At 41.7% G+C, this 1050645-nt stretch overlaps 7 protein-coding genes and 1 long non-coding RNA gene across 27 annotated transcripts; 4 read left to right on the plus strand and 4 right to left on the minus strand.

The window, feature by feature from the left end:
- The first annotated feature begins 2902 nt into the window (after positions 1–2902).
- On the plus strand, positions 2903–176203 carry TRPM1 (transient receptor potential cation channel subfamily M member 1). Of its 3 annotated transcripts, none has more exons than XM_050967894.1 (26): positions 2903–2952; positions 94394–94473; positions 96830–97025; positions 98511–98724; positions 103014–103138; positions 104246–104417; positions 109168–109342; positions 110566–110689; positions 117188–117260; positions 119388–119488; positions 123326–123499; positions 126301–126435; positions 128631–128681; positions 131460–131600; positions 132464–132493; positions 135871–136166; positions 137067–137295; positions 139181–139303; positions 140016–140144; positions 141653–141781; positions 142640–142891; positions 144787–144979; positions 159589–159733; positions 165926–166128; positions 167311–167443; positions 173732–176203. In XM_050967894.1, exons 1-26 carry the CDS (start codon positions 2941–2943, stop codon positions 175020–175022), a joined length of 4926 nt encoding a protein of 1641 aa, XP_050823851.1. In that variant the 5' UTR covers positions 2903–2940; the 3' UTR covers positions 175023–176203. The 3 variants fall into 3 exon arrangements, with proteins under 3 accessions (XP_050823851.1, XP_050823853.1, XP_050823852.1); XM_050967896.1 differs by having other exon boundaries at positions 144787–144961; XM_050967895.1 differs by lacking the exon at positions 2903–2952 and adding an exon at positions 25530–25609.
- A 9297-nt stretch (positions 176204–185500) lies between these two features.
- On the minus strand, positions 185501–187570 carry LOC127058285 (uncharacterized). The gene is made up of 2 exons (XR_007776333.1): positions 187412–187570; positions 185501–185728 (listed from the first exon to the last, which is right to left on the minus strand). It is a non-coding gene; the product is annotated as an uncharacterized LOC127058285 (long non-coding RNA).
- On the plus strand, positions 185996–249827 carry MTMR10 (myotubularin related protein 10). The gene is made up of 16 exons (XM_050967938.1): positions 185996–187423; positions 191473–191533; positions 213790–213926; positions 215564–215636; positions 217677–217819; positions 233080–233170; positions 236875–237034; positions 238059–238146; positions 238286–238374; positions 239865–239995; positions 240408–240477; positions 240988–241058; positions 241783–241952; positions 244144–244314; positions 245498–245680; positions 246230–249827. Exons 1-16 carry the CDS (start codon positions 187370–187372, stop codon positions 246827–246829), a joined length of 2292 nt encoding a protein of 763 aa, XP_050823895.1. The 5' UTR covers positions 185996–187369; the 3' UTR covers positions 246830–249827.
- A 1350-nt stretch (positions 249828–251177) lies between these two features.
- FAN1 (FANCD2 and FANCI associated nuclease 1) lies at positions 251178–293876 on the minus strand. 10 transcript variants are annotated; one of them, XM_050967919.1, is made up of 15 exons: positions 293781–293814; positions 291273–291453; positions 289335–290786; positions 280875–281015; positions 280184–280379; positions 270275–270508; positions 269524–269655; positions 268218–268326; positions 266626–266745; positions 259929–260093; positions 258626–258794; positions 257088–257191; positions 255305–255499; positions 253691–253819; positions 251178–251393 (listed from the first exon to the last, which is right to left on the minus strand). In XM_050967919.1, exons 3-15 carry the CDS (start codon positions 290659–290661, stop codon positions 251256–251258), a joined length of 3159 nt encoding a protein of 1052 aa, XP_050823876.1. In that variant the 5' UTR covers positions 290662–290786; positions 291273–291453; positions 293781–293814; the 3' UTR covers positions 251178–251255. The 10 variants fall into 10 exon arrangements, with proteins under 10 accessions (XP_050823876.1, XP_050823875.1, XP_050823877.1 ...); XM_050967918.1 differs by lacking the exon at positions 293781–293814 and adding an exon at positions 293353–293741; XM_050967920.1 differs by lacking the exon at positions 293781–293814 and adding an exon at positions 293324–293741 and having other exon boundaries at positions 289335–290722.
- Positions 293877–300541: 6665 nt separating this feature from the next.
- On the minus strand, positions 300542–313262 carry MPHOSPH10 (M-phase phosphoprotein 10). Its single transcript, XM_050967971.1, has 11 exons — positions 313164–313262; positions 310559–311222; positions 309268–309410; positions 308411–308591; positions 307937–308078; positions 307291–307358; positions 305754–305891; positions 304519–304629; positions 304196–304303; positions 303259–303489; positions 300542–301760 (listed from the first exon to the last, which is right to left on the minus strand). Exons 1-11 carry the CDS (start codon positions 313241–313243, stop codon positions 301620–301622), a joined length of 2007 nt encoding a protein of 668 aa, XP_050823928.1. The 5' UTR covers positions 313244–313262; the 3' UTR covers positions 300542–301619.
- A 5-nt stretch (positions 313263–313267) lies between these two features.
- MCEE (methylmalonyl-CoA epimerase) lies at positions 313268–332442 on the plus strand. 2 transcript variants are annotated; one of them, XM_050968003.1, is made up of 3 exons: positions 313268–313595; positions 324644–324984; positions 330970–332442. In XM_050968003.1, the coding sequence occupies exons 1-3, from the start codon at positions 313268–313270 to the stop codon at positions 331120–331122; spliced, it is 822 nt and encodes a 273-aa protein (XP_050823960.1). In that variant the 3' UTR covers positions 331123–332442. The 2 variants fall into 2 exon arrangements, with proteins under 2 accessions (XP_050823960.1, XP_050823961.1); XM_050968004.1 differs by lacking the exon at positions 313268–313595 and adding an exon at positions 317554–317636.
- An 8778-nt stretch (positions 332443–341220) lies between these two features.
- APBA2 (amyloid beta precursor protein binding family A member 2) lies at positions 341221–567152 on the plus strand. 6 transcript variants are annotated; one of them, XM_050967960.1, is made up of 14 exons: positions 341221–341359; positions 358586–358675; positions 466162–467147; positions 498547–498627; positions 499768–499804; positions 512238–512383; positions 517601–517636; positions 521065–521151; positions 529204–529389; positions 536127–536306; positions 540638–540850; positions 550246–550365; positions 563984–564124; positions 565987–567151. In XM_050967960.1, exons 3-14 carry the CDS (start codon positions 466200–466202, stop codon positions 566056–566058), a joined length of 2247 nt encoding a protein of 748 aa, XP_050823917.1. In that variant the 5' UTR covers positions 341221–341359; positions 358586–358675; positions 466162–466199; the 3' UTR covers positions 566059–567151. The 6 variants fall into 6 exon arrangements, with proteins under 6 accessions (XP_050823917.1, XP_050823924.1, XP_050823919.1 ...); XM_050967961.1 differs by lacking the exon at positions 341221–341359 and adding an exon at positions 342116–342228; XM_050967966.1 differs by lacking the exon at positions 341221–341359 and adding an exon at positions 342297–342315.
- A 149-nt stretch (positions 567153–567301) lies between these two features.
- ENTREP2 (endosomal transmembrane epsin interactor 2) lies at positions 567302–966828 on the minus strand. 3 transcript variants are annotated; one of them, XM_050967968.1, is made up of 11 exons: positions 966142–966828; positions 821547–821603; positions 716280–716390; positions 672167–672298; positions 629156–629263; positions 599596–599756; positions 596752–596887; positions 584490–584565; positions 579457–580053; positions 572596–572924; positions 567302–569316 (listed from the first exon to the last, which is right to left on the minus strand). In XM_050967968.1, the coding sequence occupies exons 1-11, from the start codon at positions 966382–966384 to the stop codon at positions 569131–569133; spliced, it is 2136 nt and encodes a 711-aa protein (XP_050823925.1). In that variant the 5' UTR covers positions 966385–966828; the 3' UTR covers positions 567302–569130. The 3 variants fall into 3 exon arrangements, with proteins under 3 accessions (XP_050823925.1, XP_050823926.1, XP_050823927.1); XM_050967969.1 differs by lacking the exon at positions 716280–716390; XM_050967970.1 differs by lacking the exons at positions 672167–672298; positions 716280–716390.
- Between the last annotated feature and the right edge of the window lie 83817 nt (positions 966829–1050645).

A 1050645-nucleotide genomic window follows, 5' to 3' on the forward strand; every position in this document is an offset into this window, starting at 1 on the left:
GACTTCAGTGCAGCTGTGCCCTCTTACACAAACTGAGGATCTGGTTCAATATGTTCAAATTAATAACATATGATGTGTGCTTTTAAACATTTGACTTTATGATGAATTATGATAGGCAGGTATATTGTTGTCATTTGGCAACCTTATTCACTTCTTGAGAAATCTTTATTTTTTTGTTTTGTCCAGCTAAATGAAGACATGTCACTGCATTATTTTAAAGGTGTAAATGATGCTGTCCAATCTAATAATGGCTAATGCAGAGTCATGCCTCATTTAAAGCATGGCTGACCAGATACACATATTAGCGACACATTCACATACTTCAACTCCAAATATCCTCCATGTGACGGGTTGGACCCCCCTTTTGGGTGTCACCTGATATGCTGGGGTCCCACTGACCCGCCCGTTCTACCAGCCTGGGCTTCCTCACCCTGTCCTTGCTGTGCCAGGCCCTCAAGCCTTCTCTAGCACACACACAGGTAAGGCCCCACCCAGCTGCAGACACAGACTGAAATCAGCAATGTGTGGAAGGATTCTGCTCGGCAATTTACCCAGCACTCATATGCACACCTCCTTTGGGGTATAAACCCAAAATTATATTGTCTTGAGCTGTATAGAGAGATCTGTGCAGCACAAGCTCATAAAAATCGATCCCTCCCTCAATGCGGAGGGAGATATGCACCACTCTTTGCACGTGCCCTCCATATGAATTGCACAAACTAGTTTATAGAAAACAAAGACAAGTTTATTAACGACAAAGGATGGATTTTAAGTGATTGTAAGGGATAACAAACAGATCAAAGCAGATTACTGAGCAAATAAAACAAAACATGCAAACTAGGTGTAAAACATTAAAGAAAGTGGCTACAAATAATAATTTCTCACCCTGAATTTTTTTTGTGCAGGTTGCAGAGTTTCTTGAAGGTAAACTGCACTGCTTGCAGCTTAAATCTCCAGGTATACTCTTCAAAGGCTGACCTTTCTCGGCCTGGGTCCCAGTCCTTCTCCCTCAATCAATTTTAGGTGTTTACAGCAGTCATCATGGGCGGGGATTCAGTGAAGAACCAGATTAACTCATTCTCCAGCCTTAAATAGAATTTACATATGGCGGGAATCTTTTGTTTCCCAGTCTGGCCCCTCACCCCTCTTAGGGCTTGTCTAAACTGGCACTTTACAGTACTGCAACTTTCTCACTCAGAGGTGTGAAAAAACACACCCCTGAGCACTGCAAGTTTCAGCGCTGTAAAGTGCCAGTGTAGATAGTGCACCAGTGCTGGTAGCTACTCCCTGGAGGTGTTTTTTTTATAGCACTGGGTGAGCTCTTTCCCAGTGCTTTGCCACGAACACACAAGACATGTTAAAGTGCTGCTGCGGCAGCACTTTAACGTTGCCAGTGAAAACGTGCCCTTAATGGAAAACACTGAAAATCCAAGATAGGGGCTAGTACCAGGTGACACAATCGTCTGACCCTGTAGTGTCAAAACAGCAACCCAGGAAGCTTCTCAGGAAGGCGGGAGACTAGTATCTTCGGAGTCTTATTGTTCTTCCTAATGGCCCATTCAGGCTGATTGCCTACTATCTGGTGGGTGTTTCCCAGATGCAAACACTTCTGCAATTGATACAGAGCTTATATTCCTAACGTCAGATACAACAGTGATACATGCATACAAGCTGGATAATCACATTCAGTAAATCATAACCTTTCCAATGATATCTCATATGACCCATCTTGCATGCAATATATCTGTTATGCCATATTCATATCATAATATTTGTATGAAGAATATTAGGGGCAACGTCACACTCCACATATGTCTAGCCATAGCTTCACCCCAGTTGTGCCTAGAAAATGCTTAAAAGGCTGAGCAAGTTGAGGTCTTGCTTAATAATAAAACTTGTACCACTTTAACTAGGTCTAGAAATATAACCTTCCCAGTCTGGATTAAGTTATATCAGTATAAGGCACCTTTATACCAGTATATTTTTTTCCTGTATAGGAAGGGGAATTAATTATCTGGAAAGACCTTGACAAGCTCTACATTTTATCCTTTCATTTGCCTTTGAAAACTGCCTATTCAATGACAAGGTTTTCAGCTCTGCTGTTAAAGAATTTTATTGTGCTTTACTAGGTTGCTAGGTTCTCACTTCTTTTCACTGGTTAAAAAACAGTGAACCAGATCCCTGATGTGTTCTGGGCGCCCGCAACTCTCATTATTCTTGCTCCCACTGTCAGCAGAACCTGTCAGGATTTGTCCGTCCCCTTGTTGTCTTGTAATTTAACTTGATTCTAAATGACACAGCTAACAAGATGGATTGACGTGCATTGATCTTCAGGTTAATACAAATATACATTGGCTCATTCCTGTATCACGCTACCATTGTTTAATATTCTCCTCTTTAGATGACTGCTGCCAACTGGGGAGTGTTATCAGCCTGACCCACTGTGCTGTCACTAACTCTTCATACAAAAGGCTAGCTGGTGAATGGAAAGTGAGTAACATTTTGTATGACTCTACTGTACATCGGCTAATACAGAAAACTTCAGCACAACTGCATGCTCATTATTTTAGACTTAAAAGGCTGAAGACTAAACCATTTGATCTTTTTAATCAAAGCTAAGGTTTTAGAGGCCCTTTGCCATATCGCTTTCATGATTACCCATGACACAGCACTGTCACCTTGGGCAACCAGCAAGTCTCTTTAATAGGAATAAAACCTGTAGTAGCCATTAGCAGCAGGGAGGCTTAGTCAAGGGAATTAGGAATTAGCCTTATTCTAATACCAAGAGCAGACATTTGTACCTACCCTTGCAGTGTAGCAGAGCTAAAAAAAAACCCTCCAGGAGTTGAGAGATGGGAATAGTTTGATTTTTTTTTTTACACCAAACACTATCTGCATACATGTAGAACTAACATATCCAAAGGCTATGTTGCTTTCCCTATGTCTGAAAAGGTAGGTTTTCTTTTTCTTTTTCTTTTTCTTTTTTTAAACTAGGCAAGAGTTTAAAGCTAAATGAACTGGGGGCTTTTGGAATGGGGAATATGTAACATTATCTGTCCAAAAAAACCCAAAAAACATATGACTATGGGGCTTTGGCAAACTGGCATGCTGTAAGGGTTCACCTTGCCCGTTGCTCTGCCAGTTTGAGGAAAGCGGTATCTCTCATTATCCCTTCCCTGGTTGCTAATGTGCAAAGTGTGCAGTGTTATGTGCAAAGTGTGCAACCCTCTCAGTGTTAGATTTCTGGCATGTTGTCACCATTCTGAATGTTGGAATTCAGGTTTAACTTGTTCAAGAAGGACTTTAGCTGTTCTCTGAATGCATAACTTCAAATTGATATTTGGAGTACATTTTACCTAAATCAGGAGACATCAGATCCTGGTGTATCTTCAATTGAGTATATTTACTATTAATCATCCATCCAATGTTCATGAATTATTAGATCTAAGCTATTAGTTGAATGAAGAATGTTTTAAGAGAAGCATCGGCTCAAACAAATTACTTTTGCTATGTATCTGACCCATCAAAGTTCAGGTTCCTTTAGTATCTCCCATGCTTTCTACACCTGATTGTTTCACCAGGCACTTTCATTTCCTGCAGAGAGATGCTGTATTAAATTTTGGTTTTAATCAAAATGTACTGAATGTTGTCAGTAGGATTTTTAAAAATATTAATGATAAAGATGGTTTTCGTTTTTGAAAGTTCTGTCTGCAGTTCTGTTACTGGAGGTGGAGGTTCTAAAATTAATCATATCTGCAACATTTAAAACCAAAGGGAGGCTTTCATAGTGTGAAATAAAGCCATTTCCCCATGAATTACAGAATAGACGAAGCAAATAAAGAACTCTGCAGTTTTATGTCCGCATTGGGACTGATCTTGCTCTTAATCCAGCCCCAGAACTGCAGTGAGAATGCAGAGGTGTAGAGAAAAATCTAAGACCCATTACAATGGTATTGTGCACACAATAGACTAATACTGCTCAGATCAAATGAAGACTTGAGTCAATATTTCTTCCACATTTCTGCCTAATTTACAGGGAGATGTATCATACTATAGATCTTTTTGAAAAGCAGAACTCCCCTTTGACACAAGTGGTGAAATATGGCCCATAGTATTTATCTGACAGTCAGTGGTTCCCAACCTTTATTGGTTTATGTACCACTTCTTACAAATTTGTTATGAAGTGAATAGATGGAACAGCAAGGTCACGTAACACCAGTGATGCATGTACCACAGTTTGGGAACCCTTGCAGAGTACACAAGATCTGCACGTTTCCTTATGATCCATTGTGATACCACAAACCTGAGTCCGATTCAAAACACACACACACACACACACACACACACACACACACACACACACACACACAGAAAATGTTGTAGTGAGGAGTATAACTATCCGCAAGCTATCTATCGGCATGTACCTCTGCCAATGTAGTAAAACACACACACGCTCTGTTGATGTACTTGAAAAGACACTTTGACCTGGGGATGTCCACACTGCAGCTAGGAGCAGTGGTTCCCAGAACAGATAGATAGATCTGCACTAGCTCAGCTCGAGCTAGTATGCTAAAATAGCACTGTGGATATTGCAGTACTAGCAGTGGCTCAGGCTCAGGACCGGCTCCAGGCACCAGCATTCCAAGCTGGTGCTTGGGGCGGCAATCTGCGAGGGGCGGCAGTCCCTGTTGTTTTGCCCCCAAGCAGTGCGCCGAATTGCCGCCACGGACGGCAGGGGCAGTCTGTGTGCCCTTAAGGCGGCCCATGAGTTTCCGCGGTGGTGGCAATTCGGCAGCAGCTTCTATATTTAGCTGTCCGCAGCGGCTTCAGCTAAACATAGAAGCTGCCGCCAAATTGCCACCGCCGCGGAAACACGCCAGCCACCTTAAGGGCACACGGACTGCCCCCGCCCTCTGCAGTGGCAATTCGGTGCGCTGCTTGGGGCGGCGAAAACTATAGAGCCGGCCCTGCTCAGGCTAGCTGCCCAATCTCAGACCAGTGTCCTTAGCTTGGACCCAGGGCATTGAGAGGGCTTGGACTTAGCAGCTAGCCTAAGCTGAGCTGAGGCTGCTTATGAAGAAAGAAGAGGAGAGAATTAAAATGGGAGAGAAAAAAATATATTGAAATTAGGACAAAGAAAGAAATAGGTGGCTGATGGAGACAGATGGAGTGAATGAGTGGGTGTAGGAGAGAGAAAGAAATGGATGAAAGGAATAAGCAAGAGAAGACTCATAACTTTTAAATGAGTGGATTTTTCTAATTTGTGCCCCTGTATTTTGTAGTACTTCCTTAAAGTCCTCCTCGATCTCATTTAGTCTGAAGCAAAGGAATGGAGTTCTGAACACTTACTTTACATCAGTTATGCTGGCTACTCTGGATTCTGGAGTCAAATAATTGGAGCAAAAGACAGAAAATCTCAAATTTGCCAGAATGCAGACACGCTCTTCTAGCAGGCCCCAACCCCCTGTTCTTACATAGATTTTTTTCTTAGAAAATCTCTGTTCAGGCCCCAGCGGTAGCAGCTGGGCTCCACTTCTCCCATAGCAGAGGCGTTGGTGGCAGTACAAAGATTAGGTAGGGAGGCAAAGAATCATCTCCATGTTCCCCCCATAAATCCAGTCTTATGCTTAGTGGTTTGATACCAGGAAGTGCGGTGACATTGTTTCCCAAGTTTCAGAGTGGTAGCCATGTTAGTCTGTCTCAGCAAAAACAACGAGAGGTCGTTGTGGCACCTTAGAGACTAACAGATTTGTCTGGGCATAAGCTGATGAAGTGGGTTCCAGCCCATGAAAGCTTATGCCCAAATAAATTTGTTAGTCTCTAAGGTGCAACTAGGACTCCTTGTCGTTATTTTTTCACTGGTCTCTCAAAATCTATTGGAAAAGACTATAGCAGCAATCCTAATAAAACTCCACTTTGCAAACTAAAGAACATATTTTTAAGGATAAGTATCTTGAATGTCATTTCACCTTGACTTCACTTGTCAAGGGAGACAAAAGCATTCGCATTTATTTGGACCAAAATATCTATAATTGTTTTTATTCCAGATCAAATTGTATCCACAAATTTGAAATTTTCATTTTCTGCATGTGGTCACTGACTATGCGAACAGTGAAATCGGGTTGAATTATGGGCCAGATGCATAGTATGTTCTGGCTGCTTTGCACTGTTCGGGTGATACGAAGCAGCTATACACCTGGTGTAACAAACCAGTCAAGCTGAGTCTGCAGAACAGCCCAAAGCAGCCAGAAGGTACCAGTGAATCTAGCTCATAATATCTATCTCCCTATTAAAGCAAGATTACTTCCAAAAATGCTAGTAAGAAAATAGAAAAGCCTAATGCTGTCAAACTGGCAGTCCTATGTTTTTAATTCTGTGCAGTGCTGTCTGGCTGCATCATCATCAGCCACGTGAAAAATATACATGACTATAAACACTGCATCCAGCTCTTTCTCTCCCTGTCTGCTTCTTAAGTTCTCTATGGCTGTAGTTATCTACTTCCTCTGCAGCTTCTAAAGACGAAGCTCCTCAAAGCTCTTTCCTACCCTGCTACTTTTGGTTATTTTTGCTATAAAAATATTTCTCTATATCTGAGGCACACTTTTCTGAGAGCAACAGCAGTTTGAAAGACTGACATCCTTCCCCCTACCCTGTTCCCCTGACTTAAACACAGTCACCTGTGTGAGAAAAGGTTCCATCTCCCTGGGACATGTGAATGTCTAAGGGCTTGTCCACACATGGAATTATTCCTGCTCAACTCCATATACAGATGCTCTTATGCTAGAATAAGAGCATCTCATTCCTATGGGGTTAAATTAAACAGGAACAGGGCACACTTATTCTGGAATAAGAGTGTCCACACACTACTCCTAGGGGAATTCTGCGCCACTACACATGCAGAGAATTTATGTCCCCTGCAGAAAAATGACTTTCTGATGAGGAAGCAAAGGGAAGCCACAAGAGCAGTCATGTGACCCTCCCCAGCAGTATGTTTCAGGTGCCCAGGGCAGCAAGCAGAGAGGTAAATCACTGTGAAGCAGGGGATGGGAGTGGGGAAGAGCTGGCTGGTGGCTCCTACCGTGCACTGGGCTCAACTGCTAGTCCCAGCTGGTCGGGGGAGGACAGGACTTCCTCTTTCCCTACACCACTTCTGGGACCTGGTTAGACCCACCCCCAGATTCCTCCCTCAGCTGCAGGAAGCTCCACAAACTCTCCCTGCTACTTCCTGCGCCCATCACTCCTCAGCTGAGGGATCCCTGTACAGGGACCTGCTCCCCCATCTGCCCAACCCCCTCGTACCCAGACCCTCCTGCTTACCCCCCTTAAATTCCAAATATTCTACTGAAGTTGTAATATATCTAGAAGTGTTCATTGTGAATAGTGAGATCACAACTCACAACATTTACATTGCAAGCTAGGTTGATGCAATGGGTCCATAAGGCTATTATTATGTATTTGCACTATAGTAACACCTATGAGCCCAAGTCATAAACCCTATTGCACTAGGTGCTGCACAAACCTCTGCTGCACAGAATAAAGAGTTCCTACCTCCAAGGGAGCGTTCAATCGAAGTAAAGTTAAATTATGTAGAAATGAGGTTACACTGTAAATTAAATCTAGGTTCATTTTGTCACCTTTATAAAATAGTCGTATTTTGTACTTCCTTTAGGCTCCTATACTGTATGAGGAGTACATCTGCTCCCTTTAAGGTCAACAGCAAAACTCCCATTAGGATATATTTACCAGGAATTTTCTTTCTTTTGTGAAACAGTGCAGCAACAGCATCGCACTTCACAGGAAGTCTGATCCTGCAGAGTCTAGGCAAGCAAAACCCACATTGACTTCGTTGAGGGTGAAAGTCAACCCAGTCCAGAGGGCCAGCACCAACGTCTAGTGCACACATCAGTCCTCTCAGATGTGCCTTGTGCTGGATTTCTGAAGAGGGACACATTTCACTCAGGGAGTTTTACCTACATAAGGCCTGCAGGACCATGCCCAGTAAGCAGTATTAGAAATTTCCCCCAACCATCTGGTAGCAAAAAGCAAATTGGAGGAACTGCATTTGTGTGCATTAAAATCTCTTCTGCTGTTCAAGATATTTTCCTCTTATGTTGAGTGAATGAGAGACACTAGCAGAAGAAATCTTAGAAATCATTCATTATGCACAAATTTACTTCAAAAGCCATGTTTTCTCTAATCAAATATTTACCAAAGACATTTTTCCCCATTGCATTTGTTTCTTTTAGAGAGGTTTCTTGAGAGGAAAATATTCCTCTGTCGATTGATTAGAAAGTATTTATTGGGAAGAATTCCCTATCAATATACACCAGCTGGGTACATGCCTTTTTACTGGTCCAGCTTCTATGTATGCCATTACTGAGCCAGTGAGCTAGAAACATGAAGTTATTTCTCTTTAAAAATGTAAGCTCTGATGCAGAATAGTTTTGAAACTTGCACAGAGAGTCTGATGGTAACATAAAGAGACAGTGTCTCCCCTATGCAAAGACCCTGCTAGTCTAGCACTGCCCCCATCCCCCTTTACAGTAGGGGCTCTTCAAACATTTGCGGCATTGGCAGTTATCATTTATATGCACTTCAGAAATAGTTTGGGGTTTAAAAAAATTGAAATTATGCCCAGCTCAATCTCTGAAGGGTAATGGGGGTTTAAAAGCGTAACTGAGGGCATTGTTATTTGCAGACAAAGGGCTTGCACGAGTGGAGCTGAGGTGATGTGACCTGCTGCATCTTAGTCACTCGTGGAAAAACAGGGGGAAACAAAATTACTTTCCTTTTCCTCCTTCTATCAAAATTTGCTCTGCATCTTTCTGTCAGGAGGGAAGATTCCTTCATCTTCCCACTAGAGGAAAACGCATTACACTGCCCAATACTTAGCCTTTGTGCTGAAGTATAGAATTTGTCTCTAAATCAGAAGTGGGCAAACTACAGCTCACAGGCCACATCTGGCCCGCAGGACCGTTCTGCCTGGCCCCTGAGCTCCTGGCCAGGGAGGCTAACCCCCAGCCCCAGCCCCACTGTCCCCACTTCTCCACAGCCTCAGTGCGCTGTGCCACCAGCGCTCTGACCTGCCGCTTCTGCCGGGCAGCGTGGGCAGCGGGGCTGGCTCCAGCCAGGTGGTGGAGCTGTGAGCTCTTGCTGCTCTGTGCATCATAGTAAGGAAGCAGGGAGGTTGCATAAGGGGCAGGAGGTCCCAGGGGTCAGTCAGGGAGCAGGGGGCGGTTGGATGGGGCGGAGGTTCTGAGGGAGGGTTAGGGGACAGGGAACAGGGGTGTGGATAGGTGTGGGAATCCCGGGGGGTGGAGTTAAGGGGCAGGGGTGTGGATAGGGGTTGGAACAGTCAGGGGACAGGGAGCAAGGGGAGGTTGGATGGGGCGGAGGTTCCAGGGGAGGGTCAGGGATGGGGAACGAGGGGTTGGATAGGTGTGGAAATCTCAGAGGGGGGCTGTCAGGGGAAGGGGTATGGATAGGGGATGGGGCAGTCGGGACAGGAAGCAGAGGGGGTTGGATAGGGGGTGGTTAGGAGTGAAGGAGGGTGGTTAGGAGGGCAGTCAGGGGACAGGGAGAAGGGGGGTTAGATAGAAGATGGGGTCCTGGGGAGTGGTCAGGGGCAGGAATCCCAGGAGGGGGTGGTCAGGGTCAAGGAGCAGTCAGGGGGCGGGAAGTGGGAGGGGGCAGATAGGGGGCGGGAGACAGGCTGTTTGGGGAGGCCCCAGGACCGGCGCTAGGGGTTTTAGCGCCCTAGGTGTACGGCAATTTCGGTGCCCCCCGCCCTGGTCCCGCGGCTCCAGTGGAGCTGCTGCAGTGGTGCCTGCGGGAGGTCCACCGGAGCCGCAGGAGCAGCCGACCGTCCGCAGGCACCACTGCGGCAGCTCCACTGGAGCCGTCTGCCGCCCCGTCTGGCAAAATGCTGCCCACCAATAATCCTGGCGCCCTAGGCGATTGCCTAGGCCGCCTAAATGGAAGCACCGGCCCTAGGAGGCCCCTACCTTCCCTACCCGGCCCTCCATACAGTTTTGCAATGCCGATGTGGCCCTCAGGCCAAAAAGTTTGCCAATCCCTGCTCTAAATGGAAAGTCAGTGAAAGTCATTGAGGCAGTGTGCTTCACTCATGCCCTTAGGCAAATTTTTGACAGCCGAAATGCTAATTCCTAGACATCATAAGAGGCTGTGAGCTGTAATATCACTACACTGATTTACTGGGTTTCATGGACATATTCAGTACAATTTAAGGATTTATTTAAAGACCAGTTTCTTTCTGACCCCACTTGAATTTCCATTCAGTGGAGCAGGAGTACACCAACACATCCGCAATGTGGGGAGGGGTGGGCCATTTCAACAGAGCTGAATTTTACGTTTTCAGTTCTTCCACAAGCAAGTAGGTAACTGTAGTCCTAGCTGAAGGGCTGGGGGAAGATTAGTTTACTTCAGTGGACTTACTAGGACCAATTTATGTCATGGACTAATCCGAATGTGATCCTATTACAGCAAGGTCAGGTGGGATTGTACTAGTTTTTGATTGCCTCAGTTTGTTCGTTTAACTTTTTCCATTTTGTGTATTTTTAAGCATTTCTTGTCATTACCAGTGCCCCTCTGAGACTTCCCAGTTAGCAAAGAGATTGGGAGCCTGAGTCAGTCAAACAAAATGTTTGTAGATGGTAATTGGGAGAGTGGCTCTGATTAGAAGGGGGTCATATCTCTCATTGAATATCACTCATTGAAATCCAGAGAGTAGCAAACAAAAGTCATTACAATTTTTCAGCAATTTGGAGATTAATGTGAAGTGGATTGGCCAACTGGAGTATATTATTACCTAAGTGTTCTTAGCACAGATAGCTGGAAAAGCTGTAACTGATGTAGAAACTGGTGACTGTGAATTCCCAATCCAGTATCTGGTGAACAAGTGTCCATGTCATAAAAATAGCCATCACAACCAGTATTAACCTGTACCATATCAGGAGAGAAAGCAAGGCTTAATTGGCAGGGACACATGTGGTATCCCTTCCAGGATTGAATAACAATGACAAGGCAGTGTGGGAAAGACTACATTTTCACAAGCCATGTTTTTCCTGTTCTGTAGCTGAACAGAGGATTTGGGTTTCCACTGATTGATCCAGCACCTTTCACCATTGATCACAAATAGGATCTGATTTCTTATTCATCAGATAAAAGAGAGCATGTGTTTCAAACTGTCCATTAGCAAGAATGCATGGCATTGTCTTTCTCAGGCATAAGTATTTAAGTAACCCTCACTGGACATCACCTATGAAATCAGGCAAAAAAAAACCACCTTCATTTTTTCTCTTATTCTTTCATCTGGCTATTGAACATAAATGGTGATAAAAAGTACTGTATCTTTTCGTGGCTTATGTAAAGCAATCGACAATCATACATTTGGTAAGGAGAGGGGCGCAATGGATTCCTCTCCTAATTAACGTCTTAAAATCTCCCTTCATTTGGTTATGTTCCATTCCTGTCAGGGACATTTTCGCTTTCTTATGTACATGACCCAATTTTCTTCGGCAAAAGCTGAAACACTGAGTAACAATGAAAATTCTCTCATTACAGGGGCAGCTCTAGGTATTTTGCCGCCCCAAGCACAGCAGGCAGGCTGCCTTCGGTGGCTTGCCTGCGGGAGGTCCCCGGTCCTGCGGATTCGGCAGCACGCCTGCGGGAGGTCCGCTGAAGCTGTGGGGCCAGGGGACCCTCCGCAGGCATGCCACCGAAGGCAGCCTGCCTGCCGCCCTCACGGTGACCAGCAGAGTGTCCCCCGTGGCTTGCTGCCCCAGGCACGCGTTTGGCGTGCTGGTTCCTGGAGCCGCCTCTGTCTCATTATACAAGTATAAATCAGTACGAGACTCCATGGAGCTTGAGTAACAATTGATGGTGACGAGCAAAACAAAAGATGATGCTCAAATACGACAGACAATGCTGTGTGCCAGTGATTCATTGCTCACTGGCCTACAGAGTACTCTAAAGAGTTGCACTACATGGTTCTGAATGTTGGAGGTTAGGTGCCTGTAGTTCTGATGAATTCTAGCACTATAATAACACTACAGAAGATGTGATCAGTGTTATTGACACCACATCAGGGCCACTCGGTGGGGGGGGGGGAAGTGGAGCAATTTGCCTCGGGCCCCGCAGGGGCCCCCATGAGAGCTTTTCGGGGGCCCTGGAGCAGGGTCCTTCACTCGCTCCGGGGGCCCTGGAAAACTCTCGCAGGGCCTGGGCCCCCGGAGCTTCTTCCGCTCCGGGTCTTCAGCAGCAATTCGGCGGCAGAAGGGTCCTTCCGCCCTGGGGACCCGCCGCCGAAGACCTCAGGCCCCCTGAATCCTCTGGGCAGCCATGCACCACATGTATGTGCATTGCACTTCCTTCTAGTGACAAATAAACCCCTAAAATTGGGAGGTTTAGTTCAAATAACCTTTCTTTCTGCTGACCACATGCTTAGCCATTCCTCTGATTTTCTCCTTCCCTCAACTCTAAATAAAGCTTGCAAAGCACTTTGAAAATATAAAATGCTTGATAAATTTTGTGAAATTACTTACGTTGACAGTTTTTTACCTCCCTCTGTGTTGATTGTTGTGCTGGGATTGTAAATTGTCAATATCACTGAGACCACTGAGGGGGGACGGTGAGAAACTGTCAGCATATTCTGATACTGAAAATAATAATGATAACTAATAATGATAGTATTATTTCCATCCAAGGATCTCAGAGCACTTTTCAAACATTAATGAACTTAAAGTCCCAGGGTAGGTAAATATTATCCCTGTTGTACAAATGAGGAAACAGAGGCACAGATTGGTGAAAGGACTTGCTCAAGATTACATAGAGAGGTCTTGACAAAGCCAGGAGTAGAACCCAGATCGCTCAATTCAAGTCTTATGCTTTATCCACTCAGCTACGCTCCACTCTAAATTTACTTTTATCATTTTTTCAGCCAGTCCAAGGGTTTCAATAACCGACACACAAAACATCCTAATTTGATCTTATCTAGCTCTCATGTGACACATTTTCAACTGAAATGCCATCACTTCTCTAAAATATGCCATGACTTGTTCAGTCAGTGACATGCAAATAATTTTTAGCAGGTTCTTAGACAGATACAAAGGATCATCTATATGTGGCTATTTTTGAAACATCGTTATGCATGTCTGCTTCCAAGTTAATCGTTAGTTTATTTATGTTCGAATAAACATAAAAATAAATTTGACAGAAGTAAAAATACCCAAAACTGTACAGTTTATTCTTCTTCCCTTTCCTGCTATTACCATTTACTTAGGCTTTACTGTGGCCTGTTTCAGAATATCTGTGATGCGAGCCATCCATTGTAGAGAATTATGTTTGCTGAGTGACCATTTATAATATCCTGAACAGAAATTATGCTTCATGGTAGACTTTTAAAGTAGTTTGAAATTATTCTACCAACTCTTAGGCTAGTAATTAGTCAGTTTCTCTCTTGGGGTACACCTACACAGAGATAAAAGACCCACAGTGTGGCTGCCGTTAGCCTGGGTCAGCAGATTCAAGCTCAGGCTGTAGGGCTAAAAATCGCTGTGTAGATGTTTGGGGTTGGGCTGGAGTCTGAGCTCTGGGACACTCCACCCTTACAGGGTCCCAGAGCTCAGGCAATTGTTAGCCCTGCAGCCAAATCCCTCAAGCCCAGTGGCTGGCCAAGGTCCAGGGGCGGCTTCTGGCCCCAGCACGCCAAGCGCGCACTTGGGGTGGCAAGCCGTGGGGGATGCTCTGCCAGTTGCCGCGGGGGCGGCAGGCAGGCTGCCTTCGGCGGCTTGCCTGCGTAAGGTCCGCCGAAGCCACGGGACCAGCAGACCCTCTGCAGGCAAGCCACCGAACACAGCCTGCCTGCCGTGCTTGGGGCGGCGAAATGCCTAGAGCCGCCCCTGCCAAAGTCATCTGACTTGATTTTTTGTATTCCTGTGTAGTCATACCCTCAGTGACATATGAGTTTATATGAGAATACATGCTTTCATCCTGAAAGATTCCCAGGGAAATCTGTTTTCTTCATGTAGACTAAATTAAAGTGACTCCAGACTGAATCTTGTGAAATCCATTAGTCTTTCAAAAAGAAAAATGTGTTTCTATTAACTGAACAGCAGTCTTGTCTCTGGATATTTCATCCCGAAGAGTGGAAAATCTGTGTGAATAATTCATGATGAATCATTCTATTAACTTCACCCCTTTTTGTTTATGAATTGTCTATGAACAGATCAAAATTGTCAACTGAATAATTTCTCCAAATCATTTTGGAATGTTTATGAAACAGTTTGTTGTACAGGATTTATATTCTAAGTTCAATTTATATTGCTTGGTACTGATTTGAAGTCGTATGTCAAATTGCATATTTCTGTTTCCTGACTAGATCACCATAGCTCTTAAAATTGAATTTCTGGTATAAATACTCATGCTTCTGTATTCAAATCACAGATTCCCACAAAAAATCTCAAGTATTTGTTTATGTGTTGTTTCCATTAATATTCATGTCAATAAACTCATTCCTTATGTCTTACTTATCAGCACAGATAGTTATCCTGAATAAATTATTCTGGACTAACTATTGCTGATTTATCTGTACGTATGGAAGTTCCTATTCCAGAATAAGATTAGTTTACTTTATTCCAAATTAATTTTTATTCTGGATTAACTTTCATGTGTAGACAAGTTTAGAATATTCATGGAAACACATTGGAAATAAACATAGTTCAAGCAAATTTTATTTTAAAATTTCGAAAAGAAATTCTTTGCAGTGTTGCACAGCTCTCTGAGGAAAAGGTGTTGTCTAGCATTCTAATCATTGGCTTTGGGAGCTAAAAACCTCTTGGGCAGCTGGTTGGGAATTTTCTGTCTGAATGATTTTTCGAACAGAAAATGCAGTTTCTGTAAAATGCAGAATTCAATACAGTTCCCCCTCTGACCCAGCTGCATGGTGCACTATGGGAGATGTAGTCCAACCAGGGATCTCAGCCTGTACGAGAGAATGGGGCCCTGAACTAGACCTCCAAAAAATAACATAGGGGAGAGTGGGGATTGGGGGCAGAAGTTCCCTGTGAATGAGAGGACAGATGGATAGGAGGGGGAGCAAGGAAAGGTACTGAGATTTTGAGGAAGAGAGGAGAGCAGCCATCTTCAGCCTGGGAAGGATGGTCCTGACGTTGCTACCTCCTCCTACGCCTATTTCAGCCCCTCTGGGTCCCACTCCCTACTCTCTAGCTCAGTCTCAAGTTCTGCAGCAACCTCTCCAGCCCCTTTAGGTCCCTCTCTCACCTCTGCCTCATCCCCGTGTGCAAATTTACATGGGAGCAGACAGACCCTCAACAATATTTCCATTGCAGAAGCACTAACCTCTCCCCTGCCCGCTAGTTCTGCTACCCTGGAGGGAGAACAAGAGCATCAGGCTCCCAATGAGACTGCCATGTGTCACTGTGGCACAATGGGAAAATACAATTTCAAGTTGAACTGAAACTGACTCAAAATGCTTCATTTTGAGTCAGTTCAACAAACCGAACAGAACATTTTGATTTGGGGAATATGGAAACATTTTGGTTTCGATCAAAAATGTCAGCACAAAACATTTGAACATTTTCTAATAACATTTTTCAGAATTTCTGTTCTGTGTAAAATTGTAAAATTTCAACTTTGTCGTGATTTGAGATGAAAACAGATGTTGGAATTTCCTGAAGTACAGAAATCCTGAGTTTTTGGCAGCTCTACTGCTGGGTTTTAGTTCCAGACTTTTACTCTGTTTCCCTTGGCAGTCTTAGGACAGTTACTAATGGCTAGATTTTTAGAAGACCTCAGCTCTCATTTAGTCACCCAAGTAGATCTGGCCACTTTATTAAGGTGTCTATATGGGAACTGAGGTCTCTTGAAAATTGGGTCTTAACAAATCTGCCTCAGTTTCCCCATGTTTATGATGAAAACAGTAATGGTTAGCTACCTCTCTGATGTGTTGTGAGATTAATTAGCAAATATGTGTAAAGTGCTATGTGAATGCTAAGCAGTGTTACTGAAGGTGCAAAATATCCCTTGTGTTCCTTAATTAATTATAGTTCTTTTTAAGCCTAGGGTTTCGTTTTAATGGGAAGTGAACAATGAATGCATCTGTGACAATATACATTTGCTGTAATTATCAACATCATATCCAATGGTTAAATGTCTTCTCCTGATTTTCCTCTTTTACCTATTGGACTGAACATATGCTTAAACCTTGTATGCATAAAGCCTAGTACAGTTTGTTGCATACATATGCTAGTAGTGGCCTGGAAGGGGACGCTGCCTGGCACAGCACAGTGGGACTGAGCCCCCTAATCCACCCACCCCCAATGCCAGGTAATGTGCTAGGATGGGGCGGCAGCAGTCTCCCGAGTCCAGGTAGCTTCTGGCCACGCTGCCTGGGAGGGGACACTGCCTGGCGTGGTGCAGCAGAGTGTGACAGAGGCCCCCCCCCCACCATGGAGAAGGGATGGGATGGGGAGAGTGTGGGTGCCCTGGAGTGGGGTGGAGTCACGTGAAGGTGTCATGTGGGAGTGTCAAGTGGTGAGGCCATGTGCCCCCCTTTGGCTGGTGCCCCCTTTGTGTCCCTTCCCACTAGTTGCCATTAGCTAGTACCATTTAACAGGATGCAGCAATCCTAATTTAGTTTATATAAACATGGAAATGCCCTAATGACCTTCACTGGGATTTGTTCAGCTGTACTATGATAAAGCAATAGTCTGTCTAAAAAAGGATCCTTACTGAGAGTTTCATATGTGGTCTGATTTAATGCTCTAAAGCACTGAGTTCAATATAGCAAAGTCCAAGAAAGATTCTCAGTATAAGTCTAATTCCTTAGAAAGAAATGCTGGATTAATGAAAAGCCTAACTCGGAAAAACCCATTCAAAAGCTAAACTATGGTTTTTCCAGTATGAATAAATAGGGTACAGGGAGCGACCCATTCTAGCTGGCTCTCCAAGGCAGAGGACAGGTTTGTTGCAGCAGTACCCTGTGCAGCCTGAGTATACAAGGCAACAAAGACCCAATAGCCAAGCCTCTAGCACTTCCACCCTTCCTTTCCCTCCTTGAGATGGACTGGCAGACAACAGGAGATGGAGGGCGAGGGTCAGCGGATCCTGTAAGTGTCACAAAGGGAAACTCCTACAGAATGTTATAGGGTTCGATAGCACTTGTTCTGAAGACTTATAACATTGAACAGAAAATGATCCCCCCCCCGTGATGTCGATTTTTTTTACACCAACCCATGCAACTCTGTAGCACAGATATAATTCTCTATTAAATTTTAGAGGAGGCTTCAAAAAGTTACTATTTTCTATTAACTTTTATAGAATTTTTTCATTAGGCAGGATCGTGTGAAGGACAGTGAACACCCAGTGAAGGAAAAAGGAGTAGGGGAAAGTGAACAGCAGCTCATCTCGCAGCAGATTCCATTAAATGTGAAGGGCCTTCCTGCATAAAATGTTTTCAACTTGTTGCATAGTATATGGGATGGCCATTTGTTAGCTAATTCTGTTAAGGCCTGATCCTGCAAGCCATATTCAAACAAGTAGTCTCACTGGCTTTACTAAATGGCAAGATAAGACTCTCAGCAATGTTCCAGCATTGCCAAAGAGGAAAAGAGGTAAGAGCCAGATGTTTGACTTCTCCAGGACTTAGCATGTGAGTTAGAGTTGCAACTTGGGCCTTAATACCCTAAAATGCATTTAGCCTGAACCTGCTGATTTGTATGTGTGCATGTTTTCCAGAGTCCCTGGGTTATCTGTGCATTAGTTTTCCATTATTGTGTAATTGTGTGAATTGTTTTCCTCCTCTGCTCCCCGCATTAAAGACAGATGTTCAAAGTCACAGGCCTTGGGGTTCTGTTGAATACCTATGAACTGTAGTTCAGGAAAAGTTATTGGCCAATTAAGTTCCATCTTTTATCCAGCCATTTTAAAATCTAACCTAGACAATTTTCACAGATAACCTGAAAATACAAAAACAAAGTTAATCAGACTTGTGATTATTTCAGACTATTATAGTGTAACATAAATAAGTGTAACACATTCAAATAAGCTGTAATAGAGCTATATTTCAGAACTAAGGCAGCACTATAGTGGTGGTAGCAACACATACACAAACTACACTCTAAAATGCTCCGTTTTTTTCCTTCAAGAAGATATAATTCTACAAAATACCCAGCAGATGGTGCTGCTGATAGTAAAAAGTGCTGTTTGTGAGTGAGAGAAGCAAGCTGGCAAATGTTAAGGATAGAAAGTGTTCACCTTTAAAAGTAACAGAGCAAAGTGACAGTGTGAAATATTTATTTGGCCTCCCAAAGCTAAACCTTATTTATCTGCATCATACTGCTTTGGGTGATATACAATTTGGTGGTCAGCAAAGTGGTTAATGGAAAGTCCACCTATAGCACTATGTTAGAGCTTGATGTAGTAGCAATTCAATTTTCCTCTACTAAGAAAAGGTTACTTTCTGCCCTCTTGACGATGCTGGTGCACTGTTGGGTGCCTCATTTCATTATTTAGTGAGTTGACCAGCACACCACAACTTTAGACTCACTTGTTACCCAGAGTTTCCAGCCAAGCTAGCCAGGTTTGGGAGGAGGCTTTTATCACAGGTTGTACATTTTGTCTTGGGACATGAGTAAACTGCTCTTCTGGAGGGCTATGGTCCCATTCCTTCATGACTTGGGTCAATAGGGGTATATCTACACTGCAGCTGAGGCGTGTGAGTAGGCAGATTTCACACTAGCTCATATTGAGCTAGCACAGTAAAAATAGCAGTGTGGACGCTGCAGCATGGGCAACGGCTCAGGCCACTGAACTCAGACACAGGGGGTCAGACAAGCTTGGACTCGGGTTGCTAGCCTGAGCCACCCCAGAGCCTCAACATCCACATTGCTATTTTTAGCGCACTAGCTCAACCTGAGCTAGCATGAGTCTGTCTGCCCATGCCGGGAATCACATTGCCCAGCTGAAGGGTAGATGTACCCTAGAAGTTTTGCTTTTGGCTTCAGTGACGCAGGACTAAGACCTTAATGCTAATGTTTAGATTCATCACGTTGATTTTGGTTTTCACCTGCCCCAACTCCCACTCTACCTTAAGTATCAGAGGGATAGCCGTGTTAGTCTGGATCTGTAAAAGCAGCAAAGAGTCCTGTGGCACCTTATAGACTAACAGACGTTTTGGAGCATGAGCTTTCGTGGGTGAATACCCACTTTGTCAGATGCATGTAGTGGAAATTTCCAGGGGCAGCTATATATATGCAGGCAAGCTAGAGATAATGAGGTAGTTCAATCAGGGAGGATGAGGCCCTGTTCTAGCAGTTGAGGTGTGAAAACCAAGGGAGGAGAAACTGGTTCTGTAATTGGCAAGCCATTCACAGTCTTTGTTTAATCCTAAGATAATGGTGTCAGATTTGCAGATGAACTGAAGCTCAGCAGTTTCTCTTTGAAGTCTGGTTCTACCTTAATGCCTAAGACCAGTAGGCAGGCCAGGCTGACTTCTCCCTCCTCACTCCTTATTCTAATTGTTAGTAAATATAGAAACAATATAAATGTTTTTCACAGTTATTGACTGAGACAGCAGAACATTTCAAAACAAGGAATATTGTGGAGTAATGACAGCTCTTTACTCAGTGCAAGTGGGGACTGGACTCATGTGTGGACTGAAGCTTTATGTCTCAGAGCTGGTGGACACAGTGACCACAGAGTTATAGAGGGTGAAATCCTGGCCCCATGTAAACCAATAGAAAAACTCCCTTTGACTCCAAGATTGTAAGCTCTTTGGGGCAGGGACTGTCTTTTCTGTGCTGTGTTTGTACAGCACCTAGCACAATAGAGTTTTGATCATTATCTGGGGCTCCTATGTGTTGTTGCAATGCAAATAATAATACGTAATAATGGGGCAGGATTTCATCCAGGGCACTTAATTTTCATTAAGGAAAAGTATTGAGTGTACTTCTACACTAACTTCACCAATCATGCCCAATGATATAGAAGGAGAAAATAATTTCAAGCACTATTTAGTGTGAAATACTTAAGGGCATTCTGTTTACCACAACCAAATGTTTATTAGGATAAGTAGGATGCTTAAAAGATAACATTGAAATACGGAAATTCAAGAGGAATTATTGAGCTTGGTTTCATTACTCAGGTAAATTCACCATGGTGTTCATTCAGAAGTTGAAATTGTCAGTAGTTATTGCCATCTGGTGGACTTGGATAATAGACATTTTAATTAACTTCAGGAAGATGCTTCGTTGTAAATGTATACATCTAGGAACAAAGAACATAGGCTGTATTTACAGGTTAGGGGACTTTGTCCTGGAAAGGAGTGATTTGGGTGTCGTGCATAATCCACTAAACATGAGCTTCCAGTGTGATGCTGTTGTCAAAAGATCCTGGGATGCATTAGTAGGTGGTGTTTGGCATTGATGAGACAGCTGCTGGTTCTGGTGCCCACGATTCAAGAAGGGTGCTGATAAACTGAGAGAGTTCAGAGAAGAGCCACAAGAATAATTAAAGGATTAGAAAACATGCCTTATAGTGATAGACCCAAGGAGCTCTGTCTATTTACCTTAACAAAGAGAAGGTCAAGAGGAGATTTCATTACAACATATACGTATCTACATGAAGAACAAATATTTAATAATGGGCTCTTCAATCTAGCAGAGAAATGTAACAATCCAATGGCTGGAAGTTGAAGCTAGATTCAGACTGGAAATATAGCTTAAATTTTTAACATGAAGAGTAATTAACCATTGTAACAAATTGCCAAGGATGGATGTTTTTCTAAGAGAGATGATCTAGGAATTATTTTGGGAAGGTTACACAGGAGGTAAAACTAGATGATCATAATGGTCCCTCTTGAGGACACCAACCTGCCAGGTTCTTGGACGCTCACTCTCAGCCTGCGGTGACATCAATTGGAGTTCAGGGGAACTCTGTTGCTTGCAGGACTGAGCCCTGAACAAAATAAGAGAAATGCCAAATTGCTTCATTTTCTATAATGATCAGGAACTTGTGAGCTAGTTTGAGTTTTAACATAACAAATGGGCATACAGAAGAGCTCACCAAGGAATGAATTTTTTTAACATGAAAATTGTCATAGAATTTTTGTGTGTGTGTTTTCATAAAATAAATAAATAAAGACCAAAGTTTTGGTTGAAATGCTCAGTGGCAATTTTTGGTTTTCAAGACATCTGGGTTTTTGTTTCTTTTTGATGAAAACTCAGATATGTTTGATGAAAACTGAATTTTTGACAAAGATTTTCATAAAGTCAAAAAGCCATTTTCTCACGAAAAAATGGTATTGATGGAAAAATTTTGACCAGCTCTAGCATATAGCACTTCCTTCTCAGAATTATGTCATTCCTCTCTCCTTAAAGAAACTAGTTGATACCTGGGTTTATTTCTAACATCTAGTTACACAGAATAGAATGTAAATACCTCAAGACTCCTTTACCCTCCATAAATTGGGTGGGATGCCAGAGAAACATGCAAATAAAAACTGCAGGGTGGTCTCTTTCTGACCCATCATTCCTGAACACTTAATCTGTGTAGAAATATAAGACTATTTGCCCTCTAAAGAAAGGTAAATTTTTCTTGCCTTTGGTGATCTGTACAACACAGAAATTATTCCCTACAGAAATAAACTCCGTTTCAACATAGTGAATGTGAGTGGTACAGAATTATACTTGTATTGGGTTTAACATAAACCAGGCAGGCTGCCTATGAAAAGGACATGAAAATATTTAGTAAATAAAAATGTACCACTAGCAAGTTCTTTATGGATTTTTTGTTAGCGGCTTATCCTGTCTAAATCTTTTTTACATTAGTTCCTTAGTCATAAGTTTTACAAAAGAAGGGAGACAGAGCTACCTGTATAATTGTAATGGCACAGCTGCCTCTCTGAGATAAGAATTTACTAGAATTGCCTTAGCAACTTCCTGTTCTGAGGTTGCAATGGTCAATTTAACAAGAGCTGCAGACACTGTTCCTCCTGCCAACTATTTGTTGCCTTGGTATCAGTTTTGTAGCTGAGTGCAGAAGCAAATGAAAGCAACAGTTGTGGGGGGGGGGGGGGGTGTTGGGGGAGGGTTTGTTCTCTTTCCATTCTGTTGGCTACTCCTGTACTTGTTCCCTAAGAAACTGCAGCAGTAAAAAAAACAGGAAGAAAAATTTAGCTGACCCTTCCCCCTACTCTTCTGACTATTAACTCTACATAGAACAATTTAGATCATTTGTCAGACAGGAAGCAGAAAGCAACACTAGCGCAACAAGTTAACTTTCAACATAAAGACCCTATTTTCTACACCATCAAGACTAATGCATCCCCAGAGTAATTGAAAATTAATTTAGATCTGAGGTTAAAATATTTTTAAAATATTTTTCCTCTTCATGTGTTTGCCTTGCCCCTCATTTGACATTTTGACTCTGAAGACACAACTTAAGTTTGTTTGGAGCGGGTGTTTCTGGAAAACTCAGAAAATGGTAATGGGATACAGTGGCCTTCACATCTAGGTTCTCTGGTATAAATCTAGCTGGCTGTGACTGACTACCATATAATGACTATGCAGTAGGCTATGTGACGTGATCTTAACTCTTATTCAAGTTCCCGGTTAATAAGTGTCCCTCTATAGCTATCTTCTTCACAGATAGCTCTGATTGGCACACTTGTTGGGAGTGTCTGCAGAGAGGCCACGGACAGAATGGACACGGAGCTCATCCCTGCAGGTCAAAGTTGAAGCCTATTAGTGGGACAGGGGATGATAATACTGTCCCTGCCCTGGTTGTTCCTGTTCCATAGATAAATAAGACCTAACAACTATCAGTTACAAATCACACATAGCATTTTATCATATTTTTTAAATTTCCTAATAATAGTTTCCATTTACACAGAACCTTTCAGTGGATGATGTGGGCACTTCAGGCTCTCAGGATCTCAGAGCACATTAGAATGATTGATATTCATGAAACCTTATTCAGGAATGTACAGTCAACATTAGTATTGTCATTTCAGCCATGGGCAAAATGAGGCACAGAGGTTAACTGAATTGCAAAAGCAGTCGATGTCTGTACTGAGAGTCAAGGACAGAGCTGATAAGAGAGTTCAGAACTTCTGTGTCCAGGCCTGCTCTCTAACAACAAAACCATGCTTCTGTATCAGTTACTTTCCTCCCCTTACCAGTTAGGCCAAATTCCCAACAGGAATTTCTGTGCCCAGGGGAGGAGGGGATTTTCAGAAGCATTTTGTATTCAGTGGGAGCAGAGTTAAGAGTACTTTGTGCACTTTTTCAAATCTCACCCTAAATTCTATCCTTTGTTCAATGAGGTAACAACAGCTGAAGTTTTCATTCATTTTTTTGGTTCATAAAAACACAGAACAAAGAAACATTAGAGCCTACATAAGCAAAACCACAAGATTTCAGCATGGAAATCAATGCAGGTTTTTCCTGCTACAAAAATATAGTGTTTTATGCTAGGTGAAAGCCTGAAGTGCCCACATCACTACTGACCAGCTGCATTATTTTCAGATTCTCTGATTACTCCCCATAAAGACAGTGATATTATCAAAGTGTCTATAAAGCCTTTTTAATTTACATGCAATATTTTTTTTCAATTATCTTTACAACCACTTTATCACAATTCACGTTCCAGCCCACCTGCCTGTTATTTGAGCACATAAAAGCCAACAAATCTCTCCTCTTTTCCTTTTATTAATAGGAGAAACTGAGCTGTTTTCAGATTCCTGGGGGGAGACATGGGACTGATTTATCGGAGCAGTTCCAGGTCATTTGTGGAAGCTCTGCATGTGCTCACTCAATACTCAGCTTAATTACAAATCAAACGTTTATATCAAATGAACCAGTGGGCTAACGGGTCCTGTATTCCTTTCATTTCGAGGCAGAAGGGTAAAGCTGAAACCAATTCTGTGGTTCCTAGGTGCTACTATATTAAAAATAAGATGTTACTAGCTGTTGTTGGTATTAATAGCCCATTAGGAAAAGTGTCAAGAGAGGGAGGATGCTCTGAATATAAAGCAAAAAGTCTGAGATTATTTTTGGCCCTGATCCTGCACATACATGCTTAACATTATGTAGTCCTATTTGATTTGTATGCAGAAGTGTTTGCTGCATCAAGGCCTTTTTGTGCCTCAGATTTTGAGAGCCAAACCTGAGGTGCCTACGGTCTGATCTGAAGAGGTGCTGCGTCCCCACAGCCTGCATTTATGTTAGCTCGAGTTGTAGCACCTCTAAAAATCAGGCATTTGGTGTCTCATGTCAGGCACTCAAAAATAGTAAGCCATTTAAAACTGTGTCCATTAACTTCTCTGTACTTCTTTCCTCATCTGTGCAATGAAAAAAATAATGGCTTCCTTACTGGAGTATTGTGAGTATTATTAATCAAATGTTTGTAAGCGTCTTGAGATACATGGATCGTGGACACCATGATAGTGCAAAGAACTGCTTATGTATTATTAATCTTTAGATCAGCCTCCAATAATAGTAGTGAAAAAGCACAGGACTTGGAGTTAGGAAATGTAAATCTCTTTCCGTCTGCTATATTGCACATATACAGCTGGATTGCAATGTGGTGTCACAATGTACTGTTAAACAGTGGTTGCATTCCAACTCCAGAAGTGATTGCACTTCAGTTGTGAAGCCTGTTTGTAAAGTTTCTATTGTGCTTTGGGATCCTTTGGGAAGAAAGGTGCCATATAAATACAAGATAATTATACTATCTATGAAGACACTGTACCAGGACAGTGACAGCTTCTAGGACCCTGCATGAGTATGTAGGGTTTCTTCTACTAAGTTATCCTGATGTGAGGTGCTTGAACCCAGCACAGAAATGCAAAACTGCTTTGAGATTAGATCAGATGTGTCTACTTTATCTGCAAGCTAGCAATATAAAAGATTTGAGCCTCTCTCTGAGGCTAAGGGAATGAAGAGAACATCTAGATATCTACCTCCTATGGGGGGAAAGGCCTTAGGAAAAATCCAACTTTGAGACAGAGGTTAGCTGAAACTTGGGGTTTTTTTGTTCAAATTGCCAGTATCTTGAGCGTTTCTAATTTGTTGGCAATAGTGTGAATGTCACTAGTTTACAGGCACTTTGGAAGAAGCAGAGCTTATTTCCCATGGTCTGCTTAACCTCACCTTAAAGCTATTTCCGCGTTTTAACAGAGTGAGAAAAAATAAATCTGGAATAGCTGAGCAAAAAATAGCTGAATTTAAAATTGCATGTTTTAATAATCAATAACTGGAGTGAATGAAGTACTTGAAGCAGAACTGAGCCTCCCACCAAGCCTCTTACTCATCAAATCCAAATCTTAAATCAGATAAAGGGAGCTTTCTTTAAGAAAATATATTGCAAAAGTTTTCTCTGTTTTGTTATTTTCCACATTTTAAATAAAAACTGCACTTTCTTGGCATTCTTAGGTTAACACATCGCCACTTTGAGGGTATGTAGGGATTTATCTGTATCCTGTCTTCAAGCTTCAGTGGGCCAAATAACCACACAGCAGTTTGCTTACCAGTGATTCCAATCCCAACGGACTGTGTGTACACCTTCTATGGTATGTAATAAACAATGTTTTGGCTATGCTTGATCCAAGAAGAGAAACAGAAGTAGCAACAACTACTAATCTGCAAAATCACTGATTAGTAACAAGGAATGTAATCTGTAAAACCTCAGCCTGAGCTAAGAGAATACTGTAATTTAACTTCCTATATCAGAAGAAATACGAACTTCAGAAGCCCTAGTCATCCTGCTATTATCACACAACTGATCTCCTGGCCTGTTTTCATGGCATTTTAATCAAAACTAATCAGAGCTCTGCAAAAATATCTGTATCTAAAATATCAGATATCTGTAATTATTCAAATGTTAAAACTTCATCTACAGGTCAATGTCCATAAACCTCTCCTTCTGAAGTCAGAGGGAGGGAATGGGGAGTGTGTGTTTAGACTGTTCTTTGAAAGTATCTTATTTGGCAAGAATAGCAAATTAGTCAGGAGTCAGCACAGCAGGATTCCTTCACCTTAACTAGCACCTAAAATGTTACAACTCCCTGATCTCATTCTACTCCTACTGACTTCAGTGGGAACAGAATTGGGCCCTCCCATTTTTTCCTTCTGGGCTCACTTGTGCAAAGTCATAAACGTTTATTCTTATTGTTTGCAGTTTCTGAATGTATGGATTGCAACAGTAACGGAAAAATTGGATGATCTGAGGAGTTTGAGGGGTTTTTTAAGAAGGTTACAAATATTTTGAACTAGTGAACTGGCATTGCAAAGCCAGCCAACCTGAAAGGAGCATATAAATGGATTAACAGGATGAAGTCATCTTGCAGAACAATTTCGATGTTTCTCTTTGTTCTCATTTTGGGAGAGGAGCAGATTTATCCTGGAGGGTTGCAAAACAATAGATGAGCTTCTAAAGAGTTGAAGGGATTTGAAATAGCAATAGGTAGCTCACATTACTATATTATTTCAAATATTCCTTGGTTAGAGACCAGTCTTTATGCAGAAACATTCGCATTAAAGTTTAAAAGGCATTTTTGTCTGCAGAGGGACACCAGAGCTGGGCTATTAGACTGGATGTATTGGTATCAAAAGAGCAATAAGTAATGATTATATTTTTCAGTTCACCCTAAAGCTTAAGGCTCGGGCTATTGGGGGAGAATGTGTATAAAATAGAGGAACTCATTTTTATTACCCTAATTCATTAGATATACATCTTTAATGAAATGCAGACTTTTTATAAAGCTACTAACTGTCATGGGCGTCTAAACTGATGGTGATAGAAGTGTCAGTAATTTCAGATGGATACAAACATATTTGTAGCAAACATTTCAGTTAAGTTTTCAGATACAATACACTGATGTTTATATTTATTCTCATGGAGTTTTTGGTTAACATTAGACCTTACCAATATGTACGTACTCAGGTTTTAGTCAATGTTTATTTAGAATAAGGCCAGAACTGTGCAGTCAAGGTGAGCCTCCAAAATGAATGGGACCCTTGAAATGAGAACAAAGTGATCCTGAAACACTTTTTCATGTGAGCCGTCCTTACGTACACAGCCCCATCGGAACTCGGGACTCCTTGTGTGAATAAAGGTTGTGAAGCAGTGCACTGCAACATTTCTCACTGAAGCTTGATCATTGAAGTTAATGGAAATGTTTCAGTTGACTTCAGTGGGCTTTAGATCAGGCCGCTAACAATTTAGACCACTTTCTCAAATGTTATACCATAATTTTGAACGTGTTCCCATAATACAGCTTTATTGAGGAACAATAAGAACAGATCTAGCCCATTGTATATTTTGTAGGTTAAGACCAATGCAACTATCTCTATTGTGGACCTCTCAGACTAAAAATAGATATGGTAATATAAGATGATTATGTTTCTCAAATGTTTTTGATACGCCACGTTACATGAGTTTCGCTAGCACGCCACTTGTACTCCAGTGCACTATGCCTGCAGCAAGGCTAATATTGATTTGCTAAATATTTCTAGTTTCCTTTCTTAATATATCTTCTCATTCTTTATTTATTGCTGCCTCTTCTATTACAGTACTATGAATATAAAGGCGAACATGTTAAATTTTATGATACTGTGGTATATAATAGGTAGCTATAATTCTGTCACCTGTTCTGTACATTTAAATGTTATTAATTTATCCTACTTTCTTCTAGGGGGCAGGTCTGTGTGGTAGATTTAGGGTGGAGAATCTTACTGATTGAGAGACAGTGTGGTCTGCTTTCTCTTTGATGGAGGTTTTTTATATCTAGGGATTTTGTAGTGCTTTATGTGGGAGTTTTCTTAATCTAAATGAACCTATCTTAACTAATGGCAGAATTTTGAAATAGTCTAAATAACAGAAACACAAGTTCCAAAATCCGATGGCACTTGTGCTTCTAAGTAACTTGGATGCTTTTGAAAAATCCCACCCTTGTACACACTTTATTCTTCACACAGAGAAAAGTGTGGGACTAGATTTTTCCAAAGAGTGCGGGATCTGATCTTCAAGTTCTCAACAACTGCAGTTGAGGCCAAATTTTCCTAAGAGCTCAGTTCCCATTTAGGCACCTAAATAAGTGGCCAGATTTTCACAAGCACTCAGCACTGAGCAGCTCCCATTGTGACTTTCACAGCTGTTGGGTGCTGAGATCTTCTGGAATCTTATCCATATTATCTCTTGTATGTAACAAAATATTCCCAGAGGGAAGAATTAAAACTCTCAGGATCACCAGAGCAACATGCCTAGAATAAAAATTAATTCTCATTGAAGTTCTGAATTATGCCTTAGAAAATACTCTGCATTTTTATCTTCTGAGGGTACCATCAAGCAACAAAACACAAAGATTAAGAAAAGTATAAAAGTACCAATGTTGTCTTGCAGCAAAATAATCATGATGTGAACTTACTCACAATTCAGAAAACTTCCAACAGTTTTGGAGAATTACTAAACTGGAGAGAGATTACGCAAAAGTGTATGAAAATAAAGGCAGAATGAGAGGAGGCGGAGGAATGAAAATGAAGTAGATTAGAGAAATTAATCCTAATTTTTTTCATGTATTTAGTCCATTTGGCTTCAGTTTGGGCATCTGCAGCTAGTGATCTTATCTTATGCCTAGAGCCCAGCTGTAGTGTTTGTTTTCTGACTCTGAGGGCTCCAGAGGGACTAACAACAAGCATGAAGTTTAGCACATGGTTAAGTGCTTTACTAAATCAGGCAGAATGCCCTGCACCTTGCAGGATTAAGGCTAAAGTGAATTGCTTCTGTTGCTTCACATCCAGTTTTCCAAATTAAGTAAGGATGAAAAAATGTCTCCATTATATACAGCATTGTGGTCACCCTCAAGTGTGATGGGAACATAAATGCTGCCCTTTTCATGGTGACCATGAGAAATCTTCATCTCATGATAAATTTCCCGTGGGCAATCACATTTGGTCCTATATTTTTAATATCTTTTTCTGTCCCTCATTTTCACAGTTCTTCCTAACGCTTGCAGACTGACCGTTGTCTTTAATTTTCCTGAGAATCCAGTCAGCATAATAGGGTTTAAAGAGAATAGAACACCCTTACCATCAATGTTTCCTGTGCTCAGTAAGCCACACTCACACTTTAACAAGCTTATTGTTCCTCTTTTCCAGAAGTACCACATGTTACCTCTTCTGGCTAATGCAACTTGACGTTGCCTCATGAAATTGCATTGTTATGGCAAGACACATTTCAATACCATGTTACATGCAGTTCTGAGGAGATACCTCAGAGGCTTGTTTCATGCTCTTAGACGGTAGTTACAGAAAAGTAACTGCAAAACGATCCCTTAGATCTATATTTATTCTTCATCAACAGCATACATGTTGAATTTGTTTACTTTAAGATTCAAAATGAGAATGTTCTCGCTACCAGCACTTCAAGCTTGAACTGTTATCTGAATATCTTTCAGCTTCTTACATAATTATCGATAACAAAAGCGTGAGACTCAAGGGACAGATTCTCAGCTAGTAAAAATGGCCACAACTCAACCAAAGTTAATGGAGCTGTGATAATTTACACCAGCAGAAGATCTGACTGAGAATGTAGCTTGCAATTTTGTGGATAAAACAAGCAGGATAGGCCAAATTCAGCTCTAACATAAGCAGAAGTAACTCATGGCTTTAGTGGTGTTATGCTGGCTTATACCAGGGCAGAACTTGGCCTGAGAAGTTTCTCTCTTTTGCAGGTGTTTTAGCTACGTGCCTGTGGAGGGTAGTGCAAATAAATGCAGTGTATTTTTCTGCTAACCGAGCAGATATAACAGGAAAGATGGAGCATTTTGGAGGGCAGCTGTACGTGGAATTTACAAGGTGCTATACTTTAAAGGGCTTGTCTGATCACTACCACTCTTTAAATCGTCCTCTCCTTTCAGCCACCAGCTGAGGTCTCTTCTGCCAGATTCACTGTTTCATTTCCAACTGCCAGCTTCTACCTCATCCTTTTTCTCTAAGCCTCAATAAATATTTTTTAAAACACCAAATAACCTGTAACATCTCCCGCCAAAGATTATGCCTAGACTAGTTTTAACCATATTCCTCCCAGTTGCCTATTAGAACTATTAAAAATGAAGGCTCTTTTTGTTATTCCATCAAAGCCCCACATTCCCTCCTATCCACCCCATTGATTTTAACTTGATCCACATTTAATTTTACATAGTTCCAAGACAGTGGAAATGACTCCTTTGTAAAGTATACCCGTTTCCCTCTCCCAGTTTCCCAATCCAGTTAAGAATCCCTATTTTCAAATCTCTTAATTAAAACAAAAAACCATCTACCTATCCTTGCCAGCCTACGCCGCCTCCCAGAGGCAACATTCCAGCCTCATTTTTGTTTATTATTGAGCTAAAAAGTAGAGACGTATTATTTGTTCTATATGAGCCAGCCATTCCGCCATCCCATCTGTCTGCTCCATAGCATTCAACCTTTCCTTATCTAAGGAAAATGGTTTGACTTTTCCTATATGTTTAGTAATCATCTGCCCTGTGTGTGTGTGTATATATATCTATATACACACACACACACATATCCCATCCTTCCAGCTTCCTTGTGAAAGTTAACTGTTTCCTGCACTGGAATGGAGTGTGGAAGCCAAACCAAAACATAAAATATTCATCACTCATCACTGTTGGATCGATCTGTAAAACTCATCCCTATGCAGATGGCCAGCATAAGATGGCAATGAAGTGCTGCACAGAGGGTGATCTCAACAATGCAAAAAGAAAGCAATAAGATATAAACAACACTTTTATTACTTGGTGCACGTGTGCATGCGCTCTCTCTCTTGTGTGTGCATGCGTGCTCTCTCTCTCATGTGAGAAACTAGCCTACTGGGGATCAGGCCCTCTCAGAGGTCCAGAGAGGCTCGGGACACTTGCAGCTTTTGGGGCCCCTACCCATAATAAAAATAAAAAATAGCGACAACACATGAAAACAAAATAAGGCACCAAAAAAACCTGTGAGACATAACTTGAATAATTTTTTATTTAACACATGCTTTTCTGGTCCGATAGGGACGCACATAAAAATAAGTTGAGAAACTTATCAAATGCCAAAAAATTAACAAGGGTCTAAATTTGAGGCCCCCTTTGAGCTTGAGGCCCAGGCCAAATGGCCCTCCTGGCCCTCCCCTCTGACTGGCCCTGCTGGGAATGGGTAGAAGCCCATAGACTTCTGTGTGAGACTCATGTACATTTGTTCAATTTTATACATGCTATCAGCCCCTGCATTTGTCACACAGAAAGTGCAAGTGCAGCCTACTAGCACTAATAACTCTCCTCCAGCTCAATGTTTGAGCCATGAACTCTGACTTGCAATCAGACCTCTATCTTCCCTCAGCTGAGAAGGTTGCTTTAGCTAGAATGAAACAGGTATAGGTGGTACTGTGGTGCTCTTTGTTTCCATATACAACTTTTATTCTTGCTATGTTAATAGCAGCACATGGTCTTTCAACAGTCCGCTCAGTAGAGGAGGAGAATAGGACATACAGATTTTTGTTGGTAGTTATTAGTGTGACCTTGGCAAGCTGTCAGTCAGCATTATTATTATGTCATTCCTCAAGAAGTGGTGACAGAGAGGAAAAGGAGAAGCCAGAGCTAGGCTGATACTATGTTATTTTACCTCAGCTGTGACTAGTGAATCAGTTTTTGGAGACTGTGAGAGTGACCCCCAGTGGTGACTGTCTCAACAGGCAATTGAACAGACAAATGAGATCGAGGAAGCAGATGGGCTTGCTTAGGCACTCTAGCCTAGTCTGCAGCTTACTCAAATGAGCAATCTCTCTGAAGGACTGCAGGAAAGTGCTGAACTGACCTGTCTAGGTCAGTGGTTCCCAAACTGGGGTTCGCAAAATGTTGCAGGGGGTTCTAGGGAAAAAATTCTCTAATGGCTGACAGAGCTGTCCCTAGGGACCCCAAGCAGCACAGGGCCAGCAGCCCAGAGCCCCTGGACTTCCAAGAGCTAAGAAGTTCTAAGCAAGCATATCTACCACACTGATGTGATTTAAACTTCAAGACTCCTTATAAGAAATGGAAAGGGAGGTGAATATTTTTTGCTGTTTTTAAAATTAAATAGGCAACTAGTATAATTTTTAAAATTATTATGAAGAACAAGTTTAAGCTTTGTTGTAACATGCACTGTTTGCCTGGACTGCTGAAGACCTGAATGCTTGTGTAAGAGGAGCTCTTTGAGTTGGCTTCTTAAATACCTTCATGCTGTTTCACATCTGATGCTCCTTGATGGAACATAGGAGTCTTGTCTTATAACAGGCTTAATCAAAGTGATACAAGCTACAAAAATGAGATCTTGGAAGAGTGTTGCCATTTTCATAATGTAATAAAAATACTGTAATGATAAATAATAATTAATAATAAATAGTGTGTAATAAGCATGTCATAAAAACAAATTTTATATTTTCAAGATCACTGCTTTTATAATTTATACTCAGGTAAAGGAGATAGCTCAGTGGTTTGAGCATTTGCCTGCTAAAGCCATGGTTGTGAGTTCAATCCTTGAGGGGGCCACTTAGGGATCTGGGGCAAAAATCAGTACTTGGTCCTGCTAGTGAAGGGAGGGGGCTGGACTTAATGACCTTTCAAGGTCCCTTCCAGTTCTAGGAGATTGGTATATCTCCTATTATTATTATTATTATTAAAAGCTGCCATTAATTGGGAAAGTTCTGAAACTTTTTAAGCATTATGAAACAGTGGGGGAGGTTTAGGTTGGATATTAGGAAAAACTTTTTCACTAGGAGAGTGGTGAAGCACTGGAATGGGTTACCTAGGGAGGTGGTGGAATCTCCTTCCTTAGAGGTTTTTAAGGTCAGGCTTGACAAAGCCCTGGCTGGGATGATTTAGTTGGGAATTGGTCCTGCTTTGAGCAGGGGGTTGGACTAGATGACCTCCTGAGGTCCCTTCCAACCCTAATATTCTATGATTCAGGTTTTCACTTCTGTACTGTCAAATTGATCCATCTTTTAGCGCCTGGGAGAAATACAGGCACTCCAGCTTAACGGTCAAACTCCCAGACAAACACTTTCTTGTTTTATGTTTTAAACATGCCACATTGTCTACTTTCAGTCCAGTTTGTGATGTAAAAGGGCAGTAAAAATGAAGCCAGTGAATGAAAAAAAATACCCTACAAGTTTGCATCATCTCAGTTGTTTTGATTTAAATAATTAAGGCAAGAAAATTTCACTACAGCAATGATTTTTTAATTATAATTCAGTATTGTCCGCTGGCTTATGTAGCACTAACAGTAATCTCCTAGGCACTTCCCGGGCAGATATGAAGACAATGTCCCTGCCCCATTGCTCTTACAATCTAGCCAGACAAGAAACAAGTGCAGGGGAAAGGGAAGCATCAAAAAGCTGTGTGATCAAAGGGTGAAGTTAAGCTCGCTTCTCATTTTCATGATTTTTGCATTCCAGTCGTCTTTACAAGGGGCACATCACCTAAAGGGGGATTTAGGGAGGGAATTCTGAATAGTCCCTTTGTCACTAGGAAGAAAGTATTAATGGGTGCTGCACATGCTCTGTGAGAGAAGACTATACCTTTTAAGAATTAGAAGTGGACTGTGTAAACTTTGCCCCTTTCATCAGATCAGAAAATAATTTTCAGTGGGGAGATAGGTTCTAATCTCAATGCATCTCAAGACCTCCATACAGTGACACACAAAATGCTCTAAAGATCAATTAACAAAAATATGAAGAGAGACTGGCGTATGTTATAAGATTTCACTTTACAAGGATAAAGTCTAGAAGACTGATCTAATTTTGTAGTCTTCTATCACATTCTCTCATTCGCCTGTGTCACAGTTGCAGGATGAGCTGCCCTTTAGACCCCTTAGTCTTTCTCAAGTGCACCTTGCTGATGATAGGTTTCACTCCTCTCTGGCCAGAACCTTGTAGTTCAACCACTTTTAGACCATGTCTCTGGGCTGAAGCCAGGGAGATGAGCATTCCCCAATCAATAGTTCCTCTCAAGAAAGAGATCTTGGAGTCACACCGTTGAATGCACAGCAGCACTCATAAAGGCTGAGTGTGGTAGGCACTATGAGGAAGGGGTAGAAAATAAGACAGAAATTATTGTAAAGACTTTATTATAAATCCATGGTTTACCTACCTTGAATACTGTGTCCAGTTCTGGTTGCCCATCTCAAAGAGGATGTAATAGAACTGGAACAAGGAACACAAAAGTGATCAAAGGTATGGAAAAACTTCCGTGTGAGGAGAGACTAAAAAGATTAGGGCTTTTCAGCATAGAAAAGAGATGACTAAGAGGGCCTATGGTGGAGTTCTATAAAGTTATGAATGATGTGAAGAAAGTGAATAAGGAAGTGTTATTCACCTTTTCACATAACACACAAACCAGGAATCACTCAATGAAATCAGTAGGCAGCAGGATTAAAACAAACATAAGAAAGTATTTCTTCACATAATGCACAGTCAACCTGTGGAAGTTGTTGTCACATCAGTGGTGGTTGTGGAGGCCAAAGGCATAACGAGGTTCAAAAAAGAATTAGAAAGTTCATGGAGGATAGGTCCATCAATGACTATTAGCCAAGATGTCATGACCCTAAATCTCTGACTTCCAGAAGCTGAGTGGGAAAGATGACTAGTTCACTCCAATTGCCCTGGTCTGTACATTCACCCTGAAGCTCTCATATGGCCACTGTCAGAGACCAGATACTGGGCTTGATGGACCATTAATCTGACCCAGCATGGCAGTTCTTAAGGTCCCTTAGGGGAACGAGAGAACATATTTCGGTCATTGTTTGATCCCCTCCCCTTCCCCACCCACCCCCCTTTTTGTCATCCATTCCCCTCCCCTGCCATGCCCCCCTCCCAAACACCCTCCTTTGATTTAGATCTGTGCAGTCAGATAGAATAATATCAAAGAGGTAAACTGAGTTACATATACTAATCCCTCATTCTCCACAACCTGCTGCTTGACTAACATTACACTTGCTTGTCACCTTGACGGTTTTGAAAGCTTGTTTGTCTCATGGCTTTCCACCCCTAGATCTGCTGTGGGCAATTTTCGCATCAGCAGCCATCCTGAACATTCCACCAAGCTTCTAAACCAGGGACTGCTGAGGACCATCTGCTCTTTTCATGTGCCTTTCTGCTGATACCAAAATCATTTCCATCTGACCACTCCATGATTTGCATGAATCAAAAAACCTTTTGGGCTGCTGCTTCTAAAGTAGATTTACCTTCAATCGCCATTTATTAAATCTCCATCCATTAAAAATCATAGCTTGCAGGAGCTGTGTGCATTAAGCCTGATTATAGAGTCTGTAGAGAAGGAGGGAGGGGGACAGCAGTTTGTACCAGTGCATTTCCTTGTTTTTCTGCTCTTCTAGCCTGGCTTGTAACACTTGTAACAGGGTGCACATCAGAGCAGGACTCTCATGTTCTTCGGCTTTGATTTTGGTTGCACATAGCTGTCTCTTTTTTCTATTTTAGCTGTAATTTGCTGATCTTTGGCTCCAGTGAACGACAGTTCAGACTATATGAATACATTTAGCGTTTCCCTTGGTGGCAGGGTGCTAGGTCACACATGGAGAGTAAGGGGCAGGGAACCAGAAAAGGAAGAGGAGGGAAGCTCACAGGTTCCTTAAGGAGGATGAGTGGCTCCTTCAAACGCACTTCGCTAAAGGGCTCAGCATCTGGATCTCAAAAGGTAAGTCAGCAGTTATCTGAGGGATGGAATAGGAGGCAAATGGCTGGAGAAATGTTCTGCTCCCTGCTCAGATTTATTCCAGAGCCTACACTGGATAAAGGAGAACAGTTCTCTCCGTCCCACTGTATTCTTATCTCTTACGAAGGCAGCAATCCTGTTAATTGCATTGATTGTGGCAATGACTATTTTTCTCCCCGTGGAAGTTATTTTTCTCTTCTACCTTCCCCTCCTACCCACCCCATCTCTCTCACACACACACTGTGTTTTAGGCAACTAAGATGAGGAAAGTTTTTCATGTAAAAGGGTTCGACTCTGATGCTATCAAAAATGTGAAATAATTTCTTAATGAATATTGATTATTTTGTGCTGATGCTAAATCAATATGCAATTGATGGGGAGATTGATATATTAAAGGGAGTTTTATGATTCATGGGGTCAGAAGCATGCAGATACTTTAAGAAATACTATAAGAAATAGATTATGTACTGTGTACAGTGTAGCATGTGAACTGAAGAAAAAACAAGAGCTGGATGAAATGTCCTGGTGATATCTCTAAGTTCAGCTTCTCAGTGTGATTAACTTGCAACTACAGAATGAGCTTTTAGAGTCAATGGTGAGGGATGATGCATTTATTTTTTTATGCGTGTAGTATTTTTTAATACACTTTTTGATTGGATTGGTGAGATAGTTTGGAGCAAATCTGAACTGCCTCAAACCATGATATCCTAGGGTTTCTGAACTCAAATTGAACTTTTCTCAATGGTTGAATCAGTTTAAGTTGTGAAAAATATCTTCCTCCCTCTAATCCTTTCCTCTAATCAGCAGCTTTTCCCTTTAAACAAACTGCTGCTGCTGCTGCCTGCTGAATTTCAGATGCATGGAATTTGGTAAAGGAGTGAAAGTAAGTCCATTAGTGGACAGAAGTAGGAGAAATTGTGTTTGGAGACTTCTTGGAGGAAGGAGATCATCAGTACAAATAGAGACAAGGTGGGTGAGGTAATATCATTTATTGGACCAAGCTCTGTGTAAGCATGAAAGTTTGTCTCTTTCACCAAAAGAAGTTGGTCCAATAAAAGATACTGATTCACCCACCTTGTTGCTCTAGTATCTAATATCAACGTGGCTGCAACTACACTGCAAGCAATACAAATAGAGGCAGCTAAGTAGGTATGAAAAGTGTCCTTATTTAGAGCCATCTTTCTGTGTGTTGGGTAGAGTATCTTGTAGTCAGCTGTGGATGCTAGACAGGATGCTTGGCCTAGGAGAGCCCCACAACAGCAGACAGACTTCTTGCAGTTGAAATCAAGGGCCTTGGTTTATGGAATGTTGAGAACCATTAAGGACCATTTAATGGGGGGAGGGATAGCTCAGTGGTTTGAGCATTGGCCTGCTAAGCCCAGGGTTGTGAGTTCAATGCTTGAGGGGAGCCATTAGAGATTTGGGGCAAAAATCTGTTTGGGGATTGGTCCTGCTTTGAGCAGAGGGTTGGACTAGATGACCTCCTAAGGTCCCTTCCCATCCTGATATTCTATGATTTTATCTATATTGTGGTAGGACCTAGAGGCTCCATCCTCATTATAGTAGGCACCATAGAAACATGCAACACAGAGATGGTCCTTCCCTGAAAGAGCTCACAGTCTTAATGTAAGATGAGATAACAAATTGGTACAAGAACCAGACAATCCTGATCAGTGTGATAAGCTGTGGCCACAGTATACCAGCTACCTAGTTATTGTGAAGATTTTTTTGGAGGCATCTGAGCAGAGGGGAGTCTTTGCAGCAGCATTTTGAATGGATGTTTAGTAGGATAGATCTGAGAGATCTTGTACAGGAGAAAACAGCAAATTTTAGACATGAGCTGTGGGGATCTAGAAAGAGAGGGCTGAGGTGAAAAATGATGTCCAGGTTACAGTCCTGATTATTATTTGTGGATAATAGTGCATCACTGTCATAAACAGATAGCTAAGGGTTAATGTCTCTTTCACCTGAAAAAAAAAAAGTAACCTGAAGCACCTGACCAGAGGACCAATCAGGAAACAGGATTTTTTCAACTCTGGGTGGAGGGAAGTTTGTGTCTGAGTTCTTTGTCTTCTGTCTGCCTGAATCTCTCTCAGCTATGAGGAGGATTTTTCTATTTCCTGCTTTCTAATCTTCTGTTTCCCAGTTGTAAGTACCAAAGATCAGATAGAGGATTTTTATGTTCTTTTGTATTTACATGTCTATAGTTGCTGGAGTGCTTTAAATTGTATTCTTTTTGAATAAGGCTGTTTATTCATATTTCTTTTAAGCAATTGACCCTGTATTTGTCACCTTAATACAGAGAGACCATTTGTATGTATTTTTCTTTCTTTTTTATATAAAGCTTTCTTTGAAGACCTGTTGGAGTTTTTTCTTTAGTGGGGAAACTCCAGGGAATTGAGTCTGTACTCACCAGGGAATTGGTGGGAGGAAGAAGTCAGGGGGGAAATCTGTGTGTGTTAGATTTACTAGCCTGACTTTGCATTCCCTCTGGGTGAAGAGGGAAGTGCTTTTTGTTTCCAGGACTGGAATTAGAGAGGGTGGACTCCCTCTGCTTAGATTCACGGAGGTTGCTTCTGTGTATCTCTCCAGGAACACCTGGAGGGGGGAAGGGAAAAGAGTTATTTCCCTTTGTTGTGAGACTCAAGGGATTTGGGTCTTGGGGTCCCCAGGGAAGGTTTTTGTGGGGACCAGAGTGCCCCAAAACACTCTAATTTTTTGGGTGGTGGCAGCAGTACCAGGTCCAAGCTGGTAACTAAGCTTGGAGGTTTTTCATGCTAACCCCCATATTTTGGACGCTAAGGTCCAAATCTGGGACTAGGTTATTGACAATCACTTGGGATCAAAGCCTCATTATGCTGTGCACTGTGCATACACAGAGTTAGTGGTGAGCAGAATTTTTGATAGACTGATAAAGTTGAGGGCATTTGCTGACTAATATAGTATCAATGGGAAATGAAAAAAGTGAATAAAAAGAAAGTAAATTTTTCCCCTTTGCATCATTTTCTATGCTGATGCTCTTTAAACTTGCAAAATTGGTAAGGGACATCCACATCCACTGTTTAGCAAATGTCTTTTGCCACAGGTGCATTCAACATTTTTTTTTTAAAGTCATTGAGCTCATCTCACAATTACAAAACATATAATTTCATTTCCCATTACTAAAAGCTCAAGCTGAAATACCCAGATGAAAATAGCTTCTTCTGACCATGTTTATCATAGGTGTTAGATTAAGCCAATCAAGGATAGAGGGAAAATACAATGTGATTTGACTTTTCCTAACAAAGTTGATTTAGCAGTGGGCAGTGCTACAGTTATAATACTCTAAGAAGCACTGTGAATTTTAGGATTTCTGAATTTTCATTTTTTTAGGATTTCTGAATTTTGTACTCTCCTTTTAATGTTTATTGTAGGCAAGTTATGACCTATCTTTCAAGAGAAAGAAGCACTTATCAGCATTTGCTAAAATTTTCCTTGATTTATATGAAAGCATGACTTATGCTGATGTGCTGATGGTGTTGAACCTACCAAGAGAGGCTCAAGTGGGTTCAGGTGACTCATTAAGGCAGATGGAACATTATTCCACCAGCATACAAGGGAGCTGGAAGTGGCTAAGAGACCCAGAGATCTGGGATATGGGATCAAATGTCCTGAGGTAGGAACTCTGGGTGCGGCTACAGCTAGGGGAAAAGCTGAAACCAGGAAGGGGTTAAATTTAACTCTGGTGTGGGTTTAAAATGAATCTCAGATTTTGGTCCTAGGCAGGTGTTTTGTTTTTTAATTGGGATTTAGTTGTTTCAGCCTGAGGTTGGAAATCACAGCTATGAAATGACATAGCTTTGGTGAGGGGGTTGAAGGATATGTAGATTTATAAGGAATATTTCACTTGCCACTGCAAGCTCTTTGAGGCTGGGCCTGTCTTTTTTTTCAGTGTTTTTGCAGTGGCTAGCATAATGGGGTCCTGGTCCGTGGCTGGGATCTTCCGCGTTACCACAATAAATAAATAAAAATAGTAATAAGAAAATGCCCAGCAGCTCTACTCAACAATTTAGGACAGAAAGTGAAGAGGACTTCTGTGGAATAATATCCATGCAATAACTCTTTACTTATATCACTGCAGCAAGACTTCTTCCAACTTTTTATATCCAACCAAAGGGTCAGATTTTGATACCCTTATTGATGAAAAGCACTGTCTTACTCCACAAGTGGTTCCACTGGAGATACTATGCAATGTGAATAAGGGCATCGTAATCTACCCTAAAAGTAAATATCCTTCCTGTGGTTTAAGAATGGCAGTGCCTAGGCAAAGGAATTCTTGTTTCGTTGTGTTGGATGATTTTGCTGTACTTAAATGTACTTAAAATTTCCAAGATTATCATATGAGGAAACATCTTATCTTGATGTGCAGCAGTTTGCATGTAACTCTCATTAACGCAATTAGGCTAGTAAATTCCAATGCCATATGTTGACACTCTACAGTGCATTTATCTATATATCCCATTCCCACTGACTTGTTCTAAAAATATTTCAAATGTACTGAACATGATCCATTTCCCCTGGCTCTTGGGATTTAATTATATTACTGAAACTCTGCTTCTCTCCTTCTCGCCGCATATTCTTTTCTATTCACCTCTAATTTTGAAACCTCATTATCTCTATGTCTGTGAACATGGGAAATTCTTCTAAATAGGGAGGTATCCAACACAAGCTTTTGGAATGTTGGATTTCCACTTAGTAGGGTTACTAGCAATGCTTTAGTGGCTCATACCTCACATCTCTGCCCTGTTACTAGGTATCAAATTGTGAAGGCCATCAGATCATTTATAAAAAATGTGTAGAATAAAATCGTGGTTGAGATATATTCTTAAGATATGTGTCTAAATCCCCTAGACTGCTTTGAAAATCAAAACTCAAACTTCTATTGGTGGCAGCACATCTAATTTTTATTTTAACAGCATAAGCTGAAACAGTGATTTATTTAGATAATTTCCAGAGAGTAAAAAGATACAAAGATTTCTTGAAGCTGCAGACCAAGTTGAATATTTTATCATATATTTTGCAAATAATTATACAAGTCAAAATAAAATAGGAGGGGATTGGTACTTTCCCTGGCTGGGAACATATTATAGATTTAAAACCAGGGAAATGAGTCTTTGGGTCTCCTTGCAAATAAATCACTGGTTTGGCCTAGCTCTCTGGTACATTTATTAATGTTTTTAAATTGCTTACTGAAAGATCACTTAAAGGAGCTTAATTGCACTTGGTAATTTTCAGTTACGTAAGTTTTCAGTGCTTGCTTTTAGTTCTATTAAAAATGGCACAGAAAGAAATTGGCAAAGAATAATATATCCAGTGAATTCAGACTCTATTTTTGCCTTTGAACTATCTGTTAGTGGATTGTGATTTCCTTAAATTTATCATTATTTCATTATTTTAAAAGATTAACTCTGAAGGTTTATTGGGAGCAGTTCTCGCTGACTGACTGGTATTAGTTGTGTTACTTGGTTATGATGGATTAAATAAGTCATTAGGTCACTGTATAAGCATTTTGTCACAGGTACTCACACTTGCATACTTAAAATTCAGTTTCTGTAAATACTCCTGGTTCTGACTTCAAAATTCTCCTCACAAATATTTGGGTCAATTACCTCAGTAACTGAAGGCTCATCCACTGTCTTCTGCTGCACAGGTTTTCAGTGGTGAGAATGGGAAGATGACATGGGGATAATCTTCCTTTATCCCCCGCACACAAGTACAGCAAGGTAGGATCTATATATTACGTAGTGTTCAAGAAATATTAGGACGGTAGTCAAGCTTCCACACCAGCTGGCTTTCCATGGTCCCAAAGGGGTGTGGTCGGAAGGGAACCTCAGTCGACAACTAGTTTGTGAGATCTTGTCTGGAGAATAAACTACCCAGGGTAACAGGCTGCTCCTTTTCAAAGGAACAATAAACTCTGCCTACCAGCATGTGGCCCCAGCTCTAAGCCACCAGGAAGTAAAAAACATGGTTAGCACCCCTTTGCTCCCATTCTCCTGCATCTCTAGGAAGATTTGCCTATGTGGGAAGTTGACCAATTAATCTCACTGGCAATTTCACATACTTTAGCTGGATTTTAAAAGGGACTAATTGATGTTTTGGCTAAGAATATCATTTGAAGTTGTAATACTATGCAGAAAGGATTATACTGAATCATTTAATTGGGTGCTTGGTTGTCTAGGCCCACGTCCAGACTAACCCGCTGTATCGGCAGGTTAAAATCGATTGCTCGGGGATCGATATATCGCATCTAGTCTGGAGGCTATGTATCGATCCCCGAGCGCGCTTACATCGATTCCGGAACTCCATCAACCCGAACGGAGTTCCGGAATCGACACGGAGAGCCGCGGATATCGATCCCGCGCCGTCTGGACGGGTGAGTAACTCGATCTTAGAAATTCGACTTCAGCTACGTTATTCACGTAGCTGAAGTTGCATATCTAAGATCAATTTTCCTCCCCTAGTCTGGACGTGGCCTAGGCCATTGTTTCCCAAACTTGGGATGCCATTTGTGTAGGGAAAGCCCCTGGCAGGCCGGACCAGTTAGTTTACCTGCCGTGTCCGCAGGTTCAGCCAGTCGCGGCTCCCACTGGCCACAGTTCGCTGCTTCAGGCCAATATCAACATCCCTCAGCCCACACCGCTTCCAGCAGTTCCAATTGGCTTGGAGCAGCGAACCGCAGTCAGTGGGAGCTGCGATCAGCTGGACCTGTGGATGCAGCAGGCAAATGAACTAGCCCAGCCCACCAGGGGCTTTCCGTTCACAAGCGGTGTCCCAAGTTTGGGAAACACTGATCTAGGCATTGGATCAATTTAACAGTTAAATTTAGTATTTAACATCCTTCAATTTCATGTGTTCAAAGAAGTTAGATAAGTGTTTTAGAAGTCCAGTAAATATCAGTGCATGCTGCAAGGTACCAGCTTATCTCAGTAGGAAATGAAAAAGAATGTTTTAAGGTAGCATTGCACAGTTGGCCAGGTGAATTATGCTGTGAGGCTGAGTTTCTCTGAAGCACAGGCTGCTGCCAGAGACTGAATGCCAAATTTGATGGACTATTAATCCAGTCTGGAGTGTCAAGTCTAATGTCCTTAATATGACACTCCTTGATGCATTGGCTGTACAATAAATGCCCTCTGAAATGGAAATAATTTAAGATACCACTTTGAGCATTACCCTGTGTGTTTAAGGACTGTTTGAGAGAGAGATTGGAATAGTGTTTTTTTCTGGGTTGTCACCAGGTTCCCCTGTGCCTACCAGATTGCTTCAGTCCCATTATCTAAAGTCAACAGATTGTGGATATTCTATAGTACATTGTATGGACATACTGCAAGTCATATATACCCAGCATGAAGATGACAGGTTACCAGAAAGTCACAAACAGCTTATGGCTGAAGATATGGTGTGTCAGAATGGGATCTGAGTCAATATTTTGAAAATTTTATAGCTGTAATCCCTTCACTTTTCTCTAACCTAAAGCTTCCCCAAAGATTATTGTTCACATATAACATGTGGTACCAGGACTTTCTATGAATGAGACGTTTGGGGTGTTGCTGAAAGCTGTAAAAATTAACATTCTTCAGTATGTTTGAGCCCCAGGTTTGGCAAATGTAGAGTTGCCATTGGCTTGGAATAGGGAATATTTGGGGAATCTAAACATCTGGGCACAACACTATAGGAGGGCAGCAATTTACAGTAAATTCAGGTTGTTCAGCAGTAGAAATAGCAGTACTAAGAGCTGCAAGTTTTCCTGTACATTTAGCCATCTGTATAGAACTTCATTCATACATTTATCTAATACCTTGCATCCCAAGGGGTTCTATTTCTCTTTTAAAAATTAAACTGATATACAAATGATGCATACAGAAAAGATTACTGCATTTCAGTGCTGGATGACGTAATCTAATACTTCGCAGCATTCAAAGGCAGGAGTTTAGGACAGGAAGTAGAGAATATTTTTTCCAGCTGAAATTTCTGGGCCATTTCAGGTGGGCAGAATTTTGGTAAGTAGAATTAAGGAGTTGACACTCTTCCTTATTTTATCAATATCATTGAAAGGTGAACTGTTTTTTGAAACAGGAAAATTTGTGGTTTGGGGGCAGAAACATTGTAGCCATGGGTAAGGGTGTGCAGTGGTGCAAGCAAGCAATGGTCATGATACTGGTGGTTCAGAAAATCATCCTCTTTAATGACCAAAAGTGATTGGGATCTTCATCATTCAGCAATATTATCCCTTAACCTGAACCTAAAAACCGTTTAGCCAACCAGCATGGTGGCTCATGATGATGAAAGCACTAGAGGCTTTGCAGACGATGAGATTACCAAAGTGCCTATGCACAAGCAGTTACCACTCAGACATTTAAGAGAAAAAAATACTTCCTTAGAACTCATAACAGACCTATTGCTTTCATTAGAAATGTATCTGAATAGATAACTAAAGCCCGTATGCCATTCTCAGTGGTGAAAAATATTAGTTTCTAAACCATCCTTCAGTATGCTTACATTCCTACCTACTGTCAAGTTGGCAGTAGCTCCTCCAGGATTTCGCAGTGAAGATACCACAGGTTTGAATTATCCTTGAGAGCGAGTCTTCCTGTGTGTTCGTGCAGCACTTAAAACAGTAACTTCCCAAACCTGGCTGGGGAGCTGCTGGATGTTACGTTAATATAAATATTAAATATTATTCTCTTCAAATAATACAAAAGCTGGCTGTACCCTTGAGTAGAATATATACATAAGAAGCTTCCATCTTTAGATGACAGAATCTGTTTGTAAAGTGTGGAATAATGTTGCTTGTTTTCAGCTATTTGGCCAAATTCTGACCTGCTGCACACATGCACTCAGAGCCAGTGTAGCATTAATGTGCATGTATTGTCTTGCTAGCTGTGGCCCCTTCCACAGCCCCCAGGAATTCCTGCTCTGATTTGGAATACCCTTGCCATTGATGCATGGTTCATAAACCATGCTTCTGACTCTGGTGTGTCTGGCCTACAAATGCCTCTCCATGGCTCCTGTCATTCATGGTGTGCAAACCAATTTGACCCTCATGATTCTGGGTGGAGATAAAATCAGGGCAGAATGCTTTGAGTGCACTCTCCCTTTGAGGCATGTGGTTTTATAGAAGGGTCATCCCAGAATTTGACATATGGAGTAGCTAGATGAAAAAGAATGGCCATGAATGCAGCAAAAAAACAAATATTTTTCAATGTAAATGTTAACAAATTTTCATTTGTTGTTGACTTAGAAAATGCTTATGGAACTGGAGAAAGACTTATAGCACAAGTCCGTGACACCTTTTCACAAGAGACCCTTCCATATCTCTCCAATAAACACTCTCTCTATATAAGACAAGTTTTAAAAAAATAGTTCAAATGTTTGCTTGATAGCAATATTTTGCTCACAAATGGTTAATGTCTCATATCCTAATACAAGCTTAGCTGATGATCTTGCAATTAAGTATAGACTGGGGGACTTACTGCTCTCCATTGTTCAAACTACTAATTAGCAATTAACCATCATTGTAATTAGGAATAGATTGCTTCAAATGCTTTCTAATTTCAAGTTCTGCACCAGCATGATTTGCCACAGGCAATGAGGATTCCTGTCATTTAGGCAGGTTTAGAGACTAGGTGAGAATTTCAGATGCTTAGGGTGTGATGGAATGGTAAGAATAAACTGACAGAAAGCTGTGCACTTAAAAGAGACTGTGTGGGCTAATAGGGCACTAAACTGGAAGACAGGAGTTGATGGTTTTATACCCAGCTCTGTCGTTGACCTGCTATGTGACCTTACGCAAGTTACGTCCCTCCCTGTGCCTCTGTTTCCCCTCATGCCCTTTGTCCATCTTGTCTATTTGGATTAGAAGTTCTTTGAAGCAAGGATTGTCTCTTACTATGTTTGTGCAGCGCCTAACACAATAAGGCCCCAGTCTTGGTTGGGGCCTATAGGTGCTACTGTAATACTAATGATCCAGAAAGGTCAATACAGCAGCTTGAGAATTGTTCTGTACAGTCACACACATATTTATGTAATGTCCTGGCTCAGTAGTCTAATCTCACCCACCCCCCCATCCTCCAGTCTAGAAAAAGCATGTTTACATTAGGCTAGTCATACTTGTATCACAGATCCTTGCAAGTGCCCCCTTGTGCCAATCTCTAGGACTGCTGTGAGGGGAGTCCCAAACTCTGTGTCCCTGGACCTCCCAGTGAGTTTTGGGCCCCTTGAGACAGCCTGAATGGAGTCCAGCCACTGTCCCAAGCTCCGAGTCTCTTGGCATACACTCAGGGAGCAGGAGCCCACTGTCCAGCTGCCTAGCCCTGGGTGCAATGGTGACCTTTCAGACTCCCTTGTACTTAAACATACCCAAAAGATATGATGCTTCTAGTTATAGTTTAACTCTCTCAGGGGCACACAGCAGTTGTGAAGCAGTTAACACACACAGAGAGACACTTTGCTCAGAGTCTCTAACAAATTTATGCTTTTTATTTTATACTTAATCATGCAAAGCACAGGCAAGTACAGCTCATACAAAACAAACACCACACACGTCACAGTCCTCGGGGATCACTGGTGTTCAGAAAGACAAGCAAGGTGTCCCATGCCTCATGCAAGCGGTTACCTGCTGAGTAATGGTCTCTCTCCCTCATGGAGTTTTTACGCGGGTTCTGTGACCTTGCTCTCCTGTCCCACACTTTATCTTCGAGTCTGCCCTGCACCATCACCTGCCTTCCTATGCGTTCCCTCATTTAAACTCCTGGTCACTTTTATTCTGTCTTTTGGACAACTTTCCACTGGTCCTGCCTTCCCTGTTCCCTTCAGAGGAGTCAGCTACATGGTATTCCAAGGATATAGCTCATCCATTTTTCTCACATATCTGCAGCTGAATCAAGTCATTGAATCCTAAGCACACCCATTTATCTGTCTGCTGGTGTGTAGGTGTGACAGGACCTATCAGCGATGGTGAAGCCACATACAGTACCTGTAGGAATTCATGAGAGCAGTTTTTCATAATACAGCTTCAAAATATCAACCAGACTTTGAGCTGTATATACATAGCCCCAATTCCTCGCAGCTGGAGGAATGAGCTGGCTACTTATCCTACTAACACTCTTCTGATTAAAGGTGGCAGCTCTCCTTTTCTCCAGAAGATTGTTTTAATATTCTTCTGATCAGACTTCATTCCTCCAGGTCTCTATGTATCCATACTGTGATTCAGGAATGCTCTTACACACACACACACTAGCTGGGTTTCCCAAATGTTGGTATGCTCTAGGATTGGAGGGGGGCATAGTGAAATGCAAGAATGGGGGAGACTCTGTTGTCCCTTTATAGAAGAAATGGAAGCTAAGCCAATCATCTTGCTCTTCAGAGGATTTGAGGTGGGAGGCCTACATACCAGTCTGCTAGCAAACAAGCAGTAGAAGGAATCAGACATTCAGCTATTTCCTAACAATGCCGGAGAAGAAGGGGAATAGTAGTTTACTGGGTCTCCTCTAGTAGACAACTTAAGTAAAGGGGGAATCTAGAGAGCCCAGTCTGAAGTTTGTTGTTGCAATCTGGGGACTAATTGCTGCTCTTAGTTACATCAATTGCAATCCTATTAAAGTCAGCTATATTACATGGTTCCGGGCACATTTGATCCTACCTCAAGGTGTTTGCCAATTTGTCAGGAAAATAGAACTAATTTCTTTAATTGTCCAAGACTTTGTTGGTGAGAAATCAATTACCCAAGAATATATGAATTCTTCCACAGTTAAAGCCACTTGCTAAAGTATATTGAATAAAGAGACAATTGAGTGCAAATGAAAATGGCTAAAGTAAATACATTCATATTATTCTAGAATAAAGATTCGGTTCAGTTGCCCAGAGCTCTGCAGCAGTCTTCACAGCTGGATTTTAGAGGATTATAGAGGCTATGCAAAACATTGAATGGAAGTACTCTACAAAAATAGATCCATATCCATTGTGAAAATGGATAAATGGCTAACTCTTCTAGGTGACAGTAAAAATGGCTGCTACTTCTGGTGTGTTGTCCTTTATGGCTTCTGAGCTAGTTGTGGAAAAATGATTGCCCAGTAAATAAATTAATATTAACTTGAGAATCAATTAACCAGAAGATTGCAACAGAGACAGGCTCAGTCCCAAGTTATAGTTCATGTTGTAGATAACATTTCTTCCCTTGTCTGTGAGACTATAACTGGCAGATGGTCCTAAAAATGTATAAGGGTATATTGTTGGTACTGCCACATATATCACAAAGCTAGATCATTCCTATTTCAGAGTGATACAATTGTTGTTGACCATAAAGTACTTGTATAACAGCTATACCACTAACAACATCTTTTGGATGCCTGATGTAGCTGTCAGTCAGGGTTTCCCCTGAAATCCTAAATAGGAATCCTTGGGGGGTTTTTGCACCGTGCTTGGAAATTTTACAGTTTCAGATTAACAGAACATTAATGAGGTTCTGCATTGGAATTGTTATATTAAAATAGCTCAAATATTGGCAACCAGAGGCTCGGGAGAAGTGGGGAATGACAGCAAGGTGACAAGAAGAGGTGAGGTAATGGGCTAGAAGAACAGGTGGTAAAGGGAGAGTAGTAGAGAAAGAAATGGGAAAGAAGAAGGGAGGCCCAGGACAGGGAGTGTGGGTAGATGCTTTCTCTCAAAAGTAAGTCCGAGCCAGAACAAACATTACAATAGGAAAGGTCATGCTTGCTGGATTTCAGATTTTTTTTTTTTTAGCTTTTCATTTTAAAACAGTTCTGATCTGAGCTGAGGATAAGTGCTACTGAAACAAGCACCCTGACTGAATCTTCTCTGAGAAAAATAGTCAGCTCTTCATTTTCTTTTTTGTCCTATTCCATGAGAGTGACACTGCAGTAGGGGAATGTGATCCTGTGCCATCACGCAGCTGTGGAGTATGTCGTGGGCTAATTTCTGAACCAGCCAGACAGTCTCAGAGGCATAAGAAGGCAGAATGTTCAGGGGACCTTGGAGACAATGCATTCAGCTTCACGCCTTACTGCTGGTCCAAAATGCATCTTGGATCTGGCTTCACCACAGACACACGCAGCATCAGCAGGAATTAACCAGGTGTCCCACCTAGCACTACATCAGTGCTGGACTTTGGGAGTGTGGGGGGAAGAAAGCTTGCTGTATCCCAGCACTGCCAATGCACACCACACAATATCAGACAGAACGTATGTCTCTGCTTGTGTGTAAGTATATGGCATGAGGGGAGCTGATATGCTCAGACATGAGGCATTTAGGATAAGCAGTGCGGTGGCCATAGAATTCTCTTAACTTTACCATGCAAAGTCATCATGAATACTATAATGCAGAACTCCACGGACTTTGGCTGGAATGATATTATTTGTAATCTGTTAATACCATTATTAATTACCGACAAACAAAATTGCATCTAATTCTCAGAAAAGTACACAGGGCCATATTCTGCTCTCAGTTACACCCAAGGCAAAAACCCCTGGAGTCAATGGGACTGGTACGTGTACCTCCAAGGGCAGGATTTTACCTATATCAAATAAATGAAAGAGCAGTTCACAATGTTACATTTTAATGTAAAGATATAAAATCAGTCATTCCTTTTCTCCAATAAATTAAACTGACACAGCAGAGAGTTGCCAGGTTTTCATGATTTCTCAGGATCATTCATTATCTATGAAAGTGGCTCAGAATAGTATCCAGAAAACTGGAGGAGTGATTTACATGCTATCCAGAGAGACAAGCAGGGAAGATGAGCCCAGTTTTAGTATACAAAGCAATGAGCTAGAAGACTGCAAACATTTAACACACACAAGGAGAGAAGCAGGGAAGAAAGTAGCAGATTTTCTGTAACTATAACTGTTTTTCCTAGTGTAGTTTGTATTCCTCATAGCACTGTATGTATCTCATCCAGAAGTGAAGAAACTCACTAGAAGCTTATTTTTAATGGTAATCTGATCATCTTTAACAGAGAAAGATGGCCTCTTCTGACAGAAATTTAACATTCGCTGAATACTGTATGATAGCTTTGTGATTTTGAATTGTATTCCATCAACCACTGAGTCAACACCAGTTTCCATAGGGTCTGCAGATCTGACCACATAAAATCCTAAAGTTTAAAAGAGCAACATCTGCAGCCCACTTAAGAGTGTCCAATTCTCCAAAGCAGTAAAGAGTTCTGGTAAAAACTGGGTCCACCTGCAAGAGGTTTTACACTTCACTAGAAAGTACTACCTGAAAATGATCAGTTCTCCTTATTAAACTTCTATTGCAATCCTAAATATCCTACATTGTCGTCCTGTCATAAAATAGCACATATTATTAGACGTTTCTCTTTTTACTTAATGCATTCCCTCCTGCTGTTGATTGTAAATGACTACATTCCCCACAGAATGTAAAGAATGTCACTAAAAGAGTATCCTTTTTTTCTTTTGAAATAAATGTTCTAAGATTTGTGCAATAAAAAAACAATTGTAATTTCTGGCTGGACTGTCAGTATCCCTAGTAAATATAAATGTCTCAGATTCTAAGGATGCTGACAGACATTACAATTTACCCATATAACCGTTATCCTCCTGCCTTTTTGTGCTTCTTAATGCAGCTATGTTGTAAAACAATATCAGCTTGTGTGATGTTCACATGGAAATGGCATGAAAAGGCAGCCTTGCTGTATAAAGATTAATCTCTGATAATAGCATAGTAAAAGATGTAACAGCTGGTGTGGATTAATATTCCTTTAATATCTGCTTTCATGTGATTAATAGCTGTATGGATAAAACCTTTACCAGAGAAAGCATGCAGAGGTTACCAAGCTCTCATAAATGTACCATTTGTAATGTTTTACAGAGTGGACATTTAAAAGTCAAATGACTTTCTACCAAACGATATCCGAGTTTTTAGCTACTTTTTTGTTTTCAGAGTATTCATCATTCCAGGTCACGTTACAAATGTTCACCCTCAGAAGGGTAGACATAAGTTAAAACCAAAGTATATAGATACCAATAACTTAAAAGGCAGCTCAGGGCATTGCTCGCAGATCTGCATGCATGGGCCCTTTCTCCTGTACTCGGATCAGTTTATAAGCTTGTGGAATGTCTGAAACTATTCCTAATATAAGCCAATGATTCTCTGCTGAATTATTTGTTAGAGCTATGCACAAAGAGTCACAGGTGAAGGGAGAAATGATGGATTTTGTCTTTGTTGATCATGTGACAATGTAACTATTTTTCACCAGCATAACACTTTTCCTTTATGTCTCAGCAGAGGGTGGAGTTGAAGGTCAAAGGGTACATTCCAAAGCATTTTCAAAGGTTTAATCAGCATGTGATTAGCTGTGCCTGGACTCATAGTGGGGAGAAGTGGAAGGGGAGCACTGTCTTGTAATCGCATCTTAATCTCTTAATAATTTAGCTGGGTTCTTACTGAAGTTCCCTCATAATGTTTGGTTATTAAATTGTGAATTTGGTGCTCATAAAAGCAAGAGACTAAAAACCATGAATAGAGTCAGGCATAACATAGTTAATAATTGGAGAAACTTTGCACATTTACATATGCTAATGTACCTCTGTTCTGCTCTGAAGCGAGATAAGTGATCCTCCAAAGGCTTGGAAACTAGCTTTAGATGAGCTTTATAAAAAGAAGCTTTTATTGTTTTAGTGAGTTTTTCTCTATCATGGTTCTGGTGAGCTCAGAAAAACTATTACAAGAACAATCTTTCTCATGTATTCCAGTGCTTTCTTTCCAGAAACCTGTAGTGCAGACATATAAAACAAAAAGGAAACCAAACTTTGAACCTTACAGTTGAACTTTGTCTCAGTTTATGTTTAAGATTTGGTTCTTGTCTTACTTGAACTATTTTGCTCAGTCTTTCTTATATCATCCTAGCTTTTCTAATCCTGGGCATCTTTTCAGATAAAATCCACCAGTTTTTGGTGTTCACTTGTGATTTAAACCAGGATTTGAGTTCAGGACTCAAAAGGTAGAAGCCAGTGCACTTGGTCAATATGCAAGCCCCTATAGTGCAACATGCTCTTCACAGCTTGACTGTTTTACATTGTGAAAACATTGACAGAATTACAGAATCTGTAGTAAAGATCATACTCATCACAAGGCTGGCAGGATATAGCCTGTTTGTATCCTATATTTTTGTAGTGTCCTTCATCCCAAAGAATCCCAAAGTGCTTACAAACCCTATGGATCAATTCATCACTGAAATGCAGCCATCTCTGGGAAGGAAGGTGGCACCAGGATCCTGCACTTCACTCTATTTGAACTCTTTGTCTCACTCACCGACAAAAGTTGGTCCAATAAAAGTTATTACCTCTCCCACCTTGTCTCTCTATTTAAACGTTGTCACTTTCATAGGGATGTATCAGCTACAATTCATATGGCATTTTCTAAGTGTCATTCTGGTAATGCTGGAAAAGTTTTCGCAAGGAGGGAGGTCTTGCAGCCTGACCTAAAGGTGGTCACAGTCTGGATTAATCTAATCTCCTCTGGATGGTTTTTCCACTGTTGAGTCCCGATAACCCAGAGTGCCTTAGCTCTGGCTCTCACTGCTTCGTCCTATCAACGGTGTTCTGCTTTGTCCCAGAGGAACACGGATATTTGGTGATTCACCGAAGGAGATGGAGTCTTGAATGTAGACAGTGACCTGATCCATGAATTGCTTTGAAGATCAGAACCCTTGCCTTAAATTGGGAGGGGAAGAAGGCTGGGAGCCAGCATAGGGACAGAAGCACAGGGATTCTATGCTTGTTTTCCATGAGTTTTGGGTTAGTTTTCCAATTGTCCTTAACTTATTCCAATACACAAGGTTTTTCTCTCTTGCACAAGTGACTAGTCCATTAGATTAGTCATTATGAGCTTTCCCAAGGTTGAGACCTAGACAGATGTTAGTCAAATAATAATCCAAACAGGAGCTCGCTCTCCCATATAGAATCCCATGGCCTCATCCAGAGTTAAACAGCAACTGGCCAAACATTTCACATAATTTTTTTTTAAAAGTCCTAATAGAGATGGGTGAATATCAGAAGGCTCAGAGATTCTATCATTCAATAGCAATCTTCTACCCTTACCAAGAAACCAGCTGTTCAGTTAAAGCTTATTTATCATTTGACTTTTCCCAAAGTCAGATCTTCAGCTGAGTCCTTATTTCTTTAAGAAAGGGTCAATAACAAATTAATGGAACAAACAGTAACTTTCGTTTAAGTACCATCTGAAAAAATCCAGATCAGGTAGAGCAATGGAAAAAAATTACATTCACTACATGGGAGATGCCACATTAAACAGGCCTGAACAATCATCTGCAAGCCTTGCATGTTTATGTAGACATTGTTCTTTAACCAGACACTTATTCATTGAAAACAGTCACTGTTAAATGGACCTGATCAGAAACCTGAATTTCTGTTCCGTGGGATAGTTGGAAGGGGAGGAGGTCTGAATTGGAATAAAAAGCTGAGATTTCTGCTGAATTAATATTTAAAAAAAATATTTGGAACTTTTTGAAACATTTCATTTCAAATGTTGAAACTTTTTTTTCAATATAGTAAAAATATTTCATTCACTGTTATTAAATATGTTCAAATTCACATTTTTAAAATAGTATAAAAGTCCAAATGAATCAATGTGACAAAGTCAAAATGAAACATTTCTATCTCATTGAAATTAAATGTTTCAAATTTTTCCCAGAAAAACTTTAACCAAATTAACATTCCCACAAAAATCTAGATTTTGACACAACTGCATGTTCCAAATGGAGAACTGTCCCACTGAAAAAATTTTTTGACCTGCTCTACTGTTAAAGATACAACATGCAGTTAGGGAGTGGGACAAAGCAAATCACTCTGAGTATGCAGTTTAAATATAGAGTTTGAGTGTTACCATAATATAAATATTTAATAATATCATGTTGATTGACAAGTACATAGAAACTGAGCTATTAATCTCCTGTAGCCTATTTACCTGTATGTGAACTTGTAAAGCTCACATTCATGTTGCTGTCTGGAACAATGTGTAGAGAAACAGATGCAATCATGCAGCTCAACAAGATATTCTGTTTATCGCTAGAGCTTTCACTGACCACAGTAACCTAACACTAGTGTCAAGAATAGAGATGGGCATCTGTCCTAACAGCACTAAAGGAGATGGGACTACCTTGCTTTCTAGAAAAACATCAGTGCTATTTCGTTGATCCACTTTGTGGACTTAACCCTGAGCAATGTTCAAAGTCACTATGTTGTATTTTGGTGTTAGCCGTCTACAGATTACATGATCTGCTTCAGATTTGCAGCGCTACTTTTCCCCTGTAACTATGTTTTATTACCTTGAGATGTTTAACAGAATTCTGAAATCATTTGCTTTTTGGCATCCTACTTATATAAACCATTATTATAATGATTAACCAAAGCTAAATTTAAGATGATTAAAGCAATGATGATGTACTGATTCCTTGAACAGCTATCCTTGTGATTGTCTCTGTTCCCAAAAGCCTACACGTACTTTTTAAGTGGTGTGAAGGTGTGCACTGTTTCCTTAAACCTCTAGCTGGCAGGCAGCCAGCCAGCCAAAATGGGGTTGGAAAAGATTCTAGGCACAAAAGCACATATCTTATAATACTGCTTTCTTTATTAGAAAAAAAAATTCTTGTTCAGTGTTAGGTGTAAATGACAAGGCTTTGGCCACACCTCAAACTGGCTTGTCATGTCCTCTTGGAACTTTAGAGTGCTTAAGGCCCACCTCCTGGCCTGCCAGTGCTCTAGGAGGCAGTTTTCTGCCTATATTCTGCACTGGTGTCACACAGACTCCCAGCACCCCATCTCCCCAAACACACTCATTGTGGGCAAAGCAGAATTTAAGCCCCAATTTAGAAAAAAAGTGTTCACATAGTTTTAGGCAGGTGTTGCTCCATTGAGTTTAGTGCGACTACTCAAGCATGCTTGAAGTTCAAGTACTTTGCTGAATTAGAACCTTAGCCCCGAGAGCCTGCTCCTGCAAACTCTTGTGTTGAGAGGAGTGTTTCTGCTGGGAGTAGCCCACGGAAGTTGTGTAAGTAGTTTATTTCCCAGACTCAGGACTTTAGTTAGCAACATTATCTTTAATTAAAGAAACTAAAACGAACTCCTCATTCTTTACTAATGCAACATGCTGGTCATGCCAGGCGAATGAACCATGACCAGAAGACAATAGAGACAGCTGAAAGAGAACTTATTTGTCCTGTGTATCATTCACATATAGAACATAATATTGCTTCTGCTCCCATCATAATATTGCTACTGCCTTTCATTTACCTCATCTAACCACACAGTGCAATTAGAATAGTCAGCCACTAGATAGCACTATGGTAAATATAAATGCACTGCATTCCATGTTTAAATCACAGTAAAGTTTAAATCACAGTAAAATTTATTTTTCCTTGTTACAATATCTCTGGTAATGTGATCAGTACCACACAACGCTGAGATAGAGAGGAGGAAGAATCCTACCTTCTAGGTACTATTAGCTTTAATTGTTTGTTTTTAAATAATAAATATAAGAATAATTGCTTTAGTACAAGAGAACATAATGTAAACACTCAATATATAGAAAGCTAACTTTAATGCCCTTTCATGCAGTTATTAAACAAGCCATGTCTTTAAATCACAGCAGCAATTACTGTACAGTCATTTTAGAATTATTATAGATCTGGCTCTCTAAAGCAAAACTTACTAGCTTTTTTTATGTGATATTGGGAAATGTTCATGTGTTGATCAAAAGATTATAAACATTAGAGAAGTAAAATATAATGATGCTATTTAATCAAGCCCTCTATTGGTGCAAGATTGTTCCCTGCAGGACTGTATGCAGTGCTTTGTCCTACTCATGTAGTTTATATTAGCGAACTTACTTTTAACTGAGCATTGGTAGAGAAGTGTCCATTATAATAGCTCACCAATAAAAGAACTAATGAAATGATTAGTCTTTTGATTGTGTCTAGGAATTTTTTTGTTCTAAAGCCACATAAAATCCACAGAGCTGCAGAATATGATGTAATTATGATGTAATTCAGACTCTGAAAATATATAGGGAGTAACCAATTGAGCTGGTTGGAACCACCCTGCAAACCGCAAGGAAGGAGACCTGCTTGCTCGGGGGTTCGGGGAACGCGAGAGCAAACCGGGGAAGGAGACCAGCTTCGCCGCGGTTTGCTCTCACGTTCCCCGAACCACCCTGCAAACGGCAGGGAAGGAGACCTGCTTGCTCGGGGTTCGGGGAACGCGAGAGCAAACCGGGGAAGGAGACCAGCTTGATTACCAGAGGCTTCCTCAGGTATGCTGGGATACCTGCTTATTCCACGGAGGTCAAGAAAAGCGCTGGTAAGTGTCTACACTTGATTACCAGCGCTGGATCACCAGCGCTGGATCCTCTACACCCGAGACAAAACGAGAGTACGGCCAGCGCTGCAAACAGGGAGTTGCAGCGCTGGTGATGCCCTGCAGATGTGTACACCTCCTAAGTTGCAGCGCTGTAACCCCCTCACCAGCGCTGCAACTTTGTGATGTAGACAAGCCCTAAGTATGCTGTTTCAGTGAAGCCAACTTGTTTCATGGACATATCAGTTTTGACAAACTTTCATCAGAGGGGGAGAAAGGGGTAAGAACCTCACAGTCCTTAGTATGGTATTTTGGGCAATAGCCTGGCATGTGGGAAACCCAGGTTCAAACCCCTGCTCTGTCTGAGTGATCTGGGATGAAAAACTCTGCTCTGAATCTGGCAGAGCAGCATCCTGAACCCATATCCCAGGCCAGTACCCTAACTTCTCACACATGTACACTTTGAGCTGAAACGGTAATTTAATTGTTCCAAATGTTTTGGGTTCATTACAATGCAGAATAGAACTAAATTTTAAAACCTCAAAAGTTGCCACAAAATGGAATTGTCACCCTCTCGTCAATTCTAGTAACAAATAATTTTGTTTCTTTCTGCTTGAGATAAATATTAGTGCTGAGGGAAGTGACTGTGCTACAGCAAAAGGAAAATGACAATGTCCTGTAGTTTTCCACAGAAACAGGAATAAAATGGAGAGTGATATGCAAGATAGGCCCACGCTATCCTGCCAATATGCCTTAACCCTGAACTGGAGGGACCACATCTTGGAGTTCTTAACCTCCCCTGACATTGTCAACAGAGATTCAATTTAAATTTGAGACTTAACTACAGACACAGGCGCCTCTTAGGGGAACTGTGCAATTGTACTTGAACGTCTCCATTTTGAAATGTATGTCATTTGGATCTACAAATCTTTGTCATTTTTCAGACAAGAACAAACATTTCTGTTTACACATGAAATGTATTTATCACTCCATTTTTAAAGTTCAGCTCTGTTCTCACTTCCTGCCAATATCATGGCAGCCAACCTGCTGGCTGAGTGGTTTTGTAATTCTCTCCAAGGATCAGCCATGGATTAGTGAGTTGCAGCTGGTATGTTCCACATGCCAAGAGGTTTTGGCACATTTTCTTTAATTTTAATGCCCTTTTCTGAATAAATCCTTTATTCCCCCCCCCTCTTTTTTCTGGGGATTTGTTGGGGGGTTTTCTGTAGTATATTTTATCTTTCACTAATTGTATGTTATGAGACCGTATGCGTGTGGCCATCAGTCAAGTGAGTCTCTTGTATCAAAAGGAAAATTCAAGAACTAAAATAGTTCTGATTTAACAATAAGTTTAAACCTCTTCAGAATAGAGGTGTAAAATAATTCATTTAAAATTTTTTGTTTTTTAAAGGTATCCATCGTAAATGTAACTGTTCCTTACATGGAGCTCATATACACCACTGGTCTCTTTTAATGTATTTTCATTTCAAGAAACCAAGAGCTTACATATTTAGCACTCCTCTATTCTCCTCTGGAAGTAAGATAAAAATTGTGTACGAGAGAGAATACATTTTGTCTCTGTTTTTTAATAAAATGTTAAGTACTTTTAGTCCGATTCAAGTCATATTGTTCTCTGTCCATCCACCATTACATAAATTTGCAGATTAGAAAGCCCAGTGTCACTCTCATGCTTTCTGCAGGTGTCACTGTTACCAGGCAAGGTGCGCTTTACTCCCCTTTTTGGCCCTCTCCGAGGTGGAGCCATGTGGTCCTATAACTCTAGGCTGAAGTGACCCCCCTTTCCCATTTCTCAACCGTGTAACCATGCAAGCCCTTTTCCTCTGGGGACCTGAGAGCAGTGAGCTGATTATAGTGACTCAAAAACAGCTTCTTCAAAGCCATATTTATTCTTTTCCCCAATGGTACAAAGCACACAGAGCTGAGATAGAAAACAAAAAGGGCCTGTATGCATATTTCCCCTTACTTATACTTTAATCTTTCCTTGCAAGCTTTTGTAAGCTCTGTTCGGCCCACATACCTGCAACTCTGGGATAGGCAAAGCAGACACTGCTGTTGCAGCATGTGTGTGCATGCACCTCGCTCTCTCTGACAGAGACCTCTCCAGCTGCTGTTGTCATCCCACTTATACCCCCTCCCTCTTCCTACTGCTCCCTACACTGGGCTCTTGACCGTATATCTGTTGATGCTAGTTTTGACCTTGGAAGAGGATAGCACCTTATTTTTGCCATTGTTACATTTCCTGGTAGTTTTCCTCCCCTTACCGCTGCCTTTGATTTAACAGGACATATTCAGACAGGATAATCTCACACAGGTAAACTGAGGTGCACATGATGTGTATAAAAATAATACACATACTTTCTTTATTTTTCACACCAGCTAATTGTAACACTGAGCATATACATAATATTCTATCATCTTTGTTCCTACTTCTGCTTTTGCTTAGTAGTAGTGGGCATCCTTCAATCTTGAGAGACCTGGGGTATTAGACCCCAGGTATGTGAATTCGTTCACCATTCAAGTTCATAGTTGTTGATCGTGATGGAAGGTGCTTCCTCAACTCCTCAAATCTGACTTATGTTTTGACTTATCATAACTTAAAATCTATCTTTGTAGTTAATAAATCTGTTTGTTTATTCTACCTGAAGCAGTGTGTTTGGTTTAAAGCATGTCAGAAACATTCCTTGGGATAACAAGCTTGGTGCATATCAATTTATTTGTTAAACTGACGAACTCATATAAGCTTGCAGTGTCCAGTGGGGATAACTGGACACTGCAGGACGAAGGTTTCTAGGGTTGTGTCTGGGACCAGAGATATTGGCTAGTGTCAAGCCAAGGAGCAGCTTAAATGTCAGAGGCTGTGCGTGAACAGCCCAGAAGTGAGGGGGTCTCACAGCAAAGCAGGGTAAGGCTGGCTCCCAGAGTCAAGGATTGGAGTGACCTAGCAGATCACTGGTCTAGAAAACACCAGGGGAACATCACAATAGGTCCTTCATCTCTAAATACTTACATTCTGCGCTGACAGCAGCTCCACTGCAGGAGTCCTACAAAAAAATAAAGTGCCCAAACGCAGGGCAGTGGGAAGCCCTAGGAGGGAACAGAGGGAATTGCAGGGAGTGTGGAGAGTAGAGGAAGCTGGGAGGAAGATTGGGGCAGTGGAGGAGCTGGGAGAGGCCATGGGGAACAGAAGGTGACTCCCCTTAGCACTCATCCCATCCTCTCCTCCCTCCTTACTTGTGTTCAACTCCTGGTCCTTGCAGCAGGCTTTCAGTTCCCAACACTGTCTGGCTCTGGCTCAGCCCTGGGATCCAGGTGGCTCCTGCCCAGTCCTGGCTGCAGCATCCCTGGCTCCCTCCACACTGACCCACCACCTGCCTGGAACCAGCATATTTAGAGAAAGCTTTGATTTCTCAGTACGTTTTACCCGCAGTGTCTCACTCTCACTTCAATCTTCTCTGCCACCTTATATCCAGACCATCACAACTACAGACATGATGCAACCTTCTTCTTAAATGAAGATTATTCAGTTTATTATGCGGAGAATACGGTTCTGCTTTTAAAGCTACATCCATGCCCAAAGGCAAGGGGCAGAGGGCACTCAGTTGAGGGAGGTGCATAATGAAGCCGGTAATATACTTGCTGGCTTACAAAGTATAGCACAAATAATCCATGTTTGTCTCCTTCCCATTTATTTTTAGGCATTAGAACCACAATAATCTTATTATGGAAAACATCAGAAACTGAAAGGAATAATTTACATCTCTAAGTAAACAAATAATTTTAAATTTCCTTGGCCAAAGGCTCCATTCAACCAGTGTTGGGGAGATCAGAGTGCTAGGCCCAGTTACTAGGCTCCTTCACCACTTCTGTTGTCTGTTATTGACACTAGTGGACCCTGACATCATTTTTAATATAGCATCCTTTTGATTGAAAATGGGACATCTTCTTTTTCATTTATCAAGATAACCGATGTCTTGATTTAAGCCTTGTCAAACCAACCACTGCCACAGCAGTGAGCATGTTAGCAATGCTTGTAGTAATAATCATTGCCAGCATTGTTCACTGTTACCATAGTAAGAAGAACAGGAGTACTTGTGGCACCTTAGAAACTAACAAATTTATTTCAGCATGAGCTTTCGTGAACTACAGCTCACTTCTTCGGATGGATAGAATGGAACACACAGACAGATATTTATACATACAGAGAACATGAAAAGGTGGAAGTATGCATACCAACAGGAAGAGTCTAATCAATTGAGATGAGCTATCATCAGCAGGAGAAAAAAAACTTTTGAAGTGATAATTAAGATGACCCATAGAAGGTGTGAGGAGAACTTAACATAGGGAAATAGATTCAATTAGTGTAATGACCCAACTATTCCCAGTCTCTGTTTAGGCCTGAGTTAATTGTATCTAATTTGCATATTAATAGACTCCAAGGAGACTGAACTCCTGTTAGTATGCATACTTCCACCTTTTCATGTTCTCTGTATGTATAAATATCTCCTGTCTGTGTGTTCCATTCTATGCATCTGAAGAAGTGAGCTGTAGCTCACAAAAGCTCATGCTGAAATAAATTTATTAGTCTCTAAGGTGCCACAAGTACTCCTGTTCTTTTTGTGGATAAAGACTAACACGGCTGCTACTCTGAAACCTGTTACCATAGTGTGTTCAGTGTGTATTTTTCCACTCTTGGGGGGCCTAGCGAATGGTTCTTGAGGAACATGGAAATCTGGCAACCCACTTCTTTACCGTATATATTTAGATTATGCTAGACTTTACCCAATCCAAGAGATTATTTCACCAGTGATATGTGTTTATCTTTTATTATTGTGGAGCTAGGCACTTGACAATAAATACACTTATACATTGGACCAATAAGATCTTCACTTGAAATTCTAATCTGTTTATGACATCATTTTCTTTTCCAACTATGTCACAAATGGAGGGTTATAATTGAAGTCTCAGCCAGTGGATTTATGATTGATATCGAATGCTCCTTGTGCTAAAAAATGAGCCATAATAAATAAATAAAATATCAGGTTTTTCTGTTTAAATTCTAATGAGTCATACATTGTATTTCACAAGCAGTACTGTAGATTGATTGGCTTCCTGATTTGCATACTATTCATTGTATTTGCTTTTATTTCTATCTGTATTTATATTTATTCCGTCACCAGAGTATAGGTTGCATTTTATATGGTTTAGATTACAAATGACGTGTTTTTAGTCTGAGGGGCAAAACTCCTATGTTGCGTCCTCCCCATTATACCACATCTTTACAGGACAACAGCAGGAAAACCATGCTTGTAGGCTAGGTGCTAGTTAGTGATGTCAGGTGTTAATGAAAAGCCAGGACAAAGAAAGGTTTCTTACAGCACTTCCCGAATGTGATCAGGTTCACATTTCTGATGATAGAAAGTTGTAGATAGAGGTGAGCTCGTTCTCCTAAGCTGCTTGTGCTCGGCTCCCTCAGATCTCATATTTGGGGCAGTAAGTTGAGCCTTCTGCAAGAACGCAGTTAAGATTGTGGGTCAGAAAGGGCTAGGTGATCTCTGATGTAGCTAGGCCATATGCCATTCAGGGCTTTGTGGATATTAAACCACTTTCATTTTCACCTAGAAGGTGGCTGGCAGCTGTTGTAAAGCTTGAGGAGAGTGTAATATACTCACACCCACCAGTCCACCTTTCTCAGAAGTTGAGCCGCTGTTCAGCACTCACTGAAGTTTCCTGGCAGCCTCCACTGTTAACCCCAGGTAGAGCACCCACCTTTCTCAGAAGTTGAGCTGCTGTTCAGCACTCACTGAAGTTTCCTGGCAGCCTCCACTGTTAACCCCAGGTAGAGCACATTGCAGTAGTCTAGAGGTAACAAAGCCATGGATACTATTTCCTGGTTTGGAGCCCAACTGGTTAATGTCCAAAGAATTGAACATCAGCTGCTGCTGGAGGCAACCTGTAGCTAACTCACTGATTTTTCCCAGGCAAAGCCATTTGCAGATAGGTGAGGATATTAATGTAAAGAGATGGTTGTTTTGAGGAAGAGGTGGATCATTATGTGTTTAAAGGCTGTTGGCAACTTAAGCTACTGACAGTCCCCATCAATAATAGATTCAAGTATTCCCCATTGGTTTTTTCCAGACATGAACAGTCTGGATCCAGAAATCAAGCAATTGAAGAGATCTCCTGCAGTACATCTAGAACTTATGATAAGGATAGTAGATGAAACTCAGCCAGAGGCTATAGCACATTAATTCTCACCTACATATTTAATTTGTCGTCATCTACTGCATAGCGACTCAATCTTGTAACAGCAGATGGCTTTACTTACTGCTTGTGCTACTCAGTGATATCATGAAAGCCAGTACAAACGTCAGTCTGTTTTTCTAAATTCTAAAGTGGGATATCAGTGCTCTAAAGGGGAGAAATGCAGTCTATTTCTTTTTTCAGACTCTAGTAGTCCAGCAGCTTGCCCATTCATATTTAAAAAAAATCACTAAGGCATGGACTGCTTTTCTTCATTTAAAAATTAAAAGCCGTTGTATAGAGTTTTGCCATCAACTAGCAGGAATCTAGATAAATTCCACAATCTTTTCTGTTAACTAACTTTTACAGAGCAGTATTTACCAACCTTTTTGAATGGATTCTTTTTTTTTTTAAAGAAACGTAAACAAAATGAGTTTGAATTATTAGTCTTTTTTTAAACTCTCTGGTCTAACCCACAGTTTTATACCTGCGTACCTGATTATTTTTCTTTTGTAAAAGGGTGTCTGTTCCCATTTTGAAAAGCCAAGCCATGTAGACCTTGATATTTGGAGCCAGACATGTGTATTTATCACCAGAGATCTTGGAGAACACATTTGTCCCTTTGTAAACTACTATAATTTCAATTGCATAGGGGGCATTGAACATGTTGGACATCTGATAACACAGTTCCAAAACGGCAGCACAGCCATCTCCACCAGTAACACCAGGAAATAATCAAGTGCAGACTGAGAGATGGGTAATTTTTAATATTTTGGTCTTCCTGTTTGTACATGAAAAATAAATAGTGCTTCCAGTGGCACAGGTATTCGGTTTTGTAGAAGGAAGTTTTAAATGAAGTATGGAAAAATAAGACCTCTGAACTACAATGCAAATCCTCATCCTTCTATTCACTCAAAGGCCGTGTTGTGCAACTGGTGTATGCAAAGCATGCATTGCATGCCCCAGGACCTACTGTGCCCATCAGATGATTCCATTTGGCCTCTGACAAAACAACATCCTCTGTACAGTGTGACCTTGCATGTTCCGTATGTGCAAGGTCATGCTGCCTGGAGGCTGTCATTTTGTAGAACAAAATGGTGTCCTCTGCACAGTGTGACCTCAAAGACACTGTTCATGCAAGGTCACGCTACCTGGAGGATCCATTTTGCATGCAAATATACAGTTGCCTGCCTGACTAAAAATGTCACGGCACACCACTGCTTAAAGGTCAAAACCTGCTTTTCTGTTCCTATTAGATATTTTGGAAGAGCTGTCTTATAAATGTCCCACCTTCCTAGTAAATTGTGATTTAGAGGTAAGTTTGGCATAATTTGAAATGACCTGGTCAAGTCCCTTGTTTTTAACACTGGTTTGCAATCGGCTAATCAGGTTTTGAACTTCACAAGGAAGTGTGACTGAGTCTAAGCCATAGTTGTAGGTCTCATGGGCCTTGCAGGGTTGGCTTAGTAAGACTTGAATATACAATCAGTATTTCAACCAAGGGGCAGATCGTTTAATTGCTACCTATCTGTTACTCCTTTCAGTGCTGTGGTTTTGTTCTGTCCTTTTCCCCTTAAAAAATGTACAATCTGCTGTGATTCTTTCACAGCATTGAGTTAATTCTCATTGGAGCAAAACTACTGCTCTGATTGCCTTTTTTAAAACAAACAATTGAGTTGAAGGAAAATCTCACAGAAGCACATTCAAAGGCATCAGAAATAAAATGATCTGCATAGAAATGTTACAACTCTCGCTTTTCCTTGTCAGAGTAGATAGACTATATAAGTGTTATGTAATTTAGCCGTGCAGCAAAGCATGTTGAATTCAAGTATTCTTTCATCTGCCCCTTATTGTCATTCCGCATTCCATAGCTGTTGTCTCAGTTCAACACTCCAGCTCTCGAAGACTTTGATTTTTTCTGAAGGGCTCACTCCCTCTGCAGCCTGTGACATGGAAATCAAATGTATTCTTTTTTCTTCTTCTTCAGAAAGAATGCACAGCCCTGAATACTTTCCTTATTTTTCCTTCTTAAAGCAAACATAATGTTGTGTTCAAAACTGTTCACACAGAGGGAGGAGGTAGCGCTTTGCTAAAATAAAATGTAGGCAATCAATAGCACTAAGGTTTTAAATATAATATGTATAATTTCCCACATCCATCTTGTTTTAAGGTACCTGCTTTCCCCTCACGCTTTTCATAGTTAATTGCCAAAAAAAATCTCTTGTTAGTGTTGCGTGCCAATGAGTTGTAATACTGTAGTAATCACAGGTTCATAGAACTTTATGTTCAGCAAAATCAAACATTGGCAAGAACATGTCCCGAGCATGTCTAGCTTAGCTTGGGTTTTTCAACTAAAAGGCAAATCAGGCTTATCTAATCTTTCTTGGGAAATTCAAAAGCAAAAACCCCACTTGCCAGTAAATTAAGCACACTGTTTCTTTCTAGCAGTCTCTTAACAGGCATTTTTTTGTCTTCCAGAAAGATTTGAATATTCTTCAGATGTTGCTGCAATAAATACGAATACAATGCTACATTTGAATAATACACCTGCATTAGCAATCAGGGGAGCATATACAGTGTAAGTGGGAGAAGATATATTCACCTGTATGACAAAAGGTGCTAGAATAGCCATGTTGCCAGCACCTGCAGGACTGAAAGCACTGTGCAAAGGCTGAGTCTGTACAATTCAGGTGAGAAGTGATGGGGGAGGGAAAGTAAGTCCATAGTGGGGCGTATGCATTGTACTGTATTCTTTAAAATAGCAGCATCCGTTATGTGGGTGCAGGTGCCAGTTCAGGGAGTGGGAGGATGTCATTACCCATGTCCTCACATGGCACACCCCTCTCAAAATGTGCACAGCCACTTCTAGAGGAGAAAGGGGCACTTCCCCTCACATGCAAGCAGTTTCTTTCAGTGCTAGAAAAAGCAGTAAAGTTTGGTAGGGGGATGTTCGAAGAAATGGTAAGGAAAATGAACAGTAGGGGGGCATGATAATAGCACTGAGCTACTGTCCTAGTCCTATCATCAAAAGGGGTCTTCATTCTAGTCTATTAGAAAACATGGAGAACAGTAAAAAGTTGATGTACAGTAGTTTAATTTGGCTATTGAGCAAATGAGCGAGGAAAAAAGAACCTATGCTGCATCAGGGAAGAACGTGAGAGAACTATAGCACTAAGAACTGATAAGCACCAGGGCCGCTCTAAAAGAAAGCCGAGAGTAAACAGGAAAGCCTTTAACTGAGGTTTTCACCAGTTCCTGAAAAAGAGCTGAGGTATCAGAAGAGAGAAGGCAGGTAGTCCAAATGCTTTATTTAGGGAAGGCTCCAAAGTGTAATCAGTATTATAGGTCTATGAATATAATTGTGCGCTAGGGAGTGATTTCAGCATTCTGTGTATAGTGTACAGATTTGGTAAAATATGAGAAGTAATCCATTCGTAAACAGCAGCCTGGGATGCCTGATATACCTACTGGAATATGCAGTATGTATTGCAGAGCAGGCCTTCTAAAGAAAGGAGGTAATTTGACAGAACTCAATAAACCTCATGAAAGCAGCATAGAGCTGGTTGTTGCAGGGGGATAATTGGAAGGATTGTTTTCTCTGTGTGTGTGCGCACATGCTTTAATTTGTGTGTGTGTGTCTGGGTCTGTGTGTACACACACACACACACACACACACACACACACACACACACACACACACACACACACACACAATCTAAAGCGTCCTCAGAGCTTTACAAACAAACAAAAAGACAAGGTCTCTGCCTCAAGGAGCTTACAGTCTCATTGGTAGCCAGCAGGCAGATGAATAATGGAGTATGAGAAGCTGGGATCAACAGCATGCGATGGTGTTCAGTGCATATCTTGGTGTTCCAGGTATTTTTTTGTTTTCCAGTTTCTTACAGTGATTTCAGGTAGCTAATAGGCCTTGGGGCTGAGGAATTTGAAGGAAGAGAGGGCAGAGGACCAACCATATCAGGGAGGTTTTAAGGGGCTACATGGAAAAAGACACAGATGATGGTTAAATTTTATTGTGCACATGTGATGTATGCTATGGAGCCATCAGTAGCAACTCCATGCTTAAGGTAAAGCCAAGACTTGCATTCTAAGCCTTATTTTCAATTCCTTCTACTTTTTTTTATTCCTCTGCTGTGCTCAGATTCCGCTTATGGTTTTCTGATCTCAGCCGCAGCCTTGGCCTAGTACAGATTGAGTCAGCCCGGAGACTGCAGTAACTGGCAATGGTCCCTAAGGGAACACCTTCAGCTGAGTATCACCAGTGTGCCATTACGCTCTGCACACCCCTGCTCTGGTCTTTGGGTTGCCAAATTCCTAATCGCACAAAACCGAACACGCTTATCCCGCCCCCTGCTCCATCCTTTCTGCAAGGCCCCAACCCCACTCACTCCATCTCCCCTCCCTCTGTCACTTGCTCATTTTCACTGGGCTGAGGCAGGGGTACAGGAGGGGATGTGGGCTCCAGGAGGGAGTTTGTGTGTGGGAGAGGGTTCTGAGCTGGATCAAGGGGTTGGGGTGTGAGAGGGGGTGCAGCTCCAGGAGGGAGTTTGGGTGCGGGAGCGGACTCAGGGCTGTGGCAGGGGGTTAGGGTGTGGGAGGGGATTGGAGGAGCAGGTTCCAGGCAGCACTTACTTCAGGGGACTCCCCAGAAGCAGCAACGTGTCCCTTGGCTCCTAGGCATAGGGATGGCCAGGAAGCTCTGCGCGGTGCACGCTGCCTCCACCCACGGGTGCCACCCCCGCCGCTCTGATTGGCTGTGGTTCCTGGCCAATGAGAACTGCAGAGCCGTCATACATGACAGGGATGTGTCTTTGCTTTTGGGAGCCACACAGAGCCAGGTAAGGAGCCTGCCAGCCCTGCCAACTGAACTTTTAATGGCCCGGTCAGCGGTGCTGACAAAACCACCAGGGTCCCTTTTCGCCTGGACACATTCTAGTGGAAAACCGGACACCTGGCAACCCTATCTCTGCTCTGTTCCTGATACATCCTTTGCACAAATGCCTGCAGGAAGGGAGGCATAGGAAACAGCTATACTGGTTCTGTGCACGCTGAGGACTCCTTCCCAGCAAAAGAGTTCGGGCCAGGTTCTGTTCCCTTTGAATCACAGAACTGTCACACAGGAAGATGGCGTATGCCAGAGAATACTTCAGTATATTCATTTATCTTATTTGTGGGCCATGTTTTCAAAGAGCCCTTTAACCAAGCCTCTAATTCTGTATCTGCAGTGATTTCTGGGCAAGGTTTTGTTCATTCAGTATTCATTGCATTCCTAAAAATCATCGTTTGCATATGCAGATGCCAGGTTTGTATGTGCAAATGTAGTTGGTTTGAGGAAATCCCACTATTGGTACAAAACTTGGCCATGAAAAATTACAAGAACAATTTTGATAGGCTGTCTTTGAAAAGATAGCTCTTTATTTGCAAGCCTTTTTGACCTCTACAGTTTAGATGCAAATCTGTCTGTACATTTGGATTAGGAAGTTCTGTTTCCAGATTGCCTGATCAGTATTTACCTCCTTGTGACTTGAGATTCCATGTACACTCCAGTACTGAGATAGTCTTGTGAATACAGACTGAGCCCAAAAAACTGCCACACAGCCACATCAATGGGTGGGGGAAATTTGATGGGGCCAGCAGTAAAAGGGGAACACTCCAAACAGCAAGGGAGGGAGACGCTCACCAAAGAAGAATAGGTAGCGCCTCCCCTGGGAGTCTCTGGCACCCATTGGCTATCTGGGGGGAAAGGGTACTAGTGGCCAGCATTACCCAGTTCCCAGGATTTAGCCCAGCATAGATACCCTGTGCAGCTGCTTTCAGCTCCATTCCAGCAGTTAACTTAAGGCTCAGAATACAGAGGGAAGTTAGCTTAATCAGGCAATCATGGGTGGAGGTGAGGCTAGTATGGTTGGAAATGCTCACAAGGAAGGTCTGGTGGAGAGCTGCAGACCCAGCACATGTTGACAAGGCTAGAAAGAAAGTGAATGGAGAGGTCACCCAGATATTCCTGGACACGAGGAGATACAGTATAGGGACATCCATTACAATCAGCTGGAAGTTTTTGGAGGCGATGACATATGTTCCTCAGATGGAGGAGCTGCCACATGGCTGCAGGATGTGATGGAATGGATTGGGCAGGAATTGTGATACCAGGCAGTGTGGTTGGGAGGGGTAGCAACCAAGGTAGTCACTGGCACCTCCTGTGGCCAGTTTCCAGTGCAGTTAAGAGAATAAAAAGTAATGGTTCCCAAAGACCTGGGGTTTGGTGATGGGCCTTGGGCCAAGGTCAGACCTTGTGGCCTTCATAGGCCAAGGTCCCTATTCTGCTGCACTCTGTCCCCCCTGTAATGGGAAGAATGCTAGGACTCCAAGACAGCTGCGTTCTGGGGAGGGAGTTGGTAGGCTGAGGAGACCCTACCCGATGCTATGGGTTATATGGTAACGAGCCCTGTATCCCTGGTGCTAGTTGCAGGTTATATGGTAAGGAGCCCTATAACCCCCTCACTGGAACCAATTAATTGCATGGTATAGGAGAGTATGGGTGATGGGTGGGTAGTGCCCCTACTTTGTGTTAAAGTTTAATAAAAGTTGAGGCCTGCTGCTTAATTTCATGCATGTGTCTGTTCTAATTTTGCCACTGTGTCCACATCAATAACTACACTAAATGCAAAACACACTGCAGTTCCAAGCCCACAATCTCTTTTATAGTTAGTAGATAGGAGCGTGGTTATTTCTAATTAAAATATTGGTATTGCTAATGTTTCCCTTTGATCTGCAATTAGCTGTTATTAGATTTGACTGGCAAACAATCCTGATTGCTCAGCCTGTGTTACTCTAAATTAATTTGCCATTAAATTGTTTTTAAAGTTCTAATCCCAAATGATCCAGATAAAGTTCAAATCAATTTATTTTCTTTAAAATTAATATTAAACTTAAATTCTAAAATTCTGTAGGTGCTGTTTGAGGTTTTGGCTTAATTTGCTTATATTAGATATTTCTTTATGGTATTCCTCCTAAAAGACATGATCAACATCATCCATTGTCAGAATATACCAGCAAGTTTGTTCTTGGAAATCTTTTTAAATAGAAACATCTAAAATAATCATTTAGAGAGAGGTCTCTGCTGAAAATAATTGAATTTATTGCAAGCTACTCATTTGCCAATATGCACTGCAAGCAGAAGTCTGACCCATACAAAATAAGAATTATATTAGTACACTAATCTGTTTAATGCTGAATATCTGTTGTCTCTGAATATCTGTGGCCCCTAAGTACTTAAAATAGAAATGAGAATATCTCTTTCTAGCTATTTAGCAGCCTTTAGGAAAAACAGCTTGATTGGTTTCTAGTGAGGGTTTTTTTTGTGTATATTTATGTGTGAGAATGAACAGGTATGCTTTGTCTGTGAAAAACTTACTGAAGGGAAGCTGAGGCCTGGTTTACACAAAAGTCATACTGATTCAGTATAGACATTGGTGTAATGAATGTGCAACCCTTTATGTGAATGCTCTTAAATTGATTTGAGTCATGTATATCAATTTAGCTTAATCCAGTAAGGAATCGGTTTAAGTTAAATCTGTAAAAGGCACTCTTCATTTGATTGAGTGTCTGTGTAAATTGCATCAATTTAACTAAATCTGTTTCTACAGCTTCTGTATGTAGACAAGACCTAGGTCAAAGAAATCAATATTGCATTTGGTTCTACAAGTAGTGAAATCCATGATTATTCTTATCTCATCAGGGGTGAACTCCATAGCCTAGATTCATGTCCTGTGGAAGTTATGTATTCTACACTGACAAGTCTTCTCCCATTGGTCAATAGTTTTACTGGTCCAGCGGTCAGAAAGAGAGGCTAGGGCCAATTCTATGGATGGCTGTGAAAATTGGGATAGAGTCTTTGAGCTAGAGTCTGTATTCAATGGGGAGAATGGAGTAATGATGAGATATGGCCACCAGCTAAGCAAATGGGCTGGTGCATTTTGTAGCACTTGGTGTTTATTCAAGACGTGTGGTTTTCTACCTAGCTATAACAATTTGCAGTAATCAAAAGCCCAGAAATGACACATGCTTGGATTAAGTGTGTTCTGGCTAGTGGTGGAAGGAATTGGGCATTGTTTACCACAGTCACTGTTTGGGAAGCCAGTAGAACTGAGGAGTCAAAAAGGGACCCGAAGACAGAGGATCAACTTATACTATGTCAGATGCTTCTTCTACAACATCCCACACAATTTAGGGCAATTTCTCCTCAGTGCTTCCTCTTACTGTCAGAATCACCTCCATTTCACCTGGGTTCTACATTAGCCAGCTGCTCCTCATCCAGGCGTTAATTTTGATTAGGCATGGAGAGAAGTAGGGGTGGGTGGTCTTGACACAAAGGAGATATAGAGCTTCTGGCTCTTTAGCCCACATTGTTTCGCCAGCCCTCCCAATGCCTTTACAAAGTTGTCTCATAATATGAGGGGAAAGGATTGAGCTGTGGGGGGGAGAATGATGGCTTTGAGGTATGTGACAGGGTTGAGACTCACCACCACAGCACCTCCCACTGGTTACCTCCAAGAATTAGCTCAGTTCATGGTGAGCGCCTTCTGCTGGTGGTGTCCCATCAGTCATCTGTTCCTTGCTGGTGTCTGGACCCGCATTGCTTCCCACTCGGCAGCATCCTCTTCAGGCCACTGCCCTCCAGCAGTGCCCCTTAGTCCATCCTCACCTCCTGCTGCGGGGGGAGCAGTTAGCAATAGTCCTTGCACTGGCCAACCACAACCTCCAAAGCCTAGCCCATTGTCTAAAGGGTCAGTTGCAGTTTGTTTCCACCAGCCTACTGCATGGCCAGGTGCAGTACAATGGGGAAGGGGGGACCCAGGCCCACCCCACCCACTACTCTGAGTCCCAACCCAGGGACCCTTTGGTGGCAGCCTTCCTGCCCTCCTCCTCTCTCCTTGTGCACCTCTCTCCCTGGGCCGCTTCCCATTCGGCCCCTTTGCACCAGCTAGACCCTTCACTCAGGGCCTGCAGCCTGGCAGGTAGCGGGCTGGAATTCCCTTTTACTCCCTCAAGCCTGCCTAGCGCTGCGCTATCCCGTCCCATCCCGGGTGCTGGTTTTCTCACTCAGGAGACAGACCTTCCCCTGTGAAAGTCTGGGAGAGACTACCTGGTGGCTTCTGGGCAGCCTTTATTATAGTGCCAAGCTAAGCCCTGATTGGCTGGCTCCAATCTCGGCTCTCATTGGCTCTCAGTAAGCCCTTTCCTGATTGGCTGTCGGCCTGTGCAGCCTCTCTGGCCTACTCTAGCCCCCTCTCACGTGGGGGTGGGGCAGTTGCCCCACCACAAGGTATAGGAAGGATTGAGTCATTTAAGTTTTTCTCTTCATACCATGGCTCCTTGGAGGCAGGACAGGAGTAATTGATGATCAAATGTACCAAATACAGCAGAGACATCCAAAAAGATAAGTACAGATGAATGTGAGGTATCGTCCATAATATTACTTTACAGTGAGGTGCTGCAAGAAAATAACTGCATTTAGTGTGCTGCCAAAGACACACAGAGTTGTGCAAATAACCAATTTTTCGGTTCAGTGGACACTTTCTAAGCAGAGAATAGTGGTTTTCTCTTTTTTTGTGAGTGAATAAAGGCTTTTTTCCCTGTCTTTCCAGGGCAATCCTTCCTTTCATATGCTTGTTGTTTTTTATATGAAATGCCACTTCTGAGGGATAAAATATTCTATAGTTTTTGCCATTTGAAGACACTATGTGGCTCCTTGCCACTATTTCTCCTAGCTTCAAAACTGTGCCTTGTGAGTCAGCCTGTGAAAATGTGTCAGAAATCTACAAATTGCTGTCTTTGCAACCAAGAGGTTTTATTTTACTTTTTATCCTAGCTATTTCAACTCTGGTATTAAAAGATCATCTCTGACAAACATAGAGATGCTTTACAAGATAATGTCTGTTCCCTGGGTGGAAAGTAGCTCAGTTTCTATATTATTCTCAGCAATAGCTAAGCGCCAGTCTCAATTTTCAGATTTGTGACAGGTAAGGGAATTACCACTGTGCTGTGCCTTGCCAGCCTGTAAATCTAGTTGTGAGTGTTCCAATGTCACGCAGCTATCAAATCAGAAATGTGAAAGTAATTGTCCTGTTTCTACTTTAGAACACTAGTGAGGCTTAGGATGTGTCTTCAAATAAACCTTTCAGTCAGCAGGACTTGATGCTCCATAATTATACTGGATTTAGAGCTTTGTACTGTATTTCCTAAAGACCGAGAGGCGTCACATACAAGACCTTGCAATTGTTCTCAAATGCTATTTAAAGAACAATAAGGTAAAACTCAGCAGGTACTAGGAATCTTCACCAAAAAGAAGTGTTCAGAATCACAACCCTCTTGTCCTATACGTGAGCTGGGAGAGGTGAGATGGTCAGTGTATTGCTGTTTGCTATCTGCCTGTTTCAGTTCTGCTGCAGTAACTGCTTTGTGTCAACTGTCTGTGTGGATCCCCTGTATTTTGTTGTGTGTTATGCCATAATAGACAGATTATGATAGTGTTTTAATACAAAACTTTTTAGAGATGTTTTCTTGCTGTGCTGCTGTCATAATATTAGATAAACAGAAAGTGCCCAAAAAGGCTTGTGCCTATCCGGTGGCTCAGTTAGCAGGACATTCCATATCCTCTTGTGCGATGGGACTCCGGAAAGGGAAGGTTTTTATTGTGTATATATTTATACTTTATTTTTATATATTTATATTTAAAACAACCTCTGTGCAAACTGACTCATTCCTCTTTCCCGTGGTCTGGGTAGGGGTCTCAAAGTGTGGGCTCCTCTTCTGTGCCTGCCTGTTCCTCTTCAGGGTGCTCTGGTTTGGGATCTTGGAGCATGGGGTTCCTGCTCTGTATCTGCTGGCAAGCCAACCTGCTCCTCTTCACAGAACTTTACGTTGTGACCTTAGAGGAGATCTTTTCTCACATGACCACTTAGTAGGCTGCCATCATCTTATTCGTCAGAATCACGGTTGGTGAAACAGAGCCCTAGTTCTTGTTCTGTGCCCACATACGGGCAGTACACTCCTGGGTGCTGTCTGCTATGCACATAGATCACTGACTTCACTTCAGCGCCAGCTGGCAAGCATAGTCACAGACTTTCCCACCTTCAAACTCGCCATGACTGAAATGTAGACAACTTTTTTTTCGTGTTGTGCTTTCATTATAAAGGTTTTTTTTTAATGTAAAACCTGTTAAGGATATTTTCTCACTGTGTACATTAAATAAACTTATATTTAAAAAAAACACTGGAAAAACAAATTCCCTTATGTATAACTACAAGTGCTCTCCTTCTCGGTTGTCAGCAGCATTTGAATTCTAGACCTTCAGATCCCCAGCCCAGACCTCTGCTACTCAAGCTAAAGGAATAACTGTTACACTATATGTGGATCAGGAAGGTGTGAAAAACATTTTGCAAGAGGGTTACACAACCGTTTGCTAGACAGCAACAAAATTTTGGTGATCAGGTACCCTAGGGTCTGTTTCTGGATTTAGGAAGGAAGTATGGTGTAGTAGTTAGATCAGTTGTTAGGTACTGGATAGTCAAACCCCTGAATTTAACACATTCATTCTGAGAGGAAGTATGATTGAGTGGGTAAGAGATGGGTTTGCCATATTTGAGATATTGATGGATTCTATTCACAGGTCTTCCAGGGGAAACTTTATAATAATACCAGAAAGAGACAATCAGGAGAAAGAACCCTTATGCATATGTATAAATTACTGTTAGTTAATTACATTCAGAGAGCTGTAGAGATTAGAGGATTTTTTTCAATATGAAATGTTAGTTGGAGTCATAACCCGTATTCCTTCTATTAAATGTTAAGCTAAGCTGAACATAGGAAATTTAAAATATCTTATAAGATCAGTGTATAGCGTTTTGCCATACAACAAAACTGAATTTGGTATGTTGTTCGCAAACACTACTACATTGATTTGTGAGGGAAAAACATATGTGTATAAAAAGTTAAAAACTTAAGTACAAAGGGAAGAAAATTCCTAAATTCCTTGCTTGCAACTATGCAGACAAAGCTTACTGAAATCAAATACGATTTAGAGATTTTCCATTAATAATGATAAAATCTCTCTAACAAGAGTATTTACTGCTTGCTTGCATTTCTGTATTAATTGGGGGGAAATAATGAGTTTAACAAAGCTGAAAACAGCAGTACCTCATACTGTTTTATCAATTTGGGCTGGTTCTAATGATTTCTTCTAAGAACTCACAAGTGTGTTATCCCATCTGCAGACCTGCATTTATGGTAGCAAGTTTCTATTCAAGTGTTTTCCACCAGCTAGTAGCTGATGTTGAGAGCTCTTTGGTTCTTGTCCTGACTCTGCTGTTTGGCCCTGGAATGAGGTTAACCTTGCATAGTTTATTTGTTCATTTGTAAAATGGGTATAAGAATTATTTACTTTATAGAGGCACTATGAAACTTAATTCATGTTTGGAAAATACATTGAGACACTCTGATAAAAGACTCAACAGAAGTATGAAGTATTTTTGTTACTTAGGTTTACGTGTAGATGAAGTGTTTATTAAGGTCCTGACCTGCAAACACTTATGCCAGAGGTAGGCAACCTATGGCATTCATGCCGAAGGCGGCACACAAACTGATTTTCAGCAGCACTCACACTGCCCGTGTTCTGGCTACCAGTCTGGGGGGCTCTGCATTTTAATTTAATTTTAAGTGAGGCTTCTTAAACATTTTAAAAACCTTATATTTACTTTACAGACAACAATAGTTTAGTTATATATTGTAGACTTATAGAAAGAGACCTTTTAGAAACTTTAAAATGTACTACCAGCACGCAAAACCTTAACTTAGGGTGAATAAATGAAGACTCAGCACACCACTTCTGGCTTATGCACATGTTTAGTTTTACTCTCATTCATTGTCCCATTGACTCTGTTGGAACAACTTCATGTCCATGCATAAGCTCACGGAAGTCAATAGCATCTGAATAGGTGTTTACAGGATCAGGGACTAGATAAATATTCATTTGTATTAAAGAGAGGGTGAACCAACTGCTTGCAGTCCAGGTTTGATTAGGATTCATATACTTGCATTCTAATGGGAGGTACAATATTCTAATTTGCTGCCTGTGATGGCTAGTGGTTTTTTCCGATGATTACATCTCATCTTGAATTTCTGTTGTACTTAACCACCACATGCATTTTGTTACCATTAGTCTAAAGGCTTGGTTTCATGCAAATGCCTTCAGTAAAAAACAGAAAAAACTAGGGAATAGAGAGAAAAGGTGGGAGAGAGAGAGATACAGAACACATGATACATAATCATCATTGTTGCTCTTCAAGGTTTCAAAAAAAAATTCCATGAGGGACCAGTAACTCTTTAAGGCATCTGACTGAATTGCAAAATCATTTACCTGTGGGAGAAATCTCGTTGAAAACAAATTACTTCATTCTCCTTGCAGCTCTCTTTGGACGGGACAGTCTTTCTTATGGTAGAGCCCGGTAGACCAAGGAGCAGTGTCACATTCTTAGTTCTGCATTAGAAATATTCATCAAAAGTTTAAACAGCTGATGATTTCATGTGTCATCCCAAAGAAGACTGTAAATGAATTCAGGGTAATAATCCTACCCAGAGATAGATGGGGACTATAAACAGAGCCATTACTCTAGTTTCAGACAAGCATTGCAGTGACAAAGTTCTAATGGTGAAAGTAACCATCAAATCCATTTTACAGAGCTGTCCACCCAAAAGCTCTCTTTCCTTGCAGGAAGGAGGAGTGTTATTTTTTTACAGGAACTCAATGTTGTTCAATAGAACACACTCTGCAGGGCAGAAAATCCTATGCAGCAAATAATGTTAAATAGACAGGACATGGTTTATTGCTAGTGCATTGTACAGTTTTCATCAGGTGCTGCTGAAGATCACAATAAATATGCTGTGGATAAGAGCCTTGTCCTTAGAGCTAGGTGGATTCCATTGAGGATACAAACCCAGTTTTATAAGGAGATTGTTTATTTTTATTCAGAAACTGCAGTCTGCTTTATATGAATCAAAATGGGAATTAAACCATTCTCCAACCCCCATGTTCATGGGTTATACTGTTACTTGATCATTCTTTAAGGACTGAGTTTGTTCTAATGTTAGCTAGCCGTTCAGAAAGGAGGAGCCTTCAATAGCTTTTATTTAGTATTAATGGAATTTCTGTTAACTTTTTTTCAAACATTTTTCTGTTTTCTTTCTAAAATGAGTTCAAGATTTGTCAAGTATGCTAGCTTGACAGCCATGGAGACTGCAAGTCTGCAGTCCTGTACCTTTCCACACAACGTACTGGGCTACATAGTGGTTCGCCCTTTCCTACACCCAAAATCTCAGTCCTGAAGTACGAGGAGCTTCTCTAGGGATGAATCCATCTCCATGGCTAGTCCTTGGCCTTTCTGCTTGGGACTCCACAATTAGTGCCACATTGCATAGTATGTTTTTGTGAGGTTTGCTAGGGATCAAAGCCTAGACCCATTGAAGTCAATGGGAGTTTTGCCATTGACTTCAATGGGGCCAAGATGTCACCCCAGTTTCTGAACTGAGACTACCAACTCATTACACATAGATAACTCAGTAGCTCTCAGATAATAACAAGCTACTTGGTACAAGAACAAACCATTGACTCTGTAGAGAAATGGAATTTACCCATCCTTTGAGAGTGTTTGGATTTAAATCACCCATTCACGGGCATTCATACTGGTTAGTAGTCTATAGTTCCAAAGTACTGTGAAATGGATCCTCTCTCAGCTTCTGCCATCCATCGCTATATTTTTAACAATCTTTCCTGTCTTTCTAGCCAGTCCATTTTGTGGATTTCTGGGTCATGTCATGGTGATTTCCATGCTACACCTGAATTTGCTGGGATGTGCACATTTTTAGAATTCCATTTTATAAAACTGTAGCCCAGGGCTTGGTTTTATCTTTTCAGATATACTATTGCCTCCTATGATGGATTCTGTGTGGCCAATCAAAGCATTGTTGTGGGTGTTCAGGAATTCTACTGTTTCAAAATATTACTGAATAATAGGATAGCCTGAATAAATACTCCATTCCTATTTCATGTGAACAAGTCTGCCATAAGCAATTTAGCTTTCATCTCCATCCACATCTGAGCTAGTTTGTTTTCCCTCACAGGCAGATTGCTATCTATCATGTGTCATTTGTCATCTGTTCTGATGTCCCTCTACGTGATATCTGCATGAATGCTCATCACAAGTCTCACTAGCTTAATATTATCACATTCTCTGACATTCTAGTCCTTGGTTCAGAATTTAGTTTGGTTATCAAAAACTACAGAACTCCCTTGGTTTATGGTTTGTCCAAAATAACATGTTCTCGCTTTTAACTAATACCTGGTTCCATCTGTACACAGAAGCTCAGGCTACTGGCTTGTGGGGTTTTTATCTGTACTATTTTAACATTTTTCTTCTTAATTATCTAGGTCACAATCCCTAAGAAGATCTTAATTTCTGCTCACTCTTTCTTTAATATTAATATCACACTTCTGCAAAGCTCTGGGTTTTTTTTAGAAGAACAGGTATTTGATCTGCTAATGAATGGTCTTTTTTTAAAAGAGGTTACTGTCTATTCCCTAGCAAGTTCACATTTGTGTCTTGTTCAGTTCCTTCTGCTGTACAGTTGTATATATGCTTTTTTAGAGTAAATTTGTTCTCACATAGTATTAATTGTGGTTCCTTATAATTTTTTTTCTGTTGTCTAATACTACCTCTAATAATAACTATATGTTCTGCTATGAAGTTGCATCCTATAATGTCCATCCCCTCTGCCTCAGTGCAGGAGACTGGACTAGATACCTCTTGAGGTCCAGCCCTACATTTCTATGATTCTGTTATACCATCTTCATTAACGTGTGTATACTTGTGTAATTTTTGATTCTGGCTCCATATTTCAAATGCTGCAAAGTTCTGGGGTTTTCTGTTCAGCCCACTGAAGAGAAGAGAGGCACCAGGGGCTCTGACATGCTGATGGATACCATATAGAACTTACAGAGAAAAATAGTTGCAAAATTCAGATCCACATCTAGATCTGAGCCTTCTCTCACCTCCTACTTTGGATAGGAAGGGGTTCAGATCTATATATAATTGAGAATTTTTACTCTGTGCATTTTACTCAGCACATTTACTCAGTGCATTTTGCTTTTGAGGTATGTCTTAGCAAGCCGCCATTAAGATGTGAAGTAGCCCCATAATGTCTGGGTGCATTATATAATACTCAAAGGACCTGATGTTCCACTTTCTAGGTCAAGGGATTGCCAGAAGAGTAAGCAGAGAAGAGTTTGTTCTCTTCATAGATACATCAAACTGCTTCTGCTGGAAAAGTACTTCCCTGAGTCTCTGGAAGGAATGTAATTGATTGTGCATAGTCTACTGAATATTCATATCTGTGTATTTCTTTCAATTATATGGGCACATTGGGTACTGTAACACTATATATGTCAGATCCTTAGAAGTATCTAATATATTTATTCTTAATGGCAACTTCTTAATCAAGCTCTGTGCAGGATTCAGACCTCCCCAAGCATGCCAGTCAAAAAATGGAAACTATTCTGCCATTGGCCTTAGGTAAAATTGTTTGGTTGATTGAGTTATTGGGTTTTATATTGTTCTAATATAAATACACAATAACCGATTCAATGTCCTATTTGAATACATTTGTAAGTCTTTTTTTTTAAAAGTTTCAGATTCTGTCATTCAAAATTGACATCAAATTTTCAAAACCATTTAAACCAGAGCATGAATTAGTTGTAATACAAATGGCAGATCAGGTATTTCCTTATCTTCTAAGATAACAGATTCTAAAGGGAGATGTTATGTTATCAGTGAAGTCAGGAATAAATAGCATGTTGGCAGTGAGGGCGTAAGTAATAAAACAGTCTTTGTTGAGTGCTGTTGCTTCCCTCTTTGCAGGTGACCATTTTGTTTAAATGGGAAAACAAATTAATTGATTTCCTGCTGTCTGCAAGCACCTCCATCCCTGGTACACAGGAAGTATCACAGACTAAGGGAGAGAATTTTGGGAGCCTCTCTGCAATAGTGGAAAGATGCATATCTTTATCCTTTTAGTACACAATGCATGTATAGCAAGCTATTTCACAAAACAAAGTCCAAGATCCACAAGTCTTCTCGTAGTATGTGTGCAGGCATCTCTGAACACTGTCTTTTATATAGCTGCATTTTCTCTGAGAATGACATTTTTTCATGCATTTTGTTATCCATTCAACGTCCAAATGTGAACGTTGACTGAAGTTGACAGAATTATATATTAGAAAGTCAACACCAGTGGCTTCTTCCTATTTCCATGTAGTACCTCATGGGACAGGTAAATCAAACAATAAGGTGTTTAGGCTTTCCCATGGAAGCACATTTTTTTTTCAATTTGTTCTAATTATTATAGTAACATGCATAGTACATTTCACGGTTTATTTTACTTTTTCATACATACATAATTGTTTTTTCCCTTACCTAGAGTTGCCAAAGTGTTTCAGAGCAGAGGGACCACCATTTTATCCACCAAAATCTTCCCAGGGCATCTCCTATAATTTTACATAGGGAACTGTGAAGTCCCAAAATTAGAGGGACCATGTATGTGAGGTAATATCTTTTATTGGACCAACTTCTGTGAGGGAAACAAACTTGTTTTTCTAATATTGTGAGACTAAAATGGCTATAACAACACTGCGTGTGCCAACAGTGGCATTTAGAACCGCTCGTATATCAAGCATTACAGTACAACTTAGAATATAACCCACAGATGTCTGTGTCAGGATGGGTAAAGCTAGACAGGTATATGCTCTCTTCCAGATCTTTAACTAAATCAAATGAATCCAATTTTAAAATTCCGTTACAACCAGTGAAATTAACCTCCTGCTTGTAGTTATTAAACACTAGTAAAATAAATGCTTTGACAATTGCAGTGCCCATGACTACACAGATGCACCTGTGAATTCACCTACTGTAGCAAACCTGTGAATTCATGGTAAAAATCTGGGCCCATTCCTGGTTTGGAATACCCAGCTATTTACTACCTTTCCACTGATGACCTAGTTTCATTTTGAAGTGCTACTCTGGGACAGAAAATATTGCTGTTTTACCTATACTTTATGTATGAAACCATCATGTATCTGCCACTGAGTTACAATACTGTGCATTGCTTTTTTATCCACAGACCATGAGTAATTGGAGGTTGGATTTTTGTTTGTTTGTTTTAAGTTGAATGGCTAGTCATGTACGACTTAAGGAAAATCAATTAACTTCTAACAGTTGTTATGACAAGGATGTAGAAAATTATTTTCACCCGTTTGGTAAAATAGTCTTCATTGATAAATCAGTCTAGACTATTTCATATTTGATTTCTGATGTCACTTATGCCATTTTTATTTGCATAATCTAGACTAATGGGCTTCTGTTATCGCCCTAGATTGGATCAATAGAGTAATAGCTAGACTGACTGTTTCCATCAAGAAGAGGCCCAGCAGATGTTTATTTCTAGTCTCTGTTATGTCTACAGTGATTCTAGATATCCTAAATCAAATATGTCTTCCCTTTACTCTGCTTGTGTTTGTGTACATGTAGTATATCTCATGCTTCAGAGTGTAAACAGATCACATGCAGGGGTGAGGAAGGAAATTTTGCCACCAAATACAATTCTACATATGCACAATCTGTTTAATGCAGTATGGGCGTTTTTCATTCCTGTGAAGTATCAAGTACACAAGACCCTAGAGTAGATGGACCAGTGGCTTGGTCCAATATGGCACATCCTATGAATTAACCTCTCCCTCCCCCATTTTAATAAAATTCTATCTGAGAGATATTATCCAATACTGTATTTTCTGAACCTGCAATAGGAAGTTGCTCCTGAGGGGCGGGGGGGTGTTTGTCTGAAACCTTGAAGACTTTCACATAGTTCAAAATACCCAAATTCTGATTATTTTAGGAATTGAGCACAGTGATGTTTCTTTTTTTGTTGTTGTTCATAAGGTTAGCTTTTTTCTAGATACTGTGAGACAACAAATGGTAGAGATGTTCTCATTACTGGGTACAGAAGCTGTCTGTGATCAGCATTGCATTTAACTAAATATGATTAAACAGGGACAATTTTCCTTGTGCTTGTTCTTTCATTGCAAATTGAAACTGCTTGTTTGCCTTTCATCAGCCTAGTTACTTAAAATGGAGTGTAAGTGCTCTTATGCTTTCTAGTGCAAGGCCCCTGGCAGGGCTGTCAACTCTGTTGATTAAAAAAATCACTGTAAAATTCACATTAAAAAAAGTATCAGTAAAAATCACAACTTAATTTAGGAAAATATGTTCTTTACTCTGAGCCTGGTTTTGCTTCTGCACTGTGCACAGAACTTCCAGTGGCTTCACATGGAGCAGCTGTAAGGCCAGGCCTCTCTTCTGTTTGTTGTCTTATGAAATGTATCCCTGCGATATTCTGTACCTCAGGGGAGCACCCTACACCACCATGTTCATCCTTATAATATGATTGTGTGATATCCAATGCAAAGTTTGTCATGTCAGGTGTCTTCGGAGGGCTCATGATGCACTGAGCATTGTTGTTATAGTAATGTTATGTTATAGGTTGTAATTTTATGTATATAGTTATGAGGTTGAAAACGTGTCCTTATGGCTTAAAACAAGCCCAGAAAAAACTCTCCAAGAGTTCACAACTCTCCAAGTTCACACCCCACCAGGGTATGTATGGGACAAACCCAAACATACTCACAGGAACAAAAGACACTGGTTTAGCAGCAACAAAGGATCTGTTGGACTCTCAAGTGAGTCAACCCCCTTCCTTTGGTCAGTCTGGAACTACGATGAGGTAATGCTCACTTGATTCTGAAGGAGAAGGCAAAGCCAAGAGGGAAGAAAAAACATGATAAAAGCGAGAGATGTTTGCCATGCTCTTTCTCTCTCTTCCACCTCCATCTACAGACATCACCATCAAGTGACTGAAGTGCTGATCAAAGGGGAGATCCTGGCTGAAGGGCAACCAGCCAGCCTGTGGTGAGAGGCATCTAAGTTTGTAAGGGCACTGGAAGTTTTAAGATCAGCTTAGAATGTGTTTTGCTTTTATTTCATTTGACCAAATCCAATTTATTATGCTTTGACTTATAATCACTTAAAATCTATCTTAGTAGTTAATAAATCTGTTTGTTTCTTCTACTTGAAGCAGTGTGTTTGATTTGAAGCATGTCAGAGACTTCTCTTGGGATAACAAGCCTGGTACATTTCAATTTCTTTGTTAAATTGATGAACTCATATAAGATTGCAGCGTCCAGCGGCATAACTGGACACTGCAAGACGGAGATTCCTAGGGTTGTGTCTGGGACCGGAGATATTGGCGAGGGTCATTTGGTTGCACAATCCAAGCAGCTTACATGCCAGAGACTGTGCGTGAACAACCTAGGAGTGGGGGTTCTCACAGCAGAGCAGGGTAAGGTAGGCTCCCAGAGTCAAGGATTGGAGTGACCTAGCAGATCACCGGTCCAGATAACACCAGGCACGTGTACTTAACTGGCAAAACCACCAATAAAATGGATAGTGTCAGCTAAATAGAATTCAACAAACCCCCCAGCAAAAGGGAACATAATCCCACTTACCCTACTCTTTGTCAGTCAAAATCTTGGCTAAATAACTAGTCACTTTTAAAATTTTACCCATAGTCGGCCCAAAAGGGCAACTTCTCCAAAATCAATGAGAAAAAATGAGTTCCAGAGCTAAGCTATCTCCATCAAGGGGACCATAAGTGAAATTGTGTCCTCACTGAAGTCAATGACAAAACTCCCATTAATTTCAATGGGACCAGGATTTCACCGCACAGCTCCAGCTTCCAGACACATAACTTTTGAAGAGCCATCATCAAGAGCTCTTCAGCAATTCCTTTTGCTTGTTTTGGATACAAGGAGCAAGGTGGTTTCTAAGACAACCAGGACCTAATCAATACGTGACTTCAAAACTCAGAACCTGACTTGAACTGCACCCAGAAACAAAGTAGAAACTGATATTGCTTTTGAGTACAGTTGTACTATAAGCTCTAAGAATATGATCCAATGGTCTACTGAATTTCTGAATTTACTGAATTTCAATCTATGGAAAGTCTTCCATTAACTTTAATCAACTTGGGATCAGGCCCTAAGTGACAAATGCCCCCGAGTAAGTGGGCAGAGAGAGGGTTCTTTCTGAACCTACATGGCTATTTATAATATGTGCTCTCAATTTGTAACTGTTTTGAAATGGGGTTAGATTTGTAAAAAGTGTCAGACAAAAATTGAGTCCAAAATTGCTTTGGCATCATCATTTCCCAGATGATGGTCTGATCCTTCCTTCTCATTCGGTTAAAACTGACACTGAAGTCCAACACTGTAAAATCAGTGGAAGTTTTGCCTGAGTAAGAAGTGCATGGTCTAGCCCTAAATGGATTTACTGGCCTTCGGGGAAGAGAATGCATTAAAAGTTTGTCTGTGAAAACATTTCTTTGCCAATCAAAAACTGATGTGGTGTTAGTATGTTGGGAATGGGATTGAGTGCCTGGATAAAGGAACCTTGAAATAAGGCTAGAGTCTAACAGGCTACCTGTTTTTATGATACAGTGCAAGAAAGGGGATGAATTAGATCACATTTAAGTGTGTCAGAGATATGGCCTGAATTTGTCGTCATTGACTGTACTGGTAGCCTAAACAACAAGATCTATCATTTCACAGGAAGTTAGACCAGCAAAAAGAAATGCTAACCACAGATTGTGTCATCTGCCGTTAATAATGTACAAGGAAGATACAGAAGAAACTTTCATAGTAAATGAGTTAATTCAAGTGGCAGCAGCAACATGAGATGAAAATGTGCATGATATATAAAGTATAAAGTTCCATAATGGATGGCTTATTTACTACTTTGGCTGTTTTAATGCAGACATCTTGCCTAACTTCAAATTGTTCTAAAAAGGATTAGATATAATTAATGCTGTATGACCTCTTTTTCCCCCCATTTTCAAAGAATGTAGAGCTGTACATCTAATGAGGACCCCTGAAAGGGCTATTATGTCCAATTGTCTCAATTATGCAAATAACGTTGAAATTTTAGGAGAAAGGAGGGGACACTTCAAATTAAAAGTTTCAGCTCTGCATTTAGCTTTTCTGCAGTGCCGGCATTCTTGCAGTGAGTAGAGCCACTGTTTGAGAGAGAAAAGAAGGTTTAACAAATTGGAGATTTGGGCACTATCAAAGTAGATTTGTTGTGCCTTGTTCCACCAAGAGATGAAAATACCCTGTGGGCAGAGAGATGGGTCATGAGACTTCTAAAGGATTACCTTCAAAGGAGTCATGAGATTGGTTTAAACAAAGAAGCTGCTCACATGGTTATCATATGAGATTCTCTTCTTAAAGTGGTGGAAACCCATCTCATTGGGGATTCTCAGGGACTTCAGAGAGGCTGGAAGTCCTAGCAGGAAAATGAGAGAAATCTGAACAATAAAAGGAAAGGTAGAACAGAAACTGAGTTAAATTTAACTTATTTCTATTACATGTAAATCATATTTCTAAAATCGGAAACAAAACTTTCCGGAAGCAAGCAGGTAGGACTTTTGACTTGTTTAAAACTACTTTTCTGTGTATTTTTGACCATCTTCTATTGTGCGTTCTTTTTTAATATGATCAAATATAATTTGAGATTTAGGTTAAAAAGATGCATAAATAATTATGCTAAGTTGGGTGCAATTACAATACTACAATTAGGCTACTGCCTAAACTTTTCATTGTTTGTTGTGAAGGAGGTGTAACTTGAAATAGGAATTGCAAAAAGGAAAAGGGAGAACAGGGCAACTTTCAAAATTAATTTTGTAAATAGTTGGAAATCTGTCTTTAAGCTATGTTTCAGAATAAGCAAATTATATCTGTAGGACAATAACAAGGAGAAATGCTGTCACTGTTAGACAAATATATAAAATATATTTTTCCCCACCTGAGTGTGTGAATGCTAAGTTGGCACTATATTTGCGACAAATACAAAAAGAATACTAGTTTGGCTGGTGGTTTTCTTTTTTCCCAAACTGAGTGAAAGTCAATCAATAGTCTTTCTGTTTTGGAACTCCGTGCTGGGTTCAATACTCACCCTCTGATAACCAAACTTTCTTCTCTTTAACTGGGTTTTATCAGATTCTGATGATACTTGAGTATTATGGAAGTCTGATAAGTGGAAAAAGCATGATTCTGATTCAGGCCTGCAGTGCTATCTGTTCTCTCTTACAAAGAGATGAAAAACATTTACCTCACCGGTATCCTTTCTAGTTACGGTGTTTCTGTATCTCATGGACCAGGTGGTGCCTTCTCATGATAAAACACATAAGAGGAGGCTCTGAGGGTCAGAAGTCTCAATGAGGATCAACTCACTGAGATCCTCCCTCACAACATCCCAGAAATGGCTATGGAGCTTAACTGCAAAACTTGCAAATATGGTGGATCCATGGTTCAGGCCAGGTTCAGCTTTTGTTATCCGTCAGCTCTCTGGCAGCGTGACTCCAATGCAGCCATGCTACCAAAACCTACCATGGTGGGTCCCAGATACCCAAGGAGGAGCTCCACAGAAAAGGTAATATCAATCACCAGGGCAATTATCTTTTTCTTGTATAATCCCATGGGGCCAGAAGGAGAGCCATGCATATCAGCCCACCGCTGCCTCTGACCCAATGGTCTTTGGAGTATGTTTTTAGAGCTTTGTACATCTGACTCTGCAGACTTTATCAAAGGGGCTTTCCTGAGAGGACAGTGAAGATTAATGTACCCAACTGTGTATCAAGTTTGCCATTTATACATGTCTTCAACTAATTTTTTAGTGCAGAATATGTTGGTAAGTTGTCATTTTTAGACAGATGCAGTAGTAAATGCTTACAGCATATCAGCATCATTAGTAGTAATGTATTTCATTTATTTATAACCAGTTTGTATTATCTTTTGTTGAAGTTATGGGCTATATTTTTTTCTGTGTTCAGAAAATATCCATCTCATTGGACGCTATACCAAAGTGTGCCTTACATACCAGAGCGTGCTATATTCTAGTCACAATAGGCCCAGCCTGCTGTGCTTAGTTATTCCTTACTCAAGCAAAACTCCTATTGACATCAACCTCCATTGACCGCTATGGAATTTTTACTTCAGTAAGGACTGATAAAGGGTTGACCCCATCTGTTGAAAGTTGCCTTTATTTAAACATTTTTAAAAAAACATTTCTGAAATTGTCTGTTGCTTTCATGTTCTGGGATGATTTCGAACTTGGAATATTCAAATTTTTAGAAAGTTCTCAACTAGTGTTGGCATTTTCCAGAAAATCCTTTTTTATATAATAGTGGTTTTAATTTGTTTGTTTTGTTTGGTTTTAGCTGCTGCACAAAGGAGTTTTAACCATTGAGTTCCAGTGTTTCCATTATGGCCGCTAAAACAATGTGGGGAGTGTTTCTCTGCTATCACAGCAGCCTAAGGGTTAAACGAATTGGAAATTCTTTGTTTTCAAAATAACAAAAGGCAGCAGGGCACAAAATTCAGCCAACTCTGCTATGACATATTCGATTATAGCTTACGTACCAACCAGTGTCTGTAAAGTAATTGCTTTACTGAGTGTAAAATTAGCCACAGCAAGTAGAAATTCTCTACCGACAGAACTATTTAGCAGACTTTTGCCTGCAGATTCTTGCTCCCAGGAAAAAGTACAGCGTGGGCTGCAAATTAATGTTAATTTCCTAAGGGACCAAATTGGTTAAACAGTATATAGCCTGATTGTAAATATACAGGGATGTGGGGGTTGAAATGTATGTTTGTGCAACTTGTTTCCAGAAGAAACGTCAATTTGTGTGTCGTACAGACACTTGAGATTAAAGTTTATTGTATTTTAGGAGTCATCCTTCTCAGAAAGTGTTTTTTTAAAATGTTTTATACATTTTGATTATAAATAGGAATTTTACTATGCAGTAATTAAATGGTGTTCATATTTTACAGCATGCCTAGCATTAATTTACATACCAGTATTCTTTCCCCTTCCAGACCACCCCATTTTAAAATATAATTCTAAATCCTTTGAAAGACTGAATAATTCAAATATGGAATTTCCCCACTCATTATCATCCTTGTAATGTTGGTGCTTGTGCATTATGAGATCATAGCAAAGTGAGGATAGCTTATGAGGAGTGCTTGTTCAATGCACAGTGCAGGTCCCACTAGTACTAATCAGATCTGTGCATTTAGGGCCCAGTCTTGCAAACGCTTACATGAGTAATCCTTACTCTCACAAATAGTCTAATGAAGTTAATGAGGCTACTTCTATGTGCATAAGGGTGTGTAGGATTGGGCCTGTTGTTTCCTGTTGAATAAAGCATCCTATTCTAATCACAGAGCTACAGCAACATGTATCATGAAATCTTGCACCAGTGTCTTAGTGTTAAAGTCTGAAAATTAAAAGGTAATTAAAATAGAATGATTATCTTTTAGTTCTGAAGTACATGCACAGGTATCTCCTGCATTTACCTCTTGCCATCTTTTTAATTGTTACAAACTAAGATAATACTCCAAATTTAGCATATAGCAGCACCTTTTCCGATTTATCAAATCCTTGCTGTAGTTGATTTACTTTCTAACACACCATGTTCATAGTGTCCTCTTTTAAATTATCTTTTCGTGTAAATGAAAGACTGTGATTAATCCATTCACATCAACAAGGCTATTTGTAGGAGCATATATTATTCCTATCAAAATAATTTCAGCTTGGTGATACCAGCAGTGTATCTTTTGTATGAATTCTTGACCAAATGTAAAAAAGTATATATAAAAGAAAAGATATAGGGCCAAATCCTCACTGGTATAAACTGGCATAGCTCCACAAGCATCAGTGGAAAATTGATGTAACTTCATTGTCGTCAGTGGAGCTATGCCAGTTTACATGAGCTGAAGACCTGACTTATAAAGTTGCATTTTTTAAGTAATTTATAATAAAGAGAGTCAGCATAAAATAATAAACTGCCAGAAAGGCCATCCTTTCAGGAAATGTAGCCACTTCTTTGTAGAACACAAAGACATTAAAATGCCCTTTAAAACAGGAAATCTGAAATAATAAAATCGACGTTTAAAACACCATTTTAATAAAACCTAAAATCTGACTCGAATGCACAAAATTAAGGATGTTGTCGTTTAAGGTTATCCCTTTGTTTTATTTTCATTTATCTTGCTGGATTTAAGAATGATTTCTTATAGGTCTGTATTCTGGGCCCTTGAACAGTAGGAAATCGCCTATGACATAATGTAACCTTTTAAGAAAAATATCCTGGTTCATGACTGGCTGAAAACAATTATATGATGAGTCAGCATTATTGTACTACTCTCTCGAGATGAATAATAATACGGACTCGAAGAATATTAACTATCAGGCTGAAAACAATTATATGATGAGTCAGCATTATTGTACTACTCTCTCGAGATGAATAATAATACGGACTCGAAGAATATTAACTATCAGATCCCGAATGCAAATCTGTATTTCCAGGCTGGCTCGTCAGAAGTCAAGTAACTATTCTTTCTAGGATCTGTAACTTCATCTCCTTTTTAGAGTGTGACTTTAAAGGAGATTATTCCAAATATTTCTGATTTTTGCAGGGCCCAATTCTGCCTTGATCCTGGAGGTAAAACTCCAGTACAAATCAGTTTTGCGTCTGTGTAGCTGAGAGATCACGTTGGTCTTTATGACTGTATGTGTAAATAACTGCCATGGATTTAGTTTTCAGGCCCCAATTCAGCAAGAGACATAAGCATATGCACAACGTTAATTATATGAAAGTCCTATTAAAGTTACACACATGCTTACATCTCTTGCTGAGTTGAGATCTTATAAATATCAAGAATTTGTCATTTAAAGCACAATATTTTAGGGTGTTGCATAGGATAGATTTTTCCATTTAATACCTGCTATCCAGCTAATCAAACCTCTAAAAATTCCATTCAATATGAGCTTGTATTAAACACACATTTTTTGAAAACAATCATATATGCATTTGGGACAGTTTTACCTCCTGTTACAGAGTGTGCAGAAAAGACACTGGTTGTTACTAGTGGAAGGACTGCTAATTAATATGATGTAGAACCCTTTGCTAAGCCTCTCTAGCTTCAGCTAATGTCATCATCTATCCCTAACTGAGACTTAATGCTTTTACAGCAGAATATAAATTACTGCTGTACCCTATAGAGTCGCATCCTGCAAAGGCCACACTCCTTCCATTCTCATTGATTCCACCTTGCAGCACTGGGCACTTTGTGACAACACTGTTATAGGTGGGGCTGGTCACTCTACCTGTTATGAAGGTTGCTCAACATTTCCCATTATAAGACCCTGTTTTCAGATTATTTAATTGTGCCAAACTTGAACCAGTTAGGCTGAACTTTTCCATGCTGAGTGTCTGCCTCGGGCTGATATTTTTTTTTATTTATTTATTTTTTATTTCAGCCAAAATAGTTCATTCTTTCTGAGAACAAGGCTAAGGGAAAATATTGTTTACCCCATTTTAAAAAAATTCTGGCAACCTTGTTTTTGAAAAGCCCTAATGCCCCCATGCTTTGGAATGAGGATTTAAATTTGATAGAGGATGTTCTGTGTGTCAGGGATGTAACTTTTGCTGTCCCCTTGAAAATCTGTCACACCGCAATTTCCGCATACTTAGTCGAGATTTAGATTGTGGCAGGTAAAATCTCTGAAGATTCCATTGTCACTCGTCATAGCCCCTTTATGGAGCTGTACAGTTTACATCAGTTGAGGATCTGCACTGAAACCAAGAGAGTCATGGCCCAAGGAAACTCACACTATCTATAATGACTATTCAACTATGATTAATACAGTTGGTCACTAAATGTCACCATTGCTCCATGCAGATATACAGTAACTGAAAATTCACAGCACCTGACGATGAAATAGAGAGTGGAGGGGGGAAAGTGCAGTATGAAATTTCCAGATAGGTAGCTTGATTCTTACATCTCCTTCTCTCCAGGTTCAGCTAATGCATGCAGAACTCTGGTGCCAGTGCTGCTTGCTGTCTTAATACAAAACTTCAATGAGAGCTTTGCCCAAGTAAGGACAGAGGATCAAGCTCTGTAATTGTTTAATCAGACTTTCCAAAACAGTCCAAATAACTTTCATTTCATTTTACCAGCCAGCTGGAGTGAAATGGGATTTCCTCCTCAGACCATGTATCAAACATGAAAAATATTTGTTTGCTAATTCAATAGTGCTGCACATCTCTGGTCCTCTACCTGCCTTTCTCTGAGTATGAGTAGCAGGCTGTTTTGTGGGCTCTCAGCGCACAGCAAAAAGGACAGGTGGCTTCTCTAACATTAATTATTGCTCAAATTTATTTTTAACTATGGTTAACTACTGAGCATATTTTGAAGGCCTAGGTCTTATTACCTGCATGGTCTACATACTAAGCAACAGTGGTCTCCATTCTCACTGCAGGATACAAGGCCCTCTCATTGATGGCAATGGGAACTACTCAAAACCCTGTGGTGGGAGAATAAAGCCCAATATTAATTAATGTTCTTTCCAGACATAGCAGTAGATTCAAGGCTGGAAGCCAAGAATTAGCAAAGGTTTTATTTTGTTTTGTTTTGTTTTACCTTAATTGAAGAGACCTTTGTCAGTTTTCACAAAGGAGAATAAATATGCCACTGAGCATTTGAAATGCGTCTTTCCGAGATTCGATTTTGATTAGAGCATTTTGTGTTTGTAATAATAAGCAGTTTTGAACTTCAGTACACTCAATGAGTTTAGATGTTGCACTTTTGTGTTTCCTACAGATCAATAGAAAACCTGCAGAGAGCTTTAGTGGCATGATCTTGCTGGCAATACCTATTTTTGTCTCAGCATAAATACACCCACTGGCTCTTGGCCTGAAAACTATAGTTAATCTGTCATAATCCTTTCAAAATTCTTCTGTTCAGAGGCTGTTAAAAAGTATTTAGTTTTTCCAAATCACTAGGGACAGTATGTTTGCTTATATTTTTCTCAAGAAACCGAATAAATTCCCATCCAGAATGATCGTAGCAGCTTTTCAGAATTGTGCAGAATCCATATCAAATAAGTGGGTAAGGTACCTATTTTCTGACAGTGGATGTGTCTGCTTAAGTATTTGCACTGGATTATAATCAAGCTCTGAGTAAGAAGATTAAACAGACAAGGGCAGTGAAACTTCAAAGGCTGACCGAACGTGCTTTGTGAGTTTTTATTCCACTGATCTGTAATGCCTGCTTTTCCCTTCCTCTCATTAGCACTAAAAAATAAGCCAGCAGTACATCATGTATTATTTGTATGTGGTGCATTCGAGGTGTGGGTGTGCAGTGCTTTTTTAAGTGCAGTGGCAGATAACAGACTTTATTAAAAATAACTATAATACAATGAATGCACAGCTGGAATTCAGATATACTTCAGATAAAGCTCACTTTAGAAACTTAACTGCAAAAGTTTTCCTTCCAAACATAAATGAGGAACAGAGAGCCTTAGACTTCAGGTTCTTGCTCCAGATCATAGCCAACTTTAATACTTCTCCGTGAAGAAGATCAAGTAGCAACGAAAAGTTGGCTCTCTTTGCAGAGTAAAAAGAACAGGGTGAAATAACAACCTGCATTGATGGTGTACAATCCAGTTGTTCTGATGATTGTCAGGTTGTCTTTTCAGTATTCTGTGTGGAGGAGTCACATGCATAGCATCGCTTATCAACACATCCTGAACTTATCTCCCCTGAAATGCTTACAGTAGGGTTTCCAAAACTGGGGGTTACAGATCTCTCGAGGGGTTCATGGAGAGGATGTATCTATCTATCCAGGCACTTACATGGCCCTCATTTCTTCCGTAGCTGAGCACCCGGGGAGGGGAGTTATGAAAGGTCTCACACACAAAATTCAGTATATTTAAAACGACAAAAAAATGGATAAACACAAGCCTGGAATGCCGTACCCCTTTAAAACCTCTACATTGATATAAGTACCCCAACTAGGGGTTTGGTGTAGACTGGCACAGCACATGTGTGCTTGTGAAACAGGCTGCTAGAGATTCAGCTAGTGAAACATGATTAATCTCTTATGGGAGGATGGTTATGTGGGTGTGCCTGGATTTACCTAACACAAAATGGTACAAGTCCAATTAAAAATGTTCTTTAATGTGTACCACAAAGCACAACTACCCATGCACATGAACAACGGCAAAATGTGCTACCGAACTGGAAAATTGGATGACAGCACTGCTGAGCATCACGTAACCACATTGCATCTATCATTCAGTCTGTGGAGCTCACTTCTGGCCAAGGGTTGATTCAGAAAGATTGATGGTTTCAAAATGAAGGTAGCAGCAACAGATTCCAACGACAGCTCAGAAAAGTAAAAGTAAATGCAGCATAGAATGACACATGGGTTTTATATCAGTTGATTTGAAACCACTGGTTGTAATGTGCTCTAAAATGCTGGCTGCTGCCAAGACCATGATGTTTTCAAAGTTATTGCAATATTTAAAATGGGAATATTGAATTGGATTGTGGACTTTTGGGGAAAGAAAGCCTGAAGCCTGGAAAGACATGATTACTCAGACTGGCATTGTCAGTAGGAGTGCCCTTCAAACATCTTATTTGATATCTGTACAATCATGTAACTGCAAAAGTCATTTAACATTACAGAAAATCTAAGGCTTTCCTTCACAATATACATGATTTCAGAAGTTGCAGAGGCTGAAGCAGCTATACACATACAAGGAGAATGTTCATTTAAAATGTTTGGAAAACAAATATTTCCATTTTCATTGTGAGCACCGTATTGCAATTTACACGGATGGTGCCATAACAATGTGTGGAAGGAAATAAGTCCAGGCTATACTGGTCCACAGCACTGTATCTAATCCCTGAGGGCTGCATTGTTTCAGATACCATGAAATTCCCGATGCTAAGAAAATGCCTGATAACCTGTTTCATGTGGTTCATAAAGCTGTAGTGAATTTCATTAAGTGCTGTTTAATGAATTATTGACTTTTGCAATGCTCTATGATGGCACGGGTTCCATTCACCAGCAACTCCTATCAAAATGAAGGGAGGTAACTTTTACCTGGTACATTGATAGCTTGACTGTTTGAAATAAGAGCAAGAGTACAGGCTTTTCTAAATGACCAACTCTCTCTCCTTGCTGGTTATTTAAGTAATTATTCTTTGGTGACATGCTTTTGCTTCTTTGGGGACTTTAGTGAAGTAAACTCTTCTCTCCAGGGACAGAATATGAATTTCATCCAGAAGACAGGTTTATCCATATCCTTGAATTGTGACTGTGGTTAACATTTTGTACCTCTTTAAAATCAAAGTATCATTTTCAAATCTTCTTACTTAGTTCGTTTTGGTGTTAGAATGGTGACAAAGTTTGGCAAACCTTGGTATACAGCTATTTCTGAGCTATACTTTCCCTTCATTGTTTTCAAATCTAATTGAACAATGTTGCTGCAATAGACTTTCTAATTGCATTGCACAGAACTGTGGCATTGTTTTAGCTCATCTACAATTCCTGTTTGAAAAACATTGTGAGCTTGATATGATGAGTTCTGGTTTGCATTTGCAGGGAAAATGGTCCCACACAATTCCACTTTGTCTTTATAATTAGTGTCCTCCTTCCCTGCTCCCACTATGCCTTGGTGAAGGAGTTCATGCTTTCCTCAGTAGATGAGAGTACCCTATTAGAATTTAAGGAGTCTATCCTCCTGAAACGTGCATTGTAAATATCTTATTTGACAATCAAAGCTATATTTCAGGAAGGAAACTAAGAGGCAGACATTTTACGGTACCGACCACTCAGCAAATATATCCATATTTTATTTCCCTTTTCCTATTTCAGGGTCAAAAGGCTTGGATAGAGAAGACCTTTTCAAAAAGAGAATGCATCTACATAATTGCCAACAACAAAGATGTTAACAGGTGACAATTTTTAAGCGTTTACATTGGTAGATAAAACAATATTTATCACTGAAGTCAATGGAATTGTTCTGAATGTACATGATGTAGCTGAAGCTGATTTCTATTCACTGTGCTTGAGGGAAAGAAGGCAAGGGAGCAAAAGTGAAAGTGAGGCAGAGGGCTTGTCTACACAGAGCAGCAGTGTACGCTGGGCTGGGGGAGAAGGAATTTCTAAAACAAACTAATGTGTTGCTCCATGTGGAAACTGGAGTTAGTCCGTGCGGAAACTGCTGGAGTGCACTAAAAGTACCATAGTGTGCTTTAATATAGTACTGTTAGAGACCAGCAGAGTCTATGCCAGGCCTGCACAACTCATAAAAAGCAGCGAGGGACATATTACTCCCAAGAAAACAGCTGAGGGCCGAAACCCACCGCACCCCTCAAAAAACACCCCTCCCAGCACTGCCCAGCCCCCCGAAACACCCCCTCACCCAGTGCCACCCAACCCCGCAGAAACAACACACCCCCCAGCACCGCCCCACCAAAACAGCAGTATTGAACTTGGTAATATGTTATAGCGGGCCCCTAAAGTAATATAATTAAGGTAAAAGAAAACTGTCTTTTCACAAGAAGTAGAATAAGATCTTCCTCCCACTTTGTAATCAATTGCCCTGTTGAATGAATGAGATGCGAATGAGGAAGGCGTGGAAGGCAGCACCTCCAGACAGCTACAATCCTTGATGAGGGGATGGGAGCCAGACCAAGGACAATCAAACTTGTCAAATGGGCTGACCAGAGAAGAGCAGACATAGTGATGGCCTTGGGGGTTAGAAGCAAGCACCTTCCTTTGGGAACCCCTCTTTGCATCATTTGGACAACCCCCAGTCCAGAGAAAAGCAGCAAAAAGGACCAATTTTTATGAGAGACAAGATCAGTAGAACAGGTCAGCCACCAGCTTGCTGCTTGCCTCCTCAACCCCCCAAGTATAAAGCCCCCTGCCACTGCCCGCCCGCTTGGCTCGTCATCCTCCCACCCCTCCCAGCTCGCCTACTCACACCCCACCACCCGCTCACCTCCTCAGCCCTCTTCTCCCCCACTGCCAGCTCACCTGCCCCCCTCCACTGCCTGCCTGCTCAGCTCGTCATCCCCCCAACCTCCCGGCTCGCCTACTCACCCTCCGCTGCCCACTTGCCTCCTCATCCCCCCCCCCCGCCACTGCCAGCTCACCTGCCTGTCCGCTGCTGGCTTGCCTGCTCCCCCCACCACCAGCTTACCTGCCTGCCCGCTGCTGGCCTCTTACCTTCTGCCGCTGCCCCTGCCTCTTGCTGCTGACTCCTCCTCACTCCCCAGCCTGACACTGGCCTCTTTCACCACCCTGTCCACCCGCTGGCCGGCCGGCCAGCCAGCCAGGCGGCTGGCCAACCAGCCAGCCGTTGGCTTGCCCCACCCTGCCGTTGGCTTGCCCCACCCCGCCGCTTGCCTACTTATTCCCCATGGGCCGCACAGTGAGCCACATGTTGTGCAGGCCTGGTCTACGCAGTGCAACACATTAATGCGCTTTGGAAATCATACACCCTAAGGTGCATTACTGCACTGTGTTGACAAGCTCATACACTTGCACACTCTGCATAGAACGGAAGAAAAGGAGCAGAGAGGAGGCCCATACCGGAGGAGTGGAATGAGTGTTAAGAGAAGAAGATGGAGATAAGGCCAGAGAAGCAGAATGTAGCAACTTCTTGGAGATTTCATAAAACCAGAACACAACTTTACATTGGATTCTGAGATCGATGAGAAGCCAAGAGAATGGTACAATCCTGATTCATGAAGCAAGGTAGCAAGGCCTTATTGTTCTGGATGTAGTTGTACCGTAATACTTAGTATTACTGCTACTGTATTATCAATTTGCTAAATTGTGCCTTGCTTGAGTGGCCTCTCAGAAGTGGAAGGGGGTTCAAGGTGCCCCCTTATGCTGTTGCACAGGTTAGCCACATTGTGTATAGCAGCAGAAAAAGGGAGACAGGCTCCACAGAGCTGCTATTTTCTCCAGCACAGGAACCAGACCCTCAGGGTCCAGTCCTCTTACAGGGGTGATGTGAAACATTTAGTCCTTGAGCACTAAGCAACACCTGTGAGCTGGTACCTCTGAAAAGTGGGTTTGGTATGTGTGCTTAAGTATGGCTCAGAGGAGGTGTTTCAGTGACTTCTAGAAAGTTCTATATGCCAGATACAAAATAGGTAGGTAAGCCAGAATCATGTGTGTCTGAAACCTAATTTTTTTTGTTTCGGGGGGAGTTTGGTTTCTTTTTTTAAAGAGGACACTATCAGATATTGGAGACAATATGTTCATCGTCGGTGCAAAATCTAACTTTGGTTTCAGGTGCTGCTGTGGCCAGCTTATTAGTCAACATATTCCAATTCTTCCAAGTACAGCAGCTAACAAAAATGGAGAGGAAACAAAGCAATTGGAACCTCAGCCAGAAAAATGGTCCATCAGTAAACACACCCAAACATGTCCAACAGATGCCTATGGAAATCTTGAGTTCCAGGGAGGTGGACATTCAAATAAGGCCATGGTAAGGAACGGAACACATGCTATACAAACATCTGTCATCTAGATCCCCAGCTCACTGAGGGCCTGATCCAAGCTTGACAGTGTTGGAAACTAGAGTCCTGTGTCTTTCGGCAGAGCAGGTATAGTATACGTAGCCGCAATCCAAGCTTCTCCACTCAAGCATTCCTCTGTGCCTGATCGCTGTTCTAGAAAGAGCCACTCCTGGAATTGCTCCCTGTGCACATTTGTCCCATGGCCTCTCTGTAAGACTGCCAAATGAGATAGACTGGGGTGCAAAGGAGAACAACATATTGCAAAACCAATAAAAGTTACAGAAAACAAACACATATGTTCTCCCATCCCCGTTTAATAGAATGCCAGTAGTTTAAAAAGAAATTGCCATAAGGTCATAATTTTAGAAGTAAATATAATATAAAAAGCCAATGCTTAAGAGGTAGAAAAACTAACAAAACAATGAGATGTTGCATAAGCCAACTTTGGCAATGTAGGTAAGGACTCTAGTTTGGTAGTCAAAACAGGATTTGATTAGTCAAAGAAAACATCTTGATCTTTTTCCAGGGAGGTAATTTCCCCTAGTTCAAAATCCTAATGAAAATTTACTACTTCTCCTTTCCAACCCAAGGGTTTTTAAAATGTCATCCTCTTTTACTTATAGATTTCATAGATTCCTATACTCCAAGGCCAGAAGGGACCACTGTGATCATCAAGTGTGACCTCCAATATAACAGTGGCCACAGAACCTCCTCACACACACACACACACACAAACTCCTAGAGCATATCTTTTAGCACAGTGTTTCCCAAACTTGGGACACCACTTGTGAAGGGAAAGCCCCTGGCCAGCCGGGCTGGTTCGTTCCAGGCCAATGGGAGCTGCTGGAAGCGGCATGGGCAGAGGGACAGAGCAGCTCCCATTGGCCTGGAGCAGCAAACCACGGCCAGTGGGAGCAACAATCGGCAGAACTTGCAGACACGGCAGGTAAACAAACTGGCCTGGTCCGCCAGGGGCTTTCCCTACACAAGCAGCATCCCAAGTTTGGGAAACACTGTTTTAGCAAAACACCCAATCTTGATTTAAAAGTTGCCAGTGATGGATAAACCACCACAATCCATAGTATTTTGTTCCAGTGGTTAATTACTCTCACTGTTAAAATGTATGCCTTGTTCTGAATTTGTCTAGCTTCAATTTCCAGTCATTGGATCATACATTATATCTTTCTCTGCTAGATTGACTACTATCAAATATTTGTTCCCTGTGTAATGAATGGCACATTCTCAGCTCCTCAACAGTGGAGCAGTGCGACTCAAGTTTACTAATTCTTCTCATTACAAGCAATATAGAAACTTTGTGATACAATGTTTAAAAAGCATTAAAATCCTTCCTTGCTCATTTTAGACTTGTTGATTCCTCAATTCTCAGTCAATGGTAGGTATCACAAAGCAAGCAGCACTGTAATATTGAGGCACTGTTACAAACTATTTTGCAGTATATACGTGTATCGTATGACACCCAACCAGATTCTCTGCTTCATCTCATGGTGAAAGACTGGCAACTGGAGCTTCCCAAGCTTTTAATCTCTGTCCATGGGGGCCTTCAGAATTTTGAATTGCAACCTAAATTGAAACAAGTATTTGGGAAAGGCCTGATCAAGGCTGCCATGACAACAGGAGCCTGGATTTTCACTGGAGGAGTTAGTACTGGTAAGAAATTACCATCTTCTGAATTTTACTATGGAGTAAATGTTTCTACATATGGTCTTTCTCATTGGTAGAAGACATGAAAGTGCATAAGTGATTCATAGGTCAGAAGGGACCACTGCAACCATCTCATCCGACCTCTTGCATAACACAAGTCATAGGTCTTCCCTGAACTAATTCCTGTTTAAATTAGAGCATATATTTTAGAAAAAACATCTAATCTTGATTTAAAATTGCCCAGTGATGGTGAATCCACAACGTTTAGTAATTTTGTCCCAAAGGTTTATTACCCTCTCTGTTAAAAATGTGCACCTTATTTCTAGTCTGAATTTGTTCAGTTCTAGCTTCAACTCCTAGCCATTGGATCTAGTTATATCTTATCTGGTAGATTGTAGAGCCCACTATTATCAAATTTCTGTTCTCCATGTTGGTACTAATAGACTGTGATCAAATCACCCTTTAACATTCTCTTTGTCATAGTAAACGGATTGAGGTCTTTGAGTGTTTCACTATAAGGCATGATTTTCAATCCTTGAATCATTCTCCTGGCTCTTCCCTGAACCCTCTCCAACATCCTTCTTGAATTGTGAACACTAAAACTAGATAAAGTATTCTAGTAATAGTCATACCAGTGCCAAAAACAGAGATCATCTAACCTGACCTACTTCTACTCAAGATTCTCCTATTTATATATCTAAAGATCACATAAACTCTTTTTGGCTATAGCACTGGACTGGGAGCTCATGTTCAGTTGATTATCCACCATGATCCCCAGGTTTTTTTCAAAGTCATTGCTTCCAATGATACAGTCCCCTATCCTATAAACATGGCCTGTCCTCTTTGTTCCTGGATGTTATGAGCTTATTGAAACACAAATGACTTGCATCCAGTTTACCAAGTGATCCAGTTTGCTCTGTATCGGTCACCTGTCCTCTTAAGGACATAAGAATGGCCATAGTGGGTCAGGCCCATGGTCCATCTAGCCCAGTATTCTGTCTTCTGACAGTAACTGGTACCAGATGCTTCAGAGGAAGTGAACAGAACAGGGAAATTTATTGAATGACCTAAAATCTCATAATGCCTGTGTATAAATCCCTGGTATGCCCACCCCCTATCCTGAATCTGCGTACATCTGCATACAGATCTGGTCGGCCACTCTCAAAAAAGATATATTGGAATTGGAAAAGGTACAGAGAAGGGCAACAAAAATGATTAAGGGTATGGAACAGCTTCTGTATGAGGAGAGATTTAAAAGATTGGGAGTTTTCAGCTTAGAAAAGCAATGACTAAGGGGGATATGATAGAGGTCTATGAAATCTTGACTGGTGTGGAGAAAATGAATAAGGAACTAAGATAACACACGAACTAGGGTCACCCAATGAAATTAATAGGCAACAGGTTTAAAATAAACAAAAGGAAGTACCGTATATACTCGATCATAAGCCGGTTCGTTTATAAGCTGATCCCCCCCCAGATGGATAAATAAAAATGGAAAAAATTTATAACCCGTTCATAAGCCAACCCTATAATTCAGGGGTCAGCAAACTTTGGCTCTCAGGCCATCAGGATAAGCTGCTGGTGGGCAGAGATGGTTTGTTTACCTTGAGCATCTGCAGGCACGGAGGTAAACCTAAGTAAACAAAGTGTCCCAGTGTGCCAGCTGCTTACCCTGACAGGCTGGGACAGCAACTGGTGGGGAAATTTTTTGTGGGGGAGAAGCTGGGAGTCAGGAGTAACCCCTGTGACCACCCCCCACATGACCCCACTTCTAGCCCGGGACCTCCACACTCTCCCCATCCCATCCCTTCCCACCTTATCTGGGGAGGATGTCTCCGGCCTGGCTGGAGCTGCTCCAGCAGGCTGGGCAGTGCAGCCACAGCCAGCTCCGGTGGGCCAGACCGGGCAGCGCAGCCGCAGCATGTTCCAGCGGGCTGGGCTGGGCGGCGTGGGCACAGCATGCTCGGGCTGGGCCAGGCGACACGGCCACAGGATGTTCCGGCAGGCCAGGCAGTGTGGCCACAGCCTGGTCTGGGGGACGGGGCCAAGTGGCACAGCTGCAGCCTGCCAACTCCGGAGCTGCAGTTGCTTTGGAGACTCGGGGGAGAGCAGGGTGGCCAGAAGTGGAGAGACACTGGCCCCACCTCTTCCCTTCTGGCTCTGCTGGCTGTGCTGCCTCTCCTTGCTCCCTCTGTTGGGGGGGAGCGGCTGTGTCCCACTTCTCCCTCTCTATGCCTGTTTATAAGCCACACCCCTTCTCTGGTACGTCCCTTTTTTACTAAAAAAATTCGGCTTATGAACGAGTATATATGGTACTACTTCACACAACACACACTCAGTCTGTGGAACTCTCTGCCAGGGGATGTTGTGAAGGCCAAAAATATAACAGGGTATATAACTAGATAAGTTCATTGAGGATAGTTCCATCAATGGCTATTAGCCAGGATGGGCAGAGATGCACCACCATGCTCTGAGTGTCCCTAGCCTCTGTTTGCCAGAAACTGGGAGTGGGCGATAGGGAATGGATCACCTGATAATTTCCTTGTTCTGTTCATGCTCTCTAAAGCACCTGGCCCTGGCCACTGTCAGAAGACTGGATACTGGGCTAGATGGACCACTGGTCTGACCCAGTATGGTTGTTCTTATGTTCGTCCAGTGGACCCACTGATTTTTTGCCCCACTCTTCATTATTTACCACTTCCCCAATTTTTGTGTCATCTGCAAGATTTTGGTTTTTTCTGAGTCACTGATAAAAATGTTAGATAGCAGAGGGCCAAGAACCAGTCACATATTCTCAGATTGTAAAATGTAATTGTAAATGGGGAATCATCACTGTCCATCAGTTTTTAATCCATTTGATTTGGGCTATGTTGATACTGACTGAGCTTCAACATACTCAAGTGTAATTTCTTTTAACCATATTTCTAGTATATGGTGGGCAGAGTTAATTACACTATATCTTTATAATTGGTTATTTCATAGAAAATGTATGCAAACTAAGGGCCTGATCCTGCATTATGATGCACACAGGCAGATCTCTGTGCCTGCGTGGGGGCCTCTTTGACAGATGTTTCATAGGTATATATTACATGCCCTCCTAAGACTCTTACAAATGTAAGATGGTAATTGCTCTCAATGAGAACAATTTTTAAATAAATAAATGTTTGATTTATTAGATCTATCATTTAGCTTGCTGCCGTATCGCACACACAAGAAGACCCCAGTTTTGCCAAGACTTACGCATGTGCTTAAACTAACACACTGTGAATAGTCACACTGAAGCCAATGGTACTATTCACAGTATGTCAGTTTAAGCTCCAAATGAGAGTCTTTGCAGGACTGGGGTTGAAGTGACTTCAGTGGGGCTTCGTGAGGATGCAGGGTTCACCCACACACATTACAATATAAGATCAGTGCCTAAGAAAGCAACTGGAATAAGGATGGTTTCTCTCTTTGGGATCTACTACTTCAAAGTGTAATCTAAGTGCAGCTACTCCTAGGAGGCAGTTACCTGCCATAGCTTCAGTTTTGACTGTTTCACTCCATTTCTAGTTTCCTGGACTTCCGAGCAATATCTGAATTATTGCATTTCCTCAAGCTAAAGTAAAGTTGACTAATTTTTCTTGGTGTATCATAAGTCATAGCTATTAGAAGTGGTAAAGTCTTATTTAGTCATTTAGACCCGTCTCCTTTTCCATGCAGGACTATTTTCCATTGTATATTATCCAGTGCTTTGTCCACTTCACTTACAAATTATTCAAGGAATGGTTCTTTCATCAATACCTTTGGAAGTGTGCCAACAAAATGAAGAGACAACATAGGACGAGGGGCTGTGTTATAACGTTTTTCACTCGTATTTTATGGTTTTTATATTTAAATGGATCCTATCAACGTGAAACTCACATTTCCCTGCAACAAAACTTCTCTCTCTTTTACTTACAAATAGCACCTAAGATTGCTAGAACTGAAAAAGTACTTTTTGCTATTTTTGTTTGTTTTCTTTGTGTATTTTATAGTGCTTTCTCCCCCTTGATATGAAGACCCTTGTATACAGAGCAAGGGAGCAGAAAACTGTTTCATATAAAAAAAATTAAAGATTTTTTTAAAATTTCAAAGCATATTATTTAAAGCATGATTTTTCAGAAACTAGAGTTTTCTGAAAACAGTTTCAAAAATTGTGTGCCTTTCAAGTATATTACACTGTAAAGTTAGAAAATAGTAGCTAACTACGTATCAGCACTTCAGCATAAGCCTCTGAAGTGTCAATAATGAATTTGAATGAATTGTACCTGTAGGAGTAATTCGCCATGTGGGAGATGCCTTGAAAGATCATTCTTCCAAGTCCAGAGGACGAATCTGTGCCATAGGAATTGCACCGTGGGGCATTGTGGAAAATAAGGAGGATCTGATTGGGAAAGATGTAAGTCTCTACTGTAAGAAAACTCTCATAGTGGGATATCAACTGTGTAACAAAATGCATGCTTCGTCTGTTTGCAGTTCTTGTGTATTTGTGTTTTTCTCTCTTTCCAGAGTATTTCTAGAGCTGAAATTAATGTACATTATTCTAACATTCTCCATCTGATTATGCTCAAAACGTTTTGCTGAGGAAAGGGGGAAGAAGGTAACAGTAGTTGGGCAGGCATGTGGCATCTTCTTCATGTACAACGAGGAAAGGAAGGAGCTGAAGATGATAATTTACCTTTAGTCTCTCAATGGAGACATGAGAGAGGGTATATTTGTCATAAATGTTCTAAGGGTTAATAAATGTTGATTGATTTTAATCTTGAATTCTAGCATATTGCATGTGTCTCTGTGATCTCCAACAGCTACTACTGATGACACAAAGGACAATTCATGCAAGCTATGAAGCATGTTCTGTTTTCAGCACAGTTACAGATATAATTGATGTGTCACAGATAGACAATGCCTGTGTTCGTCTAGGAAACTGGTTACTCTTGAGAACACTTTTTCAGTAAAGATATACTTAAGATGTATTCATTTCACTTGTTGCCATATCAATACAAAATAAGTATAGTATGTGTAGCTAAAAAGGTACTGCTTTAGTGCAAGTAGCAGGGGCCTGTTTTTTTGTGTACTCGAAACTGCTGGGTTCTAACCCCAATGCCATATCCTGAGAGTTTTGTAGACATCCAGGGTGCCCATACGTGGGCAACACAAAGGATTCATTATAGATTGGCACGCAGCTGTTGAATATGAATTACTCGGGGCTCCAGGTTATGCAGAAGAAAATTTTGGCTAATTGGCTGAGGGAATTACACAATACAATGGCTATGGAGAAGGTTTTTAGCACTTGTAAAGGAGCAAGTGAGAGATCCTTTAGTTACTGGCTGGACAGCTAAAGACAGGTTCTTCTTTATTTCAGATTATAAAGGCCTCTATTACTAGATTCTCTTCTTGGTGCGGTATGTCGTTATTTTGAAAATTGTGGCTGTGGGTTTATTACATGGGTATATATAGTAGCAAGTAAAGCCTTTTTTTCATCTTTATGCACATATCCCTCTGACAGGTGTCAAGAGTTTACCAAACAATGTCAAACCCTCTAAGTAAGCTCTGTGTGCTCAACAGTTCTCATACACACTTCATCTTAGCGGACAACGGCACACTTGGTAAATATGGAGCTGAAGTTAAGTTGCGACGTCAACTGGAAAAACACATCTCCCTTCAGAAAATTAACACACGTAAGTTCAATGGGAGATTTTAGACAAACTGTGAACATTAATATCTTGAACGAAGTGGATTTTCAAAAAAAATTATTCTTGTTGAACTGAAATTTAGATTTTATTGTGCTGGTTGTTGACCAGAGACTGAAACTTGATCAGATCAGTGTAACTGGAACAAAAACATGTGCTGCTTGATTACTAACACAGAAGGCTTGAATCTAACAGGATGGGAAATATAGAAGAGTAAGGATCAGAAAAGGAGGAAGGGAAGGTGAGGAATAATAGAGAGAAGGAAATTCAATGACACTAGACTTTCAGTGAGAGAGATTCATGAAGGAAAAGAAAGATAAAGATATTTTGTGTACTTCAAGCCAATGTTCAGAGGCCTCACTGAATACACTCTAGGGAATAATGCTTCATCTAATTTCTTTTAACCAGTATTCTGTGAATCTCTGTGGTTCCTGTTTCCAAGAGTGTGCGCTAACATTTTTTATTTCTCTCTATTTGGGTTTGTATCCCCTGAGTTTCGCTTTGAATTTCACAGTCAAAATTCTGCAACTCTTCTGATGAATCTAACCAGAGATTTGGATTTTTAATGAATCTCTAACCTAGACAAATCTCATCTAATTTAAGGGTTTCACATGTAAAGTTTCATGCAGATCTACTGTTTACTTCTTCCCCATTATCCATTTCTAAATCATTTATCAGATGCATTTTGTGTGATTTCTCTCAAAACTTGATCAGTGATTTCTTTCTCCATTGAACCTTCTGTAATATCCTGATCTGGAAAAAAATTATAAAAAAGTAAATAGATAAATGAGAGAGATGGCTGGGCTGGTTTTCCTGTGGTTGCCCAGCTGTAATTATTTTTATTCTAAATAATGCATAGTTATTGAATAATGTCTCAAAACAGGAGGCCAATTTGAGAATCTGCAACTGAGACAAGGGCAAAACGAAAACTATATTCATTAACATGTCAGCTTTAAAAATTTTCTGCTGCCTCTTCAGACATATCATTGAAGTTTGAGTCTCTTGAGCTTATTATCAGAGGACTGGAAGTGGGCACACTTTAAAAATAACAATTAAAAACGTTAATTAGATCTCCTGAGTTTCAGAATTTGGCATTCACCAGGTATGCATTCCTAAACTTTGGCAGGAATAACTAGGCTTGAAAATACTCCATGTTATCTAATAAATATTAATAGTCATTGATTTTTCCCCCTCACTCAAAAATCAATGGGAGGAGAAACAGCATCATTAATAATTTACTGTACTTTTTAAATAGTCTATGATCTTGCTTGGTGGGGGGGTGGGGATATGAGGTAGGTGAGAGAGAGAAGTTAATATGAAATAATGTTTTTTAGAACCCTGCCTGGATACAAAATTTGTATCTGCATCCGATCCATGGATATAAAGTGGATATCCACAGATTTGCAGGGCTCTAATTATTTTCTCTTTTTGACACCCCCTGATTTCATGAAGGTCTTATGAAATATTTGAAACCTTTGTAAAACCAGGGTTTTGTAAAAATAAACTTTGGTTTTCATGTGAATTTCAGAGAACATGGAGATTTGGGGTCAGAAAATCTGGTTTTACGTAAGTAATATGATTTTTATTTTTGAAACTGTTAGGAATCAACTTCAGCCAGTGGGCCAATTTGTTCTCTCAGTTGCAACCACATACCTAGTGCTTTTACAGTGCTGTAACTGAGAAAAGAATTTGGCCCATTACTTTTCAAATCAACAATAATTAGTATATGTAAAGGGGGCTTTTTAATTTCAAGATTGAAAAAATAAAGTGATTATTTAAAAAAAATCATTAAAAATAAAATCTTTCCTATAGCTGAAATAAATCTTAACATTTTAGTGCCTCAGGTAATGATTATCCTAGGGAGCTTTCAGTGGCTGTTATTTCTTAAATAAGAGGAAATCAATTCAAAATAGCAGTGGCATAGGGACTGATAGCAGCTACTAATTGGGGTTTTTAAATGGTCTTAAAAAAGCAGAAGAACATAACAGAGTGTCAGGTAAAGGCTAAAGCACCTTTGTTTTATACACTTCTGGAGTTTGGTTTTCTTCCTTTCTTGTTTAATTGGTGTTTGGTCATTTCACCATCAATAAAACTAAAGATGGGAATCTGAGAAAGTACAGGAGTTAACAACATGAGGGAAGCCTCAATCCAGTTACTAGTGGCCACATCATTTAAAAAATAAAAGTCACTCCAAGTGGCACTATTTGGCACCCTTGTTGGACGTCTAAGCAGGGATGTGAAAGGCTCAAAGGTAGTCATCAATGGCTCCATGTCCAGTGGGCAGCCGGTATCAAGCGGCATGCCCCAAGGCTCAGTCCTGGGGCCAGTTTTGTTCAATATCTTCATTAATGATCTGGAGGATGGCGTGGACAGCACCCTCAGCAAGTTCGCAGATGACACTAAACTGGGAGGAGTGTAGATAACGCTGGAGGGTAGAAATAGGATACAGAGAGACCTAGACAAATTAGAGGATTGAGCCAAAAGAAATCTGATGAGATTCAACAAGGACAAGTGTAGAGTCCTGCACTTAGGACAAAGAATCCCATGTACTGCTACAGATAGGGACCGAATGGCTAGGCAGCAGTTCTTCAGAAAAGACCTAGGGGTTACAGTGGATGAGAAGCTGCACATGAGTCAACAGTGTGCCCTTGTTGCCAAGAAGGCTAACAGCATTTTGAGCTGTATAAGTAGGAGCATTGCCAGAAGATCGAGGGACGTGATCATTCCCCTCTATTCTGCATTGGTGAGGCCTCATCTGGAGTACTGTGTCCAGTTTTGGGCCCCACACTACAAGAAGGAAGTGGAAAAATTGGAAAGAGTCCAGCGGAGGGCAACAAAAATGATTAGGGGGCTGGATCACATGACTTACGAGGAGAGGCTGAGGGAACTGGGATTGTTTAGTCTGCAGAAGAGAAGAATGAGGAGGGATTTGATAGCTGCTTTCAACTACCTGAAAGAGGGTTCCAAAGAGGATGGATCTAGACTGTTCTCAGTGGTAGCAGATGACAGAACAAGGAGTAATGGTCTCAAGTTGCAGTAGGGGAGGTTTAGGTTTGATATTAGGAAAAAAATTTCACTAGGAGGGTGGTGAAGCATTGGATTGGGTTACTTAGGGAGGTGGTGGAATCTCCTTGGTTTGAGGTTTTTAAGGTCAGGCTTGACAAAGCCCTGGCTGGGATGATTTAGTTGGGGATTGGTCCTGCTTTCAGGGCTACTGGGGGGTGGGGGGAAGTGGGGCAATTTGCCCCAGGTCCCGCAGGGGCCCCTGTGAGAATATAGTATTCTATAGTATTGCAACTTTTTTTATGGGAGGGGCCTCCAAAATTGCTTTACCCCAGGCCCCCTGAATCCTCTGGGCAGCCCTGCCTGCTTTGAGCAGGGGGTTGGACTAGATGATCTCTTGAGGTCTCTTCCAACCCTGATATTCTATGATTCTATGATTCAATGGGCACAAAGGCTGAACCAATCTCTGGGATCCCTCCAGATCAGATATAGGACGCATTGGCTGGACAGTGTGGGGAGACTTGACCTACCGCTGCCCATGCTGTGCCTGTTCTGCAGAGAGATGAATTAAATATGCAGGGTTGCTGTTGTGGTACCTTCCACAGTTTCTCAGTGAACTTTTTAAAAAAACAGACAACCTCTTTATGAAAAGTTGATCATTTTACAGAATTAAGAACTTGATCCAAATGCTTATGGGTAGTGAAATCAGACAGTTTGCACCTAATACTTTTTGCCTTGCATTTTCCTGAGTTGTAAGTGATCAAGTGACCAAGACTCCAGAGACCATGTGACCTGTGGGCTTCCCTTTGTCATCCTATGCCTGGAGTTCATAGTGGGGCAGGGACAGCAAAGGGATGCTCAGTTGTCGTCTCTTACATCGGCCAGCCATTTCAACCTAATGATAAAGAGAGCAAATTAATGCTTCTATCTGAAGAGAGAGCATAGATGGATGTCATGTTGAGGATGACATGGTGTATAAGTACCAAACTAGGCAAAAGTAGCAAGGAGACAATAGCCTGGAGCCATCAGAATATTAATTGGGGTAATAAGGTATTAGAGTTAGTATACTTCAAGGGTCGGCAACCTTTCAGAAGTGATGTGCCGAGTCTTCATTTGTTCACTCTAATTTAAGGTTTTGTGTGCCAGTAATACATTTTAACGTTTTTAGAAGGTCTCTTTCTATAAGTCTATAATATGTAACTAAACTATTGTTGTATGTAAAGTAAATAAGGTTTTTAACATGTTTTAAAAGCTTCATTTAAAATTAAATTAAAATGCAGAGTCCCCTGGACTGGTGGCCAGGACCTGGGCAATGCGAGTGCCACTGAAAACCAGCTCGTGTGCCACCTTTGGCACCCGTACCATAGGTTGCCTACCCCAGTATAGTTGATCTAGCTACAGATGGACTCTAACAAAATTCCCATGCAATTGAGATTGCAAAATGGATCACTTAATGCATGTCTGAATAAATAGACAGTAAGTACAGTACCGAAGAAAGTTGGCTGGGAGACATTTTGCTTGCTTGCTTTTGGGGCTGTGGAGAAACATAGGCGATATCTTTCACGCCATCACCCAATCATGCGCACCCTCCATTTCTTTTCCTGAAGCTTCCTCGCTGCTCTGGTTCACTGGGAAGCCATAACACAGAATTCACACACGTTCACACCATTCCACCTCTTTGAAACAAACCCAGTACCGTTACTGGTGTTTAATGACACACCTGTTTCTTTTACAGGTCTGGGACAAGGTGTGCCCGTGGTTGGGCTCATAGTTGAAGGGGGTCCCAATGTGATCTCTATTGTCCTGGAATGCCTGCGAGAAGAGCCCCCTCTGCCCGTTGTGATCTGTGATGGCAGTGGACGAGCATCTGACATTCTGTCTTTTGCACATAAATATTCTGAAGAAGGGGGGTAAGATTTTTAGGATCATTACAAAGGTTGTGGATAGATCAGGGCATTGGTGGTATGATACTACCCAGTTTGCCTCTATGTTGCCAGTAGAGGTGGATGAAAATTTTGAAATTTTGACACAAGCTTTCGTTCAAGTTACAAAATTGAATTTTAAAAACAAAAAGTATAAAATGTTCACGAGAATGTCCTGTTTTAATTCACCAACACATTTCTCTGTTTTCCCGTCTTCATCATCTTTCTAGTCTTCTCTAGTGTATTCAAATTTAATTGAAATAACTTATCAGAAATCAGTCTGTTTGATAGCTCACTGCTGCATGGCTGTCTATTGCAGTATGCATGACGCTATATCCAATTTCCCTATCAGATGATGATGAGATAATTGCATTGTTTGATGATGAGGAATCTTTGGAGTCTCTGCTTTCAGATTAGAGAGAGCAATTTTCTGATGAGCTCTTAATTTATCTATATTTTGTAGCTTCAGCAGTTTCGCTGCTCTGAATGTCTGTTGGTAATATTTGCCATCTTCTTGAAGTAAATGTTTTATGAAGAATCCAGTGAAGGTTGGAGGGCTCACGTCTCGTGTTACTTTCACAGACCCAAATCAAATCATTTAAACATTGCTGAAACTTTTTCAACTTCTTTAAGTATACTTTTCTTTAGACGTCATATTTTTAAATATTCTGTATGAGCTTCCAGGCTCCCCTTGACAAGAACTCAATTCATAGTCCACTTACAAATACAGTACTACCCAGTAGCATAACCCAATACGCCCATCCCACTATCCCCAAAATCCCATTCCTTCAGCTTTAGAGAAAAGCATTTGCAGTATTTTAAGGTGAAATTAGTGGTCTTGTAAAATGTCCTCTGGAGACAGAATTCCTTGGTTGATCCTCACATAGAGGTACAAAACATGTAGCTGCAGTGGCTATCTCTGTGAATGAAAAGATGGTTCAGTCACCTAGCCGTTCAGTTTTTGGCTCCTGTGTTAAGATTTTCAGACATGCATATGGGAACCAATTTTGGTATTGATCTCATGAGAGTACTGCTAACTCTTTTCATTAGTCCCATAATCTTATATCATAAAATAGGAAGATCCTGGATAAATTATATATTCTCAAAACAAAGAAACTGGACTGATGTAAAAATTCTTGTTGTTTTTTGTTTTAATGACGGAGTGTAATTTATATTATTTTTAGGTATTTTCTCTTTTTTTTTTCTGTTAGGATAATAAGTGAATCCCTCAGGGACCAGCTTCTAGTTACCATTCAAAAAACCTTCAACTATAACCGGAACCAAGCCCATCAGCTGTTTGTCATTCTCATGGAATGTATGAAAAAGAAGGAACTTGTAAGTGCCATAACATTCATTCACAAATGCCTTAACCTTAGTACAACCCTACCCTTCCTTTCAAATGCCATTTACATATTGTTATTATTTGTCTTTCATTCGCAGAGTGCCAGAAATGTACACAATGATTCACAAATATAGACTAAGGCAAGATCACTCCCATCCCAAACAAGTTCCAACTTAATGGCCAGTTTCCCATTTAGAGGAATGGAAACATTCCAATGGACTTCAGTGGGACAGATTTGGGCCCTAAAATAGACATGATGGGAGGATCAAGTGCAGAAGGTAGTGAAAAGATAATTGGAGGAAGGATTCCCGGAAGAAGTGATTTTAGTCTTTTGTCTTGCATCCTTTTACAATTGACTTGTCTTTTTTAAGTCCTGGGGAAAAAATTGTTTTTAATGTTCTTAAGCATCAATGTCATTCCTGATCCATGCTTGCCATGACAGTATTATCCACATCATTGAGTCACGCGCCTTCAAGTCCCACCAGGGGAGAAACTCACTTGTAAGGAAAAGAAAATTGTCTAGGATTCATAAATGTATTCATCCATCATCAATCAATAGTACTTGTACTTATGGGGTTATAGTCTGTTGTTTTTAGCATGCAAAGGGTACCAATGAATGTTTCCACTTGGTTAATTGCAGCTGTGGAATTTTTTTCATATTTTCATTGTATGAGTATATCCTCCCTTGTGTCAAGGGGTAGATTTCCAGTTAATTCTTTTGGGCTGCAAATCTGAAGCAGCCATTTTCAAATAGCAATGACATTTTAACAGCTTTGTTTTTAACAGCAGTTTCAACTGGCTAAGTCTAGCTTTTTCCATTTTCAGTGTTGTTTTTTCTTTTCTAAATGCTGGTTATTTTTAGAGGTGGGAGTGGGATTGAAATACCAAACCCCTCTTTCCTAACTGCAGTAACTAGGTGTGCCACAATTTTTAGTACGAACTTGAGGACAATTGCCTTATCTCTGCTATACCTGATTCTGTCCCTAGTGAAGCGATGCCACATCTCCATGAAATAGACTGAGGGGAGGTAACTAGGCTGAGCACTAGATAGAAAGAGGTGCAGCTCTTTTCTTGCAGGAAGAGAACATCTCCTATCCCTTTATTTCCCTCCTCTATTTCTTCTTCCAAATGCTTCCTGCTTCTTAGGACTAGATGTCCCAATCCCTGCCTGCCAAGGGAATGTGGGACCTTATTCCCTATTTCAGGATCCTCTGAGCCTGGAATAAGGAATAAGGCTCAGGGCATGGTCTGAAGAGAGGCCCCAAAGGGCAGAAGCTCCTTTTTTATTTGTTGGGACTTTTTAGTTAGGATTTCTTGGCTGTGATTTGGCCGGAGGGGTAAGAAACCCCTCTGGAACTGGCTAGCGTGTGAGCTGATACCCACCTTGGGAAGGGAAAATGAGGCAAGGAGCAGGAGTGGAATACTACGCCAGCAGGAGGCACTATAGGACAGCCACACACCATGACAGTCTGATCTCTGTGAACAAGTTGACCCAGCTCCTCAAAGATATTAAGGTGCCTAATTCCCATTGAAATAATTTAAATCCATGGGATTTAGGCACTTAAATACCTTTGAGAGGTGGGACTATAGTTCCCCCTCATAACATGGCACTGTACACTGAGAAGTGTCAGGGAAAAGAAAGTATATTCATGTTTTGTTTTTTTCCCACATAGTTATGTGATATCTGCAGCAGTTTGCATTTCCAGAATGGGATCTGATTCTTGCAGATTAAATGAACAAAGATGTTTTAACCCAAGTCTAAATACTCAAGTTTATGCTTAAGGCCCAGTTCATCCACAATAAAGGGAGTACGCATGGAGGGAGGTGCTACTTCTTGTGTGTAAGAGCAGCAGATTCCAGCTCCTGCTTCTTACTCATGCATACTCCACTGACTCTCAATGGCAGTTTTAACTGAATAAGATCCAAGTTAAGGACTTCAGAATTTGGTCCAATGAATGTGTGATGCTAGTGAAAGATTCCATTGGGTCAGTTCTTCCCTCAGTTCTGTTAATGCTGGCCTCATTATGATCTATAAGAGCTGCATCAGTTTAAATGAGCCATTTATGTCTGTCCATCTCTAACTGATGTCTGGACAGTGTTATATGGTTAGCATGATAAAGCCATGATTTCAGGCCTGATTGCAGGTAAAATGTACAGAACTCCACCCAACACCATTAATATGAACCTGCATCCAAAGATTCCATCAGGAAATATTCTCAAAATCCTCAAGTTACATATGCTAGTCTGGAAGGCATTGTCTTTTATTGTAGAATCTGACTCCGGCAGTCAAAGCATCAATCAAAGAATGATTTTTCATAGCCTTTTGCTGCCAAAACAAAATTTAGTAAGTTACAGAATGAGCATTCAGCAATTAGGGTAAATAATGGGAGTTATGAGACCAATTTTATCAGCTTAAATATTAATCCTGATGTCCCACTTTGGGGATAAAGAGCAGCAAACAGAACATCCAGAAATCCAGTTAATCAAATCTTTTCCATCAAATCAACTCTGAGTCTCAGCAGCCTCCAACTCTTTCCCCTTCTTCTGTCGTATTCTTCTCTGTAAAAGTATTAAAAAGAAGCTGGTAAAGAGCTAGAAATCATAAAATAGAGAATGAATTTTAGAGACTTTCACTATTTTTCTAGTCCTGTGATGAGCTGGATATTAGTATTTAAATATCTGATATTTTTCTCCAGATCCAAACGTTAGGTAAAAATCTTGGCTAATGTATGATGTTCACAACACCACTGAATATCTTATACACTCAGTAACAGCAGTGTTAACGTGAACCCATCTTCTGGCAGCCCAGAGCACAAACAATCTCTTCAGTGGGCTGGGTTGATGGGGTCCTGGCTGGGTCAAAAAGCCACAGTGTGCACAAAAAACAACCAGTCCACACCCCAATCTCCAAAGCCACTCTCTGCTCCAGTTGAGAAGCTCAGCAGAGCAGGCTGGCTGTGGGTTTTGTGGGGAGACAGTATTAGGATAGATACCTCTGACCAATACTTATAATGTTGGGGGGGGAGCTTTCGGAGAGGTGCTTATTTGCTGACCTCTTGTAGAATCTGGCCATTTGTCATTGAGCATCCACAGTCTTGGCACAAGTCGCAGACTCTTCATTCTAATAGTTACCTCAGTTGGCCAGGAGGTACTAACATCAATTCCCACAAATTTCAAGATAAGAATTAAGCCCTTCAATGCCAGTCTGTAATTCCCTGCCTGTTTAGTGTCATAGTGGCCTCCTGTTTTTGCCAAATGTTCTTTTCCTTCCTTGACTTCCAATAATTTTTTTTTTGGAGGTACATCAGAAGGTGACATCATTCCTAGTGTAGAACTCCCATTGGTACTCTGGGGAGTTCAGCATTTGCATCAAGGAAAAACGATGCAATTTCAAATTTAGCTCCATTCCTTAGATTTTTATGCTTTTTAGTTCTCAAACCCTAGTTTCCTAAATAAAGGCCCAGTCCTGTGATTCTTATGCAATTTTTACTCAATCCTTACTCTAAGGACCGAACAGAAACTGAAGTAAGGTTCCAAGGATTGTGACATAATGGCCAACATTGGTATGGTGGGTCCCATGCTTTTCTTGGTAGGGAGGCTAGGATGCCACCCTTTACCCGTGCTCTTGGGGTGTCAAGGGCCCCGCTAGTGGCCCAGGAAGGTGGTAGAGGAGGGAAGCGGAGAGAAGGGGTCTGGGTTTGCTCCTCACTCTGAGCCCAAGCCCCTCTCAAACCCTGTGGATTTCTTACCCTCTTCCCCCTTGGGTAGAGTTACCCTTCGTCCTTGACATGAGGAGAAGGGGTCTCTCTGCTCTGCTGGGGCAGGGTCTCTCTTCCTCTGGTTCTCTGGTCTTTCAATTTTCAGCAACATGCCTCCAAACTCCAGTCCTGTATCCTTCCTCACTCTGCCCTGTCTTCCTGAAGCACAGATTTTTTATTAGGTTCCTGGCATGGCCTTAATTGGCCACAGGTGCTCCAATTAACCTGTAATAACTTTCCCTAGTCTACAAGACCAGGACCTTACTGTGCTTTGTACATTGTACATACATATAATAAGAAAGATGCCCCCTGCCCCAGGGAGCTTACAGTCTAGTAGATGCCCTGTTTGAGTTGGGCGAATTGTTTACTTTCTCTGTGTTCAATCCCCATCTGTAAAATAGGAACTGTAGTATTTCCTGTCCTCCCGCCCTACTGTCTGCCTTGTCTATTTAGATTGCAATCTCCTTGGGACAGAGACTGTTCCTTATTACATTTGTGTACAGCACCTAGAACAATGGGACCCCAATCTTGTCTGAGTTCTCTAGGTGCTATTCTAAAACTTATTTTAATAATTATTCTAATACTAATTCTAATAATGCATAACAATCACTAATGCACAAAGTTATTTACCAGACTATTCTTCTAATCTAGTTATTTATATTGGGCAATCATAAAGAAACATAAATCAGCGCATCTGCCTTACAGCATATAGATGTACTTTTCAAAAGGCCAATATGAATATATTAAAACTCACTCAAGTATGCAAAAGCGAAGCATCTTTAGATATTCTAGGGTAACATAAAAATGATACAAAGTAAAGGACATTTACAGGTATAAGGCACTCTAGTCTCAGAATCAGTGACACACTATAGGATACCTTCATTGAAAGCTAGATATTTATATCCATTTTACTCTCTAGTTCTCTGCCACAGAAGTAGTATTTTCTAACTGAGCAAAACATTTATTAATACTTGCAGCACTGGCTATACAGAAAGTCAGTGTTCCTAAGTTCCTTCATCACATTTTTTTTTCAAATCCAGATCAAGTTTGCATAGAATGTGAGTGTCAGATCATTCTTTTTACAGTAACTGTGCTTAATAAAATACATTGTGAAGCCCATTGTGCTTTCTAGGTTCAGCCCTGCAAGATGCTGTGCACTCTGGCCCTGATCCAGCAAAGCACTTCAGCACATGTTTAACTTCAAGCATCTAAATAGTCCCTTTGACTTTAGTGGACTACTCCTGGACTAAAGTGCTTGGCTGGATCAAGGCCAAAATTCTCAGTATCTGGCAGGTTTGAGCCCTCTGTTTCTAATGACACTAAGCTGATGGAGTCAGAAGAAATCTTACCTTTCTTATAGTGATTTGGCACTTCTTTTCTAATGCCAACCAGAACCCAGGACAGTCGCAAATATGAAAAATAATGGGGCAAAAACTTAAATAGGCTTTTTTTTCCCAAACATTTTTTTGATGAGGTTCTGATTTAAGGTTCAGATTGGTTCCCGTTTTAGCCACTTGTCCCTTTGAAAAGGGGCTGTGAACAACTGCCTTGGCAGTGCTTGTGGGAACACAGGGAGTGTTCTTTTTGTGAGCATGCAAGGGCATAATGCACACCAAGGAAGTGGGAGGAGGACAGCAGAGTTTGTTTGGTGTAAAGTGGGGTAGCACATGGTACCATCCAAAGGGTGTACTCTCCAGTCATATGCTTTGGGCAGGAATTGTGCTGCCAGAGGCAAATGCCTCCTGCAGCTTACCACCCCCCCCAACATAGGTCACTGACTGTATGTGCAAGTCACACCCACACCTACCTGCTTGATGAAAGAGGGGTGTTTTGAGAGGTGAAGCACAGGAAAGCAGGTTTGCAGAAAAATGTCTCAATGAACTTGCTTTGTTAAAGCACTATTGTGCATTTTTAACTCAGTAGATTTGAATCACTAATAAGCAACTGAACCAAACATCAATATAAATATTCAGTTTTGTGTACAAGAGAGTTGCCTCCAAGGTTCATCTAGGATTGTACTTTTTGTCAATGTATTACTTAACTTGTCTCTCAAACTTGTGTGAATGTTAAATTTAGTCAAAGAAATGCCATAATGGTTATTTCAGATATAAGCGGGCAATTCGTAATACTGTAAAATACTAGAGATGGATGGAAAACTAAATAAAATTGGCACAGTAATTTTGTCCTGTGTTTTTTGTCAAAATCTATCAGTGGAAAAATTTCATCAAAATTTAAAAGCTTGATTTTTTATTTTTACTAGTTGTGTAGCCAGTCAAAGAACAGGACAAAGATATGAAAGTTTTCATCCCTTTTTATTTGTCAAAATTAGAAATTTTAATGAAAAATGTAATTGAAATTGCAAATTTTGAAAATTTTCAAACAATATAGAAAAATACACAATTTATCTCTTTTCTTTTCTCTCTCTTGTTCTTTCCCTTAAGCTATGTCAACACTGGAAATTCAATGACAAAACTTTTGTCTTTCAGAGGTGTTAAATACCCCCCAGAAAGACAAAAGTTTTGCTACGACAAGTGCCAGTGTGAACAGCGCATTGTCTGCAGGAGAACCAACGAACAGCAGCTACACTGCATGACATTTAGCGGCACAGCTGTACCAACACAGCCCTTTTGCTAAAAGCTGTGGAGTATAGACATAGCCTTATCCTCTTTCTTTCTTTTGTTCTAAGTTATGTTCCTGAGTTAATTGTGTGTTTGGTTTTACTCTGTCCTATAGATAACCGTGTTCCGTATGGGTTCTGAAGGACAACAGGACATTGAGATGTCTATTTTAACTGCTCTACTTAAAGGTGAGTTTTTATGCAGGCAAAAAATAAGGATGAACAAACCAACTTGGAAAAAAAAAAACACCAAAATAAACACTTGCTCTGTGTGGTTCATTCTAAATACCAAAACTGTTGTCTGTTCTGTTCTTATCAGTTCAGATTAGTAACCTCAAAGCGTTTGGTGTTTTGGGTTCAGGTCTGATAAGATATGAGCCCAATATGTAAGGTCTAGATCTGAACTTTTCCATAGCATTACCCTGAAGTTTCCACAGCTTCCTTCTTCCACTTGGGCAGGAAATATCAGAAGAACCTTTCTCATTTGTGTTTGCAGTGTTGTTGTAGCCATGTTGGTCCCAGTACATTAGAAAGACAAGGTGAGTGAGGTAATATCTTTTATTGGACCAACTTTTGCTGGTGAAAAAGACAAGCTTTCAAGCTACGCAGAGCTCGTCCTCAGGTCTGGCAAAGGTACTCTGAGGGCTTGGCTATACTCAAAACTCCAAAGCGCTGCTTTGGTCGCGGCGCCAGCTGCAGATACTCCACCTCCTCAAGGGGATTAGTTTACAGTGCTGGGAGCCATGCTCCCAGCGCTGGGGCACTGTTTACACTGGCACTTTACAGTGCTGTAACTTGCTGCGCTCAGGGGGGTGTTTTTTCATTGCTTACCTTACCATTGTAAGGTGTGCAGTGTAGACATAGCCTTAGAAGCTTGTCTCTTTCACCAACAGACGTTGGTCCATTAAAAGATTTTACCTCTCCAACCTGTCTCTCTGACCTGTCTCATGGTGTTTCAATACATCCAATTCCCATCCTGGCCAGTGTATGCAAAATGATAAATAACATGGGGAGAGGGAAGCAGTTAACTAGATTTTTTAAACCTCAAAAAAGATGTAGTTCAAGGATTGGCGTGAGGCTTTACAGTCACTTCTAAATGTAATTGGTTTGTCTGTCCAATGAGCTTGTTCTCTCTCTCCCCCCAGTCTAAACCCCCTAACCTTTGTGGCTGAGTCTGTCTTTGTTGGAACAACTGCTGTCATCGAATGTTATGCACTTCGGAAGTTGATATCAGTTGATTACAAAAGAGATTTTAGGTGAAAGATGTAGGGAGAAGAGAAGTATGAGATTAAGGAATCACCAGACCTGTGTTAGAGCATCTGCCAAACTGCTGATTATACTCTGTGAAAGGGAGGGGAGCAGCATTAGGGATAAAGTCAGCAGGGTTTTAGAGAAGGAATAAGCCTTTCAGAGGAGCTGCTTAAGCTCTGATAAACGTCTAGACTCTTAGCAAGGAGGGAAGATTTGTTATGGAGTGGCACTAGCCCCTGAAACCACTCATCCACACTTAGCTTAGCCCCGCAAAATTTGCAAAAATATACCCAAAGTTCAACATAGCAAATGAATAAAATCCCATTTCCTATTCAATCAATCAATTTCCCTTCCTCTCCTAGTAAATTATCTGTACCTTTACATAGGTCCTAATAAAAGTGTTTGGTTTAAAAAATTGTTGTGTGTGAGGTGTAAAGCAGATGGGGGATCATGAGGATGGAGGATGATATGACAATGCAGAATGAGCTGGATCACTCAACTGGCTGGATTAAGGGATCCAGCCAATTCCCCTTGGCCATGTCATTTCCAAACATTCGAACAGTTGAGTTTGGTTTTTGTTGTTGTTTTTAAAGTAAATCTTTGTAAAGAAAATAATGTTGGTTTGGACTGTTAGCTTGATTCCAAAGCGCACACTCAGCCATAATGCTCTTATCACAAAGATTTTTGTTTGTGAGCTAATCTGAACCATTTGAGATTATTTTATCGCTTCTGACAATTATTCTTGAACATTTAAACTACATAATGTGATTTAAACAACATTTACAGAGAATAATATTGTATCACTGTTGCTAAAATAAGTAAGGGACTAAAGTCCATTTCTGTGAACTGCAAGGAACAAGGGAGAATGTTACTGTTCCCAATTTTGAAAGGATTATTGGGCTGAATCCTCAACTGGTGTAAAAAAATCATCGCTCCTTTCATTTCAACATCACTACTCACTGTTAGACCAGCTGAAGATCTAATCTAATCCCCAGAGAATTAAATTACAGTCATGTCTACTCATTTACATGAAGTGTGAAATGCCAAATACTTTTGTTTGCTTAGGTACCAATGCATCTGCACCAGATCAGCTGAGCTTGGCATTGGCCTGGAACCGTGTGGACATTGCACGTAGCCAAATCTTTGTCTTTGGACATCACTGGCCGGTAAAGCTGATTTTCCTACACCAATTAGTTAGCAATAATTTTAAATTAAGTGGCAAATATCCCTTCCTTTGATTTTCTTGGCAATGACAGTAATGTTAAATTCTTTTGGTCTGCATGATGGCCTGATCTGGAATATTCCATATGGACTGTTCATTATAAAGTATCACTAGTCTTACCTTTTCCAAAAAGTTAATAACGATAAAACTCGTGTGCTTTTGAAACGAAAAGTAGCAGCACAAAATTAGCAAATAAATTTATTCAAGATTCTTCTTGAGGCAAGAAATTCAAATAATGGAAATCCTGTGGGGCCTGATTTATGTTGAGTGCATATCTACACCAGAAATTTAAATAGACCTATGTTAGGGCATTGCTCTAACTACACTGACATAAGTCCTATGCTTCTCATGGTTCATGTACACACTGCCATCCTTCTGTTGGTGTGGTGCGTCCACACCAGGAGTGCTTCCATTGACTTAAGAGGGGCAGTGTGGGGGGCTGAGAACCTGGGCTCTCGGCTCCGCTCGCAGCTCCCTGCAGGAAGCCCTGCTGCCCTCCACTCCCTGCACCAGCTCTCGGCTCCCTGCTCCCTGCCACCAGGAGCCCAGCTGCCCCTGCTCCCAGCAGGGAGCTTTGCGCCTGAGGCCAGGCAGCTCCTGGCCTCCCAGAAGGGAGCCAGGAGCGTTGGTGCAACCAGGCTCTGCACAGGCAGCTAGGAGACTCCAGATGGCACCTGGGCTCCCCATTGAGAGCTGGGAGTCTCCAGGCGGCAGCCAGGTTCCAAGCAGAGTGGGCACTGCCCAGCTGGGAGCAAAGCACCCAGAGGGGCAGCCAGGCTCTAGCTGGAGCTCCTCACCCACCCAGCGGTGACAGCTCGGCTTTCAGCTTGGAGGCAGGAAATTGACAAGACTGACAGCCAGCAGCCAATGTAAGTAACTCAGGGTCTACACGAACACTACATCGTTACACCAACATAAGCTCTATGCCTCTCATGGAGGTGGAGTTATTATATTAGTATAATAGGGCACATACATCAGCGGGAGCAAGGCTGTAGTGTGAACACAGACATAATTACATCAACGTAAACTGCCTTCCATCGACCTAATGCTGTAGTGTAGACCAAGCCTCAGGCCTCAGCAGAACCAATCATCACACCCATAGTGAACCGCATGTTCTAGTAATACTACTTAGACTTCAGGCTGCCTGACTGGTGAGTGCAAGCAGGTGGTTAGATGTCTAGCTCTAATAAATTACACAGTAGGGCTGGAAATTAGAAAGGCACCTAGGAGACTCCTTTGAAAATTCCAGTTGGAATTAATAAGACAAAATCATGACCACAAAGAGACAAATGTTGAATATGAGGCCTTAGGATGTGAGATGGTGCAAAATGAATGTAGGAGTGAAATTTTCAGAAGTGCCTAAGGTATTGGAATGGGTCTTGTGCTCCTAAATCATTTTTAAAGTGTGATACTGCGCCTATTGAAGTTAATGGTAAAGCTCCCATTGATTTCAATGGGGTAAGATCAGATACTTGAGTGCTTTTGAAACTTCTACCCTAGAGTCGTTCATGTAATGAAAAAAACCCTAGTTTTAAGTAAGTTTGATGACTGAATATGCTTGTGCATTTTGCTTTACTACATGAACCATCTAGTATCAAATTATTACGAAGTGTTCTGAAGAACCAGGATGAAATAGGCCATAAGAATTAAGTAAGGTTCTTTTTTTTTTTTAATTAGATGTCTTTCTTGAAATGACGTACAATAAAATGGTCAGTAAAATACATCCACACTGTATGCTTCACTGAGATTAATTTAATTTAGAAACTTCAGTCATTAAAAATTTAACCAACAATCCTTCCTGTATACACTATTTTATTCTTTCCCTGTTAGGAATGTGATGTTTCCAATATTCACAGTCCATTAAAAACATTTTCATAAAGAGGATTTAGGGATCCTAAACAATATAAGTATTATTATAAATCAATTTATTTAGAGGAAATGTTGCAATCTCCACATTATTGTGTTTAGATTCAAAAACATCCACAGGCAAACAAAACCTACCACTATTTTGTCCAGTTTCATCTTTGCACTCTTCAACTCTTTGTGGAAATTACATGAGCCAATTACAATTCATTGTCATTTCAAATTAATGAAGATTGCCCTTGATATAGTGTTTGCTGTGAGTTTACAGATCCATTTCTGTCCTGACTTGTAAATGCTTTCATGGTAGGATAGTGTGAGAGGACTTTGTGCAAAAAAGAAAGCTTTGTTAAGCAAATGTGTATAGCCTTGATCCTGCAGTTCTCTGCAGGGCTGCCCAGAGGATTATGGAGGCCTGGGGCAAAGCAAATTAGGAGGCCCCTTCCATAAAAAAAAGTTGCAATACTATAGAATACTATATTCTCATGGGGGCCCCTGCAGGGCCCGGGGCCTGGGGCAAATTGCCCCCCTTTCGCCCCCCCCCCCCGGCAGCCCTGGTTCTCTGCACAATGAACCAATTTGTTGTGGTCTAGCATAAATGTTTGTGTAAGTTTTGTGTGAGGACAAGTTAAGTGCTAGGTGCAGCAGTCCAAACTCTGAGGGGAAGTAGTCTCAACAAATTTCAGCCAAATCTTTTTTTAATTGAAAAATGCACATTTGGTGACATTGAAGCATTTTGTGAATTCAGGTTGGTTTTACCAAATGGTTGGTTTAAGAAAAAAAAAGCAAACACAATTTGAAAAAATTGATTTTTTTCAGTTTGAAATTATTTTTGTTTCAAAATTTTCTTTAATGTTTTTAAAAATTCAAAAACGTTAAATGGTCCAAGCCTAAATGACATGTTTTGTTCCATCTGGAATGAATTTTTTTTCAAATTTTTTAAATTGCTGATTCACTGAAAATTCGGTGTTTGCCCAATTCTAGCCTCAAGGGTGCCTTCCTCCCTTCTCCCAAGAGCACAAGTTAAAATGGAGAAGGGTGTAGTGAAGAATAGGCACATCTCAGGATACGTGAACATTAAGCATGGTCTTAGCACGTAAATGAGCCACTTAACTGCAATCTTCCCTCTTTGGCCTTAGCCCATACGACTGTATAGTCAGCTGATGGCCATATGACATTCTTATTAACACTGTTCCCTTCTGTTCCTTATCTGCTTGTTGCTTTTACTTGGACATTCCACTGTTGCTCTATATATGTTTAAAAAGTGGAAAGAAGGTAAAGTGCCAGGTGCATATTCAGCATCTTACCATACCTCTCCGTTGTACCTTACTTTGAGACATCCACTTGCGTCCCAGACTTAACTACTTACTACAAAAATATGGTGCTGTCCCACTTTGAAATGTTGTTGTTCATATCAGGGATAAAGAATCATGCAAATGATTATGGAATAGGTGCACTCAGGGAATGAATCCCTGCATGAATTTGTTGAGTGTGTGTTCCTCATTTTGGATCTTTCTCCCACATTATGTCCCAATTTGGGTCTTGGTGTTTTGAGAGATTTGCCACTACAGATAAAGATTGTGTACTAGGCGTTGCCTTTTCAACTGTGAATTCTCTACCTATTCCAGCAGCTGGGATCAAATGTGGGATGTCTAGATCATAAAGCATTAGCCTCTATGCTGCCTAAGCTGAAAGTCCCAGCTCTGTTAGCTAAGGCTGTATGAGGCCCATCAATCTCTATATGTGGCCCAGCCACCACTAGAGGGGGACAGCATGCCACACTGAGTGAGGGTAGGTTAATACCACTGTAAAAGAGAGTGGTGGTATTAAGATTCAATAGAACATTCTATTGATGTACAATCCTCCAATTGCCAAAACAATTGACTGTATTATCTTAATATTTGTGCATTATTAAATGTAGCCTTTAGGAAGCCTTACAGTGACTGATGGCACAGCACCTGAGAAGGAAAAGAAATCTCCAGCAGCTCAAACTAAAGCAGGCAGAGGGAAAGGAAAAGGGAAAAAAAAGGGAGGGAAAATGAAAGAAGAGCCAGAAGAAGAAACAGATCCACGGAAGCTTGAACTACTAAACTGGGTAAGGTGAAAGTGGCGTCTTTCTTCCAGTTGCTGCTCTGTTTTTCATCTCATTTGACTCCTCCCTCTAATCTGTTCTTCTCATTTTACATGTGCACACACCCAGCCTACCCCAAAGATAAATCAAAGAATGAGTTACCTTCTACAAGGTCCTAGAAGTGGTGCAAACAGACACATTAATCCCACATGGAATGAAAGGAATTAACTTCTGGTGAGGGACATATTGATGCCTGGAATATTTTGAGGCACAGGAAACCTTTTATGTAGGGCTGTCAAGTGATTACAAAAATTAATGGTGATTAATTGCGTGATTAAAAAAAATTAATTGTGATTAATCGCACTGTTAAACAAGAATAGAATACCATTTATTTAAATACTTTTTGATGTTTTCCACATTTTCAAATATATTGATTACAATTACAAAGTGTTCAGTGCTCACTTTATATTTATTTTTATGACAAATATTTGCACTGTAAAAAACAAAAGAAATAGTATTTTTCAATTCATCTAATACAAGTACTGTAGTGCAATCTCTTTATCATGAAAGATGAATTTACAAATGTAGAATTATGTACAAAAAAATGCATTCAGAAATAAAACTATGTCAAACTTTAGAGCCTACAAGTCCACTCAATCCTACTTCAGCCAATCGCCCAGACAAACAAGTTTATTTACAATTTGCAGGAGATAATGCTGCCCACATCTTGTTTATATGTCACCTGAAAGTGAGAACAGGCATTCGCATGACACTGTTGTAGTCGGCGTCACAAGGTATTTACGTGCCAGATGCGCTAAAGATTCATATGTCCCTTCATGCTTCAACCACCATTCCAGAGGACATGCATCCATGCTGATGACAGGTTCTGCTCAATAACAGTCCAAAGCAGAGTGGCCTGACGCATGTTAATTTTCATCATCTGAGTCAGATGCCAGCAGCAGAAGGTTGATTTTCTTTTTTGGTGGTTCAGGTTCTGTAGTTTCCACATCTGAGTGTTTGGTTTTTTAAGACTTCTGAAAGCATGCTGCACACCTCGTCCCTTTCAGATTTTGGAATGGCACTTCAGATTCTTAAACCTTGGGTCCAGTGCTGTAACTATTTTTAGAAATCTCACATTGGTACCTTCTTTGTATTTTGTCAAATCTGCTATGAAAGTGTTCTTCAAACGAACATGTGCTGGGTCATCACCCGAGACTGCTGTAACATGAAATATATGGCAGAATGTGGGTAAAACAGAAAAGGAGACATCCAATTCTCCCCCAGGGAGTTCAGTCAGAAATTTAATTAACACATTTTTTTAACAAGCATCATCAGCATGGAAGCATGTCTTCTGGAATGGTGACTGAAGCATGAAGGAGCATACAAATGTTTAGCATATCTGATACGTAAATACCTTGCAACGCTGGCTATAAAAGTGCCATGCAAACACCTGTTCTCACTTTCAGGAGACATTGTAAATAAGAAGCAGGCAGCAGTATTTCCCATAAATGTAAACAAACTTTTGTGTCTTAGCGATTGGCTGAACAAGAAATAGGACTGAATGGACTTGTAGGCTCTAAAGTTTTTATCATTTTTACAGTGCAAACATTTGTCATCAAAAATAATATAAAGTGAGCACTGTACACTTCATATTCTGTGTTATAATTGAAATCAATATATTTGAAAAACATAGGAAAACATCCAAAAATATTTAATAAACTTCAATAAGTATTCTATTGTTTAACAGTGCAATTAATCGTGATTAATTTTTTTATTGCAATTAATTTTTTTGAGTTAATTGTGTGAGATAACTGTGATTAATCGACAGCCCTACTTTTATGTATTTTATAGGTGGCTTCATAATTATAGGTAGATTACATATTTCTGTGCAATCTACCTATAGCTAAGGTCACACAAGCATTTCCATTTTAGGTGATAATTTTCTGTTGCTATTAACACTTCAACATTTTCCAGTCCTTTTCCTTCCTGGCTGGAATTTGGCAGGTTTGTTTTCAGTTCAGGAGTGAATTGTTTTGGAAGGTTTGAACCAAAGTGATTAAACCATATTTGGGAACAGAAAGCGTGTGCAAAAATATATATTTTTTCCATTACAAAAAAATGATCAGTGAGGGAGACTTAACATTTTACAGGAAGACAGTTCTTTTATTTTGAATTTCCTATGAGTTTATTTTAATTTTTTTTAAAGTTAAACATTCTGTTGAGTTGTTCCCATGTTTGGCCACATTAAGGGAAGCTCTTGTATATTTTTTGACAAATATTTCCAGCAAATATTCCAGCAAACTTGGGGATTTCTTTTCAGAAGATTGAAGCCAGTGCATATTGCCACTTCTCTCTATTTGAGGCAACAGCTTGTCAATTAAATGGATGCTGCTTATGTGGGTTGTTATGGTACAAAACACTCTTTATGTTTGCGCAGTTCATTCTTTTTAAATTTAACCTGCCCCCATCACACACAGCAAGCAAACCCACCTCTTTATATAATGTGTCATTTCACTTGGTTTAGCTATAAGATACCAAATAAAAAGTACTGAACATTAATCATGTTCCTAAAGGTTTCATTTACTGCTCTCATTACTTCAACATTAAGGACACATCCAAAACAAAAAAAAAACAAAAACCACAACATCTAAACTATACATGGAACAATGACATTTGATGTGTAGATGACTGAACATAGCTTGAAATTCGCATGTGAATTTTTTTTTAATGAACAACCAAAAAACTTCTATTTAGCAGTTGCTGGCACAGCATCTCTGACTTACTTACCCAGGGTTTGCATTGTGTTCTCTGTTCTCAACTTTCAGGTGAATTCCCTGGAGCAGGCTATGCTGGATGCCCTGGTACTGGATCGAGTTGATTTTGTGAAACTCTTGATTGAAAATGGAGTGAACATGCAACGCTTCCTCACAATTCCTCGACTAGAAGAGCTTTATAATACTGTGAGTGAGTTGTGATTCTGATATAAACTGCTGCATCTCTCACTGTTGAGTTTAGCATGACACTTTTTCCTTTCTCCCTCCCCCCCCAATAATTGGCACAGAAACTATCCAACTGGTGGTTTCACTTTATACTTCAACTGAAGGGGAAAAAAACTGGGCACACTGACAGTCCATGAAAGGTGCATATCACTAGAGGGAGTCACTGTAATAACTCGTGGCTTCATAATACTTTAAGATACACAGAGTATCTTGACTAAGCCTGGAACAGCTTTTAGACAATCTTATAGTTTCTCATGTAAATATAGTGAAGTATTTTTAAAATGCATATTAAGAACTCTTTAATAATTAGTATTGCCATTAAAACCATAATATCAGCCAATAGCTGTGGCTTTTTACCTACATATTCTTAACTCACTCACTGATGTGTACACAATCTTGTTGACCCTCAGTTAGTTTTCATTTCTTTATCCTTTATTGTTGTTGTAATAATAAAATGCTATATAGAAACTCTCATCCATAAATCCCAAAGCACTTTACACCTGGAGCTGAGTATCATTATTCCCACTTATAGATGGGGAAACCAAGGCACAGAGGCAAAGTGACTTGCCCAAGGTCACTCAGCAGGTCAGTGGCAGAACCAGGAATAAAACTCAGTTCTCCTGAATTCCAGTCTGGTGCACTATCCACTAGGTCATGCTGCCTCTTTTATAACACATAGGCTGCTTGGGACTAGAGTCTCCTTTGCACAATCCCACAGACAGAACACCCCAGTAGATCCTTACTCCTGGGGGAATTCTGCGCCATTGTGCATGTGCAGAATTCATGTGCTGTGCAGAATTTTTTTCCACAAAAATACATTCTTCTGGAAAGGTGCTGCAGTTACTTCTTTCATCCACAAGGGGCTGCTGTGGCCCCAGAATACAGAGCAGCGGTGGCTCCTGGGCAGGAGCAGCTCCAGCTCCGGATAGGAAAGAGAAAGAAGTTGCCTTGCTCACAGCACCCTGCCCATGGGGGCAGATCAGGAGGCATGGGATATGGAGGCACAGACACCATGGGGCACCTGGGGCTGCTGGGGGGTCACAGACTGGGATTCAGAAGGGCTAGTGGGAGTGACAGACTGGGGCAGGGGCTGAATGGGAGTGGGGGTGCAGAGACACGTGGGGACAGGAGGTGGCTAAGTAGGGGTGCACGGATACATGGGGACAGGGTCAGATGTGCCTGACTAAATGAGAGAGACTATGAGTCATCCAGGGTCTGCATGGTGGTGGCTCCCTAACAAACTCTGCCCTCTCCCAAAAACCTTTTACATTGTTCTCCCACCCACACCCAACAACCCTCCAGATTCACACCCAGCCTCCTTCCCAGCAGTTTTTCCCTCTCCCTCAGCTCCTCCACTATCCCTGGCTTCCCCAAGCCTTTTCACTGCTCCTTAGGGGTGCAGGAAATACATTTCCACATTGTAGTTCAAATGAATGATTGCTCAGAGTTCTGTATTAATATACCTGGTAAGGAATCTACTTGTCAAAAAACATTTCTTGAAAATATTTTTTGTTGTCTGTATTGTTGTAGACAGCTGCTGACAGGTCTTTGAAATAAATTACAAAATAATTGAAACTAGCATGATTATTTTGTGTTATTTTCCCAAATAAAATATGCAGAATTTTAAAATATTGGGCACAGAATGTTTAATTTTTGGCTCAGAATTCCCCCAGGAGTAGATCCTGCAGAGGCACAGAGCTGCCATAAACTATTCCTCCATCACCTCTCCCTGCTGTTAGTGTGGGAGGTGTGGCCAAAGGTAAAGGGTCACTGCCATGGCATCCCAGCACCTTGCAATTCCCAGGCGGGAATTACAGCCCCTTGTAGCTGTTGGCAGCCAGTGCAAGTTAAGGCAACCTGAAGGCTCCTGTGATGTATATCTGAGGACTGGACCATTGCACAGGGTTCCTAGGTTGATAGCAGCACAAAGGTGGCCGTAAACTCTATAAGTGACTTGTTACTTTTGGCCAGTTATGCTGCCCATCTTTGTATCCGTGAAGAAAATAGTATATAATCCTGTGCTGTTCGGGTAATGAACAAATGATCGTTCTGGGAATTCACATCCAAATTTCTAATGCTTTGCAGAAACTACACTTTGATTTAAAAAAAAAGGAAGAATTAAAAGCCTAACAAAATATGAATGGTCTCTCTTTCAGAGATTGGGTCCACCAAATACACTGCATTTGCTAGTCAGGGATGTGAAAAAGGTAAGCTTTTATATTATTTCCAGATATTGGGATTTATTTTCATGATTAATTTAATTGTACAAATCACTGGGGGAAGTGAACATAATGTAGATGGAAAATAAAACTATGAAATGAAATTATTGTTTTTAAGGAAAGGGAAGTTAAATCACTAGTAGTGTAAGATACTCAGACCAGATTTAAATATACTTAATTTCTTTACATATCAAAAGAAGCTTACATACAACCTTACAGTGGAAAAATATTTCCTGGCAAAACTGCAGAATCAGAAGTTAGAGAAAATATCTACTCCATTATCCAGTCCATCTACCTGCCAATGCAGGATTGTTTTTTTCTGTGTACTTACTAGTGTGTTTTTCAGACTCCCAAGCAATGTTATTTCTACCACTTCCACTGGAGGAAAGTCACTTTCACTCTTCAGAGTTAGAAGTCATAAATCTGTTATTCATTATCATCCACTGCATATAAATGTATTGTAAGGCTTAGTATTAAATTTACTATATTTGATCAGTTTTGCATCTGTTGTTTTGCTACACAGAGTATATCCTGCATTCCTATTGCAAGGAAAACCTCAACTGATTTCAGTGAGTTCCTCATGAAAGTTTTGCAGGATTGGTTCAATGTATAATCCATAATGATCCACCTCAGGGATTAATTCTTATCTAATTTTTCATTAATCACATTTTCCAATGGTACTAACTCTCTTCTGTGTATTTTTCCTATCTGTCTGTCCATCTTTCTCCTCCTGGTCATCGCATTTCCATGGTTCACTCTCATTCAGCGACAAGTTCGGGGATTTGGTTGGGTTAACATGGAGGTGATTTGTTTCCCTAGAATGTAGCTCTTTCATCATAGTTTATAGCTAAGTGGTGTTCTAGACTAAACCTTGCTGTGGTGTGCAAAAAAGGGTACAGTTAGAACAGTGAAACACAGTGTTCAGTCACAGCTCTGGGAGATTTAATGTAACTGTCCAACCAATCTTTAACAATATAACAATATAGGTTATACAACCTGCTTGTTTACCAACTTTAGACTGCAGATTAACCCAACTTTCCCTGTACATGGTGGCCTGGGAACTGTAGATAGTAATGAGGTGGGGGAAAAAGTTATCCATACAGTAAAAGCCACAGTGTATTCTGACCCCTTTCACAAGCAGGAGGAAACTCTTGTATCAGCATACTACACGTAATTGTTCTCTTTTTAAAAAGCAAGGAGTGTAAGCAAATCTGACTGATCATGAAATAAATAGAATAATTAAAACAAATCGTAATTTAGTAGTTTGATTTCTCATCATAGACTTGGTCCAAAGTCTACTGAAGTCAATAGTAGTCTTTCCATTGACTTGGTTTGGGGACTTATCTAAAGTCCATTGAACGATTATATTAAGGACACATTATACTGTTCAATTCAGATAATTTTCTCTTTGATTTCTCCGAGAAATCACATAATTTGCAATCTCCTTTTAATTTGTAATTGTCACTTTTTATTTTAAAATACAGAGACTCACATTTTGAGGTTGAGCAAATTAAATATAGGAGTTATCTGTTTATATTCAGGTTCTTATATCATGCTCATTACCATGGAATCTGAGCACCTAGTATACTATAGAGTTCGCAAGTACTATAATGTTCTCCATAACTGAATATACTTAGTAGCATAGTACATTTATAGTTTATGAAATTTATTAAAATTGCTTATAATCTTGTACTGTATAAAATTATTAGTGATAGTATGTATACATTTGGAGTATGAGTATTATAATGATATCTCGCTAAATTATTGCACAGATCATAAATATTCATGTATTCAAATATTCCACTATGTATTAGTGGAAATGTTATAGTAATAAAATTCTTGTTTTAATTTTTATTAAGGGGTACAGGGAAAAAAAACCACCCACTCCATTATACAAAAAGCCAGCTTTAAACCATCTCAAAAGCAAAATTAATTCTTGCATGAATAAAACCTTAAAATAGACAAAGCTGTTCAGATTAGTTTGCAGATCAAAATCCCATTCAAACATGGAATGTAATGTTATTGATTCAGTTCAAAGAACTCAAAGTCACTGAGGGTCATCCTGCAAGCCCTGTCTCGAGCAGTCCCATTGACTTCAGAGGAACGACTTGTGCATGTGAAGAGTACTTTCATCAGTCAGGTTCTGCAGAACCAAGCCTCATGGCTATTATAAACACTTGATTTTTATTTTTGAATTAAAAACAGTTTCAATTTAATTTCTTAGCACCGTGTACCTCTAGTAAGGTTGGTCATCACTTAAATCTTTCAGCCATGAGATAGCCACACTAAAATTAAGCAAGTCATCTATAAAATGAAAACCTGTGAAATTACATCAAATATCCATGGAGCACATAACCAACAGAATGTGTATAAATTTTCAGCTGCATTGATTTATTAAAAATAATGTGATTGTATCCATTTTAGCAGAAATATATTAAAAACTATAAAGCTCTTGTCTTCTTCCCTTCCCTGATACATTCATAGTTCCATTACATATTATTTAACTGCTGCAAATAACTCTGTACTGATATATATGTTACCAACAACCACTGCTGAAATTCTGCCCTTGGATACACAGACAGCTCCCCAAAGGAGAATTTGGCCTCAAGTAAACATTTTCCCTGGATGAATATATTAATAATGAATAAAATATTAATGTCTACAAAGTATGAGTATAAATGTGTCATATTGTATATAGCCAGGGCAAGTCTCTGTATTTGCTTTACTGTTGTTTTATATCCTAAAAATACACTTTGTATTTTGTAGGGAAATCTTCCACCCGATTATCATATCAGCCTGATAGATATTGGTCTTGTACTTGAATACCTCATGGGTGGAGCTTATCGTTGCAACTATACTCGAAAAAGTTTTCGGACCCTTTACAATAATTTATTTGGACCAAAGAGGGTAAGAACGAGTTTATGTTGTATTTCCCCACAGTGCTAATAATCAGAATAACTAATTCTCCACTTATTGAATCTTGTGTGAACTACTGTGTGTCCACTTGATCTTCATTTAACAGCCTGTGGAGTTAATATGAGGATAATGCAAAATGACTGAGCTAAAGAATAAAGACTCAGGGTCCCAATATGTGCTAAATATGTTGTGCAAGTGTGCGCTTTCCACACTTCTTGGTAATTAACAATCCAAGTATTTCTAACTATGGTGTCATGTATGTTTAGCCATTCCTAGCTTTAATTTGTGAGTATGACCTTCTAAAGTTATTGTAACTGCATAGAATAGTTATATATACAAAAAACACAGGGATAAACTACAGCTCAGTGAGCAAGTAATTGTAATAATCCATAGGCCAGATCCAGGTAAGACAAAGGAGCTGCCTCAGAAGAGGAACAACTTTGCAAATATCCTGTAAAAGATTGCTTCCAAGAGTAAGGGCTTATTACCCAAAATAAACTGTTCTCTTGCCAGAATATAGTATTGATTATGAAGCTAATGGAATATAAAGAGGAGTCATTTTAAGAAAATGTAATAGAATAAAGATTCTAATTTCTATGGGGAAAAAATTAAATGGGTTTGGTTTCATTTTTTAATTCAAAAGTGGCCTTTTTATCAGAGTCAAAGGATGATTTGGGTGGAAGGGGCAGAATAAGGAATTTTTTTTTTCCCTTCCAAAATAGAGTTACAGCTATTTGCCAAATAATGTTCCTATCTATGCAAATGAAAAAAAATTACTTTCTTTGGCATTCTTACATCTTTGTTCTTCCCTTCCATCTAACTAGATTTTTTTTCTTTTTCTTTTAAATATGCAGCCAAAAGCTCTTAAACTTTTAGGAATGGAGGTAAGTCAGATTATTTTTTTTCGTATAACTAGGAAAAACACCTTTCTGCATCATTCTGAGCTTTCTCAGTTTTACACTGATTTAATATCAATTGTATCTGACTGAGATCTTCTATTTTACAGATTACTTTTGAAACACCAGCAACCTGCTTTATATTTACGGTCTTAAGTTCTGCATAGAGCTTTGCTCACATAATCCTCAAGCAGTTTTTTAGCAGTATTATGTAATAACACACTGCAGTGTTGGAAAATACTGTAGATAAAACAATTTTAGATATGAACACAGAAAACATAGTGATGAGAGAGAATACAGCATCTGAGTAATTCATACAGTAATTCCCTGTATGAAGGAAGTGTAAAGGAAACTTAATTTTCCTCTCAGATCTACTTCATATTTTCTAACAGCTTTAGGGTAAAGTGCTCAGGTTACAGATGGGAGGAAACAAGAGCTGAAGAGATGTGGTCTCATATATATACTGATTTAGATTTGGTCAAATCCTCTTTATATTTAAAGTGCAGTTTATGCATGGAAGATTTAGGCTATGTCTACTCCTATAGCAGCATGTAAAATACAGGCACTACATGTGTAGCTACATGCCACAGTGAAAGGCAGGCTGCATCCACACTTGTCACTGTGGTGTGTAGCTCTGCACTGCATTGAAAGGCTCCGGCAGTGGGAAGGAAAGGCTCTCGCAGGGGAGAGGCAGTGAGATGCTACTGAGCTGAAAACAGCAGCATAGATGTGGAAGGCACTGTTTGGGCACGTAGAGAGCCATGCACGGTATGTACCCTGGGGGTTAAAGTATGTAGGGCACTTTGCTCTTCTCACCTAAGCCAGGTCTCACACCTACACTGCTGTTTATAACTGCGCTAGCTGGACCCGCTGCATCTGTACTTACATCCTTACATGTGGATTTAGTGTAGACATAGCCTTAGAGAGCTCAGAGAGGGAAATTGCTTTTTCAGTCAACTTAACTAAGTGTTATGTTAGTTATTTTCTTCCATTGTAAAACGTAGCTGATTATTTCAGAGCATAGCAGCAATGTTCTGTAGTAAACAGCCCAGAAATAAGATGGACCCGAACCAGAACCCCAGGTCTGAGCCCTGCCCCAACCACCCCAGAACTTCAGGGAAGTTTAGATTTGGATCCAAATGTTGTATCTGGGACCTGTCTCTCCCATGGGCCCAAACCAGAACCCTGGTTCAGATGCCAACAAACTTTGGGAAAGCTCAGTATCTGATCTGAAGGCAGAGCTAAACATTTCTAACAGATACCTTGGAACATACCAGTTAGATACTTGGTACATGAAAAGATTAGGGACTTTTGTATATGAAGCATATAAGCAAGCTTGTATTATCACTGTGTGAATAGTAGGGTTGCCAACCCTCCAGGATTTCCCTGGAGTCTCCAGGAATTAAAGATTTATCTTTTATTAAAGATTATGTCATGTGATGAAATCTCCAGGAATATATTATAATACAAAATTGGCAACCCTAGTGAACAGAGTTCTATGTGGAAGCTAAAGTCAATTGTAAAATATATACGCACAAAGGCCTATGTTTTCCAAAGCAGATAAGCAGCTTTTCCCTGTATGAAGGAAGTGTAAAGGAAACTTAATTTTCCTCTCAGATCTACTTCATATTTTCTAACAGCTTTAGGGCAAAGTGCTCAGGTTACAGATGGGAGGAAACAAGAGCTGAAGAGAAGTGGTCTCATATATATACTGATGAGCTGAGCTCTGAGATATGTGGCCTTATTCATATGCAAGTTATGCAGTATTTTCTAAGAACACTTTTTGATGTTTTTATGCTTTCCTTCAGTGGCAAATGCTTTACACAGAAGAAATTGAAGTATTTTGAAGTTTAACTCTGTTTTCTCCATCTAGCACTGGGTGCAGTTCCGTCTATCTAAAAGAAAAGAAATGGTGAAAAATAAAATTAACTTCTAAAAAAAATTCCAAAGAAGTAAGAAAGCTTTTGTGCTCATGTGGAAAGAAGAGCGGATATTAAATTTCTTCATTTCCAGTTTTTATTTTCTTTACTATTGACTATAAATTATTTGGCATTTTGCAATCATTACTTGTTCTTTTCTAGAAAAAAATGCAGTTCTCGTCTTCTGATTTGAAATGACACTTGCATGTGTATGCACAGCCTTTTTCTTGAAAGACAGATAACATTTTTTCTAAATGTATGTGAATAATGACCACTGCAATTTCTATAAGGACCACTTCTCCCTTCCTGAAATTGTTGGAAATTAGGAAGAAGTGAGATGTATTTAAGGAATAAGTGAAGACTTCTGCTTGGAATCTTAGGTTCTAAAACTTAATTCTGAACTGTCATATAGAGCTCATGCTGCTGCATACTTCCTTAAAAGAATCCAGTGTGCTTTGCATGCACAAGGATTGATGTTATAAAGTGTTTATCACCACTACTCGCACTCCATCTCTGATAGTGGAATCAAGCCCTACAAATTATCAGTAGCTCTATCTATATCTATATATGCAGTATTCTTCGTACATTATTTAAACCCTAATTTTCCCAGTCGTGGTTTTTCTCCCTTTAGGATCCTGCTCCGTTGTCTGTACCTCCCTTCAGTTACTTCCATGTTTGTTCCTATAGTAATGGCCTATCCTCCTTATCCTTTTAGGAAATGGGATAGTTATACCTTCAGTTTGTACTGCATACATACGAGGAGATTCCTTATTCAAAGGTGAACATTCCCTTTAGTATCTTAACTCTGTTCCTAAGGATTCTGTCTACCTCCCTTTGCCTGTTTTCCCTTCTCTTCATCTGCATGTTGGTTTAAAAATTGCTTTGATGCCTGATATGAAGCATTATTCTGCAGGAATAGAGATAGACCATATCAAATCAGAGAGTACAGTATAACCTACTTATAGTGAAGCTCCACTGACAATTCAATAGAAGAAAAGTCCTAAGTTGTTTCAGTTTACTGCAAAGCAACCAGCGCAATTACACATGCAGTACAACTCCACTTATACTATAGCTGGTCTGTGTAAAGTGATGGCTTTAATATAATAGGGTTCTACTGTATTTATAGAACACTAGTGACTCATAATGAAGCATGCAAGTAATGGTTCTGTGGCCAAAATGTTAACCCAGGAGTGCTAACCCAATGCATGATCTGTTGGTAAGGTATTATTTCATTATTTTGTTGTTGGCATTCTTTATAGAAACAAATCAGAAATTAAACTACAAAACATGATGTAATTCAAGGAATGTAGGCTGCTTGTTAATGGGAAGTTCACATTTTCTTTTGGAAATGCCAGTAGTCATCTCCATGTGTTCTTTGTGCATGGAGTAGGTCTCATAATAGCTTTCAGAATTCAGTGGCAAGGCTTTTGTTTTGCTTTCCTTTAGGATGATGAGCCTCCAACCAAAGGGAAGAAGAAGAAGAAGAAAAAGAAAAAGGAGGAAGAGATAGATATTGATGTGGATGACCCAGAAGTCAGCTGTTTTCAGTACCCATTTCATGAACTCATGGTATGGGCAGTGCTGATGAAACGGCAGAAGATGGCACTCTTTCTTTGGCAGCGAGGGGAGGAGACCATGGCCAAAGCACTTGTGGCATGTAAACTGTACAAATCGATGGCCCATGAGTCTTCAGAGAGTGAACTGGTGGACGACATCTCTCAGGATTTGGACAACAACTCAAAGTTAGTTACTTGGAGCATAGTGCATGGCTAATTTGTATATATGGGGCCATATGGACTGCTCAATGTTATTTTTGAGCAATTGCAATTAATTTTTAAGATGGTGGGTCACAGGGATGATTGTTTGGCCCATTTTTCTGACAAACTTTTTTCATCTATGAAGTCTGAGGATGTACGTACAAGACTGGGAGGCAGGAATTTTTAAGTTATCACATCTTGAAGTCCCTTTGTGGTCTTAGGAAAATGGCTTAATGTCTCTGCCTCAGTTTCCTCCTGATAAAATAAAATTAGCTTACCTCACTAGGTCAGGATTAACTGATGTATATGAATTTTCTGAAGAGGTAAATTTCAGTCTACTAAGTAAATTTTATCCCAAACAGTCTCACAAGAGCTGTGAAAGGAGTTGACATGTTTGAAGGAAGGTGATTAAAAATAAAAATAAGTTTAAAGGGAATGAAAATTACATGTTACTCTATGCACTCTACTTCAGTTTGTTAATCTCTGTGCCTTATTGCTTTTGTAGTTTTAAGTAAATTTCTTCAAAACTTCAAATGTAATTGGCTTTATTATAATTGTCTTACAATGTTAGAAATTTACAAAATGACAATTACAACTTCTATAGTGCCTGTAATCAAAGGACGAAAAATATTTTACAAGCAATAATGACATTTCCAATCAATAGCTCCTTAAGCACCAGAGTGAATTATCATTTATATTTATTTGTGGGTGGAGCTTTTGCATGCTAGCACAAATCGTGATTGAGGCCCAATTGTGCTTGATTCTGTACAAAGACACGGGAAAACACTGTCCCAACCCAAATGGGTTTACTATCAGATTTAAGGGAACACTACAATTTTTAAGCAAAGTTCTTCCGATTCTTTTTGCATGTCTCCTTTTCTTCAGAGATTTTGGCCAACTGGCTGTTGAGTTGTTAGATCAATCCTATAAACATGATGAACAGGTTGCCATGAAATTACTGACCTATGAACTGAAAAATTGGAGTAATTCCACCTGCCTAAAACTTGCTGTGGCAGCTAAACACAGGGACTTCATAGCTCACACCTGCAGCCAGATGTTATTAACAGACATGTGGATGGGGCGGCTACGCATGCGGAAAAACCCAGGCCTTAAGGTATTTCTTCTATACAATTGCAGTAATTTCCTTGGCACTGATGTTGAAGATACAGCTAAGGCATATAGTATTGTATCAGATTTAGTATATTTATTCATATAACCATTCAGCCCCCTAATTATAGAGGTGCTTTAAAAGTATTTCTTTTGTGAAGCTAGTATTTCTGGCTCCTAACCTCAGAATATTTAAGTGACAACATCCCCATGGCAGAGGGGGTATAGAAGGCAATAAAAGGCTTAGTATGCTTTAAATCTGGAAGCAAAACCAGATAAATGACAAAAGTGTTCATTTAAGTTTATACCCCGGCCATGAAAACTAGTTATATGACATGAGAAGCTAAAAGACATTCATCGTGTTCAGATACTACTGTGGTGAAGGGCACATAATGAAGGATGAGAGAGAGAACAAACCACATGTGACAGATGCTAGTCACATCTCTTAATGCAGTACTGGAAGGAGCTCAGATAGTACAATGAAAAGGGTGGTATAAGAACCTATGTAGAATAGGGTAGGATGATGGGGGAAAAACACTTTTTTTAGAAAGAATCTTTTCTTGTTTTGAGGACTTGAACACTTGTTCTGCTGATTTCTCTGTCTTTCCATTGATGAGACTCAGGTGATTGTTCAAGGGTAGGTTCAAAGAATGAATAACTGCTAAACATGAATAATGTTAAGTGGGGCAAAGGGGAGACACATGATATACACAGTGTGAGGAGTGTTTTGATGTTGCTTGTGAGGAGGGTAATATATGATTTTCTGGGCTATTATCAAGTGAAGTCCTTCTCTCATCCTATATTGTTAAAACTGCCTTCCACATGTAGGCCTGTCACCTTGGTGTCATCTTCAACCCATCTCTCATTTTCTCACTTCCAGGTTCAGATGCCAACAAACTTTGGGAAAGCTCAGTATCTGATTTTTCACACCATAACATCTACAAAATCCATCTATATTTTTCTTCTTCTCCTGCCAACATCCTGATCCATTCTCTGTTTTTCACTCTCCTTGACCTGTCTCATCTTCAACTCTCTCACTTTCCACTTTCCCACTTCTCTCCAACTTAAATTACTCAAAATCTTGAATCATAGCTCATGATCCTCTCCCTTCTTTCAGATCACATCTCTCTCCCTTGTTAAATCTATTCACTGACTCCCTTCCTCTTCCATGCAAAGTTCAGCCTTCCCTAACCTTCCAGTTCTATGCTCCTCACCTGTATGTCCCCCAAACTTTCTATTCTCATTCCCTACCCTCACTACTCCTTTTATCTCCTTCTCCAACTCTTCTTATGTGCCTTCCTGCATGCTATCTCTCATGCTTAGAAAGCTTTCCCAGTTGTTGTTTGCTAAGCTTTCCCCTTTTATTCTTTCAAAACTCTTCTGAGAACCCACCTGTTTCATATCAGAATGTAATTTATAAGCTTTGGTATGAACCCTGCTCCCCTCACCATCCTGCTGTGTGTTGTTCCACTGAATTGAGCTGTTGAACTCTGTCCTGCAACACTTTTACCTTCTGGTGTGTTTTATTGCAATGTATCTACCAAGATGAGTCTTCCAGAGCAATTTCCATGTTATATCTTAATATATATTATAGTTAGGGGGACCAGATGTCCCGATTTTATAGGGACAGTCCCGATTTTTGGGTCTTTTTCTTAATAGGCTCCTATTACCCCACACCCCTGTCCCGATTTTTCACATTTGCTGTCTGGTCACCCTAATTATACTGCCATGTGTAATACTGGTGCTTTATAAATATTAATTATTTCAGTAGCTTCCTGTATGTTGGATGTTGTTCAGAGAAATGATGGCAACAAAAGAAATAATATTGTTTTAAACAAAATCTAATGATGTTATCAATGATGCATTGAATTGATACCTCTTTTCTTGCACAGGTTATAATGGGGATTCTCTTCCCACCCACCATCCTATTCCTAGAGTTTCGCAGTTCTGATGATTTTTCCTATCAGACATCAAGAGAAAATGAAGATGGCAAAGAAAAAGAGGAGGAAAATGTGGTTGGTACTATACCTTATCACAAGGGTTGGCAACCTTTCAGAAGCCGTGTGCCGAGTCTTCATTTATTCACTCTAATTTAAGGTTTTGCCTGCCAGTAATACATTTTAACTTTTTAGAAGGTCTCTTTCTATAAGGCTATAATATATAACTAAACTATTGTTGTATGTAAAGTAAATAAGGTTTTAAAAATGTTTAAGAAGCTTCATTTAAAATTAAATTAAAATGCAGAGCCCCCCAGACCGGTGGCCAGGACCAGTCAGTTTGCGTGCTGCCTTCGGCATGCATGCCATAGGTTGCCTACCCCTGCCTTGTCAGAATGCTCTTAACTTCTCCAGCAGACTCAATATCCAGATTTGCCTACAATTATGCCATTGGACACTTCAGATTGAAATCTGCAGCTTTCCCATGCCACCTGCCTGTTAGAAACAAAAATCCCTGTGTGTTCTAGTACTGGGAATATATGGGCCACATTACCAGCCAGTGTAAATTGATGTAGCTGTACTGAGGTCAGTGGAGGCATGCCAATTTACAACAGCTAAGAACCTCGCCTTGTATTTTTCAAAGTGCAATGGAACTGGATAATTAGAGAATAGAGTCCTGTTGTTCAGAAGGAAACTTTCTGTAGCTGACAGATGATTGAGCATCATGACTGAAAGAATCTCTCATAGGTGCCATTGTACTGGTGACAAGCTGCCAGTTTCTGTCTTCCAGGATGCAAACGCTGATACAGGCTCCCGAAAAGATGAAGAGAATGGAAACAAAAAGCAGCGGAGCCTTCCTATTGGAAAAAAGATCTATGAATTTTATAATGCACCTATTGTAAAGTTCTGGTTTTACACGGTGAGTAAGTCATCTTGACTTTTGATTATTAACAATTTGTTACCTGTGGAAGTAGAGAAAGAACTGACAGGGATTTGTAGAGGATCTTAATGCATGACAGTTTCTGTTAGCAAGAGTTAGCTAACTGTAACCCTAATAACACGAGATTTGTAGAAGTGAGGATTGTGTGAGGCGAGTGGAAAAGAACTGTGTGAGAAGTTGTTTCGACCTTGTGTAGATAATGTGTAGATAATACGAAATGTAGACTGGAGTCTCTTAAGTGAGAAAACCTAGATATCAGGATGACCTATGTATAAACAACATGCAGCTGTTGCTTATTATTGTCTGTAACAAAAGTATAAGTGCTTGCTGTAATTGTTTACCTATTGAGAGACCTGTCTGGGACTGGGGCGACCCTGTGTCCTAGGGCACTCCCTCCCTCAATTGCAATTGCTTGAGAAATAATAAAGTATCTGACTCTGCTGCACCGAAACAAAAAGTGAGAACTGAGTTTTTCTCCGACATACCTTATATTAATTTAAAACAAAATAATAGGAAAACATCTTGATATATAGTTTAAAGAACAGATATCAACAAAATACACTTTGGCCTTGGCATCTGTTTCTCTTACAAATTTATACTGCTTCTAGCATCGTCGTACGTGAGCACATAACAAAATTCACATCGCACATGGTCTAACGCCCATTAAAACTTAAAGAGACATAGTTAAAATCTTTTAAATTGTTTTTCCATCTTCTATGCTGCTTTATTACATCTAATTTTTGTAATTACCAAAAAGTTCAAAGGTCTCCACTCATTCTGGACTTCCAGCTTGTGACACCTGTGGCCATTATTTCCCCATTTGACTTTTATTAAGGTTGTAAGCACTCAGTATGTTTTGAAAATCAGCCCCTAGCTTCAAGGAAAGACCAAGAGATGATTTGATTGCAGTCTATAAGTACCTACATAGGGAACAAATATTTAATAATGGTCTCTTCAATCTAGCAAACAAAGGTTTAATGTGATCCAATGACTGGAAGTTGAAACTAGGCTAATTTAGACTGGAAATAAGGTAATTTTTTAACAGTGAGTAATTAACCATTGGAACAATTTACCAAGGATTGTGGTGGACTGTCCATCACTGGCAATTTTTAAATCAAGATTGCATGCTTTTCTAAAAGATCTGTTCTAGGAATTATTTTGGGAAGTTCTATGGCCTGTGCTATACAGGAGGTCAGTCTAGATGCTCACAAGGTCCCTTCTGGCCTTGGTATCTATAAAACTTGAAATCCAAAATTAGTGGACAAATATAAATATTTTCCTGAATATTAGGTTTGTTTCTGCTGATTTACACTTATGTTCTGTACTTTATACATTTAAACTTGCTGCAAATGACTTTGTGTACAAATTTTGGAATGATCTCAAGTAACTAAATGCTGTCTATGCAGCCATGGACAAAGCAGTTACTGTGTAACAGCCCTGCACACTAATGCCTAGAGTCCATGGACATAAAGGATTCTTTTTTCCAGATATCATACCTGGGTTACCTAATGCTGTTCAATTATATAATCTTGGTTCGGATGGACCGCTGGCCCTCGCTCCAGGAATGGATTGTCATCTCCTATATTGTGACTCTGGCTTTAGAGAAAGTAAGAGAGGTAATGTGAATCACACCAATAACTGCTATTTTACATTATCCTGGGGAAGAACTTGCCATTTATAAATAAATGGTGAATGGGGGCTGGAGGAGTAGTGTAGACAGGCAAGCCTTGCATGAGGCAGGAGGTTCCCTTCCCTGCACCTTTTCCAAATCCATCCATTGCAGGGGGACTTCAACTACTACCCACTCCAGGGCTCTCAGAACCCTCCTGCCTGAGCAAAAGAGCAGTCAAAAATTCCACTAGGTCATTTTGGCAGTTTCCTGAATTCACTGCTCCTTTGTTATGTGTATTTCCCTGGGAGGGCATGAGGATATAATCCCCAAATAGCCTCCTGTTATGCACAATTAATGTATGTTGCATTGATCAGTTATAGTATATGATGAAGAGGTTGGGAGGGAGGAACATGTTTTATATGTAAATTCGCAGTAGTATTTAATTTATTATCATCTCAGCTCTTACGGATTGGTAGCACAGCACAAAAACCCCACTGCCAAATCAATTCACCCCACTGTAGTTCCCTCCCAGTCTGTTTCCCCTCCAACCCACCATGTTCCTAAAATAAACACCTCATATAATTTTGATTTGGACATAAATGTGAACAAAAAGTTAATGGGCCACAGCCGGTGAATTAAGTGACAATCCTATTAAGTGATGAAATCCTATGGTTAAACGAAAGTTGGGTCAAAATAGAAAAATTAAATGGAGTCTGTAAGCAGCGATGTGCTCTACTGCAGGGGCAAATCCTGGTCCTGATGAAACCCATTACACCCAATCAGACTACCCTTTGTCTCACCACCATTATTTAAAAAATGCACTTCATAGATTTTCTTCAGGATTTTTTCCCTTTGCTTTTAGATTCTGATGTCGGAGCCAGGCAAGCTGAGCCAGAAAATAAAAGTCTGGCTGCAGGAATACTGGAATATCACTGATATGGTGGCTATTTCAGTATTTATAATTGGAGCAATTCTTCGCCTACAGAACCAGCCTTACATGGGTTATGGAAGAGTAATCTACTGTGTGGATATCATTTTCTGGTACATTCGAGTACTGGATATCTTTGGTGTGAACAAGTATTTGGGACCCTATGTCATGATGATTGGAAAAATGGTTAGTACCTCTGTAGCTAGAGGCTTGCTTTAAGGATGCATCTTAAACTATGTAAGAAAGCAGATTTGGGAAAGTAAAATCATTTCTTCTTCTAGATACCAATTCCACAACTGTTGCTCACCTGATTTGGTCTGTGAATAAGGGCTGCAGAATGAGGCTCTCAGTCTTGACTCATGAATTACATTCTCCCACAGAGATTTTGGATATACTGATGATAAACTTTATTCAAGAGAGAATTTTTCTTAAACTGTTTCAATACCCTGTATCCTTAACACCCTGTTTTTCTGTCCTATTGCAGTCTCTTCAGAATAGTCTACTTAATCTCAGTATGAGTCTCAGTGAACCATTTTACGGTATTTCCCTTCAGAAAAGTGGGTTTTAAAATTTATAACCTTAGAGTCTGATTCTCAGAGGCCCTTTTAGGATCTTCAACTCCCATTGATTTCAGTTAGAATTGTGTTTGCCCAGAGCTTGTGGTTCTTAACATCAAAGCCAGACTGGCTTTCCTCCATCAAAGCATAGTATTAAACCCACTTCCAGTTAATGGAACTAATATATTTGAAGCTTTGTGCTGCCAATAATGTAACAATAGGCTCCCATAAAATTATCCTCCTTAGCATATAAAAAACCCAGTATACCAAGGATTCACATACTCATGAGGAGGTGGGGAGCGGCTCTAGGGAGTCCATTTGTTTTTCCATTTAATTGAATATAACTGTAACTAAGAAAGGAGGTGAGACTACAACACAGAGTTCTGTTAAGGTGAACTTTGCTGGAACATATGCATTTTGAGTTTCAGGCTCCTAGATCACTTAGGTGACTGAAAATGTTGCTGTCTGTTCCTAAAAAATATATTGAGTGTATATCAATGATATGAGGGAGTATTCAACTGGAGAGAGATGAGGCCCTTCTTTTAGCACTTAGAGATGAAAATACCTTTCACTTGGTGCATTCCAAAGTTAAAATGTTGCTCTTCAGAAGTGTTTGTATGTGAGCCTTTTGGGCAGAGGTAGCTTAGCAGTGAACAGAGAGGGAAAGCACCACCAGCAACAGAGAAGTCATCGTATTTGTTCCTTTCAAGTCAGTGGCAGAATTTTTATGAGAGCCACTGTCCAACATGTCATTGCCTGTGTGTTCAGGGAAAGTATGGCTAGAAAGAGTTCAAATATATACTCTTATCACTGGCCCAAGCACTTATATGAAGATGCTCACTCTGCTTTCGCTTTCCGAACATAAGTACGTTATTTGTTTGCTGCTATTGTCATTGCTGTTGTTATACATTTTCATGGCACCATAAATGTACACCATACCATGCAAGGCATAGAAAAGTTCATAGGCCCAGAACCTCCACCTGAGGAGCACACAATCTTACTCAGGAGAGGTGCTGCAAACGTGGCTTTAAGCCACCTTTGTGCAACCCAGATCCTGGGACCCTGAAGGCTGCTCTGATTTGAACTGACTCATTTCTGCCCAAGGGCCATTACAGAAGCAAGAGATTGCCAGGGCACAAGTATGCTTTCTAATCTAGCAGTTAACACTGTGACCAGTTGTACTGGTTTGAGAGGTCTCTTGGCTTGGCAGGGCAGGGTAAAATGTCCCTAATGCAGGCGGAATCTGGTCTGTAAAGCCATATAGTCTGATACTCCTTTTAGTCGAAAAACCTATTACCTGTTTAACTGGATCTTGGGTGTTGTTTTTTTACACTTAGTATGTTTTCAGCTCATGAGCGATATTTGTACCAGCATAATAATATCTGGGAAACAAGTAGTTTGGGGGATTTTTTTTTCTCATGAATCTTTCTTGGTGGTTTTCCTGCACACATTGTCCTACACACATTCTTTCATGTATGTAACCTCTGATTATGACAAAAATATTTGTATGGTCCCTCTGTCCAGATGATTGACATGCTGTACTTTGTGGTCATCATGCTTGTGGTTCTGATGAGTTTTGGAGTAGCCCGCCAAGCTATCCTGCACCCAGATGAGGAGCCCTCTTGGAGACTAGCCCGCAACATCTTCTATATGCCCTACTGGATGATCTATGGAGAGGTGTTTGCAGACCAGATAGACCGTAAGAGTAGAATTCATAGTAAGATTCTGTTTCCTGTTTCTGAGGCAGATGATCAGATCCAAATTAATGAAAATGACTGTTTTTAATTTGGAATTAGTATGTTTGTCTTTGGTTGCTTTTGTGGCAGATTCCAGACTTCCAAACGTCACTTTCTCCTCCCCACAAGAGTACCAATGGGAATCCTCTATCTGTCAGCATATGTTCTATTTCAATTACTGTTGAGAGTGGTGCAATCTGAAACGCTCACCAATCTTGGATGTTAAGAATATTACCTCTGAGATGCTCCCCTTCCTTAGATGGGTCAAGAAGAGATAATCCTTGAGTTACTGTTGAACCTGGTTCATCACCACACTCTGATTCAGGAAAGCACTTAAGCACAAGCTTAACTTCTAAATTCATGCTTAAACCCTGTTGACTTCAATGGGACTTAAACACGTGCTTTCTTGAAATGGGGCCTATAAGAATTAATTGTGGAGTCATAGGTCTGCACATGCTCTAGAACAAGGGTTCTCAGCCTGTTCAGTACAGAGCCCCTTCCCTTAGCAATATGTGAAGCTCAGGGTGGTCACAATTCCATGACTTCTGGTTATGACCCCGCAAGTTTAGAACATATGTTCCTAGAGTATTTTAGGTAATCAATAACTTTTGATACCATCCTTTTGCCAGACAGTCTGGGTAAATCACAAATGTCCTGGCTCCCTTCATTTCTGGGGGCAGGACAGTATCTATCAAAACATGAGCCCTGCCAGCTGGAGGATGAGCTGTGATATCATCAGCTGGGAATGCAGATGCTTGTTGTTAACAAAGGAATGAAATGGAGGGGCAAGAAACAGGGCTAATAAGAAAAATTGGTAATACTTTAAAATGTGAAAATACTATTTGTACTGTTTACAAAATTTAATATTACAAAAGTGGCCCTTTGCTCTGATTTTGTGGCTCAGCAACACACTAAAGTTAAGAAGGCTGCAATCTAGAGCAGTAATTCCAGTTAGTTTTGATCAGGATGAAGTGTATTAAGTAGCAATGAGGAGTAAAATCAAGGAGAAAAGAGAGAAAACTGTTCCCAAATATATCATAGCTCCATCCTCAACCTTTATAGGGCCATAGCCTTCCTTTGGCCACCTTGAACTCACTGAGAGCCCCTGGCACCTCTGTCTGAGGACAAAATGTGGTCTTTAGTAAGATCAGCCACTCTTTAGAGGCATTAGCTAACCCTCAACATAACAGCAGAGTTAACTTAATTTGGAATAGAGTTTCTGCCTTAGCTCTAGATTCCTTTGATGATGTGTTTTTATCACATCCTTACATTTTACAGTATTTTGTAATTGTTTACCTTGTTTTCCCCTCTTATACTAAGGTTTATATGGTCTAATCCAGAGGTGGGCAAACTACAGTCCATGGGACCGTCCTGCCTGGCCCTCAAGCTCCTGGCCCCAGGGGCTTGCCCCCGGCTCCTCCCCTCCTATTCCCCCTCCCCCATGGCCTCAGCTTGACCCACCACCGGCGCAATGCTCTGAGCGGCGGGGCAGCAGGTTCCTGGGGCAGCACAGCTGCAGAGCCCGGCCTGACCCGGTCTCTGTGCTGCATGGTGGCAGCAGCAGCGGTGTGAGCCAGGTCCAGCTGGGTGGTGAGGCTGTAGCGCCGCCAGCCACCAGTGCTCCAGGCAGCACAGTAAAGGGGCAGGGAGCTGGCGGGGGTTAGATAGCGGGCAGGGGAGTTCAGGAGGTGGTCGGGGGCAGGGGTGTGGATCGAGGTCAGGGTGGCTGGGGGGGGAACAGGGGGTTGAATGGGGGCAGGGGTCCCGGGGGGCCAGTCAGCAAGGAAGGGGGGTTGGATGGGGTGCAGTGGGCAGTCAGGGGCAGGGATTCTGTGGGCAGTCAGGGGACAGGGAGAAGGGGTGGTTGAACTGAGCAGGAGTCCCGGGGGGCCATCAGGAATGAGAGGAGGGGTTGAATGGGGTGGAGGGGTCCGGGAGCGGTCAGGGCATAGGTAGCGGGGGGGTAGGTCAGGGGTCCTGGGGGGGCTGTCAGGGAACAAGGGAAGTTGGATGAGGTAGGAGCCCTGGGGAGGGGGGGCAGATAGGAGGTGGGGGCCGGGCCACTACCCCTTCCCCTACCTGGCCCTACATACAATTTATGAAACCCAGTGCAGCCCTCAGGCCAAAAAATTTGCCCACCCCTGGTCTAATCATTAGTGGTTAGAACTTCCTGCCACATAGGAGGGAGGAAATGGCCATATGGGCTGTGCCATTAATCTGGTCCTGCAGTTACATTGTCGTAGTGATGTTTTGTTTAGATAGGACACCGAAACACTCTTTTCTTCTTCCTTTCCTTCATAAATTATCATCATATTACTGTAACTTACAATATGTAAAATTGTTCTTGGAAATATTTGGGTCAATCCAGTTACGTATTACAGGCTGCCCCAGCTTCTGAGTGGTCTGGCTAAGTCTCAGATGGGTTGAGTCTCATGTTGAGAGGAAATGGCTAAGGCAGAGATTGAGGATATTGCTGCAGTACATGTGGTTCACAATATGTACACAAATTCCTATTCATCTTGAACACAGATGGTAAAAGCAACAGCAAAGTCTCATGTATACGGGTCTGTTTTTCTCAAAAGTCAGCCAAAACATACACTGGTCTCAGCACCTATAGCCAAGTTTTCCCTGTCTCTGTTTCTTGCTTTACATGCACTGTCCCAGCCAGGGCTGTAGCAACAAAGAACGTGGCCCACTCCGAACATATGTTCGGGGCCCCTTACAATGCAGAAACTGGAATGCGGTATTTATTTTATACAATATACAGGGTTCATATTATGTATACCTAGGCCTACAGTGTACATGTATTCCGTATTTATGCAAAGCGCTTCTTTTGAGCCTTGTTCTCCGCAAATTGGTTAATCAATGCATCATAGTCCAGAGATCTGGCAATCTTGTTTTCGATTGAGATAACTGCAAGCGCAGAAAGCCTGTCATCTGTCATGGTTGAGCGCAGGATATTCTTGATCAGTTTCATTCTGCTGAAGCTCCTTTCAGCACCAGCAACAGTAACTGGTGTGGTCAGAAGAATTCTGATGCAAATGCAAAGATTCGGATATATCTCCTGAAGGCTGTTCTTGTATATGTACGTTAAAAAATTGTTTGCCGTGACAAGTCCTCTCTCTTTCTCGATGACATAAATAAAACGATTCCATTCCATTATGAGTTCGTTGGCATCAATGTCTCCCATTTTTCTTTCAAAATTGTTGCTGTGATTCTCCAGTTCATTTTCTCTGTGACACTGCTTCAGGCCGTTAGCATTGTACAGAAATCCAAACAACTTATACCACTCCACGAGTTGGTCAAATCGCGACGAAACAGAAGATATGGCCTGATCAGTGAGAACAAGAAAGAACTGCGATTTGAATTTTTCTTCGGCAGAAAGACGACTCGAATCATCAGCACATTCGTAATCAAACATTCTCTTCTTACGTCGCACCCTGGTTTCTGGAAACACCTGCTCAATACCCATATGCTCTGCTATTTCACGTGCATTTGTGACCACAGAGTTATATCCTGTATTTCGATAGTCTTCCAAAAACTTCATTGTAGCACCGACTTCTGCCTGCAGTATGTCAATTGACACATCTGGTGACTGAATTAATTTGCTGGTTTTATTGACGTGAAATAGTATATCGTACCACGTGTACACAGTCAGAACAAAAGGCCACGTAATAACATGGTCTAAAAGCGCACCAGCTTCTGTTGCTGTATTGCCATCTTTCTTTTCGAGCACATATTCTCACAAAGATGACAAAGCATTGCACAATTCTTCAAGGTGATAACGCAATGGCTTCACATCATCAATTCTCGACTCCCAACAAGTGTCCGATAACCCTTTAACAGATATTGGCATATGTTCTTGAAGTATATCCCAACGTGAAGGTGAAGAAGAAAAGATAACATATATTCTGTTAATCAGACCGAAAAAGTCAACGGCATATTTCGATGACTTTGCCGCGTCTGAGATCACAAGATTCCAAGTGTGAGCTCCACATGGTACATACAAGGCACGGTCATTTATTTCTAGCATGCGGGCTTGAACTCCTTTATTCTTTCCTCTCATATTTGCGCCGTTATCATAAGCTTGGCCTCTCATGTCAGCATTCTCTATTCCTAAGTTGTTTGCCTTTTCAAGAAATGCTTCCAATAAGCCCTCGCCAGTTGTATCATGAACATTAAGAAAACCAACAAATGCTTCACAAATATTGACACCATCTTCACCGTTGCATTCAACAAAGCATAACACCACAGACATCTGTTGTTCATATGACACGTCGGGAATACAGTCCAAAATAACTGAATAATATTTTGCTTTTTTAAGCTGTGCTATGTTGGCCTCTTGAATGTTACTGGCAACAAGTTGAATCAGCTCGTTTTGGATCTGTGGACTGAGGTACTGAACATGTGTCTCTGCCTTCTTAATCCTCTGTAAAAGTTCACTGAGGACAGTATCATACTTTGCAAGCAATTCAAACAGTCCCAAAAAGTTGCCATTCGAAGGATCGCCAAGCTTTTCATTACTTCCTCAAAATGCCAAGTTTCTTTCGGACAAGAAAATAACGACATCAACCATGCGTTTGACAACATTTCTCCAGAAATCTCTTTCTTTCAGAAAAGCCTGCAATTCGAGCTGGTCAATAGATGTACAGTTTACTATGCCTGACCGAAGGTCAAACCATTTCACCATACAGTCTTGATGACCTTTGCCTGTTTCATGCTGCTGAAGTCTTTTTGACAGTGCTTTCCAAGCAGATGTTCCACAACGTAGCAGTATGTCGCCAGTGCCAAATAATTTACAACAAAAACAAAAAATAGCATCTTTCTGAACTGAGTACCTTAACCATGAACGTCTTATTTTCTCGCCATTTGCCATGGTTCGATAGAAATGAGTACTTGTGAACCTCTGTCTTTCCTCGTTAAATGGAAATTCGTAACTTTCATTCTGCTGCGGTGGGCCACGTGCAACAATGTCACACACTTGCCTGTCCGATATTATAGACGACCAATCTCCTGGATCATCAGTCAGTGGTTCAGATTCAGATACTTCTTTCCCGGCAGCAGCTGGAATATCTGTCACAGTTTGTTTGGTAGAACAACTGGCTTCACCTTCGACCTCACCTGAAGCACTTCTGGATACGATTCGTCACTGCTAGCGCTGTCCATTTCATGTGCCTGTACCTGTACGTTGGATTGCAGTGCAAAATACGTTGACAACTTTGGAATTTTCTCAAGTTCCTTCTTGGCATTTTTTGCTGCCTTTCGTTTACTAGCTCCGCTCTTATACATTCTCTTAGACATCACAAAGCACGCTTCTGCGTTGGAAACGATAAAAAACTAAACAACTAAATTAATAACATTTATCCGCCGACCGCCATTATGAATGCAAATACACATTCTTTGAATGGGTCCAACTAAAATTCGAAACTGACCGACAGACATCTGATGTAGCCAATAGCATTATGATGTATCATAATGACTTCACGGTTTTGTTAGTAAAACCAACATGGATTGTGCAATAGCGTCAATAAATGTCACTTACCTAGTTATATCTTACATTTTTTTTGCCACTTTTAGGGGCCCCCTTCCTTGCAGGGCCCCCTCCAGTCGGAAGGTACGGAGGGCGCTCGCTACACCTCTGGTCCCAGCTCTGATCTCTGTTTCAATCATACCTCTTCTATACAACATAAAGTCCTATTGTGGGAAAATGTGATTAGCCAAGGACTCAAAAAATCCTACCTCAGCAAAGTGAAAGACCACTTGGAGTCTAACAAAAGGTAGGTTACACAGGGCTTATCTATAAAAGAGATTTTTCCAGTTATACTAGTATAGTGTTATTGGTGTATTTAAATTGATGTAGTTATTCTTATATAACTCTCTATTTGAACACTCTTATTTCAGAATAAGAATGGTTTTATTCAGCTTAGCTTTAACTGCTTCCAAAGCAACACAATCAAAACTGGAAAAAGGCACTCTTACACTGAAATAAAAATGTCCACGTGAGAAGTTATATCAGTTAAAAGTTCACAATTACCTTAAATAGGTATAACTTTCCTGTGTAGACAAGCCCATAGGTACCTAGGACTGGTCTACACTATGGGTTTACACTGAATTTAGCAGCATTAAACTGAATTAACCCTGCACCCATCCACACAACAAAGCCCTTTATATCGCTATAAAGAGCTCTTAATATCGATATCTGTACTCCTCCCCGACGAGGGGAGTAGCGCTCAAATCAATATTGCCATTTCGGAATAGGGTTAGTGTGGCCGCAATTCGATGGTATTGGCCTCTGGGAGCTATCCCACAGTGCACCAGTTTGACCGCTCTGGACAGCAGTCTGGAGTCAGATGCACTGGCCAGGTAAACAGGAAAAGCCCCACAAACTTTTGAATTTCATTTCCTGTTTGTCCAGCTTGGAGAGCTGATCAGCACAGGTAACCATGCAGAGTTCATCAGCACAGGTAACTATGCAGTCTGAGAATCGAAAAAGAGCTCCAGCATGGACCGCAGGGGAGGTACTGGATCTGATTGCTATCTGGGGAGAGGATTCCATGCTAACAGAACTCCGTTCCAAAAGAAGAAATGAAAAAACATCTGAAAAAATTTCCAAGGCCATAATGGAGAGAGGCCATAGCAGGGACTCAGTACAGTGCCGTGTGAAAGTGAAGGAGCACAGACAAGCCTACCAGAAAACCAAAGAAGCAAACGGAAGGTCCGGGGTAGGGCCGCAAACATGCCGCTTCTACGCTGAGCTGCATGCAATCCTAAGGGGGTCCACCACCACTACCCCACCCCTGTTTGTGGATTCCGAGGTGGGGGTAATCTTAGCCTTGCCTGAGGATTCTGCGGACAGGGAAGATGAGGAGGAGGAAGAGGAGGACGAGCTTGCAGAAAGCACACAGCACTCCGTTCTTCCCAACAGCCAGGAGCTTTTTCTCAGCCTGACAGAAGTACCCTCCCAGCCTTCCCAAGCCACTATCCCAGACAAAGAAGCCATGGAAGGGACTTCTGGTGAGTGTACCTTTGTAAATATAAAACATGGTTTAAAAGCAAGCGTTTTTTAATGATTAATTTGCCCTGAGGACTTGGGATGCATTCGCGGCCAGTACAGTTACTGGAAAAGTCTGTTAACATGTCTGGGGATGGAGCGGAAATCCTCCAGGGACATCTCCATGAAGCTCTCCTGGAGGTACTCCAAAAGCCTTTGCAGACGGTTTCTGGGCAGGGCAGCCTTATTCCGTCTTCCATGGTAGGACACTTGACCATGCCATGCATGGAGCAAGTAATCTGGTATCATTGCATGACAAAGCCTAGCTGCATATGGTCCCGGTGTTTGCTGGCATTCAAGCAACATCCGTTCTTTATCTCGCTGTGTTATCCCCAGGAGAGTGATATTGTTCATGGTAACCTGGTTGAAATATGGGATTTAATTAAGGGGACAGAGATGGTTGGGCTGTTTGCCTGTGGCTTAAAAGAAATCCTTCCCTGCATTTAGCCAAGCGGAGCGGGGGGGTGATTGGTGCTGAGCTGTTTCGCTAGCTGGGATCTAGCTGAGATCTTCCCTGCTAGCTGGGATCTTCCCTGCTACCAGCCACGTGGTGAGGGGGAGGGTGGCTGGCAGTGATCTTCCATGATACCAGCCATGCGGTGCTGGGAGGGGTAAAGCGATCATCCCAGAGAATTGGATGGGGGTGGTTCTGGTGCTGTACGTTAACAGGAAGGAAGCAGCACTCAATGGGCCTTGCTTGCTATTTGGGAAAGGAGGGCTCTGGATATACGAAGGCTGCAGAAGCCGAAAGACAATGGCTTACCATGGCCGCATGCAAGTCGAATTCTGATGCCCGGACCTGCGTCTGTGATCTCTAACACCAAAGCTGCAGGCACTCAATATTAAGATGCAAAATGCGACCTTGTAGTGCGATCACATGTGCAATGTAAGGTGAATAGTGTTGTTCACCGTGAAAGAGTATAACCATTGTCCTGTAAAATGTATCTTTTTAAATACTTCTCTCCCTTTTTTCCCTCCCTCCTGCAGCTGCAAATTTTTCAAGCCTCCCTACTCCATCCCGAAGGCTATCTCAGATAAGGCAGCGGAAAAAAAAGACGTGAGACGAATTGTTCTCAGAAATCATGGAAGTAACCCGCAATGAAAGAGCACATCTGAATGAGTGGAAGGATGTGGTATCAAAGTACAGGAAAGATGCCAGTGACCGTGAGGACAGGAGGGACCAACATGAGGATAGGAGAGACGCTCGAGATGAGAGGTGGCGGCAGGAAGATCTGAGGTGTCGGGATGCAACTCTGGGGCTGCTGCATGATCAAACGGACATGCTCCGGCGTCTGGTGGAGCTTCAGGAACAGCAGCAGGGTCACAGAGGGCCGCTGCAGCCCCTGTATAACTGCCCTCCCGCCTCACCATGTTCCTTAGCCTCCTCACCCAGACGTGTAAGAACACATGGGGGGAGGCTCCATGCACCTGCCCATTCCACCCCAGTGGACAGCCCAACCAAAAGGCTGTCATTATTTTGAAATTTTTTTAGTGGCCTTTTCCTTCCCTCTATCCTCCTCCCAAACCCCACCCGGGCTACCTGGTCAGTTCTCTCCCTCTTTTTATAATTAATTAATAAAGAATACATGATTTTTAAATGAGAGTGACTTTATTTCCTTAGGAAGCAAGCGGTAATCGAAGGGGGTGGGTGGGTGGCTTACAGGGAATGAGTCAATCAAGGGGGGGGTGTTCATCAAGAAGAAACAAACACAACAGTCACACCGTACCCTGGCCCGTGATGAAACTGGTTTTCAAAGCTTCTCTGATGTGCACCACTTCCTGGTGTGCTCTTCTACTCACCCTGGTGTCTGGCTGCACGTAATCAGTGGCCTGGTGATTTGCCTCAGCCTCCCACCCCGCCATAAAGGTCTCCCCCTTACTCTCACAGAGATTGCGGAGCACACAGCAAGCAGCAATAACAAAGGGGACATTGGTTTGGCTGAGGTCTGAGCGAGTCAGTAATGTGCGCCAGGGCACCTTTAAATGGCCAAATGCACATTCTACCACCATTCTGCACTTGCTCAGCCTGTAGTTGAACAGCTCCTGACCACTGTCCAGGCTGCCTGTGTATGGCTTCATAAGCCATGGCATCAAGGGGTAGGCTGGGTCCCCCAGGATAATTACAGGCATTTCAACATCCCCAACTGTTATTTTCTGGTCTGGGAAGTAATTCCCTTGCTGCAGCCGTTTAAACAGAGTAGTGTTCCTGAAGACGCGAGCGTCACGAACCTTTCCCGGCCATCTCATGTGGATGTTGGTGAAATGTCCCTTGTGATCCACCAGTGCTTGCAGCACCATGGAAAAGTACCCCTTGCGGTTTATCTACTGGGTGCCCTGGTGCTCCAGTGCCAAGATAGGGATATGTGTTCCATCTATCACCCCACTACAGTTAGGGAATCCCATTGCAGCAAAGCCATCCACTATGACCTGCACATTTCCCAGAGTCACAACCTTTCGTAGCAGCAGCTTAATGATTGCTTTGGCTACTTGCATCACAGCAGCCCCCACAGTAGATTTGCCCACTCCAAATTGATTCCCGACTGACCGGTAGCTGTCTGGCGTTGCAAGCTTCCAGAGGGCTATCGCCACTCGCTTCTCAACTGTGAGGGCTGCTCTCATCTTGGTATTCTGGCTTTTCAGGGCAGGGGAAAACAAGTCACAAAGTTCCATGAAAGTGCCCTTACACATGCAAAAGTTTTGCAGCCACTGGGAATCGTCCCACACCTGCAACACTCTGCGGTCCCACCAGTCTGTGCTTGTTTCCTGGGCCCAAAATCGGCGTTCAATGGCTAGAACCTGCCCCACTACCAGCATGATTTCCAAAGCGCAGGGGCCCGCGGTTTGAGAGAATTCTGTGTCCATGTCCTCATCACTCTTGTCACTATGCTGCCGTAGCCGCCGCCTCCTCGCCTGGTTTTGCAGGTCCTGGTTCAGCAATGACTGCACGAGAATGCGCAAGGTGTTTACAACGTCCATGATTGCTGTCTTGAGCTGAGTAGGGTCCATGCTTGCCGTGCTATGGCGTCTGCACAGTTCACCAAGGGAAAAAGGCGCGAAACGGTTGTCTGCTACTTGCACGGAGGGAGGGGTGAGGCTGTACCCAGAACCACCCGCGACAATGTTTTTGCCCCATCAGGCACTGAGCTCTCATCCCAGAATTCCAGTGGGCGGGGGAGACTGCAGGAACTATGGGATAGCTATGGGATAGCTACCCACAGTGCAACGCTCCGGAAATCGACACTATCCTCAGTACATGGACGCACACCGCCGAATTAATGTGCTTAGTGTGGCCACGTGCACTCGACTTTATACAATCTGTTTTAAAAAAAACGGTTTCTGTAAAATCGGAATAATCCCGTAGTGTAGACATACCCCTACTTTCTAAAGACCATTCTGCTTTCAAAGACAATAGGTTTCAATCTAAACTTCCTATGACAGTAAGTAAGCTCCTCTTAACAATTTACCTGGATGTGACTACAGTAGGCAATCCAACCAATATGTCAGATAAGGTGAGGTCCTTTTGCCACGCTTAAATGATTTATGGGCAAGGTGACCAGATGTCCCAATTTTATAGGGACAGTCCTGATATTTGGGGCTTTGTCTTTTATAGGCATCTATTACCCCTCATTCCCTATCCCGACTTTTCACACTTGCTCTCTGGTGACCCTATTTATGGGAAAGTACCATATCATGTTCCCCTTTCAGTAGTTCAGTAAAATGCATTGCTTTGTTACTTTCCTTTGTCACAACTGTACATCAAAGATAAAACCCTGGCACCACTGTAGTCAAAGGGGATTTTGCAGTTGACTTCAATGAAGCCAGGATTTTGCCCTAAAGATGAAATTCACTCCAATGCTACAATGTAAAAGAGCCACATGAGCATGAAATCAGAAGCATTTAGTACTTAGCGGGATCAAATTCATAAGCAGAAGTAGGGTGATCCTGCTTAGGACTTTCTAAGGACAGGCACACCAGTACCCATAATGCTAATCAAATTAGATTTTAATATTAGATACTATAAGAATATATTTGTATCATAGCTATTGATCATTTTAATATAGAATGATAATAGAAAAGGAAGCAGGCAGCAAAGGACTCTGCTTTCAGGAAACAGGAGGAACTTTGTTTCTATAACAGCTGAGAGATTAAGTTTGTGTGGTAACTTTGTGTTGTTTTGTTTGTGGTGACTATCAATTGTGTTTTACTGATAAATCTTGTATATTTAAATGATCATCTGCCAGTATCATTTTGTGATTTATTTTTACTGTCATGAATTTGCTGCCATATGTAGCATTTGGGGAAGACAAAGTGAAAAGGAAATTGCAGAATGTACTGTAACTCTAACAAAGCCTTTGTTTCTAAGCATATGTCTCTACTGTTCTGATATTTAAGTTGCTTATCTTTTCTTGGCAGCAAAACAGCTACTGTATTGTCAGTCATTTGTTTTCTTTTCCCCCCTATTATTCTGTTGTTTTCTTTCCTTTTTTTTGCTTTCAAATTGCTGTGCAGTCTATGCCATGGAAATCAATCGTAAGTCTACGTGGGGAGCTGATTAACTCATTTAGTTAAATGCGTTCATTAGTCTTTTTCTTCCCTGGATACTGGTATTTTAATTATAGCGTTCTGACAAAATTCAGATGTCAGATTTTTGTTCTTCTACTGAATTGATTTCAAGTATCAAAGAAGCAGGGAATTTTTTTAATTATAAAAGGAACCGACTGGGTACTACTTTATTGATTTGCACTTATGTGCCAACATTTTTGTACATTCTATTGAGTTACCACCACAATGATCCTTTTTAAATTATATTATATGAGTGCACACAGAGAATTTAATTTCCTTTGATTATCCAAGTTCTACATTAACATTTTAAAAAGCTAGTTGGGTACTCGTGTTTTTGAGATGTACTTGACTTTCCATGTCCAGTTTCCACATGATCACCAGAAATACAGGATTAGTGTATAATTTGGTACCATGTTTGGAAACCAAGTTTGAACTTTCTTTAAATATGGTTCTGGCTAAACAAGACATAAATATGTGTTTTCAAGCGAGTGTAGATAAGATCAAGCTGATTTCAAATCACCTAAAAACCTTATCTTCAAAAGAGGTTGAGAATGTTAGTTTTTACAAACACTTTTAAAATAAATTGGTTCAGTTTATGCTGACAAACCAGATCTTGCAAAAAATTATTGCTGGGCACAGTGTCTTTTGTAAGACTTCAGTGGGAGAGTACTTGCCACTGTAAAGTGTTCCACCTAATGGTAAGTATTTGTAGGATCCAGCCCAGGGTTTGAAACCAAATTAATTGGAACTATATTTAAAGTAAGAACAAACTTAAGGCTTGTCTAAATCAGGGGTCTCAAACACGCGGCCCGCAGAGCTCTTCCCTGCAGCCTACCAAGCTCCCTGCGCTCCCCAGTTACTGCCTCTTGCCGCCAAACTACCTTCACCCCCCCCTCGAGTTATTTTATATGGCAGCTAAGCTCCCCGCACACTCATCCCCAGCCCCACAGCCCCACCCCTGCACTGCACCCCATCCTATCCCCAAACTCCATCCCAGAGCCTGCACCCCCACCCCCTGCCCCAGGCCAGAATCTGCACCCAGCACCCATACTCCATCCGAGAGTCTGCACCCCAGACCCCCTCCCTCACCCAAACTCCCTCCCAGAGCCTTAGGAAATGCAGATGGAGTTAGTGGAGCTTCAATGTGATACCATTTTGAAGCAGAAGTGTACAGATGCTGGAATTCCAGAATTCTACAGGTTTCTTTCACCAGAAAGATTTCCCATGTTATTCTCTGCTTCCGCAAGGATAATGGCAATATTTAGAAGTACATATATATGTGAACAGTTTTTCTCTTCCAAGAAGATTAACAAATCTGTGTTAAGGTCAAGGCTCATTGCTGAACATTTGAAAGCAACACTGAGATTGGTTTTGTCTCAGGATATCAAATCTAATACTGATGCTCTGGTTGATGCAAAACGCTGCCAGCTAAGTGGCCAAAAATGAAATGACTGTCAAAATTAGCACTGACTTTTCACATTACAGTTAAATAAGTTAATAAAAAAGTTAATGAACTGACTTTTAATAGCATACTATATTTTAATATTATACTACTATATTACTCTTCTACCTCCAGGCGCTTCCCGCCGCCAAACAGCTGTTGGTGGCACTTAGCACTTTCCAGGGGGGAGGAGCGGGGAGCTGCGCACTCAGGGCAGGAGATGGAGAAGAGACAGGGTGGGGCAGAGCCTCATGGAAAGGGTGGAGTAGGGCGGGGCCAGGGGCAGTGAGGGTGGGGGTGTCAGTGATGCGGCCCTTGGGCCAATGCACTAGACCTCATGTGGCCCTCATGATCATTTGAGTTTGAGACCCCTGGTCTAAATGGTGGGGGAATGCACTCTACAGGGGTGTGATTTCTAAAGCACACTAACTTATTGCACTTAATTGGTTCATGTAGACCCTGTTGGCATGTGCTAGTGCACTTTAATGTAGTACTGTTTTAAGCACTTAAAAGTGCACGGGGGGATCTTTAATGCACACTAGCAGGGTCTATACAGACCAATTAATGCACAACATGTTACTGTGCTTTAGAAATCACACCCCTGTGTAGCATATTACCTACCATATACACAAGCCCTTACTTTTCAAACGTGATTCATAGGCCAATATCTTCAAAAGTAACTAGTGACTTTGGGTGCCTGACTGGAGACATCTTAAACGGCCCTGATTTTCAGAACTACTGGCCCCTTTTAGGTATCTTGCCACTTGTTTGCCTCTCATATTAGGTTTTTAGTCCCTGTATAGTTTTAAATCTCACTGATGAATACTTCTGATCCTGCACCATTGAACGCAATAGGAGTTTTTCCATTGACAAAGAACTTACAGTCTAACTGGGAGTTTTGAGAGGGAGGAAGCTTAACTGTCTAGGCTATGGCTACACTATAGAGTTTGCAGCACTGCAGCTGCACCGATGCAGCTGCACCACAGTAGCGCTGCTAGTGCAGATGCTCTAAGCTGACAGACAAGAGCTCTCCCCATCGACTTAATTACTTCAGCCCCTGAGTGGCGTAACTTATACCGACTTAAATTGTAGTGTGTACATAGCCCTAGTTTCCGCACTCTGCAGCAACTTCAGATTTCCCCATATGGGCTTCATTCTCCACTTTTAAGTGGTTCTTTTTTTATTCTGGTATTAAAAGGTTTACATGTGCTTAGAGTTATGAGATCTCTTCCTAGATCCAGTTTTGCTATTGGGGGGAAAAATCTAAAAGTCCTAAGGGCTAAATTGTAATCTCGGTTACATCACCACAAATCTGGAATAACTATTCACTATGAGGGGAGGTTATTTTGCTTTTACATGGTGTAACTGGCAGCTGAATTTGGCCCAAAAACTCCATTTGGTTCTATTGGAAATAAACTTTTAACATGGATATTTGTCCTAGCAAATTTTAAGCAGATCTAATCTTTACATAAATATGATCAGTGTTTTCAGTGTCAGACAAGCACTGAAAAGTAAACCTTCAATTGTCTCTTCAGCTCCTTGTGGGGATAATCTTTATGATGAGGATGGTAAACGTCTCCCTCCATGCATACCTGGGGCCTGGCTCACTCCTGCTATCATGGCTTGTTACCTTCTGGTAGCAAACATTCTACTGGTAAATCTGCTGATTGCTGTCTTCAAGTAAGTGCTTAACTGTATGATTGTTAACTTATCTTTCTCAGTTTCTTAATACTAAGATGAAATGCCTGTGAGATCCTATCAGCAGGACCAAATTATACTGTGGTTTTGCAAATAGACAGCAATTTGTGAATTTGCACTACACCCAAAGCCCAATTGTTCTGTTAATGGCATTGACAAATATTTGAATTTTAATTGAAAATCAGTTAAAGAATCAGGGATATTGTGATAATTGGGCCTACAAATTTACCTAATTGTGAGCTCAACTGTAAAAGGTGAGTGAAAGTTCATAAAATGTCACAATAGCCTACAACAAATGGTAATAGGAAAAGGTATTAAAAAAAGAGAGGCAGACTGAATTAGTCCAAACAAAAAGTTCTTGCTATAACTCAAGGACTGTGTTAAGATTGTGCCTGGTAAACAAGAACAGTGCAGAATGGGAAATCAATTGATCAAAATTGGTGTGCCAGAAATTAGGCCTAATTGGTGGACAAAATGAGAGAATGGGCTATTCCACCACTTGCTCCTTTTTGGGGCTTGGATTTTTTTTTTAAAGGTGGGAGAAGAGAAGCTGAGGGGGGAGGAATTTGGCTACTGGAGCGAACTTTGCCATCATGGCTGCCATCCCTACTATCTCCTGGGACCCCATGCCTTTGTCTTGCTGATCCTGAGAGTTGTCCTAATCAGACTGGGCCCGAGAGATCCAGATGACATCGCTACTTCTGCTGGCTCTGGATAAATCTTAGCCATCACCCCGGATAAGAGACTTTCTATTCCTCCAGCCCCCACACCACCACTTTTCCTTCCCTATCTTATTTCTTCTCTTTCCTGTCTCTCTCCTTTTTCTTTTTGTCTGATAAGACCTGACTTTAGTGAGCCACTACTGTATATTTTGCAACATTGCTGCGAGCCTGTGGGGCAGCTAAAAGCAATGTCCTAAAGAGCCCAATGCTGGTATAAGTTTGCCAGTGGCTGATAGACTGTGTCTTGGGTCTGTTTTTTCCAGCAGAGGAGTTGCACATGAGCATCAATATCAGAGACTGAAGCTGCATTTTCTCTCTTAGCTGTTCTTTTCTATTTCCTCTAGTGTTTCTCTTGTTTTGTCTTCTTAAGAAACTGGGTCAAACTTTAACAGCTCCAGCCCATCTCAATTAACGCCTTCTCTTTTCCTCAAAAAGGGTGGTTATTACCATTTCAATTATTACCATTTTAATACCATCTAAAAGACTGTCAAACAAGGGACTATTACACTCTAAAACCTCTCTGCGGCTAGGGTGACCAGACAGCAAATGTGAAAAATCAGGATGGGAGTAGGGGGTAATAGGAGCCTATATAAGAGAGAGACCCAAAAATCGGGACTGTCTCTATAAAATCAGGACATCTGGTCACCCTAGAAGCAACTGAAGTGACTGCTAGGAATCACAGTGCCATGATGCCTAATACTGAGTGACACTAGTTCCTAGCAGCCACTTCAGCCTCTATCAACTATGTTTAAACAAGTGAATTTCACTGCGGTTGCAGTGGTTATTGTCATTCAGATGTAAAACAGAGGTTATTCAGATGTAAGAAAGCTCCATCCCAGGTACATCAATTGCTATACTGACTTTGCAAAATATACTAGTAGTCCAGCAGGATGGAATTCAGGGATCACTAGAAGAGAAGGTAAGACCTGATATGAGTAGAATGTCTCCCAGAAAAGGACTCCCCCCTCCCCCTGCCCCTACAGTTGAAACCAGATAAAAGATGTTTATAAACTGCCTAAGCCTTGTGTAGTTTTACGGCTAGCCTGAGAGGCAGTGTCATCCCTACCCATACACAAAGTACACAGCTGCGCAAGGCACCAGGAAATGTGGGGCACCAAATTTTCTGATGCCCCGAGCAACTGCATGCTGCTTCAGCACCAGCCCCACCTCTTCCCACCCCTGCTCTGCCCCCACTCCACCCCTTCTTCAAAGCCTCTGCCCTGTTCTGCACCCACCCCGCCCCTGTTCTGCCCCAGTCCCACCCCCCACTTCCCTGAGGACTGCAGCAGGGCCAGGCCTGCGCTCACCGATGGCGGGAAGTGCAGCGACCCAGCCCCAGCCACGCTGCTGGTGAGTGCTGGGGGGGTGGTTCCCTCCCCACCCCCTCAGCGGCCTAGGGCCCCACACACACATCCCATGCGAGGGGTTGCATATGGCCCCAGAAGAGCTAGGGATGGCCCTGCTGAGAGGTGTCCGGAATGCAAAACCGATAATCACAAAGATCAAAGTGATCGTTTATATTCCTGTCATTGATAGTCACAAAGCAAAACCAAGGAATTTTTATCCACTTTTACCACTTCCTCTTTATGTTGGGTACTGTAACAGAGTGGTTCACCCTTGAAAGGTGTGGGTAACCAACCTTGATTACAGCCCCACCTGAAGAGATCAGCAGCAAAGAGGCTGTAAGGAAGGGGATTAGAGGCTGCTGGGAGGGATTAGAGGCTGCCTGGGGATTAGAGGCTGCTGGGAGGGAGCAGGCTCTAGCCGTGAGCCCTGGGAGTAAGGACTGAGACTCCAGCCAGGTAGTGTCTGGGAGTGAGCTGCCAAAGCAGGGAGGAGAAGAGAAGCCTTTGTTTTGTGTAGACTGGATGGACTTGAAAACTTTTATTCTGAATGTTTGTTAATTTAATAGGACACAATCGGAGAAGGGATGAGAATGGGCAAAAGTGTTTTATTAGTTTCTTGAACAGTCCAAGAAGAGAAACTGAGGCAAGTTGCTTGTAGTGTGATCCTAGGTCATGGGCGGGGGGCACGTGGGAGATGGCTGGCCCAGTCACAGGTACCCTGGATGTTTTTCCCATCATGACATGGGGGTGGGATGGGAGGGAACGCTAAAAATGACTGCTACTACTAAGTCACACTCAAAAGCATCACCTAGTGGAGATACAAGTGAAGTGGTGTTCCCCATGTATAGACCATTTTGCAGTGCTTGCAGGCATAGGTAGATCATTTTGCTGGGCATGATACCTAGTTTACATGTCATGCTAGGGTGACCAGATATTTAGGTATTTGTCCCGCGTCCCGACCAATCTTTCATCGGGATGCAATTTGTCCTGATATTTCCCTCCACCGGCAGCACGCGGTTTTTTGTTTGTTTGTTTTCGCTTCCGGCAGCACTCGTTTTTTTTTTGCTCTGTCGGCGGACCTCCCCCAGTGTGTTCTGATATTTTCTTCCTCTCATCTGGTCACCCTATGTCATGCCCAGGAATGTATACTTCACAAAGTGTATGTAGTTAGGAGGTTTGGTAGCTTGAATTTTAAAGAACTAAAAGACCAGTCACGTAGCTGGAAAAAAACCCTTACATACGTCAGTTACTATTAACTGAAAAGACCAGAGAATCAGCAGTTTAGGAAGTAGGTCATGCTGTTAACGCCTGTCAGCAGCATAATGGCAGATGATAATACTCAGCCAGAGAACTCTTGCAATGGAGAAGATAGTAGAATAAAGCCAAATTGGCCAGTATCAATGGTATATAAATGCACATATTCCTAGCCATAAGAAACTATGACATTCATGTTTTATTGTAGTCATGTTTTAATTACTTTCACAAAACAGTATGTAAGAATTTTAAAACACAGCAAGTCAAAAAAGAAATGGTTAGAATTTTTTTTTAAAGAAAGTGCTTATATAACCTTTGATGGTTTAGGAAAAATAGAGTATTTGGGGACACTAAAATAGCTTGAAAAGTTTCACATCACATTCAGAACTGCATGACTTGCTTTCAGTTGATATAAGAAAGTCTATTATTAGTCTCTGGGTCTAGCAGTGTCCCTTTTCTACCCCTCCAAATCCACTGAACTCCTAAATATATTCTTTTAACAACACACCTGGTTTGATGGCAAAAATGAAAATCTTTGGCTTCTAAGAACAGCTCTTTGCAAGTACCTGTGTTCTGTTCTGAAGTGGAGAAGTTTGTATGAATTGAAGTTTGAACTGAGGACATTATGTGATTGCTTTAGAAAAAAGTCTGCTATTTAGGTCAAGCTGATCAGGATACGCCTTGTGAAGCTTCTGAGTTTTATTATACAAAATACCTTTCATGCCTTTAATACTCTGTGTAACAGCAAACACTGGGATGTGTTATTAGCAGAACTTTGTTTATAACCATGCTTCAAAATAGGAGTGTGATGTATATATTTTTGCAGAGCTTATTTTTCTCCATGACTGCTGAGAGGTTTTATATACTGGGGCAAATATTCTAAAATGGCAGACCTCCCAATGGAAGTGCAGGAATGTGTCCTGGAAGATGCAAGCGCTGTGCTTTTTTTTAAGAGCTCTGGCTGTCAGCCCCAGGTAGCTGGGTCTTGTGTGGGAGGACCATGCATATTCAAGAGACAGGGACAAAGGGTCCCCCTCCCCCATCCTCCCAGGCAGCCCAGGCTCAGGCCCTCCTTCCCTTCCTCTCTGCCCCAATCCCTCACCGGGAGGTGGTGGGTCTCCAGCCATCAGCTGCAGCACAGAAGTACAGAACAGAAGTAAGAGTGGCAATGGGGCGCTAAGTCTGCTGTAAAAAGTGATATTGATGAATATCAACTTTCACATTGCCACTCTTACTTGTGAGCTGCTGCTGGCATGGTACTGCATTCAGAGCCAGGGCTGGTGCAACAATTTAGGCGGACTAGGCGGTTGCCTAGGGGGCCGAGATTTGGAATGATTGAACAGCCGCTGCTGCTGGGACAGAGAGGGAGTCTGAGCTGCCGGCGGCAGCCGGCAGCCCAGGGTGTCCCCCGGGTCAGGGCGCCACCGCGGCAGCCGGCAGCCCAGGGGGTCCCCCGGGTCACTGCACCGCCGTGGCAGCTGGCAGCCGGCAGCCCAGGGGGTCTGGTGAGGGCGCCGCCGCGGCAGCCGGCAGCCCAGGGGGTCCTCCAGGTCAGCGCGCCACCGCGGCAGCTGGCAGCTGGCAGCCGGCAGCCCAGGGGGTCCCCTGGGTCAGCGCGCCGTTACCAGCAGCCCAGGGCTTCATCTGGGTCAGCACGCCAGCAGGGCCGCCCAGAGAGGGGGGCAAGAGGGGCAATTTGCCCCAGGCCCCACAGGGGCCCCCACGAGAGTTTTTTGAGGCCCCTGGAGTGCGGTCCTTCACTTGCTCCGGGAGCCCCGGAAAAGTCTGGCGGGGCCCGGGCCCCTGGAGCTTCTTCTGCTTCCTGTCCTCGCTGGCGGGGGGTCCTTCCGCTCCGGGGCGGAAGGACCCCCCGCCTGTGAACTACCGCCGAAGCGGGACCCGCTGCCGACATTCAGCCCGGTCTTCGGCGGTAATTCCGCGGCGGGGGGCCCTTCCACTCTGGGACCAGTCGCTGAAGTGCTCTGGAGACCCGCGGTGGGGGCCCTCCGCCATAGAATTACCACTGAAGACCCGGCTGCACTTCGGCAGCTGGTCCCGCTTTGGCGGCAATTCGGCGGTGCGGGGGCCCCGCGGCGGGTCTCCGGGGCACTTTGGCGGTGAGTCCCGGAGCGGAAGGGCCCCCCGCCACTGAATTACCGCCAAAGCGGGGGCCCCCCACCGCCGAAGACCCCAGGCCCCCGGAATCCTCTGGCCTGCCCTGGCGCGCCACTGGTAACCCAGGGAGGTCCCCTGGGTCAGCACGCCGCTGCCGGCAGCCGCCAGCCCAGGGGTTCCACTGCACAGTCCTGCTTGGAGAGGATGCAGAGCAGAGGTGAGGAGGGCACAAGGTGGAAGTTTCGCCTAGGGTGCGAAACTTCCTTGCACCGGCCCTGTTCAGAGCTGAGCATCCACCTAGCAGCCGCTGCTTTCTGCTCTGCCTTCAGAGCTGGGTGGTGGAATATGTATTTGTGCAGGGGGGAGGAGGGCACATAAACGACTACAGACACAAAGAAGGGGGGCCTGGTCAAATAAGTTTTTGAGAACCACTGTTCTAAAAGGATAGCCTTCTGGGGAGGAGTGTGGTGCTGTTCTACCACAGTCAAAAGGATAGCTAAATTATCAGTTCAACTTAATTAGCAGTCTTAACAGTCTCTTCCAACTAGAGCCTCCAGGCTTTATAATAACTGCTGAAATGATTGGCTACACAACTCAGCAATTCATGTCAAATTATTGTATCTTAACTGAGACTGCTATTTAATATCCTTTGTATTTTTAATTGCATGCTTGTTTATGGCAGAGGATCATCAGAACCTAATGGAAAACAATACATCTAACAATAACCTCTCTTGCAGCAATACCTTCTTTGAAGTGAAGTCCATATCCAACCAAGTTTGGAAATTCCAGCGATATCAGCTGATCATGACATTCCATGACAGACCTGTCCTACCTCCACCTATGATCATCTTCAGCCACCTCTACATAATCATCATCCGCCTTTGCTGTCGCTGTAGGAAGAAACAAGAAGGGGACCAGGATGAGCGCGACCGGGGACTGAGTATGTGAAGGATTCTGTGTTTTAAATAGAGCTCTTTATACCATTTCAAACACAAAGCAGCCATTTATCCAGTGCTAATTGCCATTCATTTTCTTCACCTTGGCCATTGGCGGTATTAGTAAAAATCAGTATGTGACAACACTTGCATCAAACTAATAAATTCATAGTGGTCTCCAGGGTCCTGAGCCCACAGAATATGATGCTGCATTGCTGCTACCAATCTTTCTTAGCATTTTTTTAAAGTTGCTGACCCTATAATCTTGGCATCTGTTTAATCCAGATTAACCAAATTATAATGAAGGCCACCCAGTGGGAGGTAATGGAGGTCATTCACAAAGAAATTGAGGGGATACAGGGATTATGGTTTCTAATCTTATCTGTCACATTGACTTCTCTCTTGCCTTTAACAGTTCATGTATGACAATATTGTGCCTCAGTTTCCCCACATATAATAATACCTACCTATTTCACAGGAGCACTGTGAGGATTAATTATCATCTGTAAAATACTTCGAAGATGGAAGTGCCCTGAAATTGTTACTTTTAACATAATAATAATAATTAAGAAGAAAAAATGGATTTAATCAAACAGATGTTAGCATTCATGTAGTATTTTTACCTTTTCTGGTTTCTGTTTTTCATGGGAAACATATTTTGTGGTTAATTATATTTTTGTTACATATGCCCCTGATGCAAAAGGGTTACATATCTGACACTCCTGAAAATAATATGAAGCATTCCCAAGGGGGGGTTTTCTCTCATTTATTTTTCCTTTTTTAAAAAAAAATAATTGCAATTTTTTGAAAAGTCTTTACCCAAAGTCTGTCAGTGGTACAGACTGACCCATTGGATTTAATCTACTGAATGTGATGACATCCCTTTTTAGAGAGAGGGTAAAAAAGAAGACTCATCTAAACGAGCAATCAGGTTGACTGAGTAAGGTAACATTGCGCTCAGGACTTTGGCTAAGTGCTGGTTGCCTGTTTACAAAATAGCCTGTTTATTAAGTGCCCAAGCAAGGATTGCAGAAACAAAACCTTCAGTTCCTTCCCCTGTCTCCCCCCACCTCCCACCTCCCCAGTATCCAAAAAGCCCTACAAAATCAAAACCCACTTGTTATATTGGATTTAAAATTATATGAACCTTGGGCAATTCAACTAATACATTTTATAATTTTATGCAGAATTGTTTCTGAATGATGAAGAGCTGAAGAAATTGTATGAATTTGAAGAGCAATGTGTTGAGGAATATTTTCAGGAAAAAGAGGATGAACAACAATCATCTAATGACGAACGTATCAGAGTCACATCTGAAAGGTAACTAGTGAAAACAAAAACCGCCCTAACTTTACTAGGGATTAGAAAACTTCTTTTTCTGTTCATTAACACCTAGTGTTGGTCAAGCTATGCGATGTTTGTAGCCTCAGAAAAATGCACCAAAAGTTTCTATGCTTATCTTAACCATGCCTAACAATCTGGCTCCAAAATTGAGGCCTGGTCTACACTATGCGTTTAAACCAATTTTAGCAGCGTTAAACCAATTTAACGCTGTACCCATCCACACTACGAGGCCCCTTATATTGATATAAAGGGCTCTTTAAATCGGTTTCTGTACTCCTCCCCGACGAGAGGAGTAGCGCTAAAATCGGTATTACCATATCGGATTAGGGTTAGTGTGGCCGCAAATCAACGATATTGGCCTCCGGGCAGTATCCCACAGTGCACCATTGTGACCACTCTGGACAGCAATCTCAACTTGGATGCACTGGCCAGGTAAACAGGAAAAGCCCCGCAAAATTTTGATTTTCATTTCCTGTTTGCCTAGCGTGGAGCTCTGATCAGCACGGGTGGCATGCAGTCCCAAATCCAAAAAGAGCTCAAGCATGGACCGTACGGGAGATACTGGATCTGATCACTGTATGCGGAAACAAATCTGTTCTATCAGAGCTCCATTACAGAAGACGAAATGCCAAAGTGTTTGAAAAAAAAATCTACAGGCTACAGTGCTGTGTGGCAAGCATAACGGGAAGCCAGAGACTCAAATGGACGCTCATGGAGGGAGGGAGGGGGTACTGAGTACTCCAGCTATCCCACAGTCCACAGCAGTCTCCGAAAAGTATTTGCATTTTTGGCTGAGCTCCCAATGCCTGTAGGTTCAAACACATTGTCCAGCGTGGTTCAGGGTATAGCTCGTCAATTTACTCCCTCCCCCCACCACGTGAAAGAAAAGGGAAAGAAATCGTTTCTTGACTTTTTTCAATGTCACCCAGTGTCTACTGAATGCTGGTGGTAGACGCGATGCTGCAGCAGTGAAGAGCAATATCCGCTCTTCTCCCCTCCCCGGTGACAGACGGTACAATATGACTGATATCCGTCGTCACCATCAGCCCATGCTTGATAATTGCTGAATACCCATGGCTGGCCTCAGGGGTGCCTGGGTAAAAATAGGAATGATTCCTGGTCATTCCCAGTAGATGGTACAGAACGGCTGGTAACCGTCCTCATCATAGCAACTGGGGGCTGAGCTCCATCAGCCCCCTCCCTTTCCTGTGTAAAGAAAAGATTCTGTACTGCCTGGACTATCATAGCAGCGGCATGCTGGGCTCCTCTCTTCCGCACTGCTTAATGTCCTGCCTGGACTGTCATAGCACCGGGAGGCTGCCTCCCCCTCATTTTATCTCACTAAGAAGTCACTGTTTGTTATTCCTGCATTCTTTATAACTTCATGACACAAATGTTGGGGGGACACTGCCACGGTAGCCCAGGAAGGTTGGGGGAGGAGGGAAGCAACGGGTGGGGTTGTTGCAGGGGCACCCCCCATCATTTCTGCGGGATCTGACACGGAGCAGCTGTGCTCTCTGATACACTGGTTCTCTAGTACACTTGCCCCATATTCTAGGCAGGACTGACTCTATTTTTAGAAACCATAAAGGAGGGATTGACTAGGGGAGTCATTCCCAGTTTTGCTTTTGTGCCCCCAGCTAATCTCAGCCAGGGGCACCCATGATAGCAGCAGACAGCACAGAAGGACAGATCTGTGGAATATCTCCTCTGTTCGCGGCATCCAGTACACATACGGTGACTGTAAAAAAAAAAAACGCTGAACGGGCTCCATGGTTGCCGTGCTATGGCGTCTGCCAGGGCAATCCAGGGAAAAACGGCGCGAAATGATTGTCTGCCGTTGCTTTCCCAGAGGAAGGAATGACTGACGACATTTACCCAGAACCACCCGCGACAATGATTTTTGCCCCATCAGCCACTAGGCTCTCAACCCAGAATTCTAAGGGGCGGGGGAGACTGCGGGAACTATGGGATAGCTACAGAATAGCTACCCGCAGCACAACGCTCCGGAAATAGACACTAGCCTTCGACCATGGACGCGCACCGCTGAATTAATGTGGAGGAAATAGAAAAGAACAGCTAAGAGAGAAAATGCAGCTTCAGTCTCTGATATTAATGTGCTTAGTGTGGCCGCGTGCACTCGACTTTATACAATCTGTTTTATAAAATCGGTTTATGTAAAATCGGAATTATCCCGTAGTATAGATGTACCCTGAATCTCTGACAAGAGCAGTTTTTCTCATGAGAACTCTAGCACTGTTTGCTTCTGTGTGGTGTGGGTGTACTGCAAGAGCCTTGCCCACATTTTACCTCTACACTTCCTCTCCCTCCCCACCACAACTGTGTGAAGTTCAGAGATGTTTTCTCTACTTGTTTAACAAATAACGACTTGCTCGATTTCCATCAGATTGCCCTATTGTATTAGAGTGGAATCAAATGACAAGAGCAGTGAGATAGGATGGGAGAAGTATGTTCTAGTGGTCTGCATGTCGGGGCTGGACACCCAGAACTCTTGAATTCTAATCTCAGAGCTGGTAAAGATTCCCTCTGAGGTCTTGGGCAAATCATTTAAACTCTCTCTCAGCTTCCCCATCTGTAAATAGCAATCATACGTGTACCTCACTGAGGTGTTGGGAGGCTTAGGTAATATTTGTACATATGAAGACCTAACCAGTAGTAGTATATGTCCCTATTATTAGGTCGTCTAATCAACAACCCTGCTGTTGCACGGTTTTTCCCTACAGAATGTTTTCACATGCTCTACCTACTCCAGTGGCAGTTTTAAAATAACTCAAATGATGGGCCTTCTATTATTCCCTTGGATGACTATTCCACAAAATAAGAAATCTCGCTATTAAGAAAGTGATACCTGATATTCAGTTTACATATTCCTTTACCCTGTTGCATACTCACTAATCCCTAGTTATAGCCCCACCCTAAGGACCATCCTAAATTATTCTGCTGTTTTTAACACCTTTAGAATAACAATAGCCAAATATAATAATCCTCTCAGTCATCATTTAGCCAAGTCATCACATTTACCATGTGCAAATAGTCAGTGTGACTGTGATAGCAAAGGGAATACCTGCAATGCCACAGTAATGCTAATTAACTCAGAGCAGTAGATGTCAACACTTTAATGGTGACCACTCTATCCATATGTTTCTTTTAAGAAATCCTCACAAATCAGTGCCACTGTTATCTGAGGTTTTCAGAACCCAAAATGGTGGTGACTTAATCCATTTTCTGCAGGTGGTGTCAGGAATAAGTCAATGGGGACACAGCTCCTCTGTCTGATGAATGATTAGGACAAACAAGATGCTTTCACTCAAAGCTCCTTCTTTACTGAGTCTCAAGCACATGCCATGGCAATAGTTTTAGAGCACCCAAACATAGTTACCCAAAGTCTGAGATGGTTTCAAGTGATCAACAGCCAGGCACCTGGGGTCCTTCTTCCGTCCAGCTGCTGAGGAAAAGATGTCAGTCTCTCCTCGAAGAAAAGCTCCTTGAACTGCTCCAAAGTGTATTCTTTTACAGCTAACTTAAATAAAGCACATAACTCTTAGTGACTCCTAGTGGGTCACCAGTTCTCCTAGCTTCAGCAAATTGCTCATTATCCCTTATCAGTAAAGCATTTCTAGTCATAACAACAATAAAACATCTATGTAAGGGACACTCAAAACCAAGGTCGGCTATCCAAACACCCTCTTCCATTCTTATGGTTCATTAACTCTCTGTTCCATCCTCTTATTCTGATTAGCAAAACCACAATCATGCATCTATTTGTCTTGGCCTTTCAGATTCCTAACAATTATTCTTAACTGTGTGGTATTTGGTTTTTCAGCTAATTAGTTTTCAGCTAATGGTTTTTCAGCTGGACGCACACAATGGCTGCCGTTATGTCAAGTTTAATCCTTCCACAACGCCACTACCACTTAAATTCTTTCTCTGAATTCTTTAACATCTTTCTGACTGGGAGGTGTCCTGAACATCAAGTAGTGTCTATGTGCAGTCTGGGAGTCAGAGAGTAAATGAAATGTGCGTGTGTGTGTAATTTCTACAGCACTGTTTATGTCATGGCAATTTGTCAAAATCAGGGCTATTGTGACAGCGAATAGAGTAGAACCAATATGCTTCTCTGATTCATTATGGTACATGGTCACAAAGTAGATCTGCATATTTCTCATGGCTTCTTGCTCCAGATGCTCCACCAGTTTTAGTGTGTGAGAGCAAAAGAATGTCAATTTACTTCCACAGTTGATTTGCTAGTGTGTGATCTCTAATCACATCCCAGTGTGTAGTTTTTATATCCAGTCTTCCTGCACTGTAACTTCCATTATGCGATAAATGATACAAGAAAATGGAAAGAATTTTTAATAGATTTTTTAATGATTCTACTGTTTGCAAATCTCGTACATAATTGGAAAGTAGAAATAAAAGGCTAAAGTAGTGCACAATTCCATAAACTCCTGAGTACATTCTCTTTCATGCAGCAACCAAATGTGTTTTTCACCATTATCTTGATCTTATATCAAGTCAAAATTTGAATCTGTCATTAGAAAATACTTCCCATATAATTAATAGAGTTCCTTACAGAGAAGAATGACTATTATACATGGCATGTGTGGAAAGAAATATAAAAACATGTTTACCTCAAGACTGACATGACTTGTACTTGCCTGGACACTAAATAACTAAGGGGAGAGAGAGATTAAATTTCCATTTTGTATAGTGTAATTAGCATAGCTCAACAGAAAGTGCAAAATCTTTCAATAACATGAATCAGATTAATTAACTGCTTTATTGTACAAATGGAGCTGATAATATTATTTTAGAAAGTTCTTCAGATTGTTTTGGAAACTAGATCTGATTTCTGCAAATTTATTCACAATCATTCACTGAATTACATGCAAATATACTTCAACTTATAGATAGTTTTGTATACTATTCACTTTCACTGTTAATTGTGGTGTGTGATTGGTCAACTAGGTCACAGTGGGTACTGTTTCTGCTTCATGAATGGATGTCTGACAGTTTTTAAACAGAAGACTAAAGAATGGCAATAGTATATAATATGTTTCCATTATGAATTTTTGGATGAATAACAATTGGTGTTAGAATTTGTGAAACTGTAAGAGTTCTCAGATATTTTCATGAATATCCCATGGCCATCCAAATACCCATAAACAGTAAATTATTGGAGTGGGATAGATCTGAGGTAAGGCAATAAGAAATGAAACAGGTTCACAGCAAGGGAATCTGATGTTAAAACTCCTTGCTCAAAGTAAGAGACTATCCAAAACTCTCTTCGGGATTTTGACATTCATTTATAGCAGGATTCTGCATTCTTTGCACCCCAGAAAACCCTACTGGCTTTGGTGCGAATTAAGATGTCAAAAAGTAAATGATTGATTCATTTTATCAAGAGTTTCCGCATCTTGCATCATTGATTTTTTTTTCCAAGTTTTGGGGAACAAATAATTTGGTACAATGTAATTTTAAAAGAAAGCTGTTAATGTTCCACATTTGCAATATTAAGTGCTGTGTAATTTCATATAATTTCCCTTTTTTTAAATAAAAGGTATCGACCTCCAGCTGTAAACTGAGAAGTTTTCAGCTTTCTCCTCAAGAGGTTCTGAAAGTCTTTCCATAATAATTAAATGGCAGAATAGGTTTAACAAGATAATGATTAATACTAAAAATCAAATATGACAGATCTTTTCTTAAACAAAAAGAGGTACAGGGGTAGAAAACAGAAATGACTAGACAGTAAGATACCAAATATTGTGACACTGTAGTGTAGCTATAAGCGAGGTTTTCAACAGTTTACATATATATATTCAATACTTCCACTGTTGGAAAATCACAATATAGTAGAGTGTATTACACAAACTTTTGTACAAAATGGAGAGAAGTTTGTGCATTAGAAGAGTGAACTGTTCCTTAAAATAGATAGCGCATATATTGTAAAATTCTCTGCTATTCAGAGGGCCACCACAAGACTTATGCATGACTTAAGTTCTGTTTTGAAAGCTTAAGTGGGACTTAGGAGCTGCAGAAATCTTGTTCTGGCTTTCTGCTCAGGAGCAAATTTCACCCCATATGTGAAAATTGCACATTCAGCATGTCTGACCTTTGACATAGTTATTAATAAGGAAAGTGTATGGTGCAAAATTCAACTCTAACATTACTCAGCAGAAATTAGTGTGTTACTTGAAAACATTCTATGGGATATTTAATTAATCTTATTCTTATATTCCATAGAGTGGAAAACATGTCTATGAGGTTAGAAGAAGTGAATGAAAGAGAACATTTTATGAAAGCTTCTCTTCAGACAGTTGACCTTCGACTTTCTCAACTAGAGGAGCTATCTGGTCGGATGGTGAATGCCCTCGAAAAGCTGGTAGGTATTGACAAATCCGAGCTGACGCATACACGCTCAGGGGCTTCTTCTGAATGTGATGCCGCTTACCTCCTGAGGCAAAGCAGTGTCAACAGCTCTGATGGCTACAGCATGTACAGATACCATGTCAGCGGTGATGAGTTAACATTTGATGATAGCACCACCCCAATGTCACCAGCCATGGCATTGCACAAAAAAGCCTATTATTTTGGTACGAAAGAAGAGAGAGATTGTGCAGACTCAAAGATGCAGCTGGTTCCAGAATGTCAGGGTAGTCTTCGCTATATCTCCAGTGCTAATACAGTTGCCACTACAGATTACAATAAATCTACATTAGAAATTGCACAGAATGTCACTAGACCCCGATCTGATTCAGACATTTGTGTTTCATCTGATGACAAGCAAGGGATTTCCAAGAGTGATGAAACAATTCCCCAAAGCATAAAGCAAACAGATATTGTTATGAATGGACAGTCAGTCACAAGACCAGATTTTCAGAACACTCATTTAACAGTAGAAAGGACCAAGTTAGAAGCTACTATCTCTTATCCCTTAGACAAGTCTAAGGCAATGCGCTATTACCCTGCTGAAGCTTTCAATGCTTGTCAAACAACCATGCTAAAGTCAAGGAGCTTTATATTTGCACATGGAGGGAAACTGGCTGGAGGGGTCAACAACTGGACCGCAGAATACAACACCATAATGGATCAAGTGTGCCCTTCCACAGTTGAACGGTGGACTAGTGAGTGGAAATACCAGGTTGAACAGAAACTTTCTAATGAACCTAGTCCAGAATATCCTGGTGAGTCTGAAGCAGAAAGGCAAGCAGAGCAGAAACAGTTACTGACAGATACAGAAGATGACAGCGATGTTGGCGAAGCAGGTGTCAGTGCCTCTCATACTTATACACCCGTCACCGACAGGACTGAGACAGAAAACTTACTGTCAGTGAAGCCAGACAGGACTGATAGATTCCCATCTGTACGATCAAAGAGTTTACACAGCCATTCTCGGAAAGCCAAGTCCATTAAGGACAAATTAAATAGACCAGGACACGCCAGCAGTGTAACTAATCTAGTGGTGGCCTGTGGCAGTGCAACAGAAGAAAAAAAAGCTAAGCAGGAAAACACTTCCACAGAAACTGAGTGCTAAAATGGTTCACGTGGCAGTGATGGTCAAGAATTTGTTTGGATTAGTTTAACAAATATACCACACTGAACAGAAATGTTTGAAAATGTAATTCCTAAAAAATCTTGCCTATACTGATTTTCTGTAGTTTTAATTCTGTAGAAATGTTAATGCCCTGTTCTCAAACAAATGCTTTGTGATTTGGGTGAAAGGAAGACATGGCTTTAGGGGTGGATGTAAGTCTAGGCATGATAAGAAAAAGCTAAGTGGTCCAGACCTTTCTGGGGTCCGTCGGCCTTCCACATTTATTTATTGATTGAGTCTTTATTAGAGCTGGTTGAAAACTGGAAAATATTTGCATAAATAATTGAGAAAATTCTCTCCCTTTTTTCATTGGAAAGCTGCTAAATTCAAACTTTTTGGACTAGCTTTATCTTCACATGTGCACCTGATTTCCTTATGGATGTAGTCTTTTTTTCCTTTAAAGTACTGAATGCAAAGGAAAGTTTTGCAATCTCCTTGATTTCACGGATACCTCTTAGTTAAATTACCAAGGAATGCACATCAGAAGTGACTTTCAGTCAATAAAATAGACATAAACTGAGTTAAAACAATACAAAAAAATGCAGGTTGCTCCAAGAACAGCAGGACTTGGAAGCCATCAGTTTGGTCTATTACCAGAATATTTCACTTGTCTTTGAACATGGATAATGGCATCTTGTTTTCTGTTACTTTGAGAAGGAGTATCCTCTTTAGCAAGCATGCATGCATACACACACACATACACACACTCTAAACTAATTGCCTTAAGCTGGGCATCATACTGGAAATAACTGCTTTCTGGAGGCTCTGTTTTGGGAACTACATATATTTTTAACTGGCAGTGTTCATTATTTCAAAACACTTAGTGGGGGTTGAAGTGGGAAAATGAGAGTCCAAGACCTGCATCAGTGGCTTGCATCACCAGAGGTTACAGTGGAGCCTCATAGTAAATGGAATTTGCTTAATTTAAATAAATAAGTACAACTGTAAAATGAGTGACAAGTACTGATGAAGTACATACACACCTTTATTCCAGACAAATCTAATGCAACAAACCTTTCTTCCTTCAGGAATTTCATTTTAATGACAACTGGGGAGCACAAGTGGCAGGCACTAAAACACCTGAAACTTGTTTTTAGGTGCTTCAAAACCATGATAAATTTTTTGTTGGTCATATTTTCTATATTTTCCTTCTCTTGTGAAAATAGAACCTGAACAGCCACTTCGGTTTTATTAGTTTGAATCCCACCTGTCTCTTTTGAACATTTCTTGTACAGGAAGATCAAGTGATTTTCCCTCGAAATCTATAAAAATTTAAATCCCCCCAAATGAGGGGGGATTTACAAAATTTGAATTTACATAACAATTTACATAGGGAAAACAAACTCCACAAAATAGGCTCTGCTGCTCCCTTTTATCTTCCATTAAGGGGGCCTAAATTTCACAATTTATAGTCAGTGTTTTCCCAACTCACATCTTTCAAACGAAGAGTCGTCATTCAAAGATATTGCAAAGTGCAGTACTAAAATGTACTTGTTTCTGGCAATTTTGTTGGTGATGTTATATTTTGATTAAGTGGTTCTTATTTGTTACTTTCCAGGACTACTTTTCAAAAATATTCAAGGCAGCCCCCTTACTGTAGGGCAAATGCACTATTTAACAGATAAGAAAGAAAACAGGCTAGCTGACTTTCAAAGTTATTTTCCTTACAGACTGCTGTTCAAAGGTTTACATTCAAGTCCTGCTGTTTGTAACCAGGATTTTTACATGCACTATTTTGAAATTGTAGAGTTTAATATGTATTTTCTTCCATCATCAGATCCACTGTAGCATGGGGCTCAGTCTTTAAAATTAAAACTCTACTACAATATTTGAAAAAGAAAGGAGGGGTGGTGTGTGGGTATGGGTGTATGTGTGTGTACGTGTGTGTGTCAAGATTCTAGTAAGGTGTTGGCTGCCTCATGTTTTTGTCATTAGTATCAAATATCTCCATCTAAAACATGTTCCTATACTATACAGTGCTGCTAAACTTAAATTAAATGGACAGTTATAGAAGTTCATTCTTCACGAACTACGGCACTTCTCCCTGATGTTGTTATTCAAAGACTTGTCAATGTTATCGGGACCTGAAGACAGGATTTTTTTTTTCATGAGGGCTTTTTTATTCAGTTTCTTAGAATTTGAGATTTGCTGTTGTAAAATGGAATTACATTTGATATTGTTGCACTTCTACACTGCTGTATGACAGTTTGATGCAATTTCATGGTGATTTTATATGTGTAGTGAAAATATTTGTTCTAATTTGCAGATGCCTTTTATTATTTGCCTGTACACTCTTGCCGGAAACTGATTCATCAGCAAACTCAAAAGAGAGAAAGGTTTTCAGCATTTTTCCTAAATGAGCAGTATCCATTTCAGTATGCAGTACAGTATGTTGCATGCATCTTGTTGTAACATCTTTATAAATTGTGTTAAACCATGTTTTATTTGCCCAGTCACTTTCTAATTTTAAATTATTAATTTATCTCAAATTAACCATTGAATTAGACTAACATGGAACTCTCTTAAATGACTTTTTAACTTATTTTATTTGTGTACAAATAATCAGTTATATTAGCTCTAGGAACAATACCAAAAAGGTATGAAATAATAAATATAATGTAACAAATTTGTCACTGTAAGGATACTGAAAACACTGCAGCCTGTCTGTTCTTTTTTACAGAATACATGAAGTAAATGTTTTCCAAAGCAAAATTTCAGTTAATGGTTTCCAGTAATTTTAAGTTAGATGGGATTCTATGGAGTGATACCTTTATAAGGCCTTGATCCTGCAATCCTAGTGAATATATAAATAAATGTTGACTTCTTTTTATTTGCCTTCTTGTTCATGTTTTCAGGCTTTTTTTCTCCACAAACATGAAGGCTAGAAACTTTTTTTAAAACAATGTGACTGAGCATTTCAGGTTTTGTGACTCCAGGAGCTTTAGGAAAAACACCAAATATCATCAGATTCATAATTAAATCAAGAGAGGTGGCAATGCTTGTTCAATCGGCCATATCTTGAGATGGTGCACAGGCACTCAGGAATCTAGCTTGACTGGCACTTAAGATCTAAGGGGATCAAATCTGATCATGAATCAGTGAAACTCAATAGCTGGAGCTGGTTTGAAAATGGGAATTTCTTTTCACAAAATGTGGACATTCTGGTTTTCATTTGAATTCAAAACAATGTTTCCACCACAAGGACTTATAAAAAAACCTCTCCTGTTTCAGAACAATCAAAATGGACTATTTTTGAATAATGCAGAGGGGCTGGCAAGGCCAACAGACAGCATGAAAGTTGGGGGGCTAGGGAGCTTGCCAACCAACCTGCTGGGAAGCAGAGGATGCAGGAGCAAATGGAGAGACAGGCGGGCTCTCTGGAAACTGGCCTAGTTTTGTCAAAAATTGACAGAATTAACACAATGAACATTTTGATTCCATCAAATCAGCATTTTCCAATGGAGAACTTCTCCAGTGCAAACATTTTCAATAGCCTTTAAACCTCATGATCCTCTGCTAACAGGTCATTTTTTTCAGAGTAGAACTGCAGTATAAAATTGGTTTCAATCTATTCCATAATGGATGTTTGTCCAGATCATAAAACCATTATACATAAGGAATGAAATTGCATTTGTAATTTAATCTGAAGAGCACTAATGCTGAAACAAAATGCTGTTGCAGATCTGATACGATATAAATTAGTTGTAATTTTTAATGATATGGAGGCACTGGCAAAGTTGATCAATGCAATTTCAGGCTCTCTTGTGTGTGTGTTTTGGTGCTGTTGTGTTTTTTTGGCAATGCTGTTGGAAGAAAGGGCTGCATGCTAAAGTTTCATTTTTTACCTTTATATATTTTTTAAATTCTAATAGCCTCGCTCACATAATGGACTCATGTAATAACACAACATTGTGTACAGTTTACATGCAATGGAGAAAAAAATATTTTTAAAGAAACCAGATTTAAATGCAAGCTTCCATAGGCTAGAACATGATACACTTCCTTAGAGTCAGACCTTAACTTCTCAAATAATCCAATTGATTTCAGTGAGTCTGCTCAGAGTAGATAAGAGTATAGGGAGAATATTTATTTGATTAAGGAAAAATACTGTGACAGTTTCTGTTAGAAAGAGAAGGCTATGACAATGTATCATCCCTTAACAGACAGCTTCAAATTAACAAGATAAACAATAATCATTGCAGACACACCATGACATAGATAGATAGTGACAGGACACAAACAGGACTTGCATATATAAGGGCAAAACTGTAATGTTAGATTACAAAATCATAATCTATCACCTGTAAAAGACAGAAACATTTGTAATTAAGTAGTCTGTCAAGTTGTGTTCATGTTATGTGACTCCACTGTAACTGGTAACCTAATCGAACTGGGAATCAAGCCAAGAGTTTGTGTTGGGAATCTCTCTCTCTCACTCTCTTTTTTGTTTGTTTTTGTTTTTGTTTTTTAAAGCAAAATTGTGACCATCTTGAAGGATGAAGAAAAGATGGTGGCAACAAGTTGTTGAAGTATTTTGTCCCTTTAGGTCAATCTCATTCATGAGAACAACCCTCTGAAAAATCTGTCTCATCTTTGAATTTACCTTCACTGACCTTTTTGAATGTTAATAGAGTGCTTTCAGCGCAGAATACAGAAGAGACAAGCTGCACCATTTCTCACGTAACAAACCCACCAGGGATTTTAGCTTATAAAACAGGATCTGTCTCCAGTAGAAAAGCAGAAAAAGATTTGTAGAGGTGCTCTCTGGAACTGCCGTGAAAAGAGTATCACAACAGCAAGAGCTTTTGCAGAGAAATGTGCTCTCTTAGAGTAAAGCAACAGAGTCCTGTGGCACCTTTACGACTAACAGATGTATTGGAGCATAAGATTTCCTGGGTGAAGTGAGTATTCACCCACAAAAGCTTATGCTCCAATACATCTGTTAGTCTTAAAGGTGCCCCAGGACTCTCTTGTTGCTTTTTACAGATCCAGACTAACATGGCTACCGCTCTGTCTCTAGAATAGAAAGTTGTTGATTCCAGAAAGGATGCAGGGTAGAAATACTGCAAGAGATAATGACTTAACAGTGTCTTTAAAATGTCAAATAAAAACGTAAATGAGCAAGTACAGAATGAAATGTGGGGAATTTACTCTACAGTGCCCCTTGTAAGCTGCTCCATGAGATTTTAAAAATACAGGATTTTTTCCTTTTCAAACTCCACCACCAGAGCATGATGATCAAAGTTCTCCATTTATGTCAATTGGATGTTTTGTTTGGATCAGGCAAGGATCAGGCCCTGAATTCTTAGACCTTTATTTTAATACTCCCAAAACCTAGGACAATGTTTTATGCCCAGATACTCCCATGCAATCCCATTAAGCTAAATGAGAACATAATTTGATCATGGTACTGATGCTGGCTGCTATGTGTATCATGTGTCTTAATCTGGGCTTTTCCTAACAAGCTAACAAAATACAAGACAATCATGATTTTTTAACAGCGTTTGCTGCTATTGACTTAAACGTGAGCTCTGATACAAAACAATGGCAATATACAGGCCAAAATTGTTAACCTACTTTACATAAGGTAAGTAAACAGTTGCCAGATATTAGTGATTAGCTTGACAGCTAATTGCCTGTGGATCTGAATACTTTTAGGCACCCAATTTAGGTTTTCTTAAAAGTAAAACTAAAATTAGAAATATGATCATAAATTAAAAATGAATTTTTTATAATTTAATGTGTAGTTTGCAACCCAAACATACACTATAATGTTATCTCTGTTCCAGCTTGATTGGGGGAGTAAACAAACGGCACAAACAATTAAAAATAAATGTAATTGTGTGGTGAAATTAGTTTTATTTTAAATACAGTTACTAAACAGTGGCCCTTTAATCATACATCCACATCCATAACTAATAAAACCAGTCAATCAGAATGACTGAATACACACTATTTATCATTGTCTGAGTTATGCAGATAAGTCATAGGTCTGCACCCTGATACCTGGCAGTGTCATTTCTATCTGCTGTCTCTTTTCCCTCAGCCTTTTCTGATGATTGACTGGCTCTTACTTTCTCAGTTTGGGGTTCCTGATGATACAGCCTTTCCACTGCAGATGCCAAGTTCCTGTACTGGATGATCACATGATAATTCCCATAGCATCTATATGTTTGCCAGCTAAGCAATTAATATTCAGCTTCTGGCTTTCCTGATAACCACCAAAGGCAGAATCAGAAGTATTTTTTTTAACTTTCAAAACCTTTAAATACTTTGCATTGTCACATAAGGATGAAACACAAAACATGAGTAAAACCTGTTTCTCGTTATTTTTTCCCATTGCTCCTTATTTGTCCATTAAATTGTGTCAGCCAGATGCTAGAGCAGACGTAACCAAATCAGTGGAGTTCTTCATCCTGTCATTGGACTCAAGCTATTTGCATTCTGTAGGTTACTGCAGCCAAACCTAGAACAAGGATCTTCATGACCAAACTCACTGACGTCGTGCTGCCTTGGAAGTTGTTCTTGGCATATCTTACATTTTGCACCATTCCCTGATACGAATCTCAGCCAAAGGTTCAAAGCAAAAAAGGAGAAGATAGACTTCACCAAAAGGGGAGTCTGCCAGTGCTTGCTACAAAGAAGCAAAAGAGGAACATTTTCCCAAAAGGCTCATGAATAATAGGAGCTGTATGAGATCAAACTCCAAACCAGAAACAGATACAAAACCACGATCTGCAGTTTGTAGCTTTTTACAATGTACAGAAAAAATACAATTGTTCATTAAACAGAAATATTTTCCAGAGCTGTAATTAGGTTTCTTCTCTGTAACATTTTATTAATACATTCAGCACCCAAGTTCTGAAGGCACATATATTTGTATGCTGAGATACTGGTGAGTGCATGGATCACCAAGCCTCTTTACCATCGAGTGTGAATATGCCCTTCACTTAACATGACTATCAGGACAAGTTAATCACAAACCCACCACCTAAGACAAAAGGAGTTGTGAACCCATCCAGGAATTTTGCATTGAGAGGGCAGTGGGGTTTTCCTGAATATTGTACTGTCTGGGTAGAGGGTCTTTGGGGGAAAACGGGAGGCAGAGCAGACAAAAATGAAACTCAAAGGAAGGAAGAGAGCCAAGCACAGTGTGACCGTGGTGAAGCCTTGAGGAAGGTTCTGGGTCTGGAGCTACCTAAGAGGCTTGGGACTGTAAGCAAATAAGCTAGCACTCTGCTCATTTTTCTTTGCCTGTGTTCCTTGTAAATAAACAAGATTGCATCAAAGAAAATAACAGATGCTATCATAAATTTCTGCTTCCAACTGAAACATCGTCAGGGCCCAATACTTTGACTGGCCAGATGGGTCAAAAAAGGGTAATAATATATTCTTATTGTATAGGCATAGAGAGAATTACAGGACAATTTAAAAATGAAAAGCTAACCTCCCTTTTCCATGTCACTTGAACTTTTGGGTTTGTGGGTACACAAAGTACAAAGATGGCTCAGTAACGTGAATTGTGCCCACAAATAACTTAAGAAAAAAGAGAAGCCAGGTTGAGGCTAGGGTCAAAGAGCCTGATTCTAACCTTATTAAGCTCAATTTTGTTGACTTCAACGGACTTTGGATCAGGGCCAAGGCCAGTCAAGAGCAGGAACCCTGACTCTTAGTCCTTAGCTTTAAGCACTAGACAAGGTAAATTCCTCCATGAAAGCATAAAGAGTGCAGGTTAACTGTACAGTAAAGAAGGCGGGCTCTCACTCCCCCCCCCCCCCATGTGGGCTTTGTGTTTCCCTTTTGTGACTATGGGACAACTGCCAAATGACAACCAGTTGCATTTTACTATGTAACACCCAGTTGCCATTCCAACTCAGTCCACGATCATTTTTATGGTTTGTCTACATGGAAAGTTACTGGCATAATTGTACGAGTGTATTTATATTGTAGCGGTATAACTTCCCATGTAGAGACACTTATTCTTGAATAAGAATATCTTTTTCTGCTTTAGCCTGTTGCTTTGGTAGCAGAATAAGCTAAACTGGAAAAAGCGTGTCCATATGGGAAGTTATACCGATAGAATTGTATCAGTAAATTTCCCCATGTAGACAAGTCCTTAATGGACTTGAGCCTGTAAGTTTCTCAGTGCTCTAACCCTGAGCCTATAAAGCATGTGCTTAGCTTTAAGCCTGTGACCAGGCCCATAATTTCAATGTTTAAGCATGTGCTTGCTGAATCAGGACCAGCATGTGCAGTACAGAGCTGTTTGAGCAAGATAAATTTTGTGCTCCCATATGTTAATACATGAGTTCTATATTTCTCTCTATGTGCCCAAATGCTATATATATACAGTACTACTGTAAAACTATTTAAATACCACCCTACAGCATTATGGATGAAGTACTGTATATTAGAAATATAGCTCAACTGTTGCATAAAATCTACATCAGAAAATCATAGACCATTTTTTTTCTTTTGGCCTATGATTTTAGCTAAAGATAGAATTCTGCTTGTGGATTTAGTTATCTCAATCCCCATCGGATTACAATGAACTAGGAAATTACCCATGACAACTAAATCCTATCACACTTTGCAGGCTGACTTCAATGATATTTCTCACAGGAGTAAATTTTTTTTTTTAATGTGCATAAGTGTTTGCTTAATTTTCCATCATCAAACCTCTTCTGGAAAGTATAAGCTGTCAGGGCTCACTGAGGGATAACATTCCCATTCATTGGTTCTGATTCAGGAAAGCACTTAAGTGTATGCATATCTTTTTTAAATTAAGTACGAGCCTAAAACACATGTAGTTCTCTAGGCTTAAAGCACTCTTTTAAGCACCCTTCCTGACTAAGTATATTTCTTGAATCAGGGCTATTGACTAGAGCTACTGTGACATGAGCAGGTATTTCTAAAACTGTGTTGATTTTATTAGTTTGAAACTGTATATTGATTTCTTTATTAATAAAGGGATACCATACAGCAAGCTATACTGAGATATATTTAGCTGTTTAAGGTAAAAGTACACCAGTTTTCCTTTTAACCTTTTGCTTCAATAGTAAATAGTAATGATTTTGTTATGATTGTTAACTCATTGTTAAAGCAGGATAGGAAGCTCATTTATGAACTTGAATATTCAGCCCTACTAATGGAGCATTAAAAATAAAAGGCCTGGATTGTCCTCCCCAGGTCTGTGTGCAAAAATGACTCTTCATGAACAGAACTCCCACGGATTCTGTACCAAAAAGCATCAGCCATCTCCCTGGCACCACCTCTCCTTTGTGCACTGCAAAGGGCACTCTTTAAGTGTGGGGTTACACAGAGAAAAGGATTGGAGACAGGCTAACTGGGGGGTATGGATGAATTAAGGGCCAGGACAGCAGGCCACACTGTTTCCCATCTAGCCTTGTGGAATTTGAGCAGAAAAGATAGTATGGCTAGCCTGGGGCAGCATTATATTTTCTACATAGCTCCGACCACTCTAAGTGGACAGACGTAGGAGAAGAATTCCTGGAGCTGTTCCGTAGGCCAATGTTATAGGGTGGCTCTGGCCTCTTGTAGGTTTGGGGGGCAGGCCTTTGTGAACAAACTCCATACACACACCCTCATTTTTCTGTTGGGGTATCTACCAAGGTAATGCTTAAGATTTTCTCTCCCAGTGCTCCTTCCAGACTACAGGGTCCAAAGTAACTAGCCACATGAGCACCACCAGAATTGAGTAAAATTATCTTCCACATAGGTGTGCATCACACGCGGGTTATGTTACAGATTATTGAGGTATGTTATATTCTATGTGAGTGTTCATGTTTACTTTTTCATCTGGCCACAGCTATAAACCATTAATGATCTCTTTCTATTTCACTTAGGATTTTGTACAACTTTTTTTTTTATTAAATACAGAATATGTGAAAGACCACAATACATTCTCCAGTTGATATTGGTTGAGGAGGTGGCAAGGGAAGCAGTTAATCCAGAAGTTATTTCAATCAATTCATAGTGTGCAAAGCCTGGCAGCGTAACAAATAATCATCCCAGACCATCATTTAACTTTCATCAGCCACAACTGGTGTTGAGCTTTCATTGACGTGTCACTTTCCAAGCGCCGCAGCAACTATGCTGAATGCTCTAGTCAGGATTATTCTATTAGACCTTAAAATCCTTGTATTTATCATATTTGCTCACAGCCAAGTGCAAAGAGACAATAATTTGACTGCAAACCAAAAACTCCTGAATTTTTTTCCTGGCTCTGCTGTTTCCATGCTGTGTGGAGCTCTCTCATTTTCACTGTTGGAAATGGACAGAATACTCACTTGATAAAAGATGTCGATTAAATAGCTAATGTTTTCTCAGCCCCTTGAAAATGTTGCACTGTGCAACTAAGTATTACTGTGTGCTATGTTTACAGACAAAGCAGGTACTTGATTTTTGTAATTTTAATAAAAACACAATTAATACATACAGCTACAGCTATAAAGTACTAAAATGTCTAATGTTGAGAAATATTTTTTAAGAAATTATTTAGCTGACAAGGGAATAGGGTATTGGTTAGGCTCACAGTGCTACATAAAGTATTCTCTGTAGGTATTTTAATTCTTTTCCTAAGTTCTTCATCTGTTTCACAGTTGTGCTGGAACTGATCCCAGCATCTGAAAAAGAAACTAGAGGAAGTGACCTTGAAATACCCTCACAATAGAGTCAAAATACAGTAGGAGTAAACAAAACATCAATAGAGACAGATTTTGCCACTTTTACTCACTGTGGCTAGTTCCTTACTCCTTGAGTAGTCCTACGGATTTAATTCAACATGCCTAATGGTAATAGAATTAGAATATGGCCAGGGAGTCTGATTTGTCTCCCTCTCAGGGACAGACTAGATAGCTATTAATTCTTGTTTCAGATTTCTCTTTGATCCTGGTAAATAAGATTGCATGAGGAGAGGGCAGGGGGAAGGAGCATTACAGCTTGTCCAAAAACGGTGTAAACATACCCATGGCTGCCTATGACCGGGAATGGAAAAGCCTGAGGTTTTCCTCTGGAATGAATGAACAGCATGTACCACACACGCACTCTTACACAGAGAAACAAATTAAAAAGTTTATTAGAAAATGTTGAAAAATAGATGATACAGAGAGTTTGAAACATCAGTTATTGGTCATCGGGGGTAACATACGGTGTTACATATATATTTTATTGTTTTAAATCTTGAAAATAAATTATCCCTGACAAAGTAACTTTTGACAACAGTGGGATTCCAGGTGTGAAAAGCTGCCTTTGCTGTAGCCTATGTTGGCAGGCGCCATCCTTCTAATCTATTTGATGCTACTGTCACAGCTGTGGTGCAGAAGCCATGAGGTCCATAGCCACACCCAATGGCATAAGATTTTGAAAGCAGGCCTGAAACCCTCCAGAAGCCCGTCGTCTCAGGCCAGAAGCCAGCTCTGGGGACTCATGGGTCGGAGATCTCAAAAGCAGCTTGTCTAGTTAACCTCAATGTGCGTGTAACACTCCCCCTCCCCCCTTCCACTGTATGTGGTTGTTAAAGCAGAAAGGACCTTTTCCAAGGAGGTGGGGCAACATCAGGCTTGGAAATTGCAAGTGGAAAGCTACAGCAGCAGCGGGGCCAGCCGAGGGAGGGGGGCAGCTTCCCCTTCCCTGGGGCGGGCAAGGCTGAGGCAGCGCAGAGCAAAGCCCAGGGGAAAGCGGGGAGATCATCGAGACCCCCCTCGCGGCTGCTGCTTGGCCGATGCCCCCGTCACCGGGCTGCGAGGCGCGCAGCCGGGGGAGGGGGCACACACGTAGCAGGGGAAGCGGCGGAGGGGGGAACGCCTCTGGGGGCGGCCGCTTGGCCCCTCCGCGCTGCCGTACAGACTCAGCCTCGCCTCCAACATGGCCGCCCAGGCCCCAGCCTCCGGGGCCCAGCCAGGCCGCCGCTGCTTCCGGCTGCTGGAGGCAGGGAGCTGCTAGGGCGGGGAGGCTCCCCTCACACGCCCCCGCCTCCACGCCGGCCCGCAGGGGAGGGAGCAGCGGGGCTGACGGGGGCTCCATGAGGGGCCGGGGCAGCCCCAGGCCGGACCTGCCCAGCCGGCTGACTCCTCCCTTGGGAACGGGGGGGCAGTGGTGCTGCCTTCCGCCGCCTCGTAGCTCCAGAGCGCCGGGAGCCTGCAGCCCTGGGCCGGCGGGGCTCGAGGGCTCGGACCCCGCCTGGCTCGGGCAGGACTGGGGGTTCACCCCGCTGTTTGCCTCACGCGGGGAGCAGCCTCCAGCGGGGACTGCCGGGGGCAGCCGCAATGTTTTCGCTCAAGCCAGCCAAGCCCACCTTCAAGTCCTACCTTCTGCCGCAGGTAACAGCCCTTTCTGTCCATTCCCCCCCGCGCCGGCGTAGCGCGCTAGGGCCGGGGGCAGAGGATGGGGCTCCTTGGGGCGGCTTCCCTCTTTCCCCTCAGCAACACTGATCAGCCTGGTAATGGCTCTCGGCGGTGTTTAAATAGCACCTGCGCGTGAGCTAGACCCCTTTGCGGCTGTGCTAGGAAAACTTTCCTTGGGTGGTGTCCCCCGAGCGAAGGCAGTAGCATCCCGGGAATTGGCCGGTGTCTGGACATTGGTGCCCCCTTTTTCTCTAGGTTTCTCCTCCCAATTAGGCACAAACTCTATGTAGATCATTTCTATTGCAACTAGAGGGAAGCAACAACTTTTTAACCAAAACACAATCAGGAACGAATTAAAGTTTGTCAATCTAAGAAAAGTTCGGATGCTTTGTACTAATTTTAGCTATATGTGAATGACTTTCCTTTCCTTTTTACAGTGATTAAGTGCTAGAACCTTGTTTTAGCACTAGCCAAATATTGGGTTACTTTAAAAAGAAAACATAAGTGCTTGTTCCTTATATGCAAATATTTAAGCTGCTGCAGTACTCATTAAACTTATTGTCACTAACTAGAAATCAAAAGCTGACAATAAAACAAGAAAATGGTGTGTTTCAGTAAAACTATTATGAAAAGGTTCTAAACTTCAGTGTGAGTTTCTGCAGTGCCCTAAAGAAGGAGGGATTTTTATATCTAGATTTATGGGGTGTGGCTTACTAGTTGAAAAGTTGGATGCTGTGTCATACTAACATGTATGGCCATAAATAGAAAACGGGATTTTTTTTTCACATTTTTCCAGTGAAATAGAAATGACTATTTGTTTTTTTGTTTCGTTTTGTTTTTCTGGGAAGGGCATCCTTGTCTCTATGGAAAATGTAAATAGTTACATTGTGCCAGATGACATTTTCTGTATCTTTTTAAATGAATGATAATGGGGTTTTTGTTTTGTTTTTTTAAGGACTAGAATTTAAACATAAAATGGTTTATAAGGTGCATTTAAAAAAATCATCAAATTTAGGCCTTGATCTTATACGTTTCTTCATGCAGATAGATGCTTACACTTGAGTAGAACCTTGTTTAAATCACTGGGGGTCTGTGCAGGCACATGCATAGATCTTATTGTAGGACCAGCAATTTAGGGCCTGTCTAGGCTTAGTCATGTGCTTAAGCTTACACACTATGGGCTTGTCTACATTACCGGCTGGATCGACAGGCAGTGATTGATCCAGCGGGGTTTGATTTATCGCATCTAGTCTAGACATGATAAATTGACTGCCGAGTGCTCTCCCATCGACTCTGGTACTCCACCGGAGTGAGAGGCGCAAGCGGAGTCAACAGGGGAGCATTAGCAGTCAATTCACCGCAGTGCAGACACTGCGGTGAGTAGATTTAATTATGTTGACGTAGCTGAATTTGTCTAACTTAGATTGACACTCCCCCTCCCCCCAGTATATACCAGACCTATTAGTAGTTCAGTTAAAGTCTGTGGAATGTGTAGCATTAAACATGTGTAAATTCCTGCATAATTGGGACCTGAAATTTAGGACTCAAAATCTTTTAAACTAAAAAAGTGGCCCCAAGAAGATCAGGAAATCTATAAAAAGAACAGGAGTACTTGTGGCACCTTAGGGTACGTTTACACTACGGGATTATTCCCATTTTACATAAACTGGTTTTATAAAACATTGTATAAAGTCGAGTGCATGCGGCCACACTAAGCACATTAATTCAGTGGTGTGCGTCCATGGTTCGAGGCGAGCGTCGATTTCTGGAGCGTTGCACTGTGAGTAGCTATTCCATAGCTATCCCATAGTTCCCGTAGTCTCCCCCGCCCCTTTGAATTCTGGGTTGAGATCCCAGTGCCTGATGGGGCAAAAATCATTGTCATGGGTGGTTCTGGGTAAATGTCGTCAGTCATTCCTTCCTCCGGGAAAGCAACGGCAGACAATCATTTTGCGCCCTTTTTCCCTGGATTGCCCTGGCAGATGCCATAGCATGGCAACCATGGAGCCCGTTCAGCTTTTTTTTATTGTCACCGTATGTGTACTGGATGCCGCTGACAGAGGCAATACTGCAGCGCTACACAGCAGCATTCATTTGCCTTTGCATAACAGCGGAGATGGCTATCAGGTCATTCTCTACTGCCTGCTGCTGTCATGAGTGCCTCTGGTTGAGGTCGGCCGGGGGCGCAAAGACAAAAATGGGAAAGACTCCCCGAGTCAATTCCTCCTTTATGGTATCTAAAAATAGAGTCAGTACTGCCTAGAATATGGGGCAAGTGTACTAGAGAACCAGAGAACACAGCTGTTCCGTGTCAGATCCCGCAGAAATGATGAGCTGCATGCCATTTTAGGGGGTGTCCCTGCAACAACCCCACCCGTTGCTTCCCTCCTCCCCCAACCTTCCTGGGCTACCGTGGCAGTGTCCCCCCTTTTGTGTGATGAAGTAATAAAGAATGCAGGAATAAGAAACACTGACTTGTTAGTGAGATAAAATGAGGGGGAGGCAGCCTCCATCTGCTATGATAGTCCAGGCAGGACATTAAGCAGTGTGGGGGAGAGGAGCCTAGCATCCTGCTGCTATGATAGTCCAGGCAGTACAGAATCTTTTCTTTACCCAGCAAAGGGAGGGGGCTTTTGGAGCTCAGCCCCCAGTTGCTATGATGAGGACGGTTACCAGCCGTTCTGTACCATCTACTGGGAATGACTGGGAATCATTCCTATTTTTATCCAGGCGACCCCAGCCAGCCTCACCTGAGGCCGGGCAGGAGCACTCACGGGCTCATGACGAGGATGGCTATCAGTCCTTTTGCACTGTACCGTCTGCCACCGGGGACGGGTGGAGAGAGTATTCTACTGTTTACTGCTGCAGCACCATGTCTACCAGCAGCATACAGTATACATAGGGTGACATATAAAAAAGTCAAGAAATGATTTTTTCCCCTTTTCTATCATGGAGGGGGCGAGGGGGTAAGTTGACGAGATAGACCCTGAACCATCCCCGACAATGTGTTTGACTCTACATTGGGAGCTCAGCCAAGAATGCAAATGATTTTCGGAGACTGCGGGGACTGTGGGATAGCTGGAGTCCTCGGTACCCCCTCCCTCCCTCCATGAGCGTCCATTTGATTCTTTGGCTTTCTGTTACGCATGTCACACAGCACTGTGCTGTGGACTCTGTATCATAGCCTGGAGATTTTTTTCAAATGCTTTAGCATTTTGTTTTCTGTAACGGAGCTCTGATAGAACAAATTTGTCTCCCCATACAGCGATCAGATCCAGTATCTCCTGTACGGTCCATGCTGGAGCTCTTTTTGGATTTGGGACTGCATGCCACCCGTGCTGATCAGAGCTCCATGCTGGGCAAACAGGAAATGAAATTCAAAAGTTTGCGGGGCTTTTCCTGTCTACCTGGCCAGTGCATCCGAGTTCAGATTGCTGTCCAGAGCGGTCACAGTGGAGCACTGTGGGATACCGGCTGGAGGCCAATACTGTTGATTTGCGGTCACACTAACCCTAATCCGATATGGTAATACCGATTTTAGCGCTACTCCTCTCGTTGAGGAGGAGTACAGAAACCGATTTAAAGAGCCCTTTATATCATATAAAGGGCCTCGTTGTGTGGATGGGTACAGCGTTAAATCGGTTTAATGCTGCTAAAATCGGTTTAAACGCGTAGCGTAGACCAGGCCTTAGAGACTGACAAATTTATTTGAGCATAAGCTTTCGTGGGCTACAGCCCACTTCTTCAGATGCATAGATTGGCGATATGTTTAGGAGATATATATACACATACAGAGAGCATGAAAAGGTGGGAGTTGTCTTACCAACTCTGAAAGGCCAATTAAGTGAGAGAAAAAATTTTTGAAGTGATAATCAAGATAGCCCAGTACAGACAGTTTGATAAGTATGAGAATACTTACATGGGGAGATAGATTCAATGTTTGTAATGGCTCAGCCATTCCCAGTCTATATATATCTTTAATTTTATAAGTATTTTACTTTTTTGTGATGTTGCTGTTGTTTCAGGTTGAAGACAAAATAACCCCAGAGCCCAGGATTAAAAAGCTGGAACCAGTACTTTTGCCAGGTAAATATTAATCAAGGATTTGACAGAGGTCTACACAGGGTTATTTTTTTTAGTGCCTTCTATTCACTCTGGTAGTATTTGTAGGATTAATAGCATGCATGTAACTCTATTTTTCTCTGCTGTTTGACCAATAAATAATAACTTTTATTCTACCCTTAATGTAGTAATTAAGGGAATGCAGCTTGTAACTCAGTAAGAAAATCTTCTGGCTCTTGTCTGTGAGAGATTTTCTAATGTTGTTTAGTTGTTAACTCTTGAAACTAAACATAGGTGGGTATTTGTTTTGTTATAGGATTGTAAAATTTCATGCCTTGATATTTACTTGCTTATCTGAAACAGGTAAGCACTGTAATTTTATAGTCTTTGTGACCCAGTGTTTAGGGGGTTCTCTCTTTGGATCACCAGATTTAGGCTCCGATTTTGCAGTCGGTTCCACATGGGCAGACCTTTGCGCCTCTGGTTAGCCCTGCCTGTGTGACGTGGGTGGCAGCTCTGTGCTAAAGTCTTCATTCCTTTTCTCTTACTGAATATCCAGTATCTGATTCTAAGCTTTTTGAACTTGTGAAATAGTTTGAAATACTAATACCTAATACTATTTCAAGAGCTTGTGATGGAAAGGAGGAGTAGCTTTTTATCATGCGTTATAATCAGTAGTTTATATCAGAATCCAAGATGTCCAACTGCGTGTACTACCTCTTTATTAAGAAAATAAAACTTTATTCAGAAGGTAGAACTATAGTATCTCAGAGAAACATGGAATTATAAAATCTTGTTCTGACATTAAAAATTCCATCAGCCTACTATACTATAGCTGTTACTTGAATCACAAACTATTCCTTACTAATTAGAGCAATAAATATGGTGGTTGATTGCAAACATTGCTTGTATTTTGTGGGAGTATTTTTGCTAGAACAGATCTAAGCATATATATTTAAATACAGATAAGAAAAATAGATGACCTAAATTATCACTTACTTTAGTGGGATATTGTTATCATGGCTAAAGTATAATTAGATAAATTAGATATATTCAAGTCAGCAGGGCTTGATGAAATTCATCCTAGAGTACTTAAGGAACTAGCTGAATCAGTCTTGGAGCCATTAGTAATTATCTTTGAACTCCTGGAGGACAGTTGAGGTCCCTGAAGGTGGCAGAAGGGCAAACATAGTACCTATCTTTAAAAAGGGGAGGGAGAAGGACCTGAAAGATACTGGAACAAATTATTAAACAGTCAGTTTGTAAGGACCTGGAGGATAATGGGATTATAAGGAATAGTTAGCATGGATTTGTAAAGAAAAAATTGTGTCACACCAACTTAATTTCTTTCTTTGATAGGGTTACGAACCTAGTGTATAGTGCAGAAGCAGTAGTCATATGTATCTTGATTTTAGTAAGGCTTTTGACACATTTCTGCATGACATTCTCATAAGCAAACTAGGGAAATGTGGTCTAGGTGAAATTATTATAAGGTGGAAAAATTCAATGCACAACTACAAAATGAGGAATAATTGTCTAGGTGATAGTACTTCTGAAAAGGATTACTGAATATGATGCAGCTGCAAAGACAGCTGGGAGTGTATTAACAGGAGTGTTGTATATAAGACACAGGCGGTAGTTGTCCCACCCTAATCGGGACTGGTCAGGCCTCAGCTGGAGAACTGTGTCCAATTCTGGGCACCACAATTTAGGAAAGATATAGACAAATTGAAGGAATACAGAGGAGGGCAACAAAAATGATAAAAGGTTTAGAAAACCTGATCTATGAGGAAAGGTTACAAAAACTTCCCATATTTAGTCTTGAGAAAAGAAGAATGAGGGTTGACATGATAAGTCTTCCAATATGTTAAGGGCTGTTATAAAGAGGACAGTGATCAGTTGTTCTCCATGTCCAGTGAAGGTAGGACAAGAAATGATGGGTTTAAGCTGCAGTGAGGGAGATTTAGATTAGATTATTAAGAAAAACTTTATAACTATAAGATTAGTTAAGATCTGGAATAGGCTTCTGTCACGGAGTTCCTAGGTGATGCTCTGGAACTACTCTTTACAAAGCCAGTCTGGACTCTGGTGAAGTCTTGTCTCTGTGAGCAGACTGTCTTCAGGGCAAGAAGCTCACACAGCTTCCACCTTCCTGGGTCTGACCTTTGGAGCATTCAGCATCCTCTGCCCCTCCATGTGCTTCCCACAGCGAGGCCGCCCTGGTGAGGTCTTGGGGAAGCCACAGGGTCCTGCACCCCCACTTTGTGGTCAGACGTGACTCTTAGCCAGCCAGTAAAACAGAGGTTTATTAGATGACAGGAACATGGTCTAAAACAGAACTTGTAGGTACAGAGAACATGACCCCTCAGCCGGGTCCATCCTGGGGGCAGCGAGCCAGACACCACATCTGCACTCACTCCTCATTCTCAGCTAGCTCCAAAACTGACTCACCCTCCAGCCCCTCCTCCTCCTCTGGGCTTTGTTCCTTTCCTGGGCAACAAGGTCACCTGATCTTTGTTCTCCAACATCTTTAGCTATCTCCTTGCTGCAGGAAAGGGCCCCAGCCATTAGTTGTCTGGAGATAAGAGTGTCAGCCATTTATGTGCACTGGCCCTTTGCTCTGCAACAGTCTCACCCCCTAGAGACTTAAGAAATGCATAGGGGAAACTGAGGCACCCACACAGTATTCAGAGGAAACATTAAGAAGAGTCCCACTTCGTCACATCTTCCAAGGGAAGTCGTGGAGTCTTCATCATTGGAAACTTTTAAAAACATTTGGAGAAACACTTCTCAGGGATGGTTTAGATTTACTTGGTCTTGCCACAGCACCGAGGGTTGGATTAGATGACTTTTCAAGGTCTCTTCCAGCCCTTCATTTCTGTGGTTCTGTGTAATCAGCTAAGTCTAAAATTGACTTAGACATTGCAACCCTCAAAGTGAACAAGAAAAGTAATAAGTAACTGTTTCAAGTGTGCACGTTAATTATTTCACCTACTTACTACATGGTATTTGACTATCGTTAATCATCAAGCAGTGCTAACTACTGCAATGCGGTTGTGTATTGAGATCAAGTTTAGTGTGCTGAATTTGTGGGGGGACGGGGAGAGGAATCTTTTTGGTTAGTTTTCAGTATTTTATTTTTACCTGAATGAGTAATTATTGATTGACTGCATCTTCTTATGAAAGTACGTATGGGATCTTGTTCTGGGGCTTATAAAATGTAGATACTTTCCAAACAGCAAAGATTGTTGTTTATCTGTAGAAAACAGTTAAACAGTCTTTATGCTGTTCAGCGTCTTACATGCTACATTACAGTAGCAAACAACCAAAGTGTAGGGTTGGTTTGTTTTTTAAGGATAAATTCAGTTTTTGTTTTTCCCCAAGAGGGAATAGGCCTTTGTGTACTCTGAATTTGTTGAGTATTTTGCCCGCTTACTCCCATTACCGCCATTCCTTCTTGAGGTCACCATCCTTCTGAATAAATGCTGCTAATGCAGGAAATCACTAGAGCTGTTCTGTAATTGGTCTGAGAGGTGAGTTAATTTCAAATTAGTGCTCCAGCATGGTGAGGGCAGAAGTGTAGTGTTGTGATTAAGATCTTGGGAGATCTGAGTTCCATTCTTCCACGATTTTCCCGTGTAATCTTGGGCAAACTGCTTCATTTTGTGTGCCAATCTATAAAGTGGGGTGGATAGTAGTTCAGAATTTCACAGGATAAATTAAATGACTTCTATGAGACTACCTCTGCTTAAAGCTAAGCATGTGCTTATGTGCATGTCTGAAATACAGTTAGTGCCATAGAAAAGCCTATAAACACACACACAATGTGGTGCTATAGGTGTTGACTTCTCAATGAGACATAAAGCCAAGTTTCTGTCCAAATTCCAATTTGTTTAATTACCTTCTGCTTTACTTGCCTTCCCCTTGCAATTAACTGAATATTGCATTCTTGATTTCCTGACAATAATTGTTGTATAATGTTTCCTATGCTGTTAAAAAACCCACCGTATGTTAACCTAGTAGAGCTAAACTTCAGGGGTTGAAGAGTGGTATATAGTTAGTAAGTTGTTTTATAATTCTTTGAGATGAAACTCTCTGTAAATTAGGGTAATAATCTTAGTAATTCTGATAACTGCAAATATCTGGTGTCCCAAACTGTTAATTCCTAAAATATAGTAGTTTTTAGAAAACAATAGAGTTAGTGGAAACTAGAATCCAAAGCTAGAAGTTTGGTGAAATACTCATTATGCTGTCTTCTAAGTTTTGTATTGTGTTTGAAAGGGAGTAGGGACGGCTGGTGGAGTGCTGTGGCTGGACTACAGTATTGCCACCCCCAAGCATTCAAAAATCCAAGGATGTTATTAAAAATAAATTGAGTCTTTAGGGTTCATGTTTTCAGTCTTTTTCTCTGCCACCAGGAGGCTTACCTTTTTTACTTTTTTAAATGAAAACTCAGAATCTAGTGTAATCGCATGACTCCAGGGAGGTGAGGTGCTAAGAAAAGAAGAGCAAATATCATGAGTCTTGGATTTAAAACCAGAATTGCTGTCAGTACTGGGACTGTAATAGTAGACAGTGAAAACTTAATCATTTTATGGCGCAGGACATTTTCATTCTCAAATTAAGTTTGAAAGTTTCTTTATATGTAATTATATTCAGAATTAAAATCTGTTTTCTTTTACCTTCCTCTATGTTCTTCCATTCCTTTTTCCTGATCAAGAATGCTTGCCACAATTGTTTGGAACACTGGCCTCAGCAATATTTTCTCCTCTTTTGTTTTATTAGTTTATTGATCTGAACAGGTAACATATTTCTAATGAGCAGAGTAGAGAAACAACAAGTAGTCTGGCAGACAGTCCCCCGCAGTGTGACATACCTAGTTAATAGAATACTAGCTGGCTTATTTTTGAAGAGTTGTAGTTATGACTAATGATTTTACAAATTGTGTACTAGGGTAAATCTTGTATGTAAGTTTTCTGCTTACAAGCAGTCTTCAGGGAATTGGTTACACTAGTTGCTGTTTCACTAAAAAGTTCTATAGCATTTGAGACATTGTCATAAGCATTTTCAAAATTGTATAGTATACAAAATGTGTCCTAAATTATATTCTAGCTGTTTTATGTTTAGATGAATTGCCAACCATGCTGTGCAACAGAACATGCAACTTGGCAATAGACCTCAGTGGAGTTTTTAAAAACAGTTTTGTTTCATGTTGTTCATACCCAGGACCATTTGTTCTGCTCACACGTAGTCTATGTTCTAAAATTTGTATAAAGTCTAAATCACGGTATAGTGTTTAGCCAGGATGCAGGCAGACTGATACATATCCCTGTGCTATTTGTTCACCTTCCATTTGTGACTCCACTTCCTAATGGTAAAATTAAACATATAGATGAAGATTTAAAATCAAGCTTTTTGTAGACAGTATCATTCCTAGTAACTTTTGAAATTATAATAGTCAATTTGTGCTTACTGGAGGAGTACTTAGTGAAAACCAAGGTCCTTTTTTGTTTTTACAAGAGGTAAAGTAGCATCTTGAGTACTATGGTCTATCCAAATGGTGAACATATGTACTTACTGCTTACATAGCTCTGTTCATCTGCACATCTCATAATGCTTTATAAAAAGCGGGTAAGATTAGTTATCCCAACTTTTCAGATGAGAAAATTGAAGTCCAGATAGTAAGTAGTGACTTACCTGAAGACACACAGCAGGTTAGTGGGAGAAGCAGGAATCTGAGAATTCACAAAACATGTGTGGCTTTTCTCATTTCTCTGTCCAGTGGAAGTCTTAAATCTCCAATTTCAAGGGAATAACTTATCTTTATAGTTTCAGTAAAATAAGGAAAATTTCTGAAGCCCATTCCTACTTCTTGGCATGGAACCCTGAATATCTTCCTGATTCAGCCAAGCTCTCTTGCTGTGGAAAGGAGAGCAGATTACAAGCATTCTGCTCAGCAGTTGCTATTTGTGTCTATACAGCTGCTGATCTTTACTCCTCCACTGGATGCTGAATCAAGGATCGTGGCAGTGTAGGAATCCAAGTGCTTAAGTGACTTCCACCAGTTCACCGATGTGACTTTCTTTTAAACATCATCAGCAAACATATATTTCTTGAATGGTTCACCCTTAGCTCTGAAGTTTATTATAGTTGGCATTATGTAGGGATGATTGCTGCATGTCCATGTCATAGCCAACTCCTCTTCTTCAGCAGTTAAGGTTTGACCCTGTTACAAAGTATTGAGAATATCTGCAAGAAAATGAGCTGGAGGTTGTCCTTGTCCTATTCTTTTTTTGTAATTTTTGTAATGCCTGTAATATAACTCTGACATTACATATTTCTCTTTTTAAGATCTCACTCAGTTCCTTCCACATTTCAACAGTGTCAGCAGTAAAACAGTTATTTCCCTGTGTTTTGTTCAAGGCTACAGAAATAGGCTTCAGGGTAATCGGCATATGTTCAACATTTCTCTTAAGCCCAATGTTGAGAACTTTGGCTGTGACATTGCCATCTATTTTTTCACAATTTTGTTCACAAACTGTCATCAGATTAGTCCAGTTCTTGATAGAGTGCTCAAAACAGTCCACTACTGATTGCATTGCATGTCTTGTCGGAGGGTTAGCTTGGTTCCTCCCACTTTTTTCACAGCAGCTGCTGCAAAGTGGTTGTTAGGGAAGTATTTTGCAGTTTCAACAACATTAGCTTTTATTTCTGGAACACTGAAGTCTTTGGCTAGGAATTGCATCAAATGAGCATTCCAACCATTTATTAGCTTGGGACTCTCTTCTAAATAATTTCTTCTCATATTGGATACATTTGTAGCATTGTCTGTGACCAAGCTGCCTACTATTTTATTTCACAGTTTGTTATAGCTTTTACTGCTACTTCTTGTAAGTATTCTGTTGTGTGTGCATTTCCTGATGTATCAGTTGTTTCTGTAAGGAAGACATTCCCTTCTTCTGTTGTCACATAAGCACCTACAACAGGATCATTGTGGACATTGCTTCACCCATCAAGACTCGGATTAACAATTTTACCCTCAAGACCTTTTGCATACTGCTCAGTTTCTCTTTCATACTCTGTATCCAACAGTTTGCCTGCAATATCTGTTCTGTTGCATCGACTATATGCTGGTCTTAATGACTGAACCACGTTAAGGAAGTGTGGGTTCTCAGTCATGCAGCAAGTAATCCTAACACAGAGATAATTTAACCTCTCTCTTCCCCTTCCCTCCTTTCTCCTCACCAGTTCCCTGGTGAATCCAGACCAGTCCCTTGGGGTCTCACCAGAATAAAAAAATGATCAGGTTCTTAAACAAGAAAAGCTTTTAATTAAAGAAAGAAAAACAGTAAAAATTATCTTTGTAAATTAAAAAAAAAATGGAATAGGTACAGGGTCTTTCAGCTATAGACACTGGGAACACCCTCCCAGCCTAAATATACAAGTACAAATTAAAATCTTTTCAGCAAAATACCAATTTGAACTCCTTTCAGCCAAATGCACATTTGAACTCCTTTCAGCCAAATACACATTTGCAAATAAAGAAAACAAACATAAGCCTACTCGCTTTATCTACCTAGTACTCATATACTTATAGATTCAAATCTATATTTTGAATCTATAAGAACCTGTATCAGGGAGATTGGAGAGAAACTTGGTTGCACATCTGATCCCTCTGAGCCCCCAGAGTGAACAACAACCAAAACTAACAGCACAGCACAAAAACTTCCCTCCCTCAAGATTTGAAAGTATCCTGTCCTCTGATTGGTCCTCTGGTCAGGTGACAGCCAGGCTTACTGAACTTGTTAACCCTTTACAGTCAAAGAGATATAAAGTACTTCTGTGCTATTAACTTTTCTTATCTGTTTATGACAAGCTCTGTTATCTCTCACCCATGCCTCATCTTCAGCCCTCTCTGGTCCTACAGCTTCAGCTCAGAGAGCCAGCAGACATCTCCTCTGCAGCTCTCAGCCTCCAGCCTTCTTTAGCCAGGGCTCTGAGGCTCAGGAAGGTCAGCAGGCTAGCCTTTCAACTAGCTTCCTGAAAATTCTTCCCTCTTTCCAGGGAGGTCCTGTGGAGATCTTTCTGCTCTCTGCAGCTTTCCCCAAAGAACTCCAGTCTCCTAATCTCTGGTAGCAGTCATCTTCCAACCTTCTCTGACTGACTGACTCAATCTATAACCACCACCTACTATAGTCCTCTTACATTCATGCCACTGCACTCTTACTCTGCTCTTTATCCTTAAAAAAGGTAATAACACTTTAATATCACCTCAGTTTCCTGATACTCTCACTAAATCCCACATTTCTGTCACCTTAAAGCATTTAAATTCTTCATAAGGAACCTTTTTTTTTTTTTTTTTTTCCTGGGAACGCTCATTGCTTTCCCATATCAGGTGATCATATATATATTTAACCTTACATGAGTTACGTATCCTTGTATCTATTCAATAAATATAAATGATTCTTCAAATCACAATGACCAGTTAACAGTCTAAATGAGAGTCCTTCACTGATTCTTTTGATAACTTTGAAGTAGTGCATCATCCTCTATTTTGGGTCATACTTTATAGAATCTTCCTCTTTTGTACTCCTTGGTCCACAATTCTTGACTTTTCTTTTTAAACTAAACGTTTAAACTACTGCTTACTCAGGATTTTTTTTGTATCCATTTCTCCATTTTTAAAAGCATTTTTCACTTCCTTATCAGCTATTTCACTGCCATGTGTCCCAGCATGTGCTGCAATCCAGGCTGGTACTATGTTCATGCCTGAGCTTATTAACTCAGTCAAACACAATATTTCATTTTAGATCATTCCTCTTTCCTGAGGTACCCTTTTTAATTCACAGAATACCTGATAATGAATCTGAAAATATAACAGATCTGCAGTGAGCCTTATACAGTTTAATGCTAACATTATTCCCACCAATTCAGCTGTCATAATGGCTACAAAATAAAGTTTATATATACTGATGGATGTAAAGATGAAAAAACAGGAAGAGTAGGAGCAGCCTTTTGCATCTCTGGGACTTGGAGCTGAGAAATCAAAATACTTAATCTGTCATATGGGACAACTCTTTCTCTTTTCTAGTCCTCTTTCACTAAACTCTTACTTGCGTTTAAACCCTATGAGCATGAGGGAGTGTATTGAGTCAGGCTGCATTTTGTCTTTTTAATTCCCAACATTCCTTGTATATTTTTCCAGTATTCTTATCTTTGCTATTTCCCTTAACTTCAGACCAGACTGTCAGATCTATTGCTTTCATTCTTAAATAGATGGACATTTTCTCCAGTAACTACCTGGATTATTACACACAGTAGTGTCATTAGAAATGCACCACATGCAATTCATAGTTCTTACTCAGTCTGTCCGGCTCTCCCATTTTATATGGATAGGGTGCCCTCTCTTAAAACTCAATTAGGAGGCAGCTGAGGAGTCACAGGTACACTGGATCCTGTTCCTCTTAAAAGGGCCAGTTACAATTTTTCCCCTAATTTTATTTTAACTGTTAGCAGCTTGAAGTCAAACAGTTAAGAGGTAGTTTTGATCTTGAACTTTGGTTGTGGATACTGTGGTAGAGGCTGAATTTTGCCATGATACAGCCTTAAAAATAGCCATCGCAAAACTAAAACTCGTTTCTCTTGGTTAAATGTCTGTCCTCCCTCCAATTCTCCTTTAAAACCCATGACTCTTGATTAATAAAATAGTATGATCTCCTTAGTTCTCTTCTGCCACATCGCAACCACTTCCATATTTTGTATTGTATTTTTCTCTGTTAGATTTAAGCAGGTCCGATTTGATCTTAAAAGTAACACTGAATATATATGTCATGTTATAAGTAACATCTAATGTTACTATAACTGAAAGAAAAATGGCTTTAGATTTACTTTGTATATAGTCAATTTCACTCATTCACAGGCATAGTCAATTAAATAGGTTTATGTTCCACAATGCAATTCACTAGCACAGGGCCAAGTGGTATCCCATTAACTTTTTAGTTAGATATATTAGATCACATTGCAGGATTAGAATCTTAGTCCTTCCACCCACCCCCTTCAAAAAAAAAAAAATGAAAATAACTTGTGATTGTAAAACTACCAAAGCTAGCAGAAGCTGTTAGGCATTGGTGTAGCACCTGCAACTGTTTTAACTTCATTTAAGTCAGTGCCATGCATGTGTATGGAGCTCTGTTCAACACTGCAGAAATTACTGGAATTTTATTTGGAAAATATGTGTTTGAAATAATTCTCTGAAGTTTTTCCTTTTGCACCATATTTTCAGTTTATGCAAATATTACCAATCTTTAGTTCCATAAATTGTAGAGATTTTTTAGATTAATTTCCAGTTTTTTTTGGCATATTACTTCTGCAAACTGATCTTTCATACCACAAAAAAAATTAAAAATGAACCAAACACTTGACTTATTAGTTCCTAACATAAGCAGAGCAGCAGTTTATTAACACTATATGCTATTATAGATCTCCATATACATCCTGTTTTAAGATCCAGTGTAAACTTTGTGGTATGTTTCTGTGCATCGGCTTACTTATTTTTTGAGGTGTATTATAAAGGACTGATTTATGAGTTCTGTCCACTTCTAAGAATTATCTGGAATTTTAGATTCTGGATACAAACTTACATTTATGGACCATTTCATATCGATGATCTTAATTTACAGTCAAGAATGCTGAGATCTGTTTTTTCTAAAGTTTCTGACTTGTATAGATATGTTAGGTATTTTGTGAACATCTGTCTGAATTATTTTTCCAACTATGAATGGTTTCATCTAGTTTAGATTTGATTGTATAGAAACCAGACCTAAAAATGGTTTTGCTTGAGTCTACTTTAAAATTAAATCTGTTTGTTTTTCCTTGTGTATTCTGCAAAAAAAGTGGGCACTATGCTGCCAGTTAATTTTTCTCTCCCAGTGACTTCTGACCAGTGGCAAATGTTCATACCATAAGTCACTAGAGAGCCTAGAAAGAGAACAGAATGTCATATAATGAGTTTTAACAGCCTACTAAAAAAACTACTATACCACTTCTTATTTTCCCTCCTGTCAACTAAACAGACTTACAGAGAAGTAGTCCTTAAAATATGCTTAGTTCTTGAGAACATCTAGTTTTGTGTTCGATGTAAAAGTTGACAAACCTTGCACTACTCTAACTCTATGTCCATTGCTGCTGTTGCCAAACATGTCTGTTTTGTATCCATGACTTAGTTACAGAAGGTGAAATTATTTTATAACTTAAAATAACTGATTGAAAAACATAACCATCTCCTCCAATAGCTACTGATGATTATTCGGTTTATGCAGAATCATTGTGTAATATAAGTAAGCAGGTTGATATACTGTGCAATACCTCAAAAAAATAATAAATCTCTATTACATTTGACGGATTATCTTGGAAGTTAAGGTTGAGTCAGGCCATCCACACCAGTACCTTGTTTGTTTGTTCTCACTCAGCATATTTCTAAAATTTACCTTTAAACTCTTTCATCTCTTCTGTTAAAAACTCTGAGCACTCTTCAGGCACTGTGCTTTATATAAAATTATTAAAACTGATATGCAGACTACCATATGAAAATGAGAGTGTTGTTTTTATCTTTTTAAATGGCATCCCGTTTTCTCCATTCAATACTAACACATAATCAGACTAATTTTCCATTCTCTAGTAGTCACAGTATCAGGCTATCCTATTGGAAAATGTGGGTACAGGTCTAATTTTCACATTTTAGAATCAACTCTTAAATGTAAATATGCATAAAATAGTATATTAGTATTTTCACAATTGTTCACTGTAATATGCTGAATATAGAATACATATAAACTTAAATTCATGGGGAAACGATACTATATAAAATCTTAACAGGTGGTATCATCTAACAAGCATGCCATTATTTCTTGATCTTTTGTAGTACTTCTAATACATTGAAAGAGCTCAGGAAAATTCCCTAAAAAGAGCTTTAAAAAGTACTTCATGAGCTTAAGTAGAATCTTATCAGAGTTTTTTTCCGTTTGAACTTCAAAGTCTCTACTGAGCATACTGAACAAAAGATTCATTTAGAAGTGAATGAAAGAAAATTTACATTTAAATGCTTAGCTCATGCTAATAAACCCACACTATTTTAGTATTCTGCTCTCCAGCAAGGACAACTAGCAAAAGCCAGTTCAATGACTAAAGATGCCTGAAGACTTCAGTTTAACTTCATAATTAAATTATTGAATATGTCACTTTTTTAGTTAAGAAATTGTTCAAGTTAATTATTTTGCCCATCATGTTTGGAACAAATATAAAATGTTATGCTAGTTAAAAATCTTGTTAAAAATGCCTATCTAAATATGCACTACCAGGATACAGATGTGTATATACTTTAATTGCTAAATAGTAACAACAATTAGTCTTTGATTTATTTTACAGTAGAAATTTAGGGCTTGAGAGATCATCTAGTCCAGCCTCTTGCATTTTGGCAGGACCAAGTATACCTAGACCAGTGGTGGGTGATCTGCGGCCTGTTAGGGTAATCTACTGGCCTGCCGCCAGTTTGTTTACTGCCTGCAGTTCCCAGAGGCCGCAGAATGGTGAACTGCAGCCACTGGGAGCTGCGGGTAGCCGTGCAAATGTAAACAAACTGTCTGGCGGCCTGCCAGCAGATTACTCTGATTGGCTGCAGGTTGCCCCCCACTGACCTAGACTATGCTTGGCAGGTTTTTGTCTTACCTGTTCTTAAAAATCTCTAGTAACAGGGATTCCACAGCCTCCATTGGAAGCCTGTTTCAGTGTTTAAGTATCCTTAGTGTCAGGCCTAGATTAATCCAGAGGCTTTAGGGGCTGCAGCCCAGGGCCTTGGGCTAAAGGGGGCCCTGCAGGCCTGTGGGCAAGACGCAGCCTATGGCTTCTTTTCATCCAGCCCACAGCAAGTCTCTGTGTTGCGAGCTGGTCAGCGGTCCCCAAGCCTTGTCGCATGTCTCATTCCCTCTCTCCCCGCCTGTCATAACATTTTTCCCAGATCTGGACCTTAGCGTCCAAAATATGGGTGTTAGCATGAAAACCTCCAAGCTTAGTTACCAGCTTGGACCTGATAACACTGCCACCAGCCAGGGATTTATACAGTGCCTAGCTCACTGTGGTCTCTCCAAAACCTTCCCTGGGGGACCCCAAGACTCAGATTCCTTGAGTCTCACAACAAAGGGGAATAAACCATTTCCCTCCCCCTCCTCCCCTCCAGGTGTTCCCTCCCTGGGTCCCTGGAGAGATATACAGAAGCAAGCTCTGTGAATCTAAACAGAGGGACTCCACCCTCCCTGTTTCCAGTCCTGGAAAACACAAGTACCGAGAGAGCTAATCTCTCCCCCACCCCCGTTCACCCAGAGGGTATGCAAAGTCAGGCTTAGTAAATCTAACACGAAGAGATTTTCCCCCTGACTTCTTCCTCCCACCAATTCCCTGGTGAGCTGCAGACTCAATTCCCTGGAGTCCCCACTAAAGAAAAACTCCAACAGGTCTTAAAAAGAAAGCTTTATATAAAAAGAAAGAAAAGGACATAAAAATGGTCTCTCTGTATTAAGGTGACAAATACAGGGTCATTTGCTTAAAAGAAAAAAATGAATAAACAGCCTTATCCAAAATGAATACAATTTAACACATTCCAGCAACTACACACATGTAAATACAAAAGAAAACAATATAAACCTTATTGTCTTACTATCTTTGTACTTACAACTTGGAAACAGAAGATTAGAAAGCCAGGAGATAGAACAATCACTCGCATAGCTGAGAGGGCACAGACACAAGACAAAGGACAAAGAACTCACACCCAAACTTCCCTCCACCCAGATTTGAAAAAGTCTTGTTTCCTGATTGGTCCTCTGGTCAGGTGTTTCAGGTTACTCCTTTCCAGGTGAAAGAGACATTAACCCTTAGCTATCTGTTTATGACACCGCCCCCCAATGGGCAGGAGCTGCGAGTGCTGGCTCGCTGATGTGCCCCTGCAGCCCCAATGTGCATTGCCCCCAGCGCCAGCTCCACAGCTCCCATTTTCCGTGTACCACGGCCAATCGGAGCTGCAGGGGCAGCACCTGCAGGCATGCACAGTGGGCAGTGCGGCCTGGCCCTTCTGCCTAGGGGCCAAGACATGCTGGCCACCTCAGGGAGCAGAGCAGCGTGGAGCCAGGGCAAGCAGGGATCCTTCCTTAGCCTTGCTGTGCTGCCGCCCAGGAGCCGCACGAAGTAGATTGAGCCCGCACCCCCTCCTGCACTCCAGTCCCCAGACCTGAGCCCACTCCCTTCTCCAAACCGCCAGGGCCCTCACAAAATCTAATAGTCCTGGCTCACAGTAGAGTTAATCCGGCCCTGCTTAGCATTTCAAAGATTTTCGTAACATCTAACCTAAACCTCCCTCACTGCAGATTAAGCTGATTACATCTTGTCCTATCTTCAGTGGACATGGAGAGCAATTGATCATCCTTTCTTTATAACAGCACTTAACATATTGGAAAACTGTTATCAAGTCCTCCCATAGGCTTCTTTTTTCAAGTTTAGACATGCCCCATTTTATTAACTGTTCCTCATAGGTCAGGTTTTCTAGGCATTTTATCATTTTTGTTGCTCTCCTCTGGACTTTCTTTAATTTAACTACATCTTTCTCAAAGTGTGACACCAAAACTGGGCACAGTATTCATGCTGAGGCCTCACCAGTACTGAGTAAAGTTGTACAGTTACCTCCTTTGTCTTACCGCTGACATTTCTGTTAATAAACTCTGGAGTTATAGTAGCCATTTTCACAACCGTATCACGTTATTGGCTCATATTCAGTTTGTGATTTTCTGCAGTACTACTACCTAGCCAGTAATTCCCTGTTTTGTGCATTTGATTTTTCCAAATACTTTGCACTTTTCTCAATTGAATTTCATCTTGTTAACTTCAGATCCATTCTCTTATTTATCAAGAGTTACAAGATTACTCTCCCCTCCATTATCCAAGTGATTAATGAGAATATTGAGAAGTAACAGATCCAGCACAGACCTCTGTGTGATCCCACTGGATATGGTCTCCCTCACTTTGACAGCAAACCACTGATAACTATTCTTTGAATATATTCTTTCAAAGAATTGTGTGTACCTGCCTTATAGTAATTTCATTTAAACCAGCTGATGGTTTGTGGCCTCCTGGGGGGCCATGAGCAGGTTTCAGGGGGTCCGCGAGCCCAGGAGGCCCACAGAGCTGAGGTCCTGAGCCCATGGGCAGAGTTGGAAGGGGCACAGGGGATGTGGCCCCCCACAAACTGTGGTGCCTTAACCAGAGTGGGACAATCTCAGGGGCAGTTCCATCCCTCCACTTCTGTGTCTCCCCCGCCAAGGCCTTGCCCCCTGAACAAGTCCCAGCCCCAGGCCAGAAGCCAGTATGGGGCAGCGGCTGCCATGAAGTGGTCTTCTCTACTGCTGGTGCTTGGGGCTGCAGCTGCTCCTCAGCTCCCAGCCCCCCTTCACTCTTTGCACTGCCGGTAAGAGCTGCCTGGGTGGGGGACCTGGATCCAGCTAGCAGAACCCTTGGGAAGCAGCGACTCCCTACACCATGAGCTACTCCCCTCCCCGTTCACACACAGCCCCTAGCTCACCCTTCCTGCACTACCCTCTGCCTGTACACAGCCCCCACTACCCCTCTCCCTGCAGCCTGAGCTATACCCCTGCTCGCACACAGTCCCTAGCTACTTCCTGCTTGCACACTGAGTGATTTTCAAACCTTTTGAGCTGAGGCACCCCTCCTCCCCGTCCCGCAACACGGTGAGTGGCCTACTGAGGCGAGTCAGGGAGTGGAGGTGGCACTCCCTCCTCACCCTACCGTGCATATCTGGCCCCCTGAAATAGAAGTCAAACTATGCCTATGGAGGCCTCCCCCACCCAGTGCCCCACAGGGCAGAAGCCCGGAGCCCTGGCACACTGCAGGTCTAAAGCCCTGTGGGGATCCCACACCCACACCTGGTGTCTGAAGGCCAGAACCCTGAGGCTGCCCTCCCTGGAGTCTTTCTAGCATGTTTGGGGGTGGGGGCTCAGAAAGAAAAAGGTTGAGAACCGCGATCTAGACCACATTTGACTAGTTCGCTTAAGAGATTGTCATGAGGAATTGTGTCAAAAGCCTTACTAAAATGAAGATATATCCTGTCTACTACTTGCCCCCCAACCCGCTCTCCCCATCCACTAGGCCAGTAACACTTTCAAGGAAGGAAATTAGTTTGGTTTGACATGACTTGAATTTTTTCAGGCCCTGCCAACTTGAATGCGTCTAACTTATTTAAATAGTCTTTAAACCTGTCCTTTCCCTGTTCTGGCTTGTGTGTCTTTCCCCCTTGTTAAGCCTCTGGTCACCTTTTTATTGAAGACTGAAGCAAAACAGGCTTTAAACACTTCAGTTTTCTTGATGTCCTCCATTATTAGCTCTCCTTCTCAGCTGGGTAGTGGACCTACACTTCACTTTGTTTTTCTTTTGATCCTAATGTGTTTATAAAACCTCTTCTGATTGCCTTTTGTGTCCATTGTTGTGTGTAACTTGTTTTATTCTTTAACCTTTCTGATTTTGTCACTACATGCTTGCATTTTTCTTTTGTATTCATCGTTAGCAATTTGTCCATGTTTTCACTTTTTGATCAGGTAATTAAAGACCTCTGGGTGGAATCATATTGCCGCCTTGTTGTTGAGATTCCTTTGTATCTGGATAGTTTCCTATTGTGCTATTAATATTGTCTTTGAGAAACTGCGAGCACCCTGAACTACTTTTTCTCTTAGATTTTCTTCACAGCACACCTTAGGCACTAGGTTTTTGAGTTTGTTGAAATGTATTGTCCTCAGTTTGCTGTCCTCACTCCTTTCTTTCCTTAGAATCATGAAATCTGTCATTTCATGATCACTTCCACCCAAATTGCCTTCGGCCGTCAGATTTGCTACCAGTTCCTCTCTGTTAGTCAGCATCAAGTCTAAAATGGCAGTCCCCATGATCACTTCCTCCACCTTCTGAAATAAGTTTGTCCCTAATACATGCGAAGAACTTACTGGAGATTTTGTATTTGTCTGTATTATTTTTCCAACAGCTGTCTGTGTAGTTAAAGTCCACATTCCTACCAAGTCTTGTGTTTTGCATGTTTGGTTGTTTAAAAAATGCCTCATCCATCACCTCCTGCTGATTTGGTGGTCTATAGTACACCCCTATCCTGATGTTGCCCCTCCCTTTTTTAAATCTTCAGTTGGTCTGCCTTACTTCCTTCTGGAACTCAGATCAGTTTTTGATCCATAACTTCAATTTTTATTGAAAAGGTTTATTCTACGTGTTGTCTTCTCTTCCAATTTCAGTGTAAAATGAAGAAACCCTTCCTAATATGTTTTGCTATCTTTCAAACTTGAATAATATATGTAAGACTTAATGTGAATCGCTCAAAGATTCTAATTTCACAGACCTACTTACGCCCAGCTAATATCAAATTCTTCACACATTAAAGTTGCCATATGTTGGCAATTTAAGTAGAGTCTCTGTTCAGCAATAAAATGGCTCTGTAGCTACCAGCAATCTGGTAAGTCAGCTGTACTTCATATCTCAATTCTCCAGGTGTTTTACAATGTCAGTGCTCAGTCCCCAGCTGGCAGATATTACTGCTGACTGAAGGTGAAAGGATTGCCCCTTAAAAAACGTGTTTTACTATAGAGAGGAGAGAATTTGGGGGCATGGCGTTTTAGTGGAACTGGGTTTTTTTTTGTTAAACTCAATAGTTCTAATTTGTGTATAGCTTAGGTCCGAGAGTCAGATAATCCAAGATCTCTTACTGGCTTTGCCACAAACTTTCTGTGCATATGAGAAAAGTAGATAAATCTTGCTGTGCCATCAGGAAAATAGAGAATATGCCTTCCACTCCGGGGGTTGTTGTGAGGCTTTGTTTGTAAGCCTCCAGTGAAAGGCACAATGTACATACAGAATGGTGGTGCTAAGCAAATAGTCAGTATAGCAGATGTGGCACACAGTTTTATTAGCCACACTGAGATCTGGCAAACTTGTACCAACATTGGGCTTTTCAGAGCATTGCTATAATCTGCCTCTTAGATCACAGGCTCATAGCGGTGTTGCAAAATATTCACTTTTGGCCAACCTGACCAGACTCTCCTTAGGTAAAAGGCAAAAGGAGAGAGATAGGAAAGAGAAGAAGTAATGTGAGGAAGGAAAACACATGATGGGGGTGGGACAGGATGACTGACAGTCTAATATCGCAGGTGGTATTTGAGATTTAGCTAGAGCCTGTGGCAATGTTATCTGAGTCACATCTCTCTGGCCCGGTCTGGTCAAGATATTTCTCATGATCAGGACAGTGAAGCCCAGTAATGTCATGGTGGATTCTAGGTTCCCAGGAGATGGCTGGGATGGTAGCCATGATGAATAATTACAGTCTTCCTCTGTTTTCCATGTCTGAGATCATCTCCCCGCCTATCCACTGCATTTAGGAGGCTCATCCATTTTCCCCTTGAGAGGCAAAGCTGGTTTCAGCATTACCGATAAATGAGGATGTGATTAGGTCACAGATTCTGTGACTTTAACGGATCTCCATGACTTCTTCGGCTTCAGCCACACAGCAGGGCTGCACCTGTCAGTTCGTGCGGCAGCAGTCAGCCCCTCTCACGCTCCCCGCTTCCTCCCCAGACTGGTCGCAAGCTTCCATGAATTTTTGTTTATTGCTCGCGACATGTCTATAACTTGTACTAAAAATAACTCTGACAAAATCTTAACCTTACCTATAATCTACTATGGTCTCTCCAATTAGGGATCACCTTACAAGAAAAAATATGAAGGCAAGGTGCATGCCATAAATCCTATCTATGCACTGCGTAATATTTTTTTTGTATGAGGAGGAAAAAATGGAATAAAATATTTCAGACTTGTTCCATTGAGTACAATATTGCTTTTTCATTTATCTAACAAATTACATTTTGTTTATATAGCTCTAACCAATATATCTAACATGTTTTATGATAGGAAGACGTAGCGTGTTCATGTCTGCAAACTATACAGTTAACAGAACAATATTTTCATTTACCTAGAAAATGAAATATTGAAGGCATGGAAAATAAGTTCCCATGGGTGCCCCCTTAAACAGTAGCTGTATGCTGCATCCAAGATGCTATGAAGTCAAGTAAAAAAAATTGTGAATGTTTACCAGAATCTCAGAAATCTGTAATTCTCTAAAATTGTATGTTTTCAAATGGGGAGATTAATGACTAATAAGCTCTGGGCTCTTATGTTATCTTTGTGAATCATGAATTTAATTTGGGTAGATTTTTTTATTACTTGAATACGCTTCATATATAATGGGAGGTAACCCTGTAATTTGTTCTAGTTTCCTGTCGGAGTTCATACAGACTACTCTCTTGTTTCCTGGGATAACTCTTTAACTGTTCAAGTCACATGAAAGTGTTGACTGCTGTTCCGTGTCTGGAACAGCTTGTGACTGTTTACTGGAAAAATAAGCAGCTACATTGTAAAAATGTGCAGCATAATATCTCTGAATAGCTTAATCATAGAAACTGCCATAGAAAAACCATCTTTTAAGCTGTGTACTTGGCTAAAGCAAAACGTTTCTTGGTATTAGACTGATACTTTTTTCCACTTTATTTAGCTAGTTTCCTTTATTTAGGGAGGTTTAGATGCTTTGCACCCTTCTTCATATTAATCAGTATAGCCACTGAATAACAAGTGTTAAAGGTTAAGTGTCTTAATATGAAACTCCAGGGTAAAAGTTTGGGATCCCACTATTAAAAAATATTGACTTGCACTAAGGCCCTTGAAAACTCTGTCTGTTAAAAGTTAACTGCATTGCAGGCTTTCACATTTGATTAAAAAAAACCCAAAACACAACTTAAAAATACTTTTTAAAAAAATGGTTGACAGGATACTGAGTCCTAACCCCTTTGCATGCTGAGTATTTTGAATAGCTAGATAACCAAACTCCTAGGTTAAAACTGATTTGACTATAAGTGGGGTTTAAATTGGGAGGGGGGTGTTTATGAAGGGGAGGGGAGCTTTCACTGCTGTCAAAAGGTCTGACGTATTTCCATCATAAAAAATGAGGCAGAAGAAAGAATTTGCTGAAATAGATGAATGAATATCAATACATTAAAATGTCTCTGCACTAACATGAGGAATGGAGGGAGGAAGCAAGGAGGACTATATATAATGAAGATTAGTAAAATGAGAGGTGGTTTTACAAATGCATGGGGGGGCAGTAATGATGACAAAAAGGTCCATTAATAAAAGAGTGAAACAATAAGCTGACTCTCAGCTTATTGAACTGCTTCATAAAAAGACAGGCTTACAAAGTCATATAACAAGAAAATTATAAAACAGACGCCTGAACAACTGTAAGGAATGAACACGGTGTTTAAAAAATTAAAATCCAGTTGACAGAACAGTAAAGGAATACCATACATGCAAATTTTTAGCATGTGTTAGTCAGCCATTCTGAATTATGTTTCTTTGAGTATTAAGGGAAATAATGTATTTGGTTCTGGGCACCACATTGTTAGAGAAATATTGGTACATTGGATGAGTTCAGAGAAGAGCAACTAAATTATAAAGTCCCTGGAAGGTTTCACTTATGAGGAAAGACCAAAAATGTTTGGTTGAGACGCTAATACAGACAGGGAACTTCGTGTAAAGTATATGAAGGTTGCCTCAATGACAGAAAGGAATTTTAATGTGGTATTTGGTGTTACTTTACAAGAAAATATAAAGTATACAATTTGGGGATTATGTAGATGGGATATCAGGAAAAACATCTTGACAGTAAGGTGTATTAGGTTGTGGAATAGTCTATTGGAAGCACTGAAACGTTCTAATGTTCCCAAGTGATAACTACACTGGGAAGAATGTTGGAAAATGTGCTGACCAGGGAGCTGTACTGTGAGTGACCCAATAAGGTCTCTTTCCATGTCTGATTCTATAAATGCTTTCTCCTGCCATTTAACTAATCTGTGAAGTACATTATGGTGAAATCTTTTGGGCAGCCAGAGCCCAAGGTACTAAGCACCATCAGGTCCCCTTTCTGGCAATTGGAGATAACCTTGCAGAATTAATTCCTAGATGAGCAAGTTAGTCTTCATCACTATTAAATCAGCTGCATGCATTATTTAATACTTTAATAATTAAAAATATTTAAACTGTTATAAACTTAAATTTCCATATGCATGCTCTTTTTACCTGTGGCAGTCGACAACAGAAGTGTTATAACAATACAAGTGGCTCCTCTGATATGGAAGAGAACTTTGTTTATATGTGGGGATTCAGCAAATAACAGATTGCACATCCTGAAGTAAAATGGAGGAAGCTGTATACAGATTGTAATTTAGTTTCCAGGAACTTCATTTCCAGATGCTAATGGGCAAAATTTTCTGAGGGGAGCTATAAAGGCTTTTTGAATATAGCTTTCAATATGTTCGCCTCTGTGTGTTCATTTTGTTTAAAGCATAGTTTCTCCTAGACTGTTCTTTGTACTTGAGAGACTTCTGTCTGGGAAGAATCCTGGATGAATTTAAATATATGCATTTTAAGTAACCTCTTTTACCAGAGGAACATTTTAGTCTCATGAATCAGCTGGTCACAGTGGAAGCTCTGAAAAGGAGAGTGATATTTTCGAGTGTGTTTGTACAAATCATGTGTCGTTTTTCATGGATTAACTCAGAATATTAGTCTGAATGTCCAAGTAGTAATCGGAGATAATTAGATGTGCAAATGAGGATTTGGTTGATAACTCGGTTGATTTTCTGATGATTGATTCTGAAATTTGGGATCCTGCAGGTTCACAAAAGAACAGTAATATAATTTAAACAGTAAAGGTTTTAGAAACATACTGATGTATTATACATACCATACGTTTTAGCTGAGGCTTTTTAAATAAATCATTCTTAATCATTTTAAACTATCATTGATTCAAAACAAAAACACTTCAGTGGTGGCATGTCACAATTTTCATGGACCCGTAGACTCATGACTCGGGTATTTTTTTTAATTACTACCTAATTCTCTCTCTCTCAGTACTATTATAAGTGGTGGTTCAATGAAAAGGTTGCAGTTCTGGTTTCCACTGACCAGCTTTCATATTAAAATCGAAGTTAGTATGCTTTCTGACCTACCATTTGAAAATAAAGGTTAAGGGGAATACCTTATCTGAAATCACCAACTTTGTAATGTTTCTATCTTTAAAAAGATTTAAATAGCTTACTCTTTTTTTTTTCTGGTTTTGTTTTTAGGTGAAATTGTAGTAAATGAAGTCAATTTTGTGAGAAAATGTATTGCAACAGATACAAGTCAGTATGATCTCTGGGGGAAGTTGATTTGCAGTAACTTCAAGATTTCATTTATTACGGATGATCCCATGCCACTTCAGGTTTGTTTATCTCAAAATTGATACATCATGATTTATGATAAATAGGATCAACAAAATGGATTTGGTTAAACCACAATAAATTCGTCAAATAATTGAGAGGTCTAACCTCATTCTGTAAAACAAAGGAAGTTCAGATATATCCATCCTGAATTAGGGTGTGACAATCCTTAATTTGCCCTATTTTATCTACAGATTGTAAGTTTTTGACATCAGAGTATTATTTTCCATGTCATTTGAACTATGGAATCAAAGCAGTACAGCGAGCTACTGTTTGGAGGAGGGGTTTTTGGGAAATGCTGTTAAAGATCCAAAGACTTTACTATTTGTTGGAAAATATAATGGGACAACCTACTGAATTCTGAGAATTCCAGGTTTCCTTTACGTAGATATAAGCACCAATTCAGCAAAATCTTTAATATGTGCCCAACTCCTATTGAAGTCAGTGAGGGAGGGGACAAGATACCAGTGAAATTATCATATTTAGTATAGAGGCAGCAGTATATAACAATTAAGGCTGGTTGTTCATAATAACAGAAAAGGGAAAAGGCCTGGCAAAACATGCAAAAGTCATAAACTTGGTTTAATTTGTAAACATCTTGGCAAATAATATTTTTAATACAATAAAGGTTGTTGAAACTGAGTTGTCATTTATACTTATTTTTCAATAAAAATGTTGTAATCATATACAACTTTTTTAAAAGTACTCAATTGCCTGCCTATTTAACTACATTAATTAAAATACATGAAGGAGTCTTGCTCAGTAGTGGCTAGTTGGGTGACAAAGGCCATGGCTTTTATGAAAAAGCAAATTTATTGTATTCATATTTTGTGACATGTTAATCATAGCTGTAACAACCTTAAAGTTTAATATAATTCTATTCAACAATATTCAGTGTCTTAGTTTTGGAAACCAATAATATATAAGGCTTCAGAGGCATAATACTTTTAAATTAATGTTAAAATAGCATTATATTTCCCTATCAAATGCATTTTTTGTCTGTCTCTTCTGCTGTCATTTTTCTCATTCTTTCTTTCCTACAAAAACCCACAATACAGTATGTTAGATTTGAAGTGATCCAATAATATTTCTCTGCTCTCTTCAAGTGGTCTGAGTTTAAACTAAATTTGTAAACTATAAAAATTACTCCTTTGCACGCTTATATTCTTTGTAGCTCCTACGCTTGTAAAATAGTATGTGACAATAGTAGCAGATGGCTAATTGCAGCATGTATAATTATGTTTTGGGCTCGGAGTACTGTTTTTGAAGTTTCCAACCTGGGGTCTGTAACTGCTCTGAGGAGCAATCCTCCACACTTAATCTATTTTGTTACATCTGGTGTTATAAAAAGGAACCTTTGACTCTGCTCGTGGAATGTGACATGCATTTTTCTTTTCATAGTTGCAGTAATGGTTTTTCGTCTTAAATTGCAGACAGTTTGAAGCTGAAATGATTCATAATTAGGCTAGAAAACGCCAAGGAAATATTGTCTGTTTAACTTTTTTCTACAGAATCCACATTGTTTTTATCTGAGAAATATCTGTCAGTGTTTTCTCTAAATTGTGTTGTAAAATACCATGCTAAAAACAATATTGCTGTAAAGCTCCTGTTATTTATCATGAGTTTGTCTCTGTTCCAGAAATTCCATTATAAAAACCACCTCCTTGGTGAACATGATGTGCCGCTAACATGTATTGAACAAGTTGTCACAGGTATGGAAAAGTCATTTAAGTATGGTGAAAAGCTTAAAACATGAGTTTGTATGTTAAAGTTAAAATTATTAACTGCTTTCTATATTAAGGCACAATCATGCACAGTTAAGGTTGAATTTCATTAGTCTTTCTATGAAGTAACTTCGTTTAAATTAATTTGTAACAAGTCAGAAAAGCAATCTAAAGACTGGGTAAAATTCAAATCAGAAATTTTGCAAGACGTGCATGAAACTTGGTTTTCATATGCCTTTTAAAGTATGTGAGATTATAATTTTGAATCCATAATTGTTCAACAAACAGTGCCTTTTTAACAACTGTTTGGTTTCCATTTAATTTATAACTGTTTTACATATAATTGAACATCTCCACCGTAAGATTTTAAATTGAAAAAAGATCGCTAATGATTATAAGAATTACAATTATTTGTAGGTGGTATTCCCACCACCAAGCCAATTGGGTCATAAACAACAAAATACATTATATTGCGTTTCTGATTTTAAGGTGATCTTGTTTCTCTAACTTTATAGTGGCATTTAAACATGTCATTAATCAGCAACCTCTGCAGGTGAGTTTCTGTCTTCTGTCAGAAAGTATAGCCAGAATGTGTGTAATTCCTGATTTTGAAGCCGTAAATTTGAAGCAAATTAAGTGGAATCTATTAGTTAAATTTAAAATTAGAGAGAAACTTTTATCCCGTTTTGGAGGACCAGCTTTTGGACCTTAGTGATCCAGCCTAAGCTCCCACAGTATTTATTAAAATTGTCAAAATTACAGGATGAGCAGCATTATACCAATACTCCCATCTATCAGCCTTTTGATACAGTCTATCTCACTGAACGTTTCCTGTTGTCTCTTTCTGGAATGGTCCCCTCTCTCCACTGGATCAGATAGAATTTTGATAAGTCAACACCACCATAACAAGGCTGTTTTCTCTGCAGACGATTATAAAAACTGTATTGTTTGGTGGGCCTTGGTATTAGCAGTTATTAATATAAATAATATTATATTTATAATAATTTGTATTAATATAAATAATAGAGGCTATTTTCCTGCAGGTTGGTTCACTGGTGTTATTTTTCCACTATATAGAAAAGGTGACAGAAATTATCCTGGGAATTACTGAGCAATTAATCTCTCAGATGGTTTTAAAAATCTATCCTAGATATTGCAGATTAGTGGATTGCATGGAGAGATGTAATCTATTTGCATGGGAGCAAGCCACTTTCAGGAATGGCTGCACCGCGATTGATTGATTACTCATTTGTCCCAAGGAAATAAAATAACAGGTGGTCTCTGTCAATTTGAAATTGGCTTTTGATTCCATTAACAGAGGTCATCTCTGGGAGAAATTTGCAAGGGTTGGCATAGATTCCTAATCCTCCATAGCCAAACAGTGGATAGTATTAGGATGGAGTGAAGAGGTGAGCTACTTGAATTTATTTCTATCACAAGGAGCATCCGCAGGGCTGTGTTGTCCTCTTTCCTTTTTAACTGAATTAGGTTGGGATGGGTTTATAAGGGGTGCAGTATTTTCCTTCCAAAATTTTGAACAGATTAATGTCAGTCTGTTTACACAGGAGTCAGGGTTTTATTTTTGTTGTTAGTGAAATGCTTAAAAAGTAACAGAGGCTGAGCAAGCAAGTTTTAAGAGGCAGAAATCAAATTGTATGTAATCCCAGCAATGAAGCATCATTAGTCAATCATATAGAAATGACCTTGCTAGGAGAGAACTCATGCTAAACAACATGGGAGGCAAGATGAGTTGCTGAGAGGTGCTGTATATGAAATCCTTTGTTTGTGGAATGTAATTATTCATCATCAATGGTCATTTGGACATAGGGAAAATGAGGACAACAGCTATAAGTCAATTTTGTTTGGAGAGCTAGACATTTGATCATAATGTGACTCACAAGGAGCATCATCTGTTCTACTCAAACAATAATAATTTTTACAGTATTGGTATCTGAATGTAACTAACAGTATTTTTCTTTGTGTATATTCTATACTTGATCTTTAACAATTTTTTGGTTTTTGTTTTAGTAAATGACACAAAGAGGAAACAGAAGGTCCTTGGTCCCAACCAGAAACTTAAATTTAATCCAACAGAATTAATTATTTATTGCAAAGATTTCCGTATTGTCCGATTTCGCTTTGATGAAGCAGGCCCTGAGAGTGCAAAAAAGGTATTAAAAACATGCAATTTTTCCTTAAACTTCCTTATTGTGTTGGGGTTTCTGCAGTGCCAGCTCTGGTATTATGGACTTTCTCATTTTTTGTTTTTTTTAAAGCTCTTGATAGAGATTAAAGAAGACTAATTCAGTCTCACCAATTAAAAACTACCTTTTAGTCTTTCTAAAATGGAGATATGTATCTATAATAGTGTTTTAAGATAATTTTGGTTACAGAAAATCATCTCAGGATGAAATGAGAATCTTTTCTAGTACAGATGAGGTAAATGCCTAAACAGGGATGTAACAAAAGATGTTTTATATGGAGTATTTTCACTAATACATCAGGAAAATACGTGTGTAGATATTTGAATGCTTCTAGATTAAAGGCGCTAGTGTCTGAAGTATGTTCACTTAAGAGGTGCTGTGCAGGAAGTGTTTATTTTCCCAGTATACACCAACTTTGTTCTGGAAAGCTCTCGGTGGAGGGTAAGTAGTTTAGTCTCCATTCCTATTCATTCTTTCTATTGAGGCCGTCATCAAGTGTGCTGATTATAATAGTGATGTGCTTTGATGTGGAGACCTCCTCACTAGAAAATGGAATTCATTTAAATATGCCACCAGACACCTTTTTGGATATTAATTGTTTTCGCCATTGTGAGAGGTCAAATTCAGACCTGTGACCCAAAGGTGAAAGGCCAGTTACCGGTTTCCTGCATCATCAAAACTTAAAGCCTTGTGTTTAGACCTCATGTAGATACATATTTATACATCTGCTTTATATGGTCCTTTCCAGATGTGCACTCAAAAATCTCCTATTGTGTGTACACATAGCTAAATGTGTAGTTAGTTAGTCATGTGCATGTGCAAACTGGAAATTTGAGCAAATGTTTTTTAATGTGCACTTGCATTGTGTGCCTACAGTTGTAATTTCCACCTCAGGTACGTGCACTCTTTCAGTGCATTAGTGAAATCAAATCTCTTCTACTTTAAAAACTGACTGCAGACTTGGGGAACCAGTATTTTAAAGGTTGGTTTATAACTTCCAAGGCTGCAGTCAAATGATATATTTGAACTACATATCCCACTGCAGAGATTGTATTACAGCTGAAAATGGAAAATGTTAGGTACTTCCAAATGTGTAGTGGAAATTTTTAACCTGAAGTTACCCAAAGGCTAGAATGCTGAAATTTAAATATGCCTCCTGGAATCTGGACAAGTATTTTCTGGCAAATGCTTGGAGTTCCAAATTTGTCAAAAATTCCAAGTGAATGTTTGGAGTTTACTAAAGGCTGAACAACAGGACCATTCATTGGCACTTCCTGATACGTTGGCGCTGGACTTTTTAAATTCTGGGAAGACTGGTGTAGAAAACGAGTCTGATTCCTTCGGGGGGAATGTAAAAACTATAAAATCCTAGATCCAAAACAGATTAGATAGTTTATTAGCTATGTTCCTATTTTCAGTGTTTAAATAAAAGGGAATTTCCTGACCTGCAAACTGGTTTGTACTCCTCAAACAGGCAACCTAGACTGTTGACATGTCCGATGATGTAGACTTTCCTGCTTCTCCCATTGAATACTTCTCTGGCTCGCTGCACCTTTCTTTTTTTAAACAGGAAGATAAAAGCAACTTGTACAAGCAGCATATTCTGTCTGGCATCACCACTTTTATATGCCTAGTTAGTTGACACTAACAAAACAAACCAACCAACAGGTTCTTTTAACCAATAAAGAATTGGGAAGGTTCAGTAGCTGTATTTGATGAGCAGAAACTCAGTTTACATAACCATTTCTGCTCATTGACCCATTGGTCTGGACAGGAGGTATATGGTATTTTGAATATATAAATGCTATGTAAATATACATCATTATAAAGGATGGTGCCTGTGATCTCTAAGTGAGTAAACTTTCAAATTTCAAATATTAGAATGTGTTTGCTAGAGGGAGTGGGGAAAAAACAGTTACTGCAAATCTTAACTTTTTAATTATGTGAAAGCTGTGCACCTACATAATTTTGAAGACCAAAGTACATTCAGGTGGTGGTAGCACCTTTCCTTCACTGGAGGGCAAAATGACAAAAAATCAACTTTCTGGCAAATGCAGAATAAGAACACTTTATATATGTAACTGAAGTTTTGGTCCAGTCGGGATTTTGTGTAATTAGATTATTTTAGGATGTAGCTTAATCAGAGAAGAAGTAACCTATGATATCTTGCATCAGATGCTTCTGTCTCCAGCCGTTTAGCTTACATCTTTCAGATCTCTGCTGTGACATGTTTGTTTTTTTTTTTAATCTGGCTTCTATTTCTTCCCTGCCCTTTTTTTCAGCACTGAGTAAGAGACTGTTTTGTCTATTGGTGAATCTTTGTGAGGGGAGCCTAGCCAGCCTTTTTACACCTACAGTTTTGTGGACTCCTTTAATATTACTTGTGCACTGTCCATGCAACATTAATTGTGGATACAAAATTATGTCTACAATTCTGCCTACAATAAACACTGGAATAGATTGCCTAGGGAAGTTGTGGAATCTCCATCTCTGGAGATATTTAAGAGTAGGTTAGATAAATGTCTATTAGGGATGGTCTAGACAGTATTTGGTCCTGCCATGAGGTCAGGGGACTGGACTCGATAACCTCTCGAGGTCCCTTTCAGTCCTAGAGTCTATGAGTCTGAGTCAATTTGTGGGTTCAAAAAAGGAGGGCCACATCTTTAAAAATCAGGGCCTTCCGAATTCTATTGGGAGAAAATCTTATCGAGTTTTCTTTGGCTCAAAGGTGGCACAGTGTGTGTTAAGCTACATAAAGTTCTAGAGAAATCCCAACTTTTCCCCTGGAAAAATCAAAATATATATGTGTCTGCTATACCATTTTTTGCCTGATTAATTTGTGTGCCACTTCTTGTGCTAGGTTATGAACTATTCATGAAAAGTATGAGCTGCATGGAATTGTATATTTATAAATTCCTCCAAGGGCTTGTGGATTGGACAATTTAATTTAAAGGATGCCTATTTCAAATATTGGGTAATGAAACTGTAAAGCTCAGCAGTTGTGTCATGAACTGTGAATTGGTTGGACTAATTCAACTGAAGACAAATGTGAGAGATTTATAACAGAAAAGGGTGGCCCCAGATAGCATTTTTTTCCTCTCTTGACATTTAAAATAATTGGGAAGATAAGTCAGATAGTAGAACTGTAACAGTAGGTCAGGGTCAGATTCTGTTTCATTGTCTGAGGCAGCCTCCATTTAAAATCAGAAGCCTACCAATGAAGCAGTTGTAGTGACTGAACTTCACTGATTTATAAATCAGATCCCAAACATGTCATTTAATTTGGAAAATTAGCATAACTGAACTTGGCTGTGCAAGTCAGAGCAGAGGAATTCCCCTCGGGCTCCAAGAGTGAGCATGATCTCCTTAGGACAGTGTTCCTCTGTGTCATGAATGAAGTCACTGTTGAAGCAAAACAAAGACACTTAGAATCACCTTTTTTCACTGTGTCTGTAGAAGACCTTGAGATATCTAAACATAGTAAACATCAAAAAATGTATTCACTGCTGGAAACTGGGACAACTTAAGTGTTGCACTCTGCAAACTGAGACTGTGTCTTACTTTTAAAAGCAGGTATTTAGAAAAACTTAAATAGAATCATTTAAAAAACCAGCTTTGAATTCCTCTTAACCTTTTCACATATTTGGTGTTTGGAGACCTGATACTGTATACACCTGTAAAGAAGAATAATTTGAGTCATGTGAATAGTCCCTTGAAATGAATGGGACTATTTTCTCTGAGTCAGGTTGTGTGCGTCAGTGGTTGCAGGCTTGGGCCCAAAGAATGTGGTCTATCCCTAAGGAGAGTGAGCTTAGGGGATATTTTGTGGGGAGGGGAGAAGAGAGGAGGAGGAAGAATAGGCTCTAGTAGCAAAGCCATTTGTTAGTATTCCAGCAGATATGAGACATTCAGGAACTGATAGTACTAATCTGTGTCTAAAATGGAAAACAAATAATTTTGAAGCTATTGTAGCCGATATAGGGGACATATAGTTGATTATTTGACTGTGTCCATAAACAAATATGCTGTGTTAATGATACTGTTACAACTTTAAAAGCTCATTTTTTCTGATTTTCCCCACGTACACATCATACCCAAACTGCCCAGAAAAACTTTAAGTGAGGATGCCAGAATGTTTGAAATTTCAGGAGGATTAATTTATTTTGGGGAAAATTATTATGAAGGAGTTTGAAAATCAGGATTATAATAAGAAGCTAACTTCAGTCTTAACTATGGAACAGCAGCCAGTGTGCTTCTTAAATGCTCGCTTGCACTCTTAAGTTACATGTCTGTTTGAAGGGGCATGATATAGATACAAGGTTGGGCCACTGAATCATGGGGGAAATCTCCAGACCCATCATTATTTTACAATTTGATTCAGCTGTTTTGCCCTTAAATTAAAGCTGAGAAGCCTCCAAAAGAGTGAAAACCAGTTGAGTGTGGGAGGAAGGGGAATTAGGAGTAAGAGGGTTGGGGAAAGGCTTAAGCCAGGAAACTTGAAAAGAGAAGTAATGGCTATTTTTACAGCTTAAATTAAAATTCTTGCTTTTCATTAAATTCAGTTATGATTAAATGTGGTAATAATCAAAAAGGACTGCTGTCTTATGGCCATTATAGCAGCTGGCTAAATAAAGTGCAATTTAAAATGTTTGAAATCTTGGGGACTGATATTGTACTGACTGCACAGATTTTTCTATAATATATCACTTAATTTTAATTCCTAAGTATTTGGTGCAACAATATTGAACTGTTGTTTAAATATCAGTCTGTTTTGCTAATGATACTATGGACCAATTTCAGAACTGTCAATAAGACTGACCAGGGATGCATCATTCTGGGATATTATCACTTCTTTGGTGGCTGCAAGATTTTGCCTTTGGCATGTTGCCTGACAATGCATGTGGGACTTGGCAGTACAAAAGAGTGGCGCACGCCCTGTAGTGTCCTACTGTCTAAATATATCTGCAATTTCTCAGTCTTTCCAGTCTCCAATGCCCACATCTCCTCCTCCATTTCTCTGAGAAGCCTTTTTAAAATGTGTAGGGTGTATGAGATCTATGTTATATACACATTCACATAATTAAACAGGGAAAAGGAGAAAAAGTAATCCAGGCCAAGTCCTTATTTCTGTCCAATCAAAACCAACTCTTCCCCCACAAGTCATAAATATTTTTAGGGGTGGCAGGGGAGGGGAGACGCTTTTTTTGTATTCAGTTGTCACCTTCTGTACACAGTGATAGTATTGCAGAGACCCAACTTTTCTTAACCTCGCAGGCCCCAGCATTATCTTCTTTCAGTTCTTTATTTTTCATTTGAAATGTATTTAAATAAGCTCTTTAAACAACTTCTTTTTTTTTCTGCCTTAGTTTTATTCTCTGCTGCTTGTTTTCGCTTCTCCTGATTACTCCTAGGGGCATTCTGTGCCAAAAAATTAAAAATTCTGTGCCAAAATAAAAATTCTACACACAGTATTCTAAAATTCTGCAATTTTTATTTGTCAAAATAACACTGCATAATCACACCAGTTTCAATTATTTTGGTAATTTATTTCGTAATACCTGTCAGCAAGTATGTCTGTAACAATACATACACTCTCAAAAATTCCCCAAGGAGTAGAGTTAAAGAAACCCCTATGACAACCCAGTTCCTATTTCTCTCCCCCTTCCCCTGCCAGAGCACAGCTGGGGGCCAGACACTTGCAACACCTCCCACCCAGAGCACAGCTGTAGGCCTCCCTGGCCCAGATACCCACACCCCCTCCTCTGCCAGAGCCCAGCCATGGGGCCCCCCCCTTGCCCAGACACTTGCCCCCTACAGCCCCAGAGCCCAGGGATCCAGAAGGAGAAACAGCCTGATGCTTGGTCCCAGGCTTGCACAGTTTCTTGTGTGCCATCCTCTGTTTCCCTCAAGGGCATGCTGGGAACTGCAGCTGCTGGGAACCCTCTAACTCCCTCCCACTCCCCCCCAGCAGTGTCATCTGTGGCCACGTCCACACTACAGAGTAAAATCGACATTAATAAAATCGATTTTATAAAACATTTTATAAAATCGATTTTACGCGTCCACACTAGGGCACATTACTTTGGAGGTGTGCGTCCATGGTCCCAGGCTACCGTCGATTTCCGGAGCGGTGCACTCTGGGTAGCTCAGTAAAAGAATGGGACCAATAACTTCGATTTCTGTCCACACTAATCCTAAATCGATTTAGTAATATCGATTTTAGGGTTACTCCTTTCGTTTAGCTGGAGTACAGAAATCGATTTTAAGACCCCTTAAAATCGATTTTAAGTGCCTTGTAGTGTGGACGGGTACAGCGTTAAATCGATTTAACGCTGTAGTGTGGACCTGACCTGTGTGTGATCTGGGTTCTTCCAGGTCCAGCAGCCACTAGTGGCGGCTAGCAGCACTGCATACCATTTCTGTGAAGGAACGAAAATTCTGCACGCACAACATTGATTTCTGCAAAATTCTGCATTGCTTAGTGACTTGGAATTCCCCCAGGAGTACCTGATGTACATCAGACAGTTCATAGTCAGTGGGCTTGTATGACCGGCTCACACAAAAGGTGGCTGAGCACACTCCAATTGTTTGCTGCACAAATCATGAAATTAGTTATCTGTCAGATTCAGTGATACAAAAGGTATGATCTTTGTTGGGACCTCCAAGGCATGTATGTCTTTAGAGTCTTTGGAGACATGGGCCCCTGGAGTGATTTCTCAAAATGAAACAGTTAAGTAAATTTTAAAAAAAAAAATCTGTATTTCAGCATTTCTCTTAGGATCTAGTAGAAAATACTGTGCAATTCAATAATTTAACGTGCATGCATAAACAAAGATTCTGAAATGAGAAAAAAATGCAACTTAATCTTCAGTGTGTAGAAATAGTTAGATCTTACCTGTTATCTCTGTTACCTGGGGTTCTTTCAACCCAAAGCTCTTGGTAACTTTACTCTGCAAGGAGGTGTCAGGAAATAAATCAGGGACACACGGCTGTCCGACCGATAGATGGCTGGCACAAACAGGACAACACGAGTGCTTTCACTTACAGCTAAACTTTACTAGTCTCAAGTACTTATACACTTCCACAACAAATTAGTAAAACACCCCCAACCCTTGATAATTACCTTGAGTGTGGCTCTCGAGTGACACAGCGGCAGGCTTCCAGTGGCCAAATCTTCCATCTGCCGGTGGGGACTGCAAGATGTATCCAGAGGGAGAGTCCAAAAGAGTCCCCAAATGAGTCCCTCTGACTCAAGCTTTTTCCCCTTATTTATACACTAGTAATAGAATGACATGTCCCTTAAAGAAACCCTGTTAAGTAAGCAGTTTCAAGCAAGAGGTTCCTTCTGATTATTGATTAACAAGGAGTGGGTTTTTTCAGAGTCTGCAGCTCTGAGACCCCAATAGACATTCTTGCTCTTTTAAAATGCATGTATCAGCAACTTCAACACAGTTCTTATCAGGAAGGATGCGGGGTCAAACTGCCCTTTCTGTGACACCCCAAAACCCCCTCCCCTCCTGCCTTGGTCAAACTGAGTTTGCTGAATGGCCAATTTTCAGCTTGCTGACTAGGTTGCTTTTTAACAATAAACCATAGCGGTTTTAGGCACTTTACTGGTTTGCCAAAGTCTGCCCGTACAATCGACACTATCTGTATTGTTACACACAAATCAAATAGATGCTGCATATAATTAGCCTTTATGGGTTTGTCTATGCTGCAATAAAACAGATGTGACTGGCGGGTGTCAGCTGACTTTGACTCAGGCTGCAGGACTATAAAATTGCAGTGTAGACGTCTACTCATAGGGTCTAAGAGGCCAGGTTCCAGCCCAAGCCCAGCATTTGCACCACAATTTTATATCCCTACAGTCTGAGCCCCAGGAACCCATATGGGGGTCTTATTGCAGTGTAGACATATCCTATGAATACCTACAAAGTGGTAGAAAACTGTCTTAGCATTTAAAATTGGACTGCGCATGGCATAAGATCTCTGGACAGTTGTCTGAGGCTACAACACTAAGAGCTAGGGGTCTGATTCCCAGTCACATAGACGCACTTGAGCTAGCTCTCATCTGAACTAGCACCCTAAAAATAGTAGCATCGCTGCAGTAGCATGGGCATTGACAACAACTGTGCTAGCCATCCTGAGTTCAGATCTGCCTGAACCTCTTGGTGAGCTCATTGCTTCTACCACTTGCTGCCATTGTAGGTGTTACCGCTGCTGCCGTTTTATTTTTACTATGCTAGCTCAGATGAGAGCTAACATGAGTACCTCTACATGAGCTGGAATCGCACCCCTAACTTGGAGTGTAGATGTAGCCCGTGTGTTGGGATCAAGAGGGTTATTTTTTCATTGTGCCAGAAGAGTATTTGCAAGTATGGAACATTAATAAACTGTATTCATGGAACTTGATTCAGTCCTTGTTACATGCCTTTCCATCGGCAAACCTCTACCTGGAGTGGACAGTTGCAGTGCCATGGGGGGCCTGCATCCTGCTAGTGAAACCATAAAAGCAGATGGTGTGGGCTGAGGAGTTGAATGGCCTGCACGACCAGGGGATGTGCTTGTCTGGTGCATGCTTCCTGGTGCATGCTTCCTGCAGCTTCCTCTAATGGAATGGCTAAGGAGCTTGGATCCTAAATTAGAGCTGCTATTCTCTGTTAGAAGTGTGGTGGGGAAGGTTGCAGTGCAAACATCACCTGCGTTTCCAAGATGTGGCATTGCTTTTGGGGCACCACTGGTACAAGGAGATGCAGTTTGCACAGTGAGCATTGATAGGGGTAATTAAGTCCACTGTTTTTACTTTTTATTTAACAATCTCTCTTTTTGTAAGTGAAAACTGTTCTCCTGTTTTTTAAATGTTTCTGAATATCTTTGGTTTGCACAATTGCAATTGGCAAAAATACTGAACGTTTATCAGTTTGATACAAGAACACTCCCTGTAAAACATATTTGTCTTCCAGTTTGAGCTTTCAGCATCTGACTGCATTCTGCTGAGGTCTATGGAATTTGCTTGTCTTTAAAGTCCCAGACAGTAAAGCTACTGTATGGAGTTTTAGAGTCAGGAATAAATAGAACACAAATACAGCTTTAGTGCTTGTTAGCAAATAAATTGTGGGCTGTGTTAATTTCACTGGTCTAAAATTCCAACTGAAGATTTTAGCAGAACAAAATGTCAGTATTTATATTGAAGAAAGAAAGGCCATGACTCTACACTATGATCAGCACAGGTGGACTGCTGCATCTGCGAGACACTTTATTCGCTTCATTGGGGGTTTCTGTTGATGCAACAGTTCGCCTGTCAGAATTGAGACCTGAATTGGCAGTTGCTGTTCTATGTGTTTCAGTTGTTTGCTTCATGGTATATGAAAACTGACTTAAATCTTATCTAATTTTAATAAAAATTTCAGCTTTTAGGTTTTGCATGTGTTCCAGAGGGAAATTAAAGGTGATTTTAAAAGATTGTTTATATATGTATTCATGGTGATTTGGGATCTTAAATAATTGGTTTTGTTTTCAACTCAGAAATTACAAGAACATTTGTTTATATGTTAAAACAGAATTAGACAGGCGGGCAGGCATGACCTGGCGGTGGGGGGAGCAGGCAGGTGAGGAGCAGGGGGGCTTGAGGAGGTGAGCGGGCAGGCAGTGTGGGGGGGGGGGTAGGTGAGCCAGTGCCAGGAGAAGGAGATTGAGGAGGGGAGCGGGTGGCGGGGGGTGAGGAGGTGAGCCAGGGGGTCGGAGGCTGAGGAGGCGGGCAGGCAGTGGTGGGGGAGGGTGGGGCTGAGGCGGCGGGGGGTGCTGAGGAGGCAAGCGGAGGGCTTTATACTTGCAGGGGGGAGGGTCAAGAGGCAAGCGGCAAGTTGATGGCTGACCTGTTCTACTGATCTTGTCTCTCATAAAAATTGGTTCTTTTTGCTGCTTTTCTCTGAGCTGAGGGTTGTGCTAATGATGCTTAGAAGGGTTCTCAAAGGAAGGTGCTTTCTTCTAACCCTCAAAGCCATCAGTATGTCTGCTCTTCTCTCCCCGTTTAGCCCACTTGACAAGTTTAATTGTCCTTTGTCTGGCTCCCACCCCTCTCCAAGGGTTGTAGCTCTCCAAGGTGCCTGCCTTCCACGCCTTCCTCAGTCATACCTCATTCATTCAACAGGGCAATCGATTACAAAGTGGGGGGAAGATCTTATTCTACTTCTAGCAAAAAGGCTTTTTTCTTTTACCTTAATTATACTACCTTAAGGGCCCGCTATAACATATTACCAAGGTTCAATACCGCTGTTTCGGCGGGGTGATGCTGGGGAAGGAGGGTTTGTTTCCCCAGGGCGGGTGGCACGCGGGGTGGGGGTGGGGTTGTTTCTGCAGGGCCAGGTGGTACTGGGTGGTGTTGTGTTTCGGGGGGGCTGGGCGGTGCTGGGGGTGGTGTGTTGGGGGGGGGGAGGGATGGTGAGTTTCGGCCCTCGGCTGTTTTCTTTGGAGTAATATGGCCCTTGCTGCTTTATGTGTTGTGCAGGCCTGACATAAAGTATATCAAAATTTCACATGTATGACTTCTAGCAATTCAAATGGAGGTATCCTTTTTTTGTGATGGCTAATGGCCTTTCCTACTCTTGGAACTCCGTGAAATAGCTGAAATAGTTTTCTAAATGGAGTATACTAATCAGTATTGTAATGAGCCCCATGTTTCACTTTGAGTTTAAGCACTTTTAAAGAAATGGACCAACCCTCCTCCTCCACCTGTGTAAAAAAAAAAAAAAAAAAAAAAAAAAAAAAAAAAAAAAGCCCAAACAAGAATCTGCTTAATTAAGTAAGCAGTTTCAAAGCCCCATGCTAAGTAACTTTCCAATGACTCCTTGAGACTGTAATGACATCACACCGGACCTGTTTTGTACTATAGTTTCATTGTTGAACTGAAAACAGTAATATAGGAGAAGAGGTATAGGGAACTGTTCCTTTAAAAGGATTTGAATGACATTTATAGTGTGCAAAAAATAGTTTGTAATTAGTCAGTATGCAGCCATTGAAAGTTGGTTCTACAAATAGTGAATGTTCTCATCAAAAGTCAAATCAAAATGAAAATATAGCCACTCAAGTTCCTTTTATGCATAAGGACTAGAAATACTGTAGTATTCCCCACACAGAGTTAAGTCTGAATGTGCTCTCTGACTTTTCTGAGGCATCGTGCCATAAGTTGTATTAATCCCTTAATGGCCTGTTCCCAGCAATCTTGTTTTCCTGTGTGTGACTACAAAAAAATTTCCCCCATAACAAATGAAACAAAACACAAGAGAACTTTCTCAACCTCTTGGAAGCAAAGAATGTTTGTTTGTTTTTAAATAGTGTCCTAAATGTACCTATCTCTGCTGTACAGGGGTTAAAATGTAGCAAAATAAAGAGGTAGTAGGCAAAATTTAATGAAGTACAAAAGAGTACCTAATAGAGTGGGGTGTGATTTTTCTAGTGGTGATGCCTGCAGTTGTAATTCTGTGTATTTGGGTCACCATCCTGTAACGTAACCCAAACTGGGCCACATGAGCTAATAATCATACTTATGATCTTCACCCTTAAAATTACATTAGCTTGATGATGTCTCTTTGCTATTGAATAGGACTGCTTAGTATAAGTCTTAATATAGGTTTAAAACTTTACTCATTACAAAACCTTTAATAGAATAATTTTTTACAAGTCCAAGTGGTGATACTGTATTTATTGTATATTTGGGATGTGAAGAGGCACAGCATATATGGCTAGGTTCCATTTCCTCATCCATGAGGCTGAAAATCAGAAATGGTGAGCACCTACAACTTCAGTGTAGTAATATCAGTACAATATTCAGTAATATTAGTGCACTCAGTACCTGTGAAAATCTGGCCCACTGTATTACTTTTCATATGTAATTTGATACAACTTTGAATACACAAATAATTAAAAGCGTATCGCTTTATAAAAAGTACTTTTGCCTTTCAAAATCTAGCTCCCTATCTTAATGTTTCAATCAGGGATGGGGAACCATTAACCCACAGAAAAAGCCACTCAGGCCACACACAGCCCTGTGGGGGAGGGGAGGTTCAGAGAGTCAGGGTTTCCCCTAGGCTCTGGGGTAGGGCCAGAAGTGAGGGGTTCAGGGTGTGGGAGAGAGCTTTAGGCTAGGGCAGGGGTTGGGGTGTGAGAGTGAGTAAGAGCTCCAGCTGGTGGTGTGGGCTCTGGGGTGGGACAGGGAATGAGGGGTTTGGGGTAAAGGAAGGGGCTCTGGGCTGGGGCCAAGGGGTTTGGATTGCGGGAGGGGGATCAGGGCTGGGGCGTGGGATTGGGGTTGGGATGAGGGTGTAGGGTCTGGGAGGAAGTTAGGGTGTGAGAGGGGGTTCCAACCTGGGGCAGAGAGTTCAGGGTGTGGGCTCTGGCCGGGTGGTGCTTACCTCAGGTGGCTTCCGGTTAGTGGCACAGTAGGGCTAAGGCAGGCTCCCTGCCTGTCTTAGCTCTGTGCTGCCCCCAGAAGTGGCCGGCATGTCCTACCCCTAGGCAAAGGGGCCAGGCAGCTCTGTGCAGTGCGGATGCGGCCCATGAGCCATAGGTTCCTCATCCCTGGTTTAGATAGTCTCATTGTATTTGAATGCAATGCTATTTACTTACTAGTAAGTGTGTTTAAAAAAGATAAATAAGATAAAATTCCTCAGTGTACATTCAGTACAAGTGCTAGACATCCTGCATACACGTGCAAAATCAAAAGCATCTTTAAGATGTTCAGTCCATTATCCTGTGGCCAGCAGTAGCAGAGATCCCATGCAGGAGGACACTTCAGTGCTTTGAATGTCAAGAAACTCTCTGTAGTAGGTCTCAACAGCTCCTTGCAGAGCAAAGTAGTTTTTAATAAATAAATCTTTAGTGAGATTTTTAATGACTTTGACAGGTGGAATTTCCTGAAGCTAGACTTTTGGAGTAGATTTAATGTAGTAAAATGACTTCACGGTCCTCAGATACTTCCTTTGGAGGTGAAGGAGGCATATTTTAGTAAAACAGCAAAGTTTGAGCATTTACTTGGAGAGGAGGAAGAAGGCAAACACAAAGCCTTTAAAGTGAGCCCCACTTGGCACATGAGGGTATGAAAAGAACGTTGCTCGGAAGTTATGGGGGCTTTGCTCCGTTCCTGAGATTTGGCCCTTATTGTTTCCTTCTGTCCATTCTGGTCAGAATTAAAACAATTTGTTTTTCTATGATGATTACCCAGTTTTGCAGGTAAAGAATGATGGAGCTAAATTATAATTGAAATTTAGGGCCTGCTCCTGGAACGCTTAGGACACTGTTAAGTTTACTTATGTGAGAATTCCTCTTGGGTTCATTGGCGCTATTCAAGTGCAAACACAAATACTTGTGTTTGCAGGATCAGGCCCTAATTCTGACCCTGTGTTTTGCATAGTGTGTAACCTTACTGAGTGAGCCTCTGTCTTCTGTCACATTAATTTCTGATGCTGTAGTGGAAACAACTGTTTATGCTGTGTGGTGAGGACATAAGTGTTCTACAGTTTTGGTGCTCTGCAGCAGTGCCCGTCTTAAAGGTAGGGAAAGTGACTTAGCCTGGTATACTCTGATTACTGTATCATTCTTAGAAGAGATGTTGGGACTTGCCGAGTTCACAGGCATTCTTATATGGTAAGCAGGTGTTTCCTTGTCTGACTAAATACCAGTCAGCTAGAGGCAGAATTTCTAAGGGCAAGACACCAAGTTATCATCAGGCTGCTGTCTGGCTCACATTGCATTTTCAAGACTATTCAGGGAATGGAGAAGACACAACTTACTGATATATCTAACTCAGGCCTTGGCTACACTGGCGTTTTACAGCGCTGCAACTTTCTTGCTCAGGGTTGTGAAAAAAACATCCCCCTGAGCGCTGCAAGATACAGCGCTGTAAAGTGCCAGTGTAAACAGTGCCGCAAGCTAATCCCCATGAGGAGGTGGAGTACGTGCAGCGCTGGGAGAGCTCTCTCCCAGCGCTGGCGCCACGACCACACTCGCACTTCAAAGCGCTCCCGCGGCAGCACTTTGAAGTTTCGAGTGTAGCCAAGCCCTAATTGTAAATCCTCATGCCTGGTCAAAACAACGCAATAGCTTGATTTTTTCAGAGGGGTTGAAATTGTAAGTTGATGGGAAGCTAGAGGTGCTGCGTCCCTTTGAAAAACAAGGCAGAAGTGACTATTGAGGGAGGTGGAGGGATAGCTTGATGGTTTGAGCATTGGCCTGCTAAACCCAGCGTTGAGAGTTCAATCCTTGAGGGGCCATTTAGGGATCTGGGGCAAAAATCTGTTCAGGATGGTACTTGGTCCTGCTGCCAGTGCAGGGGACTGGACTCAATGAGCTTTCAAGATCCCTTCCGGTTCTGTGAGATTAGGTATATCGCCATATAATATAATAATAATTAATAAGGGAGACAAACACTCATATCATAATGGAGATTTGGCCATTCCTTATTCCTAGATAATCCCTTTACTTCTATGCCAAAAGTCTTGGAGCCATCTGTCTCCTGCATCAGTAAATGGGATTTATTTTGCTGCAGGATTGACATAACTCCTGCAGGCCTTGGAGGTTAAAAATGGGAGGCTGCTGTTTCAAGAAATAATGTGAGGGTTGGTCTCTAAAATGCAAGACTAGTGATTGTTATGATAGTGCTTAAGAACCAACCAAGAATGAAGCCCCGTTGCGCTCTTTTTCTCTATCTACTCCCCTCTTGTTTGTACATAGACACGTACACACCAGCTTGGTAACTCACATCCCCTGCCTGTATGTTGTTGTCTATATGCTGAGAATTTTGGGGGGGACTCCTGTAGCTGGCTGACCTTTCTGCTAAAAATTATTAAAGCACAAATAAATTATATTAGTTAAATCAGTCTATCAGTCTAAATTATATTAGTTAAATCATTAAATCATCTATCAATTGTAAGTGCAAGTCACTCTATATATAAGGTCAAAAATTCATCTATCTTTACTGCTATGACACTTTTTTCCAGCAAATATTAGCCACTTTAACCAAATATCAAAATATATCATAAGTCCTTCTCTCTAGTCAAATCTGGCAATATTACATCAGACCATTTTTTAATTTCAGTCTTTTGTTATATTCTTACAGTGCCATAATTCCTGGTAATCACTCCTTTTTTTATATATACAGTTTTGATTCTTACACTAAAGTACTTTTATATTCAATAATGCTGAACAGTAGCAACAACTTTATTTTTTCCTAGGTGTGCCTTGCAGTAGCCCATTATTCCCAGCCAACAGATCTCCAGCTCCTCTTTGCATTTGAATATGTTGGGAAAAAATATCATCATCCAGGTAACCATGTAAATGTTTTTTTCTGTTATGTAATATGTACATGTGTTCTAATATTAGTAAGGCTGGCTACTTTTAGCCAAAAGCAATGGCAAGAGTGTTTTGAAGTTTGCTCTGGAAGGTCACTTCAATTGGTTTACGCTGCATCTGAGCCCCCTAATTTGTGTCTAAATTAATCAGTGTGATGGTAATTCATTATCAGAAACAAAACAATCTTATCTTTATCCAAAAGAAAACTATCCATACCAGCATGAGTACCATTATCTCTCATTCCATCCTTAAATCCTTCTGGTGTGTGTCTATATTGATACTCTTGACACCTAGGTAATCCCCCTTCAGGCAGGTTTGTTTACCTGCCCTTCTTTTGGGAATAAGTGTCTCTTCTGGTGGTATTGCAGGAGGATTTGTGCAACTTGGGACTCCATACCTCCTTTCCTAGAGGCTTACTAGGTATAACCTCCCACTCAAATCTTCCACCACCCCTGCTGAGTTGGAGCACACCCTCTCTGCTCAAGGCCAGTCTCCAACTGAACCTTGTCAGTTAGGTAAGCTTGGAAAAGATGCCTTTGGAACTTGATTTCTAGTGTAACACTGCAGGGTCACTGCTAGTGCTCCCCAGCCAAGACACAGCTAAAAGCTACAAATTCCATCACAGTAAGCCTGCAAATATGGAAAGTGCTATAGATGTGGTTCAGTAGCATTGACAATTTTATTTACTCTGCCATTTGCATTAGAAACAAATGCTCTACCTACTCCAGAAACTGAGTGGATGTCATTAAATTACGGATCCAGATTTTCAAAAATGCTTAAAAGAAGTGTTTGCTCATTTCTGTATATGCCGCATAAGCCCAGTGTGTGTGCACAAAGAGAGTTTCATATGTTACAGGTAAAAGTTGCAGAAACTTGGAAATGGGCAGTTATATAAAAAGGGGCTTAATTAAGATCCACATCCTTCCTCCAGCTGTATAGTGCCATAGTTAGCAAACTTGCAGAGAAGACCACAGCTGGGAACTGGAGAGGGGGAGGCAGATAAACAAAATGCTGGGTCCACCACAACCTCCTTAGAGCCACCTTTACCCCCTCCAGGAAATATCCATGTGCCACATGGGAAAGGAAAAGGACCAGTGGCAGAGCTGCACAAAGTGGGTAAAATAAGCAGTGTGCTAATGTTGTCCCTGTAGAGTTGCAGTGAACCAATGACAGTGAAGCTAGTGGTCTTGCTCCATGGCAGTGGCTTGGAGTAGGGGGGTTGAAGAGCATTTCAGAGGGGGAAGTCCCACTGTACAGTGAGCTGTGCTCTGTGGTGGTCATGGCTGGGATTCCCTAGTCCTCTGGTCACTTTTCCAGCACTGTATTCTACCCACTCTGCACCCCTGCCTGTCCCATGGAAAATGGAAGCTGCAGTGTCTGTCCATTATTTCATCCCCTTCTCTGTGCTTTTGCACAGAAGAACATCATATAGGTTATATTGCGTTGTGTTTTCTTCTCAGTGCATTTTCACCACATGGATTAATAATATTAGTATTTTCCACTGTGAAAAGACAACACAAAAATCACACAATTGAGCTTTTTTTCTCACCTGCCCTGAAACTACTGGAGTTTTAATCCTGAAGCGAGATGGGGGGAATTATTGCATGCATATATATTCCACTGTTCTGATTTCAAGTAAAAGTTGAAGTTCTCCCAATCCCTTCCTGATCCCTTTACTCCGTCCTCCCCTCCTCCCCCCAAAAGAGAAAAAATATTGTGAGCAAAGGGCCAGATTCTTAAATGTATTGGGAGTTGGGCCCCTAACCTGCTCAGACACTTTTGAAAATCCCACTAACTGCCTAGCTGCATCTCTAGGCACCTCATTATCTTTGAAATCCGGTTCCAGATCTTTTGCAGGATTCTTCATGTTTTATGTTTTGTCTTTAATGTGTGGGTGAATATAAAGCTTTTTAAAATATGGGACTGATAGAACTGGCTTGACATTTTGGTAAGCTTCCTTGCAGGGTTTTGTCAGTGTGCATCAGTGCCCAGCCTGCAGCATCTCCTGCTGTTCCACTTCTGGGCCTGCTGGACAGAGACTATCACTACTGGTATCAAGCTATGTGATGATTTTTGTGATACACACAGATGATGATAGGACGAGGTTATCAAATTAATTTTAATGTATGACCTAGTCTCAGACTTTGACCAAATCTGCAAGAACTTGTCCATGTCCTATTTATTTCATAAACATTTAGGAAATAAAAAGAGGAAGCATAAACAAATGATCTGGCCCTCAGCATTATTTTTATGGCAATGAGAGAAATTAAAAAGGACTGCTTTAGTATAAATTCTTGAACATAACTTTTTTCATGTTAAATTCTAATTTAAATTTCTTTAAGCCATCTGGAAACCAGTAAATTAGCTTTTGAGGTGCCATTTGTTCAGGGGTGTAATCTCAAGTCCCCCCTCCCGTAACCTATTTATTTTACATAAAAGATACCATGGTGATTGCCATACTGGAAATTTGTGTATACATAGATAATCAGAGAATTGGTAGAGGATTAAAGCTTTGGCCTATTTAAATAACTGTATACTGAGTGTTAATTGAATAGCCTTTAGGAGCATTACTGCTACTTCTATCTTGATTTTTGGCATAGGCTTCTTTTGAAAAGCATAAAAAGAGAGAGTGCTTCAGTACCACTGAAAAGATTAAATTGTTGATGTATAAACAGCAGGCAAAGATTTACAGGGGCAATGATATGGCCATAATCCTGTAGTCTGATCTGCTTGGACAGATCCTTATGCCCTTGCAGACTCCCATTACAGGCAAAAGAGGCTGCACATATGGATCAGATTATAAAACTAGGGCTAAATTTGTGTCATTCGTTTACAACTAAAATCAAATTAACTCAAAGTTTCAAGAAACAAAATGTAATTCCACTGAGCATGGTTGATCACCTTCTTGTCATATAAGGAAAGAACAGCGGAGTTTAACTGAGTATCATGCTATAACATTCTAGCCTGTAGAACCAAGGCTGTTCTACATAATACCCATCAGGATGAGTAATTTATTGTGATAAGTTAGTAAGACCTAAACAATTTTTACCCTAGTCTTTGTGTTAACAACAAAAAAAATTATCAACAGCCTCTTGCACATCTTTCCTGCCTAGAATGCAACCCCCGAAGGCAAAACTGTTGAAATAGTGGAAAGGAAGACAAGGCAGCCCTGATTTGGAAGGGTTAGGACTCAATAATAGCAAATCTGTGCTCAGAATCTTTACTTTTAGTGGCAGATGGTAACTGAGCTACAAGAATAACTAACTTCTAACTTTTAACATAGAATTCCCTCTTTTAAAAAAAGAGTAGCGCATTATAGCCGTTAAATATTGTTGTATGGGTGTGGTTTTGACATGTTTTAGAAGGAGACCCCATGAGTTAATGTGACACTTTTGTTTCCAATTTCCATTATCCCTTAGCCTCTGTTTTGCAGAAACTGGCACAGCACAGTTTTTCACTGCTTGGTCTGTTGAAACAGAAGGAAAGATACACTGGTCACTCTTGCATATTGTCCAACAGCACCACTATTTGTTAATCTTGCAAGTGGCAACATCCCTTTTAATAGAGAGACTCACCTATCTTTGTGTGGGAAGAGATAGCGCTATAGCAATTTGCATGACGAAGAACTGAAAGGGATGATTTTAAAAATCTTCAGTTGATTATTTTCCCTTTCCTAGCAACTGTAAATGGAATAGACCCAGGAGGTGGGGGCAGCGGCTGTGGTCAACAGACTCCTTTATTTGAAACTTACTCTGATTGGGATAGAGAAATCAAAAGAACAGGCGCATCAGGATGGCGAGTTTGTTCAGTCAATGAAGGTTACATGATCTCTACTTGGTAAGTTGAAACAAAGAATGAAAAAAAACAAGCTAATTCGACTCTGGCATCACTCTAGTGCTCTAATAGCTGTGGGAGAGATCAGATACTTTTAGAAAAAAACCAGCTGTATTCTGATGAGAGATGAGTGTTTGTAAAGGTTCAGAATTTTTTTATAAAGGTATCTGAGGCAATCTCCTTGAAGAGATGCCACCAGAGTTAAAGCAACTTGACTATCTTGTGGATCCCATAGCTAACTAATATATTCATATCAAATTAAGTGACAGGAAAAAAAATCAAGGTTTGTTTTCACTGTATTCTTCATAGTTTTTATCCTTCTGGTACAAACGATTATTATTGGTTAAATTTAACACAAATGCACATGCCTGTAAAAGAAATATTAGCAAGATTTGAAGTTTTGTAACAGGAAATGAGTAAAATAATGAGATCAGTTTGACCAGCTCTGACTGTTGCTGCTAAAGTGCTTCTGTACACACTCATTTATCTCAGTGGCCCGCTTTTGGTCTCCATCCAGGGCTGGTGCACTACAGCACTAAGACTAGTAAACTACCAGTGCAGCAAGTGGTACTGTGGATTTCACTTCCTGTTTGGGCCAGATTTTTTTGGCATGCTTTTATTTGTTTTGGTTGGAGGCAGGGAGAAGTATGTCCCTCTTTGCCCTTTCCCCCAACACGTACACTGCTACAGCTAAGGATGGAGTGCAAAGGTGGTATGTTTTATTTTTCCTCCTAATAGCCAAACAGTTGCAGTCGTGGGACCTAAGAGTGAGTGGCCCATCCACGATAATACCAGAAGTGCTAGTATCGTGGGTGACTCACTAGGCACATGCAGTCAGCATTGCTATCTCCTTACAGTGATAAAATGTAGCCCGTATAACTCGGATTGTCATTCTGTGGCACGTGTTATTGTGCACTGTCACTCCTTGTTATGTCTTCTAGATTGGATCCTTTTTTTTTTTTCCAGAAAAGTAGATAAAACACGTGAAAGAAAAATGACTTATCTGTGTTGTATTTTTTCCCCCCAGCCTTCCGGAATACTTTGTAGTCCCATCTTCCTTAGCAGATCAAGATCTAAAGCTCTATTCCTACTCTTTTATTGGAAGACGAATGCCCGTAAGTGTGAACTTTATTCAGTTGCTAATCACTGTTAATGTTCATGACGGTGATATGTGTATGAGTGAACATGGTTTGTGTACTGTATGTAGATACTCATGCTGTCAGGCAATACTAACAAATTATCTTTTTCTGTTAGCTTTGGTGCTGGAATCACTCTAATGGGAGTGCTCTTGTGAGAATGGCCAACATTAAAGATGTATTGCAACAAAGAAAAATAGATCAAAGGTAAACAATAACCTAGCATAATTTCTTAACCAGATATGTATAATATGAGGCAAATAGTGCCTGTATGGGATACTTAGCTATACTTCATACTTGCAATGAGAATTGCAAATCAGAATATCCTATAGTTGAGGGAGCTCCTCCTCCTCTTCCCTCCCATTTTGAGTAAGCTCATCTATAGGCCCCCAGTGTGGTAGGTGAGCTGTGAGCACCCTTGCCAGAACAGGCCACACAAAATGGGTAGGTGGAGGCACGCTTGTATTTCCCTAGTTTTTGCGTTGTGCTTGGCCTTAGATGTCCAGATAACAGGCGTGGGGCTACCATGCCGCAGTCAGAAACAGAAACATAAGTGCTAAGATAGCTTTGACTGCAAAAATTAAGTGGCCGAGCGAGTGTAGTCAGCCAAGCAGGGTTTTTTGAATTCTAGTGGGACTTGATTCTGGGATTTAGGTGCCTAAAGTGACAGTTAGGCACTTAAGTCTTTCTGTGAATCTAGCCCTTAATACCTTGCAGGAATTCACACGACTTGCAAGATCATTTGTTTGGGTATCTTTATAAAATCATTCTCAATATACATGGAAAAACAAAGCCATACATTTAAATAAAACGCAGAGTTGGGCCTCTAGTCAACATCTCTATTGGCATACACTTTTATATGCTGCTTTTGCATCATAGCTATTTTTAGAGCTATTGAACACTGAAAATTGACTATAGATCATCAGTTACTTAGCTTTCATAATTGATACAATGTCCCTCAAACGTTTACTTCAACTGTTTGGGGTTTTGGTGGTCTAGTGATAGTCATAATACTTGAATCATAGCTTTTCATCTTCAACATTACCTAATGCTTGTTATTTGCTTCAGTTTCCCTGACTGTAAAATTAGGATTATAGGTTATGTAACTTTTTCTCAAGGCTATAGAGAAAGCTGGTGTCAGAACCAGGATTGAACTGAGCGTTTAGGTTTCCAGTCCTGTTCACAGATCACTGGCCAGGTCTCGCCTCATATACACTGGAATATATTACAAGAAATATCACGTAGTTGAATACCACCTAAAGGCTTTGTTGCTTACCACGTCTGTACTGCTGTCTATGATAGCTGTTTCTTATAGATCTTTAACAATGTACTGTTTTCAAATTTTCAAATTAATTTAGCTCATGTCTCAACAATAATGAGAACTGAATGTTTCTGAAATATGTGTTAACAATTCTGCCTCCACGTAGCATTCCATATGACCAAAAATGCATGACGTGTATTATAGCTGAATGCGAATCAGATGCTTGTACTCTTCCATTTTGCTGTTTGAGCAAATAGCTTTGCTATGTAAGATAGCTGCTTTTGTAACTATAAGGAAAACCTTTTTTAAAAAAAGAGGAAACTAGGCATCTATTTTTAAGTGCTTTTAGTTGCTTGCACTTCCCTGTATTCTAAAGAACTTATTTTGAAAAGCTTTCCTCCGTGTCCAGTAATGCAGTTTTGGGTTTTTTTGTTAGGATTTGTAATGCAATAACTCGAAGTCATCCACAGAGAAGTGACGTTCACAAATCAGATTTGGACAAGTGTCTGCCTAATATCCAGGAAATCCAGGTTGCATTTATCAAACTTAAACAGTTATGTGTTAATGGTAGGTCACAATATCTTTATTCTTCTTGTGTTGGGGTTTTGTTTTTGTTTGTTTGTTTGAGGCATTGAGGGATATGGTTTCAAGAAAGCAAAGTGTCAGACTTCGTTAGGAAGCAACTAACTTACCTGGAATTGAAATTCTATATAAAGTGTGTTCATATGTGTATATTATAATATAGCTTCTGTAGATCTACATTCTCTTGCTCCTCTTTGAGACCTGGGGTATAATCGAGCATGAGGTAAGCACATAAAATAGTCTGTGTGTTTTTCTGAGGGATGGTGTACCAAGTGACTTCAACTGCAGATTTAAAGGCTTGTGGAAAATTATGGGCAGCATAACTAGGGGTAACAAAACTAGCTACAGTAAATGGCTATTTTAAAATGCACCCAGACATTTACTCTTCTTGCTGCAGAACCTTTTGAAGAAACGGAAGAAAAATGGTTATCCTCACTGGAAAATACTCGTTGGCTAGAGTATGTCAGGTATGTACAAATATTATTACTAGAAAGTAATAATTAATAATGTGTCCTTAATTTTTCACCAATGTTGATATGCAATAAAACAAACACAGATGGGATTTGTATATGGTAAAATGAATGCGATAAATATACAGAGATTCTAAAGATTTACACACTTAAACATTCTGCCTCTGTGTGTTCACCTGAATCCTGAAAAGACACACACAAATCTTTGTAGGATCAGGACAATAATGGGCACCAGGGCAAATGTACAATTAAGAGGCATTTCTGTGGTACTACAATCCTATTGGAAACAGTTGAGGTTTTTATATTACTTGAGTAATATATTAGATTTGGGATGACATTTTAAGAAGTGCACAAGTGACTTAGGAGCATAGATTCCAGTGAAAGTCACTAGCATGTGTGTTCCTAAATCCCTTAAGTATTTTTGAAAATCCTGTCCTCATTTCTTAGAAAATGTGCAGTATCGGTAGTCTTAATTGTTAAATTAAACCACCTTTTTTTTTTTCCTAGATCATTCCTTAAGCATTCTGCTGAACTTGTATATATGCTGGACAGTAAGCATGTCTCAGTAGTTCTGCAAGGTAATATAATTGTATAGCATGTTGTAATTGTCATGATTGGTAGGTTGCAATGTTAAAGCGTGGTTGGTAAACTACAGCTGTGATCTGTATACGTTACTGAAGTGTTGAAAGGCAATGATTTAAAATATTTTCATTTCATAAAATTCCCTCCCTGTAGTTGACTGTACCTGGATTGTAACATAGCCAATAGTACCTGGTAATATTTCCAGATCAGAATGTTTGTCAACTCTAGCTACATTATCTTGGCATGTGATGTTGTCTTGGTCATTCCCCAAATCATGTGCTACTTCTAAGAATTACTTCTGTGTCAGGCAGTGTTGATTCATTGACTCTGAAATTCCTTCTGGAGGTAGTAATGCCAGAAATGGTATTTAAAATAGTACTCCATACCAATTCAGAGTGCCTCTAGGTCAAAAAGAGAGTTTAGAAGCTCTCCATTAATTTCAGCCCATCTCAAATTGTAGGCATCTGGTTTTTTGGACAAACACTTAGCAGGTTGAGTAAGGGTTATTCACATATCAGTACTGTATATAGTTAAGAAACTTAACTATAGTGTGAGGTTCACTGAGATAAAGTTTCTGAGTATATTGAAACACAACAGTCTCAAGATAGTGTATTTTGAAATTCACTAGAAGGAGAACACTAATCTGAATTACCAATTTCTGCCCTCTGACCTCTTTAATTATATACACATATATTCAAATGCTCTTAATGTTTTCCACAGAGGATGAAGGACGGGACCTGAGCTGTTTCATAGCCTCCCTCATTCAAGTAATGCTGGATCCCTATTTTCGGACAATTGTTGGATTTCAGAGCCTGATACAGAAGGAATGGGTCATGGCAGGATATCAGTTTCTAGATAGGTGTAACCACTTAAAAAGAGCTGACAAAGAGGTAACTATGTTGTACTGATAGCTAGATCACATGCATGCAGTGAAATGACTTGACCCCATAAGCTAATGTCTAAAATTTTAATGTGAATTTTTTCAGTACTTTCTAAAGATAGGAAGTTAATGTATAAAAAAAGAAGAAGAATTAATCAGATGAATTTCCTTTTTATCCTCAACTGTTGTATAAGAATCATTAATACACTTGGTGAAATCAAGTGTCACTGTTGATATTGATGTTATAATCATGCTAGACTTGAAAAGGCTTATTCTGTCTTATCCCATGTTTTACAATAATTAAACCATTGGGTCCCAAGACTTTGACCCAGCAAGGATCTCAGGAGCCTCTTTTCAACAGCACCTGTTCATTTCTTCACCCCCTTTTTACATACAAAGCCAGAACACTATGCGGTTATTGCTGCAGTTATCACAATACCCATCTGATAAAGAAGCATGTGAAGCAAAGTATATAGACTGTTTTGCAATTTTCAGATTGCAATCTGTGGCTCACTTGGTGGTGATTCACAAATTGGTGGATGGCAACATGGTACCTGGCTTTGGTGGTCTTCAGACGCTTCTACGGTATTCTAGGCTCTACACTGCAAGGCCTGTAAAATCAGCTGGAAACAAGGATGAGCCAGCCTAACAGTGTCTCTTGGGGTGGCACTTAAGGAGAATAAAAAGAAACCCCCCTCAGGGATTGGAGCCACTAGCAGGAATAGAGCTGCCATGCACCAGCAGCAAAGGACATGTCTAAGAGAAAAGGAAATAATGCAGCAAAGCAAAAGAATAGGAAAAAAGACAACTGAGGCTCAGGAAAACACGTGGAAAATGGGGGAGAAGAGCAGATGAGATTGTTTTTTCAACCTCTTGCAAAGAGCAGAAAGAGACAGCAGAGTTAACTTCTTTTCAGACACTCATTGCACTATAGACAGAAAACATTCATTACTTTCCCAATACTTTGTCAGGCATAGGATTACTGTATTTGAAGCAAGGGTGTTTTGTAATTAATTATGATCCACTGAGATGTTCTTTTGAGATGAATCTTAGTTCACTCTGCAAAAAAAAAAAGTGAAGAAATACCTGAAAGGGAAAAGTTAAATAAAATATTGCTAGAGCGGAAAAAATATATATGAACGCCTCTTGGAATTTCCTCTCCGCCTTAGCAGCTGAATCCAGTGGGTTTTTTCTTTCTGTAGTATATTTTGACCTCATTAAAGTTTTTTTAATGGAAATTAACATTTTTTACGACTCAGACTCAATGGTTTTAATGCCAGAAGGGGCCATTTATGATCATCTAGTTCACTTCCTGCATAGCACAGGCCATACAGTTTTACCAGGTGGTTCCTGCGTTGAGCCCATAACCAAGGAAAAATAACAAAAAATAGGTATCCAGTTAGATAGTTTAAGCTACTCCAGATGTCCTTAAGCTCATCTTAATTTATCTGCAGCCCCACATCCCATACAGTTATTACCAAGATTTGGAGTGGCTGCATAAATTCTAGTATTACTTTGACTACAGAGCACATCCTAAATTTAAAAAGAAACCAACCATCTTTTCTTCCTTCATAGTTCAGTGAAGATGGGTCATTTTGTTTTGTAAGCTAAATTTAAACTGAAATGTTATGAAAATAGACGCAATGATTCTAAATGTGGCTGGAAAGATGCCTCTCCTTTCCAAGTACTATAATTTACAGGTCACAGCCTTCCTGTGGTTTTGTTACAGGGAGAGTTTCTGACTGTACAAGTAGCAATTTAAATCAGTGTTTGAATGAGAACACAGACTGAGAAAATGTAGTCTTCAAAATATTTCCTCCCCTTCCTCCCCCCTGCCACTCACAAAATTCGGTATTTGTTTAAGCCTGGAGGTGATGTTGACACTGTAATTCCTTTGTACCACTTACACTTGTTGGGCAGCACATGAAATCAGCCCATCCTGTCACTTTACATTACTATGGTTTCCTTAGTTATCTGATTCATATAATCACATATTCATCATCATGAGGGTGGAAATGCTAAACTTGGGTATTCGTATTATAGATTCTATGTGATTTCTGTTTAGCTACAAACTTCCCTTTCCTATGAGGAGCATACTGAATTTGTTGTTAGGTACCCTAATGAGGATGTTGGGGGTAACAAGTTGGTAAGATTTTGGCAAAGGTTACATTACTTCTAATTACTATCCATTTATTCTCAAGTCTCCCTTGTTCTTGATGTTTCTGGACTCGATTTGGCAACTGCTAGAGCAATATCCATCAGCCTTTGAGTTTTCTGAAACATATTTGACCATATTGTATGATAGTACACGGATCTCATTGTTTGGCACCTTCCTTTTCAACTGTCCTCACCAGCGAGTAAAGCAGAGCACTGTGAGTATGAAGAAGTGTTACCTTTATCTTTAAAATAATTGTTCTTAGGCCTGAATCTGTCTTGGCAGGGGAATCATAATCTAAATTAAATTGCATTTATTCACTTTTGCAAAATGATGTCACAATTGCAATATGAGCTTTTAAGAGAAATATTGAGCAAAAATATTCAGTGCACGATGAGTGTTCATCGGATTGTGCCTGCAATGCTCTTTGCATACACTGAAAATAGAAACAGTCTGTGGGGGGAGGAAAACTCTACTGACCTTATTTCTAAAATAGCATTGTTATTAACAAGTGTTTCTTCGTTTCCTTCATCTGTACTCCCATAAGAGTGCTGCATACTTGCAATGGGATTAGTATGCAGCTTCCTTTCATCTGCATGATAGTGACTTGGATGGTATCTAAAGCTACAAACTTTGAAATCTCTTGTGACGTGCCACATAATTATTTAAAAACACCCAATGACAGCTTTATAAAAAGAATGTTAAAAGTCTGAATAGTAGTGATCAAGTACTATTTAGACAGAAAGAGAGAATGGTGGTGCTTACACCTAAAAAGGACCTCTGATAGATATCTAAAAAAATCCCAACCTTCAAAGGAAGCACACACGAATAGGTGACTTGTATACGCTGCATGCAGGGTAAAGAGCAGTTTGTCACATGCATCTCCCAGGGTAGGACAAAAACCAGGAGACCTAACTGTTTCTCAGACAACTCTTCTACCATTATTACTCTGCTTAAAAGAATCAGCGACTTAGAACAGTGCAAGTAAATTCTGTTATACACCAACACAAAATTATTTAACCTAGAATTAGGGTTGTAAATATTTACCAGTGTTCATTCAGTGTTCCCCCCCTTGTTTTCTCAAACACATAAGTTAGCATAGAAATGAAAGCTTAGAAGTTTCATTTTTTAAAAAGAAATGTTACAAATTATGGAAATGTAGTTATCAACTGAACATTAGCTCTGCCTGAGCATTGCCACCCACTTAACAAAGAAAAACCAGGATTCATTTCTGTCTTCCTGCAGTGGTCACCTTGGTTGCCCTATATGCTTTGACATTTGGTCTCTAGCCACTCACGCTGTAAGCCATGCCCCCTGCTTTCTGAGCTGCATGCAATAATTAGATTTGTAAGTAATTAAATTAGTTTGTTTTTAATATGTCTGAATATTCCTTCTTGCAGGAATTCGCTATAAGCAAAAACATCCAGTTAGGTGATGAAAAAGGCCTAAAATTTCCTTCTGTTTGGGACTGGTCTCTTCAGTTTGCAACAAGAGATCGCATGCTTTTTCACAACCCCTGGTATATTGGAAAGAGTGCACCATGTGTACAAAATGGGTCTGTGAAAAGTTTTAAACGAACAAAGGTAATAACAGAATTACATTGAAATCAAGCTTCTGCCAATGGACTTCTCCTTTTAGCAGCTTAATTACAATGCCATTATTGCTTGATGTCCTAGCCTATAGATAAGGCATTAAAAATGAATTTCTCTAGAGGTACGGCTCTCGAGTGTTGACCATACGGCTTCCAGTGCATTCTCTGGTATGCTTGGGCTTACTGCCGACACAAGAGAGACTCACTGCAGCTATTGTGTGATACAACGGTGCTTTGGATTAACAGTTTTCCATAATTGTTTCATAGATCCTTCGAGTTTTTCATAGATTACTGATTTGAAACAGTTTAATATAGAATTCAGTTAAAATTTATTTACAATTATTTTATTAGGTCATGAACAGTCAAATTATTTGCCATGAAAGCCACTCCAGTGATTAGACTCACAACTTTACTGTGGCTGTGAAAGGATGCCTCACTTCTAGTCCCCCAGTGGAGAACTGTAGGCACACATGAATAGCACCAGCTGTAGCAGATTAAATCTAAAGAAAATTAACCATGGATTTCATATCTTTTTCTGCAGAAAAACTACAGCTCAACGCTGAGAGGAATCCCCCCATCGTTAAAGAATGGGATCATCAACGAGCAAGAGTTTCTTCCAAGAAGAAATTCACTGATCCTAAAACTGAAACCAGACTTTCTTCAGCAGATGGATAGCCAGGCCAATAGCATGGAGCAGTATTTCAGAGAATGGTTCTCAAAGCCTGTCGACTTGCATGGTGTAATTCTACCCCGTCTGTCTGGAACACACATAAAACTGTGGAAACTTTGCTACTTCCGCTGGGTTCCTGAGGCCCAAATTAATAACGGTGGCTTCATCACCGCCTTCCATAAAATCTCTGTGCTGACAGACCAAGTTGACATGCTAAACCAGAGTCTTCGGCAGTACAAAAGCAGCTCCTCTTTGCAAGCGAACTGTTCAGAACTGGATCAAAGCAGGATGTACTTCAGAGCAAATGGTTTAAATGACAATCCTGGGACCCCAGATTTTCTCTCTTCCTCATTCCCATTTTCTCCAATAGGGAATTTATGCAGACGGAGCATTCTGGGAACACCCTTAAGTAAATTTTTAAGTGGTGCCAAAATCTGGCTGTCCACTGAGACACTTGCAAATGAGGACTAAGATATTGTGATGCTTAAACATATGGGGGGAAATCACAGACCATTGTGTCTTCTCTTAAGTTAACACTGCTAACTGCGGCATCTGAAGCTGTAATAATTTTATTTACAAATATTACATAAGTTTTGCACAAATATTTAAAAGCAAAGCAAATCATGCTTCAAATCGCACAATTTTGTTTTCAGTAGTTGTCGTGTAAACTTCTTGTCTGTGTTTCCTAGGTCTGGTTCATTATGTAAGATCAGCGATTTCACTCACTAATGCAAAGGTTGAGTGTGGTCACTAATCAGGTTTTCTTTTTGTTTGCAATGTCTGTTTTCCCAACTGTTGACTGAAGCTAATCTTATGTCAGCACAGATTAGCAAATCAACTTGGTGAAAACAAACATCAAGGACATTTAGCATTAATGTAGCCATATTGACTGGCAGTTGTAGAAATCTGGGAACAAACTACTTTGTCACAGTACAGGTTTAGTAAGGACACATTTATGTGCATCCATACTATCTTTCTGTGACTTGGTTTACTTAGTTAGCGTATGTTGCATTGGTGCAGTGTGTACTGGTTTTTGTTTTCAGTTACCCTTTAGAGAGACTTCAGATTTTTGTTCAATGTCATGAGCTTGCATTTAGTTCACAGGAACTGACTTCAGGACAATATGCACTGTTAACCTTAAAATGTTCACTGTAGAGAATATTATTGTAGCCTTAGAAGTGCCTTTAATTGGAATAAAATATTAGTAAGATGTGTCTAACACACCATGAAACTTGTTTTTCAATAGGTTAATGAACTGCCCACTAATGTAAACATAATATAATTCATAAAACAAACTCTGGAAAAATCACCAAAAAGCCATTTATCCTTCTGAACAGAAACCTTAAATGACAAATATGCAAATTAGCAGGGAAACTTTCTCTAGCCTAAATGGAGACTGATTTCCTGTCAGTCCCAGAAAATAAAGAACCTTATTCTACCACTCCTAAAACTACTTTGTTTCTTATGTGTCCATTTACAGGAGTGGAGGTTGTGCGGGGAAAGTCCTCCCCCTCCCCCCCCTTGACACAACTGAACTAACTACAGATTAGTTAGGGATGTATTCTTCTGACTTCCTCACACAATCCATTTTTTAAAAAAGTATTTCTGTGAATTATTTTTCCTCCAAATTTAAAGATAAAGCAGATTGAAAATCATTTTTTGCCAAACAGATTTAAAAAAAAAAACACACTTGTTTTGCAGCAGGCAAGAGCTGGTTAGGAATTTTCCCATTTTTTTGGTTGAAGAAACATTACTTGAAGCTGAGCAGAACGCTTCAATCAATGTGCCACAATATTATAGTAGCCAATTATTTTTTTCCAAGAAGGTCTGGTTCCTGCAAAGTCTTCCTCAAAATAGCTGAGATATACTAGAATAAGTAAAAATTACTCAGACGTCTGTTGGAACAACAGGTTGGCTTTTCTGTTATCTTGGGCAAAGCTTTCCTGGGCCTGATACTTGATATATACAAGACCTCAACCTGTGTGCTAATTTTTGGTACCATATATTAAAATTAATAAACCACTTTGAGTTTTTATGGTATGAGCAGTAAAATAGATTTTCTAAAACGGTTAATGCTCATAAGAGTCCATTTTGGAATTACCAAAGTTTGGTGAGTAAATTACTTTAATAAGTATGTGGGGGAAACTGTGTTAATATTAATCTTTAACAAAAGAATACAAGAACTACTTGTGTAAGGATTTCTAGCTTGTATTTTCAGTTCATAAAATCTGTATTTTATATGATACAGATGTTCTTGTTGGTAAATAGTGTGCCTTTAAAAAAACTGCCTAAATCTCTATTTACCAACCAGAACAGGGTAGTTTTCGGAATCGGGGGGCTAAGCAAGCACAAGTGGTGTGTTATGCTAGTTAGTGGTATCTAGGTTATTCTAAAAATCTGTTGTTTCATCCTTAGGGCCTGATTCAGAGAACTAATCGCTCCTATGGATTTGTTTTAATGCATGGTTGAACGGCAGTGCCTACTAATGTATAGTTCAGGACCTGCCCAACTGTGTAAACTAATACATTCATTTCCCACTGTAAAAAGCTGCCTTACTGACAACACCGACTGCTCTGAACTTGCCTAATGGCCCTTATGTCTTGCAAGTAGCTCTGCGGACTGAGTACATATCTACAGCTATCTTCCCTACACACAAACTCACATCTCTTTAAAGTCATTGGCAATTTTAAAATTAGGTACTAGTGTTTTGTAAGAGTAGACAAACTATAAACAAGCTTATTTTTATATCATTTGTTTTCTAACCACATGCACTGCTTTGGTTGAAGTAGGCTGCTGTATTGTGATTATTTTGCTAGAGTGTAATGATGTTAAGAACATACCTAGTGAGCGATGAAATGCTGGTTGATGTGGTCAAAGAACAACTCTAATGCCTTTAGCTACTGCTGATGTCAGAAGTCATGGTAGTGCAATGTCTTTCAGTGAATTGCTGCCATGTACCAAAGAAATGCCTACAAACCTACTGAAGCGACTGTGTGTATTTTTTTAAACATGCAGGTAAAATACCACTCTAATATTAAACCACCTTTGTGCTTTTAATGATGTGCATTGTAGGATCAAAGGTTTTGGCTGTTAATCTCAGATAGAAGTATATTAAAACCAAAAAATTTCTAATCTTATTTAAGGAAAGAATAAAACATCAATCTGCATCCAACAAGAGACTGAACAACTGGTTTCCTAAATCCCTTTGGGCAATAGATTGCTAATGGTGTTGCTGCAGCAGGTTACAAAGTTGACCATTGTAATTGAAACTAAAACCGTTGTGCCTAATACTGATGACTTAGTGAATAAAGTGGAATTGCCAGGAGGAATACAAAACCCTGGCACAGAGGTTGTGAATGTGAAGTAAATTAGGCTGTTAATAAAAGATCATACCTTTCCACTGTAATGCTGTTTGTTTTACTGATGTAATAAAAATGGTGCAGTAGAAGAGGCTGCAGAAAGATTACAAGGCAGTATTTGTTCTGTGTAGCCCATTTGATATTTTTTTCAGTACCTCCGTCTTACTACTTGATTTGAGAACGCTGTGTCATTATTTGTGTGACCTTTTCAAACTCCAATAACCTACTTTGGTTAGATGTAGAGACAGAGTGTGAAGTAACTTGGTTTTGTTGCCATCCATATTGAGGAGTTAGAAAGATCTTTCTTGTTTTGCCCTAGATGAAATCTCTGCTTACTACAGAAAACACCCACCGTATGTAATTAATATGTAGCCTTGCCAATGGTCCATGCATGGATGTAGGAGGGCTAGTGTTGGTCTCATGGGCAAGTATACTTAATGGCATTTAACTCTAAAAGGGCTCAGCCAATTAAACCATTTTAAGCACCAAAGTGAGACCAGACAATTTGATGGCACAGCTGTCTGTAACCTAGTGAACAGTGCAGTTAATTGCTTCCAAAATATCAGGGATTGTGAAGAAACAGGAGCATATAGTGAGCCCGCAGCACCTGGTGACCAGACTCATCAGCTTTAAGCAAGTCTGTAATTGTCTATAAATCAAAACTGGTTAATGGGAGCCATTACTACAGTCAAGCATCACCACCCTAACTCAAGTATCAGAGGCGTAGCTGTGTTAGTCTGGATCTGTAAAAGCAGCAGAGTCCTATGACACCTTATAGATTAACAGATGAATTGGAGCATGAGCTTTTGTGGGTGAATATGAAAGCTCATGCTCCAGTATGTCTGTTAGTCTAAGGTACCACAGGACTCTCTGTTGCACCCTAACTTAGCTCTTCTCATTATCCCACTAGCCTTAAAATTTTAATATGCTGAAAGATTTGTCTCACATGGTACATCATCCAGTGGTGTGTAATTACTAGCTATTTTTAGTTTACTAACTCAAAGCTATCAGTATAGCCATGGGGGGGGGGGGGGGGGGAGTAAGGTGGCTGCCTGAGTAATACAGGCATGATCTTCAGCTAGTCTGCTCATGCACATCTGCCCATGATTGAAGATGTGCCTTGAACCAGAAAGAAAAGGGGAGGGCACAGATTAGATTGCAGGGAGGTTTTTCCTACAAAACATGCTTTGAGTTATGGCAGTTTGGGGCATATTTGATTACGTTCAGACAACTGCAATGTAGGCACAGCTGCCAGATTATCTTCGTTAATTAAGATCCCCTATGTCACCTCTGTTCTACTTATAAGAAAACCTTGAGCTATTTTTCCATTTTGGAGACCTGATTTACAGTAAATAAAACCTGTTCATTTTTTACCAAAACAAGCACCTGTCTTATGTCCTCACCAATGAAATTTTTATCTAATGTCCTTGGTGACAGGTTCTTAAAATAAGAGGCAACCATTAGCACATTCATAATTTATTTTTTAAAATAAACATGTTTGATGGGGAGGGGGGAAGGATTGACTGAGACAATTTTATTCAGCTGAGGCGTTTACTTTTAGCTCCAACTGCAGCCACATGACAAACTTCTACAGCAGCTCCCAGCTTCTTCAGTTCATCCAGCCAAATCATCTGTTTGTGGGAGAGGCGATCATTGGGACCCTTAACTTCCACCACCTGAAATGTTAAAGTTAAAAAGATCCTATGCTTTGGTTTAGGAACTGAAAGCATCAACCAGGCACATTGTACCACCTGTTTGGATAAGAGCATTCATACCTTTCACTGTAAGAATCGTTGTTAAAAGGTAAGGGGAAGCTGTTGCAGTTTTTAAACAAAATGTGAATACTTACGTTAAAGAAAGGCCATTAATTACAAAAATTAACTTCCAGTGTTTAATAATCAACCTGTGTACTTAAGTTGTCTGTTAAAGGACAGTTAGTAATTGGCTAGCTATAAGTAAAAGTTACAGTAGAAAATCCTATTAGGTCCCAGAATCTGTTTCTTTAAGTTGGTTGTTCAGGACACACGGTCAAAGTATTTTATATAATCCACAATTCCTGGGGAACCCCCACATCTGAGCCACATCTAGCTGAAGACCAACTTTAAGTAGATGTATGTTCATGCAAATATCCCAGACAGCTAGTTTTTGGACTGCTACCACATTTAAAGACTCCTGCAGCTAGGTTCTGGCCTATGGCTACTTTTAGTGCCTCTTCCCCTGCCTTTTACAAGAAAATAAATCTTAATGGCAAATCTGTGTGTTTAAAGTTACCACAACTTATCCCTTAGCAGCCCAACGCATCATTTTCTAACCTCTGCTTGCCCTCCGCCAGGGTCCCGTAGTTGCTATAAACCTAAAAATGCAATGCTCTACTACTGGTGGGTAAGTGCTATCCACAGTAAATTGGACAGACCCTAAAACTATACCATGTAACGTCTCGTTCAAGTAAAGCTTGCCTTACCACTTCTGGGAAGACCACAGTATGGTTCAAAAGGAAAGTTTACAGTCCACTCTCAGTTTGTTTACTTTTCACAACTGTTTGTTAGCCAGCCACCAGGTTCCTTACCAGACAAAATTACCTTTGCCTTGCCTCTCTTGCTATTCAAAATGGCTCTAACATTATATCTGGACAAAACTAAGGCTTTTCAGCATACAGTTCTGGTGGAGGATCCCAGCAGGAAGATTCAAGACTTCTGCCACTCTAGCTTATGGTCAGAAGTTCTTGCCAGGCAGAGGAGCCCTATATCTTTATGCACATGAAGGCTCATTGGAAGTATTTCAAGGCAGCTACCACCAGGCTTATGCGCTTCAGAGGACATGACTTTTGGGTCTAGGGTACTGAGAAGTGTTCAATTCCCTGGTAGTCCAGGTGGGGTAGCAGAGCTACAGCACTACATATAAATTACTGTTCATATGCCACCAGTCTGGAACAGTCTTTCTTTGCTGATGGAGTGGTTTTCCCTTAGTATTCACCTGCAGTGTAGGTAATTACCCACCATACCTTTTCAGCTATGGTTAAAATTAATCCATACTAATGCACCTGTCTATCACTTTTTTTTTTCTTTCAGTTCAGGGCTACAGAAATTCTGTTTAGGGCAAAGGTGACCCACTAATTCCAAACTGGTGTATACAGGTATCTTTCTTTAACAAGTAAAAATTCTAGATTAGTAGTGTTGGCAGAAAACAATTAGGTCCCCACAGCATGGAGCAGGAGGCTTGATAATGAGGTAGTGTGAATTTCCACACAACAGGACTACTCATGCCAGCTTCCCTTGCATGTGCACAAACCAGAGCAACAACAACACAGTCCTGCACTGTAAATTACATTCCTTTAATACATGCCCTGCCAAACAGTACATGTTCAGCTACCCAGAGTCCCTTGGAAGAACTCTACAGTGAACATTCTACCCAGTGTCACGTTTTTATTCCTCTGAGTGTTCACTTTACTCCCCTCCCACACGCAGATCTTCAGTTTTAAAAGTAGTGTTTGATTACACAACACAGTCTGAGTAAAAGCTGCAGAACACGCACAGAATTGTAACAGTGCCTTACGAATTGGCAGAGCTATAGTCAGCAGTATGTGTAGCACTACTTGACCTGTCAACATTACTGTACTGACATTACTGTAAAGCAATCATCTGTGGCCCCTGAACCATTTGGCATTCAGCCGCAGAGACCTACTTGGTCCCTTAGTGCTGGCTCTCTTCCAACTAATAAACCACTAAAAGGCAAGCTAATATGACATCAATAGTTTCCATATAAGCAACTGCTGCAGTGCTATGCATGCCAAGCTAGTCCACAGGTCTATTAATAGCCTGTGGGCCACAGTACAAAAAACGTTTGAAGACCCCTGCTATCACAGATGGAAGCTTTTCTTTTACTTCCGTGCCATTTAGGATCAACTGAGTATTTCAATTTAAGTTTAAGGGAATATCCCTAGTATGCTGCTTTCACGTCAAAGCTAGGAACATACCTTGAAGCGCTGTTCTTGCGTACTCCACACGACTAGATCAGGAAGCCCCCCTCTGCAATGGCGCAGATCTTTGGAGAGCCTCCTACATACACCACTCAGAAAAGGTCCCCCAAAGCAAGCCACTAGACTCTGCAAGTACATTAATAAAAGAAGTGCCTTTATCTTGCCATTTCCAGTCTTGCAAAAGTAAGCTAACTTAATGCTATTTCTCTGTTTTCTTCTTTGATTAACAGATCTCACATATTCCCTGCAACTAGGCTCCTCCAACATTCCCAGCTTTGGTACAGGAAAACTGGCAACAGGGTACTTCTATGGGCTACACTACCGCCGTAAATCGATCTATGTTATGCAACTTCAGTTACATGAACAACATAACTGAAGGCAACGTAGTTAGATCCACTTACCGCGGTGGCTATACTGCGCTGTGTCGATGGGAGAGCATCTCCCATTGACTTCTCTTATGATTCTGGGGGAGGTGGAGTACACAAATCAATGGGAGAGTGCTCACCCATTGATTTAGTGTGTCTTCACCAGACCCACTAAATTGACACTCACTGCATCCATTTCAGCAGTGCCAATCTACCGGTAAGCGTGGACATAACCTATGGACCAAAAGAGAACATTGGTTCAAGCACCAGCTTAAGACTTGGGAGACCTAGATTGCCACAGAATTCCAGGGTGACTTTGGGCAAGTTGCTTAGTGCCTCGGTTCCCCATTTATCAAATGGAAATAACAGCACTTCCCTAACTCACTGGGCTGCACATTGAGGTAGACAGATATTATGGCAACGGGGGCCAGACAAGACCTTAAATTGCTAAACAAACACATATGTGATTTAATACTAAGGGCTGGATTCACAAATGGAATCTCCCTCAGACCCAGCGTTGAAGCTGTTTCACTGTGGCTAAATAAGGAAAGAATCATTGGACCAGACTGAGAGGGAGCAAGCATGAGGACACTACAGGCTGATGGTTAGCAGCTAAGAGATCCAGGAGCCAGTGCCTCTGTTCCAATGACTTTTATTGCAAAGGAGAACAGCTTTAACAGGAGAGACTGAGAGGGCCCCACATGAGAATATCCCAGAATTCAGTAGTTAGAGCACTCACTTGGAGGGGTGACAGATACTTATTCAAATCCCTTCTTGCCCTCAGGTGGGAGGGGGACTTGCACCAGGTGACTACCCTAACCAAAGCTATGAGGGAGGTGGTCCTCCCCACTGCCCAGCTTCTTGCCAAAACAGCACAGGGTCTAATGCCCTGAGAAGGTTCCCCCCTGAGAATCCCAAGCAGAGGGAGGTGCCTCCCTCCAGCTCAAATTTAGGCACCTGTCTCCAAGAGGAGCAGGGCTTAGCACACATCTCTCCCCTTGACATTCCCCATTAGATGGCTTAGGTGAGAAGCCACCTAGCATGCTGGCTTTTGCTAATCTCATTCTGAGACGCCTTTCTCCCCACCTTTCTTATTGTACAGGAGCCTAGGCACTGAACTCAGGCTTTGTGCATCCGAGTGATGGTCTAGGCACCTATGAGTTAGGCACGGCCATACTCAGGGTCACCAGGCCTGAGTTCCTTCTTGAAACTAGGCCTAAGTGTGATGCGATGTTTGCTATTTTACCTGAGCCTGCTGGAGAGAAGTAAACCGGTCCCAGCTAACTAGTGTGGCTGCTTTTCCCTCTTGAGCATTCCAGACATTGGCAATCATCTCATTCAGGGTCTCTGAGGAAGCTGCGTGCAGTAGCTGGAGTCTAGATTCAATGGCATCCTTCCTGTTCTCATAGAAGCTGTCAGTATACAAATCCAGGGGGAATGCCTGTATGAAAATGGAAACACATGCCTCAGCAGCTGGAGCCTGACAATTCAAGGGCACTTGAAGAAATGGAGATTCTGAAACTGTAAATACTCTGCTTTGAATGTTGAGCTACAATTTAACTTGAATCCTCTAGGTTTAAAGAAAAGTAATGTAAAAACACAGCAGCCATCGAAATCTTGATCTAATGGAATAGATTACACTTACACACTAAAGATTACTGCACCAAACACTAACCACATTCAAGAGCCTAACATATTGGTCTAATGAACCAAAGCATCTAATTAATGAAGAAGAGTCATTTCTAGGATCTTGTTAATTTAGCAATGTTTAACCTGAGGTTCCCCTTTTACCCAGACATATCTCAAGGTCCACAAGAGACGCTAAGAACTTAGGGCCCCTGGAGGTACTACTTAACCCTTCAGGGTAATAGTCTGCATCAAGAATGTAGACACAGAAGAAAATATTCCCCCTTGAAATGAGTGACAAAGAAAATGACAGTCTGGGGAACACACATTTCCAGAAAGTGTATAGAATTTCAAACATCACTACACACTGCATGGCATTGTGCCATTCCATAAGATGGGGAGAGAGCGATGGTTCTATTTTTCTGTCTGCAGAGGGAACAAAGGCTCTACAGAACAGACCGGTTTTCAAGCAGAAAAATCCCAGCTCCCATGTTCTCCTCCTATCAGTTGCCCATCTAGTCTCTCATGCCTGTGCTCGCTGCATAGTGACAATGACTGAAGTTTGGATTTCTGATTCGGAGTTCAGAGATCTGGATTTCAATCTTCCTCACTTTGCTGCTGCATGTGAGCTCAGAGCAGAGCACAGTGTAAGAACCAAAAGCAGGGAAGGAAGAATAAGAGACAGGTGGCAGAGGTGAGCTTTCAACCTCTTCTCTGCTGAGGCATGAGTCTCCTGCCACCTTTAAGCTGTGTTAATAAATGAAACTCGCCACACAAAGGGCCAGCTGTGAAAGAGCTTTACGGACAGTATTGTGTATGTTTAAATCCTGACTCATCCTGGTTATAAGCAGGTTCTGAGTTTCTTTTTTAAATAGGCATGATGTGTGTATAACAAGATTAAAAGGAAATGGATTTATGAAAGGATGGGCTTCAGTAGAGTTTAAGTATAGAGGAAAGCTGCACTAGCAGAAATCATCAAAACTCATGCAGACCACTCACTCATTGTACATATGTTTGCACTAAGCTAGAATCGTCAAATTTGGTATATTCATGTATGTGCCTCTGAACTCAAAGAAAAGCTGACCTCCCATCAGCGATCACCAAAAGATTAATTTCTAACGATTCAAGCATTCTGTGGATGGACGGACACACACACACACGGAAACATGATGGACTTCAGAGATCTTTGGTACTAGTCAAAGGTAAGTGAATGCTGCACATCCTAACTGTGCCTGTCAGGGCAAACTACTAGCAACTAGCAATGAAAAGCATTTCAGTAACAGGATACAACCTGCCATCAAATAAAACACTGTGAATTCAGAACAGACTGTAATAGATGTTTATCATAATTATCTATTTTTTAAACAAATCTTTGGATAGAGAAAAATACCCTTCACAAATACCTGATAAGAATTTCTGAAAACATCTGGTATGCCATCCATGAAAATAATGTCCCACATTAGAAGGCTATAGAGTGTACTAAATGTGGAACCTTCTCCATGAATCCCTGAAGGACAAAAAAATCACATTCAGATTTCCAGCCATGGAAACAAAGATAGGCACATTTCAGTCTCTGAGTAGTTAAAGCAACCTCACCTGAAATACAGATTAAAATGTTCTGCAAGAGCAAAGTATCATGTTCAGGATTACACATACATCCCGTCAACAGATATTAACACTAAACAAAATGTAGTAAAATGCATTTTAATGGTATTGATATCACTTTCACAATTTGCTAAGGCTCTTTGTTTAATGCCAATATACTTGACTAAAAGAGTTTAATCAAGGCAAGACCCTTCTGAAGGTTACCAAATAACTACATTTTGGACATGTCAAAGCCTTAAGAATCTCGTCTATTACCCAAAACAAGCTACAGCGAAGGTTGGCTGCTCCATTCCATTTTAAAGGGGATTCTAAGGAATTTCAGTTTCATGGCTGGGGGCACACACTATCTTTGTGTAAGGCAGGAGTAGGGAATCTGGCAACACCCACTAATATACCATGTAGCATGCATAATGTCACTTGCTGCTCCGTCTCTATAACTTCCTCACTGATTCACTGGTCCAACAGATGCTTCACTTGGTTCCCCACTCCATTGTTTGGATCTCTGGCTATGAGGAGAGTTGCTGCAAAGCCTAGCTTCTTGGTTCTCCCTTGAGACATGATTTTTTTAATGGCTGCCTACTCTGTTCTACTACTGAAGGGTTAAAATCCATGTGCATTTTATAAACTACACTCAGACTTTTACTGCCTGACAGACAAAACAAGAAAAAGATTACTAGTCCCCTAATCCCTCTGAAACTGGGGGGATTATGGTAAATTTCACAAAATTATGAGCAACTGAAAATAAAATAAAGGAATCTGTTATGTGACCTTAACTAAACCAGTTGCTGATGCTCTTGCTATAACAGAAGTATGTATGTCTACTTTTAATTGCAGTGACTCTGAAATGCCCGAAGACTGGAGGAGATAATCATCTAGTCTAGATAATCACAATGGGATGTCTATAAAATCCTTTTCTACACAATTTCCGCAGTGGAACTCTTGCTCCTGCTGGCACTCAGCCACTTACAGTAACTTACAAGTTACAGCTTTTGGAATCCCAACTCCTACACGTGTGAATTAAACTACTTTAAGTAAAAGCCTATTGATGACTAGATGAGAAACTTCTGCTGCACTTGGAGATCCAGAAAGATAAAGGAATATATTTTTTTCCATTTCAAATCTGCAACTGGGGATGTGGAGGAGAAAAGGAATCAAGTACAGGAGAAAGGCTCTTAAGTACAATTTCCAGCTACTTTTAGGAAGGAAAAAAAAATCAGCACCTTTTCACTGACTTTCAAACAATGGGAGCACTAACTGCTAAAACTGGGTTAAAAGACTCTCTTTGTAGCTGATAGTCCATCCCTTAACATTATTGCATTGGTATAAGAGAATTTACCCTGATCAAAGCCATTCTGTCTGTAATGTGTTAATGCCAGCTCCTCAACTGAACACATGATTGTGGACAGAGTGAAGTCTTCTCCTTTCTCTTGATCATCAACGTCCTCCACTAGAAATACAGATTTTCCCACCCCTGTTTGGGGACACATCTTTCCTTTGATTGTAACCTGAATACATCAAAACAGCTAGTTAATGTCCAACATTAAAGATGAACAGCCTTATTTAAGTATCTCTACCTCTCCTAAGGGATACACAGCTCCCTAGCACTGCTTTTAGAAAGAGAAACCAACTTTCAAAAAACAAGTGAATTATTGGTCAGCTAAAAATAAAGAATTCAGAGTTTAAGCTGCCATTTTCTTGACAGCCATTTGCTAATGGAGTCAATTTTTGGATGACAAATGAGACTGGAATTGCAAAGGTTCATAAATAAACCACACTAGCACAGCTTCTGGGTTGAAGGGAATGTTAGGGCGTCAGGATACCTGGTAGACTCCTAACTAAGGTGAAGTCAATGACAAACCTTCCACTAATTTCAACAGGGCAAGGATATCATCCATAACATCTAGCAGGCTGCACACATACAAAGCATTTAACTATGAAGTTAATCAAGAAGTAAATTCCTGCTTATCTTTTGGGCAAAATTTCCCAAAAATCAAATATTAACACACCATGGGACTGATCCTTGCCAATTGGATATTGATTTACACCTGTGTACAATAGGTGTGATGTCCTACCACTATGGTTTGGTGTGCTTTACACCCACTGTGCACGTGTAAATGACTACACATGGCAGGGGAGAATGAAGCACAATAATATCCATTCTAATGTGGAAGTTCCTGTCTCCAAAGGATCAAAAACCTGATTCTACCAGTTCTGCATTCTCACAAGCCCTTCAAAGAGGGCTAACAAACCCCCAGTGAGGTTGGTAATATCTACCCACATGTTACACATGGAAAACTGAGACCCAGTGAGATTAAAAGTCATTCAGTAAGTCAGAAGCACAGCCTGAAAGGAACCCAGGAAACTTCTGACTTCTGGGCACAGACAGCAATGTTTTATAGCTTTAGTGGTGAACTGGGTCAGATCTACAGCTAGTATAAATCAACATAGCTTCATTGAAATCAGTGGAGCTCTGCTGATTTACACCAGTTGAGAGTTGGGCCCACTGTGTTACAGAGTATGTAATACAAATGCAGGGAAGTATACACACATACACCCAGTTTTCAGGATTACTATCCCAGTCAGAAGGAAAAGACAGCTGGAATTGGTAGGTTCTCAGGAACCAGTAACACTTTACTCACATGTGTAACATCTTCCAGAGTTATGACAGGCAGCCCCTGAAAGAGACTCCTGAACTTCTTGCAGCTTGGCGAGTCTTTCAATCGCAGTGCACGCTGGTAGAGAGAGAGTCGATGGCCTGTGCGCACAAATGGATCTGACAGCCCTTTTCTAATGCACTCAATAGCCTAGGAACCAAGAAGATCTCAGGTAATGACCTGGGAAGTCTATTTCTACTGAGCCTTAACCTGATTTAAAAGAGCACAAAAAAGGAAAGCAACAGAGAATAACGAATGGTGTTAAAGGGGAATCTATTTCTTTTCTTACTCTTACTCTGAAGAAACTCCTTTTAAGTGATATTTTGCACCAGTAAAATAGCAGAAGACAGAGTTTCAGATTCTGATCCCAGTAGCACTAGAGTTACTCCCCATTTACACCAGCAAAACCCAAAACTAAAATCTTCCCCAAAGAGTACTTGGAAATGATAACTTCTATTCCATAAATGGATGTGATTCAAATGAAATATTTAAAGTGTCTGATACTTGATTAAAAAAACAAAACTAAAAATATTCATGCCACATACTTTTGACAAAGAAAAAATGTGGCCAGGCTTTCCCCCACCACCCTAAACCACGGCAATACACTTATATGTACTGGTTAAGCAAACAAAGACCTGGAGAGGATCAAAGTAATCCATTCAGAGTAAGTGGCATGCAGGAACGAAGAAGAGGATGCCACTGAACACACAGGATTTAATGCATCTAAGTCTTGATTCCCAGCATTGCTCTCTAGTAGTAGCAGCCAGTTAATTGGGGCCAATTTTTCAACAAGGGTACCCAGCTACTTTAACAGCAGTTTAATTCAAGAACAGGTATGCTAGCTCTTGGTGCAAATATATGGAGGGTAAAACTGAGCCCAGCATAGTCCCTCTGCAGTACCGGGTTTACCATGGCGCTAGGCCCAGAGTCACAAGAGGCCCCGGCCAGCCCAATCCCCCGGCCGGCTGAGCCGGACAGGAAAGCTGTCCCTGCCCCTGCTCTGCCCCCACCTCTTCCCATCCCTGCTCTGCCCCAGCCCCACCCCTTCCCCATGGGGGACTGCAGCAGGGGTCAGGCATGTGCTGCACTCACCAAGCAGTGGGAAGTGGAGTAACCCAGCCCCAGCCCGCTCCCAGCTGTGTCGCTGGTGAGTGCTGGGGGGGCAGTTCCCCCCGCCCCAAAATCCGGGAGCCAGGGGAGTGGAGCAGGCTGGGGCCGAGTCACTCTACTTCCCGCCACCCCGTAAGTGCAGGGTCAGGCCCGCACTGCAATCACCGGGCAGCAGGAAGTGGAGCAACCTGGCTCCAACCCGCTCTGCTCCGCCAGCTCATGGTAGGGGGGAGGTTTCCCCTTGCCCGCAAGCCTAGAGAGGAGATGGAACCATGGGGAAGGGGCATGGGATGGGGAAGAGAAGGGGATAGGGGAAGCGGGGGCAGGGGAAAAGAGGCAGTGGAGAAGGAAGGGGGTTGGATGAGGAGGAGATGGAGCAGTGGTGAAGGGGAAGAGAAAGGAATGGGGGAAGCAAGGGCAGGGGATGAGGAGGAGATGGAGCAGTGGGGAAGGGGCATGGGATGGGGAAGAGAAGCAGATGGGGGAAGCAGGGGCAGGGGGAAGCTGGAGCCCAGCATGCAGCATCCCGTTGGCAGAAGCTGGGGCTCCACTGTTAAGCAGGCCCATCAAACCCTCACTCTGACAAGCCCCACTTCCCCTGCATCTGTACCATCACGATGAGCCCCCCAGACACCCTCCCCATGGAGCCCCAACCACCTGCACCTGGACCCCCACCCAATTAACCCCATCTCCCCTGCACCTAGACCCCCCTGCTGAGCCCCAAACACCTTCATATGGATCCCCTGCACAGTCCCATTGCCCCTGAACCTGGAACCCCTCAAAGAGCTTCTGTGCATCCAGATCCCTCACTGAGCCAACCGCACCCAGATTGCCCCACAGAGAACTCTCTTACCCCCACCTGGATCCCCCCACATTAAATCCTTCTGCACTTGGATCCTGCTGCCCGGCTGAGCCTGCTCACCCACACCTGGTACACCTGGCACAGGGGGACAGGGCCCCAGGGAGTTTCTGGAGCAGGCCTGGCCCTTGCACTGTGTCAGGGTCAGGTGCAGCCTTACTGCCGAGTCCCTGCCCTGGGGTGGGGTTGGGGGAGGCTGCAAGGTAATCTTCCACCTTCATGCAATCAGTGGCCTTTGCTTCCCACTGTCATGTTGGAGCCTCCATATTTATTTATTGACAAACAAAATTTGCAGAATTTTAAAATACTGTGCACAGAATTTTTATTTTTTTGGTGCCAGTCCCCTCTGGAATATGGGATGCTGTGCAGCTGTGATGGTGGGACTGTGAGGAAGGTGGTGGGTAGTGGGGAGGTCTGTGGGCTCTGGGTGAGTGGTGTGGTGTGCAGGGTGCTGTGCAGTCGTGGTGGGAGGCCAGTGGGGGAGGTCTCTGGGTGAGGGGGAGCTGGGCATAAGGGTGGGCACTGGGCAGGGGGGCGGTGTGGTGCAGGCCCGCCCTCAAGGGGAAGGGGCATGCTGGCAGCACAGGGCTGGGGAGGCCAGTGTGTGTCTGGCAGCTGCAGGTTTGTAAACAGTGCCCTTCTGCTGGGCTGCACAGAGTGGGGCTGCTCCTGCCGCGCTGTGCTTCATTGGCCCCAGCCCACCCTTCACTCTGGAGACTGCCCATCCCGCCCCCCTGCACCTTGCCCCATGGAGGCCCACAAATATGTTTGGCACCAGGCCCATAAAAAGTTAATCCGGCCTTGGCCCTCTGCATTACTTCAGTCTTACGAATGGAAAGATGGTCTGAGGGTTAAGGCACTAAACTGAGACTTGGGAGAACTTGGTTCTGCCACAGACTTTTTGTGTGACCATGGGCAAGGTACTTCATACTTCTAAGCCTCATTCAGTTCTCGTCTGTAAATGGGAACAATAATGCTTCCTTTTTCCCACTTTCTATTGTCTTATATTATTTAAACTGTAAACTATTCAGGGCAGAGACTCTTTCTTACTATATGTATATACAGTGCCTAGCACAATTGGGCACTGATGAAAGTTAGGACTTGTAGGAGCAACTATAACACAAACAACAACAGATCAGTTGCCAGGCAGCTGCAGCCAGCGTCTCAGCTCCCTCTGGAAACCCAGGGAGAGAGATTCTGCACCACCTCTGAGTGGGCTGGTGCAGATGGGGTAGGAGAAGGGCAACTGGGTCACACTCAGACTTTGTCTACACTGGTGGCGGCATGTAGGGTATGTGTAGCTACATGCTGCAGTGAACAGCAGGCTGCATCCATGCTGCAGTGTGTAGCTATACACACCAGCCAGAATCTCTGGCAGGGGGAGGAGGGCAGCAGGGAAAGGTTCTCACAGCAGGGAGCTGCAAATCCTTTCTCCACTGTCTCCCCTTGTCAGAGCCTTTCCCACTCCTATCAGTGGGGAGGCAGCAGGACACTACAGTGCTAAAAACAGTCTAGGCGAGGGGGTGCTGCTTGGGAATACAGAGAGCCATGTAGGGTACATACCTTAAGGTTATGGGGTGTCTTTACTCGCCACAGCAGTGCCTCACCATCTACACTCTATGTATATTGTTGCTGGGGGAGTGGGAGAGTGCAGTGTATGTATTCTACACCCCACCATAAATGTAGACATAGCCTTAGGGTGCTGAGCCACAAAATTTGGAGCACACAGATTTCTGCTGCTGGCTGCTTTAATCACAGTGATGTCTCATGCACCAATGGCAGCACCTGCTTGCTGAAAGTGAGTGGAGGTGAAAGGCAGACCCAGACATGCAAATTGGTGCCACTGGTTCCACCAGAGTCTGCCGCAAATGTCTGCCTAAAAGTGCCTCTATAAGGCCTTATATAATCATTACATTCAAACATACTATGCCATTCCCAAGCTGTTACATCTCTCCCCCTTGGCCACCTGCCAACTAATCACTTAGAAACCCAAGGACTGGTCTCCATGGACACGGTGTCTCTGAAAGCCTGAATTGTATCAGGCAGCTAGAGACTGGCAAGTTTACCCACTGCACAATTAATTTGCTTTTATAAACTCATCCCATGAAGAGGCAAGGTTGTCAGGCAAAAGAGAAGCAAATCCCTCCCCGATGTACTTCCAGTACAGGCTCCAGAGTTCCACACAGCAGGGATAACCATGGCCCACCACATGACCTTTACAATGCCTTACTCTGGATCCTAACTTCTCACTTAATCTGAGACTGATGGACTGTGCTTTCTCTACATGGATTTTGGGTGCAGTTTGGAGCTGTGGCATGGGAACTCTAGGGCTAAGGCATGGGCAATGTTGCCCCAGAAGAGCTGTTTGTGGGGAGTGAATCTGGGACCCCTATATCTAAAAGCAGGAGTCTCTACTTATGTGAGCTAACGAACCAGGTCAATTAGCTCAAAAGTGGTAGCAAAGTCAAACCTCTGTACATAGTCTAGCCACTAGGAGGGCACAGAGGGTATGCCTACATTGCAGCTGGGAGTGTTGTGTAGAGGTTGTGGCATCAGCGGAGACTCATAGGCCAACCGTTCTCAGGCCCAGGAGGTCAGGTGGGTGCAAGCTCAGGGAGCTAGTCTGAACCTCAGCCAGTGCCACAATAGCTACACTGCTGTTTTGAGTGCTCTAGCTCAAGCCAAACTAGCAGAAGTCTGTCTCCCTGGGTTGGGAGGCACATTCCCAACTGCTGTGTAGTGTAGACATAGCTAAAGAGCAATACTGGGTTACATCTGGCTTCCACTTGCCAGAAGGTCTGCCTCTCACGGAGCAGCAAGTAACAAGGCCAGTTCTCTCTGGGCTTTGCTGAATTTAATCCTTTGGTGTGCCATTTTTCAGGTAAGTTTACTATCTATTGATCACACTCTTCTCATACCATTTCTACTATGCGTTCAGAGCACTGAGCCCACTGTTCTCTGGGTTGTCCAATGCAGGCCCGACTCTGGGGCAGCACACTAGGCAACATACCAGGCCAAACAGTTTTCATTCAGTTTGTGAGATTGCTTCTTCTGGCACCTCAGGACTCTCCCATGCTTCTTCACAGCCCATGGTCCATCTACAAGGCAGATTGGCATGATGGCACTCATCTCCCACCACCTCTCCAAAAAGCCACAATTCCTCCAGCAAGTGAAAGCACATGGATAAGTGGCCTGGCAGATTTACAGGGAAAGGAAATAAGGTATCCAAGCCTGCCCTGAGGGTAAAAGCTACCCTTGCTTCCCAACAGGAACAGTCTATCTAACAGCTCCCACCATAGTTCCCTGCCTGAGGAGGAGCTAAGGAGGCCTCGTTTCCAGCTGCCTCTCCTCAGCACAAGGGCAGGGATTTTAACAGGAATACTCCCAAACACTGATGAGGATCCAGCAGGAGAGCTCTCCTCTAAAAATGCTCTTCCTGCCTCCCTGTGGACAATGAAGCAGACTGGCTGAGCAGGCACTTAACTGGCAACTACATACAATCTCTGAGCCAGGAGAAATTCTCCAAAGTGATAAAAAAACAATGCTGACCAAATATGAGTCTGTTCATCCCTCACCAAGCCTCAGATGGTATGTCTGCACTGCAATGTAAGCCCAGAGTTAGTGACTTGAGTCAGCTGACCCATGTATTTTAAACCCTACGTTAAGACACTTCTAATCTGTGCTTGAACCTAGAGCTCTGGAGTCAACACTGGAGAGTGCAGATGTGAATCAAAACAACCATATCCCAGTCCCCCACCCCCAAGCCAAATGTCGCTGTTCTAGCCCTAGGACCATGGTGTACTGTGGGAAAACTTTATTACCCACCTTACACAACGCTAGGAAGCAGCGGGCTTTGCAAAAAGCTTGATCGATTCACTCTCCACTGCAAACCCAGAAGGCTCTCTGATAATGTGCTTGCAGATTGGTGATCAGAAGAGAATGGGTTAACACTGACCTGAGCTGCTACCATTTGCTAAGGGGAGGGAGGGGGGCTTCCTTTTTCAATTGAGTGGATTGCTGATTGTTAGGATAGCGAGGATTAAGGAAGCAGTCCCATGAAATTGTGCGATACTTCTGGCTGAATTCTAAGACCCGAGTCAAGCGGAGCTGCATCTACACTGCAAAGCAACAGGACTCAGATCCTGGGTACCAGCTTAATTTGAGCTCAGACCCACCAATCCTGCAAGGTCCTGGAACCTTGAGTTAGCACAATGGCAGTGCAGATGCCAGGGTCGTTTGGCTTGAGCCTGTTCTTATGCTGTAGTGCAGACATACCCAAAGACAAGTCCTACTTCACAAGAGAAGCCTACCAACTACCCTTGGGAACAGATCCGTACAAAGCGCTGATGGCAGCTCTAGACTACAAATTTACATCAGCTCATCTGCACCAATGCAGCTGTGCCACTGCAGCGCATCTGGTGAGGACATCTAAGCTGACGGGAGAGAGCTCTCCCAACGCCTTAATAACTCCACCTCTACTCTCCTGCCGACAGTGCCATCTACATGGGAGGTTAAGGTTGGTATAACTACGCTGCTCAGGGATTTGGATTTTCCACACTGAAGAACGTAGTTATACAGAAGAATGTAGTGTAGACCAAGCCTTAGCCTCTTACAGTGCCTTCCCAGCACTCCTGCTCATATAAAATACAAGCAGTGTTTTTAACACCTAGCTAGTACTGTTCTCCAGCAGTAGAGCATGCAGATAGGGGATACCTGCTCATTGCGTTTCAAGTGTTGGTGTAAATTCAAAGCCAGTCGATCCCACCATCGTCCTCTGCTGTCTGTACAATACACTTCCTGAGACAAAAGATACTGCAGTTCTTCCACAGCCTCCTACAGCAATGCAAAACTCTTCTATTAGATGACACAGGAAAGCAAGCTGAAGTATCATTATACAATTAAGCCAGCTACATTGCCCATAGTGCTGTAGTAACACAGTAGTATTACCCTTCCAAGTGTCTTCCCTCCTCCCCTACACTGGCTACTTTAACTCTCAGCAATTCCCAGCTCAAATCCTTTTTACCCTTTAACATCCCTTTCTATACTAGCTCCTATGAACATATAGAGAGTCATTTAGACATACAGGTCAATTGCACAGAGGAAAATGCTTTTTCCCCTTTTTGTTTCATTATGATATACAAAGGCAGCCTGAAAATTGCCAGCTTGTTTTTTAGTTAAAGACGTTTTCTTAGTGTTTTTCTTTCTTATATTATAAAGTCATGTTCCCTGGCAGGGACCTCTTAAGGTGGAGATTCTTAGTCCTCAACTGAAGAGACAGAGCATTTCAGAGCCAACATCTCCTCTGTCACCCCACCCAAGAGTTTGGCTTTACAAGGTGTTAACAAAATCCAGTGAAAAGATAATATCTTTAAACAGTATAAATAACAATCCCTCAGCGTTAGACTCTTGCCATATAATAATCTGCAAGTGGATCTTGCACAGCCTTCCAGAATCTTCCAGCTACAACAGGGAAGTCAAAACCTAATGTTATACAAAAGGCTGGAGGGATAGCTCAATGGTTTGAGCACTGGCTTGCTAAACCCAGGGTTGTGAGTTCAATCATTGAGGGGGCCACTTATTTTGACGGTCTGGTTGAAAGATGTGCTCTACTTCCAGTGATTCTAGAAATTCACTAGTGTGCTTCCAGCATGTTTGATCCTTCATCACCACTGACCAATGGGCCATGGACATAACACCACTTGGCTACTCCATCCAGTTTTCTGTACATCAGTGGGAGGGATAGCTCAGTGGTTTGAGCATCGGCCTGCTAAGCCTAAGGTTGTGAGCTCAATCCTTGAGGGTGCCACTTAGGGATCTGGGGCAAAAATCAGTATTTGGTCCTGCTAGTGAAGGCAGGGGGCTGGACTCGATGACCTTTTGAGGTCCCTTCCAGTTCTATGAGATAGATATATTTATTTATTTTTAAGAAAAAAAGGTGGGGAAAAATGTTGAAAAAAAAAAAACAAAAAACACTATTCCAGGCCTTCCTGGATCCTAGTGCAGGAAGAAAAATGGCACACTGTTTTTTTCTTCACAGGTTCCCTTTAAGCAAAGCTGCACCAGATCCTATCATCTCTAAAGCTACACCAACAGATAAAAACTTCATTGACTATTGCAATGTCAAACCTTTTTACAATATTCCTGTGAACTGTATCATTAATGAGGTCTGACACTATACTATAATGTACTAAGACTGCCATCCAAGGAAAATGTAAGGATTTGCTATCTGAGAGACAGCTATAATAATTTCATTACAGAAATATTAGCAATTAAAAATGAACCACTGTCTTGCACCACTGCTTTACCTCATACATATGAAGTCTCTGCAGTATTTCAACCCCTCGAGAGAGGATCCTTGTATACATCCACCCAACTGTAAAATGTCGCAGATACTCAGGTAAGTCTCTATGGTATCTTTAAAAAAAAAGAACGCATCAGAGATCATTTAAATAGGAATGACTATCAAATCATTCAGACTCTTTCTTACAAAGCACACAAATAGTTGAGTACTTATACAAACAAAATAACATTAAGTATATATAAAAATGCAGTAAAAAGAACATCAAGGTTGCAAAGTCTGCCACTCCAAAGTTCGCAAGTGACAGAATTAAGGTGGCTGGCGCAATGGTTTAATCTTGATATTTTGGCAGCCATGTCCTTTGGTTCAACAACCAGTGAAACTAAAGATTCACATATCATAGGTCAGTTAAAAAAAAATTGAGTTCCACCATCTTTATTTATTTATTTATTGATTGATTTTGGCTTTTTACTTACAGGTGTTCTCTACCAAGACAGAAGATCAGCTAGCAGACAAACAGCTGGACAAAAGGCCACAGGCTGAAATAACCTTTCCTGCCCTAACAAATTTAATTAACTTACAGATATTAGCCATCTTTTTTTGATGGCATATACTATTCAGGGGCATAATATTAGTCTCACTGATGGGAAGTTTTGCCACTGTCTTCAACAGGAGAAAGATCAAGCCCCCAAACGACCCTCCATGAATATGAGGTTAAGTCAGTTGCCATGAGAATGAACATGATGGCAAACACAAGGCTATGGTTTTCAAGGTATCATCAAGCTAGCAGACAAATAATTAAAATGAAACCTGATGAAGGCTACTTGAACAACAAAACACGTATGTTCAGTTCTCAGATCTTTAGTAATTCTTCCTGAATAACACCAACTCGGAAATTTCAGCATATGAATAACCAATATGTTTTCCCATAACCTTTACAACATTACTTTGTGAATTTTAAATTCTGCTGATTGCTGTTTGTCTAGCAGCCATAAACACAAACTAAGACAAGAGAAAAATAGTTCTTGTTCTCCTTCATTTTGGCATGTAGAATATGGAGCTGTTTCAGTGCTTTATCTTTGTCTACCAATTCACTCTACACTTTTACACAAAAAGTCTCTCCAGTTTAAACCATTTAAAAGCTAAACAAAGCAGGAAGTTCAAAGCTTTTACGAACAGTGAAACTACTGAATTCAACAGGCTCCAGTTAGAACACAAGAATACAACCCTCCTTCAATAGGAGCTGCATCAAAAATGAGATCATGTATCTGCTAGTTGCATGTGAATTTCGACATGCATTTCTGCTTTAGTACCTCAAAGAAGGATGATTTTTCAGTTCATGCCAGGTTTCTTTTGCACACATATAGAGATATTTAGCTTCTGTCCAGTTCCCATTAGCCATTGCAGTGGCTACATCATTTGACAAATGAGCAGCTGTTGCATATCTAACCAAAAAAAAAATCCAAACGACAAATACAAAAATAAATACCAGGTGCAAAGAGAGTTTACAGTTAAAAATAACTCATTCCCTTTATACAATGTTATCTGATTTGCCTCCCAACCGCATCTCCCAAGGCATTTACAAAAATAAAAAATCCACAAGGCCAACTTTATTCCTGGAGCAATCTTCTGAAGTGCATGGAGTATACATCAGGTGCATTAAGTTTAAAATGTTTTCTCGAGTATAAAACATTGATATCATCTTCTCATTGCTCTAGGAATTCATTCTAACAGCAGGCACTGCAATTTAATGTGCAGCGTTCACCAGCAGATGACCATGAAGCAATGAGGTAAGCTACTCTGGTTCAGAACGTAAGGCCACTAAGCATTACAAAATTTGGGAGGGTTCTTAGTAGATGCTATATTAACCAACCACAAATATACTGTTGTGTGTTTTCTTCTGGTCTTCTATTTGCCCTATAATTTATGGCAATAGCACAGGTAAAATGACATGGTATATAGGTAATAATAGCGCTTATCTAGAAATAAACACATGGGTGTCATTGCGGCATTTCACATGCTGTCTCCACAAATCAGTTTCCAAATAGCCAAAGTTCCTCCTACCTGATGAGATCTTCTCTGTCCTGGAAGATTGCTGTTTTCCTATTTATCGAGTAACTGGGAAACACCGTACGACCCATGTTTACCATAAGCAAGGTGGAAAGCTGGCCTTGGCCACCACTAGCTGCTTCCTCATCCTCCATTGAATCAGTCAGTGAGAACAGCAGTAAAACTCGAGAAAATACTGCTCGAGGGCCTTTACAGACCCTGACAGACTTCCCAGAAAGGTCCTTAGCCCTAGAAGCCAAGCAAAATGTTTATCCAGATGTAATTTACTTCCAAACCAATTATTATACAGCTTGATTTTCCCTACAGTATGAAGGAGCTTGAGAAACTACATAGTACATGTGGTCTCTAATGAAAAGCCAGATATAGGGACTTAATACATAGCAAATATAACATTTCAATAAGTGAAGTGGAATAACCTGATTATATATATATATGCTCTACAAAAAGTAAGAGTCTCTCTCTGACAACGACTTGCTGTGTAACTTTGGACAAGTCAAGTCAACAAAAATCAGGTCCTAAAGTGGAACACTCAAAACTGAAGGCACTGAAAATCAGAGGCCATTTTTGAAAATACATCCTTTCACTTCTCTGAGGATTTGCAGGACTTAATTCATTAACATTTACCAAATATTTTGAGATTTTCATATGGAAGATTTAGAAGAAGTGCAAAGCATTAATTATTATCATCATCATCGAACCTACATTCATATCATTAAACCCTTATTACAGGTTTTCATTGAAGATTACAAAAATCTGGAAATTCAGCATCAAATTTAAAATGCAGTCCCCCCCAATAATGTGTGATTTTTGCTGAGATACTATAGTGCAGGGGCAGACCAAATCCAGCCCGCTGCTGCTTCATTTCATCCAGCTCGCAGCAAGTCTCTGTGCTGCGGGCTGGAACCCCCGAGCCTCGGCGCCCCCCTGCAGGGCTGAAGTCAGGGTTGCCAGGCCATTAAAAATCCGGTTAGCGCCACGGAGCTCCCAGAGGCAACCAGCATGTCCCTGCGGCCCCTAGGAGCAGGGGAGATCAGGGAACCTCCAGCGCTGTCCCCACCCCCAGCACGAGCTCTTCAGCTCCCATTGGCCGAGAACTGTGAACAATGGGAGCTGCAGGGGCAGCACCTATGGGCAGCGCACAGAGCCCACTGGCCCCTCCACCTAGGGGCCAGACATGCCTGCCTCTTAGGGGAGCAATGTGGAGCCAGGGCAGGCAGGGAGCCTCCCTTAGCCCCGCTGCGCCATGGACCGGGAGCCACCTGAGGTAAGCGCCGCCCAACCAGAGCCCACACCCGGAACCCCTACCCCCAGGTCAGAATCCCCTCCGACACCCAAACTCCCTCCTGGAGCCTGCATCCCGAACCTCCTCCTGTACTCCAAGCCGCAGCCCCATCCCTGTGGGTCAATGGCCGTGATAGAAAAAGGGTTCCCCATCCCTGCTGTAGTAGATAATTCTCCTATCACAGGATCTTGAACAGTATATGATCATGTATATGCCACATATACAAAAGGGTAATCAAGGATGGAAGTCTGGCCATTACTGTGAATTTCACTGATTTTTCTTTTCAATACAATGGTACTTAAAGGAAATGTAGCTGCATACACTCTTGAATACAGTTTACACACGAAAAATCCAAATAAAAAGAATTTAAACAATTGTCTAAATACACATCTATCTGCTAGACCATCATAGATGTTCCTGAGTGTGAGTATTTAAACAATTATGGAAATGGTAGTTACTCCATAATCCTAAAAGTGTTATTATTTTAAATCCGCACTCTGCTCCTGTGTAAAAAAGATCTCATACTGAATCAAAGGGGAAGTATAAATGTATGGTGACACCCAAAAGATGGTGAACTATGCCTAGGCAGGGCAAAGCCAGAGGAAACTCTGGTGGAGGTCCGTAGCAGTCCTGACGTGCAGGTTTGATTAGTCTTTCACCCTTATACCCAGGTCAGTCCAATCTTGAGTGAGTAAACTTGTACAGAAATGTACATGCAAGAAAAAGTGCTTTAAGACAGATCAGTGGAACTTAAAGGTAGCAGTTACATGTACAACTAAAGTAATGTTAGGAGTCTTTTGTAGTAAGCAACATTCTAGTATAGGTCTGTGCCACAGGCAAAATCCTGACGTGAATTCAATAGGACTACTCACATGCAGGATCAAACTTATGTCATAAACCGCCACTTATTTCAATAGTTTAATACTTAGCACCCAAAAAATATTTAGACAAGAAAAGCATACAAAGGACTAAGACACATTATATCACTTAATATGTTAAAAGGGGCATGGGGGAGAGGGGGAGAGAGAGAGAGAAGGGAAGAGAAGGAGGGAATTACAAGGGCTATTTTAGAAGGAAACGCAAAGGGGGAAAACCATCCCCCAACAATATAGAAGCTTTAGCCTACTCTCTTAATAATATGAAAATCAAGAAAAAGGAAGGTTCAGACACATGTAAATAATACTGGAAACTATAATGGAAACAGCAAGATGACAACAAAAAAATCTAGGGCATTTCCTGTCTTTATTTAAACGTGTCTGTCTCTCAGGATTCAAGGCTTCCGGAAAAAGATTCTACAGATTTTCCCAGTAATGACAGCAAGTCTAGAAGGCACAAATAAACTTGCTGAAAATAAATTTATACACCGATTCTTTTAAAATAGATGCTAACAGATCCTACCCAGCTCACAAGTGTTACTGGAACACAATTTCTTTAGCTATCAGCCACAATTACACAGTAACAATGCTGTTTCCACAATCCCTTACTCCTGAAGGTTTCCAAAAATGTAAGACAGTACAACTCTCAAAGATGCTTTCAAGTTCTTACTTTAGTCATTTTATTGTTATATTTTTACACTCCCGTGCCCTGTTCGTGATTACCTCTTTCAAGCTTCAAAATACCATTTCTGAACACAGGCTCAGTCCTGCCAATCACATAAGCAGTTCTATTGAGTTCAGTGGCACTGCTCACATGCATAAATGTTTGCACTATCAAGGTCTATCTTTGCCCTTTATTGTTTGGCCAGTGTAGATTCCTCCCATCCCACCCCATGTTTCTTGAGACCAAGCTAACACTGGATCTTGTGATACAGTGGTAATATCCACTACACAGAAGTAACCCCTTCCCATGGTGACTTCCTCGTCACTAAAGTAATTCTTCCTTAGGCAGGGTTGCCTTATCGGATTTTTTTTCTTCGCCAGGAGGCCTTTCGGAGGTTGGCCCATTAAATTTGGCAAAGTCAAGTTACTACAGCCCTAACATGGCCATTTTGCAACTTGGCATCGATAGCTTCATCTTTTCGACTTCCAACTACATTGCTGAGGATTCACATTCTCACAGCTCTGCTTCACTGATTTTCTTAGGTACCAGCACCATGTCTTGTCAGATGAGAAATCAGGACTCCGAAGTAAAGCAATTTTCCTCAGCTCCCATATTAAGTCAATGGCAGAGCTGAGAACAGATTCAAGGTCTCCCAATCACTAGTCCCTTGCTCTTAATCTCTAGGCATTGTTAGAGTCAGTTAATACATTTGTTAATAACTGTTGGTTAATTTGTGCTTCTCAATTCATTCTGTTCAGTTTCTGATATCATCACTATACTAACCAAACCACCTGCAGTAACGCATTAAGCAACATGACTAGCATTTATTACATGATATTCTGTCCTTCCTTCTCTCTTCCTCCGCTTTTGGGGGAAGACTGCATGTTCTAAATATACTTTATTAAAGCTTTGCTGTGTGTTTATAGTAGTGAAGGTAGTCCAAAAAAGTGGAAAGTGATGATATTTGAGCTGGTTCTCTGATCCTGCAGGTGTTCATCCACAGTTTTGGACCAGCCCCCAAGACAACTAGGCCTCCTCCACAGACAAACTTTATGCCCTTGAGGCGGATAATTTCATTGTGCCAGAATAGCGGGGTCGTTGACCCACGTCCTTATACCAGAGCTTGAGGCAATCTTAGTGGTATCCTGAGCCCACATCATTAAGCACCTTGAAGAGAAGAACTCAGATCTTGAACTCAATGCAACATTACTTGGCCAGTCAACCAGTGTTCAGTGTACAGAGCAGAGGACAGTTGATGCGCTCTGTTTGTTAGCTCTGGGGAATCACAGTAAAATTACTAGGGTTGGACAAAGTACTGTCTGTCTATTTTGTGTGGTTTTGGGTGGCGTTATTTTAAGTTCTTATTAACAGTGGTGAATTTAAAAAAAATTAAAATGACAGGTAATAAGGATCTAGTGAAATTTTCAGATACTATTTGGCAAATTTTAAGACAAAGCATTGATCTTAAATTACTTGAAAGCTTTAAAAAAATATCATACAACAACTGATATCCACATTAGGTAGGGTAGAAACATTGCAACATATGGCCTAACCAGACACTGCAGTAGAACAGCAAACTGTGTATTGAGAGCAATAAATTATTCCTCAGTTTTATTACATTCCATTATATTGGGATTTAATGTAAGGTGTTAAGACAGTTCTTTAAAGTAAAATAGGACCAGCATATCCAAACCACTGAGAAAACTTTATTTGATAAAACAAGTAATTTTTTTAGCTTCTCTTTGTATTTATTGGATTCCATATTCCTAAATCAAGTAAGTATGCAAATGTCAACCAAGAAAGTTCTTCTCCTCAAAATTATAATGTAGTTCCAGTATCTAATATCAAAGAGTGAAACTGAAATCTCATGGGAGGGAAATATTTTCAAATGGCAGACAGCACTATTTTAAAACTGGGTTACACTTAAACAACTGCATCTCCTGAAGACAAAGCTATTTTATTAACAAAATCAGTCGCAGTAGCCAATGTTTTAACTGACATGAAGTGCCATACCTCAGTTTGTGGCACTTTCATTTATTCTCCAGGCTAAATGAAATGAAATCTTGCCAGAGCCAAAAGCTATCTATTCTTTGCTACCATTAAAATTTATTTAATAGGAGGAGGAACAGCAAATGTCATATTTTAAAGTGCTAACAATGATTGAATCTGCTTCTAAATAGCTAAGGGTATGGCTACATTTGGAATTTCAAAGCGCTGCCCTGGCAGCGCTGCGGGAGCGCTGCCGCGGCAGCGCTTTGAAGTGTGAGTGTAGTCAGAGCGGCAGCGCTGGGAGAGAGCTCTCCCAGCGCTGCTGCCCTGATTACACTGATGCTTTACAGCGCTGTATCTTGCAGCACTCAGGGGGTTGTTTTTTCACACCCCAGTTGCAGCGCTGTAAAGTGTGAGTGTAGCCAAGGCCTAACATGCACACACACACACACACCCCAAAGTACCATAACACACCACAAAACCTTCCTGGTCATGAAACTTTGTATATTAGCTAATTTAAGTCAGCTTTGTGTTTCTTCTCCTCCCCTCTCCAGAGAGGGGTCAAGAAAACATTTTGCTTCAGATAATAATTCTCCTTCCATAACCAGGCAATTCCAGAACTCCTTTTCAGCACTGTGACCCCCAGTGGCAACTGGCAAGGGAGTTACAAGAATATTCTGATCCCGCCATATACGTTCTGGTTCACCAAAGATTATAATGTGAAGTCTTAAATGAAAGTAAGGGTCACACTGGTCATTAATATTGATGTGAAATATTTGTACAGATACTACGCAAGGAGTTATATACATATACACTGAAAACATGTTCTAAAAGTCTGTATCAAGGCAGAGTTGACAAACAGCTTTCTGTCCGACAAGATGTTGATTCACCTATCTCTCAGTTGCCATGTAAATTAAGGATTGTAAACCAACACAATGGAAGCTCTATTTACATAAAAGTCCTAGGAGATGTGAAATTCGCAGGGAAGAAGCGAGACTCAGGAAAAAAAAACAGTGATAGGTGGTGGGGTGGGGGTTACTGCTCCTGAAGACAGACAGTGAATTTGGGGGATAGAAGTGGAAAGCAATGAGACACCTCTTAATCCTGTACTTAGGATAGGAAGCAAATGAACAGCATGTCTACATTCATGAAAATGGGATCTCAGCTAGGCTTGGTTAAACACTGCAAAAGATAAGTAAGATAACTTCTTTAGACAAAAGGTTATCCTGTTTAGTGTCTAGAAATTGTGTTATGATTTTCTTTTATATGTAACCCTTTTGTTTCCATTATCTGTACTCACTTCTTTAAAATCTCAAATCTTTGATAAGCTTATTATTTTCCCTATAACTATATTCCAGCGCTCTGGTATTATACAAGGATCTGATCCTGAGCTGAATCATTCAGCCTGGTGTGGATATTGTTTCTCTGGGGACATCAGACTTTGCATTTCTGTGAATGTTCTGTGGTTAAGGGCAGGACACGACAGGAGAATACTTCAAAGAGGTTTGGGGACTAGGGTGCACCTATTGTTAACCTGCTAGGCAAAGTAAGGCCTGGCATAGCCCAGAGGAGATTAACAGGCTGATGGCATCAGGGAGCTGAAACCTACTTAAGCAGCTCTCTCACTCAAGGCAGGGTGTACCAAGGTGACTCACAGTCCTGGCCACAGGGCCGTCCTCAGCCATAGGCAGAATAGGCAGCCACCTAGGGCCCCACTAGGTCTGGGGGCACTGCTCTGCTGGGAGCCTGGACAGACGGGAAGCAGTGGAGCATGTAAGAGCAGGGCTGCTGGTCCTAGAGAGAGCCGAATGCAGCACAGTCTGAGGGAGGGGATTGGCTGCTGTGGTCTCTGGGAAGGGGTGGGGAAAGGAATTCATCTGTAGGGTGACCAGATGTCCCGATTTTATAGGGACAGTCCTGATTTTTGAGTTTTTTTCTTATATAGGCTCCTATTCCCCCCACTCCCATCCTGATTTTTCACACTTGCTGTCTGGTCATCCTAGGTGGGGGTAATTGGTACCTATATGAGACAAAGCCCCAAATATCAGGGCTGGCCCTATAAAATCAGGATATCTGGATCTGGTCACCCTAGCTAGGGAGCGCGTCTCTCCCCCGGGCTGGCAGCAATCCATCTTATCCGGGGGGGGGGGGGAGCTGCACAGGGCAGGATGAGCTGCTGTGGCTTCCTGGGTGCCCCGTCTCTGAGATCAGATTCTGTGCTAACTTCACCATGGTCTGTTGGGCTGGCGGTGGTGCCCATTGGCATGTGATCAGACCTGAGGGTTTGCTGCTGCTGTTGCCACTCTGCACCCAAAGAGGTGGATTTTGAGATCCTGCAGTTTTCCAGCTATCTCCTCCTCTACTGCAGCTGTTGGACCAGCAGGCTGGGGGGTGAGCCAAGCATGAAAGCAGTACTGTGTTGCCATTTAGGTTGTCATTTAACAAATTTGTTCACCAAAAATGCTTGCTAACAATCCTGAATTCAATTTCAATATTTTTTTTAAATCAACATCTTAGCCAAAAACAGAAAATTAAGTTGTTGACAATTATGTGTGACAACTTATTTGTGTTTGGTTTGGGGAAGGGAGTGGGCTAGTTTTCATCAGAGAAACAAAAAATGTTGACTGACTTTCCTATAGCCCTGCTACTGCTAAATAGAGCCCTCCAACAACTGTAATATGCTCATCTCCGTACTAATGTATAGAGCAGGGATCAGCAACCTATGGCATATGTGCCAAAGGTGGCACGTGAGCTGATTTTTGGTGGCATGCAGCGGTGGGCTGAGCGGCTCAGCCCGCCACTGCTCTGGCGTTCCAGCTGCTGCCCCCTCGCCACCCGGGGTCCCGGCCACCGGCCCCACTCAGCAGCCACTGCTGTCCTGTGGACCCCCAAGGAACCCCAGGCTGGCAACGGGCTGAGCAGGCCGGCAGCTGATACCCTGGCTGAGCCACTCAACCCGCTGTCGGCCTGGGGTTCCATTCACTCAGCTGGTAGGTGGGCTGAGCAGGACTAAATTCAATGAAATAGGAAAACAAGAGCAACTAATGACAAAGTGCAAGAACCTAGAGCAGTGGTCCCCAACCTTTTTCTTCTGGCGGGCGCCAGATGAAGGACCGTGGGGGTGGATGAGCATCTGCCGAAATGCCACCAAAATTCAGTGGCATTTCAGCGGCGACGCCTCTGGATGACACTGCTCATTGGCAGCAAGCGGCGTCATCCAGTGGCATTGCTGCCGAAATGCCGCCGAATATTGGTGGCATTTCGGCAGATGCTCATCCGCAGGCCAGTACGTGGGTGCACTGAGAGGCCCCAGCAGGCACCATGGCACCCTCAGGCACCACGTTGGGGACCCCTGACCTAGAGAACCTCCTGAAGCACGGCGATCATTTTGATTTAAATGGACTTGAACTGTATGAAGAATTGAGTACACTGTCATCAATAGTACCACATGTAAAATCGATGATGGACATTGTACAGTTTACTCATACCAGCAAACTTGTTGACATATATCCTAATGTGTACAATGCCACTCGTATTCTACTGACAATTCCTGTAACAACAGCATCAGGAGAACGGAGTTTCTCAAAACTAAAGCTCATTAAAAACTATCTCCGCTCTACAAGGAGTCAGGAACACTTGACTGGTCTTGCTATTCTTGCAATCAAACAAGACATCACTTTGACTTTGTCATATGATGACATTATTACTGATATTGCAGCCAAACAAGCCAGAAAGATTACTTTTAATTAAAAACAAATCCTTGTTTCAATACCTCTTCATATCAATTTCCAATAAAATGCTGACAAATTAAAAAAATTATATTATTTGCATCATTCTGTCAAATCAGAATTTTTTCTATAGTGCTACCTCTTTAGTGCTAGTCCATCAGCATTACAGTGTGCTTAATTAAGTTAAACTGGTTTTAATAACATGCATGTGGCAAGTTTTCCAATACTGTAAGCTTATGTTTGTGTTGCCAAGAGCAAGACAGGCACAAGGGCACCAGCTTAATAATCCCGCCTAGGGCACCATAAATCCTAAGGACAGCCCTGCCTGGCCACCCCAAGAACCATCACAAATACCAAGGGCTGTTTAGGTAAGTGAAAGGAACTTTACTGGTGGGATGGACCTTGCACTATTTTTTGCTGCTTGCTCCAATACATATTTGGGGCAATGCTAGTGGATGGCTAACAACATACTCTTATAACCAACCAAACTGTATTTGCCTTACGCAAGGAATCCATAGATGCAGTTCCAGCAGTAAGAGAAGAAGGATTAGGCCCAGTAAACATATTCAGATTTGTGCTGCTGAGCCATAGTTTGCAGAAGCCTTCTTTTATTACTTTCATGTAGTCCCACAAACACAGCAAGAATTATTTACAAAGGGAAAACAAATTAAGCTAAAATAAAGTCACAAGCGACCTGGGGAAACTTGGAAATACTCCATACTACTATAGACTGGTTTTGTCCTTTGAAATGCAAAACTCAAGAGATTGAGGTTTGGCCAAAACTAAGGCTTTGGCTATACTGGCGCTTTACAGCGCTGCTTTCTTGCTCAGGAGTGTGAAAAAACACCCCCCCTGAGCGCAGCAAGTTACAGCGCTGTAAAGTGCCAGTGTGAGCATGGCTCCCAGCACTGTAAGCTAATCCCCACGGGGAGGTGGAGTACCTGCAGCGCTGGAAGAGCTCTCCCCCAACGCTAGTGCCGCGACCACACTTGCACTTCAAAGCGCTGCCGCGGGAGAGCTCCCGCAGCAGCGCTCTACAGCTGCAAGTGTAGCCATACTCTTTAGCACAGCCATCTAAGCTCAAGTCTAAAAAGAAGAAAAAGGTTAAAGCACTAAAGACTTTTATCTGGTTGCCCTTCTAATTTTGTATTTGACCCATGTTCTAGCACTGTTAATAAAATTATGACTAAAACCTTAATGCTTTTCAGTTGTTAGCTACTACATTTCTTTATGCTTTAACTCACAATGCATATAATATGTTTTTCATTTCCAAAACGCATCTAAAACTCATGGTCTTCTCAAGAATAATTTATATTCATCTGCAGAATTAACTACTGGATTTTACATAAAAAGCCCAAATGGTACCTTTTCAAAATCACTGCCCCAATACCAGCTTGATTACTGCTGAAGATCAAACGTTGTTTTGCCAGTCTGAGAAAGTCCTCCACCAGCTGCTGTTTCTGACCATTTGGGTTTTTCAGGTGAAAGGTCTTTGCTAAAGTTTTTAGCTCAGGAGCAGAAAGCAAGTCCAGCCCCTCAGAAAGGTCTTGTAATTCAGATTCTGCAGGTACAAAGAAAAATACTTATGTAGTTACAATATTACATATTGTCCTATCTACATATGAAATAGCTGTGGACTAGTAACATAAACTAACTTTCCAAATATAGTTTGAAATTTACTTAATTTATTATGAAGATTAATAATTAACAGAAATTTAGGAAAATTCCATGGCAATTTCGAAACAAAACACGAGTGTACAGAAATCTGGTTCAGTTAAATCTGAATCAAACTGACAGTCCAAGCAAATTAATTAATTTTTATCTTCTCGTCCTAATGACTGAAATCTAGCCTGCTCCATCCAAAAAAACCTTGCCCAGCTCTCCCTCTTAACTGATTTGCACTACTAACTTAATGGAGCAAGCTGCCTATCTGCCTGAATTGCTCAACTAATAGTCCCCAACTTGACTCTCTTACCTAGCCACCCCAAGACACAGACTGGCGGCAGCAGCAAGAAAAGGGAATTTAACTCTAACAACATGAAGTCGTTTCCCATACCTGTTTGCAGAAAGCCTGCTTCAACCAATTCTCCAATTACTGGCAACAAATCTGCACTGATCTCTGCATATTCTATTTTGTTAATTTTTATCCAATTCAGCTTGCGTTGAAAAAGTCTTACGTATAACTTCTGACCACCAGCTGTAATTTAAATGGGGAAAGAGAAAAAAAAATCATTAAAGCATTAAAAAAAATTACATTATATACATATATCTACAAAAATATCACTCTGATGTATCTTGTCTATTAAAAGAAGACAGGCAGCTTTAAGATATTTATACAAGTTGATTCAGTAAAGTATCATATTTTATCCTTTAAATAACATGCCAAGCACAGGGCTTTGTATATGGGCTTGCAAAACCGATGAAATGGCTGTTAAAAATATATTGTGCACATGCAGTGCTAACCTCACTATTTTCGCAAAAAAAAAAAAACTAAACAGCAACTTCACTATTCCAAACTTAAATAGCTCAGGTGTTTACATTCTCTCTCTTCAAACGAGCAAAACTGATTAAGCAATGTTAGACTGAATGACAGTCTCTTGTTCTGAAGAAAAGGAGTACACAGAGGATTTTCAATGTACCTTTGTGCTTTGGCAATATAATGTGTATTTTTGATTTTTTGCTGATCAGTAGTTGCATTATTGGATATGCCTCTGAATGGGGTCTTCAGATCCTTACTATTGCCAAACACAGATACTGATTAAAACATACATATTTAATAGGTCTCAATTTAAATTGCAATTTTGCTCTGAAAAGAGGCCATTTTAAGGTCATATGTTAGCAACTCAATTACTCTAGGTCCAAGCTAATCTGATCAGATCAGTAAAAAGATATTTTCAACTGCTAACTCTGTTAAATTCTACCTGGAATCAGAAAGTCAAACTTGTTTCTTTCCTTCTCATGTATCAACACCAGCATTTTAGAGGCTAAATTATGTCAATTACATCTGTGCAGCTCTTCTGCCAGCGAATTATGCCCTCAACTGGACTCATGAAATCCCAATGGTTTAAACGGGATTATACGGATCAAACTATCTTTGATCGTGTGGCACAAGGGTAAACAGAATTTAATTGATGCTAGAGATTAACCAAACCTTGGACATACTCAGACCCTGGGGCAACAAGAAGAGAACATTGTTTTAGAGACAAGTTTTTCCCTCAGAGTCAACTCAGGGCACCACCACCAACTTAAACGGAGATGACACCAAATATACCCAGGTCTCTTGAGTAAGAATGAGCCATTTTTACAGACACTTCAGAATAGAACCATACTTCTGGCTATACTGTGCTTCGTTCTGACTGTCCAAGCCTGATCTAGTTTTCTAATCACTTTTTTAACCAAGATGACGATAGTGTAAACCATTAGCACTATAGCCTTAGCCAAAACCCACTGAAGTCAAAGGAAATATTTCTATTGACTTCAATAGGTTTTTTGGATCAAACTTTACAGAAAGAATATCCTGTTTTTGGCTTAATGTGCAAGTTCCACACACACTTGAAAAATTTTGTAATGTATCTTCAAGTAGGTTTTACAATTTATTCCAACTGAGAAACAATTCAAATTTTCAGATGACCGATCAAAGCAAATAGGGTTTGCTTTTCTCTCAGCATGAAAAATATCAGAGCCAGATCTGTCACCAATAAAAATAAGATGTATTTCAATCCGTTTACTCTTGCACAGAACAAAAGGTCTTTGAAGAAGTGTCATAAATCCATCTGACATCTTTAACTATAACATTTTGCATTTGGATCTTTGCTTTAGCTGCAAAATAGGACAAATCACATACTTATCCAAATAGCTCCTTATTGTCTACAGATATTGAAGAATGCAAGTTAAACCACATAATGCTGGCATTAACCTGCCCTTTAAAGATATAGTGACTCTGAAATCTAATCATTTAAAAAAACGGAAGTAGCTTCAGTTATAGCACCTGCTTGCACTGTGACATTTTCTCTCGTTTTATGATAAAATTTTCCTATTTAACAAAAGTTCTCTCCTCTGTTGCTGTATGAAAGACTCAAAAAACCAAAAGGAAACATGATTAATGACTATCCATTTATATACCATAGGTGTACAAGGTGTTTTGCAAACATAAGACCAGGTCCCTGCTCCAACGATCTTACAGTTTTAGAACCTGATGCTAACAAACAGTTACTAAAAGGGTAAGTAACTCTACATACAAGCAGTCCCACATTAGAACTACTTGCACATGTAAAGTTACTCATATGTATTGGCAGAATCTAACAGTGCAGCAGTGATTATATAGGAACATCAGAACAGGAAATGAATTTATTTCTCATTAAGATGAAAGATATGCAAAAATTAAACAAAAACACTGCCCATAATTTAATTTGGATATTTAAAAAAAGCATTAATAGAAGGTTGTCTGGTTGGAGGATTTAAAATGTGTTTACTTTCAGCATCCTTCTGCATGCACGTAGTGCTCTGACTCCAGATGAGCTTCTAGCTTGTTTACCACTGTCTCTTCCTGCTCAACTGTAACTGATCAATAATAAAAGCAGACATATTAATTTAAACATTATTAGTTCTGATATAATTAGAAAATGGCAGCTGTCTTATACATACTTATTAAACTTTTATTTTGGCTGTAAAGTTACTTCTCTCCTCCAGATATTTTTTTGTCTGATGTCTCTTTCAATAAATTAGATGGATCATTCCAGCAGGAGAAATATATTCAAACGCCCAAGTTGTCACTTCCCTAGTGATATTACAGTTTATTTGAAGCGTCTTTGATTCTTCTCAAATCAGAGACAGAGAGAGTGAGAATGCTGACTTGCACAACAGCATCCTAACCATTCTTAAATGACAAAACTAAGCCTGAAATTCAGTAACTACAGTGGAAAGACGGTTTTATCTCAAAGGGATTTGAAAGGCAGATATAAGAATAAAAGGTCCTGTGTTAATACTTCAACTCAAGCCTCATATTCTGCAGCACATAACCTTGGGGGTAGGTTTTTTGTTGTTGCTATTGTTAATAAGATGGTTTCACTAACATGAAAAGCAGTTTCAGATGTTCAGCTGAAACTAACAATCTTGCTTTAAGTGAAAATATGATTGGGAAAAGATGCAAAAAGCCTGAGAAAAGTGATTACATGGTGATTATTTCCACTGCATTTTTAATGAAGCGTAAATGGCAATCATAACTGCTTTGTTAGTTTTCTGACTATGCATCAGTACCCAGTGAGGTCTATAGGAACACGTGTTACTCCAGGACTGGCACATGTCATTTGGCTGCAGACTAGAATGAGGAGCTCAAATAGTGCATTAAGGAGTGTTACCAAAATGGTATTTTATTTTTTCCAATAGAGATATAGATTTAAAAAAAAAATGTTATGTAAAATAGAGAAAAAACATTCCTTGCTGAGATTAGCCAAAGTAGGACATGTTTTAAGCCTACGGAGTTTGGCAATGCACCTTTACATTAACTGCTGCTATATTATTTCAGAACTCAAGAACAACTCACAGGTTTTCAGCTGCTCAACATTTAGCAAAGCTAACAATGCTACAGAAAACTGCTTAATTATGAGATTTAGACCAGGAAGTACCTAACCAATATATGAGCTTTTCTTTGGAATATTGGAGTTTTTGCATCCTTTGCTGAAACAAAGGGATAGTTAACCTATTTCCAACATAAAACATTTTCTTGCAGGAGAGGGGGGAAAATGAAAAGTTGCTTTAAAAGGAATTTTACCTTTAAAAATACATTAATTCTCCAGCATAATAATCACTGCAGCTAAAAAAAGCTCACTGCAGAACAGATAGCAACCATACCCTGTAAAAATAAATTATTACTTGAGTGGAGCAATAGTGTCCTAACTCGTTCTATCGAGTTGTGCTAATAAACTTCCATATATCAAAAACCACCAACTGCAGAAATCAGATATGCATTTTAGCAGAAACTAATTAATTAGTGAAGTATACATACTATGCAAGTAGCTTAACTAATGCATTACATGTGTATATAGCACCAAGAAAACTGCCTTTTCCAATGTACAGTTTTATGAAATAGCATGATTTTGCACCAGAGTGGACTGATTTAAATAAAAGCCATGCAAATTAACAATTTTAATCATCATTTAAATCAGCAAGCAGGAAACTTTCATCTAAATAATCAATTTCAATCCTGTTTTCCATTTGTACTTTTAAGTTATTTTCCTAAAAACCATGGTGATTTGCAACAAAATATAGTCTTTACACTAAATTTGGTACTACTTTTTGCTAATCAAGACGATATGTAGACCTATACACATGTATTTAAGCAATTATATAATATTAACATACATTTATTCAGATTCCTAATTTTTACTACATTGAAAATGACGAATAAGCCATTTCTTATCTACTAGATTATTAATTTTTTTAAATTGTGATTTCTGTCAAAATGCAATTAAAAAGGCACAAAACCAGCTTTTAAAAAAATATTTAAATAAAAGTACCTTAAATGTGATAGATATACCAATTTGTTTTTATAAAAACATGTTTTGAATTTAAAACTAACAATTAATACACAAAAATAATATTATCACTAGTTAATTAACTGAATGTATTGTTTCTGGTTACCATGTCCTTCAAGGTTTAGAATTAGTAGGTCTTATCCTCTCTAACCTAGTTTTCATTCCTGGATTGGAAGAGAAAAGCAAGCTTTCCTGGATTTTTAACGGACAAACAGGTTCTCAACTTTGAATTAACACTGAACAGAACTAGTTGGATAAACTGAAATGAAGAAAATATTCTCTCTGCACCTACAAAAAGAGACTACTGCTGGTTTAGCACTTCAACAAACTCTGTTTCTGGATGCATGATCAGTGACTTCCAGCAGTTCAGTGGTTTAACTTTCTTTAAAACTTCACCAGTAAAGGGTACTACTTATTTTTTTATTTAAATTTAAATTATTTTAATAGACTATAGTAAGGCCGTAACATAGGTTATCATAATTTCAAACTTATTTTTAAATTAAGTTTATTTTTTAAAAAAAATGTATTTAGTCTAAACTAAAAAAATCAAATTAAAAGAAGTGTTGGTTTTTATCCCCCTGTATTTGTTTGAATGACAATACAGGTTTTGGCAGCAAGATCTAATAATAGGGAACAGGCAATGAGTTTATCTGAACTTCTGACAAATATTGGACAAAATATATTAAACTGAAGATTCTATAATTTTATAGTAGCTTCTGTACAATCTATTATCTTTTGCTTTAATTCTATCCAGTCACTTCCTCACAACACTTCTCAGTGAGTCATCATACTCCATCTCCTAGAGAAAAGGAGATCATATTTTACTACGATGCTGGGGCACAACAGATAATTTATCAGCATTGCTTTGTGGTATTCTATGTTCCCCGAGCTACTGGGGAAAAACTGTTTGGATTACACATTGCAAAAGACAAGAAGGCTACTTCTGTATAAAAGGGCAAGTGCAACTGCTATGACCTATTCTAGGGGTTGATTCCAGAGTTTCTACAGTAACTAATTTGATTTTCACCCTACTACTGTATTTACACAACTTGTAACATCAGATAGGAACATCAATCCATTTTTTGTGTGTTTCTATTTTACTTATTTACCATATCTTCAAGCTGTCACCACATACACGTTTAAATGAGAAGGAGAGAGTTCTCAAACAGCAAATTATCTAAAGTATCTCCATATCTGTTGTTCACTTCTTACATTCCCATTATGTGTCTTCTCCATTCATTTATGAATTCTGTAAAATTGCATATAAAAATAATGAAAATGTTGCCCTCTTCCTCTAGTGACCAAAAGAACTGTATTGCATTACTGCATTGTCTATAGTGGTATGTATAGAGTCAGATCTTTAAGTAAGAAACAAGCCTTACGAACTAGGTAGGTATATGAACTGCAGCCACAGGACTACTCATCCTAACAAGCATGAACCAATGTTTTCATATTCTGTCATCCAACTCCAGTTTGGTATTAAGCACCTGGTGATGTCAAACGAGTGAAACAAAAAATGTGTAGTATTAACCTTCAGTCCAAGATATGAACATTAATAAATTGTTCAATGAAAACTTCCTACTTTCTGTGATGATGTCAGAGGGTGCCTATCCAAAAATTCTGGATCTGCATAGATTTATTTTTATTACTATTGTGTCATCCATCAGAGTTTAAGATCATTTGGGACTTTCAGAACAATATTAAAACGGACAAAGTAGTAACAGCTTTGGAGTCATGGTCCATTAACAGCATTTATTCAGCCAGTTTTCTTCTATTTTAATTTAAAAGTGAAACAAAAAAAATCACGAGAGAGATTTTTATACTAGCACAAAAAGAAAATTAATGTGAATAATTCACTATAGATAGCAATGCAAAAGAACTGAACATACAAAAGGTTCCATTAGGGGAAATAGTCCCCTTTCCGAATTATAATGAAGCATTTTGCCCATTAGTTATTCCAAAATGAGTTAACACAATTCATTAGTCAGTGCAGCCAGTTCAATGCTTTCAGGCCCAGATTTTCAAAAAAGTCTGTATGTAACTAAGTGCCTGGCACTTGTGTGCTCTCAGCTCAAGCACACACTGGTGTTGCATGAGCACATACCCATTATGCACACAAATCTAATGTGCATGGTGAGGGAGCCAAACATTACACTGGGATCTCGCAAAAATACAACAAAACTTAAGCACTTTGGAAATTTGGTATTAAGTACCCTCAATAGCTAGCTGTCAACATAACTAGGTGCCAGCTTCACTTTTAGCAGTGTCCTCAGGAGAGAACTGCAACAGTAAAAAACAGATGGGGAGCAATGGGAACTCCCATAACTTCCAGTCTGAAGTTTCTGGAGGGAAAGGGGTGCTACTGATGTCAATAATCGCCACTACTCACATCTTTGTTACTGCTAGTTGTTACTCTCATCTGAACAGACACCAGAATGCTGGTTACCTCTACTTGCAAGAAGGTTAGAGTTGCTAGGATTTCACCCTCCGCAGTTTGTAAGGTAGCAGTTTATGATATATATGGAACTGTTGCAGATTGCCCTCGCTGCAGACTGTCACCATTCTGATAGATTGCTTGAACCTAAACAGAGGTGTAACTAAGAGTGGGAGGACACAGAGAGATTATGACGACTGCAGATGGCCAGAAAATGGAGCATCTCATAAGACCAGAGAATTCCATGTAGACCTCAACTTCCCTCATACTGTCCAGCCACTCAGATTAAAGAAAGCTCTACGTATACAGTGTAATTCAGGAGTGCAGCATTGAAGGTTGATAGCCTCGATATGGGTGATGCTCTCCTTTTAGCCCAGTGCTTGTGATATTCACCAACCGCATATGCTGATAAGAGAGGAGACTATGCTGCAGTATGGGTCATATCCAAACTTCCAAGATGTGGAGGGTTTTACACTCCAGAATTCAAAATATTTCTACAAGGTTTCGAAAATATAACAACATGTCCTTCCCAGTTCCTAGCAAAACTTTTATATATTTTACAGAAACCAAAGTCAAATTGCTTTTCACTTCAAAACAGTGTTTTATACATGATGCTATGGAATTCTGCAAGGAAAGATTATTAAATCTATCTTTATTTCATACAAACTTCACTGGGTCAAAATGAAATTTACTTTCCCATATAAGCCCCATGTAATGTTGTTATAGCCATGTTGGACTAGGATGAGAGACAGATAAAGTGGGTGAGGTAATATCTTTTATTGGACCAACTTCTGTTGGTGGAAGAAACAAGCTTTGGAGCTTCACAGAGTTCTTCTTCATGTCTGGGAAAGGCAACCAGAGTGTCACAACTAAATAAAAGGTGGGACAGATGGTTAAGCATAAGGAGTTAACAGAAGTTGCAAGAAACCACTTAAAATGAAGTGGGCAATTAACAACTCTGCAATCATAGGACAAAAGAGGGTTAGTAGGTTACAATTTGTTGTAATGAGCCATAAAATCAGCATCTCTGTTGAGACCATGATTTTTAGTATCTAGCAGAGTTATGAATTTAAGTTCCCAGGCTCAACTTTTGAAGGCATTATACAGGTTTCCCTTGGGGATGAAGACTGATAGGTCAGATATGCAGTGATCACTTTATGAAAAGTATTTGCCCAAAGATGATGTGGTGTTTTTGTCTTTTATCATTTTTCTGCGAGAGCTTATTTGAAAGCATATTGACTGTCCAGTTTCACCCATACAAAAATCACACAGAAGTTGGTCCAATAAGACCTTTAACCTTACCCACCTTGTCTTTCCCATATAAGGATTATTAAGTATGGTTTAATCACTGTTGTTGCTGTTTCTCTTTTTTGTTTGGTTTTTTTTTGGGGGGGAAGGGGAGGATTCCCTCTCACACTATCTACTTTAGGGTTTTATACTGTTGCCTATCACCATAGCAACGGAGCATCTTCCATGTAAAATCGGTAGCAATAGCAAAGTCCTTAGTGGACACTCAACACAACAGTAAATCGACTAAAGTAAAATATACCTGACAATTGGTAGAACTTTGTGATAGTGCTGGTGTCTTGCTCATCAAAGAGTCTCAGATCATCAGGATTCTCCAAGACAACTTGCAGGACCATCAGGAAATTCTGGAGATAATATGGGTGACCAAAAGAGTCAGACGCAGAACCAAATGCACCACTTGTTTTGTCTAAAATGTCACTGGCAGGACTCTGAAAATCCACCTCCTGCATAGGTTCTGAGAAAGCATGATAAATCATTTCACTCTTTAAGTCTTCATGAACTTCCATAGGAAGTGTTCCTGTATTATCCTTCACTAGGCAGTTTTCTGTATGGCTCTCATACATCACTTGTGTCCTTGAAGGAGGAATATCCTTAACAGAGAACTGAGTTTTGGCTTCTGAACCATCAGATCTCTCTACTTTACTATAACTTGCTGGAGGTGTATGTTTGCTAAGATTAGGCACCATGCCTTCAGAATAACTGTGCTTCTCAGTGTTCCCTGCAGCAGACACTAGCTCCCTGGCAACAATGCTAACTGAGGATACTAATCCATGAGCAGAACCCACAAGAGTCTCTTTATCACATTCTTGTGTTTCTCCCTGACTTTCAGCTTCTTTTGTTAAACTGTCTTTTGGGACATGCTGCTTTTGGAATCCTGACAGAAAGAAGTGATTCTCTTTTTGAGAGCCATCCCCAGCACAAGTCTCTCCATCACCCCATTCTGCAGAATTGTCACACACATTGTGAACAGCTTGGGATGAAGAATTCTTCTTATTTTCTTCTATCAGTTGTCTATTCTGGATACGGTACCTTCTGGACAGTTTAGATGCCAAGTTGCCCAAAGAGATACTTTTAACCGTTTGCACCCTTGGCTCATTCTGAACATCGCACATTGGAGCATTATTCTTCTTAAAGTAAGGACTAGTCTGCTGTCCTGCACCTGCTCTCATTTTCAACAAGTTGCTTTCAAAGACACTCATATTTTTCTCTGGAGTCGAAGCTTCCTTTGCAAAGTATGGGCTGGAACAAGTGTTCAGATCTGTACCTGATGGGCCCTCATTCATAAAACAGTCAAGTCCTGAATCAACTAGAATCATTTCACCATCCCCATGGTTCTTCTGACACATTTCATCTATGTGCTTGTTGATCCCATACCTTGGCACCGTCTGCCCGCACATAGGGCAAGTGACTTTGGCAGGGGGAGTGTTGTTAAAAAAAGAAAGGATAGAGGAAGAAGCTGAAGGTATGGGTGGTATTCCTTTAACTTCTGCTTCATTCTTTTTCTTGTTTTTACTGAGGGACAAGCTTCTCCGGGGTCTTTTATTTTCTGGAGATGTGGCTTCCGACATTGTGGGATTAAAAGGCACATCCACTGCATGGGCTGCTTCATTTGACTAATATTTTCTTATTCTGAAATCATTAAAAAGAGGAGTTTTCTTGGCTTCATGTTATTTGCCTGTCTCTTCTGCCCTGCCTGCAAGAAAATATATGAAACTTAAGAACAATTCTGAGTCTACTGAACAGAAAAATCTATTAACCGCCAAACATCACCAATGTGAACAGTGCAGATAAGAAAAAGACTGCACAGATCTGGAATAATTTACTCCTCAGCTTGCTCTGCTATTACAATCCCATTAATGTTTCGCTCTGCACCATCACTAGATATAACCTAACATGTTGATCAATGCAGTTGTGTTTAACTAAACATTTTTAAAATACTCAGAAGTCAAGTAGTTAGACAGAACACTTCCCTCAATTAACATTTCAAGATCTGCTTTGAACAGGAGTGTCTGAACTCTGACCCAGACACATCAAAAGCTTTAGGCTGCACGTATGCCCAAATCATGAGACAAAGATGCTGAGGAGCATCTTTAACTCCCGCCCACTTCAGCTGTACATGGTCAGCAACTCTGAGGATTTGGCCCTTAAATTACATATATATTTGGGGATTAGCGCTCACCAATATCCTCTGACAGTTTTTTAGGATGAGTATAGCTGCACTCTACAGACTCCACCAACAGCTATATTTTGCTCTTGGAGTGCATCCTTGTCAACCTGGCTTCCAAGCATAACTATGCCAAACTTTTCCATTTTGGGAGGCCACAAAATTGCATCAATGTATTTGAGAAATCTTCACACATCTGAGAAGAGACAAACACCAGGGGAGTGAAAAATAAGACTAACACAGAGAAGCTGGCTCCCTCCCATCCTTTTACGCAGAACCAGCCTGGCTCTAAATTCTGAAGAGCTGCACCCAAATTTGAACATTTCAGTTTCCTCACCCCTAAGCTGTATGCAGTTATGACCGACATTCTAAATGTAACTTTAGCATTAGTAAGGTATTACAAAATGCTTTTCTAAGATGGGTGTCATCTCTGCTTGACAAATGAAGAAAATTAGGCATAAAGCAATTGTGGATTAACAAATTTGGTGCCCCTAGGCCCTCAAAAAATTGCCACCCCACCCCCAGCTCACCTCTGTTCCCCCACGGTAAGCCTGGAAGGGAGGGGAGAGAAGGGGAGTTGTGGCATGCTCGGGGGATGGCGGAGGTGGAGTGGAGGTGAGCTGGGGCAGGGAGCGGTTCCCAGCCCCCACCCCCCAAGAGTCACTCCCTGCGCCCACCGGCCCCAGCTCACCTTTGCTCTGCCTTCTCCGATTGCACCGCTACTCACGTCTCCCCCCCTCCCTCCCAGTGCTTTAGTGCAGCAAACCTGGGAGGTAGGGGGGAGAAGGGGAGTTGTGGCACGCTCAGGGGATGGCAGCGGTGAAGCAGAGGTGAGCTGGGGCAGGGAGCGGTTGCCGGCCCCTCCAGGTTATTCCCTGCGCCCGCAGGCTGCAACTCACCTCTGCTCTGCCTCCTCCAAGAGTGCTGCTACTTGCGTCTCCCTCCCTCCCAGCGCTTTTGTGTGGTGCGCCTGGGCGGGGAGGCAGACTGGGGATTTGGGGAAGGGGCGGAGTTGGGAAGGGGTCATGAGCAAATTTGCTACCTTAGGCCTAGACTTTGTTGGCCTAGGCGATAATACGCCACTGAGTTGAAGGGGCATTGTCAATATTAAAGAAATCCTATGTTGTAAGCAAACAAGATTCTTTACCTGTTATTACCACCACTATAGGTTATTACAAATGAAAGAACTTTTAAAATCCATTATTCAGGGTTTAGGCATCAATCCTGAAAAGACTTTTATGCACACACACAACTTTACTACCCTGTGTAGCTCCACTGATTTCAAAGCAGGTGTTTGCAGAATCAAGACCTTATTTTTTTGTGTGTATATCAGCTTGTGCAACAAATATCAATGAAATAAGTTTCACTTTATTTATAGTCAAACATTGTAGGGGAGTGCTTGTTAATAATGTTTACATTTGACATTTAAGTATGGAAACTGTTATCGACACGTCAGGGTTGTACATTAGCTTGTTTATAGAAAGAAAATATGGGGCATTTAATTTCTGCATCTATTTAAATAACATGCCTACTCATACATCCAGTCAGGGGCAAAGTGTTCAGCCCAGGTCTCCTGACTCCTTCCTTCTGTTGTGTCTTTTGCTCTTTACACAGACATCCTATGAAGGAACCACTGGGGCATAGTGTGGTCCAAACAAGGTTTCCTAAATCTACACAGCAAGCAAGCCCTAGCTACATATATACACACTGCTGCTCTGGCAGAGTCTCACATACAGATCGCAGTGAGCACCACCGCACGGCTCCTCTGTCCTACACGCTACCCCGCCCTGTGCCTGGTCTCAGCACCAAGCACGCCGCCTCCTTTGGCACAAGAAGGTGCGATAGCTATTTCTGGTGGTTCGTGCTCGCTATCTAGTACAAGTAGCATCCAAAGGCAGCACCTTCCATTTAAATGCCAACCCCCTTTTTAAAAACTGGGTCACACTAGATCCCGAGGCTACCCCGGGCCGTTCGCCCTCCCATTCTGCGGCCCGCATCCCCGGCCTTGCTGGCACCGCAAGGCCCAGGAGAACGGGGGCGAACGGGTGATAGGGAGCGGGGCTTACACTATGCCCGAAGCGCTAACCAAGCTCACACAGCGACAGGGCGGGCCGGGCTGGAGCCCGCGGCGTTACTAGACCAGCAGGGCGGCGAGACCCTTCAGGGCCCAGCGCCTCCGTCCCATTCCCGGGGACTAAAGTGCGGCGGGTTCCCAGACGGTCTTTGCTCCTCCTGTCACCTGGCCCCTGAGCCCGGGCAGCGCCGCGCAGGCGGCGAGCTTAGAAGGGGCGATTCCCCCCCCGCACCCAGCAGGGAGCGAGGCCGCGACGGCGATCAGCCTCTGCGAAGAGCCGCGCCGCGCCGCCCCCAGGGCCCGCGCGCAGTGACGTCATCGCGCAGGGCTCTACCAACCCCGCTGCCCAGCGCAGCTCGCAGACTATGGGCACAAGCAGAACCTTGGTAGGAACCGCCTGCGGGGAGCCGGAGCGGCGCCGTGTTGCTGCCTCGCGCTCCCTCACTCACCGCCGCTCAGGGCCAGGCACTCTCCATCCATCTCCGCTCCCCAGCCCTCCGGCACAGGCACGGTGAGCCGAGCCCGGAGTGATCGATGCACCGGTGCCGAGCGCCGTGAGGGCTGCCGGGGTCAGGCTGAGCGCGAGCGAGCGGAGCACGCGGGAGATGGACCGTGATCCAGAGCGATTGCAAAGAGCAACGCCCCGGGCCGTGGGTCTGTCCATCGGGGCTGCCCCAGCCCCAGCCCCAGCCCCGAGGAAACGGCAGCGAAAATGACCCTCCGTTCGGACAGGCTGCGTCCCTGCACGCTCCCTCCCACGTATCCGGCCTGGAGAGGGACACGCAGCGGGCCGAGCACCAAGGAACAGGATTGTGTGTGACCCAGTGTGGTACCTTGTGCGTGTGGATCCGGGAGGCGGGTAACGGCCTCGTGGGAAAAGGGTGGGCCCTAGCCGCCCTCACTATCAGCTTGTTGATAAAGCAATGGGGGAAAGCTGCCTTTTCCAAAGCTGCCACTGCCATTTTGTAGATCACTCAGCATATAATCTGTAATACATGATGTGGTCCAGCAGCTGTAGATCAGCTGCCCAAGCTGAAATGTGTTTTAATCACTGCATTGTTTGCAAAGTGGTTTGAGGGCAAATGTTAGTGTTCTGGGCAAATTATATTCTGCTTATGTTGAAGTCCCCACGTGACTTCAAATTAATAAAGCATTCTTCTCTTCCCGTAAGCAGTTGTATGTTAGGTCTGCATGGGGGTGTTGGAATAACTGTTTTTATACATAGTTGTTGATAAAGGTCCAGCCTTATTATTATTTGTCTGAGAAGCATTACAGATTTTAAATTTCACATGTTGTTTACTTAATGTTAGCAGTCCAGCGCTAAAGATAGGCAATACATACAGATATAATAATGTAGGTACTAATCTTTCAATCCATCCGTACAGGGATACCATATCCTCTTGCCTATGCAGAGACTGCAAAATCGGTGAGGGTCTGCCCATTAACATCCAATTGCAGTCAGGGTCCTGATTTGTCTGGTCCTACATTAAGTCCCTCCACTCATGCACTCATTACAGGATCAAGGCCTAAATCAGTTTGTAAAACACCTTGATATTTTTATGGATTAAAGAAAATGTTTTAAAAAGCTACAAAATGCTTGGTCATATGCAGGTGTAATTCTCTAATCATTACATATTTTGGATTTCAGAAAATCTTATTTACTTCTTATAACAAACAAATATAGGATATGACCAGCATTGAGAAGTTCAGTAAATATATTCAACATTAAACCAAAGTCATAATACAAAGGCCAAGCTGAGATCACGAACTGTTCTAATAGCTATTAGGTATGGGAAGAAATATGGGTAAAAGGAAGAAAAGTAATCGAAAAGAAAAAAATAATAAAACCTAAAGCTACATCCCTTAGAAAATTCTTTTGTGAGTTGAAAGCATTAAACATGCTTACAACAGTATCTCCAAAGAGACTGAAAAAAGGCTGCAAATCCTAAAAGATGAACAGCTGGTCTTGAAGCTCCAAGGGGAGGCTGAATCTGGCAAGTGTAAGATAAATACAAAGTTGGATGCATTATCATTCAACCAAAAGGAGAAGCTGAGAGATCTCCAAAACTCCCAGTTTTAAAGTCTCTCTATTGAGAAAGTCTTTGAAGCCAGAAAAATGTTTATCCTTAGTAACTAAAAGCTTGAAAGTTCCTGCACTTTCGCTATTTCACAATACTGGGTTCCTAAATCACATACATTATAAGGGAAAGGAAGAGCTGTTCCTTCATTAATGAGAAAGGGATTATCAAGTGTACTATGACTTCATAAAATGCCATGTTATAACAAGAAATGTTTTTTAAAAATTACCTATCAGACCACATGTGAATTAATTGGTCTCTAGAGCACAGGCATTGTCGTTCTAAAGAGATGTTTAAGAGGAGCGTAGCCCTTGAAGTACTGACCAATTTAAAGTAAAGCAAGTCAACAAAACTGATAAGGAAAAACATCTTGACCAGAAAACCTTTCAAATTTCAAAGCAGTGGAAAGTTTATGGCTATGGAATGAAGACTCTGCAGAAATGTCTTAATGTAAGAAGCCATATAGGTTTACATTAGGAGATACAGAACTATTCCTGAAGCTGCTGCAAGATACAATTGTACCCTGGGCATATAAACCAGAAATTAAAAACTCTTCAACAAATTAAGAAACTTTTGAAAAGGAATGTGAATGCTAGCTACAATTTTAATTTTTTTCCTCTCAGGAGACTTCACATTGTCTCAGCTACCATTTCCTACTGAGTTTACTGCATTATGAACTATCATTTTTAGAACATGTTCCATTTACAGGTCTGATATCTAATATGCAACAAATACTGGAACTGATCAGGTGCCAATACTGAAATAGTGGTATGTTCCAGGGTAAAGCATATAAGCACAAATGATACATAGCTGTAATGGCTTTTACCCAGAACTACCGATCACTCTGTTATATATTTCAGAGCGGTAGCTGTGTTAGTCTGTATCAGCAAAAAGAACATGAAGTACTTGTGGCACCTTAGAAACTCACAAATTTATTTGAGCATAAGCTTTTGTAGGCTAAAACCGACTTCATTGGATGCATGCAGTGGGAAATACAGTAGGAAGATATGTATACACAGAGAACATGAAAAAATGGGTGTTGCCATACCAGCTCTAACAAGACACCATTAAATTAGGCTTGAATAAAGACTGGGAGTGGATGGGTCATTACACAAAGTAAAAACTATTTCCCCATGCTAATTTCCCCCCTGCTGTTACTCACTCCTTCTTATCAACTGTTTGAAATGGGCCATCCTGATTATCACTACAAGTTTTTTATTCTCCTGCTGATAATAGCCCACCTGAATTGATTAGTCTCATTAGAGCTGGTATGGCAACATCCATTTTTTCATGTTCTCTGTGTATATATATCTTCCTATTGTATTTTCCACTGCATGCATCCGATGATGTGGGTTTTAGCCCACAAAAGCTTATGCCCATATAAATTTGTTAGTCTCTAAGGTGCCACAAGTATTCCTTGTTCTTTTCTGTTATATAGTGTGTCCTTTTAATTTTTTTTAAGATCCAGACTTAAGTCCTTTATCTAGCCTATTAACAATAATTGTGCTATCTTGGTTTTGCCTGAGTTTGAACTAATGGAATACTAGCTTCTATGACTTGAACTATGATAAGTTTTCCAAATGTCCCTTTGCATATACACATGATTTATCTGAAGTCACTGAAAAAATATTTAATCCCCAATAACCAATTAATCTTTTTATTTCAGGTACTTAAAAATTGTATATTGTAAGCTAAATCTATTAAGCGAGGGTTAAACCAGTTTCAGTGCATTTACATTAGGGGTTTACACCAGTTTAACCAGATTGATTTCTTAAGGCATGGCTACACTTGCAGATATAGAGCGCTTTGAGTTAAACCAGCTTTCGCAGAGCGCGGTAGGGAAAGCGCTGCAATCTGTCCACACTGACATTTGCAAGCGCACTGGCGTGGCCACATTAGCAGCTCTTGCAACCGCCACAGAGAGCAGTGCATTGCGATAGCTATCCCAGCATGGAAGTGGCTGCAATGTGCTATTCAAATTGGGGGTGGAGTGTGACAGGGAGTGTGTTGTATGTATGTGGGGGGAGAGAGAGTGGGTTTTGGGGGTGGCTGAGAGCATGTCAGCAAGCTGTCTTGTAAATTCAGACAGCAGCAGACCTCCCCCCCCCACCTCTCACACACAACATTCCACAATAATGGTTGCTTTGTCTTGGAGCAGATAAGCATGTCAGCTGTCAGAAATGGAGCTTTCAAAGGGCATATCTGCATTCCTGCAGCAATTACAAAACAATGATAACAGTGGCCACTGGACTTAAGGTGATTATGGGACGTTTCCAGAGGCTGATCAGAGCATAGTAATGCAACACCTCGTTTACACTGATGCCTGGACATTTCAGCCAATGCGCACCAAGTGTTAATCTTCTCGCCGAGGTGGAGTACGAGGAGCGCTCTACCCCTGGAGTCAGAGCACTCTACGTGCCTTGCCAGTGTGAATGGGTAATGAGCTAGGGCGCCCAGGGCTACTTGAATGTGCTCTAACTCGGAAGTGTAGCCAATCCCTAAATCAATTTAAACCAGTGAATGTTCTAGTGTTGAAAAAGCCACACAGTTTAGCAAACATTAAAATGGGACAGGCAGGCACTGAATTTGATGCAGGGTTGGAGCTGCTTCATATTCTTTCAAGGTATTTCCCAAAAAGGATGTAGTTAGTCCATTTGCTGCTAGCTCGCGGATGATATGGAAGTGTGTGCTCATTGCCATACAAGACAAAAATTGAAAGCCTCTACCCCAACATTCCAAGTCATCAGAACACTCATTTTGGTTTGTTCAGATTCTATTACTGTGTAATCTTACTCTGAGTACCAACAAGTCTAAGCAGCTGAACTGTCAGAAAACCTAACATTGGGCAGAGATTGTTAAGGAGCACAATCTTAGAACCATCTTTTCCCCCCAAACAGTGGAGTCTGCATTAAACTACCTTTAGATTTCTGCTGATCAGCAAAACAAGACAATATTGTTCAATGCTAAAAGGGATACTCTGGCTACCTACTAGGCTCTAAAGAACAAAAATGAAAATTTCACATTCATGGAGTAAAGAAGATATAGGTTAGATGTATTAGGAAAAGCTTTCTGAGGATAGTTAAGCAGTGGAATAGGCTTCCAAGAGTGTGGAATGCCCTTCATTGGAGGTTGTTAAGAGCAAGTTAGACAAACATCTGTCAGGGATAGTCTAGGTCAGTGGTTCTCAAACTTTTTTTTTTGCGGACCACTTGAAAATTGCTGAGGGTCTTGGTGGACCACTTAATATTTCCAGATGTTGTTTGTACCATTAGCTAACTATTGTAAAGCGCTTTGGATAAATGTGCTATATATAAAAAAACTTTTTTTGGTTCTACAAATAGAAGCACATAACTCATATTTTAGTATCAGTAGTCTTCCTTTTCTAATGCGATGGATGTGCCCTCTCCTCCCACCACAGCAGCCCCCAAGCTGGGGGAAGCTGGAGAAAGTCACCTCTTTCTCTGGGCACCGCAGCCCTGCAAGTCCCAAATTCCGCCCCCACTTCTCACCCCACAGCCCACTCTCACCTACCCTTTATTTCTCCAAGGCCACCACCTCACCTTACATGTGCATCTTCTCCAGGGTCCAGGCATCTAATTAGTGGAGTCATGCCTGCGCAGCTCCACTAATTAGGTGGGTGGCCCTTCATTCATGTGCAGCCGCCCAGGTATGCACCTTAGAGGGAACTATCCGCGGCATAGGCACTGACTTCTGCTGGCACTGGTGGGTGCTCACCCCCTATTCTGCCCCCCAGCCCCGCCCTGACTCCACCCCTGCCCCATCACCATTCCAACCCTTTCCCCAAATCCCCACCCCCTCTCTTGAGTGTGCTGCATTTCCACTCCTCCCTCCCAGAGCTTCTTATGCCACAAAACCGCAGCAAGTGCTGGGAGGTAGGTGGAGAAGCGGGAACACAGCATGCTCAGTGGAGGTGGTGGCGGAGGCGAGGGGAGCTTGGCTGCCAGTGGGTGCAGAGTACCCACCAATTTTTCCCTGTAGGTGCTCCAGCCCTGGAGCACCCATGGAGTCGGTGGACCACTTGAAGGGAACTCATGGACCACTGATGGTCCACAGACCAGAGTTTGAGAACCTCTGGTCTAGGTTTACTTGGGCCTCCCTCAGCACAGGGGGCTGAACTAGATGACCTCCCAAGGTCTCTTCCAGCCCTACATCTATGATTTTATGTAATAAGTACAAGGCAGCAAGAAGTACCTTTTGGGACTTTGCTTTGAGAGTGTCTCATGAATTCATACTTTTAAGATCAAGTGATATGATTTTGAGTCATACATACACTGATCTAGAACTGAGCTTTGATCATCTTTCTTCTGAATACCACCAAATTAAATACTGTAACATCTCAGAAACTAAGGTTATAAGAACTATGACTGCAGCTAAAAGGTTAAATTTAATGGGGCAGAAATAAATCTGAAACATCTAGTATAGGCACTTGAAGGTTGTTTTCTAAAAACAAAAAGAACCCCAAATATAAGGTGGTGGCATTTGCAATGGTGTATACCCTATCCCAGTGATCCCCAACCTTTATCATCTGGCGGGTGCCAGATGAAGGACGGTGGCAGCGGTCGAGCATCCTCCGAAATTCGGTGGCATTTCAGTGGCGACGCCTTCGGTGGATGCTCGACCGCTGGCCAGGACGCGGGTGCATTTAGATGCCCCCATGTTGGGGACCTCTGCCCTATCCAATGGCAGCATTGTATTATGACTGAAGTGGTTCTGTAAGATGCTATTCATCCTTGATTGCCTGAAGAGTATCTTTAGGCAGTGCTACAACAGACAAGTGCTGAATAGTAAAATCCATCCACGGCTAAGGTTCTCAGATATACTAAAACTTTGGATTTAGGCAATTAAACCTCCCTTTCCCCACAATTTTCTGTGTACATGGGGAGAGGTAAGAAGGGAATAATTTTGAGACAAATACAGTAGAACCTCAGAGTAACAAACACCAGCGTTACAAACTAGCCAGTCAACCACACACCTCATTTGGAACCGCAAGTATGCAATCAGGTAGCAGCAGAGACAAAAAAAGAAAAAAAGTAAACAGTACAGTACTGTGTTAACGTAAACTATTAAAAAAAAAAGGAAAGTTTTAAAAAAATTTGACAAGGTCAGGAAACTGTTTCTGAGCTTATTTTATTTAAATTGTGATTAAAAGCAGCAATTTTCTTCTGCATAGTGAAGTTTAAAGCTGTATTAAGTCAGTGTTCAGTTGTAACTTTTGATAGAACCACCACAACCTTTTGTTCATAGTTACGAACAACCTCCATTCCAGACGTCTTCGTAACTGCGTTTCTATTGTATATACAAATACTGAATTTTCACAGATATATTGTAATTATTTATCTGCCTACTGTGAGACTTTTGTTTTAGAGAAGGGGGGGCAAACTACAGTCCGCGCGCCGGATCCGGCCCCTCAGGGGTTTGGATCCGGCCCACGGGATTGCCACCCCTGTGGCACCTGTGGGCCCCGCACCGCTCCCAAAAGCGGCCAACACCATGCCCCTGCAGCAACAGGTTTAGGGGGGAAGAGGGCTCCGCGCACTGCCCTCACCTCCAGGCACCGCCTTCCACAGCTCCCATTGGCCAGGAGTGGGGAACCACGGCCAATGGGAGCTTCAGGGGAGGTACCCACAGGCAAGGGCAGCACACAGAGCCCTCTGTCCCCCCTCCTCCAGGGGCTGCAGGGACGTGGTGCCAGCTGCTTCCAGGAGCAGCGCGGTGGCCACGGAGCCACTCCAGGTAAGCAGCACTGGGCCAGGGGCCGGAGCCAAAACCCCTCCTGCACCCCAACTCCTTGCCCTGAGCCCCCTGCTGGACCCCACACCCATCCTGCACCTCAACCCCCTGCCCTGAGCCCCCTCATACACCCTGCACCCCCTCCCACACGCCAACTCCCTGCCCAGGCCCTGCATGCAATTTCCCCACCCAGATGTGGCCAAAAGTTTGCCCACTCATTTTAGAGGAAGAAGAAAGACTCAATTCCTAGCAGAAAAAAAAGTAAGTAGAAGGCCAAAAGAAAGAGCATGAACAGTCTAGCACATTTTCATCACTTGCAGCAGGAAAGACACTCAACTGAACTTCAACTTACAGAAGATTTTCGAGCACTATATAAAATAAAAGCTACTATTCAAAGTGCAATGTTATATTAGAAACATTTACTTTAATTTATACAAAGTACAGCATGTATAAAATGTATTATAATTTAAGTTTCTGAGCAGAAATTTCTTGCTGTTTCTTATGTATTTTCTTGGCACCTTTGATTTGCATTTTCACTTGATCTTGTAATTGAGAAAAGAATGCTCGAGATGATTTCAAAGCCCTGTCTTTACCTTCATCCTGTTAATAGACAAAGTGTTTATTATAATAAAAGACAAGCTAGCAAATGTTCCAATGGACTGATGTAACTACACGATTACTAGTTAAACAACCTTTTTTATTTTAAATATACCATACTTATAATCTAATTGATAACTGATTTGCAGACAGCTGTTACACCATCCGGGGTTTTTGTCATACTGTAATTTCAAAAGGTAAGAGATGTGTTCCCTCTTCATGCATATGCTTAATAACTATTAATGTTAATAAGAGGTATATGTGCAAATCCAGGAACGAATCCTTCGATATTATCAGTTCCCCTAGAGAAATGCAGATTATTGTGTTTACAAAAATAAAAAAAAGTGCAAATGCACAAATGTTTTAGATGGAGAACTACTTTCCATATTCTCTTTTCCCTGTTTTAAAAACCTCTAATATTAGGAATTAATGGTCTCTTGAACATAGTAAACCCCTAAGGAACTATATAGATTTAATGTTTTACTATATTCAAGATACAAGATCAATATTTTGATGTTACAAAGAAGTCCCACACAACTAGTATTTGTTCTTGTAACATTTGATGTTATTTTTTGTTTGAATTTAAAGTACTTTTCTGAATTATATCTATAAAGCTCAGGAGGAACTAGCTAGGGTCCTGATCGTCCAAATACTTAAAGCATGCAAGTAATTCCAGAGTTTGATGGAACTACTCACCTGCATAAAATTAAACATGTATGCAATTTTTTTTTCCCAAGATTGCAGCTCAGGTTGTGAATTTTTAAATAAAGCAGCACAGAATATAAATAGTATGTGTCACTTATAACTTTAAAGATTAATTCCAAAATAACTGTTTTACAGTTCACATTTTCTTTGCTGGATCTACAAATTAAGTTATTTGCACATACTAAAGGAATGGGTAAGATGCTTTTAAATATTATAAGATATCCTCATGCAGATATAGCAATTGCAGAAGAAAGCATCTATGTAAATATTTCTATAATTTAAAATCACAATAGTTTATTCAAAGGTAAAACACAAACATCTATAGAACACAAACACTGCAAATATCAATAAACATAACTGGTCAGACCTTCTCTGTTTTGAAATTAAATATGGACACCTTGGGCCACATTCTCTGTGAAGGAAGTGCTCAGCCCAGGTATGAATAAAAAGGCATTGATCAGTCTCCGGCACAGGTTAAAATAGCCTTAACATCCCAAGGAATCAAGGCAGAAGCTGGAGTTTACCCCGTGAGTTGGTTGTAGAGGAAAGATGATGGCATAGGAGTTCCTGTGATAGCCCATGCTATTTGGGAGCAGGGTTGCTTTACACCGGGGGTGGGGGGGAGGAGAACAGGATGGGACAAAGCAGCTAGTGCGCGGCCCAGCACTGAGGACTTGCATTAAAAAAAAAAACAAAAAAAAACCCAAGGTTTTCTGAATGACAAGGCAGGAAACCAATATCCAATTACTACATATACATTTGAAATTTACTACTAGACTATGTAAGAGAGTCTTACCTTGAGCAAAGTTGTTTTGCCTTCTTTGATGAGCTTTTTTACTTTTACTGCAACAGCTTGTTTGCTGAGTTTCGTGCCTTGTTCTAGCTTTGTTTTTTCCAGGAGTTTTTGACGCTTCTTCTTCTCCCTTAGCTTCATACGTCTGTGAAGCTTCTTCTTTCTTCGTTCTCGTTTTTTGTCTGTTGTAGTCTTTTCTGCATCTGTTTTCACATCTCCAGCTTTACTCTTTTCCTAGAAAGACAAAACTGCATAATTTTTGGATCCAAAAGTGCTATCTAGGCTAGTGACGAGTACAACCAGAATGGGCACCCTTGCTATACATTTCATTGACTAGCCAGCAGAAGTAGCACTATTCATCTCTCACACAAAGTAGTCTCTGTGTTTATTTCATGTCTCCTGTACCCAGCTTCCTGCGGCTGAGAATGTGCCTGAGTTAGTGAAACAGAGGAGCCCAAATGGCGTAAATCAGTCATGCTAGCCATGGGAACTAAAAATTCCTACAGAATATATTATGCATATATATATTTTATTTTCCCCACCCTCTTAACTTTCCTATATTACACACACACACACCCCCATATATAGTGTGTGTATACACACACACGGGAAAACAAAGACAGATTAACTGTCTAAAGCTGAAGACGGTAAAGCAGATTAAGCATAGTACATTTCTTAACAATAAAGAGAGTATTAGGCAGTCAAACAGTCTACATAGCAGGGTAATTTTCAAAAACAGAATAACCTATGCTGAAAAGGAAGCTCAGCAGGTGGCGAGGAAGGCAGTCAAATCTAGTTAAGCCAAGCTAGTTCCCCTGTGAAGGGGGTTCCAAGAGAAGAATGTCAGAGAAAAGGAGTTCTCTGTTCTGAGGGTGCAGGGTACACGCAGCGTGCAGACACGAAAGGAAACCTGTCTGCAGCTCTCGATTAAATTTCTTACCTTAATCTCCTCTGGAGCCAGGAGAGCTGCATCACTAATGCTAACTGGTGCGACTTCTTCCATAATTATAGCTGGAAGATTTGAGACGATTTTAACTTCTGGCACGGGCTAGAAAGAAGGAAATGTTTTTTACATATATGGATATCATGCCACAGCAATATATTAGTAACTGAATTAAGTCACACTAAATACATTCCCATTTATATTAAGGCTGATTATGTTTCTGAAATACTCAACAAGCAATTGCATTGGAAGTATCCCTCACTTTACTGCCTATTTCCCAAACATTTTATTGTATGAAGTGTGAAAATTAATGGACTCACTGGTTTAGGTGTGAAGTGGAAGCTGGAAAGAGCATCCAATTTTAGGAAGAGTGAATCCATCATTTTCTGAATTTCTACATGTTCAGGATTTTCTTCCTCTTCAGTTTTTTGCTGTTAATAATAAAAAAACAAACAACAACAACATATGTTAATAGAAAAATCACTTACAGAGAAACTTGCATATAAAGATATTAGAGCAGTTTACATTATAGCTTGTAATGCTGCAATACGCAGTTTATACCTATTTTACAGATGGACAGAGCCCTGCATGGATACAAAATTTGTATCTGCATCTGATCCACAAACATGTTCCATGGATATAAAGAGGACATCCACAGATTTGTACTACAGATGGGTTCATTGAGCCACAGAGGGTTTAAGTGATCTTCAACATGTGAACAGCCGAGGGGAAGATTTCCAAAGAGAAGTAGGAGTCAGGCACCCAACTTCCACTGAAAATCAAGGGTAGGTAGGTACCTGACTCTTTCTTGTGTGTTTGAAAAAACCTCTCAGACTCAGACCACCACTCAGGAGCCCAGAGTCTCAGACTCAGTGGATTAAATTCTGGGATGATGTTTCACATTGGTAAGTTTCACATTCACACTGTGCAGCTCAAATATCATGTGAAGTTGGCTAGAGAAGGGGAAGTTAGGGAAGTTTAGGCTTCTATTCATTCACTTAAACCAAATTCACATGTGAATTTCTGTGTTGCTCCACACTCCCATTAGATGTAGTAAAGAAGATTAAAACAAAAGCCTGAGTAGATCAAGTCTGAGATTTACTGAACTCTTAGTACTTTTAATTGATTTAAAGGATTTGCATTATCCGTGAACTCAAAGGGTTCAGCCAAATAATTATTCTGATAGTATAAACTGGAGTGGTTTAATCAAATATGAGTTATGTAAAAGATGCTCCAATATTAATCTCCCCGATGGACTTTTTAAAGCAAATTGCTGTTCCAGAATGTAACTTCTTTCTATTATTTTTATGCCACATTTTAAGACAATGATTCTGTCTTCTCAGTATTTGTGCAAATTTAACAGTAAATGTTGAATTTTTGGTATCAGTTCAGCTGTCCGGGTTGTACTGATTGAACACGTCAGGATTTCCCAATACTTACAGCAATTCAGTGTTTAAAAATAAAAAATAAAAAATAAAATTTTCAAGCAGTCACAATTTGATTTTTCCAACCAATAGCAATGCACTATGTTTGTGTGTCCATTATCGTAACTTACTTGGTTGTGTGTCAAATACTCCTGCTCATAGATTTCAGCAAGACTCAATTTGCTCTTTTCATGATCCAGAGTTAGACGCTTCTTGTATTCAAAGGCATCCTCTTTGGGTTTTTCTTTACGTATTACATCATCCCAAGCCTAAGACAAAACCATAAAATAGTTAAGATACAATTGCATCAAATAAGCTTTAACAGACCATTTTTATACATCACATTCTATCAGACATCTCCTTTATTGTTTCAGCTAGCACATTAACTTGATTTTCCAACACTGCATTGAACCCAACAGCAAAGGGCAATTTATTATACAATGGGTGCTACCTTTTATTTTGCCGCAACTTCAGCAGATTCAGTAATTGCCAACACCACACTATGGTTAAGATAGTATCTTTTAAGGAATTGTATTTAGTCCAAAAAATCCTCACATCCTGTTAAACAAGACTGAAGGATAGATACCCTCATCTATTCACCAGTCTTTTTTTGCACTGATGCAACCAAAGATGGTATACTAATTAACAACCAAGAATAAAATTTTGAAAATACTTTTTGTATGAATTATAAACAGCAATATGGTTTCTGTGCAATTAACATTAAAAAATTCTATTATACTATACTTATTTACCCACCGGATTTGTTAAATATATTTTGAAAAAAATTATTCTTAGTCAATATTCTGAGTACAGATTATTAAATAGAGATCTGCATATCCATTATATAAATTTCATGTACACAACTCCAAATTAGTCCTTTTATAGTTGAATCTGTAAACTGGGAGGGTAATTTTAATTATCTATCTAACTGAGATATGTTATAGCTAAGGCTATGTTTTAGTCATGGGTATTTTTAGTAAAAGTCATGGACAAGTCATAGCCAGTAAACAAAAATTCATGGCCCATGAGCTGTCCATGATTTTTACTATATAATTAATTAAATTACAACTTGGGCTGGGGATGCTCTGGAGGTGGCAGCCCAGGGGCACCGCTGGTGCTGGGAGGCTGGTGGCTGCTTCCGGGAAGCCCCTCCTCCCCCCAAGGTAAGTGCTGCCCTGCACCCCAACCCCCTGCCCCAGCCCTGAGCACACCCCCCCGCCACCAAACTGCTGCCAGAGGGCGCACACAGTGGCCTGAGACTGCTCCAGCACTGGCCAGTGTGGCTGTCTCCAGGGCTGCCTGATCTGCTCCAGAGCCAGCCACACTGGCTGCTGCAGAAGTCACGGAAAGTCATGGAATCCACGAGAAATACGCTGCTTAGGTATAGCACCCAAAAGGATACAGAATGGAATCATTAAGAATACACTATCAGCATTAAGCAAAAGCAATATTCAGATATTTTATTTCTTCTGGAAATGCTCAGGAGACAAACTGACACCTAAAAAACTAAGGACCTTAAACTCATGCTTGGAATTAATTCCTGTGCCCCCAAAACTCCAAGTTAATACAAGTACATTTGAATGTACCAGACAGTGTTTAAGGTTTGATTTTTGTTGAAATATTTAAGCTTCCAAATAAAACAAAGAGGTGAAGGCAAATCTTATTAACCTTATCTTTTATCCTCTGTTTGATAATATCTTCAAGCTGAAAGGTGGTTTCCTCTGTGATCACAGGAGCTAAGAGGGCAAAAAAAACACCAAGTTTAAAGTATTTAGAAACTAAATTATTCATTAAATGGAAAGGAGATTAACAGTTCTGGAGATATTTTTGCATTGATTTTAACCGGTACTGCTTGTTCTATAAACAAAAACAAAAGAACTGACAAAAATGCTAGACTATATATACAGTACTTTAGAGAGCCATATTGGTCTGGAATGAAGATGACTAGATAGGCTAGTAGGTTTATTTCCTCAGGAAAACTTGCATAGCATGAAAGTTTGAGAAAGATAACCAAGTTGTGTCTGCCCTGTGAATAAGTGGACACAAACAATGGGTCATTCTCATTTGATAAAGCTTAGTTCACATCTGAAAGTTCAACAAATGGGTAAGGCAATAAAATTTCTGTGTGGGAAAATATGGCCCTATAAATATTCTAGTTTAGGCACAGTCTGGGCAATGTTTGGCAAGTTTAAAAGGATGGTGGAGGGAGGATGGGGGAGGAGGGGAATACAGACAGCATTTGTTCACCACCCTCACCAGTAAAACAAACAAATTACTTAACATAATGTCTGAAATTTTGCATAACAGTACTTACCCATTCTGACTGCATGATCAAACAGCAAAGATTCCTCCAAAAGGCTGTTTTCAGGTCGTTTTTGTCCAGTCACTTCTCCTGTAAGCTGCCAAGGTTTTTCCTCCAACAACTTCTTTTCTAGAGATTTAATTTTTTCATGCATCTGAAAGATAAAATTTTTTGAACATTGAAAAAAATTAAAAAGTTAAATGCACTTGTTTAGCAACAAACAAAGGGAAATCAAGTTAGAGTAAAGAATATGCATAATTACTCCAGGTATTTCTAGATTCTTTACACACCTTTTGCCTTATCTTTCTGTAAATATGCCACTATTTTATCATATTTTCTTCTAAAAATTTTCTGAAGCTTTCAGACAACTTGATGATATTTACAAATACAATCAACTTATTAGTAACATACTTGCCTTTGGCTCAAGTTTAAGCAGAAAACTTCAAATCAATTGCTTATGAAGGGATACTAGAACATCTTAGTTACCTTTTCCTGCCTTTTCTCAAAAGAAGATTTTATTCCAGTGGGATCAGTTCTCTTCTCATCTGGTATAGCTGTATCGTTTTCTTTTTCAGTGTCCTCTGGTAAGTTAAAAGTAACTTTTTTAGAGACTTCTTTAGCTTTCTCATTCTTCTCCATTATGTCTATTTCATTATTTTCCTCAAACCTATAAATGTTAAAATGCCGTTACATAAATGGAAGTAATACATGCTTGTGACATTTATTGTTTAATATATTATACAAGCCACAGGTAAAAGGCTCCCCCTTTTTAGGTAATAATGCTGCCCACGTATTATTGCAACTAGATATGAAAATGGTATTATAGTTAATGTTTAAAATTAAATATACACAAGTTGAGAGGGAGGGTACTGTACATAATACATTTTCAGAGATTCCCAAAAACTTTTACTGCACTTTCCTTAAGACCTAACATAACCAGAAAGGTAGGCTTTTGAGTGACCTCCAACATATCTAGTGGAGATATGCCTCCCCAGTTGAAGCAATACATAATTCATTTAGTTAAAGTCATTAACTCAGATCCCACACGGCAACAATAAAACAGTCTAATGACTCTTCTTTTCTAAGTCAAAAAGTAGTTAATTAGTGAACACATTACACTGGCACTACTGAAAGCCAAAACAAGCACATTAACAGAGAATGAAATACTTGCTACAAGATTTAAAAGACTGCTCCTTCCTTAATATAATACTATTTTCTCTGACAAAGAGACTCCTAAATTTCTATTTTATTTTCTGTTTAAGAGATGGTGTCACATTGTCAGTGACAATGGAAATAACTGGCAGATCCCACAGAACAGTTACAAATCGTTCAAGTGTACATACTCATCAAATATGCCTTCTTCAGCCTCCTCTTCCTTGTCAACTTCATCATTCTGATCATTTTTATTATCATTAGATAGGTCATCATTGTCATCAATAGGGTCAAAGAAATCTTTATATTTCAAATTTCTAGAACTTTTAACTGACTGGAGAGAGGAGAAAATAAGAGGTTACCCAGTGAAAGTGACAAGTCTAAGTGACTAAGACTCTTTCATTTCCATGAGGACCATGTTATATATACCTGCAGTATAAGATCTGCAATGGGAATTCAATGGATTTCAACATTAACCACTGGTCTGGTAGACAGTGGCCTTAGTCCAAGTGAGACATTTTTAATGTCGTCAATTAATAGTCAATTCTATTTTAATTTGCTCAGAGACTAAGGAGTGGAAAAGCAGCGGATTTTAACAACTCACATATTTGCTGAGCTATGTGGGGTAGCTCATAAATCCCTGACAACATAAACTGATGCATGTTACAGCCATGTGTTATCACTTCCAGAAGCACCTATTTTTCTCTTATTATATCACAAATAAGATACTGAAAGAATAGAATTGTCACAAGCAATGTTAGTCAAGAGAGACAAAGTAATTTTCAAGCCAGAACACAGCAGCTCAAGTTTATTCACAGCCTTATTAAAAAAAAAAAAAAACAGAAAAAAATCTACAAACCCTTACGACACATACACTACTCACCCAAGTGACCCTGTCTTTTCCTCTCTTTGCCTCTCAGAGTTTACCACCTCCACCTATTTTGTCTTAAGTTGGGCCCTACTTCAGCTATTTGATCCACATGGGCAGACCCCTATGATCATGAAGAGTCCCAACGACTTCAGTAAAATGCGGCACAGGCATGAAGATCCATCCAAATGTAGGTTGTAAACTCTTCAAGGTAGGGACTTTTTTATTTGATCCCACATATTTGTATTATGTTAATAGATCCACAGATTTTTAAGTCCAGAAGGGACCATTATGGTCATCCAGTCTGATCTCCTGCATAATACAGGCTATATAGCATTTCATCTAGTAATTCCTGCTTTTAGCCCAATAATTTGTGGTTGAATTAACAGCACATCTTTTGGCATCTGATCTTGATCTTAAGATTTAAAGTAACGAGAACCCACTAAAACCTTGTTAAATTGTTTCAATGGTTAATTATACTTTTTTTTTTTAAAGTCTGCATTTTGTTTCCAATTTGAACTACAATTTCAATTTCATGTCAGTTTTTTAAGCTAATTTAAATTATACTGGCTTGTGACAAAAGTTTTTCTAATTCTGGATGCATATACCCTTACCTCGATTTTATCTTTTTCAGATTCTTCTTCATCCTCATCAGAAAGAATATCTTCAAAATAATCAATCTCATCCTCATCCTCCTCATCCTCCTCCTCCTCTTTCTTGCTTTCTTCTTTTTCTACATCTTCCAAAAAGGCTTCCATCTCAGCTAAGCTGAAAAATTTATCATCCACTATGGACTTTTCTCTTGATTTTTTCCAGGCAGTCTTCTTCAACTTTTGAATCTGTTGCTCTAGCTCATCAACATTGAAGTCAACATCTGAATCCTCATCACTACATAGCTGCCTTTTCCTTGCTTTGGATTTACTTTGCTTTTCTTTAGCCTCACTTTCATCTTCAATACAGGCAGGTTCTGCTTCCATGCTATCTTCTTGTTCCATTTGCTTATCACTGCTAGTGTCTGCCTCAAAGTCATCCCCTTCTCGGGCTGGGAAAAGGTAGAGATCTTTGTCTTTAACATCTCTAGCAACAGCTTTCTTGAAGTAGTCTAGAACTGCATTATTCTGTAGCTCTATTTGTTGCCAGATCTGTTCTTCATCAAAGTTTTCTATTACCAGTTTTTTTAAACGACTCCCACGCACTAGTTTTGTCCCCTGTGCTTTATGCAAATCATAAAGAGTCTTTGTCAATGAACTGAAGTCTGCAGCCAGTCCATCTTGCACACTGATATAAACAAAATTAAAAACATCACTGCACATAACAATAGCAAACTGAAAAAATGTTAAAATTCAAAAGTCAATTAGAAAGCAGTCTGAGTTATGACAAATGCATTTTTACAAAGGGAAACTTGCATAGCCTTAAGATTGTTCCTTTTTTAGATAACTGTGGAGCTCACTTGGTGGGTGCGGGGTTTACCAAATGATTTCTCTGATGGTCTCTTTACATCTGTTCAGTGTTTTTGCAGCAAATGCCTGGTTGCCCTTCAACAACTGCAGGTTTTACTTTATTACACAGCATTTGCAGTCCAACTTTAAAACGTGTAACACATACCTAGAGATAATGAAATGAAATGGACCATAGTTAAGGCTGTGGTTTGTCACATAAGTCACCGATTCGGTGACTTTCCGTTACTTCTGAAGCAGCAGGTGCACTTGGCCTATGGGCAGCTCAGGCAGCCACTGCGCCAGTCGCACCAATCTCTTGGGCCACCACCCCTTCCCCACATGCAGTAGCAGAGTCTGAGTGTGGGAGGGGGTTGGGGCCTGGACAGGGGCTCCTCAGAAGCAGCAACATCCCCCTCGCTCAGCTCTAGGCAAAGGTGTGGCCAGGAAGCTCTGTGCACTGCCTTCACCCAGAGCACTTGCTTTGCAACTCCCATTGACCGGGAACCATGGCCAATGGAAGCTGCAGTGGTGGTGCCTGCACACCTCCACCTAGCAGCTGAACAAGGGGGATGTCACCTTAACCATAGTTATTGCTTAGGGGTTAACTAGTTTGTCATCTTTTTCTCAAAATACATTTGTTTTTAAATTTTCTTCAAATTTTAAATATACTCTTGGTAATCTATTCAGAATAGCTCAAAAAGAGGGGTCATAATGGAAATTCTCACAGGATAAAACCTAAGATCCCCAGTCCTGGAACCAGATTCATGCAGAGTGCCATCCAATTGTGGAATGAAGGCCTAAGTTACAGTTGCTGTGTAGAATTCAGACAGGCCCCAACTCTTACTCACATATACAAGGATTTCCTCATTTACAAGCAGTTTTTAAAATAGCTCCCCCTTGCTAAAAAGGATTTTACTCTGTGTGTTCCAATGAAATTTTAAGTCCCCTTTTTAACCTTAACTCAATCACCACATCAACAGAAGGCCACAGAATTTTGAGCTTTTACATATACCTAAATTAATCTTTCCCTAAGTGACAAAACACAGATTTAGGCCCATTCAAAGTTAGTTTTATTACTACTATTAAACAGTTCATTGTAATCATGCAGGTGAAACCTATATACACTTTCTCCTTAAAAGAGAAGACAAGGTTGGGTGGGCTAATTAACAAAGCACTGCCAGTCCAGAGTCTTGAAAAATCACAGATCAAGCCCTCAAAATCGTGAGATTATCTTAATAATGAGATTTTAAAAATATCTTGTTTCTAAACTTTTAGATTATATTCAGATCACATTTTCAAGCTTTCCCCTGCAACTATGAGTGCTAGAGACTTACTTTTATTTGTCATGAAGGTATTTGTGCAACAACTAGCAAAATGGGGTCCTGGTCTATGACTGGCCCCAAAGTGCTTCCGAAATGCAATAAAATAATAATAGCAGACAGGGAGGCTTGGTGTTCGCCTGGCAAAAATCCCAGGGAGATAGGACCATCCCCCCTCCCTCCCCACGAGTGGGGCTGGCAATGGGGCCGCGGTGCGTTGTTACTCAGGAAAGGCAGAGAGGGAGCAAAGCAGGGGGTGTGGCCCGGGTCTGAAGCTCTCCCCTGGGATGAGTGAAGGGAGCGAGGGGACAGGACGGGCTGCTGCGCTTGTCCAGAGGGAGCGCCCAGAGCGCAGCCCAGGCCGGGCCAGGGGATGAGCGATCCAGGGGAGCCGCGGCGGCCTGGCCCCGAGCCGGGGATTTCTGAAGCTGGGGGAGGGGGAGCGCGGTAGGGAATTTCACCTGAGGAAGCGCTCCGGCTGGGCCGCGGCGGCACCTAGCACCTTCAGACACGTCTCCAGCCTCTGGCTGGGCGCCGCCATCTTCAGCCTCTACTCAGAGTCCGCATGGGGAGAGGTCAGGAGGCGGGGCCTCAGCCACACCAGGGCTCCGGCGAGCACGTCTGCCAACCCGCTCCGGCCACCAACGCGGGCACTGGCAGAAACGTTCCGCCTCGCAAGGGTTCCGCCTCGGGATCCTTCCTCGCCACCAGCCGGGCGGCCGTGTGTGCCACAGGGTGGGGCACACTCCGGGAAGGGGAGGGGATTGCAAGGCCTGGGCACTCGTTCACGCCAGCAAATTCCTGGCCCCACGGGAGCAGCTTCCAAAATAGCTTTCAAATTATCACGGAGAGTCTCTGGGTGCCCATGGAAACCGCACTGCCCCCTGCACCACGTGAGTCACACGTCCTCGCCCTAACCCCTCCCCCACGGCCCTTCTCGCGCACAAGGCGGCTGCGTTGCCCCTGTCAATGTCATAGCAGCCTAGCTCCCACCCCAGACTCCCAGCATGCTTGAAGCTGTGGCTGCAGTACATGGCCATGCTAGGGAAGGAGGGAGTCCGAGAAAGGCCCCAAAAGGAGGCTGTTCAAACTTACAGACTTGGTGTTATTGGCCAGTCACCTAGCATAGAGGCTACAAGGTTTTTCTCATATAATTTGAAAATGGTAGGAGGGTCTTTTTCTCCATAGGCAAAGAGAAACCCAGGGAATCACTGATGGCTTGTTCCCCCAAATAAGTCCTGTGTCTGTAGGTGACCAAGACCCATCCCTCTGCCACCTCCTTTCGTCTCTGGTCTATTCTCTGCCTTCATAGGATGACTTGCTTTTGAGAGTAAAACGACACCAAGCAGAGAGTTAAAGGGGGAGGATCTGATGAAAGATTGGGAGTGTAGCTAGGAGTGTTTTGACAGCTCTCTCAATCACATCCTCTCTCCCCATACCTGTCACCCTGCCACCTATGCTCTCATGCATTAACTCAGTCTCTTACACATCCACTACATCCCCTAATCTTTCAAGCTCACCTTCCCCTGTCTTCTACTGTCACTCATCTCTGATCTTCCTCCTTTCGATAGATACCCATTGGATACCCATTCCCATTATTGCAACCCCCTGCTTACAACAACCCCCAGACACTCCCATTTTGTATTTCCAATTACCCCCTCTTTAAATTCTCCAACTTCCTACCATTTCCTTCCCCCTCTCCAAACTCTTCTCCCCAGGAATCCCACTCCTCCACTTCCACATACATGTATGCTTATCCAGAATTCACCCAAAACCCACCTTTGCATGGAATTCTCCCCCTCCCCATTCCTCCACAAGCCCCTGACCTCCACTCACTATATAAAGCTTCAGAAATCCTTTTTGTTTAACTTGGAGATAGCAAATAATTGTTCATCCTAAGACTACAGTTCTCTTTTCCTCCCCCCTCCCAGACCCCAAGAACCTGCAATGGCAAGACAATCTCAGATATTCCCAAAGGACAAATCAATCACAAGGCCAGTTAGCAATTAACAAATTCTCAGTAAGCAATATGCCAGCTATAGTTACTTTTGGAAGAGGCATTATAACTTGCTTGCAGTCTAGAAAACCATGTAGGTTTTTTATCCAGTTATTTTGACAATTGTATTAATTCTATTCAGACAAACCTATTATTTTTTATTCATTTAATTTAATAAGCTGAGTGTAGATGGTGGGGACAGAAATCGTGACTGTGGATTTTAGTGTCACTATAATGTACTTTTATATATTTATGTAGTATATAATAATATATGGGACATTGTTACTATAACAATTTTAATACTATACCTTTCTTTTAACTATTCCCTTGCCTGATCCCTCCACTAAAGTAAAACTTGCCTCCTCTCTGTCCTTTCCCATAGTCTCACCACTAGTTGTGTAAGAGCCTTCTGTACAGCTCCCACCTTCTGGAGCAGTTGTCCAAGTAGACCTCTCCATCATTGAAACCCTACCTCTTTTTAAACCTTCTTTTAAACAAAATATTTCCCCCTCTCAGTCTACACCTCTTGAATGGAATCTTTTTATTTACCATACAATATCTTTCTATCAACATTCCCCGGATTTTACATTGTATGCTGCCTGCACATGGGTAGATCCAGTGAGGATTTGCACAGCCTCAGGGACCTGCCCTAAAAAGGGAATTGCAGGATTGAGACCTAATTTTGCAAAGTGTTTTAAGGATACACCTTGTTTGGAAAGCACTATATAAAAATAAGTTCTGATCCTCAATCATTTGCTAGAATGACTAATCCCATTAAGTGGGAGTACTTAGGAGAATAGCAGGCCCTAAATGGTATATTGTATAATTGTTGTTTTGTTCTTGTTTTCTCCCCCTTGGGTGATGTTAGTACTACCCTAGATTTGGATAGTTATTAGCACTGAACACAATTGCTAAATATAGTAACTGTGCAGTCATTTTACTATGCAGTTTTGTCTCTGTGACCTAGATTCTAGGTTTTTTTTTAAACATACATTTTCAGCAGACATTGAGAACATATTAACAGAACGGATGTATTAGCATGGATTAATGTTTTTCTTTCTAACACATTACATGATAATTTCCTTCAAGATTATTACCCAAGGTCAAACTATGCACTAGGCCAGTAGCTTCTGCAGCAGTTGGGCAGTGGTGTGGGAAGGGAGGAATTCACCTACCTCCCAGGTTGCAATTTGCAAAGCCGCTTTCCAACTGTTATTCTCTGGGGTTACAGTAACCTTGTCTGCTGAGTGGTTCTTCCCATTCTGCGGAGTTTTGGCAGGTAGATCTACATAGTAATGGATTTATTGGTCTCATTGGGGTATGGCTACACTTGCAATTCAAAGCGCTGCCGCGGCAGCACTTTGAAGTTTCGAGTGTGGTCGCAGTGCTGCACGTACTCCACATCCTCTACGGGTGTAGTTTGCAGCGCTGGGAGCCGCGCTCCCAGCGCTGCGGCACTGTTTACACTGAGGCTTTACAGCGCTGTATCTTGCAGCGCTAAGGGGTTTTTTTTTTTCACACCCCTGAGAGCAAAAGTTGCAGCTGTAAAGAGCCAGTGTAGCCATGGCCCCAGCTATTGCCACAGTCCACCTCTTAAAACCTCCTCTGTGGGCTGGGATGAAGAGAACCTCCACCTCCAGTCATGAGGCTGAGCTTTACAGTGCTCAGAATGTTCATATATGGTGTGTACTCTCCACATACACTCAATTCCACTCAGAGCCTTCCACACTCTCATAGAGGGAGAGGGGAGAGAGAGAGATTCCTATTCGATGAAAGCTATTACCCAGTTTTGGGAGTCTTCAAGGTTGTTTCAGTTAGGAGAAGAAATTGGTGGTGGAGTCAGGTATGATATCTTTTTGCTACAATCCTGTTTATCTACAATGAATTATAAAATCCTGTTTCCATGAACACAGTAGGACTCAAACAACAGAAGATTATTTGGTCACAGTTCCCAGCCTCTTTCTACAGCATTTTACCCAAAAGCGCTCTCTCATCTTTTTTCTGAGGCTCCTACTACTGGGGCTTCTTTTGCTGTGCCGGGGCTTCTTTAATCTTTCCTTGTCTCAGGCCTGGTCCACACTACAGCGTTAAATCGATTTAAACAGCGTTAAATCGATTTAACGCTGTACCCGTCCACACTACAAGGCACTTTAAATCGATTTTAAGGGCTCTTAAAATCGATTTCTGTACTCCTCCCCAATGAGAGGAGTAACCCTAAAATCGATATTACTATATCGATTTAGGCTTAGCGTGGAAGGAAATCGAAGTTATTGGTCTCATTCTTTTACTGAGCTCCCCAGAGTGCACCGCTCCGGAAATCAATGGTAGCCTAGGACCATGGATGCACACCACCGAATTAATGTGCCCTAGTGTGGACGCGTAAAATCGATTTTATAAAACCAGTTTTATAAAACCGGTTTTAATAATTTCGATTTTATGCTGTAGTGTAGACGTGGCCTCAGATGCTTCTCTCACATAGTTCCTGACTCCAGGGCTAGGCCTTTAAGGAAAAACCATTATTGCAAAAACCTCACAATAAAATCACAAGCGTTGGTGACACTGGTTTTCATTGCCCTAGCGTGGTTTCCAGGAGAAAGTTTCTCCACAAAATGAAAAATCAGCATGTTTCAAGCTATTAAACATTTTATGTTGGAGCAAACAACAGAATCGCTTCTCCACCGGGTCCCTGGTGGTGCTGCTCACAGGCAGAGACTGATTTCCTCTTGCAGAACTGGGCTTGTGCCGCAGTGCTCGGCCCCTCCCGAAGCCCTAGGAGAGCAGCTCCCTGCAGTGGCAGAAGCAGGGGCTGCCCCGCTCAGCGCACAGCCTGGCCCCTCCTGCCTTTGCCGACTGTGCTCGCGGGAAGAGGCTCTCGATAAAGTGAGATTTGAATAGCCAGGAGTCAAGATGGCAGCCTGCGTGGGGAAAGTGGCAGCAGGTAGACGCTGAGCGGTGCAGAGGGAACGGGAGGGGGGGTCTGCACGCGCCCGGGCTTAGCCTCTCCGGGAGTCGGCCCCGCCTTGTCCCGTTCCCAGCAGAGAGCCCTAAAGCGCGAGCACGTTCAGTAGCCCAGCTGCGTCCTCTCAAGGGGCCGGTTCGCAGCCCCTGCCCTGAATAAGGGGGGCAGGTGGGGGGAGAGTTCATGGCAGGGGAATTGCATTTGCTAAATATAGGGGTAAAAACAGGATATACAAAGTACACCTGCCAGAGGAACAGTGTGTACTGACAACGTAGAGGGCTTGGAAGGAGAATTGCACTTGGCAAAGATATTTAGGGGAAAGGTGCAGATTACACATGCTGAGTAGGTGAGTGCAAATGGGTGGTTGTTCATGCTAAGTGGCTTCTCGGTAGTGACTCAGTGGATGGGACATGGGACTTTGCTAAGAATCCTGGCTTGTTTTTTTTTTTGACTCTGACATAGATTTGTGTGATGTTTGGCAAGTCACTTAGCTTCTGTGACTCAGTTTCCCTTTCTGTAAAATAGTTGTAGCCTTGTGAAAGCTATTGATATTGACAGATGAGAAATTATTATTTTAATTCATTGTGAGAAGTCGTGAAATTGTGTGTGACAAGTATTTATTTAGTGTGTGATCCTAATAATTCAAACTGCTGGGCTGTGGAGTATTGCAGTTTTAGATTCTGATCCTTTAAGCTGCTCTGCGTGGTCAGATCTCTGCATAGAGCCCTCTTGTCTTTAATAGGTGTACAGTGTTTTCCCCAGGAATTGAAATTAGGGAGGGTGTTTGATTTTACACAAGGGGTCAGGACTAATGAGGGGTGAGACCGTGAGGGTGAAGGTGGGGTGTATGGCACCATAGTAAAAACTGAAAAATGTTTAATGACTTTTTTATTAGATTTGACTCATGTTTTAATATCATCACACATTAAAGTTGGCTACTCAGGCTTTCTATGAAGCACGACATCTACATCCTTCTTGGTTTCTCGTTATAATTTTGCACAACTCTGTTAATGAACTTCTTGAATGCAATGCGTTCATCTTTGGTGGCCTCTTGTGGGTCCAGTACTTCCATTCCTTCAATTGGTATGCTCATTAGTTCATTCCCATGATCAGGCAAAAGTCAATGTCATTAAGAACACAAAATTCTATTCAATGATGAAGAAGAATGTTCAATTGTAGCTGTTGTGACTGGGAGTAGCAAGAGATGAATTCCCACTTCTTTCATTCCGGGAAACATAGCATAAAGATCGGGTTGAGCCACTAGTGATGATAAAAAAGAAGGTGAAGTCAAATCTTCATTCGTCGTATGATATCCCACTCTGTGTTCAAACTCTCTATTCCAGTGGTCCCCAACGCGGTGCCCATGGGTGCCATGGCGCCCGCAGGGGCATCTTAATGCGCCCACGTCCTGGCCCCCGGGAGAGCACCCACCGGCATTTCAGTGGCGACACCTCTCGCTGACGCCACTTGTCGCTGACAAGTGATGTCATCAAGAGGCATCGCCCCTGAATTTTGGCGGCAACACCTCTCGATGACGTCGCTTGTTGACAGCAAGCAGTGTCATCCAGAGGTGTCGCCGCTGAAATTCGGCGGCATTTCGGTGGGTGCTCCACTTCTGCAGTGGTCCTTCGGCTGCCACCCACCAGCCAAAAAGATTAGGGACCACTGCTCTATTCTGTCCTGAGCACATGGCAGCCCCATTGCTGGTCGTGCCTCCATTCACTCAACTGTCAGTGTTTAATAGGACAGAGTTCTGTAAAATCTACGTAGAGGTTGAGCAGAATCTAGAAGTTGCTTTTGTAGATTTTTAAGAATGAAGTCTGTATTTTTTCCAGTTGTCTTAACAAACACTTCTTGTCCTCTTCACTTAAGGATTCAATATAAATGCCTTCATTAGTCAACTTCTGGACTGAAGTCTTTGCTTCTTCCAGTACTTTTTCAATGGGTAGCTCTCTGATTCAAATGTAGCTTCTATTGCTATACAAAGATCTACTACTGTTGAAGCAGATGCCTGGATGGCATTGTTTAATGACCCAAGTGGTTTCAACAGTAGACTTACAAGAGAGAAAATGGCAATAGTCTTCTCTGAACGTAGTAGCAAAAGTAATCCACCAGCCTCACTACTTAGGCTCATCCCATCATGATAGATACTTTCCAAAGTCAGTAATAATGGCTGGAGTAATTTTAAGACAATAGCCAAGGATAGCTCATGAGAAAGCCAGAGGGTTTTCCCAGGTTGGACTAATTTGAACTTCAGTCCCAGTGTATCTTCTATATTTTCCAAGATATTCAGTCTTTTTGGACTCTTGCTGAAAAAAAGAATAATAATAAAGACATTAAATTTATCGGGCTTTTTTTTTTTTAAAATGTCTTTAGAAGTGTCTGCAGCTTGTACTAACAGTAGTTGGAGTAGATGGCCTCTGCAGTGTGTACAGGAGAGATTAGGGTTACACTTTTCTCTGAGCAAAGCTTGTACTCCACCATGTCTTCCAGGGAGTACAGAAATACTTGTCACACACAATTTCACGACTTCTCACAATGAATTAAAATAATAATTTCTCATCTGTCAATATCAATAGCTTTCACAAGGCTACACTGGCCATCACATACAGTCCCCAGCTAAAACCTCTCCAACACATCATCAGGGACCTACAACCCATCCTGGACAATGATCCCACACTTTCACAGGCCTTGGGTGGCAGGCCAGTCCTCGCCCACAGGCAACCTGCCAACCTGAAACATATTCTCACCAGTAACTGCACACTGCACCATAGTAACTCTAGCTCAGGAACCAATCCATGCAACAAACCTCGATGCCAACTCTGCCCACATACCTACACCAGCGACACCATCACAGGACCTAACCAGATCAGCCACACTATCATTGGTTCATTCATCTGCACGTCCACCAATGTAATATACGCCATCATATGCCAGCAATGCCCCTCTTCTATGTACATCGGCCAAACTGGACATTCGCTATGGAGAAGGATAAACGGACACAAATCAGATATTAGGAATGGCAATATACAAAAACCTGTAGGAGAACACTTCAACCTCCCTGGCCACACTATAGCAGACCTTAAGGTGGCCATCCTGCAGCAAAAAAACTTCAGGACCAGACTTCAAAGAGAAACTGCTGAGCTTCAGTTCATCTGCAAATTTGACACCATCAGCTCAGGATTAAACAGACTGTGAATGGCTTGCCAGTTACAGAACCAGTTTCTCCTCCCTTGGTTTTCACACCTCAACTGCTAGAACAGGGCCTCATCCTCCCTGATTGAACTACCTCATTATCTCTAGCTTGCCTGCATATATATACCTGCCCCTGGAAATTTCCACTACATGCATCTGACGAAGTGGGTATTCACCCACGAAAGCTCATGCTCCAAAACGTCTGTTAGTCTATAAGGTGCCACAGGACTCTTTGCTGCTTTCCAGCTTTAGAGCATTTCACTAACTTTTTATCTTCCAACAGGCCTGTGATATAGGAAGTATAAGTCCATTATACAAATGTGAAACCTGAGAAAGAAAGAGGCAAAATGCAGGGGTGGCTCTAGGCACCAGCAAAGCAAGCAGCTGCTTGAGACAGCCCATTTGTAGGGGGCGGAAGCTGGCAGGGATCCAGCCTGGGAGCTGAGAACCAACAGGGGGCCCTGGGAGCTGTAGCTCCTTGGTTAACTCCCTGCCTATAGAGCAGGGGTCGGCAACCTTTCAGAAGTGGTGTGCTGAGTCTTCATTTATTCAGAGGGCTGGGGTGGGGTTCAGGGATGAGGGCTGGGGTGTGTGGGGGGGTGTAGGGCAGAAGGCTGGGTGTGTGGGGGGTCAAGGGTTAGGGCAGAGGGCTGGGGGTGGGTGTGGGGGGTGCATGGCAGAAGGCTGAGTGTGTGGGAGGGTGAGGGCAGAGGGATGGGGCTGTGGGGATGCAGAGCAGAAGGCTGGGTGTGTGTTGGGGTGGGCGGGGTTCAGGGCAGAGGGCTGGGGGGTTGGAGGGTGCAGGGCAGAAGGCTGTGTGTGTGAGGGGGTTCAAGGGTCAGGGCAGAGGACTGAGGGCTATGGGGGCTGCAGGGCAGAAAGCTGAGTACGTGTGTGGGGTCAGGGCAGAGGACTGGAGTGTGTTGGGGGTGCAGGGCAGAAGGCTGGGGTGTGGGGGGGTTCAAGGATCAGGGCTGGGGGGTATGAGGGCTGCAGGGCAGAAAGCTGAGTGTGTGGGGAGGGTCAGGGCAGAAGGCTGGGGGTGTGTGGGGGTTCAAGGGTCAGGGCAGAGGGCTGGGGGGTGGGGGTTTAAGGGTCAGGGCAGAGGGCTGGGGGGTATGGGAGCTGCAGGACAGAAAGCTGAGTGTGTGGGGAGGGTCAGGGCAGAAGGCTGGGGGTGTGTGGGGGTTCAAGGGTCAGGGCAGAGGGCTGGGGGTGTGTGGGGGTTCAAGGGTCAGGGCAGAGGGCTGGAGGGTATGGGAGCTGCAGGGCAGAAAGCTGAGTGTGTGGGGAGGGTCAGGGCAGAAGGCTGGGGGTGTGGGGGGGTTCAAGGGTCAGGGCAGAGGACTGGGGAGTATGGGAGCTGTGGGACAGAATGCTGAGTGTGTGGGGAGGGTCAGGGCAGAAGGCTGGGAGGCGTGGGGGGTTTAGAATAGAAGACAGTGTGTGGGGGCAGAGGGCTAGGGTGCTCAGCCCATAGGGGTGCTCTCAGCCCCCTGCCCTGAGTGGCTCATGACAGGGGGCTGGAAGAGATATGCCTGTTCCACCCCCTTCCCCAAGGCTACCTCCCTGCCATTCTCTGTCTCCTCTAGGGAACCACCTGCACACTGTTGCTCTTCCCCCCACCCCCGCGAAAGGGCCATCAGCTGATTGGTGCAGGGAAGGAGGGGGGCGGGGCAGGAAAGCACGACTCTGGGGGAAGAAGTGGGGGAGAGGGAAGCTTGGTTGCCGCAGAACCTAGCTTCTGCCTCCTACCCCCACAGGGGAGAGCGGTAGGCGATGGGGGCTGAGTAGGGCTGGGGGCCAGGACTGCAGCAGGCGGCTGCGTGCTGCTCAAAAGCAGCTCGCATGCCATGTTTGGCATGCGTGCTGCGGGTTGCCGATCCCCACTACAGAGCCAGCCCTGGAGCAGGGAAAGAACTACATTTCCCACCATTCCCTTGGCCACTATCAACAGGAAAGGGAGTGGGAGGGAGTATGGTAGCTGAAACCTCCTGCTGCATCTTGCTGTGAATGGAGAGCTCACTGCTAGAGCTGGCTGTCACTGTGAATGGGGAAGTGTGCTCAAGGAGTAGAAGGCTTTGGCCCAGATATCCCCTTCAGAAGACATCCCCAGACTGGATTAGGGATACTGGTGTGACTCACCTTGCAGCCCCCAAAGAAGGAATTGGGTGGACTAAATGGACAGTGCCCCTCTCTGTCTGAAGCCTAGCAAGGGAGGTATGTGGATCCCACTAGAATTTAAAATGAAAAGTAAGGGAGGGGAGGCTCTCGACCTGGGCAGCGTTAGATACAGTACCAGGCACGTAGGAGGATTTCCACTTCTGAGCCGTGGAAGCAGAAATTGACTTTTCCTTTCCAGATTTAGCTAATATTCAGAAAGGGAATCTAGCACCTGCCTTCCAGATTTGAACACCTCAAATTCAGGAGTGCTCAAGCTCAATTTGGGCAGCTGTTACTTCATTTCTCCCAAATCAAATATACTGATCCACAGTAATTTGCTGTAGAAAAAGTAGGATAAAATTGAGCAAGAAATGCTTCCCAGTGGTTTTTAGGACTGGAATTGCTATTTTCAATAGCCATTGCCTTTTTTTAGTTTTATTTATTTAAAAGGAAGACAGTGATATTGCATTGGCAAATTCCCCATAGAAACAAAGAGTGGAACAAAAGAATAATAAAGGCACCTCAACTTTTCCTCATTTATGGAGGACAGTCTTGTAATATGCATCCAGATATCCTCCAATCACACAAGCTGAAAATTGTTCCACTTTACTGCAGTTCTGTAACCATATGGGAACCAATCCTGTCTGTGTTCTGTGCACATCCAAAATTCCTGCTGAATGACCCGCCCTTGGATCAAGTTACCAGTGACCCAAGGCTGGGGTAGCAGGGGGTGCAGGTGGAGGGGGCAGAGCCCAGGGCTGGAGCAGCAGGGGGTATGTGGGTGGGAGGGCAATGGTGGGGGGCGAAAGGGGGAGCCCAGAGCTGGGGCAGCACGGGGTGTGTGAGGGGGGAGAGCTCAGGGCTGGGGTGCGGGTGAGGGGGAGAGCCCAGGGCTGGGACAGCGGGTGGGAGCCAAAAATTTTTTTTCTTGGGGTGGCGAAAAACCTAGAGCCAACCCTGGCAAAATGATCTACCCAACATCACAGAAGGATGGAATAGCAGAGATGGAATAAAACTTGGGAGTTACTGGCTCCCACTCTTGTGGCTTAACACTTGATCACATCTCCCTCCACTCGGAGGCAACTAAGACTCTTCACCTTTCTATAGGTATTTGGGGTTTAGGAATAAATATATTAGTTCTTTATTATGTTTAGACAGGTTTTTTACATCCTCATTTCTACTTCCATTTCTATTTTATTAAATGTGAAGCTCTGAATAATACAGAAATAATGTACAGGTTAGTGGTGTGTAGCTGGCCTTTAAATTCTATAAACTTGTGCATATAATTATGAAAATCTTATACTAAGCTCAACTGAAGCTTAAAATTAACTTTTTTTAAATCCCTATTGTTGTTTGTAATGGACACATCTGAGCATTCATGCTATAAATTCTTCATTTACCTCCTCTGAATTAATTTAATTTTCAGAACAAAAAAAACTATTGAACTGACAGCAGTAGAAGAGGAAACGCTTCTCTGCTATCTTATTATCTCTGTCTTTAGCACACTGGTGAAACATAATTCATAAATGTAAGGACACAGGAGTTATGTAGGGTTCATTAAAAGGGGAAAGGATGTGCACTAATTTTTTTTTCCGAAAGGATTATGACGATGTCATTCAATTTTACAGGGTTCCTTAACAGATTGAAAACTACAGCATCCACAGTACAGACTTTATCAATGTCTCGCACTTTGACTCAAAAAGTTCCATGCTCTTTGTGGAAACTGGGGCGACTCAATCATGTAGCAATTGCGGTACCTAATTTGGAGAAGGCCCAGTCTTTTTACAAGAGTGTTTTAGGAGCCCAAGTGAGTGAGACAGTTCCTCTTCCTGAACATGGCGTCTACACTGTTTTTGTGGAGCTGGGAAACACAAAGCTAGAACTGCTGCACCCTCTGGGAGAAAAAAGTCCAATTGCAGGCTTTCTGCAAAAAAACAAGGCTGGAGGAATGCATCATATCTGCATTGAGGTATAATACACTCATACGTTCTATTATATATGTTTTAAAAATCTTTATCTTGTTAAAGGGCTTCATACTTTCTAATAGAGTCAACCTGAATAAAAACCCACATTGGTTATGCTGAGTCAATATCATTTGGGAAATTCTCCTGAAGACCAGCAAATAAAAAGTGAAGTTGCAGTATGAAATTCAGGCCAATTTCACATTGTCATTATACAAGCAGCTTTATTTTCTTTTTAATCTGCCCAAACTGAATTTGGCATTTGTAGTGTGCGAACTGAAAGAAATGAGGACAAACTCATGGAATGTAGCAATGTCCTGCTAAGGTCACTAGGCAGGTGGCAATTTCAGGATGTTCAAAATACATGCACTGGAAAAACCTGTGTGTGTCAGTTTTTATATATCACTTATAATGGGGTGCACAGGTGTAAATTAGGGCATAATCAAAGACAGTGGGGTTTTACCAGAGTTCCTGCATTTGATATTTAGTTGAAAATTCAATATGCATGTCAGAAAAGAATCCCGAGAAAACACGCAGAGCTGTGTTGGTTCTCAGAGATGAGAGTAGTAACATCTTTTTTCTGGTAATATGAGATGAATCTGGATATTCACAGGGAGTAGAACTACTGAGCAAGGTGGTGGTGGTTTGTTTTTTTTTACAATTACTTTTCAGAATAGAATCAAAGTTAAAAATTATCACAATATACACATAGTTGTGTTGCATATTGTATATGGTCCTCATATACTTTATAGGGCCCCGTCTCATAAACACACATACGTATCTTTAATCAATTGAGTAGTCCTGTTGAACTTAATAGGACTACTCACATGAATAAAGTTAAATTGATTGCCAGATTGTGTCCATAAACCTTAAGTATAGTAAATTACATACTTACAAAGAAAAACAGAAAATTCTTCACATGCATAACATATCCAAGTTTCCCCCCTAAATTAATCCTCCTTATTTTCAAAGTAGAGACTGTCAGTATAGATAGGTTTCAGAGTAGCAGCCGTGTTACTCTGTGTCTGCAAAAAGAACAGGAGTACTTGTGGCACCTTAGAGACTAACAAATTTATTTCAGCATGAGCTTTCGTGAACTACAGTTCACTTCTTCGGATGCATAGAATGGAACACACAAAAAGGAGATATTTATACATACAGAGAACATGAAAAGGTGGAAGTATGCATACCAACAGGAAGAGTCTAATCAATTGAGATGAGCTATCATCAGCAGGAGAAAAAAATTTTTTTGAAGTGATAATTGAGATGACCCATAGAAGGTGTGAGGAGAACATAAGAAAATAGATTCAATTAGTGTAATAACCCAACCATTCCCAGACTTTGTTTAAACCTAAGTTAATTGTATCTAATTTGCATATTAATTAGAATTCAGCAGTCTCTCTTTGGAGTCTGTTTTTGAAGTTTTTTTTGTTGCAAAATTGCCACCTTTAAGTCTGTCACTGCGTGGTTAGAGAGGTTGAAGTGTTCTCCCACTGGTTTTTGAATGTTGTGATTCCTGATGTCAGATTTGTGTCCATTTATTCTTTTGCGTAGAGACTGTCCGGTTTGGGCAATGTACATGGCAGAGGGGCATTGCTGGCACATGATGGTATATATCACGTTCGTAGATGTGCAGGTGAACGAGCCCCTGATGGTGTGACTGATGTGATTAGGTCCTATGATGGTGTCACTTGAATAGATATGTGGACAGAGCTAGCATCGGGCTTTGTTGCAAGGATAGGTTCCTGGGTTAGTGTTTATGTTGTAAGGTGCCATAAGTACTCCTACTATAGATAGGCCAGTCACCGTATAACACTGCTCAAATGACATGTAGAGTAGTTGGTATCACAAACCTACCAGCTCACATTATTCTTACAGAAAATGTATAAAAAAATCAGCAGTGTAATACAAAATTATAAAAATTGGACAGGACAGCTCTCAAGATGTCAGATTAAATCTTTCTCATAAGGGTGTAAATATCACTTACTTAAATCCATCCTAACCTTTTATTTTTATTTATTTATTTTTTTTTGCCTGGGATTATAGGAATCTTCAGCTTTAGACATTATGGAGACAGTTAATGCCATTAATACCTAATATTGTGATAACTATTTTACCTGAAACTGAAAGACACCTTCATGCTTTTAAAGCCTTTTATCTGTGTTAAAGTCTGTAAATTGATACTTTGTGTATTAATTTCCTATTTTCTTTATCATAACTGAAATATTATAATTGCCCTGAATATTTATTATTTAATATTAAAACTTCAGGATGTATTCTCCACTGAACAAGAAAATAATCTTGAAGGCAGTAGATTGATATTAACAAGTAAGATTCAAAAATAGTATTGAGTGTTTAGATGGAAACTCCCCAATTTTCAGTTGCTATGGAAATTTGTCATTGACTATGGAACAGATGCAAGTGAAGATTAAAACAAAAAGCCTTAATTAATTCAGATGTTCTTACATATGAATTGAAAACTTGTCATATATAGAAAAAAGGCTACAATTGGCTGTTTATGAGACAGGGAAAACAAACTCCCACATTTGACTATCTGGAATAGTAGAAGGACTATAGGTCAGCATTGAGTTGACAGGCTAGGGGAAAATCTTGCTCATTAATAGTTGCATTTATATCGGTCTTTCACAGAAGGAACTCAAAACATTTCACAAACATAAAGAAGGTATTCCCATTTGTAAAGGCATTAAATGAATCATAGTGAGTTTAAATTAGTTGTTCTAGGCTAGATAGTAAGTCAGTGGTAGAGGAGGGAATGGAACACAAGTCCCCTGGGAATGGCTACCAGTCTCCTGCTTTAACTCCTTCAAAGGCTGAACGTTTTATATTGGCAATTATAGATTCTGTTTGTGATTCAGGCTAGCACAGAGTTCCTGGGCTGAATTTGTTCTATTCGCATGGCTCAATAGTTTAGAACCCTGGTAAAGCATTAAATCATATTAGTCTATTTCTGCAGTAATAAGAAGTTACTTTAAATAAATCCTTTTAATTAATGACTTACACAGGAAAAAAAAAAACAGAACCAACAAGACAAAAGGTGGAGGGGGGCAATGATTTGCCCATATATGGCAGTGTATAATTATGCAGAATGCTGTTTAAGCATATTGAATTTTATTACAAGTGATGATATAGTGTATCATTCATGATTGTGGGGAAAAATGGGACAAAAAGCATGCTTTTATTAGTTCTTTTCCAGGTTGTTCATTGATTGTCCTTTTGAATGAGGCATTTTTGCTGCATTAAATTATGATCTATCGTTTCCAGAAAAATACAGTTCCTTTTCAAGAAATGTAGACCTTTCCCCACAGGAGTAAATTTCTGCCTATGGCTGTGTTTCAAGGAGGGATGACTGCTCCCCTTCCATTTCCCAAACAACGAGGAGGAGGGAGGGGAACATATAAGTCCTTATCCTGTAAACACTAAGGCTTGGTCTACGCTAGGAAATGTGGTCAGTATAACTACATCACTCAGGGGTGTGAATTCTCCTGTCAACCTGGCTACTGCCTCTCGGGGAGGTGGAGTATCAATGCTGACAGGAAAAGCTCTTCCATGGACATAAGTGGTGTCTTCACAGAAATGCAACAGCAGCACAGCTGTGTTGCTGCAATGTTTTAGGTGTAGGCTTAATTTTACTACTGTGACAGTGACTAGTCCTCTTGAAATCAAATTTAAGCACACATATATAGTGGATAATAAATTAGATAAATAAATTAGAGAAATTCAGTAGATCAGAATGTTTTGTATTTCTTGTAACTACTGTGTCTATTTGCAGTTCAAGAAATTGAATTAGTCTTTTATTTTAATCTACTCAAATTGCTGTTAAGCTATAGCTGTAGTGCTGTTAGAAGAATGTAGAAGACTACAGCAGAACTCAGGAAGTGGAGGTGGGGAAGACAGGATTAATATGTGGTAAGGGCTGTTTAAAAAACAAACAAACTGCTAAGTAATAGAAATAGCAACACTACTTAATTACAGGTACAAACAGAGGAACAAACTAGGAATCTTTAAAATGACTAGGGGGAAAGATAGCTCAGTGGTTTGAGGATTGGCCTGCTAAACCCAGGGTTGCGAATTCAATCCTTGAGGGGGCTATTTAGGGATTTGGGGCAAAAATCTGTCTGTGGATTGGTTCTGCTTTGAGCAGGGGGTTGGCCTAGATGATCTTCTGAGGTCCCTTCCAACCCTGATATTCTATATCTACTTAGGAGCTGGAGTATTGTTTGTTTCAAAGATACTTCAAGAAGCATTCTGTTAGCAAAACTGATGGTATTCCATGTAGAGCTCTGTTCAGCAAGAGAGCTGTGACCTTTCATAGTGCAGAATTTACCAAAGATGACTGTCAAAGGATGGCATACTGTTAAGTCTGAAAAATACAAGAAATGTGGCACTCAGTCAGCCTTTGCTGGGAAATGTAAAAATACTATGTTAAAAAGAAATGTATATTTTCAGATGTAACAGGTCAAGTGAGCTAAGATCCACAAAATCCAGTGGTCAGAGTTTAAATTAAATGGATGAGAAGGGGCTCTTGGCAGCTAGAATTTTGCAAGAATTTTGCAAGAGAGTCTTTCGGTGCTAAAATTTCTCTAAACAAATTCAAAAGAATTCAGATAAAAGCATCAAAAAAGGCTTCCAACAGCTCTAGGGCTTCCATTGGGATGGTGTGGTTCCTGTGTAAGGCCAAATGACAATGAACAGCTCTAGTCTATCCTAGAAAAATGACCCATTGTAGTAGGGTTTAAAATAATTTGCTACTGGCAAAGAATGGTGAGAACACTTTAACACCAGTTACAGAAAGGATATTGGACACCTGGTGGAACAGGAGAGGAACCTGTCCTTGATATTTTCCTAATGGAGGTGCACCTAGAGACTCTCACAAGTCACTCTCATTATTATCCCTTGGGATGCAGTACTTCACTCCAGCTGAGCCCAGCCACATTTCTCCTTCTGGCTGGTTTAGCTCGCTATCTCTGCAGGAAGTGCAGGCAGCTGTGATGATTTCTCTACGAACCTCAAGGGGTTACTACCCCTCACAGAATGTATTACACTTGCTAATTTAGAGACCCCTTAATTACATTTTTTAAAAAGCAAACTGGTAACAGTATGTGGTTATGACTGCAGTGACTTCGGAATTTTTAAAAACAAATCTCAGTTGAAAAGGATTAGGATTTAGTGCAAATGCAGAGGAAGTAGAATTCAATTATATAAAGTTTATGTTTTCACAATTACATCTTTTAAGCTTATCCATTTAGCTATGTCCAGGCACCTCAGTCTTGAAAACCAGCACTCCTGTTATTCTAGTGCCAGGATTTTATTAACTGGTAGTTGTGCTAAACTAAAAGTTAATTTTGTTCTTCCAACAAGTATGCATTAGAGATCTGGGTGAATCAAAGTCTCACTTTATATTAGCACATCCAAAATAACAACCATTTGGCACAACTTAAGGATTAGTCCATGTTAAATACTGTTATTAGGTTGCTCTGAAATTATATGTGTGGCGCTACTTTTGCTATGAAGTACAATTGCCCAGTAAGAAAATGGACCACAGTCCGGTGTGTATTATCCTCTACTATTCTTGGTAGTTCGGGAGACCAGTTTATACCAAACCTAACTCTGGTAAGATCAAGATGAACCTAAGTGAATGGTACATAACCCCAGGAAATAATGAGTCAAGATCCCATCTTCAATTAGACAGGAAAACATTCTTTGGTTAATAATATTCTAAAGCTATACAATCTACTATTTAGGAACAATGTGGAGTTTATAGCTACTGATTTTGATTATTTATGAATTTTGCATTATAAAGTAACTAAAAGGTTGATGCATTATAAGGGTGAATCTCTTAACGTAGCATTTTTGGTTTTTAGAATTATGTAATGCTTTATCTTTATTATGGCACTACACTATTGTTCCTAATGTAAAATTTGTGAATCATACGCTTTAATGTTCCACATTGTATACATGTTTATTTTTATAAGGTTGATGATCTAAAAGCAGCTATGACAGAACTGAAGGAAAAGAAGATCCAAATATTGAGCGAAGAGCCCAAAATAGGGGCGCATGGCAAGCCAGTGATTTTTCTCCACCCTAAAGATTGTGATGGCGTCCTTGTAGAACTTGAGCAAGCCTGAGCTGTAATTCTGAAAGATGAAACTATGAACTAATTGCAAACCTAATGAGATGGTGTTGGAATGTGTATTATGCCTTGCACCGTGTAAAAGTCATTGTACTTGATTCTTTCTTGTTGATTAAATGCATTACAGCTCTTAAGTTGTGAAATGTGGGGAAATAACACTACATCTAGGAGGAAGCTGAAGCACTATTAACCCTCCTCGTCATTTGGGGCTATGACTTTTGTTTTGTTGTTCAGACCTTCAAAAATAATATATTTAAATGTGTTTGGATTCCATTAGACTATGAATTCAAATAGTAACATGAGCTGAGGTACATATACAAGATATAGTCATTTATTTTGTTATATCACAGTTTGCAGCATAATTTTTATATATAGATTTCTAGGTTACCCCACATAATTTTGCTCTATATTACCCACTTCTAGATGATAAGAAGATGGCTCGGATATCCCTGTAAGAAAGAAGTCTACAAGATAACATTTTATTTTCTGTCTCCACCATTATAAGCATTATCTAAGCTTCACATTGATTGGTTCATTCAATTATAGGATCCTTGTGTTATTGTATGGATGTCTGTGATCGCTAAGCAACTGTTCTGTATCACAACAATTGCTGCCAAGAAAACTGTTGTTTCTAAATCACCATTTTATAGCTTTATGTATTTTATGTATATGAAAAAAAAATCAAGATTGACAGAGGAATAATTTGTTTATTTTAAATATACTCTGAGTACCAAATGATTATTTTGTTTTAGTTTTGTCAGCAGATATATCTCTGATTTTCAAATTTAGCCCATACTGATTTATTCTGTTTTCTTCCTAACTGATCTCAAGTGCCTGCACTGAAACTTGACTCTTTTTTGCGACATACAAAAAAAAGGCTAGTGATTAATATTTAAATTTATAGTTTGTTTTCTAATACAAAAACATTTTCAAGTGCTATCTTATTAAAATTTGTATGAATTTTTATTTTACCAAGAGATAAATAAAGCCATCTAGGTCCTGATGCTGCAAATACTAACTTTACATCTGTGAGTAATTCCACTGAAGTCAGTGAGACTACTCATGTTTGAGTGTTTGCTGGATTGGGACCATAGTTTATAAGTGGACAAATCCTGTTCACTTTATTCTCAAGAAGGCTCCTGTTCACTTTAATGAATCATATGAGTAACATAAACACCAGTTGACTCAATCTCTTCTTTTACATTTTTTTTTTGGGGAGGAGGGCATCTACAGCAGAAATAGAAATTGCATATATGAAGGCCACATCTTTAAATGTTAAATAAATAATAAAGATCATTAAAGGATTTATAAAGAATCAGATTATTCTGTATTTTATAGGATAAAACATATTTCTGAATTTTACTCTCTTAGAGTGATGGATGCAATATAGAGGAGGTGTTTCAATCTTTTAGAAAAAGTTGGTTTTTAATCCAGTTTTGATCTACACTAGTGCCCAATTATTATGGAAGTTAAATAATTTTTGCTTTATTTCCTGTTTGCTGCAATAAAAACAGATATATTATGGTGACCTGAGTCAGATTTAATCAGGACTTTGAAGATGCTGAAAGCTTGTATGGTGTTCTTCTGAAGCCAGAACCTTAATAATGCAAGAAATCAATTTTTATACATTAAAGGTGTTAACTTTGTACTCACAGTTCTATTCCTACCTGAGAACCAATTTTTACTTCAAGGAAAATGGATTGAGCCTTGTGCAGGGATATTACATCTGTTCAGTGAACTATTTATAGCAGGGGTAGGCAACCTATGGCACGGGTGCTGAAAGTGGCAAGCGAGCTGATTGTCAGTGGCACTCAACGCTGCCTCGGTCCTGGCCACTGGTCCGGAGGGCTCTGCATTTTATATAATTTTAAATGAAGCTTCTTAAACATTTTAAAAACCTTATTTACTTTACATACATCAATAGTTTAGTTATATATTATAGACTTAGAGACTTTCTAAGAACGTTAAAATGTATTACTGGCACGCAAAACCTTAAATTAGAGTGAATGAATGAAGACTCGGCACACCACTTCTGAAAGATTGCCGACCCCTGGTTTATAGAATAGTGAGATTCTGCAAGTCTAAATTTCGTTGATAACTAAGCCAGTGAAAGGTAGGTAAGTACTTAATTTTTTCTGCTGAAATTTTATTCTGCTAGTCTAGAAATCCTAGTTATTATTTTAGGTAGGGCTGCTTTTATTTTCAGATCATTTGAGGAATAAGAGGCTTTTTTTTTTCTTTCAGAATGTATCAAGAATTAAAATGTCAAGATTATAGGGTTTTTGTTGGCTAAAATTATTGGATACTTGTCTTTGAACCTGAGATTGTTGAGTTGGGCTAGGATCACAGTAATTGGAGTAGAAGGACTACCAGGTTACAATTCCTTTCTTCACCCTTTGTCCTATCTAAAGAACTTTAGTGGGTTTATATGCCCTATGTTGATTGAGGACTAGCTTGACTTTTTAGTTAGTAGGTTGACCAAGAGTGGATGAGGGTCTTGAGTGAACAGGACTTTTTCTTTTTTTTTTTTTTAATCTGATATGTTTTTCTTCATACAGTGCCTGCTGTAGCACCCCAACAGATCTTAATCAGTTTCCTAGGTACTCATGAGTACCTATCTGCCATACAGTATTTGCAGCAACAATTACCAACAAGTTCTCAACTAATTGACTTTAGAGAGGGTTCCATGGGGGGTAGGCAACTGCTGCCTTTGCTCACTGTAACTATCTCATTTTGGGTTGGGGATAAAAACTTAAATCACTGAACACTTTGTAGAAAATAGGGTTCTCACCTTACTCTGAAGAGAGCACACACTATATACATTAAAACTTATTCTCTCTTTAGAGGAACCGGACATTCAAAAATAAGCCTAAACTGATAAACTCAAATTTAGCTACTCTCACTCCACTTCTTGAAAGGACACGCGCTTGTGCAGACGCTTGGTGAAGAACCTATGACAGAGCGAGAGGGGAGAAACAGGGTGAAGAATTCAATTTGGGCTTTTGTTAGCCTGAAGAGAGGCTAGCTGTAGCAATAAATGTAAAACAAATGTAAAGGCTATCTCTTCCTCTGGATGAAAAAATAACTGAGGAGGAAAGTTGCCTGCTGTCTTACTCAATGATAAGGTAGGAGATTGTGATGCATACAAAAGCAGAATATGTTAAAAACCATCCAGCCTATTGCAAACTATTAATTAACTGGGAAAAGTGGAATCCTCTTTGTGGTGAATTTCAAAGTGCTTTCTAATGGCAAATATTTTTCTATAGCAGCCCTCACCTGGAGGAGTTTGAAGCATGCTCCATTGACCAAAGTTTCCCTGTCTCTAAACTTTACCATAGGTGATGGAATAAATTTCTATATAATCTTAAAACACTCGTCTTCTAAATTCCTCTTTCAAAGCAATGGGAGTCCCGGGTGGTTTCCACCTTGCAGGACTTCCCCTTATGTGGATGCACAAAATACTGTTGCACTCACCTCTAAACACAGGACACTTAGACATCAGGACAGATTTTCTGTTGATTCACCCACCCACCCCCTAATTTTTTGGAGCAGGATGGAACAGATGTACACAAAGGCATATAAGCCTTTGTAAATATAAAAATCATCTTGTGTTTGAAGAATTGCAATCACCCAGTGTACTTCTGGTAGATCCAGAATTAACTAGCTTTTTAGCTGGATGTGATGTTTTGATGACAGGTCAAACCTGCTTTAGTGGTGTTACCTGACTTCGCCGAATGCATTGTCAGGTTGTGGTAATAAATTATAAATTTATTATAAATTCAGTTATAAATTTACCTTTAGTCAAAATGGAATAATTTATCATACATCTAATATAATGTGTGTGAAACATGGGAATATTACATGCTGTAGAATGCATAATTTAAGACTGATTTTCTGAACTGCTAACTTGCAGTAGCAGTTCTACTTTTCATTGAAGTACAATATCTTTTATATTATGAAATTAAAAAATAAGGTAGCCTCATAACAAACGTAAAGCATTGTGAGAGTTAGTACTGTATCAGAGTTAATAAAAAAAACTCTAGAAACACCTTTGTTCAAATTTTAATACAAATTGTAAAATACCCAAGATTGCAAATATTCCAGTGTGCAAATGACATTTAAAATATTGACTTTGTTCTTGAAGTGCAAGGTGATAGCTGCACTGTGACTCTTTCAGAGGTCTCTTTTGTTTCATAAGAAAGCACAGCATAATTTTATAGTACTCTGATATCTACAAAACCATGGAAAATTACAAAAATAAGAAAAAATAATGATGCTTTGTATTATTGTAAGAGATGAAGATTTTAATCTTCTGTTGCTTTGTTCATTCATTTTCAAGGGTAATACGGAACCTGAACCTGTTCCCATGACAAAACCCTTGTGGACTTCATTGGGAACAGGAACAGAGCTCTAGTCTTGTAGTAACAATTCTAGTCCCCTTAAATTAAATGGCTGTCACAAAGGTCATAGGACCTAATTGTATCTGGGACCTTTTCTTTGTTGTTATTGGGCCTGATTCTGTTCTCACTTACCATAATGTAAATGAGGAGTAATGTTAATTGAATAAATGGTGGTGTAAAATGGGTGAGAGAGAAGAATCTGGTCATCCTCTTCTCATTTGTAGCCTTCAGTGTTTTGCTTTTGGTCCCCTTTTCTGATGCTTCCCCATGTGTCTAGATGATCTCATAATTGTGAGCTGTTGCTCATATCAGAGGAGTCTGAGACTTCCAGTATCAATGATGGCATTCTAAAATGTTGCATTCTGGTTTCTTTGTAGTTAACATGGAAGTGCATTTTATACATGCATAATACTGTGTGTGTGTGCGTGCGTGCATCCTTTTCAAAAGGTACATTAAAACTTTTCTCTCTGCTGAAGTTCCCTCCCCTGTAACAGTCCAGTTAGCTGAGGAATTCAGCAACTTTATGATCTTAGCTTAATTTTTATTTCAGCTTTGCAGATCATCTTTGAAAAAGAAAATGCAGCCAAAGCACTATATGCACATAAGTATAAAATTTAGTTATATTTGTTTTACCATTTGTAAATAGTTTCTGGAACAAGAGGTTTTGAGTGTGTTGGGTTATTGGGCAAGTATATTCAAATTCTCTTCTTCCCTCACTTCCAGCTTTCCAGGATGTTCTTTTTCCCTTCTCAGAGCCTAGGGATGTTCTCATTTTACACTGGCTAAGGAAGCTGACACAAATTCCTTTGCATCCCATCAATGTTACTCAATCAACCGAAGGCTTCAGTGTCAAATGATGCAAAAAATCTTCTCCCTGTTTTCCTCTGTACAACTCCAGTCCCTGTCCACCTGGAGAATAATGAGAGAGAACGCCACATAACTGAATCCAGTTCCACAGGTGGTTATTTAATCAAAAATAATTTTGTACTGCACTTATTTTTAAAGAGAGAAGAGTGTGCAGCAGCAGAGTTATAAAGCTGTGGAATCACTGCACCTCTTCAGCAGACAGCACAGAAATTGTAGGATTGGACTCGTGCTATTAGGGTCAGGAAATAAGATGTTATAAAATAAAGTTGCTATTGAAAACATTATCTTTAATTATGCCTAGTCCTAAACTAAAGGAAAACTTTAAAACTTCTTATACATCTACCTGTTAAAACTCAACCTTACAGTTTTGCAGATATGCTAAAATACTACAGGGAATGTCATTCCATGTTTGTACTCTCAACTTCAGATGAAGTCATTGCAGTCCTGAGGAGAATCGCTCCCTGCTCAAGATTTCACTCTCTGAATTCAATTGCTTTTATTAGTGAATTATATATAATTCTTCATCATATGTTTTGGTAGGTTATTTAAGTAGAAATTATTCTGTAATATCTTCACATCCAGTGCTAACTATGTATTTCTTAGTAGTGCAAGAGCAGGCTTGGAAAGCTAGAAAGCCATGGTGTAGTTACAGTGCTTTGGAGGAATTCCTCCTGCTTGTTCAGCACCTGTTCTTGGGTGGATACCTAGAGCATTAGTGCTGAATGGGGCCTGGAGTTTACTGTTGTGATGTGTGCACAGAAGATTCACTCTCTGGAACACAGAGGGTGCTTCATGTGTGTGGATTCCACAGAAGAAGGTGAATGAGTGGCCTGGGGCTGTTGTAGGTGGGCCAGGGAACACATACCATACTCCTTCTGGCCCCCCTGAAGCAGAGAATATGGCTTCTGCCCTGGTCCCTGTGTGGTGTGCAGCAATGGTCATTCACCCTCCGTGATGGCACAGAGGCACTGGAAAGTTACCGTTAATGGGGCAAGAAACAAAGCAGCTCTGCTCTGCGGCAGCGGATTGTCCAGTATCTCCATAAGAGTTTCCTGGAGATCTCTGAGGGAGATTCCCGTGAAATGAGGGAGTCAATCAACAGCCTATTCCGCTTATCAGACTAGACATGCGGCGGGAGACCAGCCTACTTTCTGCAACTCTCCTTCCCCTAACAACTCGCTTTAGTGATTCCCAAAATCAGATCCACTTGCCGGAGGCTCCTCGCCTGTTTCTGCTTTGCCAACATCTGACAGTTGTGATTGGCTAGCCTTCTCTGGGATAGAAAAGAGCTCCTGACTGCATGCATCTCTGACCTCCAAGTCATCCTCTGCCTTTGGGTCCCCCTCCCCCGCCACATACTCATCCAACAGTTCCTCCTCCTGGCTTGGTCCACTTTGACTGGCAAGTGAGCTACCAAAGTATCCAGAGTGGTCTTCGCAGCGGAGGTGTGGTCACCGCCAAGTATCGCATCCAGCTCTTTGTAGAATTGGAAGCTCAGGGGTGCCTCCCTTGCCTTGTGGTAGGCGTTCTGCAGCTCCTTCACTTTAACCCTGCACTGCAATGTGTCCCAGTCATGGCCCCTTTCTGTCATGCATCTTGAAATCTTTTCGTGGGTATCATAATTCCTACAACTGGAGCACAGCTGGGACTGGACAGCCTCCTCTCCCCAAATGCTGATGAGGTCCAGCAGCTCAGAGTGATCATCTGAGGGCAGGGCAGTAGAGTTCAAACTGATGACCAGAGAGGCGAGAACAGGCATTGTGGGACACCTCCTGTAGGCCAATTGCAGCGCTGTAATCGACCAGAGTGTAGCCCCGGCGCAGAAAGCTGTATGCCTCTCGTTGAGGTTGGTTTTTTTACAGTGCTACAACTGCGCAGTTTCTGTACATTAAGTGGCTTGGCAGTGTTCACACCTCGGGAGTTACAGCACAGAAAACTGCTTTACTGTGCAGAAACTTGCCAGTGTAGGCAGGGCCTTATGTTTTGTAGCAACTCAACCAAGAGTGGTACCACTTATTTTGCATTTTGAATATCATCTAGCCAGCACCCAATACAGTGATACTAATAATTAGTTGATATGAGAAACCTGCAAAAAATTATATACTATAATGCAAATGACTCTTGAATTGTGAATAAAACATTGTGAGGCATGCTGTCCCTTAAAAATAAGCCTTGTTCAGTACATTTCCTTGAAAAAACAGGTTGCTCAATTTAGTGGCAGTCCCGAAATCAGTGTCAGTTCCCATTTTGCCCTACCTTTCCCACTGCTAGAGAGAGAGTGGGAATAGTGGGTGGTGAGGGAAGGGTAGGCAACATTAACACCTGACACTTTCAATGATGGGTGCTCAAGGTGCCATAGGCACAGATATTACAGCTGTGAAAATGATGCTGAACAGAGGAAAAAAAATGATTCTGAGCCTTGGATTAACTGAACTTGGCAGTGCTGGTGGTGGGAAGGAGAAATAGGTGTGGCAAGGCACTTGTATATTATCTTTGATCATCAAGATTCTGGACCTGGGTGGGGACTAGTCTGTTCCCTCACAGAAGCTAGAGTTGCCCTCAGGTTACTCTAACTTATTCTGTGGCAACAGCCCATTGGGAGGGGTGTGGCAACTGTGAATAGTTGTAGGGCACAGGCACTCTGGTGCCATGCCCAGGTCATGCTCCTTATTTGAGCTGTGTAATTTAGAGCTGCTCTGCTGGCACTATTCCTCTTAGTGCATTCCTTTATGCTGGGGAATTCCCAAGTAGTCATAGGATTGCCAACTTTCCAATTTCTGAAAACTGGACACTCCTCTTCCTGCTGGGGAGCTATGCCCCACCTGCCTGGTGCTCCTACTGGGGAGCAGGGTCAGGGCATGGGGGCTTCCCCCACTCCCCAGCTGGAACGTTGGGTGGTCAGAGTGGGTCAGGCATGGGGGTGCCCCAGTTGGCCAGAGCCCCTAGGCATGGGCCTTATTGGCCTATGAGCAAATCTGCGACTGGAACCCAGGAATGCTGACTCCCAGTCCTCCCCGCTGTAACCACTAGTCTCCACTCCCCTGCCAGAGCCAGGGAGAGAACCCAGGAGTCCTGACTCCTAGCTCCCAGGCCTCCAACACCAAGGCAAGGGACGGTCCCAAACACACTCAGGCACCCCCTGCGCTTCCAGATCTGTGGAACTGGAATTGGGCTGAAAACTGGACCATCTGGGGAACTCACCCCATTGTTTGTAGCCACCCTCCCTCGGCAGCCACGACCTACTCGCCCTGTCTGGCTCCAGAAAACTTACATAGAAATATTGGTTCTGGGGTCTCCCCACTTCTCCTGAGGGATATAATGAGCCTCCACTCCTGGTTCCTCTGCACCCGACAGTGAGGGGCACTTGGGGCCCTGGCTCCTGGGCTACCTTGGCTGCAAAGCACCAGACCCTGCCAACTTCTACCACCCAGAGCAAGCAGGCAACGGAGTTCCCAGGGAGCACTGCCGGGGGGGTGGCCGAGCTCCTACCTAGGTGGTGATCGTGCTGTGTACAGAGTCGGGACTAGCAGCCCAGCCCGGGCTGGCCCTCCAGGGGAAGTGGCCACACACAGCGCAGTGCATCGAGTCCGGGCCCCTCTGCTACCAGGAGGGGGTGAGCAGAGCAGGGCCAGGAGCTGCTCTCCAAATGTCTCCTCTCCCTACATCTCCGCCCCACAGGTAGTGGGCTGCCTCTTTCCTTCCCCTGGCCTCTCTGGCATGCTCGGGAAGCTTGCCCTCCCCTTGCCTGCTCTGCTCGCAGTGCCGCTGTGAACCTGGGGGCGCTCCCCTTCCCCAACCCTCTGCTAGCCCCCTCCTCAACCAGAGCCACCTCCTCGGCCTATAAAAGGCCCCTTATACATGCCACTGAGGCTCTCTCTCGTCTTTCTGCCCTCTCTGCGGGGAGGATGATTGTGGTTACTCTGGTAACCAGACTTTTATTGTCCAGTCAGCCAGACTTTTAGTGTCCAGTCAGCAGTGCTGACTGGATACTGCCAGGTTCCCTTTTCAATCGGATACCTGCAACCATAAAGTCGTACCATTGTAAAGGAGCTACAGCAGAACCTAGACCTGAACCTAAAGAGCCAGACATGGCCCAAAGGACAGTACTTGACTCCCAGCCTTAGATCATCCCTTGCTTTACCAATTGGTGGTCGTCTGTATTTTTTAAATATAAAAATGTATGTCTGATTTGTTTTGAAATAGTGCAGAGAAAACTTACTGGTAGCTGATGTGAAGCTCTCAGATTTTACCATTTGTAGGCAGGTATGAACCTCCTGACCTGAGGAGGGGAGTGTGGGATTCGAACTAATCCAAAATTTGTTGAATAATGTATCTAACTTCCCAATATTTTAAAACAAAGCAACCGTATCCATTGGCAATAGAGAGTACCTGCACAGTACGTCAAATAAAATATCAAAAAAAGTTATATTGTTTTGCTCAGCTAGAGATGGGATATCTTTATAGTAGAGGTGCATATGTACCAAAACCCCACAATCAAATACTCCCAAACTTTACTGGGAAAGGGGAAGGAAGGGTAATAATCTGAACTCTGACCCAGATCTGATTTTTGGGGCTTGAGGCCATCTCCAGTTAATATCATAGAGAACCTGGGGAAGGTCATATTAGGAAAGTCCTGTTTGCCCTGATTCTTTCTCTGCTGCTGTGGGAGGGCCAGGGGAGAGGGTAATCTGTTAATGAGTGGGGGCGGGGGGCAGCTTGCTGAGGCCTCTCAGACCCCAAAGGCGGATGGGCTTCCCTTCCTCAAACGCCTGGAAGCTTTGGTTATGCGCCATGCAGAGTCTGGGGCGGCTGGGGAGGAGGCGGTATCTGTTGCTATTCAGCTTCCTAGGTTCATTAGTAGTCTCCGTGTGTGGCTCTGCTCTGAAGCAGGCACACAAAAGAGCTGGTGCGGCTGGTCCCGCTCGGTCTGTGAAGAGCAGAAGGAGCGGCATAGTCCCAGCCCAGGTAAGGCGGGGGTAAAACCCCAGCAGACAGCCCTGCACTGGCACTTGCTAGGGCTTTGCTCCCAGAGGGGTCGGCAGAGAAAGGGGCCGGCCGAGTGGGAGCCTTTGTGCCCCAGGCGCAGGGGGGAGGAAGGAGCCGCTGTAGACACCTCCCCCGCTGGGAGCAGGATGCTGCAGTGCTGGCAGGGAAATAGTGTGTGGAAGCCGCTTGAGTGCCTTGCAGTGTGTTTGTGTGGGGGGAGGGAGTTAGATGCTGCATGCAAGTCCCACTCCCCTACCCCAAGCTCCTTGCAGTTTGTATGTTTGTGTGGGGGGAGGGGACCAAACGCTGCATGCAAGTCCCATTCTGTTTGTGTGGCAGATACTGTATTCAAGCCCACCCTGACTGAGCTCCTTGCAGTGTGTGTCTAGGGGAAGGGGACAGATGCTGGATGAAACTCCCACTCCCCTACCCTGAGCTCCTTGCAGGGGGGTGAGAGGGAAGGGGCAAGATACTGCTTGCAAGTCCCACTCTCATACCCTAGCTCCTTGCCGTATGTGCTGAAGGGGGAGGGGGGCAGATGCTGCATGCAAGTCCCATTCTCCTACCTCGAGCTCCGTGTCCTGGTGGGATGCTGATAACAGGATATTGCATGTAGTCTCTCCCTCCCCCCCTTAACCAATTGACCAACCACATTTTTGCTTCAGCTAGTGAGGGGAAATTAAGCTCCTTGAAAGGCGGAGAATTGCCTGCAGTGCAACCCTTGCAGAGCGAGGATTTTGCTGCCACCAAATCTCATCCCCATTCTCTCGCTGTTGCGGGGGAGGAAACCAACCCTGCCAGCAGTGCAAAGAGAAGCCAGATTGGAAAGAGACTCCAGCAGGAAGAGTGTAATTTTACTAATATAGTTTATTTAATGTGTAGCAGCTGATGAGAGAGGGCATTGCTTGGTCGATCTGTTGCTATTGTCTGGAAAGGTGATGGTATTTATATAGCTGTATCTGGTGCAGGGATAGATTTAGAAGATGTTCTCTGCCTGGTACAGAAGAGCTTTTCTTTCTTTCTATTGTGGTAACATAGTGGTGGCAGGGAAGCTTTAATGCAGCTGGCTCGTTTCAGTCAGATGAGAACTGGAAATGGGAAGTCTGTCCAGAAAGTTGCTGCTGCTGGAATCACGTTTTTCTCTGACTGCAGTCAATGCTGTATTCTTTTTTTTTTTATTCTGTGCTTCTGTCCATCCCCTACTAATTTATATATGCAATATTTTAGAGTGTGACTTTTACAGTTTTTATTACCTCATTATCTAATATCTTGTCTGGAATGTGTGTATATGTACATGTGGAATGTTTATATAGTGTGTGTATGTATATTTAATTGTCAGTACCTAGCTTTGAAGTGTGTGTGTGTGTGTGTGTGTGTGTGTGTGTGTGTAAATGTATGTATATATCCACACATTGCTCATCTACAGTGCTGAAGAATTCAGAGTTAATTTGTCTTAAGATCAAAAAACACAGAAGAGAAGTCTTCATGTAATGCACACTTCTTAGAATTTATATTTGTTTCTGGTTTATCACGCCTCCAGCGTAGCAACTGAATTAGAGCTTTTGATCAACTTTCTCCCCCCCCCCCGCCCCCTTCTCCTTCATAATGAGGTCTGAAGGGAAAAGCTACTCAATTAAAAATTCTCCACTTCATTTTTCTTAGAGTAAACAATGTGATAAATTATAACGTGATTTCCCCCCCCCATCCCCTTTACCAGCTTTACTATGATCAGATGATGCATTTTTTGGTATTGCTAGAGGGGAAGAGGGAGTACTGTGTGTATGAGGCTGTATGTTCAATAGGGAAGAATTGGCATGCTTTGCCTTAACAATTGGCAGTCTGTACTTTTTTGATTTACAAAGTTAGGCCTTGGCTACACTGGTGCTTTACAGCGCTGCAACTTTCTCGCTCAGGGGTGTGAAAAAAACATCCCCCTGAGCGCTGCAAGATACAGCGCTGTAAAGCATCAGTGTAAACAGTGCCACAGCGCTGGGAGCATGGCTCCCAGCGCTGCAAGCTGCACCCGATGAGGAGGTGGTTTACGTGCAGTGCTGGGAGAGCTCTCTCCCAGCGCTGGCGCTGCGACCACACTCGCGCTTCAAAGCACTGCCTCGGCAGCGCTTTGAAGTTTCAAAGGTAGCCATAGCCCTAGTTTTCTCAGTACCCTTCTGTTGGTGGTTTTATATGAGCAAGGGCATAAAAGGAGAATTCAGTAAGATTTTCTTTTTCTTATTTCTGTGTAATATAATCTTTATATAGATATACTTTATAGTTGCTTTCTACTCTGCCTTGAGATAGTTTAAAAAGACCAGCCATCTTATTTTTGCAAACAGGCCGTAGTAATTTAAGTGATGATTTTCAATTATCCTAGCCTGTCCAGAGATCCACAGAATATCACAGGAAATGATGGTGTTTTTGCAGGAGGGGTATTTTAGGCATTTACTGAGTCTATTGCTCAACAAATCTTATTAGTTCTGCAAGCCAGTGGAACTATAATTAAAAGAAGGTACCAGCTACAAGGCATCTTAATTTAACTTGGATATCTGTAGTGTGCAGTATATTATGGCATATAGTGATAAAATAGTAAAGGGTTTTTTGTAAATTGTTTAATATTCTTGTATTTTCCCATGGGAGACTGTAAGAAGCCATCCAGGAGTTATGGCTATGATATGTGCAGATACTTGTCTACATCTTGAGTTTTCTGATTTTAGTCGACTGTACTGAGAAGCTATGTTTTGGAAATGAGTTGTTTTACTGATTGGGGTTAAAATAGAAAACTCTGAAACTGACACATCTCAATATGTCTGAGTTGTACAGACCTTTCTTAGGATGATACAGAGAATTACATATGTTTTTTTTCTCCTATTCCTTCTGCTGTATTTAACTTCATCTTGTTACTATGGATAGGTGGGAAAAACAGCTGCCCTGACACTCTTTGTGTTAGTACATCTGCTGGTCTCTATGGATGGATTTCTTTCTTGCAGACCTGCTCTTCATAGGCTCTGGCTTCTTGAGACTTAATCTTGCATTTTCTAGTATATTAGCCCCTCTTATTTCTGTTTTTAAACTAGTGTTGCTGACTAGAAGCAACCTCATTCATGTCAAAAAGAGGCAAACCAAATTAATCATAACCTTTTCCCCTTCCCCACTTGCTGCTTCTTACCTTTTAAAGTAATTTTAAAATGTTTAGAAAACACTATTGCCACCATTGGTGTAGGATGGATGCTCTAGATGAGAGGAGCAAAGAGTCCTGTGGCACCTTATAGACTAGCAGACGTTTTGGAGCATGAGCTTTCGAGGGTGAATATCCAATTCATTGGATGCATGTAGTGGAAATTTAGATGAGAGAAGTTAAATGAGCTGTGTGATGGGAACTCTTCAAAACTGAGCTCAGTTTTGGGGAAACAAACTTGTTTGAAGATGGAAAACAGCGTAAAAATATGCCAGGATTTGCCTTCCTGTATGATTCTGCGTCTGTTGGAGGTAGAGCACAGATGTCACAGACTTTCACACACTATGCTTGATGAGGGTCCGGGCATGTGCCAAAAAAGGGCTTTTGCTTTTCACGGCAGGGAATATAGCTTTGGTTAAATCTGCCCAAATAGCATATCTGAGAATGTTTGTTTGTTTCTCACTGCTTTTGATTTTCTACCCCCTCCCCTCATCCTCCCATCAACAAAGGCAACTTCGCCAACCTAGTGAAAGGATAGATTGTTTCTGCATGATATGTACTATAGCTTATGTGGAGACACATGCAACATTAAGCTTTTGTTTTTTTCCTTAAAGAAACGTAGTGGGATGGTCTCAAAGTTCATGCCCAAGCTGTGGTTGGTCAAAAGAGTTAGTTCTAATAGGCTTCAAGCACCTAACTTTCAGCTACCAGCAGCTTATGCTACAAGGCAGGAGACACCAACATTACTAAGTTTCTTTATTTTTGTAACACTTATTTTTTCCTGTAATCCATTCATCCTTTTCCTTTCTTATATATAGAGACTTGCTTAAAATACATTAAAAAATTATTCAGAGATCAAGAGAGACAAATGACATAATGGTTAGATAAATTGCCTGACTTTTGGTGGCATTTATAGCTCAAAATAGGAAAGTTTTCCTTCTTCCTCTTCCATCTTTAGCTGAAGGAAAAATGGAAAAAAAATATATCGAATAAAATTTAATTAACATTAAAATGCATGAACTGGGGGGACTCTCGGGTCCTCATCATGATATCTGATCTGTGTTTCACTCTGGTCCACCTTCACCAGATTGTAGGATTGAGACTTTTGTTTGAAATGTGTAGCTCTTGCATTAGTAATATTCTTGTGATTCTCAGTGATACTTCAGCAAAAATCTTATTGCAGGTACAAGTTGATCCTGTATTTCAGGTACAGAGTTCAAATCCTGTTTAGGTTATGTTTTTATGTTTTAAAAAAATCATATTACTCTGCTCTGTGTCAAGTTTCAACAATTATCTTTATTATTCCAAAATATTTATTGACCAAAAATACTTTTTATTTTCATTGAAGAACCAAAATAGAATGTATGCAGCAGTCTTACTCCCCAGGACATGAAGAGTTTGTGTGTACCCACTACTATTCAGCTTCTTCTGACAGCCCCTGAGGACTGTTCCCTAAGGACAAGTGTGAAGATAGAGAGGGGAGTTTGAAAATATGGTTCAGGTAGCCTTGTCTGGGTGTCTCAGTATATCCAGATAACAGTCTTGTAAACGTTTATCTAGATAAATTTCTGGATGATTAGCCGAACACCAACACTTGTGAAAATACTCTGACGTCCACCAGAATGCACCCCAGCCCTGCCATTTTATCTGGAGAATTGTGCTGGGGATACTCATCTTTGAGCAGTTGGCAACTATTTGAGAATAATTTGTGTCTAGAAGGTTATTACTAACAACTTGGATAGTTAAGTGATTGTGAGCCATCCAGGTACCCAGATAAGGTTTTATCACCTGTGCATTAATAGCTTGTCTCAACTTTAACAAAAGTCAGTGCTCATTGGCATGTTTTTTTCATTTTCATTGTATTTATTTAACTTAATGGGCTCTCTCTGGTGTCTGATATTGTATTGTGAGAGATGCTCAAAGGCACAGGGCGGTTCATTGTGCATCTGCCACTGACTTTCAGTGAGAGTTAGGTGCCACATCATGCCTTTGAAAATCTCCCCCTCATCTTTACAGTTTCCCATAATCAATTTTGGATGTTGTGTATTAAAGTTTTGATTGAGACTTTTCTAACTGAGCAATTGCGTCTAATAAAATGCTACTTTGTCCTCTTATAATGCCTTTTTTCCCAAGGATCTCGCAATCACTACAGAATAGGGGTCTGGCCCTGCAAACCTTTCCCTCCTGGAATTCTACACATAGGAAGATGGGTGTTGCCAGATCCAGTCGTATGGTATTTTTGAAGTAATTTCAGTGAGAGTTTTGCCTCATTATAAAGCAGAGGTCCCCAAACTGGGGGTGGGAAGGGGCGGGTACAGAAGAACGTTCAGGGTGGATGCAGCTAGAGTTGCCAATTTTGGTTGGACATATTCTTGGAGGTTTCATCACATGACAAAATATTTAATTAAAGATTAATCTCTAATTCCTGGAGACTCCAGGACTATCCTAGAGGGTTAGGTGTGGCTGGGACGTGGGACAGCCCCCACAGGGGGTGGGAAGGGATTGCCACCAAGCTCCACTCCTGGCCCCACACCCCCAGCTGTGGCTCCTGCCTTGGCCCCCTTACTGCTGTCCACATTTCCCCTGCTGCCAGCCCTGGTTCGGGCATGGACAGGGTTAAGGGGGGCCATGAGGTAAAAAGTTTGGGGACGATTGTTACAGAGGTTGGATTGGCCCCACTAGGTGTGTCCCATAGCACACTTGTAAGGTGGCCAAAGGAAATGTTGTGCTCACTGACTAACACTGAAATGCAGTCACCTCTGCTGTGAAACAAAGCAGCTGCAGCTTACAGCAGCCTTATAGAACAGGTTTTAGGGCATGAAGTGAGGAAGAATAACAACACTGTGCCCAATTGAAGTGGCAAAGGAGTATTTAGGTAAGCAGAGGGTTATAGGCTACAATGGAATTGGTTGAGGCAGGGAGGGGGAGAAATGCTGATCCCTTCTTCAGTGACATTTAAGACTTCAAATTAGGTTGTCCAAGAAAACATTTTTTTAGGGTGGGTGGCAGGGATGGCTTGGTCCCATTCTTTCAAGTACATTAAAATGAGATATTGTTGCTGCTTTGATTGTGTAAAAAGCATTTCTCTGCTGCTTCTGCTTTTGTTTATGTGGTTGCACTGGCCTGACTTGCTGCTCAGTGTACACGGTAGATACCCTGCAAATAAACCTCTAGCCTCAAAGGTGTCATCAAGAGCCTAACGTTGCCTCTTGGGGATTTGAATAGTAAAATGTCTTTCAAAATACACTTCGTTTAATCCTTTTCTTGTTTGAAATCCAAACTCTAGCTTACGGTTGTGCCCAACACAATGCACCACATGGAGTGGGGTGTGTGTGTGTGTGTCTTAACATAATTTGACAACCAGTATAATGTCTTTTTGCCCAAGGATCTCACAATCAGGCCAAATTCCAGCCATCCAGTACAGAGCTGATTCTTTAGCCTTGGTCTCAAAAACTCCTAAAACTGTTTTTCATCCCTGCATGATGCCAACAGTTGTCCCAGATTCTAAGTCTACTATGTCAGTAAAGAGTACAAGGTTTCTTGTCCTGCATAAATGTGTTGTACATTGATTGGTACTCAGCTGCAGACATGTCAGTGCATACACAGTAATAAACTTAGCCTTCTATAGAGAAACAAAGTGTGTGAGGTAATATCTTATATTGGACCAACTTCTCTGAGAGAGAAAAGCTTTTGAGCCACACACAGCTCTTTTTTCAGGCCTGTGTGGCTTGAAAGCTTATCTCTTTCTCTCCAACAAAAGTTGGTCCAATACAAGATATTACCTCACCCATCTTGTCTCTCTGATATCTTGGGACCATCATGGCTATAAGTACACTGCACTAGCCTTCTGTATGCATTTCTGAGACACTGCAATAGCCCCTCTAAAGTCTGTCTTTTATCCTAACATAATATGTCAAGATTAAAGCTATTCTTGGCCTGCAAGTTCAAGTAGGTGTGGTTTAAAAAAATACAACCCTCTAAATCTAGAAGCAAATGCTTAGCAACTGTAAGCAGTATATGATGAGGTGGCAAACTTTGGATCTCCTTGTTGCATTTTATGGAGCAGTTCTATTAGCAACATCTTGTGGACACATGGTGCCATAGGGAAGTTCTGCAGATCCCTTACAGTGGTTCTTATTCCTTGCAGCTCTTTAACAGGTCTGATTTCTGCCTCCAGTCGAGGCAGGCTGGGAGCGATCACATCCCTGAAATCCAGCCAGTGTAAATTGACCCCAGTTGCTGCAGGAGGGCTTTACCAGAGGTTCTGCTCAGAGCAACAAGAGAACAAAAGAACCAGAATGGATCCTCTTTAGTTGGTTTATTAAATTCTAAGCATTACTGGGTTGTTACTTAGCCTTGGGGCTCTGCGGCAAACACCTCCTTCTTGAGACAGCAGGTTCCAGCACAACAGGTTTGGACAGGTCTCTGTGGCAGGAGCACTTCATGGACAACCAGAGGGATAGAAAATTTGACAGAAATGCCTGGGCTAATTGGAATTCTCCTAAACATTATAGGTTGGCTGTTACCACACCTGCTGGACTAATGGGACCCTGCTCATGCTACAGGTTGGTCATTGCCACACTATTTTCTCTACCCCTTTCCTCCAGAGCTAGCTATGTGGATGAGAGGAAAATGTCCCAGACATGGAGGAATGAGCAGAGGATAAGGAGCCTCTTGGCTCACTGCTTATTTCTGACTATTTCCCCATACCCTTTAACACGGTGTGAATCAACCTTTATGTAACCCTGCTTCACTCACTGTGGGATTCAATGATTTGAAATATCTGCCACATGTGAAGGCTTCCCTGCACCCCTTCCTCAAACATGCTTAGGGATCACCTATAAAGTTTTAAGGAGCCCACCTAGGAATCATCTCAAGGGTGAACATTTCTCGTGTTCCACTTATTTCTATAGCACAGACATGGGGTTAGAACTCACCAAGGAAGAACCTCAGAATCAATGTTTTGAAGAAGAGTAATTTGAAAGCATTCTCAGGAGTATTGTGTGGACCCTGTATTCCTTCATATAAGCTTTCTGTAAAAGGAAAAGTGGGGGAGAAGGGGAGTTAATCCATTTGCAAGAAACCTGTTCTGATTGGCATCAACTGTTGGGAGTATCAATCTAGTGTCTGGTTAACGACATGGCAAGTCATTAGTTAAAATAATATAATAATAAAAGCAAGGTCACTTCAGCAGCGCTGCTTAATCTGCTGTCTCCATGTCTTGTGCAAGAGCCAGGCCTGCATGATCAGACTTCTGTTGTGAGATTGCATCCCCACCTCCCTGATTGCATCCCTGTTCTCCTGAGATTTACAGTAAGAGCAATGAGCTGTAATTGTCTCTCAACCACAACACCAGCTCTGCCTGATGCCGTGGAAAGCCAAACCCCAGGCAGTTGGTAGCTTAAGCGTCCCATTGGGCAGGTGTTGCAATGACTACGAATAGATTTGTCATGGGAACCCCATTTAAAAAAAATCTGAGACCTTGCAGCTCAAAAAGAAATTTAGAATTTATGAGTATTGAAAATCCTTTGATCCAGCCTAAAATTAGTGGAGGTATGTCCAGCTTCCTGATTAAATACATTGAGTAGCGTGAGAGGCATCTGTGTATCTCCTTCTTTCAAAGAAGCATGACTGCAGCCTCATTCTGTAAGGTAGTCCCCCAAACAGAGGGCAACTAGCAGGAAATTTCAAAGTGTTTCTTTGAAAGTGTGCGGTACTACAGCAAGAGAGTGACTCTTAGGCAGAGACATATAGCTTGGTTTACATCTTAGAAGTAAATGCAATTCCAAAACCAATTTTATTGACCTCCTTCCTCTTCCTCCAACTGATTTGAAATATCAGAATATGATGACTGCAGAATGCCAGTCAATCCCACAGAGAACAAGAAGACTTAGCACTCTACTCCATCCTCTTTCTAGTGCCCAAGCATTCAGAAGACAGAAGTGCACTCAACCAGAAGCTCTTGAACAGACTCCTTCAGAAGTCATAATTAAGGGATGGAGACCCTAAATTCCACCTTAGCAGCAGTTTACAAAGGACTTTTTTTTTTCTATCAATAGATGTAGAGAATACTTATCTACATATTATTATATGCACCTTCCAGAGGATAGATCTCTGCTTCACATGCAGCAGACAATACTACTAGTATGCTCCTTCACCTTTTGGCCTACCTGCCTTTCGAGGGGTGTTTTCCAAAATGCTAGTTAATATTACAGATTCCTTGGGATGAAAACAATTAATGTATACCCATTCTAAGATTATGGTCAAAGGTGCACTCTTCTTGGAAAAGGCTCACCTGAATCAGATGAAGTCCACATTTAAAGTGTGGGCTACTCTAGCACTTTCATTGAAGTATTTCCCATGTACAGAAAAGCAAATACATGATTATGCTCATAGTCAAACATGATTGTTTGTAAAGAATTCTATCTACACTGGAACACTTTATTGTTCTATACTCGTTACAATCATATTAGCTAAAACTGTGCTTGCTATTACCCTCTAATGGATCAAGCACAGTCAGTTTCTAATTGCTGGCTTGAGTGAAGATGCAAAACCTTCCATCTATTTCGGTGCAAACTGTTTCAAGTGTGATTACAAGTACAAATGTATGGTAGGTGCTAAAGGATAGTTCAGCCAAGGGTACAAATATTTCCTTTATAAACTGATCCAGAATGGGGAAGAACTAAAAGCTTTATTTGGTTCCAGACTTTTACTATGCAGCATGCTGCATTTGTTGCTATTCCACCAGAACTACTTGCCTACATATTTAAATTTACCCTTAAGATATTGCAGGCTTTCTAAAATGTAGTTGTTATAAGAGTACATGAAAGTATAAAGTAACCTGACAAACTATAAATCTTGCCATTATTCTGTTCATGTGGTGTTGACCTGTGTGATTCAGCAAATTGATTTGTTTCTTCTTTTAAATATGGAGTGAATAAAGCAAGGGAAATATGGAAACCTAACTTCTATTTGCCTATGTAATAAAGAATATGTATTAAAAGGACCAAAAGAGAATACAAATTACAGCTTTTATTGCTGGTGGGAAATGCATAGCTTTCTTAGTCTGTACATGACCCTCTTATTATCCTTCAGAGTCAGTGAATACATTTTGATACAGCCTTACAAAGGAGAATCAGAGCACAACAGTGTTTTTCTTCTTGTAAAACCTAGGTTGTAGAGGTGGGAAGAAGGTCTGGTGTTTCTGCCTTTTAAAAAGGAAATGTATTCTCGGTTCAAAACACTGTTAACTGTACTGTAGATAACTCTGGATTACAGATAAGGCAGGTTTAAAAATTTTATCTCTGTGATACTCTGTGACAGTTAGTCTGTCAGTGTAGCTTTAATTATGCACAACTACTTGACGTATTATGGCCCGAGAGATCAGAGCTTTGGCATTTTGGATGATAAATAGGGAAGGAATTCTGTTGCTGACTGGATGTTTTACAGCCCATGTTACAGCAGTGGCCCAAACAATAGAGAAGAGGAACAATTTTTAGTACGTATTGCAAAGAAGAACATGAGAATGGCCATATTGGGTCAGACCAATGGTCCGTCTAGTTTAGTGTCCTGTCTTCTGACAGTGGCCATGTGCTTCAGAGAGAATGAACAGAACAATTATCTAGTGATCCATCACCTGTTGTCCACTCCCAGCTTCTGGCAGTCAGAGGCTAGGGACACCCAGAGCATGGGGTTCTGCCCTTGACCATCTTGGCTAGTAGCCATTGATGGACCTATCCTCCATGAATTTACCTAATTCGTTATTAAATCCATTGGTAGTTGTGAACTCACAGAAGGGGCATTTGGTCTCCTCTCTGACTCAAATGCCATGAGTGTTGTCAGGAATCTTTCAGCTCCTTGATACTATTGATCACTTGGTTCCTTCTCAGAAAACTTGCCCTGAACGTACAGGAAAATGTCATCTATCAGCAACATACATCTTAAATCAGTTGTTTTATAATGAAGAGGTATTCTTTTGTACTTGAGGTGGTAGGAGAAAATCTCACTCTAATCTCCTCTGAGATAGTAAGAACAATGTGTGGGTATTGTGATGTTCTCTTTCCATTATCTGTGTAAAAAGGCTTAGGTTGTATGTTTTGTTTATGGGTTGTGGTTTTTTTAAGCAATTCTGTTACTGTAAATAGCTGTAGAATAGACCATGATCTCTAAAGCATGTGTTTTGGTTGAGTTGTCCCCCGTTTATTATGCTGCACATCATAACTGGAGCCATCAACTAACAGCTGATCTAATTAGAAATAATGATTTGAACCAAAAAAGCTATTAAGATTATTTTACTCTGGGGAAGAACAGCTTAGCATCAGTTTTATTTCAGCATGAAATGTATATGTTGGTGTATTAATTCTTTTGTACTGATGTGCTAGATAGTATTACCTAGCTCTTATAGTGCTTTTCATCAGTAGATCTCAAAGCATTTTACCAAGAAGATGGTAATCATCATTATCCTCAGTTGATAGCTAAGTTGTGAAGTGGCTTGACCAAGGTCATGCATTAGACCAGTGGCAGAGCTGGGATTGGAATCCAGATCTCCTACGTCCCAGTCCAATGCTCTGTCCATTAGGATACATTTAAGTGGGGCTTTATTTTGGCTTTTCTAGCTAGCATCCCTTCTAATGGGAGAGTAATAGAATTAATGGACTAACTTTCTCTCATACAAATTCCTTTTGTAAGTTCTATACAGGTACACTTTACTGGATGAATACAGTTTACTAGGCTTTTGGAGAGAACAATGCATATGCTTGCTAGAGGTTGATATTAGGGGAAACAAACAGCTGTTTTATATGTTATGATGCTAAAACTTTGTGGAGGAAAAGTTTTCTGTGACTGTCTTTTAAAAAACTTCATCTAATACAACACTTGAGCTAGGTTTTATTTCTGAGCCTGTATTCAGATCTAAAAAAACCAAGTAGTGTAGACAGCTCTCACTTTAAAAACACCAAATATCACAAGACTTACCATACTTATTGTCCCAGATATTGGAATCATGTGAATATGTGAAAACAACGAAGATTTCTTGTGGCACCTTAGAAACTAACAAATTTATTTGGGCATAAACTTTTGTGGGCTAAAACCCACTTCATCAGATGAATGGAGTGGAAAATACAGAGGCAGGTGTAAATACACAGCACATGAAAAGATGGGAGTTGCCTTACCAAGTTGGGGGTCAGTGCTAACAAGCTAATTCAATGAAGGTGGAAGTGGGCTATTCTCAAAAGTTAACAAGCAGGGAGGAAAATAATTTCTGTAGTGCTAATGAGTTAAATGTTATCAGGGTGGCCCATTTAAAAAAGTTCACAGGAAGGTGTGAGTATCATCAAGGAGGAATCACTTTTTGTAGTGACCCATCCACTTCCAGTCTTTCTTCAGGCCTAATTTGATGGTGTCCAGTTTGCAAATTAATTCCCGTTCTGCAGTTTCTCTTTGGAGTCTGTTTTTTGTTGTTGTTGTTGTTGTTGTTGTTGTTGTTGTTGAAGTCTGTAATTGAGTGTCCAGGGAGATTGAAGTGTTCTCCCACTGGTTTTTGAATTTTATAATTCTTGATGTCAGATGTGTCCATTCATTCTTTGGCACATGATAGTATATATCACATTGGTAGATGTGCAGGTGAATGATCCGCTGTTGGTTAGGTCTTATGATGGTGTCTCTTGAATAGATCTGTGGACAGAGTTGGCCCTGGAGTTTGTTGCAGGGTTTGGTTCCTGGGTTGGTGTTTTTTGTTGTGTGGTGTGTAGTTGCTGGTGACTATTTGCTTCAGGTTGGGGGGCTGTCTGTAAGCGAGGGCTGGCCTGTCTCCCAAGATCTGTAAGAATGATAGATAATCCTTCAGGATAGGTTGTAGATCCTTGATGATGTGCTGGAGAGGTTTTAGTTGGGGGCGGTAGGTGATGGCTAGTGGCGTTCTGTTACTTTCTTTGTTGGGCCTGTCCTGGAGTAGGTGACTTCTGGGTACTCTTCTGGCTCTGTCAATCTGTTTCTTCACTTCCCCAGATGGGTATTGTAGTTTTAAGAACTCTTGATAGAGATCCTGTAGGTATTTGCCTCTGCCTGAGGGATCGGAGCAAATGTGGTTGTAACTTAGGGCTTGGCTGTAGACAATGGATCGTGAGATGTGGTCTAGATGGAAGCTGGAGGCATGTAGTTAAGTGTAGCGGTCAGTAGGTTTCCGGTGGTGTTTTTGTGACCATCGCTTATTTGCACTGTAGTGTCCAGGAAGTGGATCTCTTGTGTGGACTCCTCCAGGCTGAGGTTGATGGTGGGATGGAAATTGTTGAAATCCTGGTGGAATGCCTCAAGGGCCTGCTTTCTATGGGTCTAGATGATGAAGATGTCATCAGTGTAGCAGAAGTAGAGTAGGAGCATTAGGGGATGAGAGCTGAGGAAGCGTTGTTCTAAAACAGCCATAAAAATGTTGGCATATTGTGGGGCCATACGTGTACCCAAAATGTCACAACCACCCTATACTGGAAACCTGCTGACCGCTATACTTACCTACAAGCCTCCAGCTTTCATCCAGACTGCAGTCAGCATGGAGACCAGCAGTAGCAAAGCTCAAAAGTGAATTTTCAATTATGTAAAATTGAAAATTTGCAATTTTATACATGTAATCCCTTTGGGATTTAGAGGGAATGGTCCCTTGAAATCTTTTCTGAGGGGAGCTGATTGTTCCAGGAGGAGGAAATGCTGATTTGGGGGTGGAATGGGGAGTGGGGCAGAGAGAGAGGGGAGAATAACAGGATGTGTGTGTGTGTCTGGAGCTCCAGAGAGAAGAGTTGCAGCAAGCAGGCCCTCAGAGTATGAAGAAGCAAAGAACCTGCCCGAAGCCTGGGAGGGACAGAGCAGCTGATTGGGGACACCCTAGGACAGGATCCAGGAGGAGCACTGTGCCAGGGAGGAATCACCTGAGAAGGACAAACTGGAGCTGGACGCAGTATCATTGCTGCCTAGAGCTGTATGGGGCTGTGAGTAGTGGGATGTGTGACTTTGCATCTGGAATAAGGATGGAGGCTGTTAGCTAGTTAAGTGGGGAGGTTATCACTCTGTGTGGCTTTGCAGAGAACAGCAGAAGAGGACTCTGGAGAGGTTTGCTGGTAAAGTTTACTGGTGCTAAAGATGACCAGGAGCATCTAAGACTCACCACTGGACTGGAACTTTGCTTAGGATTCCTGAACACTTTGTGTAGACAAATAGTACAGTGTCCTTTGGGGCCTTGTGTTGGATGCAGCCTCCCTCTAATTTCCCCTGTTGTCTTTTGCCTTTCATCTCTCGGTAAATAAATATTTCCTCTCCTATATTCATTGTAGTCTTCCCGTGTGTGTGTGTTCACTCTGGGGGGGTTTGGAACAGGTGCCCTGGGATGTAAGGGACTTTCACTGCTGCCTTCCTTCAGGGGCCTTTTCTTGGCCAGAGCTGCCTGCAGAGCAGACTCCATGTTGACCATGAGGGCGCTAAAGTTACATACATATATTGCAAATACAAATACCATGTGGTTAACCTACACAACATAAATCTTGAATGTTGCATTGAATTGTGCATTATTAATAATATTATATATTATGGTAAAGCCAAGGGACCAATCAAGAATGGGCCTTCAGTGCTGAGTACTGCACGAATACAGAGTAGTAGACAATCAAGCCCTGAAGAGCTTACAATTAGGGCTGTCAAGCAATTAAAAATATTAATCGTGATTAATCGCACAATTTAAAAAATTGCAGTTAATTGCACAATTAAACAGTAATAGAAAACCATTTATTTAAGTATTTTTAGATGTTTTCTAAATGTTCAAATATTGATTTCGATTACAACACAGATAAGGCAGCATCGGTCCACACTGCTTTGGATTGTTATCTAGCAAAACCCATAATCAGCATGGACACGTCCCCTAGAATGGTGGTTGAAGCATGAAGAGGCATATGAATGTTTAGCATATCTGGCACGTAAATACCTTGCAATGCCAACTACAATAATACCAGTGAATACCTGTTCTTGCTTTCACGTGACATTGTAAATAAGAAGTGGACAGCATTACCTCCTGTAAACGTAAACAAACTTATTTCTCTTGCCGATTGACTGAACAGGAAGTAGGACTGAGTGGACTTGTAGGCTGTGAAGTTTTACATTGTTTTTTTTTTTTGAGTGCAGTTATGTAAGAAAATTAAGTACATTTGTAAGTTTCACTTTCATGATAAAGAGATTGCAGTACAGTACTTGTATGATGTGAATTGAAAAATACTATTTTTTATCATTTTAACAGTGCAAATATTTGTAATAAAATTATAATATAAAGTGGGCACTGTACACTTTGTATTCTGCATTGTAATTGAAATAAATATATTTGAAAATGTAGAAAAACATCCAAAAATATTTAATACATTTCAATTGGTATTCTATTGTTTAGCAGTGCGATTAAAAAATGAATTGCCTTTTTTAATCTCAGTTAATTTTTTGAGTTAATCATGTGAGTTAACTGTGATTAATCGAGAGCCCTACTTACAATCTAAGTATACCTCTTTGTCCTGGCTATCGTAATCTGTTTGTCCTTTAAATGATTGTCCAATTTAGTATAATCTACCATTGTCATAGGAGATGTGGCATTACTTTTTTCCCCTCATTTTTTTTTCAGAAAGGTGCAACATCAACTATTTTTTTTAATTTTGCTTTTTGATCTACTTAGAACGGTGGTTTTTAACCTGTGGTCTGCAGCCCCCTTGGATGGAAACCTGTTGGTCACCCTGTTCCTCACCCTTTGTTTTTTTAGTTAAATTATTTTATATTGAACATGAGGAATGGATAAATTTGTAAATTCACTGTTGGGTTTCACTGATACAGGTTTAAGGGGATTATTTATGCAGTAGGATTTAATATCTGTCAACATGCTGCTCATTTGCTTGATATCACTAGGGACAGGTTCTTTTATTTGCAATTTATAAATCTTCATCTTCAGACACTCAGCTTTTCACAGAGAGCTGAATGTTTGAAACATCCTGCAATTACCATACTCTTAATGCCATAAATTTTATCTCAAATGGACTGTGACAGTGTTCGTACGACCAACATTATATGCATTTTATATATTAAAGGCCCAATTTTTTTCCAATTCTTTATTTAAATAGAATAGCTAAAGCTACCCCAGTGGGTTGGCAAGGAGTGATCTTGGCTCTCTCCCTGAATTTGGTTGTGGTTATTGAAGAGTGATGTCTTCTTTTATTCCCTTTGTTGACCAGTTTGTGGATTTGGATTTTCTGTGTGCCTGGAGTTTAGGTAATGTAGTAGTGGGTGTAGAATTAAGGGTGAATGAGAGACAAATGCTTGATCTTCACAGAATTCTAACAGTTAAAAATGAAAAAATACTTTTACATTTTCTACTTGGTCTTTTTGTCTAATGAGCCCTCAAACCCTAACATGTCAGCAGGGATAGGACTAGGACCTTCATCATAAAAGCCTTCAGCTACTTGAAATATGAAGTTAGAAGCAGTAATGGGGTCTTAGGCCTTGGCTACACTGGCGCTTTACAGCGCTGCAACTTTCTTGCTCAGGGGTGTGAAAAAAACACACCCCTGAGCGCTGCAATATACAGTGCTGTAAAGCGCCAATGTAAACAGTGCCGCAGCGCTGGGAGCGTGGCTCCCAGCGCTGCAAGCTAATCCCCATGAGGAGGTGGAATACCTGCAACGCTGGGAGAGCTCTCTCCCAGCGCTGGTGCTGCGACCACACCCACACTTCAAAGTGCTGCTGTGGCAGCGCTCCCGCGGCAGCGCTTTGAAGTTTCGAGTGTAGCCAAGCCCTTATTCTCTGTGCAAACAAGCTGCTAGAGGAGGATGCAACATACTTAGCTAATATGTTTGCAGGTGTAACGCCTTACAGTGTACTCTGATATATTAGTGGTTTATTCGTTGTAGTCTAGTTTTAACAGTCAAATGATAGGACTTCTAACATTTCTCTTAGGAGAATATTCCTCAGTGTTATAGATGGAAGAGCTGGTGTTTACACCTTCATTTTTTTTTCTTTTTCTTTGCCAGGGGTCTCCTCTGCTCAATTGCTTCCTATCAGATTATACTGGAGCTGTAATTGCTGGTTCCAGAGAGGAGCTCTCCAAGACTTCCCATGCAATAAGTGAAGACCTTGTAATGCAGGATGCTTAAATCATTAACATGCAAGAGTAAAAGATTAAATCAAAACTTGAGTCTCTTGTGTGAAATTCCCTATCTGATTTAGCCAAATCTTTATGCTGTTTTTAAAAGGACGACACCAATTCCTTTGTAGTTAAAGCTTTACATCTATTTTATTTGTACTCCACTGCAGTGCTTAGATTCCAGGGTGATGGGGAAACATAGAAATGCTTAAGACATTAATAGTGTTATCTCGTTAATAGTGATATCTTCTTAGAAATTTGAAAACGTTATTTTTTCCCTTGTATTTTTCTCTTATTGTATTTGGCAAGTACTGTAGTATGCTGTGTTTCAAGTGCTGCATGAGCTACTCTAGATTGCTTTGAGGCTCCGAATTCAGTTGGTTTATAATCAAATGACCAAATGTCTTCAGTGGCTCATTCTGTGCTCGGATGCTGTGGACTGCCAAAATGCAACCCAGGAATGTCACACAATCTTGATTTTTATAAGACCTCAGTGCCCTATGGTTTTAGTCAGGGCACGTGCTGGCTCAGTTTTCTTCAAGCTGTGAAGAGCTACTGAAAGCTGCAGTTTCCCTTTTCAAGCTTAATGTCACTTCCTTTGCTATTAAACCAGGACTGTAGAGTATGTTATAACTTGCAACATACTGCAGTTTCAAAGCTTGTAGACATTTTTTATTTGTAATTCCCCAAGATTATAAATATTTTATGGTACTGCCTTCTATGTCCCATCGCCATTCTCTCTCTATCTTATATGATCCTGGAAGGCTGTGAACCAGAATAGTGCCACTGCATTGGGGTTCCAGGAAGAGGAGAGCAGGTGTGCAGGTGATCTTCACACCTGGAACGTCAAGGAGCTGTCCTTGTGCACCATCTCCACAAGTTCCCAGTATGAAAGGAGGCAAGGAGTTCTGGAGGCAGAGCTAGCAGATTACACAGATCCAGTCACTGATCTTTTGTTTGTTAGTTTTGTGTTTGGGTGTAGAGCAGCCTGAGGTAAAGATTACATACATCTCAATGGTGTCTACCAAATATACTATCTGGAAATATGTTCAGTTTTAGTGTAGGGTGTCTCACTGAATTCACCCAGTTTAGAATCGCTCAGTTTTGCATCATAATCTCAAAGCTTGGAACTAAAACTTTTTTTCATAAGGCATCTTGTACTACATAGAGGGTATCCTCAGGGCATTGTATACTTTAATATTCCATCCATAGTTGTAGCTAGTAGTTAATTTATCTCATTTTGCAGTGAGCGGCAAGAGGCTAGATTACTGATTTGATAATCAAACCTGCATCATGTTCATAGATACAATGAAGCGGAGGCATTAATGCACTGCTGACCACATTTTGCTGTTTCACCTGGAAGGTGTTTTGGTGCTGGTAAAATTCGTTCATGTATGGACAAAAAAATTCACACCACTAAACAGTAGCAATACTTTAATTTAGCTAATTAAACTTTTATGGGTGGCACAGATATTTACTTTATGCCCCTTTCAAAGTTTGGCAAAGGGAAATAAAAACTCTCAAGGGTTGGTTTTGCTGCAGTCTGTCATATCTTGTTAGAATATTTCCAACTCCTACTGATTTAAAACAACACAAGCCAAACTTCCCTTTTTTTTTTTTCCTGAATAAAGGACAGGAAAGAGTATACAGTAACCACAGCCAATGAGTAAATACTATAACTGAACTAAATACTCTTCTCTAGGTTATGTAGAAACTGTATCAAATAAGTATCTCTACCAATAATTAGCTCCTGCCTCTTGGGAAAAGCCTTCAGGACAATACTGGGGGAAATGCTCAGAAATTTTAATAACCTTTCTGGTATGCAGTTATCAGATGAAACAGAAATAAATACAAGTGTATGGTTTCCTAAGGCCACTTGTCAAAAATATGGGAGGGGTGTGTGTGTGTGTGTGTGTGTGTGTATGTGCACGCGCGCAAGGCAAAGAGCTGCACCTGAGCAAATGGCTATTCTGTTCCTCATGTTGCTCACCACCAGCTGCTTCAGGCATGTCTCTCCAGGTACTCCTGTAGTTGGACTGGAATTAAATACTTTCCAACAAAATAGCCGCTGTGCACCAAAGGATGGGCTTCAGTGTTGCCAATCTAAAACATTTTTAAAAAATGAGATTTCTAAAAATAATTTTTGGGTTCCTTCCCTTTGTTTTCTGGTTTATGACCCGTTAGGGTTCCTCTGTTTTTTAAAGCTTTTCTCTGCACCATGAGAACTAGCAATTTCCCTTTTTAATGAAAGGTGAGATTCTCATGTGATCATGACACTCCAGGACCTGTGGATTTAAAAACGAACCCAGCAGATAGTGTGAGACTTTCTTAATATCATAAGACTTGCCAAAACTGCATAGGGAAGCCTGCTGTTGGCTACACCCAGTTTCTACCTTCACTGCCTGTTTGCCGTCTTTTGTGCCTGATTCTAGCCTATTGGCTCAAATTTAATTCTATGGGATAGTGGTGTAATTCTTGAGGTAGACAGTTCCTGTGGTTCTCTTTGATCACAGGTCAGAGCAGCTGTTGCTACAATCTTTGGCATTGTGCAGCATGAGGCAAGGAATAATGGTTCTTCCCTGATCCACTTACTCATCTGATGCCACTTTCAGACTCGCCCTCAAGCCATCCTTGATTTCCCTGAAGAAAAGGGCTGAGAGTGTGCCTCTTAGCTGTCAGACTCCTTGTTCTCTTCAATGTACTCCTACAGACCAACACAGGGCCAGATGCAGCCTGACTCAAAACATGTCATGCGTCTCTGTCGCAGGATAGAGAGGAGTCCCTTTGTAAAATAAGTGCTATTGCTGTTGCAAAACAGTTGTGTTAAGGACGTGGTGGATGAGGCTGGCTTTGAGCTTGGTGGAGAGGTGTATGGTGGCATGGGGGAAACTAACTAATAAAAAATATGTACCTGTCAGACGTGGCTGCTGTAATAGAGACTGCTATGGAAAAATTTGACAGCTTCTCACTGAGTCCTGTGCACTATAGCTCCGCCATCAGCTTCCTTATTCAAAACTAATCTCAAGGTCTGGATGCGCAAAAGGAGTGAGGTGCCTGAGTCCCTGTTTTAGGTGCCTATGTGCCAGTTTCAGAACTGCTGCAAGGCACAAAATTCTACTGAACCCTGTATGTGCCTAAACTCACTCAGCTCTAGCATGCTGAACTTTTGTGAATCACAGTCAAAGGGTACGTCTATGCAGCAAAAATCAACAATGCAGCAGTGAGTCCGAGACTGAATCAACTGCTCTGGGTTCTCAGGATTCACACTATGGGGCTAAAAACAGCATTGTAGTCGCTTGGCCTGGAGTCTGGGTTCTGAGACCCACCGTGGGGGGAAAGTGATTTTCTAGGTGTGTGATGCTTAGGGTCAAAATTCCTAACTACTTTTATGCATCTAGGCTAATGTGCCCCCTCATCCAGTGGAGACATGCCATCAAACACATTAGTAGTCCCTAGCCTGCATCATTTGTTTTCAGGATATCCATCCCAGATGCTGCATGGGTGTACTGGGAAGGGCAGAGGCTGCCTGGCAGCCATCAGCATACCCTCAGAAAGGACAAGATTTTGCCCCGATTCCTGATTTGAAGTGCAAATTAATTGATAATGCTGCCTGATTCTTCTCTCTCTTACTTGTGTAAATTGGGATTCATAATCACTGAAGTCATTTGGGCTTCACCAGTGTAAGAGTGAAATCTGAACTGAGCCCAGTATTGTTAACACTGAGTCATCTCCAGACTTCTAAAGGGAACAAGCCAGGCAAAATAAAAGCAGGTTTACGGACACTTGCCATGTTAGTTCCCCCTTTCTCACTTTTATCCTAAGAACATGAGACTTGTTTTTATTGCCTCTGAATAGAAACTTCTTAAATATCTTTCATGTGGAAAGTGGATGAGAGCTACAGGCTTTTTAAAATCTGTTGCTTTCTGTTCTTGTGAGTGGTTTGTGTAAAGAGGACCTTTCAAAGAGGATTTGGTTAAGGGGAGACTTCCGTTTTTTTCTGAACTGCCTTTCATAGAGTCTTAAGACAAGAAGGGACCATTATGATAATCTATTCTGACCTAGCCTTCGACTCTTGAATAAAGTACTGAAAATATTATTACTTTCTTGCCTTCATGTGTGTGTCCATATTCTCTGTTAGTGTAGGAGTTACTTAGGTGTTTACACCACTTGTTGGTGTTTGTGTTTCTTCTCTTTTGACTCTGTTTATCGTACAGATCACTAGTTCCATAGATTGATACTTTGAATTACCTTTCTGCTTTTAAAAATATTATTTACAAGTTTAGTTTTGTTTACATTCCCCTCTCTCCCCCATATATTCACATGGGACCATTAAGATTTTTGCATATCCTTTGTCATACCCTTGTTGCTTTTGCTGAAACACTCATTAATTTGTTCTAAAACCTGAAATTGCCTTTCTTGGGTTGATGTGTTGCAAATATCTCCATAGCTAATGCTGATTCTCTGTTTCTGTGGGTAGACTTTCAATTTATTTAATTCCTGCCACTTTTTAATGGTTGCCTTATACTTCTTGTCTTAGTTTCTGTCTTGTGTTAAGCATTTCTCAGAATTGTAAAATGATTGGTGCTGGATAGTATCTTTATTGGGTCATATAACCCATTGCCCTGGATGATGGCAGGATTTCAGGGACACTGAATTTCGAGAAAAGACTTAAGTTTGGCTAAATTTGAATGAGAGAAGAAAAATAACTTCTGTGTTTTTACTATGTTTGTCCTGAACAAACCAGATAGCTTCTAGGAAATTGCAATTTTGGAAGTATATAGGTACAGGTTATGCTGTATGCAGACTGTTATAGTCTCTCAGGCTGCCCGGCAGCCTGAGATAGCTTTCTCATTTGTCATGCAATACAGTCAAATCTGATGCAGATTTGCAGACCTGCACAATAGCGATAAGACAGCCAAGCCTATTTCAGCACTGCACAGGATTTACAAGAGGGTATAATTTAGTGAATTTTTGCCAGCGTTTTATTTGCAGGTCTGTTGCTATTAATATTCAGTCATTCTGTGGGCAGAGCAGTAGCTGTTTTATTTTCCTGCAAAAAACCTGTCAGACCTGTGTGTCTGGATGGAGGGGGAATCTTTTTCAAGATGTGAACAAACATTTTAGGATTAAAAATCTTTGGGCCTGATACTGGCTCAGTGGCTAATCCATATTCCTTTGAGCAGTTCCGTTGCCTTCAATGAATTGTTCATATCGGTAAAGTGGGACTATCAATGAGAGTAAGGAAGGATTTTTAGGATTAGGCCCATCATTAATGAAGTGAGAACATTTTATTTTTATAGGCTACTCATGCTTTAACCTTCCTGTGCTGATCTGTAAAATGTTTGGTCCCCAGACTGGGAATGGAGTTCCGTCTCTAGAGGTTTGTGATGCTTTTGGGCTCTGGTTGGAAGAGAATAGAGAGGGGAGGAAAAAACAAGAATAGATAACTCCTGTCATTATGGTTCCAAGCTGAAATGATGAAACTGAAATATCTGTGGTTAGCTGCTTAAAATCTGCAGTGACCTAAAGTAATTTGGATTAGAGGCAAATTGGAATATTTTTTTGAAGAGATTTCAAGAGCCATCTCATGGTAATCCTAACAAGCTATAAAACAACTGATTATGTATTCAGATCTACTTAAAACTGATAGAAGAGAATTACATGCATTTGAATTTTTACAGTTTAATTTCTCACACACGACATGCAGAGTCTGGATATGTTTACTTACTGTTTGGTAATGTGTGTGGGTGTTCTTTAGTTTTTATTTTTTTAGCTCATTTGATAGCTATTATCTGTCATTTCTCACCCACTCCTTCACCCCCAATTATAATATCCAATTTCAGTTCTACAGCATCATCCGTGCAGTAGCTGGGTGCTGAGAAGTGCTAAGCAGTCTTTGTCAATTTTTTAAAATTACATTTTCGGTTCAACTATGTATTCATATGAAGGGCCATTTTTAGTACATTACTGTTTGTATTTCAGAGGCCACTGGGGAGCTGTACTCTGAATATTCAGCCTACCATGCAGCTGGTGTGGTAGGGGAGAGAGGGTGACACAAACGTTCCCAAAAGAGATGGGGAAGAGGTAGGGCCAACCTTTCTCTCTACCAGCCTAGTGGGTGCTCCAGGGAGTAGGCTGCTTCATCTCAAGGGCCGTGTGCACTAAGGAACTTGGAGGAGTGTTGTTTTTTTGAGGGCCAGCATTTGGGCAGCTCTTGCTGTAAAACTTTAGCTAAAGGCCAGACTTTACACCAAAGTAAGTGTAATGTGAATCCCTAAGATTTTTTTTTAAACTCTTAACTTTTGTAGATTAACAGTAGAATTGAGCTGCTTTGAATTTGTCTATTCCCAGAAAGCTGAGACCACATGCAATTGGGGCAAATTGGATTATGGCAATATCTAAAAAACATAATTTTTGTGGTTAGGAGAAAGTAAAGGTGTAAGGTGCTATGATGAAGTCATGACAGTTTGATATCTCACAGGACATTATCAAAATAGCTTGTTTATCAGGGAGTGAGAGGGCTGGAAAGGAGCTGAGCTTTCTGATTAGTGTGCCCACCTATGTTGTATTTTTAGATAGCCAAGTGTCATCATCTGAATTTAACTTAATCATTTGATCAGCGTTTCACTACTGTTTAAAGTTACACTAATTTACAATTTGGAATGAGTATCAAGTCAAATGGTATAGTGGGTATTTTAACTGTGGATAAAATATAACTTACCACATTGCCAGCATGCAACCTAATGGACAAAATAAGTATCAGAATATTTTAAATTGCTTTTTGTTCCTACTGTTCGTTATTGTTGCATATAACTATACTGAAAACTCGACTTTGCTGTTCACTGCATGCCTTTCTTAGCTTATTACATACAGTATATATTTGTCATAACTGTGTTTAAAATGCCCTTTATAGAAATATAAAGGGATAAAGGAAATAACTATGTTGATATCTTAATGAAATCATGCACCTTTTTGGCTGCTGTGAGCCAGATTCTGATTTCACATTAGTGTAAATCTAAAGTAACTATTAATTTCACTAGTTACTCTGGACTTACTTTGTTGTAACTAGGATAAGAGTCTGACTTTATTCCTTTAAGAGCAAAGGAATGAAGCACATTTATTTATCTGAATTAGCTAAATATAAATATAAGTTGACAGTTAAAATGAAATACAATCGTGTCACTTTGCATTTCTTTAGGTCACAATGATTGTTTTCCTGAGGAAGAACTCCAATGGCTCAATAGCTTGTCTTCTCGCCAACTGAAGTTGGTCCAGTATAAAATATTACATCATCCATCTTGTCTCTCTCTGTTTTCCGAAATACATGCTACACTTTAGGACCGTATACTGCTTTCCCAGGGATAACCACACGTGAAGCAAGTGCTTATGTGGTAAAAGTGCATACTAGCAGAAGCTCAGAAGCTGAGTTGCCCCATTCTGTGCTGTCAGTTGCTGCCAAAAATTATGGGTATGGTCTGAAAAATCACAGAAAGACTACTCTGTTGAAGACATAAAGTAATAGGGAATTCCATGTATTATAGGCCTAATGTGCTTCTGCTCAGCACCACATACCAATCCTTCCTCCCCCTTAGTATCTGTCTTGCCAACTTGCCATTGGCTTTCCACCTTCAGCTGCGTGAACAGGACTCCTCAAAGAGGTTTGCATGCAGGAACTCACTGTTGCCTTTTGCAACAGAAGTAGTGATTAATTCTCTCCTTTACTTATTATTGTCAGTTTTTGGGGTGAGAGTAGCAGAGATCATAAGTTGGTGCGGGTTCACTCTTCCCATGGTGCTTCCAGGTAAATGCGTCTATTTTTGATAAGTTGCAAATGTATTGTGTAAATATTCTGTGCCATTGAGCATTCACTTTACTATAGACTTCTTCCCCCTTCGCTGTATTATGGATGGGAGCGTCTGACCCTTGATAAGTGATGATAATACAGTAATACTAGAGGTTCTTCATAACACTATACAGACATTAGCTAATTAATCATTCCAGCACAGTTGCAAAATGAGAAACCAGTGCCCTTCTTTTCACATATCTAATATGTTTGCGTTTAACTGATGTGTTTTTGATGTTTTGAAGAAAATGAAGAATACATGCTAATTTTGCACAATGAAAGTTTAGATGCTTTGTTTTATTAAGCACCTGGGATTTCCAAGCACAGTACTTTCAATGAAATCATCATATATTAGCATATAAATTAACCAACTCTGTTATCCTGAGTTTCTCCAAACCCTTCTTTCAGAAATCAAAGGAATGAATTGATGTTGAATTGCGTGCACAAGCAGGAAGAAAGCTGTTCATGTCCTGAATACAAGTAACTGAACAAAGAAGTTTTACATACAGGGACTGAATAGCACAAAGTTTTAAGGTGGCAATTACAAATCTTGAGCTCTTTCCTCAAGAAGAAATTGCTTTGGATTTAAGCTGCCATGAAATATTTCCCCCTTTGTCTGGTAAAACTCGTACAAGTTGGTGCTATTAAACTAATTGTCATCCTCTTTATTGCTGTAGTTTAATGAAGATTTAATACAGGTCTTTTCACATACATGCCAGTTATTACACAGAGGATGAAGTAACATTTCTTAATGGTTCACACTCAATTTCTAGAGTAGGAGGAAGTGAGTGCCAAAAGTGTTGTGTATTCCACACGGAAAACATTTTTGGTTACAGCTGAAATCCAGTTTTGGAATGAAGAGAGGGTGACCAGATAGCAAGTTTGAAAAATTGGGATGAGGTTAATAAGCACCTATATAAGTCAAAGCCCCAAATATTGGGACTGTCCCTATAAAGTCAGGACATCTAGTCACCCACAGTGAAGATGAAGCATCTCATAATGTTCAATAACGGGGGGAAAAAAGGGGTGTCTGCACATGGCACTTCATCAGGCTGATTTTATGCTTCTGCTTACAAAATTTAAGGCATGTTGTTGTACATGAAAGCAAATTTATTTGGCAAGGTGCTGAGCATCTTTCCCTCAGGATAATGGGAGATGAGGGTGCTGAAGGCACTTGGCATGACATGACCAGCAGAAGTTGTGTGCCACCAAGCAGAGCTACTTTGAGAAATGGTGTTCATTCTCAGCTGGTAATTCTTTTGAATAAAATTCATATGCTGCCTTAGAATGGGCAAAATCTCATGAGAAATGTTGCTGCTGGTGGTTTTTGTGAGATTTAAACTGAATCTAAATTGGAACTAGAAAGGAGTGTTTCCTGACCTGGAAGAAAATTGGAGGGTCAGGGAAAAAATTGGTTTGTCTCAGAAATGTCTCCAAATGCAGAGCCTCCTGGAATTCAAAGGAGTTTAGACCAAGGTTTTGGTTCTGACTCCTCTAGCTTTAACAGAACAGTTGGTAGATTTTCCCTCCGCCCCACCCCTCCCCTTCAAATCTCTTCCATTCTGTAGCTCATTGGTCAGTCCTAAAAATAGAAGTTCACAGAATTCACAGTAGAGTCTAACTGTTTATCTACGTATTGTCTGTCTCTAGAACCATTATTGAGAGAGTGGTTTATGATCAAACATTTTTTAACAATGCCATTTTCCTCTGCATACTCTAGGCTTTGTGTTTCTGAGTTTCTTTGTAGAGTTATACCCCTCTGGTCTAGTTTTTGACATAGTTGCTTTCTTTTCTTTATATGTAACCATACCTTTAGTCCATTATTTAGGTTCTTCCCTCCTACTTCACCCCTGTGTCACTGATTCAGAGTGATTTGGATTGCTTTGTAAATTGGGCGCAAGCAAACAATATGTTTTAATATGCCTAAATGTGTCCATCTAGGAACAAAGAATGTAGGCTATACTTACAGGATGGGGGACTATCCTGGGAAGCAGTGACTCTGACAAAGATTTTGGGGTCAAGGTGGATAATCAGCTGAACGTGAGCTCAGTGTGATGTGGTGGCCAAAAGAACTAATGTGATCCTGGGTTCCATAAACGGGGGTATCTTAAGTAGGAGTAGAGAGGTTATTTTCCTCTGTATTTGGCACTGGTGTGAAAGTTGCTGGAATAGGGTGTCCAGTTCTGGTGACCACAGTTCAAGAAGAATGTTGATAAATTGGAGAAGGTTCAGAAAAGAGCCTCAAAAACGTTTGTTGGGGATAGTCTAAGGCCTGGGCTGTACAGGAGGTCAGGCTAGATGATCGTATTGGTCCTTTCTGGCCTAAGAATCTATGAATCTATAAGCTGATCAGCTTTCTTTGGAGAGACAGCACACTACAGCATCACTGGAGATTTTTTGAGAGCAGGTTAGATAAACACCTGTCAAGAATGGTTTAGATAATACTTAGTCCTGCCATGAGTGCAGGGGGCTGGACTAGATGACCTTTCGAGGTTCCTTCCAGTCCTATGATTCTATCAACCCTTTTAATTTTGTGCCCCAAAAGTTAAGGGAGTATCGCTTCCTCCTTGACATTAACAATCACACTTTCTTGAGGTTGGTTTGTCTGGAATCTGTAAAGTTATCCTTCAGGTCAGTTTTGCCAGGGAACCTGCCAGCACTTCAGCAAATGCTTATCTAGGAGTGCTATTTATTCATTCAGAGTGCATACATAGTTCTGTGACTTAGACTTCAGAAATTGCTGCAGTATGGTGCAGTGGTACAACAGCTAACTGTGCCTCCTTTGACACTGAGCCTCAGGATTGTTTCTCACTGCAGCTAGGTTGGTTAGTACTCCTCAGTCCCACTGTGTAAAGGACTTGTGATATCAGCATAATTAAGATGAGTTAATTTCTTCAAGCAGGTTGCAATAAAATAATGTGGTTATACAATATAGTATGAATCACATAGTTTGAAATCCTACTGTACAACAAATATATCTTGAGAAGTGAAGAGAATGTGTTTAGTATTCTATGGAACCAGATTATCAAAGCAAGCTCAATTAAGTCTGACCTTAGGGGTCTGTCAAATCACTTCAATAGAAAGCATCAGTATACAGGGTATTGCCCATCAGTGCTGTACCATATTCATTCCATGTCTCTTCACAGCCTTTTTGATAAGTGGGCAAATAATTCTGGTGCATTTATTATGAAAAGTTGGACATCTTAAAGGAAAACAGTGAATTAGAATGTTAACTTAAAACAAATTCTAGTTTTGGACAGGGCACGCTTTAGAATGTCCTGAATCTTAAAAAAAAGAAATGGACAAAACCCTTCTGTTATCCGGCTTGTTTATTAAAGGCCCATCTGTGAGAAAGAAATGGACTGTACAAAGTGCTGGCAAATGCACAAATTAAATAAATTGAAACATGATGGAAAATACATTTTTACTAATTTATTTCATTTATGATAACCGTAGATGATGTAATTATAGTTGGTAAAGAATGTTCAGACAGGTATAACTTTATTTTCCAGATTGGTTGTAATTCTTTATATAAGGTGAATCAGTTGAACATCTTTTTGTATATAGACATACTGGACTTACCATTAACTACATGCCTCTTCAGTCCTATTTCATTTATTCTCCTATCCATTTGGAGGTTGAGCTAAATTATTGCTACTTTGGGTTTGGCTACACTTGCAGCTGTACAGCGCTGAGAGTTAAAACTGTCTTCATACAGCTGTGTAGGGAAAGCACTGCAGTGTGGCCACACTGACAGCTACCAGCGCTACAGTGTGGCCACATTTGCAGCATTTGTAGCTTTGTTGGGAGTGGTGCATTATGGGCAGCTATCCCACAGAGCACCTCTTCCCATTCTGGCACTGTGGGTTGTGAGCAGGGCCGGCTTTAGCAAGTGCGGGGCCGAATTTGAGCAGTTTCAACGGGGCCCCGGCAGGGATGACTTAAAAAAAAACAAACACCTTTCATTTCTTCTATGTATTATTTACATGTATTATTTACTTTCCATGACTGCATACATAATAACAAAATTATATATTACATACATTACATCATATTGTATACGGCTCTTTTCTTACTCCCACTTGGGTACTTTCTACCAATATCTCTTGATCTCTTGCCCATATTGATAGAAGTCACCACATTCTAAAAGAATATTAATTATAGATTTTCACTTTCATATTAGGAAAATAATTTGTTTCAATAGTTGTACAACTGATTTTCTTCAATAATGTTTATTTTATGCCCCCTCCTGCCCCCTAGCACCACCCGCCTTGCAGAAACAAACCCTCCTTCCTCAGCACCACCCTGTCGAAACAGCTGTGGGCCAAAGAGGAAGGTTGGGGGGGGGGAAGAGAAACGGCACACATAGACAAAAAGAAGTATTCCATTCTATTCATCCGAAGAAGTGGGCTGTAGCCCATGAAAGCTTATGTTGAAATAAATTTGTTAGTCTCTAAGGTGCCACAATTACTCCTGTTCTTTTTGCAGATACAGACTAACACGGCTGCTACTCTGAAACCTGGCACACACAGGGTGACCAGATCACAGCAGTAAAATAGGACCTGCCTCCTCCCCGCTCGGCCCCACCATCACACCCCTCTTCATCCCCTAGTCCCCTGCTGACTTGCTGCGTTCCTCCTAGTCAGTCCCCCACCCACCACTCACCTCCTTTCACTTTCCCCCTCCCCTGCCAGAAACCCCCATGCCTGCCCCTAGAACCCCTGCTGGCTCACTGCTTGCCTCTTTGCCCACCTGCCGCTTGCCCACCCGCTCGCCCCCGACTCGCTGCTGCACCCTCCCCCTCCCCCGAGTATATAGCCTCATTCAGAGACCCAGGGGTCACTATATTACTGCACACAGCAGCCAATGCAGTTGTAGATAAATCTCTGCATTATGCATTTTTTTATAAATTTTACATGACTTTGTATTGAACCTTGGTAATGTGTTATAGCGGGCCTCTAAGGTAGTATATAAGATAAAAGAAAAATGTCTTTTTCTAGAAGTAGAATAAGATCTTTCCTCCACTTTGTAATCAGTTGCCCTATTGAATGGATGAGGTGTGAATGAGGAAGGTGTGGAAGGCAGGCACCTCCAGAGCTGCAACCCTTGGAGAGAGGCTGGGAGCCAGACCAAGGAGCTTTGCCCAGGGCTGAGTGGGACGGAATTTGGGTGCTGGGTGCAGGCTCCGGGCTGGGGCACGGGGTGGGGTGCAGGAAGGGTGGAGGGGTGCAGGTTCTGGGAGGGAGTGTGGAGGGGTGGGTGCAGGCTTTGGGATAGAGTTTGGGGGCTGGAGGGGGGTGCTGGGGGGGAAGGGACTGCCATGTGGCTTCCTTCCTCCCCTAATGCCCCTCACAATAGCCTCAGTGGGGGATGGAGCTGTCCCTTCCCCAGTGTTTGCAGGAGTGGTGGCTGGGGGGAAACCCAGTCAAACTCTGGTTTTACTCTTTCGCTGATGGGTTACTTAAACCCCTTACAAACTCCTTCCCACCTCTCTCACTCCCCTTTTCTACTGGGCTTGTTTGATCTTTTCAGTGGAGCTGGATGAAAACCACAAACTCCAGTGAGAGCAACAGGCTGGAAGACTAGACTGAAGCCACCACCCAGCCTAGGCCATCCCAGAGCCCAGGACTGAGGGCAATGTCCCCCTCACCCCCAGGCCACCTGCTTCCACTCCTGGCCTCTCCCAGCACTGCCAGTGATTCTGTGTGGCTGCATCGGGTGGGATTTCAAGCGGACCCCCCCAGCCTCCGGCTAAAACCACCCCTGTTTTGCAACCACTCTGTACCAAGAGCACCTTCCTTCCCTGCCCTAGAGCTGCTGGATGGCTAGAAAGCTGAGCTGGGCATTTGATTGATCTAGAATATTATCATGCCCCTCCTCAAAAAAACCTTAATATCCACACAGCTTTGGGGGAGGGCTATTCACCCCCCCAAAAAAAAAAAGCCGGTCTATTTTATTGTTGCAGGGCAAACGAAGGAGCCATAGTTTAATAGAAATATTCAGCCCCTACAGCGGTCTTGCAGCGGGGAAAGCAGAGTTGATGGGAATGGAACTGGTTTGGATAGGAGCCCTAGTCCCCTTCCTTTGCAAAATAATTTGGAGAGGGAATCGGATCACGCCATGCCTCAGTTTCCCCTTCTGCGGTAGGGGGGAGATAAGTCTCAGCCTGCTGTGCCGTGTTGCAGACCTTTCGCATTCTCCTCTCTTGCTGTATTTGATTTCCTCCTCCAAACCTCCCTCTCTCTCTCACCTGGAGTTCACAGCACTAAGTACCAGCTCGGGGCTTTTTTCCTGGGTTACATTACATGATTCCAACTTTAGTTTCGAAACAGATACAGGCAGGCACAAACTCACCCTCAAACAGCAACACCACAAAACCAACCCAATATTACACACCTACGGGGAATCACAGGGTCAAACACTCACCGTTGGAAGCCCCAGCAACTGCTCAGGTAGGTGAGGTCCACTACAGAGATTCCTGTCTCCCACCGGACCAGAAGCTCCCTTGGTGTCTCCCCCAGGTGAGTGCTGGGGGGAGGCGAGGGGAGGGGAAGGAAGGCTGCAAAACACATGTGCCTTCTCCCCCCTCCCTTTTCCCCCTCCTGACCTGCAACAACCCCGTCTGCCTCAGCCCTCTACGGGCCAGCGTCTCTCGTTGACTAGCAGCAACAGCTGCTGCTTCCGGGAGATGCTGAACTTTGCTTCCGGGAGACAGCGAGTGCGGGACCCCTTCAGGTGTGGGGCCTGATTCGGGGGAATCGGGCAAATCGGCCTAAAGCCGTCCCTAGTTGTGAGAAGGGGGTGGAGGGTGCGGGTCATTCTGCTTCCTGTCCCAACGCCCCATGATGCATCACTTCACATCCCAGCAATCCCTGTGTTTTCCGTCCACATTTGGCTCCATCTTTGCACGGTTTCAGTGCAGTGTGATTCTGTGTTCCGTTTTGGTCTGTGGGAAATGAAGCCCGAACTGCTGAGGAATATGCTGACGAATCTTGCCACCACATCACGTTTGGCAGGTGAGCTATTGCTTAAGATTCAAAGTGACAGTGAGGAGTCCGACGATGATAGCGAGTCGCCTGACGTGTATGACACGAAATTGTTTGTGGCATTCACAGACATGCTCAGCACCGTGGGACGCCACTTTTGGGGTCGGGAAACAGGCACTGACTGGTGGGATCACATTATCATGCAAGTCTGGGATGACGAGCAGTGGCTGCAGAACTTTCGGATGAGAAAAGCCACTTTCATGGGACTGTGTGAGGAGCTTGCCCCCACCCTGCGGCGCAAGGACACGAGATTGAGAGCTGCCCTGCCGGTGGAGAAGCGGGTGGCTATTGCAATCTGGAAGCTGGCAACTCCAGACAGCTACCGATCGGTCGGGAACCAGTTTAGAGTGGGAAAGTTGACCGTTGGAATTGTGTTGATGCAAGTTTGCAGGGCCATTAGTCGCATCCTGCTAAGAAGAACCATGACTCTGGGGAATGTGCAGGGCATTGTGGATGGCTTTGCACAAATGGGTTTCCCTAACTGTGGAGGGGTGATAGATGGGATGCATATTCCTATTCTGGCATCACCCCACCTAGCATCTGAGTACGTTAATTGGAAGGGGTATTTCTCTGTGGTTCTGCAGGTGCTTGTGGATCACCGTGGTTGTTTCATTGACATTAATGCAGGCTGGCCTGGAAAGGTGCATGATGCACGCATCTTTCGGAACACTGGCCTGTTCAGGAACCTGCAGGCCGGGACTTTTTTCCCAGACCGGAAGATCACATTAGGGAACGTCAAAATGCCCATTGTGATCCTTGGAGACCCTGCTTACCTGTTAATGCCATGGCTCGTGAAAACATACACAGGGAGCCTTGACAGCAGGAAGGAACGGTTCAACTACAGGCTGCGCCGGTGCCGAATGACTGTGGAGTGTGCTTTTGGCCATTTAAAGGGGCGCTGGTGATCTCTGTATGGGAAGCTGGACTTGGGGGAAAGCAGCATCCATGCAGTTACATCCGCGTGCTGTACCCTCCATAATATTGGTGAAGGGAAGGGTGAAAGATTCAGTCAGGCGTGGACCTCTGAGGTTCAACCCCTGGAGGCTGAATTTGCACAGCCAGAGAGCAGGGCTACTAGAGAGGCCCAGCACAGGGCTTCAAGGATTAGGGATGCCTTGAGGGAGGAATTTGAGGCTGAAAACCAATAGTAATGTTTGGTGCTTTGCAGGGGAGTGAAGTGCAGTGGTTACAGTGTTAGTAGGAATCTGTGTTTCCTAAGCTGATTTGCAGTGCCTGTTTCTTTCCTGGGCTAAGGTATCTTTAACTTTCTGCAATAATAAAGACTGTTTTCAAAGCCAAAAATTCATTTATTGAAGAGACACAACTTTTTTGGAATTTGAAAGGGCAAGTGGGTGGGATGGTGAACTGTACAATCACAGGTTTGCATATGTCCTGTCTGGAGTGCTGTGCAATGACTGCTGCACTTCAGAATGGCTGTACTGCATGGTGATGGGGGGTTGAGTGCAGAGGGTAAGGGTCGTAGTTCTCAGGGCTGGATGTGAACATACTGGTGGTGGAGGCAGCTGGTGGTGGTAAGAACCTGTATGCTGGGGAAGGGGGTGTGGAGCTAACATGAAGGCACAAGGGAAAGAGGTTTGGGACAAGGGTGGCGGGGGGAGGGGCGGTGGTGATAGTGCTCCGCCTGCATGGCTACAAGCGTCTGGAAAGTGTCTGCTTGGCGCTCCAGGATGCTTATCAGCCGCTCCACGCATTGCCTCCTTTGCGCTGCGTTTTCCTTGTGGATCCTGCTTTCCCTCTCCCTCCACTCCTGCGCTTTTTGATTCTCTGTGAGAGATTGCTGCATCACTTCTTGCAGCATGTCGTCTTTGCTTTTTCGCGGCCTCTTCCGGAGGTTTTGTAGTCTCTCAGCCGGTGATAACACAGACAGCCGAGATCTCAAGGTTACATCTGTAAAGGCAAAATGCAACACTTAACAGAGGCAGCATTGTTTATACCAGACAGAATTTTCCCCCCGCAGTTAAGGAGGGCACATTAACGGTCTTCACAATAGCATAATTTTCCCATCCCAAAGAGAGTGCACATAACCCACGGGAGCCCCGAAATGGTGAGTAAGGGGGACTGATTGCTTTCCCCAACACACAGAAACCCCAGCACAGCCCTGAACCAACAGCTGCAGAGGGCACCTACACTGAACACCTGGGAAGCATGGGATGGTCTACTGCAATGCGGATTCCTCTCTGGCCCCTATGCAGCTTGTTTGTGTGCAGCATTGGTCCCCCCACCCCTTGCGACACAGTGATGCGGACGTGGTAGCCTGACTGGAGGGAGGGAGGGGGAATGAGGACTCCAGCTATCCCACAGTCCCCGCAGTCTCCGAAAAGCATTTGCATTCTTGGCTGAGCTCCTAGTGCCTGAAGGGTCAAAAACATTGTCCCAGGTGGTTCAGGGTATATCTCGTCAATTTACTCCCCCTTCCTGCCCCCCCGTGAAAGAAAAGGGAAAAAAATAGTTTCTCGCCTTTTTTCAATGTCACTGTACGTCTACTGCATGCTGCTGGTAGACGCGGCGCTGAACAGCAGCATCCCCTCCCCTTCCTTTCCTGATGGCAGACGGTACAAAAGGCTTGGAGACTATCCTCATCATCCCGTGAGTGCTCCTGGCTGGCCTCGGTGAGGTGGGCCGGGGGCTCCTGGGCATAAATGAGAATGAGTCCTGGTCATTCCCTTCTTTAAGCTTTGTCTCCTGGAGAAGCAGATGGTGCAAAAGGCTTGGTAACTGTCCTCATCATAGCAGCTAGAGGCTGAGCTCCTCACACCCCCACCTCATGTCTAATGAAGATTCTGTACTGCCTGGACTATCATAGCAGCGGGAGGCTGCCTCCCCCTCATTTTATCTCACTAAAAAGTCAATGTTTCTTATTCCTGCATTCTTTATTACTTCATCACACAAATCGGGGGACACTGCCATGGTGGCCCAGGAGGGGTGTGGGAGGAGGGAAGCAACGGGTGGGGTTGTTGCAGGGGTACCCCCTAGAATGGCATGCAGCTCATCATTTCTGCGGGATATCTGGCGCTCTGACCTGGAGGGGCTGTGCTCTCTGGTTCTCTAGTAGATTTGCCCCATATTCTAGGCAGGACTGACTCTATTTTTAGACAAAACATAAAGAAGGGAATGACCTGGGGAGTCATTCCCATTTTTGTCCATGCGCCCCCAGCCAACCTCAGAGAGGCCAGCCAGGAGCACCCATGACAGCAGCAGGCGGTGCAAAAGGACTGGTAACCGTCTCTGCTAGGCAGAGGCAAATGAATGCTGCTGTATAGCACTGCAGTACCGCGTCTGTCAGCAGCATCCAGTACACATACAGTGACAAAAGGCTAAACGGGCTCCATGGTTGCCATGCTATGGCATCTGCCAGGGCAATACAGGGAAAAAAGGCGCGAAATGATTGTCTGCCATTGCTTTCACAGAGGAAGGATTGAGTGACTACATTTACCCAGAATCACCTGCGACACTGTTTTTGCCCCATCATGCATTGGGATCTCAACCCAGAATTCCAATGGGCGGGGGAGACTGCGGGAACTATGGGATAGCTATGGGATAGCTACCCACAGTGAAACGCTCTGGAAATCAACGCTAGCCTCGGTACATGGACACACACCACCAAATTAATGTGCTTAGTGTGGCCGCGTGCACTCGACTCTATACAATCTGTTTTAAAAAACCAGTTTCAGTAAAATCGGAATAATCTCGTAGCGTAGACATACCCTGGGACAAGGACCACAGTGGCTCTCCCAATAAACCTGCACAAGAGCATTGCCCACGCTCTGGATTAAGTTTGAAGAGATTACCAGGGCCGATTACCATGACATGATAGACCATATCAGTGTGCTATTCCGCATCTAGGCATGCATGCATGCAGCCCCAATCCTCCCTCCTCTCCCGAAAAATTTCCATCCTGAAAATAAAAGCCACTTACTGGGAACCAGCTCTTCTGTTTGTCCTCCACCAAGTACCGGCTGCTGCGACTAACTACCTTCCTCCTGGCTTGAGAAGAACTCCTGGCTGCATGCCTCCAGGGACTCCGGGGGGTCTCCCCCCACCCCAGTGCCATCACTCTCACTTTTCTCCTTCTCTTCCTCCTCCCCCCGCCATGTCCACGGTGGTCCTCGGAATGGAGGTGAGGTCACCTCCAAGTATTGCGTCCAGCTCTTTGTAGAAACAGCAGGTTGTGGGGGCAGCCTCGGACCGGCGGTTTCCCTCGCAGGCTTTACAGTAGGCACTCCACAGCTCCTTCACTTTAACCCTGCACTGCAGCGCGTCCTGGTCATGGCCCCTTTCCATCATGGCCCTTGAGACCTGCCCAAAGATATCGTAATTCCTATGGCTGGAGCGCAGCTGGGACTGCACAGCTTCCTCCCCCCAAACACTGATGAGGTCCAGCAACTCGCCATTGCTCCATGCTGGGGATTGTTTGGCGCGTGGAGGCATGATCACCTGGAAAGAGTCACTGATTGCACTCCACACCTGGCTGAGCAAACAGGAAGGGGATTTTTAAAATTCTCGGGGCATTTAAAGGGCGGGTCACCTGAGGCCAGGGCAGTAGAGTTCAAACTGATGAGCAGAGTGGGATACCTCCGAATACCTCTGGAGGCTAATAACAGCGCTTTTGGTGGCCACACTGGCGGAGCAGCACTGCATCAGCAGCGCTATAGTCTTTATTTCTCTCATCGAGGTGGAGTACAACCAGTGCTGTAGCCAGGGAGATACAGCGCTGTATGTGCCTTGCAAGTGTGGACAGTGAGTGAGTTGCAGAGCTGGTGGTGGCTTTACAGCTCTGCAACTCTCCAGTGTAGCCAAGCCCTAAGTGCATAAGCATCTGTTTGAGTCCCATTGACTTCAGTAGGGTATGCTTAAGTATCTTGCCAAATTTGTGCACCTATGGGCAAATCCTGTCAATGTTTACTACTAGGTGTAGTGCTTAATACTGTGAGTAGTCCTGTTGACTTCACTGGAACTAGTTACAGTATTTAGCAATGCACCCAGTAGTGTTTGCATGATTGGGTCCTATACCACTTCTGATGTGTCTTCAGTGTGAGACCATCATTATTTGGAAGAACTTTGGCTCTTAATGATACTAGTTATAGGGGTGATGCCCTTTACTTAGTATTCTTGTTTAACTTCTGCAGAAATTCCAGATACCATCTCAGTAGCTGCTGTTTGTCTTCTGTTTTTCTGCAGAAAAACAATGTCAAGTGTTGTGTGCTGGCTGGCTGTTAATGTAGAAAATACTGTTCAGACTAAATTTATTAAAAGCAGAATTTAACCTAAAATTGGAGTCAAGCTTTAAAATCTCTCTCTACTTCTGGAAAACAAAGTTCATCCAAACCCCAGCACTTAGTCCAAGTCTAAAAATGAAACAAATACACAACTCCATAGTCAGTTAATGTTTATGAAGAATTCAAAGGCACAAACTCTATTTTAGTGCCACGTAAGAGAACCTAATTTCATTCCTGAATTCTCCTTGTTGGTTAACTTATTTTTAGTAGCCTGAGTGTATTACTCCTGGGGGCACTCCCTGTCAAAAAATTAAAAATTCTGCGCACATTATTTTACAATTCTGCACATTTTAATTGTCAAAATAGCACTACATAATCATGCCAGTTTCAATTATTTTGGTAATTTATTTCAAAATACTTGTCAACAAGTATGTCTGTAACAGTACAGACACCCACAAAAATTCCCACAGGAGTAGAGTGTTAATGAAACCACCATGACAACCCAGTTCCTGTTTCTCTGCCCTCTCTTCCCCACCCCTCCCAGAGCCCAGCCGGGGGGCCAGAAAACCACAAACCACCCCCTCGAGTCCAGCCATGGTCCCCACCCAGTCAATACACCCAACCCCCCTCCCTCCCAGAGCCAGCCGCAGGGCCCTCCCTTGCTCAGATACCTTCACCCCCCCCAGAGTCCAGCTGTGACACCCCTTCCCCCCACCAAACCCAGGGATCCAGAGGCTTGTGTGGAGTTTCCTGTGCCCCATTGTCTCCTTCCCTGAGGGCGTGTGGGGAACTGATGCTGCCGGGAACCCTCTAGCTCCCTCCCTTTTCCCCCTGACAGGGTCTTCTATGTGCGAGCTGGGCTCTGCCAGGTCCAGTGGCCCCTCGCAGTGACCAGCAGCACTGCAGCCCGTTTCTGTAGGGGAAAGAAAATTCTGCATGCACAACATTAATTTCTGCAAAATTCTGCGTTTGTGCAGTGGTGTAGAATTTCCCCAGGAGTAGTATACTCTAGCTAGTGTGAAGAGACCTCCACTGGTATGTGTAGTATATCCTACTTTTACCTTTTACAGTTTATTAGAAGGATGGAAATGAACTCTCAAGACAAGTCAAGTCGTGAGAGAATCCACAATGCTCGGTGTGAGAGGCATGTTGCATATTCTCCATCTTACCATTAGTCCTTGGGGAGTGTATTTGAGATAGCTGTAACTTATTTGAGGCTCACAGGTGCCTAGAGTAAGGTTCTTCTCTTCCAAACTGTTTTTCATTTGCATTATGGGATCACATCCCTCCTCTCCCTCCCACTCCCGGATCACAAGACTGGAACAGGTTACACCTTTCGAGGGCCTGAGAGCAGCCTCCTCACTTAAAACATGGCCTATGTATCACCTGCTGCTGTTCAGAAAGGGTAGACCTGCAGATCCACATGGCTTTGGTATCTGTAATGGTAGGTCCCCAAGAAAGAACATGGCTTGCTCCAAAGCAGATAGATGCTTTTAATACCAAATCCACAGACTCTTGTACCCTATCTTAGTGCACCAACTGTTCAAGATCTGATTTTATGATACTAAATTACTCCCAACCTTAGCTACACTTCTGAGCAATGCATAAATTATTCTAATATCTTCCTATAGCTACCTGAGCTTTTAATATCGTTCAGCTCAACCAGTGATCGAAAAGCTTGCTCTTGGGAACACTCTATTCCTGATGCTACTGGGAGTACTTTGGGCACCTAAATGAATGAGGTTATATGCAGTTCTTTCATCTGTGACAGTAATACTATGGAGGATCAATCTAACGTAATAAAAAAATGGAAGCACAATTCAGTAAACATTACTAGCATATATTAAAATGAAAACATGTTTGAGAGGAAATAATGCAGTGGAAATTGCTTGTACAAAAATTCCTTGCATATTGCTTCAAGTAAATTATATTTGATTTATTTTTCTGTGATTGTAACATTTATGAAAAAGATAGACTTTTGGAGAAAATTGTATGCTCTTTCTTTTCGTGCATATGTATTGTGCCCAGCTATTTGGACCTTCAGTTTCAACCAAAGATGTTTGTTTTTTTCACTTCTTTATGAGAAATCAATAGTAAAGAATGACCACGGTATATTAAAAAATCTTTATAGATCATGTGAGCATAGATATACGGTAACTCCTCATTTAATGTCCTCCCATTTAACGTTAGGTCCCTGCTCAATTAGGGAACATGCTCGTTTAAAGTTGTGCAGTGCTCCCTTATAATGGCGTTTGGCTGCCTGCTTGTAAGAGTCTGTGGAAGAGCAGCGACTTTACAAGGGAGCATTGCACAAGTTGCTTCTCTGCCTCCTCCCCTTTCCTCCCAGCGCCTCCTCCCACTTTCTGGGAGGGAGGGGCAGGAGCAGGGAAGCCCCGTGTCTCCACTCCTCCTTCTCCCTCCCAGAAAGTCCTAAGTCCAAGTCCCTCCAAACAGCTGTTTGACACCGCTTAGGACTTTGGGGGTTGGGGGAGGGATGTGGTGTGCTCTGGAGAGGAGGTGGAGTGAGGGTGGGAAGAGGTGGGCCTGGAGTGGAGCGGGGACAGGAAGAGGTGGGCCTGGAGCATTCCTGCCAAAGTCCAAGCCTGTTCTTCACGGGGGAAGCTGCCACTGCTGCTGCAAAGATGCTTCCTAGTGTCCTTGCCTGCAGTGGGCTGTGCCTGGGTGGGGTAAGCCAGAGGCACTTCCCAACCATAGTACAGTACATAATGCCTTTTTGTCTGCCCCCAAAATTTTTTCCTTGGAACTAACCCCCCACATTTACATTAAATCTTATGGGGAAATTGGATTTGTTTAACATTGTTTCACTTAAAGTTGCATTTTTCAGGAACATAACTACAATGTTAAGTGAGGAGTTACTGTAGATTTAGTACTAACAATGCTTGACAAGCATGGATTGGCAGACCAGCCCTCCATCAAATCTGTAAACAAAGATCCACAAAAATCATAGTGCACACATTCCACAAACCTTGTAGCCAAAAGAAATCTGGTAAGCTTTCCACTTAATACATTTGTTTTTTTTAATGAATGGAGTTTCTTCCTTAGTTTGGCAGTGTACATCAGTGCCATTTCCACTATTTGCCTCTTTAGGAGACAATCTCTTGTTCCTTAGTGTCACAGTCATCATGTATTTTAAATGGCACTGGTTGAGTTGAAGAATTTTTTTCCCCACCATATCCACAGCATCTGCAAAATCTTTACTGATGGAACTCTCCTGAGTTGTGGGTAATCTTGCTTTGGCTCCGTAACCATTGCATGTTGGCTCCATAGCAGAGTTGCATTGCCTTGGCACCATAGGAGTGATGTATGTTTATTGCTTGTGAAGAACTGTTGCCTTATTTTGGGAATAGGATCAATCAGATCAGAAGTGGTCTGATTGAGTCTGTGAAAACAGTAGCACCCTTGTCCTTTGTGGTTGATGTAAGGCGAGTGGGAGACTCTGGGTGCTCTATTGATTATTATTTCTATCTGTTAACACTTCTCTTGTAGAGAGCAAAATGCCAGATGGTGTTTATTAATGATTAATTAGCTCTGCTATCTTTCTACATTCATGTAGTATATATTTTTGTCAGCTTGAAATTTTAGTTCCAGTTGCCATTCTCTCTTTAACAGAACATTACCAAGAAAGTGATTGCTGCAAACATGGAATCCACAGACTTTTTGGAACCTTCTGTCTTTTCAGATCAGAGTGTGCAGCATAACTGAAATTCTGGGATCTTGATGGAGATTCTCTTACTGGCAGCAGACAAGAATAAAGAGGGTTGTACTGATTTCTTTAGTCTTTAATACTAGGAAACCATTGACCATGGAGTACTGCTTACTTGCTTGCAGGAGTGTGCAGCCTGGTATTTCTCTGAAAATTCAGGCCCACTGAATAGTCAAACTGGGCAGTTGCTAGTCCTCTTGGGAAGATCTTTTCAACTGGATCTCATCAATGTATTAGTGTTAATGCTATGGTAGCGGTGATATGTTTTGAGCTACAGTAAATAGGTGTGCTGCTGATACAGAAACTGAAAAGGAAACTTTTCCACTACTGTAAGTTTCCTTTTCATCAAATCCAGAGCTTACAGTTTTACCACTTCACCTGTTTCTAGATGAAATACAGAACTATATGTAAGTGACCTGTATGCTTCAACCATGACAAAAAAGGAAGAGATTTTCGGCAGGAGGAAGCATTTAGCGGATTGGGCTGGCATGACACCTGCACAATTTAGGAAGAGTTTATACTTTTTGTTTTTAAACCAAATGATTCAGTGATCCAGGAAAAGTTGAGGCCTGATCAGTATTATGAGTTATTTGATGGCTTATAGAATTCTGATGTGTGATTAGTATGGTGCATGATCGCTCATGTTCCCTTAACATATTGGCAATGCTGTTTAGTGTGGGTGAATATCCATTTTGTATTTTTAATTATTGGTTCTTTCTTCAAGACCTGTGTAGTTTAATCAGCTTAGATGGGCTCAGGTTCTTAAACATATCACATGTCATTCCAGGTTTCAGTGATTTAGATTTACTTTTGATGGAAAAGGTGGACTCTTGCAGATTTGGGGGGGAAGTTTTGAAAATAACAAATCATTTTTTGATTTCTCTAGGTGTTTCTCATTAATTTTTTTTTATTGTGTTTTTAAATCTTTTTAAATAGACTATATTTTGTTAGGATAGTCTGTAGGGGTGAGTGGCTGTTACCCACTAATACTAGATACCTCAATTTTTGAGTGGCCAGTCTGACATACCTTGGGGCTGAATAGCTACAACTTTGATTGAAGGCAGTAGTCGAGATTTAGGTACTCAACTTCTCTGAAAACCAGGCTCAAGTTGAGAAGCAAAAAAACAGGCATCCAAAATCATTGACAGCTTCTGAAGATATAGACTTCTCTGACTCAGTTTCTCCAGCTGCAAAATAAAAATTCTATATCCTCACTTTTCCTGTTATGAAGATTAACAAGGGAACATGCTTTGGTGTAGTGAACAATGGGACTTGTGTCTTTGCATCAAGGAGAGAGCAGTCTCTCTTTCAGTGAGTTGTCAATGTACAGTTTCTTCAGGACTAGTATGGAATAGGGAACCCATGACCATCTTTGGTCCAGTCTTGGTGTCAAATCCTGCAGATCTGCCTTAATCAGAACTCCTATGAAGTGGGAGTTTTTTACTTGAGTATAGACTGCAGGATTTGGCTATCAAAACAAAATTAAGCACAATTTTCCCCCTTTCTTGACTCTTTCCAAGTAATACGCAGATACAGAGGGGCAGCCACTGGCTATGTCTACACTGCAATCAAGCACCCATGGCTGTCCTGTATCAGCTGACTTGGGCTCATGGGGCTATAGAATTGCAGTGTAGACCTTCAGACTTGGGTTGGAGCCCAGGCTCCAGAACCCCATGGGAGGGAGGGTCCCAGAACCCAGTTTGAAAGTCTACACTGCACTTTTATGGTCCCACAGCCCAGGCCCTGCAAGTCCAAGTCAGTTGACTGGGACCAGCTGCAAGTGTTTTATTGCAGTGTAGACATACTCTGAATCTCCCTTATACAGCAGGAACAATGGCCACACCTGGAACGATCCTGTCAAGCTGGTTTGAATGTGGATGTGAAAGAGAGCTTTGTAATTCTCCCAGCTTAATAGAAAACTTCTTTTTTTTTTTTTTTTTTTTAATCAAGCTGGGGCAGATCACAAAGTAACCTGCTGTGAGTGAAAACAAGGCTTACGCAGTGAATGAGCAGTAGATGGAGAGCTCTCTTTTATTATGCTTAATGGTAATAGATTCCAGAAGAGCTTATAATGCAAATTTAGTAATATTGCAGTCTTAAATCATGTGGGATAAAAATACTCTGTGCTGGAATCCTAATTTTTCTTATGTCATTAGACGTGTTTGTTAATGAGACTTGTGTAATCTTCCTGTTTGCACACCGTGCCTTGCTGCCAATTAATCTGGAGAGAGATCAGTTAAGAAACACTGATCCAGAAATGAGAGAGCATGTCCCTCTATGCAGTATTGCCATCAAGTCAATGCAGCACATCCTAAATGTTGGAGTGTGGTGTCCTCATAAAGCATGAACTCAGCTGCTGCTATTAGACACCAAAGCTTCTGAGTCAGAGATAGGAGCATGGAACATCCTACCTTGTCTCTAGGGGTCAATGTAATTTGTGCATGGTGGCATTTGAGTCCAGTTCTATGTCGCTTTAATTGATGCCTGCAGTAATTTTGCATGTCAGAGCAGTAACAGATACTGTACATTTGTGGCTCTTAAAAATTATAACAACTTGGGCCTGCCAGCCACAAAACACAGCACTGACATCCAAGAGTGAGATTAGTCAAGAACTGGATACATATATTTATTTTTAACCTTGGAAATCTACAGTATGTCACTGCTTGAATTTAATGAGCAGCCAACAGGTTTTTTAAAGATATAAAAAGAATACAATAATAACTGCAATTTAGAGTATTTTACATGTGGGGGCCGAAATGCTGGACATGATGAGTTTTGCTGGCATGGGTGTTAGTAAGAGAACGCACGGAGTAGGGGTGTGTTGCTATTAAAACTTCAAAAAGTTGGACTGACATTTTCATGGAAGTGTACATGGATCAATCTTCCTGGTTCCCCATGCACAGCACTGAACAGCATTGACAGCTTATCCCTAGATGATGAAATTCATGTCTCACATTCTGCACTGCGTGGGTCATCTTTCTTTCTTTCTTAACCTCTTTCCTCCTCATGTATTAGAGGATTTGCCTTTCCTCCCCAACCCCCACGCCCGATTGGTTTGTCTTTTTATATCTCTCTCCCTGTTGTCTGTCATTATTCCATTGTTTTGCTCCTTACTCTCCTTTGCTTCCTCTGTTTTCTTCTCCCTTTCCCTTCGACCTTCTTTTCTCATCTGCTCAGTGCCTCTTTGGAGAGTTTCGCTGCTACGTAGTACCATCAATGAAACTGGGTGAGATTTTCAAAGGATTCTGTGCTATGCAGGGAGAAGAATCCCCAGAAGCCAGTTAAACAGGCTTTATGGTCCTTTCTGTTGTTGAAGCAGCACAAAGGAGTCAAGGGTTTGGCATGATTTAGTTGGGGTTGGTCCTTCTTTGAATGAGGGGTTGGACTGGATGACCTCCTGAGGTCTCTTCCAACCCTAACCTTCTATGATTCTATGTTCTGACACCTGTAAGTTGGTAATTGAAGACTTGCGCTATGTTATTCTGTCTAGCTAAATCGGTGTGAATCTGGAGGGATAGCTCAGTGGTTTGAGTACTGGCCTGCTAAACCCAGGATTATGAGCTCAATCCTTGAGGGGGACATTCAGGGATCTGGGGCAAAAATCTCTCTGGGGATTGGTCCTGCTTTGAGCAGGGGTTTGGCTTAGATGACCTCCTGAGGTCCCTTCCAACCCTGATATTCAATTCTATGTAGATATTTTGCACCAATAATAAGGGAGGCTTACACTGGTGTGACTTGAGGTTTGTCTACATGGGGACACTCAGGGTATGTCTACACTACGGGACTACTGCGATTTTACAGAAACCGGTATTTGGAAACAGATTGTATAAAGTCGAGTGCACGTGGCCACACTAAGCACATTAATTCGGCGGTGTGCGTCCATGTACCGAGGCTAGCGTCGATTTCTGGAGTGTTGCGCTGTGGGTAGCTATCCCATAGTTCCCACAGTCTCCCCCGCCCATTGGAATTCTGGGTTGAGATCCCAATGCATGATGGGACAAAAACAGTGTCGTGGGTGATTCTGGGTAAATGTCGTCAGTCAATCCTCCCTCCATGAAAGCAACGGCAGACAATCATTTCGCGCCCTTTTCCCTTGATTGCGCTGGCAGATGCCATAGCACGACAACCATGGAGCCCATTCAGCCTTTTTTTCACTGTTACTGTATGTCTACTGGATGCTGCTGCCAGACGCGGTACTGCAGCGCTACACAGCAGTATCCTCTTGCCTTTGCAAGATAGCAGAGACGGTTACCAGTCATATTGTACCGTCTGCTGCTGTCATGGGTGCTCCTGGATGGCCTCGCTGAAGTTCTCCGGGGGCGCATGGACAAAAATGGGAATGATTCCCCAGGTCATTCCCTTCTTTAAGTTTTGTCTAAAGGTCGAGTCAGTCCTGCCTAGAATATCAGGCAAGTCTACTAAAGAGCCAGAGAGGCAAACAGCTGCTCCGGGTCAGAGCCCCAGATATCCCGCAGAAATGATGAGCTGCATGCCATTCTAAGGGATACCCCTGCAACAACCCCACCTGTTACTTCCCTCCTCCCACACCCCTTCTGGGCTTCTGTGGCAGTTATCCCCCCATTTGTGTGATGAAGTTATAAATAATACATGAATAAGAAACAATCCTGACTTTATTGCGTCTGCAATCAGAGATAAAACGGGGTGGGGTAGCAGTCTCCAGCTGCTATGATATTCCAGCAGGACTGAATCTCCCTTAGACAAAGCTGAAAGAAGGGAATGACCGGGAGTCATTCCCATTTTTGCCCAGGCTCCCCTAGCCGACCTCACCGAGGCCAGCCAGGAGCACTCACGGGATGATGATGATGACGGATACCAGTCATATTGTACCATCTGCCATCAGGAAGGGAAGGCAATGGGATGCTGCTGTGTAGCGCTGCAGCACCGCATCTGCCAGCAGCATCCAGTAGACATATGGTGACGTTGGGAAAAAAGCGAGAAATGATTTTTTTCCCTTTTCTTCCACGGGGGGGCTGACGACATATACCCTGAACCACCCGCGACAATGTTTTTGACCCTTCAGGCATTGGGAGCTTAGCCAAGAATGCAAATGGCTTTCGGAGAGTGCAGGAACTGTGGGATAGCTAGAGTCCTCAGTCCCCATTCCCTCCCTCTGTGAGTGTCCGTTTTTGGTTCTTTGGCTTTCCATTACGCTAGTCTCAGCTCCTTAAGTTTCACGCAGCACTGTGTTGAGTCCCTGTTGTGGCCTCTATCTGTTATAGCCTTGGAGATTTTTTCAAATGTTTTGGCATTTTGTCTTTTGGAACAGAGTTCTTATAGAACAGATTCATCTCCCCATACAGAGATCAGCTTCAGTATCTCCTGTACGGTTCATGCTGGACCTCTTTTTTGATTCTGGGACTGCATGGTCACCTGTGCTGATTGGCGCTCCACTCTGGGCAAACAGGAAATGAAATTCAAAAGTTTGAGGGGCATTTCCTGTCTACCTGGCCAGTGCATCCGAGTTCAGATTGCTGTCCAGAGCGGTCACAATGGTGCACTGTGGGATAGCGCCCGGAGGCCAATACCATTGAATTGCGGCCACTCTAACCCTAATCTGAAATGGCAATACCTATTTCAGCGCTACTCCCCTCGTCGGGGAGGAGTACAGATATCGGTATTAAGAGCCCTTTATATTGATATAAAGGGCTTCGTTGTGTGGACGGGTGCAGGGTTAATGTGATTTAACACTGCTAAATTTGATATAAACTCATAGTGTAGACCATGCCTCAAGAAAATTAAATTCATGACATTAATTTGATTTAAAGTGGTTTAGTTAAACCACATTAAATCCCTGTGGTGACACTAATTCTGACTGAGAATGTCCACACAAGGATTTAATGTGGTTTAACTAAATCCACTTAAAAAATTACTTTGGATTAACTTTTCTGAATGTCCCTGTGTAGACAAGCCCTTATTCCTCGTAAGTAAAAGCAGGTCTATACCATGGGTGCCACAGCAGTATAGCTGCAGTTATAGCACTAGTTATGCTGCTATAGCAGCAATGCTTCCTACCTCTAAGGAAAGCAGGTTTCTGTTGACTGTAAGTAGTTTACCTTCTTGAGTGGCAGTAGCTAGGTTGCTGGAAGAATTCTTTTAAGTTTAGACCATGCCTAAGTTGTGCTGCTGTAAGCTGTGCTTTGTATCCGTGTAGTATGTCTATACTAGGGGTTTGCACTAGTGCAGCTACATCAGTGTAGTCGGACTGGGCTAATGTAGACAAGGCCATTGTTTGACTTCTCTTTAAGGAAAAGCTGCTGATCTGACTTTCACTTAAAAATACTAGATGCAATGAGTGACCAGCATGCCCAACCTGAAACTGAAAATTAGTTATTTGTCTAAGTTGCCTAGTAAACTTAACTAAATGTCAGTTTTGCCCAGTATAGTACTGCATGTTGGGAACTGCACCTGCACAGATATGTGCTATCTCTTGCTTAGCCCCTGCCTTGCCCTGCCTCTTTCATGGTCATAAAAGGGAGGGGAGGGGACAAGACAATTCTTGTCTTCATGGATTCAGGTTGGAGATGCCAAGATTCCCAGTGCAGGTTAGCAACTTACGTAGAGAGCGGCAAGTACACCTCTACCTCACTGTAACATGAATTCGGATATAACGCGGTAAAGCAGCGCTCAGAGGGGCGGAGCTGCGCGCTCTGGCAGATCAAAGCAAGTTCGATATAACACGGTTTCACCTATAACGCGGTAAGATTCTTGCTCCCGACGACAGCGTTATATTGGGGTAGAGAGGTAATTAAAATTAATTTGTCCAGGTATAGTTCTGGTTAGTCCAGGCTGCTAGGCAATAGCCTTTTCCTAGCCTGAATTGATTGGAATTGAATGGTTAATTTTCAGTGTGACTGTAGACGAGCGGGCTCACTCCTGCGGCGCCTCCTGCTGGTGACTTCTGGGAATTAGCTTGATTCAGCTCCGGAGCGCCCTCTGCAGGCCGGTGATCCGCCTGTCCTCTGGCCCCCGTGTCCCTCCCTGGACCCAGTGCCCTTTTACATGGGGTGCTGCCCCCTGGCAGTAAGCCCTTTCTCTCAGGCTTAGAGTCTCCCCTCCCCGGGGAACCCCCACCTACTATCCCCACGTTGCCTCAGTATATGGCTACTGCCAGTCATTGTCTAGCCCCTGCGGCCTGGGGAAGACTGCAATATCAGCCTACTCATCACTGGCAAGGCTGAGTTTGGACCTGCTGCTTTGGCCTACACCTGGGCTGCCCTCTGCAACCCCCAGTACCTGTTGGCCCAATGCTAGGCCGCAGCCTGGGGCTTTCCAGGCAGGAGCTACTCAGCTCCTCTGCCTTTTCCCAGCCCTTCTTCACTCAAGTACTCTGTGTTGAGCTCCCTGCAGCCAGGCCCTTCTCCCTCAACAGCTAGAGAGAGGGACTTCTGAGTTCTTGGCTCCCAGCCTCTTTATACAGGCCAGCTGTGGCCTGATTGGGGCATGGCCCAACTACAGCCACTTCCCAATCAGCCCAGTTTAGTAGCTCCCAGCCACAACCTTCCCCCAGGGCTGTTTTAAGCCCTTCAGGGCAGGAGCAGGGTAAGCATCCTGCTACAGTGACATATAGGTATTTATCTGCATAATGTCTGTTAAGGTTAATGTAGATCACGATCCATACTAGATGGCTGAAAATATAAAACCTAGAATCATGCAATTAGTTGGTTTTCTGCTGAGGGATTTTTTTGTTTTGTTTTTTGGACCATGCCTTTTTCAACATTCAGCTGATCCTTTTTTAGTATGTGAAATACTCCGTTGTCAAATAAGTGGTTTGTTGCAAATAATTTACTGTTTGTATTGTGGTTATTCCTGGCAAAATGCTGTGCACAATGCAGTCTGACTTTGGGGAGGTGCACTACTAGTTTTTTTTTTTTGTTTTTTTCAGTCATCAGGCATTTAGAAGTAGGTACTATTAGACATATCTGACCAACTTCAGTTTTTATTCTAGTGCAGGGGTAGGCAACCAATGGCACACGTGCTGAAGGCGGCACACGAGCTGATTTTCAGTGGCACTCACACTGCGTGGGTCCTGGCCACCAGTCCAGGGGACTCTGCATTTTAATTTAATTTTAAATGAAACTTCTTAAACATTTAAAAAACCTTATTTACTTTACATACAACAATAGTTAAGTTATATATTATAGACTTATAGAAAAAGACCTAAAAATGTTAAAATATATTACTGGCACGCAAAACCTTAAATTAGAGTGAATAAATGAAGATTTGGCACACCACTTCTGAAAGGTTGCTGACCCCTGTTCTAGTGTCCCGAGCAATTCACTATGCAATACCTCTAAAAAGCTACTCCTTGCACTACTGGCAGAAAGAAAGTAGTTTTTAAAAAAACATAACACATCAAATTGCCCAATGTTTTCCTCTACATGTGTCAAAATATTTGAAAAATATTACATTAGTGTATTTCAGAAATTGAAGCAGTCCAGAATATTCTCTGATGCTAACCTGCTATGTGTCTTTATGTTAAGGAATGGTGGAAAGTAATAAATACCCCCTGAAAATATTTGGAGGCTAATTACAAAAAATCTGTTAAACTCCATGTTTTCCAGAATTCTTTCAGTGGCTGTGGTTTTAAAACTGCATTCTCTTGAAGTTATTAAATCCATTTTAAACAGTTATGCTAATCATTAATACATGGTGAGCTTTTAGCTAACTCCTTCTACTTAATCAGAGATTAGTCATTCCACACTACAAATAACATTGTAATTATAATATATTTTTAAATTAACATTTTTACATTCTCAGATCACTTTATTTTTACAAAAATAAATATAAAGTGAGCACTGTACACTTTGTATTCTGTTATAATTGAAATCAATATATTTGAAAATGTAGAAAACATCCAAAATAGTTAAATAAATGGTATTCTATTATTGTCTAACAGCACAATTAATTGCAATTATTTTTTTAAACGTTTGACAGCCCTAACAAACTTGTTACCTAATTATGTGAAACTAAAGCCTAGCTGTTTAAATCTGTTACCATCTTGCTGCTGTTAGACTGCGATAGACTTGTAATGGTAAAATTGTACCACCAGCTGCTGGTCATCTGTTCCTTGCTATTTGCATCACTACAGTTACATGTATTATGGTTTTGTTTAATGTTGGTGATATTGGTATGTTTGTTTTGAAGAACTCTCTTAACCAAGGAGGAATATAGATCATTAATATTAAAATCATGCTATCTAAGTTAGGGACCATATTCTCACATGCACTAATGACTAAAGGGAACATAGGGAGCCAACGATTGTAGAGGTGATTAGATAAAGGTAGAAGTGTCACTGTAATGAGTGAAAATGTGCCCAAATACTGGCCCAAAGCCAAATTCAGCGACCGCTGCTCCTTTTCTCCTGGTCCTTGCCTATTAAAAAGAGTAAGACTTGGGTAAGTTGTCCTTGTATACCTTGCCTACAGCAGTAGCACAATGTTTTGTGAGGTCATTTAACTTTCAAAACATAGAGTGAGCAGGGTTAGGTTTGATCAGCAGTTGGATGGGAGATTTCTGGGAAAACATCTGCTTCTTGTGGTATTCTTTGCTGAATTAGTATTGAATCAGTGACTTGGCATGGTTTTGGGGGACACTGTTCTGCACAAAATATTTCAGATAAAATATAAAACTGAGATCTTAACCACTTAGTCAGTAGAGGTCTCTTGGCACTTCTAATAGGGTTGCTAACCCCAATGTTCTGATCAAATTCCATGCCAGATATTTCCACTCTGCCTACTTGAATCTCGTGGGCACTTTCAGTTGAATAACTTACTCCTTTTTCTATTTTTAGTTGTTGTGCAACATTGCTGTGGTGTGCAGTTACTGTACAGAGGTGACTGTGTTTCAGTGTTGGATGAAGGGATCCTTGAATACAGTTTGCCTATTACTTTGAATTCATTTTGTCTGAAGGCAGTTAGTACAGGTGAGTTACTATTGTTAGTATAGACAACACATGGATATGCACTGCACAGGGATTTGGGAGACTGGATTGTATCCTGTTTCTGCCCCTAGCTTGCCATGCAACCTTGGGCAATTCATTCTGCCTCTATTTGCCCTTCCAGCCTTTGTCTAGGCTATTTAGATTATAAATGCTTCATGGCAGAAACTGCCTCTTACTATGTTTGTAAAGTGTTTAGCACAATCCTCGATCATAGAGGAGACCAGTAGGCACTGCCATAACACAGCTAGATGGTGAGCTATGTCAGTGAATTGCTCCATTGCCATCCTGGCTGGCACCTCAGGGTGGAACATCTGCCTTCCTTTGTTCTTCCCTTGCTGGTCCTTTTGCTGAGTGCTGATTGACTGTGGCCTGGTCTACACTACGCGTTTAAACCGATTTTTAGCAGCATTAAACCAATTTAATGCCGCACCCGTCCACACTACGAGGCCCTTTATATCGATATAAAGGGCTCTTTAAACCGGTTTCTGTACTCCTCCCCGACGAGAGGAGTAGCGCTAAAATCGATATTACCATATCGGATTAGGGTTAGTGTGGCTGCAAATCGACAGTTTTGGCCTCCAGGCGGTATCTCACAGTGCACCACTGTGACCGCTCTGGACAGCAGTCTGAACTCGGATGCACTGGCCAGGTATACAGGAAAAGCCTCACGAACTTTTGAATTTCATTTCCTGTTTGGCCAGCGTGGAGCTGTGATCAGCACAGGTGACCACAGAGCTCATCAGCACAGGTAGCAATGCAGTCTCCTGAGAATCGAAAAAGAGCTCCAGCATGGACCGCACAGGAGGTACTGGATCTGATCGCTATATAGGAAGAGGATTCAGTGCTAACAGAACTCCGTTCCAAAAGACGAAATGAAAAAATATTTGAAAAAATTTTCAAGGCTATGATGGCCAAAGGCCACACCAGGGATTCAGTGCAGTGCAGAGTGAAAGTTAAGGAGCTCAGACAAGTCTACCAGAAAACCAAAGCAGCAAACGGAAGGTCTGGGTCAGGGCCAAAAACATGCCGCTTCTATGCTGAGCTGCATGCGATTTTAGGGGGCTGCGCCACCACTACTCCACCCCTGTCCGTGGATTCCGAGGTGGAGGTTGTAATCTCAACGATGGCTGAGGATTCTGAGGAGGGGGAAGAGGAGGAGGAGGAAAAGGAGGACGACCTTGCAGTGAGCACACAGCACTCCGTTAGCCCCAACAGCCAGGAGCTTTTTGTGACTCAGACAAAATTACCCTCCCAGCCCTCCCAAGTCACTAGCCCAGACAGTGAAGCCATGGAAGCGACCTCTGGTGAGTGTACCTTTGTAAATATAAAACGTGGTTTAAAAGCAAGTGTTTTTTAATAATTGATTTGCCATGAGGGCTTGGGATGCATTCGCGGCCAGTAAAGTTACTGGAAAAGTTTGTTAACATGTCTGGGGTTGGAGATCCTCCAGGGACATCTCCCTGAAGCGCTCCTGGAGGTACTCCAAAAGCCTTTGCAGAAGGTTTCTGGGCAAGGCAGCCTTGTTCCGTCCACCATGGTAGGATGCTTGACCACGCCATGCATGTAGCAAGTAATCGGGTATCATTGCATGACAAAGCCTAGCTGCGTATGGTCCCGGTGATTGCTGGCATTCAAGAAACATCCGTTCTTTATCTTGCTCTGTTATCCTCAGCAGAGTGATATCGTTCATGGTAACCTGGTTGAAATTCAGGAATTTAATTAAGGGGACAGAGATGGCCATTTTCCTAATGTTCTGTTGCTTAAAAGAAATCATTCCTTGCACGTAGCCAAGCAGGGGGAGGGGAGGAAGGATAGCGCTAAGCTTTTTTGCATTTGGCTAGCAGGAATTGTCCTAGCTACCAGCCACGTGGTGGGGGGCGGAAAGGGGGGTGATTAGCAGTGATCTTCCATGATACCAGCCATGCGGTGGGAGGAGCGGTAAAGCAATCATCCTAGAGAATTGGATGGGGGGGGTTGGCTTCTGCTGCTGCATGTTAACAGGAAAGAAGCATCAGAGGGCACTGTGTATATGAAGGCTGGAGAAGCTGAAAGACAATGGCTTACCATGGCCGCATGCAAGCTGAATTCTGATGCCCGGACCTGTGTCTGTGAGATCTGTAACACCAGAGCCGCAGGCACTCAATATTAAGATGCAAAATGCGACCTTGTACTGAAATCACATGGGCTATGTAAGGTGAATAGTGTTGTTCACTGTGAAAGAGTTTAACCATTGTTCTGTAAAATGTATCTTTTTAAATACTTCTCTCTCCCTTTTTTCCCTCCCTCATGCAGCTGCACATTTTTCAAGCCTCCCTACTCCATCCCGAAGGCTCTCTCAGATAAGGTGGAGGAAAAAGAAGATGTGAGACGAAATGTTCTCAGAAATCATGGAAGTAACCCGCAATGAGAGAGCTCATCTGAATGAGTGGAAGGACGTGGTAGCGAAGTACAGGAAAGATGCCAGTGAACGTGAGGACAGGAGGGACCAACGTGAGGATAGGAGGGATGAATGTGAGGATAGGAGAGACGCTCGAGATGAGAGGTGGCGGCAGGAAGATCAGAGGTGTAGGCAGGAAGATCAGCGGTGGCGGGATGCAATGCTGGAGCTGCTGCGTGATCAAACTGATATCCTCCGACGTTTGATGGATCTTCAGGAAGAGCAGCGGGGTCATAGAGTGCTGCTGCAGCCCCTGTGTAACCACACTCACCACTCACCATGTTCCATATCTTCCTCACCCAGACGTGTAAGAACGCATGGGGGAAGGCTTCGTGCACCCGCCCACTTCACCCCAGTGGACAGTCCAACCAAAAGGCTGTCATTACATTGAAATGTATTTAATGGCCTTTTCCTTCCCTCCTATGCTCCTCCCAAACTACACCCGGGATACCTTGTCAGTTCTCTGCCTCTTTTTATAATTACTTTTTAATAATGAATACATGATTTTTAAACGATAGTGACTTTATTTCCTTAAGCAAGTTGTAATTAAAGGGGGAGGGTGGGTTGCTTACAGGGAAGGAGTCAATAAGGGGGGCATTCATGAAGGGGAAACAAACACAGCAGTCACACCGTACCCTGGCCCGTGATGAAACTCGTTTTCAAAGCTTCTCTGATGTGCACCACTTCCTGGTGTGCTCTTCTAATCGCCCTGGTGTCTGGCTGCGCGTAATCAGCGGCCAGGTGATTTGCCTCAGCCTCCCACCCCGCCATAAAGGTCTCCCCCTTACTCTCACAGAAATTGTGGAGCACACAGCAAGCAGCAATAACAAAGGGGACATTGGTTTGGCTGAGGTCTGAGCAAGTCAGTAATGTGCGCCAGCGCGCCTTTAAACGGCCAAATGCACATTCTACCACCATGCTGCACTTGCTCAGCCTGTAGTTGAACAGTTTTTGACCACTGTCCAGGCTGCCTGTGTATGGCTTCATGAGCCATGGCATCAAGGGCTAGGCTGGGTCCCCCAGGATAACTATAGGCATTTCAACATCCCCAACTGTTATTTTCTGGTCTGGGAAGTAATTCCCTTGCTGCGGCAGTTTAAACAGAGCAGTGCTTCTGAAGACGCGAGCGTCATGAACCCTTCCTGGCCATCCCACGTGGATGTTGGTGAAACGTCCCTTGTGATCCACCAGTGCTTGCCGCACCATTGAAAAGTACCCCTTGTGGTTTATGCACTGGGTGCCCTGGTGCTCCGGTGCCAAGATAGGGATATGAGTTCCATCTATCGCCCCCCCACAGTTAGGGAATCCCATTGCAGCAAAGCCATCCACTATGACCTGCACGTTTCCCAGAGTCACAACCTTTCGTAGCAGCAGCTTAATGATTGCTTTGGCTACTTGCATCACAGCAGCCCCCACAGTAGATTTTCCCACTCCAAATTGATTCCTGACTGACTGGTAGCTGTCTGGCGTTGCAAGCTTCCAGAGGGGTATTGCCACTCGCTTCTCAACTGTGAGGGCTGCTCTCATCTTGGTATTCTGGTGTTTCAGGGCAGGGGAAAGCAAGTCACAAAGTTCCATGAAAGTGCCCTTACGCATGCGAAAGTTTCGCAGCCACTGGGAATCGTCCCACACCCGCAAAACTATGCGGTCCCACCAGTCTGTGCTTGTTTCCCGGGCCGAAAATCGGCATTCAATGGCTAGAACCTGCCCCATTACCAGCAGGATCTCCAAAGTGCAGGGGCCCATGGTTTGAGAGAATTCTGTGTCCATGTCCTCATCACACTCGTTGCCGCGCTGCTGTAGCCGCCGCCGCCTCCTCGCCTGGCTTTGCAGGTCTCGGTTCAGCGTAGACCGCACGAGAATGCGCGAGGTGTTTACAACGTCCACTATTGCGGTATTGATCTGAGCAGGGTCCATGCTTGCTGTGCTATGGCGTTTGCACAGTTCACCCAGGAAAAAAGGCGTGAAATGGTTGTCTGCTGCTTTCACGAAGGGAGGGGTGAGGCTGTACCCAGAACCACCCGCGACAATGATTTTTGCCCCATCAGGCACTGGGCTCTCAACCCAGAATTCTAAGGGGCGGGGGAGACTGTGGAAACTATGGGATAGCTACGGGATAGCTACCCTCAGTGCAACGCTCCAGAAATCGACGCTAGCCTTGGACCGTGGACGCACACCGTCGAATTAATGTGCTTAGTGTGGCCGCATGCACTCGACTTTATACAATCTGTTTTATAAAACCGGTTTATGTAAAATCGGAATAATCCCATAGTGTAGACGTACCCTGTGTTAGAGCTGCAGGCAGCATCTGGGAGATACACTCACAGGCGAGGTCCTCACAGGTTAGGTCCTCAGATATTAATCACATTCACATCTCTCAAATTCTACCCCTCTTTTTTTTCTTTGCTTTTCTCTGCACCTTGTCACTGGAAGAAATAGTAGTGGATGTTGCAGTCCACTGTTCTCTATCCTTGTGAATTTCACTATAGCTCCAACAGCCTGTTCTAGAGATCTTCTGCTCTCCTTTCAGGCACAGGTTGTGTCCCATTTTAGGCTTCTGTGTAAGAGCTGTTCAGAATTTGGTCTGGTACAACATAAGCAAGAAATGAAAGTGAATTCCTTTTGTTACAAGTATACTACTCAAACACCAAGTATATTCTTCCATTGATATACTGGGATTTATTTGCATGGCTTCCTCACCTATTGATATGGGACAAGAGCCATAAGCATTCTTTCCATCAGTGTCGATGCCCCAGTAATATTGTGTGATATTTATAAGTAGTCTCAGGCATTTTGTTGGAAAGTTCTCTTTCTTTCTGCATTGCTGTTTTTTATTTTTTAGTATATCATATGGAGGATTAGGATTGCTACATGAATTGCCCTAAATTTAAATGGTGTTCATCCTTGGTGAAGCCACAAGCTTCTCGGTGGTGGTTGTGCTGTTTGGAAGGCCACTGCATGTGGCAATTAAACAACTGATGCTGTTTCTTGGGAATCCATTCCAAACTCCATTTTTGCCTTCCAGTCTAGAATGTTTTACTGCAAATTTCTTTCATTTGTCAGCAGTCTTTTCTTGATGGGTTACAATACTGATTTTGTTAGTTTTTATATCTACTTTTGAAAATCTGTTTGGCTGAGCTGTTTATTTATACTTCTGGCAGGTACTGCTACATACCAGCTTTGATATATTATAAACACATTTCCCCTAGTTACTCTTCCGATGAAAGATGTACATATTACACCTCTACCCTGATATAACGTGACCCAATATAACATGAATTTGGATATAACATGGTAAAGCAGCGCTCCGAAGGAGCGTGGCTGCGCACTCCGGTGGATCAAAGCAAGTTTGATATAACACGGTTTCACCTATAACATGGTAAGATTTTTTGGCACCCGAAGACAGCGTTATATCGGGATAGAGGTATACTTTGTAATGTAGTCACAAGAGACGGACACTAGTAGTGCAAACAGAGAATTAATTTGCATTTCATACAGCAAAATCCTTTACCGGACACCAACACAGGTAAGCAAGGAAAGCTGTAGTTCTCAGGGCAGTGGGAGAAGGGATACAGAATATGATGGAAGAAGATTTTCAAAGGAACAAATGATAGCTAGGTTCATTAAGGGGTTCTTTTTTTCAAAAAAAGACACAAATGAGAGTTAATCTCTTAATCTCAGACACTCCTTATACAATAAGCAGACAAAAAGAGTTAACTTAAAACTAAAATTATGAAAAATATATATTTTTTTAAGTTACTCAACAGAAATCTAAGTAGAAGCAGTGGCCTGGATCCTCCGATTTGATCGCTATGCTTAGCGTGGGCCCATGACTAAGGGTTGAGGGGGGACAAAGGTGGTTTTACACGCCCTTTGTGCTCTCTCAATTCCAGGAAACTAGTCCTACAGGCGTCTCTGATCTATGCCTGGCTGCGTATGGTCTCACCCCAGAGGGCTCTTATGGCAGCCAGCCATGAGCCACACACACTGGTTCTTCTGCCACACTTCTTTCCCCTAGCCATGCCTTCTATATGGATGACTTGAGAGAAGAGCCACTACAGTGCTCTAGCCACCTGAAGATTCCACTGTGCAGGAGAATCCTGGATATAGGCAGTTAAGATGGCTTCCTAGCTGCTTGGAGTCAGGCAACAAACTATATCAGTTTTCACTGCTGTGTTTATTTCTCATAAATTTCTCTCTGTCCTAAACTGTTAGGACTTCCTGGAAGTGCCTGAATCTAGAATTAGCTAAGAGTCATGCAGCCTCAAACTTTTTAAACTTTCACTATTCATTTTATTCAAGAGATTTCAGAAAAGTATTTTAACCACTTTTTTAATATTTATAAATGTGTATTTCAAATATTATAAATACTTGCCTTGCTAAAGGATGTTTGATAGAAACACAGAGGAAGTTTTTCTATAATAAAATTGCATTTTAAGAAATCTTCATAAATCAGTCACAGATCCCACACCTCAGGCTGGCCTTTATAGACATAATACAATACCTAAGTAATTTTGAAACGTGTGCACACACTCATTGTCAAATATAACCCCCCCCTTTTTATTTTTAGTGGAGATTTTTATACTCTACCCTGTGTGTGTTGTGCCTTCCCCTGCTCCCCCAACATGCCCACCCTCTCCTTATTCCAAGCAGCGCATGTGGTCTTTAGCCAACGTGTATCTGGCCCACATGTCCTCCTGTCCCCACTCTTTCTCTCAGGTTCATTAAGGTGCCAGTATGAACATGAAACGAATCAAGTGAGATTCTTGTAGTAGCTAGCATGGAAGAATTAACTAAACTGGGACTATTGTTTGTGGTCAGATACTTTTGATCCTTCCAACTGAAGGAATAAAAGTGGGGGAGCCTTCCATTACCTTTGCTTTGCTAACTGAGGAATAGTGTGTATTTTTTAGGACTAGAAATGTTTGCTTTAATGTTCTGTAATGAAGAGCATTGGCACAGTTTTTATGGGTAGTAAGGTTGCTTTGGTTCCTAATTTTACTGGGAAGTAGGGTTGCAAACTTTCTAGTTCCAGAAAACTGAACACAAGTGCCCCTTGTGGAGGCCCCATTCCGTGCTTACTCCATCCACCCTCCCTCCGCTGCTTACTCTCCCCCACCCTCCCTTATGTGCTCATTTTCACCGCAAAGCCTAAAGAGGCATATTTATTGTTTTGACAGGTGTATTATGCTAAGTTCCGGTTTATTTGTTACAGGATGTTAGAGCTGGCAGCAAAATAGTCAAAAAGGGTAATTTAAAAAAAAAGGGAATTTCACAAAAGTTTTCATGATTCTTTCCTTCCCCTCTTTCCATTTTTCATAACCAGCTCCATATTTTTTGCTCACTTAAGCTGTTGTAATTTTATGTGTGGAATTAGGACCACATATTATCACACCTTTACTAGGTCCACCAAATGTCCTCTCCCAAAGCCCAAATGTAAATCCATAGAGCACAACCACAGAAATGCACACCTGTCCAGCTACCTATAAAAATAAATCTGTAGAAACTGACTCCCACACCTATATGCAGATACACATGTACCGTATATTTATGTGTACACATCTAGCATGCACTAACATACATACTTCCACATTATTACAATTGTTGTTTAGTGCATAGAGATCCCAACTGAGATCAGGGCTCCAGGGTGGTAGTGCTGGACATACACATAAAAAGAGAGTCTGTAACAAAGAGTTTATAATGTAGCTAGACAAAGGTGGGGAGAAATGTATGATATATTGTTTCTTCTGCAATTACTAGTCAACAACATTCACTTTTAAAGAAATAATACATTTCTTTTAGAGTTCCTTTCTCTTTTAAAAACTTGTGATGACATGAAATGTGTGTATTCATTTCATAAATTTTTGTGTGTGCAAGTCAGCAAAAGGAATAAAAGTCAAAGAGTTAGGCTGCAAATTTTATTCACACAAGTATACACACATGTGGCAATACATGCACCTCCCTACACAAAGACACACAGTCTCTTACATACATACACACAGTGCATGCATGCGCACACTTGCCTACACAGAGACACTTTTTCATATACTTTTCCAAGGGCTGCCTAAAATACCCAGCTGGGAAGGGAGGAGGGTAGGCTGGAGGGGAAAAGATGGGGGTGGGGGACAGAGGATGGGGAGGGAAAGAAGCCAAGGATGAGAGCAGGGGTATGTGTGGGAGGGTTATGTGGGGTGGATGAGGGATGCAGGGAAAGTCAGAAGGCTACAGGCACGTGAGGAAGTGGGGGGCATGGGTGTGTAGGGACATAATGGGAGTGCAGCAGTGTATGGAGGTGAATGGGGTGCAGGAGTGTGGGGAGTGAGGGACGTGGGGGTGGCAGCTTTGGGAGATGGAGAGGATGGGTGGGAGAGTGCTGTTTGGGGTACAGGGCTGGGATGGGTAGGTGTGGTGGGCAGGATGAGATGGGATGGGGGAGGGATGCAGTGATGGGGTGAGGGCGGTTGGGACAGAGGAGGGATGCAGTGATGGGGGTGCAGCCCCATTCCCAGCACTTGGAGATGGAGATACACATACCTCCAACTCCTGGGTGCTGGTGATGGGGCGGTAGGCCATGGTTCGCAGCAGGGCATGCGCTACAGCTTGAGCCCAGCCACACGAGGATCACAAGGAGAAGAGGGCCGGGCAGCAGTGGGAGACGCACGTGCCAGGTGACCCCTCAACAGCTGCTTGCTGAGCGCTCGCAAGTGGCGATAGTTCCTGCCTTGCCTGCCCCAGCCAATGGGAGCTGCGTTTGTGGGCAAGGCAGTATGCGGCCTCCCCCAGCAGCTCCTAAGGTTAGGAGCTGGACATGCTGGCTGCTTCCACACCCGGGAGCCTGCCAGCAATGCCGCAAACCAGACGTTCAAGGATTCCTTTTTGACTGGGTGTTCTGGTCCAGAACTGGACACCTGGTCACCCTACTGCGCAGCAGACTTGTGGTTGCAAGATTCTCAACAATGTGGCTTAGTTGTGACTATTAGCTGACCATGTGGAATACTTTGGAAGTTACAAGACTATTGTGAGGAGAGGAAGCTACTGTGAAGCTTTGAGTGGAGTCCCATGTCATAAGTAGTCTTTCACAAACTGTTACTTTGGCATAGTGTGGTCTCTTCTAGAAAACTAGTTCTCTCCATTGGAAAAATAATGGTTAAGTGGTAGCAATTCTGGCCCTCATATCCTATAAACAGTGTTTCCAGCACAACCTTAAATTCCAGTCAGCATTTATTGAGTGCAGGTTTTAGACTGCTTCATCATCACTGCTCTTTGATCATATTTATAGCAATACAATCTCTATCCTAGATAAGAACATAAGAATGGCCATATTGAGTCAGACCAAAGGTCTGTCCAGCCCAGTATCCTGTCTACCGACAGTGACCAATGCCAGGTGTCCCAGATGGAGAGAACCTAACCGGTAATGATCAAATGATTGCTCTTCTGCCATCCATCTCCACCCTCTGACAAACAGAGGCTAGGGACACTATTCCTTACCCATCCTGGCTAATAGCCATTAATGGACTCAACCTCCATGAATTTATCTAGTTCTCTTTTAAACCCTATTATATTCCTAGCCTTCACAACCTCCTCAGCAAGGAGTTCCACAGGTTGACTGTGCACTGTGTGAAGAAGAACTTCCTTTTATTTATTTTAAACCTGCTGCCCATTAATTTCAGTTCTTATATTATGGGAACAAGTAAATAACTTTTCCTTATTCACTTTCTCCATACCAGTCATGATTTTATATACCTCTATCATATCCCCCTTAGTCTCCTCTTTTCCAAGCTGAAAAGTCTTAGCCTCTTTAATCTCTCCTCATATGGGACCCATTCCAAACCCCTAATCATTTTAGTTGCCCTTCTCTGAACCTTTTTTAATGCCAGTATATCTTTTTTGAGATGAGGAGACCACAGCTGTATGCAGTATTCAAGATGTGGGTGTACCATGGATTTATATAAGGGCAATAAGATGCTTTCTCTTATTCTCTATCCCAGTGGTTCTCAAACTGGGGCCACTGCATGTGTAGGAGAAGCCCCTGGTGGGCCGGTCCAGTTTGTTTACCTGCCAGGTCCGCAGATTCGGCAGATTACGGCTCCCACTGGCCATAGTTCGTCGCTCTAGGGCAATGGGGGCTGGCTGTGGGAAGCGGTGTGGGACAAGGGATTTGCTGGCCACAGGTTCCCACAGCCCCCATTGGCCTGGAGCGGCGAACCGCGGCCAGTGGGAGCTGCGATCTGCCGAACCTGCAGACCTGGCAGGTAAACAAACTGGCCCTGCCCACCAGGAGCTTTCCCTACACATGCGGTGGCCTCAGTTTAAGAACCACTGCTCTATCCCTTTTTGAATGATTCCTAACATCCTGTTTGCTTTTTTGACTGCTGCTGCACACTGCGTGGACATCTTCAGAGAACTACCTATGATGACTCCAAGATCTCTTTCCTGATTAGTTTTAACTAAATTATCTCCCATCATATTGCATGTATAGCTGGGTTATTTTTTCCAATGTGCATTATTTTACATTTATCCACATTCCATTTCATTTGCCATTTTGTTGCCCAATCACTTAGTTTTGTGAGATCTTTTTGAAGTTCTTCACTGTCTGCTTTGGTCTTAACTATCTTGAGCAGTTTAGTATCATCTGCAAACTTTGCCACCTCATTGCTTACCCCTTTCTCCAGATCATTTATGAATAAGTTGAATAGGATTGTTCCTAGGACTGACCACTGGGGAACACCACTAGTTACCCCTCTCCATTCTGAAAATTTACTGTTTATTCCTACCCTTTGTTCCCTGTCTTTTAACCAGTTCTAAATCCATGAAAGGATCTTCCTTCTTATCCCATGACAACTTAATTTATGTAAGAGTCTTTGTGAGGGACCTTGTTAAAGGCTTTCTGGAAATCTAAGTATCCTATATCCATTGGATTTCCCTTGTCCACATGTTTGTTGACCCCTTCAAAGAGCTCTAATAGTTTAGTAAGACATGACTTCGCTTCACAGAGATCATGTTGACTTTTGCCCAACAATTTATGTTCTTCTATGTGTCTGACAATTTTATTCTTTACTATTGTTTCAACTAATTTGCCCAGTACTGACATTAGACTTACAGGTCTGTAATTGCCGAGATCACCTCTAGAGCCCTTTTTAAATATTGGCATTATATTAGGTATCTTCCAGTCATTGGGTACAGAAGCTGATTTAAAGGACAGGTTACAAACCATAGTTAATAGTTCCGCAATTTCACATTTGAGTTCTTTCAGAATTGTTGGGTGAATGCCATCTGATAGGACATGAAGTTTCTCCTGAGTTGACTGTTAATGCTGCATTACCCCTTGAGATAATTGCCAATACAAAGAAAAATGCTACTATCCCCATACAGATGGGGAACAAAGGCATGGAGAGATTAAATGGTTTGCCCAAGGTCACACAAGAAGTCTGTGGTGGAGCAGAGAATTGAACTCCAGTCACCTGAGTCCCAGGCTAGCACTCTACCCACTTGACCGTCCTTTGCATATTTATCCCAAGAAAATGTTTGACCTCTGTGAATGTGTCCTGAGGTGAAACTTAAATCTCAGTGGTCTACATAAGATGATATAATTCTCCCATCTATTCAGCCAGCTAAGCATTTGTGATTTATAGGAGTATTTGGTTATGGTGGGCACAATATAATTAAATGTCCTTATTGTGATCTGTTTTGTTGTGATAAAAGGATATAATGAACTACAGTATAAAACAGCCATTCCTATAAAACAAATTTTAGTAATGCGTGCATGCACACAAACGCCCACATGCTACTTTTCAGAGATGTTAGTTGGCACGTATGTCAGAGACCTATTTTTTTCCAGTGTGAATCATTTAAAGAAGGAAACAGGAACAAACACCCATTTTAATACATTCATGTATGTGAAGCTTTTGAAGGAACTATTGAAAGTTAATTTAAAAAAAACAGATATATTACTGATCTTTCAGTGGTCTGATTGAGAGTATTGAAGGGCAGGGTTTAAGAAAAAATAAGACAACTTAAACAAAAACAGTGGAATTTTTTTCTTAAAACATTTTTGTTTTCAACAGAATGTTGCCTTCACACCCTGGCTGACCTTCACATTCTTTATTATTATTATATTACTTTGCCGCAGTTGCAGTAAACAATGCCTTCCAGCATGTGTGCAGAAACAACTATTTCAAAGCAGAGCCTAATAATAATAATAATAATAATAATTAATAAAAAATACCCCCCCATGAAATAATCAACCCAATTTTTATAGGCTAACGTAATTTAGTCAGTGTAATTTATTTTAATTAACATATTAAGCTCTCACCCATCTGTTCTGCTGCTAATTACGAATGCCAACAGAACATATTTCACAGTTACATCAGTAAAATTATATTATTAAAATATTAAAGTACTTACATGTTTCTTCTACACTGAAGCGTCTGCAGTGTTCTCATGCTGCCTACGCAATTCAGAAAGCAAGCTGCTCACAACTGAAATTGAAGTTCTTGATATTATGCATTTTTTCCAATAATAAACAGCATTTCAGTGGAAAAGGATTCCATTTTATTACAATACATGTTTTTAAAGAAAAATAAACTCCAGATTTTAAAGCCTTTTGTTTTAATAATACTGTTTTAGTTACATTTCTATAACTTGGAAGGAAATAATTTTTATTTTGTTCATCTTTTATAGATTTCTCATAGTTAAACACTATTTTAAAACAGGTTACTCTTTTTGGAAAAAGCATTAATATTCCATTTTGAATAATTTTACATCCCTTTAGGTAAAATATCAGATTTTTGTTTACTATGTGTGTAGGGGGAAAAGCTTCAATATTTATTTTAAAATGTACAGTTTTAGGCTCTGATCCTGCAAACACTTACTTGTGTATTGGGGTCTCATTGATAAATTTAGAGTTGTGATTTGGATATTTATATTAAATTTCAAGATCTTAGGGAAACATTTAAAAAATAAGTGGAGCAAGTCTTGTGTGCGTGTGTGTGTGTGCGTAAGATACTCTTAAGTGTATCCCTGAACCAAGGCCCTAATAATAATGGAAGTACTCCTTTAAGAACATGAGTAGCTTGAGATAGTGTGGTCAAACTGGGTAGGATGCTGGACTGAGAAAGAGACCTGGGTTCTATTCTTGTGTCTAACACTGGGGAAAGAGAGGAGAAATAGAGGTACAAAAAGGTGTGAAGTGATGTGCCCAAACTCTCACAAACTTTAGGCGCCTCTGAATCCCCTCTCTCATCTGTTTAGATCATAAATCTTTTACTATGTGTTTATACAGCCTCATGCACAACAGGACTTCAAGGCACTACCATAATACCAATAATAAATAATGGTGTCTAAGTACGCATAATAGGAGTTGTTACATCAGATCAGTTGTATAGGCCACCAGGTCCTGTAACTGATCTCTGGCAGCGGCCAATATCTCATGTTTCAGAACAAGGGTATTCAAACTCTACTTAAATGAAGGCTACTTCATGACAACCTCTTAGGAGTATCAGTGGGTGTGCTTAGTTTACTGACAAAAGAGAGTGCTTTGTAATAGCTGTTACGTTTAACATTGAGATGAATGGGGCCAAATTCATCCAGGTAAAGTGGTTTCAGTGGAAGTCCACTTAATGAAGTTATGCCGGTTTGGAATTTTATCCTTTAGGTCTATAGAATATTTGGTCCAAGTGAGAACATTGTATGCTGGGACTGTACTCTATTAGGCTACTGTGTTCCTTGATACTATGCTGATAAGCACTGAGTAAGTACCTAAGATAAAGACAAGAGCTGGATGTGTACCATATTGTAGGACATCACAAATCAAGTTTGGCCACTCATCTGTCAGAGAAGGAATTGAAGAATGACAAGAGAAAGAAACAATTCAGAGCATTGAATTCTCAGGAAAAAGAATTTGAACTTCTTTTTTTCTTCTAATACAAAATTTATCTTTGAGATCATAGAATCATAGGACTGGAAGGGACCTTGAGAGGTCATCTAGTATAGTCCCCTGCACTGATAGTAGGACTAAATATTATATAGACCATCCTTAACAGGTATTTTCTAACTTGCTCTTAAAAATCTCCAATGACAGAGATTCCAAAACCTCCAGAGGCAATTTATTCCAGTGCTTAGCTACCCTGACAGTTGGAAAGTTTTTCCTAATGTCCAACCTAAACCACCCTTGCTGCAATTTAAGCCTATTGCTTTATTTTTATTTAAAAACAAATAAAACTCAATACCCCACAATTTTGAAGGTAGTAGAACCTGACTTTATAGGCAATGGCACGTCAACATCATAGTGTTGTGGAACCAACACTGTAGTTAGGGCTGAGAATGATCTTATATTCTAAGCCTTTATTTTCCAGGCACTTAACACTTTTTGTGTATGGAAAATTAGCCTTCTGGCTAAAAAATTTTGTGCTTTTTTTTTTTTTAGCCAAAAGGCCAATTTCTTTGGCAAGGTAGAAGAAAATCCTTTCAGCTATTTGTAATTTTGGTTTTTTGGTTATCTGAGCATGGGAAAAAAAGTTTTAAAGTCCTTTTTAAAAAAACGCTCAGTCCGATTGTTGCTCTTATAACTTAACCATGAATATGTTTTAAAAGTTGAAACCTGGCAATATGCTGCTCTTTATAATGAATATATACTGGCCAATATTTGAACAAAGTTTAATGTATTATACATTAATTTTCTCGCTGATTTAAGCATATATTGAATATAGTCACATACACAAAATGATTGTACCTCTATCTGAATTATTAACATATTGGAATGTTTATCTGCAGTGATCTTGCATATTTTGAGAACATCTAAATGTGTTAAATGCTCACTGAAGTCAAAGGAAGGATTTTTATTAACTTCAGTGGGCATTGGGTGAGGCACTAAGTGAATTTATTAGACTGTCATCAATATTTCTCCCTCCTATTTTCTAAATAAAAACCCAAGAAAACTAAAATGCAATGAATGTAGTGTCAGGCCTGTGTTTTCAATAAACAGCCTTCAGTAGTGTGGACAGCCCACACGGCTGCCAAATTGTAAGCATGATTATTTTGTGCTTGCTTTGCCGCCATTAGCTGCCTAATTACTTTAAACTGCTTGATTTGCAAGTACCTTCAAGAGTAGGCATTTAAGAGTAGAGAATTAAACCTGGTGAGTAGCTACACACTCATACGAAATTAAAAGGTGAACATGCATTGGGGAATGATAGCAGTGGGTGACTATGATTTTAAAGCAGTGGTTTTTAAACTGCATGTCACAACCCAGTACTGGGTCATGGAATATAAGGCATTGGGTTGTGGCGACTCTAGTCAGCACCACCGACTGGGCTGTTAAAAGGTCCATCGGCGGTGCTGTCCGGCTAAGGAAGGCTAGTCTCTAGCTATTCTGACACCGTGCTGCACCCTGGAAGTGTCCCGCAGCAGGTCCTGGTCCTAGGCAGGGAGGTCCACGGAGCTCCACATACTGCCTCCACCCGAGCACCAGCTCCACACTCCCATTGGCTGGTTCGTGGCCAATGTGAGCTGGGGCCGGTGCCTGCGGGTGAGAGCCACGTGAAGACGCTTGCACGCCTCTGCCTAGGACCCAGACCTGCTGCTGGGCGCTGACCTGCTGCTGGCCTTAGTTCCCCCGCTGCACTGCTGACCAGGAGCTGCCTGAGGTAAGCCTGTGCCCCAATCCTGAGGCCCCCCCAATCCAGAGCCCCTTTCTGAACCCCAAACCCCTCATCCACAGCCCCATCCCAGAGCCTGCACCCACATCCCAGAGCCCTGACCCCCGTCCACACCCAACCCCCTGCCCAAACCCAGAGCCCCCTCCTACACCCTGAACCCTTCATTCCCAGCCCCACTCCACAGCCTTCACCCCTGCACCCAATCCTCTGCTCCAGCCCTGAGCCCTTCCCACACCCCCAAACCCCTCATCCCCAGCTCCACTGGGTCGCGGGCATCTTCAATTGAGTCGCCAGAAAAAAAGTTTGAAAACCACTGTTTTAAAGTCTACTCAGGAAGTCTCACATAGCTTCCCATGGCTCATTTCCTGCTACTAACCAGTGTGTGGTATGACAATGTCTGCATTATTGAAACATGAGGCGTGGTGTGATTTCTTACCAGCAAGTCTTATTTGTGTCCACTAATCTGAAGGCTCATCCTCTTTATCTGTTACAGAAATTTAGGCACAGGCAGAGGTTTTAAACACAAGCTTCAAAATATTGAGATAAACTGAGTGAAAAAAATATCAGAGCTGTCATACGAATTGGAGAAGGACAAGGCCTGTTGTCAGAGCTGTGCTTGTATTTGCAACAAAATTCCAAGCTGTACAAAAACTCACCTAGTTTCAGGTTTTGTTTATATTCAAACTTCAACTGCTGTTCAGCAAATAGTTCTTTGAGGCCTGCAAACATTCACCTAATTTCAAATGAGTCTGGGTCAATTTATTGCTACTTTGTGGATGTTATCTGAGTTTCAATTTGAATTGTTGGGTTTCTTTGAACCTAAAACTCAGGAGAAACTTATGTGTGAGCCCATCAGAGCCAGTGCCAAATAATTTTGGGCATGTACTCTGGTGATTTGAAACTGCTGACTAATGTGTAAAAGCAGCAAAGAATCCTGTGGCACCTTATAGACTAACAGACGTTTTGGAGCATGAGCTTTCGTGGGTGAATACCCACTTCCTCAGATGCATGTATTCACCCACAAAAGCTCGTGCTCCAAAACGTCTGTTAGTCTATAAGGTGCCACAGGATTCTTTGCTGCTTTTACAAATCCAGACTAACACGGCTACCCCTCTGATACTTGACTAATGTGTGTAACCCCATATCTGAAAGCACTATCTATCTGCTTGGTAGAGGGAAAGAAAGAAAAGGAGACACCGGCCCAGAGAAGCCCCAAACCAATGTTCTCTAGAAATGATACTATTAATTATGCATTGATCTTTCAGTGAGTTTTTCTTTGTGTTTCATTTCGGAGACTTGAATTGTAATGGAGGGATTTATGAGCAATAAATGAAGTGGTCTGAAAGTTAGAAACAGTACAGTTCTTTTCTCTGCCCTGTCTTAGACAAGAGGTTTAAATAGAAGGATTCTCAAAGTGGCATTTTGAGTTAATTGAAGTATCAGCATAAAAAATTACAAATAAATATAAATAAAATCTATTTTGCTTCTAAAGCCACTGACTAGTAACTACAACATACATTTGAATAGAAAAAAATTAGAGGCTCGTATGATTGCATTCTATTTTGCCTATTGGGAAAGATTAGATGTAGGTACAGGCAGTTTTGTAGAGAAAGTAAGTGTGTCTGTGTCTGTGTGGAAGAGAGAGAGAGACGTTGAAGGAATGGGGTTCTAAGTTTTAAAATCTGGTTTCAAAAATACCCATACCAATATGAGTCCATCTGCCATTAAAAATGAAAATTTAGAAGAGGACATCACTCTCCTATACGAGTGTGGGAGGAAGGGTCTTGTGTTCCCCCTCTATGTATATTGGGCATTGGTGGAGGCTGGTGGGTAGCCAGACCTCAATAGCAACTGAAATATAAAAGCTTTATTTTCTGGGAAAAGCATATTTAGGTCCATTCAGACAAATATGAAGCCCAGTTCTTACTAATACAGCAGAAGACTTTGAGTCTCTCTCTAATTTTCTTTTCTCCTCTTCTCTATACAACCTTGGAGGGTGACCAAAAAGAAGTTGCCTAGAGATGTTCTTTTGTTCACACTAATACCCTCTCAGAACATTTAATGTAATATCCCCTTCTGCCTAAGCTCCATTTTCTTCCAATGACTCTGATAAGTAAAGTATGTTGTCACTGTGCTATATTAGCAGGTCAGTTTCCCAGTCTTGCAATTTTAAACTGACTGTTGGTCCAACATAAACAGACTTATATTGTATGCTTCTGTTCTCTCTCTCTCTCAGTTCATAATGATGTAGGTGGATAAACACATCTTGCTAGCAAAGGTAAGAATTAAATGAGTTATTAGGAGGGAGATCTTATTTATACTTTATATACCTTGATAACTAGTAAGGCCTGATTCTTACCTGGTATAAACTGATGCACCTCCACAGAAGTCAGTGGAGCTGTATTGATTTACACCAGCTGAGGTTAGTGGACCATTTTGTTCAGGCAAGAATTTTTCTGACACAAGTAGATATGGAAATACTATGTTTTTGCTACACTTTAGGTTATGCAAGACAGCCTGTTATTAACAGTATACCTGCAGGCATTTTAAGCCTGCATTCAAGCCTGCATTGCTAGTTTTTGTGTGAGGCACCTTCAGCATTGATTATAGGATATGTTGTCAGCATTGCTGTGTCAACAAGAAAGATTTCTTTTGTTGTTGGAGGTGCCGAGTAAGAGGTAGGAAGGCATCTGGTATGTGCTTAGCACCGTTTGTGACTAGAAAGTGGAAGGAAATAATGGTGGCAGCCTATGATCCTAGATTGATTTTTTTTCCCATTGTAGCCTTTTGTAACGAGTGTATTTTCAATGAGATAACACTTTATTTAAAGATCTTAATAAATAGAATCATGAAGAAAAGAACAGCTTTTAACTTGTTCCAAAATGATTTTCATTTAACAAGAACTTCTTGATTGTTCGAATGCATTTCTCTGTAGTTTGCATGAATCAATCTCATGATGAATCTTGTAGCTGGTAGCACATAAGCTAGAAGAAAAACATTTCCGATTTTATGCTTTAGCCTCAAGAGTTTTCAATTTTAAAAGTCACTTTAACCCAAATCAGATAAAATTTTACAAGAAACATCTTAAAAATTGATAATTTTTCTGAGCCTAAAAGAGGACTATTTATTTAATATTGGTTGAATGTTAAGCACAAAAGGCCAGTCTACATGTATTTCTTTAGTCTTCATAGAAACATTCGTTAAACTGTTCCTGAGAACTATTTATTGCCTATAAATAAATCTATAAAAACAGTCTCCCTGTTGTAAGTTCAGCTCCACCCCTGCCCTCCCCCATTCCACCCCGCCCTTCCCTGACTCTTTCTGCCCTCCTCTGAGCGTACCCCGTCCCTGCTCCTCCTCCTCCCTCCCAGCACCTCCTGCACACCGCTGAACAGCTGTTCCCCAGCATGCAGGAGGCACTGGGAGGAAGGGGAGGAGTTGATCAGCAAGGCCAGCAGACCCCCTGAAGTACCCTCATGGACCCCCCAAGGGTCTGCGGACCCCCATTTGAGAAACACTATCCTAGACAGACTTCTAGTAGAAGAAACCTTGTAGATACAACCCTATAACCTTCTGAACTGTACAGAGTTTGGAGATAGAGCGTAAGAATATAATTTTGCTGCTTAGTTACATTTATGATGGAAATTAGACTTAAAAGTCAAAGCTCCTTTGCTTTGCTCCCCACTTTGTGATCCTCCCCAATTTAGAATAAAAAAAAAGGTTAAAATAATTATCACTTTATTTGCACTGGACAGCCCATTTGTCCATTGCCTTTATTAGCTTAGTAGGAAAAAGAATAAACATACATTAAATGGACATAATGTCTGCCATTTAGTATCTTCATAGAATTTAGTTTTGACTTACGTAATGTTCACATGACACTCCATAGGCACAGTAACTACAGTAGAACCTCAAGAGTTATGAACTCCTTGGGAATGGAGGTTGTTCATAACTCTGAAATGTTTGTAACTGTGAACAAAACATTATGGTTGTTCTTTCAAAAATTTACAACAGAACATTGACTTAATACAGCTTTGAAACTTTACTGTGCAGAAGAAAAATGCTGCATTCAACCACATTTAAAAGCAGATTTAATGTAAATGAAACGAGCACAGAAATAGTTTTCTTACCTTGTCAAATCTTTTTTTAAACTTCCCCTTTATTTTTTAGTAGTTTACATTTAACACAGTACTGTACTTGCGTTGTTTTTTCTCTTTTTTTTTTTTTGGTCTCTGCTGCTGCCTGATTGCATACTTCCAGTTCCAAATGAGGTTTGGTGTTGAACGGTCAGTTCATAACTCTGGTGTTTGTAACTCTGAGGTTCTACTGTGTAACATTTTTAAAAAAATATAGTAATCTGAGATATAATGTGTAGTACATAGTTCTCATAAACAGTGGAAGTTTACTTGATTACAATGGAAATGACCAGGCTAACAGATGTAGTGAATAACTAGCAATTGATAAATCCCTTAAATTAGCAATCAACCTTATTTTGTTTGGTAGCTGTAAATAAGTCCTTCTTAATTTCTGATATGCTCATCATCATGTTTTCAGGTACATTCTATTTCAGAGGACAGTTTGGATTATCATTCCTTTCAGACTGTAGACATTCTTTATTAGGGCCAAATATTCAAAGGAGGCCTCTACGTTTATATGGTACTGTATATGCTTGATTTGCATATACTTAATAATTGGTTCACAGAAATGAAATCACTAGCTGGGTGGAGACCCATTTTAAAATCTGGCCCTAGTAGACACAGCAAAACTATTTTGTGGCGAACTTATAAACTGCACTAACAATATGTAATATGTCTTAGGATAAAGGAAATGCTTCTTGCAGTATCAAGGCTTGTCTACAGAATGCGGTAAATTTTAGTGCATTAGAGTGGTGTGATTTTTGTGGAGCGTTCTAATGACCTCATGTAGACTCTGATGGCGTGAGCTAAAAGGATACGTGGTTCACATTAAATGTGAACTTAAGTACCTCTTAGTTCATGCCAGCAGGGTCTACGTGGGGCTTTTTAGCGCACTCTACAAAGCATATCCCTCAAATGCACTTTACCGTGCCATGTAGACAAACCCTCATACAGGTACCCCTCATCTCCAGGGAGAGAAAAAGAGATGAAGAAAGAAGGATTGTTACAAACTAGCAACAACAGAAAACAGAATATGGATCACACAAGATGGAAAAAATATATACAGGCAAATACATTTAATGTATGACCTTATGAATGAGAGAATAAACATCATATCTACTGGACTTTAGAGGCTGAATTCTGAAAGGTGTTGATCGCTCTGTTGCCAAACCAGCCAAGTGCCTAAGCTTGCCATAACTTAGACCCTTTAAGTTGAGGTGTACTCACATGCTTAAAGTTAAGCATGTGCTTAAATGCTTTGCTGGAGTGGGGCCAGAGTTCTCAGCCACTTGCAGGATTGAGGCCTAGTTGCTCCGATTGAATCTCCGTCCAGCACAAAGTAGACATAATCCTGCAATTCTTCCTCATGTGAGCAGCTACTTGTAATTGAAATCAGTGGCAGAACTATTCTCACAAGAAGGATTTGTGGTTGTTGGTTCTTTATCTGCAGACTTTTGATCCATGCAAGGCCAAGAATCTAATCTCAGTGAGCTAGCATCCAGGAGGTACATTATAACCAAACAAGGTCCAAATAATTCTATTAGTATACACTTTTAATGAGTAAAGAATCTACTGTACTAAATGTCAGAGAGTGTTCTGTCTCTCGCCTGATTTTATAGCAACAAGACTCAATTAAATTCCTTACCAGTTATCAGTAGTAATGAAGCTTTTTAAATAGTTTATTATGCATATGTTCTGCATAAACTTGAAGAAATGGCTAATACCTCTACTCTTGATGTCTCTGAAATAATTAGATGAAAAAGTTATGAAAGCTGATTTTTTTTAATTTATTAAAGCTGAGGGAAAATTCAATTTCATTTATTTGTAGATAGCATTCAAATTAAAAGCACTTCTATTTGCATGTTCACATCAGTAAATTGAATTATTAAGGACTTCCAACTAAATATTAAAACTGAACTAATGCAGAGGTGTAGTACATCACGTAAGATATTGGATTGCTTCATGCTGCAGATGGTTTTGAATGGTGTTTATAACCAAAATAATATGGACTCACCTTTCTAAATGTACACCTCACAAAGTGGCTGAGGAGGCTTCTGAAGTCTAATGGCTGGAGTAGCCTCTATAAATCATAATATGCTTCTTCCCCAGTTTGGTGTTGGTGGTAAGAGCTTTGGGAAAGGGAAAGACAATCTGCTGTGATGCAGTGGTTTTCAACCAGGAGTACGCATACCCCTGGGGGGTACTCAGAGGTCTTCTAGGGGGTACATCAACTCATTTAGATATTTGCCTAGTTTTACAACAGGCTACTTAAAAAGCACTAGTGTTACCAGATCTGCACGTTACTTTGGGGTATGCTGATTTATTCGGGTTACTCTTCTGTGTGTGGGGGTGGTGGTGGTGTCTGTAATTCTATCTATGTACTGGTTGTGTCACTTGTGTTTTTCATATGGAGCTCTACTTCTCCCTTATGCAAGTCCCCTCCCAATGGAGCTATCCTGCAGGACCTAGGTTCCCCAGGGCTGGGTTCCTCCAGCCCTGGAACCAGATGAACACACACACGCACACACTAACAGAGCAAGTCTGAGCAGACTGGGTCAGTCAGCACTTTCAAGCTGACCTCTTATATGTCCCTGGACTCAGTGGGCTGGATCAAGCAGCACTTTCAAGCTGCCACCCTTATGTGTCCAAGATTCAGCATGTCAGTATCCCCACTCTCACATCACAATTGTACTGGCAGTAACCTACTTGATGAGCAAACCCCACAGTATTTTGGGCGCTGCAGGGATCTTTAGCTTAGGTTAAAAAAACCTTGCTGTAGCGGAAATGGGGGAAGCTAAAAACACAAAAGAGTAAAGTTCAGTAAGAGCAAGAGAAGCAACCAGCTTATCCATAAAAGTTATTTATTGAATAATAGTGATAACTACTCAAGGAGAGCCTAAGCCAACATAACATACATTATTAAAGGTTAATATGTGAGGTAGAAAGGAAAACCGAGAAAGAGAAAGAAGAGCATCTCACTGCTCCTTGAAGCTTGAATTAGTTGGGGTTCCCAGGTAATGGTGGTAGCTCAGGGTCCTGAGTGCTGTATACAGGCAGAGCCCCCAGCACGATCAGTCAAGAGAAGATGGAGTCCCAGTGGAACTGATGCAGAGTTTTGGGTCTATGCATCAGAACACTTACTTGAACATAGGGAGTGTTTTTTGTAGAGAAACAACAATGGTTCAAGGGTAAACTGATGACTCAAGGGTTTTCTTTAGGCTAGACAATAGGAGCAGATCTCTCTTGGCTATGGGTGATGATTTCTTCCAGGGAGCTCACAATGCAATTAGGCTGCTTCAGTATTTTGTTCATCAGTCAAGGATTCCTTACAATAATTGGTCTGATAACTGCTGAGCTGGGTGTTGGCAGGCGTAGGTTCATTAACATCTAGAGCAGAGATTCCCATGATGCAGGGCTTCCCTGCTTTTCTGGTTCCAGAGTTCAGTGTGGTTATCTGTTCTTCATTCTGTATGCTAATCCCTGTCCCATCTTTCATGCAGATGAGGCTAGGGGCGTTGTCTCTGCTCTCCATTCTGCATGCTAATGGGGATATCTTAATCTTGTCACCCTTGTCAGGAGGGGTCTAGGTGTCTCTCCTAATGCCCTTCACTGCTCTCTGCAAGCCTTTTCTCTGATCCCTCTTGATTTGAGCAGAGACCGGCCCGGGGTGTGGGGGGGCAGGGGTGTATGTGTCCCTCACGAGTCAGACAGGCCAGACACCGTGCCCTGGTTCCCCAAAAACACAGAGCTGATTGGTATCACTAGCAAAGTCAGTCTAACTAAAATTTCACGCAACCTATTTATACTGCTCTATATACATTTCACGCTAAAACGTACATTATTTATATTTATTTTATAAGTATATGGTAAAATGAGGAAGTAAGCAATTTGTTAGTACTAGTATGCTGGGACACTTGTATTTTTATGTCTGATTTTGTAAGCATGTAGTTTTTAAGTGAGGTGAAACTTGGGGGTACACAAGACAAAGCAGACTCCTGAAAGAGGTGCAGTATTCTGGAAAGCTTGAGAGCCACTGTCGTGATGGATCCACCAGCTCTTCTCCATATTTCAACCTATGATCTTCCTCCTCCTACCTTCTTTCACCTGCCACACAGGTATCCTCCACAGAGCTGGGAAGCCACAGAAGTTAGGGGTACCCACTGAATATTCAGTTGAACAACTGGATGGGACCATAGTTAGAAAAATGGAACAAATGGGTTTTCCAAGTAAAAACCGAGAATAGCAAATGAAGTTCATGTATTTCTATCACAAGTCCTTTTTTAAGGACAACCTAAAGAGGGGTGAGGGTGGTGGACAGAGGAGGAGAATGGAGATTTGGCTTCTAGGTCTGAGATATTAGTCTGGAAACTACACTTCAGGTGAATAAGTATTTGTTTTTCCACATGCAGAGGTGCACTGTTCTATTTTTATTCATTTTTAATTTTTTTTTATCCAGTGACATACTAATATGAGACCATACTATGCCTGGAGTTGCTACTAAAACTACAGGAACTCCTCACTTAAAGTCGTCCTGGTTAACGTTGTTACATTGCTGATCAGTAAGGGAGCATGCTCGTTTAAAGTTGTGCAATGCTCCCTTCTAATGTCGTTGGACAGCCTCCTGCTTTGTCCACTGCTTGCAGGAAGAGCAGCCCGTTGGAGCTAGCTGGTGGGGGCTTGGAACCAGGGTGGACCGGCAGCCCCCCTATCAGCTCCTCACTCCCCTAAGTTCCCTGTGCTGCAGCCGCTCAGCAGGCTATCAATGGCCAACAATTCAGCTGTCCCTCCCCCCACTGCCATGTGCTGCTCCTGCTCACTGCCTTGGAACTGCTCCCCGAACCTCCTGCTTGCTGTGCAGGAGGGGAGGGGGGGTTATGTCACAGTGTCCCCCTCCCCCCTGCTCCTATTCCCCCTTACCCCTTCTCCATATAGAGCAGGGTGGGGACACGGATGGAGAGAGACAGAGAGAGCTTGGGGCAGCAGCTGCTGTCTCAACTTCCTGATCCACTTAAAAAGACAATGCACTTAAGAGTGGGTCAGCTTACTTAAAGGGGCAGTGTGCATCTCTCTCTCTCTCTCTCTCTCTCTCTCTCTCTCTCTCTTTCTTTCTCTCTCTCCCCCACACACAAGGTGTGTGTCAGTCTCTGTCTGCTCTGCTGTCTCCCTTCCCCTCCCCTCCATTCTTGCTGCCTTGTAGAGTGTGAGAGGCTACATTAACAGCAGTGTGTTAACCCTTGAGGGCTCAGCTGAGTGCTAGTTCATCATTTAGCAGTAAAGTATTCCCTGGGAAATATCCCTCCCTCTTCCACCCTCCAACTTCACCACCTCAACCAAGCTTCACAATTATCATAGCTGTGAATAATATTGAATTGTTTGTTTAAAATGTATACTGTGTGTGTATATGTATATATATGTGTGTGTGTGTGTGTATATATAGTTTTTTGTCTGGTGAAAAAAATTTCCCTGGAACCTAACCCCTCCATTTACATTAATTCTTATGGGGAAATTGGATTTGCTTAACATCGTTTCGCTTAAAGTCGCATTTTTCAGGAACATAACTACAATGTTAAGCGAGGGGTTACTGTTTCTGTACTTAAACATGTGACTTGGGAGGACATAACCTTTTCTATGGCTGGTAGGTGGGTGGTTGTCCTCCATCTAGCACAGATATGGAAAACTCATTTGAGATAGATACCAGCTACTTTTTAACCTCCCTCCATTTCTTCAGCAGTCGTCGATGTTGGACAGTGCCTGACTATTGTAAAGGGACACTAAAATACTTAACACATGCAACAGCAAAGACTTATTTTCCAAGCATGTGAATTTCATCTTCCTCCTTGTTTTGCCAAGTGCCAACTCTTCCCTGCTTGATGCCGATATTGAACAGGTTGCAGAGATCAGCCATACTAAAAACCCTGAAATGTTCCTGAATTCTGAGGCATCAAGATGACTTCAGACGCTTGGAGCAAATTCTCAGTGCAGGAAAGGAAGCTGAAGCAAGTGCAGTAAGAATAGAGAGAGCTGGTATTTGGTGGAGTAAGATACCAAAGTCTGGCCTCTAAAGGGAAAAATAGCAGACAAGGATCCATAACACAGGTTAGCAGTTTAGGATTTTCAAGGAAGAAAGACTTGTCTAGTTTCTCAATAGCTCACATACCTACATATTGATTTTTCTATTGAATGAGGTTATTAATATACATGCACTGCGAATCTGTTGACAGCCTTTTGATGGCTTGAAAGCTAAGGTAAATGAAAGGGGAGGTGGACATTTAAAAAGATGGGAATTGAAAGAATAAAATAGATGTGACAAAACATTCTTCGCTGTTAATTTTATCTTCCCATTTGGGGGAAGAACATATGCTCTCTCCTTCTCTCTCAAAGTCAAAGGTGTTTAAAAAGGAAACTGGTATGTGAGAGAACTAGTACTGGGATAACACAGCAATAGACACATTAGATGAACCTAAAACAGAATTACAGTATTTAGTGATTGTGAATGGTGCTGCATTGGCACCCCTGAATTCTGAGGCCCTCTAAATATTCACAAAATAGGTGCAGTGCAGGCACCTGAAATCCAATTTTTTTCCTGCCTGTGTACTTTCAAATTGATTCTAAGAATTCACCTTTAGGTGGCTATGGCCATTCAGTCTTTGGCATTTCTGCACAGACAGACAAAGATTAGTTGACTGGCAGAGCTGGATTTAGGGGCAGGTTGACCCAGGTGACTGCCTGAGGTGCCAGGCTTGGGAGTGACAAAAGGGAAAAGAGAGTGTTTGAAGAAACATGTTTCAGGTATTCCATATGTAGATTCATTTTTCACTAACTTCTTAGAATGATCTGGATTGTTGTAGAATTTCATAAGGTATTCAAAAGTTTAACTAATGGAGGCGGGTTGCTGAAGACACTGCTCCCCTGGGTGCCATTTGGTCTAGGGTCGGCCATGGTTACTAGTGCCATTTGTGGTGATGGCTTCTGTGATTTTGGACATTTCCATGCTGGGGAGATTGGCAGAGACCACAAGATCAACTTCAGATAGACCACCAAATAGTCCTCAGATGATAACTCTTGACAAGGATCTTTTAAAAATGTATTAAGCCTGCCTATATAACTTCTTAGTACACCGCTACCTCGATATAACGCCACCCGATATAACATGAATTTGAATGTAACGCGGTAAAGCAGTGCTCCCGGGGGAGGCACGAGGCGCGGCGGGCCGGCTGTGCACTCCATTGGATCAAAGCAAGTTCAATATAACATGGTTTCACCTATAATGTGGTAAGATTTTTTTGGCTCCCAAGGACAGCGTTATATCGAGGTAGAGGTGTAGTAAGCAGTCAGTCAGAAACGGGAAGTTGCTTTTTATAAGAAAAACTTAGTCCTGAACTATGGAAGTAGAGCTAAAGGAGTGTCATTTTACTGTGATTGTATTAAATGCTTCTTGGAGCAAAGGCATGCTAAAGGAACACTTTTCTTACTATGGGAGTCTTACATAATCCTAAACTGTTGTGAGGCCAGCCATATTTTCTCTTGTCTTCAGCTCTGCTGAACAATAATGGAGAACAGCTATAGCTGTCACTTAATACTTGGTAACCAGCTTCATACCTTCCACACTGTTCTTCCACTGAAGTGTAACGATGCATAAAATAACTGTTTCTTTTAAGGTGTCACTGTGATAGGAGAAATGTCGTTCCTCAGCTGCTCTGAAAGTAAGGACATTTGAATATCAGCACATTTCCTTTCAGATGGTTGAAACTGGAAGCAAATATTGCTCACCTCTTTTAGAAAAATCATTTTGCAGAATGCATGCATGCATGCTCTTCATTTCAGAAGAACATTGGGTTACTAATTTCCAATTTCTTCCCAAACAATTTGACCTTCTGGATTATCAAGTGCCAGAGGTAGAATGATTTTGTCTGATGTATTAATGATTATAGAGATGGTGTTCATATTTGGCGTTTCATTTTTTGAATTTTAATGAATATTTCTAGTGATAATTATTAAAGCTGTGTGGGCAAAATCCTCTCTAATCTAAGTTATGCATCTCTGCAGATAAAAGATCAGATTCTGTGCAATGCAGATGAGGGGAGAGAATTTGGACCTAAATATTTAGAAAATTGACATTTGTCTACATAAGAACTTTAATTTGATCTTCAGAATAATTCAAATCTATATGAATAATAGATATATTTATTAACAGTTCTAATAGTGATTGCTGAATTTGTGTAAAAAAAATGGACATATAATTTAGTCTGCGTGCTCAGATATGTCCACACAACTCTTGTGAAAGTTAGTGGAACTTATCCAACGACAGAATCTGACTCAGAGAATTTCATCATTGTTCTTTGTGCCACATCTCAGAAATACAATTTCCTATTGCTAACCTTTTTTACCCCACTATTTCCCTGCCTGTTATGTTTCCACAAAAAGGTTTTTACTTTCTTCCACCAGTTGCTAAATGGTCTTGCATCCTCTCTGTATAATTTCTTCATGCTGTCTATTTATTGTATTTCATCTTTTCATAAGGTTTCCTCGTGCCATTTCTAGTCTGTTGACAGTGGACTATAACCTACGGTATGGAACTGCTGAAAATTAAAAGGAAAGGGATGATCTTGGAGAGGTAGGCCAAAGGCTGCTTGGGTCTAGGTATTTAAAGTAGCTCAATGAAGTACAGGAAATTCCATAAGTTACGATTGCACTTGCAGTACGTTCTGTACCATGGTGACATCTCAACTTCTTAAACGGTATACATAGTTAATTTAACAAGATTATGTTAAACTTGCACTGAATGAGGAAAAGAGGAATAGAATGTGTGGCATACCATGTGTACAACATGGCTGAGTTAATTTTGGGCACCACTTAGTTACATTTTATTCATATTTTGCAGGAGCATATAATTTTTTAAAAAAGAAACCAGGGGAAGAAAAGTATTTTAAAAATAAAATAAAAGTCTGAAGGTAATTAGCTTGGGGTAGTTTCTGGTTTCTTAATCCAAATAGTAGTGGAGCCTACAGGTCCTTTTAGACTTGTGGAGGGAGCAGTCTTTGGGTCAGTAACGCTCCTTTCCAGGTTTGCCTATGATTTATCCCATGGTCAGGGGACACTTTCACGGAGGCTGAGGAAATAGTCTTGAAGCAGTCTTGGGTTTATAAAGAAATTTAATTCTGCTGACTCTGGTTTTGGGGCATGGAGCCAGAATTCAAAGAGGTGTGTGTGTGTGTGTGTGTGTGTGTGTGTGTGTGTGTGTGTAGGGGAGTGGCAGCTAGAATTTCCCTCTTCCCGTTTATGATTAGGGACCAGGAAGGCCTTGCTGACTCTAGCCAGTCTCTCAAGGAGAATCAGGAAAGCAGAGCAAGTTATGATCCCCTGCATGTCAGCCATATTTGTAGTCCAAACTTCTGGAATGGCCTGATGAGAAATGTGTATCAAGTTAGGATCGGTTTTCCATGAATCCTTGTTCATTGGCTTTAATGTAAGGCCCCCAGACCCTCCTCCCTCCAGTGATTTACCTCTCCCCCAGCTGCCCGAACAGACACATCTGAGCTGCCAGGGAGGGGTGAGTGAGCACTGGTGCAGCTTCTCTTTGCTTCCCCACAGAAGCCATTTTCTGTGAAAAGTAAAGAGAATCGGCAGGAGGAGGCAGTTTTTTCTGCTGCGCTGCAGTGGTGCAGAATTCCACCAAGAGTAGTGGGCAAGAGAACCCACTCTTAAAATTTTATTTTGTAATGACCTTAGTGCAGTTCCCTCTTGAATGGTGGCTGGAACAAAACCTCAACTTACACCATTTGGCAGCTGTGCAAAATAAAATTACCTTGACATAGAGAATCAGCTATCAACATGTGCCAAGGACTGATACTGAACTATGTCAAATATTACATATAAAACCCCCCACCTACATTAAAGGAACATTTTTCATTGCCTGACATCACAACTTTAACAGTTCGGAAATGCCAAAATTGATTTCTTATCAGTTGAGCTTCCTTGTGCCTATGCGTTATGATACAGTCTTTAGTTGCGTGACTACATGCTACTTTTTCAAAAACAAATTGCCTGGGTTTCTTAAAAGGCAAATTGACAAAACAGAAATTCTGTAGAACCATGTAGCTTCTGACTAAGACTGCATGACAGGGGATGGATCACTGCTAATTGCTCTGTTCGTTGCATTTGAAGCATCTGGCATTGGCCACTATCGGAAGACAAGGTGCTGGGCTAGATGGAACGTTGCTCTGATCCAGTATGGCCGTTCTTATGTTCTAACCATATTGACTGCCACATAGTGGTGCATCAGGGTTTGTTTAGATCAGTGATTCCCAAAGGTTTATGTTTGTGCTCCTCCACTCGTCCCCTGGGGATCATGGGCGGGGGCTGCTACCAGACCTGTAACTGCGGATGGGGGTGGGGCCAGAGTTGGGCTGGATAGTGCTCCCTCCCTACAGTTTGGGGACCGCTGGTTTAGATCCACAGCACAGACATCTGTCATTTGAGTTAACAATAAATAATAGCACTAGTAAATTGTCATTCTTTTTGTGGGCCAGCCAGTAAAGTGAGATGAGGCACACATTTTGCCTGTGAATTTCACAGCTATTTGCTGACAAGGGAGAAATGAGACTCAGGAATTCAGGGGTGTAGGGAGGTGTTCTCTAGTGGTTTAAACAATTCTGCCTCTGTCATCATTGTTGTCTGCCCTACTTTAAGCCTGACTCCTTCTGCCCTTAGCCCTTCCAGCCTGTCCTTGTCCAAGTCTACCGCCTCCAGGACCTCTCACCCCTCTGCATTGCAATAAGGCTGTTTCTTTGCTGGTTTTTAGAGAGTGTCTCTCTCATTGGCTGTTCTCCTCAATCTCCTTTGCTCAGAGTTCTGGGATCTGACACCATAGTGGTCCAAGCCTGCCAAGAGGAGCAACTGCAGGGAAAGTCCTGCTCAGGCATCCCCTGCAAACGTGGCATGGAGAATGCCTAGTACAAGTGAAATCTTGGGAGAATTTGCCTGCCAGACTCTGTGTGAACTGAGATTATTAGAGGCTCATAATTTGGCCAAACTTGGGCAGATTTTTACATAGACAGCAAAGGCACATCTTGACCTCAGGGGGACCTCCCCTGCCAAATTTCAATCTCTGCTCCAAAACATAGAGGCTCTAGAGCATCTTAATGAAAAGTTTATGATTTTTTTTTAACATCCACCAAACAAATATCGCCCTAACCTCATTCTGAGAAAAGCTGAACTATATTTTGCTGAAATTTATTTAAAAAAAACACACACACAACTCTGTGTGGTGTTTTTTGTGAGATAGACACACCTCATGAAAAATTTCAGCTCAAACAGTTAGTTTGGCAAAGTTATAATCGATTGAAAACACAGGGTCTTTATAATGGAAATTGTTAGGCAACCTTAACCATAGGCTTGTACCTTCTCCCATAATGCTCTATTCCAGGGGTTCTCAAACTTTTGTACTGGTGACCCCTTTCACACAGAGAGCCTCTGAGTGTGACTCCTCCCCACCCCCTTATAAATTAAAAACATGTTTTTATACATTTAACACCATTATAAATGCTGGAAGTGAAGTTGGGTTTGAGGTGGAGGCTGACAGCTCGTGACCACCGATGTGATAACCTTGTGACCCCCTGAGGGATCACAACCCCAGTTTGAGAACCCCTGCTTTATCCAATACATTTTGTGTTGATTCTCCCTTAATTAAGTCTTCCTTGTAAATTCCTTGCTTTGGAACTTTTGAACCTCTGAAGTTTATAGACTCTTCTGGCTTAACCAGGAGAATATGTAAATTCCTGGAGGAGGTGGTAATCAAAGTTTGATAAGATTGTCTCACTAATATCCATAAAACAAAACACATTTGAAGTTCCTAGCCTCAGCTGTTTGAGTTATCTGAGTATATTATTGTGGAAATGTGTGGAAAAACTGCAGAATAACTCAAATAGGTGAAATTATTTCATCCTGTTTGTACAAAACATTCCCCTTTTGAGTGACACACCAAGCAAGGGAAGCTGTGGCCCTAAGGCCATGTACCTGTGTTATAAACAACTGAAAAGTGGAGAATTGTTAGAATGGAAATTGCATTTCAGATTTCACTACATCAAGTGGTGGTAGTAATGGTGCTGCTACTGCAAATAGGAAAAAAATGTGTAGAGACTGAGACCTGCTAATTGCTTCTGTCATCACCATAAGCCTTCAGATATGACTTGACATTTTTCAGGAAAATGAATCCAAAAATAAAGCACAAACTCAGGAATCTATAGGTAGAAGCAGTCGCTTCCTCCATTACCTGCTATTCTGAATGGAATTAAGTTGAGCAACACTTTACAAATAGAACCTTAAATAATTTGCTGACTTCTGAATATCTTCAGCCTCTTCAGGGGTACTAGGCAAAGGTGCCCATTGTCTCCATTAATTTTTGATTTGGCTCTTGAGCCCTTGGCAGTAGCTATGTGGGCTCATACAGATATCCAAGGCATACAACTCAGTTTTATGGAGTATAAATTGATGTTACATGCAGATGATGCACATTTGTAGATATCCAAGCCAGAAACCACAGTTCCCACCCTTTTATAATTACAAAATTTGGATTAATATCTAGTTACAAAATAAATGGGGAAAAATCAGTTATTGGAAATCTCCCGGTTGTCCTGTAGTGGAATTTTCTCAGTGGAATTTCCATAGGCAAACTAATACATTTTAAGTACCTACATATAAAAGTACCAAGAAATATTAAATCAGTGAAGTTAAATTTAGATCCTGTACTCTTGCAAATAGTGATACAGACAAATGGCATTCTGTTTCCCTGAGCCTGTGGGGAAGGGTTAACACAATAAAAATGAGTGTTCTGCCTAGGCTACTCTATGTTCTAAGGGGCCAGCCTGTGTACATGCCTCTTTCCTACCTGTATATAGAACAGGAGTACTTGTGGCACCTTAGAGACTAACAAATTTATTTGAGCATAAGCTTTCATGGGCGACAGCCCACTTCATCAGATGCACAGAATGGAACATACAGTAAGAAGATATAGATACATACAGAGAACATGAAAATCTGGAAGTTGCTGTATCAACTCTAAGATAATTAAGATGAGCTATTATCAGCAGGAGAAAAAAAAAACTTTTGTAGTGGTAATCAAGATGGCTCTTTTCAGACAGTTGACAAGAAGGTATGAGGATACTTAACATGGGGAAATAGATTCAATTTGTATAATGACCCAGCCACTCCCAGTCTCTATTCAAGCCCAAGTTAATAGTATCTAGTTAGCAAATTAATTCCAGTTCAGCAATTTCTCATTGGAGTCTGTTTTTGAAGCTTTTCTGTTGCTATATGTCCATCTTATTTTAGAAAATTCAATAGCATTATTAGAGCCTTCCTGTGAGACCCTGATCAGTGTCCACTATCATTTAAAATGGGTTCTCAACTGGGTGGGATGCAGCGAGCCTTCCCACTTACTCATAGGGTCCCAATGACACTCACTCAAATTTGGTCCAGATACACCTACGTCATGATGTAGCATCCACCAGGCCAAATTTGAGTGGCATTGCAAACTGGCATGAGAGGTTGCAACTCTACTAGTACTCTTCGTCTGGAACTGAGAAATGCTGTCCTGAAAACTTTGTGCATATGAAGGTAGGTGGATATGAAGGTAGGTGGTTATGAAAGGTCTCCTAGACCATATGCAGAGGGTAGAATCAAAGGAGTGATTTATTTAAAGTAGGATCCCTTTTATTGGAATCAATGTATTAATGCCACCAGTTCCATGTAGAATAGATTACGTTGGAAAGCCCCATTTTATTTATTTAGGAAGTTTTAACAGGTTTCCATATTTACATGGTAAGGAATTACAAAGTCCCATTTTGTAACAGTTTTTTTCCAAATATTTAAAAAAAAAATTGAGAACCCTTGATTTAAAAAAACTCCAACTCCCTCTAAGCAGGGAAGGTGTTTGGGCTCTCAGACCCACAAAATTACTATTATGCTTTTGTCAGATCACAGATTCAAAATGGTCCCAGCATGCTTATATACCCTTATACTCATGTGGGTGGAAATTTGAATTTATATTAATGCATCCAGTTCCCTCTGCTGCAGGTCTCCTCAATTCCTCTTTTTGTCTCATACCTGCAGTGGTGGCTATATGAAGGATCTGGGCTAGCCTAGGTAAGAGATAACAATTATACCCTCGCCATTGTGCAAATTGGGAACAAATTTATAATATGGAATAATTGGCTAAGCAGGGGCATTATATGGATTTCCCAGTTAGTCAATGATGAGGAGTTTGTTCTTTTCTAACACTAAATCAAAATTATGACCTGCCACTTCTCAGCGGTATGGCAGTACTTGCACTAAGACACTTGTTAACTTATCAGTTTGGTCCAGATGCCCTAGAACTCCCAGAAGCCCCAGAACTACTAGGAGTCTCAGAAATGCTTCATAAATGCCCAATGTCCTGTCCATTATGTATACTTAATGAGGAGGAATTCCATTAGTGGGGAGTTCTTTGTGAAAGCGTGGGAGGGGGATTTATTACTGGTCTGAAAAAAAACTCTATGGCAGAGCATATTACATAATGTTAAAAATGCCACTATGGATCTCAGGCTATGCTTGATACAGCAAAAGATTTTATTCAGAATATATTGGACACTACAGTAGTTGCACAAGATCAAGTCCTTATTCTCTGATGTTTGTTGGAGCTGTAACAAAGGAAAAGGAACTCTGATACCTATGTTGTGGGACTGTCCATGAGTCAAGACAGCTGTGGAAAGAGGTGGACACAAGAATTTAAATACTCAGCGTCAGCCTAACATTTGCTGAAAATTATATCCTATGTTGTTTACCTGCTAAACTGGGCTTAACTCTGCCACAAATACATTGGTGTTTGAGGGCTACAATGATCACCATGTGCATGATTTTACAAAAATGGAAGAGCAGGCATCTGCTCAGAATAGAGCAGTGGTATTTGGACCTGTTTGAGTTAGCAGCCAAAGAAAGAATAGCTTATTGCCATAGCAATTACATGAATTTGAAGAAATTTAGACCCTGTTCCTAGATGCATTTGGATACAGAAGTGTGTAGAAGGCTCAAAGAATGCTAGACCTCCATTCTGCCTAACCACTCGGTCTCCCCCACCCCCACAGTACCCTCCTTTCTTTGGTTCCCTGTTCATGTATGTCCTTATCCTGTTTTATTACTGTAACCCCCATCCTGACATGTTATGTCTATGTGGCATTACAGCTTTGTCCAGTTGTAAAATTGTGAATTACATAATTCTATTGGAGATGCTGTGAACTGTGCAATATTTGGAGACACATACATGCTGTAAGTCATTTACCTTTTTGTACTTTTCATAGTGTGTTGTTACAAAAATAACTAAAATATTAATTTTAACTCCCAACCCCAACTTTACATAGGGAAGGTAACAGTTAAACCAGACCCTTTGTTCCTGATCCTGATTTTACATACGCTGGTGTAAATCAGCAGTTACTCCAGTGGACTCAGTGGTGTTAAACCAGTGCAAGACTGATGCAAGCGAAGCCAGAATCAGCCCCATTGACTAGAGTTGGAGTTGAGAGTGCTCAGCACCCTGAGACAGATGAGCAGCAATCTGCAGGATCTACCCTTCTATCTTTTTCTCTGTGCATGTTTGCTTTTATAAATTAAAGTGCCAATCACAGTGGGATTTTTAAAGTTGGAAGCCATCAGTAGGAAATGAAAAGAAACCCACTGTCTGCCTGAATTCCTGGAATGGCAGCTATTTTTTTTGTTTTTATATATAAATTCTTCTCTAGTTTCTGAGCTCCAATAGCTGCCACTATGCTTATAGCTGTGGCCTGTACTTAAAATATAGGGAGCTGTCACAGTGTGAAAGTAATTAATAATGCAGAGGTCTCCTTTGTGACTGGCCCTGGCTGTCAAGAAGTGAAAGTCTGTGGTATGTGTTAAATACATACTGCATTATCTAGCACCTCTTGTATATGGAAGCTATTTGGAAGTGTCAGGGTGGATAAAAATCAATGATTTAAAAAAAAAATTTTTTTTAATTTAAATTTGAATTTTTTTATTTAAAACAGATTTTTTGATAGTTTTAATTAAGATACATTATAGCTCAAAGATATCTCATGGAATAGGGATTATAAATTCTAATTCTATAGTATGACATAATATATTCATGTAACATTTAAAAAAAGATTTGTAAATGAGTTCCAATAGGTCATGAATTAGGGACCCAATCTTACAAGGCTCCAGGGACTTTTGTATAGATTATTTAGGTTAATCTTTCTATCTATGCAGTGGGACTCAGTGCTCAGTCTATGACAGTGGTACCCAACCTCTTCCGGGTGGTGGGCGATGGACGATGAGCCACCGAGGACCGTGGCTGGCGGATAAGCATCTGCTGACAAGCGGCAACGTCCAGAGGTGTCGCCGCTGAAAATCAACGGCATTTCAGTGGCGATGCCTCTTGTTGCCACATTTTGTGGATGCTTCTCCACCAGCCAGTATGCAGGCGCACATAGATGCCCCGGTGGGTGCCATGGCTCCCGTGGGCACCGCGTTGCGGACCCCTTGTCTAGAGGATACCATCAGGGATGCTTAGTTTTACAGTTCTCAAACTATGGATTTGTGTCTCCAGAGATAACATGCTTGTTAATAGCAAAAATATTTTAAAATAAATTATGTATAGAGATGAGAAAAAACAGCCTCTGCAAATTTGTGTACACAGAGTCAATCCCTTACCTCTCTAAAAGTGCAAAGTTTCAAAAAGTTCAATGAATAGAAGATTTTTGGAGGCAGAATAGATCTGGACAAGGAGAAGAAGTCTGAAGATAAATGTGAGAAGCGAGGGACATATGCTTGTTTTGTTAAAATATTCTCTGTTTCCTGGTGAAGAAAAAATCCCAAATACTTAACGTTGTTGTTTTAGTTAAATAAAACAATTTAAATGTCTCTTTGGTGATGTTCTCCTCCTAATACAGCATGGCAAGAAAATCCTTCAAATATTAATGATTTACCTGTTGAACTGGAGCTAGTTCACCTCCCAATGACTTCATAAATATCTGCTTCAATTACTTTTGGTAAATTAAATAACCAAACACTCATTCATTTTTTGATATAGCTGTAAAACTAATCTGAAAAGTTTTCAAAATAAATAGCTGTTTAAAAAGGTTGTGAGTAACTTCTAAAAATGAAACCTACATCTATCTCTGAGTTACGAAGAATATGTATTAAGGTTATGACAACCAACAAGAATGCATTTAACCATGATTAAATCGACTTACCCTGCAGGTAGGAATGGTCTGGCTTGTTTTGAGTCCTTACTCAGATGCTCAGGAGGGTTACAGGGAGCAAGGCTCTACTGCTGTTTCCTCTTTTCCCCTATTGAATCCAGGTGGGCAGGGAGGAGGGGGCACAGAGGGGTGGGGAGAGAGAGAAACCTTGGCTCTACCTCATCTCTCTAGCTGAGTGGCTTTACTCTGAGTCCTCCCCTAGATTAAGGGGAGAGGCAAGAAAACGTAATTGGGGTGTCTCAGTCTGTTTCCCCAGAGCTACTTCTGGGGTTTAGTTTGCACACCACTCTTTGCTCAAGGCAGTGCCTAAAGGCACAATTTAGCTCAATGTGGTCATATTGAACCAAGACAGATCCAATTTTGACTCTTGTTTTATAAAAATTTGACCAAACTAGGAGGATTCTGGCAGTATTTTATTTAGATATATATTTTCATTCTGGCTGACTAAGAGAAACATTCTGGCTGACTAAGAGAAGGAAGGGATGGAACTGAGAAACAGGAGATGGGTCAGTTTCATATACTTGTTACATGACCATAATCAGTTCACACCCTGATGGAGCACCTTAAAGTTAGAGGTATGATTACATACATTGCTGAATTGAGGCCTTAATTGCTCTGCCCAGATTCTTTCATCTGCAGAATAAGTGGGGATAAAAATACTTAATCTGCCTGTAATATCTATTTAGATTGTGAACTCTTCAGGGGAGGGGATGTTTCTTATGTGTTTATATAAAACACCAGCAAAATGGGGGACCTGAGTCTTGCATCAGGCCTCTTTTTTTTTTGTACATTTGTAATACAAAAAATAATAGTTTAAAGCATATCATTGTAATTAGGTTGTTCCTCCTAATTTCAGGTATTTGTAAATCTACTGTGCTTTAACAGTGTTAATCAGATGACGCATAGATTGATCAATTAATGTTTCATTGTTGTATTATTGAAAACTTATATTTAGGAGGAGGGGTCTTATTTCTGTAGCATTTGTATAAAAATTTGCCGCTGACATTTGATGGGAACATTGATGAGGTGGGAGTGTTCAAGCCATCTTGAATATTTGCTAAAATGATAGTAGCATTTATCCTCTAACCAGTTATAAATTAGAGAGCATTCTATTGGTGCATAATATGGGTTTTACAGAGACACAGAGGGGAAAATCTGTTAAGGTTTGTTTTTTGTGTGGGAAAAAATTACCCACCAAGGAATGATAGACCTAATAGACAACCAACTGAACGCAACAAATTTTTTTACTGAAGCTCCTAAATGCAAAATAGCAAGATAAAACTCATTGCTAACTAAACCTCTAATTATCTTCTTTATTCACTAGTCTTAGTCAATCTGTACTTTATGAAATATCTAAAACTTTAATTTTGCCATTTGCTGATCGTGCTTAACAAAGCAAATGAAAAATGCCAAGGAAAACTATTGCTCAAAAAGAATTAATATATTTTTCTAGCCTAGTTTTAACTGAACTTTTTATTTAAGACTGATGTGTAATAATCCACCAGCAGTTTGTGTTTTTGTTTGCTTAGGGAAGACAATGTTGTGCTAACAGCAGAAAAATGTTTTATAATCCCTTTATGCTAATTGGATGGATTTTTGATGGGCGCCAGTATTTTCTGTAAGATATTGGAAGGTCTGGCACTTAAAATAACTTCATGTAACTTCCAGGCCTGTTGATCACTGTTCCAAATTTCCATTGCAAATGATAGTAGAAGTGTATATATTCTCAATTATATTTTAATCAGGGTTTTAAAACAGGAAAATGATGTGAGGGAACTGATATTTGCTTGAGTAAAATCTCTTTTTCAAGTGATTCCAGTACCTCTGTTTCATTTTCCAGATGGGACAAGATGTTCTTAGGGCTTGGCTGTGTGGGGAAGCTATTGTGAAATATGCTAGGATGTGAATTTAAAGCGTAATGGGTATTCCACAATAACTCTCAGTGTGGACACTTTTATTCTGCGTTAAAAGGATGTGTCTTACCTTAATGCACTTTGGAAGTGGAAGGGTGTAACTATTTTGGGCTGTTTCCCCATGCATACTAACCCGTTTGTCATATGTAGTGAATAATTAGTTTTAATATTAAACATTTTACTCTCAAGATAAAGGCAACAATAAAGTTTTGACTATAACAAATTCTTTTGGTAGCGGAAAATGCTGTAACTATTCCAACTCATTTTTAATACAGTTTTTAAAGAGTTACTTATGGTACGTTACTGTAGATTGAGCAATACATAATTGTTACTGTTTTTGGTATACACTGCTTATAGGGAATTTATTTTGATAATAAATCCTTAGCAATCTAATTTCTTCAGCATAAAGCATTTGAATGGTGTCATCAATCTTTTTGCCTCAACTGTGGTAGGCAAAAGTTTGCTTTCCCTATAATAAGGTTAAGTGAATGTCCTTGCAACTGTGCAGGGTTTCAAGGTCAACTCTGATTAAAATACAGTATTCGTGATGTTATCTCCATAACTTTGGAATTCTGTGTGTGCAATTTTGTGTGCAAATGGTCAGATGCAAACTCCATTCTGATTAACTTACAGATTACAAAAAAGTTAACTTCCTTTTGATTTGTGATAATAGTCATAATTATGAAATGACCTATGACCATAGCTGTGATAAATTTGGCACTTTTAATACTGTATACATGTTCCTTAAATGGGTACTGATGCTGTGACATTCAGAATGCTCTCATCTGGCTTTGTTGGTAAATAAGCCCAGTTTGAGGTGTTTTGCCAGTCCTCTATTCTTCATAAAATTTAAATGCTTTTATTTTTTTTTCTCATACCATCCTGTCCCATTGTACATGATGATTCAAATATATTTTATTTATACAACATTGGGATATGAATTGAAGATTTTTGGGAAACATTGCCTTTTTTTGTACATGAAGGTAGGGAAAACCTAGATTCTAAATGTTATTAAAATGATTGTTTTTGTAACCATTTCAGTGTTCTATCTAGCCTGGATTATGTTAAATGTTAAATAGATGCATCATACAGACAAAATTCAAGGACTCTTCTTTTAGTGAACTGTAAACTGCTGCACAAAATACTAAGCCAGTATGTGAGGGAAAATGAACTGAGATACTGTGCCAGGTTCCTGATAATTACCTTACTTTAGGAATTCAGCTTCCTTTTTTCTTTGCAAAATGCACAAATGATATGACATGTTAATAATGCCCTGGGCTGATTTATCTTCCTATCCTCATTTAGCTATAATAAGCTACTGTACCTTTCTATGTAGACTGAGGTATGATTTGCTCTAAAACATAGAAACTAACCACTTTTGTGACACAAAGAAGAAAATTGATAGAGGAGAACAAAGGTCATTACTTAATAATTTTATAACAGTAAAATAGGAACAGATGAGCCAATTAGAAGTGGTTGTCTAATGAAACCATAGCCATTTTCCCAAAGACTAGGAGGAGTGAAACTGTGATTGTATTTGAAAGTGTGCTATATTTTATTAATGTGAAAATGTCAGACCTTTGGTTACATGTGTGAAATCCTTGATGTAGCATTCTGTCTACACAAAAATAAATGTCTGATTGCTAATGGCTTTTAAAAGCAACGTGTTTGTTGTAAATATACTGTAGCAATATTTTATATTTACAAGCTTTCCATTGTCTCTGAAAAAGTAATTTTAAAAATGCATATATTTTTCCGAAAGCGGTTAGAACAGCAGCTGTTTTATTATTCTGGTTATAGAGACCTCGGAAATAAACACTGTCTTTGTGTTTTAGTTGGAACTGGATGCATTTTAAAGCACTGCAGATACTGAAATTTATATGTTCCATATTTCTTTAAAGAGATGAGGTTAATTAGCTAATGTTCTATTATGTTCTGTCATTTTGGAAGGAAAACAGATTGCATAGTGTAAGGGCTTTGCAACCTTTGGGACTTAATAGTTTAAAAAGAAATATTAATTTTTTTCCAAGAAAAACATACTGGGCAAAAATACAAAAGCATGAACATTTGCATTGTGACTCTTCCCAACATCTTGTGAAGTTAGAGCTTCTAATACAACCTCTTTCGATAGACCCACAGTCTGTGTCTTAACGCGAGGAGGGGAAGGTGAGATGATGATTCAAAGGTATGAAAATATCTATTAGACACATTTTAGTTTAAGTAGATGGCAAATTTTTTTATGAGCCACTGTGGTGTACACTAGATACCCACTGAATATACGGGTAGACTTAACTCAGAGGTGAAGAGCAGCCGCCTTGCTTCCTAGTGGAACCTGTTTCCATTGCAATTGACAATTGCTGACAGTATCACAAACACTAAAAATTGTCGTGTCATGGAATACCTCTATGTGGATGTGGAATCTATCACAGGAGAGACAGAAGCTCCCTAAAAATGTGAGGGTCACCGGCATCTGAACTATGGCCCTGCCCTCCACACCACCTCATCCCCCTGAGGCCCAGCTCTCGCACCGCCTCTTCCCCTCAAGACTCCACTTGCTCCTCTCTGCTCCCTTCCCCCCTCACTTGCCCTTACGGATGGTGAAAAGTGATTGGGCTGGGCCCCTGATCCACCATTTTCTGACAAGTCTGAAGCAAGTCTTTCCTAGATCAGATTAAATGGTAGATTGTTATTCCTCTTATTCAGGTGGAAATGCCTTGTGACAATGAGTTGACTGAAGCCTAAGGAAACCAGTTCAACCAAGTTTCTCTGCAATGGGCTGGAAAAGGGGAGAGTGGAAGATTTCCCAGCAGCAGAACAAAGGAACTAGATGTTGTTGATGGGGACATGTAAACTTTAGAGACTTACTGAGGTAGGGATAAGAAGTTTTGGTCAGGAGAGAAGAAGGGAGACGAGCATACTTTCACTAGGGGGTGAAATTGCAGGACAGTTTAATTGCAGGACATGTCACAGTCAGAAAGTTAGCTGACTTAGGCTCCAGGATTCTGAAGAAAAAGCATGAGTGGTAGGGGAAGGATGAGATGCCGCAGAGGGCTATTTCATAGCCCAAAGAACTCTCCAGAGCGGTGAGGCACTGAGGCAGGGAAGGTGTTATTTCTCAGGCCACTAAGTAAAGAGTAATAGCGTTTTAGAATTTTGTGTGTGTGTGTACAAGTGTGCACTTTCACTCTCACGTGCCTCTGAAGAGTTAAACTGTGTAAACCAGAAGTCTGTCCTCTTTGGTGGGATTTTGGGTAAAGTACAAGAGTAGCTGGGGAGGGTTGGGTGAGCTGGCACATGTTTTAGGGCCTAGGCAATTGAATCAAGGGGTGGGGAGGTCCCCACTGCCAAGAGAGTGTCAGACATGAGGGGTACATGTAGAGTGTGTGCTCAGAAGCCCAAAACCAGGACCAGAGCCTAACTATGCTCAGCCCCAGAAAGCCAAGAGTACTTGGGAGTCAGTGTTTGGATCCCCCTCAGAGCAGTCTAGCGAGTGACCAGCAGAGGGAGCTTGACCAGATCTGTGATGTGAATTTTTTCTTGAAGACATGGCAGCAGCTTTTGAATGCCACTTGAAGTATGTTATCTGGAAAGATCCTTACATCAGTGCTTCTTAACCTTTTATCAGCCAGGTATTCCCAAAAGCAAAATCTCTGTTGGATTGAAACTTCACCATAATTATGGGTGTTATCTATATCGTGTGTGCGTACACACTAAGGGCTTGTCTACATCACAAAGTTGCAGCGCTGGTGAGGGGGTTACAGCGCTGCAACTTAGGAGGTGTACACATCTGCAGGGCATCACCAGCGCTGCAACTCCCTGTTTGCAGCGCTGGCCGTACTCCCGTTTTGTCTCGGGTGTAGAGGATCCAGCGCTGGTGATCCAGCGCTGGTAATCAAGTGTAGACACTTACCAGCGCTTTTCTTGACCTCCGTGGAATAAGCAGGTATCCCAGCATACCTGAGGAAGCCTCTGGTAATCAAGCAGGTCTCCTTCCCCGGTTTGCTCTCGCGTTCCCCGAACCCCCGAGCAAGCAGGTCTCCTTCCCTGCGGTTTGCTCTCGCGTTCCCCGAACCCCCGAGCAAGCAGGTCTCCTTCCCTGCGGTTTGCAGGGGGGTTCGAGGAACGCGAGAGCAAACCGTGGCGAAGCTGGTCTCCTTCGCCGGTTTGCTCTCGCGTTCCCCGAACCCCCGAGCAAGCAGGTCTCCTTCCCTGCGGTTTGCAGGGTGGTTCGGGGAACGCGAGAGCAAACCGCGGCGAAGCTGGTCTCCTTCCCCGGTTTGCTCTTGCGTTCCCCGAACCCCCCTTGAAGCCGCCCAACAGTGCTGCAGTGTGGCCACATCTAACACCACTTGCAGCGCTGGTTGCTGTAAGTGTGGCCACTCTGCAGCGCTGGCCCTATACAGCTGTACTAATACAGCTGTAACAACCAGCGCTGCAAAATTGTAGATGTAGACATACCCTAACTCTTCAGTAGCTTTTTCCCCTTTCTTCGTTTTTACCTGTACTTGCTTCATTCATTTCCTTTATCTTTATAGCTCTTGACTTTTTTTCCACACCACCTTTTCTGTCTTTCATGAGAGGCTAGCATCCCTCGTTATATGTGTGTGTAATGTATATGCACATGTGTCTGACTCAATTCAGAGTGATCAGCTACTGTGGCCACACTGAATCGATTCCTGTATCATAGGTTCCCTCTTTTACTCAGTCTTCTGAGCTTCTGTTTATTCCTAGGATTTTCTTTAGTCCAGAAACAAAGGGGATGAGAACCAAAGTTCTGCTTACCAATAGGACACAGAATGGTGCAAGTACAGGTAAAAATAGGTGGTAGACTGAGTGGAGCATATACTATATGTTGCCTCCTACTTGGGAATTCAGAGGCCTCTCAGAGCCAGTTCCATGTGGTCAGGTTCTCCTGGTCTCACTGTGGGAGACCCATATCAGGCTGGCCAGGTTTTGGAGAGTAGTTAGTTACACTACATGGTATGCATTCTGTGACATTGCAGTCTATATGGTTTTATAAAAATATGCTAATGAGTAAATATAATGTAACTGAAATATGCTTCATGCAGAAGGTCTCTTGTAAGGTATCATTACAAAGCTTATTGTCTACTGAGTGTGGTCATCCTGTTTGTATAACTGTATCACTCTTGTATCTGAAACTAGAAATATGAAATATAACTGAGGGCCTATTGTAATTATGCAAAGTGTGCGCTATAATGATGGTTTGGAATCTTAATGGCTCCCATCAACCAGGACAATTGACTGGATGGCTTTGTTTGCAAGCAAGCCTTCCTGTGAGTCAGGCTGCGAGGAATGAAGGCTTGGGGTCTTACAGTGACTAGTGATCATGTCACATGAACTGGAATCTATCTGTAACCTGGTGCTTTTCCAGTGAGGGGGAGTGGAAACCCAGAGAGAGACAAAGGATTCCCACCTTATGCAAAAGATATATAAAGGGGTAGAACAGAACAAAGGTAAGAGAGCCATTATGAAGAATCCCCTAGCTACCACCTGAGCTGGAACAAGAGCTGTACCAGGGGAAAGAATTGTGCCCAGGTCTGGAAGGCGTCCAGGCTGAGGAAAAAACTTACTGAAGCATCTCTGAGGGTGAGATTATCTGTGTTCAGTTTGATTAGACAAAGATTTGCACATTTTGTTTTATTTTGCTTGGTGACTTACTTTGTTCTATCTGTTACTACTTGGAACCACTTCAATCTTACTTTCTCTATTTAATAAAATCATTTTTTACCTATTAATTAACTCAGGGTATGTATTAATTCCTGGGGGAGCAAACAACTGTGCATATCTCTCTGTCAGTGTTATAGAGGGCGAACAATTTAAGAGTTTACCCTGTATAAGCTTTATACAGGGTAAACCGGATTTATTTGGGTTTAGACCCCATTGGGAGTTGAGCATCTGAATGTTAAAGACAGGAATGCTTCTGTTAGCTGCTGTCAGGTAAACCTGCAGCTTTGGGGCAAGTAATTCAGTTCCTGGGTCTGCGCTAGAGCAGATGGGAGTGTCTGGCTCAGCAAGACAGGGTGCTGGAGTCCAGAGCTAGCAGGGAAGGCAGGGGTAGAAGTAGTCTTGACACATCTAGTGCCGGCTCCCAAGGGGGTTTCTGTGATCCAACCCGTCACATATTCTTTCTAAATCAAAGGAATTTCTACTGAAAATTAGTGGTAGGAGCAGCCTTACTTTCTGTTCTGTGCTATCCTCTACTAGCAGAAAGAGAACAGAATGCAAGCTCCTTGTGTCCTTCATATGGAGACCCTGTTTTGTGTGCCCCAAATGCTTCATTTTTCCTATTAATCAGTCCCCATTGGTGCTGGGGGTCCTGCAACTTGGTTTATAGTCAAGACCATAAGTCCTTCAGTCTTGAGGCGTTTCCCAAGTCATGTTTCACCTTCCTGTATGTCTCCAGGTCAATAGTGCCTGTTTAGTTCTGAGGGCATTTGGTCAGATTAACAATTGTCTTTTATATTCCAGTCAGAATAGGTTTCATCTCGTTGTGTAGCTGTTGGCGCTACACCTCCCACCCCCTATGTGTAAATAATACACATGAAACCCCATAAAAAATCAGTTTGGAGCAGATGTGGACAAACTACAGCACACAGACTGCTTCCGGACCGTCAGACATTTTTATCTGGCCCTTGAGCTCCCACCGGGGAGCAAGACTGGGGCTTGGCCCACTCCGCCCGCCTGGTGCTCCCAATGGGGAGTGGGGTCGGGGGCTTGCCCCACTCTGCCCAGAGCCCCCCAGCCCGTGACTCTCAATTCTCTTAATGAGCACCATCTTCCAGAATGCAGCACCACACTGCACAGGCGTGACTTCACTGTGCGGTTTCTGGGATTGGAACCCTGCCCCCATGTGGCAACACCCCTTCTCTCTCCCCCCCCACGCAGCAATGCACCCAATATGGCCCCAAGCTTGAGAGCCTCGAAGTCACTCAGGGGCCACACCCATCCCAGCTAGGATGCCGCCACCCATGATGGTGCCTGGTATAGCCGCCTTGGTGTCACTGCTGGCAGGGCCCTGAGGAGTCCCCCGTACCGCCCCGTAGAGCCCCCCACTCAGCGCCACACCACATGGTCCCCCCTCTCCCTACCTTGGTAACATCCCTTATAGAGCTCCCCCCATGCTATACCCCATAGAGTTCCCCTCCCCTACTGCACATTCATGGCCCGCCATACAATTTCCATACCCAGATGTGGCCCTCAGACCAAAAAGTTTGCCCACCCCTGGTTTAGAGGAAGAAAAAGTAAATATTATTTTTGTTTCTAAAATAAAATTAAGACTCTGAATATATATGGGACCAAATCCAGAGATCCTTACTTAAGTTTTAATTCAGTCTTTACTCAAGACCCATATATGTCATTTGGGGACTTTCCTAAATAAGGAATAAAAAAATATTTCAGGATAAGTCAAAGGAAGATAGATCTTATGTGTACAAAGGTACCATTTTCACATGCTTGAATTACACTTTACATCAACTTTATGAAGCTGGTTCTTGTTGCATTCATTGCTACGTGTATGGAGGGAAAACTAATGAAGAGGAAACCTCCTGTATTATCAAACTGTTTTATCTCTGAGTTGTGTTACCAGGGAATAGTATATAATATAAAAATTCACCAGAAAGTGAAGTTTTAAACCACTGGGAGAAGGAAATTTCATTCTTTTGAGTGTGTATTTGGTTCTTATTTCTCATTTTAAAGAATTGGCAAATACTATCAGAATATTTGAAAATAAAGAAAATATTCTCTATGGACATGCAGTCTTTTCTCTTGTCTTGACAGCATAAGGCTAATTCCTGTTGACACTGCACACACGTGTTCCCTCCTACCTCAGTATGTCTCCTTGGGCAAATACCTCAGTCATGATTTGGATAATATCTTTCCCAGTTACATTCTACAGTAATTGTGTCTTGCTTAAATTTCAACCGTTTTTCAACCAGTGTGGCTTTCTATAGCTCTAAGCATTGTCACTGGATTGTGTTTAACTGTATTGTATGACCAAGCCCCTTCCTGTGGAGTGTGGAGGTATATGCCTCTGATGAGAGCTTCCAGAAACATTGTGTCTAAATCAGACATAATGCCTCCGGGTGCAACAGGTTGCTTGGCATCCTCGCTGCCAATTTAATGGGTGCAGCTTACACCGATGGAGCTAGCTCTTCTGGACAGTGCCATGGCTGTGACCTGGCTCTCTCTGCTTTCTTTCAGAAGACTAGTGTTAATATTGGCAGCACTGAATTTAGGTAATCTTGAGAACCCTCAAGCAAAAGACTGAGTGAGGTGCCTATATCCATCCCCCCCCACACACACACCTCCCTTCTCTCCTTATGAACTCACTTAGGACAGACACAATCTGTCCCTTAAGATTCAGTGCTCTGTCATTAAAAGTTTCTAATTTAAAAAGAAGAATTCCCTGTGGTGTACATAACAGAAAATTAATTTTGAGGAGGTATATGCACAGTTGATCTGTTAAGAAACACAAGGATAATTTTGTGCTGAGTCAGTGAAGAAGGTGACCTTGCTATTGAGATAAAATATTGCTCAGGAAATTGGAAAAGATAAACATGGAAAGCATGAAAATTAGCAGGAGGTGGAAGGTTTCACAGATTTTTCTGGGTTATCTCTATAAGTGACAGGGGGAGAGGCTCTGTGAAGTATTGGACACAATTGTACAAGCAGTTCTAAAAATGTCTTAAAATTCTATCAGAGCTTTGAATGATTGCAGCATGCTCTTTTGTGGTGCATTGGCTATCTTAAATGATAAAATGTAAAAGGGAGAGCAGACCATTTTCCCTAATGGCCAGTGAACCAAGGTATTTCTGAAAGTGTCCCTTTTGAGTTACTTAAACAAAATCTTTAGTATGAAATAAATTAAAATAGTTAAATCTCCTTTGTGCAATTCTTTTTATCATTATGTTTAAAAAAAGAGGGTACTTTTGAGGGCAGAACGTGAGGAATTCTGCTTAACTATTTGGAAGTGAATTCTCTTAGGTTAGATCTAACTATCTCCACTCCGAAGTCAGTCCATAGGATCTCCTTGCCTTAATTTTGGTGATGCATTCCCTTGTACTTTTCTCCAACATGTGTTCAGACAGAGGGTTGTCTTTCTACTGGTGGGGGGAGGTGCTCAAAGATGCCAGCTGGCTGACCCTGCTCAATTGTTTTTCCTGTAAGTGGCAGGTAGAGGCAGCTTTTCTGGCTGTCTAGGATGATTTATTTGTTTCCAGTTGATGAATTTGTTCCCCTCCATTCTTACCTTTATTGCAAGATTAAAGTTACTGTTTTAGGCATCAGTCCTGCAATTAGAACAGTGCATGGTAGCGCCTGTCATTGGTGCAGAGCCCCACTAGAGTCAGTAGACTTTCATATAGGTGAAAGTGCTCCTGCACAGACCAAGTTGCAAAATTGGGGCCTTAGTGGCAGAACCTTCTTCTGTTTCCTCCTCCTCTGGCTCTGGGAAAGTGGCTGACCTGTTTCAGTGTATTGTTTGAGGGTTCTTGCAAGCAGTTAGACTCTTCCCTTTGGTGCCTCCATGGTGCTGTGAAACAGGTATATGTTTTGTCCACTACTGTACCCAAACATTTTAGTCTGGGTCCCACAATCTATTGATTTGAGCAATTGTCAGATTGGGCCCTGTAGATTTATTATTCCTCATTGAGGAATTGCAGGATTAGACCCTAAAGAATTCTTAAGAATGTATGCTGTCTAGCTTTAATTTTGTGCCTGTTCTTTTATTATTTATTTATTATTTATTTTTCAGCTGGCAGATTCCAATTACAGGGCATTTTTAGAACATAATTTAAAAGGTAATTATCTAATTTTAAATGCTCATTAGATTAAACCAAACATGACAAATACTGATGGTTATTAAACCAAAAACATGCAGTTCAGAATGAACCTGCATCTGCTAATACGAAAAATAAACTTGCATTTCTTGGGTTTTATTGTGGGAGGACTCTAAGTCTTTGTAGGCTATCACTTATACCTTTTGAGTAAATGGAAAGAAAGAACAGATCTCTGTTTTTGCTGGAGTGTCTCCTAGGCCTGGTCCACACTACACAGTTAAATCGATTTAAACAGCGTTAAATCGATTTAACTCTGTACCCGTCCACACTACAAGGCACTTTAAATCGATTTTAAGGGCTCTTAAAATTGATTTCTGTACTCCTCCCCAACGAGAGGAGTAACCCTAAAATCGATATTACTATATCGATTTAGGGTTAGTGTGGACGGAAATCGAAGTTATTGGTCTCATTCCTTTAATGTAGCTACCCAGAGTGCACCGCTCCGGAAATCGATGGTAGCCTAGGACCATGGATGCACACCACCGAATTAATGTGCCCTAGTGTGGACGCATAAAATCGATTTTATAATATCGGTTTTATAAAACCGGTTTTAGTAATTTCAATTTTATGCTGTAGTGTAGACGTAGCCCTAGGGTTGCCTACTTTCTAACCACACAAAACTGAACACCCTAGCCCCCTGCTCACTACGTTCCCTCTCCCTCAGTGGCTTGCTGTCCCCCATCCTCACTCACTTTCACTGGGCTGGGGGTTGGGGTGCAGGAGAGGGTGAGGGCTCTAACTGGAGGTGCAGGCTCTGGGATGGGGCCAGAAATAAGGGGTTCAGGGTGTGGGAGTGGGCTTCAGGCTGGGGCAGGGAGTTGGGATGCTGGAGGGGGTGAGGGCTCCAGGTGGGGGTGCAGGCTCTGGGGTTGGGCCAGAGATGAGGATTTGGGGTGTAGGAGGGGGTGCCAGGCTAGGGGGTGGGGTCGAGGGATTCGGAGTGCAGGGGGAGGCTGTGAGTTGAGGAAGGGGGTTGCGGTGCAGGAGGATGTGAGGACTCTGGGGTGGGGCTGGGGATGAAGGGGGTCAGGGTGTGGGCTGGGACTCTGGGCTGGGGCAGGGGATTGGAGTGCAAGGGGATGAGGGCTCTGGGCTGGAGATGTGGGCTCGGTGTGGGGGGCAGGGATGAGGAGTTTGGGATGCAGGAAGGGGCTCCGGGTTTGGGGGAAGTCCGAGCTGGGGCAGGAGGTTGGGGCTTGGGGTTGGGACATGGGCTTACCTTGGGTGGCGCCCAGTTAGTGGCACAGTTGGGGGCTAAGGCAGGTTCCCTGCCTGTCCTGGCACTGTGCTGCGCCTCGGAAGCGGCCAGCTGCATGTCTGGGTCCTAGGCCGGGGGGCCAGGAAGCTCCACATGCTGTTCTCACCCGCAGCCGCTCCCTACCCCCCAACTCACGTTGGCTGGTTCTTGGCCAATGGGAATGTGGAGCTGATGCTCGCGGTGGGAGCAGCGCCTGGTGCCCCATGACGCTCCCCGTCTAGAAGCCATACCTGCTGGCTGCTGCCGGTCCGCAGCATGGAGCCAGAATTGGTAGGACTAGCCTGCCTTAGCCTGGGAGCACCAGCGACCACATTTTTAAGGTTCCGGTTGACTCTGCTGACTGGCGCTTCCAGGGTCCCTTTTCAACTGGTGTTCTGATTGCAAACCTGATCACCCAGTGTCTCCCTCAAGCAAATGTGGTTTTATAATGCTAAAGATGAGGTATTTTCTACTGAGGTCATGCAACACATGAAGTATATTTAATTATATGTCTTTTTAATGTGACTTAATAGGAACGTGAGGAATTCCACTGCAAATTACCTACTACTTTCTTTTGTGTATTTGGGGACCTGCATTAGGTATGTGACTAGTCAGCATGAGTTAGTCATTTTATTAATGTACTGTGTAGGCCCTCCCCTATCACATGGATGGAAAACAAGCCTCCAAGGTCTGGCATCAAAACTGTCTCCTTTATGATAGTGTAAAGCACTCATGCTAGTCAACCCCTCTTCCCCTTTCCTGGTAGTTTTATTTTTAACCATATTTAGTTTAAAAGGAATATTCCTTACTTTAATCAACCCTTTCTTTAATTAATTTTTTCTTCTTTGTTAGAGGACTGTTACGCAGTGCTGTCTACTGATTGCGGCAAGATACTAGGAGTCAGGTTTCCTGTCTCTGCTACTTAGCCATGGCATGTCTTTGTTATTTAAACCCTCTGTGTGTAGAACTGATAAATGAAATTGTTTTTAATTGTTCACTTTATTAATGTAACTTCTGTTCACCATTCACTACACTTGCCTACACTGTAACTTCTGTTCCATATTGTAATTCAAACTCCATTTTAAAACACTCACTCCATTTTGTAAAAGCTTCCTCCAACCTGCATTTTTGCAAACCCTGCTGTAATCTTATTAGTTTAGTTTAGATGTGTGATTGAGGTATGTATGAATGACGGAATCAACCTCCAGCCCCAGCCTGTCCTGATGAGATAAAGTTCAAATACCAACGACTGAAGACCTAGACAACAGCCCTAAACAAAGTAAGAAGCATCCACCCTAAAAAGAAAAGGATAACAGAACAACAGAAGGAAGATGAAAGCCAGGTTCAAGGCTGAAAGTCACGCCTGCAATTGATGGGTGATCAGTCTAAACCCAGAGGCAGCGTGACACAGCAAGACCTATAGACTTTGAATCCAAACTAAAAGCCTATAAAAAAGAAGGGTGAGATGAGAGACTCTGGGTAACATTCTGCTGCCAACATGGAAGAACATCGGTGCCTGCCCAACAGAGATCCAGCTCGGCCTTGTGCCCGGCTTTCCTGGCCAGTTAGCCGCCACAAGCTACGAACCCAAGCTGCAAAATCAAGCCATGAACTTTAGCTATCTTCAGGACTGGTAACTATGCAGCAGCTGCAGAACACCTGATGAATGTGGGTGTGTGTGAATATGTGTGTGTGTGTGAATATGTGTGTGTGTATAGATATTAGGTATAATGTGAATGTGTGTGTATAAGTATTAGGTATAGTGTGTGTGTGTGTGTGTGTGTGTGTGTGTGTGTGTGTGTGTGTGTGTGTGTGTGTAAAAATTAAGATATTAGTTATTAGTCATAAATCAAATTGTTATCATAATAAATGTGGCATCTTTGTCTTGTCCCCTTTAATAAGATCCTGCTGGTTTTTACTGGTCTAATATAATTGGTATAACGTACCTCACATAACTGGTCTATAAAATGGATAATTATAATGCAGTTGCTAACGTAGCTCAGAGGTGGTGTTAGGCTTATATAAAAAAGATGCTCCCCAACATATGCAAGCGTTCCATTCCGGAACACCTTGCATAAGTCATATTTTGCGTAAGTTGGGGTGCATACCCATCAATTACATGCCAAAAAAAAAAAAAAAAAAACTTACAGAACTTACGGAATGTTTTCCGTAAGTGCGGGTTTGTATAAGTTGGGTTTGCATAACCCGGAGAGCATATTTGGAAGCACTTCTTAAACCCTAGATAAAAGGTGCTTTTCATAGCCAAAGTAGTAGTAAAAGATGAGACACACATTTTTTTGAAACTGTTGTTGCTGTTGTATGGGCAGTCAGGATCAGGATCTTGTGCTAGCCGCAGTACATACACAGAGGTGAACACACTCTTTCCGGAAGAGCTTCATTTTGTTATAGCCAGAAGTTCAGTGAACAAAGTACATACATGCATTCTGAGCAGTGCTTCTAACCTTCAGGCAAATAAAAAGCATACCACAAGGGTGGTGTTTTAGAAATCTCAGACAACTTGTAGTATCTATATTGTGGTGGTAGTTCTATAGCTCTGGCCAGAATCTATGCAGTGCCTAGTGCAGTGTGTTCCTAGCATAAAGAAAAACACAAGTCCTGCCTCAAAGACCTTTTAATGAAACGGACAAAAATAGAGTGGGAGAATGAATATAACAAATAAGTACAGTGGTGGGTGATGACAGTACGTGTCATTTTAGGGTTTCTTTTTCTGTATAACTTTATATGATCACTTCCTGACTGTATTGTTTTCTTAGACTATATTTTTGTGCGTAGTTCTTTTAATCTTGTCTGTTTACTTTGCTGGTCACTTTAGCTCTTGTTCATTTTCTCCTTTTTTATTGTTTTATTTTAATTTAATTTGTTCCTCTTCCCTTTTCAAATATTGACCTTTGATACTTCATTGTTCTAGTAATTGTCAGAGGCTGGCTGGCCCTTTCAGTTGATCCTGAGCTGGGTTCAATTACAATTAATGATCCCAGCTGTGGAAGGGTCTGGAACAGGGATGGGCAAACTTTTTGTCCGGAGGGCCACATCTGGGTCTGGAAATTGTATGGTGTGCCATGAATGCTCATGAAATTGGAGGTTGGGGTGTGGGAGGGGGTGAGGGCTCCAGCTGGGGGTGCGGGCTCTGTGGTGGGCCCAGAAATTAGGAGTTCAGTGTGCGGGAAGGGGCTCTGGGCTGAGGCAGGGGGCTGGGGTGTGTGTGGGCTGTGGGGTGGGGCTGAGGATCAGGGTTTGCAGTGCAGGAGGGTGCTCTGAGCAGGGACCAAGGGGTTTGGAGGGCAGGAGCAGGAGCCAGGTCTGGGGCAGGGGGTTGGGGCATGAGAGGGGGTCAGGGGTGCAAGCTCCAGGTAGCACTTACCTCAAGCAGCTCCCAGAAGCAGCGACATGTCCCCTCTCTGGCTCCCACACGGACGCGCAGCCAGGCAGCTCTGCAGGCTGCCCCATCCGTAGGCGCCACCCCTGCAGCTCCCATTGGCCGTAGTTCCTGGCCAATGGGAATTGTGTGGGTGGCGCTTGGGGCATGGGCGGTGTGTGGAGCCCCTTGCCAGCCCCTACATGTAGGAGCTGACGGGGCGACATGCCGCTGCTTCCAGGAGCTGCACGGAGCCAGGGTACATGTGGAGCGGGGCAAGCCCCTGACCCTGCTCCCCGGCGGGAGCTCGAGGGCTGGATAAAAATTTCTGAAGGGCCTGATACGGCCCCCAGGCCATAGTTTGCCTACCCCTGGTCTGGAAGAAGGACATAGAGAGGGAAGAGAACTCAGTGAAGGGGGAGACCCCTCTCTCTGGTAGGCAAGCTAGAGAGAACCACAGGGAGCAGATTAAGCTACTGTGGAAGGTTCTGAGATAGGGCTGTAAGAAGCCAGAAGTCCCTGGAAGGAAGCTTCCAAAGCTCCTGGGAGGGGAGCTTGTGGGGAAGTCTTCTAGGAAGAAGGGCCTCCAGGGAACAAGTCCTGGGAGTTCATTCTCAGCCTCAGGCACTAAGAAGAGCTCTGCAATGCTTAGGAGTAGGAATAGAGAGCTTCAGTACAGCCTGAGAGGGGCAGAAAGCTCTTCTGTTGATGTGGTGGATACTTTAGTTGGACTTCTGTTACCTTGCATGATAACTGAGGGAATGAAATCATGCTCCACATGAATTCAGTGAGTTGGTGCAGTTTTCTTTCTCTGGCTGATTTTTGTATGATATTTACTGATGCTGTGCCTATATCTTCCCTTGTATACTACACGGTTGAGGGTGAGCCAGTGTTGCCAACTTCTAAATTTGCAAAAATCACGTTAGTGGTTTTTTTTTTCTTTGCCTTTTGGGTTTTTGAGCCTTTAGGGCAGGGGCGGGCAAACTTTTTAGCCTGAGGGCCACATCGGGTTTCAGAAATTGCATGGAGTGCCAGTTAAAGGGAGGCTATGCCTCTCCAAACAGCCAAGCATGTCCCAGCCCCTACCCCCTTTCTTCCCCTCCACCCCGCTTCTCGCTCCTTGACGCCCGCCTCCCGGACTCCTACCCCATCCAACTCCCCCTGTTCCCTGATGCCCCCCCGACGCCCCCGCCCCATCCACCCTCCCCACTCCCTGTCCCCTGACCACCCCCGGAAATCTCACCCCTGACTGCCCCCCTGCCACCCCATCCAATCCTCCCCTCCTTCCTGACTGCCGCCCCGGGACCCCTACACCCATTCAAACCGCCCCCTGTTCCCCACCCTCTGACCGCCTTGACCCCTATCCATATCCCCGACCCTTGCCCTCTATCCAACCCCCCTCCCTGCCTCCTACCACGCTGCCTGGAGCGCTGGTGGCTGGCAGCGCTACAGCTGTGCTACCCGGCTGGAGCCAGCCATGCCACAGCGCAGCGCAGAGCACCGGGTCAGGCCGGACTCTGCAGCTGTGCTGCCCGGCTGCCCAGAGCATTGTGCCAGCGGCGGGGTGAGCTGAGGCTGCAGGGGAGGGGGAATAGCAAGGGAGGGGCCGCAGGTGAGCCTCCCGGGCCAGGAGGGTACACTCAAGGCATATTTTCTGCCACCAGTGGGGCTAGAAACAGCTTTCCTTTTATTATTATTTTTTTTAAGTAAGATTCTTGCCAAATACAGGATTCCAGAAGATATTGCTTTAAGAAAAGGACACTAAATATTGTGAGACTTGTGATAACCATGAATTAGCAATATTCAAGTTATAGTATGTTCAGTATGAAGTGGTTTGCCTTCTATTGTAGGTGGGGATAAGTGTTGATCACCCTCCTTCTCTCAGGCTCTCCTTTGGCATCTGAACCAATTCCAACCCTGTTTCTAGTTCTTTTCTTATAAACAAAGTGATTTAGGACCATGCTGTTTTAGAGATTGTATCTCATTGCTTCCCACAATGTAAGTTACACACTTGATAGGCACACAACATTTGATCTTGTCTGTTGTATTTCAAAGCAACAGGAAAGAACTACTATCAATTTTTAGAGGATTTTCCCCTACCTAGGTATTTTTCAACTGAAAAAGTCAGCTTTGAATATTGGACCTACAACTGTTAGACTCTGTACAGAACACTAAGCAGTTACTGACAATCTAGTTATATCCACTATCCATTAAATGTTAATGCTACTTCTGCACTTTGTAATGCATAGCATGCCCACTTTCTTGGAAAGTTTGCTACATTTTTTTATTAACATGGTTATAAGGAATGCACAAAACCTGCAATTGTCCCCACTAACTCAGCTTTGTGAAATAGATTGCCTGCCAGATTCTTTGTATTATCCAATATCTGCTGGATGCAATGGAGTGGGACAGGGGAACAGCTTGTGGCTTGCCAGTTCTGGGGCCGGTAGAACACTAGGCCTAGCGCACTTTAGAGCAGCTTAGGGGCTGCTTGGCAGCAGAATATATCTGGAGTGCAATAGTGCTCCTGCCTGTTGCTGTGCTGGGGATGGTGTTTTATGAGCCGGTTATATCAGCTGGGCCTTCCCCAGGGGAGCTGGGGAGACATGGCAGCCCTATGACATTAGAGCAGTGCAAAGGGGCCAAATTGAACAAGAGAATCTGGCTCTATGTTTGCCAGAGGGTACATACCCTTAAACCTTGAATATTAGGATGAAACATAATTGAAAGTGAAACTTTTTTAGCCTTGTCTATATTTTGTTTTAAATCCTTCTCCAAATTCAGATCACAATCTAAAAATGAATACAAAGCAATTTTTTATTCTGACTGGGTGAAGTTGGAAAATGAGCTTTTACTCAGTGGTAAATTGACTGTTTGTTCTACGTGGTAGGTAGTGGTTCTGATTGTTCTGATTGTTCTACATGGTGGGTAGTGGTTCTGGCTGTTTCTAGTGCTGGATTGATAACTCTACTTCCAACACTGATAAGAAAACACAAATTCCAAAGTAAGAAAATACTACTCATTTGATATACAGTACCATCACTCTTTGGGCAGGTCCAGACTAGAGCTTTAAATCGATTTTAAGAGCTCTAAATCGATTTAAAGCTGTAACCGTCCACACTACAGAGTGCATAAAATCGATTTTAAGGGTCCCTAAAATCGATTTTGGAACTCCATCTAAACGAGAGGAGTAACCCCAAAATCGATTTCTTAAAATCGATTTTATGATAGTGTGGACGGACATCGAAGTTAATGGCCTCCGGGACGTATCCCACAGTGCTCTAGTGGCCGCTCTACACAGGTAAAGGTACTCTTCTGCTGGCCAGGTAAACAGGAAAAGCCCCGGGAACTTTGAAATTCCATTTCCTGCTTGCACAGCGTGGTTTGCTCTTGCGTTCCCCGGACCACCCAGCAAACCGCAGGGAAGGAGACCTGCTTGTTCGGGGAACGCGAGAGCAAACCGGGAAAGGAGACCAGCTTCGCCGCGGTTTGCTCTCGCGTTCCCCGAACCACCCAGCAAACCGCAGGGAAGGAGACCTGCTTGTTCGGGGAACGCAGAGCAAACCGGGGAAGGAGACCAGCTTCGCCGCGGTTTGCTCTCGCGTTCCCCGGACCCCCCTGCAAACAGCAGGGAAAGAGACCTGCTTGCTCGGGGTTCGGGGAACGCGAGAGCAAACCAGGGAAGGAGACCAGCTTCGCCGCGGTTTGCTCTCGCGTTCCCCGAACCACCCAGCAAACCGCAGGGAAGGAGACCTGCTTGTTCGGGGAACGCAGAGCAAACCGGGGAAGGAGACCAGCTTCGCTGTGGTTTGCTCTCGCGTTCCCCGGACCCCCCTGCAAACAGCAGGGAAAGAGACCTGCTTGCTCGGGGTTCGGGGAACGCGAGAGCAAACCGGGGAAGGAGACCAGCTTCGCCGCGGTTTGCTCTCGCGTTCCCCGAACCACCCAGCAAACCGCAGGGAAGGAGACCTGCTTGTTCGGGGAACGCAGAGCAAACCGGGGAAGGAGACCAGCTTCGCCGCGGTTTGCTCTCGCGTTCCCCGAACCACCCAGCGCGAACTGACTGTGTGCCGTTTACAGGAAGGGGGCGGGTGAAGCTGTACCCAGAACCACCCAGGACGGGGACTTTGATCCCATCATGCACTGGGCTAGTAACCCATAATTCCAAAGGGCAGGGACCCGTGCAGGAACTGTGGGATAGGTACCCAGAGTGCAACGCTCAAGCAAAAGATGGACGCCAGGGAAAATGGACGCTCAACATCGATGTAAGTACCTCTAGTGTGGATGCACAAAATCGATTTTATAAAACCTGCTTTATAAAATCGATTTTAAGCACATCGATTTTAGGCTGTAGTCTGGACGTGGGCTTTGTTAAAGAATACAGAAATAATGCGAGAAAGTGCTTTGAAATGAATACTGTGAGACTTATGTCAAAATTGACTATAATCCCTTTGAGTTTTAGAGATCTCTGAGTGCTCTAATAAATTGCATGCTTGGAATCTAGACTTGGTGGCGATTCAACACTTCATAGAAACAAAAATTACTATGGAAACATGAAAAGTTTCTTAACATGTTCACTTTGTTTGGAGGCAGGAAGGGAGATAAGAAGTGCCTTGTTTCATCAGCCCCTTTTGACCAATTAAAAATGGCATTAGTGGTTTTTTGACGAAAACCTCATCCACTTCATGACCAGATGGATTATACCCTTGATGTAGGAAAAACATTGAAGGAAGAAACAGGAATCCTCAGATTGCCAGCAAAATATTGAAGGACCCTGTAGTAATAAAAGGAGGGAAAAAATTACTTCAGCTGAGAAAAGATCATTTAAAAGAGCTTTAGAGGGTATTATCTATGATAGCAGCAAAGAATCCTGTGGCACCTTATAGCTAACAGACGATTTGGAGCATGAGCTTTTGTGGGTGAATACCCCATCCGACAAAGTGGGTATTCACCCACAAAAGCTCATTCTCCAAAACGTCTGTTAGTCTATAAGGTGCCATAGGAACATGCATCCGATGAAGTGGGTATTCACCCACGAAAGCTCATGCTCCAAAATGTCTGTTAGTCTATAAGGTGCCACAGGATTCTTTGCTACTTTTACAGATCCAGACTAACACGGCTACCCCTCTGATACTTATCTATGATAGTGACTAGCAGCATAATTTTATTTAGTATATTGCCCATTAGAAGTGGTTACCATCTTTTCCGTTTTTAATCATGTTTATTTTAATAAATCAATATTACAGCATAAACTGATGCTGTAGTTACTTCATTTAATTGTAACATTCAGTAACAATTTAAGTATTACCAAGATTGGTGTCTGATTGCTTTTCTGTTCAATAGTGTTTTGAAGCTGCTGTAACCTTCTATGTTCTTTTTACCAAGATGAGCAAGTTCACTTCTTGTGCCAGCAGCATCTGTGGCATATACAGTACTCCATTCTTTCAGTTTAGTAATTAGCATTACATTTATAAAGACGTTTCCACTTACATCTTCTAGTAAAGAGATGCCTGGTGGAGGCAACATGTGGAGGCAGTTAGCAGACAGGAGACTAAGCTGGAAGTCAAACATGGGTTCTCTTCCCAGGTCTGCAACTGACCTTGCCTTGGCTGTTTCCCCTCTCACCATTTGTCTGTCTAGACCTGTAAACTCATTCAGGCTGTATTTCAGCTTGCCACCTTCAGTTCACAGGAGAGTTGGTAACTTTGTGCATGTTACTATTCATATGGATTTGCACCACCTGTGTTTTGGGAAGGCAAATGAACCCTAAAACTACATAAATCATAGGGACTTTAACCGAAATCCAGATAGAAGTCAGTGAATTGTCCTGGGTAATGCAGTATTTCAGATGAAAATAACTCTACTTGAAACTATTTGTCAAGGAAAGGGTTCCCTCAATAATTATCCCAAATTCCCTATAAACTGGGCTTACGTTGGCTTTCAAAGGGTTATTAGAGCCCTGCATGAATATCAAATTTGTATCCACGGATATAAAGTGGATATCTGCGGAGCTGCAGGCAGGGCCGGCTTTAGGAAGTGTGGGGCCCAATTCGAACATTTTCGGCGGGGCCCTGGCAGGGATGACTTAAAAAAAAAAAGTGGAAAAAAAAGCCTTTCATTTCTTTCATGTATTATTTACTTTCCATAACTATATGAATAATAAAATTATATATTATATACATTGCATCATATATGCTGTTGATTGGCTATTAATGACAGCCGTTTCACATGTGTGGGTCCCCGTCACTCCCTGGAGGTGTGCACATGTGTTGGTCCCAGCTGCTCCCTGCCCCGCCTCATTGATGCAGGTGTGCAGGGTTACTGCCCTGGAAACTGCAGGGCAGCAGTGGACATGGGGCTGGCTGGAGGCAGGGCAAGGGGTGTGGGGCTGGTTGGAGACAGGGGGTGTGGGGTGGGCTGGCTTCAGGCAGGGCCACAGGGGGGTGCAGCAGGGGTTTGCAGGGCTGGAGACAGGAGTGTGGGACTGGCTGGCTTCAGGCAGTGGGGTACAGCAGGGATTGACTGGAGACAGGGCAGGGGGTGCGGGCTGGGCAGGGGGTGTGTGGGGGGCTGGCTGGCTTTGGGCAGGGCTGCAAGGGTGTGTGGCAGGGGTTGGCTGGAGACAGGACGAGGTTTGGCAAGGGCTGGCTGTGGGTACGGCAGGGGGGGCCGGACTGGTGTGGGCAGATCAGGGGGTGCAGCAGAGGCAGCTGGAACCCCAGCCCTTTAAGTAGCCCCCAAACCCCCTTCTACCCTGCCCCGGACCTTTTAAATAGCTGCGGGAGCGCTGGGGAATGCATGGGGGAGGCGGGGCTCCGGCGGCTATTTAAAGGACCGGGGTGGCAGAGGCAGCTGGAGCCCCGGGCCCTTTAAATAGCCCCCAGAGCCTCTCACTGCCCCAGGGCTCTGGGGGCTATTTAAAGAGCCCAGAGCTCCAGCCGGGGTCGCGGGGCTTTGCCGCGCTCTGGCCGGAGCTCCAGACGGGAGAGCGGGGCTTTGCCGCGCTCGCCGCACTCCGGCTGGAGCGTGGCAAGCCCCGTGGCCTCGCTCTCCCGGCCGGAGAGTGGCATAGCCCCGCCACCCTGCTCTCCCAGCTGGAGCCCTGGCCGGAGAGCGGCAAAGCCCCACCGCCCTGCTCTCCCGGATGGAGCCCCGGCCAGAGAGCAGCAAAGCCCCGCCGCCCTGCTCTCCCGGCTGGAGCCCTGGCCGGAGAGCGGCAAAGCCCCGCCGCCCTGTTCTCCTGGCCGGAGTGCGGCAAAGCCCGACCACCCTGGCTGGAGCTCTGGCTGGAACAGCGGGGCTGCGCCGTGCTCCCGCCGGCACTTCGCTCAAAGGAGCGGGACCATGGAAGACCCCGGAGTAGACCGCAACCGGGGACCGGGGTAAGTTTAAAAAAAAATTTAAAAGGTGCCTAAGGCACAGGGCCCGATTCCCCGGAATTGGCTGAATCGGCCTAAAGCCGGCCCTGGCTGCAGGGCTTTACCAGGAACCATGTTGGGCTGCTGCTTGCCCGGGCAGCTCCTCTGGACTGGCTGTACTGCCCCTAGTCCTGCTCACTGGGGTGGGCATCAGGCTGACCAACAGTTGTCCCTGGTTGCACTAGTGTGTGCAAGCGGCTCGCACGCTCCCAGACAGGAGTCCCTTCCATGTAGCGGTCTGTGTCTCCTTTCGCCGCTGCACTTCAGGGTAGAGCCTTCAGCTCTGTGGATATCCACTTTATATCCAGGGTTATCTGCATCCACGGGTACAAATTTTGTATCTACACAGGGCTCTACGCATGGGATCATTTGGGGACTTTAAGATATATATTTTTTTAGCTTCTCGCATTTTCTAAACAACAAAAACTTGATGGGGAAAAATTATCAGAAAACTGAATAAAAGTTAAAGTAAACCTAGTAAATATGTATATTGCAATCAAATTTGCTATTCAAAAAGTTTAAACTTCATTTGATACAGGTAAAAACCAAAATATCCTCTCAACATTAGTTGAAATCTTACAGATATGATGATGATGATTAAAATATTTACAAGAAATTAATGTAGTTTACTATTTGTATTTCTTTATGGCCTACAGCAGGGGTAGTCAATTATTTTTTGTCAAAGTCCAGATTTTTTGGTCAAGGTTCAGTCTCTAGAGAAAATATTATTACTATTTTATTAAGTAAATAAAAAGATTTTGGGGTCCGTTCAAAATGTTTGGCAGTCCAATTTGGCCCACAGTCTGCCTACTGACTACCCCGGCCTAGAGACTCTAACAAAGATCAGGGCCTCATTGTGCTAGGCACTGTACAAACACATCATAGGATTGCCTTTCTTGTGTACTTAGCAGAGCTCTTCAGGGAAGAGAGAAAGAATGGGAGGGCAAACTGAGTCACAGAGGTGGGAAGTGACTTGGCCAACAGCTCAGTGTAATAGAATCTAGGTCACCTGCCCCCAGGGCTAGTATCCGTCTGTCATTTTGCAATATTTGTGGAGTTTCCATTGCTGCAGAGATTCGCTGTGCAACAGAACTAATGTAGTTCCACTGTGTGAGGGGAAAGCTGGACATAAGTAGCTGTGCAGGGTGTGAGCACCTTCTGAATGGTTCAGAACCTCTTGCATATAGGAAGCAGGGGATCCACTGAATTCTCTCATTCTGCCTTATCTAGCAGAGGGCCACCTACATGCATTGGCTACTTCAGCCATTGAACAAAAGTGACCTCCATGGAGTACTCCTCCTGTGTGGCATGGCCAGTTGGACCTAGCACTCAGCCTGTTGCTTCCAGTGGGCTCTAGGATCCAGTAACTGACTTACAGGAAGTGTGGGGGCAGCAAATGTAAAGATTTCAATAGCAGCCCTGTATGTGAGTGCAGTCGTCGCTGTGCTTTGCTGCAGTGGGGAAAGGCACAATTCTTCCCATAAAAATGAAAGCAACGAAGAAGATGGATATTGTAATACAGTAACTCCTCACTTAAAATTGTTCAGGTTAATGTTGTTTCATTGTTACGTTGCTGATCAATTAGGGAACATGCTTGTTTAAAGTTGTGCAGTGCTCCCTTATAATGTTGTTTGACAGCTACCTGGTTTGTCCACTGCTTGCAGAAAGAGCAGCCTGTTGGAGCTAGCTACTGGGGGCGTGGAACCAGGGTGGACCAGCAACCGCCCTATCAGCTCCCCTAAGTTCCCTGTGTGGCAGCCGCCCAGCAGGCTATCAACTGCTGGGCAGCTCAGCTGCCCTCCCCCCACTGCTGTGTGCTGCTCCTGCCCTCTGCCTTGGAGCTGCTCCTGGGAGCCTCCTGCTTGCTGTGTGGGGTGGGGAGGAAGAGAGGTGTTAATGTCAGGGTGTCCCCCTGCCCCAGCTCCTGTATCCCCATCTCCTGTACCTTATCTCCACGAGGGGAGGGACACTACAGGGCTCAGGACTGAGGGAACTTGCTGGCAGCAGTGGCTGTCTCAATTTGCTAATGTACTTAGAGTGGGGTCAGCGTACTTAAAGGGGCAATGTGCGTCTCTCTCTCTCCTACACAGGGTGTGTGTCTCTGTCTCTCTCTCTCTGCCATGCTGTCTCCCCTCCCTCTGTTTGTGCTGCATTGTAGAGTGTGAGGCTACGTTAACAACAATGTGTTAACCCTTGAGAGCTCAGCCAAGTGCTACATTTAGCAGTAATGCGTTCTCTGGGAAATATCCCACCCTCTGACTTCACCACCTCAACCAAGCTTCACAATCATCATTGCTTTGTTTGTTTGTTTAAAACTTATACTGTGTATATATATGAGTCTTTTTTTGTCTGGCGAAATATTTTCCTGGAACCTAATCCCCCCCATTTACATTAATTCTTATGGGGAAATTGGATGTGCTTAACATCATTTCGCTTAAAGTAGCATTTTTCAGGAACATAAGTACAACGTTAAGTAAGGAGTTACTGTACTCAGATTTTAAACGATGGGGCAACAACTGCAGACCAGAAACACTGTTCTTATATTCCCATATAAAACAAGGCATAGATTAAACGGGGTTGTATTTACAGAATAGAATATCACTATAAGGTAGATTGTTCTACTCTTACTCCTTTAAGTTGATTCAAAATGCTGCTACCAGGTTTATCTTCCTGGCTCATTGCTCTGATTGGTTCACTCCCTGTCCATTCCACATCAAACATGAGCTCCCTGGGCCAGACTTTCAACGATATTTATTTGCCAAAAGCTACAGCTAAGTATCTGGTGCAATTTTCGGAAGGGTCTAAGCAGGTTAGATGCCTAGTCCAGTTGAAATCAATGGAAATTAGGTGCTTAACCTGCTTAGGAAATCTGTACATTAATACAAGGATTTGATGGCAAAGCCTAGTTAAAAATAGCATGGAGTAGACGTAAACAGTGGAAGACATGGTGTGAATGGCTAGACAGAAGTAGCGACAGATTGACTAGAGCAGGTCTTCCTCAGAAGCATTTGAGTCATTCCTTGTAGAGGACTAGATAGAATTATGATGCCAATTAAATCAGATGATAATGAGATTAAACTAGCTAGAGACATAATGGGTAACAAGAAAACATTCTGCAAATACATTAGAAGCAAGAGGAAGACCAAGGACAGAGTAGGCCCATTACACAATGACGGGGGGAGAAAAACAATAATAGAAAATGTGTGAATGGCATAAGTGCAAAATGACTCTTGTTCAGTTTTCATCAAAAAATTTAGCAGCGATTGGATGTCTAATATAGCGAACACCAGGGAAAATGAGGTAGGATTTGAGGCGAAAGTAGGGGCAGAACAAGTTAAAAATTACATAAATAAGTTAGAAGTCTTCAAGTCAGTAGGGCCTGATGAAGTACAACCTAGAATACTCAAGGAGCTGACTGAGGAGATATCTGAGTCATTAATGATTTTCTTCAAAAACTCATGGAAGACGGGAGAGATTCCAGGGGACTGGAAAAGGGCAAATATAGTGCCCATCTATAAAAAGAGAAATAAGGACAACCCGAGGAATTAAAGACCAGTCAGTTTAACTTGAGTACCTGGAAAGATAATAGAGCAAATAATTAAGCAATCAGTTTGCAAACACGTAGAAAATAATAAGGTGATAAGTAACAGCATGTATTTGTCAAGAATAAATTGTGTCAAACCAACCTCATAGCTTTCTTTGACTCGGTAACAAGCTTTATGAGTTGGGGTGGGGGAGCAGTAGATGTGTTATATCTTGACTTTAGTAAGCGGATGTCTACACTGGCAAAGTTACAGCACTGGCAGTTACAGCACCACTTAGCGCTGAAGGGAAACCGCTGTTGTGTGTTCACATTGACAGCTGCCTACGCAATAGCGTGTTCGCACTTGTGGCACTTGCAGCGCTATTTGGAGCAGTGCACTCTGGGCAGTTATCCCACAGAGCATCTCTTTCTCTTTTGCCACTAAGAGTTGTTGCAAGGCGGAGAGGGTCATGGGGCATCCTGGGTCTCGTCCCAATGCCCCATGATCTATTGCTTCACATCCCAGCAATCCCTGTGCTTCTGTCCATATTTGGTACCATCTTTCAGCGGTTTGTTTACCACCCTGCCTCTTTCAGGCTGCAGGAATGGATTCCGAACTGCTGACCAGCATGCTGCTCGCTCTTACCAACTCGTCACGAGTGGCAGTGGAGTTATTCCTCAAACTACAAAGGCAAGAGGAGTGCAAAATTGATCTTGCTACACAAAGTGGCCATGACACGAGATTGCTTGTGGCATCACGGAGGTGCTGACCACAGTGGAGTGCCGCTTTTGGGCTCAGGAAACAAGCACTGAGTGGTGAGATCACATTATGATGCACAACCTGGATGAAAAGCAGTGGCTGCAGAACTTTTGCATGAGAAAAGCCACATTCATGGGACTGTGTGATGAGCTCGCCCCAGCCCTGCAGAGGAAGGACATGAGAATGCGAGCTGCCCTGTCGCTGGAGAAGTGCATGGTGATTGCACTATGGAAGCTGGCTACTCCAGACTGCTACCGGTCAGTTGCTAACCAGTTCAGAGTGGGAAAGTCAACCATTGGAGTCGTGTTGATGGAACCGTGCAGGGCCATTAATTGCATCCTGCTCCAAAATACCGTGACTGTGGGCAACGTTCATGACATAGTGGATGGCTTTGCACAAATGGGCTTCCCTAACTGCGGAGGGCCGATAGATGGCATACGCATTCCAATTCTGGCACCAGATCACTTAGTCACTGAGTACATTAATCGCAAAGGGTATTTTTCAGTGGTTCTCCAGATGCTTGTGGATCACCTTGGGCATTTCATGGACATTGACGCAGGCTGGTCCAGAAAGGTGCATAAAGCATGCATCTTTCAGAACGCCAGCCTGTTCAAGAAGCTGCAAGCAGGGACTTTCTTCCCGGACCAGAAGATCACCATAGGGGAAGTTGAAATGCCCATTGTGATCCTGGGAGACCCTGCCTACCCCTTAATGCCATGGCTTATGAAGTCCTACATGGGGCAATTTGACTGCAGCAAGGAGCAGTTCAGCAACAGGCTGAGCAAGTGCAGGATGACTGTTGAGTGTGCATTTGGCCGTTTAAAAGTCTGCTGGTGATACCTGTATGGGAAGCTGGACATGGCCAATGACAATATTCCTATGCTTATAGCCATGTGTTGTAAGCTCCGTAATATTTGTGAAAGGAAGGGTCAAAGCTTCACTTAGGGCTGGACCGCAGAGGCTCAGTGCCTGGAGGCTGAGTTTGAACAGCCAGAGACCAGGGCTATTCGAGATGCACAGTGTGGGACCATAAGGATCAGGGATGCCTTGAGGCAGCAATTTGAAGCTGAAAGCCACTAATATTTGCTGCTGTGCTCAGGATCGCAGTGCTTGTAATGCTAGGAGGTTACTGGTGCACATGATGCAATAAGGGGGTTTAACATAATTGTGTGTTGCTTTGCAGTGCTCTTTTTGCTTTCACTTAATAGAATAAAGATTGCTTTCAAACCAACACAATTCTTTTATTAAAAGACAACAACCAGAGGAGAGAGTCAAATGACAAAAATACATCAGGGAGGGGTGGGGGAAAGGGAAGGTCTCCAGAGGAGGAGGCGTCCCGGGATGGCTACAGATTTGTGTATGTCCAGGGATCATACCCAAACTTCAGCAGGGCCAAACTGCAGAGGGATGGGTGTTGAGTGCAGTGGGTAGTGGGAGTTCACATGGCTGTCCTGTGAAGAGGGAGGAGTGGAATGCTGCGGGTAGAGAGTGGAGCCAGGAGGTTGATAACAGTGTGTTGGCAGTGTTGGGGGAGAGGGGGACACATGGGAAAAAAATTTTGTAACAGCAGCCATAAAGGAGGGCGGGCATGGAGATGCTTGGTTTGAAGATCTAGTATCACCTGGGGTGTGTCCACTTGGTGCTCCATAATGTTTAAGAGCCGCTCCATGGCTTCTTTCTGGTATGCCGCGTTCTCGCTGTCCCGCCACTTCTTCAGTTCCTGTTTCTCAGTGGCAGAGTGCATCATAACCTCACGGAGAAAGTCCTCCTTAGGATTTCGTGGCTGCTTTCTAATTCTATGCAGCTGTTCTGCTGCCGATAAGGGAGCTGGGCTCCCAGGGTCATCTCTGTGAAGTTTAAATACAACATTTTACAGAAGCAGTATTATTTGCATCACGGACAACACTGATTCAGTGCTTTAAAACACAGCCAGTACTCTCACACCTGTCACTAACTGGCTGACCCCAGGCAATCACACATGAGCTACAAGACCCCCAAAATGGTGAGTAATCGCAGGGGCAGTGTAAATCACTCTTTCTGGACCCTGCTGTACACTGGGCATGTGGCTCTTGGGGAGAGCCAACACTATACGGGGGGCTTGATAATCATTCCTGTCCCCACACTTTTTCCACAGGATGTGATCAGTATGGAAGTATTTTCAGGAATGGGAAAATTACCGTTAATGAGGCAAGAAACAAAGCAGCTGTGTCGAGGAACCTGCAGCAGCAGATTGTCCAGTATCTCCGTTAGAGTTTCCTGGAGATCTCTGCGGGAGATTCCTGTGAAGTGAGGGAGCCTATCAACAGCCTGTTCCACTGCTCAGACTAGGCATGTGGTGGGAGACAAGTCTGCTTTCTGCAACCCTCCTACCCCCAACAAATTGCTTCAGCAATTCCCAAAATCAGATCCACTTACCAGGGGCCTCCTCTCCTGTTTTGTGTTTTGCCAAGATCCAACTGCTGTGACTGGCTAGGCTCCTCCGGGGTAGAAAATAACTCCTGACTGCATGCATCTCTGGCTTCCTAACCATCCTCTGCCTCTGTGTCCCCGTCCCGCTCTTCGTCCAAGATTTCATCCTCCTCGCTCAGTCCACTCTCGACTGGCACATGAGCCAATGAAGTATCCATGGGGGCCTTTGCAGTGGAGGTGGGGTGACCACCGAGTATCGTGTCCAACTCTTTGTAGATCCGGCAGCTTGTGGGTGCAGTACCAGAGTGGCAGTTTGCCTCCCGTGCCTTCTGGTAGGCGTTCTGCAGCTCCTTCACTTTCACCCTACACTGCGATGTGTCCCGATCATGGCCCCTTTCTATCCTGTATCGTAACATCTGTCCATAGGTATCATAATTCCTATGGCTGGAGTGCAGCTGTGACTGCACAGCCTCCTCTCCCCAAATGCTGATGAAGTCCAGCAGCTCGGCATTGCTCCAAGCGTGGGATCACCTGGTGCGTGGAGCAGGCATGGCGACCTAGAAAGATGTGCTGAAACCACTGCACGCATCATTGAGCAAACAGGAAAGGGACTTTCAAATTTGCAAAGGAATGTATGAGGTAGGGATGATTGGTCACCTGAGGGCAGGGCAGTAGAGTTCAAACCGATGACTAGAGAGGTGAGAACAGGCATTGTGGGACACCTTCTGGAGGCCAGTCACAGCGCTGTAATCACCACGGTGTCTACACTGGCACCACAGCACTGTAGCCCCGGCGCAGAAAGTTGTACGCTTCTCTGGTGTGAACTCCAACTCACACCTAGCCACTCACCCGTGGCTTTTCCCAGGGAAACCAGAACTAAAAGGGCATCAGGCATGTCTGGCAGCAAAAGGTCCGGATCCAGCATGCTACTCACCCCGACACAGTGCCCGTGGGCAGTCCTCCACTGGAAACCCAAATAGAGGGTTTAAAAGGTCTCTCACCTTTCACATGCCAGCTGGGTCCGGTGGGGAATGGTCCACGGCTCCCCAGTCTGGTGGGTAGTCTGTGGATCTGAGTCAAACAGCATCAAGATTGTCTTGGAAAAACGACCACGCATTGTGTTTGGATCAGAACCGCCTGAAGCCCCTTTATTACGAGCATGCAAGGGGAGTACCAGAGAACCGGCAGTCCCCCCCGAATACAAATTTTCCAACAGCTTATATAGCATAAAACCACAATTAATAATACATACTTCCTTGTTAACATTTTTACCATAATTAGAATACATGTTCCATAAAAGGGAAAACAGCACCAGCCAGCTTTCCTGTTATTCACAATTTGCCCTTAGCAGTTATAAGCCTCCTCTAACACTAGCAGTGGGCAGTTATATTTTTCAACCCTAGTGATTACAGATAGTTCTGCGTTTGTGCTCCTTTATTCGGTCTCCAATAATCCATCCCCCCCCCCACCCTTTTCTGCCCTCCCGCCACCCATAAGGTTAACTTGATCAAAGTGTAGGCCTGAGCCAATTTTTTTTTTCTACTACAGCTAGAACCCACTTCATCGGATGCATGAAATGGAAAATACAGGAGCAGGTATAAATACATGAAAGGATGGGGGTTGCTTTACCAAGTGTGAGGTCAGTCTAACGAGATAAATCAATTAACAGCAGGATGAAAAATAACCTTTGAAGTGGTAAGAGAGTGGCCTATCACAGACAGTTGACAGGAAGGTGTGAGTAACAGTAGGGAGAAATTAGTGTTGGGGAAATTGTTTAGGTTTTGTAATGATCCAACCACTCCCAATCTTTATTTAGGCCTAATCCTATGGTATCCAGTTTGCTAATTAATTCCAGTTCTGCAGCTTTGAATTTGGTACCTATTACATAAAATATGCTATGACTTGGGAATTTTTATGACATGTTTGATAACTCATTCCTGACTATTCCTCAACTGACTTATCATGCCTACTTGCTTGCAGATATAAATGCTGTACATGACCTAAACAATCAGTTTTTTTAGATATATAGTGCCAGCTGTCTTCAGTATTTTTTTTCCTGTGACACTTCTCATGTTTTGTAAGAATTTTCCATTCATGCAGCTGCTGTTTCTATGCAGTTTTCTTGTTGCTATGTGTGTGCATGTGTGCTTATACGATTAGTTAACTAGACATGATCGTGTTGGTGACTGAAATATCTCTGTGGTAAAAGGCATAATTTCAGAAGTAGGAGTGATGATGATCTAAATGAAATTAACTCTAAACAGGTGAAGAGCAACAAGATTCACTTCACCTGGTTTAATCAAGTCCATCAGCTTGAGACAACAATGAGGTGTGTAGTAGGACTGAGGTGGGCAACAACAGAGAAATGCTTATGCTAAAAGAGGCTGGATATGAGAATTATGTAAGGTAGCTAGACACTTCAAGTCTAATAGATTAACCCTGGTGCCATACACATCTAGTGTTATCCACTTCCCTCTTGCCCTTACCAGATATGTCAAAATGATACGCAGCTTACGTAAACAAATTCTGTAGTATGATGTTGAAATCAGTATTTAGACAAGTAAAATATTTAGTTAAATGTGAACAGGCACTAGTGGAAGTAATTAATGTGTCTGTTTATAAATGTCTGATTTTTCTTCCCCTTGTGTATAGGTTTAATTGTTTGAAAACAAATTTGGCTTTCAACACTACTTGGATCCTGTTTGATACAAATTCAGGTGGTGGGTCTCAGTAAACACCAACTTATTGATATTGCTCTGGTTTTATGAAGGTGCTTTAGTTTTATCCTATGGGAAAAAAAGAAGCAGCGAGTTATGTTTAGTTAGTGCCTTATCCCACTCCCAAATTAATGGACTCCCCCCTCCCAGCTTCAAGGGGAGCTTGGTCTGATCTTAAGTGAATACAGTATGCATTGAAAAAGTGCCTACTTTATCTATCTGTTGAAAAGATAATGCTAATTGCTTTATTGCTGAGGGTCATTCCATGACTCATTACTGGGAAAAGGATTTGAGAGGGGGAAACCCCATGTTTGAATCATAGAATCATAGACTTTAAGGTCAGAAGGGACCATTAGGTGAGCAAGACTCACCAGCCAGACACCCAGGAAAAAATTCTCTATAGTAACTCAGATCCCACCCCATCTAACATCCCATCACAATTCTCTATAGTAACTCAGATCCCACCCCATCTAACATCCCATCACAAGCCATTGGGCATATTTACCGCTAGTAGTCAAAGACTAATTAATTGCCAAAATTAGGATATCCCATTATACCATCGCCTCCATAAACTTATCTAACTTAGTCTTGAAGCCAGATATGTCTTTTGCCCCCACTATTCCCCTTGGAAAGCTGTTCCAGAACTTCACTCCTCTGATGTTAGAAACCTTCATCTAATTTCAAGTCTAAACTTCCTGATAGCCACTTTATATCCATTTGTTCTTGTGTCTACATTGGTACTGAGCTTAAATAATTCCTCTCCCTCCCTGGTATTTATTCCTCTGATGTATTTATAAAGAACAATCATATCTCCCCTCAGCCTTCTTTTGGTTAGGCTAAACAAGCCAAGCTCTTTGAGTCTCCTTTCATATAGCAGGTTTTCCATTCCTTGCATCATCCTAGTAGCTCTTCTCTGAACCTGTTCCAGTTTGAATTCATCCTTCTTGAACATGGGAGACCAGAATGGCACACAGTATTCCGGAGGAGGTCTCACCAGTGCCTTGTATAATGGTACTAACACCGCCTTATTTCTACTGGAAATACCTCGCCTGATTTATCCCAAGACTGCATTAACTTTTTTCACAGCCATATCACATTGGCAGCTCATAGTCATCCTGTGATCAACCAATACTCTGAGGTCCTTCCTTCTCCTCTGTTACTTCCAACTGATGCCTCCCCAGCTTATAACAATAGTTCTTGTTGTTAATCCCTACATGCATGACTTTGCACTTTTCACTATTAAATTTCATCCTATTTGAAGCTTGGGATTAATTTTTAAGATTGATTTAAGCATTCCTGAAGCATATTCATCAACACAGTATTGGAATATATTTAACACATAATTGTAGGGCTTTCTGTTGTCTCTTCCTTTCAGTATCAAAGAGATTATTTTTAAAATGTTGGTTGCCTAATATTAACAATGTTTTTAAAATACAAATGTGTATATGAATATAGCTTAAAAACCCTATAAACCTGTGTATCCCTCTTGCAAATACAATAGAATTCAATAAATATACAAGTCAGTTTCCTACATTACTCCTGGGGGAATTCTGCTCCAAAAATAAAATAAAAAAAATCTGTGCACAATATTTTAAAATTCTGCAAAATTCTGCATATTTTATTTGTCAAAATAACACAATATAATCATGCTAGTTTGAATTATTTTGGTAATTTATTTCAAAATACCTGTCAGCATGTAACAGTGCAAACAACAAAAGATTCAGAAAATGTTTTTTTGACAAATAGATTCCTTATTAGGCATATTAATACAGACCTTGGAGTATTAATTCATTTAAACTACAATACAGAAACGTATTTCCTGCAACCCTCAGAAGCTGTGCAAAGGCTTGGGGAAGTTAGGGGTAATGGAGGAGCTGTGGGAGAGGGAAGGAGCCTGGAAGTGAACCTGGAGGATTGTTGGGTGTGGGTGGGAATAGTATGGAACAGTTTTTTGCAGGGGGAGGGATTGTTAGAGTTGGGGAGCCTCCCCCACGCAGACCCTGCCTGATCCCCCTAGCCTCTCCCATTCAGGCAGGCACATGTGTCCCTATGTTTCCCTGCAGCCCCCTTCTTCCTGTCCCCATGTGGCCTGGCAGCCCCACTGTCATTCAGCCCTTGGCTCAGTGTTGCCACCCCATTAACTCCTGTGCCCATGCCCCACTCTGTTCCTCCCACTAACCCTTCTGAAACCCAGTTTGTGTAACCCCCCAGCAGCCCTGTATGCCTCAATCTGTCCGTCTCCCTCATATTCTGTGCCTCCTCACCTAGTCCTGCAGTGAGGAAGGCCGCCTCTTATCCCCATGTGAGTCCAGCTGCTCTCTCTTCTGGTGCCACAGCAGCCCCTGGTTGACAAAATGTATAATTGTAGCATCTCTCCAGCGGAATGTATGTTCTGCGGGGGACATGAATTGTGTTGAATGCATGTTCTGCGGGGAACAGTGCTACAGAATTCCCCTCAGAGTACTATATATAAATACTCTCACAGAACCACCACCACCGCCAATAAACAAATGGTGTTGAAATTACTCATTATCTTCCACATAGAAAAGATACTGTACAGGAGAAATCTAATACAGAGTTGCAGAATTACCTGTCTAGGTGAAAGTGTTACCCTCTTTTGAGTTTCATGACTTCTATAACTATTTTCATCACTGGTTTTCTCTTATTTTATGTTGTTACTGTTTATGTATATACTAATGGGCCAGATTCTGATCATTGTTACACCTGTGGGCATCTAGCACTACTCCATTGACTTAACCTTTGACTACATTGAGTGTGGTTTTGATGGTATAGTTTAGGAGACTGTATGTGTTTTTTTTTGTTTTTTTTTGTTAAGTAGCTGTTTTATACCAAATTAAAAGTACCAGTTTCATTGTTTCCCATTAGCATCACTCTGATCCCTGCTAATGGCCTTTTTCTGAAAGTGTTTTTTTCTTCTTCCTTACAGTAATTGCTTAGAAATGATTGTCACCTAAGAAGTCGGCTATGGCAAACAGGAAACGTCAAAGCACTACAGCCAGCATGCTGGATCACCGGGTGATACCTTGCCCTACTTCATCTCATCATAGGGAGCCTGAAAGTGAGGAAAATCACCTGCCTAGTGAAGATTACATAGCAAAGGAGGCAGAGCTAACAGCTGTCAGAGAAGGTAGTCCTACCCCTGTGGAACATGAGTGCAATGATAACAGTGGCGATGGCGATTCCAGCTCCGATTATGTGAATAATACCTCTGAAGAGGAGGACTATGATGAAGGCTTGCCAGAGGAAGAGGAAGGGATCACATATTACATTAGGTATTGTCCAGAGGATGACAGTTATCTGGAAGGAATGGACTGCAATGGGGAAGAATATGTTCCTCATGAAGAACACCAGGTTGAAACTGATGAATGTCAAGAAGCTGTGGAAGAAGAATGGACAGAAGCTAACATCCAGCACCATGATGAAAGTGAAGTGACAGAAGGGCAAGGATACCAAGATAACTGTGTTCAGATTTTGGAGGATGAAGTATCTTCTCTGGAGATTCAGGACCAAGAAGAAAACATACAATACTGTCAAAACGAAGAAAGCTATCAGGACTATTATCCACCAGAAGCTAATGGAAACAGTCATGGGATGTCGCCCTACCGTTTGAGGAAAGAAGATGCTGAGTTGGGAGAGCAGGAAGAAGACATTGACCAGATTGTAGCTGAGATTAAAATGAGCATGAGTATGAGCAGCATTAACAGCACAACAGAAATGAGCCCTGAGCATGTCGGGACTGAAAATGTGCAAAGTGACTATAAGGAGACTTGTCCAGAAGGTGATGCTGGTCATGAAGGGAGGCCAAAATCATTGAATATTCCACCAGCTTCAAAGCATGTTGGAGATATGCCTAGAGGTTTTAAAACAAAGTCAAGAACTCCAGAAGACAGACAGAAATGGCCGCAAGAACAGGTATGAGGTGCTATTTTTTTAATAAGAAAACTATTTATCATATAGATCAGAGGTTCTCAAACTATGGTCTACGAGATCCATTCAGCAGGTCCAGGGATAGTTCCCTCTAAGGTTTGCGCCTGGGGGGGCTGCACATGAGAGAATGAAGGGCCACCCACCTAATTAGTGCAGCTGCACAGGCCTGGCTCCACTAATTAGGTGCCTGGACCCTGGAGAAGATGCACATGTAAGGTGAGATGGTGGCCTTGGGGGATATAGGAAGTAGGTAGGAGGGGCCAGTGGGGTAAGAAGAGGGGGTGGGGGGAATTCGGAAGGTGCTGGGCTGTGGCAGCCATAGCAAGAGGCGACTTTCTCCAGCTCCAGGGGAGAGACGGTGCTCCTTCCCAGCCTCAGCTCTGTGGCTTCTGTGGCAGGGGAGATACCCCCCCCTCCTTTCCAGCCCCAGCTCAGGGGCTGCCGTGGCATGAGGAGAGAGGGAGAGACCTCCCTCCATCCCATCCGCAGCTTGGGGGCTGCTGCGGCATGGGAGAGAGGGCCCATCCATCGCATTAGAAAGATAAGGCTACTGATATTAAAATTTGTGTGCTTTTATTTGTAGAACAAAAAAATTTTAATTACGTTTTTTTTATATAGCACTTTTATCCAAAGCACTTTACAATAGTTAGCTAACGTACGAACAACATTTGGAAAGATCATTAAATGGTCCGCCGAGACCCTCAGCAATTTTCAAGTGGTCTACAAAAAAAAGTTTGAGAACCACTGTGAATGTAACTTCTTGGAGGCATTATGCAAATGGCATGTCACTAAATTGTGTCTGTCAAAAACAGATGAAAGCAAATTTAAAGTAATATTTGTTCTGTGTTATAGTCCTAACTCTACATCTACACTATTCAATAAATTGAATTTCTTAGAAAATTGGTCTAGATAAGGTCCATGTGGGTAAATAAGCAGTATTATTAGAAAACTGGGTTTTTTCTACAGTGACCAGACCTCTTTGGAAAGATTGGCATGTTGTCTTTAAATAAGTTACCAAACACATCAAGCAAAATAGTCTGGCAGGATGTGGATACATCAAGTTTTTTCATTATGATTTTTTCATATGTCGATGGCATGCCAGCAATGAGGTCAGAACGGAGGGCAGAACAGAGAAGTGGTTAATGAAATTAGTTTTGGTGAAGGGCTGGTTAGTATGCTAATGGTTGATTTTCAGTCTTTTTTGCTTTCTTGTCTCTAGAATCTGAACGTGGGTAAAGGGAGAGTGAATTGTAGGTCATGTCATAATCAACCACAGTAGCTGGTACTATAGTCTAGTTCTTGGCTAACAGGCCTCCATGCACCAGGGTCACCATAACAATATTTGTTTTGTGGAGGGGGACTAAAAATAATGTAAAAATTGGCCTTTAATGAACAAATGTACTGAAGCCTTGTGACTGGATTGCCCTGCCCTATGTTTAATGTTAGCCAAAAGCAAGTTACAGTTCTGTGTGGATGGGAAAAACTCATGCTGGAGCAGACAGTCTTGACATTAGCTTACTATACTCAAAAAAACAAATGTACAAATGTTTACTGTCTACTAACATTTGAGGACAATGGATACTGAAAACTGTTAGGGTGGCCTTGCAAGCTTGCTCATTTGCCTGAGTTATTACCAGATTTCAAAATTGTAAGATATTGGAAATAAGAAAGTATCATTCCTATTTTGGGATTTACAAGTTGACTTTATTTTCAGAAAATTGTGACATAAAAAGAATAAACCAGGTCTGTTGAATCAGTGAATGAAGCCAGCTTAGTATACAGTATTCCTTTTACAATGAGCAATTCTGATGTGCCAATTCTGATGTGCCAATTTTCTTTTAAAAAGGTGTAAGGATGGTATATTCAAGTGGAAAGGTGAAATAGTTTCATTTTACAGTGAAAAAAATCCTTTCAAAAAACAAAATCTCACAACTGGACGGGCATTAAGGACTAATTCCAGTGCAGTAATGTGGTCCCTTTTCTGTTCCTGTGCAGAGTATTGGACAGAAGAAGTGGGAATCAGGCTCAGTACTTTTTCAGGACTGTGGTATTTAAAAAACAAAACAAAACTAAGTGATGCTGTTGGTTTTTCTTAAAGGGACTTCTGATTCTTTTTAAAAAATAATTTTGTATTATTTACTTAGCTTACATTTTTTAATATTGTGTTTCTGATTCTCTCTCTGTAGGAGCCAGAATCTATAATTATAGAACCCTGAATATAAATATATAGCTAAGTATTTGTTTATGGTGAACAGAGAGCATGTATTTAAATGACTGCCTAGTATATATGCTTGAATAGGTTTGTTTTTTTTAAATAACGATTTTAATTAAAAGTTCTTTATTAAACTTCAAAAGTATAAATGTTCTGTTTCACCCTCACTGAAGTTATCAGTATGGAAAATCATAATATTGAATTAAGTATTCTCTGGTTAATTATTTAACTAAAATAAATTAACATAAATGATTCCACTAAACACTGTGAAATTGTGCAACCATATTCACGTTCAGTGACACCTCTCACATAAGCGATGCTAACTGATATCACTAAGAATTGCACAATCTGGTCATTAATGAGGGGGAGAATAATAACTGGACAAGATTAAAAATGTCTGATTAGATTATTTTGCAGTCAAATGACAGAAAATTCATGTCACATGGCCCAGTTCTTAAGTAGGCGATTCTTCCATTGCTGCTATTGAGAATATTGCCTGAGTAAGGACTGCATGATTGGGCTGTATAGTCTTTCAAAGCATGATGTCAAGAAGAGCTCATGAATAAGAAAACTACTGAATTCCTAGTTTGAATATGAGATTGTGAACCCCATTGTACGCATATTCATCATGTCAGATTACTAACAAGTGGGAGCTTTGGAATGCCAGAAAATTGATATTATAATTGCCTCTGCTGTGAAAATACACAAAGACCGGCTTCCTGTCTGAGCTTTAACTTAGTGCTATTTCTGTTCACGATTGGGATCGATGCACTGAAACCTTCCCGTGTAGTAATGGAGATTGCGCTGCGGTTATTGATACCATGTCTCATGTAGCAGTCATACGTTGTTCAGTGCTCTTCCAAATCACTTCTCAGAAAAAACTGTTGTCAAGAGAATGACTATAGACAGGTACAGGGCACTAGCACTCACAGTATTTACTTTTGATGCTGTACCTTTCTGTTCAAATATTAGGCTATGTCTACACTATTCAGTCTTTAGTGACAGGGTTGTGTCACCATAGCCGTGCCGCTGAAAGTTGTGCTGTGTAGCTGCTGTTCGTTGGCTCTCCTGCTGACAAAAAACTTCCACTCCCAACTAGCAGCATTTGCGTTGTCAGCAGGAGAGCACTCCTGCCCACAACGCGCTGTTCACACTGGCACTTGTCACCGCAAAACTTTTGTCTATTGGGGGTGCGGGGGGGGATGGTTAACACCTCTGAAAGACAAAGGTTTTGTCATTCCGTTGCCAGTGTAGACCTAGCCTTAGCCAAGAGAAAGCAGATTAGGATTTCTGGCCAGATATACAGTGATAAAGGGGTCCGCTTCAGCTAAGAATGAAGTGATAAGTGCTTGAGGAGTGACAGAGTCAAGGGATACTCTTCATTTGCAGCAGAAGAGGTAGTCATAGAGGCAAAGCCATTCCTACTGAGGACAAAGTTGACGGGGTTTCACTGAGAACAGAGGGTATCAAGGCCATTAGAGCAGAAATGTGTGGTGTAGCATTCATTATGCTAATACAAACCCTCACAGAAAGGAAAGGTGGGAGCAACACTTTCCAGGGACATAAAGGCAGGGTTAAAAAGCAAATCAATGTATAGTTGACTAAACAAAACTTGGTGTTCAGAATTTGAACATGTTTACCACTATAAACCTTTGGCCATATCTTGCGGTGTACTATGCACCAGTTGCCTATGTTGATCACCTTCAATTCCAATTAAAGTCAAGGAGAAATAGGATCAGGCTTCCTGCAGGGATCTGTGTGAGTATAAATGTTCTGAAGTGCTGCATTGGTATTGGTATTGTCAGTTCTCAAGTGCCATTTTAGGACTTTGTCCTGCAAAGGGACCTTTGCGGGTGGGCCCTGAACACCGACCCTGAGCCTCAGCGACTTAATTGGGGACCTGGCCATGGGGATTATTTTGCAGGCTCATTTCTTTAAATATTTAATATAAATAAATATTTTAAATAATGTTTAGGGTTTTTTTTAAAATAGACCTGTGCCTTACTTGCTTATGAAAATGTCCTGGCTATTATCATAATGACAGGGAATAATTAAAGGCATGCTGTCACATAGTGTAAGCTCCAAGTTGTCTTGCCATAAAAACTTTTAAATCATCAGGTGATATGTATTGCATGCTAAACATGTATTTATTTTTTTTCTATTTTATTTGTTTGATTTTTTTGTATTATATCTTGCGTACTAAAAGTTTTTCAATAATTAGGAAATTGGTGTTGCACAGTCCAAAAGTGTAACCACAGTGTTATAGAGGTCTAGTAAGTGGATATGGAGTACCTTTCAGCCCCCTCATAATAGGTTCCAGTCTTGTCAGGGTCAGCTTACCTGTCTATCTTCTAGGTGCTTTTAAATGATACCTCAAACCAAGGTTGTATGTAAACTTTGACGATCCCTTTTGATAATGACCAAACTGGAAATGACTAGTTAGTTCATATATGTCACATAAATATTCTGCTATCTGTACAGTTTGTATATTCAGTGAATGGTAATTCTGACATGAAATTTCATATTATGCTTTCCAGTAACAACTTTAACACTGACCACAGCACATACTTACACATTCTTCAAAATGTACAGTACTAATTACACACATACTCTGCATAGTCCAAGATAAACATTAACAAGTCATATACATGTTTTAAGAGTTGGAAATGGAAATGGCAAAGTGGTGAGAAAATTTAATTTTATTTTCAAGTTTTGAGTGGCTATGTTTGTCATCTGATAGATGCTTGCAGTGTCCACTGGCTTCAGTGGGATTTATGTATGTATGTATGTCTGAGGGCACTGAACAATCAACGTGGAAAACAAACAAACCATAACATAGTAGACGACACTGTCTCTTGTAGTGGTGTAACTCAATGGGCCGACTGCTGCTCATAGAGATTAATGACACGCATTCAGGTCAGTGGGACGTGAGCAAGTCTGAGGTCAAAATATGGGTCTATCTCTGTTACATGCATTATGTACATCTGCCAAAAAAGCAGAAATTGGCTTGCATCAGGGAAACCTTCTCCTATGGGGAATCTTGACTGCATTTAAAACTTACTGGTTTTCATATGTATAGGGTCACTGTGGAGTAATTCCCCCCCCTCATATTATCAGTAGGAAGATACTTATTTTGTATAATTTCAGAAATGCACGAAGACTATAGAAGTTTTTCACAATGAATATTTTGTTTTTAAACGTGCCATCAACCTCCAGATCATGAATGTTTTTTTTACATTCGACGTCTCTGAGATCATTAATTTAGCTGCCACATATTAAAGTTGCCACAGATCTAGATTTGCTTTCTTTTTGGTTCATAATTTAATGTTCTATTTTATAAGAATCAACTTTACACACACATAAGCTGGAGGTGGTCAGAAGCTCTGGTAACAACAGTGCACTCAGCTCAATTAGACACTTTTTGTGGTTGAACAATTATGACTTAAGTCAAGTATCTCTCATAAAGGAAAGCACTGGGGGAACTGAATGGCTTGTGGGACTGGTAATGTTAATGTGCAGTTTTCTGGAAAATTAAACTATTACAGGACTTTTTGGAAAAAATACTTTTGAAGTATCTGACTGCAGCCTACAGTTTGGAAGCCTCTGCAAATGAAATCAAACTGTAATCTGAAGCAGAAGAGGTTGCTGCAAAATCTGCAAGCTCCAAAAGTTGCTACTATGGCTTAGCTATAAAATCTTTGCTGCTTGCTCTTGTACATTAATAAACAGCCCATTCAAACTGAAGCTTAACCTCAGTCTTGTTTAATACTGCACTTACTGTAGGACCTGCCCTCTTCTTCTTGCAAGGTATTCCTTGTGTGGCTGACATCAGCTAGGCCCAGCCTGTTCCCCTCTGACCAGCAACTCAGTCTCTGCTCATAGTTAAGAGCTTCTCTTAGGGCTTGTCTACACTGGCACTTTGCAGTGCTGCAACTTTCTTGCTCAGGGGTGTGAAAAAACACCCAAAGAGCACAGCAAGTTGCAGCGCTGTAAAGGGCCAAAGTAGACAGTGCGACAGCAATGGGAGCCGCGTTCCCAGCACTGGTAGTTACGCCCCTCGTGGAGGTGGGTTTTTTTAGCTCTCTCCCAGCGCTGCTTTGCAACGACACGAGGCATATTAAAGCTTTGCCGTGGCAGTGCTTTAGCGTTGCCAGTGTAGACTAGCTCTTAGTTTTGGTGATCACTGCCTGCCTGTGCTTAAGTATACAGAACACATCTATGTAGAATGAGGGAGTTATGTTTATAATTTTTTATAAATACCATATGTACATCAGTTTAACTGTTTGATGATGTTCTGCCTTCGTGCATAAGGCTAGATCAAAGGATACTGTAAGGGGAAGAACTTGTCAAGAAACATAACAATGGCAAAGATAAGGGACTGTAATAGAGAATGTGAAGGTACCTTAGGGAAACCATGGGAGAGGGGCTATTAATTGGGGAAAGTCACCAGACTGGTGCTCCGTACACTAGCAAAGTTAACGCTTCCTAAGCTAAAACTGGGATCAAAGAGTAGACTAAAACCCAGGGTGCTTTTGATTTAAATCGAATTGATTTAAATCACTGGTCATGAGGACTCGATTTAATCATGGATTTCTACATAAAATCTTTTTGGTTGTTATTACCTCAATACATACTCTTCACAACTCAGAAATAGATGTAGGTTTCATTTTTAGAAGGTACACACTATACATTTTAAAAGTGATTTATTTTGAAAACTTTTCAGATTAGTTTTACGGCTATATCAGAAAATGAATGATTGTTTGGTTATTTCATGTACCAAAGGTAATTGAAGCAGATATTTATGAAGTCATTGGGAGGTGAGCTATCTCAAATTCAACAGGTTAATCATTAATATTTGGAGGATTTCTTGCCATGCTGTATTAGGAAGAGAACATCACCAGACAGACATTTCAATTGTTTTATTTAACTAAAACAACAACGTTATGTATTCTGGAATTTTTTCTTCAACAGCAAACATATTATATTTTAACAAAACAAGCATATGCATTTTTAAATTTGATTAAACATTCAAGTTTTTTAAAATCATGTTTGTTTTTGTTAAAATTCTTTTAAACTAAAATAGTTAAATGAAATATATATATTTTAAAAAATGAAAATTTAAATAGACTGTCAGCCAGGTCAATGTGAGAAATTTACAATATTGGCTTCTGCAGCTAACTCAGTTGTCTTCACCTTCATTTTCTTTTTTGTTCATAATCTGGAAAAAAAACAAAAAACAAGCTATCCTGCTTTTTCAGGTCCCAAACAATTTCTCAATTTGGAATGAATTAGTCCAAAGGAAGAAAATATTCTTCCTACACCAGCAGAAGAAGCTACTGCTGTTAAAAGTGAGATTATCACTTCAACAGACTCTGAATTCAAGTATTTAAGTGACTTCCGCCAGTTCACTGGTGTGACTTTCTTTAAAACATCAGCAGCAAACATATATTTCCTGAATGGTTCTTATTCTCAATCTGGGTCTGTTTTACAGCCTGCTACCATTATAGGTTTTCCCTTCTAGTGAGAGAATGGTATGGTAGATCTCAAATCAATGAAGGCTACACTTAGAGAGACCTCAAGACTTCTGGAATATGCTGCTCAAACAGTTTCACTTTTGTTTCCCCTGCCTGTCCCTCCTATCTCATATTTATTTCCAGATTTCTTCTCCTTGTCCAGATGTATTCTGCCCCCAACTATTTTTTATTCATTGAACTTTTTGAAACTTTGCACTTTTAGAGAGAGGTAAGGGATTGACTCTGCACACAAATTTGCAGAGGGACAATAGGGTTCAGGTCTGTTATTTCTCACCTCTATTTATTTATTTATTTAATTTTAAAACATTTTTGCTGTTAACAAGCATATCATCTCTGGAGATACAAATCCACAGTTTGAGAACTGCAAAACTAAACATCTCTGATGGTATTTTCTAGACTCAGCACTGAATCCCAGTGGGTAGATAGAAAGATTAACTTAAATAATCTATACAGAAGCCCCTGGGACCCCATAAGATTGGGTCCCTAATTCATGAACTATTGGAACTCATTTACAAAACTTTTCTTAAACGTTACATGAATATACAGTCTCAGAATTACAATTTATAATCCCTATTCCATGATGAGACGACATAGCTCAAAGATATATCTTTATCTTTAGATAGGTTTTTTCCTTATAAAGCATTTTATCAAAAAATCTGATTTATTGTTTTAAATCATTGATTTTTACCCACCCTGCTAAAGCCTTAAAGATGTTAGTCTAGGCAGGAAAGGGAGGGGGATGACTGAGTAGTTAACCCACTGGCTGAAAGAGTCACGGGGGGCATGCTGCATCAGGACTGTCTGCTTCCTCCTGCCAAAGATGGAGGTTAGCTGAACTAAGAGAGAACTTACAAATTTTTGCAAAGAAAGATTAGGTTGTGGGTTAGGAGAAGTGTACAAAAAAGGCACCTTACCTTTGTAACACTGGGTGAATGAATAATGTTTTATTTGGAAGAAGCTGTTTTTGTGTCACTTTAATCAGCCAATGTCACAGATTCTTGGAGGAAAAGAGTGCCAAACACAGCTGGTGTTTTAACACAACTGGGAAATGGGACCTGTTGCCTAGAGATCCAGTCCCAGAGTGGTTGAACTGCATCGTTCACCTCTGTGAGAAAGGTGCATGGAGCTAGGCCTATCACTTGAGAATGCACTTGAGTGGGACCAAAAATGATCTCAAGCACAGTGCACCTGTAATATTAACCATGGGTTTAGGGGCTTAGGGGGAGATGCTGACTTTGACCGGGCAATTTGCATTTAACAAAAAAGAACAACAAAAATATTACTAAAGATAAAGCAAGAGGGGAAGTGGTTTATAACTTTTTGGGTGGGCGAGGAGGGGAGAAGAAAAGGACAGGTAAGGAAAATGAGTTACAAACAGCTCCCTAAAAAGCAGTTAGTGGACATGTGCAGAAAAACAGGGATTTACCCTAAACAGCTTTAAAAAGTCTGAGGGGGTTGAGCTGTTGTATTCAGATGACTAGAGAAGGAATTATATCCCAGCAGCAGGGAAGGCCTTGAGGGAAGCCACTAGAATGTCGCACAGATTCCAGGGTTCAAGGGAGACAGTGATCAGTATAAAGCAGCAGGACTGTAGAAGTCCAAAGAGGGTGAGTTTCCAGTGGCAGGTGTGGAGGAGGACAACCAGTGTGTGTAGGAGTCAGAGCAGCACTTGGACCCCATTCAGACCTGATTCCCTGGGTCAAGAACTGGCAAAGGTAAACTGTACCTGGAAAGAGAGAAACTTCAGTTTGAAAGAAAGAAGCTTGCTGACTGGGACAGATGACACAGGCATGATCTGGAGATTGGACCTCTTGTACCTCAATTTTTCAGTGACTCACTAAGCAGGAGCAGAACATGGAATGACAATTCCACAGGGGGCATATATGCTAAATTGTTGCCCTGTTTAAAGAAGAAAGAGGCTATAGTGATGCTGATCTCACTTCCTTTGAGAAGGCTTGTGATTTGAGCCAGCTCTGCTCCTTAAATTGGACCTGATCCTTGAGGTCTAGAGGAAAGATTTTTTTGGGAGGTGCCAAAGCACAAAGATGTAACCTATATGGAGGTAGGAAACCAGATGAAGGGCTGTGTGCGTGCAAATAGGGCAGTGTGCGTGCCAGTCACTGCCACAGATGCAATGTATGACCTTGTCAGGTTAGAACAGATGGAGAGACATGAGGGTGCTCATCAGGGGTGGGAAGTGAGCAAACTCAAGCCATGGGAAGTTAGAGCTCCAAGCTGACCCTCAAAGAAAGGTCTCAAGCAACTGAGGTGTTATACCTGGCAGGGAATGGGGCAAAAGTGAGTAAGCTGTCAAGTGACCATGAATCAAGGAGCTGGCACTTCACCATGGCAGATTAACTTTCTGGCAGCTCAGCCAGAGGGAGGCTATGACACTATCCCGTCAGTGCATCAGGCTAACTGTGAGTGCAGCTACAGAGGGGATGTACAGTACATGTGTCTTGTACCCTGGAGAGCACCATACAGCCAGATCCCCAGTAGAATTGGGAGGTGAGAATCAATGGGGAGACATTGTTGAGCTGAGAAGACACTAGCACATTTGACAGTTTATTCAGACTCCATTCAGACTCAGCAAATGCTGACAAACTGGTGTGGGTGAAGGGTGGGATTCCCTGTGGTGAACCCCACTGGCGTGCCAATGATGGCAGGAGTTCTGATGCACACCAAAGAAGGTTCTGGGATCCTGACAGTGGGATTTTTGCAGGATATTCCTTTTGATTTGGTGTTGGCAAATAATGTAATGGGTTTCAGCCAAACAGGCTCAGAAGCAATCCCACTCAATCCAGATCCCATGACCAAAGGGGCTTACTGCCTCTCTTACTAGGGAAGAGGCAGTGCTGAGCATGGTTGTGGCCACAACTCTATCTGGAAGTGAGGAAACTGAGGTACAGTTGGAAAGTTCTGTAAGCCAAAATCTCTCTGGGAGAAAGGGCTTCGAGTCTGGTAAAGAATACTGGCAGACTATGGTACCTACTCAAAGGTGGGAAAAGCTCCAGCTAAATGTAAAGCAATTGTTTGTAGGGAATTAGAGAAAGCAGTGGCTGAGAGGGTAGGGGAGCTCTTGGACCACTGTCAATATGTACATGACTCTGAGAGGCTAAGGGAGGAAACGCTGCTTGTGTATCCGCAGCAGGTGGGAAGAAGGGAACTTGGCTTTGGGGAAGATGGGGAGAGTCTGTTCTCCCAAGGTATAGGATCTGTCATCTATCAGAGGCACTGTGGGGCTAAGGCCCACTCTACAGCCCAGAGATCCAACCTAAGAGTTGTGGGATCACTTGGTTCCACCAAGAGTAAGGTGCAGGAAGTCAGGCCTGTCACCTGAGGGGTGCACTTGGGAGGGGCTGAAAGAGATCAGAAGTGCATCTGGTAAGTTACAGATCTTTGACTTCTCATCCCCACCGTTGTGCCTGAAAAGCTGAGGGCCTGAAGGAACATAACAGTTGGAGTGCTAGATGGGGCTGTATGTTCTGTAATTCTCTCCACCTCACCTCTTTTCATTAATTTGCAGTTTACAAATAACAAATTTACTCTCTCTCCCAAGATCTAGAAATGAAAATATAACTGCTCGAATAACAAATAAAAGGCAAAACTTCTTCTAGTATACTATATCCCCATCCCTCACTCCATGTCTTTTGTAAAAACAATGCTATGCCCAGGTTTCTATTGAAAAAAACAACCCTCAGTGGGATAAAATTCCTTCTCATTTCCATCTCAGCTTTGTGCTTATACCAGGAGTATGCTGCTGTGCTGCACATACTATGGAGGTCTTTATTAGTCTGGCTAAAATATTTGCTGTTGCTCATTCACTTTGCTTGGCTTTAGTAAATTCCACACCGCTTCGCTACAGCAGACAATATGTCTGGTGGTGTCATACAGAATTGGAAGTCTGAATATTTTTTTCAATTGTGAGCTCTCTCCAACATTCTTAGGTGTGCAAGCCATCATTTTTCACCTCTGCTTACCTCCCATCAGATGTTAGTTGGATATTTTAGAAGCCAACCATGCCAATAATCTGATTTGCCATCAATTCAGAGTCTCAACACAGAAGCATTAGGTGAGAACATGTTCATCAGAAGTACACTGGGGCAAGAGTACAAGTGGAGGATATTTTTTAAAATGAACCAAAGTGGTTGTCCAGCTTCTGATTTCTCTCTGGATTGAGTAACTTCTACAATTTACTTTGCCCAGAGACATGTAGGATAAAATTTCAAAAAAAGGGGAGCATTCTTTCAATTCTTATGAAAATCATGAATGACCGATATTCCCATTTCCAAGGTAAGAGTTTACTTCTACGAAATAATACCGCTTCTTTGACATTTCCATCATTTTCATCATACTCCTGCCTATAAACAACACTTCTGGGTATGCTGCCTGAGTTGTGGCTTTTCAGTAAGAGCTGCCTGACAACAGAAAATAGAAAAATCAATGTCTTACCCAACGTAATAAAATACCTACAAAAACTGAGGTCATAAGTAGCTGTCGATACAACATCAAAACCTGCCTATTTAATCCACACTATTAATGGTAGTTCTTAGTTTTCTTTTTTAAGTAAGATGACATTTACTTAGAGAAGGGCTCTTCAACAGAGGCATGGAAGTACTCAAAATGAATGAGGAAGCAAAAAGAGAGAGAAAGGAAAGCTGTTTCAGTGAAATCACTTAAACATGGGTTTTTGCAATCACATTTATCTAGATTAACAGAAATGTAAACAAATTATACTTCAGGGAGTATATCTGTCTTTCCCTAACTAAGGGATAATAAGGATGGTAGCTACTCAAATTATTGCATTTGTAGGGATTGTTTGTGCGACCCTTACTCATAAGGTATGTCTGCGCTGCAGCGTAGACCCCAGGTGTGAGCCTAAGCTCACGCCTAACCCCTCTTGTATTCACACACCAATTGTTTTAACCTAGGGCTCAGATCCGGGGTCCCAGGACCCTCCAGGACTGGATAGTCCAAGCCCGTGTTAAGCTGGGATCTAGGGTCCAAGCTCTATTGCTTTCCTGTGTATATGTGGCCTCAGCTTGATTTTGTCCCAGAAGTCATCCAGATGTATACCAGAGTTCCTTGGGGCAACTTTCTTAGTCCTCTCTATGCTGATGATCTGTGGTGCAGACTATTGCACTCTGTTACAAACAGAAGCCACACCTCCCTTTGCAAACGACAGCAGCTCAGGTCAGCATTAACCCACCGTCTGCTGAACACCAGTCAGCAGAAAGCATGCTGTCAGAAAGTCTGTAGTGTTTTCAATGGAGACTGAGCAGAAGAAGGTTTTTGCAAAGAGAGCTGCTTCCTGGTCACAAGAACACATCCAGATATCGGTGCACACTGCCCAGGTGCCCCTGCACCCGCACCCCTTGCGGGGAGCAGGGGGGGGGAGGGCAGGGTGCTGGGAGCAAGGGACAGAGATCAGAGTGGGGTCCAATCGGCTGCCCTGCAAAGGCGGCTCCTGGCTGCCAGGATGTCAGGGGGTCATCCATCCCCGGCCATGCTGAGCTGGGAGCTCTGCCGCAGCCCCTCCCTCCCACTCCACTCCCAGCCCCCCCATGACTGATTCACATGGGTGGGATGACGGGAAAGGTTTGTACTGCTCCCACCTGTGTCATATTTCCCTTACAAATAAAGAAGCTTTTAGTTTACCAATCCCAGTAACTTTCATCAATATTAGTCACTTAGTGTTTTTAATATCTAAATTTTAAAATAGAGACCATTTGCATACACACAACAGTTGCTTAATTAACCGTTGGTGCAGTGGAGTAGAAAAGTCCATGTTTTTCCTAAAACCAGAAGCCTTTTGTTACTTTAATTCTAGTTTCCCTTAACTTTATGTTCTCAGATTTCTCCCATTTGGTAACTCTGTTCTGCTCAAGAGCTTGAAAATTATAGTTGGCAGGTATCTGAGTGAGTGACAGTAAGTCCTGAGCATGACCCAGTTATCACTGACTAACCCTTCCCCTTCAAACGTGAACAGTAGGGTTGCCAACCCTCCAGCGTTTTCCTGGAGTCTATGGGAATTAAAGAATAGCCTTTAATTAAAGATTGTCGCAATGAAACCTCCAGGAATACATCCAACGAAAAATTGGCAATGCTAAGGTGAGATTCTGTGCTGTGCAATACCGAACTCATAGTCAGGAGTTGTGGGGGCTAAGGTGAAATCTTTGTACCATCCCAATCTTGGACTGTTCTGAAGGCAAGAGAACCCCTGGTGGAACTTAGATGGCTTTTAGGACTGTCTGAAATCTCTGGGTACTGTGGTGCGGTGTCTGACAGAGCAGGGCATAGATGATGCGGGGGAGGGGTAGTATGAGGGGTCATGCTGTGGGGGAGGAAGAGGGGCTTCTTTCTCCTGCTGTGCCTGCTCCCTGGCACGTTCGGCCCCTGTCCCTGGCATCTAGGCAGGGAGTGGAGAGGAGAGACCAGCCACTTTTCATGCCAGCTGCTCCGGGTCGTTGCTCTGTGCAGCGCAGTAGTTGCCTGCGAGAGAACCTGGCTGGGGCAGTGGACCACCCCACCCCATCTGCTCCCTGCCCAGGCCTGTCTGCTGGGGGACAGGGGCTGAGTGAGCCGGAAACGTGCTAGAGGGGAGGCGCAGCGGGAGGACGACAGGGCACCTCCCCCCAAGTAACTCAGGTGGGGCAGGGGGAGCGCAGCGGCCCTTGGCTGGGTGCAGGGCAGGGAGATTGCTGGGCGGAGGAGACATGTAGGGTGGTCACATGTTCTCCAGTATGAAGAGGCACAAGTCGTCTATGGAGCAAGGATTATAATAGCTATCTTCCACAGTTCATGCATGGGGGGAAGCAGCATCTTTACAGATACAGAGCTTTTAAGGCCATTTATGCCACTCCAGCCCATCTGGGTGGCATAAAGGGCCCAAAATGGGGGGGTGAGGATCTCAGCTGGAAAGTTTCTCGTCTGTCACAGTCACAATGGAGTAACAAATCATAAAACATTAGGAAACTTACTGTAAAACTTTAATACTCTACTAAAGAAGAAATGTTCAATGCTCAAAATTCATCCATCCCACTATTTTAAGATTTTATTTGTGGAAGTGCCATTTGATGAGTCATCCAGAGCTGAACACGTATGGAGATAAACAGTACCTTTTCCAAGAGACTACAGTTAGTCTCTGATTAGCACTTTAGCACATTAGCACTTTGATTTCTTCATTGGGTTAGTAGTGGTTACCTTAGCTTGATGAATCCTTCCTCCCCACCCCCATATAGATCGTAACTCTGTCCTCTGGATCCTAGCTCATACCAATTAAAACAAAAAGAAATATGTACAGTGAGGGCTAAACAAAGTTTAGAAGGTGTCAGTATATCCTTTTGATTAGGTATTGATCTTATAATGTAATCTTAGATGATGCTAAATCAGCCTTATGGCCTTGTTTGATGTTTATTATGCCATTTATGACTGGCAGACATATTGTCAGTATAATCTTTAGTGTCTCTCAGAAGTTTATTTAGATTATCTCATGAGATGATACCATTGTTTTCAAATTCTCATTAGTCAACGTATTCTTTTTTTCCATCCAGGTTTATATTTTGGTAATAACTTTAAAGATATATATGACCTTCTCATTTAAAAATCATGTTGACAAGTGAAATCTCTATCATATTTAGCCCTTTGGACTTCAGAGACAGTCATAGTAATTTTTTCTTTCTTATAAAACAAACCAAGCACATTAGGTCCTATAGCAGGGGTAGGCAACCTATGGCATGGGTGCCGAAGGCGGCACGCGAGCTGATTTTCAGTGGCACTCACACTGCCTGGGTCCTGGCCACTGGTCCGGGGGGCTCTGCATTTTAATTTAATTTTAAATGAAGTTTCTTAAACACTTTAAAAACCTTATTTACTTTACATACAATAGTTTAGTTATATATTATAGACTTATAGAAAGAGACCTTCTAAAAACGTTAAAATGTATTACCGGCACACGAAACCTTAAATTAGAGTGAACAAATGAAGACTCTGCACACCACTTCTGAAAGGTTGCCGACCCCTGTCCTAGAGGAATACCTACCTGCCATGTAAAATATAGAATCATCCCATTGTACTTTTTGTCTCTGTGATCTTTGATTTCTCATTCACCTTTCCTCCATAATGAGTGGATTTTTTAAAAGGGTCCTTTTCAAGAGAGGATTTTCTCTCTCCTCCCTGACAAACACTGTGCGCCATTGAAGATGGGTGTAACCTGCTTGCTGTGGCACTCTGTCCCCCTCTAGTGGCAGCTAGAGCAGCTAGGGCAGTGGTCTTCTTACGTCCAAGAAGGGCAACCTAGGATCTACCCCTTCCTGTCCCTGAGGCCCTGCCCCTTCCCCAAAGCTCTGCCCCACAAACTCCATCCCCCTCCTTTCTCTCTGTCACTCGCTCTCCCCTGCCCTCACTCACTTTCACTGGGTTGGGGCAGGGGGTTGAGGTTCAGGAGGGGGTGAAGTCTCTGGGCTGGGGCCGAGGGGTTTGCAGTGTGGGAGGGGGCTCTTGGCTGAGCCTGGGGCAGGGGGTTGGGGTGCAGGAGGGGGTGAGGGGTGCAAACTCTGGGAGTTTGGGTACAGGAGGGGACTCTGGATTGAGGCAGGGGGTTGGGGTACAGGAGGGGGTTTGGAGTGCAGGCTCTGGGCTGGGGCCAAGGGGTTCACAGTGTGGAAGGGGGCTCTGGGCTGAGCTGGCTGCATGAGGGGGTTCAGGATGCAGTAAGGATATGGGATGCTGGTTCCTGGAGGGGGTTCAGGGCTGGGGGTTGGGATGTGGCCTCCCCCTGGGCAGCACTTACCTCCAGCGGCTCCCGGTCGGCGGCACAGTGTGGCTGCCACTAAGGCAGGCTCCCTGCCTACTTCGGCCCCACTCTACTCCTGGAAAGTCCCAACGCACCCCAACAGCCTCTGGAGGAGGGCAGGCAGCAGGTGGCTTTGTGCGCGGCCCCTCTCTACAAGCCCCACCCCCACAACTCCTACTGACCACAGCTCCCCATTCCCGGCCAATGGGAGCTGCGGGGGTGGTGCTTACAGGCAGGAGCAGTGTGCGGAGGGAGACCCCTGTCCCCGTCCCCCTGCCTGCGGGGCCACGCTAGCCACTTCCGGGAGCGGCGTGGGGCCAGGGCAGGCAGGGAGCCTGTCTTAGCGGCAGCCCCGCAGCACAACCGGACATTGTGATCGACTGGGAGATCCCCCAGGATTGAGCAGTCGATTGCAATCGACTGGTTGGTGACCACTGAATTAGAGATTGATGAGCCTGTAATAGCCATGAATTAAATGACGCAAATGTATGAAGTCCAATTTCTTCAAAGGATCTTCTGTACTTCATTGACGAACTAGAAGAGCTACCCCATACCTCGTGCAGCTTTTGAGAAGCTTGTCCCACAGTGGTTTTGCATGTTTCCTTGAAAGAGAAGTTCTACAAGGAGACCATCCTTAACTTTTTCAGTCTTTCATAGAGTAGGGCATAATTTAGATCTGAAAAGCATGCAGGTTTATTGTCTCTTGGTGTGCTTAATCATAGATTTCTGAACATAGTCTCAACTGGTAACCACTTTTGTACCCAGGGATCTGAGGAGAAATAATTCTATTTTACCCCTTGTAATCTAACAGAAATCCTCGAGATTTTTTTTCACTTTCAATATGGGCTCTTATTTGGCCTATTTTTGTCATATTGAGATTTCATAAAGGTGGTACTTTGTTGTAATTAACCTAAAATGTTTATAAACACGTAGCACATTCTCACTAATTTTAGGATTTGAAAGTATACTCCAAACTGCTCCTTATGCCTCAACAAGTTTGAAACACACATGGAAGGGAGCAATACAAATGTCTTTCATACACATCCTTAATTGGGAAATGGGAACAAGTTTGAAGAGAGAGGATCAAATCTTTAAGGCCAAATTCCTTACAGATGCCAGTAAGGAATAAATATAAAGACAGCTTGTCATGGTATAATTCCCCAATCTGAACCTTAGAGTCCAAAAAATGGGGTACCAGCATGAATTCCTCTAAGCTTAATTACTAGCTTAGATCTGATAAGCTGCCACCACCCAAAAATATATAGTGTTTTGGGGCACTCTGGTCCCCCCAAAAACCTTCCCTAGGGACCCAAATTCCTTGAGTCTTACAAAAAGGGGAATAAGCCATTCCCCCCCCCTTCTCCTTTCTTCCGCCCAGATCTTTCCTGCCCTGGGTACACTAGGAGATCACCGTGATTCAAACTCCTTGAATCACAACACAGAGAAATCAGGTTTGTTTCCCCCCCTTCTCTCCCCCTCCCAGGCATTCCCTCCCTGGGCTATCCTGGAGAGATAGACAGATTCAAGCTCCGTGAATCTAAACAAAGGGATTCCCCCTTTTCCCCCCTCCCTTCTCTTTCCCTGTCTACCACCAATTCCCTGGTAAGTACAAACTCAATTCCCTTGAGCCTCAACAAGGGGAAAAAATCAGACAGGTCTTAAAAGCAAAACTTTTAATAAAAAGGAAGGAAAAAAAAGTAAAAGTTGTCTCTGTAATTTAGATGGTAAAAGTTACAGGGTCTTTCAGCTTATAGACACTAGAGAGAAGCCTCCCCTCAGCAAAATACAATTTAAAATACTTCCACGAAACTACACATTTGCAAATACAGAAAACAATCAAAAGACTAAACTCGCCTTTTCCTGGTACTTACTAAAATTAGAACAGAAGAGATTTTTTCAGAAAGATTGGAGGAATCTGCTTACATGTCCCTCTCAGAATCCAGAGAGAACAAACCCAAACCCAAAAAACACAAACAAAGGCTTCCTTCCACCGAGATTTTAAAGTATCTTGTTTCCTGATTGGTCCTCTGGTCAGGTGTTTTTGGTTTACTGTTTGTTAACCCTTTACAGATAAAAGAGACATTAACCCTTAACTATCTGTTTATGACACAGCTGGATCTGGCCTGCCATGTTTCTTCCTTCCATAAAGTGTGGAGCAAAGATATGCTTGATTATCTCACTCTAACCTGATAGTTACCCGACTGTGAAACTTCTTGGATCATCCGTGGAATGGGGCTTGATTCAACCAACGTTAAAATTAGTTAAGTTATTTTTAAACAACTGCCGGGTCCAGATGTTAAAACCACAGAGTTATCAGAAGACAGCTATGCTTTCTGCCTTTCAAGAGAGGAGCCAGATATACACTCTTCAGTGAAGTACATTGGAGTGCTAATGAGCCTTGTTTGACTGACAATCCTCTTCTCAGGAAAAGAGGAAGCTCTTTAATCTGTGAAAATTCCCTGACTTGCAGAGATGGAGGCTTCAAACCAAGTGTTTTTGGGAATGGAGTTTTTTCTTTAAACAGTCAGCGGCAATATACTGTAGAAGATTATTCAGTGTAGGCAGATTTTTCAAGGTTTTAGTTTTCAGATCAAATCTAAAACAGCTGCTTAGACACATTGCTAAAGGGAGAAAAACTTTCAGTTTTACTAGATATCAGGAGGGAACGGTGTGTGTTGTTTTTTCCAAAGAGATTTACCACATTTTTAAATCCCGAATTGACCTAAATGAGAACAATCCCTGATATCTTCTATGAAACTACATGAATTCTGGGTTAACAAACTTTGCTATGCATGGGTTTCAAGACCCTCTGAGGTAAAATTTCAGTACATGCCACCCCCGAGGCCAGAGAAATCTGTATTGTGGAGTGGAGGGTTGGCAGATGTAGCACTGACCAGCAGACCTGGAGAATTCCCTTCTCCTGGGACTTGTGGTGGGAGGTGCTGGCAAGGGGCTGTGGGCAGAGGGCTCTGGGTCAGGAGTCAGGGAAGTGGGGGACACAGGGTTCTCCTGCAGATGGGGGATGGAGTGGAGGAAGAGCAGATCATAGGGTGAGATGGGTTTCATGCTGTCTGGAGTGGTTCATGACCATGCGTGCCAACTGGTTGTATGTTCTGTAATTAGATTTCACCAACCCAGTAACAAATCGAAACTCCTGAAGCACTATTCTGGTCTTACCATGGAGTTACAGACAGTCCCCTTGTGCACACCAGGCAACCTGGACTGAGTTGTAGTTGGTTGCCATATACCAAAGATCACAAAAGATTCCAGTTCCAAGAGACCAGTCACTTATACCAAGTCAGTTTGTACCTCAGATTTCACACTAAAGACAATGGTTGTAGCCAATCCTATAGTTAATTAAGGACTTATTAACTAGGAAAAAGAAATGAGCTATTTACAGGTTAAAGCAGGCAACATATACACGCAAATGAAGTAGTCTATTATTCCAAAAGGTGACGGAGTTGTAGTAATCTGTCAGCACTGAATGTCTTTTAGGGCTAACCCTGGTTGACCTTTGGGATCTCTGCTTCTCTTTGCTAGCTCCAGCCCTGAGAGAGCCCAAAGAGATGAATAATTTTCATGTCAGCTACCTGTATTTCCTTCTTCCAGAATTCACACTGATGGGATGAGCTTCCTTGCATGTCGCACCTTCACAGATCTGAGGTGGCCATTTAACCCAGTCTTTGCATCATGATGTTTCACAATGACCCACTTAGTTTTGATAATCCTTTGTGATGGGCTGGGGAACACTTCTGCCTGGGTTTGCAAGTTCAGAGTGGGCATTTTTACAGTTATGAAGCAAAACTTACGCATTACATTATAGCATTGGGTACAGACATTACAAATAAGATTAATGCATACAGCAACTTACAAGCATTTTATAGAGTCTAAACTGATATTTACAATTCTAACACCTATTGTGAACAATACGAACATACAGGTGAGCTGGTTTGGTTTCCAGCTATGAATTTGTCAGTGCTTTGCTGACGCCTATAGCCCTGGCAAGAGCTGGCATCTGATCTACCAGTGTCAGAGTGGAGCTTTGGTCTGTTTTTTGGCCGAGGTTGCTCCTGGGCTTGTGGGGGCTCCCCGAGCCACTGAGGTCCAGAGACTGTGAAAGGGAGGGGGATTGGGGAAGCAGACTTCTCTGTCTCTCTCAGACATACTCGTGTGCACACACACCATACACACCCCCACCCCCACCACAGGAGAGGGATACCCAGCCAGCTAAATTTAGGTGTTGGGGAAAGCAGTGGCATTGGTTGTCTGGGAAGGTGCAGGGGGTTTGGGGATAGTGGGTGTCTGCAAGGGAGTTTGTGAGAGGAGTCGGGGGATGTTGGGTATCTGCAGGAGGTGAGGAAGCAGGGGCATCCCAGTTCTTTTCTCCCCCATCCCAACACCTCTCTCACCCTGCCCAGCCCCCCTACTTCTTGCTGGCCAAGTTCAATGAGATAGGAGGCTCCACTGTAACTGAAGAGGAAGAATGGAGAAGGAATATATCAAGACAGTTAGTTTTTTTAAAACTACTTCAATGTAATTATATTAATGCTAGTTGAAAACTTAAGGCTAACATTTTCCAATCGGGGTGTCTAATGTTATATTGTGGAATCTAGGTAGAAATGGTTTGATTTTTAGAGGTGTCGGTCCCCATCTTGCAATGGGAGGTACAGATGAAAATTGGGCCACTCCTAGGGCTTGTCTACACACATGGTGGTGCAGCTGAACCGATGTAGCTGTGCTACTGTAGCGCTTTAGTGAAGACGCTACCTTAGCTGACTAGAGAGCTTCTCTTGGGCTAGGGTGATGTAGGGAGTCAAGACAGGGTATTCTGAAGGGAAAAGCTAGGACCAGCCCAGTTCTGTCAGAAAGTGTAGGCTGAAGTTTACATTGTAGTGGTGTTTCTATAGCCAAAGCCCAGAAATGGAGGGGATTTGGACTGACTAGTCCATGTGTTCTGTTGAGGACAAGGTAGAGACTTCATTCATGGGAGATTAGTTTAAGCGCCAGAGTTAGACTGTTGTGGGCACTGTCGTCAAATTAAAATTTTAAAATGAATGGCTGGCATTTTCAAAGGGCAGTTACTAGAGTGAGGTATAGTGCATGAACAGTCATGCCATTACCTCACAGTGTTCTGCCAGTGTATTACAGATCCACACTGTTTCACGCCTGCTCCTCATGTCCTGTATCTCTGCTGCTCAAGACCGTCTAGTTGTGTGGAGGCTTTGTGGTATCAACAAATATTCACTAGGGAAGATGAAAAGACTACAGACTTACTTCCACTTCTGACCATATCAAAATTTGAACCAATGTCTCCAGAATGCAGGGAAACTACTCTGTCATTTACCTCATGAATAAATTTAATTTTGTGGTTTGCTGAAGAGTGCACTTTCAGTACTGGCATCCAACAGAATAAGCTGCTTTTTTGTAATCATTTGTGTTTGTTTCCCCTCTGTTGTAGACATGCACAGTATAATTAGAATTGATTAATACTATCACTGCACTCCTATAGTATTTCAGAAAGTAAACCAGCTCTGGGTATTTGTATTTCTTAAAGAAAAGCATCAGTGAGTATCCTTTGGAATAGTCTCAAGCTTTGTTCCGGCAGCTCATTTATTCAAGCAAGTTCTAATAAAAACATGCACGACTGACTGAAGTGAGCTATTCCTGATCATTCATTCAAAGGATCTCTTCCAACAAGTCTAAAGTAGGAGGCAGTAAGTGCACTGCAGTGTGTCTGCGTTTGACATGTTTTTTTTAGCACAGAGTTGGTACCCATAATGCCTATTTGTATCCAGCCTGATAGTTACTTTGACAGTTTCAAAGATGTTCATTTAACTTCTACCAGGACCAGTTACAGGTTTGAGTACATGAGAACAAAAATTCAGTCTTTAGGATGATTAGATTATTCAGTTGGTTACTGCTTTTCTGTTAAGCAGAGCTGGGTGTTTTCTGCAGAGGATTTTGAGATTTTTGAAATTTGACCAAAAATGTTGAAATTCTCTGTGAAACAACTGCACGCAGCCAAGCAGGGCACCAGGTGGAGAGCCCAAACTCCAGAGCAGTCTGCCCAGCATTCTTCCAAGGAACTGCAAGCCTGGGAGCTGTAACTTCCTGGCTCCTGCTTTGCCCAGCAATCAGGCTACTGAAGGGTTGGAAGCCTTGGGTCCCTGGGAGTCCAGCAAGCTCACAAGAAAGCATGAGAACCTTGCCTAATGTTTTGGCAGAATTTTGTTGAAATTGACATGGTCCTTTGGAATGTTTCTATTTTGGTAAATCTGGTGGAAAAAATGCTAAATGTTAATTTTTTTGACGAGCTCCACTCTTAACCCCATGTAACATCAGGTAATACCATCACTCCAAACCCTTATCCCTCATTTTAAGGTTGCTGCTCTTTGGAACTACAGAAATATTTCTTTCAGTTTTTTTCTGTCACTTCTGAAATATGCTGCTACTTGTTAGAAATTGCTATATAACTAATGGAAACAGTGACAGCAGTTGAAGTTGCTTGATAGCTGGCCATTATGCCATGATAAAAAAAAATCAACAGTCAGAAACAATCTTCTTCAAAAGTCTGTGCTTAAATGGATCTCGGTAGATCAGATTATATTTGTCTGATTGACTGAGTTGCATAACATGGCTGAATTGGTAACTTAGTGTAGTCTAAATGCAGCATCTCATTAATGGTGTATTGAGCAGTTCTCATTCAATATCACCAGCGTCCATTAGTGGAAATGATTTCATTTACATCAGTCACTTGGTTTAATAGAAATAATATTGCTGGCAGGAAATGTTATAATATCAATGTCTCTTGCAGTGGCAATAAAATATTTTAGTTGCACCTTGACATTTCTTTGTCTGTAAATGCATTAACATTTAAATAGTGGCAGCACCAAGAGGCCGTAATCCTAGGATAGCATTGTTTTCTTAAGTCAATTTTAGGGCTTATGAAAGGTGCCACATAGGATTTCAGCTTGCAGTTCAGTCAATCTCTGAGACAGATGCCATAGTGGCAGTCGATGTTTCCCTACACTTTCCTGGCCTATCAGCTTCACACCTGTCCTGGAAAGACCAGGGTGGGTGAAAGATTAATTAGATCCATGAGCTCATTCATGTCTTACTGTGTATGCTGGGGTTTCCAGCAAGGGTGCTAACTGGAACCAACTATAGCCTATTTCTGTCCCATTGTGTAGCTTAGATAAGAGCTGGGTATTATCTAAATGTAGGTTTCAAAATTTTAAGCATATAATTTTTAAAAATTATTTGATCTAATATTTAAACAGCACTGCATAAAGAGATTGTCAGGTGTATATTATTCAGGTGTGTGTCTTAAAACCTGACTCTGGCTTTGAACCCAGTGGCTATGATCTGTATGTTTGTGCACACTCTGTGTGTCAACCAGTTATCACAATTAGTGATAATGGAAGGCTAATCATATTTTCCTTGCCTATCAAAACAAATTCCTCTCCCAAATAAATTCTGAAAGGCAGCCAGACCTCCTGGCTTTCACTAGAACTAATTCTTCAATAGGAGGAGCATCACAGAGTTCAGCAGGGCAAGGATAGTATTCAGGATAGTGAAGTTGCAACTGAGATCCTGTGGGAGGGCTGAATGGTTAAGTTGCGCTTTGTAAATGGTCCATGCTAACTACCTTATACTGTGTTAGTTAACCATAGGAAAAGCACTCTGAACAAACTTCTGTATGGGCTAAGCTAATGCTCTCTTGCAAGAAGTGCCATGGGAACTTTAATGACGACAAGTGGGTAGGACATTGATTTTACCTCTTATCCCAAAAACAGCACCTTCAGCTGTCTAGTGTGCGTTCTAACACCATGCTGGACACTGATTCATTACTGGCTCAGAGGCTTAACCACCAACACCACCTCCTTTGGTACTCTGGAAGTTCTTCAGATGCCTCCTATGAAGTCAGGCACAATCCTACCTAGACTGGGAGAGCTGGAAAAGAGTACAGCCTACTGGGGCATGGCTGCAGGCCATCATGTACAAGATTAGGCAGATCTCCCTTAACTGGCAAGTACCATAACTCCTCACTTAAAGTCGTCCAGGTTAATGTTATTTCATTGCTGATCAATTAAGGAACATGCTCATTTAAAGTTTGTGCAATGTCTAATGTCATTTGGCAGCTGCCTGCTTTGTCCACCGTTTTCAGAAAGAGCAGCCTGGTGGAGGTAGCTGGTGGGTGGTTGGAACCAGGGTGGACTGGCAGCCCCACTATCAGCTCCCCCTGTCAGCTTCCGGCTCCCCTAAGTTCCCTGTGCAGCAGCTACCCAGCAGGCTATCAGTTGCAGCTGTCCCTTCCCCCACTGCCATGTGCTGCTCCTGCCCACTGCCTTGGAGCTGCTCTCCAAGACCCCTGCTTGCTGAGGGGGAGGGGGAAGGGGAAGAGGAGGTGAGCTAATGTCAGGGTGTCCCCCTCCCCCCTGCTCCTGCACCCCACTTACCCCATCTGCCATAGAGCAGAGGGGACACATGACAGGGAGCTTCCAGGCAGCAACAGCTGCTATCCTGTCTCAGCTTGCTGATCTAATTAACAAGGCAGTGTACTTCTGACCCCACTTCTTATACCTAAAGGGGAAATGCATATCTCTCTCTTACTCACACACATACGCCACACACACACAGTGTGTCTCTGTCTTCCCTTCCTCCTTTCCTGCTGTCTTGTAGAGTGTGAGAGTTAACCCTTGAGGGCTCAGCCAACTGCTAGTTCATCATTTAGCAGTGAGGCATTTCCTGGGAAATATCCCACCCTCTGACTCCTCCACCTCAACCAAGCTTCACAATCATCATCACTGTGTACCAGTATTAAGTTGTTTGTTTAAAACTTATACTGTGTGTTTGTATATATATATATATGTATATGTCTTTTGTCTGGTGAAAAACATTTCCCTGGAACCTAACCCCCTCATTCCCATTAATTCTTATGGGGAAATTGGATTCTCTTAACATCATTTCGCTTAAAGTCGCATTTTTCAGGAACATAACTACAACATTAAGTGAGGAGTTACTGTATCATGGCATATTTTGAATGTTTAGGATAAAGATACCATAGCCATTTCCATATGCAGAGGAACTAGAGGCGGGGAGAGGAGAGAGAAATTGCAGGTAGGAAGTGGAATACTTAGGACCAAATTTTCAGAGCCCTTCAACCTGGTCAGTGAAATTTCCCAGAGGTTTTTTTGCACCATTTGCCCAGCTACCCAACTGTGCATGCAAAATACTCATTTATATATGCAAATGCAGGTGGCAGTGCTTGCAATTCTGGCATCCATGACTAAAAAGGTGACCTGAAAACAGGCCTAGCTTTCAGTCAGAAATTGCTTACCTCGTATGCGCATGTGTTGGTGCACAAATCTGGAGTTCTTACGCACACTATCTAGGTGGTAAAATGAGAGGTTCATCTCAGGGAAGATGTTTGGAAAAAAATGTTCTACTGGAGAAGGCCCTATTGTCCAGCTTGTCAGTTGTTTGCATTTTTACAACACAATACAACAATATGTTAATGGAGAGAAAGTGGGGGAGGGGGCATGAAATTGCACAGCCCTTCATCACGAAAGCATTTGGATCACAAGAATTGATAATTGGTTACTAAAAAAGCCTCCCAAATTAACGTGACAGTATGGTTAATAGGAAATTTGCTAAAAATAATGCTCCGCCTATGTTAGCTGCTGAATAAGAAAGAGTTGATTAAGGGGGAAAAGAGCTTTTTTAGCCTGTGTGTACAAACAGCAGCAGTTTGTAGCAAAAGACATTGATTAAATATTAAGGGCTTTATCCAGCAGAAAATATCCACCACTTTCGAGGAGGCTACATCAGGCTGCAAATGTTCCAAATGTTGGCTTCACCGCAGGATTGGCAGTGCTGGAGACTGGTCAGCTGCTCTGTAAAGCTTGCAAGTTTGTTGTGAAGAAGGAGTATTGCTGAACTGCTGGGGTTGGAAGATAGTTAATGTGATAAATTCTCTGTTCTCAGTAGGTCTACCACATCTTTTACAAATTATTACCCTAAAGATGGACCCAGCTGTGTTGCCTCATTATGGGGGGAGGAAGAAGAATATTGAAGCTGTCAAAGCTTCCTTCCTTGAAGTCAGGAGTTTCTTCAGTTCTGCAAATCCTAACCTACTGCTGGTTTTGTTTTGTTTTTTGTTTGCTGTGAGGAATCTTAATTCTAATGAATTCCCTTCTGCTTTTTGGCTGACAGCTCAGCCTGCAAGGGATCTAGCTATGTGGTCCCTTTTGGTATTTTCCCATTTACCTACAGGTAAAACCCTGCCTCCTCATATCATTTAACTACATGCAGCTAGTGTTTTGATATTTGGTCTGTCTGAGGTTCATTAAAGAGTGGGAGAGACTCCGTTTACTTGACAGAGGAGACTTGCTCATCATAACTATACAAAGCCATTTGAAGGGGTCGGATTTGGGGATAAACCCTATATTTATACCTTTCATTTTTCTATAATCACACCAATCATGTTGCACAGAATAGCACTATGCTATTATGATGCTGTCATTTAAAAAATATTTTGAATAGACTCTTTCATATGTAGCAAGTTCAGCAGAGCAGGGCTGAAAATAGTCAGTCTGGTGGTAAGAGAGTATATTGGTGTCTTCTGCTTTGAGGAGGAGAAAAAGGGTATTCTTGCTGTCTTTTCTGGTAAGTGCTTTTCAGGTATGCTTTTGAGATTGGGGAACAGGAAGGGGAAAAAAGCTTGAGACAGGTCTATATAAACAAGCTCATAATTCTTTTATACTTTAAATCACTTTTAAATATCAATATTTATAGTCATATAGCCTTCTTCTGGATTGTTGCATGTGCCATACGGCAGTTTGTTAATGGAGATTAACTGAACTCCAGGAGAACAATTATTAAATGAGGATATCTTCTGCCTCTCGCGAGCTGGAGTTCTGGAGTCGACGGAGAGCGCGTTCAGGAATCGATTTATCCGCCTCTAGACGAGATGCAATAAATCGATCCCCAATAGATTGATCTCTACCCGCTGATCTGGTGGGTAGTGAAGACTCTTGTATGGAGTCCTCCTGGAAAATCTAAATTCTAATAATGCTTTAGCATCTGTCTGCCATTGACTCAAAGTCTCAGCCTGCTTTGCATTGGTAAACTCCCTTATCTCCTTCTATATAAGTAAGACTACTTGGTTTCCAGCTCTAGCTATGTATGAAATATGTGGGCAACTTGCACTTTCTACACAGTCTTGTCCTGTGATATTTAAATCAAAGTGTTTTGCCCTTTTGAGGAGAAGGAGGTCCTGGAGTTGTGGCAGCTCTTCTTCCCCGCTGTTCCTGGATAGGAATACCTTTAGAGACCACCCGTTAGTGTCAATGCTACAGCTGCTGCTGCTCACCCTACCCACAGGAAGAGCGTGAGGCCTAGAAACTCCTCAAACTCCTCCTCCTCTTTTCACTTCAGTTTTCTCTGCCTGGTGAGTCCTCAGTTCATCAGCTAATGAAGAGGCATGGGAGAGCACTGCTCCCCTAGGCCAAAAAGTAAGAAGAGGATAGAGTGGTCTCCTGTTTTTTAGCTGGATTCCTTCCCCCTGCTCCCACTGTCCCCTTTGCACCTGTATGTAAGACCAAACTCCAGAGATTGATCAGACATGGAACACGACAGTTAATCAAACTGATAAACAAACAATGCAGGTAGAAGAATCATTTGCACCCAACATCCTGTGTAAATAAAATTATGGAGTGGGACTCATAATTATTTAAAGGAGTCACTGAAAAACTGTAGCATTCATGCATAGAGGCTAAGTAGTAAATAAAGACACATTTCTGAGTGCAGGTAATATATTGAATAGAGAGGTGGTATAAAGGATATCTGCAGGTTATGGATTCTGCATAATAGAGTTCTGATCTCTACAAACTAGCATATAATATACACAGTAAATATGTGACTGCAAACATTAAAGGAATGAAGTAAACCCAAGGTCCCTTCTGAAAACAGCAATTTCAGTAAATGTGTACTATAAATAATTTTAAAATTAAAGAAGTCTCATTTAAATGATGAAATAGTTAGATCTAACATTAGGATAGTATGGAACTGCATACGAAATTGAGCATAACTACCATCAAAGGGGATTTTTGTATGAGAGCCACATCTGACTGACTAATGTCCAGCTGTATCTTTTTACATTAGGCTTTATTTCTTGGAGTATTTAGCCATCTCAGATCTAATTTACTACACTGAGTATATGCTCACCAAACCAATTCAATGTTATTCTAACCCAGTTCATTTGTTACATGCTGATGCATTTTTCAGTTCAGCCAAGTGTGCAGTAATCAGAACTGACAGTCTTTTTTAAAAATAAATAAATTAAAATTTGTAAATGCTCTTTCACATACTTGAACCAATATATTTACTGTCATTCTTTTTTACAAATTGATATATTTCCATTACAGTCATATCATTACCCCTGCTTAAAGCATTTCTGATCTAATCCTAGTATTTTAAAAATGATTTGGCTATGATAGTTGTGATGTTCTGACTCTGTGGATATGTTCACCCATATTATTTCACTGCACATCAGCACATATTGTACCATATTAGTTTAACCATCCAACATAATAAGATTTGTCTTGTTTCAAACAGAAAAGCATTTATAGATATTAAGAGAATGTAGTAAGCTTCTTGACTATCATAGCTGTGTACAGTATCTAGCTCAAAGTCGCCCATGGAGTTTTATGAAGCTCCCCCCAGAACTCTTGATAGTGTGGGCAGTTCAGGGATTTGTTTCCTGAGACTATCATGTTTTCTTGGAAGGAGTCTTAGACTGTACCCTACCGAGTTACCATATCTGAAAATCAAGCTAATGAGAGTGAGTTTAAAGGAACTTGTGTCCCCTACAGTAGTACTACAGAGTCAAGTCTTTGTCCTGCTGACTGACTGTTATCCATCCAGGGAAAAATTTGTCCCTGACTCAAGGATGCAAACTCCTTCTAGCCTACAGCTACCATTTTGGTATGGAGGCAGTCAGTGAGAGGGGCTAAGCAGTTCAGAAATCACCTTTCACACTGCCACCTGGAAATAATAACAAACTGGCAATATTTTGCATTTATATAGCACTCTAAATCCAAAGATCTCAAAACAGTTTACAAACCTTAATATGAAGCCGCACAGCATCACTTTGAGGCATGCAAGTATTATTCCCTTTGTACATAGGGGAAATTGAGACACAGAAATTAAGTGACTTGCCAAAAATTAGACAGAGGATCTGTGGCAAAGTAAGAAATACAACTTAGTTTTCTAGATTTCTAAGAATAGAACCTGAATCTGAGTCGTGTTGCATAGCCCTGTAACAATCCTTGCCTGGCAGCTGAGGAAGAGGGTTGTCCCTTGTACCAGCAGTCAGGCCTCTACAGCATATATCAGAAGTGGGGGAAGGGTTCTGCTCCTGAGAAAAATGGGATTACAAAGGGAATGATCTGAAATGCTTTGCAGTTCCTTGATGTGGAGCGTGAAGATTTTATCTTTGAGTTGCCATGGCAGGCCGGTAGCCTGCTGCCACTATGCCAGCATTCTCCTTAGGACTTGCGTGGCCTAAAAGCTGGTAGATATGATGACAGGAGGAGTCTGTCAAAGTTATGGTTCCCTTTCTCAGATCTGAAATATCCATTTCTGTGAGGCCACTCACCACTCTATTGATTTTTGCCTGTCATTGAGTGCCCCCAACTCCCACTGTGGTCAAAGGGTGTTGAGGCCGCTCAGCAACTTGTAGGAGACAACCTTCACATTCAAGAGTCAGGCCGACAAGGGCCCTACAAAATCAGAATAAGGTGATACTAAAAATAGAATCAAGCCCTCTTTCTTATTTCTGTAACACTTAAATTAAACTGCTTTTGTGACCTGGCACTGGGATTTTAGCTTTTATTTATGCATATTGTGTGAAATTCACCACTATGCATAGGGCCATCATGAGTACAGCCCTGCAAATAGGAAGGTATCCGCTTCATCGTGGATGCGGATATCTGTGGACCATTTTTGTGGATATTGGATCGGATGTAGATACAGCTATGCAGGACTCTACTCACCCGCTCTCCGCCCTGATTTCTGTTGAGCAGCTGGGCCCCTCGGGCAACACCAGCATCCCCACCCTTGCCCGGCCCAGCATACTGGTTGAACTTCCAGTCCCGGGCCTGGGCTGCTGACAACTGGGTAGCAGGGCCCACCCCTGGCCAACGGAATTGGAAAAGGCAGGACCCTGGCGCCCCACCTCTCTGCCTCACTGTGATGCAACACACACTGCTGCTTCCATGTGCCAGGGCTCGTGAGCCACCAGGAGCAGCATGTGATGCAATGCCCCTTCCCCGTAGTCCTCCCCCTCTGCACAGCTCCTTCTCCTTAAGACCCCACCCCTGTGCTGCCCGTTACCTCCAGTCCCCACCCTCGGGCTGCCTCTTCCCTGCAAGACCCTGCCCCCTCAGTCGCTTCTGCAGGTGTGGATGTGGATACAGGTAAAAGACAGCTAGTGGATCGCTGGTTGGATCGCGGATGGAAATCGGATGTGGATCCACATTTTTGTATCTGCGCAGGGCTCTAATCATGAGGCCTATGCATCACTTAGTCTCCTTAAGACCTATTTTGAATGCTTGAGAAAAAACAATATAGACTTGGTTTATCTGAACTACTTTTGTTTCAAACACATAGTAGCTGCACTATGGTTTGAGTGTCTTCCTTTAAAGCAGATGACATTTTTGGGCACTTTTTATCTTCAATCAGTAACATTCAAGGAAACATCTAGCCTGCTGATTATTTTCTTTGTGATTTATTTAGGAGAGGGTTGAAAAGGAATGAAAGTGTTTCTCTGATTCCTTACAGGTGTGCAATGGTTTAGAACAGCCAAGGAAACAACAACGTTCTGACCTAAATGGACCAATTGACAACAATAATGCACCAGAGGTAAGCACCTTATGCCCTATTCTCCCTCCTCCCGCCCAAATTTCTCCCCACCATGGGTAGCAAATATTTCATTAAATGGGGAGGATGACCTAATCTCTCTCTCAAGTAAGAGCAGCTTCCATGAATGCATGTTTCTTGCGGCTCACAAAGCTTCCGTGAACCAGTAGCGGCAGCAGTCACTTTTTATAACAGCCCATTTTATAAACGCAGTCCTAAAATGTTCAGGTGATATAAGGAGACTTCAGAAATTCTTGTTTTGGGGGCTATTGGAAAGTAAGGGCAGCATCAGAATGTGGCTGGTTTCTTCTCCATCTCTTTCTTGTATGAAATTGCTGCATTTGGAGTCAAAGGATTGCTGAAATTCCTGTAGGAATAATATCTCTGTGAATAATCCCTACCAACTGATCCATACATCACATCATTCACAGCTGTAGGCCCAGCTGATTCACAACCTTACAAGTGGCCTCTGTGGTGAGCTGTGAACCTGCTCAGTCAGCTGCAAGAAAGATGCTGTGATAGACACCAGAGATGGGCTAGTGGCACTGAATAATGGAGCAAAGGAGTCTAAGAATGCAGTGAGGATGTGCTTGGGGCCAGGCATGATGGCTTAAATCTGAGGGGTCTGTTATCTCAGAAGTGCACAAGGGAGTTATGGTAGTAGTAGCCTGTAATGTAAATGAAGACTTGCGCATACAAAAAGCCCTCTTCCATCATTGGAGAAATTAACCCCTGTATTGGAGACCTTAATGCTCAAACTGGTATAACATTGCCAGCAAGGGAGTGTATGAACTGAACTTCCCTTGAGTAGTATTAAAATAGGACCTAGGACCCCCAACTAAGATAAGAGATTATGCTAGGCACTGTACCAATACAGAGAGGGTTCCAATATAGACCAAGATTCTAGTTTTGTTTAGTATTTTATTTTTTTAATTAAAAACCCATGAAATTAATTAATGGTATTTTAAAACATTGTACTGTCTAAATAGCAGCCATGTAAAACCATAAAGAGAAAATTAAATATGTTTTTAAGAATTCAATATAAAATGGATCTTTCATTATATTAAATATAATAGAAGCTATTCTTTATGATCTGAACTTGATTTTGCTGTTTTACAGTGCATTATTTTTACTTCCCAACAGACAAAGAAAGTGTCTTCGTTTCCAAGTTTTGTTGATGGTAAGTAAATTTGACTGTATTCTAAGGTTACAGCAGTATAAAACAATATACTAAAAAAACCTACAAAAAATCCAAGATTTTGCAACTGTAAAATTTGAGTAAGAAACAAGCATGATCTATTTATGCACAACATATACCTTTATGTATAAGCCGGTAAAGTTCTCACCATGTTCTCAACAGAGCTTATATGCAGTGAATAATGTTCAAACCTATTCCTTCTTTAGATTTGGCTTAACCGAGTTATCAGTAAAAAACACAATGTAAATTTCAGCCTAAACTTTGTTCCCAAACTTGGCTGGTCCTTGAATTTTCTCTGCAGAACAAGTCAGTCCCAGACTGTAATAGACTCTTAGACTCTTTGTGAGAATATCTGTTCACATACCTTGGTTGGAGCTAATTGAATCCATGTGAGAATTTGAATCAGAAGTAATGACACTGCTTCCATGCATGTTCAGACAGCTGATACAGGAAGGCTCAATACAGGAGGCTGCCATCTTTAAATATGCTGGTCAATTTAGTTTCATTATTCACATTGTTCCTATTAAATTAGAGAAAATGTCTAGCCTGATTCAGTAAAATATTTGTACATATGCCTAATTTTAAGCACATATCTTCAGTGTGGCTACTCAAAGTTATGCCTAAAGTTAGGCACATTAGGCTTAAGCACTTTGCTGAATGAAGGCTTTAAGTATCACTTTAATAACCAGCTTAACCACTGGCAAATGACGTTAATAGACCTTAAAACCAACAAGGACCATAATGATGACCTAGTCTGACCTCCTGTATAACACAAAATGTCAAGTGATTCCTGCATCCAACCCATGATGTCTGGTTTGAGCTGGAACATCTCCCTTAGAATGAATGTCATCCACAGAATCACTTTCTTGCATATCAATCATATTTTGATCACAGTGGGGACAAGGTTCACTTAATTGCATCCTTTCTGTTTATCCTGATCTTTTCCAGACCAACAACCTTGATAATTTCTTTATTAAAAGATTATCTTTTACTGGAAAGGGAAAAAAACAAACAATCAATACTCCTCCTCTCATGAGTTTTGAGTTACAGAAGTAATAAATATACCAGGGGTCGGCAACCTTTCAGAAGTGGTGTGCCGAGTCTTCATTTATTCACTCTAATTTAAGGTTTTGCGTGCCGGTCATACGTTTTAATGTTTTTTAGAAAGTGTCTCTCTACAAGTCTATATATTATATAACCAAACTAGTGTTGTATTGTAAAATAAACAAGGTTTTCAAAATGTTTAAGAAGCTTCATTTAAAATTAAATTAAAATGTTGATCTTGCGCCACCAACCCACTCAGCCCGCTGCCGGTCTGGGGTTCTGTTCACGTAGGCCAGCAGTGGGCTGAGTGGGGCCTGCGGCCGGGACCCCAGCTGGGAACGATCTGGCTACCAGAACCCCAGACCAGCAGCAGGCTGTGTGGGGCTGGTGACCGGGACCCCAGACCAGCAGTGTGCTGAGCGGCTTAGCCCACTGCCGCTCAGGGGTTCCATCCTCCGGCTCCTGCCAGCCGGGATCCCGGCTGCCGGACCTGCTCAACCCACTGCTGCTCTAGGGTCCCGGCCCTGCCCACGTACAGTGGGTACCTACCTTGTCCCTGGTTCTGGCCCATTCTCTTCCTCTCTCTGCACTGAGCTGAGAGTTGGAGTTGACCGACCACAGGGCTGGGGGTGAAGGGTCTAGCCAGGAGCTAGAATGAAGGAGGGGGCTCAGGGTTGGAGTAGGAGGTTTGGGTGTGGGGGCACTTACCTGGGCAGCTCCCATGTGGTGTGAGCGGTGCAGGTGGGAATATGAGGGTGCAGAGGCTCCCGTTTGGTGCTCAGGGTGGGGGTGGGGATGTGCAGGGTGCATGGGATGTGGGGGGGCTGGGGATGTGGGGAATGTAAGAGTCAGGGCAGAGAGCTGGGGGCATGTGAGATGGGTGCAGGTGTCAGGGTAGGGGGGCTGGGTATGTGTGGGGGTGCCAGTCAGGGCTGGGGTCATGAGGGGGGCATGAAAGAGTCAACAGAGGGCTGGGTGGTACAGGGCTCAGGGCAGGGGCCTGGGTGATGTGTGGGGGTTCAGGGCTCAGGGCAGAGGGCTGGATGACTGCTCCCCCCGAACCCCCAACCCCCCCGCTCCTTGTCCAGACTACCCCCTCCTGGGACCCCACCCCCTATCTAAACCTCCCTGCCGCTTATCCCGTGACTGCCCCCCTAGGACCCTACCCCCTACCTGTCCCTTGACTGCCCCAACCCTTATCCACACCCCTGCACCCAGACAGACCCCCTGGACTTCCATGCCTATCTAACCGCTCCTCGCCCCCTGACAGGATCCCCAGAACTCTGGACCCATACAACCCCCCGCCACCTCTGCCTGCCCCAACCTCTCTCCACACCCCTACCTCCTGACAGTTTCCCCAGAACTCCCGACTCATCCAACCCCTGCAGCTCCTTGTCTCCTGACCACCCCCTCCAGAGGACCCCCCACACACACCCTAACTGCTCCCCCAGAACCCTCTTCGCTCCCTGTCCCCTGACTGCCCTGACCCCTATCCACCCCCCAAACAGACCCTGGGACTCCCATGCCCCATCCAACCCCTCCTGCTCCCTGACTGCCCTCTCCAGAGGCCCTCTCCCTTAATCACCCCCCCATCCAACCCACTCTGCTCCCTGTCCCTTGACTGCCCCCACCCCTTACCCAGCCCCCCCCCCCCCGGCCCCGGAGCCGGCCCCCTTACCATGAGGCTCCTCGCTTATCTGGAGCCCTGCCGCCGCCACCCCCGCACACACAGCCGTGCTCCGCCCCGCCCCTCAGAGCGCTGCGCGCATGGCAGCAGGGCTCCTGATGAGCGGGGAGTATCTTCCCCTCCCCACCAAGCCAAAGGCTGCCCCATGGGAGCGTCTAGCCCCAGCCCCTGGAGCGCTGCGTGCACAGCAGCAGGGCTCTAGGGGAGGGCAGGGGAGGAGGCAGCGGCTTGCTGCACTTGGGCCAGCACTCCGGCCCAGGACCGCGGACCCCGCGGCTTGCCACGTCGGCAGGATTTTTAATGACACGCGAAGTCCCAGCAGGCAGCTGCGTGCCATTAAAATTTGGCCCGCGTGCCATCGGTTGCCGACCTCTGAAATATACGATACAGGTGAGTCTCATCTTACGCAGGGCCGGCTCCAGGCCACAGCGCTCCAAGCGCGTGCTTAGGGTGGCACACCGCGGGGGGCGCACTGCCAGTTGCTGGGAGGGTGGCAGGCTGCTCCGGTGGACCTGCTGCAGGCGTGCCTGCGGAGGGTCCGCTGGTCCCGTGGCTTCGGTAGACCTGCCGCAGGCGTTTCTGCAGACTGTCGGCTGGTCCCGCGGCTCCGATGGACCTCCCGCAGACATGCCTGCGGCAGCTCCACCGGAGCCACGGGACCATCAGACCCTCCGCAGGAACGCCTGCGGGAGGTCCACCGGAGGCGCGGGACCGGTGAGCGGCAGAGCGCCCCCTGCGGCGTGCCGCCATGCTTGGGGCGGCGAAATTGCTAGAGTCGGCCCTGATCTTACGCTGGGGTTATGTTCCGCTGTCAGCATGTAAAGCGAAAATCGCGTATAGTCAAAATTACATTGAGTGTAATGATGAGCAGAATTGCCCGTGTTAGAGGTACAATATTAAAATTGTTATTTTTCTCTTTTTTGTTTTGTTTTTGTTTTTTGTTTTTGCCAACTGCGCAAAGCTGAATTCGCACATGTTATATGTGCGTAAGATGAGACTCGCCTGTACTCACCTATGCAGAAGACAAAAGGGAACTACAGTTTTCAACTGAAAAAACACCCACTTGTCAGAACAAACATGCATATTAAGGCCTGGTCCTAAAGGTTTGGATGCCCAGTTTAAATGCTGAAAGATGAGCTCTTCAGGTTTTTATGTTGTTTTGATTAATTTCCCTGCAGACAGCTGAAATATTATCTCAAGCATGACTTCAGAGGATTTTACTTAATTCTATTATGCTGACACGTACAGTTCTCTCCCCTGTAGACCATAGATCTTAAAGAATTCAATTTTTAAGACTAATCCTTCCTCAAGAACAATGTATTTTCATTTAGAATTATACACTTCTTGGGCAGACTTTTCCCAACTTCCTGATCTCACTGGCTTGAGAAGCAGCTTCTGTTTTCAGTAGCCTCCTTGAGAGACCGTGCAAATGGCAAGTTCAAAGGCTACCTGTGACGGTTCCTGGGATTATCCAGGACTGTGAGGCACCTCTCTAGCACCAGCTGTTCCCTTGAGGAAGCCTTGTCTGTGCCTGCCAGAGGTCAATTCCCTGACACCCCTAGAAATAGGCAGCACAAGTGCTCCCCTCTCAGCCCATGCAAGCTCTGCTGTTCCTCTGCAAGTTAGTGATAGGCAGCCCTAACTCCCGAGCGTCCCTCTGTAATGTCCAGCCCCTGATCCTCTGGACACTCACAGAAGTATTAGATCAAGTGTTTGCAAAGGAACAGTATGCTGCAGTTTACCAGTTACACCTTGGACCACTGTGCCACTTAACACACAGCACTTAGAATTGTTGATAAATAAATGTGTAGGTGCATTTTCTAACAAAGAACAGAGATTCAAATGATAGCAAGCAGAAATATTGGAAACAAAGTGTTACCTGTAAAATAAAATCCTAGTAGAGCCGAAGCTTCCATTGTGAAGTACACAATACTAAATGTGCATATAACCCAACAGACATATAAGTTTCTCTTGACAATATGAAAGGAACATGTTGGTCACCTTCTGGTGACCTGCTTCAACTTACAGACCTTAAGGACATAATTTCCAGTGAAGGTACATAACTCCTTTAAATATGAGGCTTACATAAATTTCATAATGGTTTAGATGACCATTGTGTTGCTGGCTCTCAGGAGCCCCCTCATGTGCCACCCGTTAGTGAATTATTGTGCATAGAACTGATATAGGGGTTTTCAGTAAAACTCTGTACATTCCTTGTGCCCTCTGTCAGTTGGCATCAAGAGGTTCCTGAGTCATGTTACTTCCCCTTTGCACAGATTGACTGCTGAAGGAACTTACATTTAACTCTTGGCATTTCCTGGCTAACAAGCCCTAAATTGAGGTAAATGAAACACATTCCCTGCAGGCAGAAGAATCAAGAAGGAATGCTGGACTTGGAAATAAACGCTAACAGAATTGTGCAGTGAACAAGGGGAAAGGAGAAGAGGGCAGAGAGACTGTAGAAATTAGATGCTAGAAAACTAAAATAAAACTTTATAGTGCTTCTGTATGTAGTTAAAAACAATTTTTTAGGGATATTTGTGAACATTTTTTTTTCTGTTTTAAAAGTTCACTGCTCTAGTGTTGAAAATGGGATCCATACAGCTTTTAGGATAGCACGAAATACATTTTTTAAAGTTTTAGTAAAATTTGTTTCCTCTGATTTTTTTCTTTAATAGCATAGCAAGAGAGGACAAACTGTCTATTGGGTTTTCACTGTCGTGTAGGTATGGTACAGTCACAAAAGTACATGGTACAGAAGGAGTTCATGTTGACAATCAGATTGCTCTCTGAATCCAAAGCCAAATTGCCCTGTGTTTTATTACTGCATTGTGTCTCCCATTGTGCTTGGCATAGTACTCACACATAATGAAAAGACAGTCCCTGCCATTAACCACTGAACATTTTGCTGTTTCTGCAGTGACCTCTGACAGCGGAACCACATTAGTGCACTAGCCTGCATCCAATTAACTATTTAGGGACCCATTTTCAGCAGCACTCCTTAACTGGGATAGCAGCCAGTATTTGCAGTTATATCTATTTGCATATGCAAAGTGTCTGCACATGCAGTTACCTGTCTCGTGGGTGCAAACAGACTTTTTTTGCAAGCACAATTAAGCGAGCCTGTTAAATATTGGTCTGCTATTATTAGATTTGCATTGGTAGCAGATTCCTTCTCTTGAATTCAGCTGATTTTTCATGGAACAGCTCATGCCTCCAAGTGCAGTATTGTTGTGTTTTAAGGGTTTTCTTAATGTGTTTATGTTTACTGCTAGAAGAACCTCATTCTATATGACACTTGCACCCTACTGCAAAGAAATAGTATTGCTAAATGTTACGTTGCCCAAAATAAAAACCCAGGACATCAAATGCCTTTTTAAAGAGATACTGTTTAAACTTAAAATCATATATATTTTTAAAGAAATGTTTTATCAGCAATATCATGAGGCAGCATAAAATTCAAACCTATTTTCAAAATAAATTTGACTTTCTCCAGTTTTGCAGTATATTCTTTTCCCATTCCTTGCCTTCACTATCAGTTAGGGGTATGTCTACACTGGCAAGTTTCTGTGCAACAAGTGATACCACTTTTATTAAAGCGCTGGAATTAAACCACTGTTGCGTGTCCACACTGTGCTTCTTGTGATGCTGGAGCGCATCCACGTTAGCAGCTCTTGCAACAGCAAAGAGAACAGTGCATTGTGGTAGTTATCCCACTGTGCAACTGGCCACAGGGTGCTTTGGGAAGGGTTTGGAATGCCTCCTGGGGAAGGCACAGCATTACATGATGCAGGTTTCCCAATCTCATTGTACCATGAGCATCCTACTATATTGCCAGCTGTTTTTCAATTGAAGGGGGGGCAGAGTGTGTGATAGGGAGTGTGTGTTTTTCTGGAGTAGGGGAGGAGAGAGAATGTGTTCAGGGACAGAATGTCTTGTAAGTTCAGACCGGGGCAGGAAGCAACCAGGCCTGAGGCAGGGGGAGAGGGAAACCCCGGGTATGGCTACACTTACAGTTGTACAGCGCTGGGAGTTACAGCTGTCTTTGTACAGCTGTGTAGGGAAAGTGCTGCAGTGTGGCCACACTGACAGCTACCAGCGCTGCAGTGTGGCCGCATTTGCAGCATTTGCAGCGCTGTTGGGAGTGGTGCATTGTGGGCAGCTATCCCAGCATTCAAGTGGCTGCAACGTGCTTTTCAAAAGAGGGAGGTGAGGGGGAACGTGGGGGAGAGAGTGAGAGTGGATTTTTGGATCTGTCAGCTCCCTGCCTTGCAAGTTCTAAGGACTGGAACATACACATCACCAACCTGCAATCGATTTAAAGGTTTCAAGCCCTTCCCCCACCCCTCACTTATTCACTAAATGCAAATTATATAAATAGTCCTAAATAGCCTTCAGACCACATAAGCAGCTACTCAACACGGACTTCCCCCTCTGCCGTGTGACTTCTCTCTTCAAGCAAACAGCTGTGAGCCTTCCAACACAATTCCCCTGCCTGTCTCTGCTCGGTCCAGCAAACAGGAGCTGTGTTTGTTTTTTAGATAAGCAGCTCGGGGGAGCTCGGAGTTCAGCCATTCTTCCGGTTTGTTGTGAGCAGGCATTCTGGGATACTTCCTAATACCCTGGAGGCCAATAACAGTGCTTTTGGTGGTCACACTTGATGAGCAGTGCTGCATCACCAGCGCTGCAATCGTTACACCCCAAGCAGACCAAGTGTACAGCCAGCGCTGCAGCCAGGGAGTTGCAGCGCTGGATGTGCCTTGCAGGTGTGGACAGTTACTAAGTTGCAGCGCTGTAAACCCACCACCAGCGCTGCAACTCTCCAGTGTAGCCAAGCCCCCCGACATCAGTCCCCGTCTCCCTCCCCCAACCCCAGCTCTCTGCACAGCAATCTCTCTCTCACACGCATACGCCTCTGTGTTCAACAGCACAAGCATTTCATATTAATGGTTTGCTTTATGGAACACTTCTGGAGGCCAGTTGATTGCTTTCTGTGCTGTAATGTGTTTACGCTGCCAATACAGTGCTGGACCCTCTGCACTGTAAAGCTGATGACTCTTGTCGAGGTGGTTGTTTTGCAGTGCTGCAACTGAGGAATTTCTACTCACTAAGTGGCTTGGCAGTGTTTACACCTCGGGAGTTACACCGCAGAAAGCTGCTTTATTGTGCAGTAACTTGCCAGTGTAGACAAGGCATAGGAGTTATATACTTGCGTAGTGTCAAGGACACGCTAAAGTGCCTTGCCGAATTGGGACCTTAGCCAAGTATGCATGCGAACTGTTACATTTTCAAAAGCTATAATTGATCTAGAAAAGGCCACTCAGGTTAACCAGTTTGACACCTTGCAATTTGCAGTAATGCTCCCTACATCATATGCACAGATGTATTATCTCATGGATATCTCCATTTCCTTCTTGATGGAAAACTGTTGGAAGATTTATCCACATAGCATGCTTCCCCTTACCCACTGCCCCTTTGTATAAGCTCTTGAGATATAAGATGTTAAAAATGTTGCTGAGGTTGTAATAACAATATAGTCAACCACCATCTGTTGATAGCACAGTGATCTTATAGTAGGAGATATACCTATTTCCTAGAACTGGACGGGACCTTCAAAGATCATTGAGTCCAGCCCGCTGCCTTCACTAGCAGGGCCACGTACTGATTTTTGCCCCAGATCCCTAGGTGGCCCCCTCAAGGATTGAACTCAGAACCCTGGGTTTAGCAGGCTAATGCTCAGCCCACTGAGCTATTCCTACTCCTCTTGCCAATGTCATCTACTAAAGTTTCTCTTTTGAAAAGATGAAGGAGCTTTATTAAGGTGAACCAAAATCCTTAAAATAAAACCTTATAAATAAAGCTATTTTAAGACACATGTTGCCGCCCCACTGGAGCATTAATAAAATTATTTGAGACTTTTAAAAGTAATGATTTACTTCTACAATAAATATGTTTTAAAACAAACTATCTGAAAGTCATGTTCACTGTCACTAAACTGCTGGGAACACATGAATTTATGGCTCTTTTTTCTTTTACAACAGTCAGTAATTCCTAAAGTAGGGCAGGGATTATAGCTCCATGCTCCACTTGAAGTGTTAGTGATGTCTTTAAATATAGCAGAGGAAACGCAGAACTGTAGGCTGATGTCTGTGAAGGTAAAGTGCCTTTCAAGTAGTCTCCCAGTACTTTGGAACAGAAATGGAGACAAAAATCTATTCCTGGAGAGACTTACAAAGCATGGGATATTGCCAAGGATAAACCAAACCCTGCATTTCATGAAGATCTTAGATGCCCTTGAATTCAATAGATGGCATGTGTGAAGAAAACATGGTAGGGGGCCTATATTTGTAGATAAGTGTCACTTCTTTTTCTAAAACATTTTGTTGCAAATCCTGCAGCATTATGGATTAGACTTCTGGTCATTGCTTGACTTTGCCAAGGATTGTATAGGAGAGGATTTGTAAGTACTACGGCAATATGTTTAGTTGTGTGCTGTAGAAGAGACAAAGATACATGGGATGAAAAGCTAGGCCTGAAAAGGCATTATATGCATTTCAGCGAAGAGATGCATCAGTTCTTTGTAAAGTATATATCCCTTTTGATGAAGCAGGGTAGGGGGGACCAGAACACCTTAAAGAGAAACTGTGCTGAAATCAGCTCATAAGATGGGATCACAGATCTAATATCTGTTGTCTTTGTGGAATGTTTGCTGATTCTTCTTACTCATTCAGTAGTTTAGAACTGCACCCACTATAATTGATTCTTGAGATAGTAGGTAAATGACGTGACCCGCTGTGGAACTGGTCACACAGTTTCTTTGATGAGTAGACTCCTACAGATTTGGTTGAGGTTCCTTCTAATTTTTTTTAGAGGGTACTATCAAGATATGTTCAGTTATTTAAAAAAAATTCTCCCCTCAGCACAGTGGGCTAAATTCTGCTTTGAGTCACATTGATCAAGATACAGAATAATTTAATTGAGGTTAGTGGATTAGCACTAGATTTACACAAGTTTAGTTTATAGCAAAATTTGGCCCATTGATGTAAATAATTACCCTTTGGAAGTTTGAAACTGCAGTCTTCCCTAACAATTGCTCCATTTTGTGTTCATGTTGGTTAGTTAATGTTAGGTCTCTGGAGACTGTGGGGCTGTTAGTATTGATTTTTTTCTTAAATGTACAGTGATTACCAAATTACAAAGAGTGTAATTTGTTTCTGCAGCAGGCTGACATTATAGCAGTCAGATGTTTGGTCTGTTTGGAAGTGTAAGAGGCAGCAGCATTTTCTGATAACGAAATTTAAGGATTTAATCACACTCAATTTGTGTTTGATGATTTTTTTAAAAGTAGAATTTAGGACAACGAGGAATTAGAAATATCCACTAATTAAAGTAGATGCAAGTAGCTACCTCTGTGCATTCTATCAAAGTAGCATGGTATTTATTTTTCCTGTTCAAGGGCTCGCCCATGCATGCATCAGACAAGTTCAGTTGGTTATATATGTAAGCAAGTTCACTTTACCAGAAAATTGTTGTTGGGTTTTGGTTGTTTTATTTAAATTAAATTAGCATCTCCATTCACTGTCCCTTTTTCCCCCTCACATAATTAATTTGTTTACTTGGGAGAGATGGTTTAGCAGCTTGGCATGCTGATATGGCTCATAGCAAGTTCCCGTTGTAGAGCTGTTGGAGAACACAGAGTATTTACAGTCAAGGGATTGGTGCCAAAATTGTGGAGTGACTGCCGCTTTAGTGTTGATGTAATCAAGCTGAAAATAAGACTTAACCATTGAATAAAGGAGATGAGCATAACACAAGTACAGTATAAATACCATCCTTTATTTCTCTCTCCGTCCTGTCTCCTCTCCTCTTTCCGTCCCTGGAAAATTATCCTGGCAGTTGCTAAAGCAGTTTGTAAAATGGTAGTTAATTTGAAAATCTCACTGAAGTCAGTGAGTCTATCTATTAAGCTAAAGACGTGCATATGTGCTTTGCTGGACTGGGGCTTACATTTGAGTAAAAAAAAAACTGGAGTCAAAAATGAAGAGAAAATGAGGACATTTGGAACTTATTTTTGATTAATATTAATCTGTCCACTTTTTCCTCTTCTTCAGCTGCCATCTGGCATTCCCTTCTTTCAGATGGATGGGGTGACTGATGTGCTGTGCAGCTCTACCCTTAGTGTTAATCCTTGGCAGGCTATTTGGACTTCTTTATTCCCCCAGTTATTGGTGTATACCATCTGTACGAATCTGGAAGCTGTCTGTCTGAATCAGTTCCTGATCTCAGGTCCATCATATGGCCAGAGAGCACAAAGACAACTTGTTTTCTTTTCTGTTGTGGGTAGCATTGTCCTCAGGCTTTGAAGTTCAGTAGTGGTCCTCTCTTGAAGCAAAGTACACAAATATACTCCAAATCATCTGTTTCTGACTAATATTTTTGCCCAACTTGCAGCCCTGTGAAGGGTTGCTGATGTCTTTGCTGTTTCATGGCCCAGTGAAGACAGCCTTCTCTGTGAAACACAATCTTTTCTGCTAAATGTGTGCTTTGAATATCTATTGAGCCCTTCCTACCTCTGCCAAATGATTGTATGCAGGACATGCCTGTCGGTGTGCCCACAGTGTTACTTAGTGTTTGAATTTTTTTCTTTCCTTATGTTAGGCAGTTTACTAAATTCAGTATACTCAGCATAAGAGCTTTCAGGGGGGTATTAACATAGATAATGATTGGTTAAATTAGATGTTAAGTGCTCATTTGTATCACCATCCTCCTAATTCCTTTGTGTATTTTTGCTTACAGAATTACTTTTGTAACTTTAGAGATTTATGGCAGTGCATAAGAAATGTATTATTTTAAAATGGAAACATCAATGACACACAGTCTCCTTGCAGCTTTTGTTCCTTTTTAAAGCTCTTGGGTGTATGAAATGAAGTGGTGTTTTGATTGGGGATTTTTGTGTTAACATCATCTACCACAGCAAGGAATACCTCTGTCTCAGACCTGCCAGATGTTGTACATTGGATGTGATGCTCAGACATTTGACCCCCTACATCACACCTACCTGTTTCAACCCTAGAATGTGATACACGAAGTGCTCTTGAGTTTCTTTACTTGCTGATTCACAGCATGCAGTTGTTGCCCATGGGCGTCTGTCATTAATGTGAGCTAACAAGGTTCTACTGTAGTTGGCAGAGAGTTTGGCGATCTGTGCACTTTTTTCATTCCCATTGACAACTATGGGTACCAAGAAACCCAAATAGAAGAACAGAATTTGGCCCACAGATAAGAACACTCAATGCATGTAATGTATTATGAATGTTACATTAATATCAATTGGAAGGAAGCTTGGGCATGCATTTGAGAGCAGTATTTAGTCTAGTATAGTGAAGAGCTCTGTTGTGCTTTTCCCAAGGCAGCATGCTACAATGAATTACTCTCTAATTCGAAGATCAAAACATTATGCAGATTTCTTAATACACACATTTGCTTTTTAGATGTTTTAGACATAATTTTGGGAAATAAGTATACTGTTTAATGTGTGCTGGACTTTGCAATGCTTCTTTTAATTAGACTGTTGTAATGAAAGAAATGTATTAAGGAAAGGTTGTGCAAGTAGCAATACCCTTCATTAAGTCTTTTGTCTCCCTACTCCCTTTTGGAAGGTAATAATTGTATACCTGTCTGTAGTTCCAGGACCCTGTGAACCTGAAGATCTCATTGATGGAATCATCTTTGCAGCCAATTACTTGGGTTCTACACAGCTGCTCTCAGAACGTAACCCTTCCAAAAATATAAGAATGATGCAAGCTCAAGAGGCAGTGAGCCGTGTCAAGGTAGGTGATTTTTATGGTCTGTAGAATAGACTCCTTTGATAACTGGACTCTGAACAGTCTGAAATGTCTGAAGCTTCAAACCTACTGAGAAGTGCACTCAAGCGAATACGTATCTGCTGATGTGAAAATCCTCACTGTTTCCAGGTCTAGTATTGTAGAACATACAAATCCTCTGAAGAACAAAATATAAATTATTAGAGGCTATTCCAAATTGCACAGTATAAGTGCTGAAGGTAAAATCCAGACAGTAATAAGAAAACATTCCAACTGTAAAGCATAGAAAACTGGTTTATGACTGATTTCTTCCTGTCACCTTGTTAGATCCTCTAAGAGGTTATGTAAGCAGTTGAAAGCATTTAAAAAACATGAAAATATTATTTTGTTAATGCAAGAAGGTTCATTACCAGATCTGTGTTTGTATCACTTAAAACCATGGATTTGCATGGAAATATTTTAACACACAGTGCTTTCTGTGGCCAATGAAATAAACGCATTTTAGAATATATAATCCAGATAGAAGAATTTTTTTAAGCATGCTTTGAAGAATTGATTTATTTAGATTTGTACCATTATATCCAATCTACATATAGATAAGGACATGAATCTGAAATGTGTAGATTGAAGTGTTAATCAGAAAAAAATACACATTTCTTTTAAAATAATTTAATCAGTAGAATCGGCATTTGTTTGGAGACACCCAGTTTGGGTCAAATAAACTGCTCAGCAAGACACACATCTGTATTGATTCTTGATTTGGACCTTAGAAAGCTTGGAAGGCGTTAAAGGTTGTTATTCTGCTGCTACAGATTCTTGAGCATTCCAAACCTTGGAATTCCTGCTCATGAGATTCTTGAGGAGTCACAAGCACCACATGAGCATTGACTGTGATTTAACACCAAGAAACAGTTTTGTTAATTAATTCTGCTGCTAAACTGTCAGGTGTAAGGCAGTCCTAGTAGAAGCTTTCAGCTTCATATTTTGTATGGCAGTCTGATGTATACACATGATTAATGTGGCTATATTTTTTATAGAAAACACAGAGAAGGAAAGGGAAGTGAGGACTTGGTGAGATTTGAAGTGCTACAGCAGCACAGCTGCAGCAGCCCATCAGTGTAGACACTCACTACAGACACGGGAGGGATTCTCCCATCAGCCTAACTAATCCACCTCACCGAGAGGCGGTAGTTAGGTCAATAGAAATGTTTTTTCTGTCGACCTAGCAATGTCTATACTGGGGGTTAGGTCTGCTTAACTATGTCATGGAAGGGTGTGGGTTTTTCACACCCCTGAGCATAGGTTGACTTAATTTTTGAGTGTAGACCTGGTCTGACTTACAAGAGTGGCTGGTTTTATTATTCATAAAATTGTAATCTTTTTTTTGCCTTTTGTGAATATACTTTGTAAAAACATTGGTGACATTTGAAGTGGACTTCAAGTGAAGTGCAAAGCAGCCCCAATGTAGCTGAAGTAAAAGATGTCATTATCATGTATTGTCTCCATGTGCTTGAAATAGGAGGTATAGTAACTTGGCATGTTACAAAAAGGATGCATAGAAGTCCAATGTGGATGAACTTGGAGGTACTTCAGCCTAATGTATCTGATAGATGTACACCTCTACCTCGATATATTACTGTTCTTGGGAGCCAAAAAATCTTACCGCGTTATAGGTGAAACTGTGTTATATTGAACTTTCTTTGATCCACCAGAGTGCGCAGCCCTGCCCCTCCTGGAGCACTGCTTTACCACGTTATATCCAAATTAGGGTTATATCGGGTGTTGTTATATTGAGGCAGTGGTGTACTTGAAAAACGGTGTCCCTGAGGTATCTGAAGTTTGAGGCAGAGCTGAAAGAAACACTACAGTTACAAGAAAATTATGGCATTCAAAAGTAGTGTTAATAAAGATTTAAAGATCTGCAGAAGTGAATTCTTACCTTAATTTCTCTCTAGCACATTTTTAATGGCTTGATTCACAAAATCTTTGGCAGTACATACCAAGCTTATGAACTAATCAGTTTTATCTGAGTATTTGATACTTGCAGAGAGTACAACTACTGTACCATGCAAGTACTGCCAGCAGGTCTCCAAGGTGTTTCTCAGATCGTTGTTTTTCTGTCCTAGGGCAGGACTATTTAGGCGCTGCAAACTTTGAAATAACCTCACGTCAAAATCTGCCTTTCACCAGGAGAGTCATTTTGGAGACTTCTTGTACAATGAGCAAAAAATCAGACACACGGTGCTTTTCAGCATTGCTTTTCCAAGCTTACTTTGTCTCTTGGGGCATGGAAGTGGTGGCTATCTCTGGCAGAACAACATCATTTCAGAATTAATTTACTGGAAATTCCTCTTTAATGGGTGCTTTTAGCTCACTAAATGTGGAAGTGATATGCTAAGGAGTTGCAGTTGCTTCATCATCGTGTAAATAGGTTTCCTGAAAAATATGGTGGAGAGGTTGGTTGGGAGAGGAAAAATCTGTAGAAGGGATCCCTGGTGGGAGAATTGTGAGTTCCTGTTCTGGTGTTTCCTCTGAATTCTGCCTTTTTTGGTTTGCATTCGCACAGAGAAAGAAAGGCAGTTGTGAGGGCAGTGTCAGTATCTGCCAAACCACAAGGCTGTGTGTGGGGAGGACCTGTGCCTCCTCAGGTCTCCCAGGGCCCAGACCTCTCCCCAACTTTCAAACAACAGTGCTTCAGTTCAGCTTTTTAAGGGGAGGGGAATTCCTTAGCATGGACCCGCCCTGTACCAAAGCTAATACATCTTCTTCGTGGATTCACTGAATAGTTTGTATGGTTTCTCACACCCTTCCATAAGGGCCAGGGAAATCTCTGTACACAGATGACAGTTCCCTCACCATTCTTCATAGGGTAGTGATAAGGCTTATACTTTAAGAAGACAAGGGGTCACAATAAGCGAGTATTCCTATAGGTGTCATTAACTAAGAGCCAATTTGAACACAGATAATGTTAAAGCTATTATATATGGACCTGGATAACTGCCAAGGCTACATCAAATATTCTGATTAGAGGCCAGGTCCAACTCCCATTAAAGCTGATGGGCATCTTTCCATTAACTTTACTTGGAGTTTGATTCCTCCCCTCCACCCCCTCCAAAAGAGTGCAGCATTAGAGAGGTGTGATATCACTGGTGGCAAAAGCTGTGTACTAGATTACTGAATTGGAATCCATTGGCTTTTACCAAATGGGCAGAGTACAGTAGATTCTTTGGAGGGTCTAGAAGAGAATACACACAGTGTCATACCTAAGTGTAATGTGCATTGCTGTGTCACATACACTCCTGCCCTTTGTGTTAACTATCACACTGTAGATCCTACTTCTTAACTCTTATAAGGGAATGCTAAGTTACCCTGGATATCCTTGCTCTGCAGACAGATTAAAACTACATATATTTCTTTCATATGCTTGATTCCCTACAAATATTAACACACTCTTACGGAAATTAGGTGGACCTATCATTCACATGTGCATCTATACAGTGAATATAACTGAGTGGTATTTTGCAGCTTGTTAGGGCACCGACCACACAGGTGAAATAAGTGGCCTTTTGGAGAGTGACAGAAGTGTGACTCTCCTCCAACACCTTTTGCAATCTCTCTTCTGAAGAGTTGTCCAGGCTCTACCTACAGATTGTTCTGTACTGTATCTGATCTCTTGCACGTGTTCATTTCAAAGGCATCCAATGAAACTTGATCCCGATCCAGTGCTTATTTTGTGCCAGGTTGGCAATTCATAGTCCTGGCACCTCTGGGTTTGCCGCATCATTTATGAAAGTAACAAAAACTGCTTGAGCCCCAGCACCTAATTGCTTGAGCCTCGGGACCGCTTTCATTACAGATGAAGCACTGTCCTGATCTCATAGACTCATAGACTTTAAGGTCAGAAGGGACCATTATGATCATCTAGTCTGACCTCCTGCACAACGTAGGCCACAGAATCTCACCCACCCACTCCTGTAACAAACCCCTAACCTATGTCTGAGTTATTGAAGTCCTCAAACTGTGGTTTGAAGACCTCAAGCTGCAGAGAATCCTCCAGCAAGTGACCCATGCCTCATGCTGCAGAGTAAGGCGAAAAACCTCCAGGGCCTCTGCCAATCTGCCCTGGAGGAAAATTCCTTCCCGACCCCAAATATGGCAGTCAGTTAAATCCTGAGCATGTGGGCAAGACTCACCAGCCAGCACCCAGGAAAGAATTCTCTGTAGTAACTCAGATCCCATGGCTGTCAAGCTAGCATACTTGACAAACTCTGAACTCATTCTAGAAAGGAAAAAGAAAAAATGTGTGGAAAAAAAAAGTAAGCAGAAATTCCATTAATATCAAATGAAAGCTACTGAAGGCTCCTCCTTTCTGAACGGCAAGCTAACATTAGAACAAACTCAGGCCTTAAAGAATGATCAAGTAACAGTATAACCCATGAAAGTTATGAGAGACAAAGTGTTCCTTAAATCCTTTTGTTCAGGAAACTGTATTCTTAAATTTAAGGGGAATTATCCCCCTTTCATATTTTGATGCATGAAACTCTTCATTTAGAACAGTTTGTAAGAGCTACCATATTATAAGCATAGCCTGATGTTGAAATGTTAGTACCTTGATAGTACTTTGAAGGGAGGGATAGCTCAGTAGTTTGAGCATTGGCCTGCTAAACCTAGGGTTGTGAGTTCAATCTTTGAGGGGGCCACTTAGGGGATCTGGGGCAAAAATCAATACTTGGTGCTGTGAAGACAGGGGGCTGGACTCAATGTCTCAATTTCAGAGTCTCTTCCAGCTCTATGAGATAGGTATATCTCCTTTTCTTTTTTTTTAAACTTCTGGGACTAATACGACTTTTGTATGTACAAATATATCTCTTTGAATGAATTAATATGGGATTTGGACACCCTGAAAGTGCACATGTAAGTGCCTGGTATGCAATTTTAGGCAATGGTGTATCCAGCAGGAAAAAATGTAACGAGCAGTTAACAGAAACACTCTACAGTATTTCTGTAATCAGCTGACAATGTCCATTATCCCATTAAAGTCAATATGCTTCAAACCTGTATAGCTTGTAAACTGATCTCTCCCTTTTTTTTTTTTTTTTTTTCTCCCAAATAAGAGTTTTATGAGTCTGGAATCATAATCAAAAGGTTTCCCTGACTTCACGCACTGTCTTTTCTCTTTTTTTGTGTGCATCTGTCTGCTTTCTTTTTTATGCTGCTACTCAGAGGATGCAAAAGGCGGCTAAAATCAAGAAAAAAGCGGTGTGTAAACTGTTTTTCTTGAATGCTAATGTTTGTTTACACTTTTGTTGTCCTTGCTCCCTGTGGAGTGTTGTGTTTTTCATTACAGATCCTCATAAAGTCATAATTTTGGTGTTACTTGTTTAATAGCAGGCCACTGGATGGAACAAGAAACACTTATTTATTTATTTCATCTTCCACTTGCTGGAGTGCCGTCTGTTGCTGCTCTTCTTCTGTTTAATGTCACAATGTCCTGTGGTTTGTTCAGTCCGAATAAACAGCCAATTTTATGATGGGGAGAATTTTAATAAATCTAATGCTTATGTTTGCTTTAACAAGCGAGGCAATTAATGCTGATGACGTTATTTGATATGACTGTGACTTATTGTGGTTGTATTTATTAAATTATTCTGGATATTTAAGCACACACAAAGTGTAATTTTCCAAGTCAAGATGGTAACTACCACAATTTGCTGATGAGATATTTCACCCAATGACACAAAATATACATCAGTAGGGTCAGGCTAAATGTAGTTGTCAAAACTGTGATTAGAGTGAATCTCATTATTTATGGTAGTCTTGATTTTAAGTGATGCAGTTAGTTCTTTGCCAAAGTGTGGTGTGGATTTCACTCTTTGCATGTTGTTTGACCCACCTGGAATATAATTAACAAAACAAAAAATGCATTATTTTAAATTTTTTTTTGACTGAATTCAGTGCTGGTTAGTGTTCCTGGATTGATACCCCTTGGAGAACAAAGTCATCTCTTTTCCCACAAATATAGGTAGAGTGCAGGAAGCAATAGAGCATGCTTCCCTATGCTGCTTCATCAGTGAGCCAAGCCTCAGCTGGAAGGGAACACCTCTTCTGATGAAGGTGTAGTTCAGGCTCCGTGGCCATTCAGTCCTTTGTTTCTGCTGAGACTGCCAACAAGGGTGCTACTCTGTGTCCATTGTGATGGTAGATATTGTGATGTGGGCACTTCTCTACTGAAAACTAGATTGGTAATGGGATATAGAATCTTTCACCTCTAGGTCTCTGATCCTAACTCAACACAACTCAGAAGTGACCAGACATTCTCCTTTGAGTGCTTGTCGATATGCTCTTTCCACTGATGGTGCACATGCTCCTCATATGCGCGCTAGAGATCAGAATCTTTGTGGCCAGCAGTACGCACAGAGTGTACATACTGTCTTCAATCCTCATGCTCCGCTGTTAGGGCACATAAAGGTGAGGCACAAAGACCGCCATTCAGTTCCTCTCAACGTCTCACAGCTTAGAGTCGGAGCCCAACTGTCCAAAAGACTGACAACCTTTCCCTTAGAGTTTTTAGCGGTAGTTTTTACAGTTTAGTTTATATTGTTGGCTTTTATGGTTTTTGTCACTGGTATGGCGTCGTCCAGTTCTCCTGTATTCAAATGCAGGCCTTCATGTGAGGGAGCTATTCCAGCTTCATATGGAAGCTCAAAGTGCTGCTATTGTGTGGGAGAATCACACATTACTGTAAATGTATGATTTGCAAGTCTTTCAGCTCCTGAGAGAAGGACAGAGGCCCGCCTTCAGGTTTCCCTAATGATTAAATCTTGAGATCTGCTTCTGAAGCACCCCCTCCTGTAATTGTTCTTTCTGTATTTTAGTCTCTGATCCTATCTCATTTTCACTGGCATTCACTATGTTAGATGTCCAATCTCTACTAAACTTTTTGGTGAAAACTGAAACAAAAAAGTCATTTAGAACTTCTGCCATTTCCACCTCTCACAAGGCAGTTAAAAATATCAGACGCCTCCTAAAGGTGTGGAATTTTTCTACACACACCCTACTGGATTCTCTCTTGTGGTCACCGTGACAAATGAAAAAGCAAAACAATTCAGGTTCATGCCAAAGGACTGGGAGCTAAAGAGACTAGATTTATCTGACCAGAAAGCCTATTCCTCAACAAGCCTACAGTTTTGGCTGGCCAATTATCAGGCATAATGGCCAGGTATGACTTTTATATACACAAGAGACTGCTTGTCTTTGTGGATAGCCTGCCCAATAAGATCTGTGAGGACTTCACACTGCTAGTTAAAGATGGCCAACTTGTAGCCAGGACAAGTCTCCAAGCAGCGCTTAGCATGGTGGATACAACTACAAGGTAAGTGGCAGTGGTGGTCATTATGTGATGGACATTGTGACTTGGGAGATTGGGATTCCCCAGAGAAGTCCAAACGACAGTGGAGGATCTGCCTTTCGAAGGAGCTGAATTGTTCATCTCTTAGACAAACAAGGCCCTCCACTTGCTGAAGGACTCATAAGCCACCCTTGTTCCCTTGTAGTCTACATGCCAGTTCTCCAGAGGAAACACATAAAACAATCATATCCTTCACAGAGACCTATCGCCCAGCCCCTCTACCACCAGGTCATCAGAAGCACCCAGGGAATGACAGCGTTTCTACAGGAGGGGACAACCAACTGCTCTGTCACAAATTAACTAACCTTCCCAGTCCCAGAAACACTCATTTTGATGGTATGGTTGAGAGATGTGCTCTACTTCCAATGATTCTAGAAATTCACTAGCTTGCTTCAGGCATGCTTAATCCTTCATCACCACTGACCAATGTGCCATGGACACAACAACACATGGCTACTCCATCCAGTTTTCTATACTTCATCAGTAGGATGTACATCGGGGGGAGGGATAGCTCAGTGGTTTGAGCATTGACCTGCTAAACTCAGAGTTGTGAATTCAATCCTTGAGGGGGCCTCTTAGGGATCTGGGGCAAAAATTAGTACTTGGTCCTGCTAGTGAAAGCAGGGGGCTGGACTCGATCTTTTGGGGTCCCTTCCTGTTCTGTGAGATAGGTATATTAGAGAAATCTGCATATGGAGAGCACATCTTGAAGAACTCCAGTTACTGTACACAGTAAGAAACTTCCCATTATCATCTGAAAGCCATTTGGCCTTATGTGAAATAATTTGGGTCTCAGTTCGGTTCTCAATTAATGGTGTCACCAAAAAACTAAGTCACCACAACAATTAGCTCTGATTTGCATCCTTATTAGTAATTCTAGAACCAATGGCAAGGACTGAATAGGTATGGAGAATAGACTACTGTCTGATCTCTGTTGGTGGTGCCTCAAGAACAGGGATGAGGCATGCAGATGAGACAGTATGGGAAAGTATCCATGCCATTTCTCCAGTTTATGTCAATAAACAGAGGATGTCAATCCAGCACCATCCATGAGCTCTGAAAGTTCATACTCACCCCCCTGCCCAAAATCTCTTCCTCTGCAGTAAATGTCCTCTAATAATAAATTTGCATGTATATGGAAACACCTTTGAATAGCTGTCTTTGTAGTAGCTCAGCAATGTAATTGTTCAACATTACATTTTGCTTGAAGTGATCAGTGGAGATGTCACTTTAAATAGAAAATTAAAATTCCCTTTGTTACAATGCGACTGTCTTTTAGACTTCTGAGGGAGATTCCCAGGCCTTGACTGAAGTGGATCTGTTCATCTCCACACAGAGGATTAAAGTTCTGAATGCAGATACACAGGTAAGTGTTTAATCATAATGCTTAAAAAAATGTTGCTGATTTTACACAATGGCTCTCACTTTAGAATAACATGTTCTCACATGTTGAAAAGAAATTGTCTTTGCTGAATACATGCTTCAAAACGTCTGTTAGTCTATAAGGTGCCACAGGACTCTTTGCTGCTTTTACTGAATATGTGTTTAAACACACCACTAAAATGGAAACGAGCATTTGGAAAGGATGCACCATATTGGCATTTGTCAAATATTTGTCAAAGTTGCCATTTGTCAGTGTTTTATTTTTATGCTGAGGGTTTGGGGTTTTTCATTATTTATTCATTTATTTATTTATATTTTGCTGTATTTTCTTTGTTTGGAAGAAATCTGCATATTATCAAGGTGTAAAAGCAGTTAGGTTAAAATCCTGAAGCCTTTCAAGATTCATGTGTGGTTGTCCACCTACTCCATTTCAGCTTTGTTATGTCTTAATTGCTACCGAGTTTCAGGTCTGGTTCTTTGTTCCACTCTCTTTTTTCTAAAAAAGGTCATTTGCCACTTTGACCAAGCCCTTCATTTCTCTCCATTTAACTTCCTGATTTTCAAGAAACTTTCTGAACTGTCATTCTTCCTCCCCAAGGTCTATTATTTATTACAATATTACGGTAGTGTCTAGAGGCTATGACCGAAATTGGGGCCTTGTTGTGCTAGCTGTGTGTTGTACTTGCACATAGTAAAAGATTGTCTTTGTCCTGAAGAACTTACAATCTAATGAAATTTAATTTAGTAAATAGAATCTAAATTGTAAGTAGGATAAAAATCTCTTACACTATGGGGAGATCAGGAAAAAGGATGGAAAATCACCACCAATAAAATTAGAAGGCATATATAGTAGCAAGGAATGTACTATAATAGTTTCATTCAGCGGGCTCAGAACAAACTTTCATACCCAGTTGTTGGGTTATTGTGCTCATTTTTGCAGCTAGCATTATGATTATCATAAAACTTGGTTTTGAAGCCACCTGCACTGGAATGTTATGTACCTGGTACATTAGCAAGACTACTGTAGAAATGGCAGCTGCTGAACTAACAACTGTAGCTATGTTACAGCCACCTCGTAAGATTTTTCAGTGATGACAGACTTAATGCTTTCCATTATTCTCTAATGAATATATAGAGTGGCTGTCTTGTCTTGATTGACTGTAATCATACATCCTGAGGATAACTCCCTAATACTCGAGAACATGTCTAGAGTAGATGAATAGCTAGAGCTCTTAGAGGCTGGAGATTTGCCAGATGGTATGGAAGAATTTTTCCCCCTAATTGTTTTGTTTTTGTTTTGTTTTTATTCTATAGGTAAAATCTGAGAGAGGATTTTTCGTCTCTTAAATTTTGGGTAGTTCTAGTACTTGTTAAAGTAAGGAATTAACACTACTAGCTGAAACCAGTGTACTTTTCTTTTAATGTGGACATACTATAAACTTTCCATATTTGCACAGCTGAAGAGTAGAATATACCATGTAATGTGGCAGCTGCATTGCAATCTGTCATACCCAGCTCTGCCAATGCACTTCAGCGCTGACCAGCAGTAGCCGTACTGATTCAGTCCTTTTTTTTTTCCTGCCTGATGGTAAAAATGCTTTGTCTTGTACAGTGCAGAGCATGTTATGAATGCTTATTCTGGATAGCAAAATCTGTCTTCATTGTTATGACATACATTTAACATGTCTACTGTATGCAGATAATCAAGTCAGGTCAAGGGTGAAAAGAGCCAATTATTGGTGAATGAGCAGTCACATTCAGTAGCTAGATGTGTGGGATGAAGGTGATACATGGATTTGGTTTGTTATTCCAGTTGGTTTAATGAAGGCTGCTCTCAATGGACTTCGTTCCCTCCTTTCCTTAAATATTTCAATATGAGCAGTTACACTGAATGGGCTTTTCACACAAGGAAAAGCAAAAGCACCCTGAGGCAGATTCTGATACCCTTACTCAGGTGAGTATTACCTTATTCCACAAGTGCTATTCATTGTGAATGAGGGTACCAGCGTCCGGCCCTGTATATTGAACAAAAATAAAAATCTGATATTGGAATTAATTATGTTAAATGGTTTTACTAAAGCCTGCTTTGAATGTGGCTGATTTTTCTGCGTACAGCAGGTCTCAGTAGCTGGAGGCTTTGCTTCCCCTGTCTTTTAGTACTCACTGTCGATGAGCATTTGCATTTTTAGCTTGACTGTGTTTTTACCAGTGCTAGAGAGATTTCTTGACTGACTTCATTACTGTGGCTCTATATCAACTAGTGTAGCAGCTGTCACAGGCAGTCTGCAGTTTTATATCTGTCAATTATATAAAACCACTTTCTGCAATCATTAATTCAGTGTTCTAACCCTTATGTAATTTTATTGTATGTCATGCATGGAAGCATCTGGTGGTACTAACTGGTTTAAAAGAATTCTAATTTCACTAAAAAATGTAGATATCTAACTTGCTTTATGCTGGGGTTTGAACTGGTCAGTAGTGGCAGTAAGGCATATTATCACCTTGGACTCGTGGCTCTAGTGAGCTTGTTGCCATAGGCAAAACTAGCAAATGGTTGCCCCTATTAGCCTGAAGTCATTCGCACCTGATATTTTCAGCCCTGTGTGACCACCTGTCCAACTCATGTGTTAGAAATAACCCCGCTTTTGACAGCTTGCCATACTTCTGATCTCTAGCTGCTCTGCTCTGTGGGCTGGGCTTGCAATCAGAGAGTGAAATTGGCACAAGTGCCACAGCAACCATCTCCTGCTTCTCACACTCACAATGTGGAAAAGCTGAGATAGTGAAGCAGCAGGAGAGGTGAGGAACAACATGAGGTTGGCAAATCTACATGCCCTGACTCCACAACCCAGTCACTGGTAAAGCTGATGTTCAATGGGATACCATTTTGCAGAATGTTCTGCTCTGCTCCCACTGATGTGATCTCACACACACTGTGTGTGTGGGGTCACATAGGCGGGGGCGGGTCAATGCCATTCCAGAAGTACTGGAGCGTCTGGTATTCTGAGTCAGTGTCCACCCTAGGGAGTGGTCCTATGAAGGCCTCTGAGTTGTCAGCTCTCTGACTCATGCTCCCACAGTGCAGCCACAGGAACTGTACAGGTAAAGGCTCCCAGCTCCTGTTTAGTTTCTGGCAGCCATCAGCCACCAGGAGAGCTGTGGGAGAACATGCAGCCCCTTTGCCTCCAACTCTCCTTTGAGATCTGCTTCAGATTTCATCAACTGACACTCAGAGTAGCCACAGCCCTTTTTCCCCTGGTAAAAAGGGGAGATGAAGGAACCACCAAAGGAGAAGGAAAAATGGAACATATAAAAGGGAGAATGAACAAAAACAGGGAACCAGGATATGGGAAACAAAACCATGAGGGGTAGCAACAGGGACTTCTAGGAGAGCGACACATATAGACGCAAGGAGATTTGAATGAAGGGGAATCCGGATGGCCATTTGGGAGAAGGAGAACCAGGTTTGGGGGCGGGGCGGGGAGCAGGATCTTTGGTTTTCCAAGGACAGACATGGGTGAGAGGTTTGGGATAGGGAGACCTGGGATAGGGAAGAGGGAAAGATTAAGGAACCAGATAGGAAGAGAGAGAGGATTAGGGGAGAGAAGACAAATGGGGGATTTAGGGACAGGGAGATAGGGAGAGAAACAAGGAGAGAAGGGGGAAAGTAATGCAAAGGGGAGAGGATACTGAGAGAAGAGAAAAGAGAAATGATGCAGAGAGAAAAGGAGAAAAAATATGGAGGTGGAGGAAGAGAAAGAAAGGTGGACAAGTGCGGTTAATACAGTTTATTTGGCATATTCTTAGTCCCACATTTAATTGTAGTAAACAATGGAAAGATGTGGGGGGAAGCAGGAGAGAATCTACTTTTAGCATTGGGAGGGAAGAAATCTAGGAGCTGCTTGTGGGTGGTGAACATGGGGGACCCAAACTCTAAATGCATAAATGTATTTATTTCCCCACCTCCATTCTTTCTTGTGAACCTTGTGTGTATGATTTGGATACTTGAAACAGTCTCCTGAAAAAAACCCTTTTCCTGCAGAGTTCCCATCGCCTGCTGGGAGATGTCCATTATAATACATTACCCCCTCCACTGAGAGGAGCTTTATAGATGCTGCTGGACCATGCAAATTCTCACAGAAACCCCCAAGCCCTTCTGTGGCCATCATCACATTTCACCTATCACAATGTAGGGATAAACACAGAATGTTTTATTTTAGACTGAAAATAATTGTGAAAAGCATTTTAAGAATAGTGTCTGGAAAAAAGATTTTTCTAATCAATAGACCAGGTCATTCCAATAAGCTGTCAGTGTTGGTATTTTTCTAGCTCTGTCACGTTACATTGTATTATGGCTCTTAAAACAATTATTCTTCCTGACCTGAAAAACCCTCCTATTCTCTCAGGCCTGGGAGAGAAGGATTGTAATTTGATAGATGAATACCCAGATATGTGGCTCCTTTCCTCTGTGAGGAGGAGAATTAACTAACGAATAGTTAGAAACAGGGTGGAAAGGTCAAATCATTCTTTTGCATGGATCAAATTGCATTTTAAATTATGGGCTATGGTCTAGGACATACATTTTCCACTATATATGACCTTCAGTCCATAGCAGAGTTCCCAGTTCTGCCACTGTGACAGTTACACAAGGGTCAGGGGCAGAATATGGCCTTATGTAGTCACTAAACTTTTTTTAGTTGTCACATTCAGCATCGCATAGTGGAAAACAATCTCACTTATAGGACCACTGCTGTTTCCACCCTTTCATTTCTTCCTCACTTATCCACCTTTCTCTGTTTCTCTCTTTCACCTGTTTTTGTATGTCTCTTCCTTTTTCCCTTCTGCATTTCCTTCCCTGCAGTATCTCCCAATTTGACCCCCTGGACTTCACTCCCACCCCATTTGAAAAAATGGTAAGCAATGGTATAATTGATGACATACAAGGTATCGTAATTGGCCTTGAGTTTACATCCCACTGCGGGTCATGGAGGCTAGGGGTGTTCACATCTCAGAGGGACAGTGCATCAAGCTACCTGCAGACTGAGAAAGAGAACAGTGAAGTTATGCTTGTTTCACGTCTCAGGATTATCTCCATAACCCTGAAGACTGGAAGCATATTTTTAACAGAAGCTGAGATTTTGCAGGGTCTTACTGTGCCATATGGCATCAACATAGTTGACTGGGCCAGTTGTTGCACCCAACTCTGATTTAGGTGACTCCAACGTCTGTCAATCTAAGTTATAATATGGCCCCTGCCATGCTGGATGGTAAACACCTTGCAAATTATGAAGTGTATGCAAGAGCATCTCTTTCTTCTTCCTGCAGCCAGAAGGGACTGGTGCTATTATTCTGGTGCTATTTGGGGAAAGCAAGGACAAAAGAAGGCTTAACATTTTGCTCTGGAGTTGTTGACGTCTGGGTCCACTCTGAAAGATTTCCTTGATATCAGTATATCTCTCTTGATTATAACAGTTTTCCATGCGCTTCTGAGTCACACAGGTCCCAGAAAGCCATATGTAGTGGCTTGCAGAAGGTCAAGAGGCAGGTCATCCTGCTGATCAAGGCCAAAGGCAGAGCCCCAATGTTTTGTGTGCATTAGGTTGCTGAGGAGGGGCCAGGGAGGAAAGCTAAATCACAGGAGCCCCCTCAAGTTGGTCGACTGCACAGCCTCACTCAGTCAGCAGTGACCCATTGGGTATTTTTTGTTAATGTTTGTACATGACGTGTCAGACTGCTGTAGGGTGGTAAAAGTTCTTTGACTGTTTCCGTTCACAACAATCTGCTCTGTGCCATCACGTCACTCTCATTAGTCCAGTTGCTACATATCTCAATTGGGCTGGATGAAATCTGACATCACACATGTAACGTCACACTGCATGACCACTACCAATGGAAAAGCACCCTTTTGGGTGCAAAGCCAGGAATGATAGCTGCAGACCTTACGTGGGCCACAAGCTGCAGAGGCCCTCTCTCTCCTGGACAAGTGCCCGAAATGTTTAAAAGGGAAACGATAAAACAATATATTGACGCAGACTAAATACCTGTGGCACGGGGAAGATCCAGAAAGCACTGATTCAAGAACAAGTGTTTGTATTCCAGTTCAAGCAGAAGATTTGATGGATGTTTTACTTCTTCAGGTGAAATAACAATCAAAGATTTCAAGAGTGCTGCTTAAAACCTGTATAAATTTACAATTACCTAGAATATCAGTACAAAAAACAATTTGGCTTTACAATTCTAAACGTTTAAAGTTCTTTCAGAACTGTAATAGCGTTATTTAGCTGCAGAACACCTCATACATGAGTGTCTTGTAAGGTAGCTGGTGGGCCACATTCATTTATTCATATTCAGTGTAAGTTCACTAATAATAAAACTTACTGCAAGTTTATACCCAGTGGTGCAAAGAAGACATGATTAAAAATGCCCTTGAAGGCTCTTCCTCTACAAGATCACTGCTTTTTGATTGAACAAACAAATGACAGAAGTATGAACTAGAAATCAATAATGCAAAGATTTAGATCATTGTAAAAGACAAATACATAGTAATATCCAGGATAAAACAAGTTCGGTGATTAAAAAAATTCTTCCCTGACTGCAAACATTAACTGAGTTCATGTTTGCCCACGGATAACTTTATTAGTTCCATAATGGTACATTCCTGGGAGAAAGCATCTGGAGATGGTAAGCTGAGATTTCCCTGGTAATGTCAGAAATTTAAAAAAGATAGATAAATTAAAAGGCAGAAGTAATCCACCAAGAGGATGCAGTACTAAAAGATGTGAGATAGAGGTAGAAATTTTTGATAAGTGTTTAAAAACTGCTCCAGACTCATTTTTTCACCTTTTGGAGCAGTAGCGTGCTCTTATATAAGATATCTTTCTCAGACCATAGTTTGAGCAGGTTTTCATTGTTTCCTAAAATCAAGGAGCAAAAGGCTTTTCTCAGCTAAAATCCAGGGTTCAAAGCTTGTCTAGTATAACTGAGTTGGCACCCTGACAACCCTAATTTGACTCGGCATGCTAGCTGAGGCTCATTAGCTTTGATTATGTTCGTGTTGCTGAGAGGAAAATTTGCCCAGAGCTTTCCTATCTCCCCTATTATGCAACATATTGTGTACTAGGTATCCACCTGCCCACCCCCTGCATCTTACAGGTGACTGAACGTCAGTAGTCCTGTACAGATACTGCAAATGGAAAACAACACTTGCCAACAGACATCCACAGAGGACCAAATTCAGAGGTGATATGAACTCAGACTAGGACCTAATTCAGCAAAGGTACTAAAGCATGTGCCTCACTTTAAGCATGCAAATAGTGCCACTGACTTCAGTGGACTGCGGTGGCATTGAGTACCTTTCTGAATCCAGACTCTAGGCTGAACTCCCTTTCAGATATCTGTGTCCTAGCTGGTGTGACTTACATGGTGAGGAAGAAGGAGAAAGAATATCTATGTTACCCCTCGTAATGAGAAGAAGGCAACACACCATTTACAATCCATTATGAGGAAAGAAAATGATAACTTTGTATTTTGGAAAATGTTACATTATGGTTTGTTGAATCCTTCTTTATCTTGTCCCGACATAGCAGTAATGTTCATGATCTTGTTACAAACCGCTTCTGTCACTGCTTTATTTTGGAGTTTAATTGTTTGCAAAAGCCAGGTATTTTCAAACATGATGAAATTATTTCTAAAATATTGGAACATATTTTCTTTTTACTGGAGGCCTGATGCTTTTTAACTTTTTGCAATAGGGCCTGTGTGCCAAATATCTGCAGTTGTTATTCAGACAAAATTTCCATTGAAGCCCATGGGTTTTCAATAACTCAGGCTATGACTTCAATGGCAGTATTGTTTGAGAAATTGACTGAATAAAGGCTGCAGGATCTGGCCCCATATAAATTGCACAAAGAGATGCAAGCTTAGCTGCCTGTTGTCACTCTCAAGAAATTAGACAGTATTGGAGAGGGGAAAAGTGACATTTCTGGAGTAATATTGTGCATATGGAACTTTTTTGCTTATCTCTTGCTTTGTGTAGGAAACTATGATGGACCATGCGTTGCGCACAATCTCATACATTGCTGATATTGGTAACATCGTTGTTTTAATGGCAAGACGCCGGATGCCAAGGTCTGCTTCTCAAGACTGTATAGAGACAACACCTGGTGCCCAGGAAGGAAAGAAACAGTACAAAATGATATGTCATGTCTTTGAATCTGAGGATGTAAGTAAACTTTTTTTTTTTTAATACAATATGTCACTTAAGAGACCTCAGAAATCTAATGGTATCTATTGCATGAATGCATTTTTGTTGCCAAGAATTGCTTTTCTAACTTTTATGATAGTTGTTACTGTTCTATCCCAAACTCTTCTCACTTTATTTTTTTTTCACCTATACCTGCAAATCATTCGCATTTCCTTCATCTCCCAGAATCTTCCTCCACTATCCCAGAATTTTTGGTGCTCATTCAACCTACACTCCCCTCTGGATATTGTAATACATAGTGATTTGGATGCTTTTTCTTTTTACCATATATGGCCAAAGTATATATTTACATTCAGTGGCTACAAAACTGATCATCTTGAATCAAATTCTTTGGTTTGGCTGAGTTGTGCCGAATGCCATGTCTATGCTCCCTCAACCCCGGGGCTAACCAGGGACCTGTCTGGTCCTTGTCTTAAGAGCTGCTCTAACTTATGGCCAGTCACTGACAGCCCCAAAAGGACTATTTCAGCAGCCAGAGATTGGCCAGGTAGAAGGGTGCCCTGGCCAGGTCCCCTTTTGCTTGCTGTCTCCCTACTGGGGAGTAGAAATCCTTATGGACACATCTGCTGATTTTACGTATGCGCAAAGTGCTCTCAACAGACCTGGGAATCAGGCCCCTTATATTAAAAACATCAAAACACCTTCATTTATATGTTCTGCATTGAAAATGTTATAAATTGCACTTTTCCCTAATGCTGCATGGTCAGAGCAGCAGCTGTTAACATTTGGAAGGTTTTCTTTGTAACTAGAAGGGCTAAACCAATACTTTTAAAATAAAGGCTTTGATTATACAGAAAATACCTTGACCCCTCACTCAAAAGACCATCTGCACAATAAAGATGATGATCATAGTCATTACGTTTCTGTATACTCTGTGCCATAGTGCATTCACAAAATGTGGCAGATTCTTAGCTTTAGAGCACTCTTGGGTAAAGTTAGTCTAGATATTATGCTTTGATAAGACTTGATGTGAAAATACAAAACAAAGGAAATTAGAGAACTGGAAATATTAGTACATAAGCTAAATTATGACTTAATTGGCATCACAGAGACTTGATGGGATAAGTCTCATGACTGGAATATTGGTATAGGCTATAGCTTTGTTCAGGAAGGACAGGTGGGGTAAAAGAAAATATCAAGAATATATACCCTTGCTCGGAAGTCCAGAAGGAGGTGGGAGTCACAGGTTAATGATAAAAAGGGGTATCCTGGTAGTAGTCTACTATAAACAACCAATCAGGAAGAGGAGGTGGATGAGGCATTTCTAGAACAACAAAAATACCCAAAACACAAGACCTGGTACAATGGGGGACTTTAACTACCCAGACATCTGTTGGGAAAGTAATACCAAAAACCACAAAATGTCCAGTAAGTTCTTGGAATGTATTTGGGACAACTTTTTGTGTGAGACGTAGACAAGATGGCAGCCATTTTGGACTTGATTCTGGTCACCAAGGAAGAATTGGTAGTGAATCTGAAGATGGAGGGCAATTTGAGTGAAAGTGATCATGAAATGATAGATTTCATGATTCAAAGGAAATTTGTAAGCACCTGGAGGATGATACGATTATAAGGAATAGCCAGCATGATTTTGTCAAACAAAAATCATGCTAAACCAGCTTAATGAATGGGGGAAGCAATGATGTTATATTTATTGACTTAGTCAGGCTTTTGATACAGTCATTCTCATAAGCATACTAGGGAAATGTGGTCTTGGTGAAATTACTATCAGGTGGATGCACAATTGGTTGAAAGACCATATTCAGAGTAGTTAACAATGATTCACAGTCAAACTGGGAGTGTGTATGTAGTGGGGTCCCACATGGTTCAGCCCTGGATCTAATACTATTCAACATTTTCATTAATGATTTGGATAATGGAGAATATACTTATAAAATTTGCAGATGACACCAAGGTGGTAGGGGTTGCAAGAACTCTGGAGTACAGAATTAGAATTTAAAACCACTATGACAAACTGGGGAATCGGTCTGAAATCAGCAACATGAAATTCAGTAAAGATAAGGACAACGCACTTCACTTAGGAAAGAAAAATCAAATGCACAACTACAAAATGAAGAATAACTGTCCAGGTGGTAGTACTGCTGAAAAAGATCTGTGGGTTATAGTGGGTCAGAAATTGAATGAGTCAACAATGTGATGCAGCTGTGATAAAGGCTAATATTGCAAAGTATATTAACAGGAGTAAGTCACAGGAGGAAAGTGTCCCACTCTACTTGGCACTGGTGAGGCTTCTGTTGGCATAGTATGTCCAATTCTGGGGGCCAGACTCGAGGAAATATTTGGACAAATTGAAGAGAGTCCAGAGGAGACCAACAAAAATGATAAAAGGTTTAGAAAATCTGACCTATTAGGAAAGGTTAAAAAAAACTGGGCATGTTTAGTCTTGAGAAAAGAAGACTGAGGGGAAATCTGATAAGTCTTCAAATATGTTAAGGGCTATTATAAAGAGGACAGGAATTAATAGCTCTCCATGTCCACTGAAGGTAGGACAAGAAGTAAGTGACTTAATTTGCTGCAAGGGAGATTTAGATTAGATACAGACGCTCCCCTTGCGTAACTTGAATTTTGCGTAAGTCGGAAACTTATCTCTGACCATTACGCAAAAAACCCCCCCAAACCTCCTATTTCTAGTTTATGGAACTTTTTCCATAAGCTTGGATTTGCATACGCCGGGTTTACGTAACTCTGGGAGCATCTGTATTAGGAAAAACTTTCCAACTATAAGGGTAGTTAAGCTCTGGAATAGGCTTCCAAGGGAGGTATGGAATCCTCATCATTGAAGGTTTTTGAGAACAAGTAGATCAAACATTGTGAGGCATGGTTTAGGTTTAATTGATCCTGCCACAGTGCAAGGGGATGGACTTGATGACTTCTTGAGTCCCTTCCAGCCCTGCATGATTCCATAGGAATGCTCCGCATTTTATTATTTAAAAGAAAAAGGAGTGACCACATCACAATTCTGGCCCTTTGCACTCACCATAGAAAGGCCAAAGAACGAATGGGCTCGGGGAGACATTCTCACCTCTCCAGGCTGGGATGGGCAAGTGCGCCTTTTTTTTTTTTTTAAAGAAAAGTTAAAGGAAAAAGTGTCAAGTTAGTAAAAATTAAAAGCAGGAAAGGTATTATTTTTTTTCTAACTTACAAAGATATTTTGAAGTACTAGTACCAGTAACAAGAAGAAGTGATCATTTAAATCCACCAGTTTAACGGGCAGTTTTAAAATCTATTTCTTAACATGTTATTTTGAAAATAAAGCTAGCCCATTATCTGATACAATTTTAGTTCCAGATTGCATATTTTGCCAGGCAGAAAATCTTTCAGTTTAATGTTTGAATTGGGAGGCAGTGTTGCCCAGTGGATAGAATAGCGGACTGGGGCTCAGGAGATATGGATTCTGTTCCCAGCTCTGCCACTGCCTCTTGGGTGACCTTGGCAAAGTCGCTTTGACTCCCTGTGCCTCCATTTCCCCATCTGTAAAATAGGAATAATGATACTTACCTCCTTTGTAAAGCTCTTTGAGATGTACTGATGTAGAGCACTAAATGAGAACATGGTATCATTAAAAACAATAATTGATTCAAAGCCTGAATCTGACTTAGGTCTCTTTCTGAGCTGTTGGTGGATTTGAAGAGCAGATGGGAGAGAAATGGACTGAACACCCAAAAACTGATACCAGTGGAAACAGAAAACAAAATTAAGCAGCAAGAAGGGGAGACAGATGACAGACCGTGATAAGATGGGCTATAAAAATCTTTATTGATTACTGCTCCATTGTTGACATTCACATGTCTTGGGCATATTGATTATATTGTTGTTCATAGTGTGATGGGTCACCTAGTTGAAAAGAAGTTCCAGAATGTACAGTAATGCCACGTGACTAGTTTAGCTGATCATTTCTCAGGATTTTCTAAATGTTTTCAAATGGTAGAATATCGACCTCTGTCTGTCTTTAAATAATGGAGTTTATTGCAACATGTTATTGTAAAGCACAAATTAAACAAGAACGCCACCTCTGTTTAACACTTGAAATAACCCATTTAGCATCTGATTTGGGGAATAAAGAGTTACAGATGTTTTAACATTGCCTACCATGTGTAGAGATAGTGTGGGTATCCCTGACTGTATTTAGGTTGTGCCAGTTCTCTGACAAAGAGCACTGCATTTTCAGAACAAAAACACCATCAAAAATCAGGTTGTTGGACTGAATACGCTGCTTTCTTATATATATGATATGTGATCCATATCTCATCACTAGTATTTTGAGGACCCAACACTGCAGGATACAAGCAACTCCTATTTAAGTCAGTAGGATTTGTTCATATCCTGTGGTGGAAGAATAGGGCTCCTGGAAACCATGTTGACCTAGCAAATCTAACCTAGCATTCTCTTGTGATCTGCAGTGGATCCATATAGGAGAAATAAAAATTTCAGGTAAAACTAACTGTGCATATAAATACCTCCTGCTTTTCCTACCTCTGTCTCTCACTGCTGCAGTGACATCTAGTGGAACTAAAAAGCAAAGTTTGCTACAAAGTTCTATGATTCTGTCTCAGTTAATTATTTAACATTTGTGCAGTGTCTTGAATGTGTGAAGTGCTAAATATTAATATTAATTATCATCTGTCTTTTAATTTCTAATGTGTCTATTGCCCTTCCAGACATTAGTCAGTGCAATTCAACTCTCTTACGGTTAACTCTGATGGGTAGTCATCTCATATTGCAGAGATTGCATGGTCAGAGGAGCTCTCCAGAAACACACCAGAGACATGGCGAATGATGTAATTGGAGTCCAGAAGAGTTTCCTAAATGTGGTTAGCAGTGTTTGGCCAGTGTGCACCATAGGCGCTGACTTCCCCTCTTTGCCGTGGGCCCTCGAACACACACCCCTCCCTGCCCCACTCCACCCCTTTCATGAGGCCTAGCTCTGCCTCTTCCCACCCATTCCCCGCCCCCATTCTAACCTCTTCCCCTGAGTCTCCGCCCTCTCCCTGCCCCTATTCCAACCCCTTCCCCAAATCCTCACTCTGTCCCCGCCTCTTCCCCACCTCCTCCCCTGAGTGCCCCATGTTCATGCTCCTTCCCCCCCCTCCCCCGAGTGTGCAAACACTGCCAAACTGAAACAGCTGTTTGGTGGCAGCTGGGCGGGAAGCGCTGGGAAGTAGGCGGAGGAGCAGGGACATGGCACACTCTGGGGAGGAGGAGGTGAGGTGGGGGATGAGAGGAGCTTGGCTGCCGGAGGGTGCAGAGCACCCCTAATTTTTCCCTGTGGGTGCTCCAGCCCCAGAGCACACATAGAGTCGGCGCCTATGGTGTGCACTATGATTATAAAAGGATTCCCTGTCACAAAAACATACAATGCAAGAAGGCACAGACAAATTATTAAACATTGTTGATGCTGGCAGGCAGTACAGGCACTGCTCGGGGTTAAACAAGGCAATCAGCGAGTAGGTGGGAGAAGAGGGAACAGGGTTTGCTGAAGCTATGGGAGAGGTACAATGACCACAAAGTGAGAGCAGATGGATTTGCAGAAATGGCACATGCAGTGGTATAAGATCCAGGAGTACTGAAGATTCTGTTGATGGAGCAGCTCAAGCTAACCATGCATCCATTTGGTCCGGTGTGTGGGTGGGCTTAATAATCACAGACAGGGGAACTCTATTCTGGTCACACGTGCAAGCACAGACGCTCCTCTCTGCTGCACAGGGGACTACAGTTGTGGTCAGAATGTACTGAGTATCCAGACGATGTGACAATCTCTTTCTTAAGATATGGTCCACGCTGTGAAAAAGTCTGAGAACTCCTGACCTACAATATACTGCTTCAGGGCTTATAGAAACAGATTTATAAGCAGCATATTACTAGCAACTGTAGCTTCTTGGTGAAAGGAGCTCGTAAGAATGGCCATAGTGAGTCAGACCAATGGGCCATCTAGCCCAGTATCCTGTTTTCTGACAGTGGCCAATGTCAGATACTTCAGAGGAAATGAACAGAACAGGCAATCATCAAGTGATCCATCCTCTGTGGTCCACTCCCAGCTTCTGGCAGCGAGAGGCGAGGGATAGCCAGAACCTGGGATTGCATCCTTGACCATCTTGGGTAATAGCTATTGATGGACCTATCCTCCATGAATTTAATTCTTTTTTTGACTTTGTTATAGCTTTGGCATTCACAGCATCCCCTGGCAATGAGTTCCATAGGTTGACTGTACCTTGTGTGAAGAAGTACTTTATTTCATTTGTTTTAAACCTGCTGCCTATTAATTTCATTGGGTGACCCCTAGTTCTTGTGTTATCTGAAGGAGTAAATAACACTTGCTTATTCATTTTCTCCACAAAAATCATGATTTTATAGACCTCCATCATATTCCCTTAGTCATGTCTTTTTACCAAGCTGAAAAGTCGCATTCTTCTTAATCTGTCCTCATATGGAACCTGTTCCATACCCTTAATCATTTTTGTTGCCCTTCTCTGTACCTTTTCCACTTCTAAGATGCCTTTTTTTAGATGGAGTGACCAGAAGCGTCAAGAGTTTGCCGTATTGAGTTTGCCGTAGAGAGATTTATATTATTGTTGCATTCTGTATTAATTTGGGTGAATCTTTTAAGCAAATTAGCTCTGTTCATAGTTACTGAGTGGTGTTTCTCGTTTTCAGCTGCATCTTATTTTATTTTACAGGCACAGCTGATAGCTCAATCAATTGGTCAGGCTTTCAGCGTGGCCTACCAGGAGTTTCTGAGAGCCAACGGAATTAATCCAGAGGATCTCAGTCAGAAAGAATATAGTGACATAATCAATACCCAGGAGATGTATAATGATGATCTTATACACTTTTCCAATTCAGAGAACTGCAAGGAGGTAAATTCTCTTTTTAAATTTTTATTTCATATTGTTAATCCAGTTTTCTTATTTTTAATATTGATGCACACACTGAGCACTCAATTGGCATTTTAAGAATACATTTGCATAGGAAATAAATGGTTTTATTAGTATTCAGCCTTAGGAGCTTTTTATTTTTCCTACCCGCTTTACTTTCAAGGTCCTTCTGCCTCCATCATCATCATAATTACATTTACATTTCATATAAACGAGAAACAATAATACCTTTACATCGTGCTTCAGGTGTCAGTTACTTGCGTGCTATAATGAGGTGTTGATATAATAAGGGAATTGATAATCAGGTTTTAATGACCTTGAAAATTTACATTTTAGTAGATTTTATATCTGCTGTTTGGCAATAAGCGTCTGTAAATGAGCTGACATTTCTGATCTCAGTAAGATATCTTTGGTGTATCTTTTGTATTAAGACGGTGTGTTTTAAAGCTCATTCTAGAATAAAGTCATATCTGGTTATGTAAATGTTGGAGGTGCGAATAGAAGAGAGGCCTGCTTCCAAAATATTGCCTGCAAAGCTGTGGGTGGAGAAGCAGTCATCTGACATAGCAGTAATGGTTTTTAATCAAGTTAGACAAAAATCACAGGACAGGATCCAAACACAGACGATATGACATTAAAGGTCAGATTGTTCTTGGGTTTTGTGGATGTTTGAGGGAAATGGGTGGAACAGTGAGCTGTCTGCCATCTCAGTGCTCCTCATGCAGGGATAGGGACCATGTGCTTGGGGAGAACAGGGACTGCTCTTGGGCACCCCCACGATACAATCTCCCCAAGGAGCAAGTGGGATCATGGCAAAGGGTAGGCGCAATGTGTGCACTCCCACTGTACGTGGGGAAGTTGCTAGGGGAGGGAAGGGATTTTGTCTCCTGAAGAGATTGCAAAACTCTACCAGGGTTTAGGGAGCTTCTGTCCATCACCAGTACTGCTTGGTGGTTGAATACCATAGACTGGTCCTAATATAGCATTGTTTTAGTCCATGAAAGAAGGGTTTTATGGAGTTCTGGCTCTGCATGGGACCAGCATGGCTGTCTCTTATGCTTCTGTTATATCATAGCTCTTCCAAATCCCATTCATCTTATACTCAACACACTCCTGACTATCAAAGGTAAAGTGGGTTTCTGCTCCGAAAAATGACTATGTAAAATAAAAATAGCACTTTTAAAGATGCATCTTCTCCCTCTGTGTCTGACAAGTTGTACTACCTGAAGTGGGTCCAATAGAGCTGTGGCATTGAGCAGCCTGGTTTCTGCCTTTTCCCCCCTCACCTCACACAAATAACAGCAGCAAAATTGCCATCTGAAACCTGATTACAGAATCTTCATTGTTGGTAATATATGAAGTGGAGAGAACTTCCCTTAAGTCAATACAAGGCTTAGCATGGCATGTCAGCGTAATGACTCACATTGATAATAATGGTGTACATTTCATATTTTACCTTTCATTCAGGAAGGTCTCTAAGTACCTCAAAAACAGAATGAGGCACATTGGGCCAAATCCTGTTTCCACTGAAGTAATGACAAAACTCTCCTTGGTTTCAGTGTGATGAATATTTGGCCTGTGTTCTAATGGTGTGAGTGCAGAAAGCATAATTCCTGCATTTTAAAATGATCTCATTTTGTGACCTTGGGCAAATCACCTAATCTTTCTGTTGCAGTTTCCTCATCAGTGAAATAATAGGTATAGTAGCACTTCCCTGCCTCATAGGGGTATTGGGAGGATTAATTAATTGAGCTTTATAAAACATTTAGAAGATGAAAAATGCTACATGCTAAATGTTATTTCCAAGCGATGGGTCATGTGATTTCACTGGGGGTTTTGCCTAAATAAGGAGTGCAGATTTTGGACCTATACGTAGGAAATGCAGTTATTTCTGTGTTAATCATGGTGACTGCAAGTGAAGGTGAAAATCCATATTCAACTGAAAACCAGTCCAGGTATATGGAAATTGTAATTTATAGAGTTACAGATAGAAAAGGTAAAGAAATGGATGTGTGGTTTATATGGGTACAGTCGTTGGACTTGACAAGGTATTGTTTAAGTACACGTAACAACTGAAAAATTATTTCAAATTGGTCACACAAGGGAAGACAAACTTAATTAGAAAGTCTTGTTTTTACTTGTGATTGGAATTGATTGGATATAAGTATGTGTAACACCAAGATGCCTGTTTTATAATCACTTCTCTGAGCTTAAGCATGCTTCAGAGTACACCTTTACCCCGATATAACGCGACCCGATATAACGCAGGTTCGCATACAAGGCGGTAAAGCTCTGACACACTGCTTTGAGCAGCGTGTTAAGGGTGCTGGGCCAGGCCGGGGCCAAGGGGTTCTATAGGGGGCAGTTAAGGGCTCCCCCCCAGGGTCTGGGGGGCAGGAGCTGTGGAAGGGCACTTTTGGGGGCCCCGCAGTCCCAGAGTGGCCCGGGGGATTAGCGTGGGGCCGGGAGCAGCCCACTCTGCTTCCCTCGCCCCGGCCCCCGCCGTGTCGCTCGGGGGAGGGGGCTTGGGGGAAGGGACCACCTCTTCCCCCATACTCACCAGCAGTGGTGAAAGCAGAGCAGCTTGGCCCCAGCCTGCTCCACTCCGCCAGCTCCCAGCCGCAGAGCTCCACTTCCTGCCACAGCTGAGTGTGGAGGGCATCCTTTCCCCGCCGCAGGTGAGTGCAGAGAGGTTGGGAAGTGGAGCAGCCCAGCCCCAGCCATCTCCACTCCGCCAGCTCCCAGCCGTGGTGCTCCACTTCCCACCAGGCAGGTGAGTGCAGGACCTTTCCCCAGCCACCCCACAGCGACATGGCTAGGGCCTGGGCAAGGAAATCAGAGTGGGCTGGGACCGCGTTGCTCCACTTCCCGCTGCAGGTGAGTGCGGGGGGGCATCCTTTCCCCAACCTCCCTGCACTCAGCAGCAGTGGGAAACGGAGTGCTGCGGCTGGGAGGTGGTGGAGTGGAGTGGGCTGGGGCCAGGCTGCTCTGCTTCCCGCTGCTGCCGGTGAGTGCCTGTCAGGGGGCAGGGGGTGGGGGGTGGATAGGGGTCAGAGCAGTCAGGGGACAGGGGGGTTGGGTAGCGGGTGGAGTCCTGGGGGTGATTAGGGATGGGGGTTTCTGGAGGGGGAGGTCAGGGAACAAGGAATAGGGGGGCCAAAGGAAGTTTGATATAACGCGGTCTCACCTATAATGCGGTGAGATTTTTTGTCTCCTGAGGACCGCGTTATATTGGGGTAGAGGTGTAATTAATAGTGGCTACCCTTCCTGCTGCCCATTGCTCCTTGGTTCCCCGTTCTGCTAAATGAGCATGTTTACGAGTAATGATGGATTGTCTGATCATGCTGAAGCTGTTGCACTCTGGTTGCATATCAGTAAATCCAGGGATAACCTCTGCAGAACCCAGTGAGCCTTCCTGGTTTTTACAAACAAGAAATCTCCTTCTGGGTCTCTTTTTAATTTAAAGGCGACCTGATTGAAGTTATGCCACTGAGCCTCCAGTGCTAAATAGGCCTTGCTTATTGCATGTAGCGCAGCCACCACATTATTTGTTTGGGGGGAAATGTTCTTATCCAGTATTTTATTAAAGAAGACTCTCAACTTGAAAATCACACTTCTGGTTAGAAACATTACACATCCTGTAATCACAAGTAACCCCCAAGATTACTATAGCTGAAAGAAGATAATGTCATTGTATTAGGGTAGCACCTTGAGGGGCTAACAGAATTTAGGGCCCTATTGTGCTGGGTGCTGTACAAACAGGTAAGAGGCTCAGAGAAATTAAGTGAATTGGTGAAGGTCACACTTGACATCTGTGGCAGAGCTGGAAGTTAAACCTAGAACTCTTAAATTCCAGTGCCTTAGCTGCAAAGTCTTAAGATCTCCCCTGACAGTGTGTTCCAGTGATGAAAATTATTTCTGTTTATTTAATGAAGCACATCATATATAATCAGCTCCACTGTTTCCCCTGTAGAGTCAGTAGTTTTTTAGTTTTTCCCTTGTTATAAAGACCTGTATGAATTACAACAGGTGAGCAGAAGATCCTCTATAAAAATTATTTTAAAGGAATTAGGAAAAAAAATCAGAGTATCCTATTTAACGGGTGCTAGAAACTGGAATATGTGACAAGTACTCACTTTAAAAACAATTAAATTGACTCTCTCTTTTGAAGTAACTTCTCGTGGTTAATAGGAAAGTGATTTAGTTTTCTTTGTAAATGGTTAATTTTAATTAACCACTGAAATAGTAGTGTTTGAAATTCAGAGGAAATGTAATTAAAACAAAACAGTGATTTATATACATTTTCATTGCAGCTGCAGCTAGAAAAGCAGAAGGGAGAAATTCTCGGGGTGGTGATTGTGGAATCAGGATGGGGATCCATCCTACCCACAGTTATCCTGGCTAACATGATGAATGGAGGCCCTGCAGCTCGTTCAGGGAAACTAAGCATTGGAGACCAGATTATGTCTATTAATGGAACCAGTTTAGTTGGTCTTCCTCTTGCAACATGCCAAGGGATTATAAAGGTACTCAACACTTATATCTGTATACATGCATGTTTGTAGAGTGTGAGCCTGCAGGGCTGAGATTGTGTCTTTGTAAAGTGCCTGGCAAATGTCTGACACTTATATGTGTAATAACAATAATTCATACTGGTGCAAGATAGACTCAGACATTCCAGGCCTTTCCTTTGAGCAGATTTTAGTAGGGACAAGTGAGTGAAGATTATGTAAGGAAGAAGAGCTGCAAGAGTATTTCACAAGATTAAATAGAGCCAGACCATGCCGCACATATCTCCTAGAGAGGACCACATGTGGACTTCCACACTTACCAGTGTGAGGGAAACTCAGCTGTATTCACAGCACTATCCATCCTACGAACTGGGCGGAAGCCTTTCATTTGGAGTCCAGTGTCCATGCAAGTGGAAGGGATGGTGGACTGGAGGAAAGAGTTGGCAGGTTGGGAGATGAATCAAGTGGATGCACTCTGTCTCCCCTGTAACCCCATGAAGGTTCCCCAGAGAAGATACAATCCCAGGTTGTATTATTTTTGGCCACTGTTGCTAGTACAGTTTTATATCCACCAGAGTTAATAGCAGCTGCCAACTATTGATGACACCTTCCATTGTGCCATGTAATTCTGACCAGAGCAACTCAAATTGACCTGGTGCTTAAAACTCTCATAGACTTTAAGGCCAGAAGGGGCCACCATGACCATCTAGTCTGACCTCCATCACCCTGCAGGCCACAGAACTTCACCTGTCCACTCCTATAATTTGCCCATAATCTGTCTGAATTACTGAAATCCTCAAATCTTGATTTTAATAATCCACCATTTATTCTACTTCATATCAGCAAGTGACCCGTGTCCCAATGCTGAAGAGGAAGGCAACCCCCCCTTAGGTTCTCTGCCAATGTGACCTGGGGGAAAATTCCTTCCTGGCTCCAAATACAGCAGGGGTTAGACCCTGTAAAACCGTGAGCAAGTGGGCGAGACCCACCAGCCAGACACCTGGGAAAGAATACTCTGTAGTAACTCAGAGCCTTCCCCATCTAGTGTCCCATCACCAGCTATTGAAGATACTTGCTAATAGCAGTTGCGGATGGGCCATGTGCCATAGTAGGCAATCTCATTGTACAGTCCCCTCCGTAAACTAAGCAAACTCAGTCTTGAAACAAGTTAACCTTTTTTGTTCCCACTATTCTTCTTGGAAGGCTGTTCCAGAACTTTACTCCTCTGATAGTTAGAAACTTTCATCTAATTTCAAGCCTAAACTTATTGATGATCCGTTTATATCCATTTGTTCTTGTGCCAGCATTGGCCCTTAACTTAAGTAATTCCTCTCCCTCCCTGATGTTTATCCCTCTGATGTATTTCTATAGAGCAGTCGTATTTCCTTTCAGCCTTCCTTTTGTTAAGCTAAATAGGCCAAGCTTCTGAAGTGTCCTCTGGTAAGGTAGGTTCTCTAGTTCTCTCATCATCTTAGTAGCCTTTCTCTACACCTCTTTCCAGTTTGAATTAATCTTTCTTAAACATGGGACACCAGAATTGCACACAGTATTCCAGATGAGGTCTCAGCAGTGTGTTGTATAATAGAGTTGGCAATTTCCCAGGAAAAACTAGTTTAGGACAGGGCACTGGTAAATACCAGATTAAACTCAGTTTAAATTGGGAAAGAATAATTGCACCTGCCTCCAGCAAGTTCAGCAAGCATAGAACAAATCTTTTCAAACTTTGGATACATCTATTCAAAACTGAGGAATAGGCTTGGTCTGTCCACATCATCAGACTTGGTCTTCTGCATGACCAAATGGAGCTGGACTTTGCATGCTTCTGATTGCTTAATGCTCCAAGCCCACAACTCTGCATATTATTGTTTTCATAAATCAAATGCTTTTGAAGTTTGTTTATATAATATTGAAAACTGAAATATGAGTCATGACGTGTAACTTCCTTGAGAAAATACCAAACCAAAATGTACACAAACATTCTCATGTTCAGCATTATAATTATATATTTAGTATTACTCCCACTGTAGTTTTATTTTGTATCTGAACAACCCAAAATTAATCTATCAGTTTCGTCTGATGTAACTATAATTTGAATAAGTAACTAAAACTAAGTGCAATGTGGTGTGCATTAATGAAACAGTTTTTAAAATAGAAAATACTTTAAATTGGGGCTAATTGGTTTTTCCTGTGGTGTTTAAAAAACATGATTTACCTGGTAAAAACTACTTCTGGTAAATACTGCCATCCCTATTGTATAATGGTAATAAATCTCAACTATCTCTGCCGGAAATACCTCACCTGATGCATCCTAGGATTATATTAGCCTTTTTTACAGCCATATTACATTGGTGGCTTATAGTCATCTGTGATCAGCCAATAGACCCAGGGCTTTTTCCTCTTCTGTCACTTGCAACTGGTAAGTCTCCAGCTTATAACAAAAAATCGTATTGTTAGTCCGTAAGTGCCTGATTTGCACTATTAAATTTCATGCCATCCTTATTACTCCAGTTTTCAAGGTTATCCAAACCTTCCCATATGATATTCTGGTCCTCCTCCATATTGCTAATATCTCCCAACTTCGTGTCATCTGCAAATTTTATTAGCACACTCCTATTTTTTGTGGTAAGGTTTCTAATGAAGTTGTTAAATAAGAGTGGTCCCAAGAATGATCCCTGAGGAACTCCACTAGAAACTTTCCTTCAGCCTGACAGTTCATTCATTGGAGTCTCCACTTTAACCAGTTCCTTACCCACCTTTTGATTTTCATATTAATCCCCATTTTCTCCATTTAACTAATAATTTTCCATGTGGAACTGTATCAAATGATTTACTGAAGTTCAGATAGATGAGATCTACTGTATTTCCTTTGTCTAGACAATCAGTTATCTTCTCAAAGAAAGAGATCCGGTTGACCTGGCATGGTCTATCTTTTGTAAATCCATGTTGTATTTTATCCCAATTATCATTTGTGTCTGTCCTTACCTACTCTGTTTTGAAATTTGTTCGAAGACCTTGCATACAATTGAGTGAAAAAAAATCACGGGCCTGTAGTTTCCCAGATCACTTTTGTTTCCTTTGTTAAAGATAGGTACCATGTATGCAATCTCCAGCCATACAATACACCCGCTGAATTTACAGATTATTTAAAAATCCTTGCTATAGGGCTTGCAATTTCATGTGCCAGTTCCTTTCATATTTATGGATAGATATTATCTAGGCCCCCTGATGTGGTCCCATTAAGCAGTTTAAATTTGGCTTCCACCTCAGATGTGGTAATTTCTATTTACATACCCTCATTCCCATTAGCTGCCCTGCCATTGTCCCCAAACTCCTCATTACTCTCATTAAAAACTGAGGCAAAGTAGTCATTTAGGTATTCATTTAATCCCCATCATCAGTTCTTAGCGGTCCCACTTCTTTCCTTGTTTTCTTTTTATTTATACGGCTAAAGAACCTTTTAACATTGGCCTTAATTTCTTTGGAAGGTCCAACTCTGGCTAGCTTTTAGCAATTCTCACTTTTCCTCTATACTTTCTGATCTAAGTGAGTTAGTTTTCCTCACTGATCCCTCCCATCTTCCATTCCTTGTAGACTTGATGCTTTCTCTTAATAACCAGTTTGAGGTGCTTGTTCATCCAGTTTGGTCAGCAACCCTTCCATATGATTTTTTCCCCTTGCTTGGGATGCAGGCTTCAGATAGTTTCTGCAACTTGACTTAGAAGTAATTCCAGGTCTCCTCCACATTCAGATCCTTGACTTCTTCAGTCGACTTCCCTAACTAATTTTCTCAATTTTTTCAAGTTTGCCCTTTTGAAATCAGGGGCCCTAGTTGCAGACCTAATTTTGTTTATCCTTCCATTTAGTTTAAACTGAATTAACTCCTGATCACTCAAACCAAGGCTGTCCTCTACACCCAGTTCTTCTATGAGGTCCTTTCTGCTTCTCAGCACTAACTCTAAAATGGCATCTCCTCTTGTTGGTTTAGTGAAGAAATCTGTCAGCTGACCCATCCGGGACTATCTGGGCCCTCCCATTATTAGTAGCACTTCTCCTCCAATGTATATCTGGGAAATTAAGATAAGAGTTGTCCATATAGCCTAGTGTCTTGTCTTCTGACAAGGGCCAGTGCCAGATGTTTCAGACAGAATAGGGAAATTTATCAAGTGATCTGCCACCAGTCATCCAGTCCCAGTTTCTGGCAGCTAAAAGTTTAGGGACACCAAGAGCATGTGTTGCGTCCCTGTCCATCTTGGCTACTTGCCATTGATAGACTTATCCTCCATGAACTTACCTAATTCAGTTATATCCAGTTATACTTTTGGCCTTCACTGCATCCCTGGCAACGAATTCCACAGGTTGGCTGTGCACTGTGTGAAAAAGTACTTTTTTTATGTTTGTTATTGGGTGACCCCTGGTTCTTGTGTTAAGTGAAAGAGTAAATAACACTTATTTTCTCCACACCATTCATGATTTGATAGACATATGTCATATCGACCCGTAGTCATCTCTTTTCTAAGATGAACAGTCCCAGTTTTATTAATCTCTCCTCATATGAAAGCTGTTCCATACCCTTATAATTTTTGCTGCCCTTCTCTGTACTTTTTTCCAATTCTAATATATCCTTTTTTGAGATGGGGATACCAGAACTGCATGTAGTATTCAAGGTGTGGGCGTATCAAGGATTGATATCATAGCATTATGATATTTACTGTCTTATTATCTATCGCTCTCCTACTGGTTTCTAACATTCTGTTAGCTTTTTTGACTGCTGCTGCACATTGAGTGATGTCTTCAGAGAACTATCCACAATGACTCCAAGATCTCTTTCTTGGGTGATAACAGCTAATTTAGACCTCATCCTTTTGTATGTATAGTTGGGATTATGTTTTCCAATGTGCTTTACCTTGCATTTATCAACACTGCATTTCATCTGCCATTTTGTTCCCAATCACCTAGTTTTGTGAGCTCCATTTGTAACTCTTCACAGTCAGCTTTGGACTTAACTATCTTAAGTAATTTTTTATTGTCTGCAAAGTTTGCCACCTCTCTGTTTACCCCTTTTCCTGGATCTTTTATGAATATGTTGAACAGCACTGGTCCTGGTACAGATCCCTGGGGGACACTGTTGTTCACCTCTCTCCACTGTGAAAACTGACGGTTTATTCCTACCCTTTCTTTCCTATCTTTTAACCAGTTACTGATCCAAGAGAGGACCTTCCATTTTATTCCATAACTGCCTACTTTGCCTAGGAGCTTTTGGTTTTGGACCGTGTCAGAGGCCAAGTACACTTTTGAAAGTCCAAGTACACTATATCCACCGTATCACCCTTGTCCACATGCTTGTTGACACCCTCAGAGAATTCTAATAGATTGGTGAGGCATGATTTCCCTTTACAAAAGCCATGTTAACTCTTCCCCAACATATGGCTAATCTGTGTTTCTGATAATTCTGTTCTTTACTTATAATTTCAACCAATTTGCCTGGTACTGAAGTTAGGCTTACTGGCTTGTAATTGTCAGGATCACCTCTGGAGGCTTTTTAAAAAAATCAGTGTTTTTGTTGTTGTGTGCTTTCTTGCTTGCTGTGTGCCTGCTTAATTGAAGTTTATAGCATGGTCTGTCTAGGGGGTTGTGTGCTGAGTCTAGTCACCTGCAAGGCTGAGAGCTTCCACATGAGTTTCTAGCCTGCCATTCTTTGATCCCTAATCCTTTTCAGATCCCTTGTTCATAAACAACCAGAGGAGCTAGCAAACAGGAGCAGGAAACAAGTGTTCAGAGGGGCTTTAGAGACTGACCATGACAGTCAATTACACCTAATAAACATTCTCTGAATTTGGCCAACCTCTCCCTTCCCATCCCTCCGTCCCCAGAAAAAAGGGGAGGGGGAGAGGAGAAAACACACACACACCCCTGCAAGAATACAAATCATGTCGGCAGAAGTCCAGCAGCAGAGTGGGGGTTAGCCAGTTTATTGCACTGAATGCAACATGTATAATTACCTGCTTTATGCTCAGATGGTGTATGTGGGCATTTGGTACAAGCAGCTCGTGGCCCTCAGAGACCATGTATGGGCTCTTGAGACCAAAGTGGCTGAACTGGAGGAGCGAAGGGAGACTGAGAGAGACGTAGAGAGACTTTCCGGGACACAATAGAGCGGTCCCATCCCCCATCTGACACCCTCTGTGCTGTTGAGGATGAAAATCTGGGAAAGAGAACATCAAACTGGAATGGAGGTAAACAATCGATAGGTGGGGACTCTCCTTCTGGATGATGCCATGGTACCCTCTCACACTGAGTATACCTCTCTGCAGGAGGGGACCTCTGTTACTATGAAGAGAGTAGTAATACTAATGGGGGAATTGATTACTAGAAATATAGTTGGTTAGTAAATGACTGAGAGTACAGCATAATGAATTGCCTGCCAAATGCAAAGGTTGCAGTCCTCTCAAGACAGCAAGACAGACTTAGGTGCAGTGCTTCAGAGGAGCCAGTGGTCATGGTATACGTAGGTATGCATAACGTAGGGAAATGTAGGAGAGAAAGATCCTGTAGGTCAAATTTAGGCTGCTACATAAGAGATTAAAGTCTAGGAGCTCCACGGTATCATTCTTTGAAATGCTTCCAGTTCTGTGCACAGGGCCAGTTAGATGGGTAGAACTGCAGGGTCTCAATGTGTGGATGAGATGTTCAGAGGAGGGATTTAGGTTTGTTAGGAACTGCAGTACCTTTTTGGAAAGGAGGTGCCTATACAGGAAGGATGGGCTCTGTCTAAACCAAAATGGAACCAGGTTACTGGAATGTAAACTTAAAATCTGATAGAGGAGTTTTTAAATTAAGGGCTGGGGAAAAGCCAACAGAGGTAGGAGGAGCCCATGGTTCAGACAGACACATCCCTTAGAGGGAGGATTTATTAAAGTGGATATTCTATATCCTAGGAAAGAGGAGAAGAGAGAAGTTGATAAAGTACAGGTAGGAAATGAATAGAAAAAGTTCAACAAAAGAAAGTCTCATTCAATTACATCACATGAGGGCAGACAATTAAATATTGACAAATTTTATAAGTGCTTGTTTACAAATGCTAGAAGTCTTAAGTACTGAGATGGGTGAAACTGAGTGCCTGGTATTACATGAGGATATTGGTAATTAGTTTCTCATAATCACAAAATTCCTAATTGTAGTATTTAATTAAAAATACTGAAAAGGTCTCTATCTACACATCAGATCTAGGGGATTTGTAGCAGACTCTAAGCACTATCCCCGGGGAACCTCTGTTATGTTTCTTCCCTAAAGTGATTTTGACCCAAACAGATGCCATTTTATCCATTCCATCACTTCTGTACAGTGCTGCTCCACCACCTTTTCCTTTACTTCTGTCTTTCCTGAACAGGACATACCTTCAATACCTCTATTCCGGTCATGACTACTATTTTACCATATTTTTGTTATCCCTATATCCTGCACCAGTAGTTCTAGTTCCTTCATTTTGTTACCCAGGCTCCTTGCATTGATGTACAGACATCTTATTTATTTTTGCTTGGCTTCACCCAGATTCTTTGCCTGATTAGGTACAGTTGTTTTACTGCCAGTATTGCCTACCTGACTATTACTGTCAGTGATGTTGGCACTGCCTTTCCTCTTGTTGTCCATTCTCCCACACTCTGTTGTTCCTGTATCCATTGCTGTATCCTCTTTTACTTGATTTTCCTCCCGGTTAATGTGTGACGATTACATGAGTATCTCCCAACCATCTCCCCCGAATTCTTAGTTTAAAGTTCTTTTAATGAGTCGTGCCAACCTCCATCCCAGAAGTCTGTTTCCCTCCCTGCTCAGGTGGAGTCCATCCCATGAGAACAGTCCCTGTGAATGCCTCCCAGTGATTGACCATTCCAGAGCCTTCCTCATAGCACCACTGCCTGAGCCATCTGTTGATCATCATAATCTTGTTTCACCTTCAGTCTCCTTCTCTGTGGAATCCCAATCATAGAAGATTAGGGTTGGAAGAGACCTCAGGTATCTAGTCCAACCCCCTGCTCAAAGCAGGACCAATCCCAGTGAAGATCACCTGAGTCTCCCTTTCTTTAAGCGTCTTCCCCAGCCTGGCATAGTCTTCCTTCATGTTTCCAAGTGAGAATCTAGCAGTACCATTTGTTCCCATGTGAAGGACAATTAGTGGATTCTTTCCTGCTCCCATTAGGGTCCTCTACAGCCTCATGTCCACATCCTCTATCTTAGCTCCCAGCAGACAGAAACTCATCTGTGCTTGCGATCAGCCCTGGTGACAGGCCATCTGTTTTTCTTAATAGGGAGTCCCAGTCACATAGATCTGCCTCCTTCTGGAGTTGGTGCAATTCTCCGGCATTCCCCCTTTTGTTTTGTTTTGTTTTGTTTTTTTGCTACAAATTGTCTTGTCTTCTGTTCCCCCTTGCAAACTTCTGAGAGTCATCCTCTGTCCTCCAGCTATCTCCATTGTCTCTTCCCCTCTTCTTGTAGACTAGTGGCTCTTCTCTTCTTCCTTGGTCTCCCAGCCTGCCTCTCCCTTTCATTTTCCAACTCAGCAAACCTGATCCTCAGCTCTTATTTCTCATTTACTAGCCTGTTTTTCCTCAGCCTTGTTCTTATAAACACGTGCTTCCACTGCCACTTTCCTCATCCAGAAATCCAGCCTTACAGTTCTCTGATCCAGGCATGCGCTGGCAAGTCCTGAGGTTCCCTTTTAGCCTCCTCTTTCCTTTCCTCTATTAGCCACTCAAATCTCCTTTGAAACTCAGTCAGAGTTTCTAGATGCATCTCCAAACTTTGGATCTTCTCTTCCATCAGCCCTACCAGGTGGCATGTCATAAAAACGAAACATCTTTCAAGTACCCCCTCCATAATAATGTACATCCTACAGCTTCCACTTCCAGTCATCTTCATTGGGAGCCAATCAGCACTACAACCCACAGTATTGCTAATGCTGTTGGAGGTGGTTCAGCGTTAGTGATGGTTGGAAAATATTAGATAATTCGTTAGAGCAGAGAAGGCCTTGGCCTCACTATCCCCATTTGTAAAATGGAGATTACAATATCTTATTATGAGACATGTTGAAGCTGCATCCTTTAATGATTATGAAGGGCTGTGAGATCCTTGAGTTGAAGGTACTATTTATATGAGTGAATTGTTATTGTTGGTAAGGTTTTGGGATGGCCAGCTGGACTAATAGTTTGGAAAGAGTCCCTGACTTCTTTCCTCAGGATCAACAGGATAATTTTCATTTGGAGTGGCAGAATGTTCCTTCCTATGGGCAGTCCTATGTTAGTTGCAGCTTCAGGGGGAGAGGAATACAGGGTTTCAAGCTCAGCTAATTCACATACTTCCAGTGAGCACCAATTAGAACCACTTCAGAAAATGCTAACATTTGGGATATTTTTCAGGGTCTTAAGAACCAGACGCAGGTGAAACTGAACATTGTCAGCTGTCCTCCTGTTACAACCGTCCTCATAAAACGACCAGACCTGAAATACCAGCTGGGCTTCAGTGTACAGAATGGAATCGTAAGTTTGTACTTTAATTGTTTATGGCTTTTATGTGGAAACATGTTCAAAAGCTAAATAACTGGAATATTAAAAAAAAAACCCAAAACAAATTGTGTGCTTTTTGTGCACTTTGAACCTTTTGAGCTTCCTGGTTTATCAAGTAGCCTTGCAAGCAGTATATTTCAGAGGCAGAATGTTACATCTGTATGTTGTGGAGATAAGTGAGTGTGTATGTGTGTAATGTTGTTTGTTGTAGCATGTACCCAAATACAAAGTAAACATTTGATTTTTAGGAGATTGGATGTCCTAGCATCTGTCTAGCAGAAGGAACAGATGGGAGGGTGAGAGAAGTAAAGTAGCACTCAAAAGATGTGACAGGCTGCTGATGTGGGGCATGCAGTGCAGTTAGGCTGTGCCAGTTGTTGAGGTCAGTGAGACCTCAAGTCACAAGCACAAGTCCCATCCCTGAAGTATCCATTGCTGTTGATAGGCTTGAAGAGAAGGGTCTGTTCATAGCCAGAGAAAATCTGTGTAGAGCTTCTATGTGTGCTTAAGTCATACTCACTCATTAATTAAGACCATCATGCCATCAGGATCTCTGTTTTCTGAGAATTCAGTTTGTCTGATTTGTACCCTTATTCCACAAACACAGGACCTCTATTTTTCCATTTTGATCCCTTGATTTATCAAACCTTCTTATTAAATCTACTGTACGTCGACATCCTTAAATCTACTACCCCTTTGTCTGTGCTTCCTCTGATCTACTATATACCATATCCTTCACTTAACTCTATCTACGATGTGGTGCTGTGCCCATTAAAACCTTTGCATTAGTAATATAACTTTAAATGCTGTTTGTAACATCTGTGGTGCTTCCCCATTCTAGGAATAAAGAATATTGTAAATACACTGTAAATAAAAGTAGAAGCATTGAATGGCAAGTTTTAAAGATTGTGCCCAATGCACATGCAGTGGAACTTACTTACATTGGAGCCTCTGGAGAAGAGGGTTCATTTTCAGAGGAGTTTCACAATAAATAGAGCATCCACTATTTAAAAGAGGGAGCTAGGAATAAGCCTGCTTCTCATCTTCCACCTACCGTACCAGTATGATATCTTTTTGCCTACAACTGGCTCTCTTACTCTGTTGTTTAGCTCTGGTAGTGGTTTTTTGTTTTGTTTTGTTTTTTGATCCTCCTACTTTTTTTTTTTTTTATTTAGGGTATACATTTAATTTGAGCCTCTATTCTGGTGTTTTTAAATAGTTTCCACGCAGCTTGCAGGCATTTGACTCTTGTGACTGTTCTTTTTTTAATTTCTGTTTAACTACCCTCCTCATTTTTGTGTAGTTCCCCCTTTTGAAGTTAAATGCTACTTGTGGTGGGTTTCTTTGGTATTTTCTCCCCTACGGGGATGTTACATTTAAATTACATTATGGTCACTATTACTGGGTGGTTCAACTATCTTCACCTCTTGGAGCAGATCATGTGATCAATTCATGATCAAGTCAGGAAATGCCTCTCCCCTTGTGGGTCTAGGACTAGCTGCTTCAAGAAGCACACATTAACGTACTGTCTATCTGGAGATAGTTCAAATCCCCCATTATTATTGTTTTTTTTTGTTTTGGTAGCCTTTCTAATCTACCTGAGCATTTCACGTTGCAGAGAGATCCTGGCCAGGTGGTCAATAATATATTCCTTTTGCTATACTCTGACTAGTCAAGCATGGAATTTCTGTCTATAGAGATTCTTTGGTACTGTTTGATTCATTTAAGATTTTTTATTAAATGTGACTCTGCTTTCTTTCACATATAGGGCCACTCCCGCACCAATGTGACCTCCTGTATATTTTGTACTGTTATTACTGTGTCCCATTGATAATCATTGTGCCACCAAGTTTCTGTAATACCTATTATATCAATGTTCTCATTTAATACCAGGCACTCAAGTTCACCCATCTTAGTATTTAGCCTTCTAGAATTGTATACAAGCACTTATAAAACATGTTAATATTTAGTTGTCTGCTTTCATATGATGTAATTGAATGAGAATCTCTTTCATTGGACTGTTTCTCTTCTATTCCTACCTGTACTTCATCAGCTTCTATCCTCTGCTCTTTACTAGGATATGGAGTATCCCCTTTAAAAAATCCTCTCTTATGGAGGACTGTTTGCTTCTCCACACCTGTCGACTTGCACAGTTCCCCTCTGAATCCCTCCAAAGCAGTTCTGGAGTGAGCTTGGGCAGTAGAGGGGAGGAATGGGCACAGATGGGAGCGTGTGAATCATTTCCCCCCAGCTACAGTCAGAAAAGCTAATACAGACTGGGGCACAGTCTGTATTTCTCTACCCCTTGCCACTTCCTCACCTCCTTCACCTGCACACACTTACCACCTTAACTGAATTTTCAGTGTCACAGCTGTTTCAGTTCATCATGGTTTGGTTCCACCTAGTGGACATTTACCATCTTCACCATTTGGTGTATGGTCATGATTCAGTTTGAGTTAGTCTCAACGTTTACATTAGTGTTCAAAATGAAGTATATCAAATTCACCAAACAAGTCTCAGCATTTATAGTAAGCAGTGAGAAATAAGGAGGCCCTGCAATGCAATTCAGTTATGAAAAGTCACAATTTGGATTTAAAGGCCAAGAACTGGCACGTGTTTGATTTATATTTTAAAATACATTACTCTAATAATGCAACTTTATTATAATTTGACTATTTGCATTTTAAAAAGCAAAATTTTCTAATTGCTAGATATGTGATTATAAAGGATCAGCGGTCTAAAAATAAATAAATAAATTAAATAAAAAATACCAAGCACTTTTCCTTTTGATTCAGCATTAGCTTAGAGAAGGGACAACTTGCCTGAATGGCTATAATTAAATGTCCTCCACTTCTGTGCCATTATCTTATTATGCATGCATCTGCTAGTTATTTACATGCCTCATCAGAACACAGACTTGCTGTATTTGCTTTCATTCTGCGTATCTCCTTTGTGCAGGATGTAAAGCCATTAAATTCCTGAATGGTCGGTAAACAACCTGAATGTATTTTTTTTTAAAAGGCTTTTTAGGCTGGGTTTTGTTCCCACAGCACATCAGACAGACATGTACGGTTGAGAAGGATGAAAAGCAGGCAACTGCAACACTTCCCCATCTCTGTAGGATTTAATTTCCTTGCTCAGTGCAGAGCTGTGCTCTGGGAGACACTTTCTGGTGCTCTGCAAACAGTTGGCTGGTCAGGTTGTGCTAGCTTCCCTGGTTTCCAGCTGAGGGAACCGGAGCAAACGGAAGGAGATGAAAGGAGCAGAAGTAGATAGTGTAGAACAAAAGCAAACTGTTCTTGTTCCAAAGTCAGCTAAAAATGCATATGTGATGGAAGCAGTGGCTGTATGCCACAGGTATGTTGTGTCATCATGAATGGGGAGGGAGGTGAACATGAGATAATCTCTCTCAAGATGTGGTTCACCTTTTGTGCAAAAGCTTGGGAGCCACTTGCTTAGAAATGATGGTAGCATTTAAATGTAATAATTCCCCTCTAAAGGGGCAGTATACTTGTGGTTCATGGGTTATATCAGGTTGGTGTGTGTCCAGTCCTATCTTTACTAGTGGTATTCATCACTTTTCATCTATAATTTCAAAGCTCTTTACAAAAGAGGGGTTCTGTTTTAAAAGTGCAGTAAAATGGCGTAACTTAGCAAGTGATTAAGCTTCTATATAGGGAATTCCCCCCTTTCATGTATATTTTATACCTGTAACAAAATGTGTGCTACAGGATTTAAATACATGCAGTACTTAACATTCAAAATTATTTCAGTGAAAAAATAAACAATGTATCAGGGTTTAGCCATTTGCTCTGAATAAATGGTTGAAGAACAAAGAATTTAACTGGCAGAGTTTTACTCTTAATGTGTTACTGTCCAGTACACAGTGGGCAAACTGGAATAAAACTTATTATCTATGTAAGTGCTAAGGTTTTCCCTATATTATAGCTTGTCCCTTAACACACTGGAAAATCTGTAACAGATGGAAAAAACCCATACAGATCTAGTTCTATCTTTGTTCTGCTACTCCCCCCCCCATTCCTCCAGAAAATAGGCTATAGGCCAGAGGCAGGTAAACTGCGGGGACCCTCCTGCCCGGCCCCTGAGCTCCTGGCCCTGGAGGCTAGCCCCTGGCCCTGCCCCTGCTGCTCCCCCTCCCTCAGAGCCTCAGCTCACTGCGCCACTGGTGCAATGTTCTGGGCGGTGGGGCTGCAACCTCCTGGGGCAGCGCAGCTGCAAAGCCTGGTCTGACCCAGTTCTCTGTGCTGTGCGGTGGTGTGGCTGGCTCCCACCGCCAGCACAGCTGCCTATCCTGCCGCTCTGAGCAGCACTGCTGTAGCACCGCCATCCATCAGTGCTCCAGACAGTGCAGTAAGGGGGCAGAGGAGTTTGCGGTGGTGGTCAGGGGGCGGGGTTGTGGCTATTGGTTGGGCGGTCAGAGGGCAGAGAACAAGGGGGTTGAATGGGGGTAGGGGGTCCCTGAGGGGACAGTCAGGAAGGAGGGTGGTTGGATGGGGTGGCAGGGGGCAGGGGTTCTGGGGGTGATTAAGGGACAGGGAGAAGGGGTGGTTGGATGGGGCAGGTGTCCCAGGGGGCAGTCAAGAATGAGAGGAGGGGTTGGATGGGGCAGGAGGGGGAAAGTCAGGGGCTTACTACTTAATGGTAGTGTCCCTTTTCTGAACTTGCCAATTGAATCTGGTACTGTGGCACATGGACTACATAGGGTATGCTGCCATGTATCTTGAGTTCTGATGGAAGCTTAACATGTTAGAATGCTAAATTTTCTGGTTGTGGTTGTATTCATTCTGGAGATAGCTAATAAAGTCATATTGATCTGAATCTATTTTGGGGGAAGGGAGGGCTAATGTTGGGTAGCATATTTTAGCCCAGGAGGCTTATGCTCTCTACAGTATGAATCTAGTCTCCTTGTTAGCATGTTTTTTAGTTGTTGTTTGTTGTTCTGGTCTTTTTTTTTCCATTCACATTGATGCAATGGACAAAGCGTTGCAGAACAAGGGAACAAATCAGCATATTGTTCTAGAGGCATTCCCGTTTTTGTCCATTGTATTAATACTTATACTATCCAATGAAAACAAATGGTCTTTCTGATACAATTACCTATATTTAAACAGCCCTTTTCCCTTATTGTGTCCTGATAATAAGCACTGGAAAGATGCTGCTGTTGTCATGATAAACCATAGCAGATTACATATTGCTACCTACAATAGATTATTGCTTTAACAGCATTCTCTCTCTGGCTGCTTTGCAGAATATGCTCCTTAATGAATATTAGCTGTTTAAACAGTAGAATGTTAATTTTAGATTTCAGTTCAGTCTGGTGTGCCTGTAGGACCTAAATGGTACATAGGCTTTGTGCTGGCTTTATGTACAGGGGGGAATTGCATCTGTTGCTAAGTCCATTGTGCCAGTCAGTGCTGGATTTTCCTGGGCTGTCTGGGAAGAAGCATGTCATTCTCGACCCAGCTCTCCACCCAACTCCCTTCCCACATATAGATAGGTCACCCCTTACCTCCATGTACCCATGGCGCCCCACTTGCCTGAAACCCTCACCCATTCACCTGTTTGTGAGGCTGCAAGGCCTCTGCTGTACCAACGCCTGGCCTGGATCAGGAATCCAAGAGGTGGAGCCAAAGCACAACTTTCTAAGCAGTGTGCGAGGTACGACAGTTAGACCATTCATTCTCTCCCCACTGCTGCTGGATTTAGATGCTATGAAGAATGGAAGTGATCTGAGCAGCATCTGTTTGTGTGGTGTGGAGACCCTATTACATACATGCCTAATGCTGCCACTGTCTGTAATTCATGAGAGACCGGTTCACACTCTACAATCAGGCTCACCCCATTGTCACTGTATGGTCTCCTTTGAAGAACTAATGTTGCTTAACTTCCTAGTTACTGGAGAATGTTCATTACAGTGGTGCATTCAGCAGTTCCCCCCACCGAGACTCAGTGCTTCTCCTCTGCAATGGGCCCTGCCTCCAGTGGCCAGCGACTGAGGAGCCCAAAAGGCTGTCTTGCAAATACAGGAGCAGCGGCATGGGCCAGTGCTTAAAGCACAGAACTTGAGATAGAAAAATCTGTGCCTGTAGTTATGGTTCTGTTGACTCTTGCCAAGTGCAAGGCATGGTCCTTGTCCTGGTTAGATCAGATTCTAAAATGAGGGTAAAATATTACTGCTTTCCCATTGTGAAGGCTTTTAATTCTCTGATGTCTGTAAAGCTCTATCAGAGCATCAGATGGAATATGCCACAGAAAAGCAGACTTATCATTGACTTTAGGGCTGACCATTCACCTTTCTGCTTGCTTCTGAAAGTGTGTACTGTAAGTGGACCTGTTGGCTGCAGTTTTTTATAGTGAGGAAAATGTATTTACAGGGTTCTTTGGGCACATGATGGCTTTTTCCTGTCTGATTATTATGTACAAATTCCCTGTGGCAGGTAATAAACTTCTAATTTTATTGAAAAATCTTGTTTTGATAAGAGAGCTGGACTAAATGGATATACTGCACTCTGGAAGATTTTGTCATCTGTATGATTAGGAGGTAAAAACTGTCTGTAAAAGGATATGTTCTGTGGGCGTGAAATCAAGGTTGCAATTCTGTGGATGGCTCCGCTGGCTCCTTTAACCATGAAAGGGTCGCTGAAGTGGTTTATGAACCACAGCAGAACCCTGAGATCTAATTACAGCCCATATGTTCGATGGCACCACTCTCACTGTTATTTTCAATACAGATGAAAATATCTTTCAAAAGGCTGAAGGAGGCTGCTTTCACAAACAAGGAGCAATGACTAAAGAGGCATTTTCTCTCCCTTATATTGCATGAGCTTTGACAGACTAGGGAAGGATTCCATTGTTTGTGGCATTGTATTTAGAGAGTGAGGGTTCTAAGGAAATTGCCAATATTGTGAGGATATTTTTCATCCACGCAAAGCCTTTCAACTCGGGCACTTCCACTGCTTCCAGCTTGCCCCATTGCCAGTGTATTGTGACTGTATCTGAATTAGACTGCAAAGTCCTTGGGGCACATGCCATGTTTTATTATGCTTATATTTAGCACTGAACAAAATGCTCAGAGCTCAACAAATAAATAATAATGCTTGACATGTGGTTATAATAAGGATAGTGACTGCAAAAATTGCCATCATGGGATTCTATACAGTATTGATTCTTTCTCAGCTAGGATCACCTTTTTTTCTCAATTTACAAATCAAAAGACAATTTTATTATTGTTCTCAGTTTACAAAAGATAAACTGTTCAGTTTTTAAAATCTCAGCTCTGCTAACTGCACCTCCGATATACAAAATCAAGCCGTGCCCTTCCTACCTCTTACTAGGAGACAGAACAGACCCCAGCAGAGTCTTCTGCACAGTGTTGACTATAAAAAAAGACAAAATTTATTAATTTCTTACCTGACTGTTGCTGATATACCGCTGTTACTTGTCTGTTAGAGGGGTGAGTGTGGTATCTCAGGGCTTGTCTACACTACCATGCAGAGGCGATCTAAGATACGCAACTTCAGCTATGTGAATAGCTCTAAGTACGACGACTTCAGCTACACTATATACCGCGGTGTCTTCACTGCGGTAAGTCGACAGCTGACACGCTCCTATCTACTCCGCTTGCGCTTCTCATTCTGGTGGCGTACTAGAGTCAATGGGAGAGCACTCAGCGCTCGATTTCATGTCTATACTAGACGTGATAAATTGACCCCCACCGGCTTGATTGCTGCCTGCCAATCCAGCAGGTAGTGTAGACAGGCCCTCAGATACTGCTGTTTGGGAACTGCTTGTAAATGTTTTTGTGGTGGTGTTGCTGTCTTGGCTCTGCAGTGCTTTGCTTAGAGCAGTAAAATAAGGAGATATGTCAGTCACGTGAAAGGAAAACTATTGACTTGGTGCCATTGTGATGTATTTATTTTTTTGTCCAGCTCTAAGAATTTCTGTCTTAATGTAAAATCTGTGTCTTTGTTCCTTTTCCAAATATGCATTGTATTTTTTTGACTATGAAGGGCCAAATTTTTGGCCTCCCTTCAAGTGCATGCAATATAAGTGTACCTGATTAAATAATACAGTTATGCAGTATAGAGAATTGCATTCCATTCCAAGCAGGGCATAAGGATTTTGCACTTCTTTGGAATTTATGCATCTGAAAAAGGGCATATTGTAAACAAGAGTCATCTAGATTTAGCTGAGTGAGCTGAATAGTCATGTATGCAGCTAGACTTTAGAGTTAGGATCACAGTTCTCCAACTGGGGCAGGCCTGCCTTGAGAGCGAACTATTAGCTAGCTAAGTCTCCATTGGCGTGGGGGAGATGAAATGCAGGTGGGGTAATTAATAGTTCTGCTTTGAAGATCAGCCTCCACTCTGTTCATATTCCCTGTGCGATCTGTGAAGTAGGACTGCTGGTTGGCTATGTGGTGTGGATCATGTGGGAGTGGGCTGATGTGACTCACCCGGAACAGGACACAAAACACAAAGGATTCTGATTTTACAGGTGAAAGGCAATGATTGGGGGAGAGAAATGTCCTTTCTGGAGCTGCAGAGGCACTTAAGGCTGGGGCAGGTCCATGTGCACAGAAGCCAGGAACAAGATTGATTGATTTAGTGCTCAAAGCAGGTTTGCTTTTAGATAGGGGAATTCCATATTTAGACCATAGCCCATTCTGGCAAATTGTCTAAGCTTTGCAGGATGCAGCCGAGATAATCGGACCGCTTGGACTTCCTAGGATAGGCCTAGTCTAGACTAGGGTTCCTGCTCCTGTGCTGAGTGCCTCCAATGCCTCCTTCAGTGCCAATCTAGACACGCCACAAAAGTCTATTCTACGATACAAACGATTATAGTTTTCCCTATGTTGAGTCCTTTTTAGGAAACTATATTGAGAACTAAGCTGAGCCCTAGGGTAAACCACAAACCAGTGATTATCTTGTCTGACCTCCCCAGTGACCTTTTCCTCCCTGCCAGCTACTCCTTTTGAATCAGACACATGGGATATGTTCAAAAGCCTTTTCTTCTTGACTTTAATGAAACTTGAAACTTCAGCACTGGTGTAATGTCCGACCGTGCAAGTTGCTTTTAAATTCCTTTGCTGCAGGGGAGTCTTGATGAGTGACCATTCTAATCTAAACTAAAAATAAAAATGGGAGAGAGATGAAGTAGGAAGCTGTTCTTTTCAGTATATTTCAGAACAAATATTTTCTGACAGCTGACAGATGTGCCATTTTTTTTCCCTCTCATGTTTTGTATTGTATTTTTCACAAGATTGTTAAGGTAGACAATCAGCTGAAAAAAAAAAGTAAATTTAAACAAAGTTCCTCTAAATGTAAATCTGTTGAAGGACTCCACCTATCATACAATTTCCAATCTCTTTACTAATCCCTATTGTACCATATTCCCCACTCCCAGCCTGGAACTGAAACTTTTAAAGGGATTTTGTTAAATATTTTTACATCACATACTTCATAAGGGACCTCTACTCTGAATTAATTATCCATTTTACAGCCTGGCTCAGCCCTCTTCTTGTAGTAATGGGACCCAGGCTGGGTCCCACAGGCTTCTAAGTCAAGTGGGTCAGAGTGAGTCTACTCACTGGTCATAGGTCTGGGTCTCTGGGGTGCACTCCCTAGCTCAGATCTCTTGTGTGAGCCATTCCCTGAGACATGAGACTCCACAGTCTGTCTGACTCAGATCCTGGAATTACTGCCTCAAATCGGGTGACCAGATGTCCTGATTTTATAGGGACAGTCCAGATTTTTGGGGCTTTTTCTTATATAAGCTTCTATTATCCCCCACCCTCTTTCACGTTTGCTGTCTGGTTAACCCTAGCTTCAAACCTCCTGAACACCTTAGTTGTTTACACATATTCCTCCAGAATTTCACCAGTTTAAACCCATGACAGGAAGGCAAGGGACACAGACTTAGCAAAGTAATTTCTTAATCACAGTCACATCATTTTTTAAAAAAACCACTACAGAGTTTACAGATCTTTGTACAATAACAGAAGTCCCAAGATGCAGCCTCCCACCTTTAATCTTACCCCTTGTGTAAATCAGGTCTTGCCAACATTTCAGGCTAAGCAGAGTCCTTCCTGCCTTCTCCCTCTCCAGCTTGGTCTTCATTGTGGCAATGGATGGTCCCCCTTAGAGAAGCACCCCCCCTTAAATTCAGTCTCTGACCCTTTTTGCCAAATGTTCCATAGGCTTGCTTGTGTCCTGTCCCCCTCCAGGCTCCTGTGTAGAATCCATTGTTCCATGAGTATGGTCTGGCAGTTAAGAGAGAATCTGACTCAAATGGCTCTAGTATATTGTCTTGATGGCTTCTTAGAGATTGTCCTTCACCAAGGCAGGGAGCACCTTTCCTGGCTAGAGTAGCTGACTGCAATATATCATAGTAACCTTGCTTTGGGCAAAGTTAGACAGGAGTTCAGCATATAACACAAAATGGATGTGCTAATCCAAAATGGAGGATACAGTACAAATAGAGATCACATTTGGACTCAGACCTGAATAGCCCACTCTGCCACAATCACCATTTCACCACTAAAACAAGACCTCCAGAACCACATATTGGCAAAAAATCTCCTCCATTCAAATGGTTCCTATGGGTGTTCTTTAGCAGATTCACTGCATTCAGCACTGAGTGACTTTGTCTTTATGTGGCAATGGAAATTTAGTCTGATTAAGGACTGCAGCATTTAAATAATTATTATGCCCTGGTGCTCTATTTCTTTTTGTGACCTTTTAAACCTGTTCTGTTTTTTTTTGGTGAAAGATTTCATTTTAGATTTAAAGGGATACTGGCAAGTTAAATACATATTAAAAGCAAAAACTTTTCCACATACGTTGCTAATAACACATTGATTTTTTTAAACAGAATTTAAATTGTAATATCTATTAACTGATTACTTTATTGCATTTCTCTGATTTTTGGAAAAGGATAGATTGGTCAGTTTCATCTTTGTTTACAGAAAGTTTCTAATTCATTTATCTGTTGGTTTCTTCTAATTCACATGATGGCTTTTGCATGCGAACAATAGATTTTTATTCTGTACTCATACTGGCATAAATGGACAGTGACTCAGTTGAAGATAAGGGATTAACAGAGTAAAATTCAGAGGAGAAAGGTCTTGTAAATGTGGGGTGACGTTTGTTTCCAGTTGGGAGAAAACAGTCACTGTAATTTTTCTGTTGCTATTATTGCTTTTTACCTAATCCTAAATTTTGGATCTAATGTGAACAGAGTGTCCCTTTAAGAAGAGAGCATTATGTTAAGGTCCCCAGGTAGTAATGGCACCATTATCAAAAAACAAACCACTACAACCTTCTGCAAGGGAAGGCTATAGACAACTGCAGTCAAAAATATATATTAAATTGTCACCAAAATAATAGATGCAGTGACAGAACTTACAATTGGTCATTAGGTTTCCTGCAGGTTACTTAGGACAGATTTTTAAAAAGTTGCCTCTATTTGTTCTGAAGACAGGAAGAAAGATAACTGAATACTCAATCTAAAGGGGCTCAATCTAAAAGTAGATTTTTTCAAATTTTGAAACATGAAAAGCTTTGACCAACTCCATAAAATAATCAACATTTCTTTTTCCATCAGAGGCCTGTGTACATGAGAATATAGTCCCAGGTCAATTCTTATGGCCAAGTATATACATCACCCAAAAAATTTCTGCTGTACTTGCCAGCCTTGGGGAGTCCAATGATGCAATCTGTAAGGATGCCAAGCTATCTTCTTGCCATTAGTGGTGATCTAGGACACTAGCACTCAATCCTTCCAACTACTGTGCCTGTTTCAAGAGTCTGATTTGTCTTGTGTACTTCCAAGTTTCACCTCACTTAAAAACTACCTGCTTACAAAATCAGACAAAAAATACAAAGAAGTGTCCCAGCTCACCAATACTGAAAAATTGCTTACTTTCTCATTTTTACCCTATAATTCTAAAATAAACCAAACAAGTCATTTTCTGTATGAAATTTTAGTTTGTACTACTTCACTAGTGCTTTTTATGTAGCCTGTTGTAAAACCAGGCAAATATCTAGATGAGTTGGTGTACCTCCTGGAAGATCTCTGCATACCCCCTGGGTGAGAACCATTAAGATAGTTTAGCACTGTTCTTCCTATGTTCAAAGGTACTGACTTCCCCTCTGCCTGGTCCTGCCCCTGCATCGCCCTCAACTCACCCCCATTCCACCCCTTCCCCCCAAGTCCCCACCCCTTCTCCGCCTCCTCCCGTGAGCGCACCATGTCCCTGCTCCTCCCCCTCCCTCCGGGAAAGTCCTAAGCACCGCCAAACAGCTGTTAGGTGGCGGAGAGGCAGGAAGCGCTGGGAGGGAGGGGGACAAGTGGTGGGGGGAGGAGGGTGCTGAGCAACTGTTAATTTTTCCTTGTGGATGCTCCAGCCCCGGAGCACCCCCGGAGTCAGCGCCTATGAATAGGTTCACTGGATTACACCCTGGCTGTACCTGTTCTGTTGTGAAAGATGCCAGGTGGCCTCCCTGGAGCCTTCTATTTAAACTGAATCTCTCTCTGTGATCTTGGACTACATGGAGAAAAGCATATTTTAATATAATCTGGTCTGATTTGTGCATAAAGTCATATAGCACTGATTTAGGGAATCTTCCTCCTGGAGATGGACCTGATGCGGCGCTGTGTAGTAGTTTTAAAGATGCAATGTACCCAGAGAGAAATTCCCACGGCAACCCTTGCATCATATGCTACAAGGGGCACCTCAGCAATAGGAGCGGCTCTCACAGGAAACACACCCAACAAAATGTTATTTCAACTTATCATGTTACTTGGATGTTTTAGCAGTTTACATTTTCTCATTCATAACTTAGTTGCTTCTACAGACACATTTAAATACCATGTAATTTTGGAAGGATTAATTTGTGGTATAAACAAAAATCTAGGCTAAGGTTTAATTTGGAGTGTGCATATGTATGGACAAAAGGAACATATATTCTTTTGGGTTTTTTCCATTCCCTGTTTGGCCTGCTTTGAGATCAGCTATTGAACTATTGTTCATAAGGTTCCAATCCTCCTCTGTCTTTTTTATTTATGTCTTTCTTTATTTTTTGCACAGGCCTGAAATTTCATTGCCATGGTGATAGTGCAACTATTTTATATTTCACTGGGTGATCTGTACACAGTCATCGATCCCAAAGCCATCTGACCTCCTGTGTATTCCAGTGCTTTAGGAATAAAGGGCAAAATTGTGACTTTTTTTTTAATTTTTGCAAACAAAACAAACCTCTAAAAGCCTAATCATAAGTCAATTTTTCTAGTCACATCTTGTGGAGTCATCACAACACACCTCTTAAGCACAGGTAGATGGACATGAGCTAACATGCTGAAAATAGTGTGGTTGTAGCGGCACCAGAATACAATCCTGCCCAACCCCTTAGGTACATACTTAGGAGGCTAGTCAGATCCACCACAGCCACACTGCTATCTTCAGTGCGCCAGCTCAGGCAGCACTAACCTGTCTGTCTGCCCAGTTCCTAGAGACCTGCTACAGCTTCACAACTGCTAACTCTAATTACACTCTGACTTTGCCTGCCAGATTTGCAGCTTGATGCGAGGTGGAATAGCAGAACGGGGAGGGGTCCGAGTAGGACATCGCATTATTGAGATCAATGGGCAAAGTGTTGTGGCCACTGCTCACGAGAAGATAGTACAAGCCTTGTCTAACTCAGTGGGAGAGGTAAGAATCGTCTGAATTTAAAATATTGTATCAAAATATTGAAACAGGTTAGTGAGAATCTCTCTATATACTTGGGCTCCTGTTGAAAACAATCTGGTACTAACACTCTCTTACGCCCTCCATCAAACCATAAAAGTAAAGCAGTTGTGGCTACATTATCTGCATTTTACCATTGGTTTTCAAGAAAGAGTTCCCTGACTGATTCTGGCATTTGAAACTGCAGTCAGACATCAACCATTCAGGTAGGTGAAGAAATCTCAGTCAAGCATTGTATAGCCAAGAGCTATGAAAAATGTCTGCATCTCTGTTTTAGATTTTCCAGTCATAAAATGAATTGATAGCCAGCGAGGCGAGCAATTAAGACTGACTAATGTTTTTGCTGAGATTCTCTGACTCTGATTAGGGAATTGGAGTAGGAGAGTAAAACATGTGTCTGTTCCTCACCATGTTTAGCGAAACTAGTGACTGATAAACAAGATGGGTGTTGGTGACGTGCCTTCTCATCCCTTTTGAATTTCAGATAGCATCACTATGCTCGTGCTAACTTGCTGGTCAGTATTTCCATGGCATAACTCTTCCTTCACAAAGTCTTAGTTAACTGACTTTGTGCAGGGAACACCACAAGGCTGGGGTGATGGAATTCACACACCATACAGCCCTGGGGCCTGCTATAGTGGCCCCTGCATCCACATTCCTTCTGCCCTCTGGTGCGGGTGAGCTAGTGCTCCCCACCAAGGCGCACACGAAAGGGGTAAAGCAGTGTTTAAGCACTGGGTGGTGAGGGCTATAGGTGGCAGTTTACACCTTATGAATGGGCATGGCCCTACTTCTAGTGGTGAGATGATTATCACTAATTCCGAGTAGTCTGTGTATATAAAAATCTTTCAATGGAAGGCTATAGCAGTTAAAAACATAGCCCAGGTAATTTATGATTTTTGGACTACTGCAGCTAGAGTTTGAGCTGTCCTAAGTAATTGTACATTTATAAAAGGCTTTGGCCTGACTGTGCAGTGCCTGATTTTTTTAAAATAGGCTGACAAGAGCAGATTATCATTATTTTTAAATGATCACTGCTATCTACAACCATACTTGGTTCCTTGCCGCTTGTATTGTAGCAATACGTCTCCTGGTGTAAAATCCGAAGTGGCAGCTCCATCTGTGCTTATTTTGCTACAGTTGATTGGTTGGTTGTTTCTAATACCTGCAAAAAAGTTTGTTATAGTTTGTTCATACAATGCCATGTCCTTTAACAATGTTAAATGAAATCTCTGCTTACCTCCCACTCTCCTACTGAGTATTTACCAGGATTACTGCCAGATGCTTCCTTTGATTATTTGACACCTTTACTCCTATCAGAGTCCAATCACCCTTGCTAACAGGCTTAAAAATGATATTTCTTGTAAATTGCTGATTTAGTAGGAATGGGGGTGGGAGAACTTGCTTTACCTAAATTTGAATGCATTTGAACATTGTGGGTGGTGAAGTTTAAACTGAATGTTCAAAGGTTCACATTCCATGTTAGAGATACTGTGTTGGATGAGCGGAGAGAGGAAAATCCAGTGCCAGTCAATATTTGAGTAGGCAGGGTGAATTTTCATGTACATGAGATTTTCTTCCTGGCTAATTTCCTTAGCTTGGACAGCGGTGGTTGGATGAAATCGGTAATAGCAGCTGTTTTTCAATTGCTTTTGCTATTCTGATATCATGTCATTTGAAAACAAACTCCTCCTCCCCCAAGCTCTAGGTAGAAACCAGGAACACCTCCCCTGAAGTCAATGAATGCTGTTAGTGATATGTGCATCAGGCCCCTAGTGATTCTCAACTGATAATTGTTACTATATTTTATGTAAATCAATTGACAGATTCATATGAAGACTATGCCAGCTGCAATGTTCAGGCTTCTAACTGGCCAAGAGACACCCCTGTACATCTAGCACATGAGGCTGTCTCTTTCAACAAAAGAACTAAATGATTCCATCAAAGTTGAAGTCTACACAGAAGAAGGAAGAATTTTGTATTTTGTATGAATGAAAGGCTTTGAAACAGGACCTGAAGATTTCACAAACTGAATGGCCAAGAGTCTCTCCCTTGCCAAAAAGTGATGATCATCTTTATCAAGAACAATAATCACTGACCCAAAATCTTTGTAAGACATAGTATTTTGCAACATCTTCTAAACTCTTTTCTCATTGAAACTTATACATATTTATTTGTAATCTTCATGTGGCATGGTGTACATCTGTCTGTCATGTTTGATAATGTGAGAATGAGTCGGCAGAACATTTACTGCACCGATAAGCAACTGAACAGCAGCCTCAATTTAAAAAAAAATATCCAAGTCCCATGTAATGGTCCCTCCACAGCATATTGCGTAATTTGAAAGCTGATCCAGGGCAGATGGCATTTTAAAATTTCAGGGATTAGGAATGTGTGCTATTAGATTCTAATGTAAAGTAAAACCGTTGTAGTACTTGGTGTAGTTACATGTTACATTTGTCATAATGGTAAGTATAGCAAGGTGTGACTATAAGTGTATAACAAAAGAACAGGGAAGTGTTTCTGATGCTAAATAAAGAATAAATGCCACAAAACTAAATATTTATTTATTTATTTTTAATTTTCATGGTCTAACAGAACTGCTTTTCTGATACTTAAATGTGTTCCATGGTTTGTGTAATATTTTTTTATTACCCTTTGATTTACATTAGCTCACAATGGGAGAGCCATCCTTAGTCTTTTATAAAAACATTCTTGTTCCTGAGGCATTGTTCTGAATGTTTCTTTCTGGTGAATGAGGAGGAACTAGCATCAACAGCAGTATTAGAATGTGTATAGATAAAATAAGTAGTAGTAAAGTTGTATTCATTATGAGAAATTGTTCATTAATGTAACTTTGTCTTGATTTTTTGGGAGGGGAGGGGGACAAGGCTTTGAAGAAAAATACACTGTGACTTTAGAAGCCATACCATGCAGTAACTAAAGCTTTTTAGGATTTCAGGGGGTAACATACATTGCATGCAACTGACCTTAGGAAAGAATTAACCCTAGTATCACTAATAAATCTGGAGTAATAAAGACAACTTGCTTATCTTGTTTATTCTGTTAGTTAGTTTACTACATTCAACAATCTTCCTAGATGAAGAATTAAATGGGGCTATTTCTAAGTGCAGTTCAAAGAATCAGGTAGTTGGAATCCATCTATCTGCTGCCTTGAAGTCAGAATTATAGTAGGTGGTATATCTGCAGAATTCATAGTGAATGGATGCTTGCAATTACCCTAACTTTTTGCCACTGGATGTCACTGTAGCTTCATGTGAATGTAGTTGAAGCAGCATCAATTTAAAATATTAACGGTATTGATGATTGACAAACCCACATTCTGAACTAAAGCTATCCATCTCCAGCTACACAGCCTTGTGACCTTTTCACAGATTGTCTGCCAAGTTCAGAGTGACACAAATGAAAACAGCCAAGCAATTAAACCCCCGAGATGTGTTTACAAAAGTTAAAATTTTGCACATTAGACTGGATTCCTTATGAGAACACTGATCATGCCCTTTCCTATCTCTGCTGAGTTGTAGCTCGCATTGCTTTTTTCTTAACAAAGACCAGGCAGGCACCATCTGCTGTTAGTATTGGCATTAGTTGAGTTTTTTTAGACTAATTTTTAATGCAGGAGAACTACTAGAAGAAAATTATCCATGCTAACAAATGGAATAAACCAAATTAGAGGAAGATGATACATCTTTGGCATCCCATTAGGCCCTCAAGATTCAGGGTTTTGAAGAGATTTTTCAGGGCCCAGGGCAAAATCTGAAACTGAGCCCCCCCTCCCTTCCAAAATTACTGTGACAATGAAAGAGTTTAAGATGGGAGGGAATGGGGAGCAGGGTTAACAAGGGTCCAGGCCAGTGGAGTGGCTGCCATCCTCACAGGGAGAGAGGAGCTCTGGCCCCTCCGCTGGTGGGAATGGTATCCACAACCCTACTCCTAGCTCTGGGTGGCTTCAGACCTGCCAGCTGATGACGACAATAGTGGCAATGATAGGATCTGAGCCTGGCCAGGATGGGGGAGTCACTTCCCATATTACCCATGATGCAATGCCACTCCGTCAAATTTGGCTCAGCTCCCCCCCAAAAAAAATTTGGGGGGCCCTCTCAAACAAGGCAGGAGGGCAAACTGCCCTTTTTGTGCTTCCCCCAGGTAGCCCTGTCTGGATTCAGCTCAGCGGTTGGCCGTGAAAGGTTTTGGAAGTCAGCTTTTAGGCAATTCCAGCAGTGCAATGGCTTTGTCCATAGTGCACCTGCTGGACGTAATTTATAGTGAATTTAGACCTCAATTTATAATGGCATCTCCCAAACCATCAAACTCACGAGCATTCAGAAGAGCAAAAAATAAACCACAGTGCAGCCTTTACTAGAATTTAAAAGGGCAATGGGCATTTGAGAAACAAAACAGCTCTAGCAGAAAATAACAATTAGGTTAGCGTCATGAAACCTATGTACACTTAGATATGAAAAGAGAGGGACCAGCAAAAGTAGCTATGCTCCTATAATAAGAGTGAATCTTTGTATTTCTAACCAAATCAGTTTTTGCAGAAGCAAAGTCCAGAAATACTTTTTATTAAAACACTGATGATAGTTAAAACCCGTTGAGGTACATTAAATAAATGCATCTTGTAAGTTGTACAAAAGGTCTCTTGGTGATGGTTTTCAGGAAATGCTGCATGGAAGCAGCATCTCCATCAATGCGTTCAAATCAATGCATATCTTTTTGGGAAAAACATTTGTTACAAGTTTAATAATAACCCTTTAAATTTTGCAAAATGCAGGGCTTAAAATTTACATTCAGAAAAAGAGTGGTGGTGTTCTGCTATTAAATAAAAAGTGGAATTCCAAAGGAAGACACTTTTTTTCCTTTCTAAGCCATCCATTATTTGCATTTCTCCGTGTGCTGGACTCTTCTCTTTGCTGGAATCAGCTTTTCTGCATACCTGTAAACTGTTGTCAAAGGATGGTCTCCCGGCAAACGCCAATCAAACTGTGTGGCCTGTCCCGCTCTAAACTGCGAGTGATGTGGGACCTGCGTAAGAAGGCACCTGGAGAACTTAGAGCACCACAACTCTGAAGGTGAAGATCTTCTTGAAGTCGTTTTCTAGAGGTATTCACATTCTGCTGGGAACTTGTAATTACCTGATAAAGGGGGAGCATGGAGGGAGGCGGAGGAAAAGGAGACAGGATACTTTAAAGTGGCAATTCTTCAACAAAAAAAACTTCAAAAACAGACTCCAACAAGAAAATGCAGAACTGGAATTAATTTGCAAACTGGACACCATCAAATTAGGTCTGAATAAAGACTGGGAGTGGATGGGTCACTCCACAACTAATTTCCCCCTGGTGATACACACACCTTCTGTCAACTGTTTGAAAAGAGCCACCTTGATTGCACTGAACTCATTAAAGTGATTTTTCCTCCCTTCTTGTGAACTGTTGAGAATAGCCCACTTCCACCTTAATTGAATTGGCTCGTTAGCACTGACCCCTCACTTGGTAAGGCAACTCCCATCTTTTCATATGCTGTGTATTTATACCCTACTGTATTTTCCACTCCATGCATCTGATGAAGTGGGTTTTAGCCCACGAAAGCTTATGTCCAAATAAATGTGTTAGTCTCTAAGGTGCCACAAGGACTCCATGTTGTTTTTGAGGATAAGAGCTGTTTGTTTCACTGCAAAGATTCAGTCACTTCTGTTACAGTAGCAGTTTTCTGCTCACTCTCTTTTATTGAATGTTACTGGTTAGCCCACAGAAGGTAAAATCCTAATACAAACCACCAGCCAATGGCCTTTATTTCAAGTGGGAGGGGCTGTGCTTTTGCTGCTGAAACCTCAGCTTCATTCCTCACTGACAACCCATGAAGCAGCACCATGTAGCTGCCGCCGGGACAAAGAATGCAGAAACCACTGTCCTCCTTCAAAACAAATCTTGGTTTAAATTAAAGAAAATATGTTCCCCCTTCTCATATGGGAACAAACCGGTAATTGGGGGCCTTCCAAATGGTCAGATCTGGGTCCAGCTAGACAGGAAAACAGTGTTAAGCTGCAGTGACCTCAGGCTCTTGCACTTCATGCTGCTGCAGACAGACTTTTAGAGATAGAGGGGAGACAGAGCACTGCTGTGGTTGGCCTCAGCTGATCAGAGAGTAAGTGATGGAATTGTGACTCCTGCTGAGGCATGAAGGAGGGGAATTAGATAGAGAGGAAGGCGTTTTCTTAGAACACAGTTTTACCTTTTAGTCCTCAGGTATAAGTTTGGGACAATGAACTCCATCCACTTGCTTAGAGAGAAGAGGGTCATGTGTGTTTTGGAGAGGGAAAGAGATTGATTTTTCCCGTCCATTAACTAAAATTTGTGTTCTTTCTCACCATCACTTAAAGAGTAACTCTTTTGTGAAGTAGCCTGTCACTTCCATTTATACCTCTAAGTCTGAATTACATAATGGTTATTGAAAAGGCTCTGAGCTTCAAGAGCAGATTGATGGAGCTGCTTAGACTTTGAGTGACTGTTAATGTTTGCTGACTGGAAAAATAACTTTACTAGGATTGTTCCCTTTGTTTGAAGCAGCCATGTGTCTCCTCAGATCTCAAAAGCTACACTTAGTAAAAATGGAAACCACGCGTGTGATTTTTATCATCTGTCTAAAACACTCAGTCTATAGTATTTTTCTTTTTGAGAAGTTATGGCTTTCCATTATAGCCCTAATATACTGTTTTCAGCTTTCTAACCTTTGGGAGTTAATGACCGATAATGATTTCAAAGCAATAAAAATGTTAACGATGTAAGGTCACTGTGGAATTCTTAAGTATCTCAGGATATTACTGCTTTTCCACTGCTGTAACTAGATATAGTAAGGTTTGTATTTCAATTTGTTCTATTCGCCAGCAAGCAAAAGGCTAATGCAAATTATCTTACGATCAGGCCTTGGTCAGTGGTGGACACTTTGTACAGCACTTAAGTTTCTCTCACAATGCTATTTAATGACCACTATATCACATATTTAAAGACACAGGAAGTTTTCATACTGCTGAGGAAAAGAGTGGACAAACAGGCAGATGCGATAGAGACAATGATCTCTATGATATGGGGTTGCTCCCATTTATATATCCTCAATTCTCCACCCAGAATCTTATGGTAGTGGGCTAGCATCAGTGTTCCCTCTAATTTTCCCCACACATGTGCGGAATGAATTTTGTTACGTGCACCAATACAGAGGTTGGTCCGAGGGGTTCAGAGTATGGGAGGGGGCTCAGGGCTGGAACAGAGGTTGGAGTGCAGGGGTGTGAGGGCTCCAGTTGAGGGTGTGGGCTTGGGGGTGGGGGCGTGAGTGCTCAGCGGTGGGGCCGGGGATGAGGGGCTCAGGGCTGGGGCAGAGAGTTGGGGTGTGTGTGTAGGGGTGAGGGCGCCGTCTGGAAGTGCAAGCCTGGGACGAGGGGCTCAGGGCTGGGGTGCAGGAGCTACGGCAGGGAGAGAGGACTCCCTCCAGCTTTCTCTCCCTGAAGAGACACTTCTCCCCTGGCCGCAGCAGGTTGGGGCTGGGGCAGGAGGTTCCCTGAGCACTTGCCCAGCCATGCACCTTACAGGCAATTTAGGGTAGCATGTCTCTCAGACAGCCTCCCAAACCACTGGGGGAAGGGAGCTCCATTTCTACAGCTGATATTTTTGTTATAAAATGAAGAAGAGGTCAATCCTGCAGTTGTATTAAAATTTGGCCAATAGGCATTAGAAAATTAGACGGCCAAAAAGGGTTTATTTTGAATCATGCTTTAGATTACAAAATATTAAGCTTCATGCATTGTTCAGTGCTTTGTGTTTTCATGGGCTCTTCCAAGCATGTGAACCAAACTTATTCCTCAGTCAGAGGTGTGGGGATTCTTTGTTCCTTAATTCTGAGAATTAGAATTTGACAGCTTCCTAAAAAATAACCAAACCTGGTGTTCATCTTCTAGCCAGAAGCATGGGTGAGCACTGTTCTCCTTCAGAACAGATGCCAATACCACTTGTCCATCTACCCATTCTTGGGTAGTTGGTAGACTCCATCCCTCCCTTTTGCCATCCAAATGTATCTGCTGCACAATGCAGCTGAGCATTACTAGTTCAAGAAGTAAAAGCTCCAAGTCAGTTTCCAAACCTTTGTACCCTATGTCCTCAAATATGTTTTCCACCCCTGCCTTACAGGTGGGGAGAGGAGAGTAAGCTTAAAAATAAAGTGAGAGTTCCCTATAAACCTTCAAGGATAGCATCGGTATAAATTCCTGCTCTGTGGAGTTTAGTCGTAAAGGCCATCTTTCAAATCATGTCTTGTTCAGTTCAAAATATGTCATTGCTTGACAAAATTAATACTCTAAAGCCAACCAAGGACACAAGCAGGGAACTGGTGCTAACATGCTTATTATAAAACCATAATGGTCCTACCTGGTCTATAATGTTGGCACTGAAGATGGCTTCTTCCATGTGTCTTTCATCAGATTTGATTACAGATCTTATGCTGTTTACAACGTGACGCACTTCTGGAGGGAGATTACAGTTTGAATGTTCCAAAAATTTAGCCACCAAAATTTTTGTGTCTTTATAGGCCTTAAGGTCTACTAAAGAGTGCGGTCGCTCTTTGGAGATTGTGTTGAAGGCCTTTGGCTTTAACTGTAGGTCAATTTTCCTTGTCTCTCTTTGTTTTCCAGTGGGTGGGAAACAGCTTACAGAGTCCTGGCAAGCAGAGGCAGCCACATGAGAACTAGAAACGGGAACTAAAAATAAAGGGGGGGGAAATGAATCTTTTGAAAAAAGGCTAGAATAAGAAAGGTGTCAAATCAAACATCCTCACGGGAATATTATAAAGTTCAGCCTACAACCTGTAACTCCTAGTAGGTTCACAGTGCAACAAACGTAAAAAACAAAGGAAACATTTAAAAATAGTTATTTTAAAGACTTCTAATAAGGGAACTGAATGCTGGTGAAACACTTCACACTGGTGTTCCTTGAAAAGTTCTCCCTTTACCCCCAGAAAAGGTACAGCACTGAGAGTGGCAGGGCAACATTCCTTCCCAGGACCAAGAGGCACCACATGGGAGAGTGAATAGTTAAAAATCTTCATGTTCATTGACCCTTCTGCTAATACTGCTATCATGAATGCCAATTGATACTAACTGTGTTAGGGGAAATTTTTCCACTACAGACTGGGCTCAGACAAACATTCATTATATACAAGCCACTGCCCCTATGCTATAAACACAGCTGTAGACTCAATTTCCCAGGACAACTAGTCAGACCAAGAAAAGTTTAGGACTGGGCTGGTGGCCTCAGTCATTTTATACCGAAGTAAATAATGCATCAAACCATTGTGAAAATAGAGCAAAAGTCCATGCTGAAATAAAAAGATCCAAGTCTCCACTGATTTTCTCCTGAAGGCTGCTTCCCAAAATATGTGGATGTGCTGCATTATAATCTGTCACAAAACTCTGCCCTCACACCTACTTCAGTGCTTCCAATATGTTTTACTAAGGCAACATACCAACTGCATTGTCTTTTTGGTGAACCACCATTACATATACATATCTTGCACCCTGGCACTGCAACCCTAACTGTGGCTTGGTGGATTGGTGATGGAGGGACAGCAGGGCCAAACTGAAGTGGTGGTGCAACCCCAAGTGCAGGACAGGAACCACTGCTGCAGGGTGAGCATAGGGTGGACTCACTCTGCCCCGAGCCGTGAGAAGTGTACATGTGCTTAATGCCCCGTGATCCAGAATTGGATGGTTTGGGAACCATCTCTTTTAACCGAAGAAACTGTAATGAAGCACTAGAGTAAAAGAAAAGAAGTTTAGAGGCCCCAGGCTCAGCACTAGAAGGAGTGATAACGTCTGGATCTAGGCAACATGTGCATGGAAAATGGTGTTATCCAATACTGAACATAATTTTTGTACACCTCTACCCCGATATAACACTGTCCTTACCGCATTATAGGTGAAACCGTGTTATATCAAACTTGCTTTGATCCGCCGGAGCGCACAGCCCTGCCCCCGGGGTGCTGCTTTACCACATTATATCCAAATTTGTGTTATATTGGGGTAGAGGTGTATATTATTATTATTACTACTATTATTATTATTAACAGAGTTTGGTGGAAAAGAGTCCCAATTACTTGATTTTATTTTTCAGTCTGTAGCTTGTTATAATTATTGATGGGGAAAAAAAACCATAATACAATTTTTAGGAAATTGACTCCTCTCCTGTTTCTAATGCAGCCTGAAATAATCCTGTTTCCTAATGTTGGCTACATGTAGGAGCGCAGGCAAATTATCACCTGTTAAGAAATGTTTCCAGGGTTATGATGCATTTTCCTCTTTGTTGTATATTTATCAAAGGTGCACATATTTAATGTTATAGGCCTAATCTTGAAAGCCAATTGACATCAGTGATGTGCAGTGAGGACTCAGCTCCTCTTGGGAACAGGCCCTATTGTAACTCCTCAAGAGACCCAATTAACCATAGAGGTATCTAGGATGTACTAGAAACAAGCAGGATGAATTCCTCTTGCCTCTATGTCTAAAGGAGCAGGAGTTTTGTTTAACAATTTCATTCCCTGTTACAGATTCATTCTGTTGCAGAGCAAGTGTCATGCACCACTAATTTTAGTTAATGTACACATTCTGGAGAATACCTTGCCACCTTTTCCTGAGCTCCATCCTATCATTCAGGTGCCAAAGCATCAATGAACTGCAGACGGGCTAGTAAAGCATCTGCAAACAGCTCCAGAGGGTACCTGACAGGCCAGCACAATGATCAATGATCATGTGATGATGCCACATAGTAATTACCACCACAGTCTTCTGACAGTCAAAAAGGATTAAATCCGCCCATTTGTGGTAAGCCTGTTTATTACTCTTTCCAACATTGAAAACTATTTTGAACTTCTAGGAACATTAGAGGATGTTTTTCTTCTGCATCTTCAGGGCAAAGCAGATAATGAAAAACTGGTCTAATCCTTCCTGGCAGAGTGTATAATTAAACCAGGAAAAAAAATATTAAAAGAACACTGAGTCTCACAAACTCAAAGCCACAATGAAATTAAGAGGACTGGCTGCTTCTGCCCTTAACTCGCTTTGGTGTAGCTAGGTACTGCAATACATGATGGTGTATGGCTCTCCAGTGAAGAGGTGACATTTCAATGGGTTTAAGTGGAATTTGTCTTGGCAGCCTTTACCACACTCATGGTGCTTAACATACCTGGGGCATAGAGCAAAATGAAACACTAGACATTGTGATCTGCCACACTAGTCACTATAGAGAATGCCAACAATGGATTGGGTTACTCTGGGCTAGTGTGCACAGCGATAGTGGCAATTCCTCCCAGCGTAGATGCAGTTTATACCAATATCACTAATTGTTTTAGTCCTCCTTTGTTATGGTAATAGCTTATTGAAAAAAATACAAACAATTCATTTATAAATACTTTTAAAATTGAGAACCCCTTTCTTATTGAGATTGTATGTGAACCTACCACAGTCACAATGTGCAGGGATTACTGACCATGAGAGTCTATTACATCAAAGGTATTTTTGATGTGCTTGTATCTGAATCAGCAGATTTCCTGCTTTAAACAAACAAAAAAACAAGAAATCTGACTCCCAATACCAAGAGGTAAGTGGATGGATTATTGACCAAAGAGACCAGAATGGGTCTATCATGTCAAGTGTTACTTGGGGGCACATTAATCTGAGGATTATTGACACAAAAGTCCATAAAGTCTTAAACCTGCTTGGAAACAAACACTTTAATTCCTGGATTATTAATACATTAGGCGTAATGACTGTTATGTTACTGTATGTACTGCGCAAGTGCAATAATTCTGCTCAAATATTTTATGCTGGAAGCTAGTTGCTGTGCAATGGCTGTAGCACGCGTGATCCAATCTGGCAGAGACTCTCCACATCAATGTGTAGCGTCACATTTATAAATCACTAAAAATCAGGATTTGTATAGTGGAAATATGGCAGGCACCTAAGAGAAGTTAATTGGTGGCACCTAGGAGTGAAAACTGAGTTCTAATTAACATTTTCCTGCAAATTCTCCATCAGGAGACACATACCTGGTCTTCCCCCATGAAAGATGGCCCCCACACAAATCTACCGACGTAAACTTGGACAAATCACTTTATTTTCTGTGCATATCTATACAATGGGGATAACAAATAATTTATCTCCCCCACCCTTTCTCTTTTGTCTTTTTAGACTAATCTTTTTGGGGCAGGGACTCTCTTTTCACTATATATTTGTACAGCACTAGCAGGATTAGTCTCATCTGAGGCCTCTAGATGCTACCGTAACACAAATGATAATAAAAAGACAGAAAGCTAAACTGTAAATTACTTTCAACAACTAGCTTTTCCTCTGGGTTTTGGGTGGAGCCCAGCTAGTTCCTAGCATCTCACCTCTTGTCCTCAAACTCTGTGGAACCCAGTTCCATTTCTGCAAGGTCACATCTACCCTACCCTCGGGCACGGCTCTCTCCCTGCGTGGAAGTAGAAACAAGCACAAAGGAGTGGGTGTGTCAATTTCCTGTATCTTTGCATTCCTCTGGAGAACATCTGTTTGGTCTGGCTTGTGATCAGGATGCTGATGTTCCCTTTCCCTTCCCTTACTTTTCTCCTCTATGGAAGGCAGGGACCTCTGTGTGCTTTAACGTCAAAAGGCTTTCTTCCTACTTCTGCCAACAAATTCAAAAAATACAGAGCCATTGGGGCCCTTCTCACTGGACTGAATCCACCTCACTGCAATAATCCCACCTAGCTGGACTTGGCACAAAGAAGCTGCATGAGTAGATGGGAAATAGAATCCTCCTGTTCCCCCATTCTGCAAGGAGCATTCCCACTCCTTACCTGGCCACTCTCACCTTGTTCCCATGCCCCAGTGCATGGTGGTGTGCCCAGGAATGTGGACCCCCTTGAATGGGCTGCAGATCTTCTGCCTCTCCTGCGCTGAAACTACCCCCAATTCCAATATGCCTCAGGCCTTCACTGCTGCACAGGAGTTTTTCCACTGAATGAACAATGTACAGCCTAAAGCAATTACCAGATTGCAATCTGCAGCATCTAAACATTCCATGTTAAACTCTACAACTTCATAGGCCATCCCTGAAGTATCCAGATCAAATGCTTAGGCAGAGATAGCCAAAGATAAGCAACTTCAGCTGTTTGTCACAAGAGAAAGCACCTTAGGAAAGATGAAGCTGAAGGGGCTGATACAAACAGCTGCTACATGTCATTGGAAATACACTTGTAATATTTATGTAATTTCCAAATAATGTTCAACAACCTCTTCCCTCTAGCAGGGAGGAAAGCAAGCAGATGTAATGACTAGGGTTGAGGAACTCCATGGAGCTGGAGATTTTCTGAAGCTCTCAAACTGTTTATGAAGTTTACAAAATGGTTGAATTTGCAAAGTTCTCTTTCTTTTCATTTAAACTCCTCCATTTCTCCAAAGGGATTTAATTTTAAAGAACAAACAATTTGGTGATGAAAGAATCTCCCACCAGCTAGATCAGCACAAGTAAACTTCCTATACATTACATACAGGTGCATATTGGTTTTGTCTTTTTAGATCTTTCTCTGCCACTTTATTTACAGTCTCTGCTAAGCAGAACAACTTTCCAATGCATGAAGTTAAGTGGGTGGGAAATTAAACAAAATGAGTTCCCATATCTCTAGTTTTAACCCACACAACTGCTTCTTACCAGATACGCAGCATTGCAATAACATTCACACGTAAGAAATCCAACATATACTATTTTTAGATTAAGGATACACATTTCCTGGGTGGCAATTTGAAGCCAGGTTTCTAGATTTAAAATGTCAGTGCATTAACTCACTGTTCCAGGGAGCTCACAGAACTACATGTTAATGTCTCTGAAATTCACAGAATCACAGAAATTAAAGATGCAAAAGTCCTAGTAGATCGCCTAGCCCAGGGGTCGGCAACCTTTCAGAAGTGCTGTGCCGAGTCTTCATTTATTCACTCTAATTTAAGGTTTTGTGTGCCAGTAATACATTTTAATGTTTTTAGAAGGTCTCTTTCTATATGTCTATAATATATAACTAAACTATTGTTGTATGTAAAGTAAATAAGGTTTTTAAAATGTTTAAGAAACTTCATTTAAATTTAAATTAAAATGCAGAACCCCCCAGACCAGTGGCCAGGACCTGGGCAGTGTGAGTACCACTGAAAATCAGCTCGCGTGCCGCCTTCGGCACACGTGCCATAAGTTGCCTACCCCTGGCCTAGTCCAATCATTCTCCCAGTGCAGGGTTATTCTACATACTATTTTCTTCTCCTGTTTTGTCTGCTTCTGCTTTTAATTAGCCAAGCAATGACTCTTCCCCAGTTCCCTTGGAAAATTATTCAACAGTCCAACTGCTATCACTGGTAGGACAACTTTTCTTCCTTTTACTTTCCATCTATTTCTCCGCTTTACTCCTTTGAACATCCCTGAACAATTTACTTCCTTTTGTGATGTCAATCCCCTTTCAGTAGTTATAGACTGTTATATCATCTCTGCTATCATTTGGCCAAGTTATTCTACTGTAACAAATACTTTCTCTTTTACAGTCATAAACTGATTTTTCATGAAGAGTTGGCAGCTGCTAAGCAAGACCTCTCCCTTTCTCTCCCTCTATGGCTGAGGGGGGTTTTATAGCAGAAGAGACTGCTGCAGGAAAGCCAGACGCTACCACCTTGTTATTCTCATCACCATCCTTCTGAAAATGACCCACCATCTTGTTACTACACAGTCATACTGGACCTGCTGCCTCTAGAGACAGTGCTAATAGTGTATTGCTTGCTGATCCTATCAAAGACAGTGCCACCTCAGGGAGGAAAACCAGAAGCCAGGCCTTTTGCACTACAAGTATGTCTGCTTGGCCACTCCCCTTTCCTGAATGGTACCCCAGCTTCCACGCAGCTCTTTAGTCTTGGTGTTCAGTGTGACAGTGGCAGACTAGCAGAAGCACCTGTTCTTCATACGCTTCCCAAGGTGTAGGTTTTTCACTCAGTGGAGAAAGGTCAATACAATGAAGATCAGCAATTATTAATTTCACACTTGTACATTTTTTTCCACATTCCTCTGCCTATAACTTTTAAACATGGGAAATGTACAAGGAGCTAAATTCTACATGTGTAAATCATGCTGCAAAACTTGATATAATTTCCAACAATACTAGCTGCAGGATAAATCAACTGTGCTTGATTTGTTCCATACTACATTGCCTTAGTGGCCTACACTTACCTTCCGTGCTGGATGAACATGATACAGGGTCACTAGTAGATCGGACTATGTTTGGAATGCCGTATTTTCTAATGCAATGCTGCTGGGCAGTTCTCTCGGGGCAGCCATAGTGTGATGAAGTACTTGCAGGCACAGAACAGAGAGAGGGCTGAGTGTGTACAGCAGCAGGCTGGTTAAAGACCCCACAACATATTTTCACTTGTTTCAAGGTTGGTGTGGTTTTGTTTTCTCTAACAGAGCTCTGGGATTCTCTTTCTGATGGGCTGAAATTCTCTGAGGAGCAGTCTGAGGCTCTGCCATGAACATAGTTCTCATATTCCTGGCTTTGAGACCTGTCCATAGAGGCTCTGCTGCGGGAACTGCCATCCTCATCAGGGGAACATTGTGAGTTAGTCCTGTGAAACCCAGAGCGAATGCTGTGATCCAAACTGGTGCAGCTCCTGTTTGTGGCGCCTTTGTGGGTTGTACTGTATGGAGAAAAGTCTGTGGAACGAGGAGACCCCTGAACTTCCAGAGAATAAAGATCCTCTGAAGAGTAGCTATGATCTGGAATATCAGCAACCTCAGAGACCATAAGAGAGGTACTGCCAACAGACACTGAAAAACAAGGCATTTGGAGTATTATCATATTGCAGTCGTCTATATCATTATTAGTATTCATTCTGTTTTTAAGCCAGTGCTGTACAAGACAAAACATGAAGAAAGTCCTTGTCCTAAAGAGATGATGATCTAATGGTTCAACTCATGGATTTAAACCAATATATTAAAATATTTTAAATGACAAAATGCCAGGATAGTAAAGACTGAAGTCATCCTCCTGCTTTTAGTCTCTTTTAAGCAAAATGCTTTGAGCTATTCTCATCTATTTTCTTTCACTGATAAAGCTCATACCAAAGTATATTCTCCCACTACAGTTAGTGTGGGGTGAAGTCCTGCCTTTGGTTTATTTGATAAACATTTCTTTTAATGCTGTAAGGATTGTGTGTGGTAGGAACAATAACACTTTACACAGATACTCAGTAACCAAGGCATTTATCAAAGTTTTATACCTACCAGTATTATCAATGCTAGTTTTGTATCTAACACCTTGTAACCAGGCATCACATGTGTCTCAAATACACATCAAAGAGCTTCTCGAAAAAGAATCCACCCTTGTACCATCTCTTTAGCATACAAAATGTATAGCGTATCAGAGATTTCTTTGTCTCTACGTGGCAGATGAAAGCTCAGCATTCTCTCAGATATACATAACTGTGGAAGCCCTTTGTACTAGAAGCTGAGATTTTTATCTCTTCTTCCAAGATACTCACACATTTATATATAAACGAAAATGTGTGTGTGTTACGTAAAGCTGTATTTTTCCTCCTCTTTGTTGCCAGAAATGATTTACTAAGAGAATAAAGAACCACATTCTATACATTCTTTTTTGCCCAACTTCAGAATACAACCAATTACTTTTTTATAGTGGACTAGAACTGATGAGGAGTTACCGGGTGTCATCCCCAATTATATAGAATATACATCACTTAAAATAAATTGTTCCATTCAGCTCAGCAATCTCGGATTGCCCCCTTTCATGTAATAGCTGTTACCAGCAATGTTCGTAAGGTAAACAGGTTCTCATATGTGTGTTGAAGGATGGGACAATAGGATCTGTTAGCAGGTTTACAAATGTTTGGTAAAGTGCCTCTGCACCTGGGGTCTGGCTAGCAGGAAGCAATAGAAGTGCTGAAATGAAAGAGAGCCTCTTAGTGCTGTATTCCTGGCCTGCAGGAAATACTGTAAACTTCAAAAGGAAGTTGTGGTATTTTGGGGGCTTACTCTGGCACTCCAAAGATATGGAGAAGGCGCCATTACTGCATATGTCGTCAAATATCCAAAAGGCTAGATTTTATGAAGGACTTTTCATCCCTACTCAAAATTGCTAAGTGAGACCTAGTATTTTCCTCAGGGCATGTCGGAAATAAACTCACATTTGCCAGGCAACTTAAGTTTGCCAAAGGACACATTAGTCAAATTATGTAAATATCTATTTAGACATGTTAAAATGCATATTATTTACTGCTCAAAGTGTATTAGGTACACTGAAACTTAAGTTTGGAGATGTAAATACTTATTTAGACATTTTTAAATAGCATGTTTGTTAAATATACCAGAATGTCCCAAAAGCTTCTTACTTGGGTAGTTAAGATGAATCTTTGTAACATATCACATTAAGTCATGATCTGAAATCTTTAAAATATTAAGACAGATGCGTGAATGGGTTAAATCTGCATCCCATCCTCAGAGCACAGACTTGAACTAGTATCCACACTCACCATGGAACCTCTTTTCCAGGATCTGGATTTTTGATATTCAGAAACAATCAGATAGTATAAACCTTCCAAACAGACACTCCCACTCTCTCTGTATCCTGGCTGGAGCTGTTTGGACCCAGGACCGGCGCTAAGGTTTCTCGTGCCCTAGGCGCACGGCCATTTCGCCACCCCCCACGCTGATCCCGGGGCTCCGGTGGAGCTGCTGCAATCATTCCTGCGGAGGGTCCGTTGATCCGCCGCTTCAGTGGAACTGCCGCAGGCATGCCTGCGGGCGGTCCACTGGAGCCGCGCGAGCAGCTGACCACCCGCAGGCATGACTGCGGCAGCTCCACCGGAGCCACGGACCAACAGACCCTCCGCAGGAATGCCTGCGGCAGCTCCACCGGAGCCGCCTGCTGCCCCCCTGGCAAAATGCCGCCCCCCGAATAAACCTGGCGCCCTAGGCGACTGCCTAAGTCACCTAAATGCTAGCGCTGGCCCTGTTTGGACCCATTGGTTAGCCTGACTTAAGGGCCTTATTTACACTTTCTCATGATTGCTACACTCCACTGCTGCAGTTCCCCTAGTGGAACCAACAGAGGAAGCTGTAGTAGAGGCTGGTCAACATCATCTTGACTACCATTATCATTTAACCCTGCTCTGAGCAGGTCTAGCTGCACAATGAGTGCTTTACCATGGTACTCACAACAGTGGCAAGGTTATTTCAGGACATTTTTGTAAGGGCGGGCATTGGGGGAACCTAGTGTACACACAGACATAGCATGTTAATGCATAATATACTTAAGCAAAATGTATGCAGTGTTGTTGTAGCTATGTTGGTCACAGGATATTAGACAAGGTGAGTAAGGTAATATCTTTTATGTGACCAGCTTCTCTTGGTGAGAGAGAACAGTTTTCAAGCTGACACAGAGTTCCTGAAGGAGAGCTCTGTGTAAGCTCAAAAGCTTCTCTCTCTCACCAACAGCAGCTGGTCCAATAAAAGATATCACCTCACCCACCTTGTCTCTTTCTCAGTATGCAAAGCAATACATTCCTGTGGTTGGAGGCAGAAACTCTTTTGAAATGAGAATATACATGAAAACGTTGGATTTATATTCACTGTATGTATTCTGTCATGTTAGTAATACTAACATTTAATAAAAGTGTAAGAGTTACATTTTTAAAGATGCACATATACTTTTACATCTCCCATCGTGTCAAAGAAAGAGTATGCATTTTTAATGTCTACATAATAAATACATATACACAGAGCTATAAAATGTTTATGACTGAATCACTGATTCTTAACTCATCTACAGCATCACATATTATTTCAATACAAAGCAGAAAGGAGACACATTCTGCTCATCAAAGTGACCCAATAAATTCAGTTTTGATAAAACAAATTAAATATCTGCTATGTATATAAGAAAACTCTTTGTAAACATCCCCTCCTTAATAATAAAAACTGGTCACCTCGAATTGTCGGCATCACTGCACAAAGATGTCAAATGGTTTTGGTTTTTTTTAAGACTATTTAGTGCTAGTGAAAAGTGAGGAATTGACCACTCTGGAGACTGAAGCCTTCTAGTTATCCACAAAACAGACACATCATGGGAAGTACCCGATTCCCAACACTGATGTGTCAGCATACTCTGACACTATTTTGGAAGATAACAGAAGATAGTTCAGTCCTCAGACCTGTTAAAACTTTAGCTTCTCTTCTGAGATTGTCAGCAACAGTGCCAAGAGGTAATACCTACAGGGCGTTAATGTTGGCTATGATATGGACACCTATCTACTGGGGATTAGACTGAGACCATCACCTCATTTCATATACATTACTGAACAGCCCTCAGGTAGTAACACATTCTGGTCATTGAGCTGAATTTATGACATTGACCTAGAGGTGAATACCTCTCAATGTCAATCAGACTTGTTACAGAAAGGCTGTTCTGATCAACTTTGTTAAAAGAATGAGCTGGCCCTGTGCAGCTGCTGCTCAGGATCTCTATGCAAGAGATCTGCCTTCAGAAAAAAGAGCTCAGGTTCATTCCTGGTCTTCTGGAGCAGCAGTAGGGAAGAGCGATGTGAGTGTATCTGTCCGAAGGCAGCCACAATTGCTTATTAATATTATTTATAGAGTGCCACAGGAATGCATGGTGCTTTAAAGGCAACTAAAAGCCTCAGGAAAGCTTCCAGTCAAAGTAAGCTCTCCACAGAGCTTTGGAGACAGCTTTGGAGAAGAAAACTGGCTTTCTTCTGTGCCTGTTTTACCATTGTAGCAATATCAGTTTGTGAAGAAGGAAAGTAGTGAGTGACTGGGACAAAAGTGTTTCTTATTATGACCAAGATGGGACAAAATCCCTCCTCTTCTAGGTAGAAAAGAACGAACAAGAGGAAACAGCCCACTCTAACACCCAGTCTACACTTAAAAGTTAGGTTGACATAGCTACATGCTCACACTCCTGAAAAATTAACACTCCTGAATGACATAGTTAAGCCAACCTAACCCCCAGTGTAGACATGGCTAGACCGAGGGAAGAATTCCATCGACCTAGCTACTGCCGCTCAGGGAGATGGCTTGCACACATGGATGGATAAACTCCTTCTCTCACGCTAGGCCCTATGTCAGTAAAGCTGCAGCAATGTAGCTGTGCCACTGTAGCACCCATAGGATAAACATGGCCTTAGTGACAACTGCCTGCTCCCAAAATAAACAAACAATAAAATCACCTTGTGTGCTAAAGCCGGCTGTCGTGTTTCTCTCACCCAAACTGGATTCAGTCATTTGCTGAGCTGTACCGGTGATCTGTACAGAAAGTGTATAATAAATAGTGTGTTAGCCTGCAGATAGTATTACCCACACATACAGGGCTGAAACATACTGTCATGGAACTAAAGGATATGACTGGTAATGTGAAAAAGCTATCCTACAAGTTGCTATTCAAGTCAAAAGGTATTTATAGACATAGTAATTTACTATGTCTTTGGATCAGCAGCAGATGCAGAGCAAATGAACATGCCTAAAGCAATTGCTGGATTTTCCAGAATCTATAAAATAAATTATCTTGGGTTCAGAGGCATTTAGGGCTTCAGGCTAACGTTACAAAGCATAATGACTGCGGTGCTTAAAATTAATGCTCCTATCTTCTTAGCATATGTGCAACACGCCTCAGGTGGCACATGACCAGGATTCATCTCTGAATTTGATCCGCTGGTTGGATCATTAGCTTCCCTGCCCAGTACTGATGGGGAGTGCAATGTGAACTGATCCATAACACCACAATGCTCCTATTACCAACAGTCTTTCTGTAGTGGTCTATATATATCACTCTATTCCAGAGGTGGGCAAACTATGCCCTGCGGTGCCGCCCTGCCCGGCCCTTGAGCTCCCAGCCCCTCCTCCACAGCCATGCAGCCGTGCGGGCAGACCTCTGAGCAGCGGAGCTGCATGCTCCTGCCGAGCAGAGTGGCAGAGTGTCTAGCTCTGGCCGGGCAGCACGGCTGCCAGACATGCTGCTCTGAGTGGCATGTTAAGGGGGTTGGGGGGTTGGATAAGGGGCAGGGGATCCTGGGGGGCAGTCAGGGGATGGGGAACGGGGGAGTTGGATAAGTGTGGGAGACCTGGAGGGCCTGTCAGGGGGTGGGAGTGTAGATAGGGGTCAGGGGATGGGGAACGGGGGGCCTGTCAGGGGGCAGGGGTGTGGATAGTGGTCAGGGAAGTCAGAGGATTGGAGCAGGGGGGTTGGATAGGGGGTGGGGTCCTGGGGGGGCAGTTGGGGTGGGGGGTCCCGGCAGTTGGGGCGGGGGGGGACGACAATGAACAAAGGGTGTTGAATGGGTCAGGAGTTATGAGGGGGGCAGTCAGAGAGCGGGAAGTGGGAGGGGACGGATAGGGGGCGGGGGCCAGGCTGTTTGGGGAGGCACAGCCTTCCCTACCTGGCCCTCCATACAGTTTTGCAACCCCAATGTGGCCTTTGGGCCAAAAAGTTTGCCCACCCCTGCTCTATTCCCACTATGTGGCCATGGGGAAAAAGTGCAGGGTGGAACCAGCAGAGACTACAGCTGGTAGAAGCATGTGCAGAAACAGCCAAAGTGCACACAGAGAACTTTCTGCAGTTTTGACTGGATTTTCTCTGCCTCTTGCTGCTTGGCTGCTTGTTCCAACCCTCTTCTACCACCCTCACAGTCTCTTCAACTCAGCTTCATGCCACACATTGTCCACATACCCTCTTTTCCCCTGCCCTGTCAGCCTCACCCTTCTTCCCTTCAGCAGGCACTCCTTTCACTTTTCTTTCCATGTACCTTATCCCGTTCTAACTAATCATGGAACTATCATGCTATCCGCTGCCATCACATTGTTCACGTTGCTTTCCCCCACTCTCCTTTTGTCTTTTTAGACTGTGAGCTCTTTGGGGCAGTCACTGCCTGATACTCTGGGTTTGTACAGAATCCAGCACAATAGCCCTGTTCTTGGTTGGCCCCTAGGCTCCACCAGAATAAACATTAATAATATTCTTCACTTTCAGTCCTTGAACAACTAGAGCAAAACAGCTTTGGGGTTTACTTTGCAGAAGTACCTACATTTAAGTATTTAATGCAGTAATCTCTAAAATGCTATAGGGTTCTTGTAGACGGATGGTGCTCTATAACAGTAGGGCATTATTATTTATAGAAGTAGACTCATTACAGTTGCCAACAATTTGCAAGGGTGGATTATTATTAACAAATGGTTCCTTCTGCCAGAAGGAAATTCCAGGATGTTCCCCCCACCCCAAATTATTCACTGATGCAGCACAGTTTGTGGTTTTGAAAAGTTCTTCAAAGCCTTTTCCCCATCATTTTAAAACATCTTAATATATTTTTCTCCTTGAAATGCAGTTACAAATTTCACTTTATATATAGATGATAAAAATCAGCTGATGGGTTTCTGTAAATCACAAAGCTACCTAAGGAATGATAAAAAATTTTTTCTTAAAAAAAAATAGAGATGGGTGTATAGGTGTATAGGGGAGGAGAGTTTGCAAAACAAAATACAGAGAAATGCCTGAGGAAAGTTAGCATTAAAAAGCTATCAACTTGATTAAGGTTAGATACAACATTCATAACTCCAGCTTCATGTGGATTCCTGTTGGAGATTTCTTTGTAAAATCACTAAGAAGGAGCAGAGCTCAAAGAGAGCATGCCAAAGGGGAAGAATTTAAAAAATCTAGACAAGTCTTTAAGAACCTGATTCAAACACTACTGAAGTAAATGGGCTTTAGACCAGGCCCTTAACCTTGTTTTTAATCCCTCCAATCAGATTTTTAGCAGTTCTTTGGGAACCTGCTATTGGAAAAGAATACGTGGTAATTATAAATAAAACAAGAGTTCCAAACTATACCCTAAGATGAGGTCAGTATAGCATGAGAAGTTATGTCATCTTTAGCAGACCACATCACGTCTGCTTCTGTATGGCCACATTTAACTAGCAGACGTTCATTGCAATAGATGACAGAGCCTAGAAGTAATCATCAATCAGCTCTATACAAGCTCTGGTGTCGAGGGCTTAATTTGTATTTGGCTGTCTATAAAATTGAATGTAACATTACTACACTAAAGCCATTAAGAAAAGAGCTCTAAGTGTTTGTGAATGTGACTATCTACATAAAAAATGGTATCAGAAATATTCCCCGTGCAGATACAGCTTCTGTGATGCAGTACTGCCGAGCAGGCCAATATTTAAAGTAATAGGGTCTTGTTGTGAAATTATTTACTGACAAAGTTTTATCTTCAAAAAATCTTTCTTCACTATATGTGAAAAAGCCTGGTTACTTACCTTGTACAGTAGCTGGAGTTCTTTGAGATATGTATTCCTCAAGGTGCATATGCGCTCTATACACCTGAGACTGGATGATTTTTTGTTAGCAATGTCCCTGGGTCCACACCTATACCCTTCTCCTCCTCATGTGCCAAACCAAAGGTATGAGGGGATGGGAGATGGACTAATTGCCTCTGTAGTTCCTTCTCTACCATGAATACCTTGTATAGAAACAAGCTAAATAACCAGACATCCAGTGAGGGTCCATCTGCGTATTCCATTTGAGGTGACTCACAATCAGTGTTTATCGAGGACGATGGTGTCAGCAGCTCTGCTGTATTGCAGAGCGAAGGACTGTTCTTCTGAAGGATGTGTCTTTTATAGAACCTTGTACCAGGATGTAACACTTCATAGAGGCATGAACAGAGCCCCATGCTGCCACTCTATAGGAACATCTCAAAGTGAAGGTATCTCAGAGGAGATTGCTTCTCCTCTCATACATTTGGCAAAAAAGACAAATACTTAAGGACATTTCCTAAAAGGTTTCATCCTCAGCATGTAAAATGCCAAGGCTTGTCCAACATCCAAAGAGTACAGCTTCTCATCTTCTCTGGTAGCATGGAGATTCTGGTGGAAGACAGGTAAAATGAATGACCTGGGCCAGACAGAATTCCAAGATTACTTTCGGAATGAATTTAGGATGTCACCTCAAGGAGACCTTATCCTTACGGATGACCATATAGGGAGGGACTGCCATAAGGGCGCCAGCTCATCTACTCTTCTGGCTGAGATGATTGCAACCAGAAAGGCAACCTTCATGGATAGATGAGCAAAGAAACATGGAAGCTAAAGGTTTGAAGGGGGAATTTGTTAGTGTGGATAAGACTAGCTCAAGGTTCCATAGTGGGTAGGTTTCATTACTAGAGGAAAGGTTCTGATAAGTCCCTTTGAAAACCTTACTGTAATCAGATAGGCGAAGATTGTATGGTTGTCCACTAAAAGGCAAAAGGCACTAATAACTGCCAAGTGTACTCATAAGGAGGTGAGGCAACTGTGACATTTTCAGAGACAGGAGTTAGTTCAGAATATTAGGGATCTCTGAATACTTTAGGGCTAGCCGATGATGTTGATACCATGCAAAGAACCTCTCCCATTTTGCAGTATAGTGTTTTCTTGTGGAGTCTTTTCTGCTATTGCTAATGATGGATTGTACAGCCTCCATGCATGATCTTTCATCCAAATATGAAGCTGCTAGACAAAGAGATACTGGTTTGCAAGGGAGGATCTTGCCCGTGTCTTGGGTTAACAGGTCTGGCAGGAGCTTTTAAATGTAGATGCAAGGAGAATGCTAGTGAACTAAAACTGCCTTGGCTACATGGGGGCTACTAAGATCACCAACATTTTGTCCTGTTTGATCTTCCTCTGGACCCAAGGCAAGAGGGGAATGTATGGAAATGCATACATTAGTGGTTCTGAATGTTGTACTAGAAATGCATCCCATTTGGAGCTGTGTCCTCATACCGTTTGAGGAGGCTGGACATTTCCTGTTTTTGTTAGATGCAAAGAGATCCCATGATGGGAATTCCTGTTGTTGAAAGATGTTCTATACCACCAAGTCGTTAAGTTCCCATTTGTGGTCTTTGGAGAAGTGTCCTCTGATATGGTCTGCCAGAGCATTTTGCACCCCTGGAAGATGCACTGCTCAAAGCTGATATGGTGGCAGAGATATGACAGAAATTGTTTGCAAGCCTCATGCACTGTATTCAATTTTGAATTCCTGAAGGGTCCAGATAGCTCCCGAACCTCACAGGGAGGAGTCTGTAATTAGTTTTTTCGTGGGTCAGGGTGTGTGTGCAAAGGGAACTGACTTCATGTTTTCCTACCAGGCAAGTGACCTCAGGACCCCATGGGGGAGCGAAACTGACTTGCCAAGAGTAAGCTTTCATGGCACATAGATTGTCCATAACTATGCTTGTAGACTGGGATTCTCAAACTTCATTGCATCGTGACCCTTCAAACTGAGAGTTGGAAAAGAGTTGTCTTTGTTTAGTGAGGGGATTAGAGAGACCAGGGCGATAATTCTGAAACATAAAAGCAGATTAAGTCATTCAGCTGTCAGATATAGTATGAGCCTCCAGCCTCCTTTCTTCTTGTGGATGAGGAAATATCTTAAGTAAAATCCTCTTCCCATGTATTGGGGTGTTGCCAGCTCTATGGTTCCCAGATGGAGCAGAAAGTCCACTTCCTGGGTGAACATCCTCTCGTGAGAGGGTCCCTGAACAGGGACTCTGTTGTATATCCATCATATATCCAGGGGTGATGATTTCCAGAGCACACGTCTGACGTTAAATGGTGCCATGCTGGAAAAAAAAGTAAGCTAGGCAGCTAATAAAAAAGGGTGTGGGAATCTGGCTCAAGTGGACTTGGTATGAGGACTCAAAGGTCTCATCAAAAGTCATCAGTTAGTAATGACATTCAGCTATTACTGGACTGGCTGGATTCACGCTAGTGACTGTAATGTACATTCTGTGGCTGCTTGATTTTGACTTTGATTTTAACAGACCTTGTGCGGTGGCAGTATGCAGCACATGTTCCGTTCCTCAATCTGTAAGCTAAAGAGCCAGGGAGCTACAGGTGTTGTATGCTCTCAGCAGTTTCTGTGTTTTCTGTGAACTAATGTTTCTTTAGCACAAGGGACACCACAGTGACCTTGAGGGGAAAGGCTCCATTATCCCCTCACCTATCTCCTACACCACAGCTCCTATTTATTTTTAAGCTAAATTTCAGGCTTAAAGAAATGTAAAAAAAACCTGTTTTGACAGTAAAACAAAAGATCTTACTGTCACGGAGTCCCTGGGCGATGCTTTGGAACTGCTCCCCACAGAGCCAGTCAGGACTTTGGGGAGCCTCCTCTCCCTTGGAGCAGACTGTCTTCAGGGCAAGAAGCTCACACGGTTTCACCTCCTGGGTCTCTCCTTGGAGTATTCAGCATATGCCCTTCCGTGCGCTTCCCACAGCGAGTACGCCCAGGCAGGGTCCTGGGGAAGCCAGAGGGTCCTGCATGCACCCCCACTTCACTTCGCAGTCAGATGTGACTCTTAGCCAGCCAGTAAAACAGAGGTATTAGATGACAGGAACACGGTCTAAAACAGAGCTTGTAGGTACAGAGAACCAGACCCCTCAGCCAGGTCCATTCTGGGGCCCAGCGAGGCAGACACTCACGTCTGCACTCACTTCTAGTCCCCAGCCAGCTTCAAAATTGAAACACCCTCCAGCCCCTCCTTTCTGGTCTTTGTCTCTTTCCCGGGCCAGGAGGTCACCTGATCTCTTTGTTCACCTTTAGCTATTCCTTTGCAGGGTGAAGGGCCCCATCCATTTGTTGCTAGGATACAAAGTGTCGGCAATTTATGCACACTGGTAACTTAAGAAATGCATAGGGGAAACTGAGGCACCCACACAGTATTCAGAGGAAACATTAAGAACAGCCCCACTTTGTCACACTGACCAACACCTACTTTTCATTCACTTGATTTCTTTTTCTGAAAGGAGACAACACCAACACAAACACAGGGCCTATTCTGGAAACCCTGTATGAATATGAGTAAGGGTACATCTACACCAGGTTTCCCCAAACTTTTTACCTTGCATCCCCACCCCGCCCCAGCTGTGGTTGGGAGCTGGGACCAGATGTGGGGCTGGAGTTGCAGCCAGGGTGAGAGCCAGGGGCCGAGGCCGGGACCACAGCTGGGGGCAGGAATGTGGCCAGGAATGGGGTCGGGACTGAGAGTGGAGCCGTGCTGGGGCAGGACTGGAGCTGCAGCTGGGCTGGGAGCCAGAGGCTGAGACTGGGGCTGCAGCTTGGGGTGGAGTCGGAGCAGAGCTGGGGGCAGAGCAGGGCTGGTTGGTGCTCCCTGGCCCCCTTGGGGGCTGGCCTGGGCCCCACTGCGCCTCCCAAATATTCCTCCATGCCTGCCTAGAGGGGGCATGCCCAATAGTTTGGGGATCACTGGTCTACACTTAAAAAGCTACAGCTGCACACCTGTGCCGGCGTAGCTCTTCAGTGTAGACACCATCTATGCTGATGGGAGGGTCCCTTCCATCAGCGTAGTTAATCCACCTCGCCAAGAAGTGGTAGCTAGTTCAGTGGAAGAATTCCTCCACTGACCTAGCACTGCCTACATCAGAGGTTAGGTTTGCTTACCTACAATGCTCAGAGGTGCAGACTTTTCACACCTGAGTGACATAGTTAAGCCAACTTAATTTTCAAGTGTAGACCAGGCCTCAATCAAGCTAACTATCTTCTTGCCTGCTGAATCAGATGTAAGATATTTCCTGTCAATGCTCATCTCCAGTAATGCCAGACGTATCTTGTACATTGTGGCATTTAGTCTGAATGGAACATACCCAGAACACAGCCTGGAATCCTTGAATTTTTCAGTAATGGCAAGAAGGTGAAATGTTTCCACCTGTGCAGTGGCTCTGTTGCTAACAGTGAGACACTGCTAACTTCTCCAGGGAGTGAATTACTCAGGGAGTGGATTATGCAGGGAGAATTTGGAGGTAACACTCCTTCTCCAGGGTCAGGGTGAAGATTATATCATTCTCTCTCTCAACCCTTTAGGGTTTATTCTGGGAGTATAAGATCAACTTCAAAGTGAGTCACTTGCTTTCTCAGACTTAGAAGCACCACATGGACCAAGAGCTCCTTTAGCATATTCCTAAGAAATGGGGCTGAGTGAATAAGATAGTGTGCTTGGAAACGTAGGGCTCTTTCACTGAAAATTGGTAAGAAAAATGAAAAGACAAGACCTCTCAGCTTAACCTCTGGGCTCCTGGCTGTAATGTGCAGACTCTTTACATTGGGGTATAGCTTTCTTTAAATGTAATATTTGGCTTTCCTAGTGGTGGTACTTTGCTGGCAGACTGGAAATCAAATTGAGGAATAGATAGAGCATTCTTCCACTTTACACATGGGTTTTACAACATCCCTTCTCTTAATACCAACAGAATACTCTGCGCAGCCTCTCTGTTTACAGAAAAGATGGCAATATCTTTAATCTCTATATAAAAATATCAACTGCCTGAGGCTTCAGCTGCTCAGTGGCATCCAAAAAAGTGGAAAGATGCATGGACAGCTTTTAATCACTTGAGGAAGCCTATATATATATATATAGCGAGAGAGAGTGTTAAAATCACTTAAGAGTTCTCAGATTTTCTCTCATCGAGCACTTTTTCAACATTCAGACTCCATTTTACTAGAATTAAATCCATTTAATTCTGTCTGGTCAGCATATTCATAATTTGCATTTCCTTCACTGTCTCTTTCTCCATTTATCAGAATTATTGCTGAAATGTAATTTATATGCAGTTTACACTAATAAGTGGAATTGATTAACCTTCTGTTTGCTTGGGGGAAGGGAAGCCATGTTTTAACAGTAACAATCCCTTAATGTTTAGTCAGGTCAAAGCTCCTGCTCACCAATGGGAGGGAGTGCAGGTGTTACTGGCACAGATTCTCTTATCCACCCTGCACCCCGGTAATGGATGTCATGAATAGGAATATCCTCAGGAACACTGGCTGCATTAAAAGATAGTCACTAAGCTGTTAGGATTCAAAGAATAGCTAAACCAGGGCTTAAATTCAGCTGGAGCTGTCCGGAGCAGAGCTCTGGTAAATATTTTTAAAGCCTCGAGCTCCTTTGCGCCCCATGGGGCTGAAGCTCCTAGCCTCGGGGCTCTGGGAAATACTATATGAGAATTTAAGCCCTGAGCTAAACCATGCTTTCCGCAGCTCTGCGCAGCCTACTAATTAGTAAAGCTTACAAGATATTTACTGGTATAATTCATCCAGAGACTGGGTCTTTCTATTCTACCCTAGCAGATATCACCCCTCCAAAAGTAGTGCGAAAAGCACTGTTTTCAAGGCAATACAACAAGTTGCAGTATGGATGACAACTGCAAATTGTATTTAGAAGCAACCACTGCTACTAGCACTGACATTTTCTGTTCCTATCCAGGAAATAGTTATGTCTAATTTGATATAATTTGATTAAATTCTAAAGAGCAAACAAAAAAAATATGCCTCATGCTCAGTAAGAGGCTTAATAATTATTATTGATTAATGGCTCCCAGCAGCACTTCTGTAGCTAAAGCTCTGCCATTATTTCCATTGGAAAGTCTGACTTTGAGGAGTTTATAAAGCTGGTCAATTCAATTCATACCGTGTTGCAACCTGATGCATATTATATGAGAGTGTGTAGCATGTATCTAAGAATTTGAGTCTCCATTCTATATTCCTTGCAGATCTAAATTTGTCACGGACTTTAAGGCTGTTTTCTTCAGTTTTTAAATTCTTTGGGACTTCTGGTCACAATGAATGCAGGTTTGGGCCTTTGGTGTTAATGAAAGTGTCAAGAATATAAGTTGTTCTGCAACCTCTACTATTGCCAATGCACTTCACTCCTCACCTCCCACATCTCTTGCCATTCGACTCTTAGAGCTTTCCTGGCTAGAAACTGCCAGGCATACAGTGGGGTAATGTGGATTAACACCCAATAAGAGCTTTATAATCATGATCACATAATAATTAAAAATCCACCGCTCATTTTCACTTGAGACCAGAACCAACACTGGAACCCAGGTGCCCAGACATGAATGGATGGGTGCACTGACACTGACCCAACTGTCAGAGATTTATGGACAATGTATCTGCTTAGGAGGGCTTTTGGGGAGGCCTGACATAATAGGGTGGAGTATGATTTTGCTGCCTTAAGTTACTAGCTTGTTAAATTAATTATTTTTGTCGTCCTTGAATGCCACATGCTGCTGGGGTGACTATTCCTGTGTAAACTGTGATCCTGACTAATAGTCAGAGCACCCAGAATGGTGGACAGGCATATTTTTGTATTTAAATATAAATAAATAAATAGCCATTTATATAACTTTCTAGCATACCACATACAAATTCTCACCTGAAATATGTTTTTTTTTTAAAAAAACAGATCTGATTTTAATTGCTTTTGCCTTTTTTTAAATTTAGAGATAAGACACAAATATAAAAACATTACAAAACACCCTAAGCTTTCAGATTCCTTTATAATCAATGCTGTAAAGAAGACAGGGCAGAATTTCACTAAATAACATTTTTGAAATTAGCTAATTGGGACTCTAAAATGTTGCTGTTCAGTAGCAATTTTCATTGACTCATCTCTATTACTGAAGAATAAATCAGAGAGACAAGGGGGAAAGTACCTTTGATTGGACCAACTTCTGTTGGCGAGAGAGAAGTTTCGAGCTTACACAGATCAGAGACAAACAATGTTTGGCCTGTTGCTACCTTCTGTCAGGTATAAGTGAGAAAAACAGACTTAGTGGAAGCTGCTATGTGAGGTTAAGAAAGTTAAGAATGGCTGATGGGTCTCATTTAAGCCTAGCTGCACATCCGTGCTGCTTTCTTTGGACACTTTGTAAACTGTCAGCAATTTTCCCTCTGTGGTGGTGGGTCCATGTGTTTATACTGTAATCAAATGTTTCTTAATACGTTGCTTTCCCTGGGGGAGAGCTATCACAGGTTATTTCTTATATATGCTGAGTAAATGTGAAGGACTCTAGTAACACATAGTCTAGACACGTGCTATGTTAACCAGCTCTATGCACCTAGTTCTGCAACTGTGCACCTCAACCCTGACAAGCAGTAGCCACTATGTTACATTCCTCAGACTTCCTTGAGTTTCTACTGAAATTTGAAGAAAATCAAAGATCCCAGAAGCAAGTAAAAAAGAGAAACTGAGACTGTTATATGGGGTCGCAGTTTATCAGCGTGATCGCCACGCACCCCTTACATATCACTGTTTAATTTGTCATTAACTGTTTCCCCCATGTGGACCATAATTCTGTAACTGATTGTCTGAATGAATTTTGAGTCTCATGGTATGAAATAATGTAGAAAATACAACTGAAAAATAGAAATGAGATGTACTGGACCTTTTGTTAAAGCTTATAATGGAGTTAAGGGGCTTGTAGAATACTGTTATTGATACAATATATCAGCCATTACTGCAAATAATAGCATCAAAAAGTATGAGCAATAGCAAAATTACAGACAAATGTAGATTCTGCTCATTGCTTTGTTACAGAAATACGTCTCTACTTCTTATAGTTCAATATATAGCTGTGTATGGTTCCTTATCACTTAATGTAATCACTAGGTGCAGGTCAGTTTCCAGTATTCTGGGGCCAGCTTGGTTTCTGTTCCTGGAAGGCTATATGTTAGAACTGGTAGAGAGTAAATTTTGACACTGGGCATAAGCCTTTCTGTCAAGACTTGGGCAAGTTATTATAAGAAAATCTATGCCAGCTCTTTTCCAGAAGATAATTTGAGATGCAATGCCAACTGCAAAGCACTTTTTTTTTAAATTGATCTATAATCTTTTGCAGGAATTTCTCCTAACTCTAATATGGTACTTAATGGAATTTTATATAGAAATTTGTATTAATCTAAGCCCAGACCAGAGGACATGTTAAAATTATATGTCCCATGAGCTGCATTTCTAATACACACAAAGATGGTATCATCACATTTTGTACCAAATAAAATTACCTTCTTGGTTATCAAATCTAATTTTTGTACTATCTCCTACCTATGCACAGTACATTAAAGAAAAGTAAGGTAATCCCCCTGTTGGAGGCACTAGACTACTTTGAATAAAGGAAAACTGCTTCCCACTTGAGGATTCTTCTTACCAAAAAGGCCCAAACAGCCCAATCTCACTTCAGAACGTCATTCTCCATCCACACCTAAAAAAAAAGGTTCCTTGCTTCAATGGCTCAAATCTCTTCTCCTAGGTTTCTTCAGTGATGGTCCAGTGTTCTGTGATTATTTTTGTGATTTTTTAAAAATGAATGACCTCAACTGAAATGCTATGTTTTATACAAACATTTGCCCAAGCATGCACCCAGAATTTAGGAGGATGCAGATTTATAGGTGAAGGTCACAAGCTACTACTGGGAAAGGAAAACACCCATTTAAGTTGAAGACAATGGACCAGAAATTATCAGTTTAGAGAATGCAAAAGTGCTTACAATTCAAACACGTTTATCACTGTGTCCTTCAGGTACTCTTAACTCCTAAATTCTTTAGTAAGTAAGAGAATGGCCAAAGAGAATTCATCCCTATTTCCTTTGACTTTTCCTTACCTGACTAGCAGGGGTCTGTCCAATCACTGCTTCATAAGGAGGGGGCAGCTCCGTTGGATATAGCATTCCTGGACTGTTAATGGTGACTTCATATAAAGCACTGAAGGGGGAATGAGGAAAGTCCAAATGGAGACCTCTGTTAAAGAAAATAAATGTTCAATTATCATTTCACTGCACTGGATTTACCTGGAAAACTAATGTCATCTTCCACAGTGATGTAGTTAGCAGATGCATGCCACTGAATTTGTGATTGAACCCATTACAAAGCAGTCTGTTGAAGAGATTCATCAGACAAGTGAAATGAAGCCTAAATTCAAAGGATAGTTTAAAAATTTTATTCCATTTTTGGATACTGGACATTTATACCAATCTATTCTATAGGCATTAATATCTTGCACATACAGTACCCTGTAGCAATGTACATTAAATTAATGGCAATTTCCTCAAAAGATTAACTCTCACATTTAAATTCTGTGTATAATGCTAACAACTTTGGTAAAATTAATAGCATCTTTGTTTAATGTTCAAATATTGTTATCCCTATCTTGTCTGAATTCATCCACTTCTCCATCATGGTCTTTTTTATACAGCAGCACTAATATAAACAAATGAATGTTTTAAATAGGGCTGTCAAGTGATTAAATAAATGAATCATGATTATTCGCACGATTAATCATGCTGTTATACAATAATAGAATACTATTTATTTAAATATTTTTGGATGTTTTCTACATTTTCAAATATTGATTTCAATTACGACACAGAACACAAAGTGTACAGTGCTCACTTTATATTTATTTTTGATTACAAGTATTTCCACTGTGAAAAAACGAAACAAATAGTATTTTTCAATTCACCTAATACAAGGACTGTAGACTAGAGCAATCTCTTTATCATGAAAGTTGAACTTAAAAATGTAGAATTATGTACAGAAAATAACTGCATTCAAAAATATAACAATGTAAAACTTTAGAGCCTACAAGTCCACTCAGTCCTACTTCTTGTTCAGCCAATCACTCAGTCTGTTTACAATTTGCAGGAGATAACACTGCCGCTTCTTGTTTACAATGTCACCTGAAAGTGAGAACAGGCATTCACATGGCACTGTTGTAGCCGGCATTGCTAGATATTTACGTGCCAGATGTGCTAAAGATCCATATGTCCCTTCATACTTCACCACCATTCCAGAGGACAGGCGTCCATGCTGATGATGGGTTCTGGTCGATAACGATCCAAAACAAAGTGGATCGATGCATGTTCATTTTCATCATCTGAGACAGACGTCACCAGCAGACGGTTCACTTTCTTTTTTGGTTCAAGTTCTGTAGTTTCTGCATAGGATTGTTGCTCTTTTAAGACAGCTGAAAGCATGCTCCACACCTCATCCCTCTCGGATTTTGGACGGCACTTCAGATTCTTAAACCTTGGGTCAAGTGCTGTAGCTATTTTTAGAAATCTCACATTGGTACCTTCTTTGCATTTTGTCAAATCTGTGAAAGTGTTCTTCAAACAAACATGTGCTGGGTCATTGTCCGAGACTGCTATAACATGAAATGTGGGTAAACAGAACAGGAGACATACAATTCTTCCCCAAGGAGTTAAAGTCACAAATATAATTAACGCATTATTTTTTTAACAAACATCATTAGCAGGAAAGCACGTCCTCTGGAATGGTGGCCGAAACATGAAGGCGCATACGAATGATTAGCATATCTGGCTTGTAAATACCTTGCAACGCTGACTACAAAAGTGCCATGCGAATGCTTGTTCTCACTTTCAGGTGACATTTTAAATAAGAAGCAGGCAACAGCATCTCCTGTAAATGCAAATGAACTTGTTTGTCTTAGCGAGTGGCTGAACAAGAAGTAGGCCTGAGTGGACTTGTAGGCTCTACAGTTTTACATACCATATATACTCGTTCATAACCCGAACATTTTTTGGTAAAAAAGTGATGCCTCAAAGAGTGGGGGTGGCTTATAAACGGGTCTACACCAAAATTTGATGATTTTAAACTCTATGGAATCACTGAAATGAATATCTAATACATTGTCATTTTGTTTACCTGGAGCGTCTGCAGACATGGAGCTCCTCAGCTCTCTGTGGCCGCAGTTCACCATTCCCAGCCAATAGGAGTGGCTTCCAGCAGCTCCCATTGGCTGGGAACAGCAAACTGCGGCCACAGGGAGCTGAGGGGCTCCATGCCTGCAGACGCTCCAGGTAATTAAAATGTCCCGACCCACCAGTGACTTACCCTGATTGCCAGGAGCAAAAGTTTGCCAACCCCTGAAATATTGGGTTGGCTTATGAAAGGGTCATACAGTTTTTGCTATTTTTACCTAACCATCTTGGGGGGTCGGTTTATAAACGAATGGGCTAATGAACGAGTATATACAGTTTTGCTTTGAGTGCAGTTATGTAACAAAAAAAATCTACATTTGTAAGTTACACTTTCACAATAAAGAGATTGCACTACAGTACTTGTAGGAGGTGAACTGAAAAATACTATTTCTTTTGTTTATCATTTTTACAGTGGAAATATTTGTAAAAAAAATAATATAAAGTGAGCACTGTACACTTTGTATTCTGTGTTGTAATAGAAATCAATATACTTGAAAATGTAGAAAAACAGCCACAATCAACAGCCCTAGTTTTAAAATATGTTCTAGGAGACTCTGTGAAACATGAACAAAACTACAGTTCATATTTTTGGAAAAGACATCCACTATAAAGGAAGGACGCTATGGGGCTGTCTGTATTATATAATTCATTTTTCTCTGTAGTAGTCTCAATCTATGCCCCAAAACTATGAAGGAATGATGTTAATGTTCAGAGATAAAGAATTACCTCTGTGCTTCCATCACAGGTGCGCAGGTATATTCAGGTGGGTAGTAGGGTGGTGGTGGTATTGGAGGTATGAACTCATCGAAGTCCAGGGTCTGATGCAGAATAGTTCCATGGGGAGTCATACAGTCTGGGTTGGTGGAATGTGACCTCTGTGGCAGAAACTGAAAATAAATAAAAACGGTAAGGTTTCTTCAGATGGTAATGGTAGAAATGACAAAAATAAGAAGAAGACAGATTCTGCCATCCTTATTTTCATTGAGTTGTACCTTATTCCACAAGTAGCATTGCTGCAATCAATTGGTCTGCTTCAGGGAGTAGAGTACTACTCAGTATGTGTGAGAGCGGTAGAATCTGGCCCAAAAGAAGGATGAGGAAATTCATAGAATCATAGAATATTAGGGTTGGAAGAGACCTCAGGAGGTCATCTAGTCCAATCCCCTGCTCAAAGCAGGAGCCACACCAACTAAACCATCCCAGCCAAGGCTTTTTCAAGCTGGGCCTTAAAAACCTCTCAGGATGGAGATTCCACCACCTCCCTAGGTAACCCATTCCAGTGCTTCACCACCCTCCTAGTGAAAAAGTTTTTCCTAATATCCAACCTAAACCTCCCCCACTGCAACTTGAGACCATTACTCCTTGTTCTGTCATCTGCTACCACTGAGAACAGTCTAGATCCATCCTCTCTGGAACCCCCTTTCAAGTAGTTGAAAGCAGCTATCAAATCCCCCCTCATTCTTCTCTTCTGCAGACTAAACAATCCCAGTTCCCTAAGCCTCTCCTCATAAGTCATGTGCTCCAGCCCCCTAATCATTTTTGTTGCCCTCTGCTGGACTCTTTCCAATTTTTCCACATCCTTCTTGAAGTGTGGGGCCCAAAACTGGACACAGTACTCCAGATGAGGCCTCACCAATGTCAAATAGAGGAGAATGATCACGTCCCTCAATCTGCTGGCAATGCCTCTACTTATATAGCCCAAAATGCCGTTAGCCTTCTTGGCAACAAGGGCACACTGTTGACTCACATCCAGCTTCTCGTCCACTGTAATCACTAAGTCCTTTTCTGCAGAACTGCTTCCTAGCCATTCGGTCCTTAGTCTGTAACAGTGAATGGGAGTCTTCTGTCTTAAGTGCAGGACTCTGTACTTGTCCTTGTTGAATCTCATCAGATTTCTTTTGGCCCAATCCTCTAATTTGTCTAGGTCCCTCTGTATCCTGTCCCTACCCTCCAGTGTATCTACCACTCCTCCCAGTTTAGTGTCATCTGCAAACTTGCTGAGGCTGCAGTCCACACCATCCTCCAGATCATTAATGAAGATATTGAACAAAATTGGCCCCAGGACCGACCCTTGGGACACTCCGCTTGAAACCGGCTGCCAACTAGACATGGAGCCGTTGATCACTACCCGTTGAGCTCGATGATCTAGCCAGCTTTTTATCCACCTTATAGTCCAATCATCCAACCTATACTTCTTTAACTTGCCGGCAAGAATACTGTGGGAGACCATATCAAAAGCTTTGCTAAAGTCAAGGAATAACACATCCACTGCTTTCCCCTCATCCACAGACCCAGTTATCTCCTCATAGAAGGCAATTAGGTTAGTCAGGCATAACTTGCCCTTGGTGAATCCATGCTGACTGTTCCTGATCACTTTCCTCTCCTCTAAGTGCTTCAGAATTGAGAACCTGCTCTATGATTTTTCCAGGGACTGAGATGAGGCTGACTGGCCTCCCCCATTCGCCATGAGTTTTCAAAGATAATGGCCAATGGCTCTGCAAATCACATCCGCCAACTCCTTTAGAACCCTCGGATGCAGCACATCCGGCCCCATGGACTTGTGCTCGTCCAGTTTTTCTAAATAGTCCCAAACCACTTCTTTCTCCACAGAGGGCTGGTCACCTTCTCCCCATACTGCTGCCCAGTGCAGCAGTCTGAGAGCTGACCTTGTTTGTGAAGACAGAGGCAAAAAAATCATTGAGTCCATTAGCTTTTTCTACATCCTCTGTCATTAGGTTGCCTTCCTCATTCAGTAAGGGGTCCACACTTTCCTTGACTTTCTTCTTGTTGCTAACATACCTGAAGAAACCCTTCTTGTTATTCTTAACATCTCTCGTTAGCTGCAACTCCCCTACACGCACACATTCCCAAACCTAAAAACTAGGGCTGCCTAGCAATTAAAAAAACGAATTACGATTAATCACACTGTCAAACAATAATAGAATACCATTTATTTAAATATTTTTGGATGTTTTCTACATTTTCAAATATATTGATTTCAATTATGACACAGATACAAAGTGTACAGTGCTCACTTTATATTTATTTTTAATTACAAGTATTTGCACTGTAAAAAAACCAAAAGAAATAGTATTTTTCAATTCACCTAATACAAAGACTGTAGACTAGAGCAATCTCTTTATCATGAAAGTTGAACTTATAAATGTAGAATTATGTACAGAAAATAACTGCATTAAAAAATATAACAATATAAAACTTCAGAGCCTGCAAGTCCACTCAGTCTTGCTTCTTGTTCAGCCAATCACTCAGACAAACATGTTTGTTCACATTTGCAGGAGATAATGCTGCCTGCTTCTTGTTTACAATGTCACCTGGAAATGAGAACAGGTGTTCTCATGGGACTGTTGCTAGATATTTGGCATCACTAGATATTACGTGCCAGATGCGCTAAAGATATATGGCAGAATGTGGGTAAAACAGAGCAGGGTACATACAATTCTCCCCCAAGTAGTTGGGTCACAAATTTAATTAACGCATTTTTTTTTAACGAGCATCATCAGCATGGAAGCATGTCCTCTGGAATGGTGGCCAAAGCATGAAAGGGCAAGGAATGTTTAGCATATCTGGCACGTAAATACTTTGCAATGCGGGCGACAAAAGTGCCATGCAAATACCTGTTCTCACTTTCTGGTAACACTGTAAATAAGAGGAGGGAAGCATTATCTCCCTCGTATAAATATAAACAAAACTTGTCTGTCTAAGCAATTGGCTGAATAGAGATAGGACTGAGTGGACCTGTAGGCTCTGAAGTTTTACATTGTTTTGTTTTTGAGTACAGCTATGTAACAAAAAAAATCTACATTTGTAAATTGCAGTTTCACGACAAAGATTGCACTACGGTACTTGTATGAGATTAATTGAAAAATACTATTTCTTTTGTTTATCATTTTTACAGTGAAAATATTTGTAATAAAAAAATATACACTGTGATTTCAATTACAACACAGAATACAAGATATATGAAAATGTAGAAAAATGTCCAAAATATTTAATTTTTAATTACCGGTAGTAGTCTATTGTTTAATAGTGCAATTAAAACTGTGATTAATCATGATTATTTTTTTTTACTTAATTGCGTGAGTTAACTGCAATTAATCGACAGCCCTACTAAAATCAAAAAATACAACTGTACCAAACTCTAAACCGTAACAATGACTGAGAATTACAAATCAAGGGCCTGAAGCTGATCAGGCTCTAACACAGCAATAGGATCAAAAAGAACACTCAGTTATATAGAAAAACTGTGACATAAATGAGCCTGTTAGCAGGTTTAAACGACAGTGTGATACTATGGGGACTGTTCTGAAGATCAAATGAAACCTGGCCTTTGTGACCCTGTTCTATATGCTTTGCATGGGGAGAAGCACACCAATGGCCAATCAAAACACACAGAGGCATTCTTTCACCTTCTGTTGAGTCTTTGCTGTCATATTATTTTTGTAGGATTGGGAGATGATCGGGTCTTTAGCTCACCTTTTGAAACAATTGAGCTAAGAAAATTTGCTGAAGGCACACTTCTGCTTTATACTGGAACAAGTGAATACACCTGTTTGTACTGTTGTCTCATTGTATTATTATGGTTTTTACAAAATTTCCACTGACACAGATTAAAGAAGCAGTCATATAACAGGAAAACAAAAATTTTTATGTTTAGAAGACCTAGCAAACGGCTTTCATTTTTAGCTTGGCAGGGGGTTATAACTTTCTGGGAAAAACTCATCTCAGATGTAAATCTGATTTTACATTACATCAGCAATGAATTTTGCTCCTTGTGTCTAGAACACGGGTAGGCAACCCATGGCACGTGTGCCGAAAGCAGCACGAGAGCTGATTTTCAATGCCACTCAGACTGCCTGGGTGCTGGCCACCGGTCCGGGGGGCTCTGCATTTTAATTTAATTTTAAATGAAGCTTCTTAAACATTTTTAAAACCTTATGTACTTTACATACAACCATAGTTTAGTTATATATTATAGACTTAGAGGAAGAGACCATCTAAAAATGTTACAATGTATTACTGGCACATGAAACCTTAAATTAGAGTGAGTAAATGAAGACTCGGTGCCCCACTTCTGAAAGGTTGCCGACCCCTGGTCTAGAAGGTTAAAGTAATCATTGTTCCTTGAAACACTCTATGTATAAGAAGTCTCAAAGGTCACAGTCTCAATGATGTAATATAACGGAGGGCCAGAGAGCCAGGTTTCCTTTGTTTGTGGGAAATTAACAATTAGAGGCTTACTAATTAGCTGTCAAGTTATACTTTCCAAGATGTCTACTAAGTAATTAGCCTCCCATGCTCCAGATTCTCCTGCCACCTGTCAATCTACCCCTTTCAGTCAGTGTGTTCTACTGATGCTTCTAGAACAAGAAAAGCATACTCATAGTAGTTACATATTACCTCTGGCCTGATGCCCACTAGGCTGGCAAAGCTCTTCCCAGGTTGAACCAAGGAACAAAAGGTATACTAAACCCTTAATGATGCTAGCCTAGGCAAGAAGTGGGGGGTTGAGTGGGGTGTCAATAGTCGCCCAGGTGGAGTCTCTGACAGACGTACAATGAGAAAGTGTCACAGGGAGCATATTGCAGCAGGACAATCTGTCTCTCTCAGACAGACATGGGGTTAACTGGGCTGAGAGGAGTTTGCAAAAAAAGATTAAGGTAGAGGTAAGGGGAAATATACATCTAGCCCTGTTGTTCTACATGCTTGCTCTTATTCATAGATTTATAGATTCAAAGGCCAAAAGGACCATTGTGATCATCATCTAGTCTGACCTCCTGTATAACACAGACCACAGAACTCCACCAAAATAATTCCCTTTCAACTAGAAAATATCTTTAAAACAAAATCCAATCTTGATTTAAAAATTGCCAGTGACTGAAAATCCACCATAGCCCTTGGTAAATTGTTCCAATGGTTAATTACTCTCACTGTGAAAAAATTTACAGCTTATTTCCAGTCTGAATTTGTCTAGCTTCAACCTGCAGCCACTGGACCTTGTTCGTACCTTTTTCTGCTAGACTAACTATCCCTTTATCAAATATTTGTTTCTCATTTAGATACTTATAGACTGATCAAGTCACCTCTTAACCTTCTCTTTGTTAAACTAAATAGATTGAGCTCCTTGAGTTTATCACTATAAGGCATAATTTCCAATTCTTCAATCATCCTGCTGGCCCTTCTATGAACCTGCTACAATTTATCAACATCCTTCTTGAATTACAAAGGTCTTACAGAAGTTTAAGCATATTACATCAACATTATTTCCTTTAGCAATCAAACTTGTAATCTCATCAAAAGAAGATATCAAATTAGTTTGACTGGATCTATTTTCCATAAACCCATTTTGATTGTCATTAATTATATTATCTTCCTTTAATTCTTTATGAATCATGTCTGTATCAACTGCTCGTTTAGCTTGTCCTGGATCGATGTCAGCCTGACAGGCCTGTATATTAGCCGGGTCATCCCATCTACCCTTTTTAAACATTGGCACAACCTTAGCTTTCCTCCAGTCTTCTGGAACTTCCCTAGTGTTCCAGGACTTATTGAAGACCAACATTGGTCCAGCGAGCTCTTCAGTTAGTTCTTTTAAAACTCTTGGATACAAGTTATCTGGAACTGCTGATTTTAATATGTTTAAACTTAGTAGTTGCTGTTTAACATCCTCATGAGTTACTAATGGAATGGAAGGCATGTCATTATTATCATAATCTGAAATGACTACATGAACGGGCTTTTTTCCAAATACAGAACAGAAAAATATTTAATGAAAACATCTGCCTTGTCTGCATTATTATTGATAATTCTACCATTTCCATCTAGTAATGGACCAAAACAATTGTTAGGATTATTTTTGGTTTCTTTATGCAATTTTAAAAGCCTTCTTCTTATTGTCCTTAAGGGAAATCTCTATGGTCAGCAAAGGTATGTCCCTTTGCTTCTCTTATCAATTTTGTACAATTCATCATTATCCCCCTTCTTCTATTTGTTATAATATATTTTAATTATATTTAATTATAAATAAAAATCATTCCAAATAATATATAAATAAATAAATATTGGAATATATAATTAAAATAATTATATTTAATTATAAATAATACATAATTATTTGGAATTCCTCCTGGTCTTCTTGTCTCTGCTCACCACAGTCTGCCTATCATAGTCTGTCTCCAGCCATTAAGAAAGCCTCTTGTCTCTGTGTTCCTCTCTCTCCAATTCCTTGGTGGCCAGTTTCATTCTTCCATTAACCTAAGGTACGGATGTTTCCTGAACCTGGCTGTCTAGGAATGCCTCAGCTTCTCTGATTCTCAATAGCATCTCTTCTTCCCTTTCCAATCCAATAATCTTTTCTTCCAGCACAGCTACCAACTTGTACTTCATACATAAAAAGTCCCTTCTGGCTTCAGGCGGGGGGAGGGGAGAGGAGGTGGAAGGAACACAGCCATTGCAAGTCACAACCACGATTCCATTGCTGTCCGTCTGGAATCAAACACAGAGCTGGACCTGGAAGGAAAGCCTCTCTCACTCCCTCTCTAAATGTCCTCCAAAATTCTCCTCTTAGCTGCCTCTGTTCACGACTCTGAGTGCATAAGGCCTTTGGGTGAATTAATAAATAATACTTTGTTTTTCAAGAAGCCTTGTCTGATTCACTTTAATCAGCCAACATCACAGGCTCCCAAAGTAAAAGAGCTCACTGTCATCAAACCCAGTTAACACAGCTGCTAATGAGGGGGCCTACACTCCAGAGATCCTGTTTACAAATGTTTGGACCGTGTGGTTCCACCCAGAGAGAGGTGCAGGAAGCCAGGCCACTGAGAGGTGCACTCCAGAGGGACTAACGGGTCCAAAGCACAGATTGCCCGGTTACTGTGACAGACAGCAGATGAACCAATACTCAACAGTTTAGTGGCAAGTGCTGGGCCGGTGCAAGGATGTTTCGCGCCGTAGGTAAAACTTCCACCTTGCTCCCTCCCCCGTCCCCGAGCCCCACCCTGAGGCACCTCCCCCACGGCAGCCTCCCCCCCCCACCCTGAGGTGCCCCCCCTGCGGCAGCTCCCCACCCCCACTCTCCGCCTTGAGGCACCCCCCCCCATGCCCCAGATCACCCCTGTTCCACCTCCTCCCCGAGCACACCGTCGTTGCTTCACTTCTCCCACCTCCCAGGCTTGTGGCACCAATCAGCTTAGGTGCCTCAAGCCTGGGAGGCAGGAGAAGTGAAGCAGCCACGGCGTGCTTGGGGAGGAGGCGGGGCAGGGGTGAGCTGGGGCGGGGAGTTCCCCTGCATGCCGCCCCCGCCCCTTACTTGCTGCAGGCAGCCCTCCCTGTGCTCCCCTGCCCCAGCTCCCTCCGCCTAAATGCCGGTGGCAACTGGGGCAGCTGAAGATCCAGCCGCTGCGGTCGCTGCCGAAGAAAACACTGCCCCCCAAACCCTAGTGCCCCAGGCGACCGCCTAGGTTGCCTAAATGGTTGCACCGGCCCTGGGCAAGTGCAGACAGGGCAAGCTGCATTCAGCACCATTTCAGAAACCCTGAAGCAGCTTCCTAAGAAACCCTTTTGCGGTTTGAACCAATGCTGAGAGCAGGTATCAGAAATGGATAAAGGTGAACAGTTGTAGACAAGGACAAACTGCGATCAGCATCATTTCAGCAAGCGTGGTTAAAATCTTATACAATCTTATAGCTGCAGTCAATGTTAGTGGCAAATATTCTGAATTTATTGGCCTCAGAAGAAACATGACATGGCAGCTTATGTCACTGCTCTTATTTGTAATAGTGATCGAAACTTTATCACAATAAAAGAGAAGAAAATACAGTACCTTAGTAACAAATGCAGGCAGCCCAGAGAACCAAGTTGTTTAGGATATGGGCAATCCTTTGGTGATGTTTGTTTATCCCCTTACTGTTGTGCTTCATATTATGAAAGACATGAAACTCAGAGAAGTTTCAAAGTCCACAGGAACCGTGCTTCTAAGTCAATTAGATGTTTTTGAAAATCCCACCCAATTTATCCCTAATCCAAAGTATTAGATTTCATTGGGCAAAAAACTCACCAAGACATCTTGAGACCAATCCTACCTCTCATCTGCGAAAAATATATAACACACATTATGCATCTCTGTTGAAAAGCCTTGAAAAAGATACATAAAATTGGATAATCTTTCTCTCCAAGATTATCTTCTTTTTTCAAACACTTGGAATGGAAATCCCTACAAAATTATTAGAAGAGTTAATCTCCTCCATTTTATTATTTGGAGTAATAAAATCACTCATTTAAAAAATTATACAGGTCAGTATTTCAAAGAGGGCTAGTGGTACAAACCTAAGGGGGTATTATTGGGCATCAGAATGCTGGACCTTGATAGCCTGGTACAGGGCCGGTGCAAGGATGTTTCGCGCCCTAGGCGAAACTTCGACCTTGCGCCCTCCCTGTCCCTGAGCCCCCTCCCCCGTGGCAGCTCCCCTCCTCCACCCTGAGGCACCCCACTTGCGGCAGCTCACCCCTGCCCCACCTCCTCCCCGAGCACGCTGTGGCTGCTTCACTTCTCCCGCCTCCCTGGCTTGCGGCGGGAGAAGTGAAGCAGCCACGGTGTGCTCGGGGAGAAGGCGGGGCAGGGGTGAGCTGGGGCGGGGAGTTCCCCTGCGTGCCGCCTCCCCCTTACTTGCTGCAGGCAGCCCTCCCTGCGCTCCCCTACCCCAGCTCCCTCTGCCTAAATGCCAGTGGTGACCGGGGCAGCCGAAGATCTGGCTGCCGCGGTTGCTGCCGAAGAAAATGGCGCCCCCAAATCCCAGCGCCCTAGGTGACTGCCTAGGTTGCCTAAATGGTTGCACCGGCCCTGGCCTGGTATCATGGGTATCACAATAAACATTGGAGAACACAGAGCAGGAAATATTTGCTATCACATTTGGGTCAACATTTTCATTTCCAAAACACTCAAGACCTCCCATTTAGTGAATTCCTTGAAAACTTTGGGGCAAAGTAGAAGTGAAAACCAGCCCAGCCTCTTCCCCTCTCACAAGAAATTGATACAATTAAACCTTCCCTCCAGGAGACACTGATCCCACTTTTTAAAAATGGGAAAAAGTGAGCCTGCAAAGAGTAAGGTAGTTAATTAAAGGGGAAAAAATGATAGACCCAGAGAGATTACAAGGAACTTTTCCTATAACTAAGATACCAATTTTTAATTAAATACAGTTAAGATATATGTCAAGCCTCCCAAGAAATGGCAGGTTCTAGAAATGACTTACAGATATTGAAATGATAATAAACTCTAGCAAATCCAAAATCAATTTCAAAACTATATAGTGAACTTATTATACTTGAAATGGATGGCAAATGTAATTACAGGAAGAAATGGGAAAAGGTTCTAGATGAAGACATTCCCTTAGAGTATTGGTCCTTCATTTGGGGTAAAGTAGCTCCCTTTTCCAGATATCTAACAGTAAAAGAAAAACAGTATATTTTGCTAATTCAGTGGTATCTCACACTCTCTCATTTAAAGAGAATCTACAATGATGCACCGAACAGTTGGAACGTGTGGGGAATGAAAGATACCTTTATGAATATATGATGGGAATGTCTCAAAGTCCAGGAATATTTGTCAAGTATTTGCAAGCTCATAATGGATCTCAGAGGTCACAGATAAAAAGGCTTGTGCTATCACATAATTGTGCTCACACCATCTAACAGCATGGTGTACTAATGCAGAATTTTGGAAGAAGAGTGAGCTAGCAGATTCTAATAAACTAGCAGGGAATAGGATAGTCTGATAATGGAAATGTTTATAGATGATGTGAGACAAAGGCATAGTTGTTTCTTAAATGCCTGGCTACCATGTCTTGAAAATGTAAAAGACAAAACAAAAGAAATCAAAACACCTGAGGAACAGAGAAATGTTTGTTTTAACAGTAAAACATTCACAGTCTTTAGCCTCCGTTCTGGTAATTTATTGAATTGATGAATATTAAACTTCTGCTCCTGTAATGTAATTTGAAGCAGAGCTGTTTTTCTTGGAATCCACTCAAAGTCTGCCAAATGTAAGTACCCCGTTTCCCCAAATCATCACTGCAGTGACCAATTTTTGAAAGAAACTGATGGAAGAATAAGGAGATTAGGAGTGACAATAAGAAACAAACTTTAAGGGAAAATTAGTTTTGAAACCTGATTGTTATCCTCTTAATATTGTCGCAGTAGTACTAGAGGACGGAAAATGAAAAGTAAAAAGTATCCATTAATTCCACAAAGAGCCACACTCTGCACTGGAAAATGACAACATAATGCCTATTGCCACAGGTCGTAAGTTTGCAAAGGTCTTCGCTGGTTTCTAATGCTTGGACATTGGCAGTGTAGATGTCTCATCCTTCACGGTAAACGGACTCTGAACACATTTGCATTTTTAGAAAATCTTAACATCTTCTGCCCTGCTGGTGAAAGGGAGCACTTACAATGTTAGTTTATCTAATTCCCCAACTGGTGACATCTGCTAATGATGCCATAGTTAATCACAGTGAATTTGTGTGCCCACTTCATAACTACAACAGATATTTCTGCATTTTGGGCAGCAGCAACATATTGTCATACTTAATTCTTTCCTCTTGAGTGGAATGCTGACAAACCAATAATAAGAAAAGTGATCATCTATATCAGAAGTAAAGCTGAATCCTGGCAAAATTATAGGCCCTCACTATCAAAATTAGGGCTGCACAATCATGTGGCACAACAATGTACATTCAATTGTTTACTAACTAGCATGTGAAAGTATTATTATTTGTTGTTTATTTATGGGAGTGCCAGGGGTGAAAGTAACTTAAAGGACTTGCCGGTACTCCAGAGTCCTGCAGAGGAGGAGGGGCCTCAATCGGAAGAGGTGTGGCCTCTGTCAGAAGAGGTAGGGCCTTTAAATTCCAGGGCTTTTCAATCAGGATTTAAAGGGCTCAGGGATTCAGCTGAAGCTAGGAGCCGGCCCGTTAAATCACCCCCGGAGCTACCAGCTGCAGAGGCAGCTGGGAGCCCTGGGGTTTGGGCAGGGGTGAAAGTAATTTACATTTCTTACCCATATGGTCCAATCGCAAGCAACCCACCTCTCCTACATACTTCATGGATCCCTTCCATTGCATGACATAGATAGAGGAAATAAAGCTACTATTACTACTACCAGTACTGTCTGTAATAAAACTTTACTATTGGAATAAGCCTGAAAAAGTGAAAACTCACTGTCATATTTTTCTCCGTGTCTTCCCTCCTCCTCCAGCCAGACTGCGGACACTAGGCTCCGCGCTTCTCCCTGTCTGGCACTGAGCAGCAGCTGCAGGGGCTTCCCTCTAGCTTTCAGCAGGGAGCAGGGAGACTGGCTGAGGGAGGGAGAAGCCTGCCTCCTGCATAAGAACAGTTTAAACTCAGCTGTTCCCTGTGTGGTTCAGTAACATTTCAAAGAGGATCTGCAAGCAGTTTGGACATCACAACCATGATCCTCTGCTGGGGAGGGAATGGGATAGATTTGAACTTGGAAATGGTTCCTGATTTTGATTGTGTTTTTTGTGTATAGGAGATCCCCTCAGAAAAGAACTGCCCCTGCCATGGTCACACACACCCTCCCACCCACCCCACCAACAACAACTGGGAGTGAAATTAACAAGATTGCCAGAAACGTCTTCTAACCCTGGGGGCTGAACTGCACAGGGAACAGCTGAGTTTAAACTGTTCTTATGCAGGCAGCAGCAGCAGGCATCTCAGCTAGTGTCCCTACTGCAAGCTAGAGCCTAGGGGAGAGCCCCTACGGTGGGGAGGAATACAGAGCCTTGTCTGCAGCCTGGCTGGAGGACGGAGAAGGAGGAGACGAGAAACCAATGTGACAGTGAGTTTTCCCCTTCCACCTGCTTTTATTAGCTCTGGATTTAAGCTGTGCAGCCAAATGCTTGTATTTATTGTGTATATTAGTATTGGAGACAAGATCCCCTCATCCCGGGGGCAGACAAGGACTGCCCCTGCCATGGTCAAACACACCCTCCCCACTCTCCTCAGCTACTTTGAGGGAAATTAACAAGGATGCCAGAAACCACTCCTAACCCCGAGGGCTGAACCACTCAGGGAACAGCTGAGTTTAAACTATTCTTGTGCAGGGGGCAGGCTTCTCCCTCCCTCAGGCAGTCTCCTTTTCTTACCGGTCCTCTGTACTGGCCCGTACCACTTACTTTCACCTCTGGGGAGTGCTCACTGTGTGTTAGGCACTTTCCAAACCCTCAAGAATGGCTCATACTATAAAGAACTTATAAGCTAAGAAACTTATGTGTGTGCAAAACAGTCAATGAATGTAAATTGCCAGATGTGTAATCTGACATCTGGCCCCGAATTTCCTAAAATAGGACCATCAAATCCTAAATCATGGATCCTAAATCCATATTCAGGTACCACTCCCGCTGATCAGTAGGAACTGCTGAGTACCCAGCATTATCTGAAGTTAGAAGGTGCATAAAGATTATTACTATTTATATTATGGTAGCACAGAGGTCACAAGTGGGATCAGGGTCCACTGTGCTATACACCAAGCACATAATAAGAGACAGACCAAAATTTTCAAGAACAGACTCTAATGTTATGCTCTTAAATCAATGTTTAAATACCAAAAGGTGGTATTTTCAAAATCTCCTAAGTCATTTATGCACACTTGAAAAGCCACACTTAGGAGGCTAACTATGGTCTTGAAAAATTCAGTCATAGTCCCTGGCCCAAAGAATTCGCAATCTAAACAAACAAGGCAAAGGGTTAGGGTTGAGGTGTCTGTTTTTCGACCGGAACACCCAGTTGCAAAGCGACCCTGGCGGCTCTGGTCAGCACTGCTGACCGGGCCGTTAAAAGTCCGGTTGGCAGTGCAGCAGGGTTAACGCAGCCTCCCTGCCTGCCTTGGCTTTGCGCAGCTCCAGGAAGCAATGGCATGTCCCACCTCCAGCTCCTACATATAGGAGCAGCCAGGGGCTCTGCACACTGCCCCTGCCCCAAGCGCCAACTCTGCAGCTCCCATTGGCCGGGAACTACAGACAATGGGAGCTGCAGAGGCGGCGCCTGCGGATGCGGTGGCACTCAGAGCTGCTTGGCCATGCCTCCGTGTAGGAGCCGGACGGGAGACATCCCTCTGCTTCTGGGAGCTTCCTGAGATAAGCGCCACCTGGAGCCTGCATCCCCTCCTGCACCCCAACCCCAGCCCTGATCCCCCTCCTGCCATCCAAACCCCTCAGCCCCAGCCCAGAGTCTACACCACAAGCCGGAGCCCTCACACCCCCTGCACCCCAACCCCCTGCCACATCCCAGAACCCCCTCCTGCACTCTCAACCCCTCATTCCTGGCCTCACCCCAGAACCCGCATCCCCACCCCACAGCCCGTACCCACTCCCACACGTTACCCCCCTGCCTCAGCCCAGAGCCCCCTCCTCACCCCAAACTCCTCATCCCTGGCCCCACTCCAGAGCCTGCACCCCCCCAGTGGGAGCCCTCACCCCTCTTGCATCCCAACCCACTGCCTCAGCCTATAACCCCCTCCCACACCCTGAACTTCTCATTTGTGACCCCAACCCAGAGCCTGCACCCCCAGCTGGAACCCTAACCCCTTCTGCACCCCAATCCCCTGAGCCAGCCCAGTGAAAATGAGTGACTGAGTGAGAGTGGGGAGAGCGAGCAACAAGGGAGGGGAGATGGAGTAAGTGGGGCAGGGCCTTGGAGGAGGAGCGGGGCAAGAATGTTCGGTTTTGTGCGAGTACAAAGTTAGCAACCCTACAAAGGATAGGAGGGAAAACAGAAATGCAGACTAATAAGTAACTTGCCCAAAATCACACAGCAGGTCATTGGCACAACCAGAATAAAATCCAGGTCTCCTGGTTTCTAGTCCAGTACCCTATCCACCACAACGCCTCTCAATGGATTTAGTTTATCGATATGGATTTGAGACTCTAATTTGAAGCATTTATTTTTGAAAAGCAGGACTTTGATCAATTACTCATGTGCAGCCAGGCCACAGTGATTCTCAACCTATTTACCATTATGGCCAGCATATACAGTTCTCTACGTGTTGGGTGGGCCGCATCCACACTATATATAATACCTGTACAACACTCAACATCACTGAAAGTCATTTAAAAACTAGCCCAATCTATTGACTGAAATAAAGGTTTTTTTCTGTTAACACATTGGACTATACAGATGTAGCTCAGTGGCTGTGCAGGTGTATGAGAATGAGCAAGTGAACGTAGGTGAAAGTTGTGTGAAACAGACATGAAGTCTCTTTTTGTCTCTCTCTCTGTGTTTGAGAGACAGAGAGAGCAAGCCAGAGGGGGAGAGAGAGAGAGAGAGACAGACAGACAGACAGACAGACAGAGAGCCAGTGTGGGAGAGTTGTGGGAGACAGACAGTACCAGTGCCCATGATATATAATACTTGGAGATTGGGTGGTGGTTGAATTAACCAGTTTCTGTACAATAGTTGGGATTGTCCTGGGCTGTTGATCACTGCAAGATAATTGTGAATCCCTGAGCTCAGTGCTTAAAGTGGACTGGAAAAAGCATGTGTGTATGTTAGTGGGGTGTCTATGATAATACCAGATGAATTAAATGTTCATGCACTTGGAGGGCAGTGCTTAAAGGGCACCCCTCAGTGACCCAACACCATTTTTAATTCGTTTTTTTGCCAGCACCGTGACCCCTTCTGATTCTGCCCACTTTAAGCCTTGCCTGAGCTGGGCCCACAAAACAGCTGCAGTGTCAGCACTGTGTCTTCGTCTAAGCTGCTGTTCTGTAATGCAGGGGGCAGCGTGCATGGCGTGTGGCACACAGCAGCTCTGTGCCCTCAATGCCCCTCACCTCGTCTGCGGAAGGGGCAGAGCCCTGCTGGAGGCTGCCCAGTTGCTGTCTCTGTGCGTGGGTGAATGGACACTGACCTCTGTCTGGTGGTAGTGACTATGGAGGTGATGCAGCTGGACTGGAGGGGGCTGCTCCGGGCCCCGCTCAGTGCAGGGGGTACCAGAAGCATGCACTCAACCCTATGTGGGGCTCAACACTGGGGCACTTTCCAGGCCAGAGAGGGGCACTGCTGAGGATGGCAGAGATTGCATGGGGGTATGTGTGTGTGAGGGCTCCACCCCAGCCTGCTGTGGCTGCCAGGTTGGGCACATGTCCCTCCATGCTGCCCCCAGACAGTCAGGGGCTGGGGTGAGCTCATTCACTGAGCCAAGAGGGACAGTAGCTGGGAAGCCACCCATAGGACAAATTTCCACCAGCTCCCCCTTTAGAGACAGGATTTACAGAGCAGCCTCCTGCTCTAGCTGTGAGCTCCAGGTCTGGACATGGCCAGCATGGGATGGGCAGGCGGGCCCTGTCTGCTGCACACAGCCCAGAGGGTGCTGCAGCTTGCAGCATGCTCATCCCCCTAGATGTGACACGAGGCTGTAGCTAGTGGGTGGGCACATGTCTCCTCCCCATTTTTCTGGATGCCTCTGTCTGAGATGCCCAGAAGTGAGAAGGCAGCACTTTCAGTCATCCCCCTCTCTTCCTTTTGCCCCATCTCTCTATCCCTTTCCTCTCCCCAACCCACCCCCTTGCCCTGCCCTCCCACGGGCACTCATCGCTGTACAGAAACTGGACCCAGGACACATAGAAGAGGATGATGACAGACACTAGAACCAAGATGCGACATCCTGGAGCGGCCAGCCTCAGTCGAGCAAAGGGGCCAAGTGAGCATCCCTTTGCCTGTGGCAACCAAACTTTTGGCATTGGGTCAGTAGATCTGATGGACATTGTTAGGTTGCCTATTCGACCAGGCTTTCCGGTCAAAAACCGGACATTTGGCAACTCTACATGTCTGTGCAGCACGGGGAGGGAGGAAGCAGCTAGCTGAGCTTCTCCACTGCCAGAAGGGGCTGCTTTGCCTTCCCTGCTGGCAGGGAGCACTCCAGCAGGGCTCCGTGACACAACTCCTCCTCAGCCGGCCCTGCTCCTGCTGGGACCAGGAATGAGATGCAGCAAACTCTGAAATTTTTTTAGCACACAGCTGGGCCGCGTCTGTGTGCTAATTGGGCCACAAGCGGCCTGCGGGTTGAGAACCACTGAGCCAGGGTAATTGTGGCAGCAGCTGTGATGGGGATATATGAGATGTTAGTTATGCTGAATAAGATGTAATATTTATTTTTATTAAGTCTTAGAAAAAAATCACAAATAAGCATTTCTTCCCAGGACATATTGCAGGAGTCAAATAATACATTAGGTACAAGATTCTGTATACCAGGGAAAGACTCAATCCCTCAATTGAGGGAAGGGTTTGAAATTGATCTTATAACCAACCTTAACTGGTAACATTAAGCCACCTTAATGAACAGAGATGACTACCTTTCCATAACAATAATGGAAAACTGCTGATCAATCATAACAACACACATCTGCTTCAGTCATAATGAAACATTGCTTTCCTGTGGTGCTTTAGAGATATAATAATCATTACTGTGGAGCAGGACTCACAGATATTTAAAGAGTTGATTAATTACAAGACTATCCTGTTGAAGATACTTTCACTCAATACAACATACCAAAGAACTACAAAAAATACTACACTATAGCCTTCTGATGCACAAAGTAACAATGCCATATTTGCTTAGACACCACCTCCTTCCTATATCATAATGCAAAATTTTGTCAAGTATCAGAGGGGTAGCATGTTAGTCTAGATCTGTAAAAGCAGCAAGGAATCCTGTGGTACCTTATAGACTAACAGAGGTTTTGGAACATGAGCTTTCCTAGGTGTATACCTACTTCATCAGATGTATTCACCTACGAAAGCTCATGCTCCAAAACCTCTGTTAGTCTATAAGGTGCCACAGGATTCTTTGCTGCTAATGCAAAATTTTGACATTTAAAAACTCTATTGGCTTAGTATTTACAATTTATGGTTATAGTGTAGAAACCCAGCACTGTAAATACTAGCCCATACAGTAATTAACCTTTCTTTTATCATACACGCTTAAGAAATTGGCTAGCATTAGGCCTCAATGCACAAAGTCACAAGTTCATCGCTGGTCCATAAATGTTTAATTAGATACCTTTCTGAAAACTGTAACCTCTACAAAAGGTTAGTAACTGCCATGACAGCTTTAGTGGATTTATACTACTAGAGAGGGTTTGTGCAATACATACAATTAAAGTGGAAGATTTTCTTAATCTTAGTAATGTAGCACTAAAAATACACGATAGGCCCACAGCAGGTGCTTAAAAGGCATAACAGCAGCACTTCCTAAATGAAGAGGTGACACTAAAATAGAATAGTCTTTTTACAGTGGCAAAATTATTCTTTTTATATAGTGAAATATAAATTGAGTTTATTTTGGGCTTTAAAAGTAAAAGACTAGAAAAAGAAAATTCTAATTTCGTTCTGACCTGTTCCTGTTCTTCCCAAAAGAGAACATTTATTTTTCTTGTGTTTCTAAGAGTAAACAGTGATCATTCATCCAACAGATGCCAAAGCACTTTACAAAAGTCTCTAAATAATTATGCAACCTATATATGCTGTATAAAGGAATTACTTTGCCCACTGCCTCAGCACTGCCACCTATGCGATAAAATACAGTAATGTTTAACAACCTCCAGCAACACTACACAGCAGTCCAGTGAGAAAGAACACTTCACTCAATAAAAGGAGACTGGAAATTTAGGTAAGTATAATGTAGTTACTGAAATTAGAATTTGGCCAGGACGGTGGGGTTAAAAGCCTAGGCATTGAACTGACTAACAGCATTAACGGCATACTGTACAGTTTCTAATAGGGGTGGCTCTAGGTATTTTGCGGCTTGCCTGCGGGAGTTCCCCAGTCTGCAGATTCGCGACTGCCAGCAGAGCACCCCCCATGGCTTGCCACCCCAAGCATGCGCTTGGCGTGCTGGTGCCTGGAGCTGCCCCTGGTTTCTAATAATCAAGAGGATAGATTTGGTGAGGACAAAAGGAACATGACTTTCATCCCACCACACTATCAACAAACTGCATTTCTATGTGGACTGATTTCTCTTCAGAAGAGGCCACTAGTTATCCCACTTTTCACAACCAATACACATGCCTAGAAATCTTGCACCATAGAAATCTTTTCACTTCCAATTAATACAATTTTCCATGGACATTAATAGGAAACTCATGCCATTGAAAATACAAATTAGTAGAAAGGTCTCAGAATATAAAACTTTCTTTGTCCGGCACTTTAAATTGTCTATTACAACCCAATGTAAGTTCTAGTTTCTCCTTAGGGAGGAAAATTCTGCTTTCTTTTGGTGTAAATCCAAAGAAGCCCACTGAAGGAACTAATCTGGATTTTTCACCACTGTAATTGAGATCAGAAAGTGGCCCTATATATTTCTCTCTCTCTCTCACACGCACACACGCGCACACACACATACACACACAGTTTACTGTTAAGCTCACATTAAATAATAGAGCCCTCATATAAAACAGACAATGGTTCCTGAAGAGTACGGTTTTCCTTACAGATCTCCTATTTAATGTGCTCTATGCTATTGATGGCAGCAGCACATTCAAGATCACAGCCTACGGTGGTATGACTGTACTACATAAAAGTTGACTGCAAGTGCATGATAAAAATTTGTTAAGCAATTTGCTATATTCAATTAGGTAACGCAAAGAGTCTGTTCAGTTAACCTCACAAGACACACACTGAATTATAATGGCTGATGACAACAGAAATTAAATGCTACAGTTTGTCTCTCATCATTAACTTATTTCCCTTACACAATAAGGGATTGTTTCAGATACTATATAAGTAATATGATGAACTGTTAATAACAGTGATGGTGATAAAGGGTGAATACACAATGAAGGATAACACTGGTTTTATGAGTGATAATATATCAGTGTTCTAGGAGTTGAAGAAAGTCTGGAGAGGATGCAATTAATGCTTTAGCATGGTTACAATCAATTTCCAATGTTATTTTGCCTAATTCTGGAAGCTAAATTTTAGAAGTTAATGGCATGAATTAATACAATAGTCATTCATTAATCAAGATGTGAATTTAAGGTTCAAATAAAATACCTTTGGTACCGATGGCCTGATCATTAATGGACATTTCTTCAAATTACAGAATATTCATATTATTTGACTTAATTAGCATATCTGTGCAAGAGGTGCTTTTACACAGAAAAGCATTAGCTACTGTGATGACCCCTAGCCCAGGATACAGTCTTAAATTGGCCACAGAGGTGAAAGTGGTGGCCAAATGTAATTTTAACCTATAACCATGTTATTTAAAATTGCTGTTGAAAGGACACACAGAGTAGAGACTAAGGAATACTTTAAAATAAGTTTGTCTTGAACCCAAAGAACTGCTGAGTAGGGGTTTTTTTTTTTTTTTTTTTTTACAATTTCTAGTGAGGTGACAAGTGTTTTAACAACAGACCCAAATGTTTTCAAGACAAAAGTAAGTGGCTATAACATGGGGGGAGGGATAGCTCAGTGGTTTGAGCATTGGTCTGCTAAACCCAGGATTGTGAGCTTAATCCTTGAGGGAGCCATTTAGGGAACTGGGGCAAAAATGTGTCTGGGGATTGAACCTGCTTTGAGCAGGGGGTTGGACTAAATGATCTCCTGAGGTCCTTTCCAACCCTGATATTTTATGGACCACTGGAAACCTATCTTCACAGTCAAATTTGCCAGGGGAAAGTTGCCAGATGCAAAGAATGTTTCTTTTATGTGATAAGAATGGCAGGGAGCATGGAGCATCATCACCTGCACATCATACCAAAACCACCACACAAGTATTCAGAGATTTACTATCACAGCAGTGGATATTCCCCCTCCCACCCCCTCATCCCCATCCCCATCCCCCGGATCTGGTTCTCCTGTTCTAATCAGACCAGACAAAAGGAGGGAACCATCTCCATGGCTGTGTCCTTGAGTTACAAACCTAAAGTTACTTCCACTTCCTCTTTGTCAATATCTATCCTTTCTTCATTCCACCAATATCTTTCTTATCTTTGTCTTTTTGCTTTGAAGCTAATGAGTCCAGTTTCATCAACCACAACATATTTAACTGTGACGAGATTGGTATGCTGAAAATTTTTCCTAGCAGCCTGAACATGATTTGAAAGATACTCCTGGGGGAATTCTGTGCCACTGTGTATGTGCAGAATTTATGCCCCGTTGCAGAAAATACATTCTGCTGGAGAGGCCCTACAGTTGTGCCTTTCACTCACCAGGGGCTGCTGTGGTGCCAGAACAGAGGGTAGATGTTCCAGGATGGGAGCAGCCAGCTGTGGATAGGGAAGAGAAGAGGATGTGTTCCTCACAGCGCCCTGCTTGTGGGGCTAGGTGAGGAGGCATGGGGTATGTGGGGGACAGACAGCGTGAGGCACATGAGGCTGCTGGGGTGTGTGTGTCACAGACTGGAGTTCAGAATGGCTAGTTGGGGGCACAAGTGGGAGAGGGGTGGCTGATGAGGGTGCAGAGATGTATGGGGACAGGGCAGATATGCCTGACTGAATAAGAGAGGCTAGCAGTCAGCCAGGGTCTGCATGAGGGAGGTTCTCCAACTCCCTAACAATCTCCCCTTCTTCAAAGAACGTTATTCCATACTTCTTCCACCCACACCCAACAACCCTCCAGGTTCACTCCCGGGCATCTTCCCAGCAATTACTTCCCTCTCCCTCAATTCCTCCATTACCCCTGACTCCCACAAGTCTTTGCACTGCTTCTGAAGGGTGTGGGAAAAATGTCTCTGTATTGTAGTTTAAATGAACGATTACTCAAGTTTTGTACTGATATGCCTAGTAAGGAATCTATTTCCTGAATCTTTTTTTTTTGTCTCTATTGTTACAGACATACATGCTGACAGGTATTTTGAAATAAATTACCAAAATAATTGAAACTGGATTATATTGTGTTATTTTGACAAATAAAATACGCAAAATTTTAAAATATTGTGCACAGAATTTTTAATGTTTTGGTACAGAATTCCCCCAGGAATAGAAAGGGGAGGGGAGGAAGGGGGATGTGCCAATATCCAAACTGACTACACTGAAACAGGAGCAACCTAGAAAAATATTCTTCCTAGCCCAGACAGTAAAACTGGAGTTCCAGAGTGGCTAATTTCATCTTGTGCCACATGCTGTGCCTGTTCCTGAACTGCAAGCATCAGAAACAAAAGCTGCATTTTCTTATCTTTTGCTATTCTTGTCTCTCTCCTTCTGTGAACATTTTTCTTGTTAAACAGAATTGGATTTTAACAGCACAATCCAAGAACCGCCACCTAAAACTAGCTCACTATATTTTCCCCCAAAAAGGACCAGGTGAAACACACTCCCCAAGGCCTTATCCCTTTAAAAGACTCTATATAAATATACTAGAGAATAGAAAATAGGGGCAATTATTAAACAAAAAGTTAGAGACACAAAGTGGGTAAGGTAATATCTTTATTGGACCAACTACTATTGGTGACAAGTATCAGAGGGGTAGCTGTGTTAGTCTGGATCTGTAAAAGCGGCAGAGTTCTGTGGCACCTTATAGACTAACAAACATATTGGAGCACGAGCTTTCGTGGGTGAATACCCACTTCGTTGGATGAATTATTGTTATGCCAGTACAAAAGTAAAGAAAAGAGGAATATAAAATAACAACATACTAAAAAGACTAGCCAATCTTCCCAACAGATCTGTGAGTGAGAAATTAATACCATTAGCAGAGTTGCATGTGGCACTCTCACCAAAGGTCTGTTTGTTCTATCGCTGGTTCTTAATAGTACTTTTATTCCTTTATTAGTTACACAAGCACCAATTATTTTTACAAAATCATATCTAATAAGTGATAAGAAACTGATGGGTGCATGTTCTGAGTGGAACACCTGCCAAGCAAGGAGGCTGAGAGAGATTTGGGAGGTTTTAAAAAACTCCTAACATGTTAACTTATTAACATGGAGTGTGACAATCATGACAACAGCAAATAATGTATACAATTCAATCTTGAATATCTAAACCTCATTTATCTTGAGTTCTCTAGTATACAATAGGGTCTTGTCCTCTGATGTTTATTTATGACACTGAAAATTCCCTAGATTACCAAATGTCCATCATGAGATTTGATTAATCAAGGTTGTTCTTTAATATTATCCCATCAGAGAGATACGTTAGTGAGTCTTTGAAGACGCTCATACAAGAATATATGGCAACATTTTAAGGGGTAATTTTTCAGAAGCATGTCAGAATTTAGCCAAGTAATAAGTGAATAAATACCCTGGAAACTGAATCCTGAAATGCCTTAAATAAACTCTTGATTAAATATAAAATTTACATCTAAATAAGCACAAAACCATAACCTATTACATCTAATTGGCTGAGCCTGTGAGGTCTTACACACAACTCAATGGTATAAATCTGTTTGTATGTATCCATGTAATGCAATAATGACGGAATGTCACTCTGATCAATTTCAAAATTTAAGGGAATGATCTAGAAATGAATAGATTATTGATTTTAGGGAAAAATCAGAGCATTGCAAGCAGGGAAACGAGGGACAAATGAAGTCATTGTCATCTGTTTATAGCACCCATTTTTGGCTATCAGAACAATGATAACCCTGCTCATCCTCCTAATAGAGTTTAACATGTTGACCCACAAATGCCTTCTCTTTCCAACACACAGACTAGAAATAATTGCACTCCTTCTGGGAGCCATGGGGTGGATGCTCATCCAGAAGGGGACAAAAGCAGGCTTTCTTTCTCCCTCCTAATGTCCTACCTCCTCAAAGCGTGTTCCATGGTGGGAAAGAGAGGAAACCAGATGTTCATTCTTCCCATCCAATCCAGGAGGAAGAAAGGAGGAATTTAGGGAAAGGGGACATATATAGAACCCTTGGCATGGGGGAGGAGAATGCAATCAGGAGAACAGCGCCCCTGGTATGGTGGGGAGGATATGGAGAGCAGGAAGTGGGAGAAACAGAATCCTGGCCTGATAGGGAGCATAGGTTGCCCTGCTGTGAAGATGTGACTCCAAGATGGCACACTCGGATAATGGAGAGTTGTCACCCTGCCTTGTTTAGCTGGTGATGGAAGCTCCAATTGTTTAGCCTTGTGGAATACCAAGACTTTGAATGGGAAACCACCAAAGGCAACTGCAAACAATCAAAACCACAGGAAGGTTTAAAAAAAAAAAAGCAAGAAAGAAAAGGCTGTTTTCAGTATAAGACAGCGGAGAGGGATGCATTCTGAATCCATTCACTGGGAAAAACTTTTGTGGAGCAAGGATGTTTTCATGAATGTTTGGACCCTGGTTCTTGGGAAACAAGCCAACTCTGCAATAGGCTGAAGTTTGTGAGGAAAACCTACTCCATTAGACAGGAACAGTAACTATTAAAACTGTTGACCCAAGTTCTCATTTTGTGACCAGGTTCACATTACAGCCATTTGTTCCCACCATTCTCTCTTGTTTCTAGTTAAATCTTTAGTTTTTCTTAAATAAATTTATTTTAAAGTGCTCACAAGTGCTGTGTGGTTTAAGGTAAAGCTAGTAAACTGCGGTACACTGCCCCTTCGGGAGCAGAGGATCTGGGATTATTTCTATGAGTAGCCAGTTTCTGGGGCTGGATATCACAGGGGAATGATTCATGGGGTGCCCCATTATTAACCTGAAGTTAGGGCTGGCATAGTCCAGAGGAAACTGCTCGAGCGGCTGAAAGGCTGGTGGTGTTAGGGAGCTGATAATCCGCCAGGCAAAAGCAAGACTCCTTCACTCTGAAAGCATGGGGAAACGAGGCAATTCACTGTCCCAGGTCCCCTGAGAACTGTCACAGGGGGAGAAGGAAATGGGGAAGCAGATAGCCTCTGGCTTAAGGGAAGAATGGGGGCCCCTTGTATGAGGGGAAGAGGGTAAGGGGAGGACACAAAGAATCCCTATTGGGGTAAAATTGGGGAATCCCAGGTTGGGAGGAATGGGCATGAACAGAGAGCCACTCCCATGGGGGGGAGGGTGGGAAAGTGGGGGATGAGGACAGACCAGAGCCCCTGGCAATGGGGGTAGAATGAGGAACGTGAGGCTAGGAGGCATACAGAACCCCTAGTGGCAGGAGATTGAAGACCCTGATGTGGAGGAAGGGGGAAAGGCAAGACGGTACAGAAAGCCACTGTCCTGTGGGGAGACTGGGGGAATGGCGGCAGAGAGGAAATTCAGGGAATGGGGACATATACAGAAACTCTGCCACAGTGGGGGAAAATGGGGACTCTGGATTGGGAGACTCTCAGAATATCTGGCAGGAGGAGTTGCTGAAACAGATAGGAATGGGAGCTAACAGGGATGATGAAGGAATGCAAGAAGCCACTGGTGTGGTATGTGCAACAAACCTGGCCTACCGAAACTGTGAAGTGTGAGACCTCCCACTACCCCCACCCTGTGTATATTTGAGATATAAATCATTACAGAACATGTGCTGTACATACACTACCAAGAGTGCTGTTCAGGATGTTAACTACATGTATCTACGGACTTCAATGGGAGCTGTGGAGGTAAATCCTTGTAAACTGCTTTGAAAATGTAAGGGGTAGAAATTGTTCTAGTGCATTTATTTTAATTAAGCTGTCAGATAATAAATCAAGCAACACAATATATTATAATTTGGCAAACTTATTTTTAGGTTTTATTAGGTTCAAAAAATCAAATGAAATAACAGAAATATACTGGATTTCTTGGGTTAAAAATACTGTGTCTGTCTTTGCTTGCCTTATGATCATGAGTCAGACAGCAGATTTTGGCTGATTACTACTAAACAGACAATTTTATTTAGAAGTAGATCTGACTGGGAATTTTCTGATGAAAACTTTTATCTGAAAATGCTGTTTCGTTTAAACAAGAACTGTTCATGGGCACTTGTTTTCAGAAATATATCAGATTTGATTAAAATTTCATCTAGAAAGATTTCTCAGGTCCAGGATGGAATTTCTGGTTAAAATGAGAGAGACACCTACCCCAGAATAGCCAATATTCCAGTGGTGAGGGCAGTCACCATGGATATGGGATTCAGGTTCAAGTCCCTAATTAATGGCAGGAACTTGAGCATCTGCCACACCCCACGAGTGCCCTAACCACCAAACTAGCGGCTCTCTCAATCTCTTCTAGCTGAGTGGTCCACCTTAGTAAGTATTCACTGAGCCAGGGAGAATGACACTGTATCCTGGTGGTTAGGGCTATACAGCTAGAGCAGGGACTTGAACTTTGGTCTCCCTAGTCCCACGTAAGTACCTTAACCACTGGGCAATTGGCTATTCTAGAGTGCAAGTCTCATTTTTCAGGGAAATTTAACCTCAAAATAGAATGGGACACTTTTTGAAATCTCAAAATTTTTGGTGGGATGGGAAAACCATTTCCCACATAGCTCTATTTAGGAGTCAGTATTTTCCATAGGGCTAAAAAATTAAATGCATTCCTACATCAAACAACTTCACATGCATCATCAGTTGCATCTCCCATGCATGTTTCATCATGCTACCTCTTTTGAAAGCTATGCTAATTTTTGAACAATTTACTTACAGATCAGGATCTCAAGCAGCTCCTTTGTTTTTGTGGTGGTGGTGAAGCTACTACTCAGTACACAGTTGGAAGCCTTTTTGTTTGGAATCCAACACATAGCATTGAAAACTGAGTCAGTGATATAGCATCAAACAGACAAGGTCATGTTGAAGGTGGTCATGTGCAGAATTTTAGAGTTATAAAAAAAAGGGGGTAGCATCAAGAGGTCCCATTAAGGAACTGGGCCTCACTCTATTAGACTCTGTACCACAAGTAATGGAAGGATGATCTCTGCCCTAAAGATTTATATGCAGCTTCCTGCAGAGCAAGGTAGTACTTTAGATGACAAAGAGTATCAAAATCTGTCCCTAAGAAATTTGAATTTGGAGACAGGATTATTTTAAAAGGGTTGGGGGATAATGCTAAAAACAGAGCTCTAAATGTAATTTAAAATGTACAGTTTAAACATTACTTACAAGTAACAGCACTGTACAGACAGGTGGTGTTTGAACACCACCCACAATCAATTATGAGACTATCATAAGCAAATGTAAAATTAAATGAGGACTATGAAAAGAGTGACATTTAAAAAGAACATACATAAAAAGCGAGGACAGCCTAGCTTGTGTTAAGCAATACTGGATTAGAAAAAAAATATCAAGAAGGTGGTACTGTTAGACTCCAAGTGATGAATAATATAGACAAGGGTAATATCACCATGCATTTCGTCAAGGTCTTTGACTTCACATGCTTATTCCTGCAATACATATGAGAACAAATAAAAAGCTTAAACTTTATGCTCAAAGTAGTTAATTGAGTTTAGAATTATTTGTGATCAGTCTCCTTGCCTAGACAGTAAAAAAAAAAAAAAAAAGTCTCTGTGAGGACAACTGGAAACACATTTATTTATGCTCATATTGATGAATTCATGTGGAGCTGCCAGTTCAGTTTTATATCTTCAGGTACAGATGGCAGAACTGTTTATTGTGATTCAAAAATCTATGGGTTTTAGACTTGTGATTCCAAGGAGGGAGCTGTTAGCAGAAAACTAGAATTAATAGATTTTCCTTAAGGCTTGAAAGTACAGGTTTGTTTTTTTAACAACTAAGGATCTTCAAATTCACAGGCAAATTTACCCTAAAGGTTGGTACAAATATGTAGCATTTCTGGACAACTCATCCAAGATCAGTGCATCAAATGTACATAATGTAAATGTCTATATGCAATAAAATACAGTGAGTTTCAACATGTGAATCTGGACAACTATTGTATGCACAAGCCATAAAGAAAGAAGATTCATGAAGCATAGCTGCAGATTTGTTAAGCTCTGTGTTGCTAAGCAATAGAACACCTATAGCATATGGGAATTACATCATCCACAGGGAAATTTGGATACTACAACAGAATTATATAATGTGATTAAAAAAGCCACCCTCATTATCAACAGCTGTTATCCAAAGCCCACTATGGAGTCCTGATAACAAATAAGAAGTTCTTTCCATCTGGCTAACTTTTGGGGCAAGGAACACACTAATGCATAATAGAAAATCATAGATAGAAGAGACAGAGTGGACCATATAGTTTACTATGTATAGTTTACATCAGTGCAGGATTGTTCCCTGCAGCCTGATTATGGATGGTAATGAAGTAGTATATTCTATTGACATAGGAGGAGGATCTAATTATTCTACTGAGTAATAACAGAGCACTGAGTGAAATATGTTATAATATTTAAATCATTTTAATCTACAACTGTAAGCATTTCCCCATGTTACTATCTTAACACTGCCAAGGTGAAACCCTCCTGTCACAAGTTGGCTGTGCTTTAGTGAGGAAGAAGAAGCAGCAGAAACAGGGAACATGAACTTGTAAGCAAGGAAGTGAATCAGACTGGGGAGCCTCCGGAAGAAAGAGGAGAAACAAACATGGTTAAAAGTTTTTGTGTGAACAGGACCATTGGGGTTAGGACAGTGAAAAGCAAAGAAAACCTCTGGGCCAGATGTTCAGCTAATGTAAGAAAGTGTGACTTCAGTGTAGCTAGGCTGATTTACATTAGCTGGACATCTGGCCCCAGAAAGCTGAAGGAAAGGAAGAGAGGGAAAAATATTGGGGATAAATACGAAAAAATATGGATACCTTGAGGAGAGGAAAGATAGACTCTTCAGGACCTCTTGTCTCTGAAAGCAAGAAAAATAGAAGAAGGATGTCTAAGGCCATGAGAAGAAAGAAATATAGGATAGCTAAAAAACATGTAGAATTGGAAGATAAATATAAGGGAAGAGACAAAACAGAAACAAGGTGCAGAACAAAAGGTGAGAAAAGAGACTCAAAATGGAGAATCAGAGAGAACAAAGAACAAGAGAAAATGAAAGTGGGAAAAGGGGGAGAAATGTAAATACATTTTCAAGGCTAACTCATTTTATTTCCTATTTAAATTCCTATCTTTTTTGTACATGCTTTTCAGAAAAAGGGATCAGAAAGAAAAAGTATTGATTGTGGTTCAGAGAGTAGGGAAATGAATAATCTTCAGGCTAATCATGGCCATCGGAAAAAGAAGAGCAACCAAGCACTTCAATATTCCAGTGGGAACATTGTCATCTGTATGTTTTTGTTCCAGAGAAATGTGCTGCTAAATGACATAAAACAATCATGAGTTAAATTTCTCTGAATATTCATGACTACACTCCTGGGTACATGACATTATTGTTACGCTAGACAGACTGATCTTATCAGGTCTGAGCATCAGTTATTCTCCCTTTCATTATGAAAGGTGAGAAAACTCCTTTGTGATCAGGACCTTTAGTTATCAGGCATCTTGCAGCTGAGATCATTTACAGAAAAGGAAAAAAAACAGACCTATGGGTCTGGACAAAATACACCATATGATAAAAACCTTCTTTTGATTAATATTTTACACACACTGTCTCATGAACTGAAATGACAGAACTCTTTCTCAATGCTGTTTATGACACGAAAAAAGGATTATGGAACAAGCACTGCATGTCTATTTATAAACACACACATACGCACAGCTTATGTTATGCACCAATGAGAAACTGCATTTATAATGCACGCTTGGAGCCATGACTGCATTGCACCTATTAATAAATATATCCCACCGCCACCGCCCCACACTCCCCCACCAATTAGTTAAGGCTCCATACACACAAAAACTTTTGACCAAGTTTGTAACCAGTTGCTGGCGCATTTGACTGTACAGGTGTTTTGTATCCATATGTGAAATGATTAAAATGCAGTAAAATGGCAGCTAATGGTATTTTGCATGAGCCAGAGGCCTACACTCTCACATGGTTGTCTTTCTGTAATCAGTTCAAACTCATTTTTTCCAGCTTAAACGGGACTATGCCTGTGTAACTAGTTGTGCCAGTCCTTCCTCCTAACTCTGTGCAGCATACCAAAGTGCATGATTGAATATACAGCAGTTGCTGCTTTGTGTATATGCCCTCTATTACAGCTGAGACACTAATGGATAGTTGCCTAGATTGACCAGAACTTACTTATACAGACAGAGTGATAGCTGAAAACTGAACTTGTTACTTGTCAAGTTAATGGTCACATCTTAGCAGTTTCAAAATGTTCCAGACAAAACTTTTATACCACATCAACCATCACTGACTTTACACCTCCCCATGTATATATTATAAATACATACATGTAAACATATCTGCATATAACGTACAGACATATTGACAGAGAGAATATAACTATCATTAAAATGCACTCACCATTTGCAAAACGTCAGAAGAAACCATCTGCATGCAGCACATTGCAGTTGCCAAAGCACAGACAATTGTGGAAATGATATTGAGAGCACACACGCTGAACAACAGATCCTGTAAAAAGACACACAGCAGAATGTCACTTCTTATCTTGGTGATACAGATGACAGGATTGCAAATATTTTTAGCAGATCTGATAATAAATGTTGTCAACTGTTATCTATTTGATATAATCTTAATGAGCTTTGTACAATTCACTCAGCATGTAACCCATTCTCTTATCCCAAACACACACTTTAAAAACAAAAAATAAAACTATATGCAGAGAGATATCTGAGGACTAAAAATGTTTTTTTAAATGTTTTTGGATCTACACTCCACTGATGTTACACAAACTACTACAGCTTTTCTTGGGTACAAAATCCAACACAACTGTTGCCAGAAAGAGAATATGAGTCTGACTTCTAATTTTTAGAAATACATTGGCCAGTTTAATTGCTTTCAGTACTTTAAACATACAAGTTAGAATTTTATTTGCTTTTAAAAATGTCAGCAGAAAAACTGGTGAGGAATAAAGAGTTGTACACTCTTATTCCAGATAGTTTGCACCTCTGGAATAGCATGAGGAAAACCCAGAAAGATGACAAAAGATGAAATTAGTCCATCTAGGTCTGCTACCTTGTGTTGAGTTAGTAGCTGCACTTAAAAGAAAAAAACAGAATTAAATAATATATTGCCCAGATTTAAATACTTGAAATTAAAATAGCTGCATTTTGCCCAACACATTTATAATTTTTAAAATGTATCCATTTCTTAGAGCCACCTCTTTTGCATTTAGTGCATCTAACACTGTAGAAAGATAACTGTGATTTATAATATCAACACAAAATTAATAAGCTAATATACTTTCTCCATATTTACTAATTGTGCAGCTGCTGCCCAGCTGATATACCTATTGGGTTATATTGTTGCAAGCACAGTGATGCTTGTAAGGAACTGAATGGCCAGGAGGTGAAAGTGGTTCACAGCGGATATTTGAAAAAAACCCTGTTAAATAGGGCACAGTAAAACTTAATGGGTAAAGAAAATTGTGGAAAATCTAAGTCTTTATCTTAAAAACTATGACATTTCTGTCCCTTCCAATAGCTAAATAACTTACATGCTGTAAACCAATGTACTGCTATCTTGTTGGCTGAAGCAAGTCAGAAACAAAAGTACCAACAGATGCAAATTTATCCTTGCCATCTTAATTACATACTCCCCAAGTGACCAGCATTTGAAAATGGAAATCTGCCAACCTCGGAGAAGCACACGAAATCCAGCAAATAGGTCAGCAAGTTCCAGTCACTTAACACATACACTGAGCTGGATCTGTTCTTGCTGCTCTGCTCAGCTGTTTGATGGCTTCTCAGCCAGCTGGCTGGCACAGGGATCAATGGGTCCACAGCAGAAAGGCAGGAGGAGAGCCAGTTTCCCTCCCCTTCCCCACAATATGGAAGTGAAGGAGAACTAGTTCAAGCAAAAGGATGCACTGACAAACATCAAGAGTGTTAGGATACTTTAATGGGGGACACTGGGGAGGCTCTGCAGATATTCAGCTGGTAAGCAGGTGGCACAAAAACAGAAAGAGAAGGAGAAGGAAAGATTGTGAAAGTCCTGGGCTCCATAGGTGAGCCCAGGTGATGTGCAGGAGAGAGACAGACATATGATTTAAAGGGAGAGGAATGTCAATGACCAGGAACAAGAAACTTGGTGCCATCAGAGGAGCATATGCAAGTGAAAATCCCCTACACAACAAAATTCTAGAACAGATTCACCAAAGTAGTCTACATTACAATAATAATAAATATGCTGTTTGAATCCCCAGGCAGAAATATAAACTGTACAGTTCATGGATTCAGAAATCCACACATCACTCACTAAAAAGGATTCTGAAGGAAAACTCAGAATGTGAGGAAGAACGCACAGCAGACTCCAAAGAACACACAAGATATTCATGGAATACTATATTTGACATCATCATCTCTAAAAACTTACTATTGCTGACTTCCAGTTTAACAATCTCTCTCTCTTCCATTACCCACAGAGCAATCTGCTTTCCAACCATCAGCCAATGCAATGACTTCAGATTTACGCAGGTGAAGATGAGAGCAAAATTTGACCATCTGTGTGCAACAGACTTTCATAATGTACCTGCAGTCATTTGCAGGTGCAGCTGATATCTTGTGGACATCCTCGCAACTGAGTGACACCATAAAACAAAGTACTCAGTTGCACATATAAACGATTGCAAGTACAAAACTGCCCATACTGGAGCAAAAAGTAGCTCCAGGCTTTGAAAATATGGGCTTGTAAGTCTGGAGATGCAATAATAAAAACAGGCAAAAATAATTGTGAAAACTGATGTGACAGAATCAAGATAGCATCTATAGTTACTATGTTCCATAGTCCAGGTGGAACCCAAAAATCTTGTTAATTCATATGTGCAGATTAATACCACCTATGCTCAAGTCACAAATTCAGGAATGAGTAAAGCTAATATTAATTAGAGGTGTTCTAGGATAATTCTGTTTCATGGAAACTTTTGAGATTTCCAAATTTGTTTTCATTCTTCATTAAAAGAAAACCAAAACCTTTAGAATGTTTTTGCTAAAATGGAATGATGTGAAAATATCAATTTTCTAACTGAAACTTGAGCTTTTTGATTCAGAAAGAGTGGATCTGTGTGTGGGTAGCCTAGTCACTAAGGCACTGGCCTGGGATGTGGGAGACCCATAGTCAAGTCCCTACTTGGTCTCACTGAGAGCAGTTTTTAATCCTAGATCACTCTAAATCAGGCAGAGCAGGGACTTGAACCTGTGTCTCTCCCACATTTCACACCAGTGGCCTAAGATCCTAATTACTCCCTACCCCTCCCAAAACTTAGTTGAAATTGATATGTCTGTGAAACATTTCAGCTTTGATAAAATGAAATTTCTTTGAAAGAGTTCCAACAAGATCTAATAACAACATTGTTCTTTGTCCAACTGTAGGTAAAAATTGAAAAGTCTGCTGTTTCAAAACTGCTTGCTTATTCTCATCCTTTAACACTGTACAAATCTGCAACAGAGAGCAAAAATATATCATGTGTAGGGAAGGAAAATTTCAGTCCCTGTCTGTCTCCCTCCCAAAAGCAAAATTTCTGAAAAGAGGAGGCACAAGGAGCATCTATGAAGAATGTCAAATAATGACTTCTCAATCTGAAGTAGCTCCAAGTCTAAAAGATCAATGTAAAGATATGAATGATAGGTCAAGTCAGATACAGAAGAACACAAATAAGATTTGCAGAGCACACAGTATGACTTGGATCCTCACAAAGCTCCTACTATAGAATACAGGCACCTGCAAAGAAAGAAATCACCAAACAAGATTTGAACAGTTTGCCCATAAACTCCAAAATCAAACCTGCTGAGCTTTGTACTAAAGGATTTGGTGAAGCAGGAATATTAAAGAAGCAGCAAGAAGCAGCCACAATAAATCCCGTACAGGACAACTGTCTTGCTGACTCTCAAGGCCATGATTCAGTAAAGCACTTCAAACACATGCATAACTAAATATGTGTTAAAAACCTGCTGGGTGAAATTCTGTGCTCTCTCTCTAAAAGAGGTGCAGCTCAGAACTTGCAGCCTAGGAGAGGGGGTGGGGGCAGGGTAAAGTGGCTTTAATTTTAAACCATCTTTGCACCCTTTTGATCTTCAGGGGCCAGAAAAGCCACCAGCAAAACTTAGACAGCCCTGTATGACTTACAGCAGATTCCTTGGGCTGCTCAAGGGACCACAATAGTGCTCAGAATCACCACAGTGCTGTGCCCCTATCATGCCATTCCAGACCTTTACACAGCATAAAGTGACTGAAGTGGGGTAAGGATTTCACTCACTGAGCTCAGCACCTGCTTAGGTACTTTGCTCAACTGGAGTCTATGACTGCAAGAAGTTACTCACCTTGTGCAGTAACGATGGTTCTTTGAGATAAGTGTCCATATGGGTGCTCCACAGTAGGTGTGCTTGTGTCCCTGTGCTGCTGATCGGAGAATTTTGGTAGCGGTGTCTGTTAGGCCAGCACATGTGCTGTCTCTCCTTGTGCCCTACCATGAGGCTAGCCAGAACACATGGTCTAACCTCCTCAGTTTCTTCTATACTGCAGTCATTGATAAGAACTCCAAAGTAGAAGGGAGCACCCAAATGGACACACACTGTGAAGAACCATCGTTACTGCACAAAGTGAATAATTTTTTCTTGAGTAGTGTCCCTATGAGTGTTCCATTGTAGGTGACTCCCAGTAGTACCCCTTCGAGGGCTGGGACTTCACAGTCAGGTCAGTTACAGATGACAGTATTGTGGAGCCGAAGATGCCAGAGACGGAGTCCCCAGTGATCACATAATGTTTTGCGAAGGTGTGGACTAATGTCCATGTCACTGCTCCACAGATCTCTGAGATTGGGACATTCTTGAAGAAGGCGACGGATGAAGAGATCGACCTTGTGGAGTGTGTACAAATGGTATTCAGAGAGGTCATATCGCTAACTTGGTGACATTGTCTGATACAGTTTGAGACCCACTTGAAAAGCCTTTGGGCCGATATTGCCGAGCCCTTGAATATTTCCCCAAGGAGAGGAAAAGTGGGGGACTTCCTTAAGGCCTTTGTTCTGTCCAGGTAGAAGGTTATGGTCCTTCTGATATCTAGGGTATGTGATATAGCCTCTGTTGTCTCGGTAAGGCTTAGGACAGAAGGCTGGAAGATGAATCAACTGGTTCATGTGAAATGGGGAGGTTACTTTAGGAACAAATTTTGGATGTGGTCTTACCATAACCTTGTCCTGAAAGAATACCACATGGGGGGGATGTGCCCTCAGAGACACTATTTCTCATATTCTCCTGGCCACAGTAATCACTATAAGGAAGGCCGTTTTCACTAAGAGGTAAGTAAGCAAACAGATGGCCATAGGTTCGAAGGGAGGCCCGGTCAGTCCTTTTAGTATCAGGTTTAAGTTCCATGTGGGAGTGGGAAGCCAAGTTTGTGGCAAGAGTTTTACTAAACCCTTAAGGAACCTTCTGGTAGTTGAGTGTGACAGAACGGAGTACCCTTCTACTGGACGGTGGAAGGCTGGTATAGCTGCTAGGTGGACTCTAAAATTGCTTATAAGCAGCCCCAATCTTTTTAGGGCCAGTGCACAGTCTAAGTTGTGTGTAAGAATCACAGATGTCACAACAAATCTCCCCGACATACACCAAATCCGAAATCTGGACCATTTTTGCAGGTAGGTACATTGTGCTGAGGATTTTCTGCTGTGTAATAATACCATTTGCGCTTCTGTCAAACAGGAGCTCTGTAGGTGTTTGAGCCAAGAAGGAGCCATACTTTGAGGTGGAGAATTGCCGGGTTGGGACATAGAGTATGTCTTCTGTTCTGTGAGAGGAGATGTGGAATCAGGAGCAAAGAGATCGGTGGGTGCATCGTGACCTGTGACAGGTAAGGGGACCAGGTCTGTCTTGGCCACAAAGGAGTGATCAGAATGACCTATACTTCATCTCTTTTTATCTCCAGGAGGACCTTTGATAGCAGGGGGAAGGAAGGGAAAGGTGTAAAGGAGATCCCCATCCCAAGGGAGGAGGAGAGCATCACCTAGGGAGTGTTGTCCTATTTCTGGGCTGGAACATTTCTTGTTCTGGGAAGTGGTGAACAAATCTGTGACTGGTGTCCTTCACTGCCTGAATGGACTGTGAAGTACAACTGGGTCTAGTTCCCATTTGTGGTCATGTGGGAATTTGCGACTGAGACTCTGCCACTGAGTTCTGTGTACCTGGGAGGTAGGCTGCCGACAGCATGACGCTGTTGGGAGATACACCAGTTCCATAGTCTCATCACCTCCACACAGAGGGAAGGAGACCAGGCTCCCCTTTGTCAATTTATGTAGAACATATAGGCAACATTGTCTGTTAGGACTTTTGTGTGTGGCTTTTTGATCAGCAGAAGAAAGTAGGCAGGTTGATGTGGAGGGATCTCTCTACAGGTGACCATTTTCAATTTCTACTGAGTCAGGCGGAAGTTCCATTTAAGCCAACGAAAACAGAAGTAAAAGGCAACAGGAAATTTTACTAAGGACTTCAAAATAATTAGTGAGGACCACAACACTTAATATTTAAAAAAAAAACTCCAAGCTTATACAAAATATAGTATTAACACATATACCTTAATTTTTTTTTTAAATCAACAGAAATAGTTGTTTTAGAGTCAAACATTCACAATCACTTTTTGTAACTCCAAGACTGGACTGGTATGTTATGAGAACCCAATCTAATTTAATTGTTCTAGTTTAGTGAAATATAAAATATAAATGGTAACAAAAATTAAATAGTTTTTTTTATATTCTTTGAGCTTATTAATTCAAAGTGTTAGAGAAGAGCAACTGGATTGTTATTGTTAGGTTTGTCTGCCCACCCTTAGACTGTGAGCTCCTTGGAGTACAGATTATCCTTTTTGAATGTCTGGAGAGTGGCTAGCACATACTGGGCACTGCCATAAATAAGTAGATTATGATAATATGCAACAATTATAATTTTACCTTGTAGTTTTAAGAGAGTGCATCATTTAAACAATATACTGAAACTAAAATGCCTCATAGGTATTCTACAGTCATACCACTGTAAAATGTACAAGGAGGAGGATTTTTAAAATTTGTAAAATAGGTAAGACAATTATAAAAGTGTACTGCCTACGAGAAATGTGCTGGCTAGTCTGAAAAACCTGCAACCTGCTTCTACACTCAAAAAGCGAAAATAATCCTTTTTTCTGTGGTTCACTTGACCTTATTTTACAAGCCCATTATAATTGGATGTGATGTCATCGACCATACACCAGGGCTGGGATTTTAAGGCAGCATTCTTTAAAAGGTCATTGAGATTTTAAGTAAACTGATTGTAGTTTTTATTTTCAGTTTCTCTTCTGAGGGAATTGCGGATTGTAAAATGTTTTGGTTTGTTTTAAAATTAATTATTTTTAGTCAAAAGATTCAAACAATGAGATGGTCAGAGAAATACATGCATTGACTGAAGTTTGTCTGTCCTTTTATGGCAGGACATAACACCTGAATACTACTCCTATTTTTCTAGTGTTGCTCTTGGGATTCCATATTACTTTTAATGTTGTTATGCAGCATACGCTACAAGAAGTGATTTGTAATAAGCTTCAGAGCAAAGCTTAAAAGACTGAATCAGGAGGTGGCTTTCAGAGTCAGTGACGCAGTAAAGGCTGACTACAATTTTTTGACTAGTCTCCCGTTTGATACTATACAGTGTATGTAAAATGATTACAAAAGCAATCCTCTGAAAATGAATGAAAAATTTCAAGTATTTGTAGGTATATCTTGTTTAAAACATATTACATACTCTACCTGTAAACAAAAATACAATAAAGAATGTACATAATTAAACATGTTGTTACAATCATTTATAAAGTTAAGTGGTTCAAAACAGATTTGAGAAACATTCTGTAAATTATATACATAAATAATGTTTTCTCTCTCTCCCTTCAAACTTGCACATTTAATCACCAGCACATTTTCCAGTGTGACTGAAATAAGAACAAAGAGGCTCTTGTTTTGCACAAGGCATTTACATACACAATACGGTATATAATGCAGCCAAAGAACTGTTTGTTTAAAGCATCCCACAAAAACAGAACATAAGCCACCTTTTGTGTTATAAACATAATGAACTTCCTAAAGAAAAAGGCTTCACTATGCTTAAGAAGTGAATTAGTTTTACACACAAAACATGAAGATATTTGTTTCCCCCTCTTTCAGCTAAAGTGTTTGGTTCTGTTCTGTGCAGTTGCACTTTGCATGGCCCACTGCTGTGTTTGCCTATTCAGAATTCTCTTTCCAGGCGTTATAATGATCTCACCTACGCACTTCTACAGCTTCAGCAGTGACTTTTGAAAGCACACACATCAGCACTGTGCAGAAAGTACTTTCCATTACGTTCAAAACAGGAGACATAAAAATTAGGTACTCCTTTAGAGTTGATCACTATTCTCATGGTGTTTTACATAATGGGTTTTTCAATGTTTCATCTAAAATGGAATTAAGTCAATTTATCCAATGCACTACTTACTCCTGGAGTATTTCTGCACCACTGCGTATTTATGTCCCTCATAGTTTTCTTTGCTTCCCACAGAAAAATTACTTTCTGACAGGGAAGCCACAAAGTGGTCACATGACCCTCTCCCAGCAGTACTTTCAGGTGCCCAGGGCAGCTGGCAGAGAGGTAAATCGCTATGGGGCAGGGGGCGGGACTGGGGAAGACCTATCTGCTGGCTCCCACCCTGCGCCCAGGCTCAGCTGCTAGTCCCACCTGGGTGGGGAGGATGAGACGACTTCTTCCCCTGCATGGCATCCACAGCCAGGTCAGACCGACCCCCAGATTTCTACCCCAGCTGCAGGAAGTTCTGCAAACTCCCTCTCTTCCTGCACCCATCACTCCTCAACCCAGATCCCCACTCCACTGAGCCCCACTCCCCAAGCATCTGGTCCCCCCCACTGAGGTCCTCACACCGACCCGCCTGCCGAGCTCTATCCCTCCCCCCACTGAGCCCTAACCACCTTCTCCTGGACCCCCCTTGCAGAGTCCCGTTACCTTTGAACCCAGAACCCCCCAACAATCCCCTGTGCATCCAGATCCCCCACTGTGCTGCCTGCACCCAGACTGCCACACATAGAACCCTCTCGACCCACACATAGATCCCCTCCCACTAAGCTCCTCCACACTTGGATCCTGCCTTGCTGAGCCTGCCTGCCCACACTGGATACACTTGGCATGGAGAGACAGGGCCCTGGGGTGTTTCTGGGGCAGGCCCAGTCTTTGCACTGTGTCAGGGTTAGGTGCAGCCTCACCGCTGAGTCCATGTCCCAGGAGGGTGGGGGAGCTGCATAGTGACCTCCCACTCTGTGCAGCCAGTGGCCTGTGCTCTCCAGTGCCATGCTGGAGCCTCAACGTTTATTTGACAAATAAAATTTGCAGAATTTTAAAATATTGTATGCAGAATTTTAATTTTTTTGGCACAGAATGCCCTCTAAAGCAGACAGCAGCTCACACACTGTGTTTTATTTATCTGCTAAAAGATAAAGAGAAAGGCATACTATAAACCCCAAATTGCTGTTAATAGGGGAAAAGAGAGCCTCAAAATAAATCTTGTTCTCACAAATACTTTACTGTGTTTATGAAGATTATTGATGGATGTGTTCACTTTTTGGCAAACTTCAGGTTAACTCATGTTAAGCAAAATTCATTCCAGATATGAAAAGAAATGAAACACAGAAAACATAACAGAGCCTGTACAATTACTACTTCTAAATAAAAACACAGAATGGTTTTAAGTAGAAAGGTGCCAGATGACAAAAATTATAAAAGCATGGAAGTTCAGAAGCAATAGAGATTCAGGCCTCCAGAATTTTAATATACAATTATTTCAATGTTTTATTCAACCAATGGGTTTTTGTTATTATTGTTGTTGAGTTACGTAATAATCTAGACGATTCTACTGCTTGCTATTGGCATCTTATAGAGCATGGATTGAAACATCTAATGGATAGCCCAGTTATATCTGGATTTTAGGAATTCTTTCTATAGAAAAAGATAATTATGGATGGCTAAAGCCCATAAAGTGCAGAGTCACAAAATATTGTATTCTATCCACTCCAAGGAGAGGATGATCACTATAAATGCTATATATCTATTTTCAATATAAAGCATTATTTTGTTCTGGTTTATATTTTCAAAACTAGAAAGCAGAAGCTCGAGTTACAGAATAGAGATGCATATAAAATATGATACAACAGTGACCCTGGTGCCACTAAAAGTACAGGTAATACAGAAAGGTCAAACACCAATAGAACAAATCTTACATTAATCATTAGCATTTGATTTCTAGTATTCTATAAGTCACCTTCAACCATGACCCACCCCTTGGCACATGTAGAGAGGGAAGGAAAAGGTTAAAATTATTTCCTTTCTTCCTCCCTCCCACTCTGCAAACTCCAGAAACAGCACATAACCCAAGAGTTGCTGTCCATTCTGGATTTTTCAGTTCTCTGAGTCTTCCTTGGGAATTATTCTAGGACCTCACAGAAACCAGTGCTTCATTTTTATTCATATCTAACTCCTTTAGAACAATAGCTGATCACTGGAGGAGTAACTGATTCCAAGTAGCCGAGTGCTTCTGCAAGAGGAGAGGGATAGCTCAGTGGTTTGAGCATTAGCATGCTTAAACCCCAGTTGTGAGTTCAATCCTTGAGGGGGCAATTTAAGGATCTGGGGCAAAAATCTGTCTGGGGATTGGTCCTGCTTTGAGCAGGGGGTTGGACTAGATGACCTCCAGAGGTCCCTTCCAACCCTGATATTCCATTGCCTCTTTTTGAATTCTTTTAATGTGGCTCAATTGCTTTCCAGGGTTAAATTAAATGTTTGAGGCAGAAATTATGGCACAAAGCAAGAATGTCCATATTTCCAAGGACTCTTTTTTCAGATGTGAAAGGCCCATAACTAAGGAAATGACCATTTTGAGACTGCTCTCGCTGCAGTTTTGTTCCCAACTGGGACACAGGATAAGCAGATTTTAAAATGTGGGCCTACATCTAGGAACAAACAACACAGGTCATACTACAGGACGGCAGACTATCCTGGGAAGTGGTGACTCTGAAAAGGAGTTGAAGGTCATGGTGGCTAATTCATATGAGCTCCCAGTGCTACAAAGTGGCCCAAGAGACTAATGTGATACTTGAATGAATAAATGGGAATAATGAGTAAGTAGGTTATATTCTCTCTGCATTTGGCATTGGTATGACTACTACTGGAATACTGTGTCTAGTTCTGGTGTCCCGATTTCAAGAATTCGGACAGGATTCAGAAATGAACCCTAAGAATGATTAAAGGATTGGAAAAAACATTCCTTATAGTCACAAACTCAAGAAGATCAATCTATTTAGTTTATCAAAGAGAAGGTTAAGGAGTGATTTGATCACAGTCTATAAGTACCTACAGCGGGAACAGAAATTTGATAATAGAGGGCTCTTTACTACAGCAAAGAAAGGTATAAACAAGATTCAATGATTAGAAGTTGAAGCTAGATAAATTTAGACTAGAAACAAGGTGAAAATTTTTAAGTGAAGATAATTAACCATTGCAACAGCTTACTAAGGGTTACTGTAGATTCACCACCAGTGGAAATTTTTCTAAAATATGTGCTCTATATAAAATAGGAACTGATTCCAGTAAGTCCTACAGCCAGTATTTTACTGGATGTCAGACTTGATAATCACAATGATCCTTTTCTGGCCTGAGAATGCCTAAATCTATGACCTTACAGCCACTGCACGCTATACAATCATATTATAGCCACGTTATAACCCCCATTTGGTCTCAGTTATTTTTAGTAAAAGTCAGGGACAGATCATGGGCTTCTGTGAATTTTTGGCTGTGACCTGTCTTAAAAATAACCATGATAAAATCTTAACCTCACTGATTATTACTAAATACGTAACTGTGGTGAGATCTCTCAATGTTAGTAAGGGAGTCAGCTGTATTCAAGCAGGCAGTTTGAATGAATGACCTCTGAAAAGGCAGTAGGCCTGACCAAGGAGTCCAAACGGTCTAGTGTTTCTTGCATTCAGGAGGTAAAATGCTAGTCCTAGAACAGAGGCTGGGGCCTGATATGTTTTGGGGCATGGCCAGGTCCTAGACCCCAGTCCAGGAATCTTGGCTGTGTGTGGAGGATCTCTGCAAGGAGTTGGGAATAAGGCTTGTGATCAGGAAGAGGCAGCTAAAGCAATGCCGTAAACAGCCTGATACTGGCACAAGTTTGCCAGGTCTCAAACTGGCTGATAAAACCTTATGCTGTGCTTGTGTTTATCCAGCAGGAGCAGCTCCCAAGCCTTAGTTGGATGTGGTCACACGGAGCCCACAGAACTGAATCTCACATCACAGAAGTGATGTGCGCACCTTGTGCAGTCCTCCCAAATTCTACAACCTCCTTACACACTCTCCCTCTTGCCTCAGAGCTACACAGATCTACAAAGAAAGGAGCAGGATATTTATTTCTGTGAATAATCCTTTAATTGGCTTAATTAGACTGCTTCCTATAGTTCCTTTATACCATTAACCACTAACCCCAAGGGATTTCTTTCTCACAGAAGCCTCCCTGTGCTCTGTCCTCCATTACAGTCACAGGCACACTCAGGAGTTTGTAAATTGTTGAAATAAAGCTGCTGCTATATCCTTAAGAGTTCAGAACTGCTTCAAAAGAGTAAGAAATGTTAGTTTCACAGATCTGTGGCCCTATAAAATGTCACAGTTGGAGATATGCAGAGAGGCTGCATAGGAGAAGATCAAAAGTTAAATATAATTCTTCAAAGGAACAGAGACCCTCAGGCAAAGACATTCACAGGCCAACCAATTCCCATAATTCTACCTAATTTTGAAAGTTATATTAGATGAGCCAGATGAAAATGTTTTCTATGTGGAAAAAGGGGTGAGTTTTTTTGGGGGAGGGAGCTGGAATTTAACCTATTGTTTTATATTCTTCAAGATTTACCTCAGAGTTTTAAAATAGCCAAATATTCCCTAGGTCCTTGAGATTCAGATATAAAAAAAGTAAATTTATTAAAATGACCTGAATTATATAGCACAGTTTCCATATATAGGCAACCTCTCCATGTTCCTAATCTCTCACCAATAAGAAGTGACAGCATCTGGAGCAAATACCAAATTCTAAGGAGAATAATCATTTTTATTGATCTGATTCTGTCAAACCATGTTGGGGTAGATATACCTACTTCATTAAGTATTGCCTTGATCTTACAAAAAAGAAAGGGATCTTGCACATAAGGTGTGGAGACTGTGACCCTGAGATGACAGTGTGATCTTTGGCTAACTAAATGGTGCATTACTGTAAGTCTGTGCCCTTGTGTCCCCAGTGGCTCTCTGTTGTCCCTACTAGTAGGCTTTCTATGAAGTGTGTTGTAAAGGCATAAAATGCTGTATCAAACAGATGGCAAAAATCTTGTTCAGTAATGCTGCCAAGGTGAGAACATGGGTTAGCTGTTGAGTGTATGAAGTGTTTCTAATAAAATCCAAAACACTGAAAAAAAAAATCAGTTAGCGTCAAAACCTAAGAAAAAGTTTGCACAAACTTTCCATGGGGCTAAACTAGGGCTTGTCAACTAATCTGGTGGCTACTGCTACACAGACAGCAAAAAGTGTGCATCTCCCTGAAACCCACTACCTAGTAAGAGCCTTATTGATATCATCCATGTCTGTGTATAGAACAGACAGCTCTGGGGAAGCTGCATCATATACCCCAAGAAAACGCCAATGGAAAGATTTCAGTGTCTGAAAAAAAATCAGCTATAGACATTCATATGTCTACAGTCTGTAGTTGGTAGAAATTTTTTAAACAATTTTTGTCAATAAATGCAGATTTGTTGAAATAAAAAAGTTTCACAAATACTGATTAAAATTTTTTAAAATTCAAAATGAAACAAAAAATTCAGTTTGAAGTTAAACAAAACGTTCATTTTATTTAGCATTTATTCCACCAACAATAAATTTTGCTGTGAAAATTGATATATTTTATGGAACTTTTTTATGATTTTTTTTTGATCAGGTCTAGATTGCAGTAATTATGCGATAGAATTATTAATGATGCAATGGATTAAAAACAGGAGAAGTGTCACTCTTTCTTCTCCAACTCATTTACTCACCCTCCCAAATGTAAATGTTAAAGTTACAGTGCAAGTCTGATTAAGTTGTAGTATGTATTACTTCCATTTCCAATAGATATCAATACGTGAAAGCCGTATGGAGTATCTTTTTGATAGAATTCACAAGCTTTCTTCCTTGACTTATTTCCTTGCTTTTATGGTTTTAGGTGGATGGGATGGGTTCATCCACAACCTTAACTGTCACTAACTATAGATTTTGTTTGTTCATTGCTGCATGGATGGTCATGCTGCACATACTGAACCCTAATCTCTCTACAGCTCACCGACAGGAGGCAGCTTTAGCTTACAAATATCAAAATCAGTCTTAGATCAGGATTTGGAAGCTGATCTGCAGTATATAAACAAGCACTGCTGGCTATGCAAGCAGAACACATCTAAAAATGTATTACTGTGTCTTTCATTTTTCCACACATTTTCCAGAGTTATGGAAACACAGCCTGGTAGAGATCCCAAGCTGTGAAGTCGGCCTCTGCAGGAAGCAGTTCCTGCACACAGAATTCTGTGTGGATAACATACAGCCAGATACCTACAAAAGCAGCTAAAATTAGGCTGCTACTTGGAAAGGTTAAATGATTCACAGAAGAGGCTCTGCAAGCTGTGATTTGAAAATCCTCAAGTCCTTTTTGGGATCCCTGACAATTTAAACAGACATAAGTCACATTTTACGTTGCTGTGTCCTGTCAAGTGCTGCCAACAGTTAATCCAAATCCAATCACACAACAACAATTTCTCTCCAGCAAACTGACAGCTTAATGTTTTGCACTGCCATTCTTTCAGAACTCTAAACCATGGCCCTGTAAAGAGATCTAAATTCCTCCTTTGGACATTCTACATGCTGGCTGATCATTCAAAACATGTTTACTACTTCTTTGAAGCAACTGCTTTTAGACTTTAGTTGATGAATGTAAATAGTGTAAACTATAATTTTTGAAAATAACTGTAATTTGCCACTACATTATTCCACTGACTACATTTCTCTAAGAAGTCATGGAAAAATAAAACGTATGCTATCTCACAAATATTCAAAAAACTCTGCAAAGTTTATATAAAATACACCAAAACTCATTCTTTAAAGGATAGGCTTTCTCCTTTTTTTGTGCCCTAATCATCTTGAGCAGACTTACCCGTCTACAGCTGGATCTGCTGAAATATTTTGCACATCCAAAATAAACGTTGACCCCTATTCTCTAAAGGAGTGGCAGTTCCCTTATCTCAAATAAGTATTGACAGACATAATATGGACCAATTTAAAAAAAATTATGCAATTCTGAGGACATAAACTGCTTAGCAGAATTTTTATTAATTATATGGAGACATACCTATCTCATAGAACTGAAAGGGACCCTGAAAGGTGATTGAGTCCAGCCCCTGCCTTCACTAGCAGGACCAAATACTGATTTTGCCCCTGATCCCTAATTCCCCCACAAGGGTTGAATTCACAATCTTGGGTTTAGCAGGCCAATAAACCACTGAGCTATCTCTCCTCTCATGATTTGGAGTATCATATACTGACTTAGGTGCAATCTGTAAACTATTTGAATGGCAAGTGTGCTAAACTTGAACATTAAGCTTGCCGTAGCCACTCTGGAGCTGGTACTGTTACTTCTGCCTGATGGTGACATATAGGTTTTGGTTTTTTTATTATAATCACTGACTATAGCAAAAGTATCAGGAGGAGCCTCTGACTTTCAATTTTGTGCCTAGAAGGTGTAGGTTTGAAATTGCACCAGCAGTGGTTTGTGCCCACAGTTACTTATGCATTAGATATTTAAATACCTATTTTCAGACACCACAGGTACTTAGACATTTAAGTTACCTATATTATACTGGAAAAACTAGGGGCACAAAATTAGAGGCTGGAAATGTGGCCTATGGTCAGTTAGCTTGTCTCTCTATGGAATCTGTAGACACATGCACGCACATTTAAGGTAATGAACAATCAAAATGGACAAAAATACATAAACTAAAGGAATTTGTTGAAATCTATCTTTTCTAAATTACATACTGTTTATATGAAGTTCATACTTTGAGGGCTCATTTTCAAAGGCAGGTTTCTTTTAACAATGCAAATCGGAATTGGAGGACCAAGTACTCAGATTTCCAGCCATAATTCATTTTGCAGGAGTGTCACAGGTACACTCAGCGCTACAGAGCCCTCTTCCTGGCTACTCTTTCAATTATCTCCTTCCAGGTCCAATGCTCCCTTCTATCAGTCATTCAAGTGCCCCACTGCTGCTCTCACTGCACCTCGGGGTGCTCTGTCTTCGTGGTGTGGCTACTCCCTCTTGGTCGCTTGGACCTCCAGCCCGGTGACTGTTTTTCCCCTTCCAGGGTAACAAACTCCCAAAGGATGAACTGCCCCAGGCAGTCTTCAAATCCACTGCCCCAACTATGCCACTTCCCCAGCAGCTGGTAGGGGAACCCAGGCCCACCCTCTACTCCAGCTTCTAGTTCAAAGACCCTCTAAATCAGTGGCCAAGGTCTCCAACATCCCACCTTACTACTGTTTCCCAGAGCCTTTTTCTACTCTGTCTCTCTCAGCCTTTTGGTCCACCACCCTTCTAGGTAAACCCTTCCTCTAGGGCCTGTATTTCCAAGGCTTCTAGTCTACTCTTTGGGTTTCCTCATTTTCTTCTTTAATACCCAGATGGTAAAACAGGCTTTACCTGCAGCCTTTTCTGCTGCCAGCTTCTTGCCTTTACATTAGCCATACCTATTCCTCCTCAGCAGGGCTCCATCGCCATTCATGGATTACTTAGGCCACCTAATTTCACTCAGCAGTGCCTATCCAGTAAATTGGCTCCTTCTCAGCCTCAGTAACTCCTTCTAGGCTAGTATGGGGGTGAACACCCCCATCATAAGGAGCAAAAATGCAAGTGTAAAGTTTGAGGGCACAATCTAGGAAGAAGGGCCTCAGACCGGGCAGGCTCCAGGCACCAGCTCAGCAAGCAGGTGCTTGGGGTGTCCAAGGGGAAGGGGCAGCACGTCGGGCTCTTCAGTGGCAATTCGGTGGTGGATCCCTCGGTCCCTCTTGGAGGGAAGGACCTGCCGCTGAACAAGAAAGCGGCACGGTGGAGCTGCCACCGATTGCAACTTTTTTTTTTCCGCCACTCGGGGCAGCAAAAACCCTGGAGCTGGCCCTGGCCTCAGAACATCTGAAATTGCACTCAAGAACCGCAAAAATAAATTTAGGAGAAAGATAGATCATGGAGAAAAAAGAAAGGAGTAAGATGGAAGAGGGAATATAAAGGTTATTTGGAATATATAGCATTACTTCTTAAATGATTAATGGCATTGTCTCCTACAGCAAAGTTACTGAATTCCTAAGAAACAAAATATCCTTTTCTATGAAAATGTCTGTAGTAAATAGTGAAGTATGAAGAGACCTCCTTGCCTTTCAGTATAGAGAAGATGGACAGAACTGTCATCTCTCTGCCACTAACATTCAGAGTAGAGTATTGTAGAGCAAAAACAATCGGGAAAAGTAGAGAAGATAACAAAGGAGAGAGAGAGAATCAAAGGAAAGTACTACAAGTTTTAAAGAAAAAAAAAGAGAAGAGTTCATTAATCTCTTTCATTGAGCCAAATGTGAAAAGCCTCAAAACATCTTGAAATCAGATCAACATCTTCAAATCAGCTTCACAGTGTGCCCAGCCATTGAGAACCGAAACAGGATAATCTTCCCTTTTTTATGCACTTGGTAGCAATGATCCATCATGTGTGTGCCTGTAAGGGATTTGGTGAGTGGCCTAGAAAGCGACAGGGACAGTGGATCTGTGATTACATAGATTCAGTAGTCAAATGACTTGCTCATGGAGGGGGAATGGGCTGAGACTGAAGATAAAACTGTAGCCCAAAGTCTGCAGATAATACCAATGAGGTATTACCAGAGGAGGATTTTATCATATCCTTGGCCCAAACAGAACCCCAGCACAAAATACTTGATTTGACCTAACATGAGAGTCATTTTATTTTCTTTGTAAATTTTTTGCCTCTAACCCTGCAAGTTCATTAGGATGAGACAGCTAGTGGTATTTCAGTCCGTGGAGAGCAAAAGCTGTTCAGTTTAACATACTTAACACAGTTTTGCAATTAATCATATGTCTGAACAAATTTTTATTGTATTATCATATTTCTTAGATTCAAATTATTAGCACAGGCAAAAAATTGCACAATTAAAGCAACAGGTATCTATAGTATATTTTACATCTTTTCAAGGCTCCAGAGAGCTAAGACAACTCAAATGTCAAATGTGCTGCTTTTTTTTATTAGCAACTAACTTGAAAGTACAATCCATAGTGGCATTTACAGTAGTAGAACTATTCCATTTTGTGTGTGTGATTAAGAAATAATGATGCAATGCACATAGAAATATATCAGACAAATACCAACCCAAAAACCCAATTATTCTGAACTGAATACTACTGCAGAACTTACACACTGTATATCAAGAAACTGAAGAAAGGACGTAAAATGCTCTTGTAAAATAAAGGCATCTTTGCACCACTGAACAGACTCACTCTGAAAAACTCATGACTAATACAAAAAAAAGAGATGCCTTTTAACTTTTCATTTCTGAATTTTAGTTTCTATAAAATTAAAGCTTCAATGATGAAGCATTCCCAAAATAGCACAAAGCCAGCTAGGCCACTAAACGGTTCAGTTAAAAGTCCAGGCTACTTCCCCAGTGGCTAATGGCAGGGACCCGGGCCTACCCACTACTCCAGGTTCCGACCCTGTAGATCAGTGGTTCTCAAACTGGGGCCGCCACTTCCAGCAGCCCCCATTGTTCTGGAGCAGTGAACTGCGGCCAGTGGGAGTGGTTATCGCCCAAACCTGCGGATATGGCAGGTAAACAAACAGGCCCGGCCCACCAGGGGCTTTCCCTACACAAGCGGTGGCCCCAGTTTGAGAACCACTGCTATAGATAACGGGACGCTGTGGACAGCTGCTAACTAAACCACGTTGCTGCTACATTTCCCTTGGGCCACTTTCCCACAGCACTAGCACAGTCTTCACTCTTACTTCAGGATCTTGTCCTGGCTGAGTCCCAACAGTCAGCACAGCCCTTCTCTGATTGGCTGCATCCCTCGCAGCCTCTCTAGGCCACTTGAAGGACTCTCTTCCACAGCTTCTTTCTGGGATGGGATAAGCCATGATTGGTAGGAACCTAAGGCCGACAGCATCTCTAGTCTCCCTGTGTCCCCCCTCAATATAATTCCCCTAGTTCCTCATCTCAAACAAACCTGCTTGTCTCATGTCTACCTATAGGCAGATCTGCTCTCCAATTCTAACCCACACTAACCGACATGTGAGGTGATAGGGAGAAGTGAGGATTGAGTCAGGAGGAGTTTGGGGGAGTTGTAGAGTGGAGAAAATCTCCTCTTTGACAAGCTTCCTGTACTTCATCAGAAAGGTGCACCAATTTGACAAACCACAGAAGGTTTGTCTGAGAGCCGCTCCTCTCTCACAATTAAATCCTCATATAACCCCCATTCTGACCCCAAAACTGTGCACACCCTTACCCTACTGCACAACTCCTGGCTCCCCTGGCTGCTCTGGGCTCAATGCACTGAGATGGCAAGATATGAGTGTGAAGAACCCATGAAGCGCCAATGTCTTGAGGAGCTGGGTTCCCTGCTCCAGCCCAGGAACTTTGCACAGTCCTGTTCCCTCCTCAAATGACCCCTGCAAACACATTTCTTCATCCTTCGAAACCCCATCCTCACTTTCCTTTCATACCTTACAATATGGCTGTCCACCACAAGGCCGAGGGCAGCTCTTAAGCCTGTATCATTTAATTAACCATTATTTTGCAGGCATTGTGTTCCTGAAAATACCTTTAAAGTCATTTAATATCTATATTTTGGAGACTATGTTATATGATAAAAATATGCAGTATAATACATTAAAAATAATTTAGTCACACAAAAAAAACATTGTGCTTGTTTTCATTAAGATGAAGAAAAACACTCTCTGATTTCACTATTAAACTGGACTGGGAAAAAAAATGAGTGATCAATTTATTACTCAGAGAATTCAACTGCAGAAAAAATAATTTGCCAAAGTAATTTACAGCAACTGCTAACATACACGATTACATGATGGGGACAAAAGAAAAATTCTGATGTAATATTGAATCCAAAGAAAATAAATGCCATGAGACTCAATTCAGTGTTGGAAATGATGGCAGCATCTGGTCCTATGTAAGCAAAGAACACAGAATGTTAAGTAAGTACATTCACATTTTCAAAGATTCACTTCTCAAAATGTAATTGGTACCTCTTATCATATCTAGATGATACTAATAGAATGGTAATTTGCTGAAAAATGCTGTCTCATACCCCAAATCTATCGTTCATCTTAGAGTAAATAGAAAATTATAATAAAGTTTATCTCTGCTAAATACTGAGTGCCTGCAAAAAACAGAGGTAGGGAAATCTTGTTAGCTAGTCACATCTGGAGTTAAGGGTATAATATGAACACTCAATACTGAGAGAAAAACACCACAATTTTAGGATCAAAATGGGAAAGATTATGTAATTTACAAATAACCTATACTGGGGGTGGTGCAAGCCCTCCTGAGTTCCCAGGCATAAAGTATGCAGCAAGATGCACCATCATTTAGCATGATACAGCATGCCGCCATCTCTACAAACATCCCATTCAACAAGTGCAGAGGCTGTGAATGTGGCTGGTGTTACCACAGAAAGACATTCTTTGAGCCTTTCCCCTCTGTGCACCTATATGAATGTCAGAAAGATGCTAGACTCAAAAGGGCTTTGGAACCAATTCTAGAAAAGGACACATTTCAATGTAATTTTTATTTGGGAAAAATATAGATTGGCTTTCTTTATTGTAAAAGCAGCAAAGAATCCTGTGGCACCTTATAGACTAACAGACGTTTTGGAGCATGAGCTTTCGTGGGTGAATACCCACTTCCTCAGATGCATGTAATGGAAATATCCAGGGGCAGGTATATATATGTGTGCTAGCAAGCAAGCTAGAGATAACGAGGTCAGTTCAATCAGGGAGGATGAGGCCCTGTTCTAGCAGTTGAGGTGTGAAAACCAAGAGAGGAGAAACTGGTTCTGTAATTGGCAAGCCATTCACAGTCTTTGTTCAATCCTGAGCTGATGGTGTCAAATTTGCAGATGAACTGAAGCTCAGCAGTTTCTCTTTGAAGTCTGGTCCTGAAGTTTTTTTGCTGCAGGATGGCCACCTTAAGGTCTGCTATAGTGTGGCCAGGGAGGTTGAAGTGCTCTCCTACAGGTTTTTGTATATTGCCATTCCTAATGTCTGATTTGTGTCCATTTATCCTTTTCCGTAGAGACTGTCCAGTTTGGCCGATGTACATAGCAGAGGGGCATTGCTGGCATATGATGGCGTATATTACATTGGTGGATGTGCAGGTGAATGAACCAGTGATGGTGTGGCTGATCTGGTTAGGTCCTGTGATGGTGTCGCTGGTGTAGATATGTGGGCAGAGTTGGCATCGAGGTTTGTTGCATGGATTGGTTCCTGAGCTAGAGTTATTATGGTGTGGTGTGCAGTCACTGGTGAGAATATGTTTCAGGTTGGCAGGTTGTCTGTGGGCAAGGATTGGCCTGCCACCCAAGGCCTGTGAAAGTGTGGGATCATTGTCCAGGATGGGTTGTAGATCCTTGATGATGCGTTGGAGGGGTTTTAGCTGGGGGCTGTATGTGATGGCCAGTGGAGTCCTGTTGGTTTCTCTCTTGGGTTTGTCTTGCAGTAGGAGGCTTCTGGGTACACGTCTGGCTCTGTTGATCTGTTTCCTTATTTCCTCTTGCGGGTATTGTAGTTTTGAGAATGCTTGGTGGAGATTTTGTAGGTGTTGGTCTCTGTCTGAGGGGTCAGAGCAGATGCGGTTGTACCTCAGTGCTTGGCTGTAGACAATGGATCGTGTGATGTGCACTTTCACAGGCCTTGGGTGGCAGGCCAATCCTTGCCCACAGACAACCTGCCAACCTGAAACATATTCTCACCAGTGACTGCACACCACACCATAATAACTCTAGCTCAGGAACCAATCCATGCAACAAACCTCGATGCCAACTCTGCCCACATATCTACACCAGCGACACCATCACAGGACCTAACCAGATCAGCCACACCATCACTGGTTCATTCACCTGCACATCCACCAATGTAATATACGCCATCATATGCCAGCAATGCCCCTCTGCTATGTACATCGGCCAAACTGGACAGTCTCTACGGAAAAGGATAAATGGACACAAATCAGACATTAGGAATGGCAATATACAAAAACCTGTAGGAGAGCACTTCAACCTCCCTGGCCACACTATAGCAGACCTTAAGGTGGCCATCCTGCAGCAAAAAAACTTCAGGACCAGACTTCAAAGAGAAACTGCTGAGCTTCAGTTCATCTGCAAATTTGACACCATCAGCTCAGGATTGAACAAAGACTGTGAATGGCTTGCCAATTACAGAACCAGTTTCTCCTCTCTTGGTTTTCACACCTCAACTGCTAGAACAGGGCCTCATCCTCCCTGATTGAACTGACCTCGTTATCTCTAGCTTGCTTGCTAGCACACATATATATACCTGCCCCTGGATATTTCCATTACATGCATCTGAGGAAGTGGGTATTCACCCACGAAAGCTCATGCTCCAAAACGTCTGTTAGTCTATAAGGTGCCACAGGATTCTTTGCTGCTTTTACAGATCCAGACTAACACGGCTACCCTCTGATTTCTTTATTGTGTCTCTTATTATCAAAACAATTCATAGTGTTCCACTCCCTTGTATGCCAAATGGGAGTACAGTGCCAAAAAGGTAAGGAAAATTTCGGAGGGGGACAGCACAAAAAATAAATTTTTCATAACATCTCTACAACACTCAAACAAATGTAGAATTTACTGTATCTACTTAATCACTCCTTCACCTCCTCTTATCACACCACATAAATTGTACCGTCAATTAAACTATATGCCTGAATAGCAACTCAGTGAATTTAACATTCAGAACACAAACATGCCACTACCAATTAATCACTTTTATTATAAAATACCTCTTATTTCTGTCAGACATTGTATGGAAAGCTGCCCAACACACTAATGTACAGACCTGAGAAATTATATCTCAATCTACCCAGGATTATTTTACTCCAGAAATAACAGAGGCCAATGTTGAGTCTCAGATTTTACTTTCTTAATTCTTATTCTTCTGATTTTAAAACACTATATTTTTTAGGAAAAAAGTGCTTTATTTATGTTGTTCAATCTAGTTAAAAAAAGTTGAAGGAAAAAAAAAAAAGCCTAGCTCAAGGGTCCTAGCCTAAACACACTTTACTGAATTAATAACTCTTTACTGAACCCTACAATAGGCTTCTACTCTGCTTGCACAACAGACTGGTTTCCTGTGGAAAAATAAAAGATTAATCGCTTTCTAGAAGGCTCTTAATTCCCATGAACTTTTGGAAGTACAGTCAACAAATGAAAGGGAATAAAATAAGTTTGTAGATGTGTAAACACATGGCTGTAATCAAGAACTCTGAACACAATGGGATAAACATCAATACTGATCAAGGTCTAAAAGCAACCCCATTTTTGCAGTTCTGTAAAGATGATTTATTTTACTCTTGATTGACTTCAATTACAGTGTTTCATTTCTTATATCACAATAACCTGAAAAGAGATAATGAGCAGTAAAACTTTTTCACCCATGAAATTACTCTCTATGTGCCTCTTTTACTCATGAATTCAAGGGCAGCGGTGTTTTTAACTTAGATTATAGAATCAGTTGCTCCAACTGGAAGAGTCAAAGGAATTAGAGAAACTGGTTCCCATAAATCCTAGAATATTGTCTATACATACAAAGGATCAATGCTGAACTGAGACCCAGTTTATGACTCACACCTAATTCCAGAAGGAGGAAAGAGAAGCCTGTGGAGCTAGAAGTTCTGCCTTCTCCCAAAATGCAATAGGACAACTGACCCTTTGTTCAAATGCCATTAAAAGAGAGAGGGATATAAGCAGATTTTAGTAACGAATTCAGTTGCAAACAAAAATCACTCACACATGGGAAGGATTTTGCATTTTGCAACGGTACTATTTTTCAATGATTATTTATTATTTGTTAAGGACTTATTATCTATGAGGTACAAAAACACAAGTAAAGTCAGTCCTTCCTCAGAGAACTTGGCAGTCTAAAAACACAGACAGAGGTGAGACAAGATGGACAGGGAAACTCAGAGGAAGGTGAATGGATAATGTCTCCCAGGGATAAGATAGGGGGGAGGGGGGAGAGGAAGAGAGGACCAAGAACTATTCTCTGTGGATGTTCAAGATGAAGAAGTACAGAGCATGACAAATAATCACCAAGGGAAATGATGAAAGAGCAAATAGAACAAGAGGAGGAGATCAAGGTACAACAGGCCACGAAAGGCAATTAAGGACAGAGTGATAAAAAAGACGTAGTGAACAACAGCACTGAAGGCTGAGGAAAAGATTATGGAAGACAAGGGGACAGTGCTAAAAAACTCCAACTTCCTAAAAAAGTTGAAACCCCAAAATTGCATCAATGATTTTTTTTCCAAATTAACATGGAAGGGCACATTGATTTTCTTGGGATGGGAGGTGCTTTTGTAATTTACAAAATGTTATTTGGAATTAGTTCAGACTCAGACAATTTCCTAGCAATTAACATTACAGACATGTCGCAAGACTAAATAAAATAATTTATTTTGTTTAATATCTGGAGTTTTGTACCAATTTAGGAAATTATTTTGATTTAATGTTTGTTTTTTAGTTACTCCAGGGATGAAGAAATTGTGTTTCTTTAATCAAGCTTTTAGAATGGAGAAAAGTATTTTATTTCAGTGTTTAATGTTATAGGCTATAACATATATGTGCAAATAGTTCCTACTCCAAGGAAGACATCCACTTGTTTTATAACATACCAACCCACAGAATAAATTATTATACCTGCACTTCATGATTTCCCTGGACAATCTAAGGCCTGGTCTACAGGCGGGGGGGGGGGGGGGGGAGGGGAAGGGGATGTGAGAATAGCATAGCTGAAGTCGATGTATCATAGATCGACTTATCTCCCATCCTCACAGCGCAGGATTGACGGCCACAGCTCCCCCGTCGACCCCACTTCTGCCTCTCGCCCCGGTGGAGTTCCAGAGTCAACGGGAGCACATTCAAGGATCGATTTATCGTGTCTAGATGAGACGCGATAAATCGATCCCTGACAGATAGATTGCTACCCGCCGATCCAGGGGGTAGTGTGGACATACCCTAAGTTAAAAACCTCTATCCAAATTAGAGTATATATTTAAATATTTTCATACAATTGATTTTCGGAAGCTTCAGACAAGTATAAATAAGCATGATAGTTTGAATATCCATTCCATAAGACTCTATTGATTTACTTTTATCTTTGATATGCTCTAATATGGCAAGTTAATTCTGAAGGAAGACAACATATATTGATCAGATGTTGAAGAAGAGGAAGTAATACCAGCACCTTAAAGTGTCACCATGACCTTGTCTGCAAAGAAAGAGTGAAGACTGAAAGTGGAATGGTTGAACAAATCATTACAAACTGATTTTGTAAAGTTAAAAGTTATAGCTCAAACCACCAAAAAATTAAGTGTGCATTTCATGTGACAAAAAAATATCTGTAGGCTCTGCTTCTTGCCTTGTATATCAAAGCAATACCTTAGGCTTTGCTGTGTCATATTCCACTGTAAAGACATGCACAAAAATGGGAACTAAATTCACAAGAAATGACTTTCACCTGCCTATTACAATGAAGGCTTAAGCACTCACTTTATGCACAGATAGTACTCTATCACAGCAAAGATATTAAGAATGCCTTTTAGAAGACAGTACAATTATCTAGCATTGCAGATCTGGTAATTTAGTTTCTAAAGTAATCCAATGAAGTGTCACATTATAGCCATGATCTGTATACCTTTAGCAGAAAAATAAAACAAACTCTATTGTATATTTCATAGCACAATTAAGATTCTTGCATGCAGGTTGAAAAAGACAATATAGGTCCTATTCATCAATGAGTTATACTCTTAATTACAAAATATGCATTGAAGTCACAGAGGAAAAAACACATTGGTCATCTCTCTCATATAACGTAAATATCAATCTTCAAAATCCATGGCTGCATGTGTGAAATGAAAATTTTGTCCAGTATATGACTGAAGCTATATAGTGATAGTGGGAAGAAATCAGAGAAGGAATAGATGTGACATTATCAAGCAAATAATGAGGATTCATGAATAAAAATGAAGGATATTTTTGGAAAAGAAAGGCAACATAGTTTGAACAGACATTACACAGATCTAACATAATATTATGCAGTCAAGACCTTAACTGGAGACAACTATAGCCACCATTATTGTTGAAACTTTTGAATAAGTTTGGCCTCTTCTTGCAAAGATTATCCAAAATCATCTTGTGTACAGTCATATTTTCCTTAAAAGTTAGCATTGGCTGTTTTCTTTTTCTTCTTTCTTTGTACAAACATATTTGGATTGAGCAATACAATGGAAATCCCAGCTGCCCCTCTTATTTCAGCTCCCCACATCTCTATTGCAGGGATTCACTTCTATCCTTACAGAATAGGCATGAAACCAGTAGGCTGCTATAGAAATTAACAGAGAATGACATCCTATGTAAAGGATTTTCAAACAATTCTGTAGAATTCTATAGCAGAGATGTAATTTAATATGATCATTCAAAAGAACTTAAATAAAGCTATCATTTTCTATTAAACTCTACAGGACTTTTTGTTCTCAAATCCCTTTAACAAAGCGCTGACAAGGAATGCAGTCTCATTCCACATACATATCTTTAAGACAGCCTCGTCTATACTAGAAAGCAACTATTAGCATTCAGCAATGTTTTGCTTTTGCTCTTACCTCACCAGCTAACCACTACTTGGCTATGGGCTTCTCTACAAGATCTGGGGTTGGGATGGGAAATATTTTCAGAGTGATATATGTAGACATTTATCCCTGCTCCTCTCTTTAGAATCACTCCACACTATTTTGCAAATGTACTCCCTAGAAGCAACTCCCTGATCTATTGTTCAGGAGTGTGTTATTCTAAAAAAAAAGTAACTTGTGGGACATCAGAAAATGCCCAGAAATAAAAACAATAGCTGGAGTCATGTGAAATATTTATAATAAAGCCCAACACCTACGTTATAGACTTACAACTCAGCTTGTAAACCTTTCACACTGATATGAGTCCAGCTTTGAATGAACCTGTGCATATCACATGAAAATCATTCTTTCACATATTAATCCAGAGATGACAAAGTGATGTTAGAAGAAAGGATGCAGCTTCCTGCTTCTTTTCCAGACACAGATTAGGAAATGCCAACTTGGTCACTGCTGCTATTTGATTCTTAAGAAACAGCTGAGAATGTAACACACTTGAGTGGTTGATATAACCTCAGCCAAATCCACTAGTTGCTTCCCCTAATCCATCATAATCACCCCCTTCCTGGCCAGAATGAGTCTCAGACAGCTTCCCAAACCAAGCCCCAGTCTTACCCAGGGACTGGGGAAAATGTTTATCTGCACTCATGGAGCTAGATATGAGAGAGAGAGAGAGAGAGAGAGAGATCTAAAGCTAGGTGTCATCTGCACACTGAACACATTTTATTCCATACCTCCTTACTATGTCCATGTTTATAAAACATAGAAACACAAGTTCATTCCCTCATTCTCACAGAAGATGATAAAAATACCTTATTCCCCAAATTTTTACATTAATCATACCGGTATTTGTTTTTGTATGTTGTGGCCATGTATACTGACAGGATCTTTGTAAGAAAAAAATAATTGTTTGACGTGTGTGTATGGTTGCTTATCAAAGTGTTGGTCTAACAACAATGGACAGAATCAAGGATAGTACAGAAAGGCGCAGTAAACATCCATCAATGGCTCTTGCAGTGCACCTTACTCCTAATATACATCTGCCTCTTACAACCCAGGAAATTTCTTAAGCAGAGGCAATCAATAATGTTGAATTATGTAATGTTTCTGTGATTTATACAAACACTCAATTTGTCCCAAGGTGAAAAGTAACACCCAGAATTTGACCCAACATTCTTAGGCATAGCATGATTCTATCAAACATAAATTAACAGGCCGCTGCAGTGTCAGAGAGAGCATAAATTCAATTTTCTTAATATGATTTTCTAACAGTAGCAAAGCCTGCTTTGTTATGTTGATTAGTCTGTTTGTTCCTCTGTGACAAGATCAGGTTTTATGCATAAGTGTTTTTATCCAGAATGCCTACATTGCTTTTTCTGTAGCATGGTACAATACAAGCCTGATTATCACAAAGCTAATAACACAAAAGGTCAAAATTAGGATGCAGCATATTTTTTTCCAGTTGCTGGAATTCAATATTGTTTGGTTTCATCTTCTTTTTACTGCAATTTGTCTCCTCATCGTCTTTCATACAATATTTCCCTCTATCCTATTCCTTTCAGGTTCTTATACTGCCCTTCACAATGGTATTTGAGTAATTTTCAGTAGTGATGTGATTTGTGTCTTTCTATCCCTTTGTTCTATTCCTTTCTCTCTCCCAAGAAGAAAAAAATCTGCATGTAGATCAAAATTTATATTTATTTATTTGTGTATGTTCATTAGCGAAGGCAAGGTCCCATGTATGCCATTCACTCAGTAAAAAATACAGCAAGATTCGCAGTGGTTCTCAGCTCCTATAGGAGTTTGTTCCGTAGTCTTGGGTTAGTTCCTGAGACATTGCTGTGTCCTGAACAACCCAGCTTTACTCTTGAAGTAGATAAATCTGCTGTGCCTGAAGAATGGATATGTTGGTTGCGGTCCTTGTCCCAAAGCTTTCGGTGATCTTTTTAACTATTTCAGGTCCAGAACATTATTGCCTTGGAGAGACCTTAGAGAGGTAAGATGGTGAGGTAATATCTTTTATCGGACCTGCTTCTATTGCTGAAATCTTTCATGTTACATAAAGCTCTTCTCGAGGAGACACCTTGGATGATGTAATAGAAATTGGTTGGATCTATAAGCCTTCACAGAAAGAACAGGATCAAAGGTCTCTTGAGTTGCTTAGAATCTGAAAGAGCTCTGACCACTGCTTGTAGTCCTCTACATCTTGACTAGACCAAGTGCAATGTGTTACCAGGTGTACTGGTTGGTCTGGAAATGACCTGTGAAAGTCCTATGGAGTCAAGCAAGGAAAAGAGTTTGGGAGGAGTTGTATCTGAGGCCTTGTCGATGATAATGTTGAAGTTACCTAGGATAACTGGTGCAGGGTATTTTACTGCCTCATATATCAAGGTCTGAACCTTTAGTCTTTGGAGGTCTATTAGTGATCACAACTTTCTCTTGTTAGATAAGTGAATTCATGTTGTCTTATGTAAAGTACTTTTTTGATTTGAAGTTAGAGGAGAAGGCAAGTTCAGTGCCACTTGCAGACCTGTGATGAGCTGAGTTGCCTGGGCAGGATAATTGGAAAGAATACAGAGCTGGCAGTACCATCCAGCCAGGTCTCAGTAATATGGAGGGGGGTGGGGGGGCGCGGGGGTAGGTGTCTCACCAGTCATGCAGTTGTAAACTCCTTTCTGTTTGTTCACCACAAATCTTGCACTGATCAAAATCAGCCTGATTCACTGTAGCTTTGTTGAATCTACTCTGGCTTGTAGACAGGTGGTGGTTTTGAGCAGTCATTAAGCCACTGATATCTTGTATCAAGCTAGGTTAGAGGGGTAGATTATACAGTTGTCAAATGCCCTGGACGTGTCAGATCTTGTCTGCGGTCTGGCACTGGCCTGCGTTCTAAGTTCCTCTCTCTGAAGTAGCCATTTCTAAGGATATTACCCTAACTAAGGGTTATCAGCCTCCAAGCTAACAGTTACCTTTACAACTACAAGCCAACCTTTCTCCTTCTCCAGTACGAATGAGATGATTCTCAGAATAATGTGGGGATTTATTTTCCAAGGCTTGGAAGATTTACTTTTAAAAAGGAATGGTTTTTTCTCTTTTCTGAAGCTTTCTCAGATCAAAAAAATGGCAGCAACATAATCTTGATAGAAAACACTTAAATTCAATCAGCAACTCTTAGTCACGTGACCTTTAGTTCCAGTCCCTTCTGAAGGGTCCACAGAGCTTTTTATTTAACTAGAGCTAAATGGATTTAGTTGTGCAGTAACATTATATAAGAAGGAAAGGATCTCCTTTACCATTTTGCTATTCTAAGTGGCTGGCTATCTGATTCTTACAATAAAAGATGTGCCAACTATACAAACTATACTTGTGACAGAATGTATCTATGTTCACACCGTTCACACTATTGTAATAATCTTTGTACAAAGTATGCCTAGTGAGGTATCATTTGAAAACTCATAATTTGCTGGTCAGTATTGCCTGATAAAATGTATGTGGCAATATTGTGAACATAATGTGAAGTTATAAGATTCCACTGTAAGGTGTTATTAACACGTTTCAAACCGAGGCTGGCAAACAGGTCCATCTCAGACAAAGGAATGTGTGCTCTACTTAATTTCAATTTAAGCAGTAAACAGAGTCATCAAGCAGGGAGGGAAACAAAGGAAGCTCAAACAGATGAGGAAAAAGCAGCAGGGAACATCCTTCCCCCCAGAGTTTTTGTTTCCTGGAACCCAGCTGGAAATGTATGAAACAATAAAAGGAGGGAAAAACACCCCAAGGCACCCCCACTTCTTCTTTCCCTGCCCATCGCATTCATGGCTCCCAAAGCAACAAAAGAACCATTCATTGGATTTTGGGAGGAGGAGTCCTGACCTCAGAAGTTTGGTCACTAAGACTGCTAAAGGCATGCAGTAGAGAAAACTTGCTTTGAATTTAACATGTGTTTTATCTTGACTTTTCTTGTAACCATTTCTGACTTTTATTCCTCATTGCTTCCACTCAGTTAAAATCACTCTCGTTGCAGTTAATAAACTTGTTTTATTGTTTTTTCTAATCCAGTGTGTTTAAATTGAAGTGTTTGGGAAACTCCATTCGGGGTGGCAAGTTGTGTGCATATTATTTCTATTAAAGAAACAAGACTTGATATAAACTTGTATTGTCCCAGAGAGGGCTCAGACATACAGAGACTTGCATTCTGGAGACTATTTGTGAGCAGTCCATGCTGGCGGCTACAGTAGCAAAGGGCACCCTAGGTTAGAGGGCAAGGGTAACACAGCTACTCGTTAGTCTGGATTGTACCTTGGTATGTCCCAAAACTCTGTAGCATTGCACTACCACTAATGCAACTCTGACAATGGTAATAACGGTGGCAGCACATTAGCAAAAATAAAATGCTGCTGATGTTTTAATAACTGCTTTGCTAGACATGTTCTCGCAATGGTAGTAAATATGAAGGAAATTGTTAGTGCAATTTGAAATGATTCTGCAATTTACTTTCCTTTAGTATTGTCTTCCATATTGTTTCTCAGGCTCAGCATGAAAGAATGCTTGCTTTTTTGGGTTAGTCAAGATATGTACTATCATTAGACTCAATCCAGTTTACTGTTGCAAGTTGTTCTGTGGCCCCTGTCATCTCAAGATATATTGAGAACACACTGCATTCTATTACTTCCTGAAGTAAGCCTGTTCTTCCTGCATGTCAGTATTTACTATACTCATCTGACTCAAGACTCCCCATGATTACTGGGTTCCATTTATAGCACTATTTTCATACAAATGTTTTGTACTTCTGTCAACAGCTTAATAGAAGATTGAGTTTAAGATAATACACCATTGTTTGCAACCTTATAGGGACATGGCTAGCTTTAACTCTAGTTAATTACAAAAGTGATTATAAAGTTATTTCAGGTAGTAGCACTTACTCCAAGTCCCTCTCTGACATTTTTGTGGTTTTATAATGACAATTCCTCAAGCAACCCCGGGGGAAACTAACTGGATACACTGGGGAAACAGAGGTTGTAAAATGCACTAAGAAAGAAAGCCGAGGGGAAAAAGAATAAAATATTATTTCTCCAATCTCTCGCAGCTAAAGTAATCTAAGGTGTCATTTGTAACAATCATAGATAAAAATACTCAGGCAAAAGTATGACTGTTAGTTTGACACAGTTGCTTTAACTATGGAGTTGTTACTGAGCCCTACTAAACTATTTTCATTATTGTTACAATTACTACTACGCTAAATTTGTCAGTCCACTCAAACACTGTCCTCTACTAGTTGGATTGTCATTGTTGGACTTGCCCAATGTGTTAAAGTGACAGATATGAGAGAGTGTGCAATTTCTTGCGATATCCTTGAAAAAAACTTTTAAAATTAAGGTTAACTATCTTTGGAATTCACTGTGTTAAATCCAAAGGTTATGTTTTATTGTGGACTGGGCTCATATGTAACTTTTCTAGGAGGGAGATGAGATGTGAACCCTGGGAAGTGTTATGAACCTCAAAGGATTATACTGAACAATGGTCCAGACAAGAATGGACTTTTGGGTCAAGTGGTTTTCTTAGGGATCTCTAGGGGGAGGTGAATGCAAGTTTCCCACCTCCACTTATGCAAAACCCCAGACTTTTATAGCTACATCCTGAGAAGGGGACCATTGTCTAATGATTACCCATTCCTGGAATCTGAAGATCAAAGGCCCAAGCTGTAGAAAGGAAAGACTGAACTTTTCATGGGGGTGCTAGTTCTAAGCTGAGGCTATTATGAACTTGCAACCACAGAAAAAAACGCTTGGTGGAGTTTGAAGGACTGAGTCTCACCACAGCCCTTGCTGGAGTTGGGGTGATCTCTGATTTAGCTTATTAGCATGTGTCTAGGTTCTTCTATGGTTTTTAAATATGTTTTCTCTTTAATGCTTTCACCTGAAAAATAACTATGCTTACTTAGAAAGAACTGTGTGGTAACTCATAACTGCTTGCAATTATGTAGTTCATAGCTTTTGAAGAGAAAGCAAAGCATAAACAGTGGCTTATTTAGGCAGCCTGGCTTGCTGGGAATATCACAGTGTAGGCAGGAAATTGTGCAGCCTAAAAAAGAAAAAGCAAAATAAACCTTGGGTCAGGAGGGAGAGAGATGCAGGTCTCTATGCAAGAGAGGTGACTGCTGAGGAACCAGGAGACTAGAGTGAGGGCCCTTGGTGGATGATGGAGGGGGAAATACAAGTGTAGTTGCCCTGAGCTGTGACAGTGAGCTTGGTGTCCTGCAGACTACAGAGGATATACAGAACGAGATGGAGAACAGGGAGAAGTGAAAAAGGAGAACAGAAGTGAGAAGAGCAAAACAAGAAAGGGAGAAGAAATGAAAAAGCAGGAGAAGAGAGGAGGGATGAAAAAAGTTAAGAGGGAGAGGGAAAGAGGAAGGGGGAGCTAATGTGGATCATCCCACTGGTGTGATGATTCTTTTTTAAACAAGAACAAGTTAGTGCTTCAATTCTTCTAGCATTTGGAGAGTTATTTACTTCAAGGACATTGTATTTCAGAAATTTAAGTAATGACCCTTTTTATGTTGTACCTAAGGGACTTCTTGTGTTGGGTCCTTTCAATTTTTCTATCAAGCTCCAGAAGAGCCAATTAATTGTAAGATGTGATGCTCCATAAATCAATAAAATAAACAAAATGTATTTTGCAATATTTGATGTTTTAGCTCACAGTTTCCTCTTGCACATTTTTTGTCATATGTTCAGCGTAGGCTACATCCTTTCCCCCCTCTCTCAACCAATAATACAAAGTTGGTATATATTAAATCTGAGTAGAGCTGGGCAAAATACCTCTAACACCATTTCCCATAAAAATATGCCTATTTTAAAAATATTAAACATTCAAAAAATGAAGAGCAAATTTAGCCACTTTCTTAAAATTCTTGATGAAAATTAATGATTTTTTAAAAATTTACTAAGACTAATGTAAAAAATGTTGTGACAAATTTTTCCTCCCATTCTCAATTTTGAAACTGGTTGACACAGATTTTGATTGGCCTTGTAAGTGAGATGGCACAACTTCTACTGCCATCATTCATTGTGCCTATTCTGTGTATCCAGGAGAAGTAGCTGAAACCATTCTGAGTCATTTTTTCAGGACTTCCAGCTATGGAAAAGATTTTCAAAGGCACAGAGGACAGTTAGGGTTGTAAGTAATGGGAATTGGATTCCTTGACCTTTTAGCCACTTTTGAATGTTTTAACTATGGTTTCGAGGCTCCTGAACCAGAGGGGGGTGGATTGGAGAAGAGCTACTATGCTAACTGGATTAACGAATATTTTGTGTTTTATTACCCCTGTAGTGCTAGTATACAGACCATAGGAATCAATAATCTTTTAGCTACATCATAACTTTGATAATCACAGTAATGATGTCCTCCACCTAAAATGGCCTTTCCTCATGCTGAGTCCCCAAAATTCCAGTTTAAGTTACACACAGAATTTGCTCATGCAATTGTAACCCATGGCTGTTTGGTGTGGCACTCTGTCCCCCTCTAGTGGCAGCTAGAGATTGATGAGTTTGATACAGCCTTGGCTAAGAGACGTGTCTTTTAACTCATACAGCAGAGGCTCATGCCTCCAGAGATCCCACGTTAGATCCCGACTGCCGCCGACCATGGTCTGTCAGCATTACACAAGCATGAGAGAAAGTAGCAATGAGTTGGGGCAGTCTTCTCAGTGAAACAAAGAAGATATCACACACTAGCTTTTGAGCCAAAAGTCAGTATAGATAAGTCCTTCAATTCCCTAACGCATATTCTTTCTATATTTTTGTTAGAGAAATTCGATTTGGCAGCAGGTTTTATAACTCAGAGCATTCTATAATATGTATAGTACTTCCTGAGTCTAAAAATTAAAGGAAACATTAATTCACACAATTTAAGGTCAAATCCCATGAAATCCACTGCCACAGGAGATCTTAGAGTCATACATTACAGCTTTGTTTTAAAGTGCAGTTCTTCTCTGAAAAGTGACTTTGTAAAAACAGCATCATGGGGTTCCACATTTATTCTGTCTCAAAAACTTCCATATCAAAATATGCTCAGATTACAAAGTAAGACTTTTTTCAAACTGCCACTATGCAGACCCCACTTCATAATTTAAATTGTGCTCTTTTTGGCTTATGCACCATTACTGGTAAAAAAGACTCTGCAAGCCATGTGCTATCCTCCATTACACCTGTGCAACCCCACTGTCTTCAAATTATGCCTTTGGTTATTACCATTCAACCTTAATACTTTCACTGGGATTGTGCAGGAGTAACTGAGGGCATATTTTGATAACAACTGAGTTTCAATGAAGACATTTAGTTAATGTTGTTGATTATACGCAAACCAGAAAGAAACCAATTGGCTATGCTAGGCTGACAATATTTAAATGATTTTTTTTCACTAAGATCAATAATTTTCCTGAGAAACTGCATGGCTCAAAATTTTTATCCACCATAGGATTTGTCATATCAGATTAGAGCATTTGTCTGCCAGGTATCCTGCTTTCCCCAGCTATTAATCACAGAAGTAAAAAAGACAGTTACTTTTTTCCGTAACTGGTGTTCTTCGAGATATGTTGCTCATGTCAATTCCATTTTAGGTGGGTGTAATTGCCACTGCACCGGTGCCGGAATTTCCCCCCCCTCAGTGGTATCCCTAGGGGATCATCGCTGGTGCCTCCTGGAGCAGCGTGGACATGTCGTGGTAGAAGGGGTGCCACCAGCTCCCTCCACCCTCAGTTCCTTCTTGCCGGAAACTCCAATAGTGGAGAAGGAGGATGAATCATGGAATGGACATGAGCAACACATCTCAAAGAACACCAGTTACGGAAAAAGGCAACTATCTTCTCTTCTTCGAATGCTTGCTAATGTCCATTCCATATTAGGTGACTCCCAAGCAGTGCCAACAGAGGCAGGTAGGTGTTCACGGATGTGTAGATTGCAACACAGCTCTGTCGAACCCAGCAAGTCTCTGGCTTGATGAATGATGGCAACGTGCTGTGAACATGCGAACCGAAGACCATGTTGTGGCTCTGCAAATGTCCTGGATAGGCACGTGGTCCAGGAAGGCCGCCGAGGAAGCCTGAGCTCTGGTTGAGTGAGTCCTCACAATTGGCAGTGTCAGGACCTGTGCCAGCTTGTAACAGGTAGGGATGCAGGAGGTGATCCAGTTGGAAATCCTCTGCGATGAACCGGAAGGCCCTTCATCCCGTCTACTGTCACGATGAAAAGCTGGGTCAACCTGCGGAAGGGCTTGGTACGCTCCAGGTAAAACGCCAGGGCACATCTAACGTCCAGGGCGTGCAGCCTTCTTTCCTTCCCAGTGGTGTGTAGCTTGGGACAAAACACCGGGAGGAAGATGTCCTGGTTAACATGGAAGGAAGACACCACCTTTGGCAGAAAGGCTGGATGGGGTCGCAGTTGAACTTTATCCTTGTAGAACACTGTATACAGTGGCTTAGATGTCAGAGCCTTAAGCTCCGACACTCATCTTGTGGATGTTATTGCCACAAGGAACGTGATCTTCCATGACAGGTGGGAGAGGGAGCAGGAGCCCATAGGCTCAAAGAGAGGACCTGTGAGCCTGGAGAGAACCAAGTTAAAATTCCACTGTCGGACAGGAGTCTGAGCTAGCAGGAAGAGTCTCTCGAGGCCTCTCAGGAATCGGACTGACATGTCATGCAAGAACACTGTCTGACCTTGGATCGGCAAGTGAAAAGTGGAGATAGCTGCAAGGTGCTCTCTGATGGAAGAGAGGGCCAGCCCCTGGTTCTTAAGATGGAGCAGGTAAATTGCAAAGAAGAGCATGCTGGAGAGATGCTACGCTGAGATGCCCAGTGGGAGAACCTTGTCCATTTGGCCAGGTAGGTTGCTCTAGCGGAAGGCTTCCCGCTTTCCAGGAGGATTTGCTGCACCTTGTAAGAGCAGGCCCACTCCTCTGAGCGCAATCATACAGTATCCATGCTGTCAGGTAGAGGGAGGTGACGTTGGGGTGTAGAAGTTGCCCATGATCTATGAGAGCAGATCTGGTTGGCCAGGAAGGGGCCAGAGAGCAGCCGCTGCCAGATCCATCAGTGTGCTGAACCAATGTTGGTGTGGCTACACCGCGGCAACCATGATGACTTGGGCCTTGTTTTTCTTTACCTTTGAGAGGGCTCTGCTGATGAGGGAATTGGTGGGAACGCATACTCATAGACTCTAGGACTGGAAGGGACCTCGAGAGGTCATCGAGTCCAGTCCCCTGCCCTCATGGCAGGACCAAATACTGTCTAGATCATCCCTAATAGACATTTATCTAACCTACTCTTAAATATCTCCAGAGATGGAGATTCCACAACTTCCCTAGGCAATCTATTCCAGTGTTTAACTACCCTGACAGTTAGGAACCTATTCCTAATGTCCAACCTAAATCTCCCTTGCTGCAGTTTAAGCCCATTGCTTCTTGTTCTATCATTGGAGGCTAAGGTGAACAAGTTTTCTCCCTCCTCCTGATGACACCCTTTTAGATACCTGAAAACTGCTATCATGTCCCCTCTCAGTCTTCTCTTTTCCAAACTAAACAAACCAATTCCTTCGGCCTTCCTTCATAGGTCATATTCTCAAGACCTTTAATCATTCTTGTTGCTCTTCTCTGGACCCTTTCCAATTTCTCCACATCTTTCTTGAAATGCGGTGCCCAGAACTGGACACAATACTCCAGTTGAGGCCTAACCAGCGCAGAGTAAAGCGGAAGAATGACTTCTCGTGTCTTGTTTACAACACACCTGTTAATGCATCCCAGAATCACGTTTGCGTTTTTTGCAACAGTATCACACTGTTGACTCATATTAAGCTTGTGGTTCACTATGACCCCTAGATCTCTTTCTGCCATACTCCTTCCTAGACAGTCTCTTCCCATTCTGTATGTGTGAAACTGATTGTTCCTTCCTAAGTGGAGCACTTTGCATTTATCTTTATTGAACTTCATCCAGTTTACCTCGGACCATTTCTCCAATTTGTCCAGATCATTTTGAATTTTGACCCTGTCCTCCAAAGCAGTTGCAATCCCTCTCAGTTTGGTATCATCCGCAAACTTAATAAGCGTACTTTCTATGCCAACATCTAAATCGTTGATGAAGATATTGAACAGAGCCTGTCCCAAAACAGACCCCTGCGGAACCCCACTTGTTATACCTTTCCAGCAGGATTGGGAGCCATTAATAACTACTCTCTGAGTACGGTTATCCAGCCAGTTATGCACCCACCTTATAGTAGCCCCATCTAAATTGAACTTTCCTAGTTTATCTATAAGAGTATCATGCGAGACCGTATCAAATGCCTTACTAAAGTCTAGGTATATCACATCCACCGCTTCCCCCTTATGAACAAGGCTCGTTATCCTATCAAAGAACGCTATCAGATTAGTTTGACACGATTTGTTCTTTACAAATCCATGTTGGCTATTCCCTATCACCGTACCACCTTCCAAGTGTTTGCAGATGATTTCTTTAATTACTTGCTCCATTATCTTCCCTGGCACAGAAGTTAAACTAACTGGTCTGTAGTTTCCTGGGTTGTTTTTATTTCCCTTTTTATAGATGGGCACTATATTTGCCCTTTTCCAGTCTTCTGGAATCTCCCCCGTCTCCCATGATTTCCCAAAGATAATAGCTAGAGGCTCAGATACCTCCTCTATTAACTCCTTGAGTATTCTAGGATGCATTTCATCAGGCCCTGGTGACTTGCTGGCATCTAACTTTTCTAAGTGATTTTTTACTTGCTTTTTTTTTATTTTATCTTCTAAACCTACCCTCTTCCCATAAGCATTCACTATATTAGACATTCATTCAGACTTCTCAGTGAAGACCGAAACAAAGAAGTCATTAAGCATCTCTGCCATTTCCAAGTCTCCCGTTACTGTTTCCCCCTCCTCACTGAGCAGTGGGCCTACCCTGTCCTTGGTCTTCCTCTTGCTTCTAATGTATTGATAAAAAGTCTTCTTGTTTCCCTTTATTCCTATAGCTAGTTTGAGCTCACATACATCAGTCCCTCTGACCATGACAGGAGGAAGGCATCAGAGAAGGCGTCTTTGCCCAGACCCTGTAGGGAACAGAAGTGATGACATTCCTGTTCTGTCTGGTGGCAAACAGGTCTACTTGGGGAATTCCCCACCTCTGGAAGAGCATCTTTGCTATCTCCAGATGGAGCGACCACTCATGGTGTTAGAAAAAGGACCTGTGAGGTGATCTGCCAGCATATTATTGACATTGGGGAGGTGACAGGCCTCCAGGTGGTCGAAGCAGAAATCTCACAATCTGAGAGTCTCTTGACAGAGGGCTGACGAGCGTGCTCCCCGTCTGTTGATGTAGAACATCAAAGACATATTGTCCGTCAATACTCTCACCACCCTGCCTGCAGGTGCTGTAGAAAGGACCTTGCAGGCTGAAAGCACTGCTCTGAGCTCTTTGACATTTACGTGCCATGTCATCTCCACCGGGGACCACATGCCCTGGGTCTGGAGGCTGCCATAGTGCGCTCCCCAGCCCAGGTCCGAGACATCCAATATCAACTTGATTGAGTGACAAGGGCTGTCAAATGAAACTCATTCCAGGACTGCGCTGGGGTCGGTCCATCACTGCAGCAAGGTAAGTATCGTTGGTGGGATGGTAACGACCTTTTCCAAGTGATTTCTGGACTGGGAATAGACTGTCGCCAGCCACGGCTGTAAGGGCCACATCCTGAGCCTGGCATGGCAGACGACATACGTACATGCTGCCATGTAGCCCAGCAGGTGCAGGCAAACCCTGAACATGGTCACAGGGAATGCAGAGACTCCTGCGATGAGGTCCACGAATGCCTGGAACCTCTCCTGCAGTAGAAAAGCTCTGGTGCAGGGAGAGTTGAACACTGCCCCGATGAACTCTATCCTGTGCATCAGAACTAACGTTAACATTTTGTGGTTTACCAGCAGGCCCAGGGATCGGCACATGGCTGCAGCACCGCAACATCCCTTTGGACTTGGGACCTGGAGTGGCCTTTGATGAGCCAGTCGTCGAGGTATGGGAGGATCTGGATACTGCGACACCTGAGGTAAGCAGCTACCACTGACATGCACTTGGTAAACACCCTTGGTGCTGTTGCAAGGTCAAATGGAAGGACTGCAAACTGATAGTGGTCAGTTCCCACCATGAATCATAGGAAGTGTCTGTGACCTTGAAAGACTGCTATGTAGAAATATGTGTCCTTCAAGTTGAAGGTGGCATATCAGTCTCCCAGATTCAGGGAGGGGACAATGGAGGCCAGGGAGACCATGTGGAACTTTGCTGAGGTCTCACAGGTCCAGGATGGGCCATGGACTGCCCTCGGCCTTTGAGATTAGAAAGTACTGGGAATAGAAACCCTTGTTCCTGTACTTGTGAGGAACCTCTTTCACCACACCCAACTGCAGCAACCCTTCCACCTCTCTGAGCCTTATTGGGGAGAGCAAGCAGGCCCCAGGAAGAACCCTGTTACATGTGGGGGCTTTTCTGGGATCCTTTGCCAGAGACACAGTTTGGCAACCTGGAGATGGAGGGCACTCTGCAGTGGTTCACGGAGCAACATGGAGAGATGCAGAAGATACTGCAGGCCTTTCATCAGTCCCACCAGCTGTAGAAGCAAGTTTTACTGGCTTGGCAGGCTGAGCAACAATGGACTTTGCAGGACTTCATTAAAGAACAGGCAACCGTGCAGCAGCAGCTTCTGCAGAAACTGGTGAGTTGTCCAGGGGAAATGGCACCCGCGGGATGGGACAGGGCAACCAGGGCCCTAAGCTAGCCCCATATCTTGCTGGGGAGGTGCACACAGCGTATATGGCCCTGACGGATGCCCAGTCTAGAGACTATGACTGTGTGAAGGCAGCCATCTTGGACTGCCTGGGGCTTTCGTTGGAAAAATACAGGCAAAAGTTTCGGGCAGCCCGGTGGGAAGGGGGCATGCGGCCCCAGGCCTAAGCCCAGAAACTGACGGACTAGGCAACGTGGTGGCTGAGGCCCGATGCCCAAACAGTGGGGCAGATTATGGATCAGGTGATCCTTGAACAATTTGTGCAGTGCCTCTCCAATAGCATGCGGGTCTGGGTGCAGTGACATCAACCTGGCACCACAGAAGCCGCCGTCAAAAGGATGGAGGAATATACAGAGGCAGTTTTCCCCCTGAAGGAGCATCGGAACCTGCAAGACACAGAGGGAGGCAAGAAACCCGGTGTGCATCCCACTGGGAAGCCATTAGACAAGCGATGGGAGGAGCACAAGGGAACCCCTAGCCGTCCGGGACAGCTTGTATACTGGTGCTGTGGACAGCCGGAGCATAAGAGCCGTGACTGCCTGGTGACGGACTGTGGTGAATTCCGTGGTTGGATCAAGGTTGCGGGGGTGGAATTAAGAGGTGTGGAATAGTCAGCATCCCCATGCGGGTGGGGAGAAAGCCCCAGAGGGGTCTAGTGGATATGGCCTCAGCCCGCTCCCTCATACAGCCATGCTTGGAAAAGCTGCATTGGCTTATCCATGGAGAAAGAATGCTGGTGGAATGCATCCACGGGGATGGGGAGTATTATCCTGTGGTTCAGGTACCCCTAGAGGTGCAGGGAAGGTTTGCCTAGAAGCGGGTGAGGGTAATAGAGGGGTTGCCCTACCCTATGGTCCTGGGGTTGGACTGGAACCCTGTCCCTAAGCTGAGTCCCATCCGGGACCAATTAAACTAGAACTAACTCTAAGGGAATTATTAACTATGTACAACTATTTTACAGGGAAATGTTAGAAAGAAACACTGAATGAAGTGCTATGCTAGCCGAAGCAGCAGACTTCCAGCACCATCACTGGTGGCAAGAAGGAATTGAAGGTGGGAGGAGCCAGTGGTGCCCCTTATACCATGGCATGCGCATGCTGTTCCGGGGGCGCCGGAGATGGTCCCCTACAGATATCACTGAGGGAAAAACTTCTGGCACCAGTGCATGTGGCAAGCACACACACCTAATATGGAAAGGACATGAGTAAGCACTTGAAGAACTGTTTATTATTCAAGTATGTATAATCGTAGATATGTTACTGCTTTATGTTATATCCACAGCTGAAATGGCTGGGTAGTTTATTCTGGATTAACAGCAAGAATGAGGCATATGATTTGCAAAAAAAACACATAAAAGAGGCCCAAAGTCATCATATATAAGATATAATATAATATAATATAATATAATATAATATAATATAATATAATATAATATGTAAATACTGGTCATATTTATCAAAGGCACCATAAACAAAGACTGACTCAAAACCAAATTCACACACGTATGAGCGTGCGTACATACTCTCACACACACGCATTTTAATGTGGAAAAGGTTTTTGGCAGCCACTGTTTCCTACCATGCTCTCTAAACTTGTTGTAAACAAGATTAGTCAGCTTTGGTAAAATTTCCACATTAGGGCTCCCACCTTCGCTACTACCAATGGGGCTGAAGTGGTGATAGTGGAAAGACACAAGTTTTTTTAAAAAAAGGCAGCGTAGACAGAGCCTGCATGCCGTTACAGATGTATTGTTTCAAGTGGGGTGCTTATTTCAAACAAAAGGCAGAATAAAGCCCTGAGTACGTACAACAATTGTTTTCTGTTGCAGCAATCAACAGTCATTACTAATCATAATTATAGAAGGTGTGCGTTATCACTGTCAGTTGTTTGCCTGATTAGCTGTAATTTCTTCATGTGCCTAGTGAGATATTTTTCTCTAATATGAACAGTCAGAGAACACAGAGCTTTCAAAGCCACACAGCAGAAATAATAAATATGGAATTCACACTGGAAGGATTTTTACAGAAGCTTTTTGGATAATCTGTTTTTCCTAAATTATTCTCTATTATATGGAATATTTTAAGAAACATTTAATCAAAATGGCACCATCAAGATTACAATTATAAGCCCTCAACCAATAAGATTTTTGTAGGTGTACCCTGGGGCGTACTCAACCTTTAACAAAATGGTTATGCTGCACAAATACAGGCAACAATCCTGCAAACAGATGAGCACGTATCTTTAGTCACATGAGTAGCTTTATTGATTTCATGTTTGCAGGATCAGGTTCTCATTTTCTGCTAAGTCTCTTTGTTATGAATAAGTAAGCAGCTGACAGCGCACAAACAACTTTCACTACATGCCTTTATCAAAATCCACTTGCTGTGTTAAATTATAATAAAGTGACAATCCTTCTTACTCCCCACCTTTAGGGTCAGTCTCACAACATTACACTCCTGCAGTGGATTCAGTTTCAGCGTTTCTCCAAGGTTGCTGCAGCCCGATGTTTGATGCTGCATTTCACAGCAAACACAGACACCATCACTGTCAAATTTAATCTGAAAAAAAGTAAAAAATCAGAGAAAGGCTTAGTAATCAAAGCCACACCTTTATTCCAACCATCATTATAACATTTATCTTCACCCCAAGAAGGCACCCATGAATGACAACAATGTTCTGCTATTTGACATATACAATTCATCATATAATCAGTGATACAGCTTGAAGCAGAATGACTTCTGTTGATCAGCAGAAGCTACAAAAATGAAACTAAGTGAGAGAAATATATTGTAGAAAAGTAAGGTAGATAAAAGTAGCTGTATTTTTAAGGCCTTCTGTGGGCTGCTGAGAGGTTTTTTTAGGAGGCAGAAGATAGTTACTGTGCTCTACAGAGCCAGATCAAACCAAGAGAAATGAATTGACTAAATAAGTGTGAAAAACATGGGAAGTAAAACAGGTGCAGGAAATGTGAGAAATCATGATCAGAAATAAAATCATATTTAAATAACCAGGAAGATTATTAGAATAGAGAGAGGTAATATTATGAAAACAGAGACAGGAGAGAATGGAACATGAAGGGAAGGTGAAAGGCATACAAAATTTTATATGTGAGGGAGAGTTGTACACACTGACCTCACTTTTAATTTATTTTTACTCTGAAAACCTTTTACTTTATCTTTTTTGTTTCAAGTTCTGTTTGTTTTGAAAGCCCTTTAAAATACAGTAAACATTCAGCAGCCTCAAATTTTAATTTTCACAAAGTTCTTCTTTTTGCCTCTCTTTAATTATGTCTCCCCTTTATCTTGAGGCTTTAAAAGGCACTAGGAATTCTGGTATCTGTTCTTCTTCTAAGATTTTGATTAAAATGTGTTTTATTGAATGTACTGAACCCCAGTCAACATTTTTATTTTACTTTGACTTTCTTTAAATTCTGACTTATGTGATCTAATAACTGCAATATTCCCATTCAGCTCAATGGGAGGTTTATACATGTAAGTAGTGCAGAATTGGATTAATTATCCTCATTTTGATGTCTCTGTTCAAAAACACTCCCCAAAAACAAAAACAGGACTGTGTTTTTCTATTGCCTTGCTAGAGTGGTTTTCAGCTAAGATTTAACACTATATGAATTTTTCCTCAGCTTACTAATATAAGACTGTAGCCACTTGTATTTTTCTTAATTACACTTACACATTTAGATGCTTTCTCCTTTCCTAATTTAAGCCATTTTATGCTGGTGCAGAGGATTCTAAAGATAGGCAGTACATCCTGATACCACCCTTCTAGATCACTGGCTCAAACCCAGCCTGGGTCACTATTGAGTAAGAGTTATTACCATCAGATGGCAGTTCAATGGCCTATGTGAAATGAGCAGTGGTCTCAATTTCCAGATTTTCATACTGGAAAAAACAGTGCCAAAACTGGTGGTAATTAGAAGCTTTAATGGGAGTCTGAGCAAAGGTCAGGGATTTAGTGGGCCATATAGGCTGAATTAGTCAGGGTAAGGCACAATAGCTGGGGGAGTGTGGAAGAGACTGTATAGTGACCATCTGTGCTGTGTACCATGTACCATGGAGACAGCACTTTGATCTTTATTGCCACCAACAGAGCACCTAAATTGCATGTTGTATTTGTGTCATGATTAACATTTTACCTCTTCCCAAATCATCTTCTGCTGCTTGAATGACTGGCTGAACAAACTGAGATGGGCTCTGGCACTTCCAGGAAATGGAAGTGTCCCATCTGAGGTTGTATAGCAGCATATTTAAACAGATTTCATTCTTACTAGTTACTTTTTTTTTTCTGTCTTCATACAAAGGTTGAATCATTCATCTCTTCTTAGTAGCTAAATGTTTTAAAATATATATTTTACATCCAAGTAAAAGAAAGATACAGAGACAGAAAAAAGAGAAGAGAAAATGTGTGATCTCTCAGACTAATTTGGTATCTCTGCTTCAGTGATGCAGAACAGATAAGCAGTTGGGAGAGCAATACAAGGCTATTTTTGAAAAAAAATATGTTAAGTAAACAGACTGATAAGTTAATATCATGCCATATATCAGAATAAAGGCATACTCCAGACAAATTGCTGTCTCAGTGGGTTTGAACTCATGAACCTCTACAATGCCCTCTAACCAGTGTAATTAGTCAGAATGCTTCTAAAAATGCAGAAAACATAAATTATACCATTTTCTAGCCACTCACGAGCAGAAGTGGATGCAGCTTTTCTGCTGCACCCTATGTAGCCTAGTCATGCCCTGAGTCATAAATACTGTAAATGAAACAAAGAAATAGCAGCTAAAATGGTGAGCATCTTTTATACTGATCCCTTGATTTCTTACTTTTTTTTAATAATCAGATTAGAATTTTATATGTGCAGCTTTTCCTCATAACATTTTTAACATTTTAAGATAGGTATTTCAATTCCTATCAGTTTCTAATCCCTTTTTTTTTTTAAACGAATGAGATCTGATCTGTGCTTGGCTTTGTGGTATATGATCAGACAACCTTCAACTCTTCAATCCAATGATAAATACAAAAAGTTGTTAAACTAAAGGAGGTCTTGCCTTTGAACTCCTCTGGGAATGTTGGAAATGGTGCTAGCTGTTAGATAACTACTACAGAACAGGTTTGAAATTCTCACTTTGAATTTAGAGTTGTGTCAAATTCAGCAGTCACAGAGCTACAGCACACCTGCTATATCAGCAGAGAGCATTCAGAAAAATCAATACGCTCTTGAGCTGGTAAAAACTTACTATAACAAGGAAAATGCACTTTATACAAAGCTGTCTACACCAAGATCATTTATTCTCTGACACATGCTGTGTCTGTTCAATGAAAGATAGTCACCCACACATCATGGTACGTATTTAACACTTCTAATGTGAAAAATAGATCCTAGGTCTACTTTTATCTCATGTAATGAACAGGTATCACATAAACAAAGACTGAAAAACAATATCTAAAGGGCACATATATATCAGAGGCACATTTCTGGAGAGCCTTTGATAATCCGACCCACTGTGCACAACTATATACCTTTTCCTTTAAAAAGTGTTCATGAAGCAGTGGCCCCATCTCCTGCCTGCTGGTGGAGCCCCAGCAGTTGAGGGAGCCCACACAGACCCTCCACCTGCCTGTGGTGCAGGGGTCCCGAGCACAGCCCCCACCCAGCCCAGGGCAGGTGGAAGTGGAGAATGCGTGACTCTGCACCAGCTCCCCACAGCTGCCCGTGTGGTTCTGTCCCTGACCCGGCTCTGGTCGGGGATGGGGGCTCCTTGGAGCCGCAGCCTGGCCATGGGAAGAGCTGCACAGGCAGCTGTGGGGAGCCGCACACCCTCTCCCTGCGTTGGGAGAGGAGCCCCAGGGGCAGGAACACGGGCTGAGGGCTGCTCTCCTCGTGCCCCCCACTGCCGGCAGGTATAGGGTCTGCTGCAGCTGCCCACACGGCTCTTACCATGTCCAGACTGCAGGCAGCTGTGGGGAGGCTGGGTTCCTCCATCTGCCATGGGCAGAGGGTCCGGGGGGCAGGAACACAGGCAGGGAGCTGCTTTTGGCTCCACCCTGGGCAGGATAGGCGGGTTCCCAGGCTCTACTCCGGCTTGGCTAGAGGTGGGGCCTTCAGGGAAGAGGATGAGCATAGGCAGGCTTTGGGAAGAGGCAGGGTGGGTCCCCTTGTCCCCCCTCACTTTTGGGAAGGCTCCAACGCCCTTGTCATGAAGTGACCGTCTTAAGGCCAAAACAGCATTGCTAACTTCTATGTACTTTAGGACCTTGTACTACTGACAATCACCGTAGTATCTGAGCACCTTCCTCATAAAACTGATAGCAATAGTGAAGTCCCAAGTGAACTTAATGGAGTCTCTGGCACTTCTAACCTTTTTGGGGTCAAAACTCTGCTTGGGAGAGGGTGAGGGCTTGGATGAGTTTCTAGGGGTGGATAAAGGGTGTGTCCTTCTTAGGCAGAGTAGCCTTTTCAAAGAGGAAGGTTTTGAATGTTTTCTAAAGATGGTTAGATTCTGGATTCATCTACTCTCCTCCAGAAGTTTGTTTCACAGACAAATCCCTTTGGCTGAGAACGTTTTTTCTTCACTGCTCTTGCACTACATCTTTGGCTTTGTGATCTGCATTGTTCATTTCCCATTTCAGCTCCTCCCCCCCATTTTATTCCTCCTTTCTCACAGAGAGCAACTGATTTTTTCTAATTACTCCCAGAATATATACGCTTTTGGCTCAACTGTGCAACCTCACCTTGAAGGGCAATTCTGTAGTGTGCATTGGACAGACTTTAGCTGTAGTTACAGCTTCTTAAATATGTTGCATCTCTAAGGAAACTTGGTTGGCGTTACTGTCAGAATTGATCAAGATCGCTTAAAGCGGCAGGTGACTTTTACCTAGCAGGGGATGAAAACGATGAAAGGCTTCTCTGAGAGGAAAGGACATTGGGAACTTCAAGGATATTAAATGCACACAAAAAATAATCTACAGTACAATTACATTATGACACAAAATGACAAAGGCAAGGACATTAAATTTTTTTTTGCCTATCCTAATTTACTAAATTTTAGTATAGCCTCTACAAACGTTTCAGAAAAGAGTTTGTTATTACTGTATGTAGCACATGTACTCCAACACCTCGCCACAACAGGGTGATCTGGGGACAAAGTAACAACCTCTACTCCACTGTTTTTCTCTCCAAGTCATAAATCTTAATGATAATGCAATATAGATTTTCTTATAAATCAATAATACATGGAGGCTGGCAGTGTTGAGCAGCTCTCAAACCCTCAAACTCATGAGTGTGACATCCTACCAACAATTTATGATATTTTCCCATCCTATAGGCAGTCTGTTTCCTATAGGACTGCTGGATGTGGGTTCCTGCAGTACTCACCCATTGTTGCAACAGCTGTCAATATTTATATTGTCTTTCAGATGCTTAAATAGGGAGCATAAAAAAACTCCAGGACAAAATTGAAAGATGAGGTACAAAAGTTCAAAAGTTGACAGCACAACAGATGAATGCGGTGAGAGTCCTGCTTCTGGTGTGTACTGTAGTGTAACACATAAATAAGGCAGCCGTGGGCAGCAGAATTATACAAACAAGAGGAAGTACTTTTTCACACAACCTGTAGAACTCATTACCATGGAAGTATAACTGGGTTAAAAAATGAACTAGATAGGTCCATCAGTAGCTATCAAGATTGTTCAGGGATGCAATCCCATCTTCGGAGCAACCCTAAGCCTCTGATTGCCAGAAGCCTTTAGGGGAAGACAGGGATCTGTTCTGCCCTGTTCTGTACACATTCCCCCTCAAGCTCTGGTATTAGTCACTGTTGAAGACAGAATAGTGGGCTAGATAAACTATTGGTCTGACCCACTCTGACAGTTCTTATCTTCTGAGAATGGGAAGAGAAAGGAGTGCAGCAAGAAAGAAAAGTTTAATGGACGAGAGCCATCAAGAGAACAGACTAGAAAGGAGAGGAATGGAGAAGCAGCATTTGTATGAAAACTACTAAATGAGCATTTATTATTATATTTTATAAAACTCTTTCCCACTATTCTGATCTTTCACTGACCTGAGAACTAATCTTCACTATTAATTCTCAAACTTACTTATGAGACAGTGTGGTCTACAGGCTAGGGCATTGGCTTTAGCATAAGAAGAGCTGAGTTTTAATCCTTCCTGAGCCATTCACCTGCTGCATGAACTTGGGGAAGGCAGCACATCTTCCTACTCTGTCTGCCCTGTCTAAAAATACTCAGGTTAGGGGCCCTCTCTCATTATGTATTTGTATATTACAGAACCATAGATATGTAGGGCTGGAAGGGACATCAAGTCCAGCCCCCTGTGCTGAGGCAGGACCAAGTAAACCTCGACCATCCCTGACAGATGTTTTTCTAACATGTTTTTATAAACCTCCGACGATGGGGATTCCACAACCTTCCATGGAAGCCTATTCCAGAGCTTAGCTATCCTTAGTTTGCTAATGAGAATGTTATGTAAGACTGTCAAAAGCCTTATGAAAATCAAGATATATCACATCATCTGCTTCCCCTAATTCACTAGGCCAATAAGAAGGAAATCACATTGAACTGGCATAATTTGTTCTTGACAAATCCATGCTGGTTATTCCTTATAATGCTATTATCCTCCAGATGCTTACAAACTGATTGTTTAATAATTTGTTCCGGTATCTTTCCAGGTATTAACGTGAGGCTGACTGGTCTATAATTCCCTGGGTCCTCTTTGCTGCTCTTTTTAAAGGTAAGTTCTATGTTTGCCTTTCTCTAGTCGTATAGGACCTCACCTGTCCTTTAGGAGTTCTCAAAGATAATTGCTAATGGTTCTGAGACTGCATCAGCTAGCTCCTTAAGTACCCTAGGATGAGGGTCATCAGGGCTGGCATTAGACTTGCTGGGGCCTGGGGACAAAGCCAGAGACCAAGCCCCATCACCCAGGGCTGTAGCCAAAGCCCAAGGGCTTCAGCCCTGGGTGCTGGGGCTCAGGTTACAGGCCCCACCACTTGAGGCTGAAGGGCTTTGGTCACCCCTCCTGAGGTCATGTAGTAATTTTTGTTGTCAGAAGGGGGTTGCAGTGCAATGAAGCTTGAGAATCCATGTGTGACAGTGTCCTCCATAAGGCTTTATGGAATATGCTTATGATTGTATATGTGACATAACTGGAATATGTTTTAGGCTACATATGCCATGTAACATATCTATGTAAAGGTTATGTTCTGCTGAATGTATTCATCCTATTTGTATGTGTGTATCATTTTTGTATTCGAAGTTATGAATATTGGCTGTGTACTGGCTTGATTTTAACTAGCCTAATAGAGCATTTGGTCAGCTTCTTGAGAAAAGTGCAAATTAAGTGCCCAGTCAAAAACCACTAAAGTCAGCAATGAACTTGAAGATGCCTATGCACATCTGAGCCTTCCCAGGAATGTGGCTTGGCTGGTAAAAGCTGAGTCATGCATGGACATGTGGCTTGCCCATGTGACTCCAAAACTCCATCTTGGAGCTGGACTTTGCATAGGAGTGAGGAGGGGGTCTCTACTCACAAGGGAAAGTCTATTTAAACCCCCGGGAGACCCCTCCATTTTATCTTCAGCTGGCTAAAGGAATAGCCTCTCCACACCCAAGGATACCTGAAAGAAACTAGAACAAAGGACAGTAACTACAGGGAGTGTGAGTGATTGCTGGACCCAGACTAGCAGGAGACTAGTCTGTAAAAGGAAGCTTACTGGAACTGATGAGGTTTTATTTGTATTCCGTTTCTTAGTCATAGACTTGCATGTTCTATTTTATTTCACTTGGTAATTCACTTTGTTCTGTCTGCTATTACTTGGACCCACTTAAATCTTACCTTCTGTATTTAATAAAATCATGTTTTACTTATTAATTAACCCAGAGTATGCCTTAATACTGGAGGGGGGGGCTGCAAACAGCTGTGCATATCTCTCTATCAGTGTTACAGAGGGTGAACATTTATGAGTTTATCCTGTATAAGCTTTATACAGTGTAAAAGGGATTTATTTGGGGTTTAGACCCCATTGGAAGTTGGGCATCTGAGTGTTAAAGACAGGAACACTTCTGTAAACTGCATTCAGTTAAGTCTGCAGCTTTGGGGCACGTAATTCAGACCCTAAGTCTGTGTTGGAGGAGATGGGTGCGTCTGGCTCAGCAAGACAGGGTGCTGGAGTCCTAAGCTGGCAGGGAAAGCAGGAGCAGAAGCAGTCTTGGCACATCAGTTGGCAGTTCCCAAGGGGGGTTCTGTGATCCAACCTGTTGCACCCTGTTCTAGCACGATAGGGTGCCAGTCTCAGTTGGGGCCTCTGGGCACTACTGGAATACAAATAATAGGCAACCCACAATAGGAGACTGACAACACAGAGAGTTCTAGATCCTGGATGATAGTGAACTGCTATAAATTTGATTGAGGACCTAGGGCAGTATGTTAAAAACACCAAGTTAGTTATGCCCAAATCACCAAAATATGGGCTAAGAGATAAAGCAACAACAACAAAATCTATACAACATGTAGCAATGGTGGAAAGTGGATTAAAATAATCAAATCTTGGGCCATAGCATCTATTGATGTAAAATTACTACCAGAGCTAACATTGTGCGTGTGAAAGAAAGTTTCTAAAAGCACTGGAATTATGTTTCTCAAACACATGTTCATGAAAGGATAGAGCATACAGCTGCTATGTACACATGGAGCTCCCATTGACTTCAAGTGAGGTTCTAAAAACAGTGCAGCTGCAGGAAACTTTTTTCACAATTAAATTTTCATAATCAACATTAAAATCTATGCTGGTAGTTTTGTTAGCCGGTTGTGTTACTGACGTAGTACAAACAACATAAAAAGTAGCCATAAATGCTAATGATTTCAAAATGCATATTTAAAATGCTAACACATGGTGTATAGTAAAATTTCTCATAAATTATGTGAAAATATATAATGTAGATAACAATTCTTACGGCATTACCTTAAACACTGAGGAAGTCCCTCATTTGTCATTTCTCAGTTAAACCAAGGTTGTTGTTGTTTTAAAAATAATTCCCTTCTCTGTGAAACTCTTTTACAGTTAAAATCCACCATAAAGAAACTTTACTATATTATTTTTAAACTGCCCATACATATTCAAGGCTTTGCAGCAATGATCCCTGTGGGAAAATTCAGAAACACTTCAGCTGTTCTGCAAGAACTCCTTTTGCTGTAAAAATGAATAAGCCTGACAGAAATATGTCAAGTCAAGATGAACATTTATTTGCCTTGTGCATTGAGACTACTGTACTTGCCAGCACCCTGTGAACACCAGAGCGTGATTCAGAGCATTAGCTTGTTATTTCCCTCATTGATTCTATTTTAAGAAACTGCATACATAAGTGATTCTGAACCTGACATTTGCACTAAACTAACACTTGGAAGTTCACTACCATGTTTTAGTTTGGTAGTTAGAGTATCATTTAAAAGGAATTAATGTCTGTTGATCAAACCTATAAAAAGTTTGATTTAAAGACTGATCTTTGCTCCTCACAGCTAGCTGACACCACTTTTACAGTAAGTCTAGAGCTTACAAGTGCTGTCATCCTCCAAAGTGGCGGAGTTAAAGGACCTAAAGCACTATGCTAATTAATATGAGCACTCAAAGTGACGAGATGCAGGTTTGCATTATGTCTATACTATTAAACTGAGTAGTCTAAGGATTTTGACTGAAGCATACAATATGCTTCTGCAATACCAGCAGCTGTAAAACCCTGAATGAAAAAGTGTTAAATTATATACCATACACAGAGTTGCAATTCACCAATTTGGAATGAAATCCTGCACCTCTTAATTACATAAGCAATCCTGTTGATTTCAGTGGAACTGCTCCCATGAGTAAGGTTTGCATACACATAGCCTCATGAACTGTGACTTTGCTGATTAAGGTAAAACGAAATAAGTAGACTCCGTTACATGAACTAATATTATCATCATGATTATAATGTGGCAAATAGAAAGTAACAGCAAAGCTGATTTGTCCTACTTCTATAAAGCACAACGGGGCAACTTCTATGAAAAGCTACTGATTAGAACTTCATCTCAGACATGAAGATTGACTATTGATAACCAGCAACTTTATTTCAGCCTCTTCCATCATTCTCATGCTGGACGGAAGCCAGAACAGGAGATGTAGGAGCGAAAAGTCGGTGGCTTTTTAGATACATTTCTCCTTTCATACTTCTATGCTAGTAGTTAAGAGCATCCTCTTGGCAGTTTAAAAGTTTATTGCTTAAAGAGTGAGAAAAGGTGTTAGGATCCCCTGAACACAGAGAAACCCAAGGGAAGTGCTTCTACTTGGAAAATGGGGAACACACTAATGAAATGGCACTTCCCACCTTCGTTAGATTCTGCAGCAGCGAAGGACAGAATCTGGGAAATCCATGCTAAGAGGTTACATTTAACATGATGTCTAAGGCACAACACAAAACAGTCTATTCATTGATACTGCCATTAATGAATTGTATTGGGGTGATTTCATTTGTCTGGGATTTTGTTACTAAAAGGACAATGAAAATATCCTTGTAAATTTTTCTTTTGTGTTCCAACTGTCAGGTCTAAGCCAGATTTAAATAGTCCAATGATACCCTTGTTTTATCTCACAGCTTGGAGATTGCAATATTTTCATAGCATTCTAGGGCCAAATTTTAAAAATTATTTAGGTGCCTGAAGATGCAGATAGGTGCCTACACACCTAACTCCCAAATGACTTTTCTTGTGATGCATGAAGCAAAAAACAGGCTCAGGCAGCAGTACTTTTTGATGTCTAAAAGTTAAAGCTGTTAACACAGAAAAGACACTGACTCTGCAACTGAAGGTACTATTTGAAAACCATAAAGTTTTCCCTGTGCTTCTCAAATTAACATCCTCAGGGTTGGCTGCATACAATTGTCACTCCCATCTGCATTCAAGTGTAGGTAAAAACTAACTATATTTTTCATCTTCCTAGAACTCAATCTCTGGCTACCCCAGTTTTCAATTGCAGTGAATGTCATCAATATGGGTCCCCTAAAATTTAGCTTCAAGTTTCAGTTTATAACCCAAAAGGTCAAAGCCAACTCAGATGGAAATCCAAGCTTCCCAATGAAACCTAAAAAAAAATTTCAAATAGTTTTAAAACAAAATAATAAAGCCACCTTGGTTTGCTAGAAAGGGAAAAAAATTGTTTTGTGCTCTGTAACGAAAGTCCAAACCTAGTAAACTGTGCACTTTAGGGTTTTTGGGCCACATTTTGCACTGCTCTAGATGCAGTAACATCTTTATACCTTTACTGGCTTAAGGGCCAAGAGATGGAGATCCCCAGATTGAGCTATTTTACATGGCACTGTAGTGCCCTTTGATTACTCTTTCTTTATATTTCAGTTTAATTGAAAAGACTGCAGTTGCACAAAACAGACCTTTCCTAAAAATATTAGTAAAAGCTCTTTCATGCTGCAATTTTTTATGACAGCATGACATTCAACTCAGAAGAATGTACTTTGTACTTTATAACAAAAGTCAAATAAAAGAGATGGAGCCATAATAAAAGGATATTATTAAAACACTATAGGGCTCAGACTAAATAAATAAAAAATGCTGTGAACTATCTCATTTTTCCTAAAATAAGATTAAATATAAGGTAATCAATATATGGCAACAGAGGGAAGTTTATTGGTTATTATTGCAATGATATTCTGGAAATTTAAGGTAAAACATTTTGTGCGAAGAAAAGCCATAAATTCAGTATATCAAAAGAAGCAAGAAAGGTGAATGGTAATATGAATACAGTAGAACCTCAGAGTTATGAATACCAGAGTTACGAAATGACCAGTCAACCACAGACCTTATTTAGAACTGGAAGTATGCAATCAGGCAGCAGCAGAGACCAAAAAAAAAAAAAAGAAAAAAAAGGCAAATACTGTAGAGTACTGTTTTAAATGTAAACTACTAAAAATAAAGGGAAAGTTTAAAAAAATCTGACAAGGTAAGGAAACTGTTTCTGTGCTTGTTTCATTTACATTAAGGTGGTTAAAAGGAGCATTTTTCTTCTGCATAGTAAAGTTTCAAAGCTGTATTAAGTCAATCTTCAGTTGTAAACTTTTGAAAGAACCATCCTAACATTTTGTTCAGAGTTATGAACAACTTCCATTCCCAAGGTGTTCATAACACTGAGGTTCTACTGTATTAACTTGCCTAGAATATACATCTTTTTATGGATTAAAGGAAAACATCATTAGAAGAAGCCACATCCAAAACCTTTCTGTTTACAGCAGAGCAGAGCGGACAGGGAGCTGCAGACGGGAATTTGAGAGAGTTGGACAGAGGGAGGCTTACAATGGTGAGGAGGACCCGCAACACCTGTGCCAGCACTGCTTCTGTCTCCTCCACCTGCGCCTGTAGCCAGACAGAGCACCAAAGCATGGATGCTTTTACCAGATTCTGGTGTGGGCTTGCAAAGACTGTAATTTGCAATTTCCACTTACTGATATCCAGGCTGGGGGTGGCATCCAATGTGAAAGGTGCCTACTGGTGGAATCTCTCAGGCAGCAGGTGGGAGAGCTACAGGAGGAGGTGGCTAGGCTGAGGAACATCCATATCCATGAGCAATTCTTGGACAGTATCCATGTGGAGACAGCTGATGTAGCTGTCCCAGTTCACAGGACTACCAACACACCAGTGGAGGAGGAGATGCCTCAGGGTGTATCTGACACACCAGTGGAGGAGGAAGCTCAGGGTGGACACAGCCAGCTGGTTACTTCTAGCAGCAGGCAGTGCTCCACCCCTGCTGCAAACCCTCCTGCTGTGGTAAAAGATAACCGTTATGCTCTTCTTGATACAGGAGAGAAGGAATCACCCCCAACAATTAAGAAGGTGAAGCCTCATACCCCTAAGGCTGGGAGGTCTGCTGCCACCACTGATAAGAAACGTAGGGTAGTGGTGGTTGGAGACTCTCTGCTGAGGGGGACGGAGACACCCATCTGTCGCCCTGACCGTTCATCCCGGGAGGTATGCTGCCTGCCAGGGGCCCGTATCCGAGATGTTACAGAGGCATTGTCGAGGATTATCCAGCCTTCTGACTACTACCCCATGCTACTCATGCATGTGGGCACAAATGATACTGCGAGGTGTGACACTGAGCAGATCAAGAGTGACTACAGGGCTCTGGGACTATGGGTTAAGGAGTTTGGAGCGCAGGTGGTATTCTCTTCGATTCTTCCTGTTGAAGGTAGAGGCCCGGGCAGAGACAGATGCATCGTGGAGGTGAATGCCTGGCTGCGAAGATGGTGTTGCCAGGAGGGCTTTGGCTTCCTCGACCACGGGATGCTATTCGAGGAAGGACTGCTAGGCACAGATGGCGTTCACCTTTCGAAGAGGGGAAAGGCCTTATTTGCGCACAGACTGGCTAACCTAGTAAGGAGGGCTTTAAACTAGGTTCGACGGGGACAGGTGAGCAAACCCCACAGGTAAGTGGGGAACATGACCTGGGAGATGGGTTGGAAACAGGAGGGAGCACGGGCTATAATGACAGTGAGGAAGGAGGGTCAGGGCAAAGCTGGGAGGCAAGATCAAACCAGTATCTTAGATGCCTATATACAAATGCAAGAAGTATGGGTAATAAGCATGAAGAACTGGAAGTGCTAATAAATAAAAACAACTATGACATTGTTGGCATTACTGAAACTTGGTGGGATAATACACACGACTGGAATGTTGGTGTGGATGGGTATAGTTTGCTCAGGAAGGATAGACAGGGGGAAAAGGGAGGAGGTGTTGCCTTATATATTAAAAATGTACACACTTGGACTGAGGTGGAAATGGACATAGGAGACGGAAGTGTTGAGAGTCTCTGGGTTAGGCTAAAAGGGGTAAAAAACACGGGTGATGTCGTGCTGGGAGTCTACTACAGGCCACCTAATCAGGTGGAAGAGGTGGATGAGGCTTTTTTCAAACAACTAAAAAAATCATCCAAAGCCCAAGATTTGGTGGTGATGGGGGACTTCAACTATCCAGATATATGTTGGGAAAATAACACCACAGGGCACCGACTATCCAATGAGTTCCTGGACTGCATTGCAGACAACTTTTTATTTCAGAAAGTTGAAAAAGCTACTGGGGGGAAGCTGTTCTAGACTTGATTTTAACAAATAGGGAGAAACTAGTTGAGAATTTAAAAGTAGAAGGAAGCTTGGGTGAAAGTGATCATGAAATCATAGAGTTTGCAATTCTAAGGAAGGGTAGAAGGGAGTACAGCAAAATAGAGACAATGGATTTCAGGAAGGCGGATTTTGGTAAGCTCAGAGAGCTGATAGGTAAGGTCCCATGGGAATCAAGACTGAGGGGAAAAACAACTGAGGAGAGTTGGCAGTTTTTCAAAGAGACGCTATTAAGGGCCCAAAAGCAAGCTATTCCGATGGGTAGGAAAGATAGAAAATGTGGCAAAAGACCACCTTGGCTTACCCTTGAGATCTTGCGTGACCTACAAAATAAAAAAGCATCGTATAAAAAATGGAAACTAGGTCAGATTACAAAGGATGAATATAGGCAAATAACACAGGAATGCAGAGGTAAGATTAGAAAGGCAAAGGCATAAAATGAACTCAAACTAGCTGTGGGAATAAAGGGAAACAAGAAGACTTTATATCAATACATTAGAAGCAAGAGGAAGACCAAGGACAGGGTAGGCCCACTGCTCAGTAAGGAGGGGGAAACAGTAACGGGAGACTTGGAAATGGCAGAGATGCTTAATGACTTCTTTGTTTCGGTCTTCACTGAGAAGTCTGAATGAATGTCTAATATAGTGAATGCTTACGGGAAGAGGGTAGGTTTAGAAGATAAAATAAAAAAAGAGCAAGTAAAAAATCACTTAGAAAAGTTAGATGCCTGCAAGTCACCAGGGCCTGATGAAATGCATCCTAGAATACTCAAGGAGTTAAAAGAAGAGGTATCTGAGCCTCTAGCTATTATCTTTGGGAAATCATGGGAGACGGGGGAGATTCCAGAAGACTGGAAGGGGACAAATATAGTGCCCATCTATAAAAAGGGAAATAAAAACAACCCAGGAAACTACAGACCAGTTAGTTTAACTTCTGTGCCAGGGAAGATAATGGAGCAGGTAATTAAAGACATCATCTGCAAACACTTGGAAGGTGGTAAGGTGATAGGGAATAGCCAGCATGGATTTGTAAAGAACAAATCGTGTCAAACTAATCTGATAGCGTTCTTTGATAGGATAACGAGCCTTGTGGATAAGGGAGAAGCGGTGGATGTGATATACCTAGACTTTAGTAAGGCATTTGATACGGTCTCGCATGATACTCTTATAGATAAACTAGGAAAGTACAATTTAGATGGGGCTACTATAAGGTGGGTGCATAACTGGCTGGATAACCGTACTCAGAGAGTAGTTGTTAATGGCTCCCAATCCTGCTGGAAAAGTATAACAAGTGAGGTTCCGCAGGGGTCTGTTTTGGGACTGGCTCTGTTCAATATCTTCATCAACGATTTAGATGTTGGCATAGAAAGTACGCTTATTAAGTTTGCGGACGATACCAAACTGGGAGGGATTGCAACTGCTTTGGAGGACAGGGTCAAAATTCAAAATGATCTGGACAAATTGGAGAAATGGTTTGAGGTAAACAGGATGAAGTTCAATAAAGATAAATTGAAAGTGCTCCACTTAGGAAGGAACAATCAGTTTCACACATACAGAATGGGAAGAGACTGTCTAGGAAGGAGTATGGCAGAAAGAGATCTAGGGGTCATAGTAGACCACAAGCTTAATATGAGTCAATAGTGTGATACTGTTGCAAAAAAAGCAAACATGATTCTGGGATGCATTAACAGGTGTGTTGTAAACAAGACACGAGAAGTCATTCTTCCGCTTTACTCTGCACTGGTCAGGCCTCAGCTGGAGTATTGTGTCTAGTTCTGGGCACCGCATTTCAAGAAAGATGTGGAAAAATTGGAGAGGGTCCAGAGAAGAGCAACAAAAATGATTAAAGGTCTTGAGAACATGACCTATGAAGGAAGGCTGAAGGAATTGGGTTTGTTTAGTTTGGAAAAGAGAAGACTGAGAGGGGACATGATAGCAGTTTTCAGGTATCTAAAAAGGTGTCATCAGGAGGAGGGAAAAAACTTGTTCACCTTAGCCTCCAATGATAGAACAAGAAGCAATGGGCTTAAACTGCAGCAAGGGAGATTTAGGTTGGACATTAGGAATAGGTTCCTAACTGTCAGGGTAGTTAAACACTGGAATAGATTGCCTAGGGAAGTTGTGGAATCTCCATCTCTGGAGATATTTAAGAGTAGGTTAGATAAATGGCTATTAGGGATGGTCTAGACAATATTTGGTCCTGCCATGAGGGCAGGGGACTGGACTCGATGACCTCTCGAGGTCCCTTCCAGTCCTGGAGTCTATGAGTCTATGATTAAACAGCCTAAGTCATAAAGTAAACTAGAACTCATTTAAAATGAAGTTGGAATAACTTTTTCCTCATCGTGTGTCTCATAAAACAAAGTGGGAATGTACAGAGCAGAGAAGTGCTGATAGTTTCTTTCTGAGATTATTCCTAAAATAATAATGAACACAAGAGAAGGTTCAACACTATAACTACTCCTTTCTGCATTTGCCAGCAGTCTTGGTTTTGTATGTTGAGTTATAGTGGTATCACACCATGTAAACAGATACATGATCTCTGATGATATAGACTTTACGTTGGGAACCTAATTCTCGAATATGGAAAAATTATTAGGACACTCAAATCCTAGATTTGGTTGCCCAAATTATTTAGGCACCTTTATCCTCTTTATTACTGATTTCTGTATAGTATATGGTATTTGGACTTCCTATAAGGACATTTACATTTGAAACGGGATCTGTACACCCTCACCTACATAAAAGAACACTATTCAGGTTGCAAAATCAAGCACTCAGAGGTTAGGAAATACTAAAATTAAGGTTGCCTGTGCAATCTTAATTCAGCCCCCTTGTGCATATGCATTAAGACAGTTTTTAATTACTTGATCACATACTACTTTTTTCCCCCACAGGATCCATCTCATTCAGGATGTAAGATGGATGGTGCTCACTTAATTAGCATAGATATTCAATAGTTTATTTTTTTGTCCTCATTGTTCAGCATGTGGCCTTCTTCTTTAATTACTGCAAATGCTGCTCTAAAGACAGAATTATTAATTTCTTCATGGGCTCATCTCTGGCACTTATCACTATGGTATCTGAGTAATTCACAAACATTAACGTATCTTTGCAAAACCTCTGTGAGCTGAGAGGGTGGTATTATCCCCATTTTACCAATAGGAAGCTGAAGCACAGAGATTAAAGTCAAACGTGTCCACAAATGTTGGGAGCCCAATGAGAGATCCCTAAGGCCTGAGTTTTCAGAGTACTTAGCATTATATAGCATTCATATGCTCAAAGCACAGCTCCCACTTACTGCAGTTGCAGTTAGGAGTGCTCAACACCTGTAGAATTCAGGCCACAAAGCCCCAAGCTGGGCACTGAGAAAATATGGAACATGCAATTAGGGACCGCCTGTGAAAAGTTTGGTTTATATGACTTGCTTAGCATCACACAAGAAATCTGTGGCCAAGGCAGGAACGGAATACAATTCTCCAGGGCAGCATTCAACAGCCTTAACTATGAGACTCTCCTTTCTCTTCCTGCCTCAATCCCCACATCTTCCAATTTATGCAACAAATAAGGCAGACAATAGCCTCCTTTTTTCCTCCTCACAGAGAATCCATCTTGTGCACTCAATGAGGTAGGGGTCCTGTGAAAAACAACAGTATATGAACATGTATCATAAAGCATAAACACAAGGAGGCCAAATTAAGGTTGCCTGAATTAAGGTTGACAGTATATGTCCTAATCTCTGAGTCATTCACTTCACAAGTGTAATAATGGTCTTTTAATGTAATTTTTGTTTGTGTATGTGTGTGTGTGTGCACATGCGTAGATTCCACTGAATAGCAACCCCATTAATTACACCTTTTTGTTAATGGAAACATTCTGCCAGGAACTGATACTGTCCAATAGATACATGTTAATTGGTCCAGATGTCAACAGGCATGCTGGCTATTGACAATATTTTGGGGGAAAGTTCCGGCTGCAGGCAGGTTTGCAAGGTTGCAGTCAGGAATGGAAGCTCTGGCATGTATGGAGCCCGGGCTCTGGGGATGCTGTGGACAGGGAAGCTGCTAACTGGATGCCATGGCTTTCCACAGGAAGCAGGCACAGTACCTCTCCGTGCACTCTCCAGACTGGGTCCCATCCTGGACCCGGGGCTTGAGTTTGGCACATCCTGGGGTCCTTTCTCCCCATGGAAAGCTCCAGATGCAAGCAGGTTTATGGGTCTGCAGCTGGGGAAGCAAGCGCTAGGAATCTTGGCATGTGCCTAGCATAGGCCCATGGGGCCAGGACAGGACACAGCCTGGAGAGCAGAGACAGAGGTACCATGAAGCCCCAGTGCTTCCTTTCCTGCCTGCAGCCCTGCAAACCTGTCTACAGCCAGAGCTTGACATGTCCCAGTTCTTCCTTCTCTTGCTGCAGCCCCAGAAGGCAGGTTTGCAGGGCTGCTGCCTCAGAAGGAAGTGCTGGGACATGCTGAGCCATAGCCTCAGGCAGGTTTGTGAGGCTACAACCAGGGAATGACGTTTTTGGGCTGCATGGTACCTCTCCGTACTCACTTTGTGTTGTGTCCTGCCCTGGCACTGAGGGTCCAAGCTCTGCACATCCCACTGAGGGATTGCTAATAAGCAGAAACTAACATATCACACACGTGTGTATATGTTCACACGTGTTTGTTTACATCTTTTGGTATTGAAGAAACAATGCATTCTTAGCATGATATTAACCCAGAAGGATACTTGGGAGAACTGTTAACCTCCCAGCAATCTGTGACCCTCCAGAACAGTAAGACTGAATACTCTTCAAGATTATTCTTTTGAAGTTTTCTTCAGGCTAGGCCTGAGAACCCTACTGAGACTCAGATAGAGTTTGTGATGCTGGTAGACCAGATACCAACTCTTGCCCAGGCTGCTGGCATTAGTTAAGAACTGGCAAACTCATAGCTGGAGACCAGACCCACTCAACAGTTTTGCTCTTAAAAGAATGTATTTACTGATTAGACTTTATTAAATTAGTTAAGAACTGGCAAACTCATAGCTGGAGACCAGACCCACTCAACAGTTTTGCTCTTAAAAGAATGTATTTACTGATTAGACTTTATTAAATGTTTGCAAGTTGCTGCATGCATTAATCTCACTTTGTAATGTTGGTTTTCCATGCTATAAGAAAATATTTAAGTTTTGCTTTATAACTTTGAAAATGTTTGCTTTAAACTTATGAACCCAGGTACCTGTATTCCCCGCTCCATCTACACATCCAGAAAGACCATCAAAATCAGATAGGCCATCAAGGAAAATTGCAATATAAAGGATTGATTAATGGTCCTCTCACGTCCTTGGAAATGTCACATGCAAGGAAGCTTGTTCTGTGGACTTGGAAGTTGAATGAAAGAAATAAAACAAACAGTCACAGGAAAATGTTCCATCTCTTCGTTGTTTGAACTCACACAGGGCCAAAGCCACCAAACTGAAGCCAGAGGTCCACCTTGAAAGACACTTTGACTTGACAGATCGCTACAATTCTGTCACTCTTAGGATTTAGATTGCAACTCATTTGTGCTTCTGTTTGCTTGCTTTAACCTGTAAATAATTCATTCTGTTCTTTTTCCTAGTTAATAAGCCCTTAGATAGTTTATTACGGGATTGACTACAGATATTGTCTTTGGTGTCAGATCTAGGGTGCCCACTGATCTAGGGTAAGTGACTGGTCTCTTGGGACTGGCAGCAACCTGAATATTGTGTGATTTTTGGTGTAAGTGACCATTTATCACTAAGTCCAGTTTGCCTGGGTGGCAAAACAGACTGGAGAGTCTAAGGGGATTATCTGTGACTGGATGTAAAGACTGCTACAGTGATCCAGGAGTTCGCATTTATTACTGACTTGGTGAAATCTAAATATAGAACTCACCACTGGTTTGGGGTGTCTGCCTTGAAGCCACTCCAGACAGCATGACAGTTGAGCAGAGAAACGTATTCCATTTCACAGAAGAGTTCACTATTTTGAAATCTGTTTTAATTCTGATTTGAAACAAAAAACAAAAATTTCAAGATTCTCTGCAAAATGGGATGGGATGGGACACTGACTCAGGAGCAGTCTGGGCCCAGAGCAACAAACCCTGGCAGCCCTGACATCTCCAACCCTGAGACAGGCTACTCTGCAGCCACAGAATCCTGGTAGCCTTTGGGTTCGCAACCCCAGGCCAATCTACCTGGCAGGCTGCCCCAGAGCTGCAGACCCTCAGCAGCCTGCAAGGAGCCAGATACATTTCCATCAGAATTCTGCCTGGTTTCTGGATGAACTTTGTAAAAATCCAAGTGTCTTTGCAGAATGTTTTGATTTTGATAAATCAGCAAATTCCAATGGAAAAAAGACGGTTACTCATCTTTGTAACTGTTGTTCTTCGAGATGTGTTGCTCATATCCATTCCAGTTAGGTGTGCATGCCGTGTGCATGTTCGTCGGAAGATTTTTACCCTAGCAACACTCGGAGTGGCGCCGCCATGGCGCCAGTTATATACTCCTGCCGACCCAACCGCTTCTCAGTTCCTTCTTGCCGGCTACTCCGACAATGGGGAAGGAGGGTGGGTTTGGAGTGGATATGAGCAACACATCTCGAAGAACAACAGTTACAAAGGTGAGTAACCATCTTTTCTTCTTCAAGTGCTTGCTCATATCCATTCCAGTCAGGTGATTCCCAAGCTTTACCTAGGCGGTGGGGTCGGAATGAGATGTGGCAGAATGTAAAACTGCTGAGCCAAAGGCTGCATCATCTCTTGACTGTTGAACCAGAGCATAATGGGAAGCAAAGGTGTGGACCGAGGACCAGGTAGCTGCGTGACATATCTCCTGGATAGGTACACGAGCCAGGAAGGCAGCAGATGAAGCCTGAGCCCTGGTAAAATGCGCGGTGATGTGGCTTGGGGAAATATGAGCCAAATCATAACAAGTGCGGATGCCCGCCATCACCCAAGATGAGATCCTCTGAGAGGAAACAGGGAGGCCTTTCATTCGGTCTGCTACCGCGACAAAGAGTTAGGGCATCTTACAAAACGGTTTTGTCCGCTCAATATAAAATGCAAGCGCTTTACAGACATCCAGGGAGTGCAATTGTTGCTCCCGTCGCGTTTAGTGTGGTTTCGGAAAGAAGACCGGGAGAAAGATGTCCTGGTTAACATGAAAGGCCGAAACTACCTTAGGGAGGAAAGTCGAGTGGTCGCAACTGCACCTCATCTTTGTGGAACCCAGTGTAAGGCGGATCCACGGTAAGAGCCCTAGGCTCGGAGACTCTTCCGGCCGATGTAATGGCTACGAGGAAAGCTGCCTTTCAAGACAGGTATAGCAGCAAGCAGGTTGCTAATGGCCCGAATGGGGGAGACATAAGTCTGATTAAAACCAGGTTGAGGTCCCCGGACGGGGCTAGATGGCGCACTTGAGGGTATAAGCACTCCCAGCCCTTGAGGAACCTTGAAACCATAGGGTGTGAGAACACGGAACAACCACCTTCGCCTGGGAGGAAGGTAGAGATAGCCAAGCATACCCTCAGTGATGATACTGCTAGGCCCTGCTGTTTGAGAGACCAGAGGTAGTCCAAAATAGAGGGGATCGAGACCTCAGTGGGAGTAAGATTAAGCGTTTCACACCAGCAGGAGAAACGCTTCCACTCGGCCAGGGACGTTGACCGGATGGAAGGCTTCCTGCTACCCAGGAGAACTTCTCGTACTGATTCAGAGCAATATAACTCTGACTGGTTTAGCCATGCAGCAGCCACGCTGTGAGGTGAAGAACCTGCAGGCCCGGATGGCGAAGCCCGCCATGGACCTGGGTTATGAGGTCTGGGTGGAGTGGCAGGGTAATTGGGTTGGCTATCAACAGGTCGAGCAACGTGGTGTACCAGTGCTGCCTGGGCCACGCTGGAGTGATCATGATGGTGCGCACTCTGTCCCTGCGGAGTGTCAGCAGGACCTTGTGAACCAGTGGGAATGGTGGGAATGCATAAAGGAGCTGGCTCTTCCACTGCATCAGGAAAGTGTCCAAGATCGATCCCAGGGAGAGAGCTTAGAAGGAGCAGAACATCTGGCATCTCCTGTTTTCGCTGGAAGCGAACAGGTCTATGTGGGGAAATCCCCACGTCTGGAAAGTAGAATGCATAATGTCTGGGCGGATCGACCACTCATGAGACAGGAAAGACTTGGTGAGTCGATCCGCCAGGGTGTTCCGAATGCCTGGGAGAAAGTACCCTACCAGAGCTATCGAGTGGGCTATGCGAAAGTCCCAGAGTTGGGTGGCCTCCTGACAAATGGGGGAGGACCGTGTCCCTCCCTGTTTGTTTATGTACCACATGGCCATTGTGTTGTCTGTAAACACTGAGACACAACGGCCTCGCAACTGTTGCTGGAACGCCTGGCACGCCAGGCGGACTGCTCTCATGTCTCGGACATTTATGTGTAATGCCAGCTCCTAAGAAGACCAAAGGCCTTGAGTATGAAGGAGACCAAGGTGAGCGCCCCAGCCGAGAGATGATGCATCCGTCGTCAGGGACATTGAGGGTTAGCAGATGGAACGGCATCCCTGCACACACCAGGGAGGAAGTTAGCCACCATTATAGGGAGCCTAGGGTGCTCAGGGGAATGGTGACTATCGTGTCCATTGGGTCCCTGACCGGGTGGTATACCGAATTGTGCCAAACTAGGAGAGGACGGAGGCGGAACCTGGCGTTTTTGGTTACAAATGTGGAGGCAGCCATGTGGCCCAGGAGACTGAGACAAGTGCGAGCAGAGGTCGTCTGGAAATTCTGTAGACCTCGGATGATTGATGCCATCGCCTGAAACCGCGGCTGTGGTAAGCAGGCTCTGGCTAGATTGGAGTCCAGGATCGCTCCTATGAAGTCTAACCTCTGTGTGGGAACCAGAGTGGATTTTTCTATATTGATTATCAGGCCTAGACATGTGAATAGGTCCTTGACGATGCCCACATGTTGAGTGACTTGTGTCTTGGAGGCCCCTTGGATGAGCCAATCATCCAGATACGGAAAAACGTGTATCCGGCGTCAGCAGAGGTAGGCCGCAACTATGGCCATAACTTTGCAAATACTCTTGGGGCTGTAGAAAAGCCAAACAGCAGGATCGTAAACTAGAAGTGCTGACAGTTGGCTACAAAGCGGAGGCATCTCCTGTGCGGAGGGAAGATGGCGATGTGAAAGTATGCGTCCTTCATATCGAGGGCGACATACCAGTCTCCCGGATCCAAGGACTGGAAAATGGTCCCCAAGGATACCACGTGGAACTTCAACTTTATCATAAACTGGTTGAGTCCTTGCAGGTCTAGGATAGGTCTGAGACCTCCCTTCAACTTGGGGATTAGGAAATAACGGGAGTAAAATCCCTTACCCCTTTTGTCCATTGGTACCTCCTCTATAGCTCCTATGGCGAGGAGCATCTGCACCTCTTGTAAGAGGAATTGCTCGTGAGAGGGGTCCCTGAAGAGGGACAAGGTTGAAATAAATTGGAGGTGGTACCCATACTCCGCCGTGCGTAGGACCCAGTCATCTGAAGTTAACTGGGACCACACCGGGAGGAAGCAGGAGAGACGGCTGGAGAAGGGAGGAGAGGGATCCTGGCCTGTAACTGGTACACCGCCCTCGGGCGCACCTTCAAAAGTTCGTTTTTGGTCCCGGTGGCGAGGGACCTTGATTTTGGCCCCCTTGGGGTCCTGATGGTCATCTGCGGCTACCTCGGCTGCGCCGCCTGTCTAAGTCCTGTCCTTGTGTAGGCACAGAGTATGGGCAGTGAGTCTGGGGATGGAAAGGCCTGCATTGGTCACTGGCGTATGCACACCGAGAGAGCGCATTAAGACCTTGTTGTCCTTCAGGCTTTGCAGCCTGGGGTCAATCCTTTCTGAGAAGAGACATTTACCATCAAATGGTAAGTCCTGAATGGTATACTGCAGCTCCGGTGGGAGGTTTGAAACCTGAAGCCATGAGATGCGCCTCATGGCAACACCCGAGGCCAGAGTCCGGGCTGCTGAGTCTGCTGCATCCAACGAGGCCTGGAGGGAAGTTCTGGCCACCTTTCCCCCCCCCCACTCCAAGAGGGCAGCGAACTCTTGGTGGGAGTCTTGAGGGAGAAGCTCTGTAAACTTACCCACCGCCACCCAGGTGTTATAATTATAGCGGCTAAGCAAGGCTTGTTGATTTGCCACCCGGAGCTGTAGGGCCCCTGCCGAGTACACCTTGTGGCCGAGTAGGTCCATTCACCTAGCCTCCTTCGGTTTCGGGGCTGGCGCCTGCTGGCCGTGGCATGCCCTCTCATTAACGGACTGGACTAGTGAGCAGGGAGGAGGATGGACATGCAAGTAGTCATACCCCTTAGAGGGCACCATATATTTACACTCGACTCCCCTGGCCGCAGGAGGGATAGAGGCTGGGGACTGCCATATAGTATGGGCATTCACCTGGATGGTCCGAATAAACGGTAGGGCCACTCTAGTGGGGACATCCGCCAATAGAATGTCCACTACCGGGTCCTTTACCTCCAAGACCCCCTCCACCTGGAGGTTCGTATTGAGTGCTACCCTCCTTAGGAGGTCCTGACTCTGATGAGACAGAGCGGGACGGAACTACTGATACGCCTTGGGCCTGGTGGTACCATGGTCCCGGGCCTGGGTCCTTGGTCCCGGGCCTGGGTCTCTTGGAAGACTCTGGTAGGCACATCAGAATCGCGGTCCTGAGCATAAGAGCTGTCCACGTGGGACGACACTGATGCACATCTAGATGGCCACAGAGGTGCTGAAAAGCCCTGGGCAGAGTCTTTGCCTCTAGCAGGCCGTGCTCTACTCGGCACCGGGAACTGGTACTGGAAGGCATACCGGTACTGGGAAGGAGATCGGGACCTGCGACCAGAGCGTTGCCGGGAGGTCGACTGAGATCTCAAGGCTCGACGTCAGGAGCGGCTATGGGAGTCCGGTGCTGGGAACTGGAACAGTGCCGAGAGTAGCAGGCCGGCAAATGGGATACCGACCAGTGCCGCGCATGCGACCGGTACTGAGGAGGAGAACGGTGCCGGGAGTGCAAGCGGTGTAGGGAGCGGGAGCGCTGACGGGACCTGGAGCGTCTGCGGGACCGTGATCGTGAACGGTGCCGCTCTGCTGTGCCGACAGAGGATGGTTTTATAAAGGCAGGCTTGCTCATAGACTGTATTACCCGCTGTTGAGGCAGCATCGATTCTGTTAGGGCAATCAGATCCCTCGCCATTGAGGATGTCTCTGGTGTGGAGGGAACAGTAAGCTCAACCACAGAGCGTGCCGGGGAGCTGTCAGGCACTGGACTCGACGGCCCTCGTGGGACCGGAATCGACGGTGCCGACGTCGTCACTGCCGCGGCAAGTGTCAGTGCCGGACAATCCGACTTAGCCGAGCTCTCTGGCTGCGGTGCAGGTGGCATGGAAGCAGCAGGAGTCAGTAAGCTCAATCACGGCGCGTGCCGAGGAGCTGTCAGGCACCGGACTTGACGGCCCTCATAGGACCGGAATCAACGGTGCCGACGTCGTCGCTGCCGCGGCAGGTGTTGGTGCTGGGCGATCCGACTTAGCCGAGCTCTCTGGCTGCGGTGCAGGTGGCATGGAAGCAGCACGAGTCTTAGGCTTTCTCCACCTCGGGGAGAGGGAGTGGTGCCGAGTCGACTTCGGTGCCGGCAATGGCCGGTGCCGAGAGGCCTTTGCAGTACCGGCGCAATCCGGTGCCGAGGAGGTGCTTCTGCCTGCCGATTGACCAGCGCTCAGTGCCGAAGGCGGAGGGGTAAGAGCCATCTCCATAAGGAGCTGCTTTAGCCGACGGTCCCGCTCCTTATTTGTTCTCAGCTTAAAAGTCTTGCAAATGTGACACTTATCTGTCAGGTGAGATTCCCCAAGGCATTTAAGGCAGGAGTCGTGTGGATCTCCTGTCGGCATCGGCTTGTGACAGGCCGAGCATGTGAAACTATACACTAACTATGAACAATGAAAATTAACTATAAATATATGAACTATATACACAACAAAATAACTAGAGAACTACGAGTAGCTAGAGAGGTGGAGGTCAGTGAAACCACACTCCACTGTTCCAATGACTGACACGGGCGGTAAGAAGGAACTGAAGAGTGGTTGGGTCGGCAGGGGTATATATCCAGCGCCATGGTGGCGCCACTCCAGGGGGTGCCCAGCCGACCCACTGAGTGTTACTAGGGTAAAAATCTTCTGATGAACGTGCACACACATCTAACTGGAATGGATATGAGCAAGCACTCGAAGAACTGTTGTTTCAAAGAATATCAGTGCTGGAAGGGACTTCAGGAGGTCATCTAGTCCAATCCCCAAACTGATTTTTGCCCCAGATCCCTAAATGGCCCCCTCAAGGATTAAACTCACAACCCTGGGTTTAGCAGGCCAATGCTCAAACCACTGAGCTAACTTCTCCTGCTTGGTTTAGTTAGAAAGAAAAGGACTGGAGCCATTTCAGCAGGATTCTGTTCATCTCTGCATCTTTTATGTGGAACAACAAAAATTTAATTGTTAGAGAGACACCCTGCATCAAACTAAAGATTCAGATTTAGTAACATTTTGCTTGTGGTCACTGAGATGGAGTAGCAGGGTTCACCTTAAAAACAAGTAGCCTTCATTTACAACTTTTAGGAACACAAATGTTTACAAAGCAAAAAAAAAATTCTCGACTGAAGACCAGCAAAAAACCTGGGAACTCTCATTTTCATTCTGGAATTTTTCTTTCGTTTCTTGTATATGGTTTCCAATCAGCTGGTCCTCAAAGCAAATCCATGTTGACTGAGATGTGATAATGTCTACTTTATAAGGAAACTGTGAGGTGATACTAATTAGGGTATACAAAGACCTTGAGATCATCATGTGAAAAGTACCAGTTATTACTGCTATTTTTATATGAAAGAATAAGAAAGCCTGTTTCACTTGTGAAAAATTGACTTTCATCATAATGAAAAAGGTTTTTTTGCAAAATCATCATTTAGAATGTTTGATTATCTGGTAAAATGTGATTTATTTATTTATAGGTCTGCTCTAGGCAACAGGAAAATGAACTACTGAGAAACAAACTTCTCATGTTCATGCAATTATTCATTGTACAAAATAATGACAGATAAAAATCATGCAACATATACCAGAATTATTAACAACTTTTCTCTAAGGTGTCAGCAGCTGTAAGAATTTAAGAGTGAAATCTTTTTTCATATGCTATAATCCTGAATCCCCTTTACTGTATCCTGTATTAAAACATGCCCAATATAATTCAATTAATTTCAATAAATACTCTGTTTATTCTGGTCTTACTCACATCACGCAGCCTAAATGCGGAACAATCTTTCCCTTCAAACCAGGAATATACAATACTCCATATAACCTCTTTACACACACTACATTTTCACTTTTGTGTGAATTATCATTGTGATCAAATTAGTGAATTCTAATCCTCCCAAGTGCTGTCATAGAAAAATGATGCTGTCACTCAGATCAGCTTAAAAAGGATAGTGGAGGTGAACTGAAAATCCTGGTTTCCAAATATGAGCTCTAAATAAAAGTACTAATAATAGTCATTCAACACAGACACAGGCTAGTGGTTTTTTTGTTTTTCTACATAATAAGGAAACTCAATTGACTATCACAACCTTTTCTCTAACCCTTCCCATAACAGAAATCTGCTCTTGAAAATTTTAATGAGCTTATGATTCAAGGATAATTTAGATAGCAAATGGTGATAGCTTATCCTTATCTCTAAGCACCATATGTACCTCCCAATCTTCTGCTTTTGTTTTAAATGTACATGGAGTTTACATTTATATTTGTGTAGTGACCTGATACATAAATAGCCAACCAGAAGAGAACAATCTCAATTCCCACTCTATACATTTTAACTGAAAGGGCCATTATCTATCTTAATTTTTTGACTAAAAATGTGGCCAAGCCCTATGAAAGGAAAAAATAGAAATGACTTGTTTGTGTAATCATTTATAGTGTGTATTTTTTGCTAACAGATTCACAGGAACATTATTCTCTTGTACTATCCCTCTTTAACGTTCTGAGAATTGTAGCTTGAATATCTGAATAATCCATATTTTCTGTTTTACATATTTTACATCATATAATAAAAAGCGAGAATCATTTTTCTCTCTCTCATTAGAACTGAGAGATTCTGAAATTCCACAGATCAAAAATATTAATTTGTGTGCTGACAAGCATTAAACATGAGAGTTAATGCTTAGCAATGGACTGTTCATGTATTTTGTAGGGTACAGACCCTTTTTTAAAGGATCAGGTTATATGGTATTAAACATTCTGTCTTATATGGCTGTCCAGGAAATACAGGATACACGTTGTTTAATCCCCAGGTTTGGAGTGTATATACATGCAATAGATGGGGAAAAGGCACTTGGAAATACTAAAAAATTTCTCCCTTTCTTCTCCCAGCTGTGTGGATTTGTGGAATACATATATATTTTCTAACTAGGGACCAATGCTCATTATATATACATACACAATTGATATGAATCTATATGAATATGGAAAACAATGTTAATCTGCATCAGAATAAGATGTACACTAGCCCTAGCTTTGCTATCTCACACATCCATTTGGTCTTTCTGTCCCTATTCCCTTTTTCTGGTATTTATTTACAATCTTCCAGTTTCTGGACAACCTCTTCATCAGGAGCAGTTCTCGGTGTGGGAAGAACAAACAATTGAGGGCATTCTATTTATAGAAGCCTCTCCTACAGGAGAGGTTCTGCTATTTAGGGTTTGCATTGGGTTATAGCCTATTATAAAGATCTGGCTCTGATCACATCCAGGCAGGAACGGCACTGTAGAAAGGAGATTTCAGACTTACAAGGGAGATCGCTTGAGATTGGGCAACATCATCTTTTTTTATTTTACATTTTTTCAATATTTATAGAGTCTATGTGCTTATGGGCTTGTTTGTTATTTTTATCTACACTCTTTTACACACTGTAATAAATGTTTCCCATTAAAGGAAAAAAAATTACAAGCACTGGATATTGCACAGAGAGCTGAATACGGGACTATTATTTACCATCTTTTGCTCCCCAACAGACAAGGCAGTGTGACATCAAGCAAAAAAGCTGTTCACTTAGTGCCTGATCCTTCAGTCCATACTCAGGCAACACTAACAATCAAGGAATTAGAGATGTCCAAACCAGGGGTGAAAGTAACTTACAGGACTTACCGGTACTGCCAGAGTCCCCAGGAGGGCGTGGCCTCATCCAGAAGAGGTGTAGCCTCAAGATTTAAAGGCCCTGGGGAACCAGTTGTGGCTGGGAGACCCAGAGCCTTTAAATCAACCAGGGGCTTCCAGCTGCAGAGGTGGCTGGGAGCCTCCCGGGACTCAGGGGCAAATTAAAGGGTCCAGGGCTCTGGCCACCAGGGGGAACCCTGAGCTTTGCAGGACTGGGGCAGGGATTTAAAGGGCCCAGAGCTCCTGCCACTGAGGGAAGCCCAGAGCCCTTTAAATCCCAGCCCCAGCCCGGCCGCTGGAGCCGCAGCCGGGATTTAAAGGGCTCTGGGCTGCCCGCAGCCGCGGGGAGCTCTGAGTCCTTTAAATCTTAGCCGTGGCCGGGATTTAAAGGGCTCAGGGCTGCGCACAGCTGCGGGCAGCCCAGAGCCCTTTCAATCCCCACCATGGAAGTCGACGCGGTCCAGCACGGCGGACAGGCTCCTGCCAGTATGCCGGACCAGACCGGACCGGCTTACTTTCACCTCTGACTGTATGTATGTGTATGTGTATGAATGCGTCACAAACAATGCAGCTGCAGCCTGTCACCGACCAGCAGCGACCCGAGCAACCAGCCCCTGTGGGCTCCTGCCTGCAGAGAGCCAGCAGGTGTCGCTGGGCTGGGTTTGCCAAGGAGTAAGTAACCAAGGCAAAAACCACAGCCAGGCAGCCAGGGAGGGAGCTAGGGTGGGGGAGGGGAAGTCAGGAGTGAATGAAGGACAACTGGAATAGCTTTCATGAAATATACAAGATATTTAGAGAAAGTTTTGTCAATTTCAGCCTCTGCACTCTGCAGGCAAGACAAAAGAAAAAGAGATCTGAGATTGCATCCGATGTCCTAAGGACATTTCAGGTGTTTAAATCAATATATAAAGAGGGTGGACTGGAATGAAAACTACTATTTCTTTCAAAGGGGCACAATAATTTCCCTGAATATTCAGTTTTCCCCTCCAATCCCTTTGTGGTTTTGTCTATGGAGGCTATTTGCTTTCCCTGTGAATCTTTAGTTGCTTTAGCAAAATTGCTTTGCCCAAAATAAACCCTAATCATCATGACACATCTTTCCACCATGTTCTCCATGTTTTTTGTGTTGTTTTTTTTTTTTAAACAGTAACATTTCAAAGAGGATCTGAAAGTAGTTTGGACATCACAACCATGATCCTCTGCTGGGGAGGGAATGGAATAGATTTGAACTTGGAAATGGTTCCTGATTTTGATTGTGTTTAGTACATCCCCGCATCTGGGGAGGCAGAAAAGAACTGCCCCTGCCATAGTCACACACACACAACAACAACTGGGAGTGAAATTAACAAGGATGCCAGAAACAGCTCCTAACTCTGGGCACTGAACTGCACAGGGAACAGCTGAGTTTAAACTGTTCTTTTGCAGGCAGCAGCAGCAGCAGGCATCTCAGCCAGTCTCCTTACTGCAAGCTAGAGCCTAGAGGAAAACCTCTGCTGGAGTGGGGGAGAATGGGGAGGAATGCAGAGCCTTGTCTGCAGCCTGGCTGGAGGAGCGGGAGGGAGGAGACGAGAAACCAATGTGAAAGTGAGTTTTCCCCTTCCATCTGCTTTTAGTAGCTCTGGATTTAAGCTGTGCAGCCAAATGCTTGTATTTATTGTGTATATTAGTATTGGAGACAAGATCCCCTCATCCCAGGGGCAGACAAGGACTGCCCCTTGCCATGGTCAAACACACCCTCCGCTCAAACCCCTCTCTCCAGGTACTGTGAGTGAAATTAACAAGGATGCCAGAGGCTGAACCATCAGGGAACAGCTGAGTTTAATCTATTCTTATGCAGGGAGAAGGCTTCTCTCTCCCTCCCTCAGTCAGTCTCCTTTTCTTACCCGTCCTCCGTACTGGCCTGTACCCGCTTACTTTCACCTCTGGTCCAAACTTACAATGAAACCTCCAAATGTAACTGCAAAACCCTGGATCCAAACATTCCCAAATATTGGAATATTTGAAGTATTTGGATTCAGCTTATCATAAAGAGAAATCTGCAGTGTAAATTGAAATCTTTCACTTAATGCCCACCTTTCTCACCTATTATTTTTCCCCTTTGGTGGGCAGGAGGTAGAGAGCTTAGTCAATTTAGTGCTTGTGAAGGTGTCAAATTCACAACTTTGGACTCTGAGGTTCTCTGTTTATCCACAGAATAGGTACAACACAGTCAGGAGCAATGCAAATTGCCCCATAGTACTCTATCAGCGTGCTTCAACTTTGACTTGGAGGGTAGAGAAATTATTTCAGTCTGCAGACACATTCAATCTTGGGCCTCTGCAGAAATTCTGCTACCATGCCAATTAATTACAATTACGAGTGGGGTTTTTTTGTGTTGCGGATTCATTAGGATTTATTCATTTCAAATAGGTCACTCAATGGCTGCCAGTTGACAGTAATACTCATTCACTACTAACATAGTCTGGATTTGAAACCTGTAGCCAAGACTCTGAATTCCATTTTCAATCCAGTGAGGGTTTGTCTACACAGGGACACTCAGAAAAGTTAAACTCGAAGAAGGATTACACTTCAGTGAACTGAAGCCACTTTATTTCTGAATGAGAGCATCCACACTCAATTTAATGCAGTTTAATTTATGCATATTAACATCACAGCTTTAATCAATTAATCTTTTTAAATTTTTTCAGAATCCCCATGTAGACATGCCCCGAGTCACCCAGTCTAGTGTGTATTTTTTTAATTTGGAAATAATAGTTTTTTGGCTGCATTTTTTTCTGGATTAAAGATTTTTAACAGGATAAATTGAAATTATAATAGTTTTAAATTACACACATCATCATAAGTTATTTTATTATATTAATCTTCTCCCAGTCTGCCTATTTGAGTTTGATACCAAAAAAAAAAACAAACAAAAAAACCCAACCAAACATCCCTCAATTATCCACCCCAACAACCACTCCCAACCTTCTCCCCTCCCCACTTTAGGTATTGTGCAAGGTTAGCTCATAGCCCTCAGGGCAGACATTAGAAAGAAGCTGTATTATTTCCCTGCTCTAGCTGCAGGAGATTTAAACTTTCAAGGGCGCTTAGCAGCTTGTATTTTAAATATTGAAAAGACTGTTTTCTTCCCAGTTTAGCTGAACTGAAACAAGAGTTTGATTGAAAGATACATTCACTTCCATCTGCTTCTGCTTGGCATGAAACCATGGAGAGAATATGCAGCCAAGTAAGGGCATTTTAAAATAAATTTAATCTCAGAATTTGAAAATAATTATTTTGAACAAAATATTTTGTTATACACAACATTAACTTAAAAAAAAAAAAGTCTTGGCCCTCATGATCTACATGTAAGTCATTTTCCAGTTTGTAAGATGTTCTTGATATCTTTTCAAAGCCAATGTGTTCTCAGTGACAGAGACTTTAGCCCAAGCTAAGTGTCATATTAAAGAATGTGAGCTTTAAAAAGGCTCTGAATTTTAATAGCCATTCCAAGTAGTTGAAGAAAGATTGGCATTAAAGAAATGCCTTTTCTATCAATTCCTGTTCTCTCCAATCGTTTGGATTTTCCCTCCACGTTTGTAGATTTTACAAGTCCTTATAGCAGCTCAAAAGATTCCTTTATTACCCTTTATATTCTTTCCCCCCATCAATGACTTTGTGTCATACTAACAATCCTTCCAGCTAAGGAATGGTGGAAAAACCTTCCTTTGGAACTTGCTAATAGCACTATTGACCTACCAAGAATAATACACAGCATTTCTTTCCTTTCAGGCTCTTAAGCACCTGCGTGCTGGGCATGAAGTCCCAAGAGAGAGCCTCAAAATTGACAAAGTGTGTCAGTACTGCTGGATTTTGCTGCCAGTCTATCATGCTGGATTCTTATTGATATATTCAGGCACAATCTTTCTAATGCTGTAACGTTTTTAATGGTTTACTCAAACAATTCTATTAATTTTTAGCCCTACTTCTGCAAAAATACAAAAAGCACCAGTATCTATAAACCAGGAATAACTGTTAGCAACATTAAAATGTAACTATTTTAACAGCTAGAGCTATTCAAAGAAAAGATGCTAGAAGTTAAAAGTAAAAATCTGGGATGGGAAAGCAGGTTTCCACTTCGGAGCTATTTCCATTTTCCCCATTTAAAATACTCATTAGGCTGAAAACTTGTATTTCTTATTTCTACCATGTTCAGTTGGAAATGAGAGGTATCATTTGAACCATTTCATACACACTAGTTACTGAATGACTGATATTTTTGTATTTCACTTTCAAAACAAAATGACACCCCTCATATAAGCCACTTACTATTTAAAATATAGATAACATGCACAAAGAAAATCACTGTTGATGCAGGAAACAGATAAGAGATTCTAAATTTTATTGCTCTTGAAAAAGTTAAACAAAAGAGGAACACTGACTCTAGAAGCTACTTATTAATCTTTAATAAAAACTCATTTTAGATTAAAATAAAAAACAGCATTTCATCCCTAAACATGAATAAAAGAGAAGTTTCTTTTTTTCATAGAATTAGAAAACGGGGCTGATGTCAATTACTTTACTAGATAAACAATGTAGTCATCAGCCTCACTAATTCTGTGTGTGCGTGTTTCCATGTTATGAAGCTACATCCTGTTGGATAATTTGCTCACTCCTGTATGCCCTCTGGATCCCAAAGCCATTGTATAAGGTGATGTGATACTTGCCCTCCACAAAAATCTTTAAGTTATATAGTTATGGGACTTCACATATTGTGTGCGAGTGACCTAAGTGATAATGTAAACCAAAATCTTAGGGGGTGCTCATGAAAGGTATTCAATGCTCTCAAGTCCCACCAAATTCTGTGGGAGTGGCGAGTGCACACAGGCCTTCACAGGAGTTGCAGAGCAAGTTATTTAAAGGTATAGTCAGGTTTCAGAAGTGGCCCTGGCAACATAAATTAAAACTCTTAGTATAATAAGCTATAACTCCAATAACAGTCACATTGGCAAGAAGGAACATCTCCCCTCAAGGAAGGATATATCAGGGGTTCTGAATCTTGTTCTTTTTCAGCCCCCAACCCCCTCAGTGCTGTAAAAGTTCCCCAGCCCACCTGTGCCATAACAACTGTTTATCTGTATATCCCATAAATTAAAAGCCAGAGCCAGCATAAGAGGGAAGCAAGCAGGGCAACTGCCCAGGGCCCCACACCATAGAGGTCCTGCAAAGCTACGTTGCTCCGGCTTCAGCTTTCAGCCCCGGGCAGCAGGGCTTTCTGCCCTGGGTCCCAGCGAGTCTAAAGCTGGTCCTCCTTTCTGGTTCATTTTGGCGTATCCCCTGAAATGTCCTCGCAGCCCCCCCGAGGGCCCTGGACCGCTGGTTGAGAACTGCCTCTCTCTCTGATATATTTATAATTAAAAAACACAAACTTAGTTCTAAATTTATTATTGACAAAGTTCATTACCACTAAACCTACCCCCATTTTAATAATAATCATTGTTTAAAACAAATTTGCTTTAATTTATTTTTAATGGAATATATAATCTAATTGATCAGTGACTGTCTATTTTGCACTGGAGGCTCTCAGAGCTCAACACTCAGCTGTGCTTCAATTTAATTTTGCTCCCTGAATCAGGTTAGATAAATGTCTATCAGGGATGGTCTAGACAGTATTTGGTTCTGCCATGAGGGCAGGGGACTAGACTCGATGACCTCTCGAGGTCCCTTCCAGTCCTAGAGTCTATGAATCTATGAATCATAATTCAGAATGCCAATCATAGCACAAAGCACCCTAATTTACAATATGCCCTCCTAAAAAGCATAAACCATGTTGTTTCAAATGAGTCTCATGCCTGGGCTATCAAATTCCTGATACATACCAAGCAAAGTTAAATCAGAGAAATAGACATGCAAGGTATGAAGGATTGAGTCTAATGATGCTTATTTGTTTAAAATAATTTATTTTATTTTATTTAATTATTTGTTTAAAATAAATGCAGTTCACATATTTGTACATTCTGTGTCCATGTTTTTATTCTGACTTAGCATAAAGAACCTACTCATAAAATCATGAGTCAGTCACAGAATCAGATTAAAGCTATGTGGGGAGGATTGTGTTTTGTTTTGATTGTATAAAGTATGTACATAACGTTCCCCAAATGCTCTTGGCACGCGCGCGCGCGAGAGAGATGAATGGCAAATGATACCAAAGTCATAGCAAGAAAAATACACGACTGAAAGCAAATAGTTCATTCTTTGGCAATTGTATCATAAGTATGGCTATTTATCACCTGCAGTGACTACTGAAAGACAGCACTGCATTTCTGAGTTGAAAGTGAAAGGATATGTATGAAGTGTGAGCCAGAACGCCAAACACCACCCAAGATATGCACTGAATGTGTATGATGATATGGCCATGTGATCTGCAGGCAAGGAAATGAGGCCACTGCAGAAAGAAAGATAGCTACAGGCAGGTGCAGCACCAGAATGGCTCACCAGAACAACAGATGAGCTCTGTTTTATTAAAGGCCATCAAACAATCCTCAGAATACTTAGGGGAATGGAGAGTCTCTGCCAATTAGATTTTCTTCCTTTAAATAAGGCATGACTTGATGTTAAGACTTGACAATTACAATTGATTAAAAAAATGGATTTTTCCCACTTCCCCCTTGTCAAAAAATGTCCAAATATGAAAATTTTCAACCATGTCTAGTTATCAAGAATCAGCACCAACTTGTATTTTATATCTGTGATTAAATAATTAGCATGGTCTTCTGTGTCATTATTCTGAGTATTATGGTTAAGGGAGGAAAAATTGCTCAATCACATAGTACTGTGGGAGGCACCAAACGGAACTGGTGTGAATCTGTTGAATGAGTTGGGATTATAAATGCAACCACTGGGAAATTAGGAAGACGTGTTCCCCTCTTTTAACTTCCTATTATCTTAGGGATGACCTGTCAGTGCAACTGAAGGAGTAATTGAATAGCTAACATAATCTTTTTAAAGTCAAAGTAAATATATAGTAGAAGCTTGTAAAAGGTAAGAAATGTCTAAGTGCAATCAACTTTGTATTCAATCTGGTATACAGTACACAGAGATGTTAAGATTGTCTCCCTGATAATTCTCATTTATCCACGATGTTTACATGGATGGAGGAGGGAGAGGAGATAAGACTCTAACTTTAAGATTATAATTCTCATTAAATTATTCAATAATGTAACAGGAAGGTCAGAGTTAATATTGTATCTTGCAGTGTGATTTTTATTTTTTTGATGCATAAACTGATGATCATATTATTGAATCTGTGTGGGTATTAGGAAGGGCAACAGTGTCTCTGTGCAGCTGAGAAAGCTAATGCATATCCAAAACAATGGCCAACCTCCAAGCAAGATACCTTAATTGATCATTAGCTTGATTGCTAGTATTGGTGCTGTTGTGAAGAAATATATAAGCAATATGAACTCTTAAGTTAATTTGTTTTCTGTGGGAATTTATATACACAATATGTTTATATATACACATATATAAATAAACAAACATACACACATATACACCATATACCTGTATACCTATATGCTGAAAGAACGGTGGGGAAGAGGGTATTTTGACAGCTGCACATCCTCATTCAGTCACCTTGGAAATGCTTTGTGGGTGCTTGGGCCATGCTGGAAACATGGGTAGAGTCTGGACAGCAACCATGAGCAGGCTAGGGCTAAGCAGATTCCAAGGAAAATAATATCTCCCCAGGAGACACTTAAGGAGAGACATACTGAAAGGGGGAAGGCTAGCTCAGTGATTTTAGCATTGGCCTACTAAACCCAGCACTGTGAGTTCAATCCTTGAGGGGGCCATTTAGGGAACTGGGGTTACAAAAAAACAAAAACTGTTCTGGGATTTGTCCTGCTTTGAGCAGGGGGTTGGACCAAATGATCTCCTCAGGTCCCTTCCAACCCTGATATTCTATGATTCCTATGGTTCTACAGGCCACTAGGCACAGAGACAATCCAATGGACCTATGGATAGTGATGTATCTGAAGGGTTGTTGGGCAGAGCCCAGAGTTTGTTCTCCAAAGGAGGTAAGTACAAGGGGGAAGTCTCATAGGGATTTCCTCCCCTAGACCCCATCATAGATTTTTCTTCTGCAAAAGGCACCAAGCCACCTCTTTACAGAGATACTAATAATTTTTCTCTCTCTCAAGCTTTCATTTCGACCATATTTTTGTGCCTCTGAACTTCAGTTGATATTTCAGGTGAAGTAACCCTAGAGCGATAAAACTATTATTATTTTCTGACAACCTTCTTTTTTATTGATAATTCATTTAAAAATATTTGAAAGTCTAGAGCTGAAAAGAGAATGTTTTACTAAAATGCAAAAAGAGGCAAATAATTTAAGGTTTTTCATCTGGTTTAAATAGCTAGAACATAAAGATTCGCTCAGCCTTTCGTAAGGTGTTGAAGAGATGCACCTCTGATTATAGTTCAGGCATTAGTGAACACCATTCATTTAAAACTAACTCTTTTACTTAGGGGTTTTGGGAGTAATAGTCATGGCAAATTAATGCATCAGTTAATAAAAGGAAAATAGATAAATGGGAAATAGAAAATGCAGAAATAGAAACAGCTTTAGATTAAAATGATTAATATAGAAAAACTGAGAAGCTAAAATCAAACAGATCTTGTAGCACTAGAGAAATATTTTTTTCAGGGGAATAATATTCCTAAAATGTCAACTATAGACCTAAAATCTATTCCTTATGTCAAGGGCTTCCAGTTTTAGGTATAAGCAGGTAAAAGCAGCCCAAAGTTATTTTTTTCCACAGATAATTTTTTAAAAAAGTAAATACTGAAAATAGCTATGTTTATCTTCCCCCCCCCTCCCCAGGGTGGTAAAATTTTCAAGAGCTTAAGTCACTTCTGAAAACAGGACTTCACAATTTTGGTACACAGATTCTTCATGGCATATGCAGAACGTTAGTGCCGTATGAAAGAACTTTTTTTAAAATGCAACATCTGCTTACAATGATGATGATATCCCATTACCTGTCTAAATTTTACCAGAAGGGGGAAAAAGTTAATGATTAATTTTCCATTTTTTCAACCTACCATACTCTTTCCCACCAAGTATTAACATTTAACATAGCATTGCATACAAAAATCTGCCTTTTTTGGTAAGATGGCTGTTCAGTTTCCATTCCCATTCAATCCTCTCAGCAAAGATGTGAACATTTTGTGACAACTGCATTGTTTTCATAGTAAGGCTCTCTCTCCACCAGAGAATGGACTTTCACATATGTCACTGAACAGCTGTCAAATTATAAGAACAGTTTGTTACTACTGACCAAATTTCAAGTCATACAAATGACTTAGGTGTAATCTTCTATATCACATTACCAAACCCCTCAGTTATTGTGTGTGTTCATGAATTTTTTACTGTGATCAATCAAAAGTCAAAATAAATAATTTAGCATTTTTAACACAATTTTATATTCTGCAGTATTTTATATATAGTAAACACTGTAACATTTCTAACTACTCCTGGGGCCCTTAAGAAAGTTCCACTGCAACCTCAAGAGGTGGTTACCAGGGAGCAAATGAAGAGTAGCTTCTCTGACCAAGAAAGGGATAAATTATATTTTTTCCTTTCATTATCCACATTCTGTCCTTTTCTTAAATACTGTTCTACTCTAGAGATGTGTCAAGATTCCATTATCTGAAAATATGGACTACTACACACCGATCAATATGTAGCTTTCCAGATACAAGTCTCAAGATACTCTTTACAATTAACTATCATTTCCAAAATAATGACTTACAAGCAGGGTGACCAGATGCCCTGATTTTATAGGGACAGTCCTGATTTTTGGAGCTTTTTCTTACATAGGTACCTATTACCCCACACCCCTGTCCCAATTTTTCACATTTGCTGTCTGATCACCCTACCTACAGGTCACAATTACAGTAGTTTAAAACCTTGCCAATTACCTTAAACAATGCTTTAGTCCAATTACCTTAGACTTACATGCTTAACCCTCTCATTCATCTGAATACTCCAAAAACCAATGCCTGTTGAACCAAGTCATATGTTTTGTCAGGATCAAAAAATCCACAAATCAGTTACTCTTTCCGTGTATCAGTCTTTCAGACTTCTGTCTCATTGCAAATACTGCATCTATAGTACTCCTTCCCTTCCTAAGTCCATGTTGCTCCTCTCCAATATTTTCCTCCACCTTGTACTTCACCCGTGCTTCCAAAAATTGTATATGTCAGTACAAGTCCGTATCAAATTATGACCGTCACCTAACATTGTAACAACTATTTTGAAGAATATGACTTACACTTTGGGTATGTATCTGTAACTACTTAAAGATGTCAAGGACAGACCAAGACAGCTTATTGTAAAATCTGACACCTCTCTGAGGTGACCAACACAGGAGTCAACAACATGATTGTCTTTACAAAGATTTTGCTACAAGGCATGGCCAGGCTAGAGGAAACTTATTTTTTCCCTGTTGCACTCCCAGGGGGCTGGGACTTCCCAGTTTATCACATGACTGGGGCTCAGAATATTGACAGTGAGGACAGAATCTTTATTTAAGGGCAGAATCTGTGCAGTCTCTCTTTCTCTCTCTCCCTCCTCCTCCCTCAAATCAAACATCTCCAGGCAACAGGAGGGCTGCAAGAGGCAGAGTGGCCTACCCAGCTGACAGATGGACTGGGATACACATGAAGGGGTGAGCATAGCCACAGGATAGAGAGTGTATAGGTTTTTGTTGTTATACCTAAAAATCTGTCACACTTTAATGCTTTGAGATCTCCACTTCTGGTGGGATCAACGCTGCAGTGATCAATCCACCAGAGGGCGATTTAACGGGTCCAGTGATGGCTCTCCTGTTGACTCTGGTACTCCACTAGAACAAAAAGAGTCAGGGGACCCAGTGCGGTGTGGACCCCGTGGTAAGTAGATCTAAGCTAAATCTATTTGAGTTATGCTACTAACGTAACTCAAATTGTGTAGCTTAGATCGACTTTTCCCTGTAGTGTAGACCTGTCCTAAGAGATACTGCAGTATTAGAAATGCCTGGGTGAAGCCTGTGTTCCTTATTGTACTTGCCATTTAGTCCCCAAAGAGTTAAACTTTAAATCAGAATACCCCATAGATGCAACTCTGGGGGGGAACAGGCATACAGCACTAGTTTCAGCACTTAGAGTGGTTGAACTGTAGACTCCCAGATCCCAAGGAAGACTGCCAGGCAGGAAGTCTGCACCAATGTTCCCTCTAATTTTTTCCATCTATGTTGAGAATAAAAGTTATGTGCACCAAGGTATGTGCGGATGTGCACCACCAGCAGAAACAAAAAAACCTAGACATAATATATACGTTTTAAAAGTTACCATTGGGATAATTATTCCATCCAGGACAGGTTAGGCATTTTAGAACTCACTACTCAAAGAATTAAATTTCAGTGTAAGAGAAATAAAAATTATGAAATGAATAGACCAGTCAAAACACTATAATAACACACTTTAAAAGAATAAAATTACAGAGAATATATGTGCATTGCAGGAAATACCAAGAAGTAAGAACAACAATAATACAAGTATGTGTTGGGAGGTGAGTGTGACCCAGAGACTCTGTGTATGAGAGAGAGAGAGAGAGCACGTGAGCGAGAGCTGGCTGCTGGGGAAGTTTCTGAGAGATGCCGTGCACTGTCTCTTTAAGGCACTCACTGAAAGCTCTCCTGCTCTGTGCTGAGCTGTCTCCCCTCCCCCGCTCTGCAGAGATGGGGTACATAGGCAATGTGGGGATGGGGGGAGAGAGTGACTGCGTAAGCTGACTGCTGGGGAAGTCTCAGAGACAGCTTATTCTCTTTAATAAAGGCATTCACTCACTCACTCACTGCCCAGAAGCTCGAGATGGACTGCAGCAGTTCCAAGTCCTGAGCCAGGTTGTCCCCTCTCCTCTGCTCTGTGGATATGGGGTACAAGGGTGAGAGGGTAAGGGATACCTTGACATCGGCACCCTCCTTCCCCTCTGCACAGCCAGCAGGAGGGTTCCAGGAGCAGCTGCAGGAGGAATATGGCTGCAAAGCAGCGGGGGATGGGCACCTGACCACACAGTGCCATATGTGCATGCACCGCTAATCAACTGCACAGCACTTGAATCTCTCCTGGGGACCGCACAGCTTAGAGGGAATACAGGTTTGCAGTGGGGAGTGTATCTTAGAAGTGCAGAGTTAGAAACAGTGCCTGGACTCAGCTGGCCTGGAAGCACAAGGCATCCAAAGGTTGGTGATTCACAGTGAAGTTGGAAGGGCATATTAAGTGGGTTCCTGCAGGGAGCAGTTCTGGGTCTAGTTCTGTTCAATACTTTCATCAGTGATTTAGATAATGGTTAGAGCCGTGTGCAGATACAAATTTTTACCCGCGAATGCATATGTCCACAGATATAAATTGGTGTCCGTGGAACCACAGGGCTCTCGCAGGAACTACAGTGGTGAAAGGAGCAGAACATGGTGCTGCCGCTCCCAGGAGCCAGCACCCCATGCCTGTACCATCTGCAGCCCCACCCACTGGGGCAGGCACCAGGCTCACCGGCAGCTGTCCCTGGTCGTGCTCTTGTGTTCAAGCCCCCAGACAGGAGATGCAGATAGCTGCATGGAAAGGACTGGGGCAGGACTGGGCATGGGGCTAGAGGTGGCACAGTCATGTTGGAGGAGCTGCCAATGCAGGGCGCTGGCTCCTGGGAGCAACGGCCCCACATTCTGCTCCTTTCGCCACTGCGGTTCCCAGGAGAGCCCTGCGGTCCCGCAGACACCGATTTATAATCTGCGGACACCTGCAACTGCGGGTATAAATTTTTATCCACACAGGGCTCTAATAATGGTATACAAAGTACATTTATAAAGTTTGTGGACGATACCCAAGCCGGGAGGGGTTGCAAGTGCTTTGCAGGATAAGTTTAAAATTAAAAACAATCTGGGCAAACTGGAGAAATGGTGTGAAGTATACAGGATTAAATTCAATAAGGACAAATGCAAAGTACTCCACTTAGGAAGGAACAATCAGTTGTGCACATACAAAATGGGAAATGACTGCCTAGGAAGGAGTATTGCACAAATGGATCTGGGGGTCACAGTGGATCACAAGCTAAATATGAGTCAACAGTGCAACAATGTTGCAAAAAAAGCAAACATCATTCTGGGATGTTGCAGCGGGGCAGTCACCCTGAAAGGGTTAAAAGCCAGCCCTTGGAGAGGGCTGGGACTGAGCGCCAATAAGAATAGGCTGATTGGGAAGGCAGCCACGGCTGTTGCCAGGAATCAGGGCCCAGTTGGCCCTTATAAGAGGGCTGGGGACCAGGAGCTGAGGCAGTCTCTCTCCAGCTTTGGAGGGAGAAGGACCAGGCTGCCTGGGAGCTCAGGGTATAGAGCAGGGCTGGGGAAAGGCCAGAGGAACTGGGGAGCTCCAGCCTGGCAAATTCCCAAAGGCCAAAACTGGTACTGGGGTTGCAAAGGTGCAGCCCAGGGTTAGGCAGAGGAAGCAGGTCCAACCACCCTCATTACTCTGCCACCTTGCCAATGATGAGTGGTTTACAGAGTGCAGTCTGCCCCAGTGAGCAGGGACTGGATGATAACGGGCAGTAGCCACTGAGGCAAGGTGGGTTGGAGGGGTTCCCCTGGGAGGGGAGACCAAGACCAGGGGTACTGCTAGGGCAGAACCCCAAGGTAAACGGCACAGGGGTCCAGATGGGACATGGGGCCTGAGGCAGGTGAGCCACCGACAAGCAGAAGGTGGTCTAGGCTGAAATCGAGATAATTCCCAGGATAACCAGCAGGAGGTGCCGCACAGGTGAGTCTCATTTTGCTACAGATGTAATTGCAGGAGTGTTGTAAGCCGGACACGAGAAGTAATTCTTCTGCTCTTACTCTGTGCTGATTAGGCCTCAGCTGGAGTATTGTGTCCTGTTCTGGGTACTACATTTCAGGAAAGATGGGGACAAATTGGAGAAAGTCCAGAAAAGAGCAATAAAAATTATTAAAAGTCTAGAAAACATGACCTGTGAGGAGTGGTGTTTTAAGGTAAAACTGGTAAATTGAGGTACACTTCACTTTTGGATGCAAAGGATCTGAAACTTCTGTAAGTAGCCAGTGTCGGGGCAGACATAACAGGGGAATGATTCACAGGGGGTTGGGGTCTACCTATTGTTAATCTGCAAGGTGAAGTTAGTGATAGCACAGCACAGAGGAGAGTGTTTCAGTGACTGAAATGCTGGTAGTATTAGGGAGCTGACACACAACTACGTCAAGGAAGACCTCCTCCTCTCTAGAGACTGGGGTAGTAATCTGACATGTTCCTGGATACACCAATAACCATCACATTCATGACAAAAGTTGTGTTATTCCCCCCCTCATCTTCTTTAAATCAGTGTTTACACTTCTGGGATTAATTTAGCTCTATATATTTCTTAATACCTTATTAGTGTTGTCACAAATATTCTTACAGGTGATCTATACTTTTTTTCCCCGCTGAAGCGTTAGCATACAGTAATCTAATATATACCTGCACACCATATGACTTTATTAAGTCATAGTATACATGGCTTGATAAATTCATATTTTTATGACCCTCTGTGCTATCAGACTAGATCCACAGGTAATGTAATGTATTTACACTGGAAGATTTTTTAAAAGCAGACTGTAGTAGTAAAGTTGGTAACCAAAATATTATTGCACAGATACTGAAACATAACTAACAACATGCCCATGAAACTCCATTGGCTAGAGGAAGGAGAGATTGGCTGAAAGTTTGGTCCTGCTGAAGTCAACAGGAGTTTTGAGTTCACTGAGGCCAAGATTTCACCCTTTGTGTATTGGTGTCTCCTTTATATTATTGGAGCATAAGCACACATTTCTAATATAACAGCTTATGTTTTGAGGAAACAATATCTTAAAGACTGTAGCACTTTTACTCTAAAGTTTCTTCCAACAAAATAATCATGTTTTTAGGCTTAAAGGCAGCATCAAATAACAGACACATGCAATGACAGGAATTAAACTGATAATTTTATGATTGCCAAAAAAGAAAAAGAAAAGCCTTTGCCCTTATTAAAAGAGTTGGGTTTTCATTACTCACCAACTGACAGCCTTCCAGGGAATTTACCAGCTGAGCATTCTGACATGAGAGAATGGAACCAGCCAAGTTCAACATTACACACACTGCAGACAGTAGCATGAAAAAGGTTATCTGGGGGAGAAAAAACAAAACACAAAAAAACCCAGTCCATTGATTATTCATTGCAAAAGGGGAAAAATTAATTTAGCCCTTAAAGTGCTTCCATCTTATCAAATAATCATATGGATAGCAACATTTTATATGTTTTAAAGAATAACATAAAACATTTTACATGAAATGTTTTTCAATCTTACAAGGTCCTGGGCTTCACACCATAAGAAAGGCAATGCCGACGCTAGTCCTGATTGCCATTTATTTTCCTTTAAACCCTTTAAGTCCTTCCACTTGATCTTCCATGAATAGCTTATCCCAAAATTCCATTTGCAACCCAAATATTAAGATCTGAGACCCTGAAAATTAAAGTGATGATAAACAAACAACAATAGTGAAAAGCACATTTTAGTCTTAGCAATCTAGGTTGCTATTTGTAACATGAAATGTATTTTGTTAATATGTGATTTTATGTTACATATTAATGTACAACATCAGATACCAGTATATCTTCTATGTAATCCCTGGCTGGTTATAAGCAAGATAAACAATAATCTCCAAATTAAAATATTATAGTGTGTATATAAAATAAATGTAATATACAACTACAGAAGAATGGGAAACACTAAGTATTATGAAACTGGTGAGAAAAATCTCTTTTGTTAATTGCTACTGAAATGTGATTTTTTTTCACTAAAGACCCTCACTGTAATTATCTTTCAGCAGATTTTTTTTAGAAAGTGCTATTTTAAAAGTTACAAGCAAACTGGTGCCATGCTTTCATTCTTTGTTTAATTTTTAGGATTTTACCCAGGGATGCTGCTGTCACTTCTCAGCTGGACAGTATGTTTTCACTCATTTAGCTGTTAAAAAAAAAAAATTAAGGGCTCGTTCCCCTAATATGCAGCAAGCATTGACAGGCATCTCACATAATCTTCTGCTCTGCATCCATGCACAAGTGCAAGAAATGGTCACTAATCATAACTGTGGTTCTTCGAGATGTTATGCAGACGTGTATTCCACTTAAGTGTGTGTGTGCCCAGTGCACCAGAGCTGGAGTACCTGTAGAGGGGCAACGCTTGTGCCTCATAGCCATAGCCCCTCGACCGGCTAATGAGGCAGTGCCGCCTCAATATTCCCTCAGTTCCTTCACACTGAATGCCTGGACATGAAACTCTGATGCAGAGGGGATAGAGGGGTGGTTACAGAGTACACATCTGCATCACATCTCGAAAAACCAGTTACAGTAAGTAACTGTTTCTTCATCTTTGAGTGGATGCAGCCATGTATTCCACTTATGTAACTCTCAAGCAATATCCCTTGGCCCAGGAGGTGAGGCGTAGAGTTTATGTAAACAGGGACTACAGGACTGCTCTACCAAAGCCCGCATCTGCCCTTGAAGATGTGGTTATGGTGTAATGGTTCATGAACATATGTACTGATGACCACGTAGCAGCCTTGCAAATGTCCAATATGGAAATGTCACTGAGATTGTCCACCAATTTGTGGGTGTTCTCTCGTAAGAACTCTGCTTAGACACCAAGGGAAGCAGCTTATGCTGCAAAAGGTCTTTGTATGCCGTAGAATCCTCCAGTACTGAAGGGGAGGATGAGCCAGGCAGCACAGTATTGTCCAGAAATGAAGACGAGGCCCTTAACTGACCCAAAGCCAGATCTTGTTCCAGGGCTGAGAGACCTGGACAGGACAACTCTGGAGGCTCCATCGGAAGGACCACCAGTGCCTGGGTCTGTGGTGGATCAACTGTCCCCATTGCAGACCTGGCCAGTGATCTTGCCTATGAGTGAGACAAAGAGCAGGACCTCCATGATCGAGGAGCATCCCAGAGATTCCATGGAGGCCACTGACATAGATAAGGCATTGGTGGCCATTAGACATTGGGCCAGGAACCTCCATCCCAGCCATGAGATATGTACCAATCCTGGTATCCATAACATTCCATCAGCAGCCATCAGTGCAGGTCAGGTGTTGGCTAGTGGGAGGACGACAACCTCAACTCAGAGAGGAACCTCAGGATCACAGAGGTAACAGTGGAGCAAGACCAGAAGGAGCAAGTAGATGGTCTGACTCATCCATCACCCACAATGAGGCAGAAAGTGGCACTACCAATGGAAGTAATACCATTAGGACTAAACATGCTGGTGCCAGAAGCAGTATCGGTCCTGACGTGAACAGTGGTATGCAGGTGTCTGACTGCACCGAGGTTGAGAGCAGTGAATGTTGCCACGGAAGTATCTGCGTGCTGACTGCAGTAGTGCTGAGCAGATTCCTTGTACTGAGCCTCTCCCCGCCCCCCATACCAATCCTGGTGCCTGCTGTACTTCTACAACCTGTGAAAGGGGAACATTGGGGTTGCTGAGTTGCTGCTCTGATGACTGGGAGATCTCTGAGCGATGGTCAGTTGCCAAGTTGATGGCATTCATTGTGAATTCTCATTTAACAGACTGGGCCCCATGAAGGCTGCCATCTTCCACTCCAACATTGGGGTGCGATGCTGACATGATAGACCCAAGGGTTCAGCAGCTCATTCAATTAAAGGGGCTATAGTTGACACAGCACAGGCAAAGTCCTGGACCAAAGGAGAGTTTGGGACCAAAAGGCAGAAGAAGTTGGTAGCTGCCTGGTATGCTGCCACATGGAAACAGATGGTACCTGCATCTTTCTCATCATCACTCAACATATGCCCAGAGGCTGGAACCAGAGTCAACAGTATACATTTTCCAACCTCCCTACTAGATAGCAGGGAAGGGTTAGAAGTACCCGCACCATCCCACGCACATGCATCAGCTCCATGTCAGTCCACACTTCCACCTCCCTCAGGAACAGAGTCACCCCAATACCTGGAACAGTCTCGATTGTCTTTTTCCTTGGCACAGTTGACAGGAAGTAGCTCCTGTTTCTTTGGAGATGTGCCTGCCCGTGAAGTGGCAGTGCTCTTGGAGCCTGAGGGTGATCTCTGACCCAGTGAGGGCCCTGGTACTGAAGCAGGCCAAGTAGCCTGTTAGATCAGGAGCTGCTTCAGGCAACAGTCTCAAGTCACTTGAGTCTGTTTCTTAAACCATCTGCAGATCGTGCAACGCTCACTGACATGGGTCTTGCTGAGACAGAGCAAGAACTATGTGTGAGGATCTCTGGGGATCGCTCTCCCACACAAACAACAATATTTAAATTTCAATGAGGGGATCACCGAGGGAAACAAGCTACTACAATTAACACTATTCTAACCCAAAGGGCACTATTAATTATATACAACAAGAGGAAAAAATCTAAACTAGTTGACAGGTTGTGAAATTGAGACCACAGAGCTCTAACTCCAGCCCTGGGTGGTAGGAAGGGTGAGGCCAGTACTGCTTCAGGTAGCCGGGGAGGGGCTACAGTCACAAGGTGCAAGCTCTGCCCTGCTGCAGATACTGCTAGGCAAGCTTCTCCAGCTCTGGTGTGCTAGGCACGCATATACTTAATGGAATGTATGGCTACATCTACTCAAAGAAGAACAGCTGATGTCCCAAGAACAAAAGTGATGTGCCTAGTATGTAATCCATCCATCCATCCCATTATTTACTGAAGAGATATGAAAACTAGGGATAGAGAAATTTTAAGAGGATGGTAAGGACAGTATCTCAACATGCAACAGGAACCACCACCATCACATCATTTTGTACTTCTAACAGATGACCAGAAAAGTGTACAACAAACAGTGAATGAAGCTTCCCCACAACCCCATGAAGTAGGCAACTATCATTGGCCAGTCTTCAGAGATGAGGAAACAGACAATGATACTTTAAGGCGAAACATTTTCATATGTTAGACACCTAGCTATATATTGTATTCAGGTAACTCTTACAGGTCTATAGAAAAATGGTCCAAGAGCTTCTAAGGTTAAGTTCAACTTATATATGCAGACATAGAAAGGTTATGTCATAGTGGTGCAGTGAAGAGGGAGTTCGTTATACAATATCTTTGACTGTGAATAGGAGTGTTTCCAATTTCCCATGGACATTAAAATTCAATCCAGAAAGAGAGTCCCTGGAGGTAGTTCAAGTAAGTATATGCAATATGGGGTACAATAGAAGAGCCGTATGTCGCAGCCCTAAGGTCTTTATTCCAATATGGTGTCTGTATGGCCAATTGTCGGTCATCTAGAGGTCACACTGGTACTGTGTGCAACACCATGGTGCAGTGTGCAACACTGAAGTGCCGTGTGCATTTTCCCGCTCTTTTTCCTGGTCACTTAGGGGTCAGGCTAGTGTCGTGTGCAGTCTCTCGCTCTTCTGCCTGGTAACCCACGGGTCAAGTTAGTGCTGTGTGCATAACACCAGCATGCCGTGGGCAAAGGGATCCAATCTGACCAATCGTAGTTCAGTTCAAACGGTCAGATTAGGGTTGTGTGCAAAACCGTGCTAGTGTGCTGGGTGCAGCTTCTAGTGTGCCGTGTGCAAATTCTATCTACGTAGGGGGCAACAGCTCGGAACCTGGAGGGCGTAGGAGCTAGGGACCAATCAGATTTTGGCAAGTGTAAAAGAGCCTTTGAATAAAACCATGCCTCATGCCAGGATCTGGAGGAGTATCCATGTACTGACTAAAGGACCTGATCAACCCTTCGGCCAGGGGTCTCCTCTGGATATAGCCGGCTCAGGACGTGTCGTTTTATTGCTTTTTCAATGTTATCTTCTACGGATTCGGTATGCTTCTGATGTCTGTTCTGCTGGTCAGCTGCGCCTGGAATACAGTACTTGCTTTCTAATCTTTCTTTCTGTGCCTTGCTTAACCACAGGATTCTTTGCTGCTTTTACAGATCCAGACTAACACGGCTACCCTTCTGATACTTGACACCATGCAAGGCACTGCATTTAGCCGTATGGAGTGGAAATCCATCAACCTCATGAAGAAACTTGCACAAATACAGACAGATATCATCTTCCTTTGCAAATGCAAACAGATGGACATCATACCTAATAGACTAAAGGTAAAAAATCCACTGCTATCTACATACTACACAGACCACAGTGAGAGATTATGCCATACCCTATCAAAAAAACTGAGGAACCACCTGATCAGCATCCTATACAGCAAACAGGAAAACATCAAAAAAGAGCTCTCCAACCTGGAGACTCTCACTAATAACCAAACTTCTATACAAACGGACTTCACTAGAATAAGACAGGAGATCTACATTACTCACTTCACCTCTCTACAAAGGAAAAAGGACTGTAAGCTGTCTAAACTCCTACCTGCCACATGGGGCCACAACCGTGGTACCCCTAACCCACCCAGCAATATCGTCAATCTATCCAACTACACACTCAGCCCAGAAGAAAAGTCTGTCCTATCTCGGGGACTCTCTTTCTGCCCTGCCAACCCCACCAACATGATACAGTTCTGTGGCGATCTGGAAGCCTACTTTCGCAGTCTCCGACTCAAAGAATACTTCCAGGACAACACTGAACAGTGCACTGATACACAGGTGCCCTCCCACCAACAGCACAAGAAGAAGAACTCCATATGGACTCCTCCTGAGGGTCGAAATGACAGCCTGGACCTATACATTGAATGCTTCCGCCGGCGTGCACAGGCAGAAATCGTAGAACAACAACATCGCTTGCCTCACAACCTAAGTCGTGCAGAACGCAATGCCATCCACAGCCTCAGAAACCACCCTGACATTATCATCAAAGAGGCTGATAAAGGAGGTGCCATTGTCATCATGAACAGGTCTGACTACCAAAAGGAGGCCGCCAGACAACTCTCCAATACCAAATTCTACAGGCCACTTCCCTCAGATCCCACTGAGGAATACACTAAGAAACTACAGCATCTACTCAGGACACTCCCTACACTAACACCAGAAGAAATCAACATACCCCTACAGCCCCGACCAGGGTTATTCTATCTACTACCCAAGATCCACAAACCCGGAAATCCTGGACGCCCCATCATCTCGGGCATTGGCACTCTCACTGAAGGACTGTCTGGATATATGGACTCTCTACTCAGACCCTATGTCACCAGCACTCCCAGCTATCTCCGTGACACCACTGATTTCCTGAGGAAACTACAATGCATTGGTGACCTCCCAGAAAACACCATCCTAGCCACCATGGATGTAGAGGCTCTCTACACAAACATCCCACACACAGATGGAATACAAGCTGTCAGGAACACTATCCCTGATGATGCCACAGCACAACTGGCTGCTGAGCTCTGTGCCTTTATACTTACACACAACTATTTCAATTTTGATGACAATATATATCTCCAGATCAGTGGCACTGCTATGGGCACCCGCATGGCCCCACAATATGCCAATATCTTTATGGCCGACCTGGAACAACGCTTCCTCAGCTCTCGTCCACTCACGCCCCTTCTCTACCTACACTACATTGATGACATCTTCATCATCTTGACCCATGGGAAGGAGACTCTGGAAAAATTCCACCACGATTTCAACAGCTTCCACCCCACCATCAACCTCAGCCTGAACCAATCTATACGGGAGGTCCACTTTCTTGACACCACGGTGCAAATAAGTGATGGTCACATTAACCCCACCCTATATCGAAAACCCACCGACCGCTATGCCTACCTTCATGCCTCCAGCTTCCATCCCGGGCACATCACACGATCCATTGTCTACAGCCAAGCACTGAGGTACAACCGCATCTGCTCTAACCCCTCAGACAGAGACCAACACCTACAAAATCTCCACCAAGCATTCTCAAAACTACAATACCCGCACGAGGAAATAAGGAAACAGATCAACAGAGCCAGACATGTACCCAGAAGCCTCCTACTGCAAGACAAACTCAAGAAAGAAACCAACAGGACTCCACTGGCCATCACATACAGCTCCCAGCTAAAACCCCTCCAACGCATCATCAAGGATCTACAACCCATCCTGGACAATGATCCCACACTTTCACAGGCCTTGAGTGGCAGGCCAGTCCTTGCCCACAGACAACCTGCCAACCTGAAACATATTCTCACCAGTAACGGCACACCGCACCATAATAACTCTAGCTCAGGAACCAATCCATGCAACAAACCTCGATGCCAACTCTGCCCACATATCTACACCAGCGACACCATCACAGGACCTAACCAGATCAGCCACACCATCACCGGTTCATTCACCTGCACATCCACCAATGTAATATACGCCATCATATGCCAGCAATGCCCCTCTGCTATGTACATCGGCCAAACTGGACAGTCTCTACGGAAAAGGATAAATGGACACAAATCAGACATTAGGAATGGCAATATACAAAAACCTGTAGGAGAGCACTTCAACCTCCCTGGCCACACTATAGCAGACCTTAAGGTGGCCATCCTGCAGCAAAAAAACTTCAGGACCAGACTTCAAAGAGAAACTGCTGAGCTTCAGTTCATCTGCAAATTTGACACCATCAGCTCAGGACTGAACAAAGACTGTGAATGGCTTGCCAATTACAGAACCAGTTTCTCCTCTCTTGGTTTTCACACCTCAACTGCTAGAACAGGGCCTCATCCTCCCTGATTGAACTGACCTCGTTATCTCTAGCTTGCTTGCATATATATACCTGCCCCTGGATATTTCCATTACATGCATCTGAGGAAGTGGGTATTCACCCACGAAAGCTCATGCTCCAAAACGTCTGTTAGTCTATAAGGTGCCACAGGATTCTTTGCTGCTTTTGCTTAACCTTTTCTCTTTTGCCCTCTCTTATTTGGTACAGAACTGCATATATTGTTATCGAATGTGAAGTTGTATATATATGGTATGTAAGAACTAAGTTATTGTATTGACTGCTATTGAAGTTAATTGGTGTATTTAATAGTAGTACTTGGTTAGTGTGCACACAGTTTATTTTATTTGGTGTATTCGTTTACCTTTTTCTAAAGAGCAGTTAATTTTGAATTATTTGGTTCCTTGTTGATAAATGTAAATAGATTGCTTCAGATTGTGTAAAGGTTTCTTGTTCCACTAGTACTGTTAGTTGGTAAAAGTGCTCCTCCCCAGCCCAAGTTGTGATTTTCTCCCTGTTAATAAACGGCCACATGGTGTTTTGAAGTTTACATTTGTCTGTTTTTAATTTTCCTCTCTCAATTAAAAATTCACCGAACCTGCATTAGGGACGGACACCGTATTAAGCTATTAGGGAAGTGAATAAAGAGAAATCAGAATTGTCTTGGCCCAGGCAGTGGAGTTCTCTGTATAAAAGTTAAAAAGAAATAATAAAAGGTATGTTTAGTGCTTTACATTAGAGGGCTATGATGCCTTAATACTGAGTAATAGCTGTAATATTGCACCTTTCACCTGAGTCAGTAACCTTTCCAACTGCTCAGCATGGGATACAATACTACTAGGACATACTGCACAACTTAATGAAATAACTATAATTTTTTGATATTACCAGTTCCAAAACCCTTAAAACCAATCAGGAGTTAGTGGGAAGTACAACTAATTTATGGCTATTCCCACTTAGCTGGTTTAATAGCAGTAGACCAAGATGATGCCTATTTTCTGTACGAAAATGCTACTCTGGTACTGCCACCATATTCCTTGCCCATTGTGTCCCTGGGCCTTTACACTCACATGGCTTTTTGTTCTGCAACATCCAGGTGTTCCACCAAACCAGTACAGGCTTAAAAGGCTCAGCCCTCTGGCTGAGCCCAGGCCGTACACTCCTTTTGGAGTTGTCAAAGAACACTTCCCACCAGGGTCTGATCTCTCTCAGGGGTGTGCTGGGGCAGGGCCAACTGAGTCCACATTCGATCATTAACCCTGTTTTACCCACTGTGGGATTTGCATACCCTTCCAAAGGTTACCTACTCAAAAGTTATCACAGCTCCAAAATGGTTCCACTAAAGCTAATTAACTTGGAGAAGCCTAAATTTAACAATTATATTAAAATGTCACAGTTCAAGATGTTATCCTGTACCAGGATTCTGCCTCTTGTATTCAAAGGGTTACATGATTTTGGAGTTGGGGTCATGTTGAACACATCTTCCAGTTTATCTTGTCTCCTCATACCAGTTTGATGTTCTGTATTGTCGTCAACTTCTTGGCCTCAGATAACCACTCCATCTGCTACACTGCCATCATCAAGACCACTGAAGCATAAAACTTCCAGTAACAAAGGACAAACAAAACCAAAGGCCCTCCTTTAATGACTGTCCCCCAATATTATACAAAGCAAAGACGATCTCATAAAAATGTACACCGTATATGTGTATTTGTAGAGTAGGTCTGCAAGTTAGTCTCCTTAAGCCATTCTAACTAAAGAGCCAAGTATCTTTTCTCACCACGTTGCAGTGGCAGAAATCAATCCACACTCGACTGGCACTCTCCCTAGGTGTTATTGGGTGTATAAAGTTCCCCTTTTTGCCTCACCCAAACTACTCTTGCAGCTGTACAACAGCCCACTAGAGCTCGCAAGACAATCTCCTTTCCAATAGTCAGTCGGATATGACAAATTTCCTTTAATGCCTTTGACTGCTTAACTAAAAAACATTATTTTAACCTGTGATTTCCTCCTGGGTAATATTAACAACAAAGCTTTTGCATTTAGATACATGGATAACTTTATTTGACTATGTGATTACTCATGACTGTTATTCAGAAAGGGGTGAGGGGCATTCACAATTTACATAACTTCTGACTGAAAGGATAATAAAATTAAAATTCTTTGGTATCTGGAACAATACTGGAAAACGTACGCATTCATATTTTGGTTCTTAATTAATGTATCACTAGAATCCTTCAAAACAACAGTAACAGCATGAAATCAAAGGGAAAGCTATTCAGAATTTCACTGCCATAGAGAGTTGTTTCTCATATACACATAGACTTTAAAATCAGAGGGGCTATCATGATCATCTAGTCCAGTGGTTCTCAACCTATTTATCATTGTGGGCCATAGGTTGAGAACCACAGCACACGCCCCCCCGCCCACTCCTCACAGACCCCTATGCTCAGCAACTCCCACCCAGAGAGCCCTCCACAAAGTGGAGCCCTGGGTAGGGAGCCAGGCAGCAGGAACCCCAGACCCTGCCGTGTGGGGCCATGCGGCAGCTCCGACCCTGGACCTGGCCGCACATATGCCCAACCCTGCGGGGCCAGCTGGCAGCCCCAAACCCGGGCTGGGCAGCCAGGAATCCAGATCCTGCCACATGGCCTGGCATTCTTTAGCACAAAGCTGGGTTGCAACTGTGTGTTAATTAGACTTCATGCGGCCCATGGATTGAGAACTGCTGATCTACTGTGACCTCCGGCACATTGCAGGCCACAGAACTTCACCCACTCCTGAAATAGACCCCTAACCTCTGGCTGAGTTACTGAAGTCCTGAAATCATGGTTTAAAGACTTCAAGTTACAGAGAATTCACAATTTACACTAGTTTAAACCTGCGCGTGACCTGTGCCCCATGCTGTAGAGAAGTCAAAAAAAAAAAACCAGGGTCTCTGCCAATCTGACTTAGGGAAAAATTCTTTCTCAACCCCAAATACGGTGATCAGTCAGACCCCGAGCATGTGGGCAAAACCCACTAAGCAGGGAAAGAATTCTCTGTAGTAGACTGGAGCCCTCGCCAGCTAATGTCCTGTCTACAGACATTGGGTATTTTTGATACAGGCAGTTACCGATAGGCCACATGCCGCTGTAATCATACCATCCCCTCCACAAACTTCTCAAGCCCAGTCTTAGATTTTTTGGCTGCCACTGCTCCCCTAGGAAAGCTTCAATCCTCTGATTGTTAGAAATCTTTGCCTACTATCAAGCCTAAACTTGTTGATGGCCACTTCATAGCAATTTATTCTTGTGTTCATATTGGTGCTTAATTTAAATAACTCCTCTCCCTTCCTTGTGTTAATCCTTCTGATGTATTTATAGAGAACAATCATATTTCCTCTCAGCCTTCCTTTGGCTAGGCTAAACAAGCCAAGCTCGTTGAGTGTCCTTTAATAAGGTAGGTGTTCCATTCCTCGGATCATCCCCGTAGCCCTTCTCTGCTCCTCTTCCAGTTTGAATTCATCTTTCTTAAAAATGGGAGATTAGAATTGCAAACAATATCCCAGATAAGGTCTCACCAGTGCCTTGTATAATGTCTCTATTGGAAATATCTAGCCTGATGCATCCTGGTATTGCATCAGCCACATGACATTGATGGCTCATAGTCATCCTGTGATCAACCAATACAACCAGGTCTTCCTTCTCCTCTGTCACTCCCAACTGTTAAGTCCCCATCTTATAGCAAAAATTCTTGTTGTTATGCATGACCTTGCACTAAATGCATGACCTTGCACTATTAAATTTCATCCCATTTCCATTACTCCAGTTCACAAGGTCATCCAGATCTTGTATGATATTCCAGTCCTCCTCCATATTGGCTATTCCTCCCAACTTTGCGCCATCCACAAATTTTATTAGAGCACACTCATTTTGTGTGTCAAGGACAGCAATAAAAACGTTAAGTAAGACTGGTTTCAGGACAGATCCGTGAGGAACTCCATTAGTAACCTCCCTGAAGCTTGACAGTTCACCTTTCAGTATGACCACTGTAGTTGTCCCTTTAACCAATTCCTTATCCATCTTTCAATTCTTATATTAATCCCCATCTTCTCCAATTTAACTAATAATTTTCCATGTGGAATTGTATGAAATGCCCTTATTGTCTGTGAACCACTCAAACCTCTTTCAAAAAGTTTTGTAAGAGTATGCATACTGGATGTATGTATAAATTAGGAAAAAATAATAAAAGCTTCATCTGAGACTGCATAGTTTGATAGTCCTTGCAATGTATTGGAAGGCTATAGAAATATAGCACACTGGTTAGCAATAACGTTTTTGAGACCATATGGCATAACCTGATAGACTGGACTCCATCTTACAAGTACTCCTCTACATAAAGTGGAATTTAGAAAGGTTAACAAGAGGAGAAGGACAAAAGCATCAAATTACTGTAATCCTCTACTGGAAGACCGAATGTCTGGAGTCAGGCAAGCAGATAACTCGGAAAGAAGTTATCCAAACTACTGTAATAAAAACATTTACAAGCCTAAAGAGAAACAAAGTCTGACACAGTTTCTAAACAGTGTCTGTGCTGAGATCAGGAAAGAAGGTGGCTATTGTACAGCTGGAGAATAATAAATATTCAGTAGAACTAACAAACTGAATCCTGATAGAGAGCAACACAGGGGAGGCACTTCAGTGAAAAGATGCAGAAACCAAAAATACTCATTATTATTCAGATTTATCTTATTTTAGTGAATCTTTGCAGCAAACAGTTGTGAGCAATCAATCACGATGTTCTTTTTTGCACTATGTACACACATACCTCTCAACTCTCCACACTCAAATGGTGAAACCAAGCGGTGGGGGGGAGAAAGACTTTTCAACTCTTACCTAACAATAATACAGGCAAATAAAGAGCTCATACCACAGCAAGTGGTAAATATGCTGTTTACAGTTTAATTTCCACACTAAAGGAGAAAAATAAAAGCCATTGAAGAGCAGGGATTGATTAAGGCTAACCAGAAGCAGAGTCCAGTAAAATGTATGAGCCTCCAAAACTCTTGAACACCTAGACACACTTTTTCCCAGACAACTCCACCTCATCCAAGACCTCCCTACATTTTCTCCTACTTTGTCCTCATTCTTGGTTCTCCATTTTCCCTATATCTTGTTCCTCCGTAGTAGCCACCATATCATGCTCTTTCTCATCCTCTTCCTCCCTATCCCTAATCTCTCCATTCCACCCCAACCCGTTTCCATTCTCTCTTCTCTCATTCCATTTCCCCTCCACTCTTTCTGTGTAAAGAGGGTGCTGGAAAGGTTGAATTGTTTTCTTCTCTCTTCTCTTAGAGATGAGGGAACTGAGGAAGTATTTCTATCCTGCCCTTCTATTATGGAAAAGGGGAGCAGAGAATCCTTCACCTGCTGGGCCAACTGAATCCACTTAAACAGCACTGCAGGCAACAAACTGTTACTTGCAGGTAGGACAGCTATTTCAGGGAAGCAGCTGCAATTTGCAGCCGTGTTGTCAAATTTTGCTATTTATTGCAAGCCTTGTGATATTTGTTTTTCTTCTGAAAGATTCAGCTCCTGGAATCTTGTGATTATGTGAGAATTCCATTTAAAATTAGACAGCTGCTAAGCTTCATGGTTGCAGAAAAAAAGCTTGAAAGCATAATCTAAGTGCACCCCCAACAAAAAAGAAAAACACACTCCAAATTTATTTTATTTTTAAAAAATTCATGGTCTTTAGACAATCTTATGATTTTTGAGGGGCTGCATTATAATTTTTTGAACACTTATGGTGGCCCCTGCAATTCCTCTCCGAGCCCTAATGGTTGCAGTGGAAAGACAGGCAGCAGTCCCTTCCCTCCCATTAATCTGCATCTATACCATGAAACAACACTTAGAGCCCTAACCCAAGCATCAGTTTTTAACATATTTGTAGCAAAGCAGATGACTGAAGAACTGAAATATAAAGGCTGCTTCTCTCCTAACAAACTATTGCATTGTGGAATTCTACATAAGCATTGTGGTAAACCCAGGACAAACAGCTATGGGGAGGGTAGTAATTAGTCCCGGGGGGTTAAGAGGCCTCTCCCAATCCACTGAGGAAAGATAACCACGGGGAAATAAGGTACAGCTGGAACAGAGGTTACTTAGGAACTAATTAGGTTCAGCTGGCCCCAACTGCTTACGACCTTTTTAAATCCTCCCCTGTGGAAGTGGGGGGAGTGCGAGAGAAGCAGGGAAGCTTCCAGTAGGCTGGGTGCAGCAAGACCCTGAACCCTCCCAGGAAGGAAGGCTGCACTCCCTCCCCAGGAAGGAAGGAAAACAAGCACAAGGGACGGTCTGGGGCAAGGAACAGCTGGACCCTGTGCTACCATTAAGGATTTGCCTTGCCCAAGCTGGTGTCTCCAAGGCTAAAAAAGACTGAGCCTGCTGAGGAGAGGAAGGTACTTTGCCACAGCATATACACAGTACTGGCATGTTGTGCATTCACAAATGTTGTTCAGGATGCAGGTACTAAATGCAGTATAACAACTTGTTACTCTTACAAGTTTTATCTGCAAGTTAAAATGTTGTCATGGATGCAAGAGTCCTATAATAAGCCTGTTCCAGGGGATTATCTTGTACTATCAGTACATTATGGTTGATGTCAGGTTTCATACCAATAATACACATTCACAGCTCCAGTAAGATGGCTGACATAGAGAGGCATTACACACTGCTTTAAGGCAAGTCATCTTTACTACTTTCCCTCGCAGCTCTCCTTGTCTGACAGCATTAGTTTTCGGATTGTTAGCATTTATTAACACAGAGAAGGACTGGGATATCATACGGGAAGATCTGGATGACCTTGTAAACTGGAGTAATAGTAATAGGATGAAATTTAATAGTGAAAAGTGCAAGGTCATGCATTTAGGGATTAATAACAAGAATTTTAGGTATAATTGGGGACACATCAGTTGGAAGTAATAGAGGAGGAGAAGGACCTCGGAGTATTAGTTGATCACAAGATGATTATGAGCCACCAATGTGATATGGCTGTTAAAAAAGCTAATGCAGTTTTAGGATGCATCAGGCGAGGTATTTCCAGCAAAGATAAGGAGGTGTTAGTACCCTTATATAAGGCACTGGTGAGACTTCATCTGGAATACTGTGTTCAGTTCTGGTGTCCCATGTTTAAGAAGGATGAATTCAAACTGGAACAGGTTCAGAGACAGGCTACTAGGATGATCCGAGGAATGGAAAAAAATCGGTTACCCACCTTTTAGTAACTGTTGTTCTTCAAGATGTGTTGTTCATGTCCATTCAAAGTAGGTGTGTGCGCGCCGCGTGCACACCAGCCAGAAGATTTTCCCCTAGCAGCATCCATAGGGTCGGCCCTGGCGCCCCCTGGAGTGGCGCCACTATGGCAGCCTATAAAGGGGCCCGCCGACCCTCCACCCCCTCAGTTCCTTCTTGCTGGCACTCTGACAGAGGGGCAGGAGGGTGAGTATTGGAATGGACATGAACAACACATCTCGAAGAACAACAATTACTAAAAGGTGGGTAACCGTTTTTCTTCTTCGAGTGGTTGTTCATGTCCATTCAAAGTAGGTGACTCACAAGCCTAACCTTAGCTGGCGGGGTTGGAGATCACGGCTAACTGGAGTACTGCACGACCAAAGGCTGCATCATCCCTAGCCTGGTGCATGATGGCATAGTGTGACGAGAACGTGTGGATGGAGGACCACGTGGCCGCTCTACAAATCTCCTGAGTCGGGATCTGAGCCAGGAATACCGCAGAGGCGGCCGGCGCCCTAGTGGAGTGGGCCGTGACCGGAGGGACAGGGGTCTTAGCTATGCAGTAGCATTCTCTGATGCAGGTCGCGATCCACAAAGAGATTTCCTGAGAGGAGACCACGAGCCCCTTCATCCTATCCGCCACTGCGATGAAGAGCTGAGTCGAGTGTCTGAACGGCTTGGTACGCTCAATGTAAAAAGCTAAGGCCCTGCGGACATCCAGGGAATGTAACCTCCGCTCCTCGTTGGAAGAGTGTTGGGATAAAACACAAGGAGAAAAATATCTTGACCCATGTGGAACTGTGAGACGACCTTGGGTAGGAAAGCTGGGTGAGGTCTAAGTTGGACCTTGTCCTTATAGAAGACAGTATACAGGGGCTCGGATGTTAACGCCCCTGAGCTCCGACATCCTCCTGGCCGAGGTGATCGCCACCAGGAAGGCAGTCTTATACGACAAGTACAACAGGGAGCACAAAGCCAGAGGCTCAAACGGAGGTCCCGAGAGGGCGGAGAGGACCAGATTCAGGTCCCAAGCAGGGGCCGGCTGACGAACATGCGGAAATAGCCTGTCCATACCTTTGAGGAAATGCCAGACCAGCGGGTTCGCAAACACCGAGGTACCCCCTTCTCCTGGTTGGAAAGCTGAGATGGCCGCCAAGTGAACACGAATCGAGAAGAGGGAGAGGCCCAGTTGTCTGAGGTGGAGCAAATAGTCTAGGACAATGGGGATTGGGACCCCCAGCGGATTGTGAACTCGTTGACCCGACCATATGCAGAAGCGCTTCCATTTGGCCAGGTAGGTGGCCCTAGCTGACGGTTTCCTACTACCGAGCAGCACTTGTCTAACCTGCTGAGAGCACTGCATCTCCACCAGGTTCAGCCACGGAGCATCCACGCTGTGAGGTGAAGGGACTCCAGGTTCGGGTGGCGGAAGGAGCCCCGGTCCTGCATGATCAGGTCCACGAGCAGGGGCAGCGTCAGGGGCGCCTGAACGGACATGTGCAGGAGTGACGTGTACTAATGTTGGCGCGGCCATGCTGGAGCTATCAGGATTACCCGTGCGTGGTCCCTGCAAATCTTCAAAATCACCCTGTGTATCAGGGGGATCGGAGGAAAGGCGCAGAGCAGACCGACCCCCCAAGACTGTAGGAAGGCGTCCGACAGAGACCCCTGACTGTGGCCCAAAAGGGAGCAGAACCGTCGGCACTTTCTGTTTTCCCTCGAGGCGAACAGGTCTCACCCAGGAAAGCCCCAGAGCTGGAAAATTGAGCGTACCACATCCCATCGGAGGGACCACTCGTGACCTCAGAACGAGCGGCTGAGGGTGTCCGCCAAACCGTTCTGCTCCCCCGGAAGGTAGAACGCCGTCAGGTGGGTCGCATTGTGGATGCAGAAATCCCACAGCATGAGGGCTTCCCTGAACAGGGGAGAGGAGCGTGCACCCCCGTTTGTTGATATAAAAGACTGCCGATTTGTTGTCCAAGAGGACTGAAACACATCTGCCGGCCAGGTGGGACCGGAAGATCAAACAAGCCAGGTGAACCGCTCTCAGCTCCCTGACATTGATATGCAACTTGAGGTCCTCCGGTGACCACAAGCCCTGCATCCTGAGGTGTCCCAGGTGCGCTCCCCAACCCCGATCCGAAGCATCCATTACCAGGGAGAGGGAGGGTTGAGGGGCAGCGAAGGAGAAACCCATGCACACTTTCTGCGGGTCGAGCCACCACCGAAGCGAGCTTAGCATCAAGTGGAGAATGGACACCACTGAGTTCAAGGGGTCCCTGGCCAGGCGATATACTGTCGCTAACCAGGACTGTAGCGGGAGAAGCCGGAGTCTGGCATGGTTTACCACATAGGTGCATGCCGCCATGTGACCCAACAGCCAGAGGCAGACTCGCGCCGTGGTAAATCGGGACGCGGTGCAGTCCGAGGATGAGCTCGGAAATCACACGGAACTTGGATTCCAGCAGGTACGCTTTGGCATGGGTGGAGTCCAGAACTGCTCCTATGAACTCTATTTGTTGTGTCGGAGATAGGGTGGACTTGGCTTCGTTCAAGAGGAGGCCGAGATTGAGAAAGGTCTGCCTGATGAACAACACCTGGGTCTCCACCTGCTCCTTGGAGCGGCCCTTTATGAGCCAGTCGTCCAGGTAGGGGAATACCTGGATGCCTCACCTGTGTAGGAAGGCCACCACAACTGCCATGCACTTTGTGAAGACCCTTGGAGCAGCTGACAGGCCGAATGGAAGCACCATGAACTGCAGATGGGTGTCAGCCACGACAAACCTGAGGTACCGACGGTGTGGGGGAATTATGGCAATGTGGAAATAAGCGTCCTTTAAGTCGAGGGCGGCATACCAATCTCCTGGTCCAGAGAAGAAATAATCGAGGACAGGGAGACCATGCGAAACTTGAGCTTTCGTACAACCTTGTTCAGCCGCCGCAAGTCTAGGATGGGTCTCAGGCCCCCTTTCGGCTTCGGTATTAGGAAATACCGAGAGTAGAAGCCTTTGCCCCTGAGCTCCCGAGGGACTTCCTTCACCGCCCCTGCCTCCATGAGGGAACTTCACTTCTTGACTTAGAAGTTGCTCGTGAGATGGGTTCCTGAAGATGGACCGGGAGGGGGGTGGTGGGGCGGGAGGGAGAAGAACTGAATAGAATATCCCCTCTCTACCGTGCGGAGCACCCAGATGTCCGACGTGATTCGGAACCAAGCACGGTAGAAGGGGGACAGACGTGACCCAAAGGTAGTGGTAGAAGGATCCAGAGTCTCGATAGGTAGGTCGCCCTTGACTGTACCATCAAATAGGGGGTCTAGGCCCCGATGGTGGTCTCGATTGACCGGACGCCTGGCCGGAGGGGTGGCATTGGTGACACCTCCTGCCATATCTGCCCCGCCTGCGCCCCAGCTCCTGGCGAGTCTGAGGCTGGTAGGGGCGTGGGGCTGTCTGCGGCCTAAACTGCCTGTGCAGGGTGGCAGGGGTATGCAAGCCCAGCGAACGAAGCGTGGCCCGAGAGTCCTTTAGGCTATGCAGACACTTGTCCGTCTTTTCTGAAAACAACATCTGTCCCTTGAAGAGGAAGTCTGAATGGTCTGCTGGACCTCATAGGGCAGGCCTGAGACCTGGAGCCAGGCTCCCCGCCGCATGACCAGGCCCACGGCCAGAGTGCGCAAGGCTGAGTCTGCCGCATCTAGGGCAGCCTGGAGAGAGGCTCGGGAGATCAGCTTCCCCTCCTCCATGGGTCGAGAACTCTGACCTCGAGTCCTGGGGAAGGAGCTCCGTAAACTTCGACATGGCTGAACACGTGTTATGATCATATCGGCTTACAATTGCCTGTTGGTTGGCAATGCGGAGTTGCAGGCCTGCCATGGAGTACACTTTTCTGCCAAAGAGGTCGAGTCTTTTAGCGTCCCTGCTCTTTGGTGTTGACCCCTGACGCTCCCATTGGTTGGCTGCATCCACCACCAGAGAGTCCGGGGGGGGGGGTGTACAAGTGTTTGTGCCCTTTAAAGGGACGAAATAGCGCCGCTCCATTCTCCTGGCAGTAGGAGCCAGTGAGGCTGGCGTTTGCCATAAGATCTCCGATGAGGTCCGGGGATCTAGGCCGGTCCAGACTCAACCGCCCTCTCTGTGGTGCGGGGGTCGACGGAGCAGCCGAGGGCTGTAGCCCAGCCTGTCCACTTGTGCCCACGGATGGCGTCGGCCTCTGGGGGTCCTGGTGGGGTGACGGTTCCCTCACCGGCTTTCTCTTCTTAGCGGGCACCGGAGACGGTGAGCGGTGCCGCACTGAGGCCGACTTCCTATGACCCGACTCTATACGGTGTCGGGTCTTAGATGAGTTGGGCTGGGCACTAAGTCCTGATGCTGGTGCTGGGGCGCCTCGGCCGGTTCCAGGTCTGAGAGTGGTCGCAGGGCAGCCTCCATCAGGAGGACTCTAAGTCTTTGAGCTCTGTGTTTGAGAGTTCTTGGGCGGAAGCCTCTGCAGATAGAGCACCGGTCCTTTTTGTGGCTCTCTCCAGGGCACCTCAAACAAGCAGAGTGCGGGTCACTCTTTGGCATGAATTTCCCACAGTCCTTGCAGAGTTTAAACCTGGGGGACCCAGGCATGCCCCAACAGGCGACAAAAACGTGGGGGGGGACCCCCAACTACCAAGAACTATATACAAATGACCTAAGTAAACTAACCATATACTAACTATCTACACGCACTACACACAAGGATAGGACACTGCTAACTTGCTACGCAAGAGAAGTTCCAGCTAGCCGTCGCTGGCGGTAAGAAGGAACTGAGGGGGTGGAGGGCCCTTTATAGGGCGCCATAGTGGCGCCACTCCAGGGGGCGCCAGGGCCGACCCTACAGATGCTGCTAGGGGAAAATCTTCCGGCTGGCGTGCACGCCTGCTTGGAATGGCCATGAACAACCACTCGAAGAAGAACCTCCTTTCTCTATGTAGAGAGCAACATAGCTTTAGGATAGGAAGTGCAAGTGACTTTTAGCAGTAGAAATAATTTCAAAGACAATCTGCCACAACATTCTTTGTTGGAGGCAAATGGAGGATTACACCTTCTCTGCAGTCTTGTTGAAGAGGTTCTAGCTAGGAAGATGATGCACAATTTCCACATTATAAAGACTGGAGAGAAGTCATTTCAACCATGCTTTTTAATTTAAAATAAACAAATTGGCAACTGTCTTGGGGAATGCTTGCATATATGAAAAAGAGGTTATCAAGTCTGCTTCCTAAATTTCTTTTGTTTCTCTTTCAGTACAATCAAATACAGCATGGATCGATGTGGACACCAGGCAAAATGAGGACAGACATATGCATGAAACTAGCAGCAGGCCACCACTTTCATTAAACTATAACACAGAGAAGGGCACTACCCACCCATCACCCATACTCTTCTACACTAGGCATTTAATTGGTTCCACTGTGATGGTTACAGGACTCCTTAGCATATAACTTGTAACTAGCACCAAGGTTACTGGGCTCCCTGTGTAAGTTACAGCAATCCTGAGAAATAAAAAGAACAGTTGAGACCCAATACATACAGAAGCTTTTCTTGACTTCTTACTGGCATTTTCTCTAAATTAATTATTCCTCTGCAGAACTGCTAACTCAGAACAGCAGTGCGCGAGTGCACAAGAACTGGTCTACTGCTTACACAGAGCATAATATAAAAGAGTAAATAATTAAGAATTGTGCAAGAGATTAATTTTACTGAGGAAGAGGAGGGAGAAGCGTGTTCAGGACCCACCAAGTGGAGGCAGCCTTTGGAATCCCCAGCAGTATCTTCATTGGAAAACCAATGAGAATTAAATCAGGGAACTTCATTCTCCCTCTCACAATTGCAATAGTCATTGACCATGGGGAGGGTTAGAAAAAGCTACAGAAAGAACTCTTCCCTACGGAGGTTGCCAATAGTCAGAGGAGGATCTCATGTTTGGTCAGATTCTAGACAGCAGTGATGTACATGCAGAACAGTAGTGAGGAGCTGAATTGCATTTCACACCAGATCCTAGATAGCAGGGAGAAGGGACAGGATCTCATACTTGGTCATATCCTAGAAAACAGTGAAGCGGAGAGCAGTAGTGAGGAACCAGACCCTGTGCCAGCCAACATTCTAGACAGCAGAGAAGTAGAGATGAATAGTAAGGAGCGACATCTTGTGCCAAGTGCATGCACAAATGACAGCGGTTCAAACACAAAGAGTAACAGGCAGGATCCAGTGACAGGCCCGTACCAGGAGAAGAGTGTGACTATGACCAGTGACAGAAAGCCTGCAGTGCCAGCCCAATGCCAATAGGGTTATATATGGCAGTAATGGTGGAACTGGGCATAGATCAATGCCTGAAAGATGCAGGGAGCTGCCTCAAGGAAGTGCAGAACCAAGTGGGAAGGGAGCCACATTGCTTCTGATCCCTAAAGATGACTGGGACTACTATGGTAGAAAGACATCTCAGGACCTGCATACAGGATGGAATGGTCATAATTGAGTCTGAAGGAGAACAATCTACAAAGAGAACTGCTATTACATCAGAGATTTGGACTACTGTTTTTATGTGGTGATTCCCAGCCTGAGCCACTTAGCATTGCCACTCATCCTTCCTCCCCCCGTACATTCCTCTGTGCCCCCTTAGAGAGACAAAGCCCACTGTTTGAAAACCTCTGCCTCAGCGCAGTGGCTCTCAATCTTTCCAGACTACTATACTCATTTCAGGAATCTGATTTGTCTTGTGTATCACCAAGTTTCACCTCACATAAAAACTACTTGCTTACAAAATCAGACATAAAAATACAAAAGTGTCACAGCACACTATTACTGACAAATGGCTTACGCTCTCATTTTTACCATAGGATTATAAAGTAAATCGATTGGAATATAAATATTGTATTTACATTTCAGTGTATAGTGGATAAAGCAGTATAAACAAGTCATTGTCTGTATGAAATATTAGTTTGTACTGATTTCGCTAGTGCTTGTTATGCAGCCTGTTGTAAAACTAGGGAAATATTTAGATGAGTTGATGTACCCTCTGGAAGACTTCTGCATACCCAAAAGGGTATGCGTACCCCTGGTTGAGAACCACTCCTTTAGAGGACGCTGACCTACGCCCAAAGAACAATCAAGAGTGGTGACGAAAGCAAGACTAAAAAGCCTATTACAAAAAATATATCTTCATGCAAATTATATAAGTGGTTATAATTTAGGCCCCAATCTTGCAAGCACTTTGGACTACTGATATGCTTAAATTTAAAGACGTGTAAACATTTGCAGAGTTGGGGCCTTATGCTAGTTCTTTGTTGAGGAAATATCTACAAAGTTTTCTCAGTTCCAAGTCAACCTTTTCAAAAGCACCCATTACTGTTAGGGGTCTCAATATTCAATCACACCAAATTCAGTCACACCAGCTTATGAAAATTCTAGCTATAATACCTACTGTAATTAAAGGATGAAACCTTGGCTTCACTGAAATCAAAACTTCCATTAACTACAGTGCAGCCAGGATTTCACCCAGAATCTCTGAATCTTTCTCTCTATATAGACACATTTAATAAATAGCATTAAACAACCTTGGGGCCAAATTTACTGCTGGCACAAATGTCCGAAATAGGGACTAGGGACAAGCTCTCGCTGTGTGTTTGTACAATGCAGAGCACAATAGGGTAAGTCTCAGCACTATTGTAATACAAACAACAGATATGAAAATCCCAAACAAAAACTACTTTCAGACAGAGTTATGGTTGACAGTACATATCAGTAATTTATGGAAAAATTACAAGGATTATGTAGTTATCCCTGAACTAAGCATTATGAAACCAGAAAATTTACAGTTAAGATTAAATTTAAAAGATAGCAAAACATCCTAAGATATGGAAACACAGCGTTAGGGCACCCAAACAACCTTAATTCTGCCATTTAGTGATACTATAAGCAGAAAAATATTAAAAAGCTAATAGAATTTTTTAAAAAATCAGCTTAATCTAATCTGGGTTCTGTAACACTAAAATGTCTTAATCATGTGGCTATTGCGCAGTGCCACTACAGTGCAGAGTTAAAGTTTCTCCTTCAGCAGAAACCTTCATTATGAAGAACAACAGGCAATATGATCATGGGTCCTAAAAGTAAAAATATTCACACACAGTCTATGCATAATATTTCAGTGAGTTCTAAGTACACGGGAAATTTTCAGAGTCTTGGATAAGGAAGAGCTAAGGATGTCTAAATGTCCTTGCTATGCATTTCCATAGTTCACTGTGTCCAGATTTCTCTGAAATTTTATTGTAACTGAATTTCCTGGGTTCATAAGGCTTGGTGTGGGGGAAATTACAACATACTTACAACATATTTTATCCCAGAATTAGTCATGTGTACTCTCAACCATCAGTCCATCTTAACATCGGTTTTGTCTAGGAATTATTTCTACAACAGCTTAGAACAATTATCCATTACTTGTTTTAGCTGGATGTTTGAAGAATAATCAGGTTTTAGCATGCAGTTCTCTTTCTTCACTTTACCTACTCACACTGCATGCTCACATAGATATCCCAATCTTCTCCAAAAACTTTGCCTGTCCAGGGCTCACATATAATCAAATAATTTAGCATATCTGCTGATTTTAGTGTCTTCAGGAAAATTATTAGTATTCTGAACAGGAGCATTTTTGTGGAGCTTACAAATTTTTCTTATTTTGTACATTTCATTCTTTAATTGTAGACAGAACCACACATCAATCTTTTGATCTTCCCTAAGTAGATCCCATTATTTTCATTGATGATTCCAAATTAACAAAAGGATTTACAAAACTTGTTATACCTCTTCCATCCATTTTTTCATTTCCTTCTTTCTTGGTCTCTTAATATTGCTTTTTTCCTGCAGCTTCCCTCTAGCAAATTCTTATTTGTTTCTGCCCTCTTCTTTGATTTTCCTTTCATCTAGTTTCCAATATACTTAATTCAAGATATATTATCTGCAAAACTGAAATCCGTAATCCATGAAACACTACCTTTTTACCCTTAGCCCAGGCATCTTTCACCATTTGCTCTCTGAGTATATAAAAAATGGGAAGATATCAATCAGCTGTAACATATGGTAACAGTTTCTGACCTCCAGTAACAGACATTAACATCTTATTTAGGTCCAATGCACAGCATTCTACAAAAAAGATAAAAAAGCAATCCACTGAAGTTGCACATTAGAGGAAAAACCAAAATGGAAGAGACATTATATAAGTGAAAATCTACAATAATTCAGTGTGACTTGATATGGCTCTAGTAACTTCTTGTTCAGCAGACAGAAAAAACAAAACAAAAAATACCATATCACTACCACCACCAGCACCACCACCAAACAAACCCTGATAATCAAGAGTATTTCATACCCCTTTATACTAATGAGTTGTAGTGTTATCAATACAATAAAACTAATCATTCAAAGCAAAAACTACTTAAATGCAAATTATGGTTAAGATTTCACATGCACAGGAGTCAGGAAGTTCAAAGCTCTGCTTTTCACAGTATCCACACTCACCTGCTCTATGAAACCCATAATTAGTTAAAGAAATGCTGCACATTGTAAAAGTTTTCCATTTTGACTGAGCACACATGCACCTAATGAAAATTTTTTTTCTTCTCTATAAGGGCGGAAGAAGAATAGTTGTTACTGCACGTTTATGTCCTTTGAAAATATACACAATTGAATTACCATTTATTAGTATATCAAAACATTACATATTTGAATTGTGTTCCTGCTGAGCAAACTTCTCATTGCATATGACTAGCATACCAGAAAGCTTGCAAATCCCCAAACTTCATAAATAGATATTCATGACGTATCTTTCTGCATTATTGGTTACACAGAAACAACAGCAAAACAATAAAAGTTAAATGGAATTCATCTGTAGAACTCCATGCTGCAAGATATTATTGAGGCAAACTGCTTAGATATTTACATGTAAAGTAATAACATCTTAGCGTCTCTGTTAACAGCCAGAGAGTGTGACATTGATTTACTACATAAGAGATATAATCTTTCTAAAGAAGAAGTTAGATTCAAGTGCAGAATGGATTGGCTATTCATTTAGTTCGTATTTTATTTTAAAAAACCCTGAAACACCACACACATGACAGTTTCCATGTGAATAAGAAAATGTGTGAGATTGAACGTGTATCTTGTAAAATTTAAGTTAAACATAAGGAGTCTGGTGATGAGGGACAGTAAAAATCAACCTCGCAAGGGAAAGAAATTAGGATAATAAATATTTATGTGCCAGATAACACCATACTAATCACTCATCATCAAGAATTGAACTAAGATTAAATGGCTTTCTGTAAATTAATGTGTTTTAAAATCTGCCATGTCTGACAGACTATTACGTTTTATCTTGTAAAGCACGTATATTTCCTCTTCTACCATTTCCCTCTAACAGGTGTACAGGAGCTGTGGGACTCTGGCCATTCCCCCATTTAGCCCTTGTGTCTGAAACACTTACAGACCCCTCTCCTGGAACACAAAGTGCACATTGGTGCTGTCCTGACACATGGTGTGCAAGGTGTGACAGGCATCTGCACAGCAGTCAGCGGATATTTAGCCCTTAATATTTACTTATTTATTATTAGACTTCAATTAAAAGAATATAATTTTTAAAACCCCAAAATCAAAGGCATAAGTTGATTGCTAGCTGATCACAGTGAAAATTTCCTCCATGACATGGTGTTGCCAAATACAGTTTTTGTGCCTTTTTTGTAGCAGCTGCCATTATCAGAGACAGGATAGAGACGAGATGGGTTGGTCTGTTTTGATATGGAAGTACTTATGTCTTGAGTAAATACTGCAACAAACTGAAGTCCAGAGGAGTGAGCACAGAGCTGACAGTGTGGAATTGGACAAGCCATTTCACCTCTATGTCTGTTTCCACATACATAAAAAAGGAATGATAACAGCTCATACAGATTGGCTTGTACCATGCCTTGCATGTATGAAGTGCTACATAAACAGAATTATTACACAAACACAGTAAATCAAACAAAACCAAAACCAACAGAAGTTTCCTCTTCATCCAGCTTCCTGCAGGTCCAAAGTTGAGCTTGGTAAAAAATTAGGTTTCTAGGATGAACAATGCACCAAATAACACCATACTGATTCTTGCACATCTAATACTAGGGAAGTGTCTGTTTACTCAGTTAAAATACATTTTGCCGCTGTAAAGAAAGCCAATTAAAAGTAGAGAGGTAAAGATTTCAAGCAAGAAGCTGTTTGTAGGATGAGCCATCCTCCCAGGAGGAATAGTTTACATTTTAATTTTGAGTGGAATGTCAAAATATGACATTATTGTATGATATGCAGTGTTGTAGCTGTGTTGGGTCCAGGATATTGGAGAGGCAAGGTGGGTGAGGAGATCTCTTTTATTGGACCAACTTTTGATGGTGAGAGAGAAGCTTTCAATCTTATACAGAGTATTCCTGAGGGAATTCTGCACCAAAAAAAATTCTGCAAATTGTATTTGTCAATAAATAAATGTGGAGGCTTCAGAATGGCAGTGGAGAGCACAGGCAACTCGCTGTACAGATGTGGAAGATCATTCTGCAACCTCTCCACCCCCTAGGATATGGAGTCGGTGGTGAGGCTGCACTTGACCCTGATACAGTGCAAGGGCTGGGCCTGCCCCAGAAGTCCCTGTTTGTGAGGAGGGCTGCATGGTGATCTCCTATCTCCATGGAGCCAGTGGCCTGTGCTCCCCACTGCCATGATGGAGCCTCCACATTTATTTACTGGTACAGAATTTTTATTTTTGGTGTATAATTCCCTCAAGAGTAGCTGGTGCAGCAACTCACCAGGGTTAGTAGCCCCGCACCAGGTGTGAGCAGGCATGCTTAGCCCAGCAGGATACAAGTGTAGAAGGGATTAGTGTAGAGAGATCCAAGTGTTAGGTGAGATCATTCTGTGCAGGGCAATCTGGGTGCGGGCGGGGGGAACAGGATGCACAAGGGTTCATGGGGAGGTGATTCTGGGTGCCAGGGTAATGGGACTCTACAGGAGATCCAGGTAAAGGTGGTTGAGGCTCAGCAGGGAGGGATATGGGTATGGGGGGGACAGTGCTCGGAGGGGGTTGGGGTCTGGTTACAGTTGGTTGGGGCTCAGTGGGGTGGGGTTCCAGGTGTGGGGGATTGTGGGGTGGGAGGTCCAGGTGCAGGGGACTTGTGGAGCTGATCAGGTTGGGGGTTCAATTGTGGGGGTGGTCTGGGTGCAGGGGTTGGGGTCCAGATGCAGGGGGTGGAGTTTGGCAGGAGTCCAGATGCAGGGGATGGGGGCTCAGGCAGGAGTCCAGGTCTGAGGTGGTTGCAGGGGTAGCGGTTGGCTTGTAGCAGCTTATTGTATGGTGACCCCTCCCCCCACAGGTGAGGAGTGATGGGAGCAAGTAGTATGTGGGGGGTGCAAAACCACGGGAGGCGTCTGGTGGTGGGTCTGACCTGGCTGTTGCTGCTCTGTGCAGGGGAAGTGTGCTCCTCTTCCATCCCCAGCCCCAGGGCTACCAACTGGGGTGGGGCTGTGGAGGGCCAGGTTTGGAGGGGCTGTGGGGTGCTTGGCAGGGAGGCTCCAGATACAGGGAGTGAGGCTCAGCAGGGTAGAGGTATGAGTTCAGGGGGCTCATTTGGGAGTTTCTGGGTGTGGGTGGTGAGGCTCAGTAGGAGTAGGTCCAGATGCATGGGGGGTTTGTTGGACAGGGGATGGGTCTGACTCAGCAATGGTCAGGACATTCCCAGCCCCTCCATGATGATTTACCTCTCCGCTGGCTGCTCCAGGAGCCTGGAACAATGTGCCTGCATTGCTGAGGAGGGGCATGTGACTGTTCTTGTGGCTTCCCTTTGCTTCCTCATCAGAAAGCCTTTTTTCTGTGGGGAAGCAAAGAAATCTGTGCAGGACATGAATTCTTTGCACACATGGAGGTGCAAACTTCCCTCAGGAGTAACAGAGCTCTTCTTCAGGTCTGACATGAAAAGCTTCTCTCTCTCTCATCAACAGAAGTTGGCTCACTAAAACATAACATTAATTCATATCTAATGCAACTGCCTAAAAACTGACTAATTATGAACTATAGCCTAAAGCAATGATATCCAGAATGTGACATTTCTACATTTGCAGCTCCTGCCATCAACACAAAACTTTAATTTCAATTAATTTTAAATTTTAACTTTTTAAACTTTAATTGTATTTCTTTTGGGGGGTCACAGCTCTTTATGCAGCTTGTACGAAAAACTGCAAGAGGAAGTATAAAAGAACAAATAGCAGGCCTTACAGAACAAATATAAGGAGCATAGAGATAAGGAAGACCAAGTAACACCTACACTATGAAGCTAGGGAAGGCAATTTATTACAATCAAAAGATAAAGGCCTCCATATGGTAAGTAATTAGGAACCTTCAAAACTGATGAATAAATTAGATCAGAGGCTGAATACTGCAAAACAAGCTTTTACTCCCTGCTGTAACTATTAAATATTGGAAATTCATACAAACTAAGACTGTTAACATGAAAAGCAAAAGGTAAGGCTATTCCTACAATTCCATAAGCCTCATAAATTCATCAAGAAGCCTGCAAGTAATGTATGGGGACACATTAATCCACACTCTAATGCATTGTGTTTTGGTCACAGGTCCAATTCTCTACATTTGTGTGACTGTATGTGCGTTTTGTTCTGCTAGTTAAGGTATTATAGGGAAGCTGCAGTATAAAACAACAAGGGGCAAGAAACTTTCACTCTGTGCAGTTTGGTCTCAGTTAGCTAGCAGTAAGTCATCTTGCCATAGAGCTGAGAGGTTTGGTAGCCCACACTTAGAAAAACCCAATGTTGTTTATGTTTTTATCACTTGTGGTGTGGAAGCTAAAAACCTTAACAGAATTAATGGTTTTGACAACAGATTAACCACAGTAAGGAGTCAGGTGGACACAACTAGAGCTGAAATTACAGGTGTATGAGCAGGATGTGCCACAGACCAGTGAGACCAGCTACTGTACAATTAATAAATGGATATGTGATAATTTCAGTGATTAAGATAAATGGCTTGAGGTTTCAGGACCTGGGTCATATCAAGTCACAATAAACATTGTGAGTGAACACTCTCCTGAAATGGGTCTATCAGAATTCATTTGTAGAAATTTGGAGAAGCCTTCAGTAACTTAATTTTTCATTACCCCAAAGACTATCAAATATAATGACAATGTCGTTCCTACTTTTGTTATATAAATCACTGAGGTTGAATTTGAAGCGTCTGTGCTTTTAAACCTCTGATCTAATAGTTTTCCATATCTCCCACTCATTAGCTCAATTGAAAGAGACAAGAATAAATGTGTTCAAAATCTTCTCTCAGTTTTGAGATGAAAAACTGAGATGGAAAAGGCCTGTCATTCTAGATCATAGAATCTATAGCCCTGCCAGTGCAGGATACAGATGGCTAACAGATGACATGTCAGATATTAAACTGATACTACAAGGCCCAAGAAACATCTCTCTCATCATCCCTCACGAAGTAATATCCACCAAGAGGATAATCTCTACTTCTTCAACACAGCCTCTTCTCCTCCCTCATTGACACCTTCATCACTTCCTTGCAGCCTGTCCAAAACGACAGCAACCAAAATGATCTTCTGTGCCCAATCTAATCATTTCATGTTCCTCTTTAAATCCCTGCACTGTGTCCACCTTGAACACACTAAGTTTAAATTTACAATTTTTGCTTAAAACCCCCTTTTCCAACTCTGTCCCTGCCTGCATCATACCATAATGCCTCTAGTCCAGGGGTTCAGACACTAGCCTGGGACTTGGAATTTCCTGCTCTGTCACTAGCTTTCTCTGTGACCTTCAAGTCATGTAGCTTCTCTGTGCCTTAGATCTCCATGGATAAAATTGGAATAATAGCACTTTCCTATTTCAGAGAGATGTTGTGAAGATAAATACATTAAAGATGGTGAGATACTCAGAATTTGTGGTGATGGGAGTCATATAAGTGCCTATGATAGACGGATGCCTGGAATGCTCCATCCCAATTCACCAAACCTCCACTTCATGTCTTCCTTAAAAAACACACTTCTTCCAAAACACCTACAAAGATGAATGTATCATTTTATTTTATTTTTTAATTTAATTTATTTTTTTATGGGTTAAATCCTCCTTGCCTCTAGGTTTCCCTGTGCATGTGGTCTGAAGTTATCTAAACAAACACTAGTTGATGAGTACATCAACTTTCTAGAAATTTGATTGCTAAACCTTATAAGTAGGTTGTGACATGCATCTAGTCAGTTTTAAGCATTTTTGGGAGGCCAATTAGTTGTCAGAACTGTCTTTAAGAACCAGAGAATTAGGAAAGAGCTTGTTAAGACATTAACTTTTTACACTGAAGAATATAAAACATGTTTTTCTAGCAAAATAATATATGTTCAGCTAAAATGAAATGCTGCCTTCACAAAAGAGAAAATTCAAAGGGGCTGTTATAAAGAGTACGGTGATTGTTTTCCATGTCCACAAGACAGGAGAAGAATTAATGGGCTTAATCTATAGCTAGAGAGATTTAGGTTAGTTATTACGAATATCTTTCTATCCATACCAGTAGTTAAGTAGTTAAGTACTGGGATAGGTTTCTAAGGGAGGTTCTGGAATCCCCACTATAGGAGATTTTAAATCGAACACCAGCAGACCCTGGTCATTAGTGGTTGCGATCAAACCTGGGCTCTCTGGAGCTAAATGCATGAGCCTCTATTGCATGAGCTACAAACATGACTTTTTGCTAAGGCTGTAGCAGACTCATCAATCTCTAGTCGGGGTAGGTGCCACTAGAAGGGGACAGATTGCCACATCAAGCAGGCATGTGGTACCTAAAGAACAGGTTAGATCAGAGGTTTTCAAACTGTGGGGCTTGCCCCTTAAGGGGGGCTCAGGGAGGCAATGCCAGCTCCACTCTGACTCACCTCAGTGGGCCCTCCTGCCTGTGGGTCAGTGTCAACATCTGCTGCAGCCGAACCAATTTTCGCTCCTGGCAGCCTCTGTGCCCAGCACTGGCTCTGCCCTGAGACCATCGCATGTGCCTTCCCCCATCCTGAAAATCCAAGGGGGGAGAGGCAGGTATTGTCTATTTTTGTCAGGATTGGGGCGGGGGCATGGCCAAAAATTGTAACTCAAAGGAGGGGCTCAGCTCAAAAAGTTTGAAAACAGCAAAGTTAGACAAACACCTGTCAGTGATGCTCCAGGTAAACTTGCACTTGCCTCATCGCAGGGGGCTGGAGTAGATGACTGCCTGAAGTCCCTTCAAGTTGTACATTTCTATCATCCAAACCCCTGTATCTTAATTTCTGCCCCGTCTGCAACAAAACCTTATGGGTCTTTCTGACATTCATGAACAGCTGGCCAAAGAACACACTATTCACATTCCTTCACCCCCCTTGTACACATGGGCACCTTATAAGGATGGCACAGAATGTGCCCTCAAGATGACTGGATATTCTCATTCTGTTGTGTTGATTCTAACTTACACCCTTATATACATACCTCCCAGAAGTGCATGTCCAAAGGAATTAACAGTAATTCAAGGATGTTCAGTTCCCTAAACATTTTCCAATGTGAGTAAACAAAAATTGTAATACAGCCTCTTTCAGCTCAGCCTGTAGTGTGCTAATCAGCAGTTATAGCTTTAGCTATATCTGAGAATTCAAAAGTTAATTTTATAATAAGGCATTTTAAGATTTTTTTAAATTATCTTAGAGGTAGTGTGCCCCACCATTGCCATAATGGACATCTAGCACCTGCAACTGCGACTGAAGGAATTCCTCCAACAGTGCACATGTAGGAGCAGGAAACATGATACCCTTTAGAATGGTGCAGTGTATAACTTGCTGTATGGTGCAGAATGAATATTGGGCAATAGCCTTCACCCCCTAGGGTCTCTGGTAACACTAAAACTCTTGCCACTTGCACTCTCAGAGCCTGTTCCAAACCCAACTGAAGTTAGCAGAAGGATTCTCAGTAGACTTTGTATCTCACACGCAATGGGATTATGGGTACACTTTACGCAGATGTTCCTTTGCTCTTTCCCCACTTCCCACTTCTGCATCTACAAAATGAAGGACCATTTTAAGATCTTGGATCTCAAAATATGTTGACCATTACTAAAAATCATCAAAAAATGAGTATGAAATAATAATGCTGAATAGATATTCAAAATATATATAGCAATGAAAGCGGGATTAGAGTATGAGATTCTACCTAAATTTGGCAAGGTGTGTACAAAGTCTAGGTTAAATTTATAAAGGGAATCAGAAGGGAAAGGCCTTCTTTTGCACTAAGTTCAAGAACTACAGATGAAAAGTGCTATACACATGCTGAGTATTATAATTAAATATGAGCTTTTGATCCCGGAGCTCCATAATCAATATTCAGTAAATGAGTGCCACCGAAGTCAGTGGAGTTACCCTATGGACAAGTTTGGCTTAAATTGCCCAAACCTTCAGAAATAGAAAAATGTGCCTTACTTAACATTTTTCTTTCAGATTTGCTAATGTGAACAGGATATTTTACACTGATCTTTAAACAACATACATACATACTCTACATGCTGTGTAAAATAGAAGATGTTCACAGCCTTTGACAGAAAATTTACAGTAAGATGAAATCCAAACTACACTGTAAAAGTATGTACGTAATCTATCACATTCGGAACATGCCAATTCAGATAGCAATTTTTAAAAACAAAGTTTGCTGGTATGTATTTTGATAACAGGGAATAAATCAAAATACTACCAAATAAAAATATATCTATGAAATGAAGGTAACAGCTTGGTAGTCGAGAGTACCTGAGGCACAGCTATTTCTGTGAAATCATGGAAGTACTGAATAGGCAATTTATTCTCTCTAGCACAGATGTGGGCAACCTACAGCCCACAGGCTACATCCGGCCTGTGAGACCGTCCTGCCTGGCCCCTGAGCTCCCAGCCGGGGAGCCTAATCCCCTGCTATCCCCCCTCCTCTGCAGCCAAGCTGTTGCACGGGCCGCGCTCTGGCCCGCCGCTCCTGCTGGGCAGCATGGGGAGGGCAGCTGGCCCTAGACGGGTGTCGCGGCTGCAGGGGGGTTGGGTAAGGAAGTGGGGCATCCTAAGGGGCAGTCAGAAAGGAGGGGGCGGTTGGATGGGGCGGAGGTTCTGGGGAGGGCGGTCAGGGGATAAGGAACAGGGAGGGTTTGGAGTGGGAGTCCTGAGGGTGGCTGTTAGGGGGTGGGGATGTGGATAGGGGTCAGGAGGGCAGTCAGGGAACAGGGAGCAGGGGTAATGGAGTGGGATTCTGGGGGGCAGTTCGGGTGGGGGGTCCCAGGAGGGGGTGATCAGGGGATGAGGAGCAGAGGGTAGTTGGATGGGGGTAGGAGTTCCGGGGGTGCTGTCAGGGGGTGGGGGGTGGATAGGGGTAGGCGCAGTCAGGGTACAGGGGGGTTGGATAGGGGACAGGGGTCCAAGGGAGGGGGTAGTCAGGGGACAAGGAGCAGGAGGGGGTGGATGTGTTGAGGGTTCTCAGGGGGGCAGTCAGGAGACAGGAAGTGGGAGGGAGTGGATAGGGGGCGGGGGCCAGGCTGTTTGGGGAGGCACAGCATTCCCTACCTGGCCCGCCATACAGTTGCGCAACCCCAATGTGGCCCTCTGACCAAAAAGTTTGCCCACCCTTGCTCTAGCAGGTTTCAGAGTGGTAGCCATGTTAGTCTGTATCAGCAAAAACACAGTTAGTTATATGGACAAATTAATCAGATAATAGTGATTATCCATATGGGTAATCACTGTAATCATTTTGATGAAAAAGGAATTCTGTTTGATATAGTACCTTATGCATGTTACTTTAATCATTCTTATTTTAATTTATATACCAAAGCTTCCCCAAATGGAAAAATATATAGCATGGAAAGCAGAGTAGTTAATTTTCATAGAAAATATCACTTTGAGAAAAACAATAGATAGCAAGCAGTAACCAACTACTTTAATGCCATACAAACTATAGCAAGGTTGAAGGGAAATCCTTAAGAAATTTTTATCACTGCACTACATTCTGGTGGGAAAAGCAGTATCTATATCTTCTTTGACTGTAAACACTTCAGTAGAATTGCTTTCTGAATGGAATTTTGACAACTTCATCCAGACTGAAAAGTTGTACGTATGCCGCAAGTATACAATGGCTCAATCTCTCCTTTAATATATTTCCTGAAGCACAAGAATTAGACTCCTGAGGGCATTCCGTGCCAAAAAAATAAAAATTCTGTGCCAATAAAATTAAAATGATGTGCACAATATTTTAAAATTCTGCAAATTTTATTTGAGAAATAAATGTGGATGCTCCAGCATGGCACTGGGGAGCACAGACCACTGGCTGCACAGAGGTGGGAGATCACCTTGCAGCTTCTGCCCCACCCCCAGGACACGAACCCAGTGATGAGGCTGCACCCAACCCTGACACAGTGCAAGGACCCAGAAACAAACAAGGGGCCCTGCCCTCCGTCCCAGGTGCACCAGGTGTGGGCAGGCAGGCTCAGTAAGGCAGGATCCAAGTGTGGAGGGACTTAGTGTGTGGGGGATCCAGGTGTAGGTTGGGAGGGTGCTGTGTGGGGCAAGCTGGGTGGAGGTAGTGCAGGGGGGATCTGGATGCACAGGGGCTTTCTGGGTGGGGTTCTGGGTGCAATTGTAAAGGGACTCTGCAAGGGGAGTCCAGGTGAAGGTGGTGGGGGCTCAGCGGGGGTAAGGGTCTCGATTTGGGGGTATAGAGCTTAGCAGGGGGGTCTGGATGCGTGTTGGAGGGGATGCACAGGGATTGGGCAGATGGAGGAGCAGCTCCCTGTACAGGGATTCCTCCCCCTGCAGCTGAGGAGCGATGGGTGCAGGAAGTAGGGAGGGGGGAGATTGCATAGCTTCCTGCAGCCAGGGGAGAAATCTGGGGATAGGCCTGACCTGGCCCTGGATGTCATATAGGGGACGATGAAGTCCATCCTCCCCATGGAAATGGCAGAGATGCTTAATGTCTTCTTTGTTTCGGTCTTCACTGAGAAGTCTGAAGGAATGTCTAGTATAGTGAATGCTTACGGGAAGAGGGTAGGTTTAGAAGATAAAATAAAAAAAGAGCAAGTAAAAAATCACTTAGAAAAGTTAGATGCCTGCAAGTCACCAGGGCCTGATGAAATGCATCCTAGAATACTCAAGGAGTTAATAGAGGAGGTATCTGAGCCTCTAGCTATTATCTTTGGGAAATCATGGGAGACGGGGGAGATTCCAGAAGACTGGAAAAGGGCAAATATAGTGCCCATCTATAAAAAGGGAAATAAAAACAACCCAGGAAACTACAGACCAGTTAGTTTAACTTCTGTGCCAGGGAAGATAATGGAGCAAGTAATTAAAGAAATCATCTGCAAACACTTGGAAGGTGGTAAGGTGATAGGGAATAGCCAGCATGGATTTGTAAAGAACAAATCGTGTCAAACTAATCTGATAGCATTCTTTGATAGGATAACGAGCCTTGTGGATAAGGGAGAAGCGGTGGATGTGATATACCTAGACTTTAGTAAGGCATTTGATATGGTCTCGCATGGTACTCTTATAGATAAACTAGGAAAGTACAATTTAGATGGGGCTACAATAAGGTGGGTGCATAACTGGCTGGATAATCGTACTCAGAGAGTAGTTATTAATGGCTCCCAATCCTGATGGAAAGGTATAACAAGTGGGGTTCTGCAGGAGTCTGTTTTGGGACCGGCTCTGTTCAATATCTTCATCAATGATTTAGATGTTTGCATAGAAAGTACGCTTATTAAGTTTGCAGACGATACCAAACTGGGAGGGATTGCAACTGCTTTGGAGGACAGGGTCAAAATTCAAAATGATCTGGACAAATTGGAGAAATGATCTGAGGTAAACCGGATGAAGTTCAATAAAGATAAATGCAAAGTGCTCCACTTAGGAAGGAACAATCAGTTTCACACATACAGAATGGGAAGAGACTCCATAGGAAGGAGTATGGCAGAAAGAGATCTAGGGGTCATAGTGGACCACAAGCTTAATATGAGTCAACAGTGTGATACTGTTGCAAAAAAAGCAAACGTGATTCTAGGATGCATTAACAGGTGTGTTGTTAACAAGACACGAGAAGTCATTCTTCCACTTTACTCTGCGCTGGTTAGGCCTCAACTGGAGTCTTGTGTCCAGTTCTGGGCACCGCATTTCAAGAAAGATGTGGAGAAATTGGAGAGGGTCCAGAGAAGGGCAACAAGAATAATTAAAGGTCTTGAGAACATGACCTATGAAGAAAGGCTGAAGGAATTGGGTTTGTTTAGTTTGGAAAAGAGAAGACTGAGAGGGGACATGATAGCAGTTTTCAGGTATCTAAAAGGGTGTCATCAGGAGGAGGGAGAAAACTTGTTCACCTTAGCCTCCAATGATAGAACAAGAAGCAATGGGCTTAAACTGCAGCAAGGGAGATTTAGGTTGGACATTAGGAAAAAGTTCCTAACTGTCAGGGTAGTTAAACACTGGAATAGATTGCCTAGGGAAGTTGTGGAATCTCCATCTCTGGAGATATTTAAGAGTAGGTTAGATAAATGTCTATTAGGGATGGTCTAGACAGTATTTGGTCCTGCCATGGGGACTGGACTCGATGACCTCTCGAGGTCCCTTCCAGTCCTACAGTCTATGACTCTATGAGTCCAGCCTAGCAGCTGAGCCTAGCGCAGGGTAGGAGCCACCAGCCAGGTGTTCCCCAGTCACACCTCCTACCCCATAGTGATTTACCTCTCTGCCAGCTGCCCAGGGCACCTGAAACATACATCTGAAGAGGGCTGCATGACCGCTCTTGTGGCTTCCTTTTGCTTCCCCGTCAGAACATCATTTTTCTGCGAGCAAGCAAAGAAATTTGTGGGAGACACAAATTCTGCGCATGCGCAGTGGCGCAGAATTCCCCCAGGAGTAAAATTATTACAACTCTTCTTAATACCAACTGAAAAGACACTGTCTTAACAAGGCTTCATGGCAATTGAAAAACATGTTTTTATATTATTGGTTTGGTACATAGGGAAACATATTTCAGGGAAAACAGCAGGCTAAATGCAGGCAACCAGAAACTAACAAATTAAAAGAAACATCTTGTTTATTATTTTAGAAGGCTTATATACAGCAGAGCCCACACATATTTCCACAGTAGCTGGTTAACATTCATTTTTTCTCTCACCCATATTTTTTAAAGGTCAGAAGGGACTGTCGTGATCATGTAATCTGACTTCCTGCACATTGCAGGTCACAGAATCTCACCCAACCACTCCTGTAACAGACCTCAAACCTTTGGCTGCATTACTGAAGTCCTCAAGTCATGGTTTAAAGACTTCCAAATACAGAGAATCCACTATTTACATTAGTTTAAACCCACAAGGGACCCATGTCCCATGCTACAGAGGAAGATGAAAAACCCTCAAGGTCTCTGCCAATCTGACTCGGGGAAATTCTTTCCTGACGCCAAATATGGTGATCAGTTAGACCCCGAGGATGTGGGTAAGATGCACCAGCCAGACACCTGGGCGAGAACTCCCTATAATAACTCAGAGACTTCCCCATCTAGTGTCCAGTCACTGGCTGTTGGAGATATTTGCTGCTAGCAGTTGCAGATTGGCTACATGCCATTGGAGGCAGTCTCATAATACCATCCCTTCCATAAATTTATCAAGCTGAGTCTTGAAGTCAGTTAGGTTTTTTGACCCTGCTGCTTCCCTTAGAAGACTGTTCCAGAACTTCGCTTCTTTGATGGTTAGAAACCTCTGTCTAATTTCAAGCCTAAACTTCTTAATGGCCAATTTATATCCTTTTGTTCCAGTCACATACAATTTTTTTTGAAATATCACATTGCAGTAATGATTCTCCCCGAGCATAAATAGAGCCTTCAAGGAAGCTTCAACAACAGCTGTGGCAGAATAACTTGAGAAAATGAAGGTGCACACTGTTGTTCACACTGTCTCAGTTTCCCTTTAATGTCGCATCTGACAAGGAAAGGAACCAAAAGACATAAATAGATCAGCACCACCACACTCTCCTGAGAGCAGCCTAATCAGAGAGAGGCAGGTTGGAAAGGTCAGCTATGCAGATATTTTGCATCACTCTTTCCCAGCATATTATTTCCTATTAATTAGCAATTACTTGATTTCTCAGAAGACTATAACATCAAAATACTGAAACCTTTGTCACTGTGAAAGAAAATATCTGTTGGGCAAATAGCACTATTATTTCTAAAATTCTATCTACATTACATAAGCCATTTCAATACAAGAAGATTTGCATGGCAAATACATGTCTCATAGGCTGTAATATGTCAAGTTCCAAAATAACCATATTTCTGTGGAACTTTTGTTTCACACAGACAATTGTACTGAGGAAAAAGCTGTAGTAATAAGGATTCACAGGGATAGTTTCTGCTGAGATACACACAGATGCAACACCTATTAAAATTAATGAAACTTATGTGCATGAGTTTGAGAGCAGAATTGGACCCATAAAGTTATATGACAGCTTTTATATGTACTGTAGTAATGAAGCCCACTCACCTGCATGCAGATATTACTGTTTGAAACAGTACTATGTTAAAGCACACTAGAGAACTTTTAGTGCACACCAGCAGGGTCTACATGGCTCAAACAATGTGCAACATGTTAGTGCACATATGAAACCACACCACTCTAAAGCACACTATCCTACCACATAAACATGGCCTCAGAGACGGGATACTAGACTAGATGGCTCTCTGGTGTGATCTGATATGGCAATTTCTTTATTTCTTTGCTGCTGGGAATGCTATGCTAATAGTATCACAGGTCCACCTGAAGAAGGTCCATCACTAGGGTCTTCAGCCTGGTATTCGGGTCCCTTGAGTCTAGCACCTTTCTCAGACCTTTAATAAAGTCCAGCCGGGACTGTCGGTTTATCCTCACAACGGAATTAAGCCTTGTCTGTGGGCCTTTTAAATCTAGCCCCTTTTCTTTGGCTTTTTAAACTAGCCATTTCCCCTTTCCAGGGCTTAGGCCACTGCAGTACTGGGGAGACCCAAGCCTACCACTACTCTGGGTCCCAACGTAGGGACTTTACGCACAGCAGCCATATACTGGTGCCTCCAGTTTACTGCTGCTATTCCCTGGGCCTTTTCCCACATAGTCCATTTCATTTCTTGTTATCTTAGGGTTACAATTCTCAAGTCCTCTTATTCCCAGGACCTGTACAGCTCTTCTGTCTTGAGCAGAGCAGAGCAGAGCACAGCACCCTTCCTTGCTCTTTTGATATCGGCCAAGAACTGATCTCCCTACAGCTCCTTTTATCTGAGCCTGCTATGCTCTGATTGACTGCTTCTATGCAGCCTCTCTAGGAAGGCCTGGAGGACCCACCTCTGCTGCTCCTTACTGGGGTTGGGTGTGATAGGTCTGCAGGGCCTCCAGCAGGTGACATGGAGGGGTCTGATATACCCCATCACAACATAGTAATGAGAAGAGTTATATCTGAAGGCTCTGAATGTCTGCTATATACAGCTTTATTCCTCTGTAAGCTATGTTCATATCTAACCCATGCATTTCTACTTCCTTAGGATGTCTGGATTCAATGAGAAAGGCAACAATATCACTTCCTATTGTATCAGGAAAATTGTGGTGACTGTGGGGATAGAGGTCTGGATAGCTAACAGAGCTATAGTGTTTCACAGAACATAACTGAGGTTTCACTGAGAACATGCCAAGCTCTGAAACGCCTTTGGATGGGGAGATGGCAAGTACGCAAGTTACCTTCAGTGAGAAATCCACCATCTGTGAAGTTGAAAGGTGATTTTTATTAAGACTTGTAACCCACAGACCAAGATCATGACAGGAATCTACATTTTGCCAAAGAACTGATAAGAGTAATAATCTTCAAGAATCTATGATTTGTCTATAATGAGAGATTTTCATGGGTTTCTTATAGTGAAACATGCCTGAAGTTATCTTGTCATTCCAAAAAGCATTAGCCTTCGACAATGTAGAAGGAAATCTTGTTAAAAAAATAACACCTCAGTGTCCTTTGCATTAGATGACTCTGTCTTGATGTATTTCTTGTAACACCAGCATCCAATACTCAAGTAATCTATAGATAGCATTTGTGAATTTTCTCCAAGATACTAACAGGTTGTTTATCACTTTCTTAAAATACGTGAGTGTAGTGTTCCTTCCTCTCAGCTTCCCAGATGGCAGATTAAGCAGCACCGTATATTGGTTCAGGATACCTCCCCGTTACGCTACGTGCATGTGTTGGGAGACTGAGAGGAGGTTCCAGATATATCTAAACCAGATCTGAGAACGGAGACCTGAAGGTTAATGAGAAGGTGATTACAATCACCGTGGCTTAACTCTTCACAATCTTCTTCATCATCTTTACCCTCAGGGGCTGACAGGAAAAAAGTCATAAAGAGGAGCCCACTTCTGAGATAAGACGACCACATCCTCTTCTTTCAAGTTTCTCTTGCTCATTTAGTTTCCCTTTTGGTTTTCCAACTGGATTTGGATGCAAATTGGTATATCGAAGGATTCCAACCTGGCCTACAATACATCAAAAGGTTAGCGAGTCTAGACTGCATTCGTTTGTTTCCAACAGCTGACCCTAAATTACTTTCTTGATATAGGACTCTCAGGAATAGAGAGATTCTGCCCAGGACATGAATGAGGTTATTTCTCAAAGCAGCGCTGAAGGTTTTCTGCCTTCTTAGCAGTTACAGACGCACCATATTTCTGAACAATAATAGTTGTAAATGAAGGACTGAGCCTGACAGTTCAGAGTTTGAGACAAGTTATATGTCATGTCTCCTCCTTGGGTCACAACCCTCCACCCACAGTGATATGAAAGTTCAGACATGTCCCCTCTACAAGGTACTGATAACCAGCTTCTTTCCTGGACCTGACCTCAGGCAGGTTAAATAATATTAAAAATGATTTCACCAACAGATGCTAGTATTGTATCTGGACCAAGATCTTTGTATACTGATTTTCCAATTGCTGACTGGAAGCAAAGCAAGATATGTGCTGGATACCCACATGAGACCCAGGACTAACACAGTCATCCATGATTAATGCAGGAGCTGAGTCAGAGATTTTATCTTAGGAGAAATGCGCTGATGTTTGGCAAATCAGACACTCTCTTTTCCCATCTAGCTCTTGAAATAAAGACAGTCTTGGGCAACAACTTAAACACTGGAGTTTCATGAGGGCTGTAATTGGCACCTGCATTTGTTTGTTCAAAGCCATTTATTGAAGGCTTTTAGTGATGGCTGAAAAGAACATTGTCCCGACAAGGGTAGACATGTATCTCTTTCACCTGAAGGGAGGAAAGATATGGTTCTGTGAATACCTGCATAGAAGTAAGAAGTCCAAAAAGGTGGTACTCTGTATTGAAAATGCTTCATGTTATAGTAGAAGCTGAAGTGATTGGGTGATTCTCCCTAATCATATCTTCAGTAGATTTCCAGGTTTATTTTCATATTCTGAAATTTTGGAAAGATGATGCTGTAGTGATGGATCTCAATATTTCCACCCGGAATATAGCTCTAATTATGGAATTGAGAGACCTGGGAGCCAAAATGGGCTGCATGCTATTGTTTCTCTTTGTAGCACAAAAAATCTTGTGCTCTTTCCAAAATGTCTCTCTCCACACAACTGATTCTATTGTTCCAAAGTGTAGGACATGGACTACTGCATCCTTCATCTTCAGATTACATGAAAGGTCTTACTGAGAGTGATAGTTTATATAAATTTACTGAAGGGAAAGGATAAATTTGCCCCTGGGACAATGAAGGAGTTCTGTTATATTATCTCAAGCACCCATTTTCTGAGGTGCTTGAGGTGCATCACTCTCAGATGATGGTCCACCCCGAAGGGCCCTTCAGAGAGGGGGGAATTGGCCCAGATCTGGGAGACCCAAAATCAAAACAAGTTTTTTGAAGTGGATGGTTTCCCAGAGAATCCCAGCCATGGTCTTCTAAATCTCAGGAAACACAGCAATGACCCCCTCCAAATGCGTAATCTCTACACTGGAACCCGGAGAAGCAGAGACTTCACAGGGAACTCCTGCTAAATAAGGTAGTTTGAAGGTTCTCTCACCAGAAGGAGGTGGAACTTAGTCTCTGAAGACCAAGTAATCGCTTTGTCTTTATGTTCCCCAAAGAACTTACCAACAGAATATTTGTAAAGCTATCAGAGTTTAGCAGCCTGCAATTCTGATTTCTGCAAGTGGAGCCATAGTTTCTGTCTGGCATGTCCTTGGAAATTTTGAACATATATCAAATTGGACCTAAAAAGGCTGCTGGGGAAATCCAGTACACAGTAGGATTTTTTTTTTAAACACACACTCAGAATGGCTTCTCAGCATCAGTACACCTCCACAAGAAGATCCTGCAGTAGATACTCTCCAGGATAACGCTAAGTGATGATCTTATTCCATCTGTGGATTTGGCAGGAATACTATGGGACAACTATGCCCTTTACCAAGGAGGCCACAGCAGGCTTAACCTTAGGCAGATTAATGAAGACCTTTTGTTCTTATACAAAAGTATGTCTTGCTAGGGAATTCCAACTGCACCTTAATCACATCCTCATAAACCCGATGAGGAAGAATTATATAGCTCATCTTCAGCTTTGAAAAGGTATTTTTAGTGCTTAATGTTGTAAAAAACATAACAACCCATGAAGCAGTGTTCTCATGTACTTAAGTATTTTGAAGTACCATACATGTACTGAAAATACTTTATGTATTCTGTACCTAGTACCTGTATTTAGGTATATTTTAAAAGGCAGTCAAAGCATAAATAACTTGCTTTATCTGCAAGTACTTTTTCAAAATAGTTATTTGAAACAATCACATCCCTCCCAACTGTCAGGGATTCTGGTTGGCCCCCGAGAAGCTACTGTCCTGGCTTGAGAGCTCCAGGCATTGAGTTTTGGAGTTTTTTTCCTGTTGGCTCTATTGTTGCTCCAGCCAGGGAGGGTGGTGGCCCCATCCCTTTCTCATCTGATTGGTCACTGCAACCAGCAGCAGGGAGACTTGCTCCCCAACCCAGAGAACAAGCCTAGTAGCTGCAGCCCCTGCAGGGTGAGGTAGGAAATACTTACCAGCCCCTAGGGATGCTCCAGTTCTGAAGGTGCTGTTAGAAAGTTGGAGCCTAAGAATAATATAATCTACATAATAGTGTTTATATATATTTCTTTTCCATTATACATACACACATATAAGTGTGTATGAGAGCCATGAGAGCAGAAGAATCAAGACAATGGACTTTAAAAAAGGAGACCTTCAATAACTGGTAGGTAACGTCCCATGGGAAGAAAATCTAAGGGGAAGGGTTTCAGGAGTGTTGGCAGTCTCTCAAAGTGACAATATTAAGGATGCAACAGCAAACTATCCCAATGTGAAGGAAAGATAGACAAAGAGTAAGAGGTCAATATAGCTCCATCAGGAGCTCTTTAATGACCTGAACATCAAAAAGAAATCCTACCAAAAGTGGAAACTGATAAATGGCCAATTATAGCACCAGTATATAGGGACAAAATCAGAGTCTAAAGTACAAAAAAGTCTAAGGTACATAGCATAAGGGACATAAGAGACAATAAGAAGCGGTTCTATAAATACATCACAAGAAAGAGAAAGACGAAGGAAAGTGTAAGTTCACTACTTAATTGAGAAGGTTAATTGTGATCAAATGCATAATACAATTAACATTAACAATCAGTGGGAAGAAACACAAGCCAGAATAGGGAAAGAACAGTTTAAACAATATTCAGGTAAATTAAATATATTCAACTCAGCAGGACATGATTAAATTAAACATAGCATACTTAAATAACTAGCTGAAGCAATCTCGGAAACGTTAGCAATTATCTTAGAAAAGTCATAGAAGATGTTGAGGTCCCACACAAACAGAAAAGGGCAAGCGAGTACACCTCTCTTTAAAAGGAGGGACAAAAAAGGACTGGGAAATTATAGACCAATTAGCCTAACCTGGATCCTGGAAACATATTGAACAGATTAATAAACAATCAATATGTAAACACCTAAAGCACAACAGGGTGATAAGTAATAGCCGACATAGATATGTCAAGAACAAATAATGTCAAACCAACCTACTTGCCTTCTTTGACAGGGTTACTGGCCTAGTGGAATTGGGGGGGGAAGCAGTAGAGGTGATACATCTTGATTTTAGTTAGGCTTTTAACACATTCCCACGTGACATTCTCATAAACAAACTAGGGAAATGTGGTCTAGATGAAATTACTATAAGATGGATGAATAACTTGTTGAAACACCACACTCAAGGAGTAATTATCAGTGGTTTGCTGTCCAAGTAGGAGGATATATCTAGTGTGGTCCTGCAGGGGCCAGTTCTGGGACCACTATTATTCAACATTTTCATTAATGACTTGGCTAATGGAGCGGAGAATATACTTATAAAATTTGCAAATGACAGCAAGCTGGGAGGGGTTGCAAGCACTCTGGAGGGCAGGATTAGCATTCAACACAACCGTAACAAACTGGAAAATTGGTCTAAAATCAACATGATGAAATTCAATGAAGATAAGTGCAAAGCACTACACTTAGGTTAAAAAAAACAAATGCACAATGCAAAATGGGGAATAAATTGGTAGGCAGTAGTACTGCTGAAAAGGATCTGGGGTCATAGTGGATCACAAATTGAATATGAGCCAACAATGCAATGTAGTTGCAAAAAAGGTTACTATCTTTCTGGGGTGTATTAACAGGATTGTCCTATGTAAGACAAAAGAGGCAACTGTCCTGTTCTGCCTGGCATTGGTGAGGACTCAGTTTCAGTGCTGTGCCCAGTTTTGTGCACCACACTTTAGGAAAGACATGGACAAATTGGAGTCGAGAGAAGAGCAATAACAATGATAAAAGGTTCAGAAAATCTATAAGGAAAAGTTAAAAAAACTGGGTATATTTAGTCCTGAGAAAAGAAGACTGAGGGTGGGACCAGATAACAGTCTTCAAATACATTACAGCATGTTATAAAGTTATCAGTGATCAACTGTTCTCCATATTCACTAAAGGCAGGACAAGAAGCAGGGGCAGCTCCAGGCACCAGTGCCTGGGGCAGCAAGCCACAGGGGGCGGCCTGACAGGCACTGTGAGGGCAGCAGTCAGGGAGCCTTCAGCGGCGTTTCTGTGGGAGGTTTGCCAGTCCCGTGGCTTCGGTGGCAGGTACGCCGAAGGCGCAGGACTGGTGGACCCCCGACAGTTGCGCCCCCAAAAGCCGCCTGACTGCCATGCTTGGGGAGGCAAAATACATAGAGCTGCCCCTGACAAGAAGTAATGCTATTTGTCTTTAGCTAGAGAGATTTACGTTAGATATTAGGAGAATCTTAACTGTAAGCAATAGGTTTCCAAAGGAGGTTGTGGAATCCTCATCATTGGAGATTTTTACGAACAAGTTAGACAAATACCTGTCAGGGATGATTTAGATAATACTGCTGTGGCAGAATGACATGTGGGGAGAGGCAGACCCTCAGGTAAGCTGATTCTAGGTCATGTGGGGTTTTATAGGTCATAACCTATACCTTGAAGTCAACCCAAAGACAAATAAGCAGTTAATGAAGATCCCAGATCACTGGTATCTTATGCTCCCAGCAAGATGTTCTGTTCAGTAAATATTGTAATCGCTAACTATTCAGAAGTAAACTAGTGGTAAAACTTATATTTATTCTGGAGAGTAAATCCTATTTACATATGTACATATGTCTCTGCTTTCAGACACAAGCTTTTTGACCTCTGTATGGCTTGGATTCACTAAATAAATGTAACACAACCGAGGAACTTGAAAACCGAAAAGCTGAAAAGAAGATCATAAGAGAACTGATTTATCTTTGACATGTTTATATTTATCCTTCTTTCCACTATTTTGTTTTAAAATGTAATTCTTTATATTTATTTAATTTTTATGTTTGCAAGACATATCACATTTCGCCACTCTACTTAGAAAAGGATCTACATGTATTCAGGATTAGTCCCTGTAATCCTTAATCAGAAAGATCTCCCATGAATTTTCACAGGAGTTTTGCCTAAATAAGGGTTTTTTGAATTTGGTCTATATACATTGTTACAACTATGGAGATCTGTTTGGAAAGTTAAGAGTATTTATGCATTCCACATATACTCTACTTAAAATTTGTTTTGTTTTGTTTTAGTTTAGGCTATTGGGCATATAACCAGACTAGGTTCTATAGTAGAAAGGTGCAATTCCCATGTCAGTATATATTTTGAAAAATTCTCTTTTTATATGTTTTTTTTAATACATACATGTTTCCATGGCTAAGCCTTTCCAAACCTTATTGAATGCTTCTTGGTGGCTGAGACAGAAGAAGTAAGAAAGCCAAAGGCTGTTATCTGGACCCTGTAAATCTACACATATATTTTGTTCCAGGTTTGGGATCTTGAATTTTCATTGAAAGTTTTGCAGTTCACCATTAAAACATGTGTTTTTATTGTAGACTTTTAACCCAATTCCATTAATGAGTTTTCTTTTTTGAAATCCAATATTGTATTAGTCAATAATTACTGTAAGGTTCTTCCCTTTCTTCTTAATCTTTTGTTTTGCTCAGTATCTCTCTCTTCTCTCCCCCTATAACTAGCAGTCGTTTAAGCATCTCTCTCACCTATATCCATCTTTTCCTTTTTTATGCAATTTTCTTTCTGTGATAGAACTTTCTTCTTGTAACACTATTCTTATTAGAAACTGGCTTCAATCAGTGCTCCAGAACTGGATCCATAGTTGCATCATGACTCTGAATATTCATAAAACTGGGGACGTATCAGTTGGAAGTGACAGAGGAGGAGAAAGACCACCGTGTGTTGGCTGATCACAGGATCACTATGAGCAACCAATGTGATGTGAAAAAGGTTATCGTAGTCCTAGGATGCATTAGGCAAGGTATTCCCAGTAGCGACAGGGAAGTGTGAGTACCATTACACAAGGCACTGGTAAGACCTCATTTGGAATACTGTGTCCAATTCTGGTCTCCCATGTTTAAAAAAGATGAATGCAAACTGAAACAGGTCTAGAGAAGGGCTACTAGGATGATCGGAGGAATCGAAAACCTACCTCATGAGAGGAGACTCAAAGAGCTTAGCATGTTTGGCCTAACCAAAAGAAGGCTGAGGGGAGATATAATTGCTTTCTTTAAATACTGTACATCAGAGGGATAAATATCAGGGCGGGAGAAGAGTTATTTAAGTTAAGCACTAATGTGGACACAAGAACAAATGGATGTAAACTTGCCATCAACAAGTTTAGGCCTGTAAAAGCAGCAAAGAATCCTGTGGTACCTTATAGACTAACAGACGTTTTGGAGCATGAGCTTTCGTGGGTGAATACCCACTTCCTCAGATGCATGTAGTGGAAATATCCAGGGGCAGGTATATATATGCTAGCTAGCAAGCTAGAGATAACGAGGTCAGTTCAATCAGGGAGGATGAGGCCCTGTTCTAGCAGTTGAGGTGTGAAAACCAAGAGAGGAGAAACTGGTTTAGGCCTGAAATCAGACAACGGTTTCTAACCATCAGAGAAGTGAAGTTCTGGATCAGCCTTCCAAGGGGAATAGTGGAAGCAAAAAACCTAGCTGGGCTCAGGAGTAAGTCTGAGAAATTTATGAAGAGGATGATATGATGAGAGTGCCTAAAATGGTATGTAATTGATCTGTGATGGCTAGCAGTAAATACCTTCAACAGCTGGTGATAGGACACTAGATGGGGAAGGCTCTGAGTTACTACAGAGAATTCTTTCCCAGGTGTCTGGCCAGTGAGTCTTGCCCACATGCTCAGGGTCTAACTGATCATCATATTAGGGGTTGGAGAGGAATTTTCCCCTGTGCCAGATTAGCAGAGACTTTTTTTGCCTTCCTCTGCAACATGTGGCACAGGTCACTTGCAGGATTAAACTAGTGTAAATGAGGGATTCTCTGTAACTTGAAGTCTATAAACCATGATTTGAGGACTTCAGTAACTCAGCCAGAGGTTAGGAGTCTATTATGGGCAGGGGTGGGTGAGGTTCTGTGGCCTACAATGTGCAAGATGTCAGACTAGATGATCATGATGTTTCCTTCTGATCTTAAAGTCTATGTATCTATGAGATTTCAATCTGGATTTTCAATTTATAAATTTGGGATTGTGTGTATCCAGGATTTTGTTACAGATCCATCTCTATCATTTATTTTAGTTTCTATAATGACACATCTCTAAATCTTCCCACTTCTATATGTTCCCTATTATGGATTCTTTCAGGCTTCTCCAAAACAATAATTCCCCTACAATTTTTTTTAAATCTAGAATGTAATATTTAATTGTTCCTAAAAAACTTCTAAACTATAACCACAAGGAATTAAAGCCCATTAATCTACTTAATTGGTGAAATAAGGATAGGGGAATTAGAGCTTCCCTCTACTTCACAGCTAATGTTCCCTTAAAGATGATCAGATTTAATAAAAACCTGTCTTTTCACCTCAAGAATTGGTTTAACTTCAGTGCTCATCCAAGGTGAATTTCACCCAGTGCAGAGGGCCTGCATGGGGTCCTTCCCACTACTTAAAGCTCTATGCCAAGTGTGTGACCTGAATACTAAGTATAAGATCATGAAACCTCACCTTGCCTTTCATAAGGACTCAATATGGCATGCAAAATTTGCTGCACCAGTAAAATTGTCTCTTCATGCACACTCCATTTCTTCTTTCAGCCATTTAAATTCACCTCTATTATTCTATTCTTGATCGCTATATATGAGATGAATTTGCAACTTTCTTTGATAAGAAAATTGTTTAAAACATGCAATAGTACAACCACTGCAAATTCAGCTCACATCTCTTCTCTCCTTTCACTTTCCCCATGCTACTTTGTTTCATTCCTATTCACAATCTGACCAACATTGTTCTGCCTGTGAATAAACTGTCCTTCCCTTGAGCCACTTCCAGCTCAGATTACATTGCCCTATCTTCTGTCTAGTGCTCATTATATTACAGCCATTATTAATAACTCTCTCTGAACTAGTATTTATCCTAGATCATTTTAAATAGCGACTTTTTCAGAAATGCACCCCCTCCCCCGATCTTAATTTTCTTTCCAGTCTCTGTTGCCTCTATAAAGTTCTTAAATAATGTTTCTTTCTGCAAAATTATCTGTTATCACTCTGGTTTCTGATTTGGTCAAAGTACATTAAACACGAGATCAATTGCATGCTACAGTTCTCTGAGAAGGGGCAGCATCAGCTTGATTAAGAGGCTAACTCAAGAATGCTACAACTGGAAAGAAGTGATAGGATACACCTCCCTACTTGCTTGCCTGTAACATTCAGCGCCTAAGAGTAATGAACCTGCAACTGTTGGCTACGTTCCAGATACCACATGGCCAAATGCATGGAGACATTTAGAGTCACCAGTGGGGATCAAACCTGGGCCCTTCCACAATAAAAACATAGTTCTCTAGCCATGAAAGTAAAATAGAATGTCTTTATCTATTTGAAGGCAGTAGGCTTTTATAATCATTAGAGACAAGAACTGAAGGAAAACAGTCACAAGCATGAGGCTATTTTATTATAGAGAGGTTGCCAAGAGGAGATCCCAGTTTCATAACATATTTTAATAATTGACTCTATAGCCATCAGTAAAAAATATCTGTATATGATTTCTGTAGTCAAGTAGAGATTTCTTAGAAACAAAACTATATTTCCTCCATTCTACAGGATGGCCAATGGCTTCAGAGTCATGTAAAATTCTGTTTTATATAAGCCTTCCTGTTCATAGACTTAGAGTGCCTTATTTCCCGATATGATTGTTCCTTATTCTCCTTCTACTCTCCATTGTATACTGTGTATGCTGTACTTCCCTATTAAAAGTAAAAAAGCAATCATCTGCCAACCTCCAGAGCAACAGGCATCATCCAGTTGAAGCTGCACATGTCAGTGAAATAAGAAATTTACATCTTTACTCCTAAGAGAGAGAAAATGATTTAATAAAAAAACAAAAACAACCTTGGACAGACCATAATTTCTGACTTAATTCCTCCTTGGAAGTTAAATGAGATTTAAAAAAATAAACAAACAATAAAAAACCACAACATTTTCCTGTTTCTTAAAAAAAAATTGTTTTCCCCTCTATTTACCAAAACCTTAATGACATTTTAACGGGTAAAAAAAAGTGACTATATGTGAGTGAGCCTGGCAAATATAGGCAAAGTGATACTATAGAGAAAGATTAGAACAGTGGTTCCCAAACTGGGATTCATGAACCCCTGGGGGTTCGCAAAATGTTACAGGGGGTTCTCAAGAAAAAAATCCCTAATGGCGGACAGAGCTGTCCCTGGGGACAATCCAGAGCCCCTGGACTTTGAAGAGCTAAGCAGATCAAAGTGAGCATATCTATCACACTGAGGAGATTGAAACTTCAAGACTCATAAGAAATGGAAAGGGAGGTGGATATTTTTTGCTGTTTTTAAAATTAAATAGGCTGCTAGTATTGTTTTTTAAATTACTATGAAGAACAAGTTTAAGCTTTGTTATAATATGTGTTGTTTGTCTGGACTGCTCAAGACTTGAATGCTTGGATAGGAGGAAACACAGGAGCCTTGTCTTATAACAGGCTTAATCAAAGTGATACAAGCTACGAAAGTGAGATCTTGGAAGAGTGTTGCCATTTTCATAATGTAATAAAAATACTGTAATGATAAATAATAATAATAAATAGTGTGTAATAAGCATGTCACAAAAACAAATTTTATATTTTCAAGATCACTGCTTTTATAACTTCTACTCAAGTAAAGGAGAAGATCTCTATGATCATCCTTCAGTTAGGAGATCAGTGATGTGAGAAAGCCTGAAATTCAATGCAGGATCTTCCACCTATTATGCTTAATTTCAGAATTCAGTGCTATATTTAAAAGAAATGAAAAAACCACTGTTTGCTCTATTGCCTATGCATCACATTACGCTGACTTTCCTCAGTAACGGCAAACATTTCTCAGTAGCAGCATTCCTACAGACCCCTGAAGAATTTTGCTATATTTGGTCTCTGTTGTAAAAGCATCCTATACATCTGTCCCAGACATGTAAACCATGCACAATCTGGTTTTGATTTTAAAAAACCTCTTAATAAAAAGACCTGCTTTTGAGATCAACTCAAGTCATGGACTCAATTTTAAAAATTTTAAATTCAGCATACTCTCAAGAATGAATATATATGGAATGAACATAAATGTACAAAAAATGATGATCAAGAGAAAACAAGAGTGCTTTCTTTAATACTCTAGTTCCACTTTGAACATTGAAGGTCTAAAAAAAAGAAAGCGGAGAATCTCAATTGATCTCCGATTCCAGCTACTGGGGAGAATTCAGAGACAGAGAAGAAAAGGTAAGCAACCAGAGAGAACAACCCTCCACGCTCCCCTTTCACTGGTCTCTGGCCCCTGTGGAAGGAGCTGCAGGGAGAAATTTCCTTCCCTGCTCTCCCAGCTGCTCCTACCTGGATCTCATGCAGGGAGTCATAAAAATACAAGACTCTCCTCCTGCCCCCGCCCCCCACCTCAGCATTAGTATGTTCTTCAGTCCCCTGACAACTTCCTGATGGATTGCAGTAGGATTATTGCTCAGCTGAAGAACCTAATAAGGCTAACTGCAATGGAAGGAGGAGGGTGAATAATGGCGAGTGAAGAACTGCTCCTCTCACTACATTCAGATTCTACATTGACTCTAGCGAGATGATCCCGTGGGGTTGGGTTGGGTTGGGGTAGGGGGACAACAAAGAGAAGAGAGAGAAGTGAACCCTTGACATGGTTCCTCATGCATGGGACCCAGTGAGCTTAAGTTTTTCCAACTATTTTTTTTTAAACTAAGAAGATTCACAGACAAAAAATAATTAAAATGGAGCTGAAAATACATATTGGAAACTTAATGAGGAAAACAACTTATAAGAATGTTGCAGTTATCAGAAATACCAAGCAAAAGAAACCCAGGAAATTTAGAGTTAAAACTAAATGTAAAAGAAACCCAAAAACTGAATATACACCAATAGTGATGCCCTGAAAAATCCTTATCCATTCATGACAGTTTCATCTCACCAGTTATCACAACACTAGCTTAAAAGCTTTGGAGTTCCCTAACGCACCCTTAAAATGCGCTTCTGGCCCCCATGGTGTTTCGCCAGGCCAGGTTGCGCAGGTGAACAGGAGACAGTGACTGAACCCAGTCTCTCTTCTCCTCATAGATCCCTGCCAAGGCCTTGGTGAATGGAGTAGCCGGAACTGCTTCCGCACTGACTGAGGCATATGCAACCCCAGGGAGTGGAGGGTGGCCCAAGTATCCTTCAGACTGTGCAGCTTCACATCCGTCTGTTTTGAAAACAGCCTGACTCCATCAAATGAGAGATCTTGTATGGAGGACTGCATTTCCTGGGATAGGCCGATGGTCTGAAGCCAGAAGCTGTGCCTCATGACCACCGCCGAGGCGACCACCCTGGCCACTGAATCAGCTGTATCCCAGGCCATCTAGAGGGAGCACCAAGCTGCTGCAGAACCCTGCTCCACAAAGGCCTCAAAGTCTTGGGTCATCTCCTGGGGCACTTTACATTTGTGGAAGGAGTCCCACAGGTTAAAATTATAATGCCCCAAAAGACCCTGGTGGTATGTTACCCAGATTTGGAGACTGGCTGTGGAATAAATTTTTCTCCCAAAAACGTCCAGTCTCCTGGCCTTCCGTATTTTTGGGGGTGGAACTAGCATGCCCTTGCTCGTCCTTTTTGTTGGCCGCCGACACAATCAACGACGCTGGGGCAGGTTGGTGTATAAGTATTCAAACCCCTTCGGGGAGACAAAATACTTCTTCTCATCCCTCTTGGAAGTGGGCGGGATGGAACATAGGGTTTAGCAGAGGGCTTTGGCAATGTTCAGGACTCCTCCGTGCACCAGAGCGTGACATGTGCAGGGGTGGATGCAGAGAGCACATTGAACCAAGTGTCTGATTGCTCCACCATCTCTTCTGCCTTTAGGCCTAAGTTAGTGGCCACCCATCGGAGCAGGGCTTGGTGCTCCTTAAAGTCATCTGGTGGGTTAGAACAGGAGGACGCCGCAATTGCCTCACCTGGGGAGGAGGACGACAACTGAACCACTGGGGAGGGCCTGGGGCATTATCCCTCACAGGGGAAGAGGGTCTCGGGTGTCTCTCCACCTCAGCGCCCACCAACGCTTCATGCACCGATCCCCGTGCCACAGGTGCCGGTCCAATGCAGTGAGCGACGACGGGTGAGATGGGGCATTGGCATAATTGGCACGCTTCAGGCATTCCAGTAAGGTCATTGAGCTGGCCACTGGCCCTGCTGCCAGGTCGGCATCATTGTGGCAGATGTAACCTCCCGAGCCCAATCACGACAGTGCTGTCTTGGCGAGGGGATGAACTCCGTCTCCGTGCTAGAGAAATCCTCCTCCGGTGACCAGGGTTGGGCTATTGATGCCTGAGTCTGGTGGCTAAACATTGCCGTTTAAACATAGTCACACCAGGGCCGAGAATAGGGAGAGCAGTGCCAGGTTGCAAAGCACCCCCAAGGTCTCGGGGATAGTGACCGTCGGCACAAAGATGACTGGTGCCAACTGTATTGCTACCAGTGCCTCCCTCTGGGCAAGTCTGGCATGAGGGCAAAGTCTGGGAGTGCGGTGCCAGTAATATGTAGTGGCGAACCGGTGACCTGGGCTGATGTGGAGACCAAGGACACGGCTACATAGGACTCTGCCTTGGCACCAGAGACAGGTAGTGTTCACTAGCCTTCTGGGAGACCTTCACGTTAACCTCAGTGGCCAGCCAGCCAGCTGCGTGATGGCAGCTGGCCAACAGGACCCCAGCCCCAGCCGGGCCAGTGGGCCCCCAGCCACAGTTAGCAGGCAGCACCCCAGCCCCAATGGGTGGGACGGAGTGATCCTGGCCACGGCAGGCAGGCCAGGTGGGCTGGAGTGGTATTTACATCCCTAGTAGAAGGTCCACTGGAGCCGCGGGACCAGCAGACTCTCCGCAGGGACCAGAGCCGCGGGACCAGCGGACCCTCCGCAGAGACGCCTGCGGGAGGTCCACAGGAGCACCGGGACTGGTGAGCGGCAGAACGCCCCCGCGGTGTGCCGTCGTGCTTGGGGCGGCAAAATGGCTAGAGCCGGCCTTGATGCCAAATACTGTATATTCATGCTATAGAGAGTATAATAAAGAGGAAAATCCTGTATTGACTTATACCCCATGAAATCTCAGTGAAATTAATTTAGAATTTGCCCCCTTTATTGCCATGCTCATTGTTCACAGTTTAATTTGCAGCGCAATGCAGTAAATTGCAGGTGCCATTCTTGAAGTAAAAATGAATATTCAGCATTGTTTTTTAGTTCTACTTTGGGTGAGATGTCTGAGGAAATAGAGGATATCTTCTTATCTTTGCTAAAGTTTTCTTACATTACTGTTTGAATTAGTTTCTACTGCTTTTTATTATCATTGACTTGAATTTTATCACATCTTTCAGAGTTGGACAACACAGATATTATAAAATTGATGGATACTCCATTACAGAATACTGCAGTCTGAGGAATGTTGGCTTGATATACTTGACTACATGTAAGCACTAATGATTACTTTGTAACAAGGCACAAAGATTCAGGACTCTTTAAAACAATACCACCACTAAATCAACATGACTGATTATAGTCTCATTTAAAAAGGCCAAATAAAAACCAATCTGTCTTCCTAATGAGTTTGTAATGCTTATAATAATGCTGTAATATATACCATTACTTATTGTATTTCAAGAAACAAGTTCACAGGCAATTTCTATGTACTGTAAATATTCAAGTAGCAGTGAATCAAGTCTTTCCCAAAGGCTGTTATAGTTGTAGTAACAGGAAAAGTCATGCCTAATTGCTTTTTTTTTTCCCCATTAGGAGATTAAGAGAATTTAAAGTCAAAGATTCACTTGACAGTTATGAATAAAACTAAAAGACAATGCCCTGTCATAAACCTGACACCTAACAGTCCCTCACCTACAATAAGCTTCAGAAGCATCGCTTGAAGTCATCAGTATGAATTTTAAATACCCCAAATTATAAATATTAAACAAATACACTAATTTTATCACAGGCATCTGAATTGAATGAGATTTGAAGGTTCAGCTTTTGAAAACTAAGAGTATGTCTACACTGGCAAGTTTCTGCACCAGAAGTATACCATTTTTATTAAAACACTGGAATTAAACCACTATTGCGTGTCCACGCTGTGCTCCTTGTGACACTGGAGCGCATCCACGTTAGCAGCTCTTGCAACAGCAAAGAGAACAGTGCATTGTGATAGTTATCCCACTGTGCAACTGGCCGCAGAGTGCTTTGGGAAGGGTTTGCAGTGCCTCATGGGGCAGGCACAGCATCACATGATGCAGGTTTCCCAATCCCATTGTTCCATGGGCATCCTACTACTTTGCCAGCTGCTTTTCAACTGAAGGGGAGGGGGGAGTGTATGAGTGTATGGAGTGGTGGAGACAGACAGTGTGTTTGGAGGGACAGGGAGTGTATCAGCACGCTGTCTTTTAAGTTCAGATAGCAGCAGGAAACAACCAGTCCTGAGGCAGGCGGTGGGGGAAAACCCGATATCAGCCCCTGCTTCCCTCCCTGGACTCTGTACAGCACAATCTCTCTCTCTCACACACACACCCACACCCACATACACCTGCCTCTGTGTTCAACAGCACGAGCATTCCACATTAATGGTTTGCTCTGTGTCCTGAAGCAGATCAGCACAGCATGCAATGGCTGTGAGAAACAGTGCTTTGAAAGGGGAGGGGCGCATGTCTCCAAGGCAGCCAAGTTCAAAACAATGAGCAGAGCGGTCACTTGAGGCATTATGGGACAGCTCCAGAGGCCAATTACAGCACAGAAAGCAATCAAGTGTTCACACTGACAATAGAGCATTTGAGCCTCTGTGCAAATAGCCTTACGACTCTCACAGAGGTGGGTTTTTTGCAGCGCTGCAACTGAGGTGTTTCTGCGCACAATGTGGCTTGGCAGTGTGTACACATCTGCAGTTTGAGTTAAAAAAGCTGTTTTACTGCACAGAAACTTGCCAGTGTAGACAAGCCCTAAGTGACATATTTGAAAATCTAGCTAGTGAAAAGTATTCACCCACAAAAGCTTATGCTCCGTCTCTTAGTCTATAATGTGCCACAGGACTCTCTGTCACTTTTTACAGAGCCAGACTAACATGGCTACCCCTCTGATACTATCTAGTGAAGAAATTCTACATATAAAGCATGAATTGTTTAAGGACTTTTTTCTTTATCTTCATGCAGAAATAGCTTTAAAACATTGAAGATGAAGAAGGATTGTAAAATGGCACCAGTTACAGTAACATAAACTATACATTAGCATTAAGATCTCCAGACACATGCCAACAAATATTAAATAATCTTTCCTAATTCTTAATGCACAGTTTATGAAAGAAAAGACAGTTTAATTGCTATTTCTTTCAGTTTCTAAAGGAAGATTGAGTACTGTGTTACTGCCTTAATGGCTGTCATTACTTAATACCAAAAGATCAAAACTGGACAATTTGTGGAATCAGTTTGGCATCAACATGTTATGAAGAGCCTCATTATGTTTAAAGATGCAATTCTAGTGTACAATTTGTAACAATTTCTCACAAATGTGCAAACTTGACTTCACATAGTATTTTAAGCTAGGGCATCCCTAAGTCTATACGCAAGACCAAGAAAGGATCTCACACACAAGAAATCAAAGACAAAAAAATAATTATGATGCTATACTTAGCACAACTAACATCATATATATTTTCAGTTTGTTATACATACATTAGCTAATTAATAATATCCCTAGGAGTTAGGCAAGAACTCTCCTTCCCATTTTACATATGGGAAAATTAAGGAATACAAGGTAAAGTGACTCTCCCAAACCTGCACAGCAAGTTGAGGTACAGCCAGCAGAAGGTTCCAGAAGTCTTTGGCTCCCAGGCCTGAGCTTCATTGACTCACTCACAAATTGTAAATAAAGTTATAACATTTTGAATTCTCCCCCTCACCGGACTATTTTGTGATTAAACAAAAGAAAAAAAGATTTACTCCAAAAAGATTCTGCATCTCAAGATATACCATCTAGTGTTATGGGCCTGTACACTGGAAAACTAAGAGCAAGAAAACACTGCAAATTCCCACAAAATGGGAACTTTTCAAAACTGTTGCTGCTTTCTAACAACACATGTCAAATATTGCCTTGGCTGGATCTGATAGGGAGATGAGCAGGAACTCCAACATGCAACTTCTGTTATTAGAAGTTGCAACCAGAGTAAGAAAGAGGAATGTGCAGACAAGGTCTAGCACAAAGCTTTCATTATGAAAAATAAAATGATAATCCTTTTTAAAAGTTTGTTCTCATCCTCCTCTGCAGGATGGACACTTTGTGTGCTCATTATTCAAATTGGATCTTTTATATCATATTACCTCAACTGGTAGGAAACTGAGGTTCTCACAACACCCCATATCTGAAAATATTAATTTTACTTCCCTATCTCTTTAAGACAGTGAAATGGAGGATGCACTTACAGTTCCTTTTACTTAAAACTGCTACTATAAGCTGCCGTAGGTATCACCCATCAAAGATTTGATGTATTTGGCCAAGAGTGTTCAAACAACACCCTCAGAGGCAAAATATCCAAATTGTATCCATACAGTACACAAACTGCTGCTCTACTGAATTAATCCACAAATTCGCTTTCCAACCAAGAAGCCACAGCCCTATAGGGAAACATCCCAAAATACAATGATGAATCTACCTTGAAATGGTGACTTTAAAGTTTTAGCCTCCTTTTCGGCAGTCTTCCATAAAACAAATAAAAGCGGCCAAAATTCTGAGTGCTTTGTCAGATACAAATTTAGAACACCCACCCAAATGCTGAAGGGGCCCATTCTCATTAGGATATGAGCTAGAGAGCAGGACTTTCTGAAACAGGCTTGGAGACCCTTTGATGTTCAGGAATACCCCTAAATTCCTGCTGAGGAGGACACCAAAATAAATTCTCTCTTTGTCCTATTCTATATAGGTTCTTATAGGGCCCCTCCCTTGTTGTATGAGTGCCTTCCAGTTGTCGGTGAGCCCTTGAGGTTGAGGATGATCTCTTTCACAGGTTTTATTTTTTATGGGTCCTTTGGTGACTGAGGAGTTGATCCTTGAGCCACAGGTGCATTGGTAAGACGTTGCAGGTGCTGTTGGAAGTTAGAGTTGGGGTGCAATTGCTGCATGACAGTTGCTTTTCCTTTCTTTTCTGGCCTTTTTCTCAAACCAGGACAAGGTGATTTTCCTCAAAAGTGGATGTCCCCTCTCTGATGAGTCTTTGCCAGTTATGTCTATCCTGGGCTACTGTCTTCCAGTGTGTGGTGTTGATGCCATATCTCTTGATGTTTATCTTGAGGATTCTTGTCTCGCTTACAAAAGTTTAACTGTAACTTTAACAGGAATAACTGTATTGAAGTCAATACAGTAAAAATGTGTGTAAAATTGATGAGAGGAGAAGAAATAAGCCCAGTGAGTTGGAGCCCTGCATTTCAGTTTAGCAGCTTGGGGAGCGGGTGACCCAATAAGTTCTGAAACTTAAATGTGGCATCTGTAGAGGAAAAGCACGAGATCTAGGTAAGAGGGATCTTTGTGAAAAACGCTTTATTTCTGATTCTGCATTTTCCTTCCTTGCTGTGCAGGAAAATTCAGGCTCCCCAACTGGGAATTAGGTCAGGCCCGGCCACATATGCTAGATGTCTCATATTGCTTTTCTTTGTTGGTTCTTTGATTAACACTGGTCACCAGGACCTAATTTCTCTCATAAAATAGAAGAGTATGAGTCTAGTTCATTGCTTATACTTTGTTGTCTGTCACAGCTTCAGTCACTGAAGTAGCCCTGGCATGCTTTGGGTGATAAAAACATATTAATTCAGTCCAATCTGGGGATATGGTTCTGTTACCTTTCCAGCTAGCTTTCTCCGCTTGACATCTAGCATATGTCCCATACTTTCAAACAATAGCCATCTACAAAAATACAGCAAACAGCCTGCTCTTTCCCTCCGGTTCAGAATCTGTAATGTCTTACAAGTGTCCCTTCCTTTCATGATTTTATACAGCATTTAGAAATTTCTCAGTTGATTAACACACTTGCTTCTTCCTGTTTTCTAAGTCATTAGGCACTGTTCCCCCTAATTATGCACCTTTTATTCCTGAGTCCATCTTTGAAAGACCCTGTTCTCCACTTGTGCTGGTACGGTTAACCAGTCCTATCCACACACTCAAATAATTGTATGTTTGCCTGAAAGACCTTGTCCCAATACTTCAATTAGGATTTTAAATTATTAAACTTCCTATTTAGTATATGTACACTTTGTTGCATCCAGGCCTACAGTAAGAAGTACAGGAGGAAAACTGGAAAAAATCCAAAATGTAATAAATAATCTTAGAACAACAAAGGTAAGGAACGAAAGGAAGACTGCACAAGAGATAAAGATAAATATTATGAAATGTTTCTAGCACATAAAGAAAAAGTGAACAGGGAATGAGGCTGTAGGCCTCTGAGAGATGAGAAAGGTATTTTACTGAAAAGAAAGAGAAAGAGATGCTGCTCAACAAAATTTGTTTGCTTTACTGTTCACAAAGGATGGGAGACAGATGTCAGAAACAGACATTAATTTCCCAGGGAGGAAGAAGAAATACTGAAGGAAACCAGACTCCTGCCAGGAAAGTGTTCAGGAAATTAGAAAGCGTAAAGGCTGCCAACACTGTAGGACCAGATGGGACGCAGCCCCGATTCCTAAAAGGAGGAGTAAATGAGATGGAAGAACTATTAACAGATATATTTAGAAAGTATGTGAGAACAAGGGAATAACTGAAGTACTGGAAAGAGGCAAAATATAACACCATATCAGACCTTTAATTTAAAAAGCAGCAAAGATATTGGAACAGTAACAGATTTCCATGTTGTGTAGTGCTGCGTCAGTATTAATGTTGCCATGGCAACATGATGCAATGAGAGCAGAGGGGGAGTATCACAGTCAATTTAAGGATAACTAAAGGTATCCTTGTTTAGGAAATGAACAATAAAATGCCTCAGCAGGTTCTGTCTGGTCTTCAGCAAAGAGCTGTTTTGGTCTTTTAGTCTTGCCATCTCAGATAGCTAATTAGCATGTGGATGCTACATTGAGGAGCCTGGATTCTGACAGGGTGACAATTGGTGGCAGTTGGGCTGAAGAGCAGGTAGCCTTGGAAGAAAGGGTGAGACAAAAGAGAGAGAGAGAGCACTAGCAGGAAACAAAAAACCTTAAGAAGTAAATACAAAAACAGAACAGAACAATAAAATATAGTAAACTGGAGAATAGAAACAAGACCAGGGAGGGAAAGAGAGAAACTGATCAAAGAAGTGGTCCCTATGAAAGGAAAAGGGAAAGAAAAAATAGGTTTTCCTGCAGAACTCACCAGATGTTAAACAGGCAAGTGCCCATTTTTTGAGAGTTTCCTATCAGCCATGTTGTGCTAACAACAGAAACAGGCATTTGGATACCAATATACAAAGACTAACTAAGCTTTAATAGGAGATTATGATTTCAATGAACTGTTTCCCTCTCACAATGTAGGCGTGGGAAAAGAAGTTGGAAATCCAAGAAAAAACAGGTTTCAGAGTAGCCGTGTTAATCTGTATCAGCAAAAACAACATGGAGTCCGGTGTTGTTTTTGTGGATACAGACTAACACCGCTTTCCCCCGATACCTGTATCTGCAAAAAGAACAAGGAGTACTTGTGACACCTTAAGAGACTAAAAATTTATTTGAGCATAAGCTTTCATGGGCTAAAACCCACTTCATCGGATGCATGCAGTGGAAAATACAGTAGGAAGACATACACACAGAGAGGACATGAAAAAATGGGTGTTGCCATACCAGTTATAATGAGAGTAATCAGTTAAGGTGGGCTATTATCAACAGGACAAAACAAAACGTTTGTAGTGATAATCAGGATGGCCCATTTCTAACAGTTGACAAGAAAGTGTGACTAACAGTAGGGGGAAATTAGCATGGGGAAATAGGTTTTACTTTGTGTAATGACCCATCCACTTCCAGTCTTTATTCAAGCCTAATTTAATGGTGTCCAGTTTGCAAAGTAATTCCAATTCTGCAGTTTCTCACTGGAGTCTGTTTCTGAAGTTTTTTTGTTAGAGTATTGCGACTTTGAGGTCTGTAATTTTCTTAATCTAAAAGCCAAAGTTCATATATGTATAAAAGCTTTGTGAAATATAAAATATATAAAGAGTTTACACATAGTAGTGTAAACTTTTAACTGCCAGTAGAAAATGCCAGATCTAAGGAACACAGGCCCATCTTTGCAGCTCCACTATTCAGGGCAGCTGAATGTCCCAGAGTTGCTTTAACCAATACCTGGGTTGCCTATAACCAAGACTCACAGGGGCCATGCTCCTATGCAAAGATGGAGGAGGAGCAGGGAGGTGGCTTACATTTATTAGGATAGCTCTACACCACTCAAAAATGTCCTGACACAGAGGAAGTTCCCAGCTGATCATCTCCACTTGGTTTATTGTTCCCTTGTAAAATTCAGGGAGCTTTAGCTTTGCTTAACATAGGATGTTCACATCAATGCAGTATTTTCTGTTGTACTCAGAAGTGCATGTTAGATGCTGTAAATCTGCTTGCACGTTAGGAAGCATTTCAATTCGTCAGTAATATTAAGGGAGCTTTAGCTCAGTAAAACAGATTTCTATTATTTATCTAATGACAACCTAAACATTTGAATTATATTCTGGGTAGCTAAAATATGTTATCTCTATCTCTTACTCAAAAAAGCCATTTTCTTTAACTAGGAACATATTATGTATAAGCCAGCGTTTCCCAAACTTGGGATGCCACTTGTGTAGGGAAAGCCCCTGGTGGGCCGGGCTGGTTTGTTTACCTGTCCCATCCAATCGCGGCTCCCACTGGCCGTGGTTCGCTGCTTCTGGCCAATGGGAGCTGCTGGAAGCGGCACAGGCTGAGGAACGTACTGGTTGCCACTTCCAGCAACTCCCATTGGCCTGGAGCAGCGAACCACGGCCAGTGGGAGCCACAATCGGCCGAACCTGCGGATGCGGCAGGTAAACAAACCGGCCCGGCCTGCCAGGGTCTTTCCCTGCACAAGCGGCATCCCAAGTTTGGGAAACACTGGTATAAGGCATAAAATGCACTTTTGGGAGTAGGGGCAGGGGTCAGCTAGAGAAATTTTAGCTTCTTCAGCAAATCCAACCTACTGGAACAGCAATGATCCTATTCCTTTCTACCTTACAATACCTGAGATAGTTCTCTCTAGTCACACTGCAAAACGCTTTACATTTTCTTCATCATATAATCCTAGGCATAATACTCCAGGCTCAACAGCTGAACTAAATACACTGATTCATTTAACAAACTAATACCACAGCAATAGTCAGGCATATCTTCAAGACAAGTATATAACATCCTGAATGGTATAATTAATAAGATGTTCAAATATGGGGCATCTGTCAGCATAAGAGATCCAATTTTACATTATAAAGCCAATTTACCAACTTAGAGTAAAGTGGTTATGTAGAATGAGGGTTCCCCAAAGCTGTTATTTGTATCACAAACACATTATTTAAAAATAAAGCACTCTCCAGTCAGTCCTGTATTTAAGATTCACCTTCACTGTTCAGAACTAACAGTATAAAACAGACCCGGTTGGAAAATTTTTGAAAAAATGTTTTCTTGTTGGAATTTGCCAATCTTTTGAAATTAAAATGTTCTGCAGGACTGGGTTGATTTCAACAAAATTCTGCTGGAAACCAGGCTCGTTTCCAGTGGAGCACTGTCCGCAAGGCAGGTTCAAAACTTGCCTGGTTTCCTGCTGCTGGTCCATTGGGCTCCATGCAGACCATCTAGCAGGATGACAGGAAGCTGAGAACCTGGAAGCCCTGGTTCATGGCTCCTCAGCAGCCTGGCCTCCCCAACTCTGGGGCAATCTACAATGTAGGCTACCTCCAATCCAGGGCTTCCAGAGCCCCCTGACAGGAGAACTGCATCAGAGCTGGGGCTCCCAGTACAGCTGGATGGAGAACGGTAATTCAGTTTCACAGAGCATTTCAAAACATGCAGCTTTCATTCTGAAAAAGACCACCACCAAATTTTGAAATCTCAAAATCCTCCATGAACAGAATTACCATTCTCTGCCCAGCTCAAGTACACCACAGAGCTATCATCAGAGAGAGAAGATATTTTAGATGTCATGAGCTTTTTTTCTATTATAGACAATGTTTTCTGATATTATTTGAAAATGAAATAACAAAGGGCATCTGCACTGCCCTGATTAAAGCTTGTTTGCTAGAATAATGTCAATGCAGAAAAATGACTAATACAAAAGTAATTACTGAGAATAAATTCACATCACAATTGAACTGCAGTCACTAACTCAATGACAAATTAAATTGGAAACAGAAACAGCAAAAACCGAGAGGAATCAAACATCATTAGATTCTGAGACAAATTCTGCCCTCAGATTCCCTTGAAGAGGGGATCAGAGTACAAGATACTGTTTTGGGGAGAGAAAGGGAAGATATCCACCTCTGGAAGAGAGAACTGCTGAGAATGTAAGAATGGTGACTGACTGAAGGGGTAGTAATCCAGGCAGCTCTGTCTGAATGGATGAGAGGAATTCGCTGTGTGATTTGAGAGCAAGTGTGTAAATTTGGGGTAGTTGTGAATAATTTTCTTAAGCAAACAGCACATTCCCCACTTAAAGGAACAGACTGAAATCTTGCTCCTTGACTCATCTGCCTGCTCTCTCTGCATCTGATAACAGCTTATGGGGCTGCATCACCATGGCTCTCTCAGTCACTTTCTTTGATAAAATAAATATAAACGTTACACATAAAAATATCTTTAGAGGATTAAGGTTGCAAAGTGAAGTATTCAAAAGTTTGGAAATGCCAGCACTAGAGTTGCCTGGGTAAACTTGATTTGTCGTCCTTGGAGCACCCTAGGACATTATGACACAGTCTTTAATTACATTATTGTGATCCAAGGATCTCTTGGTGCAAAAGGGTTACAGGCATCACATGGGTCTTGTATCTTCATACTATGTTCACCAAATGGCGTCATGTAAATTCTCTTCTGAAATCCCTGTCACACTTGTCATCATAATCATTACAAAATGTATATATGGATAGTATGTGCAAAATTGTGATTATATGCTGAATTATGTTCTTAAGGTCTGTGAATGGGGGCAAGTCAGGGTGATAAGCAAGTTTATTTCAGGTAAGAGATGTTTATCAATCTCGTTATATGTAAATTGAGTATTATGCAGTTTACAATCTACAGTCTCAGCAGAATCCTAATGAGGGGATTGTAAAATCTTCAAGAGAAGGAATTTAGAGGAAGAAATAAATCATCAGGCCGGAGGTCCTTCTTACATGTGAAGACAATGGATTTTTGCACTTGAACTGTAGATATAGGGACTCACTCTGCATTCTTCACCTAAGTAGTAAGCTGACTGTATTTGGTTCATCAAAAAAGGATCACAGCCAGGCTGAAAAATGCTGGAAGTACTTTGGAGTGAGCTAAATTTTATTAGCACAAGGGGGTGTCTAAGTACATCAAGATTCCACAATGCATGTTATGCTTTTATTTTGTATGTAAGCCTTTGTTTACAATATTTCTATATTCTATCACTTGAATCTTGGTTCTTTGTTAAATAAATTACTTCTTGTTTTTACTATAAATATATCTAAGGTGTATCTGGTAAGCTGGGGTGTACTGTTCCTTTGGGAGCAGAGGATTTGGGAATTCTATGCATGTCCAATGGATCAGTGGGTTGGACCTCCTGGGATGTTTGGAGGACTTTAGGGTTGGAGTATGCCTATCATTAACCCGTAAAGAGACTGTGGGGTCTGCAGAGGCCTGCAAGGCAGTGCCTGTGTTGCCAGAGGCTGATGGAGTTGGGAACTGACCCACTGCAGGAACAGGCAAGGCTTCCTCATGCTAAGGGCAGATGGAAGTGAGATGCCTCAGAATCCTGGGTGTGCCCGAGAAGTATCACAATAATCACATATTTTTTCAATAGAACCTCTGCTTCATTCAGTGCACATGATGGATGGTGCACAATTAATGAGCAGCTGTTCAATATTTTGTTTTCCCCTCACTGTTCCATGTGTGGTCTTAGCCCAGATTATTCAAACCCTGCTCTAAAGACAGAATTATTAGTTTCCTTGTGGGTTTCCATATGGTACTTATCATTTGAGTGCTTCACAAACTTTACTTTTTCTTCACAAACCTTTGCGAGTTGAGGAGGTAGCATTATCCCCTTTTTTACAGATGGAGAGCCGAGGCAGAAAGAGAGTAAAGAAAAAAAAATTCCCTAATTCTGAGTGCCCAATCCTTTAATTCTGGGTATGCATGACCTGATTCTTAAGAGTCCTTTGCATTATATAGTATTAATATATTCATGCACAGTTCCCACTGATTTCAGTTGCAATTGTGAGTACTCAAAATCTCTGCAAATCAGGCCCAGGTGTCAAATTCCCTAGAAAATGAGGAGCACAAATTAGTAACCCACCTGTGAAAAGTTTGATTTAAGTGGCTCACTTAGCATCACACCCAAACTCTGTGGCAGAGGGAGGGATAGAATCCTATTCTCCAAGCAGCAAACCAGGGAAATGGGGTCTAGATGAAATTGTTGTAAAATGGGTGCACAAGTGGCTGAAAGAACGTACACAAAGAGTAGTTTTTCAATGGTTTGCTTTCCAACTGGGACGGTTGGAGTAGTAGTAGGGTCTGGTACTATTCAATATTTTCGATAATGACTTGGATAATGGAGTGGAGAATATGCTTACAAAATCTTCAGATGCCACTAACGTGGGAGGGACTGCAAGCATTTTGGAGTATGGGATTAGAACTCAACAAGACCCTGAAAAATTGGAGAACTGGTCTGAAATCAACAAGATGAAATTCAATACAGATAAATGCACTTAGGAAGGAAAATATTGAATGCATAAATACAAAATGGGGAATATCTGGTTAGGCAGTAGTACTGCTGAAAGAGAGCTAGGAGTTATAGTGGATCAAAAAATTTGGAGTGTATTAACAGGAGTAAAACAGAAGTTGTAAGATAGAAGGTGATTGTCCCACTCCAGTCAGCACTCATGAGGTCTCAGCTGGAGTATTATGTCCAATTTTGGGTGCCACAATTTAGGAAGGATGTGGATCAATTGTAGAGAGTCCAGAGGATTGCAAAAAAGAGATAAAAGGTTCAGAAAATTTTACTTGAGGAAAGGTTAAATAAAAATAGGGCACAGTTTAGTCTTAAGAAAAGATGACCAAAGGGGTGGGGCGGAGAATCTGAAAACAGTCTTACAATATGTTACCAGCTGTTATAAAGAGGATGGGGATCAATTGTTCTCCATGTTCACTGAAGGCAGGACAAGAAGTAATGAGCTTAATCTGCAGTTAGGGAGATTTAAGTCAGATATTAGAAAAAACTTTCTAACTTTAAGGGTAGTTAAGCTCTGAACACCCTTTCAAGGGAAGTTGTGGAACTGAGTAACTGATAACAACAGAAGGTTGTGTTCCTCTATGTAGACTAGTACTACAGCAGGAAGAGACACACTACCAGTGTGTTTCACAGATATTTGCTGACAGCAGAGTAATGTTAAGACTTGTGACTCTTGGGGTAGGTCTACAATGCAGCTGGGAGCAAGCCTCTCAACTCAAGTTGACACATTTGCACTACCAGGGCTTGAGCTTGCATGCTAAAACAGTATGGACATTCCAGCTCTGGCTCTGAAGCTTAGGGGCTTGGATAGGCTTGAGAGTCTGAGCTGGAATATCTGCAGTGCCAGTTTTAGAGAGCTAGCTCAAGCCTCACTAATGAGAGCCTGTCTATGCAGGCTGGGAGACTCACTCCCAGCTGCAGTGTAGCCATACCCGTGGATTCCATTCTAGGCCCTGGAGCAGAGTGGGCTCTATTGAGCACAGGCTCTTCTGCTGGTTTTCCCCAAGTCTAACCCCCTTCTCCCTCTTCTTCTCCAACCCTTCCCTGTCCCAATCCTGTTTGTTCCCCACCCTGGGCTTCTTGTTCCAGTCCCCTTCTTCATTCCTCAGGCTTCCTATTCTAGTCCAGTCACCTTGCCCAAGCACTCCTAGTTTCCTCCTTTGGGATCACTCTGAATCCCAGTCTCCCCCCAACTCTCAGTCTCTTTGCCCCACCAGTCCCAGTGGGCCCTCTCAGTTTCTCATGCAATCTGTTTTCTCCCTGCCCCAACTGGCTCTCAGTCACAATATTCCTCCCTAGACTCTGAATCCAAGTTTCTCTCTTCTCACACACACACACACACACACACACACACACACACACACACACACACACACACACACACACACACACACACACACACACACACACACCTGCCTCCTCCCCGGCTCCTTGTTCCAGGCTCTTTACCCAGCCAGACTTAGTTTTCCCCTACACTGCAGCACCTTTGCAGATATGTCTCTCCTCTCCTCTTCCCTAATCCCTTCCAATGGTTTCCAGTCCCAGCCTCCTTTTCCAGTATGTCATAGAATCACAGAATATCAGGGCTGGAAGGGACCTCAGGAGGTCAGCTAGTCCAACCCCCTGCTTAAAGCAGGACCAATCTCCAACTAAATCATCCCAGCCAGGGCTTTGTCAAGCCTGACCTTAAAAACCTCTAAGGAAGGAGATTCTACCACCTCCCTAGGTAACCTATTCCAGTGTCCCTGTCTCTCTCCCCATTCCAGTGTCCCAGTCTCTCTCCCTCCATCAACTTACTTGTCCAATCTGAATGCTCCCCCACATGCAGTCAAATGATTCCTAGTCCCCCACATTTCTCTCATTGGTTTCTCAGTCCCAGTCTCATTGCCCAACCAGACCCAGCCACCTCTCTCTCCCAGTTCCTTACTCATCCAGTCCATCTCCCCCCTCAATCTCCAGTTTCATCTCCCTCCAGTCCCAGTCTCGCCAGACTCCTTGTCCCAATCTACTCCTTTCTCCTCCCATGTCCAGATTTTGTCCAATCTGAATAATTTGGATCAGATCACTTCCTTCTCCATACTGCCTGGGTACAAACAAGTTGTGGGTGTGTCACAGATCACAAGAGAGAGGCCCAGGCCAACCCTGGCCAGGAGCAACCACTACAGGGAAGTCCTTCTGAGCCTCTGAAGCCCGGGACTGGAAGCAGCATACTCAGTTGCTCTGTGGGGATGGTGCATACACAGTCCAGTCACATACAGGAACTATGAGGAGATGAAGCGTGCTCAACTACTTTGAAGGGATCGCGCATGTACACTCTGGTCAGCACTAGGCTCATGCTCAGCTAGGACAAAATCTTCAGAGATTTTAGCTGTTAAGCTCCAGCAAGTCTCTATTGAGCATATACAAACTGAAATTTTTATAACTTGGCCAAATTTGATCAGATTTTCATGCTGATAGCAAAAGGCACAATCCTGATATAACGACCACCTCTTTGCAAAATTTTATATGCCAAAGCATTTCAAACAAGGTCATCAGACATTTTTGTATGGGCAAACAACATATTTTTTCCTATTTTCATTCTTAGAGATGGCGGAAGCATTTTGGCTGAAATTCTCCAATAAAATTCAGCCTGAGGTAGACATCCAGCATGGAAAATTTAAGCTCAAATGGTTAACATTTGGCAAAGTCATACGGAAAAGAAAACGTGGTCTTATAATGTGAAGTGTCAGACAAATATAACAATAGGCAGTGCTGCCAGCGGCACCCTCCCCCCGCCATTAAATAAAAAAACATACAAAATGTTCCACAAGAATTTCTGAGAACAAGAACAAAAACAAGATAGTAAAAATGAGGTGGGATGGGAGTGGATGAGAAGAGGCAGAGGAAACAGCAGTAAGTAAGAGTGGATGAATATTCAGAATGGGGAGCCATTTTTCACATTGTGTTCTGGACCCTGTAAGCCTCAACTGGTATGTTGCAACAGAATAAAGTCCTTGGGTCAAAAGTATCCTTGGTGTGATTTGGATGAAATTGCACTGGGTATTAATTTAGTTTCTAGATCCAAAATCAAGTCCACCAGAGCGCATGTTCACAGTTAAATTTCATGCAAAGTGATTCTGATAGCACTGACACAATTGCAATGGGATGTACATAATTCTATAATAGGGACATTATATAACTACCACACACAAAAAGATTTAGCAGTTCTTTCAAAAGGAATCTGCACTAGGACATAATTTATAACAACAACAACTTGCATCTGCATGTCACCTATTATTCTCAAGGATCCCACAGTGCTTTATCAACTTAATGCAGGAATCATTTAATCTACCACTGAAATGCCTCTTTGGTGAAAAATCTAACAAGCCCACACCAACATGACATGGACATTGAGGTCTGGGAGTGAAAAATACCACGTATAGGTGAAACTATATTCTACCTATCTAAATTGCCTAGGTAGTTATTACAGTTCATGTCAACTTGAATTAAATATAAAAACCCAAAACCTTGAAAAATACTCTTCAGTTAGAAATGCATATACCTTTCCAGTATGGGTTAAATAAATCATAAGTGATAGTAACTGCAGTACTAAATGAAATACTTACTAATACCAAATAAACTGAGTGGAGTAAATATATGGACAGTTATTTGTTTAGGGAAAAGTAATTTAAAATCCACATCGAAGGTGGCCAACTTCTTTCAGGGTAGTTTTCTAAGAATTTTATGTTGTTTCAGGTTCGGGATCTAATCACGTGATTAAAAAGGATGATAATACGGAATGGAAAAAAAACTGTTACATTTATGAATAGAAAGGAAATAAGCCAAGGACTGGGTAACAGTGAGGAAAAAGACCTTAAAAAAACATTTAGAGCCAAATTCTCTGTGAGAGTAACTGCCAGTTTGGCTGTCAGTTACCCTCAGATAAGTATTTAAAATTATAAGGAATTATCCAAACCAAGCCTTCTAAAGTTTGGAGCTTCAACTCAAAGTTCCTACTAAATTTATATTAAATTATGTTTGCATGTTATGGACCAAATTTTCAGCAGTATTCAAACACGCCTCTTTTTCTGCAGGCCCACTTTTCACCATTCAACTAAATGTAACCAAAAAAGTGTACACCAACCCATTCATTCTTTGCATATAAATCAGCATGAGTGGGCCATCCGCCTGGCCTGCAAGTCAAAATGACTCCTTGTATGCACACTGGTTGGATGTATTCCTCACTTTTATGTGTACAAACACTTGCAACTCTACATGAAGGGCTTTCCTCTCAGTTTGTCATTCTTTAATTAAAAGCTGATAAAATAGCCATGACTGTCAATATTCTAACACAAAACAGTATATTATTCTAAACCAACAATTTCAGATGATGATAATCACTATGTTTATCCCATGAAAATAGTTTCAACCAAACAAACTGATGGGGTCAAAGCATCAATTAAATGAATCCAAGAAAATCTTACATTATTCAGGAGATGCAAATAAGTCTTCTGAATGAGAAAGGTTCTTTGGTTTGAAGCTTTTCACACTTACAGTGTAACCATAAATTTCCTTTCCCCCCCCCCCTTGCACTAAGTGTTTTCCAATAAAACATACTTCCTTGAGTCCTGAGGGATAATTCCTTCTTAAAATCATTTCATACTAGATTGATGCTTTCTAACCTTGAAATAATTTCCTGCTGTCCGCTCATGATTTCTGCTTTGTTTTGCTGCTTTGCCTGACAATCTACAGATTACCCAGTTGGTCCCATTCTTTTTCATCAGATAACACTCAGATCAGGGAAACACCTAAAAACAGACTAAAGAGATAAGGTAGGTGAGGTAATATCTTATTGGACTAACTTCTGTTTGTGAAAGAGAAGATTTTGAGCTACGCAGAGCTTGGAAAAAGAAATGAATGTGACCTGAGAGCATCAAGAATTTGTGTCCTACAGTCAGTGAGACTGAACAAGGTCACCATCTCTAAACTATTTAACTCATTTTAAAATTGATTGTTCATAAATATATTTATGAACTATGAATTTATATACTATATAGGAAAAAGTCAACATTTGCCAGTGGTTACCACATAGTTGATTTAGATCTAAGTATATTTTCAGAAACCACTATTGTTAACCATTGGGAAATGTTAACTTTTTAATATCAGAGGGGTAGCCGTGTTAGTCTGGATCTGTAAAAAGCAACAAAGACTCCTGTAGCACCTTATAGACTAACAGATGCATTGGAGCATAAGCGTCTGAGGAAGTGGGTATTCGCCCACGAAAGCTTATGCTCCAATACATCTGTTAGTCTTTAAGGTGCCATGGGAATCTTTGTAACTTTTTAACAGTAACCATTATGGGTCCAATTATGAGATAATCTCATGGTCTAAAGTACTATCCTACTCTGGGAACCAGTTAGGGTGACCAGATGTACCAATTTTATAGGGACAGTCCCGATTTTGGCGTCTTTTTCTTATATAGGCTCCCATTGCCCCACTCCGTCCCTATTTTTCACATTTGCAGTCTGGTCATCCTAGAACCAGTGTTGGATTTATTTTGCAAGTAGCAGCAACAGCCTTCTTGCTTGTTTTCTGTGGACTTGGACCGAATGTTATCAGGATTCAGAAATGAATCCTTCCCTTCTTTTTTATTATTAATGCTAGCCCTGTGTGGCCCTTTCGGTCACTGCATATAAGGATGAGTTAGGATACATAGTTTCTTAATGCTTTGGTACTATGGGCTGTATAATTCCTGACAATAGTTGGGAAGTTATTACTTAAACGGGCTTTCCATTAGATCCATAGAGTGTAAGTTTTGCATATTTTGTATGTACTTGCCTTAATGTGAAATCTCAATAAAACAAAAACTCTATCATGGCAATTTAATGGAAATGACGCATTTACCTAATCTCCAAAGGCATGATCCTTGACCAGTGAGTAAAAGTTGAAATAGCAGCTCATAAAATTTCTAACTGAGCATGCACATTTATCTAGGAAACTAAGGATGGCATATCATTGTTATACACATTAATTGGGGGGCAAGTTTTGCTGAAAACTGCCTCTTTAAGATATTTTGCTTCTAATGATACTCATCAATACAACTCTTATCTTTTCAGGTTCATTTCATGGAACTACAATATAAAGATATAATATACAGCATATATACTTTTTTAAAACCTGGTCAAGCTGTTCTAAAGGCATGAATTTTATCTTATCCATACATTAGTTTTCTGTAGGCATAAACTGCAACATGTATCAAATAATATTCAACAAGTACTCATTGCAACAAGGATCATTTTTACATTAGGTTTCTCAGTGCTCTTAAATCTGCCAAAGCATCCAAGAGAAAAGAGTATTTTCTACACGTGACCTCCACAGGAAGAAGCTTCTAAAATGATTTTGAGAGCCAATTTTTTGAGTCAGTCATTCTTACAGAGCTTTGTCAGCAGTTCACCAAAGACACAAAAGAAAATTAATTACAATGAAGGGGATTTCTAATGAGCAAATATAAGAACCCCAGGACTAATTTTCCTCCATCTGGGTAAATTTCAAGCAGAGAGGAAATAAGAAAAAAATAAGTAGCTGACACGTGTGGTCAGCAAGCAGAAGTTAATGTTTAGTCACATATAGATTTACTGTACAACTGTTCTTGAGGCTGTGTTTTTTAACATTTGGCCTTTTAAATATAGGAGAATATGAAATACATTCCCTCCTTTTTTAACTTAACAAAAACATGAAGTAATTGTTTCAGACTCCAGAAAGACTGTTTACCCTAACAACAACATTTCCTGATAGTGTCCACATCAATAAATTTACAAAATTACATTTGTTAAGATTATCCCCCAGCGAGTGAAGAAGGGTTCTATTAAGCAGAGCAATATGCTTCATAAAATATCAAAACCACAGAATGATTCAAGTCAAAAAATGGCATATCAGGGAATTTATGCCACAAGTGGCTCTGCTGCCCACTCACTGCTCCCCCACACTAGTGGCTTCCTTTTCAAACTTCTAATCCGTTTGTGCTAAAGTTCTGTCTCCTCTGCCGACTCCCTTATCTACTCCAGTTTCCACTAAGGACATACCTCTGCTTGAGAAACTCCATCTTTTCAATCTGATTCCACCATAGCTATTTCTCCCTTCAGAACACTTCCAAGTTATTACTGTCTCCCAATATATTCCCAAATAGATTCTGCACCCCTCCCTTTCTCCCTCAATGTAAGGAAGCCTATTTGTCTACAGCATAGACTGCTTGGTCCAGTGCTGTTTCTTTCTCAAGCATCAAAGAGACTTTCAGACTTGTGTGGACTTGAACTAAATCCCATTCAGAAAAAATAATATTCTAAATTATTAATATGAAGACATGCTTCTATTTATAGATTCAGCTTTCTGTGTGGGCCAAATCCTGAAGTGTTTACTCATTATTTTATCTGGGAACATGCTCAACAATGTTGATGGAAATTTTACTGACTGGAGCAGGTCTAATTTTTCCAGAATTTTTTTTATTAAAAATGTGCAAATTTTTATTTATTTTAGAAAAACAAATATAGGTTCATTTTCACTCCTGTAAAACAGATTTTTTGCATTTTTCATCATTTTTTACTCTTTTTCTAAATCAGCTGTATGCTGGCACAAGGATTGAGCAAAAACTGAACAAGAGATTCAGAATTTGACCCTGTTTGGATGTTGCTTTGGGCTACATCACAATTATTCAATCTAATCATAGCATCGGACAGCATTGTTGCTCTGCCATAAGTGCAGCCCAGGAAGGAGATTATGACTTTGGGGAGTGAGTCTCCCTCTTGGTCTTTTCACTGCTCTAGGGAAGACAAACAGTGATAGGTCTATACCTGTAGTGTACAATCCCCAGTATGCCACCACAGCTACAGTGCTGGGAAAGTTGGTGGAGCAGAGTCAAGGCTCTCTTCCACCCACCTAAAGAGAGGGCAACACAGTAGCTCTGAGGAGCTTGCTTCCCCTCAAGTGAAAGAAGTGGTGGTATGTCACAACAGTGCAAGAAAGAACATTCCCTCAAATTCCTTGCACCCGTGCACATAACAGACCACGATCTATTTGTTTATGAAGGAATATATGTTAGAGTGAGTGGAAAAACACTAATGCCATAACCCTGCAAATCCTAGTGTTGGATAAAAGACTAATGTATATTCATTCTCTTATTCATGTGTCTGCAGGTTAAAAAAAAATTAAGTAGGTGGGGACATGGGTTTAAGCATGAATACCACTATATTGACGAGGAACTTGACTACACTTTCTCTTTTTACCTTTTACTTCTGCTGTCAGGCAGGAAAATTTGGCATCTTCATAGCAGTAAATCTCTCATGTGTACTAGATTTAATAAACATTTCACACTTCAGACCTGTTCCACTCAACTGCCACGTCAGGCAATGTTCCTGGATATGAGAAAAAGATTTTCCATTTCCAATATCATGAAGTATGGGGAAAGTGCACTGAACTGAGAGCGAGGAGTTCCACTTTTACCTCTGCTGTTCACATTTCTGTGCACTTCACAGTCCTTACTACTGAACAAGGTCTCATATCCTACCCTAATACATACACAAAAACCCCTTTCTTATTTTACAAATAAATTAAGCGAGAGATTGCACAAGGTCAGTTTAGACAGAGATAAGAACAGAACCCAGGTCTCTCACAGAAGAATCAGGAGTACTCATTCAGCCACACAGACTCTTAGTGTGAATGTGCCAAATCTGAGAGTGTTGATTATGGTACAATGTGGAACAAAACATAAGTGAAGAACATACTAGTTATCACACAGCTTGATTGCTTGTATGATACACTGGCAGGTTTTAAAAAGTCAGAAGTATGCACACTAGCATTCTCATTGCAGTGAGATCAGATTTCTCTGAACTCCGGTCTTGCTATTCAGTTTACAATTATATGTGCAACCTCTGTGGTTATGCCTATTAGGCACCTGTGGCTGGCCTGAGCCAGCTGATCTGTGCTCGTGGAGCTCGGGCTAAAGAGCTGTTTAACTGCGGTGTAGATGGTAGGACTTGGGCTGTAGCCTGGGCTCTAGGACTCTGCAAGTGGGAAGGTCCCAGGATCTGCAGCCCAAGCCTGACTGTCTACACTGCAATCAAACAACCCTTTAGACTGAGCACTGCAAGCCTGAATCAGCTGGCACAGGCCAGACACGGGTATCTAATTGCAGCGTAGAGATACTCTGTATCTGCAATGTGTTGGATCAGTTTTTAAAAAGAGTAGTCGTCATGAAGATTAAAAAGTCAGAACTCAGCAAGAGTTACCATGCAATAGAATCTAAAATACTACCACTTCTCCCTATATTTAGACTATAAAATAACAGTGGAAACTGTGTGGTACCTGCAGGCAAATAACTTCTGCTTCAAAGAAGTCAAAATATACTAGTATTGCTGAGATAATAATAAAAGCTCATATGGGTTACTGCTTAGCAGAGCCAAGTGCCTCAGTTATGTCTACACTACAGAGACGACTGGCATAACTATGTCAGCATAAGCCTGAGGTGTTTGTTGGCCCCAAACTATGTTAGCTCTGTCGATGGAAGCACCCTTCAATGAATGTAGCTGCATCGACACTGGTGGTTATGTTAGCATAGCTACATTGATCAAGATGTGTTTTTTTAATCTCACACCAACCAACACAGCTAGGCTGGTGGTGCTTTTCAGTGTAAGATGCAGCTATGTCGACAGAAGAAGACTGATTAAAGCTGCTATTGCCACAGACTTACAATTACATTGTTTTGCTTTCCTACATATAAAAACATGATACTTTATATTGACATTTCCAAGGCTTTGCAATACAGGTACCCCCAGAAACTTGTATCTCTATCACTTTGTCCTTATATCCCATCACTTTTATAATCTACATAGGTTGTACTGACATTATTTATATAACGTAAAGACTCTGACTTTGCAATTATATGCCCTAACATTTCCTCATGTAACTGGAACTGACATTCTTCGTCTTTTTTCATATCTGAAGTTGATGTTCATAGACTTGAAATGATTCCAATTTGCCTTTTCTCATGTTGTAAAATGGCATGTATAAACTTGTAGTAGCATCATTTAGCATTTCCTCACATCATATCATCATCCTGGCTATAAACATAGATGGACATATTACACATAATAACTGCAGAAGGATGTGTATTAATTTGCATTTCCCCACCATATCATGACTGTGATCAAACTGCACTTATATCAACGGCTTCCAAAATGTCACTTGTGTATATTAAATTAAACTGGCATTATAATTCTTATGACAGACACATAAGTAATGCAAAGAAAATTAAAGACAAAAGAAAAAATAAAGAATAGATCTGCATTAAATATGTAGAGAAATATACATAGGTTAGTATTCATTCAATGATAAAGAAATAGGCAGAGACACACGTAACTTGGCTCAGTTGCACTTAAATCTTTGCCAGTGACTCTCCCAGGGGAACATCTATCTAATATCCTTTCCACATGTACATCCTTGCCTCTTATAGAGGACCAGAGATGCTAAAATGTATAGACAAAGAAGAGCCATGCTATTGATACCAAAGTACCACAATTCAAAGAGTTTCTTTGCTTTTCAGGGTGGCACTATTTTAACAATCCAATTACTTTAACATTTTTAATTGACTTTCACTTTTTCAACAGAAGTTTGGTTTCAGCAATGGACTCTCACACTGCAGTGACATCATCTTGTGTGCCCACAAATGTGTTCTGCAATTTTATATCCATTTTGATCAACATCAAGAGTACATTACACTTTAATTCAAAGTCTTGAAGTGAAACTATCATGACAACTTTAACTACTGAAGAGTAAAACACAGAAGAGATGTACTTCTATTTTACTCTGATATGGTGATATAGACATTTTTTCAGCAATATTTCTAGGGCTGGCTGGAACATTTTATGATACTACCTAGAAACAGGCAGTGATAAAATGTGCCACATTTGCCTTATTTCATACACGATAAGAGCAAGTTATATTTCTTTCTTTCCCTCTTGTGTGTGTTATTACTTATTACTGCCAGCAAGGGATTCTGCACTAGGAAAAAACAAACTCCAAAATGTTAACAAATGTAACAAAATTTCTAACTGATACAGTGTAGACAGTGTTGACAAATGAAATGTGCGGGCCCAACAGCAGACATCTGTTGATTTGAAAATATGTTCAGGCTTATTTCCTAGCTATACTCATTTAAAATAACCTAGCCCCCTTTTTAAATGGTTAAAACTCAGGCTATATCAAGAGTTACAGCTTTCTTTTCAACTGTCATTCACACTGTTCTCTCCCCTCTTGCAGTTCTAAAGTCCAAAATAACCAAACAAAAGCTTATTGAAAAGAAAATTGATAGGAATAATGCTTTTTACCTCCAGTTTTCACCCCAACATCCTTGTATTATGAAGGCCACTCATCACTAAAGTACTTTTTCTGTTCCTTCCACCAGCTTAGAAAGCAAAATAATCAATTCCTGAACATTTGTAAGCTATCTTGCAGAGAACCATTGTTAAAGTTATGGAAACTGTTAATGATCCAACCAGGGAATACAATTTCAGCTGGCCTAAAGTTACTTGCAGATTTAAAATTGGAGGCTATCAGTGTAAAAATACATACACAAACGTTTGCACCAAAAATATTGCACAAGCACATACATTCTTATGTACAAATCAGAGATGTGAATTAGTGCTCAGTCTTTCCACTATGCATCGAAAACAAGTATCCACCAAATTTTGTGAGAATACAATCACAGGCAATTGGTAAAATCTACCCTCAATGGCTTTCAAATTGATTTCACAATTTATTATTTAGTGCAGAATTGATTGTGGAATAGTCTCTGAAAAATCAATGACAGCTCCCCTTTCAGTGTGAGGGCAAGGAATCTTCAGTTGGTATAAATGACATGGAAGTCAATGGGCTATGCCAATCTACACTATGTGAGGATCTGGTCCCCTATATATACAGCTAAACTGCTGTAGACCACCACCCATCAATCCAGATTAGCGGATCAAATGAGATTGAGAAATGAAATTGACAAACTCAGAATAAAACTTTCATGGATGACACGCTTGTTCTACATCTACAATTTCTGTACAATCTTAACTATCCTCTCTCTGCACTTATTTTCCTCCATTTTCTAAACAATTCTCTTTCCTCTCCCTTACACAGCCTTTCCTTCCCTTCATTGCTTACACCTCTCACTTTCTTATCTCTGCTTCTGTCTCACAGCTCCTTGCACCTCCATCCTTCTCTTAAGGCATGAGGACTAGTGCTCTCCTGGCTAATAAAAGAGCAACTATACCAGTATGACTAGATTATTGCAAATAATGAGAAAAATTCACTTCATTAGCTTGTGTCTAAAAATGCCTTTTAACTATGTTCACCATCTCTTTTTACTCAATTTGCATAAATATTTGTGCAAATGAACTTTTGTTCATATGAACATTCACATATCAATTTGAGAGTTTTAGCAGAGATTTATTTAATTAGAAATTAAATTTATTTCATGAAGAAATAAAGCAGTAGTCACCTTAGACACCTCTTTACAATATTAATTTATCAGGGAACAGAAATACCACAGTGATAGAGTGTGTAGGTCCCAGATGGACAAAGGGGCCAGAGAGGCCCTGGCACCAGAGCTAGCCCCACCCCTCCAACTCGGTCAATCATGCCTTATAGGCAGGCCTTTAAAAGGAGGAAAGCTGCAACCAGCAAGTGGGGAAGATGTAGAAATGCCCTAAGCAGCATATGGCAGGAGCAACTCCTGAAGCCATGGAGGAAGTCTTAGGCAGGAAGCCTTTTCACCCCAAACCCTGAGGAGAGAGTGCAACAGACTCTCCGCGTAACAGACAGGCTGAGTTGGTATCAGAGACCCAGCCAGAGCAATTTCCACAAACCCAGTGTCTGGGGCTGGATTGTTGGCAGCATTACAGACTTGCCACTCACCCCCACTACTTTGCTGGGACTGCAGGGAAGTAATATCCCTGAATATTTGGGGGGTGTGGCTTTCATTTTGACCCCCCAGCTGGAGAGACTTGAAGCTCAAGGGCAGAACACCCACATGCCAATAGTGGGGAAGTGAGGCCCAGGTTATGACCATCCAATATAGCTAATTGGGTGTGGTCAAGTTCCCCCGAGGGAGGAACCACCCAGGGCTCTGTTACAACCACGATGTGACTAAGTGACCTATCATCACATTAATATAGAATGGTAACTATGAAATTCACAAATATCTGCAGAGATAAGTTTGTGAACACTATTACTAGTGAGGCAGAAAATTTATTCAGACTAAACACTGGAAAATTTGTATAAAGAAATCCAGTGTATTCTGTGAACAAGAAATAAGGCTACATTTGCATTGTAATTTGTTTGTGATGAATTGTTCACCCAGCTCCAGCAACAGAGATTCTACATGAAGCATTTTTAGTCTTAGATTGTACACTCTCTCCATTCTGAAAAACTGATAATTTATTCCTTCCCTTTGTTTTCTGTCTTTTAACCAGTTACTAATCCATGAGATGACCTTCCCTCTTATCCTACGACTGCTTGCTTGGCTTAAGAGCCTTTGGTGATGGACCTTGTCAAAGGCTTTCTGAAAATCTAAGTACACTATATCACCTTTGTCCACATGTTTGTTGACCCCCTCAAAGAATTCCAATAGATTGATGAGGCATGATTTCCCTTTACAAAAGCCAGGCAGACTCTTCCCCATCAAATCGTGTTCATCTATGTATCTGATCATTCTGTTTTTTACTATAGTTTCAACCAATTTGTCTGGTACTGAAGTTAGGTTTACTGGCCTGTAATTGCAAGGATCACCTCTAGAGCCTTTTTAAAAAATTCTGCCACATTAGCTATCCTCCAGTCATCTGATACAGAAGCTGATATAAATGATAGTTTACAGACCACAGTTAGTAGTTCTGCAAATGCATATTTGAGTTCCTTCAGAACTCAGGTGAATGCCATCTGGTTCCAGAAACTTAACTACTGTTTAACTGAACAATTTGTTCCCAAAATTGCTCTACTGACCCTCAGATTTGTCACCTAAAAAGAATGGCTCAGGTGTGGGACTCTCCCTCAACTCCTCTGCAGTGAATGTATGGCCAGATTTTGAAGCATGCACACCCACCGTAGGCATGAAAACGCCTCAATGCCTATGTACAAGTTGCATTTGCACGTACACAGTTGTGTGTGTATATACATCAAGAAATTACATATCTAAGTCCTGCATGTAAAGAAATGTTAATTTTGCCTTGTGTTAAATGCATTTCACCAGAAATATTTATACTTTTATTTCAGATAAATATTCTGAGTATATATTAATAGTATAGCACGGTGGTCAGCTTGTATAGTATTTGTGGATTCAGAATATTCATGATTCTAGTTGTTTTGACTGGAGTTCTTTGTCTCCCGTGACAGGATGAGTATTACTCAGAATTATTTTTCAGTGCAAATGCTTACAGTCAGAATTTTAAAATTTCCTTCTATCTGACTAATCCAAATTCCAAAGAAGTGAAAAGATTTCCACTGACTTGACTGGGTGCTGAATCAATTCAGTCCCTGTGAGTACAAAACTCAAACCTTTAGCACAAAAAATGTAATTTTCATTTATGATAAAGGTAAAGATGACCATATTGCACTTTAGTTTTGTCAAATAAACTTTTCTATATCTCCCTACCATTTCAATAGTTTCACATGTAATGTTATTTCTAGAAAGCAACCCATATGATTTCTTTAATTTGCTTCTCTGCTATCATTCTGTGAGTGTTTAAGTTGATGTGCAATGCTGCCTTCAGGCACATTTTCAATGGTTACTGAATGAATATGGAAAGAAACTAGAGATTCCTAGCAACCAGAGGGTTAAAGTATTCATGAAATTCAGCAATATACATCTAACATAGGATCAGAAAAACCTATTAAATAATTGAGCATATTTGCAAAAAAAATCTGCATGGAACACCTGCAAATGATTACCACCGTAAACTATTACGCAATAAAACTGACATTCAGCAACAACATTTGCACATAACTGTCAATGACTTGCTTTCAAGTTACTAATTTTGTTGAAGTTAACAGCCAATAATTACACTATTTTTATTCCTCCTTCTATAAAACCTTTACTAACTCTGAATTAGACAAAAGACATGAGGACCACTTCACAGATCTGAATCTTGATAAAAGTCTCACCCTCATGTTGACATCTCCAATACATATTTTCAGAGAAGACTTCAAAAACAAAGACAATTGCAGCAAAATGATAAATCAAAATAAACACATAATCTCTTTTTATTTGCATTTACATAACTTGTTACAATAAGGAAAACACACAAATAATACTGACGCTGTAAAAGTAACATCATAGAATCATAGGACCGGAAGGGACCTTGAGAGGTCATCCAGTCCAGCCCCCTGCATTCATAGCAGGACTAAGTATTATCTAGACCATCCCTGACAGGTGTTTGTCTAACCTGGTCTTAAAAATCTCCAATGATTAAGATTCCACAACCTCCCTAGGCAGTTTATTCCAGTGCTTAACCGCCCAGATAGTTTTGACATTTTCCTAATGTCCAACCTAAACCTCCCTTGCTGCAATTTAAGCCCATTGCTTCTTGTCCTATCCTCAGAGGTTAAGAAAAACAATTTTTCTCCCACCTCCTTGTAACAACCTTGTAACAACGTACCTGAAAACTGTCATCACGTCCCCCCTCAGTCTTCTCTTTTCCAGACTAAACAAACTCGTTTTTTTCCAATCTTCCCTCATAGGTCATCTTTTCTAGACATTTAATCATTTTTGTTGCTCTCCTCTGGACTCCCTCCAATTTGTCCACATTATTCCTGAAATGTGGTGCCCAGAACTGGAAACAATACTCCAGTTAAGGCCTAATCAGCACAGAGTAGAGCGGAAGAATTACTTCTCATGTCTTGCTTACAACACTCCTGTTAATACATCCCAGAATGATGTTTCCTTTTATTGTAACAGCGTTACACTGTTGATTCATATTTAACTTGTGGTCCACTATGACTCCCAGATCCCTTTCCATAGTACTCCTTCCTAGGGATGGATCACTTAATGATAACCTGTCTGTTCATTCCCTTTGGGGCACCTGCCATTGGCCATTGTCAGAGGACAGGATACTGGGCTTGATGGACCTTTGGTCTGACCCAGTATGGCCATTATGTTCTTATGTATTCATTTCCCATTTTGAATGTATGCAACTGATTGTTCCTTCCTAAGTGGAGTACTTTGCATTGTCCTTATTGAATTTCATCCTATTTACTTCAGACCATTTCTCCAGTTGGTCCAGATCATTTTGAATTTTAATCCTATCCTCCCAAGCACCTGCAGCTCCCCCTCCTCACTCCGATTTGGTATCATCCGCAAACTTTATAAGCGTACCCTGTATGCCGTTATCTAAATCACTGATGAAGATATGAACAAAACCGGACCCAGAACTGATCCCTGCGGCATTATGTCCTTCCAACATAACTGTGAACCACTGATAACTACTCTCTGGGAACAGTTTTCCAGTTTTGCACCCACATTATAGTAGCTCCATCTAGATTGCATTTCCCTAGTTTGTGTATGAGAAGGTCATGCGAGACAGTATCAAAAACTTTACAAACATCAAGATATACCACGCCAACTGCTTCCCCTCAATCCACAAGGCTTGTTACCCTATCAAAGAAAGCTATCAGGTTGGTTTGACACAATTTGCTTTTGACAAATCCCTGCTGACTGTTACTTATCACCTATCTTCCAGATGTTTGCAAATTGATCGCTTAATTATTTGCTCCATTATCTTTCTGGGTACAGAAGTTAAGCTGACTGGTTTGCTGGACTGTACTCATTTTCCTTTTTATAGATTGGAACTATATTTGCCCTTTTCCAGTCTTCTGGAATCTCTCCCGTCTTCCATGACTTTCCAAAGATAATCGCTAATGGCTTAGATATCTCCTCAGGCAGCTCCTTGAGTATTCTAGGATGCATTTCATCAGACCCTGGTAACATGAAGACATTTAACTTGTCTAAGTAATTTTTAAAGTGTTCTCTCTCTATTTTATCCTCTTCTGAACCTACCTCATTTTCACTGGTATTCACTACGTCAGATGTCCAATCACCAACCATCTTGGTGAAAACCAAAACAAAGAAGTTATTAAGCACCTCTGCCATTTCCATATTTTCTGTTATTGTTTCCCTCCCTCATTGAGTAACGGGCCTACCCTGTGCTTGGTCTTCCTCTTGCTTCTAATGTATTTGTAGACTGTTTTCTTGTTACACTTTATGTCTCTAGCTAGTTTGATTTTGTTTTGTGCCTTGGCCTTTCTAATTTTGTCCCTACATATTGTGTCATTTGTTTTGTATTCATCCTTTGTAATTTGACATAGTTTCCACTTTTTGTAGGACTCTTTTTTGATTTTTAGATAATTGAAGATCTCCTGGTTAAGTCATCATATTATTTAAAACTCTTTTAAAACTTCCTTGAACACTCTGAAAAAGTTTTAACAATTCATTGTGTTTTAAAATAGTTCAGTTTACCCAGGATGTATTTTCTATATGCTCTATTCCTTCCTTTTTTTGATATCAAGGAAATATAAATGAAAATAGAATCCAGATTCACATTCTCAGCTGCACATAATATCCACTGGGTGTAGTTAAGGAGTGTGCTATGAGAGTGTTGTGGTGCAAAGCCATGTTCAGCTTCCCATTCCTGTAGTCTGTTTCTCATCTGCACAGTCCCTGATATTTTTTAGAGTATTCTCAAGGCTGTGCTAAATTACACCAGGTCCTGTTGTGACAGCCAGGGAGCGCTGGAATGCAGGGACACGCCACAGTGGGATATCTCCATGAGTCAGACTATGGTGACCAGATGTCCCGATTTTATAAGGGCAGTCCTGATTTTTGGGTCTTTTTCTTATATAGGCTTCTGTTACCCCCCACCGGTCTTGATTTTTCACATTTGCTGTCTGGTCACCCTAAGTCAGACCAACCCACGTTTAAGTCTGCTTTGAGCAGGGATATGGATAAAATGCAGATGTCACAGATCCAAAATCAGCTTTTTGTTTTAAAAAGTTCATCTGGCCTGCTGCTGATTCCCCACTTGATATCATAACTTCAGAATATGGCATCATGGTTCGCTGTGGAAATTATTATAGTGACAGGAACAAAGGATTAATGCTTTAACTGAGGAATAAGCAAAAGCAGCAGATTAATTTTTTGGTAATGAATGCCCTATTTTAATGCAATCCTCCTAAACAATAAAGAACTAATCAACCAAGGGAAAGGTTCTTGACAGAACTGTTCCTACACAAGTTGCTTTTTCAAGTTTTCCCCTAAAGCATCTAAGGTTTTCTATGTTTTTTAATTATGAGAGCCAATGGAAAAAAGTACTGAACATTATGGAGAAATCATGAAGTCTGAATGAATCTAGCAGATGAGTACAGAAAAGACTAAATCTGAATCCTGAAAGCTGAACTTTTAACCACCAGACATGTGCTATTACTCAGAATGCACTGGCTATCACAAATTTTTTAAAAGGTGAATTAATCTGTAATGAGAAATCAGTTGAGACAATAAGCAATACAGGAGGACAAAAATACCTCAAGTGTTGTGTTAAAAAATATTTTTCTTCCTGGACTTTTTCCTGTAGTTCGTACTTGCAAAGAGTAACATGGACAGCTGATAACCCAAAACTCTGAAAAAGCAATGATTCTTGTGTAGCAACAAAACAAGTCTAATGTAATGCACATAATAATAAAAATTATATACGGAAAGGCATTGTGGTTTGGGAGTCTGATAATGAGCTGGAAGATGGGAACATCTACATTGTAATGACTACTTTGGTGACGATAGACTGTGTTACTTGGGCAAGTAACTTAAAGTTTATGGGCTAAGTTCTTGCCTGATTCTCATCCTGTGCAACTCTGCTGCTGTCAGCCGCGTTAGTACCAGTGTAACAGATAAAAATCTAGACCCTATTTCTCAGTTTCCCTCTCTGTAAAATGGAGTTAATGAAACTTACCTACCTACCTAAATGAGGTACCTGAAGAAGAGATCTGTAAACCTGAAAGCTTGTCTCTCTCACCAACAGAAGTTGGTCCAATAAAAGATATTACCTCACCTACCTTGTGTCTCTGATATCTTCAGACCAACACAGCTACAACACCACAGCATATAATGGGGGTGTTATCATTTTTAATGTTTATAAAGCATTATGGCAATGTAAAGTATCATAATATTGAGAGATGCATCTTCCCCCTCCATACTCAAAATTAAACTTAGCTTCCCAATGTAAGTACTAAGAATTGTCATTCTCTGGGAGCTAATGGTGATATCTGAACCTACTTATGATCCTATTATGTAATGATAGCATTTTTAAGAAAGTGTTTATTTGACGGTTTGGATCACAGAAACCTGATAAAAAATAATAATAAATAATAATTGGAGATATATCAATCTCTTAGAACTGGAAGGGACCTTGAAAGGTCATTGAGTCCAGCCCCTGCCTTTGCTAGCAGGGCCATGTACTGATTTTCACCCCAGATCCTTAAGTGGCCCCCTCAAGGATTGAACACACAACCTGGGGTTTAGCAGGCCAATCCTCAAACCACTGAGCTATCCTTCCCTGCAACCTCCTTGAGAACTGTCACCTGATGTGCCAAGACTACTTCTGCCTCTGCTTTCCCTGCCAGCCTGGGACCCCAGCACCCTGTCTTGCTGAGCCAGACACACCAGTCTGCTTCAACACAGACCCAGGGTCTGAATTACTTGCCACAAAGCTGAAGTCTTGACTGAAAGCAGCTTACAGAAGTGTTCTTGTCTTTAACACTCAGATGCCTGACTCCCAATGATGTCTAAACCCAAATAAATCCGTTTTACCCTGTATAAAGCTTATACAGGGTAAACTCATAAATTGTTCGACCTCTATAACACTGATAGAGAGATATGCACAGCAGTTTGCCACCCCAGGCATTAATGCATACTCTTAATTAATACTTATACATAACTCATTAATTAATAAGTAAAAAGTGATTTTATTAAATACAGAAAGTGGGATTAAGTGGTTCCAAGTAGTAACAGACAGAACAAAGTAAGTCACCAAGCAAAATAAAACACACAAATCTATGTCTAATCAAACTCAACACAGATAATCTCACCCTTAGAGATGCTTCAGTAAGTTTTTTTCCTCAGACTGGACACTTTCCAGGCCTGGGCACAATTCTTGCCCCTGGTATGCCTCTTGTTCCAGCTCAGGTGGTAGCTAGGGGATTCTTCATGATGGCTCTCCCTCTTCGTTCTGTTCTGCCCATTTATATATCTTTTGCATAAGGCAGGAATCCTTTGTCCCTCTCTGAGTTCCCAGCCCCTCCTTCTCAATGAAAAGACACCAGGTTAAAAACGGATTTTAGTTCAGGTGACATGATCAAGTCACTGCACGACTTCATTACCCACTTGCCAGCACACATGTATACAGGAAGACTTACAGGTAAAACGCACCCATCTGCAGTCAATTGTTCTGGTTAATGGGAGTTATCAAGATTCCAAAAGACCATTAATGGCCCACACTTTGCATAATTACAATGGGCCCTCAGAATTATATTTCATATTTCTACTTTCAGATACAAGAGTGGTACATTTATACAAATAGGATGATCACACTCAGTAGATTATAAGATTTTTAATGATACCTTACAAGAGACCTTCTGCATGAAGCATATTCCAGTTACATTATATTCATTCATTAGCATATTTTTATAAAATCATATAGAGTGCAACGTCACAATCTCTTTATTGTTATGGCTTAGATCCTTAGATCGGTTATTGCTTACACCCTAAAACCTGGCCTCTTAGCTAATCGAGCTATCAGCTGTGTTTTCAGTTTATTCAACATACTCATTTTGTTTGCTGAAAACAACAAGATTTCCTAGAAAGAACCCAGAATGTCTGAAAAAAGTGATGTGACTACAATACTGAGCAAAACAGACTTCATATATTCAAAGTTTGGCTTATATAACAGAAGTGTCTATGCCAGTTTGTAATATGCAGTCAGTTCTCAAAACTTTATAGATAACAGTTTGCTTGTATTGTGCAAACTGATTTAATATTTGATCTTATAAACTTGGTTCTTGTCCTCAGATGAACAAATCTATAACAAAACAAGGTATGTGTCAAACGTAGGAAAAAAGAATAAGAAACTGATTAACAAAATGACTGAAGTAATGTTTCTCTGTAGTATCTTCCTTTCAATGCCAGATCTTTTAACTCATCAAGACAAACAACAAATGTATATTTTCCAGCTTTGTACCAATGAACCTAGTTGATGATGCTATTACAAGTAATGCAGAAAGGGAATGAGACAAAATTACTGCCAATATACTTAAATATTTGCATACAAGCAATTCCCAGGCAACATAATTCCTTAGCATGTCAGTTTACTTTGTACTATGAGGCAATAGAGTTATCAGGCATTAATGTCAGCAATGAAAAAAATAACAAGGCAGACACACTATGCCTTGGAAAATAATCAATAAGCATTGGTTATTTCACAGCATAATCACTCAGTGCCAATATTTTTTTTCAGTAACTGATTATCATACAATAAGTGCAAACAGAAATATGGAACAGAACCAGTTTGATACATAAGCATCAACCTTGCATCTTGCAAACAAACTTTTCCACCTAGAATTTATTTTCAAAAGATGAACTTTTAAAAAAAACTAGTGATTCTACTTAAATATTTCCTTCTTTTTGCAAGATTTTTAGTTTCATAGGGAATATTGAACAACCGCCCAGAGATGACCTGTGTCAGCCGACAGTGAAGTGGGAGGTGAGGCTCAGTGAGGGCAGCCGGCTTCAGCAGCATTACTGAGCATGTTCAGTCCATGTGAGCATATTCAGTACAAGCCAAGCAGCAAATCTAGGGAGGCAAGTGACCCCACTTTCCCCCTCCCCCCGTGTTACCTCTGCAACTGCCAAATCAGATTTCACTGGACATTCTGAAGACTGATTATTGGGTCATCCCACTATTTGGGGAATGAACAAGCCAAGTCTCATAAAAATTGACTAATGTACCTAGCAAGACCTTGTGAACACCACTGATAACCCTGTTAAGCTCAGTGAAAAAGATAACTTACAGCAGCTTAGAAGCTGACTGTTTTGAACCATTATACTGGTCTTAGGCTAAATTGGACCCTCATGGTTACCACACACATAGTCAACTCTGAGAGTGACTTTGTTTTCTATGATTTGTTAATTTGTAATAAATACATGAGGAGTAAACTTTACACTGCTTCATGTAATCTAGGTACCAGTCACTGCTGTATTTCCTTACTGAATGGAACACGTTTGGAGAGGTTTCTTTTTATTTCAAAGTAGCTGTGAATAGGTAAGACTATTGTCTGGCTATACCGAATGAATGACAGCGTGACTCCAGGGGCACGAGAAGGGTGAGCTCGAGAAAACAGGGGGCTCTCACCCACCGGCCCCAGAGACAGGAAAGGGCAGGCAAAGGCCAATTACACAGAAAGGGAACAGTGGAAAGAAGGGGAACTAGCATCCCCCTGCCCCAGGATGTTCTCTTCCACCAAACACAAGGGATGGCGGGAATGCTGATCCCAGGAGTGAGTATGATCTGAACCCGGCAGAGGTTGGGGGGATGGTTGGCAGAGGTGGTATCTGGCCTTCCAGCCTGGCAAGGGGTGGCAGTTGCAGGGGCCACTGCCAGGTGCAGGGACCGTGCTCAACCAATCCCTCAGTAACTTCACCTGAGGGGGACACGAGTCAGCCTATTGGAGTAGTAAATACTCTGGGCCCAGGAATGGGAGGTCCAGAAGCCGCACCTTCAGTGGGGGTATGGATGGTATGACACAGCTGCTGCAACTAATTTGCATTTACTACAGCAGTTTCAGGCAGCTAGGTGTGCGGGGTTTGCATGGGGTCACAGGGCAGCCCCAGCATGGGCTCAAGTTTGGGCAGCAGTACAGGGGCAGGCCCCTGGCAAGGGTAGCTAAACCCATGTTGGAAATGCAGCCCCTGGGCACATGGGGACTCATCAGCCATCAGGGCGTGTAACCTCATTGGACAGAGTAGACACTCCCAGTGGGATCTATGAGGGAGCAGGGCTCTGTGGAACTCCCTCCATGCAGTTCTGAGTACTGTTATGCCAGAGTAGCTGACCCGATGGGAATTCACCTACTCAGTACAACTAAATATAAAATCCTGAGAGGCAAATACATGGATATATTATCCCTAGTGCACAGGGAGGTGTTAACAGACAGTAAACATGGGCAAGGCAAGCAAAATAACCTAGCACATGAGAAAATTGGGAGGCTGCCTTACTCATATATGAGGCATTATAGTACAGGCCTACCCACAGAGGAGCCCTGCCTTACTTAAGTATATGGATATAATTAGGCAGTCACACAATATGTTTGGGGCCATGTCCTGGTTTAATTATAATTAGCAGTTTTAATTAAAGGCAGCAACATAAACTGGGATAATGTGGCACCACATACTGTGGCTCCAGTGCATGATACTAAGGGTGCCAGGGGTTTGTTCATACTGAAACAAGCTCAGGAGGGGCCTCAGGCATGTAATAGTATTTGCTGGGCATTTAAGGACGGTGGTTGTTTTTGCAACCCCTGTAGATACAGGCATGTTTGTGAGATGACTTATATTTCAAATTATATTTTGAATTATATTTTGACAAGGCTATGCACATGGGCTATTCAGTATCCTGTGCAGCTTTTCAGAAATTCAGTACAATGTTGCACTGGGCAGTGGTGCGGTCAATGGGACTAAACCAAGTAGTGCATTATTTGTATTTTATTTTTTTTGTTCACCTGGGGCACCTGAACTTTGCTTGCAGGGTTGTTGCCTCATTTTGTACCCGGCAGACAACAGCAACGGCTGGCATAGCCAAGCCACACCATTACATTCCAGTCACTAGATATATGAAGGAACACGTGAGGATGTAGAAAAGTTTTCTGAGGCAATTTAATGAGGTATCATTGTAGAGGGAACAATGATTATTACAAAGGAGGTTAAAATCCACTCAAATGTTGCAGGTTTTGGGGTGTTTTATCAAGGCAAATGGTGTACACAAATGGCCCACCACCTGGACACAAAATGGGATTGTCTGAAGAACATAATCGTCTTGGAATTTTTTCCCATTTTAGTTGCAGTGGGCATTTGGGGATCAGAGCTGGCTAATATAAGGGTGTGCTTCTAATGCGACAACATAGCAGTGGTACAGGTTATCAATTGCTAAACTTCCAGATTGCACAGGGTTATGAAGTTGGTAAGGGTGTTTCTACTACAATGCTTAACCTTCAACATCTGTTTTTCTTCCAAGCACATGCTAGGCATGGATAATGGCATCCCCTACATAGCAGCACTTCTCAAGAGCTGTAATCTCACAGTTCAACTGCCTACCTTTGGGCCAATATTGATAGCTCAGATTCATGACATAGCTTAAGTATTTCCTCTCCCGGAACTCCTTGTGTGTGCAGGGCCGGCCTTAGGATTTATGGTGCCCTAGGCGAGATTATTAAACTGGTGCCCCTGTGCCTGATCTGCTCTTAGCAACACAAACATAAGCTTACAGTATTGGAAAACTTGCCACATTCACGTTATTAAAACCAGTTTAACTTAATTAAGCACACTGTAATGCTGATGGACTAGCACTAAAGAAACAGCACTATAGAAAAAATTCTGATATGACAGAATGATGCAAATAATATATTTTTTTAATTTATCAAAATTTTATTGGAAATTTATATGAAGAGGTATTGAAACAAAGATTTGTTTTTAATTAAAAGCAATCTTTCTGGCTTTTTTGACGGCAAAATCAGTAATAATATCATCGTATGACCAAGACAGTCGTGTCTTGTTCGATTGCAAGAATAGCAAGACCAGTTAAGCGTTCCTGACTCATTGTAGAGCAGAGATAGTTTTTAATGAGCTTTAGTTTTGAGAAACTCCGTTCTCCTGATGCTACTGTTACAGGAATTGTCAGTAGAATAGGAGTGGCAATGTACACATTAGGATATATGTCAACAAGTTTGCGGATATGAATAAACTGTACAATGTCCATCACCGATTTTGCATGTGGCAACATTGATAACAGTGTACTCAATTCTTCGTACAGTTCAAGTCCATTTAAATCAAAACTATCACCGTGCTTCAGGAGGCTCTCTAGGTTCTTGCACTTTGTCATTAGTTGCTCTTGTTTTCCTATTTCGTTGAATTTAGTTATGTCATACAAAAATCCAAACTGTTCATGGTGTACTTGCAAGGTATTAAACCTTTCATCAACAGCAGATACTGCTTTATCCATCACAACATTAAAAAATTCAACCTCAAATTTCTTTTCTGGATCGTCTATGGGCATGATCTACTGTACAGATTCTTCACAAAGAAGTGTCCCTGGCCTTTTTAACTCATATTAACTATGTATTTACTTTATGAAAGTTGGAGAAAACATTGTGAAAACGTAAAACATAGGCTGCCCAACTTCTGGGCTGGCAAAAGTTATACTGACTCACAGGGAAAAAAAAAAAGCAGGAGAATCTTAATACAACATATGGTCACTCTATACCAGGAGTCGGCAACCTTTCAGAAGTGGTGTGCCAAGTTCACTGTAATTTAAGGTTTCTCGTGCCAGTAATACATTTTAATGTTTGTAGAAGGTTTCTCTCTATGTCTATATTATATAAATAAACTATTGTTATTATCTGAGGTCTTGGCCACCGGTCCTGCTCAGGCCACTGCCAGCTGAGTAAATGAAACCCCAAACCGGCAGCGGGCTGGTGGCTGGAACCCTAGACAAGGATCCCAGGCCCTGCTCAGCCCGCTGCTGGTCTGGGGTTCTGACCACCAACTCCTGCCACCCAGGATCCCGGCCGCCAACCCCCCCTCAGCCCGCTACCAGCCTGGGATTCTGCTCACCCAGGCTGGCAGGAAGCAGAGTGGGGCTGGCGGCTGAGCTCCTGACTGGCAAGGGGCCGGCAGCCGGAACCCCGGAGTAGCAGTAGGCTGAGTGCTGCTGGCACCCCAGACTGGCAGCAGACTGAGCCACTCAACCCCTCACCGGCCCTGCTCAGCCCGCCACCAGCCCACTCAGCCCGCTGCCGGCTGAGTGAATGGAACCTCAGGCTGACAGCAGGTTGAGTGCTTCAGCTGGCCTGCTCAGCCCACTGCCAGCCTGGGGTTCCTTGGGGGTCCCCAGGCCAGCAGCAGGTGCTGAGTGGGGCCGATGGCTGGTATCCCAGCTGGCAATAGGGCAGCAGCCAGAACCCAAAAGCAGTGATGGGCTGAGCCGCTCAGCCTGCTGCTGCATACCATCAAAAATCAGCTCACCTGCCACCTTTGACACGTGTGCCGTAGGTTGCCGACCCCTGCTTTATACACTAGTAAGGAGATGAGCATATTACAGTTGTTAGATGGCTCTTATCAGGAGTAACAGGCTATAGGAAAGTCAGTCAACATTTTTTGTTTCTCTGATGAAAACTGGCCCACTCCCTGCCTCAAACCAAACCTGTCACTAATAATTGTCAACAACTTAATTTTCTGTTTTTGGCTAAGATATTGATTTTTTTAAAAAAAAATTGAAATTGGATTCAGGATTGCTAGCAAGAATTTTTGGCAAACAAAGTTGTTAAATGACAATCTAAATGGCAACACAGTACTGCTTTCATGCTTGGCTCACCCCCCAGCCTGCTGGTCCAACAGTTGCAGTAGAGGAGGAGATAGGTGGAAAACTGCAGGACCCCAAAATCCACCTCTTGGGGTGCAGAGTGGCAACAGCAGCAGCAAACCCTCAGGTCCAATCACATGCCAATGGGCACCACCACCAGCCTTACGGACCATGGTGAAGTTAGCACAGCATCTGATCTCAGGGACGGGGCACCCATGGAGCCACAGCAGCTCATCCTGCCCTGTGCAGCTCCCCCCGGATGAGATGGATCGCTGGCAGCTGCCAGCCCGGGGGAGAGGCGCTCCCCAGCTAGGGTGGCCAGATCCAGATGTCCTGATTTTATAGGGCCAGTCCCGATATTTGGGGCTGTGTCTTATATAGGCACCAATTACCCCCACCTAGAGTGACCAGACAGAAAGTGTGAAAAATCAGGACAGGGATGGGGGGGGGGTAAAAGGAGCCTATATAAGAAAAAGACCCCAAAATTGGGACTGTCCCTATAAAATAGGGATATCTGATCATTGTACCCCAATCCCTTATCCTGATTTTTCACATATCTGGCTAACCCCAGCCAAGCCCTGTGTGACATTCCAATTCTGGCTGCCTGCCGAGGAAGTGAGTTACTTTCACTTTCATTCCTCAGCAGGCAGCCAGCCAGCCCTCCCCCCACCTATCCCCCAGCACCTCACCCAACCCAGCCCTGACGGAGGGGAGGGAGGAGAGAGGGAGGGGTGCTCCTGGGGAGGAGGGAGAAAGGAGGGGGTGCTCCGTGGGGCGGGGGGGAGAAGAATGGATGTTATGGGGGACAACAAAGGATACTGGTTCCAGAGCCACAGAGCCTGCCTCACCTCACCTCAGCCGGGGGGAAAGAGTCACACTCACAGGTGAGCTCCTTCCCCAACCCCTACCCCCGCCCCTTCCCAGAGACCCCAGCAGCCAATCCCATTCCTCAGACTGTGCTGCATTCGGCTCTCTCTAGGACCCAGCAGCCCTGCTTCTACACTGTCTGGGCTGCCTGCAGAGTGGTGCCCCCAGGTAGAGTGAGGCCCTACGCAGCTGCCTATTCTGCCTATGCCTAAGGACAGCCCTGTGTGTGTGGGTATTGTGGATCCACAGGCTAACTCCCCAAGGGCATTTGATAGCTGTAACACAACAAACAGACAGGCATACTTTGCACAGGATTCTAAAACACCATTGTTCTTTCTTTAATAGCTTGAGAAATGAATAGATCAATCCAAACATAATAAACCCAGTAACCTTTCCCTGCTTCAGTTTTCTGAACCATGGAACCTCTCTCCCCCCTTTAAGTTAGATTGCTTTCTCTGATTTTGATTGGTCCCACAGCTAGCTCCTCTACCTTCACCCTACTATGACCGCATACCCAGCTCCTCTTTTACTTCCCAAAGCTTCCTATATCTCTCGCTGAGCCCCTCAAGTGTATATGTCCCACTACCAACACTTGGTTCTTTTTCTGCTGCTGGTAATTTTCCACTCTCTAAACCCCAGTCCCCTATGACAAGCTAGGGAAAGTGACTTCTCTCAGTTCCACCCAACCTCCCTGGTGTATGTACTGACCAGTTATAACAATTCTCATAACAATTTTACAATATCATCCAGATATCATAAGTTGTACGCATCACATACTTTCATGAGCACTGAGTTCTATACTTTCATTTAAAAATTTGAGAAGAGCCAACGACACCTCTCACAGCATTCTATCCAATGGGACATGGAGTATGCAAAATAATACATATTACATGTTTAACCTTTATATGACAGTAGTGCCCAAAGGTTATGATCAGGGTCAGGGTCCACTTATGCCACAAGAAGAAATTCATATTTTTGTTTTCAAAGTACTGTACAAATCTCTACACAATTTCTGTAGGGTAGGTGAGTATAACCCTGTTTTAGAGACGCTGAACCTGCAACATAGAGGCTCAGCGATTTATCCCAGGGAACACAGCAAATCAGTGACAGATATTATTCTCATCTGTACTATGAATGTTAAATCACCCTGATGTCACAATTTTATCACAATATGAGATCATTATCCTGAAATCAAACTAAGTAAACTATTATTTTTAGCACTTTATTCAGTTTTCAGTGTATTTTTCTATTAAAGTAGTTCATAAATAAATGCATATGGAGGAAGGACTTCATATACATAAAAAAGTTTGATGATATTTTAGAATTCTTTTCCTGTTTTACACATTTCCTGTATGAAAAAACCCACAAAGTTTCAGAAATGGAAATGTTTCCTCCAAGGTCTTGTCTTCACTACAAAGTTAACTCGAGTTATAACTCAAGAGTTCAGTTAACTCAAGTCCCATCCACACAATAAACACGCTTAACTTGAGCAGGGAAATGATGTTACTTGAGTTAAAGGCTAGGATTCAGACTAACACTTAAATTAGCACAACTCATGAGCTGTTAACAGGGTCACTCTGCAGCATGGAGCAGGCTAGCTCTATTTGAGTGCCGCTAGTTCTCCCACGTCTTCCCACAATTCCGTGTGCCCAGAAAGGACAGACTAATTCACCCAAAAATTAACTTGCACAGAATTCATAGAGCAGCTCAGTGAAGTGAAGTGAAAAGAACCATGGGATAAACTCTGGCCTTGTCTACATTAGCGGGTTAAATAGGTGAAAGTTATGCTATTAAATTACATAACTTACATAATTTATGTCGATGTTTAAATCGACTTAATATGGTGTCTACACAGCACTATGTTAATGGGAGACACTCTCCTGCCAACATAGCTTCTGCCTCTTGTTGAGGTGAAGTACTCAGGTTGACAGAAGGGCGCTCTCCTGCTGACTTACTATGTCTTCACCAGACCCGCTAAATCAATGCCACTGCATCGATTGCAGCGGCGCCTATTTGGACCGTAGTGAAGACAAGCTCTCAGAAAAGTCTTAGTGCCACACAAGTGAATGCAGCACCAGTGTGAACATATCAGTTTGAATGTTTGAATGTTATCTCAGAATGTGGCTGCGCTGACTCCTGAGAAGTAACTCAAGATTATGCAGCATTAAGGCATACCCCAAGACATGTCAATGTTGTCCTGAACATCAGCCTGAGGAAGTCATTCCAAAAGTGACATGCAGCATTCTCTTTCCTCATGGGAACAAAACTACACAGCATATTCTACTGACAACAGACCTTTAAGATGCAACTATAATAAAACTACATTTTGTCCTCACTCAGAATATTGTGCTCTGTTTCAAAAATACATAGCATGTCAGAAAGTCTCTGAATAATGCTATATACCTGCCAGGGTTCTGAAGACCTTAGGAAACACTTCAGCTTCACTCTTATGGTTAACATTGTCATCAGAACACCTTCGTGTATCTGTAACATTGCTCAAAACTGTGTAATATGCCCTCTTTCTAAGCAAACAAGGGTAGGCAAACTTTTATACTCTAGTTTTGAATCCATTTTACCCTACATGGGCTCTTATACCATCGTCATCACCACAGTATGAGTGTCTAAGTGCATTAAGCAACGTGACTAACTTCTGCCATGTGTGGCTCAGTCTTTCTTCTAGGGAAAAATTGTGTGCACAAGGTAGTGTTTGTTTGGATAGGATTTTTAAAAATTATGCACCATATTGCTATGTGTCTATAATGAGTTAAGGTAAAGCCAAAGAAGCGTCTTGCCCTTGAAGGAGAAGATGGTTACGTTTCAGATGGTTCTTAGTTTGGAGGGAATTGACTTCATTCCAGGCTTGCATCAACCCCATACTATGCTTTGTTTCTTGCACAAATAAGCTGTATCCATGAGGTAGGCTGCTCTATTATGCCCACATAGCAGAGCTGTTGACCATGGTCCCAGTGGTCATCTCCAAGCTTTAAGTGACCTTTATATCTTGTGGCCCAGGTGAAGATAAAGATCAAGACCTTGAATTTGACTCTATATTCTACAAAAAGCCAGTGTAGAAAATGGAGGACAGGTATGATCTGCTCAAGTCAAACATTAAAAGATTCACAACGTTCTTGGGAGAATGTGAAAAAGGAGCAAAAATTATTATAAAAATTGCAGTAAAAATAGATGATATATTATTACATGATATATCTCATATGCTGACCACCCACTTCCATTCCTTTACTGTTTCTCATTTGTTCGTTCATCATATATCAGCTTCATTCTTTTTAATTTGGCATTTGTCAGCTTTTTCCATTCATTTTCATTCACCAATTGTTCAGTTATCATTTTCCAGGTATTCTGATATGCCAGCACTGTTTATCGTTTGTTAGCCAAATTTGTCTTTTCCTGTACTCCATCCACTCATTTGTCAGCTTTCCCCCAACCCTTTTGTGTGTGTGTCTGTGTCTATGTGTGATGACTGCCTCATAGATATTCATTAGCTTCACTAATTTGCTTCAGTTTGGCCTTATTTTGGCCTCATTTGTTTACTGTCATTCCCTTTTGATATGTGTCAGCTTTTGTGGTTCATTGCTGCCAGCTCCAAACCCATTTGTCTGTCTCCATTTGTTTACATATACAGGACCATCTACAGTCTGTTTTACTTTCTTGTGCTATTCTGATGTATCAAGACTTAGGCCATGGCTACACTGGCGCTTTACAGTGCTGCAACTTTCGCGCTCAGGGGTGTGAAAAAACACCCCCCTGAGCGCTGCAAGATACAGTGCTGTAAAGCCTCAGTGTAATCAGTGCTGCAGCGCTGGAAGCGCAGCTCCCATTGCTGCAAGCTACACTCGTAGAGGATGTGGAGTACATGCAGCGCTGGGAGAGCTCTCTCCCAGCGCTGGCGCTGCGACCACACTCGAAATTTCAAAGATCTGCCGCGGCAGCGCTTTGAAGTGCAAGTGTAGCCATACCCTTAGTAAGGGATGCTATTGGCACCTCAACAATGGCTATCAGCCATTCACTTGCCTAAACTGGAAGCATTTCCATTAAAATCAATGGAGTTGCTCAAATACACACTGCTGTAAAAGAATAGATGCTGGCCCATAATCTATGTATACCTAGAAATTTTTTTATTAAAGTTAATGTTTAAAATTAAATATACACAAGTTAAGAGGAAAGGTACTGTACATCTGGGGTCCGGCTTGAGTTATGAAGAATTACACATATCAGTTACAAGGATCACGAGATACATGCATATCACATAACCAGCATAGACCCAGATTGGGTTCGGGGGTTTTTAAAGCATCAGTGGATAAGTGGTCTCGGGTACGCCACCCATGGAACGTATAAAGAGTCCAAGTTAGTATCAGTGTCGCGAATAAGTACATGGGTGGAGAGCGTCCCTTGGTTCGTTTGTCAGGGGAGGAAGTGGGTTATTTTCCTGGTCGGTGGTCTTGATTACTCAATGTGGCATTGACGGTGTCCCATGATGTGTTCCGTATAGATGTCTCTGGACCACCTGATGCTGTCTCATGAGCCAGGTGTAGCGAGCCCAGGGCTCCCACGATCAGGGTGTGTATCTGGACCTCGTAGCCCTGGGCTCTCAGGTGTCAGCCTTCCATGCTCATGGAAGGCCGGTGACCTGTTTTCAAATGGCACCGTGAAGTCTACCATGAGGACCTTCTTCTTTTCTGCGTCCATCATGACAACGTCGGGTCGCAGTCAGCTGTCTGTCCCAGGGATGGCGGAGTCAACGGTGATCTTCCCCAGGGATGGCGGGATGGCTTTCACCAGCTGGTTCTGGATGGCACTGTGGAGGTGCCGCCAGGATCCGGAGTGCTGTTTGTATCCACACAGGACTTGGAGCAGGGTCTCATTGGCGTAACCACACTTCCTGCAGTGCTTGTCCATTGCCGTGGTGGATGGCTCAAACACCTTGCCCTGGTCTGGCTTCCGCTTGAGGTTCTCAGCATAGTGGAAGTGGATGGCGTCTTTCAGATGATAAAGATGTATTTTACTTTAGCCAATATTTTCTTCCAGAAGATGTTTTCCTGACCAGAAGACTGAAAGGCAGCAGAACTGTGGGCTCCACTGTACATGCCACTGAACAGATTTTATTGGTGCATGTCAAGGGAAAGATGGGGAATATAGTTTGTGGATACATAAGGGTCAGGATTTGGTTAACAGTAGATTATAGCTGGCATTCATTACAGCCAGGATGCCCACATTTTCAGAAATCCAGGGTTGTACTGTCAGTTTACTAGGATCTTGAAAGCCACTCCTAAATTATCTTACAAACAATATTATAAAAATAAATCACAGTCATATATGTGGATGTAGATTTTCCTTGCTAGATGAGCAGATATTGCTTATTAGAGTACAATAACAAGAAAAAACATAGCCGATCATTTTTTCCCTCACTTTGCAGTTACTGTGAGAGGGAAGCCATGGTCTGTGTTATAAGACACTGTCCTGCACTTGGCCCTAAGCACTTTAAACAACTCTGAATTATAAGTAGTTGATCTATGTTCTTAAATTAGTCAAAGATACAATCTGTCAGCTATGCCTTTTAATCAATAATAAAGAAATCTGAGTTATGAAAAGGAGAAGAAAAATCTCAAAAGCTTCTCATCCAAATATTTTTGTGGTAACAGTAAAAGATGTGCTCAAAAATCATTTAGGCAGTTTATTCTCAATTAATATAACTCAGCATGCTGTGTATACTATTAATTTGTATTCCTGGTAGTATATTTAACGTTAATTGTGCTACAGACAGTTACACACGCACTTTTTCAGCAGTAATTTTTTCTGGTACTGTCTCTTTATTATAGTAATTGCACCCCCCCCTTTTTTAATCCAATAGGTTCTGAATTTAATGAATCTTTGGGTTAAACTTTGTTTAGATTCCAGTTATCTTATATTTTCATATACACATACACACACTAACTTCCCTTATTCTGTCCTCGGGTCTATATAGTGTGTTAGTAAGGAACATATGTATGAATGATTTTTCCTTACTAACATATATGCATGTATGTATTAATGATTTTTCCTAACTAACACACTACGTAGACCTGAGGACAGAACAAGGAAGTTCGTAAAGAAAGAAAAATATTTTGCAGATAAAGAAAATAAACTTCTTAGTTGCAATACAATTTTAAAAAATCTTCCACATAACATGTCAGATTTATCCCTTGTGTAACTCTATTTACGATGATGATGTTAAAACAGGGCTGAATATGGACCAAGATCTTGGCTTATCTAGAATCATAGAAAAAAATCAACAGAAGTAACTTAGTACAGTACCGGAATTACACCACTCTAGTAGTAATTTTAATTAATAAAAATTCTTTTTAACATTACACAATTTATGTAATTAAAGAGTACCTATTAATGTGAATCCTGCAGTAGATACGAATGTATCCAACAGACCATAATGGAGTTATAAATTCAGTATACTCAAACTTGACGAGACTAAAATATGCTTTACTTTAAATGAATATTTCCAACTACTCCTAGCCAGGCAAAAGTTATCCACATTATTTGTAGTGCATATGGTATTTATCTTTAAAAATACACATTTGCCAAAATATTTTCATGCTTCATTAATTCTATAGTAAAAATCATTCATTTTTACACAAAAGAAGATATAATGATGGCAATGGCAGATGAACAGTCAGTATCAATGTCTACAAACATTTTGTTTTACCCACAAAGAAGGCTGTAGTTTCTTACACGTATAAAGAGGGGGAAATATTATCAAAGACAGCTTATGAAATGTGATCCTGAAGTCCCAAAAGCTTTTGTACTCAGTGTGTAGTAATATTTATAAACATAATGCTACAAGATAAGCTGTCCCCAAAGGCTTTTTAGAATGTTGTAGAATTGATGCAAATAAATCAGTAATTGCACTGCCTAATTGAACTCCATTATTAAATGCACCTTATTCTAGTATAAATGTTGGGACTCGCTTTTGGATGCATCATAAAATGCCAAACTATTGAATACAATCTGTAAAATAAATTAACCTACTGTACCATGATTGTAGTGTTGACATTAAGGGTAAAAAAGCAGGTCTACTCTGCTGCTGCCAAAAATTTGGTACAACCCATTATGTCCAAAATGAAAGGAGTACAAACTATTAGAAGCCGGGAGTGCTTTTAGGAACACTGACATTCACAATGGTTTCTACTTGTGTGGGGCAAGACAGTTCTACAAATCAACATTCTTATTTGCTTCTGGTTTTGTCTGGGTCCTGACATTTTCTTTTTTATCTTTGAGTTTCTATCTGCATATTTTAATAAGTGCTCTTTTATGTCAGTTTTCCATTTAGGCTATTTTCTTACCAATATTTAATAAGACTGGTGACTTAGAGCAGAAATAGTACACTGAGTTAATAAGCAGGGTTTTAGTTTTCACTTTCTTTAAAAACACTCAAACTATTTTACTAGTACAAGAGAATCCTATGGAAGACCTCAAATACCTTGTGCGTTTTACATATTTCATACCGTGTCGGTGTTTAAAGAACAAAGACTCTAGTTTTAATATGACCAACTAAGAGATGTGTGTTCACTTAGATGAAGGTCATGATATTGAGTATAACGAGCCCCCAAAGTGGATGTATAATGAATTTTCTGAATAAATTTTGAGCACTAACACACTTACATTACATTGTATTAACCCTTTTACTTGCAAAGATTTTTGCTAATATCATAAAGTTACATTTGATTCTATTTCTGAAATTTTGAAAGAAAAGCCTACAGACCTTTTAGAATTCATGTCAAAGGTTATTATAATTCATATAGTTTGCAACTACTGCCTATAGAGAGAAGGTACTGTTGGTACATGCAGTAAAAAGCTCTTACAGATGAACTATGAAAATAGCTGCTACATAGATGGGACTAGCATCCACAGTGCTATTCCATGGGGAAGGGAGTAACAGGAATAAAATAGAACAGAATATAACATATATGAAACAATTCATAATTAGATACTCTATTGTAGACGTTTCTCAGTGGCTTAGATAAGTTCTCTCAGCAGTTCTAATGAAAATAAGATAACATACAGAAAATATGGTTTTAAATTAGCTTCTTAGATTGTACTCTGATCAACATGGCACCAATGAGAACAAAACAGGAAAATGCTGATGAAACTTTGAAAAGGTCCTTGATATTCTTCTTTGATTGCACTGTGCCCAGAATATATTGTACTCAGCAGAGGAGCAGAGTGAAAAATAATGGACTCAGTGCTCAGTCTCAGGAGAACAAAAAGAAAAAAACCCCTAAAAACAAAACCAGCCAATCTAACTTTTCATTCCATTGAATGGAAATCTATTTCAGTAATTGCAAGTTACATGCAACACATACTGATATGTAGTTTGAAGTGACAGATGTAAAAGAACTTATTCACCTTGTGCAGTAATAATGGTTCTTCAAGATGTGTTCCCCTCTGGGTGCTCCACTGTAGGTGTATCTGTGCCCTGTGCCTCTGATCAGAGATCTTTGGTAGCAGTGTCCATTTGTCCCGCACACGCATTCTTTCTGCTAAAGACTAATTAACACTGCATGGATGAACCACCCTCAGTTCCCTCTCTGTCAGAGTCACTAACAAGAACTCTGAAGTAGAGGAGAGGAGTGTGGGTTGTGGAGCACCAATAGGGGGACACATCTTGAAGAATCGTCTTTATTGCACAAGGTGAGTAACTTCCTTTTCTTCTTCAAGTAGTGTCCCTATAGGTCACTCCCGAGCAGTATCTCTGATGGAGGGTTGGAGCTTCAGAGTCGAGTCTGTTAAGGATGAAAATACGGCGGAGAAAATGATGGCATCAGAAGAGTCGTCTCTTGTTCTGCCTAGTGTTCTGCAAAAGTATGAGCAGATGCCCAGGTTGCTGCCCAGCAGATTTCTGGACTGGGAACATCTTTAATGAAGGTGACTGAGGTAGAAACCGACTTTGTGGAATGTGTGTGGATTCCAGGTGGAGGTACCAAATTACAAGCATGATAGCGTAGGTAATATGATTCAAGATACATTTAGAGAATCTCTGAGCAGATATTTCTGTGCCTTTTGATCTTTCTGCAATTGATAGGAAGCACTTGGGAGATTTCCTAATGGCCTTCGTCCTGTTCAAATAGACGGCCAAGGCTCTCCTAACATCAAGTCTGTGTAGTATAGCCTCCCTGTTATCACAGTGAGGCTTTGAGTAAAACGTGGGAAGATGAATGAGTTGGTTCATGTGAAAAGACAAAGTCACCTGGGAAATGAATTTTGGGTGTGGTTTGAGAGTGACCTTGTCTTTAAAGAAAATCATGAAATGGGGTGTGTGAGCACCATTAATGCCACTATTTCCCCTATTCTCCTTGCCAAGATGATAGCTACTAAGATTGCTGTCTTCACTGATATATGTGCAAGAGAACACACGGCCACAGGTTCAAAAGATAGTCTAGCTAGACACCTTAGAACTAGATTCAGGTCCCACATTGGTTTGGGGTGTCTGAATTGAGGGAAGAGGTACCCTGTGCCCTTGAGGAATCTTTGTTGCTGGATGAGTAAAGACTGAATAACCTTTTATGTGCTGGTGGAAGGCTGTTATGGTGACGAGATGTATTTTGAGTGAGCTGAGGGATAGCCCTGCCCTCTTGAGACCTAGTCTGTAGTCTAGCGTGACGGGGAGGGAGGAGGATACTGAGGTAATTTATATAGAAGTACATCGAGACTGGAATCTTTTCCAATTTTGTAGGGAAGTGTAGCAGGTAGCTGATTTTCTACTGTGCAATAACACTTTCTGTATCTCCTGGAAGCAGTAGCTCTCTATGTGTCATAAACATTAAGGAGCCAAGATTTGAGGTGAAGAATCCATAGGCTAGGATGGAGAGTTAGTCTGTCCTTCAGTGAAAGGAGGAGAGGAGTGAATTGAAGAGGGATTGGTGGACACATCGCTAGCTGTGTCAGTATGGGTACCACATCTGGGAGAAATCAGTATAACTCTCGCTTTTCCCCCCATTTTATTTTTATAAGGACCTTCAGCATCAGAGGGAATGGGGGAAATGTGTATAGAAGGCCCTGGTCCAATGGGAGAAGGAGAGCATCTCCAACAAGTGTTTTCTCAGGGCGGCTCTGGAGCAACAGAGGGCATTTCCTGTTCGGGTAAATGGTGAATAAATCACAGGTCTATTAATGGCTACATTACTGTCAATAAAACGTTTTTTTCCTTTGCTGTCACAAACAAACAGAACCCCCAACACAGCTCCTTTGTTTCAAGGGCTCGGATTTCAATATAATATTTACATTATATGATATGTTAGGAATATTTTAATGTACAACACAGAAGTAGGAGTACATTTGGTTTCCATCTGAAGTGTTGTAACCCAAAGTCAAAAGGATTCAAGGTTTTGCTTTAATTTGCTCTTGGCAAATAAATCCTTTTTCCCTAAGTATATCGAATTAATGGACAGGCTCCATATAACATTTTGGTTGCTCTTTTTGTTGAGAGAATATCTATATTCTTGATATTCATTTATACTCAATTGTCTGCTTGACAAGCTGAAACATGATAAATTATTCAGCTGAGGCTACTATCCATTTTGGATTAAAGTGAGGACTACTAAATGTTTTTTAAACTCATCAGCAAACTCGGCTTGCTAAATTATTATCCAAAGGATAAAAAATGAATACTATTCAATATTGGCTGGATAGATCCTGTTCAAACATGAGAAAGCTTCATTGGTTCCCTGTACCATGCTTTAACATGATGACAAATACAAATAATATATAATGTTCATCAGTTAAATGGAAATAAATTTCCAAAAAGAATATGTTCAAAACACTTATTTTTTTAGTTAATAACACCAGCTTTTAGGAATAATGTAATTTTAGTACATAATCAGGGAGAGGTATGCAACATGGTCCTTTTTACTAAAGTCTATGACTCTGTAGTAAATGTGTTAAAGATGAAAACAGTCCCACATTTCTTTATTGGTTCTTTAATGAATATATTTAATGAAACCAGTCAATTCATAATTAGCATGTGATATAACAAAACCTCTTTTAAAATAATACTAGCAATACATTATTTTACTTATTTGGGACATTAACTAAACCAAACCAATAAAATAGCTGAAAGGTATCTTTTTAGTGTGCCTTCTTCTACAAGAATTTGTAATATCCAAATGCTGGGGTTATAGCTTGAAAGTTACAAGTTCATTAATGTTCTGATTGTAAAAATTTCTCTGTGCACCCAATGTTATTTATTCTACATAGAAATCACAATTTCTGAGGATACCACACAAGACCTGTGCAAAATGTTCAAAACAAAATTGCAAAGTAACTGACACCTACATGAGCTCAAGTTAAGTTGCAAATTAAATTTCACTAAAACCTTGAGCAAATCTAAATTGGGTTTTTGGTTTGCATTGAATGTGAAATGTGCAGCTTGTCTAATGTAAAGAAAAACCTGGGAATGGTTTTGACTCAGTTTTACTTTGAGATTTGAGCTAAACTGGACTCTAAACTCAAAGTGAAAACTCAGTGTGTTCAAACCCGCAACACAAAGCCACTGAAAATGTTTACACAAATACCCAAGGAGAAAAGCGGTGAGATGTACACAATTTTTAAGTATACGTTTCAAATGTTTAACATCCATTGCAGGTCAAGGAACTGCCTGACATAACTAAGAAAGCAATATCACTTACCACAAGTGAGAGAGGCCTTTTCCACGAGACAACGCCAATCAGTCCTGACAACAGCACCTGAAATCAAGTGAAAAGGGTCAGCAAAGAGACACAGATTTTATACTAACACCTAAAAAAAGTAACAGTATCTTTTAAGAAAAAGAACAATACTCAAACAAACTGTAAGACAAGTAATTGGCTTCCAAAAGTGTTGGGACTGGAAGGTAAATACTGCAAGATAGGCTATTGAAACAAATAATGTATGCCATACTTATAGGATGGGGGACTCTACCCTGGGAACCAATGACTGAAAAATATTTGGGAGTCGTAGTGGATAATCAGCTGAAGGTGAGCTCCCAGGGGGGACGCTGTGGCCAAAGAAACTAATGCGATCTTAGGATGTATAGCTAGGGGAATCTCGAGTAGGAGGTTATTTTATCTCTTTATTTTCACTAGTGTGACTGCTGCTGGAATACTGTGTCCAGTTCTGGTGCTAACAATTCAAGAATTACATTGATAAATTGGAGAGGGTTCAGAGAAGAGCCATGAGAACGATTAAAGGAATAGAAAACATTTCTTACAATGATAGACTCAAAGAGCTCAATCTATTTAGCTTAGCAAAGAGAAGATTAAGGGCTGATTTGATTACAGTCTCTATTTGGGAAACAAATATTTAATAATGGGCTCTTCAATTTTGCAGCAAAAGGTTTAACACAATGCAGTGGCTGGAAGTTAAAGCTAGATAAATTCAGACTGGAAATAAAAGATAATATTATTTTTTTTAAACCAGTGAGAGTAATTAACCTTTGGAACAATTTGTCAAGGGTAATGGTGGATTTGCCATCACTGACCATTTTGAAATCAATATTGAATGTTTTATAAAAGATACACTAGGAATTATTTTGGTGAAAGTCCTATGGCCTGTGTTGTACAGGAGGTCAGACTAGATGATCATAATAGTCCCTTTTGGCCTTATAATCTACCAATTTTCATTCTATTTCCAACATGGATGAAAACACATGGTACTGTAAATATCACAACTCCTCTCCTGCCTCGCCGCCCCCTTCCCACTTTCCATAGAGATTTCAATCTGATTTCCAGATCAAAATGGTTCTATAAATTCCGAATAAGTCTCAGAACCATTTTCACTGTTCACTAGTAAGTCACACCACCTGATGTGCTGTATGGTTTATTTTAATTAATATTTTCTGTTACAACATGAACTGAAAGAAAACTTTCAGAGATTTCTTTTGCACTACCAGAATGGTTATGCATGCTCCTTCATTGCCAGTTAATAGATAAACAGTAGGAGAAATTTAGCACCAACATATTGTAATAATAAAACCTAATTTTTCCTACCATTTATTTGCTATGTTCATTAGTGCCAGTCAAAAACCTCTGTCTCTGCAATCTAAAACGTTTAATAGCTCAAAAGGGTAGCCATACCACTTCTAATACACACACTCACACCCCTTGTCTTAATGTGAAATATTATGCCATTACTTATTTGTAATCACAGAAGACTTTTGTTGCGACAGGAAAAAATATGGTCTACAGGATATCTTCTAAATTATTCAAGTGACTGACAGATCTTAGGCAGTGATATGACAGATGAGTGACCACCTAAGGTTTATGCAGTTGACCCTTCACCACACAACTGAGCGACATGTTTTATAGAGGATATCATCAGAATTTGGAAACACTCATATGGACAAAGTTTTACAGCCCTTACTTCAGCAAAACTGAATCATTGGCGTTTTACTCAAATACGGACTGCTTAGTTTCCAACTAAAAGTGTGGTACCCAGTCCAAGATCCACCCATGCTAACCAAATGGGGATCTGAGAATTAAGCATGTTCTTTCCTTCTCCCACAAAATCTATAGTTATAAAAATGGTGAAGGCTAAATCATACTCTCATTTACAGTAGTGTAATCCCTTTATGGTGGGGGGAAAAGGACACAGAAAGAGGTCACTATCCTCTTGGGAACAGCATAGCAGCTGTAGACATGGAGAGAGCAGACACAGAATGCTCTATGTTCTGCCCTCTCACCTGTACTAAGACCATCTAGCCAGTGGAGCTGCTACAGTGCACAAAGACTCAGTGACTTCTAGCTCCTCCACAATACCCATATGAGAGCTGCCTCAGGACCATTCTCCCATGGATGGAAAATCCCCCAGCTGGAGCACCCTGTTGATATAGAGCAATGACAAAGTGTAATATTCAGTAGTACACTGACACTATCAGAATTAATCTGCTTTGGACTCTTTAGGATTACTTGCACTATACTTTATAACTTCTGCCATGTAAAAGGAAGGCGAGGATTAAATAAAAAAAATTGGCCAAGGGGAGAGGGAGAGATGAAAGAAGAGAGAGAGTGTATGTATGTGTACATGAGAGAGAGAGAGAGAGAGAGAGAGAGAGAGAGAGAGATTAGGTTCAAATTAAAAAACAGTTAAAAACCAAACAGGAACAGGTAGAGAAAAAGACAAGGGACTAATCAAAAAGTAATGTATACTGATAGAGAAAGAATATGTGGTAAAAGGATGATGATTTCACACGAGTTTGAGACAGCTGCATTACTCACTAGTCATATCTTACCATTATGCATACGTATATACTACATATCACAAAACAAATAAAATAAAACCCCAAAACTATTTTGAAATTGTTTTCTAGTATTGTATTGAGACTAGCTCTTCATAACCCTCAGGCTTCAGAGACAGGTGAGAATTACCATGAATTCAACTGTATAAGGCTAAGTGCTAGAAAACAATAGAATTAAAGACTATCAGAATGCATACACACTAGGAGGCAGCATGGGTAACCTAGATTTGACATTTCTTAACTTTTGAGAGGTTGACCTTTTGAACTAAGTGTCCTTTTAAACTTTTTTTAAAAATGTAATTATATATAATAATGGGTGAAATCCTGACCTCACTGAAGTCAATGGCAAAACTTCTATTGACTTCAATGGGGTTAGGATTTCACTCTAGTCATTTCTCCAAACAAAAAAACAACCAAACTAACTAAAAACAGTTAAGAGTGCTCAAATGCACACACAAAACAAGGCAACCCCCGCACTCCCCAAAAATACTAAAACAAAGAAGCAAAACAACAACAACTCCTCTAAGTTAAAGTTTCATCCAACCCTTGCAACCTACAACAGTGATTTCTTCCCCTCCACATTGCATCCTCATTTACATCCACTTCTCCAAACACATAAGCTTCCTCCCTGTTATTCCACATACAGATCTAGGGGTAAAATCCTTGAGATCTGGACTGAACTGACTAATTCCAGTGGTTTTCTGAGGATACAGTATTCTCCCTGTCAGGCATCTTAGGAAGAAGTGGTTTGAGAGATATAAGTAGCCATACTCAGAGTTATTAACATTGGTTAATTTTGTTATATTACATGGGAAATTCAATATGTATTAGTGGATAGTAATTTTGTATTGCATTTTTCAATTATGGTAAAGCATATTGACCTAAAGATAGGCATATCAAGAAACCTAAATAAATTAAAGTTTATTTTGGGCCAAATTCTACCTTCAGACATGCAAATACAGTAACACTTAGTCAACGGGAACTGAATGCTTATATATTAAAACGAAATTTGGTCCAGAAATTTAGGTTTAAAATTTATAATAAATAATTTATATAAATAACAATATAATACAACTTGCTCATCCTATCTGTAATTATAACCCAATTTTTATATCAACAAGCACCAAATAAGCCACTACTATAAATGTATGGCTAGATGGACTTGCTACTTAAACAATGCTGCAGAATTATGACATGAACAATATTTGTATCTGCTCTATGAGTTCACTGAAGTTAGGTGTTTTAGTATGTTTTTTACACTATAAAACATTAATTTGATAGTCTGGACCAATATATTTCACATTTTAGCACTAACTAGATTTGATGACGTTTAAGCTTGCTGAAGATTTTATTCAAGAAAAGTGCACATTGGAAAAGACATTTTTTGTATTTCCATTAGAACCTGTAAATGCATAAATTTAAGATAATTTTCATTGTGAGACTTCAGCGTTAGCATCTGAGCAAAGTAAATATACAACAGGGGAAAACCCATGAAAGCATACTAAAAAGTAAATTGAAATCAGCTTATGGATTCTGATACTAAAGCCAATATGCAGGTAAAATCAAGCATTGTTGTGTGTAGCTTGCATTCTACAATGTTTCCCACGTCATATATGCTAGAAGTCTCTTATTACTGGAATTTTACCACAGTATTACATTTTTCTGAAAGTTGGCAAAGGAAGAGAAAAGGAATTTATTTTTTGCAGTTAATTAAATTTGTTTACATAGCTAGGATAGCCGATTATTACTGTTATGATAAGTGTCCCTGGACTGATAATCCTGTAATGCAGAATTGCACTCAGGAAGGTAAAATGAAAGGATTAGCAAGTTCAACTTCAGGTTAGTCAGCAACACGCTCTCAATTAAACAAATAGGCTGACTGAAACTGTAAGGCCATTAAAAAACACCTTTAGGAAAAACAACAAGTATTGGTATAAAACACACAGAAAAACACTATTTTTCAGACCCAATACGAGTAATTTTAAAAGGTGATTTGTTATATTATAATTCCTATGAGTAGAAATTGATATGTACAATTTTTAACTGTCTGCAACAATTCTCTGCTTTATTTCTATTTACCATATTATTCCCAAGCTGCAAGTCAGCACCTACCACATTTAGGGCATTACAGAAAGAGGAAGGGAGAAGTCCCTCTGGTCTTCTGAACTGCAGTTGTGCTGGCCTTAACATAGGCCTGCAAGGTAAGTCTGAATGGGAATTTCCTCCCACCCTTCCTGCTCATGCGCAACGTAAGGGCCAAGCACAACCTGGCCTGCTGTAAATAGTCCCCTCCACCGATACTTCATGCAGCAACAATGTCTTTAATGCTATCACTGTACATTTCGCAAGCAGCAATTGTAATTCTGGTCATTATAGATTACTTAGCTTTTTTTTCACTCCACAAAACTTTATACCTATTTAATCAAGGGTAAATTTTGCTTATTACTTATGTGCATTCTTTACTAAGTAAACAGAGACTATGTGAAAAGTTACCTCCAATGGCAAGAGCCATCAGCACTTTAAGCAGTAGTGATCATAACCATTTAGTTATAAAAGTAGAGTCCAGAAAGCATATTATGGCAAAACTTATTAGGATAACTCAGTGGATTTCATTATGGAAGCACAGTAACTCCTCACTTACAGTTGTCCCGGTTAACGTTGTTTCATTGTTATGTCGCTGATCAATTAGGGAACATGCTCATTTCAAGTTGTGCAATGCTCCCTTCGAACGTTCCTTGGCAGCTGCCTGCTTTGTCCACTGCTTGCAGGAAGAGCAGCCCGTTGCAGCTAGTTAGTGGGGGCTTGGAACCAGGGTGGATCAGCAGCCCCCATCAGCTCCCCCTATCAGCTCCCTGCTCCCCTAAGTTCCCTGTGCTGCAGCCGCCCAGCAAGCTATCAATTGCCGGGCAGTTCAGCTGTCCCTCCCCCCACTGCCATGTGCTGCTCCAGCCCTCTGCCTTGGAACTGCTCCCAGAGACTCCTGCTTGCTGTGCAGGGGAGGAAGGGGAGGCCTAATGTCAGGGTGTCCCCCTCCCCCTGCACCCTGCTTACCCCTTCTCCATATAGAGCAGGGAGGGGACACGGATGGAGAGAGACAGAGAGAGCTTGGGGCAGCAGCTACTGTCTCAACTTCCTCATCCACTTAAACAGACATTGCACTTAAGCATGGGTCAGCTGACTTAAGGGGGCAGTGTGCATCACACACACACACACACACACACACACGGTGTGTGTCTGTCTCTGTCTGCTATGCTGTATCCTCTCTCTCCTGTTTGTGCTGCCTTGATGAGAGGCTATGTTAACAACAGTGTGTTAACCCTTGAGGGCTCAGCCGAGTGCTAGTTCATCATTCAGCAGCAAGGCATGTCCTGGGAAATATCCCACCCTCTTCCACCCTCTAACTTCACCACCTCAACCAAGCTTCACAATCATCATCAGCTGTGAAGAGTATTAAATTGTTTGTTTAAAATGTATACTGTGTGTATATCTATATAATATATAGTTTTTTGTCTGGTGAAAAAAATTTCCCTGGAACCTAACTTCCCCAACCAAACTCTTATGGGGAAACATCGTTTTGCTTAAAGTCGCATTTTTCAGGAACATAACTACAACATTAAGCAAGGAGTTACTGTAACAGACTTCAAATAAAAAGTGATTTTGCCCCTCTCTTCTTTACACCCAGTTTTTCAGAAGCAAGCATTATAAAATACTGCTGTTCAGCATCTTCTGTCTTTGGTATAATATGAAAATGAAAGAAAATACTAATACCATATCAATTTTGGACAAATAGAAATAAACAGATTAAATATTATATATACAAAAACACTAGCATTTGAAAGTTAGGAAATATGTGATTTTGAGTTGCTCATGCAACCTTAAATCATCCCTTGTGAGAGTTCAGCCTGAGCCCTGAATGAGTTATAAAATACGTAAAAGGTTTTTACAAAGAGGAGGGAGAAAAAAGGTTTTTCTTAACCTCTGAGGATAGGACAAGAAGCAATGGGCTTAAATTGCAGCAATTTAGGTTGCGACATTAGGAAAAACTTCCTGTCAGGGTAGTTAAACACTGGAATAAATTACCTAGGGAGGTTGTGGTATCTCTGTCAATGGAGATTTTTAACAGCAGGTTAGATAAACACCTGTCAGGGATGGTCATCAGTGATTCTCAAGCAGGAGTACATGTCCCCCTGTGGGTACGCAGAGGTCTCCCAGGAGGTACATCAACTCATCTAGATATCTGCCGAGTTTTACAACAGGCTACATAAAAAGCACTAGTGAAGTCAGTACAAACTAAAATGTCATACAATGACTTGTTCATACTACTCTACATATTATACACTGAAATGTAAGTATAATATTTATATCCCAATGGATTTATTTTGTAATTATATGGTAAAAATGAGAAAGTAAGCAATTTTTCAGTAATAGTGTGCTGTGACCCTTTTGTATTTTTGTATCTGATTTTGTAAACAGGTTGTTTTTAAATGAGGTGAAACTTTGGGGGTACGTGAGACAAATCAGACTCCTGAAAGGGGTACAGTAGTCTGTAAAGGTTGAGAGCCACTGCTCTAGATAATACTTCGTTCTGCCTTGAGTGCAGGGGACTCCCAAAGTTCCTTCCAGTCCTACACTTCTATTATTCTACGATCACATGACCATCCCTTCAACATCTCCCATTTTCTTCAAATGCCCTAGAGAACAAACAGGCTTTATAGCATGTCCCAAAAGCTAACGGTTCAAGAGAAAGTAAAGAAATATGCCAGAGTAAATAGAACTCTGCTGCTATCACTTCTGCGAATTGCAACTGTGGTAGTATGGCATAGGGACAGATGCAGTCTCTCAGAACCAGAACCAGATCAGGCTCCCATTCACTTCAATGTGATTTGGATCAGATCCTCATATAGATAGTTTTGGGGCCAGATTAGGGCTCAAAACCAGCACCTTGAATTCCTCCTGGAAGGAAACCCACAGCAGGGAACATATATTCAATCCCATTTAGAGCCCACTACAATAGTCTAATCTCCATGTGACAAAGGCATGGACAAATATAGTAAGATCCTTGTACCTGTAAGGAATGATCGTGTTTGCCTAACCAAACAAACTTTGCTTCTAGCCATGAGTGCTATCTTGTCATCTAGCACCAAGCCTCAATCCAACCAGATCCCAAATTACAAGCCTCTTTTACAAATGGCAGCCACGCTACTTCAAACAGAATTGCTAATTTTTCCTGCATATTTTCATCAGACTAGCAACTTTACTGCTATCTTATCTGGACTGAGCTTCAGCCAGATAGCTGTCATCCAGCCTCCAATTGCCAGTAGACACCTAGTCATCCAACTCCGCACATCAGTGGGGCCAGCTAAGATTCAGATAGCTATGTGTCCTCAGCATACAGAAGACAAAGCAACCCATGGCTCTTCACAAACCTTTCCAGTAAATTCATATACATTTTGATCAAGAGCTTGGGACCTGAATCCTGATGTCAATGGGAATTTGGCCTAAGTAAAGATATGGCCCTATTTCAGATTTCAAATGTTCTGTAACATGAAAAGACTCTGCTCATTATTGTCCAAGTCTTGCCTCCCCATCCAGAAAAACGAAAACGAAAAAAATGAAGAATGAAAAAAATGTTGTTCTCATGTCTAGATCATGCAAACCATGGAAAGGGAGGGTGTTCCATAGTAGGTTTCTGCAGCAGCAGAAAAGTAGAGTAGGTGAGGGATAGGACCTGTGGGACCCAAAACCTAAAGTGCTTATTATGCCATTATGTGGATATGTGGGCCAAAATCAGACAGGGGAACACTGGGAGCAGCTCATAACTTGTAGTACTGGCTTCATCTATATTCTGTAAAGTGGATTGAGAGGAGAGGAGAGATTTGTTGTTTCCTCTTATATAATTCCTCCCCTGCCCCTCACGCACACCCATCCCACCCACCCAACCCCTTTCCCACCCATCACAGAGTTATAACACGGGACCATGATTTGGAGCTCTATGTAGTATAAAGACACTAACTATTAAGAGACAGCAATTTGTTAATGCACCTAATATACACTGCAATTATTTTCCATATTTGTTTTTCTTGTATTTAACAAGTAAAATCATGAATATTTACTAAAAAAGGACATCAGCAATACATTGGGCCTGCCTTCAAACCACAATGACGTGAGGGAAATGCCCCTATTTTCCACATTTAAAAAAATAAATTATTCCATCATTCAAAAAAATTTCAAGCTCTTATTTTGATGTAAAATATCAACACAGAGTTTATGAATTTCCTTTAACAAAACACTCTTCCCACAGCAGCACATTTTGCAGACTGAAATGATGGTCTGAAGTAATGGTGCTGATTCACAGACAGAAAACTAACAGACGCCATCCATACTAGCTTCTTCTGCATTAGAAATACAACAACATACACTGACAACAAATGCCTCTCAGTGTGCATATGAAATACCCATCATCATTAGTGCAAGTTGTGCTCGTGCATGGAGAGGAGAAATTTACCTTAATGCTTGCATACTGAAGCAAGACAAAATCAGTAGAAGGTAAATTTATTTTCAAGTCAAGGGACTGCAGGCAATGGAGAATAACCACAATGAGAAATTATTTTTTAAAAAGGCCATTGACAGTATCCTTTTAAGATTTGCAGTTCTCTGCAGTCAGTCAAATTAAGTTGTCTCTACAAATTCAAAACGCTACGTTTAGGATATGGAACCGATCAGGTGATTTAGTCTATTGTCAAATTCGAAACCATCAGCTTTATCCCCCTAAACATTCTACATAATGCATTCTAAACAGAACACAGTTTCTGATCCTTTTTGTGTGTGTGTAAATTTCCTCTTTGAACAATAAAAACAATGAACTTGTTGATACAGAACACTAATTCCATTAAATGTAATGAAAAAACTATTGAAGTATAATTATGCAAACTAATTTACAGAACTGTAAGGTCTTAAAACTACTGGAATTACAATATGAATTGAACTTGTGTGGTGGACAAATTGAACATTTATGCTGATACAAGTGTGGATAATTCCATGTATCCTATGTTATTGTCCGTTACAGCTATTCCCCTATTCCATTTTGTTTCCCCAGACTCCATTTTGTTTTCTGTTCTCCTGTGGCCGCCCTTCCCTGGCTGTTAAGTTGTTTACCAGGGCCACTGCCCTTCTCAAAGGGAGGGCCCCTTAAGTTGTTTAACAAGAGCCATTGCCCTTCTCAAAGGGATGGCCACTTGTGCTGCATGCTAAGTGGGACCACTGCCCTTTTCAAAGGGTTAGTCCTGTTATCACCTCGTTGAACCTGGGCTTGATGTAGGGTAGGCAATGTCCAGAGCTGCAAGGCCTATTGTGGTTTTAAGATCCTGGGCATGAGTCATAGTCTCATGTGCTCTTGAGTCACCTATTGCACAGGACTATGTCCAGGCATGTCTCTGGGCTTACCTTCAGTTTTTCCCCTGTGCCCCCTCCCCTGTGACAGAGGAAGCCTATCAGGATTACTGGTGGGAAACTGCCCAAGTTTGCCTTTAAAACCAGACATTTTTGAAACACACCTCAGAAAGGTTCCTGCATTGCTGCCTGGTCTGATCAGCCAGGGGTTCTGGGGGGTCCTTTCTCCGCTCTCGTTTTATTTTTGAGCGTACCCCCGTTTTTGGAAAACCCCCCCCACGAAGAACGAATTGCTACCTGAGAGATCTCCTGATTATTGAGACTGTACCGAACCCTCCTTGCCTCTTCTGATGTTGCTGCTGCTTCTGCCTTTGCTGCTGCCTTGGGGACTGGTAAGAATCCCTCTGTAAAACTTTCTATACTTTTATTTTATTATTTTAGCTGCTGGCTCTGTTTCCCCAGCACACAGACTCAAGCTAAACCTTGGTCTGTGTCTTAAAACCTCTCAAACTACAGGGCTCTTTGCCACTGCTAAGCTCTGCTCCTGTGGGCTTTGCCTTGGGGCTCTCTGCTTTCAGCTGTATCCACCGCTGTAGCCACCATCCCTTGGCTTCCTTGGGAGCTGGGTCCTGGATACATACCACTCTGCCCTCTGTAACCTCCCCATAGCATAAGGTGCACCATAGGTCTTGTTTTTTTTAATTTAATAAGTCATAGTTTGTTAAGATTGTAGAGCTTGTAAGTTTCTGTGATATTTGTTGTGTTGCCTAATTGTTGGTTAAGATAAGTTTAGAAAATCATTGCCTGGTTGTATTCTGTAGCTGCTTGTCATTTTATATAAGTTTGATTAAGTTAGGGGATAGATAAGGTTTTTACTATTTGAATTTGTCTTCCCACTGCCCCAATCCCCCCCCCCCCGAGCTCCCCAGTCACTCATTGCAGTCTCTCTGCTGTTTAAACTTGCAGCCTGTCTGCTCTCTGTGTCTCCCTGAGTTTAAATCTCCCTCTGTAGCGCCTCTATCTTTGGTTTCTGCTCCACCACGTGCTCCTCTTCCCCCATCCCCTAACCTCATTCCTCTACCACTGCCTTTCTCTCTCTCTCTCTCTCTTTTAATCCCTTCCCCCACGTGTTCACCCCGCTCCTACTGCTGCCAAACCTCAATTGTATTACTGAAGTCTAGCATAAAACCCCATTGGTTACCCTTTTTCTCTCTCACACACACCTCACATTTTATATTTACACCGTGACACATTTTTACCTAGAGTTGTTGGTTATTTAACACATTTTACCCATAACTGTTAGTTGGTTATATGCTGCTGTGACACACCCTTTACCTAGAAATTGTTAGCTACCTGTTACATTTATACTTCAGTGTTAGTTGGTTACCAACTGTATTGTACCCCACTGTATTGTACCCCACTATTGAAACCCCCTATACTATACTAAAAGAACTCCCTCCCCAATTGCCTACCTTAACAAACCCCATACCCCTCACTATTAAATTTTCCCTGTTTTTGCATTTTCTTAATAAAGTTTATTTTGCACCCCACCTGTGTGGTAATTGCTCCCCAAGATCCCATATACCTGCAGGCAGGGACAGTTATAAACAGTATATTAGTGACAAGAAGCCCCATACACAAGAAAGCCCTTGATAGGTTCTGCTGCCTACTCATGCTCCTAGTTTCTTGTTAAAGCTGATGTTATATGCTGAGGTGATCTGCTTCTTTTCTGCACATTTAACGGTTCCCTGATTTCTCAGCTTCTAAAAGCCAGAGAGTAAACCTACATGCGATGGATTCAGTTAATGTTATAATCAGTATACACTGTTTTAAAGTATAGTTAACTGCAGAAACTCACTCTTTCTAGGATTTTAAACATACTTAATAAATCATAAACATTTATAATTAGCATTACTATTTATCTTGCGATATAAACACCACCACTAACATGACACATAATATATTACTGCATTTCTTTCTAACCAAAATATATAAGAGTATGCATATTGTCAAACTACATTGTTTTGAGGGAGAGAGTGTCAATTTCTGAACTCATACTCAGAGGGCCAATTCTTCTGCTGCAAGAATCCAACTAAGTCCTGTGGGGCAGGATCAAGCCCAAATGCACAATGATCATAGGAAAAACTTTTGCTCAGTATTGGCAATAAATAAAATAGAAAACCAAATGGCTTTAAATAAAGAGATTATATTTAAACTATTGTGCTGTCCTCTCACTTTAGGTATTTAGAGCATGGCCATGTAAACAAACATCAACCTATATAATTTATGAAGCAACAACAATCAATCATTTTATTTTACAGTATAATAGGTACCCTTAAGTCATTAGTGCATGCACCCAGAGTACTTCAAACCAATAAAAAACAACAGGTAACAATATACCAAACTAACTGAAAGCACAACTAAATATATAGGCTCTTAACTGAGTTTCAAAAACCACAAGGGGTTCTGCACTTCAAATCCATTAATGGACAGAGAATACAACAGGAAAGAAGCCCAATGTAAAGTCCCAAGGAACAAAACAGGAAGTCAAAGCAGAAAAATTTTTCAACAGTCTCCATTGAAACTGAGCACAGAGGGTCCTCAAGACAGTACACTTTGGTTTATGCCTTCCAGTAAATCCATAAAATTGTTAATTCTACCAAAGTGACAAACCAGCAATCAATGCTGTCTAGCCAGATTGAGTGATATGATGAACCATTTTGATCAAGTTATAACTTTTTCTGCAAAGATTAATCAAATATGTAAACAACTACTGAAACAGGAACACCTCTTATTAAAGAGTAGTAGTTACAACTACCAACTCTAGCAGAAATCCAGAGTTTGGACCAAAGTCTCCTCATGCTGACTAAAAACAGGTGGTGCCAGAAACATTACTAAAATGGCAAGAAGAATTTTTAAAATGATTGAAAATGCACTTCTGACAAGACAGCCTCAAATTAAAAACACCACCATGATTTTTATCTCAGGTGTCTGGGAGAGCATTTAAACCTTTAAAAGCTTATATTAAGAAAAGCACAGTAAATGCTTATAGCTTGACTACAGGATACAGTGGCAAAAATGCCAGGGCACTGTCTAAACTATAATCTCCACCTTACTACTATCAATTATGAATTACTGGTCTTAATTTTGGAGTCTTATTATACAGGTACAAACCTTTAAAACATACCATTTTCTTTGGCATGTTTTCTTCAAAAAGCAAGGCTTTTTTTTTTTAAGGCACTGTCAGGTTAAAAATCATATTTAACAACAAAAAAAACAGATTTCTTCTCTTTTCTTACTAAGACCATTTTAGTTGCTTAAAACTGAAGGGATTATAAATGTTTAATTTATGTATTTTTGTCACTTTGCGCATTTCTTTCAGTGTCCACCAATTAACATAGATTAGTCAGTGTCCAGTCAATTTCACAATACTGCAGCGTTTGCACTGTAAAATGCTGCAAGAGTCTCTGGATAAAATATTGGACTCTGGAAAATAAATGGAAGCTCTCTTCCAAATTGCTCTTTAAACCTCAATTAGAAGCCAAGTTTGACCTGGCAGTATTCCTTCAAAATATTTTTCTGGCTTGAAGTGGATAAATAGCTGTTTGGCAATACAAAACTCACTGTTCTCTTGAGATAAAACACCATAGCCACCTTTCTAAAATCTAAACAATTACACTTTATCTGCAAATCTTTGGAGGGGAAGGAATAAAAACAGGGGAGAACAATCTCTTGGATGAGATGGAAATCAGTAAATACATTTAGAAACAAATCAAGGGACTGTGATCTGAACTCTCTTATCTTTGTGAAATACTGTTTAAGAGGCTGACAGAACAGAATCAGTATTTACTGGTTCATCTTAGAGGAACAATGGTAACTGCAAAGAAATCTCCCTGACAGGTTAGCATTCTAAGGGACAGAGAACCCAAGGATACTGAAAGAAGCTTAAACAGAACTTAACTGCTCTGAGAGGAAGGTTCAAAACTCTGCGCTAGAAAATTATTATTTCCAAGAGGCAAAGGGAAGTCTGATTTTGGAGGAGTTTTTTCGGAACCAGACCACAAAAGTCTTCACATCCTTTTGAGTTGGGTTGGCCAAGAACATTTTATACCTACACTCCTATCTCAATGTGCTTCAACAGGACCCTGTGAACTACAAGTCGTGGACTACAAACTGTGGCATGTCCAGAGAACTTCCTGGTTCCTGCCAGGATGTACCCTCTGCCTCCCTTCCCCCAGCAGGAGGTCTCAGCACTGACTGAGCTGGGAGCACATAGCAGGCAAGCAGAGAGGAGGCTGCTGGACTGTAATCCTGTTCTGTGTTCTTCACAGAATAAAGCCTTGTTCCTGGTGGCTTGCCTGAGTAGGGCTGGTCTGAGATGAACACACACTGATACACAACCAGAGCACGGCACACAAAGGAGCCTCAGGCCCAGTTTCCCAATGTTGTGTAAAAAGTCGTAAGTTAGGCTTCCCCTAACACAGTTTAAATAGTGTCAAATATAGCTATGGTATCTGCTCTGTCTTGTTACAAAATTGCTTAGGATGTGCATGTAAGATCAACCCAATCCCAGGATTTGAAAAAAAAAGCAGACAATTAGCCTGCCATCAGGAGCAGGGGAATGCTCCTTGTTCAGAGTTATACAAAAGTAACCCAAAGAAAGTTGGTCTCTGTACTATGATGCAATGAACCCTATCCCAGAAATTATCCAAAATATCACCATCGTTTAAATGTACTTGTTATAGTCTTGCCACAACTTCTTCTAACTCTTGTGAAAAATGAAATTAGAGTTTGGTCAATAGCATGCTACATTCTTGTGAGAAATACCCTTCACTTTACTAGAGAACTGTCTAATTGACCTAGCAGGTCTTGTCCATCTTGAACTACTCTGATTTTTTTCAAATAAACGTGGACTTTTGACTACAGGAGTCAAGCAACTCTGAAATGAGAGCTAAATCAAACATTCAAATTGGAAGTACAAACTATTGCAGTAATGAAAACACAGTTTGTAAGAAAGTTGTTAAGGCATATTAGCCAGGGATAAATTGAAGAGAAGCAAATGCCATTAATGGCATAATGAAATTTATTCAAGGAACCAGAATAAAATTCACAAACTCATCGCTAGGGGACGGAGACTATCAATAACATGCACATCAACTATAGTAAAATTTTCTCTATTTTCAATAATAAACTATTTATTATTTTTAAAAGGAGAATTGTAACAATTTGTAGAGCCCTCAAAATAAAGATGTTAGCTTAGCATATTTTTCTAAATAGTTTGACTCCTTCCATTTTTTTTTTATTTTTTCAACCAACTGTTTTTATACTTCTTAGCAATTCAATAAATTAAAAGAAAAAATGAGAGCATTAATATTGTAAAACTAGAGCTGGACAGCCCAATCAATAACATTAACCACAGTATAAATATTCATTACATCATCCTCTAAAGGAGGATTTAATCAAAACTTCTTTATAAAAGGCTAAGGCAAGCTATTTTGAAAAAAGTGTTATGAAAGTAACAGATCAGTGTGAATGTAAAAGCTTTTTGGCAGATAAACAACATCACCACACACACACACAAACAAAGGGCAAATTGAGCGAACAAATGTGTCTCTATGATTCCCACAGAAGATACATGGTCATGAATCCAGTTATCTGATGGCAGAATGTGGCTTCTGTATCTGTAAAAGGTATACACAGTCATTGTGTTCTTGTCCATATATAAAATAACTGCAGTTGTGGTTGTTCATTACTTGTATGATTTTACTGTAATAACTAATCTAGAATCTAACAGTCTGACCTCAACATTCGCAAGAAATTATATTACTTTAAAATTAGCTTTCACTTTTGCAGCCACATAACTGTTAGTACCAACTATCCAATAATATTTTTATCTTAAAAGTACAGTCCATTCATGTTTAATAGAGGATAGCAACACCCAAAACAAAAACATTTAAAAAATGGTGAAAGCATCTTGCATTTCAGAAAGATTTAGGCTTTTCTAATGTCTTAAATGAGTTATCAGGAAAGTGATTGCTTTTCACGATGCCTTTTTTTTTTAAATAAAGGGTTTTTTAAAATGTATTTAAAATGTTACTATTACATACAGTTGGTTAATCAACCCTAAGCAATGGTAGCCTAATGCCTAGCAACATTCCCTAGCAACAATCTAGTACAAAGATTCAATCTAGAGTGGGAATGGCTTATGGAGACCTGCTTATACACAATCTCTAACAGAAAGACAGTATTGCTTCTTTTATTTACTCATTTGTAAATATCAATATATTTTAGTCCAACTGTATGTCTTGATCCTGTAAAAATGCCCAAACCTAGCTATTACTAGTGCGACTAACAATGGTAATTTAAGCAAAACTACTCTTGATAGGAAACACCATGCCAAACAAGTGTCTGCAAGATTATCTATAGTTCATAGAAATTATACCTTAAAATATGCATTTACAAATAATAATTTTATTCATTCACCTCTCTAGATTTATCTTCCAGGATTATAATCTAAAAACTGCAGGGAAGCTTTGGTAAAATATATGGCTGCATTTCAGTAACATTGGCTTGCTTTTGCAATATTTGTTACCAAAGATATACTGTCATTCTATCCTGGATTAGATTAATCAATTTATTTTCTGCTACAACAATTCTGTTTTCCTAAACAAAAAAAGTCAAAGTGGTATAATCTTTGCTATGCTCACCTCTCTAAAAATGATGGCAATTCAAACACTTTAAATGGGAAGAGAAAAACATTCTGAAACTAGAAAGTACTAATCAAAGTGTCCACTAAACCTTGTGGCCAACTCATGCAGCTCAGGATATGCGAAGTGCCTGTGTACTTTTAAAAAAAACTCTCCTGTCCCTCCAATCCAACAGAGCTCCACACAGTGCTACCTCCCATACAAGACACCGTGGGGATTCAACGCTTTTAGCTTGAGCATGCCATACGAAGGGTACACTTTTATTGACAAAGTAGTTCAAAAACGTAGGTTCAAATTTGATTATGCTAAAATGCACGAGTCCCAAAAGTTGAACCTGTTAAAACTGAAAGAAACACAAGGAAGCATGAAAGTCAACAGCGTCTGTCTAAAAGAGTACATACGTTCATAAATATCTTGAGACTACAGTGTGGGCACATTACATGGTTATATAAATTTATATTGTACATGCCAAGAACGTATGCTCAAAATGCATTCCTTTCTAATATAACTTACTATCCAGTAGCATTATTATAATATGGAAATGAACATAATACCAACACATAATAGTGGTCTAATCTCCCTTGATGGAATTAATACACAGTAAATTCTATTAATTTTAGTAGTATTCCAAGAGCATGTATATTAAACATGAATCGTGGTGATTTTGCATTTCATTCCTTATTGTCTATATATATCACCTTAATTCATGTTATAATAAATGTGATCAGTTAAATATTGACTGTTTGACAAGTTTACATTTTAAAAAAAAAGTTTCAGTTCAGCTTCTCTTTCTTAATCTTCTGGACCAACTCAAACAAATCACTCTAGTGTAAAAATCAGCTGCAAGAAAGTCTGTGAATGCTAATGGTCTAGGCAAAGAAGTGGGAGCCAAAAGGATGCAGACAAGTATTGTGAGCCAAATCCTGCAAGGCCTCCACACACAGAATTGCCATTGATGTCGGTAGATATTCAAGCATGGAGGGCTTATAGGATCAGATTTTCCATTGTATGACCCTTGGTAAATCTGACCTTATCACTCAAAACCTTTGGTAGCACATTAGGGGAAAAAGGCTTAGGTCACCAGTGTACATGGAAAGCATTTTTTTCTTTTCTCTTTAAGTATGGTTCAACTTTGAAAAGTAGCTACATAAAAAAGAAAGGACACTTTGGGAGTCCATGGTTGTTATCTCTTAATGATTGCTGCATCAAATGTCCTTATGTTTACAAGATGGGTTTTTTTCTGATTGCTCTGCAACACAAGAACTGTAAGTCAAATTAGGTTCTTTCCATCTTGTGCATCACTAACAGCAATAATAGTTCTGAGAATTAGAACTTTAAACTTGTCCAACCTCTTTGTTTTACAATGACAACCCAAGTGAAGCTGTTGCAAACTCAGTCTTCAAATCGGCTCACACAGGGAGTAAACTGACTGGAATTTCTAAAACAATTCTGATGAGGATGCTGAAGACTGAAGAGAATCTTGCTCACTAAGGCTAAGCTATGTTTACTTGGCGTAGTTAAAAGGAGTAAAAAAACTTTATTTTTGTCAATTAAGTGAACAGATATGACTGAGTACATAAAAAGAAACAGATCTGTTAAATTTCTACAGATTCACTATTCAGACTAAAACCATGTTTTAAATATATTTTATACAAATAGCAGCAAAATGTTTTTAAAAATCTCTACCGCACCAAACATCAGATGCAGGAGCAAAGTATTATTAGATACTATATTTTAAATCCTGTCATAATCAATTTAGCTATGTCTGGGACAAAATACTCAGTTTCACTGTGTTTTATAAAGATTCACAGACTGCATAACTCAATCTTTTCCTCAGAGGCAATGAAATCTCTTGACTAATTAGCTTGTCTGTAGATGTCCTCTTGCTTTTAAAATCCTTGATAAGTAAAATTTTTCAACACATGCATATAAAGGGTCTCAAAAGAAATAAAATGAATATGCTTTTGGTTGGAACTTTTATGCTGTAACATCTGTATGACATAATCAAAAGATTATGCAAGATTACCAAATCTCCACTATTCATATCAATATAGCTTGAAAACAATAAACAGTGCACGAACAGTATTTTACATGCTTTTTGGGAAGAGAATGATTTTTTTAATAGATTTCCTAATTGTTTATTTGTGATACTATTATACAGAAGAACTAAGATAAAACAAGAAATAAATGGATGTCAAACAAAGGCAATATCTTTATACATTAGAAATAAAGGAAATAAGGCTGTTAGTCATTACTAATTATTCTCAAATAATATGAATTGACACATAGTTGAGCAATATAAATTGCTCCTACTCATCATTTCAGGAATGAGATGGCGGAAATCAAGATTTCATCAACACTCAGCCTCTTCTTTATTTCAGGAAGGAGGAGGGCTCAGTGAAGAAGGAAGGATGCGAGCGCAAAAAAACTTCAGTGAGTCTAAGGGGGGATGTCTAAACTACAATGTGTCATCTGGTTTTAAGTAGAGTTAACTGCCAGTTTACTGACTTCAGCTCAGCTTAGGGTAAACCACAAGTATGTGTGTCCTAAAACAGACGGCACATGATGGCATTTTTCTGTTCTCTGCTTTATTTAATGAATGCACTGAGAAAACATCCTTAACAGGTTTAAAAGTTAAAATAACCCTAATAATCTGTAAATTATGACAAAAAAGAACAAAATAGGTGTTTTCCATTTTTGTCATATGTATCAATGGCATGTGTTGCACATTGGAAGGTTTGAAGATTGAGAGATATGGGGAGGCAGGCTGGTGTCAAGTTCTAAAATTGCTTTGTGGAACCCCCTGCTCTTCTACTGTGCAGCAAAAAACAGGCAGCTAAGCCCCTGGCCGCAGGAGAGAAGCCACCTAGTACTGCTAATATGGGGTCAGCTCAGCAAGAACCTCTGGTGGCAAGGAAAACTGTCACAAGTGCTTCACTTCATTCCAGGGGGGAAAATTCCTGGGAAAATGATGAAGAATCTCTTGTTTCCAAGGAAAAAGAATCCCTTGATAAAGCCTCTCTTACAGAGAGAAGAGAAAATACACACACACAATGGAGTGCACTTATCAGCCACCTCTTGGTTCCCAGCAAAAAGTTGCTATTACCCCAAAGTTGCCAATAAGTAAAAGGCAGGTTTGCGGGGCTGCAGGAAAAGAAGTGCTGGGATGTGACTTCCTTTCTGGTAGCCCTGCAAACCTGCCTACAGTCAGAGTCTCTTAAAAAAAGTTAGTAAGTTGCTAATAAGTTGCAAATATCAGAATCTCTTTAATATTATAGTCAATGGGACTGAATTGGTTCCCAGCAGAATATTATTAATCAAAAGCTGTTACTATCAGGATGGCTACTAAGCAGCATCCTCTGTACATATATACATACATGCACGCAGACATGCACACACACAGAGAATATATACATGATGCTAAAATACAAATGTCTTAGCATGACTTTGGGATCGTTTCATTATGTAGGTTATTCCTAGGGAAAGCCATTGCAGTGTGCTATACAACCCTTATAGCACGCTACGCTACCATGTGTTCAGGATACACAAAACAACTGTTTTAGGACTCTGCTAGGGAGATTTAAAAACAGTTACCAGAACAAATTTTATTGACATTTTATGTACAAAGAAATGGGACTTCTATACTCAAATATCAGGAGAGTAAGGGCACAGTGGTGCTTGAACAGTTTTTATAGTGGGAGTGCTGAAGGCGAAAACCAGGTACTTGGGTTGTTATTACTATTTTAAGCAAGGTGGTGCAACACCTCTAGTTCCAGCTCCTATGTACAGGCACTATTCCCTCATTTAAAGCACATACCAGACTTGTGAAATCCAAAAGACACTGGCAACACGCTCTGCCTACCCACTAGGGTAAACTATGCATACTGCAATACAAAAACAATTCAAGAAGCAGCAAACGAGGAAACAATTTAAGCATCAATTCTGAGTTATTTTCTAGACATCAGGCTCAATATGTCCCAGCCGAACAAACACCACATCATTGCTTGGTCTCCCTCATTCATCCACTGTGAACCTACAACTAATCTAATCCTAATTGCCATGGAAACAGGAACAGAGAAATGAAGTCCCTCGGCGCCTCTCATGAACAGGACATTCCAATTACCTGCACATTCACACAGCTGCCAGAGTTTATTAACAGCATGCAGTTTTGATCTCATTAAGTCCATCTTTATATTTTTTTTTCTGTATAATATGCTCAGTGTCCTTCAGGAAAATGCATGTTTCACATTTGTAGTTTATTTATGGAAGTGGCCAACAACTATTGTAAAGTTAGAGTGTAGCATTAAATATTTTCCGTAACATGAAGTGTTTATGGAAGATAACTGTCTCGGACACACAGTTTTGCGGCTGTGCAACAAGTATGCAGCTTCTTGTTTGAGGAACATGTTGTTTCCCAGAAGTGGGAAAATACATAATATGCATATGAATATGCAGGATCAGCCTAGTCTTATTATGCATTGGGTAAATGTCACTCATGAGCCTTGAACTTGGATCATTCACTGGTAGGCTAAACAAAAAATATTTACATGCAATAATACTTATCACCAATACAAATTAAGGGCCTGAATCCTACTGAGACAGAACAAATCACCAGCTTGAAATGACTTTTGACTGAGGAAGGTCTCTGGGCCTTAAACGTTATAGATTTGGGGGAGTAGGGGGAATGAAATCAGGGAATCGGCCAGGCTAAATAGCACAGGTCTCCAACAGTCTTCTCAAAACCCTTTTTCTAGAGGGACAATTTGCAGAGAACTCATTGGACTAAACCTGGCAGTTTTCCTGCCTCTCTGGACTACTTCACAATTGTTATTACTATTCAAATGTGCAACACACTTTCCAGACATTCAAAAAAACAAACAAGCAAGCAAACAAAAAATGACAGTTTTGAGGAGCTCACAGTTTAAGGAGGAAGAAATCAGGAAGGAGAGAATTCCCCAGAGGAGGAGAAATCTGGCCCAGTATTTCCAACAAGAGAACTAAAAGTCACTGTCACGTAAGAAAAATTGCATTGATGTATAAAAAGGCAAAATATTTATTTGAAACATAACTACTGAAGATATAAAGGAAAGAAACCACAAGGGAATGAGACTGAGGAAAACAGCAACTGAGGGAAACCTGAACACAAAGCGAATGTCATTAATCTACTGCCACCAGAACATACTACCTGAAATCTAAAATTACAAAAGACATCGGGGTAACAAAGGCATGGAGGAAAGGAAAGAGCAAGTATTTTTCTTCTCATTTTAGAACCGGAGATTCCTTTCCATCTATTATCCCTCATACTAAGGGAAAACAATGAAGATGAATGAATGAAAATATTTTATTTGAAAATATCTGCATTTTTCCATTGTGAATATGAAGAACCATATAAGATTTTGTACTTTGATACTTCAAAGAGTGGCACACTTAATTTTATTGCAATATGAAGATCATATTAAAAACCAGTGTACAGGGATTTAGCTAGGATGTCAAATATGGTGTCATACATCATTGATTCATAGTATGGTCTTATTCCTAATCTAATTTTGATTAAACAAATATGCAAACACAGTTGACAGTATTTAAATAGTGCTAGTATTTAACTCCCAAGTATTAACAAAAGCAGAAAGTCATTAGCATGGTCATGAGCATGGGAGTACCTAAAACAAAACAAAAATTGAGCAGTTCAGAACCTATTTGCCTGTGTTTTCAATTTTAATTTATTAGCTCTTTTGTGGAGAACAGGAAATAATAAACTGATGATTGGTGCTTTTCAACTCTTTATTTTGAATTATGGAAGAAACAGAATACAGTAAGCGACCTTCCCCCCGACCCTCACTCTCTCTCACATGCTGAGTTCACAATCAAATCTACTTCTGTTACTACATTAGAAGTATTTAGGAAGGCAACATTTTACTATCTGTTCATAATTTTAAGATATTGAAAACTTTATAATATTAGTTTCAAATCAGAAATGCTAACTACAGCAGCACGCAATGTGCAGCTGTAAAAATATAACCTGTTTCTGAAAGATACATTTTTTCTGCTACACATTTGTATCCTACCATTTACCAACCAGTTTTTACCGTGAGACAGCCAAAGTACCAATATAACCCACAGTCATGGGTTTAAAATTATTAAAATGGGGACCCAGTTCAATATATACCATTTTATAAACTGGGAGGCTCAATACAGGTTGGAGTATAGCAGGATACTGGAAAATATCATGTGAAGTGCTTTTGGGGGATTTTGGCAGCATTTCACAATTCTTTTCCAAACCCAAGATGTTGGTGTCCTCAGTGGTTCAATTTGTCCAATCCCCTTCCTCCTGTAACTAGTTTGAATTAATTAGATTACAAGTTACTGCAGTACAGGGGTGGGCAAACTTTTTGGCCTGAGGGCCACACCGGGGAATAGAAATTGTATGGCAGGCCATGAATGCTCACAACATTGGAGTTGAAGAGCTGGAGGGGGTGCAGGCTCTGGGGTGGACCTGGGGGTGAGAGGTTGGGGTGCAGGAGGGTGCTCCGGTCTGGGATTGAGGGGTTTGGAGAGCAAGAGGGGGAGTTGGGGCAGGGGGTTGGAGTGTGAGGAGAGGCTCAGGGGTGCAAGCTCTGAGCAGCACTTACCTCAAGTGGCTCCTACAAGCAGTGATATGTCCCTTCTTCAGCTCCTACGCATGGAGCAGCCCCTGACCCAGCTAGCGCCAGAGCGGGCTCATACGGCTGCTTTAGGAGCTGTGTGGTGTGGCCCCGGCTGGAGCACCAGAGCAGGGCTGAGCTGCGTGGTGCAAGCCCCAGACCCCGCTCCCCAGTGGGAGCTCGTGGGCTGTCTTAAAATGGCTCGTGGGCCAGATCCAGTCCGCGGGCCATAGTATGCCCACATCTGCTGTAGTAGGATAGAAAATAATCCGCTTATGGGTAACCAGTTACTTTAGTATCACTGACCATAAACATTTTAGTGGATGTGATATATTTATGTCCTTTGAGAAGGTTAAAGTAAGCTGCTTTTTAAAAAATAAATTACTGACAAAACTTAGTCCATTGCCAAAAATTGTTACCCAGTATTCCAAAAACAAGTTCAAATGGAGAGTAGTGGAAGATACCACTAATTAATAGACTGTCTTCTCAATATTACATAAATTTTAAGACAGTTGATCAGCCTCCTCCAAAACAGAAATTTATCACGACAGTATGACTACAGATCCACGTGTCATTTTATACAGAGTGGATCAAGATCTTCTGTGGTGTAACTCCAATTAAGTTAATGACCATGGAAACATTTGGTGCAGTACAACATGAATGTAAATACGTACTGCACCATCACTTTTGTATTTAATACACTAGCTTCTTATTTTAATATCTGCCCTTTTGAAGACTCTTTTTCTGAGTCCATTAGTAACATTATAAACAAAGTTCTTAAAGTAACAATAATAAAGGGAAAACAAACCACATTACAAAGGTAGAAGATACCACAATCTCCATTTCATTGCAAAGACGTTACTCAACTAGGAGGATTTTACTTTCAGATGAATTTGCATTTTACATTTCAGTTGCCAAAATGAACTATGACATTCATCATGTTGTTGTGACAAAGAAAAATGTTGCTGTGATAAATCCCTTTAGACATTTTCCTAGTCTGTTTTCACACCACTCGTGACTTGTATCATTGACTCAGTAGATAAAATTACACCAGGAATGCTGTTTCCCAATAGTGTTAGGAAATCTCTAATCAGATTTTTTTGCTGGCCTTTTCCAATAATTACAAGAATGAGGATTGAGATTGCACTAAATAACTGAAATGAGATGGCTCTTTAAATTACTGACAAAAATTTTCAAAGGAAGAAGCCTGCAGTGAATTGTAAAGTGATGTTAGCACCAAGAACGATAATGTTTGATTTGGTCAATGCCTAGCAAAGAGTAAACATTTCATTTTAATATTTCTTGAAGTTTTGAAATAATTAGTGTTCAGAATAGCTAAAATAACCAGAAAAATCTTGGAGAGAGGTAAGGTGAGTGAGGTAACATCTTTTACTGGACCAACTTCTGTTGATGAGAGAGACAAGCTTTTGAGCCACACAGCACTCTTCTTCAGTTCTGAGAAAGGTACTCCCAGCATTATAACAAAATGCAAAGTGGAACAGATTGTTCAGCATAAGTAGTTAGCATATATTGGAAGTGACCATTCCAGGTACAGTGGTGCATTAACACCTCTGAAGCCAAAGGACAAAAAGAGAGGGTTAGTGAATTACAGATTGTTGTAATAAATCATAAATCCACCCAACTAGTACCATGACTGCATTGGAGCTGTAGTATCACTACCAGGGACTCCTCCGAGACCCTCAGAGAAAAGTTATAAACCTGGGACTACATTATTTAACTTAGGAATTCTCCTCAAGGCTCAGGAAATGAGAGGAAGGGGAAAGGATGATGCTAAGGGTGTATGTTGAGGAAGGGACTGGAGACTGGATGCACATCTGCATCCCTTACTCCACTGCTCATGTGAAGAGTCCCCAGAGAATATTCTACTGCCTGTACCTATATTATTTTTTACTACAGCATTCTCCCTCGAGCAGTCAAAAACAACCAGGGGAGTCTCAGGTAGCCCAATTCCAGTAGAGTCACACTGGTAGGATGATGGGATGGTTGAGTCAGTGCCAGCACAGGGTCATTGCAAGTGATCTGCCATGCCTAGTGGCAAAGTTGATCAAGATCTGCACTAGCGTGTCTATATGATGTTGCCTGGTCGATAAAGTGACCCCCATCCAGCTCTGCAAGCAGCACAGATGAAGATATGCACTTTGAGTCAGAAAGGTACATAATGTCATCATGCCCAACTGTCTGAAGCATGTTCTGACACAAGTCCTGAAATTTAATATGGCTCCAATTTGGCTCTGATTAATTCTATTTTCAGCATAGGAGTCAGCACTGACTTCTTTATTAACAGAACCACCCAAGAAAACAGAAGGTTCTGATGTATGTTGTTCCCTAATATTTTTTTCAGTCTCCTGAAAACTAACCAATTGTCCCAGCATGAGAAGATCCTGGATCCTAATTTTTCTGAGGTAGGCTGCTACAACAACTAGGCACTTTGTGAATACCCTTGATGCTGTTAATAGGCTGAATGCTAAAAACCTGGTATAGGTAGTGATAGTTCCCAACAACAAACCTCAGATACCATATGCTGGCTGAGTGGATTGTAATATGAAAGTATGTGTCTTGAAGGTCGAGGGCAGTGTACCAGTCATTTGGATCTAGGTATGGTATGATGGTGGTTAGGGATAACATTCTGAACATGATCTTCCTGATGTAACAGTTCAGTACTCTGAGGTCGAAGAAAGGCTGAAGTCCTCCTTTCTTATTGTGGATAAGTACCTCAAATAAGATTCCTTCCCTCTGCACAAAAAATTAGAAGTGATTGGACTTCTTGGTCTAACATGCTCTTGTGAGAGGATCCCTGCACAGGGACTAGGAAGGTGGCTGAGAGTAAGGCAGGGACCATAACAATCACATATCCCATGTCTACAATTTCCAACACCATCCTATCTGTTGTAATAGCAATCTAAAAATGGTGGAAATAAGACAGGGAGTCAACAAAAAGGAAGAGACAGGGTAGGGAGATCTTTATTAACTGTTAAGCTGCTCCTGAGCAAGCAGCCAAGTTTGCTGCCTCAACAATGATGGAAGCGGATGAGATGAAGTAGTTGTTGATGATGAGGTTTGTCATTTCCTTGAAGGACCTGATTTGTTTTGAAAGTAAGCAGGCTGTCTGCAGTAAGTGTGTGGTCTCCAAAGTGATCTGGGAGTAGGAGTGTACACCCCAGTGACCCGAGGGTTGCACTCGTGTATTTGAGAGTGTGCAAAGTCTCACCTGTCCTCTCATCTGTTCCTGGAGTACTGGGAACTTAAAAAGAGAGTGAGCTCTCCTCAGTGCCAGTAAGATAGCCAGGGGTCAGTTCTCAAGGGGATGCCAATGGCAGTAACTTCATGGAGGCTAGTAGTAGAGATCCAGAACTAGTAAACTAGCCACATCCCTGGCAGCAAGGCACGGTCTAAGTGCCAAAAAAGGGGACAACGCATCGATAATGAAGTTGAAGGCAGGAGAGGAATCGGCACCATCAGCACTGGAGCCACAGATACAATCGATGCTAGTACTGTCGTCATTGATTCTGGAATATTTGGTAACAATGCCATTTGTACCACAGTAAGTGGTGCGTGATCTGTCCATGTATCCTCAGTACCAAGATTCAACAACTGCTCAGGTTAGACCAGGGATATCTGAGGTAAGTGCGAGCCCAGGGTAATGTCAGTCAAACCAACCATGGAACAGGCACCCAGGGAACCTCTTCTGAGTTTTGAGCTAACTTTACCTCAAGGTTTTGTAAAGTCTCAAAGATGGGCTTGGAGAAGGAGATCTATATTTTTTCTCCTTATGAATCTTGTGTTAATTTCTACTCAGATCTCCAAAGGGTTTCCTCAAATCAGAAGAATTACTGGCATTCTCAACAATCTGAGAAGATGTAGAAGAAAGAGCCCTTTTAGAATATCTCTTGCCCAAGTCTCTACTGAGTCCTCCTTGTAAACAATTTTACAGCTAATCTAAGTAATTACAAATTATTTACCAAAAAAATAGGTCACACAGTGTGCTAAGAGGCTAAGCACTGAAGTTCTGACTCAAAGTCACAGGTCGTGAGAAGGAACTGAGGCACAGTTAGGTCAGCCCTACTTAAGGCACGCATATCACTCAGGGGGTACACCTGAACAAAACATCTCTGGTTTTAGTGTGTGCTGCCAAATTGTCAACTTTCTCTAATGGTTACATCATCTTTCTTTCTGTGAGGATAACAGGTGGATCAGTTGCAATGTAATAAGCTTTAGAGACACAAAGCTAATGCGTTTCCAAGAGCCAATCTTTATTTTTTGGAATGCTATCTACTTCTGTGTGTTTTATATGTCTGCATGTAGGTGGAGGATACAAGCCAAACAGCTAGCACAAAACATTGGCAAATTCTCACTTTCAGGAGAGCATTGTGCCATTTAGCAAATGCCGATGGCAACAATTTTACTTTATATAGCTCTGGAGCCACACTATAGCCTACCTTAGGATGTCCAATCAAAATTCATGACGATTTTTGCAACTAACAACATTTTAAAAAATAACTTCAGGGTTCATGTAAGTTGCCAAACTGACAGCTCTCGAGACTGAAGTCCACTCTCTAACCACAAAGAAGGCACAGCACAGTCTCTATATGCCTCTTCATAATACCCTCATCACATGCCTCAGTCCTCACCTGGAGAACGTACAGTAACTTCTCACAACGTTGTAGTTATGTTCCTGAAAAATGCGACTTTCTGTGAAACGATGTTAAGCTAATCCAGTTTTCCCATAAGATTTAATGTAAATGGAGGGGGGAGTAAGCTTCCAGGGAAAGTTTTTTCACCAGACAAAAGACATTATATACATATATAGTATAAGTTTTAAACAATTTTAAACAAACAGTTTAATATTGTACACAGCAATGAATGATTGTTAAGCTTGGTTGAGGTCCTGGAGTAAGAGGGTGTAATATTTCCCAGGGAATGCCTTGCTGCTAAACGATTAACTAGCATTTGGCTGAACCCACAAGGGTTAATATGCTGTTAATATAGCCTCATACTCTATGAGGCAGCATGGACTGAGGCAGGAGGGAGGAAACACAACAGATGCAGGGCAGTTGCTGCAAACACTTCCCTGCAAAAACTGAACGTGATGATGAGCCCATGCTATCCAGCTGGAGCACACCACTCCCTCCTCCTGACAGCACATGCACGGCTGCACAGATGCTGACTTTCAGAAGTTCTGGGGGGCGTGTGCATTAGTGAGAGAGAGAGAGATGTGCATTGCCCCTTTTAAGTATACTGACCCCACTTCAAGTACATTGTCCTTTTAAGCAGATCAGCCAGTTCAGACAGGAAGCAACATCTTCGAGCAAGCTCCCGCCGTTCTGTCCCTGAGCCCTGCCCCCTCCTCCGCTTTGTGGAGCGGGGGTATGAGCAGGGAGACATCCTGATATCAGCACCCCTCTCTCCCCCTCGCCCAGCAAGCAGGAAGCTCCCGGGAGCAGCTCCAAGGTAGAGGCCAGGTCAGGAGCAGCACAGCAATGAGAGGCAGAACAGTTGAACTGATGCTGGGCAGCTGCTGAGCCACATACCTTACAGGAGAATTTAGGGGAGCTGATGGAGGGGGGCTCCTGGCCCCCCCTGGTTCTAATCCCCACAAGGAGGGGCTGCTCTTTCCAGAGATTCCTGCAAGCAATGGACAAAGCAGGCAGCTGCCAAATGACATTGTAAGAGAGCATCGCACAACTTTAAACAAATATGTTCCCTAATTGATCAGCAATGTAACAAGGAAACAACATTAACCGAGACGACTTTAAGCGAGGAGTTACTGTAGTTAAAATCACTATGCCAATCCAGTCCTTGGCTTCTCTGCTGAGAATGCTAACAAGAGTTGCCAATTTGTCCCAACTGTGATGTTGACTTTTATAATGTGGGCATTTGCCCTCTTGAAGTTGCACTAAGTCCATTAAGTCATTTCATATAAGCCACTGCAGTCACTACGTTAACAGCATCTGGTTACTACTGGAGCTGGTCATGAATTCTTCATGAACCAAAAAAACCTCTTCACAAACATGCATCAGTTTCAACTAAACTTTGGGAAAGGTTTCTCATGGAGGTTTGGAGATGAGAAAGAGACCCACCTGAAAATAGCCAATAGGCACTTAAACAGGAGTCTCCGACATCCCACGTTAGTACCCTAACTACCAAGCTATTGCCAACTCTGGGATGGGTCTTGCTTGGTCAGTCTGGCTTTTGCAAAACAATACAAAAGGTATCAAGAATTTTATCTCAGTGTGGAATAGGAAAGTATCTGAAATCCCGTTTACTACCTAGTTCTTGTTACTAACAGGAAGGAACAGATTCAAGCCCGCTATTTTAAACTTGAAAGCTCCATTATCCTATTATAGGCAATTACTGGCTTGAAAGTAATATGTTTATGATAGTTTTCTGTTCTTTTGAGGGTGTAACTAGATTAATGTGTATTAAAAGGGTTTTATATATATATTTTAGTTTCTTTACACTTGCCTCCAATTAATTGGTTCAGGGTCAAAACCTAAATCCTTTTTCAATTTGATTCTCTCTCAAAACATTCTGAAGGTTGCAAGCTGCCCATTTCCCCCTCTATTTAGCAGAGTTTCTTTTTCAGTTTTACAGCGGTGTCTTCTAAAATCCACACTGACTCTGACCTTGTGTTATTTCATCTAATTTTTCCAAGTAGGAGTTTTTCAGTTAATTTTTCAACATTTCATACTTCATAATTTGATTTCTATAGAGAAGTATGAAATGTTGAAAAAAAAATCTACTTAGGATGCTATTTCCTAACTGGAAAAGGCTTCATAAAGAGCTAAATTTTCTCTTTATGTGAGAGAATCATCCTTTAGAAAGCCTTTTCCAATTAGGAAATAGCATCCTACGTGGATTCTCGTGTAGAACTACTTTACCCAATTAGCCTCTTTCTCTTTAAGTTGATTAATTTAATGTTCCCAATAATGAAAGAGATAAATATAGCTATGCTGAGCATAGCATGGACAGGCAATCTGCATGCTGCCACAAACAGCTCTCTCCATTCACCTCAGTTCTGACCTGTAATGCTATTCTAATTCAAGGCCTTTCCTGAGGACACAATGGCCATCATGCTGAGTTGTGTGATAATTTTGTGTTGCAGACTAATAGATCTGGAAATAGGTTAAGATCACCCGAAGTTTTTGAAGTATGACAGATTTGAAAAAAGCACTACACAGAGTGGCAGGCTAGTACATTGACCTACTGGGTCATTACACTACATTAAAGTTGGTTTATGAAATTACTTGGATTATAAGCTCTTCAGAGCAGGGACTGTATGTCATGTGCCCGCATAGTGTCTAACATAATGAAGCCCTGGGCACTATTGCAACACAAAAAATAAATACGCTAATTCTGAGCTTTAACCACTTAGCTCTAGTTTGCACAAGACTCTGTAAATCATGTCCTACATACTAACAAACACCACAACAGGATAGCACAATGCACTTCTAAAGGAAAATCATGGTGTGGCTCTTTTAGAAGCCTCTCCCAGTCTTTGGAAGTAAAGGAGAAAGGGATTAAATCTCAGGTTGCCAGAATTTGATTTGAAATTGAGCATAAAGGTTCATAACCAAATATACTGAAAAAATAAGTAAAATGTGTAAATTATGATGTTTATATGCTTATACATTGACTTTTTTGCATGAATAACAAATTCAGTTGAAGTAGTACTTGAGACAGGTAGCCTAAAATGTGGATTTATCAGTTTACTATTCTAAAAATTCCACGTTAAAATAAGTGGAGATAATTTGTGACCTCAATGCAGTTCCTACTTTAAGTGTTGACACACACACACAAAACTGAAAACAAATAAAAATGGAATAATATTTTTCTCTTCTCCTCTGCTTCAACAGAAGACATATTATTTTAGAGGACATCTTTTTAACAAGAAGCAGACAGTATTAACAAACCCAAACAAACACTGTCATATCACATACAGCTGAGTAACTTGAACAACTGTATGGTAACATCTCACTAGAGCTGACTGGAAAACTGTGGGGGCGGGGGGATTTGCAAAAAAACAAAGGAAAACAACCTTCCACAAATTCTGCTTCTTTGTTGAAAATTGAGGTTTTGAAGTTTAATGTGTTTTATACCATAGCTGAAAAAAAATTCACTAGCATGTAATCCATACTTCTCCTCTGTTTGATATTAGAAAAAAATAACTAGATTTAAGCAACAGTAATCTGCACAGTACCTGTGCACAATCCTACAAAACTTGTACCTGGATGTATGAATTCCAAATGGTTGGAAATACAGATTCTGCTCCTGTATTAAGGGTGGCTCACCTCAAATTTCCTGTGGGCCAGCACTTTGTTACACTATTTCCTAAATCTACACAGTAAGTCTTTAAAAAAATCCACAAAAAAACTGCATTCAGTTACATTTCTGTTACAGATCCATAAAAAGCAAAGAAAACTACAAAAGTGGCACTGTTGGGTGCCTCCTTAACATTATTGCCTATGTCCCAATGACGAGGTATTGGAGATATTCCTGTGGGTTTCCTTATTTTTGTGAGTGTCTCTCACACCCAAACTCAGAAAAGTACAGGGATGGATTTGTGGTGCCTTTTTTTTAGGATCACCTAAATAATTACAGTAGTGACTCAAGTTAGAGTCAAAGAGGTTAAGGCTAGAAGGGACCACCAGGTCATCTAGTCTGACCTCTTGCATTTCACAGGCCAACATCACCAAGTACTTGAACACTAAACCCAACAATTGAAATTAGAGTAAAGTATTATAGCCCACAGGTCACTACACTACTATGAGCCACAGGCAGAGTATAGGAGGGACTTAGGTGCCCCAGTGCTGGAGGCCCCTGCAATGGCAGGGAAATAATTAGGTGAGATATACCCAGATTATCCTGGCAAGTTATTTACAACAACACACCGCAGAAGACATGGTTTGGGGTTTTTTTTAGTGCCACATGACATACAATGCTGATATTCTGATTTACAGGCGGGTCTCATTTTACGCTGGGGTTACGTTCCGCTGTCAGCGCGTAAAGCGAAAATCGCACATAGTCAAAATTACATTGAGTGTAATGGCGGGCGGAATCGTCCACACTACAGGTAGAGTATTAAAACTGTTATTTTTCTCTTTTTTGTTTTTGCCGACCGTGCAAAGCTGAATTTGCTGTTAAATGCGTGTAAGATGAGACTCGCCTGTATACTCTGTTAGCCAGAAGATTTATTTTCATGGAATATGGAAATTAATTTCATCTCAATTCATGTTAATAAGATGGATATAATGTTGGGCCCAACACGTTCTCAGTAGTAACCATGCAGAAACATTTTGGTCTCTATCTTGTTTGTGGTAAACTGTAAATTTGAAATCATGGTTGCACAGAGTCAAAAAGAACTGTATTACAGAATTCAGTACAATTCACATGACTTTTAGAGTCAGTTTCATAATTAGCTGCAATTAATTAGTAATGAAAACTTTCAGAACCACACTGCTTTTAACCGACTAAAGAAAAACATAATAATATGCCCTTTTGTGTGACTGACCCCTGCCACTAATTTCTATTCAAATCTATTTCCAACCTATTTGGAAAATAAAAGGAACAAAAGGAAAGGTCTTTAGCATGAAGGAAACACAATATCATTCCAACAACACAGTCAAATCATCCATGAAGATCTATAGACAGTGTTATCACAATAAAATGAGCTTCTACTCGCATTTTGTCTTTGTAATGAAAGCCATCAAGCTCACACAAGAGAATGTGCTTTACTGGAATGACCTAGCTGATAGAGAAGTTGCCTTCGCACCAAGTTCTTTGATGGCCTGCTCATATAGACTTAATGACTTAGGTTCTATAGCTGTACTGTAAAGTGGGTGTAGACAGGTCAAATTTCATCCAGAAAGGACACAAATCAAAACTGGAATTCTGTAGACATTAAGTGCAATAAGCAATCAGTGTAGCAAGCTCTTGGGCTATCCTACCCACGATATGCAATTCAGTGAGTGACAAGTGAAAATCAAAGTAAATGCTGAGCAGGAGAACAAAAAATTTAAACAGGCTGCAGGCTACCATGGTTATATATGTTGTTTGAGTTATTGGTAGGTAACTGGATCAGTAACAAGTTGTCAATGCTATCCCAATGATGTTATTGCAGACAAGACCCTCTAAGGCAAGTCATGCTAGTATCTAAACAGAGTAATGGGCTGCTCCCAAAGGCATAAGCAAGAAACAGTTCAGGCCCAAATGTGGAAAAAGAAGGCAACCCTAGAAAAAAGGCATGGTAGGGAAATTCAGGTGACAGACATACAGGCATAAGATAAACAAATTCACAGTAATTGCTATGCATAGGGGTGCTTCAAATACTGTTTAACGCATTTAGAATAGCAACAGGTCTACTTTCTTTTAGAGAGGACTGTTTTGCATGCTTTTCCCCCAGGGTGGACTATCGCATAGGGTGACCAGACAGCAAGGGTGAAAAATCGGGACAGTGGATGAGGGGTAATAGGAGCCTATATAAGAAAAAGACCTCAAAATAGGGACTGCCCCTATAAAATCGGGACATCTGGTAAGCCTACCATCGCAGCACATCTTTAAACCAGTTTTATATGGAACTAGCAATGGACTCAAGTTGGATCCGCAGATCCAAACTTCTCCAATCCTGAATTTGGGAGGGAGATTTAAAGACAAATACTTAGCTTTTATCCCACCCTTACACTTTGGTTTATCGCTGTTAGTGATTTACAAGATGGAAAGAACCTCATAATATTCACAGATTCGCTGCCTCCAAAGAAACAGTACATCTTAACTTACAGTTCCACCTTAGATCACTGCTCTGCTTAACACACAGCACTTAGATACATTTAGAGAGAAATATGAGCAAGCATAGAGAGATTCAAGTAGTAGCAAGTAAAATTATTGGAAAGAAATGGTAGCCTATAAACTAAAACCATGACACGCATCCTAGAGCCTAGACTTAATTTACAAAATACCTTCATGTCTTGTAGATCATTGCTCATCCAAAATCCTTGCAACGCTTTACAGCCAGCTTGGCTGTGACCCTCCTTTCATGCAACAAGAGCAATGTCAACTGTCTCCTCTAGGTGAAGGAGCCAGTATGTCACTTTGCATTCCAAGAGATATGAAAACTATCTTCTGCCCCTATTCATAAAAAGGACACCACCTGCTGTTTGTTTCTTTCCATAGATTTTCTCTTGTGGATTTCATAATTTCTTCTTTTTCATGTGCTTCAGTACACAAACATGTATAAATTGTGAAGCATACAATACAGAAATAACCAGACAGGAAAACAGTGTCTGTTACCTTTTGCGTGAAAGGAACAGTTACATTTTCAAGGTATGTCACTTCCTTGTGACGTACCTTAACTCCAAGAACTTCAGAACATATTTTTTAGTATAAATACAACACTCCTTAAATATTATCCATACATACATTTCACAATGATTATGATGACTGGTGGGTTGCTGGCTCTCAGTAGAGACCTCACTTGCCACCTTTCAGTGAACTATTATGCATATATCTGACACAGAGGGATTGCTGTAAAACCCTCAACACCCCTGTGCCCTCTGCCAGTTGGCACCAAAGGGGCCCAAGGTCACACTTATCTGATCTCCTGGAGACTTCTGCCATTCTGTGTTGAACTCTTGCAATAGCAGCTTAAGAGATTTGATACAATTGACTCCAGATTCATAGACTTTAAGGTCAGAAGGGACCATTATGATCATCTAGTCTGACCTCCTGCACAATGCAGGCCACAGACCCAACTACCTTTGGCTTGGCCACAAAACTGAACCCAAACCTAAATTTCTTACTTGCAAATCAGTACTGTCTCTCTGAACTCAGATACTTTTGACACCCTATGGTAAGTACTGGGACACTGGCAGTCTTGTCTAATGTTTGGAGCATGAGTCAGGTCTCGTGGTTGGAGGAGGTGTCAGCAGCAGAGAAGTAGAACTGAGGGGCAGAACCAGAGTGAAAAGCCAGATGCCAGAGCTCGGCATCAAACCAGAGTCAGAGCTGAAGGTCAGGAATAGAATCAGGGGTCGAATCCCAGAGCCCAGGGTCAATCCAGAGTCACAGACAAGAATCAGCACTGAAGGTCAGAATCGGATTATCTGGAGTCTGGGAAGGCAGGAGCAAGGCTGGGTCTGAGACAGCAGTGAGGGTAGGACAGGGCTGGAACAAGACAGGATCAGAAGCTAACAGAGTCATGCGTGAATGCTTTGAGCAACCAGAAATCTTGGCAATTAAGCAATGAATTTTGTAGAGTCTGGAGGATATTTCCTGAGAGATTAGAATAATTTTAAAATATGTCAATTATAGATTTAACTCAAATGTGACTTCACTGCATACTTTCAAAGTGTTCTTATTTTAACTAACTTTGCAGACTTATTTGGAAAGAATGTAAGTGAACATGCAGTGCATCAAACAATTACATTTCAGAGACTATCTTGGGGCCTTTTTTGGCCTGTTCTACTTGCTTGTGATTGGTTGCTGTTAAAAACTCAGAAGACAGCTTTGAAGTTACCATCCCAATGAGATTCTCACAGTTCTATTGCTTATATTGTTGCAGCCTGACTGGCCACAGACTTAACAAGAGAGAAATGCATACATTTTCATAACAGATGCTATGTCCCCAGCTCAAAAGTTCAGAAACATTTGTTCTCTATGGCAGAATACATTCAGAAGAACAAAAAAAGAGAAAAATTTTCAAAAGTGCATAAGTTATTTAGGAACCTAATTCAATTTTCAAAAATTGACTTTAGGCACTTAAGAGTTCACTGTGAACCTATCATAATCCCAAGTGACTTTCACTCACCTAGGTACTTTTGAAATATTCCCTAACCTTTATTTTACAATGGCTGTTTTTTATATATGTGGGGTGGGGAGTGAGGGAGAGGAATGGTTGCATTTCTGTGGTGCTCTACATACCTAGTTTTAGTGAAGTTAAATCTTTGTGATGGAATGCTGGAGCGGGTTTCCGTATAACACATTTATTACGCCTTAGAAGTGAGCATCTTCCATTAAACAAGAAGTCTAGTTGGCTGTCCAGAGCTGCTATTTCACCAAGCAAATTATATTTTAGCTGCAGGATGATGAGGAAGACAGCCCTGCCTTAATGCCAATGTCTGTGATACAGCCGACTGCTTTCTTTTGTGTACTACACTTTGACCAAGTTGATGAAGATGACTGACAGCACATCCTTAAATGCCAAAAGAACTAAATACAGAACGACCGGCTTCTTCAGCAATATCAAACAGATTCTTATAAGACCAAAACTTTAAAATGGTCCCATTGTTTCATTGATGAGTGAACTTTTTGCCCGCAGCTAAACTTTAACAACTAATTGGCAGCTAAAATGAAGACAATCACCCTCATCACTTCACTTTCATTCTGGAAGATTCTCCCAGCTCATATGGCTGATTAATTTAATTCCATGAACAGAGAAATACTTCAATAGATTTCTTTGCTAGTTAGGTGGATATCAGACAATTGTATCCTGCTAGCAAAAGATTAGGAAAAATTTGTAATACATAAGTTAGCCATATAAGTAGTACAACAAACATAACCTGGCAGAGAATAAAGGGAATGGAGAACTGCGGCTCTATATGAAAGACAACAAATTAGAGGAAAGTAGGTGATATTTCCCAAAGAAAGAAAAGGAGTAAGAATATTGAACAAACAGGAGAGAGAGAGAGAGAGAGAGAGAGAGAGAGAGAATAGACAAAGATAGACAGAATGAATGAGATGAGGATAAAAATGGTAAAAAGAGGGAAAAAACAAAATAATATTTTTGATTAATGAATTTAAAATATGTTCCTTTATTTTATTTCCCTGGCAGACATCCTCTATTCTATATCTATACATTTGGGGAAAATGATGAGGTAAGTCAGTATTTTGAACATGAATGTTACCTTAATATTTCTCATTACACTACATTCTGTCGTGAAAAGGCAGGACGGAAAGACAGAGGAAATAACCCAAAATTAATCAGAAAGCATACAAAATCTCTCCAGCAAATGAACAGCTAATGGCTCCCAGCTTCCACAGCTGTACTTGAAAACACTTTCATATGTTGGAAGCTACACAGTGAGCCCTGCTTGATGTATTATTTTATATTTAAAATATATTCGGGATAGGCCAAAAGAACAAAGCCTGGATCTGAACTTCTACAAATCTCAAAGAAGCTCTGGTGTTGGCCAGTCTTCAATATCTATGGAAATGTACACACTCTCTCTCTCACACTCTCACTTTACATCTATCTAAATAATGTGTGTGTGAAGGATGCCTGTATTATTTTATGAATACTGCGTGTTTGCTACAGAGTTACAATGGGTTAATTCAATCTTGAGTGGTTTTACAGATCAGCAGGAAATCAGATAATGGCTTTATATAACCCCAACACTCAAAAAAGTACAGGTGTAAAGACCTTTGAAGATTTACCCCATCCCTGCTGGGATCAGCTTCCTGGCTTGGCACAAGGAAGCAGTGGGAAGCTCCAGGCAGGAAAGCATAGCAAGGAGCTTAGAAATGGATAAGATGAGCATGAAGAACAGGAAGAGGGAACTGTCAGGGTACTGTTCACAGACAGCAAACTAACACAAAGTCAGGCCCTGCAAGATGGATCTTAAGGAAACAGACTTCCTTAAGCTTCTAGAAGGATGATAAGCTTCAGGTAAGATAGATGCATGTAGCTTATTTGTTGTGTTAAACCTGTTTTCTTGTTCACAGTAACTGCACACAGTTGGGCCTGCTGAATTACCACAATTGGCCCTCTGTAAACCAGGGACCTGGTCTAAGGCTATGTCTACACTGCAATTAGACACCCGGGGCTGGCCCGTGCCAGCTGATCTGGGGTTTCAGGACTTGGGCTAAGGGGCTGTTTAACTGCAGATTAGACTTTCAGGCTCAGGCTGCAGCCAGAGCTTTGAGGCCCTCCCCCCTTGCAGAGTCCTAGACTCTGGGCTCCAGCCAGAGCCCAAATGTCTGTCCATATTGCAATTAAACTGCTCCTTAACCCCAGCCCCATGAGCCCGAGTCAGTGGGCATGGGCCAACCACAAGTTTTTAACTGCAACGTAGACATACCCTAAGAGTAGGAGAATTTGAGATTCCACTCCAGGTCTGATATCTGAAGAGGGTGCACTCAGGAGAGTGGTTGAAGATACAACTTTCCCTGTAACTGTGACAATACAACACATATTACACATGTTGATACACATATTCCATAAATTATAGGTGGGGCTGGTAGTGCCACCTATGATTAAGGTTGCCCAACACATCCCTGTTTTCAGTAGCTTATAACTTCGCCAAACTTTAATAATTTCAGCTGCAATTTTCCAAGATTTCTGACTCAGGCAGATTTTTTTTTGTGGGGGAGGGGAAAGCAGAGCGGAAGAATTTCCGACAAAAAATAGTTTAGATGTTTTAGAGAATGAGGCTAGGTAAAAATATGCTGCTTTGCTTTGTACAAAATTTCTGGAGACCATTTCTTTTAAATGCTCTAATATCCCCACGTTTTGGAGCAGGGACTTGAAATTTGGCAGGAGTTGGCCTGTGTGTCAGGGATGTGCCCCCAGGAAAATCTGCCCACATTTGGTCAGGTGATATGTCTTCGCAAAAAAACCACAGTTCACACATGGTCAGTAGAGACTTACTAGAGCTTCACAGCTAAAAACTCCAAATATTCTATGTGTATCAAGCATGCTTCAGCCTGGGGCTCTGCAGGACTTTCCCTGCACTTGCAACTTTGGGCTGCTGGAGGCTGTGCCAGGGCCAGAAACTAGAAGATTGTCTCCTGTGCTCTCAAGGGCATCCCGAGGCTCAGGCAGTGTGGATAAGGAAGCAGCCTGATTTGAACACAGAGAGAACAAGAGCTGTGGGGAGAGTGGGGGAAGAACAGATTGGGACAAGGAACTGAGGGTGGAGCTCAAACATGACTGGGACTCTAGACTGGTGTGTGGGGAGGATAGGCACTGGGAGCTGGCAGACAGAGGATTCATTGGATTTTAAGGCCAGAAGGGACCACTAGGTCACTATTCTTCAAACTTTTTGAGGGCCGCTTCCCCACTTTCCCGTCCATGCCCACTCACCACCCAGACCGGAGCTGGGACACAGACAAGGGTAAGGGGGTTGAAGTTGGGGGTAGGGTTGGGGTCAGTGACCGAGCTGCAGCCAGGGGCTGAATCTAGGGGCAGAGCCGCAACCAGACAGCAGTGGGGGCTGACAGCCAGGATCCATGGCTGGGTGCAGCTCTGCTCCCAGACCTGCCCCCAATGGGAGCAGAGCCATGTTGAGGCTGGGGACGGGAGCCAGGGCTGCAGCTGGGGCCAGGGACAGAGCAGAGCTGAGGGGGATGGGTGGTGCTCCCTCCCCGCCCCCATGGCAGCTGGCTCAGACCCACCGCACCTCCCCAAGGTCCTGCCATGCCCCCCTAGGTGGGCGTGCCCGACATTTTGGGAACCTCTGCACTAGGTCATCTAGTCTGACCTCAGAGGAGACTGGGACTGGCTGGGCAAGGACACTAGTACTAGGAACACGGTGGGGGAAAAGACAAGAGGTAGGGTAAAGAAGCTGGGACAAAGAACCAGAATGTCAAGTATCAGAGGGGTAGCCATGTTAGTCTGATATGTAAAAGCAGCAAAGAGTCCTGTGGCACCTTATAGACTGACAGATATATTGGTGCATGAACTTTCATGGGTGAATACCCACTTCGTCGGATGCATGTAGTGGAAATTTCCAGACGCAGGTATAAATATGCAAGCAAGAATCAGGCTAGAGATAACAAGGTTAGTTCAATCAGGGAGGATGAAGCTCTCTTCTAGCACTTGAGGTGTGAACATCAAAGGAGGAGAAACTGCTTTTGTAGTTGGCTAGCCATTCACAGTCTTTGTTTAATCCTGAGCTGATGGTGTCAAATTTGCATATGAACTGAAGCTCAGCAGTTTCTCTTTGAAGTCTGGTCCTGAAGTTTTTTTTGCTGCAGGATGGCTACCTTTAAATCTGCTACTGTGTATCCAGGGAAACTGAAGTGTTCTCCTACAGGTTTCTGTACATTGCCATTCCTAATATCTGATTTGAGTACATTTATCCTTTTATTTCTAATATCTGATTTGTGTCCATTTATCCTTTGCCCAGAGTGTGTAGATAAGATGAGAAACCAATGGAGGGAGACTGAGAGCCAATGGAGACAGTAAACAAGTGGGAGTGCCGATAACTGCAGGCTGAGGGCAAGAAAAGACAGATTAGACAAACAGCTGGGAGGGCAAAAACTGGGACTGACTGGACATGGAGATGGAGCTGGGTATGGTTGGCCAAGGAGACTGGGACAGGGAAAGCAGGGAGTAGGACAGGTTGGAGATGACAGGACAGAAAATGTTAGGGCTTGGGGGAAATGGAAAAAGAGTCCATGCCCTCTAGAAAACACTCCTTTCCAAGAGTTTGGAATAGAACTCAAAATTCATGAGTTTCACCAGTCTCCTACTGTCTGCAAATATCTGTGGCACCCGCTAGCAAAGTATGTGTCTCATCCCCCTCAACACAACGGCTGATCGGCCTACTAATGTCATCAGTTATCTTGTTAGCTCAGGCCTGGTCTACACTATGCGTTTATACCTATTTTAGCAGCGTTAAACCAATTTAACGCTGCACCCGCCCACACAACAAGGCCCTTCATATTGATATAAAGGGCTCTTTAAACCGGTTTCTGTACTCCTGCCCGACAAGAGGAGTAGCGCTGAAATCGGTATTACCATATCGGATTAGGGTTAGTGTGGCCGCAAATCGACGGTATTGGCCTCCGGACGGTATCCCACAGTGCACCGTGACCGCTCTGGACAGCAATCTGAACTCGGATGCAGTGGCCAGGTAGACAGGAAAAGCCCCGCGAACTTTTGAATTTCATTTCCTGTTTGCCCAGCGTGGAGCTCTGATCAGCACGGGTGACAATGCAGTCCCAAATCCAAAAAGGTTCCAGCATGGATCGTACGGGAGATACTGGATCTGATCGCTGTATGGGGAGACAAATCTGTTCTATCAGAGCTCCGTTATAGAAGATGAAATGCCAAAGCATTTGAAAAAAATCTCCAGACTATGATACAGAGTCCACAGCACAGTGCTGTGTGACAAGTGTAACGGAAAGCCAAAGAATCAAATGGACGCTCATGGAGGAAGGGAGGGGGACTGAGGACTCCAGCTATCCCACAGTTCCCCCAGTCTCCAAAAAGCATTTGCATTCTTGGCTGAGCTCCCAAAGCCTGTAGGGTCAAACACATTATCCGGGTGGTTCAGGGTATAGCTCATCAATTTACGCCCCCCCCCTGCCCCCCGTGAAAGAAAAGGGGAAAAATCGTTTCTTGACTTTTTTCAATGTCACCGTATGTCTACTGCATGCTGCTAGTAGACATGGTGCTGGGGCAATGAACAGTAGCAGCCTCTCCCCTCCATTCCCTGGTGGCAGACGGTACAGTGCAGTAGGACTGGTAGCCGTTCTCGTCATCAGCCGGTGAGTGCTCCTGGCTGGCCTCAGGTGAGGTTGGCCGGGGCGCCTGGGTAAAAATAGGAATGACTCCCGGTTATTCCAGGCAGATGGTACAGAATGGCTGGTAACCGTCCTCATCATAGCAACTGGGGGCTGAACTCCATCAGGCCCCCCCGCCTTTCATGTCTAAAGAAAAGATTCTGTACTGCCTGGAGTATCATAGCAGCGGCATGCTGTGCTCCTCTCCCCTCCACCGTTTAATGTCCTGCCTGGACTATCATAGTGCCTCCCCCTCATTTTATCTCACTAAAAAGTCAGTGTTTCTTATTCCTGCATTCTTTATTACTTCATCACATAAATGGGGGACTCTGCAATGGTAGCCCAGAAGGGTTGGGGGAGGAGGGAAGCAACGGGTGGGGTTGTTGCAGGGACACCCCCTAGGATGGCATGCAGCTCATCATTTCTGTGGGATCTGACAAGGAGCGGCTGTGCTCTCTGGTTCTCTGATACACTGTTTCTCTAGTACACTTGTCCCATATTCTAGGCAGGACTATTTTTAGATACAACATACAGGAGGGAATGACCCGGGGGGGGGTCATTCCCATTTTTGTCTTTGCGCCCCCGGCCATCCTCAGCGAAGGTCAGCCAGGAGCACCCATGACAGCAGCAGACGGTACAGAACGACTGATAACCGTCTCTGCTACCTTGCAAAGGCAAATGAATGCTGCTGTGTAGCGCTGCACTACCGCCTCTGTCAGCGGCATCCAGTACACAAACGGTAACAGTGACAAAAGGCAAAACGGGCTCCATTGTTGCCATGCTATGGCATCTGCCAGTGCAATCCAGGGAAAAAGGGCGCAAAATGATTGTCTGGCGTTGCTTTCATGGAGGAAGGAATGAGTGACGAGATTTACCCAGAATCACCCACGACACTGTTTTTGCACCATCATGCATTGGGATCTCAACCCAGAATTCCAATGGGCGGGGGTGACTGCAGGAACTATGGGATAGCTATGGGACAGCTACCCAGAGTGCAACGCTCCAGAAATCGACGCTAGCCTCGGTACATGGACGCACACCACCGAATTATTGTGCTTTGTGTGGCCATGTGCACTCGACTTTATACAATCTGTTTTACAAAACCGGTTTATGTAAAATCGGAATAATCCTGTACTGTAGATGTACCCTCAGGTGGCAGAAATGTCTGAGATGGATTTAATGGTCCCAAACTTGCTGAGGACTCATGTGATGCCACCTGATGACATTTGTTTTTTTTGTGTTTGCTTTTGTAAAAAATATAGAATAATCACACACAAAAAACACATCTAAAGAACATTACTAAAGCTGCAAACTCTAGCACTTAAAAGTCAGGAAATGCCAGAATAATTAAAACCCAATTTGTGCACATGCATTATAATACAGTATTTTATTAAATTATCACATTTTTCTGCAGGGCCACTTTCTCATTCAGTTAACAAAATGGATCAGTTGTCCTCCATGACCACTGAAGGTAGGACAAGAGGTAACTGGCTTAATCTGCAGCAATGGAGATTGAGGTTATACACTAGGAAAAACTTTCTAACTATAAGGATAGTTAAATACTGGAAGATGTTATCAAGGAAGATTGTGGTATCCCACTCAATGGAGGCTTTTAAGAACAGATTAGACAAACATCGGTCAGAGATGATTTAGATATACATGTGCCAGCCTCTGTATGGGGGATGGGAGGGAAGCAGCGGGGTGCAGACTAGATGACTGCTCAAGATGTTTTCCAGTCATACATTTCTACAATTCTGTGATATGCACTGGCAATGAATCAGGGATGCATAACAAAGACAACTTGCGTGTAGCACCCTTGCAACATGTGTTCAGAAATTGGTAGATGTATAGAGAATGAGGCAGAGGATTGCAGGAAGATAAAGGAGAGTCTCATGGTTAAGAAAGTTAAATGCTTCCCGGGAGAACTGGATTCTATCCTTGCCCCTGCCATAGAGTTTTCCTGTGTGATGCTAGACAACTCACTGAAACCAAGCTTTTCACAGGTGGTCACTAAATGTGTGTCATAATTGGCTGGGTCCCAGACTTGATACCCTGGGCCTGATTTGCAGAAGTGCTGAGCATTCGCACCTGTAACTGCAGACAGACAATGGGAGTTGTCCTTTGACCATAGGAAATGCTACATAATGCTAAGTTCTCTGAACAATCAGGTCTTTGGGTGTCTCAAACAGGTCACCCAAAAATAATGGAAACTTTCAATCCCACTCTCTCTCTATCCCATCTGTAAAATGGGGATGATAACCACCTCTCACCTCTCTGACGTTTTGTGAAGTTAATTAACTAATGTTTATGATGCACTCTCTCTCTATCCCATCTGTAAAATGGGGATGATAACCACCTCTCACCTCTCTGACGTTTTGTGAAGTTAATTAACTAATGTTTATGATGCAGTATTTTCTATGGTGTTGGCCACTAAAGCTCATGAGAGAATTAGTAAGTCTGTCTTCAGAGCAAGGTTTGATTAGTGTGCAGTAAATAATTGAATAGCTGCTCATTAAGTGAGGACCATACATCCTATGCCTTGAATGAGGCAGAGTCCTCTGATAAAAAAATGGTATGTGATCATGTAATTAAAGAGTGTATCATATTTAGAGCTCTGCCAAGAAAGGTAATTCTGGTTCATGAAGGACTTCAATATTTTTAAATTTTGTTTCATTCCAATTTGGAACAAACCCCCAACATTTTGAAATTCATCACAAAAGGGGAATGGAGCTCCAGCTTAGGAGCAGTCCATCTGGTGGGGGTGGAGGTCACAGACACTCGTAGCCTTGTCTGTCAAGGTGACAGAAGCCTAGAAGTCAGCACACAAGGCTTCTGGGCTACTTATCATTCCACCTGGTGGGCTGAAGGGAAACCATGAGCCTGGGAGCACTGGAGCTGGCATAGGTCCACCCATGCAAAGCTCATTACAGAATCAAGATTTCAAACAACACATTAGTTCCCGTCAGTTCACATTTAGGAGGTTCCCATTACAATAATTACAAAACTTTATATTTAAAATAAATAAAAGCTTATATTTTGATTAAAAACTGTAGGTGACAACCATTATAACTTTCTATTACATATCTGGTTTTGGTTTATTGGAGAAGAAAAAGCCAGACTTTAAAGAAAGAAAATACAGCTTTCATATACCTGTTTTAGTCTGTAAACATTTTTTGCTGCATAACTGATTCAAGTCGCATTCCCAGGAAAAGCACAGAGCTATAACCTGAATGCCTTCACATTTTGAATTTTAAACTCACTTACGGTTACTGTTCTTCAGAGCTCAAGGCAACATGTCATTTCTCAAGAAACTTAAGAACTGACATACAGCAATCATATTTAAACCACTCTTTTCTAAAACAAAACTGGGCAGCTCTTATATTTTTTCTGCAAGCATATATAGGAGTCAAGCCATATTAACCTGTTCAGTTGCATGGTGGTGCCCTGCTGTGCTCACAGAAAGGATATCCAATGTCTGGAAATACATGGGCATTGTTATTCCAGGAGCTAGTAGAAATTAGGTGCATATAATGGTGATGAGCTTGACCTCAGATGGCCACAGCTCTCTTCAACAACTCCTATTGAATGAACAAGGACTAGAAAAAATGGCGCTCAGCTGCAGAGATATTTAACAGTAGATGCAAAACAAAGGAAAGTAGGGAAAGATCAGAGCCAGCAGAAATCAATAAAACAGCCGAGTGGGATAAAGCCTGTGTTGAGCCTGAACGGACTTCCATCCAGAGGCAATAGTGGTATATGTTTAAAAACAGCAAATGTATAATAAAAGATTTGTTGAGATGGTTATTATTTATTTCATTCAATATCTGAAGAATTTATGATAGCTCTGCTTATAGTTTAGCACTGGGAAAGAGTGTTAGACCAGAGTATCCTGAATGGTAATCCTTTTTAGAACTTCTGGATCCTTTGTAAGTATTGATGTTTGTTAACCCATTAAATGTGGTGAAACACCTTCTACAGGGTTTGTTTTGCAAAAATTTAAAAGTAAAGATAATTATTAAGCCCAAGAGTCCCTCAAACAGCAGATGCCATACTGTATCGCCATAGCACTCACTCTCTTACAGTTCTTGCTACAGTTATGACAGTTATTTCAAGTATACACATTACTTTTCATTTCTAAATCTGATGAATTCAAATACAGAGTGAACAGATTGCACTGAACTCTGCAGTGCTGAGCAGGACATACTACAAAACAATTTAGCTTCCCATAATGGTAAAAAAAAAATCTCTAAAGGCTCTCCACAATCTTTATTAAAGAGTACAATAGAACTTAAGTATGTAACAAACAGAATATTTTAGAAATGTGATACTTCCAACAACAATGAAATTTAATAGAGATTGATACTTTCAATGGGTGCCCACAACCACTCTACAGAATTTTAAAACAAGGATATAATTTATTTCTACGGGGTGGTTTAAAACATCTATACAATGGTTATAATTTTATATTAAATTGTTTAGAATGTTCCCATAGAAGGAAACTGATTGCACTTAAGTGTAGGTTTAGAAACAACGTAGGAATCAGTTATACGTGATTCATTAGGCTATTTAGTCAGACATATTGCTAAATAAAAGGCTAAAGCTCATCATAAGTCAAGGAAATGAAGTCTCCTTTGTTCTAAGGATGTGTGTGGTTTTGGCAAGCACACAGGTAAGTATATAAATTGGTTCAGGTGAAATTCAAAGCTATTCTAGGGTGAACTTAGGATGTAAACACCATGAAACCTTGTCTCTAAGAAATATTGTGGAAGGAGGAACTGCCATAAGTGCACCAAGCTCACCCACATTCCTGGCTGAGATGATGGCTACCAGGAATGCAATTTGAAGAGAGGTCTCATGAGCACAGAAAGAACTAAGTTCAGCTCCCATTGAGGAGTAGGCTTTTTTTTTTTTTTTTACTGGAAGAAAAAGTTCTGATTAGACCTTTCAAGAATCTTTTAGTCAGTAGGTGAGCAAAGATTGAGCAACCCTGTAAAGGTGGATAGTATACACTGATAGCTGTGACGGGGACCTGTAAAGAATTGATGGAAAGACCTGCAGTTTTTAGAGAAATAAGATCATCCAAAATAAGAGGAATACTCACAGCTTCTGGGGATAAATGTCTTTGGCTGTGCTGAGTTAGAAAAATGTCTCCACTTAGCTAAATAACACTTCCCAGGAGAATCCTTTCAACTATTGGTAAGAACACTTTGCACAGCTTCAGAACATGACTGTTCTAAGGTCAACACTCACTCACTCACTCATGCCCGTCACCCCAATCGGGGTATGGGTCGCCAACCACAGATCTCCAGAGTCCTCTATCCTAGGCCATTCGTTCTAGCTGGTTCCAGGTATAGCCCATTTTTTTGCTATCAGCCTGAAGGTCGCGTTGCCAGGTGTTTCTTGGACGGCCTCTTTTCCGCTTGCCTTGGGGGTTCCACTGTGCCTGTCTGGTGATGTTAGTTGGCTGCTTACGTAGTGTATGTCCTGTGCAACCCCACCTTCTCCTTCTGATTTCTTCCTCTGCTGGGAGTTGACAGGTCCTCTCCAAGAGGTGGATGTTACTGATGGTGTCTGGCCAGCGGATCTGGAGCATCCTTCTGAGGCAGCTATTAATGAAGGTCTGGATCTTCCTGACGGTTGTTTGGTTGTCCTCCAGGTTTCAACTCCATACAGTAGGACTGATTTCACACTGGAGTTGAACAGTCGAATTTTTATTGCCAAAGACAGCTCTCTGGAGCTCCAGATGTTCTTGAGCTGTAAGAAGGCTGCTCTTGCCTTACCAATCCTTACTTTGATGTCTGCGTCTGTGCCACCCTGCTGGTCGATGATGCTACCTAGGTAGGTGAAGGACTGCACTTCTTCCAGGGGGCTTCCATTCAGTGTGACTGGGTCATTGCTGATGGAGTTAATCCTAAGGATCTTGGTCTTGTCCTTGTGAATGTTGAGGCCAACCTGTGATGACGTGGCTGCCACTACGTTGGTCTTCTCTTGCATCTGCTGTTTACTGTGTGACAGGAGCGCAAGGTCGTCAGCAAAGTCCAGGTCATCAAGCTGGGTCCATAACGTCCACTGGATTCCGTTCCTACGCTCATAAGTGGATGTCTTCATAATCCAATCGATGATGATGAGAAAGAGAAGTGATGACAACAAGCATCCTTGCCTGACTCCAGTTTGCACCTGGAAGCTGTTAGTAAGCTGCCCTCCATGGATCACTCTACAGTGTATACCGTCATATGAGTTCTTGATCAGGTTGACCACCTTTGCTGGGATGCCGTAGTGCCGAAGGAGCTTCCAGAGGGTCTCTCAATCCACGCTATCGAACACTTTCTCATAATCAACAAAGTTGATGTACAACGAGGAGTTCCACTCCATAGACTGCTCGACTATGATGCGAAGCGTTGCTATCTGGTCCATGCATGATCTATTCTGCCAGAAACCTGCCTGTTCATCTCATAGCTGTGGATTGACGGCATCCTTCATTCTCTCTAAGAGGACTTGGTTGAAGACCTTCCCTGGCACCGACAGGAGTGTGATTCCTCTATAATTGGCACAGTTGCTAAGATCTCCTTTCTTGGGGATTGTGATGAGATATCCCTCTTTCCAGTCTACCGGACTCACTTCTTCTTCCCATATCTTCTCAAAGAGGGGGTACAGCATTTCCACTGAAGCATCCAGGTCTGCTTTCAGGACCTCTGCTGGGATGTCATCAGGTCCAGCCACCTTCCTATTCTTCATCATGGTGATGGCTTTTCTGATCTCATCTCTGGTTGGTTTATCGCAATTAATTGGGAGGTCCTCGTTGGCTGCATTGATATCTGGCGGATTTGGTGGTGCTGGTCTGTCCAGGAGTTCCTCAAAGTGCTCCGCCCATCTGTTCATCTGTTGTTCTATTCCTGTTATAGACTTTCCCTGCTTGTCTTTAACGGGACTCTGGCTTGCTGAACTTTCCAGACAGTCACTTGGTAGTGTCATACAGCTATTTCATATTACCGCTGTATGCTGCCTGCTCCACTTCTGCTGCCAGTTCATCCACATACTCTCTCTTGTCTTTCCTGATATTCCTCTTCACTGCTCTATGGGCTTCAGCATACTCTTTTTGAGCTTTGGCCTTTGCTGCTCTAGTCCTGCTGTTATTGACTGCTGCCTTCTTCTTCTTTCTGTCTTCTATCTTGATCAAGGTCTCAGCTGTGATCCACTCTTTCTGCTGGTATTTCTTAATTCCAAGCACTTCCTGGCATACTGACCTAAGTGTCTCTCTCACTTTCTGCCATCTGTTTAGTACACTGTCTTCCTCTTCCTCAGACCAATCCTGTAATACTGAAAACTTATTTTTCAGTGTCAGTCCAAAATCTTCCTTGGTCTTATGGTCCTTCAGAAGGCTGACGTTGTACTTCACTCTTCTGTCTGACATGTCTATCCAGTTCTTTTTCAGCTTTAGCTTCAATCTGGCCACCACTAAGTGATGGTCGGACGCCGCGTCTGCTCCTCTTCTAACTCTAACGTCCTGCAAGGATCTTCTGAACTTCTTGCTAATGCAGACATGATCGATCTGATTTTCTGTCATGCCCGCTGGTGATATCCACGTACTCTTGTGGATCCACTTGTGAGGAAAGATGCTACCTCCTATGACCAGGTTGTTAAGTGCACACAGATCCACAAATCTCTCTCCATTCTCACTCATCTCTCCCAGAGCGTGGGTCCCCATGACTTGTTTGTATCCTGTATTGTCAGGTCCAATTTTGGCATTAAAGTCTCCCATAAGGATGATGATGTCTTTGTCTGGGAGAATCTCTAATATTTTCTGGAGTCTGTTGTAAAAATAATGTTTGTCCTCCTTTTCGCTGTCATTAGTTGGAGCATAGCACTGAACAACATTCATCTTAATCCTCTTCATTTTAGTTCTGAAGGATGCTGTGATGATCCTGGGACCATGTGCCTCCCAACCAATCAGTGCTCTCTCTGCCTGCTTGGATAACATGAAGCCTACTCCCTGTGTGCGGGGTGCGTCGCTCTCTTCATGTCCTGAATACAGCAACAGCTCTCCTGTCAACAGTCGTCTCTGCCTCGCTTGCGTCCATCTTGTCTCGCTAATGCCTAATAGGGTCAGGTTGTTGCTCCTCATCTCAGCTGCAACCTGCGCCGTCTTTCCTGACTCGTACATGGTCCTCACGTTCCATGTGCCTATGGTAATCCTCCTGGTTGCAAGAAGGGAAATCAGCTTGGTGGCTTCCTCACGGCTTTTACCACCCAGTGTCATGCATCTTCGAGTTGAAGACCATTCTTTTTCCAGGGTAAAAGTCTCTGTTGTCTCTATTGTTGGCGTTTCTGTAGCAGGTTGATTTTTTACGAGGTGGAGTTGCTAGCCCCATGCCCAACCCTCCTCGTTTATCCTGACTTGGGACAGGCAGATGGCCCCAAAGGACCTCTCTGGTGGAGTTTCTAAGGTCAACACCCATCCAAAAAATCATGCACTGGCGTGACTGGGGTTCCTATGTTTGACTCTGGCCTTCCCCTGAGTCAGAAGATCAGATAAGGGCTGAATGTTGATCAGTGGTTAAGACAATAACATGTGTAGGAGGCTTGGAGACCAAAATTGTCTGGGCTAGTTGGAGGACATGAGAATGATTCCACCTTGTCCTGCTGAATCTTCCATAAGACCCTAGGTAGGAATGGTAACAGAGGGAAAAAGACGGTTACTCACCTTTGTAACTGTTGTTCTTCGAGATGTGTTGCTCACATCCATTCCAGTTAGGTGTGCGCGCCGCGCGTGCACGTTCGTCGGAAACTTTTTACCCTAGCAACTCCAGTGGGCCGGCAGGTCGCCCCCTGGAGTGGCGCCGCCATGGCGCTCAATATATATCCCTGCCGGCCCACCCGCTCCTCAGTTCCTTCTTGCCGGCTACTCCGACAGTGGGGAAGGAGGGCGGGTGTGGAATGGATGTGAGCAACACATCTCGAAGAACAACAGTTACAAAGGTGAGTAACCGTCTTTTCTTCTTCGAGTGATTGCTCACATCCATTCCAGTTAGGTGAATCCCAAGCCATACCTAGGCGGTGGGGTCGGAGTGAGAAGTCGCGGCATGGAGCACTGCAGATCCGAAGGCCGCGTCCTCTCTTGACTGCTGGACCAGGGCGTAGTGGGAAGCAAAGGTGTGGACCGATGACCAAGTCGCCGCCCGACAGATTTCCTGGATGGGTACACGGGCGAGGAAAGCCAGCGACGACGCCTGCGCCCTGGTAGAATGCGCAGTCACCCGGCCCGTAGGGACGTGGGCCAAGTCATAGCAGGTCCTGATACAGGACGTTACCCATGAGGACAACCTCTGGGAGGAGATAGGAAGCCCCTTCATGCGGTCCGCTACCGCCATGAAAAGCTGGGGGGATTTGCGGAAGGGCTTGGTCCTCTCCACATAGAACGCGAGAGCCCTACGGACATCAAGCGAGTGGAGCTGCTGCTCCCTGCCTGAGGAGTGAGGTTTCGGGAAAAAAACCGGAAGGAATATCTCTTGGTTGATGTGGAAGGACGAGACTACCTTGGGGAGGAAGGCAGGGTGTGGCCTCAGCTGCACCTTATCTTTGTGGAAGACTGTATACGGGGGGTCTACCACAAGAGCCCGGAGTTCCGACACCCGCCTAGCTGAGGTGATAGCTACTAAAAAGGCAGTCTTCCAAGAGAGGTAAAGCAGGGAGCAAGTAGCTAACGGCTCAAAGGGGGGCCCCATGAGCCGAGACAACACCAGGTTAAGATCCCAGGTTGGAGCAGGGAGTCGGACGTTAGGGTATAAACGTTCCAGCCCCTTAAGGAATCTAGACACCGTCGGGTGAGAAAAAACAGAGCGACCATCCCCACCCGGGTGAAAGGTGGAGATAGCTGCCAGGTGGACTCGCAACAACGATATCGCCAGACCCTGTTGTTTGAGGGACCAAACGTAGTCTAAGATATTGGCCACCGAAACTTCCATAGGGCGGAGGTCTCTCTCCACGCACCAACAGGAGAAACGCTTCCACTTGGCCGAGTATGTCGCTCTCGTGGAAGGCTTCCTGCTGCCCAAAAGCACCTCCCTCACCGGTGTGGAGCAGCGCAGCTCAGAGCCGGTCAGCCACGCAGGAACCACGCCGCTAGGTGCAGCGACTGCAGGTCCGGGTGACAGAGAGTCCCGTGCTCCTGGGTAATCAGGTCCGGGTGAAGGGGCAGGGGAACTGGGTCGGCTATGGCCAGGTCCAGCAGCATGGGGTACCAATGCTGCCTGGGCCACGCCGGGGCTACCATGATCACGCGAGCTCTGTCCCTGCGCACCTTCAGAAGGACCTTGTGAACCAGAGGAAACGGGGGAAACGCGTAGTACAAGTGGGTCGTCCACGGAATAAGGAAGGCATCCGCTATCGACCCGGGCTCCCTGCCCTGAAAGGAGCAGAACGCCTGGCACTTCTTGTTCCCCCCGGACGCGAAGAGGTCCACACGGGGATAACCCCACCTCTGGAAGATGGAGAGGGCGACGTCCGGGCGAAGGGACCACTCGTGCGATAGGAAGGATCTGCTCAAGCGATCCGCCAGCGTGTTCCGTACTCCGGGGAGGAAGGAAGCCGTGAGATGAATGGAATGGGCTACACAAAAGTCCCAGAGTCGCATCGCCTCGTGACACAGGGGAGAGGATCTGGTGCCGCCCTGCTTGTTGATATAGTACATGGTCGTCGTGTTGTCGGTAAACACCGCGACACAACGACCTCGAAGCTGGTGGCAGAACGTCTAACAAGCAAGGCGGACCGCTCTCAACTCCCGCATGTTGATGTGCAACCTCACCTCCTGCGGGGACCACAGGCCCTGCGTTCTCAGGGTTCCCAGGTGGGCCCCCCAGCCGAGATCTGAGGCATCCGTTGTCAGGGACACCGAGGGCTGAGGTGGGTGGAAAGGGAGCCCCGCACACACTACGGACTGGTCTAGCCACCAGTCGAGAGAATCTAACACCCCTTGGGGGATCGTGATCAGCATGTCTAGCGGCTGCCTTGCCGGCCGGTAATGCTCGATGAGCCACAACTGGAGGGGCCTCATGCGGAGCCGAGCATAACCGGTCACAAACGTGCATGCTGCCATGTGGCCTAACAGGGTTAGACATGTCCGCACTGAAGTCAAGGGGGCTGCCCGTAGTCGTTGAACGATCGCCGACAATGCCTGGAACCTCGGCAACGGCAGAAGAGCCCTGGCCACGGTGGCGTCCAGGACGGCCCCGATGAACTCCACCCTCTGCGTGGGGATCAGGGTGGACTTGTCCATGTTGATCAAGAGGCCCAAAGTAGCAAACAGGCCGGTGATCACGCAGACATGGCTGCAAACTTGCAGTTCCGACGTGCCCCGGATTAACCAATCGTCTAGGTAAGGGAACACGTGGATACGACTGCGCCGAAGATGTGCCACAACAACTGCCATGCATTTTGTAAATACCCTCGGGGCCGTAGAAAGACCAAATGGGAGGACTGCAAATTGGTAGTGAAGGGAGCCCACCACGAAACGAAGGAAACGTCTGTGGTGTGGCCAAATGGCAATGTGAAAATAAGCGTCCTGCATGTCGAGGGCGGCATACCAGTCTCCCGGATCCAGGGATGGGATAATGGTCCCCAGGGATACCATGCGGAACTTCAACTTCACCAGGTATTTGTTGAGCTCTCGCAGGTCGAGGATAGGCCTGAGGCCTCCCTTGGCCTTGGGGATCAGAAAGTAACGGGAATAAAACCCCTTGCCTTTCTCGTTTTCCGGAACCGCCTCTATAGCTCCTTTGCTGAGGAGCGCCTGTACCTCCTGCCGAAGGAATTGCTCGTGAGAGGGGTCCCTGAAGAGGGACGAGGAAGGGGGGCGGGAAGGAGGAAACGATATAAACTGCAGGCGGTATCCTGTCTGCACCGTGCGTAAGACCCAGCAGTCCGATGTTATTTGGGTCCACGCCGGGAGGAAAAACGAAAGGCGGTTGGAAAACGGGGGGGAAGGATCCGTGGGGGAAACTGTTACTGCGCCCTCGGGCGCACCTTCAAAATGAAGGCTTGGGTCCAGGCGGGGGCTTAGAGGAGCCTTGATTCTGCCCCCCTTGGTTCCCCGAATGCCTGCGCCTTCCATTCCTGCCACGGCGCCTATTAAGGTCCTGCCGTTGGCGGAACTGGGGATATGGCCTGCGCTGCTGTTGCTGCTGTGGCCGGAAGGGTCTGCGCTGCGTTACCGGTGTGTGCATCCCGAGGGAGCGCATAATGACCCGATTGTCCTTTAGACTCTTAAGTCTGGGGTCTGTCTTCTCCGAAAACAGGCCCTGGCCTTCGAACGGGAGGTCCTGGATGGTATGTTGGAGCTCCGGAGGAAGGCCAGAGACCTGCAGCCAGGAGATACGGCGCATCGTTACCCCCGAAGCGAGGGTGCGGGCAGCCGAGTCTGCAGCGTCCAAAGAAGCTTGCAATGATGTACGCGCAACCTTCTTGCCCTCATCTAGGATGGCTGCAAATTCTTGGCGGGCGTCTTGTGGCAGCAGCTCTTTAAATTTGTCCGCTGCCACCCATGAGTTGAAAGCGTACCTGCTGAGCAGGGCTTGTTGGTTCGAAACCCTGAGCTGCAGCGCCCCAGCCGAGTATACTTTGCGTCCAAGGAGGTCCATACGCCTGGCCTCCCTGGATTTGGGGGCTGGAGCTTCCTGCCCATGACGCTCTCTGTCATTTACCGACTGTACCACCAGGGAACACGGTGTCGGGTGGATATGGAGGTACTCATAGCCTTTAGAGGGGGCCATGTACTTCCTCTCGACGCCCCTCGCCGTAGGGGGGATGGAGGCCGGTGACTGCCAGATGGTATTGGCATTGGCCTGGATCGTCCTTATGAAGGGTAGGGTGACCCTGGTGGGAGCATCCGAGGAGAGGATGGTGACAATTGGATCCTCGATCTCCGAGACCTCCTCGGCTTGTAGGCTCAGATTCTGAGCTACTCGCCTAAGGAGGTCTTGGTGCGCCCTGAGATCCAGCGGGGGGGGGCTACTGGAGGAGGTGCCAGCCACCGCTTCATCAGGGGAGGAGGATGAGGAGACCCCCGGCAAGAAAGTGTCCAATGGGGGGTCCCCCTCGGCCCTCGCCTCTGTCTCAGGAGCCAGAGCGGAGTCTTGCTGCTTGGACCCTTCCTCTCCATCCGGGGAGGGAGGGGGGTGAGACAACGAGGCTTCCGGCACCCTGTGCTCCGCCGTCGCAGGCCTAGCAGGAAGCTGTTGGGGGCCCTGGGCTTGATGGTATGCCCATGGGGTCCAAAACTCCCACTGCTGCGGGCCTTGGTCTTGTTGTGGCGGGTCTGAAAAGAGCGCCGCCTGCCGGTCGGTGCCCAGCGCATACCCGCTGTCCGTTTGTGAAGAGACCGACGGCTGCCTAGAAGGCCACGGCGGGGCCGACCCTGGCTGGTAAGGTTCTGCGCGGGTCGGCAGCGACGATCTTCTCGGTGCCGGGGATCGGTACCGGGAGTCATAGCGGTGCCGGGATCGGGACCGGGACCGGGTTCTGTCTCGGTGCCGGGATCTGGACCGGTACCGGCCGCCGCTTCGGTGCCGGGATCGGGACCGGGACCTGCCACCGACGCGGTGCCGGGAGGTCGACCGGGACCGGGACCTGCCACCAGCTCGGTGCCGGGAGGTCAACCGGTGCGGCGAGTGACGGCGGGACTGGCTCCTGGAGTCACGGTGCCGGTATCGGCGGCTGGAGTCAGACCGCGACCCGCGACCGTCTGGAGGTCGAGCGGTGCCGCGAGTGCGACCGGTACCACCGAGGGGAGCGGTGCCGGGACTGCGAGCGGCGATGAGATCTTGACCTGCCGTGAGGTCGGGACCTGGACCGCGAGCGCGAGTCCCGAGACGGTGCCGACATCATGGGCTTGCCTCTAGATGCGACCCGCACCGGAGGTACCGGGGGTGGCAGCTGAGTAGGCTCTGTCAAGGCGATAAGGTCCCGTGCCGAGGCGAAGGTCTCCGGCGTGGATGGGACCAAAATCTCAACCCCAGATCTCATGGGGGAGCTTGGCGGCACTGGACTCGACGGACCCGCCGGGCCCGGAGTCGACGGTGCCGGCGGCGCCGCGGCCGATGTTGAGGCCGGGCGCTCCAGTCGGGTCTGCCTGGCTGGAGTAGCAGACGCTGACAGTCTTGGTTCTGCGCCCGGTGCCGGAGAAGGTCGGTGCCGGGGAGTCTTTCCGGTGCCGGTGCGATCCGGTGCCGGCGCCGAGATCACGGCCTGCGAAGCCGCCGGGTCAAGTGCCGCCTCCATAAGGAGAGTCCGGAGTCTTTGGTCTCTCTCCTTTTTTGTCCTGGGCTTAAAAGCCTTGCAGATGCGGCACTTGTCCGATCTGTGCGATTCCCCCAGGCACTTCAGGCACGCGTCGTGGGGGTCGCTGGTAGGCATAGGCTTTTTACAGGCCGCACACTGCTTAAAGCCCGGCGAACCAGGCATGAGCCCGGTGCCGGGTGCCTGGAAGGGCTACAGCCCCCGGCTAACAACTATTTACAACCTATTTACACTTAATTACTTACTAACTAACTTAACGATCTAACTAACAACTATAACAATAACGAGAGATAACAAGGAGAGCTAGGGACGTGGAGGACAGCTATGCCGCGCTCCACAGTTCCAACGACCGACACGGCGGTAAGAAGGAACTGAGGAGCGGGTGGGCCGGCAGGGATATATATTGAGTGCCATGGCGGCGCCACTCCAGGGGTCGACCTGCCGGCCCACTGGAGTTGCTAGGGTAAAAAGTTTCCGACGAACGTGCACGCGCGGCGCGCACACCTAACTGGAATGGATGTGAGCAATCACTCGAAGAAGAACCATAGTTTAGACTGTCTGGCCATGGAAGGCGTGTAGCCCTACGAATGGTGTACTAGGGCTCCTCTGAAGCCATACAGGCTGCTTTTTCTCTTCATCTGAGAGGTAAACAAGTCCCTTGCTCAAGTCCTCCATAAACAAAATATTGTTTATTACAAAGTCATTAACACAGATACACAGAAAAGTATTAAAAAGGAAACAAGTCCAATCAAATAGTGTCCATTTGAGTAGTTTCTACATCATCGACACATCTTTCATAGACTTTAAAAAAAACATTATCCCTATTCATCTCTGCCTGTTTTGTTCAAATTAGGCTATGAATATTACTACCCCGCAGTTTGACTTACAGGATGCAAACAGCAGCACACAAAGTGATGTGCTGTAACACCTCCATGTAGATGCAACAGATGCAAACTAAAAGGTTGCTAGTTCACATTAATGTAATTCTCTTCTAACATCACTACATTAACATGAACTAGGAACCGCTTAGTTCACATCCTTAACATCCACATAGGGGAGTTATGGTGCAGCACTTTGCGTCCCTGCAAGGCAACATAGACAAACCCTCAATCTAAGCAGAAACTCAGCACAATAGAGATACTATGTTTTTAAAGAGACACTTGAGGTGGAGATGCCAAGTGATTTGCAGCTTGGATGGCCTCTCCTACAGTTCCTGCAGGAACTGAATAAAACAGGAGGAGAACTTCTCCTGCTACTCTCTCCTGCAGTACTTCCAGAAAGTGCTGATAAAATATTTATCAACTCCTTTATGTTCTTCCTTCTTCAATCACTTCTTAAGAGACAATTCAAAGAAAGGAAAGAAACAATGGAATAAAGCCTCCTATAAACCAAATACAATATACTTCATCTGCAGTTGCAAAACACCCTTCAAATAGCGGACGAAGAATAACAAATCCCTAAACCAAATCTCCATAACAGTGATTCACAGATTTCAACAACAAACAACACCAACAACTGCCTGAAAACTAAGTGATAATTTACAACTCAAAAGGTCATTTATGTTTTCCTCAGACTGGAGGAGGGACAATGGAGTACAGGTGAAGCCATAAAGTTGTTCCCTTTTCTGGTTTTGGTCTGTAAATATAATTCAAAGCTGCACTACTACATTGTCCATTAAATTTCAATGTTCCTTTATCTTGAGACATTCAATGTATCATATTGCACAGACAGTATTTTATACATGAACATCTGTTCCAGAATTTAGAGAAGTAACATTTTGGAAAAAAGCAGGAATCATTTTGGAATCATTCAGGTGATGTCCAAGAATCTCCAAAAACCACACACTACATTTAAGAACGACAAGGTGGGTGAAGTAATATATTTTGTTGGACCGATTTCCAACATGGCTACAACACTGTACACTACAGTTAACATGTTCACCTGACTTCAGTACACCAACATATCCCAAACCTCCAATTCTGATTTTCAAGTGATCAAAACCTATCAATCGGCACTTTATTTTGCTTTAGAAATTCTTTATTTACAACATAATATTCAGATACATTACTTTCCAAACTTGCTACTCTGCCATCTACTTATTTCTTTCTAAAATTTCCTTTTAAAATTACCCAAAATTTACATTTTCTGATTACCAATTACATTTTCTTGCAAAATGTCAATACACCGACATTCTAAGCTGTGTCTCACAGCTGCACAGAAATGTTGCACCTTTATGGCCTTCAGACCTCACATTCTTGGTGGGTGTCAGAGCCACAAAGCTGATCATGGTTCACCTTTTGCAGCAGTCTCTGACCTCACTCCCCCCCCCCTGCCCATAAAGCACAGCTTCCTTCCCTCAGCAAGCCCAGCCAACATTTGCCTCTCTAAGTGAGGCGCAGTCATTGCTTGGTTCCAGGACATTAGAGAGACAACATGGGTGATGTAATATATTTTATTGGACGACCTTCTGTTGGTGAGAGAGAAGAAGATGCCATGTAAGATTCAAAGCTTGTCTCTCTCACCAACAGAAGGTGGTCCAATAAAAAATATTACCTCACTCATCTTCTTTCTAGAAATTTATGGTCACTTCCAAAAGAAAATACTTCAGCTATTCTACAAAGAAGGAGGTGGCTTCATTTGCTGTTATACAAGGCTTAGAGGTGCAGGAGGAATCTCTCTCTAAACAGGATTCTAGGACAATTTGGTATTCCGAGCCGACAAACTACAGTAGCTTTCATAAGTCTCTTCCCCTAAGCACCATCAGCTCCAGCAGTCGGTAACAAAATCTCATCTATGTGCACTATTTTTTTAAACAAAAAGAGGCCATTTTTAAGGCATGCAATGACCTGAAAAATGCTGCTTGTGCTACATTTCCAGCTGTGCAAAACCCCAAAACAGATGGAACGCACAAATCTTTGACTGAATCACCAAAATGCTTTCTAGCATCTGCAAAAATTCAGCCAAACTAGACCACGTGATGGAGTTTCAGAGTGACAAATACAGATTTTATGAGTTTGACTGGAAATTAGGCAAAAATCTTCTTCCAAAGGTTTCACACAAAAACAAGAAAAAACTTTTCAGTTTCTCTCAAATTTTGTTTTGAGATTTTTAGTTTGAACTTGAAACAAAGTAAAATTCATGATATACAAACCCACAGAAGAGTCGACATCAAAACAAGTTCACACAGAACAGCTGTAAACATAATCCATAAAGTTTCACCCAGCTGTAGCTTTAAAATCAAGTTCTAGCCATCTCTTCTAAAACTATTTTCATTCTAGTTATGCCACACTGTCTCTCCCCATTCCTATAAACCCTTCTGCTTCCAAAAGGAAACCGTGGAAGTCTTGAATCAATTTAAAGGCACATTATGAGTTCTATCAGAACTGAAGTTGGTTAACAACTCAGAACTTGAAGATCTGCATGCGATACAAATACATCAGGCTATGGGATTTTTTCGTTTCATCACCTATGTTTATTTATGAAGAACATTGTTTAAATCCCAGAGAAAATAATTTTGATACAGACTGAATGAACAGTGACAACTCTCATATGATCAGTGCATCAATTTTTAGTGGAACCTCCAGCTTTTTCTTATCTTTAGAAGTTTGATGTGTATACTCTACAGGAAACTCCAAAAGATTCTCATTAAATCAATGTGATGCATTGTTCTAAATTTGTAAGCTGATCTCCCTGTGTTTCAACTTTGCTAAAGTGCATTTTGTAGAACTGACAAATAATTTACATATGTGGACTTGGTACTATTTAGCTTCATGATAAAACAAAGAATCCATATGGTAGGTGGCTCGCACCACTTTTAGTCAAAGCTTTCATTTCTTCTCCTTACATCTACCATTTCTTAATCAACTAGATAATTTGGGCTGTCTTTTATACACATTTATGTTTTCTTCACCATCTAAGAGCAGGCTTACTGCCAAAGAACGAACAAAACTTTTGAGACACATTTGCAAAAAACGCTGCTAATACAAAGCTTGCATACCAAGTTTTAAATCAGTGATTATCATCAGAAGTGTTATGGTAAAAACAAATTAAAAATTGAGTTTATAGTGGAAGTACAATTTGGTCCCTAACTAAAATGATAAAAGTACACCAATTAATTACAGTTTCTGGCTCAAAAATTGAATGACAGTGCCCTAGACAGGCAGCAAGGGAGAAGCAGAAGAGTAAAGAATGGTACACGCTCTAAGCACAATAAATAATAATATACAGTATTCAGTCTATTATTATTATTGTTCAGAAAAAAAAAATCATCCCACTGGCAATCTTTTCAGTTTTAGATAGTACCTCATCAAATCACTCCTGTACAGAATTTCAATTACTACTTTCAAATTAAACTATTTTGTCACCCAGGGTAAAAAAAATTAAAATTAAATTCTCTGCCATTTTTGCAGTTCAGCATATAGGTAAGGGGTCTTTCATCTGCCTCCTCTTATTCCAGTGTGCATAATTTCTTCAAAACTTTCTTTTCACTGATTTTAAAGGTATTTCGGAACAGCAGAGATTCTCCATAAGAACACTAAGGAAGAAAGGTTGCAGTGCCCTTCACTTACAAAAATAATGTCTAATACCATAATGCTATACATTCTTTCTAATAGGGTTATACTAACAGTGGACTGATTTATGACTGGAAAGATTAATCAAACCCCATCTAATGGAATGCAGATGGAAAAAATAAACAGAAGGAAGAAAATATTAGAAAGAAAAGAGTGAAGTATGGTCTTGGGGCTAAAACAAAATGATCAGAAGGTCTCTTCTATTCCTGATTTTGTCACGGATTTCTTGTGTGACCTAGGGGAAGTTACAAAACCTTCCCATGCCTCAGTTTCTCTATTGCTAAATGGGTCTACTTCTAAGCGGTATTGTGAAGCTTAATAAGATATTTGGAAAGTGCTTTGAGATTATGGAATGGAAGGAATCATGTGTAAAAGTATTATAGATTACATTACAGATTGAGGGCACACATGACCCTAACAAAGTAAGTTTTCAAAGTCCATCTATCATTGCACAATGTAATGAGAAGAGAAAAATGTGTCAGTATCATCATCAAGTTTACCAGTATCAAGTTTACCAAACACCAGGTTCTCTACATCAGTGGTTTTCAATCTATTTTCATTTGTGGACAGCAAAAAATTTCAAATGGAGGTGCAGACCCCTTTGAAGTCTTAGACGTAGTCTTTGGCGCTCCCCCCAGGGGACTGTGGACCACAGATTGAAACCCACTGCTCTACATGTCATTTAGCAATAAACATTTTACAAACTTTGTCTGAAAGTAATTTTTAAAAGAAGGACCTTTTCAGAGTGAGAGTATCTTCACTTTAGAGTTTATTTAAGCTCCTACTTGGGTGTTGCCCTGAGCCCCTCTCTCATCCCACATAGAATCCTTTTGGCCAAGTTTCAGATTGCTTTCAACCCAGGCTAACTGGCCTGGCGGGGGCACGATGTATTATTATTTGTATTATCGTAGTGCCTAAGAGCCCCAGTCATGGACCAGGATCCCATTGTACTAGGCACTGTACCTACACAGAACAAGAGGACAGTCCCCTGCTTTAAGAGCTTACAATCTAAGGGTTGGAGACAGATGTACAGCAGAGTACAAGGAAACAATAAGACAAAATTAATCAGCAGGATAGGCAGCACATCAGCAATATAGTGGTATAGGCTTGAGCCCAGGTGAGGCTTTCACTCAGGCTGGTAATCCATCCACTTTGCCTTGAGGATGCAGATTAAATTGCTCAATGTCTGTTAGTCCTTCAGTGTTTTCCCACAATTCCCCATATGCCCAGGAGGACACGCAAGTTCTCCTGCAATTCACTGGGAAAGAATCAAAGAATCATAGAATATCAGGGTTGGAAGGGACCTCAGAAGGTCATCTAGTCCAACCCCCTGCTCAAAGCGGGACCAATCCCCAACTAAATCATCCCATCCAGGGCTTTGTCAAGCCTGACCTTAAAAACCTCTAAGGAAGGAGATTCTACCACCTCCCTAGGCAACCCATTCCAGTGCCCTCCTAGTGAAAAAGTTTTTCCTAATATCCAACCTAAACCTCCCCCACTGCAACTTGAGACCACTACTCCTTGTTCTGTCATCTGCTATCACTGAGAACAGTCTAGATCCATCCTCTTTGGAACCCCCTTTCAGGTAGTCGAAAGCAGCTATCAAATCCCCCCTCATTCTTCTCTTCTGCAGACTAAACAACCCCAGTTCCCTCAGTCTCTCCTCATAAGTCATGTGCTCCAGCCTCCAAATCATTTTTATTGTCCTCCACTGGACTCTTTCCAATTTTTCCAAATCCTTCTTGTAGTGTGGGGCCCAAAACTGGACACAGTACTCCAGATGAGGCCTCACCAATGTTGAATAGAGGGGAATGATCACATCCCTTGATCTGCTGGCAATGCCTCTACTTATACAGCCCAAAATGCCGTTAGCCTTCTTGGCCACAAGGGCACACTGTTGACTCACATCCAGCTTCTTGTCCACTGTAACCCCTAGGTCCTTTTCTGCAGAACTGCTGCATAGCCATTCAGTCCCTAGTCTGTAGCAGTGCATGGGATTTTCTGTCCTAAGTGCAAGACTCTGCATTTGTACTTGTTGAACCTCATCAGATTTCTTTTGGCCCAATCCTCTAATTTGTCTAGGTCCTTCTGTATCCTATCCCTACCCTCCAGCGTATCTATATAATATATGGTGATATACCTATCTCATAGAACTGGAAGGGACCTCAAAAGGTCATTGAGTCCAGCCCCCTGCCTTCACTAGCAGGACCAAGTGACCCCCCTCAAGGACTGAGCTCACAATCCTGGGATTAGCAGGCCAATGCTCAAGCCACTGAGCTACCTCTCCTCCCCTCTACTATTCCTCCCAGTTTAGTGTCATCTGCAAACTTGCTGAGGGTGCAGTCCATGCCATTATCCAGATCATTAATGAAGATACTGAACAAAACTGGCCCCAGAACCGAGCCTTGGAGCACTCTGCTTGATACCGGCTAACAACTAGACACAGAGCCATTGATCGCTACCCGTTGAGCCCAACGACCTAGCCAGCTTTCTATCCACTTTATAGTCCATTCATCCAGCCCATACTACTTTAACTTGCTGCAAGAATACTGTGGGAGACCGTATCAAAAGCTTTGCTAAAGTCAAGGAATAACACGTCCACTGCTTTCCCCTCATGCACAAAGGCAGTTCGGGTGACCAGATGTCCTGATTTTATAGGGACACTCCTGATATTTGGGTCTTTTTCTTACATATAGATACGCTGAAGGATGGGGATAGGACACAGAGGGACCTAGACAAATTAGAGGATTGGGGCTTTTTCTTAAATAGGCTCCTATTACCCCTCACCCCCGTCCCGATTTTTCACACTTGCTGTCTGGTCACCCTAAAGCCAGTTATCCTGTCATAGAAGGCAATTAGGTTGTCAGGCATGACTTGCCCTTGGTGAATCCATGCTGACTGTTCCTGATCACTTTCCTCTCCTTGAAGCGCTTCAGAATTGATTCCTTGAGGACCTGCTCCATGATTTTTCCAGGGACTGAGGTGAGGCTGACTGGCCTGTAGTTCCCCTGATCCTCCTTCTTCCCTTTTTTAAAGATGGGCACTACGTTAGCCTTTTTCCAGTCATCTGAGACCTCCCCCGATCACCATCAGTTTTCAAAGATAATGTCCAATGGCTCTGCAATCACATCCGCCAACTCCTTTAGCATCCTTGGATGCAGTGCATCTGGCCCCACGGAGTTGTGCTTGCCCAGTTTTTCTAAATAGTCCTGAACCACTTCTTTCTCAAAAGAGGGCTGGTCATCTCCTCCCCATGCTGTGCTGCCCAGTGCAGTAGTTTGGGAGCTGACCTTGTTTGTGAAGACAGAGGCAAAAAAAGCAGTGAGTACGTTAGCTTTTTCCACATCCTCTGTCACTAGGTTGTCTCCCTCATTCAGTAAGGGGCCCACACTTTCCTTGACTTTCTTCTTGTTGCTAACATACCTGAAGAAACCCTTCTTGTTACTCTTAACATCCCTTGCTAGCAGCAACTCTAAGTGTGATTTAGCCCTCCTGATTTCACTCCTTCATGTCTGAGCAATATTTTTATATTCCTTCCTGGTTATTTATCCAATCTTCCACTTCTTGTAAGCTTCTTTTTTGTGTTTAAGATCAGCAAAGATTTCACTTAAGCCAAGCTGGTTGCCTGGCATATTTACTATTCTTTCTATGCATCGGGATGGTTTGTTCCTGCAACCTCAATAAGGATTCTTTAAATACAGCCAGCTCTCCTGGACTCTTCCCCCCACCCACCCCACCCCACCCCACCCCACCCCATGTTATTCTCCTAGGGAATTCTACCCATCAGTTCCCTGAGGGAGTCAAAGTCTGCTTTTCTGAAGTCCAGGGTCCATATTCTGCTGCTCTCCTTTCTTCCTTGGTCCATCCTTCCTTGTTGGTCCATCCTTCCTTGTTGGTCAGGATGGACCAACAATCAGAATCACTCACAATTCTGAGGTTCTGTGGGCACAATGGGTGTATGTGCATTTTGAACAGCTTGCTGGCTCTACTGACCTTTGAATATTTGGCCCTTAAAGTGAGAAATGAAATACAAATACAGAAGAAACATAAACAGAACAAATGATAAGTTGTTTGGAAAGTTCTTTGAGCTCCTCAGAGGAGGTTCAAATGATCAGCTATGAAAGTGTTATCCACATATATTCAATGCAGGCATGTCATTAGGTATAGATGTCTATTTGATTTATGCAGCACTCTTCCATATACGTTTGATCAATTAGAATTAAAAAAAGCAAAAAGTTTTGAGCACTAAAACATATTTGTTTCTTTTAATAAATAATTCAGAGAGTCAGAAAGAATTATTACAATGTCCTCACCTTTTTATTTCACGCTGCAGAGTTCCACAGCAAAGGTTTATAACACTCACTGCCCCCTTTTATGCCAAAATACAAACATGGAAATACATACTCCCAAACTATTCCAGAAAAGGAGAAAACAAGTTACATCTTATCCATCCACCAAAACCAGGTGAATTTCCAATGTGAGCAATAAGCAGTAGGAAACATTTCAGGAAGCAGTGATGTTCCATATTTAAAAAGGCAGTATTTCCCACTGTTTTAAAAGCCGCTCCTTTATAGTACTTGGAAATACAAAATACAGCAAATTCCCTGTAACTGGCTCCAATGTGAGACATCCCTATAATTCTGAGCAAAGTGAGTTATGTGAAACTCTAGTGGTTTTACTATTATACAGATATGACAAGTGTCATGCACTTGGATGAAACTCGCAGATGAAGGCCTCCCTCCCACATTCCCAGATAGAATGTTAAGCATTCAACCCATCTGTAGGAATGACTTACAATTGTGGCTCACATCGTGGCACCTGCTCAGCAAGCAGCCAAGTGACCTCTGTCGTGATCACTACTGGATCTGAGTAAGAAAAGAGTAACCAAGAGGAGAGGGCAAGCAGCAGCCAACACACAGTCATATCAGAGACTAAAGGTGTGGGAAGCCTAGCCCTAGGCTTCTCCACCCAGGTATTAGCCAGTCCCCTTTCCCGTTCAATAGGTCTTCAGCTTTCACACAGCCACTCTACTCCTTTATCTCTGTTATGAGGTGCTCTACTCACTGCTGGGTGGTGCTCCCTTTGGGCGATTCTGGGGATTAGCTTTGCCAGGTTCAGCACCCCCTTCCTTCTCTTCCATCATCTGCAGCTCTCCTCCCAGTCACAGAGTCTTTGCACAGGTGTTTCACAACTCAGCCCTCTGGCCAGGTCAAACTGTGGTTCCCCTTCCAGGGGAGGAGGGGTGGTGTACTTTCCAAGTCTCTCCAGATAAGCAGCATTCAAACAGTCCTCATCCCGACTGCCCCCACCTATCACTCCTTCCACACTCAGGGAGCCTGCTAGTTCACTACCCCCAGCAATACCACTTGGCAGTGATTAAAAGGGAACCCAGGCCAGGGACGCCAGAATCCGTGTGGCCATGCCCACTCCCACTTTTAAAAACGAGAGGGCTATACCAGCCCACTTCTAACACGGGCATAGTTTGGGAGGCAATGGGCCATGCTGCCCCCCAAACTGCAAGCCTCGGATTGGGACAGAGTGGTGCCAGCAGGGGCTACACTTCACAGCGGGGAGGTGATCAGCACCCCGGCTGTGAAATGCAACCCCTTCCTGCGGCGCCAGCCTCTTCCTGTGGGGGGACCGAGGTGGGCCATAGCCCCCCCCCTTGCCATGAGACCTCACCCCCTGCTCCTCCTCTTCCCACCCCCGAAGCCCTTGCCCCCTTTGGCCAGGCCAGAAGCCGGAGCTGGGCCATGGTAAGAGCCACACAGGTAGCCTGCGCTGCTGTGGGGAGCCCTGGACCCTCCACATCCCCTGGGAAGGGGTGCCTAGGAGCAGATGGAAGATCCAGGAATCTCCATAGTGGCCTGCGATTCTGGGTGGCTCTTACCATAGCCTGGCCCTGGCTTCTGGCCTGGCCAGGGGTAGGACCACTGGGGGAGGGGGAGAGAGAGAGAAAGAGTAGGAGATGGGGCGGGGCTCTGGGGACCCTCTACTCTGGGTTCTAGTCCAGGGTCCTTTACCAAGCGGTCAAGGACCCCAGCTTCCCTAACATTATTATCCCTGGACTACTTCCTACCTTGCCTCCACTATTCCCAGTTAGACCCCACTCTCCCAGGGTCTACTAGGTCTCAGGGATTCCTATCCCTTCTTAGAATGACTGCCACTGTTCACCCTTTTTCTGTTGCCAGCCTATTAGCTTCACCTGTCCCCTCACAAGTGATCTTACTTCCTTCAGTGGCCTTGTCTTATCCTAAATCTCTCCCCATTTGTCATGTCATTGGTTGACTGGGCTTACCTGGCCTGATTCAATCCTCTTAGGAACAGTGTACTGATTTCTCCATGACACTAGCAAAATCAGTATACTGGTGTAATCAATAACAACATCTTAAAGTAACACACTTTTACAAAGTATTAATAGATACTTTAAAAAAGCAGAAGTATAAAACCATTTGTATTAGGGAGTAACACTTAAACCCCAGCAGAAAGAATAAAGTAAATGGGGGTGGGGGGAGAATCACAAGACAATATCATCTCCTGGCTAGGATATTCAGGTTTACAAAAATGCTACTCACTTTGACTACTAATGATTTATATAACAAATCCACTGTACTTCATTGCAAATCCTCACAGAATTGGGGGTTGGGGTCCAGGGCTTACCCCACTCCAGTGCTCCAGCTGGGGAGTGGGATCGGGGGCTTGCTGCCTGGCTGCGCCTCTGCGTAGAAGCTGGAGGGGGAACATGCCACCTGGAACCTGCACCCTTGACCCCTCCTGCAACCCAATCCCCGCTATCCCTGCCGCTCCCATAGGCCATGGTTCCCCAATAATGGGAGCTGTGGGGGCAGCATGCAGAGCCCCTTGGCTGCCCCTACGTGTAGGAGCCAGAGGGGGGACATGCCACTGCATCTGAGAGCCATGCAGAGTGGGGCAAGCCCCCGATCCCACTCCCCAGCTGGAGCACCGGAGTGGGGCAAGCCCTGGACCCCACTCCCCAGCAGGAACTTGAGGGTTGGATTAAAATATCTGGAGGGCCGGATGCAGCCACTGGGCCACAGTTTACCCACCCACCCGGTATAAGGGTATATTCAAACAACCCTGTCAGCTACATAGTAAAATAAAATATATTTGAGTCAGACATCTAATGCACTTAGACATGGATTAGCAGGAACACCATTTTCCAACTCTGGAAACCTCTATATCAAACAATATATAAGCTTTTATGTTTCTCTGACACAGACAATACCGATGGTTGCAGTTTGTCAGTTTTGCAGGGAGGGTTTACAATAAGAGGCAAAGTGGCTCCCCCCAATCGGGGACTGCCGTGTTCTGAAGATGCCATATAAGATGGTGTTCAGCATCCATGCTAGCCTAAAGAAAAAAAGAAATCTCATTATCTCCTATAACTTTGCCCATCTCAGCCCACAAAGCTGCAGTTTATAGCAAATAACAAGTACAGCAGCTTTAAAATCAGCCAGTAAAACCCATAAATTTGATGAAAAAACGACATCACTTAAAGTCATTCTCCCTTAACTAAAATTAACTTTTTTTATTCAATAAGCAAAACAGTATTTGAAAAAAATATATATGAGAAACTTTGGACCAGATTCTCTGTGCTATAGCCCCAAAGAACCATTCCAGCAGTCTGAGAGCAGACATGTGGAATGAGATGCTGACCATGCCCTCTTTGCCCTCTACCATTGGCCAAGAAGTGCCAGTATACCACTACAGGACACCTCAATGTAGAGGTAGTTAAGGTGGTGTCATGGCTACGTCTGGCTCTTGTGGTGACGCTAAGCTCCCTGTTTATGCCAGTGAATCAGGCACAATATCTCCATTATTCAAAACACTGTACTTATACTCTCCTTATCAATGTTCCTGTAGAACTGTAAGGATTCAGCCACCCCTTCCCCTCCAAACACTTTACACTTTCACCTTCAGAGAGCCTACTCTGGACAAGATTCCCTTTGGAACTCAAAAGTTCTGTTCCTTAGCTCCTAGTCCTTAGCCACTGTTGAGCAAGGCATTCCCTTCCACTCAGGGGCCAGGGGTGCTGGAACAATCTGTACAGTGGGGGTGCTGAGAGCCACTGAACCAAACTGTAAACCCAGTATATAATGGAAACCACTTCAAGCCAGGGTGTGCAGCAGCACCCCTAGTTCCTCCTGCTCTCTAGACCTAGTCGTTGAACATGAGTTTCCAGCATGCTCAATCCATTGAACTGGCATGGTAGCCACTGGACTGACCATGTTTTGCAGCTAATTATATGCCATTGTCATTAGTAATACTCTTTTCTTTAATGCACGTTATAGTGTGTGCCTTCTGTAAATTATACAGCATTATAGTACATTTAGAAATATATTCTAGATTTGACATCTGTTATGTATTTGGTTAGACACACTGTACTGAATAAGAATGAAGCAAAGAATTTCTCAATATAATTTATTGACGAGCTCAGTTATTTTAGATTACTTGGTATAATTCTAAGCAAACAGAATTCTGATGTGTCTGTTTTAAAATTTTTATTGGTATAATCAAATAAAAGTACATATGACATATGAATACAAAAGAAAAAACTGGCAGCAAACATGCAATTCGTATTCACCACAGCAAACATTTATATTACAGAGCCATGATAGCGAGTCCATGGTGAAGGTTGTAACTCTTTCCATTATAAATCCATGTTAACCTTCTACTTTATAATTCTTTTTTACTCAATATTTTGCATATGTGGTATCCTACCAAAAGAGGTTTTTCTTCTTGTAAAGTTTGAGGTTAACTGAACAATACACATGGGACAGTGCAGAAGAGGCTTTGAAAAACAAATAGATCTCTCACTTTTTAAAATATCTTCTAATTTTATTTTCTAATGGAATAGCTCAAACCAGCTTGTTCTAGAAATTCCAAGATTATTTTACAAGGAATAGTTCTTGTGAATATTTTTGCTAAATTATGGGTTTAACTTTGGAGTCTCAACAAACCTAATAATCTGTTCCAAGGCCTAACTCTGTAGGCACAACCAGCAGACTGCTTAAACTCCGGAACGTAAACAGGCAGATTCAAGGACTTTTTGTTTTGACTTTATGAATCTCTAAGATCAGCTCCTGCACATACAGAAAGCAGCAACAAAGCAGATCAGCTTCTGCTGCTCCCCATGTCCCTGAAGATGTGTAAAACAGAGTACAGAAAGTCCTGATCAACCCTCCCCACTTTGCTCAACCTCACTTCAGTCCCTGGGAGACATGGATATTAACTGTGGCATCAGACAGGCAAGTGCATTATTCAAAACACTGTACTTATACTCTCCTTATCAATGTTCCTGTAGAACTGTAAGGATTCAGCCATCCCTTCCCCTCCACACACTTTACACTTTCACCTTCAGAGAGCCTAATTCTGGACAAGATTGCTACACGAAGCAAAGAGGAAGACTGGGTGATATACACACTGAAAATGTATCACTGTAATTCAACTATAGTAAAAATAAACAAACAAATAAAGGATATTCCTAAATGAAATTGAGTTAAAGATAATTACTTAAAATAAACAAATTAGAATGTAACAGTTAATAAGGTCAGAAAATTCAGAATTAAGAGTCTGAAAACAACCTTACCGTAACTTAAACCAAGAAAACCCCCTCCACCCAATTCAACAGCCCACTGGATAGTGAGAAATACGAGTTCCCATCTCTTATTTTGACCTGAACATTCCATTAACACCAGGTTTTTAAGGTCAGGCTTGACAAAGCCCTGGCTGGGATGATTTGTTGGGAATTGGTCCTGCTCTGAGCAGGGGGTTGAACTAGATGACCTCCTGAGGTCCATTCCAACCCTGATATTCTATGAACAGAGACAACACAGTATCCCATCCACAATTCTACTAGGAGCTGGACAACCTAATAACGTCAACCACCCTCCCAGCTACACAGTTATTGGAAAATCAAACTATTTCTCAAATGCTCTCCTTTTACTACTCCTCACATACTAAACCACTGCATAATTACTATACGTTTGCTTTTAATTACATAACATTTTAATCCAGGGATGGACAAACTTTTTGGCCCAAGGGCCACATCTGGGAATAGAAATTGTATGGTGGGCCATGAATGCTCACAAAATTGGGACTAGGGTGCAGGAGGGGGTGATGGCTCTGGTTGGGGGTATGGGCTCTGAGGTGGGGCCAGAAATGAGGGTGTGTGGGGGGGCTCTGGGACAGGGCAGGGGGCGTGGGTGAGGGCTCTGGTTGTGGAGGGCAGGCTCTGACGTGGGGCTGGGAATGAGGAGTTTGGGGTGTAGAAGGGTGCTCTAGGCTGGGACCAAGGGGTTTGGAGGGCGGGAGGGGGGATCAGGGCTGGGGCAGGGGGTTGTCCCTTCTCTAGCTCCTACATGGAGGCGTGGCCAGGCAGCTCTGTATGCTGCCCAGTCCGCAGGCACCGCCCCTGCAACTCCCATTGGAGTGCTGGAGACCACTGGCGTGGGGCCATTGGAGCATGTAGGACCCAGAGGGGGGCCATGCCGTGTCTTCCAGGAGCCATGCGAAGCAGCCCCTAATCCTGCTCCCCAGCTGGAGTGCCGGAGCGTGGCAAGCCCCAGACCCCGCTCCCCAGAGGGAGCTCGAGGGCCAATTTAAAATGGCTGGTTGGCCAGGTCCAGCCCACATGTTTTAATCCTTCCAGTATATTAGGAGTGAATTTGATTTGTCTGTAACTGACTTGTCACTGCACCAGTACTCACCCAATCCTATAAATGGATCCACGCAGGCAGACCCAGACAACTACAAGAAGCCCTTTTGAAATCAATGAGGCCACAGATGGATCTGGGTACATGGGTCAGGTTGTAGGATATCACAATTTTTTAAATAAAAAGTTTTTAAAAAATAAGATACTACATTTCAGTTACTGATCAGGAATTCAAAGGGCACTATAAGATACTAGTTACCAGAAAAGAACTGACAGTGGGCAGGGAAATGTGATTAGAGAGTATTGAAACAAGTATAAATTTACTAGTTTGAATGGTGGGGTTTTTTTGTTTTTTTTAATAAAATTAACTTTTAAGCTCAAATATCCTAGCTTTTGAAGAACTACGTTCTGTTCTCTTCCTTCCACCAGGAAACATTAACTGAAAAAAACCCCAACTTTTAAATCATTCTTATCATATAGTTATATCTTTAGAATACTTTTAACACGTCATGTATAGTCCCTAACATTAAAGGAGTACATTAAGTAAAAATGCAATCATTGTGCTCTTAAAAAATTACCATGAACAATACCAGTTGGCCATTCCTGATGGTGTTTTTAACACCTTTATATATTTAGATATTTCTGATAACAAATTTAACAACTCAGAGGAGATGATGTCTTTGCAGTTGCTTATGATAAATTTTAAGGCAGCAGCAATAAAGCTATATATTAGTTTGACACCATCTTTTGCTTTTAACATAGACATCAACTGACAAACTGCAGTGATAATCTGTGAAATCTTTGCTAGTGAATAATATTTCGCTCTAAATATGACTAAACTATTTACTACATAACCCCACAACATTTGAATTAATTAGCCACACTATGGTTGTTTGGTTTAAATGGTCAAACTTCCAGCAAAGATAGGAAGGCACTCCCATGTCTATCACATCAAACAAAAGCTGCTTGTATTCCTACCCTACCTATCATCTCTCATTCGCTACTGAACTTTTCATGTTCACCTATGATCAGCTCTCCACCATCCACTTGTTGAATTTTCAAACAAATAACGTTGTGCTTTTTCTCATGCTGCTCCACACACTTAGGAGTTGTTCCCTGTAAACATCCACAATGGTACCTCATTAAACACCTGCAAATCCCTCCTCAAAAAACTCTCCTTTGCCATGATGCTTACAAAAAACTTCACAACAGTTAGGCTCCTGGACTGCAGAGACCACTGCCTACCATGCTGAACAATATTGTCTCACTATTTGCTTGTATTCCCATATCTGGCTATATCCATCTGCTGTCTCATGTCTTATTCTTAGATTGTAAGCCCCTTGGAGCAGGAACTGACATTTTGTTTTGTGATTGTACAGTGCCTAGCACAATGGGGTCCTACCTGATCTATTACTAGGGCCCTAAGTACTAGCCCTAATAAATAAATACATACATACATAATAAAGATGAAACTCTTCCTTATATTATGGGAGTTATGCAACAAATTCCTCAGACATTTCAAATTAATACTTAACCCATGAAGAGCTATTTGATTCAGTAAGAATCCACTATTTGGCTGTTAAATATTTTGAGACAGTATCAATAAAGGCAGGGGGAAAAACAAAAATGTCTATTGTAGCACTAATCAATAGGGTTTTTTGCCTGTCACAATGAACAAAGCAATTCTAATTGCAGCAATTCAACATAATGAAAAGTCATTTATTCTTTTTCTTATTTCTATAGCATCACACAACCAATAGATTCCATGCCCAGAACTGCTTATAATCTAATCAGAACTATAGAAGGAGATACACAGATCTGTGTAATTGGGGAGGGACAATAATGAAGGGGAAAACAATAAGACTGCCATGCCAGCTTTCCAAGTGACCAGTGATGAAGGTTACCATTTTTTAGAATTTACAATTCTTCTATTAAACAATTCTGACTCTGATTACTGTAGACTTTTAAATAATTGATCATACAGGCTTTTCTTAGACAATGTAATTAAACATTGAGATCCAGCTTCAAACTAACGTTACATTACATTAATAGACACAAGTAAATTATTTTTAAACAAACTGGACACATTTCATTAAGAATAATTTAACTTGATTCAACAAAACCCATTTAGATCAAAATTTAGAAATATTCTCACTATAGCTGAAACAATTTAACTTAAAAGAAGGAAATTTGAGATTAAAGCTAAGCTAGTTCTCTAATAGACCTTTTGAAAACTCCAGAAGATATGACTGAATTCATGCCAGGGAGAAGCTGAATAGACATTTCATAATAGAATGCACAATCCACAAAAGAATAATTTGTTTATATCAAAGCAAACCATGTAGACTGCAAGGCTCTCTCATTACTGTTCTGTGACTCATGCAGAATGATTTACACTAATGCCTCTCCAGTTAACACTCTTTCTTTTACTATCCCAGGCAAATATTTCCCCATCAGCCCAAAGAGAAGAAGTCATCCTCCTTTCTGTTATCTAAGGCAGCGGTCCTCAAACTGTGGGTCGCTACCGCCTTTGAATGGGGTTGCTAGGGCTGGCTGAGAGTTGCTGGGGCCTGGGGCTGAAGCCCAAGCCCCACCGCCCAGGGCCAAAGCCAAAGCCTGATGGCTTCGGCCCTGGGCGGCAGGGTTCAGGCTGCAGGCCCCCTGCCTGGTGCTGAAGCCCTTGAGCTTCAGCTTTGGCCCCCCTGCCTGGAGTGGTGGGGCTCAGGCTTTGGCTCCACCTTGGGCAGTGGGGCTCGGGCAGGCTCAGGCTTCGGTTCACTGTTCATGAAGTAATTTTTGTTCAAAAGGGGCTTGTAGTGCAATGAAGTCTGAGAACCCCTGATCTAAGGTGAGCTTTTGATTGACGGCTGTATAAACCATTTAGATCTACACAAGTACGTAATTCTGCCATGCACATAGATTCTTTTGAATATTTTACCCAACATCTAGATTGCTCAAAGTTATGTCAGTTCACCATCTGGGATTCAGAGAGTTCTTATGTTGCATCTGAGGTTTTTACAAGTAGTCCTTATAGATTAACACCTCAACTGCTAGAAGAGGGCCTCATCCTCCCTGATTGAACTAACCTCGTTATCTCTAGCCTGATTCTTGCTTGCATACATATATCTGCCTTTGGAAATTTCCACTACATGCATCCGACAAAGTGGGTATTCACCCACGAAAGTTCATGCACCAATACATTTGTTAGTCTATAAGGCCACAGGACTCTCTGCTGCTTTTACAGATCCAACTAACACAGTTACACCTCTGATACTGTACAAGTAGTGTCACCACTCACAAGTGGATAATGGCGTAGGCAGAAAGATACCTTATCTGGTTTAGATATGTTTTGAGTGGTCATCAGTACACGAGTGCCTCTGGAACAAACATGCATATTGATGAGTCAGTATAGGGAAGCTTCTGCTGCTGCTATCTGCACTCAACTTGTTTGCGGCTAGGAGACTTTGTCTTGCATCATCATCAACTGAGCATATATCAAGAGCATTAAAGTCACTTAAAATATTTCAGGAGGCAATTCATATCTTCTAATTTTGAGTGCTCTGAGTTCTTCTTCAAGTGTCTTGATACTGATTCTTAGGGTGACCAGACAGCAAATATGAAAAATCGGGATGGGGGTGGGGGGATAATAGGAAATCTATATAAGATAAAGACCCAAAAATCAGGACTGTCCCAATAAAATCGGGACATCTGATCACCCTACTGATTCTGCTTAGAGAAGGGGGGTTGGATTCCTTTTCTTGGTCAGGAACTTGAAAGGCCATGTCACTTGTCAGAGCCACATGCCAGTATTTTATGTCAGTTTGGACAAGTTTACAGTAAAAGAGGTTCCAACTCCAGGGAGGAAAGAAGGGCAGCAAGGAAAAAAAACCCCATAGATTTATATATTGAGAAACATTTTAATTATTTTGTGCTGTAGAAGACACTGGACAGTGGGGGATGCAAAACAAAGTACTTTACTGTACTTTCTACATTAGAGTCCTGAAAACAGCTTCGGAATATACTGTAACTTTATTGCATGGTCTTTTAAGACCACTGTATATATTTGGGGCAGCAGTATACAGTTCTAACCTATAGTTATCAATGGAAAGCTATTTAGGTAAATTGCTCTGTTTATTTTAATAAGTTTCAACATCTCCTACTGAACAAGAAACAGCTGCTCACAAATCTCAATAATTTACACGAGGGAAATTTTCTAGTGCCCCTGAAAAAAAAAACACATGGATGCGATGTGCCATTTAATACCAGCTTAATGACTACAAAGTTACCTTCTAAAGCACAAACAAACAAATGTTAATCAAATATTTGTTCCCCTTCCTGCTCCACTGTCTGCAACTGCAGTTTCCTTTGGAAGTGTTTAGTGATTATAGCTTGTCCCTTGTCAGATCTAGAGGGAAAGTTTCTGAAGAATAAAACTTATATCTGTGAATGTAAAACCTGTATGTGTGCTAGTATTATCTCTAGAGACAGACAGCAAAAACACCAACTGAAAAGAAAGAATAATCTGTTCGTTTTTTAATACGGGCAAACATATATCTATTTCTTATTAATGGAGAAAGGTACTTTACTCAAGAACCACGCAAACCAACCACACTTACTTTTTGTTTAATTCATGTCCTAGAATATCATTTCACATTTTTAAACAGTATTTCTCATTGTTTCACTTACAGAACCTTGACTTGAGACTGGAAAACTCTTTATCATGTGACTTGAAAGGTTGTCTAATTTCATGTTGTCTTTTGTATTATCAAAAGAAATGGTGTTTCATAAGTTCCTGAAGCAACACCAAGTTAATCAAATCAGGTAGCAACACTACCACTATAGGGAAAACATTTTTAACAGTCTTGCCAGTGATGAAAACACCCATATGTTATAAAGGTTTAAATTACATCAGGACTTCATTTACTAATACCAATACCTGTACTTAAAATGTACAAAGAACTGAAATTGCATCATAGCACCTGGAAAAAAAAAAGTTGAACAGCATCTTTCCAGAGTGGGGCCAAGGGCAGCAGGGGATTAAGGCCTGGACAGAAGACTCTTGTAATTCCTTTCTTGACTGATGGTGTAGGCCTTGCTAATTGGTCAAGCTGAGGCTTAGGAAACAGAATATTTTAATAATAATAATAGGAGATATATCAATCTCCTAGAACTGGAAGGGACCTTGAAAGGTCATTGAGTCCAGCCCCCTGCCTTCACTAGCACGACCAAGTACTGATTTTTGCCCCAGATCCAAAAGTGGCCCCTTCAAGGATTGAACTCACAACCCTGGGTTTAGCAGGCCAATGCTCAAACCACTGAGCTATCCCTCCCACCCAGGGATAGAGGACTGAGTAAACGGTCATTTGCTGGTATGAGACCTAGCGAATCCAAAATGTCATATGAGCCAGTGTGAACCTCTTTTACTCTGCTTATCCTGAGGAAGCCATAGCATAATTAAATCAGCCCTCCAACAGCTCTGACCAACAATTCTTAGAAGTTCATATCTATAAAGAATATATGTATAAGTGGGTCTTTTCAGAGGCCACATACATCTTTTAATGTGAAGCCAAAAGGTTTTTTTCTTATCCAGGCAAGAGGGAATCATGACAACCATTGTAGTAAAAGGACAGACATTCATGGGATGAAATCCTGACACTAATGAAATCAGTGGAAGTTTTGCCACTGACTTCAGTAGAGCCAGGATTTCACCCTGGTGTTTTGTACTGTGGACCAGTTTCTAGTCTTTCACCAACAAGGCAGAAGACAGGTCAAATATGCAACAGCCACCACAAGGTGGATGTATGCTGGGATAGATCCATTGGCCGCAATGTCCCCTTAAATAGCTGCATAGTCTGTGTTCCATAGTGTGAAGAAAGTGAAGACAACCAGATCATGCTCCCTAAATCTCTTCCCTATGAGTATTCTGACCATATTACTGTGGTTTTATGTATGTTTAACAATGTAAACTTTTTGTTTCCAGTGTTGTAGCATAGTGGTCCCATGATATTAGAGACAAAGTGGGTGAGGTAATATCTTTTATTGGACCAACGTCTGATAATGAAAGAAATAAGCTTTTGCGCTTACACAGGATTCTTCAGATGCGGGAAAGGAATTCAGTGTCACAGCTATACACAAGGCGGAAAGATTGTTTAGCATAAGTAAGGCTGCGAGTCTTTCACAGAGGTCATGTATTCCATGACTTTTTGGGACCTCTGTGACTACCCCAGCTGCAGTGGCTGGTGCAGCTGACCTCAAGGCAGCCTGAGCAGCTGGGGCAGCCCTGGGGCCAGCCACAGCAGCTGCTGCTCCGACGGGCCCAGGCACTGCCCCACAGCAATGGTCCGGGAGCAGCAGTGGTGCCCCAGGCAGCCCCAGCCCAGAGAAGCAGCAGCAGCTTGGCCCCGGGCCACCCCCCAGCACAGAGGAGTGGCAGCAGAGCCAGGGCCCTGGGCCACACCCCACCCCAGGAGCAGCACCAACCACCGGAGCACCCCCTTCAGCTGGAACCTCCCTCCTCGCCCCTTCAGCACCTAAGATTTAGGCACGAGTATTTTTAGTAAAAGTCATGGGCACATCACTGGCTGTGACTTTTTGGTTATTGCTCATGACCTGTCCATGACTTTTACTAAAAATACCCATGCCTAAATCATAGCCTTAAGCATAAGTAGTTAACAGAAATTGTAAAGAGACCATTCAAAGTAAAGTGGCCAGTTAACATCTCTGCAGTCATAAGACTAAAAAAGGGACTCAGTGGGCTACAGATTGTTATAAGAAGCCATAAATCCAGTATTTTCATTAAGGCCAGGATTTTCAATGTCTAGAAAAGTTATAAATTTAAGCTCCCAGGCTCATCTTTTGAAGGTGTTGTACAGTTTCCTTTGAAGATGAGGACTTACAGGTCAGATATAGCCTGATCACTTTGTAGAAAGTATTCGCCCATGGATGACAGGCTGTTTTTGTCTTTTATCATTTTTCTGTGAGAATTCATTCAAGAGATAAGATGAGAAATGCTTTATTTAACATCTGCAGCACTGACTTTCCCATTCTATTGAAGAGTAGAGTAGGTGGTCAGTGGATCCAGGTAAGTCAGAGCGGACCGACGCTTGGTCATTTTAATTATCTCAGTCAGATGCCACCTGCAGAAGGTTGATTTTCTTTTTTGGTGGTTCAGGTTCTGTAGTTTCTGCATCAGAGTGTTGGTCTTTTAAGACTTTTGGAAGCATGCTCCATACCTTGACCCTCTCAGATTTTGGAAGGCATTTCAGATTCTGAAACCTTGGTTTGAGTGCTGTAGCTATCTTTAGATTTCTCACATTGGTAACTTCTTTGCGTTTTGTCAAATCTGCAGTGAAAGTGTTCTTAAAACGAGCAACATGTTCTGGATCATCATCCGAGACGCTATAACATGAAATATATGGCAGAATGTAGGTAAAACAGAGCAGGAGCTCCAAGGAGTTCAGTCACTAATTTAATTAATACATCCTTTTTTTAATGAGTGTCATCGGCATAGAAGCATATCCTCTGGAATGCTGGCCAAAGCATGAAGGGGTATATGAATGTTTAGCATATTTGGCACGCAAATACCTTGCAATGCCAGCTACAAAAGTGCCATGTGAATGCCTGTTCTCACTTTCCGGTGACACTGTAAACAAGAAGCAGGCAGCATTATCTCCTGCAAATGTGAACTAACTTGTGTCTCTTAGGGTATGGCTACATTTGGAATTTCAAAGCACTGCCGCGGCAGCGCTTTGAAGTGTGAGTGTAGTCAAAGCGGCAGCGCTGGGAGAGAGCTCTCCCAGCGCTGCATGTAAACCACATCCCTTACGGGTGTAGCGTGCAGCGCTGGGAGCCGCGCTCCCAGCGCTGCTGCCCTGATTACACTGACGCTTTACAGCGCTGTATTTTGCAGCGCTCAGGGGGGTGTTTTTTCACACCCCAGTTGCAGCGCTGTAAAGTGTGAGTGTAGCCAAGGCCTCAGTGTGACTGAACAACAAGTAGCACAGAATGGAATTGTAGGCTCTAAAGTTTTCCATTGTTTTGTTTGAGTTCAGTTACGTAACAAACAAAAAAATCTACATTTGTAAGTTGTACTTTCACAATAAAGTGAATGTACTACATTACTTGTAAGAGGTGAATTGAAAAATATTTTTGTTTATCATTTACAGTGCAAATATTCTAATCAAAAATAATAACACAAAGTGAGCATTATAGACTTTGTATTCTTCGTTGTAATTAAAATCAATATATTTTAAAATGTAGAAAAACTTTCAAAATAGTTAATAAATTTCAATTGGTATTCTACTGTTTAACAGTGCAACTAAACTCCGATTAATCTCGATTAATGCTGCCTCTTCACGCTTCCCAGAGAGAGTTCTTTGGCTCTCTTATACTGTTATTCCAATATTATTTATATTTTTAACACACACAAACATGTGCTTTATCTATGCTATCCTCAAAAGGAGAATAAAAATATATACAGACAGATCGGTTTTAAACATCATCTAGCCATGAAATGAGCGAAGTAGGATATTTAATACAACTCACTCTGCAGTCAATCTGGAGAATGGGTGCTCCTGTGCTAGAGAGGGTTATCTGAGCACAGGTGCTGTAGGAGGTGTTAACACGTCACCTTCCACTCTGTCCTCCACCCTCTAATAAAATGTATGTAAGATTCGTTTGTTGTCTTACACGGTGGAGAATTAATTAATTGTGCGTGAATTAATTTGTGATACTTGGATAAATGGCACTGTAGAAGTATAAAATATTTTATAAAATGACATCAAAATATCTATATCAGACAGTATCAGGATGTTGAAGACATTTACTTCTCTGGAAGGAATAGGGGATGTTTGTTTAGACAACAAATTTCAATTTGCAAATATACAAGATGTGGGTTAGTGTGGACATTGTGGTGAGGGCTGCATCTTGTTCTGTCAACTTAAGGGGGATGGGTGGGCTTGAGAGTCCAAGCTCCAGCCTGAGTTGCAACATCCACATGGCTATTTATAGCATGCTAACTGGAGTCCCAGTAGCACAAGTCTGTCTACCCAGCTGGGGAGGCTCACTTCCAGTTGCAATGTAGATATACATCAACACTCCCACCCTGCCACAACTGCATAGGTTGTGCCCAAGGCTCCTTTAAACCCCGGAAATCCCTAACTGCTGGAACAGCTCCTTGGGTTCCTGACTTGCACTGAGAAGCAGAACGGCTCCAGGATCAGTGAAATGTTAAAGCCACCTTTTCTATCTCCATCTCTTGAGCTCTGTTGGGTGTTCCTCAACAGCAGCTCATGATGTGGACAAATAGGTCTGAACTTTTATTTTTCTCTCATCCAAAATTACAAAAGTATGTTACCTAACCTTTTCTGACACTCAGTTTGATTTAGAGTCACTTTAGAATTTTAGGCAAAAGATTAGTGAATTTTTATTTTGTCTGAAAAATGTTTATAATGAATCTTTGTAAATAATAAGCATGCTTTAAAGTAAATCAAATGCTTATATTATTGCAAAATAAATACAATATTGCAAAATAATACAATTTGGTGATCTTTTGGAATTCAATTACTATTTTGCATGAAAATATAGTTACATGTTCTGTAAAGAACGATGGTGCCATTTACATTGATAGTTAATCATAGATTAGAACTACAAATTTCACCATCTTCAGTTCAAAATCTAAAACTTGTTTACCTTGCCTTCCACAATAAAAAAACACCCCAAAACATAAAAACTCACCAAATGTGGACTAGAGAAAGAGATACAGATATTCCTAACCTGTATAGTTTTACGGCTTATAAAAAGCTCTGATAGTAGGATGATGATCAGGGCATAAACGCTTAGACACGTTTTAGGAAAAGAAAATGGTCTGAATTACCTGCATCATTTTTCAGCCATGGTCTCAAATTTTACAGCCACCAAATTAAATAGCAAGTGCTAATAACATGTACAAATGCAATAATCTGCAGTTAAGATAACCAATTGCTGCATAAATAATTTGCAGGATCCACATTTACACGAGAGATCAAAAGCTGGTCTTAATACAACTTTAGATTTGGCACTCAGAATGCCTTTAAAAACAAGAAAAACAGAAAAAAGTCTACACAATCATTATAACCACATACTATAGGTACAGGATGCTATAGTCTAACAGTTCTTTTTGCTGAGGTAGAAGGAACACCACCACTTGTTTGGGTACCAATATTACATAGATGTCTATCATTACCAGATGTGTAGCTAGTTGTTCACACAATAAATCCTTCCGTTCCCCAATACCAAGGTTTCATTATATTTTGGATTTAATTTTGTTTGGAACAATCTGTACAGTTTTATTTTAATGTATTAGCATACATTCCTACTAGTTTCTTTAGAAACAATTACAATATTTCATTTTAGGGGTCACCAACTGAAATTAATAGGCAGCAGGTTTAAAACAAACAAAAGGAAGTATTTCTTCACACAACACTCAATCAACCTGTGGAGCTTTTTGCCAGAGGATGTTGTGGAGGCAAAGACTATAACAGGGTTCAAAAAAGAACTAGATAAATTCATGGAGGATAGGTCCATCAATGGTTATTAGCCAGGATGGGCGGGGATGGTGACCCTAGCCTCTGTTTGCCAGAAGCTGGGAATAGGTGACAGGGGATGGATCATTTGATTTCCTGTTCTGTTCATTCCCTCTGGGGCACCTGGTTTGGCCACTGTTGGAAGACAGGATACTGGGCTAGATGGACCTTTGGTTTGACCCAGTATGGCCATTCTTATATTGGGTACCATTTAAATTCTACAAGTGTGTTTCAATGTACAGTTGTCAATTATTTGTATCTGTGTGTAAGTAAAAACATAACACTGTGTCTCAGTATATGAAGGAGTTATACTGATAACTCAGTGATTTCCACTACCATATTTGGGAGAGATTTCTTCCATTAATACATAAGATCCCTAAAAATTAGCATAAACAATTTTAATCACATGGTTCTCATTGAGATCAACAGAGGAACTCAAGTAAAAGTTATTCATATGCATAAAGATTTGCAGAAATGTCATCACTAATTACAGTATGATTTACAACAAAGAGTCAACAATATTTTGATTGACGTAGAAAAAGTAGATAAACTGAAAAAAGAAATGGGCGTTGGATATTGATGATTGAGACTAACATCTGTAAGCATGAAGAAAAGAACTTGTAATTCAAAAGAAAAGGGGCAACTTTTCTCATTTTGAGCGAGATGCTTAGCAGGAGCAAATCAGCCTGCTCCTATTAACATAAGTAGAGTTAGGCTGACAAACTTGCTGAAGATCTGAAGCTCTATTTTAACAATGCTTTTGGTCTCTTCTCCTTTCTAATGCAGCAGGTCTGCTAAATATTTTGACAATGATGCAACATCCATCTGCATCTGCAGTGCTGCTCTTAAAAAAAAAAAAAAAAAAAGAAAAAAAAAAAGAAAGAGTCTTCTGAAAAATATTCAGCCCTAGTAAAATTGACTGTGATGTGCTAGTCAGATCACGCGCACAATTACTTTTTCTCCTGGAAACACATATGTAGTTTTTTGTTCTACTGCATGTACTTAATGTGGTTCTGAGAATAAAATCTTACTGTAATGTTCATGGACAAGTGACCAGAGTGAGGAGAAGAAAGTTATTTGAAACTGAAATTTTGAATGTCTGGACTCTTGGGGAATGAAATCTCACCCTTTATTTTGTATTTGCAGAGATGCATATAACAGAAACAAGATACAGACAATATCAACAAAAATTGAGAATTAAGAAAATATTGAGCAAACATGGCGAAAGAGTGTTATGATTTTCTCCTTGCCCTTCAGCTTTCATTCAGAACAGGCTTATGCAAAACTAATTTTATAGATAAGAAATGCAGAGATAAAGAAAAATGCACTCTTGAACCCTGGATATCCTACTAATTGGGAAGATGTCATCCTTTTAAGCTTTAGTGTAGAACACAAATGTCATCCAGCTTTTGACACAATACAGTTTTTCACTACTGGTTTCTCTGTTGCCCATAACCCCTTAGGAATGTTTATTGATCTATAAGCACCACACTCAAAACTGTGTGGTCCACTAATACAACTGTCGGATTTCACTAAGTTTATCATAAGTAATAAGCAACTGAGATAGCCAAAACACCACCCTGGCATTTTTCCTTCCTGACAGGAATACATGTGTTCAAAATACATTAAAGCAATCATACCTTCAGGAAATACTTTACTCTCTCTAAGCTCAAAAAGTAACTACATTTTAAACGGCAGTTGATTTTCTTTATATACCAAAGCACGCTGAATATTAATTTACCCACAGTAAAAATATGCATAAAAATCATTTTTATAAAATAATGTAGATAAGATATAAGAATATAAGAACAGCTGTACTGGGTCAGAGCAATGGTCCATCTAGCCAATATCCTGTCTACCGACAGTGGCCAATGTCAGGTGCCCCAGAGGAAGTGAACCTCTCTCCTACCATCCATTTCCACCCTCTGACAAACAGAGGCTAGGGACACCATTCCTAACCCATCCTGGCTAATAGTCATTAATGGACTTAACCTCCATGAATTTATCTAGTTCTCTTTTTTAAACCCTGTTAAAGTCCTAGCCTTCACAACCTCCTCAGCAAGGAGTTCCACAGGTTGACTGCGCTGTGTGAAGAAGAAATTCCTTTTATTTGTTTTAAACCTGCTGCCTATTAATTTCATTTGGTGGCCCCTAGTTCTTGTATTATGGGAATAAGTAAATAACTTTTCCTCATCTATTTCCTCCACATTACTCAAGATTTTATACATCTCTGTCATATCCCCCCCTTAGTCTCCTCTTTTCCAAGCTGAAAAGTCCTGGCCTCTTTAATCTCTCCTCATATGAGACCTGTTCCAAACCCCTAATCATTTTAGTTGCCCTTCTCTGAACCTTTTCTAGAGCCAGTATATCTTTTTTGAGATGAGGAGACCACATCTGTACGCAGTATTCAAGATGTGGGCATACCATTGATTTATATAAGAGCAATATTATATTCTCCATCTTATTCTCTAGCCCCTTTTTAATGATTTCTAACATCCTATTTGCTTTTTTGACTGCTTCTGCACACTGCGTGGACGTCTTCAGAGAACTATCCACGATGACTTCAAGATCTTTTTCCTGATTTGTTGTAGCTAAATTAGCCCTCATCATACTGTATGTATAGTTGGAGTTATTTTTTCCAATGTGCATTACTTTACATTTGCCATTTTGTTGCCCAATCACTTAGTTTCGTGAGATATTTTTGAAGTTCTTCACAGTCTGCTTTGTTTCTAACTATCTTGAGCAATTTAGTATCATCTGCAAACTTTGCCACCTCACTTTTTACCCCTTTTTCCAGACCATTTATGAATAAGTTGAATAGGATTGGTCCTAGGACAGACGCTTGGGGAACACCACTAGTTAACCCTCTCCATTCTGAGAATTTACCATTTATTTCTACCCTTTGTTCTCTGTCTTTTAAACCAGTTCTCAAACCATGAAAGGACCTTCCCTTTTATCTCATGACAACTTAATTTACGTAAGAGCCTCTGGTGAGGGACCTTGTCAAAGGTTTTCTGGAAATCTAAGTACACTATGTCCACTGGATCCCCCTTGTCCACATGTTTGTTGATCCCTTCAAAGAACTCTAATAGATTAGTATGACACGATTTCCCTTTACAGAAACCACATTGACTTTTGCCCAACAATTTATGTTCTTCTAGGTGTCTAACAGTTTTATTCTTTACTCTTGTTTCAATTAATTTGCCCAGTACTGACGTTAGACTTACCCAGCAATTACAGACCGGGATCTCTTCTAGAGCCCTTTTTAAATATTGGCATTACATTTGCTATCCTCCAGTCATTGGGTACAGAGGCCGATTTAAAGGACAGGTTACAAACCCTAGTTAATAGTTCCGCAACTTCACATCTGAGTTCTTTCAGAACTCCTGGGTGAATGCCATCTGGTATTGGTGACATGTTAATATTAAGTTTATCAATTAATTCCAAAACCTCCTCTAGAGACACTTCAATCTGCGACAGTTCCTCAGATTTGTCACCTACAAAAGCCGGCTCAGGTTTGGGAATCTCCCTAACATACTCAGCCATGAAGACTGAAGCAAAGAATTTGTTTTGTTTCTCCGCAATGACTTTATTGTCTTTAAGCACTCCTTTTGTATCTCGATTATCCAGGGGCCCCACTGGTTGTTTAGCAAGCTTCCTGCTTCTGATGTACTCAAAAAACATTTTGTTATTACCTTTTGAGTTTTTAGTTAGCCGTTCTTCAAACTCCTCTTTGGTTTTTCTTATTATATTTTTACACTTAATTTGGCAATGTTTATGCTTTCTATTTACCTACGATTTGCCTTCCACTTTTTAAAAGATGCCTTTTTATCTCTCAGTGCTTCTTTTACACGGTTGTTAAGCCACGGTGGCTCTTTTTTAGTTCTTTTACTGTGTTTCTTAATTTGGGGTATACATTTAAATTGGGCCTCTATTATGGTGTCTTTAAAAAGCATCCATGCAGCTTGCAGGAATTTCACTTTAGTCACTGTACCTTTTAATTTCTGTTTAACTAACTCCCTCATTTTTGCATAGTTCCCCTTTTTGAAATTAAATGCCACGATGCTGGGCTGTTGAGATGTTCTTCCGACCACAGAGATGTTAAATGTTATTATATTATGGTCACTATTTCCAAGCGGTCCTGTAATAGTTATCTCTTGGACCAGCTCCTGCACTCCACTACAGATTAAAGTGAGAGTTGCCTCTCCCCTTGAGGGTTCCTGTATCAGCTGCTCCAAGAAGCAATCATTAAAAGTATCGAGAAATTTTGTCTCTGCATTTCGTCCTGAGGTGGCATGTTCCCAGTCAGTATGGGGATAATTGAAATCCTCCACTATTATTGAGTTCTTAATTTTGATAGCCTCTCTAATTTCCCTTAGCATTTCATCATCACTATCATATCCTGGTCAGGTGTTCGATAAAAGAATCCTAATGTTATACTCTTATTAGAGCATGAAATTACTATCCATAGAGATTCTATGGAACATGTGGATTCACTTAAGTTTTGTACTTCATTTGATTCTACATTTTCTTTCACATATAGTGCCACTCCCCCCCTCCCCCTCCGCACGGCCTGTTCTCTCCTTCTGATATATTTTGTACCCCGGAATGATTGTGTCCTATTGATTGTCCTCAGTCCACCAGGTTTCTGTGATGGCTATTATATCAATATCCTCCTTTATCATGAGGCACTCTAGTTCACCCATCTTATTATTTAGACTTCTAGCATTTGTGTACAAGCACTTTAAAAACTTGTCACTGTTTATTTGTCTGCCTTTTTCTGATGTGTCAGAGATTTTATGTGAATGCCTCTCATCTAATCTGGCCCTTACATTATCCTCTTCCATCCTCTGCTCCTGACTATAACCTAGAGAATCTCTATCAATAGACTCTCCAAGAGAAGTCTCTGTCCGATCCACATGCTCCTCTGCAGCAGTCGGCTTTCCCCCGTCTCCTAGTTTAAAAATTGCGCTGCAATCTTTTTAATGTTAAGTGCCAGAAGTCTGAAAATATATCACTATTATATTTTCAAGCAGAAAGCCAATGGACAATGTAATCTATACCTTACTGTATTCTGGAACTTCTTCCTGCTAACCCCAAATATAAATACAAAACACTGCCATAACACATACACAAGATTTTATTTCACGGGTTCAGCTTGTCTTCCATTTAATTAATCTACTCATGCAAGAGGTTCTGAAAGTTTCACAATATTCACTATATAGACTCTACTACATAAGAGTGTGCATATATACGTGAGTGAAGGAGATTCACACACCTGAGTACAATTCTTTACATTAAAACTAGTACTCTCTTTTATTCAGACACATTTGTAAATTATGTATGACTGTGTCTTACCATAGTCGCTCAGCAACCTACAGTCACCACCAAAAATGAGGGCTGGCTACAAGCAGACCTCATAGTATATTGCAGAGGAACCCCAGCAAACATTCTGCTTATTCTAACACTCCTAATGCTGTCACATTCTCAACTGATAATGCCAGTGCATCAAATCTGTACATGGAAAGATAAGAAAACTATTTCTTTCTCCAAAGAAACCAACTACTATGCAGACTCCATTGTTATATCCAAATAATTGCTTTTTAGCACTGAACATTAACAAGATGATCCTTCCAAAATATTAAATACATACAAATGAATATTTATTTACTGTACTGATTTATAGAGGACTGGTCACCATAACTACCAGGCACTCATTTGTGCTGTAAATAAGATGATGTACTCAATAAAATCATTACAAAAGCCAAATTCATACAAAAGCTAAAAATCAAATAGGGCCTAATCTAACTCCTATTGACTGCAATGGACTTTGGATCAGTCCCATAGATATGTCTTGTATTATTCCTAGAAGCTCCCCAGGATCCCATAAACTGACAAGAGCAGCAAATTCCAAAAGGCAGGGACCCCCAGCAGTCCCTATATATCAGAAATGTGATAACTTTTTTCATTAAGCTGGAGCCTCCTTAACATCTTTCTCCAATGCTTGACAACTTAGGTGTTTGTGTCACACACAGTACTTACCCCTCACCTGAGTTACTGGCCAAAAATTACACTGCAACAAAGACAATACTCATGGCACATTTAGATGTCTAGTTCAACTGAAGTTCACTTAAGTGTCCACATTAAAAAATGTTTAATTAAGCTCCATTAAGACCATAACATTATCCTCTTGATTAGCAACAGAAGTTGCCCACGCATCCTCATTTTTTAAATGTCATATTTTTCTTGCTGAGTGGATTGCAGGGATCCATGGATGGTCTGTGTTAATCATCTCAACCCAACCAAAAGTGTGTAAAGTTTTTCAGCTTTGAAACCAGCTGCTTCAAAACTTTTCAGCCATACGGTAGCTAGGCTCACACTGCACACATCTGCAGAAGTTGGAGTTCTTGCCACTACAGTACAACCTCCTCCTTCCACAGACGATCACCATCACTTCTAGTAACCTTAATGACTATCTGAGATCAGGTGACAAAAAATGGAAGTACTGAGAGAATTGGTTAAGTTAACAAACAAATAGAAATCTCAGAACCTATTCCTGCTCCTACTCATACTGATGTAAAATGGCAAAACCTCCTGTTGGACTTTAATGGTGCTGGATTGGCCCCCATCAAATATGCAAATTATTCTCCTAATTCCATCTATCTGTAGAGATTTTCACTTATAGGTTTCTAAAGAATAAATATTTTCCCAAACATAAACCACTATCCTTAATTGAGAACAGCCTGATTTTTTCCACTGCTTCTAAAAAATTTATTCCTTCCCCTTTTAAAGATCAACATACATGAACAATCAAAATTAAAAGCTGAAACCACTGATCTTCCTCAAATAAGTAGCAGGAACTCAACGCTATTTATGCACAAAACTGCTATAAGCATCTTAAAATGGCTTCCTTCCAACCAACCAAGGAAACTCGTGAACAGACTAAACATTTATAATTAATTATAAATAAATACTAAATTGAGTAAATGTAACACAGATGAACCAGATGCACAAATGGAAACTCCAGAATGCAAAATGCAATAGTTTCTAAATTGAACATTAGGCTTTAGCCTAATATAATTGTATTATATTCATCAATACAAGTTTTCATTTACAGGAAATACATTTGCAAGCTTTACAAGTATATGAACTGTGACACTTCTTGACTTATTTATAATCTTCAACTAAATTAGCTCATTTCTACAGTGGCTATGTAACACAGCACTGGTCTTACAAAAGAGCCAGAGCTAATGAAGTCATCAATGAGATGCATAAACCGGAACACTGAACAATTAATATTGACCTATATCTAATGAGCAAGGTAAAAAGCTTCCTTTATTTCATCTGTGGTGACAATGAGCTATAAATCCTAATTTTACTTCAGTAGTCTAAATGTTTCACTTCACATCCACTCTATTTTAAACCTATAATTGAAAACCCTTTGAATGAATTTTAGTCTCTCATTTTACAGTGGTGTGTATCTGAAGTAACTCCATTGACTTCAACTGAGTTATCCCACGTTTATATGGATGTAAATGAGAACAGAATTTGACACCATAGGTTTAGTCAAAATAATGTTTTAAATTTTGTGGGGATGACAATTTTGTACCTTAAAATTGCCATGAATCATTTATGCATCCATCAAGAGGGCTTCCCATTCAACTTAATTTATCCCTGTAAATATTGTAAGGTGATCTGTTTTTCTGCTTTCAATTGTGAATAAATTATGCATTTGATTATTACACCTTTCCACAAGAAGTCAATTGATTACCTGCATACTGAGTCCATAAAAATGAGATGCCACCAGCTCTGCGTGACATAGCCCTGAAATTACAAAACCTGTGCAGATTCATAAGGATTTCAGAGACATGAAACAAGATGAAGTAAATATTGTATTTGGTGCTTAAGATTCAAGATGGGGGAAACTCTCCACCAATGCAAGAGGAGAGAATCTAAAAACTTCCCTTTAAAAAGGTGTCATCTACACTAATATTTAATTGACAAATTATACATACAGCATCCTCAAAACAAGGAGGCTTGAACTTTGCTCTAAATGAGTTGCAACCCATGTAAATCTGGAATCATTCACAGATTTACACCAGTGTAACTCTGAGCAAAATTGAACCTGGAGTCTGCAGATTCACTGTTAAACCTTTATTGAATTTTTAATGTTATGTACATCTCTTTCTCACGTTACTAAATGAAGGCATAAAAACAGTGGCTCTTTGGAATCTGATCAGATGAAAGTCTGTTTTGACAGAACATCCTGAAACCCCACTTAAAAAAAATGCACCAGTCATCTTACACCTTATACCCTGAATGTAGTGCTTATTACTATTCCGATTTAGAAGTTTAGGTGACAGAGGATTAAGCTTTGTGAGTATGGAGTCCTGCTCACAGCTGAATTGAAGCTGCGGAGACTCATATAATACAAAGCTTCCTCTGCTGAAAACAATTAGGGTGTGAGAGGTTTTATAAGGATCGCATCTCCTGGGTTGGTGCAAGGTGATGTGAACTTGTTGGGCTACAGTGATCTGCTGAACGATGATATAATTCAGTTTATGAAATTTATTCAAGTGATTTACTGCTAAGGCTATATAATTAAATAGCATTTTCTTGCCTTGAAAGGAACCTAAAAGAGTTTTGTCCTAATATACCCCTCTGTATGAATGAAATGCATAAACCGTAACCAGAAGTGCTCTGCACATAATATCAAAGGGACGGGGGGAGTGAATCCTTTAAGGCAAGGGTGGACCACAGGCCACTAGGGGGACCACAAGCCAAATCCAGACCATACACTTTCCAATGGACCATGCGGGCTGAAGCCAAGCCACGGCTGGAGCTGTGCCTACTCCCCAGAAGGGGTGGTGGCGGGGCTGGGCTGCAGCTTGCAGTCACGTCCATGGGTAGATGCTTGTGCAGCCACAGCCCCATCAGCAGCAGCGCTGGGACAGGGAGGGGGTGGGGCGAGCAACAACATTGGGCGTGGGGAGACATCTCCACACACACCCCACGTGCAGCCTAATTTGTCTCCTCTACACCCCAGCCCCTCCAATCAGGGGCCAATGGGGCAGCACTGCAGGGGCCCTAATTCAAATACTTTGCTTGTCATGCAGACAATTGGACTGGCTGGATCATAGAGTCATGACTCTTGGGCTCTGGGCCCTACCAGGCAAGTACTGATAAGGTCCAACGCCATCCATTTGTGCTAGGGCACCAAACATAGCACAGTGCCCCCCTCTCCCCTGACAGCCCCCCATCTGGCCCTGTGCCCCCAGCCCACAAGTGGTTCCTGGCCTCAGCTCTGCCTACTTCCTGATGGGTAACACTTGTTGTCCTCAACACACTACAGATTTACTTCAGAGGGGTATTATTTTAGAACTTTACGTTTCTCTTTGTTACTCTTCATTTCTGATGACCCATTAACAACACTGGCTATTAAGCCCTATGTTTCCTTTTTATCTGACTAGCCATAAGGGCTTTGATTATTATTCATCACAAGTAGGGCTTTTTCTTTAAGGCAGGGACGACTTCTGAAACTAATTGCTTTTGAACCCTCCTAAGACAAACGGTTATGTCACTTTCTTATCTTTAGATAGCAGCTAATGCTACAACATGTTGGGCATCTTCCAGAGGTACTGAGCTCCCTGAACAGCCAACAGGAGACAATGATCAGCACCATGCAAGATCAGGCCATAATAAACGTGTACTACAAGTACTTAACATGTAAGTGTTTCTATTATATGTAAAATGACTAAAGGAGATTTAGTTGTTATCCAAAACTTTTAAGTATATGTATTCTGCATGTACTTGTCCCTTTTCCCTATTATCTGAAGATTTTATTGTACTTTTTTATTTTTTTTAAATAGGAAGTAATACAAAGTCAGCTAAACAATACGCCTATGCTAGGAGCAACTCCAGGCCACAGTCAAGATGTATCAAAGGGCCCACACAAAGGGCAACTCTGATATACGCCATTAACCTGTAATGTAAGCAGAGTATGTTTGAACACATTTCCCTTTGTAGACACTCAGTACACTACAGAAAAACACTGATTCAGTGCATCAGAAAAGACTGATTGGCTTAACCTTATATTCCATTGATAATGAATTCTATAAATAGTCCTCAGTCAGACAGTAATCAAACTAATAACAGACTCCTTGGCATACATAGGCAGACAAATTCTTAAATCCTAGCATCCATCAGTAAGACACACTTATAAAAGCTTGATGTAATCTGTTTACCCTAATTAAAGATGCTGTTAAATGATGTATTGAGAGAGAGTCAGAGCAGCAACTAGAGCCATGTTTACAAAAACACGCACACCAGTATTTCCATATATTCAGAACAGAAACTGATTAGAAAACTTGTGAACTGACCTAATAACACCAATTATTTTAATAAGTGCCCTAAACAGTATATAGAGACGTGTATAACTGGAATTTAGGCATTTTTATTGTTCACCTCATTTGTTTACTGAAGACCTAAACAAATTAAATTAAATTAAATACTACATTTATCAGGATTAAAATTATTTATAAAACCATAAATTACATACATTCTTACAGGAACTGTTAGTAGCAGTAATTGCGTGAGTAGTGATATATCAGCAGTGCTCAGAGGAACCAATCAAAATATGGTCAGCACTGTAATAAGCCCCAGTCAGTGCTGAAAACACTTAGCACACTTCTACTGCAGTAACAACAGGGAAGGAAGGTCTCTTACTGCACGATGTACATTTACCTAGTTGTAACATAACACTGTGCAGTCTAACAGACAAAGTGTTTGCTTCATATGTCAGGGGTCACTAGTTAAAATCTATAAAAACCACCATGTTAGAAATGAATTAGCCACAGACATTTTCAAGTTAAATATGACACAATGGCAGTTGTTATACTAAAAGGATTTTTTAGTTATTAAAACTATGGAAATTTCAAAAGCAATTAACACTAGATATGCTCTTGCAACAAAACTTAATGAAAGAATGTTTTAAATATGAGCAACCCATAGGTAAAGCACTTGTGTAAATCTTTTCAGAAAAGCTATAGCTCATCGTTTTACTAATGTAAAATGTCTAATTACAAAAAATTCAAGCTCAAAGATTTTTACATTCAATACAACAATTTAGTATTAAAAAGTTCTCTTATAACCTAAAATACAGAAAATTATCAAAACTATTTAAAAAAATGCAGTCAAACACTGAGTAGGATAAAATACTATGTTCCTAGGAAGATTTTACTTCATTTTTTAAAAAACACCATATACTTAACCACCAATCACTTTATTACATTTATCTTTGTATATCTATATTGCATACAAGTAAATAAAAAACTATGATAATATAATGTCATGTTACATCAGCACACAGGAACTAATCACTACAGATACAGTATAAGCGTGCACAACTCTACTGCTTAACAGTGGTGAACTTGTATCCTTGCCCATCCCCCAAAATAATCAAAGGATGCAAATAGTAAAGTTTTATATTAACATTTAACATGCTTACTTAAACAAGTATACTTTATACTCAAAGTCTTCCTTGGGACTGCCACAGGCTACTTGAGGTACCTATCTGCACGTGACCTCTCATTAACAGCTAAATTCCACTGACACCATGAAACCACTGACCACTTGAAGAGCTCATAATTGCAGGAGTCAGAACTTATAAGAGCTGGATCTAGAATATGAAATTCAACGTAAGGAAAATTGGACTCGGAGACAGTACTCGCAATAACATAAACAGAGTTTTCTCTATAAGCCTTACATAGAACTAACAGAGCAGGCAGTTCATTAGAAAGGGTGAATTTCATCCAGAATGAGAGCCAAAATAAACACTCTCACCACTATTTGTCCAGTCTTTAGGCTAGATATATTAAACTTGTAAGACAAAATTAATCTTGGGCTCGAAGTGTTGCACAACTGTAGCATTCCTGCCCTTGCAAGATTTTTCTTGTCTGACATTTTGGATAGTGTTGTTCTAAAATGAGCTGTCACTTAGCCTTTTCATCAATCTCATCCAGGAGAAGACTCGAGAGTTGTACACTGATATTTCTATTTTCTTCCTAGGCAAGTCTCTGTGAAAAGCACTTAACTTTCGAGCAATTTGAAAGGGGAAAAAAAACCAACCTGTATTGCTGACTCCCACTGAACCAGACAGACCCTGATTGGCAAAAAGAGCAAAAACCCAAGCAGGAATGAAAGAGAGGTATCACGGCTTGTCCGTATGGTAGAAGAGAGGGAGGGGACAGTGCTAATATAGATCCCCATAGAACAAGAGAGGAACTCAAAAAATTTCTTTTTTAAATAATTTGGTACTGTCTTTCCATTGAGTGTACAAGGACAAACAAGAAGCAATAGTATGGGTTTTTTCTTAAATTGTCCAAATTGTAATCTCACACTTTAAACAGAAATTAAACAGCTTAAATGTGTAATATTTTAAAGCAGCCACTTCCTCTTTCTGTAGGAAATACATCAAATGCTCATATTAATTGGCACCACAGGTGCATATGTCCTCTTCTTCATCTCTACGAACCCCCAAGCTGTTATTTAATAGTCAAGAAATGATATGCACTAATCTCTAACCATACTATTAGTAGCCAATTAACACATTCACTATGGCACTGCAATCGATCATATTTGAACATTTAAAAAAATGCAACCAGATTGAAACATAGCTCTAAGGCAATATATCCTTAGAGGCAGGGGACACTATTTTAAACAGAAATGGGAAGCTGATGTATCTAAAGTCTAGAAGTTTGTTAATGATTCAAAAAAATTTTAATACTCTTGAGTTCTATCAGCATCATTCACCACAAATTTGAGATTTGGAAATACAGTATTGGGATGACTCTGTGTGCCCTGCTATCTGCATTAACCCTCACTTTCAGCTCTGTTATTTTTCAAATATCCCCAGCGCTAACAGTTTTAAGAGAAGCAGAGGTGTTTTTGCTGTCCCCATGAAATCCCATCCAGATTTGGAGGAGTTATAAACTTCTGCAAATTGCTATTAGCTTATGCTTAGAAGAGCTTCCAGGAAGGTTACTGCTAAAATATCCAACCATTCTGAATGCACCAAGCATGTTCTCTGGCCACAAAAGGCTCCTACATGCCAACTGCACTGACAGTGCTTCCAAGTTTCACTCAATCTCTTACATGGTAGACTGACAATATGAGATCAATAAGGGGCACAGGCATAGCAGCATTGTGCCCCCTCCCACTTCCCCCGAGCAGAAATTGTAGCCGGGCCATAAACCAGGACATTTTCCATTGAATGGCTATACTAATTCTGTGGAGGCAGGCAAAGTTTATTCCCCACATTTTACAGACAGTGTATCTGACAGGTTGCACAAAGTCACTTCTGGCAAATCTGGGAATGGAATCTTTTGTCTAATATGGCAGAGCCAACTCTCCTTTACTTAAGCATATGGCTCTTCAGGCTGAATGTGTCAAATCTGTGCACTTAACTATGCTGTCTGTAACCACTAGACCAGATTACCCTCCAGAAGCAGGACCAACATTCCTCTGCTGTCTAGCAAATAGTTGTATGAGCCAGTAGTAAAGTGTGTGTTCTGTCAGTTACCTACTACTGGTACTAGTTATTCCTGTAATTCAAGTGGTAATGTAAGGTACAACCTTGCTGATGACCCTGTGGTCTAGGTGATGTCATTATGGCACTCTATAATATAATTTGTGGTTTTTCCTGTTTGCTTTTTTAAAAATATAAGAATATCTATACAAAAAACTCCTCCCTATGTTAAAAGAATGTTGAAGTTGCTAAAAATCAGAAAATGCTAGAACGGTTGCCTTCTTCCTGTTTCTTATATTACTAGAATTGGACAAACAAGTTCGGGGGGCAAGGAGGGGAACTAAATTCAGTAACTTAGTTCTTCTACTCACAAAGTCTTCTAACTACCGAAGTCATTAATGCAATTCAAGACGTTATTTTTAATATTTAGAAAAATTATCAAAATTCTCCTGCTTCACAGAAGGATATTATTATTATTAAACACTCTGCCTGCCCTCCCAAGGCATTTAGAGTTCTCATTCACACATACCACAAGCTTAAGAACATCAATTTACTTCACATATTAGAAAAGAAAAGACAAGACAGATTAGTAGAAAGATTTTTTCCAGTTTCAAATAGAGTGAATAATGTGTTTTTCTTTGTCAATTTTTTTAAACAGGTATGGTGGGTAACTTCATCATCCCAAATCTGTAAATAGGGAATTGAAGACAGTAAGGTGATCATCAGGAAGTATCAAAAGGATTCAGAGTGAAGGCCATATTTAGAATATAGGAATCCACGTTCCTTTGTCTATCACTCCTGACTTCATACCCTCTCCAATCACTTCCTCTCACTTTCAACACCAAGTTCAGTCTTCTCCCCATGACCTTCAGGACTCAGCACAACTGCAGCATTGCCCATATCTCTGAGTTAACCATGCCGGTCTTGCTGAAACTTAGTTTGCAGATTCTGATTACTTGGATTCCTAGAATTTTGTTCTCATTATTTGTGCCACACAGTGGCATGTCTGAGCTGCATAATCACTTTCATGGCATGTTATTCTTCATAGATATTAAAAGAAATGAAGCCAAATGAAAAATTTAAATGCTTAAAATGAGAACTGTATATAATTAACAGGTACTTACAGTACACACTCAAGCAGCATTTATTTTAAAAATGGCAAATAATTTGTGCATGATACTAATGTTCTCAAGTCAGAAAGCTTTCTACATGCTTCTCTGCACAGAAACGCCAAATTCACTTTAGGTGTAATGCCTGTAAAGTCATGGAGATACCCTCATGGTGAATATGACCCAAAGAATACATACCCTGGAAAAGATTATATAAAACCAAGGTTGTGTCCACCTGTGGTCATTTAAGATTCCAAGCAGTTTTCATAAGAGAAAAAGCTTTCACCTCAATGTCCTGGCTAAATTGCAACTCAATTAGTTACATACTGCTTATTTAAAATCCTTCTGAAATTTCAATTATACACAAAATTCTTCATTTTCTGCCCTAAATTTTAATACATTGTGACTGGGTGCTGAACAGCCTGAGATTCTTAAATAAAATCCCCACAGAACGACAAAGATTTATCAGGATTATGATTTTACAGATGAGCCAAGGAGTCAGTGCTCATATCCAGATCCTGAGGTTCAGGCTAAGGATTGGGATAGAGGCTGAATCAGAGATTGAATGGAAATGCTATGGGGGAATGAAATCTCATAGAAATGTAGGGCTGGAAGGAACCAGCCCTCTGTACTTAGGTAGTACCAAGTACGCCTAGACCAGGAGTTGGCAACCTTTCAGAAGTGCTGTGCCGAATCTTCATTTATTCACTCTCATTTAAGATTTCGCGTGCCAGTAATACATTAACGATTTTAGAGGGTCTCTTTCTATAACTCTATAATATATAACTAAATTATTGTTGCATGTAAAGTAAATAAAGTTTTTAAAATTTTAAGAAGCTTCATTTAAAATTAAATTAAAATGCGGAGCCCCCCGGACCAGTGGCCAGGACCAGAAAATGTGAGTGCCATTGAAAAATAAGCTCATGTGCCGCCTTTGACATGCGTGCTATAGGTTGCCTACCCCTGGCCTATACCATCCTTGACAGTTGTATCTAACCTCTTCTTAAAAATCTCCCAGTGATGTGGATTCCACAACACCCCTTGGAAGCCTATTCCAGAACCCAACTAACCTTAAAATTAGAAAGTTTTTCCTAATATCTAAATATTAGGAACGTCCCTTGCTGCAGATTAAGCCCATTATTTCTTATCTTCAATGGACATGGAGATATAAAAAGGAGGGGGATCAATTTAACAGCCCTTAACATATTTGAAGACTGTTAGCAGATCCTCCCTTCAGTCTTCTTTTCTCAAGACTAAACATGCCCAGTTTAACCTTTCTTCATCGATCAAGTTCTCTAAACCTTTTATCATTTTTCCTGCTCTCCCCTAGACTCTCTCCAATTTATCCACATTTTTCCTAAATTGTGGCACTTGGATGTGGACACAGTACTCCAGCTGAGGACTCACCAGTGCCAAGTAGAACAGAACAATTAACCCCCATTTCTTACATACAACTCTCCTGATAATACATCCCAGAATATTAGCCTTTTTCGCAGCTGCATCAGATTGTTGACTTATATTCAATTTGTGATCCATTTTAACTCCCAAATTCTTTTCAGCAGGACTACCTGTTCTTACAAAACAGCAAACAGAAAGTGGTTGAATACTCATGCAATCACTTCATCTCACAAAAATTCTACCATCTTGGATGGTAGAAATGTAAGAATATTTATATTTATAAATATTATTATACTGCTATTCTCAGTATTATGGTTATTACTACAATATTCATAGATCATTAAAAGTATGTATATCCAGAGATCATGGTTCTGTGTTTGCTTTTTGTTTTTAAGACTGTTGCTAGTTATTATTGGTGTAATGTTGCCAACTTCTCATACATTATTTTTGCTGTAGCCAAGCTACCTAGAAAATAAACCTTTTCTTGTTTTAGAACTGAGGATCAGTTCACAAAATTAAAATGAAATAAAAATAAATCTGTTACATGTCCAAAACCAAAGGAAATAGGAAATGCATGTTCCTTCAGCCACAGATAATGAACTGTACACATTTTAATGAGCTCAGGTTTTCCATTCAGCTGAGTCTCTAAGCCAACCTGAAAAAACCAAACCATGGAGCAGCTATCAGACAAAGCCATGGATAGCATTATGATGTGAACGTTTTCTATTTCTAATGTACACAATACAAACTGCCTTTGTACTGTCAGTTCAAAAATACTCTGCCACTGCCCTTGATTCTGACTTTCTGCCTATAGCTCTGCATTTCCCTCTGATTTAGTCTGCTTTGCAAATCTTACTTTCTGCAAATGAAAGATGTTTTGAAAGTGCTAATGCAAAAGAACATACACTTGTTAAATAAAACATCTTTCCATTTAAATTATAAATAAATTCAGAATCCATTTAATACATGTAAGATAACAATCAGAGATGCAACAGGACAATTCAGGGTTACTATGTAAAGCCAGTTAACCCACAGGTTAGTTTAACTGCAACTTTTCAATAGTTAAAAACATTCACGTACAAATATTTTTTCTTCTCTAACTGAAAAAAAGACCATCTATGGAAGTGGTAAATATCAGAGCTATTGATTTAAAGAACTCTCCTTGAGATGGATTGCATTATAACATACCACATCAGTTACTATTTGGATTGTTTATTTCTTGTCATAGATTTGTATCCTCTGGGATTCAAATTATCTGTTGAAGTACAATGTTCAGAATACCTGTTTTTGTATAAAAATAGTGGGCCTAATTCTGCAATGTTACATCACTGAGAGTAGGGGGCTTGAAGATGGTACAGATCAGGGGTCGGAAGCCTTTCAGAAGTGGTGTGCTGAGTCTTCATTTATTCACTCTAATTTAAGGTTTTGCGTGCTAGTAATACATTTTGATGTTTTTAGAAGGTCTGTTTCTGTAAGTCTAATATATAACTAAACTATTGTTGTATGTAAAGTAAATAAAGGTTTTTTAAATGTTTAAGAAGCATCATTTAAAATTAAATTAAAATGCAGAGCCCCCTAGACCAGTGTCCAGAACCTGGGCAGTGAGAGTGTCATTGATAATCAGCATGCCATAGGTTGCCTACCCCTGGTATAGATCAAGGCAGAATTATTCCCAAAATCTGTTTTATACATAATATACATACAAATGTATATTATACACATGCTGTAAGAGGTATATATCCATTAATACTTTGCAGCAAAACATGAAAAAAGGTAACACTAAGACACTCTTTTGGCATACTTCAAAGTTTTAAAATAAGATTCTTATTATAGAATAAAGGCCAGGTTCTGATTACAGGTTCCTTATCCATTGCAGAACCAGGATATAGCTAATTGATGCTGTACAATTTAAATATGGAAGTGTATTTTCAGTGTGATGCAGTACAATCTTTTAGCAACTTTTTTCCGTGTAGGCTGATGCATTACAGAGAGGACAATTCTGAATTCCATATCGAGTTGAGCTGCTCAATAGGAACGTTGACCAGGTAATAGGATCATTTTAGCTAAATGCCACTTGTCAAAAACTACTCAGGAAATAGAGACTTAATTACAGTATCACTTCTTCAGGAAACACAAATCTTGTTTCACTAGAGTCAAAAACTGAGCTCACATTACCCGTACCAATCAATATGCTTGATAATATTTTGTCTATGATTTTTGGTTTTGTAGATGTTTTGGTACAACTTTAGCTCCAATATATATATGATGTTGCACTCCAAGTGTTTTATGGAATATGTTTATATAATGTAACTGGAATATGCTTCATGCAAAAAGTCTCTTGTAAGGTATCATTACAAAGCTTATAATTTACTAGTGTGTTCATCCCATTTGTATGAATGTATCGTTCTTGTATCAAACTAGAAATATGAAGTTTTACTCTGAGGTCCTACTGTAATTATGAAAAGTGGGGGCCATTAATGGTGGCTTAGGATCTTTATGGCTCCCATTAACTAGAACAATTGGTTGTAAATGGCTCTGTTTACTTGTAAGCCTTCCTGTGTTCGTGAGAGTCAGGCTGGAAAGAATGGAGATCTCACAGAACATGTGACCATGTCACCTGGTACTGGAATCCATCTTAAACCTGGTGCTTTTCCATTTAGAAGGGGTGGGCACCCAGAGAGACAAAAGATTGCCCCCTTGTGCCAAAGCTATCGAAGGGGGTGAAACAGAACAGAGGGGGCTACCAGTCATGAGAAATCCCCTACTTGCCACCTGAACTGTAACTAACAAGATCTGTGGCAGGGGAAAGGATTGGGCCCAGACTAGGAAGGAGTCTAGTCTGTGAAAGAAGCTTATTGGAACATCTCTGAGGACAAGATTTACCTGTATTCAGTTTCTTAATGTATTAGGCTTAGACTTGCATGTTTTGTTTTATTTTGCTTGGTAACTTACTTTGTTCCGTTATTATTTGAAACCACTTGAATCTTACTTTTTATACTTGATAAAATCACTTTTGTTTATTAACAATGCCAGAGTAAATGATTAATACCTGGAGGAGTAAACAGCTGTGCATCTCTCTCTATCAGTGTTATAGAGGCCGGACAATTCATGAGTCTACCCTGTATAAGCTTTATAATAAACGGATTTATTTGAGTATTGAATCCCATTGGGAACTGGGTGTCTGGGTACTCAGTGGTTTTCAGTTAAAGCCTGCAGCTTTGGGGGAGCAGTTCAGAGCCGGGTTTGTGTTGCAGCAGACTAGCACGTCTGGCTCAACAAGGCCGGGTTCTGAAGTCGCAAGCCATCAGGGAAAATGGGCTCAGAAATAAATTTCAGCACATCAAGTGACAGTTCCAAGGGGGTCTCTCTGACCGAACCTGTCACAATATACACAGTATGAACGCTGTTTTTAAAAACTTTTATTTTAGGAACTATTCTCATGAAATGAAAGCATGTTAAAAGGAGATCTTGATTTGACGTTCCTCTCCATAAATTTTACATGTAATAATAGGAATAAAAATTGATATGCCAACACATGATTACAATGATTTGGACAGGAGGTAAAGACAGACATTGTCTCAAAAGCCAAATGTTGCCTTTTAAAGCCCCTAAGTTATTTTTAGACATTCCAATACCTTTTGCAACACCACTTTGGACTGTGATCTCATCAGATTTTGCAAACTAAACAGGTCAGCACCTAGATAGGAGGATTACAAGGAAAACCCCAACATGATTTAGGAAATGCTGTTGGTACTTCAGTGAGTGGTGCTCTTTGCTCCGAACCAATGTCTCAATAGTAGTACAAAGGGGTAGCAGACTCCTGGGAGTGCTGGTTTTAGTTTAAGCTAGGGCTATTAATAAAATCACAGTAACTCAAAAAAATTAATCGTGATTTTAAAAATTAATCTCAATTAATAGATGTTTTAGTCACATTGTTAAATAAGAGAATCTGAATTGAAATTTCTTAAATATTTGGATGTTTTCCTACATTTTAAAATGTACTGATTTCTATTACAATACAGAATACAAAGTGTACTGTCCTCACTGCACTGTAAAAATTATAAAATAAATAGTATTTTTCAATTCACCTCATACAAGTACTGTAATGCAATCTCTATCATGAAAGTGCAACTTACATATGTATATTTTTCTTTGTTCCATAACTGCACTCAAAAACAAAACAGCATAAAACTTTGGAGCCTACAAGTCCACTCAGTCCTACTTCTTCTTGAGCCAATCGCTAAGACAAACAAGTTTGTTTACATTTACGGGAGATAATACTGCCCATTTATTTACAGTCACCTGAAAGTGAGAACAGGAGTTTGCGTGACACTTTTGTAGCCAGCATTGCAAGGTATTTACGTGCCAGATGTGCTAAACATTCATATGACTCTTCATGCTTTGGCCATCATTCCAGAGGACATGCTTCCATGCTGATGACGCTTGTTAAAATAATAATGTGTTAATTAAATTTGTGACTGAACTCCTTGGGGAAGCAATATATGCCTCATGCTCTGTTTTACCCTCATTCTGCCATATATTTCATGTTATAGCAGTCTCGGATGATGATACATTCTTCATTTTAAAAGCACTTTCACTGCAGCTGGACAAAATGCAAAGAAGGTACCAACATGAGATAGGGATAACTACAGCACTCAACCAATAGTTTAAGAATACGACTCATAATTAAAACGAATATGAGTCCGTCCGCACTGTTTTGAATCATTATCAAGCAGAACTCTTCATCAGCATGGACGCATGTCCTCTGAAATGGTGGTTGAAGCATGAAGGGACATATGAAACTTTAGCACATCTGACACATAAATATCTTGTGATACCGGCTCCAACAGTGCCATGTGAACCCCTGTTCTCACTTTCAGGAAAAAAACCTGTATATTATATTGGCATACACACGATTTAATACTGTTCACAGCTATGATGATTGTGAAGCTTGGTTGAGGTGGTGAAGTTAGAGGGTGGAAGAGAGTGGGATATTTCCCAGGGAATGCCTTGCTGCTAAATGATGAACTAGCACTCGGCTGAGCCCTCAAGGGTTAACACATTGTTAATGTAGCCTCTCATCAAGGCACCACAAACAGGGGGGAGGGGAGAGAGCATAGCAGACAGAGACAGACACACACCTTGTGTGTGTGTGTGTGAGAGAGAGAGATGCACACTGCCCCTTTAAGTAAGCTGATCCACCCTTAAGTGCATTGTCTTTTTAAGTGAATCAGGAAGTTGAGATAGCAGCTGCTGCCCAAAGATCTCTCTGTGTCCCCTCCCTGCTCTCTATGGAGAAGGGGTAAGTGGGATTCAGAAGCAGGGAGGAGGGGGACACCCTGACATTAGCCCCCTCCCCCATCCCATCCTGCACAGCAAGCAGGAGTCTCTCAGAGCAGCTCCAAGGCACAGGGCAGGAGCAGCACATGGCAGTGGGGGGGAGGGACAGCTGAACTGCCGACTGACAGCCTGCTAGGCGCCTGCAGCACAGGGAACGTAGGGAAGTGGGGAGCTGATAGGAGGGCTGCCGGCCCACCCTGGTTCCAAGCCCCCACCAGCTAGCTGCAAAGTATTGCTCTTCCTGCAAGCAGTGGACAAAGCAGGTGGCTGCCAAATGACATTAGAAGGGAGCATTGCACAACTTTAAACGAGCATGTTCCCTAATTGATCAGCAACGTAACAACGAAACAACGTTAACCGGGACAACTTTAAGGGAGAAGTTACTGTATTCTATTGCACATCCTGACCTAAACCACTGAGTAGAATTCCAGTGAGCTACTATGTTCGTTCAGAGGTGACTGTACTACAGTGGAGAGTGAAGGGATTCATATATAAATATACACAGTTCGCAAAGCATTTTGAAATACTTTAGTATATATTAATGTATTACTCCAGTCATTTTGATAACATTGCTCCACAACCCAAAGAAATGAAGCTTTGAAGAGGCTTAAATTTCAGCACTCTTGGATAGAATCAGGGCTCTAATACCCAAACTAGATTTCCACACTCTTCTCTGGCACAGCTATACTCAGCCCCATCTGTCAAAACTACACTATGCCCACTCATAGGAGATATGCCAGGCAGTGGTGCCAAATAATGATGGATTTAAAAGAATAAATCTTCTTTCTGCAAGAAGATCCTTCTGGTTGCAGGTGGTGCCAAACCACACCCACATTTTAATATGAAGGACCACATTGGTCGATACATGTGACCAGAAATTTAAATCTTCATCAACCCCTAGATCACAAACCTGTATAAATTTTCTGTTTAATTGAAAGTCTCCTGTTGAAGCTCAAGTGAAAAAAGTTTTTAAGAAGCCCAGTATTTTTACATTGTAGAAGAAACCACATATTGTTCAAACTTAAAAATATACATCTATTCATGGAGAACATAACATCTGATTTATTAGGCTAGGAAAATTGATTCATGATGATCATTCACATGAATGGCTGCAGCCTAGACACAGGCTAATCACCAGAAGCAGTGTTCTTGTTCTTCTCTCAAGTTTCCCTTTATTATCTGCTGCATTTGACAGAAGAAGCACAGCTTCTGACTAGAGGAAACGGAGAGAAAACCTGGAACACTTCGAGGTTGATTAAACAGGTGACCCTAAAAGCCATGCCTTGCTCTGCCTTCAAGTGACCTTAACACGGAAATAAATCAAGTTCTGTGTGCTCCTGATCATGGGAAAGTTTATCTGTGAGAAATTATTATTTGTATCTCAGGTCATTTCCAAAATAAACCATTATAGCTAACAAGATACGGTAAATGCCATTTGAAAAATTAACAGAGTTCAACATACTAAATAATTCTTTGCAACAGAGGTGTCAACTATTTAAGGGAAAGTCACTAAAAGTAAAGATTTAAGAATCAATAAACATTTCATAGTTATGGTGGATGGAGGAGAGTTTCAATAAAGGCTAGACATTCATAATATACAGCATCTGGACAGATTATTGCAAATAGAGAAAGTCATCCATCAAAACCATAGAGTATTGTTTCTAGCTGGTGTGTCTCTCCAGTCAAATTTTTCAGAGCCAACAAACTAGATACAACTGCAATACATGGTATCATAAGCAAACGACACAGTAATGAGGATTGTAGTTGTAGCCATATTGATCTCAGAATATTAGAGAGACAAGATGAGGGAGGTAACTTTTTTTTTACTGGACCAACTTCAGTTGGTGAGACAAGCTTTTGAGCCAAACAGAGCAGAACTCTGGGAGAGTCGAAAGCTTGTCTCTCTCACCAACAGAAGTTGATCCAATAAAAGATATTACCTCACCTACTTTGTCATACTGTAGTGAGGAAACAGATTTAAAATGGAAACTAAAAATGAGACTGAACATTTTTGAAGCATTATCAACCACACAACTAATGTAAAAGCCACCATCAGGAGAACCAGAATGTATCCAGGCATTCTTTGAGAGTTGTATACTGTTACTTGGACACTGCAGCTAGATCACCAGTAATGGCTGAGGCCCTCCTTGTCTTTAGACTTCTGACCTCTCCCTGGAATTTCAAACTAAAGTTTCATTCCTACCTTTTAAAGAATTAGGCCTCTTCAGCAGGAAGATGGAAAAGAATCTGTGAAGATTCAAACTGACAGCTAGTTTTTTGGATTTTTCCTAGCTTTCTTTCAAGAAGAAAATTCCCCCTTTAGATACCAGAGGCAGTTTCCACTGGCAGAGCAGTTTCAATATCAAAAGGCATCGAAGATGTCTTCTCAGGCATTTCCAAGATGGAAAACACTACAGGACTCACCAGAAACAAAGACTCTCTCCCTCAGTGCCTTCAACCAGGGTTTGGAAGCAGACAGCAATGCAGGCAGGAACCCAGAGTCTTGCCATAGATCAGCCTTCAGATTTTTTACCCTTTCCCTAGTTAAGGATGATTTTATTTTGCTTTGCAGAATGGAATGACATTAGATCAGATTATTGTGGAGATGGAAAAAAGGCTACATGATTCAATTCCAGTTCTTACTGCCTCCCAAATCTCACTCCCTATTCCTTTCAGGGATGCCCCTCATAAGATACTGCTAAAACCTGAGGTTGCTACCCTGATCATTTTTGAAACAAAATAAGTAACTCATCACAGTTATTTCCTTATACCGGAGAAATAATTGCAGCCTCTTTCTCATATTAGATTTGAGGAGGTTGAACAAATCTGTTGAAACTTCAAGTTTCAATGATGACACTGGCAGCCACCAATCCTTCCTTATATTGACAAGACTGACTCCAGCCTCTAAACCTTTGAGACTAATATTTCTACCTTTTAGTTAAGAAATCTCAGACAGACCATTACTAGAATGCAGTGCTCCTGTTTAGTGTGATTATTGTTCTCTCTAAGTTTTGCCAAATACCTGAAAATGTAGGTGGCTCATTTATGACATCAAAATGTTCACTTTCAATCCTTATTTGGGCAGCTGGCTCATGAAGACATCTTCACCCCACCTCAGACACACATCAGAACAACTCTTGACTCTACAGGAGTTACCGCTTTCTTTTCCAAAGGAAAATTTATGAACATTCGAACGGTAACCTCTAGAATGAAGAATCAGCACTGTGGAATTATCACAGCATCTAGTTTTCACAGCCTGCTGTGTTTGCACATCTCCATTTGCAAGACGACAAGATCTCTATACAACTGGCTGTGTAAATTACTAGTCAGGAAGAGATAATATACAGGCATGGCTGACAACGCCCTTCTTTGGTGGAAGGTGCCTTCTAATGTTTCAATGTGCATTTCATTCTGTCAGCCAAGCAAGCAACAGGGCCAGATAGCTTGAGCCTGGGCTGAAAATGAAAATCTAAATGAGCTTACAGACTAAGAGTAGAGATAAGACAGAAATCTTGACTACCTTGCAATACACTAGATCGCTGAGAGATCTGATCAGCAATGAATTATTTTATTTCTTATATTAGATATGCGGTATGCACATTTTGAAAAACAGCTGCAATGTACTACCTCAACTTCCAAGGGGAAAATATGCCACTCTCTTCTGGCACAAAACCACATTCTCTGGGCATGGTGCACTCATCAATATGCCCTCTCAATCTCTTTTCACCAGACAGGCAAAATCAGCTCTCCTCTAGATAACCTACATGACAGGCACTAAGAGCAGCATAATGCCTGTTGGTAGTAATTGGTAGGCAACAGTATCTTCAGAAAATTGACACCCCAAAGTATATTTTCTTGCTTCCAAGAGCAATAGCAAATGTCCTCTATCTATTCTTCAAGGAAGTTATGCTCCACATTCCATGCAACGATGCAATTCTCTATTGACTGTGGTCAAGGTATCGTATATGTCTTCCTGAAAATCTCTCTTCTTCCTCATCACAAGGATAAGCATGAAAAGGCAAGTCTCAGACTTGGAGCTTCCTATCACAGCATCAGACCTTTATGTACCTCTTCTCAGTGTCTCCAGCAACTCTCAAGAGTGACAGAAAATTTACTTTCCTCCAGCTAGAGTTCTCAGAGTACATTGCCTCTCCAGATGCACACTTTCCAAGTGGCCCCCTCTCCCTGTTTCTCTCAAATCCCTAATTGATATTTTGAATAGCAGAAAGAAGCTGAAGTTTCATCTAAGCCTTCAGACCAAGGAGTGTTCAGATGAGTCAGCACAGACAGCACCATATTATCTGCTTTTTTAAAGCTTCTATGACTTGCAATGCCAACACACAAACTCTAAAATGATGGGTCTGTAGAAAGTACATAGTCAGTCGTCTCCAGGTCAGGTGACTTTTTGTATGCCATTATGATCTACTACTTTTCAAACAAACCATCCAAACAACTGCTATTTCAATCCATGGTTTATATGAAAATCAGCCACTCAACAACCAACTTGAGTTTGTTTTTGGGAGACACACATTTATGGTGGGGTTTCCAAAGAAATAGAAGAAAGTCAAGTATCAGAGGTGTAGCCATGTTAGTCTGGATCTGTAAAAGCAGCAAAGAGTCCTGTTGCACCTTACAGATTAACAGATGTATTGGAGCATAAGCTTTCGTGGGTCAATACTCACTTCGTTGGATGCAGAAGAAAGTCAGGCACCTAAATGATCATTGACATTCCACTGGAGTTGGGTGCCTTAATTCCCTTAGGCCAGTGTTTTCCAAACTTGGGACGTTGCTTGTGTAGGGAAAGCCCCTGGCGGACAAGCTGGTTTGTTTACCTGATGCATGCACAGGTTCAGCTGACTGCGGCTCCCACTGGCCACAGTTCGCTGCTCCAGGCCAATGGCAGCTGCTGGGACCCGCAATCAGCCAAACCTGTGGACGCAGCAGGTAAACAAACCGGCCCGGCCCGGCCCACCAAGGGCTTTCCCTACACAAGAGGTATCCTAAGTTTGGGAAACACTGCCTTAAGCTCTCTGTACCCTGACTTCTACCCCGCATGCTACAAGAATATTGTTTACACATTGCATTCAATAACCAAACAGGTTGGAATATATCTTCTTATTACTATTTTAACATCAAAATAGAAGACACTATTTGGAAACCATTAAATGTTCAAAGTTGTGATGCAGTTTCTGCGATATGCTTAATCAAGCCTGGCTTGATTATATTATGTCTTCTTCTTAAATTTAGAGAGTTACCTAGAAATGTTCTAAGAAAAACAAAACAAAGAGTTCTTTTCATATTTAAGCATTTGTGAGATAAATTCTCTGAGGAGACAAAAAGAAAAAATTAGACTGAAAATATGGGCAGTGCTTAACACTGACAGATCTACAAATATGGTACATCCCACACACTTGTTATAGTAATACCAATGACAGCTGTTACACCTACTACTAAGGGCAGCTCTGATCAACTGCAGACACTAGAATTACTAAAGTGCAGAAAGATCAGTGTTATCTCTCAAGTAAAAACTTGAAGTCATTTCAGCTATCAGTCTCAAACTCTCTGCACCAGCATTAAAATCTAGATATTTAAAAAAAAAATCTATTTCAATGCTATTCTGGCAGGTCTTTGTTTACTATTATTCTTAAAACAAAAGATAAATGATTTCACCATCCACTAAGCCTAACTTAAAAGAAAAGAGAAAGGCAATTTTACAGCCTTCTTAAAAAGGCCTTAATCAATTATAATACCTAACAATGAAATTCAACCTGATATGGAGGGTTGCACAAGGGTTTCCATTATTTTTATTTCTAAGCCACTCACCACCTAACAACCTGAACACCTAACGTTAAAGGGACACAATTAACATTAAACAAAAAAAAAAAAAAACACACTATGAATTATTTTCTATCCAATATTGTTACAAACAACTTTTCAAAAATGACTGATTATTCCAGAAAAAAAATTTCTAGCTTGTTTACATAGATCATTTGACCATTCTCAGTGTAGTCATTTCACTGTTTTCTGGTAGTTATGGGGGTCCCAGTTAGGCCCAACAACAAAATATGAAAATATAATACTAAAACTACAAAAATTGGCAGCCTGTCTCTAAAGGAGGTGTAAGACCTGAAGCTACTTTAAATTATTTTTCTCTCCCTGTGTGATTAGACTTCAGGTACAGAGTGACCAATTAATGGATTAAGCATCATAACACCTCAGATGAGAACTGTAAGGACACTATCTTCATTTTATAGATAGGAAAATTGAGGCAAAAATAGGTGATTTTTTTCTCAAGGTCACACAGGAAGTTTGAAAAAGAGTTTCTTAACAGTTTCTTAACCAGTACAGACTCCTTCCTCAATTGTTGGATTGTGGCTTTTTGGACACCGAGCAAAGCATTCTTAGACAACTCCCAATTATCATTCAAATTTTTCTGATTAAATTCTTCCTCCGAGCTGATCTGGCTCACAATTGTTTTCAGCTTTGAGAAACTGGGTCTTTTGAAGTACCAACTACATATATATTACTAGTTTGGACTTGACCACATTTGTAATGTGCAAGTGTTACACCAATTATATTAGACCAGTAAAAACCAGCAGGATCTTATTAAAGGGGACAAGACACAGATGCCACATTTATTATGATAACATTTGATTCATGACTAACAACTAATATCTTAATTCTTATACACACACATTATACCTAATACCTATACACACACACACACACTCATCAGGTGTTCTGCAGCTGCTGCATAGTTACCAGTCCTGAAGATAGCTTAAGTTCATAGCTTGATTTTGTAGCTTGGGTTCGTAGCTTGTGGCGGCTAACTGGCCAGGAAAGCCGGGCACAAGGCCGAGCTGGATCTCTGTTGGGCAGGCACTGATGTTCTTCCATGTTGGCAGCAGAATGTTACCCAGAATCTCTCATCTCACTCTTCTTTTTTTATAGGTTTTTAGTTTGGATTCAAAGTTTATAGGTCTTGCTGTGTCACGCTGCCTCTGGGTTTAGATTGATCACCCATCAATTGCAGGCGTGACTTTCAGCCTTGAACCTGGCTTTGATCTTCCTTCTGTTGTCCTTTTCTTTTTAGGGTGGATGCTTCTTACTTTGTTTAGGGCTGTTGTCTAGGTCTTCAGCCGTTGGTATTTGGACTTTATCTCATCAGGACAGGCTGGGGCTGGAGGTTGATTCCGTCATTCATACATACCTCATTCACACATCTAAACTAAACTAATAAGATTACAGCAGGGTTTGCAAAAATGAAGGTTGGAGGAAGCTTTTACAAAACGGAGTGAGTGTTTTAAAATGGGGCTTGAATTACAATATGGAACAGAAGTTACAGTGTAGGCAAGTGTAGTGAATGGTGAACAGAAGTTACATTAATAAAGTGAACAATTAAAAACAATTTCATTTATCAGTTCTACACAAGCAGAATAAAGTCATCCTCACTTGTACCTAAATCACCATTAATTTTTTGTTCTATCAAATCTTCTTAAACTGTCAAGATGAATATAGGCCTAATACAGAATTCCCTCATGCGGGTTACCACACTGAGTATGGAAATTCTCATCTATAATATGAAGAAATTCCGAGGAAGTTTTAGTACTTGCAGCATGAGACCTGCAGCATACAACACTCAAAACAAAGTCCCTTGTGAACATGTGAACTTTTTTTCTCCATACATACTATCAATAAAAAGAACAGGAGTACTTGTGGCACCTTAGAGACCAACAAATTTATTTGAGCATGAGCTCAACCACAATTTCAGAGGAAGTGTGTCCATTCTGATGACAAGTTCTGCTTGATAATAATCCAAAGCAGTTCAGACAGATGCATATTCACTTTCATTATCTGTGTCAGATGCCACCAGGAGAACGTTAATTTTCTTTTTTGGTGGTTTGGGTTCTGTAGTTTCCGTATCAGCATGTTACTCTTTTAAGACTTCCAAAAGCATGCTCCATACTTCATCCCTCTCAGATTTTGGAAGGCACTTCACATTCTTAAATTTTTACATGTTATTTTGCATATATGTGTTTGTGTGCTCTTGATACCTCAAATTTAATCCAGATGAAAATACCTCTGTGTTTGTAATATTATTTCCTTAACATTAATATAATTTATGAAATGTGTATGTATATTAGACATATTATTCACATACTTATTAAGGAGATTTATATTTAATAACAGTCAGATTAATCCTGGACTTTACACAGGGGAAGAGGGAGCAAGGAGCCTTCCCATTCCTACAGGTGTGTGCAGTTTAGACCTTTCTTCAGTATGGCTTTGCAGCCCTGAATCTTCGGTGTAGTAAGAGTGAATAAGGAATAAGGAAGAGGCAGGGCCACCTTACAAAATCCTACATGCTGAGGCATTTACAGATGGATTGTTGTATCTGAATTCCCACTGTGGCAGGGCAACCCTGCATTACCTGCTTTCCAAAGCAGCTTCTACTTGACACATCTAGCCCCAAATCTGAAACACCAAAGAGTTCAAGACAAATATGGTCAACGATGGCCTCCATTTATCTTCAGGATGCAGCTCAAACCTAATTCGCGTTGTCATGCCTGTCCAATTCCTTGACAGATGGCTATAATTAATACCTTTGGACTTCCACAATTCTCTTGCCATGGACTTGGCATTAAAATTCAGCCCTGGCTGTGGAAGTTTAAAAAAATTTAGAGGAATTTCTAAATATAGACAAATGGTTAAAAGGATCCAGTTGGCATTTAAAAAATGACAAAAGCCAACTCTGTTCTCTGGCAGCTACATGAACTGGTGTTGTTAAGCTCCTGCTGTTGCCCAGACAATCATACATCACCAGGTAATTCATGCAGGCCAGTGGTGTCCCAAGAACATAGAGTTTAATACTCAAAATGCATTTTTAACCAATACATCTCAAATTTACTAACTTAAACCTATTTAAAGTGCTATTACTCTGCTTCTTGCTGACCAAATTATGTCAAAAATGGGGAAAACTAACTGTGCTGTGTGTTATTTTAGTTTAGGCACCATGTTAGTTTTACTTCCTGTGATAATTTAGGATTGCTTGTTTTTCTGCTACGAATGTAACTATGTAGATTCCATTTTAACTCAATCTACTCCTTTTGTTTTCATTTTTTATATTTACCATACAGGCTCCTTTGTCAAATATGTGCCTCAACTGGAGTCATAAGCCAGTTTTGAATTCTTTTATCAAAGGTAGATGCTGGAGAATTCTCATGGTGTCCACGAATTTTTGTTCTGTCCATGACTTTTACTAAAAATATCTGTGACTGACACATAGCCTTAGCTATGAGTGATCCTTCTCTGCTCCCCCAAACTCAAGTTACTTACATAAGTCTGTTTACTCTTCAGACTACATGTGACCCTACAACTCATGTCAATTTTTCTCATATTATTTTAGTGCACTAAGTTTCAATGATTCAGGAATATTTTTCTTCTGTTTTCTGTATTCGTGGTAGAAAGATCCCCAAACACCAGGGTCTGGGCTTTTATTCACATTTCTTGCTCTCCTAAACTGATTTATTGCATCATTTTCTTATTTCTTTCTACCACTAATAATGGTCTACTATTTTTGCATTTTTCTCACACTAGGAAACCAGACAGTTTCTTTGCTGCCAGCCACCTTAACGGACTGACCACTATTTACAAACTGATAAGGCCAGAATACCCAAACTGCAAACCAAAACCTATTAAAGATTGAAGGCCTGGTCCTGCCAAGTGCTGAGACTCTTCTGTAGGAGGAGTTTAGCACCTTTCAGTTTCAAGCCCTATGTCACCCTAGTCATGATTTCTGGTATTCACCGGTATGATTTTATTGATCACATACTGTCACAAGATGGGACCTCAGCTACTGTGAAACACAGGAGTCACAGGCTCATCTACTGTCTGGAGCAGAGTACTGGATGTGACGATGCATTCCATAATGCTTTATGGGAATATGACATAACTGGAATATGTTTTATGCTACCTGTGTCATGTAATATATCTCTGTAAAGGTTATGGTCTACTGAATCTATTCATCCTATTTGTACATATATACCATTTTTGTACTTGAAGTTATGAATATTGGATGTATGCTTGCTTGATTTCTAAGTAAGCTTTGTAAGGCATTTGGTCAGCTTCTTTAGAAGGGAATTTGCAAAGTTAAGTGCCCAATCAAGAAGCACTTAAGGAACAACGGATTTTGGAATGCTCCAATCCACATAAGAAGTCTACTTGAGGACATTCGAAGTAGCAGCCATTGTTCACGTGCTACCTGTAGTTCTGAGTCATGCATGGTCATGTGGCTTCCCCACGTGACTCCAAAACTCCATCTTGGAGCTGGATTTGCATAGGAGAGAGTCTCCACCCACAAGATAAACCCCTGGGAGATCCTCCATTTGGTCTCCAGCTGGCTAAAGAGAGAGCCACTCCACCCCCCAAGGATACCTGAAAGGAACTGGAACAAAAGATAGTAACTACAGGGGGTGTGAATGATTGCTGGACCCAGGCTAGAAGGAAACTAGTCTATAAAAGGAAGCTTACTGGTGAGATTTTTATCTGTACTCAGTTGTATTACTGTATTAGACTTAGATTTGCGTGTTTTATTTTATTTTACTTGGTAATTCACTTTGTTCTGTCTGTTACTACTTGGAATCACTTAAATCCTACTTTCTGTATTTAATAAAATCACTTTTTACTTATTAATTATGTATTAATATCAGGGGAGGGGCAAAAAGCTGTGCATCTCTATCAGTGTTATAGAGGGCAAACAATATATGAGTTTACCCTGTGTAAGTGTTATACAGGGTAAAACAGATTTATTTGGGTTTAGACCTCACTGGGAGTTAGGCATCTGAGTGTTAAAGATAACACTTCTGTAAGCTGCTTTCAGTCAAGCCTACAGCTGTTAGGTGACATGATTCAGACCTGAGTCTGGGTTTGCAGCAGGCTAGCGAGTCTAGCTCAAACCAGGCAGGGCACTGAAGTCCTAAGCTGACAAGGCAGGAAAGCAGGGGCAGAAGTAGTCTTGGCACATCAGGTGGCAGATCCCAAGGCGGGCTCTGTGATCTAACCGTTACACTGGGTACCAGAACTTATGGGCTTTTCTCCACAATGACTTGCTGAGAGACCTTGGTCAAATCTCCTAACTTCCATAGGTCTTACATCAGTAAAATCAGAAAAGACCAAAATTTGACAACTTAATATTGAGGTGATTTAAAAAAAAATTAAAAATCTTCAACAAGTGAAGGAAAAATACAGAAAAACACTGTTTGTTAACGGGTGTTTTAAAAAGAAAAGAAACCTAACAAACCTTTTTGGCTTCTGTCTACAACATAAAAGCAGAAAAAAATCAAACAATTAAAAAAATCTTTTGCAGATCACCTTTAAATTATATGAACTGTATCTACAATAACTCATAGTAATACCTGAAAAATGTTTCTAAAGCATTATATTAAGTTGTAATATATACACAATGTTATACATTAATATTCTATTATTAAAATATCCATTCTGCTACCATAGAAAGACCACAGTAGCATTTACTGATTGTATTTTCTGCTGTGTTGTACTTATTTTCTGACAAGAGCTTATTCAGTGCCTCTTGCAAGTCAGCCTATTAATTTTGACGGTTGATGCAACAGGAGACAAGAAAAATTATTTTGACCTCTGAACAATCTATCATGTAATATCCATAAGCACATCTGCGGCAAATTCTAACAAAAAGAAGCATTATTTTGAAGGGTTTATTATTTCTTTTAATACTGTGATGTTTTGTTTGTTGTTTCATGTTACTTGGACTGAATCACTAATGGAATAATTCCTAAGAAGGTAAGTGACAATGATGGTGGCTAATAAAAAAAAAATTGGCATTTGCCACTGTTAAATGTCAGCTTGACTTAAGGACTTTATGATAAATGGCTATATTTACAATGGAAGGTTTATATTTTGTTTTTTAAATTCCACAGGCATTATAAACTGCAAAACCACAGACAGATTTTAATGCTATTACTAACTAACTCTCAATTACCACACAATTCCCAGAGCTCTGCTATGGGCCACTAGGAGCTAAACTGAAATAATCAAACTCATTGCAGATATGGTATTTTGTACTTATGTTTCACAGCTATTTAAGAAAATACATTTTGATGGAACTGGCTCATGAACCTTGACACTAAGAGACAAATTAGTCACTAACACACTTGCTCTGGTTCTCACCCATTTGTAAAATGCTTGATATTTCATTTTATGATTTTCTAAAATTATCTATTGCTTCTCAGGTCTTGAAATAAAGAGGGGATAATCACTGTATCTCCCAAAGAAAGTGGGGATAGGCAGATGAGAAGTGCTTCCTTTTAAGAATTTATCTGGAAATTTACTAGCTGCTTATTTTCATCTCCCTGCAATTGAGTTATTTCAAAAGGCCAATGAAGAGAGTCAATATTTCTTCTACTTAGGTGATACGATATGTGTTTTAACAGAAATGAAGCATCTTGGAAACGTTAAGAGTGTAAAAATTAGCAACAGAACACTGCATTTCACAAATGACATTACCAAAAAGTATCTATGTGAGAAGCCAACTAAGAGAATTTCATACAATAGTTACAATTTTACTTTCTTGAACATCTCATTTTTGTGAGGGCCTCAGATATGAGAAAAGATAGAGAGTCCCCAGCTGACATATTTCATAACAGTTCAATTGGGAGAAAAATATAGATAGTGAGCTCATTTTTAAATTCTTGTTACTAGAAATATTTTTTCAGTCATCTTCAACTGATTTCTACAAAAAATATTCTATTCTTCCTACTTCTCCAAAAGCTTTATAATATTTTACACCAGAGAACGACTTACATCCAAAAGGACTTGCTGATTAATATAATTATTGTGCATTATCATTATTCTACTCGTTGTTTGTTGGGCATCTGATAGAAATAAAATTATAGTGATTGTTGATTGATATGCTTTACTTTAAGAGAGCAGAACACTTCACCATGCACCATATTATTTTATATTCTCTTCAATTTTGGGGTTTACTATGTGCTACGCTAGTCAGAATTTGCATCAATTTCAACTTTGCTTCTTGCTGCAAAACTACATAAAGTAGAAGTCAGCGCAAGTTCTAAAATTCAGACTCAGTCTCCTGTGGTACTTGGATATCTGATTGAACATCTACCTTAATAGCTGCCAATACTTCTGAGACTTTTCTATTATTTTTTTGGGGGCGGATTCTGACTTTGGACTTGATCCTGAGAGATGCTGAGGATCTGAAAGTCCCTTTGACTTCCATAGAAATTACAGGTACTCCAGATCTCTTACCAGCAGGCTTTTTGTTTGTTTTTGACAGGCTGCATTTGGTGGGCTGATGATTGAGAAGGATCATGTGCATCTCCTGTACAGTTCTCCTTCCTGAAAGGTAGATTTCTGTCTTATCTGTTTGCCTAACTTATTCATCTGTAATGTCCTTAGAATTTTATGCATGGCACTTAAAAATATTTAAAGAATGTAAAGCTTATGAAAGATGGGATAATCCTGATAACTATTTATCTATTTAAGGCCTATATGTGGAAGCAATGTAAGCTTCCATAGAACTGACCACCTCATTGTCCAGACCTCTACCACACCATCACAAAATACTGTACTTCAGCCTTGTTCTGGAGAAACCACCTCTCAGAGTAATGCAGCCAATTTAATTCTTAAGATGTCCAAGACCACAAATAAGACAGTTACCTTTTTTCATAACTGATGTTCTTCATGTGTTGCTTCCGTGTTTAATCCTGTTCCCATTGAAGTTAAAGGCAAAACTCCCACTGAAATCAATGAGACCAAAACCAGACCTCTGGCTGCTCTCTTAAAAGGGTAATTAATGACAGCTTGGATGATTTAGGTTTGACACATTTGTCATTTATAAATTTAAAAAGCGAGGGTGGGGGAAGTGTCACCTATTTTATTTCACAGCCTCTCTGTATGCTGGCTGTTACTATATATATATGAAGCTACTATGCAAAAAAATCAGTACATACATCATGGTCTGAATGAACTAGATGTTGTACCAATTATATTAGACCAGTAAAAACCAGCAGGATTTTATTAAAGGGGACAAGGCAAAGATGCCACATTTATTATGATAACAATTTATGACTAATAACTAATATCTTAATTCTTATACACACACATTATACCTAATACCTACACACACACACACACACACATTAGGTGTTCTGCAGCTCCTGCATAGTTACCAGTCCTGAAGATAGCTTAAGTTCCTGGCTTGATTTTGCAGCTTGGGTTTGTAGCTTGTGGCAGCTAACTGGCCAGGAAAGCTGGGCACAAGGCTGAGCTGGATCTCTGTTGGGCAGGCACCGATGTTCTTCCATGTTGGCAGCAGAATGTTACCCAGAGTTTCTCACCTCACCCTTCTTTTTTATAGGCTTTTAGTTTGGATTCAAAGTTTATAGGTCTTGCTGTGTCACGCTGCCTCTAGGTTTAGATTGATCACCCATCAATTGCAGGCGTGACTTTCAGCCTTGGATCTGTCTTTGATCTTCCTTCTGTTGTTCTGTTGTCCTTTTCTTTTTAGGGTGGATGCTTCTTACTTTGTTTAGGGCTGTTGTCTAGGTCTTCAGCCGTTGGTATTTGAACTTTATCTCATCAGGACAGGCTGGGGCTGGAGGTTGATTCCATCATTCATACATACCTCATTCACACATCTAAACTAAACTAATAAGATTACAGCAGGATTTGCAAAAATGGAGGTTGGAGGAAGCTTTTACAAAATGGAGTGAGTGTTTTAAAATGGGGTTTGAATTACAATATGGAACAGAAGTTACAGTATAGGCAAGTGTAGTGAATGGTGAACAGAAGTTACATTAATTAAGTGAACAATTGAAAACAATTTCATTTATCAGTCCTACATTGTCCCCCTTTTGACCCTTCAATCCAGGGGCATTGAATGGGTCACACTTTATGTAATTGTTTTAAGGCAGAACCAACATAACAGTTAGGATTACTAATAGGACAATGAGGGGATGAAAAATTATGTTTAGAACTGCTGACCAGGTGGGCTGCTTCTACAACACTTTGCCCCATGATTTATGACCATTACAGTAGTTGTTGACATTGTAGGGCAAGGTGATCTGTTGCAAACAAACCAAATAATTATAACTAGGTGAATATAACTAAACCTATTACAATTGACTAAACACCAGATATAACCTATACATAAATGAAAACAATTATAGTTATAATAATTGGGAATACAATAAAACCATTACAATTATTGGGTACATTGACAAATAAAATGAGGACCAAGTTTGATGCAGCAATAGCCATCAAACAATAAAAGTTACTGAAGTCAGGACCTTTTTAAGCACACACAGCAAATGAGATTTTGTAGGAGGACCACAGTTGTCATGCAAAGTTAAGCTGATTTGGACTTAAACTAACATTTTGTTGCTAAAATGTTGCAGAATCCCCTATTTTTAACAGCAGCAAAGAATCCTGTGGCACCTTATAGACTAACAGAGGTTTTGGAGCATGAGCTTTCGTGGGTGAATACCCACTTCCTCAGATGCATGTAATGGAAATATCCAGGGGCAGGTATATATATGTGTGCTAGCAAGCAAGCTAGAGATAACGAGGTCAGTTCAATCAGGGAGGATGAGGCCCTGTTCTAGCAGTTGAGGTGTGAAAACCAAGAGAGGAGAAACTGGTTCTGTAATTGGCAAGCCATTCACAGTCTTTGTTCAATCCTGAGCTGATGGTGTCAAATTTGCAGATGAACTGAAGCTCAGCAGTTTCTCTTTGAAGTCTGGTCCTGAAGTTTTTTTGCTGCAGGATGGCCACCTTAAGGTCTGCTATAGTGTGGCCAGGGAGGTTGAAGTGCTCTCCTACAGGTTTTTGTATATTGCCATTCCTAATGTCTGATTTGTGTCCATTTATCCTTTTCCGTAGAGACTGTCCAGTTTGGCCGATGTACATAGCAGAGGGGCATTGCTGGCATATGATGGCGTATATTACATTGGTGGATGTGCAGGTGAATGAACCAGTGATGGTGTGGCTGATCTGGTTAGGTCCTGTGATGGTGTCGCTGGTGTAGATATGTGGGCAGAGTTGGCATCGAGGTTTGTGGCATGGATTGGTTCCTGAGCAAGAGTTATTATGGTGTGGTGTGCAGTTGCTGGTGAGAATATGTTTCAGGTTGGCAGGTTGTCTGTGGGCAAGGATTGGCCTGCCACCCAAGGCCTGTGAAAGTGTGGGATCATTGTCCAGGATGGGTTGTAGATCCTTGATGATGCGTTGGAGGGGTTTTAGCTGGGGGCTGTATGTGATGGCCAGTGGAGTCCTGTTGGTTTCTCTCTTGGGTTTGTCTTGCAGTAGGAGGCTTCTGGGTACACGTCTGGCTCTGTTGATCTGTTTCCTTATTTCCTCGTGCGGGTATTGTAGTTTTGAGAATGCTTGGTGGAGCTTTTGTAGGTGTTGGTCTCTGTCTGAGGGGTTAGAGCAGATGCGGTTGTACCTCAGTGCTTGGCTGTAGACAATGGATCGTGTGATGTGCCCGGGATGGAAGCTGGAGGCATGAAGGTAGGCATAGCGGTCGGTGGGTTTTCGATATAGGGTGGTGGTAATGTGACCATCACTTATTTGCACCGTGGTGTCAAGAAAGTGGACCTCCCGTGTAGATTGGTCCAGGCTGAGGTTGATGGTGGGGTGGAAGCTGTTGAAATCATGGTGGAATTTTTCCAGAGTCTCTTTCCCATGGGTCCAGATGATGAAGATGTCATCAATGTAGCGTAGATAGAGAAGGGGTGTGAGTGGACGAGAGCTGAGGAAGCGTTGTTCCAGGTCGGCCATGAAGATATTGGCATATTGTGGGGCCATGCGGGTGCCCATAGCAGTGCCACTGATCTGGAGATATATATTGTCATCAAATTTGAAATAGTTGTGTGTAAGTATAAAGGCACAGAGCTCAGCAGCCAGTTGTGCTGTGGCATCATCAGGGATAGTGTTCCTGACAGCTTGTATTCCATCTGTGTGTGGGATGTTTGTGTAGAGAGCCTCTACATCCATGGTGGCTAGGATGGTGTTTTCTGGGAGGTCACCAATACATTGTAGTTTCCTCAGGAAATCAGTGGTGTCGCGGAGATAGCTGGGAGTGCTGGTGGCATAGGGTCTGAGTAGAGAGTCCATATATCCAGATAGTCCTTCAGTGAGAGTGCCAATGCCCGAGATGATGGGGCGTCCAGGATTTCCGGGTTTGTGGATCTTGGGTAGTAGATAGAATAACCCTGGTCGGGGCTCTAGGGGTATGTTGATTTCTTCTGGTGTTAGTGTAGGGAGTGTCCTGAGTAGATGCTGTAGTTTCTTAGTGTATTCCTCAGTGGGATCTGAGGGAAGTGGCCTGTAGAATTTGGTATTGGAGAGTTGTCTGGCTGCCTCCTTTTGATAGTCAGACCTGTTCATGATGACAACGGCACCTCCTTTATCAGCCTCTTCGATGATAATGTCAGGGTGGTTTCTGAGGCTGTGGATGGCATTGCGTTCTGCACGACTTAGGTTGTGAGGCAAGCGATGTTGTTGTTCCACGATTTCTGCCTGTGCACGCCGGCGGAAGCATTCAATGTATAGGTCCAGGCTGTCATTTCGACCCTCAGGAGGAGTCCATGTGGAGTTCTTTTTCTTGTGCTGTTGGTGGGAGGGCACCCGTGTATCAGTGCACTGTTCAGTGTTGTCCTGGAAGTATTCTTTGAGTCGGAGACGGCGAAAGTAGGCTTCCAGATCGCCACAGAACTGTATCATGTTGGTGGGGGTGGCAGGGCAGAAAGAGAGTCCCCGAGATAGGACAGACTTTTCTTCTGGGCTGAGTGTGTAGCCCAGAACAACTATTTTTAACAGTTGTTCTCAAGAGGTTTCTGGGAACCTGAAAGAAGGGGCCCTACAATTATGGGCCAAGGTTTTACAAGTTATGAGGGCCCAAGAACTACCCTTTAGGGCTTGGGGGAGTAGAACCAGAGTGCATAGAGGAAAGTGTGAAATTAACAATATAAGCAAATGTAACTAACAATACAAATGTATCAATAACAAACATTAACAACAAAATGACTATTAGAGAACCTAACAAAAAATAAACCTGATGCAATGGGGACCAAAGTTTTTTGGACATAAGTGGTGATTGCTAAGTTGGATGGACTGGGGGGAAGTAGAGAGAGGAAAAGACATTTGTCCTGTCTAGTGTAGTATTTCTTTTTCTTTTCTGGACCCAATGCTAGCACAGGACACCACTAGAGACGGACACAGAACATGCAACACAGAACACTGAACACACACTAGAGACAGACACAGAACTTGCAACACAGAACACTGAACACAGACTTTGTCGCGACACTATAACCATGGTATTTTATAACTCTTCAGCTGGTACCAGCTCTCCTGATGTTCTGGTTCAGAGCCTAAAAATAGAAGCTTAGAAACAAATTAGCACAGTGCTCCCACATGGCAGACCCTGCTCAGTCTTTGCCACAGTGTGTTTGGTACTTGGGGCTGCACAAATGCTAATTAAGTGGTGCATTTTTTTGAGTTTAAATTTTTCATTTTAAAATCCCCAGCCACTTTGCCATGGCCTGGAGGTTTGAGGCAGAAGCAGGCATTGTTGTTACTGTTGCAATGGCATTTTGGCCCTGGGAGGAGGAATCTACCCAAATATCCCCCTTCCCACTCTCCAGAGGGGTCCCAAAAGTCTGCCCCTTCTGGAGTCTCAAATGTTCCTTTTTTTTTTTCTTTTAGTTGGAATAGTTTCTCTTTTAGAGATTTTTTTTTCCTTTTACAGGCTGTTAGGTGGAGGTAGCTGTCATTACAAGCCTCCCACAGCAGCCAGATCCCTGCAGCGTCTCTGAGACCCTCTTGTTGCCCCTGATTTGATTTTTTTTTCTTTCTTTCTGCTACCTCTTCGGAGGCCAGCAGGTTTTGTTAACAATTTTATGTTTTCTGCTACCTACTCAGAGGCCAGCAGGTTTTGTTAACAAAATATGTTTTATGCTACCTATGCGGAGGCCAGCAGGTTTTGTTAACAAAATATGTTTTCTGCTACCTACGCGGAGGCCAGCAGGTTTTGTTAACAATTTTAAGTTCTCTGCTACCTACGCGGAGGCCAGCAGGTTTTGTTAACAATTTTAAGAGCTCTTTATTTTCCTGCTACCCACACGGGGGCCAGCAGGTTTTGGTTAACCAAGAATAGAACCGTGCTCTATAGAGCTGGTTGTGTGCACACAGATTGGTTTACAATAAGTGAGGCAAAAATACCAATAATCCCCCTTTCGCTATTCTCCACCAAAATGTTGTACCAATTATATTAGACCAGTAAAAACCAGCAGGATTTTATTAAAGGGGACAAGGCAAAGATGCCACATTTATTATGATAACAATTTATGACTAATAACTAATATCTTAATTCTTATACACACACATTATACCTATTACCTATACACACAGACACCCACACATTCACATTATACCTAATACCTATACACACACACACACACACATTCACACACACACATCCACATTCATCAGGTGTTCTGCAGCTGCTGCATATTTACCAGTCCTGAAGATAGCTTAAGTTCATGGCTTGATTTTGCAGCTTGGGTTTGTAGCTTGTGGCAGCTAACTGGCCAGGAAAGCTGGGCACAAGGCTGAGCTGGATCTCTGTTGGGCAGGCACCGATGTTCTTCCATGTTGGCAGCAGAATGTTACCCAGAGTTTCTCATCTCACCATTCTTTTTTATAGGCTTTTAGTTTGGATTCAAAGTTTATAGGTCTTGCTGTGTCACGCTGCCTCTAGGTTTAGATTGATCACCCATCAATTGCAGGCGTGACTTTCAGCCTTGGACCTGGCTTTGATCTTCCTTCTGTTGTTCTGTTGTCCTTTTCTTTTTAGGGCGGATGCTTCTTACTTTGTTTAGGGCTGTTGTCTAGGTCTTCAGCCGTTGGTATTTGAACTTTATCTCATCAGGACAGGCTGGGGCTGGAGGTTGATTCCATCATTCATACATACCTCATTCACACATCTAAACTAAACTAAACTAATAAGATTACAGCAGGGTTTGCAAAAATGAAGGTTGGAGGAAGCTTTTACAAAATGGAGTGAGTGTTTTAAAATGGGGTTTGAATTACAATATGGAACAGAAGTTACAGTATAGGCAAGTGTAGTGAATGGTGAACAGAAGTTACATTAATTAAGTGAACAATTGAAAACAATTTCATTTATCAGTCCTACATAGAGAACAAAACTATCATCTTTGGGGAACTGCGCTCAAGTTTTCGCTCAAGTCTCTAAGGAAAATTGGTTATGTGATCTCAGCCTAATATCTATTTTTGAACATGGCAACACAATGTGGTTTGCAACAGCCCAATTAGATTTTCATTCTGGAAGGAGAGAGGTTCTGTAGGTGCAAAGTAAGGTGGATTACTAAAAACACAGTGTGCAGAGAATCTCACACTGTTCATAATATATCATATGCTTGAGTATATCCAAACCCTTGCGTTCCTTCTCACCTTCAAACGCCCTAAATTCACTCAGACATTTTAAAATGTGACTACTTCTGCTCATTTTAGATTGAATTTTTCCATCTTCAGTGATGTATGCTATAGCAAAGATGAATCGTAAGTCAAATTAATTCAAACTCATGTTAAAAACACTAAGAAATTAACTAGAATGCTTCTTGACTGATACCTACAGTTTTCCAGTGCGGAATTCTATTTTCACAAACATACTACATCTACTTTAGTTTCAATGTCAGAATGGTAAATCTTATTGTTTCCTTTTATCTTTGTCCCAATTACTTTACATTTATCTATCCATCCCATGGTGCCAAGGACAATTATGACTGAATGCCTTAGGCGATCTTATTCTGCCACGCCAGATACGATTGGGAATGTTTTCCTGATGGCTGTTCAGATATTTACGCTTTCAACTGCTTCATTCATAGTAAATTAGGTTATGAGAGATGACCACAAGGTCCTTAATGGACAACAAAAAAAATTATGATGGATTTAGTAATTCATTTATATAGCTCTTCATTATTTGAACTGCCAACATTTCTTTCACAATGAAAACTCTTCACTCAAAGAACAAATACTAGAATGCCTAATGTACTTGCTACAACAGGGATTACAGGACAGTCTCATCAGAAGTGTTGTTCTTGGTTTTGTTAGTTTGTTTGTATCAAAGGAAAAACTGCAGTGATAATTTATAATATCTTAGGCTTGGCCGACACTTAAAACTAGATTGACCTAGCTACATTGCTCAGGGTTCTGAAAAATGTCATATCCTGTGTGATGTCATTAGGTTGACTGAACTCCCAGTATAGATGTAAGTAGGTCAATGGAAAAATTCTTCCACCTCTCAAGGGGGTAGGCACATTTACTATAGTAATGGAAAATTCCCATCTGTCACTGTCATGTCTATGCTACAGCCACAGAGGCATAGCTAGAGCTGTGCCACTGTAGTGTAGACATACCCTTAAACAGCTAAGAAAATATTTACTAAATAAATATATACATTTAAAATGCTTGAGGATTGTAGCTAATTGCTATAAACAGTGCAGGTATCTCAATAAAACTCAAGTCCAGTCTGAGAGATGGAAAATTCAATTCAGTATTTGACTGCATGAGAAACTTAACAGCTGCTGTAAGAAATTCTACTGGTTCAGACTATTCCCTACTGCGGAAAACTCAAGATGGGGTTTAAAAAGGAAGAAATCTCTCTGCAGAATTCCTTGAGGAAATGATTACCTTTACAGTGTTGTCCCATTGAGGGTCAGGTCTTGCTTTCCAGCTGGAAAGGGAGCAGGGCTTGCCCATAGGGAATGAATGAAGTCCCTATGCCTCTACATCAAATCTGCCCCACACCTCATCATCATGCCAGCATATGCCATTGGCACTGCAGTAGCAGGGCCATTCTTAGGCCGCAGCTGTCTGTGGGACAAGTTCATCTTTGCTCATACCTCAAAGAGACAATCCAAAAAATAGTTAATATAGCCTGCAACTGTACGAATAATTTTGTCTAATTTATGTGGGACTGAAGGGGGGAGAAAATGCATCTTCCCTCCCATCTGTCCCCTCCATGTGCCCAGTCTATGACACCTCTCCCAACATGGATTCCAGACTTTTTTTTTTTTTAACTGGATTCCAGACTATGCGAGAGTGACATGCAACCGTAACATTAATATGGCTGGATCTCTATCTTATTGCAGATATAGAGGATAACTACATATACAAAAGGTCCGTTTTGCATGTGGATCTAAGGGGTAGGATTTGGCCCACTGTGTGTATGTGTGTGGTTGTTTGCTTTAAGAAAACTGACCATTTAAAAATAACTATAGTAACACAGATCAGTCAAATTTTAATTACATCCCCTCTCCCAGCCCTTACTTCCAAAAATGTCTATCTCCATACTCTTGTGGCAGCAGCTTCTTAGTAAATAGTTGATCTTTTTCGTTTGCTCATAAAAATGTGTAATTAGAATTAGTATTTTATATTAAATATGACTCTTCCTGTTAGACTCCATTTTAAAAAGTGACAATACAAGTACTACTTTAATATTTTCCTTTCAGGAAATTCCATATTGTTTCTGTCTCTCACTCTTTTATGTTTGATGCCATTTTATCTTTCTCTTGAGGCAACTACACAGTAACAAAGCAGAGTATATTACTCCTTTTACTTGGCAGACAATTTTCTTGCATTTGTCGATGCTCCCCTCACTATTTTCCTTCCCTCCCCAAACCAGTACTTTACCCAGGGCTGTACCTTCCCTTTCAGAAAACAACTGTAGAGGGGGAAGGGACCAGCAGCAGGTCAGAGGCCATCCAAGACACTGTGCCTGATGTTTTGCAGAAAGCCAACACAACATGCGGTAGACATTGTGGCCTTTCAGAAGTAGCACTATGTGCTCCCCAACTGTTGCCCTTTACCTGCAGATCAGACACTCCTGAGGTCTGGTGAAGGGGACAGTGCATTAGTCAGACATTTCTTTTTGTGCTTTCAGGAGTGCTATAGAAAGATCTTGCCTGCTCCATACACAGAGAAAATAGAGTTCCTGTGCCCTCTTAGCATTTGCCCTCTAGCAAAGTAGAAGGCATGATTTAGCTTCCACATAATTAAAAAAAATTCTGTGTTCTAATACTTCATTTTCATACAATTGGCCAAAATTTTTCACTATTAAAAATTATAATGAAATAAAGCTGATCAGTTTAAATTCACAGTAATCACAATTATAGTAATGCATTACAATGAGATAATTATTTCCAATTTGTTATTAAATTCCCATTTGCTTTTTCCCTGGCTTTATTTTACTAAACATTCAAACAGTATCTCATCAGCTTTTTGCAGCAAGCCAAAAATCCCACATTAATCTTAATAAAAGAATAGCTTTATTTATAATTTTCATCTGGAAGAAAACATTAAAGTGAGGTTCCTCTCTGAAAAGTTATTATAAAAGTGACATTGTGGATGTTACATGTTTATAACCTCTCATGGCTCCAGATCAAATATTTTCAGTTTAAAAATAGAGATATTTTTATAACCACCAGCCCTGCAGGCTCACCTAGGATCTGAAAGACAGCCAGGTTCTTTTCTCTTCCTGCACTTCCACAGCAATAACCATTTCATGGGAAAATTATGCCCATCCACCAGTGCAACTTTACTGAATACTAAATGGTTATACCAGTGTTTTCCCTGAGCACCTAGTCTGAAGACCGTGGAATTGCATAGATATAAATGAGAGCAGAGTTTGTTCTGTAGAAAATTACTGGTAACGATGCCTTAAAAAAACAGGAAAGAACATATGTCCCCCGAGTCCAGGATGAGTGTGAAAAGCTTTTTTAAATTATTCACAAATGTTACATTAGAATTAGTAAAAACTCACAATGCCATTTCTCTTATCACTTTTTAGATCAGAATGTGTTTTAAAGATTAGTAACTTGGAAATTCCACCCCATTCCATTTCTTTGCCAGGAAACCAGAAATTACATTGTTTGGAGCTATTCGAAAGCTCTAGCTATTAGCTAGAGCAGTGGCTCTAAGGCCATGGCTACACTAGAGAGTTGCAGTGCTGGTGAGGGGGTTACAGCACTGCAACTTAGGATGTGGCCACACTTGCAAAGCACGGCCAGCGGTGCAACTCCCTGGTTGCAGCGCTGGCTGTACACCCGGTCGAGCCTCGGGTGTAGCGATTCCAGCGCTGGTGATCCAGCACTGGTCAGCAAGTGTGGACCCCACCAGTGCTTTTATTGACCTCCGGGGTATAAGGAGGTATCCCAGAATTCCTGTCCACAACAAACCGGAAGAAAGGGAGAGCTCGGAGTTCAGCCAAACTGCTTATTTAAAAAACAAACACAGCTCCTGTTTGCTGACCGAGCGGAGGCAGGCGGGGGAATTACTTTGGAATGTTCACAGCTGTTTGCTTGAAAAGAGAAACAGCACGCTCACACGGCAGGGGGGAGGGGGAAGTCCATGTTGAGCAGATGCTTATCTGGTCTGACAGCTATTTAGGAGTGCATAATTTGCATTTAGTGAATGAGAGAGGGGTGGGGGAAGGGGGTCAGAACTTTTAAAATGATTGAAGGTAGGCATTGTGTGTCTTCCAGTCCTTAGAACTTGCAAGGCAGGGAGCTGAGAACAGTGTCAACTCCAAAAATCCATTCTCTCTGTCTCCTCCATGCTCTCTGTCACATTCCACCCCACCCCCCTCTTTTGAAAAGCACGTTGCAGCCACTTGAATGCTGGGATAGCTGCCCACAATGCACCACTCCCAACAGCGCTGCAAATGTGGCCACACTGCAGCGCTGGTAGCTGTCAGTGTGGCCACACTGCAGCGCTGGCCCTACACAGCTGTACGAACACAGCTGTAACTACCAGCGCTGCAGAACTGTAAGTGTAGCCATGGCCTAAACCTTTCCAGGCTACTGTACCTCTTTCAGGAGTTTCATTTGTCTCACATACTCCAAAGTTACACGTCACTTAAAAATTACTTGCTTACACAATCAGATATAAAAAATACACATGACACTTTCTCATTTTTACCATATCATTATAAATAATTTGGAATACAAATATTTTACTTACATTCCAGTGTATAGTATATAGGGCAGTATAAACAAGTCATTGTCTGTATGAAATTTTAGTTTGCGCTGACTTCACCAGTGCTTTTTATGTAGCCTGTTGAGAACCACTGAGCTAGAGGAAGGACGGTCCAGTGATTGGGGCATTAGTGTGGAACCTGTGATGTCCAGGTTCTGGTCCACCACAGACTTCCTGTGTGAAGATGGACAAGCTCCTTAGTCCAAGTTCCACATCTGTAAAATGGGAATAAGTATTTTCCCACCTCACAGGAGTGTTGTGTGGATGTAAACATTAAAGATTGTAAAGGTGCTCAGATACTGTGGTATGCAAACCATATAAATTCCTAGAACAGATAGCCAAATTCGGGAACGCTTTCCATTTTTCTACATGTACAGCAAAAGAATTTCAATTTGTACAATAAACACTCTGATGTCTGAGCACGGACCATATTCAAAATATTTTTTCTGAAGACAAGGCCTAAAAAACTATAATCTTATAGTAGCAGTCTGTCAACCTATAAACTCTGAGAAAATTACCTCTACAATGTTCTGCACTCTGAAAATCTCAGATGTGCACACACAAATTGAGTAGACAACTAACTACGTTATTTGTGCATACAATTGTCATTCATATACACACAAAGTAAAGTTCTATAGTTAAATGAAAAGTGAAATTTTGGAAACCAAACTGAGGACCCTTTGGGAATCTCGACCAATAAGTTTATTCAAACTCTCATACTGTTGGATTATTTGTAGACAGTAAGAGCAGTGTATGTTATAATGACATAAAATGTTCTACCATAGTTACACTTCTGTTAATATTGCTATTATAAATGTGTAAAGTGTTTTCAGTGTCCTACTCACATCTGACCTTTCACATTCAACAACTTGACAGTGAAAATAATTTGAAAGAAGTTCAGTCTTTTTGAGTTTGTAGGCCAAAGAAAAAGCCAATGTACTAAAATTAGAGCAGGCGGGATAAAAATTAAAGAGAGCTTTAATTAAGATACATAATAGCTCAAAGATATCTCATCATGGAATAGGGATTATGAATTCTAATTCTATAGTATGAGACAATATATTCATGTAATGTTTAAGAAAAGTTTTGTAAATGAGTTCCAATAGTTCATGAATTAGGGACCCAATCTTATGTGGTTCCAGGGGCTTCTGTATAGATTAGTTAGGTTAATCTTTCTATCTACCCAATGGGACTCAGTGCTCAGTCTAGAAGATACCATCAGAGATGCTTAGTTTTGCAGTTCTCAAACTATGGATTTGTGTCTTCAGAGATAACATGATTGTTAACAGCAAATATGTTTTTAATAAATAATATATAGAGGTGAGAAATAACAGACCTGAACCCTATTGTCCCTCTGCACAGAGTCAATCCCTTAGCTCTTTCTAAAAGTGCAAAGTTCCAAAAAGTTCAATGAATAGAATATTTTTGGGGGAGGAATAGATCTGGACAAGGAGAACTCTGGAGATAAATGTGAGAAGGGAGGGACAGGCAGCAGAAACAAAAGTGAAACTGTTTTAGTAGTATATTCCAGAAGTCTTGAGGTCTTTCTGAGTGTAGCCTTCATTGATTTCAGATCTACCATATCATTCTCTCACTAGAAGGGAAACTCTATAAAGGCAGCAGGCCATAAGAGAGACCCAGTTTGGGAATATTTTAATGAAGTTCTTCTACCTGTGGCTACGACAGGCATGCGTGCACAATGCAAACAGTGCAACGAAGAAATGCAAGGCCTGGTTGCCCAAATGAAACAGCATCATGAGAAGTGTTCCTTCGCAGGAGGAAGCTGCATTGAAGATGATGAAAAGAATGTGTCTGAACATGCAGGATCTTCAGGTTGGTAAACTTTTTTATTTCATACTTGTTTCTTAAGGACTGCCTGTCTTCCTTCTGGACTATTCTTGAATTCTCATGTTTGAGCAAAAAATATAGTTACTCTATGGTACTATCATTTTAGATGCAGTTGTGATAAAAAATAAATAGCTGTAATAGGCAGATCTTTCTTTTACAATTTCACCCTGAAAGTAGTACTGAGTGTAACTGTGACAGGAACAACTGTGTCTATTAGTACTGACCAAGACCCTAAACAAGCTTACAAATAATGTTTTACTTAAAGTCGCCCCATTACGTACCACAGAGTACAGTCACAGTTAGGGGAAGCTTAATGTATTTCCTCAATACTGCTTAGAGGACAGCAATGGGTTAGGACAGGGGAAGAAACAGTAACAGATTCCAGCACTCTAGAAGCACTAAACACAAAAAGGGATAGTGGTCACCACTGCAGTTGTATTACAGACCTACATTCTGACCCTTTGCCAAGTCTCACAGTCTAAAATGGACAAACCCCTTCCAGGGTACTCAAGTCCAAAACAAAAACACAAACAAAAGTCTTCCAATTCCCTGTAAAACTGGACTCAGCCCTTCCTTCCTCAGGGTGCCTTCTCTCTTCAACCCCTCTTTGGACTCTTTAAATCTAGCCACTTTTCTTGGCCTTTTAGCAGAGTCTTGTCCCCTCTTTGGGACTTGGGCCACTTCCCCACTGGGGGGACCCAGGCACACCCACTACTCTGGGTCTCAACCCAGGGACCCTTAAACAGCAGCCATGTACTGCTTCCCTTAATAGTTGCTGCTAAATTCCCTGTGCTACTTCCCAGTTGGTCCAACTCCTTCACCCCTTACCTTAAGGTTATAGTTCCTGGTCTCTCTCCATGTGTTCCCTGCTTGAGCAGGGTCTCTCCAAACCCTCCCTGCCTGGACAGTGTCTTTGTCCTATCCCTGCTTGAGCAGGGTCCCTCCCTCTCCTCCTCACCTGGAGATTTTCAAAGTCTTCCAACCCCTTCTCACCCTTCTGGTCCAAGCAAGGAACTGACCTACTTAGGGCCCCGCAGCTTCTTTTATCTAAGTCTGCTGCACTCTGATTGGCTGCCTTTCTAGGCAGGTCTGGAGGACCCAACTTCACTACTCTTTTCCCAGTTGGGGTGTGGTACGACCTCAAGACTTCCAGCAGGGGGCGTCAGAGGGCCTGGTACACCTCATCACAGAAAGATATAACTAGTTAGGTAGCTGCTAATGACTCAATAAATGAACTTGCAAATGCTGGTTTGAACTTGCCCATTCTCAAGTTTTTCAATATATCACATTACATGTAGCTAGTTGTGGGTGTGAGGCCCACTGCATGTCTGAGGTAAATATGCTCACACACATTTCCAGCAAGCAATAAGGCAAAGGGAATTGAAATCCAGGCATGATGTTTCATTCTTAGTCAAAACATCCAAGTCGTCCACCCAACTAGCCATCAAAGTAAAAAAAAAAAAAAAAAAAAAAAAGCTTCATATGGCATGACATAGTTGTAATACTATTTCAGGTTTGGCTGCCTAGAAAAACAACAAAACTTGAAAACTTAGATCATTTATTATACTGCTGGGATGCTAGAATAAGCCATTCTTATGCTTTCTTTTCCTATGACTGGAAAGACACACTCCCCAGGCACACTCCCCAAGCACCACAATGTGCAGTATTTTTCTTCCCATTCCATTTCAAAAGCTTCATGCACTATATTATAGCAGGTTTTCAAATCAACCTGCATGACCCTGTGTTTCTCAGCCCCATGACAATCAGCTTGCAGGAGGTGCAGGAGCAGTAAAAGCAGCTCCCGCACCTGCAACAAATTACACTGACTTCCATGAATCTTTATCTTCTGTGCCCTAGCAAGGTTACACTTACACCATGCTTCCCCATGCAAATACACAGCGCACTGCTATTGCCTATAGTTAATAGAATTTAGAAGAGACACTGTCAATTATCTTCTACAGGTGTTAAATTTGCAACAGTGTTTTACAAGTATGAAAGTGACAACTGGCAAACCGCATAATAGGGAGGCTACAGTTATCTCTGCTCTCCCTCTGCTCTGTCTTCTGAGCATTGGCAGATTAATGCACAAGCCCATATGGCCAGTGGCCAGGGGTCTCAGCCCATTGGGGCAGGGGTGCCCAGGTTGTGGGGAGACCAAATGTTCTTTGTATCCGGGGCCCCAATAAATCTTAATTTGCCTCTGCTTCTGAGTGCACTATTGCTTCCATGCTCCATGCACCTTGTACATCCATCCACACAATCAGGTAAGAGAGAAATGAGAAGCAGCCTTATAGTTCTCTTATTCCCCATTGGGAGTCTTGAACATGGAAATCCTCTTCCTGCTCTGCATATTTGCACAGCACTTATCCAGGGATCCTTTCCTCCAGCACCCCCTACCATCTATGACTACGAGGAAGTGGACAGACTATTCCTGATTTCTCATGGACCTGATATCAAGGATTCTGCTCTGGTCACCAAAATAGGTGAGCTTCTCTTTGCTCCACTGACTAACTATTGATCCAATCCCTTCATTCCAGAACTCATCTTTTCTGAAGGTCATGGGCTTTCTTTCCCTTCAATCTACATACAATGTATAAACTCTACATGCAGGGGACCAGCTAACAGAGGAGATGGTGTGGGAGGTGGTTGGTTTTTTTAAAACATCTGTTAAGGGTGCCACATAGGATTATATTCTGCACATGCACCCTAAGGCCTTGTCTTGACAGACGAAAAACACATTTTTCCCCCCAATCATGTTAGCAAAATTGAATTAGCTTTATGTGATTAACAAGTTCCATTAACATGCAGACTAATACATGTGAAGACATGTGAGCAGATCTGCATCTCAAATGGGGCTCTTTAATCATGCTAATCTAACCTGATTAAGATTGAAAAAATATCCTATCAAGTTAATAGCTTGTCTACATGAGACGACTGCACTGTATTAATCCTGAATCTGATTTAGTTAAACCAAAGAAAACCCATGGGAACATTCTTATTTCAGTTTAAAAGTGGTTTTTTTTTTTCTCCTTGTTATCTTAAATTAATTGTGAACAGGCTTAAGTTTAACGAAAGTGAGTCACTCAAACTGAAATAGTGTCCACACAGATTTGCACTGACTTAAGTCAAACTGGTGCAACTTTCCTATGTAGATAGTGAGATGTTCCAGTTCCTGGCAGTCCTCCAGACAGAGACTGTCCTGAGATCATTCTCAAAGCAAAATTTCAAAAAGGAGAGCAAAAAGTCAAATAATTATGCCAGTTTGCTGATTCTTGTTTTTCTCCCTCTTTTTTTAAAACATGTAATACGGTAATGTCATGGTGCACAAATGCAAAGACACCTGAAGAACTGTTATCCATTCTAAAGTAACTGTTTTTTTTTTTGAGATATGAAGTCTGTGTGGATCCCTCCCTTGGTGGGCATGTACATTAGACTGGATTTATTTTTTAACTAGCAGTGTCTGTCAGGGCCACACATGCCCTCTGTGCCTTCTCATGTCATGACCTTTCCTCAGATCCCTCAGAATTCAAAGCCCATGTTGCTGAGGGCTCTGAAAAGTGGGAATGGAAGGTGTGTTTGTGGGATGGTCATTGACTACACCATCTTAAAAAAATGCCACAGTTACTGTAGTGTAAGTAACTGTTCTTTCTTCTTTGAGTATCTGTAACATTGGATCCCACCATGGTGACTGGCAAGCAGTACAATCCATGGATGGTAGGAGTGAGAAGTTTCAGCTGTATTAGTCAGTCAGAGACTGAAGTACTACTCTCTGGAACTTGGTAATTGATCTGGCTGCCCTGTCAAGTGCATAATGATTAAAGTTAGTGAGTTGCTCCGAGATTTGTACATTCCTGAAACAGGCAGACAGAATTGTTTATGACCTGGTTGAATGTGCGTTGGTATTCAGAGGCCTTCCTTAATTATATCCTTAAGCTCCTCTCTGCCATCATAAGGAAGGTTTCCCTGGAAGGGCTTCACCCTGTCCCCTATTAGAAAGTCATACTTGACCAGCAGGACCTGGTTGTTAGCCATGCACACCTGCAGCAAAGTGAGGAGTATGGCTTTATTCCAAACAGGGTTAGGACATTTGGCATCTTTGTCCTCTGGTGTGCTTTATTCATTTTCCATTCTTCCTCTACATCTGATAAAGTTAATGTGCCTGGGGTGCTGTCAGGATACTGAGCTCTTTACTAAGTTTCTGTCTCATTGCTTGGAGCAGCCCCTTTTGGCTTGACTTGAGGTGATGTTGCTGGATTTCATGACAAAGCAGAGGTCAGCTTCAGTGCCAGAATCAGTGTTGATTCTGATAGTGCTGATGTCAGTGTCAGGTCTTTCTTCGCCACTGTCTTCTTTGCAATGGTCTTAGACATCACCTGTCCATTTGGTGGGGTACTAGATGATGCTGGCTTGTCCATTAATAGGATTCTGGAGCTTGTTTCCTCCACATCTAATGAGACATTCATGGACTGTTCCAGAAAGCTGAGTTTCAAACTTACATCTTGTGATCAGAGGGTCCTTTCAGAGAAGGATAAGCATACTGAGCATCTGCTTGGGATATGTGGTTCCCCCAGACAAAAGAGCCACTTACTGTGTCTATCTCTCAGGGAGATAGAAGTCCAGTGAGGAATGGACAGGACTTGAAGCCTGCAGGTTTTGATTCTGCTGTTAGAGAAAATTCGAAAGTTTGACTAGAAAAGTTTGGTCCATATGGTTCATGGAAGTTCAAAGAGAGAATCAGAAATGGTTACAATGATTTGCAGAATACTCTGAAAACTAGCCTGAGCTTAGAAATTAGTGAGTCAGACATTTGCCATGTTCAGCCTCGCTGCCATAGGGTATAAGAAGGAACTGTCTTTATGCTCTTGTGTGGGAGAACAAGGTGTCACAGGGTGCATGCCTTGGTGGACACTTCCCATAAAAAAAAATAAAAAAATACAGTCTTGAACACAAGGTGCATGTTAACCCACTATAGGCTCCACAATGACACATACTCGAAGAAGAACATTCACCTGCAACAAAGTTAACATTTAAATCCAAGATATGAGATAGCCAGGCACGGGGAAATAACAGTTACGTGATTGTTAGCACTGAATTTTTGCCCAATCTGTGAAGTCCAGTAGATAAAAGTAAAATAAAAAATTGCTCAACAGTAGCAGTTACTTGATTTTCTCTTCATTACTGTAACCTTTACTTCCATAAGAACCTGTTCCCTGTTAGAGGCAGGCTTTTCTGCAGCTCAAAACAGAAGAACCTCATTTCCCCTGAACTATTAATACCATCACCCTAGTGATTCCTTCACTTCAACTGACTACCCAACCAATAAATGAAAGGCCCAAAGGAAAGGAAAAGGGTCATTGAAGGTAGGAAAAATTCTGCTACAATAATGGAGAGGAAATGAGAAAAACTTATAATTATCACTAAGTCTTTTTATATTATATTTGTTTTAATCCTCCATTCACTCTACCATGATTACATATGAAGATGTGCTAAAGCAATTTACTGCCTGTGAGGGACAAAAGAAGTTTACTGACTGGGAGCAGTAGATACTTTTTAAGTTAAACTACATACACAGAGATTCCTTCTCTCCAATAATGCGTTATCTGTTGGAATCAAATCTATTTTATAATAATGCAATTATAGAATATAGAGTGCTCCTGAAATCTACCCAACAAGTTTGTCAATATACGCTCGTCTCCTCAATACAAGAACATTTTCTGTGTGTTGAACATCTTGTCTGACCTTGCACTGGGGGGACTGTTTGCATGAATCACCTTGACAACCTCCCTTACAAATTTATTACACCTTTTACCTATTTCTGAACAGTATATAAATAGCTTTTAACTCTCTGAATATACTATATCTTCAAGTTCTCGTGATATCAAGGTTGCCTTTAAACAAGTATATTATATCTACTTTCAAAATGGGATAAGGGCAAAAAAACAGCAGAGTTAAGGATGTAATCAAACAGAAAGAAGTGACTACATTTTAGGAAAAGTTCTGGAGCTGGCTGGCTCGCAAGCATAACGTTGTACTCAAATATGTATACTGAAGTGAAAAAAACTACAGCTTGTAATTTGCCTATTTTTCTAACCAGAAATATTGAAAACTACAAATATCACTTGAGCATCCTGAATATGAAAAAAATAAAGACCACATCATTATAATCTGATTAATTACTTGGCAGTTTCATTCATGCCCTTTCAGTAATAGAGAAGCCCCATCTATGAGACTGGTGATTTTCTGGGGATGCTGGGATCTGAGGGGAGGGGAATATTATCTCTGTAACTGCCTACTTCTAAACGATTTCAAGAAATAACTGCAAGAGCAGACACCACTTCTATAGTTCCATAAATGTAGTTATCATCATACTCAGGAATTAAGAATTAAATAATATACCAAATATGGTCACCAAATACACTTTAAACTGTGAGGAAGATATTCTGGGCCAGATTCACCAGTAGTTCCAGTGCCACAAAGTGGCCATAAACCTAGTTTAACCATCTAATTAAGCAGCCTTTACAGTTACTGTACATCTCCAGAAAGCCAGAGCCTAATAGTCAATCTGTTTTTTGTTGGACATATTCTATTAGTTACAAAGCACTGTTTGCAGTTATTGCATCATATATATATAAACGAATCATCCAAAATGTTTTGGATTTTGAAGGACAAAGAGTGGAGAATAAATATTTTCTCAAACATCAGCTACCCCTAAGCTTCTAGAGTCTCTCGCAGAACTTCAATGTTGACATTTTCTGACGTTTCAGTATTTCAATGGTTTACTGGGTAGCCTAATTTTGACAGTCATTTGACAGCCCCCTTGATCATCATCCAACCAGTGATAGGTTCTTCCTGTTATTAGAAATACAAAGGAAGTCCTTATGTTCACATGCTTAGTATTTTAAAAAGTGTTCACTTTTCCCTGCTGAGAGAATTAATGAGGCGCAAATCTTACAGTGCCTTTCTGACACAATTAATAAATGTGGAAACACATACAGTCACTTGTGATACATACTTTTACAATGCTGTGGACCCCGAGATGTTTTGAGAGCCCTGAAACAGTGATAGAAGAGAAGTTACTGCCAGTTGTGGTATAATGCTAAAACAATTTACTATTGTTAACAGTCGTCACACTATCAGATCAAAAAAATGTGAAGTTTATGAAACAGACTGCAGTTCAAACAAACTGCTTGAATTTTCATTACCTGCAAGTTGTGAAGATCCTTCAAGAATTTTCTTCTAAGCAAAAATATTGCCATTACTTGCCCACACAGTCCAGGTACACTTGTGCCCTCCCCTTCCTCTCACTCTATTTCTAAACTTATATTGCCTCATCTTAACTATTTGGCATAATCTTGAAATGAGGTTTGAATTCCTCAAAGAAACTTGATAGAAAGTTTGAAAAAGAAAAAAGGCACTAAGCAGTGACAACACAACTGCAGAGCTGCTGCAAGCAGGTGAGGAACACATGGTAAAGCTGATTCACAAGCTAGTCAACAAGGATTACAAACAAGAGCAAGTGGTGAACAAATGGGAGAAAGCAATAATAGTGCCAATCTATAAAAAAGGAGATAAGAGTGAGTGTCAGAACTACAGAGAAAATGCATTCACTGAGCCATTGTGGAGGAAAATGAAAAGATAACGTGAAAGACTAGTATTGAAGAACGGGATTTGTGAAAATGACATAAAAAGAAGAATCAGACTAGCCACTACAGCATTCAGAAAACTCTGCAAGATCTGGAAGGCTGAAGACATTTCAATAAAAATTAAAATCAGTGTATATAAAACAATTGTCATGCCAATACTGTTATGCGCATCAGAATGCTGGAGTATGAGGAAAGCCAACAAACAAAAGATATTGACTGCAGAAATTAACTAGCTGAAGGGAATACTGAGAGTTTCAAGATGGAAGAAAATGAAAAAGGAAGGGATAAGAAAATGGCTAGCACAAAAATAATGCTGTTGCAGCAGATTCAAGAAAGATGGCTGCGATTGTTTGAACACGTGGCAAGAATGGACCTGAAAAGGATACCATACATCGCAATGTATTCCAGAGTGCCAGGAAACAGGGAAAGACTGAGGATGTGTTGGATAGACATGGTGAAGAATGACAAAGAATAAAAAGGTTTAATGATGACTGAAGCCATGAAGCTCATACACATCAGAAATTGATGGAAAGACTTCATTTGGACCCACTTCTCACTGCTGAGCTGAACAGGAATCAAAAAAGAAAGTATATATTACAGCCCCTTACCCTCATTCTCAAACAAAACTTTCCAAATGTGGAGAAGTGATTTGCCCCAATTAATTAAAAGCATGGTTTTCTAAAGTGATTAGAAGATGCTTAGCGAGTTCTTGCATCCTACTTGTAGCTCTGGACTTCATTAACCAATCTCACAAAGTACAAGACTATGATAATCATCTTCTGCACTTCTTGTGTCTAAAACTAACATGATTTCCCTATTGTTCTTTGCAGTGTTGTTATAGCCGGGTTGGTACCAGAATATTAGAAAGACAAGGTAGATGAAGTAATATTTTTTATTGGACCAACTTTTGTTGGTAGAGGAGACAAACTTTGGAGGTATACATAGCTCTTCTTCAGGTCTGGGAAAGATATTCAGACTGTCACAGCTAAATACAATACAGAATAGATTGTTTAACGAAAGTAGCTTACACAAACTGTAAGACACCATTCAAGGTGAAGTGGCCAATTAACTGTGACAGTCTGAGTACCTTTCCCAAACCTGAAGAAGAGCTATGTGTACCTCCAAAGTTGGTCTCTTCTACCAACAAAAGTTGATCCAATATTACCTCACCCAGCTTATCTCTGTGATTTCCCTGTGACAAACCAACAGTGCAACTAAATCTTTGAAAAAGAAAAGTTAGTGGAAAAACCCCTTTAAAATGTATTATTATTTTGCATTCCTCAGGGAACTAATAACTTGGTATTCAGCTACTCATTTCATTTGAAGTTTAGGTCTGCCAGAGAGTTCTTCCAAATCCAGCAAAGATTAAATGAATTGTCATGTTTTCTAAGGAAACAAGAAACATGGAAGCTACTTCCTCTTGCCTTGTAGCTATTTTAAAACTGATGACTCAGTATCTTTGTGTATAAAATATTGGACTGCTCCTGTCCGAGTATCAGCATGTACTCAGAGGAGATTCAGTGCACTATTTCCCAAGATTCAGGGAGACTGAATTCTAGGGAGTACTTTTTGTTGATATTTTCCATCAACACCCATATCTGATGTTTTTTCCTTCCAAAAGGGTAAGTAAATTCAGAGTAGTCCAATAAGAATTATGAAACAGGAGCTTGACCATCAAGGAAGGGTTATTAAGGGCTAGAGAAATAAACTACCTTGGTTTTAGTGCAGAGAACTTTTGTTTGTTGGTAGTTTATATTTGTGACTGATTTTGGTTGAAAATGAAGTTTTAAAGAATATGTGAGTTATTTCTCTCACATCTTTACCCAGCTGCTTCTCTAAGCATATTTTCAAGAGGCAAGCAGAAAAATTTCAGGGTAGTTTTCCAGTTGCAATGCCATGTCTGGCTTCTGCTGAAAATACTATAAATATCTTGGAAGAATATTGGATGAGGCTGTACATGTGGCTATTTTTAAGTGCCTGGAACTCTTTGAAATTAACTACATAAGAAAACTGCTTGATAAACAGTTAACTATTTAACATTTAGAGATAAGCTTTGTCAAAAGGATGACTGAGTTTATTTTCAATCCCTTCTGGAGACTTGCTCGGTAAAGCAGAAGTGCAATAAATAAAAAATAAAAGCTTTATTGAAGAAACAAAACATGCTTATCTCATTCTGTAGGAACAGATGAATTTAAATTCAATATGCATTTTACCCATCTGCAATAACTATGACAAACAATGTTCTCCTAACATTAACATAGCCGTGCAGTACATTAGCTCATGTTTTGTGCCTTCTACTGGTTCATAAAAATCCATGCTCCCTTGTACATTATATATGGTGAGCAAGCATTGATCATGCTGGCCCTGTACACGGTATGGTTTAACCCGACTAGCAGCAAACATGTTTCTTCCATGTGGTACATGGCATGGAGTGTGGCAAAGTAAAGGAAAAAGGGTAAAGAGGCTGGAAAAAAAAAACAGGTCAGAGGAGGTGGCTTTGTATCATGCTCCTGTTCCATGGGATACCCCGAAAGCACCTCTGCACAAATCCCACAAACACTCTACATAAGAAGTTCTCCAAGCCTGATGCTTTCCAAGCAGTATTAATTCCCCCTACCAATATTTGATAACCTTTCTTGATAATGTTTTAAACAGATATAGGGCTTGTTTACACCACAAAATTAAGTCAACTTAATCTAATTTGACCTCAAGCCTCCAAATTAATTAAGTCAATTGTGCGTGCCCACACCAGGCTCATTGTCTCAATGGAGTGTGTCCTCACTAGCAGCACCTGCATCGATGCAAATAAGCAGTGAATTGTGAGTAGCTATCCCAAACTTTTGGGAAGTTTGTGCAATACTTCATGGACCCAAAACATTATCGCAGAGGAGAATGGGAACATTGCATTGGCATCCCATATATCCCTCCCTCATATAAATGGCAAACAACGCAATAGTTTTTGTTAAAAATATTTCCTGGCTCTCAGGGAGAATGGATCCACTACTCGCCTGTCTCCCATTCTCCTCATCATCATCATCATCCTCCCTGTTGTCCCTAGACTCACACACCTGTGAGATGTCTACGTTGCTTGTGGGGGTACTGATAGGGTCACCCCCGAGAATCTCATGCAGCTCATTGTAGAACCAGCATGTGTCGGGTTCAGCAGCAGATCAACTGCTCACCTCCCTTGCCTTCTGGTATGCTTGGTGAAGTTATTTTATTTTATTTATTAATGGCACTGCTGTGCATCCCTCGTGTAGCATTTCTCCCTCATTCCACGAGACATCTTTCCACTGATGTCAACATTACTTCTGCTGGTTCAAAGCTCTGTCTGCACAGACTCTTCTCCCCACACAGCGATGAGATCCACCACCTTCTCTGCAGACCAGGCTGGAGTGTGTTTGGGGAGTGTAGTCTCCATGATCAGCTGTGCTCAAGCTGGCATGCTCCCAATGCTGATCAAACAGGAAATGGGAAATCAAAAATTCCTGGGGATTTAGAAGGGGAGGGGCTGTTTTCTGTGTATCTGGCTGCAGTGCAGCTGAATTGAGAATGATCTCCAGAACGGTCACAGATGAGCATTGTGGGACACCACCTGGAGGCCAATTAAGTCAAATTACACAATGCTGCATATGCACTACCTCTCAGTCAAGAAAATCAAGTTAAGTGCTATGCCTTTCGCAGAGGTGGATTACAGAAGTCGACATTAGAGGCGACTTAGGATCTGGTAGCATAGAAATATACATTAACAGGTCAATTTAAGGTGGCTTCCTTCGACCTAACTCTGTAGTAAAAGAACTCCAGCACATCCCACTAGAAACAATTGACATGGCACAGATTATCACTGGTGACCCACAGCAATGTCATTGCATTAATATCCTACTATGGTACTGTTTGCATATACCACTGTTTGCATATACCACTAGAAATGTCCTAGAAGCAGATTCTGAGTTATGACACAGAAAGAACCACATTCATGTACTGAAATTTCAAATACATCAATACATATAACAGCACTAGACTGTCAGCAACACTTGGCCACTGCCCATAACTGTTGTAACAGTAACACATCTTTTGTGTCCTGCAAAATAAGAGGAAGAGGTCTGAAAAATAAAATTAAAAAATAAAATAAATTCTGTGTTTACAAGTTATTTGTTTTGTACTGACTGACTAAACTTCACATTAATGGAAGTGATACTCATTAAACCTAGATAAAAGGTTAGATGCACCAATTATTTACTGAAATACACAGACAAGTTGCATACTTCCCAAACCTGACACTGCTGTCCTGTCTTAAGAGCACATTACTATTTAAGTGGTCAGAAGACAAGAAATTAACATGTCATCATTATGAACTGTGACATCTCCATTGACTGCAATACTTGAGTTTGCCTAAGCTCAGTCTCAAAGACAGCAGTGTGAGGACTGTAAAACCCAGGTGGCCATTGCAAAATATTTCTTTTCAAAACTACAGACTCAGTTACCAAATAATGTAAGGGAAAAAATCCAAGAAAACGTTTTACAATGCTGTAGAATCCAAAGCTTTTTCTCCCCTGCCAAGGAGCTAGATTGAATCAGAAAACACGTCAAGTAAATAATTTGGTTTGAGCATGACCATTTTGAAAATGGGCCACTTCTACCAGATATTTATGGAGGTTGACTTGGGTCTGAACCAAATAGTATGTTTTCTGAACAAATACTTTAAAGCTGCAAATACTCTGGCTTATTAAACATTATTAAAAAGTGTTAAACACATCTTGGAACCAACAACTTATTAAATTAAATGAGGCAAGATTGAGAGAGTCTGCTCAGTGATATTAATGCCCTGGTAACCTTTGGTTTTGCCACTGATTTGAGTATTCCTGTTGTGCTCTTAATAAAAGGAATTTTCACTGTCCAATTTTAATATTAGAAGTGCAGACACAAAGTACAGATTTAGGCTAGCTGCCCAGATGAAAAACGTCCAGCAATTTTAATTTTTAAACATCCTAACATAGCATAATGGAGATAAAACTGACAATATGAAAAAGGAAACTTAGTCAGTAAAATCATTTAAACACCTCTTTGCACAAAATATTCTGAATATGTAGGGTGAATGAACTACTTTGCCAGGTCTGACCTTACTTAAAGACCTATATCCTTCTAGCAAGTTAGTAATGTGTTTTAGTGAAGTTCTGTGAAACCTCCACATTCAGCCAAGCTAAAGCAACACAACGGCATATTACATTCCCCAGTGGAACAGTGCAGTTACTTTCTGCAACTATGAGGGTTTGTGTATTACATGCGTACATTAAAATCTGTTCCCGCTGTTCTAATTTTATTTTATTACCTCTAACACAACCTGTTTCTGGTAGTTACATTTTCATTCATGCATAAAACCTGTGTCAAGAACTTGAGACATCAGCTCATAACTGTCAATCCAGCGGGCTCTAAAAACAGAGTTCTTCAGGTTAGAAGTCAAAATTATTCCAGAGTAGTTACATAAAAACTGAACCCAATAACAACACAGTGACAACTAGGAACCTGTGTGATATCTAAAACAAAAACAAAAAACAACAAAAAAAAAACTGTGTTTACAGGAAGGTTCAGAACAATTTAGAGCTCCCATCCTTTTCTTTTACTATTGACTTCGACAGAAGCAAGACCAGACTTTTTTGATGGTCTCACTGATAAGTATTGCCACATCATGTCACATCTAACCCAATGACTACAGCATAAGAAAAGTGGGAAGGGGAAGTAAAGGGGAGAAGAGGAAATGTAATTATCACAGCAAATCAGAATAGGAAACCTTGCTTATAAAGTAAGTGCCTGGCTCTTTCTGTCATCTACAGAAAGAAGTAAAGCATTCATAAGAGGCTGCTTTTCCTTGACTTGAAGTTCTTGTCTGATCCCATGTCCCTCACAGCAACTCCTCAAACACAAAGATGTAGATAGCTGAATTGAGATTGTATGTGAAAGTAACACTTTTATCATTTGAATATTTTATCTTGTTTATCCTTTTTGATGCTGAGTATTATGGAGACAATTCATTCACTCTACCAGTAAAGTGGCAAGATCCATTCTTTTCCAAGTACTTCTTTCAACCCCCCAATATTTTAAAATAAAAAAAACAAACAATTTCCAAATACTTTATAAAATTAATTTCAGGCCAAATAATGTATTTTATATGTGCAAAATATAAATCACATAATTTACCAATGGGTGGATGGCTAGGGGTATGACATTTTCCAAAAGTACTTGCCATTTGGTGCAATCTGGTGCATCCTAAAGGCAAATGATCGACTCGGCAATAGAATCTCCTGAAGCAAGTATGAGGGCAATAACGGGCAAGCTGCGGTACCACAGGGCGGGAAATGGATAGATGTCCACTCACACACCTGCACCATATTAATCCACAAAGGAGGCAAAAAACACAACTACCCCCCGCCCCGAACCTCCCGACACACACACTCCCATTTCATTTGCAGGGCGTTTATACCTCACTGGTATGCAACAAACTTCGTATTTCTGTCAATTGCTAAGGTTGGAGGGGAGAGGAAAATAAGGGCCCTTGCCCTTACCCTGTCCCTGGAGGGGGGCACCTCCCTCTCTTCCCGCTGCAGAAGGGCAGTAACTTTTCACAAGGCACACGAGGGAGGCCAAGCGGCTGCCCCAGCGAGTTCTGCTGGCGGCACTTACCGAGAAGCCGGCCCAGAAGGGACAGGAGTGCCGGACCCTGGCCGAGGTGGTGAGAGCCAAGGCAGCGAAGCTGACGGCCACGATGAGGCATCCGAGGACCATCTGGGTGACCCCCAGGGACAGCATGATCCGGGAGCGGGTCCGATACTCGCGCAGGCGGGACAAACTGCGGGACAGGGCGGCGGGGCTGAGCGAGCGAGCCCCTCCGGGAGGCTGCAGCGCGCTGCCCCCGGCAAGCGGCATCCTGCACAGGGCACCAGAGACAGTTGCTGGGAAAAGCAGGACGCGGCCAAGGCGGAGGCAGCACGAGGGCAGCGGCCCCGCTCACAGGGTCTCCAGGTGGTCGGGGGCTGCCCGTTGGCCAGCGGTGCTCTCCGCAGGGCTCATCCCCAGCAGGGCCGGAGGCAGCGGCCAGGCCGGTCTCTCTGCAGCGCTCCCAGGAGAGGATGCACTTTGCTGGGCAACTCAGTACAGAGTCCGGGCTGAGTTGCGCGCTCAGGCCAGCCCCTGCTCATGCCCCGCAGCGCAGCCGGAGCCGACTCCGCACAAGGGCTGTACGGCCCGCAGGAGACGCGAGCCCCCGGCTGAAGGGCAGCAGCCCATACCTCAGAAAGGCAACGGCTCCCTCTCTTCCGCCGCTGCAGAGTCAGGGCGCAGCCGAGGGGCTCAGCGCTCCCCGCCCCGGCCAGGCTGCACAGCCAGCCGGCATGGCCAGTGCACGCGAGTCGGGCTAGCGCTCCCCCGCACGCTCAGGCAGCAGCTCCCGCCGCCGCCTCTTCGGATCCTGCCACACGCGCGCGCCGCGGCTGCGCCTGCGGCCGGCTCAGGTGCGTGCAGGACCCGCGCTGATTCTGGTTCGGAGCCCCGCGGCTGCAAGTTGCTCTGGGGCGCACGCAAGGGGCAGCAGATCCCCCCCCCCCCTTCTTCCCTGCTTGGCAGCGGTGGGGAGGGAAGATGGGGGGGTTACGGCCAATGGCGGGTGGAGGCAGCGGCAGGAGGAACAGCCGCTGCCGGCTCCGGAGGGAGAGCGGCTTGTGCGAGGCGAACAAACAAGGGAAGCAGCAGCACCATGGGCGGAGGAGGCGGGGGAAAGCGATAGTGCGGCAGAGGAGCCACATGGGAGGGAGCTGGCTGCAGGCATCACAGACACAGGCCTGGGGGAGGGTGGGGGAATGACAGCCATCCACCTTGCGGGAGGACAGAGCGCCCCCGGGGAGACGGCCGGGTGCAGAGGAAAGAAACTCTACTGGAAGTGAGGAGCTTCATGGAAGCTCTCGTTGTTGGGGTTTCCCACAGCAGGCCAGGGACGAGGTGGGAAAAGTGTCAGATTCAGGAAGAGACCTAGGACAGCTGCCGAGCAGTATCTTTATATTTACTATCAGAGGTGTAGCCGTGTTAGTCTGGATCTGTAAAAGCAGCAAAGAATCCTGTGGCACCTTATAGACTAACAGACGTTTTGGAGCATGAGCTTTCGTGGGTGAATACCCATTTCCTCAGATGCATGTAGTGGAAATATCCAGGGGCAGGTATATATATGCAGGCAAGGTAGAGATAACGAGGTCAGTTCAATCAGGGAGGATGAGGCCCTGTTCTAGCAGTTGAGGTGTGAAAACCAAAAGAGGAGAAACTGGTTCTGTAGTTGGCAAGCCATTCACAGTCTTTGTTCAATCCTGAGCTGATGGTGTCAAATTTGCAGATGAACTGAAGCTCAGCAGTTTCTCTTTGAAGTCTAGTCCTGAAGTTTTTTTGCTACAGGATGGCCACCTTAAGGTCTGCTATAGTGTGGCCAGGGAGGTTGAAGTGCTCTCCTACAGGTTTTTGTGTATTGCCATTCCTAATGTCTGATTTGTGTCCATTTATCCTTTTCCGTAGAGACTGTCCAGTTTGGCGATGTACATAGCAGAGGGGCATTGCTGGCATATGATGGCATATATTACATTGGTGGATGTGCAGGTGAATGAACCGGTGATGGTGTGGCTGATCTGGTTAGGTCCTGTGATGGTGTCGCTGGTGTAGATATGTGGGCAGAGTTGGCATCGAGGTTTGTTGCATGGATTGGTTCCTGAGCTAGAGTTATTATGGTGCGGTGTGCAGTTACTGGTGAGAATATGTTTCAGGTTGGCAGGTTGTCTGTAGGCAAGGACTGGCCTGCCACCCAAGGCCTGTGAAAGTGTGGGATCATTGTCCAGGATGGGTTGTAGATCCTTGATGATGCGTTGGAGGGGTTTTAGCTGGGGGCTGTATGTGATGGCCAGTGGAGTCCTGTTGGTTTCTTTCTTGGGTTTGTCTTGCAGTAGGAGGCTTCTGGGTACACGTCTGGCTCTGTTGATCTGTTTCCTTATTTCCTCGTGCGGATATTGTAGTTTTGAGAATGCTTGGTGGAGATTTTGTAGGTGTTGGTCTCTGTCTGAGGGGTTAGAGCAGATGCGGTTGTACCTCAGTGCTTGGCTGTAGACAATGGATCGTGTGATGTGTCCGGGATGGAAGCTGGAGGCATGAAGGTAGGCATAGCGGTCGGTAGGTTTTCGATATAGGGTGGTGTTAATGTGACCATCACTTATTTGCACCGTGGTGTCAAGAAAGTGGACCTCCCGTGTTGATTGGTCCAGGCTGAGGTTGATGGTGGGGTGGAAGCTGTTGAAATCGTGGTGGAATTTTTCCAGAGTCTCCTTCCCATGGGTCAAGATGATGAAGATGTCATCAATGTAGCGTAGGTAGAGAAGGGGTGTGAGTAGACGAGAGCTGAGGAAGCGTTGTTCCAGGTCGGCCATAAAGATATTGACATATTGTGTGTCCATGCGGGTGCCCATAGCAGTGCCACTGATCTGGAGATATATATTGTCATCAAATTTGAAATAGTTGTGTGTAAGTATAAAGGCACAGAGCTCAGCAGCCAGTTGTGCTGTGGCATCATCAGGGATAGTGTTCCTGACAGCTTGTATTCCATCTGTGAGGGGGATGTTTGTGTAGAGAGCCTCTACATCCATGGTGGCTAGGATGGTGTTTTCTGGGAGGTGACCAATGCATTGTAGTTTCCTCAGGAAATCAGTGGTGCCACGGAGATAGCTGGGAGTGCTGGTGACATAGGGTCTGAGTAGAGAGTCCATATATCCAGACAGTCCTTCAGTGAGAGTGCCAATGCCCGAGATGATGGGGCGTCCAGGATTTCTGGGTTTGTGGATCTTGGGTAGTAGATAGAATAGCCCTGGTCGGGGCTCTAGGGGTATGTTGATTTCTTCTGGTGTTAGTGTAGGGAGTGTCCTGAGTAGATGCTGTAGTTTCTTAGTGTATTCCTCAGTGGGATCTGAGGGAAGTGGCCTGTAGAATTTGGTATTGGAGAGTTGTCTGGCGGCCTCCTTTTGGTAGTCAGACCTGTTTATGATGACAACAGCACCTCCTTTATCAGCCTCTTTGATGATACTGTCAGGGTGGTTTCTGAGGCTGTGGATGGCATTGCGTTCTGCACGACTTAGGTTGTGAGGCAAGCGATGTTGTTGTTCCACGATTTCTGCCTGTGCACGCCGGCGGAAGCATTCAATGTATAGGTCCAGACTGTCATTTCGACCCTCAGGAGGAGACCATGTGGAGTTCTTCTTCTTGTGCTGTTGGTGGGAGGGCACCTGTGTATCAGTGCACTGTTCAGTGTTGTCCTGGAAGTATTCTTTGAGTCGGAGACGGCGAAAGTAGGCTTCCAGATCGCCACAGAACTGTATCATGTTGGTGGGTTGGCAGGGCAGAAAGAGAGTCCCTGAGATAGGACAGACTTTTCTTCTGGGCTGAGTGTGTAGTTGGATAGATTGACGATATTGCTGGGTGGGTTAGGGGTACCACGGTTGTGGCCCCATGTTGCAGGTAGGAGTTTAGACAGCTTACAGTCCTTTTTCCTTTGTAGAGAGGTGAAGTGAGTAATGTAGATCTCCTGTCTTATTCTAGTGAAGTCCGTTTGTATAGAAGTTGGTTATTAATGAGAGTCTCCAGGTTGGAGAGCTCTTTTTTGATGTTTTCCAACCGCATCTGCTCTAACCCCTCAGACAGAGACCAACACCTACAAAATCTCCACCAAGCATTCTCAAAACTACAATACCCGCACGAGGAAATAAGGAAACAGATCAACAGAGCCAGACGTGTACCCAGAAGCCTCCTACTGCAAGACAAACCCAAGAAAGAAACCAACAGGACTCCACTGGCCATCACATACAGCCCCCAGCTAAAACCCCTCCAACGCATCATCAAGGATCTACAACCCATCCTGGACAATGATCCCACACTTTCACAGGCCTTGGGTGGCAGGCCAGTCCTTGCCCACAGACAACCTGCCAACCTGAAACATATTCTCACCAGTAACTGCACACCGCACCATAATAACTCTAGCTCAGGAACCAATCCATGCAACAAACCTCGATGCCAACTCTGCCCACATATCTACACCAGCGACACCATCACAGGACCTAACCAGATCAGCCACACCATCACCGGTTCATTCACCTGCATATCCACCAATGTAATATATGCCATAATATGCCAGCAATGCCCCTCTGCTATGTACATCGCCAAACTGGATAGTCTCTACGGAAAAGGATAAATGGACACAAATCAGACATTAGGAATGGCAATACACAAAAACCTGTAGGAGAGCACTTCAACCTCCCTGGCCACACTATAGCAGACCTTAAGGTGGCCATCCTGCAGCAAAAAAACTTCAGGACTAGACTTCAAAGAGAAACTGCTGAGCTTCAGTTCATCTGCAAATTTGACACCATCAGCTCAGGATTGAACAAAGACTGTGAATGGCTTGCCAACTACAGAACCAGTTTCTCCTCTCTTGGTTTTCACACCTCAACTGCTAGAACAGGGCCTCATCCTCCCTGATTGAACTGACCTCGTTATCTCTACCTTGCCTGCATATATATACCTGCCCCTGGAAATTTCCACTACATGCATCTGAGGAAGTGGGTATTCACCCACGAAAGCTCATGCTCCAAAACGTCTGTTAGTCTATAAGGTGCCACACGATTCTTTGCTGCTTTTATATTGACTGTCCTCTTAAAATCTAAGTTTAAAAAAAATTCCACTATCTGCTGTTGTTAGATGTAACACCTACAATTCTTTTAAGTACAGTAAAATGGATTAGAGGACAATCTCCAATTTGTTTACTTTGTGCATTTGGCAGCACTATATCCAGCCTGTTTAAGCTGTTGTCTGCAATGGTCTTTCATACATCAACAGAGAAGAATACTTTAATTTAAAAAAAGGGGGGTACACAAAACCCTACAAAATTCACAGACAGAGTGCCTGAGTATACTTAGGACTCATTGTCTTAACTGTCTACAATTTAATCACCTCAAGACATGGGATGCAACAGCACCCCCAGCCCTCATGCCTATATGTGAAAAATTTCCCATCATTGATGAGACCAGTTAAGATGAATTATTGTTAGCAACACTGGGAGCGTACCGCTGGCACATAACATAAGCATGGCACTGTGATTTGAAAGTCTGAAAGATAGCCCAAGACTTGGACACAATCCCTGATGGTTTCTATTAATAAACAGAGGAACCCAGCTATATGTGGAAATTACCAATCTCTTTATTGACACACAACCAAAACACCATTGTGCTTTATCCTGAAGAAAATTTTGCCCAATATAGAGAACTTTCTGGCTAAAGAACAAGCCTAGTTTAGACCAAAAAGGGTATAGTGGAGCAAATATTCAATCTGCATATGCTATTCCAGAAAATGCTGGAGTATGTCTCTGTGGATTTTGTTAAGACAATTGACAGCACATTGCCCAAAGAGGATTGTGCCATCTTGTACAGTAACTCCTCACTTAAAGTCCTCCCGGTTAACATTGTTTTGTTGTTACATTGCTGATCAATTAGGGAACATGCTCGTTTAAAGTTGTGCAATGCTCCCTTCTAACGTCATTTGGCAGCCGCTTGCTTCGTCCACTGCTTGCAGGAAGAGCAGCCCCATTGCAGCTAGCTGGTGGGGGCTTGTAATTAGGGTGGACCGGCAGCCCCCCTATCAGCTCCCTGCTCCCCTAAGTTCCCTGTGCTGCCACCACCCAGCAGGCTATCAATTGCCAGGCAGTTCAGCTGTCCCTTCCCCCACTGCCATGTGCTGCTCCTGCCCTCTGCCTTGGAGCTGCTCCCAGAGACTCCTGCTTGCTGTGCAAGAGGGGAAAGGGGGGCTAATGTCAGGGTGTCACCCTCCCCCCTGCTCCTGCACCCCGCTTACCCCTTCTTCATATAGAGCAGGGAGGGGTCATGGACGGAGAGAGACAGAGAGATCTTGGGCCAGCAGCTACTGTCTTTACTTCCTGATCCACTTAAAAAAACAATGCACTTAAGGGTGGGTCAGCTTACTTAAAGGGGCAGCATGCATTTCTCTCTCTCACACACACACACAAAGTGTGTGTCTGTCTGTCTGTTATGTTGTCTCCCCTCCCCCGTGTTCATTCTGCCTTCTGTGAGAGGCTACATTAACAATGTGTTAACCCTTGAGGGCTCAGCTGAGTGCTAGTTCATCATTTAGCAGCAAGGCATTCCCTGAGAAATAGCCCTCCCTCTTCCACCCTCTAACTTTACCACTTCAACCAAGTTTCACAATCATCATAGCTGTGAACAGTATTACATTGTTTATTTAAAACATATACTGTGTGTATATCTATGTAATATATAGTTTTTTGTCTGGTGAAAAAATTTCCCTGGAACCTAACTGCCCCCCCTTTACATTAATTCTTATGGGGAAATTGGATTCACTTAACATCATTTCACTTAAAGGTGCATTTTTCAGGAACATAACTACAATGAGGAGTTACTGTAGTTGGTTGGAGTTATTGAAAATATAACAAGCTTTATGGAAGTCAAATGGCCTCAGTGTTTGTAGGGAGCAAGCCAAGTATTTGGTTTGATCTGAGGATAAGTAAGAATAGATGGAACTATATGCTATCAGCGACCCTATTCAAGAGGTTTCAGAATGGTAGCCATGTTAGTCTGTATCAGCAAAAACAACGAGGAGTCCTTGTGGCACCTTAAAGACTAACAAATGTATTTGGGCATAAGCCCACGAAAGCTTATGCCCAAATAAATGTGTTAGTCTCTAAGGTACCACAAGGACTCCTCGTTGTTTTCTCTTCAACATTTATCTTACAGAAATCTTAAGAGCCACCGATGGAAACCTTCAGAAGGGTGTTCCCATCTGTGGACAAAAAATTAGTCCTCTGCTTCGCTGATGATATTGACTTGATTGTAGTGTTGCAAGAAGAGATGCAAAAATTGCTAGAAAGAGTGGTAGAACTAGAGAAGTTAGGTTTAAAGATATTACACAAAAAGACAAAGACACTGGTGACAAGTCTGCTGAAAAGGTGAAGATATTCCTACCCAAATCAGAGGAGGCACTGAAGTGCATTGAACACTTCAAATACCTGAGTAATATGATTATAAGGGACACTAAACATCACTTAGAAACCCAATAGAGAACTGGACGTGTGACTGCCGCTCTACCAACACTCAACCTCATTTGGAGAAGCAAAGGTATTGCCATGAAATGCAAAATGAAACTGCTGCCATCTCTTTTCTTCAGCATTTTGCTATATGCATGTGTGATACAGACACTGGAGAAACGAGACATTAAGAGGCTCTCTGCCTTTGAATTTAAATGCTACAGGCAATTACTGCATATTAGCTGTACCTTGTATACCACTAATGAGCAGGTAGTTGCCCCGGTTTACAGCATAATTTGAGTGATATCTCATACCATCAAGACAATCAGATGAAGAAAATTTGAGTTTGCAGGACATGTGGGATGGATAAGTAGAGGAAGACTGCTAAAGCAAGTTTTGCAGGAACCAGTGCCAGGTTCCAGGGGACACTGATGGCAAGTGTGGTTTGACAATGTGGCTAACTAGAAGGGATTCAGTATGGTGCACTGTGCAAGGCTGTGTGAAGACCACAAGATGTGGAAGGTTATTGGTCAGTGACTCCTGTGTGCTGCATTTATTGTTCGTTGAGATATGACTACAGTACTTTGCACTTTGAGGATGATGACAGTTATACCTGTTTTCAGCTGAGGTAGGTGACACTCAGTCTAAAGCAGTAGTGATAATCTGTGGCTCATTAACACCAGAGCATATACATCTGTGACTGCACCTACACACAAAAGTTGTACTACTTCAACTATATCAGTATAGTTTATAGTAGTATAACTTCATCCATACTACAGGTACGAGGTTTGTACTGCTTATAGTTTAGAGGTACAACACCCAGAGTGTGGATGCAGTTATACCAGTATAAATGCATTTATACCCCTTACTATACAGAAATAAGTATAATGGTATAAGCACATTTATAATAATGTAAATGCATCCACGTTAAAGGGATTGTAGCACTTTACTGATAAAAGTTCATACCCCTGACCTTTATACAAAATATGGGTGTAGAGGCTTATATATCTTTTATCCTGGGCTGTTCTCTTCTTCCCCAATTCTGTATCCTACAGAATTTAGCTTTCCCTGTACAAGGAAATGAGCTTCTCAAGATGGGGTTCATGCCTCTTTTATACTTATACACATCATTTACTTATTTGTGTCAGCATGTTCTGCAAGTGTATGTCTCAGTGTGACCTTTCAAGGCCAAATACAAATCTGCTTATATACTTGTTGCAGGCAGCATTGATGCAGAATGGAAAAGGGCTTTAGTCCTGTTTGTCTCAAAGCCTATGCCACAAAGCAATTAGGTCAGAGGAACCAGTTAAATTAATTTGTCCTTTTACATGGTTAAAATTCAGCAGTGCACTGCAGATGCAATGTAACAATGTTTTAATCAGATCCTCAAACTGAGCTGAAGAACTGCCCTGCACAAGACTGTAGCACACTTCCAGCAACATTAGGTACCATCTATACTCTATGATAGAACTGCGTTTATCTGTACGGTAATTAGATCTTTTTCCTCTAGAACAGACTGGACCCAAGTTAAAATATTCAATTTCTAAAGTGATCACAATAAGAAGTTGGCTTACAGCATCATTAGACTTCAGCACTCCGAATTAGGTCTTGAACTGAAGGTGTGCTTGTTCAAAGAAATGTATCGTCCAAATTCTAGCCTTTGCTGATATCACTGTATTATAGTTCTCTAGGCATTTACAGAGGCCACAAGACTGGCTTAAACCAAAGGTAGCATAGGGCTGTTCTGTCAAATGAATATTCCCACTCCCTCAAAGATCTCAGTGTATTGATGTGCAGGGACAGGAGGCAGAGACAAATAGAGAGGGGAGAGTGGAAGGTAGCCAGGTCATGCTGTACTCTACATATTCTAGCCTGGATGGATCCATAGCAAGCTATAACTGCACTGCAGAAGCTAGGGTGACTTCTGAGGCTGGTCTAGATTATGCTGAAAGCTGCTCTGGCCTCTGGCCAACACCAAAGTCAAGGAGGTAGAAAAGAACTTATTCCCTGGGATGTGTTGAATTCAACTTGGTTGCTGCTCAGAATTGGGTCATTATTTCAGAATATATATAGAGAGAATAGAATCTGAGGAGAGAGTTTGCATTGCTGAGTATTTGTAATTCAAGGCCTATTTCAACTCCTGTAAATCTCCAGAGTGAGAAACTACGAAAATCAAATGCATTTTTCCTACGAGACTGTGCCTCATCTACCAAGCTAACCAAGACAGCACAGGTTTGAAGACCATAGTTTCTATAGACTATTCAAGAACAGGACTTGGGCAACCTTTGACATTGCATTAGCTGTGAATTCAGTTTTTTTCTTTTTTCCCCTATACTTATTTCCCCTGAAAAAGTTCTTAATTGCTGGATTTTGCTTTCAGACGGAATTTCCAACACTTTTAAAATGATCAATAGTCCTGTATATTTATGAGGTTGTGTGAATTTCAGATGATAGTTTTCATGACTATTAAGTTGGTTATAATCAAAAGGGGGGAAATATGGTTACTACAGTTTTGAAAGTCATCACAAAAGTTTGCTGTAGCCAAATTGAAATATAGCAACAAAACTAAACGTCATTCCCCCCACGCTCACAAACTGATTATTTTCTGAAGGCAGCCAGTAGGGCACTGCCTATAGGACCTTGTTATCAGCCTCTTAGAAAACATCAAAACGTAGACTACAGCATGGTAATGATCCCTCTTCTATGGAAATTGTCTCATTACTGTCACTCTTTGCTGGCTCCCAACTAGTTCAGGAAGCAACTTCATGAGTAGTTTACTAATAACTATACTGAAAAATGGAATTTTCTATTTCTGAATACTACACATTCTGTTTCAAAACAATTATATGAAATCTAATAACCGAAATCACTTTTGCAAGATTGATGGAATTGTGATATTAATAAAAAAGGAAATAAATACATTGCTGAGGTAAACCTCAAATACCTAATTTCATCATGGCTATAAGGAAGCTAGTAAAAAAGCACCCTGTAGGGCTTGGGCATTAGAAATCAGCCTGAGGGCCCTATTCTGCTGTCACTTATGCAGAGCAATAGCGTGTTTTCAAAACTGCATACTTTACATGATTTAATTATATTAAGCAGCTTTTCCTATATCTTAAAAGAAATATTCTGCATTCAGGAAAAAAAGCACTGGAGATCTATTATTCCAAAGAGGATGTGTATCCTAAAGATACGATAGGAATTGGTCAAAATGAGGTATCACTGTTGACAAGAAGTAAATTAAACATATTTTCTTTCCAAAAAGAAAAAAAAATGTTTGTTTCTTACAAACACTTATGTTAGAACATGCTGGATAAGTATTAAACCGTTCACAATACAGAACTTTATAGTAACAATAGTAGTACTATTTCTGTATCTGTGCCACAGGTATAATATCCAAGAGGTTTAAATATCAAGAAATAAGTAGTTAGGATGAGTTCTAATATGAGGTATATAATTTCTTGGTATGTATCTTAAAAATCTATTACTACTTTTGCATATCTATATTTGATGAATTATCACAATACTGTATTTCAGCCTTTTTTAACACTATGTTAAAAAATTATGAAGCTGGTTTTATAGACCCTAGAGCCCTACCAAATTCATGGCCATGAAAAGCGCATCGTGGACCATGAAATCTGGTCTCCCCCAGTGAAATCTGGTCCTGTGTGCTTTTACCCTATACAGATTTCACAGGGGAGACCAGCGTTTCTCAAATTGGGGGTCCTGACCCAAAAGAGAGTTGCAGGGAGGGTCACAAGGTTATTTTAGGGGGGTTGTGGTATTGCCATCCTTACTTCTGCGCTGCCTTCAGAGCTGGGCAGCTGGAGAGCAGCAGCTGTTAGCCGGATGCCCAGATCTGAAGGCAGTGCTCCACCAGCAGCAGCATAGAAGTAAGGATGGCAATACTATGCCATGCCATCCTTACCTCTGCACTGCTGCCTTCAGTGCTGGGCAGACAGAGACTGGCAGCTGCTGACTGAGGGTCCAGTTCTGAAGGCAGAAATAAGGGTGGCAATATCATACCATGTCATCCCTACTTCTGCGCTGCCACTGGCACCGGCTCTGCCTCCAGAGCTAGGTTCCCAGCCAGCAGCCACCACTCTTCAGTTACTCAGCTCTGAAGACAGCACCACTGCCAGCAGCAGTGCAGAAGTAGGGGTAGCAGTACCGCAACCACCACCCCAATAACCTTGATACACCCACAACTCCTTTTTGAGTCAGGACCCCTACAATTATAAAACCGAGAAATTTCAGATTTAAGTATCTAAAATCATGAAATGTACGATGTTTAAAATCCTAGGACTGTGAAATTGACCAAAATGGACTGTGAATTTGGTAGGGCCCTACTTATCACCTAACTAAAAGAGTTTACATCAGTAATAGAAATTAGCTGCAATATATTTCCAGATAATAAACGTTAAGATTTGAGTAGATATTGTTGTTCAAGAACATTGGAACCCCAGGAAATGTAAATTTAAGATTTCATCTCTAAGACAAGCCACCCAAACTATCTTCACTCTGCCCCCACACAGCTGCCCTGAGGAAAAAGGGCTTATAGTGAAATTTAGTTGCAGTCTAAACTATAGAGAAACTACCATCACTATAATTTTACTGGAAAATGCCTTGCTTTTGCAACTTTAGAATTTCAGGTTTTTCTGACTTTCAAAACACAATGATCTTTGCAGTAAACTAACTGAAGTGACATTAGTAAAGCCAAAATGACTACCTGCATGGGTAACTGCTCGCCAAGATGAGTTAAGCCCCTCAGACCATGTAGGATATGTCCAACACAAGGTCACATTGCTTATATGAACACTGTGCTTCCTAATGACTCAATACAATTTTTGAAAATAGGACAGGTATCCTGCCTTCAAAAGATTAGTATCTGAGCAATGAGACACTATAGAAAAACAGATCAGCTTTACATGTGCAATCTTTCACCTACTTCTTATTATTATTACTACTATTACTATTATAGTAAATAACTGTTTGGTTTTACACATTGCAAACCATTGACATCAGAGGAATTAGATTTTGATTTGTGTTAGCAAATGACCAATTTGAGCATAAAGTACATACCAAGATGTAAGGTAATTGTTTATTGATGGAGAATCATTGAACCAAGTCTTTCAAAGTTACAAAAACAGACCTTTAACCATTCCCTTAATATTTTTTAAAATATTAGGATTAATAATAGGCTAGATTCTGCCATCCTTACCCACCCTGATTAACACTTATTTCCATAGTTAATTCCACTGAGGCTTTGACCCTGCACTGAGCTCCAGACAGGCTTGTACCCACACAAAACCCACTGACCTCAGACTTTCTTATACTCACAAAACATCTGGTACAACCCACTGACAAGACAGGATACTGTAATAAATGATCCTCTGTGACACATCCTATGTTGAAGTGAGACCTTTCCTACCCTGTGGACATTAAAGATCCCATTGTGCCTTTTGAAAGAGTGGAGATGTTAGCATCTAAGGACTTGTCTACATTTCAAATGCTACAGCAGCACATCTGCAATGCTGCTGTTGCACTACTGTAGTTTTTTGGCACTAACAGGAGGTGTTCTCTTAGGAAATCCACTTCCTTGACAGGTGGTAGCTCGGTCAACAAAATAATTCTTCCATTTACCTAGAGCTGTCTATTAGGGCTGTCAAGAGATTAATTAAATAACGATAGAATACCATTTAAATATTTTTTGATGTTTTTTACATTTTTAAATAGATTGATTTCTATTATAACTCCGAATATAAATACTGTAGTGCAATCTCTTTATCATGAAAGTTGAACTTACAATTGTAGAATTATGCACAAAAAGTTCCTGCATTCAAAAATAAAAAATGTAAAATTTTAGAGCCTGCAAGTCCACTCAGTCCTACTTCTTGTTCAGACAATCTCTCAGACAAACAAGTTTGTTTACATTTGCAGGAGTTAATGCTGCCTGCTTCTTGTTTACGACACCTGAAAGCGAGAACAGGCATTCACATGGCACTGTTGTAGCCGGCGTCACAAGATATTTATATGCCAGATGCACTAAAGATTCATATGTACCTACATGCTTCAACCACCATTTCAGGGGACGTGTCCACGCTGATGATGGGTTCTGTTCGATAACAAGCCAAAGCAGTACCGATTGACGCATGTTCATTTTCATTATCTGAGTCAGATGCCACAAGCAGAAGGTTCATTTTCTTTTTTTAGTGGTTCAGGTTCTGTAGTTTCCACATCAGACTGTTGCTCTTTTAAGATTTTTGAAAGCACGCTCCACACCTCATCCCTCTCAGATTTTGGAAGGCTCATCAGATTCTTAAACCTTGGTCAAGTGCTGTAGCTATTTTTAGAAATCTCACATTGGTACCTTCTTTGTGTTTTGTCAAATCTGCAGTGAAAGTGGTCTTAAAATGACCAACATGTGCTGGGTTATCATCCAAGACTGCTATAACATGAAATATATGGCAGAATGCAGGTAAAACAGCAGGGGACATACAGTTCCCCCCACCCCCAAGGAGTTTAGTCTCAAATTTAGTAAATGCATTATTTTAACAAGCATCTTCAGCATGGAAGCATGTCCTCTGGAATGGTGGCGAAATGAATGTTTAGCATATCTGGCAATGCTGGCTACAAAAGTGCCATGAGAATGCCTGTCCTTTCAGTTGACATTGTAAATAAGAAGCAGGGAGCATTATCTTCTGTAAATATAAACAAACTTGTTTGTCTTAGCGATTGGCTGAACCAGGAGGAGGACTGAGTGGCCTTGTGGGCTCTGAAGTTTTACTTTGTTTTGTTTTTGAATGCAGTTATGTAATAGCAGCAAAAAAAATCTACATTTGAAAGTTGTATTTTCATGACAAAGAGATTGCACTACAGTACTTGTAGGAGGTGAACTGAAAAATACTATTGCTTTTGTTTATCATTGTTGCAGTGCAAATATTTGTAATAAAAATATACACTTGGATTTCAATTACAAAACAGAATACAATACATATGAAAATGTAGAAAAACATCAAAAATACAAATTTCAATTGGTATTCTATTGTTTAACAGTGTGATTAAAATTGCGATTAAATAGAGATTTTTTTATCACGATTACTTTTTTTGAGTTAATCACATGAGTTAACTGTGATTAATCAACAGCTCTACTGTCTAGACCAATGGTTAGGGCCTCTTAAACTACATTGCTCAGGGGCTGTGGATTTTTGACACCCCTGAGTGATGTAGTTGGTGTGACATTATTGATATGAACTGTGACTGTATAGATCATTGTGGCAACCAAGGTCCTATAGCTGCACCAAATTTTGTACAAAGGAGATCAAGTAAGGTGTCTATGGAAAGGTTGTAATTTGCTAGTTATGATTATGCTGTCTGTATGTGTGAATCATTTTTGTATTTGAAGTTTTGAATATTGGCTATGTACTTGTATTTCAATGTATTTGATTCTAAGTAGCATCAGTGAAGCAGTTGGTCAGCTTCTTGAGAAAGGACTATTCTGAATAAAAAGAATCAAGAAACACTTAACTGACAATGGACTTTGGGAGATAAATCCACATCTGAGTTTTCCTGGGAACATTCAAACTAACATGTAAACAATGGCATCGTCCTGCAAAAACTAAATCATTCATGGACATGTGACTTCCCCAGGTAGTACAAACACCATCTTGCTGCTGTGCTTTTGCACAGAAAAACAAAGGGGTTTCTGCCCACAAGAGAGAGAATATAAAAGGCCATGTCAGCCTCTCCATGTTGTCTTCAGCTGGCTCAAGAGATGGTCTCTCCATCCCAAAGAGATTCCTGAAAGAAACTGGAACAAAGGACTATAAGTAAGGGGTTGTGAGTGATTGCTGGACCCAGGTCATAAACTACAACGTTGGTCTGAAAAGTATTGGGCCCAGACTAGGAAAGAGTCTAGTCTGTGAAAGAAGTTTATTGGGACATCTCTGAGAGTGAGATTTGGCTTTATTCAGTTTCCTACTATATTAGGCTTAGACTTGCGTGTTGTGTTTTATTTTGCTTGGTAACTTACTTTGTTCTTCTGTTATTACTTGGAACCACTTAAATCCTACTTTTTATATTTAATAAGCAAAACTGATTTTATTAATTAACCCAGAGTAAGTAAGTAATACCTTGGGGAGCACACACCTGTGCATATCTTTCTATCAGTGCAGGAAGGACATTCAGCATGTCCCTTGGCCCATGCTGCTTCCTGCAGCCCCCATTGGCCTGAAGTGATGAACTGCGACCAGTGGGAGCCGCAATCGGCCAAACCTGCAGACGTGGCAGGTAAACAAACCGGCCCGGCCCACCAGGGGCTTTCCCTGAACAAGTGGCAGTTCAAGTTTGAGAAGCACTAATATAGAGGACCTGCGGGGTGGATTCATGGCACCAAGAGAGCAGAGTGGCAGCGGAAGCGGTGGTTAGATGGCCAGTTTTGCTGACCTATGGCACTGTCTGCTGCCAGCAGCACCAGGACACAACAGTGGCGGTGTCCCTTAGCTGAGCTGAGCTGAGTGGGCTGCATGCTTGCCGTGGTATGGCGAGACAAGAGCAGGAGAGCAAAGTTGCAGCAGAAGTGGTCGTTCGATGACGACGGTTCGCAGTCCCACCGCACTGTCTGCAGAAAGCAGTATGGTGCCTGCACGGAAAAAAAGGCGCGAAATGATTGCTGTTGCTTTCACGGAGGGAGGGGCGACTGACGACGTACCCAAAACCACCCGCGACAATGTTTTTGCCCCATCAGGCATTGGGAGCTCCACCCAGAATTCCAATGGGCGGCGGAGACTGCAGGAACTGTGGGATAGCTACCACAGTGCAACACTGCGAAAGTCAACACTAGCCATGGTACTGTGGAGGTACTCCGCCAACTTAATATGCTTAGTGGGGACACACACAATCGATTGTATAAAATCGCTTCCTAAAAAATCGACTTCTATAAATTTGACCTAATTCTGTAGTGTAGACAGATCCTTAGTCTGTCTATCTGTAGTTAAATTAGCCAAGAAAAATAATCATCATTGCATTTAAAGCGGTGATGTGTTCCACCTCTAAAAGGCTACACTTTGTAAAGTGAATTTGCAAGCATTTTGTGATTGTGCATGTGTGAAAGGAGTTATAAGAATATAAATTTCAAATGTTCACTTTAAAAAGGACAATGTTGAGATTAGTAGATCCAAAAAGTTTGACATTTAAATTGTTGTGCATGCTTGGAAATGCTGCATAAGTCACTGCACTTTTTAAAGTGTTTTAATGCTTTTAATAAATAAATAGTTAATTCACAACCCTGTGATAACAAACCAGTGTGTTCACAGAAGAAGGAATACTTTTTAGAAGAAAGTCGTTTTAAGTTTCTAAGGCTCATGTTCTTCCCTTCACTTTACCATGCAGAGGGGAGAAAAACAGAGAAAAGCAATGTTAACAAGTCCCTTAGCTCTGCGAGTCCCATTAGATAAGTGTGGGTGTGTCATGGACAGTTATGACAGGGTGTGGTGGTTATAGAGTGCAAAACCATCCTTGTGGCCATTTGCGATGGTGCATCTGAAGTTGTGCTGCCATTGTTGGAGGGGACTTAGTGTGCAGAGCAAAGATTCTCAATGTAGATATGTTTGGGGAATTTTCCAAGGTTGGGACAGGAGTCCTATAGACAATAGTCTCCTTCCTTACACAGCTCTCATTCATTCCAGGAACAGAACTATCCTATGCACTAAATGAGATGGGGGTTTTGTGGAAAAAATAGCACGTGATCATGTAATTAAAGATCGTCTCATAATGTAGATCGGGGTTGGCAACCTTTCAGAAGTGGTGTGCCGAGTCTTCATTAATTCACTTTAATTTAAGGTTTCACGTGCAGCTAATACATTGTAATGTTTTTTTTAGAAGGTCTCTCTCTAAAAGTATATATATTATATAACTAAACTATTGTTGTATTGTAAAATAAACAAGGTTTTCAAAATGTTTAAGAAGCTTCATTTAAAATTAAATTAAAATGTTGATCTTATGCCACTGGCCCGCTTAGCCCGCTGCTGATCTGGGGTTCTGTTCATCTAGGCCAGCAGTGGGCTGAGCAGGGCCTGCAGCCGGGACCCTGGCTGACAAGGGTCCAGCAGCCAGAACCCCAGACCGGCAGTGGGCTGAGCGGCTCAGCCTCCTGCTGCTCAGGGGTTCCACCGCTGGCTCCTGCCAGCCGGGATCCCGGCTGCCGGACCCACTCAGCCCACTGCCAGTCTGGGGTCCCGGCCCTGCCCACATACAGTGGGTACCTACCTTCTCCCTGGTTCTGGCCCATTCTCTTCCTCTCTGCACTGAGCTAACAGTAGGAGTGCACTGAGCCCAGGGCTGGGGGTGAAGGAGCAGGCTGGGGGTTGGAGTGTAGAGTCTGGCCAAAAGGTAGAATGACGGAGGGGGCTCAGGAGGTTTGAGTGTGGAGTGCTTACCTGGGCAGCTCCCATTTGGTGCAAGGAGTGCAGGGGGGGGTGCAGGAGCTCCTGTTTGGTCCTCAGGGTGGGATGTGGGAGGTGCAGGAGTCAGGATGTGGGAGGTGCATGGGGTGTGGAGGGGGCTGGGGATGTGGGGAGTGCAAGAGTCAGGGCAGAGGGCTGGGGGCATGTGAGGGGGTGCAGGTGTCAGGGCATGGGGTGTGGAGGGCCTGGGTATGTGTGGGGGTGCCAGAGTCAGGACTGGGGTCGTGGGGGTGGGGTGAAGGAGTCAAGCAAAGGGCTGGGTGTGTGTGACAGGGGTACAGGTCTCAGGACAGAGGTGTGGAGAGGGGTGGGGCTCAGGACAGGGGCGTGGAGGTGTGCGGGGCTGCAGGGCTCAGGGCAGAGGGCTGGGTGTGTGTGAGGGGGGTGTCAGAGCAAAGGGAAGGGGTCTGGGGAGTGCGGGGTGCAGGGTGCAGGGCAGAGGGCTGGGTATGTGGGGGAGGGTCAGGACAGAGGGCTGGGGGTGTGGGCTGGGGTTGTGAGGTCCCTGTTACCCCTCTTCCCCAAGGCCCTACCCCCACTTCTTCTCTGCCTCTGCATGCTGACTCCACTCCTCTCCTACCCCCGGCCGGCAAGGAGGGAGAGACGGACAGGAGGAGGAGGGGCAGGAACCCAGCACACTGCAGGAAGAGGCAGGGGAGCTGGCAGGACCAAGCTTCTGCCCCCTGCCCCAGCAGGAGGGTGGAGGCAGAGAAGAGCGGTATGGGCCGGACCAGGCTGGGCTGGGCAGGATTTTTAATGGCATGCTGCTGCCTGCCAGGACTCCGGCAGGCAGCAGCGTGGCATTAAAAATTGGCTCGCGTGCCGTCTTTGGCACATTTGCCATAGGTTGCCGACCCCGATGTAGATAAAGAAGGTGCTGAAGCAAGGTTGCCAGAATTAAGTCTGAATATGCATTTCCTAATATATGAGTGTTTGCAAACTTATTAATATTTTAATGTCATTTTGTGTGTGTTTTTCCTAGGTTTCTAAAAAAGCAAACTGAAAATCCAGATATTCTATCATGTGGCATCATACTGACATCTACATGGGTTTCTGTGGTGGTTGAAATCTTTAGATCTAGCACACAGACATGCCACTCGATCAAACAGGGCAAATGATAGCAGTAATTGGTTGTAATCCTTGGTGTGGCCGGGACACTTTGCCAGAGGATTTCACGGATATTTGCTGACAATAGAGAAGTGGTGAGATGGAGAAATCATAGACTCATAGGGTTGGAAGGGACCTCAGGAGGTCATCTAGTCCAACCCCCTGTTCAAAGCAGGACCTAATCCACAACTAAATCATCCGAGTCGGGGCTTTGTCAGGCCTGACCTTAAATATCTCTAAGGAAGGAGATTTCACCACCTCCCTAGGTAACCCATGGAGAATGTTAGGTTTCTTTCCAGCCTCTGAAGGGAAGTGTGTCTTGTTAGTAGAGACTCTTCTGCCCATTTCTCCCAAGTTTAATCTCTTCTGCCTCTTCCCCTCTAACTTGTCTCTTCTCCATACCTGTCTCCTCATCCCAGACCCATTTTCCTCACCCAACCAGTCTCAGTCTCCCACTCTCTAGCCCAGTCTCCATCCTCAGTCCCAGTCCCTACACACACTACCCTGGTTCCTTGTCCCCAGTCTTCTTACCACACCAGTTTCAGTTCCTCTCTTATAGCTTCTCATTTGATCTCTTTCTCCCCCACTCAGCATCCAGTCGCCCTAACACCGCTATTCCCCATCCACATTGAAATTGGACAAGGAACCCAGGGAGGGAAACTGGGCTGGAAATCAATGTCTGTTCCCCACACCTTCAACCAACCCAGCTCCCCTATACTCCAATCTTTAGTCTCTTTGCCCAGTCAGTACCAGTTCTCTCCCACACCTGCTCTTCATCCAATCTGTCTCCCTCCCCTCTCATTCTCCTTGTCCCACTGGTTGCCAGTTCCAGTTTCCTTGTCCACCCAGTCCCAATCTTCTCTGCCCCTGTCATAGTATCTTTCCCAATTCTGAACCTTAGCGTCCAAAATATGGGTACTAGCATGAATTCCCCTAAGCTTAATTATCTGCTTAGATCTGATAAGCTGCCACCAATCAGGAATTCGAGTGCCTGATACACTCTGGTCTCCCCAAAACCTTCCCTGGGGACCCCCAGACCCGGACCCCCTGGATCTTAACACAAGGAAAGTAAACCCCTTTCCTCACCGTTGCCTTTGTCAGCCTTCCCCTCCCTGGGTTACCCTGGAAGATTACTGTGATTCAAACCCCTTGAATCACAACACAGAAAAATTAGGTCTCCTGGAAAGAGAGACAGATTCACACTCCGTGAATCTAAAACAAAGGGATTCCACCCTTCCCCTCCCTTCTCCTTCCCTGTTAAGTACAGACTCAATTCCCTTGAGCCTCAACAAGGGGGGAAAAATCAGACAGGTCTTAAAAGCAAAACTTTTAATAAAAAGAAAGAAAAACTAAAAGGTCTATCTCTGCAATTTAGATGGTAAAAAGTTACAGGGTCTGTCAGCTTAAGAAATTGGAGAAACAGCCTCCTCCAATAGGAATACAATTTAAAATACTTCCAGCCAAATACACAGTTGCAAATAAAGGAAAACAAATAAAAAGACTATACCGCCTTTCTACCTTTATACTTACAACATTGGAATAGAAGATTAGAGATCCTGTAGGTACGTGTGGTCACTCTCAGAGCCCAGAGAGAACAAAGCAAAACCCAAAAAACACAAACAAAGGCTTCCCTCCACCGAGATTTGAAAGTATTTTGTCTCCAGATTGGTCCTCTGGTCAGGTGTTGCAGGTCACTGTTTGTTAACCCTTTACAGTTAAAAGAGACATTAACCCTTAGCTATCTGTTTATGACAGCCCCACTCTGGCTCACAGTGTCCACTTCCTTATTCACCCAGTCCCAGTCTGTCTGAGGTACTTATAAAGCCCCTATATTGCCATAGTATTTGAATACCTTACAACATCCTTGTTAGGTAAGGAAGAACTATAATCCCCTTTTTTACAGATGGGAAACTTTTGGTCTGTTTTTGTACAGCACCTACCACTTTGAATCCTGGTCCACGACTGGGGCTCCTAAACATTCTGATAATACAAACAACAACAAGAAACAGAGAGACTAAGTGACTTCCCCAAGCTCACACAGGAATTCTGCTGCAGAGCAGATAATTGAACCCAGGTCTCCTTAAGTCCCACACTAATGCCATAACCACTGGATGATCCTTCCTTTCTTGTCCCCTCCCTTAGCACCTTTTCCCAATCTGCTCCCCTCATCCTCCTTTCCCCCAGGTTCAGCTCTTGTTCCCTTTCCAAATGATTCACGTGGCTTCTTGCTGTATGCTGCCTGTGACAATCAGTGGGCACAGTGAAGGCATAGCAGAGACAGTCTCCCTGCTTTCAATTCAGTTCCAGTACCTGGCCCTGACACAGCCCAGAGCTGCAATTGCAGGAAAAGTTTCGCTCAGCCCACTGCAGCCCTGAGCTAGAGCACATACAGTGCAGACAGAGTCTTGGAGGAATTAAGCTGCAAAACTCTAGCAAGTCTCTACTGAGCACGTAGAAACGGATTTTTCAAAGGCTTATAATGTAGCCAAATTTGGGTGGATTATCACAGAGACAGCAATATGCACATTCTTGACAGAAAGGTCACCCCCTAACAAATTTCAAAGTTCCTGCTCCAGAGCATAGAGGTGTTCGAGTTTTTCAAAGAAAATGTCATCGGACTTTTTTTTTTAATTAAACAGAGACAAAACAATTCATTTTTCCCCTAGCCTTATTCTCAAAAGCTGCTGAACTCAGAAAAATTCAGCCTGAGACAGACATCCAGCATGGAAAATTTCATCCCAAAGAGATAAAAGTGTGGCAAAGATATAAGCAACTTAATCCAGCGTTTTATACTACCAGCTCAAGACCCACCTAAAACTGGGGTGTGAACATTTTTAACAAAGCCTAATGTTTCAAACTATTAAGAGGGCATATAATACTATAAGTGGCTTTCTAATTATAACTGATGTGAATTAAAGAGCAATATAAAGCTGCAAATAAGTTATTGTTTTAAAGGAAGTTTCTGCATTACAAAAAATAGGTACCATAGCATTGAAAGTACACTAAGTCCTTTGGAGAATAAACAGTAAATATTGCAGTTTATTAATAAAATGTAAGTACAGAGAAAACGAGAGACACAGAGGTACACCCAACCTCTCAGTTTGTTCCTAAGAGTTTAATCAATATGCTTAAAAACAAACGAACAAAAGCCAGTAGTTGTTAGCTACAAGAGCACTGCATTGTAATAAGAACACCAGTTGTGCCACATTACTCATATGAAAAACTGCCACAAGCAGATTTTTCATATGAAACAAACTAGAGTTGTAATCATGGGCACGTGTTTCATCCAATTAGAATGTGAATGGTATAACAATCTGATCAGGAATAAAAGAAAGCTACCAAAAGAGTCACATCCACAAGTAACAAAGGTACAGATGATAAAAATAAGCAAAAGTCTCCAATTCTTGGCTTATAAAGTTTTGAAAGCCATATACACACATATGTACACCTCTCTGTACTCATACTAATCCATAAAGAAAATACATCTGATATACTATACTATAGTCTGATTTACTAAACTATTTCTGGATTTTTTTTAATTGCAAGTGAATAAGATTATAATTTGAATACTGTAACATTTTTATTTTTACTTTTAAGGGTTGGTAGAACAGTTTTAGTTGGAAAAATGCTGTGTTAAAATGTTGGATGAAACTGGAACACAAAAGTCATCTTAATTCCATGCAATAAATGAAACAATTTAGCAATGGTTTTCTTCCTGAGGGGATTATATATAAATAAATCAATCACACACCACACACACGCACACCCCCCCCACTGATTAATTTTCATTGTCCCTTTTCTACACTATTCCTGAAAGAGACTCTCTTGGTTTGCAAAATAAAATTTAGATTTTTAGGGCAACTTTAGTTCACTAACAGAGAAATATTTGAAATTTTACTTAATTCTTTTAAATGTCTGACCATAGTGTTGGTCCTGGTAACCTTAACTTAGAAGACAAATGGGTCTGAATCAGGACCTTGGAGCTTGTCTTCTCATGGGACTTTTATTTACAAGATAGAAGTAATTATAGAGCAAAAGTGAGTACTAGGCATAATTCTGTGTAATGTAATGTCAGTGGGAGCCACTTTTATGCATCTGGGCCTGAATTTGCCTCAACATGGTTATTGAAGTTACATGATGGAAATATTTTCACCGTTATGACACATTTTGGAAATGATGCCAGTTATACAAGGGTTAACAAGCACAAAACAAACAAAAAAACAGAGCTGAGAAATTAAAGGTAAAAAGAAATAGCCCAAAGAGCAAGTTACACATATTCACCACATTTTTTGAAAACTTCCATTTGTAAGTCAAAACAGCCCTTGAGCAATTTTAAACTTCCACAGCCAGCAATTATACAGAAGATCAGTCATTGATATTGGCAGCATTAGTTGAGTCACATTTTTACACATACTTTCTATAGAATGATTTCTCTAACCTATAAGGCATAAACAGGCTTTCTTTACACATGTAGGACATTGGATTCCACCCCAAAAGCAGCTCAACTCTTACTGTAATATCGGCTTCTCAACTCCAGCAGATACATTTATCCAAGAGAAGGGGGAATAAAACCCAGAAAGGCTCAATCCTTGTCCATCTCTCTTAAAAGCCAGAACTGTCCAGGGAAGTGGCCCCCCGTTTGGCCCAAACAATTCTACCTCATGCTCCAGCAGCTACGTCAGTTTAGGAAAGGGGAGGAGCCAGCCAGCCAGACTCTACAACAAGGACATTCAGACACTCATGGTGCCATCAGACTAATTATTCACTTTTTACTCTGCACAGTCTCTCCCCTTTGCTGATTGGCTGTTTATGCTTGCACAGTCATTTTGCATCAGTCTCAGCCCCCCTGCCTCACCTCCTTCAAAATTACAATCAACTCTTCCTTTTTACTTACCCAAATGACTCTATACCACATACCACCACCACCACCACCCCCCTAAAAACCCACACAACAAAACTCTAAACAAAAAATTATGGAACTAATATAATTTTGGTAAACCATCATATTGTTCACACTTCGTGGATATTATAACCCCTCCCCATCCTTTGTCTATCTAGACTGTAAGATCCTCAGGAAAGAAACTGGCTACTGTTCTGTGTTTGTACAGTGCTTAGGACAGCAGGGACTTGTTTTCATTTGGTCTCTAGACACTAGTGCAGGGAGAGGCAACCTATGGCACAGGTGCCGAAGAGGCACGCGAGCTGATTTTCAGCGGCACTCACCCTGCCCAGGTCCTGGCCACTAGTCCAAGGGGCTCTGCATTGTAATTTAATTTTAAATTAAGCTTCTTAAACATTTTTAAAACCTTATTTACCTTACATACAACAATAGTTTAGTTATATATTATAGACTTACAGCGAGAGACCTTCTAAAAATGTTAAAATGTATTACCGGCACGCAAAACCTTAAATTAGAGTGAATAAATGAAGACTCAGCACACCACTTCTGAAAGGTTGCTGACCCCTGCACTAGTGTAATACAAACAAATAATATTTATTGTAGACAGTGATAGAATATAGAGGACCTTCAAGACTCAGTGTGGGGAAACTCCTTATCCTCAAAGCACCCTGTCCCAGTTTCTTTAATTTGGCAAACCTCCACCACCTGTATAAACAATACTGGGATATTTTCATGTCACTGGCAGTTCTACACTTGTTAAGGCTGAAGGTCCAGAAGTCAGGAGACTTCACACCAATGATTCAATACCCCACTTTGTACATTTGATGTACATGCATTATCTCATATTTGTACTTGTTTTTATTTTTATTTAAAAAGTAGATTTTATTTTCTACTCCTGGTCCCCCAACACAGTGCCTCTGCTGCTGTGATAAGCATATTGTATTTTGCTAGACATTTGAGCTGGTAGCCATAAGTCAGTCTGAAACTGAAGCATAAGGACATTGTGACAAGAAACAGCTGGATTTATATTTTTTAAAATCATAGACCTGCTCTACGCATAAAGTTGTACTAATATAACTAAAGGTATGATTTTATACTCCTTAAGTTAAATCAGTGCAACTTTTGTGCATTGTCTCTCTTGCACCCAATTTTAAACAAATTTATCATTTTAGCTGCACCTGTAAGCATACAGACATAAGTTAAACCAATATAGCCACTTTCAAAAGATATGAGAGTCCACCCACAAAAGTTGCACTCATTTAATTAAACTGATTTAATTTAAACCAGTACATATTCTGTGTGCGGATAAGCCCTTATTCAATGACAGCCTAATGAGGGCCTCTGCAGTGCCTTCAGAAACAACAGCAGGTACCAAGGAAGGAAAGGCCAGAGAACATGGTGGGTCAAAAGAAGAGAGGGGAAATTATTATTATGGCAGCATTGCCTACGGACTAATCACAGTCAATGCCTCATCATGCTAGGCGCAGAGCAGTAAGCAGTCCCTGCCCTGACACCCTCAGTCTTACCCACACCAAGGAAAACGCCATGTTAACTCCACTAATAGTTACCAGTCTCACACAGGAGGAGCCCTGAGGCAGCTGGTGCCTTCAGGGAAGTCTGTTTCTTGGGAGAGGAAGGCCTGTTTCAGCCCCAGCTCCCCCAACAGCTGCAGGGTCATGGAGGCTGAGTGGCCAAGTCCCTCCGGCACTACCCCTCTCCCTACCCAATAAACAAAGAAGGGAAGGTGCCTCACACTGCTCTCTCCAAGCCAAGGTCTAACAGGAAGCGGCAGGAAGACCCTTTACCCACACTCTTCTAGTTCCCCTGCTTACAACAAGGTTGCTCTGGCAAATGAGCATAGAACTGGAGCCAAAGCAACGAACAGTTTTTATGGGTAGAAGGTCTTGTGCCTACTTCCTGCCATAAGTCTCCCTCGGGGACTCCAGTGTCCCCTGGGAGCCTGTGAGAGAAATTGCAAAATGGGAGTCCCCAGCATGAAAGGAGAGGCCAAAGGGTGCTGCTGGGGCCTGGAGAGTCCCCTGCTGCTTGTGGGGGACCTGCAGGGCTCTGGCAGGATGGGCTTGTGACAGCGCTGGCCTGAGCCTCAGGGTATATGCTTGCACTGTGCCGCAGCCTCCCTGTGTGACGTGGGGTAAGTCACTTGGCTTCTCTGCCTTAGGCCCTAAAAATGGAGCTAATAATAATCATCCCTGCCCCTTCCCCTTTGCCAATAAGCTCTTCACAGCAGGGGTGGTCTCTCCTTGGATGTTGGTACATAGCCTAGCCCTGAGTGCAGCTGGGTGGGTGACACTCCTGTAGTACAACTAATAACAATGAAGAGCGAGTGGCTCAGAGTTCCTCCTTCCCCTGCTTGCTTCTACCTCCTAGATAGCTGCTAATGACATGAAAACATCATGGCCTTGTTTTGTGGAAACAATATGGTTCTTCTGGCCCTATACATTTCTCTTGGGATTTATCTGCACAAAACTTGGAACTAAAATAGCAAAAATGGTTGTAATTTGTACTTTGTTATTTTGGTGCATAACTCTCTGTGTAGTAAGAGTGCCCTATTTCTTAACTCTTAAATAGTTTATTATTTTCTTAACGCCTTTGATTTAAATTATATTGAAATAAGGACATTCTTATTCAGAAACACCTGTTAAGATAAAGTTGGCAGCATCAGTTTGGGTCAAATTTTGTGCAGAAATTCCATCACCTGCCATAAATCCCCATAGCACCAGACTTAAGGGTACTGTAAATGAACTTATTCAGAGTGAATAGAAAGGAATTGCCTGGTGCATTGCATTTCTTATTAAGCTCATAGAAATTCTTCCATGTTGGGTCAGTAAGTACTGCACTGTGCAAGATACATTTTAATATAATCCTGTATCATATTGTAATTTTGAAAAATTACCACTGAAGATGACTCCGCATCATTGTTATGCTGTATTTATTGATATCACAGGCCATGATTTTGTGCTGCTATTAGATACTTCAAACACTGCTGCATCCGATGGGCAGTGTCTATGATTGAGGTATATTAATCTTCCTTTGAGTAGATATGGGAGAATGAGCTACTTCTCTCAGGAAGGCTGTCTGGTGCCTTAAAGCAAGAATAAATCTGGGAAAAACAGAAGTACAAAACTGTCACTAGTATCTAATAAAATTAAGTGGTCTATTCAATATCTGTTCTCCCCTGGATCTGTGCATTCAAGCACTAGTCATGTGTATCAAGGAAAGAACAGTCCTTTACCTGTAGAGTTTCACAATCATGTATTCACAACATGCCGCATTTCTTGAATAATACATTATCTTTCTTTCCACGGGCTCGCTACATCCATATCAGAATCCTTGTCATGCCCTCATTTGTATCCATTTTTCACTTCTCCTCTATCTTTCTCCTGAGACTCCACCTTCTGGTCATTTTCAATCTAGCCAAGGAGAACAGTGAGAGGTCTCTTTGGAGCCTCTTTATGTCTTGATAATGTGAGGGGAACAAGGCTTTTACTGAATATGTTTCTGAGTACGTGTGTGCTCCTGTTAGAAGGAAGGAGGGGGTACAATGATGCAGGAAAAGAAAAAGGGTTAGCCAGCTCTTTGCAAAGCCAGGGAGAAGAAAATTCAGCACACCCTGAGGGCTATATGCAAATTATCAGTCATGGAGGGAGGAGCAGACAGTTGGATCTTATTAAGGAAAGATATTGTGGACTTTGAGAGGGGCTTTTGCAGATAGGGAGAATTTCTTGTGGCCTGGCCTCTAGTTAGAGCGGTGGTGTTTCTGTAGCCCACATGACTACAGAACAGAACTGTTGAACTCTGCACCAAAAGGAAAAGGACTGCTTATTGTAAAGGGAGAATTCTTAGTTCGGTGCAGAGAGAAACTGAGGCATGACTGTGCTCAAATGGTGAACGAGGTAAGTGCTGTTTAACAGCCTGATAGTAGTACTTGCAAGATTGATCTACTAAAGTCCATGGTAATGTTTAAGCACCTATGAATAGGATTAACTTCTTAAAGAAATGAGCTCTAATGGTGCTTAACTCTGTACCCCATGTAGTGTATTCTTTACTTTATAGTCTTTATAATATAGAATACAATGTTTTCAACATGACTAAGAGCCATAACAATCTCTGGAGATAATAAATGAGTAATATGAGCAGGTCTTTATACACTTTGTGATCACTTAAGTTTGTATGCATCGTCATTTTTAATTGTCTTCTGGTGTTTGTGTTTTGTTTCTTTGTATCAGAATTTTATGTTTCTCTTTTGCAGTTAATACCAGGGTAGCAAAAAATAGTTTTGTTTTGTTTGTTTTTGAAGATGAGAGAAACCAGAAGACAACAGAACTAAACACTAGCAAAAAGTTACCAATGAAACTTATTATTGTCCTTTTCTTTCAATAGCAGCTAGTAGATCCATTCTCAGAGGCTCAGCTAACAATTCTTTGTGCTTTTCAAGGGGCTTTAACATGAGGAAGAGCTAGAAAATAATTTGAGGTCTCCAACAAATGCCAATGCTTCTGGCTACCTCCTAACAGATCATCAAGGAGAACCATATTCGTGCCTTTTAGTGTGACTAAGAAATGCTAAATTCAGAAAAGTAAAACAGTTTTTGGCAATACAAAAAGGGTAGATCAAAAATAGACTTTATTTGGATCTGTAAAGTACTAGTGTTCACTGTTCTTATATTTAATATTGAAGTGCTCTTTCTGGAGGATCCATCCTAAAGAATGTTTCCTCCAGAGTAGAACTTGCTGCTGTATAAACTATTAGCTATTAATATTTTCTGCACATTAATGCAACTTCTTCTCAAAGCCCCAGATCTCATGAAAATGTATTATTGCCAAGCTCATTTCAGTCCAGATAAAACATAAGTGCCAAGTCCTTTTGTTTGAGAACATGCTAACTTTTTGGATCTGGTCTTCTCTCCTGTGAAAAATCTTATTTTTGTAAGAGTTTAACTTGGTTAGCAGAACAGTTATATCAAAGATTTTTGGCAAGTCAATTCCTAATAAACTTTATTTTCCTACAGTATGCTTGGGAAGACTCCTCTTCATATACTAAAGGCTCTCACTAGCCAATGAGTATTTTTCAAAAAATTATTTATTAAATTATAGCTCCTCTGTTTTTGGGATTGTGATTATATTTATATTATTGTAACCTCAATAAAAACTCTGATTATGATATATATTTAGTGTTAAAAGGATTCTTTTCTAAAGCATAAGGAAAATGGAAATTGGCAAGCCAATGGCTATAGCCTTTTCTTGGGTTATACGTATCATCTGTTTCAATGAGTACTCAGAGCATCTCTATATGCACAAGGAATGTGGTGTGTGCATAAGGCCCATGCAACCCACAGTGCAGTACTATAGACTAATAGATTTTTAAGGCCAGAAGGGACCATTATGATCATTTAGTCTGACCTCCAGCGTAACTCCAGCCATAGACAGTCACCCTGTAATTGTTGCATCAAAAGCAATAGCTTGTGGTTGAATTCTAACATAGTCTTTAAAGAAAGACACATGAATCAAAATGAGATTAGTGGTAACACTTGCGAGCAGACCAGAATGAACATGCAGCAGGGTCTCTGAATGTTGTTGATGTATATTAGGGCTACTAGCAGTTTTCCTGTCATTTAGCAACATTCATTAGGATGCTCAAAAAAATCCTAAAGAGCCTCACAATTACTTCTGTTCCCACCTCACAGTACAATTTTATATTCTGTGCCATGTAATACTGTTTTCAGGGCTCATTTCAGCCTGCCCTGTCAGACTAGGTATGACTTTAGCATTCTCTTGATAATCATTATAGGCTTGTATTGCTTTTTCTTTGATTCTAAATCTCATGCAGTCACTTGAGTGGCTTAAAAAATACCTGTATAGGGTATGCACATACAGGAGCCCATAGTATGGAATAGTGACTATGCTATAGTCCTGGAATTTACCTGCAACGTGGACCCTGTTCCACATATACAACACAGATTTGTGCTCACAGGACCACATTTCACCCATTGCATTTGAAAGTATTGATAGGTTGTAATAAATGTATTTTAAAATAAACTGATTGTTGTAACTGAAGCGTACTGTAAGGTCAGTAAAAGTGGGGCCTTTCTTTAAAAATCTCAGCACTTATTCTCTGAGTTTAGGACAAGGCACTATAGGCTATTAATAGACTTTTTATCAGAGTAAGTAGAGTGTTATGGTCTCAGATTTCCTAAATGATGTTTTATTGCCCTTCTAACAAACGATCAACTTGGTTACTTGTGCCCTGTTAGTGTCCCTTTTGAAATGAGAGAGTTTACAGCAGTATTTGAACAAAACTGGATTTAGTGACTTTGTCTTTTATCTTTTCAGAAAGGAAATAAACAGGATCACTCAACAAGGAAGAAAAACCACAACAGAGAACACATGCATGGTCAGTTCTTTCTTTTTATTAAAATTCATTAGGATGCTCAAACAAAGAGTCTTTTAAAAATATTCTGAAGAGACCTGCAGCTACTGCTGTTCTCATCTTACAGTACAATTTTTTTTATTTCATTTCAGCCTGCCCTGTCAGACTAGGGCTCAGAACTAGCTGCTGCATTACATTTAAGGGAGGGAAGAACTGAAAAACCTTAAAAACAGAATCAATTTAAATATTATCACTCCAGGTTCCCATGTGACTATATGAAATTTAGGTAGGACTCACTTCCCTTGTAACCCTGATAACTGGACCAGGCAGTGAAATGTGTATAGACTTCATTGTGACAACCACTCTTCTGAAGATCACAGAATCATATTGATAACTGCATGTTTTGAATTGTTCCCTAGAGCTGAAATATATATTTAAGCATGGTTGAAATCTCTGGCTTTGATACAGCCATTTTTTGTTTAGCATTAAAGGTGACTTTCATTACATAATGTTTATTATTTTTATGTGGGGACTAGTAACCACTTGTTCTATTAGAGCAGAGTTGGGCAAACTATGGCCCAGGGGCCACATCCAGCCTTTCAGGTGTTTTAATCCAGCCCTCGAGCTGGGGCTTTCCCCGCCTGCATTCCAGTCATGGAGCGGGGTTGGGGCCTTTCCCTGCTCTGCGTGTGCCATGGCTCTGCTTGGCTCCCAGAAGCAGTGGCACGTTCCGCCTACCCTCCCCAGCTCCTATACTTAGGGGCAGCCAAGTGTCACTCCCCACAGCTCCCATTGGCCATGGTTCCACCTGGCTCCTACACAGAGGCACGGCCAAAGGGGGGACATATATCAAGCAGCTCCTGGAAGCAGCAGTAAGTTCTTCCTGGAGCCTGCACCCCGACCCCCTTTTGTGCCCCAACCCCCTGCCTCAGCCCTGATTTACCGCTCCCTCCTGCCCTCCAAATCCATTGGTCCCCTCCTGCACCCTCGATCCCTCACCCTCAACCCCACCCCAGAGCCTGCACCCCCAGCCGAAGCCCTCACCCCCTCCCGCATCCCACCCCCAATTTTATGAGCATTCATGGCCTGCCATACAATTTCCATACCCAGATGTGGCCCTCAGGCCAATACATTTGCTCACCCCTGTATTAGAGTAATACAAAAACAGTTTCAGTATTAGCAGTAAATTGAAATTTTGCTCCTTTCTTTGGTCCACTTGTAACACTTTCTTGTTTACTATTGGAATTTATTTTTGTCAGTTGTACATTAGCTAGTGAACATTAAATCTCAAATCTTGTTCTGCTGGGTTGCTAGTTTGTCTGTCTGTTCGAGGTGGATTGTTTTCAATAAACCAGCTTGACAGATCATTTTATTTCCAGCAGTACTGCATGTAGATAAATATAAGTTCCTCGGGAGAAATCTTCTAGAACCTGTCTCATACTTATAGGACCAAGTTCTGGCTTTAGGGTACACGTATTTAAAAGGACATGGGCTGAAAGGGAAAATATCACATGCAATTATTGGCCTTGTTCCTGGCTCCTTCAAAACAGTGAGAGCTGTAACTCTTCAGGCCCATTAAGATGCAGAGGTATGTGGCTGGACTTGGGGATCAGGGAGCATGGTCATAGGTTTCAGAGCAGACTCCCAATCTGCTTGTCACTTCAACTGCACAGCTCCCTCCCTCCCTATTTGGGTCCTACCATGGTTTTTGTCACTTGTAATGGATGTTATTTCTGTACACGTTTAGTAGAGAAACAGAATCTGGCCCATGTTGCCTATCTAATTAATCAGCTACTGATAACAGTTGTGACAAAGTTCCTCCTCTACCTTGGTGGGTCCTGTGCTTATTGGTGGATTTGCTCACCTCAAAGATTCATCCTGTGGGTCAGGAAACGGTCCAGAGACCTTCGCCTCTGGTAGAAGCCACAATCAGGTCAATTCCTCCTGTGTTTGATCAGGAGTTGGAGGTTTGTGGTGAACCCGGGCCCACCCTCTACTCCGAGTTCCAGCCCAGGGCCCTGTTGACTGCAGCTGTCTAGAGTGCCTCCTGGTACAGTTGCGCAACAGCTATAACTCCCTGGGCTATTTCCCCATGGCCTCCTCCCAACACCTTCTTTGTCCCCACTACCGCACCTTCCTCCTGATGTCTGATAATGCTTGTACGTCTCAGTCCTCCAGCAGTATGCCTACTCACTCTCAGCTTCTTGCACACCTCTTGCTTTCAGTTCCCTTCCCCCCCCCTTTTTCTCTCTCTCTCTCTCTCTCTCTCTCTCTCTCTCTCTCTCTCTCTCTCCATCCACCCTCCCTCACTCTCCCCCCAACTCCCGCTTGGCCTGACTGGAGTGAGCCCTTTTATAGCATCAGAGGGACCTTTATTAGAGTCAGGTGCTTAACAGCCTCACCTGACTCAGCAGGTTAATTGGAGTCAGGTGTTCTCACTAGCCTGGAGCAGCCGCTGCTCTGGTCACTCAGGGAACAGAACACTGCTTATAGAGTGGCCAATATATCTCCCTTCTACAACTCTGCTGTTCACAACTGGCCTGGGTCTGTCACACAGTATAGATTGCGATGACTATATGGTACAAAGATAGCAATCATTTTAGTTTTAAAACTGTGTAAAAACCTTCACAAAAGGTCAAATATAGAGCAGCATTTTTCACCACAACCATTGAGAAGATGGAGATACTCACTAGAAATAAGGGTCTTATACTAAGAGGTTCAGACCTCAATAGAAATTATGTATTCTGTACTGATCACGAATCTCTATGCAAGTAGGATGAATTATAATAACTTGCAAAAATTTACTGTTAGCATGCTGAGAGAAGTGTTTCCTGATTTTAACTCCAGAAGTTCTCAAACTTTTTTCATGTTATCATCTACATTTTAATAGTCTGAGTGTCTTAGACATATCACCAACCCACTTGTGATTGCCTAGCCATCTCTCCTCCCATTTGCAATCTACAGCATCGCTGTGGCACCTAAAGCAATGGCTTGCCATTTAACAGAAAGAAAGTGTTTTTTTAATAATCTCGTAAAGCAATTTAACAGCTGGATACAAGGAGTAAAGATAGTACCATGTGATCAGACACCAGCTCACTGCAGACCTGAAACTGCTTTATTTTGTCAGATTATTGGACTTCAGTATAGATAGTCACTCAATTTTTAGATACAGTCACTGTTGAGGAAATCTCTGCCTGCTAGTCTTTTGTGACACTACACTGTACTGAATTGCCTCTGAAGGTCTAAGAGTTGCTTTGGCATCATTCTAACATTATCTTGATACCATAATAATTGTAGGTTTGTACTGGCTTTGCTTTGATTCTAAATCCCATCAGATAAGTAGGGAATCCAATGAAAAATAACTACTTCTCGTGAACATCCACTGTTGCTATGCAGTAACTCCTGGCCAAGTTAGAAGAACAGTATTTGTTTCCATTGCTACTATCGCTATGGGATTGAAGACCCTGGGGAATCTTGGAGTGTCATCTTTAAAGTACCAAGCAGAAAAGTTTTAGGCATATGCAAAACCACAGAAAGAATAACCACTAATAGCACACATGAAGAATTGGTAATCTATTCACAGAGAAGTATAGCACAAACATAGGATAAAGCTGTAGCTCATCATATGAAAAGAAACATCAGTAAATTAAGTACAGATGGACCTAAACTGGAACCATAAATCAACAAATTTTGGTGTGTGCTTCTTTGAAATCTGGATCTTAATTTCATACAAGTGCAGGGGACGGGACTAAATGACCTCTCGAGGCCCCTTCCAGTTCTATGATTTTATGAATTGGGCCTATACCCAGCATAATATCTAGGGCTGAGAATCAAAAGGCATGAGATCTTTTCTTTAAATTTAGATTTGCTGCTTGGGACCATCGCTATTAGCTGATTTGCATTACATTCTTGATGAACTAGGGCACTCTGTAGCCCCTTTTACTTAATTTTTACATACATTTTCAGTTTGGTTTTAATATATTTTGGTTTTACATGAGTCTAATGCACTGATCTTACAATAGGGATTTTCTGGGTAAATAATTTTATATTCAGGGTACTATGAATAAAAGGGATTGGGAGAAAGTTAAGCTTGGGAGGCCAAAATATATTCTGCAGTGTCTTGTTTTCAAAATTTCTTCTTTGACATTCTTTTAAGAACTGGGATATGCCAGACATTACCTTAACTAGACCTGCCTTTGTAATCTGAAATCAGTTCAAATTCCTTCTTACCTTCACAAAAAACTTATGATAATGGAATATGGATGCTACAGAGGCTTAATATCAGATGAACATGACATGCTCATGCCTAGAATGGCTGCTTGTCCTAGCAGATGAGGAGTTTCCCAGTTAGGAAGAAAACCAACAAATGTGAGCCGTTACTAAAGAAGCTTCTCTATCTTTCCTTCCATGTTGTCAGCCAAGAAATAACCTTAACCTGTGGCCTTAGCAAAACTTTGGCTAGTAGCAATGAAGAACTAGCTTCAGGGGCAGAAACCTTTATTTTTGTTTCAGCAGGCATGCAAAATAATCAGATACAGTGCCAGTACAGTAAGAGAGGATAATGCCACTTTACAATTTGTACTTACATAAGACAGTATAGGCTAACTAATACACTCAGTGAGGAACCCTGCTTTGGACCATAGAATTTCAATATGCATAGTTCAAGTACTGCTCTAATCTTCTTTCTAGGTGACTTCTATTTTATTTTATTTTATTTAATCACAGCATTGTGCCTGTTTTAATGGTGATTGGAAATGTCTAACTTCAAAAATATCTGGACTCAACATAAAATCATGTTTTACAGTATCTACTCCAGAAACTCACTCATATAGAACAGCAAGAGTCGAAAGAGAGAACTGAGGTGCATTGTCAAAGCTGCGTGGAGCAAATGATGAAGACATCAGCCATAGTACCCTATGCAGCACTTCTATCTGGTCTTGCAAGGTAAGCATGACTGAACCAAGTCACGACTTTCTTAACCATTATTGTTCCCAATTTTTTTCCCCCTCTCAAGTAAAGACGTTATTTTTAAGCTCCAACATCCATCTTTATTCAGTTCTTTTCCAGGCATTGCCAGAAAAAGTTTACTTCTACCCATATTGACAATAATGAAACAGGTCTCCTAAGTTCAGCAGAATCCTGTTGTTCAAAAACAAACATGTCTGAATAGGAGTTATTTCTCCTGAAATGCATTACCGTTAAGAAAACCTCTTACTTGACTCAATTTAAATAAATGGTGTTTCTGTGAGATAAACAGTGGATTGTATAGACATCTTAAACAACTTAACAAAGGAAGATATAGCTTTGAGTTAAAGGGCAGCCCCAATATGACAGAGCTCCCTTGATATTATACAGAAATGCTTGTTGCCTTTCACTGTAGAAGTGAGCAAGGAGGGGCAGCATTATACCCTAAATTTGTTTAAGTACTTCCAGAATGCCAGTATTGTCTGCACAATTCATCCATAACAATTGATTTATAGGAATCCTGAATGGTTATTCTCTCATACATGGTCTACATAGAAGGCAGGAGGATGAAGCACTAAAACATGCTGCATGCCCCCTATGCATGTTTTCCTGTTTAATCTGCAATTAGGGATAATCTACTCAAGGATTACTCATACATTGCTTAGCAACAAAATATCTTTAAAATCCTAAAACCAATGCTTTTATTGTTCAAGATCAAACTACTTTTAAGATGAGTCTTGATTTTCTGGTAATTTTAGAGCATAACTCTGATATCTTAGATTGAGACTGAAATTTCCTTTTAAAATTGTCATATTTAACAAACAGATTTGGAATGGAAATCTCACTGGAATGCTTAGGCTGCTATTTCCAAAATAGCAGGTTTTCTCCAGGGAGATGGCAAAAGCTTCTGTAGACTGTTATGCATTTATAGAAATATTAGGCATATGAACTAAGACAAAGTTCTCCGGACTCAATAGTTTCCTACACAACTTACTGCATAGGCACTCCATAAGCATAAAGAGGTGCTAAGTAAGGCCTAAAGGAAGTAAAATATTAAAAACAAATGTCTTCTGCAACAGGTTGATCTCCCTTACCTTTCCTGTACAGTAATATACTTTCTAGCAATGTTTTTAATTATACTATTTTATATTTTTATACTTCCTTTCATCTTAAGGGATTCAAAGTCCTTTACAAAATGAATTCCAAACTGCGGGCCAGAGTCTTCAATGGAAGTTACAGATGCTTAGTACATCTCAGAATAAGTTGTGTGTTGGACAGAATGTAATTGTCCAAGTTTGACTGTGGTAATGCTTCTAACTCTTAGAGGCTGGGGCAGGAAGGGGAGGGTGGAATGAAAGCTTTAACAAACAAGTGTCCTGACTCTGGAAGGAAAACATACACACACATTCTCTCTCTCTCTCATGGTGAGACATTGCTTCCACATGGCCACCTTATAGCCCTGATGGCATGAAAGTGGCCATGTTACATGAATATTGTTGCCTGTGTATTATGTGGCCCTTATTGATATAGCTTGAGCACCTCTGAAAAGCTAGGAACAAAATCTTATGATAGTCTTTCCCTGCCAGTAAGTGCGCCCATGAATATGAGACAAGTATTTTGAGGAAAGTTAGGTCAGGAAGTGGAGTCTTACAGGTAGTTCTGAACTCGGTAAGACCTGTGAACATTCTTATCTGATTCTATTGTGAGTACCATAGTCTAGAACCAACTCTGAGAAAGTTCTATGCCTCATAATCCAGAGTTTCATAATTCAGGGAACACACTGTCATGGGAGATCACTGCTGCGGAGGAGTCAGTTTCTCAGGAAACTGAAATCAGTCTCATGCAGGCCTTTGAACAGCAGGATAGAGACTCTGAGTTGTGCTAATGAAGGTGAAGGCCAGTCTGTCTGCCTCCATAACTTTCCCATACTGCCCTGGAAAAGATGAAATTTCTTCTGGCTCTAGAAAAAAAAAAGCACTCAGTCTTATTCCTGTTGTCCTCCCAATGTTTTCCCTTCCACTGAAGATCTAGTTTTATATAAATGGTGTAGCTTTACCAGAAAATTCTAGTGCAAAGATTCAGCATTTCTATCTCAGCTCCTGCATCAAAGCTGTTTGTTTTTTTTTTTAATCCCTGAATGTAGAGCTAGGACAATAGATGCACAAGGACCATCAAACGTATTTCTCCTAAAGTGGCAAATGTGAGACAACAGAAAATTTGAAAAACCTAAGTCTGTGTGAAATTTTAGCGCAAAAAGACAGCCTGATTATATGAAACAAGTGTATAATTTTAATATTTAAATCTTTAAATCTAGTCCAATTAAAAAAAATTGGTTAGCAGTATCTCTCTAGTTTTTCTTGATTAAAAAACCAGCAGGCAATGGTGGTGGTGAACAGAGCTCATAATGGAGGCCTCTCACATCCATTCACTAGAGTGGGGGAGGACTCCGTTTCCCACCTCACAGAAAAGGACCACAGACTCTGCCCCCAATCTGAAGTATCCCCAGGGATCAGCATGGATTCAGTCAGCAAAACTCAAGAAGCCAGGACAATCCATACAGAGGTTCCCATGCTTCTTTACTAGTTCTGGGTGTGATGGTGCCACTCATAAGGCTTTATGGAAATATGCTTATGAATGTGCGTATGTATATAACTAGAATGTGTTTTATGCTACATATGCCATGTAACATCTCTCTGATAAGGTCACGATCTACTGACTCTATTAATCCTATTTGTTTGCATGTATCATTTTTGTGTTCGAATTTATGACTATTGGCTGCATACTTGTTTGATTCTAAGTAGGCTGTAGTGAAGCAGTTGGTCAGCTTCCTGAGAAAAGACTATTCTCTGTAAGTGCCCAATCAAGAAACATTTAAGCCAACAATGAATTTGGAGACACCAATCCACATCTGGGCTTTCCCAGGAAAGTGGCTTGGCTGGTAAGGAACTCAGGGCTTGGCTACACTAGAGAGTTGCAGCGCTGGTGAGGGGGTTACAGCGCTGCAACTTAGGATGTGGCCACACTTGCAAAGCACGGCCAGCGCTGCAACTCCCTGGTTGCAGCGCTGGCTGTACACCTGGTTGAGCCTCAGGTGTAGGGATTCCAGCGCTGGTGATCCAGCGCTGGTCAGCAAGTGTGGACACCCACCAGTGCTTTTATTGACCTCTGGGGTATAAGGAGGTATCCCAGAATTCCTGTCCACAACAAACCGGAAGAAAGGGAGAGCTCGGAGTTCAGCCAAACTGCTTATTTAAAAAACAAACAGCTCCTGTTTGCTGAGCGAGCGGAGGCAGGCAGGGGAATTACTTTGGAATGTTCACAGCTGTTTGCTTGAAGAGAGAAACAGCACGCTCACACAGCAGAGAGGGAGGGGGAAGTCCATGTTCAGCAGTTGCTGATCTGGTCTGACTGGTATTTAGCAGTGCATAATTTGCAATTAGTGAATGAGAGAGGAGTGGGGGAAGGGAGTTAGAACTTTTAAAATGATTGAAGGTAGGCACAAGTCCTTAGAACTTGCAAGGCAGGGAGCTGAGAACAGCGTCAACTCCAAAAATCCATTCTGTCTGTCTCCTCCACGCTCCCTGTCACATTCCACCCCACCCCCCTCTTTTGAAAAGCATGTTGCAGCCACTTGAATGCTGGGATAGCTGCCCACAATGCACCACTCCCAACAGCGCTGCAAGTGCTGCAAATGTGGCCACACTGCAGCGCTGGTAGCTGTCAGTGTGGCCACACTGCAGCGCTGGCCCTACACAGCTGTAACTACCAGCGCTGCAAAACTGTAAGTGTAGCCATACCCTCAGTCATGCATGGATATGTGACTTGCCCAGGTGACTCCAAAGCGCCATTTTGTAGCTAGACTTTGCATAGAAGATAGGCAGGGGTCTCCATCCCCAAGAGAAAGTCTGTTTAAGCCCAGGGGAGACCCCTCCATTTTGTCTTCAGCTGGCTAAAGAGAGAGCCTCTCCACCCCCAAAGATACCTGAAAGAAACTGGAACAAAGGACAGTGACTGCTAGGGGTGTGAGTGATTGCTGGACCCAGACTAAAAGGAGATTAATCTGTAAAAGGAAATATTCTGGAACTGGTGAGGATTTTATCTGTATTCAGTTGGATTAGACATAAAATAAAACACACCAGTCTATTTTACTTGGTAATTAATTCACTTTGTTCTGTCTGTCACTACTTGGAACCACTTAAATCCTACTATCTGTATTTAATAAAATCACTTTTTACTTTATTAACTCAGTATGTATTGATATGGGGGGGGAACAGCTGTGCATCTCTCTCTATCAATGTTATAGAGGGCAAACAATTCATGAGTTTACCCTGCATAAGCTTTATACAGGGTAAAAGGGATTTATTTGGGTTTTAGACCCCATCGGGAGTTGGGCATCTGAGTGTTAAAGAACACTTCTGTAAGCTGCTTTCAGTTAAATCTGCAGCTGTGGGGCATGTAATACAGACCCTGGGTCTGTGTTGGAGCAGATGGGCGTGTCTGGCTCAGCAAGACAGGGTCCTGGGGTCCCAAGCTGGCAGAAGTAGTCTTGGCACATCACTTGGCAGCTCCCAAAGGGGTTTCTGTGTTCTAACCCATCACACTGGCCATCACACCTCCTAGTCCACAGCAGGCTGCTGGTATGTATGGATACTTGGGGGGCAGGAGGAGCAGTGTGGAAAGTTTCAGATACTGCACCTGTCTATGTCCCCCTACCTTTTTTTTTTTTTTTTTTTTTTTTTTTGCAGTTTCTCTCCTCTGATGCTGTGTGTCAAGGCCCCCACCAACTGGGCAGTGACTGGAAATGGTAAAACAGAAAAAGTGGGCAGTAGTTCAAAGTGTAGAAATCAGGAGTAGGTGGGGTCAGGCTAATAAAGGTATGCAACTTTTCTGTAATCCCTCAGTTACAGGATGCTTGAGTGTTACTTACAATAGTAGGTAGCAAAGTTTCAGAGCAAAGTATGGATTTTTGTTTTAATGGACTATCCTTTGTACAAAACTGTTACCAAGCATGGATGAACGTGCTTAGTAAAATTTCTAATGACTAGTTTCCTCAGGAGCTACTTTTCAAAGAAAATCTTGTATAAACTGTTCTATAGAACAGATCTTTACTCCTAACTCAGGCTGAGATTCCCCCTCAACATTTTCCTGCTTTATACACCAGACCTTGTTGGCTGGGATAGGATGCTGCTCTTCCAGTAATGGAATGCTGTCTGAATCTTCCTAAAAGAATGTCATTGTAGAGCTAGAGAAATTGCTGTGGAAATATCTACCCCAAAGACATTGGTCCTGCAACACATGCAGCCCTAGCAGCCCTGGGGAGTGAAAAAAGATGACAGGTGGAGTCAAACTCCTATTCTACAAGGTAGTGCAGAGTTATATATTACTAAGAAAGCCTAAAACTTTGGACAAATAATTCACCAACTTCTTTTCAAAGACAGTAGTGTCAAAATCGAGATATTTGGTAAGTGCCTTTATGCTTTTTTTTTAAAAATGCATAGTTTTCTGATAGCCACTGCACTTTAAAACAGTTGGTACAAGAAAATCTGTCAAGATGTATCTAAACAAAATGCGAGGTGAGGGCTTAAAATTTAATAGCCGAGCTAGGAAAAACTCTTAACGGAGTTTGTAGTAGAAGTAATAGTGACAAAATTAAATACAGAGGAGTGTGGTCAAAGCAATTCCTCGAACAGAGAATTCATTACTGCTGCAATGTTGTTAAAACAGGGTTGTCTTACATGCCAACGGTAATTGTTATGCAGATTGTTTTGCTGCCCCATACAGAGAAACAGAGGAATTAGTGAGAAATTCCTGTAAGGCACTATATTTCTTTCCCCAAGAAAGAGTAAAATTAACAAGGTCATCTTGGGTATAACTAGGATTACTTCTTTCCATCTAGCATTGCAGTGTAATTCCTAACATCAGATTTCTTAAATATAGATTAAAAACAAAATACTTCTTCCATGGCCCTATCATAGCCTGTTTGGGCCCTAGCCCTTCCCTCTGGGCTGGCCTGGGCCTTGGGAGCACTATAGGGGCACTCTCTCTTTAGGTGTCCCTGCTCTCCACAAGCCCAACAAGCTGGGGGCCCCCTGTTACTCTCACAGGGGGTGCCTTGTGGGGCCTCTCTGCCCCCATCCAGTAGCGACACTCCCTTCTCCAGTGTCCCTATCACCCACAGGCGAAACAGTCTTTAGGCCCTGGCACTAGCCTCCATCCCAAGATGCCTGGCCCCCATTGAGGTCCATGTGCCCTCCCCCACAGCAGCTGAAGCAGCCCCGCTTGCTGCTCGGTGAGCCGGGCCACACAGGCTCTCCAATAATAGTCCATTTTCAGGCTCTCAAGTCTCTGCTCCAGGCAATAGTCCACAGTCCTTACCCTGGCCCCTTGTATCAGGGGCAGAGTGCACGTGCCTGCATTCTCCACCATGTGTAGAGGTGTGGACTCACTCCTGTGGCGCCTCCTGCTGGTTGTCCTTGGGAATTAGCTTGTTCCAGCTCCGGAGCTCCCTCTGCAGGCCGGTGATCCCTGTCCTCTTGGCCCCCATGCCCCTCCCTGGCCCCCGGTGCCCTTTTAACTGGGGTGCTGCCCCCTGGAAGTACCCCACCAATCTGGGTCACCCCTCCCCCAACCCACTATCCCCACTTCACCTCAGTTTTGGCTACTACCCAGTCTCCATCTAGCCCCTGTTCACTAGGGCAGACTGCAGTATCAGCCACTCATCATAGGCAAAGGGGTTTGGACCTGCTGCCTTTACCTACCCGTGGGCTGCCCTCTGCAACCCCCAGTACTGGTTGGCCTTATACTAGGCCACAGCCTGGGGCTTTCCAGGCTGGAGCTTCCCCAGCTCCTCTGCCTTTCCCCAGCCCTGCTCCACTCAGGTACCTTATCTCCAGCTCCCTGCAGGGACCACCCTGCTACATATAGCATTCATGATCTTTATCTGCGCTTACAGGGGAAAAGACCAAAACCTCTACTAACTAAACCATGGTGCCTTGTCAGAAGGGGAGAAAATAATTAAAGTGCAGATGTGCATGTACCATGTGCATGTATTATGTATCATCAGATGTATTCTGAATACTTTGAGATTCACCTCATTACTTTGGTGCTGCTTGTACTGTTACAGACATCACATGCACATCAAAATCCATGCCGTTTCTACAGATCTCTGCTCACTCCCTGCAAAAAAATGGAATAGGGAAAGTTCTTCCCCTTAATGTGAAACTCTCCTCCAGTCCAGACTTACAGGCAAAGCCAACAATTGCCTGCTTATTACTAGATAAACCATTTTGGAATCACATAAGTGAATCTAGAAGTTCTGCTCACTTACAGCATCATATAGCACCACAGGGTGGAAGAAATGCAACACTGTAGTCTCCCCTAGAGATACAGCTTGTGTTCTGTTCTGTGGTTTGCTTCTGCTTTCTTTTTATTTGTATTACTTTAGCACTTAGATCCCAATCTACATTGGAGACCCAGTGTAGTAAGTACTGGTACAAATACATAATGAGATGATCCCTGTCCCCCATCTAAATAGTCAAGGCAAAGAAAGTGGGGGAGGGGGAGAGAAGTGACACACAGAAATTACACTGACTTGCCCACAGTCTGATTTTCATTTCAGTACCCTATCCGTTAGACTAGACCAGTGGCTCTCAACCTTTCCAGAGTCTGATTTGCCTCACGTACCCCCAAGTTACACCTCACTTCGCTGTTTGCCAGATGCTGGGAATGGGCAACAGAGGATGGATCACTTGATGATTACCTGTCCTGTTTATTCCCTCTGAAGCACCTGGCATTGTCCACTGTCAGAAGACAGGATATTGGGCTAGATGGACCCGTGGTTTGACGCAGTATAGACATTCTTAAAAACTACTTGCTTACAAAATCAGACATAAAAATACAAAAGTGTCTCTTCTCACTATTACTGAAAAATTGCATACTTTCTCATTTTTACCATATATTCCAGTTGATTTATAATTATAAATATTGTACATTTCAGTGTATGGTATATAGAGCAGTATAAATAAGTCATTGTATGAAATTTTAGTTTGTACTGACTTCATTAGTGCTTTTTATGTAGCCTATTGTAAAACTAGGTAAATATCTAGATGAGTTGATGTATCCCCTGGAAGACCTCTGCATACCCCCAAGGATACACATACCTCTGGTTAAGACTAGACATCACTGCTCCATATCTCTTCATAAGTGAATGTTATTAGAATCTCCTTTGCATCCAGTTCTCCAGAGATTAAAAAAATGATTGTGCTGATTGATCTGTTACACTCTGACTGGAATAAACTATATCAAATCAATTACTACACTAATTATTGCAGACAGTCAAAAACAGTACTTTTAAATTGATAGACAAACAGGAACCCCTTCATGAACATTTTCGAGGAATAGTGGGAGAATGAACAGTCTCAAGTATACTTTGTACCGACTCAGACTGTATGGAAGTTTACTCATGTAACTGAATCCTTTGAAAAATCCTGTGCATTATGAAAAACTAGCACATCAGCATTTGAAGAGGATTTAGGTAAGCTGTGCCAGCAACACCCTGGCTTCATTTTTCTTCATGTTCCTCTGCTCCATTACACTTTTCTTACATGTAGTCTCTTATGTGCTAGTTTATGTGAAGGTAGCAGAGTGAAAATTACTAAGACTTTGCTCTGCTGAGATGCCAGAGATTAAGTTCAGGATTTATATTAGAATTCTAATAAATTCAAACTTGTGGCAACCAGTCTGTCATGTGACAGTGGTAAAAGGTCATAGTTGCTTTCCTCTAACACTAAACAAGGGATTTTATTAGAAAAAAGAAAACTATTCTTCCTAAAGCTACTGTGTCTTTTTGAGCAGAAGGTCTGCTGTGAACCTTTTGCAACTTTCAAGAAAAGATGCTCTTGAAAAGGGCAAGATCATGACAGAAACTCTTATGGCTTCTCCAACTATATCCACAGTTGCTGAAACTCAGCTTCCATTCTTGTTCTCCTTGGGGCTTCAGCAGTCACCCATGGCTGCCTTCAACTCAGATCTCATGGCCCAGAACAATTCCTGTGTGCTTTTTCCATGGTAAATATTTAGTTGATCACAATCAAATCATCAGTCTGCTACCTTCTGGGCAGGCATTGCCTCCAGCAGCCTCCAGTAAATTCAACACACTAAAAAAAGTCAAGCACCACTTTCCATAACTCCTGTGCACTACTCCCATGTGGTAGGTATCACCCCTAGAACTTCCTGGGCTAAATGGACCACTGATCTGACCCAGTATGGTGAGTATGTTCCTACAGAGCATGTGAACCAGTAGTTAAATAGGGCACGGGGAATCAGGATACCTCTATATGCTAATCTGTTGCTGACAAAGTTAAATCCAAGTGCTCTGCTGAATCTGGGCTTCACTATATAACATTGGACAAGTCACTTTGCTTGTTCCTCAGTTTCTGATCTGTAAAGTGTGGTTAATGATTCTTGCCCAGCCTTCATAAAGCACACTCAACAAGGAGCAATAATAAAACACTTTCATATCCGCAGGTGAAAAGCACTGTGTTTTATTAAAGGACAGAATATGGCCAAAATCTTCTATATATTTTAGTAAAACTGTCCCATGATGTTTGCAAAAATCCAAATATTTATTTACTAGAGCATATAGATTTTGATACTGAATTCCCACCCTAACTACACCAGAATTCATTTGATAAATTGCAGTGGTACTGCTGGCAGACAGTACAATTTTCTCAATAATGAGTTCAGTCACACTGACAATAAGGAAATCTGAATCACTTTAAAACTGTGCTAGCAGGTTGTACCAGTTATGCAACTGTTATGTTCACCTTCAAAGAAAAGACAAAGCAATTCAGAGACTTATTGTCCAGAGAGTTACTGAAAAGCAATGCAGGATGACATCGATGCTTATCTCCTAACCTCTTGAACCATCATTCTGAAAGTGACTACTTAGTTTGGGAGGAGGGTGTGTGTGTGTGCTTTCTGAGAGATGGCTACAGTGTCTGCCTGACAATTTTCACACCCTAGTCAGAGAATTCCATGTCAGGATGACTCATTGCTGTACATTGGCATATGCAGGTGCCTTTCTTTGTGCACCATATGATTATCTGATGCTTGGTGTTTCTGTTTTAGAAATATTGTCCTCTTGTCTAAGCAGATGGGCGTTGCACCTGCTGCCTTATATCCTTCCACATTCTAGTTAAAAACTCCTATTTGCATTCAGCCATTTCAAGCTTTGTACTGAGGCTTTAGCTCTCACCCTTTTCCCACACACGGTGAGACAGTGCTGTATGGCTGAACAGAAATTGTGAGTTTTAATCAGATAAGGACTGAACATCTTGACAGCATTCAACTTAGATTTAAAAAAAAAAAATCAAAAGTATCACTTATGCTCCCTGCATAGTTCACACTAACATTTTTCTCATTCCCAACATTTGAGCTTCTCAACACCATTTTGTGTTAAGCTTCATCATATGGATTCACTAATTCAGTGCTTTTGTTTCAAACTGTTGAATGATGTGAAACTTTTAACCAAAATAAAAAAATCATGATTTATGCATCAAGTAAAACCTTTGCTCAACTGTCTAAGCCTCACAGAGAACGCACAGCTGCTTCAATGCTGTCTTTCCTCATTTTGGCCCAGATATTACTTTCACCTTTAGTCATTCATATATATGCCTCTACCCCACTATAATGCTGTCCTCAGGAGCCAAAAAATCTTACCTCATCATAGGTGAAACTGCGTTATATTGAACTTGCTTTGATCCGCTGGAACGCCAGCTCCCCTCCCCCCCAGCGCTACTTTACCATGTTATATCCAAATTCATGTTATATTGGGTCGTGTTATATCAGGGTAGAGGTGTAGGTATACGTATGCTTATAATTAAAATTAAATATTTTTATAGCTTTGCTCTATTATGAGTGGACTGACCCATTTTCATGTACGTTTCAGAACTGGGACATTTGCAGTTATATCAACTTTAAAAAAAATCACTACTGCCATTAAACCATCTATAATGTAATAAATTAAGCAAATAGGGGTTAGAGTTCTTGCTGTTGGCCTAAAGCAGATTGAGGTAATCTATGGCCAATGGAGCCATTAGGTTTTGCATTTTACATTATGTGAGGACGGGAAAAGGCCCTCTGACCTAGAATTATATAGAAATGAGATATTTGGGCTATCACTGTGGCAATTGTTTCTATGGACATCATTAGCCAGAATCTGTACTATTATATTACCTCTTTAGAGAGCAGAGTGTAGGTCCCAAAGTACCAAGTTGATAACAGCCAAATGTTTTCTATTGCCAGTCAAGTAGAAGTCTGGTGAGGACCCACTTCAACCTGGCAAAAAACTAAGAACCTGAATAAAAGTGTTTGATACCTGCAAGATAACAGGAGATGGCCATGAAAGAGCAAAGGAGAATTGTAATGCATACCAAACCATTCTTCATGCATTGTCAATGTTTTGCTAGTTTTTGTACTGCAAATTGCACTGTGGTTGGTTGAGATACGTTTAGTTACAAGTAGAATTATAGCATCAATTACAAATCTTACAGAAAAGCAGTATTTTGCCTCTACCCATCATCTCTCATGTGCCATGCTTTATGGCAATAACAGTATAACACTTCTCTATTTTGCAGAACTTACTACCCACCTTATTATGTTGAATTGGATCTTTCTTATGAACAAGTACTAGATCAAAGGTCCAATGGCATAATTTCAGTCCTGAGGAGCTTGAGTCCTAGATGTGTGACTTCTAGAGAGCATGGTAAAATGCCCAACTACTGTGCATTTTTGTATACACATTGATCATTGGCAGTGCAAGGTGTCTTTCTGAGGTGCCTTTAACCTGTTAACTTTTAGGGTTGACATCTGGTCTATATGGATATACTTGGTGCACTGGCAATAAAAAAAATCTAGCATGTTTGTTGATGTGAAAAGCTAAATCTAGAGAGAAGTCAGTGAGATTTTCCTGTAAGCCTCAGTTACAATGCATAAAGGGCCATCAGTCTCTCTCCTCGTGCTGTGTAAATTGGTAACAAGTAATATAACAGAGTGAAACATTTACAAAATGAGTTAGATTAACAGTATTGGGATCAAATTACATTGGGAAAAAAGGTGTTGCATATACAAATTATCTAAAAACAGATCCATAGGATGTTCCTGACTTGTCCAGCATTGGAATATAATCACAAATCCTGTTGTTATAGGTATAATAAAAGAAAAACTAACTTGGAGTGCTTCTCAATTTGTGATAGTCCTCAGAGGGCCCTGTGGCCTTGTCATAAACAGATAGTTAAGGGTTAATGTCTCTTTTACCTGTAAAGGGTTACAAGCAGTGAACTTGGACCACCTGACCAGAGGACCAATCAGAAAACAAGATACTTTCAAATCTCGGTGGAGGAAAGTCTTTGTTTTGTGTTGTTTGTATGTCTGTTGTTCTCTCTGGATTCTGAGAGTAACCAGACATACCTACCAGCTCTCTAATTTTCTGTTCAAATAGTGAGTACAAGTACAAAGGCGGTTTAGTCTTTTTGATTGTTTTCTTTATTTGCAAAATGTGTATTTTGCTGGAATGATTTTAATTTGTATTTGTGCTGGGGGGAAGGCTTCTCTCTAGTGTCTGTAAGATAAAAGACCTTGTAACATTTACCATCTAAATTACAGAGACAACTTTTACTTTTTTCTTTCTTTTATTAAAAGCTTTTTCTTTTTTAAGACCTGATTGATTTTTCCCCCCTTGTTGAGGCTCAAGGGAATTGAGTCTGTACTCACCAGGGAATTGGTGGGAGACAGGGAGAGAAAAGGGAGTGAGGGAAGGTGGAATTCCTCTGTTTTAGATTTACGAAGCTTGAATCTGTATTACCTCTTGGGGAGGGGGCAAGGTGCACTCTTCTGTTTTTAGATTCAAGGAGTTTGAATCACAGTGATCTTCCAGGGTAACCCAGGGAGGGAAAGCCTGGGAGAGGCAACGGTGGGGGAAAGGGTTTACTTTCCTTGTGTTATGATCCAGGGGGTCTGGGTCTTAGGGTCCCCAGGGAAGGTTTTGGGGGGACCAGAGTGTACCAGGCACTCCAAGTCCTGGTTGGTGGCAGCACTACAGGTTCTAAGCTGGTAATTAAGCTTAGAGGAATTCATGCTGGTACCCCATCTTTTGGACTCTAAGGTTCAGAGTGGGGATTTATACCATAACAGGCCTAGTGGTAGCACACCCAGTCTCCTGTCTCATGCCCCAAACCTCACCCCCAGCTAGAAGGGATTTCCATCCATTTCCAAACTCTTATATGTGGCTTAGCTTCACATCAGGGTTTTCAATATCCTTATCATCTCCTTACTACAGCGGGGGTGGAGGAAATGAGGCTTATGCCCCTCTAGTAACAAGGGCAGTTGATAGGGGAGCCTGGGCCCTCCCATTCTACCAGGTTCAGAGACAAGGCCCTGTGAGAGCCAACTTTGTCCAGCACTCTGAAATTCCCTCAGAACTTCCTCCCTGGGTCACTTCCTACTATCCATCTGCACCCCCTCCCTCGGTGTCTCCAAAATCCAATAAAGGATAGCAAAAGAAAAGATGATACAACTAAACCTTTGCCCCAACCAGGTTCAGCAGGTAGTCTTCTTCCTAACGCAGAGGCTTGTTCAGGAGACCTTAGGGTAGGTCTGTTTTCCTCCCCACTCTTCTGAGCTGAGTTGCTCCCTTTTATGCTTCCTCTCCAGTTGGAGAAGTCTCTGCTGGTGCTTGGCTACCTGGTCCCAGTATTGTCCTTTAACCTCTTTAGGCCCAGTGTGAAGTTTGTACACTCCATTATACAACTGAAGTACACACAGCATTACTGAAATGCACCTTTCCCTAGAGCAGAGAACAGTGATAGAATGGTACACAGCACAAAAGTGAAGAGAGGGTGAATTTTTGCAAAACCAAGCCCTATCAATAAGTTTTGGGCACCAGAAGTCCCACAGATAGCGGCATTAGAACTTCAGAGATAGTGCTGCAAAAGCAAAACCTCCTCTGGCTTTGACCATCTGTTTATATTATTCGTAAACTATATATTATTGCATCTTGCTCTTTTGGTTGAGAATGAATTAGTTCCAAATGAGAAACAATAAAAATTCCTATGTACACTGACAGGATAAAATGTGTCACTTCAAAACAAACCTCCAATAATGCAGTACTGATGGGACAGATACAAAGTTATCTTCTTGTAACAGTTTCTTTGTTATGAGATCATACTTTAAAGATTTGTAGAAATGCAGTTTTCACATCAGGTAAGGAGAATATAATGTATTAAATTCAACTCTGTGTAATATGATTAAACCAATAAAAAAAATTTCAAAGTGTCAATGACTTTAGGGGCATAGATATCAAAGTCATTAGTATTTAAGGGCAGACACCACTCCAGTAATAATGATTATTATGGCCCAATGTATAAATTGTTCACATTATTCAGTGAAACAATTATTCTAATCCATTTGACTACAAATGTGCATTGTTAATAACTGGATCATTAACCTTAATGTCAAAGTGTTCTCACTATCCAATTCAACTAAATTACTGCTTAAGGTAATAGTTAGGCACATATTTTGCATAAAAGATTTTTATAATACATGATTGGGTCCTAACAAATGTAGCAAACCACTATCACTGTAAGCAATTTTGGAGATAGATTTTCAGAGAGAGAACAATGGAGTGTGTGCATGCGGGGGGAATCTGTAACCATTCATTTTAGAATTATTGTAGTCTGCTATATTTTCTATTTTTAAAGTGAGTATTTTAATGCCTGCAAACAGGTGAGCATGGCCCCAGTGAGGTGTTTTTGTAATGTTGACCTTAGTCTTCTATGGCTGAAGAGATTACCAAACGTGGGTCACTACAACTGCAGTGTAACAGCTATCAATAACAGGGTCAGATTTCAATTAGTGATTTAGACTTGCATGTGAACTTGTTAATGGGATTGAGGTTATTAGTACCAGTCACAGTGTTCCCTGAAAAGACTAACAACCACTGATTCAAAAACAGTAAAGAGACCATTCCTTGGCTTGACTCTCTATTGTAAGTCAGCACATGTAATACTTTTTACTTAGGCCTTGATCCTGGGACTGGATCCATGCAGACAGATGCCTCCATGGAGTCCCACTGAAGTCAATAGTGATACATAAGAATTCATTTATGCAGATCTTATAGGAGGGTGAGAGCTTTAGACTGTCCATTTTAATGACCCATCTTCTTCTGATTTTGTGTAAGCAGTGGGCAAACTGTCAGTGTTTAAACAATATCAATGAGAAATGTAAGAAGAGATTTATCTCTGGAGGAGGCTTTTAAGTTGCTGATGACATTCTCTTAATTTTGAAAAAATTCTCAGTCATGCACAATTTTCCAAGTATAATATCCTACAGATGTGGGACATGTGCCCTCAGGTATGTTCCATAGTACAAACTCTATACATAATGCAGAACTACACAATATGCATACACTAACATTTCCACTGCATTAACAAGTGTCCTGATAATGTCCTTGATCCCACAATAATGCACCCCCACACATCACACCAAAAAAAAGTTGTCAGAAAACATGTTCTAATATAACACTCTACCTATTTTCCTAATCCAGACTACCACAGTATAAGAAAGCTGCTATGAATTCTCTGCATAGGAACTCACTTGTGAGCCAACCACAGTATTACCAACTATATCAGATACAGACAATATAGAACCGGCTTATAAAAGTGCATGAAGAAAATAAAATAATAAAACAGCACCGATAATATTCAACTAGTGCTATTCTTGTGAAAATCACCATATGCTGCTATAATGGAAGTCTGTTACAAGCAGGGCACACTTTAACTGTATAAATACACCTCTACCCCAGTATAATGCGACCTGCTATAACATGAATTAGGATATAACATGGTAAATCAGCTGGGGGCGAGGCTGTGTGCTCCAGCAGATCAAAGCAAGTTTGATATAATGCAGTTTCACCTATAATGTTGTAAATTTTTTGGCTTCTGAGGACAGCGTTATATCAGGGTAGAGGTGTATACACATTATTTTAATGTCAAAAACTGCACATCCTGAATGGTGGCCAAGTACTTGGGATGTAGCCAAAATACAAAACTGATCAAATATCCTCCTGTGTTTCAGACAACTAATCATCACAATCCTGAAAGGCAGATAGGGATATTTATCAGCCTCTGATTTAGTGAAGTAATTTTCCAAAGGCAGCACAAAAGATCAGTTTTACTTCTGTGTCTACTGATGGTGACAACAGCTGACCTTTGATGGATACCTGCACCCTTCTTGACTCCTACTGTAGTATGAAAACTCTACTGCAATATAAAATATGAGAGAGAGAGAGAGAGAGAGAATATATAGGCCATTGGTCTTGTTAGAGCCAGTGAGCCTTTGTTTAGGCCTTGTGAAAAATATTAAAATGCATGGTGCTCATTTTTCTAAGATATTTATATGGCCCAAGAAAATCTATAGTATATAAACATGCTTTGTGAATGAAAATACCATTGTTGGATATATTATGCTAGAAGTGAGTTTGACTGAAAAAGGTACTTTTAAAAAAATTGTCCTATTATGGAGTCAACGACATTCTGAGGATCATTTTCAGAGGGTGATGGAAATTTTACTATATGCAAATTGTATAAATCTGCATTATGCAAAGTGTGCATGTTACAGGAACATACCGGAGTAAACACAGAGCAGTGCATGTTGCTTAGATGCTAGACACAGAGCACTATTAAATTGGGATGCTGCTGTGCTAGTAGTACCAAAAATGCATTTCATCATTATGTGGGTGGAATTTTAAAGGAAAGAAATTTTGGAACCATGGGTAAATTGCTAGCCAAAAATCAATTAAATCTGGTCTGTTAATAATACTTAGTGCTTTCCACCCTCAGCATACTCCATACAACACTAACCATAAATCATTAATTTGTTAATATCAGAGATTATTTAATATTAATTTACATAGGAACTTTCACAAGTATATAGAATTACAAACTACAGGGATCCATGTATTTTACAAAATATACTATGGAACTCAGCAGCTTTTATTTTTGGTGCCAGAAATGCTATGACTGCTTTATGACCATGCTGTGAACAAAATTACTCAGATAATTGGAAATTTCAAGAGAATTATAGTAAGCAGAATACATTTGTGCATTTAATTTGTCCAGTAACAATGGTCCAATAGTCTAGCATAAGTTTTTTAAAGACATTACACTGACCAGGAATGGTCAGAACGGTGGCTTTGCATTGCCTCAGTAAAGCGACTCTTCTAGAATCATCATGCTCTTTAGCACTATTGGTTCACCTTAACTGGCTGTGTGTGATGTTGACCAATAAATTGTAATAAGGGGCTGATATGAGCTGATGAAAGCTTGTAGGGAAGCCAACAAGGCTTTTTGAATGTTGTTCATAAGCATTTAAATCATAAATGTTTTCCATAGTGCTTCTACATAGCCCTATACTTATGCACAGCAAATACCTCTCCACTTCAACTATCAGATAGCACTATGTCAAGGCTGCTTTCAGTGTTGATCTAATACTTAAGCAATAGCACTGGCAGTGTCCCTCAAAGCTGACTGAACTGAAATACTGTGGTAATTTTGTTAAGACTCCTCCAGTACACGTCAGTGTTTACGGAATCATTTATCAGAATGTGTACCAAATACAAATTTTCTGGGTGCCCTTGCAGTTCAGACTCTCAAATTTATTTAAAATGCTACCAATGCATCTTGTATAAAGTTTAGGATACTTGTGAATAGACTACTTATGTAAAACACCTAGTGAGCCAACTTGTATAGTGATCAAACTGCTGGGTTTTTGAATAACATTTGCACTGTTAGGGCATGATTCTACAGACTGCTGAGCACTCTGACCACACTCCTGCAAAGAATGTAAGCACTTGCTTAACTTTTAAGTAATTTTTGCAGTATCAGTTCCAAAGTGCTTAGCAACTTGTAGGATGAAGCTCTTGTTTCTGGAGGGAGATCCAGCCACCAAGGTTATAAGCCTCCACCCTTTCAGAGATCAGGTGCAGAGGTGTGTGTTTAAGGGATGAGGGAATCATCTTTAACAATAAGTGCTCTGTTAGCATCTCCTCTTTCCCATCTGTGTTTCTATTTTTACTCCACATTGTTCCAGATTAGTGCTCCTAATGGCATTTCACATGTCCCCTCTTTTCATCCAAAAGTATATGCTCACATACACTGAAAGACCATTCCGTATTGTTTCAAGCATCTCACCTGCTATGGCATTTGTAGCTCAGTCTTCTGCATACCTTACATCGAGAGCTGTCTAAGGCTAAGTAAAATTCATCCACTCCTCCCTCTTATTGACTCTTCTCAATGTTCAGTTGGAATGGGTAAGCATGACCTTCCTTTTGTAAATTCATGCTGCCTCCTTGAAACTATACATTTATATTGTGTGCACAATAGTTTTGTGCCACTTGTATATCTCCAAATGTTGCCACTGCCAAGTGACCTTACAGTGCTTGCAGGGCCATTGCTGCTTGTCAGCTTCTTTCCACACTACTGCTTTGCCCATCTTTATAAGAAATTGATTGACTCCTTATCTAGGGACTAGGGAAGACCAGTAAATGAACCATCACAAACTCCCTGAGCCTTATACCTTCTATCATCCTTGAAGCAAAGTTATTAAAATTAAGAACTAGCACAAGTTGACTGTGTGTGTCACATGTGGTACCTAGGAGTTTAGTTGGGATCAGCTTTAGCTCACAATAAATCTGAATTATACAGCATCACACATAGATCTTAAACTGGAAGGCTTGTACAAGACCAAATATATGGTTACAGATTCCAAGACAAGAAAACAGTTGCCACAAACGTCACTTCCAAATTTGGAGTAGAGGTATATAGTGGGGTGTGACTGCATCAGGTGCACATTTAGAGAAGCTGTGTACAGTATAATCATAACTTTGCCATGTTTTACAATTAGTCATTACTATTGACTTGGTCTTGCAAGGTGCTAAGCACACTAGCCCAGATCCAGAGCAGCACTGGAGCGTGTGCCTAAACATAGGCACATGGGTGGTCCCATTAGGATTAAGCACATACTTAAATATTCTGCCATAAGGGCATTATAAAAATGACTTACCATGTCTAGATTAAAAAGAAAATTAGTAATCAGGTTCAACCAAACTCTATGTACCACATGGGACAAAAAAGTTGGTTAGAGAAAAGAGTTTTTCCTTTTGATGCAAAGGTTCTCTTTCAGTCTTTTCTGACATAGTTTGAGGTCATTATCACAGTTTAGATATTCTCTCCTTAGAATAAAGAAAAACTGGCAGATTAACGTTTTGAATCCCATAAGACTGAAATTGATGCTCTCTTGAGCTCAACTATCAAATAATATAATATATCCTTCCAGCATGATTTATATAACTATTTAAAGAAGTCTTAAATTCCTACCCCCAGAGATAAGGCTATTGGAACAATGCATCATCCTTTTAATGAGATTTTATTACGTTATTTGTTTGGTTTGCTTATTTTAATGATATTACTAAGTGTTCTAATTTATGTTTTTATAATAGTCTCATTGTCAGTCAAGGTTATGGATAACTCTGAAATTAGAGCATACACCCTCATCAAACAGTGATGCACACACACATCCACGGGTGCTATCCTGGTAAATAAAAATGAAAAATTGGAATCTCTGCTGAAGCTGCATTGCCAGGAAGCTAAGGGCTGTGCCAATACAGAATATAGGGTCTCTGTGTGGTTAACAGGACTCGGGAAAGCCGCATGGTCCATGGAAATGCAAGCCACCCCCATTCCCCCTTGTTAATAGCACGTGTTGGGGAAAATCTCTCACAGGAACTCTTGCAATGACTTCCTCACATCCACCACTTTCAATTTGAGCTAGTAAAAAAAATGCAATTTTTTTTTTGTTGGGCACACTAGTGGGAAATATTTTTAATTTTCCACAATTTTTTTTTCAAACACCAAACATTTTTACTCAAGATTTTGGTTTACATTTTTCATTTAAAAATATTGACCAAAACAAAGTATTTTCCATTAAAAAGTTTTCATTTTGGTTACAAGCCCACTTTTGTTCTTCCCCACTCCGTCCCTGCCTCCCAAAAATATATATATTTTTTTGGCCAGCTCTGCTGTCAGTATAGTAGGGAAACACAAACTGACAAAACAAATAATCCAAATAAAAACTTGGTAGCTGAGGCTTATCAATAACTTCTATTCTGGGTATATCAGACTGAAACTCAGGTAGCTTATCCCTCCCATCCAATGTTCAGATCAAGTTAGTTCAGCCAAATATGCAGTTGGTAGGAATGTTGTATAACAGAAGACAAGAAAATATAATATGCAATTTATTTTCTAGTCGGTCTCTTAACTCTTATAATACAAATTCTGCCAATGCTTATAATACAACTCCTTATTTCCAAGATTTTATGTTGTGGAAATTCCAAAACAATATCCATATGGGACTTGTTCTATGCTGGTGTAAATCCATCGAGTTTTGGGGAGATACCTCTGATTTACTCTGGTACAAGTGAGGATAATCAAGTCTATAAAGTTCAGTGCTCAATATAAGTTCTGAGCTTGGCTATTTTTATTTCTATCAGTAATGGGATTGTTTGACTATAAGGTTATTTTTCTCCATACTCTAATTGCTTTACCCCCCTTCCTTTCTTTGTTGTTGCGGTTGTTTTGGAGGGCGTAGCTTAAGGACTGAAAGAATTATATTGGTTTTCCTTCCAAAACTAGAATGTTATCCCCCACTATTAATGGTACACAACTCCTCCACTCAGCAAAACAAATGAAATGAACACTATTCTTAATAAAAAGTAGAAAAAATAATCAGCCCTGCCATTTGTATACTAATGGATAGTTTTAAATTAGATTGAATGGTGCTCTCTGCAACAACATTTCACTACTGGGGCTCTAAGTCAGGGGAAAGCAGATTATTTACAAGAATAGCAAAAGAACCAGGAATGATAGATTCCTAAATTTGTTGTCATCGTCAAATACACTGTGCAGGATTCCATCCTTCAGAAGATATATTTTAAGTCCTCTTGCACCCTGAGCTACTCAAACAGAGTTAGTTTCACTAGTTTCGGACCCAGTTGTGAAACCCTTACTAATATTGTGTAGCACATTACTCCGTGGGCTTATCCACATAGACATTGGTTTGAGGCAAGCTGGAGTGTTTAAATCCTTCCACTCACCTGATAAAATAAAGGTTTGTGGCCCAATAAAATATAGCTTATAGGGCCTGATCCCATTGATTTCAATATGAATATTCACAGCAGTAAGCACTATGCCCAATGGCAAATGTGTTACATGATTGAGACCTTATATCCTAAAAGCCTCCCACTCCCTCAGCCAGAACTTACTAGAGGACATAGGAGCCTGTATGAGTATGTCTACACTGAAATTCAAAACCCACAACTGTCCTGTGCCAGTTGATTCGCATTGACAGGGCTGGAAGCTGCCACTCCACTTCTGCCTGGCTCAGCACACTTCCTATCAACAAAAACCTGATCTGGGGTTACCTCTTCAAGAGAGAGTTCTTTCCAAGCTCAGACTCAGCAGTTGAGCTGGTAATATATTCTTTCGGGGGGGAGGATTGTTGTTGAATGGGTGGGATAAAGCTGAGGGGGGAAGGAAGGTGGGCTTGTGTGTGTGGCAGGATTATTACTGAGGATGTGGCTATGATGTGCTAAAATAGCCTTGGAACTGATGGAGGGCGGGGAGGGTTTTTTTTTTGGTGGTGGAAGGGATTGTTTAGTTTTTGTTTTTAAAATAAAAGGTAAGTTACAGCTTCTCTTTCCTGTAGGGGCAAGAGACCTCAAGGGATAGGGAATAATAATTTACAGGCATATGCCTACTAATTCCCTTAGTTCTTTGCAGCTGGGGAACTGCTACATTAACATTATCTCCACATGTAAAGGCGAGAGCTTTGGGGAAGGAAGCATTTGGTTATTGTCTGGAGATGGGAGATTAAGGGACCAGGGTAGGATTGGGAGTATCAATATTTTTGTAGTGGGAAGCATGATGGAGCGCAGCTGCTTACTCTGGGGTTAACTTTGCAAGGTCAACACTCTTTTCTCCAAGTTGCATACCACCTCCCTGTCTGGGTCTACAGCCCATCTGTCACTTGTGAGCTGTAGCCTCCTTGTCATGACTCAGCTGTGCAGCCAGGGTACCCTACATGTTTTCCCCCTTCTGAGATAGCAAAGCCTTCCTTCAGCAATCCTGAGCAGTCTTCCTATTCACTACTACATAATACCATTCCCTTAGTGACAACAGTCAAGGCTTAGGGACCCTCTAGCCAACAATCAAGGTCTTTACCCTCCCTGAGCCCTTTCCTTACCACCTGGCACTTCCCCTTTCTCTGGGTTTTCCAGCTTCACCACTCTCTCCTCCCAGGGAGTAATTGCAGGCTATATGTTTCTTCAGCCTCCAAACACTTCTCCCAGGCAATGACTGCAGCCTATTGCCCAGCAACCCCTTCTGCTACCAATTTCCTGTCTTTATAGTCCTAGCCCAGCTCGTTCCTCCTCAACTGGGCTCCAGCACTAAGTTAGGGAACTACTTAGCCACCTGATTGCCCTCAGTTGTGACTTGCTGTGTTAATTAGCCCCATGGGTGCTCCAGAGCTGGAGCAGCCACAGGGAAAAAATGGAGGGTACTGAGCACCCATCAGGAGCCTCCCTATCAGCTTTCCCCCTACCCCCCGCCCAATGCCTCCCGCAAGCCACGATCAGCTGTTTTGCAGTGTGCAGGAAGCACAGGGGGGAGGGGGCAGAACAGGATGAGAAGGGGCAGGGTGGGGCCTTGGGGGTGTTTGGTTTTGTGAGATTCGAAAGTTAGCTTAGTTCCCTTAGAGCAGTGGCTCTCAACCTTTCCAGTCTACTGTACTCCTTTCAAGAGTCTGATTTGTCTTGTGTACCTCAGGTTTCACCTCAGTTAAAAACTACTTGCTTACATAATCAGACATAAAAATACAAAAGTGTCACAGCACATAATGATTGAAAAATTGCTTACTCTCTCATTTTTACCATATAGTTATAAAATAAATCCATTGGAATATAAATATTGTACTGATATTTTAGTATATAGAGCAGTATAAACAAGTCATTGTATGAAATCTTAGTTTGTACTGACTTTGCTAGTGCTTTTTATGTAGCCTGTTGTAAAACCAGGCAAATATCTTAGATGAGTTAATGTGCCCCTGGTTGAGAACCACTGCCTTAGAACAATACCCAACAGGCATAACTTGCCTTTTAAACTTGTGTTAAACTGTAAGTAAGGGGAGAATCAGGATCAGAGAGACTTACTGCGGGGTAGCAAACAGCAGATGTGTAGCACGTGCACATAAATCTCTAGGTGTACATTTGGTCTGTCTGAGCAACACCTCAAATTAATGTCTGAACAGTAAAATGAAGTGTATCCTATTACAAATTGAGAAAGATTTGCTATTTAAGTAAACAAATTATTCTATAATGGCTGTATAAAAAAAGTGGGCACAGCTTATTAACTGTAGAAAGGTGGATAGTTACTGGTTTGTGCTTAAGAAGCACAGTTAAAATGGAGATACAGATTGTTTAACTGATTGACGATGACAGTTTGTAGATTAAATATATTCCTTAAAGGTCTGTCAATAAAGTTTACTATTAATTGTCACTTGAAATCAAGTATTTCTTACAAAATTATGTCGCTTCAACGTCAAGATGGTACAGTTAGTAGCACACAGGTGAGAAAATATGGAGTTGGCATTGATCTAGTACCATCTCAACTACTGTTTCTACATTAGACATAGGTTTATAAAAATGCTGTCATTACATTCAAGGGGACAGCACTGTTGTTTATGTTATTTATTAGGTGATTCTGGTACATGTCCAGTTTTATCAAATGTGCAGACTGCAGATGCTGCCCAGGGGGATTTGAATGCCTGGGCTAGACTACATTTCATGAATATTGCATTCAGGTTGCAATCTTTTGGCCAGTGTTTGTGTCATGATCTGTTTTTATTTTTATTGCTTAGAAGTTTTTCCATTCTATTATTTTAATTCACTGATCTATTTTTGTTGTACTCTCTAAAGACAAATACTGATTAAGCTTTTTTTGAGACATACGTTTAGTTTGAGATTCTAGCAAGAGTAGGAAAATGGATTTCTTTTTCCCCTCAATAACTGATCTAATGAAAAACAATGCCAGTTTCCACTTCTAAAAGTGCACTAAAATTCACAGCGTGGCGATAAGAATAGCAAATTTTATTATCAGAGGTGAAAGGTAATGCAAGGGAAACTTCGGTGCCTGTGAGAAAGTATTCAAATGTAGAGAGAGACGGTAACACATGCTCATTGCAAATGTAACCATTACCTTGACCTTGAATTTATATAGATTAGAACAGCTGAAGACATGCATGATCCACAGTGTCTCATTTGTTTCTGTCCAATGAAAGCATGAATCTGTCAAAGCTCTCTTCCTGCTTGCAGACACTAAGCAAAGTGATTTGGAGGAAAAAAAAGATATTGTAGTTTCAGAACTACCCAGGTGGAAGCCCAATAGACTGCAGTGCCCAATATCAAAGCACTTCAAGTATCACATTTTATTTAACACCTTTGCTACTGGGCATTGAAGAAACCTGGAGGGCTGAAATGTTGGCAGCTCACCTGAAAAGAAAGGAAGACATGAGTCATTAAAACAGGCTGAGTAAGTAAAAAAAAACTTTACTATGCTAATGTGGTGTGCAGCAGAGTGGAAATTTCCTGAGCATTATGAGAAAAGGTTTTCCTGAAGGGGCCACCAGCAACATCCCTGCAAATCAGTCATCAAACTCAGAAAGCCTTAGCACAGCTGGATCAAGGTACAGGTAGGGCAGCAACTGGGGATTATAGGCTAATACCGATTGCCCGACTAATATCAAAAGCAACCTGAATGCTGCTATCAATTTACAGTCCAAATAACTCAGAGATTGAGCTAGAATTGATTTTTTTTTAAACTAGTCTCTCTCAAAACACTACTTTCAAACAAAAAGCTCTGAAAGCAGAAACTAAAGCTTGCAATAAGATAGGCTGGAATGATTCCAACTGAGCTATTTTATTAGCTGATTTTTAAACTCTCTTTGGTAATTTTTGAAAGCAAAGAGCCCCTGTGAAATAATACCTTTTTACTTTTGTTCTGTCTTGGACATAATATAATCTAATACCCCTTGAGTTATTGGACTCCAGGGTTCCACAGAGTAAGAAACTCATGCAGGTTCTGCAAACAAGGCAACATCTTTACTGAGGCTAGCATAACGTTCAAGCTGTTTGACCATAGGGATCAATGCTGCTCCCTGCTGAGGCCTGCAGCAGGTATCTTCATTATAACATACTGGATAGCAAGAGGGTTTTTTTCACACCACATCAGGCTACAGCGAATGTAACAATGCAAAGGCTTCCTTGAGGGCTGCTCAGGACAACAATATTGTCTGGCTATGGTGAAAGGACAGGAGACATTTGAGATGGGTTTAATCAGGCTGCAACCTTATTATTAGATGTCTGGGACTACCCAGCCGGTAAGTGTACAGTGCAGGTATCCCCATGTTTATTTCATAATTACCCAGGTGGCTTTTACCAGTTCCCCCTCTTTTTCCATCCAGGTCCCTCCAACAAATACATTGCCAGGATCTTACCATACCTGGGGTGACGGGCTTCCATTAGCTCTGTGACGTTGCACCCCATAATGCTTTATAGACACATGCTTATCAGTGTAAATATGACATAACTGGAATGTGTTTTATGCTAGATATGCCATGTAACATATCTCTGCAAAGGTTATGATCTACTGGATATATTCATCCTATTTGTATGCATATATCATTTTTGTATTCAAAGTTATCAGTATTGGCAATGTACTTGTTTGATTTTAAGTAGCCTCAGTGAAGCAGTTGGTCAGCTTCTTGAGAAAAGCTGAGTCACAGTAAGTGCCCAATCAAGAAACACTTAAGCTAACCATGAACTTTGGGAGACACCAATCCACATCTGAGCTTTCCTGGGAATGTGGCGTTGGCCTGCAAGGAACTGAGTCATGCATGGACATGTGACTCCAAAACTCCATCTTGGAGCTGGAGTCTGCATAGGAGAGGAGAAGGGGTTTCCACCCAGGAGAGAGAGAGACAGACACTATATAAGCTCCTGGGGAAACCCCTCCATTTTGTCTTTAGCTGGCTCAAGAGGTAGCCTCTCCACCCTCAAAGGATACCTGAAAGAAACTGGAATGAAGGTCAGTAACTACGGGGGTATGAGTGATTGCTGGACACAGACTAGGAGGAAATCTAGTCTGTAAAAGAGGCTTATTGGAACATTTCTGAGGGTAAGATTTACCTACATTTAGTTTTTACACTGTATTAGGCTTAGACTTGCGTGTTTTATTTTATTTTGTTGGTAATTCACTTTGTTCTGTCTGTTCTTACTTGGAACCACTTAAATCCTACTTTTTATATTTAATAAAATCACTTTTTACTTATTAATTAACCCAGAGTAAGTATTAATACCTGGGATGGGGAGGGGAACAGCTGTGCATATCTATCAGTGTTATAGAGGGTGAACAATTTATGAGTTTACCCTATACAGGGTAAAATGGATTTATTTGGGGTTTGGACCCCATTGGGAGCTGGGCATCTGAGTGCTGGAGACAGGAGCACTTCTTAAACTGTTTTCTGTTAAGCCTGAAGCTTGTGGGGGACATGGTTCAGACTTGGATCTGTGTTTGCAGCAGGCAAGCATGTCTGAAGTGCTGAAGTCTCAAGCTGGCAGGGAAAACGGGCTCACAGGTGGCCACATCAGGTGGCAGTCCCAAAGGGTTTCTGTGAGCCAACCCATCACAAGCTCCCCCTCTTTTCCCCTCCCTGTTCCTCCAACAAATCCATTTCCAGGACCTTACCATCCACCTCCCTTGTAGGAGGGTTAAGATGAGCTATTAGAATGCGGGGGGGGGGGGGGGGGGGGGGAGGCTGTCTCACTGCTGTACCAATCATAGGAGTCTCAAACCACCTCTCATTCGTTCCTTTAATGAACACCTCTTTTTAAGTCCTTTTCCAAGCCATTTATCTGGTCACTGTATACCTTTCCTATGGAGTACCTGCAGTGGACATCCGCCACAAAAAGGTGCCAGCAATTAGCCTGACTGCCTCTTCCTCACATCCAGTCAGGTTCCCAGACATCTCCTAATGCCGTATTTTATATCTGTAAAACACATGACAGCACCGAAGTTGGACAGGTAACCCCATCCTCCCGAAATAACTCTGCTGCTCCATATACTATGCCAGGATGTGAAATTACTGTCCCTTCTATGGTCCCAAGGAATGTGGCCACCTCCCTGTTCACATACCTCCTTGTCTTACTCACGGCTCCCCGCCAGACCCTGCGCTGAAGCATGTCTGACCAAATAATGTTAATTCCTGGAAAAAGTTCAAGAATCAGCCTGAAGTCCCTCCTTGCACTAAGTATTAGTTCCACTTCTTTAAGCATTCCCAAATCATTTTCCCCAAGATGCACCACAATTATATCTGGGGGCTGCTGACAGGCACACACAGCATATAGCATCGCTATTAGCTGATCCCATAACATGCCCCTCTTTGCATGCCAACTGAGTATCGCTTCATCACCGAAGCCCAGCTGCAAACCCTCAAGCAACCTCGATGTGTGCCTGGGCCCAAAAGACAACCCTGTGCTTGCAGATCCACCCCATCATCTGTATGGCCGGTCAGCCAACATCTGTAATGAGATTACAACAAATTAATGTGGATTTATTGCCTGAGGTCTTACGTACATTCAGTATGCATCTGAATGCCAATGCCCAATTGCCTCTGCTCCCATACCTGCCTGTGCTGCTGCTGTTGCTGCCACCCCAATTCTGAATGAGTGGGAACCAAATTCATGGGCTGGCAGCCCCAACTTTATCAGCCCCCAATCTCAACACAGTAATAAATTGATATGCTGTGAGGGGACTGCTGTCACCATGCATAAAAATGGCCCTTTAGCCATATAACCCTATAAGCCTTCAAAGCCTAAACTGGGCAGACCCCAGGTTCACGACCCTACCAGAGGATCACAGATTCACCCTGCCCGACTTGATGCGTCTTTGACAATTGCAAGTGTAATATCACTAAATGCTCATGCCGTTGTATATCCTGTTGAGTCCCTACTGGACCCAGGTACTAGTGAATGAACTCCCAGTCAAAAACTTTTGAACTAAAAAACCACTGCAAGGAACAGGATAACCATTTAGCCTATTGATGAATGTAATGGCAGAAAAGCAATTCGAGATTGTGAAGGATGCCAGTTGACAGGTTGCCAACAGCAGCATGTATTGCAGCACCTGTTCCTCTATAATGGGCCATATTGTTGACCAGCCTTCCTGATCCTGAAATTGCATGAAATCATTAAAACTTCTCATAGCTCTGCCACACGTGCGGGGCAGCTGATCTCTGTGCTACACTGACAACCATTCTACTCCAAGGTTCCTTAGCACTAGTGGCATCTGCCTGGGTTCCTAGCTGGTTCCTGGTGCCAGCTCCAGAGATCTGTGGACCTGAAAATGAGGCAAGGCATGTGCTATGCCATTGTCAGCCCCAGAGAGGTTATGAAGCAATGTAATTCCATGGCACCTTTCCAGGGGCCACGCCTCGAGGCAAAACACACAAGTTGTGCTCAGGCAATTGGTTGGATGGCCCTGCCACTGTACCCCCGAATTCATCCATGTGGAATTATTGTTTTAACAAGATGGCCAAACCTCACCCCTGACTTTAATTATTATTACTGTATATAAAGGGGATAAGAACCTCCATTAAACCAAGCCCACAGAATTGCTGGGGTAGTCCCACAAGAGGCCATAGTCCATTCCACTGCTTCTTGAAGCTAGCCTTGGGGGGGAAAAAAACCACAAGTTGTCCACCAGCAGTCCACCAGCATTAAAAACCTAGACCACAAAGTTGACCCATTGGCTTTGCCGGAGTAGTCCCACATGAGGCCATAGCCCAATTCCACTGCTTGAAGCTGGCCCCAGCCTGTATTCTGTCACCCATGCCTCACTCAAATGGGGCGTACCTGCAGGTGGCATTTATTCTACTCTGCATCCTGTACCATTGTGGCATGAATGTGCTGAGACACCCAAAACATGGCTTGCATGCACGCCTGAATGTACAGATTTCACAAAAGCCAGTGCTATAATTAAATGTATGCCCTTGAATGTATTGCATGCCCGCCCAATTTATTTATATATTTTATATATATATAAAAAAATAAGGCTGGGCTTCTCTCTGGGTAAGCTTCAGCTATAACACAGGCATAGCTAAGGAATGCAGCCTTAGCAGGACACCTCATAGACTTTAGGGTCAGAAGGGACCAATATGATCATCTAGTCTGACCTCCTGCAGAAAGCAGGCCACAGAACCCTACCCTTGCACTTCTATAACAAACCCCTAACCTATGGCCGAGTTATTGAAGTCTTCAAATTGTGGTTTGAAGACCTCAAGCTGCAGAGAATCCACCAGCAAATGACCCATGCCCCACGCTGCAGAGGAAAGCGAAAAACCTCCAGGGCCTCTGCCAATCTGCCCCGGAGGAAAATTCCTTCCTGACCCCAAATATGGCGATCAGCTAAACCCTGAGCATGTGGGGAAGACTCACCAGCCAGCACTTAGGAAAGAATTCTCTGCAGTAACTCAGATCCCATCCCATCACAGACCACTGGGCATACTTTATCTGCTGATAATCAAAGATCAATTGCCAAAATTAAGCTATACTATCATATCATCCCTTCCATAAACTTATCAAGCTTAGTCTTAAAGCCAGATATGTCTTTTGCCCCCACTACTCCCCTTGGAAGGCAGTTCCAGAACTTCACTCCTCTAATGGTTTGAAACCTTCGTCTAATTTCAAGTCTAAACTTCCTAGTGTCCAGTTTATACCCATTTGTTCTTGTATCTACATTGGTACTAAGCTTAAATAATTCCTCTCCCTCCCTAATATTAATCCCTCTGATATATTTATAAAGAGCAAGCATATCCCCCTTCAGCCTTCTTTTGGCTAGGCTAAACAAGCCAAGCTCTTTGAGTCTCCTTTCATAAGGCAGGTTTTCCATTCCTCGGATCATCCTAGTAGCCCGTCTCTGAACCTGTTCCAGTTTGAATTCATCCTTCTTAAACATGGGACACCAGAACTGCACACAGTATTCCAGATGAGGTCTCACCAGTGCCTTATATAACAGTACTAACACCTCCTTATCTTTGCTGGAAATACCTCGCCTGATGCATCCTAAAACTGCATTAGCTTTTTTAATGGCCATATCACATTGGCGGCTCATAGTCATCCTGTGATCAACCAATACTCCAAGATCCTTCTCCTCCTCTGTTGCTTCCAACTGATGTGTCCCCAATGTACATCTAAAATTTTTATTATTAATCCCTAAGTGCATGACCTTACACTTTTCACTATTAAATTTCATCCTATTACTATTACTCCAGTTTACAAGGTCATCCAGATCTTCCTGTATGATATCCCGGTCCTTCTCTGTGTTAGCAATACCCCCCAGCTTTGTGTCATCTGCAAACTTTATTAGCACATTCCTGCTTTTTGTACCAAGGTCAGTAATAAAAAGGTTAAAGAAGATTGGTCCCAAAACTGATCCTTGAGGAACTCCACTAGTAACCTCCTTCCAGCCTGTCCCCAGCCATTGGAAGAACTTAAATTTAGCCTGTATCAGCCATGCAATACCCTGCATCTGCTTACGGGGGTGTCTCCCCTCCCCCCAACAAGCTGAGACAGTGTCTGGCTGGCCCATGTGATACCCCGTCCTGGGTAAAGCCTCAGAGGAACCACTGCTGCCCGGAATCCCCACCTTTGCACATCATTTGGTATGGGACTCTGAACCACCTCCTGTACCTCTCCCCAAAGCAGATCCAAACACCCCTGCAATTAGGAACCTTTATCCATTGTTGATTTAACTCACTCCTGCCCTTGGTATCTGCAATCATCTGAGTGGAATGTCCTAGATCTGGGCAAATCATTACACCTTGTATGGCCTGCAAAGCTGTGGAAACAACTTCAGATGCAATAACCCTGATTACTTGTATCAAATCCCGGCTGATTGTCCCACCATCAAATGCAGCCAGCTCACTTGTGTGCATAAGTGCTTCACCTTGAGCCCCCCGCACCTGCCCAAGCCTGACAGGCTGCCCTTGGTAATCAAAGGCACTATCCCAGGCTCCCCCAGCCCCTTGCCCTTGTTGCAAGGATCCTGCCCTTGGCTCACCCCTGGCCCAAATAACTGCACTCCATCCGCCCTGTACAGGGTTTGGTTCCTCCCCAGTTCCCCGTTCCAGGGACACTAACTAGGAGGAAGCAGCAAAATTCAACCCCCCTGCTGTCTCCTGCCCATGGCAGGAAAAACCAGAAACCCTGTTCCCTAAACCTCTATGCACCACACAGCTGCTATGATTCAGCCGTGGTCCATGTAAAAAGGAAGTCTCCAGGCATGGCACTGCCTTCAAACCCTGCATTCTCAAGGGATGAGTCAGCAACCACTCTGCCAGTTTTGCAGCAGTTTTCATCCCCCCACCATAAAGCACTGTTCCCTTCACTCGGCCAGGCCAGCCGAACACCCCGCAGCTTAAAGGTGCGGGGCGGTCATTCACAATATACTTTATGTTGCAGTGTGGCTTCTTTGTTTTCACTGTTGTGAGGTAGACAGTCACCTATATTTTAGTCAGTCAAAATGAGGCTGAATTGAGCAGATTAGGCTTTCCAAATGTACTCTCAAAATGTGGAATTTGACTCAGTTATTACTGAAGCTTGCTACAGAGCCCCATTTCTGCTTCTAGCCCTGATAATCAGATATGCATCTCAACATGTTACAATGGCATCATTTGAAGTTACCAGAGTTCAAAAGCCTTACTGTACAGGGAAAAGTCTTTCCTATGAGCATAGAGAGGAAAATGCATGCTCACTTTCTCTCTCTCTGATCTACTGTGACATACTTACAAACCTCCTTGCAGTATATTGTAATTTGTACTGAGGAAACCATATGGCTGAAATGTCAGTAACAGCAACCCAGAATGGGCTAATTAGTATCGCTCAGGTAGAATAACTGGGATTTGTTGTGCATACAGAATATTTCTTTTTAACGCTGTTTTGTTTTCTAGTGGGGCCTCCCGTATCTGCCATTGTCATCTCTGTTTGAAAAATTCAAGCAGCAGCTTGCACTGGACACAGCAACTTGTGTGTGGCTTTAAAAAAAAAAGTAGTAACTCTCCTAAGCTGCTATTTTTATTTTTGCATTACAATACAAGCCTGTTCCCCAAATGACTGTTCAGACATGTAACAGAGACGTTCTTTGCTCATGCCCCCCAAAGAGCTTGCAATCTAGGTTACTTGATCTAACTAGAGAAAAAGTCACCAGAACTGAGTTAATACTGAATTAAATCTCTTTTCTTACAAAACATAGTAGACATCTAAAAATCTTACTGATATGCACTGCAAACTCAGCTGAGTTGCTGTCAACAATTCAGAAATGTTAGAACCACTTACGGTGAGTCAATCTAATGAGAGGGGACCTGCTCCCCACCAACATACAGCAGTTAAAATGGAGTAGCAAAGCAGGTGAAGGCTGTCTGTCATGATTCAATTTTGTGCTGCATTCACGGCTGCTACTACCCAAGTTCAGCTACTTCTTACAGTTTTGTTTGCTTTGTGAGTGAGGATATGGGGAGTGATTGGCTCTAAATATTCACCATGCAAGTTTATGGATTGTATTTAGTGTAAAGGCTGGGAAGTCCAATAATAATTCTGCTCACTTTAGCCCATAGGGATGGCTTGCCGGCTTGCCTTTATTATATTCCTCTGTCGTGCAAGGAACCTATAGGCCTATATCTTGTAAAACATTAGCTTAAGCAAGTTCACATAAATATGGTTAAGTATGGTAGGCCTGTAACCTTTGGCACAGTTAAATGGGCTGGCAGTTACCCCTTAGATTTTGGGGAACTAAGGATAAATTGCTCAATGGCAGGAGCTGGAACTTTGCTGCAGCCAGGCATACTATTTTGTTTTGTCTCTCTGCCCTGCAAGGACTTATCTGAGGAAAACAAGAGGCTGCCAGCATTCTTCCATAATTGTGAGTTAATTTGATTATAGTGTGTTCGCTCTGCACTCGTCCATGGAGCCAGAGCTGTAATGCAGCTTGCCACCAGGGATCAAGGGGGAGCCAAAAATATATAAATTTGGCTGGTGAGCTGGATTGCCTGGAGAACAGCAGAGCAGTCAAGATGTGGGGAACCAGGGTCATGAGCTGCTGAAACTGGCTGCAAGCCCTCTCCTTTCCTGGCATGTATAGGAAAAGAGGTTCAGAGACAGGCCACCTGGACAAAAGAAGGCAGTTCAGGCCTGTGCAGAGCATAATTTAAGATTCGTCTATGACTACTTTGATGATGGCTGTTCCCTCCCCCCCCACCACTACAAGTAGTAGAGTTTGTTGGGATTTTCTGCAGAAGTGGGAGGTAGAGGGGTATGGAAATAAAAAGGATTTCATGGAGATATTAAATTAACATTGCTGGGAAATTCAGTCCCATTGGGTCTCAGAATACATGAATCCCTGGTTGTAAGGAGTAAATGTTTCTCTCTGTCAATACTTCATTTATGGCCTCTGAAGAAGTAGGAATTGGCAATGTAAATGGCAGCACATCCGTTAGAAAAGAACAAAGATTTTAAAGGGTAAATGTTTCTTAAACATCTTTGGTCAACTTAATCTGCTGCCATTCTTCAGTGCATTTAATTGGATTCAGTTTTTCTACATTATGGTCACAATAGGCACTGTGATAATGAATAATGCAACATTCCATTATTTCGTTTCATGTAGACAAAAATCTTATTCCATTTTTTGTTTTGACAAAGAAGTTGCTGAGAATATTAAAGACTTTAGACTATCTACACTCAGTATTGAATTTTTTTGTTTACAAAACAGTAATTGGGATAATTTCTCACTGTCCTTGGTTGAAATTTTTATATGTATTTTGTCCTGTTTTGCTATTCAAGATAAGAGTACATCTAAAATAACCTTCCTATCAAATGTAGAGTGATCTCTGACTGTAAGATCTTATATAATCAGTAACTGTGGTCTAAATCCCAGAGCCTGTTTAAGAAGCTGTAAGAAAAACAAAACCCAGGCAGTTTTATGAGCTGGGGGTCCACAACTGATCTAATGCACAATAGAGGTGTGGAGATCAGTACCTTTTCCTGGAAGGTGGAGATTGCACTAGATTCTCTTTGATGGGGCATACAAATCCCACACAAGAGAAGGGATTTGGTTTGCTTTGCAGATGGGGACAGATATCAGCACTGCCCCCATAACATCTATTCAAACTATTAAGTCTGGGGAAAGTGCCCTCAAGATACAGTTGATGATCCAGAGACAATAGGAAATAAAGATATGGAGAAAGGACCAAAATTCTTCTCTGATGTAACTCCATTAGGGTTATACCTGAGATGAATTTGGCTTAGAAGATGCAGCTATTCCAAACTTAAAAGTAGCTGGTTTTACAAAGCCTGAGGAATGCAGCGAGACAGAAGAGGCTGTGTCAACAGGCAAACATTGGATGAGTGAGAGACTGGCTCAGTTTCTCTGAGGTTAAGGCAAAACTCAGGCTGAACTTCAGGCAGGTTTTTCCCCGCTCTGATTCAGGCCTGCAGCCTGGCAGCAGCTTGATGAATGGGAGAGGTTCTCTATGCCTTTCTGAAAAAATGAAACGCTTCACATGGACTAAAAGATAAAGGGGTTTGGCCCTCTGGAGAAGACTCCAATCCATACTTGACTTGGCTAATGAGATGTGGACTGTTTTGAGTAAAGAAGGCTTTTCTTCCAATTGCGATGAGGTTCATTTTTTGTTTTGGCTCTAATTATAGCCAGTTGGCATTGTATTAATGTCCATTGTGCAACTTCACCTGGGCTCTATTAGTAGTATTCCATCACTCTGATTTCTTCTTGATAAATCAGCTAGTTCCAGGAGCTGGTAGACTTACTGTTATGTTCCATAGTCTAGTTTTACTGAGTATGGCATCCATACTTCTCAGATATTGTTTCACAATAACTTAAATAGAATCCAAATTACATGTATTTGTAAGGTGTCTGGCATTCGTTAATAACTAGTAAAATGGATACCTAAGCACGGCTAATGTACAATGCAGCTGTAGCATTGGTTTCTTAGCATTTTGAGTTAGCCTTCTAAAGACTTGGATTTGTTTGTATTATAGTGGGCTTTTAAAACAATGAAAGATGACTTAAAAAAAATCAATGAAACATTGATGCATAAAAAATGTTTTTAAAAATTATTAACCCCATCATGGAAATGTGTTCTAAAATAACACAGAACTATTACAGTTTAATTTTGGCTCTTAAAAAAATTGATGATTGCACTACAATTGGTGGCTATCTACAATATATATGACATTCACATGAATGGCAACTTCTTAACATTTAGTGTTTTTTCCAAATGAAACTCAAAAGAATGATGGTCTGCCACTTAAAGTAACATGTTACCATCTATAATAAAGAAAGACAGAAATGATAAACTGAGTAATTCTTCTAGTTAAAGGTATAGCTTGTAGGGTGGTTTTTAGTAACCTGATGATGCAGCATCTCTTTCAAAGTGGAAAATCATTATATTATACATTGTAGTAATATTATTGTGATCCATTCTCTTACTAATTTACGTGACTAATACACAATTCTGTATAAAATCCACTATAATTAAAGATTAACAAATTATACTACTTCAAAATCTTACCAGCATTTCTGATTAACACACATACTTTCTACAGAATGGAAAAGGGTAATATATAATTCTAACAAGTGTGGTATATGAATTTGGATCTGTAAACCTTACTTAGGAAGGTACTTTGACTTCAGTGTGATTATTCATGTGATTTGCAGAATCAAACCTTATATTTTTAAGAGGGTTGGCTTCAGTTTAGCGTGTCACTTTGTTCAGAGTGCAGAAAACAGTTTAACAGAACAGACTTGTTATTTATTGTAATTAAATTTTTGGTGCCTTACCTTAATTTAAATTCATTCAGTCTGTCCTCAAATTGCAGTGTGGGGGAGAAGCAGCAAAGAGAAGATGGCAGATGTGCAATTGATTCTATTCTTTTGTGTTAACACAATAAACACCCCAGATGAGGATGTTTATAAAACATCTGAGACTAAACTTCTGTTGTTTATGGCAATTTTACCATTTATAGTTCAAAGACAATAAAAGTGAAAAGAAGATCAAATGTATAATCTATTTAATTAACATATAAAACCCCAATTGGCAGTGGAGGTGGGAGGAATGCAAAATCCTTACATTAATTTTTATAGCTCCATAATAATATACCATTTTCTAGTCTAGATTGAATAAGAGTCATTAACTGATGTTTAGGTGGATGTTTTGAGATTACTTGTCTATAAAGATTGTGACAAAGCTCCCCCTCTACCTTGGTGAGTCGTGCGCTTATTGGCGGATTTGCTCACCTCACAGATTCACCCTATGGGTCGGAAAACAGCCCAGAGACCTTCCCCTCTGATAGAAGCTACAGTCCAGGTCAATTCCTCCTGTGTTTGATCAAGAGTTGGGAGGTTTGGGGGAAACCCGGGCCCGCCTTCTACTCCAGGTTCCAGCCCAGGGCTCTGTGGACTGCAGCTGTCTAGAGTGCCTCCTGGTACAGTTGCGCAACAGCTACAACTCCCTGGGCTACTTCCCCAAGTCCTCCTCCCAACACCTTCTTTGTCCTCACCACCAGACCTTCCTCCTGTTGTCTGATAACCCTTGTACTTCTCAGTCCTCCAGCAGTATGCCTACTCACTCTCAGCTTCTTGCACATCTCTTGCTCCCAGTTCCACACACACACACTTCCTCTCCCCTGGTTCCCTTTGGCCTGACTGGAGTGAGCCCTTTTATAGCATCAGAGGGGCCTTAATTAGAGTCAGGTGCTTAACAGCCTCACCTGACTCTTAGGTTAATTGGAGTCAGGTGTTCTCATTAGCGTGGAGCAGCCCCTGCTCTGGTCACTCAGGGAAGAGAAAACTGCTTATCCAGTGGCCAGTATATCTCCCTTCTACTACTCCGCTGTTCACAACTGGCCTGGGTCTATCACAAGATACAAACTGCAAAAGATCTAAAAATGCTTTAACTTGAACCTCGTCAAAGAACAAATATCTTTCACTTCAGCAGCAGTCCTTTATTTTAGAAGTCAGAAAAATGAAGTTTATATATTTTGTTATGGGATCCCAGCTTTTTAAAAGGTCAATTTTCTGTGTTCAGTTTTGGCCAGATCTGGAGAAAATACATTGTTCTGGCCCTCTCCCCCCCAAAGGGGGAGGGGGGACCTGTTTTAGAATTTGAGACAGCCAGACTACAGTATTAAATTTAAAAAAAATCTTAATTTTTGCATGGCAGTTCCTGTATCAGTTTATATAAATTAAACTTCCCTACACAAGTAGAAAATGCAGATGATATATTCTTCTAACAGGCCGTAGCGGTTTCAAATTTAGAAGCAAATACTTAAAATACGGTCAGTTTTACATACGCTTCAGGAAACCATTCTTCTTGTGCCACAGTGAATCCCTTTATAAGACTTTGTATCCAGTCTTCTTCAGAGGAGTTAACTGTTCCTAAGAGTCCAACATGAAAACAAATTAGGTGCAATAGCTCAATCTCCTGTTGGGTAGATTTGGCTGTGTCAGAGCACAAGTCAGATATTTCCCAGATCAGTTAATCAGTCCTGTGCACCTAAAGAACCAGTAGCAGCCCAAAATAAATTCCAAAGAGAGAATTTATACTGAGGTGGAACAGTTTGAGAGACAGCACAATGTACTACCCTACATAAAGGAACTCTTGCTTCCTATTTCATCGTCTCCCCAAGGCTTTGTAGCTTAACTAAAAGATCTTTCTAGTGGCAGCAGGAACTTTCAAAAGATTTTATGTTGTTTACTATTCTGATGTGTGTAATGGCTTTATCTTGTTTCACTCAAATCACGATATTCCTATTAAATTAAACAAACCAAGCACAATAACGAACCTTCACAAATATTTCTAACTAAGTATCTGCCTAGAAAAGGGCAATAAAAGATGTGATATGTCTTGATAAATAAAGAAAATTGACATCTTGGTAGGGAAGAATGAAAAAGTTTCTCTTTGCTCCTGATTCCAGTTGAAAATGAAAGTGAGTATGGGCAACCTGTACTTCATCTGTTCAAGTGATTGATAACACAATTAATGATATCTCATAATGAGCAATTTAAGTGAAACCTTAATTTTTTATATTTTTTTATTTTGTAAGATTGTAGCTATTAATGGGTCAGAAGAAAAAAATGTTATTTACAAAGGTGTCATCTTTTTGGCAACTGTGATGTCAGTTCTCAATAGAGCCACAGTCATTCACCTGAAGTTCTGTTTATGGCATTACTTTTTTGCAAAATGAGAAATGGCTATTTAGGTTTCAAGCTGTAATTGGGGAGCTGTAGTCTACTGCCATTTCTATCTATCTTTAACACACCTAACCCCCCTCCCCCCAAACTGTAAAGATGGATGCAGGCCACAGAATTATTTGGCTTCTAAAATCTTTAGGCAGAGACAGTGTGTGCACACATGCATGTTCATGGTGCCTACTACAATGCAGTCATGACCCTAGATTAGGGCCTTTATGCAGAATTGCAATGTAAAGAAGAATTCACATCCCAATCTGGGTTTTTAAAATGTCAAAGTTCAGGGGTGTTTGAATGTTGACATTAAATTCAAGCCTGTGTCCAATAGTTTGGTATATTTCCTGTTCTTTTTTTTCATCCTTAGGAGTTTACTTGCCTTCCCTGCAATTTATCGTGCAGGGATACAGTGACCTGACATTCAACATATACATCTGAAAAGGTCAGGCAGGCAGCACGCTATATACTGCCAAAAATAGAAAGAAGTTCATTAAACTCTCCTAGAATCTTTGACATGAAAATCATATTAGAGATGTGAGGACAAATATACAAGAATATTCTATTTTCTCAACACCACTGAAACAACTGGAAGGAAAGAGCATGAAAATAAGCTAAGCGCCTTAGGAATGTAATATTATGCATTCATGGCTTTTCACAAGCTCTTCCCTGGACCAGTGTGATGTGGTTATTTTAAGATTATATTCATCCCTAGTGGCTATATAGTTATTCAAACTAAGACACCAAAAACAGAAAACCAAGAAGGCTGGGCTACATGATTACTGAAGGATCTGTAAATAGACTATCGCTCACCACTGAAAAGAGTCTCTTATGAATCTATGCTTTCAAGGTTCACTGGAGACTAAACATTGCTGGCTAAAGCTGAACATAATCATTCTATTATCTGACTCCTTACCATCCCCTATGCACTACATAGAGGAATCTGCTGGAGTTGTGCAAATTTATTTCATGGGAATGGTTCTTGTTTTATAGGAAGCAGCCCAAATATACATTTTTAAATGTGTCTGAATTATAGTGTATTAAATAATTACTAAAAATTTTACTTGAAATATCTGACTTTCTTTTACTCATTCATTGGTGATAACAAAAGGGGGAGACTTCTTATTGGTTGGTTAATTATAAACAAGGATAGTATGTACCAGTTGTCTTGGGGCAAGTTGATTGCCTTCATTTTTCTTGTTTACAAATGACAGTCCAATTAGAAACACACTATTATCAGCTGCCGTCCATCTGGTAAAGCTATTCCTAATTGTAATGGAAATCTATTACAAGCTCTAAGACTAGCCAGCCTCTCCTTTAATTTGTTTTTTACTCTATATTAAAGAATACCTGTAACAAAAAAATACATACACTGTAAATGTAAACACATCTTTATGAAGCTGCTAGGCATTCATATTTATCTCACACTCTATTAATACACAGTGTGGAAGATGAACTATTAGGCTTTTTTATACCAGTTTGACGCCACTGACTTCAATGGAGTTCTGATTTTAGAGTGGTGCATGTGAGAAGAGAGTCAAGCCTGTTCAATTTAACCCTTACATACATAAGAGTGGTGGGACACTTAATTCATTGTTTGTATAGTGCTTTGAGATTCTCACACATAAGTTGCTAATGAAGGGCAAGATATCTGACCCTTTCAAATGCCAAAAGCTCTTTTAGTATGTTCCCACTTGCATAGCATGTTTCCCTCAAAGTTACATCCACTTGCTGTTCGTTAGTCAAATAAATGCCATTTATGGACAAACATACTGGTTTGTCAAGTAACTTATATGAAAAGTCACAACCTTGTCTTAGGAGGTGGGAAATGCAAGTCGTGAGTTTATAGTAAATTTCAACAGTAATTGACTATGTCAGAATAGCACTTCAGTTTGTACAAAAAACTGTTTAGAACTATTCAATATTTAAATAAGATCCCTTAAACTTTTCAAGCCAGTATCTCAGTGCTTGCTGGTTCAGCCTCCCACAGGCAGCAGGAGATTGGAGAACCCCTGTTGCCTTTTCTGCAATGTTGCTTTTCTTTCTCTGTAGAGGCAGCAAGAGCAGCCACACTGCACAGAAACTTTTCAAACCAGCCATGAAATCACTTTATGGAATCTATGACAAACCACTAGCCTATATGAGAGATCCTGTTCACTTTATCTCCCTCCCCGCACTACTGGCAAAGTTTTAAACTTGCAACTATCACTGTTCTTGGTGAAACTGGTTCAGCAGCTACTATCACACACCGATTACTTGACATTTGGGGATTGGTATGTTTAGTTATGGATGTTATTTTAAAACATGAAACCCATGACACTCTTGCTAGCAATGACAGAAACATAGCCTTATTTACAGGTAATCCATATTAAGCAGCTGGTAGGAGGGATGCAGAATAAAGGATTAGGATTGGGGGTGGGAGTAGGACACAAGAGGAAACAGTGGAACAGAGACTGAATACATATTAATGCAATTTGCCAAAAGTGAGTGAAATCCATCTATTCTCCTGTCTCCCAATAAATTTAATTCTTAAAAATGGCCAATGTAAAGTTAAATCTTCCATAAAGATACCTTGGAGAAGAACTACAAATGGAACCTACGTTTTAAGCCTGGTCTCCAATAATGATCCTCTTATCCATGAAGAGCATATCACCTTTAAATAATTAATAAAACATTCTTAATGGGTAGTCTAAGTATCAGGTTTAGTCCCTGTTCTTCTATCCTGAGTTTCACACTGATCTTCAACATCCAGTTATACCATCCTTGGGTCAGCATTATGCAGCTCCCTGATTACAGTACTGCATAGTGAAGTTCTACATCAGGGGTCGGCAACCTTTCAGAAATGGTGTGCCGAGTCTTCATTTATTTACCCTAATTTAAGGTTTCGTGTGCCAATGATACATTTTAACGTTTTTAGAAGGTCTCTATAAGTCTATAATATATAACTAAACTATTGTTGTATGTAAAGTAAATAAGGTTTTTAAAATGTTTAAGACACTACATTTAAAATTAAATTAAAATGCAGAGCCCCCCAGACCGGTGGCCAGGACCTGGGCAGTGAGAGTGCCACTGAAAATCAGCTCGCGTGCTGCCTTCAGCACACGTGCCATAGGTTGCCTACCCCTGTTCTACATCATTACATTTCACTCTACATCTGTTAAATTTCCACTCCCACTGTAACAACATAGATGCCTGCTAGACAGAACAAATTCATGTCTACTAGTCTGGGTGATTTTCTTTTCCAAGATCCTTGCAGCTGCTGCATTCTTCTATTCAGTCGACAGTCTTTCTTCCTCTAGAGCAGTGGTTCTTAACCTTTACTGCAGCCTGCATCCCCTTGGTTCTCAAAAATATGTTCCCGCACCCCTTGTCAAAAAGTCATTGAAGTGGGTCAGTTCTTTAAACCTAGATATATCGTAACTATAGAATGAGAGAGAATTCTATATTTTAATTTTGCAGTTAAAATTTAATGCCGTAATCGTTAAAAAATGTATAATGTTAATAAATACATAGGTTTGATGAAACAAAGTAGTTGTACTTACGTGCCTGTGCTTAATTTGTGTTTTTGATGATTTACCTTCTAAAAAATCTGGCATGTGTCGCATCCCCAGAGGGTGCGTGCACCCCATGTTAAAAACCACTGCTCTAGTGGGTGACAGAATAGTTCAGATTTGCTCCTACTTCAACTTTTCTCCCATAATATGAGAGATTCTTCCTTTCACATCTGTAAACAAAGTGGCTGATATTTCACATTCTTCTCTCTTGCACTATGACTGTTCTTCCAAAGAGGAGTCCCTTAGATATTTTCATTCTCTTTAAACAAGTCATCATTAGAGAGAGACTATTTTGCATGGATGAAACTGAACTGTACCACAGTCTACTGGATTAGAAAATTCTTTAGGATTTACTAGGGTTTATCTATTAGTTTGCTTGATCATCTCAAAACCAGAAAGTGCCTAAATGCACAATATAGAAAAGATCATTTTTATTTTCTGGGTCCCAAAAATGATTGGACTCAGCAGCTCATTCTGTTCAAACTGTTTCCACTTTTTAAATTAAAAAATAGTAAAGCAAGGAAACCCTGATGGTACTACTGAGAATTAGATTCTGCATCCCTCCTACCAGCTGCTTAATATGGATTGGGAAGAAGAAATTCAGAAAAAGAAAATTTTCCATTTTACTTATACTTCTTAATGCTGAGAAGTATTTAATCTTAGGAGAGAGTTCCCTCAGTGACACACCACTGATCGGCATAGAAAGGCAGATGAACAATTCCCTCTGGCAGAAGACACTACTGATCTAAAGGGAGTGGGTCAGCAATGCAACATTTACACAGTTATCTTGCTATGATTTGTACATTGTGCTTCTCCCTACCTCTTAGAAAAGATCTAATAGCATAGATAACCATCATCTTTACAAAACACACTAAAGAACACATGCAGATAGATCAACTCAATGGAAAGAACAGTTCTCCTTATGCATTAGCCTGGCTTTCTTGGTGTTTATTCATTGAGATGCCCCTCCTGTAATTTCCAGTATGTAGGTCCTCAGGGCCGGCCTTAGGGTTTATGGTGCCCTAGGCGAGATTATTAAACAGGTGCCCCTGTGCCTGATCTGCTCTTAGCAACACAAACATAAGCTTACAGTATTGGAAAACTTGCCACATTCACTTTATTAAAACCAGTTTAACTTAATTAAGCACACTGTAATGCTGATGGACTAGCACTAAAGAAGCAGCACTATAGAAAAAATTCTGATATGACAGAATGATGCAAATAATATATTTTTTTAATTTATCAAAATTTTATTGGAAATTTATATGAAGAGGTATTGAAAAAGATTTGTTTTTAATTAAAAGCAATCTTTCTGGCTTTTTTGGCTGCAAAATCAGTAATAATGTCATCGTATGACAAAGACAAAGTCGTGTCTTGTTCGATTGCAAGAATAGCAAGACCAGTTAAGCGTTCCTGACTCATTGTAGAGCGGAGATAGTTTTTAATGAGCTTTAGTTTTGAGAAACTCCGTTCTCCTGATGCTACTGTTACAGGAATTGTCAGTAGAATAGGAGTGGCAATGTACACATTAGGATATATGTCAACAAGTTTGCGGATATGTATAAACTGTACAATGTCCATCACCGATTTTGCATGTGGCAACATTGATGACAGTGTACTCAATTCTTTGTACAGTTCAAGTCCATTTAAATCAAAACTATCACCGTGCTTCAGGAGGCTCTCTAGGTTCTTGCACTTTGTCATTAGTTGCTCTTGTTTTCCTATTTCGTTGAATTTAGTTATGTCATACAAAAATCCAAACTGTTCACGGTGTACTTGCAAGGTATTAAACCTTTCATCAACAGCAGATACTGCTTTATCCATCACAACATTAAAAAATTCAACCTCAAATTTCTTTTCTGGATTGTCTATATGAAGAATCTGTACAACAGATCATGCCCAAAGAAGTGTCCCTGGCCTTTTTAACTCATATTAACTATGTATTTACTTTATGAAAGTTGGAGAAAACATGAAAACGTAAAACATTGGCTGCCCAACTTCTGGGCTGGCAAAAGTTATACTGACTCACAGGAGAAAAAAAAAGCAGGAGAATCTTAGTACAACATATGGTCAATCTATACCAGGGGTCGGCAACCTTTCAGAAGTGGTGTGCCAAGTTCACTGTAATTTAAGGTTTCTCGTGCCAGTAATACATTTTAATGTTTGTATAAGGTTTCTCTCGATGTCTATACTATATAAATAAACTATTGTTATTATCTGAGGTCTTGGCCACCGGTCCTGCTCAGGCCACTGCCAGCTGAGTAAATGAAACCCCAAACCGGCAGCGGGCTGGTGGCTGGAACCCTAGACAAGGATCTCAGGCCCTGCTCAGCCCGCTGCTGGTCTGGGGTTCTGACCACCAACTTCTGCCAGCCAGGATCCCGGCCGCAAACCCCCCCTCAGCCCGCTACCAGCCTGGGATTCTGCTCACCCAGGCTGGCAGGAGGCAGAGTGGGGCTGGCGGCTGAGCTCGTGACTGGCAAGGGGCCGGCAGCCGGAACCCCGGAGTAGCAGTAGGCTGAGTGCTGCTGGCACCCCAGACTGGCAGCAGACCGAGCCACTCAACCCCCCACCGGCCCTGCTCAGCCTGCCACCAGCCCACTCAGCCCGCTGCTGGCTGAGTGAATGGAACCCCAGGCTGACAGCAGGTTGAGTGGTTCAGCTGGCCTGCTCAGCCCACTGCCAGCCTGGGGTTCCTTGGGGGTCCCTAGGCCAGCAGCAGGTGCTGAGTGGGGCCGATGGCTGGTATCCCAGCTGGCAATAGGGCAGCAGCCGGAACCCAAGAGCAGTGATGGGCTGAGCTGCTCAGCCTGCTGCTGCATACCATCAAAAATCAGCTCACCTGCCACCTTTGACACGTGTGCCGTAGGTTGCCGACCCCTGCTTTATACACTAGTAAGGAGATGAGCATATTACAGTTGTTGGAGGGCTCTTATCAGGAGTAACAGGCTATAGGAAAGTCAGTCAACATTTTTTGTTTCTCTGATGAAAACTGGCCCACTCCCTGCCTCAAACCAAACCTGTCACTAATAATTGTCAACAACTTAATTTTCTGTTTTTGGCTAAGATATTGATTTTTTTTTAAATTGAAATTGGATTCAGGATTGTTAGCAAGAATTTTTGGCAAACAAAGTTGTTAAATGACAATCTAAATGGCAACACAGTACTGCTTTCATGCTTGGCTCACCCCCCAGCCTGCTGGTCCAACAGCTGCAGTAGAGGAGATAGGTGGAAAACTGCAGGACCCCAAAATCCACCTCTTGGGGTGCAGAGTGGCAACAGTAGCAGCAAACCCTCAGGTCCAATCACACGCCAATGGGCACCACCACCAGCCTTACGGACCATGGTGAAGTTAGCACAGCATCTGATCTCAGGGACAGGGCACCCATGGAGCCACAGCAGCTCATCCTGCCCTGTGCAGCTCCCCCCAGATGAGATGGATCGCTGGCAGCTGCCAGCCCGGGGGAGAGGCGCTCCCCAGCTAGGGTGGCCAGATCCAGATGTCCTGATTTCATAGGGCCAGTCCTGATATTTGGGGCTTTGTCTTATATAGGCACCAATTACCCCCACCTAGAGTGACCAGACAGAGTGTGAAAAATCAGGACAGGGATGGGGGGGGGGTAAAAGGAGCCTATATAAAAAAGACCCCAAAATTGAGACGGTCCCTATAAAATAGGGATATCTGACCACCGTACCCCAATCCCCTATCCTGATTTTTCACACATCTGGCTAACCCCAGCCAAGCCCTGTGTGACATTCCAATCCTGGCTGCCTGCCGAGAAAGTGAGTTACTTTCACTTTCATTCCTCAGCAGGCAGCCAGCCAGCCAGCCCTGGCCCCACCTATCCCCCAGCACCTCACCCAACCCAGCCCTGACAGAGGGGAGGGAGGAGAGAGAGAGGGGTGCTCCTGGGGAGGAGGGAGAAAGGAGGGGGTGCTCCGTGGGGCAGGGGGGAGAAGAATGGATGTTATGGGGGACAACAAAGGATACTGGTTCCAGAGCCACAGAGCCTGCCTCACCTCACCTCAGCCGGGGGGAAAGAGTCACACTTACAGGTGAGCTCCTTCCCCAACCCCTACCCTTCCCAGAGACCCCAGCAGCCAATCCCACTCCTCAGAATGTGTTGCATTCGGCTCTCTCTAGGACCCAGCAGCCCTGCTTCTACACTGTCTGGGCTGCCTGCAGAGTGGTGCCCCCAGGTAGAGTGAGGCCCTACGCGACTGCCTATTCTGCCTATGCCTAAGGACGGCCCTGTAGGTCCTTCACTGACAGTTTAGTACCATTCTCCTGCACTTGTGCACTTTCCTTTCAGTGTCTCTTAAGGTGGTGATCTTTGTACATTTGAAAGCTAACACTTTAAATGACCACTAGTCCAGTGAGGCCTGGAGGTATAACGGGGGTAAGAAGCCACTAAAAGTAGACTTTACAACTGCATCCTCCTTTCCAGTAAGTGCTCTAGTAAGATCTCTATTCATTTTATTTTGTTAGCTAGCCAGTAGAGGTTTTTATTGTTTCCTGTGTGCAAAAAGCAAAACAAAAACAACCCCCCCACAAAACCACCTCCTTTTTACATAGTCGTCTCGTAGCACAATTGCAGTAAGATCACCTTGTTGAAAGCATTTTTAAACCTTTGGCATTACTTGTTGGCTTCTAGACTAGAAACATAAGTTGTGTGTTAAAACACGTTAGCTCATTTTTTAAACACCATTTAGCACCTCAATTAGACAGAGGCTGATATATTCAAAGCCACCTAAGGGATCTGGATGTCCAACCCTCATTAATTCTACTTAGTGAAAACTGAGCATCTAAATCCCTTAGAGGCAGGCTTAAAAATTCAGCCAAAAGCTGAATGTTTTAAGGATTTGCCAACTAGTCACTGTAAGGGACCAGGGCATAGGCAGTCAGGCTAATAGTTTATTCCTGGGCTGGTGCCATGCAGTCAAGGGGTAGCCAGAAGGCAGCGGTCAGCAAGCATGGGTCAAAGGGCTTGCAAGAGCCAAAATCAGTAGGCAAGATTCAGGCCAAGATCGACGTCTGAGAATCAGGAGTAGCTATCAAGCTAGGGTTAGGAGGCAACAGTTTGGGTCAAAGTCAGGCTGCATGTACAGATCAGAGAGCGAGGCTGGGTCTGGAGCTGCAGCAAGCCAGAAATCTGCATTTGCCCAGACAGCTTCCTGGTGCACCCTCTGAGGTTAAAGAGGGCTGCTGTCACTCTGCCCCTTCAGGTGGTACTTCCTGTGGTGCTAATCTCCACAGTGCCACTGGGATGCAACTCTGCCTGGCCTCCTTGTTGTGGTATGGGACTGTTAGCTGCTCCAGGCACTGCAGAGCCCGGTTCCAGTCCCTTGGATCCTTACAGTCATGGTCTGCCTTTGTTAGCTAACATGTTTTAAATGCCCACTCATCATGAGAGTTCAGACTTTGAAAACACTTTTACATGAAGAGCCTATTCACCTCAAGTGGTTATCTGAAGTCCTTTTGACTACAGACTTAGAAAAAGAACCCTATTCTAATATATTGATGCCTGAAAATGCATTATAAGTGGTGTGCTGCAGGAGTGCGCTGTATATGAATAGAACACTACAAAAATTAGATTAACAAAAGGAAGTTCTCTGCGTAGTGATTAGGGGAGTTAGAAACTGGTGCCTTTTTAAAACAGTGGTATTGTTATCACTAGGATGACAAGTAGGAAAGAGTAAGGCTTGATAAGGGGAGGGATATGCTGTAAAATGTGATGTAATAGAAAGATACTGCATATGTATAAGTAAATGATATTTAACTATGCTGGTCAGAAGGTATTTTAGAGTCTTAACTAATAGTTTATGAACCTGGGCTAGAACTTTAAACATTTTATCGGTCTTACCAACCAGCAAAATTAAAACTATGACTAAATTTCTCCTCTGAATCACTGCAGTTTTCTTTCCTCAGGCCACATACTTGCTGTAATCAAAAGATGGCACCATTTCATCTGTCACTGAATCACAGTACTAGCTTCAGAGTTACAATGATGCAAGGCATATTTTTTTTAAATATAACCTAAGAAAGTTCATTTAGAATAATACATGGAAAAGGCTTTCAAATAGAAGGGGTACTGGCTTTAGGCAGCAGACGAGCAGATCACTGCACCAGTCCCAGCACTAAAACTTAAACGCTCCCAGCCTCTGGAGCAGATGCATTGATCTTGCTGTAATGCATGGCTCTCATTGGTGGGCAATATATTCCCTGAATGACACTTGGTGCTCTTGAGTCTTTGTGATTTTTCTCTCACCGTCCCCTATCCAGTGTTCATTGGTGCCTCCCTTACATTTGGTGATGGGTGAACACAAAAGCCTTGCTGAGGGAGTATCAATAGGAGAGAGGCAATTGATAAAGTGCCAAGGCATATAAAGATTTTAACAGCTGGAAGAGAGAGAGACTTGGGGTTCTTACCTGCTACCCAGGAGATTCTGAGCATCAAGTCAGCATTGTGATGAAGGGGGAGGAAGAGAGCACAGCACGCTTTGACCAAGGACCCTACAAATTGTGATCCCCACTTTACATAGGCACTGTAATTTGCCTTAATTCAATAATATTCACTTGAAATCTACTATGTCCAGTCTAAACAGTACAAAGCACTTCTAGTATCTCCTTTCACTAGACACCTCCTTAGGCTGAATGTTAGGTGAGGGAGATGGGAGAGAATGCACTGAATGAATCTGTAGCCTCCGATCAGGCCCTCCTTTGATAACGGGGAAGGGCAAAGCCCAGTCTGAGTTATGAAAATTACCTGTTGTCGCCAACTGGTTACAGCAGTGGCTATAGAGGAACTCGCACTGAGCCCTATTCTGTGGCAGGTGTAAACAAGGGTAAGCTGCCTTGCATACTACTGCAAAAACCTGTTGGCTTTTTAGGAAGAGGCCAAGTAGAGCTACCGCATCTATTATTTTTTATTTTATTTATTTATTATTATTTTTTGGAGTCTTCTCTCATGTCTTAGACAGCTGAAGCCTGCTCTACCTAGTAAAACATTCCTGAAGCAACTCATCTTCTGCCCTCCTCCTCTCCCCACCTCAGCTTTCCTTTTCGCTTCATGAGTCTCCCTTGGGAGTCAAACTCTTTCCTTCTCCTGTTACCTTATGTCCTGTCAAACCCCTTTCGCCCCACAACTCATAACCCTCCACCGTCTCTCTTTTCTGAGGGTTCTCCTTTCCTTCTCTTCCATTGTCC

Source organism: Gopherus flavomarginatus, chromosome 9 (assembly GCF_025201925.1).
Source record: "Gopherus flavomarginatus isolate rGopFla2 chromosome 9, rGopFla2.mat.asm, whole genome shotgun sequence".
Taxonomy (NCBI): Eukaryota; Metazoa; Chordata; order Testudines; family Testudinidae; genus Gopherus; species Gopherus flavomarginatus.

What these genes read in the sequence shown, in the direction of transcription:
- TRPM1 (XM_050967894.1), top strand. An exon ending in ATTTATTTGGACCAAAGAGG is followed by an intron (nt 131,601 to 132,463) that starts GTAAGAACGAGT and finishes TTAAATATGCAG; the next exon opens with CCAAAAGCTCTTAAACTTTT. An exon ending in TAAAGTTCTGGTTTTACACG is followed by an intron (nt 140,145 to 141,652) that starts GTGAGTAAGTCA and finishes TCTTTTTTCCAG; the next exon opens with ATATCATACCTGGGTTACCT.
- ENTREP2 (XM_050967968.1), bottom strand. Translation starts at nt 966,384, where the DNA reads ATGCCGCTTGCCGGGGGCAGCGCGCTGCAGCCTCCCGGAGGGGCTCGC. An exon ending in TTGTGAGACTGACCCTAAAG is followed by an intron (nt 629,264 to 672,166) that starts GTGGGGAGTAAG and finishes GTCTTTTTACAG; the next exon opens with GATCTGTTGTTCAGCGTGTG. An exon ending in AGCCGGCTTTAGCACACAAG is followed by an intron (nt 580,054 to 584,489) that starts GTGATTTTATTG and finishes CTTGTTTTTCAG; the next exon opens with TGTCTGTTGGCAGTACCTCT.
- MTMR10 (XM_050967938.1), top strand. Translation starts at nt 187,370, where the DNA reads ATGTTTTCGCTCAAGCCAGCCAAGCCCACCTTCAAGTCCTACCTTCTG. An exon ending in GCCCTGAGAGTGCAAAAAAG is followed by an intron (nt 217,820 to 233,079) that starts GTATTAAAAACA and finishes ATTTTTTCCTAG; the next exon opens with GTGTGCCTTGCAGTAGCCCA. An exon ending in GGTTACATGATCTCTACTTG is followed by an intron (nt 237,035 to 238,058) that starts GTAAGTTGAAAC and finishes TTTTCCCCCCAG; the next exon opens with CCTTCCGGAATACTTTGTAG.
- FAN1 (XM_050967921.1), bottom strand. Translation starts at nt 290,661, where the DNA reads ATGTCGGAAGCCACATCTCCAGAAAATAAAAGACCCCGGAGAAGCTTG. An exon ending in AAAGTTCTACCAATTGTCAG is followed by an intron (nt 281,016 to 289,334) that starts GTATATTTTACT and finishes TTTAAATTACAG; the next exon opens with CTGGTGGTCAGAAGTTATAC. An exon ending in AAAAATCATCCTTCTTTGAG is followed by an intron (nt 268,327 to 269,523) that starts GTACTAAAGCAG and finishes TTTTTTTTAAAG; the next exon opens with ATACCATAGAGACTTACCTG.
- MPHOSPH10 (XM_050967971.1), bottom strand. Translation starts at nt 313,243, where the DNA reads ATGGCGGCGCCCAGCCAGAGGCTGGAGACGTGTCTGAAGGTGCTAGGT. An exon ending in CTGAAAAAGATAAAATCGAG is followed by an intron (nt 309,411 to 310,558) that starts GTAAGGGTATAT and finishes TCCTCTCTCCAG; the next exon opens with TCAGTTAAAAGTTCTAGAAA. An exon ending in GAAGAAGGCATATTTGATGA is followed by an intron (nt 308,592 to 309,267) that starts GTATGTACACTT and finishes TAACATTTATAG; the next exon opens with GTTTGAGGAAAATAATGAAA.
- MCEE (XM_050968003.1), top strand. Translation starts at nt 313,268, where the DNA reads ATGGGGAGAGGTCAGGAGGCGGGGCCTCAGCCACACCAGGGCTCCGGC. An exon ending in CGCACTGCCCCCTGCACCAC is followed by an intron (nt 313,596 to 324,643) that starts GTGAGTCACACG and finishes TCAATTTTACAG; the next exon opens with GGTTCCTTAACAGATTGAAA. An exon ending in TGCATCATATCTGCATTGAG is followed by an intron (nt 324,985 to 330,969) that starts GTATAATACACT and finishes TATTTTTATAAG; the next exon opens with GTTGATGATCTAAAAGCAGC.
- APBA2 (XM_050967960.1), top strand. Translation starts at nt 466,200, where the DNA reads ATGGCAAACAGGAAACGTCAAAGCACTACAGCCAGCATGCTGGATCAC. An exon ending in ATGTCTTTGAATCTGAGGAT is followed by an intron (nt 529,390 to 536,126) that starts GTAAGTAAACTT and finishes TTTATTTTACAG; the next exon opens with GCACAGCTGATAGCTCAATC. An exon ending in TCAGTGTACAGAATGGAATC is followed by an intron (nt 550,366 to 563,983) that starts GTAAGTTTGTAC and finishes TTTGCCTGCCAG; the next exon opens with ATTTGCAGCTTGATGCGAGG.